Here is an 887500-nt window from a genome sequence, read left to right on the forward strand (position 1 = left end):
GAACAAGATCGTAAACTTGAGGTGTGACCTGGGAAGAGAATACTTTTCGAATGATCAGCTTGCGTACTATATGAAACAAGGAATTCAAGTTGAATCAAACCGTCATTTGCCAGTCATTTGCATGGGTTCCGAAACAAAAGAGGAGCAAGATGGACCCAACCGGTTTGCGTAGTGTGATGCTGTGTTGCACCAACCGGTTATCGTCTGTGGAATCCAAAAACGATTAAAATGTTCGTGGCACGAAATGTGAAATTCGACGAGACAAGTTTTCCGTTCAAGACACCACTGAAATCGCTGAAGGAAGAAGTAGCTTCGAAGATGGTGATTCCTAAAGTTATTCCAGCCGTTGAAGAGATCAATACAGATGACGTGCAGCCAACGAATGAATTTGAAGATGCCTATCAAGAGCTGTCCGAAGATGAGTTTGAAGATGTTGACGAAGTTGCTGACAACAGTAATGAAGAAGGCGCATCGGCGCTCCCATCACACTCGAAGAATGGGAACAACTGTTAGTCTAGTGGGTCTAGTGGTCGGGAGCGCAGGACCCCAGGTTGGTTAGCTGATTTTATTGCCCCATATAGAGCCCTTTCTGCTGCTGATGAATCCCAACGGGTTCCGACATGTTACGATGAGGTTAACGGTCATCCGCACGAGACGGAATGGAGGCAAGCAATAGCTGACGAGCTAAGGTCTTTGAAGAAAAGCAAAACCTGGACGATGGTGAGGTGCCCTGATGCAGTGAAGCCTGTGCCGAGTAAATGGGTGTACACGTTGAAAACCGATGCTGACGGGAATCCTGTGCGCTACAAGGTCCGCCTGGTTGCCAAAGGGTACATGCAGCGGAAGCACGTGGACTATGAAGAGACGTTTGCTCCAGTGGCAAAACTTTCAACTATACGGACGATTCTGGCGATTGCGACGAACCGAAACCTGAAGATCCATCAAATGAACGTAACAACGGCGTTCCTAAACGGCGTTCTCCAGGAAAAAGTGTACATGCGTGTTCCAGAGGCGGTAAGCAGTCAACCGAATGAAGCATGCTTGTTGAAGAAATCGCTATACGGTCTCAAGCAATCACCTCGCTGTTGGAACGGTCGCTTTAATGAAGTTCTGGTGAGCGTATATGTGCGTAGACAAGGAAATCAAATCGCTTGCATCGTTATCTATGTGGACGATTTGCTCGTGGTTGCGAGCGATCTGCGCATTATTGAGGAGATTAAAGATCGATTGAAACGTGAATTTGAAATGGTGGAACGAACTACATCACTTTTTGGGCATCAAGATAGAACGTGACGAGGAAGGTACTATGTATTTGTCCCAAGAAGCACTAATCCGAAAAATACTAATACGTTTCGGAATAGACGGCTGTAAACCTGCCCACACAACTAAGTTGCAGCTGAAACTAAGTTGCAGCTTCGAAAGACCACTGAAGGATGCAACTATCCGTATCGAGAACTGGTTGGCAGTCTTATGTTCCCGATACTGGGCTCAAGACCAGACCTGTGCTACGTTGTGGGCTATCTAGCAAGATTCCAAGATGCTGCAGGAGACGAACACTGGAAGCATGCCAAAGAGTACTGCGTTATCTTCAAGCGACAAAAGACCTAAGGCTGATCTTTAAGAGGAACCCGCATGAACGACCGGTCGCTGTGTTTGTTGATGCTGACTATGCAAGCGACGAGGAGGATCGTAAGTGTGTTTCTGGATTCCTGATTAAGGTATTTGCAGGTTGCAGACGGAAAGGTGAAACTTGTATATGTACCAACCCAGAAGCAAGAAGCGGACATTCTTACAAAGTCACTTCCAGCCCCGGCTTTAACACTTTTGAGAACGAAGATAAGATTGGAGACCATCAACTGAGAGGGGGTGAAGAGTTGGATCGAAGGAGCAGTTGATTTCTGTAGTTAATAACTTGTTTACCCGTTATCAACAACTGAAAACTTTATGTAGTATTCAACCAGACTTCCTACTGAACACACGTCTTTCTCTAGAGGAACATATTTTAAGAATGTGGAAATTAACGGAAAGTTCGGAATCACTTAATAAAGTATGTGAATCGTTTAAGAAAGCACTGAATAACTTATGAGAAGCTCGAAATTACTTCAGAAAGCATTGAATCACTTCAGAAAACTAATTTCGAGATTTTCTTAAGCTTTCGAAGAGATTTCGAACTTTTCTACCCAAAGTGATTCCGATTTTTCTGAAGTATTTAAATATTTTTTGAAGAGATTCCAAATTTTTCAGTTCTTGAGGAAGTGATTGCAAACTTAAGAGAATTCATACAGTACATTCCGAAGTGATTCAGCTCTTTCCGAAATTATTCAGTTCTTACGGAAGCGATTAGAAAATTTGTGGAACGATAAGGTATTTTGACGTAAGACTACGTCTGTGATTTCTATATGGGGGTACATTTTGTGAAAACCGAAAATGAAACATGTAACAAAATTATGAAAGATTTTAAACGTTAATAACTCAGCTACCCTCGGACCAATTTCAATAATTTTATCACCAATCGATCAAATATATTTCTATGCATCTGTTAAGTTTAAGACTTTATCATTTTTTAAAACATCACTGTTGTAAATTGCACGAATGTGCAATAGGGTGTTTAATTCTGGAAAAAGATTGATATTTTTCATAGGCCACCCCCTACTTCAATTCATAAAACAAAAACAAACATCTGTGCAAAGAATCAGCTTAATTGGTCAACGTTAAGAGGTCGCGCCAACGATTTCCATTTTGTTCGGGATTTTCGTCAAATTAGTATGGGAGAAAATGATGACCCACTAAAATCATTCTAACTTTTGTCTTAATGAACCGATTTGCATGAAATTAAAATATGTTATACTTAAAACTATAATGAACAACTTTGTTGAAGACTGCAAGTCGATTTGATGCTTCAGAAAACAGAAATTGGCTTTTGGGACTCGGATTGCGGATATACCTTGATTTGAGCAGAAATCAATATGTTTATAAACATTGAGGTAAAAAAAATCCGGCAAAGCATACTATGAAATAGACCCTATCAGCATGCCTGCTTTTCTGCTCAAATCAAGGTTCATCTGCAATCTGAGTTCCGAAAGCCAATTTCAATTTCGACTTGCAGTCTTCAACAAAGTTGTTCATTATAGTTTTAAGCATAAATTGAAATCGTTGGCGCGAGGTCTTAACGTTGACCAATTAAACTGATTCTTTGCACAGATGTTTGTTTTTGTTTTATGAGCTGAACTAGGGGGCGGCCTATCAAAAATATCAATCTTTTTCCAGAATGAAACACCCTTATGTGCAACTATTGCTTTGATAATTAATATGATCACCGATTGCCTGCGAAAAGGGATTTCCCAAACACAGATGTCAAGGATGAATTCCATCCGGCCGCACCAAACGGTGTTTACTCAATCACCGCGTGGTGAGTGGTGGTGTTCTCCGGTGTACAACGAAAGGCTCCCGCATGCAGCTAGCTACCAACCGCTGATCGGATTCAGTTCCTGCAGCAGCAACAGTAGTGTTTTCGGCGCGTGGCGTTGAGCATTGTTCTCCAGTACACAAAGAAAGGATGCCTGCAAGCAGTTATCTGCAGCCCACATGAGCATCCATAGAAAAAGGAAGAAGCTGCATCGCTATTGATCGGAATCAGTAGCTCTTTGTGAGTCGCTGTGGGCCATCTATGCCAAGCGCGTCACCCTCATTCCAAACAACATACAGCTCACCAGCCTCATCTGTGTTTTACACCCTAATAGCTCAGCATTACTCATCAATCACGACAAAACGGTCCTTTTCAGGACCTCCATAAATTTGTAAAAAAGTATTTTTGGGACATTTGTCAAGGTTATCAATCGGATGTCAGTTCCCATATCAAGATAGAGCTGGAGTTCGGGCGTAACAACTTTTGCAAACAATGATTTCTTTCGATGATATCTTGGAAGCCAAGGCTCGCCCACGCATATCAACATCACTATAAGGTAGGTTAAGACTGCCTCCACCCGACGGTAATGTTGGTTGGTGTGGGCGAAATTATTGCTTACAAAAGCTGTTACGCCTAATTGCAGCTCTATCTAGATATTTTTAAATCTAACATGGCATGTACTTCAAGGCAACATTGGGGGTGTGATTAAAAAAAAAAACCAAGATCAGTCGCGGCATGAAAGTGTTCTGATTTTGATCCAAAGATGATGGATTTTAATTCTTAATACGCCAATCGATAGAAATTTTTCTACGAATCTGTTAAAATTAAGATTTTATCATCTTTAAAAATGTCATGCTATGATAATTAAAATTAAAAGCGATTTCCCTAACACAGATTTCAAAGTTTAATTCCATCCGGTCTATGTGGGTCATCTATGTAAAGCGCGTCATACTAAAGAGTATAAACAGAGAGAACCCCGCAACTACACAAAACACAAGCTCCTGCTGCAGTTAACAAATAAGATTAATTGTATAAGACCACGTAGTCACCATTGTGTACAACCACCGACGAACCGACATGCCACAGGAGCATTTCGCTTGTCCACAATTCGAATTGTCAAACGAGCGATTCGAACTTTCAAATGGGCGATCAGATTTGTCAAACGAGGTGAGACGCAAACCAAGGCAATATAAATTATACGTGGGTTCGTGTCCTTGCTTATGGTATGACGCGATCGGATGAGTAGATGTCAGTAGTGTTTAACGTATTTTAAATATGGCGTCTTGGGCACGAATTTGAAAGTAGCTTGTATGAGCTGCCCCGTCGGTTCATCGGTGGTACAACCCCATAGGGCTGTCCCTAGTAGTTTTTTTTTTAAGTTCCGAAATTTTCTAAAGTGATTAATTCCTTATAAAAGCCGAAGAGCGACAGGAGCCTTCCTCTTTTTCTGCAAGCGACGTCATCATCAGCGGTCAACAATCATCAACGGAGTGGAATCAAAACAAACCAGACATAAGTGAAAGTAAAAGTGAAATTGTCTTGATATTGTAGTTAATGTGAAATTAAGTAAATTATAGTAGTTTGAATTGAACTTAGTTTAAAAATAAAGTGCGTTTAAGTCAACTATTCGCAAGTGAGTCCTTATTTTTGCGAGAGACTGGTCCGCCATCAAGGAAACCTGCAAATAAAGAAAAGTGAGTGAAACAACTTACCTGCTGCATAGTCCTGTCCATCGTTCTTCGGCTGGTTCAAAAAAATTCTGGTGCTGCTCGCTGTGCTCTCGACACTATCCGAAGTGTTTCAGTACTTTTCGGAATGGTTCCAAACTTTCCTAAGGTGATTCATTAATTTCTGAAGTGATTCCGATTTTCTTCTGAAGTGATTCAGTACTTTTTTAAATCATTCAGTACTTTCCAAAGTGACTATGATCTTTCTGAAGCCATTCAGTACTTCCGAAGTGATTCCGAACATTCCTGGAGTGATTCAGTACTTTCCAAAGTGAATCCAAAATTTTATGAAGTGATACAATACTATCCGAAGAGATTCCAAGCCTTTCTGAAATGATTCAGTTAAGCATTCAGTACTTTCTGAAATGATTTTAAACTTTCCTAGAGTGGGTCAGTACTTGCGGACGGGATTACAAACTTTCTGGAACAGTTCAGTGCTTTCCGGAACAGTTCAGTGCTTTCCTAAAGTGATTCAGTACTGTCTGTAGTGATTCCAATTTTTTTTCTGTAGTGATTCAGTACTTTCCAAAGTGATTATGATCTTTCTGAAGCGATTCAGTACTTCCGAAGGGACTCCGAACATTCCTGAAGTAAATCAGTATTTTCGAAAGTGACTTAATTATTTCCAAAGTGATTCCGTTCTTGCGGAAATGATTACAAGCTTCCTGCGATGATTCAGTAGTTTCTAAAGTGAATCCAAAATTTTATGTGAAGCATGTTAGTTTGAATTTATACGACACTGGAATAGAACAACACATACATGCGTTCCACGATTAAAAATTAAAGCTAGAATAAGTTAATTAAGCATAACTGTTATGCACAAAAACACCTCTGACAATTTGAACATCCCAATACCTACACTATAACACTGATAACATTGATAACTACAGATAACACATATAGAAAAGAAGTACATAGACCACATGCAAGTATAGGAAACGAAACGAACCATGCAATACAAAACAACAGATAATAAACAACAGGCTAGAAGTAGCCAACAGATCGTCAGGCAATAAAGTTGAATCTCGCCGTTTTTCGAACAAATAAACGCGTACCATAGTAATTCTTTGATAGTGCTGAAATAAATTGTGAACCTTTTTATTTTCACCAATAAAGTGATTCGGTTCTTTTTGTGCATTGCAAAAAGTGTTTTTGTGCAGTGAAGAAAAGACTAACAAGTTAACTCGGTTGGCTTGTGTAATCGTGCGCATTTGGAAAGGAAGAAAAGGAAAATTTTGAGATTTGAAACAGAAGTTTCTACTACTGGTGCTATTTTCCGAGCCACTGTGTTTCTCCAACCACGAACACGGAGTGGTCGACATTTTGGTGCCGTGACCAGGATTCGTGGTTGGAGAAGGCCATTGTGTTCCGCGGTGTATTGTTTGGAGGAAGAATAGGCCGGATAGAGGACATCTTTGAGGCAACAGATCTGCTGTTGTCAGGTTCATCAACGGCTGGAGAACTCACTCTCTCTCTCCAACGCCAACGACGGACGAATACAGCCATCGTACACGTACAGTGTCACGCGACAACCAGAGGGACTGCTGCAGTTGGAAATTTAATACAAGGCCCGCATCCCTCAGGCCACAGGTGAGTGGCTTTCCAACTATCTCTCGCAATCTCGCTGGTGCTTTTGAGGTTTGTTTTGCTTCCATGTTCTCTGGATACAACTGCTGCTGGTGACGTCGCACGGCTCGGTATCAACACATTGTGCAAGTCGTACGCCTGGAAGGGATCCTGAGGCACACCAATTGCATTGTAAGCTGTGTTCGTTCATCAACTGTAGCGGCTGTGGAAATCCAATTCGGCAGCAGAAGAGCCGATTTGGAGTTTGGATTTAAAAATTCAAGGCCTATTGTTGACAGGCCTCAGGTGAGTGCCAGTCCAATTAATTTAAATCTTTTTGGTGGTGCTATATGGTACTATTTTGACCCTTTCTCGATACGTGTGATCGTTGGCTACGATTGGAGGATCTGCACACCTGAGACGAAAGGTTACCACGTCGAGACGATTTGGTTTGGGCTTGGACGTACTTGGAGCAGAAGTGGATCGAGTTCAACTGCTGGACGACGTGACGTCATAGGCGTACGGTTACGGAAGTATACTGGTACATCTGGGTGGTTAGAGGAAGAGACGCTTGAATCTACGGACAACCGAGGTTAGTTGTATCGAACCAAAACTATTTGCTGGGGAGCTGATTGCATTGGAGGCGATTTTTGAAAAATTACAAGGCCTGTTGTTGACAGGTACAAGGTTAGTACCTATCCAACCAATCTATATCCTAAAGCCAGTGCTATTTTGGATTTTCTTTCCCTTTTTTGGATTTTTGCTGAGCTGTTGGAGTTTTTCCACATTGGAAGATAATCTGCTGCAACGCAGTCTGCATTGCTGGTTGCACATTTCAGCCTTTCTTGGATAAGCCTCAATTCGAAGTACGACGACGATTATTTCACGGTCTGCTACTGCACGAGGGTTGGCGTAAACTGAAATTATTTGAATACAAGGCCTAGTTGGTAGTGGGAATGACTGAAAAAAAAATTAAGGAAAAGGTCAAAAGGCGTGAGCGGATCGTCGCTTCAGTAAAACGCCATGCTTCATTTCTGGGAAGTTTCAATCCAGATAGTCAAACGGGGGAAGTTCAGTCGAGGCTGGACAAAATTGAGGCAAAATTCGAGGAATTCGAGGAAGTTCAGGAGGAGATTGCTGAGATGGATGCGGAAGGAGCGTATGAAGAGGACTGCAACAAAGCCTATGATGATTTTGAAAAGCTGTACTATCGTCTACGAGCAGCGTTGCTAGCGAAACTGCCACGAGAAGATCCAGCTCCTGATTTAAACAACTCAACTGCAAGGAATGGCCAAGCTGTAGGGGCGCACACTGGGGTGCGTCTACCACAAATCTCGCTACCGGAGTTCGATGGCGACTTCAAAGGATGGCTGTCGTTTAAATCTACATACGTTTCGCTGATCCACGAGTCCGGAGAACTTAGCGACGTCCAGAAGTTTCACTACCTCAAGTCGGCGCTCAAGGGGGAAGCGGCTAAGCTCATCGAGTCGCTTACACTCACCAACGAAAACTATCCCATCGCTTGGGATACAATCACGAAACGGTACTCCAATGAGTATCTTCTTAAGAAGAGGCATCTGCAGGCGCTTATGGAGTACCCAAGGGTAGAAAAGGACACACTTAGAATTTTTTACAGAAATCTGTAAAATCTTACCGAAATCTCAACAGCTGAACGTTCGGTAAACAGTTTTGCAGATATCCTGTAATTTTTCACAAATATCTGTGAATTTTTCACATATATCTGTAAATAATTACAGGAAAACTGTAAAATTGTTTACCGAACGTTCAGCTGTTGAGATTTCGGTAAAATTTTACAGAAATCTGTAAAATAATCTAAGTGTGGAGTCATCATCTGCTATTCATGCTCTGGTTGATGAATTTGATCAGCGTTTGAAGATCCTGAAACAGTTAGGAGAGAAGACTGAACATTGGGGTGCAATGATCGTGCACTGGATGTGTTCGAAACTGGATACGAAGACGCTTCAGCTATGGGAGGACCACGCAGCATCAACAAACGATCCGACTTATACGATTCTGGTGAACTTTCTGGAGAAACGGACAAGGGTGTTGGAGGCGGTATCATCAAACGTCGAGGTGAAGGGCAGTTCGCAGAAGGTGGAAGTTAGGCGTCAAAAGGTGGTCGTTCATTCCGCAACCGATAGTGATAGGAGTAGTTCAGCATGCTGCTGTTGCGGTGATTCACATTTCTTGGGCTGGTGTGGCAATTTTACGAAGATGACCTTGAAGGAGAAATTGCAGTTCGTCAACGGCAAAAGGTTGTGTAGCAATTGCCTAAAGTCAGGGCATTGGGTACGTGACTGCAATTCAAAATTCAGCTGTCGAGACTGCGGGAAAAAGCATAATTCACTGATCCATCCAGGATTTCCTCTGAGCAGTAGCGGTGCCGGAAACAGCGATCAATCGGGATGCAAATCGGAGCGCAATCGGAACGATAAGGCGGTAGCGACGAACCTAGCGACCAACGAGGATGAATCTGAAGAAGAAGGAGACAGCGACGATCAAGAAGCGGTTGGAACATACAGCGTAGGGACTAAGGGCGGTAGAGTCTCGAGCGTAATGCTGTCTACAGTTGTACTTGTCATACGGGACCAGCACGGAGGAAAACAGTTGGCGCGAGCATTGCTCGACAACGGATCGCAAGCGAACATCATGAGCGAGCGGTTATGTCAGATGCTCAGCCTAAACCGGCGCAAAATAAACTTACCGATTAGCGGGATCGGTCATTCGGAAACGCGAGCGAGATTCCAGGTGAAAACCACAGTTAGCTCCAGAGTTCAAGACTTCTCCGTGGGGATGGAATTTCTAGTTCTGCAGAAGGTTACGTCGGAATTGCCATCGGCACACATACCTGTGGCGTACTGGAAGATTCCTAATGATATTCAGCTGGCTGATCCGAACTTCAATATAAGCAATCGGATCGATCTCTTGATAGGAGCAGAGCACTTCTATCGTTTCCTGTTCAAGAGAGATATGAAACAGATCAAGTTGGGACCAGGGCTGCCAATGCTGGTCAACTCAGTATTCGGTTGGATCGTCACGGGGAAGGTTTCGGAAGCTCCGAGTAAGGCAGTAAGCTGTTGCTTAGCGGCAACTCCGGATAACTTGGATGTACAGTTGCAGAAGTTTTGGGAGATCGAGAGTAATGAAGAACGAGCGGCTTGGTCAAAGGAGGAACAGGACAGCGAAGATCATTTCTTGAGAACATTCAGCCGTACTGAGGAAGGTCGGTACGTCGTACGTCTACCTAAACACGTGAATTTCGAGCAGATGTTGGGCGACTCTCGCGCAATGGCGCTAACGCGATTCAAGAGATTGGAAAAGCAACTGGAGAGGAATCCGGAGATGCGGTTGCAGTACAATGCATTCATGCAAGAATATTTGGATCTTGGGCATATGAGAGAAGTCAGTGGAGATGAAATTCAGAAGGAGGCAGCGGCAACAAGTGCGAAGAGGGTGTACTACTTGCCACACCATGCAGTGCTTAAGGAATCAAGCACCACTACAAAAGTACGCGTCGTCTTCGATGGTTCGGCCAGCACGGACAGCGGTTATTCCTTGAATGATGAGCTACTGAAAGGCCCTATAATTCAAGACGAACTCCTCAGCCTTCTTCTACGTTTCCGGAAGTATGAAGTAGCACTTGTTGGCGACGTAGAGAAGATGTACCGACAAGTATGGCTACACGTTGAAGATACCTTGTTGCAACGCATATTCTACCGATTTTCTCCAGATGAACCTATTAAAGTTTTTGAGTTATCAACGATAACTTATGGATTGACACCTTCGTCATTCTTAGCGATTCGTGCTCTACATCAACTTGCGGCAGATGAAGGAGAGGAATACCCGGAAACTGCCAATGCTGTAGTGAAGGATTTTTATGTGGACGATTACATCGGTGGAGCATCCAGCGTAGACGAGGCCATCCAGCTTCAAAAGGACCTTGATACGCTAATGAAGAAGGGTGGATTTCCTTTACGCAAATGGTGTTCCAATCGGCCGGAAGTTCTGACTGGCATCCCGGCCGACCAACTTGGGACAAATTTATCTATTTCATTCGAAATAAGTCCAGAGGAACAGGTGAAAACCTTGGGAATCACCTGGGAGCCTGGAACGGACCAATTACGATTCTACTATGACATCACAGCAAGCAAGCAAGCGTGGACGAGAAGACGCATCCTGTCGTCTATAGCCAAACTATTTGATCCGCTGGGACTGATATCACCGGTGATTGTTGTGGCAAAAATGCTGATGATAGAGCTCGCTCTGCTCAACTCAGGATGGGATACGCCTGTTCCGGTCGACATCGAAAGGAAATGGAAAGCATTCCACTCACAGTTGGGCAAAATATCGGAACTACGAATCAGTCGATTTGCTTTCGTTTCCAATTGGGTGGATATTCAGTTTCACTGGTTCGCTGACGCTTCTACTCTTGCCTACGGCGCGTGTTTATACGTACGGACGACGGATGAAGCAGGAAACGTTCGAATCGAGCTGCTTTCTTCAAAATCACGCGTCGCTCCACTCAAAAGATTGACCTTACCAAGACTTGAACTTTGTGCCGCCAAGGAAGCTGCACTACTACACTCGAAGGTGGTTAAGGCTCTCTCCTTGGAAAATGTACGTTCGGTTTTCTGGTCGGACAGTACGATTGTGTTACATTGGCTACGAACTCCTCCTAACACATTACATACGTTCGTGGCTAACAGAGTGTCGACGATTCAAACCTCCACTTACACACATTCTTGGCGGTATATAGCGGGAAAGGAGAACCCTGCTGACTTGGTTTCTCGCGGAATGGCTATTGATGATTTTCTACATAGTCAGCTATGGAAACAGGGACCCCCATGGTTGAGTAGCAACGAAGATGCGTGGCCCAATTCTTTAGAAGACTACAGCATCCCCGAAAAACTGTTGGAAACTCGCAAGGCTGTTCACAAGGTCACAGTCACGGAACCACCCAACGAGCTGTTCAGCTTGCGTTCTTCATTGCCTCCTCTACTTCGAATCGTCGCTTACTGTCGTCGTTTTGCCTTCAACTGTCGCAACTCAACTGATAGAAAAAGCTCGACCACTCTCGCACCTGATGAAATACAATCAGCGAAGATGACGCTGACCCGTATCGCACAGGCTGAACAATTCCCAGACGAACTCAAAGCTCTACAACAACAGAAACGAGTCGACTGCAAGTCTAGCCTCAAGAGACTATTCCCCTTTCTCGACAATAGCGGAGTCATCAGAGTTGGGGGACGGCTACGTTTTTCAAATGAAGGTTATACGGTCAAGCATCCTGCTGTTTTGCCAAGTCATCACCCATTAACGAATCTCGTTATAAACTTCTTCCACTACCAGAATTTCCATAGCGGTCCACAATTTACATTGTCCGAAATACGCCAAGAGTTTTGGCCCATACATGGTAAGCGTATTGTCAACACCGTGCTTCGGCAATGCGTTCGCTGTTGTATATTGCAGTCTTTGTTTGCTTTTCGACAAAAGCAATGCACCTCGAGCTGGCTAGCGACTTATCTACCGCTAGTTTTCTCTCAGTATTGCGAAGGTTCATCGGCTACCGTGGAAGACCTGTTGAAATACATTCGGACAATGCCAAAAACTTCTCAGGGGCCTGTAACGAACTAAAAGCGCTGGTCGAACTGCTGAATAACCAGATTAGCTCTACCGTCATCAGTAAGGAACTTTCTCAGCAAGGAATTGAATGGAAGTTCATTCCACCACGCGCTCCTAACTTTGGAGGACTATGGGAGGCCGCGGTACGCTCCGTGAAAACTGCGCTGAAGAAGGAGATCGGCCTCCAACAGTTAAGCTACGACAACTTCGCCACGCTTCTAGTTCAAATCACCGCCGCACTGAATTCACGACCTTTATCTCCTCTATCTGACGACCCCACTGAATTTGAAGCGCTAACCCCGGCGCATTTTTTGATAGGCTCAGCCATGACAGCCCTTCCTGACCCCAACGTAATGTCAATTCCCACAAACCGCCTTGACCACTACCAGCAAATCCAGCAAATGTTTCAGCGCTACTGGCAGCGATGGAGCAAGCAGTACCTCACGCAGCTACAGGTGACAACGAAGAACCTGCCGATCAACCCCATCCAAATCGGAGGAATCGTCGTGCTACGAGAGGATAACCTGCCACCACTTTGTTGGCCACTGGCGAGGATCATCAGCTCACACCCAGGCTCAGACGGAATCGTGCGAGTAGTGACGGTGAAGACGGCGACTGGTGTGTATAAGCGGGCAGTCAATCGCATTTGTCCACTACCCAATGATGATGTAGATCGACGAACTACAAGGTCTTCAGGGCTGCCAGCAATCTCGAGCTCTTAGAAATAAGCATTTGATGAACGATTGAATTGAAAAATGAATTTTGAAGCTAGTTCAAGGGGGCCGGTAATGAAGCATGTTAGTTTGAATTTATACGACACTGGAATAGAACAACACATACATGCGTTCCACGATTAAAAATTAAAGCTAGAATAAGTTAATTAAGCATAACTGTTATACACAAAAACACCTCTGACAATTTGAACATCCCAATACCTACACTATAACACTGATAACATTGATAACTACAGATAACACATATAGAAAAGAAGTACATAGACCACATGCAAGTATAGGAAACGAAACGAACCATGCAATACAAAACAACAGATAATAAACAACAGGCTAGAAGTAGCCAACAGATCGTCAGGCAATAAAGTTGAATCTCGCCGTTTTTCGAACAAATAAACGCGTACCATAGTAATTCTTTGATAGTGCTGAAATAAATTGTGAACCTTTTTATTTTCACCAATAAAGTGATTCGGTTCTTTTTGTGCATTGCAAAAAGTGTTTTTGTGCAGTGAAGAAAAGACTAACAAGTTAACTCGGTTGGCTTGTGTAATCGTGCGCATTTGGAAAGGAAGAAAAGGAAAATTTTGAGATTTGAAACAGAAGTTTCTACTACTGGTGCTATTTTCCGAGCCACTGTGTTTCTCCAACCCACGAACACGGAGTGGTCGACATTATGAAGTTATTCAATACTATCCGAAGAGATTCCAAGCCTTTCTGAAATGATTCAGTTAAGCATTCAATACTTTCTGAAATGATTTCAATCTTTTCTAGAGTGGTTCAATACTTGCAAAAGTGATTACAAACTTTCTGGAACAATTCACTGCTTTCCGGAGTTATTCCAAACTTTCGTAAGGTGATTCAGTGCTTTCCAAAGTGAATATGATCTTTCTGAAGCCGTTCAGTACATCCGAAGTGATTCCGAACATTCTTTGAGTTATCCAGTATTTTCCGAAGTGATTCAATTATTTTCAAAGTGATTCAATTTTTGCGGAAATGGTTACAAGCTTTCTGGGATGATTCAGTACTTTCCAAAGTGAATCCAAAATTTCAAATCTTTCTGAAGCGGTTCAGTACTTCCGAAGTGATTCCGGACATTCCTGAAGTGATTCAGTATTTTCTAAGTGATTCAATTATTTTCAAAGTGATTCTGTTCTTGCGGAAATGACTACAAGCTTTCTGCGATGATTCAGTACTTTCTAAAGTAAATCCAAAAGGTCATGAAGTGATTCAATACTATCCGAAGAGATTCCAAGCCTTTCTGAAATGATTCAGTTAAGCATTCACTACTGTTTGAAATGATTTCAAACTTTCCTAGAGTGGTTCAATACTTGCGGAAGTGATTACAAACTTTCTGGAACAATTCAGTGCTTTCCGGAGTGTAAGGTGATTCAGTACTTTTCAAAGTGATTATGATCTTTCTGAAGCGGTTCAGTACTTCCGAAGTGATTCCGAACATTCCTGAAGTGATTCAGTATTTTCCAAAGTGATTCAATTATATTCAAAGTGATTCCGTTCTTGCGAAAATGGTTACAAGCCTTCTGGAATGATTCGATACTTTCCAAAGTGAATCTAAAATTTTATGAAGTGATTCAATACTATCCGAAGAGATTCCAAGCCTTTCTGAAATGATTCAAATAAGCATTCAGTACTTTCTGAAATGATTTCAAACTTGCCTAGAGTGGGTCAGTACTTGCGGAAGTGATTACAAACTTTCTGTAACAATTCAGTGCTTTCCAAACTTGTCTGCAGAGAATCCGACTTGTTTGAAGTGTTTCAGTACTTTCTGAAATGATTCAGTACTTTCCGAAGTGATTCTGAACATTTCTGAAGTCATTCAATGCATTCCTAAGTGACTCAATTATTTCCGAAGTGAACTTTCCACAATGATTCAGTATTTTTCAAAGTGGATTCCGATCTTTTCTAAACTTATTAAGTACTTTGTGAAGTTTCTCCTGACATTTCTGTGATTCTGTGGTGATTCAGTACTTTCTGAAGTGATTCCAATTTGATCTGAATCGATTTTGGCCGTTCAGAATGGATTCCAGTTTGTAATAACTGAACCATTTCAGAAAATCTTAGTAGGTACAGAATCACTTTGACTAGTACTGAGCGTTGGAAATTTATTTTTTTGACGTAGTACTACGTCTGTGATTTATATATATAGGGGTACACTTTGTGAAAACCGAAAATGGCACATGTAACAAAATTATGAAAGATTTTGAACGTTAATAACTCAGCTGCCCCTGGACCAATTTCAATAATTTTATCACCAATGGATCAGAAATATTTCTACGCATCTGTAAATTGAAGACTTAGTCATTTTCAAAATGTCACTATTGTAAATTGCACCAATGTGCAATTGTTGTTATTAAAATTATCTTCAATTGCCTGCGAAAAGCGATGTCCCTAATACAGATTTCAAAGTTGAATTCCATCTGGTCTCACCAAACGATGTTTATTCAATCACCGCGTGGTGAGTGGTGGTGTTCCCCAGTACACAACGAAAGGCTGCCTGCAAGCAGCGAGCTGCAGCCCACCTGAACATCCATAGAAGGAGGAAGAAGCCGCACCTCTATTGATCGGAATCAGAAGCTCTTCGTGAGTCACTATGGGCCATCTATGTCAAGCGCGTCATACTAAAGAGTATAAACAGAGAGAACCCCGCTCAAATTCCTACCCTAATAATCGGGTACCATACACTAACGATGATATCCCGAATGTTTGGTTAGGTGCTTCTTATGGTTATTGTTTTTGCGGGTATTCCTTCACAAAACACAAGCTTCTACTGCAGTTATGAAATGAGGTGGTTAGAAGGAAAGGGATGTAAGTGACCTTGATCGATTCTCTTCATCGACTTTCTCTTTTGATAGCCACAACTTTACAAGCAGATTTTGCACTATTTCTGCCACATAGTTTGATAAATGAGGTTCTCATCTAGCATCCAGAATGGCACACGAATCAAGGAATGTGTGTGCAGCTGAATTATTAACAAAAGAGAAAGTCGATGAAGACAATCGATCAAAGTCATTTACACCCCTTTCCTTCTAACCCCCTCAAATAAGATTTATTATATCCGGAGAACTTTGAGATTTGGCCGTAATTGCTTTTGTAAACAAACACGTCAATCGCCGATTTCTCGCTAATAAAATAACAATTTCGTGTACAAACTATACCAAATGATAGAGGAACCATTCCTCTACCTATTTGTGTTGTTAGTTTTTGAGATTTAGCTTTAATTCGCGAGAAATCTACAAATGACGTATTTGTTTACAAAAGCAATTACGCCCTAATCCAACGTCACCATTGCGTACAACCCCATAGGACTGTCCTTTGCAGTTTTTTTATTGTTATTATTATTAGAGTGACTTTTAGCCACTGGCTGGTTCGTCACGAGCGTTGGAAATGTTTTGAATCACTTCGGAAACAATTGGAAACACTGCATCCGTGTATTTAACTCATAAAATACTTTTAACATCAGAAAAGCTTGAATTCAGTAGAGAAAATGCTGAATCGCTTAAGGATAGACTCACTTCCAAAGTGTTATATTTTCTGGACTGATTTAACACATTCGGCCGTAATTCCAAACCGTGCACATATGCTCGAGGAGTTTGGCATTCCATTTTTGCTAAAAGTAGCAAAATTCGGAATCACGCGGTTTCCTAAAGCTCGATTTACTTAACATCTAGACGCAAGAAATCAGCTCTATCTCGGGATTGAGTGAGAAATCTGACGTTACGATCCATCATCACGAACCTGTATATATTTCACTGGATTCGAAATTACATAACCCGATAGTCCGGACATGATTTTGTCGGATGAGCAGAGGGGTAATGTACTGACTACGTAGTTTATGGACAGCCCCTGAGCCGACTTTACCCAGGCAATGAATGAAAACAAAAGCCAGGCGACTATTGTATCTCCCATAAAGCTTACTTCGGGAAAATAAAGAACGCAACGGTAGTTCCCCTCCATAGCAAATCTGAACTGGACAGCTCTTTGTTGTTCGACTATATCTCTGTTTGCCAAAGCTTAATTCGATTGATAAAAGATTCAGTCAAGCTATCTGTAGTGATTGGAACGCTTATTCCACTCCAGTAGTTACCTGAACAGGACAGCAATGTCACCCATGAAGCGATTCGGTTTATTGATCGTCGTAATTTTCCAACTTGCTGCGACAATCGGTAAGATCAAATTCTGCGCTTCTCGACGGTAACTCAAATAGATTTCACCATTCTAGGAGCAACCCGGTGTGCTTCGTGCAGCTCAGCAGTCGACCCGAAATGCTCTAAAGCCGGATACGACGATCAGACGAAGGAGTGCTACAACGTGAATCCCTGTGCCGTTTCCATCATCACCGGTACGGGGCACACTTTCCGAGGATGTTCCGCTGATGCGGAATGCTATCAGAACGAACTGTGCGATACATGCGACGGTGATGATTGCAATACGGGAACCTATCCACCGGGTCGAATGAGCTGCTTGACGTGTTCGTCCACGGGCGAGGCCGACTGTGAGCAGCTGTCGGACATACAGCAATTCAGTGCTGCTTGCATGTTGCACTTCGAAGACGGATCATGTGTAACGGTTTTCAAGGATTTCAAGCCGTTCGTTAGGGGATGCTTAGGTGACATGGACGCTGGGGTGAAGACAATTTGCGAGAGTGGATCTGCGGAGTGCGTTGTCTGCCGGGAGAACGACTGCAATGCGGTGAATGTAAGGCCGGACGAACAGTGTCTGCAGTGTGATTCGCAAGATCGGGGCTGCAACAACGGGAGTCACGTGGTCACTGCTTGTGGGAAAGTTTCCGACGGGAAATGTTACTCGAAGATGCAAAGCGGTGAGTGGATCAGCTGAATTTGAGAATGTTATAAAGTAGTATGATGACTATTTTATTCTACACTAGATGGCACCATCAAGCGCGGTTGCTTGCATGAACTTTCTGCGCAGGAGTTGGCAGCATGTAATTCCACCAGATGTATCGTTTGCTCTGGATTAGGCTGTAATAACGATGTGTTTGTCACCCGAAACGGTGGAGTACCTCTCGTAGAACCACTTAACAAACTGCTGATTGTATTCTTACTCGCGTTGTTTGTACTCATTGAACAGTAGTAAAACGCCATTGTTACACAAATCGAAAATAAACAGTTTGTTTTGTTTTAATCCCTTGCTCCCTCGATAAGTTATCTACAAACTGAAGAAGCAAGAAGCCTCCATGCCATTCAGTCGCCAGCCAACAGTATGGAAAGAACTGTATTGATCATTGCTTTGCTATGCGCCTCCCGGACGCTGGCGTTTCGCTGTAAAACCTGTAACTCAGAAGCCAAGCCAGCCTGTGTCCGGGATCCGTACACGGTTCTGGACAAGGTGTGTCCAGTTAACGATACGACATGCGCTACGGTGCTCATATCAGCAACTGGTCACCTCTTCCGTGGCTGTTCTAGTGAGGCGGAGTGCGTAGCTGAAGGCGATGCGTGCATCAAGTGCAACAAATATCAGAACTGCAACTTCTATCGGTACCCGGAAGGTCGTCTGGAATGCTACGTCTGTGAAACTAGCGCCAACCAGAACTGCGCTACGCTGCCCATCAACAAGCAGTTCGAGAAAGAATGCTTACGTCATATTCCGGGAGATCAATGCGTAACCGTCTTCGACGGCTTTCGCGTTATTCGCCGGGAGTGTAAATCTGGGTTGAATCCTTCGGATTTAGTCAAATGTGATTCGACAAGCGATAAAGAATGTGTGACTTGCACTGGAGTCGGATGCAACAAGATCAGGGTACGGATGGATGATAGCTGCTTGCAGTGTTCTTCGAATGATGCACTGAATTGTGCCAACGGACGGCGGGTGTCTACCGTTTGTAAGAAGTCTTCGGGTGGCGTTTGCTACAATCGTTTGAACGTGGACGGAACTTTGCAACGGGGTTGTATGTCGGACTTGAACGAAGAGGAGCAGAAGGTTTGCCAGGATCTGAATGATCAATCATGCGAGACCTGCTCCGGCGTTGGATGCAACAGTAACCTATTCCCTGCCAATGCCCTACAATGTGTTCAGTGTGATAGTGAAACGAACATGGACTGTGTTCAGGAGCAAGCTGAGGGCGCCTTGGTGAATCCCTGTACTCATCAAATCACCGGAGATAGGTGCTACACTAGACTTCGCAACGGTAAAATTTTGAGTATTTCCTCCGATCAGCAAGTTACCATCAAAAATTTCAGACGGATCCATCGAGCGGGGTTGTCAATCGTCTCTGCCTGTTCCGTGCAATCCTCAGTTGAACATGTCCTGCTCCGTTTGTGACGGATCGGCCTGCAATACCGAAGTGTTTCCCTGGGGAAGACGCTCGTGCTTTCAATGTGACGGTCTGAGCGATCTGACTTGTGGGTTGGAGCAAAAAAGATCCGAGGATGCAAAGGTTTGTGTTCGGTTTCAACCGCAGGACAAATGCTACACTCTGCTGGAAAATGGAAGAGGTATTTTTATGTTGAGTGGAACATTGTGATACGCTTAGTGATGGTAAACATTTTCAGTAATGAGAGGATGCTCGTCGGAGTTCCAAGTAGATGTTTGCACAGGATTTGAGAGAACTCAGTGCCAGACTTGTGCTACGGATCATTGCAACAAGGTCTCCGAGATCGGTTTACGTGCAACGGGGTGGAGAAACCAAGCCAATGTCTTAGCTGTGATTATGTTAATATTGTGCATGTTATTTCCGTAAGTAGGGAAATGTTTTTTTATGCTAAACTATTTCAATTTATTTGAACTATAAATAATTTTATTCGACAAACAGTGTCAGATTAATTCTAGCAAATAATAACACTTCTCACCGACACACCGACACCGGTTCCGATGAAAAAAATCAACCTGTCCTTCTTTACCAGCGTCCAGTTTATTCACTCATTTGAAAAGTTACCTGTCAAACGCATTATATAGACCGTTTGCCGGACCTTGTTACTTCTGATTTTGGTACCCAGTTTGTGGTAGGTTCTGTAACTGTTCGAATTTCCCGGCAAGTTCAGTAGCAACAGACTGGGTCTCAGGACAGGCTTCAAAATTATCCGGATAGGCATGGATAATATAATTATCCGGATAGACCTATCCAGTGGATAGAAATAAACGGAATCTATCCCTATCCACATTTCTTTCCCTCCGGATAATATCCAAGTTAAAATTATCCGGATAATTTTAACTTGGATATTATCCATTATTTTCCCGGATAGTATCCGGAGTAAAGGGTGATACGGTCAAAATTTGGTCAATATCAACTTGACGTATTTCTTTCAATTTTGCATTTAAAAAACCTGAACACCCCTCATTTTGAAGGTGTGTGTGTGTAGAATGTTGCTCTTATTTTGATTTTGGAATTCACTCTTCATTTGTCAAAATGCCGTCCAAGCAAGAAGAGCAGCGTATCAAAATTTTGCTCGCGCATTGCGAAAATCCGAGCTACTCGCACGCAAAGTTGGCAAAATCGCTAAAAGTTGCCAAATCAACCGTTACAAATGTAATTAAAGTGTTTGGGGAACGTTTGTCGACAGCCAGGAAGTCTGGATCGGGGGGAAATCGAAAACCGGAAGCCGCTGAGACGACAAAGAGAGTTGCCGGTAGTTTCAAGCGAAACCCTAACCTCTCTCTCCGAGATGCCGCAAATAAGCTGAGTGTATCGTCTACAACCGTGCATCGAGCCAAAAAACGAGCCGGACTATCGACTTACAAGAAGGTAGTGACTCCAAATCGCGATGGTAAACAAAATACGACGGCCAAAGCGCGATCCCGGAGGCTGTACATGACGATGCTGACGAAGTTTGACTGCGTGGTAATGGACGACGAAACCTACGTCAAAGCCGACTACAAGCAGCTTCCGGGACAAGAGTTTTATACGGCAAAAGGAAGGGGAAAGGTAGCAGATGTTTTCAAGCACATGAAACTGTCATAGTTCGCAAAGAAATATCTGGTTTGGCAAGCCATCTGTACCTGTGGCTTGAAAAGCAGCATTTTCATAGCTTCCGGGACTGTCAACCAAGAAATTTACGTGAAAGAGTGTTTGAATAAACGTCTGCTGCCTTTCCTGAAGAAACACGGTTGTTCCGTACTGTTTTGGCCGGATTTGGCATCTTGCCATTACGGTAAAAAGGCCATGGAGTGGTACGCCGCCAACAACGTGCAGGTGGTTCCCAAGGACAAGAAGCCTCCCAACACGCCAGAGCTCCGCTCAATTGAGAAATACTGGGCTATTGTCAAGCGGAACCTAAAGAAGACCAAAAAAACTGCTAAGGGCGAGCAACAGTTCAAGGCAAACTGGCTTTCTGCGGCGAAGAAGGTGGACAAGGTGGCTGTACAAAATCTGATGGCAGGGGTCAAGCGTAAGGCCCGGCAATTCGGATTTGGAAAAGCGGAAGCCTAACTGAATATTTTTCCTGAATTTTATACTAATTGAACTTGAAAAAGAAATTTAATTTGATTTTTTAAATAAACGATTTCACCGATTTACACGCGTTTTCCCTTGACCAAATTTTGACCGTATCACCCTTTACTCCGAACAGTTTATGTTTAGAATAGGGATGTTTGATATCAAATATGAACTCCTAAAAATGGGTATTTTTAGAACCGGGATGATGTCCAGAGGCCGGAAATCGATATCTTACGCCATTTTGAAATCCAAGATGGCGGCTTCCGGTTTCATAAAAGTGGGAAATACTGTCAAATACCCATCAATATGGGTATTTTTGGAATCGGGGTGATGTCCAGAGGCCGAAAATTGATATCCGACGACATTTTGAAATCCAATATGGCAGTTTCCGGTTTGATAGAAGGTGGAAAATACTGTCAAATACCCATCAATATGGGTATTTTAGAAGTAGGGGTGATGTCCAGAGGCCGCAAATCGATATCTGACGCCATTTTGAAATCCAAGATGGCGGCTTCCGATTTCATAAAAGTGGGAAATACTGTCAAATACCCATCAATATGGATATTTTTGGAATCGGGGTGATGTCCAGAGGCCAGAAATTGATATCCGATGCCATTTTGAAATCCAAAATGGCGGCTTCTGGTTTCATAAAAAGTGGATAATACTGTCAAATACTCATCTATATGGGTATATTTGAAATCGGGGTGATGTCCAGAGGCCAAAATTGATATCCGACGCCATTTTTAAATCCAAAATGGCGGCTTCCGGTTTGATAGAAAATTGAAAATACTGTCAATACCCATCAATATGGACATTTTAGGAATCTGGGTGATGTCCAAAGGCCGTAAAATGATATTCTATGCCGTTTTGGAATCCAAGATGGTGGTCATTGGGTTCAAAATAAGTGGCCAATTCCCTTAAATATTGGTTATTTTGGAACGGGGATGACGTATAGCTGCAGAAAGCTGATGTCCCATGTCATTTTGGAATCCAATATGGTGACTATATCGTATAATATTTTACATATTTTATAAAACAGGTGGCCACCATATTGCATTTCAAAATGGCGTAGGAAATCGATTTTAGGTCTTCATGCGTTACCCGCTTACCACTAAACCCATATTTTAAGGTATGTCACTGGTTTTTAAAACCAATGGCCACCATTTTAGATTCCAGCCGATTTTCAGCCTCAACACGTCGTCTTCTATCCGAAAGTACCCAAATTGTAAAGTATTTGACACTCTTTTTGAAACTAATGGCTTTCTTGGATTCCAAAATGGTGTAGGACATCGATTTTCGGCTTTTACCGGCCGTCCCCGTTCTGAAAGTAGCCATATTGTAGAGTATTTGACACTTATTTTGAACCCATTGGCCACTGTATTGGATTCCAAAATGGCATCGGACATTAATTTTAGGCATCTACACGTCGTCCCCGTTCCGAAAATACCCATATTGTAAGGTATATGACACTTCTTCTGAAACTGAAAGCCACCATATTAGATCACCACGATTATAAAAGTACCCATATTGTGAGGTATTTGACACTTTTTCTTAATCCGAATGCCGCCATGTTGGATTTCAAAATGGCATCGGGCATCGATCTCCGGCATCTACACGTCATCCCCGTTCTGAAAATACCCATATTATTGAGTATTGCAAACTTTTTGAAACCCAATGGCTGGCATCTTGCATTCCGAAATGGTGTCGAACATCATTTTTTGGCATCTACCAGTTGTCCCCGCTCCGAAAATACCCATATTGTGGAGTATTTGACACTTTCTGAACATAATGACCACCTACTTGGCTTTCAAAATGGCGTTGGACATCGCCTCTACACATCTTCCTTGTTCCAAAAATATCCATATTGCAGGACAATTTGCAGGTTCTAAAAAACCGATGGCCAAAATGGCATCGGTCTTCCATACATTTGACAGATAACATTTGTCAAATTGAACGCAAAGTATCAAAATCCACACAGATTCGCAAATCGTTTCGGATCGATGTTTTTAGAATTAGGGCGCTACTTCGTCGTAATCGCCCATTTTAAATTTTTGGTTCCCTAGTTTTGTACACGACTAACAAAAAGAGGGACGCACATTTTTGCCTGTGGACTTGAGACATACTTCAAGTCCAGGCGTACATCGTACGGGTTAGGCAAAAATGTGCGTCTATCTTGAAAAACTGTCGCTTCAATGGCCCTTCGCTCATTTTCAACTTCTATTCAATTTTCATACTGCCGTACTCTAACGGAACTATCCACCTACCCTCTTCTAAAGATCATTCTCTAGCTAATAAATCATCACACTAAAGCTTCATGTTAGCATTTCCAACCAACTCTACTACCAGTTGTTGCTTGTAGAGATAGGGGTGTCAGTCCCGTGGATGTAATACGTTCGTACGAATGTCGTCGGATTTAAATTTTCGGCCTCTGGACATCACCACGATTCCAAAAATACCCATATTGATGGGTATTTGACAGTATTTCCACTTTTATGAAACCGGAAGCCGCCATCTTGGATTTCAAAATGGCGTTAGATATCGATTTCCGGCCTCTGGACATCATCCCGGTTCTAAAAATACCCATTTTTAGGAGTTCATATTTGATATCAAATAGGGATGGCATAAACATAAACTGTTCGGAGTACTCCGGATACTATCCGGAGGGAAAAATAATGGATATTATCCCTATCCACTTTTTCTTTCTTCCGGATAATTTTAAAACTTTTCTATCCGGATAATTTTAACTTGAATATTATCCGTTTTAAAATTATCCGGATAGGGATAGGGATAATATCCAATGATAGATTGGATAATGGATAATGGATAGGGATAATTTTGATGCCTGCTCAGGATCGGCTTACTACTTGGTAATCACGAGGAACTTGTGCAGCGTACGGTCACCTGACTAGAGATACTGTGTAGTGTGAATTTATTGATTTAAAGATTTACTTTGACTTTGAGGGTTTTTATTTAACTAATTGGTGTGTTGGTGGGATTGGTAGTTTATTTTTCTTATGTTGAGTAAATTGCTATACAACCAAGATCAGTGATATAAAGGTTATATAAACTGTTATAGAACATATGTGTTGCTTGGTTATCGCTGAGTTCCTGCACTTTTTGCAATTCTAAATAGGGCTGGAATTAGGGGCGTAACAGCTTTTGCAAACAATGGCTTCTTTCGATGATTTCAAGAAAGTTAATGCTCGCCAACGCAAATCAACAACACCATTGGGTAGCGGGGGCTGGGGGGACTTCCCCTACCCGACGGTAACGTTGGTTTGCGTGAGCGTACATTGAGCTCCTAGAAATCATCGATAGAAGTCATTGTTTACAAAAAGGCTATTACGACTTAATTCCAGCTCTATCTAGAATTATGGGTCAACTAAATTCAAATTTGGGACGTTCTCATTCGCCGTGTGGTATCTCTGTACCCAAATGTACCAGTCGACTACGCTCTGAGGTATCTCTAGGAAACTTGGACTGAGCTGGAACAACACACGAACATCAACAAAGAAAGTTTCATTGAAGCAGTGAAGATTAATGAATGAAAGTGACGATTGACTCAAAGATGGAGAGTGGGTGAAAATGGTAATGACGTTTTTTTTTTTTTTTATATTAATTTATTTGATAAGGCTCAACCGAATTAACTTAACAGAGCCGAGGATTCATGGTCACTATACAATACATCTTAAAGTTATAGTCAAAAGGTACAACACAATAAACACTTTATCTTCCGCTATCCAAAAAGCCTCCTCCATCAGAACTGGAGCCGCTTCCAGTAGTTTCTTTGTATGGCAAATTGTTGTACGCCAACGAGGGTCAGAGCGCGTCCATTGCAGCAATGGACGCAAAACGTGGTCAGCACTCACACACTCATCACGAAACGGTTGCTTTCCAAAGTCGACGACGCATCGACCGAAAGAACTGCTGATGAAGAACAATGAGGAGGACCACACAATGGTTGCTGCCGAGAAAACAGACGATCGCGTAGCACACATCGAGAGTGGCCTGCTTTTGTCGACAGCCGAGTGAACACTGCTAATGACGTTTTGATATCTGTCAAATCTTTGGAGTACCAATGGGATCGCCAGTGATTGCTAACGTTGCTATGGAGAAACTGGAACAGGAAACTGGAGACGAAACAAATGAAGGTGTTCTAAAGACGATATGTTGAACAGCTTCCACGATCGGTTACAGTTCACAGTGGAAGAGGAAATGGGTGGTAAAATTAAATTCCTTGATATGATGCTGGAACGTGAAAACAACAAAATAAAAACATCATTGTGGTTACCCAAACAACCAAACGGAAAGTATTTAGATTTTACATCAAAAAGCCCATTCCAGCACAAACAAAAAACGGCGATCGCGCTAATTGATCGTGCAATTAAACGGGAAAAAACGTGAAGAAGCATTAAACCAAGCAATTGATTTTGATGAAGAACAACTACCCGAGGTGCTTTGTGGACAGAATGAAGAAACAACGCGTGCATAAACTGTTTGGAGGTGTGGATTGGAGAACACAAAAATTACAGCAAACAGAGAAATTCGAAGTCCAGCTTAGCAGTACACACAACCCACACACTTAGAAATACCTAATATTACACGTGACGGAATCCATCTTTGACTTAAAAGATGAGACGTAAACAAACATGTCATGTAAAATAGGTGCTCCGAGACTGAAAAGTTCGAAAGTACGTTTGATTGAGCTGAATTTCGCGTCTATTATGACTCAATTTTGTGTCAAAATTGACGCTCGTATATGTCAGCCTCAGAGCACCTAAATTTACATCAATTTTTCTAAGTGTGCACCCAAGTAACCAAAAGTTCCACATTCAACGATAAAACTCACTTCCAAGTTCCATGACGTTCAAATAAAGTTCTGACAGAACTTTCAAGTTCCATAAAAATCAAATAAAAATCCGACAGAACTTTTTTCCCAAGCAACCAAAAGTTCCGTATTCAACGATAAAACCCACTTTAAAGTTTCATAAAGTTCCGATGCGTACTCCAAGCAACTTGAAGTTCAAAAAAAAAAGTTCCAAAAAGCATCCCTAAGCATTTCTGAGGCTGAAAACAGGGCCACAACAAAGTGCCGAATAAGTTCCCTGCGGAACTTCTTAGCAACTTTAAAGTATCTTAAAAGTTCCCTGCGGAACTTCTTAGCAACTTGAAAGTTTATGAAAAGGTCCGTCAGAGCCCACATGAAGCAATCCGCACAAGTCTTTATTAGTAACAAAATTTAATGTAAATGATCAGTGGCCCGGATAAATCATAATTCTTATATTTATGCAGTGCATCAATATTCTATCCAAACATAAAAAATTAAGCGTGATTTCCTGAACTTGATTCCGTGTACTCGGCATGCGATCTACCAACGCTAACCACTGCGCCGCAAATGTGCTGGAATACCATGTGGGCAAACACCAATTTAAAATTCATCAAGGTGTTGTCTTTCGTATTCAAGTCAGTTAGCTCCAACAGTAGACAGGACAACAGCTTACTTTAATATATCTCAGATGCTCACGGGGCTTCAAACAGCTCCAATACTAATACTAATGCTGATAAATCAAATCACGTTCATATCTGCCTTTAGAAATAACATTCATATAAGTGCGAACAATATAAAATTGATGTAGGGGAGAACAACCTTTTTTAACTTATTTTCTGAAAGTTCCGTCCAAGTGCCGCCAGAAGCTGCTTAGAATGCTCTTCAATTATGGTACCGGAACTTTCAAGTTCTTATAACTGTCATGACCGGACCGAGGTTTCCAGCCTCGGCCACGGCAACACGAATTAGCGATGCAGCTCCCACGGGTGCGGCTGCTTCTATTGCTGCTGCTGCTGCTGTTTCTGCTGCTGCTGTTTCTGCTGCTGCTGGTGGTCCGTCACCTCCAAAATTCGTTACAAGAATCAAGAATAGTGTAAGTATAGTGGAATGACTTCAACGAGCTTAGGTACTTCATATTTATACCTGTTAACCTATCAAAATTGTCTAACCAATGAGATTCTGTTTACATACGAACTATCACGCTTCACGCTCACTTGATTCTACTTATTATTTATTCAACACTAACTCTATCTACTACAATAACGACTTTAAATGAGGCTGCATAGAATTCTATAGACCACCTTCAACCAAGCTGCTTAAGCCACAAATAGCCTTTTATCAGAATTTTTGGTTACTTGGGCAAGTTGCTTCATGGCTATGATGAACCTATTTAGGAGCTTTCAAGTTGCTAAGAAGTTCCGCTGGGAACTTGTTCGTAACTTTGTTGTGGCCATGTTTTCAGCCTTGCCTGAAGTTCCTTTTGTTGAACTTCAAGTTGCTATGAGTATGCATCGGAATTTTTTGGAGCCAGAAGTTCCTCGTGCGTTTTCTATAGCTTCTAAAGTAGCCAGAGAGTGGTGTAGAAAATTTATATACACTTTATGGAACTTGAAAGTGGGTTTTATCGTCGAATGCGGAACTTTTGGTTGCTTGGGAACTGTCAGAACTTTATTCGAACTTTATGGAACTTGAAGGTTCTGTCGGAACTTTATGGAACTTGGAAATGAGTTTTACCGTTGAATGCGGAACTTTTGGTTACTTGGGAATGGAGGAACAACATGTGCTCAAATTCAACAAAACGACAGTGTTAGAACGAATCAAATACCCGGGGATCAGGATGATGGCGGAAGTCTGCATGGTTGAGTCTTCTTCGGTTCATCGGGAGACAGTGGAAGTTGAACGGAGGTGTTCTTTTGTATATACTGTTTCAGGACATCACCTACGGGCAACTGACTCGACTAAGACCCGGAGTTTAAGAACTTCCGGACGTTTGAATGTGCTTGTAATCGATTCCAGATTCTTCTTACTAGCCGGGGACGGAGGGACAGTCTTCTCACGCTATGTCCGTTAGGTTAGATCTCGCATTAAATTAGAAGTGCCAAGTGAACGGGAATGGAATCTTTCAAAAACCGTGATGCGAGTTCCACTGTTTTCTTTTGACATGACTCTCATACACCGACTCTACTTTGGATGACAACATTGGACTTTATGAAGTGTGTGTTTTCTGTTCCGCAAATTGTTGAAGACACGGTCAGAGTTGAGTTGCTGTGTGGTGCACTTCAGAGCATTTCTGTGGAAAGATTCAGAGTTGTTCTGAGGAGACCTTCACAGTAGTTCTGAAGAAAACTAGAAGTAAGTAAGTAAGAAGTAAGTTCCGTGAACTCCATAGAACTCCATTAGCCTCAGGAAAATTTCGGGAAATTTATTAAACTCCCCAGCAGCACCCGGAACATGTATAGCCAGTGTGGTCCTGAGTACTTAATATGGTCACCAATGTTCTTATTTTTTGAATTCTCATATAGTTTGGTGTGTCACATGAGGATGTAGGTTCAAGTTACACTTTTCCGGGGGTATCCGGAACATGTTCGGATCTGGCAAACGTGGTCTCTAGTACTTTTTTTTTTCCTTGTCGGGTATTTTTATCACTGCGACCATTTTTCTGATCTATTGTGATATATTCCCCATTTTTTCTTTAGCTATATCAAGATGCCGTATCACTATTATTAGGAGTGATCGCCATCGTTTGACTAATAGCATTATCCCAGCACGTCATTATACTTCGAATAAAGTGCACTGCCGTACTGGGAGTTGTTCTCCAAATGTCAAAGGTTTCTATCAGCCCCTTGTTGAAGAACTTACGCCTTTTATTGAAAATTGCCGGACTGAGGCATAGCAAATGTTCCGAGTCTTCCTTTTCTATGCCACAGAAGCGACATACATCATCTTGAAGTTTTCCAATCAGCTTCAAGTGATAAAGGCTCGGACAATGACCTGTTATAAGACCTGCATATATACTAAGATCTTTCTTAGAAAGTTCCAGGATTTTGTGGGTCACAGAAATGTTTGGATTAATAAATCGCTTCGACTGCCTAGCAATGGAAGTGTTCTTCCAGTTTTCCTCCACTTTTGAAGATTCCCACGCTTTTAGCTCTATTCTAAGAGATGCAGCCGATAAGCCACAAAAGGGCTCTGGCCCCATGAACTTATGAGAAGATCCGAGTCTTGCTAGTGCATCAGCTCTTTCATTTCCCTCAATCCCGCAATGACCAGGAACCCAATATAAGTTGACTTGATTATGACAAGACAATTTTTGAAGTGATTGAACACACTCCCAGACAAGTTTTGATGTACATGTCGCCGACTTTAAAGCATTTAGAGCAGCTTGACTGTCGGACATGACGCATATATTTGAACTCTTATAGTTTCTACGCAAACATATAACGGAACACTCTAAAATTGCTTGGATTTCAGCTTGGAACACAGTTGGCCATCTGCCCATAGGAACCGATATTTCTATCCCTGGGCCATCTTGCCAATCTTGAACCATCTGTATAAAAAACAATCGATCCTGGACGAAGAACCGGGCCACAAAATTGCCATGAATTACGCCCAGGGTCAACTACTCGAAAAAGTCGATTGAAGTTGTATCTTTTCTCCATCCAGTCTTCGTTGTTCCTTACTAGAGAGTTGATACTAACAGTTTTTAGAATCGTAAGATGTCCTCTAAGGTCTCCTTCAAAGAGTTTCACTGACCTTGTAATCCTTAGAGCACACTTTTCGGCTTCTAATTGTACAAATTGATGCAATGGTAGCATATAAAGCAAAGCATCCAATGCCTTCGATGGTGTACTTCTCATTGCACCTGTTATTGAGAGAGTTGCTAACCTTTGGAGTTTTTCTAACTTTCTTTGAGCAACACTCTCTTTTGTTTTTGGCCACCAGAGCAATGCACCATAAGTAATCCTGGGTTTCACAATTGCCGAGTAAATCCAATGGATCATTTTCGGTTTCAGTCCCCACTGTTTACCAAATGTTCTTTTGCATATCCATAGAGCATTAGTAGCTTTGTTTATTGCCTGCTCTAGGTGCATATTCCAATTAAGTTTACTATCGAGGATTACTCCAAGATATTTGACAGCATTAGAAAGTTCCAAAAGTGTGCCTTTCAATCTTATGTTGTCTAATGAAAATTTCTAAATGGCACGATAGTAGTTTTAGAAGGATTTATGTTTAATCCTTCCCTATCACACCACGATGAGACAACATTTAAAGCAATTTGCATTCTGTTAGCAATAATACAATCATATTTGCCACGTACAATTATGACTATATCATCTGCGAGGCCAATTATTTCGAAGCCATGGGCTATTAAATTTTTGAGAAGATCATCAACTATTAAAGACCACAATAGAGGTGATAACACGCCTCCTTGCGGGCATCCTTTGGTTGCTCTTACACTGATGAGTGAGCTTCCAAGGTTTGCTGATATTTCTCTTTTTGATAACATTTCATTGATCCAATTTACAATGCTTTCATCGAAACCACGTTTCATCATAGCTTTAGTCATTGAATCGTGAGATGAATTATCGAATGCACCTTCAATGTCAAGGAATGCAGCAAGTGAAATTTCTTTTGCTTCAAAAGATCTTTCTAGTTTTGTAACAACCGTATGGAGTGCTGTTACTGATGACTTACCTTCCTGGTATGCAAATTGATATTAGCTCAGAGGATTTGTGACTAAATATGGTGACTTTATGTGTTCATATATTATTTTTTTCCATTATTTTTAGCAAAATAGACGATAAGCTTATTGGCCTGAAGGATTTTGGTGAAGTTTTATCCTTTTTATTAGCCTTGGGAATAAAAATAACCCGCACTTGTCGCCACACTGCCGGTATATAGCTTAATATTAAGCTTGCTCGAAATATCTTTGTTAGAATAGGCATTACAACCGCTTTTCCCTTCTGTAGTAGTACAGGAAAAATTCCATCCCTACCTGGTGACTTGAAAGGTTGAAAGGAGTCAATCGCCCATTCAACTTTTCTTTCAGTAAAGATTTTGTTGGCCAAAGTGCAAGCATCAGCTCTTGTTCTGTCTAACTCAGTCGTTTCATTCAATATTTCATGAATATCCGTCCTGGTTTCATCGATACCAATTGCTGTTGTCGTCACGTTTTGGTCTTCGTTTGAATTAATAATAGAACATGGAAAATGCGTTCTCATCATCAACTCTAACGTTTCATTTGTAGAAGTAGTAAAAGAGCCATCCTCTTTTTTCAAAGTGCCCAGACCATTGGAATGATCTTTAGCGAGTATTTTCTGCAACCTAGCAGATGCTGGAGTATTTTCAATGTTCTCACATGTATGCCTCCAGTGTATCCTCTTTGATCTCCGTATTTCCTTATTATAGGCGGTGAGGGATTCCTTATATTGTTCCCACTGTTGTGTTCGTTTAGCCCTATTGAAAAGCTTCCGGGCTTTTTTACGGTAAAAAGGTAAATGCATCATTGAACAATGACGATGTTTCTTAATAAGTAAAAAAAATCTCCTTAAAATAGATCGGGTTGCTCCTTAAATGATTGATCGAAATACGTTAAAACTCATAAAATGCTCAGTAAATATTTAAAGTACGCTCCCTAAAATAGAGAAAACTGTACATTAAGCATTTGAAAATGCTCCTTAGTATGCCCCGCTTTGCACCATTTTGAAGTGTAATTGTACCCTATATCATCGGAAAAGCTGCTGTAGAAAGGTTAATAAGTACCATGAAATCAGCTGAAATGTTCAGTAAAAATGCACAAATGCACACAATGATTTACTGAACATTTCAGCTGATTTCATGGTACTTATTAACCTTTCTACAGCAGCTTTTCCGATGATATAGGGTACAATTACACTTCAAAATGGTGCAAAGCAGTGCATACTAAGGAGCATTTTCAAATGCTTAATGTACAGTTTTCTCTATTTTAGGGAGCGTGCTTTAAATATTTACTGAGCATTTTAAGATTTTTAACGTATTTTGATCAATCATTTAAGGAGCAACCCGATCTATTTTAAGGAGATTTTTTTTACTTATTAAGGATAATTTCATCTGTTTTATTGAGCAAAAGTAGGGCTGCCCTTTTTTACGAAGTTTCTGTAGCCTGTTGTTCCACCAAGGTACATCCCTGTTTGTAGAGCGTTCCTTTTCGATGCAACTCTCATAAAAGGCATGTTGGATCAAATTTGAAAGTTGTTTAGAACTATTCTCAAGTTCTTCACAAGTGTTTAAGTTAATTGCTATCGTGTCTCTTCCTGCCACTAGCTTTGAATTATATAGCTCCCAGTCTGTTTTCCTAGGATCTCTAAAAGTTTGTGTGACCTGTTGACCAGCCTGATATTCAAATAATATTTTTTTTTTTTTTTTTTTATAATCCATTTATTTGTCAAGGCTCAAATGCGTTAGCTTTGCGGAGCCGAATATTTTTACATAATTGTGTGTGAATATCATTTTCTTACAACTAATGTTAGTAGAACGGGGGCCGATTACTCGCGGTTTACTCGAGATTAGGGATTACATTTATTTATCATTTGGAGGGAGGACAAGGGAAAGCATTTTGAACTAATTTAAAACTTAAACGTAAAAGATGACTAAAACACAAAACACTAAACACATAAATCAACAGCTTTAAGAAAGTCGTAAATAAGCTTCATAAAGTCGATATCACGGCAAGCCAAGACGTCTCTAATTGGCTTAAAGGGTTGTTTTCCTCGGACCCTAAGGGAATCACACAGAACGGATCTCGCCTCATGATGCAAGGAGCAGGACCAAACAACATGCTCGATGTCGTGATAACCGTTTCCACAGGTGCACAAGTTGCTGTCGGCAAGCGTAATACGGAAGAGGTGGGCGTTTAACGAACAGTGATTGGACATGAGCCTGGACATTACACGAATAAAATCACGACTCATATCCAACCCTTTGAACCAGGGTTTGATCGACACCTGTGGGACAATAGAATGTAGCCATCTTCCCAGATCACCATCATTCCACTTTTGTTGCCAGTTGGCGAGGACTTGCTGACGAGAAATCGTGAAAAATTCGTGGTAGGCGATTTGTCGCTCGTAAATATCGCCTTCCATAGCGCCCACCTTGGCCAGCGAGTCCGCTTTCTCATTGCCCGGGATAGAGCAATGAGAAGGGACCCATACCAAGGTGATGACATGTGAGCTGTTTGATAAAGCACTCAATGACGATCGTATTTCCTGGAGGAAATACGCCGAGTGCTTCATCGGCCTCATTGAACGCATAGCCTCCAGGGAGCTTAGGCTATCCGTAAAAATGAAATATTGGTCGGGTGGAAGTGAGGCAATACGCTCTAACGTGTACGATATAGCTGCTAGTTCAGCAACGTATACCGAACACGGCTTTTGAAGCTTGTATGAGGCGCTATGAAGATCGTGGAATACTCCAAAACCAGTGGACGCATTTATCACCGACCCATCTGTGAAAAATCTCTTCTCGGTGGGGACGTGGCGGTATTTGTTCGCAAAAATAGTTGGGACAATCAGGGCACGGTGAGGCTCTGGAATTCCTTGAATCTCCTGCCTCATTGTGAGATCGAATCTCACGGAAGAACCACTGAAATGATGGGAGACAGCGCGATTGGGGTTGAACGAGGAGGGGCCGATGTCCAGAGTCATGTACTCGTAGTACAAGCTCATGAATCGTGTTTGAGGATTCCGCTCTAGCAGCTTCTCAAAGTTTTCGATCACCAGCGGGTTCATGACTTCACAGCGGATGAGGAACCGGAACGATAAATCCGCAAAACGATTTGTTAAGGGGAGGACGCCCGCAAGAACTTCAAGACTCATGGTATGCGTCGATTGCATACAACCTAGCGCGATTCGAATGCAACGATATTGAATCCTTTGGAGCTTCAATATGTGCGTCCCCGCCGCCGATTGAAAGCAAAAGCTACCGTACTCCAAAATCGAGAGAATGGTGGTCTTGTAGAGTCTTATCAGATCTTCCGGATGGGCTCCCCATGAAGTGCCGGTAATGGAACGAAGGAAATTGATTCGCTGTTGGCATCTCTGCCTCAGATACGCTATGTGTTTTCCCCAAGTGCACTTGGAATCGAACCAGACACCTAAATACTTAAACGACATGCTGTGAGTGATTGTTCTACCCATAAGTTGAAGCTGAAACTGTGCTGGATAAAGCTTCCTAGAAAAAACAACCATCTCTGTTTTCTCCGGAGAGAATTCGATACCCAGATTCATTGCCCAAGTAGACAAATTATCCAAGGTATCTTGCAATGGTCCTTGCAGGTCCGGTGCTGTTGGTCCAACCATGGAAACCACGCCGTCATCTGCAAGCTGCCTTAGCGTGCAATTTTCGGCCAGACATTCATCAATGTCTTTGACATAGAAGTTGTACAGGAGGGGACTTAAACATGAGCCTTGTGGAAGACCCATGTAGCTGATTCGTGCAATTTCCGTGTTGCCATGAGAGAAGCTCATTCGTTTCTCGGACAACAAATTAAACAGGAAATTGTTGATAATCGGAGAAAGCCCACTCGCATGGAGTTTGTCCGAAAGGATGTCGATGCAAACAGAATCAAACGCCCCTTTAATGTCCAAGAAAACTGAACCCATCTGCTGTTTTTCAGCATAGGCTAATTGGATTTCAGTTGAAAGCAACGCAATGCAGTCGTTCGTCCCTTTGCCCCTACGGAATCCAAATTGCGTATCTGAGAGTAAGCCATTCGCCTCGACCCACTTGTCCAGACGAAGAAGAATCATTTTTTCTAACAGCTTCCGAATACACGACAGCATCGCGATGGGACGGTACGAATTATGATCCGAAGCGGGTTTACCGGGCTTCTGGATGGCGATAACTCTCACTTGTCTCCAATCATCCGGAACAACGTTGAGCTCAAGGAATCGATTGAACAAGTTCAACAATCGCCTCTTTGTGACTTCTGGGAGGTTCTTGAGCAGGTTGAACTTGATTCGATCAATTCCCGGAGCTGAGTTATTGCATGAAAGAAGAGCAATTGAGAATTCTACCATCGAAAACGGGGAGTCCATGTCATCGTTTTCCAGCAGCGGATCGCGAGTGTTGCATCGGACCGGAACCGAATCGGGACAAACCTTACGCGCGAAGTCGAAAATCCACTTGTTAGAGTACTCCTTGCCCTCGTTGACCGACGATGCCGCGTTACGCATTCTCCTGCCGACATTCCAGAGCGTTTGCATGGAAGTCTCTCGCGATAGCCCTTCGACGAACCGACGCCAGTAACCGCGTTTTTTGGCCCTGACCAAGCTCTTAAACTTTTCCTCTAGCTCCGTATACCGCTCAAAGTATTCGCGGGAACCGTATTTACGAAACTGTTTAAACGCGGTAGACTTCTCTTTATTCACGTCGGTGCATTCCTGGTCCCACCACACAGTGGGAGGACGTTTGCGAATGGTAGTGCCAGGAACAGGCTTCGTTTGTGCTTGAAGCGCGCAATCCACTATGAGCCGCGATAGGAAGGAGTACTCATCCAACGGAGAGAGAACGTCGACCGATTCTGAACCGTCACGGACCGCGTTCGCGTATTCTTCCCAATTGATGTTTCTCGTGAGATCGTACGCGATGTTGATTGGACACTGTGAAGATGAACCGTTGGAAATCGAAATTTTGATGGGCAAATGATCACTACCATAGGGGTCTTGGATTACCTCCCACATGCAATCCAATGATAGTGAGTTCGAACAGAGTGACAAGTCTAGTCTGCTCTCTCTTGCTGGAGGTTTGGCTATTCGAGTTACTTCACCGGTGTTTAGAATGGTCATATTGAAATCGTCGCATAGGTCATAGATGATGGTTGAGCGGTTGTCATCGTACAGCTCTCCCCAGCCTGTACCGTGGGAATTAAAATCCCCTAAGATCAGCCGCGGCTCAGGTAGCACTGAGCAGATGTCAGATAGCGCTCGCCGAGAAACAGCCGTTCTCGGAGGGATGTATAACGAGGTAATACTGAAGGTTTTACCTCTAATATTCACCTGACATGCGACAATTTCAATACCTGACACTGGAGGAAGGTCGATTCTGTAGAATGAGTGTTGTTTGTTGACCCCTAGGAGCACCCCACCGTACGAATCTGCACGATCGAGACGGATAATGTTGTAGTCGTGAAGAGAAAGGTTAACATCTGGAGAGAGCCATGTTTCGCAGAGAGCAAACGCATCACAGTGTATGTTATGCAGTAAAAATTTGAATATGTCTAGTTTTGGTAAAATGCTTCTACAATTCCATTGAAGGAGAGATACCGTATCATTTTTTGGAAAATTATCCATCGAAGGATACGAATGAAGCAAGGAGGGGCCACTTGGAAGCAAATTGCTTCAGAAAAGGTTTCACGATTGGAAGCATCATGTTAATGATGCTCCGAAGAGGGTCAGTGATGTTGAACAGATCGAGAATGCTGTCCACAATTCCAGAAAGCATGAACATGGCGTTCTGCTGTTCTGGTTGCAAAACTGGGACATCTGGGGTTTTAGATGTTCCCGGAAGCCCCGGAAATTCTTTGTCATAATCGACAGGCTTAAAACCCGGTGGATTGGGTTTCGGTTTATTTCCGTGACCTCTTGATTTATCCAAGTGGGCTTGGGAGTCAGTTTTTTTTAGTTTTCTGCGAGTCATTCTTGGATCGCTTCCTTGAAGGACCTTTGAAAACAAAAGGACTTCCGTCTTTGCCCTCTGAGTCAGTGTCGTCCTCGTCAACTGGGAGAAGATTGAACGGATTATTGTTTTCTTTTTCCGGAGTGATTTTGGGAGGAGGATTGAAAGTCTTCAAGATCTCCGCAAAGGAACGCTGAGAGCGCGCCTTCAGAGACCGTTCAAGTTTTTTTCCTTGCTGTTTATACTTCGGGCAATCTGCGAGAGGATGCGGAGGTGCCAAACAATAAACACATTTAGGAGGAGCACCACAAGCACCCTCCGCATGCTTCTCGCCGCACTGATCGCATCGTGGCTTATTGCCGCAGAAGGCGGCGGTGTGGCCTAATTGTTTGCACTTGGTGCAGTTCATCACCCTTGGTATAAACAACCGCACAGGAAGTCGAACCCTCCCAATTCGGACGTAATCTGGCAGAGTCGATCCGGAGAAAGTCACTCGAAACGAGTCAGTCAGCGAATAGATTTTTTTTGTCCCGTCGAGGGATGCTGACTGCATTTGGGTGCAGTCAAGAATCTTGACTTCTGGAAGAACGGGGTTCTTGAAGACACCAACCCCCCTCTTCAAGAAGTCATCGCAGGTCAAACTCGCTTCGGTGACCACTCCTTCGATTTCCACGTCACGACTGGGAATGTAAACGCGGTACTCTAACGTAAAAAGCTCGCAGGCAACAATCTCATTCGCCTGCTTGCGGTTACCAACAGTGACGCGCAGTTTGTCTGGCCTCACCTTCAAAATGTCGGTCACTGACGAGAAACGTTTGAATAGATCTTTTTCGATCTGGTTAACGTTAAGCGGTTTTTGTTTGGGTCGGAAAAAAACAACCCATGGGCCTGTCGAGGCGTCTGGGTATGACTTATGGCGGGGGGCAGTTTTTGTTTTCTTGGCGGGGTTAGGCGGAGTAGGGGGAGACGGTTTTGGCGGTGTGCAGGGAGAGGGATTAGGTGGGGTAGGGGGAAACGGGTTTGGTGGTGCGGGGGGTGACGGTGCTGGTGGTGTTGATGGCGATGGATTAGGCGGGGTAGGAGGAGATGGGGTAGGCGGTACGGGCTCCGGTGCTCGTTTTCGCCTGGGCCGCTTCGGGATGGTTCCGGTGTACTTCTTCACCGTGGCTGACGTTTCCACGTCGGACAGTTCGTCTTCAGTGGGAAGGGCAGGAAGGGTATTCCCCCCGCCATCACTATTACCATCCATTGCGGGGCAACTGCCACCGCAATAGATACAAAACAACTACACACAGGGAACACACAGGGACAAGAGAAAAAAGAAGAAGAAGAAGAAAATATTTGCGTGGGATGGGAGAAAGGGGAAACTAAAACAAAGGGGCAATAAATAAAACTTATTCGCTACTTAACTACACCGGCACAAAGCGTGTGTGTGGAAACGCTGTTATCACGTGGTGCGTTGGTGTTGGTCCACGCTGCTATCCGGTGGTGATGGTTGGTGTTGGTGGGTCAGCAAGCTGGTGATACGACACGCTTCACTATCACTTGCACACCCTCGCGACGGCGTGAAAAAATGATGGACTTGACGACGCCGTTAACTCCGGTGATGGATTACCGGGATGAATTAAAGCTGGATGGTAACTCCAAGGGGCTCGGCCGATGGAATTCCACTTCCTCTGTTGGACACTGGTCACTTGGGGCACCCAATGGGGGGTGAAAAAAACCGCTCGGGCGGAAAAAACACCGAAAAAAACTAGATGCCGCGCAACTGAAACCGGGACGTTGTTAACCGACTGAATGCTCAACTAGGAATGAAATAATATTTGCTTGTGATCAGACAAAGATATTTCGTCTGACACATGCCAATTTTTGATTTTGTCTGACATTATTGGACTACACAAAGTCAAATCAAGAACTTCTTGTCTAATTGCATTTATAAATGTTGGAGCATCTCCTCTGTTACATATATCTATATCATTGTTAGAAATATAATCTAAAAGGTACTCACCTCTGGTATTGATGTCCGTGCTAGCCCATATTGTGTGATGAGCATTTGCATCACAGCCAATTATAAATGCCTTATTTTGTTTCTTGCAGTATGAAACAAACGCCGCTACTTCTGGTGGAGGTACATCTCCCAGGTCTCCTGGAAAGTATGCTGAAGCAATATATATTTCCGTTTTCCCGTGAGTTGTTGGAACCTCCATCAGGACCGCAACAATGTCTCTTTTTATAAATTCTGTAATAGGAACTAAATTTACTCTTCCATTTACTAAAATTGCAGCTCTTGGAGCTAATTGCCCTTCATCGTAAATTAACTTACAAGATTTTGTAGGAACTCCTAATATCCTACTTTTATTTGTCCATGGCTCCTGGATAAGGGCAATGTCCAGTTTTCTCTCTGTGAACCTTTTACAAAATACAGCAGTTGCTCCCTTTGCATGGTGAAGGTTCACTTGAACAAATTTGATTTTATTGTTGTTGAAGTTGTTGTTGTTCAACGCTCGCATGGGGATTTAGTTCTTCCCCAACATTGGTTTTGCGGTTCCCCTTATTTGGATTGTTTTCTGCTTGGATCCTAGTAATTTTGTATCCTGGCTTCAATCCTTGTTTTTGTGGTGTATTCTTTTCTTTTCTTTTGTCACCGACTGTATTTGTAGTGTAGCCAGGAGCATTACGGTTTGTTTTTTTGCTCTCGACACCACTTGGTCGATCATCTTGTCATCGCCAGTGCCTACGTGGGTCTTTTGAGATTCACCATCATCCCTTTGCCCTGGTCTTTCACTACCATCATGTAGATTTCTCTTCTGGAACTTTTTCCTTATGTTGACATTTCCAAACTTGAAATCAAGGATGAATTTACTGTTTTTGATGGAGTTCAAGGATCCTCCGTCGACAGTGAAAACTAGTTCTACATGTTGGTTGTTTACGTTGCGCTGCAGTATCCTCCATGCATCAACAGCCAACCCATCGTTTTGACTTTCTAGGAGAGTCAGAATTTCTTCATTTTTGTCCTCTGAACTCCAAGGGAAGAAACCAATGAGTATTTCAGGACGCGGGATTTCCTTTTCATCCACTGCTAACAGCTCTGCCCCTGACCAGGGAGTTACTGTAGAAATAATGCTTTTTAGCCAGTCTGCAGTTTCTTTATTTTTACAGACTATGACTAAATAGCCCGATTTGAAAACACAATCGCCAAATTTTGGTTTCAATGGTGCTTTTCGTTGACCTGCTACTTTAGCCAAAATTGCTTTTTGCGTAGCAATTAATTGAGCTGTTGTAAGCTCCATATTCGGGTATCCTTTTGGGAGCACACACAGCTTCACATACTTCGCAACATCGCTGTAGGATGGGTTGACCTTACCCTCTTTACCTCTAGGAGGTTCTGAGTGTTCTGATCGAAACGCATCAATACGGTTTTGAACCGAACTATTCTTGACTGGAGGTTTACGAGTACCCCAGTTCTGCCGAGCAATTTTAGCGGGTGTTGGATTGCCACTTGTATTTGACCCATTCAGGTCCGAGTTTCGCGGTCGTTTGTATGGATCTGATGGTGTAAGTGGGTTTTTAGCCAAACTGAAAGCTTCTGCTCGACTATGCCCACTTTCCAACAGTTTTTGACCAGCTCCACTTAGTTTTTTCCCTTTTGTTCCCTCTTTCTTATGAAAAGAAGCATTGAACGTCTCCTCCGGTTTCTTGGAGAGTATTGTTGATGGTGGGGATGACAATAGGGTTACATTGATGCCATCTTCGTAGTCGTCGTCATCATCGTAGTCATCATCCTTACCAGTACCATCATTATCAGTGTTTAGGATGGACGAAGAACAGGAAAGAACATCCTCGATGGATTTGCTTTGAAGTCGCAATTCCTCTACTTCCCCTTCTCTATTATTTTCCATCTCTAATCCACTCATACTGTTGCTAAGAACACAAAAAAAAAAGAAAAAGAAAACAAGTTTACGATGCTAAGCCTTAAAAACAAATTTTTGTTTTTCAAGGAAGCAATTCATATAGATTAAGCCATAATAATTGAAATGTTGTTTAATTTTTTTCAATAAAATAGTTATTAATATTTATAAAATAATCATGACACACAAAACAAAACAAGAAAACATAAAACCAATTTATTTATTTATTTTCCCGCAAGAGTCGTTTGTCCCCACTCTCCCCCATAGTTTGCATTTTTTTGCCTTGTGTGTGGCGCATACACGCTACCGATATTGTGAGTGTTTTGTTTTCACTTGTTCGATACCCCGGCACACTCGATGGTCAATGGAAGTGAACCAGACAGTAAAATTACAAAACGATGTCAAAAGCCGTCCAGCTGTGGGTTGTTTATTGAACGGTAACAAGTGGTGGGATTGATCTACACAAAGTTGACCGTGTCGAAAGCGACAGCCTGACAAAAACTATGAATAACTTCACTTGTGGGACTTTTATTGTATTCACCACTCAATTTTTATCACTATAAATCAATGTTGTGATTTGTTATTGTTCACCTAACCTCACTTTTTGCATAAAGGTTAACATAACTTGTATGCAAGATGGGCTTTATTTATTCCACACACTGCACACATGTATTGTTTCTCCCGATGAGCCACTGGGAGTGAATAAAAACTACTTATTTAAGTAGATATTTTGCAAAACTCTGTCTACTCACGTACAAAGTTTTAATCCTTAGCACTTTCTTGATGTTTGCACTAATCACTCACAAATATACACGAAACGAAAATCAATTATTTTATTCATGTGTTTCACTTATACATTTTTGCCAAAGCATCAGCCTTATAGATTCCATAAGACAAACCACATAGGTCCTATAAGAATGCATAAAAGGTATGTGTGACCGCTTATACATTTCATTTGACACATGATCTTCATTAACTTTTTGCAAGGCGTCTGCTTATTACTTGACTTATACATTTTATGAATAATCAGCAATAGAAATTTGCCAAAAGGTATAAGGAGATTTCTATCCGTGTAGGAGGCACTTTTATAGTGAATTTCCGAAAAATTTGAGAGCCGATGATACTAAACTTGCACAATAAGCGAACAGAGTTGCCATGGGAAAGTACTTAATATGGCCACCAATGATCATATTTTTGAATTATCATGCAATTTGATGAGTCTCATTTGGGTGTTGCTTCAAGAAGAATCTGACCAGTTCCCCGGGGCACCCGAAATATGTCCGGATGCATGGTACTGATTACATACTAAGACCTCGGATGATTATTTGGTTCACGTCTTTTATAACTTAAAATTACAAAAATACAACTGAAAATTTTGAGCACTTCTCAGGCTGCCGCTCAACCGCACCGCGTTTTTCCAAAATAAAAAAAAGCGTTTTAGTACAATGCCGCTTTTGCCGCAACGCGCCCATTGTGGGTTGTCAAACGGATTTGAAAAATTTGCAATTGCCGCTATGCCGCTATCATTGTGTTCAACCCTTAACACATTGGAAACAGATGGCGTTTCGGATCAACCTCAAAAAGATGTAACAGCCCCATATGTCTGAGCGAAAAATTGAGCAAGGTGTGGTCAATTGACAAGGTCATGTGTTACGCATTTGACCACAAACGTTTCGTTGCTGGGTATATTATCAGCTTTGGGATGATGTGATTGGCAGCTAGACGAACGAACGTTCAATGAAAATTAACTCTTAAAAAACAATATATTATGGTGGTCCTGAAATTAAAAGTTTTGTCGTGATGGTTGAGTAATGTTGAGTTATAAGGGTGTTCAACACGGAAGAGGCTTGTGAGCTGTATGTTGTTTGAAACGAGTGTAACGCTTTTTCTTCTTCTTGTTCTCATTTCAAGCTTATTGCTTAGCGCATATTACCAATGCAATACCAATGCATGAATTTGTATATTGTGTGGCAAGCACAATGATACTCTATGCCCAGGGAAGTCGAGAAAAATTCCAATCCGAAAGATTCCCTCGACCGGACTAGGAATCGAACCCGCCGCCTCCGGCTTGGTAATACCGTGCCTTTACTGACTAGGCTATGAGGCCCCGAGTCACGAGTGTAACGCGCTTGGCATAAATGGCCTTCAGCGACTCACGACAAGCAACTGAATCCGATCACTAGCGGTGCGGCTTATTCCTTCTTCTTCGGTGAATCGGGGGCAGCCTTGATGGCTAGTTGCTTGCGGGTAACTTTCGTTGTGTACTGGAGAAAAATGTACAACGCCACGCACCAAAGCACTGCTGCTGCTGCTGCTGCTGATGACGATCGGACACCACCACTCACCACACGCGGTGATTGAATAAACATTGAATGAATCGTTCGGCGAGACGAGATGGGCCGGCGCCGGTGGTGTAGTGGTAAGCGTGACTGCTTTCTAACACCCCAATGGGTCTGGGTTCAACCCCAGCCGAGGTCGGTGGGATTTTTCTGAGGCATTAAAATCTCTGGTCACGTCTTCCTTCGGAAGGGAAGTAAAGCCGTTGGTCCCGGCCCATGTGTGTTGAATGGGTGCGATATCCTACGCAGTTGTGGAAGCTGCTTTCCTACACATTCGATTGCCGTCAATGGATGGCAATCGATGTCCGTCGGTGATTGGCACTAGATTGCGAAACAATGACCGACGTTAAATAAAGGAATGAAGAAGAAGAAGAGACCGGATGGAATTCGATTTTGAAATCTGTGTTAGGGAAAAGCTTTTCGCAAGCAAACGGTGATATTTTTTATTATCATAGCTACAGTTGCACATTCGTACAATTTTCAATAGTGACCTTTACTAAATTGATAAAGTCATAATTTTAACAGATCTGTAGAAAAATTTCCAATCGATTGGCTTGTTTAGAACTAAAATCAATCCGCTATTGACAGAGTTATAAGCTTGAGCTTGAGCTTGAGCTTGATTGACTGCCCACGGTTGCTACTCTGTTATTGCCAGATCAGCTGTAATTACACAGAGAACCAATAGACGATGCTTGGGACTAGCAATCATCCTCAATGTGTAAAAACTGGTGATCTTAAATTAGGCAATACCAGCGACGGCCGCGCCCGAACACAGGTCAAGAAAGGAATGGGAAGGATTGTGTTGACATGACACTCGCTATGATGGAAGCCGAGAACACCTCTGCACTTCCACGAGGAATCACTGGGATGTTGGATAAGAGGGCTGGGTTTGCAGCAGGGTTCGTTTTGGTAAACGATAAGCTGAATTGATGTCCTAAAGATCATATAACGCGAAGGAGCTTGGGACTAAACCCACGGTCTTCTGCTCAGTAAGCAAAAACGTTTGCCACTAGGCAGACGAGCACCTTTTTAATCACCGAGTTGCTGTTATTACCATGTAGTCATATTAACAAATAAAACGATTGACGAATCTTGAATGTGGCAGGGCCTGAGATTAGACTCATGATGTTCTGCTCAGTAAGCAAAAACGGTTGCTCTAAGGCCACCGAGCCCGTCATATCACATAATACCATTGCTCAAATTTTTGTATCCATTCAAACCCGGAACCAACGACAACAACGTGTTTCGCAAAATACACGATACACAAGCGATTTTACCATAAATCTCTTTGATATGTAAGGACCTGGGACCGCATTTTTCTGCTCAGTAAGCAGGTCACTGTAACCGACGATCTTTCAAATCCGAAAACTAAAAACTACGAAAAAGTACTTAGGCCTTCATTAAGTTCCACTTTCACGCGACGTTCAATGACAGGGTCCTATCCAGGATTACATCTGAAAAATCCAAATCTGGCCAACGCCCACCCTAAACCTAAACCTGCTCTAATCCACCTGAAATTACTAACGAATGGAAGACTTTGACTACCCAGCCATGCAATAGTCTCATTCCGTGCCTTATGGCAAGTTGATGATTCTATTGCGCTCATCTTCTGGCACCACCCAGGGGAGACTTGGTCCTGTACTCAATGCTTAACTTATCTCCATTCCACTCAGCTACTCGCAATTTCTTGTGATATAGTGGGCGGAATATTATTATATGAGACAATTCAATGCAGACGTCTTTCCAAATTTGGCAGATCGACAGGTAATCGGTGAGTTACCACGATAGTTGCTATTCAAAAACTCGACAACGTCCCATCGTCAACGCCTGCTATGAGAATTTCCCATTGCAGACGCCAACGAAATGACGTCATCGACCTATCGATCAACTACCCTGGTTATCGCCTGGTACCTTATAGCACGATGCTAGGAGGCGAACCGGAAGAATCGATGAGCTACCTCACCCCCCCCCCCCCTATATACAGAGTTATAAGTGTTCAAAACCTGACCACTCTTCGTAACGTGGTCGTTTAGTTTTAGTTTTTTTTTAAATTGTACCCCTCAATATGTTGCCGAAAGACGTAATCCTACGTCAAAAGGAATGGTGTGGTTTTAGCTTCCCGGCCACAACATAAATTCAAACACAAAATATTCAGCAAGATGAAGGACCCAATACCACCTGGGAGAAGCAGACAAATGTGACGTACTCCATACCGTGTGGAACAGATGATGTTAAGGCGTACATGGGACAGACGAAGAGAATGTTGGAGGTGCGGATTGCAGAACACAAGAATGATAGCAAACAGAGAAATCCAAATTCCGGCTTAGCAGTACACACAATGGAGGAACAACATGTGTTCAAATTAACAAAACGACAGTGTTAGAACGAATAGAAAACCCCTGATATGCACAGTGTTTACTTAGAGTCGTGTTGATTAAGTCTAGTGTCGGTAGCAAAGCAGCCGCGCAGTCTTGATCGGGATTTAATCCAAGGATAATACCGGTTGGAGCTTACCACCATGAGTGTCGTTAGTGCCTAGTGGCAATTTTCAACGGAAGCGCCAAATGGGCCTTATTGGCAAATTTTTAAAGCAAATCAAAAGATGCCATCGCCACGTACCGACCATGTCACCAGCTACTTTAATAAAAGTTTACTTAAGTTTCCGACAGAAGCTGGACGTATGTTCTCTGTGCTTTTTGTCATATTTAGATATTTTGTAGAAATAAAATTAAACAGTCGTCGACAGAGTTGTATCCTAAGGATTGTAATGCTCTCTCTTTTGTCATTTTGCTGTCAAAAAACGCCCAACATAAGTCAATGCTTTCTTTTCTGTTCTACTGAAACCTTACTTCACCGACGGCCAGAACCAACTCAATTTACCGTGTGGAATTATATTTCCAATATTTGTTTCCTTTTAGTATACGTAAATCTAGTCTCTAGTGATGGATACTGCTTGGTTCCGTTCTGTACAGTACACAATTTGATAATAGCTAAATCACTTCAGTTGCCAACAATTCCTTTCGATAGAGAAAAAAAAAATTCTCGACTTCTTCACCGAAAAGCTCTTCCGTTACTCAATTTCCTTCATAAGTAATTTTGTTTTCTGGTTTAGTGTGCTCAACAGCCCACATGGTTAATTGCTGCTGTTTGTTAATCGTAATGGGGTGCATTTCTATAAAACTTATCTCATCCGATGTCGCGGCTAAAAACGTTCATTGTATAATCTACTTGGTACACAGTTTGCCACAATTGCTGTACAACTTTTCCTTAAATATTATCCCGTTAATATCAGCCACATTGCTGATAAGAGATTCGTCCGGTTTGGGAGTTTCAGAGTAGCAGCGTTACGGGTGGGAAATAGGCTCCCTCAATTAAGAATAAATATATTTACAACAACATTTGGTACTCGACAATTCAGCCAATCTTACCGCCCACTGTCCGGATCTTTTTTTGGCCTAAGAATAAAGTTCAAATTGTACGCCGTGTTGACGGCGTAGTACACGTTGGCATTGTTCGGTAGGAGCAGTTCCTTGTCCGGCAGAACCTGCGACAGCGTATACTTGTCCGGATCGCCCTCGAGGCCGAGCTTCAGCATCGCATTCCGGATGACCTGCGGCGTTCGCTCGTTATTGCCGAGCATAATACTTTTGTACAGCACAATCCCGTCCAGTTCGACCTGTTCCGTCTCGTAGGTAACCTTGATGATGTAGAAATCGGGTGATCCCTTCTTCAGCGGCGAGTCCTCCTTCAGCTGTCCGTTGATGATGGGAGTGTCGTGCCCGTTTTTGCTAGCCGAATTGGAATTGGTATGGTTCACCCTGTTGGACTGCGGTGTCCGGATCAGGGCACTTCCGTTGAGGTGGTTCGACTTCTGACTACTGGAGGTGGTGGATTCCATCGAGAGAGACGAGACACTGCTAGCCGCTGACAGAATTGACGCGTTCGGTGGAGTCACATCCCGGTCCAGGGAGTTATTTCGAGAACTGTAGCTGAAATTAAATGAAGAATTTTAGAATGCAAAGTTTAATCATGAAGACACGAGTTGCCAACTAACCTCGCATTGGATACATTGTTGATGTCGCAGTAGAACTGGGAACCAGCCCCGCTACTGCTGTTCGACGCAATCGAATCGCTTTTCTTGTGCCCTTGATGACTAGGCCGTTTGTTCGATTCCGGCGGGGCTTCCAGCTGGCAGCTCAACGTGTGTGATTCCCGCTCGTCCAGCACCAGCAGCGAAGCGAACCACCGATCAAACAGCGCATCCTCTGGTAGATGATACGTATTGGCAGCACCCTGAAGCAACTTTATCTGCGCCAGCACCTCAAACTCCTTCCTGCGCTTGTCGAAGTTGATCAACCCATCCACCAGGGTGTCCGGAATGGCAGCATGAATCATGGTTAGATCCGTCAGGAACGTCCCCAGGTACGGGATGGTTCCGTGACTGATCAAGGTGTTTTGCTTCTGAAAGACTTTCTGTAGGTGCCGATCGTTTTCTCCAACCGTGTCGGCAAATTTGGCCGTACCCTCTCGCATCAGCACCTCCCGCTGAGCCCAAGCGTTGTTATCTTCGGAGAATATCCGCGCTAGCTCGGTGTAGAGTTCCAGCTTTTCCCGCGGCAACGCCGCCCACGTTTTCGATAGCCGATAGACGGCATTCGATTGCAGCCCGGAGATGATCGCCTTTAGCGAGGAGAAGTTCTTCAGTAACCGCAATTCCTGGGCGATGTCGATCCAGGTTGATATGAGGAGGGCCCGTTCCTGGAAAACGCAATAAAACATGGGTCAGAAATGGATCATCTAAGCAAAACAAAAAAGAATACCAACCTGCGGTTTCAGCCGCGGTTCGATCAGTATGCTGGAAATAACCCGAAACGAGACGGCATTGAACTGGGTAACAGTCGCCAGCACCGTGCTGGCCTCGTGCTTGTCCCTGTTGGACCAGATGGCCCCGAGACACTGGTGCGGAATGAGCCGCTTGAACAGTTCCATATCCATCCGGGTGAGCTGCTCGGCAAAGTGCTTGACCGGGATGTTCGGGAAGCGGTACGAGTTGAGCAGGTGTGACGGAGGCCCCCGGAAAGCAGGCGTTAAGCAAAGGCCCCCGAACTGGTCGGTCAGATCGGACCATGGCAACGGTGGTGGTATTCGACTGTACTTATCTAACCTATTTGTATACCTGGATGAATGGGGAGGAAGAAAGGAGGAAGGTCTTTTTAGTCGAGATGGAGAGCAATCTGGCACTTAATTTAATATTTATTTGAGACATAAATTCAGTGCAAAAATTCCAATGATTTTCAGCCATATGGATCGTTTCAAGCCGTTTATACATCATGAATACAAATTGAGTGTAAATAGACAAACATAAATTGGACAATGCAATTATTAATGCAATTTTGAGTGTGACTTACGATTTTCGGTCGTAGACTGAGGGACGCAATAAAATACTGCGAATTAATTTAACCATATACTAAGAAACAAAAAAAAAATCAAAAATGCAGGGCTTTAAATAAGTGTAACCATGCTTAGGCAAATTATTATGATTCTTAATCGAGGGTGGCGTCACATCTAAATCTCAATTCTGGATGCTCAAAAAATCTCACACTAGCAAATCAATCTACGGAAAAATCTTCTTTCATTTATCGCATCTACTTGCATCGCGCATCATCAGGAAATCTTCAGAACCGTCATCAATCTTCCTTCTATCTATTCAAGGTGCGCACAGCTAAACACACCAAAAAAAATCTTTCCTGCATCGAAGATAGAGTCGTCCCCCTCGTTCTTAATTGAAGATTCAGGCGTCAGATTTTTTTAAACAGTGTCCACGATTCTATGGGCTTTTTTTCTCTATGCTACGCTCACCTTTGCCAGGTTTGATTGTTTTCATTTAGCTGCTGCCTGAGCTGCTTTATCAATTCCAATCGATAGAATTAATCATTTTGTCAAGCTTCTGCATTCACGTTCCATCAGATGTCACAGCTGCTGTTTGCGGTGACATCTATCGGAAACTAGACACAATCTGTTTTCCTATAATTGTTCACAGAGGACACTGCAGTGCAAAACCTGTCTGGTACCTCTATATATGCATTTAGATTATTATTCGAAGTCCCTCCTTTTTTACACATTCTGCACACAAAATAGCTCACCCCTCACAGAATTTCCCGCCGAATTTTATGTATGGGGCGGGGCATAAAGTATCTTCTGCGCAGAATATGTAAAAGAGGAGGGACTCAAATGTTAAAGCAAATGCATATATAGAGGTACCAGACATGTTTTGTAGTGGCAGGTACTCTATTTTATAATCTGTGAAAGGGAAATCACAAATCGAGTGTCAACAAAATACATGGCATGTTGAGAGATTGAGCTTTTGAGAGAGAATTTCTCTCTTAAATTTGAATTTTTTTGGCTCTCTGGGACTGGTAGTAAAGCAGGTAAAGTTGTATGGGGAAAAATTATTTTTATTTAATTGTAGCTTGTTTAACAATAATTTCCGGGAAAAAACTGAACGACAAAGTCCCTGATTAATTTCTTTAGGTTGGTTCGTACAAAATGATTAATTGCCCAAAACTGGGCAAACTTCTCAAGTGATTGTAACTATTGTCGGCAGCCTCTTTTTCTTCGGCAACTTGTCCATTTGAATCGTTTGTTAATGTGGTATTCTATTATCGGCGAATCGAAATCAGCAGCATTTTTTTTAGTGCGTGTGTTTCATTTCAAGAAAAAACTGTAAAAATGCGTATGGCTTTTGCAAAAACCCTTATCAGATGGAAGCTAAAAGTCTAAGGAATCCTCTGAATACATTTAACGAAGTGTTTTATTCAGACAATACAGTGAAATTACCGTACAAATTGTTATTGCCGAAAACAGTCAGTGGGTGCCGAAACCGACATTTACCCTAGGACATTTTTCGTAGTTATTGAATTAAGGCCAATTGAGAAAGCCAACTTAAACTCCTGCGCGCCTGGTGGCAGGAATAAGCACTAACCGACGGTGATAAGTCTGTGACAGCCCTTGACAATTTCATTGATTGTTTGCAAAATTGTTTAATTTCAATGTAATTTCATGCAAATTTCTTGTCAGCATGGATGAACCTTGTACAAAATGCATAAAATTATTTTGTAATGCATTGTTCCTAAATAAAAAGCTACTTGAAGACAGTTAAATTACAGAAAACATGTTAAGGTTTGAAATCATCTGCCGATTAAACAGCAGACAAAGTTGGCCGACTAAATCCATCGACGAAAAATTATTAAATAGGCCGATTGCTCGGTGTAGCACCAGACGAAAAACGATTTAATCTGCTGATTAATACACCGACTGAAATTAATTTTTAAGTGGCAATAGATTTAGTCGGTGGACGAATCGGGTGATCTGGATGATGTTTGTTTATTTGGAAGATATTTTCGAAACAAAGCACGATAAAGTTCAGAATTATATACCATTATTACGAGTACTACTTTTTTGCTCGGATCATGTTTTGACTCCCACAGAAACTCGCTAGAATAAATACAAAATAATAGTTTTTTGGTTGAAATTTCAAAAATGTATTCAGTTTGACACATTATTTCGGACTTATCACCGCTGCGATTGCAGCGCCACGGTGGCCGATTGAAACTTGGATTTGTCAATTGCCTAGTTAAATTTAACTCGTGGTTAAAAGTGACATTTCGAAAGTTATTTTCAATGTTCGAAAATCGCGGTCTTATCGATCGATCGGTTTTCAAACAGAACTCAGCCACGCTTGCCAAAATTTAACTTCTAGTCTGTCAGAAATAACCACGCTCGGATAGCAGGGTTACTCGATAACTTTCCATCTGTCACTTTTGATCACGAGTTAAATTTAACTCGCCCATTCTTCGATGCAATCGGTGTAAATATTTACATTATTTGACAAATCTCAGGTAATCATGACAGCAGTAGGTCTCTTTTCATTATTCAAATTGTTTTCAATAATCGTCATGATTACCTTGGTTTTGTCAAAAAAGGTAAATATTTCCATTGCACCATTCCACCATAGAATTGGGACACAGCTTAAGAGAAAAAAAACTTTATTGTTGGCTTGATCAAAACAATTTCGAAGATAACTCGATTACTTTTTCATTTTCCCCTACCTGCTAGTCATGTTAGTAAGCGTGTGCGAGCTACCAGCTACGCCAAATCGACGGTCAAATGCATTGTTTACAATAGTTGATACGTCCATTCGAAAAAGTAATCGAGATAATTAAAAAAAATATATACGTACATGAAGGTAATTAAGAGATAAATCTAAAGCAATGAGCAAACTCAAAGAAAATTCTAATTGTTGCTTCGAAGGCTGTTCTTAGAATCTCCTGATTCCTTGTGAAGCCTAAAGTAAATCCCTAGGAAATTACATGAGGGGAATCAACTGAATTCTGAATCATACTATCAAAGGGAAAGTAACTACGTGTGAACCGAAAATCCCTAAATAATCCTGAAGCGAATTCTAGGAGCATTTCAAAAGAGTTCTAACCATGTTTTCAAATGAATATAAGAAGAAAAAAAAACACTTGGGAAATGTTAAGGAAAATTGAGTGCGAATCATACGGATAATTTTAGGTAAATTTCTGGACTAAAAGAACACCAAGGAAGATCTGACATTACATGAGAATGATGAGGAAAATTCAAGTTCTAATGAAATGAAAGAAATCTAAGTATAAATGTTCTAAGCAGAATTCCAAGGCAGATGTAAGTAGAATTCCAGGATAATTCTGATGAGAACTCGATGAAAATTTTAATGAAAACTCCAAAGGAATTAAACGGAGTATTCCAACGAACGTTTTGCAGAAGATCAGCAAATTTTGAAGAAATTGTAGCAAAGTTTGTAGAAGTTTAGTTGACCGTGTAAAATATAATAAATCATTGTAGAAATTTAGCATGTTTTAGAGAAATTTTAGTGAAATTCTTTTAATTTCGAATTAAATTGAGAGCATCAAAGGAAGCCGGTGGAGTATATTATGCTATTCATAAATGGAATTACTACGGAAAATAAAGGAGAATTCTGAACTTTGCAAAGAATTTTGATAGAGAAATTACATCAAATTGCATCACGAAAAAAAAACGCTGTAGAAAATTACCCATTGGGTATTTTCTCTTGAAAATTTGGATGGAAGTAGTTTAGAGTGTATTGTTTACACTGTATTTTGATCGCTGTCAGTTTTTCGAAAGTTAGAAAAAATGGCGTCACCCGAAAAGCAACGTTGCGAATTGATTTTGCGCAAGCACCTGAAAAATCCTCAACTCTCTCATCGGGACATCGGAAAACAACTCGAAATCGTGCATTCAACGGTGAGTCGTGTGATTAAACGTTACTAAGAAACTCTGAGCATCGAACGGAAGGAGAAATACGGTCAGAATGGATGTTCTATTAGTGATCAGGATCACAAGCGTGTCGTGAAAGCGTTTAAGCGGAATCCCAATGCTGTGGCCAAAAAATTGAATCTGTCCAAGCTTTCGTTCATAGAGCCAAGGACCGGGAGGGACTGCATACGTACAAAGTGCAGAAGGCTCCAAATCGTGACGAACGGCAAAATACGGTGGGAAAGTCACGGGCCCGGAAACTGTACACCCAGATGCTAACGAAGCCTCATTGTCTCATCATGGATGATGAGACTTACGTCAAGGCGGACTTCCGGCAGCTTCCATGGCTACTGTTTTTCACAGCACAAGTTTGATGTTCCGGAGGAAGTAAGGAAGCAGAAACTTTCAAAGTTTGCCAATAAATACATGGTTTGGCAAGCGAACTGCTCATGTGGCAAACGGAGTACGGTGTTCGTGACTACCGGGACTGTAAACGGGGAAATCTACCTCAAGGAGTGTCTACAGAAGCGTCTGCTTCCTCTCTTGAAACAACACGAGGGCCCAAAAATACTGAGCTCAATATCACTTGGAAACATGTGATCTGGGTAGTAAAATGCTACATGTTCTATGGTCATATTCTGAATAACATATAACAAGGCTTGCAGTATGAACAAGCCAATATATTTATTTACACCCATTTACATTACAGCAAACATGAAATCCAAGGATAAATTAGTTAAACTTTAAGTGATAGATTTTTAATATCAGTATGCTTGACATTTCGAGTTCAACAACGATGTGCAATACAATCTAAAATGAAGTGATTTGCTATTGATTTAATCGTGCTTTGATATGATTTCTTCCACATCGAATTGCAATGTTTGGCAAGTAAGGCTTGTACTCGAAAAAATGCACCATTTTTATCCGTGTGTAACTTTTTTTATCCGTGGGTAAAAATTGATGCAAATCTGGGTATAACTAGTTTGGAGTAAATTGTTTACATGTGCAAAATTTCATAACAATCGTTTCAGTGGTTATTGAGATGTCATCGAAACAAGAAGAAAATCGCCGGAGAATTTTGTGCGCCGTCATGGAAAATCCGACTGCGACCATGAGATGGATCGGAAGACAACTGGGAATCACCCATACAACTGTGTCTCGAGTGGTTAAATCGTTTAAGGAGTACCAGACGACCGAGCGGCGGGTTGGAAGTGGAAGAAAATTGAAGACAGCTGACCCTGTGAAGGCCCGGAAGGTGTTGGAATATTTCAAGCGTAATCCGAACCTTTCGATTCTCGACGCTTCTCTGAAGGCAAAGTGTTCCGCCTGGTTCGTTCAGCAAATCATGAAACGAGCTGGGCTTCGTGTATTCAGGGTCCGGAAGGCACCGAACCAGCGTGATCAACAAAACACGGCGGCCAAATCCCGCGCAAAGAAGCTGTATTGAGAGTGGTTAACGAAACCGATGTGTGTGGTTATGGATGACGAAACCTACATCAAGGCAGACGCAAAGCAGATACCGGGGCTGAAGTTCTACGTTGCCAAATCACGGAAGACATAAGGAAGAAGAAAGTGGACAAATTTGCGTTCACGTGTTAAATATTTGGGAAAATCCATAAGCAAACGTCAGACTGTGCGTGAAACATACCGGCCTTTGTAGTATCCACTGAAAATTCCCATAAGAAACTGTTAATCATTGAAAAGACAATTTTTCGACTGTGCTGTCAACGCAAATAGATTTGACCACAATCTGAAAGAAGACAACGAAAATTTTCGATCTGTCGTTTCAAATTCTAATACCTTGTAAACAAGCTCCCAACCCGGGGGCAACTTGACCAGTATATTGCAAGTGTACCCCAATAATTTGGTTCTGGTGGTTCTGTCAAACTCACAAGTTTTCAGAAGAGTTATCTGAATAGGGCGAGTGCGGAAATGATTTATAGTAAATGAAATGAAAGTTTAAAATTTATGTTATTGCCGCGCGCCCACCAAACCGGAACGCGCGTGTGGTACACGTGAAGTCCAACGTCAAAATTAACATTAGCGACATAGGAAGTCTAGTGATTTTCAGTCGCATGCGCAGTCATTTTGATTTTCAGTCGTATGCACAATTCATAATCAGTTTATATTTTTATGTAGTCTCGTATGTCTTTGAGCAGAACAGAACCAAAAGCTTAAACATATGATTTGTAAATCGAAAATATGTGGTTAACATCGAATTAATCGGAACAAATGAGAATTGAGCGAGAATACTTTCGGTGATTTCGACTACCCAAGTAATCAAAAGTTCCGCATTCAACGATAAAACTCATTTTCAAGTTTAATAAAGTTCGGGTAAAGTTCTGACAGAACTTTCATGTTCCATGAATTTCAAATAAAGTTTCGATAGTACTCCAAGCAACCAAAAGATCCACATTCAACGACAAACCCCGCTTTAATGTTCCATAAAGTGCATATAAAGTTCCAACACAACTTTCTCGCTACTTTAGCAGCTATAGGAACTTCAGGCTCTTGAAGTTCAAAAAAAGTTCCAAAAAACATCCCTAAGCACTTTTTAGGAACTTTAGGTAAAGCTGAAACAAGGCCACAACAAAGTTCCGATCAAGTTCGCAGCGGAACTTCTTAGCAACTTTTAAGTATCTTAAAAGATCCCTGCGGAACTTCTTAGCAACTTGAAAGTTTCTTAAAAGGTCCGTCATAGCCCACACGAAGCAATCCACACATATATTTTTCAGGAACATACATTAATGTACGTAAATATGAAATGATCAGTGGGTCAAATGAATCATAATTCTTATATTTATGCAGTGCATCAAGATTCCATCCAAACAAAATAAAGATCAATTTCCTAGATTCCAACCCGTGTGTTTGGCATGCGATCTACGAACGCTAACAAGTACGCCATAAGTGTGTTGAAATACCCTGCGGGCAAACACCAATTCATCAAGGTGTTGTGTTTCGTATTCAAGTCAGTCAGCTGGCACTGAAAACTCCAACAAGGCAGGACAACAGCTCACTTTAATATATCTCAGATGACGAAGCAGTTCATGCTGGGGCTCTCACGCATAAGGACTGGGTTTTATTCTTCAAAACAGCTCCAATTTTACTACTAATGCTGATAAATCAATACACTTCATACCTGCCTTTAGAAAAAAAAACTTTCATAAAGACCAGACTTTAGAATTAACTTTTATAAAATTGCGAACTAACTATAATGTAGTAGGGAACAAAAACCTTTCTTAATTTATTTTCTAAAAGTTCAAGTTCCGCCAGAAGCTGCTTATAATGCTCTTTCTAGCTTAAAAAAGTACAACGTTAGTTCAGCGGTGTACTTTGTATGCTGTCGAATGCCAATTTCAGCCTCTCAAACCGTTTACTTTACTTACCCCGTAAGAGAAACACGGGAAAGTATACCTTCATCGCACAACTATGTTCAAAGCAATAATCTAAAGGCTGATCAAGAGCAAAATAAAACTGAAGAAACCAAAGTATTTTAATTTCCATTCGATGATATAAGATGAAACTCAATCAATCGGTTCAATATGTATGGATTTATTTAATTTCACCACGAAAATCATAAATTCGCTCTTTTCATATGGCATTCTTGCCATGAGTGTTTCCACTCATGGTGAAACAAAATTTTTGTTTCTCATAGCGAAACGCCGTTGCGGCGGTGAAGGACAATCCCTTTGTTTACGTTATGTAGCGACATCTACTATTTGCAAGTGGGTACGTGAAACTAAGGTTATCTGTCATCTTGCCGGGGACTTGCAAGCTCCATGAACTGTGAAAAGTGAGGTTTACTCATTCCATGCAATTATCTATAGAATGGAGCTGAAGTTGTAACCAGCTAGGTGGCAACCCTATCTTGTTTACCTTACCTTGACAAGAGCTCCCATTTTTATGTCACAGACCTGTTGGTCCATATTAGGTTGACAAGAGCTAAAATCGCTGCGGGTCCGCAAATTGTGGGCCCCACTGACAGCTCATAATTTGTAAACAAATAGAAGATTCAAGCCAGAATTTCAAAAAAAGGTGTCACTGATATTTTAGATATTCTTAATATTTGTGCTTAAATTTAGTGAAAAATAAACTTAGAACACATAAAGCATTATTTATATCGTATAAAAGGGAACCAGTCACTCAATTTTTACAGTTCACACTTGAAACGTCACATTCAGATGTTGGATTCAATAACATGGCGGCATATCAGCAAGCTGGTTGTAACCAGAGTCGATGTTATAATAAGAATCCCGCCAAGAGAAAATGTTGCGAACAAGCAGCACTGTTTGTGATTTATTTTTCGTCAGAGTAAACGGCAACCAAATGTTTTGCGTTAGCATCGGATGACTTTCATTAAGAAGTGAAAAATTTCATGTCGATAACGGAGCTTCTGGGAAACAAAAACAATTATAGAACCTGAAACATCCCAAGTACCATTGCAAGTTTTATAGTGGTTTTAAAGCATGCTACAAGTCTAAAACACGATCTTCAGAACCCTCATAAAACCAAAATTGTTACTTGGGATGTTCATACAAGTGCTTGGTATAACTTAAAAATACCACAATGTACTAAATAAAGTGAAGAAATGTTTTTCATCTAAAATTACTAAAATATTGTCAGTAATGAATACAATAATTGTAGTTCACTAACTGTGGGAACAATAATGTTTATTTACTTTGCTTGTTTGGTACCCCGCTTGACAGTTCGATTGGTTCTTCTGGCTTCACTCCTGGCGGGACTCTTATTTTAACATTGACTGTGGTTGTAACATATCGCTGCATGCCACTAATTTTCAGTGTACAATACTGCCCATAAATGCAAAACTGTCCAAACTTTGATTGATTTCCAATTCATATCGGCCAATATAACATCCGGATAGAATAACACCAACAAAGTATGACTCACCTATGTAAAGCTTTAATGTGTATTTCCGAGTTTGGCAGCCGCTTGGAGGTGAACGCCAGTAGCCGTTGCAGGTTCTCCGTATCCCAGTCCTCGGGGAATCCATCCAACCACACGTGAAGAACGGAGACTAAAATAAAAACCACTAATTTAGAACCGCAAACCGAAACCGCAAACCATTTGCCGAAACCAATTCCGAACCTAGAGTTTTCTTGTGCTGATCGGTCAGCGATTCCGATGGCAGCAGGGCAACGTCCGCCGAGTGGAGCTTCTCGTACCGATTCAGCAGCAACTCCAGCACCTTCTCCGGCTGCGAAAACGTCCGGTAGGTGGTCAGGAACACATTCACGAAGGTACTCTCCAGCTCGCCATCGTCCGTCGTCAGTGCGTCGACGAGCCGCGAGAGGGTAGCCGCCTTCACGAACCGCACCCGGACCGTTTCCCACTCCAAGTGGGAGATTTCATCGTCCGAGTCTTGCTGGAAGCGAGAAAAAGATGGGTTAGTAAGCGCTAAGCAATTGACAGTTCACCACTGTCAAGAGGCCACTTAAAGCCGATGAGGGATCGAATTCCATTCCAAGTGGGTCGGTTGGAGAGCGAGCTGTTTTAATTAATTACACTGAAAATGGGTGTCGATATCGATTCCAGCAGCAAGCTTATAGGGACGGATTTAAAATTGGATCTATTCCCAAACGATTGGCTGCTACTAAATACTGGTGCTGGTCATCGTCTGATTGCTGAGCATAATCCATGCAACTGTGGGACTCGACAATAATCTCATTTGTCACCATAATTGACCCCATTGTTGTGGGGGGGGGAAGCAATGGAGGCTATAACATTCGTTTTGCGGTTTACGATTAATGGGCGAAAGGAGAGCAATTGCAAATTATGAAATCGAACATTTTGCAAACGCTCCAGCGTCAATTTTAAATTAATTGAAAATAGTGCTAAATTGGCGCATTGTCTGAAGAATTGCTGCAGGCAACAAACAACTGAGGGGCTATTGATAATTTGAAGGCTTTCCACTTCGGGTGATCAGGTGCACTATTGTGCCACGGTTGAGAGGAAACCAAAGTAGCACGTGGGAAATTGCACGCACTAGCGACTGGTCAGTTAAACGTGCCGGGGCATTTAAAATTAATCTAAACTTGACAACGACAAACTGGAAAACGGGTAATAGTTTAATTATGTGAAATGGTTCTCCGTCATGCATTGTCTCCACCATAATGGAGGCAGATTTGATAACTAGACAGTCGCTCTGCAAAGTGCTGATAGAATATGCATTTTGCGGTGAATTTATATTTATTACATGACAACAGGTTTGTAGACAATGACCAAAACATTACTCTGTGTCATAGTCTATGGAATGCTGTTGAATGTTATCAGAGGTTATAACAATTTCAGATCACGCTCCACAGGTTTTGCAATCGTGACGTTGCAACTTAATCATCGTTCGAGGTTGCTTCTAAATTTTAATTGCGAAAACCTGCCAAATTGCAACCAAACATTTGGTATGATGCTCATCAAATGCTGAAGCATAGTTTTCAGGTGTCAATGAATATTAGATAGCATCTGCAGGTGAATTATAAATATCGAAGAATTTTCGAGTTGCAGAACAACAATCCCAGAGGAAATCACCATCGCAGTTGCCATAAAGTTCATTTTTATAACTCGATGTCGATTTAGTGGAAATCGAGTTGGTATGAACTGATACAGATGTCTGATACTTAGGTTAAAACGCCTTTTTAACCTTTTCGAACTTCTAAAAACGTATTCTGAAAACTAATGTTTGCTACGTGTTATAAGGAGGAAGTTTTGAATGAAATTCTCAGAACTTTTGAAGAAACTTCTGAAGGAACTCCTGAAGGAACTTCTGAAGGAACTTCTGAAGGAACTTCTGAAGGAACTTCTGAAGGAACTTCTGAAGGAACTTCTGAAGGAACTTCTGAAGGAACTTCTGAAGGAACTTCTGAAGGAACTTCTGAAGGAACTTCTGAAGGAACTTCTGAAGGAACTTCTGAAGGAACTTCTGAAGGAACTTCTGAAGGAACTTCTGAAGGAACTTCTGAAGGAACTTCTGAAGGAACTTCTGAAGGAACTTCTGAAGGAACTTCTGAAGGAACTTCTGAAGGAACTTCTGAAGGAACTTCTGAAGGAACATCTGAAGAATATTCTGATAGAACTTCTGAATAAACTTCTGAAGGAACTTCTGAAGAAACTTCTGAAGAAACTTTTGAAGGAACTTCTGATGGAACTTCTGATGGAACTTCTGAAGGAACTTCTGAAGGAACTTCTGAAGGAACATCTGAAGGAACTTCTGAAGGAACTTCTGAAGGAACTTCTGAAGGAACTTCTGAAGGAACTTCTGAAGGAACTTCTGAAGGAACTTCTGAAGGAACTTCTGAAGGAACTTCTGAAGGAACTTCTGAAGGAACTTCTGAAGGAACTTCTGAAGGAACTTCTGAAGGAACTTCTGAAGGAACTTCTGAAGGAACTTCTGAAGGAACTTCTGAAGGCACTTTTGAAGGATTTTCTGAAAGAACTTCTGAAGGAACTTCTGAAAGAACTTCTGAAGGAACTTCTGAAGGAACTTCTGAAGGAACTTCTAAAGAATTTCTGAAAAAACTTCTGAAGGAACTTCTGAAGGAACTGTGTATGCAATTTCTGTAGGAATTCGTGAAGGAATTTTTGGAGGAATTTGTGAATAAACTTTTGAAAGACCTTCTGAAGAAACTTCTGAAGGAATTTCTGAAAGAACTTCTGAAGAAACTTCTGAAAAAACTTCTGAAGGAACTTTAAGAAAAAGTTCCTAAAACTTTTGGAGAAACTTCCTATAACTTTTATAGTAAGTTCCCAGAACTTCAACAGGAATTTTTCAGAACTTATAGAGGAAGTTCTCAGAACTTACAGAGAAAGTTCTTAGAACTATAAGAGAAAGTTCTCAGTACTTATTGGAAGTTCCCATAACTTCTAGAGGAAGTTCTCAGATCTTTTATAGGATGTTCTCAAATTTAAGAGAGGAAGTTCCCAGAACTTCTACAGAAAGTTCCCAGAACTTCTACAGGAAGTTCCCAGAACTTCTAAAGGAAGTTCCCGAAACTTCTAAAGGAAGTTTCTTAAAACTTCTAGAGGGTACCCAGAACTTCGAGAGGAAGTTCCTAGCAGAACTTCGAGAGGTAGTCCCCAGAACTTCTGGAGGAAATTCCCAGCAGAACTTTTTGAAGAAGCTCTTAGCAGAACTTCTCGAGGAAGTTGCTAACAGAACTCGAAAAGGTAGTTCCCAGAACTTCTGGAGGAAGATCCCAGCAGAATTTCTCGCGGAATTTTCTAGCAGAACAGTTCTTGATTTCTTGTTTTCTTGATTTCTTTATTGCTAGACGTTTTCATTTCTTGATTTAATTATTTAATGATTACTTGATATTTTGATTTCTTTATTTCTTAATATCTTGATTTCTTAAATTTTCATTTTTGGATTTCTTAACTTATTGATTTCGTTATTTCTTAATATATGACTTCCTGACTCCACGATTCGTTCGTTGATTTCTTGATTGATTTTTTGATTTCATGATGGGTATATGAATTTATGGATTTCATGATTTCTGAATTTCTTTATTTCATGATTTCTTGATTTATGGATTTCCTGATTTCTTGAATTCTTGATTTCATGATTTATCGCATTGATCATTTCACGATTTCTTGATTTCTTGATTTCTTGATTTCTTGATTTCTTGATTTCTTGATTTCTTGATTTCTTGATTTCTTGATTTCTGGATTTCTTGATTTCTTGATTTCTTGATTTCTTAATTTCTTGATTTCTTGATTTCTTGATTTCTTGATTTCTTGATTTCTTGATTTCTTGATTTCTTGATTTCTTGATTTCTTGATTTCTTGTTATTTATTTCATTGATTTAATTAATTCTTGATTTCTTGATTTCTTGATTTCTTGATTTCTTGATTTCTGGATTTCTTGATTTCTTGATTTCTGGATTTCTTGATTTCTTGATTTCTTGATTTCTTAATTTCTTGATTTCTTGATTTCTTGATTTCTTGATTTCTTGATTTCTTGATTTCTTGATTTCTTGATTTCTTGATTTCTTGATTTCTTGATTTCTTGATTTCTTGATTTCTTGATTTCTTGATTTCTTGATTTCTTGATTTCTTGATTTCTTGATTTCTTGATTTCTTGATTTCTTGATTTCTTGTTATTTATTTCATTGATTTAATTAATTCTTGATTTCTTGATTTCTTGATTTCTTGATTTCTTGATATCTTGATTTCGTGATTTCTTGATTTCTTGATTTCTTGATTTCTTGATTTCTTGATTTCTTGATTTCTTGATTTCTTGATTTCTTGATTTCTGGATTTCTTGATTTCTTGATTTCTTGATTTCTTAATTTCTTGATTTCTTGATTTCTTGATTTCTTGATTTCTTGATTTCTTGATTTCTTGATTTCTTGATTTCTTGATTTCTTGATTTCTTGTTATTTATTTCATTGATTTAATTAATTCTTGATTTCTTGATTTCTTGATTTCTTGATTTCTTGATTTCTGGATTTCTTGATTTCTTGATTTCTGGATTTCTTGATTTCTTGATTTCTTGATTTCTTAATTTCTTGATTTCTTGATTTCTTGATTTCTTGATTTCTTGATTTCTTGATTTCTTGATTTCTTGATTTCTTGATTTCTTGATTTCTTGATTTCTTGATTTCTTGATTTCTTGATTTCTTGATTTCTTGATTTCTTGATTTCTTGATTTCTTGATTTCTTGATTTCTTGTTATTTATTTCATTGATTTAATTAATTCTTGATTTCTTTATTTCTTATCTTCTTGATTTATTGATTTCTTGATTTCTTGATTTCTTGATTTCTTGATTTCTTGATTTCTGGATTTCTTGATTTCTTGATTTCTTGATTTCTTCATTTCTGGATTTCTTGATTTCTAGATATCTTGATTTCTTGATTTCTTAATCTCTTAACTTCATATTTTCGTTATTCCGTTATTTCTTAATTTCATGTGTTTTTATTCTTAATTTCATAATTTCGTTATTTCTTGGTTTCTTTATTTTTTTCCATCGGTTTCACTTCTTTATTTCTTGATATCTTTGATTTCTTGATTTCTTAATTTCTGAATTTCTTTATTTTTTTATTTCTTTAGATCTTCATTTCTTCGATTTCTCAATTTCATAATTTCTTGACACCTTGATTTTCTGATTTCTTGGTTTCATGATTTCTTGATTTCCTGATTTCTTGATTCCTTGATTTATTGATTTTTTAATTTAGTTATTTCATGATATCTTGATTTCTTCATTTCATGATTTCTTGATTTCTTGATTTCTTAGTTTAATCATTCCATGATTTCGTGATATCTTAATTTCTTCACTTCATGATTTCTTGATTTAACGAGTCCATGATTTCTTTATTTCTTCAATTTTTTGATTTCCTTATATTTTAATTTCATGATGAATTTCTTGATTTCTTCATTTAATGATTTCTGGATTTCATGATTTATTGATTTCTTGATTTCTTGACTTCTGGATTTCTTGATTAAATTTCGTGATTTATTGATCTCAAGATTTCTTGTTTCTTTCATTTATTGATTTCTGGATTAAAAAATGCCTTGGTTTCTTGATTTCTTGATTTAATTTCTTAACTTATTTTTTTTTTTATTTAATTTCATGATTTAATTTCATGATTTAATTTCTTCATTTAATTTCTTGATTAACTATTATTTTTTGATTTCTTGATTTCTTGATTAACTATTTTTTTTATTTCTTGATTTCTTGATTTTTTTTAATTACTTGATTGCTGGATTTCTATATTTCTATATTGATTTATTAATTACTTAATTTGTGGATTCTTGGATTTCTTGGTTTCATGATTTCTTCATTTCTTCATTTCTTGATTTCATGGTTTCTTAGTTTCTATATTTGTTGACTTCTTGATTTTTCAATTTCTTGATTTCTAGATTTGATTCTTTGATTTCTTGATTTCTGAATTTCAGAATTTCTTGACTGATTTTTTGATTTCTTCATTTCTGGATTTCTGTGGATTTATGGATTTCTTGATTCCTCGATTACTTTTTGAAAGGGACGTATCAGTTTCATACTAACACCACTAACAGGTAGGGGAAAATTTCTCCCATCTGATGGTAGTGTAAGACCAGTTACGCCAAATCGACAATCAAGTGCATTGTTTACAAAAGCTGATAAGTCCCTTCGAAACAGTAATCGAGATTTCTTGATTTCCTAATTGCTTGATTTTATGATTTCAAAATTTCTTGATTTCTTGAGTTTCTGGATTTACACGATTTTATTTTCTTTCGAATAAAGATTACATTGTCTCTTGATGTCTTGAATTCTGGATTATTTGTTCTTAGTTCACGAACATACCTTTTACAAAAGATTCTATCCTTGACCGGACTAATTTCAGTCATCTCCTCGGCTCAAACCTAATGACCAGTACCAGTCCCTAACAAACTTTCGTCAATTATCATAATCTACTCCTTTAATTGCATCTGACTCAACTAGCAGCTCACCAACCTAGACATCTCAAGCACAGACAAACAGACATAGCACATTGAATATTTCTCACTGTAAAACATCGTCGCTAAAACATCTGTTGAGTACACTGTGCTGGAAGTGCGCTACGATACTTTTAAATTGATCGTTAAATGCTTGTTTGATGAACAACTTGCAATGGTTATGTCTGTTTGTCTGTGACTCAAGACACTCAAGCTGCAAAGAGTGATGCAAATCCCAGCTTTCAATTACGAGGAAAGAGGAAAACTCTTCAATTAGCATTTTCATCCCCTTGCTTAATTCCAACGACGAAACATGAACCTTAGGGATGATGACAGGTGATAGTGAGATGGTGGGTCAACGGGTGGTACTTACACTGCTGGCACTCGGCGTCGGCCTATGGTAGCGGACCTTCTTCAGGTAGACGGTATAGATGGCGTCCTGCTCGCGCTCTTCGCCCCACAATCGCCAGGTGGGCTGCTGGTAAGAATGAGATAGAGAAAAGGGGGAAAATTGTCTCATTAAATCATTTGCCAGGAACAGCGGGTTTTTGAAATTGTGATAGAGGAGCTCCGAAAGTAAACAAAATCCGAGAGCTTATTGCTGTGGGAAGTTTGGAGTACCGTGCTGAGTTGGGTTGGAGATTTTAACTGAGCGAAACGAAACCGAGCCTGTACGTTGAATACCCTAAGGATGGATTTTATCTGGAGATGAATTTCTGAGAAGGGTTCAAGTATGAGTATTCATCTTCAATAAAACTCCATTCCCTGCTAACTTCACCCCATGGCCGATATCTGCGAAACCAAAATTCCAAATCAATAGAAATGACATAAATTCGTTTACCAACAAAACCGTTCATCGATTAATAGAACCGAATCCCTGTATTCAGACGACACACATGGCTCGCATCCAAATTTAGTCACTCAAACATTTGCCGCCTGGTCTATCAACACCATCAACACGGTCTACGAACAAATTACCTTGTCGGACAGCAAATGAACTCGTTCGTACACATATCACTAATAGACTCACATCAACTCGTGCAGTCAAGCATATTCACTGCCTTAAAACCAACAACACAACCCTCCAACTACCGACGAGAACAAAGTTCAGAATGATGAGTCACTTCGTTCGTTCGTCCGTGTGTTGTTGATGATATATTGTTCCTTCCGAACATTTTTTTTTCGACGTTTATTTTAAACAAAACATCGTATCGTGAAATTAGTCGTGCAGTTCGACGAACAAAAGCTTGATCTTTTCTTCCATAGCAGCGAACGGTGTACGGACACCGGGTGTCTTTGAAACTTGAAGACACACTTTTTCTGCCTCTACTCTAAAATTCTGGATTGATTGTGCATTGTGATGCATCGTCGCCGAGATGTGACACAAAGGAAAAACGAGCTCTATTGTTGCTCTCAAGTTGAAACGCTTTTACCCGCACCTACTAGGTCGTTTCATTTAAATATGAAACCGATTGTTTCCCCCTGGGCTGTTGTGATGTATGCGAAAGAATTCGAACTACTCACAGCTTTTTTTTCGGTTCGGAAATTGGTGATAGTGTTGCCAGATTTCCATGTATCATTATTCAACTGGCCTTATGTCACTCAAAGTGGCACCCTACAACACTGGATCCGCCCCTCCTCCACCCATCTAAAATAATTTTAAAGAAATGCTAATACTTTGACGGAGGACTGATGTTCACCCATCTGGAACAGGTCAAGAGCTGCCGCAACGGGCTGTGGAGATGTGGAGACGCACAAACCTAAACAATACACCCGCCGTCGCATGGTTGTGTTAATTGTAGGAGCTGCTGGATCTGATTATGCCCATGAAACGTCTGTTTGTAGTTTCATTGTCATAATTTTATGGGTTTTTAGCAACGGTGCGGTCTAGCGTTGATAATGTAAGTGGCTATAGTTTAGTCACTAGCTACTAAAACTACGACGATGACGCATCACTTACCGAGAACTTGAACTTGTACGGCGAACGGTTCGGAATTCATTAGCATGGATGCTATGCTAATGGCGCTTTATTCTCGAGGGATGTTACGAACCGTGCGAAAATTATCACTATTTGTGAATAATTACCTCGTGTAGATAGGGCCCGAGCGATTGAATCATTTGTGTTATCATAGTCCGGCATGTATGTAATAGAGATTCACATTAACGGTGGAATCGGATCTGCCGTCATATCAGTCTCCTATCGAAAATCGTCATATTGAGATAATAACGACTAAACCTATTTGTTTTCACGTCCACCCTTTAATGCTCAAAATAGTTTCATTGCAACATAAATTAATCGATGGTTCAGCACCGATTATAACAAGGTTTTTGCATCAGTAGATAATCAAACCAAGCTTCGAATGATATAAACATTCGTGTTTCCTGTAGATTAATAAAGCCAAACATATCAATGTCAAGTCAGCACATCTGCATAGAAAATTTCCCGAGACCATGAACACGAATGAGCTGAAGGGCCATCAAACCGGATCTAGGCGCCTAATACTGTAACGCAAGCCTCGCAACAGAGAACTTAGTGAGTGGTGGTGGGCAAGGCCCCGTCACTGGTGGGCAAGGCCCCGGGCCCAGATGGGATCCCGGTTGTGGCTCTGAGGGCGGCCGTTGCGAAAAACCCAGACATGTTCCGTTCTGTTTTTCAGACCTGCCTGGACGTAGGCATCTTCCCTGATGCGTGGACGTGGCAGAGGCTAGTGCTGCTCCCCAAGCCAGGAAAACCCCCTGGGGACCCGTCAGCATACAGGCCCATCTGTTTGCTGGACACCACTGGTAAACTGCTTGAGAGGGTCATCCTCAACAGGTTGTCGGCTTACACCGAAGGTGTAGACGACCTGTCAAGCAGCCAGTACGGGTTCCGCAAGGGCAGATCCACGGTGGAAGCTATCCGCGACGTCATCCAGACGGCAGAGGTGGTCCACCGGAAACGAAGGGGCATTCGTTACTGCGCGGTGGTAACCTTAGATGTGAAGAACGCGTTCAACAGCGCGTGCTAGGTGGCGATAGCGCGCTCGCTACACCAGCTCCAAATTCCCGGAGGGCTGTACAAGATTCTGGAAAGCTACTTCCAGAATCGTGTGTTGACGTACGACACAGAAGATGGCGAAAAATGCGTAAGAGTCACCGCAGGAGTGCCACAAGGCTCCATCCTGGGCCCGGTGTTATGGAACGTCATGTACGATGGATTGTTGAGGATAAGATTCCCGGTAGGCGTGAAAATTGTAGGTTTTACCGACGATGTCACGCTGGTAGTCTACGGGGAATCCCTCGAGGAGGTAGAGCTGACAGCGGCTCACTGCGTCAAACTTGCGGAGGAATGGATGAGATCCAGGAAACTGGAGCTTGCCCATCACAAGACGGAAGTGGTCGTAGTCAACAATCGCATGTCGGTACAGCATGCGACGCTGACAGTCGGCGGAAGCACAATTAGGTCTGTGCGCTCCCTGAAACTCTTGGGGGTTATGCTCGATGATAAGCTCGGCTTCGGCTGCCACGTCGAGTACGCCTGCAAGAGAGCGTCTACGCCTGTGGGGGCATTATCCCGGATGATGTCAAACAGCTCGGCAGTGAATGCCAGTAAGCGCAGGCTCCTCGCTGGGGTCGTAGTATCTATCCTCAGATACGGCAGCCCTGCGTGGGCTGCGATACTGGATATTGACTGCTCAGGCGGAAATTGGAGAGTATACACAGGCTTGAGGGTGGCCAGTGCATACCGCACCATCCCGAGGGAGACCGTCTGTGTCATAGCAGGGATGATGCCAATCAGCCTCATCATTAATGAGGACGTGGTGTGCTATGACGCGAGGACCGTTCGAGGGGTGCGCAACAAAGCGCGAGCTGTGTCGACCGCGAGATGGCAGTTGTAGTGGGAAAACTCCACAAAGGGGAGGTGGACTTACCGCTTGATACCTTCCGTATCAAGCTGGGTCAACAGGCGCCACGGGGAAGTAAACTTCCACCTGACACAGTTCCTGTCAGGCCATGGCTGCTTTAGGAGCTACTTGTATAGGTTCGGACATGCAAGTACTCCCAACTGCCCTACGTGTGCTGGCGTCGAAAAGACTGCCGAACACGTTGTGTTCGCCTGTCCACGCTTCGAGCCAGTATCGAGCGCTATGCTAGCGATATGCGGAACGGATACCAGTCCGGATAACATCGTCTCTAGGATGTGTGGTACCACCGAGAACTGGAGCGGGGTGGTGACTGCGGTCACCCACATAGTTTCGGAACTACAACGACAGTGGTGTGCCGAGCAGCAGTTGCCTACTGCCCAACTAGATCGATAGAGTATTGCTAGAGAAGCGCCATAGTGCTATAGTGGCCCCTCCCACGAAGTAATACCTTCGGGCGGTTCCGGGGAGGCCAAGGTTCAAGCGCACAGGGTAAGGTTTAGTGGGTCGGGAGTGAAATTCTCCCATCCCCACACCCTGAGTTCCTTCTCAGGTGTCTGTAAGCAGATTCCCCCCGTATAAAAAAAATAAAAAAAAGCCTCGCAACCTGCGAGGTTTCGACCACTGAATACCTTCATGTCTCAAAAACGAGTAGCTCAAGCGCCACCTCCGAAGAGGACCACTCGTCACGGTTTTATTTGCGCGGCAAGAAACCCAGCCGCAGGGCGGGTTTATGTGTAGAAGAGACCAAAAATTAGTTTGAGGGCGATTCAGCAGACTGAAATCCCATGAGGGATTGCAATCCTCACAGATAGAGCCCAGACAACCAGAAGTCGTAAAATAATGTACAGACAATATCATAAATTGCTACAGTTTTAGTCAAAATCGCATATAAGAATGGCATACCTCGCATTATGTTATGTTAAATCGTATAGAATGCAAATTTCCGACCAATATGCGATGACTCATTTTTCCATCGTACTGTATCACAAATTAAATCAGATTACATCGTAAAACTTTTCAAAATGAATTTGTTATTACAGATTAAATCGTATATGATGTTAAATCAACTCGTTTAAAATTAAACGAAAATATGCACGTATATGGCCTCCACTTTTGTACGTATAAGCCATTTCTTTGCATTATATACGAATTGTTTGTTTGTATATATGTTTGTATATCACGAAAACAACTTTGAATATACGTGCATTCTGGTTGTCTGGGAGGCTGCTTCAAACAGTCTTAGGCGAAAGTTGGTGCTAGCCGTCGTTCTACCGAAACACAACATCCCCATTTATCATCACTGGAGGAACTTCCTAAGTAACAATTCAAGCTGAACATCAAGAATTGAAGCATCGTTGATTTAAGGTGAACGAAGCTGATTAACACCAGGCTGAATATATAGTTGATTAGTAGAGCATAAAGCGAATTTTATCCCCATAATTCAACCTCAGTAAGTTAGTTGATCTAAAGAAGAACAAGACTTATTTAAGCTTAACACTACTGGAAAAATCAGCAATGCGCTACACATATTTTGATAGCTTGATAGAATAATATGAATCTATTGCACAATAGTGTTAAATGTCGTCAATGTCACTTGTTGCATTTCCGACATTTAAGTTCTTCTAAATTCACTGCCTTCCTTTCTAATCCCAAGCAACGCCCGCAGTAGAGACAAGAAAGAGGAATAGCTCCAGGTAGAAGTGAACTGCGCCGACGTCGGAAGTATTAACATTTGTATTACTGGGTTTTGTCTGTTCACCACTTTATATTGCATTTAAGTTTCAGACCGCATTTCAAACCCAGGTAACAATTTGTTACTTAACAAGTGTTGTTTCATCGATTTCAATTCAGCCTTAATTTGAATAATTGCTATACATAGCCCACGTTTACCTTTGTTCAGCTTTTAAACATCTAAATCTGGTGATTCTAATCACCCAAAAGCTTAATAGTAACATAAATTATAAGTTTTTTAAGGCCTTAAATAACAGTCTTTTCCAACCCTTGTTCATCCTTCTAGTTTTATTTTTTTTTTTTTAAATGGAATGGAAGACCACTTCATATCGAATATTTTTATTGATATTATAAGTCATTTTGCATTTCGGGATTCGCGATTTATTTTGATGGTCATTTGTGCGCGATTTATTTTGATGGCCATTTGGAGGCCATAATTGAGTTATATTTTTGGAATGCGGTCTGAAAGTTCAGTGCAATATAAAGTGGCGAACAGTCAAAACACAGAAATACAAATATTAATACTTCCGACGTCGTCACAGTCCACTTCCACCTGGAGCCATTTATAAAAAAAAAAACTCTTCTTCCTTGTCTCTAGTGCTGGTGCGGTTGGGATTAGTAAGGTAGGCAATGAATTTAGAAGAACTAAAATGCCGGAAATGCAACGAGTGAAACTGACGACATTTTACAAAATTTGACAAAAGATTACTAATCTTATATCAGGTTATAACAATATTTGTAGCGCATTGCTGATTTGTGGAGTAGTGTTAAGCTTCAATAAGTCTTGTCGAATCTGTAGATCAGCAAATATAATGAGGTTGAATTATGGGGATACAATTCGCTTTATGCACTACTTATCAACTATATATTCAGCGTGGTGTTGATCAGCTTTGTACACCTTAAATCAGGCCAATAATCAGCTTCTGATCATACAGTTCAGCTTGACTTGTTACTTGGGAAAATATAACTCAATTATGGCATTAACATAGCATCCAAATGACCATCGAAATAAATCGCGCACTTGTTTACAATTCTGAATTGCTGCATAATACTCTTCCGGTTGCTGTTATTCAACTTAAATTTGAAGTGCTTCAAGTTAAGGATCATACCTTTTGCCACACTTATGCTTAAGTGGTCCAGTAGGTTCAGTTGACGCCTGTGAATCAGCGACTGCCGGTTCGAATCCCTAAATGCAATGGTAATTTTTAGACATATAATAACAATATGAATATGCAAATACAATTAGCCAGCAAACATGGTAAAGCAGTCTCATATAAAATATATGAAGCGGTCTTCCATTATTTTTTAAATAAACGAGAAAGCTGAACAAGGGTTGGAAAAGACAGTTATTTAATGCCTTTAAAAGCATATGTTTTATATTACTGTTAAGCTTTCGGCTGATTATAATCTCCAGATTTAGTTATTTAAAAGCTGGACAAAGGTTAACGTGGTCTAAGTACAACAGTTATTCAAACAAAGGCTGAATTAAAATCGTTAGAACAACACTTGTTTAGCATCAAATTGTTACCTGGGTTCCACTTTCAGATTTCCTCCTTCGATCGTGACACGTAAGTGCGGAGACTGTTTTCCCAGGCATTCCAACCTGGAGTAAATTCTGCTAACAAAAAATACCACAACAAATAACGCAAAAATAGAACGACGCCAAATGTGAAAAACCTAGTCAACCAAAATTAACATAACTGGGAAAGTTTAAATTTATTTCAGGGGTAAATAACAGAATTCATTAAATAATTTTTAGAGATCGTAACCTATGTTTGTTCATAGTACTTGATCCTTTCCCTTGTTATCCTGTTTCTTATCTTCGAGCTCATGTGTTTGGGTGTGTGGAGATTTGCATGAATTTCGTTTATCCCTTTGTCGGAGTGAGGCTGGCAAAGTAGCACTTTATTCAACGGTGTTGTTGTTGCGCATTTTACCCCGGACTGGTATGGTCCGGAAATTCCCAATCGAACTCTCGAATTGGTACTGATACTAGCGCAGATGTCGACGTCGATTATGCACAAAAGCACGTTAGTTCACGTGGTGGATGCGGATTTGGCCAACGCTCTGTCGGTGAATAGAGAAACGGTGTCTTCCTTCCAGATTCTTCCCAAACCGGGAACCTTGACGCTGAAGCGTGGGGTCTCGAGAGCGCAAATTTTTATCATGGGTGCGCTGTGCCAAGCAAAACCATGTATCGCTAGAAGCGATGCGGTGCAATCTCCACAAAACGATGTAACGCTTTGGGGTTTTTTTTTTTCTCTCTGTAAATATTTTATCGATTAAGTTCAACTAAATTTAAAATAAAATTCATTTCATTTTTAAATTTAAATTTTCATTTAGATTTCATTCAGTAGTGAAATATTTCGTGCGTTTCATTTCGAAGTTACGCGTTATTTATGGTTAGGTGTCCTGGATAAACCTTTTGCTATAAAAAGCTCATCTTTATAGATAGTAGCTTTTATTGCACATGCTTTCGGAAGGCGCCATGAAATACTTCGCCATTCGATTAGTTTGGCGCAATTTTTGAATAAAAGAACCGTTTTTTTAAAGACAACCCGACCAGAAGGGTATAACAATAAAATAACAAGATTCTAACAAGCCTTGTTATGGATAACTGATTATGATGTAATTAAGTTAAGGAAACTTATCACCAAGAAAATAATATAACAAATCTTAAACAAATTTAAATGCATTGATTTTTTTATGATTTTGTAACTGATTCTTAACAAGATTTTATCACAACCAGATATTATTGACTAAACCCCAATAAAATATCAAATATATTTTTTCTTGTGTCTTTCAAGCATTATATTTTCTATGAGTTTGATAATGTTTTGTATTTCATTTACACAGTAAATCAATCTGAGTTTTTGATTAACAAAGTGAAATATATGATTATAACACGATTTGATATAATTTTGTAATAGCACAACAGAATTGTGTTGCAAAATTTGTTATGTTTTTGTTATGAAAGTAACATAGTGAAATATATTTTTGTTGTATCTAAAGGAAATTTTTGTTACTTTTTTTGTTATTTTAACTACATCCGGGATCTTAAGTGTAACAAGCTGTGTTACAAATTATAGTGAAACCAAATAACACAAGCTGTAATAAATGTGTTATTCCCTTATGGTCGGGAACCTTAATTTCTAAAGAAGAATGTCGTTAGGAACTTTCTTCCCCGCGAAAGGTACTCTGACTCGTCCATTTCGCTTTCGAATCGGCTGGTGAACAGAAGTGCTCAAATTAAGTCCTCGTTAAAAGTCGTTTGTGCATTTAGAATTGCCTTAAAAGTGTAGCTAAGGTAGTTTTAAATTACGCGTAGCCTGTTCGTTTTGTTTCAGTGAATTTTGTACAAAAAAGCGCTCTGCGCTTTTTTTGTATGGGCTGGATTTCAGTTCGGCTATCGTAAGGCCGGACAAGGGGTCCTGTTAAGTGGCATCTATTCCGTCGTCCGTGTGAAACGGACCATCAGACTCGTGCGCCAAGCGAAGGCCCGCCTGTTCAAAGGTAGCCAAACGGAGAAGAGTGAAGTTCGCTATTCCACGGAGCGAAACTTTTCCGACGGTCGCAAATCAACCGTCGACGAGGTCCTTTTTCCGCTACAACCCCTTTCCGCTACAACCCCTTGTGGACCATTCTTTCCGAGAGCGTGGACCGTTTGAGTGCGTAGCCAAGAGCGTACTACGGTCCGGATTCAATCCAAGGAGAAGGGTGGGTTTCATTCCATCCCGGGCGGTCATAGCGGAAGCTTAGTACGCGAAGCCGTGCGGCGGTAAGTTGGCCCTCTTTTCTCTGAGGGGCGAATCTCCCGGGAAAGCACGACTACGGTCGATGCTCAGCTCTCGACGTATTAAATCGGAAGCCTTCCGTCCAGCCGCCACTCTCTCCACAACTCTAGTTCGGCCATACTGCGCACGGGTCACCTTCATTGCTGCTCGCCATACTGCAGCTCATGTACGGCGCCATCACGCCTCGCCGCCATCGCCACGCTAACTGGAAGGTCGCCTTCCGTCGCCATCATCGAGTCGTCGAGTCCCAACCGTCAGCCATCATCGAGCCGTCGTTCTTCGCGTTGAAAAACCTGCGCAGGTATGTTAGAGCATGTTTTTATTCATGGCCATGATTTGCTCTGTTTCCGTACACTCATCCAGAAGTCCAACCCGAATAAACGAACTCAATAATAGTGTTTAATGAAAATTGAAGATTAGCTTTTTATGCTTTAGAATGTTTTTTCCCTGGAATAAAAGACACTCGCTATCTTACGTTCAGTTTTTCCTTCGATTACCGCTCAGTTGAGTAAGAATTCCTTCTTTCTCTTTCCGTTTCGTTCATGTTCTGGGTAAGTCAGAGTAATTCTTTCGTTCCGATAATATCTGCGGTTCTACAGGACTTGGCGTTTTACTTTTGATATTAAAGCTAGTTGTGCCATTAGTAATCGGAAACCGTTCAAGAGGTTCTCTGAGATAAGGTCTCATAAATCGGGCAAAATTCGAACATGACCAGTGGTCTCTCCTAATTGAGAGTGGCGCTTAAGCCACTGAGTTTTACGAAAACCTCAACGAAAATTCGTGAACGGTTACAACGATCCTGTACAAAAAGCCGTCGAACGGCTGTTCGACACGTTACCATAAAATCTCCACACAAAAGACATTATTTACTTTACCTTTTTACACACTTTGCTCACACAAAAAGTTGACCGCACGTAACTATTGAGCTAACGTTCGAACTCTACAGGTAACGGAAAGGAACGAGAAACGTAGCATTAAATTCAGTCTTTTAGACTTCTCACATTTTTAACTTCACATACCACGAAAAAGCACACCGCGACGATAAGTACGCTTAGGCACAAACTATTCGCACTCCCGCCTCTTCCACAGTTCAAGTCAAAGTGAACGAGTAGAAGTTCCAGAAACCGTCAGATAGGTGTGACTTCGACGGTCATCGTGGCCGGAAGTACGTCAAATTACCGAAGTAATTCAACGACCTTTCAAACAACAACACTCATCATCTTTCTCTGAAAACGGGTAGTTTAATGTAGGGTTAACTACCCCATTTCCGGCCTATTAAGTACAACCCGCACTTAGTCTTTTTTAATCTCGTGCAGTTTAGAACCAAACGGAATGTTATTATTACTGATGACTTCCAAATTTATTTACCTTTCCGTATATACCGTAAGATTTAATAAAGAGAAACCAATCGTCGAGATATTGTCAAGAGTCTAACATTGCTTCTTGACGCCAAACTCGGCCTACGGATTCTAAACTCGGCCTAACGCATTGACACGCCATTGAAACGCCAATGAAATCACTTCGGCCTATCGGATGAAGATTAAAATTGATTCGGTCGGAGCGCTTCTTTTGTTTTTTTGGAATAAAGGGGGCATATCACCTTCATATCACACGTTCTCATTAACTTCGTTCCGTAGCTTATTAACTAAAGTATCGTACCAAACGCATAATCGACTTGTTAGCTCTTAAATCATGGATTTATCTGAAATTTTCTGCTCGATAGGCCAAAACTGGGCGATTAGGCCGAAGCAGTTGTCTACCCTACTATCTTGCTCAAATCTAATTTCGGTTACTCTTTTATAAGAGAGCACGGTTCGGATTCGAACCCCGGACTTTAACGAACAGGTAGCGTATTCGGGACCTCCCTTAGCTCAGTCGGTAAAGGCTGAACGTCTTGGGAACTCATTGCTTGTTGTATGGCAAGTGTAACTCTACATGAGTGGACATTCCTTGGCGGGAATCACATTTATGATTTAATTGTAAAAAACGTAGCTTCATGCAATTTGATTAAATGAGTAAAATGCATATATATGAATTATGTACAAATAAACAACACACTAAATAAATAACTTAATACATGAATAGCGTTCTTGCTACAATACAAAGGTGACACACAAGGGAGAAGTGTTCAATGTTAGACTGTTAGTTAGTTTACTAAAATGAGCTATGACGATTGTATATGTCAAGATTTGCTACAATCAATCCTCCTCGTCTTTATTCGCGAAATTCACATCAAAGGTTGATCACTTGCGTAGGAAATAAATTTGGCAAGGCCTTTCTGACCAGCATACACCTTTCGGTCGTAAGAAACAGGTCCAAATCTTTCCAAATCTGTCCATAATTGTTGTTTGTTTTGGCAAAATAGTGAACTTTTCGTGAGCATTAACGAAAATAAACCACCAACTCTAGCGGACCGTGATTACTTGACCGCCTATTCATCTTCCATCTTGAAACCGGATCAGGAGGTACACACTTAGAAAAAAAACATGTAAATTTAGGTGCTCTAAGACTGACATATACGAGCGTCAATTTTGACATAAAATTGAGACATAAAAGACGCGTAATTCAACGCAATCAAACGTACTTTTCGTCGAGTAACTAGCTTTTCAGTCTCGGAGCACTTAATTTTACATGATCCTGATCCTTTATGTCAAAGATGGATTCCATCACGTCTAAAATTAGTTATTTCTAAGTGTGTATATCTATTCAAACAAAACGTAATCTATATCGGAACTAACAAATCTTGGATAAACTAAATAGCTTGGGTAGCTCCCAAGACAGATCCGTGTCTATACGTCCTGCTCACCAATATCGTTTTATTGCGTTCATCCTGTGGTATGTCGACTATATTCTAGTAGCTGGTTCGGACAAAAATAAGTACGAGAGAAGAAATTTTGGAGTGGGTCGAGCAATTTCCTTCCAAGGTGATACGATATAGTGTCCACAAATCAACGGCAGGATGGCTGGCTTTCACTGTCGTTTGAAATTTTCTAGGGAGTAAATCTCGGGCATTATTGCGATTTCATGCAAGAAATTCTCTTCTTTATATTTGTTGCGTTGCAGCAAACATGGACAAGCGGTTTTATTATTGTATGCATTCTGGTATCTGATATTTATACTCCTGAAAATGCGACGTTAATTTCGTTAGAATTGTTTATTTTTTTGGCAGATACGCGAATTCATTTTCCGCTACTTGTAGACATCCTCAACGCCAAGTACTCAAGCACCAGGGAAAGGTTAGTCATCCTACGGAAACAGATTTGATCGTCCATTAGAACGTTCTCCAGAAAAAAATCACCTATCTGTTATGCTTAGAGCCTGCAGCAGCAAATATTAAGCACATAACATATATGTGGAACTCCATGCAAAATAACTGACTAAAAGATGACTCCTTTTTTTGTGTTGCCTCAGTGGTATAACTGGTATAGTTGGCCATCGATCTGTCAAAATAAAATTTTCATGATATCGACACTGAGCGTTCACAAGGACCAATGTCGAAAACGTAAACAATGGTTTCTTTCGTAAATTTCTCGTAGTTCAACGTCAATCCATGTAAGCCACCAATTCTATCGGATAGAGTTACTAGTTAGGAAAATAAACAATTTCCCAGTTAATCCGGATATCCAGAAGAGCGTTTTATGGCCACCGGGGGATTGAATCAATATAGAGCGATCTGAGGGATCTTCATAATTTCTAAAAAATCATGACCTTGATTCCAGTGCTTTCGGATATCCAGAGGACCTTTTTCTAGTCACTCAGAAGCAGCCTAGATATGATTATGGCATATTTCCTCTATGCTCATGTTTGTATGAAATATGGAAAAAATCGCGAATCTCTAGGTCTTCTTTCTTGAATTTCCCGGTGTTTCAGTATATCCAGAGGATCATTTTCTGGCCACTTGGTTGCAGAATCGATTTGATCATGATTTTTGCAATTTAGAAAAAATCGCGTAGCTCTAGGACTACTTTTAAGAATTGACCATTCTCCCGGTGAATCCGGATATCCAGAAGGGCGTTCAATAAACACTGTGGGACCAAATCAATATGGCACTGATATATATCTTCTCAACTAAGGGTTCTTCACATTTTCTAAAAAAGCACGGATCTCCAGGTCTACTTTTAAGAATTGACTATTTTCCTGGTGATTCCGGATATCCAGAGGACCGTATTCTGTCCACCTGATAGCAGAATCTTTATGTTAATGTCATATTTCCTCTTTGCTAATATCTATGTTAGTTAGAAATGTAAGTTAGAAAAAATCGCGGATCTCTAGGTTTACTTTCAGGATTTAACTATTTTCCCAGTGATTCCGGATATCCAGAGGATAGTATTCTGGCCACTTGGTTGCAAAATCGATATGGTGATGGTCATTGGCATAGCTAGAAAATGTATCTAGAGGAGGCCTAAGAGGGGCCTGTGTCATTTATTTTTATTTAGCTTAACTCGCGAAGATGCCTTTCAATCAAATTGCATCAAAACAACTTGTTTCTTGGGTCAATTTTTTCGGTGACCAATAATATGATATTGAAGCTTACTATTATTTTAGGGTTTTTTTTTTCCTTTGGTTTGTTTTTTCCGTCGATCTTGTTTTCCGTGCTGAGCACCAATGCTACCGACGTGCCAGGAAGGCAGCTCCCACACCTGGACCCTACCTATCGACCCATCAACATACTTCCCATCCGAAGGAAGGCGTGATCAGAGATGTTATGCCTCAGAACATCCCGGCGGCGCCCACTGGGATTGAACCCAGGCCTGCTGGGGTGAGAGGTAATCACGCTTACCACTACACCACCGGCGCCGTTGATTATTTTTATGGTGAAACAATACATTTTATTATATTTATTTCCTCGATTGGGCGAGCTTAAAAGCTTACTAATTTTGATCCAGCAATGATCGTTTGTTAATAGCGTCCAGATCTATTAAATTTTGGCATATTGAACTTTAAGAAAATGAAAATTTAATTTCATAAAGTTTTTAAGATACCGGATTTCGAAATTCATAATTCTGATATTTGAAAAGCATTTAACCAGAACAATTTTTCATTCGATGCATCGGACTAACTACCATTTGGAGTTATATATAAAAACAAGATTTAACTTTAATTCTAATCGAAAGGCATGAACTTGAAACTTGAATAATTTTGTCCCTGTTTGTAACTAGATACTAATTGAATATATTTAAGATGTTTTTTTTTTTTTAATTTTAAATGAAGCTAGTTTTGGTTAAACCCATTCCTTACCAATTTATTATTTACACGTACTTTATACGGGTAAGAGCTTGTTCAGTGTTTTTAATTTATTTAATCAAAAAATACAGAGTTGGTTGGAAATACTATCTAACATGAAGCTTTAGTGTGATAATCTATTAGCTAGAGAAAGGTCTGAAGAGAGTAGGTTGATAGTTCCGCTAGAGTACGGCAGCATGAAAATTGAATAGAAGTTGAAAATGAGCGAAGGGCCATTAATGCGACAGTACTAGTCAAACGGACACTTCTTTACCTAACTCATACATTAATGGATGAGGAGAATTGAAGTATGTCTTCAAATCTACAGCCAAAAAAGAACTGTGGCTATGGAATAGTTCTAGTGACGTTACCCACGTTGCACGGATTTATTTATTCAAGCTATCCTGCAGCTGAATTCCGGGCATAAGTTTCATGGAAAAAAATTGTTTATACATATTGGGTGTATGTAGAAATTTCCATCTCTTCGTAGAAAAATATGCCCGGAATTTAGTTGCTGGAGGGCGTCAAGGCACGGGTCTTCTCTATATAAAATCTTGATTCATCATTCAAGATTTCAGCACATTCAATTAGCTGAAAAACTTTTGAATACTTCCTGAACAACCTTCAGCCTTGAAAGAATATTGAATTTTTCAAATAGTTGAAGATCCTCAGAACTTGATCAACCTAAAGTCTTAGGATATAGCAGATAACTTTACTAAAATCTTCGTCTTTATGGTGATCTTTTGACGATTTCCTGCTTTCCAGGATGGATGCCAGGAAAAATATCCAGAAACTTATGCAACGTTTCCTGAAAGTCTACAAACTCCCTTAATTTAACAAAATTGCCTCGACTTCTACTAAGTTCCCTGAACTTATTCCAAATTTCATATTTTTTCCAACTCTCGTAATTCTACGAAGATCTCTGGACATCTTTGCATTTCTGGAAAGTCAATTATCATCTAAAAATATTCTTGAACATTTGAGAGGTTCCTTGAAATTTAACCAAGTACCCAAAACCTCCAAGAAGTTTATGGAACGTTTTTTGAAGTACGATCTCTCACAAACTACAATAAAGTTCTAAAAAGTTTATGGAACTATTTTAAGATCTTCTACAAAATTGTCTAAAGTTTTTCAAAATTCCTTACTCTTACATGAAGTTTAATGAAGCTTCTCAAAATGCTACGAAATTCGCAAGACTTGTACAAAGTGTGCTACACTTTTACGTTTCTCTTTGATTTTCAGCGAAGTTCCAAGAACGAAATTTTCACGAATCTGTACGTAATTTTCACAACTATTCCGATTCCATGAGTCTTCAAAAAAGTGCCCTAAATTATATAGAGGTTCCCGATCAATAATGAGCTTCCCTGAAGTAAAATAATGCTCCCTTAACTTTTTCGAAGCTCCTCAAACTTAAATAAATTTTCCACTTCTACGCAGTTTTCAGAACTTTTCCAATTTATGTAAACATCTATGAAGTTCTCAGAAGTTATACTACGTTTCCTTAATTTCTACAATGTTTCGTGAACTTCTAAGAAGTCCTCTACGTTTTACGAAGTTCCCAGAAGTTAAAGACAAATCCCGGGGCTCATTGCCAATTTGTAGAGCCTGAAGACGTCTTATTTTGTCATCGATTAAATATCGATATAATATAATTTCTCAAATTTGTTTCTTCAAGTCCAGAACATAAGTAAAGTATTTAAAATTATGGGCTTTAAAACAAATCGTTGGTTGTGATCCAATTTGATTGATCACTGTTAAATATTAACATCGAACTTGACAAGCTTTACAAAATACCGGTGAGTTATAAAATGTCTGGGTGGGGGGGGCTAGATAATTCTGGAGAGGGCATGGCCCCCTTGGCACCCCCATTAGATTGTATGAAATTTAGACAAAATCGTGGATCTCAAGGACTCGTTTCAGGAATTGACCATTTTTCGATTTCGAATTTCCACAGAGCCACATTTCACGGGTTTTATTGTTCCGATTGGCCACCCGCAACTCCAATCGGTTCCTTGTCTGTTCCGTTTGAAAGTAGATGGTCATACCTTTCAAGTAGTGGCTCCAAATTGCCGAGAGCCAGTCATGTCAACATGAATCGACACGCATTTTTCTCGGGACTTTTCCGGGTTTTCCCGTTCCGGCTGGCCAACCACACAGGTCCAATTGAGTTTCTATTTATTCAAAATAAAATTAGATAGCCATATCTTTCGATTGGTGGCTGAATCATAACGATTGGTCATTGCATTGCTGAGAACCAGCCATGTCAACATACATCGACACGCATTTTAAAATCTGTTTCATAATGCACTTTTAGCTTCCTGACGGTTTCTGTTTTCTGTATTTAAATAAAGTTAATTATGGTATCATAAATATCGTTTTATATGTTTAGGACTTAGTTCAAGCAAATATATCTGTACGATTCCATGTTATCTGTTGGTACTGAAATGATGGGGCGTGGGCGCCCCTTGTTTAGCCTAGAAAGAAATAAATAAAGCTGATTTCAGAAGCATTACACGAACTTCAAGAAACTCCAGAAAACTTCAGGTTAGTTTAAAGAACTTCAGGAAAGGTCAGAGCGCTTTGGCAAAGCTCTGCGAACTTCTGGACCGTTTGCTTAACTTCAGAAAAAGAGCTTTACAGAGTTCAGAAAACTTCAACCTTAGTTCCATTAGCATAAAAAAAATCGAGAATCTTAAAGAAGTTCTGTGAATTTATGTAAATTTAAGATTTTCAATAAATCTAAGGCAGAGATGAACTAGCCTTAGGCTAAAAATCTCTAAACTAAAGATTTTTAAAAAAATCTAAGGATAGTTTCGGTAACTTCATGACAGTCCAGAACTACGTATAAGATTTAATATCTTTAATGGTTGCTTGCGATAGGTTCAGTGCAGTTCCATAAAATTCAGAAATGCGAAGAAATTTCGCAGAACTTTACGAAGTTCCAGGAATTTCATGGAAGTCACCCGAAAAACACCTGATTACATAGAAATTGGAAGTTTAACTTTAGTTTAAATATGTTTATCACAGTTCCATTTATTTCAGGGCAGAACCGAGAACCTCAGAAAAATTTCGAGAGCTTCAAAATAGCTTCAAGAACATCAGAGACGACCCCAGAGAATCTCAGAACTGTTAATTTTGTTTCAGGGAAATAGCAGGACCATTACAGTAAGCTTTGAGAAAATCAAGCAATTTCCGAACAATTCAACGAAGTTCCAAGTTCTTCAGGGAAGTTTAGAGCTTTTCAGGCAGTTTCATGGAATGGAATGTTCTGAGTTGTGAGTACTTTATGGAAGATTAGAGAACTTCTGAGCTGTTCCATTAACTAATTGCAGGAAATTTAAGGGAGTTCCGTGAACTTCAGGAATGTTCCAAAATTTTCAGATAGCATTTTGACGTAGGACTACGTCTGTGATTTCTACACTGTGTACACTTTGAGAAAACCGAAAATGGAACATGTAACAAAATTATGAAAGATTTTGAACGTTAATAACTGAGCTGTCCCAGGACCAATTTCAATAATTTTATCACCAATCGATCGGAAATATTTGTAAGCAATGCTTCCGACTGTTTATTTTTAACAAGAAACTATTGAAAAAGTGTTAAGTATTGTCCAATGTTCAAAAAAAAAGTGATAATTTTATCACTGTTTTCATGAAATAAACGTTCTTCCCAAACCCAGTCGCCATAATCAAGTATCACTTCGTTGCACATCATTCTGCTTTATAGGTTGTTTACATCTGTGCGGATTTGCTCGCGCTAGTTTACTCGTCAACTAGCACGAGTTTCAATTGCTCCTGAAATCTCATGATGGTAGACACTGATGCCCTGTTTACATTATGCTAGGGAGCTTTTTCGATACCAGTTAGCTCATTAACGCTAGTGAAATAGCATAAGTGTAAACACCCCATTAACCTGTAAAGATATAAAAGAGCGCTGCTGTCTAGCCTCAACTCAATTTCGCTTCAGACGGCGTGGTGAGCATGCAGCAGAAGCAGCAATAGCAGCAGTACTAAGGTGGCAGGTTAGGTAGTCCACTCTTCTACCTAACAAGCAACAATGACTGGTCATGGCAAAGGAGAAAAAGTTCTTGGTAAAGAAGGCGCCAAGCGTCATCGCAAGGTTCTTCGTGATAACATCCAGGGTATTATCAAGCCAATTACGCCAAGCGTAAGCGGCCATGGATGTCGTCTACGCTTTGAAGCGGTAGGGTCCTATTCTGTATGGTTTCGGAGGTTAAATCATAACCAACTTTGGCAACAAAACGCCCCTTTTCAGGGCACCAAGTTTATTATAGTAAATAGTTGGAACAGAATTTATCCGTGCCTGTTTTTTTTTAAATAGACAATTGATACCGTCTTCAACTAGCGGTTGCACAGACTGAACACTTAAAATAAGACAAAGGACAACACACAACACCCAATGGACAAGTAGGGAAATTTCATTTTTACGAAAAGTTCCACTGGCTGGAGCGGGAATCGAAACCTCACTTCGTGGCACACACAATACGCCTAAACGACGGGTGACGCCGCTAACCGCACGACCACGAAGCCCATATTCAGAACTACGTGCCCCCAACGACCACACAAGATGCTTCCCAGAGTTGTAATATTGTAACCAAACTTGCAAGCAGGGGTGCTTGTAATTTTGATCGACTTTCTGTTTCGTTAATAACTCGTTAATTGCCGTTTGCTTGCAAGGTGTTTACATTGGCAAACTACGCAAAAGGAGAGGAGCCAGTGTCGCTACTTGATAGCAAACTACTCATGTTGGGAGGAGTCTGTGTAGCTTACCGACTTGTGCAAAAAGAAAGGCAATCAAAATTTCATTTTGTGATTGTTTCCCAAACACAGACATCACAATGAAACACCATCGTGATTATGTATAAGACCAAAAAACGGGTTGGAAGAATCTTGAATCGTCAAAATACCCAAAAATGGCCCAAACAAAGCAGAAACGACAAAGACTTTCCAAAATGGCCTGAAAATGCCAAAACAGTTCTGAAATCAAATGAGCGCTGAAAAAGATGAAATAGCAAAAAAGGTTATCTTCCATTTAATTCCACATAATTCAAGAGCAAATTTTCATTAAATCGAAAGTAACAAAGGTAAACAAAGTCGAGCTATCAGTGTCAATCGATGCTCTTGCTACTACACTATATACTGTCCGAATATACGATCACATCCCATTTTAAAATTTATTTACCAGTCAAATTACTTTTTGACGTAATCACCTACGGATCAAAATATTTTTCGATGTTACTTAAGTCATCCGATTTCTATGAAGATGCCGTTTGTCTTAAGTAACAGCGCAGAGAAACCCGTGAAAAGTGTACGTTTGTCGTTTCGCTTTCTCATTATTAAAGTGAATAAATCGAACTGTTTGTTGCTAGGATGATTTCGGTGGTCCTGAAATGATGAATTGGCTGCACGTAAGGAGACGTGATTGATAATTCTCCAGAATATCCTGGTAAATACACTTTGACTTTAGCAACATTAGGGGGCCACCAAACGCCGTATAATAGCTTTTGACTCAGAAACCAGTATTTTTTAGCACGAAAGCTAGTAATCTGCTATGTATGATTAAAACTCTGCGAATGTTACTTTCGACATAATGAAAATTTGCTCTGGAATTAATTGTTGAAATCGAATACGACATTTTGAAAAATTAGGCGAGTGTCAAAATGACTAAGTTCCCCAAGGAACAAACTTGGTTAATTTCCCCTAGTGAACAATAAGGCGAAGTTGAATGGAAATCAAATCGATTCGTCAGTTGGCATGGAACTCGACAGCTATTACGACGAATTGAAAATTTCCTCTAGATTTGCCCTAAACGGGGCCACTTGGTGCACTAATGCGTACAACTGCAAATAAATAAAACACCTCAAAGTGCACCGGCACGCACGGAATCCGCAAAACCAGCCAAACAATCGATTTGAAAATAATACGATATGACACAAATTGCTGATGAACTTTTCCAATTCAATGTGCATAAGTCGATTTTTGTCCGCTGCGATGCAGATGCACATTTAAATAAAAAAAATGCATACTCTACGTAGCTCTGTATGACTCTGCTGCACCAATCCGTTGTCATTCTAAAACATACAATCAAATATACACAATTCCGCGGCACGATGCTCGGCTCACATCCGAGTTTATATTTATACAAACAAACCACACCGCGGAATCTAGAACACTCAGAAACCCAACACACGCCGCTATCAATCATTCCAGCCGAACGAATGGCGCGCATCGCAACTCTACAACACTACAGCCCGTCGCGTCGGTCGACATGTAGGTTAGGGTGGGTCAACTTTGCAAACCACTGCTCCGCACCGCGTTGTGCAAAATTTGAACGAATTTGGTTCTAATCTCGATTTGCGGGAGAATTTAAAATTATGTATGCCAAAATGTTTGGGAAACGGAACGATCCTAATCATTTACTTACCAAAAATCCAAAATATTGCTCAAATTTGCAAATAACTGCAATAACTTTTTTCAAAGAACTCTAATTGATTTGCAGTCTTCGACCAAGTTGTTCGGCATAGTATTTGCAATTCATTTCCACGATTTAGTAAAGTTTGAGTTAAACTTAAATTTTGGCATGCAAATGAATAGGTTCATTTTGTTTCCCATACATTTTCCCATACACAATTTAAAATTCTGTCGCAAATCCTGATCGTAACCAAATTTGTTCAAATGTGAAACCTCAAGGACCTCACTACACATCGGAAGGGCTGTGAGGAACGGGGGGTTGTGATCCACCATACAAACCTGACCCACCCTAATGTAGGTAGATACAGCGAACGCAATGCTGATTCACACCTGGGTTGGCCGCAGCCGCAGCTCCCACAGCGGAATCAAACAAATAAGCACAAACGGAGTCCCATAAAACCGATCAACATTGTGCCAGTTTGCCATCTGTATTACCTTCACGTACCACCGGGTATTGGAGGTACCGGCCCGCGGTAGCGTCGTCTGCTGATGGTGGTGATCCTTCCCCGCCACCACGATTCCCACCTTCTTGGCGATGATCTTACTGATGGTCCCCTTGCACGGGCACAGGCAACGGAGGCTTTTCGTTCCCTCCTTGACCGGACTGGGCGGCGGTGGTGGCAAAGAACCAGCACCGGTGGCTGCCGTCGCAGGAGCCGCTAGGTCCGGTTCCGGCTGTTCGGAACCGTACGTCGCCGAAGCCACCCGGATCTGCTGGGAACATTTCTGCGCCAACAGTTTGGTCTTCTCCGTTAGGTTCTGCAGGGTTTCGTTGCTCGGACAGAACATGACACTCTTCTTTTTTAACACTTGGGGTCACTTTAGTTCTCACTTAATTTGGGGGTGCATTTTTTTTCTGAATGACTGATTCATCGCGCATCTTCCTACACCAGGGTTATTTCGGAAACGGAGATTGTAACTTAATTGAGTCACAAGTCTATTTGCGGTGGGTGGGTGGTTCGAATATTTACTGAATCAACTTTCGGGTATTTTTGGATTTATGAGCGGACGCATGTCAGCGACAATTAGTTAGTTGATAGTGGTTGGCGCGGTTGTTGACAAACGCACGAACCAGTCAAATATGACGAATCAACACGGGAAGGGTATGATTATGGGGAAATACAACAAGGGCTTGGTAGAAGGTTATCTTAATTGGTGGACATGAGCTTAACATAACGAATTATTCATAGAGAATATTCAATAATTACGTAAACAGTTTTATGGGATTTTCTCCCCCCCCCCTCTTCTTTATTGCACAGTGGTCCAGAATGCATATTTAGGTGGAATGATATGTTTTGAGCCTGAAATTGAAACTTTAGACTAAAAGTCTCTCCTACAAAGTTGTTCCTTATAGTTAGGCCCTTATTTTTATGACAATGAATTCTAGGGTGGTTCTTATTATCATTAAAATCAAAAATCTAACTTTTTTGTTTGAATAAATTAAGGTATACATTCTTCCCCTATTAATTGAATAACTGATAAATGTTTACTGTTCTTACAACAAAGGGTACACCAAATGTCTCGAAAAGTTTGCGTACGGTTTGTTGAGCCGGTACGTACTGTTCGGTTTCCTTAAATTCCGCTTGCTTTTCAGCGCTGCAACCAAGGCTGAACCTCCCTATCTCAGTATCAACGTAAATACACTAGCCAGGAGCCGTCCCGAGATTCTTTCTACCGCGTTGATGGCCTTCGCTGTTTTCTCGTAGGCGTATTCTACGTGGCTATTGAAGCCAAACGGTCGTCGACCATCACTCCCAGGCATTTCAACACGCACACGCAGCGCTTTGAAGTTACTGATCAATACCACTTTACTTTTTTTGTGAGCTATCTGCAGCTTCGCCCCATGCATTAGCTTTCCAATCATGTCAACCGAGGCGGTCGCAAACATTTCCATCTATTCCAGCGTCTTGCCTGTTACCGTAAGATGACGTCTTCCGCAAAGCCAACGATCTCAACTCGTTTGGGTAGCTTCAGACCGCCGTTTTAAATCACGTTCCAGAGCGTTGGACCAAGGATGGAGCCTTGTGGAATTCCTACCGTGATCTTAATCGATCTCTGTCCCATATTTGGCTTGTAGATCAGAACCCGGTTCTGGAAGTAGCGTCGGCCTCCCAGCTAGAGCTGTTGAACGCATTCTTGACGTGGATAGTTAGTTTCCGGCTCCACAACTGTCCGAATTGCATCCACTTTATCTCTTCCTTTTCGAAATCCGAAAAACTGCCTCTCCGACAATCCTTGCTCACTCTCCGTGCATTTCGTCTGCCTGTTTAGGATGATCCTCTCCAAGAGTTTCCCGAGTGTCTCCAGCAGGCACTGCTACGAGTTACTTGTTGGTGACTTCGTCGTTATCTCCACGATGACTATCAGGTTCTCTAAGCACATTTCAGCGGGCATAACTTGACATCTGATCTTCTCGACCCAGCTCCAGTAGACAGTTTGACTTGCTCTGCTTTATCTTTAATTTATGTGCTCGGAACATTCCTCTACGTTCCTCTCTGTCTGCTTCTATTATTGCTCTCTGAACACGTCTTCTGGCTCTGAGACAACTAGCGCGGAGGGTGCTAATGGCCTCGTTGCAGCAGTAAGCTGGAGGTTCCACTTCAGGTAGCAAGTTCTCGTCCTCTGTACTGCCACAGGATTCCGTTGGCCGATGCCATATCGGATTGCCTGATGGTCACTATGGGTATATCCTTCACACACTCTCCAATTCATGTTTTCCATCAGCGACGGACTGCAGTCCGCATAAAGTGACGTCGATAATGGATTCCCGACCATCTCTGCGAAAAGTGCTGGTGGTGCCTTTATTGAACAGCCTAATTTCCAGCTTCGCCAGAGCTTCCAGCTGAATGTGTCCTCTTGCGTTGGTACATCTGTTTCCCCACTACACTGCCTAAGCATTGAAGTCTCCTCCGATGACTATTGGTCTTCGTCCGATCAGCTCTTCGGTAAGTCCAACCAGCGTCTCGTGGAAGTGCTCCATCGTCCATCGGGTGCGTAGCATAAGAATATTCCGTTAATTTTGGCGATCACGAAACCTTCTTCTTGAATGGGGTATCTGCCCATAACTTGTATTGCAGCCATCCCAGCTCTATCCGCCACCTAGTTACCTTTATCGGGGGTGACTCGATACAGGTAACTCGGCAATATTCAAATGAGTGCTGCAATACTTTTCTAAGCGATTCCATACTTATGACTGGTACCACAGAACACCCCTCCACGTACATCGTACGGGTTAGGCAAAATATGTGCGTCTGACTTTAAAAACTGTCGCTTTAATGGCCCTTCGCTCATTTTCAACTTCTATTCAATATTCATACTGCCGTACTCTAACGGAACTATCCACCTACCCTCTACTTAAGATCATTCTCTAGCTAATAAATTATCACACTAAAGCTTCATGTTAGCATTTCCAACCAACTCTGATAATTTTTAATATTTTTGCTAGAAAAACATTATTTGTCGTTACAATTTTGTCTCAGATGTCATTTTGACCGGAAGCGCTATTTTCGTGCTACAATTCTTTGAAAAAAAATTGAAAACACCATTTTAGAAATTTTTGGAAATCCAAAATGGCTGAATTTTAGCAAAAATGTGAATCATTGTCCATTACAAACAATTTTTTTAAGACTCATGCAAATCAGAAAAGGTCGAGTTTTTTCGATTCGTCATTTGGCGTGGAACTACTCAGTGTGTATGTTTCATTTAAAAACAAATCTGGCCTAACAGGATTTCACAGTCGTAAAAATGTTATCAGAGTAAAGATGAAAGAATCGTTTGAATACATTCAGCTTAGTGTTTTTATGGTATTAAATAGTGAAATTAACGTTTAAATTATGGTTGCCGAAAACAGTCATGGGATTCAGAAGCCGACATTTACCCCATAAAGTCTGGTCCACTTGGAATCCGGGCACTTAATTTATTCTATAGCAGCGCCTCTAGTAGTCGGATTTGGAATTTTTTGAAAGCGATTTGTTTTGAAAGTACACATGTTTGAGTGGTGAAAGTTTCGTCTCGATGCGTTTCTTATTAAAAAAAAAAGTTGTACAATATGGAATACGAGAAAAGACCATTGAAGGCGTTGAGGTCGTTCAAAAAAACCCCAGGACTCTCAGAATGCGATGTCACTAAAAAATACGGTGCCAGTCGTAGTACCGTGCGGAGGACCCGACTGCGAGCAGGTTACCGTTCATTCCGTGCCTCCAAGCAGCCGAACAGGACAATGAAGCTGAATATAGCGGCTAGAAATCACGCCCGGAAGCTGTATGACCGGATTGTGGCGGAGTACAGAGGATGCCCTCTCATGGATGACGAAACCTATTACAAGAAAGATTTCAGGCAGGTTCCCGGACAAAATCACGGGGTGATGTCCCCAGAACGTAAACTTATTGACTGCTTATGCTGAGTGTGAAAGCACTGCACTATTCAATCCATTGCTCTGTGCAGACCGTTTGTACCAAATGGTCAAGCTGGGTTTAGACAGGGCAAGTCAATTGATCAAGTCAGTTGAATTCAACTGACTTGAACGCGAATTGAACGTGTAAACCATGTCATTCAACTGAGTTGATCAACTTACTTGAATTGAAAAAAAGTTGAACTAGGCTCAACTTTTCAAGCCAATTGAATTCAACTGAGTTGATCAAATGGCTTGCCTAGTCTAAACTCAGCTTAAAGGACGAGGCTATGAAAGGGCCAACAAAAACATTCAGTCACTCACGAACAGGTGACTCACACCGCTTGCCTTCCCTCTTACAGCATGTAATTGAGGCATTTTTCCATAGAAAATGTACGCTCAGTCATTCAGAGCAGTATTGGGTGCCATCACGGAAGAACAAACGGGCTGATTGAGCTACTGACTGAGTGCTGGCAGTGACTCGTTTACCTCTCAATCATTAAGACTCTCACGAGGCAGTGAATGATGAGGCAGATGGCAGTTCATATTCATATGAAAATGACTTATTGAACCTGACTGTTTTGCGCACTGGATGTCCCCAGCAAATTAAAGTTTCTTTTCTTTGATAAATTTACTTAGAAACTGAAAAAAAATGGCCACTAATGTTGACCGATCCAATGTGCAGCAAAAGATTCCAAAGAACGCCGTCGGAGTAATTTAGGATTTTTTGAATGAAAGTACATTAAAATTACCTTCATTTTGACCAATTTACGTGTAGGAAAAATGTCAAATCTATCACGGGAAATACCTGGTTTTATGTGTCCGGATTCTAAGTAGACCAGGCTTTATATTTAGAATATATGTTTTCTTAACGGAAATGTAATAATCTATTAAGTCTGGTAATTTTAGTAGATGATACTAATTATGTTTTCACAGTTGAAAGGTGACCGTTGGAAATCTATTGAGAAATTTACATGAGAATACTGTAGTAGATAGAGCTAATGTGGAATACGTGATAGACTGGAATCTGATCGGTTCGGGAATGTTTATACAGTTAGACGTATAAATATGAGGTACCTAAGCTCGTTGACGGCATTCTTTTGACGGATTGTAAAGAGAGCGGACGACCAGCAAAGGACTAGCAGCAGAAGGGATAGCGGCACTAGTGGACCGACAGAGGGAGCAGCAGATTCGTGGAACCGTGACTGAGGCTGGAACCCTCGGTCCGGATACAACATCGGACCACCAGCTGAGCGGCAGATTTGTGGAACTGTGACCTAGGCTGGAAACCTCGGTCCAGTTACTACAATGGCGCAACTCGGTAAGTGAGAACCTTCCTCTTTCTTGCGATGATGCTACTGGCGCTCCCTGAGAGGGCAGCTGGTATTCCCCTGAGGGGGTAGATGGAATTCCACCTAGAGGGTAGAAGAAATCCCTCCGAGAAGGTAGATGAAATTCCCCCGAGAGGGTTGATAAAATGCCGCGAGAGGGTTGATAAATTGCCCCCGGTCCTCAATTAAGGAGAGTAGGAGAGGGGAAGAATGTAGTAGATATAGCTAGCGTGGAATAGAAATGAGTAGAATCGAGTGAGCGTGAAACGTGATAGACCGGAATCTGATCGGTTCGGGAATTTTTATACAGTTAGACTATAAATATGAGGTACCTAAGCTCGTTGACGGTGAAGCGATCCAAGAAGAGGAAGAAAAACCAAGGCCAGTCCGATGGTGCGAGTGGACGTGATGACGTCACAGCAACGAACGCCAGCGACATCGGTGATTTCGGCGACGCCATCGACAACGAAAATTCTGCCGGCCCGAGTGCGGCAAAAATGAAGCTACCTCCATTGGTGGTAAAAAATGCTCATCTTAATGAGCTCATCGCGGATCTAGCGACGCTGGGCGTTAAAGCCGAATACAAGTTGGGCAGAGTCGGCACCAAGGTGGTGCTCCGTACCAAAGCGGAGTATGACTTGGTCGTCGCCCACCTGAGGACTTCCAAGGTGGAATTCTTCACCCACGACATTCCCGGTGAGAAACCATTCAAGGTCGTCATCAGGGGCCTACCAAACTTCGACCCGAAGTTTATCGAAGCTGAAATCAGGGACCGGTACAAGCTGGCCCCAAGTGCCGTCTATCGGATGACAAGAAGAGACGAGAATGTGAAGGCGTATCCGGATTGCCTTTTCCTGGTACACTTCCAGAAGGGAACGGTGACGCTCAACGCGCTGAAAGCCATCCGCTCCATTAATTGCATCATCGTCCGCTGGGAGCCATACCGTGGCGGCCATCGCGATGTGACTCAGTGCCAACGGTGTCTGAACTTTGGACACGGCACCCGCAACTGTAACATTAAGCCACGCTGCGGCAATTGCGCTCAAGACCACGCCACTTCCGACTGCCCTGCGGATGAAGCCGTGGCGTTAAAATGCGCCAACTGTGGTGGTGCTCACCAAGGTTCCGACAGACAGTGCTCCAAACGCGAGGACTTCAAACGCATCCGAAAACAGGCGGCAGTTAACAACCAACCAGGACGCAAGAAGGACAAAGTTCCGGCATTTCGGACGGAGGATTTCCCGCCTCTTCGTGCTCCTCAGCAAAGGCAAGCAAATTCGCGGGTGAATTCCGCTCAAGAAACTTCTGGTGATTCTGCTGGCCAAAGCTCTCCATCCCCCCCTGGATTCTGGAGACAACCACCAGCGCAAAACAACAACCCCGATCTGTTTTCAGCGGATGAACTGGTGGAAATTTTCGTCAACATGACCGGTGCTCTACGTAAGTGCCGCAATAAGCCCGAACAGATCCAAGTGCTCGGTAAGTTCATCATCCAGTATGGCGTCTAAACCGCTAACCATCGCTACTTGGAACGCTTGCTCTGTAAGAGCAAAACAGATTGAGCTTGCCGACTTCCTCCGCAAGCATAGCATCGACGTGGTTCTTCTAACCGAGACCCACCTAAAGTCCGGTGACAGCTTCTGGTTGCCTGACCACAACATTATCCGGCTTGATCGCACCAGCTCCAGGGGGGGTGGTGTAGCGGTCATCGTCAGAAAGGGAATCAAGTTTTGCACTCTGCCCCAAATCCGCACTTCTATCATCGAGGCCGTTAGTGTGGAGGTGGAATCACCAACTGGAAACGTCCGGTTCATCGCTGTTTACTGCCCACGTCAGTGTACCGCAAGCAACGGATTAGGAATCCAATTCAAGAAGGACCTGACCGCCATCACCCGTACTAGCTCCCGATTCATCGTTGGGGCGACCTGAACGCCCGCCATGAAGCTTGGCGGAACTACCAGAGGAACCGAAACGGATGTCTATTGTTCGACCACGCACAACATGGACTGTACACAGTGCAATTTCCGGACGAACCAACTTTCATCTCTCCGGCGGGAAATCCCTCCACGCTGGACTTTTTCCTGTCAAACATCGGACTATCCAAGCCGGAGGCGCACAACGATCTCAGCTCCGACCACCAACCGGTGGTGACTGAAGTCGGTGTCAATGTGGTTCCTGCTAGAAGCTGCCTGCGTAAAGACTACCACCATGTCAACTGGGTGCAGTACGGACGAATGGTGGACAGCAACATCGATGAAAATCCACTACTCAACACCGTAGATGACATCGACCGGACGTTGGAAGGGCTCCAACAGGCCATATCCATGGCTGACGAGGCATACGTTCGACAAGTTCCTGTGAGGGGTAAGTTTGTTGCTATTGATTCCCACACCCAATTACTGATTCGGTTGAGAAATGTTCGTAGACGCCAGTTTCAGAGAACTGGAGATCTGGGCAAAAAACGTGAAATGGCCGATCTGAATAGGCAGATTGCTTCCAGAATGAACTCACTCCGAAATGAAAGTTTCGGGCGTGTTGTCCAGAATCTGGATGACCGCTCCAGACCATTCTGGAAGGTAGCCAAGGTCCTGAAAAATCATCCCAAACCCGTTCCACCTCTCAAAGTCGAAAATGATGACGATCGGCTTTTAATTACCCCTCAGGAGAAAGCAAATGCGATCGGCAAGCATGTCGTTTCATCGCATTTGCTTGGCTCGACTATCCAAAGTCCGCTCGATGATCAGGTTGCGCAATGCGTTCAAAACCTAGATACCTCCCCTTGTGTCGTGCCTCCGGCGGATATGATTACAGTACAACAAATTTGCTCAGCGCTGACATGCACCAAGAACATGAAGGCTCCCGGGTTTGACGGTATATTCAACTTGATCTTGAAGAGACTCAGCATGAAAGTGCAGTCTCTTCTAACCGCTATCTTCAACAGATGTTTGGAACTGCACTACTTTCCAAGCATCTGGAAAGTAGCAAAAATCATACCGATCCGCAAACCCGGTAAGGATCCAACATTGTCTTCAAGCTACAGACCTATCAGCCTCCTTTCAGCGCTGAGCAAATTGTTCGAGAAACTCATTCTCAATCGTTTGCTCAAGTTTGTCGAGGAAAGCAACATTCTCCTTCCGGAACAGTTTGGATTCAGAAAGGGGCACTCCACCAATCATCAGCTAGTACGGGTGATGAATAACATCCGAAGTAACAAAGCTGTATCCAAGTCCACAGCCATGGCCTTGTTAGACGTTGAAAAGGCGTTTGACAATGTTTGGCATGACGGACTTGTGTACAAGCTTTGTAACTTCAACTTCCCATTACATCTGGTTAAAATCACCCGTAACTACCTTCAGCAAAGGTCGTTTAAGGTATCGTTGAATGGTTGTCTCTCAGACACGTTTTCCATCCCAGCAGGAGTCCCGCAAGGTAGTCTGCTGGGCCCCTTGCTTTACAGCATTTACACTTCCGACATTCCTCCCCTCGGTGACGGTTGCGTGTTTTTCCTGTTCGCAGATGATACCGCAATAGCCGTCAAAGGAAGGATGCCTCGCGAAATAACGAACAAACTTCAACGATGCCTTAACGCCTTTGCTGATTATGCCACCACGTGGAAAATCAAAATCAATGCCACCAAAACACAAGCGATCATGTTCCTCCATCGGCAATCGCCCAAACTGAAACCGGCTCCATCTTGTACTGTAATCATGGATGGCACAAGGGTTGAGTGGTCTACCGAAGTTACCTATCTCGGGATGTTGTTCGATGAAAAGCTCCTCTTCCGTTCGCATGTAGAGAAAACTGTAGTCAAGTGTTCTACCTTGGTTAGGTGTCTGTTTCCGCTGATTTGCCGCAGATCCCGCCTCTCAAGGGTGAACAAACTGGCCGTCTACAAACAAATCATAGCACCTGCGATCCTCTACGCAGCTCCGGTGTGGGAATCATGTGCACAGACTCACAGGAACAAAATCCAGGTCGCTCAGAATAGAGTGCTGAGGATGGTACTTGATCGTCCTTTTGACACTAGAATAACAAATTTACACGAAGAGGCAGGCATTGCCAAAATAGATTCCAGAATTAACGAAATTAAGACTAAATTTGCACAAAAATGTAATTTATCAGAACATGCTTTGATAAGCAATTTGTATATAGTTGGTTAGGTGTACATAGTAGTTGTAGGTTAGTTGTAGTTGTAAATAGTAGTTATAAGTAGTCTCCTTTTTCAAATTTTCAAACAAACCAATCCCACCAAGGTGGTCATTCTCTAAAACAGGCCTGATAGGACTAGGAACTGTAATTAATAATAATTGAAATTTCACAGGAACTAAAGTTGAAAAGACGCATCTGTGTCACTTGATAAGTTATACATGTAAACCACACAAATTCAAGAAATATAGATCATTTAAGTCAGTAAGTCAGTCGTTGACGGCATCATTCGCTGCCAGACTGTTGAGCAGTTCAGTCGATTTGAATTCTCTCTAGTTTCGTTCGTTCGTTCGCAAGTCGAATTAGCTCCGCGTTGTATAGTGACGCTCTCGCTGACCCAGCCATGGGTAAGAAATCGCGCGGTAACGCGAGTGCCGGCTTATCGGGAAAACAGACTCTCCCAGGAGACGGCGCGACCACCGAGCCAGCTCAGAAGAAGCAGAAGAAAACCCCATTGCCCGTCCCGACAGGCGTTGCGGACCCGCAGCCGGGGCCTCCCGGAACTAAACGACCCAGACCTGAAGACATCAGCGCCACCGCATCGGCAGCAAAAAAGCTGCTGAGCAACAATCCGTTCTCCGCCCTGCAGAACGGAGCCCAGCCGCAGTCGGACCCTGAGACGGTGCCTAAAAAAGTTAAGTTGCCACCCTTCTATGTGAAGGGCTTCCCTCCCGGGCTATGGGAGCAGCTGGATTTCTACATTAAGCAGGGCCTTCGCTGCACCATTCAACGGTGCACGGAAGGCTACAAACTGATGGTCTCGGCCGAAAATCACTACAACGCAGTCCAGGCCCTCTTGGACAGGATGAAGCTGGAGTACTTCTCCCACGATGTCGAGGCCACCAAGCCGCTGAAAGTGGTGCTGCGCGGGCTCCACGACATGGACACCACCACCTTAATGGACGAGATTAAGGCGAACGGCCTCAAGCCGGTCGAAATCCACAAGATGACCCGCAGCAAGGCCATCAAGTATCGTGACCAGCTCTACTTGGTCCATCTGCAGAAGAACTCCACAACCGTGAAGGATCTCCATACGACACGCACACTGTTCCACATCGTAGTGAAGTGGGAGCGGTATAAGCCAACCCACCGTGGCGTCACTCAGTGCTCGAACTGCCTATTGTTCGGGCACGGCACCAGGAACTGCCGCATGGCCAGCCGCTGCATCAAATGCGGCAAAAACCACAAGATCGACGACTGCGACAACATCGAGGAAGCCGCTCCCACATGCGCCAACTGCGGTGCTGCCCACAAGGCCACGAGTAAGGCCTGTCCGAAGCGGGCCGAATACGCCGAGATCCGGAAGAAGGCCTCGTCCAACAACCAGCCCGGTCGCAAGAAGGTCCCGGAAAACAACGCGCAGAACTTTCCTCCGTTATCACCGGTCCAACCACGGCCAATTCCAGTGTTGGCGCCGCTCCCGCTCAACCAACAGTTGGCTGCTGCCCAGTCGGCTGCCGCTGCAGTACCCAGTCAAGCCTCCGGCCCATCGACGGATCCCCCTGCTCCGGGATTGGCCGGTACAACCGGTGAAGCTACAGACGATTCTCCGCTGTCAACGGATGAGATCGTCACACTGTTGGCCCAGGCCATCATCATCAAGCGCACCTGCGCAACAAGAACACAACAGCTCCAAGCTATCATCTCCTTCGTCGCTAATTATGGACCGTGAACCCATAAAGATCGCCAACTGGAACGCTCGCTCCGTAGGGGCAAAAAACATTGAGCTTGCAGACTTCCTCCGCAAGCACGACATCGACGTGGGCCTTCTCACCGAGACCCACCTCAAGACCGGTGACAGCTTCTGGCTGCCCGACCACAGCATTGTCCGGCTTGATCGCACCAGCTCCAGGGGGGGCGGTGTCGCGGTCATCATCAAGAAAGGCATCAAGTACTGCACCCTACCCCACTACCGCACTTCCATCATCGAGGCCGTCGGCGTTGAGGTGGAAACATCGACCGGAAACGTCCGGTTCATCGTTGTCTACTGCCCCCGGCAATGTACCGTTAGCAATGGTACAGCACAGCAGTTCAAGAACGACCTTGCCATCATAACCCACACCAATGCCCGCTTTGTAATCGGAGGGGACCTGAACGCCCGGCACGAGGCCTGGCGGAACTACCAGCAGAACCAGAACGGCCGCCTGCTATTCGACCATTCCCAGCATGGTCTCTATTCCGTCTGGTTTCCGGACGAACCAACCTTCACATCACCGACGGGCAACCCATCGACGCTGGACCTGTTCTTGGCAAACACCAGATTAGCCAAGCCGGTTGCCGTCAACGACCTGAGTTCGGACCACCAACCGGTGCTGACCGAGCTGGGCTACAACGTGGCCCCTGCACCGTGCCAGCGGAAGGACTACCATCGAGTCAACTGGGTTCAGTTTCGACGCGTGGTCGACCGCCACATCGACGACAACCCACCGCTCGACACAGTGGATGACATCGACCGGGCCCTGGAGGGTCTCCATCAAGCCATATCCGTGGCTGACGAAGAGTGCGTTCGACGAGTTCCTGTGAGGGGTAAGTTTCAAGCAATTGATTCCCACACCAAACTCTTGATTCGGCTCAGAAATGTTCGTAGACGCCAGTTTCAGCGGACTGGGGATCTGCAGCGTAAATACGAAATGGTCGATCTGAATCGGCAGATCGCAATCCGGAACGAGAGTTTCGGGCGGCTCGTTCAGAACCTGGACGACCGTTCCAGACCATTCTGGAAGGTTGCCAAGGTGCTGAAGTCTCACCCCAAGCCCATTCCACCACTTAGAGTCAATGACGAACGGCTTATCACCAACGAAGAGAAGGCCAATGCAATTGGGGAGCACATTGCCCAGTCGCATTTGCTTGGCTCTACAATCCCAAGTCCACTCGAGAACCAGGTTGTGCAGTGCGTCCAGACGTTAGATGCCTCCCCTTGTGCCGTCCCTCCAGAAGAACGGATTACAGAGGAACAAATTTGCTCAGCGCTGAAACACAGTACGAACATGAAGGCTCCCGGGTTTGACGGAATATTCAACCTAGAGTTGAAAAATCTCAGCGCGAGGGTGCACTCGCTGCTGGCTGCCATCCTCAACAGATGCTTGGAGCTGCACTACTTTCCAAGCATCTGGAAGGTGGCAAAAATCATCCCGATCCGCAAACCTGGGAAAGACCCTTCACTACCGTCAAGCTACAGACCGATTAGCCTGCTCTCAGCGCTGAGCAAGCTGTTCGAAAAATTGATCCTCAGCCAACTAAACAAGTTTGTGGAGGAACATGACATTCTTCTTCCGGAACAGTTCGGGTTCCGCAAGGGGCATTCCACCAATCATCAGCTAGTGCGGGTGATGAATAACATCCGAAGTAACAAAGCTGTATCCAAGTCCACAGCCATGGCCTTGTTAGACGTCGAAAAGGCGTTTGACAATGTCTGGCACGACGGACTTATATACAAGCTTTGTAACTCCAACTTTCCACCATACCTTGTGAAAATCACCCATAACTATCTCCAGCAAAGGTCGTTCAGGGTGTCGTTGAATAGTTCCCTTTCGGGACAATTTCCGATCCCAGCAGGTGTTCCGCAAGGGAGTCTGCTGGGACCACTGCTTTACAGCATCTACACGTCGGACATCCCTCCTCTAGGAGACGGTTGCGTGTTCTTTCTGTTCGCAGATGACACCGCGATAGCCGTCAAGGGTAGGATGCCTCGTGAAATTACGAACAAGCTGCAACGATGCCTTGACACCTTTACTGATTATGCCACCTCGTGGAAAATCAAAATCAACGCCTCGAAAACCCAAGCGATCATGTTCCTTCACAGACAATCATTAAAACTTAAACCGTCTCCCTCCTGTACCGTAATAATGGATGGTACAAGGGTCGAGTGGTCCACTGATGTTACTTATCTCGGGATGTTGTTCGATGAGAAGCTCCTGTTCCGCTCGCACATAGAGAAAACCCTAGTTAAGTGCTCCGCCTTGGTTAGGTGTTTGTATCCGCTCATTTGCCGCAGATCCCGCCTCTCAAGGCAAAACAAACTGGCTGTTTACAAACAGATCATAGCCCCCGCGATCTTCTATGCCGCCCCGGTGTGGGAATCGTGCGCTCAGACCCACAGGAACAAAATCCAGGTTGCACAGAATAGAGTGTTGAGGATGATCCTAGATCGTCCATTCGACACAAGAATAGCAGACCTCCATCAAGAGGCAGAAATTCCCAAAGTAGATTCCAAAATTGATGATATGACAACTAAATTTATTCAAAAATGCAATCTTTCTGAACATGCTTTAATAAGCAATTTGTACATAGTAGGTTAAGTGTATATAGTAGAGTAGGTTAGTTTTAAGCTGTAAATAGTAGTATTAAGTAGTTTCTCTTCAAATTCTAAAAACAAAACAAACCAATCCCACCAAGGTGGTCGACCGTGTACTAAGTCTAGGACTAATTCTGTAAAACAAATTTTGAATTTTGCCCATACCTAAAGATGAAGAAAGCAATTAAATCACTTAGTAAAAATTTATATGGTAATCGTCCAAGTTAAACAAAAATAAAGATCATTTAAAAAAAAAAAAAAAAAATTGACGGCATTCTTTTGACGGATTGTAAAGAGAGCGGACGACCAGCAAAGGACTAGCAGCAGAAGGGATAGCGGCACTAGTGGACCGACAGAGGGAGCAGCAGATTCGTGGAACCGTGACTGAGGCTGGAACCCTCGGTCCGGATACAACATCGGACCACCAGCTGAGCGGCAGATTTGTGGAACTGTGACCTAGGCTGGAAACCTCGGTCCAGTCACGACAGTGGCGCAACTCGGTAAGTGAGAACCATCCTCTTTCTTGCGAGGATGCTACTGGCGCTCCCTGAGAGGGCAGCTGGAATTCCCCTGAGGGGGTAGATGGAATTCCACCTAGAGGGTAGAAGAAATCCCTCCGAGAAGGTAGATGCAATTTTCCCCGAGAGGGTAGAAGAAATTCCTCCGAGAAGTGAGAAGAAATTCCCTCGAGAGGGTTGATAAAATGCCCCGAGAGGGTTGATAAATTGCCCCCAGTCCTCAATTAAGGAGAGTAGGAGAGGGGAAGAATGTAGTAGATATAGCTAGCGTGGAATAGAAATGAGTAGAATCGAGTGAGCGTGAAGCGTGATAGACCGTATGTAAACGGAATCTGATTGGTTCGGGAATTTTGATACAGCTAAAGGGATAAATATGAGGTACCTAAGCTCGTTGACGGCATTCTTATGACGGACTGTGGAGAGAGCGGACGACCAGCAAAGGCCTAGCAGCAGAAGGGATAGCGGCACTAGCGGACTGACAGAGGGAGCAGCAGATTCGTGAAACCGTGACTGAGACTGGAACCCTCGGTCCGGTTACTACATCGGACCACCAGCTGAGCGGCAGATTCGTGGAACAGTGAGCGAGGCTGGAAACATCGGTCAAATACATGGGGTCAAATAAGCCCCATATGTCAAATATGTGTAAAAGTTATTTTTTAACTCCATTTTGAAAGTTGTTTACACTAGTTTTATGACCGAAAATAAACCAGGCGCAACCGCAAGTATGAGCTCATGCCTGAAAAAATCGCTTTAATCTACTTCAATAAGCGGAGAGAATGAAGCACCACTTTAATCGTTTGAATGGTAAAATTACGCAAAGGATCTGTTTATCTAGAGCAACAATTGAAATAGGCGAAACAACCAAATGTAAACAATGACATTAAACGCAAATTTCTCGAGAATCAAAACACATCCAAGTAATCCAACACCAGCATCTGATAGAGCAAACTTCCTTATCGAATGGCATTGTTAATTAAGCCTATTTCAATTGTCGGTCTAGACATGTTGCTCAGATGAATTCGCAGATTGCAATTTGCGAAGCTCGACGCATCAACAGTCGCTGTTGATGACGGTCGAGGCTGAGCCCACTTTTCTCGTAGTTCGTGGGCTTCAATAAAATATGGAACTTTTGCTATTTTAAAACGAACCCCACGTTGTTTTCCACCGTCACAGCAGTAGGTGGTACCTACCCCATACGCGTGTTAGGACGACGGCATCGACTTTCATAACAGTTTTCCCAGAAAAGGATACAAGGCGGTACTGCCGGAATAAAGCTTGAAAATGGAAACCATTAGGAAAGCTTTAATCGATAATTTTCAGATCTTCCTAGGAATTTTGGGGTAGAACACCAGTTGGGAGAGATTGAAGATGTCAACTTCCTATTGCTCTCATTTCGTGGATAATGGGTGAGCTCTTCTCCCCACTCATTGGGGTATCTTCCTATTGGATGGCTCGTTTGCCGACCAATTGACTGATAGAGTTGTTGGAAGGAGATTCTTAACTGCCCCAAAGCAATCAATAGACGAATTGCCTATCAATCCATCCATTTGTTGTTGGCCCTTCATACAGCCATTTGCTGATGGCAATCAGAGGTTATTAAGCTTGATCAAGTTCAACAGTGAGGAGAGCCCACAGCTATCGGACACTATCATCATCATCAGCATCAGAATAGGCTCAAAACCAGTTGAAATAGTATATATGTAAGGTAGCCACCATCCGTTCGAAGATCTTGTCTTGTATGCAGCTCCACTTAATAGCAAGATCAATTTCAGCTACCGATTTGAATTCACAATATCGCTGTATGAAGAGCCAAAAATGGAAGGGTGAACCCGTAAGCAAAGACACTTACGCGAAATCCACGGGATTAAAGAATCTCCTTCCAACGCTACGATCCAACAAGTCGAATAACGCAATTCGAAATACACTGGAGTCGCTTTTTACGCGGGGGATATGTGCCGTCGATCTTGTTTTCCGTGCTGAGCACCAATGCTACCGACGCCAGAAAGGCAGCTCCCACACCTGGACCCTACCTATCGACCCATCAACTCATGAACCGGGGACCAACGGCTTTACTTCCCTTCCGAAGGAAGGCGTGATCAGAGATGTTATGCCTCAGAACATCCCGGCGGCGCCGACTGGGATTGAACCCAGGCCTGCTGGGGTGAGAGGTAATCACGCTTACCACTACACCACCGGTGCCGCTCTGTTGAAGTAGTTCAAAACCAGTTGAAATTGTGACACTGTGCATTGTTTGACATAAGGAGCCCTCAATTAATAACTGGGGAATTGCATCTACAACACTAATTTGAGAGCCGGCAAAACGCTCGCAAAAGAAGCCTAGAAGAAGAAGAAGGGTATTGCCCACGTTTTCCCTGTAGCACCATTTCCACACGAGCACCACTGCACCCCAAATGTAAACAACCAGCTCTTCGCGTGGATTCAACCCACCGGCAGCTGTTCGAGAACAATTTTCGATGACTCACAGCAAAACATGCAAACAATTTATTATTTCCCATGCTCTCCTTTTTGCCACCCCCAAAAGGGGACAACGCAAACACCGTTGGTAAAGGTCACGTGCAATGTTCGGTGGTGTCCCACAGTGGCACAAGCTGGAAAAACTACCTTTTCACCAACCATCGTCGTCTAATCTTTAGAATCCATCAAGGGGAAAAGTTCCACTCGTAGTCCACACGGCTAAGCGAGAGTGACTCATATGTGAGTTCCATTTAGTCAAATTCTTAAAATCGTAGACCACTCATCGATTGAGTAAATTTTCACTCAAATATGAGTAAATTTCACTCACAGTTGAGTTACGTTTACTCATATTTGAGTAAAAATTGACTCAGTCTATCATTGATCTACACACTAATAAAGAACTAATTTTGCGCTTGACACTGCTACAAATAAATACTTGTCGGATTGCTTCATATGGGCTTCGACGGAACTTGTTAGAAACTTTAAAGTTGCTAAGAAATTCCACAGGGAACTTGTTCGAAACTTTGAAGTTGCTAACTTTTAAGTGGATTTTATCGTGGAATGCGGAACTTTTGGTTGTTTGGGACATATCATGTAACATTAAGTGCTTCCAGAGTGAAAAAATCGTTACTCGACGAAAGGACGTTTGATTGGGCTGAATTTTGCGTCTGCTATGACTTGATTTTATACGAAAATTGACGCTCGTATAAGTGTGTACATTTTCCGCGAATTTGAGTAAACGGAACGCAAATATGCATTACATTCAACGGTCGTGCACGTTGGGCATTCTCATGGATGGTGGAAAGATCCTTAACCCAGTATGAGAAGTTCCGGGGAGTGTATTGCACTCGGCTATATGGCAGTGTTGCCGTATACTGTCCGTGTCATGCTCGAGAAACCATTATTCATATCACCACCGTGGGATGAGGCCATATGTCTAAAGGTGTATTAAGTGAAGGTTGATCGATTCGGGGGAAAAAACGGTTCTGTCAGAGAAACTAGATCAGTTCAGACACAAAGTATCTGGAAGGTGGTAAATTGTTTGCATTCGGTAGAAATTTATCTAGAATGTTCATGACCAATCGGAGCTGAATAACGACCAGCATTGATTTCATTGGGGTAAGAGATTTTCCGGAACAAATCACTCACCTATCACACAATTGGAACTGATTATGACGCACCAAGTTCAGTTCACTGGAATGGAAATGGCCATGATCGATTAGAAATAGATCCAGAACAGAAACGTATTTTCCGAAATAATTCAACCATCCACCCTCGTTCGTCAAAGACATACGACGACGCTACCAAAGCATTCCTATGATTCGATTCCATTCATCAATCCACCCACAAATTTACCACGCATCTAAACAGCAACGCTTAGCTGACGTCAGAGCCTTCGCCGTGGCATGATAAACCACTACATCAATAAGTGGAGAGAATGAAGCACCACTTTAATCATTTAAATGATAAAATTACACACTTGGGCAAAGGATCTCTGATTCTGTTTATCTAGAGCAACAATCGAAATAGGCGAAACAACCAAATGTAAACAATGATTTCAAACGCAAATTTCTCGGGAATCAAAACACATCCAAGTAATCGAACACCAGCATCTGATAGAGAAAACTTCCTTCATCGAATGGCATTGCTAGTTCCGCCTAATTCAATTGTCGCTCTAGACATGTTGCTCAGGTGAATTCGCAGATTGCAATTTCCGAAGCTCGACGCATCAACAGTCGTTGTTGATGACGGTCGAGGCTGAGCCCACTCTTCTCGTAGCTCGTGGGCTTCAATTAAATATGGAACTTTTCCTATTTCGAGACGACGCCCACGCAGTTTTCCACCGTCACAGCAGTAGGTTGGTACCTACCCCATACGCATGGTAGGACGACGGCATCGACTTTCATAACAGTTTTCCCAGAAAAGGATAACATACCAGGCGATACTGCCGGAATAAAGCTTGAAAATGGAAACCATTAGGAAAGGTAGCTAGCAGCGAACAAAAGCAAATGCATTGAAGCCAAGTTTTTTTTTCCAGACGCTTGCTTAACTTAAGCGAAATAAAAGATTTATGATGCCGCCGTCGTAGTCGTTGCACCGTTGCACTGTTTCCCGGAAGCAATACTGCTGCTGCTGCTGCCATTTAAAATTGCTACTCCGTTTGGATTTTATAATAATGGCTATACAAGGGAAAAGCGGATTCAACCGGCCTCGTCAGCTGCAACTGACGGTGGGTCTTTGTCCAGGATTCCTGTGTGGACTTGGCTTCATTTGAATGACTTTGCAACGGCGAAAAATCGATGCCGAGACTAATCATCGGGATAGTCAGTACCACTGCTTTGTTTCCACTACAGGCAATTCATATTTGCCGAAGGCGAGAAGGGTTAAGTTCAACGTGAGTAGTAAATAGTAGCGAATACGGTGCTACCGGCTGTCTGAATAGATGATGCAGAGTCGTAATGGAGTGTGGACCGTACACGTGTTGTTTGGATACGCCCGGTCACGAACGAGGGATGCAGTTCGATTTACTTGGAAGGGGTTCATTTGTTGAAGCTCCTCGGCTAAACTATTAACAGAAATGAGGCAGAAAGAGCACCAGCAGGGGATTGCAGATTTGTAGACATTTCAATTTAAGTGAAGAAATTTCATAATTTGTGAAGACTTTTTAAAACATAAGAAATATTTGATAATTAGAGTGTAGTATGGTGCACATAATTGAAGTTCTTTTTTTCAAGATAACATTTTGACTTCACATGTTAAGCACATTGGCGTAGCTTATGGGGGGCCCCTCGAGAATGTTTGATATTTTTTCGACTTACCGGAATTTAGTTAAGCTTGGCAGGTTCGATGCTACTATTTATCAGCTATTAATCACATTGAACCAGAAAAGATTTTTGTTTAACTTCTGGGAACTTCGTAAAACTTCAAGGACTTCTAAGAAGCTCAGGGTACGTCATAGAAATTGAGGAAACTTAGTAGAAATTCTGAGAACTTCATGGATATTTAAGTTAGAGGAGCTTTACAGAAGGTAAGGGGACATTATTTTATTTCAGGGAAGCTCATTATTGATCGAGAACCTCTAAATAATTTCAGGGCACTTTTTTAAAAATGTCGTTCGTGGAACTTTGCGGAAAATCAACGAAAAACGTAGAAGTGCAGCAAACTTTGTAGAAGTTTTGCGAATTTCGTAGCATTTTGAGGAGCCGCGTAAAACTTCATAGGGGCTGTTCATTACCCAAGTAACATTTTAAGTTTTATGAAGTAATACAAAACTACTATAAAACAACATTGATAAAACCCTGATCGAGGCTATTTGACCATTGATGCATCGACCAAAACCTCTTTAAGACTAGAATCTGTCTAGTTGGCCCATCCTGGGAAAGGTTCTGAAGGGTATATTTTCGAAGCTCTTCAAGATTGATTTACTACAACAGGTTGTATGACGAACGCTTTAAGGACCATTTGAAACCCGTATTTAAGTTACAATAAAAGCTATCTGGCAAAAATAAAAACCCTTGATTAATCCACTAGAAAAATTATCAATCAAGATAGAAAAAGGATTCATAAATACCATCCGATCTAAACAAAATAATTAAAATATAATCTGATCATATAAAAATCCTATTCAATTTCCAAAACTATTAAAATTGTTCTCATAAAGTGGCCTAGTTGTATTAAATCTTATTTGAAATGTACTTGAAAACTTTTTGATTTTCTCGACAGACTATTAAAGGTTTTTAAAACAGCAATAAGCTGAATTATTATCCAGGAATGTTTTACACTTTGAAATGCTGTATTTTAACTAAATGGATTGTTCATTTCCATTATAAAACCATTATAAATCAGAGTGGATGCCAAGTAGCTGCTGAATTGTTACTTGGGTAACTACGTAGACAGATTTTTGGGATTCTTCCCTAGCAGCACACTTGTCACTGAACAATCGTAGTTACTTGTGTGCAACTTATTCCACTCACAACCAAGTTGCAGCACCTTATTTCGATGAAAGTGTCCTGCTTTGGTACCCACCGCCCCTTTCCACGGCGTACACAATTGTCCATACACAATTTTTTTAATTTATTTGAAGTAAATGAAGTGTAAGAAATTTTGAAAAAAAAATCAGGGAATTTTGTAGAAGATCTAAAAATAGCTCAATAAAGGGTGTCCACGATGAAATTGCCACACTATGAAATTGCTCTAACTTTTTAACCGTTTGGTAGAATTTAATGAAAATTTGGGTGGATTTAGTTCATAGTGCATTATTTACATCCTGCAAGTTTTAAAGTCCTGTGATCACGGAAATGGAGTCGAAAGAACAGCTCGTGCGTGATAAAATCTTGCGCATTCATCACGAGAACAAGGATCTCTCGCATCGTTCCATCGCTAAAACGTTGGGAATCGCGAATTCCACGGTGTCGCGAGTGATTAAGCGGTTCGAGGAACGGTTGACCACCGATCGGAAGCCCAGAAGTGAAGGAAAAAGTATTCCGTACAACACCAAAAATCACAACCGCATAGTTGGGGCCTTCAACCGAAATCCGAACGCCTCCGTTAGGGATGTGGCTAAGAAGCTGCACCCAAGCCGAAGTTTTGTCCAGAAGGCCAAAACTAAGGCTGGGCTTCGAACGTTCAAGGTACAAAAGGCCCCTAATCGCGACGAGAAGCAGAACAAGTCCGCCAAAACCCGTGCCAGGAAGTTGTACCTCAACATGCTGACGAAAGTTGAATGCTGCATCATGGACGACGAAACATATGTGAAGGCCGACTTCAAACAGATCCCCGGCAACCTGTTTTTCACGGCCAAGGATAAGTTCAGCGTTCCGGAGCATGTCCGCACTCAGAAGATGTCCAAATTTGCGAAGAAATTCCTGGTTTGGCAAGCCATCTGCTTGTGCGGGAAGCGGAGTGCACCTTTCGTGACCCAGGACACGATGAACGGACAGGTGTACATAAAAGAGTGCCTCCAGAAGCGGCTGCTTCCTCTCCTGAAGGCCCACAACGTCCCAACAATCTTCTGGCCGGATTTGGCATCATGCCACTACTCCAAGGACGTGCTGAAGTGGTATGCGGACAATAAGGTCAATTTCGTGCCGAAAATGTTCAACCCTCCCAACACTCCGGAGCTCCGCCCCATCGAGAAGTACTGGGCGATTATGAAGCAGCACCTTCTTAAACGACCTAAGGTAGTGAAGACAGTCGAGGAACTGAAGAAAGTATGGGTTTACATGCAAAAAACGGTTGATTCACAGGTTGTGCAGAATCTTATGGCCGGGGTTAAGGCCAAGGTGCGGGCATTTGCGTATGGACTGTAAATAAAATACGAGTAAAATGGTAAAATGAAGTTTAATAGTTATTTCTCAATCCCTGAAAATTTGATGGCAATCGGATGAAAACTCGAATTTTGCGAATCAATTTTGTGTGTGGCAATTTCATCGTGGACACCCTTTAAACTTCTAAAAAATGCAGGGTTCCTCGCTACAGTTTAGGGAACTTCGTTGCAGTTTGTCAGAGATCTTACTTCAAGAAAGCTCCATGAACTTCTTGGAGGTTTGGGATCTTCGTTAAATTTCAAGGAACTTTCCAGATGTTCAAGAATATTTGTAAATGAAAGGTGTGTTTCCAGAAGTGCAAAGATGTTCAGAGATCTTCGTTGAATTAAGAGAGATGTAAACAGTATGGAATTTAGAATAAATTCAGGGAACTTCGTAGAAGTTGAGGAAATTTTGTAAATCTTACGGAAGTTTGGTAGATGTTCAGAAAACGTTGCATAAGCTACAGGATATTCATCCAGACATCCTTCCTAGACGGCAGGAAATATTCAAAAGATCTCCATGTAGACGAAGATATTAGTAGAGTTCTCTGGATATTTTTCCTTGACTTCAGGTTGATCAAAATCTGAATATTTACAACCGCTTAAAAACTCAAATATTCTTTCAATACTGTAGGTTGTTCAGGAAGAATTCAAAAGTTTTTCAGCTAATTGAAACTGATGGAATCTTGAATGATGAATCTTGATTTTATGGACATGTTTGTACATTCTCTATAAGAAAGATCCGTGTCTTGGTGAGTAAGCTATATTTTCAAGAATTAGTACTCCAGCAGCTGAATTCCGGGCATAAATTTCAACGAACAGATGGAAATGTCTACACATTCCTAATATGTGTAAATTTCTTTCTTTTCGATGAAATTTATGCCCGAAAAAAATCAAACATGTAATTTGATTATATAAATTGAAAACACTACAAAAGCTCTTACCAGTTAACAAAACAAAATCTAGCTCCATTTGAAATAAAAAAAAATCCCAATGCTTTTGTAAAAAAAAACCAATTATTATCTAGTATCACAATCATTCAAGTTTCGAGTTCATTCCTTTCGATTAGAATTAAAGTTAAATCATGATTTTATATATCTAACTCCGAATGTTAGTTAATCCGTTGCAAAGAATAAAAAAAAAATCGAAATCCGGTATCTTAAAAACTTGATAAAATTGAATTATAACCTGATTTTACATAATTTTTTGTATGGTGCCAAGATTTTTCGAAATTTTTAAATCTGAATTTTTAGAGTTGGTTGGAAATTCTAACATGAAGCTTTAGTGTGATAATTTATTAGCTAGAGAATGATCTTAAGAAGAGGGTAGGTGGATAGTTCCGTTAGAGTACGGCAGTATGAAAATTGAATAGAAGTTGAAAATTAGCGAAGGGCCATTAATGCGACAGTTTTTGAAGTCAGACGCACATCTTTTGCCTAACCCGTACGATGTACGCGGAGACTTGAAGTATGTCTTCAAGTTTACAGGCAAAAGATGTGCGTCCTCATTCTGCTCAAAACTGACTGCGGCTGTGGAATAGTTCTAGCGACGTTTCATCACTACCTAAAGCCCCACGTTTGCGAGAGCATTTTCCAGTCGATGGTGCGTTATAATGCAATTCTTCTTTACTCAACTATTGTGTTGCTCCTCTCATCATGACCAACGTGGTCATCTCAGAGAGAAAGCAGTAGGGTGGTTGTTGCGTGCTGTACCATCATCAGCATTATTGACGGCTACTCCCGCCTTGAGTTGTTACATTCAAAGTGTTTTTGTGTTACTTCATACGCGAAGTTAGCGATTTTCAGCGATTTCCACTGAATTTTTACTTAAGGGCTGTTAATTAACTACGTAGATGGTTTTTTAGGATTCTTGACCCCCCTCCCCCTTTTTTTTACATTTGTATGGACCGTGGATAATTGGTGCCTATGTCTGAGATTTAACTGATGATAAAATATTTAGAATCTAATGAAAAAGCTAGTAACAAAATTCATTGAATTAACCGTCCGAATTTTCTTAAGTTTGAAATGCTTAAATTTATGAGATCCGGATGCTATGTGATTTCATTACAAAAAGCATGAAGAAAATTAGTGACCATTTAAGGGTCCCTAATTTTTTTACCATTTAGTCAGAGTACCCTTTCGAGTTGGCAAACCGAATGGGACCAGGCTTGCTTCCACTCACTTGCTATAAAAAATTGTTTTTTTGAAATTATGAAATCATTAGATATTATAATAATAGTTAGTAGCTGTAAGTCAAAAGATAAGGTTGTAAACTAGGTGTTTGACACATTAAACCTGTCATTATTGCTTTCAGTGCGCCACAATCAGCGATTTTACGATTCGTGAGCGCTCATTCTGAATGAACGCTCACGAGTCATAAATTCGCTGATTGTGACGCACTGAAAGTGAAATTGACAGGTTTTATGTGTCAAATACATACCTTCCAACCTCTTCTTGTTTCTGACAAGTACAAACTTTCATAATAGCATCCAATGATTCCATAATTCCGAAAAACATTTTTTATAGCGAAGTGAGTGGAAGTACCTGAATGGGACAATGGAAATCTTGAACGGTGGTTACATTCAATTATTCCTAATGTTTCTTCGAGAGCGTGGTTTAAAGGTTTGGACTTAAGTCGTGACTTCATTCGCGTAATGAGTAGACTTTTGTCCAACCACTACTCGCTAGATGCTCATCTCAATAGAATAAACCTCGTGGACACCAACATCTGTCGGTGTGGAAACGGTTACGATGACATCGATCACGCAGTTTGGCAATGTACGGATAATGACGCCTCCAGAGAGCGACTTATGAATACCCTGGAGGCCCAAGGAAGACAACCCTATGTTCCTAGCAGAGACGTGTTGGGAGCTCGTGATATCTGCTATATGCAGTCGGTTTATGTGTTGCTTCAAATGTCCAGTACAAGAATTTAATTCCTTTGTCTTTAGTCTCTCTTTAATTGTTTTTGTTTGTCTTGTCCTCCCATCTCGATGAGTCTCATCGTCGCCCACTGGTCACCATAGCCGGTCAAACTCCAGACGAAACTAGAACCGCACTACCGTTCATACTGGCGACAACGCTCTGATGAGACAACGAAACCTTACCCCCAAGCTTCTCCCCTGATCCTATCCTTCGACAATGTACCTCTCTAACCTTGAGTAAGCCGCGAGTATTCGGCCCAACTCCTACTAGACATAGAATTAAGAGAAATTGTTACAAACTAAGAACAATAAACTATCGGCTCCGTAAAGCTAACGCGATTGAGCCTTCCAAAAAAACGAACTAGTTAAAAAAAGACTCACTAAATCGTGGTCTCAATCGTTGTTTTGAAATATATATAATCATATTTATTGTTTCAATGTTCAAATAATAGTAAGCCTCAATGTCATACTATTGGTCCACATTCGAGTAATCGGGATACTGTTGTTATTCAACACGCCCGAGTTACTATACATTCAATCGGATTGCTCAAACAAAACCACGTTCAGTGCTCACATTAAAGTTGTTGTCGAGGTGATCTCCAACAAAGCGAAATTAACGTAGAATTGTTCACTATAGTCGTTAAAAAGTGAAAACAAATAGTGATCATATCTCGTGGTAGTGCTGTGATCGAAAATAGCACCAACACAAACACCGTATTGATAACACGGGCTACAGTACATACCCCGAGTGGACGTGCGGAATAATCGTGAACTAAAATCGGTCAACGCAAACTTTCAAAAACAAATTTAGTGGGAATAGCTTTCAGCTCCGGTCTAATGACCGGCAGCTGCTCTATTCCCCCAAGGGGTCCAAGAATGGGCCACCAGGGGATGATACAACTCCTGAATGGATGCAAATCAATACTATGGTGTTATTTCTACGTCGAAAAAATGACAATGGAGGAACAGTAGCCAATGATAGTCGCAGACAAGAAGATGCCTTTTCCTATCCATTTATTGTCAGAATATAAATCGAACTGGCTGTAGGTGAAAAAGAAGCTAAAAATGTAAAGGCCACTCGTGAAGCACGTGGATCGCGCTGCCTTCTTCGTACCAACTCCAAAACTATTTTCGACAAACTGACGAAAATTACGAAGCTTACCGATCCCACCCTCAACACGGCACAAGGAACCGTATTTGACCCAGACTCTATCAACATGGAAGAAAAAGAAAACGAGGGGTATTTAAGCTCTCAAGGCATACACACCGTCCGAAGGATCAGGAAGATAGTAAACGGCATTCTAAAGAATACCCCTTTACTAGTGTTGTATGATATGCAATAATTGTGGTGCTTACGAACATTCACGAAAATCATGCCAACAATGTGGGATCAGCAACAGAACAGAGCTATCAAGAACGTATCAACAAAGAGCTCGCTACCAATGACCAGTTGATAGCAACGCTACAGAAACAGGACTCTAGGCAAAGAACTCGCCACATTAAAAAAGCTACTGAAACCAAGGGCTCAGAACCAGTCTACAGCTCCACAAGTCCCAAAACCATCTCCGTCTCCAAAGCAAACACCAGCACAGACCTCAAACACCACATCTGCTAAACCAGCCTCACAAAAAAACCGCTTATCCCGAAAAGACATGTCACTCATATCCCCACTCGACAACTGGAGAAATAACCAGAAACGAACCAGAATAACACAAGCAAGTACGACATTCGAACTAGAAGTAGTAAACGGCACACGGAGAAATCACCAACCGATACCGATACCTCGATTGTGTAAACGATTCCTAACTCAGCTTGACAGTTCTATCTCAAATATCGATGAATGATGGATCAACATACAGCTGGAAGATCCGTATCAACGCGGGAAAGACCCGGGTCATTATCTTTCCAAGCTCTAAATCTCCTAGACTTGTTCCGTCGGAGAATAACAAGATCTGCCTGAACGGCACAGTGGTGGAATGGTCCAAAGAGGTCGTGTATCTCGGGCTAACACTAGACAGCAAGCTTCTTTTCAGGGAGCACGTTGACAAAACAAAAACCAAGTGCAACATCTTGATAAGATCGTGGATATGGATATGGATATCAACAGGAAGTCAACCCTGTCCCTGAAAAATAAGCTTGCTGTCTACAAACAAATCATTCTTCCTGTAATCGAGTACGGTATGCCAATCTGGGAGAGTTGCGCAAAATGCCATCACCTTAAACTCCAAAGGATCCAGAACAAGATCCTTAGGATGGTCCTAAACAGTCCCCCGCGGACTAGAAATTCTGAGATCCACCTCCTGGCTGAAATTCAGACATTAGAAGAACGGAGAGTATTCATCCTGGAAAGGTTCAGAGACACCTGTCTGAGATCAAATCATCAGATCATACGTGATCTAGCACGTTAGGTTAAGTTATACTCGTAGTTAGGTAGGTTATCACTTTTTTCAATTCAAATAAAACACATCCCCAAAGGGGTATGCTGTAAACTAGTTGAAAAACGCAAATATTAAATTAGAGTATCAAATTAAACAAAGATGAAGAGCCAGTTAGGCTAATCAATTAAAATGATAAATCAATGTACTACCATAATCAACAGAAATAAACATAATTTTACTACTACGATCAATAAGCTATCGAAGAATATTTTTCGACAAGCTCTACGAATGACCTTGCTATAATCATGGTCATACCAACGGACGGCGAAACATACCAACCAAAACACATATAACTGACCGAGACACGCCGATGGAACACGATTCAGGACAATGTACGAACACCACGCCAAATTTCAACAGCACTTCCAGAGGAGGAAGCGAGTCTGATTAGTGAGATGGTCCGGGACGCCAGTTGATCATCAAACTTTCTGCTCGGCTGACATTATGCTGAACATCATTGTTCTACCAATTTCAACATTTCAACACGATGTCGACCCTAACCAAGGATGTTCCGGATCTATCCGACAAGCCTCTGGTGGCAGTCGATGTGGACCTTACATCTTCCCGGGCTAGTACCATTCTATTTTCGCTTCCCTTTGACCAAAACCATCCTACTTGTGGACCACATTTTTCAGAGCCGAATATGAAACTCTTCCAAGTGACAAAACATCATCGTACATAATCGGCCGTAATCCCCAAAAGAATCACATTCTACGAACTTCATGCAAGATCTCAGCAATAGTGGAGATGGTGATCCACCCCACTCACAGAACATTCGGGACTTCTTTCGCCAACCTGTGGATCATCGAACCCGCAGCCCCGCCGACAGTGTACCCAACACTTATGTTCTACCACATTCGGCAGTATCAAACTCCGATGCATATGACCGCTTTCGAAAGGTCCACATCCGACCATCGTCCAGTACACCGTTTGAAATATTCATGTAAATTTCTGCGAGATATAGCGTACATAAAATTATCGCTAGATTTGGCATAAATTTACGCGATATTTCGTGTAAATCTAAGCGCAATATAGCATAAATTGGCAATATTGTATGCAAGCTTGTAAACGATTTCGCTCTTTATGCCAAGTATAGCTCAAAATTAAACGAAGGGAGATTTTACGCAATAGTTAAAATTCAGATTTTTTTTTTTCTGTGTAGAACATCAACTATCACAACACCGGAATAGCCAAGTGCAAGGCCTTGCACGTCGACCCTGACCAAAGATGTTCCGGATCTAGGAAAATGAAATCGATACAAGGTTAGAGTATAGATGCTGCCATATGCAAACGCAAATAGAACCATTAAAATATATTTTAAATTTGAGTTAGACCCTAGGGCTAAAAACTGGAACATTAGTTTGTAAGTAACTGGCAAACTTGCCCTAGTACAAAAACATTGAAGTATTAAAAAAAAAACATGTATGGAATGATTACACAGTTCTAAACAGTAGTGTAAATTTATATATCATACATCATACAACTTTACATTATAGATCGTGTAAATTGCATGCAACCAATTTTTCTATATAGGGCATCCAAATTGTTCTGAAGTTTAGACCAGAGTTCAATGGAGCCTCAAAGGAGAGATTTTAGGAATATATATGTTCAAAAACCTCGTAGAGGCGAAACACACCATATGAAATCAAAAACCGTATATACGAGGAACTATATGATCTTCAAATCATCCTGAAGAATTGAAAGTTCTACATGCTCAATTAAGTTTTCTCAATGTCCCGACGAAATGTACGATTCAAGAGAGCTATGTAAGAGCCCATTACATCAGGGAAGATATATATTTGTGTTAACATAATATCTAAGATTCTCCAAATCATCCTGAAGTTCAGATTTTGATATTATATAGAATCATCGAGATTTTGAAACAAGTTCAGTCTTAATTTAGGCATTTGCAGAACTTCGTGTAGCCCCTCCTCAAATCATTTAAAATATATAGTTAAAAAATAACTCGAGCCCTCCAAATCATCCAGAAGTTAAAATCTTGAAATTCTACCGGCTCAACCAAAATTTTATACAATGTCCTGGCTTATTACTTGAGTCCATGGAGCTACAATGGGGCCTCATTGCACGGTTTTAGCCGTATGGATGTGTTAAAAAATATTTAAGATCCTCCAAATAATCTTGGAGATCAGATTTTGAGATTCTACTGACTGAACAAATATTGCCCGATATTTCCACTATTTGTTTTTTTCTTCACAGAGCCTCATAGAGCCCATTTATATAATGTAGGATTAAAGGTTGTAATGACAAAGTATTTTGAAAGGTCTAATTCCTAAAATTCTTCTGAAGATTGAGTTATAAAGTTGTGGTGAAGGCATTTGTTGAAAACTTCTTCTTAAAGCTTCTGGCATCCCTGACAGTAGTTTTAGTAAAATCGGATAATGATAAATCATAAAAATCCATTGAACTACCTTCATATCGGTCCCTTAATTGGACAAATCAGTTTATTTGATAATCCCAAACCGTAAACCTTAAGACCTCAGAGTCTGCATGCTCATGCGAAATTCAATCGCAAAAACATCATTTCCTCTTCCTATGCTGCCAAAGTAGGACATTTCCGGCTCTGGTTGCTTGCCAAAACCAACCTCCACGCCACATTCCTGGCAAACTTTCCCAACGCCAACAATCACTGCCACTTTTGCTGCTTCAGCCATAAGTCTGCGTTGTTATTGCAAATTTATCTCGTGGAAAAAAAAACATTTTTTGAAGATGTGCCAAATTTAGTGATGATCTTCTGTATCGTCATCCGGCTCGGCTCGCCTTATCCACTTTACATAAATAACAAACTCGGAAACTGGATTCGCAACAAACAAGCGAGACAACAGCAGCAGCAGCAGCAGCAGCATAACATTTTATCAAGAAACCTGTTTTCCAGCATTTTTAAAATGAGAATTCGAAACCGCTTTTTTTTCGGTCGTTCAAAAATGTCAAAGCTTGCCAGAATCTCATTTCTTTCGCTCGTTCATTCATTGGCAGAGACCCTCGCGATAAAGTTTATTGTCACACAATAATGGGTGGGAGCTGCCATGCTCGTGCTGTCAAGCGTGACGTTCGTCATCAGTGAGTGTATTTTTGTTTTAATAGGCCTCAGACAATGTACCAAATGTAGAGAGGGGGGATTTAGCTGCAGCTGTAAATGAAGTTGGGACGGGATGATACCAACAGATTGAATGGACAAAATAGCGCAGAGTAACGAAGAAAGTGCCTTTCTCTAACGCTATTGTAGAACACTCCGGAAGTTCATTGTGATCGGCTGAGGGCGATGCTGGTTGTTGTAGCAAGGACTGATTGCCTTACGATGGATTCAAAAGGGTGTCTACTTATTTTGCCTAATAAAATTTCATGAGTTTAGCAGGTTCTTCTCGAACATTATCGGAAAATTCTCGCGTCACTTTTCAAATAGACCAATGTAACATATCCACCATTTTGAGAAAATCGAAGTTGAAGTTCGACCGATTATTATTTTAGTTGTTTAGAAAAAATACATTTTGCAATACTATTTCAAAGGTAGTCAGTGAACAATAACGTTGAAAATTCAGTAGAAACGGTTAAATCACAATTTTACGTTGAATTTCATGCTACAATATAGAAAAAAAAAACACATAGGACGTTTTGACTAGTCAAGTTTTACATCGGACATGTTACATTGAACGATTTTTTCTCAATGACAAATTGGACGTTTTGTTCTACATGATACTAGATTCCCTTTCACAGATTTCAGAGTAGAGTACCTAACTTTAGGTTGGCCCCGCCTTTAGAAAATGAGCACCATTCATGTTAGGTAGTCCGAAGTAACAATCATGTACCCATCATTTCAAACTGTACATTGGACTATTTTTGACCTATGATTATCTTAAATAAATGAAAGTAAATTTGAATGGGTGTTTTTGCGTCATATACAATGTTAGAAGAGCAATAGTTTGTATCTCTTAACTCGGTTTGTTTACATTTGTTACTTAGGACCTTTTGAAAAGTGACGCGAGAATTTCCAAGTTTATGAGAAAGCTATGGAACCTATACGGTTCTCAAAGTATATACTACACCAAGATGATGATTAGTTCCTGGAAGAGAAATATTGACTTCACAATCTTTTAAATGCAGAATATGAAGAAGCACGTTTACAGTCAATAGGCAGGTAGTTCCATAAAATTACAGCACGTTGACAAACCAATTTCTCCAATATGTCCGTTCTGTTCCTAGAAACCATCAAGTTCATAGACCGAGAAGATCTCAAATAAACAACAACATTTTGTAAATACAATGGTGCCTCGGTTAAAATCTTGTATATTTATAAACACATTCTTATTCTTTGGTAGTCCTCAAATGTAACCCCTAGAATTCTAGTGTTATGTTCTGTTATATAAAACTCCCTGCGGATTCCCGATTATCCAGGTTCTTCCTGACACCCTGAATGAGTAGCATTTTAGTGAAAAAGGTATCAATTCTCAAGGAGCAATTTTGGTTTTATGATGGTTTTGAAGAGGTTTATAACTGAAAGTCTATTTAATAAAGAAAATAGAATAAGGTTGACAATGGACTTGAAGACCATAATTAAATCGTACATGTGGTTTGGGTGTTATTTCAATACTTCTAGGCCTAGGCTGATATTTGTTTTAAATTTTTATTTTTGAGATTTTTAGCCATAGCCAAGGCTGATATTCCAATAACGATTTTGGAACTGGAAGTAATAGTCGACTCTAAAAAATTTGATATTTACTTTATCCTCCTCAAACCTAAACAATCGAGGTAGTTCAACATTCACAAAAGATTTTCCACCATCCAACCATCAATAAACAACAGACTGACCGTCATTTCCCAAGTAACAATTTCAGTTTTATAAGGGTTCTGTAGACCATCATTTAGACTTGAAGCATGCTTTAAAACCTCAATAAAACTTACAATGTTAATTGTTATGGCACTGGTCATAACGGTCTAACTCATTTTCAGATAAGTTTTCCATATTTTTCAACGTAGGCATACAGAACAGCATTGAAACTAAACTCCTGTGTAAGAAAAAGTTCTTCAAATTTTAAGGATGTGTCCACAAAATAGAATACTTTTGCGAACTCCAAGGATATTCACCGAAATTGAGAGAACTTTTACGAACAGATGTAAATTTTGGAGACATTCTGAAAATTTTTCGGCAAGTTCTTTGAACTTAAGCGAAACTTGGAACTTCATTTGAGTTCCGCAAATTTTAGGGGCGTTCTGCGAACTTCAGGATACTTTTGCAAACTCCATGGAAATTCATTGAACTTAAAAGATCTTTTGGGAACACACGTAAGTTCTACCAACTCCAGGAAAGTCCTACGAACTATAATGAAGATCTCCGAAATCAAGGAAAATTTGATGAACTTCAATTAGGTTCTGTGAACCCCAGGAAGTTCTTGCAAAGAGAAGCAGAAAAGTTCAACAACCTTCAGAGAAGTAAATTGGAATTCCTGGGAGTTCCACAAACTTCAGACAAATTCTGAAAACGTTGTAAAAACTTCTGGAAAATTCTACGAACTTCAAGAGAGTTTTGTGAACTTTTACAAAATTATATGAAATTCTGGAAAGTTCTTCGAACTTCAGGAAATTTCAGTGTTCTCCTGGTAAATTTCAGAGAAGTTAATTGAACTTCATGGAAGTTCCACAAGCTTCTGGACAAATTCTGGAAACGTTCTAAAAACTTCTGGAAAATTCTGCGAACTTCAGGGAAGTTCTGTTTCCTCCTGGTAAGTTCTACGATCTTCAAGAGAATTCTGTGAACTTTTACAAAATTATATGAAATTCTGGAAAGTTCTGCGAACTTCAGGAAAGTTCAGTGTTCTCCGGGTAAATTTTAGAGAAATTAATTTAACTTCAAGGAAGTTCCATAAACATCAGGCAAATTCTGGAAACGTTCTAAAAACTTCTGGAATATTTAGTGAACTTCAGGGAAGTTCCGTGCCCTCTTGGTAAGTTCTACGAACCTCAAGAGAATTCTGTTAACTTTTACAAAATTATATGAAATTCTGGATAGTTCTGTGCACTTCAGGAAAATTCAGTGTCCTCCTGGTAAATTTCAAAGAAGTTAATTGAACTTCATGGATTTTCCACAAGCTTCTGGACAAATTCTGGAAACGTTCTAAAAACTTCAGGAAAATTCAGCGAACTTCAGGGAAGTTCAGTTTCCGCCTGGTAAATTCTACGATCTTCAAGAGAGTTTTGTGAACTTTTACAAAATTATATGAAATTCTGGAAATTTCTTCAAACTTCAGGAAAGTTCAGTGTTCTCCTGGTAAATTTCAGAGAAGTTAATTGAACTTCATGGAAGTTCCACAAGCTTCTGGACAAATTCTGGAAACGTTCTAAAAACTTCTGGAAAATTCTGCGAACTTCAGGGAAGTTCAGTTTCCTCCTGGTAAGTTCTACGGTCTTCAAGAGAGTTTTGTGAACTTTTGCAAAATTATATGAAATTCTGGAAAGTTCTGCGAACTACAGGGATGTTCAGTGTTTTCCTGGTAGTTTTTAGGGAAGTTTATTTAACTTCAGGGAAGTTCTACAAACATCAGGCATATTCTGGAAACGTTCTAAAAACTTCTGGAAAATTTTGCGAACTTCAGGGAAGTTCAGTGTCCTCCTGGTAAGTTCTACGATCTTCAAGAGAATTCTGTGAACTTTTACAAAATTATATGAAATTCTGGAAAGTTCTGCAAACTTCAGGAAAGTTCAGTGTTCTACGGGTAAATTTTAGAGAAGTTAATTTAACTTCAAGGAAGTTCCATAAACATCAGGCAAATTCTGGAAACGTTCTAAAAACTTCAGGAAAATTCAGCGAACTTCAGGGAAGTTCAGTTTCCGCCTGGTAAGTTCGACGATCTTCAAGAGAGTTTTGTGAACTTTTACAAAATTATATGAAATTCTGGAAATTTCTTCAAACTTCAGGAAAGTTCAGTGTTCTCCTGGTAAATTTTAGAGAAGTTAATTGAACTTCATGGAAGTTCCACAAGCTTCTGGACAAATTCTGGAAACGTTCTAAAAACTTCAGGAAAATTCAGCGAACTTCAGGGAAGTTCAGTTTCCGCCTGGTAAATTCTACGATCTTCAAGAGAGTTTTGTGAACTTTTACAAAATTATATGAAATTCTGGAAATTTCTTCAAACTTCAGGAAAGTTCAGTGTTCTCCTGGTAAATTTAAGAGAAGTTAATTGAACTTCATGGAAGTTCCACAAGCTTCTGGACAAATTCTGGAAACGTTCTAAAAACTTCTGGAAAATTCTGCGAACTTCAGGGAAGTTCAGTTTCCTCCTGGTAAGTTCTACGGTCTTCAAGAGAGTTTTGTGAACTTTTGCAAAATTATATGAAATTCTGGAAAGTTCTGCGAACTACAGGGATGTTCAGTGTTTTCCTGGTAGTTTTTAGGGAAGTTTATTTAACTTCAGGGAAGTTCTACAAACATCAGGCATATTCTGGAAACGTTCTAAAATCTTCTGGAAGATTTAGTGAACTTCAGGGAAGTTCCGTGCCCTCTTGGTAAGTTCTACGAACCTCAAGAGAATTCTGTTAACTTTTACAAAATTATATGAAATTCTGGATAGTTCTGCGAACTTCAGGAAAGTTCAGTGTTCTCCTGGTAAATTTCAAAGAAGTTAATTGAACTTCATGAATTTTCCACAAGCTTCTGGACAAATTCTGGAAACGTTCTAAAAACTTCTGGAAAATTCTGCGAACTTCAGGGAAGTTCTGTTTCCTCCTGGTAAGTTCTACGATCTTCAAGAGAATTCTGTGAACTTTTACAAAATTATATGAAATTCTGGAAAGTTCTGCGAACTTCAGGAAAGTTCAGTGTTCTCCGGGTAAATTTTAGAGAAATTAATTTAACTTCAAGGAAGTTCCATAAACATCAGGCAAATTCTGGAAACGTTCTAAAAACTTCTGGAATATTTAGTGAACTTCAGGGAAGTTCCGTGCCCTCTTGGTAAGTTCTACGAACCTCAAGAGAATTCTGTTAACTTTTACAAAATTATATGAAATTCTGGATAGTTCTGCGAACTTCAGGAAAGTTCAGTGTTCTCCTGGTAAATTTCAAAGAAGTTAATTGAACTTCATGAATTTTCCACAAGCTTCTGGACAAATTCTGGAAACGTTCTAAAAACTTCTGGAAAATTCTGCGAACTTCAGGGAAGTTCAGTTTCCTCCTGGTAAGTTCTACGATCTTCAAGAGAGTTTTGTGAACATTCTACAAAAATATATGAAATTCTGGAAAGTTCTTCGAACTTCAGGAAAGTTCAGTGTTCTCCTGGTAAATTTCAGCGAAGTTAATTGAGCTTCATGGAAGTTCCACAAGCTTCTGGACAAATTCTGGAAACGTTCTAAAAACTTCTGGAAAATTCTGCGAACTTCAGGGAAGTTCAGTTTTCTCCTGGTAAGTTCTACGATCTTCAAGAGAGTTTTGTGAACATTCTACAAAATTATATGAAATTCTAGAAAGTTCTTCGAACTTCAGGAAAGTTCAGTGTTCTCCGGGTAAATTTTAGAGAAGTTAATTTAACTTCAAGGAAGTTCCATAAACATCAGGCAAATTCTGGAAACGTTCTAAAAATTTCTGGAAGATTTAGTGAACTTCAGGGAAGTTCCGTGCCCTCTTGGTAAGTTCTACAAACCTCAAGAGAATTCTGTGAACCTTTGCAAAATTATATGAAATTCTAGAAAATTCTGCGAACTTCAGGGAAGTTCAGTGTTCTCCTGGTAAATTTCAGAGAAGTTAATTGAACTTCATGGAAGTTCCACAAGCTTCTGGACAAATTCTGGAAACGTTCTTAAAACTTCTGGAAAATTCTGCGAACTTCAGGGAAGTTCAGTGTCCTCCTGGTAAGTTCTACGATCTTCAAGAGAATTCTGTGATTTTTTACAAAATTATATGAAATTCTGGAAAGTTCTTCGAACTTCAGGAAAGTTCAGTGTTCTCCTGGTAAATTTCAGAGAAGTTAATTGAACTTCATGGAAGTTCCACAAGCTTCTGGACAAATTCTGGAAACGTTCTAAAAACTTCTGGAAAATTCTGCGAACTTCAGGGAAGTTCAGTTTTCTCCTGGTAAGTTCTACGATCTTCAAGAGAGTTTTGTGAACATTCTACAAAATTATATGAAATTCTAGAAAGTTCTTCGAACTTCAGGAAAGTTCAGTGTTCTCCGGGTAAATTTTAGAGAAGTTAATTTAACTTCAAGGAAGTTCCATAAACATCAGGCAAATTCTGGAAACGTTCTAAAAATTTCTGGAAGATTTAGTGAACTTCAGGGAAGTTCCGTGCCCTCTTGGTAAGTTCTACAAACCTCAAGAGAATTCTGTGAACCTTTGCAAAATTATATGAAATTCTAGAAAATTCTGCGAACTTCAGGGAAGTTCAGTGTTCTCCTGGTAAATTTCAGAGAAGTTAATTGAACTTCATGGAAGTTCCACAAGCTTCTGGACAAATTCTGGAAACGTTCTAAAAACTTCTGGAAAATTCTGCGAACTTCAGGGAAGTTCAGTGTCCTCCTGGTAAGTTCTACGATCTTCAAGAGAATTCTGTGAACTTTTACAAAATTATATGAAATTCTGGAAAGTTCTTCGAACTTCAGGAAAGTTCAGTGTTCTCCTGGTAAATTTCAGAGAAGTTAATTGAACTTCATGGAAGTTCCACAAGCTTCTGGACAAATTCTGGAAACGTTCTAAAAACTTCTGGAAAATTCTGCGAACTTCAGGGAAGTTCAGTTTTCTCCTGGTAAGTTCTACGATCTTCAAGAGAGTTTTGTGAACATTCTACAAAATTATATGAAATTCTGGAAAGTTCTTCGAACTTCAGGAAAGTTCAGTGTCCTCCGGGTAAATTTTAGAGAAGTTAATTTAACTTCAAGGAAGTTCCATAAACATCAGGCAAATTCTGGAAACGTTCTAAAAATTTCTGGAAGATTTAGTGAACTTCAGGGAAGTTCCGTGCCCTCTTGGTAAGTTCTACAAACCTCAAAAGAATTCTGTTAAATTTTACAAAATTATATGAAATTCTGGAAAGTTCTTCGAACTTCAGGAAAGTTCAGTGTTCTCCTAGTAAATTTCAGAGAAGTTAATTGAACTTCATGGAAGTTCCACAAGCTTCTGGACAAATTCTGGAAACGTTCTAAAAACTTCTGGAAAATTCTGCGAACTTCAGGGAAGTTCAGTTTCCTCCTGGTAAGTTCTACGATCTTCAAGAGAGTTTTGTGAACTTTTGCAAAATTATATGAAATTCTGTTTTCCTGGTAGTTTTTTGAGAAGTTAATTTAATTTCTAGGAAGTTCCACAAACATCAGGTAAATTTTGGAAACGTTCTAAAAACTTCTGGAAGATTTAGTGAACTTCAGGGAAGTTCAGTGTCCTCCTGGTAAGTTCTACGATCTTCAAGAGAATTCTGTGAACTTTAACTAAATTATATGAAATTCAGGAAAGTTCTGCAAACTTCAGAGAAGTTCAGTGTCCTCCTGGTAAGTTCTACGAACTTCAAGAGAGTTCTGTGAACCCTACATATGAACATCAGTGTAGCTCTGAAAACTCCATGAAAGTTCTACAACAACCTGAAAAGATCAATCCTTTAAGTTTGTCGTACCTCTTAACGGAATCCCTTTATGCATTATAACGGAATTTAAAGGAAATAAACCAACCCACTCAAAGCTCTTCATTTCTGAAAAGATCGTCAAACGTCAGGAAAACTTTGCAAACTTTAAGCATTTTCTGCGAACCGCAGGTAAAATCTTATAACATTTGGAACCGTGTTAATTTTTCCCTATAACTTTGTTTCAGGCGTCATTTCGATTGAGTTTTATTGAAAAACGTCAAATACACATTTGGAAAAAAAAATAAAGATTAATTATAGTCGAATGGAAATAATTGCCCATAACAAGTAAATCGGAGAAGGTCGAGTCAAAAATCTTTTTTTTTTATTATTTAGCCTGGAACTGCTCCCATATCTTATTTTGTTTCAAATGTATGCAACTCTGATTGGTAAGACCATTTTCCTGCATCAATATCCCCAGCTGTGAAAATTTTACACTGCCATCATAAACCTGCATTCAACACCTTTTCCAAACAAATAAACAAAACACTTTCGTCATGATTCCTTTGAAGCTCGGATTTGCTTTCTCACACCTAACTACCCCCTCCCCCCCCCTAGCTCTAGTTCAGTTGAAAGGAAAATCCAAACTGTGACTGAGACGTCGTTTTCCGACTGTTTTGGGTGCCAGCAGTAGGCTAGGTTCGGGTTTTGGGAAAATTGTCACGAGGTCAGAGCTGGAAATTGATGGTAAAAGTGGGACGGATAACTACTTTTCACCAAACAACCCCGACTCAGGGTACGACTGCGACCGAATCAAGTGGAAAAGTGGATTCCGACAAAATTGAATAATTAGAGTTCAAGCAGCTCGCGTTGGGTGAGGGTAGGGGGAGGGGTTTGTCCATACCAAGTGAACCGCCGGGCAGTGGCAATTAGGGCGAATCAATTAGAAATTAATTCGATTGCAGTTGCTGGGGTCGTACGGAGCTGGTGGTGTGTATCGATCGAACCAACAGCGCGACGCATTCGACGCTCACAGGAAGCAAAGTAATAGGTAGCGTTCTGCAAAGACTGTAACTGAATTCATCAATATCCGTTTCACCGTTTGACCGACGATAGGCCGGCCCCCGATGGGGACGCCGTGATCAAACGAGAACAGATGGGCCCGGATGTGTTTGTCAATATGGTGGTACAAATTGCGAAACGTGAATGCGTAAACATCACAATTTTGCTTTCGTTCGGTTCAAGTTCCTTTAAACAGAACGCGAAAATGGATGGAATCGGGTTTCAAATTTCTGGGCTTGTAAGCAAATTAATATTTCGAAGAAACGCGATGGATTTCGGTGGACGAAATTTGAAACGATTATTTCACGACACTCCACAGGCTAAAAGTGATAGTCTAGATATGAGGGTGTGAAAATTGTTCGAAAAACTTTTCATTCTTCAGAGAAGCTCACCGGCGCATCTGGATTCCATTAACTGTGTCAGTCAGTGTCAACAACTCGACTCACTCGGCACCTTCGCTTCCTTCGATGCAGCACACCGCATTGGAGCGACGAGCGATACACGCTTAATAAGTGCATCTCTCATCCGACGTCCACGTCGAGGAAAACGGACATGTTATGTGTTGGCTGGTAGTCACACAGGCAGCACAACATGACACGAGAAGGGGAAATTGAATTTCATCATCATCCGCTTCTCCTCCCCGATCTCCGTGTGGTGCCCGTTGGATGTGCATAACCTTAGATTAAATCCCACGTAACGCACCGCATATACTGCAGGTGCAGCATAATTTAGTTTAGAAATGACTCATAATCATATTTCTCGGTTTGATAACACAACGAAGTTGGCGGTGGCAAAACGCACGCTTACTCAATGCAGAAAATGTCACCGCCGTCCGCCACTAGGTAACAGCCGGCAGGAAGCTGGGGTATTATTTTTAGAATTGCAAAACCCCACCCTTCGCGTCTGCCGTATCGAGGCTTACATGCTTAGATGAAGCAATTAGAGAGCTATACCTAACGGTGTGCACCGGCGGTACTGTTTTGATCACCTAATGCATCCACCTTTTCGAGCGTTCGTCTGTTTTTGTTTGTGTTGTGATGTGATGGTCACCCAGAGGATATTATCTTGATGCGGGCTGAAGTGACGTTGGCAAATGTTGACATTTATGTCAGTGTGGTGGCCGGGCGAACGGTGCAGTGTGAGAATTTGGGTGAATGTTACGCGGAATGTCGTCGATGAGGAGGGCTAATGAACTTAACTGGATTTACCGCTCTGTACATTTAATGAATGGCATATTACTAGATATTAGGATGACTCAAAATATCCACTTTGCCTCACTTTGTGAAAGCCAGTCTAAACCAAGTTCCGATCATCCTCCCTTTTGAACTCATTTGGTTGCAACCTGAAAACTTAACCTTTGAAGTTTATAGAGCATCTCCAGGCCAAAGGCAAAAGAATAATAATTGAAGATTTGACCTTCTCCTATTTGAATGAAAATTTGCATAATTGTTTCCCTAATAAATGGGTACCATACACTAACGCTATCATAGATGGTACGACCATACCACATAAAGTTGGGATGATAACCCGAATTGGTGGTTAGGCGCTTCTTATGGTTATTGTTTATGCGGGTTGTTAAGGACATTCATTCACATTTGAGCAAAAATTCGGCGAAATTGAATTTCACAAAAAAAAAATGGCTCAGTGTTCGGAAAAACTTTACATAGGCTTTATGCGCCTATGAGTTTTGCCTTGCAAAATTCAACGTCACAAAAATCACCTATGAGCTTTCAGGTTCAATAATTCATTGCTTTATATTTTGGTGTTATTCATTTTTATTACTATTGTTTCTGCATCAGGGGTTGGAAAACTAACACAAAATGTATAGACATAGCATCAATTAACGTTTGAGTGGTTTTTATGAGTTTAAAGCTGGATTGATTTTTCGGCGTTGTGAGTGTGAGTGCGTGAATATACATGAGAATCTCAAGCGTGAATTTTCTTTGCCACATTCGCACGTGAGTTTATTCTCGCAGGGAGGCTCAATTAATGAGATTTGAGAATGATTTTCCGAACACTGCTCCCATTTGAACTTATTTGGTTGCAACCTGAAAACTAAACCTTTGAAGTTTATAGAACATCTCCAGGCCAAAGGCAAAATAATAATAATTTAAGATTTGACCTTCTCCGATTTTAATGAAAATTTGCACACTTGTTTATTAAGGCCAATCATACACATTTGAGCAAAAATTCGACGAATTTGAATCTCGCAAAAAATCACAATGGCGTACAATTTTTAACAAATATTTACTTGAAAACATCACTTCCAATCGAAATGACTGCTGACACAATTTTGTAGGAAACATTAATATACAAAAATACACACGTAAAAGAATTTAATGTAATTTTGAGCAAAAAAATTAGCGTTGATACTTGAATCGCTCCGATATTTTTTGAATATTTATCATTAAAAATTTATCATCAGTGAAATTAATAAATTAACAAAAATCATAGATCAACAACTCTTGGTCAAATTTTGAACTTTTGTTTATATTTTTTTTTTTGTAATATTGTACACTGAAAAAAAAATTAAAGGTAAAAAAATGGTTTCTGCGCCAAAGTTCTAAACAAATTATGTCCAAGCAAAATATGTCTAAACAAAATATTTAAAACAGCAGCAGTTGTATCTCTCGGTGTCGATAGTGCTATTGACAGTTTGTTTTCTTGATCAGGTTATTTGTTCGCTGCGTGCGCATTGTTAACTCGGTCGTTTTGTGGTTGCTGTAGGAAGCAAAACATGTGGTGAAGAGTGGCAGCGTTGAAATTAAGGATACCGTCAAGCTTAGCTTTGGGAATTGTGCTGGAAAACCCACCAAGGGCAAAATTGTTAATTTCGTTAAGGCTCTGGACTCCAAGGTGACATATAGGATGGCTGAGCAGAAATCCGTCTTCATCAAATTTAAATCCGATGAATCGATGATCCATACAATGCTGCATAACCCTGTGCAATAGACTGATGCAAAATTTGAAATTTTCGCTCCACAGTGCTCAAACGGTTTCAAATCAGGTCCTGATTAGCCTCTCAAAATTTAAACTAATTTGGTAAGAAACTGACTTGGCACAAACTATTCGAAGTTTATATGGAAATTAATATGGGAAAACCAAACTTTTTGTTCATAGTCTTCTATCAATTTTCCATATTGCTTTTTCGAAAATTTCTATAATTTGCTAAGCTACAACTTTGCGGAATATAGTATTTCAGCCAAATGTCAAATTAAGATTGATAATCTTATGGCATGACCATTAGACTGATGCAAATTTTGACATTTCCGCTCCACAGTGCTCAAACGGTTCCAAATCGGGTCCTGATTAGTCTCCCAAAATTTGAACTCATTTGAAAAGAAACTGACTTGGCACAAACCATTTGAAGTTTATATGGAAATTACTATGGGAATTCCAAACTTTGTGCTCATTGTCTTTTTACGTTTTTCCATATTACACTGTTCAAAAATTCAAAAGCTATTCTTATGGAAAATTTTCTCTGCTTCAACTTAGCAGAATATAGTTGTTGAGCCAAACGTCAAATAAAATAGTTATTAATTGTTTAATAGATTGATAATCTTATGGCATGATCAAGCAGCTGTTTTGTGAGCAACACTGTATCTTGCAGTGTGACATAGTAGCCATGATTTTTGTGCTCTATTCCAAGCGCCAGAAACACCAATGTTGCCTGCTGAACAGTTGATTGAGCATAATCGTAAGACATTATTGGCTTGAATTATTGATAACTTTTGATGCTTACATTATATTGAAAAGTGGTTCAGGACAAAGTTGTAGCTGAGAAAATTTTCTACGAAGTCAGTTATTATTTTTTAAAGCAGAGCAATATGGTAAATTGTTAGATGGATATGAACAAAACATTTGGTTATCCCATAGTAATTTACATATAAACTTCAAATGGTTTGTGCCAAGTCAGTTTCTTATCGAATGATTTCAAATTTTGGGAGACTAATCAGGACCCGATTTGGAACCGTTTGAGCATTATGGAGCGAAAATGTAGAAATTTGCATCAGTCTAATGACCATGCAGCTGTTCTGTGGGCAACACTGTATTCAGCAGTGTGACATAGTAGCCATGAACGCGCCAGAAACACCAATGTTGCCTGCTGAACAGTTGATTGAGCATAATCATAAGACATCAGTGACTTGAATCATTAATAGATTTTGTTCCTTACATTTGATTGAAAAGTTGTTTTAAACAAAGTTGTAGCTGAGAAAATTTGCTACAATCCTTGTTATCATTTTTAAAAGCATAGTGGTGTGGTAAATTGTAAGAAAGATATGAGCAAAAACATAAGTTTTCCCATAGTAATACCCATATAAACTTGAAATGGTTTGTGCCAAGTCAGTTTCTTACTAATGTAGTTCAAATTTTGGGAGACTAGTCAGGACCCAATTTGAAACCGTTTAAGCACTGTCGAGCGAAAATTCCAAACTTTGAATCAGTCTACTGTGCAATTAATATTCCATTCTGACTACGGAAAGGCAGTCGAGGAACGCATGCTGAATGCAGGTGATTACGTTCAAAACGGGCGAATATATGATCTTCAGTTACCGGCAGAGATCTTGCGTTGGTGCTAGGGAAATACGGTAAAGTTAAGCGTGTAATCCTGGAGAAAGTCTCACCAGAACTGTGCTTTGACATGTTCACTGGTGTACGTGGTGTATATACAGGGTAGAATGTTACTATTCCCACTTGGGTGTATAGTATACACCCAACTGGGAAATGTAAGATTATATTGCAGATGTGCATGAAAAGTATCCATAAATAGCAATGTTCCGCGACTTGAACAGATTCTGTAATGAGGTTTCCGGAAGGGGTTTAAACTTATTTTGTAATTTTTATGATAGCATTGCATCTAGAAAATCATCAAGGTTTTATACAAAAATGTGCATTCTGGAAAAAAACTTGCATGTATGCTGCAGTCCATTGCAAGAACTGCCATTACATTTGTTGTATGAAACACATGCAGAGGATGTAATAAATTCAACCTGACATTGGATGTAAGAGACATTTGTTGTGCGTGTCTGGGTGTGAAAAAGGAAATTCCCACAACGCTGCATTTTCTCAATCGGAAGGGAAATGTATTCTACCAAGGTAAACAAAACGTGTGTTTTCTATGTAAGATGAAGGGGCACCGGATGAATTCCTGCCCCAAGCGGAAGGCCCGGAAACAGTCATAGTAGTAACAACTGGACGAAAAACGATAGCAGAACGAAGAAAAGCGCGTCCAGAACAAATAGCGCCGTTTGCGCAGTTAGGATACTAATTCGTACGCAGGTGTGGTAGTGTGGTAGTGCCACAGCGGAAGCGATTGAGGGTGCTCGATAAAGACGTGATGGCAATCGACGTGACGTGACCCCGGAAACTGAAGACAACAAAAAAGAAGCCAGGATCAGCAGCGAAAGATTCGACCACTTAGCGGCAAAGAAGCTATTTAATCGACATTAACGGATTGAAGCGAAGAAAGCAAAATAAAGAATAAAGTTAAGGGCACCGGAGAAAGCAAGCAGTAAACAGTCGCTTCCCAGGAAGAAATACCCAAGTAACAGTGGCGTCGCGTAACCTCACTTTTTACCTGTTCAACAACTTTGAAAACGTTATTTAGGGTCATGTTTACATTCAAATCAGTTTCAAAAGGCATCGGGTCTTCTAGTTTCACTGATGTTTATCCATTGGAACCAATATTGTTTTGTTTGTTTACGTTTTGAGAGTTGTTGAACAGGTAGATTGAGGTTAGGGCGACGCCACTGCCAAGTAACAATTCAAACTGAACATTAAGAACAGAAGCTGATTTTTGGTTGATTTAAGGTGTACAAAGCTGATTAACATCAGGCTGAATAAATAGTTGATTAGTAGTGCATGAAGCAAATTGTATCCCTATAATCCAACCTCAATAGGTTAACTGATCCAAAGCATGAACAAGCCTTATTTAAGCTTAACACAACTCCACAAATCAGCAATGCGTTACACATGTTTTGATAGCTTGATTTGTTAAATGTTGTCAGTATCTGTGTCGCTCGTTGCATGTCCGGCATTTTAGTTCTACTAAAATTCACTGCCTACCTTTCTAATTACAGGCAGTGGCAGCAGTAGAGTTAAGGAAAAGGAGATTTTAAGGAATAGCTCCAGGTAGAAGTGGTCTGCGAAGACGTCGGAAGTATTAACATTTGTAGTTCAGTGTTTTGACTGTTCACCACTTTATATTGTACTGAATTTTCAGCCCGGATTCCAAAAATATTACTCAATTATGGCATTATAATAGCATACAAAGGACCATTAAAATAAATCGCGTGCTTGTGTCCACATTGTGAAGTGCACTTGAAAATGAGAGGAATGTTTAACTGTCACCAGTTGTTGCTTACAATTCTGCCTTGCTGTATAATACTCTTCCGGGTGCTGTTATTCAACTTAAATTTGACGTGCTTCAAGTTAATGATCATACTTTTTACCACATATATGCCTAAATGGTCCAGTAGGTATGGTTTACGCCTATGAATCAGCAACTGCCGGTTCGAATCCCGAAATTAAAAGGTAATGTTTAGACTTATATAATAACAATATAAATATGTTAATCCAATTAGTCAGGAACTAGATAAAGCAGTTCCATATATATGCATAAGATATGGTGATCTTCCATTATTATTTTTGAAATAAAACTAGATGGCTGAACAAGGGTTGAAAAAGACTGTGATTTAATGCCTTAAAACGCTTATAATGTATATTACTGTTCAGCTTTTGACTGATTAAAATCGCCAGATTAAGATGTTTAAAAGCTAAGGCTGAATTGAAATCGATTAATCAACACTTGTTAAGCATCAAATTGCTACCTGGGTAAAATCGTTGATAACGCTCTATTTTTTAATTACTTAAAAAAATATTGATTGGCTCCGTAATGCTAACGCGATTAAGCCAAACAAATAAATGAATTACAAAAATGTTTAAATATTCGTCCAAATGTTGTTATTCTAAGATTTGCGTTAATTTTTAAGTGCCCAACTTGAAAATTTCACAGCAGGTATCTTTTTCAGGCTGGCAACTGAATTAACACTTTGAAATACCAGGTTTTCTCGGTTTTTTTCTGGTTAATAGTTCGAAAATTTCTAGGAGGAATTTCTATTCATCATAATTGATTTATGAGTATTTTAGTAGAATAATTGTATACCTTATTACGTTTTTTTATTCTCTTTTCATTCTACTACTATTGTATCACTTTCACTTTCATTAAATCACTATTCACTTAAACTGTCACTTTTAAAAAAAAATCAAGAACTATTATTGTTATAACAACAGATACGTATTTCGTTTACTACTTGCAAACTTCTTCAGTGTCCAGCCATAGACTATGACTAGACAGTGAAGCAGGTTGCAAGTAATAAATGAAATACGTATCTGTTAAAGTTTTTGATTTTTTTAAAGTGATAGTAAAAGTAAATAGTGAAAGTAAATAGTGATACAATTAAACGACGTAAAAAACGAGGATAAACAACGTCAAAATGAAAATTTTAAATCATATTTGCAGCCAACTATTGAACATTTGGTTTTAAGAATATTTAAATTCAAATTGTTTTTATGTTACTTCATACGCGAAGTTTACGATTTACAGAGTTGGTTGGAAATCCTATCTACCATGAAGCTTTAGTGTAATAATTTATTAGCTAGAGAATGGTCTTAGAACCGGATAGGTAGATAGTTCCGTTAGCGTACGGCAGTATGAAAATTGAATAGAAGTTGAAAATGAGCGAAGGGCCATTAATGCGACAGTACTAGTCAAACGCACACTTCTTTACCTAACTCGTACGATGTACGAGGAGATTTGATGTAATTCATCAAATATACAGCCAAAAAAGTGCACGTTTGACTTGCTCATATACTGTCTGCAGCTGTGGAATACTTCAAATCTCCTCGTATATCGTACGAGTTGGGTAAAGACCCAAGTAACAATTCAAGCTGAACTGTAAGAACAGAAGCTGATTATTGGGTGATTTAAGGTGTACAAAGCTGATCAACACCACGCTGAATATAAAGTTGATTAGTAGTGCATAAAGCGAATTGTATCCCCATGATTCAACCTCATTATGTTAGCTGATATAAAGATTAAACAAAACTTATTGAACACTACTCCACAAATCAGCAATGCACTACAAATATTTTGATAACCTTATATAAGATTAGTAATCCTTGGCAAAATTTTGTAAAATGTCGTCAGTTTCACTCGTTCCATTTCCGGCATTTTAGTTCTTCTAAATTCACTGCCTACCTTACTAATCCCAACCGCACCAGCACTAGAGACAAGGAAGAAGAGTTTGTTTTTTATAAATGGCTCCAGGTGGAAGTGGACTGTGACGACGTCGGAAGTATTAATATTTGTATTCCTGTATTTTGGCTGTTCACCACTTTATATTGCACTGAACTTTCAGACAACAATCCAAAAATATAACTAAATTATGGCCTCCAAATGACCATCAAAATAAATCGCGCACTTGTGTCCATATTGTGTTACCAGCACTTGAAAATGAGAGGAATGTTTTACTGTCACCATTTGTTGTTTACAATTCTGCATTGCTGTATATTACTCTTCCGGTTTCTATTATTCAACATTAACGTGCTTCAAGTTAATGATCAATTCTTTTGCCAAACATATGCTTAAGTGGTCTAGTAGGTATGGTTGACGACTGTGAATCAACGACTGCTGGTTCGAATCCCGAAATGCAAAAAGACTTATAATATCAATATAAATATGTAAATCCAATTAGACATCAACAAAAAAATGCAGTCTCATAAAAAATATTAGATATGAAGTGAAAGTGAAACCGTTATTTAAGGCCTTAAAAAGCTTATAATTTATGTTAAAGGGTGATACGGTCAAAATGTGGTCAAGGGAAAACGCGTGTAAATCGGTGAAATCGTTTATTTAAAAAATCAAATTAAATTTCTTTTTCAAGTTCAATTAGTATAAAATTCAGGAAAAATATTCAGTTAGGCTTCCGCTTTTCCAAATCCGAATTGCCGGGCCTTACGCTTGACCCCTGCCATCAGATTTTGTACAGCCACCTTGTCCACCTTCTTCGCCGCAGAAAGCCAGTTTGCCTTGAACTGCTGCTCGCCCTTAGCAGTTTTTTTGGTCTTCTTTAGGTTCCGCTTGACAATAGCCCAGTATTTCTCAATTGGGCGGAGCTCTGGCGTGTTGGGAGGGTTCTTGTCCTTGGGAACCACCTGCACGTTGTTGGCGGCGTACCACTCCATGGCCTTTTTACCGTAATGGCAAGCGGCCAAATTCGGCCAAAACAGTACGGAACAACCGTGTTTCTTCAGGAAAGGCAGCAGACGTTTATTCAAACACTCTTTCACGTAAATTTCTTGGTTGACAGTCCCGGAAGCTATGAAAATGCTGCTTTTAAAGCCACAGGTACAGATGGCTTGCCAAACCAGATATTTCTTTGCGAACTTTGACAGTTTCATGTGCTTGAAAACATCTGCTACCTTTCCCCTTCCTTTTGCCGTATAAAACTCCTGTCCCGGAAGCTGCTTGTAGTCGGCTTTGACGTAGGTTTCGTCGTCCATTACCACGCAGTCAAACTTCGTCAGCATCGTCGTGTACAGCCTCCGGGATCGCGCTTTGGCCGTTGTATTTTGTTTATCATCGCGATTTGGAGTCACTACCTTCTTGTAAGTCGATAGTCCGGCTCGTTTTTTGGCTCGATGCACGGTTGTAGACGATACACCCAGCTTATTTGCGGCATCTCGGAGAGAGAGGTTAGGGTTTCGCTTGAAACTACCGGCAACTCTCTTTGTCGTCTCAGCGGCTTCCGGTTTTCGATTTCCCCCCGATCCAGACTTCCTGGCTGTCGACAAACGTTCCCCAAACACTTTAATTACATTTGTAACGGTTGATTTGGCAACTTTTAGCGATTTTGCCAACTTTGCGTGCGAGTAGCTCGGATTTTCGCGATGCGCGCGCAAAATTTTGATACGCTGCTCTTCTTGCTTGGACGGCATTTTGACAACTGAAGAGTGAATTCCAAAATCAAAATAGGAGCAACATTCTACACACACACACCTTCAAAATGAGGGGTGTTCAGGTTTTTTAAATGCAAAATTGAAAGAAATACGTCAAGTTGATATTGACCAAATTTTGACCGTATCACCCTTTACTATTAAGTTTTCGGCTGATTAAATCACCAGATTTAGATGTTTAAAAGCTGAACAAAGGTTAACGTGGGCTATGTACAGCAATTATTCAATTTAAGGCTGATTTGAAATCGATGAAACAACACTTTTTAACCATCAAATTGTTACCTGTGGAAGTATGCGTTTGACTAGTACAGTCAAATTTCGCTCGTTGGGCTATGTTTAAGTGGGCTACGTTTTAGTTGAGCTCCCGTTAGTTGGACTGTAGCTCACCTAAATCGAAGTCAAACGTCATTTCTGGCAGAGCTGTTTCCTTTTCGAGGGGCTCATGTATGAACAATTTGGATAGTTGCTAAAGGATAATGATGGAAATAAACAATTGGTGTATCCCTCAACAAATTTTCAGCTTGACAGCTCAGCCCAACTAACAAAAACCTTTCACTAAGTGGGCTACGGGCTTAGCCCAACGAACGAAAGTTGACTGTACTGTCGCATTAATTCGCTCATTTTCAACTTCTATTCAATTTTAATACTACTGTACTTTAACGGAAGAAACAAACCAACCGATGGCTGACAGTTTCTTTAATAAAGTAACGTAACCTAACCTCTAACGGAAGTACATACCTACCCTCTTCTAAGACCATTCTCTAGCTAATAAATTATCACACTAATGCCGTAGATACACTTGTATGACAAACTATGAACATGAGCATTATTTGTATAATGAATTGTAAGCACATCCATGGTCAGACTTTTATAGTTTTTGTATAGTTGTTGTATAGTGATCATAATTATTATACAAATAATACTAGTGCTCAAAGTTTGTCATCCAAGTGTACCCGCGGCATAAAGCTGCATGTTAGATAGCATTTCCAACCAACTCTGAAATAAATTCATGATTAGAAATTCAAACCGGTTTACCAAACAAAAAAAAAACAAAAAGGATTTTGCAGAATGTAGGTTCCAACAGAATTTTAAAATCTGTTAAATTGTTCATAAGATGTTTAATTAATGCTAGTCTAGTTAGCTTTGCAAATCCTGCAGATCATTGAGCCCCGTTAAATTTTGATGATTCTGTATAATTTTTTTCATACAAATTTTTGAACAAATTTTTAAAAGTTCCCCAAAATCAAGTTCTTGCAAACCATTTTTTAAGTTTTTGATATTAAGCATTTTGCAACGCTTAACTAAATATTATCCTCACGTTCCTCTCGCCAGCCCAGTAAAAATAAAAATTGATTATTTTGAATGTAATATAGCGGTACCTTTTACAACAGAACTATTGAAAATATCAATCTTTATTCTTTTCTGGCATGAGTGAAAACAACTTTGCGAGATCACCCCTAGATCAGGAAAACACTTTCGTCTACTTGATGATAAGAAACTATTACTAATTTCACTTAGTTTAAGCTATTATTAAATGCTAAAAGGTAACTGAGCGAGTGTTGATTCTACCAAGCAGATAACTAATAAACTCGGAACTGAAAGCAGCAGTAAAACGAAATAGGCGAGAAACTGAACGAATATGAAAAACGTTATCACCAACTGAACGACCGCAAAGAAAGTACACTACATTCTTTTGCTGAAGATAGTATGTGGCTATGTGCATTCCTTGTAATGTTATAGCCCTTTATAACTTAATTTTACCCTAGTTTTGACTGCAACTAGCGCCAGTTCATAAATGAGTGAATAGGATCACGTTGTCGTGTTTTGCGTTTTTTTCAAAAACGACCCGGTTTGGCACCTTCTCCCCTATATGCAGTCAAAAATAGGGCAAAATGAAGTTAAAAAGTGCTATAACATTACAAGGAATGCACATAGCCAAATACTGTTTTTAGTAAAAACATTTAGGTTTACTTTGTTCACATTTGCCAAGAACAATATTTTTTTGAACGTTTATTACTCTAGATATATTTAATTGATACTTAAACTCAGATGGAATTGTATCAAACAAATATACAACTAAACAAATAAAAAGTAAATAAATAAAACTAAATTTAAAGAAGTAACCATAGAAAGCGGTCCATATCTCCAAAACTATTAGAAACAAATTGGTATCTTCGGCTAAGTTTCATATTTTGAGTAGTTCTACAACATAGGCTAAGAAATTATCCTTCTATTTCTTTAGGAGAAAAAGTTAATAGCCTTTTAGTCATAGTAGGATACATGTTTGAGGTTGTCGAATTGTGGGCAATACTTATGTGAAAAATTCGTCTGAAAACATTTTTTTGATTAGGTCATTAGTTTAAACACAATTCAATTAAGTTCGTTATTTAGCCAACTCCGACCACTGTGCACTGTAATCTCGATAAGTTGTTTGAATCAACTTGGAAATTTATGCAGGACTTTTTTAGAATTATTTCAAGAATTTCCTTGGAAACAACTACAAATTTCTTCAGAGCTCCTCCAGTTCCTCTGAGGTATACACACTACGAAAAAGTAGGTTCCCTGAGACCGACACATGTAAGCGGCCCTTTTTACATAAGAATCAGTTGAAAGAAACAAGAAAATCAATGCAATCATACGTTCTCTTTGTCTAGTTGCGTATGTTTCAGTTTAAGAACACTTAATTTTTCATGAAATGCTTGTTTAAGTTCCATGATTTACGTCCAATATGGATTTCGTGTCGTACAAAATTAGTTATTTCTAAGTGTGAGCCCTTACAGTTTGGTTCATAATACTTTAAAAATTCTGCATAGAACGTTCCATGATTCACCCTGCAATTATCTTAAAATTCTTAACAATTCTCGCTGTATTACCTAGGAACTCACCAAAGAATTCTCCTGAAAATATCGGCCCTCAGTATTCATTTAGTATTTTTTTCTAAAATTCCCATGCAATAACCTTTGGTATACCCTCTATACTCTGCTCAGAATTAACTTGGATTAGATCCGGGAATTCCCTGAAATGGTCCTCAGAAATCCCAAGGAACTCTTTTTTGAGTTCTCTAAAGATGATTAAATTAACCTCAAAACTTCGTTGGAAATTTCCTAGAAACTTTCCTCAAAACTACTTTCAAATACAAGATGACTTTTGGAATTATCCTCAAAAATGTAATTGAGTTCTTTTCAGAACTTCCTTTGGATTCTCCTTCTTCACTTGGAATTCTACTTGCACTTGAAGTTGGAGTTATCTCTAGAATTCACTTTCAGTATTTTTACAAATCCCTTAGAAAAGTCTTCTCAAAATTACACTCAAGTCTTTTTGCACGGTTTTCTTCACGCGGGTTTTTTAACACGGTTGGTGCCGTTGAGTCACAATTAACACGGTACGTTTTTAACGATTTCTTAATAACTTTACAACCAATCGACTTGATTCAAATCACAATATTCATTTGAAGCCAAAGGTAATCGAATGACATACCTTAAAAAAAATCACAATTTTTGGTGTGAATACAGAATTTATTAAAAATATGTCAATTTGGACCATTGCATTGGCATCAAAATCCATTTTTTTTTAATATTGTAGCATGTGTAAAATCAAAATCTTGGTAGGTTTTTTACATATCTCCCGTGTAATATAAAAGACCTGAATGTAGTTTTAGTCAGAGCACTTTTTGAATTATCTTTGGAATGGCCTTGAATTGCTTCACAGAATTTTCTTGTACGTTGACTTTGTATCCTATTCTGGATTCCCATGAAATTCTACTCAGAACTACCTTGAAATTCTCCTTACGTGTCGCCTGGAGTCTGAAGTTGCTCAGAACTAATATGAAAGATAAACTTAGATTTCACTTTCTTGAGAAAAAAAATCATCTCTTGATATTTTCCTCTGAGTGCCCTTGAAGTTATTTCTAGTGACCTTTGGAAATTCCACCAATGTTGTTCATTAAAGCTCATCAGCGTTGAAACTTTTGAATGGCCTTTAATTTATATGAAATCAGGGCTCTTGGAATTTATTCTATGTACGAAGTCTTGAATATTTATTTTCGTTATAAATTCTTGAAAATTTATGCAAGTTTGATTTTATTAGTTCCAATATTAAAACAGACAGTCTGAGTTTAAAATCTAAAAAAGTTATCCATGATCCAGAACCTTAAAAATACCCAATTCAAGCCTAAGAATTTATGTTGGTACTGAAATTCTGGAATTCCCTCCAGAATTATTATGCTCAAAGAGTAAAAGTAAGTAACGAGGGAGATTAAGCTGGTTGTATTATCAAACATTTTAATTTTCTGTGAAGGTATATATTCTATTCTTTAAAATATTTGCCGAATAAATAAATTTGAAAATTCCAGGATCTTGTAGGTAAAATTAAAATTCCTTGAGGATTCACGGTTTTTCAAATTCGCCCAGGTTATTTTTAGGTAGTAGACATTCTGATAGATGAATATGTTGAATCAGGAATACTTCTTAATAAACCATAATGTTAAGCACAATTTGCGCATCGTTCAGGCAATCCAACAATAATAAAAATCCATTGCGGCAAAGGAAATTCTATTAGCAACATTTCTTTACATTGGCGGTGCATTTGACCATGCATCTTTCACGTCGATGATAAACGCCAAGAGAAATTGTGGTTTTATTTAAATCATAATTGACTGGGTAGAAATTCTATCGAAAACAGAAATATTAGCTAATCTTGAAGGTGCAGAAGTGAGAGTAACAGCTGTAAAAGGCTGTCCTCTACCCTTACTAAAACGCATCAAGTATTTGAAATAATTTGATTTGCAGATGACATTGTCATTATAGTCCGGGAAAATTTTGATAAAATGCAAGTACAGTCAACTCTCCATAATTCGATATTGAAGGAACCATCGAGTTGTAGAATTATCGACTTAAAGCGTTAATTAAACATATTTTTGTTCATGATTAATTTTAAGAATAATCTCGAATTATTCCCTCTGCTGTAATATCTGTTCCTATTTATCCGTATGAAGTCGAAAAATGGTTAAATAATCCATTCACGGAAGTTCTGAGTAGTTATTTCCAAATATAAATTTGAAATATCCGCTGCACAGTGCTCAAACGGTTCCAAATTTGGGCCATGATTAGCCTTACAAAGTTTGAACTCATTTAGTAAGAAACTGACTTGGCACAAACCATTTCAAGTTTATATGGATAGTATGGATTTTTCCTAAAAAGTCATTTAATATTTTGATCTTTGAAATCGGCCCAGTAATTCAAAAGTTATGAATGTTTGAAAAAAGTCATTTTTGAAAAAAAAAGAAAAGTTAAGGCTTGTGTTCAAAGCACGACGTCAAACTACGAGATTATTTTTGCCGCTCCATTTATTTAATATATTAATAACAAAATAAATGGTTCGGAAACTTAACTCTAAAATGAACAATCCTCGCGTAACGTTTGAAAAGGACCTATTTTCAAAATGTAAACAAATCAGTGTCAACATTTCAAAGGGGCGTAATTGCATTTGTAAACAATTACTTCAGCCGTCGATTTCTCGCGAATAAAAGGTCACTCATGAAAAATAATGACACCAGCAGGTAGATGAATGTTTCCTCTACCAGCTGTAATTTTGGAGAGGTAAGATTTCATTCGCGAGAAATTGACGGCTAAAGTCATTGCTTACAAAAGCAATTACGCCCCTTTGAAATGTTGGCGCTGAAATGTTTTTTGATACCAGTTATTTAGCTCCGCTAAATAACTATCAATCGTATAGGAATGTTCCACATTATCGATAGCAATTATTGAAAATAACTTGATTTTCAAAACGGCCGATCAACGAAATTTTACGAATCATTCTCGTCCTAATGGAAAAACAACTTTAGAAATCAAAGTGCCCCTGACATCACAAAACATTACGTTCTAGAACTATGACAGAAAAGTGGCTTTCAACTGCAATTGTAATTTTGGAGAGGTAAGATTTCATTCGCGATAAATTGACGGCTAAAGTCATTGCTTACAAAAGCAATTACGCCCCTTTGAAATGTTGGCGCTGAAATGTTTTTTGATACCAGTTATTTAGCTCCGCTAAATAACTATCAATCGTATAGGAATGTTCCACATTATCGATAGCAATTATTGAAAATAACTTGATTTTCAAAACGGCCGATCAACGAAATTTTACGAATCATTCTCGTCCTAATGGAAAAACAACTTTAGAAATCAAAGTGCCCCTGACATCACAAAACATTACGTTCTAGAACTATGACAGAAAAGTGGCTTTCAACTGCAATTTATTTAAATTAACTTAAATTCATTTTATTTGCTGCCTGTGCTCCATTAAAAATCTATAAAATAGCAAACCTTGGTATTTGTATAAATGGAATGTGATTTGAACCCATATAAGCAACCGGTGGAAACTAACGATTTTAAATTAGCAAACACTGGACTAGCCATTCGGTCCCAAGTAAATCAATGACCGTACCCAATTATAGTCAAAATTCTAGTACTACATTACGTTTGTTTTGATTCGCTATGAAAGTTTGACAGATAAAATGAGGGGTTCGTGGATTTTCCAATGTTTCGAGGGGTGCATCGATTAGCTTGGGACCGAAGGGGGGACCAAAGCTATGAGATATGATATAATATTTTAAAATGAAAAAAGGTTCTTACATTATTTCTGTCATTCCCTTCTCAAGAAGTTAGCTTCACAAAAACAAATAAAAAATAATTCTTATAGGTACTTTTGTGATGCTTGATTTCGGTCTTCTTATAAATTTTGGACAGTGTGACAAAACAGGTTTTTCGTACTTTTTGTACACATCAATGTACACTAGAGTGATGCAAATTTTGAAATTTTCGCTCCACAATACTTAAACGATTCCAAATAGGATCCTGACTAACCTCTCAAAATTTGAACCCATTTGGTGAGAAACTGTGATGGCACAAACCATTTGAAGTTTGTATGGGAATTACTATGGTAAATCCAAGATTTTTGTTCATGTCTATCTAATAATTCACCATATCGGTCTGCTTCAAAAACTTTCAACTGTTCTTGTAGGAAATTTTCCCAGCTACAACTGTACTCAATACCATTTTTTGATTAAATGCGAGGATCGAAAGTTATCAATGGTTCAATGCGCTGATGTCTTATGATCATGCTCAATCAACTGATCAGCAGGCAACATTGGTGTTTCTGGGGCGTTGAATAGGACACAAAAATCATGGCTACTATGTCACACTGCAAAATACAGTGTTGCCTATAGAGCAGTTGATTGATCATGTCATAAGTTTATCAATCTCTTAAATAAATAATAACTTTTTTCTGCCTCGTTTTACATAGAAACAATTTTCAGCAAAAGTGTAGCTGAGAAAATTTTCTATAAGAATGGCTATCAAACTGTTTCGTAGCTCAATATGGAAAAAGACTAGAAGGCAATGAACAGAAAGTTGAGATTTCCCATATTAATTTACATGTAAACTTCAAATGGCTTGTGCGAAGCCTATTTCTAACCAATTGAGTTGTAACTTTGGGAGGCTAATCAGGACCCGATTTGAAACCATTTAAGCATTGTGGAGCGAAAAAAGCAAATTTTGCATCAGTCTAATGTACACATATTTTTTAAAGATGTTTTATGATATTAGTCACATCAGCATCCATGTAAAAGGCTGTGAAGAAAACACATAAATTTTCAATTGTTTTAGCCTGATTGCCCATCAGTTCTAAACTAATCTTTGCTGAAATTGAAAGTGAAATTTCGATTCAACTTCTTCGCAACTACAACCTCACTGAAAATCGGTCAATAGCACCGATTTATCTCAGGAATATAACTCTTTCTGTAAAAATGTGTGCTCCTGAGAAGGGCCGGTCGCAGCGCCTGCGAGAATGTTCAGCACGATGGCAGAGAGAGACGGCGAAAATCCACCTTTTGCTCTTGCTTACTGCTTGCCAGTCATGAAATTATTATTTGTACATTTTAGGATAGTTTTTCTTATGCAAATTTAAAAAAAAAAGTATTTCGTTAAGCAGATTTGTAGAGTTATTTCCTATCGATTGGCGTATTTGGATTTTAATTTGATCCATAAATGACAAAGCTACAAGCGTTCAAAACCTATCACTATTTCGTAACATTTTTTTTTTTATTTGCACCCTAGTATAATTGACAAAGATGTAGTTCTGCGTAAAAAACGGTTTTTTTGGACCAGCCTAAAATGGAAATGGGAACCCTAATGAGAAAATAAAAATATGGGTCTTATATTTTGCAAGAAGGAATAAATCTACCAATTTTTACGACATTCTGAGAACAACTAAATATATAGAGGAAATAGCTCTAATGTAGATAAGCTTAGAATAACCTTCTGCAATAAGCATTTTGAATAAGCTTTAAGAGTAAGATTCTAGAATAAGTAGGGGACATCGATTTAATGTCGATGCGCCTAATTTGAGCCCATACATAAATTCAGCAATCGACTAAATTTCAAATAGCCACCAAAAATATCCATTAGTACCGTCCTAATGACGCGTTCGTCTAGATAAAAATGATACATAGCAGATTTTTAGCGATGACGATAGAGAAAAAGCACAAGGGATTCCTCCAAAAGAAGCAATCAATGGCAGCAGACCCGCGAAACATGGTGAGACCGAGCCTATTATTATTATTTATAAATTAAACATCAAAATTAAACTAAATACGCGCTAGGTTTGAAAACAATATTTTCGAACCTGGAAGTGTGTATGTAATACTAATATCCAATTGATAGAAGTAATACATACATGTGGGGATTATTGTAAGAGAAAGTAACCTCGGAATGGGCGTGACTCTCCACACATTCTGAAATGGGTTGCTGGATCTGCAATAACCTTCTAACTCCCGGACTAAAGCTGTCTACAATTACCTAAATGCGGCATTGACGAGAGAGAGAGTTCTTCCATAATAACACTGCTGGCCAGTGGGGGTTAGAAGGAACACACACACACACACACACACACACGCACATAGCAGATTTTTAGCGATGGGTCCAATATTAGATCCATTGGTTTACATTAGAGCCATTTCCCCTATCTACAATACGCTTCTATAATAATCTTCTAGAATAAGCTATGGATCTAAAATGTATGTGTGGGCCCAATATTAGCGACATTTATGCCAACATTAGGGACATTAACCCTATATTGAAGCCATCCCCCACACTCCATCTTGAACAGAAATGGTGAAGACATGTGAAGACATTTATTCGATATCGTTGAAGACTGTTTCTCAAAACACCTTGCACCTCTGCGGCTGTGTACTCAAGTTGGATTTGCCTCAAGATAGATTTTAGTATGAATTAAAAAGACGAAGTCTCTTCCCAAGAACACCAGAAACATGTTCTGGGTTATGCCTTTGACATATCGAGTTATAGGATTAAAATAACACTAAAGGAGACATTGACTTGTGGAAATATCGAATTATGGACAGTAAGATAATGAAGGGATCACCGAATCCATCACGTTATAGAAAATATCGAGTTATAGAATATCGAGTTGTGGAGAGTTGACTGTAACTATCGTGGTGCAAACATGAAGGATTGAATATCCATTACGGTTATGTCAATTACTGTCATGTTAAATTATTGAAAGATAAAAGTCTGATGTGCGGAGGGAACTGACAAAATGGGGTCATTGCTGTATTTCAAACTGTTGCAGCCGAGTCCAATCGATTCTCTCTTCAAACAACTTCGACCAAACGATTCATCCATAACAGCCAGCGACGAATTTCATTCTTGTGTGTAATTTAGATTAAATATGTAATAAACGATTCTAACTGTACCTTGTTATACGACTTATCTAAATAATATATGTAGATTTGTTCTGCTCGGGAGACTTTTTGTTCCAAATTAAAATGAATGCAAAGTTTATTCACTTATTAAGATCACCCTTTTACTGTTTTGGTCACCCTTTTGGTGTTTTTGTTTAGTTATTGTGTAGTGACCTCTATTACGTGTACTATTGCTCAGTGAATAAGAGAGGCGCATTATAAAGAAGAAAGCGGGCTATTGTTCACGCGAGTGTGCTGCTTTTTTTAATAACAAAAGAAGCTGTGATCGCACTTAATCATGCATTGTTATCCAGGATAAGCCAAACTTCCAGCTACAACTGCTATTCATGTTCTCTCTTAAATAAATATTGCAAGAACGTGGCCAGGACTGTTCTTGGCTATTGGAGAATGATACATCCTTATCTATGAGAAAGCAATTAATCCCAAATTATTATCTGTTCATTAACGGCTGAGTATATGTCTCCTCTTAACAACATTCTTGGATTCGTACCACCTACGATATTGTTCAACTTGGTAAATGCTATGCTATGCTATCATACCCTTTTACCGAAAGTTGATTCAATATTAGCCTAGTTTATTTCCGAAACAACAAGAAAATCACAAATTTTCAGTCCACCCCTCCTAAGCCCAATCTAGATTCCCAACCGAGTCCGTAATTAAATCAAAATCCTTAGGATGTGCTGTGATAATAATAGAACACGCAAACACTTCGAAACACCCTCGATACACAGGGAAAAAACACACGAAATCGATTCACTCCTCTTTTGAATAGGGACACGATGTCTGCTTTTTTATTGCCAAGCTACGCTGCCTAAGCTAAGCGTCCATCGTCGTCGTCGTCGTCGTCCCTTCAACGGCGACACTCTATCAGCGGAAGCCAACTTGCAATTTCATGCTTTCTTCTTTGGCGCCTCGTTCGATTCACGTGCTGCTGTTTGTTGTCACATACGAATACAGCCGGGAGCGATATCCAAACAAACTACATATATCTATTAAATAGTTGCCAACCACCATTACGAGAGCACATCGTGTCGCTTCCTATGTAATATAAAGGTATAATTGCTAGCTATTCTCAGCTCTCTACAGTGAGACAGGTTTTCCTTGCTGTCCGCACTTCCTCGTGTTTGATTCCGTTTACGATTGGCGGTCCAATTTTGCTTCAGATTGGAATGCCAATCATTGCCATGTTTCCCATCAATGATTTATATGCACCACAAACACACACCCTGCGCGCGGTGGATGACAGTGATTACGCGCTTTACATAACTTTCTCCATGCCATTCATTTTGATTCACGACGAATACAAATTCCTGTTCTCCATGTTTCTGTTTTGCTTCACCATTTCTCTTCCGCACATCCCAAGCAAAGCACGCTGTTTTGCCCTATGTCTGTATCGCTTGTTTACGTTTTACGTGAACCTATTTATAACAAAACACTCCCGACAACATGCCTGATGATTCACTCCCCCTTACCCCATTCTTATGATGCATGCATTCCGCACATTTAGCATGCTTATCAATCTTCCCAGGCGTTATCATCACAAACTCAGGCGGCCCGCATCATCGGAGGGATTTCCCACGACCACCCACCCGACGACAACCGATCGATTTTTGCTACCTCTTTCGAATCACTCAAACTTCACCGTCGCTTTTCTGGTGCCACGAGCTGTGACAAGGTCCCTTCTAATATCTATTGGCGCGCACTACAAGCACAATATGAACTGGATCCCTGAGAGCTCTCCAAATCAAAAAGGTCCAGCAGCTGGAGCTATACTCAATAGATTTTTTTTCCACTACAGAGACACTCTCCCTTGAACGGAACGGAACGACCAAAATTTCGAAACTTCCGATCAGAACGACACCCGGCGGAGAACTAGCAAGGCACCGAACAAGCGACGACGCTGATACCAACAAACAACCAAGCCAGAGCACGATGACAACGACGCACCAACACTAGCCCCGATCGAGACGGCTAATACATAGGTGTAACAGTCGGAAGAAGTGTTAGTTTGTTTACTTAAATGAACCATGCCCATTTTTTTATGGCATGTTTGCTATACGAAATGCGCCTCGTGTTTATTGGCGAATTTCACATCAAAGATTGATTAATTGAGTAGGAAATCAGTTTGGCACGGCATTTGTGACCAGCATACACCTTCCGGTAGTATGAAACAGGTCAAAAACTGTTCAAATCCGCAGATAAAATTTTTGTTTTGAATTTCTGTATAGCAAAATAGTGAACTTTTCGTGAACATTAACGGCAAAGAACTCACCAACACTGGGAGACTGTGAGTTCCTGCCCACCTGTTCATTTTCCATCGTGAGCCCCGATCCTGAAAGTAGCGTCGTTGTCGTTGATGTCGTTGATATGCTTCGATGAACAACAACTACGGCCGAGACGGCTAATACATAGGTGTAACAGTCGGAAGAAGTGTTAGTTTGTTTACTTAAATGAACCATGCCCATTTTTTTATGGCATGTTTGCTATACGAAATGCGCCTCGTGTTTATTGGCGAATTTCACATCAAAGATTGATTAATTGAGTAGGAAATCAGTTTGGCACGGCATTTGTGACCAGCATACACCTTCCGGTAGTATGAAACAGGTCAAAAACTGTTCAAATCCGCAGATAAAATTTTTGTTTTGAATTTCTGTATAGCAAAATAGTGAACTTTTCGTGAACATTAACGGCAAAGAACTCACCAACACTGGGAGACTGTGAGTTCCTGCCCACCTGTTCATTTTCCATCGTGAACTACGGCTGCCCATGGCCCCCGTGCCCTCTCTTGCCACAGCGGAGTAAAAGATCACCCAACATCTCCCCTTGTTCTGTTTTCATGATATGGGCGTCGTCCGAGACGGCTAATACATAGGTGTAACAGTCGGAAGAAGTGTTAGTTTGTTTACTTAAATGAACCATGCCCATTTTGTTATGGCATGTTTGCTATACGAAATGCGCCTCGTGTTTATTAGCGAATTTCACATCAAAGATTGATTAATTGAGTAGGAAATCAGTTTGGCACGGCATTTGTGACCAGCATACACCTTCCGGTAGTATGAAACAGGTCAAAAACTGTTCAAATCCGCAGATAAAATTTTTGTTTTGAATTTCTGTATAGCAAAATAGTGAACTTTTCGTGAACATTAACGGCAAAGAACTCACCAACACTGGGAGACTGTGAGTTCCTGCCCACCTGTTCATTTTCCATCGTGGGCGTCGTCGGCGTCCGATGGGTGAACCACACTCACCGACCGATTCAGACGAGTGAAACGTGGGCGGGGAGCACGATGGTAAATGACAGGTGGGCAGGAACTCACAGTCTCCCAGTGTTGGTGAGTTCTTTGCCGTTAATGTTCACGAAAAGTTCACTATTTTGCTATACAGAAATTCAAAACAAAAATTTTTATCTGCGGATTTGAACAGTTTTTGACCTGTTTCATACTACCGGAAGGTGTATGCTGGTCACAAATGCCGTGCCAAACTGATTTCCTACTCAATTAATCAATCTTTGATGTGAAATTCGCTAATAAACACGAGGCGCATTTCTTATAGCAAACATGCCATAACAAAATGGGCATGGTTCATTTATGTAAACAAACTAACACTTCTTCCGACTGTGGCACCTATGTATTTCCCATCGTGGGCGGGGAGGGAATGAAGCGGGATTGTTTTGTTTTCCACCTCGGTTTTCCACTCCCGTCACACAGCCCGCAATCAGAGAAGCGGTGAACGAGACGGCTAATACATAGGTGTAACAGTCGGAAGAAGTGTTAGTTTGTTTACTTAAATGAACCATGCCCATTTTGTTATGGCATGTTTGCTATACGAAATGCGCCTCGTGTTTATTAGCGAATTTCACATCAAAGATTGATTAATTGAGTAGGAAATCAGTTTGGCACGGCATTTGTGACCAGCATACACCTTCCGGTAGTATGAAACAGGTCAAAAACTGTTCAAATCCGCAGATAAAATTTTTGTTTTGAATTTCTGTATAGCAAAATAGTGAACTTTTCGTGAACATTAACGGCAAAGAACTCACCAACACTGGGAGACTGTGAGTTCCTGCCCACCTGTTCATTTTCCATCGTGAGCGGTGAAGCCATGTGACTCGTCATGTAGTTGTGGGTGCAAATGAACTTCGTTGCAATGTATTGGGTGGGTTCAGGTGTGGCTACACTTAGCAATGTAGAGGTGTTCAAAAATATTCAGCCATTCCATTGCAAAACGATATAGTGGTTCTCAGAATTTCGTTAAAATTGGTAGTTTTGTTCCTTATCGCAAAATATTAGGCCCGTGTTTTTTATTTTATTATTAGGGAGACCATTTCGATGTTAGGGTGGTCCAAAACATCGATTTTTTTCAATGACTTTTTTCAAAAATTTATAACTTTTAAACCACTGAACTGGCTTTAAAGATCCAAATATCAAATGAAAGATAATTAAAAATAATTTTTAGGTAAAATACAATAATATTAAAACATATTTTGTATTGAAAAACATTGATTGTATTTGTTATTTTAATAGTTTTCATGGTGTGTACACAGAGGACGCAACATGTTATAGTTTTCCTTGTAAATTTTTGCTTTCTTACGCAACATATAAAAAAATCAGCGATATGTTTTTGTTTTCGTTTTTAAGTTATCATTTTTTTTATCTTCAAATTATGGGTTTTCGCTCAACACACCTATCCGACTGCATTCTGCCAGCAAACAGATCGACATGAACGAGTATACCGATGAACTTGAATTCATGCCCGAAAAAAAATAACCACAGTAAATCATCGAAATTTCAATAAATTTTCTGTTACATTAAAAATTAATGTTAAATTAATGTACTGGTGAAAACTCAAACAATAAAAATTATTGTATTGGATTCAAAATTATTCGAGAAAAATTGATTTTTTCTTCTGTTACGATACTTATCAATCCCCATTTATTATTGTAATTGTAATTGTAATTTGTTATCGATGGAACAATTGAGGAAAACAACAAAAAGTCTATAATGAAAGTAGCTTTCTTAATAGGTATGTAGTTCTAAAACTAAGTTGACAGCGCTGCCTTAAATGCACTGATCGTTGTCTGGTGTCTTGTTCCTAGAAGGAGCTGTTTCCAGATAATGGGTGTGATGGGAAATCGCAAAGCAATGCGTCTACTCAAGCTGTCCTCTTCTCAGGTGTTGCTGCAGATAAGGAGGGAAAGTTCCAGCGTACCTCTGGCGAATAAAACAGCTAATTCTATTCCGGTAGTTTGTGTCCAGGTCGTTTCCCAAAATAGAGTTCATTACGGCAGCAGTGAATTCTCTGCGTCTGATGTCATATACAAAGCGAACTTGCTGCCTGAAACAACGGTTTAGCTGACAGTCCAGGTAAAAATCGGCACGACCACTGCTTGCACCAATTTTATTCGGGTTTGGACTGTCAAAACTGGAGCGAATCTGAGGAGCGTCCGTAACATTCCAAAAATTTTGACCGTTATATCGTTCACATGTCCGTTCCACTTCAGATTACGATCCATCTTTAGACCAAGATTCACAACGTTGTCTGACAAAAGAATGTGTTCTCCACAGACAACGATGTTAGTGGCTGGTGCTACCGCCCCTTCTTTGCAAAAAAAGATTGCTTTCGCCTTTTTTGGGTTAGGGAAAAGAGAGTTCTGTCTGGCCCATCGCTCTATGCTTTCCAGATCGTTGTTTATGATTTCCACGAGTAGGTCTACATTTTGGGTGGCACCAGAAATGTAGATCTGTAGGTCATCAGCGTAAAGCTACATCTCAGTCTACATCTTGATGTAGAGGCTAAACAGTAAAGCGCCCAATCAAGAGCCTTGGGGCACATAACATATGTGGAACTTCATGCAAAACTGCTGACTAAAAATTTACCCCTTTTTTGTGTTTCCTCTGTGGTATAACTGGTATAGTTGGACATCGATCTGTCAAAATTAAATTTAACTGAGTCTTCATATGGGCAAATGTCGGAAACGTAAGCAATGGCTTCTTTCGTAAAAATCTTGTAGTTCGAAGTCAATCCATGTAACCCAGCAATTCTATCAGCTATGGGGACTTTCTCTCGTGGTGGCTTACTTGAGCTAGTTTTCATTTTCAAGAAATTCGTGGAAAAGTCAATGTTTACGTTTGTGACATTGGCCCTTATGAGCGAAAATCAGATATTTTGTTGCATGCTCAGTACACGCTAATTAAAAACTACATAAATTTAAGTAAAATCTACCCTGATTGGTTAAAACTGAATCTATCAAAATATGGGTAAACTACACCCAACCGGTGGATGAAAGATTCGCTTACAATTATGTGGGATTCATCATCAGAGGATGTAAGTGGAGACCGCATGAACCGAGGATGCGATATACCTAGCTGCGGTCCGATGTAAGAAAATTGGAGACCGAAAAATGTGGAGTTGTATTAGTGAGTGAAATTAATTATGTCGAAAAAAATAGAAAAAAGGTTGCCGACTGGACTCGAACCACGGACGTTGCGAACATCAGACCTGTGCTTTCTCCACTGCTCTCTCCATGCTTCTGATTATGGTCAGCCTAAAAGCAAACATGAAGCGCTCATTTTCTCGCATGCTCGACTTCGTATGCTTTTTCTGCTGGAGAGATTCGAGACAAGTGTGTGCGTCGTTCTACAATGTTCTACAATGTGCGTCGTTCTACAAGCTTACTGGTATAGTCGAAACCGTAGATGGAACACGAAATAAAAAAAGACAAAAAACCATTACATCGCCTGCATGGTCAATTGCTAACATTCGTTGCGATGTTCATGAACAGAGTATGATAGGAACTGGAACTAACATTCATTGTAATAGATTTTTGGTTTGCGTGTATGTTAGGAGTGACAGGTTAACAATTGAGCAACGTCGGTTGGATCCATGCCAATGTTGCTCATGTGTCAGCTTGTCACTCCCAACATAGTTTACCCATTTTTGAGTAGGTTCAGTTGTGACCGATCTGGGAGGATTCTACCCAAATTGGAGTAGTTTTGAAATAACGTGTAAGTATTAACGTTGACGGTGGCTTTCTAGCTCTTTACTCCTATAGAGATTGCTAAAGTGTGATTGTGTCAGTGATTTGTTTTCATCGGGAAAAATTTCCACTATGAAGTTTTTTTTCCTGATGAAAACATTTTGCGTATACCTATACGTGACGTTGTGTGCGTACGATAAACGTCAGCAATATCTATGGTAAAACCTCGAAGGCTAGCGGATTTTGTCTTATCTCTTCACTCTACCATGGTACCAGCGAGCCACCGTCTCTTCATGCAAAGTTTAACAGGATCTTATGAGGTTTTTCACTGGAGTAAAAGAGTAATGTAATGTCTAACATGTTTCTCGCACAGAGTGAAGTTTGCTTATGGGATTTTACCATAAGAGTAAAGGGTTACAGAGTGACCGAAAAGGCTAACTGTCAAGGTAATGCGGCCATTTTTTTTTAGACTAGCTCTGGGGCACAGGGGGCCTATCAAAGGATTTATTAACGCGTGTTTTCAAGTCGGTCAGAAGTCAATCAAGCGCATTATTAACCAGTCATACTGTAGATAACCAGTCAGTAGATCTTTGTGTTGGGATTTGAGCAGAAATATTCAATTATACGCTATTTCATAGAGAGAAACATAGAGAGGGTTGAAACCTTGGGTATTACTGGTATCGATAAGCGCTCGATTTCATTTGTCATCCTTCTTGCAAAATTCTTGTGAATGAAAAGATGCAAGGTTAGCTCAAAACACTGCATATGTTTGTTTTACGTATTAATTCCAAGAATAAAAAGAAGTTCCGCTACAGCTATCAAATGAACAAGGCTTCAAAGAATCGCCAGCAAATATACTTCAATTTCTCAACGCACACTATGTTTTTTTTTTTCAATATTCAGCTCTATTTTATACTGACGGTAGAATTTTGACAGCTTCTTTAGATTTGCAATACTTATATACACTTGTTGCAAAATGATGCTGCTTTAAACTGTACATCAAACTCCGGTCATTTTTTTTCCCTCATACATTATGAAATGAAATCAAAGTTTGATGCAATTGGTTCCAACAAAAAATGTTAATGGAAAAAGAAATGGTGCATACATTTATTTTCTAAATTTATCATAGAGAAAGAAAATTACCGATGCAAATTTAAAGAAATAAACAAGTATTCGCTTGGAGTTTCTCAAATTTTTGGTAATAATTACAGAAAAGCGATGCGTATTGCTTTTCTGTAATTATTACCAAAAATTTGAGAAACTGAATTGTAAACAGTTAACCCATGGCAGCTTAAAATTATGTTTTATAGTTGGCAAGTCATCGCCTATAACATCTTCAAAAAATTTCTCCTTTTTTATGCAAACGATAATTTATAATTATAAATTAAGCTATATAATTAAAACTAAAGAACGATAGCTATACAATTAAAAATAAAGAACTTAAATTATTATGGCAATACAAAGACATGAGTTCAAGAGCGCAAAAAAGATTTGGAATTATAGACCACACTACAAATATTTTAATAGAATTGACCAAGGGGCAAGTCAGCTGTCCTTAGAGTTAATATTTATGCAGCGAGTAAATTTGAGTAACTCATGATTACTCAAAATTAATCATAGTAGTCGCACATTCATCAACATATTAGAAATAAAAACTACTTGAATAAACATCAACTTGTCAGAGAGATCTTTTTCGAATTATTTTATTGTAATGATATAAATTATAAATAACCAGTTCAATTAAATTCATTTACAGCACATTACCCTTACATGTTATATCTTTTAAAAAAATATATGAGCAGGATGTGTGTTTTTAAGATTACCCAATAATCCAAATAAATCCATTCACAAAGATCTTTCGCATCTGTCTAAAGTTTTGTGAAATCATTTGAAGGGTCTAAATGGGATATATTAGCTTGGATTGTATGGTTAGCTTAGGGAATCGTAGATTCAAGCGGAAGCTTTTGGGTACGAGTGGATAATAAGATAGAAAACTAGCTAGCTCTGAAGAATATGCCATCAACAGTTAAATCGTTGCCGAAACATCCAGAAAGATGTCCATTATGATGGGTCGCTTTATGTATCAAACAAATTAGGTGTCTACAATTTTAACTGTAAATTTACGCAATTCAAATTACAATGAACGAATTTATGAAGAAGGAAATGGAATTTATTTTAATATATATTCTAGAAAACCGTGTGAATCAGTATTCATTTATGACATTTTCTTACTACCACTAAGCTGTAGTAGTGATGATGAAACTCGATGATATACTAGAGAAGTAACGGGTTGCCTACAAACATTTCTAATCGATTTCCAGTAAACATATTTTCATAACCAGGAGCATTACCTAGAATAAAATTAATGGTTATTTGATATTACTCTATTAAAGATGTTATGAAAATGAATTGACTCTTCTCAGAGACGTTAAAAAACTTGAATGTTTTACGAATGCAATCTTTTCCATGTTGATGGTCAACATTGAATGTTGATTGTCTGCGTTCAGGTGAAATCTGTTTCGTAAGGTTTAGCAGAAATTTGCAGATTTGAAGATAGTGATCCAGTATGATCCGTCGATGGATGATGGTGGGTTGTAGACTTCTGGAATGCTTGCTTCGTCAAATATCTGACTTTGACATTTGGGAAATACACACGCACCAAAACAGGTTGCTGAGTTGCCATGCATTCAATATTGAGCAACTCGAGTTACTCAGAGTTACTCAAAATTAACCCCAATATAACTCATGATTAAAAGCTGGCTTGCCCCTAGGAATTGACTACCCCCTTGATCTCCTTTCTCAATTTACAGCTGGTATAACCAGTTTGACAGATCGATGTCCTACTATACTACTTGAAATCACTGAAATGGGGTCGATTTTTTATGACCGAGTTCCACATATGTTATGTGCTTGGGGTGTACCATCCACCACTGATCTCTGAGAACACCGCAAACACATTTCCTATTCGTACCACCTGGGTGCGATGATCGAGGAAAGAAGGGATAAGGTCACATGCACCGTCAGTGAAAGAAAATTCCTCACAATGTTTCCTCTGTAATTTGCGATGATCAACACAATTGAATGCCAACGAGAAGTCAACAAGGACCATAACTGTGCACTGTTCGTTGTCGAAATGGTCATAGATATCGAGCGTCACCTTTGCTAAAGCTGTTTAGTTCGATGCAAGAAGCCAACGATCATCCGCGTCCAAGTGCCCAACAATTTGGTCGAGCAGGATCTTCTAAAGAATCTTGGAGGTGGCTGGGAGAACACTAATTGGCCGAAAGTCTTAAGGTTCAGTCAGATTTGCGACTTTCGGTATAAGAGTGATGCGAGTCTTTTTCCAGACAGCAGGAAACGATCTAGCATCAATCACCATATTGTACAGGTGAACCAGCACAGGCAATACAAACGGAACCAACATCTTAACAAACGAGATAGGGATTATATCTGAGCCTGCAGCGTTGGTTTGAACTTCCACAATCTTTCGTGACACGTCGTTGGCTGTAGTTCATCGGAAATCGAACTGCGTCCCACCACGTTCCGTAACGGTACGGTGCGCCGGTTCAACTTCTGCTCTATTGTCTGTCACAAGAAGTCTATGGACTTCGCACAAGAAACGGTTCATCTCATCAGGATCAGCATGTTCAGTTATTATAATTGTCTCAAATACTATGATTTTTATGATTGTGAACCATGGACTTCGTTGCGATTGTACGGTAATGGACGAAAATGTCCAACATGTAAATATCATAGTTACAGTAACAGTGAAAATCATTGTACAGTATTGTCGTGTTTTTGACAACACGCTCTCGCATTTCAGTTGCCAAACATTTAGTAATTTTCAGTTTCAAAATATTTTGTTTAATGTTACAGTACTAAAAATGATAATACTTTTAACAGTATAATAATAATGTACATTCACCAAGCAATGTTGTTTCACCTTTCTTTTGTATAAAATGACAGCTTCTTCTTTGACTTTATTAAGTCCCTATCGGGACTTTGCACCGGCTCACACCTTAGTTTTCTCGAAATATGAACAAGTTAACTGTGAGTTATCCGTTGGAAAATTAATAAGCTTGCAGGAAGCATGACATTAATCTAAAAGCCCAGTAGATCTAGGGAAAAATGAATATTATTTTAAGGCAATATCAAATCAAAAAAACACAAAAAAAACAAATCAAATTGAGATCGAAGGTGAGATGAGATCGTTACTCTGTTTCAGCACGCTTAGTTTTTGAAATTAAATTGAGTGTAAATTTTCAGAAAAAAAAAAATGATTTTATATCATTTCCTGATAGTTTATGGTATTTACTTGAACGTTTTAAATAATAATATAAATATTGCACTGGAAAAACAAAACAAAAGGATTATTATATTGGTTCTTACCAGGTGGAAGCTGGCTGTGTATTGTAGTTTTTTTGCTGAATTGACTGCTGACTGCTGCTATTGCTGTATGGTTTGGTTGTAGGTTACCACGTAAATAAAGATATGGTTTGGTTTGATGCAGTCGTGCTGTAGTAGTTTCAATAGCACACACATTTTGGTTCTCTTTATTTGGCGATGTCGTAGTTTATAGTTTGTATTAGCAGATTCAGTGAAAATTGAGTGAACGGGCGTCTTGCACAATTTAGCCGTTGGTTCGAGCTTGGTGTTTTGGTGCTCTGCAAGTAGCACATTGTGTGATTCTGTTTATATCTTCCTAGACGAAAATCTCTTGCATGCAAATTGTACGCAAGTTTTGAGTAATGCTGATTACATATGCAGATTAGGTCTAATGAAGCGAACGGACGTCTAGTTAAACTCGAACACCCTAAATACGTTGAACAGTAGCTAATATTCAAATAAATATAGTAATTTTAGCTGAAGCCAGTCAGAGATGAACTAGCCTATGGCTAAAAATCTCTTAAATAAAGATTTAAAAAAAAGCTGAAGCCAGTCGATGACAGTGCACTGAATACAGCATTGCTCCATTTTCTTCGGTGTTCAACCAATTGTTTCGAGCTGTTTTTTTTTTGTTGTTGTTGTTTTTTAGTGCAATATTGCAAATCTTCTGACTTGTAAACGGTCACCAGATGCCCTTAGTAGATGTGTGTGAATAGCATATGAAGTTGTTTGTTTATTATTAGCACTGTCTATTATTGATTTACGTCCTGAATTGGTTTTGCCTAGTTTGTTGATTTAAACTGGTCATCATGGATATTGATTGTATCATCTGTGTTGAATGTAACAAAATAAAGAAAGACTCCAGTAAAATTATAACATGTTTGTACTGCTTTTCTGAAGCGCATTATAAATGTCGCATCATAACCGGGAATGCCGTGCGACGCATTAAGGAGAGAATGTATTTTTGTCCTCACAACTGTTCGAGCATCTATCAACGGATTATAAAGATGCAGAACCACAAAACATCCATTGTAGAATCGCTTGCTATCGAGCTAAAGGATGCGATGGCAAATGCAGTGTCTCAGGAAATTCAAAATGTTAGGAGTGAGATGAAGCAGATTACAACAGCATTAGAAAGGTCACAAGATTTTTTGTCTTCCAAGTTTGATGGTATCGTTTCTGATTTCCAAGATCTAAAAAATGAAAATGAATCCTTGAATCGAAATTGATAAATTAAAAAAGAGTCAACAAACTTTATCGAAAACAGTTTATAAGCTATAACATCAAGTTGATTAAAGTAATCGTGAAAAAAATGCAATAATACGGTAGTTCTTGGTGTCCCATTTGTTCCCGCTGGAAATACGCTTGAAATGTATTGCTTGTTATGGTGTGACGTAAAATTCTGATGCAATCACTTCGGCTACCAGAATAATGAGAAAAAATAAAACCAAAACCTCATTATTCGCGTAGTTTTTAAAGATCAAGATACTAAAAAATTCGTATTTTTAAAGAAAAAGCAATGTGGGAAGTTACTGTCATCATCAATCGATCCCAGTTTATGATCAATGGTAAACCAACATCCGTCATTATTCGCGATAAACTGACCCCACTATTCATGGAACTTTTAATTGAAATGAGAGAGTATCAAGAAAGTTTACAGCTAAAATATTTTTGGTCCAGTAGAGGGGGGAATATATTAGTAAAGAAGAATGAACATTCTAAACCCGAGATAATACAGATTAGGGATGATTTAATTGATTTGTTTTTACCATGATTGTATTGATGAATTTAATCGAAAGTATCACGAAAACTGTGGTAATTTTCTTCGTATAGCATAATGGAACATAAGAGGAATGAATGATCTGCAAAAGTTTGATAATATTCCTTTATGAAGAGATGAATGTCGAAAACAACTCTGTTGAATATTCTCTGCAGTCCATAAACCGCACCGTATGCTCCATTATTTGTGCGCCGTAGAGGCAGTTTTAGCATAAGGTTATTACGAAGCGGTCGGGGTTGAACATTCAGGCCAATTTGCCTCAGGATAGCCTCGCAATCTGTCCTTCCTTACAGGATATCGGCCACGGTTAGGGCTCTGCTTGTGTCTCTTCTAGTCCGGAGAAGTTCTAGGGCGATAAGTTGACAACGGCTTTCGTAACTGGGTAATCGAAACGGATCATTCCAAGGCAATCTACGCAACGCAAAACGAAGAAAGCGACGTTGAACAGATTCAATTCTCTTGGCACCGTTGTTGTAGTTTGAGTCCCACACCGCTGAACAATACTCAAGCGTCGATCTAACAGGCGAACAATAGAAAGATTTTAGACAGTAGATATCAGTGAAGTTTTTAGCTATCCTAAAAATGAACCCTAAAGTTCCAGACGCCTTATCGACAACATATGCAATGTGTTGCTTGAATTAAAGCTGCGAATCCAGGATCACACCCAACAAGGTCATAGCTAAATAATATCGATTGTTGTTTTCGTGAGAACGTAATAGCAGAGCATTTGGCTGGATTCTAGCGAATACATTCAGCTGACGTTGAAGAAAGTGACAGTCAGCAATGAAGCAGTTTCTTAGGAAGATTTTGAGGTCATCTGCATATGATAACCGTGGAGCTTCGATAACCAGATGCACGTCATTGAAGTACAGTTTAAAAATCAACGGTCCCATGTGGCTTCCCTGAGGTATAACTGATGTGGCGAAGAAGCTAGCTGATCTGCAATCTCCTATGGCTTAAACCTTTAGTTGGCGACCGGTAAGATATGATCGAAACTAACTCAGAAGATTTCCGCATACACCGAGCCTGCCGAGTTTAGCAATCGCAATAGCATGGTTCAACTTGTCGAATGCTGCGGATAGGTCTGAATAAATAACGTCCGTTTGAACCCGATCCGACATGCTTTCGATTATATACGATGTGAGACACAGCAGATTGGTGGTTGTTGAAGACATTATAGCATTCTCTTGATCAAGGCAACCTCTGAGTATCAAACTAAACATTTGTTTATCTTCATTCGCGGCTGGACGTTCATCATCGCCTCTGTTTTTGTCAATATTAATATTCGCCTTCATCTTGGTGGGAATGATTTTGAGGATCAAATGCAAAATGATTATTTTCATTTTACACAAATATAGTGCTGAAGAACGTGTCGTGATGGGTCGATCAAATATCCAAATAACCATCGATAGTTTTCTGGGCCAACCTTTAAAATCTGTTGAGTTTACGCTCTATCCATCGATATTACGGGAGTTCATTAAAAGAGGTATTGCAAGCTAAATGTGTCTAAATGTTGTATACCTAGAAAATTCGATTAGAAGTCTTTACATAATTTCTTTGAATTTTCTTTAAAATCATTACCCTTCACAAAGCTCTTTTCAAAATTCATCTAAAATATAATTGAGATCTCTTAGGGTTCCCTTGAAACTTTCTTTAAAACAGTCGAGATATTCAATGCAGATCACTCTTAACAAAAAATCGTGGAATTAATACAAAGATTAACTTCAAATTTTTAATGATTCTTCCAAGAATTCAACTTCGCTTGAACTCTCCATAGAATTTTCATGCAATTCCTCAAAAAACAGTCACAAAATCCTGCTCATCTTTATTCTTCTCGACATGCCCATGACATGAAGTATTATAACGCAATAAACGAAATAGATAAAAAAAAATGCCCTTGGAATTATTCTCGGAATTTTCCTAAAAATCTTTTCAGAATGTCATTGAAATTTACCCTCAAAATACCATTCCCTTCGTAATCTTCTCAAGCCTTCGATTCCCGGTTCGGTCTAGGAATATTTCGGGTTGGAAAACTTCTCGACTTCCTTGGGCATAGAAGTATGATTGGACTTGCCACACAATCATATCAATGCAAAAATGGTACAGGCATCGAAAGCTCTCAATTAATAACTCTGGAAGTGCATCTAGAACACTAAGTTGAGAGCACGCAATAAGCAAATATGCGATATGCAATAAGCTTGAAATGCGAAGAAGAAGAAGAAGAAGAAGAAGAAGGACACATTTTTTAGAATTACCTTGGAATATACCGTTAACTTTATTTAAGCCTATGTTCAGAACTCAGCACCCTCGGAATTTTCATGGAATTATCAAAGATTTGGAATAGAGTAATTTAGAAATTCTTCTCAGAACTTATTCAGGATATTCATTAGATCCCATACAAGGAAGTTTTATTTTTATAAGATCCAAAGTTTAAAAAAATTAATTTACGTATCGATTTGTGGAAAAAACATTACAAAAAAATCTGTGAAATCCAGCTCCACAAAAACAATGTCCACGATTCAATGGCTAGGAAGAAAGTTTCAATGTTAAGACTTGGAACATTGAATCTGCTATTTATTGCAATTTATATTTCTGTTTAAAATATTAAATTGGTAGAGTGATCTTTCATTTAACACTTTGAAATTCAAGCGCACAAATCTCAAGATTTACACCGTTTCTAAATCTGTACATTTTAGACATTACTTGCCTATATACAGCAAACAACAAGTAATAGTTTCAGCAACGTGCATATACAAAAACGATTATTTTTTTACTTAGGAAATTGCAAAGTGTAATGCAAAAAAAAAGACACAACAAGGAATCACCTTAAGAGTTGCACCACGTAGCACGTCGGAGCACTAAGTGCTCCACTAAGCAGAGTCTGTCTCATGGAATTTATTTTAATGTTTATATTCTTATTAATCAAGCTTGCAAGCTTGACAATTTATTAGTAATTAATTGTCGCAACAACTCAAATTAAGTATACTTAGATCATTTTATGCTTTTTTAAACGGGTGTGCTGTCGAATCCTTAAGAGTTGAAAAAAAGATCATAATATGAAAGCATATTATGCTATTAGGTCTAAAAAAAAATCAAGTCACTTTTTTATCTTGAACAATCCCACATTACAACCGTCACGCAATGTGTCAGCTAAATAACGCAAAAGAAACGCTTCCCGCAGTGTTGCCGCAGCTGAACCTAAGAGAGGGAGCGTAGGCTTCTACTCGTCATCTCTTTCCGTTCGTGCGACGAATGAACAACTGCTTATGTTCATTCATTTAACACTGCAAGCTCTTCTCTTTCTGTCGACCAAACAGGGCCGTATCAAGGCATTCTTTATTAGACTGAATTCACCCTCTTCACCCACCATTCACTACACAGAAATTCAAAACAACCCAAAATTAAGTTCTTTTCACTCATCTCCCATGTTCCGTACAATAAGCCAAATTTGGGTAAACCGGCTCAAAGTAGTTTGCATTTAAGCACGGCAAAAAAAATTACCCATCGCTAAGTTATTTTCAATTTTTTCTACCCAAAATTAAGTTCAATTAACTCAAATTTGGGTATATCGCATATTACTCAATTTTGGCTTCTCGTACGGAACTAGACGGTTGAGTCGAATCTTTCGTTCTATTTTTGACAACAATAGCGAGAGGAAATGAAACGGGCAGAGGTCAAATAACTCAAATTTGAGTTTAAAAAACCCAAGCGGTGGGTAGTTTTGTTTTTCTGTGTATGGACTGGTGTTGGGCGCATGGAAAATGATCGTCCCGGCAGATATCGTCACAAATTACGTTGATACAGTTTTGAATTGACGATTTTTGATCACTGGTTTGTATGCTTTCTGGCCCATTTGAAAGAGATCATTGCAATCAAATAAACTAGATTACCTTAAACGTTTGAATTTGAGTCAGAGCGGAAAGAAATAACTTCCCTTATCAGATTCCAATTCAAATAAAGTTTAAACATCAAACCATCATCGTAACGGAAAAGGAAAACTATATAAACTAATAACCTTTTTTTAAACTAGATTTCAACTTATTCCCAACCCGTCGCGAGTAGCTTCGCATGACGCAGCTCTAATGATCATCCACCACCCTGTTGCTTTTTATATGAAGTCTTTTTATTTCGCTGTTCAGGTGCTATTGTTATTGTTTAGCGTTGTTGAGGGAGCTTCATATATTATTGTTTACCGAAAACCATCCAACCGGAACGTGGAATGTCAAGATTCCACATGCTCTCCACCTCCACCACCGCGATACTGTTTACCGGCAACATTCTTTGAAGGTTGAAGACTGCACTGTTGCTGAGCTCAGTTGTAAAAAATAGCTCGTTGGCAAGCAAAACCTGACCCGCCGTCGCCGTCCCGCCGCATCATTCCGGTTGACGAATAGACATTTGGGACCAATCGGACCGTGGCGGTGGTGGGAAACGCAATTTTTTTTTTTTGTTATTAATTTTTCTCTTCATTTTATTGTTCGTAAATCAAGTCTGTAATGTGTGTTCGTGGTAGGGATGTATGTCCGGCATAATCATGGACAAAGCCTGCCATACGAGCTATCGGTCAGTTAACCGAAGTGAGTAGGCATTCAAAGTGGAATCTTGTTCCCATGTTGTGTGCGAAAAAGTTGAAACGAAGAAGCATGCCATGCAACTGACTAAGCATGAGATTAGACGGTTGAGCTGGGAGAGGTTCGTTTAGTAAAGCTGCAGGGAGTCTTCTTAATCAAACATGGGTAAAAGGCAAAACTTAATCGTGATTAAGGCCATTTAACTGATAAATAGACATTCAGATTCAGGTCGATGTTGTCCTTTGCTCATCTTGTCAGTCCCAACTTTGTTTACTCAACTTTGACGGATATGAGTAGATCCTACTTAAATTTGGGTTGTTTAGAAATAGTGTGCTCCCCGTGCTATTTTTGCCCACAAATTGCGCAATTCGCATAACCTTGGTCTAAAGCGGATGACACATGTCAATTATTTACAATAATCGTATTGTCAATGTTAAATTAATTTTCTTCAATAGGGTTCTAGGGATCGACCATAAAACTGTGCTGGTTTTATAGATTTTTAGGATTTTTTTTAAGTGCCGAAGTGGATTCTGAAAATTATGGCTAACCACCCGTTCATCACTTGAAAAAATACATTTGGAAAGGCTGTTTTTGGAAAATGGCCATTAAATTTAGCGTTAATTCAATGGAAACAAATTCGCCTATCTACGGATCGTTCTCCATGAAAATTTAACAACATTAATAGCAAGGTCATTCTCGGATTGACCGTCAAGCAGTTTAGTTCGGTTTTCCCTCGATCTATCAAGTTGTTTGCTAGTTTCGTTGCGATAGTTTTCGCGCCCTTTTATTCGCGCTGATTGGTGAAACATCAGTCGACCCCAGTATGGGGAAACCGCAGCGTGATGACGCTACCACTATTCCAATCGGACAACGATCCCATTTGGACTCCGCCAAAGCTCAGTTAGGATCGAAAAAGCTGCTGGCGAACAATCGTTACACCATCCTGGAAAACGTGAAGAACCGAAGATGGAAGGAGAAAGTTCCACCTTCCTTCGTTAAAGGATTCCCGCCCGGATTGATTAAGAAAATCGACGATTACATCGGTAAAAGTCTCAAATGCACCAACCGCCTTTGCACTGAAGCCTGATGGTTCCAGCGATGAATCACTTCAAGGTCGTTGACATGCTGCTGAAGAAAGAGAACGTGGAGCACTTCTCCCACGATATTGAGGCGAGCAAAAGCCGCTCAAGGTGGTTCTGCGTGGTCTTCCGGAAATGATAACCGACTCACTGTCGGATGAATTGAGTAGACTCAAGCCAGTCCAGATTTGTATCGTGACCAGCTGTATCTGGTCCATCTTGAGAAGAGTTCAACATGCCTCAAGGATCTGCAGAATAATCGAGCCTAGTTCCACATCGTGGTGAAATAGGATCAGCCCATCGGCTGTGACTTCTCCCAATGCTACAACTACCTCCTGTTCTGGCATGGTACGAAAAATTGCAATGGCCTACCGCTACAACAATTGTGGCAAGCAGAATGGGGTCGATGCCTGTGAGATGATGGAGAACGCCGACCCAACATACATCGGGCAACTAGCAAGTCGCGCCCAAAACGTGCGGAGTTCATTGCAATCCGCAAAAGGCCTCTACGCAGAACCAACCAAACCACAAAAGGGTACCGGGCGCCAAATTCCGGTACTTCCGCCGCTTCCAACCAACAACCACTTTGCTGCTGCTGCTGCTGCCATCATTATCAAGCGCACCTGCAAGACCCTATTGTAGGAAAGTGATGCTGTGTAATCATAATAATATAAATAATAATAAAATATAAAATAGCAACTAAAAGTAAACTTACTGTTTAATCACATCTGTTTGTGTCCTCCGAAAATTGGAAGATTACGATTGGTTGACGGCTTTATCAGTAGCAAAGCAAATACTATAAGAGCAAGCATTATCATTTTCCCGTCATTCAATTGACGGACGGCGAGGAGAGCACATCTCCATAAAAACAGCAGCGGTGCCCCACTCGGGCTCATTCAATTGACGGACGGCGAGGAGAGCACATCTCCATAAAAACAGCAGCGGTGCCCCACTCGGGCTCATTTCAATTGACGGGCGGCGAGGAGAGCACATCTCCATAAAAACAGCAGCGGTGCCCCACTCGGGCTCATTCAATTGACGGACGGCGAGGAGAGCACATCTCCATAAAAACAGCAGCGGTGCCCCACTCGGGCTCATTCAATTGACGGACGGCGAGGAGAGCACATCTCCATAAAAAACAGCAGCGGTGCTCCACTCGGGCTCATTCAATTGACGGACGGCGAGGAGAGCACATCTCCATAAAAACAGCAGCGGTGCCCCACTCGGGCTCATTCAATTGACGGACGGCGAGGAGAGCACATCTCCATAAAAGCAGCAGTGTCCCACCCGGGTTCATTCAATCGGTAGGCAGCAACCGCTTTGGCCAGCTGAGGGTTTTTCTGAGTTTACCTCACTGCGGCTTTAAGCGATCTGCAATCCCCATTCAGCGAACTCCCAGTATACCCAGACGGTGCCACAACCGTGGTGGATCTGCTCGGCGGACGGAGAGGAAAGCAGCAGCCGTGTCCATATTCCGTGGCCGACGAACAGTAAGCAATACGCTTCGGCCAACTGAGGGTTTCCTTGAGTTTACCTCACGGCCCCAAAGCGATCTGGAATCACAACCCAGTGGTCATCCGGACAGTACTGGACAGCGGGACACCCAGATCTGCTCGGCGGACGGAGAGGAAAGCAGCAGCCGTGTCTATATTCCGTGGCCGACGAACAGTTAGCGATACGCTTCGGCCAACTGAGGGTTTCCTTGAGTTTACCTCACGGCCCCAAAGCGATCTGGAATCACAACCCAGTGGTCATCCGGACAGTACTGGACAGCGGGACACCCAGTAAGGCTCCCTCAGACTTGAGACATCCCACACCTGACACCATGGAGCAACACCATTTTGTGAAGGCACCCGACAGGCCCGCTGAAAATCACGACACCTATCTGAACAGCTTCATGCTGCCACGTCCTTTCTCATCAAGTATAAACCGTGAAGCTGTACAAATAGCAAAATTGATTTACTTGCTCGCTCAAGAGCAAGAGCATCAAGTTCGTTGAATTCCTCACCGAACGAAACATTGACATCGCCATCATCACTGAAACGCACCTGAATCCCAAAGTTAACGTCTTCCTTCCTGATTTCCGGCTTGCGAGGCTTGATCTAATCAGCACCAGCATAACCAGGAGGAATAGCTATCGCACTAAGGAGGAACATCTGCTGCCGAGCTTCCAGCTGGAGACCGTCGAAACCGTAGGGGTGGAAGTTTCTACTCCTGCAGACCCCGTCACCATCGTCGTGGCTTACTGCCACAAACAAGTCAACATCAGGGATGGGTCAGCAGCAGACCTTAGAAGAGATATTATCAAGCTAATTCGACGGCGGGTGAATTTCATTATCGCTGGTGACCTGAACGCCAAGCACCAAGCTTGGAGCAACAGTCGGCGCAACTAAAGCGACACCATCCTGAACAATAATCTGCAGGAAGCGCAGTACAACATCCTGAGTCCGGATTCTCCTACCCGGTTGAGTAGGTCCGGTGCTCACGCCACTATCTACATCAGCAACATGGGCAACAACATATCGCCATCTATTACCTACCAAGAACTCAGCTCGGACCACCATCCGGTGGTGGCCGAAGAAGTGGGTTCCTTCGTGAACCGATCCGAAGTTCTCCGGCGCAACTACCATCGTGTCAATTGGGATCAATATCAACACTGCGCCGACACAACCATCGACAACCGATGTCCGAAGACGTTGACCGGTGTCTGCAAACCATCGAGGAGGCAATATCCCGGGCCAGGGAGCAACACGTGCCAGTATCCAGACAGGTGAGTGACACTCTGAACCTTGGCAGCCGTACTAAAGACCTCATTAGACTCCGTTACACTATTCGTACACATTTAGAAAAATTGATGTAAGTTTAGGTGCTCTGAGACTGACATATACGAGCGTCAATTTTGACATAAGTGTGTAGGCAGTACCAGCTTACTGTATGCCTAACTTGGAGACCAATTGTAATTGATTAACAAAGATCACTCAGATCTCGGAAATAACGATTTTGCCAATAAGATCCGTTCTCTCCCAGATTGTACAAAGCCTTACCCATTCGACCACGGGTTCCACTGATTCGTCCCGATGATCCAGTGGTTTATCTGATAACTCCTTTTGAGGCCATTTGGTATTTTGATATTCTGATCTTTGAAATCGGCCCGTTGTTTCAAAAGTTATTAATTTTTGGAAAAAGTCATTTTTGAAAAAAAAAATCTATTTTTAGAACCACCTCAACATGGAAATGGTCACCCTAATGCCAAAAAATACGAGTCTAATATTTAGCGATAAGAAGATAAGAACCACTATATCATTTTGCTATGGAATTGTTGTGTATGCAAAAGTATGTTTGCCTTTAAAAAGGTCGTATCTGCTTTGATCGATTTTTAAAGACTTTCTCTTATGATAACCAGTTTGATAAAGGAGGTTCTTATCTAGCATCCAAAATGACAAATACAACCGCGAAAAGGTTTTGCAGCTGACTGATTAACGAAAGATAAAGTCGATGAAGACAATCGAGCAATGCAGATAGGACATTTTGAATTGTTTATCTAGAAATCTCGATCGATTTTAGGTCCTATGTCCATGGTAGTCATTTGAAGTATCCAGGACCACACCGGTTATGTTTTAGGAACCCATTTTCAACCTGAAAAATTCCTAGATCAGACCGGGAATCGAATCCAGCCACCTTCAGCATGGTTTGCTTTGTAGCTGCGGCTTTACTGACTGAGCTAAATGAGGCCCCATATCTTATCTTGTATATGATAATTAAAGAACTTAATGTGTGATAAGAGATCTTTTGATCAACCAGCAATCTTGCGAGAATATCTGAGAAATAGAGTTTAATTCTTTTTTATCAGTTGATGATCTTTAGAATAGCAGCGCCTGTGGTGTAGTGGTAAGCATGATTGCCTCTCACCCCAGCAGGCCTGGGTTCAATCCCAGTCGGCGCCGCCGGGAGTTTCTGAGACATAACATCTCTAATCACGCCTTCATTCGGAAGGGAAGTAAAGCCGTTGGTCCCCGGTTCATGAATTGATGGGTCGATAGGTAGGATCCAGGTGTGGCAGTTGCCTCCCTGGCGTCGGTAGCATTGGTGCTCAGCACGGAAAACAAATCAAGGAAAAAAAATCTTTAGAATAAAACTTGATCGACCTGAAGTCTTGAATGAGGACTGAGTTAAAAAATTTGATCAGTTCGAGATCTTTGGAATACTTCCTGATCAATCATTTATCTTGGAGAAATATCTGGGCTACGGCTTTTGAAATTTTCACATCTTCAAAATAATGCTTGATCAACATTAAGGTGGAAATCAGTTCGAAAAATTCAACTACATACAAACTCATACTTGCGAGTGTGTGTGTGTTTGAGAGACACTACTGTCATTATCCAATTTAACGTGGATCCGCTGCACAGCGAAAATTGGGAATACCATTAACAAAAACTTAAAACACCTACCTCGGTATACCGCTCACATCAATCTGGGTTGTAACCTTTTTCGATAAAAAAGCTGCCCATTTCAATTGAGGCGCGCCATCATTTTATTTTGGGCCGCGAACGCACACCCTCTCACTACACTACACTAACACACTCCAAAAAAGCAATGGTTTGGTTCATTGCTCATTTTTTTATGTTTCACAACACTTTCCGTTCTTATACACGGCTTCACGTTGTTGATCTATGATTCAACTATAAATAAAATGTTAAAAAAATCCACGGCGCGAGCACAAAATCGCGAAAACTTCATCAAACGAACTTTACAAAAATTTGGAAACGTCGATCGCTTCCCCCCGGCGCCGTACTAGCACTTTCCTGTTGTTTAATTCTCTATGCATTGGTCTGGCAGTCAGGCTTGTTGTTTCTTTTACTCTCGCACTCTTAAAATGCAAAATGTTATACGTCATCATCATTGCCAAACAACAGTGAGAAAGGGACAAAAAAATACACATGACCAGTCCTGTATTGTTGGCACAGTCTCAGAGGGTGTGTGTGTTTATTTTCATTCGGGCTGATTCACAAGGTTGCTAGAATCATTTCACCGAATTCAAAATAAAACATCAATTCTCAAATTAATGTTGTGTGAGGATTGCGTTAAAATTGAAAGAAATATTGATTGCGATAGCTTATTATGCGTAATAATGCATTTCTCCTTCGTAAATGATAATGTCGAGTACTAACAGAAATTATGACTCAATACTAAACTTGCTTTTGGCAGCACTGCCAGCTGACTAATGCATGTAAAAATTATGCTCAATTCGTGCGTAACTTCTTCGTGTTCTGGGCGCAGTTTTTGAATCAGAGATAAAAATGCCGCATTTAACGAAGGCAAAAAAGGCGGTTTTAAAATGCGAAGCTTTAAAGCGTAAACACAGGAATCCAGTATGAGAAAGCGTGGCGATGTATAATCCAGAACCGGAACCGGAAAGCGATGAGGAGTTTGAAGAGATCCTGAACTTTCTTTCTGAATCAGATTCAGCATATTCGGTCAATAGTGAGGGCAGTGAATTTGAGTGTTTTTTTCAAGTTTAAAGATGCAAATGTCGAGGAAGGATAAAAAACTTCCGAATAAACTTTATGGACGGATAAGATGCAATCTCAGTGATTTTTTTTTTTTTTTTTTTATCTAGTTCGTTTATTTGGAAGGCTCAATCGCGTTAGCTTTACGGAGCCGATAATTCATTGTTCACTGTGTGTAACAAGATTCACTTAATTCTATGTCTAGTAGGAGTTGGGCCGATTACTCGCGGCTTACTCGAGGTTAGAAGGGTACATTTTCGAAGGATAGGATCAGGGGAGGAGCTTGGGGCAGGGTTTCGTTGTCTCATCAGAGCGTTGTCGCCAGTATGAACGGTAGTGCTGTTCTAGCTTCGTCCGGAGTTCGACCGGCTATGGTGGGTGACCAGTGGGCGACGATGAGACTCATCGAGACGGGGGACAAGAGAAACAAAAACTAATAAAGAGAGACAAAAGACAAAAGGAATTAAATTCTTATACTAGACATTTGAAGAAAGACATAAACGGACTGCATATAGCAGAGATCACGGGTTGCCAACACGTATCTGATAGGAACCAGTGATTTTGAAATAAAGAGTAAATATTATCTTAAAATCACATATTGAACAAGCTTATACACAAAAAAAAAAATGCCAACAACACTATTTTAAGTTTTTTCAACCCTTTTTTCTTTAACAAATCCGAGATATAAGTACACAGAGGAAGTTCCCGTGGCGTAGTTGGCTACACGTTTGCTTCTCAAGTGGATGGTCATGAGTTAGATTTCCAGACCCCCCCCCACAGCCTTCTATAGCCGGAAGGAAAGTAAAGCCGTTGGTTCCCGGGCCATGAGTTGATGGGTCGATAGGTAGTGTCCAGCTGTGGAAGCGGTTGGTAGCATTGGCAGGGCTGGTAGCAGGTCACTTTTTAGTGACTTGGTCACTATTTTAAAGCCAGTCACTAAAAAGTCACTTTTTTCATCAAAAGGTCACTAAAGTCACTATTCCTTAAAATTTAGTCACTAAAGTCACTTTTTACGACCAATGTTGAGAGTAAAAAACGATTACTTTAAAACTCACATCAAATCACAGATTCATTTGTTAACAAATGTGTGTTAGAAAGATTTATTAAAAATCAGTGTAAATTTTGATGGACAAGAAAAGTTGCGAACAGACGGAAATGATAACTGTAAAATTGATGTTGACGAAATCACTAATATTTTGATTTTTTTCTTAACTCGAATTGGTTATAGACCTATCACAAAATGTCAGAGGTTTCGAAAAAAATTTCTAGACCCAATAGCCTGACTATTTTCCTTCAAGATCTTGCAAGTGTTCCAAGCCTAAAATGTCAAAAAGTAGTCTAGAAAAGTGTTCAAGCTCTCGAAATTTTTTCAAAGGTTAGAAATTTGAATAATGTCTAACACCCGGTAGCTTTAGCATTTGTCCAAACACCGAGAAAAAATCATGTCACAGAATCAGGAGTTCCTTTTTAAGGCCATTAAATTGTATTGCATTTTTTCGTACTAATAATCCGGTTTTACGAAAACAATTTTCCAGATCCAGGTTTTAGAAAAACGAAATATGTCCATGATCATAACATATTTTCTATGTTTCAGAAGCCTTGCATTATTTTATGATTCTTCAATATTGCACGAATATTTACACATTACACACAACTACACATAGTAACTCGGAGCGTTTGGTACGGTATGTCCACGCATCCTTCAACCCCTGTAGATTCAAGAAATGTTCCCATTAATTTCCAAGAATCATCTTTGCGGCAAATACAAAGCAGTAGGCCTGGCCGTATTGATGTTTATATCATATCTCAGATATGCTGCAAACATCAATTAGACAAGAAAAATTATTAGACCTCATCTAATCTAATCATTTTCCAGGATGCTTTCTCGAACTGGCTGCGTTTGTATCAGATTAGATTAGATTAGATCGCGAAACATTCAAATTTTGTTTTATGTCCGTGATCTTTCCATCTGGTTTAATTTTCTTCGCTCCATAATAATGAGATGTTTTTTAAACTACGATCTTCGTCCTAGATATTTAAAATTGACTGTCCTAAAATTGTCAAAATTTGGCTAAATCTTTGAATTTGAACATTTTTCTCTATTCCTCAATTTTGCGATCTAATCATCAATGTGTGATTTGGATCTAATATCAACTTAGTAAATAGTTTGTTTAAAAAAAAAAGCTTATTCAATTCATACTTATTTTTTGAGAACAATGGGATCCTTAAACCATTTGTTTTATTTTTTTAGAAACATGAAAAATGCGCATGATTGTTTTGTGAGTTTATAAAATTTCTCGAAGTGGCAATCGCAATCAACGGAAGATTGAAACCATGTCTTTCTGATCAATCAATGTCACTATTGGTCACTTTTTTATTGCTTAAAAGTCACTATTTAGTCACTTTTTTCGTTATTTTAGTCACTAAAGTCACTACTATTGAATCACATACTCACTACCAGCCCTGCATTGGTACTCAGTACGGAAAACAAGATCGACAGAAAAAAATAAGTAAATAACGCAATTTCGAAAAATAAGAAAATGCTTAACTCAATTCCCCCGATAAACCCTTACGTAATAAGTACATGACTCCTTACATGTATGAATTTATTTGAATCTGAATTTTACACTCGCCATGAATTTTTTAGAAAATCTTATAGTTAAACTGAAAACTGCAAAATTACAATACTTCCCCCCTTTACAAAGATAAACACTAATGTACTATATGTATTGGTATTCCTGTACCAAAACCAATACAAACGTTCAAATCATTATAGCATACTTATACATACAAAGGCTAAATCCAATCTGATTTGCACCTTAAGTATGGACAAATATCCACGAACGTCTGGAAGGTCCATCATCTTCTATGAAGCTCCCTGAATTTCTTGGTTTTGCCATAGCCGATACAAAATCTTCTAAATTTCCAAACTTCATTGGATTTCAACCAAGTTTTCTGAACATAGGCGAATTTCCTATAATTTGTACAACACCTACAAGTTTACCTTGACTTCCACAAAAATTTGCTCAACTTCTACCAAGTTTGAAGTGCCATATTTTTTCCAAGCTCTCTCAATTCAATCAAGATCTTAGAACATCTGTGAACTTTTCCAAACAGCAGAAAGTACCCGGAAACTATTTCACGAATATTCCTAACTATCTCGGAAGATCCCTGAAATTCAATACAGTTTCAAAATCCTCCAGAATTTTCATTGAGTTTATTGAAGTAAGATCACTAACAAACTGATACGCAGATCACTGACGTTCTAAGAAATTTGATTAACTTTAACGATTTTTTTTTACTTTTCCGAAATCTCCTGAATTTCTACGAAGTTTGCAGGCCTTCTAGAAAGCTTGCCGATCTTCTACGAAGTTTTCTGAATTTTTATAATATGACTAAGCTTCTCAAAATGCTACCCAAGTACCATTGCAAGATTTATCGATGTTTTAAAGCATTCTACAAGTCTAAATCATGGTCTACAGAAGCCTCACATAATTGTTACTTAGGTATTAGGGGCATAATGAACACACGGGGTGAAATGGACACCCTCAAAATAACAAAATCTTTTAAATTTAAACGGAAATGTAAGTTGTTAATCATATAATTTTTCAATAGAACAGTTGATATCCTCTTTTAACCACCGAAATATATGAAAAATTAGAAATCATAACCCAAACCAACAAACAATTTGAGCTGAATAAAAGCTGAATAAGCCATTTTTCGACTGAAGAAGCACATTTTTTCCTGAATAAGCTCTTATTCAGCTTACAGTGTTTGTTGGGAAGGGTTTGAAATATTATAATTTCTAACCAGAGCAAAATAAGGTTTTACGAAAGTTGACATTAATCACAATATTGTTTTTTTGCAATAATTTATTTAAAAAAAAAATGCATTCAAATTAATATAGTCGATTAGAGGCGAAACGAACACCTCTAGTAGGGGCAAAATGAACACCACTTGTTTCTGGAATCCAACCTCAACGCCCACTTTGTTGACTTGTTTACATTGTTTACCTACGCAGTGTTTTGGTGGCAGTGATGGTGCGAACGTACAAAAGACAATCGGGAAGGCAGCAGTGGTCCAAAACGGCCATGGAAGCGGCCATAGATTCTGTCCGCCGGAGTGGAACGTCCATCAAACGAGCAGCCAAGGACCATGAAATTCCAAGACCTACGCTGATCCGCTATCTGAAAACTGCAGAAGTACTAGGCCAGGAGGTGAAGCAAATTTGCTCATTCAAAACAGTTTTCATACCTGCCGAGGAAGCTGTTGGCCCACATTTTGGACTTTGACGTTCGATGCTACGGAATTACCACCCGCGACATCCGGAGCCTTGCCTTCCAGCTGGCCGAACGCAACGGGAAAGCACATGTTTTCAATACGAAGACACAGCTGGCTGGTTGGGATTGGCTTCACGGTTTTCGGAAGCGTCATCCCAAACGCTCGCTCCGTACTCCTCAGGCTACCTCAGCTGCAAGGTTGCAAGCATTCAACAAGATAGCGGTCGACAACTTCTTCGATGTGCTGCATCGTGAAATGGACGGAGGCAAATTCAGTGCCAGCAGGATTTTCAACGTTGATGAAACCTCTGTGCTCACCGTAAGTTGTACACATTTTCAAATAAAATGCATGTTTTGACTCATTTTGTATTCTTAGGTGCAAACGAAACGTTCTAAAGTGTTTGTCTTGAAAGGCCGACGACAGGTAGGAGCTGTGACATCGGCGGAAAAGGGCTACTTTCCACTGCAGGCATTTGCATGTCAGCAACGGGACAAATACTGCCACCTATGATGATATTTCCTAGGTCCCGTCTTATGGAAGGTGCTCCACCAGACACGGTATTTGTCTGCAACTCTTCCGGTTGGATGACTGTGAAAGAATTTAACACCTGGTTCGAGCATTTTCTAAAGCACACGCTTCCAACAGCTGATAACCCGGTTCTTTTGATTTTGGACGGTCATTCTTCGCATACGAAGAACCTTGGCTTTATTGAAAGAGCACGTGAGTGCCATGTGACAGTCGTGTGCTTGCCCCCCCATTGCAGCCACAAACTACAGCCTCTCGACATAAGCTACATGGGGCCGCTCAAGACGGCTTTCTCGAAGGACGTGGAGAGTTTCCTCAAATGCAATCCTGGTAGGGTTGTCACCCTGAACGAAATCAGCCGGCTTTTCGGTTCGGCTTTCATGAAGACTTCTAACGCGGCTCTTGTTGTCAATGGATTCCGTAAGGCAGGAATGTTTCCGCTGAACCGGTTTATCTTCAACGATAATGATTTTGCGCCGGCTGACGTAACGGACGTTCTTCCAGCAGACCCAGAAACCGATCGTTCAAACAATGAACTTGGTGACGAAGCTCTTGAATCCAACGCAGCCGATACTGAAGCAGGACCTTCACGAATGCACAATGGGGTAGGAGATATCAACGATTCACTGTCAAACGAAAAGGAAAATATCGCTCCAAAAGGGATTATGCTGACTCCGAAAGCTACTTTGGCGCCGTTGGATTCGAATGTTCCAGCCGGTTTGTCTGTCCAAAGCATCTTCAAAGTGTCTCCTGCGGAAATCCTACCGCTACCGATCAGCTAAAGAAGGTAATCAAAGCTGAAACAAGACACATTTCTAACAGTGATGCCGAAACACCCAAACGCAAACGAGGACGTCCGAAAGGAAAGAGCAATCAAACTAAAACGGCGCTTGCTCAAGATGAGCTTTGCGAAGCATGTGGCTGTTGTTTCAGTTCTTCTGACAAAGGACAGGATTGGATCAAATGTTCCAAGTGCTGCTTGTGGTTCCATGAATGCCAGGACTCTCGCTGCCCTTCGTGTGACTTTCAATAAGGCATCAATTTGTAGCTAATTTTCATTATATGATTGTTCATGAATTGGTTTTATTTTCTTTATTTCGGTAACATCACCAGAGGTGTGTTCGCCAATGAAATTGAATTGAATTAAATAAAAATCTGTTACTGTTTTGGTTGAAATCTGATTAGTTTTACTTAAAAACTTACTAAACTGACCCCACTGTCAATCATAGTTTCAATAATAGTTTTAGAATCGGGCTCTCATCATGTCAATCAATTGCCGGGATTCAATAACTACTTACTTTCCAGGGCACTTTTCGGTATGTAAGCACCTCTCGTTAAGGTAGTTAATCATGAGCATTTTCCATTAGACCCCCTATACCAATTGAACTTATTCTACATACTCTTTTGGAGTTGCTTATTGACCTATACGAAGTAAAGCTTAAGAAATGTCTCCCCTATGTTCTCGTTTTTGTATGTATGTATGTGTGTGTATGTGTGTGTGTGCGAGGGTTGTATGTATGTGGGAGGGATGGGGACATGTTCGCGTAGGTATGTACATATATTATAGAGTCAATTTCTGAGTCTAATCCAGTTTTTAGCAAGGTGTCCATTATGTCCCATAAGGTGTCCATTATGCCCCATAAGGGTGTTCATTTCGCCCCGTACCCCATCCACCAACCCGGTATACAAAGAAGTTTTCAAATTGTTTTTACAGACTATTTTATTGCTGATAACAATTGGAGTGTATAGTATATGGATATTATTTGAGGTTTGACTATTTATCTCCGACAATTACGGGTATTTTACACTCATAAAATGTATTTTCCCTTAAGGTGTTTATTATGCCCCTAATTCCCCTAATTTGCTTAAAGTCAACAAAGTTTGCTGAATTCCCACGAAGATCGCTGCGGATCTATACAGTTTGCTGCCCTTCTACGTTGCTCGTTAATTTCTTCGAAGCTCTCTGAGATTATATGAAGATTCCCTAACATGTACGGTATTCCCTAAACTATTCCACAATTTCAATAAACTTCAACCATATTGATACAAGGTCTCCGGACTTTTATAAGATTCCCTGAAATTAAACAGTATTTCCTCAACTTCAACGAAATGCTCCAAGCTAGTTAAAAAGTGGGATGTTTCCAGATTTTTTTTAGAAAGTTGCCTGAATTTCTACGAAGTTATCTGAAGTTCTACGAAGTTTCCGGAATTAATATGAAGTATCCTGAATTTCTACAAAGCTTCTACAAAGTTTCCTGGAGTTTTAAGAAATATCCCTGCATGTCAACGAAATTTCCTGAATTTCTACAAAATCCACAAAATGTATTCCAAAGTTCGCTGAATTTCTACAAAGTTCAATGAATTTATACAAAGTTAACTGATCTTCTACAAAGCTTATTACACTTCTTAGAAGTTCACTGAAACTTTCAAAACCTTAACCGAGCCTCTGCAAAGTTAGCTGACCTTGTATTACATTTGCTGTAGGTGTAGAAAGTTTCAAGATCTTCTACATAAGTCCCTGATTTTCTACGATGTTTCCGAATTACTACGAAGTTCATCGAAATCAAATGATGTTCCCTTTACTCCTTAGAACTTCTGTAAAAACTTATTTTAGTTACTTTTTTTAAATATTGAACATCCGGTACCGTAGAAGTAATTTTCACCATCTTCTTGAAGATAATACACCCTACATCTCTGATGAAGAGAATCGATAAAAGCAGATAGGACCATTTGAATTTTTTGTTTGTTTATTAATGTATTTGATAAGGCTCAATCGAATTAACTTTACAGAGCCGAGGATTCTTGTTCACTGAATAAATCTAAAAACTATAGTCAAAAGGTACAACACAATACACATTTTATTTTCCGCTATCCAATACGCCTCCTCCACCAGAACGGGAGCCGCTTCCAGTGGTTTCATTGTATGGCAGATTCGTCAACGGGGTCAGAGCGCTTCCATTGCAGCAATGGACGCAAAACGTGGTCAGCGCTCACACATTCATCACGAAACGTTTGCTTTTCAAAGTCGACGACGCATCGACCGAAAGAACTGCTGATGAAGAACAATGAAGAGGACCACACAATGGTTGCTACCGAGTTAACAGACGATCGCGTGACACACATTGAGAGTGGTCTGCTTCTGTCAACAGTAAAGAGTGAACACTCTAACCATTTGAAATGTTTATCTAGAAATCTCAATTGATTTTAGAATAGGTCATATGTCCATGACAGCGTAGGAAAAGCTCACGATGTTTCATAAATGTCACCAAGTGAAGAGTTCGCGAGTCATAGTGCGTTTTCGAGAACCTTTTCATCAACACCTACCATGAACCATTTGAAGTGCCAAGAATCACACTGGTCATGTTTTAGGAACCCCGGAAGGAACCGAGCCAAATAAAAACAAAACTTAGGGTCTAATTTTGTTTAGGATAGTAATATCAAAAACGATATTGTCCGGTGTAACCAAGGTATGGTGGATCAATATGGGTGTTTACGGAGGTAAACGAGTTTAAAGCGTTTGGTTTTAATCCTGATTTAGGCAAAATTTACGAAGAAAATACATTTCAAATCGCGATTAAAGCCATTAAAACTAGAAAACTTAATTTTCCTCAAAAGAGTCCTCTCTTGACAGTTGGTTCAGCACTCCAACTCGTTCCTACTTAATGTAACCGGTACATCATGGGTCGGATAGAGGATAGAGGACTAGGGCTTCTATGTATGAAAGAACCAAAGATTTGTTGCTTTTACATATGTTGTTCCACATGATGTGGTGAGGTCCCACCAAGCTCTATAGATTTGTATAATAACTCAGGGCATTGTACAATACTTTGGTAAGAACGTAGATCTAAACTCCAGGCTAATTTGGAAAACCCGAAATATGTCCTACACTGCAAATAAAATTTACGTAATATTCAATGGAAAAGGTACGTAGATATTTTCCATCGTACCTTTTAGGTGAATATTACGTGTTCTGGGAATGAAATCCCGTTTAAGTGATACATATAAAAATCAAGTGATTTTCACGTAAATTTTACCGGGGCTACAGATGATATTCAAATTGGGAACTTTCAAGTAAGGTTCACATGGTTTTATAGTTATATTTAAGTGAGTTTGTGGTAAATTTTGATTTATTTTTTCATGAAGTATATGAAGCCATTTATTTTAGTGACGCATTTATTTTCCAAATGTTTTATTAAAACAAAATTTGTATTCAATTGGTGGGCCACCTATTTCATGATTTCACTCGATCTACTGCCTGTTTTTTTCCTCATCTTGGGCTGGAACTGCTTCTATAAGGACTCACGTTTTTACTTTAGGAAAGGGCTTCAGTTTCTGGGAACTCGATATTTTCATTAAGATCGCTGATTTCTGTATAAAAAAATGGAAAGCGAAAATTGATCATCGTTCTATTTTTTCAATGTAAATAGTTGATTCTTACCATTTATTTTAGTCAGGAACTGATGATCTGGGAGCATTTAAAAAATCCCCCATTTGCTGGAATAAGCATATAGCTCGCCAATTGAAATTATAAGTAGCCCTAATAATCTGATCCTGCATTCGCTATTTCATTTCTGGATTAATAAAAATGAAGATTATTTTCTGAAATCCAATGAAAGTTAAAAACTGGGCTATCTGGCAATCCCAAATCTTCCAACAATGGGGAATGCCTATACTTTCCTCTGTCACCATCTTGAACTTCGAGGTTACGCACAGAACATTTTCACACCATGAGATCACGTAAAATGTATGTGAATTTCACATAACCTTCACCAGCATGACACATGTGCTCGACCAGTAAATCCAGTAAATTTCATCACTAATTCGTTGAATTTTACGTATAACATGTAAATCCTATTATATTCTTGGTTTTAAGAAGTCACCTGCATTTTCAGGTAAAATTTACGTTTGTCATAGGTTCAGTGTAGATCATTTCATAAAAAATGATTCCTAAAATGTATACATTATTGTACTCTGTAGTCGAATTCTTCCAAATATGTTAAAAGTTCATTAGACTAAGCATCGGAAAAGATTGGGGCTGAAACAGTCAAGCATATCTTCAGAAGGTTCACCTTCAAGAAGTCATGGAATAATCAGGGTTTTCCCTTGATCTGTAATGGCTTTTTTGGAAGTTTCCCGGATGTTCCCGTCTGTTATGATCTGTGAACTTGCTTTTTGAGTCCTCTGGACCTCGCACTGGACTTGTCTTAGATGCCCTCCAGACTTTTTCCAAGATCGCACCAAACTCGCCCCGAAGTCCATTGTTTTTGCACTTGAATTTAAATTCATTTGAACTCATCATTTACAACCTGCAGATCGTTGGACGTTTCACTTCCTGTTAAATCAATTTAATGCCACACAAACACACTCGTTCGGTGAAAAGTCTCCCAAATAGCTCATTTGCATCACACCAGGTGACCTGGCCGCCAAATCGACACCGCTCGGCTTCCATCGTTCAACCATTTCCCAAACTAGGCTACACCATTAAACCATCGCATCGCATCATCGCCGATCAAAAGTTTCGTTTTTCCATTCATCCGATTCATCACCCCTAATGGTCTGGAGTTCCATTTCGCTAGAAAAAGATCCCAATTTGGCTGGAACATTCCAAGCAGAGAGGTTTATAATTGCCCGATATTTTCCTCAACCGTTTCGGTTTCTTCTTCGGTTTCCACTAGATACTGACGCGCGGTGCGGTGCCAATCGATCGACCTAACCTTGACGCTGCTGCTGCTGCTGCCGTGAAGATGCATTTGCCACCGCAACAATAATCACAACAATTGATCTTTCAATTGAAGCCACCTTGAAAATGGATTCGGCCCCCTTCACTGCCACCAACAACAGCGGCGGCCATTTTCAATCGGAAGCTAATTTGGAGCCCTCCAGCAGTCAAAATCGCTCCACCAGCTGCTAATGGGAGATAGAGCGCCACACGAACCCCTAACCGGATCCGAGTTGTAGTTGCAGGGTGTGCCTACAATAGAGTTGTTTCATGGAACACGCGAAAACTGTTTGCACCAAAATCCGGCTCACGTGAAATCGAAAGTGCTGATGACGGCGCCCAGCCTTCTCCATCATTTACACCTCTATCGAAGTTGCTGCTGGGAGATCGCGGTGGTTCACATGGTTGGATTTAATTAGGTTTAGGTGCACGTTTGCCCATTTCTCTTCAGATCACGAAAGCAGGGTTTAGGAAAAGCATCTTCGGCTGCCAGTTGCAACCTAATCAAATATGAACGAAAGTCGGGTGTTTTCCCCCCTACGTGAGGCGCTAATGAGATGTCAAAAGCGAGGTGGAGGTTTTGAGAAGGATTTAAGTTGGTAATTTCATGGCACGAGAAAGCCGGAAGTGAAACCGTTTCATGTTTTACTTTCGGGGAAGGTTCTGCCCACTTTATTAAAGCTTGAAGAGTAATAGGAATTGAAAAAATATAAAAAAAAATATTTGCAATAGCTAAAATATATCTCGATTGGGATAAGGCCTGTACTCGACAAAAATGCACCAGACAAAAGTGTTCGCCAAAAATTTATTTTAAGTCGGATTTTCTTGAAACTTTCAGGGAATGAACTAATACATATGGATAATTATTTTATTCAATTTCCTTTCCATCCCTGAAAGCCCGCACCTTTCCCTTAAGACCCCTCATTACATGTTGTGCAATGGTGGAGCCGACCTTTTTGGTCACTTTCATCCATTCTTTCTTCAACTCCAGCTCGTTCTTAAACACCTTGGACGATTTTCGAACTTTGGCCTTCATTATGGCCCAAAATCTTTCCACCGGACGAATCTCTGGTGAATTTGGGGGGTTGGCGGTTTTATTTATTTGTCTGCATCAACAGGCTGTGTATAGCCCCAATCATTCACGGTTAACTGTGCCAGAAAAGAACGATGAGAAGTATCTTCGTAGCAGCTGTCGAGGCATATGGAAATCGAAGATGCCCGAGACTCGATTGAACACTCGTTGCAGCCCACCTATTGCATCGTTCATGCCATAGTTTGTGCGCTGAAGTGGCAATCTCAGCATAACGTTGTTACGTAGCGCACGGGGTTGGACGTTAATGTTGACTTGCCCCAAGATTGCACTGCAATCAATTCTACCTTGTAAAGTGTCCGCAATGAACAGGGCCCTAGAGGTGTCTCTTCTAGTTCGGAGAGGCTCCAGATCAATCAGCTGGCAACGACTTTCATAGCTGGGCAGATGAAATGGGTCTCTCCAAGGCAGCTTCCGCAGAGCGAATCGAAGAAACCGGCGTTGAACGGACTCAACTCTCTCAGCACCATTGTTGTAGTTTGGACTCCAGACCACAGAACAATATTCCAGAATGGATCGCACCAAGGAACAGTACAGTGACTTCAAACAGTAAATATCGGAGAAATTCTTTGCTATCCTGAAGATAAATCCCAATGTCCTAGACGCCTTGTCGACAACGTACGAGATGTGCTGCTTGTACGTAAGTTGAGAATCCAGAATAATACCCAGATCTTTCACATGGTTCACACGGTCGATTACAGTGCCGATAAGTTTGTATTCAAATGTGATTGGTTCTTTCTTCCGAGTAAAAGTGATCACTGAACACTTAGTGGGGTTAACCACCATTCGGTTCAAATTACACCAGCTGGTAAAGGCTTCGAACTGACGTTGAAGGAAGTGACAGTCATCAATCGAGCGGATTCGTAGGTAGATTTTAAGATCGTCTGCATACGATAGTCGTGGGCCTTCGATGACCAAGTTCACGTCATTGAAGTAGAGTAAGAAAATCAAAGGTCCCAGGTGACTTCCTTGAGGAAGTCCGGCTTCCTGACGTAGCTAGATAAATATTGGACCGGTTGTCACCAATGGCAACCATCAGTTGCCGATCAGTGAGATATGAACGAAACCATCGCAAGAGGTTGCCGCTGACCCCAAGTCTATGCAACTTGGCAATCGCGATGGCATGGTTTAGCTTATCGAAGGCAGCTGACAAGTCGGTGTGTATGACGTCTGTTTGAGTCCTCTCTGCCATGCTTTCCGTAAGATACGATGTCAAACACAGCAGATTTGTGGAAGTAGAACGACCGGAAGTGAAGCCGTGTTGATCACCACTTAGATACTGCTTACAATGAGAGAGTAGAGGCTCCATGATGACTAACTCGAATAACTTCGAAACTGCACTCAACGATGTAATTCCACGATAATTGTCCACATCACGTTTGCTGCCCTTTTTGTGGATAGGAATGCGAATTTCCAACAAGATGGAAATGTACCACTCGAGATGGACAATCGAAAAAGGTGAAGCATGGGCATCAGCAAGCTGGCGATATGCTTTTTCAGGAATACGGATGGAACGCCATCGGGTCCTGGATTGAAGGACGACTTGAGTTGTGATGCGGCAGTGGAAATCATCTCGACGTTGACATCCATCGCACCCAGTGTTTGACCGTACAGTGGAACATTACTAGCTGCTAGGGTAACGTGTTCGTCAGTTGATCTCTCATTCGTGAAAACACTGGCGAACTTCTCAGAAAACAAGCGACAGATCTGCTGAGGAGTGGAAGCAACTGCTCCATTCAACACCATTGAAGAAGGTAGGCCGGATTCCTTGCGCTGCTCATTTACGTAATTCCAGAATGACTTCGGGTGCGACTTGAGTTTCCTCTGAATCCCTCGTTGATATTGCGAAGAGCATCGACGGCTAACTCACTTGAACTCATAATTGAGCCTAACGTAGTGACGTTTCAGCGAAAGCGTACGATACTTAGTGAATTTTCTTAATGCGGCTCTCTTGGTCGACTTCAACCTACGCAGTTCACTCGTCTGCCAGGGAGGATGAGAAATTTTACGGTGAACTCTTTTCGGAACGTGCCTGTCAATGACATAAGCCAAGACATGTGAAAATGTTTGCGCAGCGGTTTCAACATTATCAGGATCGAGGATGCTCTCCAAATCTATACTGGATAGCACGCTGACGATGCTACGGTGATCGGCTTTCCGGAAATCGTATGACACGGTCATGGAAATGTCGTCAAAGACCCGATCGTGATTGTCAGCAACAGTGACAACCAAGGGAGGGTGATGATGTACTTGCTTTACTAGTGGAGAAGGTGCCGTGGAGAAGGTGCCGTGGAGATGAAAGGAGCGGTGTCCTGAACGCTAACGAAGCAGAGGTCCAGGCTACGGTTGTTTTCGTTGACTACGTGGTTTATTTGAGATAGTGTTGCTGTACTATAGCAGTCGAGAAGGCTAACTGATCCTGTATGAAATACAGAGTTTACAGGGTCTGGGTAGAGAAAGCCGCTGTAAGATGGTTTCCAGAAAACACCGGCTAGATTGAAGTCACCCAGAACGATTATCTCATCAGTTGGTGTCGCACTCTCCATTATGGTGAAAACGGACCGGCAATGGGTATCGATAAGTTCGTTGTCACGAACCCGGTCAGATGCAATATACACCGCACATAGGTACAGTGTGCGATCGCTCAGTTCTACGGCCACCCAAACTTGTTCCACACTCGCCTTTAACCCGGAACGAACTGCCACGAGAACACCACCTCCAGTAGATTTCCGACTGTTTTTCGGATTTCTGTCACAGCGGAAAACCTCGTATTCGGATCCGAACACCTGGATGGAAAGCGTTCGAGAATCGAGCCAAGTCTCGACAAAAACGATGACATCGTAGCACCGGTCCGATACAGCTAGGTGGTAGTCAAGAACACCAGAATTCATTCCGCCTACGTTTTGGTAGTAGAAAATGACGTCGTGTTTACTACGGTCGGTGGTCGCACGAGGTAAGGCGTTTTCCCTGGAAGTCATGGAAATATCAGGTGGCGAATGGACATGAACAATCTCAAGTGGATACTCGTCGTAGTGAGTAGGTTGGAAGACCCCCTCTCCACATCCAACCACAGGCCCGGAACGACTATGAAGATCGGAGGCGGCAGATGGCAGGACTGGGTCAGAGGGATTGGGGGCTTCCACAATGCTTTCTACAGCGCGTCCCAGGTTCCAATTAACAGGAGTAGAAGCATTTCCTCGATCGGTGACATCCAGAGTGCTGAAATTCAACTCGGCATCAGGCAGTGAATGTTCAGAATAATATTTGTACTTGCCTGACATAGCAAGTTGGAAGACCCCCGATCCACATCTAAGCTCAGGGCCGGGACGACATTGATGTACGCTGGCAGGAATCGGCACGACTGAGTTAGAGGAACCGAGGACTTCCCAAGTGCTTTCTACGGTGCGTCCCGGTTAAAAATGCTCATCGTTCGTTCCTGCGATGCGTCTATTTGTCCGAAGTGCAGCAGCAACAGGATTCACTTCATCATGGTCCGGACAGCTAATGATAACCTGGGTGCGGGAAAACTCGTCACGCAACGAAAAGCTCGAATCAAAACAGTACTTGCCTGTGCAAGCATGGTGGAAGACTCCCTTTCCCTTGGTACAAAAACAACGTCATTGTCTCTGTACCAATCCAACGTCGATCGCGCGTAATGGCATGATGCCAGGTCCGGCCAAAATAATGTCTCCCCTCCGTGGGACCGCAGGAAGGGCAACAAACGCTTCTGGAGGCACTCGATGCGGTAAATTTCGCTGTTGATGGTACCCATTGTGATGTACGGTTTACTCAGTTTACCGCATTGGCATATGGCCTGCCAGAGCAAGTATTTTTTGGCAAATTTGTCCACTTTCTTCTTCCTTATGTCTTCCGGAACATCAAACCGTGATTTGGCAACGTAGAACTCCAGCCCCGGTATCTGCTTTGCGTCTGCCTTGATGTAGGTTTCGTCATTCATAACCACACACATCGGTTTCGTTAACCACTCTCGATACAGCTTACTTGCGCGGGATTTGGACGCCGTGTTTTGTTGATCACGCCGGTTCGGTGCCTTCCGGACCTTGAATACACGAAGCCCAGCTCGTTTCATGGTTTGCTGAACGAACCAGGCGGAACACTTTGCCTTCAGAGCCGCGTTGCGAATCAAAAGGTTCGGATTACGCTTGAAATAATCCAACACCTTCCGGGCCTTCACAGGGTCAGCTGTCTTCGATTTTCTTCCACTTCCAGCCCGCCGCTCGGTCGTCTGGGACTCCTTAAACGATTTTACCAACCGAGACACAGTTGTATGGGTGATTCCCAGTTGTCTTCCGATCCATCTCATGGTCGCAGTCGGATTTTCCATGACGGCGCGCAAAATTCTCCGGCGATTTTCTTCTTGTTTCGATGACATCTCACCACACCACTGAACCGATTGTTATGAAATTTTGCACATGTAAACAATTCACTCCGAACTAGTTATACCCAGATTTTCATCAATTTTTACCCACGGATAAAAAAGTTACACACGGATTAAAATGGTGCATTTTGACGTAGGACTACGTCTTTGATTTCTATATGGGGGTACACTTTGTGAAAACCGAAAATGGAACATGTAACAAATTAAGAAAGATTTTGAACGTTAATAACTCAGCTGCCCTTGGTCCAATTTCAATAATTGTATCACCAATCGATCAGAAATATGGCTACGCATCGATAACAATGCTTCCGAATGTTGATTTACAACAAGAAACTTTTGAAAAACTGGTGAATGTCCAGCATTGTCCAAAAGCGTCGAATTAACTAACAAATCTACCAATTACCTACATGCATATGCTGCTTCCCCAGCACAGTCGTCAGAGAGTAGTAAGTAGACGAAACAAGTCGAAGTGGCATTCGCCTCCGATCCTCGGGCGCGTACGTCTCTATACGACGGAATTCCGTAATATTTTGCACACTCATCGCCATATTCAGAACCAAACGCAAATTCTTTGAGATAATCACCATAGGTCGTCTGGCGCGCCGTGGTGGTGTCTGACGTATCTCCGGTCTGATTTACGAGGTGTGCTGAAGGTGTTCCTGAAAAATGGATTCCGTGATGCTGTCACCTACACTAAACACGCCTAGCGTGAGCGGCCATGGATGTCATCTACGTTTTGAAGTGACAGATACGCACTCTGTTTGGTTTCGGAGGTTAAATCATCACCAACTTTGGCAACAAAACGGCCCTTTTCAGGGCCACCAAGCTTATTACAGTAAAGTGTAGGAATATAATTCATCTGGCTGTTTGTCTATATTCAGAACTAGCGTCCACACAAAATGCTCATGTAATCAAACTGGAAGCAGGGGTACACATTATTATGATAAACCTTGATCAACTTTGAATCGCCAAGTCCGGATATTTTCGATGGAAGAAGCAACAATCTAGCATCTAATTCGACGAAGACGGCAGGAAAATTTGTGAAGCCGAGTTATTTACGAAAGAGAATGTCGATGAAGAGAATCGATCAATGTAGATAGGACCTATTGAAAAGTGACACGAGATTTGTTTTCCGTGCTGAGCACCAATGCTACCGACGCCAGGGAGGCAGCTCCCACACCTGGACCCTACCAATCGACCCATCAACTCAACCGGGGACCAACGGCTTTACTTCCCGAAGGAAGGCGTGATCAGAGATGTTATGCCTTAGTACATGCCGGTGGCCCCGACTGAGATTGGACCCAGGCCTGCTGGAATGAGAGGTAATCACGCTAACCACCGGCGCCGATATCTTTCAAGGTTATATCACGGCGAATGAGATCGACCCAAATTTGAGTTTAGTTATCTGAGAAATAAGAAATAAAGTGCAAGAACTCAGCAGTAAATTTGCCTCATGTTTTCCCAGGTTTTTCCAGGATTTTCCAGGGAAATATTCCCGAATTTGAGAAAAGTAAAGATTGGATTCACTCAGTCTATTGGTACTACTCCGAGACTGAATAAAATTTTCGTCAATTTCCTCATTTTCTGGCAGATTTTTTAGGTTTTCCACAGAAAACCATGAGACAAATTTACTCATCGCTTAGTTTCTGCACTTTTGGCGATTATGAGTGAACTAAACTCAAATTTGGGTCGTTCTCATTCGCCGTGTACGCAAAAGGAAAAGAGCCAGTGTCGCTACTTGATAGCAAACTACTCATAATGGGAGGAGTCTTTGTAGCTTTTATACCACTTGGTTGCACATCATTCTGCTTTAACCAGAAAAGATATAAAAGAGCGCTGCTGTATGGCTTTTGCTCATTTTCGCTTCGGACGGCGTGGTGAACAGCAATAGCAGCAGTAGGAAGGTGGTGGCTAGTGCACTCCTTCACACCTAACAAGCAACAATTGACTAGTCGTGGCAAAGGAGGAAAAGGTCTGGTAAAGGAGGCGCCAAGCGTCATCGCAAAGTTCTTCGAGATAACCGCCATCGGTCGTCTGGCTCGCCGTGGTGGTGTCAATCGTATCTTCGGTTTGATCTACGAGGTGTGCTGAAGGTGTTCCTGGAAAATGAGGTCCGTGATGCTGTCACCTACACTAAACACGCCAAGCGTAAGTCTCCATGGATGTCCTCTTCAATAAAACGGCCCTTTTCAGGGCCATCAAGCTTACATCAGTAAAGAGTTTGGAATTATAATTTATTTGTGCTTGTTTGTCCATATTCAGAACCACAAGCCCCCACAAACCACACAAAATGCTCTCCAGAGATGTAATCTTGTAACCAAACTTGGAAGCAGGGGTGCAAGTGACTTTGATTGATTCTCTTTATGAACTTTCTCTTTGAAAAAAATTACTACAAATTTGGTACGCCTACAATTCAAAAACGGAAAGAGTCGAGATAATAGATAATTGATCAATTAAAAGATCTAAATGCTCTTCACATTTATTCCGTCCACTAGCGGTCCTACGTCAAGCTTCCGTTCGTGCCCCTAGGCACAGACCCTTCTACTTTTTTTCGAGTACAAGTTTTAGTCTGGAGGGCCTCAGCAACTATTCTAATAGAACTTAGAGGATGTACACTAGGGTGGCTAAAAATAACACTTTGTTTGGAAACCCGGGAGCTTACCCTCAAGGATGTTGCAAAAACACGTTTGTATGAAAGCCACTCTTAACAATGCTATTCCGAGGAAGCCGCGATGAGATTTTTGAAAAATGTAAATTTTTCACAGTCATAGCTGAACAAATATTTCTAAAGGATCAAAATTAAGTACAACCCAGCCGTTTTAAAAAAATACACATTCCTTGAGGTATCTCATATAAGACATGAAGGAAGATGTAGACGATTTTGTAGATGCATAATGTCTAATATTTTGCAATAAGGAACAAAACTACCAATGTTTATGAAATTCTGAGAACCACTGTATCGTTTTGCCATGGACTGACTGATAACTTTGTCTCAGACGTCAGTTCCCACGCATTGACGCCCTGGCAGACCTGGAATCACACCGTGCGTTCGTATCTAGTGAAAGCACACAACGACTGCAGCACACACGGGAAGCCGCATATAAATTCTACAGCACCCAAAATTTTCATCGACATTGACGCACACTTCGGAAGGAACATTTTCATCAAACGACAACACTCTTCGGACACTTTCAGAAGAAAATGGAAATGTAAGTGTAAATAGTTATAATAATGAAAATATTTTATCAACCGACGTACTTCCAACAATTTCTTCACATAAACAGAATGCGACTGAAATTTTGATTTACTGTCAAAATTTCAATCGCATGAAAAGCCCAGCTAAAATGAAGGAAATCTATCAAAATTTATTATGCTCATCCTTTTCGGTCATTCTGGCAACTGAAACAAGCTGGGACGAAAGCGTGAAAAGTGAAGAAATCGTTGGAAATGCCTTTAATGTATTCAGAGACGACAGAAATTTTCATGCAACTCAGAAGAAGTCAGGCGGTGGAGTCCTTATAGCTCTTTCGACCAATTTTAACTCAGAACTCATCATTACACCAAAATTTACAGAATTTGAGCATATTTGGGTGAAATCACACATAGCCGGTGAAACGCACGTGTTCGCCTCAGTGTATTTTCCACCAGACCATGCACATAAAAGCACTTATGAAGCCTTCTTCCAAAGTGCTGAACAAATTCTATCTGAGCTTCCTCCTGAGGTTAAAGTTCACATCTATGGAGACTTTAATCAACGCCATGCTGACTTCATTCTGGACTCTGAAAATGAATGTATCTTACTCCCAGTCGTTGAGGATAATGAAACATTGCAGTTCATTTTTGACAAAACTGCCAATTTAGGACTGAACCAAATTAACCACATCAAAAACCAACAAAATTGCTATTTGGACTTTTTACTAACGAATATTTATGAAGATTTCTGTGTGACCGAATCATTAAATCCACTGTGGAAAAATGAAGCGTTTCACACAGCAATTGAATATTCTTGATTTGTGCATGAAAACCAAAGACCTAACGACTGCGAATACGAAGAAGTCTTTGAATACAAATTAGCAGGCTACGAAAAAATAAAATTTAAATTCAACAGTGTCAATTGGCAATTAATTTTAAGGAATGTAGGAAATGTCGAAATTGGTATAGACGTGTTCTACAAAATTTTAACAGAAATAATTTCGGAAGAAATTCCTTTGAAGAAAAAAAGACCCAACAGAAACACACAAAATCCAGTCTGGTATAACAGACAAAAAAACTTGAAAAATCGGAAGCAAAAATTTGGATATATGCGATCAACTGAATTAAGCTATCAGTACTGCATTTGAAGAATATAATGCAAAAACAGAACATGAAATAAAATCCTGTCCAAAGAACTTCTTTAATTACGTAAAAGCCAAATTAAAATCTGACAATTTTCCTTCAATAATACAACTCGACGAAAATGTTGGTGATAGCTCGGAAAAAAACTGCAATCTATTTGCTAAATTTTTTCAAGAAATCTATACGACATTTTCTGAAGAAGATCGCGACCGTGATTATTTTGCATTTTTTCCAGAATTTTCAAGGCCTCAATCAACTTTAAGTGCAGGATATTTTGCAGGCTTTAAAAAAAACCTGATGGAATTCCTCCAGTATTTATTAAATGTCTAGCAATGGAACTCACTGCTCCATTGTTCTGGATTTTTAATATGTCCCTGGAATCTGGAACCGTCCCAAAAACTTGGAAAAGCTCATTCCTAGTGCCTATCTTTAAATCTGGCCGAAAATCTGACGTACGTAATTATCGTGGTATAGCCATTATCTCTTGCATTCCTAAACTTTTCGAGGCAATTGTCAACGAAAAATTATTTCTCCAAATCAAAAATAGAATGACTGACATGCAACACGGCTTTTTCAAGGGTCGCTCGACCTCGACAAATTTACATGAATTTATAGAATTGATAATGGAAACCACGTTGAAGCTCTCTATACAGACTTTAGCAAGGCATTTGACCGCATAGACATACCAATGCTACTTTTTAAATTGCTTGAATTATATTTAACTAACCGCCAACAAATAATGAAATTCAACGGAAAGAAATCGAGTCCAATTCAAGTCACTTCAGGCGTTTCCCAAGGCTCTCATTTGGGACCTCTTCTTTTTATTCTATACGTAAACGACATTTCTTTCATTCTCAAAAAACTTAAATTGCTTATTTATGCCGACGACATGAAGCTCTTTTTGGAAATAAGAAATGAAGAAGACATCAATATATTCCGGAATGAAATACACATATTCTACATATGGTGCAAAAAAAGTCTACTAGAATTGAATGTAAAAAAATGCAACTTAATATCATTTAGCAGGAAAAGAACAACTTCAAATATTTCAATTGTAGGAAAATGTAAAAGAGTTAGGGATTTAGGAATTATCGTAGACTCTAAACTAACTGTCGTAGACCATTACAACACAATTATTCACAGGGCAAATAACATGCTAGGCTTTATCAAGCGCTTTTGCTATAACTTTCAGGACCCATACACAATTAAAACACTATATATCGCCTATGTGAGGTCAATACTGGAATATTGCAGCATTGCATGGTCTCCATTTTCAATCACGCACGAAGAAAGATTAGAATCCGTACAAAAACAATTTCTATTATACGCTCTACGTAAATTAGGTTAGACATCATTTCCTCTTCCATCATATGAAGCACGCTGCATGCTTATAAACATACAAACATTAAAAGAGCGTCGTGAATATCCAATGGTTTCATTTGTAAACGATATCATTTCGCAACGCATTGACTCAACAGAAGTTTTATCAAAATTAAATTTCCTTGCACCTACTCGGCAACTCCGAAATCGAAATTTATTTGCCATAAAACATCATCGCACAAATTATGCAAAATATGGGCCATTAAACCGCATGATGGCCTCTTACAATCAATACTCCGAAACCATTGACTTTACAATGTCTCGGCATAAACTAAAACAATATTTTTACTAAAGTAATGAAATTGGGTTGTTAGCGGAATGCTAAATAAAACAGCAAAAAAGGTTATCTTCCATTTAATTCCACTTAATTAATTTTGGTATCCATGACAGATACGTATTTCGACTACAATGTGCAGTCTTCATCAGTGTCATTCCCACTAAAGAACTTATCAAAATCTAACCCCCTTAAGTACTCATCCCCTAGGTAAAAAAAGTCAAGATCATAGGTATAAATATTTTTACTCCATAAGGCACTATAACTCATAAAAAATAGGAAAGCTGACACTGCTTAATTTTTATTAAAGAAAAAATTATACTTTTAACCTTTTGTCCAAAGTTGACGAAATAAATAAATAAATTTAAGAAAACAAAACTGTATTCTAATATGTACTAGTCTACGTTGGTTGACGAAATAAATAAATAGATAAGAAGTGACATTTCCATGTTACAATTTATTCAAAAAATGTCAAAGATGCCATTGTCAATAAATTTCCGATTCTTGAACCATCCGTACTATTGGTCCATATTCTATAAAACACACACCGAGCAAGTCCAAATAGATAGATTATTGAGCACTTTTCGAAGCCGAACACGCCTTTTCCGGCTCGCTGCTCGCGGTGCAACCCGACTGTCATTGATTCGACCAGGGCACTGTCATTTGCATCGGATCCGACCGATTGATGAATTGCTAATAATTTTGCACCTACACATCCGATCAAGAATGATCGAATCTTGTTGAGGCAAGACACGGGGGAATCTCCCGTTATGGAACCTTGCGTCGAGTTGCGCACGGAAGGAGAATTTGCATCACGAGCGAGTCGACGAAACTGTGTTCCCATATGCTTCACGCTCTGCGTGTTCTTTCGTGGGATGATGCCGGCTTTAGTTGGTTGTGATCAAGTACAATGTTTCCCATTCAAGGCATCTCCCACATATTGCGATTAGCATTTAATTGTTCGCTTCTAACCCGCTAAATGGCAATCATGTCGATTTCGTTTCAAACCGCTTCGGCATCCACCCGTTCACTTTCGATGTCGTTTCAATGCTGGTGCTGAGGTGGGATGTAATTATACATCAATAGCCCCAATTCCTGCAAATAATGTGCGCGGAATGACTGTCTGTAGGTACTCAATCAAAATTCGATACACATAATTCAATCAAACTAGCTGAAACCGCCGCCCCCACCGGAGGTAGCTTATCCGAATCCATGCCCCCACCACCGTTGTTGGAAGCGCGAAGCGTCTAATTGGAGAGTTTTGTCCGCCATCAATCAATCCAAAAGCTAAACATCACAATTCCAGCCAGCTACTGCACTGCGCACTCAAAACATACGAACAACAACTGCACAGTCCAGTGAAACTGCAATCGAAAGTTTAGTGGATGCATATGTACATATCGCGACGCAGCTACTAGCCAAACCGGTGCACCAGTAAAAATTGCTCGAACGAAACCTACTACCAAGCCTTGTAGCGAGAGTGTGTAAACGCAATTGAAGTGAAAGTAGTTTCCATTTGATTACACACACACATCTTTTTTGGGCGAGCGATCATGGACAAAATTTCAAGTTTTGATTTATTTTTCAACATCAAAATCCATGTCAGAGGAACCAACGAACCAATTTGCGTGACTTGTTAGATTTCACACTTCGGGAGAGCTCCACCGTCTACCATCAATCAGCAGCCTGCACAATAACGGATAACAGTTGGTGTTCTACTTCTGGACGAGTTTGGATTGAACGAACGAGCAGAACCGGGTAGACCCCGATGCGCGAAATGGGTGAGTCATGATAGACGCAGAGTACACCACGAAAAAAAACAGACGAAAACGGTTCACGAGCCAAAAATTGCTACGTTTTGCATATCTCTGCTGTACCTACACACATCTATAGGTCTAGGAGAGGTGAGATACTCCACACACAACAAACGGCTGATGTAATGAATGGTTGTATTTCATTCACGAAATCGCAATCGACTGAAAAACAAAAACTGAAACGTTCTCACTAAAGCGACTGACTTGGCTTTGGCTTTGGCTGTCTGGTTCTGGTTTTCAGCACTCAATTCAGAAAGAGTGGCGGTGACCTTCCCGGCAGCTGTACGATTAGATCGGAATCTGAAAACACTATATGCGCTCCACCACCCATATCGACCCAACAAACGACGAACTAGTTGCACTTTTGCAGTGCAGAAGTCGTCGCTGACCGGAACGGTTGATCGAGAGTTTCAGTAAGTAGGTAGGCATACCTGTTGTTTGTTGCCAACCGATGATGCGATGATTGCTGCGACCTTTGATCGCAGCTGTGAGCACTGATGGCACGTTTCGATCGATGGTTGCTGTGTTTTTTTTTTAACGATGGCACTGGAACTTCGTCATAAAGTGATCGTGTACTAGTAGTGAATGTCGTCAGTAGGTGTTTATCTTTGATCAGTTTTTACTCATCTGGCAGACTTGTAGGCAAACGAATCATGATGAGAATTCATACGATGAAGTTTGATTGGCAGTATTTTGTCTAGTTAATCGTCCGACTGATTGTGTCTCATCGAATGATATCCAACCATAGCGAAGATTGTTGAAAATTGTTGAAAGTTGTATAACTTTATGCACTGTATGATTTCTATTTTGAAACAATTTCTAGGTCCTTATTGTTACGATCAATCAAGCGCTTTGGAGTTACGATTACTGCATAAAAATGGGTTGAAAGCTATTTGTGAGATAGAACTCACCGGACTGTTTTTAATGATAAGTCCCTTAGGGAATAACCTTGAAGTGTCCCAGGCAAGTGTATTAGGGCCCCTTTTATTTATTATGTATATTAATGATATGCAACGTGTTTTAGAATTTTGTGACATTTATCTTTTTACAGATGATACTGTTTCATTGTAGCAGGTAAGGATTTATATGATGCCATTTTTACACTTGAATGAAGATTTGCATTCTCTAAGTAGATGGTTGAAGTATAAGAAATTGAGATTGATTATAGGTAAAACTAAATTCATGGGAATTTAAACAAATCGAGTAAATGAAAACGTCTCTGTTGTATTTGGCGATGAGGCTATTGACTGTGTTCGAGAGATTAAATATCTTGGAGTGATTATTAATGATCAAATCTCACGTTGACAATGTCATCAAGAAAATAGCCAAGAAGTATGGAATTCTATGTCGACTGAAAAACGATTTAACTATTGCCAGTGAAATACAGCTGGACTTTTGCTGGACTGAATGTCGCAGGTTCGTGAGCATTCCTGACGATGCTGAAAATGACGAAAGCATCAGATTGTGGGGTTGCTAGTGTATTAAGATGATTTGTTGATTATTCGTGAGCTATTGATCGCTGGGAATGCTTGTGAATCTTTGAGGTGCACAAAAGGGTGAACAAAGAGGTGAACGCCTAATCATTTAACATTTACATTGCTGTATAGGAAATCACAAATTTATATCTGTAACTGTAAACAGTTCGTTTTGTTCGCCAAACTGCCCAAGCAACACGGCTTGTCATAAAGAAGTTGAAAATACTTTGTAATGACTAACGCAAAGAATCACTAATACTTTAATATACATCATTTAATACATTTATACAACCTAAAAAGCGCAAGACGCGGAGCTTATACAACTAAATAATGGTCTTATAACATGTTTTGGAAACATCATAAAAACCAGCGACAAAAAAAAAAACAATAAAAAAATCTTGAGTATGGGATTCGATCACTAGTCCTTGGCGTGGTAGACTTGTTTCTACCTAACTAGGCCAACACCGCTTGATGAAAGGTTTGTTATAAGTATCTATCATGTTCTTGCCAATGGCATGAAAATTATTTTCTCGTTCAACACGCCTTCGATCCGTCATGAAGACGTTTTGTTAGTAGCAAAGCGCACATCTAATTGCCAGAATGTTATTTAAACGTATTTTCAACTCCTTATAAGACAACCTGCACATTTTCAGTTGTATTAATTTGTGAGATGTCATAAAAAAGTATTTTCAACTTTCTTTATAACAAACCTCCGAATACCTCATAAGAAACTGTCTATCACTGCATGAAGAGACAGTCCGGCTCAATGGCACCGTCAATGTTTACGTCAATCTGGATTGATTTTGTATACGACAAGTTTTATAGGGGTATTAAAACAGTAAGATGCACGTTCAAATAACATTTAAAGATAAAAGCAAAAGAAAACTATTTTGGAAAATGTTGAATCGAAGAAGTATGAAGAAAACATCTTTAAACCTCATATATAACGTAGGATGTTTTCTGCATCTCTTATAATACATTTATACAACAATCCGTTCTAATTCTTTTTCAAAAGATGTTTTGTGTGTTACTTGGGTGGTTAAGATGTTAGACTTAATTATCTTAAAGATACATCGTCTGGCTCAATGAGTGCAGTTTCAAACCCCAAACAGTGGTGTTTTAAATTTGTTCTCTGTTCTGTTCATGCGTTCGCTTTCATAGTTTTTGGCTGCATTTGCCGAATTAGCGCTGGCACTCCCCCTCCCGGACGGTTATACGTGTGTGATTGGTGGTTTTCTCGCTTTCCGGGAATTTTTAGAATCGAGAAAGAAAACGTGATTCATCATGTTTCCAAGCATCAGATGCGATGTCACTATCAGACCAGGGAAGTGTATTAGGGCCCCTGTTATTTATTATGTATATTAATGACTTGCGACTTGTTTTACGATCTTGCGACATTAATCTTTTTGCAGATGATACTGTGTTATTCATTGCAGCTAAGGATTTAGATGATGCCGTCAATGTCATCAAGAAAATTGCCAAGAAGTATGGAATTCTATGTCGACTGAAAAACGATTTAACTATTGCCAGTAAAATACAGCTATACAAATCAATCATCTCTCCCCATCTTGACTTTTGCCCTTCCATTTTATTTCTGGCCAATGCAACACAGTTATCGAGATTACAGCGCTTGCAGAATAAAATAATGCGTTTGATTTTGAGATGTAATAGATTCACTTCCTCAACTTTGATGCTAGACGCCTTACAATGGTTGTCGGTGAAGCAAAGAATTGTATATTTGACTATGGTGTTCATTTTTAAAGTAGTTAACGGTTTGCTGCCTCGATATTTGAGTGATCGAATTGAAAGAGGAAGTGACTTTCATAGATATAATACTAGAAACGCGGTTGAAATAAGAACACCACATTTCTTGACTTGTGCTTCACAAAATTCATTATATTATAAAGGCATAAATGTTTTCAATTCGATGCCAAGACATATCAAACGTTCAGCAACACTTACAGAATTAAAAAGCCAATGCATTTCACACGATAAAACTGTCTTTTGAACAGTTATCCAGTGATTTTTTTATGAATTGACAAATTATGTATCTTGACGAAGTTATCTCTAGCGGATTATTTTATATGGATAGCTGTCATAACGACTTTTTAATAATTATTGTACCACTGCAAAAACTATTTATGTTCACCACGAGGGTGATGATGGATTTTTGATATTTGATTTAATAGTAGTAGTAAAAAAATAGTAGTCTACAAAGGTTTGAGCCTCGCGCGCGTATTACGGATAAAGAGGACTGAATTGAACATTTGATTAAAAAAAAATGCAATTTTGAAGCTTATTTGGAAGATACCTTGAGTTAGTAGTAAGTTTTCTGGCAAATGTTATGGGTTCGTGAGCATTCCTGACATTGCTGAAAATTATGATAGCTTCAGATTGCGGGGTTGCTAGTGTAATAGGATGCTTTGTTGATTGTTCATTAACTCTTGATCGCTTGTAATACTTATGAATATTTTAGGTGGACAAAAAAACGAACTAAGAGGTGGACGCCTGAGCTTTTCCACATTTATATCGCTGTGAAGCAACTGTAAACTCTAGAGGGAATTTATATCTGTAACTAAAACCAGTTCGATTTTGTTTGCCAACCTGGTTAAAATGTCATATTTAATTATCTTAAAGATAAATCGTCCAGCTCAAACCTTTGTAGGGGTAAGAGGTGGGACCATCATCATCATCATCATCATCAGCGTTATTTGATTTTTTTTTTCTCCCAGAACAGTAATTTGTGGCATCGCGAATGATAATTTTTAATTTCAATTTATTTACGCACTGTAAGGTGCTTGAAAGAGCTCGGCACGGTTGGTGTTAATATTGGTTCGCACGCAACTATTTTTTTGCAAAAAATTAAGTTTTTTCGAACGAAATTGATACCGAAAGTGTATCAAAAGTGCTTCTGAGCGTGTTTTGCAGTTGGGTATGGTGAAATTCGTGCATTCCCGGTTGATTGTCAGTGGCGATTCCGTATCGCAAAATTGCTCACCAAGTTCCTTTTTTTTGCCGTTCGAAGACGACGGGTTTGCTTTCGAGAGAGTGACGTTTATTGGATCCGTTTCTTTGCACGGGTGTGTTTTTTTGTAACCAGCCAGCGGTGTGTAAGAGTGCTTGTGATTTTCATTGCCTCTCGGGAGGCCGGTTCACCGTGTTCGGATGTTACGTTTTCGGCGTGTAGTTCTATCGAGAGTCTCGTCACCGTGTGCGAGTTTGAACACGGTCTGGTTGATAAATTAGCTGGGGAAAGTGCTGATAAAGTGTCCGCCGCGAGTTTTAGTGGTGATTCGGTGCCCGACGTTGCCGTGAATCAGCGAGTTTAAGGCTTGCAAAAGTGCTCGTCTGCTAGTCTCTCGCCAGTGTCGGAGATTGTGAGCAAGCTGAAGGATGCCTCGCTGGATACGCCCAAGACTGGACGGGCGGTAGCAGCAGACATGAAGCTCAAGCCCGTGCCGGGGAAAGGTGTTTTATTCTAGACAAATGGTAAATTACAAATTCGCTGTTGTCGTCGTAGGCAGCATCGTAATAGCCGTCGTAGTCGCTGTCGTAATCGCTACGTAGTTGTCGTAGGCAGTACCGTTAGTATATTTAAAATTAACCATCAACCGCTGAAACCATATGAATTATCGCATATTTCTGTTATTCATTACATACCAAGTGAAATTCGAGAACGTAATTTCATTTGAATAGCTTGTTTAACGAGGGTTAAAACAATCGTCACGTCGGTCATAGCTTGTTATGATTGCCTGAACCATGCGTAAAGAGTATGCGTAAAGACTATGCGTAAAGAGTATGCGTAAAGAGTATGCGTAAAGAGTAAATCAAAACATTAAACGTCGCGTGAAAGTGGAACTCAATGAAGGCCTAAGTACTCTTTCGTAGCTTTTAGTTTTAGGATTTGAAAGATGCTCCTTTAATATTAAAATTTTATGGTAAGATCACTTGTTTATCATGTATTTTGTAAAACTTTTCGTTGTCGTCGGTGCCGGGTTTGAATAGTTATAACAACTTGAGTAACGGTATAACGTGATATGAGGGGCTCGGTGGTCTTAGAGCAACCGGTTTTGCTTACTGAGCAGAACATCATGAGTCTAATCTCAAGCCCATCCACATTCAAGATTCGTCAATCGTTTTATTTGTTAACATGACTACATGGTAATAACAGCAACTCGATGATTAAAAAGGAGCTCGTCTGCCTAGTGGCAAACGTTTTTGCTTACAGAGCAGAAGACCGTGGGTTCAATCCCAAGCTCCTTCGCGTTATATGATTGTTAGGACATCAATTCAGCTTATCGTTTACCAAAACGAACCCTGCTGCTAACCCAACCCTGTTACCCAATATCCCAGTGATTCCATCAAAGCGAGTGTCACGTCAACACATTCCTACCCCTTCCTTTCTTGACCTGTGTTCGGGCGCGCTGGTATTGCATAGTTTGAGATCACCAGTTTTTACACATTGAGGATGATTGCTAGTCCCAAGCATCGTCTATTGGTTCTCTGTGTAATTACAGCTGGTCTGGCAATAACAGAGTAGCAACCGTGGGCGGTCAATCATGCTCATGCATGCTCATGCCATGCTTAAAGATAAATCGTCTTGTTCAAACCTTTGTATGCGTAAGCGGTGGGACCATCATTTATTTATTTATTTATTTATTGTATGTTGCCGTGAATCAGCAAGTTTACCGCTTGGAAAAGTGCTCGTCTGCTAGTCTCTCGCCAGTGTCGGAGATTGTGAGGTCAGCAAATTTATGATGTAGTTCAACCATCCTTGTACAAGTTCTTCCAATACATAATCATTATTAATTTATTTGATAAGGCTCAATCGAATTAACTTTACAGAGCCCAGGATTCTAATTCACTATACAAAACATATTAAAACTAAAGTCACAAGGTACAACACAATAAACACTTTATCTTCCGCTATCCAATCAGCCTCCTGCATCAGAGCGAGAGCCGCTTCCAGTGGTTTCATTGTATGCCAGTATCGCCAACGGGGACCAGAGCGCTTCCATTGTAGCAATGAACGCAAAACGTGGTCAGCACACACTCATCACGAAACGGTTGCTTTCCAAAGTCGACGACGCAATGAACTGCTGATGAAGAACAATGAGGAGAACCACACAATGGTTGCTGCCGAGTAAACAGACAATCACGTGACATACATCGAAAGTGGCCTGCTTCGGTCGACTGCCGAGTGAACACTAGGGTGTTTCATTTTGAAAAAAGTGATGAATTTTTGATAGGCCACCCTCCAGTTCGATTCATAGCCCCAAAATATGAACCTGTGCAAAAAATGGTAAAGATTGATGAAGGTTTAGAGGTCGCGCCAATGATTTGGATTTTGTATGGAGATTTTGGTGAATTAGTATGGGAAATTATTGATTTTCGTTTACATTGCTCTAACTTTGGTTGTAGTTGTCCAAACGTTGAAAAAAAAAAAATATGTGGTTGTCATGACAATGATCAACAAGCCTGTTGTTGTTGCGATGAAATTGGCGTTGTTGCCTTGTACATATTCATCTGTCAATTTACCCTATTTTGCCATTTTTTCACATTTTTATAATTCTTGATACGCTGCAAAACTGAGCGTAGCAACTGTAGGCTTTTTGTTTATTGCCATAGCAATAACATACTAAATTTTTTCGACATTTGGACAAGTAGAAGCAAAGTTATAGCGATATAAGCGATTTTTTAAATTCTTCCATAGTAATTCCCATACAAATTTCAAATCATTGGCGCGACCTTTAAACCTTCATCAATCTTTACCAATTTTTGCACAGGTTCATATTTTGGGGCTATGAATCGAACTGGAGGGTGGCCCATCAGAAATTCATCACTTTTTTTCAGAATGAAGCACCCTAGTGAACACTGCTTGTACAAGTTGAACGAAGTAAATATAAAATCGAGAGAGTTATGTAGAAGTTCAGGGAAATTCATAGAAGCTCAGCTAGATTTTCAAGCATTTCATGGAATTCAGGGAGTTTTGTAGATGGGTATATTGTAGAAATTCACATGATGTTCTGAGACCTTGCTCAAATTTTCGGGAACTATCAATGAGACAAGAAATATTTACAAGTTCAAGTCCATCAATGCTTGATGATGATGAAAAAGATGTAATTTGTGTAAGCCATAAAAAATCGTATGAGTTCAGAAAACTTCGTGGAAGTGGACGCAACTTTCTAGCAATTCGCAGAACTTTTTACAAATTTAGGGAACTTCATAGAGGCTCAGGGATAAGTTAAATGGATTGGGAAGAAGTTAAGGGAGCATTATTTGAGTGCATGGAATTGAATTAAAAAAAAAACATTGCACAAGTACAGGAAGCTTTGTTTAAGTTTTATATAACTTAGTTGATATCCATTAGACTGATGCAAAATTTTAAATGTTCGCTCCCCAGTGCTCAACCGGTTCCAAATCAGATCCTGATTAGCCTCCCAAAATTTAAACTCATTTGGTAAGAAACTGACCTGGCACAAACCACTTGAAGTTTATAACGAAATTACTATGGGAAAACCAAACTTTTGGTTCACTGTCTTCTAGCCTTTTTCGATATTGCACTGTTCACAAGTTATGCAGTTATTCTTATAGGAAATATTCTGAGCTACAACTTTGCAGAAGTTTGTTTTTCAGCTGAACGTCAAGTTAAATAGCTATCAATTGTTTACGAGATTCATAATCTTGTGGCATGATCAAACAGCTGTTTTGTGGGCAGCACTGTATTGTGCAGTGTGACATAGTAGCCATGATATTTGTGATCTTGTGTGTTGTTCGTTTAAAAAAAGCATGCGACCTACTGCGATTACGGTGATCAAGCAGACAACATGGTTGTAGACAAAATAATTGCTACTACAAAAGACGTGCAGCTTCGACGGAAATTATTGGAAAAGAATTACACTCTGAACCAGGTTTTAGCAATAGGCCGCAGCCACGAGTCAGTTGATCTTCAGCTGTATAGGAAACTGTCGGAAAACCCAATCCAGACACGGATAAAACTAAAACCGAACTAGGTGAAGAATCCATCTATAAAATCAACGCCAAGAGGAAGTTTCGAAACCGACCACGCTGTGTCCCGTGCGACAGTTGTCACGAATCAACCGATCCTTCATGTCCAGCAAAATCCGAAAAATGTCGAAGCTGTGGACAAATCGGACATTTTGTACGTTGCTGTTTCCTGAAGAGGAAGCAATCAAAGCCGGTAGTATATCAACAAAAGGCGAAGAAACGATTCGTTCGAGAAGTTCACGAAGCTACTGCTGAAAACGGAAACAACAAGGATGATGCAGTTTTCAACTTATTTCATCTTGGTGGAAAATTTACCGTCAGAATCGAAGTCGGAGGTGTGCCTTTGATGTTCATAACCGACACCGGCGCAGACAAAATCTTAAGCGAAGATGACTGGCGCATCCTTAAACAGGTTGGATTCGAGGCCTATGCAGTCAAGAAAGGAAGCTCGACAATTTTCAACAGCTACGGATCAAACAAACCACTGACAGTTTTGGGAGGAGTCGAGACCGAAGTGAAGTTCTGCAACAAGTCCTTAAATACGAAGTTCTACGTTCTTGGAGGTAAATGGTCACTCCTCTCGGGAAATACGGCAATTAAGCTCGGATTGGTGAAATTCCTTTGCAAAGTTGGCAACAAAGCATTTCCGTACATAATCGGTAAGCAATAATCTTTATTTCTTAATAATGAAACATTCAAAACATATATATGTTAAATAAAAAAACGTTTGGATTTATTAGGGATTGAAGTATGCATCAAAATTGATAAAACTGTTCCACCAGTTCGTCAAAGTTTACGTAGCATTCCATTTCCACTTGAAGAGCTCACTTTAAAAATCAAAGGAGCTTGAAAATCAAGATTTCATTGAACGGGTTTACGTAGCCAGTAAGCTGTAATTCGTTAAATTCATCCTCTACCAACGCTTGAGCAGATGACGAAAAAGTTAGGTGGGAACAACCTATTCACAAAACTGAATATACAAATAAGAAGCGTCGAGCCAAACCTTGCAACATTGATGTTGGGGATATCGTTGTTATTTAAAATACAATTAAAAATAACAAGCTTACACCTACATTCAATCCACAAGAATAAACGGTTATTCAAAGAGATGGTACAAGATTACATCTTCGCAATCTAGAAACTGGAGTGGTTTGTAACAGGCATATAAACCATACAAAGAAAGTAGCTTGTCATAATCCGCTTCTAAATCAAGATTTAACAACCGTACAATTTAATACTCTGCTGGTATACTCGATCAGATAGTCAGAATATTTTAATTAAAACAACCACTAAGTTAAAATTGTTTACAGAGGCAACACGATCAAATGGACACACGTTTCCAGATAAACTACAAGAATCTACCTCTTCAATAAACCATAAGCGCCAGCATGACGGAAGAGTTAAGCGTAAACCAGTTTTCTTAGATGATTATGAATTATACTCTTAATACCAATTTAATATATATATATATTAATCCATAATATTAAGGAAAAGGAGAGATGTAGAATCTTAGTAATCTGGACAAATCAAAGTAGCCTTGATTAACTGTAATAATAAATAACGAGTATCAAATAAAGCATTATAGTTTGGAACACCGAAGAGTGAAGACCTGTTTTACAACTCTACATGTGGTACAGCAAAAATGGCGTCACAGTGGTTCCCTAGGAGATGAATCCAACCAATACTCCGGAACTAAGGCCAATTGAGGAATACTGGTCAATTGTGAGCACATACTGCAGGGTGGAACAGCAATTGACCGGAAGGATTTCAAGCGGAAAAGGTATTTGGCAGCCAAACAAGTGGGAACAGGGCTCGTGCAAAAGATGATTGGCCGTGTACGAAGAAAAGTTCGAGCCATGGCCTATGGTAAGAAGGCAGACTGAAACAATGGTCTTACAATAAGCATAATACTTACTTATGTATAGCTGTTATATTGAACTATGAAAAACTAAAACGCATTTTGAAACCCCAACAAGATTTTCGTATCCGGAGTTTTTCGTTTTCAACCTTTATGGAAAGGTTCATTCAGTATTATTGTGAAGATCAGAAACACTTCTTCGTAGAATTTCAAATGTTTAACCTTTGTATGAGTTTATAGTCGTGAATATAGGCATTTATTGAAAAAATGAAAGTCGCAGCAGAGTTTATTTTAGATCTGTAAAAATATCCCAACTGCACCATGTAATGCAAAAACTGCTCCGGTATTTAAATCTGTGATGGGCCAGCTCTAGGTATTAGGGGGAGGTCCTCCTGGTCCCCAATTATTTACGCTTATGCTCATTAAAAGGCTGCATGAATTTGAGCTGGGTTGGGGCACCTTTATGCACAATTAGTGCATAATCAGCTTTAAACGTATCATAACAGAACTGGTCGGTAGCAAAAATGCTTGAAATATTCTTTTCTACAAGTTTGCTGAAGAATGTAATCACCACAAAAATGTTAAATTTCTGATTTAAGTAAAAATGATTACCACCCTAATCATAATTTTTATAAAGAGTAGGTCCATTCAAACAACTTCTAAGATACTTACCTCCCTTAAATGAGTAGAAACGGAGTAAATTTTTTATTCCAACTAAATTGACCTTAAAACCTTATTTAGGAAAAAGCCTACGACCGACTCAATCACACGAATCTGTGAGCGCAGGTGCCCTGAGGCAAAAAGGATTTCTTTATAAAATCGTCAACCTCATCGAAGCGCAATATGAGGCTTTCACGTGCAGAGTCCTGCATAATGGAGCCTTATCAGACCCTGCTTTGGCTGTACATCACTATAGAGCATCTCGACTCTGATTTGGCTGATGCCGTTGCTCTACTAGCCCAACGGCGCTCTGATATTCAGAATAAGCTCGACGTCTTCAAGGCAAATGTTAACAGGGACAACCCTTCCAACATTAAGGTAGCTGAACATGTAGGGCAACCAGATTGCGTCAGATGGTGGATCCGAGAGCTACACAGAACCAAATTGGTTTAGATTCATTCATGAAATCTGTGCTGTTGCACCGAAATTTGCAGGGTCTGGTCAATCAATGCTCACACTCATGCTCATGCTGACACTTTATTGAAGTAAACTAAACACCATCACCATAATTTGTATATGCTTGATGAAAGATGACAACTCCTCACTACACTAAGCACCTTTGCCCTGAATTCCGTCCTCTTATCCACTACTTCACTCGTATTCACTAGTCCTTCCAATTAGCTATGTATCATCCACTTCTCTCAAACAGCGCACTCCACGTTGGCTTCCAGATCGCACTGCCGAACCACGGGATTGAACAGCAGTCCTTCGGAACACTGCATCTCATGTGCTGCCCCTTGGTAGCACATCACGTACTTGCTGCACGATTTGGGATGCTCAAAGTACTGAATCCCCGACGCCGGGCAGGGGAAACACTCCTCCACCGATACCTGGTAGCATCCTTGGAGGTCTTCCACGAACATAAAACCCGGTGGACACAGCATCGGGAAGGCCTCGCCCTGGTAGCAGGTGAAGTACATGTGACATTCCCGGGGATCATCCACGAAGTGCGTATCGCTGGGATGGCATTGGATGCCCATTGCTCCGGCTGACGATAGGAGCGTGGCTAACGCCATCACTAAAGTCACAAACAGTGCTGGGAAAGATTTTGAAAATGTTTGAACAATTCAGGCATTACTGCAGTTACACTAACCAAACATATTTCTAAAAAAAAACACTACGGATCTTGGAGCCGAAAGATGCCCGCCGTGAACGGCTTCAAACTCAACTGCTCCTACGGAGGAATCATGCTTATAAATGAAAAAAAAAATGTTATCATCCACAACAATAACAATGATGAAACGGTTAATTTTGATTGACACCTTATCCAGTTTGATAAGCTTCGATGGTCTGCGTTTGTTGCGTTTGGTCAAGAACTGAACGCATTGAGATGAGTAGTGAAATGTTCAAATTTCCCAACAAAATAGGTCGTTCTGATAAATTGCTATCGAGCACATCCACTTCTTTCTTGGGTCCCAAATTCTCACGTACCTCATTTCTACGAGCATCAATACTCCAACGCTGAAGCAACAAATGGGAACGACCCTCGCGAACAGAGAAAAGTGAACGTGAAGATTGAATCGGGGAAATTTTCTGCTTTCCGAGATCCGCCCCCCAGAGCCATTGTCAGTTTGAATTTCCCACAGCCACCATCTTTCAACAGCAAGAGGATTTCCCAGATGAGTCATGTCTCTGCGGGCAATGTTTTGAGCAATAAGTTCATAATTCCAAACATTTCGGAACGCCGTGTTGGTTCAAACTGTTGTTTTCGTCTAAACACCGCACGTGATTACAATGGACACGTTACGCGATGTTTCTTTAATTTTGCCATTTGTTATCCAAACTTTGGACACACTGTTGACAAATAGTTGACGCCACTGCGAAGCACAAAAAAAAACTTCCGTCAAACTCAATCACCACCACCAAGCGAGCGGCGCATAGTTGCACGTAATTATGATTGATGGAACGCTAATTTGGCGCTGACATTTGATCGATCGTTCGGGGGTGCTCTGCTTACACATACGACAGACGCGGCAAACGACAACCGAAACGCTGTGCGGTCAGTGTTGGCTAGCATGCCACCCAGGAAACGCACATAACAGTTGAAATCATGCAAAATTCCACACGGCACCCGGTGACATCGATTGGAATGTCACAATTCGGATATGTGCGTGACCTAGATTGGCTGCATCACAGTTCAAACCGATGGATGCAGCCGCGAACCATGCCGTCAGTCAGTGTCATAGTTGCAGTCAAGTGCCATGCAGATGTGCGGGATTGCGATGGATCGGGCCTGCTGATGGAGAGAAAGTCAAGGTGCAATTTAATTACCACTGTTGTGAGAAGCATCTGGTACTGTGCACTGTTAGTGGAATATAGGGTAGATGTAGCAGTTTTGGCTATACGTTCCTATTATGATGTGTTGTAATGTTGACATATGGTCATAATAGGAACGTATAGCCATAACTGGTACATCAACCCTATAGTGTGTTTGGCTAGTTGTATCAGTTATTGAACTTGTTGATGATGCAGGTTACGATGTTTTAAAATAATGTTCATCGTATGACTGAAAAAAGTAAGGCTACACTCAACTCAGTGCACTACAGTGGATAAATTATTTACTGCAAATCCGCATCGTGCTCTCTTCACTTTTTGCTGAAGGAGGTCTTACTGTTACCTAGAGTTACAAAAAAATTAAACAGCAATTTCAGTGCACAATATTACTTGCAAATTTTCTACCTTGTCTAACTCTTATTACTCTTCGATCCTTGTTGGATCCTACCCGAGGTAATCCTGCTTGGACATCGACTTGAAAAATTCCTCTTAGATCCTTCAAATTCTTATGGTAATCTGCATGGAAGTCGATTTGGAGAAACGTTTTACTGCCGCCATGGCCCCTAAACGCAAATGAAAAGGACAATCTCTTGATCCTCCTTTTGATGAAATTCATTTGAGCAATCAATTTGATATGCTCATGTTGATGATTTTTTTTTTGTCTTCTTTATTTAGGAGATTTTTAGCCGTATTTAGGCTAGTCACGGATGATGATAATCATCCATCATCCAGGCAAAATTCCACTAAACTTTCCCGAATTAATGCCAAGAAGGAAAAGGTCCCCCTATTGTGATAACCACTTCCGATTTCCATGCTCTTTGCACGGAACTTTTGAACTTCAATAAATTCAAGTTTTCTCTTCATATTGGCTGTCGTGAAATTTCTTGGATTACTAATTGACCAAAGATTAATTTTCAAAGATCACATTGAGGGCATTCAAGCCAAATATAATAAATATATAAAATGTTTTTATCCTCTTATAAACAGGAAATCCAAACTTTGCCTGAAAAATAAACTTCTAATATTTAAACAAATTTTTAGACCTTTATGCTGTGCCAATATGGTCTAGTTGTTGCACTACCAGGAAAAAAGCACTTCAAAGGATTCAGAATAAAGTTCTGAAGATGCTTTTGAAGTTGCCTTCTAAGTTACAATTTAGCAGCCTTTTGGCTTTCACACTTATTTATTGTTGTTTTATAATGGCAACTTTTTTGCTTGAATACAGCATTTAAAAGTGCAACACATTCTTGGTTAGTAGTTCAGCATTTTTCTGTTTTAAAAACCATTTAAAGTCTGACAATAAAGTCAAAACGGGTCTGGTTTTAAAAATGAATTTAATGCAGCACTCTATCCCTGCTCCCTGTTCAGCTAGTCAATCATAATCCTGCTCGGTATTTTTTTATTGATGCCACGACAAAATACTCCATAAAGGTGTTTTATCATTACAAAAGCAATTATAAAACTGTTCGGTTTCAAACGGGAACAAAAAGTATATATTGCTGTTTTTTGGTGTCAATGCATCACAAAAGTCCCTACTGTTTACAAATTAAACTAAAAATATGGATCCGCCTAGAGACAGAGAAAAAATAAATCGATTTGAGCTTTTGAACGAAGAATCACAAGGAAATGCCAAAGGATAGTCGAATAATAATACTAGCGATAGTAGGAGGAATAATTATAGCGATGCTATCGACGGAAGGGAAAAGGAATCCAATTTCAGAACTTCCCCGGAAGCCCAGCAGCTTCGACTGAACCGGTCAACAATGACAGAACAGCCGACTGAGAAGAGTGAGTGAATGTGATTCACAAAGCACTGGAAGCCATAAAATTAGACGCTTAAAAATTGATGGAAATACCTCAAATATTGTCAATGGAGTTTGCATCACGATCTGAATAAACACAGACCAAAATTCTTCGGAAAACACGTTTCAATGATGATTCGAATAACATGCATCAGTGCCAAACTGGGACTGCGGAAAACTGCCGACAGGTCACTTCAGAAGCTGTCAGTCTGCTGGAAACTGACTGCCTTCCAAACCATAGCAGCGGTTACAAACTGGTAGTGAAATGTGGAAATGTTAGTGGTGTTCGTATTTCATCGCAATGTTTATCTTTTTACACGAGACAGCTGTGACGACACGTCTGCCATTCGCAGTATGGAATGTTGTGCTGCCGTGACATCTTCATTCGCTTGCCCAGCAATGTTTACTACATTTTTGCTTCTAACACCAGCAAGCTGCCTGTTAAGCACTAGATGCGAACCTCCTACCAGATGACTATGGCAATACAGGAAGTATTACAACAAAGGTAATTACTATTAAATATTTTGCAAAAAGTGACAGATAGCGGACATGAAGAACCAGTGGAGGTGCCGGGCAAAGGTGTTTATCCTAGACAAATGGTAAGTTACAAATTCGCTGTTATCGTTGTCGTATGCGCCGTCGTAGTCGCTGTCGTAATCGCCGTCGTAGTCGTAGGCAGTACCGTTAGTATATTTAAAATTAACCGTCAACCGCTGAAAATATGAATTATCGCGTATTTCTGTTGCTCATTACATTCCAAGTGAAATTCGAGAACGTAATTTCATTTGAATAGCTTGTTTAACCAGGTCTTAAGCAATCGTCACGTCGGTCATAGCTTGTTATGATTGCCTGAACCATGCGTAAAGAGAAAATCGAAACATTGAACGTCGCGTGAAAGTGGATCTTAATGAAGGCCTACGTATTCTTTCGTAGCTTTTAGTTTTAGGATTTCAAAGATCGTCGGTTGCAGTGGCTTGCTTACTGAGCAGAAAAACGCGGTCCAGATCCTTTAATATTAAAAATATTAAAATATCGCTTGTTTATCGTGTATTTTGTAAAACTTTTCGCTGTCGTCGGTGCCGGGTTTGAATAGTTATAAAAACTTGAGTAACGCTATAATGTGAAATGAGAGACTCGGTGGCCTTAGAGCAACCGTTTTTGCTTAGTGAGCAGAACATCATGAGTCTAATCTCAAGCCCATCCACATTCCAGATTCGTCAATGATTAAAAAGGAGCTCGTCTGCCTAGTGGCAAACGTTTTTGCTTACTAAGCAGAAGACCGTGGGTTCAATCCCAAGCTCCTTCGCGTTATACGATCGTTAGGACATCAATTCTGCTAACCCAACCCTATTACCCAATATCCCTGTGATTCCTCGTGGAAGTGCAGAGGACTCCTCGGCTTCCATCAAAGCGAGTGTCACGTCAACACATTCCTACCCATTCCTTTCTTGACCTGCGTTCAGGCGCGGCTGGCGCGGCTGGCGCTGGTATTGCCTAATTCGAGATCACCAGTTTTTACACATTGAGGATGATTGCTAATCCCAAGCATCGTCTATTGGTTATCTGTGTAATTACAGCTGGTCTGGCAATAACAGAGTAGCAACCGTGGGCGGTCAATCATGCTCATGCTCATGCTCATGCTCATGCGGGAGAAGAGAAACTTTTTGGGAATGATTGAGCTTCCACCTGTTCCAAGTTATGCAGATACACTTCCTGATTAACCTCTTCCAATGCATGATAATCGCCCTTATCGAGAATGCCCCGCAACTTGTTGATCCAACGCAGAAGTAGAAGCTCACTGCAATGATGATGAAATGTAAATAAATTTTGACTTTTCACTTTTTCCAGGCACCATTAATGCCGTCATAAAACTAAACGGAATAGGATCAAGCAAAATGGCCTTAGATAAATACAATTCAGTTTGACAATTATCTTCATTGAAGTCAAATTAAAACGTTTTGTATTTGTTATTGATTTCCTCAAAGCAAAATAGCTTTTTCACAATTAGCCTATGTAAAATCAATTTTTAAGCCACCGCCATATTGCTATTATTACATATGTTTTTTTTACTCTTCCTTTCTCAAGATGCTTTTCCATGAAAATAACTTTAATCTCATAAAGTAATCAATGAGCAGCAATCGAGATTTCGCAAATAATTAAATTATCTCGGCTGGACGCAATGATTAAAATAAAATATATCTATGCGTTGTTTCCTAAATTAAAAATAATAAGTAAATTCAACGATTTTCGGATGCGGATTTTATTTTTTTTTTTCGATCTTCCGAAGCACATTTTACATTAAATTTAATCTATCACCTAAAAATATACCACAAAATAAGAACTGTAATTTTTTCACATTAGATGAGAAAATTTAAGAAGATGTTTGAAAAATTCCTTTTTGAACAATGAATTCGGCAAGATCTGATGAAATTTATGTACCCCTTTTTATCTTGATTCCTGCTTTATTTTCAGTGCGGTTAGCAAGCGTCAAAGGCAAATGGCACAAGTAGTGATGCAAAGTGGCTTTTTAATAAGGATTTCAAATGGTTTTCAATGCTTTCGCCGTATAACTTTTTTGCAGCACTTCAACCTCAAAATATATCTTCGGGGTTGGCCAACTACACGCAAACCAAAAATCTATTACAATGAATGTTAGTTCCATTTCCTATCATCCTCTGTTCATGAACATCGCAGCGAATGTTAGAAGTTGACCTTGCAGGCGATGTAATGGTTTTTTGGCTTTTTTATTTGGTGTTCTGTCTGTGCTTTCACCTACACAAGCAAGCATTTGCCTTGATTTTTATGTATAACATGGTAGAACGACGCACACCCTTGCCTCGAATCTCTCCAGCAGAAAAATCATACGAAGTCAAGTGTGAGGGGAAATGAGCGCTTCTTGTTTGCTTTTAGGCTATCCTTATTCAGAAGCATGGAGAGAGCAGTGGAGAAAGCACAGGTCTGATAATCGCAACATTCGTTGTTCGAGTCCAGTCGGCAACCTTTTTCCTATTTTTTTTTCGACATAATAAATTTACCTTACTAATACACTCTACATTTTTCGGTCTCCAATTTTCTTGCATTGGACCGCAGCTAGGTATATCGCATCCTCGGTTCATGCGGTCTCCACTTACAGCCTCTGATGATGAATCCCACATAATTGTAAGCGAATCTTACATCCACCGGTTGGGTGTACATCTTAAAACTATAGTCAAACGGTACAACACAATAAACATTTTATCTTCCGCAATCCAATAAGCCGCTTCCAGTGGTTTCATTGTGTGGCAGATTCGCCATCGGGGGTCAGAGCGCTTCCATTGCAGCAATGGACGCAAAACGTGGTCAGTACTCACACATTCATCACGAAACGGTTGCTTTCCAAAATCGATGACGCATCGACTGAAAGAACTGCTGATGAAGAACAATGAGGAGGACCACAAAATGGTTGCTGCCGAATAAACTGACGATCACGTGACACACATTAAGAGTGGTCTACTTGGGTCGACAGCCGAGTGAACATTGGACAACAAATTTAAAGGCTAACCAATTAAAATATTCATCCCCGATGGGATAACCAACCATCCTATACGGTGACCGAAACCAACTCACCTTTCGTTGTGTACTGGAGAAAAATGTAAAATGCCACGCGTCGAAAGCACTGCTGCTGCTGCTGATTACGATCGACCGGACACCACCACACACGGTGATTGATTAAGCAACGTTTGGCGAGACCGGATGGAATTCGATTTTGAAATCTGTGTTAGGAATAGCGCTTTTTGTAGGTAATCGGTGATAATTTTGATCACGGCAACAGTGGTAATTATCAACTTATTGAAAATTGATAAAAGGTTCATTTTAGCAACTTCGTAAGAAAATTTCCAATCACTTTACTTGTTAAGAAATAAAATCCAGCTATTGACAGAGTTATAAGTGGTCAACACCTGACCACTTTTCGTTACGCAATTTTGGTTTTTTTTTCATACTGCAGCCCCAATTTGTTGCCGAAAGACAGTTATGGAATCCAGCCCTACTCGGAAAACCCTTGTCTCTGACTCAGCCAGTATGTTGAGAGCATTGGAAGCATCCAAAATCGCGTACAAGTAATTAGGACAGTTATCGACCAAAACACAACTGAGGAATCAGAGGAAACGAGCAAGCGGGAAGACTGGCAGCTTTAGGCAGAGAGTCTACCCTCACAACAATAGAAATCCCTGAAGCTGATATCAAGACATGGGTCAAGCGTGTAGTTTGGAGTGCATGGGGGCTGAATGGCAGCTCTTTCCTACGAAATACTAAAGGAGAAACTGGCGAATGGGTGCAGCGGATCCTCTCCAGATTGCGTACCGGTTACATCAATCTATCCCAATCTATCATTTGAGCACTTATTATCAACCTGCCCGAATTATCAGCAATATAAGTAGACAGCTTTATGGCTTATAGCGAATTTGTTTTTGATTCAGTTCCAACCTGGATCGGGTATGAAGATTGGGTCTGCTTGTTACCTGTCAAACGTCAGTGTGAACGTTTGTTTTTGTAAGTTGGCTCGGGTTGAGGTTCGCACTAACAATAAGCTAGGGGTTCGCATGGGATGGAACTGGTTCCAACCTAGATTATAAACAAATTTGCTATTAGATTGCAGTCTACAAGCCGCTCTTTGTAACGAGCCAAATAGAGAGGAGGCTCTACTGGGTTTCATGAAGAATTCCGGAATCTTCAATGACACGTTTTAACCAAGGCACATGATAGCAGACCCACCCAGTGAACCTGAACAATGAACAAAACATAAATTAATCACGACACCTTGAAGAAGAACCTCGCTACGACACCGAACGGCGACTAAAGAACTATCAATAGGGTGGGTGATCCAGTAGTGGAGGTACTAAGCCAATTTATTAATAAAAAAAAATTATACGATGTACACACAATCGTTATACGTCAATTTACAGTTTTTCTTTTGGGCATATTTTAAGATTGAAATATGCAAATATGCTTAATTTTAGGAGAGTTACCGATGAAAAATAATCATATCTGGGTCCTCCTCACGATTCTGGCACAAACTCCATACCGCAACTATACGTACACCACTTTTACTGGAACACCTACCCTACTGGATATTTTGATAATTTGTTACAATGTTATAACCAATACTAGGGGGTCACCCGTTTAAAGCCCTCTCTTCTTTTAAAGAGGTGAACCAGCCCGCACAAATTGACAAAACCGCGACTAAAATGAATATCTCGGCTGCCAAACGGTTTGAGTCAACATGCTGTACATATTCGTAAAGGAAAAACTCTACTTAATCGAGTGGTGGTAGTCTCATTGGCCGGAGACTATTGCCTGCCGAGATAGACGGCCGGGATCAACCCCTAGTTCCGGGCAAAGTAGGAAATGCCACTATCTATCGACATAGTTTCTGCACTGCTCAATTGAACAGCAATTGCTAGTTTGAATTGGAGTTCAAATCACAATTCAATCAATTGATTTATGTCTTCACGTTTATTTCCTAGTATGACAATAATTTTAAGATGTAATTGAAGCTTATCTATATGGAGCTGATATAAGATTTACGTAGTGCGAAGTGTGTATAAATCACTTTCTTCTTCTTGGAGCTTTATAACTTTATACTTAACCTTCTTGATTGTGCTCTACATACTTTAAGCACAATCTTATTATATACAATCTTATTATATTGCAATAATATTTGACGAACCAATAAAGCTTAATAATCAATCAGCCCGATCCTCTTCATCGATTTTCTCTTTCGCGAATAACCCGACTGCAAATGAATTTCCCATTCAGTGTGTTGATTCAGGCGCACTCTAACAATAGTCGCTATATTTATAATCTGACGGATAGAATTTCGATCTATCAAAAAGCGGAACCAATTCAACATATTGTAGACCAACAATTGAAAAGGTACTATCAAGTTTTATAAATAAAACGTTGATTATTCTTTCCTCGCCAATCTAACGCAAATTACCGGCATCATCGGATAGGGGAAACTTTCCCCGTCCAAATATGGTGTTAGTTTGCGTAGGCGAGCCTTAAGTCACGAAAAAAAGGGTTCCGGAAGTTGCTCTTTTCTGTTGTTGGTCGTGATTTGCTCGATTGGTTCCGCTATTTGACAGCTCAATTGGCTCCCGAGATTTTCTCTGCCAGACTATGAATAGACCCTGAACGAAAACATCCGCAATATTTCGAATGATTATTGTATTGCTCGAGCCCTTTAACAATATGCTGTCGAATTTCTGATGATTTCCATTTGGTGAATTCGTCATCAATTGATCAGCATCCATATGACTGACCTCCAAATAAAGGATGATATTTATTTGAAAATTGGCTGTAAAACATACTGGGCTCAAATGGACCACAATTTAAGGATAGGATGACTTGCAAATGCTTTAGATTATATTATTAAATTCGATTGTTTACATTTCCATATTGAATAGCCATGAACAGCCATTCATCAGTTATACAAAATTGTAATGTTGGTAGATGAAACTTCCTTCACCGCGAAATAGAAAATTTACGGTTTCCACGCTTTACCAATGTTCGTACCACCGATGGTTATCCTTCCACCTCGTTTGTCTACTCAGAGCAGCAAATGATGTTCAATAGAATTATTTACATAATCGTTTTGAATGATTTGTGTTAAGAGCTGAACCAATAACAAATGCATTTCAATTTAAGATGCCTATCATTCTGCAGAGAGTATTACACATTCCAACTGAAGGCCCTATCCCTTTTCATAACAATGTTCATCCTGTATTCGGGAGGAAAATCATCTGATTTCAAAACAACCATCATCCGGTTGCAGCTATCATTCGAAAAGGCGAGTTCGATGTTTCTATTTGAATGGTCTGAGGTTTCATTCGAACAGAGGACGGTGGTTTGGTACAGTGTAGCGACTATAAAGGTAACATCGAACTGTCCTACGAGCTTAGCGAGAAATTCGTTTATGTTGCCGTGGTAAATCAAAGAGAAATTCGACGATGTGAATCGATCAACGAGAATAGGCCCTTTTCAAATGTTACGCGAGAATAAAGATTTATATACGAAAAAATGTGGCATCACTGCCTTAGGCACCCCCATTAGCTACGCCAACGGGGCTGATCGGACAGACAGTTTCCAGGTTTCTTTCACGATGTACCAGTTCTAATGACGATTGTAAGAATTCGGGTGATGTATACACCAAGATTTAAAGCGCCAGTTACACTATCCTACTTGTGAATATATTGTCCGCTTTAGATGTATAGATGATTAGATGTATGGGCAAAAACAGCGCAGGGTGCAAGCAATTTCTAAACAACCCAAATTTGAGTACGATGTACTCATATCCACCAAAATTGAGTAAACAAAGTTGGGACTGACAAGATGACGAATGGACAACATTGACCTGAATCCAAATGTTAATTTGTTATCTTGTCAGTTACAATCTAGTTTGCTCAATATTGGGTAGCCCTACTTCTAATAGAAATGAGCAGATCTTACTGAAATTTGGAGTGTTTAGAAATACACACGCTGTACACGGCCAACGAGATTGACCCAAATTTGATTTTACTTTACTCATAAATCGCCAAAAAATGCAGGAATTCAGCAATGAGTTTATTTGCTTCATGTTTTCCAGGAAAAATTCCAGAATATAATAACAGTAACGATTGGATTTTCTCGGTCTATTGGTACTACTACTAGACTGAGTAAAATTTTCGTAAATTTCCAGCACTTTTTGTGATTAAGAATAAACTGAACTATAATTTGGGTTGATCTCATCGGCCGTGCACAAATTTAAAGGGACCAAATCCAACTGGTCTTAAGCATTCCCCTGACTTAAAAAAAAAACCGTGTCGTTTTCATATTCAATTTGATTGTACGATGTCGTAATCAAACCGTCGAGCCAGATCGAGCAGAGTTCTATCGATTGGGAATGTTTTATACAGGTGAGATAGCTTCTGTGGATGGCTATCGGTCACAGACGGCAAGACGTGTAGAATCCGATTCCAATACCTATGTTACGGTAGTAACAAAGGTAATACGCTTTGATCTCATGATTCTGAACGACACAGAAAAAAAAACCGCAGGAATATAGGACAATTTTTATAATGTGGCCACTTTATCGATCAATCTTAATTATCCGGAGACCCAGGATATGGCCACCTTAACCAAACAAGAGAGATTGTCGTGCTTCACATTACAATGTATTATCTTCTTGTTTTAAATAGTGTTTTGCATGAATCCGATGCAGATGAGTTTTAAAAGATGTCTTCGGCAGCCCCAAGTATGCACCTTTAGAATTGATAAAACGATCCATAAAATATTGAAAACGTTCTTTGAAAAATATCCAAATGATCCATAAAACACCGCAAGAAATCTCTTAAAAAGTGTGAATGATCCTTAAAAAATATCAATATGATCCATATTTTATGTAAAATTTAACTTCTAACTTCGGTGGCCTCTGGGAAACGGCACTGAAAGTTGCCAGAACTCACCTCGTTCGTCAACTCGGCTCTTGTTTGCTGTCCTTCGAAGAGATGTCCACGGTGCTTATTAAAATCGAAGGGTGCATGAACTCTCGTCCGCTGTTGCCCCTTTCGAGCAAGCCGAATGATCTTGCCGCCCTCACCCCAGCGCATTTCTTGGTGAAAAATATGATCCGCCCTCTTCCCGAAGCAGACATCCGAAATGTGCCGTTCAACTGGCTTAGCCAGTACCAAAAGCTTCAGAAGCACTCGCAAGTTTTTTGGCACCGTTGGCGAAATGAGTATTAAATACAAATTTTGAAGGAGTTGAACCTACAATATCGGGCCAACCCGAAGCGCTACCAGCTCAGCATCGGTGACGTCGTCATCGTGAAAGATGATTCTCACCTCAACTGGAATTCTGAGGAGGGTAGTCTGCAAAATTTGCCCTTTGGAGTGTGCCGTAGAAGAGTAAGATTTGCAATGAATTTGGTAGCAACAAAACATTTATTGAAATTAGTAAATTAACTTTTGATTTAGTTTAATTTGTTTCGCAAATAATTTGCGAAGGTGGCCGGTATTATGATAGGTAATAAATTGAATCACTACTGAGTTAGAAACGGCACAATGAAATATTTCGGTAGCATAGCGCTTTTCGCTATGTTTCGCTCTTAGTTCGCATTGACAGCTAGAAATGTCATGTTTTCCCGTCTTGAATAAAACACAAAGTAAAAAGGCTGAAAGGGAGTGCAAGCGTTTTTTCGTCTATCCGCGAGAAGTTCGAGTTTTTCCCCGTTGTAGTTCCGGATTTGTTTCATTCAAAATGGGAAAACATGACATTTCTAGCTGTCAATGCGAACTAAGAGCGAAACATAGCGAAAAGCGCTACACAGCAAAAAAATAATTTTGATATCACGTTAAAGTCGATGCACTACAATCATGTCGAAAATATGGTGTAATATTACTTGCTAAAAAGGACAAAATTATCATTAATACAATGCATGAACTGACATTACGCTGCTTTTACTGCATTTGTTTATTTATGTGGTCATAAAAATTACATGAAATTTTCGACATGATTGTAGTGCATCCACTTTGATGTGATATCAAAATTATTTTTTTGCTGTGTATGCTACCGAAATATTTCATTGTGCCGTTTCTAACTACAGTAGTAATTCGAATTATTAACTTTCAAACACAATTGTAAAAATTTATCGCTAAATTACTAAAAAATGAGCATTGCAATTGCACGAATTACACATAAACATATTGGAAATGATCCATAAAGCATTCAGCAATGAACCTTAAACTAATGAAAGTGATCCATAGAAAATCAAGCTTGCCAACTTAAAAATATAGACACGATCCATAAATTAGACATATATTGTTCATGTATTGGACACTATTTTTTTTTTTTAATTTGATCCATTAACCTTGGAAAATTACCCCATTACTGCGTAGCTGCCTGTTTACTGTTCTGCCCGTTTTTTTTTTTTTTTTTTTTTTTTTGCCAGAAGAGCGGAGCGATGGGCGAGCATCTAAAATAAGCATCTAAAAAAAGCTTTTAAAAAATATTTCCTAAGATGCACTCCGAACACTATGCAACCGGTAAAGTGATAATGTTTGAAAAATCATTACTCTGCTATTTATCAATAGATTTTAAACCTATTCATACCGAATAAATCTTTAAAGTCTTTAGTTTTAAGTGGCGATTTGAAATTCGTCAATAAATAGCTGAGCTATGATTTTTCAAACATTACAAGTTTGCTGTTACACATTTGACCAGAGGCATCGTGTTCAGAGTGTTAAAAAGATTATTATAGAAGCCTTTTTTGGAAGCTAATTCTAGTCGCTGTAATTTCCCGTCGCTTCGCACTTCTAACTCAAAAAACACGGGTATGTTAGTAAATCTAAGTAGCTACGTAGTAATGGAACATCTTTTCAAAGTTTAAGGAGCAAAATCAAAAAGTTAGTCTCCAAAACATGAACAGTATATGCTTAATTTATGGATCATGCCTATGTTTTTAAGAGTGCAAACTTGATTTTCTATGGATCACTTTCATTAGCTTAAGTTTCATTGCTGTTTGTTCTATGGATCATTTGCAATATGTGTATGGGTAATTCTTACAATTTCAATGCTCATTCATTAGACATTAAGCGGTACATTTTTACAATTGTGTTGCTTAATTTGACTGAAAATATGAATCATATTGATATTCTTATGGATCATTCACACATTTTAAAGGATTTTCACTGGGGTTTTATGGATTTGGGTGTTTTTTAAGGAGCCTTTTTATTTTTTTTATGGATCATTTATTGGTTTTTATATTCAAAAGTAAATTCCGATGGAATTTATCGATAAATCCGTAAAAAGGAAAGGATCATAATGGCAAATTTATCCCAGAAAATCAGTTGAAAAAGATGGTATTGGATTATTCAACACAGCAAACAAACAAAAAAATAATTTTACTGTTACATCCAAGAGGATGCACTTCATTCATGTCGAAAATCTCATGTAATTTTTACAGTTCATGCACTGTATTAATGATGTAATTTTTTCCTTTTTGGCAAGTAATATCACACCATATTTTCGACACGATTGAAGTGCAGTCACTTTTATGTGATATTACAATTAATCTTTGCTGTGAATGATAAGACGATTGCAAAGTTCGATTTTACGTAAGAAAGCTCTCAAGCGTTTGCCAATCTGCTCTTTTCCAGAGGAGGTAGCGCAATGATTAAATTTGCATTTAATTCAGTTAACAACACAGGCACAGGAAAGGGGTAAAAGTTATAAAACATTCTTTATGTCACCATTGCGACCTTTAAGAGTATTATAAAACCAATGTCCAATAGGATATAAACAAGGCTTAAAATGCGCAACTGTGTTTCGTCATCCAATTAAACAAATTAAAAAAAATAGCTTCCGTAGTTAAATCGATATCTAACCTGCACACAATAAACCACGTAACGCTCGAAGCACATTGTTTCCTCCTAAACAAAACTCAGCAGCACAACTCGACTTCCCCCCTAGAAATTCAACAAATAACTAAGCATTAATCTGACGATTTTTGACATACCAGACTTTCCGCATCCGTAGCCGCTGCACCACCACCATTTCCGGCCGCCACCGTCGTCGTCGTCGTCGTCGTTCCGTTACTCATTACTGCAGCCTTGCGCCGTTCCGATGGTGGCCACCAAATTCCGCCAACCGTTGTCGACGGCTATCCATAATCCTCCGAATCACTTCCCACTGCGATACACTAAATTCGATTAGGTTTTCAACGGGCCACTAAATAATTTCACTTTCATCAATTTCCCTTCGGAGCTCGATTCGCTTGTTTTTCCAAAAAAAAAACACCGTTTGCACTAAACTTTTCACTTTCCTCAAAAAATCTGCAAAGCTATTTTCGACACACGGCGCTGCTGCCTCGGGCACGTGCGCTCGTTACAAAATAACTCCGCCACCGATGATACCTACACCGTTGATCATTAAAACGATTGCATTTATTGAATTTTTATGATTTTGTTTTTCTTCGCCCTGGGATCTTCTTTCACTTTTATGCGCGGCGCAATGTTTCAAACCGGGGGACACACCTCCGAGTCGAATTCAGCTCCTGGATCGCTGCAACCGGGTCGTCATTTCACTTTCGCACATTTCTCAAATTGCTTCCCTTCTGGTTTTCTTCCCTGTCAAAAATGCAAACAAAGTTCACTTTCTCATGGGTATTACTTTTGTGAACAAGCTCTGAAATGTAACACGTAAATAGTGGCAGTGCATCACTCAACCGAACGATTTTTTTTCTTTATTTTCTTCACACTCAAGTGGATAAGTCAGCGAACTTATGCTTCGCACGCCGCTCTGCATTTCCCATCCAACTGGGCTGATGTCGCTATCCGCTGCAATCGGTTTTAGTTTTCCAAGCCACTACCAGCAAACACCAGGACTACGGTAGGGGGACCGATGCAATAATGTCGATGTTTATGCTGCAATCAAAACAAAAACGGGGATAGAGAGAAAAGAAGAGAAATGAGTTGCAATAAGACGTTTTTGTTGAGAGTTGTTTTTATGATTATGTTCCGTTCGGAAAGTAGCCGAGCAAAATGCAATCGAGACGACATGGATGAATTGGCATTCGACAAAAAACATCGGCGTCGTCGTCGTCGTTGTCATAAGCGACTTTGAGTATCTCAGGAACGTGGCGTCCGATTTCAGGGGCATATAGGGTAGAGAGCTACTGCGGCATAAGCGCCCATTTCCATCTGATTGACAATTTCGACGTGAACGGCAACTACAAATCAAAATCTATCGCATAATATTAATATTTAAATCCATTCTACTCAAAAACAAAAGATGCACTCCTAAATAATAAATTTGTTCTGCCTTCAATGGCGTTTCAATGTGTTTAGACGGAATTGAAACTCGTATGCCGTAATTGGAATCAAGAAGCAGTGTTAAATTTTTAACAATATCTCAACAATGTGTCACTCTTTATCAAATCTGACGGTACGTATGGAATGTAGAAGTTATCTTCGATGGAAGCATTCCATTATTTAAACAGAGGTAAATAGTGCAGGTTGTGCTTAGTATGACGGAAATTAGATCCTATCCCTATTACTAAGATTTTAGAAGAAGCACACACCTACATGTCGAACACAGCACTTTTCTCGAGAAAAAGAAACATAATTGAACCGCACTATTGGTACTTGCTGCAAGAAAAAGAAATTGATTTCGATGGTTATGCGGTTTGTGGCTGGACAAAAAAAAATACGACGATGAACGAGGCGAGACCAAGTGGAAGGTAGTTGGACACGGGGAAAAACGTGACTTTTAAAAGGTTTTGGATTTCCCCCCTATCATCGTACCGAGCGCGTGCACATACAGTCGCAGCAGTGTCGATTGTCGAGGTGTTGCGGCGCGGTCGTCCGTCATGCAATATGAATGGATTGGAGGAATTCGCGCGCGTTGCTTGCTGCAACCGGATCTTTCATTTTTATTAATGATTTGGAAAAGGTGCGAAATGTGCTTAAACTTTTAATGGATTTAGTGCGCTGTACAGTGTGGGCTTTAACGATTTGCTTAGAAGCACTGTGTGGTGAGCTGTGAGCACTAAAATTGCGCACTTGAAGCTTTTGAAATGCGATAGCCTGCGGTCACTGGCGGCGATTGTTTTAAAATGGTACAATTTTAAACCAATTAAACAAAGCAGATCATCTACGCCCTTGGAAAACCATGACGCCTCTTAACATAGTTATTAATTAAAGCAAGCGCAATTTTTTTGACGTAGGACTACGTCTTTGATTTCTATACACTTTGTGAAAACCGAAAATGGAACATGTAACAAATTAAGAAAGATTTTGAACGTTAATAACTCAGCTGCCCCTGGTCCACTTTCAATAATGTTATCGCCAATCGATCAGAAATATGGCTACGCATCGATAACAATGCTTCCGAATGTTGATTTTCAACAAGAAACTATTGAAAAACTGGTAAATGTCCTGCATTGTCCAAAAGCGTCGAATTAACTAACAAATCCACCAATTACCTACATGCATATGCTGCTTCCCTAGCACAGTCGTCAGAGAGTAGTAAGCAGACGAAACAAGTCGAAGTGGCATTTGCCTCTGATCCTCGGGCGCGCGCGAATAGGGAGGATGGAATTGCGTAATATTTTGCACACTCATCGCCATATTCAGAACCAAACGCAAATTCTTCGAGATAACTACCATCCGTCGTCTGGCTCGCCGTGGCGGTGCCTGACGTATATCCGGTTTGATTTACGAGGTGTGCAAGCGTAAGCGGCCATGGATGACGTTTTGAAGTGACAGAGACGCACTCTGTTTGGTTTCGGAGGTTAAATCATCACCAACTTTGGCAACAAACCGGCTCTTTTCAAGGCCACAAACCTTATTACAGTAAAGAGTAGGAATAGAATTCATCTGCCTGTTGGTCCATATTCAGAACCAACGATCACATAAAATGCTCATGTAATCAAACTGGAAGCAGGGGTACAAATTATTTTGATCAACCTTGATCAACTTTGAATCGCCACGGCCGGATATTTTCGATGGAAGAAGCAACAATCTAGCATCTAATTCGACGAAGACGGCAGGAAACATTTGTGAAGCCGAGTTATTTACGAAAGAGAATGTCGATGAAGAGAATCGATCAATGTAGATAGGACCTATTGAAAAGTGACACGAGATTTGTTTTCCGTGCTGAGCACCAATGCTACCGACGCCAGGGAGGCAGCTCCCACACCTGGACCCTACCAATCGACCCATCAACTCAACCGGGGACCAACGGCTTTACTTCCCGAAGGAAGGCGTGATCAGAGATGTTATGCCTTAGAACATGCCGGTGGCGCCAACTGAGATTGGACAAAGGCCTGCTGGAGTGGGGTGAGAGGTAATCACGCTAACCACCGGCGCCGATATCTTTCAAGGTGAAATCACGGCGAATGAGAACGATCCAAATTTGAGTTTAGTTATCTCAGAAATAAGAAATAAAGTGCAGGAACTCAGCGATGAGTAAATTTGCCTCATGTTTTCCCAGGGTTTTCCAGGGAAAAATTCCCGAATTTGAGAGAAGTTAAGATTGGATTCACTCAGTCTATTGGTACTACTCCGAGACTGAATAAATTTTTTGTCAATTTCCTCATTTTCTTGCAGATTTTTTAGGTTTTCCACAGGAAACCATGAGACAAATTTACTCATCGCTGAGTTCCTGCACTTTTGGCGATTATGAGTGAACTAAACTCAAATTTTGGTCGTTCTCATTCGCCGTGTACGCAAAAGGAAAAGAGCCAGTGTCGCTACTTGATAGCAAACTACTCATAATGGGAGGAGTCTTTGTAGCTTTTATACCACTTGGTTGCACATCATTCTGCTTTAACCTGAAAAGATATAAAAGAGCGCTGCTGTATGGCATTAGCTCATTTTCGCCACGGAGCAATAGCAGCAGTAGGAAGGTGGTGGCTAGTCCACTCTTTCACACCTAACAAGCAACAATTGACTGGTCGTGGCAAAGGAGGAAAATGTCTGGTAAAGGAGGCGCCAAGCGTCATCGCAAAGTTCTTCGAGATAACCGCCATCGGTCGTCTGGCTCGCCGTGGTGGTGTCAAACGTATCTCCGGTCTGATCTACGAGGTGTGCTGAAGGTGTTCCTGGAAAATGAGGTCCGTGATGCTGTCACCTACACTAAACACGCCAAGCGTAGTTAAGTGGCCATGGATGTCCTCTTCAATAAAACGGGCCTTTTCAGAGCAAGCAAGCTCAGTAAAGAGTTGGAATAGAATTTATCTGTGCTTGTTTGTCCATATTTAGAACCACAAGCCGCCAACGACCACACAAAATGCTCTCCAGAGTTGTGATCTTGTAACCAAACTTGGAGCAGGGGTGCAAGTGATTTTGATTGATTCTCTTAATCAACTTTCTCTTTGAAAAAGATTACTACAAATTTGGTACGCCTACAATTCAAAAACGGAAAGAGTTGAGATAATAGATAATTGATCAATTAAAAGAACTAAATGCTCTTCACATTTATTCCGTCCACTAGCGGTCCTACGTCAAGCTTCCGTTCGTGCCCCTCCGCACAGACCCTTCTAGTTTTTTAGTGAAATGGGAAAGACGGCTGAGAAACCCAGGAGTGAAAGGTGCGTAGAAGAGTCAATACAGCTTTGCATCCAACGAATAAAAGATGGAATGTCCCGCCACACAGCATGTAAAAAGTATGGTGTTCCGGTATCAGCAATCCGGTATAGGATGAGCGGCAAGTGGAAGAATCAAATCACCCGGGGACCACGATCGGTACTGACGGATTCAGAAGAGAAGAAAATCATTCAGTAGTTAACGAACATGCAGGAAAGGGGGTTTCCGGTCTCACAAGCAACTTTAAAATTCAAAGTGAACGAATTCATTGTGCAAGACTCTCGGAAAACACCTTTCAAGAATGGTCAACCAGGTAAGCAACAGGTCATCCTGGGTAATGAGTTACAAAGTGACATCAAATTATGGTCTTAGGGCGAAAATGGTTCAAATCGTTCATGCGCAGAAATCCTGGGTTTTGTTTGCGCACACCAGAATCTATAACAACTGCCAGTGCCCGTGTAAGTGAAGGTGACATCCGAGGATTGTTTACCATGACAAAGGATTGGATAGAGAAGAAGGATGTGTCAGAGATACTGCTAGATGCTTCTAGGGTATGGAACGGTGATGACACGTCGTTTTACCTCCACCCAAAAACGAGAGAAGTGATCGCTCGAAAAGGATCTAGAAACGTTTACGAAGTGGAGCAGGCTGCAGGAAAACAAAATGTTACTTTAATGTTCTCCTTTAGCGCGGCAGTTGTGACTCCGCAGGTAATTTTACCTGGACAGCGAGTACGCAAAGAGGTCGCTGAAGGATTTCCTCCTGACTGGCTTATTGGGGTAGGCGAACGTGGTTGGATGACTGCTCATAACTTTGCCGAGTACATAAGAAAAGACTTTCATCCTTTTCTTGTCAAAGAAAATGTACAGTTCCCAGTGATATTTTTTGTGGACGGTCACATTTCCCATAAGGCCCTGGAAGTGGCGGATTTATGCCAATCGTTGGGTATTATATTAATTGCATTGTATCCAAATACTACCCACATTACGCAACCGTGCGATGTTGCCGTTTTTAAGCCACTTAAAGATAAATGGAGGCAGGTTGTGGAGGATTGGCGATTGGCACACTATGGTGAAGTATTCACTTTACCACATTTTGGCAAAGCGTTGGCTAAGGCTGTAGAAGATGGAATCAAGCCACAGAGCATTATTAACGGCTTCCGCGTTGCATCCTTTCAATCCGGACAAAGTAGATTACTCGAAATGCTTAGCTCAAAAGGTAAATGTTCCAGCTGTATTGGAAGTAGCAGAGACCATCGATACAGCTGCTCATGATGTCGATATAGATACTACCTGTCTCGATTGCCACGGCCTTATGGATGCAACAGAGCCAAATCCACCAACGCTGGACAATATGGATCTGCCAAGAGTGCTACAAGCTATTCCTCCGCAATTCCCCCGAGTTGTGTCCTGCCCTAAACTGGTCCTTAATTCGGCTTTCGATGTTTAACGGTCTCGATTGCCAACTTTTTCCTCCCAGCCAGTGGCTCTTGCTAATTAAGGGGAGGTCGGTATTGGCTGCTGTTCCCCTCCTCGAGTAGATAGATCCATTCGTTACCCGATGTTTTTTTTTTTCAAGAAGGCAGCGATGGCGACTGCGATGTCGATTCGAAACTGGAAAAGAAGTACCCCGACACGGCCTTATGGATGCAACAGAGCCAAATCCACCAACGCTGGACAATATGGATCTGCCAAGAGTGCTACAAGCTATTCCTCCGCAATTCCCCCGAGTTGTGTCCTGCCCTAAACTGGTCCTTAATTCGGCTTTCGATGTTTAACGGTCTCGATTGCCAACTTTTTCCTCCCAGCCAGTGGCTCTTGCTAATTAAGGGGAGGTCGGTATTGGCTGCTGTTCCCCTCCTCGAGTAGATAGATCCATTCGTTACCCGATGTTTTTTTTTTTCAAGAAGGCAGCGATGGCGACTGCGATGTCGATTCGAAACTGGAAAAGAAGTACCCCGACTTCAGCGCAGGCTATGTCGGCCGGCGTCGAGGGCAGGAGACTTCCCGGATGTAGCCGATGTAAACCGGTGCAAGGACTTGCAACAGTTTGTCCATGGCCATTGCGGTGAGCTCCAGACCGTAGAGTAGACGGCTGTCAATAACTGCCTTGGTTACATGCAGCCGGATAGCTCGGTTGTTGGTGCAGTGCGGATTCCTATCCTTAACGCTCTGGAAGTGTTGCGTGGAGGTTAAGGGTCGATAAACTAGAACGCCCAAGATGCGTATCGTTTTTTTTTTTTTCTTCAGGGGGATCGGTTGATCCCCGATCGTGATAGAAGCGCCGCCGACTCGGTGACCGGAAGCGCAGACGTGACAGCGGATACTCTTTGCTGCTGAGAATGGGAACCCGGCTGAGGCCGCTTATTTGGCAACTGCCGATACAGCTGCTTGTGCATGGATGCAGGTTCTTGTGATGGTGCGACCGGTGGCCACAATTAGCACGTCATCCGCGTAGACGAGAATGTGGATGTTGAGTGGCAAACGAGTAAAGATCCCGTTCATCGCTATTAGGAAAATCGTCACCGCGATAACCGAGCCTTGTTGAACCCCTGTTTCCTCCAGGAAAGACTTGGAGGTATTGGAGGTAACTTGGTATTCCCCACGGCGACAGAAAGCCTCGGATAAAGGAAAGAATATTTCCCTTAAATCCCCAGGTGATGAGCTCTTGAAGTACTAACGGCATCCATGTTCTGTTGTCCTTTAACATGTCCTGCGTGTCCTTTAACAGTTCTCCCAGCGAAGCGGAATACGTGCAGGTTCCCTTTCCTGCCCGAAAGCGTGCTACCGGTGGTCAAGGTATCCATTTTCCGCCAATGCATCGTGAAGTCGACGATTGACCATGCGTTCCAGCACCTTGCTTGCGCAGCTGGTTAACGCAATCGGACGGAATTTATCGGTACCTCGTGTGCTGGCGTTGGCCTTTGGGAATGGGATCACCAAACTTTCTCGCCAAGCGACCGGAAAGTCACCAGTACGCCACACCTCGTTATAAATGTCCAATATTTTGTCCTTTCCGCCGAAAGGAAGATTTTTTAAAAGGGGACAACCTATTTCGTCTGGGCCGGCCGAGTTGCCGGTGCTGTATCGCAATGCAAACTGCAGCTTCTCGAAGAAAAAGTCTTGGTTAATTGGAGATTTGATCTTGTCTTGTGGAATTTGGAAATTGGCGCTATCGGCAGTAGATGGTCTTGTTTTACGGAGAAAGGTGGGCTCATATTGGTTGATAGCGGAAAGCTTGGCAAAATAGGTGCATCAGGGTTGGTGATGTTTGTTCCGCCAATCTCGATTGATAGCGGTGTGGTGTGCCTTTTCCCGCTAATGGAGTTAACTTTTCCCCACAGGTTCGCGGACGACTGGGAAGCATTTATGCTCTCCAGGAACTCGGTCCAACTATTTCGTTTGGCATCCCGGATGGTTGTGCCGTTCTCTATATGTTTGTAGGGCTAATTCCTTTTGCGCGTGGTTGGCTGGGAGGCGCTTGACAAGCCGAAGTGCCTTTCGTCTAGCTTTTACTACCGCTTTTGTCTCTTCAGACCACCAGCGAAGAGCTTTTTGCCCAGGAGTTGGGCCAGTCTGGTGAATGGTTCAGGTAGGTTACATAATATTTTCGAGATTTGTCCATTGATGTTTGGGATTCTGCCGCACGGTAGATGGGCCGAAACTACCGTGATCAAAAGACTTTGAACTGAATTGTCTTTTAACTGAATGCCTGCCAACAGAAAACCCGCTAACTGAAAAACAGTATCAGTTAAAGGACTTTGACGGTAACCTTATCACGAACGAGTGTGAGGTGATTGAGACGTGGATGCAGTGCTATGACGAGCACCTCAACAAACCTTGGAGCAACCGCAGAAGTTGAGGAGGAGATCGGTCGGCTGAAGAACAACAAAGCAACTGGTGTAGATCAACTACCAAGTGACCTATTAATATACGGTGGTGAAGCACTGGCTAGAACGCAGCACTGGGTAATTGCCAAGATTTGGGAGGAGGAGATATTACCGGAGGAGTGGATGGAAGGTGTCGTATGCCCAATCTACAAAAAGGGCGACAAGTTGGATTGCTGCAACTACCGCGCGATCACACTGCTGAGCGCCGCCTACAAGGTACTCTCCCAAATTCTATGCCGCCGTCTGTCACCATATGCAAGAGAGTTCGTGGGGCAATACCAGGCGGGATTCATGGGTGCCCGCGCTACCACGGACCAAATTTTCGCGATTCGGCAGGTTCTGCAGAAATGCCGCGAATACAACGTGCCCACACATCATTTGTTCATCGGTTTCAAATCGGCATTCGATACAATCGATTGAAATCAGCTATGGGAGATTATGCACGAGTACGGATTTACGGATAAACTTACGCGATTGGTGAAGGCGACGATGGATCGAGTTATGTGCGTTGTTCGAGCATCAGGGACACTCTCGAGTCTCTTTGAATCGTGAAGGCACGATCTTCAGGAAGTTTATCCAGCTCCTTGGCTTCACCGATGACATCGACATCATGGCACGGAACTTTGAGATGATGGCGGAAACGTACATCAGACTGAAGGCTGAAACTAGGCGGATTGGACTTACCATCAACGCATCGAAGACAAAATACATTTATTGTTTAGTAAATCATCTGACATGTTTGTGTCTTAATGAATATCTAAATTATGTTCAATCTTGCAAACAAACAATCAATGTTCAACCGATGCAAACAAACGAACCATTGCAGGCTGGTTATAACCATACAGAGTACGATGAAATCCCGGCTGCATCAGAGACCGCTGACGTAATTTCCTATCTGAAGCACGGAAGTCAAGGAGCGATAGAAGATAGGAGCAATCGACGCAACGTCACCGTTGAGTAATTTAACGACAAACATAGCTTGTTGTAATTTTCGTCTTCGATCAAGCGTTTCAATACCAAGCAGACGGCATCTAGCGGGATACTCTAGAAGGTTAGACGGATCACGCCATGGTAGATTCCTGAGAGCAAGCCGTATGAACCTCTTTTGGACTCGCTCGATTCTTAGGTTCCATGTAACGTCGTTTGGAGGCCATACGAGTAAAGTGTTTTCTAGAATCGGTCGCACGATGGAACAATATAGCGCTTTTAGACAGTGTGGATCCGTGAAGTCCTTGGCAATTTTGGAGATAAAGCCAAGTTGCCAAGGGAATGGAAGGCGAGCTTCGAATCCAACACAACACCAAGATCGGTCACATGCTTCACCCTATCAAGCACAGTATCATCGATGTGGTATTCATAAATTATCGGGTCTTTGGAACGATGGAAGGTCATCACGTGGCATTTTGCGATGCTGATGACAAATTTATTCAACCGACACCAGTAAACAAATATGTTGAGCAACATATGTAGGTGAAGACAATCCTCGATGCAGCGTACCACCACATATATCTTTAGATCATCAGCATCTATAGCCAAATGAAGATGCAACGTCATTGAAAAATATGGCAAATAGTAACGGCCCCAAATTGCTTTCATGTGGGACGCCGCAGCACCCTGCCAATCAGATACAATGAAAACTATGACACCAGTCTATTCGAGGCTCCCAATCGTGATAATTTCCTGAGTAACATTTTGTGATCGATTTTGTCAAAAGCCGCCTTCAGGTCCGTATAGGTTAGATTCCATAGCCGTAAAACAGGTGGCAGTTAGATCCAACAAATTAGTAGCTACGGACCTGCTGGGAATGAATCCGTGTTGATCGGTCGAGATGTGGGTCTTTGTAGCACGCAGAATATGATAGATTCGAAGCGGCAGAAAGGCTGGTTATCCCACGGTAGTTTCTGACATCTCGCCGGTCACCGTTTTTGTGCACAGGAAACATGTAAGGCAGTTTCCAGCTCATGTAAAATTCTCCTTGCTCGAACGAGTGGTTGAAAATAAAGGCTAACAGCTCAGCTACTGCGTTTGCACAGCGACGAAGAACAACAGCAGGAATTCCATCCGGGCCAGGAGCAAATGAACACTTCTCGATGAACATTTCAAATGGTCCTATCTGATTTGATCGATTCTCTTCATCGACTATCTCTTTTCATGACCACTGCTTTGCAACCAGATTTCGCGCTAATTCTACCACATAGTTTCATAAATGAGGTTCTTATCTAGCGTCCAAAACGTCAAATACAACAGGGAAAGGTTTTGCAGCTGAGTTATTGACGAAAGAGAAAGTCGATGAAGAGAATCGATCAATGCAGATAGGACCTTTTGAAATGTTTATCTAGACTTCAACTTTTTTGACACACCGATAATCATTGCAGGCAATATTTCGAACGAGTCCAGTTCAACTGCGTCCAGCGATATGTTTGACGCAGCCAGTTCGGCCTCGGCGTCGAACGATGACTTTGATTGGAAGACGGATGCAAAAAGACATTGGGCGGAATTGACAGATATTTCCTCTTGCTATCCACGAAGTCCCTCGGAAGACAATGTTAGCCTCCCCCCCGAGTTTAGATTGACGGTGACGAAATCGAGGTGATCAACGAGCACGTGTATTTGGGATCACTGGTGACCGCCGTTAATGATACCAACGGAGAAATTCAAAGATGCATTATGGCAGGGAACTGTGCCTACTTTGGACTCTGGAGGACGCTCCGGTCGAATAAAATTCGCCACCTCACGAAGTTGACTATCTACAAGACGCTGATTAGACCGGTGGTTTTCTCGGGCCACGAGACCTGGACTATGCTAGTGGAGGTCCAACGAGCCCTTGGTGTTTTCGAACGGAAGGTGTTGAGTACCATCTACCGTGGAGTGCAGAGGAGGCGAATGAACCACGAATTGTACCAACTGCTGGGAGAACCATCGATCGTCCACATTGCAAAAATTGGGCGACGTCATAAGAATGTCGTACGACGACCCAACGAAAATGGTTCTCGAAAGTGACCCACCAGGAACAAGAAGAAGAGGCGCGCAGGCCGGGTGGATCGACCAAGTAGAAGGTGACCTGCGAGGCTAGTGACGTGTGGCCAAGGATCGAGTAGAGTGGAGACGACTTCTTCGGACAGCAGAGGCCATCAAAGCCTTAGCCTGATTGGTAAGGTAAGTATAACAAATAATTATGCAAAGCTTCACTCAAATCGGACAAGGTAGAGTCTGCATTTTTTTTGCTAGCCTGGAAATACTGAATTATGCATGCAGTTAGCGAATTCCAAGTGATCAGTATGTTACATTGTCTAGTGCATTTCATCACGACTGGGGTTCTTAATTTTAGAAAAGCCCACGATTTTATATAATTGGTTATGGTTAATAGACAAAAACAAATCAATGTCCTACAGTGTGAATTGTGCAAGATCCTTAAGGAGTCAGAGTCAGAGTCAGAGTCAGAGTCAGAGTCAGAGTCAGAGTCAGAGTCAGAGTCAGAGTCAGAGTCAGAGTCAGAGTCAGAGTCAGAGTCAGAGTCAGAGTCAGAGTCAGAGTCAGAGTCAGAGTCAGAGTCAGAGTCAGAGTCAGAGTCAGAGTCAGAGTCAGAGTCAGAGTCAGAGTCAGAGTCAGAGTCAGAGTCAGAGTCAGAGTCAGAGTCAGAGTCAGAGTCAGAGTCAGAGTCAGAGTCAGAGTCAGAGTCAGAGTCAGAGTCAGAGTCAGAGTCAGAGTCAGAGTTAGAGGTAGAGTTAGAGTTAGAGTCAGAGTCAGAGTCAGAGTCAGAGTCAGAGAGTCAGAGAGTCAGAGAGTCAGAGAGTCAGAGAGTCAGAGAGTCAGAGAGTCAGAGAGTCAGAGAGTCAGAGAGTCAGAGAGTCAGAGAGTCAGAGAGTCAGAGAGTCAGAGAGTCAGAGAGTCAGAGAGTCAGAGAGTCAGAGAGTCAGAGAGTCAGAGAGTCAGAGAGTCAGAGAGTCAGAGAGTCAGAGAGTCAGAGAGTCAGAGAGTTAGAGAGTCAGAGAGTCAGAGAGTCAGAGAGTCAGAGAGTCAGAGAGTCAGAGAGTCAGAGAGTCAGAGAGTCAGAGAGTCAGAGAGTCAGAGAGTCAGAGAGTCAGAGAGTCAGAGAGTCAGAGAGTCAGAGAGTCAGAGAGTCAGAGAGTCAGAGAGTCAGAGAGTCAGAGAGTCAGAGAGTCAGAGAATCAGAGAGTCAGAGAGTCAGAGAGTCAGAGAGTCAGAGAGTCAGAGAGTCAGAGAGTCAGAGAGTCAGAGAGTCAGAGAGTCAGAGAGTCAGAGAGTCAGAGAGTCAGAGAGTCAGAGAGTCAGAGAGTCAGAGAGTCAGAGAGTCAGAGAGTCAGAGAGTCAGAGAGTCAGAGAGTCAGAGAGTCAGAGAGTCAGAGAGTCAGAGAGTCAGAGAGTCAGAGAGTCAGAGAGTCAGAGAGTCAGAGAGTCAGAGAGTGAGAGAGTCAGAGAGTCAGAGAGTCAGAGAGTCAGAGAGTCAGAGAGTCAGAGAGTCAGAGAGTCAGAGAGTCAGAGAGTCAGAGAGTCAGAGAGTCAGAGAGTCAGAGAGTCAGAGAGTCAGAGAGTCAGAGAGTCAGAGAGTCAGAGAGTCAGAGAGTCAGAGAGTCAGAGAGTCAGAGAGTCAGAGAGTCAGAGAGTCAGAGAGTCAGAGAGTCAGAGAGTCAGAGAGTCAGAGAGTCAGAGAGTCAGAGAGTCAGAGAGTCAGAGAGTCAGAGAGTCAGAGAGTCAGAGAGTCAGAGAGTCAGAGTCAGAGTCAGAGTCAGAGTTTTCATTAGTACCGTCTCAATGACGCGTTCATCTAGATAAAATTGATAAATAGCAGATTTTTCGCGATGGTCCCAATCTTAGATCCATAGGCCAACATTAGAGCCATTTCCCCTATTTCATTATGATACTGATTTGAATGAAAATATGGACAATAAACTACAAAAACACATTCATAAACACAATAAAATCAAACATTGCATTTTGGCAATTATGACCAGAACCCCTTATTTATTGCACGTAAAACATAGTTCTGCCTACAGAGTAGTTGATAATTAAAATACCATATCAAATCAATGTTGTTGTCGTCGTCGGTGAGATCGCCGCAGGGCTCGAAATTTAGTAACAGCAATTTGAACAAGAACTTTGTGGTAATTGTTTAGTGAAATAACGAGCTCGGTGTCCTTGTGGCGACCGATTTTGCTTACCGAGCAGAAAATTATGGGTTCAATTTCAAGCTTCTTCACATTATTGAGTTTTAGTGTAAATCGAGTTTTTTTTTCAAAATATGATACAAAGCGTAAAGTATGTCGGTTGTAGGGACGGGTACGTAAAAGAAGTGATATTTGAATTTAAGGAAAGACGCGTTGATCACAAATCCATGTTAAATCGTTCTCAAGAGTAGTTGTTGTCGTCGTTGATGAGGTCGCCATCGGGATCGAAATCTAGTAACCGCAAGTTGAATGGGAACTTGGTCGTAATTTTTTTGTGATATAAGGAGCTTGGTGGCCTTGTGGCGACCGATTTTCCTTACTGAGCAGAAAATTTAGGGTTCAATCTCAAGCTCCTTTACATTATAGAGTTGTACCATAGAGGTAACTCTAAGGCCAGAAGGTCCCGAAGAAACGTGCTCAACTTTTTGGCTCAGCTCTGGTACTATCTTCGGTCTCAAGCTAATCGATGCACCCCTCGAAACATAGGCAAATTCACGACCCCTCATTTTATCTGTCAAACTTTCCATCGAAGCAAAACAAACATAGTGTAGTACTAGAATTTTGACTAAAGTGGGGTACGTTGATCGATTTGCTTGGGACCAATAGTCTAGTCAAGTAGTGAGTCAATTTTAAGTCGTTAGTTTCCACCGGTTGGTTATACTTTAACCCTTTCGAGCCCAGATGGTCGTATATGATTGGTTCCATAAAAAAAAAGTAATAGATAGATACATACTTTCATCAGCAAAGTTGTAGTTGTGTGTGTGAACTATTCAATAATAATAGTTTATAGCCAAATTGAAAGGGCTAGATCTCCAAAGCCTTATGAAGTTATTATGTTGAAGAACAAGACTTCAATATGGACAGCGATGATATCTTTAGCAACGGCACTGCTATGTTATCCAATTTAACAATTCTAGATTAATTTGCTTGGTTGCAACATGTTCTAAGTTCTCCAAACTGTTCAGGAGCTCAGTACATTTGAACTACTGGATCAACCAAGGGCTGCGCGATGTCCTCAGTGAGAACACCGACTAAAGCATATTCATAGAGTTTTTGCGTATCACTTATTATCTATTTTGAGGTATATTATTTAGATACTCAAGGATCTTCTAATTACCTTGGAGTTCAGATCAAATGATCTTCCAGATAAACCATGATTGATTTCAGTTACGAAATAACTCCAAACAGGTTCGTAAAGGGCCTCCCTTAGCTCAGTCGGTAAAGGTACAGCTACAAAACAAGACCATGCTGGTGGTGGCTGGGTTCGATTCCCGGTCCAATCTAAGAATTTTTCGGGTTGGAAAATTTCTCGACTTTCCTGGGACATAGGGTATGATTGTACTTGCCACACAATTATACTAATGTAAATATGGTACAGGTTTCAAAAGCTCTCAATTAATAACTGTAGACGTGCATATAGAACACTAAGTTGAGAGCACGCAATAAGCTAATATGCGATAAGCAATAAACCTGAAATGCGAGGAAGAAGATGAAGATGGTTCATAGAGATTATGCGCATCATTTAGGTTTCATTTCCATGTGTATAAGATGTTCTAGGTTCTCCAAATTGTACAGGAGTTCAGCCTATTTGATCCACTGGATCAATAAGACCTCTGCGATGTCCTGACCCACCTAAACAAGTTGTGCATCATTTATAATCCCGATTGTGTTTAGGTATGTGTACTTAAATATCCGTATTCTACCAAGAAGCGTAAGTATTGATCGACCCAAAATTTAGCTGAATTCGACTCTATTTTGAACAAAATTGATTTGCTCACAAAGTTAGCAAAATTTTCCGAGCTTTTCCAAAAAAAAATCTGATCGAATATTAGGAAAATCGACGCAACTTTTACTCTGTCTAGCTGTACACTAATAGACTGTTGGTTATTCTCATATTTGAGAAATTTTTAATAGAAAAGTTCGCAAATTTCACTCATTTTGTGAGGAAATGCACTTTTTGCTAAATTGACTCAAATTCAGCTCAATTTTGAGTCAATCTAATCGTCCATGTTGAATTGATTCAATGAAAAAATACTCATGAATTTAATACAACAGCAAAAAACGTTATCTTCCATTTAATTCCACTTAATTAATTTTGGTATCCATGACAGATACGTATTTCGACTACAATGTGCAGTCTTCATCAGTGTCATTCCCACTAAAGAACTTATCAAAATCTAACCCCCTTAAGTACTCATCCCATAGGTAAAAAAGTCAAGATCACAGGTATAAAAATGAAACTTGATAAGTTCTTTAGTGGGAATGACACTGATGAAAACTGCACATTGTAGTCGAAATACGCATTCTGCTAACAACCCAATTTCATTACTGCACTCATGAATTATTAACATGTGTATATTTCCTTGCAAAATTGTACCATTCCAATTCAAATTTCGGACGATTCAAATTTCGGACACTTTCATTTTTAATTTAATATTACATCCAGTTAGAAACAAAGTAATAATGTTAGATGATCGTGGAGGGCACTAGTCAAAAAAAATTAAAATTTACAAGACATGTGGATCATATTCGACCGAGATAATCAACTTTTAAAAGTGTCCGAAATTCGAGTTTAAGTGTCCGAAATTTGAATCGGCACGGTACATTGTAAACGGAAAAATCTAAAACACGCCCTCAGAACCAGTTTTCGAGCAAATTTGTTGTTTTGATGTTCAATCTTTACAATAGCTACGTTACAACGAAGGAAAAGTTACGCAGTGATTTTATATGGTTTGAAAGTATTTTCAGCAAATTATGCAACCCATTTAGAGCAGAAACACGTGATGCACGTTTGTCCCAGTTTTGAAGATAACATCAGCTAACACACAACCCATTAGTACGGTACGAGTGTGACCGAGTACGATTAAAGTCCAGTTTCTATTTCCATTTCATGACACGTATAAGTAGGGTCCCCTTCGTCATTCCAACCTGCTTTAATTAACGATTGACTTTGAAACGCGTTGACTTCAGCTTAAGAGACCAGCATGGCGCTGTACTAAAAATTTACGCCGTGGTGGTTTCAGTTGATAGTAGGATTTTACTTAAATGCTGCAGTGATCGCCTAAAACGAAAGACACTAATTGTTGACACCTTGTGGCAGCGTGTTTTTTTATTTCAATCAGCAGGCATTCATATTTCGCTTAACTGTTTCGCTATTTCGTGATCATCAGCTAACCACGAGGAATTTGGTCCTAAACGCTCTGGTCTTTAGTTTCCTACATATTCATGGCTTCTCAAGTCTTACCAATAACTTTTCAACAACCTGCCATAAAACAATCAAATGAGCAGGTCATCACCTTTCATCATTTTTTTAGCTGAACCTCTTCCACGCTTCCATCACAAGAAGCTGTTTATAACTTCATAATGGTGCAATTTTGTTTTCAATGCAAATAAGAGCAATTCACGTTTCATGACTTTCCAACCGGCAAACGCCATCACTTCAAGCAAAAAGTCTGAGAAGCACAAACAGTAGAGAGGAAACAAGTCACAGAGAGGTCAGGCGAAATAGAGCTCGCAGACCTTCTACCAGTGAGCTACTTCCCCACCGGTGTGTGTGTGTGCCGTTCGCGAATTCATTTTCACGCAGAGCTGTAATTATTACGCTCCAAGCGTTTCCTCCTAGCACCCCACGCTAGTGCTGCATTAGAAGTACCTAGGTACTACCCCGGCAGAGGTTGCGATAGACTTGTCATACGATGGAATATGACAACCAATCCAAAAAATGTCGACAGTGCCCAACAAAACTAACTTTGACGACTTTGACGATGATGTACGAAATGGCTAAGTGAAAGTTGATGAATTTCCTATATTTGTCTATTATTTAATGCGGTGTCGTCCGTGTCCATGGCTCGTCGCTCAGGAATTTGCCTGCCAGAGTGAAAACGTCGATTGCTGCCACACACAAAGCAATTGACACACTGCTACTAGCCATTTGTCGTTTTGCTTTAAAAAATTGCTTCATTCATGCCATCGTCGCCGGCGTCGTCGCACGTAGTTGCACTTCAATTTAATCTTACGACACTTTGGCAACCTGTCGTCGCATTGTGGGTCTTCCATTTTCAACCGTTGCGCCGCTGTGGGTCACACGATTGAGCGCATTGTGCAAAACTCCCCGGTTCGGGCTTCGGATCGATCCGGACGTGGTTAAGTACGTTTGCAACTCCCTCGCACTTTGGGGCGAAATCTATCGGCGAAGAACTTCAGATCAATTTCCTTCAAACAGCACGAATATCGTTTCTGCTGCGAAACTCAATCACGGTTGGTTTTCTTGCCAATTGCCATCTCAATTGCCTCGGGAGCGGAGGTTATGCAACTTGCTTCGAAACATTCCTACGGTGACGATCACGAAGAAGATGCCTGATGGTGATGGGAAGGGTTTAATTCGAGAAAATCGCTGTTTCCATTTCTCTGCGCCAGGTGTGATGATGCAAACAACTGTTGGCTGCCTGTCTCGAAAGGGCTTGACACGGATTTTTTTTCTCTTGCTCTCTTGTAAACGGTGCTGTAATTTGTTTCAATCGCTGCAAGTGTTGCGTTGAACTGGTTTTGTTAAGAAGAAGAGCGTTCCGCGAATGGAGGACTCTTCAGTTGGAACCGTAGATCTACGGAGGCTTTGTTTTGATCACCTTAATCATCCATGCACCCGTAAAAGCATAACTGTACTATGTGCATCAATTGGGAACCAAGAAAAAATGGGACGGGTGGGATCAAGTCCTGGAAATTATTGACGATTGAATACCACATCACCCAACAACCACTACGATTATTTCAATAAATTTGCTGGATTTTGTTTTTTAAATGTTGTATTCATTAGGTATAAGCAAGATGAAAGGTTAATCTTTAAACACAATTATAACCTGGGTCAAAAGAATTAAATTTTCATTAATTTTTACCCTGGATTTAACGAATTTGAATGACATGTAATAAAATGCAAAGGAACCTGGACCTATGGACCGCAGCATCTAATAATAAAATCAGAATTGGCATGACTGCCCTGCTAAAGACATTCCAGGAACCATCCTCTCGCCATCGACGACATTTTCCGCGCTAACCATTGCGCACTTCATTTCGAAATCCAAATATCAAATTACTGCCATTTCAAAAACCCCACAACCAAATTTCTTGCAACAACCTCCAAACATCCATAAAATGATGGAAATTATGTAACAGCAGGTTGTCTTCTATAATTCCGGAACCATTCTGGAGATATTCCGACATCCACTGGGGTCCCACCGCACCGTGGCTGGCCTCCATACAAAAGTCGAACAAAACCTCAAACATTGCCGTAAATTATTGAAATTGATAGGCTAAGGAAATGTTGCTATGCTGAATCCATTTTTGACATTGAAATTCACTTAAATTGAGTGTTTTCACTTGTAAAGTTGTTGTAGAAGTATGAAAATATGGGGGAAATGGCTCTAATGTTGAGCTATGGATCTAAGATCAGCTATTTATCAATTTTATCTAGAAGAACGCGTCATTAGGATGGTACTAATGGATATTTTCCCTATTGAATTTATATATGGGCCCAAATTAGGGGCATTTAGGCCGACATTACATCCATTTCCCCTACTTATATTAATGTGCCATCCCGATAATGCACAGTGGGTCAGGAATTAAATCTATCAGGATAAAATTAATAACACTTTGTTATTGCATCCAATTGAGTTGACGTCTTGAGTGAAGTTCCTTTGATTAATTAGGACTACAATTTGGTGGAGAAAAATAGTTCAAGCATTGGTCGCAAAGATGGCGAAGCGATACAAACTTTTTTATTTCACAAGATAAAGGGTTTGTTCCCAAGTAACATTTTAAGTTTTATTAAATGTTACAAAGCTGCAATAAAACAACTTTTATAAAACCCTGGTCAAGGCTGTTTTGCCATTGATGTATCCACCAAAATGTCATAAGGACTGGAATCTGTCTAGTTGGCCCATCCTGGAAAAGGTTCTGACATATGTATTCTCGGAGCTCTTCAAGATTGATTTACTGCATGAAGGTTATATGACGAATGCATTGAGAACCATTTGAAAACCTTATTGAAGCTACAAAAAAAGCTATTTGGCAACAATAAAACCCATTCTTGAGCCGTTTTCCCTAGCTGCTAGCTTAATGCACTAGAAACCAGCAATCAAGATAGAAAAGAATTCATTGTTATCATTCGATCTTATCGAAATAACTAACAATAACTGATCGTATAAAAATCATATTGAATCACCAAAATTATTTAAATAGTTCTCATAAAGTGGCCTAGTTTTAGGTGCCAAATTAAATCGTATGTGAAATGTACGTACTAACACCGAAAAAAATTAGTCCGCCCTCGGAAAACGTCGATTTCACTAATTATTTTATATTTAAGTAAAAACAAAATTATTCTTAAGATCGATCATCAAGCTTAGCCAAGATTTTTTTTTTAGGATTTTTTTTTATTATAGTCACTTTAACGCTTTTGGGTCATTCGCGACTTGTCCGGGGGTGAGATTTGAACTCGTGACTTTGGCGTGAGAGGTATGGGTGCTAGCCTCTACGCCGGAGTCGCCCCCTTTTTTAAAGATTTTTGCATTTGAAATATTTGCTTATTACTAAATTGACTAAAATAAAATTATATCCAAAGAAATGTAGATTGAAAATCGAAGATTGTGAAAAACCAACAAAACGATTGTAATATGGCGGAGGCATAAAAGTTGATTTTCATAGACCATTTGTGAAAAAGTTGTTTTGCATTCAAGAAATCCCTAAAACATTCAAAAGGTTTTAAAAAGAGTTTTACGAAGAAAACTGTACTGTATTTATCTAAAGCAATTCGGTTTGATCCTAACCCGTCCAGATTTATGGCAGCATTTATGGAGGAGCTGCCAGCAAAAGATTAAACGTCAAAGTTTGTTTATCTTCACACCTGGAAAAAAAATCATGTTAATTTAGGTGCTCTGAGACTGACATATACGAGCGTCAATTTTGACATAAAATTGAGTCATAATAGACGAGAAATTCAGCTCAATCAAACGTACTTTTCATCGAGTAACGAACTTTTCAGTTTTGGAGCACTTAATTTTACATGACATGTTTGTTTACGTCTCATCCTTTATGTCAAAGATGGATTACGTCACGTGTAAAATTAGTTATTTTTAAGTGTGTTTCTATAGTTGCGCTGTGCGCTCCAACGTTCTTCCAGGCAATGGATTGAACTCAGAAAGTGTGCGATACTGTTGTATTATATTTAGCATTTCGAACAGCTTGTTCCAGAAGAAGCTCCCCTTCTTCCGGGTGGTTCCCGAAGTGCACCATCAAACGACGCAGGAATGGAAACATTGTTGATGAGTTGACCCTTTGGCCGAATGAAATCGCTGATTTCTGCTAACTGGCAGTTTGGTAGTTTGCTGTCGGTACTGATCCAAGTAATTCCGATTATCACCTATTGGTACCGGTTCAGCCGGACGTGTTCGTTCTTCTAAAGAGGTAAATTTTGCTGAAATCGACTTCCCTTCGATCATTAGAATCGCTTGAATTTTTCATCCTACTTCGTCTATCCTTCGAGATTTCCTTGTCATAAATTTTGGTTTTCTCCACTATGAGGATCCATATCTTTTAAGTTCAATGTGTAAACAGAATAATTGTGGATTTTATGATACACTTTAAAAAGACTGTAATGCATTAAAATATTCCTTTTGTTCTCATTTAAAATCTCATGATTTAATGGTTGATTTTATCATGAAAGAACACTTTTATAGATTTTTTGATCAAGGCATTAATAAACAATTGCTGATGATGTCTATGATTGAATTACAGAACAGTTTTATGGAGGGATTGAGAACTGCTTTAAATGTATCTTCAACTTTCTCGCCAGACTATAAAAGGTTTTTGAAACAGCAAAAAGCTGAATTACTGTACAGCAATGTTTTACACTTTCAAATGCTGTATTTAAACAAAATGGATGGTTCATTACCATTATAACACCATCATAAATTAGCGTGGATGCCAAATGGTTGCTGAATTGTTACTTGGGTTGTCTACTGCAAAGTTGTAAAACCTAGAGTTTTATGAAAAGTTGCACAAGACATAAAAGTTTTACTGCCTGTTGTGATAAATTCGGTATCATCGAAGCAAACTCGCTTTTTGTGGTGCAAGTAAGCTCAAAGCCGAAAGGGTTATTTATTTTTAGAATACATGTCATATCACGAATTTGACAAAAAATGACGGGTTATTGAATAAAAAGATTATAAATCAATGTTATGCACAATTATACTAAAATAATATATATTTCAGATGATAATTGAAGATGATAGATGAAGACAAGGAAAACAAAGAAAGAACATAAAAATGGAAGTAAGGGCTGCCAGCAGATGAATCAAGAGGTATTCGAAACAAAATTGGTAAGAAATGTCCATTAAAATTGATTTAATACAGATGAAAAAATTTCAAAACTATATACATGCCAGATTTGGAAATAATAGTTTTTGAATCTGGAAGTGTGTTTATGATACCATTATCCATTTGATAAAGGTAGAGTAAACATGCGGGGCTTATTGTAAGTAAAAGTGACCTCGGAGTGGTCGTGAATTACCAGGCATTCTGAAATGGGTCACTGGAGCTGCAATAGAGCTAACACCTTCTAACTCCCGGACTAAACCTGCTTTAAATTAAGAGTAATAAAAAGCAGTTTTCTTCCATAATAACACTGCCGGACAGTGGGGGTTGGATTGTACACACACACACACACACATGTCATATCACGAATTTGACAATTACTTACATTTAGTCTCCGAAATCGAATGATTCTAGACAAAAAATTACAAATATCAATTAAATCTAGATTTATGGTGGATAGATATAATTTTAGTATAATATAAATATAAGATTTACATTTAAGTTACTTTAAGTTCAACTCCTCGTCACATTAGATCCCGACTGCAACTCACTTCTTTAGCCTATTGTTGGACAAGATGATTGTTCCTTACTTGTATGCGTGTGAGTGAGTAGCGCATTCGAAGCTGCACTTATCATCGAAATGCCCTACTTCTGTTCGAGGGGTGTTCGTCCCTTACATTCCCCTTCTCGTGTCTCCAGAACTATCGCTTCGGCGTCACTGCTCGGATCTACGTCTAGCACGGCTAGTTTTACTACTGGTCGTCTTAAAATACCGGTAGATATGTATCTGTACATCCACCCATCGTACTGTACCATCTTTTCCTGGGTATGTTCGTACAACTCATCCCCTTTGCCACCGGTTTCGTGCATTTTCATCAACTAAGACGACTAACTCACCCTCTTTCATAGTTTTGACGTTATGAAACCACTTTGTTCTTTTGCTAATAGTCGGCAGATATTCTCTGATCCAGCGTCGCCAGAAGTTGTCCAGCGTGTGTTGAATCATGTTCCAGCTACTCCGTATTGCAGATCTTTCATCCACGGGCTGTTTAACTGGCTATCGTACTCCATCGGATTCGGGCTCAAGGATTCGTGTTCAGCAGTCTCTAGTGGGATGAAGGTCAACGGTCGGGAATTGACCATATGCTCTGCCTCGACGAGCATGGTTACGAACGACTATTCGTCAAGTATGCGTTCGGTAGGAAGTGCTCCCCGAGCAGTCTTCACTGAGCGAACCATCCTCAACCCAGCATCCCTCCCTGTGCGGAGCCGCTGGTGGATTGAATCTCCATCGTGTGTTGGTGCGGTGAAGGTGCTGCATAGCTGCTGTTTGATCGTTCGTATTTCCTCAGTTAGTTCTTTGTTTGCTCCCACAAAGTTGGTTCCGTTGTCTGTGTAAAGCACCTCTACGGGCTACAAACTGTCGAATCGCTTTCTTGCACGAATCCGTCGACAAGGTGGCAGGTATCTTCAGATATAATGCTCTGATAGTCAAGCACGTGAAGAGAACGACCCACCGCTTCACTGGTCGACGCAATATTCTGATCGTGTATGGCCCGAAGTAATCAATTCCAACCATGCTACATGGACAGCAGAATGGCATTAATCTGGCTTTTGGAAGAGATCCCATTCTACGTGCAACCGGGACGGCTTTGTACACACGGCACCATGCCCATTGTTTCCTCACCAGACGCACCAGCACCCTCAACTTCGGTATCCAAAACTTCTGCCTGATCTCATTTACCATGGTCTCGTCGTTCGCATGTTGAAACTTTCGATGATACGAATCCAACAGCAGTTTAGTGATACGACTATCTCGCGGTAATATAATTGGGTTTCTGGCATCGTAATCAATAAAGTCAGCTGCTTGGATGCGACCGTCAACACGGAGCACGTTGAACTCGTCAATCGCAAACACCGTTCAGCTTTCTGCAGCTCGTCCATTGGCAATTCATTCAGCTGCAATGGAGTTTTCTTATACAACCGCATCCGATTATCGATGTATCGCAGAACATATGCAACACTTCGTATTAGCCGGTCCCATCGCGAGAATCGTTCGACTTTCACCATCGGTTCAATGAAAAGATGCTTGCAAACAAGGCAGGACGAGGTTCTACGGTTTTCGGTTCGATTTCGTCGCGGTAATTCCTCGGCCACTCTTGCTCGTTGTCGTATAGGAACTCAGGTCCACGCAACCATCGGCTGTCAGGTTCGAAGGATGGTCCCTTCCCCCACTTTGTGACTTCATCGGCCACGTTGAGCTTCGTTGGTATCCACTGTCATTCTTCTACCGACGATAAGCTGAGAATCTCATTGATCCGAAACGCAACGAATTGCCGGTAGCGGCGTGCGTCTGACTTAATCCAGGCGTTGTTTGTCGATGAATCATTCCAAAAACAGGTACGTTGAATCTTCAACGAATGCTTCTCCTCGATCGTCTTCCTTAGACGAGCTCCAAGTACCGCCGCCAGTGTTGCAACCTTCGTTTTTGAGAATACCACCAAGGAACATCTAACATGACAGTTGTCAACTACTCGGAAGTAGGCAACTGCTGCGAAGGCTTGCTCACTAGCAACGACGAAAATGTAGAGCTCCAGGGATCTGTAGCAATTGGAACTATAACCTAGGAAATAGCAACGATTGACTTTGATCTGTCGTTGGAAACAGTGGCTTGCTGTACTCTGGAAGATGAACACTTGTTAATCTTCCAGAGTACAGCACGTCACTGTTTCCAACGACAGCAAATCTCCCTGGGAACTTTATCATCCCACTCTATCTTGGACCTCCAGACATCCTGTACAAGAACCTTTACATTAATAACAAAGGCTGCCACGATGCCTAGAGGGAAACCAAACCATTCCCAGGATCCATTTAATCCCTGTCTCTTTGTCTGCTGCGAAACACTTAACGGAACTGGGATTCACTTCGCCGATTTTGTACCATACCAGTCCCATATGGAAAAAAATAGACATTGAGAAAATGGCCGTCAAAGTTGCGAAGTGAAATTCCCTTCCAAATATTTTAAAAATCCTAGAAAATGTATTGATATTTTTTTAAAACTAAAATCAGTTGCAGCTTTATCGCTGAAAATCTGCTATTATCAATTTTATGTAGATGAACGCGTCATTGGGACGGTACTAATGGATATTTTTGGTTGCTATTGAAAATTTAGTGGATTGCTGAATTTATGTATGGGCCCAAATAAGGGGCATTTAGGCCGACATTACTCCATTTCCCCCATTTCCCTGCGCTTCGGTCGGGCGTCGTTGTGCCAATTTGGTCGTGGTACATTTTGGGTATGTGAGAGTAATTGCAGTTGGATCAAAAGTGCCTGAGAAAAATGCAAGTACTTTCGCAGATTACCCGAAGTTGCGATAGTGAAGGTATGATCACAGTCAAGCAGACATAACACTCTTAAAACGTTCATCGAAATCGCTTTTAACTGTCAATTTAAATGTTTCTTAGTTGGTAGTACCGCCACTTGTTGTGCACATAATCAATTACCTAGCATTTGACGTTTACACACTACAATCATCTGTTGAGTGTATTGCCCATCAAAGTATATACTATAGATGGCGTTCAATGTTCAATGTCCCAGATCACCATGGCAAGATAGTGGACATATAATGAATATAGTGGACATGAAACCGACCACATCAACCAACGAGGATGGAGGGAACATCGAACCAGGAACGGAAATTAGTGCGGATTTATCTCCCTAAGAAAACAAGAAAACCCCGGAAAAGGCGGAATCATGTTTGAACCAACCAAGGACGATCTACGGAAGGAAATTGCCGGTGAAGCACAGAATGCAATACGAAGCGTTAGAGAAACACTCCAAGGGATTCCAAAAGAAGCAATTAACGGCGGCGGAAGAGCAGAATATGGTGAGAGCTGTCCAAATTAAATATCAAAATTAAACTAAATACATGCCAGGTTTGAAAATAATATTTTCGAACCTGGAAGTGTGTATATATTACCAATATCCATTTGATAACGGTGATGCATACATGCGGGGCTTATTGTGAGTGAAAGTAACCTCGGAATGGGCATGACTCTCCAGACATTCTCAAATGGGTTGCTGGATCTGCAATAGAGCTATCACCACCTAACTTTAGCAAGGACTAAAGCTGTCTGCAATGACCATAAATGCGACATTGTAGAGAGAGTTCTTCCATAATAACACTGGCGGCCAGTGGGGGTTAGAGGGAGAACACACACAAATACACACACACACACACACACACACACACACACACACACACACACACACACACACACACACACACACACACACACACGCACGCACACACACACACACACACACACACACACACACACACACACACACACACACACACACACACACACACACACACACACACAAACACACACACACAAACACACACACACAAACACACACACACACACACACACACACACAAACAAACACACACATTACTCCATTTCCCCCATTTCAATTAGAATCAAATAATATATTATATTTAAACAAATGCAGCTCAAATTATTTGGTTCCGGGTCATTTAACCGACTGCCGTTTGATCGAATGGGTCGTTTGGCCGAATGCCGAACAACAAAGAACTGCTCATGTTTGCAAGAAGGTAAAATCTCCAATTTTGACGTAGGACTACGTCTGTGATTTATATATAGGGGTACACTTAGTGAAAACCAAAAATGGAACATGTTACAAAATTATGAAAGATTTTTAACGATAATCACTCAGCTGCCCCTGGACCAATTTCAACAATTTTATCACCAAACGATCAGAAATATTTCTACGCGTCTGTAAAATTTGAGACTTTATAATTTTTCAAAATGTCACTATTGAAAATTGTACGAATGATAATAAAAATTAGCACACCTTTGCAGGACCACCATAAATCTGTAAAAGATTATTTTTTGGTCCTTTTCCAATATCATCAATCGGATGTCAGTTCCCATATATCTTAAGAGCTGGAATTAGGAAGTAACAGTTTTTGTAAACAATTATTTCTTCCGATGATGTCTTGGAAGTCAAGGCTCGGCCACGCAAATCTACATCGCCATCAGATAGGATAAGACTTCCCCTACCAGACGGTAATGTTGGTTTGTGGGGGCGAATTCCTAAAAAAAATATCGAGAAATTGTACCTATCCATCTGATACTTAAAGGAGTTCGAATGGTGAAAACTAGCAGTTGGTCACAAAAATTGCTTACTATCGCATACATCTTGAAATATATAAGGATTTGAAAGGAAATAAGTGCACAACGCATGAAAACAGAAATCTAATTTTACACAGTTTGACCGAACTTAACTATTTGAATGATTTAAAAACGTTCACTGACAGGCTATCATTATTAGAGATATTAGAGAAAAAAAGCATCGATCAGCTCTCATTAGAATGGTGGGTTGTGATTTAGAAACTATTGTAAAGCTGGTAGATGAGTTTGTCTCATTTTTCTGTTTGAAATTGACAAATCTGATTCCGCACATTTTTTAAATGCCTTTAAATGATGCTTATTTCTGTATTTGTGTGGGGTTTTCCCTTAATTTGTTTTCGGTCGATCTTGTTTTCTGTGCTGAGCACCAATGCTACCGAAACCAAAAAGGCAGCTCTCACACCTGGACCCTACCTATCGACCCATCAACTCATGAACCGGGAACCAACGGCTTTACTTCCCTTCCGGAAGGTGTGATCAGAGATATTATGCCTCAGAACATCCCGGATTCGCCAACTGGGATTGAACTCAGGCCTGCTGGGGTGAGATCCCGCTTACCACTACACCACTGGTGCCGCTATATTTGAGTGGTTAACATATCTGACAGTAGGCTATGGAGTTTTGACTGCAAACCAAAAATGAAAAGGAGCTGCTCCTATTTTTAATAATAAAGTCGATAAAATTAGTACCCCATTTAAATTTTTATTTATTATTCAATTATTTTTAACAAAAATATATTATAAAAAATAATTGCAAAGAATTAAATTGATGAAGCAAAAGCTTGAGTTAAAAGTATACTAAATTTATTTTACCTTCATTTATTCAGGGAATAAGTGATAGAAAATTAATTTCCAACCCTATTCATGCTCCTAATCAAAAATTAGAAGAAATATTAATTAAAGAAGCTTAAACCAGTATGTTTCTTCGCAAAAGTTATTTATTTAATGCATTTGCATAAGAGAAAAATATATCATCATATGGTTGTAAGCAAAAAAAACCGAAACAGAAACAAAAAAAAAACATATTTTCAACATTTTTTTCTTTAACTCCAAATAACTCTGAACCAGTAGGCTGTGGAAATTTTACGTTTTGAAAAGAGTTGTTCATTTTGTCAAGATAAACAACTTTGCCGAAGACATCAAGTCTCCAAAACGTCAGAGAAAGAAGTTAGATTGTGGCGCCATCTTTGCGGAAAAGTTTTGAACTATTTGTTTATGTCAATAGATGGTTCTTATTATGATGAAAAAATTTGCCCAAGACACCTAGTCGCGGAAATGCTTCGTTTCGGAGTTATAAAGTGCATTCCTGGCCCAGTGTGCATTGGAACGATTCCAGACAACCACAAGTCGTATAAAAATGTAAATAACCACCGTTTATGTCAACACCGCGTATAAGTATGACATACTTCGCATTATCTTTAAGTTAAATCGTATAGCATGCAAATTTCGACCTATATTCGATGATTCATTTTTCTATCGTACTGTATAACAAATAAAATCGGATTACACTGTAAATCTATTCAAATTCAGTTTGTTATTACAGATTTAATCGTATATGATGTCACATCAAATCGCTTAAAAAAATTGCACCTATTTGGCCTCCACTTTTGTAGGTATAAGCCTTTTTTTTGCATTCTATACGATTTGTTTGTTTGTATATCACAGAAACAACTTTGAATATACGTACATTCTGATTGTCTGGGGAGTGCCATGTTCCCTGTTTATGTGTTTTATGTGGTTGTGTATATGTTTTCCTTTTCTTTATTTTCGAAATTTTCCAAATTTTGTTTAAGGTTGTGTTGGTGCTGCCATGGTGATTGTATTTGGTGAGCATATTCCAGTTAAAAACAATCCGTTTGATTCCTGGCGGGATAACCTTGGGAATATAAAAAAGCAATACTGTCGGTAAGGTGTGCAAGAACATTATTATATCATAATTATGTCTGTGAATCTACAGATTTTTACATGTCTGTGAATCTGTTCTGTGTTCTGGGTATAATCCCAACCATTTGTGCAATGGTTCAATAATTTGGGTTATCATTCGTTTATGGTATTCTTTTATTAGGGTTGCCAAATCAACAACACCGTCGGCTAGGGAAAATTCTCTCCTATCCGAATCCGGTGGAATTGGTTTGCGTAGGCGTGCTTCAGTTCACAAGATAAGGTGATAACAAATTAGCTGATCCACCCTTTTAATATTGTTGGTTGATAAATCTGTTCGAAAATCATATGTTCAACAATCATTTATGGTGATTCCTTGAAGAGTCCACAAATTACCTGATGATGGCTGAGATGCCCTATCACTTCAAGTGTGCTAGAGCACAAATTTCGGACACAGTTGTGACATCACTCATGAAATTGGAACTCCATGTTTGCTGCATCAAATGTGAAGTTCCAGTTTCATTGTTGTATGTTTTGTGACAGCTGTGCTCTTGAAATTTTGAGGTGATAGTATAGCGCATTACACATATTATAGGAAGTGCGGAAACGCATATGTCACGAATGGGAATAATATCTCCAAGGTTATTACTGATTTCCATCATTACCTCAACAGAATTCCCCAATCTAAGGCAGCCGTTGAAGATCAGCATCGATGGCACCTATCGTTTGGTCTTGGTTTTCATCATGTTTGGCCATCAATTATATTGCCAAATCTCCAGGCAAATTTCGTTGCTTCCAGAGTTTAAACATGCAACAATCACAGAAGCAGGTTCTCAAGAAAGTGACAGTTCACATCACCAAACACACTAAAAACAACATCAGCATAATGCTCGATAATTCTACCACATCCAAGATTATCGATGAATAGTGTATGAAATCGGATAATATCGGTAGGTGCTTGTTATTATGCATTACGACTCGAATTTATCTAAAAAAATCGAAATTTTGAAGCGAATTTAAAAAATCCTTTATATGAAATGTAAAGCGGATTATTTTCGTCCTCCTTGAATGAAACGGACAGTGTGTTTCCATTCCATTCCATATTTTTATTCGAGAACACTCACCCCCGGATGCAGTTTTAGTGCTGAACAAAGCAGCCATTTTCGCCGTTATGTAGCTGAATAAGAGTCGAAAGGAAACCCCATGACGAACTTTTTCAAAGGATCCCGTTTAGATAAGTCTATTGGTATATGCCATTCGTCTCTCCGAGTCTTGGAACGAAATTGTGCCTTTCGGTCCATATTGGTGTACGAGAAAAGCAAAAAGGTTGGTATCAGCTAGTTGTGTTATATTTAGCCAAGTTTTTCTCCCTCAGGTGTGTAATTATTTTGCAAAAGGTAACGAATATGTTGCTTAATATATCTAAAATCGTTACAACTGTGTTAGTTTTTAGCGCAAATTCATCGTACTTGACTTCGTTGTACTCTCTGTTGTCTAGTCCTCTCCATTTCTCGATGATCTTTATTTCGACATTCCTTCCTATCTGAATCGTTTGAGCAACCTCCATCCTGATTCAACAACACTTTTTGAACACGAAATGTTTAGAATCGTACTAATTAGCTTTTAAATTGTTCTTTTGATTGTCGATTTCACCATATTCAGGTGGTGGACTGGACTGGAGTAGACTGAGTAAAATTTTCCGAGCCTCATATTTTTTTTTCGAATATGACAATAATCGACGAAAAATTTACTTATTCTAGAAGTATAAAAATTTCATATGTACATCGAGATGTTGCTCATATTAAAAAAAAAACAAATTCCTGTAAAAGCTCGGGAAGTTTTGCTATGTCTATGAGTTAACTACGTTTTCAAAAATATGAGTAAACTAATCTCAACTTTGAGTCTACCTCATTTGCCGTGTAATCGGAACTTATCTTTTAATTAATTGCTTTTAACGTTACGGTGTAAATAAAACTCCAATGAGGTTCAATTCGTTAAAATGAGCTAGTTTTGCTCGAACATGACTTTTACAGACATTTCAAATCTTGCATCTATTTCATGACCTTCCGTCACACGCAAAACGCTAATTTTATGCAGCTCAATTACAAACATTTCTAAAATTCACAGACATTTTTCGCAGACTTCTGAAAAAAATCTGGCATATTTGATCATAACTATAATTTTAACATAATTAGTTGAGTCTTATGGGGAAAAGACATTGCGATTCATCCCAGGCTACTATTGTAGGAAGTCGAAACGCTTCAGAATGTTAGGACAAATTAGAGCGCACGTTTGATGCAGTTTGGGGTACATTATTGACTGCTTTCGAGAACGTAATTTAATTCGATTAGCTTGTTTAACCAGGGCTGAGACAATCGTCACATCGGTCATAGCTTGTTATAGTCTGAACAATGCGTAAAGAGCAAATCGAAACATTGAACGTCGCGTGAAAGTGGAACTTAATGAAGGCCTAAGTCATTTTTCGTAGCTTTTCGTTTTAGGATTTGAAAGATCGTCGGTTGCAGTGGCTTGCTTACTGACCAGAAAAACGCGGCCCCAGGTCCTTGTTTATCTTGTATTTTGCGAAATTTGTCGGCGTCGTCGATGCCGGGTTGGAATGGTTACAACAACTTGAGTGACGGTATAATGTGCTATGAGGGGCCCGGTGGCATTAGAGCGACCGTTTTTGCTTAGTGAGCAGAACATCATGAGTCTCAGAGCATTTTCAGTCGATGGTGTGTTATAATGCAGTTCTTCTTTACCCAACTATTGTGTTGTTCCTCTCGTCATGACCAACGTGATTATCTCAGAGAGAAAGCAGTAGGGTGATTGTTGCGTGCTGTACCATCATCAGCATTGTTGACGGCTACTCCTGCTCTCGCAACGTGGGGCTTTAGGTAGTGATGAAAACGTCACTAGAACTATTCCACAGCCGCAGTCAGTTTATGAGCAAAAAGAGGGACGCACATTTTTGCCTGTGGACTTGGAGACATACTTCAAGTCCCCGCGTACATCGTACGGGTTAGGCAAAAATGTGCGTCTATCTTGAAAAAAAAACTGTCGCATTAATGGCCCTTCGCTCATTTTCAACTTCTATTCAATTTTCATACTGCCGTACTCTAACGGAACTATCCACCTACCCTCTTCTAAAGATCATTCTCTAGCTAATAAATAATCACACTAAAGCTTCATGTTAGCATTTCCAACCAACTTTGAAAATCGTTAACTTCGGGTATGTAGTAACATAAAAAACACTTTGAATGTACTCAAAAAGCCTGGACTTAAGTAACGGGAACTGCCCTTAAGATCTGAAATTACCCAAAAATCTCTAGATCTAGTTTTTCTGAGGTGCTTAGAACTTCTTCTTGCACAATACCCCTCAAGTTCTCGGAAATTCTAGGAACTTTATAAAAGTTCCTGACAATTTTCGGCTGTTAACGGAACCGCTTTGAAGTTCTCAAAACTTCCAGAAAGTTCCCCATATTTTCACCGTGATAACTTCCCTTATGTTGCCGCAGTTTGTTTATGGAGCTTCGCTGAAATTCTCAGCATTTCCTTTCATTCCTCAGAACAATTGTTGTGAAGTTAATGGGACTGCAATGAAGATCTCTTATTTGTCATAAAGTTAATAACGAACTTGAAATAAATCAATTATTTTTTCTTTAATTCTGGAAGCTTTAAAATTTTCAATATCTTGAATTTGTACATGGAATATGAAACTTCAAGACACTGAATATCTTTAAATCTAGGACTTACTCAAATTAAGTAAGTGTTAAACTTCAACATTCAATGGGTTTTAATGGAAAATTGTTTCTGTAAAACTTTTATTAATTTTTTGGTTAATTTCTGTTGTTTTTTATTAACAAAACAAAAACATATTTTAACGCATTAAAAAAATGCTTTCTTATTTTAAGCCTGGATTTATCCGTTAAAGGTCTAAGACTAAGTAGAGAAAGGCGTTTAAACGTCTCAAAACAAAGAATGCTCAATCATGAAATAGATTCACGCTAAAAAAGGCGAAAATAGTGACAAGAAAAAGTAACTTTAGTGACTTGGCCTTTAAAACAGAGACTTTTTAGTGACTGGCTTGAAAAAAGTAACCAAGTCACTAAAAAGTGATTCGCTACCAGCTCTGTTATCAGATCAGAAAGTCAATGAAGATAATCGAACAAAGCAGATAGGACCTGTTGCGGGGATAGATTTTCCAAAATCTGTAATAGCAAACCAAGCTTTCGTGGTCTTTTAAGGGGTACTTTCTGACATTGAACTTACAATCGTTGGTGAACCTTTGAACATTAGGATCCTATCACGAATTAATGGGCGATAAATGTGGAAAGCACTGTAGTAAATAAGAATATTTTCGGAGCCATTTGGGTTTCCGGAGATTTTAGCCTTCAGAGCCATAACCTATGATTTGAATGAAACATTATGATAAAATTAAATAATTCAAATATCCCCCGACAGAATATTTAAAAATTAATCGGTTAAGGACTTTGAGGAATCAAACTAAGTTTTGGAGAAGATAAACCAGATTGACATGAAACTTGAATCATCCGCCACTTTGGACACAGTGTGTGCGAGTTCAAAGCATGAATTTACATGAAAAAAATGAAAAACATTTAGGGAACGGTTTAAAAATTTTATTGGGAACTATGAGGAAAATTGTGGGTGCATTTAATGGAAAATTTCAAAAGAATTCTAAGAAGAACTCCACGGAATTCCAAGAATGTTTTGAGTAGAATTCCAGGATACTTCTGAGGATTACTCGATGGAAATGTTGAGGATAATTCCAGAAGAATTCTAAGGAGCATTCCAAAGCAATTAAAAAGAGAGCTCCTAATGAGTATTCCAAAGCGCATTCTAATGTAGGATAATTCAAGGGAGTGTTTTAAAAGAATTAAAATGAGCGTTTACGCCACAGAAGTGAACTGAACAATTTTGAATTTGTTTTTTTTTTCAATTAGTAATTGTTATGATTATTTTCCGAACAAAGTTTGTTTCTCCAAATGCATTGCGTCTAGAAAATCATCTCGTAAGGTTTTATACAAAAATATGCATTCAGACAAACTTAGTTACCATTGCAAGAACTGCCATTACATTTGTTGTAAAAAACATATGCAGAAGATGTAATAAATCCAACTTCACATAGAATGTAAGATAAATTTGTTTTGTGTGCTAATCAGGTTAAAAAGTGTTCCGAGCAAATTAACGGTAGCCCACGGTATCCGAAGATGACGATACGAAAATTATGCATTATCATGAGGAAAACCGCACTTGGACCAACAAACTCCAAACCTACGGATCGAAATCGTGACCGTAGAAAGTGGAACAAGACAATCAAACAATGAAATTCACCTGTTCAGATTGAAATAAATGTAACTGTTTTTCTTCTTCCCCTTACCATACTCTTAGCACCACGGCGCCGGAGAGCACAGATTAGTATAATTTTCAATCAAATTGCGTATTATGAAACCCGGACAAATCTCTGCTGAATCTAATCTCCAAAAGAAAGAAAAATACGGTCAGACCCAAACAAACGACCGCCACAAAATTGTCGAAACCGAAAAATATGGTTTTTCATGCGAAAAATTCATCAATTTTACATAATATCCCCGCTCAGCAAACACCAGTTCCACCACTTACCTCTTCCTACGAAATGTGCATCATCAAATTATGCGTGCCTTCATGCACCAGCAAACAGCATGTTTATGCAAAAGTACCCCCCCAAACGAGGTTCCTCGCCATTCCGTCCGTCGAAATCTTTTGTCTTTTGCTGCTTCTTGCTGCACCGCACGGAAGAAGGAACTGTGTGTCTCTGCACAGTTCGTAAAGCACGACACACATATACCTACACACATGCACCAACCGCACTGAGGCTGGCAGCTTGTTTAGGTAGGTGCATACTATCCTCACTACTGGGCAATGGGAACAACTTTCATTTTGACATTTCCTTGCACCTCCCATTCGCTACATCGATTGTTGTGAAAACTTCAAAATTCAACATTCCATTCACAGCCTACTAGGAGACACACAGACACCAAAATAAAACACCCACGACACCCACACGCGTTGGGGCTGAGATTCGTTGTTTTTTTTAGACAATATGATTTTTTTTTCGCACTTCGCGGTCAGCACGACGAAAGATAATTGTATTTTTTTTTTGTCTGTCTTCTTTACGAGCCTCTTCTTGCGGTCAATGTAAGCTTTTCATGCGTGAAAGGGAAATAAGTCTGCCCAAGGTTTGCTACGATTCGGTGAGCCGCTGGAACTTCGCACCAATAATCGATCAAAGTTGCCTTTGGAAACATGGAACTTTGTTGCAGACACCAACAACAACAACAAAAAATACTCACTTGGTGGAAGCTAAATGTTGCTGCACCCCGACTAACGCAATCCGCTCTTCGGCCCGAAAAGATCACGGGAGTTTCGTAAACCTCTCGCGTAGCTCATAACACCAACACAACGGTGATCTCTTCAGCACAACAACGGGTTAAGCCATTCTAAATTCCGTTCGGTCGGCACTCCCCCCCTCGGTTCAATCACAATCACAGCAGGCTTTGCAATGATATTTCGAACAAAAAAAAACTAAACTATCGCTGACTGCATTGGAATTCAACCCGTGATCATTGGCTTGAAGCAACTCCAGAAATTCGACCCAAAACTGCTCTGGGCTGTTGACGATGTGGTGGGGTGCAATTTCACATTTCCTTTGATCGATTTAAATTGCTTCGCGCACGCAATGTTTCTTCACTGTCACACAGATGATTTTGATGTTTTTGTTTTGACGTTTCCGCAAACGTAGCACCAGCAATACGCGCACACTTAAAACTCTTGCAACACTTTCGATATGTTATGTCTTTTTCTCTTGTTGTTGGCTCACAACTTTCCAGCATCCGAAATCCGCTCAACCATCACTGAACGTGTAAATTGATTTTTCTTTGGCTGAGAATTTCACTGTTAGCTCAGTCTGGTAAGTAGTTTTCAAAAATTATCACTTATTTCACTGGAACTACGATCGTGACGTTTGAGAAATGCTTAATTTCATGACAATTTTTCTTCCATGGACCTCACGATGTCGGGTGATCTGCAGCACAGACATGAGTGGTGGTAAAATGTCCCAAAGTAAATATCGAACGACGGCGTGCGTTGAAGTTTCCGAGTCGTCCGAACGCGAGCGAAACACAAACGAGACTAATAGCGAATTCGTTTATTATTCAGTTCCAACCTGGATCGGGTATCAAGATTGGGTCTGCTTGTTATCTGACAAACGTCAGTTTGCTCGTTTGTTTTTAAAACCTAGCTCAGGTTGAGGTTCGCACTGACAAAAAGTTCGGTTTCGCACTGGGTTGGAACTGGTTCCAACCCCGATAATAAACGAATTCGCTATAAAGTTTCTAGCGTTCGCTGGTTCCCCGGGCAGGCAGGGATTTGCAGCGAAAGAGAAGAGAGTGAGCTAAATGAATGATTATGAATAATCTGCAGGTAATACTGCGAACACAGAGTGCTACCAGGTAACACAGGTAACACAGGTAAGCCGATCGCTAACTTGAGCATGCACTGTGGTTGTAGTTGTGTGAGATTGGAGTTCGCTCGGAACGATCGAAGAGAGACAATTGATCGCGATATAGGTGCGCCTAAAATTAGGCTTCTCAGGTAGAAGGTTCAAAAAAACGCTGTAGGGAAGCAAGTCAGAACTAATGATAAGTCCAGAACAACATGTGAAAAGGGCATACAAGCTTTTTGTAAACAAACCTTTGTAGGCCCTTTTCTCACCAACCGAGGGTCGCCCACGCAAACCAGCAATATCATCGAGAAGGGGAAAGTGTCCCCTACCCGGTGATGTTAAAGGTTTGCGTTGGTGTCATATGGGTGGCGAGAAAAGGGCATAAGAAGGTTTGTTTACAAAAAGCTTGTATGCCCTTTTCACATGTTGTTCTGGAAGTCAGGTATCACAGAAGCGAGATATTCGGAGTGGAGTTGCAGGGGCGTTAGATTTGAAGACATGTCTTCATTTTGAAGACATTAGAAATTATGTGAAGACATTTCTTGCTTAGTGAAGATTTTTGAAGATATACTGAAACTGAAGAAGACTTCCGAATGCTTTTTGATTATTAAGAAGCATATGAAGATTTTGACTTCATATTTTAAGTTCCTTCTTGAAAATTCTGATTATGAATAATGTAACCAAAATCCAAACAAATTTGTCGGAATAACACTTAAATTTCCGAACAGTTGAAGATCTTCCAGAGCTGGTAAATATCACGTCCGTAATGTGACAATGAGAGAACAGGTCCTCTCACTATCACGAGACGAATCTACCTATCATAAGCTTTCTTGTCATTTTCCAATGATCAAGCATTCATGAGAATAATTCTTATATGGTTTTGACATCAGCATTTTCAACTGATTTAGATTAATTTAAGCAAGCAACCGTATGTAATCGGTAGAGTGAATATATTATTAAGGTTTCCTCGGTACAAGTAATAGCAATAAATGAGCTAGTAATTACGACTGTCACGTTCTGTCATGACAAAAAATTCGATGAGATTTTGAAGAAAATCTCTATCATTGTTTTCTCATCCGATGATAGTGACAGAAGTATCTCTGAAAATATCGCATGAGATTTTTTATTGAAAATGAAACTTGCCAGCGCTGAGATCTTCACAATAATTCTTAATCAACCTGAAGCCAAGAAAAATATCCGAAATCGCTGTTCGTTCAGGCAACTACTTCTGCCTCTACTTTTAACATTAAATAGCTACTGTACCTACCCATAGATGTCACCATTTGTCCTCGTATCATTTCCATTGCGTGCTATTTACTGTTCTTGTTATGTTACAATAAATTAACGCCTATAATACTTTTACCTCCGCCATGGTAGGATGGTCAGTAAATCGATCAATAGGACTTTATTGAAATCTTAGATCAACTGGAAATGCAGCGAGTACCGGACGAAAACTGCACACATTGTAACAATCAAACGGCTGATACTCTTCCCAATAAATTGTCTGCTTATGATCGCGTCGGTCCGGCTTGAACGGTTCTACAGCAGATGATAGCAGACATTATGAATGGATGGACTCTCTTTTGAAGACTTGGTGAGATCTGTCCTAGCAGAAATAGACAAAAGAAGGCGTCTGGAAGTGCTTAGAGTTTTTATAAAATACATCCGCTTTGTTTGTCACTGTAACGATATAATTGATGTTGATGCACTGAAATATCACCTAGATCTAGAATAACAAAATTTTAATAAAGGGTGATACGGTCAAAATTTGGTCAAGGGAAAACGCGTGTAATTCGGTGAAATCGTTTATTTAAAAAATCAAATTAAATTTCTTTTTCATGTTCAATTAGTTTAAAATTCAGGAAAAATATTCAGTTAGGCTTCCGCTTTTCCAAATCCGAATTGCCGGGCCTTACGCTTGACCCCTGCCATCAGATTTTGTACAGCCACCTTGTCCACCTTCTTCGCCTCAGAAAGCCAGTTTGCCTTCTTTAGGTTCCGATTGACAATAGCCCAGTATTTCTCAATTGGGCGGAGCTCTGGCGTGTTGGGAGGGTTCTTGTCCTTGGGAACCACCTGCACGTTGTTGGCGGCGTACCACTCCATGGCCTTTTTACCGTAATGGCAAGATGCCAAATCCGGCCAAAACAGTACGGAACAACCGTGTTTCTTCAGGAAAGGCAGCAGACGTTTATTCAAACACTCTTTCACGTAAATTTCTTGGTTGACAGTCCCGGAAGCTATGAAAATGCTGCTTTTCAAGCCACAGGTACAGATGGCTTGCCAAACCAGATATTCCTTTGCGAACTTTGACAGTTTCATGTGCTTGAAAACATCTGCTACCTTTCCCCTTCCTTTTGCCGTATAAAACTCCTGTCCCGGAAGCTGCTTGTAGTCGGCTTTGACGTAGGTTTCGTCGTCCATTACCACGCAGTCAAACTTCGTCAGCATCGTCGTGTACAGCCTCCGGGATCGCGCTTTGGCCGTCGTATTTTGTTTATCATCGCGATTTGGAGTCACTACCTTCTTGTAAGTCGATAGTCCGGCTCGTTTTTTGGCTCGATGCACGGTTGTAGACGATACACCCAGCTTATTTGCGGCATCTCGGAGAGAGAGGTTAGGGTTTCGCTTGAAACTACCGGCAACACTCTTTGTCGTCTCAGCGGCTTCCGGTTTTCGATTTCCCCCCGATCCAGACTTCCTGGCTGTCGACAAACGTTCCCCAAACACTTTAATTACATTTGTAACGGTTGATTTGGCAACTTTTAGCGATTTTGCCAACTTTGCGTGCGAGTAGCTCGGATTTTCGCGATGCGCGAGCAAAATTTTGATACGCTGCTCTTCTTGCTTGGACGGCATTTTGACAACTGAAGAGTGAATTCCAAAATCAAAATAGGAGCAACATTCTACACACACACACCTTCAAAATGAGGGGTGTTCAGGTTTTTTAAATGCAAAATTGAAAGAAATACGTCAAGTTGATATTGACCAAATTTTGACCGTATCACCCTTTACTGTTATCAAATGAACTGACAAATAAAAAACATCATTAAAGATCTCCGCACAATAATTTATCAACCTGAATAAACTTTCAAAATATCCAAAATACTTAACTGAAATATTTGATCTATTTTGAGAGGGAATATCCGAGGACGTTATTTGAATTTTTGAACTGTTTAAGATATTTAGAAAAACTTCCTCAACCTCAATTCATAAAAAAAAAAAAGAGGACTTTATTGAAATCCTCGCTCAAGCACTCAAGCGGAAATATTTTAAATACTTCCTGATCAACCTTCCGTCCTTACAAACAATTTGAGCTGATAAAAGGCTTAATAAGCCATTTTTAAGCTGAAGAAGCATACTATATGCATGCCTAAAAAAGCGCTTAAAGGGTGTCCCACATCAAATTGCATCACGGAAAAAACGCTGTAGAAAAATAACCTAGTTGACCGATCGTTTTCAAAATTTCAGACAATAAAATATAACCCATTAGTAAGCTTCTAGCATATTTATTTCATTCAACTTCAATATCATAACCGTACGCTCGCACCTTACGCTTAACTACACTCATTAGGTTCTGTACAACATCTGGCTGCAGCTTCTTCTGTACGGAAACCCACTTTTTCTTCATGTCTTCTTCAGATTTGACCTCCTTGGGATGCTTCCGTAGTGCCTGCTTCATAATAGCCCAGTATTTTTCGATGGGTCTTAGTTCCGGTGCGTTGGTGGGGTTCATGTCCTTGGGAACGAAAGTGACCCCGTTGGCTTCGTACCACTCCAGGACAACATTTGAATAGTGACACGAAACTAGATCCGACCAGAAGATCGTATGGTCCTCGTGTTGCTTCAACAGAGGAAGCAGACGCTTCTGTAGACACTCCTTGAGGTAGATCTCCCCGTTTACAGTCCCGGTAGTCACGAACGGCGCACTCCGTTTGCCACATGAGCAGATCGCTTGCCAAATCATGTATTCTTGGGAAACTTTGAAAGTTTCTGCTTCCTTACTTCCTTCAGAACATCAAACTTGTGCTGGGCGGTGAAGAACAGTAGCCCCGGAAGCTGCATCATCCATGATGAGACAATGAGGCTTCGTCAGCATCTGGGTGTACAGTTTCCGGACCCGTGACTTTCCCACCGTATTTTGCCGCTCATCACGATTTGAGATTCAACTTTTTGGCCACATTCCTGACCGAATCATTGGGATTCCGCTTAAACGCTATCACGACACGCTTGTGATCCTGATCACTAAAAGAACATCCATTCTGACCGCATTTCTCCTTTCGTTCGATGCTCAGAGTCTCGTAGTAACGCTTAATCATACGACTCACCGTTGACTGCACGATTCCGAGTTGTTTTCCGAAGTCCCAATGAGAGAGTTGAGGATTTTCCAGGTGCTTGCGCAAAACCAATTCGCGACGTTGCATTCCGGGTGACGCCATTTTGTCCAACTTTCGAAAAACTGACAGCCATAAAAATACAGTGTAAACAATACACTCTAAACTACTTCTATCTAAATTTTCAAGAGAAAATACCCAATGGGTAGTTTTCAACAGTTTTTTTTTCCATGATGCAATTTGATGTGGCCACGTTTTATTCCACTTCCAATTTTTGGGAAGAATATATGAGACACGAAGTTTGAATATTTGAACAGTTTCAGGTCTTCCGAATAATACTTGATCAATCAAATATCCAATATTCTCCTGCACTTCTGCCTCTTCTTGAACTTAAACTCAGCTCAATGAACTCAAACGAAGCTCCCTGAACATCTTTCCTATCCATCGAGCTTTCCGAAGTTTCCTAAACTTTGCATGATAGTCCACTATGGGAAACATGAGCAGTTCTATACCAAATGACGAATTGGAAAACTTGACTTTCTTTGATTTGCATGAAACTTTGCATCACTGTTTGTTATGGGCAATGACTAACATTTTTACTAAAATTCGTTTCTTTTGGGTCTTGCTAAATTTTCAAAATGGCGTCTTCGAAATTTTTCATCAAATTTCTGCACGGAAACAGCACTTCTAATGGAAATGACGTTTGGGACAAGGTTGTAGGGAAAAGCAATGTTTTTCTAGGAAAAATAAAAAAAAAAAGTAAAAAAAAATATTAAATCCTTAATATCCTTGTCCGATTTCTAAAAAGAAATATAAAAATAACTCATGAAAAATGAAAACTTGTACCGTTCCCTTGGATGTGGTTTCGCTAGATAGTAGAAAGGAACAGAGGGCATCTCGTTAATCCATTCATGAGCGTCACCAATTAGATGACGAGGCATTTGGCTACCTTAAGAGAATCATAGTTACTCCCACCGTTTACCCGCCGCGCTTGCTTGAATTTCTTCACGTTAACATTCAGAGCACTAGGCAGAAATCACATTGTGTTAACACCTGTTGAGGCCATTGCAATGCTTTGTTTTAAATAGACAGTCGGATTCCCTCAGTTGTGCCAGTTCTGAATTTACTGCAGCGCCCGTGGGACACACACCCACACACGGGAGCCCGCGAAGGCCCCGCAAGCGTGCACCCACGGAGGAACGCATTGAGGTAAACCCCCACAGCGAAGTGGGAGCATAGCCCGAGTCATCCCAGCCTAATTTGCAGACTTTCCTTACCTACATTAATTTATCGACTAGAGACTCTAAACCTTGGAGACCTGCTGCGGATTCGGTACAAGCTGTAGAAAAGAATATCGACACAGCATGCCTTACCAGCCTGTCCAACCATATCTCTCTATGTAAGACTTCCATGGCTAGTGTGACTGTAAAACGAAGAAAAGGATTCATGTTGCCATGATTACAAAGTCGCTACCGTTGCCGGTATGCAAACGCCAATGTAAACGTGTATTCAACAGGCTCCGGAATTGTAACCGGATTCCCTTTCGCTCATTCAATATATACGAGGATGTTGCATCAACAGCGTGGTTGTTTCTGGTTAAATGCTTAATATATATCAGGTTTCTCATAGAGCTTAGGATTGGCTAGCTCGTGTTCAACTGCTGTTGACACGAATCTCTCCTCCACTTCAGTCATCCAAGATCTCATTCGAATATTTGCTACTACCACCAAGATCTGTGCTAGTGGCGGCTCCATGTCGGCTTACGCCAGGCACTTCAACGCACACCACTAGACCCTCCTACACGCTGGCGTCTCAAAGGGCAGTCGTCCAAACGACTTAAGTGCCATCCATTTTAAGAGCTAATTGCTTCGGCAGGTGAGTTGTTACACACTCCTTAGCGGATGACGACTTCCATGTCCACCGTCCTGCTGTCTGTAGCAATCAACACCATGCATGGTATCTATGATACCACGATACACGATCTCTGCCACGAAGTAGCCAGAACCTTTGGTTGATGGTAAGTACTCATTATTGACTGCGGTCCTGCGTGCATCAGTGTTCGATGGTAGTGGTCGGCGAATAGATGAGTCAATCGGTGCTTGCTGTAGATAACAATCGGGTGCTTCATTTATTCGGGTGCCCGGAGTATTGGAGTCAGCCACCCTGATGAGACCATCCTTTGAGATTTCTGGAATATCGAACTTCATTGGTGATGATTTATCGACCGGTTGGCCGCTACGTAGGGTTTTTACTGCCTATAACCGCATATCAGTCCCATATGGATTTTCGTCAATTTTGAGATAACAGCGCTATCCACTATCAATTGGCATCTAGTTTCATATTATGTGATAAAACTATGGACTTTGATCATGAAAAATATGAAAACAACATCCAGTCAGCTTGTCCCATCAAGCAAAGTAATCACATATCAGTCCCATCCTGAAATCCAATCGTCCATAGTTCAAGTTAAAGTTCTGCTTTTCGAATTGCCATATTTTTCACTGATATAACATAACATGCAAGCTTCATTGTGATAGATTTTAACTTGAAAAAAAATATCAATAAATTTACTATGATTTTTCAAATATTTACACGAGAATTGCACTTCGTAACTTCGACTGCCATTTTCTCAATGCCTACTTTTTCCATATGGGACTGATATGCGATTACAGGCAGTTTAGCTGTGTCAGGGAACGTTTCACGCTGGGAAAGCCGACACATACCAGGTTCAGTGGTCTTCGTAGATACCGCACAAGCACCATCAGGGTGATTTTTGACGACTGATGACAGCACACGCATGTACAGGAACAAATACGCCACGACCCTTCGCAGCTTGGTGTAGGACGAGTACCGATTGAATAAGCGGTCTCATAGCGAATCACTGGTAGGTGCGAGTCACACTAGGCACACCCTACGTTCTTCGACGAATGCTTTGGTGGATGACACAGAGTCGTCGGTTTGATTTGGCCAATGGTTCTTAGTCAGCTTGAGCCATGCAGACCCAGTCCACCATCGCTCTTGGCGGAGAAGTTCAGATGGCTTGAGACCCCGGGAGATATCATCGACTGGGTTGTCGTTTCCCCGGACGTGATTCCCCGGATGCCATACTGTCGATTCCTGGATTTTGGACACTCGATTGCCTACAAACGACTTCCAGCTGGTGGGTGATGATCACAGCAATTGTAGGCTCCAAATGCGCGATGGCATAGCGGGAAGTCTTTTCGGAGGCGTCCGAAAAGAAGTGTAGATGGATGGTCGTTGCCCTGGCTACCGAGACAAAACGAACGTCACCCAACAGATGCAGTTGATGATGAAACGTTTTCCATTAATTTTGGAGCCTTGATGGAAGTGGTTCATTCCACGTATAGGACTTCCCGTCGTTGCAAGAGATGAACTAGCCTCAGGCTAAAAATCTCTAAAATAAAGATTTAAAAAAAAAAAAAAAAAAAATCCCGTCGTTGGTCTTCAATACCCACAAGCGTTGCATATAAGTTTGGCAGATTTGCGCGATGTACGACTCCAGGGGTTGAAACAGTTGACGTTTTTTACTACACTCGCTTCGTTGTCGTGCGTGACAGTCTGTTTGTATTCGAACACTCATGCTCTACCGTCGTCTCTCTCACACAACACGAGCGGTAGAATAACATTCGAGCTAAAAGAAAATTATCAAAATAGCTATCATATGACATGTGCGATTTCGTTGTAATTCCTCAATTTGGTGTAAATCAAACCATTTCTGATCAGAAATAGTATTACTAGGACATCATTGCTTGTTATTTTCAGAATTCACACAAGCACACCATCAGCAGCTCTTATTATGAGAAAAACTAATATACATACATTCGTGACGGTCTTCGGCGACAGTGTCGTATGACAGAGCCTGTCATACGACATTTTAGTTTGGTAGTGTACTATGATAGCTTGTGTTGCAAGTGTCGGAGGCAAGTGCAGTCAATTATCACAGAAAATGTGTCGACTACCGTGACCGCTTACAAGACTGTGTACGACAGAACGTTTCTTCTCGTGAGCACGGTAGCAGGAGCTGGGGGTCACCAACTGCGGAGAATCCATTCGAAAGGCTGGATTGCTAGTTCATGCGAAGGGATTTTGGGCAGAACTGCCGAACTGTTGGAGGCCCATTTCCTCAATGGAAAACCAGTGGAATGCAACTTATAAGTGAGCTGGCGACGATGTTCAATGGCTTCTGCTGGGGTATCTGCACTGGCGTGCACAGGGTGGGGCAATTGCCCCTCCTATTATATATAAGATGTTTATTTCCACATTTTCAAATTATGATATAAAATAACTTGATATCTTGATAACTTGATTTGAAGGTAAATAACTTCATAACATAAGGGCACTGAAAACCTTTTATTGCGTTAATTCCTTTGAGATGGTGTCTGAAAATTGCACTACAAAGGTGCATGAATGAACAAACTTCAATGAAATTTTTTGGTCAAAAAATTGCACCACAGTGGTGCACACAAAAAAAATCTGGTGTGATTTGTTTTTTCAAAGTGGTTCATGGTGGGTTCAAAGAAGAGGGTAAATTTAAGGTTGAAAAACTTCACCTTCGTGGTGGTAAATTGTAGAAAAAGCTTTTTATTGAATAATTCTGGTGTAAAAATATCATCAATGAATAATTCTGGTGGAAAAATTGAATCACGCAAAAAATTTGGAGATGCACATTTAACTGAAAATTTCTGGTGGAACGTTCGCAACACTGTGGTGACTGTAGAAGCAAGGTTTATTCATGTTTCTGGTGCATAATTGGCATCGTTCTGATGAATGCAAGCTTCATTGAAAATTTATGGTGGAAAATTTGCACCATTCTGGTGCATGAAGAGGCAAAACCTGAAAATTGTAAACTTCACTGACAATTTTTGGTGCACCGTTCTGGTGAATGGAGGAACATGCTTTATTGAAAATTTCTGGTGCAAAATTTTTATCGCTTTGATAAATAAAACGAAGAGAAAATTTCTGGTGGAAAACTTGCACTGGTCTGGTAAATGAAGGCACAAGCTTCATTTAAATTAAGCTATATTAAAAACTACTGGAGGAAAATCTGCACCGTTCTGGTGAACGAATGGGCAAGCTTTTCGGAAAATGTTTGGTCTCAAATTTCCATCCTTTTGCTCAATAGAGAAACAAACTTTAATAATAATTTCTGGTGTAAAATTTGCACCATTCTGATGGTTGGAGGGAAGCTGCTTTACAGAAAATTTATGCTGAAAAATCAGAAAATAGGAGCAACCTTTATTTGGTGGAAAACCTACAACATTCTGATGATAGGAGAAGCAAGCTATATTGAAAATGTCTGGTGGAAAATGGAAAAAGGATATCTGCACCAATCAGAAGATTGGAGAACAATTTTTATTGAACATTAACGGTGTAAAATTTGCATTGCAATTGAAATTTTCTGGTGTTTGATTTGATGACAAAATTTGCAACAATCTGCTGCATGGAAGCGATAGCTGAATTGAAAATTCCTGATGTAAACATTGCACAGTTCTGGTGAGTGGAGGGGCAAGCTTTATTGAACATTTCTGGTAGAAAAAACTACAACGTTTTGGTGAATGGACGGACAATTTAAACTTGACTTCCGAGAAGAATCTCAAGGGGATTGAATTCTGAAGACAAGTTCCAAAAGAACTGATTTCTGGGGATGATTCCATGAAAATTCTGTGAATAATTTCTAGTAAATAATGCAGATAGTTCCAAGATAATTTCGAAAAGAATACCGAGAGAATCAAATTTTGATTGAAATTCCAAAAGGATGTTCAGGAAAATTTCAAGGAGATTCCGAGGATAATTTCAAGCTCATTTTGGGAAGAATTTCTGTAGAATACAGAGGACATTCTTTTGAAAATTTAGGGGAATTTCAGTTCCAAGGTGTTCTGAGAAAAAAAAAGTTCTAAAATATTCCGAGAAGAACCTCAATGATATTGAATTCCTAGGACAGTTCCAAAATATTTCTGGAGAGAATTCAAAGAAAATTCTGCGGATAATTTTTAGTACATCCTGCAGATAGTTCCAAGATAATTTCGAACAGAATACAGAGAAAATCAAATTTTGAGTGAAATTCCAAAAGGATTTTAAGCAAAATTTCAAGCGAATTCCGAAGAAAATTTCTAGCGCAATCAGTTCCAATGTGTTCTAAGAAAAAATCATAAGGAGTTCTAACTATAATTCCAGTGGACTTCTGAGAAGAATTTCAAAACAGCTCTTAGGAGAGTTCTAAAAAATCCGAGAAGATCCTCAAGGATATTTAATTCTGAGGACAGTCCCAAAGAATTTCTGGGGAGTATTCCAAGAAAATTCTGCCAATAATTTCTAGTGAATCCTGTTATAGTTCCAGGATAATTCCGAAAAGAATTCCGAGTGAAATTCCAAAGGGATTTTGAGGAAAATTTCAAGGGAGTACCGATAATTTCTAGCTCATTCCGGGAATAATTTCTGGATAATACTGGGGAAATTCTTCGGAAACTCTAAGGGAATTTCAGTTCCAAGGTGTTCTGAGTAAAAGTCAAGGAGAGTTCTAAAAATAATTCCAGAGGACTTCTGAGAAGAATTTCAAAAGAGCTCATAGAAAAAAAGCTTTTGGATTCCCTAATTGAAAAGTGGGTATTAGTTTGCCATTAAACCTTGGTTGATTGTTGTCCTACTAAAAAATCGTCGAAGAATCTTCCCTGAAATTGTCAATGTACAGCTTTGAGTGTGTTGGTTTATTTCCTTTTAATTCCGTTATAATTGCTTATCTTTTGACAGATACGCGTATTTCGTCTACTACTTGCAGACTTCATCAGTGCCAAGCACGCAATATCAGTGATCAAGATTGGATTGATCAAGAGCAATATACTAATAAAACAGCACCTAGGGGATGAGTACTTAAGGGGGTTAGATTTTGATAAGTTCTTTAGTGGGAATGACACTGATGAAGACTGCACATTGTAGTCGAAATACGTATCTGTCATGGATACCAAAATTAATTAAGTGGAATTAAATGGAAGATAACCTTTTTTGCTGTTTTATTAAAGCATTCCGCTAACAACCCAATTTCATTACTTCATTATGATGGCTACCAAGCCTTTGGGATTTTCTTTATTAGAGAGTTGAATAGATTTTTCTCCTTTAGCTTACTTAAATCTTTGGTTTTAATTAGTTAGGTAGGTTCCGATTCAACACATTGTAGTTTCATTTATATACCTGTGATCTTGACTTTTATACCTAGGGGATGAGTACTTAAGGGGGTTAGATTTTGATAAGTTCTTTAGTGGGAATGACACTGATGAAGACTGCACATTGTAGTCGAAATACGTATCTGTCATGGATACCAAAATTAATTAAGTGGAATTAAATGGAAGATAACCTTTTTTGCTGTTTTATTAAAGCATTCCGCTAACAACCCAATTTCATTACTTCATTATGATGGCTACCAAGCCTTTGGGATTTTCTTTATTAGAGAGTTGAATAGATTTTTCTCCTTTAGCTTACTTAAATCTTTGGTTTTAATTAGTTAGGTAGGTTCCGATTCAACACATTGTAGTTTCATTTATATACCTGTGATCTTGACTTTTATACCTAGGGGATGAGTACTTAAGGGGGTTAGATTTTGATAAGTTCTTTAGTGGGAATGACACTGATGAAGACTGCACATTGTAGTCGAAATACGTATCTGTCATGGATACCAAAATTAATTAAGTGGAATTAAATGGAAGATAACCTTTTTTGCTGTTTTATTAAAGCATTCCGCTAACAACCCAATTTCATTACTTCATTATGATGGCTACCAAGCCTTTGGGATTTTCTTTATTAGAGAGTTGAATAGATTTTTCTCCTTTAGCTTACTTAAATCTTTGGTTTTAATTAGTTAGGTAGGTTCCGATTCAACACATTGTAGTTTCATTTATATACCTGTGATCTTGACTTTTATACCTAGGGGATGAGTACTTAAGGGGGTTAGATTTTGATAAGTTCTTTAGTGGGAATGACACTGATGAAGACTGCACATTGTAGTCGAAATACGTATCTGTCATGGATACCAAAATTAATTAAGTGGAATTAAATGGAAGATAACCTTTTTTGCTGTTTTATTAAAGCATTCCGCTAACAACCCAATTTCATTACTTCATTATGATGGCTACCAAGCCTTTGGGATTTTCTTTATTAGAGAGTTGAATAGATTTTTCTCCTTTAGCTTACTTAAATCTTTGGTTTTAATTAGTTAGGTAGGTTCCGATTCAACACATTGTAGTTTCATTTATATACCTGTGATCTTGACTTTTATACCTAGGGGATGAGTACTTAAGGGGGTTAGATTTTGATAAGTTCTTTAGTGGGAATGACACTGATGAAGACTGCACATTGTAGTCGAAATACGTATCTGTCATGGATACCAAAATTAATTAAGTGGAATTAAATGGAAGATAACCTTTTTTGCTGTTTTATTAAAGCATTCCGCTAACAACCCAATTTCATTACTTCATTATGATGGCTACCAAGCCTTTGGGATTTTCTTTATTAGAGAGTTGAATAGATTTTTCTCCTTTAGCTTACTTAAATCTTTGGTTTTAATTAGTTAGGTAGGTTCCGATTCAACACATTGTAGTTTCATTTATATACCTGTGATCTTGACTTTTATACCTAGGGGATGAGTACTTAAGGGGGTTAGATTTTGATAAGTTCTTTAGTGGGAATGACACTGATGAAGACTGCACATTGTAGTCGAAATACGTATCTGTCATGGATACCAAAATTAATTAAGTGGAATTAAATGGAAGATAACCTTTTTTGCTGTTTTATTAAAGCATTCCGCTAACAACCCAATTTCATTACTTCATTATGATGGCTACCAAGCCTTTGGGATTTTCTTTATTAGAGAGTTGAATAGATTTTTCTCCTTTAGCTTACTTAAATCTTTGGTTTTAATTAGTTAGGTAGGTTCCGATTCAACACATTGTAGTTTCATTTATATACCTGTGATCTTGACTTTTATACCTAGGGGATGAGTACTTAAGGGGGTTAGATTTTGATAAGTTCTTTAGTGGGAATGACACTGATGAAGACTGCACATTGTAGTCGAAATACGTATCTGTCATGGATACCAAAATTAATTAAGTGGAATTAAATGGAAGATAACCTTTTTTGCTGTTTTATTAAAGCATTCCGCTAACAACCCAATTTCATTACTTCATTATGATGGCTACCAAGCCTTTGGGATTTTCTTTATTAGAGAGTTGAATAGATTTTTCTCCTTTAGCTTACTTAAATCTTTGGTTTTAATTAGTTAGGTAGGTTCCGATTCAACACATTGTAGTTTCATTTATATACCTGTGATCTTGACTTTTATACCTAGGGGATGAGTACTTAAGGGGGTTAGATTTTGATAAGTTCTTTAGTGGGAATGACACTGATGAAGACTGCACATTGTAGTCGAAATACGTATCTGTCATGGATACCAAAATTAATTAAGTGGAATTAAATGGAAGATAACCTTTTTTGCTGTTTTATTAAAGCATTCCGCTAACAACCCAATTTCATTACTTCATTATCTTTGGGATTTTCTTTATTAGAGAGTTGAATAGATTTTTCTCCTTTAGCTTACTTAAATCTTTGGTTTTAATTAGTTAGGTAGGTTCCGATTCAACACATTGTAGTTTCATTTATATACCTGTGATCTTGACTTTTATACCTAGGGGATGAGTACTTAAGGGGGTTAGATTTTGATAAGTTCTTTAGTGGGAATGACACTGATGAAGACTGCACATTGTAGTCGAAATACGTATCTGTCATGGATACCAAAATTAATTAAGTGGAATTAAATGGAAGATAACCTTTTTTGCTGTTTTATTAAAGCATTCCGCTAACAACCCAATTTCATTACTTCATTATGATGGCTACCAAGCCTTTGGGATTTTCTTTATTAGAGAGTTGAATAGATTTTTCTCTTTTAAGCTTACTTAAATCTTTGGTTTTAATTAGTTAGGTAGGTTCCGATTCAACACATTGTAGTTTCATTTATATACCTGTGATCTTGACTTTTATACCTAGGGGATGAGTACTTAAGGGGGTTAGATTTTGATAAGTTCTTTAGTGGGAATGACACTGATGAAGACTGCACATTGTAGTCGAAATACGTATCTGTCATGGATACCAAAATTAATTAAGTGGAATTAAATGGAAGATAACCTTTTTTGCTGTTTTATTAAAGCATTCCGCTAACAACCCAATTTCATTACTTCATTATGATGGCTACCAAGCCTTTGGGATTTTCTTTATTAGAGAGTTGAATAGATTTTTCTCCTTTAGCTTACTTAAATCTTTGGTTTTAATTAGTTAGGTAGGTTCCGATTCAACACATTGTAGTTTCATTTATATACCTGTGATCTTGACTTTTATACCTAGGGGATGAGTACTTAAGGGGGTTAGATTTTGATAAGTTCTTTAGTGGGAATGACACTGATGAAGACTGCACATTGTAGTCGAAATACGTATCTGTCATGGATATCAAAATTAATTAAGTGGAATTAAATGGAAGATAACCTTTTTTGCTGTTTTATTAAAGCATTCCGCTAACAACCCAATTTCATTACTTCATTATGATGGCTACCAAGCCTTTGGGATTTTCTTTATTAGAGAGTTGAATAGATTTTTCTCTTTTAAGCTTACTTAAATATTTGGTTTTAATTAGTTAGGTAGGTTCCGATTCAACACATTGTAGTTTCATTTATATACCTGTGATCTTGACTTTTATACCTAGGGGATGAGTACTTAAGGGGGTTAGATTTTGATAAGTTCTTTAGTGGGAATGACACTGATGAAGACTGCACATTGTAGTCGAAATACGTATCTGTCATGGATACCAAAATTAATTAAGTGGAATTAAATGGAAGATAACCTTTTTTGCTGTTTTATTAAAGCATTCCGCTAACAACCCAATTTCATTACTTCATTATGATGGCTACCAAGCCTTTGGGATTTTCTTTATTAGAGAGTTGAATAGATTTTTCTCCTTTAGCTTACTTAAATCTTTGGTTTTAATTAGTTAGGTAGGTTCCGATTCAACACATTGTAGTTTCATTTATATACCTGTGATCTTGACTTTTATACCTAGGGGATGAGTACTTAAGGGGGTTAGATTTTGATAAGTTCTTTAGTGGGAATGACACTGATGAAGACTGCACATTGTAGTCGAAATACGTATCTGTCATGGATACCAAAATTAATTAAGTGGAATTAAATGGAAGATAACCTTTTTTGCTGTTTTATTAAAGCATTCCGCTAACAACCCAATTTCATTACTTCATTATGATGGCTACCAAGCCTTTGGGATTTTCTTTATTAGAGAGTTGAATAGATTTTTCTCCTTTAGCTTACTTAAATCTTTGGTTTTAATTAGTTAGGTAGGTTCCGATTCAACACATTGTAGTTTCATTTATATACCTGTGATCTTGACTTTTATACCTAGGGGATGAGTACTTAAGGGGGTTAGATTTTGATAAGTTCTTTAGTGGGAATGACACTGATGAAGACTGCACATTGTAGTCGAAATACGTATCTGTCATGGATACCAAAATTAATTAAGTGGAATTAAATGGAAGATAACCTTTTTTGCTGTTTTATTAAAGCATTCCGCTAACAACCCAATTTCATTACTTCATTATGATGGCTACCAAGCCTTTGGGATTTTCTTTATTAGAGAGTTGAATAGATTTTTCTCCTTTAGCTTACTTAAATCTTTGGTTTTAATTAGTTAGGTAGGTTCCGATTCAACACATTGTAGTTTCATTTATATACCTGTGATCTTGACTTTTATACCTAGGGGATGAGTACTTAAGGGGGTTAGATTTTGATAAGTTCTTTAGTGGGAATGACACTGATGAAGACTGCACATTGTAGTCGAAATACGTATCTGTCATGGATACCAAAATTAATTAAGTGGAATTAAATGGAAGATAACCTTTTTTGCTGTTTTATTAAAGCATTCCGCTAACAACCCAATTTCATTACTTCATTATGATGGCTACCAAGCCTTTGGGATTTTCTTTATTAGAGAGTTGAATAGATTTTTCTCCTTTAGCTTACTTAAATCTTTGGTTTTAATTAGTTAGGTAGGTTCCGATTCAACACATTGTAGTTTCATTTATATACCTGTGATCTTGACTTTTATACCTAGGGGATGAGTACTTAAGGGGGTTAGATTTTGATAAGTTCTTTAGTGGGAATGACACTGATGAAGACTGCACATTGTAGTCGAAATACGTATCTGTCATGGATACCAAAATTAATTAAGTGGAATTAAATGGAAGATAACCTTTTTTGCTGTTTTATTAAAGCATTCCGCTAACAACCCAATTTCATTACTTCAGCAATATACTGTTTGTTCACTGCTATGTGCACTGTTTGAACCTTGCACTTGTCGACGCAGTGTGCATGCGAAAGGAGAATGCGATTCTTATTGGTCATTCATCTCGGTTTGTCGATGCTATCACCAACATCTGACGTGACTTCAGCTGAATTCAACCACCAAGGCAACAACATTGCAACAAATATATAATTTTGGATAAAACCCTACTATCGCAACCATTTGACGAACCGTTCATCATCGACATCGTCGATGGGATTAAATTGCCAATTTCCATTGGCTGTCTGAAAGCAGTTTGCGTTGAAGAAGATGAACCACCACCGGAGCAAAAAATAAGTAAAATTAGCTAAATTTAACAGTAGGGAAAAAGTGGGAGGAGGACAGCACCATCTACGACGTACTTTGGAGTACTCCCCATCCCCAGATTAAATGCACCTAAGAAGAAAAAAATTGCCCCTCCTTAACAAGATTCCTGTGCACGCTAGTGGATATCTGTATCACTGATGAGGTCGTCTATGTAAAAATCTTCAAGTACGAGGTTCTTGGCCATCAGACAATTCTCACCTTCATCGTTGGCGAGCTGAACGAGAGTTTGAGAGGCGAGGAATGGAGCAGAGGACGTACCGTGTGTAACGGTTTGAAGCTCGAACGTGGATATTTTTTTTTTTTTTTTTTTTTTTTTTTTTACATTGGTTTACAATTACAGTTAACATTTTTTTCCATTGACATTTTCGTTAACACTTCACTTTTGTTCCTTTTTCCTTATTCAAACCTGAACCTATCTTAACCTAACTTACATTCTAGTATTACAAAAACCGTTTACCCGCGGTGGACTCGGGGTTATTTTATCTCACACACTCTCATTCACTCTTGCATTCATCCTCTCAATCATTCACATCCTCAATCACTCTATCACGCATTCTTTCAACGATTACATCAGTTTTCATTAACAACATGTTATCTAACCACAATTTAAGAAACTACCGAAGCATTTCTTAAAAATATTTCTATTGTTCCATCTTGCTTCTCTAATTGACTTTCTAAAACAATAAAGGCTACCATTTGCTTCATTTGAAATGCACCAAGCTAACGTATGTATCCCTAACCGCAAGACAGCACAGTTCTGCTGATTTTTTTGTTTAATATCCATTGTAGTAAATGATCAAAATGTTCAACTTCTGTATTCATCTTTTTCTGCATGATATTTTTTACCCAATCTCGAATTTCTTTTGTGTTTTTGCATTCACGAGTTTTATGCAAATTATTATCAGGCACGCCACAAACTTCACAATCAACATTGGATAAATTTCCAATATTATATTCCAACAGCTTTTCCTTGTTTGTAATGATATCGTTGACTAATTTATAAACAATTGATTTATCAGCTGAAAGTAAGAAATTTTGATTTATATTTTCCCATACAACATCCCATTTGACTTGAGGAAACCGATTTTCTATTCCTACTGTAATCCTTTTATCATTAATTAATTTCCAAAACATTGTTTTCATTCCTTCCCATTGCGTGTTAGTTGTCCTTTGTTTCTGTAATTCATTAGGTATTTTTCATCTTCATTTTCCTCACCGTTTTTGTTAAACAAAATATTTTTCATGAACAGTGCTTGACATTTAGATTCAGGATCAATTAATTTTAAGCCTCCTTTTTCATAATCTAAGTATAATTGATCTCGTGAAAATTTGAATATATGCCCGTTCCACAGGAACTGTCCCACAGCTTTCTTAATCTTTGCAAGGTGTTTATTTTTCGGTGGCAAAACTTGGGCGACATACCACAATTTTGAAAGAACAAAAGTATTCATAAGCCATGCTTTTTCGTATAAATTAAGATTCCGCACTCTATGCCGTTGTAATAAGAAATTCACATCCTTGATAATTTTTTCGTAATTAAACATCAATCATATTGCTCCAAGATTCACAGACCATAACCCCCCGTATCTTGATTTTGATAACTTCTTTGACTAATTGTGGTCCAGATGGCACATTGTTAAACCGTAGAAAAGAAGATTTTTCTAGATTTAGTCTTATTCGAGCAAAACAGGTGTAAGAGCTGAGGATTTGCATCACCAAATCAAACTCTTCTTGAGTTTTGATGAAAATATTCAAATCGTCCGCGTATGCAACAACCTTCAAGAACTTACCATATATAAGGATCCCACAGCTGCTGTTACTAATAGTTCTTATTGGCGGTTCTACATACAGTGCGAACAAGAGCATGCTAAGTGGGCATCCCTGTCTCACTGATGAACCTATAGAGAACTCCAATGTAAGAAATCCTTTGAAAAGGACTCGTGATGTTGCTTTTTCATATATGTTACGGATGCATCCGATCAAATCTGCTGGAAACTGGAGCTTTTCATCACTTTCCATAACCAATTGTGATTTACTTTGTCGAAAGCTTTCTCAAGGTCAACAGTCAGCAAGAATCCTTTGAACTTCTTAGAATCCATCGCTCTTGTTACAAGCCGCCTAATATCTTTCAAGTTGTCAACACAACCTCTTTCTTCTACAATGGCACTCTGACCTGGACCTATTATTTTACCAATTACTTTTGCTATTCTGTTTGCCAGGGTTTTAAAGAAAAGTTTATAATCTGTGTTCAGTAAGATGATTGGCCGATGATTTTCCAGCAGAGCCAGGTTTCCTTTCTTTGGTATTAAAGTGATGATACCCGCACTAAATTCCTTTGGAGTTATCATTGTGCCACTAAGGTAGCCATTGAATACCACAATCATATAATCTTTTATTGTGTCGAAATGTTCCAGATAAAAGTCATAAGTGAGTCCATCTGGTCCTGGTGATTTTTTGTTTGAACATTGTTTCAAAGTAATGAAGGCTTCTTCCGTGGTGATCGGATGCATTAGACTAGCACTATCCGCTGCATCTAAAAACAATGATATGTTGTTCAATGGGTTATCAAGATCATTTGTATTTTCTTCTGGTTCTTTGGAAAACTGTTTACTGTAATAATCATAAATATTGTGAAGCATCTCTGAAGTGTTCTGTAAGCCATTCTCTTTAAGCGAACTTTTATTTAATTTCTTTGTGACATGGAAGAGACTCAGACGTTCCCCCTCTGCCAGACTCGATTCCTTCATCTTGTGCTCATAGTTTCGTATTCTTCAATGCTCAATCTCTAATAGATTAGATTTTACCGATGCAATGTCTCCTTCCAATTGTTCTCCAGATATTTTTCGTCTAATTAAATCTTCAAGCGTTGCATAGAGCCTGCTTTTCTCCGCTGCATGAGCTTGATTTAGCCGCCAACTCTCCCCTTTGTAAAAATTCCTCACTTTAGCTTTGAAAGCGAAGTTCCACCATGAACTCCTGTCTGCATAAAGTTGTATTTATTGAATCTGGCGGTTTGTTTCGAAAGAGGATTCGGATGAGTGATTGATCGATGCGGCAAACTTCAATCTGGTGGTACATGTTTTCCACATACGCCACAACTCCGACAGGTTTAGTCCGGAATTGCATTTCAATCGAACGGAGATCCTCTTGCACGACTGGGCCAACGAGTAGAAGATCGTTAAACGAACCACCAGAAGAGGTACGGCAGGAGGGATCAAATACGACCCGTACCTTTGTTGTGGTATTACTGGCCTTAAACACAGGGTGATGTGGTCCAGGGAATCGTCCACTGGATCGTCGAGTCGTCGCATATGGCCAAGTCGTACGTACTCGTCCATGAATTCATGGTAGGCTACTTTAACTGCTTCATCACGATCATGTCTGCGTTCCAAGCATCGCAGACGACCTTCGGCGATAGCTCGAGACTCACCGAGTTGAACATAGGGATCCTCTGATTTTGGCAGAGACACTACATACCTTCCGCCAGCGTTTCTAGCTGTGGTAGCTTGGTTCTAGTTCCCAGAACCGCTCCAGGATGGATTCTAGATTTCGAGTGGAGGCAAACCGGAGATATAAGTGGAAATGTGCCGTGCCAACGGTCGATGACAGCCCATCCAAAGATCGTCTCGAAAAGTACTGGAGATCCTTCACCGAGGATTATTCTGCCACTCTTCACATACTCGTGGAATTACTCGACTCCAAGCAGCAGGACAATGGAACTCGAAACGCTGAACGTTGCTAGAAAACTTGTCGGCCTTGGAATGAACGGTGGATGCGACGCTTACTCGTCCGACTGCAGACACAAACGACGAGCTAGCTTCTCCGAGCGGAATGTACTTTTCCGAATCAATGTTCGATCCAGAGTGCAACTGGGGAAAGGAAAACAGCTGTTGGAGAACTGCCATGCGCTGGAACACTCACCATGGAGGACGGATTGGCCAATCCGTTAGAACTTGCTTGCTGCACCGAGGACTGGGCGGCTTGCTGAGCCACGGAGTTGGTGGTGGGTTTATGAAACAGCGTGTGATGCCGTTCATGGCAACGACGGCAGGTGTACTTTGAATCGCAGTTCAGTGCAATGTGTGACGACATGAAACAATTCCAACATAGTCGCTTCTGGGAGATCAGCTCTCGCCGTTGCCCAACGGTCATCCCTTGGAATGTAGGACTTTGGAACAATAGATGCTTTTCAAAGCATGAAATGGAGGTAGGTTTTGCTGATTGAGCGCGATGCTGGATCTCCGATGACACTGTTTGTAGATTTCGGACCCGCCGGTAAAGGACCTCGATGCGAGCTTCGTACCCAACGTTCTCCGATTTAGTAGCTGCATGCTCTTCCCAGGCTTTCAGGGTAACTGAGATCTAAGAAAAACGTGACCAAATGTGACAAACGGGGGAGGGGGGTTTGTTCAACCGTCACGTCAATTCATCACAATTAATTAGATTTAATTTGTGGGATCTTATAGCATGCGTACATTCACAGCAAGAAAATAATTTTAATATCACATCAAAGTGGATGCACTTCAATGCTTTTACTGCATTTGTTTATTGTTGTGACCATAAAAAATACATGAGATTTTCGACATGATTGAAGAGCATCCTGTTGGATGTAATATTCAAATTTATTTTTTGCTGTGTTGAAATGACTCAAATTATAAATTTGTTGGGAATTTCTTAAAGGGTGTCCACGATGAAATTGCCACACTATGAAATTGCTCTAACTTTTTAACCGTTGGGTAGAATTTAATGAAAATTTGGGTGGATTTAGTTCATAGTGCATTATTTACATCCTGCAAGTTTTAAAGTCCTGTTATCAAAACTCGCGGAAATGGAGTCGAAAGAACAGCTCGTGCGTGATAAAATCTTGCGCATTCATCACGAGAACAAGGATCTCTCGCATCGTTCCATCGCTAAAACGTTGGGAATCGCGAATTCCACGGTGTCGCGAGTGATTAAGCGGTTCGAGGAACGGTTGACCACCGATCGGAAGCCCAGAAGTTTTGTCCAGAAGGCCAAAACTAAGGCTGGGCTTCGAACGTTCAAGGTACAAAAGGCCCCTAATCGCGACGAGAAGCAGAACAAGTCCGCCAAAACCCGTGCCAGGAAGTTGTACCTCAACATGCTGACGAAAGTTGAATGCTGCATCATGGACGACGAAACATATGTGAAGGCCGACTTCAAACAGATCCCCGGCAACCTGTTTTTCACGGCCAAGGATAAGTTCAGCGTTCCGGAGCATGTCCGCACTCAGAAGATGTCCAAATTTGCGAAGAAATTCCTGGTTTGGCAAGCCATCTGCACGTGCTGGAAGCGGAGTGCACCTTTCGTGACCCAGGACATGATGAACGGACAGGTGTACATAAAAGAGTGCCTCCAGAAGCGGCTGCTTCCTCTCCTGAAGGCCCACAACGTCCCAACAATCTTCTGGCCGGATTTGGCCTCATGCCACTACTCCAAGGACGTGCTGAAGTGGTATGCGGACAATAAGGTCAATTTCGTGCCGAAAATGTTCAACCCTCCCAACACTCCGGAGCTCCGCCCCATCGAGAAGTACTGGGCGATTATGAAGCAGCACCTTCTTAAACGACCTAAGGTAGTGAAGACAGTCGATGAACTGAAGAAAGTATGGGTTTACATGCAAAAAAAACGGTTGGATCACAGGTTGTGCAGAATCTTATGGCCGGGGTTAAGGCCAAGGTGCGGGCATTTGCGTATGGACTGTAAATAAAATACGAGTAAAATGGTAAAATGAAGTTTAATAGTTATTTCTCAATCCCTGAAAATTTGATGGCAATCGGATGAAAACTCGAATTTTGCGAATCAATTTTGTGTGTGGCAATTTCATCGTGGACACCCTTTAAAAGCAAATTCACAAATGGCCCATCAACTTGTATGCCCATTGCATATTACAATTATTTTGTTTTTTTTTTTGCAATCTTCGATTTTTCATCAATATTTCTTTGGATATAACTTTACCTTGAGCAAATATTTCAAATGTGAAAATCATAAAAAATATCTCGGCTAAGCTTAATGATCGATCTGAAGAATCATTTTGCTTTCTAAATTTAAAATAATAAGTAAAATCGACGTTTTCCGATTTTCGATTGTTATTTTTACTTTCGTTATTTTCTTCGATTTTTTCACTTTGATTTCACATAAAATTTAATGTGGCACCTAAAACTTAATTAAATTTAATCATCTCATTTACTGTTGATTGAGGAAGGGTAACTTCCTTTGAAAGATGACAAATACCAAGCGATAAACATTCTTTGATCGCTGCTATTTTCTTCGTTTTTTTCACGTACATTTCACATATCATTTAGTATGGCACCTTGAACTAGGCCGCTATATGAGAGCTATTTCAATAATTCTGGAAATTCAACAGAATTTTTATACGATCTGTTTTTAATTTCAGAATTGTTGTGCTCCAAGACTGAAAAGTTTGTCATTTGACGAAAAGAATGTTTGATTGAACTGAATTTTGCATCTGTTATGTCTCAATTTTATATCAAAATTGACGCTCGTATATGTCAGTCTCAGAGAATCTAAATTTACTTGAATTTTTCTAAGTGTGTAGCCAAAATCATGGCTTTCTTAAAAAGAGATGTAGCTTATCCCTCTTCGTTGATTTCTATAATCTGTATATGTAAATCACCTCAAACACGAAACCAGCACAACTGTTAACCGCTACTTAATATAACCCCCAGCTATTTGTTTGCTTTTTTCTCTGCGTGCCCTTCAAACATTGAACGCACTCTCTCGATCGCTTTTGATCGCCAATCGCTCACAACCACAACCAAACACACCACGCTCGCGCTGTCATTCCTCCCCCGTTCAACTACTGTCGCACGCACCACCGATCACTCTCCCATTCATCAGAGTCAAGCCTAGAGTCAGTCCCGTACGAATTTTCCTTGTGTCGAGATGTGCTGCACTGTGCTCTCACACTTTTGACCAGTGGGTATTGCTCAATAGTTGCACTTAACATTTCCCACACACGCAACACTAGCAGCACTTGATTCACACCCTAAAACATCGCAGAAGCTAATCTCCGGAGGACAAATGTCGTGTCTCGTCTGGTCGTAGACAGTGATCGAAAGTGCGAAAATGGAAACCATCACCGAGTCGACGGAGGAATCGACCTTACGCAATCGGAGATTGCATCGAAAAGGAAAATCCATCAGCTCGGTTGAGGAGGAGCTGGCGACGAAGAATGCGGAAAACAAACAGAAACTGCAATGTGCTGGCAGCGACGAACCCGAAAAGCTCAAATCCCAACCAGCACCGACCGAAGTGCTGAGCGATCGTGAAAGTGTGAAATCCGATAATGAGCCACGCTTTGTGATCCGGGTTCAGCTGGACGGGGCATCAGTGGTGCTGTTTGTGCTGTCATTCGTGACACGATTCTTCAGGCTTACCCATCCGAATGGGGTCGTGTGAGTACTTTAAATAACAATCATTAAGCGGATTTAATGTCGACAACTCTTGAAACATTCAGGTTCGACGAGCTCCACTATGGGCGATTTGCATCGCTGTACCTTCGAAATACGTTCTACTTCGATCAGCATCCGCCACTGGGGAAGATGCTGATAGCCGGAGCCGCCAGCGCTGTCGGATATGGTGGAAAATTTGAATTCCCCAAAATTGGCAGCGAATACGATGCGGTAAGTTACCGACAAGGCGGAAACTCGTTTTGAGTGTGATAGTATTAAGATCTGCGTGGAGCCTGTTTGGTTGAGAGCGAATTCAAGTTAGACTTGTTTTCTGGTCACTAGATCGCTGAGACGAAATCGTTTGTCACGCAAAGTACTGATGAGCGGTAAAGCGTTCGATGGCTTTGAGCTCGGGAAAGGCTAGATGCAAAATGAGTAGGTAAATATTAATGTCACGCCAAGGTGGACATTGGTCAACGGAAAATGAAGAAGATGCGTGGTGAGGATGATATTTACACCAGTGATTAGATGAAACTGAAAGTGGTTTGCCTCAGCATTTGCGTCCGGAGGGATGCACATAATAATATTTGTCAGGTTGCCGATGCATTGTTCAAATCAACTAAACTGTGGGGGGCATGGGTCGTTAGTTAATTCGGACATTTCATTATTTTCAACATAACAACTATTTGAGATGATTCTGAACTATACTAATAGACCAGGATAGATTTTACGTGCTATTTTGAGCATGGCAGACATTGATAATCAACTTTTAAAAGTGTGCAGATTTATTGACTATTCGTCCACTTTTTCAGGATTTAAATTTATATTTAGACAATTATTCTGAAGGCTGAGAGAGAAGCTGATCGGATCGGTCGCCTTTTTTTTATTAGTCTCGGGCTTCGTGCATGATATTTTTTTTTTTTTTCCATTTGGTTTGTTTTTTCCGTCGATCTTGTTTTCCGTGCTGAGCACCAATGCTACCGACGTGCCAGGAAGGCAGCTCCCACACCTGGACCCTACCTATCGACCCATCAACTCATGAACCGGGGACCAACGGCTTTACTTCCCATCCGAAGGAAGGCGTGATCAGAGATGTTATGCCTCAGAACATCCCGGCGGCGCCGACTGGGATTGAACACAGGCCTGCTGGGGTGAGAGGTAATCACGCTTACCACTACACCACCGGCGCCGTTTCGTGCATGATAGTTTGATTAAATTATTTTTTTACAAACGTTTTTTTCTCGAGCTATTTGAGTTTTTGTGCAATTATAGACCGTGTTGTTATTGACTGGTAATTAAATTTTATTATATTAAAGTGGTAGTGGGCAAATTTTCAAAAAATCTTCATCTAGTGTTGTTTGAATTAATTGATTGATCGTTTATATCTATCTTTTTGAACTGTTTTTTTTCCAAAGAGGTGAAAAATTCCTTGAAATCTAATAACAATGCTAGATTTCTTTGAGGCCAGTTAAGACGTCATATTTTTTTAAAGTGATGACCAACGGATGGGATATTGGCTAGAAATTTAAAACAGGTGGGTGACGCTGAATTAAACTGTCGTTGACATCGAAGTAAGGAACCAAATAAACAGTTCCACGGCAAGTGACAATTCGAAAAAACTTTACCTTCTCCGATTTGCATAAAATTTTGCTTATTAGTTTGTTATCGGTAATGATTTACATTTTCGGTAAAACTTGGCCATTTTGGATCTTATAAAATAATTAAAATAGCGTCTTTGGAATTAATCAAAAATAAGATCTTTTAGATAAAAATAATAAATGTAAAAAACCCCAATTATCTCAAGCTGTCCTTGTCCCAAGGGGTACTCAACTCTGTACATCTAAATCTGTGCCGAGAACTTTATCTGTGCCGAAAGCTGTGTCCAGTGTTCTGCCGAATGTGCCGAAATGTTGGTCTCAGAACCCCATGAGTTTGGCAACCCTGCAGTTATGTCTATTGAGATTGTTTGTTTACATTGTCTAATTCTCACGGATGGTTTAACGATCTACTTGTGTGCAGGTAATCACTGTGTCTGTCCTAGTTGAAAGTAAAACGATCATCAAATAAAACCTATGTAAGCCTTTTTTAAGAATATTCATTCTTATTGGTTCAACGATACCAAACGAATATGAAGATTGACAAGCGCTAGATCGTCGGTCATTGCTGGAATTGTTCATCAGTACACGGCAACCACAAAATACCCCATAATTACTACAAAGTAAGCATTTTCGAGGGAAACTGGAGCTACCGATTAGTTTTACCCATTTATGAGCAATGAAACTACTAACTTTTTTCCTATTTAATGAGTAGTCCCATTCTCCCTCGAAAACACTTACTTTGTAGTCAATATCGAGTCTTTGATAGTCATTATTGGGTATCTTGCGGTTACCGTGCTTACACTGACTGTTGTCAACCTCGAAGTTCAGTCCCTCCACAAGAAGGAGAAAAGTGACTGATGACCATTGGCCTCCCTTAGCTCAGTCGGTAAAGGCGCAGCTACAAAGCAAGACCATGCTGGAGGTGGCTGGGTTCGATTCCCGGTCCGGTCTAGGAATTTTTCGGTTTGGAAAATTTCTCGACTTCTTTTTTTTCTTCTAAAAGTATGATTGGACTTGCCTTGCCGCACAATTATACCAATACAAAAATGGTACAGGCATCGAAAGCTCTCAATTAATAACTGTGGAAGTGCATCTAGAACACTAAGTTGAGAGCACGCAATAAGCTAATATGCGATATGCAATAAGCTTGAAAAATGCGAAGAAGAAGAAGAAGAAGACCATTGGCGTAACTAATGGGGGTGCCAGGGGGCCGGGCCCCCTCCAGAATTATCTAGGCCCCCTCCAGAAATTTTTGGTGTTTGTTTTTGACTCACCAGTATTTTGTGAAGCTTGTTAAGTTCAATGCTACTATTTAACAGTGATAAAATTGGACCACCAACAAAGATGTTTTAAAGTCCTTTATGTTGATTACTTTTGTTATGTTCTGGACTAGAAGAAACAATTTTGAGAAATTATATTACATCAAATCGTTGTTAATAAGACGTCTTCAGGCTCTACAAATTATCCATGAGCCCTGGAATTTTTCTTTAACTTGTGGAAACTTCATAAAACTTCAAATAGATGTTCAGGGAAGATCGTAGAAATTAAGTAAACTTGGTAGAAATTCTGGGAAATTCATAGACCTTCAGAAAAATTCGTAGAAAAAAGGTAATTGGAAAAATTCTGTAAACTTCGTAGGAGTAGAGAATTCATTTAAATTTGAGGAGCTTCGTAGAAGTTAAAAAATAAACATTATTTTATTTTAGGGAAGCTCATTATTGTTCAGAAACCTCTACATAATTTCAGTTTTTTTAGCCTCATGGACGTGGAATAGTTGTGGAGATTCAACAGCAAACTTTGTAGAAGATTTTCGAATTTCGTAGCATTTTGAGGAGCTGTGTAAAACTTCATATAAGTGTAAGGAATTTTGAAAAAGTTCAGGGAATTTTTTAAAAGATCTAAAAGTAGCTCAATAAACTTCTAAGAACTTCAGGGATCTTTGCTTCAGTTTAGGGAACTTACTCCAAAAAAGCTCCATGAACTTCTTGAAGGTTTTGAGAACTTCGCTAAATTCAAGGAACTTTCTAGGTGTTCAAGAATATTTGTAGATGTCTTAGGTGGCTTTCCAGAAGTGCAAAAATGTTCAGAGATCTTTGTAGAATTTAAAGAAATGGAAAAAAATATATGGAATTTGCAATAAATTCAGGGAACTTCGTTGAAGTTGAGGAAATTTTGAAAAACCTAAGTTTTGTAGATGTTCAGGAAACGTTGCATAAGTTACAGGACATTCTTTCAAACATCCTTCCTAGACATCAGGAAATATTCGAAAGATTTCCATATAGTCCAAGATATTAGTAAAGTTCACTGGTTGTAGGTTGATCAGAAAGTATTCAAAAGTTTTCCAGCTAATGGAATCAGATGGAATCTTGAATAATGAATCTTGATTTTGATTATTGAGCTAAATTTCTTTCGTTTCGATGAATTGTATGTCCGGAATTCAGCTGCAGGATAGTTTGCATGGATTAGTACATAAAAAAATTGCGTGCTTTTTGTGTGTATTTTTTGATTAAATAAATTACATGAAAAAACTCTTTCCTGTATAATGTACACGTAAATAATAAATTGATACCAAATGGGTTTAACCACAACTAACTAAATTTAAAAGATTAAAAACATCCCAACTTTTGTAAAAAAAAAAGTTAAATTACTATCTAGTTATAAGCAGAAACACAATCATGTAAGTTTCGAGTGTATTCCTTTCGATTAGAAATATAGTTAAATCTTGATTTTGTTAGTTAGTTCTAAAATTAAAAAAAATTGTTGTGCATAAATGCTTTTTTACTTTTTTTTCGCTTCAAATATCAGGATTATGACATTCAAAATCCAGTATCTTAAAAACCTGATGAAATTAAATTATAACCTGATTATTCACAATTTTTGCCACATGTCAAGTTTTCTGGAAATTTTTGATTCCTAATTTTTTCCTACTTTCTTATCTCGAACAATTTTTCTCACGAGAAATGCTGCGAGTCTCAGAATCTAGGTAAGTTTCCTCAGATCTTGAATTACGAATTTTGAAGACCAGGAGATTCAAAACCTGTCTAAGCCTATGATATCGAAAAAAAAATTTAAGTCCATTAAATTTATTTTGAGCAAAATTTCGTCCATATTTTTTTAGAAGACTTATTTATTTTGTGAAGTTTTTTTTTAACTCTTGATTAGGTCAAACATACTATAAGTATTAAAATTCTTATTTGTTTTTTTATATTCATGTACTAGAATTTTGATGAAATTACTGTCCAGGAAGGATATTGCAATTTTATCTTAGTCCTATAATTGATCTAAATTCGTTAACTTTAATTTTCGAAGAATTTATGCATACAATATGTATCAGAGATATCCTTTTTTATTAGTTCAAAATCTTGAAAACATATTGGTTTGGGATCACAAAACTATTTCGATTTTAACATTAACAATGTTAAGAATTGTGCATCTGCAGCATATGCATGTGCGTAATTAGTGTATTTGTTAGTTATTTCGACGCTTTTTAATAATGCTTTACATTTCCCATTTTTAAATAATTTCTTGTTGAAAATCAGCAGCATTGCTATCGATGCGTAGAAATATTTTTGATCGATTGATGATAAAATTATTGACATTGGTCCAGGAGCAGCTGAGTTATTAATGTTCAAAATCTTTCATAATTTCGTTACAAGTTCCATTTTCAGTTTTCACAAAGTGTACCCCCATATAGAAATCGCTGACGTAGTCCTACGTCCAAAAAGTGTGCATCTTGAACGTTTTCCTACGTCCTAAACGTATTAAATTTATTCTGTGTGCACTTTACCTTTAAACCGCCAGAATTTTATAAAATTATAAAATTCAAACTCCTAGAGTTTAATTTTGGTTCCTATGCCTGAGATTTGACTGATGGTGATATATTCAAAATGAAAAAAAAAATCTAGTTACAAAATTCATGAAATTATCTAACCCTGAGAATTATTCTTAAGTTTGAGATGCTTACATTTACAAGATCCGGACTGTGATTTTATTACAAAAAATATGAACAAACGATCATTGCTTGTTCAAAATCAGTAAGCGTTTAAGGCTCTCCCAATCGAGGTACCAATCGTTGTTATGGAGTAAATATAATCAAATTTATTGTGTCACCATTAAAATAATAGTAAGCCTCAATGTCATATTATTGGTCACAGAAAAAAAATGTACCCAAAAATAAATTGCCTTGGACGCAATTTGAGTGAGTTTTTAATAAACCGTAGTTTGGCAAAATTAAAAAAGTGCCCCCTCCAGATAAATTTTCTAGCTACACCAATGCTGATGACCTAAGAGAAAGAGGAGACAACTGGCTTCTTTTTGTCTGTGACGTGTTCTTCTTCTCTCGCGGAACCGACCATGCAAAAACTATTTCATTATGGGCGACGCAGTCGACTGTAAAAATACAAGAAAATAGATTCCCTGCTCTAAAAATTGTCGCTATATGTTCACCCGACCAATCAGGCGCTGGTTAGCGTTTGTCAGAAAATTGGTTCATAAAAGTCCCCCTATTGTCTCCTCTTTCTCAGAGGAAGCTCACCCAGAAGAAAGTTCTATACCGTGCGTCATTCTGGTAGAAGTTCGCCGAAAAAAATAAGGATGAAAAAAATAAAAGTACCCTACCGCCAAGAGGAAGATTTGCCTCTAAATTATCATCATGGCACTCAGGCAATGCTACAGCCTAGAAATCAGGAAGGATTTGACATAAAACTCCCACCGGCGATAGTAGAAGCAGCAATAGACCTTCAGTAGCTTTCTAATGCCAGCAGTCGCTGTTGAGTACTGAATTCGTCTAACTGAGCTATACATGGTATGGTGAGAGAGTTAAACGACTCCATGGCTTTGAACTTTTGGACACCCTAATAAATAAACAGGATGCCCAACCCGCTGAGATTGTTCATTAACGAACACAAACTACTAGTGTTGATTTTCTTCTATATCATGGCTCTAAACTTCTTACTTGTAATCCGTTCATCCACATCTTCCATCGGCTAATTTCCACCAGCATTGAAATACTGAACCTGGATCTTGATACCAGTTGCCAACTTTTGATTATTACCTCCTCTTTGTCTCTGTTTACTTACCTTACCAATCAGGCTAAGGCCTTGTTGTCCTCTGCTGTCCGAAGAAGTCGTCTCCACTCTACGCGATCCATGGCAACAGTTCGCCAGCCTCGTAGTCTGCGAAGGGTCCGCAGGTCACCTTCTACTTGGTCGATCCACCTTGCCCGCTGCACGCCTCTTCTTCTTGTTCCTGTTGGGTCGCTTCCTAGAACCATTTTCACTGGGTCGTCGTGCGGCAATCTTACGACGTGCCCAGCCCACCGTAGTCGCCCAATTTTTGCAATGTGGACGATGGATGGTTCTCCCAGCAGCTGGTGCAATTCGTGGTTCATTCGCCTCCTCCACGTTCCGTCATCCATCTGCACTCCACCGTAGATGGTACGCAACACCTTCCGTTCGAAAACACCAAGGGCGCGTTGGTCCTCCACGAGCATAGTCCAGGTCTCGTGGCCGTAAAGGACCACCGGTCTAATCAGCGTCTTGTAGACAGTCAACTTCGTGCGGCGGCGAATTTTATTCGACCGGAGCGTCCTCCGGAGTCCAAAGTAGGCACGATTCCCTGCCACAATGCGTCTTTGAATTTCTCTGCTGGTATCATTTTCGGCGGTCATCAGTGAGCCCAAATACACGAACTCATCGACCACCTCGATTTCGTCACCGTCAATCTGAACTCGGGGTGGGAGGCTAACATTGTCTTCCCTAGAACCTCTTGCTTTCATGTATTTTGTCTTTGATGCGTTGATGGCAAGTCAAATCCGTCTAGCTTCAGCCTTCAGTTTGATGTACGTTTCCGCCATCATCTCAAAGTTCCGTGCCATAATGTCAATGTCATCGGCGAAACCAAGGAGCTGGATGGACTTCCTGAATATCGTGCCACTCGTGTCTATCCCAGCTCTTCTGATCACACCTTCTAACGCGATGTTGAACAGCAGACACTAAAGTCCATCACCCTGCCGTAACCCTCTTCGAGATTCAAAGGGACTCGAGAGTGTCCCCGATACTCGAACAACGCACATCACTCGATCCATCGACGCCTTGACCAATCGCGTCAGTTTATCCGGAAATCCGTACTCGTGCATAATCTGCCATAGCTGATCTCGATCGATTGTGTCGTATGCGGATTTGAAATCGATGAACAAATGATGTGTGGGCACGTTGTATTCGCGGCATTTCTGCAGAACCTGCCGAATCGCGAAAATTTGGTCCGTGGTAGCGCGGGCACCCATGAATCCCGCCTGGTATTGCCTCACGAACTCTCTTGCATATGGTGACAGACGGCGGCATAGAATTTGGGAGAGTACCTTGTAGGCGGCGCTCAGCAGTGTGATCGCGCGGTAGTTGCAGCAATCCAACTTGTCGCCCTTTTTGTAGATTGGGCATACGACACCTTCCATCCACTCCTCCGGTAATATCTCCTCCTCCCAAATCTTGGCAACTACCCAGTGCAGCGCTCTAGCCAGTGCTTCACCACCGTATTTCAATAGCTCACTTGGTAGTTGATCTACACCAGTTGCTTTGTTGTTCTTCAGCCGACCGATCTCCTCCTCAACTTCTTGAAGATCAGGGGCCGGTAGCCTGTCGTCTTCTGCGCGTGCTCCAAGGTCTGTTGCCGTGCCACCTTCGTTTTCTGCTGCTTCACCGTTGAGGTGCTCGTCATAGTACTGCTTCCACCTCTCAATCACCTCACACTCGTTCGTGAGAAGGCTACCGTTCAAGTCCTTGCACATATCGGCTTGCGGCACGTAGCCTTTGCGCGAACTATTTAGCTTCTCGTAGAATTTCCGTGTGTCGTTTACGCGGTACAGATTAACAGATTGTCTCTGTTTGTTGTTTCTTAATATTTTTCATCCTTGGTTGGTTTTGCCGGAATTGGATTTGTTATCCCTGAAACTGCTGGTGGCTTCGATTGCGTTGATTAATACCGCGATTCAGATTGGCTTCATTACCTCCGGTGTGGTTACCTTAACGAGTTTAACTATCCAAACAGCACGATAGTGACCAGCAGCAATAATGATGCAGCTCATTCAGGACACAACTTTCTATCCGTCTACTACCAGAACGTCAGAGGTCTGCGCACTAAAACGACAGAATTGAAGTTAAGGCTATCGAGCTGCGACTACGATATAATTGTTTTTACCGAAACATGGCTTCGGTCTGATATAAGCGATACGGAACTCACTTCCGACTACTCTATATTTCGGTGTGATCGAAGTGAAACTACTAGTAATTCTTCGAGGGGTGGTGGAGTTTTCGTAGCTGTTAAAAATAATTTGCACTGTACTGCGGTTTCTTTGGACGATTGTAGACAGCTTGAACAAATTGTTGTGCGAGTAACACTTCCTCACCATTCGCTGTTGATCATTGGCATCTATCTTCCCCCGAATTCCGACGCAAGTTTATATTCGGCTCACGCTACGGCTGTCCAGAACTTATCGGATCGTTTGTCGGACAATGACATTATTCTACTCTTCGGGGACTACAATCTTCCTCATCTGCAATGGTGCTTCGATGAGGACGTTAATGGGTTTATACCTTCGAACGCTTCCAGTGAACAAGAACTCAATCCCACCGAATCCATCTCTGCGTGCGGGCTGGTTCAAGTGAATTCTTATACGAACCCGAACGGTAGACTACTAGATCTAGCATTCACGAATTCTCCAGATGTCATTGAAGAACTGCGGCCACCACTTCCACTCTTATCCACCGACGCCTATCACCCACCGTTTATTTTACTAGTGGATGTGCACAGCGTCATCATAAACCACCAAATCGACGCGGATTCGGATGCAATTGACCCAGATTTCAGGCAATGCAACTTTGATTCACTCGTTTTCGTCGATCGACTGGCAGCTTCTTCTACATGAACACACTGTTGATGCAAACGTTATCTGTATGAGATTATTCACTCAATTGTTCTTCGTCGCCGTCGTATTTCAAGTTGCGTCAACAGGAAGCCTTGGTGGACGGCTGAATTGCGAAATCAGCGTAATAGACTGAGGAAAGCATGCAAACGATATTTCGCTGATAAATCGAACGAGAACAGAGATTTCCTTCATCTAATTGAATCATCCTATAATGAACTTCTCTCTTCAAGCTACCAAGTATACATGCGCAAACTTGAATCCAACCTAAAACAAAATCCGTCGATGTTCTGGAGGTATGTTAAAAAGCAAAAGGCTAGCAATCGTGTACCGAATAACGCTATCTACGGTGATTCCATGGCCAGCACACCTAAAGATGATGCCAACCGAGGGTCACTACCACAGTAGGAGATAAGGGACGAGAAAATTTATGTAAATAGTTCAGTTACAAAATACACGTTGAAGGAAACAGTACCTACGTCGTCTGTTTCTCTGGTCGGTCGATGACAAAATTTTCTTGTGGTCAGTGATTCGGCTTGGGCAGAATTCGTCTCGGTGCTAGTGATCTACTAGCGAAGAAAGTCCTTCTAGTGCGGCAAAATGTCTATCGTCAACAAACAGATAACAGTAGACGAAGCGGAAAACAGAAAAGGTGCGGGCCAATTGTTGCCAAGAGGGGGGGGGGAAGGTGGCTGTCAAATATGTACAATAACGCTGTCCACGACACAGTTGCGATCAGCTGACTTTTTTGTTTACCAAGAACTTTTGACACATCTCAGTAGAACTGGCAGTTTATTCTCATATGCATTTCTGCTTTGTTTATGTTTACATTCAGCACCATCAACACCAGATCACTCACACACTCTAGATTTCTAGCTGTCAGTTACACTGAGAAACGTCTCTTGGATCACTTTATCGTCGCCTACCTCGCATAAGTGGTTCCAAACGTAATCAAGCCATAAGAAACCTACAGGGTTTGTTTACGCGTTTGGAACCAATTTCATACAAGAATGATCAGCAGGATGATTTGACAGCACGCCCCCTCAACTTCCACGAAGCTCCATAAACTTCTTCCAAGTTCCATAATTATGTGTTTTAAAAGTTCTCTCAATTCAACCAACCAAATCATCACAGAACATTTATGACCTTCTCCAAACTTCAGGAAAAACCCTGAACCTTTTCTACGAGTTTTCTTAAGCATCTCAAAGTCCCAAAACTGACTTCCCAAACCAAACTGTGAAGGTCTAAGAAGTTTACTGAAGTTATTCAATACACCCTTAGCTTCTACGAAGCTTGTCGAGCTTCTACAAGTTTGAAAATGATCTTCTCTAAACTTAAAAAAGGGAGATTATGTTGTGATATATTTTTCGCTTTTACGCTACCGACATACCGAGTTCACCACCTAATAAAAAATCCTTAGGATTGGAGATAGAAAAATATTCAAACGAATTTCAAACCTTGCAGAGCATAGCACTGGGCAACATTTTTTTTTAAACCGTGGCATGGCCGTGGAAATGCTTGACTTGCGCCGAAGATCATGAGTTCCATGAAAAATTTAGGAGTTATCAAAATCTTGTAAATCCCTTTTTTGCAATAGTAGACCGCTGCTAAAAGCTCACTTCAATATGTTTGATAATTCACATGAACCCGTTTAAGTCTTATCAAAACTACAGTCAATATTCATTCTTTACAGAGCGTTCCAGTCTTCGCCTTCCGGTTCATCCCAGCTCTGTGTGGCAGCCTGCTAGCTCCTGCCGTCTATAGTATCCTGCGACAATTGAAACTCAGTCAATCCATCTGCATCATCGGTGGACTCCTGATCGTTTTCGGTAATCAACTCATAATCATTTTCACAATACACACTCAATAACGATCTCCTTTTCAGATAACGCCCTCCTCACCCACTCCCGTTTCATCTTGATGGAACCGATGCTCCTGCTGTTCTCCACCGTTGGCATCCTGTTCGTGCTCAAGTTTCTCGAAGCTAAACCGTTTTCCGCCCACTGGTGGTCCTTTGGCACCGTTGCAGCTGCCTCCCTAACCGCAGGTGTCTGCGTCAAATATGTCGGCTGCTTAAGCTATTTCCTCGCATGCTACATCATCGGTCGGCACGTTTGGATGCAATTTCCGGACCGAACTCAATCCAACATCTACCTGTTGACCAAGAGCACCGTAAAAGCTGCGCTATTTGTGACCGTATCCCTTGCTCTGTACCTGGGGTGTTTCTACGTCCATCTGAACAGCTTGTACAAAGCAGGTCCCCATGATAGTGTAATGACCAGCGCCTTCCAAGCTTCGCTGGAAGGCGGCTTGGCGTCGATTACCAAAGGCCAACCGCTACGGATCCAGCACGGATCGCAAATAACGCTGAAGCATACGCACGGTCGAGTCTGCTGGATGCACTCGCATGCCCACGTCTACCCGATCAAGTACAAGGACGGCCGAGGATCAAGCCATCAACAGCAGGTCACCTGCTATGGGTTCAAGGACGTGAACAACTGGTGGATTGTGAAACGTCCGGACAAGGAGAACATTGTGGTGGGCGACGAACCGGATTACATACAAGACGGAGACGTGATCCAGTTGGTGCATGGAGTCACGAGCCGGGCGTTGAACTCGCATGACGTGGCCTCAGCAGTGACTCCGCTCAGTCAGGAAGTTTCCTGCTACATCGACTACAACATTTCCATGCCGGCCAATCTGCTGTGGAAGGTGGAGATCATCAACGCCAAAGATTCGAAGAATAAGTGGAACGCGATTACGTCACAGGTGAGATTGATTCACGTAGTCACGAATGCGGCCTTGAAGTTCACCGGAGAACAGCTCCCGGATTGGGGGTTCAATCAGTTTGAAATGGCTGCCGACCGGAGGCAGTTTACCATCGATACGATTTGGAATGTTGAGGAACATCGTTACACGCAGGACAATGAGAGGAAGGACGTGCTGGAAAAACTGCTCAAGACGGAAATGATTCCTCTGGAACCGACCACGCTATCATTCTGGGATAAGTTCAGTGAACTGCAGATGAAGATGTTGCTACACGCAGAGAAGATGGAAGGTCACATGTATTCGTCGGAGCCATTCGATTGGCCCCTGATGGACAAGGGGATCGCCTATTGGGTGGATAGCACGTCAAATGCGCAGATTCATTTGCTTGGAAACCTGGTCATCTGGTACACGGCAACGCTTGCGATCGTGGCTTACGTTGGACTGCTGGTGTTCTACCTGATCAGACGAAGAAGGAAGATCTTCGATTTGAGCGAAGAAGAATGGCAAAAGTTCCGATTCGGAGGGGAAATCTTCCTTGCCGGATACTTCATCCACTACCTACCGTACTTTTTCGTCGAACGGACCCTGTTCCTGTACAATTACCTCCCAGCGCTGTTGTACAAAATTCTACTGCTGTGCTTCGTGCTGGAACATATCCAGCTGGTGATCAAGAAGTTCGTCAAAGTCCGGCTGGTGTCGATGATCTACAGCACGATGCTGTGGGGCTGGGTGGCCGGCGTGATCTACTTCTACTCAAAGTTCAGCGTACTCTGCTACGGAACGACCGAACTCAGTGCCGATGACGTTCTGAAACTGCGGCTGAAGGACACCTGGGACTTGATTGTCCATAAGCCTTAAGTGAGATTTGCTTTTAAGTTTTAAGATTTTAAACACAATACTCGATTAATGTCCAGTAATAGCAGTAGGTTAACGATTCGAAATTGTTGAAGGAGTCAATAAAAAAATACTCACTCGATGGAAACTGGTTTTACTGCGAAAGAACTTCGCAAACATTCTGCAAACATTTAGCAAGGGGTGAGCTTAGAAGCAAGATAAAGCGGTGCAAGTTTCCACGCTCAAAAAGTCCAGACGTCTGCACAATTGCATTTATTTTAACTGTATTTCACCATGGTTCAATGTGGTTCTACATGTTGATAATATTTCTCTATCAATTCAAGTGTATTGCACATTGAATCACACTACTATTCAAAACAGATGGATTCGAAGTGATTTGTAAGAGCAACCAAAGGATGCCGCAAGGAGGCGTGTTATCACCTCTATTGTGGTCTTTGATGATCTTCTCAAAAATTTAATAGCCCAAGGCTTAGAAATAATTGGCTTCGCAGATGATATAGTCATAATTGTACGTGGCAAATATGATTGTATTATCGCTAACAGAATGCAAATTGCTCTAAATTTTGTTTCATCGTGGTGTGATAGGGAAGGATCATTGGACAACATAAGATTGAAAGGCACACTTTTGGAACTTTCTAATGCTGTCAAATATCTTGGAGTAATCCTCGATAGTAAACTTAATTGGAATAAGCATCTAGAGCAAGCAATAAACAAAGCTACTAATGCTCTATGGATATGCAAAAGAGCATTCGGTAAACAGTGGCGACTGAAACCGAAAATGATCCATTGGATTTACACGGCAATTGTGAAACCCAGGGTTACTTATGGTGCATTGGTCTGGTGGCCAAAAACAAAAGAGAGTGTTGTTCAGAGAAAGTTAGAAAAACTCCAAAGGTTAGCAACTTTCTAAATAACAGGTGCAATGAGAAGTAAACCATCGAAGGCATTGGATGCTTTGCTTTATATGCTACCATTGCATCAATTTGTCCAATAAGAAGCCGAAAAGTGTGCTCTAAGGAGTACAAGGTCAGTGAAACTCTTTGAAGGAGACCTTAGAGGACATCTTAGGATTCTAAAAACTGTTAGTATCAACTCTCAAGTAAGGAACAACGAAGACTGGATGGAGAAAAGATACAATTTCAATCAACTTTTTCAAGTAGTTGACCCTGGGCGTAATTCATGGCAATTTGGTGGCCCGGTTGTTCGTCCAGGATCGTTTTTTTTTTTATACAGATGGTTCAAGATTGAACAATCAAGTGGGAGCAGGAGTAACTGGCCCAGGGATAGAAATATCGGTTCCTATGGACAGATGGCCAACTGTGTTCCAAGCTGAAATTTTAGAGTGTTCCATTATATGTTTGCGTAGAAACTATAAGAGTTCATATATATGCGTCATGTCCGACAGTCAAGCTGCTCTAAATGCATAAAAGTCGGCGACATGTACATCAAAACTTGTCTGGGAGTGTGTTCAATCACTTCAAAAATTGTCTTGTCATTGCGGGATTGAGGGAAATGAAAGAGCTGATGCACTAGCAAGACTCGGATCTTCTCATAAGTTCATCGGGCCAGAGCCCTTTTGTGGCTTATCGGCTGCATCTCTTAGAATGGAGCTAAAAGCGTGGGAAGTGGAGGAAAACTGGAAGAACACTTCTATTGCTAGGCAGTCGAAGCGATTCATTAATCCAAACATTTCTGTGACCCACAAAATCCTGGAACTTTCTAAGAAAGATCTTTGTATATATGCAGGTCTTATAACAGGTCATTCTCCGAGCCGTTATCACTTGAAGCAGATTGGAAAACTTCAAGATGATGTATGTCACTTCTGTGGCATAGAAAAGGAAGACTCGGAACATTTGCTATGCCACTGTCCGGCAATTTTCAATAAAAGGCGTAATTTCTTCGACAAGGGGCTGATAGAACCCTTTGACATTTGGAGAACAACTCCCAGTACGGCAGTGCACTTTATTCGAAGTATAATGACGTGCTGGGATAATGCTATTAGCGAAGACAACAAATCAAGAAGACTGGCAACTCTTCCATTTTCTCATAAGAACGCTATGAGACAGGTACAATTGCGTCATCTGCCGCTCAAAGGTAAATGCTTCGAACGAATTTGATAGCAAAGATTACATCCTCAGAAGAAGGGTTTGTGTATTTGCTCATTTTTTATGCGTCGCTTCCACCTTCACTCAAGCGCAGCGCTATTGTATCTGTCGCTTGGATTCTGGCAAAGTTGCCAGTCTTCTTTATATGATGTCTTTGCTATTAGTCAAACGATGGTGATCACTCCTAATAATAGTGATACGGCATCTTTATATAGCTAAAGAAAAAAAAATGGGGAATAGGGTTTTTGATCTAATTTCCGTCGTACTAAGCACAACCCACACTTAAGGCCCAAGCGCAATGTGAGCGGAAGCGGAACGGAAACGGAAAGTTTGACAGTTGTCACAAATGGCAGCAAGATGCCTAACTGAAGTCGATTTGATTCTAACTAGTTTTCAATCCGACAAGTAGGCTTACTCAGATCGGGCTTTTCCGCTGCCGCTGCCGTTCCGCTTCCGCTGTCATTGCGCTTGGGCCTTTAATCTCTCTTTTCTGAACGAATTTAAACAAAAAGGGGAATATTACCGTTGTATTTGATAAAGAGTCACACATTATTGAGATATTGCCTCAAATCTAATACTGCTTCTTGATTCTAAATTCGTCCTACGAGTTTCAATTCCGTCCAAACGCACTGAAACGCCATTAGATTTTCTTCGTCCTACGGAGAAACGTAGACAAAAGGGATTCGTTAGGAGCGCTTCTTTTGTTTTGAGAACAATGAGCGTAAATATTCATACAATGCGCTCTAAAAGGATTTCTGTTGTAGCTAATGCACTAACGCATCGGAACAAACCTATTATTTATTTGTGCATGGTGAGATCATTGACATTATTGATCTTTTCTGATCGATAGAACGGAAATGGGCGATTACGACGAAGTAGCGCTCTACCCTATATCACAATATATCAGAAAAATGGTCGCAGTGATGAAAATACCCGACAAGGAAAAAAAAGTGATTTGCATTTCAATGCTATGTGAATTGCTTGTTCTGCAAGGTAAACACCGAAAACATGAATTATGACTTCATCCTTATCAACCAGCCTCATATATAAGAACAACCGTGGTTCAGTGAGACCGAATGAAGGCAACGGCAGCAGCACATCCCAACAGTGTAAGCTGTGCCTTCTGGCAGCTTTGCTTATATATCTGTCGATTAAATTCTGGAGTCGGCAAAGTAGAAGTCGATTAGAATATTGTAGAACATTGAACTATGGTGTGCAAAGCTATTGATATCACCATGTGAGGCACATAGACTCCAAGTGTGTCCCAATTCGAACCAATATTGAACAACGCGAGGAGAAGTCGGAAGAAATTTCCGGGCAATGTTTGAACTAGCTTCTGAAGGAAGCCGATAAAACTTCCAGAGAAAGAATAAAATAGCTCTTCTGGAGGAAGTTTGACGAAAGTTCTAGGAGATGTTGGAAAAACTTCTCAGGAACTTCCAAGAAAAATATTGGTGTCATGAAGCTTTCGAAAAAAAAATTCTGATGACACATCCAGAGGAAGCCAGGCAAGATTCGGAAATCTGAAACAAATTCCAGGTGAAGCCATATCCAGGAAAAGCCAGAAGAAGCTCAGAAAAACCCTCCAATAGAGCCGAAAAAAAAAACTACGGATAATGGCTTTTGGAGAAAGTTCCAAAGGAATCCAAATACGAACGGAATTTCTGGGAGATACATTTGGTACAAGATTAATTGAACTTCCTGGATAAAATGGAAGAAACTTCCTGGAGACGCTAGATGAAACTTCCTATGTTAGATTGCAAGAAACTTCTGGAGAAAATCGGAAGTCAGAAGGCTTACGGATCAGTCGAAAGAAATTTTAAGGAGAAGTTGGGGAAAAATTCCGGAAGAACGAGATTTCTTGAGGATGTTAGTACAATATTCTCTGAAGTTCGTTACATGTTCTAATGATCCTGAGTAATTTTCCTGATTTTTATAAAACATCCCTGAAGACCCAAAAATGACCCTGAAACTTCCTGGACATTCCTCACAATATTCTTGAAATCTGATCTTCTCGATTTTTATAATTTTTAAAAGTTCTCGAAACTTAACTTAATATGATCTTACAATTTTGAAATCTTCATTTTATTCTCCTACGTTTCCAAATTTGCATGAACCTCTAGGTACTTCGCTCAAGTTTTCATAAATTCCCCCGAGTTTCTCGGAACTACTTTAAAGTTTCAGCCATTTCCTTTAAATTAATTGATCTGTTCTTATGTTTTCAGAGCTTCCCTAAGTTCTCTGAATTCTCCCGGAAAACATTGAACAGTCCTGAAACCAACCACAATCAACTTTTTCATAATATTGGTCATGCGACACATCAAAAAACATCAAATTGATGATTAGGCCAGTGGCCAGTGACCTAATCCGGATATTCCGGGTACCGGTTAACTTTTTCTTAATAATGGTCATGCGACACATTAAAATACATCAAATGGATGGGTGTGACACGATTCTCCAAGCATTTGGCTAATATTATGCTTACTAGTGGCCAGTGACTTAATCCGAATGTTCCGGATACCGGTTCCGGTAGCCACAATCAACATTCTCATAAGAATGGTGATGCGACACATCAAAACACATAAAATGTGTGCATTTGAAACGATTCTTCGAATATTTTGCCAATATTCTGATTACTAGTGGCCAGTGACCAAAACCGGATGTTCCGGATACCGGATCCGGTAGCCACAATCAATATTCTCAAAAGAATGGTCATGGGACACATCAACACACATCAAATTGATGCATATGAAACGATTCTTCGAAAATTTTGACAATTTTATGGTTACTAATGGCCAGTGGCCAAATCCGGATGTTCCGGATCACGTTTCCGATTGCCGCAATCCACTTTTTCATATGGATTTACGACTCATTAAAATGCATCAAGTTGATGCGAATGAAGCAATTCTCCAAGTATTTGCCTAATAGTATGTTTACTAGTAGGCAGCGACCTAATCCGGATGTTCCGGATACCGGTTCCGGTAGCCAAAATCAACGTTCTCATAAGAATGGTCGAGCGACACATCAAAACACATAAAATGTATGCGTATGAAACGATTCTTCGAATATTTTGTCAATATTCTGGTTACTAGTGGTCAGTGAACAATCCGGATGTTCCGGATAACGGTTCCGGTGGCCACAATCAACTTTCTCATTAAATTGATGCGTATGAAACGATTCTTCAATGCGTATGAATCGGTTTTTTGCCAAAATTACGGTTACTAGTGGCCAGCGACCTAACCCGGATGTTCCGGATACGGGTTCCGGTAGCCACAATCAACATTTTCAAAAGAATGGTCATGCAAAACATCAACACATATCAAATTGATGCGTATGAAACGATTCTTCGAATATTTTGCCAATATCATGGCTACTACTGGCCACTGACCTAACTCGGATGTTCAAGATATCGGTTCTGGTGGTCAGAATCAACTGTATCATCAGAATTGTTATGCAGCACATCAAAATACATCAAATTAATGCGCATGAAACGATTCTCCAAGTATTTTCTCTAAGATTCTGGTTACTAGTGGCCAGTGATTTAATCCGGATGTTACGGATACCGGCTCCGGTGGCCACAATCAACTTTCTCAATAAATTGATGCGTATAAATAAATTCTTCAATGCGTATCAATCGGTTTTTTGCCAATATTACGGTTACTAGTGGCCAGCGACCTAATCCGGGTGTTCCGGACACCGGATCCGGTAGCCACAATCAATATTCTCAAATGAATGGTCATGGGACATATGAACAAACATCAAATTGATGCATATGAAACGATTCTTCGAAAATTTTGACAATGTTATGGTTCCTAGTGGCCAGTGACCAAATCCGGATGTTCCGGATAACGTTTCCGATTGCCACAATCCACTTTTTCATATGGATTTGCGACTCATTAAAATACATCAAGTTGATGCGAATGAAACAATTCTCCAAGTATTTGCCTAATAGTATGTTTACTAGTAGGCAGCGACCTAATCCGGATGTTCCGGATACCGGTTCCGGTAGCCAAAATCAACATTCTCATAAGAATGGTCATGCGACACATCAAAACACATCAAACTGATGCGTATGAAACGATTCTTCGAATATTTTGCCAATATTCTGGTTACTAGTGGTCAGTGAACAATCCGGATGTTCCGGATAACGGTTCCGGTGGCCACAATCAACTTTCTCATTAAATTGATGCGTATGAAACAATTCTTCAATGCGTATTGATCGTTTTTTGCCACTAGTTGTTGGTTACTAGTGGCCAGCGACCTAACCCGGATGTTCCGGATACCGGTTCTGGTAGCTACAATCAACATTTTCAAAATAATGGTCATGCGAAACATCAACACATATCAAATTGGTGCGTATGAAACGATTCTTCGAATATTTTGCCAATATCATGGCTACTACTGGCCATTGACCTAACTCGGATGTTCAAGATATCGGTTCTGGTGGTCAGAATCAACTGTATCATCAGAATTGTCATGCGGCACATCAAAATACATCAAATTAATGCGCATGAAACGATTCTCCAAGTAATTTCTCTAAAATTCTGGTTACTAATAGCCAGTGACTTAATCCGGATGTTCCGGATACCGGTTCAGATGGCCACAATCAACATTCTCATTAGAATGGTCATGAGATAAATCAAATCAAGGCGTAGGAAATGATTTTTCGAATATTTTGCTAATATTCTGGTTACTAGTGGCCTTACTGACCTAACCCTAATCTTCCGGAGATCGGTTCTGGTGGTCAAAATCAACTGTCTAATCATAATGGTCATACGGCACATCAAAACACATCAAATTAATGCGCATGAAACGATTCTCCAAGTATTTTCTTTAATCTTCTGGTTACTAGTGGCCAATGACGTAATTCGGATGTTCCGGAAAAAGTTTCCGGTTTCCACAATCAACTTTTTCATAAGAATAGTCAAGCGAGACATCATGCCACATCTCAAAACTGCAAACAGTTGGGACATACGGCCTCTCACTGTGGCAGCAAGGCACGCTGTTCCAAATGCGGGGAGAAGCACGAGGATGGCGCCTGCACAGTCACTGCACCAAAATGCGTGTACTGTAAGGGAACTCCTCATGGTCTCTCATCGTGCCCGGCGTACAAACAACGCGGGGAGAAACTAGAACGCTCTCTTAAGGAGCGTTCCAGGCAGTCTTTTGCAGCAATGCTAAAGACAGCCACACCATCAACCAACGACAAAAATCCCTTAGCTGTTTTGTCTGATGACGAGTCTGACTCTGATTTGGCTGAGGAGGGAGTTTCTTTCAGTTTTCCGGAAGGTTCTGCACGGAAACGAAAACGCATCCGTTCGCGGAAAGTTGCAGATAAGGAACCCCAAACAGCTTGCCCAAATCAAGGAGTGATGGAAAAAAGGAAGTTTCAACTCCTCCTGGTTTCCGCAGAACTGACTATAACCAGAACTTTCCATCTCTCCCGGGGACATCAAAAACCCCTGATGGCCCATTTTTAAGAAAAGAAGCCCCTTCTTCATCCGGGTTGTTCTCATTTGATAAAATTGTGGACGATATTCTCAAGTACCTCAATATTTCTGATCCTCTCAAAAGTATTGTTCTGGCAATGCTTCCTTCTGTGAAGACCCTCTTGAAGCAATTGACATTGAAGTGGCCCCTCATTGCAGCAATCATTTCCTTCGATGGATAATTTTCCAAACGAGGTCGGGGATTTGATCACTGTTCTACAGTTCTCTGTTCTCATTCCTAAATTAGATTCTTTTAAGTTTTTAGTTCACAATAATGATTGTGATGCATTTGCTGTTTGTGAAACTTTGCTCTCTTCAGATATCGATCTTCCTTTTTATGATTTTAACATTATTCGACTGGATCGTGAGGATTCGCGTGGAGGAGGAGTACTTTTGGGGATCAAAAAGTGCCATTCCTTCTATAGAGTGAATCTTCCACAATTTCCAAGTATTGAAGTTGTCGCATGTCAGGCTATTATTAAAGGTAAGAGCCTTTGTATTGCTTCTGTTTATATTCCTCCTAGACCCGTTGTTAATCGAAAACAACTTTCAGATATCTGTTCGGTACTTCCTGCTCCACGGTTGATTATGGGAGATTTTAATTCCCACGGTACAGGCTGGGGGGAACTGTATGATGACAACCGTTCTACTTTGATATATGACCTCTGCGATAGCTTTAATATGACAATTCTTAACAATGGAGAAGTAACACGTTTGGCTGGCCCATCCTCGAATGGAAGTAGATTAGACCTCACACTTTGCTCTAACTCATTATCGTTGGATTGCACGTGGAATGTGATCCAAGATCCCCACGGTAGTGATCACTTGCCGATCAAAGTTTCAGTTGCCAGTGGGTTCAATCCGTCGGAACCCGTTAACGTCGCGTACGATCTTAACCCGTAATATCGATTGGACAAAGTTCAAGAATGTGATAGAAGATGCCCTTACGTCGGTAGAAGGGCTTCCACCGTTGGAGGAATATAACTTCCTCTCCAATCTGATCTTGGACAGCGCGCTTCAAGCTCAAACTCGGCCGGTTCCAGGAACGTCTTTCCGTAGGAAACCTCCTTCCCGTTGGTGGGACCAGCAATGCACTGAGGTTTATCGTAAAAAGTCCGACGCGTTTAAGCTTTTCCGGAAACGTGGAACACCCGTACATTTCGAAGCGTACTCGGCTCTTGAACGCGAACTCAAGAACCTCATCAAAGCCAAGAAACGCGGATACTGGCGGCAATTCGTGGACGGATTATCGCGCGAAACGTCGATGAATACGCTTTGGAATGCGCCGCAGAGAAATTGACAATTGTTTAAGGGACAACTGCACGTTGAGACAACTTGCAGATGACGGAGTAGTGTCTATGACAGGACCCAGAGAGGCCGACCTGCAAGGACCCTTACAGGATACCTTGGACAATTTGTCTACTTGGACTAGTCAGCTGGGTATCGAATTCTCCACGGAGAAAACTGAGTTGATCGTTTTTTCTAGGAAGCATAGCCCAGCACAACCGAAGCTTCAACTTTTGGGTAAGCCGATCACTCATTCCATGTCTTTCAAATATCTTGGGGTCTGGTTCGATTCCAAATGCACATGGAGATCCCACATTGAGTATCTGAAGCGGAAATGCCAACAAAGGATCAATTTTCTCCGAACAATTACCGGAACGTGGTGGGGAGCCCATCCGCAAGATCTTCTAACGTTGTACCGGACAACGATTTTATCGGTTTTAGAGTACGGTAGTTTTTGCTTCCAGTCGGCGGCTAAAACGCACATCATCAAACTGGAACGGATCCAGTATCGCTGTCTTCGTATCGCGTTAGGATGCATGCACTCGACTCATACGATGAGTCTCGAAGTGCTGGCGGGCATGTTGCCACTATCCGTCCGTTTTTCAGAGTTATCTCTGAGGCTCCTCACCCGTTGCGAAGTAATGAACCCATAATGATCGAAAACTTTGAGAAGCTTCTGGAGCTAAATCCTCAAACATGTTTTATGACTTTGTACTACCTATATTTAACACAGGATGTCAGCCCTTCAAGAAATATTCCCAATCGTGTAGTCTTCTCCGATTTCGGCAATTCAGTTAATTTTGATTTATCTATGACGCAGGAAATCCGTGGAATTCCAGAGCATCATCGTACTATGATTGCTCCGTCATTATACGCTGCAAAGTTTGGCCATATTGATTCTGCAAGAACGTTTTTCACAGATGGATCTCTAATAGAGGAGTCCGCTGGTTTTGGTGTATTTAGCGCCTCTCGAAAACTTGAAGCTCCTTGTTCTGTGTATGTGGCTGAACTGGCAGCAATTCACTACACTTTGGAAACTATTGCTTCACTTCTTCCAGCCCACTACTTTATTTTTACGGATAGTCTCAGTTCTGTCGAGGCTATCCGTTCCATTAGGCCGGTAAAGCACTTCTCGTATTTTCTCTTGAAAATACGAGAACTGCTTAGTACTTTATCCGTGCGCTCTTTCATCATCACCTTCGCGTGGGTCCCTTCGCATTGCTCAATTTTGGGCAATGAGAAGGCGGATTCACTTGCGAAGGTGGGCGCTATGGAAGGCGACATTTATGATCGACAGATCGCCTATAGTGAATTTTTCTCTATTTATCGTCAGCAGTCGCTCGTTAGCTGGCAACATCAATGTAGTGAAGGGAGCTTGGGACGATGGCTACATTCAATTATCCCTAAGGTGTCGAAGTTTGCATGGTTCAAAGGGTTGGACTTGAGTCGAGACTTCATACGCGTGATGTCTCGTCTCATGTCCAATCACTATTGTCTAAACGCTCACTTGTTCCGTGTGGGGTTGGGAGACAGCAATCTCTGTGAATGTGGACAAGGTTACCAGGACGCTGATCACATTCTTTGTTCTTGTGCGGAGTATCGTGGAGTCAGATCACATTTTTATGATTCCCTTCGGGCTCGAGGTAGACAACCTAATGTTCCAGTTCGGGATATTTTGGCTAGACGCGATCTGGAGTTTATGAAACTCATATATGTTTACTTTAAGGATATTAACCTTAGATTGTAAGTTTGATTAACCTTGTGTTTAGTTTGTATTTTGTACGTGTGGGTTTTTTTTTTTTTTCAATGTTTGTTTTCAAGATGAATAGAAATAATTTCATGCTTTAGGATTAATTAAATAGTTGTATCGTACACCACATTTCAAACCTCCTTCTTCCCTTTTCCCATCCAAAAAATTGTAAATCTCCACTAACCTCGAGACAACCGCGAGTACTCGGTCCAGTTCCTTTAACTTTAAATTTAAGACAGTAATAATGTATAACGCAAAGGATAAATCGGCTCTGTAAAGTTTATTCGATTGAGCCTGTACAAATAAAGTAATTATAAAAAAAAAGTGAGCATTACCTTGTTTAAAAACTTGTTTCCAGCAAAAGAAAAAGCACACTAAGCAAGCAAAACAAATCCCTAAAAAAAGACTTACCTTCTGAGAATTTTTCCTACGGATTCGTATTTCTGCAGAATTCAGTCAATTCTACAGATCTTCGGAAAATTTCGTAGAACCGGCATCACTGACTTCCATCCGTTTTGTTTTTATTCAACACAGCTGACGCGTTGACAGAACGAGGGAAAAGCAACTAGTGAAAAAAAATGCATACACGAGGGATGCTCCGGTTGCAAAACATTGCTTGGGAATGTGGATAATAGCTGGTGCTAGTGCGCATGCAAAATACGCTTGACGATATTTTTTTGAAGAATTTTCTTATAATAGTTATGTCTGTTTGTCTGTGCTTCTAGCTTGATACGTGACCAACATACCGGCACTGCACAGTTGGCCAGGACTTAAATCTAAATAGGGGAAATGGATGTAATGTCGGCACAACTTCGAACATACAATAACAACCCTGCCGTCGAAAATAGAGCGTATTGTCAGTAGTATAAATGTCAGAGTGCGATGACTTGCACGGAATCATGCAGAAACCAAATTAATAGGAAGGTGTATTGTGCTCACTTCAATTTACAGGTATATACTGAAATTTGTTGAATTTTTATAATTCTCGATGAACATTTCAAATGGTCCTATCTGATTTGATCGATTCTCTTCATCGACTATCTCTTTTCATGACCACTGCTTTGCAACCAGATTTCGCGCTAATTCTACCACATAGTTTCATAAAGGAGGTTCTTATCTAGCGTCCAAAACATCAAATACAACAGGGAAAGGTTTTGCAGCTGAGTTATTGACGAAAGAGAAAGTCGATGAAGAGAATTGATCAATGCAGATAGGACCTTTTGAAATGTTTATCTAGAATTAAAGTGGTGGCAGGAGAATTATTATCAGCGCATATGGATGTGAAGGATACTTCCGAATCGTGGCAGGAGGAGTCCTTCGATGCGCACTGGTTCAAGCAAAATCGAAGGTTACACCATTGAAGCTTGTATCGATACCTCGACTCGAATTGATGGCCGCTGTTCTTGGTGTTCGATTGGCAGAGTCGATCAGAGCAAACCACAGCCTTGCAATCAGTACCGTCCATTCTTGGATCATTTCCGAACAACGGAAATACAATTGTTGCATCTCGTATCGGGGAAATCATCAGCCGATGGAATCCTTCTGAATGGCATTGGGTAAGAGGTAAAGGCAACGTGGCGGATCATCTAACAAAGTGGAAGGACGGTCCACAGATTGGGGTGGAAAGTCCTTGGTTCAGTGGACCAAAGTTTCTACGTCAGCCGAAGATAACCTGGCCTCAGCAGTTAACGAAGGCGTCGGATGTGCAGGAGGAAATGCGAGCAACTTTCCTGTTACATAGGGTATACGTCCCTAACCTCGGTCTAATATGCAGCCATAGATTACGTTTTTAATCATAACTCATCAATTAATTTACCTGCAAACGATATTCTACTGCTAAATGGTATGCTTAGATATGCTTATCATGTCGTTTGCTATCAGGAACCGCAAAAAGTTGAAAAACTTACTTTTTTTAAGACAAAAACTCACCAGGGAAATGTATGTAATATCGGTCTATTGTCCCCAAATTGGGTCTATTTATGGATGCAACTTCGTCCTATCCTGTTTGATTCTCAAAAAAAACGCTCTTGGTAACGTTTTCTTATGTATTTTTTTTTATCACTATCACTGTTAACTTAATACTCTTCATTCCTCAAAACATTTCTTAGAGAAAATTTTACGAAAACTACATTAAATCACTCAAGTTAAAAATTAAAAATTAAAAATTTCGCTTATCGTCTTTCGACCGCAGAATATCTAAATCAAAACATTGTGATGTTCATTATACAGATTTGGCAGAAAAAATCTCCCTTCCTGTTCGTTCCTTATCATCCAAATGCAAACCACATTGTTGACGTTACTCTTATTGCTATATGCTGTCAAATGAATTTCATGGGCCAAAGTTAGGAACATAGAAAAGAAATGTGTCCCTAAAGTTGGGTCCATGATTTACTTGTGAAAACGTTGTTAAACAATTAAAATAAACATAAAATATTCAAACAGTAACTGTGAGTTTTACGTCTAGTGTGTATTATCAGGTAATTCCATTCAATAAATGCCATAATCAGGCCATTTGATGATCGTCAGTGCAACCTTCCCATCTTAACCTTAGAAGTCATGGCGGCTAAAAACTCCGAACAGAGTGATATTCTCAACCAGTTTTATTACTTACGAGAGCTGAAAATGTATTGAAATGTTGTGATATAAATTGATTTGTGTGTGGTACACATTTATCAATCATCAGTGATCAATATTTTCCTTATTTTTTGTGTAATATTCCTTAATTAATTATTTATTTGCGTGACAGGCCGAATGAAAGGACTAGACCCACATTACATACCGTAACCCTACGATCGTAATTCAAGGACCATTCGTGGATGTTTATATAGGATATCGAAATGAATGCTTGTCAGAACACAGGCATGTGGCGACCGATTCATTAGCAACATACGTGCGAAACGACTGGGCCAATCAATCGAAGTGGTTCCAGCTTACCGAAAGTTAAAATGTTGGTGCTGAAGAAATTTTCAACAGTTGAAAAGTCGCTGTCAAGGGAAGAATATCAGGTTGCCGAAAGGACCCTCTGGAAAATGGCGCAGGCGGATGGATTTCCAGATGAGGTAAGAATTTTCGTCAAGATTCACCAGATAAACGGTGGTAGTCCCATGAAGATAGAAAGAAACAGCAGTTTGTTCAAGCTCTCTCCAATAACCTGTTAAGATCATCCCATTTGAACTCCGATTTCCGATTGTGCTTCCAAAAGGGCATCTTGTCACACGTAAGTTGATAGAACATTACCATCACAAACTAGGTTACACTGGTCGGGAAACGGTAGTGAACGAGCTGAGACAGAGGTTTTACATCCAGAACATCCGTATGGAACTGAGCAAAGTGATGAATGCTTGTGTCTGGTGTAAGATAAAGAACTGCAAACCGGTAACCCCAAGAATGGCCCCATTACCAGCGCAAAGAGTTACGTCAAATCTTCGTCCCTCTAGCTTAACAGGTGTAGATTTCTTCGGACCACTGATTGTTTCGGTGGGGCGTCGATCGGAGAAATGATGGGTTTCATTGTTCACATGCCTGACAACAAGAGTAATTGATGACGATTAGACGATTCGTATGTCATAGAGGGATGCCATTGGAATTTTTTTCTGACCAAGGAACCAACTTTGTCGCCGCGAGTAAGGAGGTAATGAAGACTATTCTAACAAATTGCTGCGAAGCATATACTGATGCAAGGACTAAATGGAAATTTAACCCACCGTCCGCGCCTCACATGGGAGGGGCATGGGAGCGTTTAGTACGTTCCACGACGCAGGCGATGTCAGCTTTAGATGATGGTGGCTTTTGTGGACTGTCTTGGCTGAGGCGGAAGATGTTATCAATTCGAGACCGTTGACATATGTTCCACAAGCGTCGGCTGAAGGAAAGGCTTTATCACCAAACCACTTTCTACGAGGATATCCATCGAGCGGTGCGGAAGGCTCCCCTGTAGCAGCAAACGAAGCAGCAGCTTTGCGTGATCAGTACTCACGGGCTCAATGGTTGGCGAAAGCGTTTTGACAACGTTGGTTATTAGAATATCTGCCATTGATCAACTAACGGAGCAAATGGCACGAAAAACGAGAACCGATCGAGAAAGGAGAAGTAGTATACTTAGCCGACGACAACAACCGTCGAAACTGGTTACGAGGAATCGTGGTGGAAGTCATCAAAGTAGTAGATGGTCGTATTAGACCTGTTAGTACCACAAGCTACAAAAAACTTAGTTCACCAAAATCTACCCGAACAGGCCCAATCTTAGATCCTTAGGCCATCATTAGAGGCATTTGCCCTAACACTTTGGGATTGCAACCGATTAAGAAGACGCCTTCAGTGAAGTTTATTGGATTAATTAGGACTACAATTTGGTGGACAAAATAGTTCATGTTTAGGCCGCGAAGATTGCGCAGTGATACAATTTTTTTTATATTTTGCAAGATAGAGGTTTGCCATTTTGGGCAAAGTTGTTGGATGTAGAGTTTAATAAAAAATTGCCGAAGACAGAAAAGCTGGACATCTTCATGCAACTGAAATATACTAAATTTTATTAAATTTGCTTGAAATTTACGTTTTTAGTATTATATTTACGATCAGAATTATTTTACTATTTTTTCTCGATTGGTACTGATCAATTCAATATTTTCCAGATCAATGCTATTATTTTTAGGGTACTGAAAAATATATATCACACAAAATTAAATAGAAAATCAGGATTTTCTAAATGAATTTTATTCAAAATTTACATCGAATATACCTTAATTCCTCAAAATATATCAGGGGTATATTAAGAAATATATGAGACATTTGTATTTGAATCAAGCAGTATAGCTCTGTTTATTATTACATTCAATTCTCGTTCTTAAGATATTCGTGCTCCACACCCAGTCTAGCGTAGACCTCTCAACTTACCCTATAAATCCATGAACCTACATACTGAGCATACCCTGGAAGATCTCCGAACGTACACTAGACTAGAAGTGACCCATTTGCACTCATCTAAAACTCATTTGCTAGAGGAACTCTTCAAAAATATGATAACTACTCAGAATTGTAACGCGGAGTATTCAGGAATTCCTTCAAAATACTTAAAATTTCTGAATATCCCTTTAAAAAAAAACCTTCGATCTACCAGTGTAAGGTCTATTTACACTAAAAACATTGCTTCCACTTAATCGCACCCTTCTCGAGATTAAACAATCGAGCGATATAGGAGGAGTTCCAAATGGGTTCATCTACGGTTGATTCAAATCCTCACACTATTATCTTCTTATGTCAGTTAGGTACCACAACCACAAGAGCGTTGACCCTAATTAATCAGTCCTAGTGCAGAAATTTCTCTTTGGTATGCACTTTTGTCCAGCTCATTAAAACAATGAACTCACGCTGCTTGGCTCTACGCTAAGAACTGCCGCACATTGATGAATAAATTACCACAACAATTCCAATGCCGCCCTGTTAATTATAACCCATAACGATCACCCCCCCAACAGCAGCAAATGCCTCACTGCATCCACCTGATCGCAGATACAGCAAATCGTTCCGCCCATTTCAAGGAGTGCATCATCACGCACGATTGATCCGCCGGCGTGTTCACTAAGTACCTGCCGTTGAGCCGTTATATAAAACCAATTCCCACGATGGATCCTCAACTAGTAGGTGCAAGCATGCCTCTCGAATCGCAATCCAAAGTGCAGGACTTCTACCGGGGATCAACGATCCTGATTGCCGGTGGAACCGGATTCGTCGGAAAACCTCTTCTGGAGAAGATACTGCGAAGTCTGACGGTGAAGAAAGTCTACCTGCTGATTCGGAGCACACGTGGCGCCAGCGCTGAGGATCGTTTTGAGCGGTTACTGGAAGATCGACTGTTTGATCTGGTGCGGGAGCAGGTCGGGAAAGTGGAACCCGTTGAGGTGGATTACGATCGCAGTGGATTTGGATTGCAAGGCGCGTTAGCTGAACGGCTGCAAAAAGAAGTGCAAGTGGTATTCTACTGTCTGGCTGATGTCAAGTTCAATCAACCGTTGAAGGAAGCTATCCGAACGAACGTCCGGATTGGGAGGGATGTGCTTAGTTGGTGCAGAAGTTTCTCGAACTTGAAGGCAATTGTGCATACGTCAACGTTCTACAGCGATTGCAATAAGTGTTTTGTCGAGGAGAAGGTTTCGGATGAATTACCTTTCGGCAATTATAAATTGTGTATGAAAATGGCTGAGGACTTGTCCCGGGACGAGGGCGAGAAGATAAAGGAGACTGTTTTAGGTGATTACCCGAACACCTATGCCTACACTAAGAAGCTAGCTGAAGTCATGATCGAGAAGGAATTCGCTAGAGATCTACCGATTGGAATATACCGACCACCGGTAGGTAAGTGTCACGATATCAATTTTGTTAAAAATGGCTTCGACCGAACTCATGCTGATCCACAGTATCACCCACGTACTGCGAACCTATGGCTGGATGGACGGACAACTTCTACGGAATCAGTGCGATGATTCGATCCAGCATGGATGGCGTTAATCAGGTTTTCTTAGCTGATAAGAATCAAGCTGGAGACTACGCCCCGGTGGACTGCTGCGTGAATGCCATGCTGGTTTGTGGCTATGACGTCTCGCTGCAAAGATCCAACCGGAATAACACAGATGCGACTGTCTACAACCACGTTGGCAAGACAAACAAGTGTACTCATGGCGATATACTAAGGCACAGCGCGGATTGTAGACCGCGGTTCTGGGAGCGATGGATGTGGTAATATTGGCCAGTGGGAAAGTTATCCGAATTGTACTGAGAGCTTACTTTTCAGGAAATATATGATGATTACTACTACGAACGAATGGGTTTACTACTATCTTCTCCAGCTCAGCTTCTGGTACGCTGGATTCAAGGATTTGATGACCGTATGGCTGGACGGTGCCAACGGAACGGATCAGTAAGTTCTTGTTCAAGTATGTCAACTACAAACCTCTATTATCTCACGTCTTTTTACAGCTACTACTATCGCCGATCACTGCAGCGTTACGCGTTGTACAACCAAGCAGTCGCATTTGTATTGAAACGTTCATGGAGTGCTTACAACACAAATCTTATTCGACTGAAACGACACCTTAACGCAAAAGACCAACAAGTGTTCTACTTTGACCTTGATGACCTGGATTGGTCTCAATACGCCAAGGGTTGCGTCGACGGAGTTTCCCAATTGCTACAGCAACGACTTAAATCCACCAAAATGAAGTTGTGATATCTACTATCAAAACAATTTCAATGCTTGGAGATTATTCTTTGCACAATCGAACCCCTGCAGAACCCTGTGCACACGTTTCACGTTTAAAATTGATAAGTTACATAAAATCCACCGCTCCTCAGGCAGCCTTCCTGCTCTGCCTTCGCTGATAGCACCGCGCTAGGGCCGCCTTGATCCCCGGTAGAAAATTTCGAAAATAGTCCTCCCAGTCCAGCTGATCGATATCAAACGGCAGCAAGGCTCGCTCCTCGTCGCTCATCCGATTCAGCACCCGGCGCATGTTGTCGTTCTCGACGGTCCATCCGTGCATTGCAAAGTAGCGAGCCGCGTCCTCCAGAGCAAACACCCGGTTCAGCGTGAGGAGATTTCTGCAAAAAGGATTCAAAGTTGTATGATTTTCTTCAAATTTTATCAGAGATTTAGGTCTTACTGTCGCTTCTTTCCGACCACAACTAACAACAGATCGGCGGCGACGGCTTGCAGGACGAACCACCAGACGAACATCTGTCGAAGGAAGCGGGAGCTAGTCACAACTATGGCGAATCGTCTGAAATGATGAGGAGAAAGAAGTAGGCCGTTAGCGGTTATGAGCATTTTGTTTCAACAATTATCAACACAACAATTCCAAAAATTATCAACATTAACACAAGTATAAATAGACATGAAATATATGTACATAACTATTGCTCTTTTTGGCATTTTTAGAATTATTTAAACAACTTCAAGCATTTGGGTAAGGTTATTTTGGTAATCATATCCTTTTTTGGTGAGTTTATTTAGACATTTTCAGGTCCATTTGAAATAAGGCATTTTTTCAGTTTCAAATCTCATTTTATAAAAGCTGGCTAAAAGTAAATTGATACGCCCCTCGAGCGCCGCTAGCATGCCTCTAGTGTTGGGAATCGAAAATCTTTGACAGTGGTTTGTTTTCACTTCTATAGATAACAAGTACAAGTTTGATCAAAGTAGTCGATCGCGCTCAGAAATAACGTCAAATGGAACTCGAAAGAAGAAAAAATATTGTACACAAACGCCTGGAAAATCCGGAGTGGTCCGGTTCCAAGCTGGCTAAAGTGCTGAAGATGCCGAAAACAACAGTTTGTCGAGTGCTCAAAACCTACAAGGAAACTTTGAGTGTGGAAAGGAATCAGCGGAGCTACGAAAAAACTGGAACCAGGAATCGTCAGCTGCGCAGCAAGATGTTAAGGTGCGTTAAAGCCAACCCCGGTCTTTCGATCCGAGATGTGGCCAGAACGCCAACTTTCAAACGGTATGGAACATCTTTGCCATGGAAGGATACAAGTCATACAAAGTAAACATCCGAACTGGCACATGAAGCAGGCGCCGGTGGTGTAGTGGTAGGCGTGACTGCTTTCTAACTCCCCAATGAGTCTGGGTTCAATCCCAGCCGAGATCAGTGGGATTTTTCTGTGGCATAAAAATCTCTGGTCACGTCTTCCTTCGGAAGGGAAGTAAAGCCGTTGGTCCCGGCCCATGTGTGTTTGAATGGGTGCGATATCCTACGCAAGTGTGGAAGCTGCCTTCCTGCACATTCGATTGCCGTCAATGGATGGCAATCGATGTCCGTCGGTGATTGGCACTAGATTGCGGAACAGAGACCGACGTTAAATAAAGGAAATAAGAAGAAGAAGAAGAATTCCGTGGCCAAAAAGCGTGCAAGGCTCCTGGACGACCGTGTTTTGACGAAACACAACGGCACTTCGATCGATGACGAAACATACGTCAAACTCGACTTTAAGCAGCTTCCTGGTCAAAAGTTTTACATCGCGACTGGACGTGAGGATGTGACGGGAAGATTCAAGTTCTTGTTTGCCGACTAGTTCGCGAAGAAGGCCATGATTTAGCAAGCGATTTGCAGTTGCGGCCTGAAAACGGAACCATTCGTCAGATCCTCGACGATGACATCCCAAGTTTACATCGAAGAATGTCTGAAAAAGCGTGTATTTCCGTTCATAGGAGCAAAGTCATCTTTTGGCCCGATTTGGTCAGCTGCCCCTACTCCAAGGTAGTTCTGGAGTGGTATGCTGCCTTCAAGATTGATTTTGTCCCCAAGGTAATGAATCTTTCGGAATTTCGACCAATCGAAAAATACTGGGCAATTTCAAAGCAGCGACTTCAAAGAAGCAGTCAAGGGCAGTCAAGGACATTCAGTAAATGCGGGCAAAATGGAAGAAATGCGCTGATTCCGTGTCCTTTTCCACTGAGCGGGCACTGATGAGCTCCATCAAGAGGAAGGTTCGAGATTTCGTTCGAACTGGAGAAATATAACTATCTAATGCTGTAAATTTGAAGTTTTAATAAAATTACTGGAAAGCAACCATTAATGGAGTTTTTAAACTTATTTAATCAAGAATTACAGGTCATTTTGTGCGTACCAATTTTCTTTTCGTCTGCCTTTACATTCAAAGTGTTTTTATGTTACTTCATACGTGAAGTTTACGATTTTCAGAGTTGGTTGGAAATGCTATCTAACATGAAGCTTTAGTGTGATAACTTATTAGCTAGAGAAAGGTCTGAAGAGGGTAGGTTGACAGGTTTGCTAGAGTACGGCAGTATGAAAATTGGATAGAAGTTAAACATGAGCGAAGGGTCATTAATGTGACAGTCATTGGCGTAAATAATGGTGGTACCAAGGGGGCCATGCCCCCTCCAGAATTATCCAGCCCCTCCCCCCAGAAATTGTTTAACTCACCGGTATTTTGTAAAGCTTGTCAAGTTCGATGTTAATATTTAACAGTCATCAATCAAATTGGATCACAACCAACGATTTTTTTTAAAGCTCATGTTAAATACTTTTCTTATGTTCTGGACTTGAAAAAACAAATTTGAGAAATTATATTATATCGATATTTAATCGATAACAAAATAAGACGTCTTCAGGCTCTAGAAATTGGCAATGAGCCCCGGGATTTGTCTTTAACTTCTGGGAACTTCGTAAAACGTAGAGGACGTCTAAGAAGTTCAGGATACATCGTAGAAATTGAGGAAACGTAGTATAAATTCTGAGAACTTCATAGATGTTTAGATAAATTGGAAAAGTTCTGAAAACTGCGTAGAAGTGGAAAATTTATTTAAGTTTGAGGAGCTTCGAAAAAGTTAAGGAAGCATTATTTTACTTCAGGGAAGCTCATTATTGACCGGAAACCTCTATATAATTTAGGGCATTTTTTTGAAGACTCATGGAATTGGAATAGTTGTGAAAATTACGTACAGATTCAAGAAATTTCGTTCTTGGGACTTCGCTGAAAATCAAAGAGAAACGTAGAAGTGCAGCACACTTTGTACAAGTTTTGCGAATTTCGTAGCATTTTGAAAAGCTGCATAAAACTTCATATAAGAGTAAGGAATTTTGAAAAAGTTTAAGGAATTTTGTAGAAGATCTTAAAATAGTTCAATAAACTTCTAAGAACTTTATTGTAGTTTGTCAGAGATCGTACTTAAAAAAAGTTCCATAAACTTCTTGGAGGTTTTGGGTACTTGGTTAAATTTCAAGGAACCTCTCAAATGTTCAAGAATATTTTTAGATGATAATTGACTTTCCAGAAATGCAAAGATGTTCAGACTTCGTAGAATTAAGAGAGTTGAAAAAAATATGAAATTTGGAATAAGTTCAGGGAACTTAGTAAAAGTCGAGAAAATTTAGTAAAGCTTAAGGGAGTTTTGTAGACTTTCAGGAATCGTTGCATAAGTTTCTGGATATTTTTCCAGGCATCCTTCCTGGTAAGCAGGAAATATTCAAAAGATCTCCATAAAGACGAAGATTTAAGTAAAGTTATCTGCTATATCCTAAGACTTTAGGTTGATCAAGTTCTGAGGATCTCCAACTGTTTGAAGATTTCAATATTCTTTCAAGGCTGAAGGTTGTTCAGGAAGTATTCAAAAGTTTTTCACCTAATTGAATATGCTGAAATCTTGAATGATGAATCAAGATTTTATGAAAACGTTTGTACATTATATATAGGGAAGACCCGTGCCTTGGCGCACTCCAGCAACTAAATTCCGGGTATATTTTTGAGATGGAAATTTCTACAAATACCCAATTTGTATAAACAATTTTTTTTTCCATGCAACTTATGCCCGGCATTCAGCTGCAGGATAGCTTGAATGGCTTAGCACATAAAAAAAATCCGTGCAACGTGGGGTAACGTCACTAGAACTATTCCACAACCACAGTTCTTTTTTGGCTGTAGATTTGAAGACATACTTCAAGTCTCCTCATCCATTAATGTATGAGTTAGGTAAAGAAGTGTCCGCTTGAATAGTACTGTCGCATTAATGGCCCTTCGCTCATTTTCCACTTCTATTCAATTTTCATACTGCCGTACTCTAGCGGAACTATCAACCTACTCTCTTCAGACCTTTCTCTAGGTAATAAAATATCACACTAAAGCTTCATGTTAGATAGCATTTCCAACCAACTCTGTATTTTTGATTAAATAAATTAAAAACACTGAACAAGCTCTTACCCGCATGAAGTACGTGTAAATAATAAATTGGTAACGAATGGGTTTAACCAAAACTAGCTCCATTTAAAATAAAAAAAAGCTAGCTCCATTTAAAATAAAAAAATATATTCAATTAGTATCTAGTTACAAACAGGGACAAAATTATTCAAGCTCATGCCTTTCGATCATAATTAAAGTTAAATCTTGTTTTTATATATAACTCCAAATGGTAGTTAGTCCAATGCATCGAATGAAAAATTGTTCCGGTTAAACGCTTTTTTAACATTCTTTCTCTTCAAATATCAGAATTGTGACATTCGAAATCCGGTATCTTAAAAACTTGATGAAATTAAATTTTCATTTTCTTAAAGTTCAATATGCCAAAATTTAATAGACCTGGACGCTATTAACAAACGATCATTGCTGGATCAAAATTAGTAAGCTTTTTAGCTCGCCCAATCGAGGAAATAAATATAATAAAATGTATTGTTTCACCATAAAAATAATAGTAAGCCTCAATATCATATTTTTGGTTACCGAAAAAATTGGCCCAAGAAACAAGTTGTTTTGATGCAATTTGATTGAAAGGCATCTTCGCGAGTTTAGCTAAATAAAAATAAATGCCACAGGCCACCCTTAGGCCCCCTCCAGATACATTTTCTAGCTACGCCAATGGTGACAGTCCTAGCCAAAAGCACACTTCTTTACCTAACTCATACATGAATGTATGAGGAGACTTGAAGTATTCCTTGAAATCTACAGGTAGTGATGAAACGTCACTAGAACTATTCCAAGTCAAACGTGCACCTTTTTGCCTGCTGCTGAGCTGCTAGTGGAACAAAAGCAGCACAGACAAACAGACGTACCTTTTCATTCTGGATCATCGTTTGCGCATTTAACGATTGGTTTGAATGTTATCGTTTCTGGGAACTACTCGCCGCAGCGCTGGCATCGGATCACTATGACGTTTCTATATATTCGGTTTTTCTTGCATGCAACATTGTTTGCGAATCAGCGAGCAAGTTTGTTTTTCGCGAGAAGCTAGCGAGATGTCGTTACTGCAGTCCTATGTTTGGCGGTACTATTTGTTGAAGATAATTTTATTCAAAGAGTTACGTCTGTTTGTCTGGGAAAGCAGCCAACGTCATCATGAGCGAATAACCCTATCTGCAAAGATTGGACTGTTTTAACAGTTATGCGAGATGCGGTACGAAGACGGTGAAGGCATCGAGCAGCATTTGTATGAGACAGACCGATTTATTAGAGAAACTCTCGAAAGCTGGCACGAATCTTGACCGTGAGCTGGAAGTGATGATGGTACTAGCATACCGAAGTCGTTCCGTAGCCTCACAACTGCATTGGACTGTCGCAACGAATCTAAAGTTACTCTGGAGCTCGTCATGCTGAAAGTAATTGATGAAGTACCAAGGGGTGGTCACTCTACTCAACACACTTGCTTTGCACCAACTTTTTTCTCAGTATACCTCAGTGTGCCGCAGCTGGCATGGCAGTGCCGAGAAGTAATTGAACTGACTTTTGTTGGCTTGTGAATAATGAATTGTTTGGCAACCCGGTATTTTGACAACTCTTGATTTTGTTTTATTTTTCGAAACCTGAGAACTCAATTGGCGACGACGATTTTGGGCGTCCGGAGTCGGAAAGCGACAGCGGTTAAGTCACGACTGTCGGATCTTCGAAATCGAAAGGTGCTAAGCGCAAAGCCATTCCAAGTGAAGAACAGACGAAGAACACCAACGGAAGATCAAAGCCATGAAGCAGCTGTACAAACCGCCGGCGGTGGAGGAAATCAATTGGTTGAAGGAACCGCAATATTTCTACCATTCGAATCTGTTCCGCCTGCAGGTGAAAGAGGTGCTAAGTGAGGTGAAGGGGAAATTCAAGGTGTTAAATTATATTGAGCGTTGGTTGGGCGATTTCCGGAAGTTTCTGAGGACGGTAAAAGATGCGGACAATGAACGATCTCTGAACGATGTGGATTATGAAGGGGTTGATTTTACGCTGGCATTTCCCGACGGCTCGCATGTTATCGCCAAGGAAAGCTTCAAATTCGTTCAGCAACGGATCGTGCACCATGTTGGATCCAGTCGTCTGGGAACATCTTATGGCAAGCCACTGAAAGTGGATTTACTGCTGGAGATTCCGGACAAGTGTTTCCGGAAGGAAGATTACCTCAACTTAATTACCTTAACTCACATGTAAAGGGCACATTTCCTGTGCCATTTGGCGGTCGGAAACATTGGACAAACAGACAAAGTACTGTTTGGCCAGTGGGATGCGCTTCATTCCGCTAAAAGGGGACATTCGATGAAAAATTTGCCAATCGCGTTGTTTTTGTGTCGGCACCTTCCTCTTCTTCGTCGAAGTCTCCTTCCTTCGAGATCAGTAGCGTGCCCATGCCTGTGGAGAGGAAGGTATTTTTGCTACTGAATTCCGCCAACGTTACAACGCGTAAGCTGAAAGTCCTGCAGGCAATCGCAACCCACGGATTCCTTACGAACAACATCCACCACATAATCCACCAGTTCGGCACCCTTGGTGTAGTGTCGTTTGGATCAGTTGTTACCAGCACCGGACTGTCCGAAAACGAAGTTATTTGATCGGAACAGCTCTGCGAATGGTCCCGCTTGAACCGCACTTTCCCCCGATCACGTGAGCCTGAGTAACGACTTTAATAACGGAGCTGGACCCGGTAATGTTGAGATTGATTGAGTGGTGTTGCTATGCAAACGATTGCCTTGATTTTTTCATGTACCTACTTCTTCGGACAGGCAATAGAATGTGTGCTGACTGTACGATTGTGGAGAATCAGTGGCGGAACTTGATGGAGATTCACGGTTGTGGTTTGTAAAAATTGGATTGTATTGTGGCAACATCAATAACAAATGTTGACACATGCACACTGTGCAGACGCAGAAAAAGTTCAGTGTTGCCAGTAACTTTACAATCTTAAAAAATGTAACCATGGGTGCCAAATAGCGCCAATGAATGCGCTCGGGTGTGCCCAAGTTTGTTTTTGGCACACTGTGTAGAGTGACCAATCCCTTGTGAAGTACTCAAGTGCGGACGTGAAGGTTCATCAGGACGTGATGAAGCTGGAAAACCGGATACAGAAGAAGAAAAACAGTGCTATTGTGTGCCACAACACAACTGCCACAAGAAAAAGAAGCATTGCAACGTCAAAGTAAACACGGATGTTCATGAGGATTCAAGGCATCACAGGTATGCGCAGGCCAAAGTGACAAAATCGGATGCTGGAACATTTGTGTTTTCAGTTACCAATTCCGTAAGAGAATGGATTGCGGACTCGCGAACCGAAAGTTTTTCATGGAGATGGGACAACGAAAGGCAGAAATGCCCAGGGAAGTGGTAGTTTTTTTTTCCTTGAATTGTTTACCGTCGATCTTATTTTCCGTGCTGAGCACCAATGCTACCGACGCCAGGGAGGCAACTCCCACACCTAGACCCATCAACTCATGAACCGAGGACCAACGGCTTTACTTCCCTTCCGTTTTATTACCTTAATAGATGCTTAGAGATCTTTGGGGAAGAACAGATAACTTTAAAGCAGTTACATTAATTTCAAGAAGTTGCAGGAAATTGCAAGATGTCCCGAGGAACTATGGAAAATTGCATGATCTTCAGGAAAGTTTCATAAATTCTGGGATGATCGCTGGGACATTAGGCAAGTTTCAAAAACTTCAGCGAAGTCCAGATAAGTTCAAGAAAGTTCAGAGATTTTGAAGGATGAAGAGAGGAAAGTTCAGATATTTAGTGTAGTTATAAGAACTTCAGGGAAGCTCCTTTTTTAAGTCTATTCCATCAGACTGGTTCAAAGAATCAGTTCCTAGAAATTCAGGGCAGTTCCATGAATTTCAATAAAATTGCTAGAACTTCAGTGACAATCTTGGAAATTAAAATATTTTGATTAAGAATTTCAGGAAACTTGACCTTAGAGAAACCCTGATAATTTCAAGGAAGTCCAAAGAACTCCAAACAAATTCCAGAAAAATTCCGGGAGCGTACGAGAAAATTCATAAATATTAGGAAAATTGCGGCAACTGAAGAGAAGTTGCGAGGACATCTAGTGAATTTTTCAAACTTCAAAAAAATCCAAAGAAGTTTGGAGATTTTAATCGGAATTCCGTTAGCATACTTCAAGGAAGATCAAGGAACTTCAGGAAAAGTATATTCACCTCAGGAAAATTGTGGAAACTTTTCACAAATTCTGTGGGATTAAGGGAAGTCTTGGGAATGTCTGTAAGCTCAGATAGTTACTGGGAAGCCCAGAGAACTTTAGGGAAATTTAAAGAAATTTAGGAAGAGAGTATCGGAAAGTTGATAAAAATTCTAAAAAGCTTCAAAATCTTAGGTATTTATAAGTTATTTTCTCCTGCTCGGGAATCTACATCTAAGAAAAAAAAATCCAGTGTATGAAATTTGAATTGAAATGGTAAAACGAATTCCGGACGAAAATACATTTTTTAATTACTCGCGTCCCGTTTAAATACGCCTAAAGGCAAAACAAGTGTGTGACGGGGTGACTAGACTTTTTTGTTTGTTTAGCTATTAATCACCGCGACGTGCTTGACATACCATCATGTACGTAAAAATGCAAATTGACCGTCTACTAGAAATTGAGTTTTTTTGCGGCAACGTTCTGCTTTAAAGGCATATTGAGAGATGCATGCATACTATGTATTTATCTGTTTAGGGACTGTCCAGAAGGTACGGCGACAACTTAGGAATGCCTACGGTTTATATCAAATCGGCTGTGTAGTCCCTGGTGGTCTAAAACCACTCAGAAAATAACAATGTTGTTTATGGACAGCACCTTATTCCATTCGACTGGAGAGTCGTGAAGTGAACCTAACAAACATGTCAACCTCGCTGTTTGCGTAGAGAGTTTACCCGTGTACTTAATCAAAGCAAATTGACTGAGTAAGTACACACAATCAACAGTGTTGGGTGAATTATGTGACGGTATCAGTTGTATTTGTATTTGACTTATCACGTGTGTCTAGAAAAAGATCAGATAAGATTTTAATATGTTGATTTTATTTGCAATAATTGCCGTGATGCCTCTTTGGAAAGGTATTGGTGTCCAAAATTGAATGATGGACACTGAAATCGACTTTGGTCACATCACGAAATTACTGCCAATCACGAAATGCAAGGTTCTTTAACAAGTTTTGTATAATAGATAAGTGAATGTGACCATCGAAAGATCTTTTAAACAATTTCATAAACTTAATGTTGGCTAGTTCTGTGCAGTTGATTTACACTATAAACTCACAAAAGAGCTCGAAAAATCTCAGTCGTTAACACATTGTGTCATTTCAGCCAGTTTTTAGACTGACGTTAGACTAATGTGAGGATGAATTTTAGACTAATGATCTAACACGTTCGACTAATATTGAGCTCATATTACACGAACATTCCCTGCAAGGAAAGCGTAGGTTACTCTAAATTTCTCCATACGAATGAGTAAAAGTGACTCAATCTCGAAGTTATTTTCGTTTCAGTGCAAAAGCTGAGCAATTCGCACAACTTTGATCCAAACATCAGCCTCATTCGTACAATCGCTATCAGAACCAGAGATGCCATATTTGAAAACATTTCTTCATTTTGATGACATTTGAATATTTGCGAAGTTATTTTGTTTTTGAAGACACATTGAAGACATTTCATGTTTTGTGAAGACTTTTGAAGGCATGAAGATATTTGAAAATTATTGTTTTGGTACACACAATTGAAGTTATTTCTTAAAAGGTAACATTTCGACTGCAAATTTCAAATACAAGTATACCTCGAGGTAACGTAACTGTCACTTTTGAGTTTCATCGTCGGTTTCTCGCAAACAACAATTCAATCACACAACTCTTAATATTTAAAAAAACTACAAGAGACAGCCCTATAGGGTTGTGCGCAATGGTGACGTAGGACTACGTGGTCTTATATAATAAATGTTATTTGTTAACTGCAGCAGGAGCTTGTGTTTTGAGTAGGAATAGGAATTTTAGCGGGGTACTCTCTGTTTATACTCTTTAGTATGACGTGCTTGATATAGATGGCCCACAGCCACTCTCGAAGAGCTATTGATTCCGATCAATGGTGGTGCGGCTTCTTCCTCCTTTCGTTGTGTACTGGAGGCAGCCTTTCGTTGTGTACTGGAGAACATCACCTATCGGGACGCGTTGATTGAACAAACACCGTTTGGTGAGACTGGATGGAATTCAACTTTGAAATCTGTGTTAGGGAAATCTCTTTTCACAGGCAATCTGTGATAATTTTAATTATCAAAGCAATAGTTGCAATGATAATAGAAAAATGATAAAGTCTTCAATTTAACAGATGCGTAGAAATATATATGATCGATTGGTGATAAAATTATTGAAATTGGTCCAGGGGCAGCTGAGTTATTAACGTTCAAAATCTTTCAGAATTTCGTTACATGATCCATTTTTGCTTTTCACAAAGTGTACCCGGATATAGAAATCACAGACGTAGTCCTACGTCAAAAAACTTGTTTTTATCGAAACTATCTTAAAACCCTACACAGGATTTTTTAATTTCTTTAGAGTTCTCTTAGAATTTCCTCAAAATCCATCTTTGTACTTTCTCTAGTATTATCTTTCGATTAACTTCATTACAATCTAGGAATTCTCTACAAACTCTTGGAATTTTCCATTGAAACCTTGTCAAATTTCAAAGCGTTGTATAAGTAATATCCCAAAACCTAAAAGTTTGAAAAGTCCATTAATGGTTGCTTTACAGTACCTCTATTAAAACTTCAAAGTTACAGCATTAGGTGGTTAGATTTCTGCAGTTCAAACGAAATATCGAACCTTCCTTTTGGTGGAGCCCATCAGCGCTCGCAAAGTGAAATTGGACACGGAATCAGCGCATTTTTTTCCATTTTGTCCGCATTTGCTGGATTTCCTTGACTGCCCCGTCGTTTCGTCGAAGTCGCTTCGTTGAAATCGCCCAGTATTTTTCGATTGGTCGAAATTGCCCGAATAATTCGGATGATTCATTAGCTTGAGGACAAAATCGATCTTGTTGGCAGCATACCACTCCAGAACCACCTGCAGCTGGGTGCTGGGTGTATCGTCTACAACCGTGCATCGAGCCAAAAAACGAGCCGGACTATCGACTTACAAGAAGGTAGTGACTCCAAATCGCGATGATAAACAAAATACGACGGCCAAAGCGCGATCCCGGAGGCTGTACACGACGATGCTGACGAAGTTTGACTGCGTGGTAATGGACGACGAAACCTACGTCAAAGCCGACTACAAGCAGCTTCCGGGACAGGAGTTTTATACGGCAAAAGGAAGGGGAAAGGTAGCAGATGTTTTCAAGTACATGAAACTGTCAAAGTTCGCAAAGAAATATCTGGTTTGGCAAGCCATCTGTACCTGTGGCTTGAAAAGCAACATTTTCATAGCTTCCGGGACTGTCAACCAAGAAATTTACGTGAAAGAGTGTTTGAATAAACGTCTGCTGCATTTCCTGAAGAAACACGGTTGTTCCGTACTGTTTTGGCCGGATTTGGCATCTTGCCATTACGGTAAAAAGGCCATGGAGTGGTACGCCGCCAACAACGTGCAGGTGGTTCCCAAGGACAAGAACCCTCCCAACACGCCAGAGCTCCGCCCAATTGAGAAATACTGGGCTATTGTCAAGCGGAACCTAAAGAAGACCAAAAAAACTGCTAAGGGCGAGCAGCAGTTCAAGGCAAACTGGCTTTCTGCGGCGAAGAAGGTGGACAAGGTGGCTGTACAAAATCTGATGGCAGGGGTCAAGCGTAAGGCCTGGCAATTCGGATTTGGAAAAGCGGAAGCTTAACTGAATATTTTTCCTGAATTTTATACTAATTGAACTTGAAAAAGAAATTTAATTTGATTTTTTAAATAAACGATTTCACCGATTTACACGCGTTTTCACTTGACCAAATTTTGACCGTATCACCCTTTATTGGTTTGTTTACAATCTTTTGCTGCCAGCTGCTCTAACAATTTCAGTCAAAAGAATTGTCAAAAACTGTTTTGAAACGGTTTTACAAAGCTCCAATCTTCTCTAGTGAGAGCGAGTATTGTCGGCAACCAGTTTTTCTTCGGCAACCGTTCCATTTGAACTGCATGTAAATCTGCTGTTCTATTATCGGCAACTCGAAATCAGCTACAATTTGTAGTGCGTGTGTTTCATTTCAAGAAAACCCTGCTAGATTGCTTTTTCTCAGTGGTAAAAATATATTTAGTCAAATTGAAACTGAAAGCATAAAGAATCGTTTGCATGCATTCAGCGAAGTGTTTTCGTAAGAAAATCCAGTGAAAATAGTGTTTCAATTTGGGTTGCCGAAAATAGTCTGTCATGCCGAAGCCGTCATTTCCCCTAAATAAGAAATGTGTCCAAAACAATGGGTAAGTCACTCAACACATTGTGCCGAAAATAAATTCAGCACAGCTTGGGGACATCTATCGGCTCACGTTCGGCATACCTTCAGCACACATTAGGCACAATCTCGTAGGTATTGTATTGTTGTATGACGGAGAACTAGCCTACGGCTAAAAATCTCCTAATTAAAGAAAAAAAATGTATTGTTGTAAATAAAATGGGAGCACTGCTGGACAACTGTCATTGAAGTTGTTCACAACATTACGTACTGTTTGACTGTATTTTCAAAAATATCTTCTAATTGAATATACCAGAGGAACTCAGACCAGCAGTTCACTTATAGATCTAAATACGAAATGTAGGTTCTAGAGTGGGCCCAAGAGAAAGAGGCAGTTAATCGGACCCCATTAGTCTTCTTAATTTAAATAATGCTGCAACTCACATAAAACAAACTACAGAAGACTATTCATCATCCTCTATAGACGGTCTCTAACAACATTCCCCACCGGTTCCAGCTCTAACCGGCCGCTGATCGACCGTTGCTTTTAAAATCACGAAAGGCAATAGGTTTCTGGTCTGCCTTTGAGGGCATTATAAAACCCTAAAACACAGGACTTTTATTATCCTATGAACAAAAAACACCTAAACTTTGTAAACCGCCACTTCCCGCGTCATCCTCATACCGAATTATCATTGCGCTTTCAAACCAAAACATTCAAGGTGTCAGAAATACTGGGTTGCTAGGATGGGTATTTTACAAACAATCGCAGCTTGCTCTACACACTTAAAAATGTTCGCCGAGATTCCAACAGCCGAGTAATTCAGTAAAATGTTCGCCGAGATTCCAACAGCCGAGAGACTCAGCTAACAAACAGATATTTGGCAGATATCGAGGCAATTGACTGTTGGAGGTTTTACCGAGATAGATTAAGTGTGTATGACCGGCACAATCGGCAAACTTGCGGCACACTGACAAAAAAGATGACCCAAGATTGGTGTACGGAGTGACCTACCTTTTGGTCGAAGACAATATTCAACGATTTTCTGAAAGTTTTGAAAGGGAGAGAGGGGAGACATCGGTTCAATAAAATGCTAATAACTTTTCAGGATCAACTCGGCACGTCTTTCGGTCTTAGACAGAGTAGTTGTGAATATAATTTCCTATTAGTTTATTAAAGTCAGTGATGTTTAGGACGTTTGAAACGCCACTCAGCAACAAAACTTTGAAAATGATTTATTTTTATACATTTAAAACTTCAACCTAGACTTCAACTCATAAAAATAGCTTCAACTGGGTAAATGTTGACCGATTTTGTTCAAATTTTGAACAAAGCCTCAGGATTGCATAGAGAACAAAGAACATGATTTAATTTCCATAAGGGCGTCTGAAGTAACACATTTGGCACATATTTCTTTGTTTACACTTATCTGCTTCTTGCTTCTCTATCCATTCCAAGCCACAGAATTGTCCAAAACTGTTTGAAAACGATTTAACAACTCTCCAAACTTCTCACGTGAGTTTGACTATTGTCGTCAGCAGCCTTTTCATTTTAACTGCATGTTAACCCTCTATTATCGGCAAATCGAAATCACCCGCATTTGGTAGGGCATTTATTTAATTTAAAGAAAAATATGGCAAACGGGATTGCTCAGTCGTAAAACTGAAATCAGACTGAAGCTGAAAGACTATGCAATCGTTTGAATACATTCATCTTAGTGTTTTGATGGGGAAATACAGTGAAATTAACGTTTAAATTTGTGTTGCCGACAACAGTCAATGGGTGCCGAAGCCGACATTTACCCTATAAAATCAAATTTATTTCAAAAAAAACCTCAAGAAATTTCAGTAAAATCACCAATCAAAAGGTATATATTTCAACCGAACTGACTGTTTGCTTTCCAAAACCGTTTAAAAATCAAAAATTGATTGAGAAATTATTGAGTGACTCTTGAAAGTATGGGCTCACTAACCCATAATTGGGCTTTTAACAATAACATTCAATTTTGGGGGGTGATCAAACAATTTCAAATGTAATTTCATGGTGTACACATGGTCTGTCTGTCTGTCTGTCTGTCTGTCTGTCTGTCTGTCTGTCTGTCTGTCTGTCTGTCTGTCTGTCTGTCTGTCTGTCTGTCTGTCTGTCTGTCTGTCTGTCTGTCTGTCTGTCTGTCTGTCTGTCTGTCTGTCTGTCTGTCTGTCTGTCTGTCTGTCTGTCTGTCTGTCTGTCTGTCTGTCTGTCTGTCTGTCTGTCTGTCTGTCTGTCTGTCTGTCTGTCTGTCTGTCTGTCTGTCTGTCTGTCTGTCTGTCTGTCTGTCTGTCTGTCTGTCTGTCTGTCTGTCTGTCTGTCTGTCTGTCTGTCTGTCTGTCTGTCTGTCTGTCTGTCTGTCTGTCTGTCTGTCTGTCTGTCTGTCTGTCTGTCTGTCTGTCTGTCTGTCTGTCTGTCTGTCTGTCTGTCTGTCTGTCTGTCTGTCTGTCTGTCTGTCTGTCTGTCTGTCTGTCTGTCTGTCTGTCTGTCTGTCTGTCTGTCTGTCTGTCTGTCTGTCTGTCTGTCTGTCTGTCTGTCTGTCTGTCTGTCTGTCTGTCTGTCTGTCTGTCTGTCTGTCTGTCTGTCTGTCTGTCTGTCTGTCTGTCTGTCTGTCTGTCTGTCTGTCTGTCTGTCTGTCTGTCTGTCTGTCTGTCTGTCTGTCTGTCTGTCTGTCTGTCTGTCTGTCTGTCTGTCTGTCTGTCTGTCTGTCTGTCTGTCTGTCTGTCTGTCTGTCTGTCTGTCTGTCTGTCTGTCTGTCTGTCTGTCTGTCTGTCTGTCTGTCTGTCTGTCTGTCTGTCTGTCTGTCTGTCTGTCTGTCTGTCTGTCTGTCTGTCTGTCTGTCTGTCTGTCTGTCTGTCTGTCTGTCTGTCTGTCTGTCTGTCTGTCTGTCTGTCTGTCTGTCTGTCTGTCTGTCTGTCTGTCTGTCTGTCTGTCTGTCTGTCTGTCTGTCTGTCTGTCTGTCTGTCTGTCTGTCTGTCTGTCTGTCTGTCTGTCTGTCTGTCTGTCTGTCTGTCTGTCTGTCTGTCTGTCTGTCTGTCTGTCTGTCTGTCTGTCTGTCTGTCTGTCTGTCTGTCTGTCTGTCTGTCTGTCTGTCTGTCTGTCTGTCTGTCTGTCTGTCTGTCTGTCTGTCTGTCTGTCTGTCTGTCTGTCTGTCTGTCTGTCTGTCTGTCTGTCTGTCTGTCTGTCTGTCTGTCTGTCTGTCTGTCTGTCTGTCTGTCTGTCTGTCTGTCTGTCTGTCTGTCTGTCTGTCTGTCTGTCTGTCTGTCTGTCTGTCTGTCTGTCTGTCTGTCTGTCTGTCTGTCTGTCTGTCTGTCTGTCTGTCTGTCTGTCTGTCTGTCTGTCTGTCTGTCTGTCTGTCTGTCTGTCTGTCTGTCTGTCTGTCTGTCTGTCTGTCTGTCTGTCTGTCTGTCTGTCTGTCTGTCTGTCTGTCTGTCTGTCTGTCTGTCTGTCTGTCTGTCTGTCTGTCTGTCTGTCTGTCTGTCTGTCTGTCTGTCTGTCTGTCTGTCTGTCTGTCTGTCTGTCTGTCTGTCTGTCTGTCTGTCTGTCTGTCTGTCTGTCTGTCTGTCTGTCTGTCTGTCTGTCTGTCTGTCTGTCTGTCTGTCTGTCTGTCTGTCTGTCTGTCTGTCTGTCTGTCTGTCTGTCTGTCTGTCTGTCTGTCTGTCTGTCTGTCTGTCTGTCTGTCTGTCTGTCTGTCTGTCTGTCTGTCTGTCTGTCTGTCTGTCTGTCTGTCTGTCTGTCTGTCTGTCTGTCTGTCTGTCTGTCTGTCTGTCTGTCTGTCTGTCTGTCTGTCTGTCTGTCTGTCTGTCTGTCTGTCTGTCTGTCTGTCTGTCTGTCTGTCTGTCTGTCTGTCTGTCTGTCTGTCTGTCTGTCTGTCTGTCTGTCTGTCTGTCTGTCTGTCTGTCTGTCTGTCTGTCTGTCTGTCTGTCTGTCTGTCTGTCTGTCTGTCTGTCTGTCTGTCTGTCTGTCTGTCTGTCTGTCTGTCTGTCTGTCTGTCTGTCTGTCTGTCTGTCTGTCTGTCTGTCTGTCTGTCTGTCTGTCTGTCTGTCTGTCTGTCTGTCTGTCTGTCTGTCTGTCTGTCTGTCTGTCTGTCTGTCTGTCTGTCTGTCTGTCTGTCTGTCTGTCTGTCCATAAAGTACGTAGACAGTATCTGAGGGAACTCTAACACTGCGTAGGTAATCGTAAATGCAAAAAATAGTTCCCCGTAAGCTGTTTACGTAGTTTATGGATAGCACCTTAGGCAAGATTCAGGATCTTGTGAAATTTTCAAAATGGTTGGTTAAAAAGTGACGGTGAAGACATTTGAACATATTTGTCAATCGTACTGAAGACATTCTAAAAACATTTGTTATCCCTGGAGCTCACGCACTAACACACTCACATAAACAAGCGAAGCAGCAACTGCTTGAAAACGAGCACAGATGAGTGTCATGATTGTCGGGAATGACCAGACCAGTGCAGTGTGTTTTGTTTTCTTGATTTTTTTTTTCGCCTTGACCCGACCGAATCGACCCGTCGACCCATGAACCGAGGACCAAGCGGCGCCGACAGGGATTGAGCCCAGGCCTTTTGGGGTGAGAGGCAATCACGCTTACACATATTCACCAGTCAAGTTTCGCTATTTCTTAATTTTTTCGCATTTACCTTTCTTGATATAGGGGAATTTACGTATTCTCGTCAATCTAAGCAGCGTCCGAACTTCTATTAGCGATTCATCAGCGTCACACAAATACATGACAGGTTTGTTTGTTGACATTTATCTGCTGCTTGCTGTTCTACCAATTAGAATCGGCAGAATTGATCAAAACGGGTTGAACATGTTTTTACAACGCTCCAAACTTCTCAGGTGAGTGTGACTATTGTCGGCAGTCTCTTTTTCTTCAGCACCCTTTCCATTTGAACTGCGTGTTAACCAGCTGTTCTATTATCGGCAACTCGAAATCAGCCGTATTTTGTAGTGTGTATATTTAATTTAAAGAAACATATGGCATAACAGGATTGCACAGTCGTAAAAATGTAATCAGATTGAAGCTGAAAAGGTAAGGAATCGGCTTAATACATTCAGCGAAGAGTTTTGATGGGAAAATACAGTGAAATTAACGTTTCAATTACGGTTGCCGAAAATAGTCAATGGGTGCGGAAGCCATAATTTACCCTACTGTAAAACTGATCGTAACAACAAATGACTTTGGTCATCGTCTTAGAAACAACGTATTATTATTTTTCAACATGTGAACATGTAAAAGCAAAGTTAGATCGATATAAGTTATATTTTTTTTTAATTCTTCCACGACCTCTAAACCTACGTCAATCTTTACAAATTTTTGCATAGGTTTATATTTTGGGGCAATGATACGAACTGGAGGGTGACCTATCAGAAATTCATGACTATTTTCAAAATGAAGCAGATTGACTAGTACTGTCACATTAATGGCCTTTCACTCATTTTCAACTTCTATTCAATTTTGTCACACCGCCGTACTCTAGCAAAACTCTCAACCTACCTTCTTTAGAACTGTCTCTAACTAATAGGTAAACTATAACACTAAAGCTTCATGATCATGATTTCGCTTGCCGATGGCAATGGAAGATCGATCAGGTCCACAGCTTGCTCCGGTTACATGGTTACTCCGGTGAGCAGGTTCTGGGTGCCCCGGGGGATGTGATCGATTGGGACCATGACCGGAACCATATGAATGGATCAATGAAAATACGGAGGCTGAAACAGAACCGTACTGTGAACTACCACAGTATATTACATCGTACAGATGCAGCAGCGCCAATAGCAAATTGCGGTTGGTTCAAAGCTCCATCATCTAAAATGGTCGATTCAACTCACTCTTATTAGTAGTGTCATTCAGCCCTAAGAGAAGAGTAGACAATACGGGGGCGAAAACGAACCACTTTTCTGTCAAACGCGAACCAGCGTGTAATTGGCCGATTTGAAGTGCGTAAGATAGAAATAGAGATAGATATAGATAGAGATATATATAGATAGAGATAGATATGGATAGAGATAGATATAGATAGAGATAGATATAGATAGAGATAGATATAGATAGATATAGATAGAGATAGATATTTTTATTTTATTTTATATATATCACCGTCTTCGACTAGTCGTACAGACTGAACTATTTTCTTATAAACTAAAGATTGCTTCTAATCCTATTTCTAAAAACATTTTTGGTCAAATTAAAATCAAATTCGTCACAAACAACATTGAACGAGCGAAGGCACGAATCGAACGGGTTGTTGTATCCGTAGTTTGTTCTGTGGTATGGAACTGCTAATAAAGGTGAGTTCCGAAACCGTCGGGGAGGAATGTTTAGTAGAATCTGTGCGAGAAGTTCAGGACAATCAATAAATCCTCCGATGACATCAAAAATAAATAATCGCTGCATCGTAACTCGTCTGGTAGATAGTGGCTCCAATCCTATGAGCTTACATCGGTCAGAATAGGGAGGAAGATTAGACGGATCGTTCCAGGGAAGCTGTCTCAATGCAAAACGTACGAACCTTTTCTGTACCCGTTCAATGGTAAGAACATGAACTACATAGTAAGGGGCCCAAACTGGAGCAGCGTACTCCAGAATGCTACGAACCAACGAACAGTAGAGAGTTTTTAACGCGTAAATGTCGGTGAACTCGGACGCATGGCGACGGATGAATCCCAGCACAGAAAAAGCTTTGGCAGTCATAATTCCCACGTGTTCGTTGAACCTTAGTTTCGTATCGATGGTAACACCGAGGTCGCAGATGGACGAAACTCGTTCTAATTCCGCCGTTTCCATCCTGTATTGATGCAGAATGGGGCTATTGCAGCGACTGAAGGAAATAATTTTGCATTTCTTGTTGTTAACTCGCATGCCGTTATCGCTACACCATATCATCATAGTGTTGATATCCTCTTGCAGAGCAAAGCAGTCCAAGAGAGAAGCTATGACACGATAGAATTTAAGGTCATCAGCGAATGAGAGCTTGAACGAGGAAAGCCGCAAACACAGATCATTGATGAAAATGTTGACGTATAGTTAGAGATAGATATAGATAGCGGTATAGATAGAGACTAAAGAGTAAGAAGCGAGTTGTCTCCACTTAGATTCAGCCTAAGAACTAATAGTTGTAGTAGTAGTGCCATTCTTCCTAAATAAAAGAACGATTAATTTTGTCTTTCTTTCGCTCTTACTGAGGGAAGAGAAAGAGTTACAAACAAACAAATCGTATAGAATTCAAAAATATGGCTTATACGCGCAAAAAGGGAGGCCATATACGTGTTAATTTTCATTTCATTCTAAACGAGTTGATTAAACATCATATACGAGTTAATCTGTAATTACGAATTCAGTTTGAAACGTCTAACAATGTAATCCAATTTAATTTGTGATACAGTACGATGAAAAAAAAATGATTCATCGCATATAAGGAGGAAATTTGCATTATATTCGATGTAACTTAAACATAATGAGATGTATGACATTCTTATATGCGATGTTGACTTAAACTGTAGCAATTAACGATACTGTCTGTACATTGTTGTATGACTTCTAATTGTGTGGGCATTCATATTATTGCTTTTCGTTTGAAAAGACCAAATAAATAAGGGCCGAATCGTCGAGCAATGAAAAATTAAACCGTTTGAGTCCCAATAAAACTGAGAAAGACTGTAAAATTTCCAGTCATATAAGCAATCAAGGTATTTACTATTTAGGCGAAAATTTAAATACCACTAATCTAACTGAAAAATGATGTCCAGTTGATCAAAAGCAAATTTTTTACCTTTAATTTGGCGTTAAAATAATTGACACAGCTTAATTACAGCCGAAGATATATTAGTATTTTAGTAAACAAACTTTTTTTGAGTGATTTTTTTTTTCGCTGTATCTAGAAAACTATCCTACTGAGATTTTTTCTAGCTACATTTTTGGATTAAACACAAGATTTTACATGGGAAATGACCACCAGCGTAGAAAGTGCAAATATACTGTAAACTAGTGTAATCATATCTTTCTTTATTAAAGAGATTTTCAGCCTTCAGCTGGTTCATCTCTGCATGAAAATGGAAAAAACTTCCAAGAAAAGATTAAATAACTACAGGTAGTTAAAAAGTAACGTTTTTGTTTGGTCACTGGATGAAAGTATTTCCTGATTCCCAGAAATTACCAGGATGAGCCATCCGTTTTTTCCATTCGGCGAGGAAATGGAAGCACTAGTCGAAAGAATATCACACATAAGAAACGTTCACAGATGCATAATTTGTTGAGCTTTGACGGCTCTAAAAATGTAATATATTCAAAAATATAAAAGTCTCTCACTGTAGCGTGGGCAAGCAAAATTATTTTGATTATTAAAAAAATATATAAAACTCTTTATTCTGATGAACCTTATCGGTATCAAGTTTGAAAACCGGAATCGATATATCTGGCAACACTGGGCCAGCTAGAAGCAAGGATTGAAGAGAAATCTACAATTTTTCAAAAATCTCCATACTGCCATGCTTGGCATACGCAGTTGTACACACCAACTGCTCATTTGGTAATAACTTTTCACTCAGATGTAGAAATTTATTTTTCTTTAAAGTAATTGATCGATTAGACTCATAGTTTACTATATATATGCGAAGATTAGGTAAAGCTTAACATTTGAATCAACACTAATCAATTTAACACTTAAATTCCGAGATGTGTAGTGAGCATTTCTCACCTCATTTTTACAACGCAAAAACAAATACAGTTTACTACTAGCATTAAAATATACTTCTTTTTACATATCTATAACAAGTTTACACTCTATTCTATCTACTGCTTCAAAAAGAACTATGTTCCGTCAACTGTGTGCAAAGTTATTAGCAAATGAGCAGTTCGTGACCAAAACTGTGTATGCCAAGCATACCGCAACTGTCGGATTTGATGGTGGAAAATATTACTCAATTCATGTTCCTAAGTCACATTGCCAGATTCCCATCGTCGACTTTCTCTTATTAACAAATTATTAACGAAAAAGAAAGTCGATGAAGAGCATCTTATAAAGCAGAAAGCATGGATTGTAGATTAGAAGTCCTGTAACATAGTGTGTGCCCTGGTATGTATTTATAATACATTATAAACGGTGTAATTTGTACCGTAAGAAACTGCCATCAATCACCCCGGTACTTACCCAAACAACCGCCCCAGCCGCGTGTCGCATCCCTGAGAGATCCATTTGCCAAAATCACCCCACCGGATGTTATTGGCATCGGTTGCATAGTTGTACACTGGTACTCGTTTATCCGTGGCTACATTATCAGTCCTCGCATTTTCAGCCCCAACGGCCAACATTGCCGCCACACAGTAATCCACCGGTACCGTGTGGCTGGGGATTTTTCGTTCCGCCATGCAACAGTAGAACTTTCCCTGTATCATCGGGAGGCACATCCCGGATATTCCGTTGAAGTTGTCCACCCAGCCGGGAATCGGTTCCTGGTAGGCCGACGTGACCACCGGAGGTCGGAAAATGGAAATCGGCAGGTGGGCGTACTGTTGCTGGATCATGGCTTCAGCGCACTTTTTGCTGAAGGTATAACTATTGGGCATCGTTCCCAGAATCATCGGTGTCAGCTGTTCTTTTTCGCTTTCCTTCAGATGGCTCAGGATACTCAGTAGGTTGCTGTAGCCACCGAACGGAATGTCGTCGAAGACTTGCTCCTCTATCCTAGATCGATCACAATTCGAGTAGAACGTGGACACATGTACGATCGACCGGACGCGCAGCATCTGACACACAATGTCGAACAACTTCCGGGAACAAACTACGTTGGTATCCAGAGCGGACTCGATGTTCTCGTTAAATTTAACCGAAGCCATCACGTTGAAAACGACGGTAACTTCCGACAATAGCAGCTCCCGATCGTGCGCACTAATAATTTGATCGTTTTGAAAATTCGTATCAATGACGTTCACTTTTGAAAACACACTTGCTGGATTCGAATGATTGCTTCTGATCACGTTGAAAATTGGTTCCTGGAAGATTTCCTTCAGGCGATCTTTGGCCTTCACATTCCTTTTTTCACGAAGCAGCAGATAGATCTTCTTCACTTCGAAACACCGCAGTATCTTTTCAATCAACACTTTCCCTATGAACCCGGTTCCTCCCGTGATCAAAACCACCGAATCCTTGTAGAAATTCATCGCACTCAAATCGTCTCTGGAACTCCTTACTATCGAATCACCCATTTTCACTTGCTTGTCTAATAAATAGCTTCACATTAAACTACTACTCCTTTCTCATTGAACGATCGCGTCCGTCCGGATCGAGTTCTTGAGCCCAACTAAGACCCGCGTCTCCGTTGACGGAGTTCTTGAACGAAAAAGAATCCTTAGCAACCTGGCCGCACATGCTCGCTCACATAGACAGAATACTTGCCTCGCGTATCGAATGCGGGCGGCGTGTATCCAAAGAAGGTAGAAAATACACATACAAAAAACTACTAAATCCAGTGATCCACTCAAGAGGATCACGTCCAGGGAAAAAACTACCGTCGTTGCTGGAGCCACTATGCCACTAAAGACGGCCATTTCTCAAGTGGGGGTTGAAAATACGAGTGGTGTGCCACCGCGCATTGAGGAATAACGACGACAGACAAGACGGTCACAACAATGATCTGCGAGAAGATGATCGAATGAAAATAAATGAATTGGTCGCATGATTGCGTGACAGATTGGGCCCGATGTATTAAGGAGGGAAGAAAAAAACCCGAGACGGAATCATAAGGTGGAACCACGATGATGCAGTGCTGGCATATCATGCAGAACATTATACTCACTGTCACTGTATATCATGATCAGCTTGGCTCATTGTTGCCGGGAATATCGCTCAAGTTCAGGTTGATCCAAGCCTGCTTATTACCCGTTTTGCAATATATGGATGTTACACGGAAAATATAAATTTTGGAAGTCCTGTATTAGCCATATATCAGCCTCGTGATCTGATGCTCAGGACAAGGTAGAGATCCTAGATAATCTGAAATACATGGAAAAGGATCGCAAATGATGAACATTTTTCTTCTTCTTCCTGGCTTTGGCGCTTTTACGCGGGCTTTAACCTGCTCTCAACATAGTGCTCTTGAAGCACTTCCACAATTATTAAATGAGAGCTCGCTATGCCAACCAATATACAAGTATGGCAATGGCAAGCACAGGAAATTCGAGAAGATTTCCCACCCGAAAAATGTTCACCGGGAATTGAATCCACCGCCTATGGATTATACCATCCCATAAATATTATAAATCTGCTTCGACATGTTTCACTACTGAGCAGTTGCAGTTCCATTCTGTGCTGTCATGGTAAATTTAGAGCTGGTTTTTCATGTGTGCGCCCGAGCATCTCAAATCCATTTGCTCTCTTCAAAGAGCTGGAAATTTACACATATGGTCTCCCTTTTCAATCATACATGAAGAAAGAACAGAGTCAGTACAAATGCAATTTTTACAATATGCACTACTCAAGTTAGGTTGGACTGTACTTATTTTACCATCTTATAAAGCTCGATGTATGCTCATCAACAGCCAAACATTAAAAGAGCGTAGTGAATTTGCAATGGTTTCATTCATAAGCGACATCGTTTCGCTGAGAATTGATTCGATGCAACTCTTATCAAAATTAAACTTTTACATACCATCACGGCATTTGTAGCGGCGCCGGTGGTGTATTGGTAAGCGTGATTACCTCTCACCCCGGCAGGCCTGGGTTCAATCCCAGTAGGAGCCGCCGGGATGTGCTGAGGCACACAGCAAAAAAATATTTTTTAATATCACAGCAAAGTGAATGCACATTAATCGTGTCAAAAATATGGTGTAATATTACTTGCCAAAATGGACAAAATTATCATTAATACAGTGCATGAACTGACATTACGCTGCTTTCACTGCATTAATTTATTGTTGTGACCATGAAAATTACATGAGATTTTCGACATGACTGAAGTGCATCCTCTTGGATGTAATATTAAAATTTATTTTCTGCTGTGCATAACATCTCTGATCACGCCTTCCTTCGGAAGTAAAGCCGTTGGACCCCGGTTCATGAGTTGATGGTTCGATAGGTAGGGTCCAGGTATGGTAGCTGCCTCCCTGGCGTCGGTAGCATTAATGCTCAGCACAGAAAACAAGATCGATGGAACAAATCACGGCATTTGCGACATAGACATATATTTTCTACAAATTATCATTATTGGAACTATGTCGAATTTGGGCCTATTAACCAAATGATGACTCACCCCACTGCGACCTAGCAAGAAGTACAGTCGACTTGTTTCGCGCTCCGGTATTTCGGAAGTTTTCTCGGTATTCGGTTGGTTTAAATTATCAGTTTTTTCTCGCTTAGTGATTACTGGCATAGTACCCGGCTAAACAATTATCTGAAAGTGAGTTTTTTTCTGAGAAGAAAGTGTGTTTTCGGCATCATCGGAAGGAAAATTGTTTTTGCGATTGCCAATTCGCCAACCATTTTGCGCACCATCGGTGCGTGATCACGCATACCGGCACACAGATCATCGTCATCGGGTGTCAGCATCTGCCTCCGCATTTATACCGGTCATCCATCATCGTGTGTCCAGCTGAGTGCCGAGCCTAATACAAGCACACCACTACAAAGATCGCCCGCACACGCGCATCGAAGGTCACCCACGCTGCGCGTCGCTCCGCTGCTGCTGTGTAATCACTCGGTGGTAGTAGTATAGCAGATAAGTTTTTTTTTCTGTTTCTTTCTCTCGCCCATCAGTTAAATTTAATTTTGTGTTTCTGTGTTTGTAGTTTTTTTCTGTTTATTGTGTCTGTGTGGTTTTAAGCATCGTTTCAGTGGTAGAGCGTTTACCGCTCCCACTAGTACGGCAAAATGGACGTCTCGTCAGAAGACGATATGGACATTTTGTCGGAAGATGACACCAGTTTGCCACTCGATGGCAAGAAAAGACGAAAACGTCCTGTCATTCATGGTTCGTCTCAGAAAAGCCCCCGATCGCGAGCCTATCCAGATGACTCGACTGGGCCATGGGTTGTCTACTTTCAGCCCAAAAACAAACCTTTGAACTTGATGCAAATTTCCACTGATCTGACGAAGCGATACTCGGCCGTGACCGAAATCACGAAGGTTAGGCATAATAAACTTCGTGTTGTCGTTTCTAACCTGAAGCAGGCTAACGAGATTGCTGCCTCCCAGCTCTTTACGATTGAGTACAGGGTTTACATACCAGCTCGTGATGTGGAGATCGAAGGTGTGGTCACCGAAGCGAGTCTGACCCCCGAGATCTTGGAGAAGCAGGCGGTTGGCCGTTTCAAGAACCCCTTGCTCCCCCCGGTGAAGATACTGGATGTCCAAAAACTGGGCTCAGTATCTGTCAGCGAGGGTAAAAAGAGTTTTACCCCCACAGACTCGTTTCGCGTGACCTTTTCTGGTTCAGCCCTTCCTCAGTATATCGAGCTAGGAAAACTTCGACTACCTGTGCGCTTGTTCGTTCCCCGGGTCATGAACTGCCAAAACTGTAAGCAGTTGGGACATACGGCGTCCCACTGTGGCAGCAAGGCACGCTGTTCCAAATGCGGGGAGAAGCACGAGGATGGCGCCTGCACAGTCACGGCACCAAAATGCGTGTACTGCAAAGGATCTCCTCCTCATGGTCTCTCGTCGTGTCCGGTGTACAAACAACGCGGGGAAAAACTTGAGCGCACTCTTAAAGAACGTTCCAGGCGGTCTTTTGCAGAAATGCTTAAGACAGCCAAGCCATCGACCAACGAAACAAATCCCTTCGCTCTTTTGTCAGATGACGAGTCTGGCTCTGACTTGGCTGAGGAGGGAGTTTCTTTCAGTTTTCCGGAAGGTTCTGCCCGGAAACGAAAACGCATCCGTTCGCGGAAAGTTGCAGATCAAGAACCCCAAATCAGCTTGCCCAAATCAAGGAGTGGTGGAAAAAAGGAGACTTCTACTCCTCCTGGATTCCGCAGAACTGATTATACCCAGGATTTTCCACCTCTCCCGGGGACATCCAAAACCCCCGATGCCCCAATTTTCAGAACACAAGCCCCTTCTTCATCTGGGTTGTTCTCATTTGATAACATTGTGGACAGTATCCTCAATTACCTCGATATTTCTGATCCTCTGAAAAGCATTGTTCTGGCAATGCTTCCTACTGTGAAAACCCTCTTGAAGCAGTTGACATTAAAGTGGCCCCTCCTTGCAGCAATCATCTCCTTCGATGGATAATTTTCCAAACGAGGTCGGGGATTTGATCACTGTTCTACAGTGGAATTGTCGAAGTCTTATTCCTAAGATAGAATCGTTTAAGTTTTTGGTTCACAATAACGATTGTGATGCATTTGCTCTGTGTGAAACTTGGCTCTCTTCAGATATCGATCTTCCTTTTCATGATTTTAACATTATTCGACTGGATCGTGAGGATTCGCGTGGAGGAGGAGTACTTTTGGGGATCAAAAAGTGCCATTCCTTCTATAGAGTGAATCTTCCACAATTTCCAGGTATTGAAGTTGTCGCATGTCAGGCTTTTGTTAAAGGCAAGAGCCTTTGTATTGCTTCTGTGTATATTCCTCCCCGAGTTTCGATTAGTCAAAAACAACTTTCAGATATCTGTTCAGTTCTTCCTACTCCACGGTTGATTATGGGAGATTTTAATTCCCACGGTACAGGCTGGGGGGAACTGTATGATGACAACCGTTCTACTTTGATATATGACCTCTGTGATAACTTCAATATGACAATTCTTAACAATGGAGAAGTAACACGTCTGGCTGGTCCATCCTCAAATGGAAGTAGATTAGACCTCACACTTTGCTCTAATTCATTATCGTTGGATTGCACGTGGAATGTGATCCAGGATCCCCACGGTAGTGATCACTTGCCGATCAAAATTTCGATTGTCAGTGGGTTCAATTCGTCGGAATCCGTTAACGTCGCGTACGACCTCACCCGTAATATCGATTGGACAACGTTCAAGACCGCGATAGATGAAGCCGTGTCGTCGGTAGAAGAGCTTCCACCGTTGGAGGAATATAACTTCCTCTCCAATCTGATCTTGGACAGCGCGCTTCGAGCTCAAACTCGGCCGGTTCCAGGAACGTCTTTTCGTAGGAAACCTCCTACCCCTTGGTGGGACCAGCAATGCACTGAGGTTTATCGTAAAAAATCCGACGCATTTAAGCTTTTCCGGAAACGCGGAACACCCGAGTATTTCGAAGCGTACTCAACTCTTGAACGCGAACTCAAGAGCCTCATCAAAGCCAAGAAACGCGGATACTGGCGGCAATTCGTGGACGGTTTATCGCGCGAAACGTCGATGAATACGCTTTGGAACACGGCGCGAAGGATGCGTAACCGGTCTTCAAACAACGAGAGCGAGGAGTACTCGGATCGGTGGATTCTCAAGTTCGCGCGAAAAGTATGTCCTGATTCCGTGCCGGCACAGATGATTCCTCGCGAAACGACGAATTCGGTAGACGAGATCAGCCAGCCTTTTTCAATGCTGGAGCTCTCACTCGCGCTCCTTTCGTGTCGCAATTCGGCTCCGGGGGCTGATAGGATCAAGTTCGACTTGTTGAAGAACCTCCCAGACGTCGCTAAGAGGCGCATGTTGAACTTGTTTTGTCAGTTCCTGGAGTTCAATATTGTTCCGGATGATTGGAGGCGAGTGAGAGTTATAGCCATTAAAAAGCCTGGAAAACCCGCGTCAGATCATAACTCGTATCGTCCCATCGCGATGTTATCGTGCATTCGAAAATTGTTGGAGAAAATGATCCTTTTTCGCCTCGACAAATGGGTTGAGACGAACCACCTACTCTCAGATACTCAATTTGGTTTCCGTAGGGGTAAGGGAACGAACGACTGTCTCGCGTTGCTTTCCACAGAAATCCAGTTGGCTTTTGCTAAAAAAGAGCAAATGGCTTCTGTGTTCTTGGATATTAAGGGGGCTTTTGATTCAGTATCGGTTGAAGTCCTTTCAGACAAACTCCACGCTTGTGGCCTTTCCCCATTAATTAATAACTTTTTGTACAATTTGCTGTCAGAGAAACATATGAGCTTTTCTCATGGAAACTCTACAGCTTCTCGATTTAGTTACATGGGTCTCCCTCAGGGCTCATGTTTAAGCCCCCTTTTGTACAATTTCTATGTCAGAGAAATTGACAATTGTCTAAGTGACAACTGCACGTTAAGACAACTTGCAGATGATGGCGTAGTTTCTATGACAGGGCCCACAGGGGTCAACCTGCAAGGACCCTTACAGGATACCTTAGACAACTTGTCTACTTGGGCTATCCAGCTAGGTATCGATTTCTCCACGGAGAAAACTGAGTTGGTCGTTTTTTCTAGGAAGCATAGCCCAGCACAACCGAAGCTTCAACTTTTGGGTAAGCCGATCACTCATTCCATGTCTTTCAAATATCTTGGGGTCTGGTTCGATTCCAAATGCACCTGGAGATCCCACATTGAGTATCTGAGACGAAAATGCCAACAAAGGATCAATTTTCTCCGAACAATTACCGGAACGTGGTGGGGAGCTCATCCGCAAGATCTTCTAACGTTGTACCGGACAACGATTTTATCGGTTTTGGAGTACGGTAGTTTTTGCTTCCAATCGGCGGCTAAAACTCACATCATCAAACTGGAACGTATCCAGTATCGTTGTCTTCGTATCGCGTTAGGATGCATGCACTCGACTCATACGATGAGTCTCGAAGTGTTGGCGGGCATGTTGCCACTATCGGATCGGTTTTCGGAATTGTCCCTCAGGCTCCTCACCCGTTGTGAAGTTATGAACCCACTGGTAATCGAAAACTTTGAGAAGCTTCTTGAGCTAAACCCTCAAACTCGTTTTATGTCATTGTACTACGTGTACATAACTCAGGATGTCAGCCCTTCACAGCATAATCCCCATGTATGCTTCTCCGACTTCGGCAATTCAGTTAGTTTTGATTTATCTATGACGCGGGAGATTCGTGGAATCCCAGAACATCATCGTTCCATGATTGTTCCGTCAATTTACGCTGCAAAGTTTGGCCAAGTTGATTCTGCAAGATCGTTCTTCACAGATGGATCACTAATAGAGTCGTCCGCTGGTTTTGGTATTTTTAACGAATTTCATAGCGCCTCTCGAATGCTTCAAGCTCCTTGTTCCGTATATGTTGCTGAACTGGCGGCAATATACTATACGCTAGAAACGATCGCCTCACTTGCACCAGATCACTATTTTATTTTTACGGATAGTCTCAGTTCTGTCGAGGCTATTCGATCCATGAGGCCGGTAAAGCACTCCTCGTATTTTCTCATGAAAATACGAGAGCTTCTGAGTGCTTTATCTTTAAGATCTTTTGTCATCACCTTTGCATGGGTCCCATCTCATTGCTCGATTCCGGGCAATGAGAAGGCGGACTCACTTGCTAAGGTGGGCGCTATGCAAGGCGATATTTACGATCGACAAATCGCCTACAATGAATTTTTCTTCATTTATCGTCAACAGTCGCTCGCCAGCTGGCAAAATAAATGGAGTGAAGGAAGTTTGGGACGATGGCTATTCTCGATCATCCCTAAGGTGTCGAAGAGTCCTTGGTTCAAGGGGTTGGATGTGGGTCGAGACTTCATTCGTCTGATGTCTCGCCTCATGTCCAATCACTATTCGTTAAACGCTCACTTGTTTCGTGTTGGGCTGGGAGACAGCAATCTCTGTGAATGTGGACAAGGTTACCAAGACGCCGATCACATCCTTTGATCTTGTGCTGAGCATCGTGGAGTCAGATCTGAGCTATGCGATTCCCTTCGGGCTCGAGGTAGACAACCTAATGTTCCAGTTCGGGATATTTTGGCTAGACGTGATCTGGAGTTTATGAAACTCATATATGTTTACTTTAAGAATACTAACCTTAGATTGTAAGTTTGATTAACCTTGTGTTTAGTTTGTGTATTGTGCGTGTAGTTTTTTTTTATGTTTGTTTTCAAGATGAATAGAAATAAGTTCATGTTTTAGGATTAATTAAATATTTATATAATAAATCATATTTCAAACCTCCTTCTCCCTTTCCCCATCCAAAAAATTGTAAATCTCCACTAACCTCGAGACGACCGCGAGTAATCGGTTCAATTCCTTTAACTCTAGATTTAAGACATTATTCATGTATAATGCAAATGATAACTCGGCTCTGTAAAGTTTATTCGATTGAGCCTGTACAAATAAATTAATATAAATAAATTAATATATATATATAACCAAATGATGACTGTGTACAATAAACATTGCGTTACCGAACCATTTACAGTAGCACTCAAAAGTCTTTTTACAAATGGATTTTTCCCATACCATCACACTTCCTCCACCGTATTTTACTGTGGAAACCTGGTACCGAACAGTGCCCAAGTAACCATAGACACCATATTTCGCCTTTTTGGGTATATAAGGGCCTCATCAGATCTTACAAACACTGACATAGCCGTTGTTCAGCTGTATACAGCCAAAAAGGCGAAATAACGTGCCTGTGGATACTTGGGTGTTTCTTTCATTGACAGGCCTGACCTTATAAATTACACACTAATTTTTTTTTCTACCGAGCTCGGCTGTGCAAATCTCGGCAAAAAAGTTTCACTGAAGTCTCAGCACACATTTCATTTGTTTGCTGAGATTCAGCTAAGCATTATTCGAATGTTACTTTTGCAGAGATCTCAGTGAAACTTTTTTTGCCGAGATTTGCACAGCCGAGCTTGGTAGAAAAAACTAAGTGTGTACTTAATTCCATCCGAAGAAAACAAGATGAACTTGCTTTCGTCATTCCACAGTATTCTGGACCAGTCCTTCCGAGTCCAGTGTTGATGAGCTTTTGCAAAAGCAATTCGGTCTTTCCGGTTCTTTGCGGATATGAATGACTTCTTACTGTGCCGGTTTCTCAGCAAACCAGCATCAGTTAGTCAACGTTTCACGGTTGAAACATGCACGTTTATCCCGTAGTTTTACTTTAAATCCTTGGTGATATCTACAGTGGACCTTCTGGGATCAGTTATTGACATTCTTTTAACCAATCGATCCTGTCTTATGCTTGTTTTTAATGGTTGTCCAGTCCATGGGAAGTCATCAAACGTTCTTCTGTTTCAGATTCTTGAGGTTCCAAAATCTTACCAATTGACGCGAAACGTTAAAGTCCCGCGCAACTTGTGCTTGTAACCTTCTGTTGTCAAGAGCTTGTATGACGGCATGTGGAAACGCGACGAGGTATTCTTTTCGCTTTGGTTTATGCAAGGGGTTTAAAATAAGCCTAAATAATAGCGAATTCGTTTATTATCGGGGTTGGAACCAGTTCCAACCCAGTGCGAAACCGAACTTTTTGTCAGTGCGAACCTCAACCTGAGCTGGGTCTTAAAAACAAATGATCAAACTGACGTTTGTCAGAAAACAAGCAGACCCAATCTTGATACCCGATCCAGGTTGGAACTGAATAATAAACGAATTCGCTATAAGTGATATTGCTACAAAATATTACTTAGCAAAGAATAAACATTACCAACAATACAGTGTAAAAAGACTTTTGAGCCGCAACAGATAAGTAAAAGATGTCGTGAACAGCCGTGTTTGATCGGAACCAACTGTTGATTGCATCAAACGTAAACATTGCAACACACACAGGTATGATTGACAGGGGTTCGTGCAGTGCAGCCAGAAATTTTCAAAAATAATGCTTTGTAAAATTACTTTTGAGCGCTACTGTATTTAAAACTATTTCTAGATAAACATTTAAAAAGGTCCTATCTGCATTGATTGATTCTCTTGACTTTCTCTTTCGTCAAGAATTCAGCTGCAAAACCTTTCCCTGTTGTATTTGACGTTTTGGGCGCTAGATAAGATCCTCCTTTATCAAACTGTGTGGAAGAATTAGCGCGAAATCTGTTTGCATCGCAGTGGTTATGAAAAGAGAAAGTCGATGAAGAGAATCGATCAAAGCAGATAGGACCATTTGAAATGTTTTTCGAGATTTATATGCTCATGCATGCATTGTACTAAGGCAAAGCAGGATGGAGTTAAGTGAACTATTGTTTCAGATAATCAATGTAACAAAAACGGTATACAGACATGATTGATTGTTATTGAAGTACCAGTGACATCCTGGAATGTATTTTCCCTAATTTCACTAAATTCTATAAATGCTAGTTCGATTTAGAGAAGAAATAGTTTTAAAAGCAGCATGCTAAATATGCATTCTTTCCGGAAAAAATTTAAACATATCTTTCCCAGGAAATTAACACTTCGAAGAAGTATCAATAAATTAACGGCGCCGGTGGTGTAGTGGTAAGCGTGATTACCTCTCACCCCAGCAGGCCTGGGTTCAATCCCAGTCGGCGCCGCCGGGATGTTCTGAGGCATAACATCTCTGATCACGCCTTCCTTCGGATGGGAAGTAAAGTCGTTGGTCCCCGGTTCATGAGTTGATGGGTCGATAGGTAGGGTCCAGGCGTGGGAGCTGCCTTCCTGGCACGTCGGTAGCATTGGTGCTCAGCACGGAAAACAAGATCGGCGGAAAAAACAAACCAAAGGAAAAAAAAAGTATCAATAAATTAAAAGAAAAACCGAATGGACGTTGATGGTAACTTTTTGAAGACGTTGGAAAGAGCATTCAGAGCAGTCTTAAATAAAAACATCCGGAGAAAGTAAGAAGAAACTTCCAGACTCCCGACATCCAAGAGGGAAAAGAATTCCAGGGCAAGTCGGAAGAAACATTCAGAAAAAGTTTAGAGAAACTTCCAGAAGAAATCCGGGCCATGTCATCAGGACCACTAGGGGAACTCGGAAGGAGCTTTCAGAATAAATCGTTAGAATTGGCCAATGTCAGAGAGGACAGGTTGTAGGACTCTTTCGCTGGAAGTCGTAAAAAAAACATCCTAATAGAACTGGGACAAGCTTAGGCGGAAAGGTAAGCATTTAAGAAAACTAGAAAGTATTTTTTGTGCAGAATAAAAATAATAAAAAGGAAGGACTTCGGATGCTAATCTAAGAGCATATATAGAGGTACCGGAAAACGGGGTATCTTTGATAATACGGGTAAAATAATAAAAAGGAATGACTTCGGATGCTAATCCAAGAACATATATAGAGGTACCGTAAAACGGGGTATCTTTGATAATGCGGGTAACTTTGATAGTACACACTTAGATTTTTTTGCCGAATCTCGGTAGTTTATTGCCGAGATTCGCACAGCCGAGCAATCGGCAATGATCTCGGCAAATAAACGATTACTGATAATCTCGGATTAAAGTAAAAATGACAGCTAGTGCGTTTTGCTGAAAATCTCGGCACGATCGAACTGAATTTTCGGCTTAAAATGTAAACAATCAAACTTAATTTAACGGAGGTGAAAAAAACAATGAAACATCCATATTTAGCTTGCATCAACACTAATTTTTATATCATTAAAATAAGCTGGCCCAAAAACATGTTTTCACTCGAACGCGTACAAACAGGTCACCAACTTCTGACAACAATAGTTCAGCGATGATGAGTTTTGGAACTTTGCAATGTGTAATTCCGTTTCCAGCTGAGAACGATAAATAGAAATATATCAGGAGTAGATGTGTATATCAATTATACTTACGAAATAATAAGTGCTATCTTTCTGTTGGAGTATTTCTTGAAATGGATCCATTCTCAATAAATCGGTTAAACGGATTTCAGTTCCTACGATCCCGAACCCGCGAATATTTTGTTTGCTAAAAAAAGCAATGATGGCTGACAGCCGAAATGCCGAATCTTGGTAAAAAACCAATGATGAAACGAAATCTCGGCAAATTAGATTACCGAGATCAGCGAAAATATTGTTATCGCTGGTGTTCGGCACCCAGTGTTGCCGAATTTCGGATAAAAACATTAATTTGCCGAAAATTCAGATAGCACTGGTACTGACTCTCAGTTGAAGTTATTTATTTGCTGAATTTTCTGTAAATTAGGCACATGCCGTGTTAATTCGGTAATATGCATTGCCGAGCTCGAGAATTATTTTTAAGTGTGTAGAATATATTGATTAAAACTCTCTGCACTATTTAAGAATTGGAAACATTGGTTCCATTTTGAAGCTTCGGGTATTACCTTTGATTTTGCATTCAAACAAGCACTTACGAAATGTATTTCCGATGGACTAGTTATGATAAAGATGGGCGTGGCCAGGAATAGAGACTGGAATTCTTGTTTAGATTGGAATTAATGCTTACTCCCCAGCATTATTCTCGAAAGTAGTCTGACTGAGAATTTCAAAAGAGTCGTGAGTGTCGCTAGTATCCAATGTACGAAGTATATCATAACAACGCTAACGCAAACGCTAACTTTTCATGCAAATCTGTAATAAAATCTTACATTTCTCGGTTGGATGCCAGATCACGAAAATCCCGAATTCCGGCATTTTTACTTGTATCTCAGGTTTTCCCAAATATTGAGTCTCAATTGCCTTGAAACGGTAGCTCTGGCATAATTTTAAGTTTGTTTGAAGTAAATTTTATAATGTCTAAAGTAGATCGCATGATTGATTCTTTATCTTAATGGTTTTTACATTTCTATTGAAATTTATGTTTGCTTTTAACTTCAACAACTATTAATTGAGAGTTTTAAGTACCAAAATACCAATGTATGAATTGATTTATTGTGAGACATAACTTCAATACATCAAGTTCATCTGCTGTGTTACATGTTATTTCATACCATCAGCTGCACAAAATTATCAAAAAAGAATCTCACATGGACATATATATGGACATTAGACTGATGCAAAATTTGAAATTTTCCCTCCACAGTGCTCAAACGGTTCCAAATTGGGTACTTATTATCCTTCCATATTTTGAACTCATTTAGTAAGAACCTGACTTGGCACAAACCATTTGAAGTTCATATTGAAATTACTGTTTGAAAACTGTGGAGAGAAAATTTCAAATTTTGCATCAGTCTAATGGACGATGACTGATATGATAAAACAGTTGCTGAGATAACCACTAACCTAAACTAGTGACAAACTACTTCCAAACTGGCAGCGTAAGTCATTTTGTTAATTTGAGAGCTGGTTTTCGGCCTTTGGGACACCTTAAATCAGGCCTGCCCAAACTTTCTAAACATTCTTTTTGAAGTGGTTGTACATGTTTAAAGCTACATTTTGTTCATTTCTCATTCATTCTGGGCTAAAATTCATAATGATGAATAAAATTAGTCAAGAATGATATCATTGCTAAGATCCACAGTCCACGACCGGCCAGCGGGACGCACGTTGAGCAGCGCTACCTTAAATACATACACTTAACCTGTATTATTCTAAACGTAATCTACAGTCAGTTTAACCCCCTGCAGTGCACGCTAAAGTGAGATATACAAGTGGCAACAACAATCGCTAAAGTACGAGCGAAAAATAAAACCGATTCGTCAGTGGGCGTGCAAGTACTGTATAGATCATAAATAACAGAAAAAAATAAATGTTTGACTTATCCTTATCCGATTTGCATGAAACTGTGCACAATTGTTAGTTATGGGCAGTAGAGCGATTCCATTTCAAATGAAGATTTTTTTTTTAATTTTTGATTAACCTTTAACGATCAAGTTGAAATCTTGCACAGTTGTTTGTTATTTCCCAACATGCCTTTTTACGCATTTGGTTCAATAATTTTGTACGGAACTAACTTCTGAAAAGTGCTTATGTAAAAATGATACGCATCAATTAAAAAATGCATATCTCGAGAACGGTTTATTTGATCAAGCTGGTGTCTTTGGCGCAGCCCAACAATCAGTTTGAACAGATTAAAGGCTGAAGAAGCATATTTTTGCCTGAATAAGCTCTTATGTTGCTTCGAATGGGCTGGGAGATGTGGGTATGTATTGTGGCTTTCTAATCTAATCTAATCTAATCTAACACAAACACAGCCAGTTCATGAAAGCATCCTGGAAAATGATAGATATACCTCCATCACTTTTTTTTTCTATTTGGTATATGTTGCACATCATAGATGCGCAAAATATATCAAAACGGCCAGGCCTACTGTGCAGCATTTGAGGGGCAAGATGATTTAGAAACATCGGGCCTGTTTAAATCCAAGATTTAAACACGATGCTTCAGAATCCAATAAATGGTTGAAACGTGGACATCTCGTACCGTAAGTTCCGTTGTATTGTTATTTATAAATCATTTGTCGTTGGGAGCATCTAGTCAAAAAAGGTTAAGTGATGCTCCATTTTCTTCTAGCGGTTGGGACCTGAGCACTAACTCTTGTCCTAGCACTGTATGGCATATGGTTATAGAGCCATTACTCGCTTTCTGAAAAGAGAAGAAGGGAAGGGAAGGAGAGGAAAAGGACTTGGGAAAAGGAAATGCGGAATTCCTTAGTATTGGTATCGTCAACTTTTATAAAAACCATATAAATCATTGTGTCTTATCATTTGTAATTCAAAAATTAATGTTATAATGATCAACATAGCTTTGGATTTTCCAATATGAATCGGCAACACTGTCCTGCAACCAATGATCTTTCTAATCCGAAAACTAAAAGCTACGAAAAAGAACTTAGGCCTTCATTAAGTTCCACTTTCACGCGACGTTCAATGTTTCGGTTTGTTCTTTACGCATTGTTCAGGCTATCATAACAAGCAATGACCGACGTGACGATTGTTTAAGCCCTGGTTAAACAAGTTATTAAAATGAAATCACGTTCCCGAAAGCAGTCAACAATGTATCCCAAACTGGATCAAGTGTATCCCCCCCCCCCTCCTCCACGAGCATAGTCCAGGACTCGTGACCATAGAGGACCACCGGTGTACTCAGCGTCTTGTAGGTAGTCAACTTCGTGCGGTGGCGAATTTACTTTACCGGAGCGTCCTTCAGAGTCCAAAGTAGGCACGATTCCCTGCCATAATGCTTTGAATTTTTCTGCTGGTATACACAACCAAATACACAAACTCATCGACAACCTCGATTTCGTCACCGTCAATCTGAACTCGGGGTGGGAGGCTAACATTGTCTTCCCTAGAACCTCTTCCTCTCATGTATTTTGTCTTTGATGTGTTGATGGCAAGTCCAATCCGCCTAGCTTTAGCCTTCAGTCTGATGTACGTTTCCGCCATCGTCTCAAAGTTCCGTGCCAAGATGTCGATGTCATTGGCGAAGCCAAGAAGCTGGATGGACTTCCTGAAGATCGTGCCACTCGTGTCTATCCCTGCTGTTCTGATCACACCTTCTAACGCGATGTTGAATAGCAGACACGAATGTCCATCACCTTGCCGTAACCCCCTTCGAGATTCAAAGGGACTCGCGAGTGTCCCCGATACTCGAACAACGCACATCACTCAATCCATCGTCGCTTTGACCAATCGCGTCAGTTTTTCCGGGAATCCGTACTCGTGCATAATCTGTCATAGCTGATCTCGATCGATTGTGTCGTATGCGGATTTGAAATCGATGAACAAATACAACAAAGTTGTAATGGCGGCATTTCTGCAGAACATGCCGAATCGCGAAAATTTGGTTCGTGGTAGCGCGGGCACCCATGAATCCCGCCTGGTATTGCCCCACGAACTCTCTTGCAAATGGTGACAGGCGGCGGCATCGAATTTGGGAGAGTACCTTGTAGGCGGTGCTCAGCAGTGTGGTCGCGTGGTAGTTGCAGCAATCCAACTTGTCGCTCTTTTTGTAGATTGGGCTACGACACCTTCCATCCACTCCTCGGGTAATATCTCCTCCTCCCAAATCTAGGCAATTACCCAGTGCAGCGCTCTAGCCAGTGCTTCACCACCGTATTTTAATAGCTCACTTGCTAGTTGATCTACACCAGTTGCTTTGTTGTTCTTCAGCCGACCGATCTCCTCCTCAACTTCTTGAAGATCAGGGGCCGACAATGTGCAACACGTGCCAAAAGAGATGAATCCTCCGAAATGTCCGGAGGTCCGGTCAATCGAAATTTGTTGGGCCCTTTCCAATGGATATCTACGGAAACACTTTTAGGCAGCGAATTCAATCGAAGAATTTGAAAAAGACTGGACAAAAATGGCCAAAATTATCACACAGGGATAAGTGCTGAAGCTCATGGGCAACGTCATATCAAAAGTTCGCTCCTTGATTAAAGTAACTGTGAAATATTTTCATCCAATTGAAAGAGAATACTATAAAGAACATATGTATGAAATAAAAATTTGAGTTCATTGACATAACGTTGTTTTATTCCAATAATATTTGAACTGTGCTTATACTTTCTGGGACAGCCTATAGTATCTTCAGAACTTTTTCATGAATATTTTCAGTAGTTTGAACCACCTTAATATCAATCAAACCAAGCGTTCTTACTATGACTATATCTTCTTTGAGATACTGGATGTCAACACCAAGTATGCTGCGTCCTTTTCTTGATGCATAGTCCAACTTTACGCACAGTGTTCTATTCTTAACGTCCTTATCTTCACTTTGAGTGCATCTTGAGGTTCAAAAAAAACCTCGAATTCCAGGCTTCTTGAACACTGACCTGCCGGCGCCGGTGGTGTAGGGGTAAGCGTGACTGCTTCCTCACCCCAATGGGTCTGGGTTCAATCTCAATCTGAGGCATAAAAATCTCTGGTCACGTCTTCCTTCGGAAGGGAAGTAAAGGGCGAACACGAAATTATTGCGACACCGAAAATGTCATGCCAATTTTCTTATAATGTTTAGAATCAAACCAAAATCTTAGGGTAGTTTTATACATATATTTACTTCAAAAATCAAAAGAAAAGTTAATCGATGGAGCCTTGAGTGTAAAATTGAACGCATTTTCGCTTGATGCCCTCCATCAAAGTCTTTACAGTGTCATCCGGTACCAGTTTCTCAGTTTTTTTTCCATTTTCTTAACATGTCCTTCTCGTCTTTGACTGTCTTCTTGCACTTCCGAAGTTCCCGCTTCATTATTGCCCAGTACTGCTCCACCGGGCGCAGCTCCGGACAGTTTGGCGGATTCATGTCCTTTGGAACAAAATGGACAGAATTGGCCTCATACCACTCCAGGACACTTTTAGAATAGTGGCATGATGCCAAATCTGGCCAAAATAGCGGAGCTTCGTCATGCTGCTGCAAGAACGGCAAAAGGCACTTCTCGAGGCACTCAGATTTGTAGATCTCGCCATTTACTGTGCCCTTTGTCACGAAAGGCTCACTCCTCAGTCCGCAAGAGCAGATGGCCTGCCAAATGAGATATTTGGAGGCGAACTTCGACATTTTCTTCTTCTTAAATTTGTCGTCCACATCGAACTTGCTCTTGCCGGTGAAAAACTCCAACCCCGGAATTTGCTTAAAATCGGCTTTTATATACGTTTCGTCGTCCCTCACACAGCAGCCATATTTTGTCAGCATCTTCTTGTAGAGCTTCCGTGCCCGAGTTTTAGCCGTCGATTGTTGTCGCTCATCGCGGTTTGGGAAGTTCTGTACCTTGTATGTATGTAGTCCAGCTCTCTTCTTTGCATTCTGGACGTAGCTCTGCGACATGCCGATCTTTTTAGCCAAATCATGGCTTGAGACGTTGGGATTTGCTTTAATCATCCGCTTCACCTTTCCCTCCGTCTTTTTGTTCTCCGGTCCCGGTTTTCTTCCAGCTCCTTTGCCGTGGTCCAACGTCAACCGCTCCTGGAATCGCTTCAACACTCTGGAGACGGTTTAATGGTGAATGTTCAACATTTTTCCCAACTGCCGGTGCGACAGGTCAGGAAATTCCAGGTGTTTGGAAAGAATTTGTTCTCTCAACTCGCGTTGGTTCACCTCCATTTTCGTTGAATCGAAAAACACGACTTCGAGTTTGACAGCACGTACACAATACACATCAATGAGAAAGTGTGCAAAATTTGGTTGATTTTTACCCAATGGTAAAAAAGTTATGCCCTGTTGAATGTGTCGCAATAATTTCGTGTTCACCCTTTAAAGCCGTTGGTACCGGCCCATGTGTGTTTGAATGGGTGCGATATCCTACGCAGGTGAGAAAGCTGCCTTTCTGCACATTCGATTGCCGTGAATGGATGGCAGTCGCTGTTCGTCGGTGATTGGCACTAGATTGCGGAAAAGAGACCGACGTTAAATAAAGGAATGACGAAGAAGAAGAAGGCGACGAAGAAGATGACGACGATGAATAAGAAGAAGAATAATAAGAAGAAGGATGAGAAGAAGAATAATGAGGAGAAGAAGAAGAAAAAGAAGAATAAGAAGAAGAATAAGAAGAAGAATAAAAGGACGGACCTACCTCTTGCGGTGATCATCAGTGAAAAATTGTTTGTCAATTGGGATAGATACTTTTGCAACCTTTTAGGAGCCTGGTACAAAATCCTCTACATCGCTTTCCGGATCAAGTCTCGGCTCACAAAACTGCTTGTGGTGCATATCTTTCAAATGCCTTTTTAGGTTGCTTTTTTAGTTGATTGGAACAGTTAGGCTTGAAATGATCAACGTGGATTCTGCAATCGCCAGTTTCCCTTTCTTAGACGTTTCTTGGAATCACTATAATAAACAGCTGGAGTTTCAATATGCAGCCCTACGCAAACGACGATGTCCAGGAAAATTTAACGCCGTTCATTTGTCGTCCTGGCAAAGCCTGCTAAAGTTCATTTTTATGCACAGCACGGTCGTTCATTCAGCATGAACGCAAGTTCATATCTTTTCCAAGGGCTTGGTCACTCCGCACAGTGAGCCAAAAGCACAGTTGAGCCCACTCATTGGCACTGTTTGGTACCCATGGGCATGCTTGGCATGCACAGTTGTACACCCCAACTGCTCATTTGTTAATAACTTTTCACTCAGTTGTTGAAATTTATTTTTCTTTAATGTAATTGATAGATTAGGATCATAGTTTGCTAAAGACATGCAAAGAGTAGGTAAATCTTAACATTACACTCAACAGCAATGAATTTTTAAACTTAAAGTCCGAGATGTGCAGCGAGCATATCTCACTTCATGATCAAAACTGTGTATGCCAAGCAGGGTTATTTCCACTCACTTGAAAACCATTGTTTTATAGCAAGTGAGTGGAAGCAACCCTGATGCCAAGCATGCCCATGGGTGATTGTCATGCTCTTTAAAGTTAGTGGCAACCTTGTACCATAGAGGTAACTCTAAGACCAGAAGGTTCCGAAGAAACGTGCTCAACTTTTCTGGCTCAGCTCTAGAACTCTCTTTGGTCCCAAGCTAATCAATGCACCCCTCGAAACATAGGAAAATCCACAAACCAAAACAAACATAGTGTAGTACTAGAATGGGGCACATTAATTGATTCGTTTGAGACCAATAGGCTAGTCAAGTAGTGAGCCAATTTTAAATCGTCGATTAACGTATCCCATTCTAGTATAAATTCCAGTATACTACAGTATGTTTGTTTTGATTCGCTATGAAAGTTTGACTGATAAAATGAGGATTTCGTGGATTTTCCTATGTTTCGAGGGGATCATCGATTAGCTTGGGACCGAAGAGAGTACCAGAGCTGAGCCAAAAAGTTGAGCTCGATTCTTCAGGACCTTCTGGTCTTAGAGTTACCTCTATGCTGTGTTGTTTCGGCTTGAACAGTTCAAAATCGTCTAGGCTAGTTTTAGTTGACTTTTATTTTGCAGTGACTGCGGGATACTGGCTTTCGATGACTGCTGGTCCACCGGGTGCATGGACGTTCCGGTGGTACTGGTAGAGACGAACGCTTAAAACGTTAGTGATGACGGCTGGATGGTGAGAGTAGCAACATCGTCGAACACAACCGCATCGAAAATCGTTTTTGGTACCACTTTGAATGCATCTCTGAAGCAGACAGCATTAGCAATAGGAACATTTTCGTTGCATTGGTACAGGATTTTGACCACCTCAAACCGTGCTTCCACGTTATCCCGGCCTTTTTCAAGTAGCAATCGTCTCCGTAGCCGAATTAGATCCCCCAAAGAGACGGGTGGTTCGAATCGATAGCAACAGTTTGCTGCAGCGGCTGTAAATTTTGAATGCCATCGTTTTAATGGTGTTGTTTTTGTGCGGTCGGAGGAACTTGATTTCCATCTTCCGGTTGGGCCAGTTTATCCGGTATCAGCATTTCCTACTGGAGTGCCTCTATACCATCGATTAATTCGGATTCCACTGCTAGTTGTGTGTTGCTTCAAAACAAAACATTTGAACTGTCAAATTAACCGGGTTGCCAAACATGCCATTATTACCAAGAAAACAATTTCAGTTTGATGACTGGCACTCTCGGCACTGCCGGCACAGCTGTGGCAAACGTGAGACACACTGAAAAAAAAATTGTTGCAAAATGAGTGTGTAGAGTGACCACCTCTTGGGTCTTTTCATCAGCTCGTGAGCTGATTGCGTTCAAATTCATCACTGCCCCAAGCCCCAAGTTCCCATTTCAATGCAGTTTTCTGAACATTTCCAAAGTTCCCTGAGTTTCTGAGATTTTTTCTGAAGTTCTATTAAGTTCCCAAAATTTCTGCTAAGAATCCTGACTGTCTAGGATATTCCCTGAAATTTTTAGAAGTCCTTGAAGTTTTACGGAGTTCTCTGCAGTAAAAGAAAAATCTCTGAATTCTTAGCCGACTAGTAGCAACAATCAATACGAAACTATTGATTTAAAATTGGCTCACTACTTGACTAGCCTATTGCTCCCAAGCAAATCGATTAACGTACCCCATTCTAGTCAAAATTCTAGTACTGCACAATGTTTGTTTTGATTCGCTATGGAAGTTTGACAGATAAAATGAGGGGTTCGTGGATTTTCCTATGTTTCGAGTTGTGCATCGATTAGCTTGGGACCGAAGGTAGTACCAGAGCTGAGCCAAAAAGTTGAGCACGTTTCTTCGGGACCTAAAGACGCTATCGATTAAATATCAATATAATAATTTTTCATAATTGGTTCTTCTAGTCTAAAACATTAAGAAAAGTAGTCAACATAATGAATATTCATAAAAATCATTGTTTGTGATCCAATTTTAGTAATCGCTAATAAGTAGCCTCGAACCTGCTTGAAAAAATCCTGGGAGGGGGCAAGATAATCCTTGATGAGACCTGGCCCCCTTTAGCTCCCCCATTAGCTACGCCAATGGTAATTGAGCATTTTTACTAAGGTTTAGGAAGTATTTGTGCCTTAAAAATAGTACAAAACATATCTGCCCTCAATAAAAGCGATCAAAAGATGTTTTACCTGTTCATCAAAAAAAAACAATCACTCAGAATTGAGATCATTCTCGTTGACCCTATGCACCACTGCGGAGGCTCAAGATATACGAGTGAGTGGTTCGTTATAAGGCCTATGATATTGGATGGAAGACTGAAAAAAATAAAAACCGTTCCGGAAGACTATCAATTATTTGATTTAATGAAACTATTGATTGATCCTAGTTTTCCTCGAGCAGTCGAACATCACGTTCACGAAGATAATAACTACCGATCCCTTTCCAGAGCAAAACCAGTCTTTAGCGCATCATAAGGCCTGCTTGACAAGCTACACGACCTCAACCAATGTTAAATCGACCGGTCCAAGGCCGAATGCAGTGCAACGACAGCGGCATGGACCGGCAGTAAACATGACAGTTAAATTAACCACAATTATGATACTGCAAGATTGGTGATGATCACTAGTACTCTCTGCACCGAACCGTGTGCATCCAGCAAGTGTGCTAGGCGAAAGGGGCGTAAGAGCTCAACCTTCAAAGATGCACTTGGACGTTAACTTGCTGCTGCAAGATTGATTGACAGGCACGTCCGAATATATGCAACTGCGGAACACATTTCCTTCCTGAAGGTGCGTGCAACTGACCGTGAACCGATTTGCGTTGCGATAGGAAACTTTTTGCAATCTCATGTAAATCTCAACTGACTGAGCTGTGACAAAGTTGCTTTGCGTCAATCCGGAGGACGGCCCGCGGCGATTTACGTAGTTAGATGCGGAGCAAAATCAAAATGCTCTTGCAAAAATCTCTTCACCAAAGGAAGGAAACGAAGCCCGAGCGGACAATTCGTAGCAAATCAATTTCCGGAGGCATGAAATTGGGTACACGAAAAAGTGACGCAAAACAGGGTCGCGTCTTTTGGCGGTGTGACGTTCGTGGAGATACCTAAGTCAAGTTGATGAGCTCACGTGAAGTTTCGAGAGGACATTTACACTTCTATTCAATGTTTGGCAATCGAGTAGAATGGTGTAAGACCCAATTCGAAAGGCATTTCTAGTGCTTTGTTTTTGTTTTTATTGATTTTTGCAATCCAGCGAAGGAATTCCTGGTTGGTGACAGGGCGTTTGTTTGGATAAGTCTGATGGCGGACGGGTAAGTTTTGGAATATTCGGGAGCTACACTTCGCCCCATGTGCTCAAGCAGCACCTGAGAGGATGTCACGTAATCATCGTGGCATTGGTTTGGGCAAACAAATGGAGGCTCCTAACAGACTTACAATCACCCGAGGGTTGGCGGTAAAAATCTTCCATGTGGGTTCAATGTTTGCCGAGTGCTTTGCGCAAGACGGTGTTTACACATTGAGACGCCTCATTAATGTATGAATTCGTAAATGATTGAAAATGGCGTGATCGAACAAATTAAGCTTTAACATGTCACACTTGTGAGCCCCCTTTAGCTCAGGTGGTTAAAGGCAGCTATAAAGCAAGACCAGCGGCGGCTGGAGCAAACAGTGCAACGCACATGCATAGCGTTTAGAATCCTGAGGACTTAAGCTGAAACTTTATGCTTTTCCGTTGATACTGACTTCACACCCGTTCGAACCACACCCAAATGTATGCACCAATACCAACAAGCCTTGCGAATTAGCAAAATGAGAAGTATTGAAATTTTTACCATATTCGTAAATACAATATTATTGTATAATTATAATAATTGTACTGCTGAAATGACAACTTTAATTTCAAGATTCCATGTTCAAGGAAGGCCTGCCGAAGGTCGGGTAAGTCCTACCATTTCAATTCTTGGATGTTGGTTTATTTTCACAATGCTGGATCCAAGATGGCGAAATTCGATCTTTCTAAATCTAATACTATAGTAGGGTAGAGAACTACTTTGGCCTAATCGCCCATTTTGGGCCTATCGAGCAGAAAACTTCAAATAAATTCTTTATTTCAGAGTTAACAAGTCAATTGTGCGTTTGGTACGATACTTTAGTTTATTAGCTACGGAACGAAGTCAATGAAAACGCGTGATATGAATGTTTGCACCCAATATTCTTAAATACAAATGAAGCGCTCCGAACGAATCAATCTTTATCTTCATCCGACCGAGTTTGGCGTCAATAAGCAGTGTTAGACTTTTGACAATATCTCAACGATTGGTTTCTCTTTATGAAATCTTACGGTACATACGGAAAGGTAAATACATTTGTAAGCCATCAATAATAATAACATTCCTTTTGGTGCTAAACTACGCTAGATTAAGAAAGACTAAGTGCGGGTTGTGTTTAATAGGCCAGATATGGGGTAATAAACCCCATGCTTATAATAACTCCACTAGGGTAAACGCTCCTATAGTTGCGGTACGTTAGAAGCGTTAGGTTCCTATAGTTGTGTATGCACAACTATAGGAACCTAACGCTTCTAACGTACCGAAACTATAGGAGCGTTTACCCTATTGAAATTGAAAAATTCAATTTCAAAATGTTGGATTATTTTCAAAATTTTGCATTAACGATGGTGAGTTTTCGAGAAAATATCCGATCTTCCAATATTGATATAATTACAATTTCAAGATAGAGGATGATTTTCAAAATGGTAGATTCAACATGAAGGTTAATTAAAATAATGGTGGATCCTCAAAATAGTGGTTTCAAAATGACGGGTCTTTCATGAAAAAGTCGATCATCCTAAGCTGCAGATACAGCTACAAGCAGAAGCTTGCAAAATAGTTTTTGGGAGCGTTTACTCAACTTTTTCACAACCATTATTCAATTTGTCAGTTGTACTGAATAACAGCAGCCAATAAACACCAATGTCACTTCTATGCAATTAAGGCCTGTACTCGAAAAAAATGCACCAGACAAAAGTGTTCGCCAAAAAATTATTTTAAGTCGGATTTTCTTGAAACTTTCAGGGAATGAACTAATACATATGGATTATGTTTCGGTATAATTACTTTATTCAATTTCCTTTCCATCGCTTAAAGCCCGCACCTTTCCCTTAAGACCCCTCATTACATTTTGTGCAATGGTGGAGCCGACCTTTTTGGTCACTTTCATTCATTCATTCTTCAACTCCAGCTCGTTCTTAAACACCTTGGACGATTTTCAAACTTTGGCCTTCATTATGGCCCAAAATCTTTCCACCGGACGAATCTCTGGTGAATTTGGGGAGTTGGCGGTTTTTGGTACAAAAACAACGTTATTGTCTCTGTACCAATCCAACGGCGATCGCGCGTAATGGCATGATGCCAGGACCGGCCAAAATAATGTCTCGCGTCCGTGGGACCGCAGGAAGGGTAACAGACGCTTCTTGAGGCACTCGGTGCGGTAAATTTCGCTGTAGATGGTACGGTTTACTCAGTTTACCGCATTGGCATATGGCCTACCAGAGCAAGTATTTTTTGGCGAATTTGTCCACTTTCTTCTTCCTTACGTCTTCCGGAACATCAAACCGTGATTTGGCAACGTAGAACTCCAGCCCCGGCATCTGCTTTGCGTCTGCCTTGGTGTAGGTTTCGTCATTCATAACCACACACATCGGTTTCGTTAACCACTCTCGATACAGCTTCCTTGCGCGGGATTTGGACGCCGTGTTTTGTTGATCACGCCGGTTCGGTGCCTTCCGGACCTTGAATACACGAAGCCCAGCTCGTTTCATGGTTTGCTGAACGAACCAGGCGGAACACTTTGCCTTCAGAGCCGCGTCGCGAATCGAAAGGTTCGGATTACGCTTGAAATAATCCAAAACCTTCCCGGCCTTCACAGGGTCAGCTGTCTTCGATTTTCTTCCACTTCCAGCCCGCCGCTCGGTCGTCTGGGACTCCTTAAACGATTTTACCAACCGAGACACAGTTGTATGGGTGATTCCCAGTTGTCTTCCGATCCATCTCATGGTCGCAGTCGGATTTTGCATGACGGCGCGCAAAATTCTCCGGCGATTTTCTTCTTGTTTCGATGACATCTCAATAACCACTGAACCGATTGTTATGAATTTTGCACACGTAAACAATTCACTCCAAACTAGTTATACCCAGATTTTCATCAATTTTTACCCACGGATAAATAAGTTACACACGGATAAAAATGATGCAATTTTTTTTTCGAGTACAAGCCTTATTAATGAACTTTCAACTTGTAGCTACAAAACAATGCTAACAAAGCGAATATACTGCTCATTTGAGGGCTTCTATACAACAAATTATTCTTGCTCAATAACATAAACATCAAAAGTGTTTTTTAAACAACTAAACTACCAACCGGTGGAACGTAACGATTTTAAATTGGCTCACTACTTGACTAGCCTATTGGTCCCAAGCAAATCGATTAACGCGCCCCATTCTTGTCAAAAATCTAGTACTACAGAATGTTTGTTTTGATTCGCTATGAAAGTTTGACAGATAAAATGAAGGGTTCGAGGATTTTCCTATGTTTCGAGGGGTGCATCGATTAGCTTGGAACCAAGGATAGTACCAGAGCTGAGCCAAAAAGTTGAGCAAATTTCTTCAGGACCTACTAGTCTTAGAGTTACCTCTATGAAACTACTTTGGAAGGATTTTTAAAGTCATCTTGATTTATTTTTAGTGCAGTTTTACAGCTTTTACTACGCTTGTTTACAAAGCTGAACTAACTATTCGAGAAAAGTGATTCATGTGCACTATTATTAAGCCTCTACTCAGCGATCTTGTTGTAGAAGGGCGTGTTGATTTGTTTACTTCAGTTCAAAGTGTTGCCCAAGCAACACAATTTGTCATAAACGGGTTTACATAACTTATTTATGACAATATCAGCGGTAAACATTTACGTCTAGTCACTTATATACAACTTATTTATACCGAAAAAAGCGCAAAAGGTGGGATCTATATATAACATCTGCTTGACTTGCGCAACTTATTTATGACTATAACGCAACCTACTGTAAATTAATTTCATCCTTCCTACGAATGGAATTTGTTTATCATCAATTTGCACAACTTATTCTTCTGAGGAATTTTATCGTGCGAATAAAGTGCTAAAACTGAGATTCCGTACTGCAAACATTTATGCGGTTGCAAATTTATGGTAAATCTATACATCCTACTTCTAAAAAACTCATTGGATCTTAGAAAAAAAAACTTAATATAATAAATTGAATTGTTAACGGCGCCGGTGGTGTAGTGGTAAGCGTGATTACCTCTCACCCCAGCAGGCCTGGGTTCAATCCCAGTCAGCGCCGCCGGGATGTTCTGAGGCATAACATCTCTGATCACGCCTTCCTTCGGATGGGAAGTAAAGCCGTTGGTCCCCGGTTCATGAGTTGATGGGTCGATAGGTAGGGTCCAGGTGTGGGAGCTGCCTTCCTGGCACGTCGGTAGCATTGGTGCTCAGCACGGAAAACAAGATCGACGGAAAAAACAAACCAAAGGAAAAAAAAATTGAATTGCATAAAAAATCCTGCATAAAATTCCCCAACTTTGCAAAAAACAAAAACAAATAGAATATCAACTTTCTTTTTTAAATATCTTTCTTTTCTCTTTTACAAAACGTACATGTGATGTTGAAAGCACAAATTAAATGTTTTTTTCATTCTATACATTGCTTCATTGGTCAGCCATATTCTAGTGCAGTTTGTAGAAGGCATTGAGAAATTTCATAATTGTTATCAAAATATGTTTATAACACGGAAAACAAGAACATGACTTGTATTGTATATTAAAGTTATAATTAGGTATGGCAACTCTCAATTGCCTATTTATAACACTTTTATAACTGATTGTTTTTGATGAAAACTTGCTAGCCTTATATACAACATGTTTTCATATGTCATTTTTGGAAACATGAGTATAACTGAAATATAACTTATTAATAACATGTTATCAATAAGTTATATCTCAGATGTATTCATGTTTCTAATAATGACAAATGAAAACATGTTGTACATAAGGCTAGCCAGTTTTCACCAAATACAATAAGTTATAAATGTGTTATAAACTGGTAATTGAGACATGCAATATCGAATTATAGCTTCAAGATAACAAGTGCTTGTCAGAAAGTTTGAATACTTCACAAACAACAATACAACGCGTCTAAAACAGGATGTTTTAAAAGCAATTAATATAAAACTTATTTACAACTGGAATTTTTTTTTAAATTTTTCATGCAAGATGTTGCAAGTGCTACTTGGGTGGATTAGCTAAGTTGGTAGTGTCAAGGTTTGCCAATGCGGTCGTCTCAAGTTCGATTCCAGGTTCCGGTGCAGGGTAAATAATTTTCTTGGTGTGCTTATAACTAATTTCGATTAATTTGATTCACAGCAAAATAAACTCAATAAATTCCCCCAACAACAAAAAGCGTAAACAATATTTAACCCGGCTTCAAGATAAAGCTATGTAGTTATTATTGGATAACCGGGAAAAGGTTGAATAAGCGCCATTCAAGTTCATACACAACTAAAAAGCAGGATAACAGCTGTTTAGAAGCGTAGATTGAAATGCAATAAGAGCTTGTTCCAACCGTCCCAACAGCCATAAGTAGCTGACTAAGTTCGCCAGATTTGCTTGTATAGAGGTTGAGTAAAGGTTGCCTCATATCGTATAGTATTTAAATGCAGCTTGATGCTGTATATATAAATGAAATGAGCGGCAAATTGCTACATAACTGCGTAGCTACTCAGGTTTACTGTTTTGCCCGTATTTTTTTTTTTTTTTTTTGTCTGAAAAGCGGAACGATGGGCGAGCGTCTAGAATAAGCTTCTTAAAGAAGTTTCTATATGAAACTTCCATATGAAGCTTCTTAAGAATATTATTATAGAAACTTCTTTTGGGAGCTAATTCTAGACGCTAATTCTAGACGCGGGCCGCTCAGCCATGAAGGCTCAGCAAATATTTGTTGTATTTTTTTTTTATTTTATCATCATTCTGTAAGCAAGTCTAACGGAAAAAAAGGTCTAAGGGAAAAAGGTCTAAGGGAAAAAGGTCTAAGGGAAAAAGGTCGAACGGAAAAAAGGTCGAATTGACAAAAGATCGAATGGCCTAAAGGTCGAATGGAAAAAAGCAGAATTGACAAAAGGTCGAATAGAAAAACGTCGAAAGGACAAAAGGATGAATGATGAGAAGGGAAACAAAAGTTGATTCAAAGAGGGAGAAAATAAAAAGGTCGAATGGGAAAAAATATCAAATGACAATAGAACGATGGGCCGAATTGAAAAAAAAAGGTTGGATGGAAAAAAGGTCGAATGGACAGAAGGTTAAATTAATCTAAGAGGGACAAAATCTCGAATGATGAGAAGAGGGACAAAAGGTTGAATGGACAAAAGGTCTAATAGACAAAAGGTCAAATAGATAAGAGGTCAAATGATGAGAAGGGAACAAAAGGTCCAACAATTGAAAGAGAATAAAAATGAACATAACGTTGCCTGACAAAGGTATAAGGTACAAAAGTTCGAATGGGTAATAGGTCGAATGGACAAAAGCTTGAATTATTCAAAGAAGGACAAAAGGTCATATGGCCTTGTGTAAATTTTTACACAAAGAAGAATAAAGAACGTCTCATATATTGTTCTCAGTGTATAAATTACAGGAAAAAGCATGCAAACAAGAAGAAATATGTCCAAAAGTTGATGTACTAGAATTGTTCCTCAATAAAAGCACTTTAGAACGGGGAATCACGAGAAAAAATCTTGACAGCAAAAATAAACACGACCGAACGCCGGCACAGCCTACTCGTTCTTCAGTAAAAAAAAAAACGTACCGTAAAACGGGGTATCTTTGATAATGCGCGTAACTTTGATAGTATAATATAAAGATTAAATTTACTCGCTGTGCTTTTTCCAAATTAGAAACATTGGTTCCATATTGTAGCTTGGGGTATTTCAGTTGATATCGTATATAATTTTTACATAGTATGTGTTACATATTTTACACACATATTAAAAAACAATTTTCGTGTTTGTCGCCAAAAAGCACTCAAACCATCACTTATGAAATGTATTCCCGTTACTGCCATCACAAATTCAATATTGTATTCTTATTGCTTATGATGTTTTCTGATTATATACTCATTACAAGTTTCATATTTAAAGAATTAAATTGTTTGAGTTTCATTCATTTTTTCTACATTGATCGAGCATTATCAAAGTAAGCTCAAATCAAAATACTGAAGTTCGGTCACAAAACTAAAAAAATAGTGCTAATTACTCAATTTTAGTTCAACACATTACTAACAAATTAACCTTAAGGATCCTCAGTACTTGTTTTATAAATATAAAATTTGAAAAACTTCACAGCTGTAAAAAATATTTAGAATATGCTTTAAAGAACTATCAATGTTAACCCCTTTTTCCGTTATTTTAAATGCCAGAAGTCATTTTGCTCTGGGAGTGAATTTTGCCCCAGAAGCCCATACTTTTTATAATTTATATATCACTCATGTAACTTTCTAAATACTATAAAGCCTCCAATTATAGTATTCAGAAAATTACATAAGATATTTCCCTATGAGTTATGAACCTGTGCGAAAACCGCATCAAGTTTCGATTTTTCCGCAGAGCTATATCCAAAATTAAAACAAAGGATCACGTGTGTCCACTAGGGTGGGTCTAGTTTATAGGGTGGATCAAAACCCCCTGTTCCCGACTGCCCTTCCGATGTGTATTGAGGTCCGATACAACGGTGTCAAATTTGAACGAATTTGGTTATGATCTGGATTTGCGGGATTTTTTTGTATGGAAAACGAAGCGATCCTACACAGAAAAAAAAATAAAATTACAACTAATAGGATGCGCTTCAATCATATCGAAAATCTCATGTAATTTTGATGGCAACAAAAATTAAAAAAAAAGCAGCGTAATGTCAGCTATGCAGGAAGATGGGCAAAGCCTCGCCCAAGATCTCATGAGCAGTGTTAAGAGAAATGTACGAGTATTCAGCTTGGGGGAGGAAATTCAATAAATAAATTATGCCAAAACATAGCTAATATATAGTTATTTAATCCCTGAAAATTTGAGAAGTATCCGATTTAAAATGAATTTTTGGTGATCATTTTTGCGTGTCTCATTTTTTCCGAGTCCAGTCTTTATTAATGATAATTTTGTCCTTTTTGGCGAGTAATATTACACCATATTTTCGACACGATTGAAGTGCATCCACTTGGATGTAATATTAAAATGGAAATACTATTCAGAAGCACATTGTCGAAGACTGCAAATCGATTAGACTTCAGAGAAAAAAGTTATTATTATAATTATATATTTAGATCTATAGCTCCACGGATACCTACAGGCGCTATTGAGCTAACATATGATCTTGTTGGTACGTGGTCTAAAGTGAAAGATTAGTATATTTTTGTATTATATTTTTCATTTCTAATTGGACTCCTCAAAAGTGCGGATTCGCTAATAAGACTACGTTTTTACATTGTATCGTCTTGGTGTCTTCTGCTCACTTTTTTGTTATGAGTCAACGAATAAGTGCGCCGAAGACATCAAAACAATTCAGCGTAAAAGTACGTTTCCACACTTTTCGTCACTCTTATAATGTGCGCAATGTGCTATACACTCAAAAATATTACAAAACGAATATAGATTAGATTTTATACATTTAATGGTTTTTCAAAATTTATACATTGGTTCGATTAAAATTTTCGTCAAAATTATACTAAGTCCGAATAACGGAGTGGAATTCGATCAGTGTTTATTAAAATGATAGGAAAAAGAACATCTGGATTCTCTTCGGAGCTTCGTGCTGGTGAAGAGCTTCGTCCCGGCGGATTTCTACTGCGCCTGGGCAGCTAGACTGCGTGAGCACGAGTTCATCCGCATGAACATCGAAATTGTAAGTATTTTGTAAATAATATTGATAAAAAATAAAATAATTAAATAACCTTCCTTAGACAATTTTAATTTTTATTTGAAAACAATAATATTTGCCATAAATAAAATAAAGAAGCGAAAAATACATTCTCTCGAATAAACCGTATCTATGCATTGTAGGTATATTTCGATTTTATACTATGAGAAAATTAATTCAAACTTCGTCGAGTTGCTTATGTTTCGGTTTGAGAACACTTCATTTTACATGAAATGTTTGTTTACGTTCCATGACTTACGTACAATATGGATTACGTCTCGTGTAAAAGTAGTTATGTCTACGTGTGATTAGGATCATTCCGTTTCTCATACATTTTCCCATGTTAAATTTAAAATTCTCCCGCAAATTGAGATTATATCCAAATTCGTTCAAAGGGGGACCTCAATACGCATTGTTGGGGTTGTAAAGTTGAGCCACCCTACTACTACTAGTACTGCTGCTGCCGCCGTGAAGCAAACACCACACGGGCAAAAATATTGTCGATACTCAGTTGTATTGACAATCATATTGATGCAAATATTGACGACGAATAAATTAATGAGCATATTGACGCAAAATCAAAGAAGTTTGATTTCATGTTTTAATATTTCCCCTCTTTTTCCCCTTCTGTTTGACTACAGCAGTAGATGGGGCCTGTTCTTTGGCATCTTTTGACAACGTACACCATGGTTCTGATTTGACTCGGAATATGCCAGCAGCTACAATAATGTTATGTCGTTTTCGTTTTTGCGGTGTAGCTACACCAGTGCTACACTACCGTACACCAAAATATTTTAAGGTGTAGATATACACGGTTAGAAAAAAGTACCCAAAATTAAGTTCTTTTCACTCATCTCGGCACTATAGTGCAGGAACCCAAAAGTAGGTAAAGCGGCTCAAAGTAATTTTCATTTGCTTGTGTGCAGTTCGTATGGAATTTTCCACTGGCTTTTTTAACCAAAAGTAAGTTAGTTGTACCCAACAGTAGGTAAATATGATTATACTCAACGTTGGGTTCCCACACTTTACTATCCCTGTTGGGTGGTTTTGCTCCTCCGTTTTTGACAACATTAGAAGGAGAAAAGGAGACAAACTAGTCAAAAGTAGGTAAAAGTGAACTGGCCATTGGGTACTTTTTTCTTACCGTGTAGGATGCACCTTTGCTTACAAATAAATCAGTGTCAACATTTCAAAGGGGAGTAATTGCTTTTGTAAACAATGGCTTTAGCCGTCGATTTCTCGCGAATAAAAGCTCACACATGAAAATTAATGAAACCAACAAGTAGAGGAATGATTCCTCTACCAGCTAGCATTGTTAATTTGGAGGGGTGAACTTTAATTCGCGAGAAATCGACGGTTAAAGCCAATGTTTACAAAAGCAATTACGCCCCTTTGAAATGTTGACACTGAAATGATGTTGAGCTGTCAAAGACTCGCGCTTATTCCTGCTTACACTACACCAGTGCTACACCGCAAAAACGAAAACGACATTAGTGAGGAGCGACTCTGTGTTGATGACCCCCCGAACATATTGTTGATAATATTGACATGAACATATTGATGGAAATATTGACGAAGCTTCTGTCGTGTGGGGTGCACTTGAAGGAATGACGTTGAGAAGGGTACTCTTCCTCGTCTACTATTTTTAGGATGAGATCGACCCGATATGGATAGGGTGAGGTGGGGCAATACGCACCACGGGGTGGTGTAATCGCACCAAGAATCCAAAAAACTGTCTACGTAGTTAATGAAAAGCCTCTTAATAATTATATTTCTTTTTTGTGTGCAGTGATTCTGGATGAAAACTTATCTCTAGTAGCACGCTTGTCACAAATCAATTGTAGAAACTTATATACGACTTATTTCAGTCATAAACAAGTTGCTGTAACTTATTGTGATGAAAGTGTGCTACTGGGGATTTAATTTGTTTTGAAAAACAAGTAAATAAGCACTGCTGATCATATTACCCCATGGCGCATATTACCCCACCTTACCCTACATGGGACAATAGATCAGTATATATCAAGAGCAAATTTTCATTATGTCGTAAGTAACATTCGTACCAATCCGAGAAAAATAAAGTTTTGTTTTGATGACCGAAAAGTTATTCCTGTTTCCAATTAAACACATATAATCTCATAGTGATAGCAATGTACAACATATTTAGCAGGGTTTTCATCATACAAATGCAAATCGCTAGCTTTCATGCTAAAAAATACTGGTTTTAGAGTCAAAAGTTATTATACGTCGTTTGGTGGCCCCTATTGTTACTTAAGTCAAAGTGTATTTACCAGGATATTCGGGAGAATTATCAATTACGTCTCCTTACGTGCAGCCTATTCATCATTTTAGGACTACCGAAATCATCTTAGCAACAAACAGTTCGATTTATTCACTTTAATAATGAGAAAGCGAAACGACGAACGTACACTTTTCACGGGTTTCTCAGCGCTGTTACTTAAGTCAAACGGCATCTCCATAGAAATCGGGTGACTTAAGTAACATCGAAAACTATTTTGATCGGAAGGTGATTACGTCAAAAATCAATTTGACTGGTAAATAAATTTATAAATGAGATGTGATCCTATATTCGGACAGTATATAGTGTAGCAGGAGAATCGATTGATACTCATAGCTCGACTTTGTTACTTTCGACGTAATGAAAATTTGCTCTTGATATCATATACAAACGACCGGTTTTGATTATAGTCACTATATTCATAGTCAGGCGGATATAAAATCCTGCAAACTGACAACTTTGATTTCATCAATAATAATCTGGCACCCCGTGAAAATGCTCAAGCTTTTGCAGAACATTTTCGTTTTACACAACATATTTTTTTTTATCAATGTATACATTTTTTTAAAGAAAATGAGGAAATGCATTAAAAGAATATCGATCAACTTACACTTGTCAACGCATATCTGCAAAATTGCCATATCCGTAAAAAACATATCAAAAAGTGATTTGTCGTATACGTACTAGCCGTGTCGGTGTTCTCCTTGAAAAACGGAAAGATAGCATTCAGAAACTCATTGATAAATTACCACCTGAATTGAATTTTTTGTCGACTTAATTATTGTCACGATCACAATACTTCGACCACATTGATCTAAAAAGAAACTCCCGTCATTGTCTCCGCCAGACTATGTACACTCAAAAAATATTGAAATCTAAATAGTATAAAAGTTACGCTAAATCGCAACTCTCCGTACCGACGCAAAGGTCGGTATAAAGGGAGAGAATGCAAACTTAGTATAAAAATGGTTTATGCGTGCCATAGTATAAAATCGAAATATACCTACAATGCATAGATACGGTTTATTCGAGAGAATGTATTTTTCGCTTCTTTATTTTATTTATGGCAAATATTATTGTTTTCAAATAAAAATTAAAATTGTCTAAGGAAGGTTATTTAATTATTTTATTTTTTATCAATATTATTTACAAAATACTTACAATTTCGATGTTCATGCGGATGAACTCGTGCTCACGCAGTCTAGCTGCCCAGGCGCAGTAGAAATCCGCCGGGACGAAGCTCTTCACCAGCACGAAGCTCCGAAGAGAATCCAGATGTTCTTTTTCCTATCATTTTAATAAACACTGATCGAATTCCACTCCGTTATTCGGACTTAGTATAATTTTGACGAAAATTTTAATCGAACCAATGTATAAATTTTGAAAAACCATAAAATGTATAAAATCTAATCTATATTCGTTTTGTAATATTTTTGAGTGTATATAGTGACTAAAGGGTGATACGGTCAAAATTTGGTCAATATCAACTTGACGTATTTCTTTCAACTTTGCATTTAAAAAACCTGAACACCCCTCATTTTGAAGGTGTGTGTGTGTAGAATGTTGTTCCTATTTTGATTTTGGAATTCACTCTTCAGTTGTCAAAATGCCGTCCAAGCTAGAAGAGCAGCGTATCAAAATTTTGAACGCGCATCGCGAAAATCCGAGCTACTCGCACGCAAAGTTGGCAAAATCGCTAAAAGTTGCCAAATCAACCGTTACAAATATAATTAAAGTGTTTGGGGAACGTTTGTCGACAGCCAGGAAGTCTGGATCGGGGGGAAATCGAAAACCGGAAGCCGCTGAGACGACAAAGAGAGTTGCCGGTAGTTTCAAGCGAAACCCTAACCTCTCTCTCCGAGATGCCGCAAATAAGCTGGGTGTATCGTCTACAACCGTGCATCGAGCCAAAAAACGAGCCGGACTATCGACTTACAAGAAGGTAGTGACTCCAAATCGCGATGATAAACAAAATACGACGGCCAAAGCGCGATCCCGGAGGCTGTACACGACGATGCTGACGAAGTTTGACTGCGTGGTAATGGACGACGAAACCTACGTCAAAGCCGACTACAAGCAGCTTCCGGGACAGGAGTTTTATACGGCAAAAGGAAGGGGAAAGGTAGCAGATGTTTTCAAGCACATGAAACTGTCAAAGTTCGCAAAGAAATATCTGGTTTGGCAAGCCATCTGTACCTGTGGCTTGAAAAGCAGCATTTTCATAGCTTCCGGGACTGTCAACCAAGAAATTTACGCGAAAGAGTGTTTGAATAAACGTCTGCTGCCTTTCCTGAAGAAACACGGTTGTTCCGTACTGTTTTGGCCGGATTTGGCATCTTGCCATTACGGTAAAAAGGCCATGGAGTGGTACGCCGCCAACAACGTGCAGGTGGTTCCCAAGGACAAGAACCCTCCCAACACGCCAGAGCTCCGCCCAATTGAGAAATACTGGGCTCTTGTCAAGCGGAACCTAAAGAAGACCAAAAAACTGCTAAGGGCGAGCAGCAGTTCAAGGCAAACTGGCTTTCTGCGGCGAAGAAGGTGCACAAGGTGGCTGTACAAAATCTGATGGCAGGGGTCAAGCGTAAGGCCCGGCAATTCGGATTTGGAAAAGCGGAAGCCTAACTGAATATTTTTCCTGAATTTTATACTAATTGAACTTGAAAAAGAAATTTAATTTGATTTTTTAAATAAACGATTTCACCGATTTACACGCGTTTTCCCTTGACCAAATTTTGACCGTATCACCCTTTATAGTTGTGATCTGCTGCGAATACGGTGGAAACCTCCCAGAACGATGAAACTACAGTAACCCCTTCATGTATGCGGTGGGGGGTACCGTTCAATCACCGCTATTTATCGGATGTCCTTCAACCAATTGAGCTATTTTTGTTTGTAAATAACTTACTTATGGTTGACACTAATCACATACACAAAATCTGCGTAATTGGTTGAAGGACAGCCGAGAAACAGCAGTGAATGGACGATACCACCCACCAGATATATGGGGGGACTACTGTATTGTTTCGCACCGTCTGTACGGCGGTCAGGTGTGTGATATAGCCAAATATAGCCGGCTTGTACAGTAAGGGGAAGAGAATCTGCGTTTGATCTATGAACTATGCGGCTCGCATTTGGCGTGAACAAAGGTATTTGACTGAAATATGATTTCCTGATCATCCCATTCAAACACAACCAAAGGTGATTGTAATCGATAAAGAAAAAAAATCGCAGGCGAGTGATACGCACAACCGGCCTAGGTTGGCATTACCAGCCTAAATCTAGATAGAGCTGGAATTAGGGCGTAACAGCCTTTGTAGACAATGACTTTTATCGATTTTTTTTTTTTTTTTTTTTTTTTAACTCTTTATTTGTTCCAAATTCAAAGTAAATTACATTTCATTTTAACCTAGGTGCTCCAGTTACTGCAGTAACGTACCAGCCTTAATTGTTATGATATATATCTAAGTGTTTTTACATTGTTCATGTCTTGGCAATTCAGTATTTTAAACAGGTTTTTTAACCTGCATGTCAGTATAACAATTGATATCTTAAAACTAAAAACTAAAACTAAATCTTATCTAAGTATAAAGGGAATTAATCGTTGCAATTGAGGATTGCAACGATTTTTGCCTGAAATTATTCATTATTTTGTTGGACATTTGTGCTAAAGTCTCAACATTCGAAATTCTATGTACTTCGGTTGTACTGTACCAGGGAGGCAACTTCAAAATCATTTTCAGAATTTTGTTCTGAATCCTTTGAAGTGCTTTTTTCCTGGTAGTGCAGCAACTAGACCATATTGGCACAGCGTAAAGCATGGCCGGTCTAAAAACTTGTTTAAATATTAGAAGTTTATTCGTCAGGCAAAGTTTGGATTTCCTGTTTATAAGAGGATACAAACATTTTATATATTTGTTACATTTGGCTTGAATGCCCTCAATGTGATCTTTAAAAGTTAATTTTTGGTCAAGTATTAATCCAAGATATTTCACTTGGTTTGACCAGGAAATTGGAACTCCGTTCATAGTGACTATGTGACTACTACTAGGTTTCAAAAACGAAGCTCTAGGCTTATGTGGAAATATTATAAGTTGAGTTTTGGAAGCGTTGGGAGAAATCTTCCATTTTTGTAAATAAGAAGAGAAAATATCTAAACTTTTTTGCAGTCTGCTGCAAATAACACGAAGAGTTCTTCCTTTAGCGGAAATGCCTGTGTCATCAGCGAACAAAGATTTGTGGCAACCCTGAGGCAAATCAGGGAGGTCCGAAGTGAAAATGTTATACAATATAGGCCCAAGAATGCTACCCTGAGGAACTCCTGCTCTAACAGGTAGTCGATTAGATTTGGAATTTTGATAATTTACTTGAAGAGTTCTGTCAGTTAAATAATTTTGAACTAATTTCATAATATAAAGTGGAAAATTAAACTTTTTCAATTTAGCAATCAAACCTTCATGCCAAACACTGTCGAATGCTTTTTCTATGTCTAGAAGAGCAACTCCAGTTGAGTGGCCTTCAGATTTGTTTGAACGAATTAAATTGTTAACTCTTAAGAGTTGATGAGTAGTTGAATGCCCATGGCGAAATCCAAACTGCTCATCTGCAAAAATTGAGTTCGTATTGATGTGAAGCATCATTCTATTCAAAATTATCTTTTCAAAAAGTTTACTTATTGAAGAAAGCAAACTTATTGGACGGTAGCTAGAAGCTTCAGCTGGATTTTTATCCGGCTTCAAAATTGGAACAACTTTTGCATTTTTCCATTTATCAGGAAAGTATGCCAAATGGAAACATCTGTTAAATAATTTTACCAAGAAAGACAAGGTACTCTCTGGGAGTTTTTTGATGAGGATATAGAAAATTCCATCATCACCTGGAGCTTTCATATTTTGAAAATTTTTAGTTATAGACCTTACTTCGTCCAAATCAGTCCCCCAGGAATCATCAAAAATATTTTCCCGAGAGAAAATATTCAGAAAATCCCGAGCAACCTGATTCTCAATAGGACTAGTGTGACTTTTATCGATGATTTCTATTAACTCAAGGCATGCTCACGTAAACCATCATAAGTCGTCCCCTACCCGATGGTATTGTTGATTTGCGTTGGCGAACGTTAACTTTCTAGAAATCATCGAAAGAAGTCATTGTTTACAAAAGCTGTTACGCCCTAATTCCAGCTCTATCTAGAAATAACATAGTAAGTTTTATCCATAAATATCCACAATCTCATCTGTGCATCATTACATAATTGTCTAAAATTTGAGAAACTCTAAAACATTTTAGAAGAAATATTTTAGAGTAGATGTAGGTACCAATTATGACTTTGCATTCCATTTTTATCTGTTTCCACATGGAATTCCTATGTCGTAATCGGAACGCACTATAATAGGAAAGTATAGCCATGACTGGTATATCTATCCTATTGAATACGAAATTACCGGAATTGCTATTATTTTCCAAAATATTCCAAATTTTTAGAAATTGATCTACTGTGCGGCTTCCCCATTAAAGTCTTATCGAACGGTTTGGAGACCGGTTTCCATAGTGGGTAAAAAAGTGAAACAAATCGCATGAACTTGTGATGTCCATCTAAGTACAGAGCTACGATCACCATCATGCGAAAATGAGCCAAAGCATGCCGTCCATCGCGATACAAATTCAAGCATTTTTTTTGTACCACCACCTAATGTCAAGTGCACCGCAGGTGAATTCCGAGGGCTTTCGAGCTTGCTTCAAGCACTCAATTTTGATTTTTACACATGTGGGAAGTGCGAGCTAACGCAAGTGACAGAGACTCCTGACGTCATAGGTGTTTACGACTTCTCGAGTATCGCAAGAAGATGATGTCCGGGATGAAACTTTTGGGACTGTAGAAAGTGGTGTAGCAATCATAACAATGCTAGTCACGTAAATTCTGATCGGATATGCGCAAACATCACCTCCCGCAAGTTCAAAACTGATGCAGCGCTCTAAATGTGAACGTAAGGAAATAATTAACTGGCTAGTTGGAAGACAAGAGAAGCAAATTGATCTTGCACAAATTGATCAAAAATCAAAATTGGTTAGTTAAAAACATCTCAAAAACGTTAAATCAGCCGAATGAAAAGAAAAATCAATTGGCAACGGCACGAGGAGAGGTCTCCAGCAAGTATAAGTTCGTTTTCATGAGCACGCATGAGCATGATTGACCGCCCGTGGATGCTACTCCGTTATTGCCAGATCAGCTGTAATTACACAGAGACAGATGATACTTGGGACCAATTCGCGTTGACGGCGTTGAGTTTGACGTTTCGCGTGCGTGAAGCGAAACATAAACAAACGTTTTATAAATAAGCAGTTTTTATGCAAGCTTTTCACCTATTTTTGTAACGTTCCTGCGATGATGGTAAGTAATAATCAATTGTGTGATTCATAAACAACCTTTAAGCCAAGGGGTAATCAACTCTGCACACTGTGCCCAAACACAGCATGGCACACTTTACGGTACGATAGAACACACTTTGACAAGTAGGACACAAACAATATAAATAATTTAAATTTTGCCAATCGTTGCTAAGATTGAGCACTCGGTTGAATTTGTTTGTTTACTCAGAAATCTCGAGAGTATTTGTTGTTATACATAAAACTACCAAACCAACGATTCACTCAAGACTTTCAAAAGGACCAACTGGCTTCGAGGATCACTCGAAAAAAAAATCTGTTAGTATTCCCTGAATTGTAAATCTCTTCAAATCTAGCAAAACTCCGTCCGTCTTATCTGATTCACAGCAAAAAAAAACCCAGCGGCTCGTGATTTCATCAAAAAGAGCTTCTATTCGGGGTTCACTTCAATCATATGAACACACCATGGCCGGTCGAAAGGGTTTTATTGATACGGCATACAAGACGGCTTAAAAGGGTTACCGCCAGCGACGATGGGTCAAAAGGTTGGGAGATTTGATCGTTCAATACGCCGGTACTGTGCAGACTGGTTGGATCCCGTGATCATGGAAAACATAAACAAACCTGAAGAAATTGAACGTCTTTTATCGCAGTACGTATCCTTGTTAGGACACTCATTAAAATTAAACCGGCTGCGGAGGACATTTTGAAGAAGTCTGTTATCGTATCATCGAGGAATTGAGAAGGGAATTGTGTGTACAACCGACAATTTTTGACTATGCTGTGGCTGGGTAATGCTATGAAAATTTGAAGCTGGTCAAACTATGGCTTACCGACCTTCACGTTTTCAATTAAGGATGGAGTCATTGAAATGCCTACCGGTTGCCTTTGATGATAAATTTGGAAAGCCACGCCAAAAATCTCATCAATATCATGTAAATAGATCCCATCTATTTACTGGGGACGAACCACGATGAACCCTCACATACTCGACCATAGGAATGTATATAAATTTGAAAAAGTCCCAGTTCTGCTGGGGGATGTCAATACGTATTAACCCCACATGCTCCATCAGTCATGGGTCGGTGAACGATTAAAGGGTGATACGGTCAAAATTTGGTCAAGGGAAAACGCGTGTAAATCGGTGAAATCGTTTATTTAAAAAATCAAATTAAATTTCTTTTTCAAGTTCAATTAGTATAAAATTCAGGAAAAATATTCAGTTAGGCTTCCGCTTTTCCAAATCCGAATTGCCGGGCCTTACGCTTGACCCCTGCCATCAGATTTTGTACAGCCACCTTGTCCACCTTCTTCGCCGCAGAAAGCCAGTTTGCCTTGAACTGCTGCTCGCCCTTAGCAGTTTTTTGGTCTTCTTTAGGTTCCGCTTGACAATAACCCAGTATTTCTCAATTGGGCGGAGCTCTGGCGTGTTGGGAGGGTTCTTGTCCTTGGGAACCACCTGCACGTTGTTGGCGGCGTACCACTCCATGGCCTTTTTACCGTAATGGCAAGATGCCAAATCCGGCCAAAACAGTACGGAACAACCGTGTTTCTTCAGGAAAGGCAGCAGACGTTTATTCAAACACTCTTTCACGTAAATTTCTTGGTTGACAGTCCCGGAAGCTTTGAAAATGCTGCTTTTCAAGCCACAGGTACAGATGGCTTGCCAAACCAGATATTTCTTTGCGAACTTTGACAGTTTCATGTGCTTGAAAACATCTGCTACCTTTCCCCTTCCTTTTGCCGTATAAAACTCCTGTCCCGGAAGCTGCTTGTAGTCGGCTTTGACGTAGGTTTCGTCGTCCATTACCACGCAGTCAAACTTCGTCAGCATCGTCGTGTACAGCCTCCGGGATCGCGCTTTGGCCGTCGTATTTTGTTTATCATCGCGATTTGGAGTCACTATCTTCTTGTAAGTCGATAGTCCGGCTCGTTTTTTGGCTCGATGCACGGTTGTAGACGATACACCCAGCTTATTTGCGGCATCTCGGAGAGAGAGGTTAGGCTTTCGCTTAAAACTACCGGCAAGTCTCTTTGTCGTCTCAGCGGCTTCCGGTTTTCGATTTCCCCCCGATCCAGACTTCCTGGCTGTCGACAAACGTTCCCCAAACACTTTAATTACATTTGTAACGGTTGATTTGGCAACTTTTAGCGATTTTGATCAACTTTGCGTGGAAATTTCCTCCATCATCGATCGCTTTCGGTTCTGTCCATCTGGAAGAAATCAGCAGTTCAAAGGGACATCTAGTCGGAATCTGGTGGACGGGTCGAATTTACTTGAACACCGTACAGGTTGGATGGCTTCTACGTCCACCTCCCGATCCGCTAACGCTCTAATGAGAATGAAGGGAACCTAAATGCTTGCCGTGATCCATCCGAAAAATTAAGAATGTAAACACAATCACAAAAGTCATAACTTTCGGGGTTGCCAAACACATGAAATACCCGAGCAAAGTCGGATATCAAAATGATATCAAATTATGTTTTTGAAATCATGTTGATAACATATTTTGATATGCTATTTTTTAATTTCGGTTGAATTCATATTTTAATATGATTTTGATATTTCTAAAAAATATAGTTAAAACATTATTTGATATTTTATAAAAAGAGCATTCACATTTATCACTGAAATCTTCTTTTTTTCATACAAGACAATTAGGATGCTTGCTGTCTTCTTTATGAACATCACAATGGCAATTATGATTTCTACAGTTATACTTAACAACATTTATTGTTATTAATCTACCAGTGAATTGAATTTGAAAATCGATATAGCTGAAAGATATCGGGAAAACTGATTGAAATATAGGCTTGTTATTATTTTGAATAGATGAAAAATTATTGATAACATTTTTTGATTTTGAATCTTGATATCAACTAATAGATTTCGGAACATTCAGATTACTAAATTTTATGTCATAATATCAAAATAATAAGTAATTTTTATTTTATTTTTTATTTTTTCCTATCATAGTTATAATAACCTAGTGATGACTTATTTTGTTTATTATTAACGAAATTACTAATATCAAAACGCAAACATGGATTTGTTATCAAGATAACATAATTTGTTACCTTTTAAATATCCGTCATATACCATTTAGATTTCATTTTTGTTATGATTACTGTCAACTCGACCACACGGTAGGCAAAATATGTTATCACGAACGCTTATATTAAAATATCAAATTTAGTTTTCATTTTGTCTTCATTCTCTGCTCGGATATTGACACCTTGGTAGGCATACTGTGATTGCCACCTTGATAGACACGTTCGGCACAGCGCGTGGCACAGCTTTCGGCACAGCTCAATCCCTCAGCACGTATTAAGGTGTGCAGAGTTGAATACCCCTAGTTTTTAGCACTATTTGCCCAAAAATTATTAGTTTTATCCATCGTCACTTTTATGTTTTAAAAATAGTGTGATTTGCAAATTGGAAATTTGCCTCCACTTCCGGATCAAATTTATGTATAAAAATTAATGTTTTGAAGCTTTCTGGTGTAGCCAATTTAAAGTCTTGTGTATTGATGGTGATAATCCTGAAACATTTTGGTTCCAGCAGTGTTTCTAATGTCTAAGTCCTTCAATGTTTGTGGTGAAGCTACAGCTTGCTGACATTGTTCAGTATGTTGCAGGAGGAAGCAGGCTAATAGTCGGAGGTGAACGGGTGTTCCACGCCAACCATTTACTTCTTGTCGGAGTCCAGATCGTGCATGAAGACGGTGTTTCAATATTTGCCACCTGCTTGAAGTCATCTTCACCCAGATCTGACCCACACAAGATTTCCATCCGCACCAAACCAGTATTTGAAAAGTGGAGCTTGAAGTGTTCGTGTAAGGCTGGAATGGGAAAATGCAAGCATGTAATGGCAGTTTTAAACCATTTACTTATGTAAGAACTCAAATTGTTAAAATACATTTTGACGTAGGACTAAGTCTTTGATTTCTATATGGGGGTACACTTTGTGAAAACCGAAAATGAAACATGTAACAAATTAAGAAAGATTTTTTACGTTAATAACTCAGCTGGCTCTGGTCCAATTTAAATAATTTTATCACCAATCGATCAGAAATATGGCTACGCATCGATAACAATGCATCCGAATGTTGATTTTCAACAAGAAACTATTGAAAAACTGGTAAATGTCCGGCATTGTTCAAAAGCGTTGAATTAACTAACATATCCACCAATTACCTACATGCATATACTGCTTCCCCAGCACAGTCGTCAGAGAGTAGTAAGTAGACGAAACAAGTCGAAGTGGCATTCGCCTCCGATCCTCGGGCGCGTGCGAATAGGGAGGATGGAATTGCGTAATATTTTGCACACTCATCGCCATATTCAGAACCAAACGCAAATTCTTCGAGATAACCACCATCCGTCTTCTGGCTCGCCGTGGCGGTGTCTGACGTATCTCCGGTCTGATTTACGAGGTGTGCTGAAGGTGTTCCTGAAAAATGAGATCCGTGATGCTGTCACCTACATTAAAAACGCCAAGCGTAGGCGGCCATGGATGTCATCTACATTTTGAAGTGACAGAGATACACTCTGTTAGGTTTCGGAGGTTAAATCATCACCAACCTTGGCAACAAAACGGCTCTTTTCAGGGCCACCAAGCTTATTACAGTAAAGAGTAGGAATAGAATTCATCTGTCTGTTTGTCCATATTCAGAGCCACACGCCCCACCAACCAGACAAAATGCTCATGTAACCAAACTTGGAAGCAGGGAAACAAATGATTTTGATATGTTATCTTCATCAACATTCTCTTTGAATCGCCACGGCCGGATATTTTCGATGGAAGAAGCAAAAATCAAGCTTGTTATTCGACGAAGACGGCAGCAAACATTTTTGAAGCAAAGTTATTTACGAAAGAGTGACAGCCGATGAAGAGAATCGATCAATGTAGATAGAACCTATTGAAAAGTGACGCGAGATTTGTTTTCCGTGCTGAGCACCAATGCTACCGACGCCAGGGAGGCAGCTCCCACACCTGGACCCTACCAATCGATCCATCAACTCAACCGGGGACCAACAGCTTTACTTCCCGAAGGAAGGCGTGATCAGAGATGTTATGCCTTAGAACATGCCGGTGGCGCCGACTGAGATTGGACCCAGGCCTGCTGGGGTGAGAGGTAATCACGCTAACCACCGGCGCCGATATCTTTCAAAGTGATATCACGGCGAATTAGAACGACCCAAATTTGAGTTTAGTCAACTCATAAATCACATAAAGTGCAGGAACTCAGCGATGAGTAAATTTGCCTCATGTTTTCCCAGATTTTTCCAGGATTTTCCAGGGAAAAATTCCTGAATTTCAGAAAAGTAAAGATTGGATTCACTCAGTCTATTGGTACTACTCCGAGACTGAATAAAATTTTCGTCAATTTCCTCATTTTCTGGCAGATTTTTTAGGTTTTCCACAGGAAACCATGAGTCAAATTTACTCATCGCTAAGTTCCTGCACTTTTGGCGATTATGAGTGAACTAAACTCAAATTTGGGTCGTTCTCATTCGCCGTGTACGCAAAAGGAAAAGAGCCAGTGTCGCTACTTGATAGCAAACTACTCATAATGGGAGGAGTCTGTGTAGCTTTTATACCACATGGTTGCACATCATTCTGCTTTAACCTGAAAAGATATAAAAGAGCCCTGCTGAGATCTGGGCAAAAAACGTGAAATGGCCGATCTGAACAGGCAGATTGCTTCCAGAATGGACTCACTCCGAAATGAAAGTTTCGGGCGTGTTGTCCAGAATCTGAACGACCGCTCCAGACCATTCTGGAAGGTAGCCAAGGTCCTGAAAAATCATCCCAAACCCGTTCCACCTCTCAAAGTCGAAAATGATGACGATCGGCTTTTAATTACCCCACAGGAGAAAGCAAATGCGATCGGCAAGCATGTCGCTTCATCGCATTTGCTTGGCTCGACTATCCAAAGTCCGCTCGAAGATCAGGTTGCGCAATGCGTTCAAAACCTAGATGCCTACCCTTGTGTCGTGCCTCCGGCGGATATGATTACAGTACAACAAATTTGCTCAGCGCTGAAATGCACCAAGAACATGAAGGCTCCCGGGTTTGACGGTATATTCAACTTGATCTTGAAGAGACTCAGCATGAAAGTGCAGTCTCTTCTAACCGCTATCTTCAACAGATGCTTGGAGCTACAGTACTTTCCAAGCATCTGGAAAGTAGCAAAATCATACCAATCCGCAAGCCCGGTAAGGATTCAACATTGCCTTCAAGCTACAGACCAATCAGCCTCCTTTCAGCGCTGAGCAAATTGTTCGAGAAACTCAACTCAACCGTTTGCTCAAGTTTGTCGAGGAAAATAACATTCTCCTTCCGGAACAGTTTGGGTTCAGAAAGGGGCACTCCACCAATCACCAGCTAGTGCGGGTGATGAATAACATCCGAAGTAACAAAGCTGTATCCAAGTTCACAGCCATGGCCTTGTTAGACGTTGAGAAAGCGTTTGATAATGTCTGGCACAATGGGCTTGTATACAAGCTTTGTAACTTCAACTTTCCATTACATCTGGTTAAAATCACCCGTAACTACCTCCAGCAAAGGTCGTTTAAGGTATCCCAGCAGGAGTCCCGCAAGGCAGTCTACTGGGCCCCTTGCTTTGCAGCATTTACACTTTCGACATTCCTCCCCTTGGAGACGGTTGCGTGTTTTTCCTGTTCGCAGATGATACCGCAATAGCCGTCAAAGGAAGGATGCCTCGCGAAATAACGAACAAACTTCAACGATGCCTTAACGCCTTTGCTGATTATGCCACCACGTGGAAAATCAAAATCAATGCCTCCAAAACACAAGCGATCATGTTCCTCCATCGGCAATCGCCCAAACTGAAACCGGCTCCATCTTGTACTGTAATCATGGATAGCACAAGGGTTGAGTGGTCTGCCGAAGTAACCTATCTCGGGATGTTGTTCGATGAAAAGCTTCTCTTCCGTTAGCATGTAGAGAAAACTGTAGTCAAGTGTTCTGCCTTGGTTAGGTGTCTGTATCCACTGATTTGCCGCAGATCCCGCCTCTCAAGGGTGAACATACTGGCCGTCTACAACAAATCATAGCACCTGCGATCCTCTACGCAGCTCCGGTGTGGGAATCATGTGCACAGACTCACAGGAACAAGAATAACAAATTTACATGAAGAGGCAGGCATTGCCAAAATAGATTCCAAAATTAACGAAATTAAGACTAAATTTGCACAAAAATGTAATTTATCAGAACATGCTTTGATAAGCAATTTGTATATAGTAGGTTAGGTGTATATAGAAGCTATAGTTTAGTTGCAGTTGTTAATAGTAGTTATAAGTAGTCTCCTTTTTCATATTTAAAACAAACCAATCCCACCAAGGTGGTCATTCTTAAAACAGGCCTGATAGGACTAGGAACTGTAATTAATAATTATTGAAATTTCAAAATAACTAAAGTTGAAAAGACGCATCTGTGTCACTAGAAAAGTAATACAACCACACAAATACAAGAAATAAAGATCATTTAAAGTCAAAAGTAAAAAAAAATAGCATTAGCTCATTTTCGCTTCGGACGGCGTGGTGAGCAGCAGTAGGAAGGTGGTGGCTAGTCCACTCCTTTACACCCAACAAGCAACAATTGACTGGTCGTGGCAAAGGAGGAAAAGGTCTGGTAAAGGAGGTGCCAAGCGTCATCGCAAAATTCTTCAAGATAACCACCATCCGTCGTCTGGCTTGCCGTGGTGGTGTCAAACGTATCTCCGTGGTCCGTGGTGCTGTCACCTACACTAAACACGCCAATCGTAAATGGCCATGGATGTCCTCTACAATAAAACGGCTCTTTTCAGGGCCACCAAGCTTATATCAGTAAAGAGTTGGAATAGAATTTATCTGTGCCTGTTTGTCCATATTCAGAACCACAAGCCCCCAACGACCACACAAAATGCTTGGAATGCACGAAATGCACACCAAACTTGGAAGCAGGGGTGCAAGTGATTTAGATTGATTCTCTTAATCAACTTTCTCTTTGAAAAAAATTACTTCAAATTTGGTACGCCTACAATTCAAAAACGGAAAGAGTTGAGATAATAGATAATTGATCAATTAAAAGAACTAAATGCTCTTCACAAATGCATTCAAATACTTATCGCTTAACATTCTTAGTAGTGCACAAACACAAAAACCCTGAATTTATTCACCTATGGTGAAATTTGACCCTTTTTATTGATTTAAATTCTGCGAAAAATGGTCAAGTCCGTACTCAGAAACAGCAAGTAAGACCATTTTTTAATGATACAACACATGTGTGTAGAGTAAAATCGTTTGATGTGTCGCATGCTCGTCTACCATTGTACCTCGACTCGTTTACAATATAACAAAACATATGCTCTGAATCACAATATCTCCTATGATTAAAAAATAAATTGAAAGCCTCATGCAACAACCTCAGCTGGAATAATTTCAATGCATATGCAAATTTCATTGAATGCCGTTTATTGTACCCAATAAATTATTTGCACTACCAGCTATCCGCAGAACCGTACCTTTCCCGGGCAAGGAGGAAAACATATGGCGACGTCGGTGTCCATGTTAACACCAGTTCCCACAATGCAATTTTGTTGTGAAAACACGACGCCAAACAGAAAGGAAAATAACTGTCGTCAACTGAAAGGACACCTCATCCAATAGTGTCACTATTCCCAAGGGGTACAATATGACTGTACGCACAGTCAGTCACGGATTTTACGTTCGCCAAGATGGTCAACTGCAGCAATCCACTTGAAAAATTGAAAACTCATTGGAACGATCTTCGTCGAATGGTGCAGCCCTATCTCAACTACGATTACGACCGATGCCTGGATCTGATCATGGTTGGTGCCGGAATCCATCCGTTGGCTGGCGATGAACCTTGGAAGCGTAACTGCCTGTATGTATACCGACTGCTGGGGTTCTACCATTTCCTCATGGCTCTTGCCAAGCTCGGATTTAGTATCCAGAACCTAGATGATCCGGAAGGACTATTCTCGTCTGTCACGATTGTAGCGTCTATGGCAACAATCTACGCCAAAGCATTTACCCTCGGGCACTACGATAAAGCTGTTCGACAATCCAAGATTTTTGTCAACAGCAACTTTGGCCATTCGGGTGATCCCGGCTTTGACAAAACGGTTCAGCGGGACTCAACGAGGACCTCCGGAAAAGTAACGTTGATCATGTTTGTTCTCATTTGCTGTGATCAAGTGATAATTTCGATTCCAACCTCTGCTCGGAATCGTGTCTTTGGCATACCACCGCAATTTCACGTGCTTGGCACTTGGGCATTCAGTTTGCTGCAAGAGACGTTCGTTTTAATGTCATGCATATTTTGGGGCTGTGGATGTTTCTGCACTTCACTTACGGTCATACCTCTACTCATGGGACTGAGAAAAGAGCTGATGATTGTTGCTCGTGCTTATGAAACGATCGGAGAACAGGCACAAGCTCAAACAATGCACGTTCAAATCAATATGGTGGGAACATCCCGGAAACTGCTTCCCAGTAAGTTTAATTGGAAGCATTTGAAACAGATCTTGAGAGACACCGTGGTTCAACATGCTGAAGTGATGAGGTAGGTGATTCCACTGGTTCTCTCGGATTGATGATCATTGCATGCTTTTTTTTTGTTGTTTAAGAAACATTCATCTACTGCAACCCCTCGTAAGCTACGGCTACGCCACCGCCTACTACAGTGTCATGCTCGTCGCTTCGTTAGTTGTGTTTGTGGTGATTAGAAATGGGATATCATGGGTCTCTCTAATGCTTACTATGACTGGAACCGTTTGGCTGTTGGAGTGTTATTTGTGGTGTCGTACGATTGATTCGATTCAAGAAACCGTTAGTGCCCTTCAAAATTGCTCTGATCTTGCAAGTGGCCACACATTTTTCCTATATATTGCAGATAGAGATGATTGCTGGCTCTGTTGCTACGCTAGGTTGCGGACTGCAACATTCGATGGACAACCATTCCGAGTACATCGAGATGAGAACTTCACTCAAGATAGTCCAACTTAATGCGTCCCAACGCGAATGGTTCAGCTGTGGAGGAATCTTTCCCATCTCTGTGGAAATGTTCGGAGATCTGTCCATGATTATATATCGGTTCGCTACGTTTCTGCTCAATTTTAATTAAATTCGCTCGGGTGTTTAGACTGCACCAGCTATGGAGTGAATTCAATAATTGGAAAGTGGATTCCTAGGGTGCACCACATTAAAAAAAACAGTTTCCAATCATTGCAGAAAACCCCGCCTAGTTCGATTCGATTCATCATTTGGAAATATTTCTATGTGCAAATTTTATAAAGATAGACATAGTTTTGGGGGTCTCCCAAAAGGTTAAAATATTGTAACAATTCGTAGTAGACGCAGGTCCACCATAGTTTGACGCACTTTTGTACTACATCCACACTCTGACATGTATTTCACGAAATATCTCCCAATAAATCAACCACTAGTGTTTTATTAACACTCAACCTTTACATTCGTCAAGAAAAACTGTTTGTTGATAGCCTTTTTGAACGAAAGAAAAATCTGTCAAATGCGTTAAATTTCGTCTGTTTTAACAAAGAAGCCTAGGTTTTCGGGGTTAAAAATTAATACATAGTTCAAAAGAAAGAAGAATACACATTGAACGACGTCGTCTTGAGCCTTGACGAAGCATGAAAAATGCTCATGATGGGTTTGTGAGTTTATACATTTTCTCGAAGTCGGTCGCAATCAACGAAAGATTGGAACCACATCTTTCCTATCAATAAATGTCAATATTGGTCAATTTCATTAGTTTTTATTACTTCATTCGTGAAGTTAACGATTTGCAAAGTTGGAGATGCTTAACGTTAATATCAGACTTAAAGTGAACATTGCATACAATATTTAGATGAGGAGATGAAGGTATAGAATTGATAGTTCCGTTATAGTACGGCAGAAAGTAATAAGCGAGTAAAGGACCATTTTGAGTAAGGTACGAATCGAGTCGAGCATTCGCTTGACCAAACTCATCCGTTGATAAGGGGTGGGGAGGGGTATTATTTCTCGCAAACTGCACGAAACTGTAAAATAAAACAAGCATGTTAAACTTTAAGACGCCTAAAAATTCAAAAGACAATATCGTTTATTGGTGGAAATAGTGCCTAGGACTATTATCAAATACGTTCCGGGAGCCAGGGATATACTACAGCTGAAAAATCCCGTACATTTGTTTTCGATTTGGACGATATTGTTCAATAAGATTTGACTTATTGGTTCAGAATCATAGGAAAAATTTACAGGTTTTTTATCTCTGTTCGGAACATAAAACCACATGACCAGTAATTGGATCTATTGTAGTATATCGCGTGTCCTTAGTTTAGTGCATGTCGTATTACTCTATCACTATTGAACCGTATACTAGTTTTGATACAGTTGTCATTCTTGCCTTCATGACAAGGAATAGATTCTAATTGAAAGGTCCCGCTATTTATACCCTTCGAAGAGTGAGAGCACCCTCCAAATGCGCGCCTCTTTGTTAGTCAAAATTGGATATACCAATCAAATTTAGCAATGACACCGATTATGACCATGCATCAGAACCCTACTGTGTCTTATAACGAATATACGGTGTTTACGAGTACCCCGAATACAACGTATGACTCGTCTAATTTTTCATAGAACTAAAAATGTAAAATTAGACGAACTAAACGTTGGTCCTGCGACACCTAGTTTTTAGATCCACAATTACAAAAATGATGATGTACTAAAAAAAATTCATGCAATTTGACAGATATCAAACGTCATTACCATTTTCACCTATACGCCATCTGTGAGTCAATCGTCACTTTGATTCTTCAATTGTTTAATTCATGGGAAAATTCTGACAACGTAAACAGATAAATCAACTACCTGTATAAATTTGAATTAAGACATAACAATCTTCTCTTGATCAAGGCAACCTTTGAGTATAGTCATCATTTGTTATTGTGCATCCGTGGCTGGATGTTCATAATTGCCTGTGTTTTTATCAATATTAATATTCGTCTTCATCTTGATGCATAATATAAATGCAACTATATACAAAAACAAAATACGACAGGGCATCGTTTGCTGACTGTGCCGCGGGTATTGTGGGTTTCCCAGGTACCCGGTTCAAGCTTCAGTTGGCTGCGGTGGCTCTTCTGCTCCTTCTACCCCTGAATAGATAGTGCGTCTATGTTTTGCTGTGCCTGTTGTGGACATTAGTACATCCTTTTCCTTAAACTTGTTGAGGACGCCTTGTCTTGCCTCAAAAGTTATCCCTTTTAAAGTACTGATCTTTACGGAGCTTTAGATTTGATCAATTTATTCGCAGTTCTATTTGTCCAACGCTCCCTGCTGGGTGAGGGGTAGAGGATGACACACACACATTTTCCAAATTATCCTAGAGATACATTACAGGTTAATCGAAATGTTATTCGCTTTCGACTCAGAAATTTTGAGCATTTTGTGCTTCAAGGAGACTCATAACATAATTTAAAATTAATAATTGTGTTTATAAATAACGTTTTTGGATTATCAATATCATCCCGGATATCTGTTCTTGAAGTTCTGCAGGTATACGATGATTCGACTTAATGATAGGATGGGTAAATCTTCGAGAACCCCCATAATATCATTATTAGGATTGGATTATTAGGTTTTCCAAAACACCTGGAGTTCAGATCTTTTTTTTTTTTGTATAATCACTTTAACACTTTTGGATCATTCGTGTCATATCCCGGTTAGATTTGAACTCATGATTTTGGCGTGAGAGGTTTGAATTCCGATCTTTATGTTTTACAGATTAACCAAGGTATTTTACGGTGTCTTGACTAATCTTGTGTACCATAATTAAATATTTTTTTATTTATCTCTGGACCAAGCATCTCATGATTTATTTTCTATTGTTGATTGTGTCCGGTGTCGAACATTTGAATGCGGGCATTCAAGGAGTTTGACGTCGAACATTTTTTTGTTATTGGCATGAATCTGCTTCTCTATCTTCAAGTAGCTTCGTAACAGAATATGTATCGCTTAGGTTTTATGGTAGAACTACTTTACTCGGAAAACTGTAGCAAATGAATTCAAACACTTTTGTTCTAATGACACCAAAAGAGTTGCTAAAAATTTACTCTTTAAGCTGGTAGAAACAACGGGAAATTGCCGAGCGACTCGTGCGTGAACAGATTGCGCGTGAGAGAGAAGAATCGAGTTTTTTTTTGTAATTTTAAGGATTTTTAGATACTTTACCAAGACATAATATAAAAGCTGTAAACAGATGTGTAAACAAGAGAATATAATTATGTATATGATATAAAATTGATTGATTCCAAGTACCATTCCAAGTTTTATAAAGCTTTAAAGGATTCTTCGAGGCCAAATTATGGCCTACAAGACTATGATAAAACCAAAATTGTTACTCGCCTTGAGAATATATGATTTTTCCCGGTGCGATTTGGGGTTTCCTGCATTTTCCACGGTTTTTTCCCGGCAAATACGAATTCCCGGTTTTTTCCCGCATTTACCGGTTTTCCCGGTTGGATGGACACCCTGTTAGTAGTACAGGTCGGACTCGATTATCGGTAACTGACTTGTGTCACTTCTATTCATTAACACATTAACACATCATGTGACATATCAAATTACAAATAAATTCAAAATTAAGGAATATGTTGGACATGATCAATATCTTCAAAAAGATCGAGCATTCATCCAAAAAACCTTAGAAATAATTTCGATGGTGTTCCGAAAAGATACGATGGTTTTTACGGCAGAAAAGTCTATAATAGGATAAATGACGGCTTCGGCAATACCTTATTCTATTATCGTCAGGGGGGTAACAACATTCTTGAGAGCTCAATTTTGGCATGTGGATACAATGTGTTCCAAAGCATCTATTGGCCAAATTTGAGTGCTCTAGGACTTTGTTTACCCCTTGACGATAATAGAATAAGTTATTGCCGATAAATTTTTGTTTCATTTAAGTGACCTTACTTGAATTCAAGTTGAAAATGCGATAATTTTACACCCGCCGCTACCCTGCCATCCATTTTTTTAAATTTGTTAACCCTAACCACCGCCTAGGCTAAAACAGGTTCTACGCCGCCGCCGATGAAATGACCGGCGTACAGATCTAATTCGGCATCCTAAGTTTTGGTATTACTTTTTGATATTTTACCTCTTTTGTTATGCTAATTCATATCAACTTTAGATATAAATACTAAAGTGTCTACCCGCCACAGCTGAACAAGGAGATGTAACTACTCAGTTTTTTTTAACGTTCTCAGCTTCTGATTAATTCAGTTCCGACTTACCCACGTAATAATTCAAGCTGAACAGTAAGAACAGAAGGTGATTATTGATTGATTTAAGGTAAACAAAGCTAATTAACACCAGGCTGAATATAAAGTTGATTAGTAGTCCAAGAAACAATTCCAGCTGAACTGTAAGAACAGAAGCTGATTTTTGGTTGATTTAAGGTGTACAAAGCTGATCAACACCACGCTGAATATATAGTTGATTAGTAGTGCATAAAGCGAATTGTATCTTTATAATTCAACCTTATTATGTTAGCTGATCTAAAGATTAAACAAGACTTATTCAAGCTTAACACTACTCCACAAATCAGCAATGCGCTACAAATATTTTGATAACCTTATATAATATTAGTAATCTATTGCAAAATTTTGTACAATGTCGTCAGTTTCACTCGTTGGATTTCCGGCAGTTTAGTTCTTCTAAATACACTGCCTACCTTACTAATCCTAAGCAGCGCCAGCACAAGGAAAAAAAGTTTTTTAGAAATGGCTATTTGTATTCCTGTGTGAACATGAGAGGAATGTTTTACTGTCACCATTTGTTGTTTACATTTCTGCATTGCTGTATAATACTCTTCCGGTTTATATTATTCAACATTGAATAATGCGTCATGTTTGAATCTTTTTGCCATACATATGCTTAAGTGGCTCAGTAGGTGTGGTTGATGACTGTGAATCAGCAACTGCTGGTTCGAATCACAAAATTCAAAGGTAATTTTTAGAGTTATAATATCAATATAAATATGTAAATCCACTTAGTCAGCATCAAAATAAAGCAGTCTCATAAAAAATATTAGATATGAAGTGTTCTTCCATTCCATTTTTTGAAATAAAACTAGAAGGCTGAACAAGGGTTGGAAAATACTGTTATTTAAGGCCTTAAAAAGCTTATAATTTATGTTACTGTTAAGCTTTCAGCTGATAAAAATCACAAGATTTAGATGTTTAAAACCTGAACAAAGGTTAACGTGGACAATGTACAGCAATTATTAAAATTAATGCTGAATTGAAATCGATGAAACAACACTTGTTAAGCATCAAATTGTTACCTGAGCTAGCAATTAGCTAGCTGATCTAAAGACTGAACAATACTGATTTAAGCTTAACATTACTCCACAAATCAGAAATGCGCTACAAATATTTTGATAACCTGATAGAAGAATAGGAATCTATTATATAGGAATTTTGTATATTAATTCTTCTAAATTCACTGAATACCTTTCTAATACCAAGCAGCGCCAGCAGTAGAGACAAGGAAGAGGATCTTTTTAGCAATAGCTCCAGGTAGTAGTGGACTGCAACAATGTCGGGAGTATTAACATTGGTTTACCTGTGTTTTAACTGTTCATCACTTTATATTGCATTGAATTTTCAGACCGCATAGCAAAAATATAATTCAATTATGGCGCCAAAATTGGCTCCAAATAACCAACGAAATAAATCGCGCCCTTGTCACATTGTGAATACTGAACTTGACAATCAGAGAAATGTTTTACTGTCACCATTTGTTGTTTACAATTCTTCATTGCTGTATAATACTCTTCCGGGTGCTATTATTCAACCTAAATTTGACGTGCTTCAAGGTAATGATCACACCTTTTGCCACACGTATGATTAAGTGGTCTAGTAGTAGTATAAATATGTTAATCGATTAGTCAACAACAACAAGGTAAGCAGTCCCATAAAAATTATAAGATATGAAGTGGTCTTCAAATAATTTTTTTGAAATAAACCTAGAAGGCTGAACAAGGGTTGGAAAAGACTGTTATTCAATGCCTTAAAAAGCTTATAATTCATATTACTGTTAAGCTTTCGGCTGCTTAAAATAACCAAATTTAGATGATTAAATGCTGAACAAAGGTTAAGGTGGTATATGTACAACAATTATTCAAACTGAGGTTGAATTAAAATCATTGAAACAACACTTGTTAAACATCAAATTGATACACGGGATAGTTTCGTATTAACTTTCTATGATTAAAACGATTAAGACAAATGTAAACAAGACTGACACATACGACACGAATGTCACAGAAGTGATAAAGTGTCACTAATAAATAATAATAATAATAATAATAATAATAATAATAATAATAATAATAATAATAAATAATAATATGCCCTCATACGTCCATTCAACCACACCACTCTCACTATTGGATAACAATCTTCATTTTTACGAGCATCTAGCTTTGATCAAATGAGTTGGTTAGTTAACTACTTACTAATCCATAAGATTTGCATTCTGTAATGAGCAATACATTAGAAATAACATTAGTTAGCTTCCTCGTCATAGTTAATGGCGCTCTGTACCACGTAACGAGATGCATTTCACAGCAAACAGGTTTATAAACACCTATTCAATCAAATTATCATTTGAGAATATGTTACAGCCCAAACGACGCCCATCTCGAGCAGTGAGCATATTAAGTCGTTGACACCGTGTCGGTAGTAAACCTATTCAACGCTCTCCACTTTCTCGAAAAAATATAAAGCGTTGCGTCTTCAACTAATACTCAGTCGGACTAGTGCTACCTATGCAGAATGGACGATATTCGGGAGCTAGGGGTAGCCGAGTTCTATCGCAACTCTGTCATCCTCATCACTGGCGCCACAGGTTTCGCGGGGCAAGTTCTACTGGAAAAAATTCTACGAAGTCTTGAACCACGTAAGATCTACGTTCTGGTACGGAGCAAGCGAAACGCGAACGGACACCAACGGATGCATCGTCTGTTGGCGAGTGTTGTAAGTTCACACATCTGATAGCCTGGTGTTCAAAGTTCTAAACCGAACTGGTTGTCCTCCCCAGCTCTTCGACAAGGTTCGCAGTCATGATCTACCAAGCCGTGTGATACCATTGGAGGTTGACTTTGAACAAGAAAATCTCTCGATTGATGAATCCCTTCGAGAAACTCTTGCAAATGAGGTCAACGTAGTGTTCAATCTTTTGGCCAGTATTAACTTCAACGATCCCATTTCCAGTGCTCTGAAAACAAACGTTGAGTACCCCAGAAAACTCCTGCAGCTAGTGAACACCTTCCACCATCTGAAATCGATGATGCACGTGTCCACCTTCTACTCCAACTTTGACCAAAGTACAATTGAAGAGAAGATATACGAGGATACTCACTTCGGTGGATATGAAAACGTCCAGCGAATTCTAGCTCATCTGAATCAATCGGAAAAGGACGCTTTAACGCCACTAATTTTGGGTAAACTACCAAACACCTACACCTACACCAAGAAATGCACAGAATCAATGATCCAGGACAGCTTTAGCCATCTACCGATCGGAATCTTCCGACCTCCAATTAGTACTGTAGAACATCGAAACCTATCGAACAGCTAAGTAACACATTCCCGTACATTGCAGTAACTTCGACATACCGTGAACCGATTCAGGGATGGTACTACAAATATAACGGTCCCTGCGGATTGATGCTTGCCATCTACAATGGACTACTGAGGGTCATGCCGTTTGATTTCAGCAAGAAACCATTTCTAGCCCCCGTTGATTACTGTGCGAATGGAATACTCTGCTGCGCCGTGGACGTGTTCAAGAAGCACCGATCTACGGTCCAGGTGTACAACTTCACGGATGACACCCGGAACTGCAACTGGAAGGAGGTTTACTATGGATATGTAAATGGGATGAAGCCTTTCAGTGCATACGTCAAGTAAGATCCACACAAAACATTCTACCGAATTTTGAAAAAAAAACTGTAATGATTTCCACATTTCATAGTGGTCGATTTTTGACGATTACGAGCGATAATCATCTGCTGTGCTGCATTGCCCATGGGTGGATGCGGCTGCAGGCGGCTTTCGTGGATTGGATCTTCTGGGTCTTTTGGAAGAAGCAACGAGCAGCAACGGCTACGGTGGAGCGAATCATTTCTCTTTCAAATATAGTGAAACCATTTAGTGTCAACGATTGGGGAACGGAGAACTGCAACATGATCAAAGTGATCGGAGAACTTAACCCGCAGGATAGGGAACTATTTCCCTGTGACCTTAGAGATATAGACTGGAAGCCGTATCTGGAGGGCTTCATTCCAGGGGTTCTGAAGTACGTCGTAGGAAAGCAGCAAAACTCGAGGCACGCTGAATCCAGTGCTGATCGTTGATTCACTTGCTTTGATGGCTTTTACAATCTAAGTAATTTGGCTTATGCTAATGCTACATCTGCCTTGAATGCTGCGTAAAAGCAACTTTTGACATAATGTACTGCCGGGGTTTTATTAGGATATATTATGGTTAATCCATCGATCGACCAACAGCTAGACCAACAAGGCAGATCGAATTCACTTGCCTTGGAGCCTCTGGAGTACGTCATCGATGGATCTTACGGGCGATAGCGAGAGATTTTGTGACACGAACCGGAAACTGGGATCGGAGTATTTTATCAATAGAAAGAACATTGTAATAAGTGATCAGCAGATCAATTATTAATATTATTGCTGTAGTTTTACATCATGTGAATAAATTTCATGTAAGGTGGATGCTTCCATTATGGTTATACGCTCCTATATTGGTAAAGGAGATCAAAGCAACTCGGTGAAATTATAATAATCCTAATGCTATAAATCCGGAGTGATTTGAGATTTGGGCGTAATTGCTTTTGTAAACAAACGCGTCAATTACTGATTTCTCTTGAATAAAAGCTCAATCTCACAAACAAACTATACCAAATGATAGAGGAATCATTCCTCTACCTTATAGTGTTGTTACTTTTCGAGATTGAGCTTTTATTTGCGAGAAATCGGTGATTGACGTGTTTGTTTACAAATGCAATTACGCCCAAATCTCAAATCACTCCGAAAATGTCAGTACTGCATAAATAAAGGCTAGTTTAGTCTCATGTTTCAACCCAAACGGTCGTATTAACTCCCTCCTCTAAGAGGTTATGGGTCATTGCTAGAGAGGACGTTACCATCAGTGCTGATAAAAATCCTTTCTTCTACACTCAATTTAGCTGAAAATGAAGAAAACCATAACAGATAGACCAACTACCTGCATGAATTTGAATTTTGATTTAAACAAATTCCCTTGATCTAGGCAACCTCTGAGTATCAAAAATAACATTTCGACAGTGAGCATGCATAAGGGCCTATACGCGATGATCGATTATCTTCGTCGATTTTCTCTTTTGTTAATAACTCGCTAGATTTAACGTTTCTCGGTGCGTTTGCTGTTGCTTTTGATAGCCAATACAACCTTTTACTACTCTGCATTGAACAAATTCTAGAAAATTGTTTCGCTTAGCTGTAGCAATGCTATGAGAATCGATCATCGCGTATAGGCCCTTATGCATGCTCACTGTCGATTTGTTTTTCTTCATTTGTGGCTGGTTTCTCATTATCGCCTCTGTTGTTGTAAATATTGATATTCGTCTTCATCTTGGTCGGGATGATATTGAGGATCAAATGCAAAATGATTATTTTCATTTTAAACAAATATAGCGCTGAAGAACGTGGTTTTTATACATAAGTAGCCGGCAAATTATTGCCTCAAGCTGAACTGATGATAATATCTAGAGTCGGTGTATAATGAGTCACGCCAAGAGAAAAACAGTTGAACTCGCATCACGGTTTTCGAAAGATTCCCTTTCTTTTCACTTGGCAACAGAGGACTTCTGCATCAACTTCAAATGACTTCTAGCGAGGAAAAAAAGTAACGGCTGTAGTAAATCATTAAATTGGTGATTTTGTCAATTTATCTTAACGAAAAATAGTAGAAATTCTCACTAATGACCATTACAAAACGTATCGCATGACAAATGTAATGCTCACTGCGTGTTTATGATCATTTGTTCGATTATATTTTATGTTTAATTGCAATACCTTTCGTGGACCTTTCATAGCATCGTAATGCTTGTTTACTTTGCACGATAGGTAGCCGGTTTGACAGTTCAATAGGTAGACTTGGCTTCACTCTTGGCGTGACTCATTATACACCGACTCTAATAATATCGATGATTTAAGCAGTGTGGTCGACAATATTCAAAATAATCATTTTGCCCAAAATGTCGTTGATTATTTTGCTTTTGAGGATCACTTCTGATTTTCACAATTTTGGGTTTGATAATCGAGCACTGGTGAATATCAACAAACGCGTATTCGTTGATGTATAATAAACTCATTTGTTCATTTCGCTCGTTTCGTAACTACGAAGATGTTCAAAACAAACGCAATTCATCGACACTGGGTTGAAGCGATACTCCTTGCATGTGATGGTAAATGATAAAAACAGACACTGGTTACCATATCACCGGAAAAAAACCAGAAGGCGCGGGCGACGACCGGCCTCCTGCTGGAGGTTAACCAGCTGAACCTAATCAAGGACTGCAAAACGGCGAAAGTGACCTGGGAGAAGCTGCGGGACATTACGAGAAGGCAACACTGACGTCCAAAGTGTCGATTATCAATGAATGACGGAGAAGACATCGAGCAGCACATTTTTGAAATGGAGGGTCTGTTCGAGAGGCTGACGCTGACTGGAGAGGAACTGAGCAAGAGTCTACAGGTAGCTATGGTGCTCCGGAGTCTTCCGGAATCGTTCTCGACTCTGACCACGACGTTGGAAAGCAGGTTAGACGACGAGTTACCGCTGGATCTGATCAAATCCAAGGTGGTCGACGAGGTGGCAAAACGTTGCTCGAGCGGTGGACTGGACTCGGTGCTCAAGACCCACGTGAAGCGGAAGCAACTTTTGTGTCATTTTTGCCAACAACCGGGGCACAAGCAGAAGGATTGTCCATCTCTGGCCGAGAAGTGGACAAGCGAACGGAAATCATCAGATGGCCAGCTTGATAAGCGAAACCAACCACGGGTGCGAGCAGCTCGCGAAGAAACTCCGAAGAAGGAGTATTCGTTCGCGACGAGAGGAACTGCAACGGTATCGAAGAGTGAGCCATCAATAGTAACCCTCAAGGAGGTGCTATTGGTACCGAATTTCGAATCGAGCTTGGTTTCCGTGAAGAAGCTGACGGGCAAACGGGACTATGGTCATTTTCGACGTCAACGGATGTCGAATCTTGAAGGACAAGAAGGTGATTGCGGCAGCAACGATTTCTGGGGGACTGTACTCCCTGACGGTACCCCAGGAAGCACTAGCCGTGAAGCACCATACGTCAAACTGTCAGCACACTTGGCACCGTGTGTTGGGGCATCGTGACCATGAAGCCGTCAGTGAGCTGGGTATGGCAACTGGAATCGAGATGGAAGAGTACGGCTGCCGAGTCGTCTGTGAATGCTGTCTTGAGGGCAAGCTGACATGTTTTCCGTTCCCCAAAAAGTCGAAGCCAAAATCCAAGCAACCATTGGACCATATTCACACCGATGTGTGTGGACCCATGCGAACCGTGACACCCGGTGGGTGTCGTTATTTTCTCACCATGATTGACGACTTCACCCGGTTTACCGTCGTATATTTCCTGAAGCAGAAGTCCGAGGTTTCCCAGCGTATTCAAGAGTACGTCAAGTTCGCCCAGACGGAATTTGGAAAAACCCCGAAGATCATCCGTTCCGACCAGGGATACGTTGCTGAGCGCAGGGGATACGTCAGCAATTTACCACCGCCTACACTCCGCAGCAGAACGGGGTTGCAGAGCGGAAGAACCGCTCACTGGTGGAAATGGCGCGCTGCATGCTACTGGACTCCCGAATGCCGTTGAAATACTGGGCGGAAGCGGTTAACACTGCGAACTATCCACAAAACCGTTTGCCGACGAAGCCGTTGAAGAAAACGCCGTACGAGCTGTAGTATGGCACGAAGCCGGACATGAGCCACCTCCAGATGTTCAGTTCACCGGCGTACGTGTGGATCCCTGGAGAGAAGAGAAGCAAATTAGAAGCGAAATCTCGGAAGTTGCTGCTCGTTGGTTATTCCTTCCAATACAAGGCGTACCGATTCATGGACCCGAACAATGACAAGCTGACCGTCAGTCGGGACTGCAGGTTCCTGCCATTGGACGAGGTTCGGAATGCCGAACCTCAGAAGGGAAGTATCGTTGATTATCCATTTAGACTCCTAGAGCAACCGAAAGCTGAGGTCCCCGTTATTCCAGCAAACTTGGACGAGAGAGAGGACGAATCGGATGAGTTCGATCTACTCGGGTTCGACGAAGACGACAGCGTAGACGTATCGGATGAGTCCGATCTACTCGGGTTTGAGACTAGCTACGACGATACCAATGAGGAGACGTTTGTGGAAACAGAAGCGCAGGGAGAACTTGAGACATCCGACTATCAGGAGGAGCAAGACGTCGTCGGCGAAGTTGATGTACCAGTAGTCTGACGATCGGAGCGTACCACAAAGGGCATCCCGCCAGAACGGTACCAAGACACCGTGCGCATAGCAGCGCAATATGTCGACGAGCCACGCACATTCGAAGAAGCAATGGCAAGGCCCCGAGCGCAACATGTGGGAGGCAGCCATGGAGGAAGAGATGAAGGCGCATGTCGTCCGTTTGCCGCCAAACAAGAAAGCAGCAAATGGGTATTCACGAAGAAGATGAACGAGGGCGGAAACCTGATCCGCTATAAGGCCAGTCTGGTAGCGCAAGGATTCAATCAAAAATACGGAACCGACTACCATGAGGTCTTTGCGCCAGTCGCCAAGCAAACCACTTTTCGGACCCTGCTGAGTGTCGCCGCCAGACGAGAAATGCTGGTGAAGCACGGCGACGGGAAGACGGCGTACCTACACGGAGAGCTGGAGGAGACCATTTTCATGAAGCAGCTGGTTGGATACCATAACGGGGTCAAGGACAACGTACTGCATCTACGAAAAAGTCGCTACGGTCGGAAGCAGGCTGGAAGGGTGTGGAATGAAAAAATCACCGAAGTCTTGAAGCAGCTGGGCTACGTGAAGAATCTGAAGCAGACCCATGCCTGTTCGTAAAAACCTGGAAGAAGAAGAAGACGTTCATATTACTATATGTGGACGACATGCTGATTGTCACTAACACAGAAGTGGAATACAAAGCCGTCCGGAAGCATTTAGCGGAGCACTTTACCATTATGTGCCTTGGAGACGTGCGACACTATTTGGGAATCCGAGGAATCCAACAAACCTTCATCCGGAAGGTAGCCGAACGGTTCGGACAACCAAAAGCGAAGCGCTCGCCGATACCGATGGATCCCTGGTACCCGAATGTACAGCAGAAGGAGGAGGAGCCCATGCCGAGAAACGACGAGTTCCAGAGCCTGGTGGGTGCTCTTCTATACATCGCGGTCAACACGGGACCGGACATCGCCATAAGCGCCTCAATTCTGGGCCGCAAGGTGAGTCGACCAACGAAAGCAGACTGGACCGAAGCAAAACGGACGCTCCGGTATTTCCAGTCAACAGTGGATTGGAGTCTACGTCTAGGTTCATCCGGACCGCTGGAAGCATACGTCGATGCAGACTGGGCTGGTGACAAGACAGACCGGAAATCAAACACCGGTTTCGTATTCTGTCTTGGAGGACCAATCAGTTGGGCAGCCCGAAAACAACCATGCGTAACTCTTTCGTCTACCGAAGCGGAGTACGTGACGCTTTCCGAAGCCAGCCGCGAGCTGATGTGGTTGATGAAGCTACTGAAGGACGTCGGAGAACCAATTCTGGCTCCTGTAGTTGTACACGAAGACAACCAAAGCTGTATTGCGATGCTGAAATCTGCCGGCGGTAGCAACCGAACAAAGCACATCGACACTCGCTATAATTTTGTGAAGGAGTTGGTCAATAATAGTGTGATGGACGTTCGCTATTGCCCCAGTGAACAAATGGTTGCCGATGGTCTAACAAAACCATAGGCTCGCGTCCAGATGGAGAAGATGCGCCTGAAAATTGGTCTACAGCCCGCCGTGCTTGAGGAGGAGTAATCGAAGCAACTCACCGAGCTTGAGGAGGAGTGAAGGATATCGAACAACTCGGTGAAATTATAATAATTCTAGTATGCTATAAATGTCAGTACTGCATCAATAAAGTCTAGTTTAGTCTCATGTTTCAACCCAACCGGTCGTATTAACTCCCTCCTCTAAGAATTGGAGTGTTTTGTTAATGGCTAGCCAGATGGGCTAGTTTAAAGGGATTCCCCTAACCTCTGGTCTAGCCACGGAGATCGTCTGGGGTGGGCTACACTCGCCTCTTTTGTTGGCTAGCTCGAGCTTGAAACCCTAGAACTTCAAGGTCGGCTCCTGGCTTGTCGATATTGATCCGAAGTAGAAAACATCTTATCGTTATTTTCAACTCTTTTATTACTTACGGTTTCGGTGTCTGTAGTGTGTGTGTGTAGTGCTGGCCAGCGATGACGGGATTCTGCAGTGGGTGGGGTTTTTCGGCGGCGGATGAACGGACTGTTCACAGCGGATGCCGGTGCTCGACGGTTGTCACCGTGTGGCACGACGGATGTTGCACTGGGGCTCGATCGGGTGATCGACGGTGGTCTCTCAGTGGTCGTCGGTGTATTACCGATGGACGCTTGCTACACGGGTGTTGGCGTGTTAACGGACGCCCTCGTGTTTTAGCGCGTAATTAATAGGTCCTGAAGGGAATATGAGATGTGGTCTTAGGGCTGGGAATTCCGCTACCAGGTTATTGATTGGGTCCTACCTGACTCCGTATTCGGTGGTATTAGCCGGTATTTGTTGGTAACTCTTCACGATTTTTTTCAAAACTTATAGCAAACTTGGCAGATCGATCTATCTCGCGCAATGGCTGAAGTGAAAGAGAACCATCTCTTCAGTTTGACCCAGTACCCAACAAACAATTGAGAGCTCTTATAAAACACCTGAGTTGATCAAACGTTGAATAATAGCTTCCAGAGTTGAACAAGAATGTAGTTGTATTGCCATTTGATTAAAAGTTTTAAAAGCTGTTGGAGCACTCTTAAATGATTGTTTACGTTCGGTTTAACTATATGCTTTATAAGACCTACGATATCTTTTATAGCACCTTAGTTAAACTGATTCACAAGAGCTATACAGAACGTGGAATAAACGCATCAAAACAAACAATTGGGAGCTCTTATAAAACACCTGAGTTGATCAAACGTTGAATAATAGCTTCCAGAGTTGAACAAGAATGTAGTTGTATTGCCATTTGGTTAAAACCTTCAAAAACTGCTTGGAGCACTCTTAAATGATTGTTTACGTTCGGTTAAACTGTTTGACAGGAGCCATATAGGATGTGGAATAAACGCATCAAAACAAACCATTGGGAGCTCTTTTACAACACCTGAGTTGATCAAACGTTGAATAATAGCTTCCAGAGTTGAACAAGAATGTAGTTGTATTGCATTTTTGGTTAGAAGCTTCAAAAGCTGCTTGGAGCACTCTTAAATGATTGTTTACGTTCGGTTTAACTATATGCTTTATAAGACCTACGATAACTTTTATAGCACCTTAGTTAAACTGATTCACAAGAGTTATACAGAACGTGGAATAAACGCATCAAAACAATCAATTGGGAGCTCTTATACAACACCTGAGTTGATCAAACGTTGAATAATAGCTTCCAGAGTTGTACAAGAATGTAGTTGTATTGCCATTTGGTTAAAAGCTTCAAAAATTGCTTGGAGCACTCTTAAATGATTGTTTACGTTCGGTTAAACTGTTTGACAGGAGCCATATAGGATGTGGAATAAACGCATCAAAACAAACCATTGGGAGCTCTTTTACAACACCTGAGTTGATCAAACGTTGAAAAATAGCTTCCAGAGTTGTACAAGAATGTAGTTGTATGTATTGCCATTTGGTTAAAAGCTTCAAAAACTGCTTGGAGCACTCTTAAATGATTGTTTACGTTCGGTTAAACTGTTTGACAGGAGCCATATAGGATGTGGAATAAACGCATCAAAACAAACCATTGGGAGCTCTTTTACAACACCTGAGTTGATCAAACGTTGAATAATAGCTTCCAGAGTTGAACAAGAATGTAGTTGTATTGCATTTTTGGTTAGAAGCTTCAAAAGCTGCTTGGAGCACTCTTAAATGATTGTTTACGTTCGGTTTAACTATATGCTTTATAAGACCTACGATAACTTTTATAGCACCTTAGTTAAACTGATTCACAAGAGTTATACAGAACGTGGAATAAACGCATCAAAACAAACAATTGGGAGCTCTTATACAACACCTGAGTTGATCAAACGTTGAATAATAGCTTCCAGAGTTGTACAAGAATGTAGTTGTATTGCCATTTGGTTAAAAGCTTCAAAAGCTGATTGGAGCACTCTTAAATGATTGTTTACTTTCGACCAACCACAATTTTGTTGCTAAAAATAGCACAAGTGATAGGCATGTTTATATAACCATAAGGCAATGATTATTCGACTGCAAGAGAAGTCACTCAAGATGAGCTTGATATACTTCTCTCATATGATCAAAATATGTATTCAAGAATAGAGCAGATGGAAACAGAAGCGGCTGGCAATCCGGGATCATGAGTTCGAATCTTGCTTCGAGAAACCTTTGGTGGAGTAGAGGTAAATTATATATAGGTGTTATTAATAAATGCAAACATTAATTTAAGACATATATCATATAAACAACGATAACATTTCTAGATAAATTCTCTCAATTAATGATTAGATAGATTAATTGAAAGAATATCAATCAAAGATTAAACAGATGCTTGTTACTACTTCCTCCATGATCACAGAATGTGAATTATGGCATAATTACATATTTTTTCAATGTGCACAAATAAATTAAATTAATAAAAACTGTACAAGCAATTATTTTGGCGCACCACGACAATTGTTAAACTAATTTTAATCCGTGAATATTGTGAGTACTTACACAACGGTTATTAAGGAGTCATTAAAAAGTGCTATAAACGCTTTTCACCGCTTGCTGTATAGTGATTATTTAGGAGTCATAAAAGAGTGTAACAAACGCCTCTCAGGTTCAATCTCTAATACATTTCGAAGCAGCTGTTAGGAGGTGTCTACAAACGTTGTATTAGAGCTTTCACCAAAATAATAAAGCTTGAGTTTAAATATGTATCTATAAACGTTGTATAAAAGTTGCTTCTATCCGGTTGTTAAGGAGTCATTGAAAAGTGTTATAAACGCTTTTCCCCGCTTGCTGTACAATGATTATTTAGGAGTCATAAAAGAGTGTAACAAACGCCTCTCAGGTTTCCTCTCTACTAAATTTCAAAGTAGCTGTCAGGAAGTGTCTACAAACGTTGTATAAGAGCTTTCACCAAAACAATAAAGCTTGAGTTTAAATATGTATCTATAAACGTTGTATAAAAGTTGCTTCTATCCGGTTGTTAAGGAGTCATTGAAAAGTGCTATAAACGCTTTTCACCGCTTGCTGTACAATGATTATTTAGGAGTCATAAAAGAGTGCAACAAACGCCTCTCAGGTTTACTCTCTACTAAATTTCAAAGCAGCTGTCAATAAGTGTCTACAAACGTTGTATAAGAGCTTTCACCAAAACAATAAAGCTTGAGTTTAAATATGTATCTATAAACGTTATATAAAAGTTGCTTCTACTCCTATACCGCGTATACATATAATGCTGTAGTTGAACAGGTTCTCCAAACCAGTGTAAACAAGAGTTTTACAGAAGTTGTAATAAACAAATTGTACAGTTATTATTCAGCATGCAGTTGAATAAAATCACAATGGAAGCGTTTCTTCAACAAGAAATTGATTTTGGATAAACGTTTTACTGAATACGTTAGACAACACCTTTGTGTTGCAGTTGTATAGGTTCTCCAAACCAGTGTAAACAAGGGTTTTATAAAAGTTGTGGTGAACACATTGTGCAATTATTATTCAACATGCAGCTGAACAAAATCAAAACGAAAGCGTTTCTTCAACTGGAAATTGTTACTTGGGTAGCTTCCCCCTTGACCTAAGCCCATTTCCACCTCCCTCCCACTTTTCCACCACCCCTGGTCCATATCCTTCTCCTGTTTCCAACGCCCACCTTCTTCCTTACTCCTTCCCGTTATGTATTCTGTGTTATGTGTTGTTGGTGTGACTGGGTTACAATATTTAATTGGACCGTTGGTTTGAGAGTGGTCTTTAAATTGACTTACATATCTATTTATATTAACATTCAAAAACAAGGCCGTAGGCCATAAATGGAACACACCGTAATAGGACCGTACAGCCATAAATTGCTTTAAAAAGTAGAAATTTTCCAAGTAAAATATGACTTCGCTTCGCAATTCAAATTCAAGTGCACTTTTCCTGGTGAAAATATTAAAAAATATTTTCTTTTGGTTTGATCCTAAGTAGCCGTCGACTACCCGCGAGTATTCGCAATTACAACACTATCAAAACTGGTCAATAGGCGTATGTTGATATGCACCAGTGCTTGATTATCTAACCCAAAATTGTCAAAATCAGAAGCGATCCTCAAAAGCAAAATAATCAAATTAATCTAGGGCAAAATGATTATTTTGAATATTGTCAACCCCAGAGCCTAAAGCCTTGATATAACCATCAATTCAGCATGAGGCAATAATTTTCCATCGACTGTGTGTAAATACAAACACAACACATTTTACAGCGCTATATTTGTGTAAAATGAAAATAATCATTTTGCATTTGATCCTCAAAATCATCCCTACCAAGATGAAGACGAATATTAATATTGACAACAAGCCAAGCGACAATAAACATCTAGCCCCGAATGAAGAAAAACATGTTGATTTCGATACTCAGAGGTTGCCTTGATCAAGAGAATGTTGTTATGTCAAACTTCAAATTCACGCAGGTAGTTGGACCAACCGATGGCAACTAACGATTTAAAATTGGCTCACTATTTGACTAGCCCATTGGTCCCAAGCAAATCGATTAAGGTGCCCCATTCTATTTGAAATTCTAGTACTACACTATGTTTGTTTTGATTCGCTATGAAAGTTTGACAGATAAAATGAGGGGTTCGTGGATTTTTCTACGTTTCGAGGGGTGCATCGATTAGCTTGGGACCGAAGAGAGTACCAGAGCTGAGCCAATAAGTTGAACATGACTTTCTGGTCTTAGCTACGTTGAGTGTAGAAGAAATGATTTTTATCAGCACTGGTGAGGAGATTAAGTCTACCAACAACTATTACCCGGAAGATACCGACAGTGTTTCGAGTCTGTTCAGCTTTCTACCGACATGAGACTCATGTTTATGTGTTGGTTTAATTAATGACGCATCCGTAAAAAGCACTTCTTGGAAACTCTTTCGAAAAGCACAGAATGCTGGGGCGCCATGTCTCAACTAATTTTCAATCTAATTATTTCATTTTACTATCCAGTGCCTGTGTGAACCTTTCAATGCACCAAGAAACATATTCCCATGTAGAGCAGGGTGAGCTTAGCAGAAACCCTAAGTAATTAATTATACTTTACAGCCACTTACCTCATCAATTTAACCAGTGCTGGTTGCAAATGTTTTGGACAATCACACCATAGCATTGCGTGAATCACAACAATATGTTAAATTGAGGGTTTTATGCATATGATTATACGACTTCGGCCAGCGCAGGGTGCAGTTCGATGCTATATTAGTTACAAACTACGAACCGAAACAAACAGTTCAGTGATCAGTGAGCCATAACATGGCAGCCATTCGTCAGTTCTATAAAGACTCAACGGTCCTGATTTCGGGAGCCACCGGATTTCTCGGTCAAACTATGCTGGAGAAAACCATCCGGACGCTTCAACCCCGAAAGGCGTACCTCCTGATACGCAAGAAAAAAGGTCTCGATGCACAGCAAAGACTTCAGAAGCTGATGCAGGGCGCTGTCTTCGATCGGGTTCGCTCGTTGTCTACCGTACCAACAAAGGTAGAAGCAATCGAAGTGGACATGACCCGACAAGATTTGGCACTGAATGCGGAAACTCGTCGTCAGCTAGAGCAAGAAGTCAACGTCGTCTTCCAGCTAGCAGCATCCGTCAGTTTCAACGAACCACTGGAAGTATCCCTAAGAGAAAATGTGCAAAATAACCTGCACTTGTACGACCTAGTGAAGCAGATGAAAAATCTCCAATCAGCCATGCAAGTATCCACGATGTATTCCAACTGTGATAACAGTACTATTCGGGAGAAGGTCTACACCGATGTAGGATTCGGTGGATACGATTCGATTGCCAATCTTCTGAGTCAGTTGAGTGACCCAGAGAAGGATGCCTTAACTCCGTTCATCGTGAAGAATCTCCCGAACACCTATGCGTTTGCAAAGAAATGTGTCGAGGCAAAGATCCAGCAGGAGTATTCTAACATACCAGTCGGGATATTCAGGCCTCCTGGAAGTAAGCTAACGTATAAAATTCATGACCAATCCCTGCGATAAACATGCATTTTCAATTTCAGTTACTTCGACGTACGAAGAGCCACTGGTTGGATGGATCAACAATCTGTATGGTCCAGGTGGCTACATGCTACCCATACTTCTAGGGTTGTACAGTGCCGTCTTCGTGGACAGTACAAAAGTTCCAATGTTTGCTCCCGTTGACTACTGTTCCAATGCCTTACTGTTGAGCGCGGTCGACGTAGCTAGAAACTTCAATCCTACCCAAGACAATATTCCGGTCTACAACTACGCTGATAGCTGCTGTCCAAACTATGGAAAAATGTATGACTATCTTCTTGAAGGACTACCCTGGCCAAAACGATATATCTAGTAAGTTGAACCATGACTTGATCATAGTTCTTGGATTTAACCTCTCTTCGATTCCAGTCGCCACTTTATGAACACCCGTACAACGAACGAGTCTCACTACCGCCTTGCAGTTCACCTGATGCGATCTCATGCTTCGGCCGTGGATCAGATCCGTATCTGGACCGGTCAACGACCGGGCATACGAAAGGCCATTGAGCGAGTTCTTCAAATGATGGAAAAATCTCGACTGTTAACGACAACCACCTGGGAGGTGGAAAATGCTAATGTACGACGAATTCAACAGAATCTTGATCCCGAGGAACGAAAGCTATTCCCGTGTGATCTGAGGACTGTGGATTGGCGTCAACACTTCGCGGATTTTACCATCGGGACCAAGAAGCACGTGTTGAAAATGGGTTGAACCTAAGATTTTATTAATGAGTGGTTTATTGAAGGAGTTGGAAAATTTGCGGTACAAAGTCGTTCCGAAACAGCATTGCCATTGTAATTATATTGATGTTGATTGAGTTACTGGAGACTTGAGTTTAGATAAATACATGCAGTATAGTAAATACAATAGCATAGATATACACGCATAATAAATTGATTAGTCGTTGCCAAACACGCAATGTTGGGTTGAGATAGGATTTCCTTATATCTTCGAAACCTACGATGATCGGATGATTATATTAGATAGGCAAAAGAGGTATCTAATTAATCAGTTGGGTTCTCTATTAGATCTTTTTGTTTGATTTCCATCACCAGTGCACTCGTGCTTCGTTGAAATGCAACGCTATAGATAAGTTTTTTACGACTTGTTTCATTCAGAATTGATTGGGCCGAATGAGACAAATTAATTCAAGCAGTACTCAACGAACAGTCAATATCTTCCTAAGCACGTCAGAATGGATATTCCCTGACTGAGCACGTACCCGGCGCTCAAGGTTATCCAGAAATATGAAACTTCAGCTTAATTGCTTGGTAAATAGCACACTGACGATGATTTACTGCTGTCAGCTGATTCGAACCACTTCAACGACAATTTGGGTTTTAAACCCATGTGACGTCAAAAATGACAATAATGAGCAACGCGAATCGGTCTTTGAACGAGTTTTTATCACGAATGGATATATTCGAAAATCGTCCCGAAGCACCTTGTGTTGAATATGAGACATTATTAATACAAGCAAGGACAAACGAAATTAAATATATATATTAGAAGCCAACTTCAGGATTTGTGGATATCCTGGGGAATTTACCTTGCCTCTTTATCCTCTGTAAGAACATCCACAAAAGGACCACTTTTAGGAATATTTAATTATCTTTTTTGGGAGAATCTTCGATGACTTCTTGACAACGATTGTAGAATTCCTTTTTAGAAAATATATAAAAAATATCCTAATTCAAGATCAAAAATCTAAACATATTTGAAATTCCCAGATAGCACCGGTGGTGTAATGGTAAGCGTGATTACTTCTCACCCCAGCAGGCCTGGGTTCAATCCCAGTCGGCTCCACCGGGATGTTCTGAGGCATTAATCTCTAATCTCGAACTTGTTTGATGAAGGAGCCAACGATCTCGTCTGAAGTTCCCTGAATACTTCCCAGACAACCAGAAGTCGTATAACAATGTGCAGACAGTATCGTAAATTGCTACAGTTTAAGTCAAAATCGCATATAAGAATGGCATGCATCGCATTATATTTATGTTAAATCGTATAGAATGCAAATTCCCGACCTATTTGCGATGACTCATTTTTCCGTCGTACTGTATTACGAATCAAATCGGATTACATCGTAAGACTTTTCAAAGTGAATTTGTTATTACAGATTAAATCGTATATGATGTTAAATCAACTCGTTTAAAATTAAATTAAAATTTGAACGTATATGGCCTCCACTTTTGTACGTAAAAGCCATTTCTTTGCATTCTATACGATTTGTTTGTTTGTATATATGTTTGTATATCACGAAAACAACTTTGAATGTACGTGTATTCTGGTTGTCTGGGTTATAACACCAGCACTTTTCAAGTTCTCTGCAACAACCGCAACAAATCCTAAGTCCAGTGAGTGAAATTTGGGAAACTTTATAGAAAAGTTCGGGTAACTTCAAAGGTGTTCAGGGACCTTCAGGGATATTTGCGGAGCTTCAGAAGATGGAACTTCAGATATAAGATCAGCAAACTTCAGAAAGAACAGAGATAACAAGCTATTTGAAGCTCCCTAGCATCTCCGATTATCAGAGCTATTTTTTTTTTCAAAAGTTACTTGATCCTTTCAGGAGTTGTCCAAATGCCTTAGTAGCTCCCAAAGTTTCCACAACTTCAGAGAACCTCAGAGAGAAGTTCGGGTTCTTTCAGGGAGAAGTTCGTTGAACTTCAGAGATAAGTTTATGAAAGATTCGGAGAGAAGTTAAGGAACCTTCAAGGAAGTTTAGGGAGCTTCAGAGATGTTAGGAGAACTTCAGCGATGTTTGAGGAACATCAAAGAACTTCAGGGGAAGACAGAGAAGGTCAAAGAAATTTAGAGAAAAAATCGAGAACTTCTGAGAGAAGATCGGGGAACTTCAAAGAAAAGTTCAGGACACTTCAGAGCGAAGTTTGGCGAGCTTCTGAGAGAAGTACAGGGAACTCCAGAGTGCAGCTCAGGGAGCTCTAAAGATGATTAGAACAATTCCAAGAAGATCAGCTTCGGAGAAATTTCGGGGAGCTTCGAAGAGAAGTTTGGGTGTTGTGGTTTGGGCTGGACTTTTTAGGCTATAACTTAAACCCGAATGAAATGCAATACAATGCAAAAACCCTAAAAACCTGATGAATGTGGGCGTCTTAGTGGAATACCTGTATAATGAGAGAGAGAAGGATTAGTATTTTCCATTTAATTCCACTACTTTATTTGCTTATCCTTGACAGATACGCGTATTTCTATTTAGCATTGCTAGCTTTTACGCTGGTAAAGCGTCAAGCTTGAAGTAAGGGGCACGGTAGCTCAAAAATGTGAATGTTTTATGGATTCTGTACCCGTCTTAGGCCGCGGCCGGAGTGGACGCGACGCGACGCGACCCATTCAAGAGAATCTTATTATTTTTTATTAACATCGCGTATGAGTAGAATTTAATGAAGGCATAAGCGCTTTTTCGTAGCTTTTTTGTCTCCAGGTTTAAAAGATCATCGGCAGTAGAGGCTTATTCTTGTGTAAAGGGCACCACCGTGGAGTTTGAGTTTTAATAAATCCCAGGTCCTATTATATTATTATTATATATTCAATGACAAATATTTAAAACAGCATCAAAACACAACTGGAAGAAGCAACGTAACATTGATTGATTTTGTCTAATGTATGTTCAACGTTTATATGACAGAGCAATTAACCATTTTATTTATCCATTCTCGGAGAGAAAATTCCATTACTTGTTGATATATTTAATTGTAAATACTCATTTAATAATCAGATTCGGAATATTAGTGATGGGGGAGCTTATTGTGTTCGTGAGTCCTCCGTTTAGGCTGGATTTATTGATTTAAATCTTTAAGTAGATTCTCAGCTCTTCGATGATGGAATTTTTTTAGAATAATACCATTACACTTTTTCAGCCTTCGTTCATATCATTGTAATGCATGATAACAAGTGCATGAAAACTGTTAACTATCCAAATAACCTCGATTTTTGTGACTATTGATTCATTATTAAAGTTTACCAATATTATAAAAGCATTCCATATTGCGTTTAAAGATTCCATGGTGCATAATAAAGATTTTGTTTCAATTCCAATAAAATATCTAATAAATCAGTTAAATGTACGGAGGTTAACTAAAATCGAGCTTATTTGTATTTTGTAGTACCGTAAAACGAGGTATCTTTGATAATGTGGTTAACTTTGATAGTATAATATAAATAATAAATTTACTCGCTGTGCGTTTTCCAAATAAGAAACATTGATTCCATATTGTAGCTTAGGGTATTTCCGTTGATATTGTATATAGTTTTATATAGTATGTGTTACATATTTTACAAAAATATTAAAAAACCATTTTCGTGTTTTTCGCGCTTTTGAAAAAGCACGCAAACCATCACTTATGAAATGTTTTTTTTTCCGATGCAGCCATCACAAATTCAATGTTGAATTATTATTGCTTTTAAAGTTTTCTGATTATATACTCATTCAAAGTTTCATATTTAAAGAACTAAATTGTTTGAGTTTCACTCATTTTTTTTTCTACATTCATCGAGCATTATCAAAGTAACCCCAAATCAAAATGCAGAAGTTAGGTCACAAAACTAAAAAAATAGTGCAAATGCTTTAATTTTCGTTCAACATATTACTAACGAATTAACTCTTGGATCCTCAGTACTTGTTTTAAAAATATAAAATTTGAAAAACATTCCTTGTTTTACGGTACTTGTTTATTTTACATTAATTATATGTTATATATTGCATGACTAGTAAATTATTTTTATTTCACATATTTAAAATCTCATTATATCATTGTAACTATAATTTTCATTTACAGAAGGTGTATCAAATATCAAATCATTGTTATTTACATTTATTTTATAATAATATAATATGATATCTATGGTTTTCAGAATTTGGATTACCCAGAGAATAAATTGAATATCACCATATGTTATTAAATTGTTTTACCTTTGCAGAGTTTTGCTATTTCAAGAATTAATCATTGATGCTTGTTTTTATAACTCTTGTATGCTCAAACAACCTCGATTATTTAGCAATTTGATTCTTTACTTAAATTGTGGATTCATTAAATAGGCAAAGTTGAGTTCAATCATACCATGCAATTAAAATATTCATATATAGCTTGAGTGTAAAGAATTTGAGTGACTAAAATCGAGGTTTTCTGTATTTTCCAGTGGCGTTTCCTTAACCTCGATCTACATGTGCACCAACTCTCAAAACATAAATTATAATCAATATATTGCTTGCAATAGATAGATATCGAGTAAACTAGAAGATTGAGTGTATTTTCAACCGATTCGTATATGAATATGGCATTAAATCTGTGCACCAAAGGTAAATAGTGAGGTTACGGGACGCCACTGGTATTTTGTTATATTTTCTGTGTTTTAAAGAAATACCTGCATACATACATACATTTTGCATTTCACTACATATATTATATAAATTATACATTGCATGATATACTATTACCTTTAGCTTAATATTTCAGTTTACCCAAGTAAGTCATCGAAATTAATATGAAGCTGATGAAGCAGAAACATTAAATAATATTATATGTTTATAATTATTAAGCAGGTTATTTCTCGTCATGTTAGTTATTCATCACAATTCTTAGCATTATTGTTAGTATCATTCGAGCAAAATATATTTAATTGCTTAACATATCCTATACATTTCAGTGTTGCATCCACCTGTTGTGAGCTGAGGAAGTGTAGAGCTGCATCTTATTATATATAAAATACTTCTTCATTGCAGTAGCAACTATATTATCCATATAAATGTATTTCATTATGTCATATTTTAATGTTTTGATATATTTCATGTCTCCATTGCATATATTTTCATTACATAAATAAATACTGGGTTGGGAGGGAGCATCAGGGTATCATTCAAACTGAAACTGGACGATGGTATGATTGACAGCCGGAGTCTAGAAGGGGATAAACACTATCATTTTCTTTATCCTACCGATTCGATTGTGGTGGTGTGAATTCTACTCCAACAGTTTCAGGGCGATTGACGCGCCCTTCTTAACAAACCATCCAGTAGGAAGCTTAATAAGTATTGCGAATTGTGTTATTCGATTTGTTGGAGCGTATCGTTGGAAGGAGATTCTTACATTCCCGTGGATTTCGCGTAAGTGTCTCTGCTTACGGGTCCACCCCTCCGTTTTTGGCCCTTCATACAGCGATATAGTGAATTCAGATCGGTAGCTCAAATTGATCTTGCTATTAAGTGGAGCTGCATACAAGACAAGTCTTGAAAGGATGGTGGCTACCTTACATACATACATACATCCTTGACAGATACGCGTATTTCGTCTACAATGTGCAGACTTCTTCAGAGTCTGCACATTGTAGACGAAATACGCGTATCTGTCAAGGATAAGCAAATAAAGTAGTGGAATTAAATGAAAAATACTAATCCTCCTCCCCTCTCCTAAAAACCTATAAACCACAGCATCTGGCATTATGATCTACGTTCCAGACGATTTCATCCCTCGGCTCTGGATCAGATCCATATTATCGGGTCCAAGAAGCACGTGTTGAAATGGGTTAAGCTTAAGATTTTAATGGTGAGTGGTTTATTCAAGGAGTTGGAAAATTTGCTGTACGAAGTCGTTCCAAAACAGCATTGCAATTGTAATTATATTGGTTTTGATTGTGTTGCTGGAGATTGAGTTGGAGATTACATACGGTATAGTTAAAACATTAGCATAGATCTACACGCATAATAAAATGGATAATTGTATACCAGAAGCGCTCCACATGATTAGTTGTTGCCAAACACGCAATGTTGGGTTGGGATAGGATTTCCTTATATCTTCGAAACCTACGATGATCGGTTGAATATATTAGATAGGCAAAAGAGGTATCTAATCAACCCTCTACCACGCAAGCCCTAAATCGTTTTTTTTAAACAAATGTTATACCAATGCATTGGTTTCAATAGATAAAAAGATAAGTTCTATGATTTTCAGTAAACAAAATATTTCTTTGAAAAAATACTCATGACTAGTTTCAGCAAAGTTTGGTTAAAATTTGTGCGACCGTGAGAGAAAATTGGAAAAACCAAAACAATATTTTTTTATAAAAACTGCTCTAGACAAGCTAAATTGGTCTAGATCTAAAAAGAAGTCCATATGATTAGTTGTTCAACCATCAACTCGACTAGATGTCCCCAATGTTTCTCCCCAATAGTCTATTCCTGCGTCCGAAACCTCGAACAGGTTGTGGGCCCAGACGTAAGCTCCTGATCGGAAAATTAAAGTGTGAAAAGTTTGCTGTTTTTTCTCGAAGCGATGGAGTGGGCAAAAATTGTCAAGTTGACCAATTCGAACTATCAAGCATGGTCGTTCTCTGTGAAAGCGAAAGGAACCAGGTACTCCTCCGGCACCGATGACGGACGCTTGGAGGGACGGCGATGAGAAGAAGTTGGCCACGATTCATTTGATGGTGGATGAGAGCCAATATAGATTGATTCGTGACAAAACGACCGCGAAGGACACGTGGACGACTCTGAAGGAGCACCACGAGAAGGCCACGTTAGGGCAGCGAGTGACCCTACTTCGGAAGATCACGAATCAGAACTTTAAGGTAGGGGATAACATGGAGGCCTATCTGGCGGAAATTGAGAAGCAGTACGCATGTCTGGCAAATTCCGGATTTGAAATGAAGGAGAGCCATAAAGTGGCACTGATATTGCGAGGACTTCCGGAGTTGTTCAATCCTCTGACAACGGCTTTGGAAGCCCGGAACGAGGATGAGCTCACCCTGGAACTAGTGAAAGTGAAGCTGATGGACGAAACAGATAAACTTCGGAAACGGTCCAGTGCAGTGTGGAGCTAGTACGTCGCAGAAAAATGTCGTTTACTATCATTGCGGCAAGCCGGGACATCGAAAGCGAAAATGTAAGGCGTTTATGGCGGAAAGTAGTAAGGTAGTAGTAAAGCAGAGCAGAAGAAAGAAAAGGCCAAGGCCAAACCAGTGCGCCAAAACGACTCAAGGTCGTTCACGTTTATGGTGCGTGGGTGATTGATTCGGGCGTCACATTTGGCGAAAAATCGCAATTCTTTTGTGCGTCTCGATGAGAGTGTACGTCCGGAGATTTCGACCGCCGACGGCAAAGTTCTTCTTACGGCAGGCGTCGCTGAGTGTAAAATCGAGTGCGTGAACAGTCGTAACGAAAAAGTGTCGGTTACGTTTACCGGTGTGATTTTTGCTCCGGGCAATTTAATTTCTGTCACGAAACTCGTAGAAAGAGATGTTCGTGTGGAATTCGACGCGGATCAGTGTCGGTTGGTGTATGACTGGTCGGTAACTGCGACGGCAGATCGCGCAGCTGGCCTATACCGACTGAACATGGTGGAAAAATCGTTGCTGGTGAGTGATAAGCAGCACAACGCCGACTGTCTGCACGCGTGGCATCGAAGACTAGGTCACAGAGATCCGGATGTGATTGGCGAGATTGTTTGGCCTCTGGGTTGAAGGTCAAGGATTGCGGAATTCGGCGGACTTGTGAGTGTTGCGTCGAAGGGAAGATGGCATAGCCATCGTTTCCCCAAGCAGCCGAGAAAAGGTCAAAAGCGGTATTAGGTATCGTGCACAGCGATGTATGTGGTCCTATGACGACATCGCCAGTCGAGTGCCGGTATAACATGACGATGATTGATGATCATAGCCGCTATGTTGTCGTCTATTTCTTGAAGGAAAAGTCCGAAGTTGCCGACAAGATCCGTGAGTATGTGAGGTTCACTGAAACTCAATTCGGGCGGAAACCGAAGGCCATCCGTTCAGACCGGGGTGGTGAGTATACCAGCAATGCCATACGCAAGTTTTACGCAGAAGAAGGAATTAAGGCTGAATTCACCGCTGAGTATGCCCCCTGCGCTTCAGTCAGAGAGCGTATAGGGCGTCGTTGTGCCAATTTGGTCGTGGCACATTTCGAGTATGAGAGAGTAATTGCAGTTAGATCAAAAGTGCCTGAGAAAAATGCAAATACTTTCGCAGATTACCCGAAGTTACGATAGTGAAGGTATGATCACAGACAAGCAGACATAACACTCTTAAAACTTTCATAGAAATCGTTTTTAACGGTCAATTTAAATGTTTCTTAGTTGGTAGTACCGCCACTTGTGGTGCACATAATCAATTCCCTAGCGTTTGACGTTTACATACTACAACCATCTGTTGAGTGTATTGCCCATGAAAGTATATACGACAGATGGCAGTAGGGTTTACAATGATAAATGTTCAATGTGTTGTGTCTGCTTGTCTGTGAAATAACATGGAGGTAACGTTAGGATGACGGACGCAGAGAAATATAACGCATCACTTTCAGAAATATTTCACTTCGCAATCGATGAACCATTCTGACGGCCATATGAGTACCCAAGTAACTATATAGTCGCAATATAGCTTGTATATTCTTACTTTGCTTGACTATGGTTAGTTGGGGAATCTGATGAAACTGTCACTTCTTGAAACTGATCCCTTTCGAATTTCTTTCATTCTCTTTTCGCACACGGAGCGCTCGGTGGACCAGCGACTTTGGACGTGAGCCTCGTCCCAGATCACCATGTCAATTCATATTAGAACCAACCAAGGACGATCTACGGAAGGAAATTGCCGGTGAAGCACGGAATGAAATACGAAGCGTTAGAGAAAAAGTCCAAGGGATTCCAAAAGAAGTAATCAACGACGGCGGAAAAGCAGAATATGGTGAAAGATTTCCAATTATTAAAAAAAATAGGTATATAAAAATTAAACTAAATACATGCCAGGTTTGAAAAAATATATTTTCGAACCTGGAAGCGTGTATGTAATACCAATATCCATTTGATGCGGGGCTTATTGTAAGTGAAAGTAACCTCGGAATGGGCGTGACTCTCCAGACATTCTGAAATGGGTTGCTGGATCGGCAATAGAGCTATCACCTTCTAACTCCCGGACTAAAGCTGTCTACAATGACCATAAATGCGACATTGTAGAGAGAGTTCTTCCATAATAACACTGCCGGCCAGTGGGGGTTAGATTGAATACACACACACACAGATCTAAAAAGAAGTCCATATTTAGTCATATTGCCCTACGAAATAAGCAGGCAGATTAAAAAAATGGCGTTAAAGGGATAATCACTTGGGTTCCTTATAAGATCTTTTTTTTTTAATCTCCGTCACCAGTGCACTCGTGTTTTGTTGAAGTACAACACTATAGATAAGTTTTTTACTACTTATTTCATTCTGAATTGAATTAAGCCTAGCAGTACTCAACGAACAGTCAATATCTTCCTAAGCACGTCAGAATATAAATCCCCCAACCATCTACCTACGCCCGCTCAGGGCTGTCCAGAAATATGAAACTTGAGCTTAATTGCTTGGGAAACAGCACACTTAAGTGCTGTCAGCTGATTCAAACCACTTCAACAACAATTTTTGTTTTAAGCCCATGTGACGTGAAAAATTAAGTGACAATAATGAGCAAAGCGAATGGGTCTAAATTCGAAAATTCGGATAAATAAATTGCAAAATTCAGATAAATAAATTCTAAAAAAAAACACCTTGTGTTGCATATGATACACATTTAACTCAGCCAACTTCAACATTTGTAGATATCCTGGGCATAGTTAATTTGCAGGAGTGATGTTTTATTTGCGAGAAATCGGCGTTTGAAGTCATTGTTTACAAAAGCAGTTTCGCCTTTTTGAAATGTTGGCACTGAATTTCTTATAAAAAAATATCAAATCAATCATTCCCCAATTCAAGATTGGTTCCCAGAGCTTCATTAAAAATGTCTAATTCTCGATGAAATCTACAGAAGCTCTCTAAAAATTTCGAAACGCTTCCGGACATCTCAGAACTTTCACGAACTTGTTTGATGCTGCTTTGTACTGACGAACTCGTCTGGAGTTCCCTGAACATTTGATACTTTTCGCAATGACCATATTGAAGATTCAAAAAAAACAAACTGGCAAGCGGAAAACATTTCGTAACATTTCTGAACTGTTTTCTGTCAGCGACAGAAATTTTATGTTACGTAGAATTTTGCTGAGTTTGTGATAAATGATGCATTTATTTTATGTTTATGAAATTGTATGGAATTAAAATATAAGAATGAATAGTATCATTGAATACTAACCACTCATAAGCATAGATGATATTTTTTTTTTAATATCTTTAATAAGGATACTTTCAGCCCTGGGCGATAAAATTATGCATAAATTAGAGATCTGATAATTTACTGACACAAGCAAGGTTGCAGTCAAAATTTAATAAAAATAAACTGTTGGGCTGTGACATTTTTCCAAATATCTATAAATTTCTCTCTGCAACACAATCTCAGTAAATCCTATGTCCAGTGAGAGAAATTCGGGAAACTTCTGAGTAAAGTTCGTCCAACTTCAGAGATGTTCATGGGAACTTCAGAAAAGTCAGAGATAAGCTCAGCAACCTTCAGAGAGAACAAGTTGAACAAATCCTAGGTCAAGCGAGCCTCTCTGCAGCTCTCAAACTTCTCCGAGCTTCAGAGATACTTCTTTTCAGAAATTTATTGAATTTCTCTCAGAAGTTCTCCGATCATCTTACTAGCTCTCAAAGTTTCTACAGAGAATATCCCAAGCAACAATTTTGGGTCTGTAGACCATGATGTAGACTTGTAGAATACTTTAAAACTTCGATAAAACTTGCAATGTCACTTGAGAAGTTCAAGGAACTTCAGAGAACTTAAGAGAGAAGATCGGGGAACTGCAGAGAGAAAATCAGGGACCTTGAGGGAAGTTCAGAGAACGTCAGCAATGTTTAGGACGCTTCATAGGATTTCTGAGGAAGTCAGAAATGATCAGGGAACTTCTTAGAAATACAAATAAGACAACAAAATGTAGGTCACTATACAATTTAACAATTAAACGTGCCTCTAATCATTGTAAAAGATTAAATAAAATAACCGAAAACGTCAGATTAAAACGCAAAACCCAATTTTTGCTGTTTTTGAGGCTGCCAGAGCCGAAAACACTCCATGTAAAACTTCAGAGAGAAGTTCGGGGTACTTCAGAGAGAAGTTTGGGGAACTTCAGAGAGAAATTCGGGGAACTTCACAGAGAAGTTCGGGAAACTTCACAGAGAAGTTCGGGGAATTTCAGAGAGAAGTGTGGAGAACTTCAGAGAGCAGCTCGGGGAATTTCAGAGAGAAGTTCAAAGAACTTATGAGAAAAGTTCGGAGTACTTAAGAGAGAAGTTCGGAGAACTTCAGAGACAAATTCCAGAGATGTTCAGAGGACTTCAAAAGAAATTCGGGGAGCTTCAGAGATGTTTGGGGGATTCATAAATGTTCAGGGAACTTCAAAGTAAATTTCATAAAAAAACAGAAAGCAGTTCAGGAAACTCAAGTTATATGTGCACGGAATCACATACTGCCGTACTCTAACGGAACTATCCACCTACCCTCTTCTAAAGATCATTCTCTAGCTAATACATCATCACACTAAAGCTTCATGTTAGCATTTCCAACCAACACAGAGAGATTCAGGGAACTTCATAGAGAAGTTCATCGAACTTCAGAGAGAAGTGCAGCGAGCTTCAGAGAGAAGTTCATTGGACATCAGAGAGAAGTTCAGCGAACTTCAAAGCGAAGATCCGTGAACTTCAAATAGAAGTTCAGCTAACTTCAAAGAGAAGTTCAGGAACTTTAGAGAGAAGTTTAACGGACTTTAGAGAGAATTTTAAAGAACTTTAGAGAGAAGTTCAGTGAGCTTCCGAGACTAATTCAGCGGGCTTCAGAGAGAAGTTCAGCGAACGTTAGAGAGAAGTTCTCGGAACTTCATAGAGAAGTTCAACGAGCTTCAAAGAGAAGTTCCACGAAATTCAAAGATAAGTTCCGTGAACTTCAAAGTGAAGTTCCACGAACTCTAAAGAGTAGTTCAGCGAACTTCCCACAGAAATTCAGTGAACTTCAAACAGAAGTTCAGCAACCTTCAATGAGATATTCAGTGAACTTCAAAGAGAAGTTCAGCGAACTTCAATGAGATATTCAGCAAACTTCAAATAGAAGTTCAGCGAACTTCAAACAGAAGTTCAGCGAACTTTAAAGATAGTTGCAGCGAACTTCAAAGAGAAGTTCAGCGAACTTCAGAAAAAAGTTCTGCGCAGTTCAGATAGAAGTTCAGCAAACTTCAAAAAGAAGTTCAGTTAACTTCAAAGAGAAGCTCAACGAACTTCAGAGAGAAGTTCAGCGAACTTCAATGGGATATTCAGTGAGCTTTAAAGAGAAGTTCAGCGACTTCAAAGAGACGTCCAACGAACTTCAACGAAAAGTTTAGCAATCTTCAAATAGAAGTTGAGCAATCTTCAAAAAGAAGTTCCGTGATCTTCAAAGAGAAGTTCAGCAAACTTCATAGAGAAGTTCAGCGAACTTCATTAAGAAGTTCAGCGAACTTCAAATACAAGTTCAGCGAACTTCAGAGAGAAGTTTAACGAACTTTAGAGAGAAGTTTAACAAACTTTAGAGAGAAGTTCCGAGAACTTCAAAGAGAAGTTCCGGGAAATTCTAAGAGAAGATCCAAGAACTTCAAAGAGACGTTCAGCGAACTTCAAACAGAAGTTCAGCGAACTTCAAACAGAAATTCAGCGAACTTCAAACAGGAGTTCAGCAACCTTCAATGAGATATTCAGTGAATTTGAAAGAGAAGTTCAGTGAACTTCAATGAGATATTCAGTGAACTTCAGAGAGAAGTTCAGCGAACCTCAGAGAGGAGTACAGTGAAATTCAGAGAGAATTATATTGAAATTCAATTAGATATTCAGCGAACAACAAAGAGAAGTTGAGCAATCTTCAAAAAGAAGTTCCCTGATCTTCAAAAAGAAGTTCAACAAACTTCATAGAGAAGTTCAGCGAACTTAGAGAAGTTCAGCGAACTTCAATGATAAACTCCCGACCATAAGTTTAAGGACACCTCCAAAAAAAAACATGACAAATTTGTTATATTCATATCTCTGTCATGTTACGTCCAACTTTCGTTCTCTTTAGATCATTTGAAAGGTATTGAATGGAACTTTCCTTGTAGGCAATGTGTTCAATATAATTTTCAAATTTTGTGTGCTAAAAGTTCACCCAAAGTTACAATATTTTTCAAAATTTACTTTGAAGAATCGTGACTGATTTTCTCAGCATTGGGTTGGCCAAATTTTGAAATAAAAGTAGTAGTAGAACACCTATGCTATACCATTCATACCATTCAAATAACCTTTGGAGATCGAAAATTGAACGTAAAATGATAGATCATTGAACAAAACATATTTGCATGGTTTTTTGGGGGTGTCCTTAAACTTATGATCGGTAGTGTAAGTTCAGCGAACTTCAGAGAGAAGTTTAACGAACTTTAGAGAGAAGTTTATCGAACTTTAGAGAGAAGTTCCGAGAACTTCAAAGAGAAGTTCCGGGAAATTCTAAGATCAGTTCCGAGAACTTCAGAGAGACGTTCAGCGAACTTCAAATAGAAGTTCAGCGAACTTCAAACAGAAATTCAGCGAACTTCAAACAGGAGTTCAGCAACCTTCAATGAGGTATTCAGCGAACTTGAAAGAGAAGTTTAGTGAACTTCAATGAGATATTCAGCGAACTTCAGAGAGAAGTACAGCGAAATGCAGAGAGAATTATAGCGAAATTCAATGAGATATTCAGCGAACAACAAAGAGAATTTGAGCTCACTTGAAAGAGAAGTTCCTCAAACTTCAAAAAGAAGTTCAGCGAACTTCAGAGAGAAGTACAGCGAAATTTAGAGAGAATTATAACGAAATTCAATGAGATATTTAGCAAACAACAAAGATAAGTTGAGCTCACTTGATAGAGAAGTTCAGCGAACTTCAGAGAGAAATTCAGTGAACTTCAGAACGAAGTTCAGCAAAGTCACAGAGAAGTACAGCGAGCTACAGAGAGAAAGTCAACGAACTTCAAAGAGAAGTTCAGTGAAATTCAGAGAACTTCAGTAAAAATTTCAGGGAAATTAAGCGAACTGCAAAAGGAAGTTCAGAGAGAAGTTCAGGGAAATTTAGAGAGATGTTCAAGAAAATTTAGAGAGAAGTTCAGCGAACTTCAGCGACCGTCAGAGAGAAGTTCAGCGAAATTCAGATATCTTATAACTTCAAACAGGAGTTCAGCAACCTTCAATGAGGTATTCAGCGAACTTGAAAGAGAAGTTTAGTGAACTTCAATGAGATATTCAGCGAACTTCAGAGAGAAGTACAGCGAAATGCAGAGAGAATTATAGCGAAATTCAATGAGATATTCAGCGAACAACAAAGAGAATTTGAGCTCACTTGAAAGAGAAGTTCCTCAAACTTCAAAGAGAAGTTCAGCGAACTTCAGAGAGAAGTACAGCGAAATTTAGAGAGAATTATAACGAAATTCAATGAGATATTTAGCAAACAACAAAGAGAAGTTGAGCTCACTTGATAGAGAAGTTCAGCGAACTTCAGAGAGAAATTCAGTGAACTTCAGAACGAAGTTCAGCAAAGTCACAGAGAAGTACAGCGAGCTACAGAGAGAAAGTCAACGAACTTCAAAGAGAAGTTCAGTGAAATTCAGAGAACTTCAGTAAAAATTTCAGCGAAATTAAGCGAACTGCAAAAGGAAGTTCAGAGAGAAGTTCAGGGAAATTTAGAGAGATGTTCAAGAAAATTTAGAGAGAAGTTCAGCGAACTTCAGCAACCGTCAGAGAGAAGTTCAGCGAAATTCAGATAGAAGTTCAGGGAACTTCAGAGAGAAGTTCAAGTATGACAGAGAGACATTTTGGGATCTTCAGAGAGAAGTTCATTGAACCTCAAATAAAAGCTCAGAGACTTTCAGAGAAGTTCAGGGACCATCAAAGCTCAATAAAATTCAGAGGGATGTTCAGGGAGATTCAGAATTGTTTGGGGAGCTTAAGAGAAGTTCATGGACTTTCAAGCAGAAGTTCAGGGAGCTTCAGAGAGAAAATCAGGGAACAAATTTCAGAGAGATACTCAGGGAGCCGCAAAGACATATGAGAAGCTGTAGATAAGTTCAGGGAGAAGTTTGGGAAGCTTCAGAGAAAAGTTCGAGAAACAACTGAGTGATGCTAGGAAAGAATATCGGAGAGCTTCAAAGAGAAGTTAGAAGAGCTTCAGAGAGAAGGTCGAAGAGCTTCAGAGAGACATTCAAGGAGCTTCAGCGAGAAATTCGAGGAGCTTTAGATATATTCAGAGAACTTCAGTGTAAATTTCTGCGAAGTTCAGGGAAATTTAGAGAGTAGTTCAGGGAAATTTAGAGCGAAGTTCAGCGAAGTTCAGCGACCTTCAGAGAGAAGTTCAGCGAACTTCAGAGAGAAGTTCAGCGGAATTCAGAGAGAAGTTCAGGTATTATCAGAGAGTTGTTTAGGGATCTTCAGAAAGAAGTTCAGGGAACCTCAAATAAAAGCTCAGAGAGCTTAAAAAATGTTCAGGAACCTTCAGAAAAAGCTCAATAAAATTCAGAGGGATGTTTAGATAGCTTCAGAATTGTTTAAGGAGCTTAGGAGAAGTTCATGGACTTTCAAGCAGAAGTTCAGGGAGCTTCAGAGAGAAAATCAGGGAACAAATTTCAGAGAGACACTCAGGGAGCCTCAAAGACATATGAGAAGCTGTAGATAAGTTCAGGGAGAAGTTTGTGAAGCTTCAGAGAAAAGTTCGAGAAACTTCTGAGTGAAGCTAGGAGAGAAGTTCGGGGAGCTTCAGAGAGAAGTCCGGGGAGCTTCAGAGAGAAGTTCGAGGAGCTTTAGATAGAATCTCGGAGATCTTCAGAAAGAAGTTCAGGGATACTCAGAGAGAAGTTCAGAGATCTTCTGGGAAAGAAAAAAGAACTTCAAAGAGTTTTTGGAGTTTCAGGGAAATTCATGGAACTACAAAGGTAAGTTCAGTGAAGTTCAGGAAGTTTCAAAGAGGAGTTCAAGAGAGTTTAGAGGTAAGTTGAAGGAACTTTAAAGAGAAGTGCCATGAACTTCAGAGAGATAACTTAAAACAAATTCAAAGAGTTTCAGATAAAACTTCAGGGTAATTCAGAGAGAAGTGCAGATAACTTCATAGAGATGTTCTACGAGCTTCAATATTTATTTTATTGCATCATTATAGAGGTACAAAGGAGCCATGCTAGGAAATCCGTTCAATATCAGAGCTTAGATGCATCGCCAAGACTCAAAAAGTGCTGGAACTAAATCGTTCATGCCAGATGTGGTTAATTTTCGTGACAAATGTGGCTGATAATTAAGGTATAGGGAGAGAGATTTGAATTAAAGCGTGCTAATTTGAAGGTTATATAAGTATGTAGGACATATATCTGGAATATACTGATATCAAAATATCATGCAAGCGTTCAAATGCATACATTGGTTGGTATAGAAAGCTCTCAATTAATAATCACGGAAGTGTATCTAGAACACTACGGTGAGAGCCGACAAAATGCTCGCTACAGAAGCGTAAAAAGCCTATCAAAAGAAGAAGGATCACCTTGGAGTATTTGCGAACTTCCCCTGGTATATCTAAGGCCATACAACTAAAGTGCATATAAGTACATTAGACTGATGCAAAATTTGAATTTCACTTCTCAGTGTTGAAACGGTTTTAAATCGGGTCCTGATTAGCCTCTGAAAGTTTAAACTCATTTGATAAGAAACTGACTTGGCACAAACCATTTGAAGTTTATATGGAAATTATTATGGGAAAACAAAACTTTTTGTTCATTGTCTTCTAGCCTTTTCACATATTGTACTGTTAACAAATTCTATTGCTATTCTTATGGGAATTTTTATCAGCTACAACTGATAAACTGACTTGCAGAAAATCGTTTGTCAGCCAAACGTCAAATTAAATAGTTATTAATTGTTTAAGAGATTGATAATCTTATGGCAAGATTTAGCAACTGTATTGTGGGCAACACTGTATTCTGCAGTGTGACATAGTAGCCATGATTTTTGTCCTCTATTCTACGCGCCATAAACACCAATGTTGCCTGCTGAACAGTTGATTGAGCATAATCATAAGACACCAGTGACTTGAATCATTAATAATTTTTGTTCCTTAAATTTGATCGAAAAGTGATCTTCAACAAAGTTGTAGCTGGAAAAATTTTCAACAAGCTCAGCTATCATTTTCTAAAGTAGAGTGAACTGGTGAATTATGAGATCTATATGAACCGAAATTATGGTTTCTCCATAGTAATTCTCATATAAACTTCAAATGGTTTGTGCCAAGTCAGTTTCTCACTAAATGAGTTCAAATTTTGGGAGGCCAAATTTGGAACCGTTTAAGCACTGTGGAGCGAAAATTTCAAACTTTGCATCAGTCTAATAAATCCAACCTTACATTGGATGTGAAAGAAATTTGCTTTGTGTGTTATTAACAGGCATGGAAAATCATTTGCATTCATTTCGTGCATTCATTTACATTCATTTGCCCCTAACTTTTTTCATCAACAGAATTCCGCAAAATGTTGTATGGAGCTTTTGTAGATTTTGCTATTAGCTACAATTTTTGTAAACAACTCAAATCCGTATCTCTTATGCATGACATACCAGAGCAAACGGAATCCACTACTGTTTTTCAGTGAATGTATTTTACATTCACTGAAAAACAGTAACGAGTTCTGCCCGCTCTAATTCGTGATGCATAAGAGATACAGATTTGAATTACAGGTAAAAGTTGTAGCTAATAACAAAACTTACTAAAGCTCTATACATCATTTTGTGGAATGCTATTGATGAAAAAAGTTAAAGGCAAATGAATGTAAATGAATGCATTAAATGAATGTAAATGATTGTCCATGCCTGGTTATTAACGCACTAATTTGACACCCGTAAAAACAGATTCAATTTAATTCGACTTAGTATTTAATTCAATGTAATTTCTACTGCAGTAATGAACCGATTTAGTCAGCATCAGACTTTAACCTATCAATAAGTTATCATAATCGTAATTTCAAAAATGGGTGTTTATGGTATACTTTGGTGCAATAGGAACACTGAAAAAGCGCATGGGCTCCGCAGATCATTAGAAGAGATTTTAAAAAAGGGAGCTGGCAAAATCGGATCATTGCTGTATTGTAAAACACGAATATGATTAAACTGAACTTGCGATGCATTTCATTCATATGAAAATTTTTACATTATTAACCGACTTCTGATTTTCAAGAAGTCATGCCAACCCGAAGGGTGGTCCCGCCTCGATGGAGGTGGATAAGTTTGATATGTTTTAATTAAACTGCTGAGTCAGAAGTAGATTCAGACACACTGTGTATGATTGATAATTGGAAGAATAGGAATATGTATGAATGAAGATGAGGAAGTTAGTAAGCAAAAACATAGGCACGAGAGTACTAAGTGAACAAATGAGTTAACGTGCTTTTAGGGGAAATTTGTGCAGTAATTTTTCCCTAGAACTAATGGGTATGTTATATGTAAATCGTTGGTACATATTTACTCAGAGTAAACAAAACGAGTTATAAACTAAGTGCTTATTTATATGATTAAATCTAAAGCTGAAATGAAGATTGTGAAAATTCAGTGTAATCCAAATGTTCGATTATTATAAAGGTTTAGATAACTTCCAGGAACTGTGTTCATAAAATTTCTGAGTAATAGCAGTTTATGAGGTTTCTAGTAAAATCCGTAAAACAATTTCAGGAAAAATAATTCAAATATGATTGACAAACTCCAAGAAAAAACAAACTTCTTGATGTTTTCTGATTATTCCGGGAGTATTCTAAACTGGTTTTTTCAGTTCAGCTTCGAACCTGTTCGGATACGGTTGTGTATAAGTTTATTTCTGTTTTGTGCGTGCGTTCGCTGATTTTGCCAGATTAGCGCTGGCACTCTGCCTCCCGGACGGTTATACGTGTGTGATTGGTGGTTTTCTCGCTTTCCGAGAAGTTTTGGAATCGAAAAAGAAAACGTGATGCATCATGTTTGCAGGCATCAGAAGAAGTGTCGCTATCTGCGTTGTTTGTTTTTTTCTTCGCTTGTGCTCCCGGTACAGAAATTTGTGGCGTCGCGTGTGATAGTTTTTGATTTCAGTTTGTTTACGCGTTGTATGATTTTGTGAGCGGTCGCTTCGTGTTCGCGTCATGGAGCAATCGACTGCATTCGACCAGAGGATTGATTCCCGTAGGGCGGGTCTATGATAGGAGCTACTACACCAAGCGTTACATAGCTGCTTGCAAGGGATTCAGTTGGACTGATTTGGTGAGATTGTTCCATTTTTCTACTTTTGTCTATTTAAACTTAATTTCTATAGCAAACCCCACACGCATCAATATATTGACGCGAAGGGGAATTATTGACAATAATATTGATGATGTGAATTCAGAAATATTGTCAATCTCGATATATTGACGTCAATATAGAATGTATTGACAATACGATTATTGTCAATAAAAGTAATCGTGTAGGGTCCACTTATGAATGCGTATCGTTTGGAATCATTTGATTCGGATGAGACTCTTAACTTTTATTTGTTTACATTGTGTTTCAATTGGTATTCTTAACAACTTCACAAAATAAGGTTTCAATATTTAAATTGAGCAGATCGACTAGCCTGGTGGCTGCCGCTTTTGCTTACTGAGTCGGGGATCCACATTGTAAAGATTCCCTATTTTCAGCTTTTTTACAGGCTGGAGTTGTTGTTTGAACCATTTAGTTTATCAATTTAATATATCTGTATAAAAATTATTCACAAGCATTCTTGCAGGTCAATTCAAGAATAGTTTGATGATGATAAATCTTCCTAATATTCACATTACAGTTATGACCCGATCCTGTCAATCTCTCCGCGCATCAGACTGTTATTTTTCAATAATTCCACATAATTGTAATTTCATACCTTCCTCCTTCAAGATGAATGTTTAAGATACACATACTTTGCTAGCTGACAAAATGGGGTCATTGCTGTATAATTATTCTCTTTTTGCAGCCTTCATTCAGACTGGATCTATTGATTTAAATTATTTCAGTTTTCTTCCAGCTCTTTGATGACGGAACATCACTAGATTTATACTGTAATGATTCACTCTTACAGCTTTCACCCTGGTTTTGTCTGTTGATTTGATTTGTTTGAATTGGTTTTCAGCTCTTTGGTGTTGGCAGTCGCGGGCGATCAATTTTGCTCATGCTCATGCTCTAAGTTCATTTTCAGCATTTCGATGATGGAACGTCTTCAGATTTATATTATAATGGGGCTTATTACGGATGTCACATCACGGTGAAAAGTTGTCACTTGTCGTCACGGAGAAGTGATTCCCATTTGATTTGTACGGTAATCACGGCTCTTATTCTGAGTATCACTTTCTTATCACCGTGTAGTGACACCCGTAATAAGGCCCAATGATACACCATTTGGTTCTGGCTTCGGGCAAATCCAAGTATAATGCATGATAACACTGATTCATTTAAAACCATGGTCGCATCACTTATCAAGGTGAATCCTGATCCAACGAACCCAACTTACTAACAAAATCTCCTTTTCTGTGTCTTTTGTTGGGGTGCAGAGGTAAACACGGCCCACAAACAACAAAGGTCACTCTAATATTCCTTCCCTACTCCCACCTGATTGCAAGGACGTGGCCGGCGCCGTTATTGATCTACAACATATAGAGTCACTGAAACTTGTACAATGAGAATGGACGGTCACTCCCAGCCCCATTCAGTTGATTCATTGTACAATTTCACTGATTCTGATCAATCACGGAGTGCAGTCAATCTAAGCTAAGCTAGCTATTGGTTATCCTATTTGTATAGTGTTTATAGTACTACATCTCTTTCATTATTGACTTTACATCATTTAATATTATTGTAAATTACATTTTATTATACTTAATTCTTAATGTTAGCTATTATGAGCGGCTCCAGGAAAGCATAGTGTCAGCTTGAAAAGAAATCTGAATCGTTCATTATCTGTTTTGGAAAAATCTTGTGTTTATTGTATCTTGTTACATGGCATTATAACGCATTTTCAATATTACATTACATTTAAATAAGTATTAACCCGGTTACACACATTTCAGGTCATCCAGGTCTTAAATAAGATGGGATCCGTTCCTTTTATCAACAGTTGTGATATTGCATCATATGCTGAAAATATATGAATTATCGCGTATTTCTGTTGTTCATTACATACCAGGTGAGGGCTTAATCATGTTTTGCCATCTAGTGTTTTGGTTTTGAGATGCTCGATAACCTTAGAGGGATCGGTTTTGCTTAATGAGCAGAACATCATGGGTTTAATCCCAAGCTCTCCCACAACATAACACAACACAAACATATCAAGTATCATTCTAGCTAAAAATATTTATTTGCATAATATAACCTGGAAATTTCAGGGTTACATCTTCCTTATTGGGAGCTGAGGAGACATAGAGCAGCATCATATTGTATGTAAAATAATTATTATTTTCATTGCGGAATACCAGTTTTTTTTTTTTTTTTTTTAACCAGTATGTTTATTTGGAAGGCTCAATCGCGTTAGCTTTACGGAGCCGATAGTTCATTGTTCTTTGTTTGTAACAAAATTCACTTAATTCTATGTCTAGTAGGAGTTGGGCCGAATACTCGCGGCTTACTCGAGGTTAGAGAGGTACATTGTCGAAGGATAGGATCAGGGGAGGAGCTTGGGGGTAAGGTTTCGTTGTCTCATCAGAGCGTTGTCGCCAGTATGAATGGTTGTGCGGTTCTAGTTTCGTCTGGAGTTCGACCGGCTATGGTGGGTGACCAGTGGGTGACGATGAGACTCATCGAGACGGGGGGACAAGACAAACAAAAACTAATAAAGAGAGACAAAAGACAAAGGAATTAAATTCTTATACTAGACATTTGAAGAAATACATAAACCGACTGCATATAGCAGATATCGCGAGTTCCCAACACGTCTCTGATAGGAACATAGGGTTGTCTTCCTTGGGCCTCAAGGGTATTCAAAAGTCGCTCTCTGGCGGCGTAATTATCCGTACATTGCCAAACTGCATGATCGATGTCATCGTAACCGTTTCCACACCGACAGATGTTGCTGTCCACGAGGTTTATTCTATTGAGATGAGCATCTAGCGAGTAGTGGTTGGACATAAGTCTACTCATCACGCGAATGAAGTCACGACTTAAGTCCAAGCCTTTAAACCACGCTCTCGAAGAAACATTAGGAATAATTGAATGTAACCACCGTCCAAGATTTCCATTGTCCCAATCGGTTTGCCAACTCGAAAGGGTACTCTGACGCACTAAATGGTAAAATTCATCGTGTGAAATTTGCCTGTCATAAAATTCGCCTTCCTGCGCGCCCACCTTTGCGAGAGAGTCCGCCTTCTCATTGCCTGGGATTGAGCAATGTGAGGGGACCCATACAAAGGTAATCATATATGATCTTTCGACCAGTACACTCATCTGCTCCCTTACCTTTGAAAGGAAATAAGATGAGTGCCTACCTTGTTTCATCGACCGAATAGCCTCAATCGAACTGAGACTATCCGAGAAGATGAAGTAATGGTCTGTGGGCATATTGGAAATCATCCCCAATGCGAAGTTGATTGCTGCCAGCTCAGCAACAAAAACGGAACAAGGTTCCTGGAGTTTGCGGAAGGCGCTAGAGTTTTCATTGAAGACACCGAAGCCAGTGGATCCATTGAGACGTGACCCGTCTGTAAAATATCTTTTCACGCAATTGACGTGTTGGTACTTTTCAGTAAAAATACGCGGGATAATAATAGGTCGAAGTTGATCGGGAATCCCATGAGTTGCTTGTTTCATGGTCAGATCATATTCAATTGAGGAACTGCGATTGGTGAAGTGAACACGGTCTGGAGTATAACAAGGAAGACACATATCTGATGATATGTAGTGGTGGTAGATTCTCATAAATCGAGATTGTGTGTTCAGCCCAAGAATTTCTTCAAAATTTGCAATTATAAGTGTGTTTGTCACTCCGCATTTGATTAGTTTTCTGAGAGAGAGCTCCCAGAAACGGTTCTGGAGGGGTGTTACTCCTGCCAGAACCTCGAGACTCATGTTATGCGTTGAGTGCATACAGCCAAGAGCAATACGCAGACAACGATATTGAATTCGTTCCAATTTTATTAGGTGACATTTTCTTGCCGAGAGAAAGCAGAAAGAGCCGTACTCTAGAACAGAGAGAATAGTTGTTTTATAAAGCGTTATGAGATCTCCCGGATGAGAACCCCACCATGTGCCGCAAATTGAACGGAGAAAGTTGATCCTCTGCTGACATTTTTGCTTCAAATACGTAATATGGGCATTCCAAGTGCACTTTGAATCAAACCAGACCCCAAGGTACTTGAAAGACAATGATTGGGTAATGTTTCTGCCCAAAAGATTAAGCTGCATTTGGGCTGGGTACCGCTTTCGAGTAAACACTACCAGTTCAGTTTTCTGCGGCGAGAAATCGATCCCTAGATTCCTAGCCCAAGACGACAAGTTATCTAAGGAACTTTGCAATGGTCCTTGCAAGTCCACGGCATGTGGACCTCTTACGGAAACCACACCGTCATCTGCAAGTTGTCTAAGCGTGCATTGTTCTGCCAAACAGTTGTCGATATCTTTGACATAAAAGTTATAAAGAAGAGGGCTGAGACATGAGCCTTGGGGCAGGCCCTACCAGTTTTTTTTATCCATATAAATGTATTTTCATTATTACGTATTTTAATGTTCTGATATATTTCATTTCTCCATTACATATGTTTACTATATATATATAAATAAATACTGGGTTGGGAGGGAGCATCAGGGTATCATTTGACCTGGAACTGGACGATTGGAGTGGTATGACAACCGGAGTCTAGGAGGGAATAAACACTATCATTTTCTTTATCCTACCGATTCGATTGTGATGGTGTGAATTCTACTCCAACAGTTTCATGGAGATTGACGCGCCCTTCTTAACAAACCATCCTGTAGGAAGCTTAATAAGTATTGCGAATTGCGTTATTCGATTTGTTGGATCGTATCGTTGGAAGGAGATTCTTAAATTCCCGTGGATTTCGCGTAAGTGCCTCTGCTTACGGGTCCACCCCACCGTTTTTGGCCCTTCATACAGCGATATTGTGAATTCAGATCGGTAGCTCAAATTGATCTTGCTATTAAGTGGAGCTGCATACAAGACAAGATCTTCGAAGGGATGGTGGCTACCTTACATACATACATACAGTATTCTAAACTGGTTTTTAGATAATGATGATAGTAGCCAGAGATCTAAGGAAATTTTAGTAAAATTAAAAACAAAGTTGTACATCAAACGGAAATAAACAATTTAGATTGTGGGTTCGTAAGTTAATTTTTCTTCTATCTTACCTACTGATAAAGAACCAAGTACCTGAGCATGCATTTTGGGACTGTGAAAAGAACAAATCCATTAACCTCATTATAACAAAGTATCCAAGTGGCGTATATTTTCATTACCTTTACATTCTTCTTTTCGATATTTACAAACCTAATGTCCCATAAAATTCTTCAACAAATTCAACAAACTTTGAAACAGAAAACTCCAAATTGCATACAGCGAGCGCTTACACTCGACCTTCCCGTTCGTCAGCTTCCCGGCATCCTTCGCCTTCCTGGGCTCGATGGCATACTTGACCACTCCGGGAACGAAATTCCTGTAGTAATCATCCCAGTCGACTTTGGTCAAATCAAGTGGGAATACCTGCGCATCCTGCTCCGTTACTTCATCGTTCCACACCCGTTGCATGTTCTCGTTTTGCATGGTCCATTCGTGGAAGGTGAAGAATTTGAGGACATCACTCTGACTGATCATCCTTTCGAAAATTTTCCCCATGGCCGGATCTTGCCCACGCAGGTGTCTCAGCAGATCCAGGATGTAGCCTTCCACTCGCATGACCGTTTTGCACACGGCATACCGTACGGGATTTCGCGTCACGGTGGCCGTCAGAAGCGTGCTGAAATTTCATAAATTGTTTGGATATTTTAAAGTTGTTAAAGTTGAGCGGCGGCTAGACTTACGCCAAGAGTCGCTTGTACGGATTGAGTCCTTCGTAGAACCGCTCGATGATTCGCTCCCAGGTGAATATCTGATCCGGGTTCGTGTAGTTGTATACGGGGATGTCCGAGCGCAAGGAGCGCTGTTTGCAGATATCGACGGCGCAGATGAGCAGAGCGTTCACGCAATAATCTACCGGTACAAGATACGGTCGTTTACGGGTATCAACTAGAGCGGCACTGTAGAGGCCCTCCGAAAGCATCACCACCAGACCGGAAGGGCCGTTGAAGTTGTCGATCCAACCTGCGATAGGTTCCTGATACGTAGAACTCACTGCAAGAAACGGATGATAGGTTGTAATGTACGACAAAAGAAGAGCAGAATAGGATGACTAACCGATCGGGGGTCGAAAGATTCCAATCGGTAACGAACCGTATTTTTCCCGCACCATCACTTCGGCACATTTTTTGCTGAACGTGTACGTATTCGGGAAGTCTCCGATCAGTAGAGGCTCCATAGTCTGCCTTTCCGAATCACTTAACTTGGACACAATATTCATGACGTTGGCATATCCGCCGAATCCGATATCGTCGTAGATACGTTCTTCGATCATATTTTTGTCACAATTGGAGAAAAACGTTGATACATGCACTACCACTTTGAGTCGCTTCATCTGACTCACAAGCCCGAGAAAACGGTCGGTATATTCCACGTTCGTACGCAGCGCACAGTCCACCGGTTCGTTGAAGTTGATCGAAGCCAACAGGTTGAACACCACATCGACTTCTTCCAGCAGTCGCACTTTCATTTCTTCCGAGACCAAATTATTCTCACTATCCAAATCGATCTCCACCGGAATCACTTTACCCTTCACTTCCTTCGATCTAACCGGATCTTGCCACACTTTTTCAAACAGTATCCCTTCCATCATCCGTTGCAGTCGCTCTGCGGCACTGGAATTCCGTTTGGCACGTATCATAACGTACACCTTTCCCACATCCAACGAACGGAGTATCTTCTCCAGCAGAACCTGACCGAGAAAGCCACTGGCCCCGGTAATCAGAACCGTGGACCCCCGGTAAAACTTTGCAATCTTCGAACTGTTTCCATCGCTCATCCTTAAGCCTCTCTAATGAACTATACTTGCTCGCGACTGGAAAACAACTGATGGATTATTAGAACGCAAACTTTAGATCTTTCCGAACCAATCCTCTTTGGCAAACATTATCAAAAGCACTTCAACTTGAGCTACACTTGATCGTGGTGGTGGGGATAGGGTTGATCCCGTTAGATGCTTCCGCCATGGGGCTTAACGAAGAATAAGAATGACTACCCTAATATGTGCTAACACTCGATTGGGTTGGCGTTAGAAGTGCACGCATTTACCCACGGTAAACATCTGCTGCGGTGACCAACGGGCCGAGAATGGCTGTGCAGCGTAACAACAACTCATCTGCGCCAACAACGTGATTCCGCAGTTTACCTCACTTGGCGATTTTATGCGATTGCATTCATGCACTGAGATGAGCAATTGTTTAACATAGGTAGGGTTTTTGTTCTAATGTTCGTCCCATCCGGATTTGAACAAATAATGGAATGATTCCGCTGTAGATGACGAGTAAATCCCATTCCATTCTTTGGTGCAAGCAATGCAAATGTTTACCCGTGTAATCATGACAATTTGATTGAAGAAAAAAGACCTACCGCTGTCATGATTACCTGAGGTTTGTCAAATAATGTAAATATTTGCACCGATTGCATCGAAGAGGTATTTGATAAATAATCAGAAATTGTTTAGATTTTGTTGATTCCAAATTCGTCGTACGAATTTCAATTCCATTCAAATCAGGGACCTGATGTTTTTGATGCTGGATTTTCTCCATCATACGGATGAAGGCAGCGTATTATCGACTTGTGTAAGGTGAAACCATTGATATTATTGATAACCTCGATCGAATGGAAATGGGCGATTACGACGAAGTAGCGCTCTACCCTATTACGATGAGCGAAATCTGTACATCAATTACCAAGCTACGCATCTCTATAATTATGAAAAGGAACCATGTGGTAAACCGAAGACACAAAAATTAATGATCAAAGGCGCAATAACAAATTGCGCGTCATTGCTGCTGCTGCTAATATTGATTTGACGGCACCGGTGCTGTGGTGGTAAGCGTGACTACTTTCTCGCCCCAGTGTGTCTGGGTTCAATCCCAGCCGAGGTCGTTGCAATTTTTCTGAGGCGAAAACATCTCTGGCTCCGTCTTCTTTCCACCGCCCCCGCCTCCCTGGCCTGGCCATTCGATTGCCGTCAATGACAATCGATGTCCGTTGGTGAATGGCACCAGATTTCGAAACAGAGACCGACGTTAAATACGAACGAATCAAGAAGAAGCTAATGTTGACGTCATCGTCATCGGGCTCATGGCAGTGCTGTGTGACTGAATTGCCAATACATATAAGCACTGTACAAACCATGACGAAATATGACAAATTCGCAATTTGAAAGAATTTCCAATTCAATGTGATCTTGGTATAGTTGGAGCGTATTTGTTCTTCAATTTATCAATGTAAATGAATTTGCATAAGTGTTTAACGCCTGTTCCTATGATTTGGCTTTCCGCCTAAACGCGATGTATATTTTTTGACGCCGATGTCGTCAATTTCGCACAACACTGACACAACTCAAACGTTTTTTAATTGTTTAGATTTTTATGCACACGATGACGACGACGGAAAAAAAAACGTCAAACTCACTTTGAAATTCGCTTACAGTTTAAGGTGTGCAAGGTACAGAACACCCGCGAAATCATGATAGTTAAGTTCCACGCCAAATGACGAATCAAAAAAAAAACGACCATCTCCGATTTGCATGAAATTTTGCATAATCGGTTGTTAACCTTCTTTGGGTGTTAACATTTTGTGACGAATAAGGTGTTAACGGGTCATAGAAACCCAGATTTCATACTAAATTTTGACAAGATTTTCGTAATCAATTTTGTGCTTCCAACTATATAGAACCGATTTTGACGCGATTGGCCACAAGGAATCGATGCCGAATGAAGTCAGGTTTGGCCACAGTGCCGGTATGTTGGTCACTCATCTAATATCGTAAAATCATTCAGGAAATGGAACCTAGATGCATCAACATAGTGAAATCAAAACATTAAACCCGTTTTGAATAATGATGCCCACGGATCTTCTCTGGCCATTCAGTGCGTTCACTCTCGCCCAGCTTTCAGCATGGCTCTGATTGGAATTGATGCCGTCGAGGCAGGATTCCCACGATTCTTGCTTTGACGGCGAATTATCTGTCTACATTCATTCCTTTTCACACAATAATGTTTGATTGCTGCCTTCTGATGGTAGACGTTTGACCGCACCAAGAGCCTTTCGCCTTGCTTTCACCGCGAATTTGGTGTCGGGTTACCAACAGTGTAAAGCTTTACGGCGGCGCCGACTGAGATTGAACCCAGGCCTTTAGGAGTGAGAGGCAATCACTCATCGAAATCTCTCAATTAATTACTATGGAAGTGTATCTAGAACACTCAGTTGAGAGCACGCAATAAGCTAATATGCGATAAGAAATAAGCTTGAAATGCGAAGAAAAAGAAGAACACGAATAAAAGAGAATCCTTATGCTCGATTTGATTCAGATTTTCAAAAAATGTAGTTCAAACAATTTAACAAATTTGCTTAAGACTGCATAATGAATCCAGTTAGTCTTATTGAGACATTCGCATTCGAATGTAGATGAGCATTTTGCATTTGAAAATTTCAACCAAATCCGTTAGACCGATGACATAGTAACGCGTTTAGCGAAGCGTGCGCGTGTGCGTCTCCGTCTATGCTTGGTGAAACGCTTACACCTGTCATAGTAAACGCGTTGCGATGCGTCAGCAATAGCGTCAAAGCACGCTTTGAAGTGTTCTCACGCGCGTGCACGCAAAAGACTGTCGTAGTGCCATTGAAGTTAAATGGTGTTTGCCTAGGTAACTGCGATTTCGGTCGTATTCTATTAAATGAATATGAATATTTTCGTTATAAATAGCATCGGTAGATTGGGCGTCTAGAAGTTTAAGTACATTTTAAATATAGCCGGAATTTTTCATTTATTAAATGTTACAGGAAACAAACTGTTAATAAGAATTTGTTATATGTTAAATGTTAAATGGTAATTGTTAAATGTTAATTAACCACTTCATTCGAGCAGTTAAATGACGTTTACTACCACTCAAACTTTGAAATAAAACATTATTTTGAATTTTTTTCTTCTAGAAGCACGAGAAAAGTAGCCAACATTTGTGCGTTTCATAAAAAAATAGAAATTAGTTGGTCCAGTTTTGTGAAATCGCTGGTAGAAAGTCATGTCAAAACTGCTTGACAAAGTGATCAATTCAGGCATAACATTTGATAACGGCACAAAAGCATGTGCATGTGTATCCCTAGCTCAGTAATCATGGTCTGCACACGCTGCCAGAACACGATGACTAATTCGGATTTAATTACCTGCCGTGGCTACTGTGGGAACGTTTTTCACGCTATTTGCGTGGAAGTGGATTACGAGTTCAAAGATCAACTTGGTTTGCATGAGAAGAACGTATTCTGGATGTGTGATGACTGCGCTAACTTATTTGCGAATGGACATTTCCGCAACATTGTCACCCATTATGATGGCAATTATGCGGGAATCACGGATTCGTTGAACGGGATGAAAAAGGATATAGCGTTTTTAAATTCCACGGTCAAGGAATTGTCTACGAAAGTGGATAGCAAGCAACCTGATCCTTTAACTCCTCTTGAACCGAACCGATGGCAAAAGCAACTGAACGGCAATCTTAAACCGGGTTCGGCTAAGCGACGTCGAACGGATGATACTGCCACTGAAAGACCGAGCACAATTAAAGGAACGAAATCTACTGCCTCTAACTCTGTCAGATACGCGCCTCTCGAGGATGACCTACTGTGGGTGTATTTGTCTGCATTCGCACCTAGCACTACAGAAGATGACATCGCAACACTGGCACGCGAGTGTCTTTCGTTGCGCGAAGATGAAGTACTCAAGGTAGTGAAGTTGGTTCGAAAAAATGCGGATATCTCGAATCTTCGATTCGTGACATTTAAGATCGGCATTGATAAAATGCATCGGGACTTGGCACTAGCTGCTGACTCTTGGCCTGAGAACGTAAATTTCCGTGAGTTCAGTGACGACCGGACAAAAACGTTACCAGGATAACCAGAATAAGGAGTCAAGGTTCGGATCAACCCCACGAGCTGAAACCACCGGATGCGAATTAGATACGAATTTGAGGACATCTAAACCAGAACGCACTGCCTGTCGCCCTATGGAAGCCCCTAATCCTCCCGACTCAGTCCTGCTTCCTATTTCCTGCCATCACTGCCGTTCTGGTCCTGTGGTCTGGCAATGGGGGTTTCCAACATCCTTCTGCAGGCAAGTATGCGCCCCTGTGTACCACTTCACCGCCTCATAATTCTTCGTGTTCTAGCACTGTATTTTATGCTCCTGACTCCCGTTATGAATACCAACACCTTCACCAACTGCTGTCGTCAGAGGATGGTGCACATCGTTCTCCTGGATCTCCGACGTCGCATATGGGCACCATCGCCAGATTCATCAAACCAGAACGCATTGCCTGTCGTATCATGGGAGCCCTTAAGCCACTCAACACAGTCGCGTTTGCTGATTTCTGCCATCGTAGTCGTTCTGACCCTGATGTTGAGATCGGTGACGGGGTCTCCCAACCTTCTTGTGCAGGCAAGTATGCACGTGTTCATGAAAATTCCCTTCCTGATCAGTTTCCGTGTTCCAGCGCTTCGATTCATAGCCAAGACCCTTCATGCAGCAATGAGGAAAATGTCTATTCGAGTACCACGACGATCATTCATCCGGAACGCATGCAACAAGGTATCTTGGGAGCCCTCGTTCACTCTGACCCAGTCGAGCCAATTGCCGTTTCCTGCCCGTTCCGACCCTGTGGTCGGAGATAGGGCGAGGGTGTCCCATCCTGGCTTTTCAGGCAAGTATGCGTGCTTTCTCGGTGATTCTCTTCGTGATCAACATTTGGATTTCAGCGCAACACCCACTCAAATTCATTGCATTCTGCCGAGGAACGGACGAGAAGTTTGTGACAATCCTTCCTCAACAACTTCCGAGCTACGCATTTACTATCATTATTCTTTCTTCTTAGCTACAACTGACTCGGAATATGATGTTATAACGATTGCATCTTGTCTACTCAATTATTCAACGACTCTTACACTGTGTTCAGGACAGATCGTAGCTCTTTGAACTGTCGAAAAACTCATGGTGGAGGTGTATTGATAGCCGTCTCTTCTAAATTGTGTTGCTGTATTGATCCAGCTCCGATAAGTAATGCTCTCGAGCAGCTTTGGATCAAAATCAAACTGCAGAACTATGATGTCAGCATTGGAGTGCTTTATCTACCACCTGATTGCAGAGACGACTTGTCGCTCATACAGCAGCATACTGACTTCATTGATTCAATCCTTTCCGGCTTGAGGCCTCATGACCTTGCTTTCCAGTTTGGAGACTATAATCATCCTGAAATGCACTGGGTACCATCAGAGGATGGTGGCCTCACAATAGATTCCCATACATCGAGATTAACGAATGCTAGTTGTGCATTGTACGATGCCTTCTGCTTCCAGGGTCTGACACAAATCAATACTGTGAAGAACTCCAGTTCACGGATTCTCGATTTAGTACTCGTGAATGACTCAGCGTTATCAAGCTGTTGCGTATCCGAAGCGGCTGAATCGCTCGTAGAAATCGATACTCCACATCCTGCTATTGACGTCACCATTTCTATTTCGGTACCAGTGTCATTTGAACCATCTCTAGACGACTGCCGGTTCGATTTTCGTCGGGCTGATTATAGTTCGATGAATGATGCGCTATTATCAATCGATTGGCAATTTTTGGATTCTGATCAGGATCTGGACGATATTGTATGTATTTTCAACACGGAGATACGTCAAGTCATCGAAGCTCACGTGCCTCTTCAGCACCCTCCACTGAAGCCTCCTAGGACGAACAGGAGCCTCCGCCAGTTGAAGCGCCGTAGGCGATCTGCACTTCGAACGTATAGTCGTAGTCGTTCGCAACACTCCAAATATCGCTTTGTAATGGCCAGTAACAAGTACACACGGTATAACCGTCTATTGTATGCTCGATACGTTGATCGTACGCAGAGAAATTTACGTCTACATTCCAAACAGTTCTGGTCTTTTGTTCGTACTAAACGCAAGGAAGATGGATTTCCAACGTCCATGTATTTCGGCGACCAATTTGCTAGCACAGCCTCTAGTAAATGTGAGATCTTTGCTGAACACTTCAAGAATGTCTTCTCAAATCTACCTGCTACGCCATCACAGATAGAGGCTGCTGTTCGTGATACGCCGCTAGACAGCATCGACTTTGGAATTTTCCATATCAGCGAGGAGCATGTCGAAAATGCATTACGTAAGCTCAAACATTCCGTGTCACCCGGTCCTGATGGGATTCCTTCATCTGTGTTGAAAAACTGCTCGAGTTCTCTGATGACACCGTTAGTAAAACTGTTCAATCTCTCGTTCCAACAGCAAAAATTTCCTGCTGGATGGAAAACTTCGTTTCTGTCACCGATTCACAAAAAGGGTGACAAATGTAACGTCGTCAACTACCGTGGAATAACGTCCTTGAGCGCTTGCTCTAAGGTTTTTGAAATAATTGTAAACAACGCTCTCTTTGAAGCCACCAAAAACTACATTTCATGTGCCCAGCATGGATTCTACCCGAAACGATCTGTTACTACTAACCTCACTCAGTTCACCTCACTCTGCATACGCTCTATGGACGCTGGTTCACAAGTGGACGCCGTATACACGGACTTCAAGGCTGCATTCGATCGTGTGAATCATGATATCCTGTTGCAAAAACTCGAGAAGCTGGGGGTATCTTCCGCGCTTGTTAGCTGTTTTAGATCATATCTGTCTGAAAGATCCGTGAGAGTAAGGATTGGTTCGTCACATTTGGAGCCGTTTATGATTCCTTCTGGCGTACCGCAAGGGAGTAATCTTGGACCCCTGCTTTTCTCATTAGTCATAAATGACATTGCCTTTGTGTTGCCACGTAGACAGCGAATATTCTATGCCTACGATGTTAAGATCTTTATGATCATCACGTGCACTGAGGATTGCCTGGAGTTGCAGAGGTTATTAGATTTGTTCGAGGACTGGAGCAAGCGAAACCTACTCGATTTATGCATAGCCAAATGCAACACAATATCATTCAGCAGGAAGCGGCAACCAATCAATTTCAACTACAGCATGTGTGGACAAACTCTCGAGCGCTTGTATCAGGTTAGGGATCTCACTTTCCGACCGCATTACGAAGACGTGATTGCAAAAGCCATTAAACAGCTCGGCTTCATGTTTTAGCTTGCTGATGGATTTCGTGATCCTCTCTGCCTGAAGTCCCTTTTCTGTGCACTGGTTCGATCTATTTTGGAATCTTCCGTGCTGGCATGGTGCCCGTACAACAGAAACTGGATTGATCGTATCGAGGCGGTGCAGAAAAAGTTTGTGCGCCTCGCTCTTCGCCACTTACCCTGGCGTGATTCGTCAAATCTTCCTCCATATGAACATCGTTGTATGCTGTTAGGCATCGATACTCTGGAGAAGCGAAGATCCAATTTGCAAACCATCTTCGTCGCTAAGGTAATAACCAATGAAATCGATGCTCCAGATATTCTTGCTGAATTGCACGTATTTGCGCCGCAAAGACCTTTGAGGCAACGTAATTTCCTGCACCTTGCTACCCGGAACAGCCGTTATGGTCAACACGATCCTATCAGGATAATGTCTTCTCGGTTTAACGATGTTAGTGGATAATTTGACTTCAATGTTTCTGCTGCCACTTTTCAACGCCGCCTCAATGCACAGCGGTGAGTATCTGTCCAATCACTGCTACTTCGAAAGTGTGTATTACCTGCTGTTTTTTTGACGTAGGACTACGTCGTTGATTTCTATATGGGGGTACACTTTATGAAAACCGAAAATGGAACATGTAACAAATTAAGAAAGATTTTGAACGTTAGTAACTCAGCTGCCCCTGGTCCAATTTCAATAATTTTATCCCCAATCGATCAGAAATATGGCTAAGCATCGATAACAATGTTTTGAAATGTTGATTTTCAACAAGAAACTATTGAAAAACTGGTAAATGTCCAGGATTGTCCAAAAGCGTCGAATTAACTAACAAATCCACCAATTACCTACATGTATATGCTGCTTCCCCAGCACAGTCGTCAGAGAGTAGTAAGTAGACGAAACAAGTCGAAGTGGCATTCGCCTTCGATCGTCGGGCGCGTGCGAATAGGGAGGATGGAATTGCGTAATATTTTGCACACTAATCGCCATACTCAGAACCACACGCTGCCAACGACCACACCACTGTGTTCGGTCGTCGAAATTAGTAGCAGCAGTAGCAGTGCTTTCGGCGTGTGGCGTTGAAAATTGTTCTCCAGTAACAACGAAAGGCTGCCTGCAAGCAGCGAGCTGCAGAGCCCACATAAGCAACCATCAAAGGAGGAAGAAGCTGCACCGCTATGCTATGGATCGGAATCAGTAGCTCTTCGTGAGTCGCTGCGGGTCGGTCATCTATGCCAAGCGTGTCACCCTCGCTCCAAATGACATACAACTCGACAGCCTCATTCGTGTTGAACACCCAGCTCAGAATTACTCAACCATCACTACAAAACGGTCATTTTCAGGACCACCAAAAATTTGTTAAAGAGTATTATTTGGACATTGGTCAAGGTCATCAGTTCCCGCAAGCAGCTAGCTATCAAGGCGCAACCTGTCTATAGAAGGTGTAGAATTGTAGGCCTGAATATATTGATGCAATTAGTTTTTCCTCGGCTTTCATTCCGTATGATTCGTTTCTTTCGTTTAATCAATCACCCTTGTAGTGACGTCGAAAAGATTGTTTCAATCGGCGCTTACATATGAAATTTAATTTGGATTTTAGAATTTTTTGTATGTTACCAAAATTTATGAACGGTTTGCCACTAAATGTTGGGATAATTTATTGATTATTGAATTAACACTCTGTATACCTTAAAAAAGCAGCCTGTTTGTGAGTTTTTGCCTGTTTTCAAGTAAGGAGTTATCATAAAAAACAAATCGCCAGCTGGTATTTCCAGGCGAATTTACAAATAAATAAAATCAAATAAAATCATCATGCAGAACTAGCTAGGATTTGTTTTACTTCATATTTCACAAAATTGCTTTCGGGTGTTAAGACATCGTCTCACGCGAAGTTTACATTTTTCCCTCTACCAACACATACATTAGGGCTAGATTCGTATCTATAGAATCCACGCAATTTCAAAAAACCAAAATGCACAGCATTACGAAAAGAGGTCAGGTTTCGACCAATAGCAGATAGATTCTAATTCTAAACAAGCCAAACGATTGGAAATTTATCTACCAATCTGCTAAAATGAACACTTAGTTAATTTTCAATAGGTCACTATTGAAAAATACCAAATGTCCAACTGTTGCAATGGTGATCAAAATTATCACCGAATGTCTGAAAACAGCGCATTCCCTAACACAGACTTAAAAATCGAATTCAATGCGGTCCTACTGAACGGTGCTCATTCAATCACCGTAAGTGGTGGTGTCCAGTCCAGCAGCAGCAGTAGCAGCAGCAGCAGCAGGAGTGCTTTCAACAACAACAACAACAAAAGGCAGCCTGCAAGCAGCGAGCTGCAGAGCTCATATGAGCAACCATAGAGAAGGAGGAAGAAGGCCCACCGCTAGGCTAGAATCGGAATCAGTAGCTCGTCGTGCTCAGCTCAGCATTACTCAACCATTACTACAAAACGGTCCTTTTCAGGACCACCATAAATTTGTTAAGAGTATTATTTGGACATTGGTCAAAGTCATCAGTTCCCGCAAGCAGCTAGCTATCAAGGCTCAACCTGGTCTTTATAGAAGGTGTGGAATTGTAGGCCCGAATGTATTGGTGAGATTAATCATCGTCCGAACATATAGAATTTGAGAGAAGTGGGAATAATTCGCTTTGGGTGTATATTCAGTCCTCAGAAAGCCAATAAAATCAAATTTGTGAGAAAATTAGCTCTCTCGTTTTTACGCCTCTTTGAGCTAACTGAATGGTTTACTCAAAGAGGCTTTTCCCCATCCTAGATTTCATTAAGACTGAAAAAAATCAGATGAAATAAGAATAAAAAATAAAAAAAAATAAAAATAAACAAACTTTCTAAGGCCATTTGCACGCGAACCAAAGTACGCCAACGCAAACATGATGTTGTTGGTTTGCATAGGCGTACTTTGGTTCGCGTGTAAAAGACCTTAGAAAGTTGGTTTACAAATGCTTTTGTGCCGATATCAAATGTTATGCCTGATTTGTTATATGTTAAATGCTACATAGTAAATTCTAAATTTCAAATGTAAAATTGAAAATGCTTGATGTTAATTTCCATGTCAATATTAAAAGTTAAATGCTAAATGCTTCATGTTAATTGTTACATTTTACATGTAACACTTTAAATGCTTAATGTTAAATGTCAAATGCTAAATGTTAAATTTGAAATTTTAAATGTTAAATCATAAATTTTAAGTGTTAAATATTAAATTGTTTTATTTTAAATACAAAATGTTAAATGCTAAATTCCAACTGTTGGATGGTTATTGTAAAAATGTTAGATGTTAATTGTTAAATGATAAATGTGTATGTCAAATGTTCATTGCTAAAGTTAAGTGTTTAATGCTAGATGTTTAAATCTGAATGTGTATGTCAAATGCTAAATGCAGCATATAAAATGTTACAAGTTGTATGTTAATTTGATAACTGTTACATGTTATGTAATATGCAATAGCAAAGTGAAGAGGTGTGACGCGAACAATGGCGCGGTAACCATAGTACCAACCGGTTGAAACTAACGATTTAAATTTGGCTCACTACTTGACTAGCCTATTGGTCCCAAGTGCATCTATAAGCGTACCTCATTCTAGTCGCTATGTTTGTTTTGATTCGCTATGAAAGTTTGACAGACAAAATGAGGGGTTCGTGGATTTTCCTATATTTCGAGGGGTGCATCGATTAGCTTGGGACCGAAGAGTGTACCAGAGCTGAGCCAAAAACTAGAAGGGTCTGTGCCTAGGGGCACGAACGGAAGCTTGACGTAGGACCGCTAGTGGACGGAATAAATGTGAAGAGCATTTAGTTCTTTTAATTGATCAATTATCTATTATCTCAACTCTTTCCGTTTTTGAATTGTAGGCGTACCAAATTTGTAGTAATCATTTTCAAAGAGAAAGTTGATTAAGATAATCAATCAAAATCACTTGCACCCCTGCTTCCAAGTTTGGTTACAAGATTACAACTCTGGAGAGCATTTTGTGTGGTCGTTGGGGGCTTGTGGTTCTGAATATGGACAAACAAGCACAGATAAATGCTATTCCAACTCTTTACTGATGTAAGCTTGATGGCCCTGAAAAGGGCCGTTTTATTGAAGAGGACATCCATGGCCACTTACGCTTGGCGTGTTTAGTGTAGGTGACAGCATCACGGACCTCATTTTCCAGGAACACCTTCAGCACACCTCGTAGATCAGACCGGAGATACGTTTGACACCACCACGGCGAGCCAGACGGCTCTTATCTCGAAGAACTTTGCGATGACGCTTGGCGTTTCCTTTACCAGACCTTTTTCTCCTTTACCACGACCAGTCAATTGTTGCGACTGTTAGGTGTGAAGGAGTGGACTAGCCACCACCTTCCTACTGCTGCTATTGCTGTTCAACACGCCGTCCTAAGCGAAAATGAGCTAATGCCATACAGCAGCGCTCTTTTATATCTTTTCTGGTTAAAGCAGAATAATGTGCAACCAAGTGGTATAAAAGCTACAAAGACACCTCCCATTATGAGTAGTTTGCCATCAAGTAGCGACACTGGCTCTTTTCCTTTTGCGTACACGGCGAATGAAAACGACCCAAATTTGAGTTTAGTTCACTCATAGGTATTCGCTAAAAGTGCAGGAACTCAGCGATGAGTAAATTTGTCTCATGGCTTCCTGTGGAAAACCTAAAAAATCTGCCAGAAAATGAGGAAATTGACGAAAACTTTATTCAGTCTCGGAGTAGTACCAATAGACTGAGTGAATCCAATCTTTACTTTTCTCAAATTCGGGAAGCTAACTAAACTCAAATTTGGGTCGTTCTCATTCGCCGTGATATCACCTTGAAAGATATAGGCGCCCCAGCAGGCCTTTGTCCAATCTCAGTCGGCGCCACCGGCATGTTCTAAGGCATGACATCTCTGATCACGCCTTCCTTTGGGAAGTAAAGCCGTTGGTCCCCGGTTGAGTTGATGGGTCGATTTGTAGGGTCCAGGTGTGGGAGCTGCCTCCCTGGCGTCGGTAGCATTGGAGCTCAGTACGGAAAACAAATCTCACGTCACTTTTCAATAGGTCCTATCTACATTGATCGATTCGCTTCATCGACATTATCTTTCGTAAATAACTCGGCTTCACAAATGTTCCTGCCGTCTTCGTCGAATTAGATGCTAGATTGTTGCTTCTTCCATCGAAAATATGCGGCCGTGGCGATTCAAAGTTGATCAAGGTTGATCAAAATAATTTGTACCCCTGCTTCCAGTTTGTTTACATGAGCATTTTATGTGCTCGTTGGTTCTAAATATGGACAAACAGTCAGATGAATTATATTCCTACTCTTTACTGTAATAAGCTTGGTGGCCCTGAAAAGAGCTGTTTTGTTGCCAAAGTTGGTGATGATTTAACCTCCGAAACCAAACAGAGTGCGTCTCTGTCACTTCAAAACGTCATCCATGGCCGCTTACGCTTGGCATGTTTAGTGTAGGTGACAGCATCACGGATCTCATTTTTCAGAAACACCTTCAGCACAACTCGTAAATCAGACCGGAGATACGTCAGACACCACCACGGCGAGCCAGACGACGGATGGTAGTTATCTCGAAGAATTTGCGTTTGGTTCTGAATATGGCCATGAGTGTGCAAAATATTACGCAATTCCATCCTTCCTATTCGCACGCGCCCGAGAATCGGAGGCGAATGCCACTTCGACTTGTTTCGTCTACTTACTACTCTCTGACGACTGTGCTGGGGAAGCAGCATATAGGTAATTGGTAGATTTGTTAGTTAATTCAACGTTTTTGGACAATGCTGGACATTTACCAGTTTTTCAATAGTTTCTTGTTTAAAATCAACATTCGGAAGCATTGTTATCGATGCGTAGCCATATTTCTGATCGATTGGTGATAAAATTATAGAAATTGGACCAGGGGCAGCTGAGTTATTAGCGTTCAAAATCTTTCTTAATTTGTTACATGTTCCATTTTCGGTTTTCACAAAGTGTACCCCCATATAGAAATCAAAGACGTAGTCCTACGTCAAAAGTTGAGCACGTTTCTTTGGGACCTTCTGGTCTTAGAGTTACCTCTATGATAGTACGGTGATAGAGGAAATGCTTAATGTTAATTGCTAATTGATTAATGCTAAATTTCACATGTTGCATGTTGCACGTTAAATGTTAGTTGTTAAATAATAAATGTTAAATGCTTAATATTAAATGCTACATGTTACATACAATATGGAACATGCTACATGTTTAATATTACTTTTTAAATGCTGAAAATCTCTTTGTCAGAAGAATCCATTTTGAATGCACACTCTAATTATAAAATTCCAAACTTGGTGTCCGGAGTGTTTCTGGAAGAGGTTCGCTAAGATTGATCAGTACCGGGTAGTGGTCGCTACCCATGGGTTCACAGGCTGTTCTCCAGCGGACTCTACTGGGCAGGCTAGAAGTGACCATGGACACATCAATTGAAGTGTTGTGATAACGATGGACCAGCATCGATCGTTATGCATGAACATCTGAATTGGGGTTAAAATTGACGAAAGGATGGCTGAATCATCCTGACATGCAGTTGAACCGTCCATCTATTAGTTAAACGATTCGTTCCACCGTATTTTCCATCAGTGCCTGGCGGTTTGTTCTTACTTTCCATGCGGTTTCATCGATGAATTCACTAGGAGAGACACATATTTTTTTCACTGCTCCGATTACGTCATAAGGCGGAAATCATGATGATGATTCCCTATGCATTACTTCATATTGAAATCTACTCAATCCCGTTTCGATGAGAACACTAAAAACCTCTGCTGCTGACATCATTTCGCGTTGAACAGTTAATTGAGTTTGAAGACATTTTGATTTTTTTAAATGTGCCTGATAACTTTAAGTGATCAATCAATAATCAGTTCCTTTCAATTAAAAGCGGTTTGTCTTTCTAATAAAAAAGCCTTCTCAATGAACTCGAATTTGCGATCACCTACTTCATTATCGATCATGCGACGTTTTCCTCTTTCGCTCAAATCCGGGAAACGTTTTGAAGGTCGTCCACGTTTTGTTGCCGATGCCAAGGTTGAAGCAACGTTCGGTTCCATGAATTCTTCGATACCAAAGTCTCCATTAGACTGGCCTACATTTATATGGGAGACATTTCTTATGATTTTTTCAACGGGACAACCCCCAGATTTGTGCCATTAGGTGAGAAAACCATTCTTTGAAAATTCAGCTTACTCGGACGTAGCACGAGCTGGCGCTTTTGGTTAGAAGTTTATATGGGGATTTTGGATTAAATGTATGGATAAATAACATTCCTTCACTCTTTCGTGCAAATAACTGATTCAGCAAACTCGATTATGCTCAGAATGTCAGCACCTGTAGCTTAAACTAGAAGGAACTACTTTGCAAAAATTGTACCAGTAAAAATATTGACCTTTCAATATAAAAGTATCAAAAAATTCGTTACCCTAACTACGAAGATATCTAATTTAGCAATGTAGTTTCCAATTCAAAAACGAATGTTTTGATTTTATCTTGTAGTTTTAAAAACTCAAATTTTCAAATCAAAAATAGTTTTACCATAGAGGTCCCGAAATAACGAGCTCAAGTTTTTGGCTCAGCTCTGGTACTCTCTTCGGTCCCAAGCTAATCGATTCACCCCTTGAAACATAGGAAAAAACACTAACCCCTCATTTTATCTGTCAAACTTTCATAGCGAATCAAAGCAAACATTGCTGGAGTACTAGATTTCACTAGTCAAGTAGTGAGCCAATTTAAAATCGTTAGTGTCGTATTGATTGTTGGTTTTACTGTCAAAATTACTTCTTCGTGGGTAGATTTCTACCTTTTTATTCGTCATTCTACGGTAGCGTGACTTAATAAAAACAAAACGCGCCAAACAACAGGTACACACCAAATATCTTAAATATTTTTCGGTACTTTTTTTGCTGGATACGTTCTGTAAAATACCATTTTCACCGAAAGTTTTGTAAAACATATTATTTTACCAATTCTCCGCAATCAAAACTACTGAATATCCGTAAATTACATAAATTTACCGAAAACTGTAAATACAAATTACTGATCAAAACTGTAACGGGCTGTAATTCCGCGGTACTGTAAAAAGTGTGGCGAATGTACTGTAAAAATAATCTTTTGCAAAAACAAACCGTAGTAAAGTAACAGATTTTTGTAAACATTACCGAACAGGATTGTAAATTTCATAATGTCAATCTCAGTGCTTGCCGCCATTTCAAAGTTGAGTTTTCGTCGGTTCTCCGTTGTGAAAAGTAAGTAATTTACTTTTTTTGCTATTTACACCTATGTCGAAAGTAGACTAATCTAGACCAATTGCTTTCAGTCACCATGGACGTAAGGCGGCCTAGTGTCCTTATCAAACGCAAAAAGCCAATTTATGTATGGTTTGTTACGGAGTCAGTAACATCGTCCTTCTCTGTTGAACATTATTTTTGTACGAACGTACGATGATAATATACAAAAAAATAACGTTTTGTGAGTCAAACGAATCGTTTGTTTTGTTATCATTTTAATTTTTAGAAAACACATGGAAGAAATAATCAATAAATCAATAAAAATCATAATTTTGGTACATTCAGGAAAATAATGAATTACAGTTATTTCGGTAAAAACGATACCGAACGCTATTGTAAACTTTACCAATCATTCTGCAAAATTTACGATCCAGTTCAGTAAATTTTGACAGCTCAAGAGTGAAGAAAATATACTGAACGGATTGTAAATAATAAAATTACCGAATAGATTACCGAATGTTCAGCTGTTCCATATTCGGTAAAAAATTACAGTATACTGTAAAAAAATCTTAGTGTGAGAACAACATTTCACCAGCCACCAGCCTGTGCATCGACTTATGCAACAGTTCAGTATTAAAATTATTCCCTGTGTCTCGATCCCGAATAAAATATTGAATCTTTCAGTATAATCCGGTCGTTCATTAGAACTTGAAAACCTACCTGGAACTACCTGAAGGACGTCTATACGGCTCTAGAAACGGTCGAGCAGCTCGCCAATGCCGGTAGTGGAATGGAACACAAGAACGAGAAACTCTCGAATAGACGCAAACCTCGCAAATGTTCAAATGTTTAATTTTCCCCTGCTTGAACTAGATTCTTTCAGATTACCCCTCGCTTTTTCACTCACATTAATTTCTATATACCATTCTAGATTAGATCCACGACACTTCGCTGGTTGCTTCCCACATAGAACATGTCCACAGCGAAGCCACCAGTTCGCTAGGAGTTTGTTGCTCCTTCCTGGACCACAACAGACATGGATGATGCAGTTCAAAATCTGACTGCTGCTATACGACGTTTTCTAACCATACAAAAATCTAATAATTATCATTTAAACTGTAAAAAATATTCAATATAAAAAAACATAAAAATATTTTTGGAACTTTAAATTGAAGTACAAAAATAGGAATTTTATAATCTATAGAATTTAAAATGAAAAATTTGGTTGTTATGATTGAAAATACTGGTATTCAAACTGAAAATATTGATTATTTAAATTCAAATGGTACATATCATTGTAACAGTAAGTAACTTTCATGTTAATACCTTGTTTCGGAACAAAAATAATCCACTTTTAATTTCAACACTGTGATGCTTTTGATTTGATAGTAGTACAATTAATTTCGAAAGAATAAACTTTTAAAAGTATGTAGTGAGTCGACTACTTTTGGTTTGACATTTGGCTAACTATTATTTTGAAAGCTAACCGCTTTCTACTAAAAAGAACCAACGCAAAGTTTTAATCATACTAACGATTTTTTTTATTTCAACAACGATAATTTTTTGTGTGTATGTATAAGGGTTTGGTTGAAATTTTCATATGCAAAATACTCACATAAAGACTGGAACGCGCAAAAATTGGTCCACAAAAAATCGTTTCTCTCAGTCAAAATTCATATCACAAAAATCTTCTGAATTTTCTTTTTGTAGTTCAATTCATATATTTAAAGGAAAAATGTTCGTTTATTCTTTTCGTTTGCCAAATCAGAACTGCCGTGCCTTCCGCTTAACCCCTTCCATTAAATTTTGCACAGTGGTCTCATCGACCTTATTCGCCGCCGAACGCCCGTTATCTTTGAACTGCTGCTCGTTGTCCATGGATTTATTAGTTTTTTTTTAGATTCCATTTGACCAAGGCCCAATACCGTTCGATAGGGCGGAGTTCTGGGCTGTTGGGAGGGTTGTGGTCTTTTCGTACCACAGCCACGTTGTTCGCATTGTACCCCTCGATTGCCTTTTTCCCATAGTGGCAGCTCGCCAAGTCCGGCCAGAACAGCACAGGTCTATTATGTAGTTTAAGGAATGGTAGGAGCCACTTTTCCAGGCACTCATGGACGTAGATCTCTTGATTGGTGGTTCCCATAGTAATGAAAATGCCACTTTTCAGACCACACGTGCATATGGCCTGCCAGACGAGATATTTTTTCGGGAACTTCGATAGTTTGATGGTTTTGAAAATTTCAGCCACTTTCCCTTTGCGGTATAAAACTCCTGTCCCGGAAGCTACTTGAAATCCGCCTTCACATAAAATTCGTCGTCCATGACGACACAGTCGGACTTTGTGAGTAGATTCGTATAAAGCATTCGGGACCAGGCATGGAAAATCATTTGCATTCATTTCGTGCATTCATTTACATTCATTTACCCCTAACTTTTTTCATCAACAGAATTCCACAAAATGATGTATGAAGCTTTTGTAGGTTTTGTTATTAGCTCCATCTCTTGTCCATAATCCATATCTCTTATTCATGATGAACCAGAGCAAACAGAATCCACTACTGTTTTTCAGTGAATATATTTTACATTCACTGAAAAACAGTAACGAGTTCTTCCCGCTCTAATTCGTAATGCATAAGAGATACAGATTCGAGTTCCTGGCAAAAATTGTAGCTAATAACAAAACCTATAATAACTCCATACATCATTTTACGGAATTCTGTTGATGAAAAAAGTTAGGGGCAAATGAATGTAAATGATTTTCCATGCCTGCTCGGAACCACTTTGCCAACGTGTTTTGTTTGTAATCTTAGTTCGCCACCTTCACCTTCTTAAACGTCGACAATCCGGCTCATTTCTTGGCCCGCTGCACAGTAGTATGGGAGACATTGAGCTTGCCGGCGACGTCCCATATGAAGAGGTTAGGATTCCGCATATATTTCACCGCCACCTTCTTCGTCGTCGCTGCCACGTCCGGATTACGATTGTCGCCGCTTTCAGGCTTCTTGGCGGCCGACATACGCTCCCCGAACACTTTTAAAACGTTTGTCACGGTCGATTTGGCCACCTTCGGCAATTTTGCCAACTTGGCGTGTGAGAACGTCGGATTCTCTTGCTGTGCGAGCAAAATTTTGACACGCTGCTCCTCTTGCTTGGATGATTTTTTGAAAACTGGAGAGCAAACGGCGAAAACTCGGTTCAATCCCAGTCAGCGCCACCAGGATTTTCTGAGGCATAAAATCTCTGATCACGGCAAGGGAAGTAAAGCCGTTGGTCCCCGGTCCATGTTATGGGTCGATAGGTAGGGTCCAGGGGTGTGGCAGGATTTTCCTTCAGAACTTGTTACACAGCAAAAAAATAATTTTAATATCACATAAAAGTGGATGCACATCAATTGTGTCGAAAATATGGTGTAGTATTACTTTTCAAAAAGGACCAAATTATCAATCCTTTAAATTTGTCGAACCTCTTAACGGAATCCCTTTATGAAGAGCTTTAAGTGGGTTGGTTTATTTCCTTTAAATTCCGTTATATTTGTTTATCTTTTGACAGATACGCGTATTTCGTCTACTACTTGCAGACTTCATCAGTGCCACGTGGTGTTGAGTACTTGGCACTGATGAAGTCTGCAAATAGTAGACGAAATACGCGTATCCGTCAAAAGATAAGCAATTATGACGGAATTTAAAGGAAATAAACCAACCCACTCAAAGCTCTTCACAAGCAGATGTCATCAACCATCACCACGACGCCGAGGGTTCACTCCATTGATGGGTTGGTTGTCAACCGATCGACGACCGCATTCACGGAAGGACAATTGACACACCTCAACAAGGGGCTAGGATACGCGGTTACAACCAAGCCAGACGTGGAGCAGATCATCATTGACGTAAAAACAGCGATTACCAAGACGCTTCCAACAACATCACAGAATACGGTTAGGACTATCACATCGAACATAATCAAGGACGTACAGGAACAAGGTCGCGCCAACGAAAAAGAAATTCGGATTCTAAAGGAGCTAAAAAGTAAAGCAGTATACTACGTGAAGGCAGACAAGGGAAACGCGGTCGTTATCATGGACAAGGACGATTACGATAATCAAATGACAACGAAGATTAACAACGGACCGTATAGACAGCTTCGAGTAGACTCCTTACAGAATATAGTGAAACGCGTGGAGAAAGCACTGAAGGAGTGTAAATCAATACTAGGAGATGGAGCTGGTCGTTGCCGGAAATACAATCCCATTCTACCCAGGATCAAAGGTCTCCCCAAAGTCCACAAACCAGGAAATGAAATGCGAGAGATCGTGTCTGCAGTTGGTTCCCCCACCCACAAACTAGCGAAGTGGCTAGTCAAAGAGTGTTCCAGAGTATGCCGAATCAGTTCCAGAGTAAGACAGTTAGTAACACCCAGGAGTTCGCCCAGCAACTACAATCTTCAGGAGACATCAACGAGGACGAGATTATGGTATCTTTCGACGTCACAGCTCTTTTTCCCAGCGTACCGGTCAAGGAAGCGATCAACCATTTGGAGGACTGGCTGTCAACGCAACGAGAGGATGCAGCAAAGAGAAACAAGGTTCGGACGTACCTTAAGCTGACCCGCGTTTGTATGGAAGAGAACTACTTCTCTTTCCGAGGTAACTTCTACAAGCAGACGAAAGGAGCCCCAATGGGAAATCCCCTATCCCCCTTCTTGTGTGAACTTTTCATGGCCAACTTGGAGACAATCCTGAAGGAGAAAGGACTATTACCAAACCGTTGGTGGAGGTTTGTTGACGATATTTTCAGCGTAGTTAAACGGGAAGCCCTTCCACAAATTTTAGAAGAGATCAACAGAATTCACAAGGATATCAAATTCACTCACTAGGTAGAAAAATACCGGAAACTCGCATTTCTCGATCTTCTAGTCATCAGGGAATCGTCATCATCTTCCTCGCTTGAATACGAAATTTACAGGAAACCAACAAGCACCAAAAGAGTTATCCCCTATACTTCCAACCATTCGTTCCAGCAGAAAATGGCCGCCTTTCACCACATGATTCACCGAATGCAGACTCTTCCACTCAGCGATAAAGGAAAGGTTAAGGAATTACAGTACATCTTCGAAACAGCAAGACTCAACGGATACAAGGAGACCACAATCCAGGCAATCATCGATAAAAAGCGAGAATTCTACAAAGGAGATTATTTACAAACCTCACCGGAGCACCTGAACCATTGGAACGAGTGTCCATTCCATTTGATCAAGATATTACTTGTAAGCTAAGACCACAGTTAAAACAATTCGGATTAGATTTAGTTTTCACCAGTAGACATAACCAGTTGAAATCATTGTTAGGATCCACTAAAGACCCAGTTAATGTTTTAGGTAAAGCAGGTGTATATAAAATAAGCTGTAATCATTGTAACAAAGTATATGTAGGACAAACCAAGAAAACTTTAGCAACTAGATTTAAAGAACATATAGCGGAGGTTAATAAGGCCAAAAAGCAAGAGGAAAAAGGCCTAACATATGATTTCAAATCAAAGGTTGCAGAGCTCATCTTCACAGAGGACCACCAACTATCGACGGAGGACATCACGATTTTACGAACCGTATCTACACCATGGAAATTGGATGTTGCAGAAAGCCTCGAGATCAACAAACAACGTTGAATTACGGATCAACAGGGATCAAGGAAACGGACACACATGGCTTTTCAAGTTACTACCTAGGACACATCAACGAGTAAGCAGCAGAGTACCTGTTCACAGGCATGGAAAATCATTTGCATTCATTTCATACATTCATTTGCCTCTAACTTTTTTCATCAACAGCATTCCGTAAAATGATGTATAGAATTTTTGTAGGTTTTGTTATTACCTACAACTTTTGTTAACAAGTCAAATCCGTATCTCTGATGCATGACAAATCAGAGCGAACAGGAGCCACTACTGTTTTTCAGTGAATGTATTTTACATTCACTGAAAAACAGTAACAAGTTCTGCCCGCTCTAGTTCGTGATGCATAAGAGATACAGATTTGAATTTTGACCAAAAGTTGTAGCTAATAACAAAACCTACAAAAGCTATATACATCATTTTGCGGAATGCTGTTGATGAAAAAAGTTAGAGGCAAATGAATGTAAATGAATGTATGAAATGATTGTAAATGATTTTCCGTGCCTGCCTCTGTTCCTATAGAAAATTAAATTTAAGTTTACCTAATTTCTAAGTGAAAATGTACCTGTGTCAATATATATTCGGCAAATGCGATGTTTTTCTTCAGTCGAGTATTAGTACAAGACACTGAAGAAGTCTGCACATTGTAGACGAAATACGCGTATCTGTCAAGGATAAGCAAATAAAGTAGTGGAATTAAATGGAAAATACTAATCCTTCTCTCTCTCTCATTATTTATGTTCTTTTATATCATTCTCATTTTCGGGTAGCTTATTGCATTACCTTTCTTGGGATGTTTGTGAACTAAAGTTAGTTTCGTAATAGTGGTCCAAAATTTATATGAGTTGAAACCAAGGGATAAGTCACTCGATACACTTAATAGGAGGCATTTTTTCTCAGTGTGCCCCAAGTGTTCCGCAGCAGTGCCGGCAGTGCCGGTCGTTGTGCCGACTGTATTTTTAGTGAATAGTGAATATTTGGATATGCTTGGCAACCCGGTATTTCTGACAGTTCGAATGCTTTGAAACGGATTCGAAGCAGCAAGAGACTGGAATGCGGATTACATCCCCATAGAGATAGTGCTAAAAAATATAAAAAGGACGAGATACCTTAAAACGAAGAGATCTCGATTTTCCTTCTGCAAAAACGTGCATGTTTAAAGCACCTAAAACTTTGTATAACATTGGAAAAATGTAAAAATTCAAACAAAACAATTATGGTAAAAAAACGCCTTTTAAGTGAGTACTAACCGTTTGTACTCCATTTTCACGTCATCAGAATATGTTATAAGACAAAAAATTTCTTAATATTCAATTGAATGAAATGTCAGGTCAAGGTGCAGTTTATATTTAAGTAGATATTAGACCTGTTCATTTTAAACGAAATGTTCGGAATGTAACGGGTCAACCGTGATTACTGTTCGTCATGTTAATTTGAACTTCTGTGCAAATTTTCAGCAAAATCGGTGATGATTTAGAGGTGCTTCAAGTTAATTTTATGTTTTTAAGGTAATTTACGGCTTACAATATTTGTATCTCGAGACTGAAACAACGAAAACTGCTGTAACAACTTTCATAGCAAAGTTTAATGTGTTATGTATCAACTTTGTAACCAAAGGTTGACTATTCGAAGTGATTTTATTGAAGTTTGACTTAGTTTCATGCTCGAAGATATCTTAAAAAGTGAAGAATTTTAAAGTATTTGTTCTACGAATTTTCCACCCATATGATATAAAAATGTGTAGTGTACGGCATAATGTTCCTCATATTGTTCTAGAAGTGTCATTCCAACATAGTTTTCGTGTTTATTTCATAGATTGAGAGATAAAAATCAGAAAAGAGGCCGTTTTAGCTAAAATTCACAAGACAACAGAACCAATAAAAGTCAATTAGATTGACAGAACATAGTTGCATTGCTTTTCAATGACGACCGATGACTGTTTCATTGATATATGATTTTTTCATAAATATGAATCCTCAGTAGACGTGTTTTTTATCAAAGGCAAGTGTCACTCGAACCATAACAGCAATTTATAAAATAACGAAAATTTTGAATGGCTCGAGTGTGGCTGACTTGATAAAAAAAACACGGCTGCCTTTGATAAAAAAAACACGTCTACTGAGGATTCATATTTATGAAAAAATCATATATCAATGAAATAATCATCGGTCGTCATTGAAAAGCAATGCAACTATGTTCTGTCAATCTAATTGACTTTTATTGGTTCTGTTGTCTTGTCAATTTTAGCTAAAACGGCCTCTTTTCTGATTTTTATCTCTCAATCTATGAAATAAACACGAAAACTATGTTGGAATGAAACTTCTAGAACAATATGAGGAACATTATGCCGTACACTACACATTTTTATATCATATGGGTGGAAAATTCGTAGAACAAATACTTTAAAATTCTTCACTTTTTAAGATATCTTTGAGCATGAAACTAAGTCAAACTTCAATAAAATCACTTCGAATAGTCAACCTTTGGTTACAAAGTTGATACATAACACATTAAACTTTGCTATGAAAGTTGTTACAGCAGTTTTCGTTGTTTCAGTCTCGAGATACAAATATTGTAAGCCGTAAATTACCTTAAAAACATAAAATTAACTTGAAGCACCTCTAAATCATCACCGATTTTGCTGAAAATTTGCACAGAAGTTCAAATTAACATGACGAACAGTAATCACGGTTGACCCGTTACATTCCGAACATTTCGTTTAAAATGAACAGGTCTACTAGATATGGATTACAATAATGTTTACTATTCAAATAAAGTACTCAAAAACTACAAGGGACAGCCCTATGGGATTGTACGCAATGGTGACGTAGGACTACGTGGTATTATATAATAAATCTTATTTGTTAACTGCAGCAGAAGTTTGTGTTTTGAGTAGGAATAGGAATTTGAGCGGGGTTCTCTCTGATTATACTCTTTAGTATGACGCGCTTAACATAGATGGCCCACAGCGACTCACGAAGAGTTACTGATTCCGATCAATAGCGGTGCGGCTTCTCCCTCCTTCTATGGATGCTCATGTGGGTTACACCTCGCTGCTTGCAGACAGCCTTTGTTGTGTACTGGAGAACACCATCATCTGAGCAATCGGTGATTGAATAAGCACCATTTGGTGAGACTGGATGAAATTCAACTTTGAAATCTGTGTTAGGGAAATCGCTTTTCGCAGGCAATCGGTGATATTTTTAATTTTCATAGCAACAGTTGCGCATTCATGCAATTTTCAATAGCCACATTTTTAAAAATGATGAGGTCTTAAATTTGACAGATGCGTAGAAATATTTCTGATCGATTGGTTATAAAATTATTGAAATTGGCCCAGGGGCAGCTGAGTTATTAACGTTCAAAATATTTCATAATTTTGTTACATGTTCCATTTTCTTTTTTTCACAAAGTGTAAACCCCAAATAGAAATCATAGACGTAGTCTTACGTCAAAAATTAGGAAACATTCTAGAAGGCATCAAAATGCTACACTCGATAATGGCCATGTCCCACTTTTTTATTTCATCCCACTGTGCGTCGTTCCTAGCATACTACCAGACAAACATTGGAAGCAGAATAAGAGCCTTTTCAGGCAAAAATATGCTTCATCAGCTGTAAAATTGCTTATTCAGCCTTTGACCAAGTTTAAATGGTTTGTTGGGTATAAGTTCACTGAGTACTAAAAAAAACATCGAAATAGAAACTTAGAAAGTTCATAATTCTTTTCAAAAAGTGCATTGTAAGTGATGACAATTCTAGATAGAGCAGGAATTAGGGCGTAACAGCTTTTGTAAACAATGACTTCTATCGACGATTGCTAGGAATTCAAGGCACTCCCACGTAGACCAACATAACCATCGGATAGGGAATATCTTTCCCTATCCGATGAGGATGTTGGTTTTCGTAGGCGGGCCTTGAATTTCTAGAAATCATCAAAAGAAGTCATTGTTTACAAAAGCTGTTAGGCCCTAATTCCAGCTCTATCTAGAATTGTCCGAAAACCTCAAACACCTTTCAGCAAGAACTTATGACATCATACATGCAAAATTCCATTAATCTAAACTCCAAAGGGGGATAAACGTTAATAATCAAAAATATACTTCCGCCTAATTACATCGCAATTGTACAAGAACAGGCTGCGTTGATTGCCCCTTTCATATGAATCCACGCACTAACACCTCTGTACAACGCAGGCCACCAACGGTGGGTGCTGTGCAAAATCGATCCGACCCAGCGGGGTTACCCGAAAGCAAAATTGTTATAGCAAAAGGAGAAAAAAAATCTCGTTAAGTCGCCACTAAATACTATCGTATGTACAGACGACCTCTGAAGAGCAGCGGTGCCACAAAGATCGATTTTTGTATACGAAAAAAGTTGGGACCTGATCGTTCATTTTGATACCGTAAGGTATTGGAGAGTCGGTGTATAGAAACAATTGGAGTCCCAACTTTTTCGTGTACAAAAATCAGTATTTGTGCCATCGCTGCTGAAGAGTCTCTTTGTCTATCACCATCATCACATCTAGCCGCTGCTTCACGCACTGACCGCCCGATATAGCTATAGACCCTCAAGGTCATAACATTGTTCATCTCCACATTGGTCGCGAGTCAAGAGTGCGGAAAAAAAACCGGAAAATGCCGAAACACCTAAACCTTCTGTTGATCTTTCTAGTGCTATTGGGAACCGTTAGTGCCAGTGGTAAGTAGATGGCAGCAAGTGTGTCGTGTGATCATTTATGATTGATTTTATCGCAGAATTGATCGAGCTTAGCTGCGAGGATGATAAAGATTGTGAAATGTTCAAGAGCAGTGCCGTTAGGAGCACGTGCTCCGAAGGAATATGCCACTGCGAGTTGATGGACGGGGGCAATCAAACCGATTGTAAGCCGGTGATTGTCAAGGCATCCAATCAAATAGGGGGACAATGCCCTTGCCTTGCGGAGAACTCTTTCTGTAACGAGAAGACTCAAATGTGCATCTGCAAGGAGGGCTTCATACCGAGCAGAGAGGGAAAGAAATGTATGAGTAGTAAGTGCGGGGGTTTGGCTTGGGTTGAACATTGAGGTTATGTTGGTAATTTATCATTTCTGCCAACAGAGTCCATTGCACTGGGTAATGCCTGCGAGATCGATGAGCAGTGCATTATTAATGATCACTTCTCGCACTGCGACGACGTTCACAGCAATTGTACCTGTTCCAATCACTTTGTTATCTACCAGAACACGTGCCATTCCATCATAGGTGAGCAACCGCTAGTTGTAATTGCTGTCCGGAAATTAATATATCCTCTATAAATTGACAGCTTCCGGTGAGCTTCCCTGCCAGCAGGATTCGGACTGCGCCAACCGCACCGCAAACTCCATCTGCCATGAGAAACAGTGCATCTGTGGAGGAGGATTCGTTGCGAATGCCGAGAACACTACCTGCCTTCCGGTGGTTCACTATGAACAGGACTGTAGCGACTCGAATCAATGCATCGCCCAACTTGGCATCGGTTCCCTGTGTAGCGAGGGTCAGTGCGTTTGCAATGAACAGTACTTCCCGTTCCCGATGCACGCTCACAACAATACCAACGAGGAACACAAGGTCCATGTGCTGTGCAAGAGGAAAGTCAGTGAGTATTTGAGTTTGGGGAATAGTGGGAATTGTTTTACTTGAGCTTACTGCGTTTCAGCACACGGTGCAAGCTGTAACGATGACAAGGAGTGCTACCAATTCCACCGTGGACCTCACGAGCAGACGATGGAGTGTTTCATGAATGAGTGCGTCTGCTCACATGGATTCTTCGAGAAGGGAGGCATCTGTATAAGTTTGAGTAAGTAGTATGAGCTGTTCTTGAAATGCATTCTAAAATGACCACTTTGTTCCAATTACAGACGGCTCCCCAACGATCCACGCGTCATCGCTGATGTCAATCCTTCTACTGGCCGCAGCTTTCTATTTTAAGCAATTATTTACCTGTTGAACAGGCCGCCCCCTCATGTTGTACAGTCTATTGTTAACTTGTTGATTTTCGTAAATACAATTCACAATTCAAAACGCCACAAGTGTTTCACTACCTGACGCGCAAACTCCGACCATCCTAGCCACGTGCACGCGGTTGCCAGGGCCAACAGGTGTCCCCGTTTGCTTGAAAACCTGTTGCACACCGGCATATGTTTGTTTACAAACAACCGGCTGCCGCGAGCATGGTAACCGACCACGTGGTTTCCCTAGTGATTCCCGGCCACCGTATCCATGGAAACCAAACATACACAACAGAAAATTTTCAACTGCCAACTAGATTGAACGAACTAATTAGAGAAAATGATATTTCCATGTTAAAATAGTGTAAAAAATGGCAAATAGGCAAAAATTCATACACGACACGGCAGGTAAGATCCAATAGCATAAGCGTAGCATGAAATTTACACTGAAAATGCTGAATTTGTTCCGTGAATAGTTGAATTTTTCAATGCAACCTCGACGGAGAACGTGGAGGTCATCAAGGACTTCCTGGACAACGACGATGTCACCATTCTGGCGGCCGTCTCCATCGACGGTGAAGTCCTGTTCCAGAATGCCGTACCCGTCGACGAACACTACGCTCTACTATTCTACAAAATCCCCAATCTGGACTACCACAACCAAAACAGCCAACCTAAAATCGGTATGCTCACCCTGGAAGGAGGCTTAGCAAAATCCATCTACAACTCCCTACAGCGGGTATTCTCGCCGTACATCCTGAAGAAATCCGAATACCCGAACGAAGTTAAAACGATCCTCCAGAATCTACACTCCAATCTGGGTCTGTCACTTGGTTTAACCGAATCCGGAATCCTCTCCATTCAAGATGAAATCAACTTTTGGCAACAGAAAACTCGTACCCTACCGACCAAGTCCGATCGAGAAGCTGCCAAATCCTTTTCCACCATCCTGGATAAGATAAATCAGCATTTGAAGTAAGATCCACCCGAGCACTTGATGGGTTTGACCAATACAGTTCTGAATTTCTTCCAGGGAAGGCGCAGAATCTAGCCTTACTCAGCTGGATGAGTTCATCGACGTCTGTCAATCGCATCTGGATGAAATATGGCGACTTCCGAATCACTACCCGCAAAATCGCATGGGCAGCATCTTCGATTTGATATGTAACTACGCTACTATAACTCATTGCTTTGCAAACTAAAACGCTATTTATTTTGGCAGCATCTCACGTGGTCAACACCTGCACCGAGCATCTTACCGACCTGGACGTCTGGGACGTGGGATCGATCTACCTGGATGAAGCCATCAACCATGTCAAGGAGACGCTGGATTCTTGGTATCAAACATTCGACAGCCTGACTCGGCTCTTCTGGCCGAACTACGAACTGCACGCCTGGATTGGGGAACCGTACAGCTCCAAACAACTGGACAAGTTTCGATCGCGATTCAACGAGGTTACCGCACAAAATGTTACCTCCATTATCTTAATGCTCAATCCATCATCTTCCGCAGATATTGGAGATCAAGAACTGCAAGGACCTGCTGTACGCCCTCTTCTTCGACAATGATGAATACTTCCTTCACATTAGCGATATTGCGGAACCCTTCAAAGGTACGTCAGACCCCCTTTAGGCAGCCAACCCACCCTAAAACCTCCCGTTCCCAACAGACATCAACATCTACGACTTGACACCGCTTGGCAACAAACGCTGGGAAGTGGCCAAGTCCCGCATGGAGACATCTCTTGCCAAAGTGGACGAAAACGTCGTCGCCATCCTGAAGCAGCAGATCTACGAAAGCATCGGAAACCCTCGGCAGGCAATTCACGTGTTCAACCGCTACAAAGACATCTTCAACCGACCGTACGTTATGAAGGCCCTGACGGCCGAACGGGAACAGCTGTTCCAAAGCGTCCCGATGATCATACGTGAACTGCGGGAACTGCTAGCGTCTGCCAACTACACCGAAGACGACGTTTCGCCAATCGTTTCCGAAACGCGGTGGTACCGGGTGGTTGAGCAGCAAATCGGTCAACTGGAAGCAGTGGCCGAGAAGGTGCTGAGCGATCGTGAGGCTTTTGAAGGCGTTCTAAAAAAGATTACCGGTTTTCGGGAAGAGATCCAGGCCATGATCCGCGCCAATTTCGAGAGTTGGACAGAGAATTCAATGAGTGCCATTCGTGAGGGGGAATTGAGGTAAGTGAAGTTTCGGTTATGGTATAAGTTGATTTTTTGAACAACCTGTATCCTCGCAGCCTCCGTGAAAACCAACCGGTGGTGATCTTCGACAAAACCGAGCGGCAGCTCATGAAGGTCACATTTGGACCGAAGATTGTCACATTCTGCGACGAAGCTCGACATCTACAAAACCTGGGCCTGAAGCTGAATCCAGAAATTCAGAAGAGCATAAGCCACTCGATGAAATTCATATCCTATGCTCGCCGACTTCAGCAGATTGCAACGTTCCACAATACGATCGGCGATCGGATGATTCCCTGCCAGCGACCGATCATGCTGAAGAACGCTATGGAGTTTGCGAATCTAGTCAAAAGCGAATCCGTATCGTGGAACGACGAGGACTCCGTTGAACGATACATCAATAGTCTGCAGGACGCTGTCAAGCGGCTGTCCAAGGACAACAACCAACTTACGGGCTACCACGAGCAAGCCAAGAAATCCGTGCTTAAGCTGATGGAAACGGATCTGATACGGCAGAGCAACGTGTGGAAAGACGAAATGCGAAACCTTCGTGAGATCATCTTCAATCTAGAACGGCAAGGCTACACCAACCTGAATCCATTCAAACTGCACTGGGATCACCAGTTGTACAAGGTTCTTGAATATCAATACATAGCAGGTCTGTTGGATGTCCATCAGAAGTTGCCAGACATCCACGTGGACCTGGTATTCCGACAGCAGCATATACAGTTTCGCCCGACGCTGGAAGAAGTCAAGTCCAAGTACTACTCACAACTACGTCGGTTCATCGAGAAACCGCTGAGTTTCAAGGGCCTTTCGGAGCAAAGTCCCAACATCTTCAAGGTGATGATCGAGAGAAATGCCCAACACTTTTCCGTTCTGTACGAAAAGGCGGAGATTGTATTTCGAGAATTGATCGAGTTCCACGACAGCTGGTTACCGTGGATAGCTCTCGGAATGGCCGATATGGAACAACTGTGCACTGTCCACTGTACAACGTGGCAAAATTGGGACAACAACTTCCGAGCATGTAAGAAATTCAGTCAGCAGATTGCCCGTATCCAGACGTCCGAGAAGGAGATCGATTGTTTGATTGTAAACTACGCACCACTCTGCTCGGATATTGACGCCATCAGTCGCCGCTACTGGGAAGCACTGGCGAACAGCTTGAGGACTTCTATCTTGGACAACATCTCCGTGCTTCAAGAATATCTAGCCTACTCGTTCCAAGTTCTTCAGAACATACCACAGGACGAGCTGGGAATCTCAGAATCCAGCGCAAAGTACGAGAAGATTGTGAACGAATTGCCAAAGATGACCGAATTGGTGAAGTCTCTTCAGGGTAAGGATGGTTGCCTGGCGGGGTGGTGCAAGGAACGAGTATCAGCTCTGAACGGAATTCTGACGCAGTGGAATCAACTGCAACCGCTGATTGAGAACCATCAATCGCTACTGCAAGGACGTTTGGATATCATCAAGGAGAACATCCTGCGGCAGATTAACGAGCTGAACGATGAAGCGGAGAAGTTTTCCATTCGCTGGGAGTCTACGATACGGGACTTGGAGGTGATGTTTTTTTTTCTATGGGGGGACTTAAGTAAATTTAATGTTTCCAAACTTTCAGACAAATGAAAACGCAGATATGACTCTATTTCGCGAACGCCAAGGTCAGTGGAAGAGCATAATTGATAAGCGCGAAACGCTACAGTGAGTTTACGAACATTTAAGCCTCCACTTGCAGTACTAATTGATTTTCTTTGTCACAGGAAACAAACGGAAAAATTCAACATTAAAGTTCCAGAGGACTTTGACGCAATATTCACCAAGCTTGAATTGGAGATCACCGCTCAAGGTAAGAACTGGGAGATCTTCAACAACTTCCTGAATGACTACGATACCGTGGCAAACGAGGAATGGACAATCTACCGCCGTAGACCGCACATTCTTACGGAATTCCTAGCAAAGTGGGAGAAGCCTCTCGATCAACCACCGAGCGTAGCTAGTTCCCGTATTGCATCTACCGTTGAACGGTACAAATCGGTCCTGCCGCAGCTCAACTCCCTGCAGTCGGACGCTCTTATCGAGAAACACTGGGCTAAGATCTGTCAAATGCTGAAAATCGATTCAAAATCCCAACACGATCTCTGCCTTGGAGATGTACTCGCAGTTTCCGAAAATCTCCAGCAACAACTCAGCGATATTCAATCCATCGTACGACAAGCAGCTTCCGAGCACGTTATACGTCAGGCCATAGTCGAACTGGAACAGTGGAGCGCCACGGCTCTGCTAAAACTGATTCAGCATACCGATTCCAAAGGATCAACCATTTCGTTGATCAAAGACTACACGGAAACCTTGAATAAGATCGGCGACAATCAGTTTCTTCTGCAGTCGGCTAAAAATTCTGCATCTTTCGAATCTTTTTCCGATCAGGCTGATATCTGGGAGGAGAAGCTGAACAATTTGGACTACATCATCACACATTTGAATCAGATTCAGAAGAAGTGGATCTACCTGGAACCAATCTTCGGAGTCGGTACACTGAAAAGAGAGGAAGCCGTTTTCAAAAGCATCGACAAGAACTTCAGATATATCATGAAGGAAGTGGCCGACGATCCGAGGGTCGTCTCCGTCAACAAGATCAACAATGTTCTTTCGATCATAGAAACACTACAAAACCAGATATCCCGCTGCCAGAACGCACTAAGCTCGTACATTACTTCCAAACGAAATGCTTTCTCTAGATTCTATTTTCTCTCAGATGACGACCTGCTGGAAATGTTGGGTCAATCTTCCAAAGAAGCCATCATTCAGAAACACATTCGTAAGCTGTTCCCCGGAATCTACAAACTAATCATCGAGGAAGACGCTTCCGGAATTGTAGCATTCTGTAGCGAAGAGGGTGATGACCTACAGTTGACAAACCCCATTGCGATCACGCCTATTGTCGAGGACTGGTTGAATACCCTGGTTGTGGAGATCAAATCTACCTTGAAGCACCTGATCAAGAAATGTCTCCAAGTGGACGCCTTTGATGAGAGTGCCATCCACGAATTTCCAATGCAGGTAATATGCTTGGTCAACTCGATCAATTTCACTCGTCGAGCGGAGAAATCCATTTCCGGAATGCAACTCAACGACCTCAAACGGGTCATCCAGGACGATATCAACCGGTTTTCAGCGCTGCTTCATCAAAATACGGATCCATTGACTCAAATCAAGCTACGATCACTGTTAATCGATCTCGTCTACCAATCGACTACCGTAGACTACCTGAACAACCACAACGTAACGAACCTTCAAGATTGGTACTGGCTGCAACAGATGAAATTCTACCAAGATCGCAATGGAAACGTCATCGTTAAAATGGTCTACGCAGAGTTTGAATATTCGTACGAATTTCTCGGAAACTACAACAAACTGGTCTACACATCGCTTGCTCACAACTGCTACCTGATTCTGACCCAAGCGATGCAACTGGGACTGGGTGGTAATCCCTTCGGACCCGCTGGAACCGGTAAGACCGAATGCGTCAAATCCCTCGGAGCTATGCTCGGTCGACTGGTATTGGTATTCAACTGCGACGAAAACATCGACACTGCCGCCATGGCCCTGATCCTGTCAGGTCTTGCCCGATGCGGAGCATGGGGCTGCTTCGATGAGTTCAACCGATTGCAGGAGGCTACCCTCTCGGCAATATCCATGCTAATCCAGCCGCTTCAGGTTGCCCTCAAAGACAAACAACAAGAGGTGCACTTGAACAACGAAACCGTCCCGCTGAATCAGCACTGCTGCGTTTTTGTAACTCTCAACCCTGCTGGGGAGGAATATGGAGGCAGGCAACAGCTTCCACTGAATCTGCAAGCCTTATTTCGACCGATCGCCATGCAAGCTCCACGGCCACAACAGATCGCTCGAGTTACTCTCTTCGTCGAGGGGTTCAAGAACGCGGACCGAATCGGTAGTCAAATCGTAGAACTCTTTGAGCTTTCGAAGAAGATGCTCTCCAAGCAACGTCACTACGATTGGGGACTGCGAGAGCTGAAAGCGATTCTATCGGCATGCGGGTCAGCGCTGAAGGTATCCGGAAGCTCCCTGAGCTACGATCAAGAAGCTGGTCTTGCAGTAAACGTGATTCGTTCCAACACAATGTCCCGACTTACACTATCGGATTGTAAGCGGTTTGACATTCTGTTGACAAATGTGTTTCCGAACATACAATTAGCCGACAGTCAGAACGAAGAATTGACATCAAAGATCATGGATGCCTTTTCGGTCCTCGGATATCAACAGAACAATCGCCAGATGGAGAAGTGCCTGGAGCTAGCGGCACAACTGCAGAAGCGAATGGGAGTGGTGGTCATTGGGCCTCCTCGGTCCGGGAAGTCTACCATCATTTCGATCTTGAAAGAAGCACTTCTTTCTCAAGGCAGAACAATTAGGGCGCACATCATCTCGCCAAAGTCGATGAGTCGTGTTCAGTTGCTGGGAAAACTCGATCCCGACACCCGTCAGTGGACTGACGGAGTACTGACTTCCACAGCCGTAGCCGTCAATGCTGAACCACGAACCGTTACATCCTGGATCATCTGCGACGGAGACATCGATCCGGAATGGATCGAAGCTCTCAATTCGGTTCTGGACGACAATCGACTGCTTACGCTTCCGTCTGGATGGAGAATACAGTTCGGAAGTAATGTAAACTTCATTTTTGAAACTCACGACTTGTCGACGGCTTCACCGGCAACCATCTCCCGGATGGGGATCATCAATCTAAACGCAGAGGATCTTCCATATCAGTTGATCGTAAGTGCCTGGTTGGCTAAGCAAGCTGAAAACGATATCTTGAAGTCTTTCCTGGAGCAACACTATTATCGAGCAATCGATTGGGTCGAAGAGCACAAGCAACGTCCCCCGGGGTATTCGACTGTAAGTCTAGCTGAAGCTGGACTTGTGGCAATTGGTAGCATCAAGACTACCGACCAATTCTGTGTTAATCTACTCTGCGGACTCAATGGTGTATTGAACGCAGATAGTAAAAACAAGCTCGCGAATCAGGTGTTTGCATGGGCAGATGTAACGGTTACAGATGGCTCCGTCGCCGAGTATCACTACTACAACAGTTTCCGAGACATGATCGAGCTATACAGTACCGATGAGATCACTGGGTCGTATATCAACGAGAATGTCTACACTAACGTCTTGGTGAAGACTCCTCTGATGAAACTGAGCGGTGAACTGCTGAAGTATGTACTCGAGTCCAAGGAACGCCAAGTGGCGCTGCTGATCGGTCCTAGCGGTAATGGCAAAAGTCTACTGCTACAAACCATCGTCAGCGAGTTCAATGGATATCAACTGGTGACCATGAATTGTAGTGCACAGTTAACGACATCCAGTATTCTGAGTACTCTGAAGCAGAACTCCCTCGTCCTCACAACGGTCAAAGGTAAAGAGTACCGACCAAAGTTCTCCCGCATTGTTCTATACTTGAAGAACATCGATCTCTGCTCGGTCGATTCATGGGGAACATGTGAAGTAGTCGAACTGCTGCTGCAACTCATCAACCGAAGCGGGTTTTACTCCGAATCACTTGAATGGATCAGCGTCTCCGGAATTCAAATTTGCGCATCGATATCCAATCTAACCAAATCCCAGACCTCACCTCGATTCCTGTCAATTTGCCACCTGGTGCAAATCGGCTACCCAAACAATACGGACATGGAGAGTATCGTCAAGAGCATGATCCTTCCGGTCTACAATCAGCTCGGAAAGAGTTCGATTAAACTGAAACTGAACGATTTGGCCCGCTCGATCATGAACGTTTACTTCGAGATCCAGGCACGTTTCAACCGAGGCGAAACGGTACACTACCGGTTCACGCCCAAAATGATCGAACGCTGGATCAGTGGAGTTCTGTACTATCCCGAGGAGTACTTCAGTCAAGCGCTGAGGTATGAATGCAACCGGATCTTCCGGGACCGTCTGGTGACGGACGATGACCGACAGACATTTGACGAGATCGTTCGAGATAACCTGCGGATGTTGTTGGATATGGATCAGAGGAGCGTATTCGTACCTAAGGAAGGTCAAAAGGATGCTGAATTACAACTGGTTGACAAGGAGTATCTGAGCGACGCCGTCAATCAAGTTATTTCGATGTGCAGTAAGTAGCGGGTTGGTCAAGTGTTTGAGTAAACTGTAATGATCTTTTTTTTCAGACTCGGAGGTCATCTGCATAGATATCCCAATGTCGGAAGCTTACCTGGACACAGTTTCCTCAATGGTTCGCACACTGTCCAGGCCTCAGGCAAACCTAGTAATTTGTGGAAGAACCGGATCTTGTCGTCTGGAAGCTCTTTACGTAGCATCGTCAATGTTGAACATCAGAGTGGCCTTCCCGCAACCGTCCAAGAACTACGCGATTAGCGACTTTAACAACGACTTGAAAATTGTCATGCAAAACTGTGCCATAGAGAACGAACCCGTAGCGTTCTACATCGATCACACGGTGATCGACTTTTTGGAAGATGTTATGAAGACGTCCGAAGCCATTCTGGAAGGTGCCGACCTGTCGGACTTCTTCGGCGACGATTTGGAGAACCTAGCGAACCCTTTGAAGGCCCAGGCCGCTCTCGAATCTTTCCAGCTATCTCTTTCTGCTTACTTCCTGCAACGTCTGAAGAACAATTTTCATTTGGTAATCCTCTTGGAGTACTCGTCACCCAAACTACGAGAACTCTTCGAAACCTATTCCGCATTGTACCAAAAGTCGGAAATGATTTGGATTCTCGACGATAAGATAACTCCCGTGGACAGTCTGGCTCGATACTTAGGCGACACAAGCAAAACCGGCTCAGGATCCGAGTCCCAACAATTTCCACTGCCCGTATTTTTCAACGACCTGCTCGACAATGACATCTGCCAATGGTCACGATCCCCCAAACGTCGAATCCAGTTGATTCGATCCTACCGACATATTTACGAGAGTGAAAAATCCGAAAAAGAACGCTACAAATCCAAAATCCAAATCGGTGTAGATAAACTTTCGGAAACTCATAAAGTCGTCGAGAAGCTCAAACTCGAAGCACAGGAGAAACAGAGTGCTCTGACAGAAAAGCGCAAACTAGCTAACCAATCGCTGGAGATGATCTCAACGACGATGCGTGGTGCAAACGATCAGAAAACGGAACTTCTAGAGTTGCAACGGAAGACACAAGAAAGTAGCGTCAAACTGATAGAGCGGAAAAAGGTAATCGAAGAGGAGCTCAGTCAAGTTGAACCGATACTGAAGGAAGCCAGCGCTGCAGTGGGACAGATCAAGACGGAAGCCCTGTCGGAGATCCGATCGTTGCGAGCTCCTCCGGAAACAGTTCGGGATATTCTGGAAGGTGTCCTGCGGTTGATGGGGATTCGAGACACTTCGTGGAACAGTATGAAGACTTTTCTGGCGAAGCGCGGAGTGAAGGAGGATATTCGTTCACTGGATCCTGTGAGGATCAGCCCTGAGAACTGCCAAGCGGTCGAGAAGCTACTGCAGGTGAAGGCGGAGTCATACGAGCAGAAGAATGCCAAGCGGGCTTCGGCAGCGGCTGCACCCCTTGCGGCATGGGTCATGGCCAACGTGAAATACTCCAAAGTAATTCAGAGCATTAAACCACTGGAGCGGGAGCAAAATGAGCTGAGGGAGAACCTGGAGAAGGCCGAAAGGGAAATGAAGTCACTGTCCAGTGGGTTGGACAACGTGAATGATAAGGTGAAGGAGTTGTCCGAGCAGTTGAACGTCTACACGCAGGAAGCGGCCATGCTGGAGATCAAACTAGAGGATGCGAAGCATACTCTACATTCAGCTGAAGTGCTGGTGCAAAGTTTGAGCTCAGAATACGTAAGCTGGAGCAAGGAATTGGAGGAACTGAATCAGACGATAACTCATATGGACAAACGAAGCTTTCTGACGGCCTTTTGTATTACTCACCTCTCTGATCTATCCCTGAATGAGAGAAAGAACGTTTGGGACAGAATATCGAAGCTCACCAGAGAGGAGCCGTTTGATCTAGACGATCTGGTAACCAACCAGGACAAGATCATTTGGGAGAGCATGGGATTAACTGCCGATCAACAGTACCGTGAAAATGCCATCGTACTTAACAGATTTCTATTGCTACCGTTCGATACGACACCGATTCCTTTGTTGGTGGATCCCACTGAGCTTGGTCAAAAGTGGTTGACAAACTACCTGAATCAACTCAACCGAACATTCGAGTTGACGAGCCAGTCCGCTGATCGATTTAGCTACATCCTTGAGTTGGCAATTCGCTTCGGAAAGATCCTCATAGTCCGTAACGTCAACGCTATCGAACCACCTCTTCTCTCACTGTTCTTCACCCGTATCCATAGCCGATTCAACAAACGAATGGTCCAGATTGGCAACAAACTGATCGATCTTCACGACGACTTCAAGCTGATCCTGGTAACTCAGAATGAGCGGCTCGAGCTCGGTCCGGAGCTGCAAGCCTACTTCATGAACCTTATGTTCACTACCACGATTGCTGGTCTGAAGGACGTTCTCACCTTCAAATGGGTCTTGGCCAAAGACCCAGAGATTGAGAAGAAACGTGTTGCACTCCTGGAGGAGGAAGGTCGATTGACAAAAGAGAAGCGTGGCCTTCAGGATAGTCTTCTTCAAGAACTGTCCTCTTCCCAAGGCGACATCCTGAAGAATGAACCGCTACTGAATACTCTGAATGGTATCAAGGCCAGTGCGAGTTCGATCGAGCAGTCTTTGACCGAATTCGCCGGTATCCGCGATCAGCTAATGGAACACTACAACCGGAGGCGAGAGTTCTGCGGTATGGCCTCTCAGTTTTACATGGGCATACGGCGATTCTACGGCATTAACGTATCCAAATTTATCAACATCTTTCTGAGTGTCATCGACAACGAAAAGCATTCGAGCGTCGATGAACTCTATAGTTTCCTAGTTAGGAGGATATTTTCACTGCTTAGTCGTAGCATTCCCAAGGATGAACAGATGATTCTTGGGTTGAACATCTGCAAACAGGCGTTCCCGCAGCTGCTTCCGGAGAAGGAATGGGAATCGTTTGTATTTAACTTTACAAATGCAGAACATATCACGGACAACCAGGTTCCATCGTGGATCAAACAGGAGAGCGTACCGAAGGTGCTGGCCATGAAGCAACAGCATTCGGAATTGTACTCCAAACTGAATTTGGACAACGTAGGCCCTTGGCAGAAGTACATCGATTCTGACGACGGCACCGTCCCAACTGGGGTCAGCGATTTTCAAGCCATTCTGGTAGCACAAATTCTCCGACCGGACCTGCTGATCCGGACAATAACTCACTCAGTTCAGAACATCCTCGGCCTCAAAACCCTCTACACGACTCGACCGTCGATTAAAGTGCTGTCGGAGGAAAGTTTGGCAGACGAACCACTTCTACTGATCGCCTCGTCCGGTATTGATCCATCGGAGGAGGTACGAGAGTATGCCAAACAGACAATCGGGCTGTCCAAGTATGCTGAGTTCACGATCAGCAAGGGTCACGAAGGGGATGCGATGAAGCTGATTAAGGAAGCTGCCACGGCCGGAGGCTGGGTTTGTGTGAAGAACATCCACACAGTGCCGCAGTGGCTTCGTCATCTAGATGAAGCATTGAAGTCGATAAACTGGGCGGAAGGGTTCAAACTGTGGCTGACTTCGGAAACCGACAAAAACTTGTACGAGGTGTTTATCAAAAAGTGTAACAAGGTTCTGTACGAGCCACCGACGGGGCTGAAGTACAAGATGAAGCTACTTTTGGATCAGCACAGTGGTACGGTGAGCAAAAAACGAGACTACAAATCGATCAAGATGTACGTGGGTTTGTTCATGTTGCATTCGATTGTCCAGGAACGGCGATCGTACGTTCCGCAAGGTGAGCTAGGTCTATCCATTGACAGTTAGGATCATTTATTGACACTCAGGTTCTTATTGCATTAAATAGGTTGGAGCAAGTGGTACGACTTTTCCGATTCCGACCTGCGGACAGCTATGCAGCTGATCAAGTATACCGAAGGATCCAACACGCTGAAGATCCAATGGCCGCTGATACAGGGCCTTTGCGAGAAGGTTGGCTACGGAGGGCGCATCGACAACGACAATGACTTCGGGAAGCTGGAATACCTACTGCGGGAGTTTTTCGATGAGAAGATCATGACCAGCCGTTGGCAGCCGATGTTCATGAACGTCAGCTTCCCGAATTCGAATCATTTGGATGTAAGTGACGGTTGTTTGTAAGGTGTTCAGTGTATAACTAGTCCTCACATCTTTTCAGGACTACATCAAGATTGTGGAACAACTACCGGACACGGATACTCCCAACCTATACGGCATTCCGGCGTCAACGAATGCCTCGAGAGACGTCATTTTCTGTAGGAATACGTTGAAAGAGCTTAGACAAAGATACTTCAGCGGCGGGAGCACCCAGAACTACGAGAAACGCGTTAAACCCATCATAGGCCTGTGGAGCAAGCTAATGGTAATTTCTTCGATAACTCTAGCTACGACCCAATCTGACTTATCAACCTCTTTCCAGAGTGGTACGATCGCAAACCGGTTAGACACGATCATCGAACGCAACAAGGGCAAACAAGATCCGTGGATGATCTTCGTCCTCTCGGAGCTAGCGATCGTTCGTAATCTGTACGACTCAATCAACGGCAGTCTGCAGGTGATCAAGAACTCGTTGAAGGAACTGGCGACCATCTCCGCCAAGGACCGCACCATGCTCACGACCATCTGCGACAATCAGGTCCCTCTGCAGTGGCGTCGGATCTGGAGCGGTCCCAAGACCGTGATCGAGTATATCAAAGCGATTGGGTTCAAAACCAGGGAAACGGAACTGTTGTTCAACCGGATCGTGGAGGAGACTCGGATCCAGGAGATCAACTTCAACAACCTGTTCAACGTGGAAGCCCTCCTGACGACGATGAAAATGATCAAATCGGAAGAGTTAAACGTGTCTACCACGGACCTGAAGCTTTCCGCGTATTTCAACGATCATCGGCGGGAGAAGGCAATCACGATCGCTCCTTTGCTGGTGAGGCATTTTGCAAACTGATTCGACTGATAGATTAATTCGATACGTTTTGTTTCCCCTAGATTGATGGAGGCTATCTGAACGGGGGAAAACTTGCAATTCAGCAAGGAGCGCAACAGTCGGCTGGATCGAGCTACACCGGTAACTTCAGTTTGGACTACACCGCTTTGGACCAGGCGGTAGATGGTCGATCTAGATCTGGCAGTAGTTCACGGGCGGATCAGTTTGAGATCCCTCTGTACAATAACATTTCCCGGGATGTCCTGATCTGTCAGATTGCGATCGAGATTAGTTCGGGTCTCAGCAAGTCTCAACTGGTGGCAGCAGGAGTTGCCTTCATCGTTCCAGAGAGCTACTAAACAAGGGACAATTTCTTTCAACACCGTATCAACTTACCTTGGAATTCTACTTAACTTTAATTGCGTGGAACTATTTACACTGCTGTTTACATTTGCCAGTACACGGTACAAACCTAGATGAACACACCTTGGTAGAAGCACTTTATCTAATAAAGCTAGGATTTCACATCGGCACCATTGCCATTGGAAATGTTACTACTACTACTACTACTACTACTGCTAGTTGAAGAATTTCGATCTAGGTTTCGGAGCATACCGGTGGCTGGACCTTGAAGGACTTTCCTCGAGAGGCGCATGAATCCGGATACCGGATCGCGGCCAAAATACTTCACCTGGATTTCGGTACCCACTTCCAATCCGAGAGCTGAAGGGTGAGCGATCTGAAAAACGTGAAAGAGAAAATGATAGAAAGTTAGCAGACTTCAAGTAGCTACAAATAATATCATACAATAATGCTGAATTCCTTGAATAAGAATATTTGTACTCGGCATTCTGAGAAACAATGTTTGATTTGAGCTTGCGAATGGAAATTTTTAAAACATTTGAAAGGCAATTCTAAAATCTTCCAAAAGGAAAATCAAGGAACTTCCGAAGGGAAGTTGAAGGGACTTTTGACAGGAATTTTATGGAACTTTCGAAGGGCATTTCCTAAAAGATATTCCACAAGGACGTCAAGAATCTTTCGAAGTGTAATCTTCCGGAGGGAAGTTCTTGAAACTTTCGAGTATAAGTTCCAGGATCTTCTGAAGGGAAGTTCTAGGAACTTTCCAAGATAAGTTCAAGGAACATCCAAAGGAAAGTTTACGGAACTCCTGAAGGAAAGTTCAAGGAACTTCCGAAGAGAAGAAGTTCACGGAACTCCCGAAGAGAAGAAGTTCACGGAACTATCGACGAGAAGAAGTTACGGAACTTCCGCAGGAAAGTTCACGGAACTTCCGCAAGAAAGTTCATGGGACTTCCGCAAGAAAGTTCAAGGAACTTCCACAGGAAAGTTCACGGAACTTCCACAGGAAAGTTCACGGAACTTCCACAAGAAAGTTCAAAGAACTTCCGCAGAAAAGTTCACGGAACTTCCGCAGGTAAGTTCACGGAACTTCTGCAGGAAAGTTCACGGGACTTCCGCAAGAAATTTCAAGGAACTTCCACAGAAAAGTTCACGGAACTTTCGCATGAAAGTTCACGGAACTTCCGCAAGAAAGTTCACGGAACTTCTGCAGGAAAGTTCATGGAACTTCTGCAGGCATGTTCACAGGACTATCGTAGGGCATTTCCAAAAAAACGATCAAGAATCTTTCAAAGGGTAATTCAAAGAACTTCGAATTCGTAACACTTCCGAAAAGAAATTCCAGGATTTTTCGAATGGAATGTCTAGGAACTTCCAAAGGAAAGTTCAAGGATCTTCCCAAGGAGAGTTTAAGGGGAATTTCAGAACCGGATTCGCACAAAAAAGCAGCAGCATACTTTAAAAAAAAACAGGCATGTTTTTGGTTGGTTGGTTTTCTTTATTTAAGAGACTTTCAGCCGCAGTCATTTTTTGAAAAACCTTATCAAAGTCGAGCCTTTTTTATCAGATATCCGTCGCTAACCGTGCTAACCGGTTCACAAGATTTCTAACCGCTTCTAAGATTTTTTTTAAAGGGCCATCCACATTACATCCGGATCTGACGCAACAGGCAAAGGGACAGCTAAATATATTGTCTAACTGTCAAATTTACGTAAACGCAACGCAAACGGGTCTAATGTGGATGGCCCTTAAAGGTCCGTTTAGACTATCTGATTTCTTGGTCTGATTTGGACCGCCATCGTACTGAAAAATCTGCTCGATTTTACTTTCAACACACTTTGTTGAACCCCCTCTGTTGGCTAGTGTTTACACTGCTTGCAGATGTCGAAAGAACTGTCAATTTAAATTTCAAAACAAAACTGTATCAGGAATGAAAAATAAAAAAATCACACAGTGAATTAACGGAAAATTGCTCTAGCTTCGGCAGGCGTATTTGCTTTTATTATTTTAAATAAAATGAGAAGAAGAAGGTGAACTTTGTGGAGTAGGAAATGGTTGCTCAGGAGGAAAACCGGCAGGGACCTGGCTCATCTTGTCCTTCAAGAACTGCGCTATGAAGACGATACCTACTTTCAAAAAGTGGGAAAAGTTCTCAATAAATCTACATGATTCTTTGAGTTCGGAAAATGTCTGTTAAGGACTCAATTCTGCATATTTCTCTTTAGACTTTCGGACGTCCCTTAATTTTTTTTCTGTTCTCTGGTACAATATCTTTAAAGATCAACAAGCTTTCCTGAACATATGCAAATTTCTCGGTAGTTCTGCGGTTTTTTTTTTTTGACGAAGGACTACGTCTGTGATTTCTATAAGGGAGTACACTTTGTGAAAACAGAAAATGGAACATGTAACAAAATTATGAAAGATTTTGAACGTTAATAACTAATCTGCCCCTGGGCCAATTTCATTCATTTTATCACCATTCGATCAGAAATATTTCTAAGCGTCTGTTAAATTTAACACTTTATCATTCTTCATAATGACACTATAGAAAACTGAACGAATGTGCAACTGTTGCTATGATAATTAAAATTATCAACGATTGCCTGCGAAAAGCGATTTCCCTAACACAGATTTCAAAGTTGAATTCCATCCGGTCTCACCAAACGGTGTTTAATCAATCACCGCGTGGTGAGTGGTGATGTTCAGCAGTACACAACGAAAGGCTCCCCGCAAGCAGCTAACTAAACTATCAAGGCTGCCCTCAACCGCTGATCGGATTCAGTTCCAATCACCGTGTGTGGTGGTGTCCGGTCGTCGGCATCATCATCAGCAGTAGCAACAGCAGTGCTTGCGGCGCGTGGCGTTGAACATTGTTCTTCAGTACACAACGAAAGGCTGTCTGCAAGCAGAGAGCTGCAGTCAACATGAGCATCCATAAAGGGAGGGAGAAGCCGCACCGCTATTGATCGGAATCAGTAGCTCTTCGTGAGTCGCTGTGGGTCAGCTATGTCAAGCGCGTCATACTAAAGAGTATAAACAGAGAGAAACCCGCTCAAATTCCTATTTCTACACAAAACACAAGCTCCTGTTGCAGTTAACAAATAAGATTTTTTATATAAGACTACGTAGTCCTACGTCACCATTGCGTACAACCCCATAGGGTGGTCCCTTGTAGATTTTTAAGTTCTGTGTGTTCTTCAGAAGTTCAGCAATTTCTTTAAAGATCTACAAAGTTCCTGAATCCCTGCAGATTTGAGATCATTAAAGATCAACAATTATCTCTGATGTCCACTAAATTTCTAATAATATACGAACTTCTCGAAAGATCTGTAATTTTGTCTGTACCTAGATTTTCATGATTCAATAAATATCTGCAAATATCTCTGAACATCAAAACAATTCCCTTAAGTATTAAAAACTTGTCTAGAAATTTGTGAGCTTCCCGGAAGTTCTCTGAAGATCTACTTATTTTTCTGAAGTTGTGCAAACATCTCTAAAGATCAGCAAACTTCCCTGAAGTTCTGTAAATTTCTCTTAAAATCCAAGAAACTCAATAACATTTCGAAAATTTATTTAAAACTGCAGATTTTTCAGTAGATTTACGATCTATCCGCTGAACATTTCTTAAGTTCCTAAAAATTTCTTTAAAATTCTGTAATGTTTTCTGAAGTACTGAATTTCTGCTCTGAAGATCTACGAACTGCCTTGAAGCTCAATAAATTGCTCAGTAGATCTCCGAACTTCTCTTAAGTTCTGCAGATTAATCTGCAATTCTTTGAAATTCCCCTAAGATTTACAAATTATCTGAAAATATTTGAACTTCGCTGAAATTTTATAAATTTCTCTGAAGATTTACGAATTTCTCTGAAGTTGTGTAAACACTTCTTAAGATCGGCGAACTTTCCCAAAGTTCTGTGAAGTTGCTGAAGTTTTGCAATTTTTTCTAAAAATGTTCGAACTTCCTGAAGTTCTACATACTTCTCTTAAGGTCTATGGACTTCTCTGAAGTCCTTCAGATCTAACTATTTACAACTTCCATGGAGTTCTACAAAATCTTGGACTTTTTTACTTTTTACTGTATTTGGAATTGAAGTACTTTTCAAAAAAATCACGAATTTTTCTGAAAATCTCACATTTTTCTGAAACTGTGAATGTCTTGAAGATCTGCAAAATTCCTTGCAGTTCCGACGATACTCTTCTGAAGTTCTGCAAATATCTTTAAAGTTCTGTAAAGTTGTTTGAAGCTCCGCAGTTCTATCAACCGGTGGAAACTAACGATTTTAAATTGGCTCACTTCTTGACTAGCCTATTGGTCCCAAGCAAATCGATTAAAGTACCCCATTCTAGTCGAAATTCTAGTAATACGCTATGTTTGTTTTGATTCGCTATGAAAGTGTGACAGATAAAATGAGGGGTTCGTGGATTTTCCGAGGGGAACGACTCTATCTACGATGCAGAAAAGATTGTGTTTTGCTGTGGCTAGCTGCACGCACGCTGAGTAGATAGAAGGAAGATTTATGTCGATTTTGAAGATTTCCTGCAAAAAGATGAAGCGCTATGCAAGTTGATGCGAGAAATGAAAGATGATTTTTCGAAGATTGATTCGCTAGTGTGAGATTTGTTGAGCATCTAGAATTGAGATTTAGATGTGTCGCCCCCCTCGGGATTTTCCTATGTTTTGAGGGGTGCATCGATTGGCTTGGGACCGAAGAGAGTACCAGAGCTGAGCCAAAAAGTTGAGCACGTTTCTTCGGGACCTTCCTAGTCTATGGTTCTATTCTCTAGATCTACGAATTACCTTGAGGCTCAATAAATTTATCAGTAGATCTGCAAACTTCTCTGCAGTTTTGTAAATTCCTCTGTAGGCTCTCAGGCTACCATGAAGATCTAAAAATTTCCCTGAAAATCTTCTAAATTACCTAAAGTTCTCAAAATTTATCTGAAAATACTTGAGCTGTCTTGAAGTTTTAAATGTTTCTCTCAAGATTCACAAATTTCCCTGAAATCGTATCAATTTCTTTTTTAAATCGCCAAACTTCCCTGATGTTCTGCAAATTTCACTGAAGATCTATTAAAATTTCTGAGATTTCAAAAATGTACCAGAATATCTGCACACTTTCTTGAAGCTCTTCAAATTTATTTGAAGATCTATGACCATTCTTTTCAGAAGTTCTGTTAACTTTTTTAAAAGTTCTGTAGCTTTGTTCTGAAGATCTACGAACTTTTCTGATGTTCAATAATTGTTCAGTAGATCTTGGAACTTCTGTGAAATTCTTTAAATAAATTTCACTGTAGATTCTTGGACTTGTCTGAAGTTTTGAGAATTTCCCTGAAGATTTGCAAAATTTCCCTTATAGTTTTACAAAGCGATCTGAAAATATTTTAGCTTGCTTATATGAAGATCTACGATCTCTCTTGTAATTTTTTTTGAATTTCTGCAAATTTCTTTTAATTTTTGTAAAATTTTCTGAAGTTTTGAAGTTTTGTTCTCAAGATCCACGAGCTACCTTGAAGCTCAACAAATTTCTCAGTAGATCTTCAAACCTCTCTAAAACCAGTGATGCAAAATATCATGACACTCACGTGACACTCGTCTTCGCATCAACCGACTATCGCTGACAGATCGTTTTGTTACGCAGTGAGAGTTAGAGCCATGACAAACAACAATCACCAGTAATAATCGCTGCTCACAAGCAAAACGTTACACTCGCTGCTGATGATGAAAAGCACAACGAAAACAGTGAAGACTTCTGCAGTACGATCATGAGAAAAAGCGAAACGACAGAAGAAAATGAAAACAATGCCTACGCATTCCAAGTTCGTCTCGGCAGGCGCGACTGTGTGAGTTACAAACAAAGCATGCAACATGAAACGGAAGCTGTTGGACTCACTCACCAACACACTCACATAAGCAAGCAAAGCAGCAACTGCTTCAAAACGAGCACAGATGAGTGTCGTGATTGTCGGGAATGACCAGATCGGTGATGGATCACAACAGAAGACGACATTCACCAGTTGCTTTTTACTTCTTTCGTCAACTTGATGGATGGTCATGGAGAGAGCTTCGACAAGCACATTGATAGGAATGTACAAAGCGTTACTACCATCAGCTGTTTGGCGATCGTGATTGTGATAGGCCGCAACTCTGTCTAAAACATTCCATATGAAATATTTATCAAAATCGTCTGGAACCTTCATTGGCAGCATTTGAAATCTGGAAACTCCTCCTTCGGGAACGTCAGCAAAATCCCGTAGGAATTTTCTAGAAGGTATGTCAAAATCGGCTGGAATCTATTCCTTCGGAATCGCCTGGAAACTTCATTGGCAGAATCTGAAATCTCAACTAAAATCGTCAGAAGCCTTCAGATCTGGAGAAAGTCCACAGGAAGATCAGAAGAAGTCTACAGGAAGATCTGGAGGAAGGCAACAGCAATATCTGAAAGAAGTCACCGGAAAATCTGCAAGAAGTCCATAGGAAGGTCTAAAGTAAGTCCCAAGGACAATCTGGACGAAGTCCACAGAACGATTTTAATGCAGTCCATAGGACGATCTGGAGGAAGTTCTGAAGGTAGTTCACAAGAAGATCTAGAGGAAGTCAGGAGAAAGATCTGGAAAACGACCACCAGAAGATCTGTAAGGGGTCCATAAGAATTAATTAATTAATTTAGCTTTATTTAGGAGGCTTTCAGCCTTAGGCAGGGTCCATAAGAACGCCTGAAGTAAGTCCCACGGAAAATCTGGAGGATGTTCCCAACAAAATCACTGAAAGATCTGGATGAAGCCCACAGGGAGTTCTGGAAGAAGTCCATAGGTCTGAATTTATTTATAAGCTTATTTAGCTTATTTAGCTTATTTAGCTTAATTTATAAAGAGACGACATGTCAAAATTGGAACAATCGATTATCTGTCAAAGTCATAGGAAAAGTAATTCCAGTCGAGCAGCAGACCTGTCAAATGGAAAAGATGTCGCCTCTTTACCCAATTCAGTCTCTTTAGTCTGAAGTATGTCCCAAGGACAATCTGGAAAAAAGTTCACAGGAAAATCTACAAGAAGTCTATAAGAAGGTCTGAAGTAAGTCCCACGAAAAATCTAGAGGATGTTCACATGAAAATCACTGAAAGATCTGGATGAAGCCCACATGAAGTTCTAGAAAAAGCCCGTAGAAAGATCTGAATGAAGCCCACAAGAATGTCTGGAGGAAGTTTATCTATATATCTGGACGAAGTCCGCAGAACGATTTGTATGAAGCCCACAGTACGATCTGGAGGAAGTTCTGAAGGTAGTTCACAAGAAGATCTAGAGGAAGTCAGGAGGAAGATCTGGAAAACGACCATAGGAAGATCTGCAAGAGGCCCATAAGAAGGCCTGAAGTAAGTCCCACGGAAAATCTGGAGGATGTTCACAACAAAATCACTGAAAGATCTGGAAGAAGCCCACAGGGAGTTCTGGAAGAAGTCCATAGGAAGGTCTTAAGTAAAGAGGCTGAATTTATAAAGAGACGACTAGTCAAAATTGGAATAATCGATTATCTGTCAAAGTCATAGGAAAAGTTATTTCAGTCGAGCAGAAGACCTGTCAAATGGTAAATATATCGCCTCTTTACCCAATTCAGTCTCTTCATTCTGAAGTATGTCCCAAGGACAATCTGGGAAAAAAATGATCACAAGAAGATCTGCAAGAGGCCCATAAGAAGGCCTGAAGTAAGTCCCACGAAAAATCTAGAGGATGTTCACAGGAAAATCACTGAAAGATCTGGAAGAAGCCCACATGATGTTCTGGAAAAAGCCAGTAAAACGAACTGGATGAAGCCCACAAAAATGTCTGGAGGAAGTCTATATGAAGATCTGGAGGTAGTCCACAGCAAGATCTGGAGAAATTCCACTGAATGATCTGCAGGGTGTTCAGATCTGGAAGAGTCCTACACAAAGATCTAGAGGAATTCAACAGGAAGATCTGGGGAAAGTTCACAGGAAGATGTGTAGGAAGTTCACCGGAATATCTGGATGAAGTCCACATGAAGAAGAAGTCTAGAGATCTAGAGGATATTCTCAGAATTATCTGGGGGAAGTCCATAGGAAGATATGGAGAAAATCTTCAAGAATATCTGGAGGATTCTACAGGAAGATCTGCAGGAGATCAACAGGAATATATGAAGGAAGTCCACACACATTTAGTTTTTTTTTGCTGAATCTCCATCGGCATTTTTTGCCGAGATTCCGACAGCCGAGTGCTCGGCAATCAATTTTACTGACATCTCAGCAAACATGACGTTGTTTGCTGAGATTCAGCAAAGCATTTTCCGAGACTTAGCAACCAAACGTCACTTATGCTGAGATCTCAGTAAAACAGATTGTCGAGATTCGGCCAAAAAAAGTGTGCAGGCAGATCTTGAAAAAGAACGCAGGAAGATGTGGACGAAGTCCACATGAAGATCTAGAGGAAGTTCACAGGATGATCTGGAGGAAGTCCACAGGATGATCTATTGGAAATCCACAGAAAGATCTAAAGCAATATCTGGAGGAAGAACGTAAGTCGATCTGAAGGTAGTCCTTAGAAAGATTTGGAGGAAGTCCACAGCAGGGCCCCAGAAAGTCACTTTCAATCGAAAATCGTCAAGCGACGATGAAGCTGTCAACCATCACTTTCAATTAATCATGTTTTGTTGTTTTTGACATCATCCACATTCAGAGGGCCAGTCACTTTGGGAATGGTAGTAAACCATTTGGAAATGCATGAAAATTTTCAGTTTTTATTCATTATCGTCTTTATGGGCAGTTTAAGATGCACAAAAATTGCACGAGTACATTACTATGGTGATAAGGTAAACCACTCGTTTATTTGTTTCCTTCCGTGAAAGCATGTTTAGTCACAAATCGTGGATTTTCTGATATTCTCCATACTGCAAAAATGATTTTCCTACCACTCAAGGGGCGACATCTCTCGGATCTTCAGTATAACTACTACTCAAATCACATAATTAATTGAAAGTCATTCTGTCTTCTCTTCGAGCAGATCCCCGTCAAACATCAACAGAACCACTTTCGATCAGTTTTCATGCTGTTTGTTTTGGCTTGACTAGTGTTCTTTTTTTCTTTCAATCTCAAATGAACTTACTTTTGCATTTAAGCGAAGCTGTTCGATCCAAATTCACGCAGTTTTTATGACTTTTGTTGATTTAAGCGTATGCGCATAGATCTGTGCACGTGGATGTCAAATTTATCATTGTCGGTTGGTTTGTTTCCCCAATATGGGTATTTTTTAATCGGGGTAACGTCTAGAAATCGAAAATTGATATGCGACGCCATTTTGAAATCTGAGATGGTGGCTTCCAGTTTAAGAAAAAGTGGGAAATGCTGTCAAATACTTATCAATAAAGGTATTTTTGGAATCGGGATGATGTCTAGAGGAGGACAATCGATATCCGAAGCCATTTTGAAATCGAAGATGACGACTTCCGATACACGGAAAAGTTAAAATACAGTCAAATGCACATCAATATTGGTATTTTTGTAATCGGTATGAAGTCTACAGATCGAAAATTGATATGCAACGCCATTTAGAAATCCATGATGGCGGCATCCGATTTCAGAATAAGTGGGAAATACTGTCAAATACCCATCAATATAGGTATTTTTGGAATGAGGATGGCGTCTAGAGGCCGGAAATCGATATCTGACGCCATTTTGAAATCCAATAGGGCGGCTTCCCATTTCAGAAAAAAATGGGAAATGCTGATGCCGTCCCATCAATATGGGTATTTTTGGAATCGGGGTGACGTCTGGAGATTGGAAATCGATATCCGACGCCATTTTGTAATCCAAGACGGTGGCTTCCGATTTGCGGAAAAGTGTCAAATATCCTAAAATATGGTTATTTTCAGAATGGAGATGAGACGTAGATACCGAAAATTGATGTCACGCCGTCTTTAAATCGAAGATGGCAGCTTTGGTTCAGAAAAACTGTGAAATACTGTCAAATACCGATCAATATGGGTTTTTTGAAATCGAGCTGACATCTGGAAGAAAGAAATCGATGTCCGACGCCATCTTGAAATTCAAGATGGTGGCTTTCGATTTCGGAAGAAGTGTCAAATAGCCTACAAATGGCATCGAATATCGATTTTTAGCATCTACGCGTCGTCTTCGTTCCGAAAATGCCCAGATCTTAGGGTATTTGACACTTTTTTTGAAACTCGATGGCCGCCATATTGGATTCCAACATAGCGTCGGATATCGATTTTCGGCATCTACGCGTTGTTCCCGTTCCGAAAATACCCATATCTTAGGGTACTTCTACAGCTATTGATTGAGAGTTTGCTGTACCGTTTTTGCCTTAGTTTGGAGGCCTCTCCATACTTAATAGTATGGATTTTTTCATTTTGTTTTTATTTTGTCTATTTTTTACCATTCTGACTGACATTGGTTTCTTCTTCTTCTTCTTCTTCTTATTCGCATTTCAAGCTTATTGCTTAGCGCATATTAGCTTATTGCGTGCTCTCAACTTAGTGTTCTAAATGCACTTCCACAGTTATTAATTGAGAGCTTTCGATGCCAATACCAATGCATGAATTTGTATAAAGGGTGTCCACGATGAAATTGCCACACTATGAAATTGCTCTAACTTTTTAAACGTTGGGTAGAATTTAATGAAAATTTGGGTGGATTTAGTTCATAGTGCATTATTTACATCCTGCAAGTTTTAAAGTCCTGTGATCAAAACTCGCGGAAATGGAGTCGAAAGAACAGCTCGTGCGTGATAAAATCTTGCGCATTCATCACGAGAACAAGGATCTCTCGCATCGTTCCATCGCTAAAACGTTGGGAATCGCGAATTCCACGGTGTCGCGAGTGATTAAGCGGTTCGAGGAACGGTTGACCACCGATCGGAAGCCCAGAAGTGAAGGAAAAAGTATTCCGTACAACACCAAAAATCACAACCGCGTAGTTGGGGCCTTCAACCGAAATCCGAACGCCTCCGTTAGGGATGTGGCTAAGAAGCTGCACCTAAGCCGAAGTTTTGTCCAGAAGGCCAAAACTAAGGCTGGGCTTCGAACGTTCAAGGTACAAAAGGCCCCTAATCGCGACGAGAAGCAGAACAAGTCCGCCAAAACCCGTGCCAGGAAGTTGTACCTCAACATGCTGACGAAAATTGAATGCTGCATCATGGACGACGAAACATATGCGAAGGCCGACTTCAAACAGATCCCCGGCAACCTGTTTTTCACGGCCAAGGATAAGTTCAGCGTTCCGGAGCATGTCCGCATTCAGAAGATGTCCAAATTTGCGAAGAAATTCCTGGTTTGGCAAGCCATCTGCACGTGCGGGAAGCGGAGTGCACCTTTCGTGACCCAGGACACGATGAACGGACAGGTGTACATAAAAGAGTGCCTCCAGAAGCGGCTGCTTCCCCTCCTGAAGGCCCACAACGTCCCAACAATCTTCTGGCCGGATTTGGCCTCATGCCACTACTCCAAGGACGTGCTGAAGTGGTATGCGGACAATAAGGTCAATTTCGTGCCGAAAATGTTCAACCCTCCCAACACTCCGGAGCTCCGCCCCATCGAGAAGTACTGGGCGATTATGAAGCAGCACCTTCTTAAACGACCTAAGGTAGTGAAGACAGTCGAGGAGCTGAAGAAAGTATAGGTTTACATGCAAAAAACGGTTGATTCACAGGTTGTGCAGAATCTTATGGCCGGAGTTAAGGCCAAGGTGCAAGCATTTGCGTATGGACTGTAAATAAAATACGAGTAAAATGGTAAAATGAAGTTTAATAGTTATTTCTCAATCCCTGAAAATTTGATGGCAATCGGATGAAAACTCGAATTTTGCGAATCAATTTTGTGTGTGGCAATTTCATCGTGGACACCCTTTATTGTGTGGCAAGCACAATGATACTCTATGCCCAGGGAGGTCGAGAAAATTTCCAACCCGAAAGATTCCCTCGACCGGACCGGGAATCGAACCCGCCGCCTCCGGCTTGGTAATACCGTGCCTTTACTGACTAGGCTATGAGGCCCCACATTAGGGTATTTGACACTTCATAAAACCAATAGCCACTATCTTGAATTCCAAAATGGCGTCGGGTATCGATTTTCAGCATCCACGCGGCATCCTTGTTCCGCAAATACTCTATAATAGGGTATTTCTCGGGGTATTTGACACTTTTTCTGAAACCCGATGGCCGCCAATTTCGGATTCCAAAATAACGTCGAATATCGGTTTTCTGCACCTTCGCGTCGTCCTCGTTCCGAAAATACCCATATTGTAGGGAATTTGAGACTTTCCCTGACCTCGATGGCTGCCATCTTGGACTCCAGAGTTTAATATAAAATAATATATTATTACTAATATAATCCAGATGCCATCCCTATCGGCAACCGATATTGTGCGGATACTATCCGGATACTATGTTTTGATGCCTGCGTCGTCGGGTAGGGACAAGTCGAATGAGCCACGAATTGAAGTGAAAGTGCGTCAATTGAAATAAGTCTTAAATGAATGGAAATGAAATGAACTGAAGCACTTGACGAACGAAACAAGTGATAGTCCAGTCATGTTTGAAAAGAGGAATGTTCATCGTGACTCGGTAACAAGAAACACGATGACTTACACGAAAATGATATTGCTCGAAATGAAGCGATTCTGCGGAGAGTTCATTTTCTTTTCTTTGTTTCGAAAATGCAGAAATCGAAAGAAAGATCTTCCGGGGGAAATCCATAGGGCTTCTAACGAACAAGATCATTCAAATAGCTAATGGGAGTGCTTAGGGTACCTACCTTGCTCCAGAATGATCCAGGGCCCCTCCAGATTTTGTTGGTGAATCTAATACGAAAAATTTAACGTAATATTGCCTCCAAAGAATAATAGGCATAGATAATTATGCAAGGGGCCTTGTCCCCAGGGTACCCCCATTAGCTACGCCAATGGATAAGATGATTTCTTCACCAAACGGTGCTAGTGTACTATGTAACTTGTTGCAGAGTGGCCACTAAATTTAAAGAAATTGAATTCCCTGTTTTTCCCGGATGCCCACCATTCTTTTTCCGGTTTCATGTAAACTCTTAAAAATGTTTAAAAGGCAATACCCACATTTCAGCAATTTATGTAATTGGTAAAAAGTTACAAATATGGCGAATTTTGAACATCTCAGTTTTAAAAAGAAAACATGGCTCTTGGACTAGGACAAAATTTTAGGATTCTGTCACTGCGAAGCATTTGCTAGAGAATTGTGATGAGCATGCCAAATGAGTCTTTAGAAGAATCGTATGGGAAGTCTTGCGTCACTTTTAATTAATCGATTCTCTTCATCGACTCTCTCTTTCGTTAATAACTTGGCTGCATTCATATGTCGGGCAAATTTGAGTACATAGCATGTTAAAAAAAAAGTATTATTAAGCGTATTGGACGATAAGAACAGCTGAACATGTTTTTGGAGCCGAGTTATTAACGAAACAGAGAGTCGATGAAGAGAATCGATCAATGTAGATTGGTCTATTCGAAAAGTGACGCTAGAATTCTGGTAAGATTTTCAATGAAATTTTACTAGAAATTTTAGGTCATTTTGAGAAGTATTTCCAGAAAATTGTAACTACAATAAGGGCAAGGAGAGATTCAAGAAATTTTCAAGAGATCCCTCTCAAGAGCATTTTGAGAAGCATTTCAAGGAAATTCTACTGGTAAATCCTAAGAAATTTTGGGAAAATATTTTTTTCATATTCTAAATGGCATATACTAAGAGATTTCCAAGAAAATCCTAGGGAGAGAAATTATTGTAAATTCTCGCAAGAATTTTTAAGAATACCATAATCCGGAGGCAAATTGTTCACCGGAGTGAAATTGATCATTATGCGTTGCGCTTTTAATTGTCACATATATATGTATATCATTTTCGGTGATAGATATCAAGAGAAATCTTAATAGTATACCATCATGAGACTCCTTGATGCGTTTTTCATAACAAAAAGTTATATTTTATCGCATAAATTTCATTGTTATGTAGTTGACGTTAAGTTGCATACAATATCATCATCCAAACAAACGATCACAGGACTGCAACGGTTGATGTTATTTACCATTCAAGTAGCATTTTTTACTATAAACTAAGTGTCAATGAATCCGAATTATTTAATAAATTACGGTAGAATGTTTCAAATATCAAAAAATCCAGGGTTTTTCGCAAAATTACCAGTGATTTAAAATGAAATTGCCTACATTTAGGCGCAACTGTGCATTTACGCCATGTTTTTTTTTTTGGCGTTTCTGCTGAAAATACTTTTCACACAAGGGTTTTAGCATCTGAATCGGATTCAGGAAAGCCACATTTAATAAGAGCAATTACTAGAAAAGCACTGGGAAACCATTTCCATACAGAGCTGGAAAAAGGACCCATCTGCTTTGATCGATTCTCTTCATCGACGTTTCTCTTTGATGACCACCACTTACCACCTACGAGTCAAAGCTCAAATTATGCCTATCAAACTGACCTTTCGTTGATCCAGCTGGGAATTGTGCAACAGCGCCGGCGGCATCGATGGATACAATGTTACCATCACCCCGGTGTCCTTCAGTTCCACAATTTTCGCCGCATAAATGGCACCGAATTCCAAGTCCGGAATTTTCTCCACCTTCATCAGATTCTCTAGGTATTCCTTCGCCTCGTGCATAGCCGCCTCCGAGGGGGCAAATATCCGGAACGTATGCTCGTCTTCCTGGTTCAACTGGACACCCGTCTCCAGATACAGTCGCTTCGTGTTGATTCCGCCCGGGCCGAGCAGTTTCGAGCGTTGATGCGGTTCAATCTCCAGCTTGTCCGTCACCGGCCAGCAGTCTTTCTTCGACGTCCGAGCAGTGGCGATCGTTTCGTCCATGATGTCGATGATTCGGAAGCGCGCATCCATCGCTTTCTGCAGCGACTCCATCACGACCTGAGTAGCAACGACCATAATTTACGATCAAAACATGACACATTTACGCAACTACAACAACCCACCTTCAACGGAATTCCCGGCACCTTAATGTCCGCTTGGATTGCCGTCACACCCTTTCGCGTCCCAGCCACCTTCATATCCATATCGCCCATGTAGTCCTCAATCCCCAACAGATCCGTCAATATTCGATAATCTTGCAGATGCTTCGTATCATTGTTCTCGTATTTGGTGACCAAACCGATGGCAACGCCAGCCGCCGCTTCCTGCACCGGAACACCGGCATCCATCAGTGCCATCGATCCGGCACAAACCGTCGCCATCGAGCTGGAACCGTTCGACTCCAGCACCTCCGACGTCAGTCTTATCGTGAACGGGTGCTCATGTGGAATGATAGAAACCAGTCCCTTCTCGGCGAGAGCTCCATGGCCGATCTCCCGTCGCCCCACCGGGCCAATCTTTCCCATTTCGCCCGTTGCGTACGGCGGAAACTCGTAGTGCAGGAAAAAGTTCTTCGATTTAACTCCCATGTCGAGGGAAGTGATGGGATCCAGTTTGAGGGCGCTCTCGTGAGAATCTAAAGCTACGGTTGCAAAAACCTGCGTCTGACCTCGCTGAAACAGTGCCGAACCATGCAGCGGCTTATGCAAATTCACTGCGCATGAAATCTTCCGCAAATCATCCAAATGACGACCGTCACAGCGTCGGTCTTCCTCAAAGATCATCTCCCGAAAAACGCTCTTGCTAAACCGGTTGAAGCACTCCGTTATCAGCCCGGGATCCACACTCGGATAGCTTGACCAAACCTTATCGATCGTATCCGTCCGAGTTTTGCTAACAGCCTGATCCCGACTGAATTTATCGTGGGCAAAATCTCTGAAAATTTCTCGCAGCCTCATCTCCGACATGGTCCGAACAGCAGCCTCAATCTCTTCCTCCGCCTGAGGCAACGGTTCCAATGCTCTCTTCGTTTTGCCGAAAGCTTTCTGCAGCCTCTCGATTCCGTAGATGATCAACTGGGCCTCCTGCGTCCCCTTCTTGATCGCCATCCGAAGGTCGTTATCGTTCACAATATTCCCGCGACCCTCCAGCATGACAACCAGATTCTGCTTTGCTGCCGTCACGACCAAATCCAACGAGGAAAGCTGAAGTTCCTTCCGCGTAGGATTGATGATGACTTCATTATCCACCAGTCCAACCCTGACCGCCCCGATCGGTCCATTCCACGGTATATCGCTCAACGACAACGCCGCACTCGCGGCGTTAATTGCCTGTACATCCGGCAGGTTGCTCGAATCAATCGCTAGCATGTTACAAACAAGTTGAGTGTCGCTTCGATATTCCGCCGGAAACAACGGTCGGATCGATCTATCCACCAGCCTCGCCGCCAGGATCTCTTTCTCCGACGGACCCAACTCTCGCCGGAGGAAATTTGTAGGAATCCTTCCGGCGGCTGCCGCCTTCTGCCGATAGTCCACCACCAGCGGAAGAAACGAATTATTTCCTCCGGAAGGTTTCTGCTTAGCTACGGCCGTGACCATTACGGCGGTGTCGCCAACGCTGACCACCGAACAGCCATCGGCGAAGCGGGCATACTTGCCGGATGAAATGCGAATCACGCGGCTAAAATTAATGAAACAATGGTAGGCAAATTCGAGCATCACAATCGATCCGGTACCTACCCTGTGCTAAGAGGGACATCCACTTCAGGCGATTCAAGCGAGGAACTGTACGTTCGGTGCGGCGAATTTCTAACACGAAGGAAACCGTTGGAACCAAAGCAAACCCGCAAGCTGCTGCGGTGCCAACTGGCAGATCTGACGCGCTGTAACATTTTTATTTTACTAATTTAAATTTTAACAGTAGAAATTAGGGAAAAATTAAATGTATATCAAAAACTATTACGAAAACACATTTCCCGCACGAGTTTTCGCAGTGTTGTTCTTCTTCTCTTGCCGGCGACTGTCATCGAGGATTTTGTTGTGATTCTTGGCTGTTAGACCCCGTAACCGATGGCGATGATGCGAGATTCGACGGCTCAAAACTGCGGGTGGTGCTAGCATGCGTGGCTGCGTGCGGGTCACGAATTTTAGAAACGTCAAAGCAAAAGCAGAACCGGTCGCTGTTTACAAACGTTTTCGAGCTGCGTGAAATTTAATTTAACTTTTCCTCATTTAAATTTTCAATAATTCTCCACTTAAATAGTTTCAACTCGAAAAGCACAATGCCGATTTCATCGGAAGTGAATTTGGCGGAGGTTTTCTTCGTATGTATTGGTGTAAATTTCCATTTCCTGATTCGTCTCCGCCTAACCACGCATCTTTCCATCCATTCCGCAATGTAGAACGAGGAAGACTTGCCGTACGAGGAGGAAATCCTCCGCAACGCCTATTCGGTCAAGCACTGGATGCGCTACGTGGAACACAAACGCAGTGCACCCAAGTTTGTCATCAACACCGTTTTCGAGCGGGCACTGAAGGAGCTGCCCGGTTCGTACAAATTGTGGTACAACTATTTGAAGACCCTGCGGAGGCAGGTCAAGGGCAAGAGCATCACCGATCCGGAGTTTGAAGAGGTGAACAACGCCTTCGAACGGGCGTTGGTTTTTATGCACAAAATGCCCCGGATCTGGATGGACTACTGCACGTTCATGACCGGACAGTGTCGCATTACGAGAACGAGGCAGGTTTTCGACAGGGCGTTGAGGGCTCTGCCGATTACGCAGCACCAGAGGATCTGGCCGCTGTATTTGGAATTTTTAGGAAAGTTTGACATCCCGGAAACGGCGGTTCGAGTTTGGAGAAGGTATCTAAAGCTTTGCCCGGAGGACGCCGAAGAGTATGTGGAGTTTTTGATCGGGATTGAACATCTGGATGAGGCGGCCCAGCAGTTGGCGAGCATCGTTGATAACGAGAACTTCGTTTCCAAGCACGGCAAGTCGAACCATCAGTTGTGGAACGAGTTGTGCGAGCTGATATCGAAGAATCCGGATAAGGTACACTCGCTGAATGTGGATGCGATTATCCGGGGTGGGTTGAGACGGTACACGGATCAGCTGGGGCATTTGTGGAATTCGTTGGCGGATTACTACGTTCGGAGTGGCTTGTTCGACAGAGCCAGGGACATCTACGAGGAAGCAATCCAGACCGTGACGACCGTTCGCGATTTCAGTCAGGTGTTTGATGCTTACGCTCAGTTTGAGGAGTTGAGTTTGAGCAAGGTTATGGAAGAGATGGCCAAAAATCCCACCCCGACCGAAGCAGACGAGATAGATGTGGAGCTTCTAATGGCTCGGTTTGAATATCTGATGGAACGTAGATTACTGCTGTTGAACAGTGTGCTGTTGAGGCAAAATCCGCACAATGTGGCAGAATGGCACAAACGTATCGAATTGTATGAAAGTAAACCGCATGAGATAATCAACACCTACACAGAGGCGGTACATACGGTGCAGCCAAAGCTGGCTGTCGGGAAATTGTACACGCTGTGGGTAGAATTTGCCAAATTCTACGAAAAGAACAAACAGTTGGATGATGCACGGATCGTTTTCGAGAAAGCCGTCCAAGTCGACTACCTCAAAGTGGACGAACTGGCCAGCGTTTGGTGCGAATGGGCTGAGATGGAAATTCGGGTGGAAAACTTCGACGACGCTCTGAAGATCATGCAACGGGCGACTGCCATGCCTAAGCGAAAGGTAGCCTACCACGACGACACGGAAACGGTGCAGATGCGAGTCTACAAATCGCTGAAATTATGGTCCTTGTATGCCGATTTAGAGGAATCGTTCGGTACATTCCAAACTTGCAAGCAAGTTTACGATCGAATCATCGACCTTAAGATCTGCACTCCGCAGATCATCATCAACTACGGGCTATTCCTGGAAGAACACAACTACTTCGAGGAAGCATTCAAAGCCTACGAGAAGGGCATCTCACTGTTCAAGTGGCCAAACGTGTACGACATCTGGAATACTTACCTAACGAAATTCCTCAAACGCTACGGCGGTCAAAAGCTGGAACGCGCCCGAGATCTCTTCGAACAGTGCCTGGACGGTTGCCCTCCGGAGCTAGCCAAACATCTGTATCTCTTGTACGCCAAGCTCGAAGAAGATCACGGCCTCGCGCGTCATGCCATGGCAGTGTACGAGCGGGCCACGACTGCCGTCAAAGAGGACGAAGCATTTGCCATGTTCAACCTCTACATCAAGAAGGCCGCTGAAATCTACGGAATACCTCGGACGCGCCAGATCTACGAGAAAGCCATCGAAGCACTGTCGGAAGCCCAATCCCGCCAAATGTGTATGCTATTTGCCGAGATGGAGACGAAACTCGGAGAAATCGATCGCGCTCGAGCGATCTACGCTCACTGCAGTCAGATGTGTGATCCGCGAATCACCGCCGAATTTTGGCAGACGTGGAAGGAGTTTGAAATTCGTCACGGAAATGAAGACACGATGCGGGAAATGCTACGAATCAAGCGATCGATTCAGGCTACCTACAACACGCAGATCAACATGATGTCGGCCACGTTGATCAATTCGGCCGTCACCGGAGCCGGTTCGGAACCGAAGGATGCCATGCGAGCGTTGGAGGCGAAGGCGGCGGAAACCAGTGCCAGGGCCATTGCCGCCGTCGGGGCCAGTGGTGGAAACATTATGTTCGTCCGAGGCGAGACCCAGGGTGGATCGAAGAAAGGCGATAAGGTGCTCAATCCGGATGAAATCGATATCGATGAGGATGAAGAGGAGGAAGATGAAGCGGAAGGTGAGGAAGGCGCAGAAGAGGAGGATGTCAGCAAGAAGATGCCCGTGGAGAAACAGGTCATTCCGGCGAAGCTGTTTGGAAGTTTGCGACGGGAAGAACAGGAGGAGGACGACGAATAGAATGAGGAGGTGGTATGCTTCGATTAAACACTCAAATGTGGTGGAAATGGTTGAATCTGTAGATTTGGTCAAGATGACATCCGTTCAAGCTGGGCTGACGTACTGAAAGCAAATCGACGGGTAAAACACAGATATACAGACATAACACTCGCATATTGTTTGTCGAGCACGCATTTAAGTTGGTAGTATCTCCGCTTGTGGCGCGCATTGTCAATTCCCTAGCCTTTGACGTTTACACACTACCGCCATCGGTTGAGCGTATTTACCTTCACATTGTACTCAACAGATGGCGATAGTGATTTAGCGACGATGTTTGGCAAAGAAACATGTTCAATGCGTTATGCCTGTTTGTCTGTGAATAAAGGTTCGGTAAAGGACATTTGATTACATTGGCGTTGAAGGCCACTCTGTAGCTCTTGACTTCCTATAGGCCTGTATAGAGATCGAAGCGAAGCGAAAACCTCATACATAATACTACATTTGTCACCTGCGTGAAAAACGCAATAAGGCTGTCCACGAGGACGAGACAGTTGCGATCAGCTGACTTCTTTGTTTACCAAGAACTTTTGACAGATCACAGTAGAACTGACAGTTCACTCTCATATGAATTTCTGCTTTGTTTATGTTTACATTCAGCACCATAAATACCAGATCACTCACACACTCTTGATTTCTAGCTGTCTGTCACTGAGAAACGTCTCTTGGATCACCTTATTGGCAAATTTTTCACTTCGCTTTGAACTGTAAAGGCATAGAGGTAACTCTAAGACCACTGGGTCCCGAAGAAAATCATTATTATTTTTGGCTCACTCAGTACCAGAACAACGGTCCCAAGCAGTCCCAAGCTATTTCACTCACCCCTGCATGTTCTGCATGAATCCAAACACCCCTGATGTTATCTGTCAAACTTTCATAGCGAATCAAAACAAACATAGTGTAGTAATAGAATTTCAACTAGAATAGGGTACGTTAATCGTTTGCTTGGGACCAATAGGCTACTAAAGTGGTGAGCCAATTTAAAATCGTTAGTTTCGTATTGATTGTTGGTAAAGGCCTGTATAGAGATCGAAGCGAAGCGAAAATCTCATACAAAATACTACATTTTTCACCTGCGTGAAAAACCCAATTGGCAAATATTTCGCTTTGTTTTGAACTGTAAACAGATACCATAGAGGTAACTCTAAGACCAGTAGGTCCCGAAGAAACGTGCTCAACTTTTTGGCTCAGCTCTGGTACTATCTTCGGTCCCAAGTTAATCGATTCACCCCTCGAAACATAGGAAAAACCAATAACCCCTCATTTTATCTGTCAAACTTTCATAGCGAATCAAAACAAACATTGTGTAGTACTAGAATTTCGACTAGAATGGGATACGTTAATCGTTTGCTTGGGACCAAAGTTGGTGATGATTTAACCTCCGAAACCGTACAGAGTGCGTGTCTGTTGCTTCAAAGCGTAAACGACATCGATGGCCGCTTACGCTTGGCGTGTTTAGTGTAGGTGGCAGCATCACGGATCGCATTTTCCAAGAACACCTTCAGTACACCTCCTAGATCAGACCGGAGACACGTTTGACACCGCCACGGCGAGCCAGACGACTGTTTTTGCTGCTTCTGCTGTCTGCTCACCACAACGTCCGAAGCGAAAATGAGTTGAGGCTAGACAGCAGCGTTGTTTTATATCTTTTCAGGTCAAAGCAAAATGATGTGCAACCAAGTGGTACTCGATTATGACGACTGCGTTTGGGAACAACGTTTTATTTCAATAGTTTCTTGTTGAAAACCATCAGTTGGAAGCATTGCGTAGACATATTTCTGATCGATTGGTGATAAAATTATTGAAATTGATCCAGGGGCAGCTGAGTTATTAATGTTCAAAATCTTTCATGAATTTGTTTCATATTCCATTTTCAGTTTTCACAAAGTGTACCCCAGTATAGAAATTAAAGACGTAGTCCTACGTCAAAAGAAGAAATAGAGACGGGATTAAAAGTTAATCCGAGTAGGAGCTTATGGGGTGTTTACATCTGTGCGGATTTGCTAACTGAGTGTAGTTGTATGAAGAAAACAAGCATTTTGAATGGTAATGGTTCTTAACAATCCATTATTTGTAAGGTCCACTTCCAAAAAAAAACATAATACATAAGATTCAAACTTTATCACGAGCTTTATCACTCAAAAGTTCATGTAAAGTTCCACAACCATTTCAGTTAAAGTTTAGCAGAGATTATAAACAATTTTTAACCATTTTAGGTAAGGTTCCCATTTATGCGAGTGGCTACTTGTTTGTACAGTGCTAGTTCACTAGCGCTAGCAAATCCGCACAGATTTTAACACCCCATAAGCTCGAACTCGGATGAACTTTTAACCCCGTCCCTGTTTCTTCTTTTTCATCGCATTTCAAGCATTGCTTATCGCATATTAGCTTATTGTGTGCTCTCAACTTAGTGTTCAAATTGCACTTCCACAGTTGTTAATTGACCACTTTGTCAAGCAGTTTTGGCGTGACTTTCTACCAGCGATTTCACAAAACTGGACCAACTAATTTCTATTTTTTTATGAAACGCACAAATTTTGGCTACTTTTCTCGAGGTTCTAGAAGAAAAAATCTCAAAATTATGTTTTATTTCAAAGTTCGAGTGGTAGTAAACGTCATTTTAAGTGCTCGAATGAAGTGGTTAATTGAGAGCTTTCGATGTCAATACCAATGCATGAATTTGTATATTGTGTGGCAAGCACAACGATACACCACCGAAAACCGAAGTGAAACTTAAACTTAACTCTTGTTCGAGAATCCATAACGGTAGATTCAAATGTACAGTGATCCCATCTGTCAAAACCATAGAAATGTTTGTCCGAAATAGATATAAATATTTTCCGCTACCACGGCGGCAGATGTCAGTTTTGTGCTTTGATCAGAAATTTCTTTGTAATTTGTATGATCATTCATGTCGGTTTGTCGGTGGATACACTACGCCCAAGGAAGTCGAGAAAATTTCCAACCCGAAATTGTCATATTAGATGCTAGATTGTTGCTTCTTCCATCGAACTGAGTCGAAAATATCCGGAAATATCTTAAGATGGCGATCCAAAGAGAAATTCGATGAAGAGAATCAATGAATGTAGATAGAATCTATTGAAAAGTGACGCGAGAATTGTTAGGGTGGCACAAATGCCCCTAGATCCCCTAAAACTCTTAAGTAAAAGTATGAAAAAAGTTGTTCCAATCGAGCAAAGCAGTACATTTTGACGGTTCGACTGAAACAACTTTTGACAGACGGCCATACTTTTACTTAGAGGACTATAAGATCCACTACGCTCAATGGTTGACTTGTCAAGCTAGTGTTAGTGTTTTGGTAACTGGAATTACACTCACCATATAAATCACAAGCAAGCACGTGATTGGTAGACTTGAGCCATAAATTTTAATCAATTTTCACTAGTTAACTATTGATAAACAATTGTAATTTTTAATAACAAGCAAATCTTACTTAAATTCTGAATCAAACGTCCTCAATTTGTAAATTTTTAATATGTACCCCAAGTAGCTATAGCAGGCCCAACTAGCCGTCCTGGAAAAAAACATAAAGTTGCAAATACTGAAGAAAGAAATACGGATCGGAACAATCGGCACAGACCTACGCGACGAAATAAGGACTACGATTGGAAACTCGGAACATGGAACTGCAAATCGCTCGGCTTCCCGGGCGAACTACGCAACTTCGAAGTCGTAGCACTGCAGGAGCTTTGCTGGACGGGACAAAAGGTATGGAAAAGCGGGCATCGAGCGGCTACTTTCTACCAGAGCTGTGGCACCACCAACGAGCTGGGAACCGGCTTTGTAGTGCTGGGTAAGATGCGCCAACGCTTGATTGGTTGGCAGCCGATCAACGCGAGGATGTGCAAGTTGAGGATTAAGGGCCGTTTCTTCAACTACAGCATCATCAACGTGCACTTCCCACACGAAGGGAGACCCGACAACGAGAAAGAAGCGTTCTATGCGCAGCTGGTGTACGACGGCTGATCGCAACGGGACGACAAAATCGTCATCGGCGACATGAACGCTCAAGTAGGACGGGAGGCAATGTATAGACCGGCAATCGGGCCAAACAGCCTGCATGCCGTATCGAACGACAACGGCCAACGATGCGTGAACTTTGCAGCCTCTCGAGGAATGGTAGTTCGAAGTACCTTTTGAAGATAATTAGCAATGTGTGCTGCCCCTCGTCATCTACCGGTTGGTCGTGCCCCACACATCTTTTTTCCATTGGGACGACCAAACCTCGCCGACGCTGAGACGGCGCGAATAGAGAAGTGTTTCAGTTGAACTTTGTACATCCGACAAGAAAGACGCATTAAAAGTTCCCTTTTGATAGTTTTATTAAATCCTCGTGGTCGATTCCTTTTTCGGTAATCCGAAACCAACGCTGATTCCCCTGTGCGGTCAATCCGACTCTCCCACAGGTTATGGGCCCAGGAAGCGTTTCGGAAAGTGCGAAAGAAGATTTTTGAGAAATTTTTCGGTTCGCGTTGCGGTCGTCGCAAGTGGCTAGTCGGCGTCGGGAGTGAGTGAACAAAATGGCGGATTTCAAGGGATTCAATTTCGACAAATTGAACAATTTCAATTGGAGCGCATGGAAATTCCGCATCGAAATGTTGCTCACGCGGGACGAGGTTTGGCACACGATTGCCGAGCCGAAGCCGGAGCCAGCGGACGACAACTGGAAAAAGGCTGACCAGAAGGCGAGAACGGCTATCAACCTTTCGATCGAGGAGAACCAGTTCTACCTTGTGAGAACTGCTGATTCGGCGAAAAAGTGTTGGGATAATTTGTGTGCACACCACGAAAAAGCGAGCATCACGACGCAAGTGGCGCTGCTGAACAAGCTGTGGCGCATGGATCTTTCCGAGGATGGTGATGTTGAGTGTCATGTTCGGGAGTTGGATGCATTATACGATAGGCTTGCGGCTGTGGGGCACGCTCTAAGTGAATCTTTCAAGATTGTGTTGCTCTTCCGAAGCTTGCCCGAATCGTATCAAGGGCTGGCAACTTTGTTGCAGAGCCAGATCGACGCCGGTACGACGCTGGAAGCAGTGAAAGTGAAAGTGCTTGACGAATATGAACGCCGATGTGAGCGTTCTGGAAGAGCTTGTGGATCGGCGAGCAGTGAGGCTACCGCCATGAAGAGTGCGACAAAGAAGAGTCGCGAGAAGAATAGTGCGGGGAAAACGTGCTTCCATTGTGGAAAGGCGGGTCATATTCGGCGTGACTGCCGAGCGTGGAAGAACGAGAAGCAGGGCGATGCAGAAAAGAAGAAGCCCGAAGTGAAACCGAGTGCGAAGAAAGCCGATAAAAGTGCGAAGAAATCTAACGATGTGTGCTTTATGGTTGCCAACGAAAAATGCACCTCGTGATACATCGATAGTGGCGCAAGCTGTCATATGACGAATGACGAGCGGTTTTTCACGGAATTGGAGAAGAAGAACGGACCAAGTGTTATTTTGGCAGACGGAAAAGTAGTTAAAACGGCGGGTTGTGGTTATGGCACACTGCGCGGAGTGAACGGTAGCGGTGACGTCATCAACGTGAATCTTTCTGAGTCTCGAAGTGCAGAAGAAGAACAATGTGTACAGCGTAAGCTTGATGAACTACATAGACCAGTTGGTAGCGAAGACGGGACTCAGTGAAGCAAAAGTGTCGAAAACGCCGATGGACAAAGGATTTTTGAGTGATGAAGTGAACAGCGAACCGCTGGAAGACATTACGAAGTACAGAAGCGCAGTGGGTGCATTGATGTATATTGCCGTTTGCGCTCGCCCCGACATTATGAACAGTGCTGCAATCCTGGGGCACAAGTTTAGTGCTCCTTCCGAGAGAGACTGGACGGCGGCCAAACGCGTTATCCGCTACCTCAAAGGAACGCGCGATTGGAAGCTGACTCTCGGGGGCGAAAATAGTGGACTTGTTGCATACTCGGACAGTGATTGGGCAGGAGATGTCGGAACACGGAAGTCTACTACGGGCTTCGTCGTGTTCTATGCAGGAGGAGCGATTTCGTGGGCCAGTCGGCGGCAAGAATGTGTAACGCTGTCGACACTGGAAGCGGAATACGTCGCCTTAACGGAGACGTGCCAAGAGGTGATCTGGCTGCGTCGACTACTTGATGATCTTGGAGAGAAGCAGGCCGCCGCAACTGTGGTGAACGGCGACAATCAAGGATGCCTCAGTTTTGCTCGGTCCGAACGATCTAGCAAGAGGTCCAAGCATATCGAGACTAAACGACACTTCGTGAAGGACCTTTGTGAACGCGATGAGGTGGTGCTGAAGTACTGCCCTACGGAGGACATGAAGGCGGACGTTCTCACGAAGCCGTTGGGTGGAGTCAAGCATCACGGCTTAGCCAAGCAGCTTGGATTGGACAGTGGCGAGACGAGGGTCAACCATTGAGGAGGAGTGAAGAGAATTAGCAATGTGTGCTGCCCCTCGTCATCTACCGGTTGGTCGTGCCCCACACATCTTTTTTCCATTGGGACGACCAAACCTCGCCGACGCTGAGACGGCGCGAATAGAGAAGTGTTTCAGTTGAACTTTGTACATCCGACAAGAAAGACGCATTAAAAGTTCCCTTTTGATAGTTTTATTAAATCCTCGTGGTCGATTCCTTTTTCGGTAATCCGAAACCAACGCTGATTCCCCTGTGCGGTCAATCCGACTCTCCCACACCTTTTTCCCCCGCAAGGATATCCACAAAGCCACCTGGAGATCACCTGACCAACACACAGAAAACCAAATCGATCACGTTCTAATCGACGGGAAATTCTTCTCCGACATTATCAACGTCCGCACGTACCGCAGTGCGAACATAGATTCGGACCACTACCTAGTTGCAGTATGCATGCGCTCAAAACACTCGACGGTGCATAACACCCGTCGAAATCGAACGCCGTGACCCGACATTGAGCTACTACGGGACGCCGGAGTTGCCTAGAACTACGCGCAGCAGCTGGAAGTTGCACTACCCACGGAAGAGCAGCTTGGCGCAGCTTCTCTTGAAGATGGCTGGAGGGACATCCGTTCCGCCATAGGTAGTACTGCTGCAGCGGCACTAGGTACTGCAATCCTGGACCGAAGAAATGACTGGTTTGACGGCGAATGCAAACTGTTAGTTGAGGAAAAGAATGCAGCACGGGCAAGACAAGCGCGGAACAGACGAAACTCGGTTTTCCAAAGGAAGAAGCGTCAGCAGGAAGACCGAGATCGCGAGGTGATGGAAAATCTGTACCGCGTAAACGACACACGGAAGTTCTAGGAGAAGCTAAATAGTTCGCGCAAAGGCTACGTGCCGCAAGCCGATATGTGCAAGGACTTGGACGGTAACCTTCTCACGAACGAGTGTGAGATGATTGAGAGGTAGAAGCAGTACTATGACGAGCACCTCAACGATGACGCAGCAGAAAACGAAGGTGGCACGGCAACATACCTTGGAGCACGCGCAGAAGACGACAGGCTACCGGCCCCTGATCTTCAAGAAGTTGAGGAGGAGTTCGGTCGGCTGCAGAACAACAAAGCAGCTGGTGTAGATCAACTACCAAGTGAGCTATTAAAATACGGTGGTGAAGCACTGGCTAGAGCGCTGCACTGGGTAATTGCCAAGATTTGAAGGGAAGAGGAGATATTACCGGAGGAGTGGATGGAAGGTGTCGTATGCCCAATCTACAAAAAGGGTGACAAGTTGGATTGCTGCAACTACGGCGCGATCACACTGCTGAGCGCCGCCTACAAGGTATTCTCCCAAATTCTATGCCACCGCCTGTCACCATTTGCAAGAGAGTTCGTGGAGCAATACCAGGCGGGATTCATGGGTGCCCGCGCTACGACGGGCCAAATTTTCGGGATTCGGCATGTTCTGCAGAAATGCCGCGAATACAACGTGCCCACATATCATTTGTTCATCGATTTCAAATCCGCATACGACACAATCGATCGAGATCAGCTATGGCAGATTATGCACGAGTATGGATTTCCGGATAAACTGACGCGATTGGTCAAGGCGACGATGGATCGAGTGATTTGCGTTGTTCGAGTATCGGGGACACTCTTGAGTCCCTTTGAATCTCGAAAGGGGTTACGGCAAGGTGATGGACTTTCGTGTCTGCTATTCAACATCGCGTTAGAAGGTGTGATCAGAAGAGCTGGGATAGACACGAGTGGCACGATCTTCAGGAAGTCCATCCAGCTTCTTGGCTTCGCCGATGACATTGACATCATGGCACGGAACTTTGAGACGATGGCGGAAACGTACATCAGACTGAAGGCTGAAGCTAGGCGGATTGGACTTGTCATCAAAGACAAAATACATGAAAGGAAGAGGTTCTAGGGAAGACAATGTTAGCCTCCCACCCCGAGTTCAGATTGACGGTGACGAAATCGAGGTGGTCGATGATTTCGTGTATTTGGGCTCACTGGTGACCGCCGAAAATGAAACCAGCAGAGAAAATCAAAGACACAATATGGCAGGGAATCGTGCCTACTTTGGACTCCGGAGGACGCTCCGGTCGAATAAAATTCGCTGCCGCACGAAGTTGACTGTCTACAGGACGGTGGTCCTCTACGGCCACGAGACCTGGAGTATGCTCGTGTAGGACCCTTGGTGTTTTCGAACGGAAGGTGTTGCGTACCATCTACGGTGGAGTGCAGATGGATGACGGAACGTGGAGGAGGCGAATGAACCACGAATTGCACCAGCTGCTGGGAGAACCATCCATTGTCCACATTGCAAAAATTGGGCGACTACGGTGGGCTGGGCACGTCGTAAGAATGCCGCACGACGACCCAGTGAAAATGATTCTAGAAAGCGACCCAACAGGAACAAGAAGAAGAGGCGCGCAGCGGACAAGGTGGATCGACCAAGTAGAAGGGGACCTGCGGACCCTTCGCAGACTACGAGGCTGGCGAAGTGTGGCCATGGTTCGAGTAGAGTGGAGACGACTTCTTCGGACAGCAGAGGACAACAAGGCCTTAGCCTTAGTAAGGTAGGTAAGTAGCTATATTTTACAATGACGTAGTGTATTCTCAGTACACTCCAACTACAGACAAGGCCGTTCGGATAAATTGTTACGTTCATCTCTCGGTATTGATTTGTTTTAAAATTTATGATTAATTTGCCTAAACGAATCACTATCGGCGACATTTGTACCTAACATAGGTCTACAAAATTAGCCGGCAGAAGGAATCCACCACGCTGTACACTCCGACCACCGGCAGGGCTTTACTTTCGCTGAAAATATCCACAATCTCACTGTAGATTTCCATAATATTACGCTTGTACTTGGGATACCGCTCGATCAGGGCCTTCAACTCGACCGAATTCGGGGATCCTTCATCATCGTTGCTGCACTCGGCCGGATCAATCAGGCCAATCAGTCCCCGCAGTGGAGCATTCGGCAGATCTACCATGATCAGTGATATCTTCTCCTTCTTCTGGAACTTGGACAGTATCGGAGACAGTCTGTGCTCAACCTGGTTCTCGTAGCGACGTTTCTTGTTGGTGTTGACCTTTTCCGCTATGAGAAAAATGAGATCCAGTGAAGCGGTGCTGTTGTTCTGGTTTTGGCTGACCAGCGAGGGTACGCTCTTGGCCGAGGTGGAGCTTGCGAGGGATGCACTCTGCAGGGCTGTCGTCACTTCGTTGGTCGATTGATCTGGGCGAAGGATTTTCAGAATATAACCGAACAGCTCCGGTCGGGTGATGTGACACTCCTGGAAACGATCGTGATTCCAGGTGCGGACCCGCAGCTCGCCACCTTCTCCGAGCATCACTACCAAGTTGGCTCCTGCTTCCTTGGCTGATTCTTCCATGGAAATGGCGCCCTCCAGAATACCAGTTTTGATTCCATGAGACCAAAGGAAACGCAAAATTTGGACAACTTCCTTCAGGGGAGGCCTGGAACCGGTGATGCTGATCATTACCTCTACAGGTTCACAGCCACCGGTCGGTCCCAAGGCATACACCAGCTTGTCCAGATGAAAGCTGAATCCGGCACCGCTGAGTTCAACCTTCGGAACCTGCAGTCCGTTGCTGATTCCGGATATCCTGAAAATTCAAGAATACTTTAAATCTCGATTTTTCGGTTTCAAAAATAAGTACTCACTGAAACTCCGCCAACTTAGAATCGTACCGTCCCCCGACCGCGATCGTAGTCAACGGATTCTTCTTCTTTGCCTTCAACTCTCCGATCAGCTGCCAAACGACGCCTCCTCCCTTCGTCCGTTCATAGTTGATCGGCAGTCCCGGGCAGATGATCATCGGCACCTGCACTCCCAATCCCTGTGCCAACGAATGGACCATTTCCAGTTCTCGTATCGCTACCTTGGCCAGTGTTGCCGCCTCACCGCGTCCCTTGATCAGTGTCTTCAGCAGAGTACCATTGATCTGCGATAGCGAGATTTCTATCTGCAACGCATCGCACAGAAAAGCAGTGTTGATCTTGACTCCCAGTTGCGTGATCTGGCTGTTGATCCAGGAGATCAACTGAAATTTTGAGATTTTTGCATCGAAAAAGTCCAGCACTATCTCGAAGAGTTCTTTGTATTTGTCCGAAGGAACGTTACAATACAGCAAGATCGATCGGAGCAAGTTGATGTGGTTTAAGCGGAAGAATATGTTCCGCTGCGTGTCCAGTAGATTCAGTTCTCGCATAATTTCGTTGGCAATCGATAGAAGTTCTGCGTCGACGATAAGATTTCCGCGGTTGGGAGTTACGACGTCGAAGGCACACTCGTAGACCTGCTTCGGATGGAAGTTGAAGACTTTCTTTTCGCGATAAACACGTCCGATCGAGTAGCGGCGGATGAATTTGATGCCATTGAGAGCGACATGACGCATGAATGGAATCCGTAGATCATCTGGAAGAGACACTATACTGCCGGAGTGGGTCATCAGTTTGACAGAATTGTTCCGGGCGTTGGACTTGGTGTACGGGGTTAGTAGTGGAGTGACGACTTCGATGGCTCCGTGTTTTCTGAACAGTTCGATAATTTTGGACTTGACGTAATCGAATCGGGGGATGATCGGGACCATGTCCAGGTGGTAGCTGAGTTCACAAATGGTATCGCTTTCCTGAGCGAAACAACGGGCTATCAGATGTTTGTAGTGTCGAGATTGAGGATTAGATAGGACATGACGGACGATGTCCTGAATCTCTCCTGCTTCCAGACGGATCGGTGGTACTAGCTCCGAGGATAGCAACTCCTCGGCGGTGGGTCTTTTACTTGGGTCGTGGTTCAAAAGCCATCGAATGACTTGAACCTGTTGTGAGAATTTTCCATCGTTTAGGATTTGCTCTGGAAAGCTTACCGTATCCGAGCGGAGATCCATCATGGTTTTAACTCGTTCCATTCCGGTAGCCAACGGAGGCGTACTCATTTCGAATAGGATAATGCCGAGAGAGTAGAGGTCAACCTTTTGGTTGTAGGTGGATTTAGAAGCATTACCGGTGAGTTCGGGTGCTACGTATAGAGCAGTACCGACCTTGCCGGTCAGCGAGTTGCCCATGTCCAACGAAGCGGTCTGATGACTTTGAACTATCCGTTCTGAAATTTAACAACAAAAACGTTATAATCTGTAACCAAGCAGGACCACGCAATGCCATCTACCAACCTTGCTGTTGATTCTGCAGAGCTAGAATACTGGTAGTTGCCAGGCCAAAGTCGCCGATTTTGACCTGATCCCGTGAGTCGAGGAAGATGTTGACCGGTTTCAGATCCCGATGGATCATGCCCTGCTGATGAATGTGGCTAAGACCTTCAGCAATCTCACGAAACAGGCGCCAGACACGATCGACGTCCTCGTAGAGGTTGGAATCGATGGCAGTTCTATAGAAGAAGAAGATTGATGCAATGTTTAAGTTTTTGACCGTGATCAACTTAGTTTTAGAAATTGCATTTTCTACGAAAGCATTCCTGTTCCCTTACCTCAACGTGCTCTTCTCGCAAAATTCCATCTGGATGTACATGTACAGCACTTCCGGGCTCCCCGTCGCGGCGCCATCACATTTGCCCTTTGCATTGTCTCCGGCCACACCTTCGCTGAAGCTCGCATACGTTGCCACATCCCCATTGGAGTCCACAAATTCAATACCATCGGAACTACCATCTCCGTCGTCGTCATCGTCATCGTCGTCGTCGCTACTGCTTGAATCGATTGCCATACAATCCAGCACCCAATCCGAGTTTTTGTCGTTATTCTTTTTGATAACCTTAGTCGGTGCCACCCTCTTCGGGGCACTACCAGCACTGATAGACCAATCGCAACTCGAATCCACTCCGTGCTGTTCCAGTTCACCCGGACTGACTGCCTCCACCCAACTGTTATAGTAACGGACCACATTCTCATGGTTCAGTCTCGAGAGCAGTTCCACCTCCCGAGTCATCTTCTTGTAGAACTGTTTGCTCCGCGCTGGAAGCAATATACGCTTGATCGCGTATTGCCGGTTGTCCAGGATGTTACGCACCTTCAGCACATCTCCGTAAGCCCCTTTCCCAATGTAGGACAGCCTCTCGAACTCCGTTTGAAGACGAGACTTTTCCGTTGCGAGGGAAGTTGTCATGTACGCCGGGATGGAGTGGTGAGATCGCTCTGCCACTTGCAAATCGGAGGGTTTCGGTTCCCGGGGAGAGTGGTGGTTCTTTCTTAGGATGTCTTGAAACAGGATCGGTCGAAGGAATGGATGCTCGAGAAGATCCGAACCCGAAATGGTCCGTTCCGATTTGCAGCGATCGATGAAGTCCTTCATTTCCGAATGCGCATTAAATAGCGCTTCGATTAGCGATCCCAACGCAGGAAGGTCACTTCGGACGCACTGTTGGCCACTGATGAGCTCCTGGATGTATGGAATCAGTTTGAAATCGGCCACTCTTATGCTGCCACTATTATCGATGAAAACCGCCGAATCCGAGAGATTGTCGTGCGAAACTCCATTGTTGTGGAGATATATCAGTGCTTCCAGTATGCCTTTGGCGACCATACTGGCTCCTTCCGCCGACCATCCCAGTGATCCAGAAATGGTGAAAACGCTCGTCCCCAGAATGAAATCCTGAACCACATACACATCGATTCTATCCTTTCCGACCTTGCAGTGAATCCCCTCGTAGGAAATCAAATTTTTGTGCCTCAAATTTGTCAAGCTGCTCATCTGCTTCTCCAGCTCGCTCACCACCTCTTCCGGTGTCTTCCCGGAAATCGTTTTTCCTTCCTTGTCCAATTCGATGTTCCATTCCGTCACGTACACCAGCTGTCCGGTTTGAACATCGATCCCCGAGTAAGCGATACAACCTCGCTGCGAATGTCCCAAGCATGATCCTTTCACTAGTTTCTTCCCATCCCGGAAGAACAACGTTTCACTCCTACGGTGATCCAGGCAAAAGTGCTCCAACCCCCGGAAGCTGTTCCCATCACTGTTCTCCGAAGAGCTCATACTACGGTGCATCGGACTGGCCTCATTGATGCTATGCTTGGATTCCCTTCTCGTCTTTTCCAGTTCTTTCTTGCGCTTCTGCAGCTCATCTTGGATGACCTGTCTTCGCTGGTCTTCCTCTGCCTTCAGGGTATTCAGCCGCTCCCGAGCGATCTTCTGTTGGTTGGCCAACATCTCATCGTAGAAGCTGCCTTTGGGCGGAGCATTGTGCTGATGCAGGAACCCTTCCACGGTAGCTGCCAGCTCGTAGATCATAACTTCCCCTTTCAGCTGGTCAGCTTGCTTCTTCAGCGTATCCAATAAGTCCTGTACCAGTGCATCCGACAGACCTACCGTATTCTCGAGCTCGATTTTGGGGGGACTAAAATCGAAACAATAATCATCTTCTGGTAAATTCATTGACAAAGCTTCAAATTGCACTTACTATTTCGGATAGTTTTTTCCGCAGGTGATTCGTAGTTGGGTCTTTGCGTAAAACTCCCGTGCAGAACCCTTTTGTGGGGTGAGTTTTAGCCGCACCTCCAGTGGTCGCCATTTAACACCGGGTGGACGTAGATCTTCGACTTGCGTTTCGTAGATCGAGCGGATCACTCCTAGTTCGGTTTCCTGCCGTTCCCGAAAGGTTTCTTTGCTGCTGCTGCTGGCCATTCTTCGGCGTAGGTTGGGCGTCTAGCAGATGTTTCTACTACTATGATGATGCATTGTTGTTTACGATATAACCACGTACAAATTGTTGCACAACTAGGTGAATACTAGCTGTAGCTACAGGATAATTCCTGGCGGTGTTCAATTTCTGATGCACAAGCCTGGAAATGTTGCACTGTACGCATAAATACTAAACTGCTGCTAGCGATTGTTTTTTGCGACGTATAATGTCAGAATTTCAAAAACATAACAAACCAATCTTGTCTATACAAGGTGTAGAGATCTAGCCTTCACGTATGTGTTGGTAGAGGAAAAAAGGTAAACATTGCGGGACATGATGACCACGACGTCATAGCACTCGAAAGCAAATTTGTGAAAAATATGAAGTACATCAAATTCTATATCCGGGAAATATCAGCAGGCGTTTTGTATTTTTATAGTAACTCCTTACTTGGAAACGGGCAAAACCTCACCAGTAGGCTGCTTTTTCATGGTATATAGTATGCTAATAAAATAATCAATACATTATCTCAACATCCAGTGGAAACACATTCATAAATTTTGGCTTCAAACAGAAATTCTATAATTCATATTCAATTTCCAATGCAAACGCTGATTGAAACAAACGTTATCACGCTTACTCGGAAGTACCCATTAAATGAGTATCTTCCCTAATAAACAAAAACCATAAACGAACTATATCCCGGATGGGTAAACTATCCCACAAATGGTTTGGATGATACCCCGAACACGTCGTTAAGCTCTCTTTTATGGTTATTTTTATTAGGGTTGTACTCATTTTGTGAAGTTATTCAAATCTGTCAAAAAATGGGTATTTTCAAAAAACGAAAACCGGGTAATTTTTCCCTATTTGAGAAAATGTCTTCTGCAAAAAGAATGGGTAAAAATATGCTTTCAATCAACGTCAACGCATCCCTGACGAAGTGAAGACCCAACGTGTCTGATATTTTTTTATATTTTTTTTGCCCTGCACGCTATTTTAAAACTACCCAAGTTTGGGTACAATCCACCCAGATCGGTCAAAACTGAACCTACCCAAAAATGGGTAAACTGTGTTGGAAGTTACAAGTTGACAAATGAACAACATCGACATGAATCCGATCGACGTTGTTAATTTTTCAACTTGTCACTCCCAACATAGTTTACCCATTTTTGGGTAGGTTCAGTTTTGACAGATCTGGGTGGACTCTACCCAAAATTGGGTAGTTTTGAAATAGCGTGTAAGTGTTGCGATCATTCGCGAATTCACGCTCCTTCAATGTTACTCAAAAAAGAGTAAAAATCTACTCTCTTTCGGTAAAAGTGGAACTACCAACAATCAATACGAAACTAACGATTTTAAATTGGCTCACCACTTTAGTAGCCTATTGGTCCCAAGCAAACGATTAACGTACCCTATTCTAGTTGAAATTCTATTACTACACTATGTTTGTTTTGATTCGCTATGAAAGTTTGACAGATAACATCAGGGGTGTGTGGATTCATGCAGAACATGCAGGGGTGAGTGAAATAGCTTGGGACTGCTTGGGACCGTTGTTCTGGTACTGAGTGAGCCAAAAATAATAATGATTTTCTTCGGGACCCAGTGGTCTTAGAGTTACCTCTATGGAACTACTCTAAACTACTCACTTTTGAGTAATGCTAGCATTTGTCAAAATCAGAGTAACTTGTACTCAGTTCTGATTTGCAGTAAAAAAGCATATCTGAGTAAATGTTACTCAGTTCATATAAAATTGAGCGTTTTTCGAAATGAGTAATTAATTCATTTTATATTGATAAAATATGAAAAATTAAAACGATAGAACAAACAATTTTATTAAAATATAAAAGAGGAGACGTACATTTATATTTAAAAAACAATGTTTTCGGTGTCTTACACGCAGAAAAAACTATCGTCGTAACAAAAAATTTGAGGTAAATTTAAACGTAAACTATGTTTGTTCTGGCCACAAACATAAATTAGGTTGATTTCAAACGTATTCCATGTTTTAAGTCATGTGAAATCAATGTTTAAAATAAAAATAATGTTACGTTTATTTCAAAAATATTCGTGTTGAAAATAAACGTACTTATTTTTGTTTGGTTTGACAGCTATGCGAACAATAATAAATATGTTTATTTTAAACATGCTTCTGATGTTTAAAATAAACATACATATTTTTGAATTATTTTAGTAGTTGAGTGCAGGGTAAAGCAAAATTAAACGGTTTGCAAAGAAATGAAAAAAAAATCATCGGGCAGGGCATCTTAATTCCTGCTCTTCTTCGGGTGCGATTAAGGGTGACCTGTGAGTATTGGGGTCCTGGTCCGGGATGCAAGGACCCCTCGGGGTGGGTGTCCGGGGGTTCCAGTTCAGTTGAACCGGTGCAAATTTGTGTTACTAGCGTCGTTTTGCCGATTCTGCCTCGGTTTCTGCCACTGGTTCTCATACCGGTTTCTTTCCTTGTTCGGTATCGGAGGAGGATCCGGAATGGATTCGGAATGGATGGCCGTTTTCTGTTGAGGTTGAGCAAAGCTGGGGCAACCTTTTCCGAATGTAACAAGAAGGAAATAAAAAGACATGACACGCTAAAAACCGTTTACCCAAATCCTATATTGTTGAAATAAACATGCTTTTGAATTTAATTCAAACATAAATATTTTAGTTTTAAACATGCTTTCAATTTACTTTGAATAATTCATATGTTTAGAGTATAAACATTTATATTTTTGTTTTAAATGAACAAAATTCGTCACATTCTCTAAATGCAACGACGAGGCTGGTGACCGACGCTTTTCAGCGATGTCTAAAAATGTTGCATGGCATTATCATGGCAATATGAGTGAGCACAGGGATCCCCATGTCCTTCAGAAAACGCTGATGTTCCATCTGCATTTCTATGCTGTCCACTACGTCCGATGTAACATCCCACATCAACATTTCCTAGATAGGCCTATTGTTTTTTGATAGTATTGAATAAGGTGCTTTTATTTTCAAATACTGCATTTTTCTTACCTTTCCAATTTACGAAACGAATCCTTATCTACCTCTGCAGCCAATTGATTCATTCCTTTATTCTAAATTTTCAAAACTTCAAAGGGAAATCGGAAGTTTAATCACCAACAAAAAATTTCACTTTTGTTACAAGTATTTGACATAAGCATGGTGAGTAACATTTGTGCAGGATTACTCAGAAATGAGTAAACAATGTTTTTAGACAAACAGAGGAGAAGTTACTCACTTTGCTCAATCAATGTTACTCAGATTTTGACATTTTGTACAAAAATACCAAACTGAGTAGAAATTACTCACTTTTGAGTAACATTGAGCGAGCGTGAAGCGAGTATTGTCTGTTTTATTCGAGACAATACTCACCGAAACGTAATAAACGAAATAACGTGCTCACCTTTTTGGCTCAGCTCTGTTACTTTCTTCGGTCCCAAGCTAATCGATTCACCCCTCGAAACATAGGAAAAACCAATAACCCCTCATTTTATCTGTCAAACTTTCATAGCGAATCAAAACAAACATTGCGTAGTACTAGAATTTTGACTAGAATGGGATACGTTAATCGTTTGCTTGGGACCAATAGGCTAGTCAAGTAGTGAGCCAATTTTAAATCATTAGTTTCGTATTGATTGTTGGTATTACCAACAATCAATACGAAACTAACGATTTTAAATTGGCTCACCACTTTAGTAGCCTATTGGTCCCAAGCAAACGATTAACGTACCCTATTCTAGTCGAAATTCTAGTACTACGCAATGTTTGTTTTGATTCGCTATGAAAGTTTGACAGATAAAATGAGGGGTTATTGGTTTTTCCTATGTTTCGAGGGGTGATTCGACAAGCTTGGGACCGAAGATAGTACCAGAGGTGAGCCAAAAAGTTGAGCACGTTTCTTCGGGACCTACTTGTCTTAGAGTTACCTCTATGGTATTACCGAGGGGCGATAAACTTCATAAATCAGCTGAAATGTAAATACACACTTCAAAAAATACAGAAAAATACGTTAATGTGTACACGTTAAAACTAAAATACCATAAATGAAATACACAAAAATACGTTAAAAGTACTTTGTACACGAAAATTACATATCATAATGAATTCAATACACTTTAATAAAAAAAAATACACAAAACTTATAAATACATCAATACAGAAAAATACAAAATACAGCTTTAAATTCGGGGAGATGAATCGAAAACACCCATCGGCTAGAATATTGTTTTTGATTCCAAAAACTAGTTGATTTTGAGAAGTACACGAAACATATAAAGGTGATTGAATTTCTGTTCGATTGCAATACTCTCAAATTTAATGTAGTAAGAATAAGAAATCATCGGAAAAAAATCTAATGGGAATGTTCGATTGGCTCAGATTTCGACAAAATCTGAGCCAATCGAACATTCCAATTAGAATTTTAAGAGGATTTATTATTCTTACTAGAATAAATTTGAGAGTATTGCAATCGAACAGAAATTCGATCACCTTTATGTTTTTTGTGCTTTCTCAAATTCAACTAGTTTTTGGAACCAAAAACAATATTCTAACTCTATTGATTAATTGATCTTCGTTGGTTAATTCATGGCACCAAGAAATGTGCAAAATATTGCGATTCAATCAATTATTATTTTGCACGTAAATCGAATCAAAAATAAAAGTCATTTGAAATGCTAGCTTCTAGCAAGGGTTGCAAGATAATTTAGGAACAAATCCCTGCTGCCGAATTGTATTTTGTTTTCTCCGCCTATCTCTCCCTCTGAGTATTTCTAGTTTACACCTCCGGTGAAGTGAAAATCTGACAGATACGCTCTTTCTCGAAACGTCAACTTTTCGCTTAGCTGCTGCTCTTTTCACGAGCAGCTGCATGCATGAAAAAAAGTAAACGTAATCGAAAAAGACGTGATCCACAAAATTCGATTTCGCTGGATCGTATCTGTTTATAGCTCCAAACGAAGTGAAATATTCGTGAATTTCTTTTTTCGGCGGACATTGATTGCCATCCATTGACGACAATCGGATGTGCAGGAAGGCAGCTTCCACATCTGCGTAGGATATCGCACCCATTCAAACACACATGGGCCGGGACCTACGGCTTCACTTCCCTTCCGAAGGAAGACGTAACCAGCAATTTTTATGCCTCAGAAAAATCCCACCGACCTCGGCTGGGATTGAACCCAGACCCATTGGGGTGAAAAAGCAGTCAGGCTTACCACTACACCACCGGCGCCGGCTCACGTAGGTGCAAAAAGTAGTAGTTTGTATGTTATTTTCACTGCTTCGATTTCTATACAAGCTGCGGCCAAGGTTGACGCGACACGTGACGTGACGCGATGCGACTCACGCAAGAAATAATAATAAATAATAAGATACTTTTGAATTGGTCGCGTCGTGTTTCATGTCTACCCTGGCCGCGGCCTTAAGCGAAAAGGACGTTTCAAGAAAGAACGTATTACTGTCAGATTTTCACTTCGCTGAAGATGGTAAACTGATCGATTTCGTTTCAAGTGAACCGTGAACTGCGAAAAAAGAAAATTAAAATGTTCCGCAACCATTTTTTCACCACCTTTTTCGCTAGCGAAATTTCATGATTTTTAACTTGCTTCAAATTTAGCTTTGCTTTGAACTGTATACTAGCAACCGGTGGAAACTAACGATTTTAAATTGGCTCACTGCTTGACTAGCCTATTGGTCCCAAGCAAATCGATTAACGTACCCCATTCTAGTCGAAATTCTAGTACTACACAATGTTTGTTTTGATTCGCTATGAAAGTTTGACAGATAAAATGAGGAGTTCTTGAATTTTCCTATGTTTGGAGGGGCGCATCGATTAGCTTGGGACCGAAGATAGTACCAGAGCTGAGCCAAAAAGTTGAACACATTTCTCCGGGACCTACTAGTCTTAGAAGAGTTATTTTTGTAAATCAATTTTTTCACGCTGTTGAAAAATTGGGCTACAATGTATGGGATTTTCGATTTCCTTCGATCTCTACACAGACCTTAAAATAGCAACGGCTAAAGTTGTCAAATTAGCAGTCCGAATAGTAACGCACCGGTGCGGGTGGTCTAAATAATAGCAAAGCTGGCGCTAACCAGCACCGAACATTCTTAACTCTGGCTGCATACTGATGTCTGATCGACGCCATCAGAAATTCGAGATAAAAAACGGTGAAAGGTCTAGATTTGAATGTGCAGGAAAAAATGTCGAATTTTCGCAAACGAAACGCTGAAATAATTGAGAATCAACCCAAGAGAATCTGCCTAAAGTATCACGATGAGCACCGTGATATTTCCGAACAGCAGTCCATTGTAAAAGTTAAAGAATCAACGGATGTTGAGTTGTAAGTTAAGTATCGACAGTGATTTTCTCTTGTCGGTAGCCAGTGCTTATTCCGAAGGCCTTTTGACCAGTTGCATTTTCTCCTAACATTCTAGCTCATCGTTGCACCATGGCAAATTAGTCGAGGAACTGATCATGCTGGATCGGCACGACCCAACTTTAGCGTCCCGCGTTGGCTGCGAGCTACTCTTGGACGACAACGTGACCCAAACATTCTGGACCATGTCGTTCCACATGAAGAACAACCTGTACCTATCGGTAAAAGGTCACGATGAAATTCAACAAGTTTTCCTATTTCGCCTGTCGGTGAAAGTCCTGCACCCGGAGCTGACGATCCAGGTCAGCAAATACTCCGTTGTCCACAATGGGTATGCCAGCTTGAGTCTTTCAAGCGTGCCATCTTTGCGCGACCAAGGTTACCTTTGGGGTGGTCGCTGGATTAAGTTGATCGTATCGCTCGAACCGATCAACATAATCGTGAGGGAGGAAATTGCCGATTATTTGCGCGAAGAGTACGACGATCTCGATAGCTGGACGTTCGACCTCCGGAAGGTACGCATGTTTCGATTCCAGGTGAGTTATAGCAAACTGTGCAACCAGCGGAAGACGCTCGTTTTCCAGCAGGAAATGGGAGACCAGAAGGGGTATTCGTGGACGGTGAAGATAATGCTCATGAAGTGTTCCTCGAACAAGTTGCAATTGGAGCTGGTGATCGTTCAGAATGAGGGTGACGACAAGAAGTACGGCAATTATATAGGAATATGTATGTTTGAAAGTAAATAACGTGATATGAATCATTACAGATGCTACTATTTCATTCAACTGGCCAATGAAAGGGTGATTCTCTGCATGCGGCGTAATTTTGATTACGAAAAGTACAGAGACGACGACGACGGATACGTGATGCGAAAGGTATTCGAAAATGATCAACTATTCAGTGTGAATCCTCGAGACAGATATGCTGGATGTTTTGAGATTGACTTTGCAATCAGTGCCGTTGACTGTGTGTATTGATATGAGTGCATGTGTTTGGATGTACTTTGAAAGTAAGTATTTTTGTAAGCTGTTGTCTACGTCCGCAAACCGTTCACTTGTTTGGTAACGTCTGAATTTGTAGTTTTTAAGAATAAAAATAATTTGTCGTTTTATCATAAAATCAAAAGGATTCGGACCTTCCTTATCACATAACCGCTTCGGAAGACTGAGGTTGAGAGTTAAGTTGAGAATCCCAAAAAATTGTCTGGGAAAAGTGAACCCTAACACGATGGGGCTTATTACGGATATCACTTCATGGTTAAAACTTGCCACTTGTCGTCACGGTGAAGTGATTCCCATTTGATTTGTACGGCAATCACGGGCATCTGATCGTTCCTGTTTCTAGCGAACGGCAGCAGCAGTATGAATTCAATTTCACCACTCCCTTATGTGCGGTACCGTGAGGGTGCCTTATTCTGCGCAGCTCCTAATTCTGCGCATTTTTTCATTAAAACATTTTTTGAATTCTATTTACGGCTATAATCATCTTTATTACATCTTTACAGCACTGAAAACGTCAAAAAATGGCATCCGTTAGCAGCAGCGCTAAGAAGCCCGTTTGAAAACATTTCTCATTTGTAAACATTGGAGTGTGTTTATTTCATTCATTTTTGTGCTGATCGCTAGATGTAAGTATTTTTAATTTGATCCAAATGGATTTCAGTGCATATCGAGTATATTGCACTGTAAAAGAAGTAATTTATTTTGCGCAAAATATGGTACAAATATTGACTGCATGTTCCTAAATCTGCGGATAGGGCGAGAAAATGAGTTCCGGAAGAAAACATATGCAGTACACTCCCCAGCAAGTTGAGTCGGCAATTCTAATGATAAAGAAGGGCTTTTCTATTCGCCAAGCTTCCAAAGCACATCACGTTCCGGAAAGTACGTTAAGAGCAACACTGGCTCGCGGCTCCGTATCTCATCATCCCGGTAAGCCAACCGTTCTAACAAAGGAAGAGGAGGATCGTATTGTGCAATGGATAATTGATTCAGCAAAAGTTGGCTTGCCAGTAGATTCCTTGCGCTTAAAAGTATCCGTGTCATATTACCTTGGTATTACACGCAAGTCGAATAATCCGTTCGCTGTAAAAGCTCCTGGACGTAAATGGTTAAAACATTTTCTTGGCCGACATCCGAACATTGCTCGTAGAATTCCAAGCGCTTTGTCTAAACAACGGACGTGTGTTACAGAGAACCAAATTCGGAATTGGTTTCGTGAAATTCAGCAATTCATCCATCAGGAAGAGTTACGTGATGTTTGGCAAAACCCACAACGCGTTTTCAACATGGATGAATCGTCTATGCGATTAGTTCCCACGAAAGAGAAAGTTCTAGCGAAAGTCGGACAGAAATACGTTCACACGGCTAACGCAAACTCGGAGAAAGAATGCTACACCGTATTATTTTCGGCAAATGCAGCCGGATCGCTGGCGCCACCATTAGTTTTATTTCCATACAAGCAGCGGCTTCCTGCGGAAATAGCGAACAGTGCGCCAGATGGTTGGGCTATCGGAAAAAATGTATCGGGATGGATGAACCAGGAAACCTTCTATTACTATCTGAAGAACGTGTTCTATCCGTGGATTATCAAAAGCGATATTCCTCTACCGATTGTGATTTTCGTCGACGGGCACAAGTCCCATGTGTCCTTTCAAACAACAGAGTTTTGTCGAGCTAAAAAGATTGTACTGATTTGTCTCTTCTCGAATTCCACCCATGTACTGCAGCCATTAGATGTGTCGTTTTTCAGAGGGTTGAAAGTGCAGTGGAATAAGCATCTTATTGAGTGGCGCACTTTCCATGCTGGTGAACCCATAAAAGGCACGAGTTTACGCTGTTGCTAAAACGGGCTGTTGATAACATTCCAAATATGGCAAAAAATATCAAAAACGGATTTCGCAAATGTGGATTATTGCCGTGGGATCCAGACGCTGTCAACTACGAGATGCTTCTAAATACGGAAATCCAGCACAGCATTACGGTTCAAACCACAAGCTCTTCCGTATCAGATGCTAGCCCATTTTCCAATGCGACTGTTATCTTGGACGGATTAGAATCACATCTCACATTGCGACAATTGAAGAATTTTGAACAAAATCAAAAAAAGGTACAATGGCCAGGACAGGTTGAAGACGCTAATTTTTTTTACGTGTGGCAACGTGTAAAACAAGATGTAGAATCTGAGAAATTGTTGAAAGTTAACACGACTTTTTCGTCAGAGGACGATTGCTTCCGTGGATTCGAGGAATTTGATCTAGACGGTAGTATCTTACTATGACATTTACAGTTTTCCTAATCATGCATGCAACAATATTTTCAGCCGATCGACGAAAGCTTCTTGTTAAGTACCAACTTCAAAGCACTGTCGAAAAAGATCCTTCTCCGTTAGAAACAGGTGATATCAGCCAAGGAAACCCTTTGGCGATGGAAAATTTTCGTGCTTCTGGTGATTGCATCGGTAATATTGTTTATGAGAACGTACCAATTTAGTATATTTATTTCCCATAATTGATATTTTCAGATGATTGCCATTCTATCGTTGGGGAACCCATTATCAGAAGCGCTATTAACCCAGGTACCGGTCGTCCGGATTGTATGCAAGAAGCAGGTGGAAGTCAGCATCAATCAGTGACAGATTCTTCAAACGTGAATTTTGGAACCACGCACATTGCAGAACCAGAACATGGCATCGACGATGACTTTTTCGACAAAGCTTTTCAAGTACCCTCTTCTGCGGCGCGTAAAACTCGTAAATTAAAGAAGTATAAACCACGGCCTCCATCTGTGGCTACGAGTGAGGCATTCAAGGCTTATTTTGAAACGATGGAATTAGAAAAGCATACGCAAGAGCAAGAAAAACAACAAAGGAAGGCCATTCGAGAAGAAAAAAGTTTGGCAGCGAAGAAAAAGCTGGAAACACTTACTGGAAAACGCCAGCGAAAGCTTTAAGGAAAAGGCTGAAGGAGCTGGTACTAATTTGGCAGAAATTGAATAGACAGTTGTGAAAAAAGTGATAAAGTTTAAATTATGATAAAGTTTGCTTTAGAAAGATTTCCAAGAAAAGTTGATTAATTTTTTTGTACATAAATGCTTAATACTCATACAAGAATAAATACCATGATTTTACATGCTGTTTTTTTTTGTGCGCAAAATTAGGAACACAGTGCGCAGAATATGGAACATTTGAAAAATGATGCGCAAAATTAGGAACATCATCACATACTCAAAAAATACTTTGTTTCATGTTACCGTTTTTCATTAGATCAACATTTATATTTTTATGTATACCTACATGCTAGAGCTATACAAATACTAAATCAAAATATTTCAAAACAATGCTGAATTTTTCTAGAAACTCTTTTTTTGTAGAAAATGTCTTAAGTGCGCAGAATATGGTACCATCACGGTACTTGGTATACCATTCGATTCTACAATGATTCGACACTACGCTTTGCATTCATACATACGGATGCACAGTAAAGCGAATAGATACCAAAAAGCATTTCCACTTTCTCTTCTTCAAAATCCTCTCCCGTACAGTCGCTCCCTTTCACTCTGGTTTCATTCCAGTTTTGATTTCATTCGGGTTCCTTTTTTCGTTTAGGCTTGGAAATGTCCGAAAAAGACAGTCAATGAACGGCATTCATCGAGCAAAGTGGTTGGTGTGTTTGATGCTAAAAAAAAAGTTGGTTTGAAAGAACAATGGAAAATCCAGGCAAACGTAAGTTTCGAAGAAAAGGTTTAATAAATTTTGAAAAAAAAAACCATTTCTACCTGTTTGGTTTTTGAATAATAACATTCAAGAATCAGTATGATTTTTTATTATCAGAATGAGAGTAGTTTAACACTCCGAACCCGATACCTCCGGTAAAATGTGTAACGGAAAATTGGCACAGTTTGAAAAATCATTGCTCAGCAATTTATCGATAGATTTTAAATCAGTTGATACCGAATAAATCTTCAAAGTCTGTAGTTTCAAGCTCGGTTTCAAGTTCCGTAAAAAGATTTGAAATTTGTCAATAACTCGCTGAGCTATGATTTTTCAAACATGACAAGTTTGTCGTTACACATTTTACCGGAGGCATCGTGTTCGGAGTGTTAATGAATCTATAGTTCCCAGGATAGTTCCTTTTCATATAGGATTGTTTAATATATTTTTTATTAAATTGTCGACCTATTAACTTCTACCTTTTAGAAATTCATCATAAATACATTTGCACGGATTTCAGAATTGAATGAGGAAACACCTTGCACTCAGCATGCCACGTTTACTGCTGTTCCAGCTGTTCAGCAGGATGAACTGGACAGTTTTTTAGCGGACATGTTTGGAGGCTGTCTAGCAGGTTCAAGCGGAGACCCGAAATGGATTCCAAACAAAACGCATCCAGAACAGTTAAGTGTGTTGGATGTTGGATGTTGGATTGCGACAACCACACCATGTCAACGTTTGGGAGTACTGGGCACAGAAGAAAACCATGCAAAAGGATCTCTTTGAAGCAGCTGCAGTAATTTACGCCGTTCCATCGACGAAAGTATCAGTGGAACGTGCTTTCAGTGCTCTGGCGTTAACGTTTTTAGATCAGCGCACATCCTTGGGTGAAAACACCCTAGAAGATTAGCTCACTGTCAAACTAAACCAACAATTTCTTGACAAGATATTTTTGAACTCAAATAATAGAAGTAATGGAAGGGTGATGTTTCAATGATCTTCAAGACAACGTGCATTCATTTTTTTAACAAGCAGATAAATAAAAACCGAAGAAGAGTAGATGTTTGTATAGTTTTTGACTTATTAATGTCATGCCGAGTTCTTATATATCATCATCGTATGACAGTTGACGAGTTTAGTCACGTTAGCTCCGTAAATATTAATATTTTCATAGATTTCTTGAGTTCTAAAATGGTATGAAACATCCATTTCCGACTTCTACAAGTTACGCTGTTTCCGGAAATATCCATATTGTATGGTATTTGCAGATTCATAGTGTTCTAGTACATCGGAAGTCGTTATGTTGTATTCCAAAATGGCGTCGAACATCCATTTCTGCCATCTACATTCTGCACCGGTTCCGAAAATATCCATATTGTATGGAATTTCACGAGTATTCATAGTGTTCTAGCATATCGGAGGCCGGCATCTTGGATTTCAAAATGGCATCGAACATCCATTTCTGGCATCTACATTCCACACCGGTTTGGGAAATATCCATATTGTAAGGTTTTTGACGAGTATTCATAGTATTCTAGCATACCTGAACCTGAAGACGCCATCTTGGATTCCAAAATGGCGTCGAACATGCATTTCTGGCATCTACATTCCGCACAGGTTCCGAAAATATCCATATTGTATGGCTTTTGACGAGTATTCACAGTATTCTAGCATATCGGAAGTCGCCATTTTGGATTTCAAAATGGCGTTGAACATACATTTCTGGCATCTACATTCCGCACCGGTTCCGGAAATACCCATATTGCATAATGTTTGACGAGTTTTCACAGTATTATAGCAAACATAGGTCGCCATCTTGGATTCTAAAATGTCAAACATCAATTTCCTGCATCTACATGTCATATCGGTTCCAAAAATACTCATATTGTGTGGTATTTGACAAGTTTAATTGTTTGCCTAATCGTGCAGGAGTCCTTCATTTACTTGCTGTTTTCCAACGCTCAACCCGCGCTAATATGACTGCCGATATATAAAAAAAGATATCATCGAGATGAATCGTATCATACTTATATATTCCAAGCGCTGCTATCTCACACTGGAAAGGAAAATAATGTGTGTGCGAAATGCTTCCGTAATCCGGCTGAATTTACAGCTCCCGCAGTTATCAATCAACTTGACCAGAGCAGAAGGAATGTATTTAAAAATCGGCATCTACAAAGCAACTGCACAAAGCACAATGCAACGTAGAAAGGAAATCTGACTGTTTTTAGATCCCGTTCAGTGCGACTGTTTTTTTCATTAGGTTCAGTGAATGCCGATCACTGCGAATGATGAATGCGAATAATGTACAAGTTCATGCAGTCACAGGCAGAATGCGTTCCCTCTTCAAGCCCTAATCACGGCTCTTATTCTGAGTATCACTTCCTTACCACCGTGTAGTGACACCCGTAATAAGGCCCGGTTACTTTTATTGTCAATAATTGTATTGTCAAAACATTCTATATTAGCAGACCGCACACGGGCAAAAATATCGTCAATACTCAAAAGACGAAGAAAATACGAGCTTTTGCTCCAGCCAAAAAATGTGGTGTGTTATTATTATTCTCACTTTCGGACCAGAATACTCGCGCACATGGAACTTCCTATCACCCATATTTTTGTTTTCGTTCGAACCGTATTTTCCATACATTTTTTTTTTGTATGGAAAATACGGTTCTAACGAAAACAAGAATAAGTGTCGTTCAGATTAGCGAAGGTTCACGGTAGTTTTTTTTTCAACTCGCTCGAACACGCCCGTTGAAAGCTTAAGAGGAAGAGATAGATAAAGATAGAGATAGAAATAAAAGAGGAAGAAGCCAATTCGACAGTGAGCATACATAAGGGCGTATACGTGATGATCGATTCTCTTCATCAACTTTCTCTCTGCAATAACTGCAGCTAAGCGAAACAATTTTCTAGAATTTGTTCAATGCAGAGTTGTAACAGGTTGTATTGGCTATCAAAAGAACAGCAAACGCACCGAGAAACGTTAATTCTAGCGAGTTATTAACAAAAGAGAAAATCGACGAAGAGAATCAATCATCACGTTTACGCCCTTATGCATGCTCACTGTCGAATTGTCACCTCTTCCTCTTAGGGGAAAACCCTCTGGTGAAAACAACTGACAGCATTTTCATACATTTTTCATCGGGCTCACGTCACACATCAGCTGGCCGCTGCACGCTAACTTGAAAGTACTCATTAATGAGTAAAAAAGACCCATTTTGAAGAAAAGTGGCTTAACTCATTAATGATTAAACAATTTTACCCATTAATGAGTATCTGTTACCCATTAATGATTAACAATTACTCATTAATGGGTAACAGATACTCATTAATGGGTAAAAAATTTACTCATTTAATGAGTTAAGCCACTTTTCTTCAAAATGGGTATTTTTCAACCATTAATGGGTACTTTCAAGTTAGCGTGTGGTGGGAGCTTTTGTCAAAAACGCAAAAAGTGTCAGTCCCAGTCAGTCAGCAAAATAAATGGAAAAAAGTTGTTTACCTGGAAAAGTACCCTTTTCTTTTAAATCGCGTTCTTTCGCAATACCTAGTTCCAAAATTGAAAAATCAATACCCCGTGCAAAATTCCCGTACCGTGTTCATAAGGTTCTCACAACTGCGGGCCGGGGTGGTGACGGTGAGTGTTCGAGCGATGGCATCGATCAACGATCTCCCGAACGAGATCCTGGAGTTTATCTTTGGCCTGATTCCGCCCTACCAGGATCTGGAGCAGTGTGGCTCGGTTTGCAAACGGTGGGCTTCGCTGGCCAGAAGTAAGTTTTGTTCAGTTCTTGTATTTCTTTCTCATGGCAAAATGTACAACTCCATATAGATGTACGAATACGGAAGAAAGCGATCCTGCAGAAGGGACTGATGGATTTCAATCTCTGCTGGAGGCAGGAGATCCTGAGTGGACAAACTCCGAGCATAGCGGCCCGATTTGCGCATGCCAGCTCGGTCCATCGGAATTCGATGTACGTATTCGGAGGAGCTTCGTCCTACGATACGACCTTCAACGATTTGTGGCGGTTTGATCTGAGCCGAAGGGAGTGGATCCGACCAATTTCGATGGGCACATACCCATCACCGAAGGCGGGAGCTTCCTTGGTTTGCCATAACGATCTGCTGGTGCTGTTTGGTGGCTGGAGGCATTCTTACACACCATTCCAGATGTGCACACTGTTCGATGAGTTACATGTGTATAATATTGCCGATAATAGGTGAGGGTGTTGAATTGGTTTTAGTTTGACCGAGTATTGAATGACTTTTGATTCTAGGTGGACTATTCATAATTTGGCTTTTGGACCGCCACCAATGACGGGTCACTCAGCTACGGTTCACCGCAACAAGATGATCGTCTTTGGAGGCTACCAAAATACGATGGAGAATCTTGGGACTTCAAATGATATCTGGGTCTTGGATTTGGAGAAATTGGCTTGGAAAAGGCCTACGGTTTCAGATTTGAAGCCACCGGCTCGTTACGGTCAGTTTCAGATGGCGATCGGCGAGGATCACATACTAATCCTGGGCGGAACCGGTGGAGTCAATCGAATATTCAACGATGCGTGGTTGCTGGATATGAGAAACGATACATGGCGTTGGCGGAACGTTCAAGTGAGGAACAAAAGAGGAACCGTCACTCACAACTGGAGTTACCCGGCATGCAATATCGGATCAAAGGTTATTGTGTTAGGACCAACCTCCCCAAATGATTTCCAAATCGTTCGACAGCACAGACCAGCGAACCATGGTTTGCACCCACCGAATCTCGGTAGATCTCGCCCGCCCAATGCCGGTGACCGAAATCGAGCAGTTGAACCAAATATTCCACCACGACAGAATCCAGTAAGGCCTCCACCGCCTCCACCACCGCTAGCCCCAGTAATCCCTGCAATTCCAGCTGTCCCAACACAAAATCTTTCCCCTCGCGAACCCGAACCCCGACCAGGTCCATCAAGAATTCCTTCTCCAAATCCTCCAGCCCAACCGGTCGCTGGTCCTTCCCGTTCAACACCGTCAATCCGGAGCCCGCTCTACCGACATCAACAGGACGACGAACGCATGCTACCGAAACGCTTCAATGAGGCTCCTTCCGAGCACGGTCACATGGCGATGGCTGCCTTTAGCGTCCCCCCAACCAACCCACCGCCTGTACATGCCTCCCGGGAACGACAACTTGAACGGCTTCGTAAAATGGAAGAGAAAATCTCCGCCATGCGAAGGGATCAACGAGAACAGCAGGAACATGCTGCCGCAGCAGCAACTGCTGCTATTCGCAATGCACTGCCACCTGCGTTGGAAGTGGCCCCAGTCACGCCAAAAAGAATCAAACGAAATGGCCTAGCAATTTACGTTTGTGATATCTCGCAACTGCTCAGCAACGACGGCAAGGAACCGACTATCGAGTGGCAGGAAACGAAGAACAGTGGCCTCATTGCCGGAGCGCCCGACCATTTCACCTTCTCGACCATGGTGACTGGAAACGGCGAGCTGATAGTGTTCGGTGGGCTCAACAAGAACCCGAAATCGGAAAGCTCGAGCGTAACCAATTCGGTTCACTTTTTGACGGTCCCAACGACGATCGTGTGAACCCACATAAGAAAGGACATAAACCATTGCGTGTGTTTGTATGTTATTTGCGCGCTTTGCTAATTTTTAATAATTTTCTTATGTGATTGTAAAATATGAAATGTAAAATAATGCTAACATTTTACTATATAAGCCAGTTCAAATAAATTTCTTTTTCTCTCTTCAAAAAAGACCAAGTATTATTCATCGATCATTCATAGTTTATTATTCGTCACTCATCCATTTTAGGAACAAAAGAACACGCACACCACCCACGCTAAATATCAATGCCCTCCTGTTGCACCAGGATGGTTTTGATCTTCTGCAGCAGTTCCTTCTTGACGGTGTCGGGGATCAGGGCCCGTGCCTTCGGAGTGACCTGCTGCACCAGCGCGTCGCAGTTGATGCTGTCCTGCTCTTTGATGGCTTCACGGCACAGTAGCCGTACCTGGTCGCTCCACCCGCAGGCGTTCAGCCGGAGACGCAGCAGGTCCTTAAGCCTGTTGAAGAAAGGAAATCATCTGCTTAACGACTAGAGATCCATTGCTGCACACGAAGCGAACTTACTTGGAACGATCCCCTTGCAGGATTGTGGTTTGGTCAACGCTTTTTGTGAATGTCATTTTGTTTTGAGCCAGCTAAGATTCCAATTTGCATTCGGTTTTGATAAAAACAAAATTCACTGTCTTTAAATCTGGCTCCAACGACAGCGTTCTTTTGTTTTGGTCCGGGTGTGAAGCTTTTATGATGTGCTTTCATTTTACGCGCTGTCAAACTTATGCTGGCAAAAAGCTGTACGTTTACAGTGAAGGCTGGAAAAAGGGACCGTGTCATCCAGTGTTCCCTAGAAATACTCAGAGGGAGAGATGGGCGGAGAGAATATTTTGAGCCAAATGAACTGGGGCCTCCCTTAGCTCAGTCGGTAAAGGCGCAGCAACAAAGCAATACCATGGAGGTAGCTGGGTTCAATTCCTGGTCCGGTCTAGGAATTTTTCGGGTTGGAAAATTTCTCGACTTCCTTAGGCATAGAAGTATGATTGGACTTGCCACGCAATTATGCCAATGCAAAAATGGTACAGGCATCGAAAGCTCTCAATTAATAACTGTGGAAATGCATCTAGAACACTAAGTTGAGAGCACGCTATAAGCTAATTGGCAAATCAAAGTTGGCACTCGTGGAGAATAGAAGTACTATGAGAGTGATGATGGTTTCAAAATTTTACACGGTGAGGTATACGAGTGCAATCTTAAAATGCTATTATTTTGCAAATTGAGCATTTTATTTAAATCTGGTTAATGTTACGTTAGTAGAAAACTTAAGGACTACCCAAGTAACAATTTCCAGTTGAAGAAACGCTTTCGTTTTGATTTTGTTCAGCTGCAAGTTGAATAATAATTGCACAATGTGTTAACCACAACTTTTATAAAACCCTTGTTTACACTGGTTTGGAGAACCTATATGTCGTGACCGGACCGAGGTTTCCAGCCTCGGTCACGGCTACACGAATCTCGGCTGCTATGCTTCACTGCAGCTGATGCTGTTCCTGCTGCTGCTACTGCTGCTGCTGCTGCTGCTGCTGCTCGTCCGTCGTCTTCAACGTTCGTCACAAGAATGACTTCTGCAAGCTTAGGTAGCCCATATTTATACCCAAAGAATGTTCCCCCTTTTACACAGCGCTGATAGCTGTCTCGGGATTTGCCCTCACAAAGCAATGATAATTAGATTTTATTTACATTCACGCTTATTTGGGTTTACTCAAATTAAGCGTTTCATTACTTGACTTAATTTTCATTTTTTTTTAAACATTATTATTTCACACCTACTATATCTACCACATTCTTCCCCTCTTCTACTCTTATGAATACAAATGCAAACTTATTTAGTTTTGATTTATTACTTTTTTTTTTTGCTTGCATACACAACCCAACTGTACCATTTTATTTTAAATTTTGCAATAAAATTCAACATACACACATTAATTTCATCGCTGACTTCTGACAGTTTCATAATTTTCCATCTATATGCATCACCTTTAAAATTTCTGCCTATTTCACTATGACCGTTTACTTCATTAGCATCAATGTCCACACTATCTATTTCTAAAATGCCATAAACTTTATTATGAAATTGAACTTCAGCAAGATATCAAGTTCAACATTACCGTTCACTTCAAGTTTGGAATAAGCTGTAATATAATTATTATTTTCACACATTACTTACATTAAATTGGGCTTACAGCCAACTTTATCATCAACATTACTTTTACTATGAATTTCAAAAATATGCACCAATTTAAGGTTCTACAATCATCTTCAAAATTGCTTTCATTTACAACATTTTGTATATTGCTATAAATTACAATGCTGTTGCCAATCACTATTACCAACAATCAATACGAAACTAACGATTTTAAATTGGCTCACCACTTTAGTAGCCTATTGGTCCCAAGCAAACGATTAACGTACCCTATTCTAGTTGAAATTCTATTACTACACTATGTTTGTTTTGATTCGCTATGAAAGTTTGACAGATAACATCAGGGGTGTGTGGATTCATGCAGAACATGCAGGGGTGAGTGAAATAGCTTGGGACTGCTTGGGACCGTTGTTCTGGTACTGAGTGAGCCAAAAATAATAATGATTTTCTTCGGGACCCAGTGGTCTTAGAGTTACCTCTATGCTATTACCATCATATTATTCAATATTGCTAATAACTTCCATGTATGTCAACTGCGTTATCCACTTTGTTATTTCAATCTATTTATTTATTTATTTGTCGTCAATCAAGAGTAGACCATTTTGATACAATCAACACATACACTTGGTTCTATATTACCATGAACTTCAACATCATGAACAATAAAGCCAGCAACCTCAATGATTTAATCAACTCTAGCATTTATATCAATCTCATCAACCAAAATAAACATCAACAGCATTATTAATTCATGCTTAAATTCCATGCTTAACTCAATTAATAATGTCAGCTTCAACATTGCCAACTCAACTCACATCATTCTCGTAAAGTTTAGTAACTTTAGCAAACAACCGTCCACTTCAAGTCTGGAATGAGCAAAAATATAATTATCATCTTCAAACATTACTTGCAAGCCAAACTTTTTCGTCAACGCCACTTTGAATTTAAAAATACATCAACTTTAACAATGTCGAAAACTACATCATTATTTACTATCAGCACATCAATCCTAAATTCATCTTAAACTTTACCATTGCTGTCACCTGCAACATTAAAGTCAACATCCAAGTCACCATACATAAATCTGAATATTGACCTCAACTTCAGCAATGTCATCAACATCAACATATTACCATAGAGGTAACTCTAAGACCGCTGGGTCCCGAAGAAAATCATTATTATTTTTGGCTCACTCAGTACCAGAACAACGGTCCCAAGCAGTCCCAAGCTATTTCAGTCACCCCTGCATGTTTTGCATGAATCCACACACCCCTGATGTTATCTGTCAAACTTTCATAGCGAATCAAAACAAACATAGCGTAGTAATAAAATTTCAACTAGAATAGGGTACGTTAATCGTTTGCTTGGGACCAATAGGCTACTTAAGTGGTGAGCCAATTTAAAATCGTTAGTTTCGTATTGATTGTTGATATTACTCTCTTGTTCAACATCATCGCCAATTTAAATATTGAAACCAATGTCAACATCGTCATTATCTTCAATAACTAACTCATCGACAAAAAAATTTGACACACTTAGGCAACTACTTTCGCTTTCCATGTCGATTTTATTCTGACAGCCTCATCATTCTCCATCTATATGTATCACCTTTAAAATTTCTGCCCATTTAACTATGACCGTTTACTTTATTGGCATCAATATCCACACTATCCATTTCTAAAATGCCACTAACTTTATTATGAAATCGAACTTCAGCAGTGATATCAAGCTCAACATCACCGTGTACATCAACATTACCGACAGAGTGGCCGATTTCATTCTGGCAGTTATTTTACGTATTCTCGGCAAAACGAAAGTTTGGAATATGTCCGTCTTCGTTTTGACATATCTAGTATTTTCGGCAAAGTAATATGTGAATTCCGAAAACTTCCTGATTCTGCGCTCGAAATCAACTTATCTTTTAAATACAGATATCTAACTAACCAAAATACTAACGAAGTCTTCAACACACGTCTAAGAAAATCCTCTCAAAACTGTAGAGGATTTCACTTGATTGCTCTCAAACATCTTCTTAAAAAACAACCTCCCTTCGCAGAGATCTTATCTGAACAATCTTTCCTAAATTAATTTGAGATTCTCCCTGGGAGTACCTTAAATATTTCTTGATAACCAATCATAAATTTTCTGCAGAACAATCGAAAAAAATCATGAAATTCTTGAAATACATTCTCCAAGAATTGACTGAAACTCAATTTTTAAAATTCTCATGAATTATTCTTAGACTTCCTGTGCAATTTATATCAGAATTGTCCTACAATTTGCTCAGAAATATCCTGAAGTTCTCCTTCCGAAAACTCACACTATTCAGAAACTCTTCTTGAGTTGCCACTGAAAACGTTCTCGGAATTTCCTCAAAAACTCTTGGCACAAAACCATTGGAATTTTACCCTAAAAATTCGATTTCTTTAGTATCCCCCACGGATCCTGGAATCCTTCACAATCGCCATTGAAGCCTCCACAGAGCAACAAAAAAAAAATTCTCTGAGATCACACAATTGACTAGGACATTTTTACTGAAATACCGTGAAGTTATCTCTCGAATTCATTCTAAAATTTAACCAACATTACTTTGGAATATAAATCTTAAATTTTTTAGCAGTTTTTCAAAATGACTGTATCCTGAAATCTAGTCCAGTGATTTTTTCTTTATGGTTCAAAATCAATTTTTTTTTTTAACAACATAAATTAACATCAATTTATAATTAACCTATTTGCTTTGTTTTTTTCAATCTGCCACTCCATCGCTGGCTGCGTCAGGGAACCACCGAAAATTCTCTCCTCCACCATCCCTCTGACGGGGAACCTCTTTCATCTCCCGGCCCACTCCACTGTTCCTCCGTCAGGGAGCTTACCGGGAACATTCCGTTTTGTTTCCGTCCTCCGATCATTCCACCAGCGTACCGGAGACAATCCTCCTCCGTCACTCTGACGGGGAGACTCCCTTTTTTCTATCTCCCGGGCTAATCCACTGCCCCATCAGGGTACTCCTTTTTTTTTCGTCTTACGGCCTACTTCGCTGGCCATTCTGCCAGGGAGCCTACCAAAGAAATTTTTCCTCTGCCTCTTCTGACGGTGAGTTTCTTTTTTTTTTCTTTTATATCCCGGCCTACTCCACTGCCCTTCCGTCAGGGAGCCTACCGGGGATATTTTTGTTTTGTCTTCCGGCCTACTCAATTGGCCATTCTGCCAGGGAGCCTACCGGAGACATTTTCTATTTGCCCGTCCAGGGTAGTCTTTATTACATGTATTTTTTTTTTCCTTCTAATTCTCAGCCTACTCCGCCAAGGAGCCTACTGCAAACAATTATTACTGCTCCGCCCTTCCGTCGGAGAGTAATTTTTTTTCCATTACATTACACTATACTTACATTGACACTGATCTACCGACTGCGCCATTGTCGTGACCGGACCGAGGTTTCCAGCCTCGGTCACGGCTACACGAATCTCGGCTGCTATGCTTCACTGCAGCTGATGCTGTTCCTGCTGCTGCTACTGCTGCTGCTGCTGCTGCTGCTGCTCGTCCGTCGTCTTCAACGTTCGTCACAAGAATGACTTCTGCAAGCTTAGGTAGCCCATATTTATACCCAAAGAATGTTCCCCCTTTTACACAGCGCTGATAGCTGTCTCGGGATTTGCCCTCACAAAGCAATGATAATTAGATTTTATTTACATTCACGCTTATTTGGGTTTACTCAAATTAAGCGTTTCATTACTTGACTTAATTTTCATTTTTTTTTAAACATTATTATTTCACACCTACTATATCTACCACACTATACAACTGCAACACAAAGGTGTTGTCTAACGTATTCAGTAAAACGTTTATCCAAAATCAATTTCTTGTTGAAGAAACGCTTCCATTGTGATTTTATTCAACTGCATGCTGAATAATAACTGTACAATTTGTTTATTACAACTTTTGTAAAACTCTTGTTTACACTGGTTTGGAGAACCTGTTCAACTACAGCATTATATGTATACGCGGTATAGGAGTAGAAGCAACTTTTATACAACGTTTATAGATACATATTAAACTCAAGCTTTATTATTTTGGTGAAAGCTCTTATACAACGTTTGTAGACACTTCTTGACAGCTGCTTTGAAATTTAGTAGAGAGTAAACCTGAGAGGCGTTTGTTACACTCTTTTATGACTCCTAAATAATCATTGTACAGCAAGCGGTGAAAAGCGTTTATAACACTTTTCAATGACTCCTTAACAACCGGATAGAAGCAACTTTTATACAACGTTTATAGATACTTATTTAAACTCAAGCTTTATTGTTATGGTGAAAGCTCTAATACAACGTTTGTAGACACCTCCTAACAGCTGCTTCGAAATGTATTAGAGATTGAACCTGAGAGGCGTTTGTTACACTCTTTTATGACTCCTAAATATTAATTGAACAGCAAGCGGTGAAAAGCGTTTATAGCACTTTTTAATGACTCCTTAATAACCGTTGTGTAAGTACTCACAATATTCACAGATTAAAATTAGTTTAACAATTGTCGTGGTACGCCAAAATAATTGCTTGTACAGTTTTTATTAATTTAATTTATTTGTGCACATTGAAAAAATATGTAATTATGCCATAATTCACATTCTGTGATCATGGAGGAAGTAGTAACAAGCATCTGTTTAATCTTTGATTGATATTCTTTCAATTAATCTCTCTAATCATTAATTGAGAGAATTTATCTAGAAATGTTATCGTTGATTATATGATATATGTCTTAAATTAATGTTTGCATTTATCAATAACACCTACATATAATTTACCTCTACTCCACCAAAGGTTTCTCGAAGCAAGATTCGAACTCATGATCCCGGATTGCCAGCCGCTTCTGTTTCCATCTGCTCTATTCTTGAATACATATTTTGATCATATGAGAGAAGTATATCAAGCTCATCTTGAGTAACTTCTCTTGCAGTCGAATAATCATTGCCTTATGGTTATATAAACATGCCTATCACTTGTGCTATTTTTAGCAACAAAATTGTGGTTGGTCGAACGTAAACAATCATTTAAGAGTGCTCCAAGCAGTTTTTGAAGCTTTTAACCAAATGGCAATACAACTACATTCTTGTACAACTCTGGAAGCTATTATTCAACGTTTGATCAACTCAAGTGTTTTATAAGAGCTCCCAATGGTTTGTTTTGATGCGTTAATTTCACGTTCTATATAGCTCTTGTCAATCAGTTTAACTAAGGTGCTATAAAAGTTATCGTAGGTCTTATAAAGCATATAGGTAAACCGAACGTAAACAATCATTTAAGAGTGCTCCAAGCAGCTTTTGAAGCGTTCAACCAAAAAGGCAATACAACTACATTCTTGTACAACTCTGGAAGCTATTATTCAACGTTTGATCAACTCAGGTGTTGTATAAGAGCTCCCAATGGTTTGTTTTGATGCGTTTATTTCACGTTCTATATAGCTCTTGTCAATCAGTTTAACTAAGGTGCTATAAAAGTTATCGTAGGTCTTATAAAGCATATAGTTAAACCGAACGTAAACAATCATTTAAGAGTGCTCCAACAGCTTTTAAAACTTTTAATCAAATGGCAACACAACTACATTCTTGTTCAACTCTGGAAGCTATTATTCAACGTTTGATCAACTCAGGTGTTTTATAAGAGCTCTCAATTGTTTGTTGGGTACTCAAAAGGCATATAATATAGAAAAAAAATAATTTCTTTTCAGATTTTTATGTGTACATAGATTTCAGCTTTTCTACCACTGTAGCAGAAACCAGATTTAAATAAAATGCTCCATTTGCAAAATAAAAGCATTTTAAGATTGCACTCGTATACCTCCCCGTGGAAAATTTTGAAACCATAATCACTTTCATAGTTCTTCTATTCTCCACAAGGGCCAACTTTGATTTGCCAATATGCGATATGCAATGAGCTTGAAATGCGAAGAAGAAGACGAAGAAGAAGAAGAAGAACTTCAAAATCTGAGCCAATCGAACATTCCCATTAGAATTTTTCTTATTCTTACTAGAATAAATTTGAGAGTATTGCAATCGAACAGAAATTCAATCACCTTTATGTTTTGTGTGCTTCTCAAATTCAACTAGTTTTTGGAATCAAAAACAATATTCTAACTCTATTCATTAATTGATCTTTGCCGGTTAACGAATGGCACCAAGAAATGTGCAAAATATTGCGATGCAATCAATTATTATTTTGCTCCTAAATTGAATCAAAAATACAAGTCATTTGAAATGCTAGCTTCTAGCAAGGGTTGCAAGATAATTTAGGAACAAATCCCTGCTGCCGAATTGTATTTTGTTTTCTCCGCCTATCTCTCCCTCTGAGTATTTCTAGTGTTCCCTAATAAAAATGTTATGGTTAATTTGCTTAACGACGTGTTCGGGGTATCATCCAAACCATTTATGGAATAGTTCAATCATTTGGGTCATCGTTCGTGCATGGTATTTTTTATTAGGGTTGTCACATATTGTTTTCAAGCTTCCGGTATCAAATTTAATTTATTTAATACAGAGAGAATGTTTTGAGCCACATGTACTGCCAAAATTTGAGCTAATCGAATACTCAAAAGCATTACTAACAAAGAAAGATTAAAATGTAATCATTTAATGATTAATCAATGTTTAAACATTGCTTCGATTAAAATGTATTTCAAAGTTATACCAACCGGTGGAAGCTAACGATTTAAAATTGGCTCACTACTTCACTAACCTATTGGTCCCAAGCATATCTATAAGCGTACCCCATTCTAGTCGAAATTACTTACATAGTACTACCAACAATCAATACGAAACTAACGATTTTAAATTGGCTCACTACTTGACTAGCCTATTGGTCCCAAGCAAACGATTAACGTACCCCATTCTAGTCGAAATTCTACTACTACACAATGTTTGTTTTGATTCGCTATGAAAGTTTGACAGATAAAATGAGGGGTTAGGGGATTTTCGAGGGGTGAATCGATTAGCTTGGGACCGAAGAGAGTACCAGAGCTGAGCCAAAAAGTTGAGCACGTTTCTTCGGGACCTTCTAGTCTTAGAGTTACCTCTATGGTATTACTTGGTACTACACTATGTTTGTTTTGATTCGGTATGAAAGTTTTACAGATAAAATGAGGGGCTCGTGGATTTTCTTATGTTTCGAGGGATGCATCGATTAGCTTAAGACCGAAGATAGTACCAGAGCTGAGAAAAAAAAGTGTTGGAACGTTTCTTCGGGAACGGGTTATACCATAGAGGTAACTCTAATGGTGGTTAGCTCCAACCGGTATTATCCTCTGATTAAATCCCAATCCAGTATGTCCGGCTGCGTTGATGTCGACATCAGAGTTAATCAATGTGACTTTAAGCAAATATTTTGCAGATCATCCAAACAGGGACGGTATTAAAAGTAAATCCGAGTTGGAGCTTACCGCCATAAGACTAGTAGCAACAATCAATACGAAACTAATGATTTTAAATTGGCTCACTACTTGACTCGAGGGGGACGACTCTATCTACACTAATAGAATTCCACACATTTTTATTGACGAATTTCCATGTAAAATTCCACATGATTTTCATGTGATCACACATAAACTGAATCCACCCAGAAGCGAGGTCCCACAAATGAATTTTTGCAATGTGATCAACAAAAATGATATCTATGTGTCGGACACATACATAATATGTGCACACATAAAAGCCATGTGTAACCACACATACTATTCATTTGATTTATAAATTTCATGTGTGCTTCTGGGCGAGATTTGTTCCCACTTTGTCTACACACTTAGTTTTTTTCTACCGAGCTCTACTGTGAAAATCTCGGCAAAAAAAAGTTTTACTGAGATCTCAGCAAACATTTCATTTGTTTGCTGAGATTCAGCTAAGCATTATCCGAGACTCAAATGTCATTTTTTCTGAGATCTCAGTGAAACTTATTTTTGTCGAGATGTGCACAGGCGAGCTCGGTAGAAAAAACTTAGTGTGTAACGAGGTGTGTAAGTTCTGGATCAACAATAGAAAAGGGCCCATTAGCATTTGTAATCAATCCGTTCCAAAGCCCATTCCTCACAAATCGAAGGCTGCCCACACAAACCAACACCATCATCGTGTAGGTAGAAGTTTCCCCTATCCGATGATGGTGTTGGTTTGCGTTGGTGGCCTTCGCTTTGTGAGTAAAGGGCCTTGGAACGGGTTTTTTTTACAAATGCTGATGGGCCCTTTTCTATTGTTGATCCAGAGTTGTGAATTCTAAAGGCACAAGCACAATTACAGCGGAATTGGAACGACAGCGACAGCAGAAAAGCCCGATCTAAGTAACCCTACTTGTCGGATTGAAAACTAGTTAGAACCAAATCTACTTCGGTTAGGCATCTTGATGTCATTTGTGATAACTGTCAAACTTTCCGTTTCCGTTCCGCTTTCGCCCATATTGCGTTTGGGCCCTAACTAATTTTGCTTGATACATATCTTCTTCTTCTTCTTCGCATTTCAAGCTTATTGCATATCGCATATTAGCTTATTGCGTGCTCTCAACTTAGTGTTCTAGATGCTCTTCCACAGTTGTTAATTGAGAGCTTTCGATGCCTGTACTATTTTTGCATTGGTATAATCGTGTGGCAAGTCCAATCATACTTCTATGCCCAGGGAAGTCGAGAAAATTTCCAACCCAAAAAATTCCTAGACCGGACCGGGAATTGAACCCAGCCACCTCCAGCATGGTCTTGCTTTGTAGCTGCGCCTTTACCGACTGAGCTAAGTGAGGCATATATATATATATCAAATCGTTACTACACACAAAAAATTATCGTTAATTAAATTGAAAAAACCATTGGTAGAATTAAAAGTTTTCGTTGGTTCTTTTTGGTAGAAAGTCTTTAGCATTCAAAACAAAAGTCAGCCAACTGTCAATTCAAAAGTAACTCGTTTTTTACTTTTAAAAGTAGAAACTTTCAAATCGAATTGTAGAACTGTCAATATAAAACACATGTTTTTTAAATAGACTCACGAAAGGATTTAATTTAAAAGATGGGCATTTTTATCGCAAAGATGTATGTTTTCATCTCAAATATGAATTATTTTTAATTCGACTGCTATATGCTTTGAAAAAAAATAACAATAGAAATATTTTATTTAATATATTTCGCCTATTTATATTTTTGATAATGACTGAAAGGGCACTGCATTGTGGAATCATGGGAAGCATTTTACGCAAATGATACAGTTGGTGATGGTGATGGTGGGAGTAGCCTTCCTTTCCGGCAAGACTGACGAGGCTGCTCAAAACACATAAATTAGTAAAACCGGAAACAAGTATTCGAAAATTTCATCAACTTACCTCCAAATCCCGTAACTGGAATATCCTTCCGATCCTTCCACTCGATAGCGTCAGAAGAGAAACAAGCGCACCGGCGGATGAAAATGTGGGAAACTTGAAGAAACTGCTGCTGCTCATGTTAGCTGCAGAGGTTTCGTTTTTTTTTCACATGTCCAATTTGGCGGGAAACGGTGATCCAGTACTGTCAAAAACTTTGCAATGAGGAGGTTTTTGGCAGTTTATCGACATTTATTCTAAAAAATACACTTTTAAAATTACAAGCCGAAAGTGAAAGAAACACTTTTAAACCAAAAAAATATGTTTTATTTTGAAAATGTTCATATTTAAAACTACGAAATTTGGGAAACTTTTAATTTGATCATGCATTATTTTTATAGCAACAATTTTTGTTCTTTGTGTGTATTTGCTTGACAATGCATTAAGCGTTTTTGATCGTTTTTGAAGTCAGAATATCCTTTTAAGAACTGTCAAGAAATACTGCAGTACAATATGTCGTATAATGATACGTTTTATTGTCGTTGCACATTTCTTAATCGTGCGACATTACCGAAAGTGAGGTGTAGAAGAATGTAGAAAGATTAACCCAAATAATTACGATACAGCATAAGCCGTGCTTATGATATGTAATATACGATTATGCAGGAAACCAGATGGAAAAGTATTTGCCATATTGGTTCAATGATAAAGTTCATAAACTTACTTCATAATTAACCAATTCATTCTAGCAGTTAGAATGACGTTTACTACCACTCAAACTTTGAAATTAAACATTTTTTTGAGATTTTTTCTTCTAGAACCACGAGAAAAGTAGCCAACATTTGTGCGTTTCATAAAAAAATAGAAATTAGTTGGTCCAGTTTTGTGAAATCGCTGGTAGAAAGCGAGGTAGAAAGTCACGCCAAAACTGCTTGATAAAGTGGTCAATTAATTATATGATTTGAGTAGTAGCTATACTGAAGATCCAAAAGATGTCACCCCTTTAGTGGTAGGAAAATCATTTTTGCAGTATGGAGAAGATCAGAAAATCCACGATTTGTGACTAAACATGCTTTCATAGAAGGAAACAAATAAACGAGTGTTTACCTTATCACCATAGTAATGCATTACATGCAGTACATGTACTCGTGCAATTTTTGTGCATCTAAAACTGCCCATAAAGACGATAATGAATAAAAACTGAAAATTTTCATGCATTTTCAAATGGTTTCCTACCATTCCCATACATTCTAAAGGGACTGGCCCTCTGGATGTGGATGATGTCAAAAACAACAAAACATGATTTATTACGATGATGCTGTTAAAAAAGGCACTTTCTACCCGACTTGATATTCTTGAGTACATAGAACACAGGAATATGAAACGCAAAATGGTCGACAGTTTGACAGATCAAGCAGTTAATTGACCATCCATCAAAATTTTCAAGATTGATTTTTGTTCAAAAAACTGCTTCTGCTGGAAGCAGTTCAGCAATATATTTTGTTGGAACTCGATTACAATTTTTGATGTGTACTCTAATAAAAATGTTATGGTTAAACGCTGTCCAGACTGGAGAGTTATAACATCTTATAACGGTTGTCAAATAATTGCAACACAGAAACCACCATCAAGATAGCGCTATAACATGTTATAACTCTGTTGTCTGAACGTACTATTAATTTGCTTAATGGAATAGTTCAATCATTTAGGTTATCGTTCGAGTATGGTATTTTTTTATTAGGGAAACATCGACTCTGGTTTCAATCATATCGAATTACCACCACATCACGGTTCATGCTGTGAGTGCAGTCAAAAGCGTCCTTTACAAAGCGCTTGCGCGCTCTTCGTAAAAGCTCCGATGAGTCTTGCACGAGCAGGTAAACGTTCGGGTTTTATGCTCGTAGTGTAAGCACGATTGCTGATCGTTTTTATGCTGTGTTGCTTTGCTTGCTTTCCCGTCGTTTTGTACTAACCAAACCAGCGAGTCAGTTTCGAACGGGACTTCTGAGCGATTGCAGGTGTTTATTTGCGCAGGCAGGAAGAGCTAGTGTTGTGTGTGGAGACGGTGAAGACTAGAGGATTAACCGCTATTCGATTCGGTTGTGTTCTGTGGTAGAAAGTGAAGAAGAAGCAGGAAGGATTCGCGCGCGCTAATCATTTTCTTTGCTGTGAATGCTATTTTCCGCGTAAAGTGCGTGTTGAATTGTGTTGTGCTAATAGGACTTTTGCCAGCAGTGTTTGGGAACATCGACTTCCCCGGAGATCAAGCTGAGGGTGGATATTTTTCCGAGAGAATAAAGGTGTGTTGATGCAATTTATTTTTTGTTTTTGGCTCCAAAGCCTAGCGCAAAATTGTACTGTGCTGTGTGAGTGTTTTCATCGGTGTTGTTTTGCTGACGCTTTGCTTTTGCACAATGTGTTACCGGGTTCTCTTCTAATAGTACGGTGTTGTGCTGGAGGGAGGAAGCAAAGGATAACTTGACTAGTGTGCGCCGCGACGACGGTTGTTGGTGGTGGGGGTGTGCAGAAGATTAGCAAGGGACGACAAAACGGAAGGAAGTAAAATTCGAACAAGAAGGGGACCTACCGAAGGAATACGTGTGTCGTCGTCGTTGTCGGTTCGGTGTTTGTCCGCTCCGCGCTGCCGCTGCGTGTGTGTATTGGCACTGTGGGGGTGTTTGGGGAAAAAGTGTATATTTTTGTGCTGTTCTGTTACTGATGTTGTTGTTGTTGCTTGTGTGCTCTGCACAAGTCACCATCGTCGGTTGTTGGATATGATGGTGGAGCGCAAAAAATCGATACACCATGTTTGCAATTTTGTGTTTCTCCGCTCTCTGGCCGCGTTCTATGTGGATGCGGGTTTGTGTGGCGTTGGTCGACTGTGGGACGTTTGATCCTGCTGGCAGTCGGAAGCGTGCTACTCGTGGCTGGTGGAAAAGGATATAATTCCACCATTGTATCATCCTCGCCCTCCTTGCTCCCGGGCACGATGATTTGCACAAGGAGTGAATCATCGTGTTTACCGTGAATGGGTGGCAGGGGATATGCAAACATTTTTGCGAGATCTGACCTTCGGCGAATAGGTAGATCTGTAGTGTGGAGGTTGTTTGATATTCTAACGTCGTCTTTTTTGTCTCCATAAAAGTTCTAAGAGCTGCTGGAACAGAAAGTTGCGAGATGCCATGCCTTTGAATGCTTTTTAAGTTGAATTTGTTTTAGAATTCTTGAACTCGAATATTTTTTGGAAATTCTAGGACTTTGGAAACAAATGCAATGTGCGACTTGGTAAGGCAATTTTATATAAATAATTTGAAGCTTACTTTGCGCTATTAAGGTGAAAGTGTTGTGACTTTTTATGCCTTGTTGATAGTGATAAGTCCTCGGGTTGCCTGGATCGAGGATGATCTTGAAACAAGGAAAAAATGAGTTAGTTAGTCTTCATCTATGTGATTCCTAATTTTCTATTCGTTGTTCCCTAGTTTGAAGTGGTTAAGACTAGAGTTCTGATGCATGGTCATTATCGGCGTCATTCCCTAATTTTGTTGCTAAGGAATCCAATTTTGACTGACAAAGGGGCGTGCCTTTGGAGGGTGTTTCAACACTCGCTATTAGCGCAATTAGAATCGATTCCTTGCAATTCTTGCCTTCAGAATGACAACTGTATCAAAACCGAATACTTCATCATTTCTCAATAGTGATGAAGTAATACGACATGCACTAAACTAAGGACACGGGATATACTACAATAGATCAAATTACTGGTCGCAGTAGTTTTATGTCCCGAACAGAGGAGAAAAAAAAGGGGAAAGTGACCTAGTGAGTAAATCAATATTTCGAAAATGGTTTTCTCTGAGACATCACTTGATATTGGGAAAAGATGTCGTCGTTTTATGCAAAATAATAAAAGGAAAACAATGACGAGAGCTTTTTGCAATCTGAACTGATTCCTCAGAAAAAAATCATTTTTGAAATTTTGGGTAACCTGTGAACTGGGAAGTTGGAAAAGCCAGGAATTTGAAATAACCGGGATAAAACAGAGAAAAGTCTGTGCATTTCGATCGGGAAAAAACATACTTCGTCCTCTCACTTCAATAAATAAATAATATGATTCTGGATCAAGCCAATTTTACAAGACCCTTATAGATCCGTATACTGAAGAAGAGTTTCAGGATTTACAGGTCAGCTTGAAGAAATTCAGAGAATTTTGATGAACATTCCAATGGAATTTCGACAAGACTTCTGCTTTCTCGCATTTCCAGTTAATTGCTTATCGCACATAAACTTATTGCGTGCTCTCAACTTAGTGTTCTAGATGCACATAGTTATTAATTGAGAGCTGTCGATGCCTGTACCATTTTTTCATTAGCATTTGGAATAAGTGCTTGTGTTGTGTGGCAAGTATAATCATACTCCACCCCGAAAAATTCGTAGACCGGACTGAGAATCGCCACTTGCTTTGTAGCTGGCCTTTACCGACTGAGCTAAGGATAAGGCTAAGCTGTTCGATATAATATGCACATGCCGATTTTCATACAAAATTGATAACTTTGACATGTTTTAACTTTGTTATCTTAAGATAAATTGAGCTGAAACGTTCGCCACAGAACTACAAATATGTTCAATTTTAAGATTACAAAATATTAAATTTTTTGAAGCACTTGTCGGAAAGTGCAATACTAGGTCAAATTGTTCAGCATTGTTAGCAGTTGATCAACGGGAAGATCTTGTTTTCCGTGCTGAGCACCAATCGCCAGGGAGGCAGCTCCCATACCTGGACCCTACATATCGATCCATCAACTCATGAACCGGAGACCAACGGCTTTACCGGCGTGATCAGAGATGTGATGCCTCAGAACATCCTGATGGCGCTGACTGGGATTGAACCCAGGCCTGCTGGGGTGAGAGGTAATCACGCTTACCACTACACCACCGGCGCCGCTAACTTCGAACCTTGTTTCGACCCTACCTGAGGTAATCCAGCTTGGATATCTTCGATCCTTCGGATTCTTATAGTTATCTGCTAGGAAGTCGATTTGGAGAAACTTTCTTCTGTCGCCATGGCGCCTAAACGCAAAAGATAAGGGCAATCTCTTGATCCCCCTTGTGATGAAATACATTTGAGCAATACATTTTATATGCTCACGGATGATGAGAATGTTCCATCATTCAGGCAAAATTTCACTAGATATTTCCGGTTTAATGCCAAGATTGTGATAACTATTTCTTATTTCCGATTTCCATGCTTTTAACAAGGCACTTTTGAATTTCGTGAAAGTTAAGTTTTCACTACAAATTGGACGTCGGGGTGAATGCCGTGTACTGGCTGAAACCTTGGACGGATTTAAATGTCTTCTCAAGTATCTTACTGAGAAGAAGCACAAAATTTTTACTTACGACGCCAAAACTGAACGTGTGTTCAAGGTTGTCTTGAAAGGTCTGTCCAGTGCTGAATCCCTGGATCAGATCAAAAATGAATTGACAAAATTACATGGAATGGAGCCAGTCCAAGTAATCAAAATGAAAATGAATTCCCTTCCTAGCGATTCTCGAAACGGGACTTCTAATAATTTTTATTTAGTTCACTTCAAGTCTAGTGAACTAAACAACTTCAGGGTCTTTTAAAATGCTACCTTATGCTAGCGATGTCCTAGTGTGAAGTGGGAACCTAACCCAGTGCCAGGGATGGGGTCACGGAACCAAATTGGTACATGCCACACTTAGAAGTATCATAATAATTAAGGCTGGTAAGTTACTGTAGTAGCTGGAGCACCTTAATTAAATGTAATTTAATTTGAATTTGGAACAAATAGAGCGATAAAAAATCCGGTGCTTGCTTGCAGATTTTGTTCCCGTCCCTGCCGTAGTGTGTGGTTGACTCACCTCCTCGTATGTTCTCGAATTTCTGTTGATTCCGGCTTCCAATAACAACGATGATGGAGCTCAGCACTGGATATCCAGTTGTGAGGCCACCAGGCTTATTCCAAATTAGCTTATTGTGTGATCTCAATTTATTGTTCTAGATGCACTTCTACAGTTATTAATTAAGAGCAATACAGGTATCGAGTACCATTTTTGCTTTAGTATTAATTGTGCGGCAAGTACAATCATACTCTATGCACACTGATGAGACAACGAAACTTCACCCCCCAAGCTACTCCCCTGATACTATCCTTCGACAATGTACCTTTATAACCTCGGGTAAGCCGCGAGTATTCGGCCCAACTCCTACTAGACACAGAAATAAGTGAGTTTGTTAAAAACAATGAACAACGAATGATCGGCTCCGTAAAGCTAACGCGATTGAGCCTTCCAAATAAACGAACTAGATAAAAATACTCTATACCCAGGGAAGTCGAGAAATTTTCCAACCCGAAAAATGTCTAGACCGGACCGGGAATCGAACCCAGCCACCTCTAGCATGGTCTTACTTTGTAGCTGCGCCTTTACCGACTGAGCTAATGGATGCCCGGATTTTGATGCATTTACTAATCTGGTTTGTTCTCCAAATGTTCCGTTAACTTGCACAGGCAGCCCTGGCCTTCTTGCTTCGTGCATCGCTCTTGGTTCCGCCGTCAGACCCTATCTGACTGCCTAGAGCAATGGCAAATGGTACATCTGCCCTACTCCTTGTTGCTCCTAGAAAGGGGGCTGTTCATAAATCATGTAGACACTAGGGGGTGGGGGGAAGTAGGTTGTCGAGTGGCTATCCGACCCTTCATGATCAACGCAGCCAAATTGGATCGTTCAGTATTCCCTAAATAAAGAATGGGCCTAATCATCCATACCAGCGCATATCTGTCAAAATATTTCTAAAATGTACAACGTTTTGCACTTCCATATTGGCACAGACAAACAGACGTAACTCTTTGAATAAGTTTTTCTTGAAAATATAGGACCTCAGTAACGACATCTCTCAGGCTTCTCGCGGAAAACAAGCTTGCTCGTTGAGTCGCAAACAGTATTGTATGAAATGGAAACAGAATATATAGAAACGTCAAAATGGTCTGCAGCGAGTGGTTCGCGGAAATGTTAATTTTTAAATCAATCGTTTGAATGCGTGAACGATAATCCAGATTGAAGAGTGTTACGTCTGTTTGTCAGTGCTATAGGCATCCATGAGAACGGTAACAAACCACCACGTGTTTCCTATCGTAACAATGTTTGGTCCTTTATTTCTTACTACACCAGTCAACGCATATCCTGTACGCATCGCTCTCCACGCTATTTGGATCCACCGGAATCAACATATGCTACTAGCTGCTACCACCAATACCGTCATCGCTACTGTGCGTAGAGATTCCACCAACACACCAACGAACGCGAAAGGACAACCCACCCCCTCCGGCCCCAGTAGTCGTAACTACCAACCATGAGACGGGGACGACGTGGGAGGATCCTTCCCACTTCCCACGTCCATCGTCGGCGTCCAAAGGTTGACTCATAAATTAAATTTCTGCTTACACGCTGACGTTTCTCGTTTCTTGAATCGTACCAACAACCTACAATTCAGCGTTACACGGCCAATGAGATCAACCCAAATTTGGGTTCAATTGACTCATAATCGCAAAAAGAAATCTGCCGATGAGGAGAATTCATGATAATTTTACTCAGTCTAGGGTAGCACCAATAGACTGCGGGAATTCAATCAGTGGCGTCGCCTTAACCTCAATCTACCTGTGCACCAACTCTCAAAACATAAACAATTATCAAAATATTGCTTGCAATGGATAGAAATCGAGTTAACTAGAAGATTAAGTGTTTTTCAACCGATTCGAATATGAATATGGTATTAAATCTGTTTTTGAAAGTTGGTGCACAGGTAAAAAGTGAGGTTACGCGACGCCACTGAATTCAATCTTTACTTTTCTCATATTCGGTGATTTTTTCCTGGAAAAACATAAGGCGAATTTACTCATCGCTCTGTTGCTGCACTTTTTGTGATTGATGAGTAAACTGAACTGAAATTTGAGTTGATCTCACTGACCGTGCAGAAGACTAACTTTTCAATTTTCCACCGTGATTCGAAAAGGATAGAGCAGCAGCTTCAAAGCCGACCGAAACCGCATGTGCTTTTTATTAAAGCTTTTAATCACTTTTCCCCCCGGATCCGCTTCGGTTGGTCTGCGGTGATCGGTTGGGGGGTTATCGTGGTTATCAGTCAATTTTCCCATTCTCAGTGTAATCAAAATTGCATTAATTTTCGTTTTCTTTCTTTTTTCCTTGCAGAGAATTACTCGTGAAGATTCGATGAACCTCGCGTTTTGAGTTGTGGATATTATGCCAAATTGTAACTGAAAATTACAGTAATTGGGATTGCTTATCGGAAAAAGTGCCCCGAAGAAGAAGAAGAAGACGACGACGTGTGCAAAGAAGAGAGAGAACGGGCGAAGAAGTTCAATAGAAAACGAAATTACCGTGAAGTGTGAGAGAGTTTCCATACAAACGACATCTGTGTTTGTTGCCTATTACTTGAAGTGCTAGGCGCTGCTGTTGTGCTGCAGGCCCGGGTTATTATCGAAATATAATCCGCAGTGAAGTGAATGGGAAACGTAGATGAAGCAATTGCAATTTAGTGATCTGGATACCGACAAATAATAATCTAGCCTCACCATCTGCGGACGAAGGCCCGACCCAAGCAAGGGGAGGAAAACAGTAACATTCTTTACTTGCTGAGCATTTTTGTACCGAGCCTACACCGCCGGAGACCGGGAGTGGATTTAGGACGAATAACATAAAACGAATGTAAGTACCGACCGAGGGATGCATAGAGTAACAAACGACGCCGCTGTGCAGGGTAGAAGGAAATAAATTGATCCCAAGATGGGCTATTCATTGGACCAGATTAATCTCCATTGTGTGTGTCACCAGGTGTGTGTGAGTGTTTGCGGGGAATTAGAAAACATGGAACCGAAGAAATATTTACGGTTACAAATCATGTCGTGAGAGGAAATACAACCCTGAACCTTGCAGTGAATTGTAATTATTTACCTTGCTTGATGCAATCATCATCGCAGAAAAACCATCGCACGTTGGGTGAGAGGCGGTACCTACTACGAATTTCGAAAACTGGATCAACACAATCCCAGCTTTCCCATATGTAGGCTACCATTAGTGACCTTTCCCTGCTTTGAGCTCCGCTACCTATAATATCCCCCCATTCATTCATTCATACATTCATCGAATTCCATTTTTTCGCTATTCATGCAAGCCTCGGTTCGGAATGTAAGCGATGTGGGGAGTACCTAGATGTATAGACAAACAACGGTGGCGTCGCGGTCGGTCGTCGTCGTCGTCGTCGTCGCAGCCGCATTTTCCCATTCTCCGTTCCAGTAGGTCTCTTTGCTTAGTGGACCTTCGCTTCCATACAATGTAGACGTATTGAACTACATAGGCTACTAGTAGCAAAGGAGCCTGCTGCCGGAAAGTGCTGAGCAACGATCCGTTTTGAGATTTGAGTGCGGCTTTTTGGCTTCTGATGTGGTTTGTTTGCGAGTTTCCCCTTATTTCCTTCCCGCATAGAAGCGAAAATAAAACGAGCTACGTCTAGTGATGCTCCGTTATTACTACCTGGCTTCTGCCACCTCGGTTCGGAAACCCCCGCCAATGGATGGGGCCCTCTATGCGATTACCTGAATTGTGTGGTTAATTGGATCACAGGCGGTTATCTCGCTACTGCGGCCGGTCCTGGTGACGTCGTCGGCGTCGTTCTGTATTGAATGAAGCCCACTGACAGGCGCAGTTGCGCTTAACGAACATCTAGGACGAATGATGGATGATGTAATTAGAGCACACTGCATCATCGATGCTCTAGAATGGCGGAATTCAAATAGCATCATCATCATCATCATAACCATCATTGATTGAAAAGGGAGCCCGAGGATGCGTCATTTGAATGGATAAACGGATAAACGGAAATCTACGATAGAGGGTGAATTGCATTAATTATTATGTTTTAGTAGAACATTCTAAGAGGGGTTTTCATAAGCTTTTCAACACAATGATGTGCTAATGAAGAGTTAGCCTTTCCATGATAAATGAATTTGTCCCTTAATTCTGCATATTCACGACGTTTTTTTTAAGACGAAGTAAGTAAAACTGAAAAATTGTTTTTGGGAATTATCTTCTCCAACTAAAATTCCAGATCATCGTGACCCAAGCAATTGGGAAGCACATATATCAAAGTTACTTCTGTGATATACGAACATATACAATGCACAAGCAAGCAAGCCATATATAATGCAAAACAATTGCTTATAACCACACTACTTGAAACTAGACTACATTATAAACGATTTGATTTGATATGGTATACGGTTTTACCACAGACCATACATAAATTCAGCAATCGACTAAATTTTCAATAGCGACCAAAAATATTCCTTAGTACCGTCCCAATGACGCGTTCATCTAGATAAAATTGATAAATAGCAGGTTTTTAGCGATAGGTCCAATCCATATGCCAACATTTGAGACATTTCCCCTATTTTCCTAGAAAGTGAAATTTGTCAAGCTACATCACGTGATGTAGTTTTTATAAAAATATATTACTTTACTATATTACTCAGACCAAAATTAGTTGCAATCAATTTGTCAGATGTTAAAAAGTGGATGCAACTCCGTTATTGCCAGATCAGCTGTAATTACGCAGAGAAAAAAGGTAAATGCTGGTGATCTAAAATTAGGCAATACCCAGGGCTGGTAGTGAGTCACTTTTTAGTGACTTGGTCCAGTGTCTGTTTTTATCATTTACCATCACATGCAAGGAGTATCGCTTCAACCCAGTGTAGATGAATTGCGTTTGTTTTGAACATCTTCGTAGTTACGAAATGAGTTCATTATACATCAACGAATACGCGTTTGTTGATATTCACCAGTGCTCGATTATCAAACCCAAAATTGTCAAAATCAGAAGTGATCCTCAAAAGCAAAATAATCAACGACATTTTGGGCAAAATGATTATTTTGAATATTGTCGACCACACTGCCTAAATCATCGATATTATCACCAGTTCAGCTTGAGGCAATAATTTGCCGTCGACTTGTGTCTAAAAACCACGTTCTTCAGCGCTATATTTGTTTAAAATGAAAATAATAATTTTGCATTTGATCCTCAATATCATCCCGACCAAGATGAAGACGAATATCAATATTAACAACAACAGAGGCGATAATGAGAATCCAGCCACGAATGAAGAAAAACCAATGTTATTTTTGACACTCAGAGGTTGCCTAGATCAAGGGAATTTGATTATATCAAAATTCAAATTCATGCAGGTAGTTGGTCTATCTGTTAATGTTTTCTTCATTTTCAGCTAAATTGAGTGTAGAAGAAAGGTCACTAAAAAGTCTCTTGTTTTAAGGTCAAGTCACTAAAGTCACTTTTTCTTGTAATCAGTCACTATTTGCAACTATTTTAGCGTGAATTTATTTCAATATTGATCATTAATTGCTTTGTGACGTTTAATCGTCTTTCACTATCTACAGGCTGTCTACTCATTTTTCTAAATTTTCCTGAGTTTTCCAGGTTTTCCCACAACATTAACGGATAAATTCAAGGCTTTTTTTTTTAAAAATGCGTTCAAAATATGCTTTTTCTGGAAGATCAACAGTAATTAACCCAAGCGTTTTTAAGACATGGCAATCAGTTTTAAAGAAACAAGTTTGTAATAAAATCCAATGAATGTTGAACTTAATTTTTCACTGTTCACAGTTTTAAAAGACGTATTTAATTTGAGTGAGTCCAAGATCTAAAAACATTCAATGTCTTGTAGTTTCGTATTCGATGTACAAGTTCATGATATTGCAAATTTGCAAAGTGCCTGAATTAAGGAAAACGATAAATGATTTACTTCAAGTTCGTAATTAACTTTATGAAATATTAGAGATCTTCATTGCTGTCCCATTAACTTCACCACAATTGTAGGAACTTTGAAGAAGTTCTGAGGAATGAAAAGAAATTCTGAGAATTTCATTAAAGCTCCATAAACAAACTGCGGGAACATAAGGGAAGTTAACACACTGAAATTATCGGGAACTTACTGGAAGCTTTAAGATCCTCAAATCGGTTCTTTTAACATCCGAAAAATTTCAGAAACTTTTATGTTGTTCCTAGAATTTCAGAGCACATCACAGGTGGCAAGCGAACTTGAAAAATATAGAAAGCTTGAGGGGTATTGTGCAATTTTTTAAAAAGTTCTAAGCACCTCAGAAAAGCTAGATCTAGAGATCTCTGGAGAATTTCAGTTCTTCAGAGCAGTTCCCATGACTTTAGTTGTAACATCTATAATCGTAAATTTAGGAATATTTGGAACCCTTAAGATGTTCCGAAAATTTCAGGAAAGTACAGAGACCATCAAATAAGACATCCAGACATTTTGAAAAACTTCGAAAACTTCACAGAAAGACAGTAGTCTTCAAAAACATTCCGAGAACTTCATATAAATCTATGGAGGTTAAGAGAGGATCTGCGAACTTCAGGAATTTTTATGAACATTAGCAAAATGTGCTTCTGAGTTTGAACCCACAGTCTTCTGCTCAGAAAGCAAAATCGGTCGCCACTAGGCCACCAAGCTCCTTATATCACAAAACAATGACGATCAAGTTTCCCTTCAATTTGTTGTTACTATGTTTCGATCCCGGCGACGACGACAACAATGGCTCTTGAGAAGAATTTTATATGGATGTCCAAACGACACGTCTTTCCTAAAACTCAAACTTTTACCTTCCCGTCCTTTTAACCGAAATTCATTGCGGTCAATAGTGTAAGGTGCTTGGGTTTTAACCCACGATCTTCTGCTCAGTAAGCAAGAACGGTAGCTCTAAGGCCACCATGCCCCTTTTTCCGTGTTGGGTATTTTGATCACTGCGACCAGTACTTAGATCTATTGTGATATATTCCCCGTTTCAATATTGCTTTATCAGCATGTCATATCACCATTTTATGAAGCGACCGACATAGACTGACCGAAAGCATTTCCCCAGTCAGGTATTACATTTCGAATGAATTGCACTACATGGCTGGGAACTGAATTCCAAATATAAAAGGGTTCTGTCAGCCCCTTATCCAGAAAAATACGCCTCTTATTGAAGATTGCTGTACAAGAGCATAGCAGGTGTTCAGTAATCATATAATCGACACATGTCCTCTTGAAGTTTTCCTATTAGCTTCAAGTGATATTTACATGGACAGTGTCCTGTTATTAAACCAGTGTACATACTGAGATCTTTCTTTGATAGTTCAAGAATTTTGCTAGTCATTGAAATGCTCGGATTAATGAACCGTTTCGACTGCCTAGCAATGAGAGTGTTGTTTCAATTGGTCTCCACTTTCATTTTTTCCCATTTCTTGAACTCCATTGTAAGAGAGCAAACAGAAACTCCACAGAATGGTTCTTACTTACGTACTTAACGATCCTGCGCACCTCCAGGGGTGCAAAGGGCCTTTGTGAAAGATTTCCATCCTGGGCGATTATTAGCTTTGGCCTTTTTTTTTTTCCTTGTCGGGTATTTTCATCACTGCGACCATTTTTCTAATCTATTGTGATATATTCCCCATTTTTTTCTTTAGCTATATCAAGATGCCGTATCACTATTATTAGGAGTGATCGCCATCGTTTGACTAATAGCATTATCCCAGCACGGCATTATACTTCGAATAAAGTGCACTGCCGTACTGGGAGTTGTTCTCCAAATGTCAAAGGTTTCTATCAGCCCCTTGTCGAAGAACTTACGCCTTTTATTGAAAATTGCCGGACAGTGGCATAGCAAATGTTCCGAGTCTTCCTTTTCTATGCCACAGAAGCGACATACATCATCTTGAAGTTTTCCAATCAGCTTCAAGTGATAACGGCTCGGACAATGACCTGTTATAAGACCTGCATATAATACTAAGATCTTTCTTAGAAAGTTCCAGGATTGTGTGGGTCACAGAAATGTTTGGATTAATAAATCGCTTCGACTGCCTAGCAATGGAAATGTTCTTCCAGTTTTCCTCCACTTTTGAAGATTCCCACGCTTTTAGCTCCATTCTAAGAGATGCAGCCGATAAGCCACAAAAGGGCTCTGGCCCGATGAACTTATGAGAAGATCCGAGTCTTGCTAGTGCATCAGCTCTTTCATTTCCCTCAATCCCGCAATGACCAGGAACCCAATATAAGTTGACTTGATTATGACAAGACAATTTTTGAAGTGATTGAACACACTCCCAGACAAGTTTTGATGTACATGTCGCCGACTTTTAAGCATTTAGAGCAGCTTGACTGTCGGACATGACGCATATATTTGAACTCTTATAGTTTCTACGCAAACATATAACGGAACACTCTAAAATTGCTTGGATTTCAGCTTGGAACACAGTTGGCCATCTGCCCATAGGAACCGATATTTCTATCCCTGGGCCAGTTACTCCTGCTCCCACTTGATTGTTCAATCTTGAACCATCTGTATAAAAATCAATCGATCCTGGACGAAGAACCGGGCCGCCAAATTGCCATGAATTACGCCCAGGGTCAACTACTTGAAAAAGTCGATTGAAATTGTATCTTTTCTCCATCCAGTCTTCGTTGTTCCTTACTAGAGAGTTGATACTAACAGTTTTTAGAATCGTAAGATGTCCTCTAAGGTCTCCTTCAAAGAGTTTCACTGACCTTGTAATCCTTAGAGCAAACTTTTCGGCTTCTAATTGTACAAATTGATGCAATGGTAGCATATAAAGCAAAGCATCCAATGCCTTCGATGGTGTACTTCTCATTGCACCTGTTATTGAGAGAGTTGCTAACCTTTGGAGTTTTTCTAACTTTCTCTGAACAACACTCTCTTTTGTTTTTGGCCACCAGACCAATGCACCATAAGTAATCCTGGGTTTCACAATTGCCGAGTAAATCCAATGGATCATTTTCGGTTTCAGTCCCCACTGTTTACCGAATGTTCTTTTGCATATCCATAGAGCATTAGTAGCTTTGTTTATTGCCTGCTCTAGGTGCATATTCCAATTAAGTTTACTATCGAGGATTACTCCAAGATATTTGACAGCATTAGAAAGTTCCAAAAGTGTGCCTTTCAATCTTATGTTGTCTAATGAAAATTTCTACCTTCGGGTAAATGGCACGATAGTAGTTTTAGAAGCTTTGGCCTCGACCTGTGCCCAAGTCAATTTCGGTCAACGTTCTTAATTTCACTGTTTAGGCTCCGCCGCCACGAGCCTCTGGGTTTGCCTCTGCTGCGATGTCCTGCTGGATTCCAGTCCAGTGCTTGCTTGCAGATTCACGAATTTCTGTCTCTATCGACTTCTGATGGCACAAACGATGAAGCTCGGAATTTGAGATCCAATTGTGGGGCCACCAGGCACGAATTATGTACCGCAGGCATCGGTTGATAAACACCTGCAGCTTCTGAGTGTTCACTGGCGTATAACAGCACAGACTTCACGTTCGAGTTAAAAATTCGGATTTTGGTGCGTCGACTGATCTGATTCGCTCTCCATACATTTCGCAAACTGGCAAAAGCAGCTCTCGCCTTCTTAATCCCTTGCACCTATGTCGCTCTTGGTGCCGCCGTTCGACGGTATCTGGCTGACAAGATATTGGAAGCTTTCGACTTTCTCCACTGCCTGTCCAGCTACCGTGAATGGTTCTGGTCCTATAAATTGTTGAGATGATCCAAGCCTAGCTAATGCGTCGGCTTTCTCATTCCCTTGAATTCTGCAGTGACCAGGAACCCAAAATAGGTTCACTCGGTTTTGGCAGGCCAATTTTTGGAGTGGCATTGCACATTCCCATACAAGTTTAGAATTACATGCTGCTGATTTCAAAGCATTTAGTGCTACTTGGCTATCAGACATAATGCAGATATTCGAATGTCTATAATTTCTACGCAAGCAAATTTTAGAACATTCAAGAAGAAGCTTCTCTGAAATTCTCAGCATTTCCTGTCATGTCATGATTGTTCTTCAAGCATATGATTATAGATCAACCCTTGAAGCTTCTGTAGGATCGCAAAGTCGTTGAAATTGACTTAATCTACCGTGTACAGTGTTCTCAAACGTTTCCGTGAGCGGTATACTATCATAGCAAGCGTCGTAGTTGAACTAAGGATCGGAGGCTGCATTTGAAGGTGCTGTGAACGGCTAGCCAAAGCACCGTCAGAAGGATTCGTCAGCGAGAAGGATTTCGATCTTTTCGGGCCAGTAAGCAACCAAACAGGACACTGAAGCTAGGGGTCAAAAGGTTCTTACAAAGTACGAAGGATGCATCCTCATGGACGACGAAACGTACGTGAAGGATTATGGACAGTTTCCCGGACAAAAGTTCTATAAAGCCACTGGTCGAGGTGATGTCCCTAGCAAGTTCAAATTCGTTTTTGCCGATAAATTTGCAAGAAAGCTTATGATCTGGCAAGGTATTTGCAGCTGCGCCCAAAAAAAAAACCCCCGGTTTTCGTGACAAACAAGACTATGGATTCCAAAATGTACAAGCAAGGGTGCCTGGAAAAACGTATTCTTCCGTACATCAATGGACACACACAATGGACCTGTAAAGTTCTGGCCTGATTTGGCAAGCTGCCACTTCAGATTTCTTCGAAAAGGACATCAATCCACCCAACTGCCGTCATTTCCACCCAATTAAGAAATATTAGGCAATTGTCAAACAGAAGTTGAAGAAGAGTGGAAAGGTGACTCGGGATGCGACAGAGATGAAGTGATGGTGGAACAAAACGGCCGCTCAGGTTAGCCAACAGAGTGTCCAAAATATGATGAGTGGTTTTCGAAGAAAAGTTCGAGATTTCACCCAAACCAAATCGCTATTTTTTTCTTTAAGGTGCAATAAATGACCTTCATGTTGAGTAATCAACAACATTTTTCTTTCATTAAGATGGTTCCGAGATAATTCCGTTTTGTGTGTGCAGATATTAAATGACTCAAGCTTTAACCTCACATTTTATCTGTGCACCAACTTTAAAAACGTGATATCCAGCAAAATGCAAATCGATTGCAAAATGTACCAAATCTTCTAGTTTTGCTAATATTTATCCATTGCAAGTAATAGTTTGAAATTTGTGAACATTTTGAGAGCTGGTGCACAGGTAGATTGAGGGCGACGTGATTGATTATACGAATAAACTTGAACATCATGATGAATTTCATTCTTATGCATAGATATTAGCATTGGGCGATCTTGAAGCTAGAATCGATCTTAGTGAATCGATACATTTTTTGGAAAATAATTGATTCACCGATTCAATCAATCATTTCGAATCGATCTTTTGAATCGATTCATTTTTCAAAATGGCACAAATGTGTTTCAAATAAAATGGATCATAGGAAAGTTGGTGCAGGTTAACGCCAAGTTCAGTCTAAATTTAATATTACGTTACATAAGCTATCTTGTTATGACATTTTACTTATAATAGTCATTTAGTGTGATGATCATTGAGAATTAAATTCTGTTGTACGTACGCAGTAAAAGTTGTGAGTGTAACATAAATACAGGGGTTACTCAAAATAACTAGGATAAGCAAATTTTTGGTCAACTTTGGAGTGTTGTAAGTTCGTCAAATATGATCCGTTTTTTTTTATAAAGCTTTATTAAAGAGATTTTTAGCCTTAGGCTAGTTCATCTCTAAAATAATATGATCCGATTTTAAATCTTCAAAGAGCATTTGACTGGAAAACTGATATTGTATTACGCTGTACCCACGAAAATAATCCTGGTCACTGGATACCGGAGATATTCCAGGTTTCCGGCGGTCTTGTCTAACTTGCTAAATTTGTGGTGATAATTTATATATGATGCTGGTTAAAAATATATATTTTTAATAGATACAAAGAAAGAAGAATCATTTCTAAAGCGAATCATATGCCAAGAACTAAAATCGGCCTATACTCAACCAAGATATGGCCATTTCCCTGTAATCGGTTCTGGTGGAGGGTTATGTATTTAAAGTGAAACATTGACCACATTGGGTTTTCCTGAGTCTCTGGAATCCCCCAGGGGGAACCTGTAGTAGGCTGCAATCACAATTTTTGCTCAAAACAATGCCATTGGGGAGCTAATTCTGGAACCAGCAGATGCCGCAGGATAACATGTAAAAGAAAAATTGTATTTTCACTACACAATGCCGTACGACAGCTTAACCCTTATGTGCTCGACGATTTTTCCACCCGTAAAAGGGTGACGGGGTACCCGGGTACCCAAGCTTATTGCGAAGCTCAGACAATAAGATAGAACCAAAAAATGTTCTGCAAAGTTGTAGGTTTAGATAAGAACTAAAATATGGCCTACATACATTTTGGAATGGACCGCTCATTGTCCCCAGAACAGGTTCTGGAAGCCCCGGGGAGTGGTCTAACTCTGATTTTAACAAAAACTAGTCATGTGGCATATCAAAATTTTCAGAATTTCATGAACATGTCATTGGAGATCATGTAAACTGACAAGAGCTACAAAGGCCATCCGATGGCGCTGGAACAAGATTCCGGAAGCCCCGGGGAAGTGGCCAGTCTCTTATTGCATCAGAAATTAGTCGTGTGACATATCAAAATTTTCAGAATTTTATAGACTATTCTTTAAAGACCATAACAGCTAAGCAGATTGACAATGGCCACGCGATGATCCCGAAACAGGTTCCAGAAGCCCCCGGGGAAGTGGTCAATTTCTGATTGCAACATAAACTAATAATGCGTAATATCAAAATGTTCAGAATGTCATGGACATGTAATTAGATATCATGTCAACTAAAAAGAGTGACAAAGGCTACTCCATGGCCCTGGAACAGGTTCCGAAACCCCCAAGGGAGAGGTCAATCCCTGATTTTAACATAAACTAGTCATTCAGTACTATATCAAAATTTTCATAATGTCATGGACATGTCATAAGAGACCATGCCATCTGACAAGAGTGACAAAAACCATCCGATGGCCCTGGAACAGATTCTAGAAGCCCCGGGAAGAGGCCAGTCTCTTATTGTAAAAGAAAACAGTCGTGCGACACATAAAAATTTGCATAATTTCATAGACAATTCATTAAAGACTATATTAACTAAGCAGAATACAATGGCATCGCAATGACCCAGAACAGGTTCCAGAAGCCCCCGGGGAAGTTGCTAATTTCTGATTGCAACATAAACTAATCATGCGACTTTTCAAAATTTTCATAATGTCATGGACATGTCATTAGAGACCATGTCAACTGACAAGAGTGACAAAGGCCGGAACAGATTCCGGAAGCCCCAGGGGAAGTGGCCAGTCTCAGCACCACTATTGTCACCCGAATTTACAAGCATGAGTTCCTCAAGTTTTAAATAAACCATTAAAGTTCGTTTTCTACGAAAAATTTCAAAAGTTTCGGCAAAGAAAATTAATTTCAAAATTTCAGACATGTTCAAAAAATTCTGAAAATTTGAATATGCCGCATGACTAGTTTCTGCTGAAACTAGAGAATGGCCTCAAGTCCATGAATTTCTGAAAATTTTGATGTGCCGAAAGTCTGGTTTTGTTGAAATCTGGAATCTGTTCCAGGGACATAGGGTGGCCATTGTCACTCTTGTCATATGGTATAGTCTCTAATGACATGTCCATCAAATTCTGAAAATTTTGATATGTCGCATGGCTAGTTTTTGTTTAAATTAGAGGATGGCCACTTCCTCCGGGGCTTGCGGAACCTGTTCCAGGGACATTGGGTGGCCATTGTCACTCTAATCAATTAGCATGGTGTCTAATGGCATGTTCATCAATTTCTGAAAGTCTTGATGGACTGCACGTCTGGTTCTGTTGAAATCAAAGCTTGGCCACTTCCTCTGAGGTTTCCGGAGCCTGTTTCAGGGACTTTGGGTGGTCCATTCTGGAATTCATGTACGCCATCTTTCAGTTCTTATCTAAACCTGCAACTTTGCAGAACATTATTTGGTTCTATCTTATTGTCTAAGGTTCGTAAAAAGCGTGGGTACCCGGGTACCCCGTCACCCGTTTAAGGGGTACAAATAGTACATAGCCCCTGATTAGCCCCTCCTTCACCCAAATTTCTTGAAATTTCACCAGATCGTTTGTGTTAGCAATTCAAACATCAAAATGGGTACCCGGGTACCCCGTCACCCACATAAGGGTTAAACTATCTGTAGTCTTGAAATGGACCATTGACTACTAGCAGTGGATGGGGAGGTTAGGTATTTAAACTCTGGTTGTAGACCAATAAAAGTCTCTCTCTTGTATTAATGTAAGGTGTAGCAAGAGCACAACAACAACTGTTTAATGAACAAAATGACTGTCGACGTCACCTCTGCTCACTAGCGATTGTAAATCATGGAGGAGGCTCAAATATGGTATAGGGTGCCATATCATGGCACTCAGTTGGACCAATCATTGCCATGAAAGGAAACATTATGACCAAGTTTTGGGTGGAAGCCCTCCGGAAACCCGGAATATCTCCGTAATCCAGTGACCAGAATTATTTTCGTGGCTACTCCGTAAAACAATATTAGTTTTCCAGTCAAATGCTCTTGGAAGATTTAAAATCGGATCATATTTGACGAAGTTACAACACTCCAAAGTTGACCAAAAATTTGCCTATCCTAGTTATTTTGAGTAACCCCTGTACATGATGAGAATATAGTAAATCACCATTGTGATTTCATTTGATACGTGGAAGTTTTTTCTCAAGATACTTCATTAGGTGAGTGATTTAACAGGCTATAATATTCGATTTATTGGTATTAAATGAACGATTTAAAAAACGAAAGATTAACATATGACACAAAACGATTAGATGGTCGGAGTGTAAAAGCAGGTAAGTACGGAAAGTACTTAATTCAGATTTCCCAAAACTCATCCGAGAGGGATCCCAAAAAAACTAATAAAAGCCATGCGTTTTGCATTGAGTCGATATCGATTCTGTTTGGTTTCACCAGTTTTAGAGAATTGCCTCGCTGACGGAACACTTGTTACCATTCTTGATAAACTGTCTCGAGAAGTGGGATATACATGGGGATATTCACTACGGATTTTCTCCCATGCTTGACAAGGATCGACTGAACGTGAGAAAACAGACTGATGCAAGACATTTTGTAATTCTGCCGATATGTCCCCATGGCAGAGGACTGATGAACCTGAAATATGTCATAAGAAGTGAATGTTTCTACTGAATTGTCACATTGGTTGTTTGCAGAATCCATGTTCAAGGCAAGTTATGTGCAAAGGTGAAAAAAAAAATCAGTATTAAATTGCAAATGCAAATGCACTGAAATTTTTTTGTCGAGTTTGAGATCGATTCAAAAAATCGATTAATCGAACCAAAAGAATCGATCTTTTGTGTTTCGATCCAAGATCGCCCATTGCTAATAGATATACGGCTTTGGCTAAACCTAAAGTAATTTACGATTATATCTGCATTGTGCACTTCCTAACAAACGCAGGTGAAAGAAAGGAATATTAGTCCAAAATCTACTTGAACAAATATGCAAGAGACCCATATCCATCGACCGCCATCAACCGAAACCCCGTGTGGCGTTGTTGCCGTTCTGATTCTTTCATTAAAATTCAACAGATACCTTCAATCTTTCCTCATTACTATGGAGCACAGAGATACACCGAGAAAGGATGCAATCTGTCACCCATTCTGGCAGACTAATTAATCAAATGAACATTTCCTGCCCGTCCTCCTGGTAGAAGTGGTAGCATCACTCCAGGGGAAAGCCGACGTGACATTCCTCGGATGAATGAATGGATTCATTCCCAAAAGTTTCGCTTTGATTGTTCTCGGTTTCAAGAATTTCGATTTAGCACCTACGTGCCAAAAGGGAACGCTTCTGCCCATCCCATTTAGCACCTCGCCCTTTCGGTTTTGAAGCTTCATCCTCATTCCGGACCGGAGTGTAGCTGTGGTGCCCTTGACAATCATCGTACAGTACAGTACATGTGCACGAGATCAAACCTCGTACTCCGTTGTTGAAGCCATGATGGTTCGCCCGCACCGCACGCCACCAACGAAGGTGAAGGTGAAACAAACAAGTTTCAATCATAATTTATTAGACCAATTTAGCCGGAGCTGCTAGGCTGTTGTGCAGTTTCGAAACGAAAGGGACCAGTAGTTCAGCGTAGTGTACCGCGCTCATCTATTACCGACCGAACTGTGTTTGCACTATGGTAGGCTAGGTAGTAACTACATCAATTCGTGACTGGATTTGGCTCAGGTTCAAAAAATGACTACCCATCAACACGACTCACAGCAGAGAGCGACCGGAGACTGTTCATTTGATAACTTCATAAGAGCTCGAGTTCCCTTCAGGGCCTAGGCGGAGAAAAAGCACCGCACCAGTCCGGGTTCATCTGCTTTCTTTTCCGAGTAGACGATGACTTTGAACTACACTAGCAGCAGCAGAAGAGGCAGTTCCCAGTAGGAAAAGCTTCGTTGTAGGTCCGTCTGGCTTGCCCCGAAAGCGTAGAAGAACTGCATTCAACCAAGCCTATAAAAACGTCATTTGTGGTGCATGCAGTCTACCGCAGTGTGCACGAGCGTTTCCGGGGGATAATAGACGATATGGCAACGTGTGTGTGTGTATGTGAACTAACCCTTTTTCTCCCAGTTGTGGTATTCTGATCTACGTAATAAATAAAAGTAGTGACTCATGTACGATGCCGCCTTTTCGTATTCTACCCAGTTTGAGTGAATTTTTTATGATCTCACTTTCCAAATATAGCAAACGAAGATAGTGATAGCAGCAGTGTGACTTTCTGCTGCCTTGAAGGACTTTGGCACGCACCGGTGCGTGCGGAACCCTATCCGGTCCCCTACTCCTTTTTTTCCGATTCCTGGAAAATAATATCCGCAGCGTAACTATAAAATCGATATTTTATTGGTTTGTTTGGATTGCGGCGGTGAGAGAGCGAGCGAGCCTCGCGTGCGTTTGGAACAAAAGGTTGACGAAATTATTAATTTTATGTGATATAAATTAACGGTCGTAAATTGTATATGAAACAAAATTCTGATTTCATGGAACGGTCAGTGCACCGTAGTGAAACACGTCCAATCCGTCGCTAAGCAGACATTTTTCGATTTCTTAAAAATACGAGCTCCTAGGAAATAATTCCGAGTCGACATACCGTAGACCGGAGCAAATTGATCAATATCGAAATATATTTCTACCAAAAAAAACTTTGACCAACCAGCAACCATGAGAAGTATGGTGGGTTTACTTAACAACCCCCTACTCCCCACAGCTCTTTCTATTCGTATTGAGGTTCCCAATAACTGTGCTAAATTTGAACGAATTTGGTTACTATCTGATATCAGATATCGCCCAGTTTTTACCAAAGCTGGGAATTTTTTGAGAAAACTATTCAAAACAAATAAAACAGCCCAAAAAGTTTATCTTTTCTCATTCCACTTAATTAATTTTGGTATCCATGACAGATACGTATTCCGACTACAATGTGCAGTCTTGATCAGTGTCATTCCCACTAAAGACTTATCAAAATCTTAACCCCCTTAAGTACTCATCCCCTAGGTAAAAATGTCAAGATCACAGGTGTTGGCGCGGGCACTTACGGCGAGACTACATCTCCAAAAAAAAAGTAGGGCCGGCACCCTAATTGGTGCTGCTAAGAAAAGGTATGCTGATTCGCAGTTTGGCATGGATATTCCTGCTAAGCAGCTGTGGGGCAACCTGAGGAGAGAGGGCATACATAACAATGCAAAGAAGAATGCGGCCATGGAGGAATTTCATGCTGACCGCAGCTCTTTGCTGAAGGCCATCACATGTTACAGCATAGGGGTGTACCTTCGCAAGCGAACGCAGAATCCGATCGACCACCCGCAAATGTGGCCGACGGCCAATTCCAGTTCAGGCGCACTAACGTCAACGAAGTCACCAGGAAAATTTACGAGATTGGGACCAACGCGAAAGGGACGGATGAAATCCCCATCTCATTCATCAAGCTGCTCTGCCCGTTTATCCTCCCCCTCCTGTTCACCTGTTCAATGCGATTATCGATGCTCAAACTTTCCCCTCCGTCTGGAAAAAGGCCATCGCTACCCCGATACCGAAATCATCGAACCCTACTTCACCGAAGGACTTCAGGCCCATTAGTGTCCTACCTGAGGTGTCTAAGGTACTGGAGAAGATTCTACTGTCGCAAATAACTGATCATCTCGATGTATCCACACCCGCTCTTCTTGCCAAACACCAGTCAGGATACAGGAAAAACCACAGTACCACGACTGCTCTAGTCAAGGTTGCTCACGATATTCTCAACAACTTTGACGATAACAGGTGCACAGTAATGGTTCTTGTCGACTTTTCGTTGGCATTCAACTGTGTCAGACATGGTCTACTTGAAACGAAGCTGAGGAGGGAATTCGGGTTTTCAAACTCCGCGTGTAATTTGATTTCATCTTTCCTGGCGCAGCGAAGCCAGGTTGTAGACCTGGGTGGTACTCCCTCGAATCCCCGGAATCTCACCGATGGTACGCCACAAGGATCCTGTCTGAGCGCCCTGCTGTTTAGCCTATACATCAGCAGCCTGCCTGGTGTGCTAAAATGCGAGTATCACCTCTATGCGGACGACCTCCAAATCTACATATCAGGCCCCGCAAGCGAAATTAACAGGCTCGTCGAAGCAATCAACCAGGATCTCCTCGCTATCGAACGTTGGGCCACTGAGAATCGTCTGTTTCCCAACCCAAAGAAGACGCAAGCTATAGTCCTTTGGAGAGATGGGGCCATGATCCCTCAAAATGACATCCGCTTCTGTGATGAAACCATTACTTTGTCGAACAAAGTTACCAACCTTGGTCTCATTATGAACTCTAACCTAAAATGGACCGACCAGATAAACGAAGTCACCAAAAAGATCTACAATACTCTTCGTACGTGTAGGCGCTTCCATGGAGTACTTTCCAGATAGATTCGTATAAAGCTCGTTCAAGCTGTGGTGATGCCGTTCTTCGCATACTGCGACGTCGTGTACTACCCAGGACTGTCCACCGCGCTTAAGGCTCAGTTGCATCGATGCTTCAAGTCGTCGGTGAGGTTCGTGTATGGAATCCGAGGGCGTGACACGACCAGAGAAGTGCGACACACCATACTCGGATGCGATCTGCCGGAAAACTACCACCGTATCTGCTACTTCATGTACGGAGCCTCCCAGAGTACATCACGCAGTACACATCTAAAGGTCGGAACGAGGGAGCTAGATCCTTTGTCCTACCGCATCACACCACAAGTTCCCGAAAAAGTGTTCTAATATTCGGAGCGTCCACCTGGAACGAACTACCACTAGCTACAAGGCAGCAACGGACTCTCACGTCGCTTAAAGCGGCGCTCCTCAGAGCTGATTAATTCTCTAGGCTAATACCAATAGTAGCTGTCGATTTAAGAAATGTCAAATGTTTAGACTTAGACTTTAATTTCATTCTTAACCCCCCACTAAACTGATTCAAAATGGTTGCTTCCTTGACCTGATTTATGGTTCTGTAACTGACAGGTTTTCGTTATGCTATCAATAAATTACAAATTACTTACGAGACGCTCGGATTAGGCACTAGAAATTGCGACTGTATTAGCATTTAAAGAAAGGTTACTTTAAATAACTTCACTTGTATTTATTACACTCCTCTAATTATCGCAAGAAAGTTTTACCGACGTGTACGTTTGTTAGGTTTATTTTCGACTGATACAATTCTGGTTCGTGTATAGTAATATATGCGAATTCAGTGGATTGATAAGAGAGCAAAAGGCCTATTCAAAATTCTCTTTTCTCGTAATCTGAAGGCTAATGATAGGGAAGGGTACATTATTGGTATTGATCGCAAGTGATCGAGTGAGATCAATATAAGTCTTATATACTAAGGAGAATTCATTGCTAGGGTTTGCGTTAACATATGCCGGTCCCCGTTGAAAGGTGAAGCCTTTTTGTGAAGAATGAGAAAGGATTATCTGGTTGTCGTCGGGTTTCGTTGCCGTCGATCGCTCTCAACGTCGTTTGTTTTGATTCTCCTTCTGCTCGGCAAGGGTCGTTGACCTTCGCACGGTCTGGTCCTTGATCAGCTGTTCCCTCCACCAGTACTCGATCGTTCGTTTGGTCGTTGCTATTGATGTCATCGTCATAGTAACTGGCTTTCGATGGTAATCACTCGGTTAGGTGCACTCGTTGTTGGGGTTGGAGTCGCCATCGATGGATCCAAGTTGCATGTAGGACAAAAAAATTCTTCAGCTTTTTTGAATTTCAATGAAAAACAATACTTACAGGGGTCCGATCGTTGCGCAGTACCGAAATACTGCGATGGTGGACATCAGTGGTCATCAAGATGCTGGTTGTCCCCATTGGCCGACTGGGTTGAAACTTGGCGCACGGGAAGGATGCATATCTTGGAGATTGCGCGGCGAAATTCTCCATCGGTCGTCTTCACGCTGACTACTCGGATGTTGTTGTCGTCTCCTCGGAAAACGTGGGTGATTCTGCCGTATCTCCACTTTAGTTGAGGGAGATTGTCCTCTTTGCGGAGCACCATTGTGCCCGCAGCAATGTTGTCCCTAGCTTGTGTCCACTTGGTGCGTGGATAAAGCCCTGACAGGTAGTCGATCGAGCCGATTTCGTGGTACTTCTGATAGATCAGGTTCAGGGAAAGACGTGAGCGGACGACGAATAAGAAAGTGACGACCCGCAGTTAGAACCTCTAGGTCGTTTGGGTCTGCAGTGAGTGGCGTGAGCGGCCTAGAATTCAGACAGGCTTCTATACGAGACAAAAGTGTAACGAAATCGTCTTTTGATAGAATGGAGTTGACAACTGTTGAGCGGAAATGCTTCTTGAATGATTTTACCACCGCTTCCCACAACCGTCCAAAGTTGGGACTGCAGGGTGGTATGAATTTGAATTGGATCGCGTCGCCAGCGCAACGATTTACCACTAGAAAATACTATGCACAGGAGATATATGTGATAGCGGGATTAAAGACAAGTGTTTCATATGCAAGATGAAGGGGCACCGGTTGAATTTCTGTCCTAACGAAAAGTTCGGAAACAGTTAGAATAGTTACTGCTAGTGGTGACTTTTCGCGATTCGACAGGTTCTGCAGAAATGCCGCGAATACAACGTGCCCACACATCGTTTGTTCATCGATTTCAAATCCGCATACGACATAAGTCAGGGAAATATTTATAACAGAAACATATTAATAAGTAGTGCTGACTTCGCTAGTTTCAAACAACTTATTCACTCGTTGTAGTTTGAAGATGGTTTTCAATTTCAAATTTTAAATAGAGTTGCGAAGTTGCGGTTGTTCAATGCTTGATGTTGCATTTTTGCAAGTGGAGCAAAATTTACTCAAATAAAAGGGTATTTAGATGATTTTGAGCCTATTATAAATTCAGCTCCCACTGGGTGTTGTCACATTCCTTAGTTGAACCGAGATAAATTGTTAGTTGTTGCAAAATTAAGCTGCTTATGGGAATGTGCGTCTCTTAATAGATGTTATACCTAATTGCGTCTGACAAAATTTAACCTTCAAGTAGATTCTGCGTATGCTCGATCCAGCTGTAACCAACAAAAATCAATCCCTTGAGCGCTTTTGAGTAAATGCAAAAATGGTTAAGAGTTAAGCTGGGCTTAGACAAGGCAAGTCATTAATCAACTCAGTTGAATTCATTTGGCTTGAAAAGTTGAGCCTGGTTTAACTTTTTTTTTAATTCAAGTCAGTTAAATGGCATAGTTTACACGTTTAAGTCAGTTGATTTCAACTGAGTTGATCAATTGACTTGCCTTGTCTAATCCCAGCTTTAAGAGAAGATAATAATTTTTCCCAAATACTTCTAGTTGTTGTTCCTTATTGTGTTCTTTACAGCTTGATTAACTCAGAGAACTAACTAAATGAGAATTTAGGATAGTTGTTTTGCTTGGAGTAGTGATTCAAAGATACGTAGACAAGCATTGCTTTGACAGCATAGAGTGGCTGTATTAAGTATTCTAGGTCTTCATTGTAAACCTCATGCAAATTTAAAAAAAATGAAGCTCCAGTGAATTCTTCGAGTTTAAAATTCGAAGAAAGGATGAATTTTAAGAATTTCTTGGAATGTTCTACAGAGAATTTCTGTACTATTATAAAAAATTCAAGGAATGTCTATAGAGAATTTCAAATTTGTTTAAGAAGAATTCTGGAAAGATCTGAAAGGAAATTAATCTAAAGAAAAGGCTTGAGAACAATAAAATAAAAGCCTGTAAAGGTTTGAGCGAAATTTTCATACACAAATTGTGATGACTTTGAACCTGTCGCAGATCCAAATTCAAAATCCTGCAAAGGTGCTGCTTAATCGCATTCAGTTTTGTGCTTAATTAAAATACCTAAACCGATATTTTCCAAAATTCCGGGACAAAAACAGGAAAATTCCTAATCGAGATTTGCTGGTCACCATGAAGATGAAGGAGATTTCGATGAATGTATGTCCCTAGGGTAGAATGCGCATCCTTCCCGTTTTTGGTAACACGAGATTTATGTCTTTTTTGCATTCTATGAAATGTATGGAACGCTTTATTTAATTTGAAATTGTACTGTACCACTCTTCAAAGGTTAGAGGTCCGTGTGGTATTTCATGAATAAATGTCCATAAAGCACTAATATATTCTGAGGAAAGTTATAGCTGATGGGGTTGTGTTTCCAAAACCGGGTAGGCACTGCACCTGGATTTTTTTGAAAATTACTGGAAAATTAGGGAATATCAGGAACTTTTGTTTTCTTCGTTTAGTCGACACCCTAATGCTAATTAGTTTCATACAACTCTTTCTTAGTCAATTTTTCTCTACAACGAACTGTTTCCGTGCTACATTTTTTTTTAAATAATTTGTGTGCGAAAATACGGCCCTTTTAAAAAATTAGTGTTGAGTTCAAATGTTCTTCACATCTGCGGAAAATATTTCGTCTATCAGACTGAAAATATGTGCCAAGTGTCATCCAGATCGAAGATCGAGTTCGGTGACCGACCGTTTTGGTGTGGAATCGGTCTCCCGGAGCTCCCTTATCACATCGCCAGCAATCATAGTAACTTCCCGGTTACTGATCGTCTGCTTGTGAAAGTCTCGTATTGTGCTTTGAAGTTGTAAGTTCTATCCGGAACTCCTTTGACCCTCAGAGCGCCTTAAAGATTCTCGTGATTGAGTCGGTCGAAAGCTTTTCGGTAGTTAATCAGTACCAAATACAGAGACTCCTGACATTCGTTGACCTGCTCCAGGATAATTCGGGGCACAAATGAGTGTCAAGAACTACAGTGAATAATGCATTTTGAAACCGTGCAAGCCGACAATACCGAGCTAGGAAAACTGTTCCAGTGATTGTTATGAGGTAATTGAATAATTGTACAGATTTTCCTGGAATGGTTCAGATTTTTAAACAGTTTTCGATAAAGAAATCTGTATACAGATTACAGATTTGGGAAAAATCAACAGCTTTATACAGTTTTTAGAAGCCGAAAATAGAAAAAAGATGTGTGCAGCTCAAAATACAGGTCCAAAATGTGGCATTATTGATTATATGCGATATTCCTTCGTTTAACTCTCTTCCAATAGCTAGGTTCTTGGTCAGCAAATAAATCTCGTGTAGAAATTCCGCTTCAGCTCGATTTAATCTAGCTTACGCCAACTAAATTCCCTCGAAGCAACAAACCAATTGCCGGTCGGTTGGGGGAAAACACACACACAAGCAGTTGGCACAATTACGGCTATCCAACTCTAGTGAAGCCTTGTAGCAACGATCCATGCGCAAGATGATGGACTGACGCGTTGCACTCCAAAGACGGGACTGCGGCACATCTCACGACACGGTCAATGTCAGACCTCCGTCAGTCAGCCCCATCAGAAGCCAGTAATTTAGTCGCTGCAGATTAGTGCCGCTGCATGCATGCATGAACCTCGAGGATAATTTAGCTTTCCATAAAAAGAAACGCTTTTTCCTACGTCTTGATGAGGTGTCAAAACGTAGAACTGTGTGTGTGCAGAATTGATGGTGCGCCCCTAGGTAGATTGTGGGTTTGTACTTGAACACAGATGACTGTCAGTGAATTCACAACAATTTGCGGGACCATTTGGTCATCTGCCAGGCACTGGACCAGCGAAGTAAATCGCTGATGATAGATGAGGTCAAATCAATTATAATTATGATTCATTCCGGGCTATTAGCGCCTAGGTCAGATGTTTTGCACCGCGCCCATTTATCGCAATCTAACACGGTTCTCGGAGACACACGGTCGGTGACTGTGGATAAGCCAGATCAAGCCGTACGATTAACGTAAATGATGAAACTAGGGCCATCAATCGTCAGTCCAGTTCAGACGAACCCAACCTTGTGACCGATAGATTAGGTCTCGTGTTAATAAATCTTACCGTTAACGAGTCCGTCGCCGTAGATGGCGGTAAATCAGAGCGAATTCTTTTTGACATCGTTGAAGCAATTACCGGTTGTGGACTCTGTTGCAAACGGTAGGCTCCGGGTAAAGTACGGCAATTTACACACCCACGTGTTCCGGTTTCTTGTTGTTCTTCATTCGTTGAATGGTGCCTGTGCCGTGCCACATCTTGATGTTCTTCTTATCAGGAATGCTGCGGCGTGACCCAGTTGGATTCATGGAGTAATTGAGCAGTGAGTTTACTACGATGATTGAATGGCGGGGATGACACGGAACGTCATGTTTCAGCATTTTAAATAAAGTTTTTCCCTATTTGAAATCTTTTTCTCTACTTAGTATTCTTGAAACACTTCTACAGCTGTTTATGAAGAGCTTTCTATGCCAACCAATGCATTAAGTAGTTGTCGGAAAATATAAAAATTTGTGTTAGTTACCTCTCAACTGTGAATCAGTCAGTTCTACGTATTAATCAAATGGAAGGGACTCATAGTTGTGGGAGGACTGAATTTTATGGAATCTTTGAAGAATATTTTTTGCAAGCTTCAGCCGTGATTTTTCTTTAATCTTCAGACAGAACTTTACAGAATCAGAGTGATTTTCGGAACATAGGGTAGAGCACAACTTCTGCATATGGGTCATTCCAGCTCAAGTGTATATACAAAGTTGTAGTCAAAATGCCATCCAAAGTTTGCCAAAATGCTAATTTCGATATTCTAAAAAAACGCCTCTTTTGATTTTGCTTTATTTTTGAGATTTTTAGAATTTATATCTAAATATGTAGGTATGCTTTACGACCAAACTCTATTTTTTTTTTATTAATCTGCATTGAGTCATGAGATCACGTTTTTTTTCACGGTATCCATCCGAAAAAGGCCAACCATCTCGGCACTTCAACCAATCATGGGAACAAGTCAAGATCGTACACCTGGATCGGGAAAGGCAACCCTAACCTGCCTGACGGACGTGTGGTGCGCGCAAAAGTCGCATCTTAATTGCGTGAGAGAGCGTCAGCGTCGCTCTCATGGTGTGCCCTTTTGTGCTCAATCCGGCGCAATTTCTCCTGGGCCAGCATAAAAGGAACACACGACGACACGTGTGGGAAATTGGAACGAATCATCAACATCATTGTTGCTCATTCGTGCCTTCAACCACACGAGCATCCAAATATGGACATGACAGCAGAACTGAGACCCCTGGATCGGATGGACTAATTTGTGCCGGCTATCCGATGAGTTTGATCGTGTTCTTCCTGCTTCTGGGCCGAGCGCAGATAATTGATCTCCCACCAGTCGTCGTCAGTGATGACTTATTTTGAGCCATCTTGAGACCAATCTTGCCATGTGCAGAATCTTGTCAACAGCACAGAACAGATTGATGACGGTATCGTGATTCATTATGAAGATGACCACGACAGTACGGTGAACTGGCGATACGTCTTTTGGTCAATTGATTTAAATTGATTTCGAGAGGGCTCACTGGAAATGGCACACAATGTTATTGTCATGAATGAGTCGGGCACGGCATGCGATATGGTTCGCAGATTGGAATTTAAGTGAGTGAACCAAAATGGGATGACGAATCTTCAGGGGGTGAGTGAGATCATTAACGGGGATATTTGGAAGATATGTATACCTAGTGTTACGAAACTGGGTTCTAAATACAAGTTGTTTTGCGTTTTGGAAACTGCTGATAACGTTCCATACCAGTTTCGTTGATGTGTGTTTTATATTTGCTGATATTTTTGTGCCCTTGAAGTTTCGAACTAAGAATGAGATCCACCAGGCTTCCACAGTGATTCAACTTAAAACGCGAAAAAGCCGCTATAGTAGCCAAACTGTTAAATAACCTAAAAACGACAAAATGGCCTAAGAATGCCACATTCTTCCAAACCAGGCTTTTAAAGCGTTGACCTGTACATATCGGTAGGGCGTCTGCAGTTCGAACACCTGAATGATCATTAAATCATTCAAAGACTAAATAGCTAAATAAACAAAAACAGTTTGAATAAAGATGAAATAATTAAAAACACGGTGGCCATCAAACTAGGAAAACTGGGACTCGACAACATCCTGGAAAAAGCGGGAAGTAACCGTAAATTCGATTACAACCTTAGGGGCTGATTATGAGTTAGAAAAAAATTGTATCTTAATAAAAGTAAATTATTCGAATGGCACTAGCCGAATAGATAGATTGAGCTGGGAAATTATTTTATAACACAGGGAAATGTTCGAGCACATACTGCGTCTTAGTATTGCATGAATACTGCGTCTTAGTATTGCATGACAAAATTATCAACATTTTGAGACTAGGCCAGTTTTCAACATTCTTGAACTTTGCGTGATTTTTAATTTCTAATATTGCGTGATTTAAAAGATCTCAGAATAATAAAAAAAAATCATGGCTAATTTTATGATTCTGACAGTATGAAGCAGAGGTTTTATAACGCTGCTGATGGAACAATTAGAGCTATCCGGCTCAAAATTTAGTGAGATCCATCCATTTTAATACACATTAAATATAGTCCAGTACATGCCTATAAACACAACAATACTCAACTACTAAACACGACAGTGCATCGTTTTCTGGCTGTTACCGCGGATATTGTGGATTGCCCAGCTTCAGTTGGCTGTGGTGGCTCTTCTTTTCCTTTTATCCCTGATTAGATAGTGCGAATAAGGACGTCTACGTGATGTTTTGCTGTACCTGTTGTGGACATTAGTACATCCTTTTCCTTAAACTTGTTGAGGATGCCTTGTCTTGCCTCAAACGCTATCCTTTTTAAAGTACTGATCTTCACAACATAAAGGGCACCATTACGGAGCATATGATTTGATCAAATTATTCGCAGCTCTATTTGTCCACCGCTCCAAGCTGGTACTCTATTTGTCCACCGCTCCAAGGGGTAGAGGATGACACACACACACACACTAGCAGCGTCCCGAGCCTAAGCGCGAACGAGTTGACCGAATCATTAGCAAGGGCATGTGACACAACTATGCCGAGAAAACCCTCCGTGCTGCTTGTCTTTTAGCCAGAAGGCGCGTTCAGATAGCAAGAACGGAAGCAGACAGAGAGGAGCGCAGGGTGGTGTTCCGAGAGGCCAGGGCTGCACTGAAACGAAAGATAAAGCTGAGCAAGTCAAATAGTTTCAAGGAGCTGTACCGCGATGCCGATGTCAACCCCTGAGGCAATGGCGCGATGTTGAAGATCAAAGGTCCAACGATGCCGGTTGAAATGTGTCCCAACAAGCAGAAAATCATTGTGGAGGGACTTTTCCCACAGCATAACCTAACGACCTGACCACCTACACCATATGGCGAGGAAGATGAAGACAACGTTGAAAAAGTCTCCAACGAGGAACACCTAGCAGCAGCGAAAGGGTTGAAGGCGAAGAAAGCTCCCGGCCCGGATGGAATTCCCAAGGTGGCGTTGAAGGCAACGATCCAGACGATCCCGAACATGTTCAGGATGGTGCTGCAGAAATGTCTGGACGAGGGTCAGTTCCCTGATAGGTGGAAGGTACAAAAGCTTGTGCTGTTGCCGAAGCCCGGAAAATCGCCGGGGGATCCTGCATCGTATAGGCCAATATGCTTGCTGGATACTGTCGGAAAGCTCTTGAAGAGGATCATCCTAAACAGGCTGACGAAATGCACGGAGAGTGATCACGGATTGTCGGAGAAGCAGTTCGGATTCCGTAAAGGGAGATCGACGGTGGATGCAATTCGGACAGTGATTGACAGAGCCGAGAAAGCTTCCAAGCAGAAGCGGAATGGAAATCGATACTGCGCCGTGATTATGATTGATGTGAAGAATGCATTCAATAGCGCCAGCTGGGAGGCCATCGCCAAGGCGCTCCATAGAATGAGGGTTCCAGACTACCTCTGCAGGATTCTAAGTAGTTACTTTCAGAACCGGGTCCTGGTCTACGCGACAGACACGGGGTAGAAATCGCTTAGAATTACGGCGGAAGTTCCACAAGGCTCCATTCTAGGTCCCACGCTGTGGAACGGAATGTACAATGGCGTGCTAACGCTCAAGCTGCCCAAAGGAGTTGAGATCGTTGGCTTTGCGGACGATGTCGTCTTGACGGTAACCGGTGAGACGCTGGAAGAAGTGGAAATGCTGGCGGCCGAGGCGATAGATATGATTGGTAACTGGATGCAAGGAACGAAGCTGCATAAAGCCCACCACAAAACAGAAGTGATATTGGGCAGTAACTGCAAAGCAGTGCAGAGGGCAGAAATCACCGTTGGAGAGCACACCATTGTTTCGAAGCGCGTGCTGATGATCGCTCCCAGATGATGATCGACGACCGGCTAAACTTTAACAGTCACATCGAATATGCTTGCGAGAAGGCGGTAAAGGTCATCAACGCAATAGCCAGAATCATGTCGAACAATTCTGGTCCAAGCAGCAGCAAGAGGCGTCTTCTGGCTAGTGTGTCCTGTGACGAGAGAAACCAGAAGAGTACGAAAAATGGTGAGAACGGTGTCGATGGCTATGTGGCAGCAGAAGTGGGATGCAGCAGAGAACGGTAGATGGACACACAGGCTAATACCGATTCTTTCGACCTGGGTGAACAGGAAGCATGGAGAAGTCAACTTCCACTTGACGTAGTTCCTGTCTGGTCATGGCTGCTTCAGGAAGTACCTGCATCGGTTCGGACACACAACGTCACCCTTCTGTCCGGAGTGTGGGAATGTGAAAGAATCACCAGACCACGTGGTCTTCGAATGTCCTAGATTTGATGCTGTGCGAGAGGATATGCTCGCCCTTAGCGCGGAGAATGTCGCCGAAGAAATGTGTCGAGAGGAGGGCACCTTTAACGCCGTCAGTAGAGCAGTAACGCAGCTCATGTCAGCGCTGCAGCGAAAATGGCGAGAAGACCAGCTAGAAAGTAGTAATGTGGTCACACAAGTGCGAAGTGAAAGCCGAAGCCGAGAGAACTCTCCGTCAGAGTAGGCTGAATCCACCACCGGAGTTAATCGAGTAGAACGCGACAATGGCTCACAAATTGGAGAGACGACCAGCGAACTGGAAGCGCCAATTAGCTGAGGTAAAGTGAGGTGCGTAATGCACGCCCCTCTCCGAAATAATACGACAAGTGGTTCCGGGGCAATAGGACAAGCCGTCCAAGGAGGTTTTAGTGCGGTAAGAATCCCACACACCGTGTAACCGCGACTGTGCGCCCAGTCATCAAGCGGTGGCAAGATGATCTTTTGAAGGTTTCCTCCTTGCAAAAAACACACACACACACAGTATGAAGCATTGACTAGATGATTATGATTAAAATGTCAAATGAGTTTTGAGGACGATTGTGAAGGAATTACAGGGATAATTCTATAGCAATTTTGGGGAGAATTTCAATGAAATTCGGCTAGAAATGTCAGGTAATTTTGAAAAGCATTGTAAAGAAAAGTAAAGGTGAATTGTAAGGTATTTAGTTCTGAAGAGACTTTTATTCCAAAGCAAATAGTAAGGAATTTCGGGGAGCATTCTAAGGGAATTCGAAGCCTCCAGTGAATTAACGGTACGGTAATCTTGACTACAAGACTACAATACGACTGAAAATCTCTTAAGTGTTGATCAATCAATCAATCAAAGAGAAATTTTGAGGAGAGCTGCAAGGATATATGGATTATAAATTATAAATTATAACCATTATTATTATTTTATTAGGAAATCTCTTGAAACTATCTTCAAAAAGCGTGAAGTTATCCTATGAATTTGTTGAGCTATTTTAAGAATTATAATTTTTAATTCCACAAGAATAAATTCTTAAAATAGCTCAACAATTTCATAGGAAAATTTCATGCTTTTTGAAGATAGTTTCAAGAGAATTCCTAACATAATTAATGTGAATTTTTGAAGGAATTTTAAGGAGCTTCCGGGAGCGTTTGGCAGGAAATTTTGAGCATTATTCCAAAAAAATAATGAGTAGTGTTCCAAGAGATTCTGAAGAAATGTCCAAGGGAATATTAAAAAGAATTTCAAGAGGATTTCCTGTTAATTCCAACAGATCTTAATATAAAGGTTTTTTAAAAGAATTTTAGGGACATTCTGAGGAAAATTCATCTTATTTCTAAATGGTATATCATGAGATTTTCGAGGAATATTCCTAGCGGTTTCTAAAGATAATTAATGGAGAGATGAACAAATTGTCGCTAGAATTATTATGAACGTGAAGATGAATTAAAAGTAAATTTCAAGAGTTTTCTGGAAGGAATTCGTTAAGTGCTCTGGACAGAACATGAGGTTGGAATTTCTAGAAAATATCGGAAAGATTCATATGATTATTGAGGGGAAAGAAAAAGCAATTCTGAAGATTTTTTGGAATGATCATAAGAAAATCCTTGACAAATTTCTTCTCCCGTCGCTTCATCGGTCTTTCCTTTAAGCTAAACTTCGGACGACGAGTGAAAAAGCGCTTGACTTTGATAGTTTCGTCTTTCATGAAACACATCAACAGAGGTGTCATGACGTATATGACGGAAAATGAAAATATATATTTAAAGTTTTTTTCACGTAAGAAAAACTTGAATATTACACGTAATATGTCCATCCACATATTTATCTAAAACAAAGTTACGAAAACGAGACATGACGCATAACAAATTGAAATATCGGTGATAGAGTGTCGCAGGGCTGGTAGCGGGTCACTTTTTAGTGACTTGGTCACTTTTTTCGAGCCAGTCGGCCTAAATACCCCTAATTTGGGCCCATACATAATTTCAGCAATCGACTAAACTTTCAATAGCGACCAAAAATATCCATTAGTACCGTCCCAATGACGCGTCCATCTAGATAAAATTGATAAATAGCAGATTTTCAGCGATTGGCCCAATCTTAGATCCATAGGCCAACATTAGAGCCCCTATATCATGGAAATTTCAAGATCTAAAAAATTTCGAAAATTTAGCTTAGTTGTTTAGAGAACATCAACGAAGTTCCATTAATTTAAAAAAAAATGCGGGAACTTTTAGCAAGCACCGATATTTTCAAGAAATTTCAGAGAACTTCTAAGAAATTTAGATATTTTAAGATTGTTTCATTATATTCAGTGAAGTTCCGAGTACTTCCGATCAGATAACATCACAAAAGTGAAGTGAAGTTTTCAAAACATCAGGAAACTCTAGACTATTGTAGAAGTTATGAATTGGTTTAGATAATTTGAACTTTAGACAAATCTTGAGTACTTCAGTGAATATCATAGAACTATATTAATTATTTCGTTGCGGGAACTTAAAGATGTTTCCGAAATTTCAGAGATCTTCAGAAATATTTTGAGAACTTCATAAAAGTCTATGGAGCTTAAGGGAAGATCCGAGAACTTCAGGAACTTATATGGACGTTTCGGGAACATTTCAAATATGTTTAGCAAAGCTCCAAAAACCAGGGGAATTTCAGGGGAGTTCAGTTCCATTAGTTTTACTCAATTAGCGGAAAATTCCAAGAGTTTCCCAGATTTTCATAGATCTTAAGAAATGTTAAGAAAATTATTGAGGTTTTCATATAGGTCCAGAGGTTCACGGAAGCTTATACATTTTTAGGACAGTTCAATTAAATTCAGGGTAGTACAACAAGCTTCATGAGAACTGCAAACACTTTAGAGAAGTTTCGAGAACTCCAAGAAATATATTGATCTCGCTAATAAAGCTATAAAAAAAACTTCAAGAAAGAACAGATATCTTCAGTGCAGAGATATTCCAGAGCAGTGAAATTACATAAATTGAAAAAAAAAAGTTTTAAGAAATTCAGCATCTGGCTAGTTTCACAAACTACAAAAGAACGTCAAGGCAGTTTTATAAAATTCAGGAATATTTAAGGAACTTTCAGGTTGTTCTGAAGACCTCAGAATAGTCCATTACATATTCAACGGAGATTTCTCATGAAAATTTGCTTGGAGTTCTCCTCATCATTCGCTCGTGTTCTCCCGAAACTCTCATGAAATTATTTCAGAAACTTACTTGGAACGCTTCTCTGAATTCTCTAAACAATATCACAAGAATATAGTTAGAATACCTCTCGAAATTTTCAGATTTAATTGTAATCCTCCTTTTAGCATCCCCTTCACCCCTTAAGCATTCACCAAAAAAATTACGAGGACTTATGCTCCGATTCAACACAACGATGTAATTATCCTCAAAATGCTCTTGGAATTTTCCTCTGAAGTTCACAGGAGGAGAAATTCCTATAAGTTTTCATTAAAATTTGCTTTGAATTCAATTCCGGGTCGCAGGCTACACATGAAATTCTAAAATTCCTCAGAACTACCTCGAAAGCAGATTGCATTTGATATTTTTTGTTTTTCCCAGAACTCCCGTGGGCAGATCCGTAGAAATTATAATAAAATTCCATGAGCCCTAAAACTGTTCAAGGACTGTGACTCAGTTCAGAATTTATAAAATTTGTGGGAAATATGCATATTCTAGAACCAAAAAAAATCATTCGAGGCCTCTGAATTTTTAAATTGTATTTGTTACTGAAGATCATTCCATTATGGGTCTATAAAGTTGATGTGTGAATGAAAATAACATGTTTTTTTATTTTAAAATGCATTCTTTTCTTTGGAATATCCTTAGTAAGAAAATTATTAAATTTCTTGAGTATGTTCCAGGTATTTTCCGAAGAAATAAAAATCTATGAGAACTCCCGGTTTTTTCAGGTAGTAGACACTTGGAGGTTTAGTCATAAACTTTCTATTAAATACTTCACTTTAAAGGTGCATATTTAAGTGTTTATGAGATTCTAATTGAATAAGTCTAGAACATCAAACATTTATTTGATATGCCATCAGAACGACTAATTTTCTTCCCTAGCCACTTTTTTACAATTATAAGTCACTATATGGTCACTTATTTCTTCAACATGGTCACTAAAATCACTATTTTTGACAGCATTGATCGCTACCAGCCCTGGTGTCGGTGAAAGGGATTGAAAGCCATCATGAGGTTTCGTTTCATCTCGATAATCGACGTTACTTTCATTGACAGTGATGAGCAAAGCAACGACGAGAAAATCCACAGCCAGCCTTTCGTTCTAAGCAAGGCGAGCGAACGTTCAATGAAAATTAACTCATAAACAACAATAATTTATGATAGTCCTGAAAAGAACCGTTTTTTCGTGATGGTTGAGTAAAGCTGAGCTATTAGGGTGTTCAACACGGATGAGGCCTGGCGAGCTGTATGTTGTTTTGAACGAGGGTGACGCGCTTGACATAGATGGCCCACAGCGACTCACGAAGAGCTACTGAATCCGATCAGTAGCGGTGCGGCTTCTACGGTGAATGGACGCTCATGTGCAGCTTGCGGGCAGCCTTTCGTTGTGCACTGGAGAACAATGTTCAACGCCACGCGCCAAAAATACTGCTGCTTCTGCTGCTGACGACCGAGCGGACACCAGCACACAGAGTGCTTGAATAAGCACCGTTCGGCGAGACCGGATGGGATTCGATGTTGAAATCTGTGTTAGAGAAAGCGCTTTTTGTAAGCAATCGGTGATAATTTTGATCGCCATTACAACAGTTGGACATTTTGTAATTTTCAATAGTGACCTATTGAAAATTGGTAAGGTGTTCAATTTAGCAGATTCGTAGAAAAAATTCCAGTCGATTGGTTTGTTTAGAATTAAAATCCATCCGGTATTGACAGAGTTATAAGTGGTCAAAACCTAGCCACAATTTTTAGTAACTTTATCCTACGTCAAAAAAAGGAGCATTTACTTTAAAACTCATTACAAATCGAAAGAACAATCAAAGGCAATCAAAGTAGCTCACAGACTGAGTCAAATTAGAGATTCAGTTTTTTCGTATACAAATTTTATTCACTTTTGTAAAAAGTGGATTGATTTACTCACAGCTGTGAGTAAAATTTGTATGCGAAAAAATATATTCAGCCAATTTAACTCAGCCTGTGAGTTGCTTTGATTGTCAGTGTACCAAGACGGTTTTTTGAGTGATTTGTATCAATTGTGCACTGTCAGGCGATAGGAAATTTTGCCCCACTTCAACCGCAATACTGAATCAAAATTTGACTCGCCTCGTGATCCTACCATCATTCCACACGAACATCTGAAGAGATACTCAAACTGAGGTCATGGATTCAAACACAAATCTCTACCGAATAATTCAATTCCTCCAAAGTAAACAAGCCGTCATCGTTGAATCGCAAATCGATAGCCAACCCCATTCGCAATGCCCTGTCAAATGCCTTTTCATCAATGCTATGTACTCACGCCCGCCGCCGTTGAATGTTATCGTCTCGACATCTTATGGACTCGTTGTTTATCCACCATACGGTTCACAACAGGCGAGATCGGTTGGTTGGCTGGTCGGTTCGGTCGGGTTCTGCCTAAGCAAATAGACCCCTTTTTCTTGATGGATTATGCTCGCGTGTGTGTGTGCGGTTGCTTCACGTCCGTTCGTATCCTATCATCGACGCCATCGAGACGCCATTTCAATCAGCGTCCTTCCACCACCCAAACGCTACTCATCGTCGCCAATGGGTGAATAATAACACTCCATTAAAGCTTGCAGTGCAATGTAATCCTAACCCAATAGTCATCCTTCTATATGAGTAGACCAAATACGTCGTCATAGTCGTCGTCGTCGTCGTCGTCGTCCAAAGGAAAGTAATCAGTTGAGCAAACTCGAAGGGAGTCATTAGCGGGCAAATCGAATTAGAGTGCACCCATTTACTGTCGCACTGTATATCATCCGCTGGTGTTGTTAGTCGATGGATTCCAATTTCTCGCATGCATCTGGTCGCATCCTATCGCATCGGGTGAGAACGGGGCTGAGCTATTGATTTGACTAAGTGGCAGTTTGTCATTATTTGACTTTTAACACGAGTTTAATGAGTTTCTTTCGTCTCGTTCTTGCTGTTGCGCCCAGGCCTTGTCTTGGTTGCGGTTTGTGGGAGTGAATGGTGCATTCTCACGCTTTCTATCTCTGAGAACTGAAAAAAAGGCGACTCAGCCATCGTTCAACAGCTTGGCAAATGGACCGAGTGTTGCACACTACACATTGAAGAAGAATCCACATTCAGGGATAAGCGCGTGGAACGTGGAAAATTGTTTATTTCATTAGGGCGTTTCTCAGCGAATGCCATTTCTGATTTGCTAGAGACACGGAAAACAACACGCTGCAAACTGTAAACATACCTACTTCGCGGATTATGCGATCTCCTCTACATTGATCCTTGCAATACAATGCTTTATGGCGTGTACCATGATGCGAAACAAAACGGTTTTTCTCGCCTTCAGAAGACAACAACAGAAGATCGACCGGATGTTTGTATTCACAGCCCCACGAGACTGGGTGTTGTACAATCAATGTACATGTTTAAGTAGAATCAAGCGAGTGAAAGAATCTCTTTTCCAGAGATTCCGAAGATCGAAGCGTGAAACGGTATTTTTCTCCCGTTTCTCCGGTGCACTTGCTCCGGCCGCGTCAGACAGGTACACGGTTGATTGATTAAATCAGCAGCCAGCCAGTAGTGAAGAGCTTGGGTTGTCTTATCGGGAGACGATTTGCTTCGGTCAGTCACGAAGACGACGATGAGGGCGTTCAATGGGCTATTGTCTTTCGATTTGGAAGTGGTTAATCGTCAATGTTATGTGCCAGAAATGCTGGGAATCGACAGCATTGCTAACCGTAGCTAAACTTTAGGATTAAATTAAAATTAAATATATCGTATCAATGTTCAACGACGGGGCAATCTATTTCCATTCGAAGTTGCTGGAGGAAAAAACTCGTTCATTGAGTAAATTTTCCATTAAACGATTCATACCTTAAACGGTATTCGGTTCTTCTCGGAGCATACTTAACTAACGTAGCTAGCCCCAGGTTGAAATTAAGGCCTTGTTTGTTTGCTCTCAACTCATTGGCACATTTCAATTAAATAGTATAACCTAAACGCCACAATCAGCACCAGATAGGGTAACCATTTTGCACCAACCTTACAAAACTCATTAGTGATAAAAACTAAAAGGCAAAACTTGCCACAGACACCGACGACGGCGAAGGAGAAAAAAAAAGTACCGCGGCATTAAAAGAAAAACATCACTACCTGCACCAATTATCTTCATTTTTTCCATCCTCGAGCAATGCGGATCTAAACGTTTGCTGCTGTTGTCTCTATCCTACCTATATTTCCAGAACTTGTTCCTTGTGCCAGTGCACAACCAACCAACGTTGAATGCAGACCAGAGCGAGAGAGAGAGAGAAAAAGAAAACTTGTTGAAGCGTCAATTGGATAGGAAATTACGATCGAACGTACGCTTATCACCGGCTGAAGAATGCCACAACAACAACATCGAGAAAAACTTTAATGAATTTGAGATGGAACACGGGAGATGCGAGCGGAATTGCATCCCAGCTCTGTAGTTGGCAGATTTCATGTAACCGTTCGTCGAGTTGCACGACGCTGCGGCGGGGCGCGGTGGGATCAGCGGAAATCGTCGTATCAATAGTTAATTAAATAGCTTCCATTGTAATTTTACCTTTCTTTGGAGCGTTTAATTTATTGGTTGGAAACCGTTGTTGTGTTCAAGATGATGTTGGTTGTCTGGAGCTGATAGTCGGACATGTCGGCGGTCGGCGGTCGGCGGGGGAAAAAGGAGATCATGACCTGGCACGAAAATAGTGTACCTTGTTGTAGTTGAAGAAAAACGAAGTCTCCTAAGATTTACGGTTATTTTTAGATGGCGCCGGTAACCGGCAAGGAATATGGACCTTAGCACTAGCTTGTTGAAGGCGAGTTACGAACGACATTCACTTGGAAGGTCTTGATAGTTGGGAACATTGGAACGAATCCCAATAACGGACAGAGCGCCTAAATGAAAGCGATCGGACGGAGAAAGTATGAAATGGGCCATGGACAACAGACTCAGATAGATATTTCAATCACGGCTGGTGATGCCCACTTTGGTCTTAACTCACGGAATCATCTTTGCGGACCGGATGGCCCTTGGTTGAGTTAGGTGCGCTAGACGAGTGCGTAAGTACGTGGTTGAAATCGTGGTTTTGTTTTTTTTTTCAGGGCTGTGGAGTCGGACTCGAAGAAATAGTACCGGCTCCCAGTCCTACTGTTATGAAAAAATATTTTGAAACTAGAACCAAATTTGGTCCACATCCAACTTTCTTGGCTCATGATCGATTCCATTTTCAGGGTGGCCAGCAAACCGGGAAAACCGGGAATACCGGGAAATATCCGGGAATTTGAAAAGTAACCGGGAAAACCGGGAAAGACCCGGGAATTCGGCAAGAGAACCGGGAAAAATAAACTTACCACACCATAGGAACAATTTTTTACACCAGAATTTCAGAATAAACCATTACAACAGAGTGATCATTTACCAAATAAATGTCTTGCTCTATTAAGTGCATAATTTTCTTCAGTTTGTCGTCTTATTTTTTTTTAAATTTAATCACTCAGCTTTATTGCAAATTAATCTTTGTCGTTTCAATTTCAGATGTAAAGTACATGGACCTTAAAAAAAAATGTTGAAGATGCTGGGCTTTGGAAACAAGTATTTTTAAAAAAATTGAATTATTCTTTTCCGGAGTCATAATTTTTCGTTGTTCAAAATTCTCATGATATGAATTCCAGAATTAACTTCAAATTCTGCTCTGAATTATCATGGAATTCTTCTGAAATAAATCAGAAAACACTCCTCGTAATAATTACTGTTGAATTCTTTTTGGAATTTCCTTGCAACCTCTTTTAAGAATTTAATTGGAATCCTTCTTAGAATTTCCTTGAACCTATTCGGTGACTTCGATTCCTTTGAAAATCGTTTCAAAAATTTCTTTTAACTCTTTTCAAAACAGCAGAAATCTTTTGAAATTTTATTAAGAAACCCCTTGGAGTATTTTAAAGAATTAACTTCTAATTATCAGCATTCAGCGTAGGCTAGTTCATCTCCGTCCCATACAAATCTCTTCAGAATCACGTAGGAATTTTCCTTAAAGTTTTGCTTTTCACAACTCCTTTTGAAATCCTCTAAAACTACTTAAGAATTTTATCTAGAACGTGCATTTTTCTCCACAAAAATCCCTCCAAATTCATCAAACAATTTTTAAGAACTTCATGTCAGAATAATTCTGGAATTCTGCTCAGAACTTCTCCTTCGAAAACTGTGTGGGAATCCTTCTCAATATTTGTTTGAAATCAACACTTTGAATTCTTTTAAATTTTATTGAAAATTCCAGGGTTTGTCCGCTAGATTCTATAGATTGTTTCGTAATTTTTTTTATCACCCTTAAAATGTTTCCAAGTCTCAGAGCGTGACAATTATGACTCCACGTCTCATAAGTATGATTTTTTTTTTCAAATATGTGATCTTGAATAAAATTTAAATCTCACATTTTATTTATTTTTTCTCCAAATCTTGCATCAGATAGATTGTTATTAATAACAAATTTTGAAGAAAAGTTCTACACGCAGCGAAATGATTTTTAAATTCAAATGGATATATTTTTGGCTCAGGGCCTAATATATGTTCGGTATTGATTCAAATATATTATTCGGTTTATTCAAAGAAAAATATTTTTGAATCAACAAACCGGTTGTAGAGTCAAAAATCTGTTTGTTGATTCTAAAAACCATTTTGTTGATTCTAAAATATGTTTTGTTGAAATAGTGGTACTATATGTTTGAATCAATAACAAAATACACTAGGCCCTGAAACAAAAATCCATTTTTCTGCGTTTAGTTTCAGACTACACAAATTTCAAAGCCCCAGAATCTTGGGAACCTTCTTAACTCACTTTTTTTTATCCTTTCAGTAAACTCCTTTCAGCACGTTTTTAAAAATGCGTTCAATTTCGTTTTTTTGTAAAATATGAACAACCGGGAAATTTGTAAGATTTGAACCGGGAATTTCAAAATGAAAATTCACTGGCCACCCTGTGTCATTTAACAGGGCTGGTAGCAGGTCACTTTTTAGTGACTTGGTCACTATTTTCAAGTCAGTCATGTCAAGAGTAAATAATATGCCTTTTTTAAATCACACCAAGTAACCGCTTGATTGAATAACAAATTTGTGTTAAAAAGATTCATTAAAAATCAGCGTGTAAAGTTCGCCAAAGAAGAGTTGTGAACAGACCAGAACTGTTCATTTGGTGCTGATGGAATCACTAATATTTTTATTTTTTTCATCTTCGTGATCTAGACATTCAGGTCCGTTATCTTCGATTTTTTTCCAGGTCAGATTATAAAATTTTCAAGTTTTTCCTTTGCCTTGTGATCTCGGAATAGTCAAAGAAAATTTTATCGCATATTTTCAGAGGTTTCAATATTCCTGGCATCTTTACTTCGTGATCATGAAAGTTTTCCATGTCTTAGATATTTCGAAAAATAGTCTAGGAAAATTTACTTGCGCTAGACATTTTTTCAAAGACTATAATTTTGAAAAATCTTCGAAGCTTTAATATTCGTCCAAACATTTCCAAGACTAGATTTAAGAAAAAAAAAAACTATGTCCAAGATCTTAAAATGTTATTTACGTTTCAGAAGTATTTAATTTTTTCAAGGACTGTGAACTTACATTCCATATATTCAAAATATGAAAATTATTCCAGGCCGTTTCTTAACTTGTTTGTCTTAGAGATTTTGAATGCTTGAGTCCCAGCATTGAAAAATTGGTCCAAAATATCTAAAATTTATCCCTGAATCTTTTTTTTCGATTTTCAGATGCTAAGTCCGAGACGCATGCAAAATATTCTACACGGCAAATAAATCTAAATGTGAGTTCCGTTCACTAAAATTCGCATTTGAGTAAATTTTACTCAAATATGAGCAAATATCACTCATATTTGAATGACATTTATTCATATATAAGTGACACTTACGCATCTTTGAGTAAAAATTTACTCATTCTTGTGACATACGTTTTTTGCGAATTTAAGTGAACTTGACTCAAATATGAGTCTGATTAATTTGCCGTGTGCATTCACGATCTTGGAAATTTTTCCTCGTTTCAGAAAAATGAGATTCCTTCTTGGACCGCTATCTAGAAAAATTATGTAGGTCTTTAAAATTGATTGTCTAAAAAATTTCAACATGTGTCTTGTTATTATTATTTTATGTCCGACCTCACTCAAATAGGTCTAGGAGGGGCAAATATTTAAAAACAAAAAAGAAATAAATTTACGTATGAGCAACTCATTTAATGATAAATTCATAAATTAATAATAAAAAAAATATGCTGTGTTAAGAGTTAAGAGATAAAGCGCGGAGTGGAAAACGATTTTAAAAAGAGCTAAATTTTCAAATTTTGGGTGGCATAAATCAAAAATCAAATTTGCATAAGCCATAATCATGGTGAGCAGCAAATCCCAGTTTTTAATTTTCCGGGGTTTTCCCGGAATTTTGGTGATTTTCCCGGTTGTTTTGAGATCGAAGAATTCATCCTAAGATTCGTTTAAAAAAAAAAACTTACCAAAACTTCCTTACATACTCCTTGCATTCTCTTTAGAATTAGTCTGAATATTCCTTATAATTTTCATGCAATTCTCCTCAGAATTGTCATACAATTGTGCTCATAATTATCTTGGAGCTCTCCACTAAATTCATTCTGAAAATTTACTTGGAATTCTCCTCAGAGTACCCTTGAAGTTTTTCTCGGGATACTCTTGGAATTAAACTCGGAATTCTCATAAAACTCATCTCAGAATTGCTTTGGAATTTTTCCCTCAAAATTCGATTCCCTTGGTATTTATCGAATTGTCATCACAATTCTTCTAAGAACTTATTTTGAATATTCATTTGAAATGGACCTGGAATCCGCTTCACAACCGTCATGAATTTTCCAAAAGAACTACCTAAAGATTCTACTTTGACCGTCTGAAGTCCCACAAATAACTGGGAGTTCTAGTGAAACCTCTCTTAGAGTTCTTAAAAAAGATCTATTGGTATTTTTCTCTAAAAAAAACATTGTTGTTATCTGCAGAATTCATCCTAAAATATTTTCAATATTTTCAATATTTTGTATCCTGAAAACATTTTCCAGGGTCTTGCAATTGTTTGAAGGTCCAGAATCTTATTTTTCCCGGTTTGTCATCGAAATTCACGGGCTTTTCCCGATTTTTTCCAAATTCGATTTTTTCCCGGTGAACTCCTGGTTCACTGTAAAATAAATAAATATTAATTTTTCGAGACAAACTTATGGAATCGGTATACCATTATGTGTTTTATTTTAAAGCAGCATGAAAAATGCTCAGGATGGATTGTGATTGTGAGTTTATAAAATTTCTCGAAGTGGGCAGGCATGGAAAATCATTAACATTCATTTCATGCAATCATTTACATTCATTTGTCTCTAACTTTTTTCATTAACAGCAATCCGCAAAACGATGTACAGAGTCTTAGTAGGTTTTGTTATAAGCTACAACTTTTGCCCATAACTCAAATCTGTATCTCTTATGCATCACGAATTAGAGCTTGTTACTGTTTTTCAGTGAATGTAAAATACATTCACTGAAAAACAGTAGTGGCTTCTGTTCGCTCTGATTCGTCATACATAAGAGATACGGATTTGAGTTTTTAACAAAATTTGTAGATAATAACAAAACCTACAAAAGCTCCATACATCATTTTGTGAAATTCTGTTGATAAAAAAAAGTAAGATGCAAATGAATGTAAATGAATGCACGAAATGAATGCAAATGATTTTCCATGCCTGGAAGTGGGTTGCAGTCAACGAAATATAGTAACCATTTTTTCCCGATCAATGAATGTCACTATTAGTCACTTTTTTATTGCTGTAAAGTCACTATTTGGTCACTATTTTCGTTATTTTAGTCACTAAAGTCACTACTATTATATTACATATCCACTACCAGCCCTGACTTAAATCGAATGACTATCACGATAAACTACCATGAACCGTCTAAACTAGCGGTGCTCAAACTTTTTTTGATTGCGACCCACTTTTAGGAATTTTATAAGCCCGTGACCCACCAATATAGCAGAGGTTTTAAGGCCAACCTGATCTTAAAAACGCATAAAAGCTACGGTATTTTAGCGACTTGAAACATTAAATTAGCCCAAAAATGCATAGATTTTTTGTATATTTTGCTTAAGTTGGCTCAAATCAATGTGATGTAAACATTTGAGACGATGTGAATTTGTTTTATCTTTCGTTCTTCCACTGTTAAAATCGTTGATTGAGTGTGACATTAAATCATGTCAAACTCCGTTATCCAGTTAAACCGCAACAAAAAAGCCGAAAAATTCACATCGCCTAACCTGTTAACAGCGATGCCACTTTGCTAGATTTTTGTTACATCAAAAATAGTTTCAAACATTATCAATTTTTGGAGTTAACCAACTTGATACATAACCTTACGGTATTCAAATAAACAAGGAGGTCCCAATTTTTTTCATGTACACAAATTTGGCAATTCGGCATCGCTGCCTGTTAACGTCACATTAGGCTCTAATGCTTATATTTTACTCTCCTACTACACGCAAACCAAAAATCTATTACAATGAATGTTAGTTCCAGTTGCTATCATCCTCTGTTCATGAACATCGCAACGAATATTAGGAATTGACCATGCAGGCGATGTAATGGTTTTTTGTCTTTTTTTATTTCGTGTTCCATCTACGCTTTCGACTATACCAGTAAGCTTGTAGAACGACGCACATTGTAGAACATTGTAGAACGACGCACACACTTATCTCAAATCTCTCCAGCAGAAAAAGCATACGAAGTCGAGCATGCGAGAAAATGAGCGCTTCATGTTTGCTTTTAGGCTGACCATAATAAGAAGCATGGAGAGAACAGTGGAAAAAGCACAGGTCTGATAGTCGCAACGTCCGTGGTTCGAGTCCAGTCGGCAACCTTTTTTCTATTTTTTTCGACATAATTAATTTCACTCACTAATACACTCCACATTTTTCGGTCTCCAATTTTCTTACATCGGACCGCAGCTAGGTATATCGCATCCTCGGTTCATGCGGTCTCCACTTACATCCTCTGATGATGAATCCCACATAATTGTAAGCGAATCTTACATCCACCGGTTGGGTGTAGGGCTCCAACAACAGATGAGCGAATATTTCCAATGGGAGATGAAATGATGAAAAAGTGCTCTCACCGGTATTGAGAGAGCGTTATTTTCATGGTTAGGATGGGAGAGGATAATGAATCGTTGAAGAATGAGAGATTAGTTCCACTACGACGCTTGCTATGATCCTGCCGATCTATAGTATTCCGCTCACGAAAACGTTTGAGAACAGGGCACGCGGTCAATTTAGCCAATTTCAACGACTTAGTGTCCAACATTAATTTTCGATTCGCGGCTTCCATCAAGTATAACTTCTTTTAAACATAATGAACCGTGACGAACTTTTCAGCACTGAAAGAGTAAACATTTCAAAATAAATTGCTGCCAAAACATTCCAGATCCGACTCGCAGATTTTAAATGACTCAAGCTTTAGCAACATTATACTTTCAGCATTTTAAAAATAGGGTTAACTACCGCATTTCCGGCCTATTATCACAACCCGCACTTAGTCTTTCTTAATCTAGTGCAGTTTAGCACCAAACGGAATGTGATTATTACTAATGGCATCCAAATTTATTTACCTTTCCGTACGTACCGTAAGATTTGATAAAGAGAAACCAATCGTTGAGATATTTTCAAAAGTCTAACACTACTTCTTGACGCCAAACTCGGCCTACGGATTCTAAACTCGGCCTAACGCTTTGAAACGCCAATGAATTCACTTCGGCCTATCGGATGAAGATAAAAATTGATTCGGTCGGAGCGCTTCTCTTGTTTTTGGGAATAATGGGTGCAAACCTTCATATCACGCGTTCTCATTGACTTCGTTCGGTTGCTTACTTCCTAAAGCATCGTACCAAACGTATAATTAACATGTTAACTCTGCTCGATAGGCCCAAAATGGGCGATTAGGCCGAATTTCCTGTAATTTTACTTTTGAAGATATTTTGCCCACACATAATTGCAAAAATTTGTATTTGATCACGTTTAAAAAAATCTAATCATTGAATACATTCGTTTTTCGCTAAATATTATAAACCGGAAAATTTTAGAAATTTGAACCAGGAAAAAACGGGAAACTTAAAAATAAAAACGCCAAAGTTGTTATTTAACTCAATAATGAAACAGTCATGAAAACGCAAAAAATCAACTTATGAATCGCAAACATAGCATTGAAATTCGTAAATGGTTAATATTTAGTCGATTTTGCACAACTTCTGATTGTCTGGGGGTTTCCCAAAACTGGGATAACAACCACTGATTTGAACCATTTTAATTCAATGACTATTAATTTATTCAGACCCCTCCGAATCGCCATTGATAAAAAAAAGAAACTCAAGAAATTTCTCCCCGAACATCCACTGCAGAAACCAATTTTTCAATCAATCGATTTGGAAAGCAAATGATTTAGACAGGAGTTTGTAGGTTGGGTATTCCACGCCCACCTTCGTTCCAAAAAAAAACGACCGTTTCGGGCTACACAGTCTGGTCTCAACGATCTCTGCTGCGTTCCGGAAGGAATGCCACGCGCTTCTATGGCTTGTTGTTGATGATGATGACGATGAGGATGGGTCCCAAACTCTGTAGTCACAATTTAGAAATAGGTGGAAGGCAGCCACCGCTCCGTCGCAAGGGAGCAACCCAGAAATAGAAACGGAAAAAGAATTCAATCGACACCTCACGCGGATAACATAGTCTCCCGTTTACACAATGCAACATGACAATCGGATATTCTCATGTGCTCTTCAGTCTAACAACCATAATTTTCCCATCGGCATTTTGTTTCTTATCCCTGTCTGCTTTACGACCCTAACTCAAATGGGATTCTTTGCTCTTGCTTGAAGCATCTGATTGTCACGTATAGGTTTGGTCGTGTTGCATTCAGATTTACGACATTGAAATGGGTTTATAATGAGCCAGTAAGTCGAGAATAATCTTAACTTGTCGACACCGACACACGAAGATGCGAAGATTAATATGTTGGGCTGGTTGCTTCGACGAAAGGCGCGTGGTTAAAACGGGACTTGATTGATATCTTCTCGAATTTCGGAACAACTTTTCTTGTAGTACTCTGACTGACAGCCATCGATTTTTACTTTGATTCAATATTCATCTACCGCCCAAAATGCTATATCCAAACTTCACTTTACTACCAACAAAAGCTATAAACTGGGGGCCGCCAAACGAAATTGATTACACTGCTTACTTATTCCACGATGTTACGCCCATAAAACACAAACCCATTGGAATTAAAGAACGGCGAACTCAAATTCCGATGCGTCCAATTTATCAATTGCGCGTGCAAACCCATTCCCACACAATATCATCGCAACCTATTCTGCAGCGCGGGAACGTCAGTCATTTCGGTATATCTACTCAAATGAATCCACCGGATCGGCTAGAAGATCGCTCTTTTGATCAATGATGGCAGTAGTTGAGGTTATTACACAAAGCGAGATTCCGTGCGGGAAGGCGAATCGATCCGTCGAAGTTATTAAACTCGTTCGCTGCCAAGCCGCACTTCGCCGGTCGTATCTAATCGGTTTTCCATCCTCCTTCCACCTGATCAAAATTGCCTGTTCCGGACGGATTGACGGCAACGAAGAAGAACAAACTCATCAAGTTTTTCTCCCGTCAGTATGATGCGTTTGAAAACTGAAAATGACCGGAAGGTGTAATCATTACACCTTCCTCTATCTCTAGTTTCCCTACCGATGTGACTCTTCAAGATGAACAAAAAAAAAATGAAAGCAACGCACTTTGCTGATAGCTTTGAAGGTATGCTACCTGTCATCGTCGTGCACGTGATGATGATGATGGCGATGGGACCCGCACGGCCTAATAACTTGATATAATTTGAAGTAACCCCTTTCCCGACGAGAGCAAATGAGTTCCGGACCGCATCCGGATGGTTTCGACCGAGCAACGGACCCCCGGCCCTACCTGGATGATTCATGAAAGTTTGCCTCGCTCGCTCGGTGAAGGTCACAGTAACCAGAAACCGCGTCACGTTTCGGTCTGTTGGGTGCTCTCTCGCCTCCTACGTTGGGTACTCGTACTAGTTAGTGTCTTCTGTGCCACATGTTTATAGCTCTAGAGATGATTACGTACTCTTCTCACGTTTGTTGTTGTCCCGGTTTTGGGGATGCCAACCGCAACCGCAAAGCACCAGTGAGCAAAAAAAAAATAGAACAAAAGAGGAAAAGAAATGAAAGGTGATAAAACTGAGGGAAAAATGAGATAAAGTAGCCGGTTGGCCGAATCGTGCTTAGGTGGTGGCTATGAAAGAACTGTATCGGTTGGTTTTGTGGGCAAATGATGGGGGAAAGAAATAATTACCCTACGATGCGATAGGCCATCGCAGCCGGGTGTCTTGGAACTTCTGGGTTATGTGATTTTTTAGGGGGCCAACGCTGAGATTTCAAAATATGGTATAGGATTAATTGGTAACGGTACAGTTGCTATGTGAGAAGGCTAATCTAGATGGACGCAAATAGGGAGGTTCATCATTTATTCGGGTAATTGGATTGGATTGAATACTTTCATGATATCACAGAACCGAAGTTTTTGCCGGTGGTGTAGTGGTAAGCATGATTACCTCTCACTCCAGCAAGCCTGGGTTCAATTTCAGTCGGCGCCGCCGGAATGTTCTGAGGCATAAAATCTTTGATCACGCCTTCCTTCGGAAGGGAAGTAAAGCCGTTGGTCCCCGATTCATGAGTCCAAACTGTTGTGAACACTAGCGCACCTAGCCGGTAGAAGACGAGCTTGGCCTGCGGTTTAAACAGTGCAATGCATTCGTTTAGCCGCACCTAAACATGTTTCATTACCTTTGTTACTAGCGTAACATAGGTATTAGAATCGATTTTCACACGTCTTGCCGTCTGCACCCGAAGCTATCTCACCTGTATAAAACATTCCCAATCGATAGATCTCTGCTCGACAGTTTGAATACGACATCGTAGAATCAAAAATGAAAAATCGACCCAGCAAGATGAAATTTGCTGATGTCTGTATGTGCGTCTGTGAAGCGTTTCATCTAGGCAAACTTTTTTCGAGATGGCTCATCCGATCAATACGGTTGATATCTCGTTTGAAAGGCCCCATTGCTCCATTTATCGCTATTGATTTTTTTCTCGATCTAACTTCCGGTTTCGGAGATATATAGGGCAGAATGATTTTAGTTAACATTTTTTTAAATCAACGGTACCTTTAATCAACATGATTTTTTTAACAGTAGAAAGAACTCATCCATATCTACTTGGGAAAAAAATTTCATACCGATCTGACTTCCGGTTCCGGAGATTAACAGGATATAATGATTTTTGTAAACGATTTCTTACAAATCAACGGGACATCCCATCAACGTGATCAATATGGTTGATACGTGCATGTTGGTTAACCCCTGTTTCTTTTTTCAGGGGAAGGCTTTTTGTTTAGTTTGGGCGTTAGCATCAGAAGAAGAAATCGTACGCAAAGTCGTGAAATGTAGGGGACAATAGCACATAATGCACCCCTGGAGTAAGATGGCCCCGTGCAGTTTTTCGTTGCTTTTTCATTACTAATTCTGGAAATATCATGTGCCAGAATGTTAATTCAAGCACTGAACTAGTAATGCTGATTGTTGAATTCACGAATTGAAAGCCATGAAAACAGCGCAGGGCCATTTTAACCCAGGGATGAGTTTTGAACTATCCTACCCTACGTATTTCAATAGACCTTTTCGATGCTTAATCGTCTTTCTCTATCTATCACACATGTATGAATCGACGGTGTATTTTCCCACTAATCTGTTTCCTTCTTGCTCGCACTTGTTGGATTTAAATGGTACAGTAGTGTGCGCCGATTAGACATCGAAAAGCTCTATAAGACCAGTCAGATGTTGTCGCTTCAAATTTGTGCACGCCCAATGAGATCAACCCAAATAAAAGCCTCAATAATCAGCTGGAAAATGAGGAAAATTTACGAAAATTTTACACAGTCTAGTAGAAGTACCAATAGACGGAGAAAATCCAATCGTTAGAACTCTGGCATTTTTTCCTTGAAAAAGCGCGAAAAAACTGGAAAAAACATGAACTATTTTTTTTTGAATTCCTGCACTTTTTGCGATTGATGAGTAAAGTAAAATCAAATTTGGGTTGATCTCGTTGGCCGTGTGCAGCGAGTTTTTTTCACCTGTCTGCACACGTTATTTCTAAACAATCCAATTTTCAGTAAGATCTACTCATTTCGATTAGAAGTAGGGCCAAACAATATAGAGTAACTGACAAGATAACAAACTAACATTCGGATTGAGGTCAATGTTGTTCATTCTCCATCTTGTCAGTCCCAACTTTGTTTACTCAATTTTGGTGGATATCCTACTCAAATTTGGGTTGTTTAGAAATAGCGTGCATCCTGCGCTGTTTTTGCCCATAGACCTTTTTGACGTTTAATTGCTTTCTCTATCTACCACACATGGAGAACGGACGATTTGTTTTCCTCTTACTCGCGCTCATTCGATTTAAATGGCGCAGCTATCGAGAGTGCCGTAGGCAGTGATGTCACATTGTTTTCCTAATTTCACGATGAACATATCTTAAAATTATTGTCATGTTAGGAAATTAACGTGAAGACATAAATCAATTGATTATTGAATTATGATTTGGACTCCAATTCAAACTAGCAATTGCTGTTCAATTGAGCAGTGCTGAAACTGAGACCAATAAAAATAAAAATATCCATTAAGGCCTCACCTATACATAGATAATATCAAAAACGAGATTATACTGGGTAACAAAGGTTCTATTCACCTGCCCGGTGGATCAATATGGGTTTTACTCTTTGAAATGAAATCCAAATCGCTTCGGCCTTTATTTATTTTATTTCTTTCTGTAAGCTCAAACAAGTAACATAGTTTCTTCAAAAATAGTTCTTCTTAAAAAGTTCGAATCAAAACAAAAGTTAAAAAACAAGGTGTTGCATACTTGGTAGCTCCTCCTTTGTTCTTAATAATTTCGAAGCTTCGCTTGAGGTAACAATATTCTGGATTGTTTGTGCATCGATTTGCTTCCAGCATTCCCTTACGCACCTTTGATGTCCTTCACGACAGACGTCCATTTGCGTAAACCTTTGATGCCCTATTTCCCAAAGGTTCTCGATAGGGTTACAATCCAGACTACAAGCTGGCCATTCAAGAACGGTGATTTCCTTTGTATTAAACCATGCCTTTGATTGGCGTGATCAGCGAATCCAAACACATAAAGCAACCAACGATACAGACATAACGGTTGCTTCGACTACCATGACAAACTCGCTTTGTTACCTAGCTCGATCAGAGTGGTAGAAGAATAATGATATATTGCTTGCCTGCTTTGTTGCAAAACACACGAATGAGGACATAGCTTGATCTGAATCGAGTAAAGACATAGCAAAAAAAAATCCCATTAACACACGTGTATCATCCTCGGTTTTACTTGGTGAAGCAGCTTGCCAATTTACTCGTTTCCTTCTATCGCCCCGAGTGAGCTGTGTCGCACGGGCTGCTTGTCATGAAAAAGAAGGAAGAAGATTATATCATTATTGCTTTCCACTTCTGACATAGCGTTATCATTCGGATCGTTGATCGCTTGTCATTTTGTCATTTGGAGATATTTTTGATTCCTTGTGCGTGATACATTTTATTTTGCTCTGTTCTGGACCTAACACCACTGCAACCAGTAATTTGATCTATTGTAGTATTGGAAATGGATATAATGTCGGCCTAATTTGGGCCAAAATTTTCAATAGCGATCAAAATTTATTCATTAGTATCGTCCCAATGACGCGTTCATCTAGATAAAATTGATAAATAGCAGATTTTTATCGATGGGCCCAATCTTAGATCCATAGGCCAACATTAGAGTCATTTCCTCTATATCCCGTATCCTTAGTTTAGTGCATGTCGTTGTACTCCAGCACTATTGAGAAATGATGAAGTATTCGATTTGTTTTTACAGTTGTCATTCTTGCATTTATCGCAAGGATTCGACTCTAATTGAAAGGTCCCACTCTTTATACCCTTAGGAGTGTTGAAACACCCTCCAAAGGCGCGTCCCTTTGTCAGTCAAAATTGGATTCCTTAGCAACAAAATTGAGAAATGACACCGATAATGACCATGCATCAGAACCCTAGTCTTAACCACTTCAAACTAGGGAACAACGAATAGAAGATCAGGAATCCCATAGATGAAGACAACTAACTCATTTTTCCTTGTTTCAAGATCATCTTCGGTGGACAAAACCGAGTTTTGTCACTATCAACAAGGCATAAACAGTAACAAGGACTAAGATGTGTTCCTTGGATTACTGAAAAATCCTATTCCCCTAGTTTGAAGTAGTCAGGACTAGGAATCGGTGCTAGATCTTACATCCCGTAACATACCACGAAAAGGTGATCTACCCACGTTACGGGGTGGCGTGATACATGGATTGATGCATTATCCTGCTGAAAAACATCCGAATCGTCCAGATAATCCTCCATCAAAACTTCTTGCAGACGCTCGCCGTAAGTGGTCGCGTTCATTCTCGTGGATATCCAGCAGATAGGAAGCTTAGCATCGTAGGAAAATGCACCCCATACCATTACCGTTCCTCCTCCAAAATTTCTCTTGGATCGGATGGCCTCTTTATCCCTTAAATCGTGCCAATAATGGCTGTAGCAATCAAGACCATCCAAGTTGAACTTTTTCTCATCAGAAAAAAGTAAGAGGTTGTATCCAAGACGTGACCGTAGATTTGACGTAGGATTACGAATGGTAGTTTTGATGTCACAGCTAAAGGATAGTATATATTAAATTGATTTCTTAACTCGTTATCAGAGAAAAAGTTCGATAGGTTGGAATTCGGAAGCAATTTGAGAGTTCTGTTTGTGAGGTGCTCTGTCGATGTCCATGTAGTACAAGCCAATCCTGGACGGTATGTCTTGGATACAAGCTCTTACTCTTTAGTTAATTCTTTTATCAGTCATTTGTGGTCCTGAAAAGGACCGATGGGTTGGAAGCTTTGAAGCCAGTTTAGAACAATGCTGTAGAAATTTGTCCTCGAATTTCTTGGAGATGATAGCGGTGCGGGGAACCTTTCGTGTGTACAATGTTCAACGCTACGCGCCGAAAGCACTGCTGCTGACGACCGACCTGACACCACCACACACGGTGATTGAACAAGCACCGTTCAGGGAGACGTGATTGAATAAGCACCGTTCAGGGAGACAGGATCGAATTTCATTTTGAAATCTGTGTTAGGGAATGCGCTGTTTGCAGGCATCGATGATAATTTTGATCACCATTGCAACCATTGGGCATTTGTGTAATTTTCAGTTGTGACCTAATGGCAGCCCCACTTTTGCTCAATAAAACAGATGAAATTATCCTTAGTAAGTTAAAAATCTCTTTAAAATAGATCAGCTTTTCCGATGATATATGGTACAGTTACACTTCAAAATGGTGCAAAGCGGTGCATACTAAGGAGCATTTTCAAATGCTTAATGTACAGTTTTCTCTATTTTAGGGAGCGTACTTTAAATATTTACTGAGCATTTTAAGATTTTTAACGTATTTTGATCAATCATTTAAGGAGCAACCCGATCTATTATTATTATTATCTCTATTTAGAAGATTTTCAAAACAACCCGATCTATTTTAAGAAGATTATTTTTACTTATTAAGGATTATCGTCATTGTTTAGTGATTCATTTACCTTTTTACCATTGAAAATTAATATAGTGTTCAACTTAGCAGATTCGTAGCTAAATTTCTAATCGATTGGCATGTTTAGAATTAAAATCCATCTGCTATTGCCAGAGTTATCTGTGGTCAAAACCTGACCTCTTTTCGTAATGCGGTCGATTTTGGTTTTTTTTAAATTGCACCCCCAATATGTTGCCGAAAGACGTAATCCTGCGTCAAAAATACATGGTTCAATTCATTAGTCCAGTGCATGTTCTGTGCAAATTTCAATCGATTGACTTAATGCTGGGATGTAAGATTCGGTTTTGTCTTTGGTTTTGTCCATTTAATGTGTGAAGACGCATTGAGTACGCGACTGATGGTACTTTTGTGCACTGAAAGATCGAGTTTGGCAATAATCTGGCGGCAACTCAAGAGATTTTGCGTTGCTTCGGCCCGAATTTGTCCTTTTAGTCTGGCTGTCAATTTTGAATTCGGTGGTACGTACCTTGAAACCATATTCCTTCGGATTTTTTAGATAATTCCGAACAACCTTTTCTGATCTGTTGATCTTCCGAGCAATCTCACGATGGTTGGTTGTTTGGTTGTCTTTATTAAGGAGGTTTTCAGGCAGACGCTGGTTCATGTCGGGGAACCCCTGAAGGGGCTTCCCCAAATTACAGAATTGAAAATTGAAAGAAGTGTCCCGAGGGGGCACTTCTGAAAGAGGGGGGAGGCTCCAGACGGGAGTCCCTTTAAAATGAAAGACTTATGTAATACAGAGTGATATCTAAGGTACGGTTGTTGTCTTTTAATGCTGACTCATTTTACGCCGGTGGAGGGCTTCCTGGGATGGCTGGCGGAGAGGAAGTCCTTGTTTTTAGCTGTGGTCGTGGTGTGGTGTACAGGTAGTTGTCCTCATGGTCGGAGTTGAGGGTATGACAGCGTGCATCATTGAGGGGTCCGCTTTCGGCGGTAATGTCTCGGTCGGCTGTAGTCATATTTGGGAGAACAGGCCTGCCTCGCTGAGGAAAGCCAGTAGTACCACTTAGCGGCAAGGATCTTCACTGAGGGCGTCTCGGATGCTGCCGGGGATGTCGAACAGGTTTCTAGCTCCTTGATATTGTGGGCAGTGGCATATAAAGTGTTCCACCGAATGGTGGAACTGACACAGTGGACAGGGTCGGTGGAATTCGCCGTTTCCCGTTATGTTGTGTGAGATACGGGTGTGTCCTGACCTAAGCCTGGAGATCACCGCTTGAGTGCGGTGGTCAGGTATGTCCTTCCAGCGGCGTGTCTCATCTTTAATTATACGGATGAACAGATTTCGTGAGTCCAGCCAGTCCTGCCTCCAAGATTCCCATGTAATTTTGCAAAGTCAGGTTTTCAGAACTTTTCTTGTTAATTTGTTCATTTGTCGACCTGAAGATGCGAGGTGGTCAGCTTCGACGTTACCCTGGATCCCGCAGTGACCGGGTATATAGGCGACGGTGGTGTTGGGTGGAGCAGACCGGATGATGGCTTGGATCCCACGGGTGTGTGGGGTGCTCGGCGTCAAGGGCGGCTACCACGCTGGCGGGATCAGTGAACAGGACGATGGGTTTGCTGGACGGTGTGGTGATGGAGACGGTGGATGTTACATTGGTCAGCGAGACGGTGGCATACACTTACATCGGGGCCGGATACCCCAATTCCAGCTCTCTCTTGTGCAATCGAGCCATCGGAATTGCGGATCGTATGGTTGTTGTAGCGACGGTATACCTATTAGGTCCCTGTGTACTTGGGTAACGGCGAGAGGGTTAGAGCCTGCCTTAAAGGTATGCTTAATAGTTGGGTCTATGGAGATTTTGGGCAGGTTCCAACCCCTGGCTCCAACCCAGTGGACCGTGGACACTGGAGGGAGCGCCTGGTCAGCAATCCTAGCGAGGAGCTGGTTTGTTACCTCTAGGAGGAACACTCCGTCGCTCGATCCAGTAGTTTTTTTTTTTTTCTAAGAACTTGACGGCTCGGCGGCAGATGTTGAGTGCGATGAGACGGTTCGAAAGAAAGGACTCCTCCCTCGACACATGCTGCCAAACCTGGAGTTGACGGGAGTAGACCGGAGGTAGTTCGGATGGCTCTTTGATACACAGGAGTGAGTTTCTCGATGAGAGGTGTTCTGGCCATGCAGGTCAACTCGATCCCGTAGGTGAGCCGCGTGTTGATGATCGCTTTGGCGATTCGGGTCTGGAGGTGCCGATTGCTATCTGGGTGACGTCTGGCGATCGAGCGAATAAGTTTCAACCTTGACCGGCAGTTAGATTTCACCTCATCGAAGTGGGGTACGAACGAAAGGCTGCGGTCAATTCGAACTCCCAAAATCTTGACGGTTTTATGCTGCGGGATGGCCTGAGATCCGATGGTGACCAGTGACGTCAGTGATCGGTGGGTATGGGCACAGATGTGCGCGAAAGCGGTAAATCTCACGATTAGATCGACCAGCATCTGCCAGAACCCGGATTTTTCCCTTTTCGATGTCGTCCGATTGTTTGTCCCTTCGATCAGATCTGTCAAACGAGGTGAGACGCAAACCAAGTCAATATAAATTTAACGTGTGCTCGTGTCCTTGCTCATGATATGTCGCGATCGGATGAGTAGATGGCGGTAGTGATTAAACGTATTTTTAATATGGCAAGATTTTGAAAGTAGCTTCTATGAGCTGTCACGTCGGTTCGTCGATGCTTTAAGTAAAATGGTGATAAACATCTACTGCGTCCAAACGTTTGCAACGCGCCGAAAGCCGAAAATGAAATCTACTACCTACTGACAACGGTAGAAGCTGTCGCAAAGAACGCATCCACAAGCATCCCTTGGTGAACAAAAATGTTCTCCCACTTTTTGATACACTGATTCGTTCACACTTGCACTTCTGTTCGGTGATGATATGCCAGTTTGCAGGGCTGGAAGTTGGTCACTTTTGAGTGACTTGGTCAATATGTTCAAGATGGTCACTATTTTCATCGAAAAGACACTAAAGAGCATTTCCAGCCCAAAACGCTAAAAAAAATGTCAATCTTGTCTTGGCCCGCCTCCGATCGGAATAGAATATTGCTCTACCAATGGTTGCGATTTTCATTTAAATATGATTTTTACGTAGAATTACGTCTTTCGGCAACATATTGGGGGTGCAATTTAAAAAAAAACAAACAAAATCAACCGCGTTACTAAAAGTGGTCAGGTTTTGACCACTAATAACTCTGTCAATAGCTAATAGATTTTAATTCTAAGAAAACCAATCGATTGGTAATTTTTCTACGAAGCTGCTTAAATGAATACTTTATCAATTTTTAATAGGTCACTATTGAAAATTACACTAATGTTTAACTGTTGCAATGGTGATCAAAATTATCACCGATTGCCTGCAAATAGTCGCCAAATATTGATACCGAGCACGTAATCCTACGTCAAATCTACGGTCGAGTCTTGGATACAACCTCTTACTCAACCCCTTACTTTTTTCTTCACAGTAACCTTTGAAAAGGCCGTATTAAAAAATGAATTCTATTTAAAAAAAACAACATGAAAACTATTGATCTGATCAAAATGACATCTGAGAAGGAGTTGTAGGTAGTTAAATTATCTTTAAAGAAAAAAAAAAATACTGAAAGATGTTGCATTCATCCTGCTAGCCAGAAGAGCGGACTACCATTGGCGAAAGTGACAATCACTGGAGGGCTAAGCTCCAACCAAAGAAACAAACTAAACCATTCAATTTACTTGCGAATCATTGCTATATTCGCATCGTGCCTTCCCACCCGGGCATCCCAGAGTCTAAATCATTCTCCTATCTGGTTCCCTTGTGCTTATGCGACTAACAGATTTTGGGTTTGCTTAATGGCTAAATACGTCTACTCACGCACACGGACCCATGACTCGTTGTTGTTTCGGCTACGTCATCGACCGACCAAGAATGTCGCCCGATCAAGCATCCCGTCGACGCTCGTTCAGTTGTCGGCCTGATCCTACTGGCACCGGCCAAGTCTTCCTGCCGCACGTGAGTGCTTCCTGGCTACGCCGTCCGTGCGGCCACGCGAAGTTGGCGCTTGCCTATGGAACCCAATGAGCACTCTGCTTCCGTCAATCACCGCCTTGGCGAGCAGTTGACTCCCTGCTTCGGCGATGTTGGCCGACGACATCTGCGGGCCCTTGAAACTCGTCTCTACCTGAGAATGCTGCAATAAGACCCTGCGATGGAACAGCTGATTAGTTCCTGACAACTGGCCGTCCAGATCGATGATGCTTACCCTTTGATGGGGTCTTCTTTGTGTCTGTGTAGCCTTTCTGGTTGTGACCACCAAGCAAGGCTGCTAGCCGGCGATCTAACACGGGTAATGTCGGTCGTATGATTTCGTCCAGTGACGATGCTTTGGTGCGTTCCTATGGAATGCATCATGACATTAAATGGAGTTTACCCCTAGCTCACTTACGGATCGTACTGCTTCCACACGTGTGCGCTTCGAGTCCGTTCGTGGCGTGTTCGGCTGTCGTGCAATTCCTTCAAGTGCGGTTGGTAGAACGCCGATCGTTTGACTTCGTCCGGTGACGGTACTTCCGCTTGCCTCTATGAAATGTACCGGAACGTTACTGCTGAGGAAGTGGAATTCGTGTGGAACTCACCTGTGGAACGGGTTTCCACCACCCACGTTGCAATCCGATTCACCGGTCGTTTTTCCTCTGGCCGAACTGCTCTTAAAAGCAAGGTTGACTGTGTCGTGTGATTTCCAACGTTTGGCCTAGTCCCTTGACGGTTCTTTCGCTCGTTCCTACGGAACGTGTTGCTTCTCCGTAAGTCGAAATCCAAAACGCCAGACTAGCTCTTCTACGAGTATGGCTGCTGGTCAACTTCCCGTCACTTTTCACAAAGCACACCAAGCGCGTGAATCCACCGTACACTGGAGAATAAGAATGACGAAGCAAAAGCATCCGATCTCGCTGCTGCCCTTGCTCGCTTTTGTCTGTTTGATGCGTCCGTGTGAGTGCAGTCTTTTCGCTCTCTCGTTGCGTTCGTTTGCAGCGTCGCCTTGCAAAAGGCCTTTTGCGGTGGAGTATTTTGATTTGGTGGTTGGTCGATGCGTGCGTACGAGCGTACTGATGACAAAATTGTACTAATTCTTCGGCACCTTAACAATTTACTTTGATGCATTTTCGAAAAATTCAAAACCAGTTTTTTTCAACGCATTATTTCGGATTGCTAAAAGCTCGCGTCATTTTGTTTAGAATAGCAAAAGGAATCGAATAGTGCAAGCATTTTGCAATCTGAACTAATGCGTTGAAAAAAACTGCTCTTCAATTTTTCGAAAAAGCATCAAAGTAAATTGAACCTTAAAGCTAATGTTTCTCTAGTTTGTTAATTTATCTGAACAAGTGCAAGAAATAAGCAGAATTTGTTTACATCGTAACAAAGAAAAAAACTTAGTAGATATATAATAAAAAAAAAATTACGAAACGTTGATTATTTCAAAACACCCTTCGATCTTTATATTTTTTTTTATCAAAAAACTGAAGGAATGCTCTAAAATTTGCTGAAGAGTGCAGGCTGGTAACTTGCTTTAAAACATCTATAATTTCTTAAATTTTAATTAATTTTTCAAGTTGATGAAATTGCATATTTTTTAGTTTGCGTTTTGCGTTTTGGAAATGCTTTATAAGCACCGACGAACCGACATTCCTGAAATGTATAGATTCCTAAACGTCATTCATTCATTCCTTTATTTAACGTCGGTCTCTGTTCCACAATCTAGTGCCAATCACCGACGGTCATAGATTGCCATCCATCGACGGCAACCGAATGTGCAGGAAGGCAGCTTCCACACCTGCTTAGGATATCGCACCCATTCACAACACACATGGGCCGGGTCCAACGGCTTTACTTCCCTTCCGAAGGAAGACTTGCCCAGAGATTTTTATGACTCAGAAAAATCCCACCGACCTCGGCTGGGATTGAACCCAAACCCATTGAGGTGAGAAAGCAATCACGCTTACCACTACACCACCGGCGCCGGCTTCCACCTCTCCTCCCTAAACGTCGTGAATCTTCAAATTATGGTTTCTGTGACGTAAATCCTTCAAAGAACACTGAGTGTGAGTTGGGAATCCTTAAACCAAGAATAAGAAAATTATTCCGTTGTTGGTAGCGAATGAACCATTTCGCCCCAAACTCTCCTGCACACGGTACCATACTTTCCCGCGCATCCGGCCGGTGGCGGTGTTGGCAGTTGAACACACCTTTTACAACTAGGTGTGTTGGACCTAGGCGTCTCGTGTTCCCAAATGGCCAACACTCAGTTGTACGTCTTCATCATCGCAGAGACTAATCTTAATAATAATGACCTATACCTCTACACTGGAAAGCAACGTCGCGACGGTACCTTTGAACCACGCGTGCACCATTGACTGCCGCGGTGCGGACTCCCATTAGCCTCCGGAAAAATGTAGGAAGAGTCCATTCCTGCTCATGTAATCGTACGTTTTGCTTTGTTGGACTTTCTCGAAGTGTTCTCGTCTTCTCTATGACTTGGGTAGCCAAACGGAACGGTGATGACGACCATTCGATCGTAGGGAGGAAACTTTGAACGGTTCCTACGCTCCTTCGCATTGATGACCACTTCGACGACCAGTGGATACACCACGGTTCTTTCGTCGTTATGGCTTTGCGGACATGCGGCCGAGAGATAGTGTTATTGCTGCAGTTTGGAGAAACGGTTGATTGAATCTTATATATGCTTGCGAGGTTTTTCCTGGAGGGCATCAGCAGACTGCAATGCTTGGGTTTTTATTGCACAGTACTTGATTCTGACGATGTTTGTTGCAGAATATTTTATGATTCGATTTCGATCGATTGCAATGAAGCGGTAGGACATGAATTGAATTTGAATTGGATCGTTTGAAGCTTTCAATCAAACTTAACTACGTACGTAGTTCCTGCATTTGACAAAATTCCACTTAGGATTAAATTTAGCGATTGTTGAAAAGCCTCTCGACCAACAAAAGCTTACGTGTTCGACATATTTCAATAAATCAAACGGCTCATCTAATCGAAATGACGTCTGAAACAAAGTTATAGGTAACTGGATTGCCTTTTCAGGAAAAATTAGACAGTGAAAAAAATCACAAATTTTCGTTAATAATTAAGCAGAAATAAAAATTTGTCAAACATGCTAACTTTTTCTGAAATGAAGGCAATCCGTTTTCCGTGCCGCGATTTATTGAAAAATATTGAATACACCATTTTGAAAAATTAGGAGAGAGCCAAAATGACCAAATTCCAGCACAAACTAGCGAACAATTATGCGAAGTTTCATGGAATTCTGAGAGGTAAAATCTAAAGTTTGTTTATTTTTTCGCTATTTGGCTCAGCTGTCAAAAATCCTGAAAATGTATTCTTCAGATTAGCCAACGGGCTTCCTTCTCTATCGCTATTATGGTCTGTGTATTACACACGCTGCGTTTCGCCATATCGCATTAAATTTGATAGCATAATAATAACAAATGCAAACAATACCCTTCATCAGAGAGAAAAGGCACTCCTCCTGTCCGTTGAGCTTTGCCTATAGTCTAAACGTAAACAGCACTGCCAGGCCCAGGCTGGTAGTAACTCACTAGAAGCAGTTGTTGAAAAGCAAAATATTTTCGCAAAACCATGATGGACGCACAGCAGACAGCTGCTGTGTTGCTTCAGCTTATGTCTGGCCAACCGAGGAGAAGTTGTCGTCACGATGAATGCACTTTTCTGCTCGCCCTCACGGTCTCACCAAGTGGCGCTACAACAACCTTCTTCTGGGTTTCTAGGTTTTAGACGAGTGTCAACATATAACCATTGATGAATTTCGAACAAAATCCAAACAACACAACCATGACGAATGGCTTTCGGTTGTTGGGTATCGACAAATGCTAAATAAACACTACCACTTTGAGGGATCAATTGATGGAAGTAAACAAAGGAATAATTCTGTTGTTCGTAGTACGTGAAATAATGCGTTTTTCATCGGTGATAATTAAATTACACTTCCATGTTAATTGCTTCAGCAAATTTCTTTGTTTGTGGGAAAGGAATACCCAAGAAATATTTTCATTCTATTAATAGCTTTTATTATAGGAAACGTTAGTTAGCAGACCATGAACGGCGAAACATCTCTCAATCTGGTGAAATATGTCTCGGGTGTCTCGTGTCAATGCAGCAGGGGTCTCTGCTGACCCGGAGAAAGTTAATTGATAGCCAGCTTAACGCAGACTTCTTGCAGCAGACGAAATAAGCGAAAACCGTTCACCCCCGGATGAGGGAGAGAGAGAGTAGGAATCTTGTTAAGTTATTTACATGTAATTGTATTTATATATAGCTTTTTTACCAAGGCATTGTTGGTTGGCACTTACCCGAGGGACTGGTGTGGCCTCCAAAAGTGACCCTGAGATTTTTTTCGTTCACTTGATCCTGCCTTAGGCAACGTTGCGCTTAAAGACGCGGATGATTAATTGATTTATGTGGCTGGTTTGAATAAGTTGATTAGGTTGATTGAGAAACGAGTTAATAAATCAAACGGAAGCGTGTTTGGCGGGAGCGAAGGTCATCGAAGGGGATCGTTGTCGGTTGCGACGTGTGGGATGATGATCTTTATGATAACCTTCGAATCATGGTGTGATTGTAAGTATTCATATGGGCACCAGGCAGAAACTAGATTAATATTTTCCATTCTTCTTCTTCATACTCGCATTTCAAGCTTATTGCTTATCGCATTTTAGCTTATTGCGTGCTCTCAACTTTTGTGTTCTAGATTCACTTCTACAGCTATTGATTGAGAGCTTACTGTACCGTTTTTGCCTTAGTTTGGAGGCCTCTCCATACTTAATAGAATGGATTTTTTTTTTTAAATTTTGTTCTTATTTTGTCTATTTTTTACCATTCTGACTGACATTGGTTTCTTCTTCTTCTTCTTATTCGCATTTCAAGCTTATTGCTTAGCGCATATTTGCTTATTGCGTGCTCTCAACTTAGTGTCCTAAATGCTCTTCCACAGTTATTAATTGAGAGCTTTCGATGCCAATACCAATGCATGAATTTGTATATTGTGTGGCAAGCACAATGATACTCTATGCCCAGGGAAGTCGAGAAAATTTCCAACCCGAAAGAGTTCCTTGACCGGACCGGGAATCGAACCCGCCGCCTCCGGCTTGGTAATACCGACATTGGTTTCGATCGATCACAAATAAACTGAAAATATAAAATCTATACTGCCCATAAAAGCATCCATCCCATCTAGACAAAGAGCAAGCCGAAAAAAATCTCGATGAAAATTTATTGATCCTTAGACTCTTATGGATGGGACTACCAAGTTTTGGTATTTTGCATCATATTTTTTGATCAAAATGTGTGACTTTTAGAGCACAGTGCAAAATATAAGTAGCATACAGACGATTCTAATGGATAACACATTTCTGATAAAAATCCATATGGGACTGTTAGCATTTGCATTAGCATCGAACAAGTTGCACAATATCGTAGGTGGTACGAATTCAAAACTATTAAGAGCAAGACGGATTTCTATCACTGGACAGATAGTAAGTAGGAAATAATTACTATCTCCCAGATAAAGACATATCTCTCTCCAACAGTTAAGGATTGTCCTGACCACGTCCTTCCAAAGGGTAGGGATAGGAAAGGTATGTTAGTTCAACATTTACTTAAGAGAGATGCAGAGAACTCTACGACCCCTCATAAATGTTTTGGGAATTTAGGAATTATGTTAGTAGGGAAGGTAAGGATACACCCAGTCAGTGTTGCTGGGAAATGTAGTTTTTTTTAGAAATGTTGAAATTGCTGTCCAGATCGTCTGCTGGAAGATAAGGTTGCTGAAATAAAATGAAGATATAACATGGTGAAATCACCATCGTTGTCCCACGCGTAGCTAATGAAAAGGAAGGAATTATGTTGTGTTTTATCATATTTTTTTATTGATTGAGGAGAAAATCCGCAGGATTGTAAATAATTCAACTACCTCTTCTCTCGTAGGTATAAAACCTCTATATCTTTTCAACTTGAATCATAACACTAGTTTATAGCATATGTGAACTTTGTACGCTTTGTACAATGATCATTTCCCATGTAAAATCATGCGCTGAATCCAAAAATGCAGCGCAAAAAAAAAATTCAGTAGGACAACCCTCAAGATACAGCTAAAAACCTCTAAATAAAAATACAAATACCTCCGATTGCAATGAAGCTATACCATTCATTCCAACGTAAAACTAAAGATGATGAAACTTGTACTCGATCACCTGAACACCATTTTTAGTGAGTGTATAACCACTACAAACGTTTTTATTTACACTGCTTAAAAACTAAGCAGAAATTATTTTTTTGCAAAATATAAAAAACTACAATAAACAAACTATTGATTTACAACACTACCACTAATCTCACTGACAATTGATGTTCATTCGATCGAAACAAAATCACCCCACCTCCAATCTGGCGTTGAAAAAACCGACACAGTCCCACTACAACCGGAGACATCTGCACTCTAGCAAACAACCCCTTCAAATTAAATTTTCATTTTTTAGCTGTATCTCGAAAACCATCCCACCAAGACTTGCCCGACTACATTCCTGGACTCATCGCACGATTCTACATAAGAATCATTGGCAGGGTGGCCAGCGAACTGGGAAAACCGAGAATACCGGGAAATATCCGGGAATTTCAAAAGTAACAGGGAAAACCGGGATAAACCCGGGAATTCGATGAGAGAACCGGGAAAATAAATTAACCACACCATAAGAATACATTTTCAAACCATAACTTCAGAATAAACCATTAAAACTGAGTAATTCTTTGCCAAATGAATGTCTTTCTTTATTAGCTTATTGTTTTTAGAATTTTATCACTCATTTGTTTTTTGTCGTTTCAATTTTAGATGTAAAGTGCATGGTCCTTAAAACAAAATATTGAAGATGCTGGACTTAAGAAACAAATATTTGTAAAAACTGAAACTGAACTATTTTTTTCCGGGGTTTTAATTTTATTCAAAATTTTCATGAACTAGCTTGGAATTCTGCTCTGAATTATCATTGACTTCTGAAATTAACCAGAAAACGCTCCGCGTAATAATTATAACAGCATAAATCTTTCGAAATTTTATTTAGAAACCCCTTGTAGCATTTTAAAGAATCTTTTTCTAATTATAAGTAATAGATTTTGTTGGCGCTCTGTGATGAATCTTTCGCACTAGGGTTTTAATTATCGCCAGAACACTCTTAGAACTTGGTGTCTTGTTGAATTCTCCTCATAATTCTCTTTGAATTTTTTTGTTTTCTCACGATCCTCATACAAATCATCTCAGAATCACGTAGGAATTTTCTTTAAAGTTTTTTTACAGCTCCTTTTGAAATCTTAAAAAAATACAATTTCTAAGAACTTCATGTCAGAATAATTCTGGAATTCCGCTTGGAACTTCTTCTTCGAAAACTATGTAGGAATTCTCCTCAATATTTGTTTGAAATCAACACTTTGAATACTTTTAAATTTTCTAAAAATTCCAGAGTTTGTCCGCAAGATTCTATAGATTATTCTGTAATTTGTTATAACCCTTAAAATGCTTTAAAGTCTTAAAGCCTTGACAATATGTCATAAATATATAATGTCTCACCATATAAATCCAATTTTTCCAGTAATTCCGTCCAGTTGGTTGCAAGCTAATGGCATTGGAACGATCGTGGCATCTAAATACTCCTTCGAACAGGTGACGATTCATCTCAAGGATCGCACCAAGTTATTTCTGATATACCACTTATCATACACAGAACATCATCTGCCGCACAACAAGAATATTCTCCGACTTTTCCGTTCCCGCAGGAGAAAATACTTAATCTCCGATGGAATCAAAAGCAACGGAAAACTGAGTCACAGATCTAATGAGCGGAATACCGTTTATCGCACCTTACAGCGCGTAAATAAACTAAAATTAAAAATTATCACTCGCGATGCCACAAATTTCTGGTCTGGGAGATAAATCAAACGACGCAGATAGCGACATCTCTTCTGATGCTTGCAAACATGATGAATCGCGTTTTTTTTTTCTCGATTCTTAAACGTCCCGGAAAGCTAGGAAACCACCAATCACCGACGTATAACCGTCCGGGAGGCAGAGTGCCAGCGCTAATCAGGCAAATTCAGCCGAAAACTATGAAAGCGAACGCACGCACAAAACAGAGCGCAAACTTAAAACACAACCGTATCCAAAAGGGGTTTGAAACTGCACCGATTGCTCGAATTGGCTCGTGTTGTGTATAATTTTGGCGCCGTGGTTCATAAAAATCCATATGGGACTGTTATACTTTTATGGGCAGTATACAGGTTAGTCGATTTTTTTTCGAAAGTTATTGTATCCTATTACTTTTTAGTTTCGCCAAAGGACGTTTCGCCAAAGGACGTTTCACCGAATGGGTCATTTCGCCGAAGAGCAACCCATTTTCTACGATTTTGAACATTTTTCAAAGCTCGGTAAATTTTGAAATCAGTCTCGAAAAAAGATTGATAAGCTCCGATTATTCAACCTAGCAAGCTATTCAATTGTAATGCTTCCTTCATTTGAAGTTGAAGAATGTACGAAAGTGCGATCCATTTCATCAAAGCTTCGTTAGATGAGGTCGGAGAAAGTTGAGTTTTGTGGCGAAGAACGTCGGTGGCTGGCTCCCACTGCAGTCCAAGGGTTTTTATGCACTGATCCCTGCCGAGGTCGACTGATGACTTGAGAGCCCTGTTCTCGGGCGGGACGTTTTCTACTACCGCGGTTCGTTTGATGCCCATTTTCTGAGTTCGAAGCCTCCCATGTTGAGGAGAGCTTCTAGCTGCGTGCGTAGAGTTATTGCTTCTTCCACCGTGTTCGTTCCGAAAAACAAGTCGTCGACGTAAAAGTCCTTACGAAGAACGTTGGCAGCTTCGGAGAAATCGTTTTGCTCGTCATCAACCGTCGAGCTGCAGCAGTCCTGTACCACGAAACGGAGCGCTGGCGGTACCGTAAGTAACGGTTTTCAGCTTGTATGTTTTTAGAGGGGCTTCTGGTGACAGACTCCACACGGTATGCTGCAGGTTGTTGCTACTTCTGTCCGTCAGAATCTGCCGATACATTTGCTTGACATCGGCGTTGAGCAGGACCGGACGGATTCCTGATCGCATTGTAATTGATCGCAGATCTTCCTGCACGATGTGTTGCGCGTCGAAGACCACACGTACCTTCGTAGTAGTGCTGTCCTCTCGTACGACAGCATGGTGAGGAAGATGGTCACACGGCACTTGTACATTAGGGTGTTTCATTTTGAAAAAAGTGATGAATTTTTGATAGGCCACCCTCCAGTTCGATTCATAGCCCCAAAATATGAACCTGTGCAAAAAATGGTAAAGATTGATGAAGGTTTAGAGGTCGCGCCAATGATTTGGATTTTGTATGGAGATTTTGGTGAATTAGTATGGGAAATTATTGATTTTCGTTTACATTGCTCTAACTTTGGTTGTAGTTGTCCAAACGTTGAAAAAAAAAAAATATGTGGTTGTCATGACAATGATCAACAAGCCTGTTGTTGTTGCGATGAAATTGGCGTTGTTGCCTTGTACATATTCATCTGTCAATTTACCCTATTTTGCCATTTTTTCACATTTTTATAATTCTTGATACGCTGCAAAACTGAGCGTAGCAACTGTAGGCTTTTTGTTTATTGCCATAGCAATAACATACTAAATTTTTTCGACATTTGGACAAGTAGAAGCAAAGTTATAGCGATATAAGCGATTTTTTAAATTCTTCCATAGTAATTCCCATACAAATTTCAAATCATTGGCGCGACCTCTAAACCTTCATCAATCTTTACCAATTTTTGCACAGGTTCATATTTTGGGGCTATGAATCGAACTGGAGGGTGGCCCATCAGAAATTCATCACTTTTTTTTTCAGAATGAAGCACCCTATTGTACATGACTACCAACCAGTGTCTGTTTTTATCATTTACCATCACATGCAAGGAGTATCGCTTCAACCCAGTGTCGATGAATTGCGTTTGTTTTGAACATCTTCGTAGTTACGAAACGAGCGAAATGAACAAATGAGTTCATTATACATCAACGAATACGCGTTTGTTGATATTCACCAGTGCTCGATTATCAAACCCAAAATTGTCAAAATCAGATCCTCAAAAGCAAAATAATCAACAACATTTTAGGCAAAATGATTATTTTGAATATTGTCGACCACACTGCCTAAATCATCGATATTATCATCAGTTCAGCTTGAGGCAATAATTTGCCGTCGACTTATGTCTAAAAACCACGTTCTTCAGCGCCATATTTGTTTAAAACGAAAATAATCATTTTGTATTTGATCTTCAATATCATCCCGACCAAGATGAAGACGAATATCAATATTTACAACAACAGAGGCGATAATGAGAATCCAGCCACGAATGAAGAAAAACAAATGTTATTTTTGATACTCAGAGGTTGCCTAGATCAAGGGAATTTGTTTATATCAAAATTCAAATTCATGCAGGTCTATCTGTTAAGGTATTCTTCATTTTCAGCTAAATTGAGTGTAGAAGAAAGGATTTTTATCAGCACTGCTACCAACAATCGCAAAACCCATGCTACCATCTTCCTCACCTTGCGGTCATACGAGAGGACAGCACTACTACGAAGGTACGTGTGGTCTTCGACGCGTCTTGCTGTACAGCGCGTGGACTATTTCTGAACGACGCACTCATGGTCGTACTCATCGCAAATTCTGACGGAACAACGAAGGAACAACCTGCAACATATCGTGTGGTGTTCATCTTTGACATAGAGGATGAGACGTAAACAAATATGTCATGTAAAATTAATTCATCTGAGACTGAAAAGTTCGAAAGTACGTTTGATTGAACTGAATTTCGCATCTATTATGACTCAATTTTATGACAAAATTGACGCTCCAACACAGAAAAAATTTATGCTAATTTATGCGATATTGCGCTTAAATTTACACGAATTATCGCGTAAATTTTTGCCAAATCTAGCGTTAATTTTATGTGCGCTATATCTCGCAGAAATTTATATGATTTTTGACGTAGAACTACGTCTTTGTCTACTATACTGGGGTGCAAATCAAAAAATATGTGGGGTGAAGGAGTGTTAGGTTTTGAACGCTTGTAACTTTGTCATTTATAGATGAAATTTAAATCCAAATACACAATTTTTCTGTAATTAAACTTTTGAAAATGTACAAATGATAATTTTATCACTGTTTTCATGAAATAAACCTTTTTCCCAAACCCAGTCATCATAAACGAATACCACTTGGTTGCTCATCATTCTGCTTAAACCTGAAAAGATATAAATCAGCGCTGCTCTCCTGCCTCTGCTCATTACCGCTTCGGACGGCGTGGCACTAGGTCCTGCAGCAAGCAGGACCAAGTCAGCTGCCAAAGGTGGATCACGGCGTGTCCACCACAATGAGGAATGAGACTTGAAAAAAACGTGCATGTAAAACCCCCTCCCCCTCCCCCCTTAACATAACCCGAAAAAGACATGGACTTTGACGATCATTTTTTTCTGGGAAATAAATTTTAAGTATACCACAATTATCTATAAACAATTAATTTTTTACATGCAGAGCCAACATTTTCAAAAAAAAAAAAAATTGCCTAACAGGGAGACATACAGGGTGCGTGATGAATTTTTGCAGTAAATGGCATATTTGAGAAAAAAATACACCAGTTACCCGAGCAAAGCTGAAGATCAAATTGAAATCAAAATTTGCTGTTATGATGTAACTTATTTTGAATACTCCAGTTGATCTCATTTTGGTTGACTTAACGGTTAACACAGCAGAAATGAGAGCAAAATTTTACACTGTTGAAGCAAACGGAAAACTAATCCTGCTGTCAATGAAATCAATTTGATTACTGATTTTGCATTCATAATGTTTTACTGAATACGGGCCTAGAGTAAATGGTTACCATTCATGTTTCTCAAGCTGAAAGACTTAGGCTCCAATCTCACCGCGGGCAAGTCACGAATGACCTAAAATGTGTTAAACAAATCAGATAAACGATAATCAGTAGTTCAACGACAGATGAATTTCAATTAAATTTTAAACAAGACGTAAACAGCAGAACTTCAAGTTAAGTTGCTTTCATTTAAAACGTCTTGACTGCATAATGAAAGCACAATATGATATCAGACTTATGTCGCAACATTTTAAATCAAAATGAGTTTTCATTATGATAGGAACTTCACACTTTAATATCGATTTGCTTTCATTTTGTTAACCGACTTTGCTCGGGAGGCGGTCAATCTTCAAATGCCTGCATGGACCATTTGTATTTTTTTTTCTGTCATCCGATTGTCATAGTCCTGTTTGTCCAAAATCACTACTGCATCACCTTTGTCCGCTTTTGTATAGACTACCGGCTTTGTTTTTAGTTCTTTGAGAATTCAAATTTCCTCTTTTTCGGTTTTACTTAGAGAATGTCCCTTTATGTCTAGATAGAGCTGGAATTAGGCCGTAACAGCTTTTGTAAACAATGACTTCTATCGATGATTTCTAGGAATTCAAGGCAAGTCCACGCAGACCAACCTAACCATCGGATAGGGGAAGTCTTTCCCTACCCGATGATGGATGTTGGTTTGCGTGGACGAGCCTTGAATTTCTATAAATCATCCAGAGAAGTCATTGTTTACAAAAGCTGTTAGGCCCTAATTCCAGCTCTATATAGATGTTTTGTATTGTCTCTAAAATAATATTCCTCGCAGTCTCGTGTAATTGAATAAGAAGTGTGTGAGTGATTGCACCCAAGTAACATTGCAAGTTTTATCGAGGTTTTAAAGCATGCTACAAGTCTAAATCATGGTCTCCAGAACCTTCATAAAACCAAAATTGTTACTTGGGGCAGTCTCCATGGCCTCTTCCACGTCAGGTTTTGAGGAGATCGCATATTCTAAGAAGAAGTTGCTGAGAAGTGCCAATTGTTCTTCTGAGAACTGCTGCGTTGAGCGATTTACCACAAAACCTTCGACGGGTTGAACCACTGCTTTGTTAACTGAATTGTGTGATTTCTAGTCGCTCTGCTGTGTTGTGTGTTTCAAACCGTATTGACCTCAGTTTGTTGTTTTGTAACTATCTTTTAACATTTTTTTTAATTAAATTTTCAGGGCTTTAGGACAAACGTTTGTTCTAGTCGCTAGTTAACTAGGGTCCTATAGTTTTACAAAATTATACACAATTTTAATTTCAAACCGCTGAGATTTGGGTCATTATGTAATATCCAAGTTACAATTTTGGGTTTATTAACTTGGCTCTGTAAAGTTTATTCGATTGAGCCTGTACAAATACAGTAATTAACAAATTTTGGGTTTATGATGTTTCTGTAGACCATTATTTAGACTTGTAGCATGCTTTAAAAACACTATAAAACTTTCAATTTTACTTGGGATTGGACATCTTTCACTTAACTAGCTGTTTCTCTTAGCGATCTCTCCCAGTACTCATCCCCTAGGTAAAAATGTCAAGATCACAGGTATAAAAATGAAACTAACTGGCGGATGAAGACTGCACATTGTAGTCAAAATACGTATCTGTCATGGATATCAAAATTAATTAAGTGGAATTAAATGGAAGATGAGCTTTTTGCTCTTTTAAGTAGAATTAAATGGAAGATAACCCTTTTTTGCTGTTTTGTTAAATTAGTTGTTTATATGTTTTCTTTTTAAATTTATTGTTATTTATTGTGTGTTATTTGCCCCCCCCTTCGCAGCCCTCTTTTTTTCCTGAAATGCAATCCAGTTTCCTACAACTTTGTCTCAGACGTAATTTTGATTAGTTGAGCCGTTTTCGTGCTATGATTTATAGAAAATTATCTAATACGCCAATTTGAAAAATTAGGCGTGTGTCAAAATGGCGGATTTCCATCAAAAACTTGGTTCATTACCCCTAGCGAACAAATATGCGTGGTTTCTTAAGATTCTGACGAGTAAAATCTAAACTTTATTTATTTTTCGGTATTTGGCCTGGATCTGCTCTACAGCAGTATTCTAACGGGTGTTCAATAAAAAATGAGAATTTTTCAGTCATAAAACTAGTAAAAAAATATTTTTTTTTTCAATGAATTCAGTATTTTTTATTAAAACATAATGTTTATTCTTCACAAAAACGTCAATGAATATTGGAGAAGGGGTCCTGGCCCCTCACAAGAGCGCTGGACGGCACTGAAATCATTCTCATTTTTTATTGAACACCCGTTAAATCAGCGGTTCTCAAACTTTTTTCGATTGCGACCCACTTTTACGATTTTTATAAGCTCGTGACCCACCAATATTAAGTACAGAGGTTCTAAGGTCAAAACGATCTAAAAAACTCCAAAATGGCTTTAAAACGCTAAAAAGCCATCAATCTGCATGACTACCTGAAACCCAGAAACAGAATGGCATTTATCGGTTTAAAACGCCAAACAGCCCAACAAATGCATAGAAAGGTAAAATAGCTAGAAACGACAAAATTGTGGTGAATCGACAATCCAAAAACAACCTTAAATGTGCGAAAATGATCTGAAAAAACTGACTGAGTTATCTAACGCATGATTAGTATCAAAACGATAATGTAGTATTAAAACTAATGAGAACACCACCTCATAACCTTAAAAAAAACCCTACTCGAGGCTTGGATGTTATGGAATAGACCTTTGTGAGTTCATACGTTTTGAAGCAAGGTTGGATTTCGGTTCAATCTTTTGAAATTTGTGCTTGGATTTTGTAGAATGGAACTTGCTGAATACCGGAAGGACGAACCTGGTTAATATTCACAAAAGAAGGTATTTTCATAGAAAATTAATTTTTCTGTTTTTCCGACCTGAATTTTGGCTTCTACCTTTGAAAAATTGGCTTGTATTTGAATAGAAGTTGCTGAATCCATACGTGAGGGTTGAATTTCTTCAATTTTTGAGAATACCGAGTTTTAAACAAAAGTACGTATTTTCATAAAAACTTTGATTTTCTGTTCTGCTAGTTGAGTTTCGGCTTCGATCTTTGAAAATAGACTTGAATTTTATAGAATGGACTTTGCTGAATCCATACGTGATGGTAAATTTTTTGAAGCATGCACAATTTTTTAGAAAACTGGGTTTGAATTCTCAAAAGTACGTATTTTTATAGAAATTTGGGTTTCTTGTTCAGCCAAGTTGATTTTCGGCTCCTTTCTTTGAAAAATAGGAGTGGATTTTACGGAATTGCTGAATCCATCCGTATTTTCATAGAAATTTGGTTTCTCGGTTCTGCCAAATTGCATTTTGGCTCATATCTTTGAAAAATAGGCTTGTATTTTTTAGAATGGACCTTGCTGAATCCATACGTGAAGGTTGAACCGGGTTTGTAATTCGAAAAGGTTTTTTTTTTTGTTTTTCTTTTCTGCTAAGTTGGATTTCGATACTGTCCTTTGAAAGTTATGCTTAGATTTTATAGAATTGACCTTGCTGATTTCATATGTGATGATTATTTTGTTAAGCACACCCAAAGCCAGGTTTAAATTGACAAAACTACATATTTTTTTTATTAAAATTTGGTTTTTATGTTCAGCCAAGATGGATTTTGGCTCCTTTCTTTGAATATTACGCTTGGATTTTGTTGAGAAGACCTTCCTGAATCCATACATCTATAGTTACATTTTTTGAAGCACGAACAATTGTTGAGAAAACTGAGTTATATTTGGATAGGGAGGAAGTATCGAAAACAGAACGTTTTTTTTTATAAGAACTGTTACATTTGTGGAATACCACAAATGTAACAGTTCTTATGAAAAAAACGTTCTGTTTTCGATACTTCCTCTCTATCCAAATATAACTCAGTTTTCTCAACAATTGTCCGGAATTTATCAATACCCAAAAATCAATTGCCCTGATCCTATTCATCTACATTATTACCAATGTTCTTCCTTGAAAGGATACAAAAACTTATGCGCGAAAAATCTTGTTGATAACTCGAGTGTTACACATAATAAAGTCAACATTTGTGGCATTAGTGTCAAAAATCACGGCTTCAAAGAAGTATAAGCGGAGGCTAAGAAAAAATGTTAGCGTTTGAAATATACGGTTTAGATATAATGATTTCAAATGTTTTATTTTTTTGGTTTATTTTTTATCCCCCCCCCCCCCCCTCGACTGGTGCGAGCATCGAGTGACAAAAGAAAAACTTGTCATTTGTTCCGGCCTTATTCCCAAAAACAAAAGAACCGCTCTGACCGAATCAATTTTTATCTTCATCCGATAGGCCGAAGTGAATTCATTGGCGTTTCAATACGTTAGGCCGAGTTTAGAATCCGTAGGCCAAGTTTGGCGTCAAGAAGCAGTGTTAGACTTTTGGCAATATCTAAACAATTGGTTTCTCTTTATCAAATCTTACGGTACACACGGAAAGGTAAATAAATTTGGAAGCCATCAGTAATAATAACATTCCGTTTGGTGCTAAACTGCGCTAGATTAAGAAAGATTAACTGCGGGTCGTGCTTAATGTAAATGTGGTAGTTAACCCTATATTCTGTATGCAATTTTAAAAACTGTGCTCCCAAACCTTCACGCCGTGCAATACACTATCTCTAACGAAAAATCAACCTTATTCGTACCATTACCATCTCCCAGGCCCTGAGTAGAAGGATTTTTTTTCGTCGAATTTGTTTCATCATATTTGGCGAAGAAAAAGATAGACGAGTTAGCAATTACCATTTCATATCAGTATATACCTTAATTGTAACCTACATTTCGTAGGTAGACGTTGACTTTTGTTTAAAACATAAAACACTAAGAAAGTTCATCTATTAAGACACCAACACATTCAACAAGTCCTGCACCCCAAATTCGCTCTCATTATTACCAATTCAGCGGAATAGTAATCATTGGTATAACTTCGATTCACTCGGAATTATGCTCTAATAGCAGTTGGCGGCGCACATGCTTCCGAATATAGGGGAAATTGGGGTATAATGAATACTTGGCTCTTTTTTATCGGTGAAATCTTTAATTCTGCAAATGTAAACGATTGAATGGTTTGAAGATCCATTGATTGAATATACCGTCAAGCTTTCGCTTTACCACCCACTTCCCCATACATATCTTACATACGCCAACACTGCAATTCACATCAATTTGTGCGGATGATGAACCGATGGGGTCGATTAGCAATCATTATCCACCGCGGGGAGCACTCAAAAATTGTAATTATCTCAAGAAGTGCAATCCACTTTCCGCGAACGACACGCCCGCTGCCTCTCACGATTTGTACTCGCAGCAAAGTAGCCAAGAAAAAGTACCTTAGTTCATGACCCTGCATTACGCTTTTTTTGTTTTGTCTTCAGTTTATTCAGACAATTTCGGCAAAGATGAGGCATACTGTGGAGAAGAAGTTTCGCGCTCTGCTCTCTAAACACTCCCGCTGCTCGCAGACTGCCTTGTGTGCATTTGGTCGGCAAACAAACACTTCGTTTGAGCAATGTTTGTTTCGCTTCCTCCTTCAATTACTTCCTCCGCGGAATCATTTTTCTTCTCGCGGTTTTGCTACTTATTTAATGTTCTGTTTTCGTTTTGAAATGTTTAAAATTTAAATTGTGCTTCTTTTTTTTTCGTTTGTACGTGAGGTATTTTTTGAGGTTCCAACGTTTTTTTCTTCTTATGTTTTGCTTTCCCGTTTCTACCTTTTTTTCTGTCACTCCCATCCGCAGGCCGGTGTGACCGACCGGTTAGGGCAATTTAAGAAAAAGAAAAAGAAAAGCGGTGAAGCGATGATGATGTCATAAGCTGCAAACAAGATCGTCGCTCACCGGCGAGCGAGTTCGCGTTGCGCATTTTAGTGCCTCATTCGGAATTTCACGGATCGCTGCCTGAAGAGTGAGCTAAATCGCGCCCAAAAGCCTAGAGATAAGTGAAATATGTTTCTACCAAAGAATTTTTTTCCGAACAACCTCCCCAAACTCGCCAATCTGACACCTATCTTGTTGCTTGGCATTTAATGAATATAAATAAGAATAAATAATAATCGACACCACGGGAGCGAGCTGGCGAGAGCACGTTGTTGGTGGTGGTGTGGCTGTACAAAGTTTATTAAACCGCGTGCTTGAATGTTTTCGACTCGAACAAAGAGTTGAAAAGTTTAATTTCAGATTGGGAACTCTCCTCCCTCGTGTCGCGCTTTGGTTAACAAGATTTGAAAAAAATCTGAAGATTTGTTTCTTTGTTGGAAAGATGAAGGTACACAAACACCGTTTAGGGCTTAAGTATTACGGTTTGTTTTTCTTGGTGATCATGTTTATTTGGCTGTACCACGTGAATATGAGTGTACAGTTCCATATCTGATTTATTTACATTTTTATTTTGGCTTCAAGCTGAGCCAACCAGTTGGACCTTGGACTTGGCTGAAGTTGTGGGCGGTAATTGAAGTTGTTCGAACGGGATTTATGGGTGTTTAATACACTCAATTCTGATTTTCGCGATTTTTTTTCGCCTGTGTTTTTGATCATGTGATCTCCAATTGGAACCTAATTTAGTGCAACATGTTCCACAATTTAGTGTATTTCAATAAAAATTTTAATAAAAAAAGGATATAAATTTACTGTTCATACTTATTCGACATTGTTAATATGCTCAAAACATTCTGTAAACGTTACTTTCGATTATTAAACTGATATTTATGTGTACTAATGCTAGAATGTCATTAACCCATATTGTTTCGCAGAATAGAAATCCTTTATTGGCTATTCAATATGATCACCGCGACGACATGAGACGGCAAATTTGTTAAGTAACGCCAGCCAGTCTACGATATGCTTACGCACAGTACATAATCGCGCACTTCTCGGCTCATAAAACAGCAAAAAAAAGAAGAAACCCAAGTTCATTTGAATACAACGCATGACTCAACTGCGGCCGTAACGCTCAATTAAAAACTGGAACTTTTCGCATTTGCATATAAGTGCTAGGGTGCCAATGAATGTATGGAGAAAACAGTGAACATCGAATTTTACAAACGGACCATCTTACACAATGTTTACTGGCTCGAAAAAAAAACCTATGCACAATTTGGGCTCAATCGGACATAATTTACGGGTACCGGGTCATAGTTTGAACTTTTTGGCGTAGACTACGTCTTACGGGAAGGTACAGGGGGTAAATCGAAAATCTAAAACTGTGACCGTGTCACGAAACGAACGAACGCTTATAACTTTGTCATTTATACTGTGCCCGTCCTTGCGCGGGATGCAATATTAGCTTGAGTTTATGCGCCGATTCAATAAAGCATGCTACATTTTTCTTTTTCATTTGTATGGGAGCCCCCCCCCTTCCAGAGGGGCGAGGGGACTCGTACCATTATAAGAACCTTTCCCGACGGCAAAATCCCCTGTATTAAAATTTCAACGCCAATCGGTTCAATAGTTTTCGAGTCTATAAGGATCAGACAGACAGACAGACAGAAATGATGATAGTGGTCTACCACTCATTGTAGCCCGGAAACTAGTCCGTCAGCTGTGGGCTCTCCACACTGTTGAACTTGATCAAGCTTAACAACCTTTGATTGTCATCAGCAAATCGCTGTATGAAGGACCAAAAACGAATGTATGTATTAATAGGCAATTTGCCTATTCATTTCCTTGGGACAGTTAAGAATCTCCTTGCAACAACTTGATCAGCCAATTGGTCAGAAAACGAGCCATCGCAACAGGAAGATGCCCCAATGAATGGGGAGAAGAACCCACCTTTTATCCACGAAATGTTATCAACAGGGAGTTGACATTTTCACTCTCCCCATCCAAACTGCTTCAATCTGGTGCCCTGATGGTCCCTCTTAATCCCAGTATTGGGAAGCAAATAAATGAGCTAGTTATGATTTCATGTAATAAGAATCCTGCCCAGAACATGTGAAAAATACCAAAAATATTATTGTTCCATCGGCGTGAAGGAATTCAAGAAAAAATATTAAATAGCATTGATTTTCCACCAGAGACGCTCAAAACTACCACTCACTCATCTGGTCATACCTCAAAACCCATTTGTTTAAATCATTTGCCCTTGGAAACACGTCAAGAAGAAGAGTTTTCCAAAGCGTGGTGAAAATTTGAGCCCAAAATATCAAGCAATAAAAAATCCCGCCCAAGGTGAAAATAGGCCATTTGTGACAATTTGAATACCAGCCGGTAATCAGCCTGTTTCCTGTAGTTACTATAACAAAAACAAAATATGGGTACACCTATGTGAATCTTCATTTAAAAAAACTTCAAATTGACGTTCTCGAATCACGAATAGCTTATTTGGTTGTGGAGTAATCTTTTCTGAAAGATAACATTTTTAAAATCTCCTTAAATGCAGGGTTGTAGCCGAGAGGGATCTAGGCACTTTAGAGCAAAATCAAAAAAGGCGTTTGTTCAGAATGCCATAATAAGCGTTTTGGCTAAGTTTGGCTCAAATCGGTGACATCGACCACAGCTGGAATTACCCATATGACGGATTTCACGCCAACTCATCCAGTGGTTGGCAGCACCCTCTCAGAACCTTATGGAACTTTGTGGGTGTGGAGACTTAGCAATTTTAAGCAACTTTGCGTACTTATTTTTTTCAAAATTTATCTCGCCTAACATTTGATAAGGGTCAAAGTTTTTTGTCGATTTTTTTTCAAATCGATATAGCTTAAAAATGACAAGCCCTACAAAAAAGTGATGTATGGCGAACTTTTAGCAAATAATCTGAAATTTTATAAAAAAATTTAAATAAAATAAAAAATCGGTTTCTACACTCTAAAAAAATATATTTAAAAATTAAAAGCCATTTTCCCAAAAATGGTACCCCTCAGATTTGCTTGATATTTTTTCTCATGAAAGGCAATATAATTACCTAACTTTTCTTCATACATCGCAAAGTGGGCGCTTTTAAGGAAAAAAAGTTGTTCGAACAACAACTTTTTCATGTTAATTTTTTTTTTAGCGTGTTTCACTCAAAGTCGAATAGTAATACGCGCACAACCTTATTAAAATTCGATTAAACTTTATGGGTATACTTTTCGATAATCTGGGCGAAATCTAGCCTAACATTTGAAAAGGGTACAGAGAAGTTACCTGCAAATCGTCCAATAAGAGTTCAGAACAAAACGTTCTAATGAGGAACAGCCATCTCAGCATGGTTTGCACTTTCCTGTGATGGATTGTATTATAATATATGCATACACTCTATCCAACTTCTATAAAACCACCCTCAAATTGTTCCAAATCAACAGGTAAACTAAGTAAAAATCACTTAGTATGTTTTATTCATGAAAAGATTTCAATTCATGTATTTGTGATTAATTTAATTAGAAAAATAATCATTCATTTATTTTTATGTATTAGGTGTGTCCATTAGTAAGCAATATGCATATATGTTTGTACCTCATCTCTCAAGTGAATACATATAATAGCGCAGGTAACTTAACGATTATTTAAGGCATGCCTAAAATAATCGTTAAGTTACCTGCTATATAGCAGTTATATAACAACGCAGGTAGTCACATGAGAGATATAAGGTATAAACTTAAAGCACCGCAGTCTGTTTCTACCGACATAATCTAATATTTAAGTTTGGTGATATCACAACAATGCTCATAGTTGCTGTAGTGCATAGTTGTTGAAAGTGTAGTGCTGCTTAGTTGTTGAAACGAAAAAGTGTTTATATATACAACAATGGAAAAATCTGCTGAATTGATTATTAAAAGGGTGCAATGTAGTGCCAACATAAACAATCCCAATTGCAGCCGCAATAATTTACGTAATTTATCATCAAGTCTCATAGAGAAAATACATTCATGGGGCTTTGATCATCAATTGGATGTAACAATGCGTATTTGTGAATCGTGTCGTGGAATTTTAGTGCACAATAGGACACCTCTCCCGAAAAAGAGGCGATCGGATGGAAAAGAATCAATACACAAAGATGTCCGATGAACTCAAGGAGCTGTTCAGTCATGTAAAAACTATACCTGGTACACAAAAATTTCATTGTTTTGTACCTATTTCTCAAAACATAATTTCTACTAAGCGATTTTCACATTCAAAGGAAACTCCGAAAAATTTCACTCTGTTTCCGATAGACTAATAATCAATGAAAAACTCAAATTATGTATGGAGAATTATAGGAAAATAAATTATGCACTAAACAAAAACACTAGAGTTTTCATTTATTAAAACACCATTCGAAATGCAGGAAAATCCTCTGTATTAGGCCCTTTCAAATGTTAGGCTAGATTTTTGTTTTAAGCACGCCCAGATTATCAAAAGGTCAAAATCTTTATGCTCATTAAGTTTCAACGGATTTTAATAAGGTTGTGCGCGTATTACTATTCTACTTTGAGTGAAACACGCTAAAAAAAAATTAACATGAAAAAGTTGTTGTTCGAACAACTTTTTTTCCTTAAAAGCGCCCACTTTGCGATGTATGAAGAAAAGTTAGGTAATTATATTGCCTTTCATGAGAAAAAATATCAAGCAAATCTGAGGGGTACCATTTTTGGGAAAATGACTTTTAATTTTTAAATATATTTTTTTAGAGTGTAGAAATCGATTTTTTATTTTATTTAAATTTTTTTATAAAATTTCAGATTATTTGCTAAAAGTTCGCCATACATCACTTTTTTGTAGGGCTTGTCATTTTTAAGCTATATCGATTTGAAAAAAAAATCGACAAAAAACTTTGACCCTTATCAAATGTTAGGCGAGAAAATTTTTGAAAAAAATAAGTACTCAAAGTTGCTTAAAATTGCTAAGTCTCCACACCCACAAAGTTTCATAAGGTTCTGAGAGGGTGCTGCCAACTCCGAAGACGAGTTGGCGTGAAATCCGTCATATATGAAACTACAACATGCAGAATTGGAACCTACCTAAATAAAAAACATTTATTCGACGATGACTCGTTTATGAGTAATGAATTTTCAAAATGTGGTTAAATTAGAATAAAACTTAACGGCATCCGTATGTTTTTCTCAAATGTAATTTTTACCTCAAATCGTTTCACGTGCACGTGCTAATCCAGCCTAATTAGCAGTAAGAACTCCGAAATAAAATAATTTATTCATTAATTCTTAAAAATTATAAGTGCATCAAATTTTAAAGGATTTTAGCTAATTATGTAAAAGATCAGCGAGCTTCTTAAAAATCCAGTTAACGTAGAAATGCTGACCATATTTTAGAACTTCATCGAACTTTTTAGAAATTTAACGAAATTTAGTGAAATTTTTCGAAATTTGTAGAAATTTGGGGGATTTTGTTGAAGTTCAGAATTCATGACATTCATTGAGCTCCTTAAAACTTCAGCAACTTTGGAAATGCTCAAGGGAAACCTTAGAATGAAATTTAATGTAAAGAAGAAGAGCTTTGAAAATATTCCGGAAAACTTCGTAGAAGTGAGAAACTTGTTCATGTTCGCGAACTGCGATGAAGTTAATGGAACTTTGTTTTATTGCAGGAAATATTAAATTTCCGGGACCTTCTTTTAATTTTAGGGCACTTAATTAATGGTTGAACTTGGAACAGTTTAAGGAATTGCGTAGAAGTTTAACATTTTTATAGAAGTTTTTTTTATTAATTCAGCAATCTTTGTAGAAGTTAAGCGAATTTAGTATAAATTCGAAGAACTTCGCAAAATTTCACTTTTTTTAAAACAGCAAAAAAGGGTTATCTTTCGTTTAATTCCACTTAATTCCATCCATAATCACTAATGAACTTATCAAAATCTACCCCCTTTAAGTACTCATCTCCTAGGTAAAAAAAGTCAAGATCACAGGTATAAAAATGAGACTACAATGTGTTTAATCGGAACCTACCTAACTAATAAAAACCAAAGATTTAAGTAAAGTAAAGGAGAAAAAATCCATACAACTCTCTAATAAGGAAAATCCCAAAGGCTTGCTAGCCATCATAATGAAGTTGTTCGGACCCTTAAAAACTGCAATTTGGACACCGGTTTTGCGCCACACTTCCGTTTCGGACCCTGTTCCAAATTCCACTTATGACCGTGATTTTGTCGTGAAGGTTAACGAAGAAAACTCGCGATTCCGTGCAGAAAAGAAAACGATTTTATTACGTAAAAAAAGGAAAACTATATTCTGCGAAGAGCGACGACGGTGACCGACCGACTTGATGATTTATTTCGTACTGATAGGCAAACGTGATCAAAACAGACCTGCTACAATATGTGTGGATCGAAGAGAGGAGTACTGTAGTGTACTATCACCACTATCGCTAGGTTCCCCGTGTAGATATACGAGAGAGATAACCTACACCAGAGAATTTATGCTACACGGGGGGCGTTCAAAATGAAACTATCTAAGGATTTGTGTAATGTACCTAACATGCCGGCCACCTAAATTCTGTTAAAGAATTTACGAATCCAAAACCATCAAATACTTATTAACTAATACGCAGAGTTCATATCTTATTACTATGATTCTTCCTCGGGAGCTACGTTGCGCTGTCCGGGCTGGCAGCGTTTCCATCCTTCGGTCGAGACATTCTCAAACGGCAGCAAACAGACTCGTGAGGCTTGTCGCTTGTAGACAGCACCGTTGGGGGTTCGTAGCTTCACTACTCGGACCACACCATCGGGGCCAGGGAAGACTTCGGTGATTCGGGCTAGAGGCCACTCGATGGCCGCGGCTCCATCCTCCTTCAGGACCACCATTTGACCCACTTTCAGCAGGGTTGCTTGAGGGAATCGTTGGTTCTGATTGTGCAGCTGCGAGATGTACTCCCGCCTCCACCGCTTCCAATGCTGCTGTACGACTTGTTGCAGTTCCTGGTAGTGCTGTAGTCGATGCGTAGGGATATCCGTGTAGTCCGGATCGGGAATCGCCAGCAACGCCGAGCCAGTACACCGTCGAGCAGCTGCGCAGAAAGCCTACATAGCGGTTTTCGTGTGCTTCAGCACGAAGGCAGTTCACCTCGAGCTGGTGGGGGACCTCACCACTGTTGCCTTCCTAGCTGCGCTGCGACGAGTGCATTGACGGTCGAACGATATAGTTTTGCTGCTATGAAGGCACCGCATAACTCCAACCTTGCGAGAGTAGTCTTCTTCAAACTAGCTGGACGAGATTTTGCTGCCAGGAGCTCCACCTTTATCTGCCCCAGTTGGCTGATGGATCTAGCGAAAATGCACGCGCCGTACGCAGCTTCGGACGCATCCGAGAAGACGTGAAACTGAATCAGAATTGGGTGATTAGTGAAAGCGTGCCGATCCACTTTGATGTTGGAGAGAGCTGGCAGCTGCTGATAGAAATTCGTCCACTGATTAGCCAAGTCTGCAGGCAACGGATCGTCCCAGCCTTGAGCGGCTACCCACAGAAGCTGCATCTGAATCTTTGCCCACGAAATGACTGGAGCCGTGAAACCGCAGGGATCCCATAGTTGAGCGATGATGGAGTATACTTTGCGCCTTGTCCACTGTCCGTTTACAGTGAGACCCGATACATCTATGCCCAGCAAATCTGGCCCTGGTTGCCAGTGAACTCCTAGTGCTTTCACCTGTTCCTGATCGAAGTTGAGTGTAGATTGCGTTCCCAGTTCGTCTGCAGCCAGGCCCGCCAACACACTCTGGGCGTTGCTTACCCATTTTCGCAGTCTGAAACCACCTTTAGACATCAGCTGCTCCAACTCTTGTCGCAACAAGATAGCTTCGCTTTCAGAGTCCGCCCCTCCGATAAAATCGTCCACGTAGAAGTCATTCAAGAGCGCCGCTTTCGCTCGTGGGTATTGACTGCCTTCGTCGTGTGCCAGCTGCTGCAAACACCTCGTTGCAAGGAATGACGATGGGGCCAATCCAAACGTGACTCTGTTCATCTCGTAAGTTGAAATGGGCTCATTTGACGAGAATCTCCACAGAATTCGTAGAAGAGCAGCATCATCTAAATGCACCTTCACCTGCAGGTACATCTTTTCGATGTCAGCAACTAATGCGATGAAATATTTGCGAAATCGCAGAACCAAATCGAACAGGGGATCTTGAATCATTGGACCCGTCATCAACGCATCGTTTAGAGAATGGTTGGATGTAGTTTTAGCCGAACCGTCGAATACTGGCCGAACCTTCGTGGTCGAACTCGACTCTTTAATTACCGGATGGTGAGGCAGGTAACAAGACAGCCGTTTATCGCGCTTTAGCTCCTCCTCCGGTATTATCGTCATGTGTTCCTGGTCCAAGTACGTCTGCATCGCCTCGTTGTAACGCTTGCGCAACTCTTCGTCCTTATCCAGTCGCCGTTCTAGCTGCACAAGTCTTCGCAGAGCCATATCCTTCGATTCTCCGATCATCCGTTCGAATCCCATTTGTTTCGGCAGACGCACAACGTACCTCCCTGTGGCATCTCGAGAAACAGTTGCCTGAAAGTGCTCCTCGCAATCCTGCTCTTCTTTGGTCCGCCTTGGTACATCCTGCATCTCTTCAATTTTCCAGAACCGTTCGATCTTCTCCTCTAGAGTCGTGTCAACCGCCACGTGGCAACATGGGACTGGGTTAAGACTGCCCAAATCCGCTTTGCCAGCTGCTATCCACCCAAAGACGGTATTAACGAAGAGGGGGAGACCTTCACCCATCCGCTGAATTTGGAACCGCCCTCCATTCAGTAGCAGGAACTCGTAGAAGTACTCCAAACCCAGAAGAATGTCTATCGGAGCACGCTTGTTGAACCCAGGGTCCGCCAGGACCATGTCCAAGGGGAGATTCCAGCTGCCGATCGGGATGGTTGTCGATGGTTGATCGTCCGTCACCTTTTTCAGCACCAAGAAATTCATCGGAACCGCATAGTCCATTATACGTGAACCTATTGTTGCAGAAACAGAACTGTTTGTCTGAATCCGCGCGCTGCCGACACCGGAGATTGGTACGGTAGTGTCCTTCCTCGGCAGCTTCAAGATTTGACATAGCCTCTCTGAGATTAGATTGGCCTGGGATCCGCTGTCAAGAAGTGCTCTCGCTGTATGCAACCGTCCGTTGCAATCTTTCACCGACACCAGAACGGTCGACAGGAACACATGCACATCTCGTAACTCCGCTGCAATATTGGCTGCGTAGATTGTGGCAACCGAACTTTGAAGCGCTTGTTGCGGAGTCTCAACTGCACCTGCCGTAGAAATACCAGAACCGCCCGTTTGCGATTGTTCAGCGGCTTGATCTCCGGTCACCGACCCAGTTCCAGTTGCCGCTAACCCCGGATGGAGTAAAGTATGGTGTTTTTTGCTACACGTACGACAGCGGAAAGTAGACGTGCAATCTCTACTGTAATGGTCACGCCGAAGGCAATTACTGCACAGCTTCTTCGAATTTACTATCTGGAACCGTTTATCCAGTGTCAGCTTCGTAAAAGCAGGGCAGTTGGAGATATAGTGCGAACCACTACATGACACGCACTTCGGTGACGAACTCTCCGACGCTGCGTGGACCGATAACTTGGGCGCAGGCTTTTTGAACGGTGCGAATGGAGTGGAGAGTGGAACCCGTGGACCTTCGGAACGTTGATCAACCGCAATCGCATCCAGAATGCGGGTTTGGCCTTGCAGAAACTCCATCACGTGTAGAAATGCAGGATCCTCCTTCTTCAGCGCATACTCTTCCCAGTCCTTCTGCGTCACGTCGTCCAGCTTCGACACCAACAGCTGCGTCAGCATCGCTCCCCAGCCTGCAGTCACTTCCCCTAATTGATCCAAGATCTTAGTGTGCCGATCGAATGCATCGATAACATCATGGATCCCACTTGCAGAAACCTTCTTCAACTTCGGAAACTGCAGAAGAGCGTTGACGTGCCGTTTCTTCTGCAGATAGACGTTTGAATAACGTTTGGTCAAAGCAGACCAGGCAACCCCGTAGCTGGCTTCACTCATTGGGAAGGAATCGACAACCTTGAGTGCCTCACCCTTTAGAGACGCTCGCAAGTAATGGAAGCGCTGAATCCCACTCAAATCTGGGTTGGTGTGGATCAGCGATTTGAAAGTGTCGAAAAAAGGCAACCATTTGTCAAATTCCCCATTAAATTCTGGCAAATTTATCTTCGGCAGTTGTATGCCGGCACATGCCCCCACACGTGCGCTAGTGGAGGCAGAACGAGGGGAGGACGGGGAGGTGGTGGATGGCAACTTCGCTTTCAACCCTGCCCTTACCTGGAAGTACAACTCCTCGAACTCGGCTCGGGTCTGCTTGTGTTGATCTGTTTTCTCCTCATGCTCCTCCATTTCCTCTATTTGCGACTGGATGTCCTCAAATTCGTCCCATTTCTCGTCCAGCCTGTCGATGCGAGCTTGCACCTGGAGAGCATGAATCGCCGGGTCGTAGTTCTTCAGAAATCGTGCTGTGCGCTGGAGAAATTCAACGATGTTGTCCCGCGCTTGCAGCTTCGGCTTCAGCTTCTTCCCCATAGCGCAACAGGGTGGCGTGCGGCAGCGGAAAACTGTAAAAAAGTACGAAGCACAGCACCACAAAGCAGACGGATAGACCGATTGGAAAGAGGCTCACCTGTGAGCCTAAATAATTAGGCCTTGTATTTATTTTCTCCCAACAGGAACAACAGGAACCTTCGTCTGGCGTCTCAATGATCTGATTAGAGCGATGACGTCACCAGCTTGCAGCGATTTGCAGTGTAGCCAAACACTCATCCAATGCAGAACCGAGAAGCAAGAATTGGTTGCAAAATATCCGCCGACACAGTGAAATCTCAACTCAGTACTCACCGTGTGAGCCTGGTTGAACAGGCCTTGTATTGCAACCGTATGTACAAAATACGCGCCTCCGGTAACAAATCCTTTGCTGAATCGCCAATACACAGGACCACCGTTTTGGTCTTTCAATCCAGTACCAGACTCTTGGTCGAGTCTATCATCCAGTCGATCACCAGTGGACTCGAATTTATCGTGACCATCCAACAAGCAGCAAGAACAATCAGCAGCAGCAATCACTCCGGTTGCTATTATTTCCACCGAGCAGCGTGCTATACAAACTATTCACACCGTCCAACGGGGCCGAAAGCAGTAGGGTTGTTGAACTGCTCTTCAGGTCGTTGCCTTCCAACGCTGGGTAGGCCGTATGCAAGCGAACCGATTTAAAGCACAAAACGATTGGCAATATGGTGTCCAACAAGCACTTCCCGCGGCACAATCCTGGTCACGGCACCAATGTTCGGACCCTTAAAAACTGCAATTTGGACACCGGTTTTGCGCCACACTTCCGTTTCGGACCCTGTTCCAAATTCCACTTATGACCGTGATTTTGTCGTGAAGGTTAACGAAGAAAACTCGCGATTCCGTGCAGAAAAGAAAACGATTTTATTACGTAAAAAAAGGAAAACTATATTCTGCGAAGAGCGACGACGGTGACCGACCGACTTGATGATTTATTTCGTACTGATAGGCAAACGTGATCAAAACAGACCTGCTACAATATGTGTGGATCGAAGAGAGGAGTACTGTAGTGTACTATCACCACTATCGCTAGGTTCCCCGTGTAGATATACGAGAGAGATAACCTACACCAGAGAATTTATGCTACACGGGGGGCGTTCAAAATGAAACTATCTAAGGATTTGTGTAATGTACCTAACAGAAGTAATGAAATTGGCTTCGAAAAAATCCACTAGATTTCTTAGAAATGCTAATATTTTTTTAGAACTTCATCGAACTCTGTTCAAAATTTGGGGAATTTCGTTAAAGTTCAGGAATTGTGCATTGACCTTCTTAAAACTGCAGCAACTTTGGAGATATTCAAGGGAAACCATATAAGGAAATTTATTATAAATTAGGAAAGCTTTGACAAACTTCTGGAGAACTTCGTAGGAGTGGGAAACTTGTTCAAGTTTGGGATCTACGACGAAGTTAATGGAAGTTTGTTTTATTGCAGGAAACATTAAAATTCCGGGACTTTCTTTTAATTTTAGGGAACTTCTTTTAAGATTGGACTTGAAACAGTTTAAGGAATTCCATAGAAGTTTTTTTATGTTCAGCGATCTTTGTAGAAGTTAAGCGAATTTAGTATAAATTAGAAAAACTTCGTAAAACTTCATTTTTTTATTGAATTTTGTAAATGTTCAGAAAATTTCGAAAACTGTCCGTCTACTTTGTACATCCTCAGCAACTTTGTAGGAGTTCATGAAGTTTCGTAGATGCTCAATGAATATTGTAAAAGATCAACCAATTTCTAAGAACTTCAGCGTTTTTGGAACATTATTTCGGTCATATGCTAAGAAAAAAATTGTAGAAAGGTTAAGAATCTTCCTGTAAGTTTGGAATTGGTAATAGATGTTCTAAGATCTTGGTCAAATTTAGAAAGCTAGGAAAAAATATGGACCTTGGAAGAAGTTCAGGGAACAAGGTATAAGTTATAGAAAAAAAGTCCAGAAATTTTGATGGAAATTCAGTTGTAGTGTGTGTAAGCTTTGGAACAATCGTAGAAGTTCATGGAACTTCGTAGAAATGGACACAACTTTCCAGGATTTCGTAGAACTTCCCACAAAGCTTCATAGAGACTTAGGGAACTTCGGATAAATTCAATGGATTGGGAAGAAGTTCAGGCAGCTTTGTTTGAGTTCATGGAACTGTGATTATTTTCAAGAAACTTTGTGCAAGTACAAGAAACTTCATAGAGGTTTATGAATCTTCGTAGAGTTTTAGAGCACGTTGTTGATATTCACGGATTTAAAATTTAACTAAGGTAGGGGAAATGAATGTAATGTCGGCCTAAATGCCCCTAATTTGGGCCGATCCATAAATTCAGCAATGGAGTAAATTTTCAATAGCGACCAAATACATCCATTAGTACCGTCCCAATGCCGCGTTCATCTAGATAGAATTGATAAATAGCATATTTTTAGCGATGGGCCCAATCTTAGATCCATAGGCCAACATTAGAGCCATTTCCCCTAGTCTGAACTAAAAATTTCAAATTTCGTTTATCAGATATGCATTCAAGATCAGGAAGTACATTCTTCTGAAGATTTTGAATTGTTCAAACATTTAAATGACGTCTTCAGATATTCATATGGTTAATCAGATATTATCGTGGGATTTTCTTTTATGATAATCATACATTTTAATATACACACTTAGAGAATAATACCGAACTCGATTTTCTACCGAACTACATCGGTTACCAACGAGAACCCGAATAATTCGTTTAAACATATTTTTCATGCGTTTTTTTTTTCGAGTCAAATCCAAATTTCAGTTACAATAGGATAAATTTGATAAATTAGCCATCAACCGCAAAAAATATATGAATTATCGCGAATTTCTGGCGCCTGATTGAAGCGATTTAGATGGGAAGAGTGGAATTGCCATCTCCCTGTTGTTAACATTTCGTGAATTGAAGGTGGGTTCTTCTCCCCACTCATTGGGACATCCCCTCGTATGATGGCTTGTTCTGTATCGGGTTGGAACATTTTTATCATTGAAAGGAGATTCTTCTTGCTCCCGTGGATCATGCGTAAGTGTCTCTGCTTACGGGTCCACCCTCCGTTTTTGGCCCTTCATACAATGGTAAATAGAGTACAACCAGGTATCGTACTTGATCAAGTCGAGGTGGACAGTCCACTGTGACTGTGCCCTGCCACAATCAGTGGTATCCTTTTTACATCCATACATACAATAGGATAAATTTGGCAGATTAGTAGATTTTTCAGATGACCACTAAATGATGTCCGATTGAGTCCAAATTTTTCATACGGTCGTTTTTTCAATCCAATAAACATTTTGCCTATGGCCCATTGGCAAAATTCAACATGACCATTTTCATTGGCACCCTAATAAGCGCTATTGACGAGCTGATGTTTCAACTTTGCGACTTGTAATTATTGTTCCACCTTTCTCCATCACCCATTTATGGCGGCGGCATATAACCGCAGCGGCGCGGCCTGTGATGCACAAAAGACAAACAACAGCAATTTCGCCAACCATTAGTTTTGGGATTGAAGTGATCCGTTCAAATATTCGACTCCGACTGGATGGTGCTGGTGGTTCGAGGGGTCACTCTGTCGAAAAGCTTTTAACTGGTGTGTATTTTATAAGGTCCACAATGACCTAAAGTAGTCGCATTCATCGATTGAAATGGAGAAAAAAAAAACTTTCACGCGTGAGGTTATGTAAACAACATTCGTGTGAAGTTATGGGTTAAAATCGGGGAACGTGCAACGACAACCGGATCATTCTATTAAGCGCATTTAATTGGTTTTTCAAACCAAACGATGCTCATGCTCGCACTAATCATATGTGGTGGCGCTGGTGTGGCGAGTGAACGTAAATATTTACCCATCAATTAAGTGACGTGATACTGCAATATACATAACCCATGGAATTTTATGGTTATGATGAAGTAGATCTTGTGCCTCTTACCGGGGGGACATGGATTAATTAAAGTGTGCAGAGCATACGGGTTGTCTGTGCATCTCAGTCGTACATCGGAGGATGTGGTCTTCTGCAAGCAGCAGCAGTGGTGAAGACACATGAACAACAAGTGTGCGTATCATTTTACCGGTTAAATATGCTGAATATGCTAATGATTGACGGGTGATTTTATGGACATGAACTATTGATGGACAGGGAAAAGGGGGTTATAATTAGATTTGTATATTGATATCATTAAATGTCAATTTATGTCAGATAACACGTTTAGGGATGGGCCTGTAGCTAATGGCGTCATACTCAACTTGACCAGATTGGCCGTAAGGTGCGAAAAACATTGTATCTATTAAAGAGTGGAACATCCTGAAAATATTGGGACTTACTGGAAGCTTTAACAACCTCAAAGCGGTTCTATTAGACTCCGAAAAACAGCAGGAACTTTTAAGAAGTTCCTAGAATTTCAGAGAACTTGACCTGATATCAAGAGAACTTAAGAAATATAGAGATCTTGAGGAAATTTGTAAAAACTTTTCAGAAGTTCTAAGTACCTCAGCAATGCTAAATATACAGATCTTAAGCGCAGTTCCCGTAGCTTTAATCCAGATTTTTGGAGCAGTTTAAATATCTACCCAAGTAACCACCAAGCTTGTTAATAGCCCGGTAAGGGCTCTTTTTACAATATAAGGCTTATATACGGCTTTAGTTATTTTTTTATTTTAGGCTTATATCAGCATTATATTGCTCTTTTTGAATAAGTTGGCTTGTTGTTGACATGGGTTTAAGTGTGATTTAAAAAAAAAAACCAGGATAGTTACATGATAAGTTGAAAAACATCGAGAACTCTTAATATGTGCCTGAATTTCAAGGAAGTACAGAGACCTTCAGAGATTTTATGAAAACTTCAGCAATATTCCAAGAATTTCACAAAAGTCCAGAGAATTTTAGGGTAGCTTAAAGGTGTTTACGAGAATTCCATTTATTTCAAAGCAGAATGAGTACTTTAATAGAATTGAGAGCTTCAGCGAAGCTCCGAGAACATCAAGACAGATCAGAGAAGCAAAGGGCAGTTCAAATGATTTCAAGTAAATTGCAGAAACCTTAATGAACTTTGAAGAAACTCAGGGAATTTCCGGAAAATTCAGCAAAGTTCCGAAAGAATTTCTGGAACGCAATAAAAATTACAACAAACATCCGAAAAATGTGAGAGTATATTAAGGGTTTTACATCATGGAAACTTCAAGAACATAAAAAAAAATTGGGAAAATTTAGCAAGCATCGACATCTTAAACAAATTTCAAAAATCTGCTAAGACATTTAGATATGTTTAGATAGTTTCAGGGTATTCAGTGAAGTTCCGAGTACTTCCAGGACGTTCAGATAACTTCAGAACAATCTCATTAATTTAAGAAAATTTGCAGCGACTTGCATGGAGTTTCGTGGAATTATGGAATATTCCTAAAATTCTATGATTTTTTCGAAAACTTCAGAAGCGTCAGGGAATTATGAAGATATATCAGAAAATTTGCTAAAAACATCAAACAAATTTAGAGAAGTTCAGGTAAGCACAGAGAACTTCAGGGATGTCCAGATAAGTTCAGGGAAAATTAGTGGTTTTAGCAAAGCTCCGTGAGCGTTTATTGAGTTTATAAAACTTTTTAAAGAATTGCGGGTTCTTATAAGGGCAGTCTAGCGAATTTTAAGGAAATTCAGAAATCTTTTGGACAGTTTTAATAACATCAGGAAAGTTTTGACTATTGAAAAAGTTATGAATTTGTGTTGATAACACGGTGTTACACGACAAAAAAACTTTTCAAGTGACCTATTGTAGAGTACACCATGAAATCACATTTGGAATTGTTCTAACACCCCCAAAATTAAAATTCTGGTCCCACAAATAGGAGTATGAGTGAAAACCCAAAACTTAATGTATAGTATAGTATAATGTGTAAAAGAGCCTAAATTTTCAAGGAATAATAAAAAACATAATGTAACCTCTATCTACAAACCATGAAAACCATAAAAAAAAAACAAATACAATCAATGTTTTCCAATACAAAATCTATTTTTTTTATCATTATTATCATTATTTTTTAATTACTTAGTGGTTCAAATGTTCTGAATTTTTTGAAAAAATTAAATTAAAAAAATCATTTTTGTACCACCCTAACATGGAAATGGTCACCCAATTGATAAAATAAAAAAAAAAATACGGGTCTAATATTTTGTGATAAGGATCTAAATTACCAATTTTTACGAAATTCTAAGGACCGCTTTGCTATGGAATGGCTGAATTTTAAAGAAGTTTCGAGTACTCCTGGGAATTGTTAAAATTTTAGAGAAGATCCATGGTCGTTAGGAAAATTATTGAACAGAATTCAAAACATTTATTTAGCAAAAAACGGATGGAATGAAAAATGTATTAACCAAACATTTTTATTCGGGTACCCTCTTTTAATTTTCCACCTAACTGGCTATTTATAGACTAGCGTTACACCCAGATTTAATGCATGCATGCGAACATTGTACGATTCTACTGACGGCTTCTGCTTTACCGACTGCTACTCACCATCGTCGCTTCGCCCCTGCTACGCTCGCTGCACGGAATACAATCGACCCACCGAATTGGGTGCGAGTCTCGATTGACTAATTCACCAACGTCGTTGGCGTGGTGTTTTCCCGATGGGTGGGAAAATCGCTCTGCTGTAGCGCGAAATTGACGGCGCAGCACCCTTCTACCTAACTCGATCTACCTAACCTAAATCGAAAATCGTCAAGTGACGACGAAACCGTCAACCATCACTTTCAATTGAAAGTCATTCTATCTTCTCTTCGAGCAGATCCCCGTTTGACTCGTGTTCATTTATTCTTTCATTGTGAAATGAACTTACTTGTGCATTGAAGCGAAGCTGTTCGATCCAAATTCGCGCAGTTTTTATGACTTTTGTTGATTGGTCACTCGGTTCATTTAAGCGTATGTGCATAGATCTGTGCAAGTGGATCGATACGTGGATGTCAAATTTATCATTGTCGGGTGGATTGTTCAAATATCAATTTTTGTTATTTACACAGTATTTTGCATGTAATCTTTTGGTATTATTCTTTGGTATTTTACCTCTTATGTCATGCTGGTCAATACCAAATTTTGGTATCAGGTCAGAATTAGGTATCATTTGTTATTTTCTCCTGCTCGGGATGCGACGCCATTTTGAAATCGAAGATGGTGGCTTCCGATCTACAACAAAGTGGAAATACAGTCAAATACACATCAATATTGGTATTTTTGTAATCGGTATGAAGTCTTCAGATCGAAAATTGATATGCGATGCCATTTTGAAATCCAAGATGGCGGATTCCGATTTCAGAACAAGTGGGAAATATTGTCAAATACTCATAAATATTGTTGGAATCGGGATGCACAGTGGTCGGAGATGCCAGTTTGGTGAACTTAATTGTTTTGTGATCAAACCGTTGACCTAATCCAAAAACTGTCTTCAGAAGAATTGTTCACAAAAATATTGCGTATATTATGACAATAACCAATATTTGTCATGGCATACTATGAAAAAATAAAAAAAATAACTTTTTTCGCAAAAGAGATAGAAGAGTAGTTTCTTGAGCAAAGTTGTAGTACTCATAAAAATATGAAACTTTGCTGAAAACATCAAATTTGTGTGACGAATACTTGTGAAGATATGAAGCGTTTTTGATGGAAACCCCCTTAAATTCATTTTTTTAAGTATAACTTTTTTTATAACAGTTTTTTAAGTAAACAATGTTCTAAAAAAACGTAAACAACATACAAATACATGTTTTTGCTGGAGACAGTATGTGGCTAAAATCGTCCCTTTCAAAGTTATAGTACTTTTTACATTTATTTTTCCTTAATTTCAGCTGCATATAGGGGGAGAAGGTGGCAAACCGGGACACAGCACCAAGTACTCTTTTTAAAGCTTAGACTCTGTACTACAAAGTAGTGAAGGTTTGGTTAGCGCCAATTCATAAATGAGTGAATAAGGGCACGTTGAATGTTCACGTGTTTGGCCTTTTTCTATATAAAAATAACCTTGCCTCCTCATTTATGAACGGTAAATTACGGATTATAGAAACAGATATTATCAAACTCATCCGTGAACAAAAAGGAAATTTTCTGTATGTATGCATTAACAAAAAAATGATTAATTTGAACGAAACATTTTCTAAGACAAGCACTTTGTGTGCTTAGTTTACTCCAGTTGTCAATATAAATTTTGGTTAGAAAAGAGTGAAACTAAAGCGGTGGTGAACTGTTTACCATCCTTAACAAACCCTTTACCATCCTCAACAAGATACTGCTGACCCGTGCGAATTCAGTTGGCTAGTGCGACGACTGAAGTTACCCTCAAAGAGCATGTGGATAATAAGATCCAAAATCTTCGGCCAACGGAATTCGAAATCAATGGTCGTCGGATCCTAGTCGAATATAGGCTACATATGACCATGGTTAAACTAAGGTAAACTTAAAAAATTGAATTTAAGGGGGTTTCCATCAAAAACGCTTCATATCTTCACAAGTATTCGTCATACAAATTTGATGTTTTCAGCAAAGTTTCATATTTTTATGAGTACTACAACTTTGCTCAAGAAACTACTCTTCTATCTCTTTTGCGAAAAAAGTTATTTTTTTTATTTTTTTCATAGTATGTCATGACAAATATTGGTTATTGTCATAATATGCGCAATATTTTTGTGAACAATTCTTCTGAAGACAGTTTTTGGATTAAGTCAACGGTTTGATCATAAAACAATTAAGTTCACCAAATTGGCATCTCCGACCACTGTGGGATGGCGTCTAGAGGCTGGATATAAATATCCGACGCCATTTTGAAATCCAATATGGCGGCTTCCTATATCAGAAAAAAAATGGGAAATGCTGATGCCGTCCCATCAATATGGGTATTTTTGGAATCGGGGTGACGTCTGGAGATTAGAAATCAATATCCGACGCCATTTTGAAATCCAAGACGGCGGCTTCCGATTTGCGGAAAAGTGTCAAATACCCTGGTTATTTTCAGAATGGGGATGAGACGTAGATGCTGAAAATTGATGTCACTCCGTCTTTAAATCTAAGGTGGCGGCTTGAGATTTTGAGACTGTGAAATACTGTCAAACACTGACCAATGTGGTGTTTGTTTTGGAATTGTGAAATCTAGAAGCCAGAAATCGATGTCCGACGCCATCGTGAACTTCAAGATGGTGGCTTACAATTTCTGAAGAAGTGTGAAATAGCCTACAAATGGTTTTGAATATCGATTTGACAGCGTCTACGCGTCGTTTCGTTCCTAAAAATTCCCAGATCTTAGGGTATTTGACACTTTTTGTGAAACGCGATGGCGTCGAATATCGATTTTCGGCATATTCGTGTCGTCCTCGTTCCGAAAATACCCATATTGTAGGGTATTTGAGACATTTATTTACCCCAATGGCCGCAATATTTTACTCCAGAATGGCCTCGTTAATGTAATATTCGTTTAATATAAAATAATATATTATTACTACATATCAGTGGCGTCGCCTTAACCTCAATCTACCTGTGCACCAGCTCTCAAAACATAAACAATTATCAAAATATTGCTTGCAATGGATAGATATCGAGTTAACTAGAAGATAAAGTGTACTTTTCAACCGATTCGAGTAGAAAATGGCATTAAATCTGTTTTTGAAAGTTGGTGCACAGGTAAAAAGTGAGGTTACGCGACGCCACTGCTACATATAAACCGGATTCCATCCCTATCGGCAATCAATATTGTGCGGATACTATCCGGATACTATATTTTGATGCCTGACAAGTCGAATGAGCCCTGAATTGAAGTGAAAGTGGAAAAAACGAAGGAAGCAGTTTTCGAGTCATTCATGGCGTCAATTGAAACAAGTCTTTGCTTCAAATGAAATGAACTGAAGCACTTGACGAACGAAACAAGCGATAGTCCAGTCATGTTAAGAGGAATGTTCAAGAAACACGATAACTTACACGAAAATGATATTGCTCAAAATGAAGCGATTTTGCGGAGAGTTCATTTTCTTTTCTTTGTTTCGAAAATGCAGAACCCTGGCCAGCAGTGACGGTAGTTTCAGGTTGTGTTCGGGTGTAAAGCAAAAATCATGAAACTCAAACTCACCACGGTTTGGTTAGAAATGTAGCTGGTGAGTTTTGTTGGCTTGATATTCGTAGCTACGTAGCTTGTAATATGATGCGCAGTTGCTTGCTTATTGATTTTCATCTACGAAAATCAAGCGTGAGCTCTTGGGCATTGATGAGATTTGATTTTTTGATATTTTCCCAACACTGCCTGTAATTATGATTTTTTTTTTCAAAAATCTCGACTGCATTAGAGTAAGTGCCCAAACAGCACACAAGTTCTATAACAGTTCATATAACCTTTTTATGACTGATTTTCGTTAAGATGTTTAATCAACATATTGCATGAATATGTCTTACTTGGGTGTTCCGTTGTGACACGTGTACCAGTTATGTATCCAAATGGTACCAGTTTTGGACCTACTCCGTTAAAATCTCGTAGGTCATAATTGGTGCATGCAGAAACTGTTGCACTTAGTGCCATAGCTTGTTAATTTGATTGTTATTCATCCTAGAATTTTTAAATTTATATATTTTTTTGGATTTTAATATGTAGGGGAAAAGGATGTAATGTCGGCCTAAATGCCCCTAATTTGAGACCATACATAAATTCAGCAATCGACTAAATTTTCAATAGCAACCAAAAATATCTATTAGTACCGTTCCAATGACGCGTTCATCTAGATAAAATTGATAAATATCAGATTTTTAGCGATGGGCCCAATCTTAGATCCATTGGCCAACATTAGAGCCATTTCCCCTATTTTAAAATACTACACACTTAGAAAAATTCATGTAAATTTAGGTGCTCTGAGAGTGACATATACGAGCGTCAATTTTGACATACATTTGAGTCATAACAGACGCAAAATATAGCTCAATCAAACGTACTGTTCATCGAGCAACGAACTTTTCAGTCTCGGAGCACTTAATATCATATGACGTGTTTGTTTACGTCTCATGTTTTAAAGGGTGATACGGTCAAAATTTGGTCAAGGGAAAACGCGTGTAAATCGGTGAAATCGTTTATTTAAAAAATCAAATTAAATTTCTTTTTCAAGTTCAATTAGTATAAAATTCAGGAAAAATATTCAGTTAGGCTTCCGCTTTTCCAAATCCGAATTGCCGGGCCTTACGCTTGACCCCTGCCATCAGATTTTGTACAGCCACCTTGTCCACCTTCTTCGCCGCAGAAAGCCAGTTTGCCTTGAACTGCTGCTCGCCTTTAGCAGTTTTTTTGGTCTTCTTTAGGTTCCGCTTGACAATAGCCCAGTATTTCTCAATTGGGCGGAGCTCTGGCGTGTTGGGAGGGTTCTTGTCCTTGGGAACCACCTGCACGTTGTTGGCGACGTACCACTCCATGGCCTTTTTACCGTAATGGCAAGATGCCAAATCCGGCCAAAACAGTACGGAACAACCGTGTTTCTTCAGAAAAGGCAGCAGACGTTTATTCAAACACTCTTTCACGTAAATTTCTTGGTTGACAGTCCCGGAAGCTATGAAAATGCTGCTTTTCAAGCCACAGGTACAGATGGCTTGCCAAACCAGATATTTCTTTGCGAACTTTGACAGTTTCATGTGCTTGAAAACATCTGCTACCTTTCCCCTTCCTTTTGCCGTATAAAACTCCTGTCCCGGAAGCTGCTTGTAGTCGGCTTTGACGTAAGTTTCGTCGTCCATTACCACGCAGTCAAACTTCGTCAGCATCGTCGTGTACAGCCTCCGGGATCGCGCTTTGGCCGTCGTATTTTGTTTATCATCGCGATTTGGAGTCACTTTCTTCTTGTAAGTCGATAGTCCGGCTCGTTTTTTGGCTCGATGCACGGTTGTAGACGATACACCCAGCTTATTTGCGGCATCTCGGAGAGAGAGGTTAGGGTTTCGCTTGAAACTACCGGCAACTCTCTTTGTCGTCTCAGCGGCTTCCGGTTTTCGATTTCCCCCCGATCCAGACTTCCTGGCTGTCGACAAACGTTCCCCAAACACTTTAATTACATTTGTAACGGTTGATTTGGCAACTTTTAAGGATTTTGCCAACTTTGCGTGCAAGTAGCTCGGATTTTCGCGATGCGCGAGCAAAATTTTGATACGCTGCTCTTCTTGATTGGACGGCATTTTGACAACTGAAGAGTGAATTCCAAAATCAAAATAGGAGCAACATTCTACACACACACACCTTCAAAATGAGGGGTGTTCAGGTTTTTTAAATGCAAAATTGAAAGAAATACGTCAAGTTGATATTGACCAAATTTTGACCGTATCACCCTTTATGTTAAAAATGGATTCCATCACGTGTAAAATTAGTTATTTCTAAGTGTGTAGATTAATAAATTCTCCTCGCCTCGAAAACAAAATTTAGATTATGTATTGTGATAACGACACTAATTTTAAAATCTTCTGCTTGAAGATTTTTTCGATTTTTATGAAGGAGGTTTGACGTATTCTTATAAATTCAAATGTGTTGAGATTTATTTGTTTGATAAATACTCACATTTATAATTCAATAACAATTTCCAAGCTTCTGAGTGAACCTGAAATATCAACTCGACACCGTTGAACAAATTTTAATATTCCAACATTGTAATCTTTCTTCTTGTTTGCTCAGTATACCACCAAATCCATCTGGAAAATGAAATCCACTTAAGCTCTTCCACCTGTGAAAACTCTGGCAAACTATTCCCACGACAGCATGAAAAAAACTATTTTTCACTTATTCACCTGTGTCACGAAGGCTCTAGACTGACAATCGGTGCTAGCGCGGTTGGGAAGCCACCGCAGCTGGTTTTCACGGTTGGATAAACCACACCACCGTCCACCGGCTGTACTGTCGCACGTTGCGACAGTCATCCAGACGACTTCACTCCAATCCCCGCTTCAGTCTAGTCTAGCTTCTGTTGGTCGGCTTGGTTTGGTTTGTTTGGTGCAGCGTTGATTAATTTAAACTTGAAATTAAATTTGAATTTGTTTGCTATTTTTCATCATCCCTCCACCTCGATCCGGTTTGCCCATCCTCAGCATCATCATGCTTTACACTCCAGTGTATAATGGTTGTGGAAAAGAAGAAAGGCGGGAAAGGTTTCAAAATTTCATCGGCTTACTATTACCCGTCAGCCGGGCGTGATTGAATGGGATTTTGAATGCGGGAAAAAGGCATGAAATTATCCATCGAATGAAACAAACGACGACGGAGGAGACCGGGGTCGGGTGAAGCAGTGAGCGCGTGTGGTTTGCTTTTATCGGAAGGGTCTTAATAAAGAAGATTTATTGCGATGAGGTTTCGGTTTTTAATTGATTCTCTGATGTAGGGCCTACCTATCAAATATAGTGTTCATTATTATTCTAATGGAGTTTTCTTTACGTGTTTCTTTTTACAGACGACAACCCATTCGGCATCGTGTGACTTCCCGGTGGTTATTGTTGCGGGTAAGTGTTTTGATCTATGTTTAACGGTGGTTATGCTGATCATTTAAATCAGAATAACTTGTCAATTAGTGACTATTTATGAGCTTAAGGGGAAGTTTACCGGCCCGAAAAAAAGTTTTTTTTTCTAAAAATATTGCCAATTTTCGATATTGTTTCCAACAGTTTTGGAAAAATTAAAAAGTTTTTCCGTAAACAGTGTGGCGAGCGTCCCGTTAAATTTGAAATGATAAAAAAAAACTACTTTGAAACATTTGCGCTTTTGCACAGTTTGCATGGACTTGGAATAGGAAAATTACGTTTCGTCCTCTCTCGAAATGCTATTACTCCTAACACTTACCAATGATGACCCCAATCCGATTATTCGGCCAATGATTACCAATCTCAAACACACTGGGTCTCATTTGTTCGATACCGCATCACCAACACAACACCCCAACTACAACCGACGACACAAAGTACACACTTCTAAATTAGTGCAGCAAATCGTCATCATGTATGTATTATTCCGACAGCAGCGATTTAAAAGCAAAACCGAGCATAAATAGTCCCATAATCAAACCGGAGATCGGAGATTTCGCTGCAGCGAGACTGGGAAGGCGAGAGAGGAAGCCACAGCACTCCGAGCGGCACACAAACAATTGACTCTAATTTAGGTTGAATTTATTTGTCATCAAAGTCGAAAGTGTTAAGCCTTCATCCACGTCGATGTTTGTATGTATGTATGAACAATTCCGTCCGGGCATCGGGACTTCAAATGACCAGTGTGCGAGGGTGGACCGGAGATGTACGTACGTACCGACATATAGTTGCTGAATGTATCAGAATGAGCTACAAAGTTCTCTGGTTATTCTCTGCGTTTTCTTGTTGACATCTTAACAATAGGAATTGGAATTGACTTCCCCCCTCCCCAGTTTTTGTGTGTAGGAGCAAAGATGATGATGGCAAGAAATTGCTCAACTGGTTAGGAATGGAAGCCGAGTACACTCGGCCACAGTCGTTCTGCTGACCATAACTCACATAAAGTGTTTGATTTATGCTGCACGATGACGATGACGACGATGTTGGTTGTTCCATTTTCGGACCGAAATCGCCCTGAGGTGCACTCCCGGAGCCCGATCTGGGCAGGCAGCAGAAAAACCATATCCATGGATGCTTGCGCTGCAGAGTATGTAAATAGAACGGACACGGAAAGCTGAAACAATATTGCATAAGTCACTTAGACATTCTGTCCTGGATAACCCGGTCTCGAGAGGAGGCGACCGTTGCCGTTGGACTTGGACAATGGTGAGCCTGTATTCCGGGCTGTGTCGTCGTTGTCGTGCGTGTAAATGCTCGAGGAAGGAGGGAGATGCAGACAGAGAGAGAGAGAGAAAGTTCATGGTGATCTAATTGCTGGAACATATACTTCTAATTGAGTTTCGTGCTCGATTTTGCCCTGGAACCAATTTTTCCTCTGTTCATGTAGGATTCAGCTATGGAACGATATCAAATTACTAACAAGACGCTAACGTAAGCAGTCCTTCGGGATCATTTCCCATTAGGCGTAACGATGATGGACATTCGGACTTTAAGATATACATTTACTCCATGACTTTTAGAAAAATAGTTAATCTTTTTGATATTTTGCGTTCTTTAATTCTTTTTGAGAATAAATTAAAAGATGAATGTTGAAATTGAAGAATAAAAACTACAAGAGACAGCCCTATGGGGTTGTACGCAATGGTGACGTAGGACTACGTGGTCTTATATAATAAATGAATTTGAGCCTGGTTCTCTCTGTTTATAAAGACTGGAACGCGCAAAAATTGGTCGACAAAAAAATCGTTTCTTTCAGTCAAAATTCATATCACAAAAATTTCTTTTGGTAGTTCAATTCATACATTTAAAGGAAAAAATGTTCGTTCATTCTTTTGGTTTGCCAAATCCAAACTGCCGTGCCTTCCGCTTAATCCCCTTCCATTAAATTTTGCACAGTGGTCTCATCGACCTTATTCGCCGCCGAAAGCCAGTTAGATTTAAACTGCTGCTCGTTTTTCATGGATTTATTAGTTTTTTTTTGAGATTCTGTTCAATAGGGCGGAGTTCTGGGCTGTTGGGAGGGTTCTGGTCTTTGGGTACCACAACCACGTTGTTCGCAGCGTACCACTCGATTGCCTTTTTCCCTTAGTGGCAGCTCGCCAAGCCCGGCCAGAACAGCACAGGTCTGTTATGTTGCTTTAGGAATGCACTATGGGGCATTTTCATACAACCAGGCGGTCAAAAATATTTCTATAATTTTTTCACAATTTCTGCTATTATTCTTGCTTTGTTTCATCAATATAAGGTGTGCGTTATCACTTTTCAACATTTTCACGACCAACTTTTGAAAAGGGCCTAACTTTTGATTAATTAAAATTTAATTTTTACGATTTTATAACGGTTACAGTTTCAAGCTTGTTTTCAGAGAATAAAATCTATTGAACAAAGACAACCTACCATGGTTTTATTGGGGGGAACACCGTAAAAATAAAAATAAAAACCTTTTTTTTTTGGAAATATGTTTATTTTTTTTTTCAACAAATCTTCTGTAAAAAAAATACAAAAAGCCATGATACAATAATCAAAATCAAATATGTTTCAACGAATTTCTTTTTATTCCTTTGTTACAATATCATCATCAACAAATTCTTCTTCAATTTCATCGACTGCTTTCATAAGTTCCTCCAAGGCATTGAAGTTATTAGTATCGACTACTGAATCACTTACAGAATTTTCAAATATCATGAAACTTTTCACGATGTCGGGATAATCCAGGGATACTTTTTTCTGTCGTATTTTTTCCCTCCAAATGGAACTGATCAGTGAGTCCGATTCATTCATGGCACGAATAAAGACATCATGTAAATTTTCTACTCTTGACCGTTTTCTTGCATGATGAGTTCGATATTTTTTCAATTGTTTATGTTGACTTTCTGCTGCCCCTTCCGCTAATGAACCAAGTGTTGCTGGTGAATGTATGATTATTTCTCCGGCATGAGCGAGAACTTTATGCACGGTTGCAGGAATTTTGTACCAATCATACAATTTAAGATAAAGCCTGTATGTTTCCTTGCAATATGCATCAAATTTTTCTGGGTTTATTGGCTCTTGGCAGTTAATAGCAATTAATATATTCGGGAATCTGAAAATTAACTCTTCATCAATGTTCAGCACGGAGCTTAAAAGCTTGGGATTTCCAAATGCTCTTCGACAAACGTTTCCTGTAGTACTGGTACCTGCTCCACCCGATCGTGGTTGATCTACTCTTACTCCAAATTTTTCGTAAAGCTGTGTCGTCACATGTTTTTTTCTTTGTTCATATAGTTCTTTGAACGGTTTCGTTACCTTCCATTTTTTGATATCCATTCTGTAAGCAATATGCAAAAGGCATTCGAAAAATCTTATCCAAGCATGAAGTGGAGATATGCCGTAATGCAAGGCTTCTTCGTTTGATATAAATCCTTCCTCGAATTTCTCTGCATCATTCATTACATTTGGTGTTGCCCACATATTGGACAATTCTGCATCGACGAATTTCCAGTGATATAAGTTAAGACTTTTCCGTCTATCATACTGAGGACAAAATCAAAATCAACAAGTATAAACTTGTCGTTTGAGAGTTCAATTTTCACTGGCGTTAGTTCACTCATTTCTTTTTCTACATCCTGTTTTGTAGCCAGAATAACTTCTTTACTCTCTTTAATGAATTCAAGGATGAATGGCCTACAAAATCGAATACTTTGAGGCATGGGATTAAACCACATAATTTCCTTTCGATCATTGTAGATGAACAACTGAATTGATGTTAAAGTGGACGAAAATACATCTGAATCGTCCTGACTAGCCTGGTAGCACTTGATGATATTGCGAATATCCAGTTGATCCGTCCATACCCCAGCTACATAGAAGAACCAGTTCCGTAGAAACTAGATCGGTGCTATCCATATACTCGTTGAGCTCTGCATCAATTATTTGGACGATTCGTTTCACTGTATTTTCAATCAGCGCCTGGAGTTTCACTCTTATTTTCAATGCACTTTCTTCGATGAATTCACTAGGAGGGGCGCACATTTTTTTCACTGCTCTGATCACATAGTAAGGTGGAAATCTTGAAGGTGATTCACTATGTATTACTTCGTATTGTAATCTACTCAATCCAGCCTCGATAAGTACACTAAAAGCCTCTTCTGGTGACATCATTCCTCGTTGATCAGTTACTTGAGCCAGCATGATTTTAGAGCTTTTTTGGTTTTTTTTAAATATGCCCAATAACTTTAACTAAATTAAAATCCTTTCGATTATAAACGGTCCGTCTTGCAAATAACAAAGCTTTCTCGATGTTACCGAATTTTGGATCAACTGTTTCTTTATCGATGACGCGACGTTTTCTTCTTTCACTCAAATCCAAGAAAGGTTTTGAAGGTCGTCCACGTTTTGTTCCCGAGGCCGAGGTTGAGGCAACACATTGCTCCTGTTCGATGAATTCCTCGATGCCAAATTCTCCATCAAGCCAATTCCGAAAATACGACTCAAATCGCTCTTTCGTGCGATTAGCTTCATGCCATTTGTTGATGTATTTAAAGGGTGATACGGTCAAAATTTGGTCAAGGGAAAACGCGTGTAAATCGGTGAAATCGTTTATTTAAAAAATCAAATTAAATTTCTTTTTCAAGTTCAATTAGTATAAAATTCAGGAAAAATATTCAGTTAGGCTTCCGCTTTTCCAAATCCGAATTGCCGGGCCTTACGCTTGACCCCTGCCATCAGATTTTGTACAGCCACCTTGTCCACCTTCTTCGCCGCAGAAAGCCAGTTTGCCTTGAACTGCTGCTCGCCCTTAGCAGTTTTTTTGGTCTTCTTTAGGTTCCGCTTGACAATAGCCCAGTATTTCTCAATTGGGCGGAGCTCTGGCGTGTTGGGAGGGTTCTTGTCCTTGGGAACCACCTGCACGTTGTTGGCGGCGTACCACTCCATGGCCTTTTTACCGTAATGGCAAGATGCCAAATCCGGCCAAAACAGTACGGAACAACCGTGTTTCTTCAGGAAAGGCAGCAGACGTTTATTCAAACACTCTTTCACGTAAATTTCTTGGTTGACAGTCCCGGAAGCTATGAAAATGCTGCTTTTCAAGCCACAGGTACAGATGGCTTGCCAAACCAGATATTTCTTTGCGAACTTTGACAGTTTCATGTGCTTGAAAACATCTGCTACCTTTCCCCTTCCTTTTGCCGTATAAAACTACTGTCCCGGAAGCTGCTTGTAGTCGGCTTTGACGTAGGTTTCGTCGTCCATTACCACGCAGTCAAACTTCGTCAGCATCGTCGTGTACAGCCTCCGGGATCGCGCTTTGGCCGTCGTATTTTGTTTATCATCGCGATTTGGAGTCACTACCTTCTTGTAAGTCGATAGTCCGTAGACGATACACCCAGCTTATTTGCGGCATCTCGGAGAGAGAGGTTAGGGTTTCGCTTGAAACTACCGGCAACTCTCTTTGTTGTCTCAGCGGCTTCCGGTTTTCGATTTCCCCCCGATCCAGACTTCCTGGCTGTCGACAAACGTTCCCCAAACACTTTAATTACATTTGTAACGGTTGATTTGGCAACTTTTAGCGATTTTGCCAACTTTGCGTGCGAGTAACTCGGATTTTCGCGATGCGCGAGCAAAATTTTGATACGCTGCTCTTCTTGCTTGGACGGCATTTTGACAACTGAAGAGTGAATTCCAAAATCAAAATAGGAGCAACATTCTACACACACACACCTTCAAAATGAGGGGTGTTCAGGTTTTTTAAATGCAAAATTGAAAGAAATACGTCAAGTTGATATTGACCAAATTTTGACCGTATCACCCTTTAGTAACGATTTTATGGATCTTTTCATCGAGACGTTTACGTTTTTTCACCGAGATGTTGTAATTTTCACAAATGAATTCAATGGCTCTGTGAACATTGTCACAATGGCTTAATTTTGCGTCTAATAGATTAATAATGGTTCTATTATCCATGCTCACACTTGGTATCAACCGTAAATTTGAATTAAACTGTAGTAGTTTAAATAAAAGCTACACAAAATACACTATGGCTTCAAATTGACACTACAGTAGGTTAAGTACAGACTTAGGTATAAATTAAACTCATCCGAGCATATGCGTAGGTACATACTTACGTATATGCTTCTATAATCGTCATAACCCAGGTACTTACTTTAGAATAAAGCATAAACGAATGTAGTTTTACGTTCATCCAACAGTGAACTTTATGATAATGATAACTTCTTTTTGTACAAAAGTTTAAGCCCTTTTTAAAAGTTGGTCATGAAATATTAGAAAATGTTCTTTAACAATATATTCCGACTATACTAAGCGAATATAACTCCAAAAGTTGCAAAATAATTGTTGAAAAAGTTTGTTTCCAAGCCGGCTTTTGTACAATTTGAAATCTCCCATAATAACCGAAAATTTTCAAATCGCTTACATTTCCAATGGGGCAGGTTGGGGCAGGCAAACTCTTCAGTACTTGTTATAGTACACTCAAAACTTCATCCAGAGCTGAGAATTAGCCTGGGAATGTGCGAGACTCGAAAGTTTGTGATCAATAAAGTTAAATTTTCATTAATTTTCAATAATTTTTTTCTATTTTTATTTTTAAATTGTTTTTGTCTCCATCAAATTTTCAAATGGATTTTATTTTCGGAAAGCTTATTAAATTACCTTTCCAACGATGTATAATGATGTGGTAGTTATATGATAAATAGTGGATGAAATTTTATTTGAGTGGTAGTGTATTTTTGCGGCAAAATTTGTACTTTTCTAACTCTTTTTTGACTTCGACATCCGATATCTCAGAAATTAAAACTGCTAGTAGCTTGAAACTTTCAGATTCTCTTAGTTGAAATGTTTACTATCGACTAAAAATAACGAAATAAGGATTAGTGAAAGTCGATTTTTTGATTTTTGACCGCCTGATATCTGTTAGTGGAATGGTAGCAGTCGCTTTTCCAGGCACTCCTGGACGTAGATCTCTTGATTGATGGCCTGCCAGACGAGATATTTTTTTCGCGAACTTCGGCGGTATAAAACTCCTGTCCCGGAAGCTGCTTGAAATCCGCCTTCACATAAGATTCATCGTCCATGACGACACAGTCGAACTTTGTGAGCAGATTCGTATACAGCTTTCGGGACTGCTGCTTTGCCGACGTGTTTTGTTTGTAATCTCGGTTCGCCACCTTTACCTTCTTAAACGTCGACAACCTCGGTTCTTGGCCCGCTGCACAGTAGTATGGGAGACATTGACCTTGCCAGCGACGTCCCGGATGGAGAGGTTAGGATTCCGCTTATATTTCACCGCCACCTTCTTCGTCGTCGCTGCTACGTCCGGATTACGATTGTCGCCGCTTCCAGGCTTCTTGGCGGTCGACAGACGCTCCCCGAACACTTTTAAAACGTTTGTCACGGTCGATTTGGCCACATCCAGCAATTTTGCCAACTTGGCGTGTGAGAACGTCGGATTCTCTTGCTGTGCGAGCAAAATTTTGATACGCTGCTCCTCTTGCTTGGACGTCATTTTGAAACTGGAGAGCAAACGGTGAAAACTCATCATAGCAACCATTGTATATACGCTCAACTTGCAAATGCAGCATTTCAGGTTTTTTTTTATGCATTTTTAACAGAAATACACCAATTTGAAGTTGACCAATTTTTGCGCGTTCCAGACTTTACTCTTTAGTATGACTATGAGTGCCCTGAAAAGAACCTTTTGATATGAATTTTAGTTGGGATGGGTAGCACAGGCTTGAAGTCTTTGGAAGATGATGATGACGTATAGGCAGCTGGATCAGCAAATCGGACCGCACAATCCCATATTCTTCGGTTCAATGATTGGGCACTCGCATCTCGGCCCGTCTCACAGTGGGACGAATTAAAAAAAAGTGGGACATGGCTATTTGCGACGAAACTATTGAGTATAGCTTTTTGTTGTCTTCTAGAATGTTTCTTTATTTTTTAAGTACTTTATTTTAGTAGTAAAAATTTTTGGTTAAGGAGGGTATACACTCAGATAAAAAAAATAACTTTTTTATGTCTTGTTAAATTCGATGAACACCTATGAAAACATTGAAGATGAAGTCTTTTTAAGAAACTTTGTTCAAGGTGTAAACTTTCTATCTCTCAATTGGACGAAGTTATAGGGTGAAAATGGACTACAAACGGTAGTACCCCCTTAAAAAACGTTTTTTCACCATAGCTTTTTTCTTTGAATTTTTTCGATTTTAAACAACACGTTTTTTGTCATCATGTATGTACATACTTGGAACAATCTTCATGAAAACAGCAAAACGTAACAAAACATTGAGGCACATTTTAAAAAAAAAAATTATTAAGCATCCCCTTGGATTCCCCTATGAATTGTATATGAAACAGTAGGGTAAAAGTTGCTGAATGAAATGACGTTGTCATTAGCTGCTAATACCTGCTAACCTGCAAGGTAGACCCCCTTAAAGATAGTGTAAACAAATTGTAAAAACAGGCGTAAATCCTTTAAACAAAGAGATAACGATTTACTGTCTTCTGCAAAAATGTGCAATTTCTAAGCACCTACAACTTTGTAGAATATTTAAAAATCGAAAAAATTCAAAGAAAAAAGTTATGGTGAAAAAACGTTTTTTAAGGGGGTACTACCGTTTGTAGTCCACCCTATAACTTCGTCCAATTGAGAGATAGAAAGTTTACACCTTGAACAAAGTTTCTTAAAAAGACTTCATCTTCAATGTTTTCATAGGTGTTCATCAAATTTAACAAGACATAAAAAAGTTATTTTTTTTATCTGAGTGTATACCCTCCTTAACCAAAAATTTTCACTACTAAAATAAAGTACTTAAAAAATAAAGAAACATTCTAGAAGACAACAAAAAGCTATACTCAATAGTTTCGTCGCAAGTAGCCATGTCCCACTTTTTTTGAATTCGTCCCACTGTGCGTCTGCTGCTGGACAGCAGTTGAACTGGTGTCTGCGACAGGTTGGAAGGCCGCATAATATCAGCTTAAGCTTCTCCCCTTTTAAGATTTTCTCGTTAAACTCCTTCTCTTAACAAGTTGGTAAATGTTAGTCTTTAGCAGAAAGACGCTCAACACTTTTTCCGGCGAATTTATGATCCTGTTTCACGTCATGGTTCTTCTCTATGCCTGTTCAGATGAATTAGTACTTTTATTTTATTTTCTCTACTGCGCTAAATCAAACGAGTAGAAATAAGAAGGGATGTCGGTTACGCGCTCGAATGATTGAAAATTCGATAAGGTTTAATCGAATAGCTGAAAAAATCGAATAATTGGACTTTTAGGCATAGAAAGTAGTGTAATTTCATGTTTTTTGGAGGTCCTTAGATAATGTCGAACAGCAGAATTGCAACCAGCAAGTGTAACCCAAGAACCAAAAGCGGTGCGATGCTAGTTTTGCTATGACAACGACTGAATTAAGGGGCAGAGCAGAGGGCTGAAGCAGAGGGGTGAAAGTCAATTCTCTTCATCGATTTTCTGGCTTCACTAACCTATTTTTCACTATTTCTGCTAGGCTCTTCTATCATCCAGAACAACAATCGTATCGATGAATGTGTTTGCCGTCGAGTTATTAACGAAACAGAAAGTCGATGAAGGGAATCGATCGTAATCACTTGCACCCCTGCTTTCAAGTTTGGTTACATGATTACAACTCTGGAGATCATTTTGTGTGGTCGAATGGGGGCGTGTGGTTCTGAATATGGTAATGAGTGTGCAAAATGTTCCGCAATTGCATCCTCCCTATTCGCACACGCCCGAAGATCGAAGGCGAATGACACTTCGACTTGTTTGGTCTACTAACGACTCTCTTATGACAGTGTTGGGGAACCAGCATATGCATGTACGTAATTGGTGGATTTGTTAGATATTGCGACGCTTTTGCTTGACATATACCACTTTTTTAATAGTTCAAAATCAACAGTCGAAAGCATTGCTGAAATATTTCTGATCGATTGGTTATAAAATTATTGAAATTGGTCCAGGTGCAGCTGAGTTATTAACGTTCAAAATCTTTCATAATTTCGTTACATGTTCGATTTTTGGTTTTCCCAAAATGTATCCCCATATAGAATTCACAGACGTAGTCATTGACGTGATTTCAAAATGTAAATCTCTTATTATGTAAACGATTAAAAGATATGGAAAATTAATAATTAAATAGTGCCAGGATAAAATAGGAGAGCAAAGAAAATCAAACACCAGAGAATAATTAAGCATGTTGGTGTATGAATAGTGAATTTCAAATAAGCAAAAACATTCAAGATGAATGAAAACCAGAAATAAATAATGCATAATACACAGTTAAAATAAAATAGAATGAAAAAGCGTATATATGATGAAGAATAAACGATAAGACATATTGAACAAGCGAAATATATATTAATAATAATGAATTAAAATAGACAAACGAAGACTGAAACATACCGTGGAAAAGGTATAAAAAATTAAAAAAATTTTAAAAAAATATTAATAAAATATTTAAAAAATCGTTTCCTGTCAAGTAATGTTCATCTAATCAATACTTCCCAATATTATTTTCTGCACATTGAAATCATCTCATTGGATATCTTCAAGGCCTTTAACCGGACGTGGACGCCAGCCGTCCTGGAAAAACTTTCAAACTGGGGCTTGAAGGGGCATATGATGTATTTCATACGAAACTTCTTGACCGACCGGTCGTTCCGTGTATTGGTGGAGAACACGTAGTCGAAAAGTTTCAGCGAGGACACCGGAGTCCCTCAAGGCTCCGTTATCGCAGTCACGTTGTTTCTGTTGGCAATGAACGGGGTATTTGACCGGCTACCTGGGTGCATTTACATATTTGTTTACGCTGACGATGTGCTGATTGTGGCCACCGGTTCCACACAGATCCGAACCCTACGGCAAGCGCAAGCGGCAGTCTCTGCCGTGGTGAAATTGACCGACTCGATGGGTTTCCAGCTGTCCGCCAGGAAGAGCATCCGATGCCACGTATCTCCGTCTCATCACCGAGTCAATAGCACCCCAATTACAATCCACGACCAAGCCATTCAAACCAGAAAACAGTTCGTGTTCTCGGCGTACTGATCGACCGAATGCTCTCATTCGACCAGCATTTCCAACAGGTCAAAAAAGGACTGCCGCAATAGACTCAACCTCGATAAAACGATCTCTCGGCCTCACCGATCCAACAACCGCGATGTTCGGTTCCGGGTGGCGCGAGCCATCATCGACAGTAGGTTGCTTTAGGGGACGGAAATTACTTGTATCGCCTCCGAGAAGCTGGTTAGAACCCTAGCACCTGGCTACAACAGCTACCTCCGCATCATATCTGGTCTCCTGCCATCCACTCCAGCAGACGCCGCATGCATCGAAGCGGGTCTTCTTCCATTCCGGTTATTGCCACAAAAGCCGCTGCCTTTACCGCCAAGACTTCCGGAAAAAATAGGGTCTTTCTCCTCGACGAGGGGAACAGAGTCCTCGGCACGGCCGCCGACATTGACCTCCCCCAGTGACCAAAGTCCATTGGCATGGAGAGAAAAGTTGGCACTCTTCACGAATCCAATTGGACAATCGGATCAAGAACCGCTTCAAAGCAGGGGATGCATCCGAAATTCTACGCAGATCGGTCGCCGAGTTACTTGGGTCCAACTATGCCGACCCCTCCACCGGTACACCGACGGCTCCCGATCGATAAACGGAGTAGGTATCGGGATGTTCGGAGACGGTATTGCTGAAAGCAGCAGTCTTCCTCCACAGTGCTCGGTTTTCTCGGCGATCTTTCGTGCCGCTACGACGCCAGCCAACAAACCGATACTTATCTTAACCGACTCACACAGCGTCGTTCAAGCGATCACCTCGGAAGCACCAAAACACCCATGGATCCAGGCGATTATCAAGTACGCCCCACTGAACACCGTGTACACATGGATTCCCGGACACTGCGGAGTGCCTGGTAACGAGTCTGCTGATCACCTTGCTGGAGCCGGGACATCGGGTCCCAGACTCACCGACAAGGTACCCCTACAGGACGTCAGACGGTGAATCATGCTTCCGCAACAGAACTGCCTTCATCCGCAAAGTCAAAGGGTCAACTGAAGCATGGAGCGAACTGGACAACCTGAGGGATCAAAGCGTGATTTCGCGGCTTCGGACCGGGCACACCAAACTCTACTATAACTATGGTGGCCTGCCGTTCCGCAGAAGCTGCATCATCTGCGGGGTACCCTACACCGTCGAACACATCCTGTGCAACTGCCCGGAGTTCCAAAATCTTCGGGAGTTGATCTGCCTAACTTCCAGCATCAGGGATCTGCTCGGGAATGATACTCTGGCCTCGGCAGCACTAGTAACCTTCTTAAAAGAAGCCAAAATCTACCACTTGGTATAGCAGGAATTTCTTTCTCCGGAGATGAACTAGCCATAGTTTAAAAATCTCCTTAATAAAGAATTTAAAAAAAAAATCTGCACAATAGTATAATACTAGGGTATGTAGTTACGATATCAATTCCTCTAAGGGGACCTCCCTTAGCTCAGTAAGTAAAGGCGCAGCTACAAAGCAAGACCATGCTGCAGGTGACTAGGTTCGAATCCCGGTCCGATCTCGGACTTTTTCGGGTTGGAAAATTTCTCGACTTCCCTGGGCATAGATAGGTGTGATTGTACTTATCTCACAATTATACTAATGCAAAAATGGTACAGGCATCGAAAGCTCTCAACACTAAGTTGAGAGCACGCAATAAGCTAAGCTAATATATACGATAAACAATACGCTTGAAATGCGAAAAAGAAGAATCGATTCCTAATGAGCCTCTAGAAGCGTTTTCTCTAAGCACTGTAGTAAAGCACAGGGTGGCAAGTGAACTAGGAAAAACCGGGGAATAGTCGGGAATTTGTTGCCAGGAAAATAATGTTGTTTCTATGATTTAAATAGCTTCTGAATTTAATTTAATTTAATTAACTAAAAAAAATGCTGCAAGATGATCAACATTTACCTAAAGTGTTTAGTGGACGTATTGCTTATTTGTATAATTATAATTTTTTCTCGATTCATTTGAACTATTATTTTAGCTATGTTTTAGCAGATATAATTAATAAAAATGCGGGGAATCTTAGCCTAAAATAATTTTCTCGTTGATTTTATATCTAAATCGCTCAGTCTTTAATCTACCATTTTCGAGTTTGCCCTCGGTGAGAACGTTTTTCATATTCTTTCAGTTTCTCACCTGATTGAGCGATAAAAACACAGATGCACTTTGGGGGGCCACTTGAACAGTTCTGAGGACAACTCCAACGACGGTCGATAGTCGTGGAGATTAATTCGCACTCGCGACGATTTATATCCTTCTGCAGTTAAACAAAAACTATTTCAAGGCGCTCTACTACAGGGTGGCAAGTGAACCAGGAAAGCCAGGAAAATGTTGGGTATTTTGTTTTACTAGGAAAAACCGGGAAAAAACCCGGGCAAAACCAGGAAAATAATAATTTACAGATGCATGTAGGTTTGAAATGATGACGTTACTAATTATGTGTGATGCGTGCAAAATAATATATCTGTATATTGCCAGTTCAGAGAAAAATTAGCATTTGGCGTCAGATTTGACAACCGAAATTAACAATCGTCACTGACAGCTACTTTTGGGATTTTCGAACACTGAACCAAAATCGTTCCTTCAAGACCGAGTTGAAGACCTTGTTCTCATGACAACACATAAAATATGGAAGGAAACATTCAAAACAACAATTAAGGTGGAAGTTCGCAACATAAATTTATAGAAATCTTGAAATATTAGAATAGAAAAATAAATTAAAACTGATTTTCAGCGCATTGGCAAAAGAAGATCCTCCAACCAACCTATGGACAACTACACTATTTCATTTCATGAGGACACCGTCTCCACAATTATTTAGTAGATTCTAGGGTTACATGTGGTTCCAGTATAGCCTGATTGATAAAATTGATAATCCAGCGGATCTGGTCGATTGCATCAAGAGTGATCGATCAGTCTTCAACCGAGGCTTCGAAGAATGATAGTTATTATCTTGGTTAGTATCCGGTTGTGTTTATGTTTGACAGCTGCTTCTGCTTATTTGTGATATATGTGAATCAGCAATATTCAATACACTTTAATAATCAAGCTGAAAAGCATCAGAGCTTTCGTCGCTAATGTCATGACAACGCAACTTTGCATTATGTTCTCAGGCTGTGTTCCAATTGGTGAATTTTCACTTAAATGCAGAGTTACATTTTCCTCGTGTGTGCAAAAATGTGCTGCCGAGACTCTCAACAAACCGTCTCCCGTCGCAACGAAAACAACATGTGACGAGCGAGAAAGAGAGACGCGAGAATAAGATACGAGCGAGATACAAATGCGACACACAAAAATCCTGGCGTGCGCGAGGCTCGTGCTGATCTCATGTGCCTCATCTCATGTGCTACGATTAATGCTAGAACTGCAGAGCTTGAAGTTCTGGAAGGTGTAGGTAAGCGAAATACAGGCTGTTGAAACTTGGTTGCTTTGACCAACATTTCATTTGCGTTTGCACAAACCATTCCTATTTTAGAGGAAAAGTAGCATATATTTGCAGTGCTTAAATTCTTGAAATCCTCTAATAGCAAAAGCCATTAATTTGCCGGTCAATTAGAATATTTTTTTTTTTTTTTTTTTTGTATTGATCCAGTGGCAGCAACTTGCTAAAACTCTACACTGGACCCCTTTTATTGATAAATTTTGCTTCTATGAGCCTCTATTTTAAATCAACACACAGACGTTCCTAGGCTATGGTGCCCATTTGGTCACTGTTGTTTTTGTGCTGATCCAAATAGTTTTGATAATATAATTGCGCATTCTTGTTTTTTTAAAAGGTTGATTTTCGTCCCAGTCTTGTCTTCTGTCGTCACTTATTTTGTCATTTTGTCTTGTGTATTAACCCCCACTTGTCTTGTTTATTGTGTCAACTGTGTCTATTGTCCTTCCCCATCTGTTACTCTGTCATGACTAATTTCATTGATATATAAAAATAGTAATATCAATTACAGGATAATATGGTTATTTCTCGATTACTTTTTCAAAGGGAAGCACCAGCTCCTGCAAACAATGCATCCGATCGTCGATCCGGCGCAACCGGCACCTCGCACACGCTTATCAACACCACCAGCAGATAGAGGAAAATTTCCCCTATCTGATGATAGTGCCAGCACGCGCGGGCGAGCCACCAGTTACGCCAAATCGACGACCAAACGCACCGCCTACAAAAGCCGATACGCTCCCTTGAAAAAGTTATCGAGATTTCTACTAATTAATGAATTATTAACAATTACCTTTCATGATCCTTGGCTCTGATTTTAACTTACCACTTTTTGATTATTTATCAAATACCTCTCCCAGAATATATAACTCCCCGATGCTTTGTTGGTTTCTGGTCTCATTTGGATTGGTCCTGAATTTGTTTGACATCCTGTTCGAAGTAATTCTTTGAGTTCCAGCTTGTACGTGTCTCACGTCATATGATTCGCCATTCATAAAGATAATGGGTAAAAAGGGAGTAAAACATACATAAAGGTAGATTAGTATTAGTTGTACTTGATCCAAACAATAGAAAGAAGCATAGATGACTTAGTAGAAAAATAAAACTAATAAATAACTAAAAGTGCAATGGATAAGTGTTAGTTCCGGGATCATTTTAGTGTTAGTAGTTATGTTAGTTTTGATCCGTATTCAGCCCTGCTGGCCCCTCAAGCACTATTTGCAGCAATTGTGATAAGATTATGCGACACTGCTACTACTACTATGTTAGATGTATGACTTGTCAATTTTCGCAGTGTCTTTCAATAAATCACTCAATCAATTTGATGTTTGAAAATTTGCTCAAAAAAAAAGGGCTTTGTTGACACATCATACCTTACCGAAAACTAAAGCACAACAATCCTAATTCTTATTTCAAACCTATCAACATATTTAACACATCTTTCCTAAAATTTCACTTGTTCGTAAGCGCCTGGTTGAAGATATGACTTTCGCTATTGACATTGTCTGTAATTAACAAATACACTAAATAGGAAGATTTATTATACAACTTCATAGGCTAGTCGCCTCCCTAAGTGGACCCCCCGCGTCCTATCTCTTATGTTAATTAACTTTCTGAATTCTATAATTGAAGTTTATTTAATAAATAACTGAAATCTCTAATCTACCTACATAACCCATGCTTTTAAACTACAATTTAACGTGTTTCAAGTACTTCTGGCTTTTAAATATCTTATCTTATATCTTTGTTCGTCCCAGATGACACCTTCAAGTGACTAAAATGCTTCACTTTGAAGTTAGTTTCCAAGCTAATTTTAAATTGTATATTGTATAGGGTAAATGTTCCAACTACGCTCTCACGTTTCCACTATGTGGCACCACAAAAATACATATGGGTATGTCACAATAGAAGCACACCACAGTGGAAATCCCGAGCCATAGTTCAAACACTTATGCCAAATCAAAATGAAGCACATATAAGATTAGTTACAATACCATGTACAAAAATGATGTTTAACATTGTTTTCTGAGTAATACTTCAATGAAAACAACAATGAAAGCTTGTCACGCAAATAGAAGGAGCACTGTTGGGCAATTTCTGAAATATTTCAATAGTATAATTCCCTTGCAAACCCAAATAAATCTATCTGCGTAAAAAATAAATAAAATAAGAGTGATTTGCGGCAAAACCCGCCAGTATCACACCCAACGTCAGTGCCTATACATAAGCGTACTACGACGCGGCTCTCAATAAAAGGAGTAACAAGTGTGATACTATCACTGCTAGACTAGATCTTTGGTTCTCTCATGCAGCGGTTTATCAGAGAGGGGAAGCTTAGTAATCCCCATCGCCTGCCCATGTCGCCATTCTATCGCGGCATGAACCAACAACGCCGACCATAAACCTACCGTCTCCAACACTCCACTATTAAGCATGAAATTAAGCCCGCCCACCAACAGCAAGGTGCAAAAACTAGCCAAGGGGAGGGAATTTGCCGGTCAATTAGAATATTATTTGTTTATTTTTCCGGTTCAACACTTAACTGCACCTGCATGACTAACATCTTTTTACACATTATTTTCAAAATATCGAATGGACAAAAATTCTACAAAAAGTGTATAGGTATTGTTTAGTACGGGGATTTGACCGTTGCAAGACGTTCACACATTTTCAACGTAATTTAACCATTAATCGGCAACACAACTGGTATACATTGTTAGATGGGATGTTACGTATTTTACTGATGCAGCAATGTTATGATAATTCAATGGGAGGAAATTTTTTTTGCAGAACATTTTTTTCTTGGCGTATTACCAATACGCTTTCACTTGTACTTTGTTACCATTACTTTAAAAATGTTCAGATTTTTTTTAATGTGCCTCATGTGATCGAGCATTCAGATAAATTCTATAACAGAAGCGGTGACCCACTGGGTGATGGCGCGGTCTATGCTAAATCTCGATGAACATTTCATCTGCTTTGATCGATTCTCTTCATCGACTTTCTCTTTTGATAACCACGCCTACGCAAATGCATTTGGTGCTAATTTTGCCACACAGTTTGATAACAGCAGTTCATATCTTGTGCTTAGAACGTTGAACACAGCATGGAATGCTTTGAAGTTGAGTTATTAATGGAAGAGAAAGTCGATGAAGAGAATCGTTCAATGCAAATAGGACCTTTTGAAATGTTTATCTAGAAATAGCTGCAGCAAAATAATGACATGAGCGGGCATCGTTGGCTTTAACTCAGATGAACGTGTAGACCAGTGTAGTGATATATTTACCATTCCAATTATTAATATCACCAAGTCTACCGACCTTCTATTCCGTTCCTTCAAATCGCTTTCTGGTTGGCACGGTACGATCTAGGTGGCTTCTGCTGACCATTGCTCTGCGGGTTTCGATGACATCGTTTTTGCGTCGATGTCCGTAATCGCTAAGAAGAAATAACCTTTTCGGTTAGATAATGGGCGACCTTGCCTTTGTATACCAACAGTGTCAGAAGGAAGCATCTGAGTATCGGCACCAATTCCACAAAGTGACCACCAAGCGCCACCATCTCGCTACAACAAACCAGAAAGTGGTACAGCCATTGCTACAACCTGCAACAGATCAACCAATCAAATCACCATGTTGCCAACATGTTGCCAGAGTGTATGGTTTAAATTTGGAAAATACCGTGTTGAAAGTTGATCTATCCATTTGAAAAATTATGATATTCAAAAACTTAAGCACATTCTTAAGTCATCCTTTTTTTTTTAGCAACTCGCTAATTCAGATCAGAAGAACAACAGCAAATGCTGATCTTTTAAAACTTCCTGGCTGTCTAGGGAGCATATCTGAAAGAATATCCTGTTACTTATGCAACGTTTCCTGAACATCTACAAAATTTCCTTAAGTTTTAGAAAATTTACTCAAACTTCAAAGTACCTTGAAATTAAACGATGGTACAAAATCTTCATCTTCAGGAAGTTTATTGAGATTTTTAAGATCTCTGACAAACTGCTATGTAGTTCCCTAAACTGAAACGAAGATCCCTGAAGTTTTCTATCTTTACGAAATTCCCCGAACTTTTTCAAAATGCCCTGTACTTCTATGAAGTTATACGCAGTTCCTTGAATTATTACGCAGTCCACAAAACGTCATCATAGCTTGCTTCACGTCTACGTTTCTGGTTGATTTTTTGAATTTCCTGAATTTGTGCGGAGTTCTCTGAACTATGTCAAGTCCATGAGGTTTCATCAAAGCTCTGAAGTTATAAAAAAGGTCCCTGAATAATAAAGAGGTTCCATGCCATTAAACAATAAACTTCTACGAAGATACCTAAACTTGAATAAAGTTCCCACTTCTACGAAGTTTTCTGAACTTTTCCATGATCTCAGAACTCCAAATAATTTCACTAAATTTAGCTCATGATTCATCTGACATATGTTGGTCTTAATGCATAAAACAAAATATAATAATAATACCAAAGAAACATTCAAAATCAGGACAGTGTTCTAGTGAAAACAGTTAACGGAACATTAGTGTCAAACGAAGCATAAGTGTTACTAAACACATTAGCGACAGTATGAATAGCCTCATTCAGCCCATACTGTCAATTACGAGCTGCGAGGTGTATGAAGTGTCGTTGTCTTATAACTTTTTCAGGTACGAAGAAGAATAGTTATCAAAGCAGTGCGATGAAACTCCACGAAGTTCACTGAAGTTCGGTGAGCTTCTACAAAGTTAGCTGAACTGTAAAGAAAAATCTGCACTTCAAGAAAGTTTCCTGAACTTTTATAAAGTTCCCTGAAGTACCACGAAGTTTCTCGAAGAACTACAAAATTCCTTGCAACTCGGATAGCAGTTCGTACCCTGGTGTAGTGGCTGTAGGTGCATTGTCAGACAGCACCAGCAAATCAACAGAGGAAGTGGTAGAGGTGCTGCATGAAGAGGTGGTGATAATGGACGTGCCCTCAGGACGCCGATAAAGCATGCAAAAACGAACATCAGCATCCTCGGCAGAAAGGGCAGCCCTACTTTTGCTCAATAAAACAGATGAAATTATCCTTAGTAAGTAAAAAAATCTCCTTAAAATAGATCGGGTTGCTCCTTAAATGATTGATCAAAATACATCAAAAATCTTAAAATGCTCAGTAAATATTTGAAGTACGCTCCCTAAAATAAAGAAAACTGTACATTAAGCATTTGAAAATGCTCCTTAGTATGCATCGCTTTGCACCATTTTGAAGTGTAATTGTACCATATATCATCGGAAAAGCTGCTGTAGAAAGGTTAATAAGTACCATGAAATCAGCTGAAATGTTCAGTAAAAATGCACTAATGCACACAATGAGGAGCAACCCGATCTATTTCAAGGAGATTTTTTTTACTTTTTAAGGAGCATCGTCATTGTTTAATGATTCATTTACCTTTTAACCGGCAGAAAGGGTTTGCGGATCTGTCGAGATTCGATGCGTTGCAAGCACAAAAAATAGGAAATCGATTTAGATCTCCATTGTAATATTTGTTTAGTCCTTCGGCTCCGCAGAGCTTTCAAAGATATTGAGCCTACTAAATAAACATTTTGGAAAACAAGGTTTTCAATTCAGATACTGACCGTTGAGTGTGACAAATATGTTGGATTCATCCCAAAATTTACAATCCAGTTTTCTTATTTCTCATCAAATTTTCAGGTTGACTAATACTTGGGACGAACACACCATGCTTTTTGTATAAATGTATTTGAACAGTTCTCAAATTTAAGTACATGTTTGAATTAACTAGTGATGTCGGCTACAGCTTGAAAGGCTGAAAATACTGATTGATGAAGTCACACGAATCAATTTCAACAACAAAGTTTTTTTTTAAAGGGCCCTCCGAACTATCGGTTCTCTGCCCGCTGCAAAATACCTATCAATTTGATCCACCAAGATCAATCGGATCCAAATCAGGCTGTTCACTATCCTAAAATTTGAGCTAATTTGGTGGCGAACTGATCTGCACTGGCTCTTTGAAGTTTATATGGGAATTACTATAAGAAAAGTGTATTTTTTGTCCTCATCGTTCTTGCCCTACACCATAATTATTTATGGAAAAGTTGTCCATCAGAGCCCCCCCCCCCTCTTACGTGAAAATTTCCCAGCTACAACTTTGTTGAAAACCACTTTTTAATTGAATGTCAAGAAAATTTGTTATTAATTAATTTCCAAGTTGATAACTTGATGGTAGGATTAATCGGCTGTGTTCAGGGCAATACTGCATCTTGCCCTTATGACATAATAGCCTGGATTTTTTGTCCTATTATTAAAATGTTGTCTGCTGAGTAGTAAATGAACCATGTCAGAAGAACATCATCTTCCTAATCAATTGATAACTAATTATCCTAACGTTCAATTTTTCAACTCCCACATAAACTTCAAAGGGCCAAGTGCAGTATGAGTTCGCATCCTAATGAGAACAAATTTTGTGAGAATGATCAGGAGCTGATTTGAAATCGTTTGAACTTGGTGGAGCTAAATCAATATGTAGAACCATGAAAATTCCATGCGCATGGATCGGTAACAAATAACCCCGCCGGTAATTGGTTCGTAATCGTTTAACTCATCTTCCGCTTGAAATACTTCTATAAAACCACAATCTCTCAACCCTCAAAAACTGAATACCAACTGATTGAAATCAATCAATTGTACCAGCAACACGAGAATGTGACAGGACTACTCGATCAACAGTTCTCTGTTGTTTCTTTAGCACCAACCAGCCACTTTTAGCATGCACGCAGGACGTAGGTACGCTGCCGATCTCCCTGGAGCTCGCCGAGCTTAGCTCATGAGACACAGCACATGTGACACGATTGAGGCACGTAGGAACAAAAAAGAAATGCGAAATAATACGTCTCGAAATGTACCAGGCTCCGACGATCTTATAGAAAGCGTGTCTCTATCACGCGGGATGGATGCACGTGTACATTAACTCTGCTTAAATGTGACACTTTGAAAATAAATTAAGATGTTCGAAAATCCCTCTTTTGATGACCTTCCTATTTTCGAGAAGGTGTTTGTCAAAATTGATTCCTGGTCTGTGAGAAATAAGTCTGGTACAATAGCAGGTTTATTTGAAAATTTTCCATGTGCCAAATTTAAGTGAAAATTCACCAAATGGAATACAGACTCAGGCTGTGTGCCTCCGGTTAAATGTGTAGCGGAAAATTGACAATGTTTGAAAAATGATTGCTCTACAATTTATTGATAGATTTTAAATCTATTGATACCGAATAAATTTTTAAAGTATCTAGTTTTAGATGGTGCCAATAAATTTGAAATTTTTCAATAAATGGCTGAGCTATGATTTTTCAAGCATTGAAAGTTTGTCGTTACACATTTTACCGAGGCTTCGGGTTAGGAGTGTTAATGACATATATAGTAAATGCCAATATCGCCAATAAGGACAAATGTACCCATTCAGTTAAACTAGGATTAAGAAATTGACCTTAAGCCGCTTGATTACAGTAGACGTTAGCTAAGTGGAAAACCTTGGACTGAAACAAATACTCAGTTAATGGATATTTATCTGCCAAATTTAATTTCAATTTCTTGACATGAGCCGGATTGGCACTGATGCATTTTAAATATTTTTTTATTATCGGGTTTGGCACATGATATGCCTTTTAGTTAGCGATTGTCCCTTCGGTTGGTGGAAAGTCAACGCAACTCAGCGAACGTTGAAAATACGTAATGGAATAATTATTTACTTCTATTTTTTCAAACCAGTTTAGTTTGCATACGAAGCATATAATTTGAAGTATTTCACTAAATACATATATAATATACTAAAGACATTTCTCTCATGTAGAAGAATTAAAGAAAATCTGCAAAACTGATAGATTTAAAGCTTTGTTCAAAACCAGGAATTTTTATAAAAAAAAAACCAGGAAAACCGGGAAAAAAACCAGGAATTTCAAATCAGAAATTCACTTGCCACCCTGCTACTATCAAAAATAAGCAGAGTGACAGTAACGAGCGAAAAAAAAATACAACCTCAAAAACAAACACGTTCACCCGCGAGCATAGCACACATCGATCTCTCACTTTATAAAAACCTGGTTCGTGTAAATTTAGTCTATACTTGATGTGTTCATATACCACGTTGATACTTTAGGGGGAGTTAACAAATGTCCACGGTTGATACAAATTTAAAAAAAAAAATATGGATAATTTTCAAGAGGAGGGGGCCAAAACCTCTCAAAAACTGTCCATGTGGAATATGGACAGCCCCTATGAACAGCGCAATTGTCCAAGATGTTCAATTCTACTGATTAATGCGATTATTCGCGTAAATTTACTTGAGATGTGGGTGTAATTTAAGATAGCATCTACCGATACCTATGCATAAGCAATTAGTCCCAACATTATTATGATTTTTTTAAACGATATGGAATCACTTCAAATTTAATATGCTGCCCTTGCCAGCTACAGTTAGGAATACGAATTCTTATAAGCAGTATTTCCAGATATTACCTACATAAAGCCCAACAAAGCACGCAACGGAATCGAAAGAACGAGTTTATTACTCCAAAAAGTGCGCGAGCTGCAAACGAACCGAGAATGACATCGACAAAACCGTTAATTTATGTTTCCGTCCCACGCGATTGCCGAGCACAAGAGCATTCCTTAGCGAGAACTGAACTGCCAGAGCTGCTGGAACGAAAGCTAAAAATTCATTGAACTTCAACCAAAATCAATGAACGCTCCGAAAAGCGGAACAAAGCGCGAACTGCAGTGTCAGTGCTCTCCCCCTTTCCCCTTGCAACACCCCTTCAAAGTCGAGCCTTTAATGGGTTTCAATTGTTATGACATTTCCTTTTCGGGGGTGCTGGCTGCGTTGAAGACACGCGACTCCCTCCCAGGGTAACCTTTTGTAGTTATGCTCTGCTATATTATGGCTTCGTTGGAGTCAGTCCGTAAAGGCCGGCCGACTCAGGAAAAAGGAAATAAAACAAACACGGCAAAAGTGGTGCTCTTTCTAAGGGAAAGGAAGTTCATCACTCAGGAACCATTAATCAGTAGATTAATTAAGTCTCTAGACCCCATCAATTGTCGTAAGTGTGCCGCCTTCGCTTTCTTTCCTTCGGTTGTTGTGGGTTTATGAATGTTTGATTTTTTTTTTGGGATTTAGGTTATGTCATATGTCGTTGTTTTTTGCGCTGATTGCTCGTACTACTTGTAGCGTTTTGCTGGAGAAAATTGTTTCTTTCATCGGCATTTAAGTGCCCGTCCTAGATCTCATAAAGTTAAAGAATTACGCCTTCCTTGAGATGATCTCATCCTAGAGCGGTAATCCAGCTCATGACCCAGCTCCTAATTGATCTAGATCAAATTGCGTCTTGTTAGAGCACTTTCAATTAATTTGAATTCCCCAGCATAAAATGCATTAAGGCGCGCAACTGGCTTTAAACACCTCCTCCCCCCCCCCCCCCCCCCCACATTCCATGATCCCTATCTACGGTAGACATCTGGTAGTCCGCACTACATGTCTCTATAATGTAGTGTAATTTATGCAACACCATTCCATTCATATTTTATCGGATTGAGAGCAGTTGGCAATCGTACTTGGACCTGCTAACAATATCACCAGAGATGACGTGAGCCCTTTTTCAAGTCATGTGAGCTTTTTCAAACAAGCTTCGGTGCAGCAGGTTGCACTTGATGGCTTCTTTCAGCCGGGTTCGATTCCGAGTGTAATGCATTCAAACGAATCAGTTTCCTTGAAATGCACTCAAATGTTTGCATGTTTGTTTTGTTTGGTCGTCGCCGTAGTTGCGCTGGTATTTATGTTGAACAAACATGAAATGAAGGAATTATTCATCACTTTCCGGGAAAAAAAATCGTCGGTTCCGTTTCGAAACGTGCCCTCGTTAATCAGCATACCAGTGCAGGATTAAGAAGCCGTAAAAACTGATTCACCTCTCTCTAGCAAAGGGTTCGAAGCACTTGTGAATCCGATCTCGTAGAATCATCACTTTAGAATACAGTCAAGTCACGAAGGGTTTATGAGCATTTTAATGACCAATTAGACTGAACTCCAAATTGTGTTAAGTTTTTTATTTGGCCGCGCGTCTATGCTACGACACTGTGAAGGCGACTATTTCCACCAAATGCCGGCAAGAACGATGAAAGGTTTTCGGTATTCTTCTTTGATGTAACACACTCGTAAAAGTACTGGAAAGCTGTTGACTAAAATGAAACAAATTGCGCTTGATGGTTCTCGTATAGATTTGTATTCGGTTTGAGATTTTTAAATTTGTTTGATTTACATTGATATCTAAGAAATTTAACAATAAAATGAAAACATAACATATTTATCATTTTAAAATAAATTAAATGTTAGATTGTTGTCTCAGAAGATTCAACAGTTTACTCTGATGTTGATGCACCAGCAACTCTGCCACATGGCATTAGTAGGTCCGTGGAACATTGAAATTCGCGTTGAAGTAAACTAAAAGGCATCATAAATTAAAAATTTACTTTTTGAAAATGCATCCACGGAGGTTTTGCCCATGCATTTGGTTGCTGAAAGAAGTGAATGGAACGGTGTGAACCGATTTTGTGGGTGCAGAAATGTAGGATATGCAAAGTGAAGTTTATATATGCACACTTCAACAAAATTATGTAAATTTAGGGGGCATATACGAGCGTCAATTTTGACGAGAAACTTAGCTCAATAAAACGTACTTTTCGTCGAGTAACGAACTTTTCAGTCTCGGAGCACTTGATTTTAAATGACATTTTTGTTTACGTCTCATCCTTTATGTCAAAGATGGATTCCGTTACGTGTAAAATTAAATTATTTCTAAAGTGTTGTCATTGACATAAATATCGCCATCCAGAAGTCTGAAAATTTAACGCGATGCTTGCTTTTGTGCAGGAAACATTTATAGATTCATTTTTAATTTTGAACATTAAGTAGATCGCCGCTGATGGGCCCGTGAAAATGCGAAGTGGTACTAAGTAAATTGTATGAAAAAAGGATTCCGTCAATGTGTCCTTAACCCATTAACGCCTATCAATCTATATATAGATCAGTTATATTTATCGTTATTGTCGAGAAACTTGAGGTTAAAACTTATGCATGTCTTTACATTTATTCACCTATAAACAATTTAGATTTGAATCGACTCACTAGGTGGCACTAGTGTCTGTAGAAAACTTCATTTTATCAACCTTTATGTGTTAGATAGACAGATGCCGCATCTTTTGGTTTAGGTTTAGGTTTTTTGTTCAGATTGATCTCACTAGCTGGTTGTGTACATGCAATATCTCATGATCCAAGCTATATACAAAGTTCCGATTTTCTGCAATTTTGTTCAGGTGGCACTAGTGTTCTTATAAATTTCGTATAAATGCTTGTTCAGGAGGCTAGGATCTTTTGAATTGTGGACAGTTTAGTTCGGCATTCCCTCGATAGGTCTCACTAGTGTTCTTATGAATTTCGTGTGAATGAAGTGTCGTCATCGCGAGATCCTTTCTAGATACAAAGTAGCAATTTTATGCAGTGTTGTTCATTAAGCCAAAGCCTTTTGACTTGTAGACTGTTAAGTTCGGAATTCTCTCTCTACGTAGCTCTAGTGTACTTATAAATTTCGTGTACATGCAGGCAAAGTGGGGCTTACAGGGTGTCTATCCAACCGGTAAAACCTGGAAAAATTCGGGAAAACCCAAATTGTACCGGGAAAGATCATATATACTCATCCCAAGTAACAACTTTTATATTAGTCTTATAGGCCATAATTTGGTCTTGAAGAATCCTTTAAAAATTTAAACTTGTAATGTTACTTAACATCAATCAAGTTTATGGCACATACATCATTATATTGTCTTGCTTACAACTCTTTACTCTCACTCGCAATCTGTTCGTGCTCGGATCAAGCGGCGATTTTGTGGTTGTTCCTACTACGATAGCTAAATTTATAGAATTTCATATGGTATCATTGTAATGCATATGGTGTCATTGCTTGAATTATTTTGCTACAGTTTTCCGAGTGAAGCAGTTCTAGTATAAAGGCTGAGCGAGACATATCCTGTTACGAAGCTACTTCAAGATAGAGAAGCAGATTCATGCCGTCTCAAACTCCTTGCGAACTCCGATCATGCTTGGCATGAAAATTTGCGACACCGAACATAGAGATAAACTAAACATTAATTTCTGCACATTGTGCTAACCAAATACCAAGATTAGACCATCTTTAAATTCCGAAGTTAGTCTGTAAAACAGATCTGAATCCATACCTCTCACTCCAAAATCATGAGTTCAAATCTCACCCGGATAAAGCACGAATTCACGGGAGTGTGAAAATTACTAAAAGTAAAAAAAAAACACTTTCCTTGAAATTTTGCTAAGTATTCTCAAATTATCCTCTTGGAATACTGTAAAGATTCCTTTAACAGGGCTGGTAGCAGGTCACTTTTTAGTGACTTGGTCACTATTTTCAAGCCAGTCACTAAAAAGTCACTTTTTTCATCAAAATGTCACTACAGTCACTATTTCTTCAAATTTAGTCACTAAGTTACTTTTTTACGACCAATGTTGGGAGTAAAAAAAATTACTTAAAAACTCACATTATATCACAGATTGATTTGGTAACAAATATGTGTAAGAAAGATTCATTAAACATCCGTGTGTAAATTTTGACGGACAAGAAAAGTTTGCGAACAGACGGAAATGTTAACCGTCCAATTGATGATGACGGAATTGCTAATATTTTGATTTTTTTGATCTCGAAATGGTTATAGACCTATCACAAATTGTCAGAGGTTTTGAAAAAAAAGCTCTAGACCCAATAGTCTGGCTATTTTCCTTCGAGATCTTGCATCTTTTCCAAGCTTAAATGTCAAAAAATAGTCAACGAAAGTGTTCAAGCTCTCGACATTTTTCCAGGTCCAGGTCTTAGAAAAACAAAATATGTCCATGATAATAACATATTTTCTATGTTTCAGAACCATTTAAATTGTTCAAGGACTGTTAACTTACATTCTATATGTAAAACATATAGAAAATTATTTCAAGTCTTACAATTTTCTCAATTTGGTTGTTTAGAGATCTCGAATGTTTAAGCCCAGCAATAAAAAAAAATGTTCAAAACTCTAAAATGCATCCCTAAATCCCTAATTTTTCACGATCGAGATTTTTAGTCCTAGACGCATTCAAATTTTATTTTATGTCCGTGATCTTTCCATCTGGGAAATTTTTCTTTGTTCCATAATAATTAGATGTTTTTAAAACTGCGATCTAGAAAAGTTGTCTAGGTCCCATAGTTATGAATTTGTTTCTATGTGCTACAGAAGAGTCTCTTCTTGGGAAGAATGAAGATGATCAGTGCGCTATAGCGGCTACAAAGAGGAGAACGATTTTTTTTATTAAAATACTAATCGCTATTCGCATTGCTTCATCTATATCTTCGATATTTAAAATTGACTGTCCTAAAATTTTCAAAATTTGTTTAAATCTTTGAATTTGAACATTTTTCTCTGTGCCTCAATTTTGCGATCTTTTTTTGTTTAAAAGTCACTATTTGGTCACTATTTTTGTTATTTTAGTCACTAAAGTCACTACTATTGAATCACATACGCGCTACCAGCCCTGCTTTAAGTTCATTAAAAAAAAAATCATCATTGGAATTTCCTACTCTTTTCAATTCCAATCCTCAATTGAGAATAACAATTTTTGAACTTACTACATATTACATACTGTATTCTTTAGGGTCAACAGTTAAGCGAAATAATAATCTATGCTTCAAGTATGGATTTGGGTTATATCATGCGATAAAACTTGTGATGGTACTTGGAGTATTTTACCATATTTAACTTAGTTGAAGATGCTAATTTCAAATAACAGATTAAAGTGGTAATTTTTATACGATAGATGGAGGAGATGAAAGCATAGAGTTGATAGTTCCGTTAGAGTACGGCAGTGTGAAAATTGCATATTGATAGTAGATAGCGAGCTAGGACAACTTTTAAGGAAGGTACAAATCGGTTTTTTCATCTCTCTTTACCAAACTCCCCCTTTGGAAAGGGATGGTGAGGTTTTTTCATTTATTTATTTGATAAGGCTCAATTGAATTAAATTTACATAGCCGAGGATTCTTGTTCAATATACAAAAAAAAATCTTAAGACTATCGTCAAAAGGTACAACACAATAAACACCTTATCTTCCGCTATCCAAAAAGCCTCCTCCATCAGAGCGGGAGCCGCATCCAGTGGTTTCTTTGTATGGCAGTATCGCCAACGAAGGGCAGAGCGCATCCATTGCAGCAATGGACGCAAAACGTGGTCAGCTCTCACACACTCATCACGAAACGGTTGCTTTCCAAAGTCGTCGACGCATCGACCAAAATAACTGCTGTTGAAGAACTGCTGTTGAGTGATCTGCTTTTGTCGACAGCCGAGTGAACTCTGTTAGAGACTTATTATGATAATAATAATAAAATGTCGAACGACGAGCTTTTTCTAATAAAACATATGTTTCTCTAAGTAAAATGTTGTCCATTTTACGATACACGCTATGACGACTTTTATTCAAAGTGAATGTAGGGTTTTTGATCTAATTTCCGTCCTACTAAGCACAACCCGCGCTTTACATATCTTTTATGAACGAGTTTAAACAAAAAATTGAATATTTCTGTCAAAGATGACTTCTAAATTCATTCACCTTTCCATGCGTACCGTCGGATTTAATAAAGAGTCACAAATTGTTGAGATATTGTTTAAAATCTAACACTGCTTCTTGATTCTAAATTCGTTCTACGAGTTTCAATTCCGTCCTAACGCATTGAAACGCCATTAGATTTTCTTCGTCCTACGGATAAACGTAGAAAAAGAGGATTCGCTAAGAGCGCTTCTTTTGTTTTGAGAACAATGAGCGCAAATATTCATATAATGCGCTCTAACTGGATTTATGTTGTAGCAAATGGACCTGCGCATCAGAACCAACCCTTTTATTGATTTGTACATGGTGCAATCATTGATATTATTGATCTTTTCTGATCGATAGAACGGAAATGCGCGATTAAGACGAAGTAGTGCTCTACCCTACCTATAATTTTATTTCATTAGATGATAGTTTGGGACCTCTAGTTTCATAATCTGTAAGATTTAAAATATTTCATCGGTGAAAATTTGATTTTTGTTTTTACATTTTTTATGTTTTTTTTTTTAAACGTAAAAAATACGTTCTGATTTTTAAAAAAATATTGGAACAAGATGTCGCAAATCTAAAAACAGTAGTTTTGTCTCTAGTTTACAGAAAAAATTACGTGTAAAAACATTTTTTTCTGTGTCATCATGGAAAAAGCTGGACTCAAGAAACCGGAAAAATCAACCATTTTTTCGTATTATATTATCTCTTAAGTGCAGACGCCTACTGTTATTTATATCATTGGTGTTGTCATGAAATGAGGAGGTACAGAAAAATGCAGATCGTCAAATGCATTTGTATAAGTAACCCAAAAATATTGTAAACACAAATAGTGACGTCACTACTTACATGGGCAGCAAACGGAGCCCTGCGTATGTAGTTGAGATATCGCTTATATCGTACAGTGGTGCCACTTGCACACATGGGTTGAAACGGTTGACGTTTTTTACTACAGTCGCTTCGTTGTCGTGCGCGACAGTCCGTCGTACACTCATGCTCTAACGTCATCTCCCTCACACATCACAAACGGTAGCATAACATTCGAGCAAAAAGAAAATCTTCAAATAACTATCATATGACATGTGTGATTTCGTTCTAATTCCTCAATTTGGTGTACATTAATCCATTTATGATCAGAAATGTTGTTACTAAGACAGAATTCAAACAAGCACAACATCAGCAGCTCTTATTATTAGAAAAACTATAATACATACATTCGTGACGGTCTGCAACGACAGAGCCTGTCATATGACATTTTAGTTTGGTACTGTACTATGATAGCTTGTTTTACAAGTGTTGGAGGCAAAAGCAGTTGATTATTACAGAAAATGTGTCGACTACCGTGACCGCTTACAAGACTGCTCACACAACATAGCCAATTGCTTCACCATTGAAGATATGTCAGATTTTGTATCATCAATATAAGCGTATGCTTCAATTGAAAAGTAAAAACCATAATGTGTGGTCACGAGGAGAACCATGGAATAGTGTGCATTTTGTGCTTTAAAAATGCAAAACAGCCGAAATTCATTCATCAAACCCTGGAGTCAGTGATTGTTATGTACTCACTCTCTCTTGGGGTAGATCATTGCCCTTACCACAACAGCACAGACGAAAACCTACCTTGTGATCGAGCCACCGACAGCTATACACTTCACAGCCACCAGCATATGGATCGAAGAGTCACCGTTGGCTGTACACGCTACAGCCACCAGCGACGGAATGCCTCTCTCAAACGAAGGACCACGACACAACTCGTGATCAAACCACCGACAGCTGTGCACCTCACAGCCACCAGTAGTGGGATGATGAGCCACTGACAGCTGTGCACACCACAGCTACCAGCGAACGGACGATGCACCGTTGGCTGCGCACACCACAGCGGACAGCGTAGGAACGATGGGTCGCTGATAACTCTTCAGCCACCAGTCGTTGAGCTGCCAATAGCTGTAACCACTACAGCCACCAGCGCAGTAATCTCTCTCTCTCTCTCTCTCGAAGGACCACGGCAAAACTGCCGAACACAAGGCTCTGATGAGCAGGGAAACAGGAAAGTTCAACTCTTTTAAAAGTGTCCACTAGGTGGAACTTATGGAAGATGAATCGATCACCACATGCAACCAGTGGATGAACGAACAGCAACTGGACGAAGCACGAATGCTCGGGAAATCTCCGTTCTCGGACGAAAAGAATGAGACACTGTTCTCAATTCTACCTTTATTTATTCGCTGCTTCCTCTTCAATGGTTAAATGCAGGATACTGAATGAAACATGAAATACAATGTTGTTTACTTTTATACTCTTTCATCGGCTGCGTCAGCCAATCCGGATGCGCCATTCGATGACGTCGTTCGTTTTCCTATTGGAAGCGTTCATCGCGTACATACTCCCGCCGGTTGGAATACCATTCCAAAAGCGGAAATCTTCGATTGGTCGTTGTCGGTAATAGGAAGAGGCGCCAACTTCCGAATGGAGCGCCGGAATACTCCCGTTGCAGTCTTCACGTCGGCGACTCTGATCACGTCATCCCTTCCCGGGTAAAGAGCAACAATTTGACCCAACCTCCATGACTGAACTGGGCCCATTAAGGGCTGAATTCCTCTCGGCTTAGTCCTGAAACACTTTACGCAGCTTCGAGTCACTTTCCGGATGGCAGATCGAGCATTTACCAACCAGTACTTCTGCCTTATTGCTGCCAGCAAACCGGATGGCCCTTCATGCAGTCTCTCCTCGTGATATTGACGAATCAACATTTCCGTCACTCGGTGATTGCGTGGAAGAAGTAATTGGTGCTTGGCGTCATACGGTAATTTAGAGTTTTGTAGACGCCCGCCGACGCGAAGGAAACCTTCTTCGTCCAGGAATGGTTGAAGATTCGCCAATCGCTTCGGCAACTCCTTACGCTGAACACACTGGATCTCCTCGTTCAATCCGGTCCTCTGCAAAATCCTTACTATGTAATCCAATGCCTTCCGCATGTCTTGCCCAGAAATGTATCTTGCATGTTTACGATTCTCCTTTTTCATTCGTATCAGTCGAGTGAATCTCACCACCTGCGCCAATACACGTTGCAGCTTGGAAAACGATCCGCACCGCTCGAATACCGGATCGTCTTCAACATCGACCGCTGGGTTACACACTTGAACTTGTCGCATTTCTGGTAACTCTTCATCTTGAATCACCGGAGTCTCCTGGATATCGTAGTTAACATCTTGCAGAAATAGTGGACCATTCCACCACATATCAGAACGATGCAACACACCAGGGTAACACCCTCTGGACACCAAATCCGCAGGATTATTCTCGGATCTGACGTACTTCCACTCGTAGGCACTAGTCAGTTTGTTAATATCCAAAACTCGGTTTCTGACGTAGACTTGAAGTTGATCCGGATTCTTCTTTATCCATGCCAGCACAATTTGGCTATCAGACCACAGCTTGATATCGTGGAATTCGGTTTTCAGAATAGGGATCACTACACTAACCAGTTTGGCCAATACCACAGCGGCACACAGCTCTAATCTAGGTATTGTGAGACGACGCAGAGGGGCAATCCTTGACTTACTGCAAAGCAGCCTAACTGACACTGCCCCGTCCTCCTGAACACAACGCAAATAAACGCATGCACCATAAGCAGTACACGACGCATCAGAGAAGCCGTGAATCTCAATACGTTGAGCTCCAGGAGCCATAACACATCTCGGTATTCGTATCTCGTTCAGTTGTACCAATGACTGATGTAAGGTCACCCATCTACTCAACAACTCGCCCTCTAGGGTATCGTCCCATCCCAGACCATCAGCCCACAATTGCTGCATGATGGACTTAGCCAAAACGATCACAGGTGATATGAGGCCAAGGGGATCAAACAGTTTGGCGATTTGTGAGAGAACATACCTTTTAGTCACCTTCACATCCGGTTGCATCACTTCCGGGTTTCTCCAAAACAGGAACTGATCACATCTTGGGTCCCACAGAACACCTAAAGCTCGAATCGCTTCATTGGTACCAGAATCTCCTATTCGAACTAGCTTTTCACGGTCTTGATCCGGAACACCTTTAAGAATTTCGTCGTCGTTGGTACACCATTTTCGGATAGGAAATTTTCCTTTCATCATAAGCTCCTCGATATCACTTCGCAGTTGCTTCGCGGATGCAAGTGTTGGGGCACCACTCAATATATCGTCCATGTAGCAGTCCTCTAATATCGCCTCTGCAGCTGCAGGAAAGTTGGATCTTTCCTCTCTCGCTAGTTGAACCATGGACCTCACTGCCAAAAACGATGCAGGAGACGTCCCGTAGGTCACCGTTAACAACTCCATCACTTTTATCGGGTCCATCGGTTGGTCACGCCAGAAAGTTCTGTGGTAATGTGTCTGTCTTGGATCAAGTTTCACTTGCCTAAACATTTTCTCAACGTCTCCAGAAAATGCATATATGTGCATCCGGAAACGTAATTGGATTGTAAACAGATCGTTCTGAATTTTCGGTCCAATCATCAGAACTTCGTTGAGGGATAATCCGTTAGACTTCACCTTGGCGTCAAATACAACACGTAACTTTGTGCTGGTACTTGTAGGTTTAAGTACAGCATGATGTGGCAAATAGTAGCTCTGTTGGCCAGGCGGATCGTCTTCCTCACGGATCTCGTGGCAATGACCAAGGTCCTTGTACTCCTGCATAAACTCTTGGTACATCTCTTTCATCTCGGGTTTATTGGTTAGATGTTTCTCAATTGACAGGAACCTCTTCAACGCTAATGATCGGGAGTTTCCTAGTTCATTGATGGACTCACGGAACGGTAGTTGAACCACGAATCGGCCATCCTTATCTCGTCGATAAGTTTTGCAGAAGTGATCTTCTATCGCTTGCTCTTCATTCGTCAGGACTTTTTCTTCTGGAAGTTCTTCTTGCTCGAAAAACCTCTGAATGCTCTTCAGCAACAGATCCTCATTTGTGGCGCACAGCACGTTGACGACTTCCTCCTCGGACTCTTCTAAAGCACCGGCAATAACCCATCCGAACTGAGTCTCGTACAGTACGGGTAGATTATCAGAGAGTTTCAGCTGAGCTTGTTTCAGGATTTTGAAAAACAGCTCGGCACCGATCAGTAGGTCCACTTCTCTCGGTTCGTTGAAGCTTGGATCGGCCAACACAATACCACTCGGGAACTTCCACTCCGAGATGTCAACTGGAACAGATGGAATCTTTCCTGTCACTCTAGCTGTCACCAAACAGTCCATGTCACCTTGGAAATCGGTGTAGTCGGAGAAACACTTCAGGATCACACGATGACGAATTTGAGATCTGGCGCCACCCACTCCTACGACTGGCACGTTGGCAGGATACTTCGGAAGCGCTAGCAGTTTTACAGCAGATTCAGAAACCAGGTTGATCTGAGACCCGGAATCGAAGAGAGCACGCAACTTGAAGTTCCTTCCGCTCTTTGACGTAACATTCACCAATGCGGTCATCAAAAACACTTGTTTCGCTCGTTGTTGCATACTGGAACAGGCAGTAGACACAGGATCCTCAGGAACAGCTGCTGCTGTCTGCATCTCCTGCGGCTTGGATGTTCCACCTGGAGTTTTCTGCTTCGGCTCAGCTTGGGATACCTGCTCGAAGTGCAACATGATATGATGCTTTTTGGAACACCTCGAGCATGACTTATCTGATGGACAAGCCCTGATTTGATGGCCTTTCCTAAGGCAGTTGAAACATAGTCCGAATTGCCTCACCTTGGTAACACGCTGATCAACACTCATGCTCAAGAAGGAAGGACACTTGTAATTGCAGTGTTGACCCGCGCATATTTCACACACATTCTCCGATGAACTGGATGTAGCTGGATTGGAGGTTCTTTGCGATGAACTGGTTTTCCCCATCATAAGAGGCTTAACAGCTGCCTTAGCTGAGGACGCCTTGTCTACTTCACATCTCTCAAGTACCTGGCAATAACTTCTTAGGAACTTCATGGATTCTTCGAGGTCAGGAAGTTCTCCGTGCTCCATGGTGAGCTCCCACTGCTTCCGCGTTTCTCCATCAAGGCACATTGTAAGTAGCTTCACCACGATAAGACCGGCTGTTCCAACAACCTTCTGCTCCATGAACCGCAATCCTTCCACGTGGCGATTGCATGTATCGATAAGGTTTCTTAGCTCCTTGAAGCTTTGTTTGGCTATCGGTTTCATCGACAATAAACCGGAAATATGGGTGTCAATAATCACTCTCGGATTTTCAAAGCGCTCCTCTAACAACTCCCATGCTTGCTGATAGTTGTTGTCGTTGATGATTCTCGCATTAAGGATACCGGAAGCTTCACCGATCAGCGCCTTGTCCAGGTATTGCAGTTTAGTTGCATCGGAGTCGCCACACTTTCGGATCAAGTCATTGAAGAGAGCTTTGAATTTTGGCCAACCTTCGTACTTCCCATCGAAGGTTGGGATCGGCGTCTTCAGAGGTTGCTGAGTCACAATCACTTGGGGAACTCCATTATTAGGTTGTGGATCAGCACGAAGTAACTCCAACAGTTGATTCAGCTTCACTAACGCCTCCGTGTGCAGCTCGTCGAACTCGTCCAACTTATTGTCCTGATCCTCCATGTTTTCACTAGTACACTGAGCCACGATCAAGTCATGCTTCACCGCATACTCCGAATAATGTAGTTCCAATTTCTTCTCATAAGCCTTCAACTGGGAAAGGCTCGCTGTTTCAGGTTCATCCATAGCTTCGTTTAGCTTCTGGACGATCATTGTCACTCGCGCCTTTACTTGTCCTCGTTGATGAATTAATTGCTTCAATTTCGTCATGATTATACTTTTCACTACAGTTCACTCTCAACACTCACAGTTTTTAAGGGTACTACTGTACTTGTGATCGTAGGTTTCAAACACTTTTCACTCAATCGGGCACAAACTCGTTGGAAGGAAGGGTCACGAATATTCGCGGATGGACGTATCACACCGGTTGATATCCGGCTCGAAGGACCAATTGTTATGTACTCACTCTCTCTTGGGGTAGATCATTGCCCTTACCACAACAGCACAGACGAAAACCTACCTTGTGATCGAGCCACCGACAGCTATACACTTCACAGCCACCAGCATATGGATCGAAGAGTCACCGTTGGCTGTACACGCTACAGCCACCAGCGACGGAATGCCTCTCTCAAACGAAGGACCACGACACAACTCGTGATCAAGCCACCGACAGCTGTGCACCTCACAGCCACCAGTAGTGGGATGATGAGCCACTGACAGCTGTGCACACCACAGCTACCAGCGAACGGACGATGCACCGTTGGCTGCGCACACCACAGCGGACAGCGTAGGAACGATGGGTCGCTGATAACTCTTCAGCCACCAGTCGTTGAGCTGCCAATAGCTGTAACCACTACAGCCACCAGCGCAGTAATCTCTCTCTCTCTCTCTCTCGAAGGACCACGGCAAAACTGCCGAACACAAGGCTCTGATGAGCAGGGAAACAGGAAAGTTCAACTCTTTTAAAAGTGTCCACTAGGTGGAACTTATGGAAGATGAATCGATCACCACATGCAACCAGTGGATGAACGAACAGCAACTGGACGAAGCACGAATGCTCGGGAAATCTCCGTTCTCGGACGAAAAGAATGAGACACTGTTCTCAATTCTACCTTTATTTATTCGCTGCTTCCTCTTCAATGGTTAAATGCAGGATACTGAATGAAACATGAAATACAATGTTGTTTACTTTTATACTCTTTCATCGGCTGCGTCAGCCAATCCGGATGCGCCATTCGATGACGTCGTTCGTTTTCCTATTGGAAGCGTTCATCGCGTACAGTGATTGTTGCCAATTTTTTACCAGATTATAGTGAAAATAATGAGATTTATCCTAAAGGTCGCCAAAATTCAAATCCTTTTGAATATTTCCGGAGATGTCAAAGAGCAATTAGTTGCTAGTGCAATTCGAAATACGAACTCTGTTTCAAAAAAACTGCTGTACAGCTGTCAAATTGTCACCGAAGAAAAACACGTGTATCAGTGGAATATAAGCTTTCGTCTACAGGAGAGATTTCAGTGAGGTACGATGAACAAACTTTCAACATATCAGTGTTCTTTTTTTCCGTTCAGGTTCTTTACTGCTCAGAGGTTTCAGTGAGTTTATCGTCTCTCTGACTACCTGTCAAAGATGGCAGAAATCGTGGTTCGTATCCTTACGGGTCCTCACTATGTGCTCCTTTGAAAAATCATAAACAACAACTTGTTTGAAGGTCACACCTTCAAAGTAGATAGCTATTAGATTATAAATATTGACAGACAATAATCATATTACCCTAGTATGTTTTACATATTTTACAAGCATATTAAAAAACAATTTTCGTGTTTTTCGCCTGTTAAATAAGCACTCAAACCATCACTTTTGAAATGTATTTCCGATATAGCCATCACAAATTCAATGTTGTTTTCTTATTGCTTATATGTTTTCTGATAATATACTCATTCAAAGTTTCATATTAAAAGAACTTAATTCTTTGAGTTTCACCCATTTTTTTCTACATTCATCGAGCATTATCAAAGTAACCCCAAATCAAACAACTGAAGCTCGGTCACAAAACTAAAAAAATAGTGCAAATGCTTTAATTACCGTTAAACATATTACTAACGAATTAACTCTTGGATCCTCAGTACTTGTTTTAAAAATAAAAAATTTGAAAAACATTCATTGCTGTAAAAATTATTCAGAATATACTTTATAAAACTATCAATGATACCCCGTTTTACGGTACATTCACTTTGAACAAAAGTGGCCTTTAAACATAGCGTGCGATATCTTCACTCGTTCTTGAGATACATATATGGCATAGCGATGTTCCCGCACATGGACTTACGCTTAAGGCCCACGCACATTAGATCCGGATCGGACGCGTTGCGGCAAAGTGACAGCTAAATCTATTGTCTAACTGTCAAATTTACGTCAACGCAACGCATACGGATCTAATGTGAATGGCCCTTTACATATTGCTATATCGAAATCAGTATTCTTATGAGAGAGAGAGAGAGAGAGAAGAAGAAACGAGAAAGTGAAGTAAAGGTAAAGCTTATTACAGTAAACTCGTTCTAAATAGCTATTTGCGATCAACGAGTTAGGAATGATTTTCAAGTAATAGTGGTAAATTTTTGAATTTTGCATGGGAAATGTGGTTGAAGTAGCCTGGACTTCCACCGAGCTAGGGAGAATATCGCGTTAAAGAGAATGAGACTTTTTGTATCTAGTTCGTTTCTATCGCGTTAGCTTTACGGAGCCGATAATTAATTGTTCATTGTTTGTAACAAAATTCACTTATTTCTGTTGGGCCGAATATTCGTGGATACATTGTCGAAGGATAGGATCATGAAAGGAGCTTGGGGTGGGGTTTCGTTGTCGTTGTCGCCAGTTTGAACGGTAAAGCGAGAGAATGATACTTGACTATATTTGAATTCTGATATTTACCACATTGTATTGTTAATTATTCTTGTTTTGACTTATGTTACCATAATTGAGTCTTGGCGTCTCAACGGAATCATCTGGAGATCTCAAGATTTTTGTTTAAACTCAAAGGTTTTAGATGAAAGCACACGTCACACACGTGGTATTACGTGAAATATTACTTGGACTTGTTATAATCGATGAAAACAAACCGGTGCCGACTGGGATTGAACCCAGGCCTTTTGGGGTAGAGACATCATGATGATTGAAAATGGCAATGGTTGTATAAGTAAAAAAAAAGGATAATTTCCAAAACCTAGTTGTAAATGTAAATCTTCAAAATCTTCCCAACATGAAGAAAAGAAGAATTGTTGATAAGTATTCCTAATACTTAATGTTGAAATCAGATCCCATTTCAAATACAGTCAACTCTCCTTCTCCCTTGGTGGGTATCTAGGCTACTTCGACTACATTTCCCATGTACATTTAATACCGTAACTCGAAATCCTTTTCTAACTCGTTGTTCGCTTGAATATCTATTTTATCACCTCCCTTTTCTCGTTTTATCTCTCTCTCTCTCTCTCTCTCTCTCTCTCTCTCTCTTTCTCGACCATTCTCCTTTTCTCTCATTCTCATATTTACTCACACCGCATATTAGGTTTTGCAGCGTCGGGGTTAACCTCAATCTGATGACAGTTCAGTGGTACTGTTTACGTGGACTTAGTCGATTTTTTCTTGGTTAGATTTTCTGGATAATTTTTCAGATTGCAGTGAGATGTAAACCACACTTTTGCAATGTCCACGAGCAACATCCTTTCACCACGCATTTCCTCGACAATTCTCAAGTTAAAATTCGGAAATTTTAAAATATATATTTTTCGAAAAAACGACTAAGTGCTTGTAAACAGTATCACTGAACTGTCAAAAAGGTTCAGCCGATTAACACTGAGTTCATTTGTGACGTCACGCTGCAGTACCTAATAGCACTACAAGGATACTCATTGTGATATATCAATATGTAAGCGTAAGTCCATGTGCGGGAACCTCGCTTTGCCATATATCTCAACTAGAGATGAACTAGCCAACGGCTAAAAATCTCTCTAATAAAGACAAAAAAAAACATATCTCAAGAACGAGTGAAGGTATCGTAAAATATACTGTTTTAAAAAGCTCATCGTTCGAGATTTTGCACTTAGAGCCCTTGCACCACCTCTAAATGTAACCGATGTCAAATTTTGATATGTTACATAATTAGTCCCAATAATGATTTTCCACATGGGAAATCATGTCCCCGAACGATTATTAAAAATAAGCCCCACCGTAAATTCCAGGGCCGACATCTCGAAATTATTTCAAGATACAACGTTGCTGTCCTCTGCAATGTTGTTCAGGAAGCCAACGTTTAGTTTGGAATACACTCGCTAGGTGGCACTAGTGTTCTTATGAATTTAGTGCATGTAAACGACACGGGTCGACATCTCGAGATCCTTGCTAGATACAAAGTTGCTGTTTTTTACAAGCTGGAAGCAAGAAGAAGTATTAGATTTTTAACAATGTGTCTACAGTTTGTAACTCGTTATCAAATTCAAAAGTACATATGGAACGGTAAATAAATGTATAAGTCATCTATAGTAGAATCATTCCATTTTCTGTTTTCATATCCATTCGAAAAGAACCATGAAACCATATGTTGAAAATTAGTTCAAATGCCGTGGAAATTCTTTTAAGGTTTGGATAAACAAATTATTATGCTATACCACTGGGACACAATCAACACCGAGAGATACAACTGCTGGTGTCTCCGTTCACGGCTGAAAGCGAACTGTTTTAATATTCCTTTTTAGGCAAACATTTGGCTCTCTACTCTCGAATGATTCTAGATGATTTTCACAGTGATACAGTTTGCAAATCATCTTTATTTTGAGCAATTTATGTGTACGCCCTGAGTTGATGTCACCAGCCATGATGTGAAGATGTTGTTCTTTAGCTTGATGTTGGTGTCATCCAGAATAAGAACAATAAGTCCCAATGCAACTGAGTGGTCCGGTAGAGGTTATAATTTCAATACCAATGGTCCTTAAACTGATAGATAGGGGAAATGGATGTAATGTCGGCCTAAATGCCCCTAATTAGGGCCCATACATAATTTCAGCAATCGACCAAATTTTCAAAAGCGACCAAAAATATCCATTAGTACCGTCCGCACTATGGGACATTTTCATACAACCAGGCGGTCAAAAATATGTCTATAATATTTTCACAATTTCTGCTATTATTCTTGCTTTGTTTCATCAATATAAGGCGTTATCACTTTTCAACATTTTCACGACCAACTTTTGAAAAGGGCCTAACTTTTGATTAATTAAAATTTAAATTATTAGAAAATGTTCTTTAACAATATATTTCGACTATACCAACCGAATATAACTCCAAAAGTTGCAAAATAATTGTTGAAAATGTTTGTTTCCAAGCCGGCTCTTGTACAATTTGAAATCTCCCATAATAACCGAAAATTTTCAAATCGCTTATATTTCCAATGGGGCAGGTTGGGGCAGGCAAACTCTTCAGTACTTGTTAGAGTACACTCAAAACTTCATCCAGAGCTGAGAATTAGCCTGGGAATGTGCGAGACTCGAAAGTTTGTGATCAATAAAGTTAAATTTTCATTAATTTTCATTTTTTTTTTCTATTTTAATTTTTAATTTTTTTCGTCTCCATCAAATTTCCAAATGGATTTTATTTTCGGAAAGCTTATTAAATTACCTTTCCAACGATGTATAATGATGTGGTAGTTATATGATAAATAGTGGATGAAATTTTATTTGAGTGGTAGTGTATTTTTGCGGCAAAATTTGTACTTTTCTTACTCTTTTTTGGCTTCGACATCCGATATCTCAGAAACTAAAACTGCTAGAAGCTTGAAACTTTCAGATTCTCTTAGTTGAAATGTTTACTATCGACCAAAAATAACGACATAAGGATTAGTGAAAGTCGATTTTTTGATTTTTGACCGCCTGACGCGTTCATCTAGATAAACATGATAAATAGCAGATTTTTAGCGATAGGCCCAATCTTAGATCCATACCCAACAAACATTGCATGCAGAGTAAGAGCTTATTCAGGCAAAAATTTGCTTCTTCAGCTATAAAATTGTTTATTCAGCCATTATTCAACTCAAATTGTTTGTTGGGTAGGCCAACATTGGAGCCATTCCCTCTACTAGGGTGGTTCACAATATATTGGTTTTGCTCTACCAAGCTGTGCCGATGTTAAATCTGCATCTGATCGTTCTCTTGAAATTTGAGCTCATTTAGTTGCGATCTCATAGTGTACTAGTTCTTTGAAGTTTATATGGGTCTTACTATGGGAAAAGTGAACTTTTTGTTCTCTCCGTCCTAGTCTGCAGGTAAGCTTACTATCTGTAAAACAGCAAATTTTTCCAGCTACAAATTTGCTGAAGACCACATTTAATCAAACGTCAAGATAACTAGTAATTAAAAAATAAAGCCTTTCTTGGAATAATATACACGGAAAAAACTTCTAGGTAAATAAAAAAAAGAATTAACAAAAAATATCCTTGTTCAATTTCTTTGATTTTTTTAAACCTTATGAAAAAGCTAACTTTTGGAATATTGGAAACTTTGGACACTTATAAATTGACCATAATCGTAGAGCAACATTTTTTGGTAAAATTTTTTAACTTATTTTTTGTGCAATATTTTAGTAATTTTTGCACAGAAAATGATTCAAAAGATCACAAATTTTCAGAGTTGGTTGGAAATGCTAACATGAAGCTTTAGTGTGATGATTTATTAGCTAGCACTTTGAATGTAACAACACAGCAAAAAAATAATTTTGATATCACGTCAAAGTGGATGCACTACAATCATGTCGAAAATATGGTGTAATATTACTTGCTAAAAAGGACAAAATTATCATAAATACAATGCATGAACTGACATTACGCTGCTTTTACTGCATTTGTTTATTTATGTGGTCATAAAAATTACATGAAATTTTCGACATGATTGTAGTGCATCCACTTTGATGTGATATCAAAATTATTTTTTTGCTGTGAACTCAAGGCGGGAGTAGCCGTCAACAATGCTGATGATGGTACAGCACGCAACAACCACCCTACTGCTTTCTCTCTGAGATGATCACGTTGGTCATGACGAGTGGAGCCACACAATAGTTGGGTAAAGAAGAATTGCATTATAACACACCATCGACTGGAAATGCTCTCGCAACGTGGGGCTTTAGGTAGTGATGAAAACGTCGCTAGAACAATTCCACAGCCGCAGTCAGTTTATGGGCAAAAGATGGACGCACATTTTTTGCCTGTAGACTTGGAGACATACTTCAAGTCTCCGCGTACATCGTACGGGTTAGGCAAAAGATGTGCGTCTAATTTCAAAAACTGTCGCATTAATGGCCCTTCGCTCATTTTCAACTTCTATTCAATTTTCATACTGCCGTACTCTAACGGAACTATCCACCTACTCTCTTCTAAAGATCATTCTCTAGCTAATAAATCATCACACTAAAGCTTCATGTTAGCATTTCCAACCAACTCTGAAAATCGCTAACTTCACGTATGAAGTAACATAAAAACACTTTGAAAGATCACAAATGTTATAATAAAAAAAATATATCAACAAAAAGTTCAAAAATTTGACTAAATGTTGTTGTTCTACGATTTTTGGCAATTTTTAGGTGTCCAAGGTTTTCAGTATTTCAAAAATTTGCATTTTTATTAATATTTTTTAATCAAAAAGGGGAAATGGCTCTAATGTTGGCCTATGGATCTAAGATTGGGCCCATCGCTAAAAAGCTGTTATTTATCAATTTTATCTAGATGAACGCGTCATTGGGACGGTACTAATGGGTATTTTTGGTCGCTATTGAAAATTTAGTCGATTGCTGAATTTATGTATGGGCCAAAACTAAGGACATTTACGTCGACAATTACTATGAAACATTTTCCGTGTGTTTTTTCCCTAGCAAGACTTTATTTTTCCTACAACTTCTGATCGATTCGTCATTTGGCGTGGAACTGCTCAATTATTCCTCTTCAGATGCTAACGTCACTTATGGCAGTAAGCTCCAACTCACAAATACTTTTAAAACCGTCCCTGTTTGGATGATCTACAAAATGTTTGCATAAAGTCGTGTTGATTAACTCTGATGGCAACATCAAAGCAGTAGGACATATTTGATCGGGATTTAATCCGAGGATAATAGCGGTTGGAGCTTACCACTATTAATGAGTGTATAGTCAGCACATATTCAAATTGGCTGAAGACATATGTCTACTATGTAGTAGAATCTAGATAAGGCAAGATGCACAAATGACGTAGCGTTTTAGGGGGACCAGCCAAGGGGGAGGGAGTCCAAAGTTGGTGCTTCATCAAACGTAAACAAACATTTTACCTTAACTATTTTGTTTGTATTACTTCTGCGTGAAGTTAACGATTTACATAGTTGAAGTTGAAGATGCTAATTTTAAATAACAGTGGTCGTTTTTATACGAAAGTTGAGGAGATGAAAGTATAGAGTTGATAGTTCCGTAAGAGTACGGCAGTGTGAAAATTGTGTATAGAGAGTAGAAAGTGAGCAAGGACAACTTTGAGGAAGGTACGAATTGGGTTGATCATCTCTCTTTAACAAACTCCCCAGATGGAGAGGGATGGTGAGGGGTATCCCCCCGCCACCATTTGCAAAAAGAGATGATCACCGATTTGCTCATGTACCTACGATGTGTTGAAACAGTTCTATTGATTGTACCGCACTCAAGTCGTTATCTGAAAGGATGCATCTAGTCGTAGGTTTTGGAAATCGCAACTATTGTTACCTCTACCACGGAATGTGCTCCTGTCATCGTCATTTTACGTTTGTTTACTTTTCATGAAGCACCATATTTGGTCCCCCTCTCCGTGTAGTCTATTTTCCAGCATGGCTGGTCACCACGCTACGGCATTTATACATCTTCCCTAAGTAGATTTCTCCCTTTTCACACAAAAGCAGTTCTTTCGAGTTGCGATGATTATCACACAGTTCGAAAAAATAGTGTAAATTTCTGTTCAGTATGATGCACATAAATGGAGCGTCACATATATATAAGTTTATATTCTATATCATGTAAAGTTCTGAGACATTTCATGCAATGTTGCAAATATTGTATACAAAAACCTCTAGTTTTAAACAACATTGTTGCTCGGTTGCGTGAAATGAAATACAAGTTTACGTGAATGAATGTTTACATCACTATTAAAATTCAGAATTTTTATCTGTGCATCCCAATTATATAATAAAACTTGCACATGTAGGCCTTATGACATTCGCCTGATGAAATAAAAAAAAAATGCTAAAAGATAGTATTGAGGATCTCAACAAGCTTTTACGAAGTTTCGCTCAAACACACCCATAACTGTTTTCGCAACCACTTCAGATGATAAATGGATCCAGATTTATTATTTCGCCTACCGCCGCGTAGTCTGTCTGTGCGGGAACCAGACAGACGACATCGAAATTGTCGATACGATATTGTATGTACGCAACTCGTCTCCGTGCCAAATCCAAATTATATTACCTCCTAGTCTAGCGGGGGTGGGGCCACCACAACCACTGACGATGCGCTGTCTGCCACCGAAAAGACAACTGTCTATCGTGGATGCTGAAACCAAAGCAAGAAAACCGGCAAAAAAAGGAAGACTGAACTGAAACGCGACAAGATCAATCAAAGATAATATTCGCGTTTCTATTTGAGGTTCTCCCATTGTTAGCATAAGGCAAAACTCTCTTAACGGGCTCTTGAAAGAGTTGACTCGCGTGACCAAGAAAGCAGCCACACAAAACGATTATTTTCCACAAAAGACAAGACGCGAACGCGGAGACGGGATTCGAGAAGATGACTGATGACTTTTTGGGGTGATGTTGAAGCTGGTTAAATATTTGCCTTTTCGTTGATTCGTTTGAAATGACTGTACTGAGCTGCAGTAACTCGAATTATGGTTCCAGTTATTTCAATATAAACGGGAATGAAATCATTGCGTGTTGGTCTTGTCATTTGGAACGTTGCTCGGATCAGATTATCCTGCATCCCACTCAGCAACCAACAAAGCTCGAGCATGTAAATCGATTACTGATGGAATTTATCCCTTACAGTCACCATGGCAAAGTTGAAACCCCATGTGCCACTGACAGCAACCAGACGACAGGACAGCTGGCACCAGTTCTACGTGGCTGCAATAACCCAAAACCTCTCTCTTTGCTGGCTCCAGGGAAGCTGGGATGACTCACCCAGAAACGGAGCATGTTTTCAGGTCATATACCGTCCAACTTTCCCGCCCGCCATCCGACCCCGGAATAACATAGTTACGTGCTCACATCCCACTTTTCCGTGATCTATCTGCATCTCGGTATTGTTCTCCCTTCACATAAAAGCTTTCTTCCCGCCCTGGTTGAAAATCCTTGGGTTTCTCTCTGACGCTGTTCCAGCACCGACCGAGTAGTCCAAGGACACCCGACAATGAGGAGACGATGAGCTAATGCATCTGCATCATGCCTCACCCCTGTGTGTGTGTGTGTGTGTGTGTGTGCGACGAGTTGCAATTTGGCCTTCAATTTTCACTTGAAGTGATTATGTTTTGGGAAGGATAAGAATAGCGGTGAATGGTTTATTAATTAACCGATGGAAGTCGCTTCTGCCGGTAGCTTGAAATGTATGGGCTTGGTAGTTTTGAATCTGAGATTGTATGGAAATTTTTCGTTTCAGCTCTATTACACAAAATCTACGGCACTTATCTCAATCATTTATGTACTGGCAAAAGCGGATATTTTTTGCGCATCCACTTGTAGATAAAAGCGAAGTTACTGAGAATTTCATATATCAACGATTTTTCCCTATGTTGGAAAAACTGCTTGACTACCACGGACGTGGTTGTCATATGTGAGAGAAAAAAGTAAGAACTATCAGTTTTGGAAAAGCTTAATTAGGTTAAGTAGGCAGCAAACATTTTCTGTTTCGTAATAAATCAGTTGTTTCGATGTGTTAAATTCTTCAATGAAAAAAAAAGTAGCTTAGGACTGGTCTGCGTGTGGAAAACATTCAACATAAATTACTGCTTTTCAAGGGGATTTCACCTGCCTTAAGGTGATTCCTTGAAGAGTCCAAAGATGGCTGTCATGATGGCAGATATGCCCTGTCACTTCAAGTTTTCCAGGGCACAAATCTCTGACTCTGTTGCGCCACTGCTCATGAAATTGTACCTCACTGTTTGCTGCATGCAAAAGTTAAGTTCCATTTTCCTTGTTGTATGTTTCAATTGAGCTGATATTTGTGCTCTAGAAAATGCGAGGTGTTAAGGGGGTAGTACACTTTAAACGTCCAAAAAGTAAGGCATTTTCGTTAATTTTTTTTAAGCAATAAAACACTCAGGGAGGGCAAATATGTTATAACCCATTTATTAGTCATCCTTCGAACTACAATTTGTATTTTTTTGAACTCGATTGGCGTCTCCCCGTGGCCGGTGCACCAGGTCGTTCGGAGGTCGGAAAACGGCGTGGGAAAATACTCCTTTGCATGTGATCCTGGAACATAAATCGAACAAAAATCCTGATTAGTAATGAAATTTGAGTTAGAAATACGTATTCCAATTTTTTTTTAATTATTTATTTCAAAAGTCCATTTTTTCACCCTAAAAATGCTTACAAAATCGTGGATTAAAAACCCATTTTTGACAAAATCGTGTGGATATAAAATGTGGATACGTATTTCTAAGCAGAATTTAATTCTGAACAAGAAAACCTAGGCGATATCCAAATTTGATCATAACTGGTTAGAGTTATTTCCCACGCCAGTTTGAAAAACCTCGTTTCGAAATAAACGCATTTAAAGATAAAAATGCTCTCTCAGCGCGCCGGTACATGGTTTAGGAAATCGCTTCGTAAAGCGGTAAGGAATATTCTGGCGGACTTTGAGTCTTTTCTAAATTAAAGTATACATCCCAAGGAACATTTTAAGCCAAAAAAAATGCATTTTTTTGAAAAATCAAAGTGTACTCCCCCCTTAATGAGACTAATCAGAAATAAAGCTGCCACTGCGATTCACCTTAACATTCACTTCATGAACTACTGACATTCTGTAAATGAGCAACAATAGAAGAGCACTCATTCAGTTACGCTGTTCATATGTTCATTCTATGAAACATAATGTTTGCCTATTTCGGGGCTGTTCATAAGCTCCATAGACTGATTTGGAGAAGTTTTAGACTTCCCCACCTCCCGCGTAGACAATCGTCGAGCCCTCCCCCTAGAGCGTCTACGTGGTTTATGGACAGCCCCTTTTTGCAACAAAGCATTTCCACGCCAAATGACGAATCGACCAGACGTGATCTTTTCTTATTTACATTTGCATACTTGATTGTATGGGAAATGGGTAATCATTTGAGCTAAAAATCTGTAATTTTGAATCTTGCATAAACCTTTTAAAAAGGCGTATCGCTGTTTTATTTAATAAATCATAGCACAAATACGTTACTTCCTATCAAAATTGCGTCATAAACAACGTTGTTGGAAGAAATATAGCCTTTTCAGGGAAAATATAAACGGTAAAAACTAATGAGTAAAACAGAATTAACTTTTTACATAGTGGAAGATGCTTATTTCAAATAACAGACTAAAGTGGTCATTTTTATACCATAGATGAGGAGCTCAACGTTCCGTTAGAGTACGGCAGTGTGAAAATTGTATATAGAGAGTAGAAACCCGAGCAAAGTCTGAGATCAAATTGAAATTTAAATTTGTTGTTGTGATTTCACTGATAATGATTACTCAGGTTGTTGTCGTTTTGGTCGTTCATGTGACATCACATTTAAAACTATTTCTGCTATCAGTGAGAGCAAACTGAAAACTAAATTTGATATCCATTTTTCCTGTTGATAACAAAACAAGTATTCAATTTGATGTTATGCTAAGGCAACGAAAACAAACCCGCAACAACATATTTTTGAAGAGCAAATGTACAGCAAAATGAAAACAAAATTAGGTATCAAGTTTGTCAATTGCGTAAACTGAAATCAAATTCTGATTTCAGTTTGAAGTTGATATCAAAACATAATTTCAATTTGCTGTCATTTTGATGCTGGACTTTGCTCTGGAAGCCAGCAAGGACAACTTTGAGGAAGGTACGAATCGGGTTGATCATCTCTCTTTACCAAACTCCCCACTAGTTGGAGAGGGATGGTGAGGGGTATAATTTATTTATTATTGATAATTTCGTTTTTATGGCCTTCTCAGTCTAGGGTAATTCAAACAGTTAGTTTTGCATTGCAATGCAAGGCAATGCAAAACTAACTGTTTGAATTACCCTAGACTGAGAAAGCCATAAAAACGAAATCTCCATAAAACCAGTCGAACAACCAAATCAATTATTGATAATTTATAAGCTAGAGAATGGTCTTAGAAGAGGGTAGGTAGATAGTTCCATTAGAGTATGGCAGTATGAAAATTGAATAGAAGTTGAAAATGAGCAAAGGGCCATTAATGCGACAGTGCAACACATTAAATTTTCGGTTGTAGATAGCATTTCTAACCAATTTTGAAAATCACAAACTTCGCGTATGAAGTAACATTAAAACACTTGGAATGTAGGTAAACTTAAATCTAATCTCCTGTAGAAGCAGGTACTCCACTGCTTACTCGTTGATGTGTCCTAGGTAGTAACGTGAAAAGCCATGTGTGTCCGTTTCCTTGATCCCTGTTGAGTTAAGTTGAATCCCGTTGTTTTTTTTTATCTCGAGGCTTTGTTGTTCTCTTAGTTTGTCATACGCCTGCTTTTCCTAAAACATGAACTTGGTCCTTAGTGGATCCTAACAATGATTTTAACTGTTTATGTCTACTAGTGAAAACTAAATCTCCGTTTTTTAAAACTGTGGTAAGTAATATCTTGATCAAATGGAACGGACACTCGTTTCAAGGGTTCAGGAGCTGCGGTGAGGGTTGTAAATAATCTCCTTTTTAGAATTCTCTGATGACTAACTGAGTGTGCCCGGCCTTGCTCGAGATTCAATATTAGCTTGAGTTTATGCGCCGATTTAAAAAAATATCATGCTATATTGTACGTAGCCCCCCCTCTTATCTAAGGGGCTACCCCTTATGACCATCTCCTTATACCTCCACATGCCAAATTTGGTTCCAGTTGCTTGATTGGTTCTCGAGCTATGCAGAAATTTCTGTTTGATTTGTGTGGGAGCCCCTCTTTACAGAGGGGGGAGGGGTCTCGAACCATCATAAGAACCTTTCCTTGCCCCAAAAACACCTGCATATAAATTTTCACGCCGATCGATTCAGTAGTTTTCGAGTCTAAAAGGGTTATAGACAGATAGACAGACAGATAGAAATTCATTTTTATATAGGGAAAATGGATGCAATGTCGGCCTAAATGCCCCTAATTAAGGCCCATACATAAATTCAGCAATCGACTAAATTTTCAATAGTGACCAAAAATATCCATTAGTAGTAGATAAATAGCAGATTTTTAGCGATGGGCCCAATCTTAGATCCATAGGCCAACATTAGAGCCATTTCCCCTATATAGAAGATAGAAGATCGAAGATAGATAGATAGAAGATAGATATTGCCTAGATTGTGGTCTCCTTGTATCCGTTGAGTCTCGCTGTTTCGAAGGTGTACTGCAATTCCTTAACCTTTCCTGTTTTTCTGAGTGGAAGAATCTGTATCCGATGAATCATATGATGGAAGGCGGCCATTTTTTGCTGGAACGAATAGTTGGAAATATAGGGGATAACTCGTCGATAAACCTCCACCAACCAAGGGGCAATCAACTCTGCACACTGTGCCGAAACACAGCATGGCACACATTACGTTAGGGCACACTTTACAAGTAGGACTCAAACAATATAATTTAAAACGTCATCACTGTTGAGCGTTGATGTTTTGTCAATCGTTGACTACTCTTGAATACTTTGTTGACTCAATAGTGAAGCTATATTGAGAAAATTTGTTGTCAACACAAAACTGCTAAACAAAGATTCAATAAATAATAAAGAACGACAAACCGGTTTCGAGGATCGTTCGAAAAAAAACTCTAAACCGTGAACCTTTGAAAATCCCGGCGGTTTGTAATTTTATCCAGAACAGCTTCTTTTCGGGCTTCTTTTCAATCGAGTTCATCCACACCAAGAGGGTCTTGTCGATACGTCAGTCAAAAGCCTGGAAGATCTGGTTGCCCAACACGATACCGTTCGGATGACGGTCTTATGGTACATACTGGTTGAATCCCGTGATCAGGAAAATCAAAAACAAAGTCATTGAACGTCATTTTATGCACGTTCACAGTACGTGTCCCTGTTTATTTATTTATTTATCACCATTTTCGACTAGTCGTACAGACTGAACTATTTTACTTATAAACTAGAAATTACTACTAATCCTATTTCTAAAAACGTTAAGTTAAAATCGAATTCGTCACAGACAACATTGAACAAGCGAAGACACGAATCAAAAGAGTTGTTGTAGCCGTAGTTTGTTCTGTGGTATGAGATTGCTATTAAAACTGAGCTCCGAAACCGTCGAGGAGGAATGTTAAGCGGGATCTGTGCGAGAAGTTCAGGGCAATCGATAGATCCTTCAATGACATCGAAAATAAATAGCCGCTGCATCGTTACTCATCTGACAGATAGTGGTTCCAATCCTATGAGCTTGCATCGGTCAGAAAAAGGAGGAAGATCGGTCGGATCGTTCCAAGGAAGTTGTCTCAGTGCAAACCGTAAGAACCTTTTCTGCACCCGTTCAATCGTGAGAACATGAGCTACATAATAAGGGGACCAAATCGGAGCAGCGTACTCCAGAGTGCTACGAACCAACGAGCAATAGAGAGTTTTTAAAGCGTGGATGTCGGTGAACTCGGAAGCGTGGCGACGGATGAATCCCAGCACAGAAAAAGCTTTGGCAGTGGTAATGCTCACGTGTTCGTTGAATCTGAGCCTCGAATCGATGATAACGCCAAGGTCACAGATGGACGACACACGTTCCAATGATGCAGTTTCCATTCTGTATTGATGAAGAATGGGGTTATTGCAGCGACCGTTTGTGAATGTTCAAATGCCTGATGTAAGCCAAGCAGACCTTCTATCACATCTTGAAACATAGCAAAAATTTTCCACAATACATGGTGGTTCGCACCACTAGTTGTAATTGAAACTTTCAGCAGTCACGCGTCAAACGGGAGCAACACGGAAACAGCAATCTGGTACGCTTTGGACGTGTATTATACTTGCAGACCGGTTTGAATGTGTGAGTTTAAATTAGAAGAAGATTTGTGATGTATGGGTGCCCAAAGCGTGCATTTCTCGCTGTGCACTAGGATATCTGATTGTAGACAAAGAGAGTAATGGAGAAAGACAGCGCAAAAGCCCGCTCTCACTCTCTTGTCAGTTGTGATAGTTGCGCCGGTGCGCCTGTCAAAACATATGAGCTTCCCCTGGTTCATTCTGATAGTGTCGTTCTGATGAATAAAGAGCTGATTAATTCAAGTTTGCAAGTTTGCGTGGGCCTCCCTTAGCTCAGTCGGTAAAGGCGCAGCTACAAAGCAAGACCATGCTGGAGGTGGCTGGGTTCGATTCCCGGTCCGGTCTAGGAATTTTTCGGGTTGGAAAATTTCTCGACTTCCCTGGACATAGAAGTATGATTGGACTTGCCACACAATTATACCAATGCAAAAATGGTACAGGCATCGAAAGCTCTCAATTAATAACTGTGGAAGTGCATCTAGAACACTAAGTTGAGAGCACGCAATAAGCTAATATGCGATATGCAATAAGCTTGAAATGCGAAGAAGAAGAAGAAGAAGTAATTCAAGTTTGCTACCCACACACTTAGAAAAATTCATTTAAATTTAGGTGCTCTGAGACTGACATATTCGAGCGTTAATTTTGACATAAAATTGAGTCATAATAGACGCAAAAGTCAGATTAATCAAACGTACTTTCGAACTTTTCAGCCTCGGAGCATTTAATGTTACATGACATATTTGTTTACGTCTTATCCTTTATGTCAAATATTGATTCCGTCAAGTGTAAAGTTAGGTATTTCTAAGTGTGCAGGGAACTATTGTATCAAAAAATGTTTTCGGAAGTGTTTGACGGATATTTTTTATAACACTTCAAAGTTAGCCTTTTGATAAAAACGAGAATTGCATTTGGTCCTAAGTAACATTGACATAATCTCTCCGTCGACTTTCTCTTTGTATCTCCACGGCCATGTGGAGATACAGGTATTTTCAGCACACAGATCGATAAAATAAGCTTTTAACTAGCACGACAAACACAACAAGATATGGTTATGTGCTCAAGTTATTAACGAAATAGAAAGTCGACGAAGAGAATTGATCAATATTACTTAGGACCTAATGCAATGTTCAGCTTGAATTAGTTAAGTTTTGCAATTCCTCCTTCTTTGAATAGCGCGAAAAGGGCCATACAAGTTTTGTTTATACAAGATGATAGGCGCTTCAAATGTTACGTTAGGAAGTGATTAATATAGTAATGGAGAATATGTCCCTCGCATTCATGGAGCATTAAAATATAAAACAATAACTAATAGGGGAATTTACGTATTCTCGGCAACCTAAGCAGCGACCTTCTTTCTATAGCCCTTTTCTCTAAGGAACCGCACACATATGCAGTATTGGTTTGTTTACAATCTTTTGCTGCCAGCTGCTCTAACAATTTCAGTCGAAAGAATTGTCAAAAACTGTTTTGAAACGCTTTTACAAAGCTCCAATCTTCTCTAGTGAGAGCGAGTATTGTCGGCAACCAGTTTTTCTTCGGCAACCGTTCCATTTGAACTGCATGTAAATCTGCTGTTCTATTATCGGCAACTCGAAATCAGCTACAATTTGTAGTGCGTGTGTTTCATTTCAAGAAAACCCTGCTAGATTGCTTTTTCTCAGTGGTAAAAATATAGTCAAATTGAAGCTGAAAGCATAAAGAATCGTTTGCATGCATTCAGCGAAGTGTTTTCGTAAGAAAATCCAGTGAAAGTAGTGTTTCAATTTGGGTTGCCGAAAACAGTCTGTCATGCCGAAGCCGTCATTTCCCCTATTCTTTTTCCATTTTTATGATTCTGCAACCCATTAGCATGCAAACATGTTGTAACAATTCGATATAAGATGTTGCAATAATTTCAAACGTTGATGGCCTTTAGTAATTAAAGTAGCTTGGCTTTTGATTTTTTGATTATAGTGAAAATCAATCGCAATGATATTTTTAAAGCAACAATTTTCAAAAATCTCGAAAAATCAGGATCATATTTTAAAAATCTGGAAATATACGTGATCCGTCTGTGTATCTGGCCAGATGACATAAAATCTGGAATACTGGCAACGCTGCTCGTGATCAGGAAAATCAAGAAACAGAGACATTGATTGTCAGAATTATGCACGTTCACAGTACGTGTCTTTGTTGGGATGCAAATCAAAGTTGTCCATGTTCATTTTACGTTCTTTATTCATTTTCAACAATTAATACATTTCAATGCAGTTGACGTACACTCCGATGTTTGGTGTTGTTGGCTGCACCTAGAGCATCTCTCACATGTTTTGCAATCCATGCTAACGTGCCCAAATCCTCCACATTTGAAGCATCTCAACACATTAATCGTGGGAACTATCGAGCACCGATCAAACCCTACATTTACTTTTTTCGCACATAACAAATATTTATACGTATCGACATCGACTTCAATTACAAAAGTAAACTTGTTATAAGTGAAGCGTGGATTTTCAAACATGTTCACTACTTTTACATCATTAATAGCGATGTCTTCATTTTCCCACTATTTTCAATCTTGGCACCGAAGTGGGAACAACAGCACTATAGTTTTCACCCAGATTGCTTTCAATACCATTTTTCACATCACTTACATTTGCACTCAACAGTAATGGTGCCATCTTTACCATTCCTAAAATTACTGATTTTGTGTGTTATGGATCCAACTGAGTTTTCAAAAACTTACGAGTATCTTCGCAAGGTTGTTTGGACTCTTTCGGTTTATTCACAATGACCGGACGAGTCTTACGATTATCTGGTTTGTTACTTTTACTGTTACTGTAACTATTAGTTTACTTTGACAAGCACCACTATGTCTTTTTACAACATCCGCAAAACTCGCATTTTCTTGAAAAACAACATCATCATCATTATCGCTATTTTGTATTTTACGTTTTTTGTGTCTGGTATTTTGGTCCGATTCTGACTGAATCGTACTAGATGAACTGCGTTGATCATTCATTACAGCTAATTGGGTTTCCGCATCAATTTAAAAAAAATGAACTTTTCATATTATCCAATTTCTTTCAAATTAAATTTTCAAGACCATTTATATTTATTCTAATATCTGCCATCCCGCTTTTAACCGCGATGTCCACCGGAGCAGCAATGTGATTGCGCATGCCAGTGATCGAGTCCGAGAGTTGAAAAACCTTTTTCATCTCTTCCTCTATCCTTTCAAAGCGCGAGATCAGATCATTCGGCTTGTCATCATTGAACTAGCTCGTATCAAGCTCGAGTGCGATGGGTAGCCTACCGAACGGTCAACTGTAAGGCATTGTTCTTTATTGAAAATTTGATTAGAGGCCCTTAATAAAAACTGTCTCGAGGATGATGCTCCTAGGGTGGGAATGAACTCTACTGTAACGTTAAAGTTCTAGGTTACTTTAGGCGGGAAGAATTTGACAGGCAGCAGGTGGCAATTTCATCCATCATCGTTCGGGTTACGCCTTCGTTTCTCCACATCTGCAAGTAATCAGCAGTTTTAAAGAACATCGAGCGCTTTAACACTGTACAGTTTTGGTGGCTTCCACTTTCCGATCCGCTAACGCTCTAATCAGATTGAAGGGAAGCTGAATGTAAACACAATCACAAAAGTAATAACTTTCGCGGTTGCCAAACTCATAGAATATTGACACCGTGATAGGCACACTTTGATTGACAACTTGATAGGCACGTTCAGCACAGCACTTGGCACAGCTCAATCACTCGGCACGCAAAAAGGTGTGCAGAGTTGAATTCCTTGCCACCACCGGTTTGGTAATAGTCCTTTCTCCTTCAGGATTGTCTCTAAGTTAGCCATGAAAAGTTCATAGGGGATTTCCCATTTGGACTCCTTTCGTCTGCTTGCATAAGTTACCTCGGAAGGAGAAGTAGTTCGCCTCCACAAAGATGAGTCCGTTAAACAGGGTGGCAAGTGAACCAGGAAAACCAGGAAAACCGGGAAAAAGTCGGGAATTTATTTTCACCAGGAAAAACCGGGAAAAAACCAGGAATTTCATAAGTCCACCAGGAAAATAATCTTGTTTGTATAATTTAAATTTGAAATTTGATGCATGTCAAAGTTTCTTTTTATAATCAGGTCAAAACTAACTATTTTGTTCAAGCTAAATCTTTCACACAACTAAACATTGATGAACAAAATTTACCCTGAGAATTTAGTAAATATATTTTGTATTTATTTTTCATTTTTTTTTTCGAATCATGCATGTATGATTTGTGCTTAATTGATAGCAGACTTAAGCAGTGTCGATGCGTAACTACTTTAAAGTACATGTTCAACATGTTCAATAAAAAAGTTCTATTTCTAAAAACTTCAGATAAGGCCTTCGACCTTCATGCAAGTTCTACAAAATTCGGGAAGGTCTTACAAGTTTCAGGAAAATCCTGTGAACTACTGTAATGACCTACAACGGTCAGGAAATTTCTCCAAACCTTCAGAGAAGTTCTACAAATTTCAGGGATGTCTTACGAACTTCAGGGAAGTCCTTTAATCTTTGGGGAATAACTGCGAATTTTACAGAATTTTCTACAGATTTAATGTAACTTCTACGACATTTAGGCATTGCTTTAAACTTAAGGATAATCCTATGAAACTTATGGATTTTTTCCGAGCTTCAAAGAAATCTTCAATACTCTTTGGAAGTCCTCTGAACTTAACATAGTTCTCTAAGCTAAAAAAAAGTTCCTGAACTTCTGAGAAGTCGATTGAACTACAGGTAGACCTACGAAATTCATGGGAGCTCTCCAAATTTCAGGGAATTTCCAAGAAAATAACGAAAGACCCACAAACTTTTGGACAACCCTTCGATATTTAAAACCTTATGAACTTCAGGTAAGCTCTTCTAAATTTAAGGTCCTCATATATTCAGTTAAGTCCTTCAAACTTCAGGGAAGTCCTCAGATCTTCGAGAAAGTTCTTCGAACTTGAAGGAAGTCTTACGAACTTCGTGGTACTTCTACGATATTTAAGAAATTCCTATGAATTTCAAAAAACTCCGAACTTCAGGGAAGTTCGAAGGTCCTTCGAACTTCGAGGAAGTCCCATGAAATTCAGGCAATGCAAACTTCAATGAGCCCTCCAGGAAAGACCTCAACGCTTCAGGGAAGTTCTACGAACTTTAGGGAGTTTCTATGAACTTCTTTTTAATAATAAGAGTTATTACACCAGTGTACGGAAATAGGCGCCATGATACGACTAAGTAGCGCGGCTCCCTACTAGCCCTTCTTTACAGCAAATAATCGGACATTCACAAGAACCTTAATACCTAAAGGGTGTCCACGATGAAATTGCCACACACAAAATTGATTCGCAAAATTCGAGTTTTCATCCGATTGCCATCAAATTTTCAGGGATTGAGAAATAACTATTAAACTTCATTTTACCATTTTACTCGTATTTTATTTACAGTCCATACGCAAATGCCCGCACCTTGGCCTTAACCTCGGCCATAAGATTCTGCACAACCTGTGAATCAACCGTTTTTTGCATGTAAACCCATACTTTCTTCAGTTCCTCGACTGTCTTCACTACCTTAGGTCGTTTAAGAAGGTGCTGCTTCATAATCGCCCAGTACTTCTCGATGGGGCGGAGCTCCGGAGTGTTGGGAGGGTTGAACATTTTCGGCATGAAATTGACCTTATTGTCCGCATACCACTTCAGCACGTCCTTGGAGTAGTGGCATGAGGCCAAATCCGGCCAGAAGATTGTTGGGACGTTGTGGGCCTTCAGGAGAGGGAGCAGCCGCTTCTGGAGGCACTCTTTTATGTACACCTGTCCGTTCATCGTGTCTTGGGTCACGAAAGGTGCACTCCGCTTCCCGCACGTGCAGATGGCTTGCCAAAACAGGAATTTCTTCGCAAATTTGGACATCTTCTGAGTGCGGACATGCTCCGGAACACTGAACTTATCCTTGGCCGTGAAAAACAGGTTGCCGGGGATCTGTTTGAAGTCGGCCTTCACATATGTTTCGTCGTCCATGATGCAGCATTCAACTTTCGTCAGCATGTTGAGGTACAACTTCCTGGCACGGGTTTTGGCGGACTTGTTCTGCTTCTCGTCGCGATTAGGGGCCTTTTGTACCATGAACGTTCGAAACCCAGCCTTAGTTTTGGCCTTCTGGACAAAACTTCGGCTTAGGTGCAGCTTCTTAGCCACATCCCTAACGAAGGCGTTCGGATTTCGGTTGAAGGCCCCAACTACGCGGTTGTGATTTTTGGTGTTGTACGGAATACTTTTTCCTTCACTTCTGGGCTTCCGATCGGTGGTCAACCGTTCCTCGAACCGCTTAATCACTCGCGACACCGTGGAATTCGCGATTCCCAACGTTTTAGCGATGGAACGATGCGAGAGATCCTTGTTCTCGTGATGAATGCGCAAGATTTTATTACGCACGAGCTGTTCTTTCGACTCCATTTCCGCGAGTTTTGATCACAGGACTTTAAAACTTGCAGGATGTAAATAATGCACTATGAACTAAATCCACCCAAATTTTCATTAAATTCTACCCAACGGTTAAAAAGTTAGAGCAATTTCATAGTGTGGCAATTTCATCGTGGACACCCTTTATTTTGGTTTGTGAAATTCCGCATTGTGCGAAGAATAATGGTACAAAAATTCACTTTATTTTTTTTTTTTTATTAAAAATTGTTTTTTAAATACATGGTTTTTAAAACCAGGAAATTTTTAAATCATTGACCAGGAAAACCAGGAATTTCAAAATGGAAATTCACTTGCCACCGTGGTTAGAGGTACGTCCGAACCTTGTTTCTCCAAGCTGTATTCTCTAGTTGTGTTAATAGCCAATCCACCAAATGATTGATCGCTTCCTTGACCGGTACGCTGAGAAAAAGAGCTGTGACTTCGAAAGATACCATAATCTCGTCCTCGTTGATATCTCCTAAGATTGTAAGTGCAGGACGAACTCCTGAGTGTTACTCCTTACCTTACTGTGGAACTGATTCGGCATACTCTGGAACTCTGTGACTAGCCACTTCGCTAGTATGTGGGTAGCGGAGCCAACCACCTTTGGGAGACCTTTATGTTGGGAGATCCTGGGTAGAATGGGATTGGATTCCCGTAAACGACCTGCTCCATCTCCTAGTATTGATTTACACTCCTTCAGTGTTTTCTCCACGTGTTTCACAATGCTACTCGAAGCTGCCTATACGGTCCGTTGTTAATCTTCGTTGTCATCTGATTGTCGTCGCGTTGCCCTTGTCTGCTTTCACATAATATACTGCTTTAGTTGAATATCCTTGAGTCGTTATTTATTCATAACCTATTTTTCGCCACCCAAATCCATCCCTTCTTTGATTCCGTTTGCCGTGACCATTCGGTTATGTTTATTCAACTGTTTGTTCATCATCAGCCTTTATCACAAATGTGAAGAAAATTTGTCACAAGGCCACACTCTTTGACCGCACAAACACCCTCAAAAAGTTGGTCCTTCTAGTTCTAGCTACGAAGGAGCAAATCAAATATTTAAACAGGACCAAGGTTTTGGGTCGGACATTCGAACTAAATAAACAGTCGTAAAAATTAAATTCCATTATACCCCTACACACTGCTCCGTTCATGAACTCGATGGTTCACTGAAGTTAACCACCGGAGTGATGTCCGTTGTTTGATGATAAGCATCAAACTGGTAAACCCGGCTTGGGTTAATAAACACCAGAAACGTTTTAATTCCGTTGAATGGCCGGTGGAATTATTCAGGCCATGATTCAGCAACTGACTCTAATGGCTTAATTTTTATCCGGTAGGCAAACCTTAAGGTTTCGACTGGCTATTTATGGATCGGTTCCATTCTTCGAGCGGTTAGTGAAATTTATCTATTTGCAGCTTCCTTCATTGGGTTAGCCCAAATTTGGCTGGAAAACAAACAAGATTATACCTACAGTGCTAGCCCGCCTCCGGTGGAGCCCACAACTCACACACGCATTGATTGGGTCTAATCTGAATTTTAGATTTCCACCGGTCTGCTTCTTGCCACACCTCTCACAGCAGCTGCTGGTAGGTATCTGCATTTTGAATTGGATTTAAATGATCCACTTTCGGATGGAGTCTGCCGGTTGGGGCAGATATTTCGAGAACCGGTCCGGATTGACACCGGGTGTCGGACGCAGCGGAAATTGTTGACTAATGTGACCGATGATAATCACATGCTTCGAAATGGTGACGGTTTGACGTCTAGATCGCTAGATATCTGTCTGAGAGTTCCCCGGATGTCATTTGGATACTATTGAAATAGGCTCGATAAATCGTTTTATGGAAATTCCACAACATTGTCGATTGAAATTGATAAGGCATCCTGGCAAGACTGTGTAAGTGATACGAATTTTGTTCAGAGTTGAAGACCTAAAATTTATAAGCAATAAGAATCCCAAAACAGAAACGCCCCTACAAACGAATTCGTCTGTCAGCAAATTAACCCCGCCAATCATTCATCTTAATCAGTTCCCCGTGGAGAAATTTGGCAGATTCTGCCTCTGCGGCAGAAACGATTACACAGTAGTTCCTAAAACACCAAAGCCTATATATCCTACCGTAAAGCACCACAGGCTACGACTCACGGTCTGCGACGTAAATCGCCTAATGATGCCTGTCATCGCAAGTGCCAAAAATCAAGCACCTCACATCACGCGCACAAAAGAGCCCCGGTTTAGGGGCGCAATCGATACCTTTCTTGCTCGTTTAATGTTTTGATAGCTAAGCGAAAAAAAAAGAGTCAATGAACCAAAATGTTGCTGTGAACCGTCACCACCATTACCGCCATTCTCGTTGGCCGTCAACGCTTGACGTTGTTGCGTGATTGGGAATGATTTCCTCGAACGGACACAGCAGAATAAATAGACAAACGACGTCGGACGGCAACGCGATGATGATGATGATGATGATGATGATGACGACAATGACGGTCCATGGAACGATATGGTGTGGTCCCTCGCGGTCAGGTCACGCATGTGGTGGAAACGCACGCGACCCGAAAATTGCGTGGGTTTGGAATTGGGTCTACACAAGAAGTGCCGATAGATTCGACGAAATTGGGTATGCGTAGGAGTAGGAGTAAATGTGATAGGCCGCTTTATAATAATGGTGGGGCGTAATGAGGTGAGAATGGGGTAGAAGATTCGCCAAGATAGATGTATGAGTGATTATGATCACGTTTTGTAAGATTGTAAGGTTGATTATGCCTAAGCCGAATAATGAGACTTATGTTGGATGTGTTTCATCACCTTGATATTTGGAATTGGAGATGAGAAACAAAATATCATATTACAAGATCCCGAAGCAGATTCTGACATTTAGACAGTGATTAAGTTAAGGTAGAAACCTAGCACACATATGACAACTTTGCTGTTTTTTCCAGCGCTGGGGCTTAGCTCAGAAAACTCTGGATCTACAATTTTAATTCTTCTTCTTCTTGCCCTTTTGACGCTTCTTATGCGAGTGTTTTACTGGCTCTCAACATAATGTTTTTTGAAGCACTTCCACACAGTTACTTCTTTACCACCCAGTCCACGCATGAATTAAAATACTGAGGAGGGAAGTGAAACCGTTTCATTCAGCCGTTTTGTTTGAAATCAAGGATTATTAGAAAAACGATGCATAGGATCGATCATGATCCGAAAAAAAAACGAATCCAAGCTTTGAGACTTGAGACTTTTTGAAAACTGATGAAGAGGATATCCAAGGTTGAGGAATTTAAATATTGAGGAGGGAAGCGAAGCCGTTTCCCCCCCCCCCCCCCCATCGATAACTTATGAGAAATTTTCAGTCGATGTTGATGGAAACTTTTTGGAGAGGTTGGAACGAACTTCCAGTGAAGTCCGGAAAAAAAATCCGGAATAAATTTTGCGAAGCAAGTCGGAAGTAGCTTGATAGTTTAGAGCAGACACTTCCGGGACAAGTCAGCAGGACTTCTGGGCAGTGCTGTCACGGTAAATTTAGAGATGGTTACTCGCTGATTTAGTACACCAAACCGGTGGATGTAAGATTCGCTTACAATTATGTGGGATTCATCATCAGAGGATGTAAGTGGAGACCGCATGAACCGAGGATGCGATATACCTAGCTGCGGTCCAATGCAAGAAAATTGGAGAGCGAAAAATTTAGAGTGTATTAGTGAGGTCAATTAGTCGTCAATTAGTATGTCGAAAACAAAATAGGAAACAGATTGCTGGACTCGAACCACGAACGTTGCGATTATCAGACCTGTGCTTTCTCCACTGCTCTCTCCATGCTTCTGAATAAGGATAGCCTAAAAGCAAACAAGAAGCGTGCCTTTCCTCTCACACTCGACTTCGTATGCTTTTTCTGCTGGAGAGATTCGCGGCAAGGGTGTGCGTTGTTCTACCATGTTATACATAAAAATCAAGGCAAATGCTTACTTGTGTAGGTGAAAGCACGGACAGAACACGAAATAAAAAAGGCAAAAAACCATTACATCGCCTGTAAGGTCAACTTCTAACATTCGCTGCGATGTTCATGAACAGAGGAGGATAGGAAATGGAACTAACATTCATTGTAATAGATTTTTGGTTTGCGTGTATATATGTTACTCCTTATTTTTCTTATTTTTCTTCTTCTTCTTCGCATTTCAAACTTATTGCTTATGGCATATTAGCTTATTGCGTGCTCTCAACTTAGTTTTCTAGATGCACTTCCACAGTTATTGATTGAGAGCTGTCGATGCCTGTACCATTTTCGCATTAGTAAATGTATATTAGTATGGCAAGTACAATGATACTCTATGCCCAGGGAAATCGAGAAATTTTCCAACCCGAAAAATTCCTGAATCGGATCGGGAATCGAACCTAGCCACCTCCAGCATTGTCTTGCTTTCCCGAGCAAAGTTAGAGATCAAATTGAAATCAAAATTTGCTGTTATGATGTAACTTATTTTGAATACTCCATTTGATCCCATTTTGGTTGACTTAACGGTTAACACAGCAAAAATGAGAGCACAATTTTACACTGTTGAATCAAACGGAAAACTAATTCTGCTTTCAATGAAATCAATTTGATTACTGATCTTGCATTCATAATGTTTAACTGAATACGGGCCTGTCGTAAATGGTTAGCATCCATGCTTCTCACGCTGAAAGATTTGAGCTCAAATGTCACCTTGGGCTAGTCACGAATGACCTAAAATGTGTTAAACAAAACAAATAAACAATAATCGTTAGTTCAACGACAGATGAACTTAAATCAAATTTTAAACAAGAAACTAACAGCAGAACTTCAAGTTAAGTTGCTTTGATTTAAAAAGTCTTGACTGCATAATGAAAGCACAATATGATATTAGACTTCTGTCGCGACAATTGATATCAAAATGAGTTTTCATTATGATAGGAACTGCAAACTTCAATATTGATTTGCTTTCATTTTGTTAACCGACTTTGCTCGGGTTGTAGCACCAATGCACCACCTCAAATGAACACCCATAAATGTACTGAAGGAAAGTATGTACATACAAAACTAGAGTACCTGACATTTTTAGAACATTCCTGAAATTCTTGGAATTTTCCATAATTCGTCGGAACTTCTTGAAAGTTTCTGCAACTAATTATTGGAACTGCTCTGTACTTCTCTTTATTATCCTTCAAGTAATCGGAACATCCCTGAATATTATGAAACTACCTAAATATCTCAAAACTTCTCTGAAGTTCTCTGGACTTCCCTGAGGATCTGATGTATTCGGCAATTCCTTGTGTTTCTGATTAAGTTAAGTGAACTGAACTGAAGTTCAATGATTATATCTGATGTTCTCGAAGCTACCCGGAAGCAGGCTTGAAAACAAGCAGGTTAAAACAACCCAAAATGCATCACGGAGCTGAATGCACGATGCGATTTTTCATAGCATTTCCATTCCTAATTCAGCGATATGTTGTGCAGAAATACTAGGTCAAGTACTGAGCTAGTCCTTGCTGTTTGTTAAACTCATCAATTAGGAAAGGTAATCGTGAAAATCCGCATCGCATCGGTGGCGTTTTTTGTCTGCATTTTGGACTGTCTACCTCAATCGGATTCTGCCTAAACCTGGGTTTAGGCAAATATTATAAATTAACAATATGGTTCACTTCCAGAATTCCCATATATTTCCGAAAAGACGCATAAGTAATACCCTCTCCCGATGAGAAAGGTGACTAAAAACATTCGTGGCCTTATTATTTAAGCGTGTAATCAATCCATACGTTTAGTCAAATAAAAGGTGTGGCAAACAGTATTAGCTTCTCATGCATGTTACACGCCTACCCTGACGTCAAGAAATTATACTACGTTCAGACTATAGTTGATATTAATAACGTAATAACGTAATATAATATGATATAAAAAGTGCCTAAATAACGTGATATCTGCTATAGTTTGAATGTACAATAAGCTTAGAGGTAATCCAAACAAATAAAAGAAAATGCAGATTATATCTGCCATCCCTCTTTACATACCACATTGGCAACTCACAGGAAGAAAACTTTCAACACGCTAATAATCGTTAACCCAATTTTCGGTAATGATTAACAAACACGGTAAGAAAAAAACACTCAAAAACACTTGAGTTTAAAAAAAAGCTCAAAAACAAAAATATAAAAATGAATTCGATTTTCAGTTAAAAGTACTCAACCGTCATGTTTTCACCATTGGGAAATTTTAACTTATTTTTGGATGAAAATCATAGCAACCTGCGCTGCCATTGATACTGTCATTTTTGTGTGCTTCATCGCCTTCGTTCGTGCTCCATTATTGGCGTTGACGGCACCGTCGAAAAATGGTCTCTTCTAGAAATGATTGACAGTTTCTTATGGGATTTTTCGGTGAAGTCAAAGGATAGTACCATAGAGGTAACTCTAATACCCCGTTCACATTATAGCGTATATCACGTGATATACGCTGTCTTGCAATGAGCACTCATACATCTAGTTTTCACGATTTTAAATTGGCTCACTACTTGACTAGCCTATTGGTCCCAAGCAAACGATTCACGTACCCAATTCTAGTCGAAATTCTACTACTACACAATGTTTGTTTTGATTCGCTATGGAAGTTTGACAGATAAAATGAGGGGTTAGTGGGTTTTTCTATGTTTCAAGGGGTGAATCGATTAGCTTGGGACCGAAGAGAGTACCAGAGCTGAGCCAAAAAGTTGAGCACGTTATTTCGGGACCTTCTAGTCTTAGAGTTACCACTATGGTATAAGACCAGAAAGTCCCGTAAAAATGTGCTCTACTTTTTTGGCTCAGTTCTGGTACTATCTTTGGTCCCAAGCTAATCGATTCAACCCTCGAAACATAGGAAAATCCACGAACCCCTAATTTTATCTGTCAAACTTCCATACGGAATCAAAACAAACATAGTGTAGTACTAGAATTTCGACTAGAATAGGATACGTTAATCGATTTGCTTGGGACCAATAGGCTATTCAAGTAGTGAATCAATTTAAAATCGTTAGCGTATATACTAACCCTTGAGTTTTGTTGTTCGGATTGTAGAAGTCGGAATCTTGAAAATGCAAAGAACAAATTATACTGCTCTTGTTGAGTGACGGGTTGCGACAGAAGTTTGTCCAGACATCCACTTCCCTAAAATTTTGCAAACTTGGTATGGCTTAGCTGAAATTTACTATATATCCAAATCTGTTTACCTGTTTGAAGCATTAATCCAGAAGAAACAAATCCTAGAAGGGCCTTCTTTCGAGCTGGAACATCCAGAAACAGCGCAAAATGATCGACCCATAGCGTTAAAAAAAACTATTAACCAAAACGATCCAGATAGTTTAAATGTTTAGCTAACCGAGAAATTGACAGATGTTAGCGGTACGTGGTCCATGCAAACAACTCTAAATTGAGTAGCATTTACTTCTTCTACACACTATTCTGACTCTACCCTGAGACTGTGTAGACGGTAACAATCTTATGTGCAGTAAGGAGTTGGCAGAATCTGAGTAAACCAGTTTTATTACGATGAGTAAAATGTACCCAAATTCTGGGGAAATGGTTATAATCGCATGTTTAGAATGGTGCAGGTATAAAAGGGAAATTTTTGCGGTGCCCAAATATCCTACACGGTTAGAAAAAATTACCCAAAATTAAGTTCTTTTCACTCATCTCGGCACTATAGTGCAGGAACCTAAAAGTAGGTAAAGCGGTTCAAAGTAATTTTCACTAAGTTGTACCCCACAGTAGGTAAATATGATTATACTCAAAGTGGGGTTCCCACACTTTACTACCCTTGTTGGGTGGTTTTGCTCCTCTGTTTTGGCAACATTAGAAGGAGAAAAGGAGACAAACTAGTCAAAAGTAGGTAAAAACGAACTGGGCCATTGGGTACTTTTTTCTTACCGTGTACAATACTGTGGACCCCCGCTAATCTGAATGACACTTCGTGCATATTAACGGGGGTTATTTTTATTTTGAACTTGTAACCCTATGACCATTAGAAATTTGAGTTTCTGGTAGCCTTATTTGCGGTTTTGTTTTGATTCTGCTTTCCATTTAGCATCTTTTCATTCCGCTTTATTATTTATTACGCAATTACAGCGGAAGCGGAACGGCAGCGCGAAAAGCGGAAAAGTCCAATCTGAGTAAGCCTACTTGTCGGATTAAAAACTATTCAGAACAAAATTGACTCCGGCTAGGCATCTTGATGTCATTTGTGACAACTGCCAAACTGCTCATAAAGACGATAATGAATAAAAACTGAAAATGTTCACGCATTTCCAAATGGTTTCCTACCATTCCCATATATTCGAAAGTGACTGGCCCTCTGGATGTGGATGATGTCAAAAACAACAAAACATGATTAATTGAGTACATGGGACTTTACTTACTTTTGGCTTCCCACATAGTACCTAGTAGGGTGAAATAAACTTTTTCCCTTGATTTGTTTTCCGTACTGAATACCAATGCTACCGACGCCCGAGAAGCAGCTCCCACACCTACCCTTCGTGATCAGATATAAACGCTTGAGATATAAACTTAATTTTGACTATTTTTTTCTTACCGTGTGGTTAAATTTTACTCAACAGTGAGTTGTTTTTGATAGCCTTGTTACGCTCAATTTACAGTGTACTAGTCACCTTTCGCGTCACTAGAGCCGCTAGTGTCGGGAAAAATCGTGTCTTGGGGATAATAGAAGAGTGAACCATATTGTTAATTTATAATATTTGGTTTAGGTTTCCAGGCAAGTAGATCAATTCAGATAGACATCAACTGGCTGCTAATATCGGTTAAATAAATCATCCAGCACCACTAGCAAACGACGGTCAAAGAAAATGCAGATAACAGGATTGTTTGGCATGCAGAGCAACGCACAGCTGGGATTGAATCAATGATTCAATCCTTCAGTGCAAAAAGTAGGATCGTTAGGTTATTAGGATTATTAGAAAATCAATGTATGGGATCGATCATGATCCGAAAAAAAAAAATAAAACGAATCCAAGCTGCTCTTTACATGAGATTTTTTGAAAACTGATGAAGAGGATATCCAAGGTTGTTATGAATACGCGGGTTTTGCGATTTTCAAGATTTTTTTAGATATTCGCGGATTTGCATTTCCGATTTGGTCTGGCACGAATTTAACGCGAATTAGATCCACTTCGTCTGAATTCAACTAAGTTTACATTTTAATTATTTGAAGATTCCATTCCGATCATTTCAATGACAAATTTTCAAATAGACTTTATGGTTCGCCCCAACCTCTGAAATTAAGCTTTCATTTTTTCAAGATCACTGTGTTTGATGGAATCTTTAGAAGGTCTTCTTCAGTTCTAAGAACGTGCATTTGAGTATTTGAAACATCCAAAACTTTGAAAGGGTTGTGACCGGCCATGTATTAGGTATAACCAAGTACGCTAGGAGCGAGGGGGGGTCTTTAATTGGTCTTAAATATGCTACGTCATTTTGGATTTCAAAATGGCGGTTGACATCGATTTTCAACATCTACACATTATTCCAGTTCCAGAAATACCCATATTGTAGGGTATTTGACAGTGTTTTTTTTTTCGAAACCAACGGCTGAGATGACGGATTTCGAAATCCCGATTCCAAAAATATCCGTATTGTAGGGTATTTGACCTCTAGAACAACTTTTCCGAAGACAGCAGGTTCCTAGATTTTGAGATACATTACAAAGTGATTGTTATCATATCAGTAGATTATCGTTTTTGTTGCTGATCATGATGTGTAACACAAATGATAATCCATGATCTTACTGTACACTGATCATGATTCCGTTAACTAGTATTTTTATCGTCGGTAAGCATCGGAAGATAGCATTTTCTTGATTCCCTGCTCTGGACCTCTTCGAAGCTTACTGAACCTCTCTATAGTGTAAAGTTCACAGTTCCTCTCTTTTAGCACTTTTAAGATATTAGAAGTTCGCTGAACCTATTTATAGTTTATTGAACTACTCAGAAGTTCTTCAAGCTTCACATAATTTCATTATCTCCCTGAACCTCTGTGAAGTACAGAGAACTTCAGAGAAGTTTATTAATTAATTATGTTTAATATTCCAGCCTTGTACATTTTAGAAAAAAACATTGTGAATTTCAAAGGAGATCGGTGGATTTCAGGTACATTCAGCAAAATTCAGAGCAACAGAGGAAACATAACTGCAGTTTAAGGAGTATCAAAAGGACTCTGTGATCACATCAAAGATGTTTGAGAGCACTTCAGAGATCTTTTTGAAGCTCTAGAATCAGTGATCGCATAATCGTTAGCACATTGATATTTTTCCGCTCTCATAAGCTCTCAATAACACATGTGATATTGGAGCAAAATAACAAGCTTGATATTGCTTTTACAAGCTCCTTTGATATTGCGAAACTTTTCACGACGTGTAAAATTGAAGCTGAGGGTTGAATCGGTGCAAAAATGATTCCGTTGCTCCTTGGTTTCTTAGAACGAGAAGGTATAATAAAGGTGAATTCCCTCCTGAGCAATATTTCACGCGCGGGGAAAGATTTTGCTAAGGTACGAGAGGGAGAGAAGTAATAGTTGTCTCTCTCATTCCAACGCAAAATTTGCTCCGCTTTGCTAATGCACGCGCAGATCTGAATGCAGCTTAATGCTACCTCTTTTTTCGCTTCACCGATGGCAGACACGAAGCGACTGCTGCCAGCCGTTTTGAAAGTTTCGGTTGTGTTCGGGTGTAAGGTAAACATCATGAAACTCAATCTTACCACAGTTTGGTGAGATTTGCAGCTGGTGAGTTTTGTTAGCTTGATATTCGGAGCTGCGATATCACAGCTTGCAATATGAACCGCAGTTGTTTACCTACTTGTTGATTTTTGTATACGAAAATCAAGCGTGATCTTGTTCTAAGGATGTGATTTTTTGATCTTTTCCCAATACTGTCTAGAATACTCTTCGGAGATGTTTAAATGAACCCTCAGGGAAGTCTAGAGAAAGTCAAATGATCCACAGAGTAGCTTAGATTTTTTTCAAAAAGGTTATGAGAACATTCTCAGGGAAGCTTAATAATCCTCTGGAATCCTATTTTAATATTAGAAAGAGAAAGTCGTAGAAATTACAGAAAATTTAGGGAACCTCAGAAAACTTCAGTCATGGTCTGTATTGCTTGGAAAACCCTGGTAAAACCTTGAATCTTCAGGGAATTACCATTTACCTTTATGTACCTGAAAAAACTGCAATACTTAGGAAATTTTAAAATTCCTAAACAAGTAAATTTTTAAGAATATGCTATATTCAAGTACGCCAGAAAACCATCTCAGGTATTTTTTTTTAATATTTCATAATACAACCAACTTTATTCTTCCTCGCTAGTTACTTTTACTCTTTGAACATAATAGTTCTGGAGTGGATTTATCGTTAGTAATAACCTGTGTTGGGAAAATATCAAAAAATCAAATCTCACCAACGCCCAAGATCACGCTTGATTTTCGTAGACAAAAATCAACAATCAAACTACTGCGGTTGATTATGCAAGCTGTGATATCACAGCTCGGAATATCAAGCTAACAAAACTCACCAACTGTTAATCTCACCAAACTTTGGTGAGATTGAGTTTAATGATTTTTGCTTTACACCCGAATGCAACCGAAAATTCCATAACGGCTTGCAGCAGTCCCTTCGCGTCTGCCATCGGTGAAGATTAAAAAGAGATAGCAAACTATGATTTCTCTTTCTAAAAAAAACGATGTGCAATGGAATCATTTTTGTGTCGAGTCAACTCTCAGCTTGATTTTTGCACATTGTGGATAGTCTCGCAATATCAAAGGAGCTTGTAAAATCAATATCAAGCATGATATTTTGTTCCAATATCACGCGTGATATTGCGAGCGTATGAGAGCGGAAAAATATCAATTGATTTCTGATTTTGCCAACACTGGTAATAACATAAATGTTGAAATTTATAAAGGTTCTCGAAAAAGGATAATTTCTACAGATTTTAAACTTAGACTATTTTTTTTAAATCTTGGACCTAATGAAATCAAAGTCGGGGAAATTATAAAGAATCTGGACCGAAAATAAATATTAAAGACATTGAATGTTTTCCAAGAACCCCACATTAGAAAAAAAAATAAATAAAGGGCATTGCGAAAGTTTCTCTGCTTTTGAACTTAATTGAATTAATTTGCCGAGGATTTCCAATGAAGGCTAGGGACAATTTCAACGGAATTCAAAGGAGAATTCCAAGAGAAGAATTGTTAGGATAACTTGAAGTGAAATCTGAGCATTCCTTTCAAGTTAGTTCTGTTGAAGTCCAGATGAAACGTAAGGTGAAACGTATGGAAAATTCCAAGGTAGTTCTTAGTATAATCTCAAGGGAATCCTGAGTAGGATTCAAAGGAAATTTTCAAAAGAATTCTGAAGAGGATTCCAAGAGAATTCCTGACTAAGGGATTTGTATAGATAACTGCAAATTATGAGTAGAATTTCAAGAGATGATGGAGGATCCAAATGAAATTCTGAAAAGAATTCAATGAAAATTTTGAGGATGATTCCATAGGAATTCTAAGGCAAGTTTCAAGGAAATTTCCTTCAACATTGTTTTGAGATAAATTTGAAAAAATACTTAGGACAGTTTCAATGCTATTGTTGTTACCACACAGATAAAAAATCTGAATTTTAATTGTGATGTAAACATTCATTCACGTAGACTTGTATTTCATTTCACGCAATCGAGCAACTTGCAAACAATGTTGTTTACAAAGATGGGCTTTTGTATACAATATTTGCTACATTGCATGAAATGTGTCAGAACTTTACATGATATATAATGTAAACTTATATGATATGTGACGCTCCATTTATGTGCATCATATTGAACAGAAATTCACACTACTTGTTCGAACTGTGCAAGATAAAGTTCCTAGGGAATTCTGAGGAGCATTTCATGGACTTTTCAGAACTGCTCTTAGACTGAATTTCAGGAGATGCTTAGTGAATACTGAGGAAAGGAGATTTTTTTGGGAATTCCCAAGTAATATATTTTTAGATGATTCTTGAGAAATTCCCAAAACAAATCCTGTGAAGAATTCTAAAAGTATCCGGCGGTTCAAACATGTAAAGTTGTTAGAGATCACAGAAGAAAAATCAAGGTAAAACAAATTATAAATTCTGAGACTTCGAATTTCATGCTTCGAAAAGTTCTCTTGATTCTGGATTCATATCTACAAAATTAGGGTAGTTGTTTTTTGACATTCAGGGCTGATAAAATGTGAGTTCTCTGACCATAAATTCCGGGCTTGGAAATAATTTCCAAGATTTTGGAGGAAGACATCGCATCAAATTCTCATGTCTTTCGTAGAAGTTCAGTAAAAATTGTAGGAGCTCAGGAAACTTCGTAGAAGCTCAGGAAACTTCGAAGAAGCTCAGGGTGCATCGTAGAAGTTCAGCAAACTTCTTAGAACTTCAAGAAGGGTTTGATTTGGGAACTAACTGGACATTTTGGGAACTTTGCTTCACCCAGATGTTTGGGAAAATTCGTAGAAAAGGTTCAGGGTATTCCCTGAAGTTTGGAGAAGGTCATGGACGTTCTGTGATCTTGGTTGAATTGCGAATACTTGGTTTAGCAGTACAGGTTCAGCATACATGGTAGAATTTCAGTAGAAGTTTGTATAAGCTACGGGAAAATCTTAGAAGATCAGGGATTTTCGTAGAAGTTGACGGAACTTCTCTCAAGATCGTGTAACTTCCCACTCGTTCAGTGAACTTCATAGAGGCTTAATGGATTGAAAAGTTGTTCCAGGGAGCTTTGCATGCGTTCATGGAACTGAGTTTGTTCGAGAAACTTTGTGGAAATACAGGATTTTTCGTAGGAGTTCAAGAAACTTCGTAGATATTTGCCGAACTTCGTTGAGGTAAAACAAATGTAAAATTCTGAGTCTTCGAATCTCATGCTTAGAAAAGTTCTCTTGATTCTGGATTTAGAAAAATCATTTCTCCAAGATTGGGGGAGTTGTTTATTGACATTCAGGGCTGAGAAAATGTGAGTCCTCAGACCAAAATTCGGGGATTCTGGACCATGAGAAGCCTTCAAGATTCAAAACTAACAGAAATATTCAAATTGCATATTTTTAAAGGTTTTATTGATAACCTGGAAATTTATCGTTGAAATCCTGGAAAAACCTGGAAAACTTAGGGAATTTTCTTTAGCATAATCAGTAGACTTAGTTTTGTTTATGGAATCCTGATAATGCTTCCGAATCCTTTATTATGATTAGGAAGAGGAAATCGTGGAAATTCCAGAAAATTTAGGGAACCTCAGAAATCTTCAGCCCAAGTAACACACATTTTCTATAACAGGTTATAAAACTTTTATAAGACTGGTTTTGGTTGTATAGCAGTTGAGTTGAGTTAAGAGTTGTTCAGAGAACCTCAATAAAATTCAAGAATCCTGTTAAAGTAGTTCAAGAAAGGCTCATCTTCAAAACCTACGGTGAATTTTAAATTGGTGTTTTCAAGGAACGATTTTCTATTTTTAGAACATTTATAGGTCAAAAGTATGTTTACCCTATTTTCCAGACTTTATTTTGCATTGCCATAAATGGAAGCATCTGTAGACTGAAACGGAACATGCCAAGAACGAAACAGAGTTTGACAGCATTAAAACAGTCCCAATCATATGTGGCATGAGATTGCATCCCAACCAGCGAATGATTACTGGACCTAGTCAACTGTCACTTCCTCTCACGTTTTCCGAAACGCGCACTAGTTTATTCATCACGCAATAGACGCAGATAAAAACAATCAAGCGATGTTCTTATCTGTGGCATAAAGGCAAAGCATTTGCATGAACGATGAACGATCAACCAGCAAAGGGTGTGAACACTAATCAACTTGACCTGGACACAAGCAAAGGAAATGTAAATTTTTCGCATTAAGAATGTGTCAGTTTGTGATTTTCAACGCGTCATAAATCGGACTAAACAAGCGAAAGCAGCTGGGTAGGAAAATTAATCTGCTTCCGCTCGGACAGCTCTAGTTCGTTTACCCCCCCAGAGGCACAGTGTCGGCAAAGTTGAGACACCCAATTAAGGTTGTCGTCATGCAAACGGTTGCAACCCTGCGGGGTGACTACTGCAAATTATAGACACAGTTGCATGATTTACGGTATACAAATATGGAATTCATCTTTACGGCATCAACAACCGTTGAAATGTTAAAATTTGCATCTAAATTTATTGCATTCGTAGAATTGGAAACTGGTGTTGTTAACACTAATTGCAGACTTCCTGATCCGGAGGTCCCACGTCTCGTCAACGAACGTTTTCTTCACGCTATTTCTTTTTAATTTCATACACACACACACACACACAAAAAAAAAACAAACTAAAAACACTAGCAAAACCTGTTTCGCCCAAAACCCCGGCAGAGGCCAGCTTCCACAATTTTTCTGCTCGTTTGCCGGTGATTACCATCTCATGTACGAACGGCCCAAGTCCATTTTTTTGGCTGTTGGTGAAAATATAAATTCTCTTTAGCCTTGACATTAAGCTTCTGGATGATGGCTGGTGGCTTGCGATGGCCATTGGTTGGCCGGCTGGCTGGCTAGCCGGTTAGTGGGTTAATTTGAATATGCCGCAAACCGGCTGAGCCAAAACAAGTTCGCAAAAAAAAAAAAATGACGGGATTCGTTGATGTCTTGTATGATTAATGGTGGCATGTGTGTCCTATGTAGCGGCGATAGAACTGTGCGTGTTGGTGACTTTTGCAAAAGAGGGAAGAGGGAGCGAAACTCGTGAAAGCGTTCAATTCCGTCTTTCCTCTGTCAGAAGAGACACCCATTGATGGCATTGATGGATTTCTTTCTCGAACGAACGGACGAACGAACGAACGAACGAGGGGTAATCGATTTATGGATGGTTCTTGTGATTTGCCTTGATGTATCAATTTTCAAATCGTACCCCCATGGGGTGAAAGCGGTATAATGACGCGCGTCAGTTTGGATTTGCTTTCAGATTTGTTAGAGTGGTGCAACGGGACTTATCATATGACGATATAATTGAAATCAACGAAGTTCTGCTTGGTGTTTGTTTTGAATGGAGTGTTTAGAAACTGTATATTTTTTAATCCTGGTACAAAAAAATCAAGGCAATTTTTGGGTTCATTAATAATCTATCTATCATTTCAAATTGTACATCCAACCAAGAGCGGAAAATTATTAGTTATTAGTAAAGGTGTTCTATCTAATTTCCGTTCTACTAAGCAGTGCCCAAACTTTACCTCACTTTTTCTAATGAATTTCAACAGAAAAATGGGATATTTTACTTAAGATGACTTCTAAATTTATTTACCTTTACGTATTGGATTTGATAAGGAATCTCAAATTGTTTATATTTCGTTAAAATCTTTATCTTCATCTTTCTTTATTAAAAATATAAACTGCTTCTTGATTCCAAAGTCGCCTTACGAGTTTATTCTCGTCCAAATTACATTGGATTTTTTTCGTCATACGGATAAAGACAGCAAAAAAAGTTGATTCGCTAGGAGCGCTACTACATACTACAAGCTCTAATGCAAAAATTGCGACCGTCACGAAAAGGTGTAAGATTTTGAACGCTTATAACTTTGTCATTTATAGATGAAATTAAAATCCAAATACACCAATCGATAGGAAATAACTCTCACAATCTGGTACAATAAATGCTTTTCTAATTTTCTCAACCACAAAATTGTTGAAAAATGTACACATAAAAAGTGATAATTTTATCACTGTTTCAATGAAATAAACGTTTTCCCCAAACCAAGTCGGTCATAATCGAGTACCATTTGGTTGCACATTTAGCTTGAATCTGTAAAACTATATAACAGCTTTGCTGTTGTTCCTCGGCTCATTAAAGCTTCGGATGGCGTGGCAAGCAAAAGCAGGAGCAAATCAGGAAAAGGTAGAATTTTTCCCTCTGCCTCTGTTGAACAATACCACAGTCAGGCTAGAGTGCTGCTGTTGTGTCCACTCATTTTCGAATCAGACGGACGGTCAGCAGCAGTCAGCGTGATCACCTTGATGACAACCAACGATGGGGTGGAAAGGATGTGGAATTTGTTGGTCCTTTTCAGGACCGAACATATTTTACAGAAAGACTATTTTCGGTCCCGTTCAAATAATATGAATCGCGACAAATGTTATTTTTATATAACAAAATCCCCTCCTCCACCCCTCATCCTCCTATAACGACAACCTAAAAAGAATTGACGATAATTTTTCACCCACCAAAAGAGCCAAAAATTCAAGTTGAGAGAAAATTTGCATGTCATGTATTCTGTGCCTCTCACAGCTACAAAATAGTGTAAAACATGTCTGGTACCTCTTTATATGAAATTAGATTAACATCTGAAGTCCATCCTTTTTTACATATTCTGCACAAAAGATACTTTCTGTCACGCCTCATTCATAAAAAACGGCGGGAAATTCTGTCAGGGGCGGGGCTTAGAAAGTAGTTTTTGTGCAAAATATGTAAAATAGGAGAGACTTCGGATGAATTTTTTTCTGTAGAATATGTAAAAATGGAGGGACTTCAAATGTTGTATACAAATGTTGTTTATTTGTTTATTTGGAGGGAAAAGCCCACACTAGTGGGCGCAAAACCTCATCATTTCAGTACCAACAGATAACATGGAATCCTACAGATACATTTGCTTGAACTAAGTCCTAAACATATAAAAAGATATTAATGATAACATAATTAACTTAATTTAAGTACAGAAAACAGAAACCGTCTGGAAGTTAAAAGTACATCTTAAAACAGATTCTTAAGCCTAACACGGAAGATATAAAAATCGAAGCAGTTATAACATTTGTTGAAAATCTTGCACATGCTAGTTAACGGCTCATTAGCGCCGCAGTTTGTGCGAGAAGTCGGGATGTTGAAAAAATAATAAGAACGTAAATTTACGCGTCTGATATTGACATTCAACTGATGCAGAAGTGAATCGCAATAAATGTCCGATCACAGGAGATCAGCGATAAAGGTAGCCTTAGAGACGCCTCGGCGAACACTAAGTAATTGTAAGGAAATCAAATTACAACGACTTTCATAACTAGGGAGATTGAAAGGATCGCTCCAGGGTAGCCAACGAAGGGCGAAACGTACAAATCTTCGCTGAATGGCCTCAATGCGATTCACCCCGTTGTTGTAAAAAGGAGCCCATACTACGGAAAAGTACTCTAATGTGGAGCGGACTAGTGAACAATGGAGTGTTTTTAAACAGAAAATGTCCCTAAAGTCTTTGGCGAAACGAAAAATGAAACAAAGTTGATAAGACGCCTTAGCGGAAACATAGGCCACATGGTCCTTGAAGGTGAGTTGTGAATCAAGTAGAACGCCTAAGTCTTTAACGGTAGATTCACGGCTTAATATTTGCTCCTGCAGGCTGTAAGCATAACAGATAGGTGATTTTTTCCTGAAAAACGTTATAATGGCACATTTAGAAGCATTTAATACCATCCTGTTCTTGTCACACCAAACAGCAAAAACGTCCAGCTGCTGCTGAAGAAACAATGCAAACAATCGATCTTTGATGACAAAGTATAGTTTGAAATCGTCAGCATAAGACAGCGTCAGGCAACGGATCGAAAAGTGAACGTCATTCAGATACAATAAAAATATGAACGGTCCCAGATGACTGCCTTGAGGTACACCAGAAGAAACAGCGAACGGTTGAGAAAAATGATCTCCAATCTTCACTGACATATGTCGACCGGTGAGGTATGAGCGAAGCCAATCAAGAAGGGAACCGTGAAAACCAAGTCGCTCTAGTTTGGCCACTGCAATCTCGTGATTGATTTTATCAAAAGCAGCAGCAAGATCGGTGTAGAAAGCATCCACTTGATGACCTCTTTCCATCTCGCGTATGGTTGATGATGTGTATTGAACGAGATTTGTAGCGGTCGACCTCTTCGGTATAAATCCGTGTTGTTCAGTCGCGATGTAACTAGAGCATGTGTGTTTAAAATAATCTAGCACCAATAGTTCAAAAAGTTTTGAGACTGCACATAAAGCAGCGATACCACGGTAGTTGGACACCGACTGCTTATTGCCTTTTTTGAAGACAGGAAAAACAAAAGAATCCTTCCAGAAAGATCCCAGAATCCAAAGAGAGGTTGAAGATGGATGCTAAAGGTGCGGCCAGCACTCCAATGCAGTTCTTAATAACCACGGAAGGGATTCCATCAGGGCCAGTGCTGAAAAAAAAAATTAAACGAATTAATTAGTCGAAATAGGCGGATGCGGCCCAACAGCAGAAAGTACGCGAACATCACTTACGGCGGCTACGATGTGCTCGTTAGGTAAATTTTCTTTGACGAAGATACTGCTGAATTGTGACATGAACAGGTCAGCGATTCCCTCCGTATCTGATTCTTCTTTATCCGTATTATACATTGTAGAAGGTAAGCCCGATTCCTTCCGTTGATCGTTCACATGATTCCAGAAGCTCTTAGGATTTGCTTTGAGTTTAGTTTGTAGATGGCGCTGATGGGCTTGACAAAGCTGTTTGTTGAGCCGCTTGTACTATTTGTTAACGAGGTTGTATTCCAAATTACAGATGCATTACTGTAAGAGCTGTCAAATTTCTATGAATTTACACGCTAGTCTTCGTGAGATTCTGCTTGGCGAACTAAATTTTGATGATTTTTGAATTTCATTTACATCTTTAAGTAGTGCTTAACATTGTTGTTTGTTACAAAATTCATGCACCAAGTAGATTTTTTTTTCTTTATTTTTGTGATTTTTAGCCGTAGGCTAGTTCATCACATCATCCAAGTAGATTAACGTAATTCTGGGTGGTGCTGTATTTAGTTCGGTTCAACTAAAATTAAACCTCTGAAAATGATATGATATTATGATTAAATATTGAACATTGACCAAACTTTCTAATTTTGTGAAAGCACAGCTCCGAATATCAAATTTTCGATTATGCTGATTGAAAGAAAGTGAGAGGGCAATCTCAAGTAACGAACAAGCCTGCTTAGTAATAATCCGACTAATAATGCGTTAAAGCCCTGTATTAGTCGTATGTTAGCTTTTTAAAACAAAATCAATCCAAATTAGCGGGCTTATTGGTTACCTCCCAAGTAACAATTTGGGTTTTATGAGGGTACTGTACACCATGATTTAGACTTGTAGAGTGCTTTAAAACCTCAATAAAACTTACAATGTTACTTGGGCTGGGATGTGCAATACATGCTTGTGAACGAGTTCTTACCGGAGGTATCCCATCAAGCGTTTGGTTAAACGTGTTATCCATAGCAAATGTTCAACGGAGGATTAAAGACAAGTGTTTCATATGCGGAAATATCCCTAACGGAAAGTCCAGAAACAGTCAGAAAAATAACTAATAAGGGTGAGGAAATTGACATGCCAAGGAGATAAGTTACTTCTACTGACTTTTAAATCAATACCAAGACAATACTATTTTGCGTTCCACAGGATTCCTTTGCAACATATCGGGTGAGATCTTTCCTTTATTTTTCTCTTAACTTTCATTCCATTATTATATGAAACAACTTCCTGTTTTTAGCATTTCGTGAATAGAGGGCGCGTTCTTCTCCCCATTCATAGGGGAAATCCTCCTGTTGGATGGCCTGTTTTTTACCCGTTGTATGATCCTGTTGTTGGAAGGAGATTCTCATTTATCCCGTGAATGAACGTGGATGATGTTGCCCATGGATTCACCCAAACCGTTTTTGGCTCTTCATACAATGGCAGGTTGAGTACAATTAGAGGTTATTAAACTCGATCAAGTTGAACAGCGAGGATAGTCCACGGTCTACCGACAGTTGTCTTGCCACAGTGGAAGGTAGTCTCATATCATCATCATCATTTTGCTTTCCATAGGGTTTGTAAATGCATGTTTTTCCCTTTTGTTATAAAGTCACTTTAACACTGTTGGGTCATTCGTGACTTGTCCGGTAATGAGATTTGCGTGTCGGTGGCTTTTGGAATGATGTGACACACTTAACGTGGATTGCACACAGGTTCGTATTCTGCTGGTAGCGACGGATTTGGTGCACGGTACCGGGTTGTTCTTTGTCGTGATTGGGGAAGTTTGAGATCTGTAAAATAATTTGGCCACCAGGGGTTTTTTTGTTTTAAATCGTAGATCTTCAGTAACTAGCCATAAATTAAATTAATGAATTAAAAATTCTGCCTTTTAATTTTAAAATTTTATGTAATATCTACTACAGGAACTCTGGTTAGACTTCACCAGATTTCCAACTTTCTCCGATTTCTGATAACTTCCCTCAGGAGATGCTTCTTACTACCTCTGGAAGTTTCTTCCGATCAACTTCTAAACATTCTTTATAAATACCCCCGGAAGTCTCTTCCGACTTCTTCTGGAAGTTTTTATGACTTAACCTGAATTTTTTTCGGGATTTTGTTAAATCTTTGCAGGTAAGCTATCTCCAATTTAACCATGACTTCGAGGTTCTCCTGTCTGCCAACAAAAAATTCCTGAAGTTGCATCCTGCATTCCATATTCCGACTTTCTCCTGAAGTTTCTTCCAACATCATTTGACAATTGGGTCATTCACCTGTGGTCGACGTCACCGATTTGAGCCAAACTTGGCCAAAACGCTTATTTTGGCATTCTGAACAAACGCCTTTTTTGATTTTGCTCTAAAGTGCCTAGATCCTTCTGGGCTACAACCCTGTATTGTCGAGATTTTTAAAAATTCCAAATTTGAGAAGAGAATAGTCCACAACAAAATAAGCTATTCGTGATTTTAGAACGTCCATTTGAAGGTTTTTTAATGTTAATTCTTATAGGTGTACCCACATTTTGTGTTTGTTTTAGTAACTTCAGTAAACATACTGATTACCGGCAGGTATCCAAATTGTCAATAAATGGCCTATTTTCACCATGGGCGGGTTTTATATTTCTTAATATTTTGGGCTCAAATCTTCTCCACACTTTAAAAAACTCTTCTACTAGATGTGTTTCCAAGGGCAAATGATTTGGACAAATACTTTTTTGTGATATGACCAGGATACCTGTCGATAATCAGTCTGTTTACTGAAATTACTATAAAAAAACCAAATATGGGTACACCTACAAGAATAAACATTAAAAAACCTTTAAATTGACGTTCTAAAATCACGAATCGAGCCGTCGATCTTGTTTACCAATGCTACCGACAGCTCCCACACCTGGATCCTACATATCGACCCAACAACTCATGTACCGGGGACCAACGGCAACGACTACTTCCTTTCCGAAGGAAATCGTAGTCATGCCTCTGAAAATCCCGGTGCCGCTGACTGGGATTAAACCCAGGCCCTTTGGAGTGAGAAGCAATCACGCTGAATTTATTGATTGCTCTTAGTTCAGAGTAATTTTCTCGGGAATGGTTTCCTGGTCGATTTGGTATATTTTTTGTGAATATCTATATTTAGCATGCCCAGGCCCCATCGAAATAGTTTCAATTGAATTGGGAGACGTGATTTTTGCAAATTGTTTCCCAGGATGTTACTGGTATTTCTATAAACATTATTTTATTTATCAAATAATTTTCTCAAACACGTGTAAATAAGCATACTTGGAAATGATTTCTGAACCGTTGCCCTTTCGTAAATTGATGTGTGTGTGCCAAGTGATTTACAGATATAGATTCTAAATAGCACCTGTGCCAAGGGGTACTCAACTCTGCACATCTGAATCTGTGCCGAGTATTTTATCTGTGCCAAAAGCTGTGCCCAGCGTTGTTCATAATCTGCCGAAGTGTGGCAATCAAGCTGACGGCAACCCTGCAGTTATGTTGAGATTATTTCCCAAGTAACAATTTGGGTTTTATGAGGGTTCTGTAGATCAAGATTTAGACTTGTAGTATGCTTTAAAACCTCAATAAAGCTTTCAATGTTACTTGGGTTGTTTACCTTGTCAAGTTCTCATGGATGATTTAAGGAGCTATTTGTGTGCGTATTGCATAATATATACGAGGTAATCACTGTGCCTGTCCTTTTTATAAGTAAAACGAGCATCAAATAACACGCTTGTGAGTCTTTTTTTTTTGTAGAACATTCATTCCTCTTGGTTCAACGATGCCAAACGAATGAGAAGATTGACAAGCGCTAGATTGTCGGCCACTGCTGGAACTGTTAGCCAGTATACGCTGACCGTTATCAACCTCAAAGTTCTGCCCCTCCACGAAGCAGGAGAAGGGTAACTCATAGCAGAAGTTGTCCACCCATGAGAAGAAAGTTCTGTACCGGGTGCCATTCTGGTATACGTTTACCGAATCCTGTATATAAGTACGCAGTCGGCAAGTGGAAGAAGTTCCTCTACATCAGTGCTTCTCAACTTTTTCAGCTTTGTGAACAATTGGGTGTTCCGTGGCCCGTACGCTGATATCAATAAAACCCATTCATTTGATCTGTTAGTTGTTAGTTAAAAATACTATGTTAACAACAGCCAACTCGTGTTCCAAGCGATTGTTGTAGATCTCAAATCTTCGTCAATGTTCAATCTGTTTCTTGTCATGGTTTTAATGTGGAGAATAGTTGAAAATCCGCTCTCGTACGTCCGTACGAAGATGCAAATGGGACAAGGATCTTCAATGTCTGCTAGGAGACTTTGGGATACGACATGGTACGCCAGAACAACTGGTTCAAATCTTTTTCACGGAACAAATCACGAGATGAAGAATCATTTCTCAGGTCCAAATATTCATCCTGTGTTTCATCAAGACTTCCACATCCATTGAGGAAGAAAACGGATTGCGGACTACATCAGCATCTTCTTGTATCAGCTCAGGAAAACACAGCTCACATTTATAATCCAGTGAGTGAATCTAATTAAAGATTCGATTCTAGCTTGTTCGCTCTTTTGTCAGTCATACTTCAGAGTCCATGGAACATCGCAACATTTCCAATACTAACCTATCGGGGCCAGTTTTGCTTGAATGCTTGAAGATCGTCTTGGAAGTGAATTAGATGGGTTTGCTGGCCCTCTGAGATGAACTAGCGATCGGCTCAAAAATTCATCAATAAAGTATTGAAAAAAAAAAGTTTACTGGCACCGTATTTTTAAGTCCAACGATTTTGATGGACAAAAATTTATTGAACAAGCTAGACGCTTATGACAACCTTCCACACTAAAATTAGCAATGAACTCATTTTTCCCTTGAACTTTCAAGAACATTTTGATTTCGTTCTTCAATTCAAAAGCCTGGTTGAGAACATTACCTTTGGACAACCAGCGCAAAACAGTGTAGAAAAGAAGATCAACGTGATCTAAATTAATTTGCTTGTAGAGTTCTTTGAATAAACGAGTTTACAGAGCTCCATAATTGACATAGTTAACAATTGTGATGACAGAATCAAGTACTTCTAACATTAGTTTCGGCAGAGTCTTGCTCTTAATGGGCATATCAAAAACCTGTGGCGTGTGGAGCAAGTTCTATAATTTCTTAAATCTTGATTTGTTACCAAGCATTGCTAGAGCGCCATCGGTATTAACTCTACTTACTTTTTCCCACTGTAAGTAACCTGATTCAATTTTTTTTTTTTTTTTAGCCATGTCATTGTCACTTTTGGCATATATTTTGACGTAGGACTACGTCTGTGATTTCTATATGGGGGTACACTTTGTGAAAACTGAAAATGGAACATGTAATAAATTATGAAAGATTTGGAACGGTAATTACTCAGCTGCCCCTGGGCCAATTTCAATAATTATACCACCAATGTATCAGAAATATTTATACGCATCTGTTAAACTCAAGACTTTACCATTTTTAGAATTGTCACTATTGAAAATGGCACGAATGTGCAACTGTTGCTATGATAGTTAAAATTATCACCGATTGCCTGCGAAAAGCGATTTCCCTAACACAGATTTCAAAGTTGAATTCCATCCGGTCTCCCCAAATGATGTTTATTCAATCACCGCGTGGTGAGTGGTGCTGTTCTCCAGTACACAACGAAAGGCTCCCCGCAAGCAGCTAGCTATCAAGGCTGGCCTCAACCGCTGATCGGATCCATTTCCAATCACCGTGTGTGGTAGTGTCCGGTCGCCGGCATCATCATCAGCAGCAGCAGTGCTTTTGACACGTAGCGTTGAAGTAGTAGTTTTTTAGACCAAACAAACCAAGACCCTCGTGGCCCCCCTGAAAAGACTTCGCGGCTCCCTGTCGGCCGCGGACCACCGGTTGGGAAACCCTACTCTACATTATCATCATGCAACTCGGACAATGCTACAACGTAGAAATCAGGAAGGATTCGACCTAAAATTCCCACAGGCGATAGTAGAAGCAGCAATAGACGATTTTCCATGGCTTTGAACTTTTGAACACCCTAATAAATAAACAGGAGACCGCTGAGATTGTTCATTAACGAATTTAAAATTGACTAGTTTTGCTCTTCTTTGTCTTTCTCATGGCTCTCAACTTCTTACTTTTAATCCGTTGATCCATCGACTAACATCCAACAGCATCCAAATACTGGCTCAGGAGCATGACACCGGTTTCCAACATTTGATCCGCTTTGTCTCTGCTTCATATTTTTCATCCTTGCTTGGTCTTGTTTATTTATATCCCTGGAACTGCTGGCGGTTCCAATTGCGTTCATTAATACCGCGGTCCAGATTGGCTTCGTTACCTCCGGTGTTATTACTTTTACAATTCTGCAAGCAGAATCCTTCGTAATGTTGCTAATACGGGATCCATTAACTCCACCAGCCTCGACAGTCAATCGAAACTCCGAGGTCGTTCAGTCAGTCCATAGAATGACTTGTACGGCTGACTGATTGGTGGACCATCAATCGTACCGAGTGGTTCTGCGGGAAAAACTGATGCGGTTGCAGACGCATGAACAGAATGGCAGGACCGTTCTGCACCGGGTTCTTGTTGACACCATACATCAACACTGCAATTTGAACTGGATTCTGCAATTCTCCTTACCTATACAATTTGCATTCGGTCCGGATCGTAAGCAGGGGTAAGCAGGCCTGCGCGACATGGGGATTCTGACTAATTTGTTTGGGTTTCCCCCAAAACATAAATCATTTCGAAACTATTGGCATCCATTATGATTTGGGAGAATCTCGCTGTAAAATCGACAAAAAAGATTTAACTGAAAAAGAAACCTTCCCCCTTATTTTTGAAGTAAACAAAGAAGTAAACCTTAGCAACGCTTGGCAAAATGTCAACACAAAGCAGTGCTGCTGTTTTATATTATACTAGCTGAGTGTGCCCAATCTTGCTCGGGATTCAATATTCGCTTGAGTTTATGCGCCAATTAAAAAAAGCATAATATGTTGTACGTAGCCCCCCCCCCCTCCTCTTATCTACGGGGCTACACCCTATGATCTCTACATGCCAAATTTGGTTCCATTTGCTTGATTAGTTCTCGAGTTATGCAGAAATTTCTGTTTCATTGGTATGGGAGCCCCCCCCCCCTTAAGAGGGGGAGGGGTCTCGAACCATCATAAGAACCTTTCCCTGCCCCAAAAACCCCTGCAGACAGAAATTCATTTATATATATATAGATAGATTCTGTGTCATACTGGTCATCGTGTGCCCTAACGTGCCGATCACTGTGCTACGGTGTGCTTCGGCACAGTGTGCAGACAATTTTAACTTTTTTACGTACTGGGAAAATCATCTCGTGTATGCCGGGAAAAACTTGGGAATATGAAAAAGTCTAACGGGACCTGCTAAAAATTACATAGAATCGCAAAAATAGCTTCGAAACGTCAAAAAATGGCCCCAAAGCACAAAAATAACCTATAATCATCTAAACACAGTGAATTTTCTACAACTCGATATTCCATATTCCGGACTGATTCGTGATTCGTGACCACAGTAGCCATGAAAACCATTTTTACTATGGTTCTATAACTCGATATTTTATGAAACAATTGATTGATCCGATCGATCTGAAATTGATTCTAGCTTTCTATTATATAACAGTTGAGCATAATTTTTGATCAACTTTATAATGTTATGCTTTCTCAGTCTGGCGGAAACTGGTATTTTCGCATTGCCCGACGTTTCGGCCCGTATTTATTTGATCTTTTCCCAAAAAAAAATACAGTAATTTCCTGTAATTTCCCTTAAAAAAGGCCAAATAAATTCGGGCCGATACGTCGAACAGAATGCGAAAATAACCGTTTCGATAACCACCTGACTCAAAAGATATATGCAATTTCGAGAACATATCCATCCAGAAAATCTCCTGATCCTAGACCGGATCGGGAATGGAATCTGTCGCCTCCTACCCCATACAGCCGCATACAGCAATACTCTGAAAGCAATTAGAGGTCATTAAGGTTGACCAAGTTGTGCAGTAATGACAGTTCAGCCCTATCGAGCTTGATTCGCTTGCTACATTGAGTGGTATCCCAATATCAAACACATCATACATGCCACAGCAAGGAATGCAAATTAGCTAATAGTCACTCGGGAACTTTGCGCTATTACTCAGTGAATAATTGTAGCTTCTACTCCCGACCAAGCAGTAGCAATAGGTAAACGATCAAGTGACATTCAGATCCATTTCAGAACGCAATACCACTCACCGAGTGACAATGATCGATGATCATTGACTAATACAAATCGCTAGAACACTTGAAAGATCTCATCTGAACTCATCTGCCTCCCTCAAACCATCATCACCCCCCTGTTCCGTTGATTGCGGCACCACATCAATCACCCCTCCAGTCGCTAACCACAGACACATTTCAATTTGCACCAGATCACACCGCACCATCCAATTTTCCGTGCCGACCGACATCACAAATTATCGACCAGCTAGAATGCATCAACCGAGGAGAGGCCGCTACAAACCTTCGGATTCAAACTAACCATTTAATACTGCATGTTAGCAACAACTTGATTGCATTCTCCCCCCGGTTAATTATTACCCCTCGCACGTAATACGATTCATGACTAATCATAAATTATATATTTCCTCTGGTTGCAGAACTTGATCGCCTGTGCTACGAGCTGCAACGAGCTGACCTACACCTGCAGCTTTTGGATCTTGAAGTGTGGAACTCTCCGTTGTAATTGCCGAGATCTCGATCTCGACTAAATTCGTCGAAACAAGTGCCGCGTGTCGTGTGATCGCAGAGTAAAAAGTGTATAAGTTTGATTAGTTCGAATCAATCAATCGTTGCCCGCCGACGTCGAGTGCGTCATCCAGGTGCGTGAAGATTTCAGGAAGAGAGAAGAGAGATCAAGTGTTGATTTTTTTGTGAAGGAAAAAGTGCTTGGTGAAAAGATTTCAAAGGGTAACGGAGGCGAAGGAGTCTTTCAAGTGGTGTCCCATCGAGATAAAATTAATAGAAGCGAAGGTCTAAATGTGATTAGGCGTCGCAGTCAAGTGTGTAGATTACCCAGCTGCGATAGAGTATAGAGAAGAGGGTCCAGCACAATCGGATTCGTTGTTGTTGTTGCTGCTGCTGCTCGCGACCACCATCGACAGTAGTGGTAGCGGGGAACGCGACTTTGCTGCGACTGGAAATCTCAAGTAGGTAATAAAAATTGTAATTTATTCATCACCCCTCTTATTCATGAACCGTCAAATTTCGAACGTAAGCCAAGCGTGGCGGCAATTATGACGCCCTTTGCGCGATGATGACTCCGCGCAATGATGAGGCGTCGCTTGCTTGATTTTTTTTTATGATTTGACAGATTGGATCGCATTGCGGTGACACTGACGCGGCTTCATTTTTGGGTTACAAGTCAAAGCAGAGTAAAAACTACGCAAGTCTCAATTATTGTGTACAGCAAAACCGTTAAATTTCAATCCGTTACATGCAACAGTTCTCGGAACTCATCACTTGTGACCCGATGGTGGTAGCGTGACCAAACGTAATCAAAATTATGATTCTTTCCGGCTGGCCCATAACTTAATGTGGTGTGACCCTGGGAGGAGAGGAGCTCCAGCACTGTGCATCTCTTTTTTTTTGTGACTGGCTGCAATTAATCCTGCCGTCCGTCGTCGGCGATGAGCGGAAGAGGAAAGCGACCCGCAATCTCCAAAATGGCACCACCAAATTTTACGACTTGTTTGCCTGCCTTCATCCGTCACATTTCATTTTGTGGCTTAATTTTATTGGCCTTTTTCCCACTGTCTTCTTTCGTTCGATGGAGATAGTAGCCGAATGGGTTCATAAGGGATTTTAAGTGTAAATGCCAATTTGCAAGCCAATTTGTTTGGATCGCAGGATTAGCTGAGTTTTATGACGATTGAGCTGTAGTTTGTTGGTCCAATATGTGGAAATTATGAAAGTTAGCGACTCCTAATTGGTGATGAGATAAAAACCAGTTTGAGGGCTTTCGTAAGCTGCTTGATTATGTTTAGAGGTCTGCCGGGGTTTGACGACCTTATACGAGCTTATGCCTGCTCTTTTTGAAGCACTTCCACAGTTAATTGAGAGCTTCCTACGCCAACCAATGCAAAAAAATATGTGTGGCAATGCACAATGATACTCTTTGCTCAGGGAAGTTGAGAAAATTTCCAACCCGAATGATTTCCTAGACCGGACCAGTAATCGAACCCGCCGCCTTCGGCTTGTTAATACCGTGCCTTTACTGATTAGGCCATCTGTGGTTCTGTTGAGAGGTCTTGCGCCCTATTATCTATTTAGTACGAAAAGACAAATGTATGGGAAATCCATTTCGAATGGAATAGATAATAGGGGTGCTTACCAGTGCTGTAAATTATCAAAATCAATTGAACACTTTTGATGAAAATGAGAAAGCAGCTATCCGCTATTAACGGAACCTCCTTTGAATGGGTGATTTCAGTTTGCTTGTCATTTGAAAAACGCTTGATATCATTCAATTGACTGTAATCTACACACAAACCGTGACACAAACGGAGCTCTGATCGACATTTCGGCGAAAAAGTTAAACCAAACCGACACCATCCTGAATTATACTAAACCCAAACCACATGTTGACCCGACATTGGGTCGACATCGACGTTAAATTTGTCTTACATTGATCCGAAATTGGTTCGACATGTCTGTTTGGGACCATTTTGCCTGGTTTCTTCTATATTTAACTGGCGTATATCAAATGATAGTGAGTGACTCAATTGACAGCGACGATGAGGTTCGATTGAGAAAGGGGCTCTTCAAACGATGGGCATGAGAGAGTTGATTTAATGGTTGCATTGGTTCATCTTCAACCGCATGATATGAAAATTAACAGCAGTGGTGCTTACACACTTAGAAATGATTACGACCGATTTCCAAGCAAGAAAAACTTCACCACAATGGCAAGACTCGATTATTTAAACAAGTCTGACAGTGTTTTAAAATTAAAATTTAGAGAAACAGCTTTTGAAATGATGGTCAAAGTTTTACCGGACGTCCAGCTGTTCAAAGTTTGGTAAAAAATACCGAAGTCGGTAAAAATTTTCAAGTGTGTATCGAATCTAGAAAGGAGACCCAGGGAATCAAAGTTGTATAGCAAACAATACAGAATCTAGGCATAGTTTGCATGGTAAATAAATAATATTCAACAAGGTAAGGTGTCTACTATCTGAAAAAAAAACCTGGAATCTTCAGGGAATTTTATTTTACCTGGAAAAAATTTGCGAATTCATTTGCCAAGCAAATTTTTAGCCATAGAATATAGTGAAGTACGCCTCTTAGGAATTTTGAAATATTGTATAATACAACCAACTTTATCTTCCTCGTTAATTTCTTTTTCTAGAGTTGGTTGGAAATGCTAACATGAAGCTTTAGTGTGATAATTTATTAGCAAGAGAATGATCTTTAGAAGAGGGTAGGTGGATAGTTCCGTTAGAGTACAGCAGTATGAAAATTGAATAGAAGTTGAAATTCAAGTCAGACATACTTCAAGTCTCTGCATACATCGTACGGGTTAGGCAAAAGATGTGCGTTTGACTTTATACTGTCGCATTAATAATGGCCCTTCGCTCATTTCCAACTTCTATTCAATTTTCATACTGCCGTACTTTAACGGAACTATCCACCTACCATCTTCTAAAGATCATTCTCTAGCTAATAAATTATCACACTAAAGCTTCATGTTAGCATTTCCAACCAACTCTGAAAATCGCTAACTTCGCGTATGAAGTAACATAAAAACACTTTGAATACTTTTTCTATTTAATTTAACATAATTGTGTTTTTAATGGTACTGGACCTAATGAAAATAATCTTGGAGAAGTTTTCAATAATCTGGCACGAAAATAAATATTCAAGACTACGGACATAGAACCCAGATTTTAAATAAATTATGGGTATTCTGAATTGAAATAGGCTAAAATTGAATTTACCTTTTAAACCCTCATGCACTCTTAAACCGTGCAGTACTAGAGTAGGTACATACCTTTCGATCAATCTCTGTTATCTCTTCTTATCATCGTTCCGAATGATCGTGCGAACGAACGTTAGAAAGTTTGTAGAGTTTTACTCATAGCTATTCTCTGTACACCTCATATAACCAGTATTCAAGAGTCAGGTCAGTTAGTTGCAAATAAACAAGCAAATCGTACGCATCCACTCCTATATCTCTGTCGGATATTCAAGCGAGCAATAAAACAAACTCATTCTCTTACACTAAGACTAGATCAAATTAGTTTCTTTTTCGTACAATGGGTCTTGCAAAACTTTCAAAGCTTATGAATTTTAATCAATAAATTGAATGAGAATTTCCAATGATCTCTGCACAATTAGATTTTTTTTTGCCAAGATTGACACCGCCAAGCCAGCTTTGCTAGCTGACATCTCAGCAATATTCTCGTTTGTTAACTGAATCTCGCATTTTCACTGAGATCCAGCAAAACAAATTGCCGAGCTAGTTGGCGGTGCCAACTTGGCAAAAAAAATGTGTAGGAATGATTTCAAGGGAATTCAGGGGGAAATATCAAAGAATGAATTTTTAGGAAATTGAAATCTGAGGATTCATTTCAAATTAGTTCTGACGAACTCCAGACTTCAGGTTAGATGTAAAAGTAATTCCGAGGTAGTTCTGAGTAGAATTCCAAAGAAGTACCAAGAAGGATTTAATGTAAATTTACAAGAGAATTCTTTGGAGCATTTCAAGGCAATTCGAAGAAAATTCAAAATGAGTTCTGACTAAAACTGCAAAGTGAGTGTTCACTCGGCTGTCGACAGAAACAGACCACTCTCAATGTGTGTCACGCGATCTTCTGTTTACTCAGCAGCAACGATTGGGTGGTCCTCCTCATTGTTCTTCATCAGCAGTTTTTTTCAGTCGATGCGTCGTCGACTTTGGAAAGCAACTATTTCGTGATGAATGTATGAGTGCTGACCACGTTTTGCGTCAATTGCTGCAATGGAAGTGCTCTGACCCCCGTTGGCGAATCTTCCATACAATGAAACCACTGCAAGAGGCTAACGTTCTAGTGAAGGAGGTCTATTGGATAGCGGAAGATAAAATGTTCATTGTGTTGTACCTTTTGACTATACTTTTAAGATGTATTGTATAGTGAACACGAGTCCTCGGCTCTGTAAAGTTAATTCGATGGAGCCTTATCAAATAAGTTTAAAAAAAATAAAAATAACACTGCAAAGTACTTTTGAAGCATGATGATACCACCCATTGTAGCACGGAAACTAAGTCCGATAGCAGTGGGCTCTCTGTTCTGTTTGTCTGATAGTCCTGAACATGTCGCTGTATGAAGGGCCAAAAACGGATTGGGTGGATCGATACACAAAGTCGCCTATACGCATCTACGGGACAGTAAAGATTCTCCTTCCAGCAAAATGATCGCCCAATTGGTCAAAAAGATGAGCTCCCAAACAGGAAGATGCCCCCAATGAGTGGGGAGAAGAGCCCGCCCTTTATCCACGAAATGTTCTCAACAGGGAGTTGGCATTCCCACTCTCCCCGTCCAAATCACTTCAATCGGGTGCCCTGATATTCCCTCCCAATCCCAGCATTGTTTTGTGTTTTGATATGAGCAATAATAAAAATTAAATATCTAAAACGATCTCACCAACTTTCGCTGTTTCTTCACCTTTCTGTCCAATTTTCGTAGTGAACTCGTTGTCCTTTTCTGCATTACTGCTAGTCGCTACTAGTCTCCCGAAAGCCTCCTATGTTATTTCTGATGTGTTCTACGACATTGCAATGTCCATTGTCTTTGTATGCTGATCTTGAGTTCCTAGTTGCGACTTATAAAATCGTCACACCAGTGTAGAAAAATAGGCATTGTCTCCGGGTATTTTCTTAACGAGCATCACTCCATTATCGTATCGCATGTGCTTCATTTTGCTGCTGTTCTTTCACTTTTACTTTGTTGAGTCCATAGTACCGGAAAAGATATAGATATACACATTATTAGCAATGCTGTGATATAGCCACAACGGAAAGGCCGTTCAGAACGGTTCAACGGATGTGAAATTAAGGAACATTGAAATTTAACACGATTTAAAGTTTTTCAATGCAAAATTAAATTTGTTGATCAACAATTAACACATTTTTCAATATGTTAAAGTCTGTTCCGTTTAGTATTTGGCCGCTTCTTTTTAATTACTGTTGCGCCTCTAGTTGTCGTATTGACAGCGTTTTGATCCGGAAGGATTGTTTATTTAGTAGTGAAAATTTCATCAGGATTCATAAACTTGTTTAAAAGTTATCGAAGATGAAACGTGACAGACGTGAAAAAAAATCTGCACACTCACATTTTGATGGACGATGAAACTTACGTAAAAATGGACTTTGGACAAATCCCGGGCCAAAATTTTTACTTTGCTAAACGTAAAGGGGAGGCTTCGGATAAATTCAAATGTGTCTTTGCAGATAAATTCGCTCGCAAGTTGATGATTTGGCAAGGCATCTACAGTTGCAGAAAGAATACAAAGGTTTTCATCACTGGAGCGACTATGAATGGACAACTTTACAAGGAGGAGTGTCTCCAGAACATAATTTTGCCGTTCATTCAATCACACGAAGGTTCCGTAAAGTTCTGGTCTGACTGGCCATCTCACCATTCGAAGACACCATCTCGATCAAACAAATCGTTCGCGAGATATGTGTTTTTCTATTGATGTGTATCATTTTTGCATAATCCCTTTTCAAGTGTTAGTCGTGTACAAAACTAGGGAACCAAATATGTAAAATGCCATGTTGGACAATAAAAACAACTATGTAAAATAAAAAGTAATTCTAAAAACATCGATCCTGAACGATTTGCGAATCTGTGTGGAACTACTCTTAAGCAAATTTGCAGCGACTTACAAGGAATTCCGTGGAATTATGGGGTCTTCGAAGAATTCTATGATTGATCCGAAAACGTTAGGGAATTTTGAATATCTATCAGAAAATTTGCCGGATTATTAAACAAATTTAGAGAACTTCAGGTAAGCATAGATAGGTTCAGGGAAAATAAGAGAGCGTTTATAATGGTTGGGATACTTCAGGAAAATTGTCGAAACTTCAAGGCAAATCAATTAATTTCAGTAAAGTTGCGGGTTCTTAACATATACTGATAAATTCAGGGCAGTCAAAAGAACTTTAAAGAAATTCAGTAATCGTTTAGGCAGTTTTGATAACACCAAGAAAGTCTAGACTTTTGAAGTAGTCTTGAATTTAATAATTTAATTGAAGTTTCATGAACTTCCGAAAAATCTTGAAAACTCCAATGAAAATCATAGAACTAGGTATATTAATTTTAATTTCGTTCGAATTCCATAAACATTGTGGAATCACAAACGTTCCAGAAATTTAGAAAAACGTCGAAAACTTCACAGTGGTCTTCAGAAAAATTTCGAGAGCTTCATAGAAATCTATGGAGTTTAAGGGGAGATCCTCGAACTTCAGGAATTTTTATGAACATTAGAAAAATGCAGGAGCATTTGAAAGTAAGCTCCGAAAATTGGAGGAATTTCGAAGGAGTACAGCTCCACTAGTTTCAGAAAATTGGTGTGGAATTTAAAGCAGTTCCCAGATTTTCAGATAACTTCAGAGACGTTAAAAAGTTAATTGAAGTCTTCGCATAAGTTCAGAAGTTCACTGAAGCTTAAACATTTTTAGGACGGTTCAATTAAATTCAGCGCAGCACAACATGCTTCATGAGAATTGCAAAAACTTTAGAGAAGTTTTGAGAATTTCAGAAAAGAAAAGAGAACCTCAGAGCAATTCCGTAAACATTAGAGAAGTCACATAGATTTAAAGAAGTTTAGAGAACTTCAGCGAATTCCTTGTTGTTAATCCTTAAGAGGAGATCCAAGAGAAAAAATATTATGAAACTCTAGGAAGTCCTAAAAAGTTCAGGGAAGTTTAAGAATTTTATGAGAAGTATTGTGAGGCTTAGGCTAGTTTCTCAAACTACAAAAGAACTTCAAGGCAGTTTCATTAACTTGGGAACTTTCAAGTAGTTCTGAAAACCTCGAAATAGTCAATTCCATATTCAACGGAGATTTACATTGAAATATTCCTTGATGAAGCTATCCTCCGAATTCAATTTTCTTTTAGCTTTCCTTGGAATTACTATTAATTAATTCGACTCACATTGAAAGACTCCTAAGAATTCATTGGCATTTTTCCTCACAAATTCCTTAGATTTCTTCTCATAATTTGTTTGGCAAACTCTCTCGAATTGAGTTTCCGAATTCCTTTGAAGATGTCCTGGAGTTATTTTCAGATTTAATTGTAATCTTCCTGTTAGTATTTTCAAAAAAAAAAAAATCAAAGGACTTATGCTCCGGATTCGTTTTGTCCCACAAACTTTATGGAATCATGCTCAGAATGCCCTTGAAATTTTCCTCTGAAGCTCACAGGAGCTGTGCTCCTCAGAAATTCCTAAGAGTTTTCATTGAAATTTACTTTTAATTCAATTCAGGGTTTCTTAAAATTCAACTCAAAACTATCAGGCTTCAATTGAACTCTAAAATTCCTCAGAACTACCTTGAAAGCAGATTGCACTTGATGTTTTCGTCAAAAAAAATTATTCCCGGAACTCCCTTGGAAATTATAATAAAATTCCACAAGCCTTTAAAACTGTGAATGGAATTTGACTCCAGATTCTTGAAAATTTCTTGAAGTACCATAGATTTTAAATCCAGAACTAGTTCAAATTTTATATTTCTAGGAAATATGCATGTTCCAGAACCAAAAAAAAAAACATTTCAAGCCTCTGTTTTTTTTTTTATTTATTTGTTACTGAAGATTAATTCACTGTTTATCTATAAAGTTCAAAGTGTGAATGAAAATAAAGAGAAAAATTAAATGCTTGTATGCTTGTAAAATTTTATGAGGATTCCCAGTTTTCCAGGTTTTTGCAGTTAGTAGACACCCTGACTAATACCGTTGGTTTAGACATAAACTTTCTATTGAATCTTTCGCTTCAAAGGTTCATATCGTACATCACTGTTTATGAGATACTAATTGATCAAACATTAATTTGGTGTGCCATCATAACGACTACTTTTCTTCTCTTAGTTCACTTTTTGGTCACTATTTTTACAACTATAAGTCACTAAAATCACTATTTTTGACAGCAGTGATTGCTGCCAGCCCTGATGTAATATTAAAATTAATTTTTTGCTGTTTACTAATTTCCATACAAATTTCAAACGCAATGCGGAAAGCCTGGTTACATCATATCGTCCCCAAATTTTGGCAGTTTTTGGGACCCCAAATAGAACCAAAAAAAGGATCATGATGACCCACCCTACTATACATAGAACCAATTGACTAATCGTTCTTTAAAACAAAGGTTATTAAATAAAGGGCTTCTGAACTTTGTATCATTCATTTACCAACCTCAAAAATATCGCAAAAAGGGTAATTTTTGCACAACTTATAGAAGAAATATTGTATATGTATTTTGTGATTATGAGTAGCGTTTCCCATTTATTGATTTTTTTCCATTACCAGTTTTACCGGTAATGTTCCATTACCGAAAACCGGTTTTCATAAAATATACCCGCACCCAACCGGGGGATTTAAGATTCGCTTACAATTATGTGGGATTCATCATCAGAGGATGTTAGTGGAGACCGCATGAACCGAGGATGCGATATACCTAGCTGCGGTCCAATGCAAGAAAATTGGAGACCGAAAAATTTAGAGTGTATTAGTGAGGTCAATTAGTCGTCAATTAGTTATGTCGAAAAAAAAAATAGGAAACAGATTGCTGGACTCGTACCACGAACGTTGCGATTATCAGACCTGTGCTTTCTCCACTGCTCTCTCCATGCTTCTGAATATGGATAGCCTAAAAGCAATCATGAAGCGCTCATTTTCTCGCATATTTGACTTCGTATGCTTTTTCTGCTGGAGAGATTCGAGACAAGTGTGTGCGTCGTTCTACAAGCTTACTGGTATAGTCGAAAGCGTAGATAGAACACGAAATAAAAAAGACAAACAACCATTACATCGCCTGCATGGTCAATTTCTAACATTCGTTGCGATGTTCATGAACAGAGGATGATAGGAAACGGAACTAACATTCATTGTAATAGATTTTTGGTTTGCGTGCGGCAATGACAATCCTTATCAGGATCATAAGTTTTTTCGTAGATTTCATGCTTGTGCAAACTTTATGATCTTATCTTTTTTTATCTGTGGCATCTTGATCGAAGTCCGAATTCTCGAACCTGTCCTAAAACTGTAATCAAGAAAATTGCACTATAGTATTTTCATTTTGATTGCATTCAGAAATCCGGTGAGCCAGCAATTGAAAAACAAATGCTGTCTTAGTGAGGACCCGATCTTCTCAAATATTTAACCCTTATGTGCGTGAGGATTTGTTTTCCTTTCTTATACGCTCACGTAGTCTTCTTTCAACGCTCACTGTATAATTATGTTTATCATTTTATCTTGAATCGCACAGTATAGCAAATGACGATCAATGATACCACTGGTTTTAACAGTAGTTATACTATTGGTATTTGTTGTAATTGTACGTAAATAATTATTAAACGTACGCAGTGAGCGGTGAATGGCGACCTTACGTTACACCGAGTAATTTCAATGGGAGCTGGGTACACCGCCACGCCAATAACGGTTAACTGTCTGTCAGATTACAGGTATATTGCAGCTCACTCATATATGATCATATCCATATCATAAAAGAAGTTTAAATTACTATCAAATGTGAAGTGCATGGATGTCATTTTCGTACCCCAGCTGATAATTATGATAAAAAAAGTCACTCACCGTGATCCTGCACTGAATTATGTCGAGAAAAAGGGAAACCCGCGATAAGTGACTGTGACTATGCGCAGTCCATCACAAAAAGCTTTCCCTCATTTTGTAAACCTTTCCGTACACCTCAAGACCACACCAGTTCCCAATTATTACGAACTGGGTGCAACCATGTTTCGTCAAAAATTAAGTGACATTTAATTTTTATAAACTTTATCATCTCCTCCATCCCGAACCAGTCCCACCAGGCCCACGGTTGTCATTCTCCTGCCTAAAGCCCACACATTGGTAAAGCTCAGTCTCGAAACGGATGAAGGGGATGCAGCTTACCTCAAAGGTGTCATGATGGCTCAAATTACACTTCTCGGGACAACAAGACCAGTGGCGCACTGCACATAATATGACCCCTTTTGGAGTAATTACCCTTCTTATTTTGCAATCTTTTCTCGTCTCGGAAAGGTACAATGCGCAGTGGATAATGCAGATGTACATATAAGGTAGTGATATGCTAATGCAAGGCGATCTCGGCTCATGGGGTTTATACGAAAGGGAGGAAGCACACATATCGAACTACACGAAGGTTTGCAAAAACTGAGCACAGAAGTAGGTCGATGAAAAAAAAGAGGAAACCTACGAGTTCAACAACCACACCCAAAGCCATTTAGTCTAATTTGGCGAAATCGCTTTCTAACAAGTGTAAATACGTCTCGGATATTAAGAAAATTGCATAACCACGATGTTAATTTAAAACACAAAAGCCACTGACACGCGACTGCACACACAACCATCATCTCTCATCGTAGTCTGTCGGTTTCGAGTCTGTTATTATTCTTCATAACAACAATCATTTGCAATCAACATAACCGTGGAAGGCACCAACATTAGCAAAAGCACGCTCCAAGGCTTGCTTCGATGAATTCGGGCATCCGAAAATAAGTTCACGGGCTGACGTAATCACGACACGACCGACCGCAGTACAATGGAACCTGGATCGCTGGAGATGACCTTGAATCACGCAGAACACGAAACTATCCAGAATAAGAAATCAGGCGAAATATCATCGAAGTAGACCTGTGCGCCGATCAAAATATTTTCGGCGGCGGCGTGATATGTTATTTTCTGCCGGCGGCGGCGGCGTAGCGGCGTCACGCTGTTTGATTTCGGCGGCGGCGGCGTGGCGGCGTGGGTCGGCGTGAGTTTATTTTTAATGATTTAGAAAAAAATATTTTTCAAACTAATCCCACATGTACAAAAAATGCTACCCACATTTGAGTTCGGATTACTAAAAATCGCTAAAACGTAGGACACTCATAGTGTGAATAAATTTTGCGACACTTTCCCGGGAAAAACTTCTTAAATATGTGGAAAATTTAAGAAAATTTTACACACGTTTAGAAGTGCACTAGTGGAACGACTACAACCACATTCAGTTTTCCTCATATTCGAGAAGTTTTCCTCGGAAAATTGACTCATTCTATGGGTGATCTACGTTACCTTTTTATTAAGCATAAGAAAAGTACGTTATGTAGAGGAGGATAGTATTGAAAAGCAATCTTTTATCATTTATTGAGCATTACACGTTATTTATATGTTGATAGTGATAAATGATGTGCTTTTATTACTCTGATGCATATTTGTAGTCTTTCGAATATACGTAGAATCCCGCACAACTTGGACCTGTGTCAGTAAGCCAGTGATTATTGCACAATTCTATTTTTGCAAATGCTGTAATTGTCATGAATTAAGATTGTTTTATCCACATTCTTATGGTGGATGCCTGACCGACGTGCAGATACGATCGGCCCAGCTATGTTAAAAAACTCGTTCACTTGGTGTGCACACACAATACTTTTCGCGAGACCTTGCGAACCAAGGCTGCCAAGCTTTCTAATTTTCCAAAAGCAGAGAATATCTCCATCTACAACGTTGTTCGGGTATGACGTAATCAAATATGCGGTGCACTCTTTCTCGATGACAGAGGTCACACTATCTTCAACGTTTGAGTGCTTCATAGCAAGACTGAGCAGAAAGATGAGTTAGAAGGAAGTTCATCGCATTCATCTGATGTAGTTACCGATTAGAAACCCATTTGAATATTCGTTTTTTAATGATGTCCGTACAATAAATTCATATCAGGTACAAGAAATTGGCAATCGAGCGTTCATCCAAAGCACTTTTAATGCATTTCAGGTTCATAAATCGAGGGTCAAGTAAAGTCGAAATCAAAATTAGGTCCTTAACAGGAAACTTTCGATTCAGACGCTCCTTCATCCCCAGATTCATGTGTGTGATGGCAAGCAAGTCCTCATTTTTTTCACTGATAAGGGCTTCAATCTCAGATCGCAAGAGCATGACAATGTTAACTGTTGCATTCTTTTCAGCAGACAACAGAGTTACTATAATCTGTAAACCAAAACGGAATTTTACTACAATCTTTTCACCACCATGTCTTAGAAACAGACTAGAATAAAATCACATTGGAGTTCCACTTTAAAATGAAACTTTTCACACTAGACGTTCGCTAAGTGATCGACTTTTAACTGGCACGTTTTTAACTTGTCCGCTAACTGAGACAATTTGTCAGTTGAAGTACATTTTCTTTCAAAATGATGCAATTTCAAAATGTCAAGATGAATTGGATGAACACTGATGCTTTTTAAATGCATTTAAATTAGTGAATTCCGTTCGTTAGGTGAAAATCAAACATTATTTTCTCAGCTATCGAATGTCTAGTGTATCAGTAAACAAACATATGATCTTCAATTCACTGGTTGGATATTAATTTTCAAACCCTATATGGTCACCAATCGATTAGATGGAACTTATTAGTAGGCATGGTTGCTAGAGATATAGCAACAATAGTTTACAATAATAGTTTCAGAAACTCACCTCAAACGGCTCAAGAAAGTTTCGGAAGTAGTCAACTAGCGCCCACTCATGTGCTGTGAATATGAGATCGTGAGACGGTTCAATAAAGCATTCACACCAGCTCTATTTAGTTCAAGACTTTTCATCATCTTACGTTAGTAATGCTAACGTGTTACGCTGATTGTTTTAAGTTTTGGGGCTTATTTAGGTCCTTGACGGAACATTTACATTCGTTTCACACAAACTCGGAAGTTGAGTATTTAGCTCCTCCTCCATACTAAATAACAAGTTTTGCTAATCCATATCCAGTCCATCTCCAGATTCTTCGATATCGGTTAAGTTTATTTTATCCATTTCGACTTACAATTCCCGACCTCGGTATCACCCGACCTCTTCTTAGCCTCTGACATGCATAACAAGCATATCACTTTCTCCTTCAATATATGTATTTTCACGTCAGTCTTTCCACGATTCACTTGAAAGGTTTTTTCCTCTCGAAGTATCAATCGACAGAAAATTCAAGGGAATTTTATTTAAATTCAAATTCGACATCGCGGAAGGCGTCGTGAATGGAAACAAAACCTCCAAAAATCAAATGCGTAAAAACGAGACCGATGCGCAGGATCTATAGGTGAGGCAGAAGGAAACGTAAGTCGACTGTTTCATTCATCCGGTGTTCTCGTCGGATCGAGAGAAAGAAAGAGTCGGCTAGTTTCCTTCTGCCTCACCTGTAGATCTGGCCGTTCTTGCTCATCGAGACGAAACCAGTGAACTGAGATTTTTGACGTTTGATCAGCGTACCAAAACGCAATCTCGAACAGGTACGAGCAGAAGGACCAATCTAGAGTAACATTTGAAATGGGCCTATGTCCAAAACGTAAACAAATCGGGTTTTGATACCATTCTTTAGCACCGCTTGATAGCTACTAATCGTGTAAGAAAGTTCCGCATAATCGAGAAAAATTATTTAAAATAACTCGATTTTCGAAACGGCCGATCAACGAAATTTTTCTATTCATTAATAGGCCCGCACGCTGAAACGGCCAAGCATTCATTTATTTCATTTCATTGATAAGCCTAGTGACGTAGAAGGGCCGATGATTGAAAAATTTCAAACCAAAGCTAGGCCCTACTGCTTGAGGCAGGGCCGATGATTTGTTTTGAATTTATTTGACGTTGCGAAAAGGCTTAGCAAAGGGCCTACCATTTCTGCTGACAAGCACAACCGCTTAACAAAAAGGGCCTATCCACGAAAGATTCACAAAAAAGGCTTATTAATTTATGAAATTATATTGATATCGATTTTCATATATTTTTGAAAGCTTTTCGTATATTTTGGCTGTTGTATACTGAGATACAGTTACTATTGTTATTGTGAACAATATAAATGCCTAAAATACTTCAATTTTCTTAAATATGAATTGAATAATGGCGGTCAAAATTTAAAAGTCATTTTCTGGTTTGTTTACGTTTTGGACATTTCAAATGTTACTCTAGAAATAGTGAATCATCCCTGTGTGCTAGATAATGTGTATAATGAGTCACGCCAAGAGTGAAGCCAAGTCTACCTATTGAACTGTCAAAGCGGCTACCTATCGTGCAAAGTAAATAAACATTACGATGCTATGAAAGGTTCACGAAAGGTATTGCAATAAAATATAAAATATAATCGAAGAAATGAGCATAAACACGCAGTGAGCGTTAAATTGTCATGGGATACGCTCGGTAATGATTAGTAATGAGAATTTCTACTATTTTTGTTAAGATAATTTGACAAAATCACTGATATAATGATTTACTACAGCCGCAGTATTTTTTCTCTCGCTAGAAGTCATTTGAAGTTGTTGTAGAAGTCCTCTGTTGCCAAGTTAAAAGAATTGGAATCTTTCGAAAACCGTGATGCGAGTTCAACTGTTTTTCTCTTGGCGTGACTCATTATACACCGACTCTAGATAGAGCAAGTGCGTACAAACGTCAAAAAACTAATAGCGAATTCGTTTATTGGCGTTGACGGCGACTCTGTAGCTCTTTACTCCTATGGTAAAATCCGTAAGCAAACGTCAGACTGTGCGTGAAACATGGCGGACTTCGTACTATCCTTTCACTCCACTAAAAAATCCCATAAGAAACTGTCAATCTTTTCTAGAAGAGACAATTTTTCGACGGTGCCGTCAACGCCAATTGGCGTTGACGGCACCGTCGAAAAATTTGCTTTTCCAGCAAATTTAGATAGTTTCTTATGGGAATTTTCGGTGGAGTGAAAGGATAGTACAAAGTTCGCCATGTTTCACGCACAGTCTGACGTTTGCTTATGGATTTTCTCATAGGAGTAAAGAGCTACAGAGTCGCCGTCAACGCCAATTATTCAGTTCCAATCTGGATCGGGTATCAAAATTAGGTCTGCTTGTTTTCTGACAAACGTCAGTTTGCTCGTTTGTTTTTAAAACCCAGCTCCGGTTCACGTTCGCACTGTCAAAAAGTTCGATTTCAAACTGATAATAAACGAATTCGCTATAAATGACGCTAAATAGTTGCCTCATTCAGGCTTGTTTGAGGTTACTCAAACATGAGTCAGACATTTTCATTTTCATAACTTCTTTTGAAACGTCAAAGCATGAGTAGTTGGGATTTCTGAATATGAGCAACATTGACTCAACAATAAATAAATAAAGGCGGATCTCAATTTTGAGTTTTCAGCCCTCAAAAAGAAACAAACTGGAATTGTGAGCAGGCTTGAAAAATCTCATTACAGCTAAAACGCCACTCTTCAAAATTATGAAACTATGAGATATAACAATAATAACATTTTTTTATGTAAGATGCAAGAAGAGGAGGTAAAGTTTGTATAGGACACATAAAACCTGTCAATTTTGCATTCACAGGGTCACAATGAGCTATTTTAGCTGTAATGAGATATTTCAATCAATGTTGCAAAGACTCATTTCAGCTAAAACAATGTTTTTCTAAATTATGAAATAATTAGATGCCATGATCAAATTTTGAATTGGTAGGAAGAAGAGGTTGCAAAGAATGTGTTTGACATATTAAACCAGTTTATTTCACTTCATGAGAGTCACAATCAGCGATTTTTCACAAACTCACTCACTCACTCACTAACTCACTCACTCACTCACTCACTCACTCACTCACTCACTCAGCGATCAGCAAATCGCTGCTTGTGACTCATAGAAAGCAAAATTTACAGGTTTCGCATACTTTGTAACCTCTTCTTGTAAGTTACAAGTAAAACATGCCATCATACCATCTTTTGGTTTTATTATTCCGAAAAACATTATTTTAGCTGAAATGGGTCTTTGCAACCTTGATTTCAATGAGTGAATACCCTTCGTTATAACTAATAGCTGATTGCGACACTCTGGAAGTGACATTGACAGGTTTTATGTGTCCTACACAAGGTTTACCTCCTCTTCTTGTATCTTACATATAAAAATTATTATTTCAATATCCCATAGTTTCATAATTTCTATTTTACCGAAAAGGTGTTGCGGATTTATCATCGGCGTGACATAAATTTATTCGGCGGCGTGATCAATATTACTGCGGCGGCGCGCCGGTTCAATTTCATCGGCGGCGGCGGCGTATGAAAATCGTCGGCGGCGGCGGCGTGGCGTGGCGGCGCACAGGTCTACATCGAAGGCGGCGGCCGGCGACAAACGGTCGTAAAAAGAACCGTTTTATGGCAGCGTCCAACAAACTGTCAAACTGATGTAGGCACGTACCTATACCAACAAAGGAGTTTGTTTATCATTCGGGATTTCGCGTCCTCTTGTTCGAGAAATCACTTTGCTTGAAGAACTCGCAATGTCACACCACTTGCGCGTACGACGACATGTCGTCATTGGCATCAAATTGCACTGCCTCCAAGATGTGCCCGCAGCAGTTAGCAATGTGAGCGGGTTGCATATTTCATAAATTACATTTTTGCATCAGCTTCTGAGGGGTTCTTAATTAATGACCTGCTATATAATAATAACGAAAACGATAAGTGCTCTTTGGAGGCCATATCGTATCATGTACGAAGCGCAGAGCGGTACAACAACGTGTGGATGGTGTCACTTTCTCGGGTGTCGGAATCATGTGTGGCGGCAACCGAGAAGGACAGGCGCCGGATGAGCAGTTCAGTAGTCAGGTCTTGCTCCTTTTATCCATGATGGTGCATAAAATATGTTCTATTAAAATGATGAACCTCTTGCGTGTGGAACGTGGAGCTGCATCAAAGGTCTGAGAAACATGAACTGGTAATGGGAGATCTACCCAAATGAAATATGATTTTCAGGTGCTGGACTTACCGGCAACCGATGCTCATCAGTATGAAATTTTACCCGTCAAGGATGGTGTGCCAAACAGGCGTAGCACAGCGATGTGTCAAAGATTTTGGAACTTTACGCCTGCCCTCAACTTCGTATAGTGTGCGGTAAATTCAATGATACTCTATGCCCAGTAGACTGATGCAAAATTTGAAATTTTTGCTCCACAGTGCTCAAACGGTTCCAAATTGGATCAGAATGCCCCTGGCATCCCTGCTCAGTCGGTAAACGCACGGCTACGTATTTTTTCGGGTTGCAAAATGTCTCCACTTCCCTGGGCATTGGACTGATGCAAAATTTGAAATGTTCGCTCCACAGTACTCAAACGGTTCCAAATCGGGTCCTGATTAGCCTCCCAAAATTTGGACTTATTTAGTAAGAAACTGACTTGGCATAAACCATTTGAAGTTTATATAGAAATTACTATGGGAAAACCAAATTTTTGGTTCATATCTATCTCAAAATTCACCAGTTCACTCTGCATAAGAAAATAATAGCTGCGCTTGATGAAAATTTTGTCAGCTACAACTTTGTTCAAGACCACTTGTCGATTAAATGTAAGGAACATAAGTTATTATTATGATTCCAGTAACTGATGTGTTATGATTATGCTCAATCAACTGTTCAGCAGGCAACATTGGTGTTTCTGGGGCGTTGAATAAGGTAAAGAACTACTTCGGCCTAAGCGGCCATTTTGGGCCTATCAAGCGGAAAACATCAAATAAATCAATGATTTCGGCGTCAACAGCTAAATTATGCGTTTCGTACGATACTTTTGTTCAAATGCTACCGAACGAAGTCAATAAGAACACGTGATATCAAGGGGCAAGACAGCTTCTAATAATGAGCAATTTCAGAGTTGCTTTTGAGGCACCTCGAGTAGCTCACATTGTTCAGTGAGCAAGATCGCTGTCATTTGCTTTCTCACTTTTCGCATCACAGCAGCATTTGCGAAGCTGAAAAGCTGCTGTCAAATAAAACAACAATAAAAGCGGGACTCGGAGACATTTAAATCATCTCAGTTTTCTAACCTTCGTTCGACCCTTACCAACCGTGAACGTGAAAGGAACCTGTTGCACCGTTACACTTACGAAGATCGAATGCTTGTCTGGTTGATGTGGTAGAAAAACCCGATCTGCCTGCCATACTTAAAATCGATACTCGTCGAAGCAATGGCGTCCCATCGCTTGATAAACTGCCGTTGGATGGAACTGCGAACCGAGCTCTGAATTACCACGGCGCAGTTCTGCTGACGGAGGACATCCATCCTCGCTTTTGGTGCTTTTGCTGGGCCTTCCGCATGGTCGTGATTCGGTCCCGTTTTTGCTATACACCACCGAGATTTTGCTGCGGCCGTCGACCGAAGTCTCCAGGAGAAAGTCATTGAAGAAAATCTGTCAGCTTGAATTGTGCTTCGTCTTTCTGACACATCGGTTTCGTCCGGTAGATCGTTAATGGGTTTGAAGTTCAAACGAGGATCGCACTCACCGGAAATAGCAGCTACTTCATCGTCATCCATCCTTGGCTTCGGCAGTGGCAGCGGCTGCACTGATGCTCTGGCTGAACATTCGACGGGGTAATGGTTTGTAGTGTTGCCTTCGGAGCTGGAATTGGGTGTTAATCGGTTGTTGCTCCACCGGGAAATATTTTCCATACCGAAAACTGTGGCGGCGGGTGCCGTTGGAGGGGCCATGGTTGAAATATTACTCACTCGATCGGGGATCGGAGTTAGTTATTACCACATTGACTGGTGATGCCTTTTCCAATAGGACTGCTGTTACGACTGGAGAAATCTAAGATGATGGGATCGCTGCATTATAGGTGGAATTTCAGATGTTTAGAAGAATATTGGAGACCTTTTTTGATCAGAGATGATCCTTTCGGAGTGGCGACTGGGACTGGTTGCTGAGAAGGAAGCACAACCCTTAAAGCTGGTTGGAAGTGTAGGTTGTTATTGGTAGTAAGCAGGCACCGGCACAGGTTCTTCCATAATATTCCAGTTATTCGAAAGGCTCAGAATACACTTGGGATTACTTTATTTACTAACAAAACTGACGTCTAATATGAGACGTATATGCTTAAAAAGAGTAAACGGAGCAGGCAGAGAAAATATTGAGGTACATTGAGTTACTCGCTGCAAAAAAGCAACTCAGAGTAAACCTGTCTCACCCCTTGCGTGATATGAATGTTTGCACCCAATATTCTCAAATACAAATGAAGCGCTCCGACCGAATCAATCTTTATCTTCATCCGATAGGCCGAAGTGAATTCATTTGCTTTTCAATGGCGTTTCAATGCGTTAGGCCGAGTTTAGATTCCGTAGGCCGAGTTTGGCATCAAGAAGCAGTGTTAGACTTTTAACAATATCTCAACAATTTGTTTCTCTTTATTAAATCTTACGAAACGTGCGGACAGGTAAATACTTTTGGAAGCCATCAGTAATAATAACATTCCGTCTGGTGCTAATCTGCGCTAGATTAAGAAAGACTAAGTGCGGGTTGTGCTTAATAGGCTGTAAATGGGGTAGTTAACCCTAGGTCACACAAATAATGGCTACTATGTCGCACTGTAGAATACAGTGTTGCCCACAATACAGTTGCACAATCATGCCATAAGATTATCAATCTTTTTTTTTCCTTTGGTTTGTTTTTTCCGTCGATCTTGTTTTCCGTGTTGACCACCAATGCTACCGACGTGCCAGGAAGGCAGCTCCCACACCTGGACCCTACCTATCGACCCATCAACTCATGAACCGGGGACCAACGGCTTTACTTCCCATCCGAAGGAAGGCGTAATCAGAGATGTTATGCCTCAGAACATCCCGGCGGCGCCGACTGGGATTGAACCCAGGCCTTCTGGGGTGAGAGGTAATCACGCTTACCACTACACCACCGGCGCCGTTAAGATTATCAATCTCTTAGTCAATAATTAAATATTTAGTTTGACGCTGGGCTGAAAAACGATCTTGTGCAAAGTTGTAGCTGAGAAAATTTCACATAAGAATAGCGATAGAACTTATTAACAGTGCAATATGGAAAAAGGCTAGAAGACAGTGTTTGGGTTTCCCATAGTAATTTCTATATAAACTTCAAATGGTTTGTGCCAAGTCAGTTTCTTACCAAATGAGTTTAAATTTTGGGAGGCTAATCAGGAACCGTTTGAGTACTGTGGAGCGAACATTTCAAATTTTGCATCAGTCTAATGCCCAGGGAAGTGGAGACATTTTGCAACCCGAAAAAATACGTAGCTGTGCGTTTACCGACTGAGCAGGGATGCCAGGGGCATTTTGAAAAAAATCTTCATCAAGGTGGACGAAATATCTTTCCATGTCTTCACCGTTACTCTTCAAATTTGGGGGTGTTAAAATTTATTAAAAAAATGAGCCTTTACCGAAGTTCTCTGAAGTTAGGCAGCATCTTTTTTTTTTAACTCTTTATTTGTTCCAAATTCAAAATAAATTACATTTCATTTTAACCTAGGTGCTCCAGTTACTGCAGTAACGTACCAGCCTTAATTGTTATGATATATATCTATGTGTTTTTACATTGTTCATGTCTTGGAAATTCAGTATTTTAAACAGGTTTTTTAACCTGCATGTCAGTATAACAATTGATATCTTAAAACTAAAAACTAAAACTAAATCTTATCTAAGTATAGAGGGAATTAATCGTGGCAATTGAGGATTGCAACGATTTTTGCCTGAAATTATTAATTATTTTGTTGGACATTTGTTCTAAAGTCTCAACATTCGAAATTCTATGTACTTCGGTAGTACTGTACCAGGGAGGCAACTTCAAAATCATTTTCAGAACTTTGTTCTGAATCCTTTGAAGTGCTTTTTTCCTGGTAGTGCAACAACAAGACCATATTGGCACAGCGTAAAGCATGGCCGGTCTAAAAACTTGTTTAAATATTAGAAGTTTATTCGTCAGGCAAAGTTTGGATTTCCTGTTTATAAGAGGATACAAACATTTAATATATTTGTTACATTTAGCTTGAATGCCCTCAATGTGATCTTTAAAAGTTAATTTTTGGTCAAGTATTAATCCAAGATATTTCACTTGGTTTGACCAGGAAATTGGAACTCCGTTCATAGTGACTATGTGACTACTACTAGGTTTCAAAAAGGAAGCTCTAGGCTTATGTGGAAATATTATAAGTTGAGTTTTGGAAGCGGTGGGAGAAATCTTCCATTTTTGTAAATAGGAAGAGAAAATATCTAAACTTTTCTGCAGTCTGCTGCAAATAACACGAAGACTTCTTCCTTTAGCGGAAATGCCTGTGTCATCAGCGAACAAAGATTTGTGGCAACCCTGAGGCAAATCAGGGAGGTCCGAAGTGAAAATGTTATACAATATAGGCCCAAGAATGCTACCCTGAGGAACTCCTGCTCTAACAGGTAGTCGATTAGATTTGGAATTTTGATAATTTACCTGCACAGTTCTGTCAGTTAAATAATTTTGAACTAATTTCATAATATAAAGTGGAAAATTAAACTTTTTCAATTTAGCCATCAAACCTTCATGCCAAACACTGTCGAATGCTTTTTCTATGTCTAGAAGAGCAACTCCAGTTGAGTGGCCTTCCGATTTGTTTGAACGAATTAAATTGGTAACTCTTAAGAGTTGATGAGTAGTTGAATGCCCATGGCGAAATCCAAACTGCTCATCTGCAAAAATTGAGTTCGTATTGATGTGAAGCATCATTCTATTTAAAATTATCTTTTAAAAAAGTTTACTTATTGAAGAAAGCAAACTTATTGGGCGGTAGCTAGAAGCTTCAGCTGGATTTTTATCCGGCTTCAAAATTGGAACAACTTTTGCATTTTTCCATTTATCAGGAAAGTATGCCAAATGGAAACATCTGTTAAATAATTTTACCAAGAAAGACAAGGTACTCTCTGGGAGTTTTTTGATGAGGATATAGAAAATTCCATCATCACCTGGAGCTTTCATATTTTTAGTTATAGACCTTACTTCGTCCAAATCAGTCCCCCAGGAATCATCAAAAATATTTTCCCGAGAGAAAATATTCAGAAAACCCGAGCAATCTGATTCTCAATAGGACTAGTAAGACCCAAACTGAAATTATGGGAACTCTCGAATTGCTTAGCAAGTTTCTGAGCTTTTTCCAAATTTGTGATCAAAATTTTACCATCTTCTTTAAGCGCTGGAATTGGCTTTTGAGGTTTTTTCAAAATTTTTGTGAGTTTCCAAAAGGGTTTGGAACTCGGGTCTAATTTAGAAACAGTATTTTCAAAAGTTTTGTTCCTCAGGGCAGAGAATCGGTTTTTAATTTGTTTTTGCAAATCCCGCCAGATAACTTTCATGGCAGGATCGCGTGTTCTTTGAAATTGTCTCCTACGGACATTTTTAAGACGGATCAAGAGCTGAAGATCATCGTCTATTATAATTGAATCGAATTTAACCTCGCATTTTAGTACTGAGGCAGCTCTTGTATCAACTATAGAAGTAGTCAGAGATTCAAGAGCATAATTAATTTCATCTTTGGTTTGCAAAGGAATGTTTGGATCGAAGTTATATTCCATAAATGTTCGATACTGCTCCCAATCAGCTCTATGGTAATTGAAAGTAGAGCTGTTGGGATTACAAATTATTTCTTGGGGTATTTCAAAAGTTACTGGAAGGTGATCAGAACCGAAGTCAGCATAGGTAACCAGTTGGCTACAAAGTTGACATGAATCAGTTAAGACCAAATCAATAGTGGAGGGATTTCTTCCAGAAGAAAAGCATGTTGGGCTGTTTGGACATTGAATAGTGTAATAACCTGCAGAACAACCATCAAACAGAATATTACCATTGGAATTGCTTTGAGCATTATTCCATGAGCGGTGTTGTGCATTAAAATCACCAATAATGAAGAATTTAGACCTATGACGGGTAAGTTTCTGGAGGTCACCCTTGAGAAAATTCTTTTGCTGGCCTACGCATTGGAATGGCAAATAGGCAGCTATAAACGTAAGTTGTCCAAATTTTGTTTCAACAGAAACTCCCGAAGTTTCAAAAACTTTGGTTTCAAATGAAGAAAGAATTTTATGTTTGATTCGTCTATGAATAATGATGGCAACGCCACCACAGACAGGGTCCATCAAGACGATCATTTCTATAAATCAAATAATTTGCGTCCTTCTTAACCTTATGGTCCGGTTTAAGGAACGTTTTAGTTATAACGGCAATATTCACGTTATGAACTCTCAAAAAGTTAAATAGCTCGTCTTCATTATCTTTAAGAGATCGAGCATTCCAATTTACAATATTTAATGCTTTAAAATCCATTACTGAATTTTAAAGTCATGACAATATTATTTGCAAATTTTACTCCAGTTTGAATAGCATCAAACATGGAGTTAGATTTAAGCATATCAGAAATCATGTCAATTAATGATTTCTGTAAAAATTCCATTTTAGGGGCAGTAATGCTTCCTAAGTCAAAATTGTCAAAATTTCCGTTAGAACGTTGGTTAGTATTTTGATTTCTATCCGCTACAATAGCTGCATAGGTAGCTCCATTAACTCGTTGAACATTGTTAGCAGTGAGGGGAGTAGGTACAGATGAAACGTTTGAAGCAGGGGTGATATTTGTACCTACGGGTACGAATGTAGAATTTGTTCCTCGCTGACCGTTGTTAACAGCAGAGGAATTTGTACCTGGTCGGAAACGTGGAGCGTTTCCTACCTGTCGCTTAGAACGAGATTGTAGGATCGCTTTGCGAGTCTTACATTCCCAAAAATTGGATTTGTGGTTTTCACCACAATTTGAACATTTAAATTTCTTTGGATCTTCCTTCACAGGACAGTCGTCCTTTGCGTGAGAGGAATCACCACAATTCATGCATTTAGCTGGCATGTAGCAATTTTTAGTTCCGTGACCCCATCCCTTTCACTTACGGCACTGAGTGAGGTTTTGGAAATTTCCTCCAGTCTTCCTGAAGTGTTTCCACTTCACTCGGACATGGAGCATAAGGCTAGCTTTTTCTAAGGCCTTAAGGTTGTTTAGTTCACTAGACTTGAAGTGAACTAAATAAAAATCATTAGAAATCCCGTTGCGTGAATCGCCAGGACGGGATTTCATTTTCATTTTGATTACTTGGAGTGGCACAACTCCAAGTAATTTTGTCAGTTCATCTTTGATCTGATCCAGGGATTCACCACTGGGCAGTCCTTTCATGACAACCTTGAACACACGTTCAGTTTTGGTGTCGTAAGTAAAAAATTTATGCTTCTTCTCAGTAAGATACTTGAGAAGACATTTAAATCCGTCCAAGGTTTCAGCCAATACACGGCATTCACCCCGACGTCCAATTTGTAGAGAAAACTTAACTTTCACGAAGTTCAAAAGTTCCATGCGAAGAGCATGGAAATCGGAAGTGGTTATCACAATAGGGGGAATCTTTTCCTTCTTGGCATTAAGCCGGGAAAGTTTACTAGAATTTTTCTTGGATGATGGATCATTCTCATCATCCGTGAGCAAATCAAATTGATTACTCAAATTAATTTCATCAGAAGGGGGTCAAGAGTTTGCCCCTTTCTTTTGCGTTTAGGCGCCATGGCGGCAGTAAATTTTTATCCAAATCGACTTCCAAGCAGATTACTATAAGAATCTGAAGGATCGAAGAGGAATTTTCCAAATCGATATCCAAGAAGGATTACCTCGGGTAGGGTCCAAACAAGGATCGAAGAGGAATAAGAGTTGAACAAGGTAGAAAATTTTTTACAGGTTTAGCACTGAAAAGTGCTGTTTAAATTTGTTGTAGCTTTAGGTAGCAGTAACACTTCCTTAAGCAAAAAGCAAATAGATCCGCACGGTAAGAGAGCACGATGCGGACTGTGATTAGGCAGCATCATTTGGTTTCAGGGAACTACGCAAAAGTTCAAGGAACGTGGTAGATTTTCAAAGAATTTAAAAGCTTCAAAGTTTTTAGAAGCTCATCTTACTTTGTAGAAGTTTAGCGAACTTCGAAAAACTTCATTGCACATCATAGAAGTACAGACAGTTCTGTAAAAGTTCAGCGAATTTTGTACAAGTTTAGCAAAATTTTCAGAAGTTTAGAAACCTTTGTAAAACTTAATTGAACTTTGTAAACATTTCAACTTTAACTTTTCAAAAGGACGTATGTAACATGGGATAGGAAATTAGAAACATTGGATGGCAATGTCTATATGAGATTATTGATGCTATTTAAAAGTTAATGCTATTTTTTAAATCTGTTTGTGCTATTAATTAGAAACATTGGATGGCAATGTCTATATGAGATTATTGATGCTATTTAAAAGTTAATGCTATTTTTTAAATCTGTTTGTGCTATTAGTTGGATAAAGGGGTTGCGTTTCAGAGAATTGTGAATAATGTCGAGTTTTGCAAACACGGACAAGACTTTTGATAAAACAAAATCATACACCTTTTACTTGTGTACTACTCACATACACCCTGATTGATTCGTCGGTATCACACCTTGATTGTTACATACACCCTGTATGATTCGTCTATTTGACAGAAGATTTTTCACATACGTCAAATCAGATACTCCGGTTTTTGTTTTGCAGCTCGAAAAGAATTGAGGAATTTCCGGTTGGTTGGTTTATTTACATAACTACCCAAAGTTGTTTAATAATCGATGTTAAAAGCGGAGATGAGAGGGTCATCGTATTATCTGCTGTCAGATGTTATACGTTTTGTGTTTTTCGTATTAAGAAAGCGCTGGTCAGATTGGTATGTGAAGTTCAATATTAAAGTCAAGATTAAAGTGCAATTTTATTAGAACCCTTTTGAAATAGTAAACATGTTGCTCCCGGAAGTACAAAAACAAACATATCATAACATTATTTTTGCAGGATTCAAACAAAGACTTCATCCTAATCGGATGCAATCCTACATGATTAAACCCATAACCAGTATCGGGTTGCCACGAAGCATTAAAGACTGGACTCGGAAGAAATGCGACACTTTGTTTTGAGTGTAACTTTTTATCGCGTGGGTAAAAATTAATGAAATTTTGGGTAATACTAGTTTAGAGTGTTATGTATATGTGTGCAAAATTTGCGATCCGTCAAGTAGTTTTCAAGATGCATTCGAAACAACAAGAGCTACGCCAGCAAATCTTGGGCACGGTGATCGATAATCCTGGTCAGTCGCATAGATGAATCGGCAAAAGGCTTGGAATCCACCATTCCACCGTGTCCCGCGTTGTGAAGATGTTCCAGAAGACGAAGACCATCGAGCGGCGCGCTGGAAGCGGCCGAAAACGGAAAACGGAATACCCAGAGAAGGTGCGGAAGATAACGCAGTACTTTAAGAATAACCCGAACCTTTCCACCCGAGACGTGGCCAAAAAGGTCAATTCGTCGAAGTGGTGCGTCCAGCAGACCATGAAGCGGGCTGGGCTACGTGTTTTTAAGGTCAGGACTGACAAGCAAAACACGGTGGCCAAATTGCGTGCGCGGAAGCTGTACAGTGAGTGGCTGGTCAAGCCAGGCTGTCTCGTCATGGACGACGAGACATACATCAAGGCGGATACCAAACAAATCCCCGGTCTCGAGTTTTTTATCGGTACGTCCCGCATGGAGGTTCCGGAAAAGTTCCCGAAGAGAAAGATGGACAAATTCGCGAAGAAGTACCTGTTGTGGCAGGCGATCTGCGAGGGCGGACGGTACAGCAAGCCGTTCGTTACAACCGGCACCATAAACGGGCAGATTTATCGAAAGGAATGCTTGCAGAAGCGCTTGCTGCCCTTCCTCCGCTCTCACCGTGGTCCCACGCTGTTCTGGCCGGATCTCGCTTCGTGCCATTACGCCAAGCCTGTAATGGATTGGTACGAAGCGAAGGGCGTTAATGTGGTCCCGAAGGAGGCGAACCCGTCAAATACACCAGAACTTCGTCCGATCGAAAAGTTTTGGGCGATAATGAAGAAGAAGATGAAGAAAAGCGAAAAAACATTCAAGACCGATGAAGCTTTGAAGAAAAACTAGGAGAAATTATGTAAGGAAGATGGGCAAAGCCTCGCCCAAGATCTCATGAGCAGTGTTAACAGAAATGTACGAGCATTCAGCTTGGGGGAGGAAATTCAATAAATAAATTATGCCAAAACATAGCTAATTCACTCAGGTCTTTTTTACAAGATTTTGATTTTCACATGCTTTAATGTTTTTAAAACATCGGATTTTGATGCCATTTGTAATTATAGCATGCTATGGTCCATATAGACATATTTTAGAAATTTCTGTTTTTACACCAAAAATTGTGATGTTTTTCTAAGTATGCCATTCAATTACCTATAGCTTGAAACGGATAATGTGATTGAAATCAAGTCGATAGGTTGTATCGTTGTCGAGAAATCGTTAAAAACGTACCGTGTTAATCGTTAAAAACCGTGTAAAAATATAATGAGAGAGAGAAGGATTAGTATTTTCCATTTAATTCCACTACTTTATTTGCTTATCCTTGACAGATACGCGTATTTCGTCTACAATGTGCAGGCTTCTTCAGTGTCTTGTACTAATACTCGACTATTAGTATTAGTATTAGTACAAGACACTGAAGAAGTATGCACATTGTAGACGAAATACGCGTATCTGTCAAGGATAAGCAAATAAAGTAGTGGAATTAAATGGAAAATACTAATCCTTCTCTCTCTCTCATTATACAGGTATTCCACTAAGACGCCCACATTCATCAGGATTCGTGTAAAAATAACCGTGTAAAAAAAACCGCGTAAAAAAACCGTGTAAAAAAAGACTTCAGTGTCCGATTTAAAATGAATTTTTGGTGATCATTTTTGTGTGTCTCATTTTTTTCCGAGTCCAGTCTTTATCATCAGAATGGAAAAAAGATAATGGGAAGAGCAGAAGAGGAAAATGACTCATCTGGGACAGAGTTGCTTTGTGACATCTCTGGCCGTTTGATTCCTATCGTTGGTAGTATTTCTGTGTTTGAGTGGAACGTTATACAAAAAAATGATCTACTAGAACTACTAGAAGAACTGAAGCTGAATATAGTTTGACCTGCTGCGAATTTTAGACAAATTTCGAGAAATTCTTTTAAATTTGAGGATTTTTCTATAAACTCTAGGGAACACCGTAGAACATCAGGGGCTTCTTAAAAATTCAGGGAATATCGTAGAATAAAAAAAAAAAACTTTGTAGAGATTCTTGGCACTTCATAGAGCTTCAGAAAACTCCGTATACATCCAAGGAACATTGTAGAAATCAGAAAACTTCATGAGACTGCGTAGAATTTCAGGGAACTTCGTATAAGTTCAGAAAACTAAAAAAAACAAAAGTTTTATGGGAATTCCGAGGATTGGCACAGGCATCTCGAGAACAATTTCTAGCGAATTCTAAGAGGAATTTTAAGTGAATATTCAGAAGATTTTTTGATGAGCTCTCCAAGTTAACTTTGAGCAGAATTACAAGATCAAACAATCAGTTACTTAAATATCCGGAATTAATAAGGACCTCTCATTATGACTTCATGTTATGTCATACTAACTGCTACGGGACATGCTCAGTCCAATGACCTAACTTTCGCAAGCTTATAACACAATCTTACAAAGCTTGTTTATTAAAAATTAATCCTCCATTTTCAATTACCAACCCAACCCTTATTAATAGTTAATTGGAATAATCCCTTCATTCGGAACTCCGTTTGGCTATCGCATTTTAGGCTACTCTAATCTTAAATTGCAAAGCTTCCCAGCCCAGAGAATGGCAAGAAATTTAATTACAGTCGACAAACACACGTGCCACCAACTCTGCTAATGGTTGCCTACATTCCGTAGAAGGCTATTTGCTTCAAACAAGTGATTATTGTAATTTCCACCCGTTTTGGTAGTCAAACGAGCATTGAGCAACGCAACCATCTCCTTTTATTCATTCACTGGATTCAACGGTCGAAAAATCTCTCCCCTTACCGGTCATCTTTCTGTCAAATCTACATTTTATGGGACGATCCCATCGCCGTTCGCCTGTTTCCGATTACAAAACAAATCCCTTTTGGCACGAACCTACGCTTCAATCAACCCCACGGGTTTACGTGATCGACCGAAAACTACCCCGGGTCGATTTCCACTTAATGCGTAAATTAAACATTCATTCTAATTTCACACGTACCCGTGATCCCGAAAGTGTGGCCGGGCTCGGGATTTCCTTTCCACTCCGATGCACACCTGGCGATGGATACATTGAGTTGCAATTTGATTAGACATCCTCTCCGCCGGTCCGGTCGTCGCTTGTGTTTGTTGTTGGTCAAGGTTCTGCCTCCTCCCCGAAAAATTCGATCCTAAACCGGAGGGAATTCAACAGCTGCGCGTGCTTCCTGCCGAACCGAACTGAACGACGTGCACGGAGGCAAATTGTTGATTTATTTCCTCCTAATTCTTCAGCGGAACACCATTAACCAATATGTCGAAATTTCCGAATTTGTATTGTTGCTCGTATGCATTGGACTAATTCAATTAGCTAGCACGACTAAATGAATTTTTCGGCTAAAAGTGCTGCCCCAGGCAAAATATTTTCCTTTTCTGTAGGGCTGTCGAATAGTGTTATGTAGGTATCTAGCAGCAGTAGAAAAGTTCATAATTTTGCGCGTTCTGATCGGACCAACCGCTGCGTGCCAAACGAACTATTACCTCAAATGAGTGTACCATCTATCCACAGTTGGCTTTCCTGGCTAGTCGCCGTCCGTTGTTTGTTTACAGTCAGTTCAGTGTGGTGAGAGTGGCAATAAGTGGGGTGAACCTAGAAAATATTCATTATGCTGACCTGAATTGATTGCCGGGATGTCGATTGGCTCTATTCAAATGGAGGACATCGTTGCTTTCGCCCCCCCAGATGGTCGGCAAAGATTGATAGAGATCACAACGGCCGACTGGTCCGACAGAGGCCGGATGCCGGAGGTGGGTGTCCAAAGAGTATGAAAAATTGATGAAATTGCTAGCTGCATTGTTGTTCTTCTGCTGCTGATCTGGAAAGGGGATGATCTATGGATTGGGGTTAAAGCACTGAAATGGGAATCGATGGATTCAATTTGCTCTATTATCGTTGGATAATGCCCTCATAGCTCTTTGGATAATGCGGATTGTATTGGTTATATTTTTGGGGTCATGATATACCTAGCGTAAGACACAGTGACGGAGACTTCAAGCATGTAGTATGTTACGTTTTTCTGATCATTTAATCGGTCAGAAAACGGAATCAATGCATTCGCAAGGACCACCCACATTAGATCCAGATCTGCCACGTTGAGGCAAAGTGACAGCTAAATCTATCAAATTCACCTTCACGCAACGCAAACGGATCTAATGTGGTTGGCCCTTCAGCTAAAACAGATTGAACAATCCAACTGGAAAACAATTTAGTGAAGCTATCTCTGCAGTAAAAATGAACAATTTCCACCTATGATTTTGGCTCATCCGAAAACTCCTACTGAGTAAGGCAATATGAAAAATATGTATATTTCGCTTCTTCACACTGCAAGTACTTAAATACACATGAAATCTCTTTGTCGTACTTCACAAATCCTGGTCCTTTAATTTTTGATACAAACTGCAGCCATCCTTCGATATCACGGTTCAGCAAAAATAAAACGGAAGAAAAAGATCAATGCCAAACAACGTACCGGTTGGACATGACTCTCAGATTCGAATGAAACATTGCATATTTCGGTTACTACCCAAGATTGATTTTTTTCCTTTGAAATATGATATATTTTTTTCAAGACTAAGTTTGTATAAAAACGAATTTTTGTAATATTATAACTTGAAAATGACTTATTTCATCAAGGTTGCAGTGAATTAAAGGATCATTAAATAAATGCACTGAGAATAAAGGGCACTTCAAATATTTTTAGAGAACATCCCTTCAAGTTTTATAATTTGTTTTCGTGAAGATAGCTGAAGCTATGTCATAAACACTTAAAGAATGCCATATAGTTAAAAACTGTGTTAATGTATTTTTTAGATATCTAATTTTATATTGCCAACAATATTTTTAAAGTTAAATAATAATTAAAACGCGAATTTATCTACCAACCCACACCGTTCAAAAAATTCATGTAAATTTCTGCGAGATATAGCGCACATAAAATTAACGCTAGATTCGTCAAACTCGCATAAATTTGCAATATTGTATGCAAGCTTGTAAACGATTTCGCTGTTCATGCCAAGTATGGCTCAAAATTAAACGAAGGGAGATTTTATGCGATAGTTAAAATTCAGAATTTTTTCTGTGCAGGTTACAATTTGATGTTTAACAAGTGTTGTTTAATGGATTTTAATTCAGCTTTAAATTGATTTTTTGCTGTAAATAGGCCACGTTAACCTTTGTACAGCTTTTAAACATCTAAATCTGGTGATTTTAATCAGAAAAAACCTTAACAGCAATATACATTATAAGCTTTTTAAGGCATTAAAGAACAGTCTTTTCCAACCCTTGTTCAGCCTTGCAGTTTTATTTCAAAAATAATAATAGAAGACCGCTTCATATCGTATGAATTTATATGGAACTGCTTTAACTTGTTGCTGACTAATTGGATTTACATATTTATATTGTTAATAGATGTCTAAAAATTACCTTTGCATTTTGGGATTCGAACCGGCAGTTGCTTATTCACAGGCGTCAACCATACCTACTGGACCATTTTCGCATATGTTTGCACATTCCTCCCATTTTCAAGTGCAGTGCGGTCTGAAACTTCAGTGCAATATAACAGATAAAACACAGGAATACAAATGATAATGAATTACTTCCGACGTCGTCGCAGCCCACATCTACCTGGAGCTATTCCTAAAAATCTCCTCTTCCTTGTCCCTACTGCTGCCACTACCGCTTTTAAATAGAAAGGTAGGCAGTGAATTTAGAAGAACTAAAATACGGGAAATGCAACGAGTGACACATGCACTGACGACATTTAACACAAATCAAGCTATCAAAATATGTGTAACGCATTGCTGATTTGTGAGTTGTGTTAAGCTTAAATAAGGCTTGTTCAATCTTTAGATCAGCTAACTCATTGAGGTTGGATTACGGGGATACAGTTCGCTTCATGCACTACTAATCAACTATATATTCAGCCTGATGTAAAGCAGCTTTGTACACCTTAAATCAACCAATAATCAGCTTCTGTTCTCACTGTTCAGCTTGAAATTTTAACTATGATGGTGAGATCTAACCCTTTTTACTAAATCAAATTTTGAGCCACTTCCCAGGTGGCATCCGAAGCATTTCCAGGTGTTGCCCAATGTGGTCCGGGGTTCTTAATGTCACCAGCAATGAGTTTATTTCATAGCTTTCAGTAACTTTTATGTGTCGCATTATGTATGTTGGCTCTAGTTTGAAGCTGGTCACTTCCTCGGACGATCTGACCAATATGGGACCTATTTCAACCAGATTCTTTTTTTAACACTCCGAACACGATGCCTCCGGTAAAATGTGTGGCGGCAATATTTAAAAATCATTGCTCAGCAATTTATCTAATTAATATTTAAGCTACTTAGTTCCAAATGGCGCCAGTAGATCTGAAATTCGTCAATAAATGGTTGTGCTATGATTTTTCAAACATTTAAAGTTTGCCGTTACATATTTCACCGGAGGCATCGTGTTCGGAGTGATTAACATGGTGATGTAACGTAATGTGTCGTATAATGGGTTCTGTCCTACTCAGGAACTGGCCACTTCCTCGGAGGTACCCGGAACATAGCCAGATGCAACCAATTCGTTTTGGGTGTAATTTATCTTGTTTTTGAATTCGGATACAATTTGTGATGTCGCATGATGCGTTTTGGTTTTGTATATATGTTGTATGTATGTAAAGGATACCACTCATTGTTGCAGAGCACAGTTATTATACAGTGGACAGTCCACCTCATATGACTTGCATGAAGTGCCAAAAACGAATGGTGGACCCGTAAACAGCGACACTTACGCATGATCCATGGGAGCAAGAAGAATTTCCTTGCAATGATAAAAAAAATTCCAGCCCAATAAAGAACAATTCATCATGAGGGGATGTCCCAATGAAGGGGGAGAAGAGCCCTCCTTCAATTCACGGAATGTTATCGCCCCATCCAAATCGCTTCAATTATGGGATGGTCGCATCCCTACTCAATAAATTGATATGTTTATACAAAAATAAGGCTTGTTCGCGACAAAATCTTGACACATTAGTTCTAGGATAAAACAAATTTGCTGTCAGTTTAATCCAGGATATTCGTTTTATTTTTTTATTTGTGCATCGTTATCATAACTTAATTAGGCTGCATAAATAATTGACGAATTTTTAAATTTACTCCAGCCATGAGAGTCAGTGCAGACCTTTCTGCAACCGATTTTGCTGCTTTTGTCCAAGATTTTCGAAATATGTTTGTTGTTTGCACTGGGAGAGCTCTCTCTTCACGATAGTCCAATATCGCTCGATAGGGCGTCACTCCGGGCAGTTAGGTGGATTCGCCTCCTTTGGTACAACATGGACTTCATTCGCTTCAAATATTCAATTTTGTCAAATATTCGCGATACAATTTTGGCCGTCACATTCTGCTTATCATTGTGGTTCGGCACAGTTTTCACCTTGAATGAATTCATTCCTTGTCGATGCTTTGAAGTATGCACGACATTTGGCTACATTTTTATTTTACGAGCAACAGTACATACCGAAAGATCTGGCTTCCTTTGTAAATTTGTTTCACCTTCACGTCCTTCTGGTGGTTCCTCAAATCCGTTTTTATCTCGCTTTCCGTCTTCCTAGCTGTTGTCAAACAAGTATCGAACGATTTTAAAACTCTGTGAACAGTGTTTGCAGGAAAACAAAGCATTTTGGCAAGTTTTCTTATCGAGAGATCCGGATTTTCACTGCGGCTACACACAATTGTTTTTCGGACTTACTCTTCTTTCGACGCCATTTTCGACTAGGATTGTGAAGAAAGGTTGCATTTTCAGAAAGAACAGAACAGGTGGACATATACCACTCTGCGAAATATTTCACTCGTTGATGAGATACTGTATTTGGGGGTGTCCAGATTTGGTCGCGAACAAGCCTTATGTAGAATATAAGATTATAATATATATAACCTCTGGTCGGAAAAGACAACAATAGTTATTTTTTAATAAAATAATTATTTAACCCTTAACCCAAAACGATGTCAACGGTAAGCGACATTGAAATTATTCACAATGTGTATGCATGTCCTTTTTTTATTTTCTTCAGCAAGCTTCAAAATTATCCTGATTAACTTGGACATTTAGAAAAAATCATGTAAAATTAGATGCTCTGAGACTGATATATACGAGCGTCCATTTTGACTTAAACTCGACGCGAAATTCAACTCAATCAAACGTAACGAACTTTTCAGTTTCGGAGCATTTAATTTTACTTGAAATATTTGTTTACGTCTGATCCTTTATGTCAAAGATGGATTCCGTCACGTGTAAAATTCCATTCATTTTGGATAAAAAAATGTTTTATTAAATTATGGAATAATAAGATACTATAGTAATATTTTGGTTGCGCAAGCAACAAGAAAAGTTTGTGAAGTTTGTGTTTGACACATAATACCTGCCAATTTTGCTACATGAGTGTCGCAATAAGCGATTTTGTCATTTATCTCACCCATTCTTCGCTCTTCACTCTTCGCGAAGAGGCGATTAGAAAATCGCTCATTGTGACTCTGGCAAAGCTAAATTTGCAGGTTTTATGCGTCAAACACAAACATTACACTTTTTTCTTGTTACTTACACATATAAAATATCATCATATTATCTTATTAGTCTTATTATTAATAAAACACTTTTTTTAGCCAAAATGAATGGAAGGTACCCTGCCGGATGGACCTATTCAGTAGAAAGAAATAAACGGAGTCTATACCTTTCCATATTGGATGGATAATATCCAACCCGGGGGCAACTTGACAACTCCAGTATATTGCCAGTGTACCCCGACAATTTGGTGCTGGTTGTTCTGTCAAACTCACAAGTTTCAGAAGGGTTATCTGAATAGGGCGAATGCGGAAATGATGTACAATAAATAAAATCCAAGCTTAAACTCATCTCTTTGTCGTGCGCCCACCAAACCGGAACACGCGTCCGACGTCAAAATTTCAGTTGATTTTCAGTCGCATGCACAATTCATAATCAGTCTATGATTTTTTTAGTCTCGTGTGTCTTTGAGTAGAACAGAACCAAAAGCTTAAACATATCATTTGTAAAACGAAAATATGTGATTGTTATCGAATTAATTGAAAGAAATGAGAGGATACTATCGGTGATTTCGATGCTATTGTTATTATCGTCGATGATGAACAAAACGAGAATGGTTTTGTAGCGAGTAAGAGCGTACTTATTACAGTATCCCCCGCTAATCCGAAAAAAATGATAATCTGACTGTCAAGTCCATACAAATCAATATTACCAATGTAAAAAAAGCTCCATAAGAGAACTTGATGTCAGATTAAGGAGAGCTGGAGTAAGGAGATACCAACCGAACTAACGATTTTAAATTGGCTCATTACTTGACTAGCTTATTGGTCCCAAGCAAATCGATTAACGTATCCTATTCTAGTCGAAATTCTTCTACTACACTATGTTTGTTTTGATTCGCTATGAAAGTTTGACAGATAAAATGAGGGGTTCGTGGATTTTCCTATGTTTCGAGGGGTGCATCGATTAGCTTGAGACCGAAAAGGGTACCAGAGCTGAGCCAAAAAGTTGAGCACGTTTCTTCGGGACCTTCTGGTCTTAGAGTTACCTCTATGGAGATACTGTATACGCAGCTAGTACTGCAAAATGTACAATTTGAGGAACTGGCTTGAAAGAGTAGAGCGGTGAACTTTGTACCAACCGGTGGAAACTAACGATTTTAAATTGGCTCACTTCTTGACTAGCCTATTGGTCCCAAGCAGTTAATTCTCAAAATCATTTGAACATTTTTGATGAAAATGAGAAAAGTAGCTATTCGCTATCAAAGGGGACCTCCTTCGAATGGATGATATCAGTTGCTTAGTCATTTGACGAAGACATGGATCATTCTCATTTGAGAAACGCTATATATCATTCAATTGAGTGTAACATAAACGGAGCTCTGGTTGACATTCCGGCGAAAAAGCTAAGCGATTTTGACCCGACATAAACCCAAAATTCACCCGACAACAACACCACATCGACCTTAAATTAGCCTTACTTGACTGTTCGGGACCATTTTACTGGGTTTCTTCCATACTCCACTGTCGTATATCAAATGATAGTGAGTGACTCAATTGACAGTGACAATGAGCTTCGAATGAGAAAGGGGCTCTTCAAATTATGGTCATGTGAGAATTCGTTTACACAGAATTGATTGAAAGGTTGTATTAGTTCATCTCCAATCAAATGATAAGAAAATTTACAGCACTGGTCCAAAGTACATCTATAAGCGTACCATATTCTAGTCAAAATTCTAGTACTACACTATGTTTGTTTTGATTCGCTATGACAGATAAAATCAGGGGTTTGTGGATATTCGTATGTTTCGAGGGATGCATCGATTAGCTTGGGACCGAAGAGAGTACCATAGCTGAGCCAAAAAGCTGAGCACGTTTCTTCGGGACCTTGTGGTCTTAGAGTTAGCTCTATGTTTGTACGTCTTTCGAAGACATTAAATGTATTTAAGCTAAATATGTAATATATCATGCAATTTGACTAATTTTAAATTTCAGCAGTTTACTTTACTTACCCCGTAAGAGAAACAGGGGAAAGTTAACCTTTTTTTATGCGCCCAAGACAAGCCTTTATTGCACAACTATGCTGGAAGCCATAATCTGAAGGATAATCAAATTCAAGAGCAAAAAATAACTGAAGAAACCAATTGCCATTCGATGATATAAGAAGCTGAAACTTGGTTGAATTTGTACGGATTTATTTCACTTTACCACGAAAAACATAAATTAGCTCTTTTCATATGGCATTCTTGTCTGTTGTTTGGCATCCACACATGGTGAAACAAAAGGTTGGTTTTCCATAGAAAAATACCGTTGCGGCGGTAAAGGATAATCAATTTGTTTACGTCGTGTGGCGACATCTACTATTTTCAAGTGGGTACGTGAAACTAAGGTTATCTGTCACCTTTCCGGGGACTTGATAATATCCAATTCAAAATTATCCGGATATTTTTAACTTGGATATTATCACTTATTTTTCTATCCGGAAAGTATTCGGATCGACTCCGAAATGTTTTTGCATTCGTCATTATATCCTTTTTGCAGCAAGTCAATCTTGGAAGTGTCTCGAAACTACACCCTTCTAAACCTTTTTCAAGGTGGACCAACTAGACAGATTCTAGTCTGAGGTTTTGGTGGATGTAATAAAGGCAAAGCTGGTTTTACAATGGTTTTATGAATGCTGTTTTGTGGTTCTATTTTTTTATATATACATCTCATAGAACACTATTGAATTTCACCCGATCGGACTTTGGATTCCGGAGATATGATCAGTAAATAAAATGTTGCAATAAAACAGTGCAACTCACTCATTTTTCTCGTCGATGGCTGAACCGATTTGAGTACAATCAGTTGTCCATTTTGTTGTATCTTTCTCTCCTATTGAATTTCATTCCAATCGGACATTTGGCTCCGGATATATGACCAAAAAAGTGATGTCTTGCAATAGAACAGTCATATTCACTCACTTTTCTCCGCGATGACTGAAATGATTTAAAAGCAATCGGTTCAATTTTGTTTGTATCTATTTCTCTTAGTTACTTTTGCTGGTCCGACGTACCGCAGGATTTCACCTGCTGTACAATGTTGAGCCTACACAGCGTCCCAAATACTATATTTTGCGAGATTATTGAGTAGCATTCTTACCCATCTATTTAACATAGAACTAGTAATGGGCGATCTTGGATCGAAACACGGAAGATTGATTCTTTTGGTTCGATTAATCGATTTTTTGAATCGATCTCAAACACGACAAAAATCGACTGGATCGATCCTTTTCATTCGATGTTTGATTAGATCCTAAAAAAAAATCAGTTCATTTGCATTTGCAATTTTATATTGAACTGTACCTGTCCTCAGCTCACGCTCGGGCTGTTAAAATTGTGTCTGAGCAGATCTATAGTACCGAAAGAGTATACGATGATATGCACACATCTGGCCCCCCACCAACCGGAGGCCTGTGGGATATTCATGACGAAATGGTAAAGAAAGTATTTAATCTACATATGTACAAACATTCACTTATTATGACATATTTTAGGTTCATCAGTCCTCTGCTATGTCAGAACTGGATCGCCATGGGAGCATATCGGCAGAATTACAAAATTTCTTGCATCAGCCTGTTTTACCACGTTCTGTCGATCTTTTTCGATGATGGGAGAAAATCCGTAGTGTATATCCCCATGTAAACCCCATTGCTCGAGACTTTTTATCAAGTGTACCGTCAGCGAGGCTATTCTTCAAAACTGGAGAAACCACACAGAATCGATATCGGCTCAAAGCAAAAAGCATTGTTCAATTAGCTTTCTTGGGATCCCTCTCGGATGAGTTTGGGATATCTGAATTAAGTACTTTCCTTACTTACCTGCTTTTACACTCCGGCCATCTAATCGTTTTGTTTCATATGTTAATCTTTCGTTTTTTTTTAAATCGTTTATATAATACCAATAAAACGAATATTATAACCTGTTAAATCACTTACCTAATCAAGAATCCTGAGCAAAAACTTCCACATGTCAAATGAAATCAAAATAGTCATTTACTATATGGAGGTGGTAGCATCATGGTTTGGGGCTGTTTTTCTTGGTATGGAGTAGGTCCTATTTTCAGTAATAATTCCATCATGTCCAGATTTGAATACAAAGAAATCATGCCTTTTATATGCCATGACAACGATCCGAAACACACTTCTTAGTATGTAAAGGAATGGTTTCGTGCAAACAAAGTGTCGGTTATATCATGGCCTAGCCAATCTCATGACTTCAACCCCATAGAAAACTTGTGGAACGAGCTTAAAAGAAAGTTATCTGGTCAAGCATTTTCAAATAAGGATCAACTATGGACCACAGTTCAAAAAGAGTGGTATGCTATACCAAAGTAAACTTGTCAGTTGAGTCAATGCCAAGAAGGTTCTACTTACAGGGCTGTTACAACAGGCGCAGATATCACGAATTTCGCGGATTTCGCGATTTTCGCGGATTTGTCGCGGATTTCAAGTTTCAGTCGTGAAAATCGCGGAAACATTAAATGATGTCGCGAAAATAGCGAATTGAATGATGTACTGTCACACAAATTGTGGAATTCATTGTAACCTTTCCGTCCCGTATTATTTAGCTGTCATCAATTTTGTTGTTCATTTGGCTTTCAATTTTTTACCGGTTCAAACTAAACACCCTGCAAATAATCTAGAAATGATCTTAATTCCATAAGTCATACCGGATTTACACGGAAATTTCCTGAGGTTTGTCCAATGTGAGACATTATCATGTTTTTTTTTTATTTCCAATATGAACATAGCATTTTTCGTTGTCAAATCATAAACGAATCGTATATATGCGAGTAATTGCCATGTATACCGGATATTCTAGATTCTCCACACCGTCCTGGAGTTCAGTTGATTTGTTCTACTATATCAACCAAGACTGCAATAATGTCCAAACAGATTCAAAGTGTCTATGTGGATTGTACCCGACCTATTGCTACGTATACAAGATGTTATAGGTTCTGAAATCATTCTGGAGATCAGATTATTTTTCTACTTGATCACCCAAGACTAATTCAATATCTGTAGTATCGAAATATGCCCAAACAAATTTGCAGTGTCTATGTGGATCATGCCAACCTATTTCCGTGTATGCAAAATGTTCTAGGATTTCCAAATCGATATTTCGATACTACAGATATTATCCTAGTTTTTGTTGATCTAGTAAAATAAATCATCTGAAGTGCAGGACGATTTGGAGAACCTAGTCATCTAATATACGTGAAAATAATTAAACATTATCCATATAGAGACTATGAATCCAAACAATATTTCGATACTACAGACTTTATCCCAGTCATGGTTGACCTAGTAGAATAAATCATCTGAACTCCAGAACAATTTGGAGAACTTAAAACATCTGGTATACATGGCAATAGTTCATGCATGATCCACATAGACACTGTGCAGTTGTCTGGAAATATTTCGATACTAAAGACATTGTCCCAATCTCGGTTGATCTAGTTGATCAAATTATCTGAACTCCAGGACGATTTGAAGAACCTACAACATCTGGATTACTCGGAAATAGATCATGCATGATCCACATAGACACTTTGAATCTGACTGGACATTTTTTGATACTACAGACATTATTGTAGTCTTGGTTGATTTAGTAGAACAAATCAACTGATGTCCTGGACGATTTGGAAAGCCTATAATTTCCGGTATACATAGTAATAAGTCGTTCATGATCCACACAGTCACATGAATACGATTCGGCAGACCCCAAGGAATATCCGTGTAGATACAGAACCGCGACGTGACCAATAAGTGTGACTTATGAAACTCTGGCAATTTCTCGATTATGTGCAAGTGTTTGGTTTGAATCGGTCAAAAATTGAGAAAACTAGAGTCAAATTAACACCAAAATACGTCGGAGACGCAAAGGTAAACTTTCAAGAAAATTTGCATTTCAAATGAAAATACATAAATTTTTTAAAAAATAAATACATAATTTTTTTTTTTTTTTTTTTTGCTTTTGCTTTTATTTATAGTCACTTTAACGCTCTTGGGTCATTCGTGACTTGTCCGGGGGTGAGATTTGAACTCGTGACTTTGGCGTGAGAGGTATGAATGCTAACCACTACGCCGGGGTCGTTTTAAGTTTACAAACGATACTCCTTTAGCTCAGTTGGTAAAGACGCAGCTACAAAGCAGGTCCATGCTGGAGGCGACTGAGTTCGATTCCCGTCCGGTCTATTAATTTTTGGGGTTGGACAATTGAGGATAGGATGGTACAGGTATAGAAAGCTCTCAATTAAAATGTGAAAGTTGAAGTACTAAGTTGAGAGAAGGCAAACATCTAATATGCTGTAAGCAATAAGCTTGAAATACCATGTAGTATTATACAAATGGTATTTTTAGGCAATGAAAACAGTTTTTTTTGTCGCGGATTAGTATTTGAAGTCGCGGATTTATTTTGAGGAATCGCGGATTTCGCGGATCGATTTTAGAAAATCTTGTAACAGCCCTGTACTTAGTAATGGAGGGCGCAGCTGTTACTAAACGTCATTAGTCTAAACTTATACGATTATTTTCAAGCTTTCTATGCAACACACATATTCCATATGACCATGCATATTTTATATATGATTCTAATGAGTGAGTCATTTAATGTTTTGACTTTGAGTTTTCTCGTGCAATTACTTAATTTTTAATAAGACGCCGAAATTCCACTAAGACGCCCACATTCATCAGGAGACTTAATTTTTATTACACTATCAAATGCTTAACTTAAAAGTCGAATAAAATGAAGTTGAAGGAACATAACCTAAAATTTCGCATTTATTTTCCCTACACCTATTTTAATTACCAGCAGTTATGTATGTTACACTCACAACATTCACTGCGTACGTACTACACATTTTATTGCTAACTGATATCAATCTTCACACTAAATGACTATTATAGATGAAATGTCATAACAAGATAGCTTATGTAACGTAGTATCAACTCTAGACTGAACTTGGCTTAATTTGCACCAACTTTATTATTTTATTTTCAAAAAAATGAATCGATTCACTAAGATCGATTCTTGCATCAAGATCGCCCAATGCTACATAGAACCCCGTTGAATTTCACCCTCATCAGACATTTGGTTCCGGAGATGTTATCAAAAAAGTGAAATGTTTCAATAGACAGTAATACTCACTCATTTTTCTCGGAGATAATTGGATCGATTGAAGTGCAACCGATTCCATTTTGTTTGTATTTGTTTCTCATAGAACCCTATTGAATTTCACCCTGATCGGACATTTGGCTCTGGAGATGCGATTAAAAACATTTTTTTTTAAATAAAACCCTGTTCAATTTGTGGTGATTCCTTGCAGAGGCCACAAATGGCCACCACGTAGGCATGCACTTCCACTTCGAATTTTTACTTAAACTCATCTCGGAAATAAATGCCCCATTTAACCTGAAATTGCTACTTCATGTATGCTGCAGTACAGCAATCGTAGAGTAACAGTTTCATTGTGGTACGTATCGTAAAAGCTGATATTTTTGCACATATGTAAAGTTTCGAAGTGGTTACAAGAATAAGTATCTCACAGCGAAACACCTTAATCTAGTCGTTGTCAGTTACAGCTTCCTTGAACTGTAACCGGTTCTCTGTACTCTATGGCATCTTTTCCTAATACATATGTGCTTCGACGTGCATTAGTATACGTTCAGATAGTTTGAATAAACCGACAGGCCAGTTGAATATTTATTTCCAGCTTTCCACCGTGCACCACCGCCCTCAACTCAACCATCAAAAGGCCTCTGTATTGATCCACTGAGAACATCCAATTCGAACACTACATCTGCAAATGTTTCATTAAAGAGAACATTGCACCGACAATGAAAGTGGATGCACGTTCATAGAAATATGCAAAACGGGGCTTCCGTCGTCCGTTAATTGAACGAAAACAGTAGTGCGGCACAGCTCGCCAGTAAGAATAATGGGGAGAAATCGAGTTCTGACGTCATACGGTATGGGAAAAATTTCCATAAGCACAAAGAACCCTCTGCCGGCTAGAGGTTCCTCTGTCATCATGAACAACACTGTGTATGGTAATATGCATTGCGGTAACTGGAAATAGAGAGAGATGGGCCTACCGTAGAGCTGCTGGTATGACTTCAATAAAAAAAATCCTACGAGGAATGCCACGTTCGGCCTTTTGTGGAGAATAACTTCAAAACGTGACATCATGTCAGCTCTGGCATTGAAATAGTTTAGGGTGATCTGACAAGCAAATAGTTTTGATGTTCGTGGCAGAGTTATGTGCAATACTTCTGGAATGTTCAAGATTCGTATCTCACTCCATCGACATACAAAAAATACGGTTCTCGATTGAAAAGTTTCAAGGATATCGTGACTGCAGCAAATTTGCAAACAGCCAGCCTCGGTACAGACTGTGCCGAAACATGAACCCTTGGTAAAGGCGGATGGAGCGGGAAATTCAATTACACGTAGGCTGAAACGTTAGGATTCAAACTGAAACATAACAACTCGCAACACAACAGTATGATAATCTCCCAGTCCGATCCAAGGTCAAGGTTGCTTCCAATATCCGTTGCCTCTAGTGATCGATATTCCCATGCGAACGAACGTCGTCTGTTGTCGACTTTGGATAATCCGTGTGTACAACCGCATGCAGGACGAACGAAGTGCTTTTACCTAGCAAGGGCAAATATACAATGGTTTTGTGTCCTAAGCCATAGTAGTAGCCGTAGGTGGCAAAATCTGTCGATGTCGTTTGCTTTTTGCTTGCTGTTTTGAATACCTGTGCCCTTTCTGGTTAGTCAGGAAAAGTGAAAACATGGAAATCGATTTCGCTGCCAGTAGAGCTGCGGTTTACCGCAATGCTGTTGCATATGACATAAACTTCAGTAAATACATATTGGCAGCGAAAGTGTTTAGGATTGTCTCTCTAGGAAGTGAGTCGTTCAGGAAATCCGATGGGATTACGCATAGGCTTAGAGACGTAAATTGGATATTCGAGTTGCATCTGCTAGCGGCTGTAATGGTTGCGAAATATGTTTGAAGTGAACTTGATCGCTCGATCTTTTATGCTCACTCGTATATTTGGAGCATGTATTTCATCTTAGGTCATTGTTTGCTTTCACCTTGAAGTAAACACTGGTCAAATTTCGGTCTTCTCCTTTTATTTCTTTACTGGCACTCCGCCGCCATATGTCCGAATTCCAATACAAATAAAGTGGGCGGCACACCTCAACTTACGATCTTGAATTTCTGTTAAGATCGGCTGACATAGACGATGGAGCTCAGCATTCGTATAATTTCTCCCTAATGATCCATCACCCAAGAATTCTGGAAAACGTGGAACTAGAGAAAAATATTGCATGCAAATATAGTCGCTTCAATGATTTTCCAATTTTGCCATTTCGAGTTCACATCAAGTAATTTCAGTGCAGTTTCTCAAAATCATCATTGTCAACAGCCTTTTATTAATCAACGCATTTCTTCCATCTCGTTACAGATTCCATCCTCGTTCTCGGTCAATATAAAGGTAAGAATGCAAATCCATCCACTCGTAGGTTACTTTTTCATTCAAGATACGAAATAAGAAGCACAATTTATCACTTGAAGGACCGTAAACCATTCTGCATCGTCAATGGCGTTTGTCACATGTGTTTGCCCAGCGCACCACTCTCTCTCACTCTCTCTGTCTATCTTCAAGTGGCGGAGAAGCGACAATTCAGCTTCAGAAGCCGTTACCGGGAAGTGATTTATGGCGATTAGATTGCCGTAAATTTCGCCGGGAATGCAAAATGCAATGTTTTCAACAAGTTCTGCGCGTGAGAACCAAGCCATAGTTTCCTGTTCCGTTGCCGAAACGTGCACAAAACCAAATAAGTGTGAATTTTTCGTTCCGTATGCAAAAAAATGTCTTTGTTTTCCAATCTTCAATCTAATGACGAAAGTTCTGAAAAAAACTAGAGCGGGCAGAATGAGAAATTTGCCAACCATCACCGATCGCCATAAATCACTGCATCCCGTGTGCAAACTCAGTGCAGTGTCATTTCTATATATGCAGCTGTGGCCGTTCGAGGTGTACGTACAGTGCCAGTGTGATGCAAGTTGCAACCGATGATGCAGTGATACGCTTCAAATGATTTCGTTTTTTTGTTGTTTCTGGATTACAATTCACTGTGCTTCACAGAGTGTTGGTTGCATGGCTATCAGATATCATGGATCTAGAATCATCGGTCGTTTGAAGAGCTTTGAAGTTTTTTTTTCTGTACCGTCGCAATCACACCAACTTGCATAACCGGCTGCCGTGCTGACCGTGCTCTGGAGCGAAAGAATTGCGGAACCGGTAATGTGTCACATGCATTGTTTTTACGCTTTTATACAGATGATGAAGGTTTTTAGGTGAAGTTATGATTGTTGTTGTTAGTCAACATTGAATGTCTATGGCAGTGAACTTAAAGGGTGTCCACGATGAAATTACCACACTATGAAATTGCTCTAACTTTTTAACCGTAGGGTAGAATTTAATGAAAATTTGAGTGGATTTAGTTCATAGTGCATTATTTACATCCTGCAAGTTTTAAAGTCCTGTGATCAAAACTCGCGGAAATGGAGTCGAAAGAACAGCTCGTGCATGATAAAATCTTGCGCATTCATCACGAGAACAAGGATCTCTCGCATCGTTCCATCGCTAAAACGTTGGGAATCGCGAATTCCACGGTGTCGCGAGTGATTAAGCGGTTCGAGGAACGGTTGACCACCGATCGGAAGCCCAGAAGTGAAGGAAAAAGTATTCCGTACAACACCAAAAATCACAACCGCGTAGTTGGGGCCTTCAACCGAAATCCGAACGCCTCCGTTAGGGATGTGGCTAAGAAGCTGCACCTAAGCCGAAGTTTTGTCCAGAAGGCCAAAACTAAGGCTGGGCTTCGAACGTTCAAGGTACAAAAGGCCCCTAATCGCGACGAGAAGCAGAACAAGTCCGCCAAAACCCGTGCCAGGAAGTTGTACCTCAACATGCTGACGAAAGTTGAATGCTGCATCATGGACGACGAAACATATGTGAAGGCCGACTTCAAACAGATCCCCGGCAACCTGTTTTTCACGGCCAAGGATAAGTTCAGCGTTCCGGAGCATGTCCGCACTCAGAAGATGTCCAAATTTGCGAAGAAATTCCTGGTTTGGCAAGCCATCTGCACGGACGGGAAGCGGAGTGCACCTTTCGTGACCCAGGACACGATGAACGGACAGGTGTACATAAAAGAGTGCCTCCAGAAGCGGCTGCTTCCTCTCCTGAAGGCCCACAACGTCCCAACAATCTTCTGGCCGGATTTGGCCTCATGCCACTACTCCAAGGACGTGCTGAAGTGGTATGCGGACAATAAGGTCAATTTCGTGCCGAAAATGTTCAACCCTCCCAACACTCCGGAGCTCCGCCCCATCGAGAAGTACTGGGCGATTATGAAGCAGCACCTTCTTAAACGACCTAAGGTAGTGAAGACAGTCGAGGAACTGAAGAAAGTATGGGTTTACATGCAAAAAACGGTTGATTCACAGGTTTTGCAGAATCTTATGGCCGGGGTTAAGGCCAAGGTGCGGGCATTTGCGTATGGACTGTAAATAAAATACGAGTAAAATGGTAAAATGAAGTTTAATAGTTATTTCTCAATCCCTGAAAATTTGATGGCAATCGGATGAAAACTCGAATTTTGCGAATCAATTTTGTGTGTGGCAATTTCATCGTGGACACCCTTTATTCTATAAAAAAAAAAAACTTTAGGGCGATTAAAGATTGCGAACACTAAAATACCTCCCAAATCACGGTTTAGGCCATAATTAAGGCGATAATCGAGATTTAAAGTTTCGAACACATGAACACCCCACAAATCCACCTTAATTAAGGAGATAAACGCGAGTAAAGATTTCGAACTCCAAAACACCCCTCAAATCGCTATTTAGGCCTTAATTAAGGCGAGAATCGAGATTTAAGATTTCGAATACCATCCCAAGTAACAAATCTAGAGCTGCTTGGCTATATTCAAAATTTATAAAGGTTTTATTGCAGCTGCAACCATAACCTACAGCTTTATGACAGTCATATACAATGCAAGTCATGAAACAACCTTATAGCTAACTACAAAACCCCTATAAAACTAATTAAAAAACCAACTGATGCTTATGCTATTTTCACTTATGAAAGGTTTTATGATTGCTTTGAAGTATACAAAAAAGTATTATAAATTGCCCTTATAAAACCAAAAAATAAATCCTATCGTTGCTTTATAAGTAAGCGCAATAAAACTAGTTGGCCATGAAACAGTTATTTTAAAACAATTATAAGCATTCAGTTGCAACTTGTCAGAAATGTAAATAGGTGGTTTATTTTTACAACATAGAAAAATAAAAAATGTAATGCATAAAAAAATCAACAAAATTGTTAGCATGAGCATGAAAACATTTCGTGTATACGTATACGCGACGTAGTGTGCGTAAGAAAAACGTCAGCAATCTCCATGATTCTTCCGTTCTCGCTCGCATATACATGGGGTGACACGGTCGAATCTTGGTCGAAATACATGGAATGGTGACAGTCCTAGGACAAAAAGGTTGAAATCACGCATAACTTTTCATAAAGGTTAATGTACCATTCAAAACTTTTCTAAATGTTTTTAAAATTCATCGTAGAATAGGAATATACATTTTTTTTATAGGAATATATAGGAATATAGGAAAACAGTAGGCTGTGAAGTTTTAACGTATTAAGAAAAGTTGTTTATTTTATCAAGATAACCAACTTTGACAAAGTCGTGAAGTCTTCGAAACACAAATTCAATGCATTAAAAAAAGTTATAGAAAAAAAAACATGTTCCACTAAAATGAAGAAATCTACAAAACACCAAAATATACCTCTCTCAAATTTTGATATTTTGTTTATCGAGTATTGCTTAATTTTTGCTGAAAATGTCAAAATTGTGTTTTTCTTCTCGTTTTTTCAACAATGTCTTTGAAATTTGAAGCTTAATCCAGTATGTTTCTTCACAAAAGCTGTTTATTAAATGTATTTTCATAAGAGAAAAATATAACATTATAAATCTGTAAGCAAAAAAACCGAAACAGAAAAAAAAACCATATTTTCGACATTTTTTTCTTTAACTCCATATAACTTGGAACCAGTAGTCTGTGGAAATTTTACGTCTTTGAAAGAGCTGTTCATTTTGTCAAGATAAACAACTTTGCCGAAGACATCAAGTTTCCAAAACGTCAGAGAAAGAAGTAAGATTGTGACACCATCTTTGCGGAAGAGTTTTGAACTACTTGTTTATGTCAATAGATAGTCCTTATTATGACGAAAAATTTTGCCGAAGACACCAAGTCACGGAAATGCTTCGTTTCGGAGTTATTAATTTTGCTCTGCTAGGTTGCATTCCTGACCCAGTGTGCAATGTAAGCATTAGACATTTTAAGAAATTGCGCTTGGTGTTTTTCTTGCCTGCTGTCTTCTGTCGCCATATTGTCATTATGAAAAGGCCATTAGCCTTGGAATAAAATCCAAGAAATTTCAATAAAATAATGGCTAAATAAGAGATCCGAAATGATTTCCAGTGTGCATTGGTATGAATTTATGTATTGAGATCTATTTTCTGTAAAATTAAGGTGATTCTATCAAATTCATTTGATTTCTGAAACAATCTTTTTTGTTAACTTGAATTATTTTGGAGGCGCATTTATTTAACGCTCATATTATCTCAATATACACGATAACATTTCAAGCGCATATGTTTTGGAACTTCTAAAAAGTCATATATTTTCTTAAAGATTTTCACTAATGTCGCCATGAAACAAAATTGATTGCATGGTGATCTTGATACTAACACTCAAACCTATTTTTACCGCTAAAGATTTCCATTTGGAAAAAAAGTTTCAGCAGAACAGAACAACAACAAGCTAATTTATGGCGGTTGCTTTGAAGCCAATACAAATTAAATTGGCTTTATAACTGATTTTCACCAAAGCGTAATAAAACTGCTTGGATACAATATTACTCTTATAGAGGCTATGAGAACCTTTTGTAGAGTATGAGGCTTCCTGACAAAAGGTTTTAAGACAGCTTTATTGTGATTCTCAAACATGCTTTATAAACCTTATCAAGAGTGGTCCACTAAGCTGTATGACGATCTTATAGCGGTTATCAAAAGGTTGTGCTGGAGCTATTAATTTTATTGGCGGTTTTATGAAATTGATCTCAATAACCACTAATAGAGTGCAATAAAACAAGAAATGCTACTTGGAATAACACCCCTCAAATCGTGAAACACCTCTCAAGTCGATAAGATTATACACCAGAACACCCTTCAAATCGAGATTTGGCCTTAATTAAGCACATAAAGGTGATCAAAGATTTCGAACACCAAAACACCCCACACTGGGCAAAAAGTGACAAAACCGCGACTAAATTGAATATCTCGGCTGCCAAACGGTTTCAGTCAACATGTTATACATATTCTCAAAGGAAAAACTCTCCTGAATCGATTGGTGGTGGTCTCATTGGCAGACTTTTGAGTACCGAGATAGAGGGCCGGGTTCAACCCGAGTTCCCGGTAATGTAGGAAATGCCACTATTTATCGACATAATTTTAGACTTTACTTAACGTATATTACTGGAAATTGATAGTACTAAGTATATATGGTGTAAAGACACCATATACACCCTCAGGAAAATTCTACTGGGCTAAAGGAGGATCCGGAACGACCGATAAAGTGGCCACATTATAAAAAATGTCCTAGAACCTTGCGATTTTTTCTATGTTGTTCAGAATCAAGAGATCAAAGCGAATTTAATAAACAATTGAAATTTTGGGGTAAAGTGGCCATATTCTGGTTCTTCGGATAATCTGTATTGACCGATAAAGTGACCACGTTATAAAACATGTCCTACATGCTTGCGGTTTATTCTATATTGTTCAGAATCAAGATATCAAAGCGTATTTAACATGGAATACATATGTTGGAATATAGTGGCCATATCCCGGTTCTCCGGATAATCTGGATTGACCGATAAAGTAGTCACATTATATACATTGTTCTAGAACTGTTGTTTGTTCATAATCACGAGATGAATGCGTATTTAATATGGAATTTATAGTATGGGATCAAATGACCATATCCTGGTTTTCCGAATAATCCGGGTAGACCGATCAAGTAGGTCGTATAATCTAAACTGTTCAGCAGCGGTAGACAACGCAAAAGTTGGGAAAAAAAAATTTCAATTTGAGGTATTGTGATACGTGTAAAATTAAAAGACTTATCTAGGCCTATCCGGGCCTCTAAAAAAACGATATTCATTCCTTGCCTTTTTCGTCACTGTAAATATCAGAATCACACAAACTCGCGCTGTCGTATTCCATGTCGTCGCAATCTTGCTCGCCATTCATTTCCCCTTCAGCTATCCATATAATATTGTGCCACTTCCTCCATGTATTTCACATCCTTACTACCAAATGCTACTTTCGAACCTTCATTGTGGTATGTTAGATACGATGGCTTCGGATCGGACCATGCTAATGCCGTTGCCATCATATCTGATAAATTTGCCTCGGGAGACATTTTTCTAGCAAGGTTTGGCCTGCAAAATTTACGGCGCTTGTGCATTCGCTCTCCAGCCTGCTCATCCACAAAATTCATAGTGTATGGCTGAAAAATTAATAAATGATTAGTTTGATTTTTATAGCTTAGGTAGTTTACCTTACCAATTGATCGATATAATCTGCTAAATGTTTGTATTTGTGCAAAGAAGGTAGTAATGCTTTATGGAACGGGAACTCCTCCAAAATACTTTTTTCCAATCGTTCGTAAAGCAACTTTACCTTTTCAGCATTCAGCTTCCGTGACGAAAGCGCCAAATTGCTGATAAGTCTCAAATTTTGCATCATATTCCTACTAACATTCAAAATATCGGCAAATATGTCAGGCTCTGAAAGCAAACGGCGGGCAAGGTTGCCATTATTGGAACTACCACTCCCTCCTGGTTTCGGACGATTAACCTGTACTTTGAAATGTTGTTCAAGGCAGTCTGCAATTCGTCTGGCTTCCAACTTCACTTGCGGGTGAGTGAGGGCAGGATGTCCTGGTACTGATTTTTTGGCTGCTGAGCGGATGGCCCACTCAACGGAATTCAAACGGGCATGGAAGAAAGAAGGTCCAATTTTTCCGCAGTAGTGTCCAAGCACATTGGACATACATGCGTATTTTTATTGCAAACTATAGCATTTGCGCTGTAATGTGAAGCTCAATATTCTTAACCGTAACCACCACGGGTTCATCCTTGATTTGATCTATCTCGTAAAAAAATGCATCGAACATTTTCCGGGTTATGACATCCGTTTCTTTTGTCCAGCTTAGAGAGCGGGGGCGGCAGAAATAATCCGATTGCGGGTTCGGATTCTGATAAATCGGTTCACCGGTTTTCTTCACCAGTTGCAATAGCATATAATTTTCTGAAAGCAGCGAATCGTCGTTACCAAGAATATTGGATTGATTGTAGTGGCTAAATCCAGTCGCTGAGTCAGGGCCTCCGGCAATCCTCACCACACAATCAATCGGTACGTTTCTGTAGTCGGCACATAGTTCAAATATCTTGGATCTTACGGCATCCAGTTCGAAGACCCGTTCGACATCGTTCTTTATTAAATCCCGAACGGAAACGGAGGTCGACAGATAACCGTCTGCCCAATTCGGTGAAGAAAATGGTGGAATGATAGAATTGCGATACGAAATCATATCCGCCCAAGATATCAGATGTTTCATGCCGAATTCGTGTTTCATAAATTTGATGATACCTTGAATAAATTCATATAAATAGCTCTCTTAAAATTTACTGACAATTTCAGGTGCGACAGATACTAGAAACTATTTAATTAAGAAATTTGTTTCATAGTATAAGTGTTAAATTGAAAAAAAAAACAAAAACTGATTTTAATACCTTGATACTTTGATTTGCTCAATCCAAGTCTGGTTTTCAGCATCAAAGACGATTCGGGAGATGGTTCAATCTTCTGGTACACCTCTGACGTATTCAACGTATTCTTCGCCCAGGACTCACCACCATTTCTCAACAATTTCAAAATCTTCGTGACTGCTGGGCTTTCGAGTTTGCGTGCAGCAGCTTCTGCTGCTCTTAGCAGCTTATCTAAGCGATGATCACGGGCTAGCCGTTGACAACTTTTAGCTTTGGATTGTTCCGTAAGATCATTGAACTGGAGTCGTTTTCGTCCTACTTTTCGATATAGTGTGCTTTCAGAAACCGCCGAGGAAGAGTTGTAGTCGGACGTACTTGAACGGCTGTCGCTTATGCAGGATGGTGATGTTGTTCCAGAATTATTGAAAGGAGAAGCTGGTGATCCTGATTGTTTCAGCTTTAAATCAAAATCACAACAAGTTATTCTTCTGATTTTTTTTTCTTTAGGCAACATACCGTAAATACAGACTTTACCCATTTCGACTCCTTCTCGAAAAATCGTTTTTTGCATCCATGCTTCGACCAATAATATTTGAAGCTGCTAATCCATGCTTTCGCTGTTGGCTTGATATTTTCTTCTCGTTCCTTCCCTTTACGACATAAAAAACGTAATAATTCATCTTCGGATTGGTGTTGAAGATAAAATTTCGCGATGTCACCGTTAGAAATCATGTTGACAGTATTGCGATGATATCCGCTGGGCTGTTAACAATTAATTGCAGTCGATCGTGCTAAAGCTTCTGTGATAAACACATATCGCACTTAAAAGTAGGCGAAGATATATTCTTATATCTTACAGTACTGGACATAAAAACGAAAACATTGTGATTTGATGTGTCGCATGTCCATGATCTGTCCGATCGAAAATTGGTCCATGGTATTCCAAAACATCCGGTAGTGGCCTAAGAGGTGGTCGGAGGTACTCTTTTAACAGATAATTCTTGATAGAGCTGGAATTAGGGCGAAACAGCTTTTGTAAACAATGACTTCTCTCGATGATATATCGAAGCTCAAGGCACGCCCACGCCAATCAACATAACCAACGGGAAGGGGAAGTCTTCCCCTACTCGATGGTGACGTTGATTTGAGTAGGCGAGCCTTGGCTTTCTAGATATCATCGAGAGAAGTCATTGTTTACAAAAGTTGTTACGCCCTAATTCCAGCTCTATCTAGAATTTTGATATTTTATTAAAAAATAGTATGAGACGATTCAAAAGTCTTTTTTTTAGAAATTATTGTGATCTACCATACACTGAAAAAAATTACCCCATTTAAATCCGGTATTACTCTGAAATCAAGTGCCCAATTACAATCCTTCAGAAACATATCGATAATTAACGACAATTTCGATTTAAAGTACCAATTTTTTAAAGCACCTGCCAGAAGTGGGATACTAGGGATTTTTTTTTAAATAAAAATAGTTTTAATTATTTGAATATGAACAAGATTGTTAAGAAAAAAGATCGTAGTTTTGCAGGACTGTTTACACGTTATGACAACTTCTACGGTCAATCCAGATTTTCCGGAGGATATGGCCACTTTACCCCAAAATTTAAATTCTTTATTAAATTCGCTTTGATCTCATGATTCTGAACAAACATAGAAAAAATCGAAAGGTTCTAGAACAATTTTTATAATGTGACTACTTCATTGGTCAATCAAGATTATCCGGTGAACCAGGACATGGCCACCTTATTCCAAAATATGTATTCCAAGAGCTTCGAGTGGGTTGGTTTATTTCCTTTAAATTCCGTTATAATTGCTTATCTTTTGACAGATACGCGTATTTCGTCTACTACTTGCAGACTTCATCAGTGCCAAGTACTCAACACCAGTACTTGGCACTGATGAAGTCTTTAAGTAGTAGACGAAATACGCGTATCTGTCAAAAGATAAGCAATTATAACGGAATTTAAAGGAAATAAACCAACCCACTCAAAGCTCTTCATAAAGGGATTCCGTTAAGAGGTTCGACAAATTTAAAGGATTAATGTATTCCAAGTTAAATACGCTTCGATATCTTGATTCTGAACAACATAGAAAAAATCGCAAGGTTCTAGGACATTTTTTATAATGTGGCCACTTTATCGGTCAATACAGATTATCAGAAGAACCAGGATATGGCCACCATATTCCAAAATATGTATTTCAATTTAAATACGCTTTGATCTCTTGATTCTGAACAACATAGAAAAAATCGCAAGGTTCTAGCACAATTTTTATAATGTGGCCACTTTATCGGTCAATCCAGATTATCCGGAGAACCAGAATATGGCCACTAGACCCCAAAATATAGTTTTCATATTAAATACGCTTTGATCTCTTGATTCTGAACAACATAGAAAAAATCGCAAGGTTTTAGGACATTTTTTATAATGTGTCGGTCGTTCCGGATCCTCCTTTAGGCCAGTAGAGTTTTCCTGAGGGTGTATATGGTGTCTTTACACCATATATACTTAGTACTATCAATTTCCAGTAATATACGTTAAGTAAAGTCTAAAATTATGTCGATAAATAGTGGCATTTCCTACATTACCGGGAACTTGGGTTGATCCCGGCCCTCTATCTCGGTACGCAAAAGTCTCCGGCCAATGAGACCACCACCAATCGATTCAGGAGAGTTTTTCCTTTGAGAATATGTATAACATGTTGACTGACACCGTTTGGCAGCCGAGATATTCAATTTAGTCGCGGTTTTGTCATTTTTTGCCCACTGTGCACCCCTCCAATTTGCGATTTAGGCCTTTATGAAGGTGATAATAGCGATTAAAGATAGCGATCCCTAACACACCCCTCAAATCGCTATTTATGCCTTAATTAAGGAGATAAACGCGATTAAAAATTTCGAGCTACAGAACACCACTCAAATCTTGATTTAGGCCTTAGTTAAGCAGATAAACGCCATTAAAGATTTTGAACCCAAAAACACCCCTCAAATCGATACATAGGCCCTAATTAAGAAGGTACACTCGATAAAAAATTTCGAGCCCCAAAACACCCCTCCAATCACCATTTAGGCCTTCATTAGGTAGATAAACGCTACGATATCGTACCCACAAAATTCCCATCAAATCACGATTTAAGCCTTAATTAAGGAGTTAAACGTGATTTAAGAATTAGTACCTCAAAACATCCCATAAATCTCGATTTAAGCCTTAATTAAGGAGATGGAAGCGATTAAATGTTTCGAACTCCAAAATACCCCTCAAATCGCTATTTAGGCCTTAATTAAGGCGATAATCGAGATTTAAGATTTCGAGCTACAGAACACCCCTCAAATCTTGATGTAGGCCTTAATTAAGGAGATAAACGCGATTCAAGATTCCGAACCTCAAAACACCCCTTAAATTGCGATTTAAGTCTTATTTAAGGAGATTACCTTAGATTAGATTAGGAGGATACACCCCTCAAATCTTGTTTTAGGCCTTAGTTAAGGAGATAAACGCGATTAAAGATTTTGAAGCCCAAAACACCCCTAAAATCGCTATATATGCCTTAAATAAAGAGGTAAACTCGATTAAAGAACACAAAAACACCCCTCAAATCACCATTTAGGTCTTCATTAAAGAGATAAACGCTATTTAAGATATCGTACCCAAAAAATACCCCTCAAATCATGATTTTGGCCTTAATTAAGGTGATTAACGATTACGAACACCAAAATATTCCTCAAATCGTGAGGCCTTAATTAAGGACATAAAGGCGCTTAAAGATTTCAGACACCTAAACACCCCACATTTAAGTCTTAGTTTAGAAAAAACGCGATTTAATAACACCAAGACGCCCCTAAAATGGTGATTTTGACCACGATTTAAGTCATACCTAAGCTTTAGAACACCGAAACACTCCTCAATTCGTGATTAAGGCCTTAATTAGGGATTTCCCTGCGATTAAAGATTTCGAACACCAAAGCATACCTCAATTCGCAATTTAGACCTTAATGAAGGACACAAACGCAATTTAAGATTTCGATCCCCAAAACAACCCTCAAATCACTATTTAAGTCATACCTAAGTTTTCGAACATCGAAACACCCAACCGTTCGCGATTAATAAAGGACATAAACACGATTTATGATTTTGTACACCAAAACACCCCTCAAATTAATTAAGGTTCACGATTTATGATTTTGAACACCAAAACACCAATCAAATCGCGTTTTAGGAAGATAAACGCGATTAAATACTTCGAACACAAGCCCTTAATTAAGGAGATAATCGAAATTAAATATTTTGAACCCCTAAACACCCCTCAAATCGATGTTTAGGCCTTAATTAAGGAGATAAACTCGATTATAAATTTCGAACGCCAAAACACCGCTCAAATCGCCATTGAGGACTTCATTAAGGAGATAAACGCGATTTAAGATATCGAGCCCAAAAATACCCCTCAAAGCAAGATTTAGACCTTAATTAAGGTAATTAAAGATTTTGGACACCAAAACACCCCTTAAATTGCGATTTATGCTTTAATTAAGGAGATAAACGTAATGAAATACTTCGAACCCAAGAGAATCACGATTTCTAAGGGGATAATCTCGATTATAGATCCCTAAAACACCCCTCAACTTGCGATTTAGTCCTTAAGGTGAAGTTCACCACTCCGAGAAAAAATAATTACGTTTTGATTTTTCGAAAAAAATGATGAGATAAAATAAAAAAAAAATTGCATGTCAATTTGCCCAGGAATCTGAGGAAAAAACTAATTTTCTTGGATTTTTGATAAATTTTCCCAACAATTTTAGAAAAATAAAAACGTGCCGGAATAAAAAAATTATTCTCGGGCGATAAACTTACCCTTAATGAAGAAGGTAAACAAGAATAAAGATTTCGAACACAAGAGCACCCTCAAATCGCGATTAAGCTACAACGCACTGGGCTCCGCGAATTTTACGTAAAAATTACGTTTCCTAATTCTATGGAAGTTAGTTCAAATTTCCTGGGAAACAGCTGAAAAAGTCATGCGAAATAATCTTTTTCACTGAAAATAGAGCACCCGAACTAGGAAATTTTATACAGGTAGAATTACATCCGGGCGAAGCTGTCGGGATATCAATATCCTAAGGTGTTTTCGGAGACGTCAGTCCGAAACTTTCAGAGAAAGATTAGAGAAACTTGCGGAGGAAGTCGATAGGACTCCTGGGGGAAGTGCAGTGGGAAGCGTGATTATCTCTCACCCAGCAGGCCTGGGTTCAATCCCAGTCGGCGCCGCCGGGATGTTCTGAGGCATAACATCTCTGATCAGCCTTCCTTCAGAGCGAAGTAAAGCCGTTGGTCCCCGGTTCATGAGCTGGGATGGGTCGATAGGTGGGTCTAGGGTAAATTATCACACTAAGGTTACATGTTGCTATTAGTATAGCATTTCCAACCAACCATAAAATTACAATTATATGTGTGCCTGAGACCTTTGGTTTCCTTATAAATTCGGACTTCCTCCGTACATCGATGTTTTATCTCTCGATGGTTTCGAGAATTACATTTTATTCGTTAGATCTTAACTGCAATGTTTTACTATCTATATGATTTTTTTTTTAATTGTGATAAATTTCAATGAGCTCATCCAAATATTAACATCAGATTGTAGTTCATGTAGGAGAGGCTTCAGTTGGGTTCATTAGTTTTGAAAAATTTATCGGGTCTATACAGCATCTAAAAGAGCTTCGATTTATAAATCAAGATTGAAAGCAAAATCATGGCTTCACTTTGTGAAACTACCTAAAACTGTAGATCAAATTGAATTCAAAATTTGCTGTTATGGTGTAACTTATTTTGTATACTCCAGGTGGTCTCATTTTGGTTGACTTAACGGTTAAAACAGCAAAAATGAGAGCAAAATTTTACACTGTTGAATCAAACGAAAAACTGCTCTAAATGAAATCAATTGGATTACAGATTTCGCATTCATAATATTTAACTGAATACGGGCCTGGCGTAAGTCGTTAGCATTCATGCTTCTCACGCTGAAAGACTTGAGTTCAAATCTCACCAAATCTCAACCTAAAACAAAACAATTGAACAACAGCTGTTAGTTCAACGACAGATGAACAAAAATTAAATTTACAAGAAGACGTTAACAGCAGAAGTTGAAGTTTATTTGCTTTCATTAAAAAAAAACTCTTGACTGCCATTGGAAGCATGTGAGTTCTCATTATGATAGGAACTGCTAAATGTAATACCGATTTGCTTTCATTTTGTTGACCGACTTTGCTCGGGAAAACAAACAAACTGACAGCTCGCTCCCATAAAAAGTCCCACCGAGGGGCGCTAAGACGGTGGTTATTGCTAATGTAATCGCATTTTAGATTTCGGTTCCATGTTTAATGTAGATTACGAATATGCATTTATCTCAATATCCTTGAAGAACCCAATTGTTACATCGTTCATGGATATCAAATTTGTATATATAAGTGTTTGTGCTTGAAAATAATGCCATTTGAATCAGCAAATTGTTAAAACGTGAACTCCAAGTTGCAATGTTCAACATGAATCACAGTTTTTATCCAATCAAGCAATGGAAACCCTCATAATGTATTCTAGTCAGTGGTGATCTCATTGGACTAAATGATTAGTGCGAAAGCATGACGACAGTTGTTCCGAAGTGTCTCATTCCGATGCATGTACAAACGTAAACAAAACTGCAGTCATTTCTCGATCGCTGCAAACATTCGAAACCAATTTGTCACGTATTAGCAATATATGTGTGTATGCTCTTTTGCATTTCTTACTCACGCGTTCATTCCCATATTCCCACCGGCAAGAGCCCAAAGTGATTTATGGGCACATTGAGCAGTTCGAAAAACGACCATCGGAATAAATTACCATAATATTTATGCGGAGCTTAATGCACTTAAGTATTCTCATTCCGCACGACGGACCGGTCGCGATATCGGTTCGGCGCCCAATCGGTGCGAGTTCGTGGATAAACTTGCAATAACTTGACTGAGATCATATCTCAGCAAGCAGCCGAACACTGATTGACCATTTTCGGTGCGGTTTTGTTTTAGCGACCGTTGAAACATTACTTTCCACGAGAGCGCCGGCTTCACGTGTTCCTACTTTGTGGTGGAACGGCACATGCGAACGCAACGGGGACGACGAAAACGATGATGGGCAAAGGGGCCGATTCGATTCATATCGAATGTCCCTTTAATTTATAGCTGTCAGAGGATGGGCGGTTTTATTGACATTTTGGCGTCATTTAATTGTACGCTTGAAATTCGATTTTCGTCGGAGCTGTGAAACTGCTTGTTTGCAATCGATAGGGATGGCGGTTCTTACACTCTTACACTAGGTTTTAGCGTGCTCGTAACTTACATGGGCGTGCAGACCGACTCGAAATTGAGTCGAGTAGACTAAATTTCGGAAAAGGTGGATTTTCCCAAAAATGAGTGGAATTTTCCGGGATTTTCAAGGCAATACTTCTCGAATATGGGGAAAATCGATATAGGTTTCACTCAGTCTATTGGTATACTCTTAGGCTGAATAAAATTTTCATGGATTTTTCTCATTTCCAAGAAGCTATTTTTAACTCACTTTTGAGTAAATCAACTTGTGCTGAAATTGAGTCTACTCGACTCAATTTTGAGTCGGTTTGAACGATCGTGTAGTGTTTTTTGAAGCAGTTAATAATAGAGAGATTTATATGCCAATGCATGAATTTGTAAATTGTTTGGAAAGTACAATGATACTCTACGCCTAGAGAAGTCGTGAACATTTCTAACCCGAAATATTTCCTAGACCGGGACGGGAATTGAACTCGCCGTCTTCGGCTTGATAATGCCGTGCGTACTGACTGCACTATTTCAGGCCCCGGACCAGCTATAGCTAGTAAATAATAAACTTTCGCCCCCAACAAACATGGAGCAAAATAATATGTGAGTTTTTTTTTAATTGTAGGAAGGGAAATGCGGGTATCAATCAAAATATCAATCGATTCAGCACACCCTTCAATTGTTTACATTTACAGAATTTTGATGATTTCACCGTTAGAAAAGTCAAGTGTCCATTTTACCCGCATTTACCCTACGGTATGCCGCTTGTATCAGTTATGCTACCTCGAGCAAAACTCATCCCCACACAATCTATCACAATTTACAATCTGCTTTAATAGCTGGTAATCAGCAGCAATTAACTTCCTTACTTACTGGCAGCACTAATAGAAAATGTACGGCACACGCTTGAACTCACCGCAAGCAGAGTTCAGAGCTACGGTTTGACGTTTAATTGATTCGCTCTCAATTCTGTCAGTTTGATGTCCCAGCGGAACACATGTCATCCTGTGTTGTTTTGACAGACTCGCTCTCGCTGGCTTGCTCAGACAGGAACCATAATTTCATTTGACCACAATCAGATGTCGACATCCCACGCACTCGTCCAATCGAGCCGCGGCCGTCATTGTAGATCCAGTCGTCGTTCCCCTCGCATCAATTATTTCGTTGATTCAGTTTTACAATCTCGAAATGAAACCATTCTTCTTTTCGATTGCTCCATCTGGTCAGAAGAATATGTTTTTATTTGGTATGTTCTGCTCCATTGTCGGTATCTGTCTGGGGCATCACCGCCACTCGAGGGTATAGGAGGAGTATGCGTACTGGACTTCGTACCATACACGTAACGGCAACGGCTACGGGACGATCTAGATAACGAAGGTGTACCTTTCCGTTTTTCATGTTTTTGGTTTGTACCTTTTTTTTTGCTATGCTGAAGAGTAACGAAAGAACCACTTTGGGTTGGGGTGTTGTATTTATTGAGGGAGTGAAACGATTAACATATTAACAACAATTGTGTGTGGTTGGGTATGTGGCGAGTATAGGTACGGTGGCTCAAGCGTTCTTATTTATTTTATCTACGTAATAGCCTTGATATGAATATTTCTGTATCTGTAACACTGATGATGAGAAAGGGGATGACGGCAGTGAAAATCTCGGGAAGAAAAACTGGATAAGGAACCAACCAATTGCAAAAAGCCAAAAAAACAGTTGCCCCCTCGTGGTAATCATGTGAACTATCAAAATGATGTAGATTTAAACATTTTGCATGGCGAGATATATATGTAACCTTCTTACCAACTTACCAGTCATAGGTTTAAATTCTTCATTATTGGTGATTTTAATGCAAAACACCGCTCATGGAATAGTGCTCAAAGCAATTCCAATGGTAATATTCTGTTGGATGTTTGTTCTCAGGGTGTCCATCCAACCGGGAAATCCGGGAAAAATGCCCAAATCGCACCGGGAAAGATAATGTATACTCATCCTAAGTAACAATTTTGGTTTTATCATAGTCTTGTAGGCCATAATTTGCTCTTCAAAAATCATTAAAACCCTTATAAAACTTGCAATTTTACATGGAATCAATCATTTTTTTTAATATACATAATTATATTCATTTGTTTACACTTCTGTTTACAATTTTCATATTATACTTTCATGGGGTAAAGTATCAAAATTCCTCAAAATTACAAATCAAATCTATTCTTTTCTTTCACTTGTTGGAGCATGTGGAGCTACCAAGATAGCTTACAGAGTATTTTTTTAGAATTTCTTTTGGTTGTCAGTGGATGAACATTTTTTAAATTATTTTGCTATAGTTTTCCGAGTAAAATAGTGTTAATATAAAGCCAAACCGAGACATATCTTGTCACGAAGCTACTTGAAGATAGAGAAGCAAATTCATGCCAATTAAAAAAAAAGTCCGATCTCAAACTTCTTGCATACCCGATCATGCATCGTTTGCAAATGTTCGACACCGTATACAATCAACGAACTTTAAAAAATCATAAGATGATTGGTCCAGAGATAAATTAAAAATAATTTCTGCACTTTGTGCTAATCAGGTACACAAGATTAGTCAGGATATCTCTATCTATCCATTGCAAGCAATATTTTGATAATTGTTTATGTTTTGAGAGTTGGTGCACCGGTAAATTGAGGTTAAGGCGACGCCACTGTAGAATATCTATAATATTTAATAATATAATAATATAATATATAATAATATAATTTATAATAATATAGTATATAAATTAATAAAAAGAATTAAGATATGAACTCCAGGAATTTTGGAAAACCTAATATTCCAAACCACACAAGCAACATTTCCGATTTCCATGTGGTCTTTAAGTCAATTCTAAACCTAAAAGGCCTCTTCAAAACCATGATAAAACCAAAATTGTTACTTAGGCAATTATATTATGGGGCTTCCCGAAGGTTTACCCATTCTATCATTAAGTCGAATCGTCGTATTGATAGTTTTAAATTATATTTCGAACGGAGATTCAAAATGCTCAAAAGTGGAAATCGAACAAGATATGTATTAACCTGTAAAATATCTCCAATACAATTTAAATATTCTGGTAACACATCTTTGGATCACACAAAATGTTTTTAGGCATATAGATCCCAACTCCTGGAAGATTTTAAGAATTTTTAATACTTCAATACTAAACAACATTTAGGCTAAATTTTCGCAGGAGACCCTTTGATTTTATACGAATTCATGCTTCCATGAGCTTTTGGAGATCTAGAACAACAACATATTATCAGTCCGCATCGTGCTCTCTTGCCGTGCGGATCTATTTGCTTTTCGCTGAAGGAAGTGTTACTACTACCTAAAGCTACAACAAATTTAAACAGCACTTTTCAGTGCTCAAACTGTAAAAAAAATTTCTACCTTGTTCAACTCTTATTCCTCTTCGATCCTTGTTTGGACCCTACCCGAGGTAATCCTTCTTGGATATCGATTTGGAAAATTCCTCTTCGATCCTTCAGATTCTTATAGTAATCTGCTTGGAAGTCGATTTGGGTAAAAATTTACTGCCGCCATGGTGCCTAATCGCAAAAGAAAGGGGCAAACTCTTGACCCCCCTTCTGATGAAATTAATTTAAGTAATCAATTTGATTTGCTCACGGATGATGAGAATGATCCATCATCCAAGAAAAATTCTAGTAAACTTTCCCGGCTTAATGCCAAGAAGGAAAAGATAACCACTTCCGATTTCCATGCTCTTCGAATGGAACTTTTGAATTTCGTGAAAGTTAAGTTTTCACTACAAATTGGACGTCGGGGTGAATGCCGTGTATTGGCTGAAACCTTGGACGGATTTAAATGTCTTCTCAAGTATCTTACTGAGAAGCAGCATAAATTTTTTACTTACGACACCAAAACTGAACGTGTGTTCAAGGTTGTCATGAAAGGACTGCCCAGTGGCGAATCCCTGGATCAGATCAAAGATGAACTGGCAAAATTACTTGGAGTTGTGCCACTCCAAGTAATCAAAATGAAAATGAAATTCCGTCCTGGCGATAATCGCGCAACGGGATTTCTAATGATTTTTATTTAGTTCACTTCAAGTCTAGTGAACTAAACAACCTTAAGGCCTTAGAAAAAGCTAGCCTTATGCTCCATGTCCGAGTGAAGTGGGAACACTTCAGGAAGACTGGAGGAAATTTCCAAAACCTCACTCAGTGCCGTAAGTGCCAGGGATGGGGTCACGGAACTAAAAATTGCTACATGCCAGCTAAATGCATGAATTGTGGTGATTCCTCTCACGCAAAGGACGACTGTCCTGTCAAGGAAGATCCTAAGAAATTAAAATGTTCAAATTGTGGTGAAAACCACAAATCCAATTTTTGGGAATGTAAGACTCGCAAAGCGATCCTACAATCTCGTTCTAAGCGACAATGGAGCTGCCTATGCTGCTATTGCACCGGGTAGAAATCAAAATACTAACCAACGTAATTCTAACGGAAATTTTGACAATTTTGACTTAGGAAGCATTACTGCCCCTAAAATGGAATTTTTACAGAAATCATCAATTGACATGATTTCTGATATGCTTAAATCTAACTCCATGTTTGATGCTATTCAAACTGGGGTAAAATTTGCAAATAATATTGCCATGACTTTAAAATTCAGTAACGGAATTTAAAGCATTAAATATTTTAAATTGGAATGCTCGATCTCTTGAAGATTTTTTTTTTTTTTTTTTATATCTTTATTAAGGAGACTTTGGCCCTCTCTTAAAGATAATGAAGACGAGCTATTTAACTTTTTGAGAGTTCATAACGTGCATATTGCCGTTATAACTGAAACGTTCCTTAAACCTGACCATAAGGTTAAGAAGGACGCAAATTATGTCATTTATAGAAATGATCGTCTTGATGGACCCTGTGGTGGCGTTGCCATCATTATTCATAGACGAATCAAACATAAAATTCTTTCTTCATTTGAAACCAAATTTTTTGAAACTTTGGGTGTTCCTGTTGAAACAAAATCTGGACAACTTACGTTTATAGCTACCTATTTGCCATTCCAATGCGTAGGCCATCAAAAGAATTTTCTCACGGGTGACCTCCAGAAACTTACCCGTCATAGGTCTAAATTCTTCATTATTGGTGATTTTAATGCAAAACACCGCTCATGGAATAATGCTCAAAGCAATTCCAATGGTAATATTCTGTTTGATGATTGTTCTGCAGGTTATTACACTATTCAATATCCAAACAGTTCAACATGCTTTTCTTCTGCAAGGAATCCCTCCACTATTGATTTGGTCTTAACTGATTCATGTCAACTTTGTAGCCAACTGGTCACCCATGCTGACTTCGGTTCTGATCACCTTCCAGTAACTTTTGAAATATCCCAAGAAATAATTTCTAATCCCAACAGCTCTACTTTCAATTACCATAGAGCTGATTGGGAGCAGTATCGAACATTTATGGAATATAACTTCAACCCAAACATTCCTTTGCAAACCAAAGATGAAATTAATTATGCTCTTGAATCTCTGACTACTTCTATAGTTGAAGCAAGAGCTACCTCAGTACCAAAATGCGAGGTTAAATTCGATTCAATTATAATAGACGACGATCTGCAGCTCTTGATCCGTCTTAAAAATGTCCGTAGGAGACAATATCAAAGAACACGCGATCCTGCCATGAAAGCTATCCGGCGGGATTTGCAAAAACAAATTAAAAAGCGATTCTCTGCCCTGAGGAACAAAACTTTTGAAAATAATGTTTCTTAATTAGACCCGAGTTCCAAGCCCTTTTGGAAACTCACAAAAATTTTGAAAAAAACCTCAAAAGCCTATTCCAGCGCTTAAAGAAGGTGGTAAAATTTTGATCACAAATTTGGAAAAAGCTCAGAAACTTGCTAAGCAATTTGAGAGTTCCGATAATTTCAGTTTGGGTCTTACTAGTCCTATTAAGAATCAGGTTGCTCGGGATTTTCTGAATATTTTCTCTCGGGAAAATATTTTTGATGATTCCTGGAGGACTGATTTGGACGAAGTATGGTCTATAACTAAAAAGTTTCAAAATATGAAAGCTCCAGGTGATGATGAAATTTTCTATATCCTCATCAAAAAACTCCCAGAGAGTACCTTGTCTTTCTTGGTAAAATTATTTAACAGATGTTTCCATTTGGCATACTTTCCTGATAAATGGAAAGATGCAAAAGTTGTTCCAATTTTGAAGTCGGATAAAAATCCAGCTGAAACTTCTAGCTACCGTCCAATAAGTTTGCTTTCTTCAATAAGTAAACTTTTTGAAAAGATAATTTTGAATAGAATGATGCTTCACATCAATACGAACTCAATTTTTGCAGATGAGCAGTTTGGATTTCGCCATAGGCATTCAACTACTCATCAACTCTTAGTTACCAATTTAATTCGTTCAAACAAATCTGAAGGCCACTCAACTGGAGTTGCTCTTCTAGACATAGAAAAAGCATTCGACAGTGTTTGGCATGAAGGTTTGATTGCTAAATTTAAAAAGTTTAATTTTCCACTCTATATTAAAGGGTGATACGGTCAAAATTTGGTCAAGGGAAAACGCGTGTAAATCGGTGAAATCGTTTGTTTAAAAAATCAAATTAAATTTCTTTTTCAAGTTCAATTAGTATAAAATTCAGGAAAAATATTCAGTTAGGCTTCCGCTTTTCCAAATCCGAATTGCCGGGCCTTACGCTTGACCCCTGCCATCAGATTTTGTACAGCCACCTTGTCCACCTTCTTCGCCGCAGAAAGCCAGTTTGCCTTGAACTGCTGCTCGCCCTTAGCAGTTTTTTTGGTCTTCTTTAGGTTCCGCTTGACAATAGCCCAGTATTTCTCAATTGGGTGGAGCTCTGGCGTGTTGGGAGGGTTCTTGTCCTTGGGAACCACCTGCACGTTGTTGGCGGCGTACCACTCCATGCCTTTTTACCGTAATGGCAAGATGCCAAATCCGGCCAAAACAGTACGGAACAACCGTGTTTCTTCAGGAAAGGCAGCAGACGTTTATTCAAACACTCTTTCACGTAAATTTCTTGGTTGACAGTCCCGGAAGCTATGAAAATGCTGCTTTTCAAGCCACAGGTACAGATGGCTTGCCAAACCAGATATTTCTTTGCGAACTTTGACAGTTTCATGTGCTTGAAAACATCTGCTACCTTTCCCCTTCCTTTTGCCGTATAAAACTCCTGTCCCGGAAGCTGCTTGTAGTCGGCTTTGACGTAGGTTTCGTCGTCCATTACCACGCAGTCAAACTTCGTCAGCATCGTCGTGTACAGCCTCCGGGATCGCGCTTTGGCCGTCGTATTTTGTTTATCATCGCGATTTGGAGTCACTACCTTCTTGTAAGTCGATAGTCCGGCTCGTTTTTTGGCTCGATGCACGGTTGTAGACGATACACCCAGCTTATTTGCGGCATCTCGGAGAGAGAAGTTAGGGTTTCGCTTGAAACTACCGGCAACTCTCTTTGTCGTCTCAGCGGCTTCCGGTTTTCGATTTCCCCCCGATCCAGACTTCCTGGCTGTCGACAAACGTTCCCCAAACACTTTAATTACATTTGTAACGGTTGATTTGGCAACTTTTAGCGATTTTGCCAACTTTGCGTGCGAGTAGCTCGGATTTTCGCGATGCGCGAGCAAAATTTTGATACGCTGCTTTTCTTGCTTGGACGGCATTTTGACAACTGAAGAGTGAATTCCAAAATCAAAATAGGAGCAACATTCTACACACACACACCTTCAAAATGAGGGGTGTTCAGGTTTTTTAAATGCAAAATTGAAAGAAATACGTCAAGTTGATATTGACCAAATTTTGACCGTATCACCCTTTATGAAATTAGTTCAGAATTATTTAACTGACAGAACGCTGCAGGTAAATTACCAAAATTCCAAATCCAATCGACTACCTGTTAGTGCAGGAGTTTCTCAGGGTAGCATTCTTGGGTCTATATTGTATAACATTTTCACTTCGGACCTCCCTGATTTGCCTCAGGGTTGCCACAAATCTTTGTTTGCTGATGACACAGGCATTTCCGCTAAAGAAAGAAGTCTTCGTGTTATTTGCAGCAGACTGCAGAAAAGTTTAGATATTTTCGCTTCCTATTTACAAAAATGGAAGATTTCTGCCAACGCTTCCAAAACTCAACTTATGATATTTCCACATAAGCCTAGAGCTTCCTTTTTGAAACCTAGCAGTAGTCACATAGTCACTATGAATGGAGTTCCAATTTCTTGGTCAAGTCAAGTGGAATATCTTGGATTTGTACTTGACTAAAAATTATCATTTAAATATTGAGGGCATTCAAGTCAAATGTAACAAATATATAAAATGTTAAACAGAAAATCCAAACTTTGCTTGAAGAATAAACTTCTAATATTTCGACAAGTTTTTGGACTGGCCATGCTTTACGCTGTGCCAATATGGTCTAGCTGTTGAACCACCAGGAAAAAAGCACTTCGAAGGATTCAGAACCAAGTTCTTAAGTTGATTTTGAAGTTACAGTACTACCGAGGTACATAGAATTTCGAATGTCGAGAACAAATGTCCAACAACATAATTAATAATTTCAAGCAAAAATCTTTGCAATCCTCAATTGCAACGATTAATTCCCTTTATACTTACAAGATAAGATTTATTTTGAAAAAAAAGTTAGTTACAAAATTCATGGAATTACCTAGCTCTGAGCATTTTCTTCAGATTGAGATGCTTAAATTTATGACATCTGGACGCTATGTGATTTCATTACAAAAAGCATGAACAAAGGATCATTGCTTGTTCAAATTCAGTAAGCTTTTAAGGCTCCCCCAATCGAGGTCATAATCGTTGAGGCTATGGAATGAATATAATCAAACTTATGGTTCCACCATTAAAATAAACGGCTCAATGTCATATTATTGTACAAAGAAAATGTGAACCCAAAACATGCCTTTTTCGCGAGCTTTTATTTAACCGTAGTTAAGCAAAATAAGAAAAATGCAACAGGCCCCCCCCTAGGCCCCCTCCAGACAAATTTTCTAGCTACACCAATGAAGCCAAATAGCAAATAAGGTGTTTGAATATATTTTAAACACTGTTTTCAAAACACTTCGTTGAGGGCAGGCATGGAAAATCATTTATATTCATTTCATGCATTCATTTACATTCATTTGCCTCTAACTTTTTTCATCATCATCATTCCGCAAAATGATGTATAGAGCTTTAGTAGATTTTGTTATTAGCTACAAACTTTTGGCCATAACTCAAACCTGTATCTCTAATGCATGACAAACCGGAGCAAACAGAATCCACTACTGTTTTTCAGTAAATGTATTTTACATTCACTGAAAAACAGTAACGAGTTCTGCCCGCTCTAATTCGTGATACATAAGAGATACAGATTTGAGTTGTAGTTAATAAAAAAACCTACTTAAGCTCTATACATCATTTTGCGGAATACTGTTGATGAAAAAAGTTAAAGGCAAATGAATGTAAATGATTTTCCATGCCTGGTTGAGGGTCCCTTTTAAACGAGATGAATTAGCCAATGAGTTAAAAATCTAACTATAAAAAAAAGTTGAATGGAATGGATAGAATAGCAAACATCAGATAATTGTAATCAAACAAACACATCTTATGTGAGTGTGACGCTGAGAAATTACTTATACAATTCAAGGTTGCAAAGACTCATTTCAGCTAAAACAATGTTTTTCTAAATTATGAAATAATTAGATGCCATGATCAAATTTTGAATTGGTAGGATACAAGAAGAGGTTGCAAAGAATGTGTTTGACATATTAAACCTGCTTATTTCACTACATGAGAGTCACAATCAGCGATTTTTCACAAACTCACTCACTCACTCACTCACTCACTCAGCGATCAGCAAATCGCTTATTGTGACTCATAGAAAGCAAAATTTACAGGTTTTATGTTTCCAACGCATACTTTGTAACCTCTTCTTGTAAGTTACAGGTAAAACATGCCATCATACCATCTTTTGGTTTTATTATTCCGAAAAACATTATTTTAGCTGAAATGAGTCTTTGCAACCTTGATACAATTGTGCATATACGATGAACGCTGTATATAGACACTGTAGAGAGCGTCCTCTATAGCTTTGGTGAAGCCAACTTCAGCGAAATGAATTATTTTCTCTGAAATGTCGACTGGGAAGAGGCACTGCGTGGCTGTAATTCTAATTTCGCGGCATCGACGATATCCATCATTCTTTTGTACGCAATCGATCAATTCGTACCTAAGCGAATCAGTCGCGAACCTATTAAACCTGCCTGGTCGAATTCAGAGCGAAAGCATGTTATTCTAAAGCGAACACGGATTACAAGCGACTCAACAACCAACTGTACCATGCACAGCAAGACCAGCTTCACCGTCGTCTGAAATCAAGTCCTACGAACGGCGTAGTGGAAGTGGACTCTATCGTGGGTATTGGCGACTTGTTTCGCACACAATTCAGCAGTGTTTTCAACGACGAACGACTCAGCACTCAGGATGTAATTGATGCGTCTAGTAACATCTCTCCCTCAACCTTCTCCACCCATCCTTTTTCTATCATCAGCGAAATGGTTATTCCATCCGGGAAGCAGCTAAAAACTTCAACAGGTTCCGGTCCAGGTGGCGTACCGTCGTTACCTAAGTAACATTGCAAGTTTTATCACGGTTTTAAAGCATGTTACAAGTCTAATTCATAATCTACAGAACCCTCATAAAACCCTAATTGTTACATGGGTAGTCCTCAAACGCTGCCTGACTGCTCTCGCGACACCTCTAGCCAACGTTTTCAATCTCTCCTTGATGTCTGGGGTTTTACCAGCTTGCTGGAAAGAGTCTTTCGTGTTCCTAATCCACAAGAAAGGCTGTAAAAAGACTGTTTCAAACTACCGTGGAATAGCTTCGTTAAGTGCTACCTCCAAACTTTTTGAGTTGATTATACTCGAAAATTTAGTTCAAAGTTTTGCACACTGTATCTCGACGGATCAGCATGGCTTCATGCCTAAGCGTTCCAGTTCACTTCGTTCATCATTCATGAAGTAGAACGTGGCCATCAAGTAGATGCCATCTACACAGACCTCTCCGCAGCATTTGACAAAATGAACCATGACATTGCGTTGGCTAAATACGACAGGATAGGTGTTCACGATGGCCTGCTTACTTGACTTTACTCCTACCTGACTGGTCGAAACATGTCTGTCAAGATTGGAGACTATGTTTCTTCATCCTTCCCCGTGACATCCGGCGTTCCATAAGGTAGCCATATTGGGCCATTTCTGTTTCTGTTGTATATGAATGATGTCAATACCATCCTGAAATGCCTTAAACTATCGTATGCGGATGACTTTAAACTCTACTTCGTGATAAAAGAACCTAGTCATTAAATACGCGTCAATCAAGCAATACCGCTTGGTTGAAAGTCCCAGTACATTATTAATGATTCCTACATTGAAATGTATTGGAGCGGGGCTTATCATATACGAAAAAAGCTTCGGAATGCTTGCGTTCTTGAAATGGGCTTTAGGAGTTGTGATAGAGCTGTCACCTTCTAACTCCCGGATTTAAGCTTCTTGAAATTATTTATATAAAAGATGGTTCCAGGAGGATTTTATCCATAATGCCACTGCCAGTCAGTGGACAAATTCATGAAAGAAGGATACATATGTGGTAATATAGTAACAGGTTTCCTTATGACTACTGACTACTGATATTAGGCAGAATATAATGTTTCAACAAACACGTGTCGGTCGAATTAGGATTTATCCCAGGCTACTATTGTAGAAAAACGTAATTGATAGATATTGGGCGGACCGCGTCGGAATGTTTAGAAAAATAGGGCGCACGCTTGATCCGGTTTAAGATACATTGTTGACTGCTTTCGGGAACATGATTTCATTTTAATAACTTGTTTACTTGTTTAACCAGGGCTTAAGCAATCGTCACGTTGGTCATAGCTTGTTATGATAGCCTGAACAATGCGTAAAGAGCAAACCGCGAAACATTGAACGTCGCGTGAAAGTGGAACTTAATGAAGGCCTAAGTGCTTTTTCGTAACTTTTAGTTTTCGGATTAGAAAAATAATCGGTTGCAGGACAGTGTTACCGATTTATATTAGATAATTCAAAGCTATGTTGATCATTATAACATTAAATTTTGAATAACGAATGATAAGACAATCTTATTCAAATGTCGTAATAATACCTCTGACCAAGGAAAAATGATTTATATAGTTTTCATAAAAGTTGACGATACAAATACTAATGAGGAAAGGAATTCCGCATTTCCTTTTCCCAAGTCCTTTTCCTCTCCTTCCCTTCCCTTCTTCTCTTTTCAGAAAGCGAGTAATGGCGCTATAACCATATGCCATATAGGGCTAGGACAAGAGTTAGTGCTCAGGTCCCAACCGCTAGAAGAAAATGGTAGCGAGCAAGGGCGCTATAACCTAGGCGAATACAGCATTCCCTACGTATAGGTTACGTCCGCACACCGCTCTCCGATTGAGGGATGGCAGTGGGTTGGCGGTGCCGTCCACGCTTGTACGGAGGGAGGACTGTTCGCTCGAACACAAGGGGTAAATACCTGTGTTCCATCCCAGGAGATCGGACAACCAAGGAGTGTACATTAACTTTCTTAGCTCTGTCACTCCCAACGATTTATATAGCCTATTTTCAAATCCTGCATACGGAGCGGTTGGTACGGTATGTCCCCGCTCTTTGATTACCTGTGGATTAAATGTTAACCACTGTCTATACTTATTAAGTAGACATGGTAAACATTCACTTCCACAAAAATTAACTAAACGCTACACAGTAGGCCTGGCCGCTTTATTGTTTGTTTCACATCCTTGATGTGCAGCAGGCATTAATAATGACAAGAAAAATGATAGATGTATCATTTTCCAGGATTCTTTCAAGTACTGGCTGTGTATGTGTAGACTAGACTAGACTAGACTAGACAAGTTAAGATTTATTTTGAACATACTGAGAGGTAAGTGTAAGTGTGTGTGAGAAAATTTGCGAAAAAATCTAAGGGCACCGGTGGGATTCGAACCCACAATTCTCATTCAGTACACGGGTGCATTGCCAATTATACAACGGTGGACCTATATGGTATATGGATGTATTTGGCTAAACACACTTGATACACGTTTGCAATTGAAATAAATATCCAATCAGTTCAAGCCCATCTCAGTTTTACGATTTTGATTTTTTTTTCTCCAACGAAACACGCACAGTTTATAAACAATCTAACTAAGTCTATGTTTGTTATGTTTAAGCTAATGCTCCATCCACGCTCCAATAACGACCGATTCTCAAAAGTCGAACTTTCTCCCGGCTCGTGGACCTTGCAGCACTACCCACTGCTGCTGCTCCTGCTGCTTCAAGCATTTCAAGCACCATCATCATCACCCAGTACAAAACAAGCTAAAGGTCACGTTCCTTTCATTTCACGGTTCATTGAGATGCTGTGTGCATCGCAAAATGCCTCTTGTTGCAATCTCTCTGTGAACAGTCCGGAGCACGAGCTCTCGTTCACAAAAATAGAGTCCCCTTCAATACCTTCACCGTCAGCATCATCGTCACATCTCCAATCTCCACGATGCCGAGCTCCATAATGATGTTTAATAATTATGTATTCTTGAATCATCCATCTCATCCGCAAACTCAAACAGACTTACGTCACCCGTGTTTCAACCTATGCATACACACATTTGGAGAGTAAGTGCCCGTGTCAGCACCTCCAGCTTTAAGGTTAAATCGGTAAATACTGCTTGGCAACATTCTTTTTACGGTCACAGCTTGGCGCCACAAAAGTGACAAAAGATTAACTGATAGATGGCAATCTTGATGCTTCTTTAGAAAAAATATAAGCAACAAGCCATTTTGTCCAGCAGATTCCATTGCAACGAGCTCGCAGCATCATTCAACAGGGTCGTCGAAGCCGGTGTAACGGACGGTCGCTCAATCACCGCCACCACCAGCTAAAACCCGTTACACGCGACTCGAAGCACTACAAATATGTGCTCTAAGCATGCTCAAATGTTTACCTTTCACTTGTTTGTTTTTACACTTCTTCACATTTCAAATAAAAAAGAAGGAAACATTCTTTCATATTTTCACCTCTTCCACGATGGCAACGATGACCCTGTTGTCGGTTTTTTTCCCAGCCCGGTTTGCCGGTTGTGAATAACAGCCATTTATCTCATCGTATGACGGTCTTCTATCTCTACGAGTAAATCGACGATGACAACTCCAGGTTGTCCAAGTGCCAACAACGACGACGGGTCGCTTCAGCAGCACCATAGGTACTCTTATGTCGTGAGATCTTTATTACTTTCTGTGACAAACTTGCTGCAGTATCGCGCCTCTCAAACTGTTAATTTCTTCGTTTTTTCCCCATTTGTCACATTTTTTATAATTATAATATATAACACTACGTACAATTCCGCAAGTACTAGCTCTGTTCACCGAATCTGTGCTCCATTCTTATCTTCAATCAGAATCTGGAGGACCACTTCCGCCTTCATCTTCATCTAACTCGAAAACCCTTCTTTGGCTCTGGGAAGCCCATTGAAGAGAAGCCTTTCCCATCTCCACACGCCAGTTAAATTCCTTCCCTCGTCGTGATTTACAATTGTTTACTTCTTCTATTATTTGTGTCTCTCTTTGCACTGTCCCATCATTCCCAAGTCTGCGCCTGTTCAACACCCATCGCTTTCCCGGCGCCAGTTCAGAAGGGAAAAAAAAGAAACCATTCCATTCCCATTCACATCTTTTTCTGTTGCGAATCTCCGAAGGCGGAAGGCGGAGAAGCACACTCACGATCGATTTGCTCGAGGAGGACCCATTCATACGACACGGATGAGCTTTCCCTTCAACGTCCTATGGCTGCTTCCCATCTTTTCCGTCCATTTCGGTTGGGCCGGTTATAGTGTGGCTGATGACTTCTTGCCCTCTGGCTCGGAACGGATTTATTTCCGGACCGTCGTCGGTGGTGAGGTGTCGGTGTCGGTCGGTTGAAACATGGTTTGTGATAAAATGCCATCAGATTGAGTTTGAACACTTGGAGAAGGGGCGTGTCAATCAATATTACAGGACACAGAATTCAATTTGTCATCGAATGACTAATTGTTTAATGCTACCTAATGTAAGGAGCAGGCATGGAAAATCATTTACATTCATTTCGTGCATTCATTTTCTTTAGTTTTCCTCTAACATTTTTTTTTTGTTAATCAACAGAATTCTGTAAAATGATGTATGATGCTTTTGTAGGTTTCGATATTAGCTTCAACTTTTGCGAAAATCTCAAATCTGTATCTCTTGTGCATTACGAACTAGAGTGGGCAGAACTTATTTTCAGTTAATGTAAATTACAATCAAGGTTGCTAATCGTGCCATCGCGATGAATCGTCACTCACTATATTTCTCCATCGCCGTAGAAGACGGTTTACGGTTTATTCTTCATGTGTGAACGCTCTCACTGACGAAGCGATTCGTGATATTTCGCCTCTCCTACCTTCTCTTCATTCGCTGAGTTACCACATGCACCAATTTAGGCATGCGTCACTCACACACGATTCGAATAATCATTCTTCGCAAGCGATACCATTCAGAGACGAATATACCTAGATCAATATTCTATGAAGGATTTTTATTAGACACTGAAGAATGGGTGATTACTATGAGAATAACCTCTTTTTGTTACTGTACGTTTTGGTAGCAATTCGAGGCAGATAAATTGAAAAGAATAACAAAATAGGATAGATTGATAGTTGAATAATGGAGGAGCAAGAAATCAACCCCAATTTTATCACAGCAACATGCTTGTTAATCGTTGTCATAACAAGCACATATTAAATTTTATCAACGTTTAGACAACTAGAATCAAAGTAATTGCGGTATAAGTTAAATTCAAAAATCTCAAATATTAATTTGATTAAATATACACCGTTCTTCTATAATGCTTTATTAAAAAGTTATTAGCAGCGCCGCCCTAGTGGCAGAATTCCTTACAATAGGTATACCTCGATAAAACTTATCTGTCACTTTTGACTTCCATCACTGATTTCTAGCTGACAATCATTAAATCAAACAAAGTAATAACACTATCGAACATATGAGACAATCCTACATCTATTGATCATGCCAATATATATGCCTGAATTTTATTTGTGAAATATCGACGATGGAAGTCAAAAGTGACAGTTACGCTATATCGAGGTATACCTGTAATTTGATTTCGCAAAATGAAGGCCCAGATACTAAGGATCAACTTTGCTGAAGACTCAAAGCTTCCATAATGCATCCTTGAGGAGCTATTGATTGATACCGCGTTTTGGTACTTTTCCGACCATGGACACTTGTCCCATTCGCGATGAAAAATGAATCAAACACTTTGCATCTTCATGAAGATAAAAATATACGAAGAACGAAGAGGAGTATTCATCTTGCGAAGAACGAGGAAGTGCCGAAGAGCAAGAAGCACGAATATTTGCGTGTTGCATCGACACTCATACTCCTCTCAAGCAGATCACTCACTATGATTTACTTTTCGGCTGGTATCCTCTTTATTCGAGAGTGTTTGTGGGATACCGATGCTTCGAAGACCTCGCACGCGATGAGCGAATGCGGGAAAAATGATGCGAGTATCAGTAACCTTGATTACAATCACTGAAAAACAATGGTGGGTTCTGTTCGCTCTGGTTCATCATGCACAAGAAATACAGATTTCAGCTGTCCTCAAAAGTTGTAGCTAATAGCAAAATCTGCAAAAGCTTAGTACATCATTTTACGAAATTTTGTTGATTAAAAAGTGAGGGGCAAATGGATGCACGAAATTAATGTAAATGATTTTCTACTCCTGGTAAAGATCACTTTTGAAGCAACAAACAGTGGATTTCACATTATGCCATTTCAGGAAATCTACAGCCACAAAAGGCAGTGTATGGTATGACATAAAGGCAAAAATTCAACTTAAACTAATTCCACACTGAAAAAAGATTTCACTTAGTTTCTATTAGAAAAGCACATAATATTTTTCCAAAAACAAAAATAATGATTTTTCCCTCCCCTTGGCTAGTTTTTGCACCTTGCTGTTGGTGGGCGGGCCTAATTTAATGCTAGTGGAGTGTTGGAGACGGTAGGTTTATAGCCGGCGATGCTGGCTCATGCCGCGATAGAATGGCGCCATGGGTAGGCAATGGGGATTACTAAGCTTCCACTCTCATATAAACCACTGTATGAAAGAACCAAAGATCTAGTCTAGTCACACTTGTTACTCCTTTGATTGAGAGCCGCGTCGTAGTACTCTTACGTATAGGCACTGACGTTGGGTGTGATGCTGGCGGGTTTTTCCGCAAATCACTCTTATTTTATTTATTTTTACGCAGATAGATTTATTTGGGTTTGCAAGGAAATTATACTATTGAAATATTTCAGAAAGTGCCCAACGGTGCTCCTTCTATTTGCGTGACAAGCTTTCATTGTTGTTTTCATTGAAGTATTACTCAGGGAACAATGTTAAACATCATTTTTGTACATGGTATTGTAACTAATCTTATATGTGCTTCATTTTGATTAGGGATAAATGTTTGAACTATGGCTCAGGATTTCCACTGTGGCGTGCTTCTATTGTGATATATCCATACGTTATTTTGTGGGACGACATAGTGGAAACGTGTGAGTGTAGTTGGAGCATATACCCTGTATAATTTAAGAATCAGCTAGGAAACTAACTTCAAAGTGAAGCATTTTAGTCACTTCAAGGTGTCACCTGGGTCGAAACACGCTTGAAACACGTTTAAAATTTTACACAGCAGTTTAGGTACTTAATAAGGCATGAGTTATGATTGATTAGGTAAATTAGAGATTTAAATTATTTATTAAATTAGACTAATGAGATATCATAATCATCAAACGAACTTAAATAAGAAAGTTTAGACAGCCTAACAACATTCAGTAGATTAACAAAAGAGTTAGGATGCGGTGGGTCCGCTTAGGGAGGCAACTAGCCTTTAAAGCAACTGGCAACTAGCCTTTTCATATATTGTCTGTTTATTCTGATGGTTGCTTTAAAATATCAATTTGGTATATATGTGAAAGGATGAATCAGTGGGAGATGGATTTTCGGGTTCTTTACATTTTGCATCACAAATCTAGTACTATGCGTCATTTCCTCAAAACCCCCCAATAACCGACCTCTTCAATACCTTCCGTTCAAGTGGTCCGCATAGACTATTCAGCCATTACCCTTCCTTGATCCTCGGCTTTGGATTGACTTGCGCTGCCATTGCCCCACCAAACGCTGCAAAATGAAAGTTGCCACTCTTGCATTTATCGCAAGGATCCGACTCTAATTGAAAGGTCCCGCTATTTATACCCTTCGGAGTGTTGAAACACCCTCCAAAGGCGCGCCCCTTTGTCAGTCAAAATTGGATTCCTTAGCAACAAAATTAAGGTATGACACCGATAATGGCCATGCATCAGAACCCTAGTCTTAACCACTTCAAACTAGGGAACAACGAAGAGAAGATTAGGAATCACATAGATGAAGACAACTAACTCATTTTTTTTTGCCTTGTTTCAAGATCATCCTCGATAGACAAAGCCGAGTCTTGTCACTATCAACAAGACATAAAAAGTAACAAGGACTAAGATGTGTTCTTTGGATTACAGAAAAATCCTGTTCCCCTAGTTTGAAGTAGTCAGGACTAGGAATCGGTGGTAGATCTTACATCCCGTAACGTACCACGAAAAGGTGATCTACCCGCGTTACGGGGCTCTTACAGCAACAGTAGAAAAAGGTACGGGAACAGACCTTATGTTTGCCCAAGTTCAAGCTGCCGAATATTTGATTTATCACTAATTGTAATTGTTAAGTCAAATATATTCAATCTAGTAATAAGTTCATTCGTTCGGCTATGCGCAGCTTATTTTTTTGCATGTCATTCTAGGTACTCTAAAGATAATCGTGTATGTTGTCCCGACTGTAAACAATTACAAACTTTTTTTGTATTGAACATTTAAGCTGAAAAAAAACTTTTTTTTTCGTTTGTCTATATTGCATGCTTTTTCAAATTGTTTATAAAATATATAATACCATTTGAAAGCTTAAGATTTAAGCTTTCAGCTACATCTTATTCCTAAGCACTAGGTTGTTTCAGTTTAGAGAAATTAAGTTTCAAATATATGACTGCTTTTCACAAAAAATGGTGGGTGACCAACTCTACCGCAGTAATAGAGTCGGTTTTGAGAATTTTTTTTTTGTGGGATTTATGCATCAAAAAGTCTTCTTTCGATAGCAGATCACAGAATCTGAATCGAGAGATGTCGCTCTTTTTCTTATTGGCCACTAAAATCCCCATACTGCACAGGTGGTGTACCCACTTGAGCTGAAATGACTCATATTGAATATAATTCCACTAGAATTTGTTATGAAAACGAAACTCTAAATTTAAAAACTTCACATCGTCTATATCTATGCTATTGGATCTAATAAACTTCAATCGTTCGTCAAATTTTAACTTTTGTTCTTTGTCTATAATGACAAAAGCTATTCATTATATACTTTCTTGTTATTTGTACCACTGGATGATTACTTCCAGTTCTGTACTTTAATATGGCACCATTCGTACTTTATTGACAACATTTTTTTTAATCTTGATATCAATCAATAGATTTCAAAACATTCAGATTACTAAATTTGATATCATGATATCAAAATAATAACTAATTTAGTTTTTTAGTTTTTTTTTTGTTTTCCTACCATAGTTATAATAACATAGTGATAGCAAATCGAAACATTGAACGTCGCGTGATAGTGGAATTTAAGCCTAACTACTTTTTCGTAGCCTTTTGTTTTCGGATTTGAAAGATCGTCGGTTGCAGTAGCTTGCTTACTGAGCAGAAAAACGCGGTCCCAGGTCCTTTCATATTACATATTACACATATACATATCGTGTATTTTGCTAAACTTTCGTTGTCGTCGGTGCCGGGTTTGAATAGTTATACCAACTTGAGTAACGGTATGATGTGATATGAGGGGCTCAGTGGCCTTAGAGCAACCGTTTTTGCTTACTGAGCAGAACATCCTGAGTCTAATCTCAAGCCCATCCACATCAAGATTCGTCAATCGTTTTATTTGTTAATATGACTACATGGTAATGACAGCAACTCGATGATTAAAAAGGAGCTCGTTTGCCTAATAGCAAACGTTTTTGCTTACTGAGCAGAAGACCGTGGGTTCAATCCCAAGCTCATTCGCGTTATACGATCGTTAGGACATCAATTCAGCTTATCGTTTACCAAAACGAACCCTGCTGCAAACCCAACCCTCTTACCCAAAATCCCTGTGATTCCTCGTTGAAGTGTAGAGGACTCCTCGGCTTCCATCAAAGCGAGTGTCACGTCAACACATTCCTACCCATTCCTTTCTTGACCTGCGTTCAGGCGCGGCTGGCGCTGGTATTGCCTAATTCGAGATCACCAGTTTTTATACATTGAGGATGATTGCAAGTCCCAAGCATAGTCTATTGGTTCTCTGTGTAATTACAGTTGGTCTGGCAATAACAGAGTAGCAACCGTGGGCGGTCAATCATGCTCATGCTCATAGTTATAATAACATAGTGATTACTCATTTTGTTTATTATTAACGAAATTACTAATATCAAAACACAAACATGGATTTGTTATAAAGAAAACATTATTTGTTATCTTTTTAATATCTTTCATATCTCATTTTTGTTGTGATTAATGTTAAGGTGATTCGCTGTGACATGCTTATTGCCGTAACCACTTCGAAACTTTAAGAGCACAAATATCAGCTTCTACGACACGTGCAGCATTTAAATTGTTACTCCACATTTGCTACACTGCAGTATACATGAAGTAGCAATTTCAAATGAAATGGAGCACTGATTTCCAAGATTTGTGTAATTGAAAATTCTAAGTGAAAGTGCATGACTTTTTCGCTCCACATTTCTTAAATGGTTTCAAATCGGGTCCTGATTAGCCTCTCAAAGTTACAACTCATTTGGTTAGAAACAGACTTCGCACAAGACATTTGAAGTTTACATGTAAATTACTATGGGAAATCACAACTTTTTTTCATTGTCTTCTAGTTTTTTTTTCCATATTGAGCTACGGAACAGTTTGATAGCCATTCTTATAGAAAATTTTCTCAGCTACAACTTTGCTGAAGATTGTTTCTATGTAAAACGAGACAGGAAAAAGTTATTAATTATTTAAGAGATTGGTAAACTTATGACATGATCAAGCAGCTGCTCTGTAGGCAACCCTGTATTTTGCAGTGTGACATAGTAGCCATGATTTTTGTGTCCTATTCAACGCCCCAGAAACACCAATGTTGCCTGCTGAGCAGTTGATTGCGCATGATCATAAGACATCAGCGCATTGAACCATTGATAACTCTCGATCCTTGCATTTAATTAAAAAGTCTTCAGCAAAGTTGTAGCTGGGAAAATTTCCTACAAGTACAGTTGAAAACTTTTGAAGCAGATCAATATGGTGAATTATTAGATAGACATGAACAAAAATCTTGGTTTTACCATAGTAATTCCCATTCAAACTTCAATTGGTTTGTGCCATCTCAGTTTCTCACCAAATGGGTTCAAATTTTGAGAGGTTAGTCAGGATCCGATTTTGAATCGTTTAAGTATTGTGGAGCGAAAATTTCAAATTTTGCATCAGTCTATTGCCTAGTGTAGCTCCACTAAAGCCCATTCCTTACTCTCTCTTCGGCCTGGATCCCCCCGGTACAACACTGAAGCGACTACTTCGAAGGGGCTAGCACTTCTCATACTCTCAGTTCTAGCTGGCGTTGCTAGATCGCTGCTCCTCTCTCCATTCCAAGTGCCTTCCTCTGGACACATTTCATCGACGACATTTTCCACATTTTCGCACCTTGAACAGTCGAAGACCACATGCTCCGGCGTTTCATCAACGTTGCCACACTCCGGACAGAGGGGTGACGCTGCCGATGAGATGGTTCTGTACACACTCACGACTCGCATGGCCATGAGCCAGAACGTACTGCTCAGTTTCCTTTGGTTCTGCTTCGTTTCCAGTGCTGCAAACCAGGTTTGACCTCCATACCTCAGTATCTAGCCAGAAGACACCTCTTGATATGGCTAGGAATAGAGTTGTTCAGCATGATTCTAACTATCGCGTTGATGGCCTTCGAAGTCTTCACACAGACATATTCGACGCGGCTGTTGAAGTTTAGCCGGACATCGATCACCACTCCCAGGTATTTCAACACGCGCTTCGAGGCAAAGGCGTGCGTTGGACCAAGGATAGAGCCTTATGGAACTCCCATTGTGATCCTAATCGATCTCTGTCCCATATCTGTCTCGTAGATCAGAACCAGGCTCTGGAAGTAACTCCTCAGAATCTTGCACAGGTAGTCAGGGGCCCTCATTCTATGCAGCGCTTTGACAATGGATTTTTAGCTGCGCTGTTGAACGTATTCTTGACGTCGATCGTTATCACGGTGCAATATCGATCTCCTCTTCGCTTCTGTTTGGACGCCTTCTCGACTCTTTCGTCCATTGTCCGAATTGCATCCACCGTTGATCTCCCTTTCCGGAATCCAAACTGCCTCTCCGACAATCCAAACCAAAAGCTGATAGGGCTGATTAGGTTGAAGCATTACCCCTTTCAATTGCCGATGTTATTTATCTCCGTTGAATTCGAGAATTTGCGATGACGAAATCTCTTGAAAATTGAAAGTAAATCAAACTTTGACTATATGTTTTGTATTACTTCTGCGTGAGCTCAACGATTTACATAATTGAAGATGCTTATTTCAAATAACAGACTAAAGTGGTATTTTTTATACGATAGATGAGGAGATGAAAGTATAGAGTTGATAGTTCCGTTAGAGTACGACAGTGTGGAAATTGTATATAGAGAGTAGAAAGCGAGCAAGGACAACTTTAAGAAGGTACAAATCGGTTTGGTCATCTCTCTTTACCAAACTCCTCCGTTGGAGAGGGATGGTGAGGAGTATTATTTCAGGATATGACATAAACAAGGAAATCACAAATTCAAGCAGACTAGCACCGCGTAGTGAAGAAATTTCAAACTTCTGTCCTCCAACCATAAGGTCTTGATCCACTGAACAACTTTACCGAAGACAGCAACTTCCTGGATAGTAAAGATTTCAAGATATCACATAAACAAGTAAATCACTAATACATGCACACTAGCGCCACGTAGGGGGAGGTAGCTCATCGATTCTTCCGGTTCGCCTCCTAGCATCGTGCTATAAGGTACCAGGCGATAACCAGGGTAGTTGATCGATAGCTCGATGACATCATTTCGTTGGCGTCTGCAATGGGAAATTCTCATAGCAGGCGTTGACGATGGGACGTTGCGAGTTGTTGAATAGCGACTATCGTGGTAACTCACCGATTACCTGTCGATCTGCCAAATTTGGAAAGACGTCTGCATTGAATTGTCTCATATAATAATATTCCGCCCACTATATCACAAGAAATTGCGAGTAGCTGAGTGGAATGGAGATAAGTTAAGCATTGGGTACAGGACCAAGTCTCCCCTGGGTGGTGCCAAAAGATGAGCGCAATAGAATCATCAAGTTGCCATTAGGCACGGAATGAGACTATTGCATGGCTGGGTAGTCAAAGTCTTCCATTCGTTAGTCATTTCAGGTGGATTAGAACAGGTTTGGATTTTTCAGATATAAGATACATTCATACCATTGGCATTTGTTATTTGAGATAAAGACAGAGACAGGATGCGGAGGGCCCGCTTAGGGGGAGCGTAACCCATGTTATGGCTTCCATTTATTAAATAGTTCAGATAGGCTGGAAATGATAGGTTCATGGTGAGAAAATGTACCATATGGTGCCCGTTCACTGATCATTGCAACGTTGATGATTTCCTATAGTGACACATATCACCTTCTTAATGCTTCAGTATGCCTCAAACGATTAATTCTTAGTTGTTAATAGAACTTCCTTGATGAAATCGGCTGCTTCATGCAGACTGAGCAATTCTGATTATAGTGTCAGATTTGTTCTGTATACAGAGGAACTGGGAGGGCTTATTAGAAACTTATCACCAATAAAATAATGATCTTCTAGTAAATTTTGCATTTAATTTTATTAATATTTTATTTTATTTAAGCATATTATTTTTGTTACAGTCAATTTGCATTAGCATATGATACAAGAGATTTAACAATAACTTGCTCGTTTTCGCGTAAAATAATCAATATTTATCTTACTTGTAATTACCTTTGAAAGTTTTTTTTTTAAGTTTTTTTTTTTGTGATCTGAAAATTTACCCAGTTTGGTTAGAAGTTTCGAAGCTAACGCATGTCCACAGGCCTAATAGAAAGATAGGCAGAACAAGTGTATCATTAAGAATGGTTGCATGCAGGGTTGCTTCCACTCACTTGCTATAGATGAGTGATTTTCGGGGTTTTGAATTCGTTAGATGTTGTAATGGAGATTTGTGCTGTTGGATGCGGGTGGAGATTGGAGGGCGGGTGTTTGATGCATAGAGCCTTTCAATTTCGCTTTCAGAGTGTCGCAGTCAGCGGTTTTATGATTCGTGAGCGCTCGCGATTCGTAGAATCGTTGATTGTGACTGCAAGTGGATTTGACGGGTTTTGTGTTTCGGACGCTTGTTTTTGGCCTTTTCTTGTGTCTAACATGTGCAGAGTATCATTATAACGTCTACTGGTTTTGAGATTCCTGGTGGCGTGAAATATATTTGTGAGAACATCTTTTTGAGATTTTAACAGTCACGTTTTGTTTGTAGTTTATATTTTATTTATTCATGTAATTATCGTAAATAATAGTTATTCAATAATAGATAGTTCATCCATATATTCGTACTTTGACGCGAAGCGCTGTGGATTATGAGATGCTCGATGACCCTGGAGGGATCGATTTTGCTTACTGAGCAGAAAATCATAGATTTAACCCCAAGCTCTTCAACAGCACAATAAATCGCCACCATCATGTGTATATTTGATATTAAACATTAACCTTGGAAACTATTTGCATATCAAGCGAAAACGTAGTCCTGTATTGTCGCGAAGCGTTATGTTTCTGAGATGCTCGATGACCCTGGAGGGATCGTTTTTGCTTACTGAGCAGAAAATTATGGGTTTAATCCCAAGCTCTCCGTCATGACTCTTAAAATTCATTATCACTAAACAAAATTAATATGTTCTTTCGATAGCCGGCTATCGAGAGATTAAATAAACAACAAATAAACAATACATACTTTTGGTTGCATCGCCAACTTGAGGTGAATCCTAACCGAATACCCTACCCAACCCTCCAACTCCGTAGCACTTATGAGGGTGTCGCTAAGTCGGTGGCCTCTCGTTAAGTAAGTACTACATCAACATTTCCTTCCTTATCCCTAGTTATGGTAAAGATGGGCGTGGCCGGGAATAGCGACAGTCATGCTTCTGTTACTCTTGTTTAGATTGGAACCAATGTTTACTCCTCAGCATTATTCCTGAAAGTAGTCTAACTGAGAATTTCAGAAGAGACGTGAGTGTCGCTAGTATCCAATCTACGAAGTATATCATAACAACGCTAACGCTAACGCTAATACATGCACACTAGCGCCACGTAGTGAGAAAATTCCGAACTTCTGTCCACCAACGATAAGGTCTTGATTCACTCAACCGATAGCCTGGTCGATGTCACCGATGTGAGCCAAACTTGGCCAAAACGCTTGTTTTGGCTTTCTGACCAAATGCCTTTTTTGATTTTGCTCAAAAGTTCCTAGATCCTTCTGGGCTACAACCCTGGATCTCCGAGATTTAAAAAAAATTAATTTTCAGAAGAGATTACTCCACAACCAAATAAGCTATTCGTGATCTAAAAACGTCAATTTGAAGGTTTTTTTTAATTTAGATTCTTCTAGGTATGGACAAAAGTAAATAAATGATGAGCTAGTTATGATATTATTGTGTCATCGGCGGAAGGTATTCAAGAAAAAATAAAAAAATATTAAATAGCATTGATTTTCCACCAGAAAAGCTCAAAACTATAACTCACTCATCTGGTCATGTCTCAAAAACTAATTGTTCAAATCATTTGCCCTTGGGAACACATCTAGTAGAGGAGTTTTCCAAAGTGTGGTGATAATTTGAGACCAAAATATGAAGAAATAAAAAATCCCGCCCATGGTAAAAATATGCCATTTTTTGACAATTTGGATACCTGCCGGTAATCAGCCTGTTTACTGTAGTTACTATGACAAAAATAAAATGTGGGTACATCTATAAGAATTAACATTAAAAAAAACCTTCAAATTGACCTTCTAAGATCACAAATAGCTTGTTGTGGAGTAGTCTCTTCTGAAAGATGAAATTTTTACAAATCTTGAATATCCAGGGTTGTAGTTGAGAGGGATCTTGGCACTTCAGAGCAAAATCAAAAAAAGGCGTTTGTTTAGAAAGCCAAAATAAGCGTTTTGGCCAAGTTTGGCTCAAATAGGTGACTTCGACCACAGCACAGTGGGGAATCTCCATACCAGAAGGTGGCCAAAAATATTTTCGTGCTTGTTATGGATTTTTGTCTTGATTTATGATAGTATGGGTATGAATTGTTAGCTTCAAGATGTTTTTGAAGTCATGTAATATCTTAAGGTCTACAAAATGTTCTCAAGTTGAGATCTAGATGTCCTCTTGAATCAATACGCGAACACGGTCCGTGATGGTTCAGAATCGGTCGACGTTCTCTCTCCGTTGGATGAGTACTCCTTCCTATCGCGGCTCATAGTGGATTGCGCGCTTCAAGCACAAACGAAGCCTGTTCGTGGCACTACCATTCGCAAACGTCCTCCCACTGTGTGGTGGGACCAGGAATGCACCGACGTGAATAACGAGAAGTCTACTGCGTTTAAACAATTTCGTAAATACGGTTCCCGCGAATACTTTGAGCTGTATACGGAGCTAGAGGAAAAGTTTAAGAGCTTGGTCAGGGCCAAAAAACGCGGTTACTGGCGTCGGTTCGTCGAAGGGCTATCGCGAGAGACTTCCATGCCAACGCTCTGGAATGTCGGCAGGAGAATGTGTAACGTGGCATCGTCGGTCAACGAGGACAAGGAGTACTCTAACAAGTGGATTTTCGACTTCGCGCGTAAGGTTTGCCCCGATTCGGTTCCGGTTCGATGCAACACTCGCGATCCGCCGCTGGAAAAGGATGACATGGACTCCCCGTTTTCGATGGTAGAATTCTCAATTGCTCTTCTTTCATGCAATAACTCGGCTCCGGGAATGGATCGAATCAATTTTTCATCCTGCTCAAGAACCTCCCAGACGTCACAAAGAGGTGATTGTTGAACTTGTTCAATCGATTCCTGGAGCTCAACGTTGTTCCGGATGATTGGAGACAAGTGACAGTTATCGCCATCCAGAAGCCCGGTAAACCCGCGTCGGATCATAATTCGTACCGTCCCATTGCGATGCTGTCGTGTATTCGGAAGCTGTTAGAAAAAATGATTCTTCTTCGTCTGGACAAGTGGGTCGAGGCGAATGGCTTACTCTCAGATACGCAATTTAGATTCCGTAGGCGCAAAGGGATGAACGACTGCCTTGCGTTGCTGCCAACTGAAATCCAATTAGCTATGCTGAAAAACAGCAGATGGGTTCCGTTTTCTTGGACATTCAGTTTCATTCAGTTGTTCTTCCGTGAGATTCGATCTCACAATGAGGCAGGAGATTCAAGGAATTCCAGAGCCTCACCGTTCCCTGATTGTCAGAACTATTTTTGCGAACAAATACCGCCACGTCCCCACCGAGAAGAGATTTTTCACAGATGGGTCGGTAATAAATGCGTCCACTTGTTTTGGAGTATTCCACGATCTTCATAGCGCCTCACACAAGCTATATCGTACACGTAAGAGCGTATTGCCTCACTTCCACCTGACCATTATTTCATTTTTACGGATGGCCTAAGCTCCCTGGAGGCTATGCGTTCAATGAGGCCGATGAAGCACTCGGCATATTTCCTCTAGGAAATACGATCGTCATTGAGTGCTTTATCAAACAGCTCGCATATCATCACCTTGGTATTGCTCTATCCCGGGCAATGAGAAAGTGGACTCGGTGGCCAAGGTGGGCGCTATGGAAGGCGATATTTAAGAGCGACAAATCGCCTACCACGAATTTTTCACGATTTCTCGTCAGCAAGTCCTCGCCAACTGGCAACAAAAGTGGAATGATGGTGATCTGGGAAGATGGCTACATTCTATTGTCCCACAGGTGTCGATCAAACCCTGGTTCAAAGGGTTGGATATAAGTCGTGATTTTATTCGTGTAATATCCAGGCTCATGTCCAATCACTGTTCGTTTAAAGGCCCACCTCTTCCGTATTACGCTTGCCAACAGCAACTTGTGCACCTGTGGAAACGGTTATCACGACATCGAGTATGTTGTTTGGTCCTGCTCCTTGCATCATGAGGCGAGATCCGTTCTGTGTGATTCCCTTAGGGTCCGAGGAAAACAACCCTTTAAGCCAATTAGAGACGTCTTGGCTTGTCGTGATATCGACTTTATGATGCTTATTTACGACTTTCTTACAGTTGTTGATGTATGTGTTTAATGTTTTGTGTTTTAGTCATCCTTTACGTTTAAGTTTTAAATTAGTTCAAAATACTTTCAAAATCAAAAACAATGTTCAAAAACAAATCCCTTTCCTTCCAAATGATCAATAAATGTAATCTCTAATCTCTAGTAAGCCGCGAGTAATCGGCCCCCGTTCTACTAACACTAGTTGTAAGACATGATATTCACTCTGTAAAAATCACCAGTATGTAAACACAATCATGTAAAAAATATTCGGCTCCGCAAAGCTAACGCATTTGAGCCTTGACAAATAAATGGATTATAAAAAAAAGTTTTCCTCAAGCAATTAGAATAAGGAAGTTAAAGTAGATAAATTACAGTTGCCAGTATGCAACCTATGAATTACTCCGTTAAAAACGCAAAGCAACGCAAGTCATGTATGACAATTCCTTTATTAAATGAAACAACAGTTTTTTGAATGAAATTCTATTTTTTTCAAAGGTGGATTTTCTTCAATGCAAGTTGCTGTATGTGCTGCTTGGTCTGCATTTCAAAATTCAACAATCTAGAATTGTCGCTTAAAACGGGCAAACACTGTAGTGATAAATGGCGACAAACTTTCGTAATTTATCGTAAAACCACACACCGATTCCCGTTTCGGTCGGTTGCCCGGTAGTCGTAATAAACGTGTGGCTGCTGCAGCCATAGCCGTTTTGCACTTGTACACTCGACAAATTCGTCACATAGTTTCTACTTTAAGCATTTCCTTTCAGGTTACCCTGAAAAAAATAATCGAATCTGTAGGGAATCAGGACATGAACAGATTTTGTAATGTGGTCGTTAGATGAATGTTCTTTAACTGTATGTAAAATTAATGTTCTGTATGAAAAAATAATCCGATAATAGTTATAGTTTTTGTAAAAAAATATATTCATAGGATGTAAAAAATCCATGCTTACATTTTTTACATGCCATTTGTTTTACGTGTATTATTGTAGGCATCCAACAAAGCGTACGTGCAAAGTAACAAAGAATTTATTTAGCTTTTCAGGTAGATACTATGAGAATTTTTGCAGGGTGCTCCAATCTACCATACTGCTAGCGACCATCACATGTGCAACCGAGAGCAAATGGTGTCAATTCGCTAAAATTGTCGGTTCTCGAACCCTCATGCATACATGCATGAACCGTGCAACGGGTACCATCTGTAATTCTCAGTTTGATGTCGCTTGTCAATAAGTTGCCGTCAGTTTGCTATTAAATGAACAATTTCCCTCTGAATTTTGTGAACAGTTCTCGTATACAAACAAATATGCAAATTTAAACATTTTTAATTACGCGCTAAAATGACAGTTGCACTTAGATGACCGACAACTGGTCGTAATTTGTTGTTTATTGAAATGACAGTCGTACACAGTTATTTAGAAGCCACGTGATAAATAACGTTACTTCTAAAAAGTCATCAACGAATGTTACAAACTCAGTAAAAAATTCGTTTCATCAAATTGATAGTCACTTTCAACCTACACTAATCGAAAAGATCGAAATCAACTTTCCCGTGTCCCGCCCAAGTCATAAAGCCGTCTGTCAATCAGACGGAATCGCCCACCATGACGCGGCCAGAATCTGACCAACGGCAATACTAAAAAACGCCGGCCTCGTGACTTGGCGCGAGTGATTTCTGCATTCATATACTCTTCATTTTATAGCTTCACCTTAACCATCCTATGCCGTCAGTCAGCCGGTCTGTCTGACAACAAACAGTATACCTAGCTAGTGGTAGAATGTGTAGGAGTGCATCGCCAAACAGCGCCAAAGTGCGATAAAAACATGACGCCGCCGCTGCCACTGCCGCGTTATTTGTGTGCAGGGAACTTCCCCTGTCAGCCCGCCGATGCACGTTTCTCCCTCCCGTCGTGAAAATGCACACTCATAACCATCAGAGACCACTACCACGACTATGTATTTTCGTAGGTGGACGGACATAGGACGCCTTGAGGCAGCAACAGGGAAAAAAAATGCATGCAGACAGACTGTTCGGCGCCACCATCAGAGTGGGTGACGGTTCCTACGCCAATTGTGATGGTGCACTGTAGACATTTTCAACTGTGACGATACAGACAAGCAGACTTATAACTTGCGTTTGAGTTCATCGACCAAAACAACGGTCGGATAATTATTGACGTTTCTATGCAATCGTTCTTTGCGATAACGGTCCATCAGCTTGGAAAAGATGGATACTACCCACTGTGAAAACACGAAGCTTGTCCCCCCCCCCCCCCAATCGATTCAGCCTAATGATACCAAAGTGAGATAAGCCTCTTTCCAAGCAAGGCACTTAAAATTAACCTGTTTTTTTTTACAGTGTCATAAATCGTCACCCAAGCTGACCACCTCAAATTGATAGTAAAAATGTGTTTCCTCCTGCACAAGGAACCTTTTGGTCGGGGCATACTTTTAAGAAACATGACAGGGAATAAATTTCCCCAGATAATTACATTTCGCTGTTTGGTCAGTAGGTACCCCTAGTATCAAGGAAACCTACTCCCCCAACCTAACACTGTTGCTATAAGCGCAAATGGTAAAAGTATGAAATATGTTTCCTTTTTCGCTCAGTGCACTCTCGCGCCAGGAATGGGTTTCCTTCTCTACTTTGTGCTACTTCCTGCGGGAAATGGGCATGTTGCACTGAATCCTTGGGTAAATAAATTAATGCTCGCTTTTTGTTTTGTTTTGAAAACTCCCTCCCACCAACCATTTTGTCGGTTGGTGGGTTCGCTGCTTTGTTCGGTGGTTTCATTTACGATAGCAAGAAAAGCGTTGGTAACGTGGTGAGGATAAAAGGATCGTATTAATTAAACGAGTACTGTATGCCATAATCAACTACCCGCGTGACCAATAAGGCCACTAATTCGCATTTTTTGCAATACGGCCAACTTATGTTGCAAAACCATTAAGGAATGTCAATGCCATTTTTGCTATTAAAAAGCGTTCAGCGCTATTAGGGATGATTTTGGCGTTTTTGGGCTGTTTTACACTTAACATTATAGCTCTATAATTGGGGACGGGCCCGTCGCCAAAGTCACGAGTTCAGATCTCATCCCGGACAAGTCACGAATGACCCAAGATAGCAGTTCCACGCCAATGACAAATCAGAAAAAAAAAATCGACCTTCTCCGATTTGCATGAAACTTTGCATAATTGTGTTAAAGACAATGATTAGAATTTTTGCTAAGTTTCGGCCATTTTGAATCTGGTAAAATTTCTAAAAATGGCGTCTATGAAAACGGTACTTTTGATCAAAATGATTTCTAGGAAAAATATACAAAAATTGTTTTCAGTAATCTCAAGTAAAAGTTAAAAAAATAATTAAAAATCTAAATGTCTCAAAATGTTCTTGTCAGATTTTTCAATTATCAAAGTTAAGGGTTGTGTCCAAAGCACGACCGCATTGTTGACGTAGTACTACGAGCAAGGGGTATTCAACTCTGCACACCTTAATCTGTGCCAAGCGTTATGCCGATCATTCCTAAGTAGGCCGAAGCGTATAAATCAAGGTGTCAATATCCCATGAGTTTTGCAACCCTGAAGTTAGAATTTTGTGATTGTGTTTACATTTTCAATTTCTCTAATTTGTGACCATGGTTTATGGCAAATATTAGGCTTCATTCTCATTAGAATGAGAGCGGATTGGGCAGTGGAAGAGGAACTGCAAGCAATACAACCTATACGACCCGTCCACAAGAAACAGACGGTGGACGAAATTTTCAACAGCTGCCAGTAAAATGCACCCCGAAAAAATCAAACCCAGAACTCGAACGGACAATAGTTCACACCCACCCTAGAAACAACATCTTTGAAACAGTTCTGATCGACTCAAAACTACGTAACCTCGAATACATCACCAAGCCTATGGTAACCCAATTACATAACCTTCCACAAGGTACCACCAGTCAAAACCAATGGCCAATGTACCACCAGTGAAAACCATCAAATCTTCATATCTGTCATACTTCGGAAACGGTGCATCTGCACTTCAACTGTACCTTGTGGTTGTTGTTGTTCATCAGCAAATTACTTAGTGTCGTCATGCGTCATGCACATTCGAGATTGAGCAAGGCCTTATAATTGATTGATTGGTAGGCCACCCATCGCACCGGGTCCTTTATAGACGAACTAGTGCAACAGAAGAGTGTAGATTAGATCGTTGATGATGGGGTGTACTCACGGAATAGAATGTAATTGCATTAATATGTTCTATAAATCCTATACTGTTTCGCTAAGGCAATCGTTCAGATCTGATGGAATATTTGGGGTTAATACGTATCGACATCCCCCAATAAGTACTGGGATTTGTATGAACATACCTATAAAGTCCTGTGGATTTCTCATCGAATTCCATACTAATTAATCATTTTGTTCGACCATTTTCCACAGAGATGGCGCTGTTCCGCTGGTAGGAAGTGATAAAAATCCCCATATAGAAATTGAGAGAAGTGGGAATAATTCGCTTTCGGTGCATATTCAGGTGAAAAAAGTGAACGACAACCTAAAGAAATTAATCAGGGTCTTTGTCGTTCAGTTTTTTGCCGGAATTTATTGTTAAACAAGCTACAATTAATTAAAAATGATTTTTCCCAATACAATTTTACCTGCTTTACTACCAGTCCCCAGAGAGCCAAAAAATTCAAATTAGAGAGAGAAAATTTGCTCTAACGACCTCAATCTCTCAATATGCCATGTATTTTGTTGACACTCGATTTGTGATTTCCCTTTCACAGATTACAAAATAGAGTACCTGACACTACAAAACATGTCTGGTACCCCTATATATGCATTTGCTTTAACATTTGAAGTCCCTCCTTTTTTACATATTCTGCGCAAAAGATACTTTATGCCCCGCCCCATACATAAAATTCGTCGGGAAATTCTGTGAGGGGTGAGCTATTTTGTGTGCAGAATGTGTAAAAAAGGAGGGACTTCGAATAATAATCTAAATGCATATATAGAGGTACCAGACATGTTTTGCACTGCAATGTCCTCTGTGAACAATTATAGGAAAACAGATTGTGTTTAGTTTCCGATAGATGTCACCGCAAACAACAGCTATGACATCTGATGGAACATCAATGCAGAAGCTTGACAAAATGATCAATTGTACTTCGTTAGTGTCTGGATTGTTTGCTGTGAGTTTGGGTGTTTGTTTAGGTTTTTGGTTGGGGAAGGTTTAATTTAATTTAGAGCTTTTACTTCTTGGGAAGAGTTGGCCAGTGTTAGTGAGTTCTTTGTCGTAAATGTTCTTAAAAAGTTCACTATTTTATTATAAGAAATGCCCAAACAGAACAAAATATGGGCGGAATTGAACAGATTTGGACCTGTTTTTTACGACCGGAAGGTGTATACAAATTGATTTTCTACCCAAGTGATCAATCTTTGATGTGAATTTCGCGAATAAACACGAGGAGGATTCATTATAGCAAAACTTGCCATATACAATCGCCATAGTTCATTTTAGTAAACAAATTAACCTTTCTTCCTTGTGTGGCACCTTTGTATAAGGCGTCTAGGGCTGGTTCGTTTCTGTTTCAGATTTCATGTACCATTCGTTTGGTATAAATATTATAGTATTTTATAATTGGTGTACTAAATATTTCGAAATGAGATTTAACTAGTTACCCCTCGGTACCTACCACAGAAATTTTCAGAAGTTCTATCATAGAGGTAACTCTAAAACCAGAAGGTCCCGAAGAAACGAGCTCAACTTTTTGGCTCAGCTCTTTTACTATCTTCGGTCTTAAGCTAATCGATACACCCCTCGAAACATTGGAAACTCCACGAACCCCTCATTTTATCTGTCAAACTTTCATAGCGAATCAAAACAAATATAGTGTAGTACTTTTATTATACTAAAATGGGGTACGTCTATCGATTTGCTTGGGACCAATAGTCAAGTAGTGAGCCAATTTAAAATCATTAATTTCTAATTGATTGTTGGTTCTATTTTGTAAGGTAATCATTCAATAACAATCGGTTATAGACCCCGCCCACCTTCTTTTCCGGCCTTTGAATATGACGTCACAAAAGACGCTTGATGGGCTATATATAAAATTGACTATTTCTAATCGACATTTGACAAGGTACCTCTCGATACCCAAAGCTTAAATTTTCAGGTTAACTAGTTTATAAGTAAAACTTCCAAATATAAGCGGTTATAGACCCTACCAGACACCTAGTCTCTAAACCGTCAAAAAAGGAAGGAACATATTTTTGACCGTCCAGATTTGTGCCACTGTGCGATAGCGAGGTTATAAAAAAGCGTACCTGTACGTTTTGTTTCAGTTCTTCTGTGGATATAGCGGTTGTCACTTGTGATGCATCGTTAGACGCCGTACACTGCCAATTAGACTATCTCAAAATTGAGTAGAAATTCACTCAAAATTATAGTGAGTAAACATTTTCTCGATTTTTTTTCAAAACTCTCGATGCTTCTTGATTTTTGAATATGAGGAAAATTTTACGTCTTTTAGGCCTATGGGTATACTCGTAGATTTAATGAACTTTTTCTCGATTTTCATCGTATTCGACTCAAAATTACAAAAAAAAAGTTGAAGTTATCAATAGTTTGAAAGACATTTTAAAAGAGATTTATTTTTAATTCCTTTTTAGGGTGATTTAAGCCACTTCTGGGATAGTTCATCACCACTTTTAAAATAGAAAACTTTTTCCCTTTTATTCATATTATACTGCGTGTGATTTTAATTGTTTAGCAATAATAATCAACAGAATTATTGTTGTTTAAATCATAAGTATTGCAAGAAAAAACATAAACGAAAACAAGCCGCGGATACCACAGTTTGGAATATAATTAGTATGAAGCAGCTGCAACCCAACAAGTGAGTTGTTTTACAAATTACGGGAAAATTTACTCTGTGCTTTATTTTCTTTAAAATAAATTAACACCCTCGTAGATTCGTGAATGATTTGCGTTAAGTAATGAAATTTCGTTTAAAGCTTATAACAAACTAAACAGGTAGGCAGAAATCAACCCTTTGAAAGACGGTCTCAACTAATAAGCACCAACAATTAATATTTGTCTGATCACTCACAATATCATTAAAACTTTTTTTTAACTAATCGAAATTAAGACAGGAGTGTTAATCCTTATTAGAAGAAAAAAAGCTGTTGAACTTTTTTCGTAATCAACGTATTTTACTAAAATTGAAGTCAAATATAAGGTCCTTATTTTTGAAATACAAGAGCAGAATCTCAGCTTATTTGGTTCATTATTATTTAAAGTAAACTGTACCAAACCACCGTCATCTGTTCGAATGAAATCTCAGACCATTCAAATCGAAACATCAAAATCGCCTTTTCCGATAGCCGATAGCTGCACCCGGATGATGTTTTTTTTTTAATCAGATGATTTTCCTCTCGAATACAGGATGACATTGTTATGAAAAGGGATAGTGTCTTCAGTTGGATAGCGTCATGCTCTCTGCAGAATGATAGCCATCTTAAATTGAAATGCATTTGGTATTGGTTCAGCCCCTTGACGCAAATCATTCAAAACGATGATGTAAATAATTCTATCAAACGTCATTTGCTGCTCTGAGTAGACAAACGAGGTGGAAGCATAACCACCGCTATCAGAGGTGGTACGAACATTGGTAAAGCGTGGAAACCGTAAATTGTCTATTTCGTCCTGGAGGATGTTTCATCTATCAACACTAGATAGAGCTGGAATTAGGGCCTAACAGCTTTTGTAAACAATAACTTTTCTCGATGATTTCTAGGAATTCAAGGCGCGCCAACGCAAACCAACATAACCATCGGGTGATATTGATTTGCTTGGACAAGCCTTGAACTTCTAGAAATCATCGAGAGAAGTCATTGTTTACAAAAGCTGTTACGCCCTAATTCCAACTCTATCTAGAACACTACATTTTTGTATCCATGGTGAATGGCTGTTCATGGCTATTCATTTTGCAGCGTTTGGTGGGGCAATGGGAGCGCAAGTCAATCCAAAGCCGAGGATAAAGGAAGGGTAATGGCTGAATAGTCTATGCGGACCACTCGAACGCCATGGGAAAAGGAAGGGATTGAAGAGGTCGGTTATTGGGGAGTTTTGAGGAAATGACACATAGTACTAGATTTGTGTTGAAAAATGTAAAGAAACCGAAAATCCATTTCCCACTGATTCATCCTTTCACATACATACCAAATTTATATTTTAAAGCAACCATCAAAATAAACAGACAATATATGAAAAGGCTAGTTGCCTCCCTAAGCGGACCCCCCGCATCCTAACTCTTTTGTTAATCTACTCAATGTTATTAGGCTGTCTAAATTTTCTTATTTAAATTCGTTTGATGATTATGATACCTCATTAGTCTAATTTAATAAATAATTGAAATCTCTAATTTACTTAATCAATCATAATCATAACTAGTACCTAAACTGCTATGTAATCTAAAATTTAACGTGTTTCAAGTAATTTTGACTTTGATCTATATTTATTATATCTTAGATCGACCCAGGTGACACCTTCAAGTGACTAAAATACTTCACTTTGAAATAAGTTTCCTAGCTGATTTTTTAATTATGTAAGGTATATGCTCCAACTACACTCACACCAAAATGAAGCATATATAAGATTAGTTACAATACCATGGTGGTGTTTAATATTGTTCCCTGAGTAATGCTTCAATGAAAACAACAATGAAAGCTTGTCACGCAAATAGAAGGAGCACCGTTGGGCACTTTCTGAAATATTTTAATAGTATAATTCCCTTGCGCACCCAACTTCAGTGCCTATACGTAAGCGTACTACAACGTGGCTTTCAAATAAAGGAGTAACAAGTGTGATACTATCACTTCAGGCTAGAACTTTGGTTCTCTTATGCAATGGTTCATCAGAGAGGGGAAGCTCAGTAATCCTCATCGCATGCTCATGACGCTATTCTGTCACGGCATGAGCCAACGATGCCGGACCTAAACCAACCGTCTCCAACGCTCCACTATGAAGCATAAGATTAGGCCCGCCCACCAACGTCCAGGTTAAAAACTAGCCAACGGGAGGGGAATGGCTGTTCATGGCTATTCAATATGAAAATGTAAACAATCGAATTTAATAATCTAATCTAAAGCATTTGCAAGTCACCATATCCTTAAATTGTTTTCCTGTGAGCCCAGTATGTTTTACAGACAATTTTCTAATGAATATCATCCTTTATTTGGAAAACAGTCATATGGATGCTCATCAGTTGATGACGAATTCAAACATAAGGAAATCATCCGAAATTCGACAGCATTAAAGGGCTCGAGCAATGCAATAATCAGTCAAAGTATTGAGGATGATTACGTTCAGTGTACAGCAATTTGGAAAGTGTTGAAAGTGTTTTACAAAATTGCTCAATTAAGCCCAAAACTATACAGATATATCTTGATCTCGATCAAACAACAGATCAATTTTCAAAAAAAAAATGAAACGCGTCCAGAAAAATAGCACAAGTGTTCTGCGTCAAAGAATCTTAAGATTGTGAGCACGTTAAGAACAGATAACCCAAATGTAGGTTTACTTTACCCAGATTGGGCTAAACCGGACAAACTCTGAATATGGGTAATATGTCAATTGTCTTTTGTTCGGTTCAGTTCAATTTGGGTAAACTAAACCTATATTTGAGGTTCCTGTTCTTAGCGTGAGTGAGAAAGCAGCAGGTAGTAGAATGAACCGGAACCAAGGTTTATATGCGCCCCCCAGGCAAAAGGCAGAAGTATTGTCAATATTGATTTGGTAGACTGAGAAAGCCATAAAAACAAAATTGTCAATATTTCTATCAATATTTTCAAAAATCATTTTGGTGGGTCAAATTTAGAGGGCTGCTCCTCACTGAAATTTTTGCAACCGATGAAATATCCCGAGCTAAATCACAACCCTCCTGACAAAAGTTACCGGGGAACAGACCTCTTCTGCTGTTGTAGTCAAATAGCAGGGGAACTATATTCGTCGTCAATATTTGCTTCAATATGATTATCAATACTATTTAATATTGACAATATTTTTGCTCTGTGGTGCTTGCTTGAGTTATGGAACAAACAAAAAGAATAATGCGCTTTCTGAAGGGTTGTATGCACCTGAAAATCGATCGGCGTGAACGGTGGCGCGTGCGGCGGTAGCGTGATCCAAAAAATGCCGGCGACGACGGCGCACATCTCTAACTCATACTGAGTAAACGCACTTTCTACACTTACGCACTTGAAATGTTGCGGTCTTCATCAAAGTTGTTCAGACAGATGGATAAGGCCTATTTAGATGGTGATCGTCTCAGATCAGAATTCGCCCTCCAAGTGATCCTAATATGTCAATATTTTAAATTGGTCGAACCTCTTAACGGAATCCCTTTATGAAGAGCTTTGAGTGTGTTGGTTTATTTCCTTTAAATTCCGTTATAATTTCTTATCTTTTGACAGATACGCGTATTTCGTCTACTGTCATTTGTTTTCAAATTACTTGCTTACTGGATGAAAGGTTTATGTCTTAGGCAAAAGTACGTATTAAGCGGGAAAACCCAAACTCTAATTTTACGTTAATTATGCTATTTTAAATAAGACGAGACCACGGATGGAATGTATTTTATTTATGAGTCGGGTAACACAGTAGTGGCACTACGTGGTCACACTAGTGCTTCCATATATTAAAGTCTCTTTAAACAAACCACCTTGAGGAGGTGGATATAGTTCATTCAAGACGGATGGGCACACTATTGTGTCATTTACAGTGTATCTCAAATATCTGTATTTAAATTTTAGAAAAACGACTCTAAATGCACAAGTTAAAGAGATACGTCTCTGAATTTGTGGCAACTGACTCAGCATACATTTATCAATTATTGCCTCAGTATTAGGCATATTTGGTTGATTTTACAAAAAGTTAGAGCAATTTAAGGAAAACGTCTTTTTCTTAAAAAACCTTATTTTCTTGAAATACAATGATCATAACTTCTTAAAATTTTGATTATTTTTAGTCGTAGTAAGGATCATTCATATGCCACTTATTTTACTAAAATTCGTCCACTAGGTAAAAAGTTGAAAATCGAGCGTTTTACAAAAATAAATCTAACTTCATACAGGCTCTTCCAATAAAGACCAAAACTATATCAATAAATCAATAAACATCTGTTGAAACACCAGCCAAGATTAAAAAAAAATAAAGGGTTGTGTCCTAGACACGACCGCAGTATGACGTAGAACCTATCTATCTATCTCTATCTATGATGCATGATATATGCATTTAGGTTAACATTCGAGGTCCCTCCTTTTTTTAAATATTCTGCACAAAACATACTTTCTAAGCCCCGCAACTGACAGGATTTCCAGCCATTTTATTATGAATGGGGGCAGGACAGAACGTTTCTTTTGGGCAGAATATGGAAAAAAAAAGGATGGACTTTGGATGTTAATATAATTTCATGTATAGAGGTACCAGATATGGTTTACAGTCAGTTGTGTGTAATTCACCAACATAAAATCATCGAATATGTCTTTCAAGCAATTTTTTTTTCCTCAAATTTGAAAGTTTTCGTGCGGGAAGAAATTAAGGGAAAAACTTCTGTTTTTACTATAATTGTGGTTTGTTTAAAATTTATTTCCCGGAAAAAAGTGATCGTCAAAGTCCATGTCTTTTTCGGGTTATTGTTGAGGGGGGGGGGGGGGCATAGGTTGTTGTGAAGGGGGAGGCAGAGGTTGTTGTGAAAGGGGAGGGGTTTACATGCATTGCTTTTCCTCATTCCTCATTGTGTCGCATTCTTCATTGTGGTCACGCCATGATCCACCTTTAGCCACTGACTTGGTCCTGCTTGTTGCAGGACTAGTGCCACGCCGTCCAAAGTGACAATGAGCAAAAGCACGACAGCAGCGCTGTTTTATATCTTTTCAGGTTCAAGCAGAATGATGTGCACCCAAGTGGTATTCATTTATGATGACTGGGTTTGGGAAAAAGGCTTATTTCATGAAAACAGTGATAAAATTATCATTTGTACATTTTCAAAAGTTTAGTTACAGAAAAATTGTTTCAGCAGATTCGTAATGTAATATCCTATCGATTGGTGTATTTGGATTCAAATTTCATTTATAAATGGCATAGTTACAAGCGTTCAAAACCTAACACTCCTTCACCACACATATTTTTTGATTTGCACCCCAGTATAGTCGACAAAGACGTAGTTCTACGTCAAAAAATCTATTCATCATTCATTCATTGTTCTCTAGGGTTTTACGATCAATTTTGAGATACACTGTAACTTCAATTGATTGTTTTACCTTGCGACCTAGATAGAAGTTGGCGGTCTTGAACAAAGTTGATTAGATGAATAAGACCTATTGAATAGTGGACAGTTCAGTTCAGAATTCACTCACCAGGTAGCGGGAGTGAACGATTTGAATTCTAAATACTTGCTACAGCAGAGTGAATTCTGACAGCTTCACAGCTCAACTAGATACATGGTGTCTGATTTTGGCAGTTGTTCATTTTTATAAAACCTATCGTACATATAATGAAAATTTTAAGTCATTCGGCATCAAAAAAAAAATATCTCTTAAATTTCATATACCCCTGAGTGATCAAAGCAGAATTTCGAATATCACCGACCCGTGTATTGTCGAGATTTTGCAGCACTGATGGAGAGTGCAAAAGTAGAGAAAAAATCACGTGTAGAAGGCTTATAAATTACTAAAGATTCTAATTTTAATCATTTGCTAAAATTTTCAAAATCTATTTTTTGTAAGAAAGGGAAAAAATTGTAAAATCTCCATGATCGCGCACGGGCTGGACCCTATTTACTTTGTGTTTGCGGAGAACTGTATAAAGTAAAACACGACCGTTGGATTGGCCGTCCTGTCATGGCGGAGGCATACGAACTATTGAATTTATTTACGATCTTACAATAGAACAGTAGGCATGATAACACTACGCTAGTGGCACTTGTGTGTTGATATGATTATTTGTGTAGGGTAGTTGCACACGTTTTGTACAAACACTCTATATATTTTTAATCTGTATATGCAAAAATCATCACTTCAAAGAGAGCATCCTTCAAATTTCTCAGAATTCCGGCCCATCGAGAAATATTAAACTATTTAAGGTTATTGTTAAACCAAATCAATGAAGTAACAAACAAATGTGTTTTCAATGATCCCCTGTAAATTTTGAAGAAACCAATTGTAAACTGTGTTTTTGGCAAGACATTTTCTGTGGGTGTGTGTGTTAAAAATTTCGTGTACACCCTTTATTGCCTTAGGGTGTCTTTGTTACCCCCGTTTATCTACGCACCCACCGTGATAAAATTTCTCATTAACAGGCTGCCAAAAACAGAACAACAATTTTCAATAACATTTTGTCCCTGGTTAGTAGCAATTTGCAAATCAATGGCAAGGGGTGACCACTTCCGTATTGTAGATAATGAAATGAACGCATTTTGTGTACGCAACACTGTTGTACACAGTTGTCAATTACTGTCAACTTTACTTGAAAACAGTATGCATGTGCGTGCTTGCAGCGGGGTGGCGAGCACTGTCCATTCAATCGGAATGAGCTATCATGCAACACCCATCTATTTATCTGCTATAATTAATGTTGTTCGCGGTGTCAAAGCAGAAAAACGTTTTAAATTGGTGCAATGAATTTGTATGTTCCACACATTAAAATTAAATGGTCCAGGAAACCTATGTTTCCTTGAAACCTTTTCATTGGCGTAATAAATTTGTCTGCGGTTGTGTAGGTTGAGAATTTGTAAATGAATATCTAATTTCTCTAAATATAAAATACAGTCAACTCTCTACAATTCGGAAAGAAAGGGGTTATTGATTTATAGAACAGCAAGACTGTAGAGTAATCCCAGAAATTCAGTTACAATTCGATATCGACATGGTGAGATTTGACTGTACCATAAAGCGACCGATTCCAAAACGGTAAGAAAAAGTGTTTTACAGGCACTAAAGTTTGCCCTTTACATGGGTGGTAGATCCACCATCCGTAGGAAAAGGCCAACTTTGGAAATAAATTATACATAACATGTAACTGTGGCCAATCATGACTGGAGAGTATTCCTCGACTCAGCAGGAAATTCCAGTGTTTATTCCCACTCTATATGGGCAAATACAATCCAACCGAGACGAATATATTCCCGGGGCCAGAGCTACACAACAAAAACGGGCCAATTTTCCGACAGGATTGTTGTTCTCCGAATTGAAGTGACGACGCGTCGGTACGAAGGGGGGAAATACATTGCAAGACGCCCGCCAGTCTCAGCAGTTTGAAAGGGGTTCACAACTCCACTGAAGCACGAGTCTGTGCTGAAGGTACGCATACATAAAACTGTTTATCTCGACTGTTTCACCCAAATAACTTATTCATGACATCGAGAACCGTTTTCGGGATGCACGGAGGAGTTGCCGAAAATAAAGTTCGACTTCAGGTTTTTGAGGGAAATCCGCCTGTATCCGGAGTTTTTCAACCTCCACCTTCACCCAGAATTTTATCTGTGCGATCAAATCGGAGTTTGAGCATAGCAATATTATCCTTGCGTTCTCGTTTTCAACCGTTCGACAGACAACCGAGTAATGCATGCTTTTGGCACAGCTCCCCATCGGATGAATGTCTGTTTTCCACCTGCAACGCATTCCGTTTTCCCATTTTGCTCGGTGTTATACCTGTCGGCAAGCGAGGCGGTGGTGGGAGAAAATGGACCAAAAATGCACGCTGGGAATGTGGTAAAGTGGAATATTTTAGCGCTGATTGAAAAATATGTATGCTTCTGCTTTGGGGTGGATGATTTATGGAAATGTGAGTTGTGACACACGCTCGATTGAGTTCCGGGTGTCATAATGATAATTATAATTATCTTAATTATTCACTGTTGTCACATTGACAGAAATCTCCCATCAGAGGTTACCGGTTTCTGGAGAATTGATTAATCACAGTGTGTCAATTCTACAAAGTAGTTCTTGACTTTCTCATTTCTCGCAATCAAAGTCTACATTCAACAAGGAAAAGTTAGAATCTAGGAATCTCTATCCCGATGACATTTAGCAGCTGTTCATCAATGTGTGTTGTTGTTTAATTATTGCTCAAGAAAGTCTGTATCAGGGTGGCAACTGAATTTTCATTTTAAAATCCCGGTTTTGCTGGTTAATAATTCAAAAATTTCATGGTAGGGGAAATGGCTCTAATGTTAGCCTATGCATCTAAGATTGGACCCATCGCTAAAAATCTGCTATTTATCAATTTTACCTAGGTGAACGGGACGGTACTTCAACCAACCCGTCAATTTCCGGCAAGCGCTTTCAATAATTTGATATTACGTATACGCAAAATTCAGCATATTTGTAGCTCTGTGTCAAAAATTCAGCTCAATTGATCATAACAAAACATAGTTGCAACATGCCAAAGTAGGCTAGTTTGTATGAAAATCGACCTATTGTCATATTTTAATGGCCACCACTGTAGTGTTAGGTTTTGAACGCTTATAACATGGTCATTAATGAATGAAATTCAATTTTGATTACACCATTTTATTCAGATTGAATGTAAGATGTAATGTTTGGTATAAAAATGCTAGTTGTTTATCAATGGTTAAATATTGAAAATTGATCAAAGGTTTTAGCCGTAATCACCCAATCACGTGATCGCTCGCTTGCTATGATTATCGAGAGAACAGAGAGACGAGCCGGCACCACTCAATACTCAATGTCCTTTTTTTTCTTAATTTTTTCTATTCATTAACCTACATCAGCAAAATACAGAAAAAAGGTAGGTCTTAGAATGCTAATCTAAATGTTTAAGTTAGGGAAACGTAGAAAATTTGACTGCAGTCATCGTTTGACTGCCGAGAGCTGTAAAGAGCTGTTCGTTGCGTTGTACACTGAAAACGAAACTAACTCAGAGAGTAATTAAGGGGCTTTCCATAAACTACGTAGATTCCTTAGGAGAGGGGGGGAGGTTGAAAAATGTGTACGGTCTAATACGACATACAAATTTCCAATTAATTGTATGGACGATTGTCTACGCAGGGGAAGGGGGGGGGGGTCTAAAACCTCTAAAATCGGTCTACGTAGTTTATGAACAGCCTCTAACCTACGATTCTCCATACGAATGAGTAAAAGTGACTCACTTTCAGAATATTAAAGGAACTGATCTTCTAATTTCAAAAATTGAATCTTAATTTTAGGATTTATTAAACTAGGTTTCAAAAAATTATGAATGAATTGTTGATTTTGGAGTAAAATTTCTAAACCATTTATTTTGTTATTAAATAATAATATATTTATATTATTGAATGGAGCTGCAAAAATAGTCTAGTAGTCAAGGGGTAATCAACTCTGCACACTGTGCCGAAACACAGCATGGCACACTATTGGGCACTTCAGGACAAACGTTGACAAGTAGGATACAATCAACACAATATAAAACGGCATCACTGTCGAGAGTTGACGTTTTTCCAATCGTTGCTAAGGTTGACTTCTTTGTTGACTGCATTGGGCTTTACATTGGGTTCGGATTCCAAGGAAAAATGCTGTGAGTATTGCCTGCACCTGTACGATGAAACTAAGTTTATCTCATGAGATTCGTAGCGAAAATTCCATCGGCTCGTGGTTTTGTCCAGCTTCACGCCAACAGAGTTCTTCCACACCATGGCCGGTCGAGAGGGTCGATACGACAGTCAAGATGGCCAAAATGGGTTCCCTCCAGCAACGGTTCGTCAAATGCCTGTAAGATCGTCCAATACGACGGTACGGTGCGAAATGCAATCGGCTAACTGAATGGACAACAATCATTTGAACGACGACAATATTGTGCCAGCTGCGGAGGATTTTTGTTTTGATTTACAAGGTTGTTATGCAGACCGAACGATGAAGAAAAAGCCACATCATAGGGAGTGTGGGTGATAGGTTTTGTATTCCTTAGGTATCCTTCCCAGTCATTGGTTTCAATTGATCATTTTGTCAAGCTTCTGCATTCATGTTCCATCAGATGTCATAGCTGTTGTTTGCGGTGACATCTATCGGAAACTAGACACAATCTGTTTTCCTATAATTGTTCACAGAGGACATTGCAGTGCAAAACATGTCTGGTACCTCTATATATGCATTTAGATTATTATTCGAAGTCCCTCCTTTTTTACACATTCTGCACACAAAATAGCTCACCCCTCACAGAATTTCCCGACGAATTTTATGTATGGGGCGGGGCATAAAGTATCTTTTGCGCAGAATATGTAAAAAAGGAGGGACTTCAAATGTTAAAGCAAATGCATATATAGGGGTACCAGACATGTTTTGTAGTGTCAGGTACTCTATTTTGTAATCTGTGAAAGGGAAATCACAAATCGAGTGTCAACAAAATACATGGCATATTGAGAGATTGAGGTCGTTAGAGCAAATTTTCTCTCTCTAATTTGAATTTTTTGGCTCTCTGGGGACTGGTAGTAAAGCAGGTAAAATTGTATGGGGAAAAATCATTTTTAATTAATTGCTTGTTTAACAATAAATTCCGGCAAAAAACTGAACGACAAAGACCCTGATTAATTTCTTTAGGTTGTCGTTCACTTTTTTTCACCTGAATATGCACCGAAAGCGAATTATTCCCACTTCTCTCAATTTCTATATGGGGATTTTTATCACTTCCTACCAGCGGAACAGCGCCATCTCTGTGGAAAATGGTCGAACAAAATGATTAATTTCCGCGATAACATTGTAGTCACGGCGAATGAGAACAACCCAAATTTGAGTTTAGTTCACTCATAATCGCCAAAAGTGCAGGAACTCAGAGATGAGTAAAATTTGTCCCATGGTTTCCTGCGGAAAACCTAAAAAATCTGCCGGTAAATGATGAAATTGACGAAAATTTTATTCATTCTCGGAGTAGTACCAATAGACTGAGTGAATCCAATCTTTACTTTTCTCAAATTCGGGAATTTTTCCCTGGAAAATCCTGGAAAAAAACCTGGGAAAACATGAGGCAAATTTACTCATCGCTGAGTTCCTGCACTTTTGGCGATTATGAGTGAACTAAACTCAAATTTGGGTTGTTCTCATTCGCCGTGATGATATCAACTAGCAATGGGCGATACTGTATCAATATCGATAATATCGATACTTTTGAGTCGATATTACGATATTTTGTATCGATACTACAAAGTCCGATATTTCTGTGTATCGATACCTTTATCCCGATATTATATCGATACACCTGAATATTTTTTTAATCGATTCTCTAGATGCAAATTTCAACTTAATTTAATTCCAAATATCTTACTGTCATTGCCATTGTCATAGTCATTGAGCGGAATAATCAGATTGAAAATCATATGCTTTGACAAATACACTATAGTCTTTTTTTTTGCGTGGTTTTTTTTCTCGACTACGATACAACCTATCGACTTGATTCCAATCACATTATCCGTTTCAAGCTTTAGGTAATCGAATGACATACTTTAAAAAAAATCACAATTTTTGGTGTAAATACAGAAATGTTTAAAATATGTCCATATGGACCATAGCATGCTATAATTACGAATGGCATCACAATCCGATTTATAAAAAAATATTTAAGCATGTGAAAAATCAAAATCTCGGTCGTTTTTTTTACAGGCGACTCCAGTGTACATGACAGCAGATGTGTGGACAGACACTGGAAACAATAAGAGTTATTTGGGTATGATCTTACATTTCCTCGACGACGACCAAAAAGCTATGAAATCCATCGCTCTTGTCACACGCCCCTTAGAGGGTTATCATACTAAAGATCGATTGGTAAAGCAATTCAAAGCCAAATTCACGGAATGGGTTATCGAAAATAAGGTTTAAGTAACCGTGTATTTTATTTTAATTAGCGTTCTTGTTACCGATGGTAGCACAAATAAAATGTAATACAATAAACAATAAATTTGAAGCAGCAGAGAGGGTAGAGCAGTAACACACATTCACAAGTGAAGACACTACCAACGATGATCTACCGAGCTAGATTCAAGGCAGCAAACAAAGCCTGTGGGACATTCACGATCGTTTGGTAGCTAACCAAACTAGGTCGTGGAAAAAACGGCATCGATGAAACCCAACCAATCGAGCGGAATATCCGGAGAGCCTCAAAACTATTTACAACAGAGAGTCATTCCTAGATCATCTGATCCTCTTGAAGCTTGGAGTATCATTAAAAGCGAATATCCACACATCTTCTTGATCGCAATAGACTAAATATCAAGGATGGTAACATCTGTACCGTTTGAAAAACTGTTCTCCAGGACTGGCAGAACATGTGAAAACCAATTCAGACTCAACGCTACTAGAATGTTCAGTTTTCTGTTATATAATAACACATTTATTTACTTTTTATCCCCTGCCGTATTGTTTAGAAAAACGAAATTTCTCCAAAACCTGTATCGATACGGAAATATCGATAATATTGATACTTTTCACCCGATATTTTGAGCTTATCGATACATTCCAATTCGATATCTCGATACTCAAGTATCGATACTTTTCACAATATCGCCCATTGCTAATATCAACCCTCCCAACCATCAGGGTGGCCAGACCTACCGATTTATCGGTAGTCCTACCGATTTTCGGGGTGCCTACCGATTCACAGACGAAAGGTTCAAAACTACCGATTTTTCACTTTTCCTACCGAGAATCACAGATTTTTAGATTATAAATAGAAAAATTGATTTAGACACAGTTAAAGCAGAAGTTCTGAAGGACAGTGTATTGTTCTGGAGCACAGAGTCATCCCCCCCCCGCTCACAAAAGTTTCAAGTATCGGGAAAGCCTTCCCGCATAAACGCGAACCATAAATTGACCTTACCTTAAATGGTTAAAAATTGTTTATAATCCCTGCTAAACTTTAACTGAAATGGTTATGGAACTTTACATGAACGTTTAATGATAAAGTTTCAACCTTATGTATTATGGTTTTTTGGAACTGGACCTTACAAATAATGGGTTGTTAAGAACCATTACCGTTCCAAATTCTTGTTTTCTCCATACATTTTCGGAAAGAGAACTATATTAGAACCTTTTAACTTATGGTTTGATAACTTTAATGGTAATGGTTATGGTAGTCAGTAAGGTCCACGAATGGTTTTGTAACATCGATCAACTTTATGTGGAATATATCGCGAATTGGTTGCCTGTAATTTACTTATTACCAATTCACGATATATTCCACGTAAAGTTGAGCGATAATACAAAACCATTAATGGACCTTACTGACTACCATAACCATTACCATTAATGTTCTCAAATCATAAGTAAAAACGTTCTTATATAGTTCTCTTTCTGAAAATGTATGGAGAAAACAAGAATTTGGAATGGTAATGGTTCTTAACAACCCATTATTTGTAAGGTACAGTTCCAAAAAACCATAATACATAAGGTTGAAACTTTATCATTAAACGTTCATGTAAAGTTCCATAACCATTTCAGTTAAAGTTTAGCAGGGATTATAAACAATTTTTAACCATTTAAGGTAAGGTCAATTTATGGTTCGCGTTTATGCGGGTTCTTAAGTCGACCTACCGATAACTACCGATAAAAGTTTTGAGAAGCTACCGATAATGAAAAAAATAATCTGGCCACTCTGCCAACCATCATCCAGTTCTATGATCCACATGCCTCAATCCGCATGCACAAAAGAAAGGAAATTACCTCTTCCGTCTTATGTCGGTTTCGTTTTTGCGGTGTAGCTACACCGGTGCTACACTGCCGTACACCGAAATATGTTAGGGTGTAGATATAGGATGCACCTTTGTTTACAAATAAATGATGTTGAGTTGTCAAAGACTTGCGCTTATTCCTGCTTACACTACACCAGTGCTACACCGCAAAAACGAAAACGACATTAGTAAACTCGACAAATAATTCACTTTCCGTTCGACTTGGAACTAAAACTTTCATTATGGAACTGCTTTCCCTCCGTACCTAGTACCTACATTCTAACTGTTTGAAGTAACCAAGTTCTCTACATTCTCTTCTCCGTTTCAGTTTTTAGCCTAATTAGTCACAATGTCCCCCCGAAGGAGAACCAGTGGCAGTAGTAGCAGAAGTAGAAACAGTCCGAACCGACGGTATTCCGTCGTTCTGACGGTGGCGCTTCCCCTGCTACTGACAACCGTCATCGGCGGAAGCTGGGCAATGACCAACAGTGTGTTCAAAGCGTTCAGCAAAGATCAAACGGTCACGTCGAGCACGCTGGGATGGGAAAAGTTCAACGGCGAGAAAACCCAACTGCAGTATGCGGTGCAAAGTTACAACCCGGCGGAGAATCCCCGCTCCAAGGAACTGGTGGACAGTGACCAGGTTAGTTGCACCCAACCCGTCGATTAATTAGTGTAATTGAATTTGTAGTAAACCATAGCCAAGCGGTGGTGGTAGCGCTTGGTAGCCATGACTTTAGCAACATTCAAAAGTCCGTTCCATGTGAAATTAAAGATTAGAAAAAAATAGATAAATTACAGAAACACCACGATTGTATCAAACTAACAAGCAGTGCATACGAAGAATTGAATCAAGCTTAAAAAATTATGACATTTGACAATATTTGATAATTTTCAAACGCTCAAATTTTTAACAATGTCATACATGCTTTCTGTAACTACTCATGGAATGACTTTGATCAACCCCATCTGGCTTATTTATTGTTATGTAACAGCAGCGTTATTATTAATTGAATCCAATATTCAACGCCGCGCCTTCCGCATACTGTACATTAGGGTGGGTCAACTTTATATGACGGATCACAACCGTCAGCTTTCCACAGCTTTTTCGATTCGTTCAGCAATTATGCAAAATTTGAATGAATTCGATTACGATCTGGATTTGAGGGAGAGCTTCAAAATGTGTATGGAAAACGGAACAAAACTATTCATTTGTTTGACAAAAAATGCAAAAGGACTCAACTTCGTAGAAGACCGCAAATCGGTTCGACTTCTGTGCAAAAATGTATTTTTTTTTGCCCTGGTGCTCCGCGCAAGCCTACACAGAGAAAAAAAAATTACCCAAAATTTAAGTTCTTTTTACTTAATTTTGGGTAATTTTGAGTTTTGCATCCCACTCTCACTTATTGTTGTTGTCAAAAACGGAACGAGAGATTCGACTTTCTCATGACTATCGTTCAATAAGCTACTAGTGAGTATATGAGATATTCTCAAATTTGAGTCAATTGAACTTAATTTTGGGTAGAAAATACATACGAGTAGGTAATTATTTTTGCCGTAGCCAAATGCAAACTACTATAAGCGGTTTACTGAAAATTAGCTTATTGAACGGAACATGGGAGATGAGAGAAAAGAACTTAATTTTGGGTAATTTTTCGGTTCCGTGTACAAGCTTATAATCACCCCAGTAGGTATGCGCGAAACACATGGACAAAATAAAAAATAATAACTTTTTGCACATAGGGGAAATGTTGGCTTTGGCAATACCTTAACCTATAATCGACAAAGTCCTAGAGCTCTCAAATTTGGCCAAAAGATGTTCTGAAACACAATGTCTCAAAAATTGAGCTCTCAAGGACGTTGTTTTACCCCCTGACGATAAAAGTATTACCGTCATTAACCCTAAGTCGAATTGATTTCCGCTCTTCAACGACTTTTACTTTTTTCAATGTAAATCCCAGTGAATTTTTGACAAGCAATTGAACAGTTTCGGACCGTTTCCCATACAAATTGTAAAACTCTCCCGCAAATCCACATCGTAACCAAATTCGTTCCAATTTGGCACTGTTGTTGTGGACCTCAATACGAACCCAGAGAGCTGTGGGGAAATAGGGGGTTGTTAAGTTGACCCACCCTACTGTACATATTGACTTATTAGTGCAATATATCTAATTCTAACCTTTCCCATTTTCACCGGAAACCCTCCCTCCCACACACACACACAGCTGAGCCACGCCAGCTACGTGTGCCGGATACAGATCGAGGGCATCTACTGTGCCGGTCAGACGCACATGGAGGACTCGTCCACCATCTGTACGGCGTCGCTGCAGTCGGACGTCCGGCGGCATCGAACGTTCGAGGTGCTGGTGAACCGAGGCGGCGGTGGAAAGCTCAAGTGGCAACCGTGGAACAAGTATCAGACGGAGAAGTTCCACGGTGCCGTCAGTTCCAGCATCGGAAAGGTAAGTGTTTATTGATTGGATTTCTTTTTTTGTTGCGCTCTGTTCTACTGTGAAGGTGGGGCATCTTATTTGCATATCGGTGGAAGGTGTGTTCGAGGTGGAGATTCGATACGATAAATGGATTGAAGGGCTATGAGTCTTGTTATCTCTTGGGGTGATACGGATAATGGAAAGGATCTGGGAAATGGCTTTCTTTCCAGAAAATATGATTCAGTAATTTAATTTTATTTGAATACTTGAAATGCTTCGAAAAGATTTTGAGATTTATTAGATTACATTGGAGATCTTCTCTTCTTATCTATTTACCTGTTGGCTAAAATGAACTGAACTTTGAGTGGGAGTTCAACCCGGATCCAGGAAATTAAACGGCAAACTCCGTCGTCCAGAAGAACGAAAGAGACGACAAATTCACATTGCTGCTTTCAATTACTTGCTTTGGTGTTATATTGGCATACATTGGAAACAAATCCATTTAAAGGGACAAAGTACGTGGGATTCATAGAATTTCTTGTGAACAGGATAAAATATGGCCCCTTGTCCGGATTATTGCATTTGAATAACCTTAAGCTTGAAAGATGCTGGAAATCCTTACAATCTATGTTTCTGACGGACGACTGATAAAATTCTAGACTTACTTTGGAATAGAGAGGGTCTAGTATCAATGATATTTATATAAGGTCTGGGCCAACAGGCAGCTTGCTGGTTTCGTCTAAAAAGATAAACATTGCAATATAATACGAACACCACTAACCATTTGCACATTTCACTAACACCAATAAGCCCTTTGGCCCAGACCTTATATAAACGTCATTGGTCTAGTATAAGAGAGAAGTGCGGACTGGTTGATTTTGAGCTAAGAGGAAGAGGAGACAACTGGCTTCTTACTCTTTTATCTCCATCTATATCTATCTCTATCTCTATCTTACGCACTTCCAATCGGCCAATAACGAGCTCGTTCGCGTTTGACAGAAAAGTGGTTCGTTTTCACCCCCGTATTGTCTTCTCTACCTATACATCTAGTTTTCACAGGAAATCCTATGTATGAGTGCTCATTGCAAGACAGCCTATATTACGTGATATAGGCTGTAATGTGAACGGGGTATTAGGTTTTGAGCCAAACGAACTGTCAAAGCCAGAGCCAATCGAGCAGCGCCTATTTTGATTGCATTGGCAACGCTGCTAGAAACCACCCATGAAACAGGCATAGGTTGCCAAGGCAGTTTGTTTTGAATCCGCTTCTCTCTTACTAGACCCGCTCTACTTTTTTTAAGGACCGTGGAATATTGTAGTTGCTACTCCGTTTCTGAGGGGCTGTTCGTATACTACGGGGGGTCAACAATCCCAAAAAAAAACTGCCTACGTAGTTAATGAACAGCCCCTGATCAGGACAAGTGGATCTGCACAGAGAACACCATAGATGGCGCTTGGGATTAGCTTATTCCATCTTTAATGCGCATGTTCACTAATTTAAGTTATTTGTAGATAAGAACCGGCGCCAGCCACGTCCACGCGGTCTTTTGGGAAGGGGAAGGATGATTAGTAGGACAATCGTTGTTAAGAGACCGTGTTTACCTCATGAAATGGATTATTAACATTTTGTAAATAACATTGGTTGCTGACTCTTCAACTTATATGGAAAAATAAATATATATATATAAAATAGTGAAATAGAGGAACAACAGAAATCAAAATGATTTAAAACAAGCTACAAACGAATAATCTAAACAAAACAAAGCTCAGCTGGCATGTTTCCGATAGGAGAAATCCATCCAGTTGAGATGTCCCGACGGTCGAAAGAAATTCCTGCTATAACAAGTGGTAGATTTTGGCTTCTTTTAAGAAGGTTACTACTTAGTGCTGCCGCGGCCGGAGTATCATTCCCGAGCAGATCCCTGATGCTGGAAGTTTGGCAGAGCGACTCCCGAAGATTTTGGAACTCCGGGCAGTTGCACAGGTCGTGTTCGACGGTGTAGGGTACCCCGCAGATGATGCAGCTTCTGCGGAACGACAGGCCACCATAGTTATAGTAGAGTTTGGTGTGCCCGGTCCGAAGCCGCGAAATCACGCTTTGATCCCTCAGGTTGTCCAGTTCGCTCCATGCTTCAGTTGACCCTTTGACTTTGCGGATGAAGGCAGTTCTGTTGCGGAAGCACTCGGCCTCCCATGCCGCTCGAATCGTCCGCATGATCCACCGTCTGACGTCCTGTAGGGGTACCTTGTCGGTGAGTCTAGGACCCGATGTCCCGGCTCCGGCAAGGTGATCAACATACTCGTTACCTGGCACTGCACAGTGTCCTGGAATCCATCTGTACACGGTGTTCGGTGGGGCGTACTTGATAATCGCCTGGATCCATGGGTGTTTTGGTGCTTCCGAGGTGATCGCTTGAACGACGCTGTGTGAGTCGGTTAAGATAAGTATCGGTTTGTTGGCTGGCGTCGTAGCGGCACGGAAGATCGCTGCAGCCTCGGTTGAGAAAAACGAGCACTGTGGAGGAAGACTGCTGCTTTCAGCAATACCGTCTCCTAAAATCCCGATACCTACTCCGCTTATCGATCGGGAGCCGTCGGTGTACCGGTGGAGGGGTCGGCATAGTTGGACCCAAGTAACTCGGCGACCGATCTGTGTAGAATTTCGGATGCATCCCCTGCTTTGAAGCGGTTCTTGATCCGATTGTCCAATTGGATTCGTGAAGAGTGCCAACTTTTCTCTCCATACCAATGGACTTTGGCCACTGGGGGAAGGTCGATGTCGGCGGCCGTGCGGAGGACTCTGTTCCCCAAGTAACAATTCAAGCTGAACAGTAAGAACAAAAGCTGAAAATTGGTTGATTTAAGGTGTACAAAGCTGATTAACAGCAGGCTGAATATATAGTTGATTAGTAGTGCATGAAGCTAATTGTATCCCCATAATTCAACCTCAAGTTAGCTGATCTAAAGATTGAACAAGCCTTAATTTAGCTTAACACTACTCCACAAATCAGCAATGCACTACACATATTTTGATAGCCTAATTGGTTAAATGTAGTCAGTGTCACTCGTTGCATTTCCGGCGTTTTAGTTCTTCTAAATTCACTGCCTACCGTTCTAATCTCAAGCAGCGGCAGAAGTAGAGACAAAGTAGAGGAGCTTTTTAGGAATAGCTCCAGGTAGAAGTGGGCTGCGACGACGTAGGAAGAATTATCATTTGTATTTCTGTGTTTTAATTGCTATATTGCACTAAATTTTCAAACAGCATTCCAAATATATAACGCAATTATGGCACTTAAATAGCTTCCACATGAACATCGAAATAAATCGGGCACTTGTGTCCACATTGTGTTAACTACACTTGAAAATGAGAGGAATGTTTTACTGTCACCAATTGTTGTTTACAATTCTGCATTGCTGTATAATACTCTTCCGGTTGCTGTTATTCAACTTAAATTTGACGTGTTTCAAGTTAATGATCATACCTTTTGCCACACATATGCCTAAGTGGTCCAGTAGGTATGATTGATGCCTGTGAAACAACGACTGCCGGTTCGAATCCCGAAATGCAAAGGTAATTTTTAGACTTAAAATTACAATACAAATATGTACATTCAATTAATCAGCACCTTGTTGCAGTCCCATAAAAAAATATATAAGATATGAAGCGGTCTTCCATTAGGGTTAACTACCCCATTTCCGGCCTATTAAGCACAACCCGCACTTAGTTTTTCTTAATCTAGCACAGTTTAGCACCAAACGGAATGTTATTATTATTGATGGCTTCCAAATTTATTTACCTTTCCGTACGTACCAAAACATTTGATAAAGAGAAACCCATCGTTGAGATATTGTCAAAAGTCTAACACTGCTTCTTGACGCCAAACTCGGTCTACGGATTCTAAACTCGGCCTAACACATTGAAACGCCATTGAAACGCCAATGAATTCACTTCGGGCTATCGAATAAGAATAAAAATTGATTCGGTCGGAGCGCTACTTTTGTTTTTGGGAATAATGGGTGCAAATATTCATATCACGCGTTCTCATTGACTTCGTTCGGAAGCTTATTTGCTAAAGTATCGTACCAAACACATAATTGACTTGTTAACTCTGAAATCTTGGATTTATTTTAAGTTTTCTGCTCGATAGGCCCAAAATGGGCGATTAGGCCGAAGTAGTTCTCTACCCTATTTTATTTTTTTCTAAATAAAACTAGAAGGCTGAACAAGGGTTGGAAAAGACTGTTGTTTAATGCCTTAAAAAGCTTATAATTTATATAACTGTTAAGCTTTCGGCTGATTAAAATCACCAGATTTAGATGCTTAAAAGCTGAACAAAGGGTAACGTGGTCTATATACAACAATTATTCAAACTAAGGCTGAACTAAAATCGATTGAACAACACTTGTGAAGCATCAAATTGTTACTTGGGTCCCCTCGTCGAGGAGAAAGATCCTATTGTTTCCGGAGGTCTTGGCGGAAAATGCGGCGGCTTTTGTGGCAATATTTGCGTTTAAGCAGAACCGGAAAGGAAGAGACCCGCTTCGATGCATGCGGCGTCTGCTGGAGTGGATGGCCGGAGAACAGATATGATGCGGATGTAGTTGTTGTAGACCGGTGCTAGGGTTCTAACCACCTTCTCTGAGGCGGTACAAGTAATTTCCGTCCCGTAAAGTCGATGATGGCTCGCGCAAACCCGGAACCGAACATCGCGGTTGTTGGATCGGTGAGGCCGAGAGACCGTTTTAACGAGGTTGAGTCTACTGCTGCAGTCCTTTTTGACCTGTTGGAAATGCTGGTGGAAGGAGAGCATTCGGTCGATCAGTAGGCCGAGGACGCGAACTGTTTTCCTGGTTGGAATGACTTGGTCGTGGATCGTAATTGGGGTGCTATTGACTCGGTGATGAGCCGGACATACGTGGCATCGGATGCTCTTTCTGGCGGACAGCTGGAAACCCATCGAGTCGGTCCATTTGACGACGGCAGAGACTGCCGCTTGCGCTTGCCGTAGGGTTCGGATCTGTGTGTGACCGGTGGCCACAATCAGCCCAGGTCAAATACCCCGTTCATTGCCACCAGAAGCAACGTGACTGCGATAACGGAACCTTGAGGGACTCCGGTCTCCTCGTTGAAACTTTTGGACCGCGTGTTCCCCACCTATACACGGAATGACCGGTCGGTCAAGAATTTTCGTATGAAATACATCATATGTCCCTTCAAGCCCCAGTTTGTAAGTTTTTCCAGGACGGCTAGCGTCCACGTCCGGTTGAAGGCCTTGGAGATGTCCAATAAGATGATTTCAACGAGGTGTTCCTGGTCGTAAGCTTCCTTGAGGACGTCCCTCAAAGTGGCAAAGTACGTGGACGTACCGATACCTTGTCGAAAGGCATGTTGTCGCCCAGACAACCAGAAGTCGCATAACAATGTACAGACAGTATCGTAAATTGCTACAGTTTAAGTCAAAATCGCATATAAGAATGGCATACCTCACATTATGTTTAAGTTAAATCGTATAGAATGCAAATTTTCGACCTATATGCGATGACTCATTTTTCAGTCGTACTGTATCACACATTAAATCGGATTACATCGTAAAACTTTTCAAAATGAATTTGTTATTACAGATTAAATCGTATATGATGTTAAATCAACTCGTTTAAAATTAACTTAAAATATGCACGTATATGGCCTCCACTTTTGTACGTATAAGCCATTTCTTTGCATTCTATACGAATTGTTTGTTTGTATATATGTTTGTATATCACGAAAACAACTTTGAATATACGTGCATTCTGGTTGTCTGGGCGGTGGTCGAGCAAGCTGTTGATCTCAAGGAACATCTTGAGTCGACGGTTCACCATCCGTTCAAATACTTTGGCCATGCAGGATGTAAGAGCGATCGGCCGGAACCTAACGGGTGGCAACTAAAATTTTGGAATTTTTTCGAGGCCTCTATGCTCAACAACAAACGAGCTCAGAGAGAAATAAGAGTGTGTATGTGTTAGCTCTCTCTCTCTCTCTCCTCTTTCTGCTAGTATTTTCTGTTTTGTTTATGCTTGCTCAGTTTTGCTCAAAATGCCGTCGAAACACGAAGTATTTCGCGAGCGCGTTGTACAGTTCAACGAACTGCACAGAAATCTCGGCAAAAAGTATACGGTACAACATTTTTAAAGCGAAAATGTTGCGGCTTCGACTGTTTACCATCCCCAACAACTGCTCGCAAGCAAGGTAGTGGAAGACCAGCCAAAATTATGGACGCAAAAGGACTTCGTTCTCTTTCTCGTGTCATGGTTCAAGCCCTCTGGTTTGGCAATCAATCAATATTTGTACCAGAACGAATGTTTGAAGAAAATTTTGATCCCGTTTCTACAAAAACATCATGCTGATGGACAATACGTGTTTTGGCCGGATAAAGCGTCATCGCATTACGCCAAAAAAACACAATCGTTCCTGAATACCCATTCGATCCCATTTGTACCCAAAAACCACTACCCGACAAATCTGCCTCAGTGTCGCCCAATCGAAGATTTCTTCGGGGTTTTGAGCTCCTTGGTGTACAAAAATAACTGGAGAGCCACGAATTGCAAACAGTTGATTGGTAGAATCAAGAGATGCATTCGCAAAGTTGACATGAAGGCCGTACAACGCTCCTGTTCCGACATCAAACGGAAGCTTCGCCGAACATCCGATTACGGACCGTTTTCAAATGTTCACTAATTTTTTTTTTCAACAATGGACAATGTATCTTTAATTTCAATAAATAAGATCTTCTTCAAGTATGTTTGTCTTTTTTTGACAGCTTGAGCAAGAAATTCCAAAATTTTAGTTGCCACCCGTTAGATGTGCCCCTGTCTTTTTCGTTTGCCTTCGGGATGGGCACGACGAGACTCTTCTTCCACAGCGTCGGGTAGGTATCCGAGACCCAGAGTTGGTTGGGCATCTCAAGCATGCAATACTTGCCCTCAAGAGGCAGCTTTTTTAAAAGTGTATACCCGAGATCGTCAGGTCCCGCAGATTTGCCGTTGCTGCGGCTTAGTGCGTGCTGGAGCTCCTCCCAGGAGAAAGGCTCGTTGATTTCGAGGTTGTCCGTGTCAGGCGGGATGCTGAACTCAGCGACTGATGTATGGGTATGGGTAGGCTTTGACAACCGCTGAAAGTGGCTATCGTAACCGGAGATAGCCGAAATTTCTGCGAAATACCCTCCGAGTTCTTCGGCGACGGCTGCCGGTTCGGAGATGGAATTAACTCCGTTAGCTTGTACATGTAATGGCGTCGAATGCCGTTTACCGCTGAGAGCATTAACCCTGCTCCAGAGATCGGCAGAGGACTGGGAGGCGTTGATGCTTTCAAGGAAACCAGACCAACTGTTTAGCTTCGCATTTATCACTTCTTTTCTGCATTGAATATGCAGTGCACGGTACCGGGTTAGTAGCTCTTCCCTGTTTGGGTCATCTATCGGGGTTCGCCTGAGTTTCCGTAGAGCTTTCCAGCGGGCTTTAACGGCTTTTTTTTTTGGTGTCTTCGCTCCACCAACGGAGGGCTTTTCGTCCAGTTAGGCTACTGGTCTTTGGTATGGTAAAGCGGTAACGGATTGACGTACAAATAAGGTTAATACATCAATTCACTGTACTTTTAGGAAAAAATATCAATACAAATCATTTCTCTTCGTTTCTAATGAAAATTCGCACTTTCTTCTTTATTCTTCCCATCAAACGCTGCACACCTCCGGAGTCAACTTGCTTGGCACATTTGTTCCACATTTTGGTCATCTGAATCGCGTCCCGAACCGTTTTTCTACTTTTCTTAAGCTTCCGCTTAATTATTGCCCAAAATCTCTCGATGGGCTGGAACTGCGGGCAGTTGGGTGGATTTATGTTTTTATCGATAAAATCTACGTTATTATCGCGGTACCACTGGATGACTTCCAGGCTGTAGTGGCAGCTCGCCAAATCTGGCCAAAACTTCACGGGACCTTTATGGGCTTTAATGAAAGGTAGTACGCGGTTTTTGAGGCATTCTTCCTTGTACAGCTTCGAGTCCATCGTCTTATTCGTCACGAACACTTTGGTCTTTGCTCCGCAGCTGCATATCCCTTGCCAAATCATCAGTTTTTTGGAAAATTTGTCCATAAAAGCAAACTTAAACTTCGCAGGAACATCGCCATGTAGAATGTTTGGCCAGGAAGCTGTCCGAAATCCATTTTGACGTAGGTTTCATCGTCGATGAGCAGGCATCCTTGGTACTTCGTCAAAACCTGCTGGTAAAATTTCCGAGCTCGAGTTTTGGTGACGAAACTTTGCTTTGGTTGCTTGCTGCCTCGATAAGAACGATATCCTGCTCGCAAACGAATTCTTCGAACGGTACTGCGAGCAGCAGCGTATTTTTGTGCGATTTCATTATCTGATAGTCCAGGGTTTGCTCTGACGGTTCTCAAAACCTTCTGGTTCAGCTTGCGGTCATATGTTCCACTACGTTGCTTACCTTGAGGCACTCGATCCACGCTCTTTCGCTCCCTGAAACGTTTAAGCCCATCACACACGGTTGATTTGGCGATTTTTATTGCGGACCACGTTGAATTATCAACGTGGGTGTGCAGAATTTTTTCTCTCCTCTCGACTTCCAACTGGAATAATTTTTGACTCACTGCACGTAACACCGTAAAATTTATACCACAGAAAGTGGGCGCCTAGGTAACAACAAACCGTTGTAAAATAATTCTTGCAGCGGTCACTTTCCATGCCGCTGCAATACAATAAGTGATTCCGGATTCTAACTGGACAGAACTTTAGCGGATGCAGCATCTAACACCAACTTAGAAAAATCCGGGATGGTTAACGGATTGCGTTCGAGGATCATGGCCATAATTGTTCCCTGATACCCATCCCAGTCAGCCTCGTCGTACAGCCAGCGAGGCCTTTTAGTGACTTCTGGGGCCGTGGCTGACGAAAGCTGCATTTGGATGGGGTAATGATCACTTCTGTACAAATCCGCATTGGTGCACCACGTGGCTTTTCCTGCTATAGAACGGCTGATCGAAGAGACGTCGATAGCCGTGGCGTGACGTCCGTTGAAGAATGTTGGGTTTCCATGGTTGAGCACCGCCATGTCTTCCTGATCGAGTAGGTCCATAGTAGGATGCTTCCTTTAGGATCCGGACGAGGACAGTGTGGTGACCGACGTTGTGTTCAGCGTCCATTTTGTTTTATTTTTTTAGCTTTTTGAGGAGTGCTTATAAAAACTTCCTTCCGCACCAAAATAAGTTTTCTGAATGACGCTTTTTTCCGATTCCCAAACTTCCTAGCAATTATGACCATCTCACTCTCTCATAAGCGAAAACCACTCACTAATATTCCCATTTCACATCATCTCGTTTAATTATCAACTATGAATACTCACACACATAAGCATACCATCCTTTATTTTCCCCGAACATTATCGATCACACACACACGAGCAGACTAGTTAGTACTCACATCATCATTTCTCTCAAATTCTGGTGAGATCCATCTCAGACCATTTTATCATAGAGGTAACTCTAAGACAAGTAGGTCCCGAAGAAACGTGCTCAACTTTTTGGCTCACCTCTGGTACTATCTTCGGTCCCAAGCTTGTCGAATCACCCCTCGAAACATAGGAAAAACCAATAACCCCTCATTTTATCTGTCAAACTTTCATAACGAATCAAAACAAACATTGCGTAGTACTAGAATTTCGACTAGAATAGGGTACGTTAATCGTTTGCTTGGGACCAATAGGCTACTAAAGTGGTGAGCCAATTTAAAATCGTTAGTTTCGTATTGATTGTTGATTTTATTCTAATCCACAAACTACACTTCTCGGGGATATAATAAAATTATAGCACAAACGAAGTGACAGACGGAGCGGCTCGAAAACTTTGGTGACTAACCTGCTATTGCAATTTTTCAGTGTACCTCATGGCAACACCACTACTACTGGATTGTACCAAATGGCAACACTACTACTAAATTGAACTAGCATTTTCACCAAAATTTAAAAATGTACTAGAATGTTTTGGTTCTATCTCTTTCACTCTACTCAAAACTGAAATGCATAGAAAAATGACAAAATGATACGCACTCTTTGCACACTGTCAAAGAATCATTGTACACAAAATCAACTTTGTTCAAATCAAAACAAAAAAACTAACCATCTGGTGGATGATGGCACAAGCTTCCAAGAAAATTCTATTACAGTGAACCACATTATTTAAATGGATTTCTTCGCCAGTTAGTCGTCTGTCACTTCGTTTGTGATTATAGCTAGCTTTATAGTATAAAGCTCCCCACGGCTTCACACTAGCAATAATATCCATCATTTTGGCACTGGGACGATAAATGTCAATTATTTGCCGTTTTGTTTTGCTTGGATTTCTAGCCATAAACATTTTATTTTCCAACGGTCTGCAATATTTACTACAGACAGCACCAATCATGTTAGGCAGTTCGAATGACCCAAGTAACAATCATGTACCCATCATTTCAAACTGTACATTGGACAATTTTTGACCTATAATTATCTTAAATAAATTAAAGTTAATTTGGATGGGTGTTTTAGCGTGTTCTATCATTGTATATAGAAGAGCAATAGTTTGTATCGCTTAACTCGATTTTTTTACATTTTTTTTACTTAAGACCTTTTGAAAAGTGCCGCGAGAATTGTTGAGAAAATGCATGGTAAAAAGATGTTGCTCGTGGACATTACAGTGTGATTTACATCTCACTGTAGTCTGAACATTTTCCCAAGAAAGTCCACGTAAACAGGAACTGTCATCCGATTGAGGTCAACCCCGACGGTACTAAACATTATTTCGACAGTGAGCATGCATAAGGGCGGAAACGCGATGATCGGTTCTCTTCTTCGATTTTCTCTTTGGTTTAATAACTCGCTAGATTAAACGTTTCTCTGTGCGTTTGGTGTTGCTTTTGATAGCCAATACAACCTGTTACAACTCTGCATTGTCATCAGTGTTCACTCGGCTGTCGACAAAAGCAGACCACTTTCGATGTGTGCCACGCGATCGTCTGTTTTCTCGGCAGCAACCATTGTGTGGTCCTCCTCATTGTTCTTCATCAGCAGTTCTTTCAGTCGATGCGTCGTCGACTTTGGAAAGCAACCGTTTCGTGATGAGTGTGTGAGTGCTGACCACGTTTTGCGTCCATTGCTGCAATGGACGCGCTCTGACCCTCGTTGGCGTACAACAATTTGCCATACAATGAAACTACTGGAAGCGGCTCCAGTTCTGATGGAGGAGGCTTTTTGGATAGCGGAAGATAAAGTGTTTATTGTGTTGTACCTTTTGACTATAGCTTTAAGATGTATTGTATAGTGACCATGAATCCTCGGCTCTGTTAAGTTAATTCGGTTGAGCCTTATCAAATAAATTAATATACAAAAAAAAAAAAAAAACACTGCATTGAACAAATTCTAGAAAATTGTTTCGCTTAGTTGTAGCAATGCAAAGAGAAAATCGATTAGGAGAATCGATCATCGCGTAAAAGCCCTTATGCATGCTCACTGTCGATTTATACTAGTACGATGCTATCAACAATCAATACGAAACTAACGATTTTAAATTAGCTCACTACTTGATTAGCCTATTGGTCCCTTTACATCTATAAGTGTACCCTATTCTAGTCGGAATTCCAGTACTACACTATGTTTGTTTTGATTCGCTATGAAAGTTTGACAGATAAAATGAGGGGTTCGTGGATTTTCCTATTAGCGAATTTGTTTATTATCGGGGTTGGAACCAGTTCCAACCCAGTGTGAAACCGAACTTTTTGTCAGTGTGAACCTCAACCTGAGCTGGGTTTCAAAAACAAACGATCAAACTGACGTTTGTCAGAAAACAAGCAGACCCAATCTTGCTACCCGATCCAGGTTGGAACTGAATAATAAACAAATTCGCTATATGTTTCGAGAGGTGCATCGATTAGCTTGGGACCGAAAATACTACCAGGGCTGAGCCAAAATGTTGAGCACGTTTCTTCGGGACCTGCTGGTCTTAGAGTTACCTCTATGATGGTATCCCCTGAATCGTACAAACTTTCGATGGAATTCAAGTTGTCATTGCAGGCATAACATTTGATAACGGCACAAAAGCATTTGTAAACAAACTTTCTAAGGCCCTTTACACACGAACCAAAATACGCCCACGCAAACCAACAACATCATCGGATAGGGGCAACTATCACCTTTCCGAAAGCAGTATTGGTTTGCGGGGGTGTACTTTGGTTCGCATGTAAAGGGCATTAGAAAGTTTGTTTACAAATGCTTTTGTGTCGTTATCAAATGTTATGCCTGATTGGAAGATTTAAGCAGAAAAAATACTGTGGCCCATTAGCACCATCCCAAAGGAAAAGCGCGCAGCAGTTGTAGGTTATGGGAAAAGTTTGTTATCCTGCTCAAGTTTCTTCTCGTGGAAATGTCGTTTTGGTCCACAAATTCATTTCTTTTACCGCAAGCAATTTCCGCAAATGTTGCAAGGGACGTTTCCGTTCATGTATGTAAGTAGGTATATGACACAATTTCGATGGAGACACATGGTCTGCGTGCTGATGTCTGCCATCGGTCGTAGGCACTTGATGAATTTGAAATAGATTTTTTGGCAAAAATACGATAGATCCCACCACCGCAAATTATCGCCAAATAGAAAAAAACCTGTACATAAGTGAGCCATCGAAGGATCGTAAGAAGGATGAGAATCACCTTTAAAAGGTGGGACAAAGTCATAACGATAAAGCCATGCTGATAAGGAAGACATCACCGCGGTTGTCTATAACCGTTTAACGTAACACAAAGAGACACTTCCCCATCCCCTCCATTAAGGACATTTTCGCACGCGATAAAATTATGTCTCTCTCTCTTCGATACGCCCCAGAGCTTCCTAAGCTCAACCCATTTAGCAGATAAATTAATTATCCTCATGCATGACAGCTACTAACTAAAACCCCTTTTAACCCTTTTTTGCTGTTGTTGATTTGTTTTCAAGGTTGACGATTACTACGTAGCACGATACAAGCTGGAACACCACGGCGAACATCATCATCCGTACATTGTGGGCAATTACGACCCAACGGAGAAGCTCGGAGGACGAATCTACGCACCCCTTCCGGGAATGCCCGACACTGTGGTATGTGAAACAAGATAAATTCTAATTAAAAAGTCTATAAATTTTGATTTCATACTTAGGAACACGAGCACGGAGACATCCTGGTCGAAATCGAACCCGTAAAGTACGAACTGCGAAACATCAAACTGAACAAGCTGCGGACTTCCATCAAGAAAAACATCACCATTCTAGGTAGGTTTTCATTTTTGTCCACTCACTAGAAGAAGAGCATAAGCCAGGGATTACCTTCGTTATCCTTCGTGCTTTTTTCGCTTTTAGGATCGACCATCCTGTCGAACGAGGAGGACATCACGAACCAGGCGGAAACGGTGATTACCTACGATTACATCAAACTGACCTACTACGGTCGGCAGCAGGGCGTTGGCAATGGCGTCCCGACCAAGGTGATTGACCCGCGGTCGCAACAACCGGTCGACATCTTCTGGGGCGTTGAGTTGACGGAGCGGAAGTTTGAGGTAAGCTTCGTCTGATTAGCTAATTAGTGATCTGATTTGGAATCCGTTTTTTTTTCAGACCAAAGCCATCAATACGATTCTGCAACCGGGAACGGCCATCAATGTGACGCTGTTGGGCAACTATACCGAAATGGAGGCGCCCTATCATGCGAATCTGAAGGCGTACTACGACGATAATAGTGATCCGGTGTCAAGGAAGCTGACTGGATATGTAAGTACACATAAAATCGCATGTCGGCATCATAATTTATTTTGGAAATCCCCGCAGACGCTCAGCAAAGACATGGAAGACGTCAAGATCGAGTTCAGTCCGATCTACTGGATCGAGAATGGTACCGTGGTGCCGACGACGACGACCACGACAACGACCACCACCTCAACTACGGAGGCAACCACGACGTTCGAACCGGTCCCCATCACCAACACCCCGATCGATAGCATCGGCAGCCGTCTCGGCGATGGCGACGACATGATGAGCAACGAGATCGATCGCTCCAGCCGGGAGGAGGTGGCCAGCAGCCGGAGTATCGACAAGCCGGAAACCAGTATTAGCCTGTCGAGCGTCGGAGGCTCGTCCGGCAACAAGGGTGGTGCCGGCAGTGGGGCCGTAACGCGGTGGTCATCCTCCGGCGGAGCGATAGCGGCGACGGCCTGCTTACTGCTCGCAGTCGTGGCACAACGGATTTAACTTTAGGAGTATTTCGCTGTAGCTTGTAAGCTGTTTTCTTTTTGGAGAGAAAGTGGGTTTTAATATTTTCTACCAGGTTTAGTTTTGTTGTTCCTGTGAGCTATTTGTTTTATGATTTTTACCTTAATTTTAAATTGGAATGGAAGAGGGCGATCGAAATCATCGCAACGGAGTGTGCAGAATTAGCTACGTAAAGTGAAGGAAGTCAATTTCTCATCATATTGCTCTTGTTTTTTTTTCTTTTTATAAATGCTATCTAGTTTCATAAGTGCGCGTAAGTTTTAAAAACTAAGTTAAAGAAACCCTCTATATCATTCTCTGTTTAATTAGGCAAAGTGAAAGTTTACATCTACCACCACGAGGGAATAGTAGTTCTGTTTTTCTTTAGCGATTAATGTTAATCGAAGAAAAGGAAATTTGAACCAGTAATGCGCAACGTAATGTGCAGTCATGCAAAATGTAATATGATCTTTGTTCGTCGTGTAAATATAGTTAAAATATGATTAGTTTAGTATTATTATCTCAATTGATTATTGTGTAGGTAAACAGAAAAAGGCGTCCGACATGATTTGCTATTGAAGATTTTTTGTGCATATACAATTGTACTACCAATCAGAACATTCCAATGATGAAAACGATGGTGAGTCAAGCGCAGTTCATTTAATCTGGTTCAGGTGAAAACATTTTGGTTAAATAGAAAAAATAATTGCACTTGTTAATTTCTGACAACCGGAGAAAAAAAACTCAAAACCTACCTATAGTTCGATCGACACACTGCCAATAGCAAATTCTTCCATAGAGCATGAACCTACCCCGTAAATTATTCACTGAATATGGATATGAATATCTACTGAGCCAGATGAATTGTTCTTACTCACAATAAAATCGTTGCAAAAGAGGAGAAAACATAGGCGTTCGGTCAATTCAAATACTTTATATTAATTTACGTATCCGGGGTGAAGATCATCTTCAGCAGTAGGGAGGGATACTCTATTTCAAACAGGCGGCAAACAATGTCATCGCGTCTCAGAGCATCTTTTGCCTGGATTGTCGATTAATTTTCTTGATAAAAACCGTCCTTGGAATAGGCCCTCTTACTCTGTTAGGTGTTAGGTGACTCTTCGTGTAAATCAAATGGAGACGAGGTGACAATTGTCACGTCACCGGTGAGAGAGTTACGTGGCTCACAGAATAGGGGTGATGGAGAGTCACCTCACTCGCGGCGCAGAATAAGAGGGCCTCTCTACTGCTGATGTCGTAATTCCCCCAATGTAATAGGGTAACTGGTGCACCAAATTGAAATGTAGCAAGCTATGGCAAAAATTTCGTCGGCAAACTGATTTTAGGCTGGATCAGAATGCTTCTGAAAAAAGATAGGTAATCGTTCAAAAGAGAAAGAGGGAAACTGCTGCTCAAAACGCAAAATGCAATCATTCGGATAGAACATGAATTATGGGCCTAGTTCCTCACATAAGGTAGGAAGAGGTTAGGCTTAGGGCTTGCCTCAGAAGAAGGTTTCAATTTAACATTAACGTATCATACACCTGGCTCTGATTACCCGCCGAGAGAGACAGGACAACACTTTAAAAACTTTATGTAAAACGAGAATTACATACGGGGCTGTGGCGAAGAATACATGCGTGAACAAGGTAGAGCTCCACCGTCTGGGAGAGATACCCCGACGGCAGAAAAAATAGCCAACGATGAGAGCGCTAGATTTGGTTGTACAGTTGGGCGTCATTCAGGAAAGTGATCAGCGCAGCCAACGTCGAGGGGTCGTAACCAAGCAGATTACTGACGTTCTCCGGGAGTCCATGTTGTTCGCGTAGCTTCCGGAACTCCGGGCAGACACACAGCACGTGTTCCACCGAGGCGGGGATGCTGCAAATTAAACAAACCTTGCGGAAAGGTGTCCCACCGAAATTACAGGAAATCCTGGCATGGCCGGACCGGAGACTTGAAGTGATCCGCTGGTCCTTATACTTGTGGCTGTCCATCAAGGGTCGTACGGTATCCTGGATCTTCCTCAGGAAAGTGGTCCGCGTCTGGAGCCATTCCTGCTGCCAGGTTTCCATGATTGTGTTCGTTATCCAACGCCTGACGTCTAAGAGGGGTACGTTCCTGGTGTAGCGGGGACCAGATCCCGCCAGTCTGTCCGCAGTCTCGTTTCCGGGAACACCGCAGTGTCCGGGAATCCACGTAAAGACGGTTAAAGCATAAAGGTACCGGGCGCTTGTATCCAGGGGTGGCTCGGGGCTGCAGCTTCCAGCGCCTGGATGACGCAGTAAGAGTCCGTTAACACGAGGATCGGTCGATCTGCCGGAGTGATTGCTGCGGCTTCCGCAGAAAAGACGGAACATTCCTCCGGTAGATTTTGACTTATTGCAGTGTTCGGTTCTGCTACTCCGAGTCCAATTCCAGCCTGCGACCGCGATCCGTCTGTAAAGCGATGAACATGCCCCGGATAGACGGACCCGAGAAGCTCTGCAACAGAGGAGTTATCTCCGGCTTCTTCTTCTTCTTCTTCTTCGCATTTAAAGCTTATTGCATATCGCATATTAGCTTATTGCGTGCTCTCAACTTAGTGTTCTAGATGCACTTCCACAGTTATTAATTGAGAGCTTTCGATGGCTGTATGCATTGGTATAATTGTGTGGCAAGTCCAATCATACTTCTATGCCCAGGGAAGTCGAGAAATTTTCCAACCCGAAAAATTACTAGACCGTACCAGGAATTGAACACAGCCACCTCCAGCATGGTCTTACTTTGTAGCTGCGCCTTTGCCGACTGAGTTAAGGGAGGCCCCCAGCTTCCTGGGTGGCTTCTTGCTTATCTCCGGCTTGGAATCCACTTTTAATCCGCTTATCTATTTTGATAACGTTTGATCGCCAACTGTTCTCTCCATGCCAGTGGACCCTGGCCACCGGGGGAGGTCAAGGTTGACTGTAGTGCGGAGGGCTCTGTTCCCCTCCTTGAAGAGAAATACCCTATCGTTCCCGGATGTTTTAGCGGCAAGGGCAGCGGCTTTTGTGGCAATGGCGGCAGCAGACCGAAAGCGGAAAGGGAGGATTCCGATTTCCACACATGTGGCGTCTGCAGGCGTGGAAGGGCCGGATACGATGCGTACGTAGGTATTGTATGTTGGAGCGAGGATGCGGTTGAACTTCTCGGTGGCTAGGCAACACGAAGGCGGATCTCACGGTTGCTGGAGCGGTGCGGGCGGGAGATCGTCCTCACGATATTGATGCGGATACGACAGTTTTCTTTCACCATCCTGAAGTGCTGATCGAAGCTTAGGGTGCGATCCAGAACTACCCCCAGAACACGCACTGTTTTCTTTTTTTTTACTAGTTCGTTTATTTTGAAAGCTCAACCGCGTTAGCTTTACGGAGCCGACAATTCATGGTTCTTTGTTTGTAACAAAATTCTCTTAATTCTATGTCTAGTATGAGTTGGGCCGAATACTTGCGGCTTACTCGGTTAGAGAGGTACATTGTCGCCAGTATGAACGGTAGTGCGGTTCTAGTTTCGTCTGGAGTTCGACCGGCTATGGTGACCAGTGGGCGACGATGAGACTCATCGAGACGGGGGGACAAGACAAACAAAAACTATTAAAGAGAGAAAAAAGATACTTATACTAGACATTTGAAGAAACACATAAACCGACTGCATATAGCAGATATCGCGAGTTCCCAACACGTCTCTGATAGGAACATAGGGTTGTCTTCCTTGGGCCACGAGGATATTCAAAAGTCGCTCTCTGGCGGTGTCATTATCCGTACACTGCCAAACTGCGTGATCGATGTCATCGTAACCGTTTCCACGCCGACGAGGTTTATTCTATTGAGATGATCACTGTTTTCTTGAACGGAATCGGATGATCTTGGATGGTGATCGGTGGTCCCCGAATCAGATGGCCCGAGTGGCGGATATGGCACCGTACACTCTTTGGTGCGGAGAGCTGGAAGCCAACCGAAAACGCCCACCTGCTGACGGCGGAGACTGCTGCTTGGGCTATATTCCTAGTCCTGGAAACCAGAAAAAACTGACATTTTGCCACGTTTTATTCGGTGTATTGTTACAGAAGGATGCCGCACTTTTCAACGGAATTTTGCAAATTAAGCGTAACTATTTGTCTTAACTGCTAACTCATCCACGCAAACAAAAATCATCATTAGGTAGGGGAATCTTTCCCCTACTAGCTGGTGATGTTATAGCGAATTCGTTTATTATCGGCGTTGGAACCAGTTCCAACCCAGTGCGAAACCGAACTTTTTGTCAGTGCGAACCTCAACCTGAGCTGGGTTTTAAAAACAAACGATCAAACTGACGTTTGTCAGAAAACAAGCAGACCCAATCTTGATACCCGATCCAGGTTGGAACTGAATAATAAACGAATTCGCTATTAGTTTCTGTGAGCAGTGCTAGCAGTTGCCACAAATCGTCGATTGGTTACTAAATCAGATACGTAGATTTGAATAGTTACGCTTGAAATAATGACTACCGATACGGTCAAATCAAAAGTCACTCGAAGTAAATACAAAATTGCGGGTTTCCAAACCTTGCAGACAAAATAACTTAGCTGGCCGTGCAAATTTACTTTTATTCTCTTTGCGCGTCTTTTATAAAACATCGTCTCTGGCAAAATACTGTCTTTGGCATGGCCCTGACACATATCGGCTCACTTCAGTTGATGCGGATATTTGTATTTTCCTTCGTTTAAAGTATTCTCATTGTGAACAACCAGGCTGGGTTGATGCTCGTTTGTACTTGATTGTATCGTGAGTGGAGTAGTTGCAAGACAATCCCAGCCGAGGTCAGTGGGATTTTTCTGAGGCATAAAAATCTCTGGTCACGTCTTCCTTCGGAAGGGAAGTAAAGCCGTTGGTCCTGGCTCATGTGTGTTGAATGGGTGCGATATCCTACGCAGGTGTGGAAGCTGCCTTCCTGCACATTCGATTGCCCTCAATGGATGGCAATCACTCATAAAATAAACCACATAACCAGTGGAAAATATCCATGTGAATTTTACTTACCTTACCTTACTTACCAATCAGGCTAAGGCCTTGTTGTCCTCTGCTGTCCGAAGAAGTCGTCTCCACTCTACTCGATCCATGGCCACAGTTCGCCAGCCTCGTAGTCTGCGAAGGGTCCGCAGGTCACCTTCTACTTGGTCGATCCACCTTGCCCGCTGCGCGCCTCTTCTTCTTGTTCCTGTTGGGTCGCTTTCTAGAACCATTTTCACTGGGTCGTCGTGCGGCATTCTTACGACGTGCCCACTGCCCAGCCCACCGTAGTCGCCCAATTTTTGTAATGTGGACGATGGATGGTTCTCCCAGCAGCTGGTGCAATTCGTGGTTCATTCGCCTCCTCCACGTTCCGTCATCCATCTGCACTCCACCGTAGATGGTACGCAACACCTTCCGTTCGAAAACACCAAGGGCGCGTTGGTCCTCCACGAGCATAGTCCAGGTCTCGTGGCCGTAAAGGACCACCGGTCTAATCAGCATCTTGTAGACAGTCAACTTCGTGCGGCGGCGAATTTTATTCGACCGGAGCGTCCTCCGGAGTCCAAAGTAGGCACGATTCCCTGCCATAATGCGTCTTTGAATTTCTCTGCTGGTATCATTTTCGGCGGTCACCAGTGAGCCCAAATACACGAACTCATCGACCACCTCGATTTCGTCACCGTCAATCTGAACTCGGGGTGGGAGGCTAACATTGTCTTCCCTAGAACCTCTTCCTTTCATGTATTTTGTCTTTGATGACAAGTCCAATCCGTCTAGCTTCAGCCTTCAGTCTGATGTACGTTTCCGCCATCATCTCAAAGTTCCGTGCCATAATGTCAATGTCATCGGCGAAACCAAGGAGCTGGATGGACTTCCTGAATATCGTGCCACTCGTGTCTATCCCAGCTCTTCTGATCACACCTTCTAACGCGATGTTGAACAGCAGACACGAAAGTTCATCACCCTGCCGTAACCCCCTTCGAGATTCAAAGGGACTCGAGAGTGTCCCCGATACTCGAACAACGTACATCACTCGATCCATCGTCGCCTTGACCAATCGCGTCAGTTTATCCGGAAATCCGTACTCGTGCATAATCTGCCATAGCTGATCTCGATCGATTGTGTCGTATGCGGATTTGAAATCGATGAACAAATGATGTGTGGGCACGTTGTATTCGCGGCATTTCTGCAGAACCTGCCGAATCGCGAAAATTTGGTCCGTGGTAGCGCAGGCACCCATGAATTCCGCCTGGTATTGCCCCACGAACTCTCTTGCATATGGTGACAGACGGCGGTATAGAATTTGGGAGAGTACCTTGTAGGCGGCGCTCAGCAGTGTGATCGCGCGGTAGTTGCAGCAATCCAACTTGTCGCCCTTTTTGTAGATTGGGCATACGACACCTTCCATCCACTCCTCCGGTAATATCTCCTCCTTCTCCCAAATCTTGGCAATTACCCAGTGCAACGCTCTAGCCAGTGCTTCACCACCGTATTTTAATAGCTCACTTGGTAGTTGATCTACACCAGTTGCTTTGTTGTTCTTCAACCGACCGATCTCCTCCTCAACTTCTTGAAGATCAAGGGCCGGTAGCCTGTCGTCTTCTGCGCGTGCTCCAAGGTTTATTGCCGTGCCACCTTCGTTTTCTGCTGCTTCACCGTTGAGGTGCTCGTCATAGTACTGCTTCCACCTCTCAATCACCTCACACTCGTTCGTGAGAAGGTTACCGTCCAAGTCCTTGCACATATCGGCTTGCGGCACGTAGCCTTTGCGCGAACTATTTAGCTTCTCGTAGAACTTCCGTGTGTCGTTTACGCGGTACAGATTTTCCATCGCCTCGCGATCTCGGTCTTCCTGCTGACGCTTCTTCCTTCGGAAAACCGAGTTTTGTCTGTTCCGCGCTTGTCTGTATCGCTCCACATTCAATCTCGTGCGGTGTTGCAGCATTCTCGCCCGTGCTGCATTCTTCTCCTCTACTAACAGTTTGCATTCGCCGTCAAACCAGTCATTTCTTCGGTCCGGGATTGCAGTACCTAGTGCCGCTGCAGCAGTACTACCTATGGCTGAACGTATGTCCCGTAGTTGCTCAATGTTGGGTCGTGGCGTTCGACTTCGACGTGTGTTATGCACCGTCGAGAGTTTTGAGCGCATGCATACTGCAACTAGGTAGTGGTCCGAATCTATGTTCGCACTGCGGTACGTGCGGACGTTGATAATGTCGGAGAAGAATTTCCCGTCGATTAGAACGTGATCGATTTGGTTTTCTGTGTGTTGGTCAGGTGATCTCCAGGTGGCTTTGTGGATATCCTTGCGGGGGAAAAAGGTACTTCGAACTACCATACCCCGGGAGGCTGCAAAGTTCACGCATCGTTGGCCGTTGTCGTTCGATACGGCATGCAGGCTGTTTGGCCCGATTGCCGGTCTATACATTGCCTCCCGTCCTACCTGAGCGTTCATGTCACCGATGACGATTTTGACGTCCCGTTGCGAACAGCCGTCGTACACCTGCTCCAGCTGCGCATAGAACGCTTCTTTCTCGTCGTCGGGTCTCCCTTCGTGTGGGCAGTGCACGTTGATGATGCTGTAGTTGAAGAAACGGCCCTTAATCCTCAACTTGCACATCCTCGCGTTGATCGGCTGCCAACCAATCACGCGTTGGCGCATCTTACCCAGCACTACAAAGCCGGTTCCCAGCTCGTTGGTGGTGCCACAGCTCTGGTAGAAAGTAGCCGCTCGATGCCCGCTTTTCCATACCTTTTGTCCCGTCCAGCAAAGTTGCTGCAGTGCTACGACTTCGAAGTTGCGTGGTTGAAGTTCGTCATAGATTAACCTATCGCAACCCGGGAAGCCGAGCGATTTGCAGTTCCACGTTCCGAGTTTCCAATCGTAGTCCTTATTTCGTCGCGTAGGTCTGTGCCGATTGTTCCGATCCGTATTTCTTTATTTGGTATTTGCAACTTTGTTTTTTTTTTCCATCCGGGGGACCATCGTGCACAGCTCTGTTAAGAGTCCCACGCTGGCACTAGGACGGTGATCAGCCGCTCCTAACATGGAGAACAGACGCCGTTTTGAGCCGCACCTCCATGGTGAGCAGACGCTCAGGTTTGGTGAAGCATTTCCTCTATCACCGTACTATGGTTACCGCGCCAGTGTTCGCGTCGCACCTCTTCACTATGATATTGCCGGACTGGCAACATTGCCCAGGCTACGCCAACCAGCTGTGTCCATGTTTCAGCTGGTAGTCTTTTGTTATCATATGACTCGAGGAGGCGTGAAGTAGGAACTTGTGAGGACCAGGGCTAGGTATTCCGCTCCTTCCAGGTTGTCAACTCACCATTTTGTAGCCCTGTGAATTTTACATAATTTTTATTTGATCCCATAATTGGAAATTGCACCACTAAATCAAATGAACTTTATGTGTCCAATGAAATCTATATTATTTCTCTTTTCTATTTTTAGTTTTTGGAAAAATATTATGTGCGTTCCTAATAGAAACTAAGTGAAACCTTTTTTCAGTGATCGAGGTCCGTCGGTGATTGGCAACAGATTGCGGAACAGAGACCGACGTTAAATAAAGGAATGAAGAAGAAGAAGAAGATAAAGTAGTTGAAGACAAAATTGACAGCTGGGCACACAATCGGTTGAAGGTTGAAATCAAAGCGTGTTGATTTAAGGTGAGCGGAGTCCAAATCTGCCAACAGTCTTCTTCTTCATTCCTTTATTTAACGTCGTTCTCTGTTCCACACAAGGTGACTACATATAGGTGTTCTAATGTGTCAAATTCATGATTCAGCCATGTTGGATTTTTGTATGGGACAGCGACCGAGTTTGTTTACAATTTGATCTAAAACCGCACTTCCCTCCCCCCGCCGCCACGACCTCCTCGCCTATATAGTGACAAAGCTGTATCACCATTTATATACCCACCATGGTTCCGCAATCTAGTGCCAATCACTGACTGACATCGATTGCCATCCATTGACGGCATTCGAATGTGCAGGAAGGCAGCCTCAGACCTCGTCTTGGATTGAACCCAGATCCATTGGGTTCAGAAAGCAGTCACGCTTACCACTAAACCACCGGTGCCGGCCTGCCAACAGTCAGTGCTGCAAAATTTCAACAATACACGGCGATATTCATAATTCTGCTTTGGTCACTCATTTGAGCTAACAGTCAAGGCAAACCATGTGAATTGTCAGTGACAATGCTGTCAGTGACGAATATGTGCAGATTTTTTTATTAGCTAAATTTGTAACGAAATTAAATGACTCGAGCAAAAAAAAAGACATGGAGCCGTTAAAGTGAACAAGCATTTACGTCCTGAACTGCTTGGATAACAATAATGTGACACATAATGCACGAAATCAAACGTTTTGTTGCCAGGTGAATGTTTGTCATTGACAAAAAATGAATGAGATTTTGACAAAGGTTTTTTTGAGGATCAATTTTATCAGTGACTACGTGATAAACAATTATGTCAATATCGCGTGAAAGTCTGTCAATGACAATGACAAATCACTTCACAGCTCTGGCAAACAGTGAGTATTTTGAGTGGATTGGCCAACGGGTGACGTACAAGTTGAATAACAGTTGCGAAATTTTTCTCGGTTCTGTACGTTTGAGCATATTTGATTCGAGCTTGTCATACTGCTACATTTCAATAAAATGCATCGTCAACCTAAAAATGAAAACATCGACATAAATTTAAAAAATTGTTTCATCACAGCTAGATAACTTATTGCTTGCTTACCACAGCACGAACTAGGAATATCCAGGAAAGGTAATAGTAGTCTACACAGTACAAACCGAACAAGAATGATATTGAAAAGTTGTATGCCAACGTGAAACGAGAAGAGTAACAGTTTTTGGAGTTAATTTGACACAACCCCCCAAACTAGCATCTATGAGCGTCTCTTTTTATACAAAAAAAATATGTTGTTAAAAAAACGCGCATCGGAATATACTAGGATGAAAAAAACTTGCGTAGAATAATCGAATTATACAAAAAAAAAACAACTAAAAACAAAAGGAAAGTGGAAATGGAAAATCACAATAATAACAATCTCTTTCAAATCTATTCAAAACAAAAACAACAAAATCCAAAAACATATAAATGCCTTGCGTGTGTGATCAATATTCTTAACTTTAAACAACATAATTGAAACCGTCGTGTTAAAACAAACAAGCATTGCAGATTTGACGCCTGTGTTCTTTGTATCCAAACGGAAAACATTTAATAAATAATCTAAAACCCAGCAAGAGAAGAAACAAGAAACAATAGAAATTGAGAACGAGATCACTATTTTGCCGTACGGATAAAAGGTTAAGTCGAAAACGCTGCAAGCTAAAAAGGCATGAGAAAAAGCTTTGCTTGAAACGCTTGTTGATTCGTTTATTAATGTCCTTAAAAGCACTCAATTCTAAAAAATAAAGCGGTATTAAATGATTTCATCTTTGAAAAAAAAAAACGGTACGTGTAAAGTTAACTTTGATGAAGAATTAAAACAAAACCGCATAATAGTTGCCTTGATTTGCCTGTGCTTCTTCGATCTTTTCTTATTTACAAATGTGTAAAACAACTGTAAAAAAAATCAACTATTTATTATATGTGGAAGCGAAATTAGCTATACCTGCCAAAACAGAACAAAACAAAAACGGAATTAACTCCTAAGTGTAAAATAATACAAGCAAGCAAAATCAAAGCAACAAACGAAACGCCATTTGTGCTGAGTAAATTTTAACGAACGAAGGTAAACGATTAGGGAAAATGGATCAGAAGGAAAATGAATCAGTAACAACCAGACAAAACAAAATAGCGCCACCAGTTGAAACCACTTTTCTCCTACGACCCTAACTGCTCTGTTGCAGAACACTCTCTTGTACATCTGTACCCTTCTGACACCGCTCCCAACTGAGTCCCCAGCAGAAGTTGAAATGAAATTATACAATGCGAAGAAGAAAATAAAAACAGACGCTATTTTTATAATCGTATTTATTACCAGTAGCGAGTAAGTGTAACGATTAACCACACTGTAATAACCGGCAGCGTTGGAAGGGAAATCAAAATCCATGTTCCGTCTCCTTTTTTCCCTTGAAAAATGTTTGAATATTGCTAAAATGAAACGCGCGAATATTAAAAAAAAAGGAAACAGAAAAACACTAGCCCATAAGTTGAATGTAGCTTAAGATATAAACAAACAAAAAAACAATTAAGAGGAAAAGCAAATGTGAAAGCAAGAGTGAAAACCAATCGAAATGGGATATGCAAAATGCAAAGGAAAATGGGGAAGAAATGGTAAGCTGAAAAAAAAACGGAACCGTTATAATTTGTTGATTGTATATTATTGTAATGTAACTGTATTATGATGCAAAAGTGAACAAAAATATTCTCAATAAAAACGAAGTGATCGTAAGAAAGTTTTTCCGTCTCGAAATTGTTGATTGAATATCACAAATTTCATTACCTCCACCAAACAGAGGCTTTCTTCCCAAAGAAGAAGGCAAACCGAAGAATCACACCCCATAACAAAAATGTGCGTTTCTCTCGCTTTTAACCGTATACTGTTTTAACATAATTTTTCAAATTAAACGCTATCGGTGCTCTTCGTAAGTGCCGCAATAAGCCCGAGCAGATCCAAGTACTCGGTAAGTTCATCATCCTGTAGGGCGTCTAAACTGCTAACTTTCGTCACCTGGAATGCTTGCTCTATAGCAACAAAAAGATTGAGCTTGCTGATTTCCTCCGCAAGCATAACATCGACGTGGGCCTTTTAACCGAGACCCACCTAAAGTCCGGCGACAGCTTCTGGTTGCCTAACCACAACTTTACCGGCTTGATCGCACCAGCTCCAGGAGGGGGTATAGTCGCTATATTCATTGTCTGGCGGATAGAATCTCGGGAACCAATTGAGCTGTCAAATAGCGGAATCAATCGAGCAAATCACGACCAACAACCGAAAAGAGCACATCAGCTATTGCGAATAAAACTTCGGAAACCCTTTTCTGGTGACTCAAGACTCGCCTAAACAAAATAACACCATCTTTGGGTTGGCAAAAGTTTCCCTATCCGATAATGCCGGTAATTTGCGTTCGATTGGCGAGGAAAGAATAATCATCGTTTTGTTTATAAAAGTTCATCGTACCTTTTCAATTGTTGGTCTAAAATATATTGAATTTATTCCGCTTTATGATAGATCGAAATTCTATCCGCCAGACTATTAGCGAATTCGTTTATTATTCAGTTCCAACCTGGATCGGGTATCAAGATTGGGTCTGCTTGTTTTCTGACAAACGTCAGTTTGCTCGTTTGTTTTTAAAACCTAGCTCAGGTTGAGGTTCACACTGACAAAAAGTTCGGTTTCGCACTGGGTTGGAACTGGTGTTAACCCCGATAATAAACGAATTCGCTATATGAATGTAGCAACTATAGGAGGGGGTGGTGTTACGGTCGTCAAGAAAGGAATTAAGTTCTACCCCCTGCCTTACATCCGCACTTTTAGATAGAGCTGAAATAAGGGCGTAACAGCTTTTGTAAACAATGACTTCTCTCGATGATTTCTCGGAAGTCATGGCTCTCCCTGGAAAATCGACATCACCATCGAGTAGAGGAAGACTTCTCCTACCCGGTGGATATGTTGGTTTGTGTAGGCGTGCCTTGATTTCCGAGAAATCAACCAGAGAAGTCACTGTTTACAAAGGCTGTTACGCCCTAATTCCAGCTCTATCTAGACTTGTATCATCGAAGCTCTTATAGAGAATTCGATTTTTATTCAGTTCCAACCTGGATCGGGTATCAAGATTGGGTCGGCTTACTGCCTGTCGAACGTCAGTGTAAACGATTGTTTTTGTAATCTGACTCGGGATGAGGTTCGCACTGACAATAAGCTCGGGTTCGCATATTTTTGTTTTCGCTATAGTGTGGAGGTCGAATCGCCAACTGGAAATGTCCGGTTCATCACTGTTTACTGCCCTCGACAGTGTGCCACCGACAACGGATTAGCAAGAAAGTTCAAGAACAACCTGACCACCATCACTCGTACTAGCTCCCGATTCATCGTTGGGGCGACCTGAATGCCCCCCATGAAGCTTGGCGGAGCTACCAGCGGTACCGGAACGGATGTCTTTTGTTCGACCACGCACAACATGAACTGTACACTGTGCAGTTTCCGGATGAACCATCTTTCATCTCTCCTACGGGTAATCCATCCTGGATTTTTTCCTGTCGAACGTCGGAGTATCCAAGTCGGACAACAATCTCAACTTCGACCACCAACCGGTGGTGACTGCAACGTGGTTCCTGCTAGAATTTTTTTTTTATATCTTTATTAAGGAGACTTTCAGCCGTTGGCTGGCTCGTCTCCGAAAATTCCTGCTAGAAGCTGCATGGGAAAAGACTACCACCATGTCCTCTGGGTGCAGTACGGACGAACGATGGACAGAAACATCGAAGAAAATCCACCGCTCGACACCGTAGATGATATCGACCGGGCGTTGGAAGGACTCCACCAGGCCATATCCGAGGCTGACGAGGCATGTGTTCGACAAGTTCCTGTGAGGGGTACGTTTGTTGCTATTGATTCTCACACCCAATTACTAATTCGCTTGAGAAATGTTCGTAGACGCCAGTTTCAGAGGACTGGAGATCTGGGCAAAAAACGTGAAATGGCCGATCTGAACAGGCAGATCCTTCAAAAATGGACTCACTCCGAAATGAAATGGATGAAGTTCGAGGAAACTTCTAAGAAAAGTTGGAAAAACATCCGGGAAACTTCCAAGACACGATTTGAGAAACTTGTGGCGAAAATTTAAATAAACTACCGAAAAAAAAAATAAATCGGATGTCACATCCAAAGGAAGCCAGAAAATTTTGGAAATCGGAAGTAAATTTCCAGAAGTAGCCATTTCCAGGGAAAGCCAGAAGAAGCTCGGAAAAACTTTCCAATAGAAGTCGAACAAAAAAACCTTTGGCTTATGGTCAAACTTCCAGAAGAAGACGAAAGAAATTTCTGGGAGAATTAATTGAACTTCCTGGAGAATACGAAAGAAACTTCCTGGAGACGCTGTTGAAACAGTTAAAAGAATCCAGGACATAATTCATAAATCCCTGAAGACTCCGCAATTTCCCTGAAGTTTTCGGAACATTCCTGAAATGCACTTAGAAATAATTCCTAGAAATTCCTTAAAAGTTCTTGTAATTTTCCTAAAATTAGGGTCTTTATTGGAGTTCTCTGGTCATTCTCGAAGCGCTCGGAATTTTCCTGATTATAATTAGACTACCGGGATATCTCTAATCATCTTTAAAGGTCTCTGGACTTTCTTGAAAATTACGAAATCTCTTAAGTGCTCTCACAATTTCTTGAATTTATTGTAACATCAGCATTGAAGTTCTCTGATCAAACGGCGCCGGTGGTGTAGTGGTAAGCGTGATTACCTCTCACCCCAGCAGGCCTGGGTTCAATCCCAGTCGGCGCCGCCGGGATGTTCTGAGGCATATAACATCTCTGATCATGCCTTCCTTCGGATGGGAAGTAAAGCCGTTGGTCCCCGGTTCATGAGTTGATGGGTCGATAGGTAGGGTCCAGGTGTCGGAGCTGCTTTCCTGGCACGTCGGTAGCATTGGTGCTCAGCACGGAAAACAAGATCGACGGAAAAAACAAACCAAAGGAAAAAAAAAAAAAAAAAGTTCTCTGATCTTTCCGATTTTTTTAAATTTTAAAAGTGATTGACTTTGGAATTAAAAAGCATAGACCTTCTCATAAAATGTTCTCACAATGTTCTAATGTTCATGTAACTTCCCTTACGTTTCCTAAATTTGCATGAGCCCCTCAGGACATTGCTGAAGTTTTCGGAAATTGCCTGAGTTTCTCGGAACTCCTTTATAATTTCAGCAATTTCATTTGAAATTAATTGATCTGTCCTGATGTTCTCTGAGCTTCACTAAAGTTCCTGAAAACCATTAAATTTCCCTTAAGCTCTTTGAACTTGTGAAGTTTCCAAAATATTTATGATGTTTCCTTAAGTTCACTGGAGTTCGCTGGACTTTTCTGAAGTTTCAGAACTTCTTAAATGTTCCTGCAGCTAGTGTGGATCCGCAATAAAAATCTGATAGCATCCTTGAAGTTCCGGGAAAGTTGAAAACAGGCGGGAGAAGACGAAAGAATCATTCGAGCGAAGGCTGAAGAAGCTTCCAAGGTAAGGTGGAAGTAAATTCCAGGGAAAGAATTACCGGAAAGAGCCATCGACTATTTCTCGATTGATGGGTAGCCAAAAACGTTGAGGAAATGCAAACATGAGTCGAATTTTGAAGGCTCAAAAAATATGAGGTATTCAAAAAAATACAAGTCTCTCACAAAAATTTTCTCCGAAATTCGAGCGCGGGCTTTGATTGTTTAAAAACAAAAATCGGTATAAATCGGTATACAATCTAAAAAATCGGTATTCTGAGGAACCTTATCTGTATATCGGTGGGGCTTATTACGGATGTCATTTCACGGTGAAAATTTGTCACTTGTCGTCACGGAAGTGATTCCCATTTGATGTGTACGGCAATCACGGCTCTTATTCTCAATATCACTTCCTTATCACCATGTAGTGACATCCGTAATAAGGCCCGATATCTAGTTCGGGAATCGGTATAAATACCGATAAACGCTGGTCGTGAGCCTGTGCTCTAGTTTCACTCAGGGATGCCAACATTGACGACTTGAAAGTTCCTTTTACAACACATTCCTCTTGCTCACCGCAGTGCCATCACAGTAAAGACATTCTCAGGCATTTCCAGCATCTGTATTTTAAATCAATATCTAGCTTAATCGTGTTTTGTACACAACCCCACCATTTTTTTCATATGGTAACCCTATGTTGCTTGTCAGTGTAGATATCTTGAAAAGTACGATTTGGTTACCGTACCGCACTCAAGACAACAAGGCTTTCTCAAAATATAAACCAGTCGAAAGGCTTTCAATTTCAAACAACAATTCCGACTTGATGTTATTTGTAAATAAAATCTTATTATAATATGAACAAAAAAAAATAATTGGGAAGCAGTGTTATTTTCGATTATACGTTCTTTTACATTTTAATATAACCTAGTGCTACCTTGCGTCGGTAAATCTATTTGCTATTGCCTTACGATCGAACGAACGCAAAACTGCGGAAAAATATAATCAGTTCATACCTTTTTCGTTCCCATCAACTTCAAGCAATACAAGATGGAAGAATTCAGCGCACTTTTAAGTCCTATGAGTTAATAAATTAATTAAGTAAATATATCCTATCTCGCGCGCCTTATCGTTATTTTTGATTGTTAATAGTAAATGAACGTTTACAATCACTTAATTTGATCTTTTATTCAATAGTTCACCTACTGGGTATTTCAAAAGGATTAGTTAGATTTCTTTATTAATTCACAATGAACTGTTTATTTTAATGTACGGGTAGGTTAATTATGGCGGTGCTTTAGTCTTACCATTAGGAGATTTTGGGTAACGTCGTTGGATACGAGAAATTATTGTTTTGAAGGACTGTGAAAATTGAGTATAAGCTAAGCCCGAAGTACGGAAATTATTAACAACCTGAAAGTATGTGTATTTCACGAAGATGAATATTTTTTTCACATATAAATGGGAATTCCAATAATTTCAGGTATTCAAACTTTCTGTAATTATTTTAAGGAACATGGAACGAGCAAATATATTAAACTTTGACAGCGTATAATCCATCAACAAAATTGTAGAGTTTGAAATGATGATAACCAAGCGATGGCATTGCTTGCAAAAAAATACGATTCGTCCAGAAGAAATTTAGACAAAATACCTTACTCGTTAGTTGGAAAGTTCAAATATTAGCAAATTCTTACGTTATATTTCAGAAGATGATTTTCAATAAAAATGGCAATTTTAGTAACAAAATTCAAACCACGTATTGTACATACTCCATATAAAAAATAAACTTCATCTATAGCATTAAATTCTTCGCGGTCCTAGTTACGGAATAAGACACTGGATGTGAGCTAGCAAGCTGCGCGAAGATGATGGGACAGACATACCAACACATCGAATCGGCCAAAATATCGATGGATTCTGTGACCTTATCGCTGTTAGTTTTCTTTTCTTATCTGTGCGTAACGACAGTGTTAAATAATTGTGTCGCTGACACACAAATTTGCACGATAAGAAACGTACGAGAAATAATGGCCGCTTTGAAAACAGCTGACAACCACCCACAAATCCGCAACTCTGGTAGATAACGGGAGTCGAGAGTACATTGGCCTCTTCCAGTACATTTTAACATCCCGGTGTACCACCTCCAAAGCGTCGAGGTGGGCGGCGAACCCGCTTGACACGAATGGTGTGTAATCATGAATCCACTGCGGTATTGTTTCCACCAGCACCCAGGGATTCTTCCTCGTCTCGATGCGACTGCCGTGAACTGGACGGACCTGCTGTGGGAGATCCAATGGCGCCCGATGGGTTGGAATTCGTTCGCGGAGGTGACACCACTAGCATGTTGACGGAAATCAGTAGCGGGTAGGTGAGCTCCTTGTCAAACATAATCAGCATCGCTTCTTCGTTCTTATCCAACGATATCGTCTGGATCGGTGTCGTCTGCTGGTGCTTGATCTGCCGCAGGTCGTTGAGGGAAGTTAACGATACACGGATCAGGAATTGTCGTTTTACCTGCAGACTTAGCAGCCGTTCGTTCTCCGTTCGATGATGTCGCTTTACTCGCAGAGTTTTTGTATCCGATATCAGGATCAGGTCCAGTCCAAAATTAAATCCCGTCCATCGCCACTTCAGATATTCATTTTCCGGAAGGGTTCTTCCACATCGTATGCAAGTATCCAAGAACAATTTCTCGTCTACATCCTTCGGTCCCTTGTCCAGCGATTGGTCAATCAATAGCATGCTAGTCCACTGCTGGAACAGAGGCTCATACATCCATTCCACAGATACAATATTATCCTGCTTCAGTACCCTTATATCTACATGGTGATTAAGTAAATTGTGCAATCTCAACGCTCGGAAGCACTTTTCGAATTGCCTTCCCTTGGGCGTATTCAAGAATGCCACCGAACTCTGTCGGTTAGCAAAATACTGCAGCTGCTCGTCCGATGCACCGAGCTCCTCTCCCCCCAGGTGCAACTTCAAGTACATCCAATACCTCAGCAGCGTATAGAGCGATAGCTCGGTCTGCATCACATACAGATCTGGACTGGCCACCAGCAGTTCCATCAGCTCGACGCTAATCAACCGTAACCACTTGCCGGTTTTGTAGTACAAACTCAACAGGTTCACCAGCAACCAATTGAAGGTGGATTGTTTTACACTCTTCACACCATACTCGCAAGCGGCTTCGTAATATTTAACTGCCGTCTGAAACAAAGATGTAAATTGAGAAATATCTTTAGTAACCACATGTTAATTATTATGATACACCTACCTCCGCATTGGTCGTCTCAATCATCACCTCCGCGCATCGATCGATCAAACTGTCCAACTGAAAGAGTGTGGCCGTGGCCAAAATCGACACAATCTCCCTGGGTTCCAGCACGACCTCATCCATGTATAGCGACCCGAACACTGAGAACAGAGATTCAATGGATATTTTCGGGTCCACAATCTCAATGTGAACGTAATCCTCGTCCGCTTCCCGCCACGATCCGTTGAACATACTCGCAAAGTAGGGACTCTGGCTTAGGTAGACCTTGTGCAGGTGCCACACCTTCCCGAGGGCATGCACCGTAATGTCCGAGTTGCGTTCCTCCTTGAACAACGCCTGGTAGATGTACTTGGCCGTCGAAATAAGCTTCTTCCTACAACAAGATGCAAAGTGCATAAGTACCTATGTATCCCATTTCATCCCACCAGCAAAGTCAACAAAGCGTGAAAATGTACCGTTTGGGGGTAGCGAGTGATCTGTCGAGCAAATCGTTGATCTCCTCATTGGTGTCCGAGTTATCATCTTCGCGTTTACGTTTCTTGCCACGCATCGCTTGGATCGGACTTTTGACCTTGTCCATCACGTTGCCCATTCTACGGCGGGTTGATTTACTGAAAGAGATGGATACAATATGATTAAACATTATTTATCGAACTTTTTGTAGGTGAAAAAAAAGTTTAAAGCATCAAGTTATTGTTCGTACTGGTTTTAATAGTCTATGCCAAAACATCCGTAAACTTCCGACTCACCAAAACAGAGAACAAATTTGTTTTTCTCGATAGTATACTACCGGTAATCGCAAGTCAGTCCCATCTGCATTTTTATCAATTTTGAGTTAGCATCATTATTCAGTTTATCTTTCTATGTTTTTTTAGTTGTGCTATTGAAAAAAGTGTTCAGGAAAAATGAAAACCAATACCAAGTCAAATTGTCCCACAGCGAAAAGTAACCGCAAGTCAGTCCCATTAAAAAAAATATGTTAGAAATGTTAGATAACAGATCGCATCATGAGATTTGTCTCAAGACAGATTTTGTTCACTTCCCCTAGGATATCTGGAATATGTCCGGATGTGGCCAATATAGTTTTCACGATTTTCAGTTTGAGTTTGGATATGGCTAATCTCATGGGATTTGATGTATGGCTTGAAGGATTTTGATTTAAAAATGATTCACCACTTCCCCGGTTATTTTTCTCATTGACGTTAAATGTAATCGTCAGTCCCACTTAGATTTTGGTTATAAAATAAAAAATTCATATTTTATTCAACATCTTTTAGTAAACAAAGAATCGATCTATACCATTGCACGTTCATTTTCAAAATTATCCCTTAAAAATAAGTGTAACATGAGAAAACTTGTAAAATTTGTGAACGCCATTTCTCTTTCCCAGGAACTAATGAAGCAGGGAAGACATTCAGCTCAACTACCATAAACCGGACTAGTTCATGTTGATCTTCGTCAAGCTTCGTCTACAATTTGGACTTCTACATCAACACATGTCAGGTAGCATTCAGGTTCAATTGGCTAAACTTGGTGAGTTCGTTCCATTTTGTAAATTTTTATCTTTTTAAACCAGTAACGTTGGGAGATCACCTTTTTTGTGGTGCGTTACTGATATAAGATTCACTACCGAACCCTAGTCGTTAGAACTAAAGAGCCTAAATTTATAAAGAGGCGATATTTCAAAATTGGAACAATCGATTGTCTGTCAAAGTCATAGAAAAAGTCATTCCAATCGAGCAGAAGACCTGTCAAATGGATAAGATTTTTTTTTTTTATTATAGTCACTTTAACGCTCTTGGGTCATTCGTGACTTGTCCGGGGGTGAGATTTGAACTCGTGACTTTGGCGTGAGAGGTATGGATGCTAACCACTACGCCGGGGTCGCCCCCTCGATGGATAAGATGTCGTTTCTTTATAAATTCAGGCTCTTTAGTTAGAACTTAGTTAGTTTAGTCAAACTGGAGAATCAGGATTTTCTAGTTCTTGACCCGGGTAGTGACCACCTATGCATTTCTATATTGTATATTTCAATTCAAAAATATTGTTTATGTTCATAGAGTTTACATAATCTTTTTCCCTTTGTCCTTCTCTTTTTCCTTTCCCTCTTCTCTTTTCAGAAAGCGAGTAATGGCGCTATAGCCATACACTAAAAAAAAATTTATCACATATCTAATGGATGAAATCCATGTGAATTTTACATAGATTTCCTGTGATCACATAGCAGCAAATCCCACCACAAAATCACATGAATATTATTGAGGTCGATGAAATTCTTTTGCAAAATCACATAAATTTAATGGGATCGCATAAATGTTATGTGAATTTCAGATGAATTCCATTAATTTTGATTATGGATGAAAATCATGTGCATTTCTAACGGAAGGTACATGCAAACTTTTTTCGGTGTAAGGCAATGTATAGACCGGCAATCGGGCCAAACAGCCTGCATGCCGTATCGAACGACAACGGCCAACGATGCGTGAACTTTGCAGCCTCCCGGGGTATGGTAGTTCGAAGTACCTTTTTCCCCCGCAAGGATATCCACAAAGCCACCTGGAGATCACCTGACCAACACACAGAAAACCAAATCGATTACGTTCTAATCGACGGGAAATTCTTCTCCGACATTATCAACGTCCGCACGTACCGCAGTGCGAACATAGATTCGGACCACTACCTAGTTGCAGTAGGCATGCGCTCAAAACTCTCGATGGTGCATAACACACGTCGAAGTCGAACGCCGCGACCCAACATTGAGCAACTACGGGACGCCGGAGTTGCCCAGGACTACGCGCAGCAGCTGGAAGTTGCACTACCCATGGAGGAGCAGCTTGGCGCAGCTACTCTTGAAGATGGCTGGAGGGACATCCGTTCAGCCATAGGTAGTACTGCTGCAGCGGCACTAGGTACTGCAATCCCGGACCGAAGAAATGACTGGTTTGACGGCGAATGCAAATTGTTAGTAGAGGAGAAGAATGCAGCACGGGCGAGAATGCTGCAACACCGCACGCGATTGAATGTGGAGCGATACAGACAAGCGCGGAACAGACAAAACTCGGTTTTCCGAAGGAAGAAGCGTCAACAGGAAGACCGAGATCGCGAGGCGATGGAAAATCTTTACCGCGTAAACGACACACGGAATAAAGCTAAATAGTTCGCGCAAAGGCTACGTGCCGCAAGCCGATATGTGCAAGGACTTGGAAGAACGAGTGTGAGGTGATTGAGAGGTGGAAGCAGTACTATGACGAGCACCTCAACGGTGAAGCAGCAGAAAACGAAGGTGGCACGGCAACAGACCTTGGAGCACGCGCAGAAGACGACAGGCTACCGGCCCCTGATCTTCAAGAAGTTGAGGAGGAGATCGGTCGGCTGAAGAACAACAAAGCAACTGGTGTAGATCATTCCAAGTGAGCTATTAAAATACGGTGGTGAAGCACTGGCTAGAGCGCTGCACTGGGTAATTGCCAAGATTTGGGAGGAGGAGATATTACCGGAGGAGTGGATGGAAGGTGTTGTATGCCTAATCTACAAAAAGGGCGACAAGTTGGATTGCTGCAACTACCGCGCGATCACACTGCTGAGCGCCGCCTACAAGGTACTCTCCCAAATTCTATGCCGCCGTCTGTCACCATATGCAAGAGAGTTCGTTGGGCAATACCAGGCGGGATTCATGGGTGTCCGCGCTACCACGGACCAAATTTTCGCGATTCGGCAGGTTCTGCAGAAATGCCGCGAATACAACGTGCCCACACATCATTTGTTCATCGATTTCAAATCCGCATACGACACAATCGATCGAGATCAGCTATGGCAGATTATGCACGAGTACGGACTTCCGGATAAACTGACGCGATTGGTCAAGGTGACGATGGATCGAGTGATGTGCGTTGTTCGAGTATCGGGGACAGTCTTGAGTCCCTTTGAATCTCGAAGGGGGTTACGGCAAGGTGATGGACTTTCGTGTCTGCTGTTCAACATCGCGTTAGAAGGTGTGATCAGAAGAGCTGGGATAGACACGAGTGGCACGATATTCAGGAAGCTCCTTGGCTTCGCCGATGACATTGACATTATGGCAAGGAACTTTGAGATGATGGCGGAAACGTACATCAGACTGAAGGTTGAAGCTAGACGGATTGGACTTGCCATCAACGCATCAAAGACAAAATACATGAAAGGAAGAGGTTCTAGGCAAGACAATGTTAGCCTAACACCCCGAGTTCAGATTGCCTGTGACGAAATCGAGGTGGTCGATGAGTTCGTGTATTTGGGCTCACTGGCGACCGCCGAAAATGATACCAGCAGAGAAATTCAAAGACGCATAATGACAGGGAATCGTGCCTACTTTGGACTCCGGAGGACGTTCCGGTCGAATAAAATTCGCCGGCCCGCGAAGTTGACTGTCTACAAGACGCTGATTAGACCGGTTGTCCTTTACGGCCACGAGACCTGGACTATGCTCGTGGAGGACCAACGCGCCCTTGGTGTTTTCGAACGGAAGGTGTTGCGTACCATCTACGGTGGAGTGCAGATGGATGACGGAACGTGGAGGAGGCGAATGAACCACGAATTGCACCAGCTGCTGGGAGAACCATCCATCGTCCACATTGCAAAAATTGGGCGACTACGGTGGGCTGGGCACGTCGTAAGAATGCCGCACGACGACCCAGTGAAAATGGTTCTAGAAAGCGACCCAACAGGAACAAGAAGAAGAGGCGCGCAGCGGGCAAGGTGGATCGACCAAGTAGAAGGTGACCTGCGGACCCTTCGCAGACTACGAGGCTGGCGAACTGTGGCCATGGATCGAGTAGAGTGGAGACGACTTCTTCGGACAGCAGAGGACAACAAGGCGTTAGCCTGATTGGTAAGGTAAGTAAGCCATAAGTCATAAAAGTCAAGGACAAGAGTTAGTGCTCATGTCCCAACCGTCAGAAGAAAATAGAGCATCACTTAACTTTTCTAGCTTTGATGCTTCCAACGATCAACCAATCATATAATTACCAAAATCATAGTTTTATGCCAATTGTAATTGAAAGAATTCCTATAAATTATTTTATTAAATGAATTTCTTCTCAAATAAATTCTTCCATTCATTGGATTCTGAAGCATCGTGTTTAAGTCTTCGATTTAAACAGGCCCGATGTATTCTGAATCATCTTGCCCCTTAAATGCTGCACAGTAGGCCTGGCCCTTTTGATATGTTTAACGCATCTTCGATGTGAAACATATATCAATTAGACAAGAAAAATGATCGATAACAACGCTCTTGATTGGCTTCTGACCGACTTGAAAATACTAGTTAAAAAATCGTTTGAAAAGCCTCCTGTCGAGCTAGTCGAAAAAAGAATGCCTACACGTCAAACTCCGTCAAGCATTTAAACAGCGAAGGAACAAAAGAGACGACAAATTATCTGAGCCTTACCTGTTTACATATCATTACGCATTACCTCGCCTCTTCGGTCACTCTGTAGCTCTTCACTCCTATGGTAAAATCCCATAAGCAAACATTACTTTGTGCGTGAAACTTGGTGAACATTTCCTTACCCATTCACTCCTATGAAAATCCCATATGATTCTGTCAATCTTTGCGTGAAGAAACGGCGGCTTGCTGGAGGAATGAAGAGATAAGACAAAATCCGCTAGATTTCATGCACATATTGTCAGATGCTTATGGGATTTTACCTAAGAGTAAAGAGTTGCAGAGTCGCCGTCAACGTCAATGCTTACTTTCGTAAGGGCCAATGCTGCAAAAATAAACAATAACTTTTTGTGTGAAATTCTCGAAAATGAAAAACCAACACCATGATTGTGTAAAGAAAGAGTCCTCCTATCCGATAGCATTGGGGGCTTACATGGAATGACTTTGACCTACGAGACATTTACGAAAGAAGCCATTATTTATGTTTTCGACATTGGTCCTTATGAACGCTCAGCGTCGATATCACGAAAATTTTATTTTGACCGATCGATGTCCAACTATGCCAGTTATACCACTGAGGCAAAACAAAAAAGGGGTCAGATTTGAGTCAGATTTTTGCATGAAGTTCCACATATGTTTTGTGGTATAAGGCTTGTACTCGAAAAAAAATGCACCATTTTTATCCGTGTGTAACTTTTTTATCCGTGGGTAAAGATTGATGAAAATCTGGTTATAACTAGTTTGGAGTGTTTTGTTTATATGTGCAAAATTTCATAACAATCGGTTCAGTGGTTATTGAGATGTCATCGAAACAAGAACAAAATCGCCGGAAAATTTTGCGCGCCGTCATGGAAAATCCGACTGCGACCATGAGATGGATCGGAAGACAACTGGGAATCACCCATACAACTGTGTTTCGGGTGGTAAAATCATTTAAGGAGTCCCAGAGGACCGAGAGCGGGCTGGAAGTGGAAGAAAATCAAAGACAGCTGACCCTGTGAAGGCCCGGAAGGTGTTGGATTATTTCAAGCGTAATCCGAACCTTTCGATTCGCGACGCGGCTCTGAAGGCAAAGTGTTCCGCCTGGTTCGTTCAGCAAACCATGAAACGAGCTGGGTTTCGTGTATTCAAGGTCCGGAAGGCACCGAACCGGCGTGATCAACAAAACACGGCGGCCAAATCCCGCGCAAGGAAGCTGTATCGAGAGTGGTTAACGAAACCGATGTGTGTGGTTATGGATGACGAAACCTACATCAAGGCAGACGCAAAGCAGATGCCGGGGCTGGAGTTCTACGTTGCCAAATCACGGTTTGATGTTCAGGAAGACATAAGGAAGAAGAAAGTGGACAAATTCGCCAAAAAATACTTGCCACTGTGGTAAACTGAGTAAACCGTACATCACAATGGGTACCATCAACAGCGAAATTTACCCTTCCTGCGGTCCCACGGAGGCGAGACATTATTTTGGCCGGACCTGGCATCATGCCATTACGCGCGATCGACATTGGATTGGTACAGAGACAATAACGTTGTTTTTGTACCAAAAACCGCCAACCCCCCAAATTCACCAGAGATTCGTCCGGTGGAAAGATTTTGGGCCATAATGAAAACCAAGGTTCGAAAATCGCCAAGGTGTTTAAGAACGAGCGGGAGTTGAAGAAAGAATGGATGAAAATGATCAAAAAGGTCGGCTCCACCATTGCACAAAATGTAATGAGGGGTCTTAAGGGAAAGGTGCGGGATTTCAGCGATGGAAAAGAAATTGAATAAAGTAATTATGCCGAAACACAATACATATGTATTAGTTCATTACCTGAAAGTTTCAAGAAAATCCGACTTAAAATAAATTTTTGACGAACACTTTTGTCTGGTGCATTTTTTTCGAGTACAGGCCTTAAACGAAATTTTATTTTCAGTGTACAGATATTGAATTAGTCTTGGGTGATCTAGTAGAAAAATAATCTGATCTCAAGAATGGTTTCAGAACCTATAGCATATTGTATACGTAGCAATAGATCGGGTACAATCCACATATTTAGACACTTTGAATTTGTTTGGACATATTTCGAAACTACAGACATTATTGCAGTCTTGGTTGATATAGTAGAACAAATTAACTGAACTCCAGGATGATTTGGAGAACCTCGAATATCCGGTAAACATGGCTATTAGTCGCATATATTCGATTCGTTTAGGATTTTACAACGAAAAATGCTAGGTTCATATTGGAAATAAAAAAAACATGAGAATGTCTCACATTGGACTGACCCCAGGGAGCTTCCGTATAAATCCGATGTGACTTATGGAATTGAGATCATTTCTCGATTATTTGCAGGGTTTGGTTTGAGTCGGTAAAAAATTGAGAACCAAATGAACAACAAAATTGATGACAGCAAAATAATCTGGGACGGAAAGGTTACAATGAATTCCACAATTTTTGTGACATCATTTAATGTTTCCGCGATTTTCGCGACTGAAAGTTCAAATTCGCTAAATCCGCGCCTGTTGTAACAGCCCTGTAAATTTCTCGACTTCCCTGGGCATAGAAGTATGATTGTACTTGCCACACAATTATACGAATGCAAAAATGGTACAGGCATCGAAAGCTCTCAATTATATAACTGAGGAAGTGCATCTAGAACACTAAGTTGAGAGCTCACAATAAGCTAATATGCGAAGCAAAAGAAGGCCCAGGAAGTAGATCTTTCACATTCGCTCTGTACCCCTGGAGGTGCCCAGAATACTTAAGCTTAGCAAGGCTACGACGAAGTGAACAGAACAATCAATTTTTTATAGTAGTTCCTATAGAAATTTCAAAAGGCCAGTGCAGTTTGAGATCACAACCAAATTTTGGGAGAATGATCAGGACCTGATTGAAAATCGATTGAGCAATGTGGAGCAATATTGATATTGTAAACTACTCTACTAAACATACTATGATTGATTACCGAATTCAATAACTTTGTATACCAGACACGAGTTGTCGTTGTTCTTCATTACAATTAACATACAATTTTATGCGATGGTAATTTGGGTCAAATATACATTCCAATTCGCTATAAAGAATAAGCAAAATAGGTCACCTTATTTCTCATACTGCCCTACTTATGGAGAGTGCGAAAGGAAATATTAATTCAAGCACACGATACCATCAAAGGGACTGTCCGAAAAACATTTGGAAATCATCATCAACCCTCTTTTAAACCTGTATACAGCATCACATCCGCGATCCACTCCTAAAACATAGTAACTAACCAACGAACGAACGACGGAAAAACATATGTTTCCCAAATCACAACATTGCACTGACATCACACCCAAACATACAAAGTTCTGTTCCAAATTAGTCGTCAGCATTATAAATAAACACAATATTCTTGCGAGACGAGAGCGCGAACTCAGTTCCACACAGTGAAAGGGGACATTCAACTTTTCTCCAATTCATAGTCACACATTTTGCCAAACTAAACCCTCTTTTTCGATTACGAAAGTGTTCGAACGTCTCAGCAGATGATGTCAACTTTCAGGCCTTCCATGCTGAGCTATATGGCTTTATTTTGAGCACGATCAACCGGCTTGCGGGTGTTGCCAATGTCAATATTTACATACACTTCATACCGTCGAAACCGCTCAGTAGTATAATAAATATGAACACAACGATTCGATTCGATTCGTTCATCTACCAATGATGTCACTACAAATACTGAAAACCGAGAAAACCTTCATTCTGCACAATTATTATGTGTCTCCTTCAACTGGTTTTGGCTATTATGTTCTACCACTCATTGGTATTCCGGTAAGGTTAGCGATTACTTTTGAATGTTGGTGAATTAATGGTTCACGGATTGGAAGAACAAATCACTGGATGCAAGTAAACAAACTGCACGGGCGACGAAATACCACTCACTCATACCTCACTATTATAGTCCGCACACTTTATCACAACCGTGGAATGGCGATGGATTTAAATGCACTTAAACGTGCGCAACTGTTAGCAGTCACTGTTTCCACGTGATCGATTATTTGGCGACCGATTTGGCTATGTATTAACCAGCTCGCGTCCCAACACAGATTGATCTAGCGTCGTGCTACGCTCATCGCCAGTGCCTCCGCTCATTTCGTCCGGCAAAGCAAAGCGAGTGAACTTGACAAGGCAAGTATACCAAGTAAGTATAGTACACGCTTCTTTCTCTACTGTTTACGTTGGGTTTCTATGTACTTAATAGCTGCAAGCATGTGTGAACAGTGAACAGAGAGCACTTCTGTTTGATTGTGTGACCAACGTGATGACATACTCAACTCAACTAAAAAAATGTTGATGTACGTCGTCGTACACACATTATCGCCGATTTGCTAGCGTGTATGATTTGTACATACTTGCATTTAGCATTGTTTTGGAATTACATTGTTGCTAGATCGTGCAACTAAAGTACAGTCACCAGCTGGTGGTTGGGACGCAACGTCAACGTCATCTACCAAATGTCATTCAGCAGTTGAGACGATTTTGAATCTATCGAAATCAAGTTTTTCAACCAAAACAGTGACCCACTATTGATATTGACGGCAGATAGTGGAAGGCCAAAATGACCTTCAAAACGCCATAATAAAGCCTACATGCGATTTTGTCATGCACACGCCAAAATTTCTTAAGCGAACCCCACACGTATCAATATATTGACGCGAAGGGAAATTATTGGTAATAATATTGATGATGTGAATACAGAAATACAGTGGGGGAAATTCGTTTAAACGCAATGTCATTTTTGCGTTTATTTTCAACACAAAAGATCGAGACAAAAAATCAAATATAGTTTGTCATAGCCCATCAGAAGTCTCGTATTTGAGAACACAATTTGAACGGAAGTTCATTGTGGTCTCTGAAAAAATCCAATAAAGGTGATTTTAGAGGGGAAATTCGTTTAAACGCACACTAACGTAAAGCCGCATTGAGCGTACCTATGCTCCTGTTATCTTGCGCATCTGTCATATTTACACTGTATAGTCCTCGTTCGCCATTAACACGAGTTTAAATTTGCGTTGCGCGGTAGTTGTTGCTTGTTTTCGGCAAAATGGGTAAAGGAAAGTATTTAAGCCAGTCGGAGCAAATACTGGTTCGAGAACTCAAAAGTCGCGGTGAGAGCAATCGCAAAATTGCACGTGTGATCCACAGATCGGAAGCAGCAATCAGGAACCTGCTGAAAAAAGGCAAGACGTATGGCGTAAAAAAGAAAACAAAGGGAAATTCGAAGATCACCAACCGTGTCCGAAACCAAATCATACAAATGGGAGACTCTGGAAACTTCTCTGCTGCGCAAATCAAGCAACAAATGGGGCTTTCCATTTCTAAGAGGCGTGTACGGCAGATTCTACATGGAAGTGGCCACTTAAAGTACACCAAAAAAGCAAAAAAACCCAATCTTCAACCGGCCCACATTAGCGCCAGATTGAATTTCGCTAAAAAATACATGTCTTGGACTACGGAATGGGACAATGTTATTTTTTCTGACGAGAAGAAATTCAATTTGGACGGCCCAGACTGCACCGCATATTATTGGCACGATTTGAGGAAATCTCCGCAGGTTAAGTTGAGCAGGAACTTTGGAGGTGGTACTCTAATGTGTTGGGTCGCTTTTTCGATCCATGGAAAGACCCCTATTGCCACCATTTCAACCAGGATGAATTCGGGAAAGTACTTGGAGCTTCTGGAAGATGTTTTGATCCCGTTTACTGAAGACGTTATGCCGGAAAATTTCGTATTTCAACAGGATAATGCAGCAATTCATGTCAGCAAGCAATCTTTGAAATGGTTTTCTGAACGAGACATCAGTCTTTTGGATTGGCCAGCTCGTAGTCCGGATCTAAATCCTATCGAGAACTTGTGGGGCATCCTGGCACGACAGGTTTACAAAGGCGGAAGGCAGTTTAAAACAGTTCGTGAACTTGAGTCAGCCGTAAGAGAAGCCTGGAGCTTGATACCTGATACAACTCTGCAGAAGCTGGTGAAATCAATGCCGAACAGAATTTTCGAAACTATTCAGAAAAACGGAAAGCAAACGAAGTATTAACTATTGTTTATTGTTGATTTTTGAACTGTGAACTCGATTTGATTAATAAAACTAAAAGTGCGTTTAAACGAATTTCCCCCCCAAAATCACCTTTTTTGGGATTTTTTCAAAAGTCATTATGAACTTCCAATCAAATTGTGTTCTCAAATACGAGACTTCTGATGGGCTATGACAAACTATATTTGATTTTTTGTCTCGATCTTTTGTGTTGAAAATAAACGCAAAAATGACATTGCGTTTAAACGAATTTCCCCCACTGTACTGTCAATATTGATGTATTGACGTCAATAAATAATGTATTGACAATACGATTATTGTCAATGAAAACAATCATGAGCTGGAATTAGGGCGTAACAGCCTGCTGCATCCTAAATCTTTTGTTAATCTACTTAATGTTATTAGGCTGTTCAAATTTTATTATTTAAGTTCGTTTGATGTTTATGATATCTCATTAGCCTAATTTAATAAATAATTGAAATCTATAATTCACCTAATCAATCATAACCCATGCTTTATTAAACTTAAACGTGTTTCAAGCAGTGCTGGTAAATATCACGGCCGTCATGAGACAATGAGAAAACAGGTCCTCTCACTATCACGAGACGAAACTATCATTGGATTTCTTGTCATTTTCCAATGATCAAACACTCATGAGAATAATACGAGCAACAGGATCGAGTGTTAACGTATCGCAATTCCGGAATATGAAGACTGTTTTGAATAATATGTTTAGGTAATGGGCAGCAACAACGGTCAACGGATAAATGATTTACAGGTTTTATTTCTTAAATACTTGATACAACGATTGCCAGCAAGGCCGGCTGGGCGTATCCTATGGCTTACCCTCCCTACTAACAAAATTCCACCCTTCCCGTGACACTTATGAGGGGTCGTAGAGTTCTCTGCATCTCTCTTAAGTAAGTGTCGGACTAACATTCCTCCCCCATCCCCACCAGATGCAAGGACGTGGCCAGGACAGCTCTGGTCTGTTGGAGGGAAACACATCCTTTATCTAAGAGGTAGTAATTAATCACAAATTACTATCTAACAGCAACGGATGAGGATGCGCCTCCTTCTTAACAACAGTTCAGAGCTCGTACCACCTACGACATTGTGCAACCTGGTTTATGCTATGCTATGCTATGCTATGCTATGCTATGCTATGCTATGCTATCAAACACTCATGAGAATAATTCTTATGCTGTTTTGACATCAATATTTCTAACTGATTTAGATGTATTTAAACAAGCAACCGTATGTAATCGGTACCCAAGTAACAATTTAACAGCCTTTTGGCTTTCACTCTGAGTTACTGTGGTTTTATAACGGCAATAAGCAATCTTTTTCGCTTAAATACAGCATTTAACAGTGCAAAAAAATCTTGATCAGTAGTTCAGCTTTATGCTGTTTTAAAAACCTTTTAAAGTCTGACAAGAAAATCAGAAAGTGTCTCCTTTTAAAAATGAATTTAATGCAACATCCCTTTATAAAACTGTTCAGTAAATCAATTGGTATTTGTTTTATTTATGTCACGACAAAATTCTTCATAAAGGTGTTTTATCGTTATAAAGGCAATTATGAAACCATTCGGTTCCAAACGGGATCAAAAAGCATATATTGATGCGTTTTGGTGTCAATGAAGTGTATCACAAAACATCCCACTGTTTACAATTAAAACTAAAAAGATGTATCCGCCTAGAGACAGAGAAAAACGAGTGGGGTATTCAAACGCAGAGTCACAAGGAAATGCCAAAGGATAGTCAGGTAATAATACTAGCGATAGTATGAAGAATTCAAGAACAACATGTGAAAAGGGCATACAAGCTTTTTGTAAACAAACCTTCTTATGTCCTTTTCTAACCACCCATATGACACCAACGTAAACCATCAACATCACCGGATAGGGGAAACTTTCCCCATCGCCATGATGTTGTTGATTTGCGTGGGCAGCCCTCGGATGGCGAAAAAAGGGCCTACAAAGGTTTGTTTACAAAAGGCTTGTATGCCCTTTTCTCATGTGGCTCTTGAATTATTCTAGCTATGCTGTCGACGGAAGGGATAAGGTATCCAATTCCAGAACTTCAGCCGACTGAGAGGAGTGAAGAAGCACAGCCGACTGAGAGGAGTGAAGTGTATGCGGTTAACGAAGCACTGGAAGCCGTTAAATTAGACGCTTAACATTGATGGCAATACACAGCATATTGTCAATGGCAGCCTTCTCCAGTAATAACGTTGCGATGATGATCCAAATAGCATCAGTGCCAAACTGGGACTGCGGAAAACTGCTGACAGGAAACACATCCGGAAGAAGGAAAACTTTTCGGGAACGATTGAGCTTCCACCTGTTCCAAGTTACGTAGACTCACTTTCTGAGTAACTGCTTCCAACAGATGAATTGCCCTTAGCAAGGATGTCACGCAACTTGTTGATCCAACGCTGGAGTAGAACATCGTTGCGATGATCGCACAACAAAACCTGGGACGGGACTTGACAATCGGGTAGCGATTTCGAACCAATTTGCTGTCAAATCCGAGCCAATTTCTGATTGGTCGATTTGACAGTAGCAATCGTGGAATAAAAAGGACAGTGGAATCGCATCAATCTGGCTGGCAGTGATGCCGGAATCAATGTTGACGTCAATGGCGTTGTTAATTGTTTATATTTGCGAAAGGAAAGTTGAAAAATTGATTGCACTGCGTGTTTTAACCGATGGATATTGTTGTTTTTATTGTGTTGAGCAAAAATGATATACAAGCTGCTAAACTGCGATAGAAACTCCGAATAAAATCCAAATTAAAATACAAAAAAAATTACATTCCTGGCATCATTGGTCAACTCCGTCAAACACCATGCACAACTTTCCGAAGGACATTCTTCAAAAACATTAAGAATAGTTAGAAGCTCGATTGTCAAGTCCCGTCCTGGAACAAAACTATCGAAAGATAAACAAATTTTGACGTTTAACTTTTTCTAGTCTACTTTGCCACCATTAATGCCGTCATAAAACTAAATGGATTAGGATCAAGCAAAATGGCTTCAGATAATAACAATTCAGTCTGCACATTATCTTCTTAAACGCCGCATTAAAATGTTTTGCATTTGTTAGCTTCATGAAAGCAAAACAGCTTTTTCACAAATAGCTTATGGAAAATTAATGTTTATGCTATCGCTATATTGTTATTATTCCATTTGATTTTTTACAATCTTCGTTTTTCAAGATATGTTTCCTTTTCTCATCAATTCATCAATGAGCAGTAATAGAGATTACGAAAATCATCAAATTGTCTCGGCTAGGAGCAATGATTAACATAACATATGACTATATTTTGATTCCTAAATTAAAAATAATTAGTCAAATCAACGTTTTCCGAAGGCGGACTCATTTTTTTCGATTTTCCTAAGCACATTTCACATTAGATTTAATCTATCACCTAAAAATAGACCACAATATGAGTTTCGATAATGTTAGTAATCCTTTCACTTTAATGATGAGGAAATTTATGAGGATTTTTGACAGATTCATTTTTGAACAATGTATATTGTCAAGATCTGACGATTTTTATGTATTCCTTTTTATCTTGATAGATGCTTCAATTTTTAGTTCGCTTAGTATTGGTAAAATGGCTTCTATTGTACTTTTAATAACGTTTTCAAATGTTTCTCAATGCAATCATCATATAACCTTTTTGCAGCAAGTCCTTGAAATGTCTCGAAAATGCACTCTTTAGAACCTTCTTCAGAGTGGGCCAACTAGAAAGATTCTAGTCTTAAATGAGCTTTTGATGGTTGTAATAAAGGCAAAGCTATCTTCACCAGGGTTTTATGAATGTTGTTTTATAGAAGCCTTGTAGTACTTCATAAAACGTTAAATGTTACTTGGGTAGAGTGAATATATTATTAAGATTTCCTCGGTACTAGTAACATTAACAGCAATAAATGAGCCAGTAATTACGATGATCACAACACTGTCACGTTCTGTCATGACAAAAATTTCGATGAGATTTTGAAGAAAATCTCTATCATCTTTGAGTGGGTTGGTTTATTTCCTTTAAATTCCGTTATAATTGCTTATAGTTTGACAGATACGCGTATTTCGTCTACTACTTGCAGACTTCATCAGTGCCAAGTACTCAGAGTGGTGTTGACAGGGTGGCCAGTGAATTTTCATTTTGGAAATCCCGGTTTTTTCCCGGTTTTCCCGGTTCAAATCTTAAAAATTCCCGGTTGTTACTATGCAACAAAAAAAAACAAAATTTACTGATAGGATAAAAAGAATGTGATTTAAGAAGATTCCGAAGATTCTGGAGCTTTGAAATTTGTGTAGAGTCTGAAACTAGAACTTTTCTTCAAAATTTGTGATTAATAACATGCTTCGTGATGCAAGATTTGGAAAAACAATAATTAAAATGTGAAATTTTGAATTTTTTTCAAGCTCACAGATTTATAAAAAAAACATCATACTTATGAGTCGTGGAGTCATAATTGTCACGCTCTAAGACTTGGAAGCATTTTAAGGGTAATAACAAATTACATAGCAATCTGTAGAATCTGGCGGACAAACCCTGGAATTTTTAGTAAAATTTAAAAGAATTCAAAGTGTTGATTAAAAACAAATATTGAGAAGGATTCCCACACAGTTTTCGAAGGAGAAGAGCAGATTTCCAGAATTATTCTTACATGAAATCCATAGAAATTGTTAGATGAATTTGGAAGGATTTCTTTGGAGAAGGATGCAAGTTCTAAATTAAACTGTTAGGTAATTTTAGTAGATTAAAAAAGAATTGTGAAAATAAAACCTTGCAGAAAATTCCTACGTGGATCTGATGACATTTGTATGGGCATCGTGAGGAACATGACAGATGAATTTTAAGGAGAATTCCAAGAGAATTATGATCGGAATTCAACAAGAAACAGAGTTCTTAAAATGTTCTGGCAATAATTTCAACCTTAGTGCGAATGATTCATCACATAACCCAAACAAAATTGATTCCAAAAAATTTGCTGATAATTAGAAAGAAATTCCTTAAAATACTCCAAGGGGTTTATAAATTAATTTTCGAAAGATTTCTTTTGTTTTGAATAGAGTTAAAAGAAATGTTTGAAAAGATTTTTAAAGGAATCAAAGTCTCCGGATAGGCGGGAACGGGAATTATATGAAGGATTCCAATAAATTCTTAGAAGGGGTTGGAAGAAAATTCCTAAAAGAATTCAACGGTAATTATTACGCGGAGTGTTTTCTGGTTTATTTCAGAACAATTTCAAGATAATTCAGAGCAGAATTCCAAGTTAATTCTGGAATTCATCATGAGAATTTTGAACAACGAAAAATTAGAACCCCGGAAAAGAATAATTCAGTTTCGGTTTTTACAAATATTTGTTTCCAAACTCCAGCATCTTCAATATTTTCTTTAGAGGACCATGCACTTTACATCTGAAATTGAAACGACAAAAATCAATTTGCAATATTGCTGAGTGATTAAATTCTAAAAACAATTATGCAACAAATAGAGCAAGACATTCATTTGCTAAAGGATCACTCTGTTTTAATGGTTTATTCTGAAATTCTGATGTAAAAATTTGTTCCTATGATATGGTTAATTTATTTTCCCGGTTCTCTTGCAGAATTCACGGGTTTTTCCCGGTTTTCCCGGTTACTTTCCAAATTCCCGGATATTTCCCGGTATTCCCGGATTTCCCGGTTTGCTGGCCACCCTGTGTTGAGTACTTGGCACTGATGAAGTCTGCAAGTAGTAGACGAAATACGCGTATCTGTCAAACTATAAGCAATTATAACGGAATTTAAAGGAAATAAACCAATCCACTCAAAGCTCTTCATAAAGGGATTCCATTAAGAGATTCGACAAATTTAAAGGATCTCTATCATCGTTTTCTCATCCAATGATAGTGACAAAAGTATCTCTGTAAATATCGCGTGAAATCTTTCATTGAAAATGACATTTGCCAGCCCTGGTTTCAAGTACTTTTGACTTTGACCTATATTTATTATTATATCTTAGTATCTTAGTATCTATCTATGATACAGGATTTTTTTTTGCTTTGCTGTTGTGAGATGCACTCGCGCTTAATAGATAGAAACACGATTGATTGTGATTTTGACGATTTCCTGCAAAAAGGTGGAGAGCGATGCGAGTAGATGGGTTTAGATGTAAGAGATGAAAAGAAGATTTTTCGTAGATTAATTCGCTAGTGTGAGATTTTTCGACCATTTAAAATCGAGATTTAGATGTGTCGCACCCCTCGGTTCTCTCAAGCAATGGTTCATCAGACTGGGGAGGCTCAGTAATCCTCATCGCATGCTCACGAACGTGAAAACTAACTCTTAAGCAACAAGCTGTATGTTGTTTTTGAACTAGGTTGACGCGCTTGGCATAGATGACCCACAGCGATTCACGAAGAGCTACTGAATCTGATCAGTAGCGGTGAATGAACGCTCCTGTGGACTGCAGCTCGCTGCTTGCAGGTAGCCTTTCGTGGTGTACTGGAGAACAATGTTCAACATCACGCACCGAAAGCACTGGTGCTGCTGCTGCTGCTGCTGCTGATGACGACCGACCGGACACCACTACACACGGTGATTGAATAAGCACCGTTCGGCGAGACCGGATGAAATTCCATTTTTTAGATCTGAAGAAAAAGCACTTTTTGCAAGTAATCGGTGATAATTTTGATCCCCATTACAATAGTTGGATATTTGTGTAATTTTCAATAGTGACCTAAAGTGTAAAGTGTTCTTTTTAACAGATTCTTAGAATATATTTCCAATCAATTGGCTTGTTTTGAATTAAAATCTATCCGCTATTGACAGAGTTATAAGTGGTCAAAACCTAACCACCTTTCGTAACGCGCTCGATTTTGGTTTTAGCAATTGCACCCCTAATATTGTGCCGAAAGACGTAATCCTACGATAAAAAATTCTGAAAAATGATGAAATTCTACGGAAATTTCAGGTTTTTCCAGGAAAAGTAAAATTCCCCGAAGATTCCCGATTTTCCGGTTAGTAGACACCTTGTGTTATGAAGGAGAAATAAACAAGGACTGCGGATAGAGTTGTTGTTATTCACATCGTCGTGATTGTGCGCTGCTAAATTTGCCGATTTTTTATCACACGGGCTATCGTGATTTGTTTTTTTTTTTCCGTTCGGTACCTGTAATATTGTTCTGGTTGTTAGTGGAAAGTGCAGTTCGTTGCGATA

At 40.3% G+C, this 887500-nt stretch overlaps 20 protein-coding genes, 1 long non-coding RNA gene and 1 pseudogene across 26 annotated transcripts; 12 read left to right on the forward strand and 10 right to left on the reverse strand.

Moving 5' to 3' along the window:
- Window positions 1–17140: 17140 nt before the first annotated feature.
- LOC135699344 (G surface protein, allelic form 156-like) lies at window positions 17141–19897 on the forward strand. The gene is made up of 6 exons (XM_065219589.1): window positions 17141–17254; window positions 17311–17910; window positions 17977–18103; window positions 18365–19236; window positions 19289–19543; window positions 19601–19897. Exons 1-6 carry the CDS (start codon window positions 17191–17193, stop codon window positions 19786–19788), a joined length of 2106 nt encoding a protein of 701 aa, XP_065075661.1. The 5' UTR covers window positions 17141–17190; the 3' UTR covers window positions 19789–19897.
- A 26182-nt stretch (window positions 19898–46079) lies between these two features.
- Rgl (Ral guanine nucleotide dissociation stimulator-like) lies at window positions 46080–220027 on the reverse strand. 5 transcript variants are annotated; one of them, XM_065219619.1, is made up of 8 exons: window positions 145996–146232; window positions 85528–85976; window positions 64322–64423; window positions 57630–57906; window positions 57432–57558; window positions 48033–48384; window positions 47263–47966; window positions 46080–47197 (listed from the first exon to the last, which is right to left on the reverse strand). In XM_065219619.1, the coding sequence occupies exons 2-8, from the start codon at window positions 85879–85881 to the stop codon at window positions 46633–46635; spliced, it is 2481 nt and encodes an 826-aa protein (XP_065075691.1). In that variant the 5' UTR covers window positions 85882–85976; window positions 145996–146232; the 3' UTR covers window positions 46080–46632. The 5 variants fall into 5 exon arrangements, with proteins under 5 accessions (XP_065075691.1, XP_065075690.1, XP_065075689.1 ...); XM_065219618.1 differs by having other exon boundaries at window positions 64322–64426; window positions 146021–146231; XM_065219617.1 differs by having other exon boundaries at window positions 64322–64426; window positions 145996–146231.
- A 10977-nt stretch (window positions 220028–231004) lies between these two features.
- LOC135699365 (accessory gland protein Acp36DE-like) lies at window positions 231005–276296 on the forward strand. Its single transcript, XM_065219607.1, has 3 exons — window positions 231005–231335; window positions 232061–232143; window positions 276105–276296. Exons 1-3 carry the CDS (start codon window positions 231005–231007, stop codon window positions 276294–276296), a joined length of 606 nt encoding a protein of 201 aa, XP_065075679.1.
- Window positions 245276–523698, reverse strand: e(y)2 (enhancer of yellow 2). The gene is made up of 3 exons (XM_065219632.1): window positions 523567–523698; window positions 523272–523499; window positions 245276–245285 (listed from the first exon to the last, which is right to left on the reverse strand). The coding sequence occupies exons 1-2, from the start codon at window positions 523620–523622 to the stop codon at window positions 523277–523279; spliced, it is 279 nt and encodes a 92-aa protein (XP_065075704.1). The 5' UTR covers window positions 523623–523698; the 3' UTR covers window positions 245276–245285; window positions 523272–523276.
- rt (Protein O-mannosyltransferase rt) lies at window positions 279762–293458 on the forward strand. The gene is made up of 4 exons (XM_065219623.1): window positions 279762–280277; window positions 280340–280505; window positions 291484–291619; window positions 291676–293458. Exons 1-4 carry the CDS (start codon window positions 279949–279951, stop codon window positions 293415–293417), a joined length of 2373 nt encoding a protein of 790 aa, XP_065075695.1. The 5' UTR covers window positions 279762–279948; the 3' UTR covers window positions 293418–293458.
- On the forward strand, window positions 309659–392259 carry LOC135699366 (uncharacterized). Its single transcript, XM_065219608.1, has 11 exons — window positions 309659–310515; window positions 310888–310958; window positions 311018–311075; window positions 311733–311839; window positions 317473–317952; window positions 365008–365104; window positions 382616–383004; window positions 390676–390877; window positions 390942–391446; window positions 391506–391809; window positions 391878–392259. Exons 1-11 carry the CDS (start codon window positions 309667–309669, stop codon window positions 392257–392259), a joined length of 3444 nt encoding a protein of 1147 aa, XP_065075680.1. The 5' UTR covers window positions 309659–309666.
- On the reverse strand, window positions 311350–334513 carry LOC135699386 (fatty acyl-CoA reductase wat-like). The gene is made up of 3 exons (XM_065219631.1): window positions 333334–334513; window positions 311701–311817; window positions 311350–311638 (listed from the first exon to the last, which is right to left on the reverse strand). The coding sequence occupies exons 1-3, from the start codon at window positions 334386–334388 to the stop codon at window positions 311389–311391; spliced, it is 1422 nt and encodes a 473-aa protein (XP_065075703.1). The 5' UTR covers window positions 334389–334513; the 3' UTR covers window positions 311350–311388.
- LOC135699367 (fatty acyl-CoA reductase wat-like) lies at window positions 403692–405156 on the forward strand. Its single transcript, XM_065219609.1, has 3 exons — window positions 403692–404385; window positions 404447–404756; window positions 404814–405156. The coding sequence occupies exons 1-3, from the start codon at window positions 403692–403694 to the stop codon at window positions 405154–405156; spliced, it is 1347 nt and encodes a 448-aa protein (XP_065075681.1).
- Window positions 429841–431632, reverse strand: LOC135699345 (fatty acyl-CoA reductase wat-like). Its single transcript, XM_065219591.1, has 3 exons — window positions 430800–431632; window positions 430427–430736; window positions 429841–430362 (listed from the first exon to the last, which is right to left on the reverse strand). Exons 1-3 carry the CDS (start codon window positions 431518–431520, stop codon window positions 429897–429899), a joined length of 1497 nt encoding a protein of 498 aa, XP_065075663.1. The 5' UTR covers window positions 431521–431632; the 3' UTR covers window positions 429841–429896.
- On the forward strand, window positions 457226–458815 carry LOC135699346 (tenascin). The gene is made up of 6 exons (XM_065219592.1): window positions 457226–457480; window positions 457537–457809; window positions 457879–458022; window positions 458084–458395; window positions 458456–458596; window positions 458658–458815. The coding sequence occupies exons 1-6, from the start codon at window positions 457417–457419 to the stop codon at window positions 458744–458746; spliced, it is 1023 nt and encodes a 340-aa protein (XP_065075664.1). The 5' UTR covers window positions 457226–457416; the 3' UTR covers window positions 458747–458815.
- Window positions 459098–472591, forward strand: btv (beethoven). Its single transcript, XM_065219634.1, has 14 exons — window positions 459098–459155; window positions 459224–459722; window positions 459781–459911; window positions 459970–460202; window positions 460261–460360; window positions 460418–460943; window positions 461003–462512; window positions 462571–462653; window positions 462713–467109; window positions 467165–470878; window positions 470948–471219; window positions 471278–471481; window positions 471539–472042; window positions 472105–472591. Exons 1-14 carry the CDS (start codon window positions 459119–459121, stop codon window positions 472399–472401), a joined length of 12507 nt encoding a protein of 4168 aa, XP_065075706.1. The 5' UTR covers window positions 459098–459118; the 3' UTR covers window positions 472402–472591.
- Window positions 472435–489189, reverse strand: PNPase (polyribonucleotide nucleotidyltransferase 1). The gene is made up of 4 exons (XM_065219622.1): window positions 489015–489189; window positions 487398–488955; window positions 486892–487332; window positions 472435–472781 (listed from the first exon to the last, which is right to left on the reverse strand). Exons 1-4 carry the CDS (start codon window positions 489164–489166, stop codon window positions 472557–472559), a joined length of 2376 nt encoding a protein of 791 aa, XP_065075694.1. The 5' UTR covers window positions 489167–489189; the 3' UTR covers window positions 472435–472556.
- On the forward strand, window positions 489482–492240 carry fand (Pre-mRNA-splicing factor SYF1 fand). Its single transcript, XM_065219593.1, has 2 exons — window positions 489482–489598; window positions 489677–492240. Exons 1-2 carry the CDS (start codon window positions 489557–489559, stop codon window positions 492212–492214), a joined length of 2580 nt encoding a protein of 859 aa, XP_065075665.1. The 5' UTR covers window positions 489482–489556; the 3' UTR covers window positions 492215–492240.
- Window positions 501330–506504, reverse strand: Gcn2 (eukaryotic translation initiation factor 2 alpha kinase Gcn2). Its single transcript, XM_065219614.1, has 5 exons — window positions 506114–506504; window positions 504188–506050; window positions 503874–504088; window positions 502366–503806; window positions 501330–502307 (listed from the first exon to the last, which is right to left on the reverse strand). The coding sequence occupies exons 1-5, from the start codon at window positions 506335–506337 to the stop codon at window positions 501422–501424; spliced, it is 4629 nt and encodes a 1542-aa protein (XP_065075686.1). The 5' UTR covers window positions 506338–506504; the 3' UTR covers window positions 501330–501421.
- Window positions 512526–513738, forward strand: LOC135699348 (uncharacterized). Its single transcript, XM_065219594.1, has 3 exons — window positions 512526–512679; window positions 512774–513418; window positions 513482–513738. Exons 1-3 carry the CDS (start codon window positions 512540–512542, stop codon window positions 513690–513692), a joined length of 996 nt encoding a protein of 331 aa, XP_065075666.1. The 5' UTR covers window positions 512526–512539; the 3' UTR covers window positions 513693–513738.
- On the forward strand, window positions 520918–523139 carry Fbxo42 (F-box protein 42). The gene is made up of 3 exons (XM_065219595.1): window positions 520918–521204; window positions 521264–521651; window positions 521709–523139. Exons 1-3 carry the CDS (start codon window positions 521084–521086, stop codon window positions 523018–523020), a joined length of 1821 nt encoding a protein of 606 aa, XP_065075667.1. The 5' UTR covers window positions 520918–521083; the 3' UTR covers window positions 523021–523139.
- Window positions 523699–536510: 12812 nt separating the features above from the next.
- Window positions 536511–851451, forward strand: uzip (unzipped). 2 transcript variants are annotated; one of them, XM_065219629.1, is made up of 12 exons: window positions 536511–536807; window positions 542734–543249; window positions 638495–638543; window positions 724981–725533; window positions 769578–769607; window positions 833958–834272; window positions 835855–836091; window positions 849072–849212; window positions 849272–849383; window positions 849471–849667; window positions 849726–849878; window positions 849936–851451. In XM_065219629.1, the coding sequence occupies exons 6-12, from the start codon at window positions 833979–833981 to the stop codon at window positions 850353–850355; spliced, it is 1554 nt and encodes a 517-aa protein (XP_065075701.1). In that variant the 5' UTR covers window positions 536511–536807; window positions 542734–543249; window positions 638495–638543; window positions 724981–725533; window positions 769578–769607; window positions 833958–833978; the 3' UTR covers window positions 850356–851451. The 2 variants fall into 2 exon arrangements, with proteins under 2 accessions (XP_065075701.1, XP_065075700.1); XM_065219628.1 differs by having other exon boundaries at window positions 724981–725529.
- On the reverse strand, window positions 621075–625036 carry LOC135699370 (uncharacterized). The gene is made up of 3 exons (XM_065219610.1): window positions 624782–625036; window positions 621746–624436; window positions 621075–621530 (listed from the first exon to the last, which is right to left on the reverse strand). Exons 1-3 carry the CDS (start codon window positions 625034–625036, stop codon window positions 621075–621077), a joined length of 3402 nt encoding a protein of 1133 aa, XP_065075682.1.
- Window positions 670166–674545, reverse strand: LOC135699371 (uncharacterized). Its single transcript, XM_065219611.1, has one exon. It carries the CDS (start codon window positions 674543–674545, stop codon window positions 670166–670168), a length of 4380 nt encoding a protein of 1459 aa, XP_065075683.1.
- LOC135699372 (uncharacterized) lies at window positions 775511–777593 on the reverse strand (annotated as a pseudogene).
- A 17-nt stretch (window positions 851452–851468) lies between the features above and the next one.
- On the forward strand, window positions 851469–859368 carry LOC135699389 (uncharacterized). The gene is made up of 3 exons (XR_010517519.1): window positions 851469–854579; window positions 854775–855148; window positions 859010–859368. It is a non-coding gene; the product is annotated as an uncharacterized LOC135699389 (long non-coding RNA).
- A 7032-nt stretch (window positions 859369–866400) lies between these two features.
- Window positions 866401–878304, reverse strand: gcl (germ cell-less). The gene is made up of 4 exons (XM_065219630.1): window positions 878135–878304; window positions 869258–869413; window positions 868803–869175; window positions 866401–868735 (listed from the first exon to the last, which is right to left on the reverse strand). Exons 2-4 carry the CDS (start codon window positions 869392–869394, stop codon window positions 867719–867721), a joined length of 1527 nt encoding a protein of 508 aa, XP_065075702.1. The 5' UTR covers window positions 869395–869413; window positions 878135–878304; the 3' UTR covers window positions 866401–867718.
- Between the last annotated feature and the right edge of the window lie 9196 nt (window positions 878305–887500).

This window comes from Ochlerotatus camptorhynchus, unplaced genomic scaffold (assembly GCF_037179485.1).
Source record: "Ochlerotatus camptorhynchus isolate MF236.1 unplaced genomic scaffold, CSIRO-AGI_Acam_v1.1 ptg000107l, whole genome shotgun sequence".
Taxonomy (NCBI): Eukaryota; Metazoa; Arthropoda; class Insecta; order Diptera; family Culicidae; genus Ochlerotatus; species Ochlerotatus camptorhynchus.

Coding starts and splice junctions, on each gene's coding strand:
- LOC135699344 (XM_065219589.1), top strand. CDS start 17,191: ATGTCACCCATGAAGCGATTCGGTTTATTGATCGTCGTAATTTTCCAA. Junction 17,255..17,310: donor CCAACTTGCTGCGACAATCG/GTAAGATCAAAT, acceptor TCACCATTCTAG/GAGCAACCCGGTGTGCTTCG. Junction 18,104..18,364: donor GTGTTTGTCACCCGAAACGG/TGGAGTACCTCT, acceptor CCGGACGCTGGC/GTTTCGCTGTAAAACCTGTA.
- Rgl (XM_065219618.1), bottom strand. CDS start 85,881: ATGTTCTGTCCGAGCAACGAAACCCTGCAGAACCTAACGGAGAAGACC. Junction 47,967..48,032: donor AACCGCGGCTGAAACCGCAG/GTTGGTATTCTT, acceptor TGCGTTTTCCAG/GAACGGGCCCTCCTCATATC. Junction 47,198..47,262: donor AACAATGTATCCAATGCGAG/GTTAGTTGGCAA, acceptor ATTTAATTTCAG/CTACAGTTCTCGAAATAACT.
- LOC135699365 (XM_065219607.1), top strand. CDS start 231,005: ATGTCCTACAGTGTGAATTGTGCAAGATCCTTAAGGAGTCAGAGTCAG. Junction 231,336..232,060: donor GAGTCAGAGTCAGAGTCAGA/GTTAGAGGTAGA, acceptor TGAGAGAGTCAG/AGAGTCAGAGAGTCAGAGAG. Junction 232,144..276,104: donor GAGAGTCAGAGAGTCAGAGA/GTCAGAGAGTCA, acceptor CCTTAAACACAG/GGTGATGTGGTCCAGGGAAT.
- rt (XM_065219623.1), top strand. CDS start 279,949: ATGGAAACCATCACCGAGTCGACGGAGGAATCGACCTTACGCAATCGG. Junction 280,506..291,483: donor TTGGCAGCGAATACGATGCG/GTAAGTTACCGA, acceptor CATTCTTTACAG/AGCGTTCCAGTCTTCGCCTT. Junction 291,620..291,675: donor TGGACTCCTGATCGTTTTCG/GTAATCAACTCA, acceptor TCTCCTTTTCAG/ATAACGCCCTCCTCACCCAC.
- LOC135699366 (XM_065219608.1), top strand. CDS start 309,667: ATGGATCCTCAACTAGTAGGTGCAAGCATGCCTCTCGAATCGCAATCC. Junction 310,516..310,887: donor GGACAACTTCTACGGAATCA/GTGCGATGATTC, acceptor TATCTTCTCCAG/CTCAGCTTCTGGTACGCTGG. Junction 390,878..390,941: donor ATCGTCTGTTGGCGAGTGTT/GTAAGTTCACAC, acceptor TGTCCTCCCCAG/CTCTTCGACAAGGTTCGCAG.
- LOC135699386 (XM_065219631.1), bottom strand. CDS start 334,388: ATGGGTGATTCGATAGTAAGGAGTTCCAGAGACGATTTGAGTGCGATG. Junction 311,818..333,333: donor CGGCTGGGGCGGTTGTTTGG/GTAAGTACCGGG, acceptor TCATCATTTCAG/ACGATTCGCCATAGTTGTGA. Junction 311,639..311,700: donor GTGGTCGGAAAGAAGCGACA/GTAAGACCTAAA, acceptor TCCTTTTTGCAG/AAATCTCCTCACGCTGAACC.
- LOC135699367 (XM_065219609.1), top strand. CDS start 403,692: ATGGCAGCCATTCGTCAGTTCTATAAAGACTCAACGGTCCTGATTTCG. Junction 404,386..404,446: donor GATATTCAGGCCTCCTGGAA/GTAAGCTAACGT, acceptor TTTCAATTTCAG/TTACTTCGACGTACGAAGAG. Junction 404,757..404,813: donor TGGCCAAAACGATATATCTA/GTAAGTTGAACC, acceptor CTTCGATTCCAG/TCGCCACTTTATGAACACCC.
- LOC135699345 (XM_065219591.1), bottom strand. CDS start 431,520: ATGAGCGATGGAAACAGTTCGAAGATTGCAAAGTTTTACCGGGGGTCC. Junction 430,737..430,799: donor AATCTTTCGACCCCCGATCG/GTTAGTCATCCT, acceptor CGTTTCTTGCAG/TGAGTTCTACGTATCAGGAA. Junction 430,363..430,426: donor CCGTACAAGCGACTCTTGGC/GTAAGTCTAGCC, acceptor ATGAAATTTCAG/CACGCTTCTGACGGCCACCG.
- LOC135699346 (XM_065219592.1), top strand. CDS start 457,417: ATGCCGAAACACCTAAACCTTCTGTTGATCTTTCTAGTGCTATTGGGA. Junction 457,481..457,536: donor GGGAACCGTTAGTGCCAGTG/GTAAGTAGATGG, acceptor ATTTTATCGCAG/AATTGATCGAGCTTAGCTGC. Junction 457,810..457,878: donor GGGAAAGAAATGTATGAGTA/GTAAGTGCGGGG, acceptor TTCTGCCAACAG/AGTCCATTGCACTGGGTAAT.
- btv (XM_065219634.1), top strand. CDS start 459,119: ATGGCAAATAGGCAAAAATTCATACACGACACGGCAG. Junction 460,944..461,002: donor ATTCGTGAGGGGGAATTGAG/GTAAGTGAAGTT, acceptor GTATCCTCGCAG/CCTCCGTGAAAACCAACCGG. Junction 471,220..471,277: donor CGAATTCGAATCATTTGGAT/GTAAGTGACGGT, acceptor ACATCTTTTCAG/GACTACATCAAGATTGTGGA.
- PNPase (XM_065219622.1), bottom strand. CDS start 489,166: ATGTTACAGCGCGTCAGATCTGCCAGTTGGCACCGCAGCAGCTTGCGG. Junction 488,956..489,014: donor GATGTCCCTCTTAGCACAGG/GTAGGTACCGGA, acceptor CATTAATTTTAG/CCGCGTGATTCGCATTTCAT. Junction 487,333..487,397: donor TGCCGGGAATTCCGTTGAAG/GTGGGTTGTTGT, acceptor GTTGCTACTCAG/GTCGTGATGGAGTCGCTGCA.
- fand (XM_065219593.1), top strand. CDS start 489,557: ATGCCGATTTCATCGGAAGTGAATTTGGCGGAGGTTTTCTTC. Junction 489,599..489,676: donor ATTTGGCGGAGGTTTTCTTC/GTATGTATTGGT, acceptor TCCGCAATGTAG/AACGAGGAAGACTTGCCGTA.
- Gcn2 (XM_065219614.1), bottom strand. CDS start 506,337: ATGGCCAGCAGCAGCAGCAAAGAAACCTTTCGGGAACGGCAGGAAACC. Junction 504,089..504,187: donor TGCGAGAAGAGCACGTTGAG/GTAAGGGAACAG, acceptor CTTCTTCTATAG/AACTGCCATCGATTCCAACC. Junction 502,308..502,365: donor TCTAAGTTGGCGGAGTTTCA/GTGAGTACTTAT, acceptor TTGAATTTTCAG/GATATCCGGAATCAGCAACG.
- LOC135699348 (XM_065219594.1), top strand. CDS start 512,540: ATGTCGAATTTTCGCAAACGAAACGCTGAAATAATTGAGAATCAACCC. Junction 512,680..512,773: donor GAATCAACGGATGTTGAGTT/GTAAGTTAAGTA, acceptor CTAACATTCTAG/CTCATCGTTGCACCATGGCA. Junction 513,419..513,481: donor AATGAGGGTGACGACAAGAA/GTACGGCAATTA, acceptor GAATCATTACAG/ATGCTACTATTTCATTCAAC.
- Fbxo42 (XM_065219595.1), top strand. CDS start 521,084: ATGGCATCGATCAACGATCTCCCGAACGAGATCCTGGAGTTTATCTTT. Junction 521,205..521,263: donor GTGGGCTTCGCTGGCCAGAA/GTAAGTTTTGTT, acceptor AACTCCATATAG/ATGTACGAATACGGAAGAAA. Junction 521,652..521,708: donor TATAATATTGCCGATAATAG/GTGAGGGTGTTG, acceptor TTTTGATTCTAG/GTGGACTATTCATAATTTGG.
- LOC135699370 (XM_065219610.1), bottom strand. CDS start 625,036: ATGGGGAAGAAGCTGAAGCCGAAGCTGCAAGCGCGGGACAACATCGTT. Junction 624,437..624,781: donor TCGAGGAGTTGTACTTCCAG/GTAAGGGCAGGG, acceptor GTCTATCTGCAG/AAGAAACGGCACGTCAACGC. Junction 621,531..621,745: donor GCCAACTGGGGCAGATAAAG/GTGGAGCTCCTG, acceptor ACCGCTATGTAG/GCTTTCTGCGCAGCTGCTCG.
- LOC135699371 (XM_065219611.1), bottom strand. CDS start 674,545: ATGATCGTCCAGAAGCTAAACGAAGCTATGGATGAACCTGAAACAGCG.
- uzip (XM_065219629.1), top strand. CDS start 833,979: ATGTCCCCCCGAAGGAGAACCAGTGGCAGTAGTAGCAGAAGTAGAAAC. Junction 849,213..849,271: donor CGGGAATGCCCGACACTGTG/GTATGTGAAACA, acceptor TTTCATACTTAG/GAACACGAGCACGGAGACAT. Junction 849,668..849,725: donor TGACGGAGCGGAAGTTTGAG/GTAAGCTTCGTC, acceptor TTTTTTTTTCAG/ACCAAAGCCATCAATACGAT.
- gcl (XM_065219630.1), bottom strand. CDS start 869,394: ATGGGCAACGTGATGGACAAGGTCAAAAGTCCGATCCAAGCGATGCGT. Junction 869,176..869,257: donor TCACTCGCTACCCCCAAACG/GTACATTTTCAC, acceptor ATCTTGTTGTAG/GAAGAAGCTTATTTCGACGG. Junction 868,736..868,802: donor TTGAGACGACCAATGCGGAG/GTAGGTGTATCA, acceptor TCTTTGTTTCAG/ACGGCAGTTAAATATTACGA.